At 38.8% G+C, this 960,874-nt stretch overlaps 3 protein-coding genes and 2 pseudogenes across 9 annotated transcripts; 3 read left to right on the top strand and 2 right to left on the bottom strand.

Annotated features, from left to right (window-relative positions):
• Nucleotides 1-24,729: 24,729 nt before the first annotated feature.
• LOC126067947 (uncharacterized) lies at nucleotides 24,730-28,859 on the bottom strand (annotated as a pseudogene).
• Nucleotides 28,860-35,163: 6,304 nt separating this feature from the next.
• On the top strand, nucleotides 35,164-256,591 carry PCCB (propionyl-CoA carboxylase subunit beta). 3 transcript variants are annotated; one of them, XM_049870482.1, is made up of 15 exons: nucleotides 35,164-35,408; nucleotides 59,771-59,890; nucleotides 60,884-60,952; nucleotides 64,527-64,583; nucleotides 66,758-66,871; nucleotides 181,223-181,333; nucleotides 189,910-190,018; nucleotides 194,451-194,571; nucleotides 196,757-196,838; nucleotides 206,762-206,885; nucleotides 253,089-253,196; nucleotides 253,455-253,555; nucleotides 253,979-254,077; nucleotides 255,137-255,236; nucleotides 256,274-256,591. In XM_049870482.1, the coding sequence occupies exons 1-15, from the start codon at nucleotides 35,208-35,210 to the stop codon at nucleotides 256,393-256,395; spliced, it is 1,638 nt and encodes a 545-aa protein (XP_049726439.1). In that variant the 5' UTR covers nucleotides 35,164-35,207; the 3' UTR covers nucleotides 256,396-256,591. The 3 variants fall into 3 exon arrangements, with proteins under 3 accessions (XP_049726439.1, XP_049726440.1, XP_049726441.1); XM_049870483.1 differs by lacking the exon at nucleotides 60,884-60,952; XM_049870484.1 differs by lacking the exons at nucleotides 59,771-59,890; nucleotides 60,884-60,952.
• Nucleotides 256,592-264,295: 7,704 nt separating this feature from the next.
• STAG1 (stromal antigen 1) lies at nucleotides 264,296-785,010 on the bottom strand. Of its 5 annotated transcripts, none has more exons than XM_049870475.1 (35): nucleotides 784,759-785,010; nucleotides 755,425-755,511; nucleotides 618,365-618,474; nucleotides 609,314-609,416; nucleotides 586,356-586,520; nucleotides 554,492-554,588; nucleotides 522,056-522,132; nucleotides 480,182-480,386; nucleotides 458,021-458,172; nucleotides 456,169-456,242; nucleotides 442,414-442,537; nucleotides 412,608-412,706; nucleotides 412,029-412,108; nucleotides 398,087-398,194; nucleotides 388,978-389,092; nucleotides 381,544-381,661; nucleotides 363,172-363,275; nucleotides 350,016-350,108; nucleotides 349,831-349,920; nucleotides 349,468-349,671; nucleotides 348,399-348,469; nucleotides 346,762-346,849; nucleotides 321,048-321,128; nucleotides 306,758-306,850; nucleotides 305,026-305,200; nucleotides 303,207-303,346; nucleotides 298,442-298,543; nucleotides 295,039-295,187; nucleotides 294,212-294,340; nucleotides 284,852-285,057; nucleotides 281,998-282,172; nucleotides 269,435-269,545; nucleotides 268,807-268,921; nucleotides 266,420-266,500; nucleotides 264,298-266,332 (listed from the first exon to the last, which is right to left on the bottom strand). In XM_049870475.1, exons 3-35 carry the CDS (start codon nucleotides 618,391-618,393, stop codon nucleotides 266,309-266,311), a joined length of 3,777 nt encoding a protein of 1,258 aa, XP_049726432.1. In that variant the 5' UTR covers nucleotides 618,394-618,474; nucleotides 755,425-755,511; nucleotides 784,759-785,010; the 3' UTR covers nucleotides 264,298-266,308. The 5 variants fall into 5 exon arrangements, with proteins under 5 accessions (XP_049726434.1, XP_049726432.1, XP_049726431.1 ...); XM_049870474.1 differs by lacking the exon at nucleotides 755,425-755,511 and adding an exon at nucleotides 743,681-743,735; XM_049870476.1 differs by lacking the exon at nucleotides 755,425-755,511 and adding an exon at nucleotides 644,901-645,376.
• LOC126067906 (inositol hexakisphosphate kinase 2-like) lies at nucleotides 414,113-416,834 on the top strand (annotated as a pseudogene).
• Nucleotides 785,011-909,304: 124,294 nt separating the features above from the next.
• On the top strand, nucleotides 909,305-960,269 carry SLC35G2 (solute carrier family 35 member G2). The gene is made up of 2 exons (XM_049870485.1): nucleotides 909,305-909,487; nucleotides 958,950-960,269. The coding sequence occupies exon 2, from the start codon at nucleotides 958,963-958,965 to the stop codon at nucleotides 960,199-960,201; it is 1,239 nt and encodes a 412-aa protein (XP_049726442.1). The 5' UTR covers nucleotides 909,305-909,487; nucleotides 958,950-958,962; the 3' UTR covers nucleotides 960,202-960,269.
• The last annotated feature ends 605 nt before the right edge of the window (nucleotides 960,270-960,874 follow it).

The following is a 960,874-nucleotide window of genomic DNA, read 5'->3' as shown; positions in this document are numbered from 1 at the left end:
CAAGGCCCGGTCCTCGTGGCCTTTCACAGTACAGCGCAGCCACACCACAGAAAGGGCGCCGCCTCCTTTGGCTGGCCCTCGCAGAGCGCCTCGGAGCCGGGACAGCAGCAGCGATTACGTGGCCACGCGCCCGCAGGCATCCGTGCAGCGTTTGGTGGGTGAGGCTTCGGCCTGGGGCTCCCTCCCCGCCCTCTGCAGCGCCTCAAGGGCTCACAAGACCTCGGCAGGCGAGCTGTGAGTGATGGGGCTCGAACCTACTGCCCTTTCCTGCCCGTCAGAGCTGGCCTCTTTTTACAGGACCTCACCGAACTCCTAGGGGAACAGAGTCCAGATTAAAAACAAAACGAATTCTTTTTTTTTTTTTTAGCCCCGTTCTTAGACCTAGCCCTTCTTGTGAACAAATCTCTTGAATTCATGGTCTTGCTTTAAAACCAAACCAAACTCTTTGCCCCCGAGTGGATTCCGACTCACAGCGACCCTATAGGACAGAGGGGAACTGCCCCGTAGAATTTCCAAGCAGCAGCTGGTGGATTCGAACTGTGGTCTTTTTGGTTAGCAGCAGTAGCACTTAAACCACCCACCACCAGGGTTTCCACTACAAAACCCACTACCCACTGCCGTTGAGTGGATTCCGACTCATAGCGACCCTATAGAACACAGTAGAACTGCCCCCATAGAGTTTCCAAGGAGCGCCTGGCAGATTTGAACTGCCAACCAAAAGGACAATGGAATATAAATCAACAAAAACCTAGTTTAACATGTGACTGCCCGCCTGTCTAAAAATACAAAACCTTTTTTTGAGTAGCACAAACAGAAGCAGCCTAGGACCCATTTCTTACCTCTGGAAACACCAAAGCTCTTCAGCATAATTTTTTGTACATAGTAGATGCTCATGTTTGCTAAGTGAAATTTATTAAGTACGTAAATCTTTGTGGCACACATATTTGTACATGGTAGTTTTAGGGGATTGCCACTTAACAAAAACAAATAGTTAAAATATCAAGGGAACCTATATAGCCTTAGATGCTTCCATTTGAGGGCAGGTTCATTTTCTTTACAAGGCCCAGCATTGTATCAGCGCTTAGGTATTAAGTGATAACATTTTAACTTCATAATTTTGTTTAGCAGCAAAACAAAGTAAGCAAAGGTGTGCAAAATGTATTTGGTATTCTTGTATCGGGACGATGACAAATATTTTAAAATTCACATTTTTAAAAGCCTCACCTTCAAATTTTGGAGAATAAGATTTTCTAAGCTCACCTTCCAATAAGGGTGTTATAATATACAGTTCTATCTTTATCGCAGACTCCAAGGCCTTCCACATTACAGAGGTTCTTGTCCCAGAGGAGCAGCAGGGAGAGTAAAATAATCAGTTTTCCACCCAGGCAGCATAAATTAGCAGTCAACCTAGGCAATGACTCATACAGTCGAAACCGTTGAATGGCAATGGGTTGTTTTTTTTTTTTTCCTTAGGCAAGTGATTACCTTGCTGATCTTCTTAATTTTTTATTTTTAACCTCTTAAAACATAAACCAAAAAAACAAGCGCGTTGCCATAGAGTGGATTCTGACTCATAACGACCCTAGAGGACAGAGTAGAACTGCCCGGTAGAGTTTCCAAGGAGTGCCTGGTGGATTTGAACTACCCACCTTTTGGTGAGCAGCTGTAATACTTAACCACTATGCCTCCAGGGCTTTCTCTTAAGTAATGCACACCTCAGATTAAGATAAATTCTATTGGTGGTTCATTTGGGTGTGAGAGAGTATGCATTGAACCAGTCCTTAAGCCCTTTTAGCTACTCACTTGGTTGAACTAATGATAAACTATGGCACTTAGAGGTGAAGCATTTCCAAACTGAAGTATCTTCACTGTCTAATAGTTATTGGCATGTTTGAGCCTTGCCAAAAAGGAAAAAAAATATTCACAGAAAGTAAAATGCCTGGATCAAATACTTAGGACAAATCATATATAACTCTAATCTTAAACTATCAATTTAAGATAATTTTTCCATATTTTATGTTTGTTATTTGGAAGTAAAACTATTAGGGTTGCCAGAACTAGCAAATAAAAACTCCGTATGCCCAGTTAAAATTTGTCAATAAGTTTTTTATTTTAGAACAGTTTTAGATTTACAGGATTATTGCACAGATAGTACAGAGTTCCCGTACACCCCATGCCCAATTTCCCATATTATTAACATCTTACTTTAGTATGATACATTTGCACGATTAATGAACCAATATTGAGTCCTTATTATTATTGACTAAAATTACTACATTATTCAGATTTCATCAGTTTTTCCTTAATATCCTTTTTCTGTTCCAAGATCCTATTCAGTGTACCACATTACATTTAGTCATCATGTCACCTTCTTGGTTTATGGTACCTTTAGTGTCTTGGTGAGTTTTTCATAGTAGTCTTAGCAAGGATCGTAAAGATGGTGCAGGACCAGTCAGTGTTTTGTTGTGCATAGGGTCACTATGAGTCGAAACCAACTCCACAGCACCTAACAGCAGCAACAACTTAGGCCACAAGAAACACCTAACAGTTTTATTAAGTTGTTAATAAGTCCAAACAACTTAGTGTTTATATCCTAACTTGGTAGCCCCTTGAAAAAATAATTCACATAAAAAAATTATTTTCTTTATCTATCTTTATTTCATTACTTACTACTAGGATATGTGCACTTATTAGTGATGGCACAACTTCTCAAACCTTAAAATCAGATTGGATTATCACCACACTCATTTTCTGGACCATGTTGACTTCTCTGCAGTGCTTGTTTTTTATCACAGTACTAGCAAAAACCCAACTTTTCAAAGGTATGACTTCATTCAAAGGAATGTGCCATGATCTAATGTTGAAACATGAACTACCTCAAGCTGGTAGTTCTTGAAGTTTCCAACAGATATCAAATATTGCCATATTTGCCTCAAACACTTGAAATATCCTGAGATTCTCTGTGGCACTATGGGGCACCTTGCCACACTGTTTAGAAAGCATGTATCTAAGACAATAATTTAGGATTATGGAAACTTTTGTTATGTATGAATAGTCAGAGCACTTGTTTATACTATTTTTAAAAAGCAGACTGAATCCAACTTTCCAAATAGAAAACAACCTAAATTATGGTATATCCACATAATGAAATATTATGCAGCTATTAAAAATTATTTAATATTTATTTATTGACATGGAAATATCTTCATGATACAGTAAGTTTTTTAAATCATTTTTATCAAAAATGAAATATCCAAAATCCTTAAAAATACATGTTGTAAATCCCAACCTCTATACCTGTGGTTATAGTCCCATTTGGGAATGTGTTTTCTTTGTTGCAATAAGAGGTCGTATCAGTGTAGGATATGTTTTAAGACAATCACCTCTGAGATATAAAAAGAGCAGATTACTAGTCATAGAGAAGCAAGCAGAGATGGAGGAAGAGAGATACCAAGCCACATGAAGATACCCTAGGAGCAGAAACTCAAAAGAGACAAGGACCTTCCTCCAGAGCCAAGAGAGAGAGAAAGCCTTCCTTTAAAGCCTGCTCCCTGAATTTGGACATCTAGCCTCCTAACTGTGAGAAAATAAATTTCCGTTTGTTAAAGTCACCCGTTTGTGGTGTTTCAGTTATAGCAGCACCAGATAACTAAGACACATGCATAGTAAAAAATCTATAAAGATATACACCAAAATATTAGCTCTTTCCTGGATAGTAGGATTATGAAAAATATTCGTTTTCTTCTTGTTATCTGTATTTCCCACCACGCAGCTGTCAGTTTTTCATACTGTGATGGCTTTCATGTTGCTTGTTTCTTTAAAATCAAGAAAGGTTTGCATCAGGGTTGTATCCTTTCGCATACTTATTCAGTCTGTATGATGAGAAAATACTCTGAGGAACTGGACTGTATGAAGAAGAATGCAGCATCAGAATGGGTGGAAGACTCACAAACTGTGGTACACAGATGACACAACCTTGCTTGCTAAAAGCAAAGAGGACTTGAAATACTTAGTGATGAAGATCAAAGAGTACAGCCTTCAGTATGGATTACACCTCAACATAAAGACCTCAAATTCTCATAAAAAGACCAGACTTAATGGTCTGACTGAGACTGGAGGGACCCCAGAGATCACAGCCCCCAGACCCTCTGTTAGCCCAAGATTGGAACCATTCCCGAGGCCAACTCTTCAGACAGGGATTGGACTGGACTATAAGAAAGAAAATGATCCTGGTGAGGATTGAGTTTCTTGGCTTAAGTAGACACGTGAGACTATGTGGACGGCTCCTGCCTGGAGGCAAGAGAAGGCAGAGGGAGACAGGAGCTGACTGAAAGGACCTGAGGAATACAGGGTGGCGAGGAGGGCTGTGCTGTCACATTAGGGGGAGAGCAGCTAGGGTTACATAGCAAGGTGTGTATAAGATTTTGTATAAGAGACTGACTTGAGTTGTAAACTTTCACTTAAAACACAATTTAAAAAAATTAATGCCTTTGAATTACAGTGTTGGTGAAGAATATTGAATATACCCTGGACTGCCAGAAGAACAAACAAATCTGTCTTGGAAGAAGTACAGCCAGAATGCTTCTTAGAAGCAAGGATGGCAAGACTTTGTCTCACATACTTTGGCATGTTATCAGGAGGGACCATTCCCTGGAGAAGAACATCATGCTTGGTAAAGTAGAGAGTCAGCAAAAAAAAAGATCCTCAATGAGATGGATTGACACAGTGGCTGCAACAATGGGCTCAAGCATAACAACGAGTATAAGGCTGACATAGGACAGGGCAGTGCTTTGTTTGGTTGTACATAGGGTCGCTATGAGTCGGAACCGACTCAACAGCACCTAACAATGACAACAACCTGTATTTTATATCCATTTTGAATTAGAGATCCTCTTTTCTCTTCTCCTAGAGTGCCAAGTACTTACCTCTTTCATTGCACTTAACACACTATGCTGCAGTTGTTGGTTTAGGCCTCTCTGCTCCCCATTCTAACTCCTAGAAGGTCAGAGTTTTCTCTCTCTCTGCCTTTTATTCTCATTGCCTAGTATAGGGTCTGTCACATAATGCCTGCTAAATGTTACTGTTTTTATTCAAGACACTTTCAGCACTATCCAAGTGCTTGTTAAATTTGCCCATTCATTTTTGCAACCAACATTTATTGCCTGTTTTGTGCCAGACATTCAAAATACAAAAAATGAATAATTCAACAGTTTCCAGCCCTAAAAGAGTTCACAGTCTTCTTGGGGTGGCCACATGCACACAGCCAACTTATCATCCAGAGTAGTAAGGGTTTAGGCATGCATTTGATGCAAATTTAGAATGTCTTAGTGTCTGTCTTCTGATACTTATTCTTTTTCTCCCCATTGAATTATCCCCATTTCTTACTAAAATTGGTTTGATTTCTGCTTTTAGTAACAGAGGTAGGAAAATTTTCGTTTTCAGTGAGATACGTATATAAAGTAGCTAGCATAGTAATTGACACTTAGGCATCAATAAATGACAGCTAACATTATTATTAAAGTCTTATTTGAGTATTTCAATTATTTTTAAGCTATGGCACAGGGCTTTTGCAAAACTTTCCAAAATCTTCAAACCACCAACTTCACCTTGTCTGGCAAAACTTACTTGCCAGTAATATCTCATCAACTTTACCCTTCACTCTTGGAGCATGCTCTTTGCTCCTCCTTTCCAAATCATACTTCTCCTTCAATAGTGTTTAAGCTTTGCAATGACAATACTTTTTATTGTACTGTTTCTTACTACATTGTTAGTATTACGTATTCTATTATGTTTTTATTCTAAAAGGAGATATTTCTGTTACGTTGTGGGTTAAACAAGCTGTGTGCACTTTCCCAGGAAAATAACTGCAATTATTCATAGTGTTGCTTCTAAGGAAAAATGTGTTCTGCATTCCAGTCAGTTTAAAATTTAATTTTTGGAACACGGCCTATTTTTCCCTAGGGGCTGTCCATTCCTCCATTATCTAAGAATCCCTATCTGTCTTAGAACAATTTAAATCCCTTTACAGCTCCTACCTGTTCCACATGGCCTATGGTGCCACCTGAAAGTTGCAGTCTCAGGGTCACCAACTTGCTCACCAGAGCTCAGCACTGCTTGACTGAGATAGTCGTTTTATCAAGCAGATTGAGTCAAGCAGGTAGGACTAAAGGACACACGGTCTTAAATTTGACTGGTCAGCGTTTCACTATTAGGGAAGGTAGTGGGGAAGAGTTGATCAAATGAATGATGAGAGCTTGGAATTGCTGTTATGTTGAATGAGAGAGGGAGCTGATTAGAGACATCAACAAGGATTGCTGGAATGGTCTTCAAAAAGTACCTCTCCTGGATAAAATAGGATTCCTAAAGATATATATCTAAGTATGCACTCCTGACAATGGGATTAAAAAAAAAAAAATGGTCTTTGCAACTCAAAGACAGACTGGAGGCTAGAAATGAGAATTTCTAACCTGAAATTGAGCAAGCTAGATTTTAGCATGGGGTAGTAGAATGAGCATAGATAAATCTTTATTCCAAAACATACTGTGTAGATTAGAAAAAATGTTCAAGTTCTCTGAGACTTAGCTTTCTCATCTGTAAAGTGGAATTAACAATACTTTCCTTAGAAAGTGGGGAATCATGTCTTCATTGAGTGTGTTTCCAGTACAGCCACTGTGGATACTGTCTTAGTCTGGGTTCTCCAGAGGAGCAAAACCAGTGAAGCATATATAGATATATACAGAGAGAAATTTACTTCAAGCAAATGGCTCATGCAATTGTGAGAAAATATCTCACATAATTGTGGGGGCTGGCAAATCCCAAATCCATAGCTCAGGCAACAGGCTGAAGATCTCTGCTGGCTCACATGATTGCAGAGGCTGACAAACCCAAAATCTCCAGGCCAGGCAGTAGGCCAGAGGTTTCTGCAGGCTTACTTCACACGAACCAAAGTCAGGCAACAAGAAGAGTGCAGGGTTGAGAAAAAGAGTGAGCTTTGCCAGAACTTCCATTTATATGCTGGAGGCAGACCACACCCCCAAGGAAACTCACCTTTCAACTGATTTGCTGCTCATATCAGATCAAATGGTGATCACACAGTATCTGCCAAACTCCTGAGAATCATAGCCTAGCCAAGTAGGCACATAACATTTACCATCACAGTTATGTAGATGCGAAAGACTATTTCAAGGAATTCCAGTCTACTGGCTAAGATAGAAATGTAACTCATAATGGTACGGTACAAGTGCTACAATATAGTATTGTAAAAACAGCAGAAAAGACGCCTAACTCAGATGTTGAGGCTCGGAAAAATGTGGAGAAAATGATGTATAAGATGTGACTGGAAGAACATATAGGAGAAACAGGAGAAGGGCAGAAAGAATCTCTAGACAGAAGGGAAAGTATATAGAAATGCCTACCAGAAGAAAAGCTTGCATATTTGGGATATTTCAAGTAGTTGAGCAGGACTAAAGTATGTAGAGTACAATGGGAAGAGTGATGAGAAAGCCATAAATAAAATTTTATTGGAACATGCTCAATTGTGTACGTATTATCTAGGGCTGCTTTTGCACTACCATACCAGATTTGAGTAGCAACTCATGAAGCCTAAAATATTTACTGCCTAGCCCTTTATAAAAGAAAAAGTGTCCTGCCTCCTGATCTTGGGCTTCAAACTAAGAAAGTGGCAGTGAGAGGTGAGAGATATTAGTAAGACTTGGTGAATGATGAGATGTGTGAATAAGGAACAGTCAAAGATAATATCCAAGTTCTCTAATTCTGGCAATAAAAACAGCACTTACATGGCTTTACCATGTGCCAGGCACTGATCTAAGTCCTTTAATATATTAACTCATTTAATCTGCTCAACCATCCTATGAGGTGAGTACTATTATTGTCAACCCCCCTTTATAGATGAGGAAACTGAAGCACAGAGGTTCAGTAATTTGTCCAAGGTCACAGAGCTAGTGTGATGTGGTAACTGAATCCACACAATCTGGTCCCTGAATCTCTACTCTTAACACTATTCTGTAAATTCACAGAGTTAGGGAACTTAGCAGGAAGAATAAATCTGGAGGGAAATGATAAATATAAGTTTTGAACATGTGCAGTTTGAAGTGGCTGTGGGACATCCAAATGGAATGTCCAGTAGGTAGTTAGATAAATGGATATGGTGCTCTGAGTATAGCAAAGAGGTATTTGGGTTGGAGGTGTAGACTCCGGAGTCAGCAGCATATAGATGGCAATAGAAACCATGGGAGAAATAGAGATTATCCAAGGAGAGTAGGCAGTAAAAAGAGAAGGCCAAGAGTGGAACCCTGAGGACTGCCAACATGTAAATAAAAAGGAGAAAAAGATGATCCCACAAAAAAGACTGAGAAGGAACACAGAGGTAAGCAGTAAACTAGGAAGATTTTTCATTTTCAGTGAGCTAATGTATGTAAAGTATCTGGCACAATAACCAGCACACAACAAGTATCACAAATGGTATACATTTTATTTCTTATTACAATAAAAGTCGTATTTGAAGGTTGTAGTCCTTTCTTAGCTGCTGTAAGGGGCTACTGCAAACCTTTTCCACGTTCCCAGGTCTTTAAGCCCCAATCTCACCAAGGAGGTGGATGTCAGAGGAAACTCTGAAACTTGCTAACGGACATGGAGCAGCTAAAGGATGAACGTGAGGTGATTGAAAAACCATGGCTTGGGTCAGGCTCACCTTAGGCCTTGAAGTGACATCTTTGCTTTTGAACACTTTAAAGAGGTCTTTTGCAGCAGATTTGCCCAATGCAATCCATTATTTCATTTCTTGACTGCTGTTTCCATGGACCTGAGTAAAATGAAATCCTTGACAATGTCAGTCTTATCTTCATTTATCATGATGTTGCTCATTGGTCCAGTTGTGAGGATTTTTGTTTTCTTTATGTTGAGGTGTAATCCATACTGAAGGCTGTAGTCTTTGCCAGTAAGTACTTCAAGTCCTTTGCTTTCAGCAAGCAAGGTCATGTCAACTGCATATCACGGATTGTTAATGAGTCTTCATTGTACTTCATATAGTCCAGCTTCTAGGATTATTTGTTCAGCATACAGACTGAATAAATACGGTGAAAGGATACAGTCCTGACACACACCTTTCCTGGTTTTAAACCATGTAGTAGCCTCTCGTTCTATTCAAATGACTGTCTTTTGGTCTATGTACCGGTTGCTCATGAGCACAGTTAAGTGTTCTGGAATTCCCATTCTTCACAACGTTATCCATAATTTGTTATGATCCACACAGTCGAATGCCTTTGCATAGTAATTAAATACAGGTAAACGCCTCTCTGGTATTCTCTGCTTTCAGCCAAGATACATCTAACATCAGCCATGATATCCCTCTATCCACATCATCTTCTGAATCTGGCTTGAATTTCTGGCATTTCTCTGCTGACATACTACTACAACCATTTTTGAATTATCTTCAGCAAAATTTTACTTGTGTGTGATATTAATGATATTGTTTGATTATTTCCGCATTTTGTTTGATAACCTTTCTTTGGAACAGGCATAAATATAGATCTCTTCCAGCTGGTTGGCCAGGTACCTGTATGCCAAATTTGTTCGCATATACAAGTGAGCACTTCTGGTGCTGCACTCATTTGTTGAAACATCTCAGCTAGTATTCCATCAATTCCCGGAGCCTTGTTTTTTTTCCACTGCCTGGCGTAGCTTGGAGCTCTTTTTTCAATACCATTGCTTCCTGATCATATACTACTTCCTGAAATGTTTGAAAGTGATCAGTTCTTTTTGGTACAGTGACTGTGTATTCCTTCCATCTTTTGATGCTTCCTTCACCATTTAATATATTCCCGGTAGAATCCTTCAATATTGCAACTCGAGGCTTAAAGTTTTGTTTCAGTTCTTTCAGCATGAGTAATGCCAAGTGTGTTCTTCATTTTGGTTTTCTAACTCCAGGTGTTCACCCATTATAACACTTTACTTTGTCTTCTCAAGCCACCTTCGCCCCCCCTCTGGAAATGTGTTTTTTTTTTTTTTTATTGTGCTTTAAGTGAAAGTTTACAAAGCAAGTCAGACTCTCATACAAAAATTTATAAATACCTTGCTATATACTCCTAATTGCTCTCCCTCTAATGAGACAGCACACTCCTTCCCACCACTCTTTTTTTTTTAATAATTTTTATTGTGCTTTAAGTGAAAGTTACAAGTCAGTCTCTCACACAAAAACCCATATACACCTTGCTACACACTCCCAATTACTCTCCCGCTAATGAGACAGCCTGCTCTCTCCTTCCACTCTCTCTTTTCGTGTCCGTTTTGCCAGCTTCTAACCCCCTCCACCCTCTCCTCTCCCCTCCAGGCAGGAGATGCCAACATAGTCTCAAGTGTCCACCTGATCCAAGAAGCTCACTCCTCACCAGCATCCCTCTCCAACCCACTGTCCACTCCAATCCATGTCTGAAGAGTTGGCTTTGGGAATGGTTCCTGTCCTTGGCCAACAGAAGGTCTGGGGGCCATGACCACTGGGGTCCGTCTAGTCTCAGTCAGACCATTAAGTCTGGTGTTACGAGAATTTGGGGTCTGCATCCCACTGCTCTCCTGCTCCCACAGGGGTTCTCTGTTGTCTTCCCTGTCAGGGCAGTCATTGGGTATAGCCGGGTACCATCTAGTTCTTCTGGTCTCAGGATGATATAGTCTGTGGTTCGTGTGTCCCTTTCTGTTTCTTGGGCTTGTAATCACCTTGTGTCCTTGGTGTTCTTCATTCTCCCTTGATCCAGGTGGGTTGAGACTAATTGATGCGTCTTAGATGGCTGCTTGCTACTGTTTAAGACCCCAGACACCACTCTTCAAAGTGGGATGCAGAATGTTTTCTTAATAGATTTTATTATGCCGATTGACTTAGATGTCCCCTGAAACTATGGTCCCCAGACCCCTGCCCCTGCTACACTGGCCTTTGAAGCATTCAGTTTATTCAGGAAACTTCTTTGCTTTTGGTTTATTCCAATTGTGCTGACCTCCCCTGTATTGTGTGCTGTCTTTTCCTTCACCTAAAGTAGTTCTTATCTACTATCTAATTAGTGAATACCCCTCTCCTGTCCCCCCTCCCTCCCCCCTCGTAACCACAAAAGAATGTTTTCTTCTCAGTTTAAACTATTTCTCAAGTTCTTGTAATAGTGGTCTTATACAATATTTGTCCTTTTGCAACTGACTAATTTCACTCAGCCTAATGGGTTCTGGGCCAATGCCTTCCAGGTTCCTTCATGTTATGAAATGTTTCACAGATTCCTCACTGTTCTTTATCGATGTGTAGTATTCCATTGTGTGAATATACCATAATTTATTTATCCATTCATCCGTTGATGGGTACCTTGGTTGCTTCCATGTTTTTGCTATTGTAACAGTGCTGCAATAAACATGGGTGTGCATATATCTGTTCGTGTAAAGGCTCTTATTTCTCTAGGATGTATTCCAAGGAGTGGGATTGCCAGATCGTATGGTAGTTCTATTTCTAGCTTTTTAAGGAAGTGCCAAATTGATTTCCAAAGTGGTTGTACCATTTGATGTTCCTACCAGCAGTGTAGAAGTGTTCCAATCTCTCCACAGCCTCTCCAACATTTATTATTTTGTGTTTTTTGAATTAATGCCAGCCTTGTTGGAGTGAGATGAAATGTCATTGTAGTTGTGATCTGCATTTCTCTAATGGCTAATGATCGTGAACATTTCCTCATATATCTGTTAGCTACCTGAATGTCTTCTTTAGTGAAGTGTCTATTCATATCTTTTGCCCATTTTTTAATTGGGTTATTTGTCTTTTTGCAGTTGAGTTTTTGCAGTATCATGTAGATTTTAGAGATCAGACGCTGATCAGAAATGTCATAGCTAAAAATTTTTTCCCAGTCTGTAGGTAGTCTTTTTACTCTTTTGGTGAAGTCTTTGGATGAGCATAAGTGTTTGATTTTTAGGAGCTCCCAGTAATCTAGTTTTTCTTCTACGTTCTTTATAATGTTCTGTATACTGTTTATGCCATGTATTAGGGCTCCTAATATTGTCTCTATTTTTTCGTCCATGATCTTTATCGTTTTAGATTTTATATTTAGGTCTTTGATCCATTTCGAGTTAGTTTTTGTGTATAGAGTGAGGTATGGGTCTTCTTTCATTTTTTTTGCAGTTGGATACCCAGTTATGCCAGCACTATTTGTTAAAAAGACTGTCTTTTCCCAATTTAACTGTTTTGGGGCCTTTGTCAAATATCAACTGCTCATATGTAGATGGATTTATGTCTGGATTCTCAATTCTGTTCCATTGGTCCATTATCTGTTGTTGTACCAGTACCAGGCTGTTTTGGCTACTGTGGCGGTATAATAGGTTCTAAAATCTAGTAGGGTAAGGCCTCCCACTTTGTTCTTCTTTTTCAGTAATTTATCTGGGGCCTCTTTCCCTTCCATATGAAGTTGGTGATTTGTTTCTCCATCTCATTAAAGAATGTCCTTGGGATTTGGATCGGAATTGCATTAAATGTATAGATCGCTTTTGGTAGGATAGACATTTTTACAATGTTAAGTGTTCCTATCCACAAGCAAGGTATTTTGTTCCCCTTATGTAAGTCTCTTTAGGTTTCTTGCAGAAGTGTACTGTAGTTTTCTGTGTATAAGTCTTTTACATCTCTGGTAAGATTTATTCCTAAGTATTTTATCTTCTTGGGGGCTACTGTAAATGGCATTAATTTGGTGATTTCCTCTTCGATGTTCTTTTTATTGGTGTAGAGGAATCCAACTGATTTTTGTATGTTTATCTTGTATCCCAATACTCTGCTGAACTCTTCTATTAGTTTCAGTAGTTTTCTGGAGGAATCCTTAGGGTTTTCTGTGTATAAGGTCATGTCATCTGCAAATAGAGATACTTTTACTTCTTACTTGCCAATCTGGATGCCCTTTATTTCTTTATCTATCCTACCGCTTTCTCTTTTTGTGTCCATTCAGCCAGCTTCTGACCCTCTCTACCCTCTCATCCCCTCTTCAGACAGGAGATGCCAACATGTGTCTGTGTCTACTTGATCCAATAAGATCATTCTTCACCAGTATCACTGTCTATCTCATAGTCCAGTACAATCCCTGTCTGAAAAGTTAGCTTTAGGAATGCTTCCTGTCTTGAATTGAGTCACCTTTTGAAATCTTTTCAGCTCTTTTACTTCATCATTTCTTCCTTTTCCTTTAGCTATTCCACTTCCAAGAGCAAGTTTCAGAGCCTCTTCTGACATCCATTTTGGTCGTTTCCTTCTTTTCTGTCTTCTTAATGGCCTTTTGCATCCTATTGTTGAGATGGTCTCTAAATTCAGGTAGGATATACTCAAGGTCGTACTTTGGTTCTCATGGACTTGTTTTAATTTTCTTCAGCTTCAACTTGAACTTGCATATAAACAATTGATGGTCTGTTCTGCAGTCGGCCCCTGGCCTTCTGTCTGATGGTGTTAAGCTTTTCCAACATCTTTTTCCACAGCTATAGTCAATTTGATTCTGTATATTCCATCTGGCAAGGTCATGTGTATTGTTGCTGTTTATGCCGAAAAAAGCTGTTTCCAATGAAAAGGTCATTGCTCTTGCAAAATTCTATCATGGGATCTTTGGAGTCATTTCTATCATCAGGGCCATATTTTCCAAGCACTCTTCCTTTTTGTTTCCAACTTCCATATTCCAATCACCAGTAATTATTAATGCATCTTAATCACATGTTTGATCAATTTCAGACTGCAGAAGTTGGTAAAAATCCTCAATTTCTTAATCTTTGACCTTAGTGGTTGATGCACAAATTTGAATAACAGTTATATTAACTGGTCTTTCTTGTAGGCATATGGATAGTATCCTATCACTGATAGCACTGTACTCAGAATAGATCTTGAAATATTCTTTTTGATGATGAATTTGATGCCATTCCTCTTCAACTTGTCATTCCCTGCATAGTAGACTATACGATTATCTGATTCAAAATGGCCAATATCAGTTTACTTCAGTTCACTAATGCCTAGGATATCAATGTTTTTGTGTTCTATTTCATTTTTGACAATTTTCAATTGTCCTAGATTCATACTTGGCACATCTACTTTCCTATTATTAGCAGATGTTTGCAGCTGTTTCTTCTCATTTTGAGTAGTGCCACATCAGTAAATAAAGGTCCCAAAATATTGACTCCATGCACATTCTTAAGGTCAACTCTACTTTGGGGAGGCAGCTCTTCCTCAGTGGTTTTTTGAGTGCCTTCCAACTTGAGGTGGCTCGCCTTCTAGAACTATATCAGACAATGTTCTTCTGCTATTCGTAAGGTTTTCAATGGCTGATTTTTTTTAGTAGACTGCCAAGTCCTTCTTTCTAGTCTGCTTAATCTGGAAGTTCAGCTGAAACCTGTCCACTATGGGTAACTCTTGCTGGTATTTGAAATACCGGTGGCATAGTTTCCAGCATCACAACAACAAGCAAGCCACCACAGTACAACAAACCAGAGACATAGAATAGAAGGATTTTATTTAAAGAAATCTGAAGGATGAGTGGACATTAACTACTGGAAAGTATTTCCCTTCACCCAGTGAAGGCAAAAAGCCCACAGAAGGAGAGAACATGGTGCATTTGAGGAGCTAACAGAAGACTAGCGTGACTACAATGGAGAGAGATTGGGGGAACATGATACTAGATGAGCCATAGAGATAGGGATGCTCCAGGCCATGCAGAGTCTTGTAGGCTATATTAATATTTTTTGTCTTTACCCTATCAACACTGAGAACCCATTAAAGAGTTTTAGGTTTGATAGTGGTGTAATCATGAAATAGTTGTATGAATGAATTAATTAATTCTACCCTTAGACTTTTGTTCCTCTCCATTTACTTTTTTCTCCAATCAAGTCACCCACTTTCAAGACATGAAGAAATGCCCAAAGGACACTGAGAATGAGTGGCCAAAAATATAGCAGTAAAACTAGGAGTGTATTATATCAAAAAAAGCCAAGAGAATGTTTCAAGAAGGGGGAAGGAAAAAGGAGAGAGTGACCAATAGTATTGAATGCTACTGAATGGCTAAGTAAAATGTAAACATAAATATGTCTTCCCAATGCCTATAGGATAAAGTCTAAATTTCATTCGCTGGCATTCAAGGACCACCAAAATTCTGTTTCTCTACCTTCCTAACATTTTCTCCACGACATCTCTAAATTGAGCCCTCACTTCAGAGAGCGTGCTCTACTTACTTTACCTACAACGCATAGTGCACTTGGCCTACACGTCATTTATTGGACATATTTTCTATTCATCACCTCTTATCTAAATCTTACCTATGATTGTAGGCACTTCTTTCATGCCTCCTCCATGAAGACTGCTGTGATGGCCATGAGAATGCATCTCTCAGATCTCTTACTTCTCTGAGAGCATAACTGACTAAGGGGTCCAGCTACTGCCCTTTGAAATCCAACACTGTGTTTGCACTGATGCCCTACTTTTTGTGGGCTGCTCTCAGGCAGTGACACAGCATGGCAGAGATACTAAGGTAGGCCTGTTCCTGGGAGATGCCCAACTCCTCTAAAAAGAGATTTTGACCTGAGAACTGCAATGGCTTTGTCCAATTTGCCTTAGTAAAGGAATAATTTCTTTTATAAGGATCAGCACAAACCTGGTTCCTATGAGGCAAAGGTTGAAGATTCCCAAATGCCCAACTTTTCTAAACTCCTGTACCACTTCATTATGTCTAACCAGGGGTGGATTAACCAGTAAGCATGGTATGCATGGGCTTACAGTAAACAAGGTACACACGGGCTTACTTACTAACCTGTAGTTATCTTTGATGTGGTGAAAACAGGTGAAATTGTGCACTACAGGTTACTAAGTAAGTACAAGTAAGCCCATGTGTACCTTGCTCATTGGGTAATCTGTCCCTGTCCCTAACATCACCTACTCCGTCTCCCCTTAGTACTCTCCCTCCAGTCTTTGGGTTTGGTAATTCCCTGCAATGTCTCACAGAACTTATGAACCCTACATACAGTTAAGTGGTTTTTTGTTAAGAAAGTAACAGGGTACAAACTTGGGATCAGGATCAACTTGGAAATAACAGGAACAACTCAGGATACAGTTCTCGATCAGGACAACTTCTCACCCTCTGCCACTGGGCCCTGCTCAGGGCCTTCTTTGGCAAGTGTTACAGCTTTTAGCTGTTTGGGTTGGCAAGCCCCACACAGCCGTCTAGCACTGCTACCGCTCTTGCTGCTGCTATTGCCCCGCCATCTCTTGCTGTCTTCAGTATTACAGCTCTTTCTCTCCACGTCTCCCTCTAAAACCTGTCAGGAAAGCTGGTTAGATAACAGACTCCTTACCAATTTCAAGGTGTGGTCTCCCCCACCAAGACCACAAACTAACTTATCCCCTACAAGGGTTCCATGCACCTTATTTGCATTGTCAGTAAGCTGTTCAATGCCCTTTGTGGCCCAAAAGCACCTTATTTGCATAGACCTACCCCATAGTTCTGTGGGAGTTACACGACCATGCATGGCTAGGAGGGCTTGCTGTAAGCAAGGTATGCTTTCCTGGTGTTGACCTGGGAAAACATCCCAGTGGAGGAGAATGCTGTGACAGATGTGATGATGTAGGTATTTGAAAAATATGGAGGGAACAATGTCTACACAGGTAGTAAAATTGAGTGGCATTATGGATTGAATTGTGTCCCCTCAAAATATGTGTTGAAATTCTAATCTCTATACCTGTTGATGGGATCCTGTTTGGAAATAGGGTTTTCTTTGTTATGTTAATTAGATCATACCCAAGTAGGGTGGGTTCTCAATCTAATCACTTCTGAGTTATAAAAAAAGCTGATTAGATTCACACACAAGGGAAGGCAGACAACACATGAGTATTATCTACAAGTCAGACAGACACAGGGGGAAGACAGATGCTATCTGAAAATAGAGGCAGATGAATATATAAGCCCAGTAACGCCAAGGATTGCCAGCCACTAGAATCTGAAATAAACAAAGAGGGAACTCTGAATTTGGACTTCTAGCTTCCGGAACTGTGAGAAAACAAATTTCTGTTCTTTAAAGCCACCCACTCATGGTATCCTGTTACAGCAGCACTACGTAGCTAAGACAGGTGGCCACTATTAAGTTGTACTGATGCCTTGCATAGGGATAACAAGAGACCGAGGGCAGTTAACAAGCAGATTTTGGTTCAGCGTGAGAACCATAGGGCCTTTGGGACAGCTTATAAATAGGCCCTTATATCTGATCTGAGGAAGGGAAGACATGGCTGAGTGGCAGGCTGAAGACCTAATTGTTAGAGTACCAGAGTTCCAGAGGCATTAGAATGCTCAGCAAGGCAAGTCTGGAATGGCCTTCTAATGGCATGGAAATACCAGTTCATAGGCAGCAGCATCCCTCATGACACAGTGTGTATATTAAGTCAGAGGCCTCTGTATTGTGCTGTGTCCTCATTAGGAAGAATACATAGGTCTGGGAACCAAGGGGTAGAAATAGGAGTGATCCCACTTACCGTCACTCCCGACAGCCCACTGGAGAATTTTATGCTGCCTGTTCCCACAGCTCGGGACTCTACAGAGTTAGAGGTCCTGGTCCTCAAGGAGGACACACTCTTACCAGAGGATACACCAAAGATCTCATTCAACTACAAGTTACATGTGATGCCAGAGCACTTTGAACCTGTATCTAGGGGCCAGCTGGTGAGAAGAAGAGTCACAATATTGGTAGGTTTAATTGATCAGCAGAAAGAAGCAGGGCTGTTCTTACCCAATGGAGACCGCAGTGCAGTGAATCGCTAATATGTCCCTTCTAGCCATAGTCTTTGTGATTCCCTCACAATAATTGGGTGGGGCTGTGCAAATAGGGTGCTTGTGGCCCACAAAGTGGATTGGACAGCTTGCTGCTGATACAAATAAGATGGGGAATCTGTGATGGTTAAGGTTACGTGTCACCTTGGCTGGGCCATGATTTTCAGTGGTTTGGCAGTTACGTATGATGTAATTTGGCTGTTCTGTAATGATGTAGTCATCTTCCATTCTGTGATCTGATGTAATTATCCTCCACTTTGTGATGTGTCATAAATCCTAGTCTCTATGCCCATGGTTATGGTCCCATTTGGGAATGAGTTGTCTGTTATGTTAATGAGGCAGGATTAGGATGGATGTATTTTGCATCACCATCACCACCTTACTAGAGGATGTGACTCAAGTCATTTTTACCCCAGTCACCACTCTTACCATCTTTATTCAAGCCGTGCCCTTACTTGAGTCATACCTTTTATCTTACAAGAGATAAAAAGAGAGAGAAATGAGCGGGGGAGGGGGCCTCTAGCACCAAGAACAAAAAGCCGGGGGTGGAACATGTCCCTTGGACCTGGAATCCCTGTGTTGAGACCCTCCAAGACCCAGGAAACAGAGAGAGAGAGAGAGTTGCAACACTGGAGATGATGAGAGATGACAAGAAACAGCAGCAGAGATATGGTGGCAACAGAGGCAGCAAAACTAGGAGATTGGCAGGAGAGAGCAGAGTGGACACACTGGGGTTGCTCAGCAAGAGAGCTGAGCACCTTCAGTCAGGAGGCTTGCTGGTGGAGTGGGGTGCCTCTAGGCACTTGGCAGAGCTAGGCTTGCTGTCCCACAGGGTAAGAGAGCTGAGTGCCTTTAAGCAGGAAGCTTGCTGGCAGACTGGGGTGCCTCTGGGCACTTGTTGGTGGCACAAAAAGAGCTTTGTGACACTTGCCCAACAGGCAGGGCTGAGGGCCTGAAGGACCAAGGGACCAAAGGGCTGAGAGGCCGAGGGCTAGGGTGCACCTATCTGTGGGCATGACCAAGACGCTGTCCTGACTGAAGAACTGTATCCTGAGTCATTCCTGATCTTGAACCGTAACCTGTTACTTCCCTAATAAACCCATAATGGTGAATACCGTCTGTGAGATCTGTGTGGCCATTGCAACAATGTAGCAAAGAAGTAGAGAGTGCTGTGGGGAGGACAGCTGGTGTCAGGTTTGGTAAAAAGGATGGAGGGTGGAGGTATGTTTGACCTCCACCTCATAGGAATCAGCCTTGGGCTGCTGATAATGATTCTCCTCCCTCCTCATGAAGTTAGAGGAGGAGGTGTGACACTGCCTGCACACCATTTTTACAGGGACAGGGAGGAATATGTTTGGAGCTCAGGCGATCCACTTGGACACCTACTGCCATTGGGGAAAGCAAGAATGGAATGTTCTCAGGGAAAGTTAGGCATAGTTAGTGGGCCTGGTGGAAATGGTAGGAGAAAACCTCAAGCAAAGGACTGAACTGAGTGAAGAGACTAGTGAGATAACTGGTAGCCTGAGGGGCTCGTGTACATGGGGCAAAATTGTAATTCACGGGGCTGAATAAGGTGGGAGACTGAGAGAAGGAGGTAGAGAAGGGGCAGTGAGCTGAGCAGAAGACTGGGGCAAGGGAGAAGCTAAGAAGTAGGAAGATGGAGAACTGGTTAGGGAAGAAGAGAGAGATGGGGCCTTTAGGGTAGAGGGTCAAGGGAACCATGTTCAGTGGTGCCAGGAGCAACATAAATGATCTAGGCAGACCAAAGATTTCAAAGTGAAATTTGGTGACCTGACATTTGGGTCTCAGTCTAGGAGAAAGTTATAAAGATCTCTTACACAGATAACACTGATAAAAGGTAGAAACTGGTAAAAGCTATGAACAAGGCATTAATGGTTCAGTGGTAGAATTCTCACCTCACATGTGAGAGACCCGGGTTTGATGCCTGGCCAATGCACTTCATGTGCAGCCACCACCCATGTGTCAGTGGAGGTTTGCATATTGCCATAGTGTTTACTAGAAGGATGTTTATCTGTGTTTCACTGACTATACAAAAGGATTCAACTGTGTGGATCATAACAAATTACGGATAACACTGCGAAGAACGGGAATTCCAGGACACTTAGTTGTGCTTATGAGGAACCTGTACATAAATCAAGAAGCAGTTGTTTGGAAAGAACAAGGGGATACTGATTGGTTTCAAGTCAGGAAAGGCGTGCGTCAGGGTTGTATCCTTTCATCATACCTATTCAAGCTGCTGAGCAAATAATCTGAGAAGCTGGACTGTACGAAGAAAAACGGGCATCAGGATTGGAGGAAAGCTCATTAACAACCTGCGTTATGCAGATGACACAACCTTGCTTACTGAAAATGAAGAGGACTTGAAGCACTTATTGATGAAGATCAAAGACCACAGCCTTCAGTATGGATTACACCTGAACATAAAGAAAACAAAAATCCTCACAACTGGACCAATAAACAACATAATGATAAATGGAGAAAAGATTTCAGTTGTCAAGGATTTCATTTTACTTGGATCCACAGTCAACATCCATAGAAGCAGCACTCAAGAAATCAAAAGACACATTGCATTGGGAAAATCTGCTGCAAAGGACCTCTTTAAAGTGTTGAAGAGCAAAGATGTCACCTTGAAGACTAAGGTGCGCCTGACCCAAGCCATGGTATTTTCAATCGCGTCATATGCATGTGAAAGCTGGACAACGAATAAGGAAGACCAAAGAAGAATTGACGCCTTTGAATTGTGGTGTTGGCAAAGAATATTGAATATACTACGGACTGTCAAAAGGATGAACAAATCTGTCTTGGAGGAAGTACAACCAGAATGCCCCTTAAAAGCAAGGATAGCGAGACTGTGTCTTACATACTTTGGCCATGTTATCAGGAGTGATCAGTCCCTGGAGAAGGACTTCATGCTTGGTAAAGTACAGGGCCAGTGGAAAAGACAAAGACCCTCAACAAGATGGATTGACACAGTGGCTGCAGCAATAAGCTCAAGCATAACAATGATTGTAACGATGGCACAGGACTAAGCAGTGTTTCGTTCTGTGGTACGTAGGGTCACTGTGAGTCGGAACTGACTCAATAGCACCCAATAACAACAACATGAAGTGGAAAAGTGGAGCTGCCAGACTAAGATAAATTAGGAAGAAAGGCCTGGCAATCTACTTCAGAAAATCAGCCAGTGAAAACCCTATGGATCACAATGGTCTGATCCTCAAATGATTATGGGCGTGGCACAGAACTGGGCAGTGTTTCATTTCATTGTGCATGTGGTCACCATGAGTTGGGGACTGACTTGAGAACAACTAATAACAACAACAACACAAAGTAAGTGAGGAACAAAAATCAATATTGGAATTTAGAGGAAGAGGTTACTTATATCAAGGAGACTGGGGAAATACTTTGTGAAAGAAATAGTGTTTGCAATTGGATGCGTGGGGTTTGGACATGCAGAAATGGGTTTGGGAAGGACAGCAAGGAACTACAAGAATGTGTAATGACCTAGTATAATTTTTGTGAAATTCACCAGCAAGTGGGCATTTTGTGAGCAGAATCAGTGTGATTCAAAAGAAGGGGTGACCCAGGCTTGGGCCTTCGTATGGTGATTTAGATGGAAATTCAAGGGGTTGAGATAGGCCAGAGTGCTAGAGCAGGCAGAGTTTAAATAATGCACTGAGGGAATTAAAAGTTTAGATTGAGGGCATGGAGCAGATCCACTATGAAGAAAAGGCATGGGAGAGTTAGGAAAAAAAGAAATGGTAGACCAAGAGAACCTCTGGGCTCCAGCTCCTGGACATCAAGCAGTTCTTGGTGATTATAAGAGCTGGTGTGGGGGTGGCTGAAGTGAAACGGAGTTGAAGGCCCTTTATGTTGAGGAGTCGGAGGAATTCTGAGGCCAGGGATATCAGCATGAATGCTAAATAGAGCCTCTGAGGGTGGTAGGAGACAGGAAAAAAGAGGAAAAGTGAACCCAGTGTGGAAATCACAGGAGAAGGGAGAGGACAGTGTTTTGCTATCTAGCGCTGCTGTAACAGAAATGCCACAAGTGGGTGACTTTAACGAACAGAAATTTATTTTCTCAGACTGTAAGAGTCTGGAAGTCTGAATTCAGGGCCTGGCTCTAGGGGAAGGAAGGATCTCTCTCTGTCAGCTTTGGGGGAAGATCTGTGTCTCTTTTCAGCTTTCCAGTCCTAGGTTCCTTGGCAAACATGTAGCATGTATCTTCCTTGCTTGTCCTTGTTTGTCCTTACTTAATCTGCTCTTTTAGATCTCAAAAGAGATTGATTTAAAACACACTCTACACTAAAACTGCCTCATTAACATAACAAAGAAAATCCATTCCCAAATGGGATTATAACCACAGGCATAGGGGCTAGGATTTACAACACACTTTGGGGGGCACCACTCAATCCATAACAGAGGGTGTGCCACGAAGGTAAACAGAATGCTGGAAGGGTGGCACCAATAGATGGCAAAAATTTCAGAAGAATAGCAGCTCAGCAAGAGTGGAAGAATGGTCCGAAATTGTTCTGGAAAAAGGAACAGGCCAGCTCTGCTCATTTCCCACAGAGCTCAAGGAGTTAGAGAAGATGAGGATTTTCCAAGATTGCCTTGGAAAATATGTATAAAAAAAGTCTGGGGAAAACCAGGTTCCAGGTCTTATTAACAATTTTAACTGGAACGTAAGCCAGGGACTTTGTGGTCCAATCTCAACAGTCAAAGAAACAGTCCAGCAACAAAAATGTGAATTTAAGTACTTCATTTTTCCTTCAGTTTTTTTTTTAAATAAAATACCAAAAGATTACTGCATTCTTAATGCACAACAAACATCTTAAAAATCCCCTCTTGTCTTAGGTTGGAGAAGCAAACCAATAAAGCATATAAATATATAGATAAGACCAATCGACTCGATGGCACTGGGTTTTTTTTTTTCTAAGACCAAACCAAATCCATTGCTATGGAGTCAAATCCAACTGATAGCAACTCTATACGACAGAGTAGAGCTGCCCCATAGGGTTCCCAAGGAGCAGCTGGTGGATTTGAACTGCAAACCTTTTGGTTAGCAGCTGGGGCTCTTAACCACTACGCCATCAGGGCTAGATAAATATACATATAAAAATAGAGAGATGTATATCAAGGAAATAGCTCATGTGGTTTTAGAGGCTGGAACTTACCAAGCCCATGGTCAGGCTGGAGGCTTCTCCTAATTCATGTAGCCACAGGGGCTGGGAAAGCCAAGATCAGCAGGACAGTAGCAGGTAAGCTGCTAGTTCAAGTCCTAAGAACCAGGAGTCAGACAAACAGGAGCCAGCTGCAGGACCCAGAGTGAGCAAAAGCCTGCAGGCCTTGCCGGAAACTCTACCTACACTGGATGCAGGCTACACCCCCAAAGACTCTCTTTCAACTGATTGGTTAAAACCAAAAAACCAAACGCACTGCCCTCGAGTCGATTCTGACTCATAAGCGACCCTATAGGATGGAGTAGAACTGCCCCATAGAGTTTCCAGGGAGTGCCTGGTGGATTCAAACCGCACTCCTCACAGCAAATTCCATCAAGGAGGTGATCACATTATATCAAATCTCATCATGGAAGCAGTCACACCATCATACAACTGCAAAAGAACTGCCAAACCACTGAGAGTCATGGACCAGCCAAGTTGACATACAACCTTAACCATCACAGTTCACTCTTTGTCAACTTGGCACCTGTACACATCTCCTTAAACCATACATAATCTCTGAATAAAGACAATTATAAAGTCATACTTTCTCCTAACATGAAACAATGAATGCACACACAATTGAAAACACAGTAGACCTGTTTACATCTTATATTTTATAGGTGAAGAAAACAAAAATAATTTGACGCACACATACCAAACAGAAATACTCATAACAATTACAGTCTTTGTTTCTGCAACTTGTCACATGGTCATAACTGGTGTTTAAAACTACTTCTTCCACCACCCGTTCTGTGTTCCCTTTGCCCTCAGCAAGCACGTCAGCTGGTCATGGTTCTTTGCCTGGTGGGGTGACGTAAACCTTCATTCCTGAAGGGTCTGGGCCATTTGTAGTCATGTCAGAATTGGGTTGCTGTAGTTTTCTGTTCACTTTAATCACAGGACATCGCAGTACTAAGAGGTGGCCTAAGGGATTTCCGTATTCCAGGCATACTCTTCTTTACCCCCATTATGTAATATCAGTCCGATTTCTTCTTGGTAATCATGATCAGTCACACCATCCAATATGGTAACTCCCTTCTTTGCCTGTTGATCCAGAGGCATAAGGAGCCCAAAGTGGCCAGGTGGCATTCTTAACTTCCAGCTCAATGGAATCAGTGATGTGTCTCCAGGTGGGAGCATTCCTTCCTGTGATGGTTAAGATTGTGTGTCAACTTGGCTGGGTGATGATGCTCAGTGTTTTGGCAGTCGCATAAAGTTGTGATCATTTCCATGTATAGATTTGATGCGTGATCACCCCCATGACGAGATCTGTTGTGAGTAGCCAATCAGTTGAAAGGGAGTTTCTTTGGGTGTGTGGCCTGCATTGAATGTAAACAGACATTCTGGCAAGACTTATGGGCTTTTTGCTGGCACTGGATCCTGCAGCTGGCTCCAGTTCATCTGATCCCCAGTTCTTGGGACTTGAGCTAGCAGCTTACCCGTGGTGTTGCCTGCCAATCTTGGGATTCATTGATCTTCACAGCCTGTGAGCAAGAAATCTGCTCTCTGGCCTCCTGATCTTGGGTTCGTCAGCCCCTGTGGCTATGTGGATGAGAAGCCTTTATCCTGACCCACAGCTTGGGATGTTCCAGCCTCTACAACTGCATGAGCCATTTCCTTGATATAAATCTGTCTGTATATATATTTGTATGCTTTACTGGTTTTGCTTCTCTAGGAAACCCAGCCTAAGACAATCCTTTTGGAACTACTACCTCTACACCAACAGAGCATAAGGTCACAGGGACAGGAAGCAAAATTTTTCCATTGGGCCACTAGGAGTACTAGTGAGTGGTGTCACTCCCATTTCCTCCCCTTGATTCCCGAATCCATGAATCCTGGCTATGGGAGAAGAAGCACCATATACTGGACTCTGGTTTAGAGCACATACAACCTCCTGGAGAACATTGCCCCAACCCTGCAAGGTATTGCCACCTAGTTGGCGCCATACTTGTGTCTTTAGAAGGTCATTGCATTGTTCTACCAAGCCAGCTGCTTTGGGATGATGGGGAACATAGTAAGACCAGTGAATTCCATAAATATGGGCTCATTGCCACACTTCATTTGCTGTGAAGTGAGTCCCTTGATCCGAGTCGATGCTGTGTGGGATACCATGATGATGGATAAGGCATTCTGTAAGTTCAAGGACAGAAGTTTTCACAGAAGCATTGCATGCAGGGAATGCAAATTCATATCCAAAGTGTTCTACTCCAGTAAGAACAAAATGATGCCCTTTCCACGACGGAAGTGGTCCAATGTTATCAACCTGCCACCAAGTTGCTGGCTGATCACCTCAAGGAATAGCACCATATTGGTGACTCAGAGTTGGTCTCTGCTGCTGGCAGATTGGGCATTCAGCAATGTCTGTAGCCAAGTTGGACTTGGTGAGTAGAAGTTCATATTGCTGAGCCCATGCGTAACCTCTATCCTTGCCACTGTGGCCACTGTGTTCATGAGCTCATTGGGCAATGACAGGTAGTGGCTAGGGAAAGAAGATGACTGGTTTCCACAGAATGTGTCATCCTATCCACTTGATTGTTAAAAATCCTCCCCTGTTGAGGTCACCCTTTGTATTCACATGAGATGCAAATATTTTTACTTTTTTGGCCCATTCAGAGATTCCTATTCACATACCTCTTCCCCATATCTCCTTGTCTCCAATTTTCCAATCAGATTCCTTCCAAGTCCTTGACCATCCAGCCAAACCATTGGCCATATCCCATGAATCAGTATAAAATCACACATCCGGCCATTTCTCCTTCTAAACAAAGTGAACAACCAGGTGCACCACTCAAAGTCCTGCCAATTGAGAGGCTTTCCCTTCACCACTGTCCTTCAGCAAGGTCCCAGAAAGGGGCTGTAGTACTGCCACTGCACACCTTCAAGTGCTGCCTGCATATTGCCCAGAATCATCTGTAAACCAGGCAAGAGTTTTCTTTTCCTTAGTCAACCGATCATGAGGAACTGCCCGTGAGGCCACAGGTACAGACTGGGAGATGGAAGGTAAAGTGATAGAAGTGGAGACCATGGGCATTTGGGCCACTTCCTTATGCAACTTACTTGTACTTTCAGGTCCTGCTTGGGTCCGATCTCATATATATCACTTTCATTTAGTGATGGAGTGCTGCTGTACACCTCCAAATTTATGACTCTGTGGGTCAGACAACACCCAGTTTGTGACAGGTGGCTCACACTGCATGGTGACTTGGTGGCCCGTGGTTAAGTGTTCAGTCTCTACTAAGGCCTGGTAACTTGCCAAAAGGTGTTGCTAGAAAGGAAAGCATTTATATGCAGAGGATGGCAGGGCTTTGCTCCAAAATCCTAAGGATCTGTGCTGTGATTCACCAATAGGGGCCTGCCAAAGGCTCCAAACAACATCTCTATCTGCTATTGACTCTTCAAGCACCATTGGATCTGCCAGATCATATGGCCCAAGTGACAGAGCCACGTACACAGCATCCTGAACCTGTTGCAGAGCCTTCTCTTGCTGTGAGCCCCACTCAAAACTAGAGGTTTGGAGTCATGTGATAAATAGGCTGGAGTAGCACACCCAATGAGGAATATGTTGTCTCCAAATCCAAAGAGGCCCACTAGGTGTTGTGCCTCCTTTCTAGCTGTGAAGGGGCCAGATGCAACAAATTATCCTTCACTTTAGAAGGAATATTTTGCTATGCCTCATACCACTGGACCCCCAGAAATTTCATTGAGATGGAAGATGCCTGAATTTTTGTTGGATTAATTTCCCACTCTGTAGCATGCAAATGTTTCACCAATAAGTCCAGAGTCATTGACACCTCTTCCTTACTAGGTTCAATCAGCATAATGTCGTCAGTGTAATGGACCAGTGTGAAGTCTTGTGGAAGGAAAGGCCATCAAGGCCTCTGAGGACTAAATTATGACATAGGGCTGGAGAGTTGATATAACCTTGAGGTAAGACACTGAAGGTGTATTGCTAACCTTACCAACTGAAGGCAAACTGCTTCTGTGGTTGTTTGAGACAGGTACGGAGCAAAAGACATTAGTCAGATCAAGAGCTGCATACCAAGCACCACGAGGTGTATTAATTTGCTCAAGTAATGAAACCTCATCTGGAACAGCAGCTGCAATTGGAGTCGCTACCTGGTTAAGTTTTTGATAATCCACTGTCATTCTCCAAGATCCACCTGTGTTTTTGCACAGGCCAAATAGGTGAGTTGAATGGGCATGTGGTGGGAATCACCATCCTTGCATCTTTCAAGTCCTTGGTAGTGACAGTAATCTCTGCAATTCCTCCAGGAACGTGGTATTGCTTTTGGTTTACTATTTTCTTAGGTAGGGGTAGTTCTAGCAGCTTCCACTTGGCTTTTCCTACCATAATAGCCCTTACTCCACTAGTCAGGGATCCAGTGTGGGGATTCCACCAGTTGCTGTGTATAGCTATTCCAATTATGCATTCTGTAACTGAGGAAATCATTACAGGATGGGTTCGGGGCCCACTGGACCTACTGTGAGACAAAGATGAGCTAAGACTCCATTAATACCCTGACCTCCATACGCCCCCACTATGACTGTTGAGCCACAGTTTGACATTTTGGGTCTCCTGGAATTAGTGTCAGTTCAGAGCCAGCATCCAGTAATTTCCCAAAAGTCTTTTCCCCAATGAATAGTCACTCTCATAAAAGGTCATAGAGCCCTTTGGGAAGGCTGGGAGAAAGATTAACAGCATAAATTTTTGGCAGTGTATTGGAATCCTTCCTCAAGGGGACCTGACCTCTCTTTCATTCAAGGGGTTGTGAGCCTGTAAACTCACTCAAGTCTGGGAATTGATTGAAGGACTGTAACTCTCTGTTCTGGTGATTTGAGTTAGACTGCTATTCACTTGACCTAGAATTCTTCTACTTTTATAGATCAAGTAAATATTTGATAGGTTTTATTTCTATTTCATTCCTAGGGACGCCATGACTGAGCCAAAGCCATAAATCCACACGAGTCAGATTATTCTGATTACTGCTTTGACTTGGCTGTCCATTACGTTAACCACGCCCACCTTGTCTTTCTCAATTGAGTGCTGCTACTTGGCCCCTACTACCATGGGGTAGAATCAGCCCCACTGTAATAAGGTGTCTTAATTCAGTTAGGGCAGTTCTCACTGTGAACTCTGACTTAATAAAATAGCAATCACAGCAGTCTTCAAGGATGCTGGGACTTCCTTCACAAATTTGTTCCTCACCATTGTGGTAAAAGGTGTGTTCTCTGGGCATTCCATGTCAGGTCTGTGGGTCTAAATTCACTCTAATATGCAATTTTCCCTAAGCCTTTGGATACTTTCTTCTACAGTATACCAAGGAAGGTCTGGTACTTCAACTTGATTTGGTGTAGGCCACCACGTAATCCATGCTTCAGCGGCCCAACCAAATAAACTGTTAAATCCTTTCCTAACTTCTTGAGCTGAAACATTGAATGAAGAATCTGTGTTTAGTTAGCCCATATCAGTAAACCCAGACTGATCTATCTTTATGTTCCTTTCACCATTATCCCATAGTCTTAATAGCCATTCCCACCCATATGCCCCAGATTTATGTTTGTACATATTAGAAAACTCAAGCAGTTCTTTTGGAGTTTAGTGTATCTCCTCCTGGGTTACACTTTGTACTTCATCTTTTGGGGCTCACTGGGACATAAGTCTAGTTATAGGTGTAGAAGCCAAAATCAATGGTGGGAATGTGTTTTGAGAACATTCAACATTGCCTTGCAAGGCATCTGCCTCGGGCGATGCCACAGGCAATGACTCAGACAAAGGCTTTTTGGACACAGCTGGGTTTATCTCATCAGATACCATTTCCTCCCAATCAATGCCCTCACTTTAACTTCAGACACCACTTGAGGTTGGGAATTCAGTTGGTGTTGTAATTCAGCCACTCTTAAAATAAGACTCTGGGTTTGATTTTCAGCAATACCAGCTCTGTTACTACAAGAAATAAGGCTTTCTTTCACAGTACAAGTGGAAACTTTGAGGTTGTTTATGTTGTGCTTGAGCTTTGACTCTGAAGGCCTGAGCTCATCTCTTTCTTTCACCAGGTTATCTAGTGAAAGTAGGACCAACCAGCCAGCTTCCTTATACTTTTCTGTATGACAAAATTGTAGAAACGTATCAAACATGCAATCACCCAGAGCTTGGCCTTTCACCAATACCTAATCTGTTAGTGGTGGTATTTTGTGTATTTCTGTGCCACCTCACATCATGGATTAGGAGTGCCCTCTTTACTACTGGAAGCAGAGTCATCAACATCTTTAACAAGAATTGAGAACCAATTTAGAAAATTCACCCTTTCAATTTTGTTTCTCTAGAACCACTCTCAGTACCAAATGTCTTAGGCTGGGTTCTCTAGAGAAGCAAAACCAGTAAAGACTATAAATATAAATATGTATATATTTATATAAAATATATGGCTCATGCAGTTGTAGAGGCTGGAATATCCCAAGTCTGTGAGCCAGGCTGAAGGCTTGTCCTGATTCATGTAGGCACATGGGCTGCAGAACCTATGACTGGTAGGTCAAACAGCAGGTAAAGTGTTCCAAGAACAAGTTCCAAGAACTTGAGGTCAGACAAACAGGAGCCAGCTGCAGGATCCAGAGTGAGCAAAAGCCCACAAGCCTTGCCAGTAAGTCCAGCTATATTCGATGCAGGCCACACCCCTGAGGATACTCCCTTTCAAATGATTGGCTACTCACAGCAGATTCCATCATGGAGGTGATCACATTATATCAGATCTCATCAGGGAGGTGATCACGTCCTCATACGACTGCCAAACTACATTGTAACTGCCAAACCACTGAGACTCAGGGCCCAGCCAAGTTGACATACAACCTTAAAGATCACACCTCTCCCCACACAGATGGTAGCTGCTCTCCAAAATTTCCACTCTCTCATACCATTTGCTCTGAATCACCTAAATCTCTCCATGGTGACAATTCATCTGGACTGCAGTGAGTGTAACTGACGGTGAGCCCCAGCTACTGTTCTGAAATTCATTGCTGAATATTTGTGCTGAGGCCACAACTCCCATGGGACACTCCTAGTTTTCAGAGTCGGGAATAATTTAACTCCAGGACTCCCCAACAGTCTTGCTGAACTTTCCTTAAATCTGCATAGTAGTCTCAGAAGCTCCTATCCAAACTTTCCTTTCCTCTCTCCTTCATTATGATCATACCTGAATTGCGGTCTGACTACTCTTCCAGCCTCTCACAGCTTGATTCCCATTTTCTCTTACTGGCTTTTTCCTAATAAATTTCTTGCATGTTTAATCCTCCTCTTGAGGTCTGCTTCTTAGAGGACCTGGACTAATGCGCTCTCCCAAATGTAAGTGTGACTTCTTCCATTTCCTCTTTCTCCTGTGTCATATCACACCCATCCCTGCTGAACGTGGTTACCAACCAGTCTACGAGGGCCAGAAGATGTTGACAGCTCATTCATTTTACCTTATCTACTCTCACTCCCAGGGAATCAAGTAAACAAACACCCTGAAATGTGCAGCTCTCCTCCCACTGTGAGGGAACTCGTGAGAATTTCTGATGAATAAAAACCTAAACCAAACCTGTTGCTGTCAAGTCAATTTTTACTCATGGCAACCATGTAGGACAGAGTAGAACTGCCCCATAGGGTTTCCAAGGATTGGCTGGTGGATTCGAACTGCTGACCTCTTGGTTAGCGGCAGATGTCTTAACCACTGCACCACCAGGGCTCCACTTCTGAGGAATAAGATTGTCTAATTCAGGAATACTACTATTATTGATATATTAGGTAATATTTAATGAGCACTTCATATTTGCTAGGCATTGTGTTAGATGCTTTACACACATTCCTGTATTTAAATCTTACAACTCTATAAGGTAGAACTATTATTAATGCCATTTTACAGAAGAGGAAACTGAAGCTAAATTGTCCAAGATCAGAGTGCTAACTGGCAGAGCTTGAACTTTAACTCAGATGGGTCCAGCACCAATGACTGGGCTCTTTTCTTGTCACTGTACTATGCATGAGAAGATCTGAACACAGGAGTTTCATAGACCACCTCCTCTCCACTTTTCTAGAGAAGGCTGAGTCCCTGAAGTAAATCACCCTGGGCTACACAGGGAGTCTGGGCAGAAGCAGGACTTGCACTCAGGTGTCCTGACTCCAGATTTCAAGATCTACCATCTCAAAAAGTGAGAAAACTAAACACATGTTGGGTGACTTCTGTCCCACAATGGAGAAATAACTTAAACACAGCAATCTAGAAAGGGGGACTGAGGACAGGAAAATGGTCCAGGGTGTGGTGTAATTCTAGAGGGCAATTACTATCCTGGATAGTTCAACCCATCTCTTAAACCCACTTACCCCGGGGCTGCAATTTGCACTGAGATGGGGGAAGTAATATCACAGATCTGTAGAACTATGTATAGAACACCTATGGGTAGGACACTAGGACAGTAGGAGGAAGAGAAGGAGGAAGGGAATAGGAAAGGGAGGAGGGGAGGGAGACAGGACTAGCTGGAGGTAGCACTTGGGTTCAGCCCAAAAGCGGTTTACGGAGCTCCCCCCCGCCCCCGCTAGGCTGTTAAGCACTGGTTGTTGTCAGGTGCTGTTGAATTGATTTTCGAACTACAGCGACTCCATGTGACAGAGTAGAACTGCCCCGTTGGGTTTCCTAGGCTGTACTTTTTACAAAAGCAGCTCACAAGGTCTTTCTCTCTCAGAGCTGCTGGTGGGTTCTAACTGCCGACCTTTCAGTTTGCAGCTGAGTGTTTAACTTAGCATTGGTTATTCAAAGTTAAACAAGAAAATTTTCTTTGCTGCTTTGGACCAATATTTGTTCTAGTTTAGGTAGAGGGAGTATCAGAGTAGACTTCCTGGTGATGACTCTTGAGCAGAGCCTCGAAGGATGCACAGATCCACATGCAATTGCTTATTTCCTACCTCAATTCAATTCCACAAATATATTCTGAAGGTCTCCTATGTCTTGGGCCTTGTTCCAGGTGCAGTGGCCACAGTGCTGAGCAGGACAGCCACAGTCCCTGTCCTCTGACTGCTTACAGTCTAGCTGGGGAGAGAGGTAAACAATCATAACACAATGTGAGATGTGCCTCTGGAGAGCAACCTCCAAGGCACTTTATAGGAAAAGGGGAGTCTCATTGCCCCATCTCAAATCAAATCCCAATTTTTGAACATGGCAAAATTCTTTGCAACTTAATTCCATTATCACCTTCCAGAAGCCCTGGTGGCACAGTGGTTGGGAGCTTAGGCTGCTAAGCAAAAGAGTGCTAAGGAGTTCAAATCCACTAGTCACCGCTTGGAAACCCTATGATGCAGCAGTTCTACTCTGTCCTACAGGGTTGCTATGAATTGGAAGCAACTTGACAGCAACGGGTTTGGTTTGGTGTTTTTATCACCTTCCACTCTAATTTCCTGCCACTTTCAAAGGTAGAGATACAATAAAATGTGTCTGTGTATGTAAACATGCTCGGTTTTCATCACACTGCTCCTAGACCCTGACATGCAGAGAAACTTCTCAGAGAAACTCTCCTTGCACACCTAGCCTTGCCCAAATTCTCCCCTGTACTCCCAAGGCCTGTCCTTTGTCCACCCACCTCCCTAGGTTGGCAAGGTCCTTAAAGCAGGGACCCAAATGCAGGGTCAAGAGCACCCACTATGGAGTGGGACAGATGCAGGTGGTCTTCATGCAGCCACATGACTTCAGGCCTTAGACCCTCAGCTTCCCTGAATATCTGGGTGAGCAATTCCTACTCCAGGAAATGAAATTAGTACAAATGTTCAGTTCTTGGCACATAGTAGGTTCTCCAAAATGCTTGCTGGATTGAATTGCATTAACAGTAAAGTCCCAGGCCAGAGGTTGTACTTTATGAAAGCCCTGCCTGCAAGCTGGAGCTTGCAGAGGTTAATGATCGACTTTAGCAGTTTTATGTGGCTAAGAATGAGATGTATATACCTCATTCTTTGCTTGAAAATCTGTCTGCTAGCTGAGGAAATAGATGAGCAAGCTCCTAAAAGTTCAGCTCCAGGTCAGTGGACCTTTCCTATATCAGACCATACAGAATCCTTAGTAATGTTTTTGTACTAATGTTACCTGGAAATTGTAATTCCCACGTATCACTGAATGTAACAGCAATAGTGACGTAAATAACTAGCAAAATTAAAACTACACCTTTAAATTACAATATCATACTCACAGCCTAAATGTGCTTACGTTTAGTTTCATGTGGTTAAAGTGAAAATTTGGTAAGAAGACAATAGAATTTGAAGTAAAAACATTTAAGAACTACATCAAAACTAAGTTCATTTTAATGTTAAATTTTATGTTACATGAGATATATTAGTGGATTAGGTTTGCATAATCAATAACAGCCCAAATGATGTAGAAGTTGTAGACAAATGCATATGGGAATGTATTCATAAATGAAATAATATAAAAATAAGCAGGAACAAATACACAGGCATTTTGGCACTTAGAGAACATTGCAACTAAATCAGAACTTTCCTTTCCTGGCCTTCAAAGCTGCGAACTTGTGAGTGACTTCATCAAAATCAATGCCTTTTGCCAACTTACTTTTTAATGTGTCCCTATTTTTTTAAACCATAATTCAAACTTAAACCCTGAAAATTTAATTAAAGTCAGATATATTTGCAAGACAGTGATGTTTTTAAAGAAAATTGAAAAAGAACTGAATTTAAGATTTATTTCTAAACATGTATCAAGAAACATGGCATCTTCCCCACTTCATGCTTTAAACTGTCAATTTTTCTATTTAGTTATCAGTTATACAATCAATATATTGTTATACATGTAATTTTATTATCAATTTTAATCATAAAGTAATATGTGATATAGTTGTAAATTGCTTAAATGTAATATTTCTTAGATTATATGAATACTAACAAAATTTTGTTTTGTAAAATCTTTCTACATTGAATTACATTATTTGTTAAAGTACTATTTTTGAGTGGAAGCCTTTTTTGACTTTTCTCCTTTTCCTTTAATTACTACTTCATTCTCAAAAAAGTTAATGATACAGGTTCTCAAATAGTAATTAACACAATTTGTAGCTAAAAACACCAAAAATTTGACAAAACCAGCGACTATAAAAACACCAGCAGCAATGAAAACAACCACACATGAAACCACATAATTTCCAAGCATCATCAATAATTGAGTATAATGTGAGCTCTGACCGGAGCACATTAGAAGGTTCAAAAAGTAAATTAGCATAGAGTTTTAGCCTTGTAGGTATATTGATACATGTAAGCTGGGCTTACAAAAAAATTTTTTTATAACTACGGTGATATTTTATAAAAACTAATAAATTTCTGCCAAAGTTCTGAACAAAAATTTTTAAACGGTCATTTTGGTATCACCCCCTCTGACAGTGTCACCTGGTGCGATCCCCATCCCCTAGTTACACCACTGCTTCAAATCCCTAAAACAGTGGTTCCTGAACTTTAAACAAGCATCAGAATCACCTATAAAGTTTAGAAAACAGAATGATGGGCCCACCCTTGCGTTTCTGATTATGTAGATCTGGGTGGAGCAAGAGAATTTGTATTTCCAATCTTCTCCCAAGTGATGCTCAGACTGCTGGGTCCACGCTTGGAGAATTACTCACTAGAGTTACTCCTGTGTTCAGTGCCTGGCAGTTAGTATGTGTCTGTGTTTGAATTCTGCATTCACCACATCTTTAGTCTTGACTTTTGATCAAATTATCCTCTTTATACTTCTATTTTCAAGAATTACTGGGATTAAATACACTAAAGCATGGTTAATGTTTAAAACAACGCCTGGCACAGTGTTCAATAAACATCGGTTAACGATAACTATCTACTCATTACATTATTTTCTGGAAGTGAGATGACAAAACTACGGGCCCAGAGGGCCAGAGAAGAGCAAGGACTAGGCCTTTCATCTATGCAGTCAGCAAGCAGGTAACAAGATCTGAGGGCCAATCACACACTCCTTCTGGGTGTGGCAGCTTCAGGTCTCAGGTCTTTCCAACAAGCGCATCATGCAGTCCAGCTCACAGGCAGCACCGCCCCATTCCCCGACCCGATCAAGCGCATGCGTACTCCCCGCAACGCCCAAGCTTGGAGCACATGCGCACTCATGAGCGCGGGTGGGGGCACATCGGCAGAGCAAAAATGGCTGCGGCAATGCGGGTGGCGGCTTCTGGAACAAAGCCTTGGGTTCTAGTGAGCAGTCTCGGGAGCCAGGCAACGCGGAGCGCCGCGGTCCGCAGTCTTTGTATTCAGCCAGTCCCCATTAACGAGCGCATCGAGAACAAGCGCCGCGCCGCACTACTAGGAGGAGGTCAGGGCCGCATAGACGCCCAGCATAAGCGGGTGAGTCAAGAGGAGGAACAGACTGTCCCACCCCCGGCGTTCGCAGCCTATCACAGCTCGTCTGGCTGTTGGCGCCGGAGGGCTCTCAGCCAATCCTTGTAATCCGGGATGGGGCGGGGCGGGAACGTTCACCTTGAGCGATTGCTGTCTTTCTCCCGGAGGTGGGTAAAACGAGGTTAAACACCTTTGTACTTTATCACCTTCTGCTTTCCCTTTGCAGTTTTAGACTGACCTTGCAGGACTCCAGCCGGTTTATCACTTAACAGCTATAAATTTTTGAGCAAGTTACTCAATCTCGGGGAGTTAATTTACCTTAAACAGAAAAAAAAAACCAAAACCCAGTGCCATCGAGTCGATAGTAGTAATACTTCCCTCCTGGTCTTACTATTAGGTTCGAGATAGTGAAGCAACGATAGACAATAAGAAATCTGCTTATTCTCCGGCCCCACGAAAGACTGGTAGTAGTTTTTCTCTCCATTATGCAAGCGGGAAGATTGAGGCATATGAAACGGCAAGTAAGGCGGGCAAACTCACATTAACCTGAGGTGGAGTGTATTTGTGTGCCCGCGCACGCAAGCAGGGAACTCGTGGAACCTTGCAAAATGCCATCTAAGTCGGTTCAGGGTCTAGGCGTGCATGCACGCCTTGTTACAAAGGCACGTGTCTGAAACAGGTGGTGTTTCTGGAAATGTGCAATGAGATGTTTGTGTGAGTGAGCTGCTGAGGCACTGCCTCCCACAGCCGGGTTCTGCATTTCCACCCTAGATATACTGAATCAGAATCTACATTTTTAACAAGATCTCCGGGTGATTCTTATGTATAATAACTTGGTCCCTAGCTAGCCTGGGAACTTGTTAGAAATGCCAATCCTCACCAGGAGTTCAAAGCCCTGGGCAAGAATCCAGCTGTGCTTTGTAAGACAGTGAAGCCTTCAGAGAGATGCTGGCTGGGCCACTTGGCTGTAGAAGAAACAGGCTCCCAGCGGTGACCAGGGACTTGAAACCAGGCTTGCTCAGTGTGCCCTAACAAGTGGATGAGTGTGGACGATGTGCTGGACAGTTTAACCAACGGGAAGGTGCAGAAGTGGAACTCTTACAGGTGAAGGGCACTGAGCTGTAACTCATGGGCTTGAGAGAGGTGACTGGGGCTAAAGAGTAGGGTCTTTTGGGAGGAGATTCAAACCAGCCATTTAAGTCTAAATCGAGTGTGTTGATTCAGATGTTGTAAGTTCCCATTTGACAAGGGCCTTTTAAAAAATATGTATATTGTGCTTTAGGTGAAAGTTTACAGCTTGAGTTAATTTCTCATACAAAAATTTATACAGATTTTGTTATGTGACCCTAGTTGCTATCTGTATAATGTGACAGCACACTTCTCCGTTCCACCTCGGGTTTTCTGTGTCCATTCAACCAGCTCCTGTCCCCTTCTGCCCTCTAATCCCACCTTTGGAGTCTTGTGTATCTACTTGAGTCTTGTGTATCTACTTGAACTAAGAAGTGCACTCTTTGTGAGTATTATTTTGTATGTTATAGTCCAGTCTAATCTTTGTCTGAAGAGTTAGCTTTGGGAATGGTTTTAGTTTTGGGCTAACAGAGTCTGGGGGCCATATCCTCTGGGGTCCCTCCAGCCTCAGTCAGAAAATTAAGTCTGGTCCTTGTATGTGAATTTGATTTCTGCACTATGCATTTCTCCTGTTTTGACAGGGACTCTCTGCTGCGTTCTTTTTCAGGGTGGTCATTGCTGGTAGCCGGGCACAATCTAGTTCTTCTGGTCTCAGGCTGGTGGAGTCTCTGTTTTATGTGGCACTTTTGTCTCGTGGGCTAATGTTTTCCTTATGTTTTTGATGTTCTTCATTCTCTTTTACTCCATATGGGTTGGGAACAATTGATGCATCATAGGTGGCTGCTTACAAGCTTTTAAGACACCAGAGGCCACTTGGCAACGTGGGATGCAGAACATTTTCTTAATAAACTTTGTTATGCCAGTTGACCTAGATGTCCCCCAAAACTATGGTCCCCAGACCCCCACCCCAGCTGCTCTGTCTCTTGAAGTGTTTGGTTGTGTTCAGGAAGCTTCTTATCTTTTGGTTTAGTCCAGTTGTGCTGACTTTCCCTGTATTGTGTGTTGACAAGGGCCTTTTTGACACTTGGGAGTGAGATGTTAATTTAGTTGATGGTTTGTGGTGCTGAGAGTCCTGTCCTTCCCTCCCCCAGGTTGCTCTGTCCAGGGAGGAAAATGTTGGATCATCTTCTGGAAACACCTATCAGTGCTCCTATGCACTCTTTCTCTTGGAGCCTGTTGCTCAATTTTTCCTTGAAACAGTGCCCCGCCTCTTTCAGGTTGATTCTATTAAAGTTAGATGAAGATTCTGCAACCCCCACCCTCCAGAAGCTGTATTTCTTTTGCCAAAGCTGACTTAGGAGACAGCCTTAGACAAAAATATTTAAATGTGGCTGGGAGGAGGGGAAATGATTTTTAAGTTTTTGGATTCTGTAGAATAGTTGTTGCTTTCGTAGGAAAGGGGGACTGCCATTGGGCTGTGTCAGCAGCTGGGCTGCAGAGTTTTCAAGTAATTCTTTAGAATCACCTTTTTTTTTTTTTTTTTTTATGTAGATCTAGGTTTATAGTCTCCCAGAAGGAAGATTGCAGATGTAGGAAACCAGTGAAAGATACATTTTGTTTGCAAACTTTCTGTTGTTTTTCAGAACAAATGCTTTCCTTTTTTTTTTTTTGTAATTCAGTCCCTCAGGGAGTTTGGATGTGTCTATGGAGCTTCCATGACTTTGCCTTGTACAAATTGTGCTGGCTTCCCCAGTATTGTGTACTGTCTTGCCTTTCACCAAAGTTACCACTTATCTATTGTGTATTTGGTGTTTTTCCTTCCCCAGCCCTCCCCTCCGTTGTAATCACCAAAGATCATTTCTTTTTGTGTGTAAACCTTTTCATGAATTTTAATAGTAGTGCTCTCATACAATACTTGTTTCTTTGTGATTGACTTATTGCACTAAGCATAATGCAGTCCAGATTTATCCATGTCGTGAGTTGCTTCACAAGATTCATCATTATTCTTTCTTGTCGCATAATACTCAATTGTAGTTTCTTGTCGCATAATACTCAAATAATTTTTTATTTTTAACCATGTGTCTATTTATATGACAACTCTTATTTCTGTGGGATATATTCCTAGGAGTAGAAGTGCTGGATCATATGGTATTTCTATTTCTAGCTTTCTAAGGAAGCCCCGTATAGTTTTCCAGAATGGTTGTACCATTTTCATTCCCACCTGCAGTGCATAAGAGTTCTGAACTCCCTGCAGTCTCTCCAGAATTTCTTATTTTCTGTTTGATTCGTGCCAGTAATGCTGGCGGTGAAATGGTATCTCCTTTTGGGTTTGATTTGCATTTCTGTAATAGCCAGTGATTACAAGCATTTCCTCATGTGTCTGTTAGCTGCTTGAATGTCTTCTTTGGTAAAGTGTCTGTTCATTTCCTTTGTCCATTTTTTAAATGGATTATTTGTCTTTTTGTTACGGAGGCATTAGATTTTCCTATAGATTTTAGAAATTAGACCTTTGTTGAATTTGCAATAGCCAAATTTTTTTTCCTAGTCTGTAGGCTCTCTTTTTACTCTTTTGGTGAAGTCTTTTGATGAGCTTAAGTGTTTAATTTTTAGAAGATTCCAGTTATCTAGCTTATCTTCTGGAGTTTGTGTGTTGTTAGTTATGGTTAGTATACTGTTAATGGCGTGTATTAGGGCCTCTGGCATTGATCCTCTTTTTTCTTCTATGATCTTTATGGTTTTATATTTAGGTCTTTGATCTATTTTGAATTAGTTTTTGTGTATGGTGTGAGGTATGGGTCCTGTTTCATTTTTTTTCCAGATGGGCATTCATTTTTGACAGCATCATCTGTTGAAAAGACTGTCTTTTCTCCATTGGATGGACTTTGGACCCTTGTCGAAGGTCAGGTGACCGTAGGTGTGTGGATTTACATCTGGGTTCTCAATACTGTTCCATTGGTCAGTGTATCTGTTGTACCAGTACCAGGATGTTTTGACTACGTAGCTGTATAGGAGGTTCTGAGGTCAGGTAGCGTGAGCCCTTTTACTTTATTCTTCTTCTTCAATAATGCTTTACTTACCTGGGGCCTCTTCCCTTACCATATGACGTCAGTGATTAGTTTTTCATCTCTTTAAAAAATGCTGTTGGTATTTGAAATGGGATTGCATTGTATTTGTAGATTGCTTTTTTTTTTGGGTAGAATTGACATTATCAGAATGTTGAGTCTACCTGTCCATGAGCATGGTATGTTTTACCATTTATGTAGATATCTTTTGGTTTCTTGCAGTAGTGGTTTGTAGTTTTCTTTGTATTGGTCTTGTACAATCCTGATTAGATTTATTCCTAAGTATTTTTTTTAGGGGCTATTATAAATGGTTATGAGTCGGAATCGACTCAACGGCACTGGGTTTGGTTTTTTTGGTTTGTTATAAATGGTATTTTTTCCTGATTTCCATTTTGTCATTCTCTTTATTGGTGTATAGGAACCCAAATGATTTTTGTGTGTTTATCTTATATCCTGCTACTGTGCTGAATCTTTTCATTAGTTCCAGTAGTTTTCTCATGGAATCTTTTGGGTAGTCTATTACCTGTGTTTTATTGACTATGCAAAGACTGTGTGGATCATAACAAATTATGGGTAACATTGCAAAGAATGGGAATTCCAGAACACTTAATTGTGTTCATAGGGAACCTGTGCATGGATCAAGAGGCAGTTGTTTGAACAGAACAAGGGAATACTGCATAGTTTAAAATCAGGAAGGGTGTGTGTCAGGGTGGTATCCTTTCACCATACCTATTTAATCTATATGCTGAGCAAATAATCCTAGAAGAACGGGGCATAAGGATTGAAGGAAGACTCATTGACAACCTGCGTTATGCAGATGACACAAACTTGCTTGCTGAAAGTGAAGAGGACTTGAAGAACTTATTGGTGCAGATCAGAGACTACAGTCTTTAGTATGGATTACACCTCAAAATAAAAAAAACAAAAATCCTCACAACTGGACCAATAAGCAACATGATAAAGAGAGAAAAGGTTGACTTTGTCAAGAATTTCATTTTACTTGGATCCACAGTCAACATCCATGGAGGCGGCAGTCTAGAAATCAAATGACGCATAGCATTGGACAGATCTGCTGCAAATGACCTTTTTAAAGTGTTGAAAAGCAAAGATGTCACCTTGAAGACTGCGGTGTGCCTGATTCAAGCTGTGGTGTTTTCAGTCACCTCATATGCATGGGAAAGCTGGACGATGAATGAGGAAGACCAAAGAAGGATTGACGCCTTTGAGTTGTGGTGTTGGTGAAGAATACTGAATACACCATGGACTGCAAAAAGAATGAATAAATCTGTCTTAGAAGAAGTACAGCCAGAATGCTCCTTAGAAGCAAGGATAGCGAGACTGTGTCTCACATCTTTTTTACATGTTATCAGGAGGCATCAGTCCCTGGAGAAGGATCTCATGCTTGGTAAAGTAGAGGGTCATTGAAAAAGAGGAAGACCTTCAATGAGATGGAGTGACACAGTGGCTGCAACAGTGGGCTTAAGCGTAACGATTATGAGGATGGTGCAGGACAGGGCAGTGTTTCATTCTGTTGTACATAGGGTCGCTGTGAGTCGGAACCAACTCGGCATCACCTAACACCAACATGTATAGTATCCTTTCATCCACAGATGGGCCGTTTTACTTTTTGTTACCAATTTAAATGCCCTTTATTTCTTTTTCTTGCCTTATAACTCTAGCTAGGACTTTCAGATCAATGTTAAATAAGAGTGGTGATAAAGGGCATCCTTGTTTTGTTCCTGTTCTCGGGGGAATGCTTTAAGTCTCTCTCCATTAGGAATGATGTTGGCATTGGTTTTATGTAGATGCCCTTTATTATTTGAGGAATTTCCCTTCTGTACCTATTTTCATTGAGAGTTTTTTTTTTAATCAGGAATGGTTGGTAGACTTTGTGAAATGCCTTTTCTGCATCAGTTGAGATAATCTTGTGATTTTTAAATTTTATTTATGTTGCAGATTATGTTGATTGATTTTCTAGTGTTGGACTGTCCTTGCATACCTGGTATGAATCCCACTTGGTTGTGGTGTATTTTTTTTTTAATAGGATCCCGAATTCTGTTGGCTAGAATTCTGTTGAGAATTTTTGCATCTATATTCATGGTCTGTAATTTTCCTTTTTTGTGGTGTCTTTGCCCGGTTTTGGTATCAGGGTTATGTTGGCTTCATAGAATGAATTTGGAAGTATTCCTTCCTTTTCTATGTTCTGAAATAATTTTGCTAGTACTGGTGTAAGCTCTTCTCTGAATGTTTGGAAGAATTCTCTGGTGAAGCCATGTGGGCCAGGGCCTTTTTTTGTTGGGAGTTGTAAAAAAAATTATCTTCTAAATTTCTTCTCTTCTTATGGGTCTGTTCAGATTTGTGTTAGTTTAGGTAGGTAGTGTGTTTCTAGAAATTTTTCCATTTCCTTTAGGTTTTCAAATTTGTTGGAGTATAGTTTTTCATAGTATTGTGTTATGATCCTTTTTATTTCAGTTAGGTCTGTTGTAATGTCCCCCATTTTGTTTCTTATTTGGGTTATTTGCATCCTCTCCTGTTTTTCTTTTATCAGTTTGTCCATTGGTTTGTCGATTTTGTTGATCTTTTCAAATAACCAACTATTGGTTTTGTCGGTTCTTTCTATTGTTGTTCTATTCACTATTTTATTTATTTCTGCGCTCATCATTATTATTTCCTTTCTTCTGGTGGCTGTGGGTTTTTTTGCTGTTGTCTTTCTTTTTTGAGTTGTGCAGCTAATGTTTTGATTTTGTCCCTCTCTTCTTTTTTAATTGCTTTAAATTGACCGCTGAGCACTGCCTTTGCTGTGTCCCAAAGATTTTGGTATGATGTGTTTTTATTCTTGTTTGTTTCTAGGAGTTTCTTGATTTGATCTTTATTCTATTACCAAGTGGTTTTTAAGCAGGGTGTTGCTCAATTTCCATGTAATTGGTATTTTGCCCTTTCTCTTCCTGTTGTTAATTTCTACCTTGCTCATGTTGTGATCAGAGAAGATACTATTATCTCAGTGTTTTGGATTTTGTTGAGGGTTGTTTTGTGGCCTAAGATGTAGTCTGTTCGTAAGAATGTTCCATGTGCACTGGAAAAGAATGTGTACTTTGCAGCTGTTGGGTGAAGTGTTCTGTATATGCCTATGAGGTCAAGTTGGCATTGTACCTGTTAGCTCTTCTGTGTCTTTGTTGAGTTTCTTCCTAGATATTTTGTCTGTTACGAAGAGTAGTGTGTTGAAGTCTCCTGCTGTTTTTGTGAAACTGTCAGTTTCTCTTTTCAGTGCTGTTAAAATTTGTTTTATGTATTTTGGAACCCTGTCATTGGCCGCGTAGATTTAAAAAAAAAATTTTATTGTGCTTTAAGTGAAAGTTTACAAATGAAGTCAGTCTCTCATACAAAAATTTATATACACACCTTTCTATATACTCTTAGTTGCTCTATACCTAATGAGACAGCACACTCCTTTCCACTCTCTATTTTTGTGTCCACGCAGTCAGCTTCTGCCCCCCTCTGCCTTCTCATCTCCCCTTCAGACAGGAGCTGCCCACATAGTCTCATGTGTCTACTTGATCCAAGAAGCTCACTCCTTACGAGCATAATTTTCTATCCCATAGTCCAGTCCAATGCCTGTCTGAAGAGTTGGCTTTGGGAATGGTTCCTGTCTTGGGCTAACAGAAGGTCCAGGGACTATGACCTCTGGGGTCCTTCTAGCCTCAGTCAGACCATTAAGTCTGGTTTTTTTTTTTATGAGAATTTGAGGTCTGCATCCCACTACTCTCCTACTCCCTCAGGGGTTCTCTGTGGTGTTCCATATGAGGGCAGTCATTGGTTGTAGCTGGGTACCATCAGGTTCTTCTGGTCTCAGGGTAATGTACTCTCTGGTGTATGTGGCCCTTTCCTAATTACATTGTATCTTTGGTGTTCTTCATTTTTCTTTGCTCCGGGTGGGTTGAGACCAATTGATGTATCTTAGATGGCTGCGTGCTAGCATTTCAGACCCCAGAGCCAGTCTCCAACGTGGGATGCAGAATATCTTCTTAATAGATGTTATTATGACAATTGACCTAGATGTCCCCTGAAACCGTGGTCCCCAAACTCCTGCCCTTGCTATGCTGGCCTTTGAAGCATTCAGTTTATTCAGAAAACTTCTTTGTTTTTGTTTAGTCCAGTTGTGCTGACCTCTTCTGTATTGTGTGTTGTCTTTCCCTTCACCTAAAGTATTTCTTGTCTACTATCTAATTAGTGAATACTCCTCTCCCGCCCTCCCTCCCTCCCTCCCTCCCTCCCTCCCTCCCTCCCTCCCTCCCTCCCTCCCTCCCTCCCTCCCAGTTCTCATAACCATCAAAGAATATTTTTTTCTTGGTTTAAACTATTCCTTAAGTCCTTATAATAGTGGTCTTATAGAATATTTTTCCTTTTGCAACTGCCTCATTTCACTCAGCATAATGCCTTTCAGAGTCCTCCATGTTATGAAATGTTTCATGGATTCATCATTGTTCTTTATCAACACGTAGTATTCCATCGTGTGAATATACCATAATTTATTTATCCATTCACCTGTTCATGGGTACCTTGGTTGCTTCTATCTTATTGCTATTGTAAATAGTGCTGCAGTGAACACGGATGTGCGTATATTTGTTCGTATAAAGGCTGTTATTTCTCTAGGGTATATTCCAAGGAGTGGGATTGCTGGATCGTATGGTAGTTCTATTTCTAGCTTTTTAAGGAAGCGCCAAATTGATTTCCAAAGTTGTTGTACTATTTTACATTCCCACCAGCAATGTATAAATGTTCCAGTTTCTCCACATATTATTTTTTGCTTTTTGGATTAATGCCATCCTTGTTAGAGTGAGATGGAACCTTATTGCAGTTTTGATTTGCATTTCTCTAATGGCTAATGGTCGTGAGCATTTCCTCATGTATCTGTTAGCTACCTGAATGTCTTCCTTAGTGAGGTGCCTGTTCATATCCTTTGCCCATTTTTTAATTGGGTTATTTGTGTTTTTGTAGTTGTGTCTTTGCAGTATCATGTAGATTTTAGAGATCAGGTGCTGATTGGAAATGTCATAGCTAAAAACTTTTTCCCAGCCTGTAGGTAATCTCTTTACTCTTTTGATGAAGTCTTTGGATGAGCATAGGCGTTTGATTTTTAGGAGCTCCCAGTTATTTAGTTTCTCTTCTGGTGTTTGTGAATTTTTAGTGATGTTTTGTATACTCTTTATGCCATGTATTGGGGCTCCTAGAATTGTCCCTAATTTTTCTTCCATAATCTTTTCGTTTTAGATTCTATATTTAGGTCTTTGATCCATTTTGAGTTAGTTTTTGTGCGTTGAGTTAGGTATGTGTCTTGTTTCAATTTTTTGCAGATGGATATCCAGTTATGCCTGCACCATTTGTTAAAGAGACTGTCTTTTCCCCGTTTACCTGACCTGGGCCTCTGTCAGATATCAGCTGCTCATATGTGGATGGATTTATTTATGTCTGGATTCACAATTCTGTTCCATTGGTCTGTGTTTCTGTTGTTGTGGCAGTACCAGGCTGTTTTGACTACTGTGGTGCTATAATATCGTCTAAAATCAGGTAGAGTGAGGCTTCCCACTTTGTCCTAATTTTTCAGTAATGATTTACTTATCCAGGGCCTCTTTCCCTTCCGTATGAAGTTGGTGATTTGTTACTCCCTCTTATTAAAAACTATCATTGGAATATGAATCAGAATTGCAGTGTAGCTATAGATCACTTTTGGTAGAATAGACTTTTTACAATGTTAAGTCTTCCTATCAATTCCAAGGTATGTTTTTCGACTTACATAGGTCTTTTTTGGTTTCTTCCAGTAGTGTCTTGTAGTTTTCTTTCTTACAGGTCTTTTACGTCTGTGGTAAGATTTATTCCTAAGTATTTTATCTTCTTGATTTGGGAATTTTCTCTTTGATGTTCTTTTTGTTGATGTAGAGGAATCCAACTGATTTTTGTATGTTTATCTTGTATCCTGAAACTCTGCTGACCTCTTCTATTAGTTTCAGTAGTTTTTTTGAAGATTCTTTAGGGTTTTCTGTGTATAAGATCATGTCATCTGCAAACAGAGATACATTTACTTCTTCCTTGTCAACCTGGATGTCCGTTATTTCTTTATCTAGCCTAATTGCTCTGGCTAAGACCTCCAGCACAATGTTGAATAAGAGTGGTGGTAAAGGACATCCTTGTCTAGTTCCTGATCTCAAGGGGAATGCTTTCAAACTCTCACCACTTAGGGTGATGTTGGCTGTTGGCTTTGTATAAATGCCCTTTATTATGTTGAGGAATTTTCCTTCTGTTCCTATTTTGCTGAGAGTTTTTATCATGAATGGGTGTTGAACTTTGTGAAATGCCTTTTCTGCGTCGATTGATAAGATCGTATGATTCTTGTCTTTTGTTTTATTTAATTTGTAATTTATCAAATTAAATCATATTTTATATTTTATTATATTTATTAAATATTTTGTTTTATATTATATTATATTTTAATAATTTATTAGATTAAATTTCGTAGTTAATTTATAATAAAAACATTAATCGCTTTTCTAACATTGAACCCTCCCTGCATACCTGGTATGAATCCCAGTTGGTCATGGTGAATTATTTTTTTGATAATGTTATTGAATTTTATTGGCTAGCATTTTGTTGAGGCTTTTTGCATCTACGTTCTTGAGGGATATAGGTTTGTAATTTTTTTTTTTGTGGTGTCTTTACCTGGTTTTGGTATCAGGGATATGCTGGCTTCATAGAATGAGTTTGAGAGTATTCTGTCCTTTTCTATGCTCTGAATTACCTTTAGTAGTAGTGGTGTTAACTCTTCTCTGAAAGTTTGGTAGAACTCTCCAGTGAAACTATCAGGGCCAGGGCTTTTTTTTTTTTTTTGGTTGGAAATTTTTAAATTACCTTTTCAATCTCTTTTTTTGTTATGGGTTTATTTAGTTGTGTTAGTTTAGGGTGTTTCCAGAAATTCATCCATTTCTTCTAGGTTTTCAAAATTGTTAGAGTACAGTTTTTCATAGTAATCTGATATGAATTTCAGTTGGATCTGTTGTGGTATCACCCATCTCTTTTCTCATTCAGGTTATTTGCTTCCTTTCCTGTTTTATGTTTTGTCAGTATGGCCAATGGTTTATGAATTTTGTTAATTTTTTCAAAGAGCGAGCTTTTGGTCTTGTTAACTTTTTAAGTTGTTTTTCTGTTCTCTGTTTCTTTTAATTCTGCTATAATTTTTATTATTTGCTTTCTTCTGGTGCCTGAGGGTTTCTTTTGTTGCTTTCTTTTTATCTGTTCAAGTTGTAGGGATAATTCTTTGATTTTGGCCCTTTCTTCTTTTTGTATGTGTGCATTTATTGATATAAATTGACCTCTGAGCATTGCTTTCGCTGTGTCCCAAAGGTTCTGATTGGAAGTGTTTTCATTCTCATTGGATTCTATGAATTTTTTTATTCCATCCTTGATGTCTTCTATAACCCAGTTGTTTTTGAGCAAGATATTGTTCATTCTCCAAGTGTTTGATTTCTTTTCCCTGCTTTTTCTGTTATCGATTTCTACTTTTCTGGCCTTATGGTCAGAGAAGATGCTTTGTAATCTTTCGATGTTTTAATTTTCTGCTAAGGCTTGCTTTATGACCTAATATGTGGTCTATTCTAGAGAATGTTCCATGTGCACTAGAAAAGAAAATATACTTGGTTGTTGTTGGATGACTTTTTCTGTATATGCCTATGAGGTCTGGTTGGTTGATTGTGGCATTTAGATCTTCCGTGCCTTCATTGAGCTTCTTTTTGGATGTTCTGTCCTTCACGGAAAGTGGTGTGCTGAAGTCTTCTAGTATAATTGTGAAGCTGTCTATCTCACTTTTCAATGCTGTTAGAGTTTGTTTTATGTATCTTGCAGCCCTGTCATTGGGTGCATAAATATTTAATATGGTTAGATTCTCCTGGTATATTGTCACTTTAATCATTATATAGTGTCCTTCCTTATCCCTTGTGGTGGATTTAACTTGAAAGTCTATTTTGGCAGAGTTTAATATTGCCACTCCTGCTCGTTTTTGATTGTTGTTTGCTTAATATATTTTTTTCCATCCTTTGAGTTTGTGTCTTTAAGTCTAAGATGAGTCTCTTGTAGAGAGCATATAGACAGATTGTGTTTTTTTTAATCTATTCTGCCACTGTCTGTCTCTTTATTGGTGCGTTTAGTCCATTTACCTTTAGCATAATTATGGATAGGCATGAGTTCACTGTTGTCATTTTGTTTTTTTTTTTTGTGTGTTGTTGACAGCTTTTTTTGCCACTTAATTTTTTGTGCTGAGTAGTTTTTTATATATTGTCTTTTCCTCTTCTTCATTGTTGTTGATTTTGTTTCTGCTGAGTCTGTATTTTTTTGTTGTATTTTATTTTGATGAGTAGGATTGTTAGTCTCCTTTGTGGTTACCTTAATATTTACCCCAGATTTTCTAAGTTTAAACCTAAGTTTTCTTTCTTTATCTCACCTTGTCTTCCTCTCCATATGAAGGATCTATGACAACATTTCTTAATCTCTCTTTATTGGTTTAATGTTGTTTTCTTTTATATAACAACATCGCTATTTCCCTCTTTTGAGATTTTTTTAAAATCTTGATTTATTTTTGTGATTTCCCTGTCTGGGTTGACAGCTGGTTGGTCTGTCCTGTGTTGTGGTCTTGGGTTGATATCTGATATTACTGTTTTGAGAGCTTTTCAAAGCGATCATGTTCTCCTCCTTTTTGTGATTTGGTATTGACTGTTGTCTCCATGCCATCTAAGATTTAATGTATTGGTTTATTTTTTATTTACTTACTGTATCCTAGCTTCTTGCTTTGTTTTGTTTTGATATGCCTGAATAGGTTGCTTGAGTGAGCTAGCTTGATTATTTTCGCCTTTCAAGCTGTAACGTCCTGTCACCAGATGGCTAGAGCTTTTATCATGTACATGAGCCTAGGAGTTCATTCATTCTTCTTTTATGGATTCAGCCCAGGTGTCCAGGTAGTTGGTCATCAAGTGTGTAGTACAGGCCCTGTCTTACCATCTTCGAGGGGCTGGTGTGATTGGTGTAGGTACAGGTATCTGGTTGCAGCATGGGGTCACTCTCTGAACAAGGCAGGGGGCTGACAACCGTCCCCCGAGTGTCTGCGAAGAAAGCACGTTCCTGTTCACTAGAGTGCATGGGTGGGTGGGTTCTGCAGACAGACCACAGGCACCCAGTGCTTTTGGTTGTAAGGACCGGGAGGAGCAGTTATCCTTGGACCCTTGTCACTGTTGGCTGGGCGACATGAGTGGAGCCACCAGTCCTTACGCACCCGATGTGGGTAAGTGAGGACCCTGTTTAATAGGCAAAGTGGTGTGAAACATGAAACACCCAAGTCTCCATTGCACAGCTGAAGCAGTTGCAGTCTGCCAACAAGGGCCTTTTCTCCTGAAATAGGCCTGCGCAGGTCCACATAGAGGGGAAGGTATTCAAAGTCCATGGACCGTTTATGCCTAGATAGGAGTCGCTTCTGTCCTGAGCTCCCCAGGCTAGTGGATCTGGCAGATTATCTTTTCCCCCAGTTGTGAACTTGTTCCTTCTCCAAGGCTGGGAGGATGGCTCAGGATGCTCAGCAAGGCCTATCTCAGGCCCAGGGAAATTGACAGCCCCTGAAGCCAGCTTGGGGCTGGTGGCATGGTAAAATATACTCAAGTACTTAGCTTTTGCCGAGAGTGCCGTTCCTCTCTGGTTCTGGAGGTGTGAGTAGGCTGTGCAGCTCGCTGTTTTTCCCTGAGGAAACTGCGGCTGAAGTTTACCACGCACCCGCTGCTGCTGCCCCAGGGAATGGGGCCTGAGGGTTCCCAGTGATGCAGGTCCAGGAACTCCTCTGTGTTTCTGATCTGTCTCTCCCTCCCCCTGCCACTCAGTCCATTTTCTAACTTTGCCTTTGATGTTCAAGGCTCCTACCTTGTCATAAATACGATTGTTTCTCTTGTTTTTTTGGGTGTTTGTTATAAGAGGAATCACTGGAATCGTCTGACTACTCCACCATCTTGGCCATGCCTCCTGCATAGATATTTTTTATAGTTATGTCTTAATGATGGATCATTCTTTTAATCGTTATAACGTTATAAAATGTCTTTCTTTGTCTTTTATGGTGGGTTTTGTTTTAAAGCCTGTTTTATCTGAGATTAGTATTGCCACTCCTGCTTTTTTTGGTAGCTGTTTGTCTGATACGTATTTTTCTGTCCTTTGATTTTTAATAAATTTATGTCTTTGTGTCTAAGGTGTCTCTTGTAGACAGTATATTGATGGATCCTGTTTTTTTAATCCATTCTGTTAGTCTCTCTTCATGGGCACATTAATGCCATTTATGTTCAGTATAATTGTTGATAAATTGAGTTTATTGCTGTCATTTTGTAATACTTTTTTTTGTGGTGCTGTTGTTTTCTTTGTTCCTCTTACTTTCCTGTGCTGAATTCCTTTTTTTTTTTGGATTTTTTCCCCGTTTGTTTTGTTGTTGCAGATTTTATGTTTACTGAGACTTTATGCTTTTCTTCTTTATTTTGATGAGTAGGTTAACTTTCTCCGTGGTTACTTTGAAATTTACTGTTATCTTTTTAAGTTTTAAAAAAAGACCCGTGTCTTACATACTTTGGATATGTTTTCAGGAGGGATCAGTCTCTGGAGAAGGACATCATGCCTGGTAGAGTGTCAGCGGAAAAGAGGAAGACCCTCAGTGAGATGGATTGACACTGTGGCTGCAACAGTGAGCTTAAGCATAGCAATGATTGTGAGGATGGTACAGGGTTGGGCAGTGTTTTGTTCTGTTGTATACCGGGTCGTTATGAGTCGGAACTGACTTGATGGCACCTAATAACAACAACTTCCTATGTTTGAATCAGTCTTTTATTACTTGGTATCTCCTTGGCCTTCCTCTCCATTTGAAAGTTGTATGCCTACACCGTTTATTCTTCCTTTTTTGTTTGACGTAGTTGTCATTTACAGATTAACCTTTCTGGTTCCCTTTTGTAAATCTTTCAGTTCTGTTTAATTCTTGGGAGTTAATTATCTAGGTTGGTATCTGGCTGATGTAGTCTTGCATCCTAGATTCAGGGTGTCATCTGATGTTGTTTGTTCTCAAACCGAAGGGCTCCTTTAATAATTCTTGTTGTTACATATTCCCTTAATTTCTGTTTATCTGGAAATGTCCTAATTTCACCATTGTATTTGGGCAAGAGTTTTGCAGGATATGTTTTTCTTGGTTGGCAGTTTTTGTCTTTCAAGTTTTTATATATGTCATTCCATTGCCTTCTTGCTTGCACGGTTTCTGCTGAGTAATCAGAGCTTAGTCTTAGTGTTTCACCTCTGTATGTAATTTTTTCTTTTTTCGCAAGCATGTTTTCAGAATTCCTTTCTTTGTCTTTGGTTCTACGGAGTGTCAGTATGATATGCCTTGGTGATTTTCTCTTGGGGTCTATCCTGTATGGGGTTTGTTGGACTTACTGAATGGTCAGCTTTTCATCTTTCATGATATTAGGGAAATTTTCTTTCAGGAATTCCTCAGTGATCTTCTCTTGTTTTCCATTTTCTTCCCCTGCTCTGGAACTCTGATCACTCGCAGAGTTTTGCTTTCGGTTATATCCCACATCATTCTCTGGGTTTCTTCATTTTTCTTCGTTGTTTTCTCTGAGTTTTCCTCAAAGTGGTATCTGTGTATTTGTCTTCAATTTCGCTAATGCTGTCTCCTGTTGTTTCAAACCTGCTCCTCAGACTTTGTCTGACAGTGTTTATTTCTGAAATCTTGGTGTTTATCTTTCAGATTTCTAACTGCTGTTTTCGTATAATTTCTAGTTATGTGTTTATGTTGACATTTTGTCCCTGTATTATTTTCCTGAATTCTTCCATTGTTTTGTTTGTCTTTTTCATGATTTTGTCTGTGTTTTCCATGATTTTGTGAATTTTTTCCTCATTTTTGTCTGCTTTTTCCATCAACTCTTGGATAGCTCTGAATATTAAAGGTTTGAGTTCCCTGTCAGGTAGTTCCAGTACCTTTTCTTCTGCTGGAACATCATCTGGTGTTTTATTTTGGTTGCCTGCTGGAGTGGTCCTCTCCTGTTTTATGTCTTGATATTGTCTGCTGTTTCAGGACATTCAGTAGTTACTTTTTCTGTTTATTGATTATAGATTCGTTTGTTTCATTCTGCTTTTTTGTTTTATTTGGTAACATCTGAAAAGGTGGGCTGGGCATTCTTCGTTGTTTGCTCGTTTGTGGGCATGATACCTCTCACCAGCTCGTCCAATGGCCAGGGCCAGCCGCTCAGTCTCTGTCCACTGATCTCGGTGTGTGATGAATTGTTTTGGTTATCTAGTGTTGCTATAACAGAAATACTGCAAGGGGGTGGCTTTAACAAAGAGAAATTTATTTTCTTACAGTCTAATAAGTTACAAGTCCAAATTCAGGGCGTTGGCTCCGGGGGAAAGCTCTCTCTGTTGCCTCTGGAGGAAGGTCCTTGTTCTCAGTCTTCCCCTGGTCAAGGAGCTTCTCAGGCACAGGGACCCCAGGTCCAAAGGACATGCTGTGCTCCTGGTGCTGCTTTCTTGGTGGTATGAGGTCTCCAACTCTCTGCTTGCTTCCCTTTCCTTTTATCTCTTGAGAGATAAAAGGTGGTACAGGCCACACCTCAGGGAAACTGCCTTTAGATTTGATCAGGGAGGTGACCTGAGTAAGGGTGGTGTTACAATTTTACCCTTAGCCTCTCAACATAAAATTAAATCACAAAATGGAGGACAACCACACAATACTGGGAATCATGGCCTAACCAAGTTGATACGTACATTTTTTGGGCAGATATAATTCAATCTATGACAGGAGTCCAAGATGGCGAATCCAAGCCATGCTAGCTGATAGGGGACTTCCACTCCTTATCTCTCCTTGCTCTGCGTTCTCTATCTGTTTCTTACTCCATTCATGGATTGGTTGAGTTCTTTTTTATTTTAATTGTGCTTTAAGTGAAAGTTTACAAATCAAGGCATTCTCTCATACAAAAATTTATACGAACTTTGCTATATACTCCTCCCCTACGTGTCTGTCACTTTGTCGTACTGTGGGGGCTTGTGTGTTGCTGTGATGCTGGAAGCTATGCCACCAGTATTCAGATACCAGCAGGGTCACCCATGGAGGACAGGTTTCAGCTGAGCTTCCAGACTAAGACAGACTAGGAAGAAGGACCTGGCAGTCTACCTCTGAAAAGCACTAGCCAATGAAAACCTTATGAATAGCTGTGAAACATCGTCTGATATAGTGCTGGAAGATTAGTCCCCCAGGTTGGAAGGCACTCAAAAGATGACTGTGGAAGAGCTGCCTCCTCAAAGTAGAGTCAACCTTAATGACGTGGATGGTGCAAAGCTTTCAGGACCTTCATTTGCTGATGTGGCACGACTTAGAATGAGAAGAAACAGCTGCAAACATCCATTAATAATCAGGACCTGGAGTGTACGAAGTATGAATCTAGGAAAATTGGAAATCGTCAAAAATGAAATGGAACACATAAACATCGATATCCTAGGCATTAGTGAACTGAAATGGACTGGTATTGGCCATTTTGAATCGGGCAATCATATAGTGTACTGTGCTGGGAATGACAACTTGAAGAGGAATGGTGTTGCACTCACTGTCAGAAAGAATGTTTCAAGATCTATCCTGAAGTACAGTGCTGTCAGTGATAGGATAATATCCATAAGCCTACAAGGAAGACCAGTTAATATGACTATTATTCAAGCTTACGCACCAACCACTAGGGCCAAAGATGAAGAAATAGAAGATTTTTATCAGCCACTGCAGTCTGAAATTGATCGAACATGGAATCAAGATGTATTGATAATTACTGACGACTGGAACGTGAAGGTTGGAAACAAAAAGGAAGGATCAGTAGTTGGAAAATATGGCCTTGGTGATAGAAACAATGCCAGAGATTGAATGATAGAATTTTGCAAGACCAACAACTTCTTCATTGTGAGTACCTTCTTTCACCAACATAAACGGTGACTATACACATGGACCTCGCCAGATGGAACACAGAGAAATCAAATGGACTACATCTGTGGAAGGAGACGATGGAAAAGCTCAATATCATCAGTCAGAACAAGGCCAGGGGCCGACTGTGGAACAGACCGTCAATCACTCATATGCAAGTTCAAGCTGAAACTGAAGAAAATCAGAGGAAGTCCCTGAGAACCAAAAAATGACCTTGAGTGCATCCCACCTGAATTTAGAGACCATCTCAAGAATAGATTTGACGCACTGAACACTAGTGACCAAAGACCAGACGAATTGTGGAATGACATCAAGGACATCATATGTGAAGAAAGCAAGAGGTCACTGAAAAGACAGGAAAGAAACAAAAGACCAAGATGGATGTTGGAGGAGACTCTGAAACTTGTTCTCGAACGTCGAGCAGCTAAAGCACAAGGAAGAATTGATGAAGTAAAAGAACTGAACAGAAGATTTCAAAGAGCCTCTTGAGAAGACAAAGTAAAGTATTATAATGACGTGTGGAAGGAACTGGAAACGGAAAACCAAAAGGGAAGAACACGCTCGGCGTTTCTCAAGCTGAAAGAACTGAAGAAAAAATTCAAGCCTCGAGTTGCAATAGTGAAGGATTCTATGGGGAAAATATAAACGACACAGGAAGCATCAAAAGGAGATGGAAGAAATACACAGAGTCAATATACCAAAAAGAATTAGTTGACATTCAGCCATTTCAAGAGGTGGCATATGATCAGGAACCGATGGTACTGAAGGAAGAAGTCCAAGCTGCTCTGAAGGCACTGGCGAAAAACAAGGCTCCAGGAATTGATGGAATATCAATTGAGATGTTCCAACAAACAGATGCAGCACTGGAGGTGCTCACTCACTTATGCCAAGAAATATGGAAGACAGCGTTCTGACCAACTGACTGGAAGAGATCATATTTATAGAACAATATCATTAATATCACACGCAAGCAAAATTTTGCTGAAGATCATTCAAAAACGGCTGCAGCAATATATCAACAGGAAACTGCAGAAATTCAGGCCGGTTTCAGAAGAGGACGTGGAGCCAGGGATATCATTTCTCATGTCAGATGGATCCTGGCCGAAAGCAGAGAATACCAGCAGGATGTTTACCTGTGTTTTATTGACTATGCAAAGGCATTCGACTGTGTGGATCATCACAAATTCTGGATAACATTGGGAAGAATGGGAATTCCAGAACACTTAATTGTGCTCCTGAGGAACCTTTACATAGATCAAGAGGCAGTTGTTCGGACAGACCAAGGGGATACTGATTGGTTTAATGTCAGGAAAGGTGTGTGTCAGGATTGTATTCTTTCAGCACACCTATTCAATCTGTACCCTGAGCAAATAATCCGAGAAGCTGGACTATATGATGAAGAACGGGGCATCAGGATAGGAGGAAGACTCATTAACAACCAGTGTTATGCAGATGGCACAACCTTGCTTGCTGAAAGTGAAGACTTGAAGCACTTACTGATGAAGATCAAAGACCACAGCCTTCAGTATAGATTGCACCTCAACATAAAGAAAACAGAAGTCCTCACAACTGGACCAATGAGCAACATCATGATAAACGAAGATTGAAGTTGTCAAGGATTTCATTTTACTTGGATCCACAATCAACAGCCATGGAAGCAGCAGTCAAGAAATCAAAGGACGCATTTCATTGGGTAAATCTGCTTCAAAGGATCTCTTTAAAGTGTCGAAGAGCAAAGATGTCACCTTGAAGGCGAAGGTGGGCCTGACCCAAACCATGGTATTTTCAATTGCATCATATGCATGTGAAAGCTGGACCATGAATAAGGAAGACTGAAGAAGAATTGATGCCTTTGAATTGTGGTGTTGGTGAAGAATATTGAATATACCATGGACTGCCAGAAGAACAAATAAATCTGTCTTAGAAGAAGTATAACCAGAATGCTCCTTAGAAGCAAGAATGGCGAGACTGTCTCTTACATACTTTGGATATTTCAGGAGGGATCAGTCCCTGGAGGAGGACATCATGCTTGGCAAAGTACAGGGTCAGGGGGAAAGAGGAAGACTCTCAGTGAGGTGGATTGGCACAATGGCTGCAACAACGGGCTCAAGCATAACAACAATTGTAAGGATGGCGCAGGATAAGGCAGTGTTTTGTTCTATTGTGCATAGGGTCGCTATGAGTTGGAACCAACTCAAGGTCACATAACAACAACAACAACAATATATATTCCTAGTTGCTCTTCTCCTGAGACAGCACACTCCTTCTTCCCACTCTCTATTTTCCTGTCCATTTGGCCAGCCTCTGATTCTGCCTGCCCTCTCATCTTCCCTCCAGATAGGAGCTGCCCACATATTCTCATGTATCTACTTGACCCAAGAAGCTCACTCCTCACCGGTATCATTTTCTATCCCATAGTCCCGTCCAATCCCTATCTGAAGAGTTGGCTTTGGGAATGGTTCCTGTCTTAGGATAACGGAAGGCTTGGGAACCATGACTTCTGGGGTCCTTCTAGTCTCAGTGAGACCGTTAAGTCTGGTCTTTTTACGAGAATTTGAGGTCTGCATCCCACTGCTCTCCTGCTCCCTTAGGGGTTCTCTGTTGTGTCCCTTGCCAGGGTAATCATTGGCTGTAGCCAGGCACCATCTAGTTCTTCTGGTCTAAGGCTGATGTAGTCCCTGGTTTATATGGCCCTTTCTGTCTCTTGTGTTCATAATTACCTTATATCTTTGGTCTTCATTCTCCTTTGCTCCAGGTGGGTTGAGACCAGTTGATGCATCTTAGATGGCTGCTTGCTAGCGTTTAAGACCCCATACACCACTCTTCAAAGCGGGATGCAGAATATTTTCTTAACAGATTTTATTATGTCAGTTGATCTAGATGTCACCTGAGACCATGGACCCCAGATCCCCGCCCCTGCTATGCTGTTCTTCGAAACGTTCAGTTTATTCAGGAAACTTTGTTTTTGGTTTAGTCCAGTTTTGCTGACCTCTACTGTATTGTGTGGTGTCTTTCCCTTCACCTAAAATAGTTCTTGTCTACTGTATAATTAGTGAATACCGTACTCCCTCCCTCCATCCCTTCCTACTCTCGTAACCATCAAATAATATTTTTTTCTCTGTTTAAACTGTATCTCCTGTTCTGATAATAGTGGTCTCGGAGAACATTTGTCCTTTTGCAACTGACTGATTTCACTCAGTGTAATGCCTTCCAGATTCGTCCATGTCATGAAGTGTATGATGGGTTCATCATTGTTCTTTATTGATGCCAAGTGTTCCATTGTGTGTATATAGCATAATTTATTTATCCATTCATCTGTTGTTGGGCACCTTGATTGATTCCATCTTTTTGCTATTGTAAACGGTGCTGCAGTGAACAATGATGTGCATATATCTGTTTGTGTAAAGGCTCTCATTTCTCTAGGGTGTATTCCAAGGAGTGGGATTGCTAGATGGTATGGTAGTTCTATTTATAGCTTTTTGAGAACACACCAGATCGACTCCCAAAGTGATTGTATGATTTTACGTTCCCACCAGCAGTGTATAAGTGTTCCAGCCTCTCTACAACCTCTCCAAGATTTATTATTTTGTGTTTTTTGGATTAATGCCAGCGTTGCTGAAGTGAGATGGAATCTCATTGTAGTTTTGATTTGCATTTCTCTAATGGGTAGTGATTGTGAGTATTTCTTCATATATCTGTTAGCTACCTGAATGTCTTTAGTGAAGTGCCTGTTCATATCCTTTGCCCATTTTTTAATTGGGTTATTTGTGTCTTTGTAGTTGAGTTTTTGCAGTATCATGTAGATTTTAGAGATCATATGCTGATGGGAAATGTCATAGCTAAAAACTTTTTCCCAGTGTGTAGGTAATCTTTTTACTCTTTTGGTGAAGTCTTTGGAGGAGCATAAGTGTTTGAGTTTTGGGAGCTCCCAGTTATCTAGTTTCTCTTCTGTTGTTTGTGAATGGTTAGCAATGTTTTGTATACTGTTTATGCCATATATTAGGGCTCCTAGTGTTGTCCCTGTTTTTTTTTTCATGATCTTTATCATTTTAGATTCTATATTTAGGTCTTTGATCCATTTTGAGGTAATTTTTGTGCTGGTGTGAGGTATGGGTCTTGTTTCATTTTTTTTGCAGATGGATATCCAGCTATGCCAGTACCATTTGTTAAAGAGACTGCATTTTCCCCATTTACCTGACTTTGGGCCTTTGTCAAATATCAGCTGCTCGTATGTGGATGGATTTATATCTGGATTCTTAATTCTGTTCCATTGGTCTATGTATCTGTTGTTGTACCAGTATCAGGTAGAGTGAGGCCTCCCAATTTGTTCTTCTTTTTCAGTAATGCTTTGATCTGGGGCCTCTTTCCCTTCCATTTGAAGTTGGTGATTTCTTTCTCCATCTCATTGAAAAATGTCCTTGGGATTTGGATCAGAATTCCTTTGTGTCTATAGAGGGCTTTAGGTAAAATAGACATTTTTACCATGTTGTCTTCCTATCCATGAGGAAGGTATATTTTTCCACGTACGTAGGTTTCTTTTCGTTTCTTGCAGTAGTCACGGTTCCTTCTTTATGTCTTCCTTTGATGCTGAGGGTTCCGGGATTAATATCTGTCTCTGTTTTACTTTGTTTTTTGGGTATTTTCTGTGGAGGGATGGCATGGGCTTTTGTCTGAAGCGCTATATTCCACATTTCTTGGAAGAAATAGTTTTTATATTATAGAAATTCTTTATACATGTTTTTATAATGTCTAAATGACATAATGTTCATTTTTCAAAAATTAGAATTTAGAGACAAAAAACAAAAGAAACCCGCAAAAACTAAGGATTTTATAATACCGCTGCCCAGAAATACTGTTAACATTTGAGCTTATATATTCTTCTCCGCATGTGCAGACACATAACGCAGACTAAATTTTTTCTATCATATTTTCTATTCCAAGGCGTATCATGTAGTTATTAAGGTTATGTATCTATAGAGATATTTCCTTAATTGTTGTATAAAAAAATGTGCCAATATTTAATCATTCACCTTATTTGAGAAATTTATATTTCTAATTTGTTTGTGTGTAGTACTGAGTAAACATCTTTGGTTATGAAGCCCTCCCACTCTCTTTAAAAATTTTTTTGGACTATTTCCTTAAGATAGAGTCCCAGAAGTGGAATTACTGGGTCAAAAGATATGAATATTTTAGAAACTCTGACATATGTTGCCAAATTGCTTTCCTGAAAAGTTGTCATACTTTAAGCAACAGTATGTGGAATTATCTGTTTGTCTGTTTTAACACAACATCATTGGCTTGGGCTACTTTCTTGAGGGAAAAAAATTAACCAATTTGAAACGTTTTTGGAGGAGATTAAGGGCTGGGGTGTTTCAGTTGAGTTTATGTTGACATTTTGTCCCTGTATTATTTTCCTCAATTCTTCCATTGTTTTGTAATCCCAAATTTGAAGGCTTTTGGTGGACTGAGGACTCCAACCTCACCACCTCTAAGAAACATTTTTTTTTGACTCCTACCTCTTCTTCTAAGAAACATTTTTTTTACCCCTTTTGAGTGAACTTTTTAGCACTCTCTGTCTCACTCCCCTTCTGCTTAGCCACATCTCGATGCAGGGTGTATTATTATGTCACTGTAAGGTGGTGTGCGTATGCAGGGCTCCAAATGGAGGATAGAAGAAGAAGCCCATGGAGGAGGCAGGAGAAGAACCAAGAAGTAGTGGGTCTTGCATTTAGGATGGCATCTGGTCCCTTGTGAGGTGTGCTTCTGTGGGCTTCCCTAGAAGAAGCTGGGGCTTCCCTAGAAGAAGGTGGGAGTGTGGCCTCAGACCCTTCACCAAGCCTGATTTAGTTTCCCTCCTTCTGCTGCTCCATTCTTCTTTTTATTGCTCCTCAGGTCTCCAGTAAGTGTTTTTGGAACTAGTTTTTTTGTTCCAGGGTTAGGCTCTCCTTATCCCCATTTCTCCCCTGTACTTTTTCTTACCCTGCTTCCTTATTTACCTTCCACAGTTGAATGGCTCCTAGAGTACCCAGTCTGCTGCCCTGATTACCTTACCCTCTGATATCTATTGATAATTGCATGTCTACCTTGGGGAGGTGAAACAAAATGGAGGCTTTATCGTTAGGATAAAGGGGCAAAATCTGTCCTCCTGGCCTTCCCCTGAGCACCCCTTCCTTTGCTTACTTTGTCTGTGATGGCATCACTGAGTCATCTTTGTTGCATTTTAGGGGAAGTTAACGGCCAGAGAGCGGATCAGTCTCTTGCTGGACCCTGGCAGCTTTGTTGAGAGCGACATGTTTGTGGAGCACAGATGTGCAGATTTTGGAATGGCTGCTGATAAGAATAAGGTATCTGTCTACACTTTTCACCTGTGGCTCTGCCAGACTACCCACTAAAGTAATGAGTCTATACCACTTTTCTCTGAAGTCCTTCTGGGACTCAGAACACATTTCAAATTTTTCAAGTTTGTAGTCCTGGAATTATAGAACCTTAGGAGAAGCACTGGGCTTCCAGGTCCCCTACTCACCTTTGTTAATAGATGGAGTGTGGGTGTGCTGCTGGTAACCTGTGCTGTGTGACTTTGGCCCTGTTCCAGGGCTCTGATTGTGGGTTCAGAGTTCTTGCTGGTGCAGAAAGAGAAGCTTGAAAGGAAGAGTCTTTGAGTTGTGTTCTGGTTTATCTAGACACGAGGGGCCACTGAAGGCTGACCAGTTGTCTCTTTTGACATACTTTTAAGTTTATGCCTCAGGGTTTTTGAGGTCAAAGTCACCAACACTTGTTCCTTCAATGGTGTGCTCTCCCTGGGTGTATGGAATTCTTGGATTCACTTTTGGTCCTAATTTTCTTCAGGTCTGCAAATGTGCTGTTAGTGACCAAGGATTTGTAAACTTGGCACCAAAGCAGTTGGCTTAATTTGCTCCAATATGGACCACACTGTGATTGCTGAGATTCCATGCAAAATGGTGTTTTTGTTTTGTTTTGCTTTTATGTTTGGGGTTAGAGGTGTGGCTTTGTAGAAATTGCCATGCTTCTTTATATGTCCTCCTTCCCACAAGCATTTGGTAGTGGCGACCCTGGAGAGCCTTTTGGTTATTCTACTTTTAGGAAGGTGAGTGAGGACTAAGCCTACAACGCCTTTCACTCCTGTTGATGAAACAGTAGTCCTGTGCTTGCTGTTGCGGGGCTTGGGGGAATTCCGTCTTGTTCCTTATTCATATTGAATTTTAAGGAACTTGGTAGAATTTTTTTTCCTTCCATTTTTTTTTCTTGGCATGATTGCTGAGTTCATTATAAGATGGGGTACATTTTTAATCTTTATTCTTCCATTTTTTTCCTGGTAGTTTCCTGGAGACAGTGTGGTCACTGGACGGGGCCGAATCAATGGAAGATTGGTTTATGTCTTCAGTCAGGTATTTAACTCCAGTAGGCTGAGCTTTCCTGTAGGGTAGAGCCAGGAGCAAAGTATGTAAAGAAGAAAACAGTCTTGGGGAATGTAAACTTCCCAATGTTCGGGACAAATGGGGGATTTATTTTCTGTTTCTTAATGCCTATCTCTAGAGTATTCCACTGTGTATATTTTCTTAGGGAGAAAGAGTTTTTAGTTGGTTTGGGGAGGGTCACAGGGTAGTAAGCATGTAAGAAATTGTCCCAGGAACCAGGAGTTTATTCCAAGTCAGTGAGATTCCTCTTGGCAGCGTTAGGCGTGTACCTAGAAGGCAGCCGTGTCTTGGGCATTGTTTATGGATCAGAGAGAGCGCAGTGAATGCAGCCTGGGTGGAGGAGACCTGACTCTCAGAACCACAGGCTCCTGAGCTTTGAGCTTTTGTGGAAGTGTTTAAACAAGTTGTATTGGGCGCATCAAGACAAAATTTCTTCAAACTTAAATCGTGGGAGAATATGATAGGCAGAATATGGTCTCTTCTTTGATGTCTAAGTCTTAATTCCCAGAACCTGTGAATATATTGCCTTATATTGTAAGGGGAATTAAGGTTGCTAATCAGCTGGCCTTACCCTAGATTATCTAGGTGGGCCCAATGTAATTGTTGTTGTTAGTTTCTCTCAAGTGGGCTCTGACTCATGGGACCCCATGCGTGCAGAGTAAAACTAATGTAATCTTACCAAAGCAAACCCATTGCCTGTCGAGTTGATTCTGACTCACAGTGACCCTATAGGACAGAGTAGAACTGCCCCATAGGGTTTCCAAGGAGTGGCTGGTACATTTGAACTGCCGACCTGTTGGCTAGTAGCCTGAGCTCTTAACCACTGCACCACCAGGGCTCCATAATGTAATCATTAAAAAAAAAAGTCCCCTAAAAATGGAAGAGGGAGGCAGAAGAGGAGGTCAGGATAATGTGATTTAAGAAAGACTTGAGCCACCATTGCTAGCTTTGAAAATGAGGAAGGGAGCCATGAGCCAAGGAATACAGTCTAAAAGCTGGAAAAGGCAGGAAAATAGATTCTCTCCTAGAGTCTCTAGGAAAGAATATACCTCTGCCAACCCTGATTTTAGTCCAGTGAGACCTGTGTGGAACTTCTAAACTGCAGAGCTGTATGTTGTTTTAAGCCATTGAATTTGTGGTAAGTTGTTACAGCAGCAGTAGAAAACTAGTAGAGAGAATATGTTGTATACTATTTTGGGTTTAATTTTTTTTTCCCTCCTGAAAGATGGAAATATGTATATAATTCTAAGTATTCCTTTTACAGGCCTAAAGTTATGTAGCTTGTCTAATAACATAAAATGTTTTCTTACGTAGCTTGTCTAATAAAGTGTTTTCTGAGTTTGATATTAAAATAGTTAGGTTTGGTAAATTTTAAATTTATTGTATTCAGACAATACTTATTTACTAATTGAATTATCTTTGAAAAATTTAAAGCTGTTATAAATGGGTCTACACAATGCTGAACTAGAAGGAATCACTTTTCTTAGCTTTTGCAATTTATGAAAACTAGGCAAAAACTAAGGAGTCCTGGTGGCACAGTGGTTAAGCACTTGGCTGCTAACAGAAAGGTTAGTCTATAAGAACACATCAGCTGTTCCACAGGAGAAAGATGTGGCAGTCTGCTTCCATAAAGATTTACAGCTTTAGAAACCCTATGGAGCAGTTCTACTGTGTCCAGTAGGGTTGCCATGGGTTGGAATCGACTTGATGGCAATGGGTTTTTGGGTTTAAGCAAAAACTTGTACAGAAGGAACCATCAAAAAGATAGGACAAAGAGAATTTTTGTGCTTTCTGGACATGGCAGTTCTCCTACAGGTACAAAATTCAGTGAGCTGCTACTTTTGAGTACCTTTTACGCCCATGGGTAAGGTAGGGTGAGGAGGATGTGGAGATGACTGAGTCAGAGTTCTTGCCCTGAAGAAGGTACTCATATAGGTAGAATGGGGCAGAACAGATGTTACTACGGTACGGATAGGGCAAGAGAGGTTGTAGGCAAATGCAGTGGGTTTAGAGAAGAGGAATATCACATTACATCTTGGATGGAGGAAGGCTTTAGGGAAAATGGGGAATTTGAAATAGGACCTGAAGGATGCAGGGGATGGAGAGTGATGAGGCAGCTTTTTTGTAGTGATCCTCAAAATGTTGGTATTTGTAGGTGTTCTTTTGGGGGGAGGTTCTGTTTTTCTAGAGAATCATCCTTAGTCTTTTGCCTGATAACTGTTATGGTCTGTTATGGGGGAAGTTCGGCTGTGGCGGGAGGGACCAGCTCTGGTTCATTTGGTACAGGCTCCTAACCAGGGCTTCAAACTCCTGCTGAGAACTTGCATTTCCACCCCAGATATACTGAATTGGGATCTACATTTTAACAAGATCCCCAGGTGACTCTTAATGTATAATAAATTTTGAGAGTCATTGCTCTAGGAGCCCTGGTGGTGCAGTGGTTAAAGCACTTGACTGTTGACCAATAGGTTGGCAGTTCAAACCCACCAGCTGCTCCATGGGAGAACTATGTGGCAGTCAGCTTCCTTAAAGATTACAGCCTTGCAAACCCCGTGGGGCAATGCCTCGAAATCAACTTGATGGTAATGGATTTGGTTCGGTTTGGTTGTTCTGTTAGTGGTTCTCAGAACTGATTCTTAACCAACAGCATTAGCATCGCCTGGGAACTTGTTAGAAATGCAAATTCTCAGCAGGGGTTTGAACTGTAACAAATCATTTGGTTCCAAGCTCTGCTCCTAACCTCTCTGTTTCAACCTTACCATGGCCTTTCTTTAGGGTTTGTGATTGTGAGCCCAGAGCCCCTCTGTTTAAATTTCTTTAGAGAATAAACCTTTTCTCCTTTCAGGCTGAAGGAAAGACCTTGTGGGGTCTAACGGCTCCTAACACAGACTTTCTATTAATCTGTTTTCAGCCTCCCCCCTTCTCCCATGGCTCCTGGGTTGCCTCTCATGCTTACCCCTCCACAGATATATGGGCTCCCATTTTCTTCCTCTAAGTTAGGTATTACTTCCTCTTGTGCTTTCAGTTCCCCTCAGATCTGTTCAACCTTATTTCTGCTATCTCCTCTTCCTTTCTGGTCCTTATGGGTTGATTCTCTTTTTAATGCCCTACTGTCTTTTTGAAGGGGTTTTAGGAAGGAGGCTGTGTCTACAAAAAGCCATTTACATCAGAAAGTAGTGAAAGAGGGCTCTGATTCATTTTCTCCCTTCCTTGTCAAAACAGTGCATGTTTCCTAATAACAGAAATACCTGTGTGACCTGCATAGAATCTCATAACAGGTTTAATTCTGCTTAAAAATTTTCCTTTACTCAGAGCTTCAAATCTGTTTTGTAGAGCAAAGACTAGGTAATAATACATGACTCCCTTTAAGAGATTTTATTGACTATTCTATGGAATAACGTATAAATCAAATTTTTTTCTGATTTTTTAGCCTTCTGAAAATCCTTTAAAAACTTTTATTTATGAAATTTCCATTTCCTCCTACTGGGTGTTCATTTCTGACCACTCTGTTTTACTTGTTGGTTTAATTGTGTTTTCTTTTTAGAATTTTACAGTATTTGGAGGGAGTCTGTCAGGAGCACATGCCCAAAAGATCTGCAAAGTAAGTGTTTCTATTGAATAAATCAGGGCTTTGAACGGGCACAAACCAGTTCAGTCATGGTTGACAAAGTGAAAGCGAATAGACCTGAATTTTTACACTTTGGGTGATCCAGAATGATAACCAGAATGGGAAAAATTACCAGTCGAAGCCCTGGAATGGAAGACTCGGAAGAGGCGTAGTGAGCTCTTTCAGGAGCCTGATGCATGAGATTGGATTATTGGCAGGACTGTGGAGAGTGACATGAATTCAGAGTGGTGCAGTTGGCTCCCATCTTTGAGCAGGACATTGCTGTTTCTGACTCTGCTCAAAATCCTATGGGCAAGAGATTTGATTGCTGTGCAACACATATGCTGCTCTTGTTTTGTAAGAGGGAGATGAGGTTTCTAGCAGGGCTACGACATGTAATTTTTCCCATTCAAAAAAAACAAAACAAAACTCAAAACCCATTGCTGTTGAGTGGATTCTGACTCATAGCAACCCTATAGGACAGAGTAGAACTGCCCCATAGAGTTTCCTAGGAGCACCTGGTGGATTTGAACTGCTGACCTTTTGGTTAGCAGCCGTAGCACTTAACCACTATGCCAACAGGGTTTCCATTCCAATTCAACCAAATTTTATAAATTCGGGTCTGTTCTGGTGTCATTTCCTTGGCCATGACCAAACTAGGGAAAACCAGTTGGAGGCCTGGGAATAAACCCTGTCCTATTTTTTTTTTATTATTAGTCATAGCATGCATATTAAGTATCCTTGGGGCGCAAGACACTGAGCTGGGTACTTGGCATGGAGCAGAGGTGGGCAAGAGGAGGCATTGACCTGAAGGTGCCTTCAGTCCAGGGCAGGTTTTTTTTTTTTTTAAACATTTCTTGTACCATGAATCCCTTTGGCAGGCTGATGAAGCTTGGACCCTCATCTCAGAGCAGTGATTTTACATGCATAAAATAAAATATGAAGGTTACAAAGGATTAAGAATATTTTTGAAAAACCGTGATTGTAATATAGTAATCTATGTGCTTCTTTATTAATGTATTAAGTAATAAGATTTAGCAGTAGATCTCGTAACTACTGTGTTTTCAAAGCAGGATTGAGTGAAAATGGTATCTCACAATATCTGCAGTAATTTTAATAGTACTTAAAAATATCTGTGACTTGTATCAATGACAAAGTCACAGGTATTTGTAGTATTACTATGGCTTTTTGCCTATACTCGTAATTGAAGGAAAGGCTAAAGAAGTAAAGACAGAGATTTTCATGTTTCCCATCCAAGTTTATGGACCCTCTGAAATTTATTCATAGACCCCTTGGGGTCTGATGACCCCAGGTAAGGAACCCCTGGTCTAGGGGAGAGAGTCCAGATGCTAAAAGGTAAAGAGCAGTGCAAGGATCATGTGATGGTATTTTAAAAATACTGTTAGAAATTAGATGCCCTGGAGATCAGAATAAAAGTGTACCTCATATGTAGAGAATTTTGGAATTAAAGGTAGAGTTGACTGTTAACAGCTGGGCAGAGCATCCTTGTGTAATGGAGCACTCGGATTCTAGACAGGGCCCTGCTATGCATTATTCCTGAGACCTTTGGCTAATCACTTAACTTAAACCTTCCTGATTTTTCTTTTTTGCTGCCTCTATTATGAACGTTAAATGAGATAATGGAAATAAAAGTGCTTTTTGGACTGTCAAGGGCTGTAGGAATGCTGCTCATTATGCTGCCAGAACCACTGCCCCTTAAGAAAAATCTGTCACATTAGACGTAAAAGCAGGCCTGGACTGGCCTCAGGTTAACATATGGGTTAACATCTGCTGCCAGGCAAATGCTACTTTGCCGTTCTGTCTTTTATCAGTTCTTCCAGATGAGTAACTTGCTGCTGAAAAATATTACAAGTGCTGCTTCCTGGGCCAGCCATTCTAGAAATGGTGGCCATGATCAGTCTTACCCCCTGCTAATAGGAAGTGCTGTGGCTGTTTGGTGTTTGGAGGCTTTAGTCAGCTTTTAAAATATGTGGTCCTCTGTCTTTGATGGAGGTGCCCAGTCATCATGAGGAATGAAACCAGTGTTACTGCCTCCTATTTTGAAAAGTGCACTCAGAACATTTTCTAGAAAACACTGTGGTGCTTCGTGAATGCTGCTTTTTATAACAGGAGTAGTTGTCTCACAAAAGATTTTTATGCTGTCTCAGATCATGGACCAGGCCTTGACAGTGGGGGCACCAGTGATTGGACTAAATGATTCTGGAGGAGCACGGATCCAGGAAGGGGTGGAGTCCTTGGCTGGCTACGCAGACATCTTTCTGGTGAGAGACTTGCTAATGGATAGTCCACGATAGTAGAGAATAAAAAAGTACAGGGCTTAGTTCTTTAATCTGTGGCCTGGTCATAGCTTCGCCATATCCTCACTGTTCTCTGCCCCATTATGTCTGTTCCTGTTGCTTCTTAAGAGGTGGGGAGGGTTTTCTTTTTTTTCTGACAGAGGACCACTGATAAGAGAAAACAAAATTAGTTAAAATCATTCGCTAGGGAAGGGCACTTGGAAATAATTTTCTTTTTAATAAAAGGAAGAGAGAGAGAAGACAAAAGATGAATCAATGTGCTAGAATTAGGGACTTTTAAAAGCATAGTGCTTTTTAAATTTTTTGGTTAAAACACTATAGAATGGATCATTATACAAAGTTCAAGTAGTTATACAAAGAAGAAAGAAATCACCCCAAGTCCCACCACTCACAATCTGCTTATTTATGGACTAAAACATGAGAGAGAAAGAAATAGAAACACAAAAATAAATAAATGAGTTATTTTGAAGTCTGATGTATACTGTGAGGGATATAGTAAGGCAGATTAGAGTAAGGGAGAGGGACATTGCCAAAGGAAACTAGGGTAAAGACCGTAGCATTTCCAGGGAATGGAGGAAAGAGAGGGAGAAAGGAGAAAACAGGCAGATATTGTTTGTAATCAGGCCAGCTGCCCTGGGCCTGTGAGTTTATGAGGGTTCTTATTCCTGGCCACTATTGTTTCAGATCAGTCAGAAAAATGTGAACGTACATTAAGATATGCTGCTGGTTCAGGAGTACTTACGTTAACTGAGAAGCCAGTGTTTGTAGGTCTTAAATCTTCTTTTTAATTTTTAAGCTTGAGCTCCCAGGATAACCCCCTGGGGAGATAGTTGTTTGGGCGGCATGGCCAGTCCAGCTTAGGCCTGGAAGGTGGTTTGGTCCTCAGCCTGGAGGTCATGTCTGTGTTAGAAAAGAAGGAAAGAAAGAGTGGTATTAGAGAAGTGGTAATAAACCATCACATTTTAGAGCTTGTTAGGATTTTAGAATATCTAGTCTAATGTATCTTTTTGAATATAGGTCTGGGGGGAAGAAGGGGAGTTGGTTTTTGTTTGGTTTGTTTTCAAGGGATATGTGCTAGTGACTTTAAGATCTTGCATTATTAATTAATTGCATACTTATGCTGCTTGTCGTATCTATACCTGCACCTACATCCTTCCACCTGTATTAGTGTTTTTGTTGTTATTCTTTGTAACTTTTACTTTTCATATACTTGCAAATCTCAGAGAAAAATTGAAAGGATAGTTCAAGAAACTTCATATGTCCTTGACCCAGATTCACAGATGGTTTACATTTTGGCCCATTTGCTTTATCATTTATGCTTTCTCCATATATACATATTTGCATGTTATATTTTTCTGCAGCATTTGAAAGTAGATTGGAGATATTTTGTGCCTTTTACCTCTAACTCCTTCACTGTGCATTTCCTAAGAATAAGGACATTTTCTTACATAACCAGAGAACAATAATGAAAATCAGGAAATTTAACATTGATTCATCAACACTATTATCTAATCCATGGTTCATATTCAAATTTTATCAAGTGGTCCTAATAATACCCTGTATAGCTATTTTTTCCCCCCAGATCAGGATCGAACCCAGAATGCATTGCATTTTGTTGTCATTTCTGTTTAGCATCCTTTAATCTGCAATAGTTCCTCAGTCTTTCTTTGTCCTTCATGACCTTGACTTTTTCTTAAGTTTTATTGAAGTGTCATATACAAACCATAAAATTTACCCGTTGTAAGAGTACAAGTCAATGATTTTTAAAAAATAAATTTAAAAAGCTGTGCCACTATCACCATAATCCAATTTTAGAACTTTTCTGTCACTCAAGATCCTTCCTGGCTACTTGCTGTCTATCCCCTCTCCCACTGCCAGCCCTAGGCAACCACTGATCAGCTTTCTCTACAGATTTGCTGCTTCTGGAAATTTCATGTAAATAGAATTGTACAATATGTAGTCTTTTTGCATCTGACTCCTTTCACTTAGCCTAAAGTTTTTGAGGTTCATTGGTATTGAACTGTGTTACCAGTAGTTTGTTTCTTTTTATTGCAGAATAACATTTCATTGTATGGTTATACCACATTTTGTTCATCTGTTCACCAGTTGATGGATGTTTGTATTATTTCTACTTTGTGGCTAGTATGAGTGATGCTGCTCTGAACATTTGTATACAACTCTGTGTGGACATATATTTTCATGATCCTTGGGTAGATATTTAAGAGTGGAATTCTGATCTTACAATTTTATGTATAACTTCTTAAGTAACTGCCAAACTGTTTTCCTACACAGTTGCACCATTTACGTTACCATCAGCAATGTTTGAGGTTTCCAGGTTCTCCACATCCTCGACATTGTCAATGTCTTTTTGGTCATAATCATTTAGTGGATGTGTAGTGGTATCTCTTTGTGGTTTTATTTCCGTTTCCCTCTTGACTAATAATGTTGAGCATCTTTTTGTGTGCATGTTGCTCATTTGTATATCTTCTTTGCTGAAATGTCTATTACAGAGCTTTTACCCATTTTTTAAATTGGGTATTTTAGTTGGAAGAATGTTTTTATATATTCCAGGTTCAGGTCCTTTATCAGCTATATGATTTGCAAATACTTTGTTCCAGTCTGTGACTTGTCTTTTTATTTCTCCCTGTGCCTTTTGGATGGGTAAAAGTGTTTTTTTTTTTTTTTTCCTTTTTTTGAAATATTTTATTGTGTTTTTGGTGAAGGTTTTACACAATAATTTAGGTTCCCGTTCAATAATTTCTACACAAATTGTTCACTGACAGTGGTTATGTTTTTCACAATTCGTAGACATACTCATTATTTCCATTCTGGTTACTCCATTTCCATTAATCTAGTTTCTCTGCCCTCCTTATATTTTCATCTTTGTTTTAAACTAATTGTTGACTGTTTGGTTTCATATAGGTGATTTTTTTTTTTTTTTTTGGATATTTCTAGGAAGCTTCTGTGACTTTGCCTTGGTCTAGTTGGTGCTGACTGCTCCTATATTGTGTGTTGTCTTTCCCTTCACCAAAGTTAATACTTGTCTATCTAGTGATTTGCCCTCCCCCATTCCTTCCCCCATAACCATCAAAGATTGTTTTATTTATCTGTGTAAATGTTTTAAAAGTGTTTAATTTTGATGAAATACAATTTACCAGATTTTACTTTTATTGATCATGCTTTGGTGTCGAATGTAAGAACTCTTTGCATAAAACAGACTGACAAATGTTTTGTCCTGTGTTTTCTTCATGGAGGCTTATAGGTTTGACTCTTTTACATTTAGGTTTGTGATTCATTTTGAGTTAAATTTTTTATATGATATGAAGTAAGGGTCTAAATTTATTCTTGTCCCAGCACCATTTATTGAAATGACTCTTCTTTCCCCTTTGAATCACATTGGCCCTTTTGTTTAAAATCAGTTGACCGTAAATGTAAGGGTTTATTTCTGGACTCTCAATTATTATTTTTTTTTATAATTTTTATTGTGCTTTAAGTGAAAGATTACAAATCAAGTCAGTCTCTCACATAAAAACCTATATACACCTTGCTACACACTCCCAATTACTCTCCCCCTAATGAGGCAGCTGGCTCTCTCCCTCCACTCTATCTTTTCGTGTCACCAGCTTCTAACCCCCTCTACCCTCTCATCTCCCCTCCAGGCAGGAGATGCCAACACAGTCTCAAGTGTCCACCTGATCCAAGAAACTCACTCCTCACCAGCATCCCTCTCCAACTCACTGTCCACTCTAATTGCTGTTTGAAGAGCTGGCTTCAGGAATGGTTCCTGTCCTGGGCCAACAGAAGGTCTGGGGGCCATGACGACCGGGGTCCTTCCAGTCTCAGTCAGACCATTATATCTGGTCTTTTTATGAGAATTTGTGGTCTGCATCCCACTGCTCTCCTGCTCCCTCAGGGGTTCTCTGTTGAGTTCCCTGTCAGGACAGTCATTGGGTATAGCCGGGTACCATCTAGTTCTTCTGGTCTCAGGATGATGCAGTCTCTGGTTCATGTGTCCCTTTCTGTCTCTTGGGCTTGTAATCACCTTGTGTCCTTGGTATTCTTCATTCTCCTTTGATCCAGGTGGGTTGAGACCAATTGATGCATCTTAGATGGCTGCTTGCTTGTGTTTAAGACCCCAGACACCACTCTTCAAAGTGGGATGCAGAATGTTTTCTTAATAGATTTTATTATGTCAGTTGACTTAGATGTCCCCTGAAACCATGGTCCCCAGACCCCTTCCCCTGCTATGCTGGCTTTCGAAGCATTCAGTTTATTCAGGAAACTTGTTTGCTTTTGGTTTATTCCAATTGTGCTGACCTCCCCTGTATTGTGTGCTGTCTTCCCCTTCACCTAAAGTAGTTCTTATCTACTGTCTAATTAGTGAATACCCCTCTCCCAACCTCCCTCCCTCTCCCCTCTCGTAACCACAAAAGAATGTTTTCTTCTCAGTTTAAACTATTTCTCAAGTTCTTATATAGTGGTCTTATACAAAAATTTGCCCTTTTGCAACTGACTAATTTCAATCAGCGTAATGCCTTCCAGGTTCCTCCACGTTATGAAATGTTTCAGAGATTCCTCACTGTTCTTTATTGATGCGTAGTATTCCATTGTGTGAATATACCATAATTTATCCATTCATCCGTTAATGGGCACCTTGGTTGCTTCCATGTTTTTGCTATTGTAAACAGTGCTGCGATAAACATGGATGTGCATATATCTGTTCATGTACAGGCTCTTATTTCTCTAGGATATATTCCAAGGAGTGGGACTGCTGGATTGTAGGGTAGTTCTATTTCTAACTTCTTAAGAAAGCGCCAAATCGATTTCCAAAGTGGTTGTACCATTTGACATTCCCACCAGCAGTGTAGAAGTGTTCCAATCTCTCCACAGCCTCTCCAACATTTATTATTTTGTGTTTTTTGAATTAATGCCAGCCTTTTTGGAGTGAGATGAAATCTCATTTTAGTTTTGACCTGCATTTCTCTAATGGCTAATGATTGTGAGCATTTTCTTATTTATCTGTTAGCTACCTGAATGTCTTCTTTAGTGAAGTGTCTATTCATATCTTTTGCCCATTTTTTAATTGGGTTATTTGTCTTTTTGCAGTATCATGTAGATTTTAGAGATCAGGCCCTGATCGGAAATGTCATACCTAAAAACTTTTTCCTAGCCTGTAGGCAGTCTTTTTACTCTTTTGGTGAAGTCTTTGGATGAGCATAGGTGTTTGATTTTTGGGAGCTCCCATTTATCTAGTTTTTTTTCTGCAGTCTTAACAATGTTTTGTATACTGTTTATGCCATTCCATTTTGAGTTAGTTTTTGTGCATGGAGTGAGGTGTGGGTCTTGTTTCATTTTTTTTGCAGATGGATATCCAGTTATGCCAGCACCATTTGTTAAAAAGACTGTCTTTTCCCCAGTTAACTGTTCTGGGGCCTTTGTCAAATATCATCTGCTCATATGTGGATGGATTTATGTCTGGATTCTCAATTCTGTTGCATTGGTCCATGTAGCTGTTGTTGTACCAGTACCAGGCTGTTTTGACTACTGTGGTGGTATAATAGGTTCTAAAATCAGGTAAAGTGAGGCCTCCCACTTGTTGTTCTTTTTCAGTAATGCCTTCTTTACCTGGGGCCTCTTTCCTTTCCATATGAAGTTGGTGATTTGTTTCTCCATCTTGTTAAAGAATGTCATTTGGATTTGGATCGGAATTGCATTAAATGTATAGATCGCTTTTGGTAGAATAGACACTTTTATAGTGTTAAGTCTTCCTATCCATGAGCAAGGTACGTTTTTCCACTGCATAAGTCTCTTTTGGTTTCTTGCAGAAGTATGCTGTAGTTTTCTTCGTATAAGTTGTTTACATCTCTGGTAAGATTTCTTCCTAAGTATTTTATGTTCTTGGGGGTACTGTAAATGGCATTGATTTAGTGATTTCCTTTTTGATGTTCTTTTTGTTGGTATAGAGGAATCCAACTGGTTTTGCATGTTTATCTTGTATCCTGATACTCTGCTGAACTCTTCTATTAGTTTTAGTAGTTTCCTGGAGGATTCCTTAGGGTTTTCTGTGTATAAGATCATGTCATCTGCAAATAGAGATACTTTGACTTCTTCCTTGCCAATCTGGATGCCCTTTATTTCTTTATCTAGCCTAATTGCTCTGGGTAGGACCTCGAACACAATATTGAATAAGAGTGGTGATAAAAAGGGTATCCTTGTCTGGTTCCTGATCTCAATGGGAATGTTTTCAGGCTCTCTCCATTTAGGGTGATGTTGGCTGTTGACTTTGTATAAATGCCCTTTATTATGTTGAGGAATTTTCCTTCTATTCGTATTTTGCTGAGAGTTTTTATTAGGAATGTGTGTTGAACTTTGTGAAATGCCTTTTCTGCATCAATTGATAAAATCATGTGATTCTTGTCTTTTGTTTTATTTATGTGGTGGATTGCATTAATTGTTTTTCTAATGTTGAACCATCCCTGCATACCTAGTATGAATTCCACTTGGTCGTGGTGAATTATTTTTTTGATATGTTGTTGAATTCTATTGGCTAGAATTTTTGTGGAGAATTTTTGCATCTACGTTCATGTCAATTCTTTTTTGTTGATATAAGTATCCTTACACTAGCACCACACTGTCTTAATTACCATAGCTTTTTATAGCAGGGCTTCCAATTGGTTCCTTCAGATTGTAACCCTTGTTGAGAATTTGCATTTCTAGCAAGTTTCCAGAAAGATATACATAAGAATCACCTGGGGATCTTGTTAAACTTTAGGTTCTGATTTCAGTAAATCTGGGGTGGAAATGCAAATTCTCAGAAAGGAACTTGTTAGAAATGTAAATTCCTACCTGGAGTTTGAACAAGAATGAAAGTTGGAAGCCCTGTTTATAGTTGGGTAAAGTCTTCCAAGTTTCTTGTTTTTTATCAAAATTATTTTGAGTATTCTTGGTCCTTGCATTTGCCTATACAGTTTTGGATCAGTTTATCAACTTTACTAAAATGCTTGCTGAAATTTGATAAGAATTGTGTTTAATCTGTAGATCAGTTTGTTCAGAATTTTAATCTTACCACAGTCTCCCACTACATGTAGATAGAATGTTTCTCCATCTATTTAGATCTTTAATTTCTCTCAGCAACATTTTATAATTTTCAGCATACTCATCTTGTACTTTTTTCAATTTGTACCTAAGAGTTTTATTTTATTTTTTTAATGCTATTGTTAATGGAATTGTTTTGTTAATTTCCTTTTTGGATTGTTCATTGTAGTCTATGAAAGTACAATTATTTTTTGAATATTTTTAGTTTCAGAAATTTTTTATTATTTTTAATTGTGCTTTAGGGGAAAGCTTACAGCTCAAGTTAGTTTCTCATACAAACATTAATACATACATTATTATGTGACCCTAGTTGGTATCCGTATAATGTGACTGCACATTGCTCCTTTCCGCGCTGGATTTCCCTTGTCCATTCAACCAGCTCCTATCCCTTTCCACGTTCTCATCTTGCCTCTGGACAGGAGCTACAAATTTAGTCTCGTGTATCTACTTGAACTAAGAAGCATGCTGTTCACAAGTATCAGTTTATGTCCACTACATTATTTGTCTGGATAGTTGGCTTTGGGAATGGTTTTAGTTCTTGATTAACCGAGAGTCTGGGGGCCATGCCTTCAGTCTTAGTCAGACCATAAAATCTGGACTTTTTACTAGAATTTGAGTTCTACATCCCACTTTTTCTCCTGCGCCATCAGAGACTCTCTGTTGCGTTTCCTGTCAGGGCAGTCATTGGTGATAGCCTGGTTCCATCTAGTTGTATTGGTCTCAGGCTGATGGAGCCTCTGGTTCATGTGGCTCTTTTTGTCTCTTGGGCTAATATTTTCCTTATGTCTTTGGTGTTCCTCATTCTGCGTTGCTGTAGGTGGGTTGGGACCAATTGATGCATCTCAGATGGTGGCTTGCTGGGTTTTAAGACCCCAGATGCCACTCACCGAAGTGGGATGCCGAACATTTTCTTAATAAACTTTATTATGCCAGTTGACCTAGATGTCCCCTGAAACCACGGTCCCCAGCCCCTCGCCCCTACTACTCTGTCCCTTGAAGTGTTTGGTTGTGTTCTGGAAGCTTCTTAGCTTTTGGTGTAGTCCGGTGGTGCTGACTTCCTCTGTACTGTGTGTTGTCCCTCCATTCACCTAAGATAATTCCTGTTTATTTTTTTACAGTTTTGGAGTATATTTTTATTTTATTTTTTTATTGTGTTGAAAGTGAAAGTTTACAAATGAAGTCAGTCTCTCATACAAAAATTTATATACACCTTGCTGTGTATTTTTTTTTTCTATGTATTCCTAATGCTCTCCCCCAATGAGACAGCGCACTCCTTCTCTCCACTCTCTCTTTTCGTGCTAAGGTAATTCTTGTCTACTATCTAGTTAGTGAATACCCTGCTCTTTCCCTCCCGCCCCACCCTCCTAACAATCAAAGAATGTTTTCTTCTGTGTTTAAACCTTTTCCTGAGTTCTTATAATAGTGGTCTTATACAATGTCCTTTTGTGATTGACTAATTTCATTCAGCATAATGCCTTCCAGATTCTTCCATGTTATGTTTCATGGATTCATCGTTGTTCTTTATCATTGCATAGTGTTCCATTATGTGAATATACCATAATTTGGTTATCCATTTGTCCGCTGATGGCCATCAAGGTTGTTTCCATCTTTTTGCAATTGTAAACAGTGCTGCAGTAAACAGGGATGTACATATATCTATTCGTGTGAGGGCTCTTACTTCTCTAGGATTTATTCTAAGGAGTGGGGTTACTGGACTGTATAGTACTTCTATTTCTAGCTTTTTAAGGAAGCACCAAATTGATTTCCAAAGTGGCTGTACCATTTTACATTTACCAGCAGTGCAGAAATGTTCCAGTCTCTCCACAACCTCTCCAACATTTATTATTTTGTGTTTTTTGGTTTAATGCTAGCTTTGTTGGGGCAAGATGCTATCTCATTGCAGTTTTGATTTGCATTTCTCTAATGGCTAATGATCATGAGCATTTCCTCATGTATCTGTTAGCTGCCTGAATGTCTTCTTTTAAGAAGTACCTGTTCATATCCTTTGCCCATTTTTTAAATGGGTTATTTGTCTTTTTGTTGTTGAGGTTTTGCAATATCTTTTAGATCTTAGAGATTAGACGCTGATCAGATTTGTCATAGCCAAAATTTTTCTCAGTCTGTAGGTTACCTTTGTATTCTTCTGGTGAAGTCTTTTGGTGAGCATAAATGTTTGATTTTTAGCATCTCCCAGTTACCTAAATTCTCTTTTGGTGTTTGTGCATTGTTAGTTATGTTTTGTATACCGTTCATGCTACGTGTTAGGGCTCCTAGCGTTGTCCCTATTTTTTCTTCCATGATCTTTATCGTTTTAGATTTTATATTGAGGTCTTTGATGCATTTTGAGTTAGTTTTTGTGCATGGTGTGAGGTATGGGTCGTGTTTCAATTTTTTGCAGATGGATATCCAGTTATGCCAGCACAATTGTTGAAGAGACTGTCTTTTCCCAGATGAACAGATTTTGGGCCTTTGTCAAATATGAGCTGCTTATATAGAGGAATCGAAGTGATTTTTGTATGTTTATCCTGTATCCTGATACTTCGCTGAACTATTGTGTTAGTTCCAGTAGTTTTCTTATAGATTCCTGGGGTTCTCTGTGTATGAGATCATATAATCTGCGAATAGGGATACTTGTATTTTTTTTTTGAATTTTTTGTGCTTTAAGTGAAAGTTTACAAATCATGTCACTCTCTCATACAAAAATTCATATATACCTTGCTATATACTCTTAGTTGCCCCCCCCATGAGACAGCACACTCCTCTCCACCCTCTATTTTCATATCCATTTAGCCAGCTTCTGACCCCCTATGCCTTCTCATCTCTCCTCCAGACAAGAGCTACCCACATAGTCTTATGTGTCTGCTTGATCCAGGAAGCTCACTCTATACCAGTATCATTTTCTACCCTATACTCCAGTCCAATCCCTGTCTGAAGAGTTGGCTTTGGGAATGGTTTCTCTATTGGGCTAACAGAATGTGTGGGGAACATGACCTCCGGAGTCCTTCTAATCTCAATCAGACCATTAAGGCTGGTCTTCTTGCAAGAATTTGAGGTCTGCATCCCACTGCTCTTCTGCTCCTTCACGGGTTCTCTGTTGTGTTCCCTGTCACGGCAGTCATCAGTTTTGGGTTGGCACCATTTAGGTGGTCTCAGGCTGAAGGAGTGTCTGGTTTTTGTGGCCATTTCTGTCTCTAGGGCTCATAATTACCTTGTGTCTTTGGTGTTCTTCATTCTCCTTTGCTCCAGGTGGGTTGAGACCAATTGATGCATCTTAGATGGCCATATGCTAGCATTTAAGACCTCAGAAGCCACTCTCCAAAGTGGGATACAGAATGTTTTCTTAATAGATTTTATTATGCCAGTTGACCTAGATGTCCCCTGAAACCATGGTCCCCAAACCACCACCCCTGCTATGCTGGCCTTTGAAGCATTCCCTTTATCTGGAAATGTCTTTGTTTTTGATTTAGTCTAGTTGTGCTGAACTCTCCTGTATTGTGTGTTGTTTTTCCCTTCACCTAAAATAGTTGTTGTCTACTATCTAATTAGCGAATATCCCTCTCCCTCCTTCCCTCCCCACTCTTGTAACTGTCAAAGAATATTTTCTTCTCTGTTTAAACTGTTTCTCGAGTTCTTATAATAGTGGTCTTGTACAATATTTGTCCTCTTGCAACTGACTAATTTCACTCAGCATGATGCCTTCCAGATACCTGTATGTTATGAAATGTTTCATGGATTCATCATTCTTCTTTATTGATGAGTAGTATTCCATTGTGTGAATGTACCATAATTTATTCCTTTATCTGTTGGTGGACACCTTGGTTGCTTCCATCTTTTTGCCACTGTGAACAGTACTGCGGTGAACATGGCTGTACATATATTTATTTGTGTAAAGGCTCTTATTTCTCTAGGATATATTCGAAGGAGCGAGATTGCTAGATCATATCGTAGTTCTATTTCTAGCTTTTTAAGGAAGCGCCAAATTGATTTCCAGAGTGGTTTTACTTTACTTTCCCACCAGCACTGTATAAGTGTTCCAGTCTCTTTACAACCTCTCCAATATCTGTTATTTTCTGTTTTTTGGATTAACGCCAGCTTTGTTGGAGTGAGATTTAATCTCATTGTAGGTTTAATTTGCATTTCTCTAATGGCTAATGATCGTGAGCATTTCCTCATGTATCTGTTAGCTACCTTAATGTCTTCTTTAATGAAGTGTCTGTTTATATCCTTTGCACATTTTTTAATTGGGTTGTCTTTTTGTAGTTGAGTTTTTACAGTATCATATAGAGTTTAGAGTTCAGATGTGAATTGGAAATGTCATAGCTAAAAACTTTTTCCCATTCTGTGGGTAATCTTTTTAGTCTTTTGATGAAGTCTTTGGATGAGCATAGGTGTTTGATTTTTAGGACCTCCCAGTTATCTAGTTTCTTTACTGGTGTTTGTGCATTGTTAGTCAAGTTTATGCCATGCGTTAGGGCTCCTAATGTTGTCCCTATTTTTTCTTCCATGATCTTTATCGTTTTAGATTTTATACTTAGGTCTTTGATCCATTTTGAGTTAGCTTTTGGGCATAGGGTGAGGTATGAGTCTTGTTTCATTTTTTTGCAGATGAATATCGAGTTGTGCCAGCACCATTTGTTAAAGAGAGTGTCTTTTCCCCATTTAACTGACTTTGGTCCTTTGTCAAATATTAGCTGCTTGTATGTGGATGGATTTATGTCTGGATTCTTAATTCTGTTCCATTGGTCTATGTATCTGTTGTTGTACCAGTACGAGGCTGTTTTGACTACTGTGACATGTAATAAGTTCTGAAATAGGTAGTGTGAGGTCTCCCAATTTGTTTTTCTTTTTCAGTAATGCTTTACTTATCCGGGAACTCTTTCCCTTCCATATGAAGTTGGTGATTTGTTTCTCTATCACATTAAAAAATATCGTTGGAATGTGAATTGGAATTGTATCTATAGATCAGTTTTGGTAGAATAGGGATTTTTACAATGAGAAGTGTTCCTATCCATGAGCGATGTATGTTTTTCCACTTATGTAGCTCTCTTTTGGTTTTCTTCGGTAGTTTCTTGTAGTTTTCTTCGTATAAGTCTTTTACATCTCTGGTAAGATTTATTCCTAAGTATTTTATGTTCTTGGGGGCTACTGTAAATGAAATTGATTTGGTGATTTCCTCTTCGATGTTCTTTTTGTTGGTGTAGAGGAATCCAACTGATTTTTGTATGTTTATCTTGTATCCTGAGACTCTGCTGAACTCTTCTGTTAGTTTCAGTAGCTTTCCTGAGGATTCCTTAGGGGTTTTTTGTGTATAAGATCATGTCATTTGCAAATATAGATATTTCTTCTGTACCAATCTGGATGCCCTTTATTTCTTCATCTAGCCTAATTGCTTTGGCTAGGACCTCCAGCACAATGTTGAATAAGAGTGGTGATAAAGGGCATCCTTGTCTGGTTCCCGATCTCAAGGGGAATGCTTTCAGACTCTATCCATTTAGGATGATATTGGCTGTTGGCTATGTATAAATGCCCTTTATTATGTTGAGGAAGTTTCCTTCCATTCCTATTTTTCTAAGAGTTTTCATCATGAATGGGTGTTGAACTTTGTCACATACCTTTTCTGCATCGATTGATAAGATCAAGTGGTTCTTTTGTTTATATGATGGATTACGTTAATTGTTTTTCTAATGTTAAACCATCCCTGCATATGTGGTTTGAAGCCCACTTGGTTATTGTGAATTATTTTTTTAAATATGTTGTTGAATTTTAATGGCTAGAATTTTGTTGAGGATTTTTGCAACTAAGTTCAAGAGGGATATAGATCTGTAAGTTTCTTTTTTTTGTCGTGCCTTTACCTGGTTTTGGTATGAGGGATATGCTAGCTTCATAGAATGAGTTTGGGAGTATTCCATCTTTTTTTATGCTCTGTAATACCTTTAGTAGTGATGGTATTAACTCTTCTGTGAAAGTTTGGTAGAACTCTCTGGTGGAGCTGTCAGGGCTAGGGCTTTTTTTTGATGGTAGTTTTTTTAAACTACCTTTTCTATCTCTTCTTTTGTTAAGGGTTTATTTAGTTCTACCTCTGTGTTCCCTAAACTTATGTTACCTGGAAGTGTCCTAATTTCACCTTCATATTTGAGGGACAGTTTTGCTGGATATATGATTTTTTGCTGGCAATTTTTTTCTTCAGTGCATTATATAAGTCATCCGACTGCCTTCTTGCCTGAATGGTTTCTGCTGGGTAGTCCGAGCTTATTCTTATTGTCTGTCTTTTGCAGGTGACTTTTGTTTATACCTAGCTGCTCTTTAAATTCTCTATCTTTGGTTTTGGCAAGCTTGATTATAATATGGTGTGGTAACTTTCTTTTTAAGATCTACCTTATGTGGAGTTCGATGAGCATCTTAGATAGATATCTTCTCATCTTTCTCGACGTCAGGGAAATTTTCTGCCAACAAATCTTCAGTAATTCTCTGTGTATTTTCTGTTATCCCTCTCTGTTCTGGTACTTCAGTCACTTGTAGGTTATTTCTCTTGATGGAGTCCCCCGTGATTCTTTGGGCTTCTTCATTTTTTTTTAATTCTTTTATCTGATTTTTCTTCAAATACATTGTTGCCAAGTGTTTTATCTTCAGTCACACTAATTCTTCCTTCCACTTGCTCAATTCTGTTCCTCTGACTTTCTATTGAGCTGTACAATTCTGTAATTGTTAATGTTCTGAATTTTTGATTGCAGTTTCTCTATTGATTCTTGTAGCTTATTAATTTTTTTCATTATGTTCTTAAATAACCTTCTTAATTTCTTCAACTGCTTTATCTGTGTATTCTGTATCTTGTTCTGCATTTTGACTGATCTCCTTCCTGATGTCCTGAAGGGTTCTGTATATGAATGTTTTGTATGCTGCATCTGGTAATTCCAGGAAGGCACCTTCATTCAGAAGATCCCTTGATTCTGTGTTTTGAGAGCTTGTTGAAGCAATCATGGCCTGCTTCAAACATCAGACATGTACCCCTCCACTGCACTGGTGGAACAGTTGCAGTCTGCCAGTAAGGGTCCATGCAGGAGGGAAAGGTGTTCGTATCCGGAGAGGAGCCGCTTCTGTCCTGTGCTCCCCAGGTTAGTGGATCTGGCAGATTATCTTCTTCCTCAGTTGTGAATTTATTCCTTCTCTAAGGCCAGGAGAATGGTTCAGGATGCTCAGCAGAACCTATCTCAGGTCCAGGGAAATCAACAGCCACTAAAACCAGATTGGGGCTGGGGGCACGATAAAATATACGCAAGTACTTAGGTTTTGTTGAGAGCACCATTCTTCTCTTGTTCTGGAGGTGTGAGTAGGTTGTGCGGGTGGCTCTCTCTCCCTCAGGAAACTGAATCTGGAATGCCACCGCGAGCCCTGCTGCAGTCGCTTCAGGGCATAGTGCCTGAGGGTTCCCGGAGTTGCATGTCCAGGAACTCTTCTTCTTCTGAACTGCCTCTCCCTCTCCCTGCCGCTCAGTCCATTTTCTAAGTTTGCATTTGATGTTCAGGGCTCCTAGATTGTCATAGATATAATTGTTTCACTTTTGTTTTTCATGTCTTTGTTATAAGAGGAATCACCAGAAGTATCTGACTACTCTGCCTCCTTGGCCCCCTGTGTAGAGGTCTTCATTTCCTTCTTCGTTGTGAATTTGGATGCCCTTTATTTCTTTTTCTAGCCTAATTGCTCTGGCTAGGACCTCCAGCATAGTGTTGAATAACAGTGCTGATAAAGGGCATCGTTGTCTGGTACCAGATCTCAAGGGGGATTCTTTCATACTGTCTCCTTTTAGGATGATGCTGGCTGTTGGCTTTGTATAAATGCCCTATCTGAAGTTGAGGAATTTCCATTCTATTTCTTTTTCACATAGAGTTCTTATTATGAATTGGTATTGAACTTTGTCAAATGCCTTTTTTCATCAATTGATAAGATCATATGGTTCTGGTGTTTTGTTTTATTTATATGATGTATGGTTGATTGTTTTCTAACATTGAACCATCCCTGCATACGTGGTGCGAATCCCACTTGGTCATGGTGAATTATTTTTTTTGATATGTTGTTGAATTCTACTGGCTAGAATTTTTTTGAGGATTTTTGTGCCTAAGTTCATCAGTGGTATTGGTCTGTAATTTTCTTTTTTGTTTGTGCCTTTACCTGGTTTTAGTATAAGGGTTATGCTGGCATCATAGAATGAGTTTGGGAATATTCCATCCTTTTTTTTTTTTAAAATAATTTTTATTGTGTTTTAAGTGAAAGTTTACAAATCAACTCAGTCTGTCACATATAAGCTTATATACACCTTACTACATATTCCCATTTACTCTCTCCCTAATGAGTCAGCCTGCTCTCTCCTTCCAGTCTCTCCTTTCATGACCGTTTTGCCAGTTTCTAACCCTCTCTACCCTCCCATCTCCCCTCCAGACAGGAGATGCCAACACAGTCTCAAGTGTCCACCTGCTACAAGTAGCTCACTCTTCATCAGCATCTCTCACCAACCCATTGTCCAGTCCCTTCCATGTCTGATGAGTTGTCTTCAGGAATGGTTCCTGTCTTGGGCCAATAGAAGGTTTGGGGACCATGACCGCCGAGATTCTTCTAGTTTCAGTCAGACCATTAAGTCTGGTCTTTTTATGAGAATTTGGGGTCTGCATCCCACTGTTCTCCTGCTCCCACAGGGGTTCTCCATTGTGCTCCCTGTCAGGGCAGTCATCTGTTGTGGCCGGGCACCATCTAGTTCTTCTGGTCTCAGGATGATGTAAGTCTCTAGTTCATGTGGCTTTTTCTGTCTCTTGGGCTCATAGTTATTGTGTGACCTCGGTGTTCTTCATTCTCCTTAGATCCAGGTGGGTTGAGACCACTTGATGCATCTTAGATGGCCGCTTGTTAGCATTTAAGACTCCAGACACTACACTTCAAAGTGCGATGCAGAATGTTTTCGTAACAGAATTTATTTTGCCAATTGACTTAGAAGTCCCCTTAAGCCAAAGTCCCCAAACCCCTGCCCTTGCTCTGCTGACCTTCTAAGCATTGAGTTTATCCTGGAAACTTCTTTGCTTTTAGTCCAGTCCAGTTGAGCTGACCTTCTATGTATTGAGTATTGTCCTTTCCTTCACCTAAAGTAGTTCTTATCTACTAACTAAGCAGTGAACAACCCTCTCCCACCCTCCCTACCTCCCCCCTCTCGTAACCACAAAAGAATGTATTTTTCTGAGTTTATACTATTTCTGAAGATCTTGCAATAGTGGTCTTATACAATATTTGTCCTTTTGCCTCTGATTAATTTCACTCAGCATAATGCCTTCCAGGTTCCTCCATGTTATGAAATGTTTCACAGATTCGTCACTGTTGTTTATTGATGCGTAGTATTCCATTGTGTGAATATACCATAATTTATTTATCCATTTATCCGTTGATGGACACCTTGGTTGCTTCCATGTTTTTGCTATTGTAAACAGAGCTGCAATAAACATGGGTGTGCATATATCTGTTCGTGTAAAGGCTCTTATTTCTCTAGGGTATATTCCAAAGAGTGGGGTTTCTGGGTTGTATGGTAGTTCTATTTCTAACTTTTTAAGAAAACACCAGATAGATTTCCAAAGCGGTTGTACCATTTGACATTCCCACCAGCAGTGTATAAGAGTTCCAATCTCTCTGCAGCCTCTCCAACATTTATTATTTTGTGTTTTTTGGATTAATGCCAGCCTTGTTGGAGTGAGATGGAGTCTTACCGTAGTTTTAATTTGCATTTCTCTAATGGCTAATGATCGAGAGCATTTTCTCATGTATCTGTTAGCTGCCTAAATATCTTGTTTAGTGAAGTGTGTGTGTTCATCTCCTTTGCCCACTTTTTGATTGGGTTGTTTGTCTTTTTGTGGTTGAGTTTTAACAGAATTATATAGATTTTAGAGATCAGGTGCTGGTCGGAGTTGTCATAGCTGAAAATTTTTTCCCAGTCTGCGGGTGGTCTTTTTACTCTTTTGGCGAAGTCTTTAGATGAGCATAGGTGTTTGATTTTTAGGAGCTCCCAGTTATCTGGTTTCTCTTTGTCATTTTTAGTAATGTTTTGTATTCTGTTTATGCCCTGTATTAGGGCTCCTAATGTTCTCCCTATTTTTTCTTCCATGATCTTTATCGTTTTAGTCTTTATGTTTAGGTCTTTGATCCACTTGGAGTTAGTTTTTGTGCATGGTGTGAGGTATGGGTCCTGTTTCATTTTTCTGCAAATGGATATCCAGTTATGCCAGCACCATTTGTTAAAAAGACTATCTTTTCCCCAATTAACTGACACTGGTCCTTTGTCAAATATCAGCTGCTCATATGTGGATGGATTTATATCTGGGTTCTCAATTCTGTTCCATTGGTTTATGTGCCTGTTGTCGTGCCAGTACCTGGCTGTTTTGACTACTGTGGCTGTATAATAGGTTCTAAAATCAGATAGAGTGAGGCCTCCCACTTTCTTCTTCTTTTTCAGTAATTCTTTACTTATCTGGGGCTTCTTTCCATTCCATATGAAGTTGGAGATTTGTTTCTCCATCACATTAAAAAATGTCACTGGAATTTGGATCGGAAGTGCATTGTATTTATAGATGGCTTTTGGTAGAAGACATTTTTACTATGTTAAGTCTTCCTATCCGTGAGCAAGGCATGTTTTTGCACTTATGTAGGTCCCTTTTAGTTTCTTGAACTAGTACTTTGTAGTTTTCTTTGTACAGGTCTTTTACATCTTCGGTAGAGTTTTTTCCTAAGTATTTTATCTTCTTGGGGGCTACTGTGAATGGTATTGATTTGATGATTTCCTCTCTGATGTTCTTTTTGTTGATGTAGAGGAATCCAAGTGATTTTTGTATGTTTATCTTGTAACCTGAGATTCTGCCAAACTCTTCTATTAGTTTCGGAAGTTTTCTGGAGGATTCCTTAGGGTTTTCTGTGTATAAGGTCATGTCATCTGCAAATAGAGATAATTTTACTTCTTCCTTGCCAATCCGGATGCCCTTTATTTCTTTGTCTAGCCTAACTGCTCTGGCTAGGACCTCTAACACAATGTTGAGTAAGAGTGGTGATAAAGGGCATCCTTGTCTGGTTCCCGTTTTCAAGGGAAATGCTTTCAGGCTCTCTCCATTTAGAATGTTGGCTTTGTATAGATGCCCTTTATTAAGTTGAGGAATTTTCCTTCAATTCCTATTTTGCTGAGAGTTTTTATCATGAATGGGTGTTGCACTTTGTCAAATGTCTTTTCTGCATCAATTGATAAGATCATGTGGTTTTTGTCTTTTGTTTTATTTATATGGTGGATTACATTAATGGTTTTTCTAATATTAAACCAAACTTGCATACCTGGTATAAATCCCACTTGATCGTGGTGGATTATTTTTTTGATATGTTGTTGAATTCTACTGGCTACAATTTTGTTTAGGATTTTTGCATCTATGTTCATGAGGGATATAGGTCTGTAATTTTCTTTTTTTGTGGTGTCTTTGCCTGGTTTTGGTATCAGGGATATGGTGGCTTCATAGAATGAGTTAGGTAGTATTCCATCATTTTCTATGCTTTGAAATACCTTTAGTAGTAGTGGTGTTGACTCTTCTCTGAAAGTTTGGTAGAACTCTGCAGTGAAGTTGTCCGGGCCTGGGCTTTTTTTTTGTTGGGAGTTTTTTGATTACCTTTTCAATCTCTTTTTTTCTTATGGGTCTATTTAGTTGTTCTACTTCTGAATGTGTTAGTTTAGGTAGGAAGTGTTTTTCTAGGAATTCATCCATTTCTTCTAGGTTTGCAAATTTGTTAGAGTACAATTTTTCGTAATAATCTGATATGATTCTTGTAATTTCATTTGGGTCTGTTGTGACATGGCCCATCTCTTTTCTTATTCAGGTTATTTGTTTCCTTTCCTGTATTTCTTTAGTCAGTCTAGCCAATGGTTTATCAATTTTGTTAATTTTTTCAAAGAACTAGCTTTTGGCTTTGTTAATTCTTTCAATTGTTTTCCTGTTCTCTGATTCATTTAGTTCAGCTCTAATTTTTATTATTTGTTTTCTTCTGATGGCTGATGGATTCTTTTGTTGCTCACTTTCTATTTGTTGAAGGTCTAAGGACAGTTCTCTGATTTTGCCTCTTTCTTCTCTATGTTTTCTTTATGTATGTGTGCATTTATCGATATAAATTGACCTCTGAGCACTGCTTTTGCTGTGTCCCAGAGGTTTTGATAGAAAGTGTTTTCATTCTCGTTGCATTCTATGAGTTTCTTTACTCCCTCCTTAATGTCTTCTATAACCCAGTCTTTTTTGAGCAGGGTATTGTTCAGTTTCCAAGTATTTGATTTCTTTTCCCTGATTTTTCTGTTATTGATTTCCACTTTTATGGCCTTGTGGTCTGAGAAGATGCTTTGTAATATTTCGATGTTTTGGATTCTGCAAAGGTTTGTTTTATGACCTAATATGTGATCTGTTCTAGAGAATGTTCCATGTGCGCTAGAAAAAAAAGTATACTTTGCAGCTGTTGGGTGGAGTGTTCAGTATAAGTCTATGAAGTCAAGTTGGTTGATTGTAGCAATTAGGTCTTCCGTGTCTCTGTTGAGCTTCTTACTGGAAGTCCTATCCTTCTTCGAAAGTGGTGTGTTGAAGTCTCCTACTATAATTGTGGAGGTGTCTATCTCACTTTTCAGTTCTGTTAAAGTTTGTTTTACGTATCTTGGAGCCCTGTCTTTGGGTGCATAAATATTTAATATGGTTATATCTTCCTGGTCAGTTGTCCCTTTAATCATTATGTAGTGTCCTTCTTTATCCTTTGTGGTGGATTTAACTTTAAAGTCTGTTTTGTCAGAAATTAATATTGCTACTCCTGCTCTTTTTTGCTTGTTGTTTGCTTGATATATTTTTTTCCATCCTTTGAGTTTTAGTTTGTTTGTGTCTCTAAGTCTAAGGTGTGTCTCTTGTAGGCAGCATATAGATGGATCGTGTTTCTTTATCCAGTCTGAGACTCTCTGTCTCTTTATTGGTGCATTTAGTCCATTTACATTCAGCGTAATTATAGATAAGTATGTGTTTAGTGTTGTCACTTTGATGCGGTTTTGTGTGTGTTGTTGACAGTTTCATTTTTCCACTAATTTTTTCTTGCTGAGATGTTTTTCTTTTTAAATTGTGTGTTCCTCATTTTCATAGTAGTTGACTTTATGTTTGCTGAGTCGTTATGTTTGTCTTGGTTTTTATTTTGGGTTATAGAATTGTTAGACCTCTTTGTGGTTACCTTAATATTTACCTCTGTTTTTCTAAGTAAAAACCTAATTTGTATCGTCTTATATTGCTTTGTTTTCCTCTGCATATGGTAGTTCTATGCCTACTGTATTTTGTCCCTTTTTTTGATTATTGTGATCTTTTACATAATGACTTCAATTATTCCGTTTTGAGCATTTTTTTCTTTTTAAAATTAATTTTAATTTGTTTTTGTGATTTCCCTATTTGAGTTGATGTCAGAATGTTCTGTTCTGTAACCTTGTGTTGTGCTGGTATCTGATATTATTGATTTTCTGGCCAAACCATTTCCTTTAGTATTTCTTGTAGCTTTGGTTTGGTTTTTGCAAATTTTCTAAGCTTGTGTATATCTGTAAATGTTTTAATTCCACCTTCATTTTTGAGAGAGAGTTTTACTGGATATATGATCCTTGGCTGGCAGTTTTTCTCCTTCAGTGCTCTATATTTGTCATCCTATTGTCTTCTTGACTCCATGGTTTCTGCTGAGAAGTCTGAACTCATTGATTTTCCTTTGTAGGAGACCTTTTCTCCCTGGCTGCTTTTAAAATTTTTTCTTTATCTTTGGTTTTGGCAAGTTTGATGATAATATGTCTTGGCAATTTTCTTTTTGGATCAATCTTAAATGGGGTTCGATGAGCATCTTGGATAGATATTCTTTCATCTTTCATGATGTCAGGGAAGTTTTTGTCAACAGATCTTCCGCTATTCTCTCTGTATCTTCTGTTATCCCTCCCTGTTCTGGAACTCCAATCACACACAAGTTATTCTTCTTGATAGAGTCCCACATGATTCTTAGGGTTTCTTCATTTTTTTAAATTCTTTCATCTGTTTGTTTTTCCCAGTTATATTGGTGTCAATTGCTTTATCCTCCATCTCCCCCACTGTGCATTCCAGTTCCTCGATTCTGCTCCTCTGACTTCGTATTGAGTTGTCTAAATCTGTAATTTTCCTGTTAATCTTTTGGATTTCTGAATGCTGTCTCTCTATGGATTCTCGCAGCTTATTAATTTTTCCACTATGTTCTTGAATAATCTTTTTGATTTCTTGGACTGCTTTATGAGTGTGTTCCTTGGCTTTTTCCGTAGATTGCCTTATTTCATTTCTGAGGTCATCCCTGATGTCTTGAAGCATTCTGTAAATTAGTTTTTTATATTCTGCATCTGGCAATTCCAGGATTGTATCTTTGTTTGGGAGAGATTTTGATTCTTTTATTTGGGAAGTTGTAGAAGCAATCATGGTCTGCTTCTTTATGTGGTTTGATATTGACTGTTGTGTCCAAGCCATGTATAAGATATTGTAATGGTTTATTTTATATTTGCTCACTGAGTATTCTTTTGTTTTCTTTCAATATACGTAGATGAGCTACTAGAGTGCGCTGTCTTGATTGTTGTAGCCTTTGAATCACTTATGTCCTATTACTAGCTGGTTTGGGTTGTTACCAGATATATAAGCCTAAGAGTCTATTCACTATTCTTGAGTAGAATCTGATTTTTGGTATGCAGGTGTGTAGTGTAGACTGTCACCTATTCACTTAGAGGAGTAGTGGTGATAGTTGTGTGCACCAGATTCTAGTAACAGCAGGAGGTCATACTCCGGGGGGGGGGGCAGGATGCTGACAGGCTTCCCCCACGTGCCAGTGAGGTATGTGTGTCTCTATTCCTAAAGTACTTTGGTGGGTGGGCTCTGCAGCTGTACCTTAGGCACCCAATGCATGTACCTTTACAGATTGGTGGATGTCACTGTCCTCAGACCCCTATGGCAGGAGGCTAGGTGGTATGGGTGTAGCTTCAGCCCTCAGTTCCCTGTTGTGGGTTAGTCAGGGCTCTGTTTAATAGGTAGAGATATCAGACTTGGGAAACTTGTTTTTCCAGTAATCCGGTAAAACAATTACAGTCAGATCACTATCAGAATTGCCTTTGCATTATAATAGCCACATTGTTCCCTGTAGGGATGAAAGCCCAAGACTGTGGATCTCATATGCTTGGCTGGAGCTGGTTCTGTATTTTTAGTCCAATTTTGGGAAGTCAGGGAAGGATTTTTGGTCCCTGGGGTTTTTGTAGCTCCTTCTCTCAGGCCAGGAGAATGGGTTAGGAAAAGACAAAAACAAAAAGAGCAAACAAAGAAACAAAAAAACCACAGAGCACCGTCACTCTCTGGCCCAGGAAATTCCAATGTTAATGAAACCGCCTGGGAAGGGGAGGGGAGGGATCAGATACATAGGGGAGAGTAGCACCCAGGAATATAGACAAAGTTACTTATCTTGCTTGGTGATGACTGTTTTATCTGAGATTCCCGAGAGGGGCGTGTAGGCTGTGTGGGCTGGCTGGGTAGTGATTGCCCCCGAGGGTCAGGCCTGCGTCTTGTGCTTGTGCTGTCTCAGAAGCTTTGGTCAGTTCCCCCACTCCCAGTCCAAAGCCCAGTGCCAAGGTTCCCCGGCTGGGACGCCGCACTTCAGGGTCCAAAACCAGTTGTTGCCTCCCGGTGACTTCTCCTCCTGTCAGCCGCGTCGCTGTGCTGCCTGCATGCACTGGCTGGGTTTCCCCCGAGGTCACTTGTGGGGGCTAGGGCTGCCTCCCGTGTTTGCGGTGTCTCAGGATGCCGTGCTCAGCTCTCCTGCACCCAGTCCAACGCCCGGCGCCAAGGTTTTCTGACTGGGACGTTGGCTCCAGCCTCCGAAAACAGTTGCTGCTTTCCTGTGGTTGCTCATTCTCTCGTTAGTCGCATTCGTGTGCAGCCTGCTTGTGCTGGCTGAGTCTCTGTCACTCAGGTCAACTCTTTAGATTTGTGTTTGATGGTCAGGGTTCGTAGATTGTCATGTATGTGATTGATTCACTTGTTTTTCCAAGTCTTTGTTGCAAGAGGGATCCGAGGTAGCTTCTGCCTAGTCAGCCATCTTGGCCACGTCTCCATCCTTTTCTGTGCTGTGAAATAACTTTAGTAGTAGTGATGTTAACTCTTGTCTTAAAGTTTGGTGGAATTCTTCAGTGAACCTGTCAGCAACAAATTTTTTTTTTGTTGGGAGTTTCTAAATTAGCTTTTCAATTTGCTCTTTTATTATATGTTTTTTTCGTTTTTCTACTTTAGTTTAGGTAAGTAGTGTGATTCTAGAAATTTGTCCATTTCCTGTAGGTTTTCAAATTTGTTAAAGTACAGTTTTCTTAGTATTCTGTTATTACTCTTTTAATTTCATTTTGGTCTGTTGTGATATCACCCATGCCATTTCTTATTGGGGTTATTCGCTTCCTCTGCTGATTTTGTTTCGTCAGTTTGGCCAGTGGTTTATCTGTTCTGTAAATTTTTTCGAAGAACCAGCTTTTGGTCCTTTTAACGGTTTCAATTGTTTATCTTTCTCTATTTCATTTAATTCTTCTCTAATTCTTATTATTTTCTTTTGTCTGGTGCCGGAGGGCTTCTTTTACTGTTCTGTTTCTATTTGTTTGAGTTGTAGGGTTGTGCATTGATTTTGGCCCTGTCTTCTTTTTGTATTTGTGCATTTATTTGTATAAATTGACCTCTGAGCACTGCTTTAGCTGTGTCCCACAAGTTCTGGTAGGATGTGTTTTCATTCTCATTTGATTCTATGAATTTGTTTATTCCATCCTTAATTTCTTCTATAACCCAGTGGTTTTAGAGCAAGGTGTTGTTCAGTTTCCATGTGTTTGATTTTTTTCTTTGCTTTTTCTGTTACTGGATTCTACTTTTATGGTTTTATCGTCAGAAAGATGCTGTGTAATATTTCGATGCTTTGAATTCTTTTAAGGCTTGCTTTATGGCCTAATACGTGGTCTGTTCTGTAGAATGTTCCATGTGCTTTGAAATAGAAGGTATGCTGTTGGGTGGAGTGTTCTGTATATGTCTATAAGGTCAAGTTAGTTGATTGTGGCATTTAGATCTTCTCTGTCTTCACTGAGCTTTCTGGATGTTCTGTCCTTCACCAAAAGTGATATGTTGAAGTCTCCTTCTGTTATTGTGGAGCTGTCTGTTTCTCTTTTCAATGCTGGTAGAGTTTGTTTAATGTATTTTGGTTCCATGTTGTTGGGTGTGTAAATATTCTTTGTGGTTATGACCTCCTAGTGTATTGACCCTTTAATCATTCTGTCGTGTCCTTCCGTATCCCTTCTGTGGATTTAACTTTAAAGTCTATTATGTTAGAAATTAATATTACCACTCTTGCTGTTTTTTGATTGTTGTTTGCTTGGTATATTTTTTTCCATCTTTTGAGTTTAGTTTGTTTGTGTCTTTAAGGTGTGACTCTTACAGGCAGCATGTAGACAAATAATGGTTTTTATCCATTCTGCTACTCTCTGTGTCTTCATTGGTGCACTTATTCTCTTTACATTTAGCCTATTTATTGATAGAATTATTGGTAGAATTTAGTACTGTCTTTTTTTTTGTTTTGAGTTGTTGACAGTTTCTTTGTTCCCCTTAATTTTCTGTGCTTAGGTGTTTTTTGTTGTGTATTTTCTTTTCCTCTGTTTCATTGTTGTTGATATTGTATTTTCTGAATCTTTGTTTTTCTTGTTTTTTATTTTGATGTGTAGGATTGTTAATTTCCTTTGTGGTTACCATCATATTTACCCCTATTTTTCTGCGTTTAAACCAGTCTTTTATTTCTTTATATCGCCTTGACTTCCTCTTTGTATGAAAGATGTATGAGTACATTTTTTAAGTCCCTCTTTATTGTTTTAATGTTGTTGTCTTTAACATAATGATGTCTCTGTTTCCCTATTTTTAGTTTTTAGCTTTGATTAAATTTTGTGACTTCCCTATCTTTGTTGAGATGTGGTTTCTCTGTCCTGTATTCTAGTTTTGGGTTGTTATCTGATGTTATTGATTTTCTAAACAGAAGATTCCCGTGAGTATTTTTTGTAATTTTGGTTTGGTTTTTGCAAATTTCCTAAACTTCTGTTTATCTGGAAATGTCCTGATTTTGCTTTCATATTTGAGAGACAGTTTTGCTGGATATATAATTCTTAGCTGGCAGTTTTTTTCTTCAAAGCTGTTTGTATGTACTCCCATGGCCTTCTTGGTTGCATGGTTTCTGATGAGTAGTCTGAGCTTGGACTTATTGACTCCCTTTTGTAGATGACTTTTTGTTTATCCATAGCTGCTCTTGAAATTCTCTTTATCTTTGGTTTGGCAACTTTGATTATAATATGTCTTGGTGACTTTCTTTAGGAATCTACCTTGTGTGTGGCTCAATGAGTTTCTTGGATAGATACCTTCTCATCTTTTGTGATTATCACAGAAGTTTTCTGTCAACAAATATTCAGCAGTTCTCTCTGTATCCTCTGATATCCCCCTGTTCTGGTACTCCATAACTTGTAGGTTATTCCTCTTGATAGTGTCTGCCATAATTCTTTGGGTTTCTTCATTTTTTTAAATTCTTCCCTCTGATTTTTCCTGAAATAAGTTGGTGTCTAGTACTTTATCTTCAGTTTCTCTAATTCTCACTTCCATTTCCTCAATTCTGCTCTTGTGACTTTCTATTGAGGTTTCTAATTCTGAGATTTTATAGTTAATCTTTTGTATTTCTCTTCACTGTCTCTCTGCAGATTCTTGCAGCATGTTAAGTTTGTCATCAGCCTCTCAAATAACCTTCTTGACTCCCTCTGTTACTTTGTGTATGTGTTCCTTGGCTCATTCTGTGTTTTGCCTAATCTCCTGCCTGATTCCTTGAAGAGTTCTATATGTTAGTCTTTTGATTTCTATCTCTGATAATTCCAAGAAATTCTCTTCCTGTGGACAGTTTTTTGATGGCTTGCTGAAGCAATTATGGTCTGCCTCTTTTTGTGATTTGATATTGACTGTTGTCTCCGAGTCATCAATAAGTTATTATATTAGATCATTTTATGTTTGCTTACTGTGTCCTAGCTTCTTGTTTTGTTTTGATGTGCCCAAAGAGGCTGGTTGTGTGAGCTAGTTTCATTATTGGCGTCTTTGAATCTCTCACTTCCTGTCTCCAGGTGGCTAGAGCTGTTCGGAGGTATGTGAGCCCAAGAGTCCTTTTACTTTTCTTGTGTGATTCAGCTCAGATATCCAGGTCTTTGATCACGGAGGGTATGGTGCAGGTTCTTACCTACAATCCTAGATGGCCAGGGTTGATTGTTGTAGGCAATGGTATCTGGCTGCAGTAGGGGGTCATGGCTGACAAAGGCAGAGGGCTAGAGGCTGCCCCTGAGTGTCTGGGTAGAAGGCACTTCCCTTTTTCCTAGAGCACATAGGTTGGTATGTTTTGTAGCCCAAGTATGGGCACCGAATGCTCTTGGCTTGTATACTTGATTAAACTAAGAGGCACATTCCTCAAGTATGTTATGGTTTGTGTTGCAGGCCTGTCTAGTCTTTGACTGAAAGATGGACTTCGGGAGTGGCCTCAATTCTGAGGTAGCAGAATGTCCAGAGACATGGGGGGTTCCTCTAGTCTCTTTTAGACTAGGAAGTCATCTTTTTTTTATGAATTTGAATTTTGTTCTAAATTTTTCTCCCAGAGAGGTCAATCTGTAAGTCAGAACAATAAAAGAGGGAATAAATGGTATAGGTGTAGAACTTTCAAATCGAGAGGAAGGCAAGGCGATACCAAGTAATAGATGGGTTCAAACCTAGGAAGATAAGGGTAACCACAAAGGAAGTTAACAAACCTATTCATCAAAATAAAGAAGAAAAAGCCTCAATAAACACAAAATCTACAAAAATGGAAAAAAAGGAATTCAGCACAAAAGAGTAAGAGGAACAAAGAGAACGTTAGCATCGCTGAAAAAAAAAAGCACTACAAAATGATTGCAATAAACTCATACCTATCAATAATCACACTGTCTGTCAATGGCTTAAATGCACCCAAAAAGAGACAGAATGGATTAGAAAACAGGACCCATCAATATGCTGTCAACGAGAGACAAAAACATAAAGAAACAAAGATATAAATATATTAAAAATCAAAGGATGGAAAAAAACATATCAAGCAAACAGCAACTCAAAAGAGCAGGAGTGGCAATACTAATCTCAGATAAAATAGAGTTTAAAACAAAATCCACCATAAAAACAAAGAATGACATTATGTAATGATTAAAGGCACAATCCGTCATGAGGACATAACCATAATAAATATCTATGGAACCGATGATAGAGCTACAAAATACGTAAAATAAACTCTAACAGCGCTGAAAATAGAAATTGACAGTAGGAGACTTCGACACACCACTCTGGGTAAAGGACAGAACATGTAGAGAGAAACTCAACGAAGATACAGAAGATCTAAAGGTCACAATCAACCAACTTGATGTCATAGATGTATACTGAACACTCTACCCAACAGCAGCAAAGTACGTGCACGTGGAGCGCTCTCCAGAATAGACCACATTTTAGGCCACAGAGCAGCCCTCAACAAAACCCAAAACCTTGAGTTAATACAAAGTATCTTCTCTGATCAGAACATCATCAAAGTAATTGATAACAGGAAGAACAAGGAAGAAATTCAGATACATGGAAACTGAATAAAACCTTGCTTAAAAACCACAGGATAATAGAAGTAGTCAAAGAAGTAATTAAATTTTCATATACTCAAACAAGAATGAAAATGTGTTATATCAAAACCTTTGGGACACAGCAATGGCAGTGCTCACAGGTCAATTTATAGCAGTGTAAACACATCAAAATAGTAGAAAGGAACAAAATCGAAACATTGGCTTTACAGCTTGAACAAATAGAAAGAGAACAGCAAAAGAAGCCCACAGCCGCCAGAAGAAAGAAAATAATAAACATCAGAGCAGAAAAAAAATGAAACACAGAATAGAGAAATAATAGAATCAACAAAACCAAAAGTTGGTCCTTTAAAAGGATCAACAAAATCGACAAACCGTTGGCCAAATTGGTAAAAGAAAATCAGGAGAGGATGCAAATAACCCAAATAAATGAAATGGGAGATATTACAACAGACCCAACTGAAATGAAAAGGGTCATAACACAGTACTATGAAAATTATACTCCAACAAATTTGAAAATCTTAGAGGAAAAGGACAAAATTCTAGAAACACACTAAGTACCTAAACACAAACTGAGTTAGAAAATATGAACAGACCCATAATAAGAGAAGAGATTGAGAAGGTTAAAAAAAAAAAAAATTCCAGCACAAAAAAGCCCTGGCCCAGATGGCTTCTACTGGAAAATTCTACCAGACATTCAGAGAAGAGATTGCACCAATACTGCTCAGACTATTTCAGAACATAAAAAAGGAATCAATACTTCCAAATTCATTCTATGAAGCCGACTGACATAACCCTGATACCCAAACCAGGCAAAGACACCAGAAAAAAGAAAATTATAGACTGATATCTCTCATGAATATTGATGCAAAAATTTTCAACAAAATTGTAGCCAATAGAATTCAGCATCATATCAAAAAAATAATACCTATAATCAAGTGAGATTCAAATCAGGTATGCCAGGATTGTTCAACATTAGAGGATCAATTACTGTAACCCACCACATAAATAAAAGAATCATGTGATCATCTCAGTTGACACAGAAAAGGCATTTGATGAAGTCCAACATGCGTTCCTGGTAAAAACTCTCAATAAAATAGGTATAGAAGGGAAATTCCTCAACATAATAAAGGGTATCTGTCTGAGGCTGGGCTCTCTAGAGAAGCAAAACTGGTAAAGCTTATAAATATATAAACAGATTTATATCAAGGAAATGGCTTAAGTGGATGTAGAGACTGAAACATCCCAAGTCCGTGGTTCAAGATAGAGGTGTCTTCTGATTTATGTAGCCGCAGGGCCTAGTGAACCCAAGATGGGGACGCCCAAGAGCAGGTCTCTTGCTGTCAGGCTGTGAAGATCGATGAATCCTAAAATTGACAGGCAAGTCTGCAGGTAAGCTGCTAGCTCAAGTTCCACGAACCGGCAGTCAGATGAGCAGGAGCCAGCTGCAGGATCCACAGCAAGCAAAAGCCCATGAGCTTTGCCAGGCTGTTCACATATGTTCAGTGGAGCCCGCACACCCAAACAAAATCCTTTTCAACTGATGGCTACTCACAGCAGATCCCATCATGGATGTTATCACATTATATCAAATCTCACTGTGGAAGTGATCATGTCATCATATGACTGGCAAACTACATCATAGCTGCTGAACAACTGAGAATCATGGCCCAGCCAAATTGGTACACAGCCTTAACCACAGCATCTATACAAAACCGACACCCAACATCATTCTTAATGGAAAGAGACTGAAAACATCCCCCTTGAGAACAGGAACAAGACAAGGTTGCCCTTTATTAGCACTCCTATTTCACATTGTGCTGGAAGTCCTAGCTAGAGCAGTAAGGCAAGAAAAACAAATAAAGAGCATCCAAATTGGTAAGAAGAAGTAAATCTGTCCCTATTTGCAGATGATGTTATGCTATACATAGAAAATCCAAAACACTCCACAAGAAAGCTATTGAAACTAATAAAAAGATTCAGCAGACTAGCAGGGTACTGATAAACATACAAAAATCAGTTGGATTCCTATACACCAGTAAAGAAAACTGTGAAAAGGAAATCAGGAAAGCAATACCACTTACATTGTTGTTGTTAGGTGCTGTTGAGTCAGTTCAGACTTATAGTGACCCTATGCAGAACAGAACGAAACACCGCCTGGTCCTGTGCCATCCTCGCAATTGTTGCTATGCTTGAGCCCGTTATTGTAGCCACTGTGTTAGTTCATCTCGTTGATGGTCTTCCTGTTTTTCACTGAACCTGTAATTTACAAAGCATGATGTCCTTTTCCAGGGAGTGATCCCTCCTGATAACATGTCTGAAGTATGTGAGACAAAGTCTCACCATCCTTGCTTCTAAGGAGCATTCTGGTTGTACTTCCAGGAGAGATTTGTTCATTCTTCTAGCAGTCCACGGTATGTTCAATATTCTTTGCCAGCACCACAGTTTAAAGGGTCAATTCTTTGGTCTTCCTCATTCATTGTCCAGCTTTCGTATGCATGTGAGGTGATTGAAAATACCGTGGCTTGGTTCAGGTGCACCTTAATGCTCAAGGTGACATCTTGCATTTTAACACTTTTAAAGAGATCTCTTGCAATTCCTTGACTGCTGCTTCCATGGGTGTTGATTGTGGATCCAAGTAAAATGAAATCCTTGACAGCCTCAATCTTCTCTCCGTTTATCATAATGTTGCTTGTTGGTCCAGTTGTGATGATATTTGTTTTCTTTATGTTCAGGTGTAATCCATACCGAAGGCTGTGGTCTTTAATCTTCGTCAGTAAATTCTTCAAGACCTCTTCACATTCAGCAAACAAGGTTATGTCATCTGCATAATGCAGATTGTTAATGAGCCTTCCTCCGATCCTGATGTCCCGTTCTTCATATAGTCCAGTTTCTTGGATTATTTGCTCAGCATACGGATTGAGTAGGTATATGAAAGAATACAGCCTTGACGCACACCTTTACTGACTTTAAACCACCCGGTATGCCCTTGTTTTGTTCAAATGACTGCCTCTTGATCCAAGTACAGATTCCTTATGAGCACAATTAAGTGTTCTGGAATTCCCGTTCTCCACAACATTGCCCATAATTTGTTATGATCCACATGGTCAAAGGCCTTTGCATAGTCAGTAAAACACAGGTAAACATCTCTCAGGTAGTCTCTGCTTTCAGCCGGGATCCATCTGACATCAGCAGTGATATCCCTGGTTTCACGTCCTTTTCTAAATCCAGTTTGAATTTCTGGTATTTCTCTGTTGATACATTGGTTCAGCCGTTTTTGAATGATCTTAAGCAAAATTTTTCTTGTGTGTGATATTAATGATATTGTTTGATAATTTCCGCATTCAGTTGGATCACCTTTCTTGGGAATTGGTACAAATATGGCTCTGTTCCAGTCAGTTGGTCAGGTAGCTGTCTTCCAAATTTCTTGGCATAGACGAGTGAGCATTTTCAGCACAGCATCTGTTTATTGAAGCATCTTGATTGGTATTTTTTTGATTCCTGGAGCCTTGTGTTTCACCAGTGCCTTCAGTGCAGGCTGGACTTCTTCCTTCAGTACCATCAGTTCCTGATCATATGTTACCTCCTAGAATGGTTGAACATCAACCAATTCTTTTCGGTATAGTGTCTCTTTGCATTCCTTCCATCTTCTTTTAAAGCTTCCTGTGCTGTTTGATATTTTCCCTGTATAATCCTTCAGTATTGCAACTTGAGGCTTGAATTTTTTTTTTGGTTCTTTCAACGTGAGAAATGCTGAGTGTGTTCTTCCGTTTTGGTTTTCTGTCTCCAGGTCTCTGTACATGTCATCATAATACTTTACTTTGTCTTCTAGAGCTGCCCTTTGAAATCTTCTGTTGAGCTCTTTTGCTTCATCATTTTTTCGTTTTGCTTTAGCTACTTGACGTTCAAGAGCAAGTTTCAGAGTCTCTTCTGACATGCATTTAGGTCTTTTCTTTCTTTCCTGTCTTTAATGACCTTTTGCTTTCTTAATGTATGATGTCCTTGATGTCATTCTGCAACTGGTCTTTGGCCATTAGTGTTCAGCAAGTCAGATCTGTTCTTGAGATGGTCTCTAAATTCAGGCAGGTATATACTCAAGGTCGTACTTTGGCTCTCATGGACTTGTTCTAATTTTCTTCAGTTTCAAATTGAACTTGCATATGAGTAATCGATGCTCTGATCTGCAGTCGACCCCTGGACTTGTTCCGACTGATGATATTGAGTTTTTCCATTGTCTCTTGCCATGGATGTAGTCAGTTTGATTCCTGTGTATTCCATCTGGTGAGGTCCATGTGTATAGTCGCTGTTTATGTTGGTGGAAAAAGGTATTTGCAATGAAGAAGTCATTGGTTTTGTAAAATTCAATCATGTGATCTCTGGCATCTTTTCTATCACCAAGGCCATGTTTTCTAACTACTGATCCTTCTTCTTTGTTCCCAACTTTCGCATTCCAATCACCTGTAATTATCAGTGCATCCCGATTGCGTGTTTGATCAATTTTAGACTGCAGAATTTGGTAAAAGCTTCAATTTCTTCATCTTTGGCCTTAGTGGTTGGTGTGTAAATTTGAATAACAGTCATATTAACTGGTCTTTCTTGTAGGCGTATGGATATTATCCTATCACTGACAGCATTGTAGTTCAGGATAGAACTTGCAATGTTCCTTTCTACTATGAACAGAATGCCACTCCTCTTCAAGTTGTCATTCAGGCATAGTAGACCATATGACTGTACACTTCAAAATGTCCAATACCAGTCCATTTTAGCTCCCTAAATTTTTTTTTAATGCCTAGCATATTGACCTTTATGCATTCCATTTCATTTTTGATGATTTCAATTTTCCTAGATTCATACTTCGTACGTTCTAGGTTCTGATTATTAATGGATGTTGCAGCTGTTTCTTCTCATTTTGAGTCATGCCACATCAGCAAATGAAGATCCCAAAAGCTCTACTCTGTCCCCATCATCAAGGTCCACCGTACTTTGAGGAGGCAGTTCTTCCACAGTCATATTTTGAGTGCCTTCCAACCTGAGGGACTCATCTTCTGGCACTATATCAGACAGTATTCTGCTGCTATTCATAAGGTTTTCATTGGCTAGTTCTCTTCAGAAGTAGACTGTTGGGTCCTTCGTCCTAGTATGTCTTAGTCTGGAAGCTCAGCTGAAACTTGTCCGCCATGGGTGACCCTGCTGGTATTCATGGCATAGCTTCCAGCATCACAACAACACACAAGCCCCCACAGTATGACAAACTGACAGACATGTGAGGGTACCATTTATAATAGCCTCTAAAAAGATGAAATGCTTAGGAATAAATGTAACCACGGATGTAAAAGACCTATACAAAGAATACTACAAAACAGTACTCTAAGAAACCAAAGGAAACCTACATAAATGGAGAAGCATACCATGCTTACGAATAGTAGGCTTAATATTGCCAAAATGTCAATATAGCATTCTACAAATGCAAAACAGTCCTGTTTCAAGTACCAACAGCATTCTTTAACGAGATGGAGAAACTAATTATTACCTTTACATGGAAAAGGAAGAGGCCTCAGATAACTAAAGCACTATGAAGAAGAAGAATAAAGTAGGAAGACTTGCACTGCTTAGCTCAGAGCCTGCTATAAAGCTAGAGTAGTCAAAACAGCCTGGTACGGGTGCAGTGACAGACACATTGACTGTCTTTAGCTGGGTTCGCTAGAGAAGCAAAACTAGTAAAGTGTTTAAGTATATATCAGAGAGATTTGTACCACGTGGAACATCCCAAGTCCATAGGTCAGGATGAAGGCCTCTTCTGAGTCATGTAACCACAGGGGCTATCAAATCCAAGATCGGTATGACAGAGAGTAGGGCTCTTGTTCATAGGCTGCAAAGATTGATGAATCCCAAGATCAGCAGGCAAGACCACAGGTAAGCTTCTAGCTCAAGTCCCCAAAACTGGAGGTCAGACGAACAGTAGGCAGCTGCAGGATCAGGACAAGCAAAAGTTCACAAGTCTTGCCGCAGTCCGCACACCCAAGGAAACTCCATTTCAACTGATTGGCTACTCATGGCAGATCCAATCATAGATGTGATCACATTATATCAAATGTCGTCATGGAAGTGGTCACAACATTCAACTGCCAAACCACTGAGAATCATGGCCAGGCCAAGTTGATACACAACCTTAAACATCACATTGACCAGTGGAATAGAATTGAGAACCCAGATGTAAATCCGTCCACCTGTGGTTACCTGATCTTTGACAAAGACCCAAAATCCATTTAATAAGGAAATGAGAGTCTTTTTTTTTTATATAATTTTTTTATTGTGCTTTAAGTGGAAATTTACAAATCAAGTCAGTCTCTCACACAAAAACTTATATACACCTTGCTACATACTCCCAATTACTCTCCCCCTAGTGAGACAGCCCGTTCCCTCCCTCCACTCTGTCTTTTCATGTCCATTTTGCCAGCTTCTAACCCCCTCTACCTTCTCATCTCCCCTCCAGGCAGGAGATGCCAACCCAGTCTCAAGTGTCCACCTGATCCAAGAAGCTCACTCCTCACCAGCATCCCTCTCCAACTCATTGTCCAGTCCAATCCATGTCTGAAGAGTTGGTTTTGGGAATAGTTCCAACAGAAGGTCTGTGGGCCATGACCACTGGGGTCCTTCTAATCTCAGACCATTAAGTCTGGTCCTTTTATGAGAATTTGGGGTCTGCATCCCACTGCTTTCCTGCTCCCTCAGGGGTTCTCTGTTGTGTTCCTTGTCAGGGCAGTCATTGGTTGTAGCTGGGCACCATCTAGTTCTTCTGGTCTCAGGATGATGTAGTGGCTGGTTCATGTGGCCCTTTCTGTCTCTTGGGCTAGTAATTACCTAGTGTCCTTGGTTCTTCATTCTCCTTTGATCCAGGTGGGTTGAGACTCATTGATGCATCTTCGATGGCTGCTTGCTAGCGTTTAAGACCCCAGATGCCACTCTCCAAAGTCGGATGCAGAATGCTTTCTCAATAGAGTTCACTATACCAGTTGACCCAGATGTCCCCCAAAACCATGGTCCCCAAACTCCCACCCCTGCTGCGCTGGCCCTTGAAGCACCCAGTTCACTCAGGAAAGCCCTTTGCTTCTGGTTTAGTCCAGCTGTGGTGACCTCCCCTGTATTGTGTGTTGTCTTTCCCTTCACCTAAAGTAGTTCTTATCTACTATCTGATTAGTGAATACCCCTCTCCCAGCTTGCCTCCCTCCCCCCTCTTGTAACCACAAAAGAATGTTTTCTTCTGTTTAAACTTTCTCAAGTTCTTATAAGAGTGGTCTTACACAATATTTGAAATGACAGTCTTTTTAATGGTGCTGGAAAAATTGGATGTTCATCTGTAAAAAAGAAAAATGAAATAGGACCCATACCTCACACCATACACAAAAAGTAATTCAAAATGGATTAAAGACTTAAATATAAAACTGAAAGCTATAAAGATCATAGAAGAAAAAATAGGATCAGTGCTAAAGGCCCTAACATACGGCATAAATAGGATACAAACCATAGCTAACAATTAACAAACACTAGAAGATAAGCTAGATAATTTGGGTCTTCTAAAAATTAAACACTTATGTGCATCAAAAGACTTCACCAAAAGAGTAAAAAGAGAACCTACAGACTAGGAAAAAAATTTTGGCTATGACGAATCTGACAGAGGTCTAATCTCTAAAATCTACAGGAAAATCCAACACCTCAACAACAATAAAAAATCCAATTAAAAAATGAGCAAAGGATATGAACAGATACTTCATCAAGGAGGACCTTTAGGCAGCTAACAGATACATGAGGAAATACTTTAGATTAGTAGCCACTAAAGAAATGCAAATTAAAATTACAGTGAGATACTATCTTATCCTGACATTACTGGCACAAATTAAAAAAAACAGGAAACAACAAATGTTGGAGAGGCTGTGGGGAGATTGGAACTCTTATGCACTGCTGGTAGGAATGCAAACTGGTACAACCATTTTGGAAAACAATACGGTGCTTCCTTAAAAAGCTAGAGACAGAAATACCATACGATCCAGGAGTCCCACTCCTAGGAATGTATCCTAGCAAAATAAGAGCCATCAGATGAATAGACATATGTACATCCGTGTTCATTGCAGCATTATTCACAATAGTAAGAACATGGAAACAACTAACAAATGAATGGCTGAACAAACTATGGTACATATACGCAATGAAATACTACTCAATGATAAAGAACTGATGAATTTGCGAAACATCTTGCAACATGAGTGAATCTGGAGGGTGTTATGCTGAATGAAATAAGTCAATCACAAAAGGAAAAATAATGTATGAGACCACTATTATAAAAATTTATGAAAAGGTTTACATGTAGAAAAAAACCAATATTTGGTGGTTATGAGGGAGGGGAGGGGTAGAGAAGGCAAAACAGTAAATAGACAATAGATAAGTGGTAACTTTGTTATTTATTAATTATTATTATTATTGTACTTCAGAGCGGTAACTTTTGGTGAAGGGTAAGACAGTACACAATACTGGGGAGGCCAGCACAACTTGACCAAGGCAAGGTCCTCTTAAGCTTCATAAACACATCCAAACTCCCTGAGGGACCGAATTACTGTGAGAGCTGGAAGATGGTCTTAGGGGACATCTAGCTCAGTTGGCATAGCATAGTTTATAAAGAAAATGTTCTACATCCTACTTTGATGAGTAGCATCTGGGGTCTTAAAAGCTTGTGAGTGGCCATCTAAGATACTTCCCTGGTCCCACCCCATCTGGAGCAAGGAAGAATGAAGAAAACCAAAGACACAAGGGAAAGATTAGTTCAAAGGACTAATGGACCACAAGTACCACAGCCTCCCTCCACCAGGCTGAGTGCAGCACAACTGGATGGTGCCCGGCTATCACCACCGATTGTTCTGACAGGGATCATAATAGAGCTGGAGAAAAACATAGAACAAAGTTCCAACTTACAAAAAAAGACAAGACTTACTGGTCTGCCAGAGACTGGAGAAACCTTGGGAGTACGGTATCCGGACACCCTTTTAACTCAGTACTGACGTCACACCTGAGGTTCAGCCGAAAATTTGACAGTCCCATAAAACAAAAGACTAAATGGGCACAGCAGCCTGTGGGCAAGGACAGGAAGGTAGGAGGGGACAGAAATGCTGGCATTGGGGAACCCAGGCTTGAGAATGGGAACATGTTGGCATGTTGTGGAGCCGGCAACCAGTGTCAGAAAACAATATGTATATTAACTGTTATTAGAAACAAATTTGCTCTGTAAACCTTCAGTCTAAAGCAGAATAAAAAAATAATAAAATGAAAAAGAAAAATGGTTTGTGCTCATCTACTAATCAGAAGATTGATGGTTTGAACCCACTCAGCAGTGCTTTGAAAGAAGGGCCTAGCAATCTGCTCCCTAAAGATTATAGCCAAGAAAACCCTATGGAGCAGTTCTACTCTGTAACATGTGGGGTCACCATGAATCAGAATTGATTGGACATTGATGGATTTTAATGACTTTAAACACCTTTTCATATGCTTGTTGGCCATTTGTATATTCTCTTTGGTGAAATGTCTATTCACTTCTTTTGCCCATTTTTTCATTGGATTGTTTGTTCTGGATATTAAACCCTTGTCGGATATATAGTTCACCAAAACTTCTTGTTGCTTTTTACAAAAGTCCTTTGATGCACAAAAGTTTTTAATTTTGATGAAGGCCCAATTTACCTATTTTATCTTTTTCTTTTTGTGTCATATCTAAGAACCCATTATTAAAAACTAGGTCCCAAAACATTACCTCTGTGTTTTCTTGTAAGAGTTTTAGTTCTTGCATGTAAGTGGATGATCCATTTAGTGTTAATTTTCCTATATGGTGTGAGGTATGTATCTAAGTATATACTTTTGCTTATGGAAATCCAGTTGTCCCAGTGCCACTTGTTGAAGACACTATTCTTTCCCCATCGATTGGACTTAGCACCCTTGTCAAAAAACAGTTGACCGTGGATGTACAGGTTTATATCTGAACTCTATATTCTATTTGTCTATATGTCTATCATTGGAAACCCTGGTGGCGTAGTGGTTATGTGCTAGGGCTGCTAACCAAAGGGTTTGCAGTTCGAATCCGCCAGGCACTGCTTGGAAACTCTGTGCAGCTGTTCTACTCTGTCCTACAGGGTTGCTATGATTCGGAATCGACTCGACGGCACTGGGTTTGGTTTTTTTTAGTTATATGTCTATCATTATACCAGTACTATGCTGTTTTGAATGCTGTAGCCTTAATAGTATATTTTGAAATCACGGTGTGTGAGTCCTACTTTGTTCTTCTTTTTCAAGATGACTTTGGTTATTTGGGTCTCCTTATAGTTCCATATGTGGAAACCCTGGTGGCATGGTGGCTAAGTGCTATGGCTGCTAACCAAAAGGTCAGCAGTTTGAATCTACCAGGTGCTCCTTGGGAATCTCTAATGGGGCAGTTCTACTCTGTCCTTTAGGGTTGCTCTGAGTCAGAATTGACTTGACGGCAACAGGTTTGTTTTATAGTTTCATATAAATTTGGGGATTGGCTTTTCCATTTCTGCAAAGAAGGCTTTTGGAGTTTTGATTGGGACTGCACTGAATCTGGAAACCCCGGTGGCGTAGTGGTTAACAGCTACAACTGCTACCCAAAAGGTTGGCAGTTCAAATTCACCAGGTGCTCCTTGGAAACTCTATGGAGCAGTTCTACTCTGTCCTGTAGGGTTGCTATGAGTTGGAATCCACTTGACAGCAGTGGGTTTGGTTTTGGGTTTTGCATTGAATCTATAGATTGCTTTAGGTAGTATTGCCATCTTAATATTAAGGCTTCCTTCCAGTCCATAAGTACGGAATGTCATTCCATTTATTTAGGTCTTGTTTAATGTCTTTCAGTATTGTTTCGTAGTTTTCAGTTTACAAGTTTTTACCTTCCTGGTTAAATTTATTCCTACGTATTTTGTTCTTTTAGATGCTATTGTAAATGGAACTGTTTTCTTAATTTCCTTTTCTGAATGTTTATTGGGGATGTGTAGAAACTCGACTGATTTTTGTGTGTTGAACTCTGCCACTTTGCTAAATTCATTTATTAGTTCTAATAGGTTTCTTGTGGATTCCCTGGGATTTTCTATATATTGGTTCATACCATCTACAGAAAGGGATAGTTTTGCTTATTCCTTCCCAATTTGGGTACCTTTTCTTTCTTTTTTTTTTTTTTTGCCTAATTATTCTGGGTAGGTCTTCTAGTACAGTGTTGAATAGCTGTGGTGAACGTGGGCATCCTTGTCTCTGATCTTAAGAATAAAACTCTTAGTTTTTCTGCACTGAGTTTGATATTAACTGTGGGCTTTTCACAGATACCTTTTATCGTATTGAAGAGTTTTCCTTCTGTTCCTAGTTTGTTGAGTCTTTTTATCATTAAAGGGTATTGGATTTTGTCAAGTGCTTTTTCTGTGTTGATTGAAATGATTGTGTATTTTTTTTCCCTTTGTTCTATTAATGTGGTTTATTGGATTGATTTTCTAATGTTGAACCACCTTTGCATTCATTGGATAAATCCCACTTGATTATATAACCCTTTTAATAGGCTTTTGGATTAGTCTTGCTAGTGTTTTGTACAGATTTTATTGTGGTTTTGATTTACAGTTCTTTGATGGTGAATGATGTTGAACATCTTTTCATGTACTTAGTGGCTATTTGTCTTTTTCGGTGAAATGTGTTTTCAGGTCCCTTGCCCATTTTCTGATTGGGTTGTTTGTCTATCTCGTTGAGTGGTAGGAGCTCTTTTTATATTCTGGTTATTAAACCCTTATCAGATATATGGTTACCAAATATTTTTCCAAATCTGTAGGTTGTCTCTTTACTTTTTTGATAAGTTCTCTGATGCACAGAAGTTTTTATTTTTGATGAAGTTCTATTTATCTGTTTTTTTCTTTGTTCCTTGTCTTTTGGCATAATATCTCAGAATCCGTTGCCAAAAACAAGATCCTGAAGCTTTACCCCTGTGTTTTCTTCTAAGAATTTTATTTTGTATGTCCTTGGTCCATTTTTAGTCAATTTTTCTATATGGGGTGAGGTATGGATCTAACCACATTCTTTTACATGTGGTAATCCAGTTGTCCTAATGCCATTTATTGAAGAGACTATTCTTTCTCCATTGAATGAACTTGGTACCCATGTTGATATTAAGTTGGCCAGAAATACGTGGTTTTATTTCTGGACTTTCAGTTCTATTCCACTGATCTGTATATGTCTGTCTTTATGTCAGCATCACAATGTTTTGATTAACGTGGCTTTATAGTATGTTTTGAAATTGGGACATGTGAGTCCTACTTTGTTCTTTGCTTTCCAGATTGTTTTGGCTGTTTGGGGCTCTCTGCAACTCCATGTGAATTTAAGGATTAGCTTTTCCATTTTTGCAAAAAAAAAAAAGCCTGTTAGAATTTTGATAGGGATAGTATTGAACATGTAGATTGCTTTTGGTAGTGTTGACATCTTAACAATCCATGCACATGGGGTGCTATTCCATTTATTTAGGTCTTCATTAATTTTTTTCAGCATTGTTTTATAATTTTTACTGTATGTATATTGATTTTATATTCCATGCCTTACTAAACTCATTTATTCTAGCAGATTTGTAAAGGATTTTGTACATACAGCGTCATGCCATATGTGAAAAAAAAAAAAAACAACAACAGTTCTTTTCCCATCTAGATGTCTTTAATTTTTTTTCTTCTTTTGCACTTGCTAGAATCTCCTACTGGGTTTAATAGAAGTGACAAAAGCAGACATCCTCGCCTTGTACCTGATCTTAGGATGATGTTAACTATACACTTTTTTTTTTTTTTTTTACTTTTTAAATAAACTTTTTATTTTAGAATAGATGTAGATTTTTAAAAAAATTTTATTAACTTTTATTGAGCTTCAAGTGAACGTTTACAAATCAAGTCAGACTGTCACATATAAGTTTATATACACCTTACTCCGTACTCCCACTTGCTCTCCCCCTAATGAGTCAGCCCTTCCAGTCTCTCCTTTCGTGACAATTTTGCCAGCTTCCAACTCTCTCTATCCTCCCATTCCCCCTCCAGACAGGAGATGCCAACACAGTCTCAAGTGTCCACCTGATATTTATAGAAAAGTTATGAAGATAGTACAGCATTCTCATATACCCCACATCCCTTTTCTCTTATTATTAACATCATCTTATGTTAGTATAGTACAGTTGTCACAGTTAACCAATATTGATACATTATTATTAACTAAAGTCCATGATTCATTCATATTTCCTTAGTTTTTACCTAATGTACTTTTTCTGTTCCAAGGTACCCACCTAGGATACCACTTTATATTTGGTCATCATGTTTCTTTAGGGTCCTCTAGACTGACAGTGTCTCAGACATGTTTTTGATGGCCTTGACAGTTGTGAGGAGTACTTGCCAGGTATTTTATAGAATGCCCCTCGGTTGAGATTTTTTTTTTTTTAATTGGGATTTGTCTGATGATTTTTTCATTATTAGGTTGGAGTTGGGCATTTTGGAGAGGAAAATCACAGAGATGAAGTGTCATTTGCATCACTTAATATTAAAGGTTCATGTTCTTTACAGGAATTATTACTGTTAATGTGAGCCTTGGTCACCTGGCTGAGATAATGTTTGGCAGATTTCTCCACTGTAAAGTTACTGCCCTCTCTCACCTTTTCATATTGCAGTCTTTGGAAACAGGTCTCTATGTGCAGCCCATATTTAAAGAGTGAGGAGTTGTGCTTCATCTTCTTTTGGATGGAGTGTCTCATAAATTATTCGTAATTTCTTCTGCATGGAAGATATCTATTCTTCCCCATTTATTTAATCATTTAATAATGTTACAGTCTGACCTCAGTGTTGTTGGCTGCCATTGAGTTGATTGTTGACTCATAGTGACCCATGGTGACCAAGTAGAACTGCCCCCTGGGGTTTTCTAGGCTGTAATCTTTACGGGAGCATATCACCAGGTCTTTGTCCCATGGAGCCACTGAGTGGGTTTGAATTGTCACCCTTTTGGTTAGCAGCTGAGCTCTTAACTGTTTGAGCCACCAGGGCTCCTTATGGACTCATATGGGTATTTATTTTATGCTGTGGGTTGTAATCTAATATTGTTTTAGGTGCTGTTGAATCGGTCCTGACTTACAGAAACCCTATGTAGAACAGAACAATATGCTGCCTGGTCCTGGACCATCCTTATAATTATTGTAGTCCTTGAGCCCATTGTTGCAGATGCTGTCAGTCCATCTTGTTGAGGGTCTTCCTCTTTTTCGCTGACCCTCTACTCTACCAAGCGTGATGTCCTCCAGGCACTGTTCCCTCCTGATAACATGTCCAAAGTATGTGAGACAAAATCTCTCCATCTTCGCTTCTAATAAGATTTCTGGCTGTACTTATTCCAGGACAGATTTGTTTGTTTTCTGGCAGTCCATGGTAAATTCAATATTCTTGGCCAACAACATAATTCAAAGGCATCAATTCTTCTTTGGTCTTCATTACTCATTGTCCAGCTTTCACATGCATATGAGATGAATAAAAACACCATGGCTTGAGTCAGGCACACCGTAGTCTTCAAAATGACAACTTTGCTTTTTAACACTTTAAAGAGATCTTTTACAGCAGATATGCCCAGTGCAATGTGTCATTTGATTTCTTGCCTGCTGCTTCCATGGGCATTGATTGTGCACTCAAGTAAAAATGAAATCTTTGACCACTTCAATATTTTCTCCATTTATCATGATGTTTCTTATTGGTCCAGTTGTGAGGATTTTTGTTTTCTTTATGTTGAGGGGTAATCCATACTGAAGGCTGTGGTATTTGATCTTCATCAGTAAGTGCTTCAAGTTCTCTTCACTTTCAGCAAGCAGTGTTGTGTCATCTTCGTATCGCAGGATGTTAATGAGTTTACCTCTAATCCTGATGCTTCCTTCTTCTTCATGTAGTGCAGCTTCTCTGATTATTTGCACAGCATATAATTGAATAAGTATGGTGAAAGGATACAACCCTGATGCACACCTTTCCTGATTTTAAACCATGCAGTATTCCCTTGTTCTGTTCAAACAACTGCCTCTTGATCTAAGTACAGGTTCCTTATGAGCACAATTAAGTCTTCTCAGTTCTCATTTTTTGTAATGTTACCCGTAATTAGTTATGATCAACACAGTCGAATGCCTTTTCATAGTAAAACACAGGTAAACATATTTCTGGTATTCTCTGCTTTCAACCCTGATACATCTGACATCAGCAATGATATCCCTTTTTCCATGTCCTCTTCTGAATCTGGCTTGAGTTTCTGGTAGTTTCCTGTTGATGTACTGCTGCAGCTGGTTTTGAATGATCTCCAGTAAAAGTTTACTTGTATATGATATTAATGATATTGTTCAATAATTTCTGCATTCTGTTGGATCATCTTTCTTTAGAATGGGTACAAATATGGATCTATTCTAGTTGGTTGGCCGGGTATCTGTCTCCCAAATTTCTTGGTATAGATGAGTGAGCACTTCTAGCGCTGCATCCATTTGTTGAAACATCTCAGTTGGTAGTCTGTCAATTCCTGGAGTGTTGTTTTTCCCCAGTTTTTTCAGGGCAGCTTGGACCTTACTTTAGTACCACCGCTTCTTGATCATATGCTGCCTCCTGAAATAGTTGAATGTCCACCAGTTCTTTTTGGTACAATGACTCTGTAATTCTTCCATCTTCTTTTGACGCTTCCTGTATTGTTTAGTATTTTTCCTGTAGTATCCTTCACTATTGCAACTTGAGGCTGAGTTTTTTTCTTCACTTCTTTCAGCTTGAGAAATGTCTTGCATGTTCTTCCCTTTTGGTTTTGTAACTCCAGGCCTTTGCACATTTCTTTATAATACTTTACTTTGTCTTCTCAAGCCACCCTTTGAAATCTTCTGTTCAACTTTTACTTCATCATTTCTTCTGTTTATCTACTTTACAACCCAGCACAACTTTCAGAGTCTCTTCTGACATCCATTTTGGTCATTTCTTCCCTGTGTTTTTAATGACTGCTTGCTTTCTTCATTGTGATGATTAAGATTGTGTGTCAACTTGGCTGGGCCATGATTCTGAGTGTTTATATGTGATCACTCCCATGATGGAATCTATTATGAATAGCCAATCAGTTTAAAGGGAGTTTCCTTGGAGGTGTGACCTGCGTCTGAATATAAGCAGACATTCTGGCTTTTTGCTCACTCTGGATCCTGCTGCTGCCTCCTGTTTGTCTGACTTCCAGTTCTTGGGACTTAAGCTATCGGTTACCTGCCGATCTTGGGCTCGCCAGCCCTGCAGCTATATGAATCAGGAGAAGCCTTGTGGTCTTACCTGCCAGTCTTGAGATTTGTCGTTCTTCACAGCTTGTGAGCAAGAGCCCTGCTCTCCAACTTGCCAGTCTTGGGTTCGCCAGCCCTTGCAGCTACCTGAATCGAAAGAAGCCTCTATCCTGCTCCATGGACTTGGGGCGTTCCAGCCTCTACAATCATGTGAATGGTTTCCTTGATATAAGTCTCTCTCTCTCTATATTTACATGCTTTACTGGTTTTGCTTCTCTAGAGAACCCAGCCTAAGGCATTCCTGTATGATGTCCCTGATGTCATTCCACAACTTGTCTGGTCTTCAGGCATTTGTGTTCAGTGCATCAAATCTATTCTTGAGTTGGTCTATAAATTCAGGTGGGATATACTCAAGGTCATACTTTGACCCCTACGCATCTGTCAGTTTATTGTACTGTGGGGCTTGTGTGTTGCTGTGATGCTGAAAGCTGTGCCACTAGTATTCAAATACCAGCAGGGTCACCCATGTTGGACAGGTTTCAGCTGAACTTCCAGACTAAGACAGACTAGGAAGAAGGACCCGGCAGTCTACTTCTGAAAAAAATTAGCCAGTGAAAACCTTATGAATAGCAGTGGAACATTGTCTGATATAGTGCTGGAAGATGAGCCCCGTAGGTTGGAAGGCACTCAAAAGATGACTGGGGAAGAGCTGCCTCCTCAAAGTAGAGTCGACCTGAATGACGTGGATGGAGTCAGGGTTTTGGGACCTTCATTTGCTGATGTGGTGTGACTCAAAATGAGAATAAAGAGCTGCAAGCATCCATTAATAATAGGAACGTGGAATGTACAAAGTATGAATCTAGGAAAATTGGAAATTGTCAAAAATGAAATGGAATGCATAAACATTGATATCCTAGACATTAGTGAACTGAGAAGGACTGGTATTGATCATTTTGAGTCAGACAGTCATATGATCTGCTATGCCCAAATGACAAATTGAAGAGGAATGGCATTGTGTTTATCATCAGAAAGAATAGTTTAAGATCTATTGTGAAGTATAATGCTGTCAGTGAGAGGATAATATTCATATACCTACAAGGAAGACCAGCTAATACAACTATTATTCCAATTTCCGCACCAAACACTAAGGCCAAAGATGAAGAAATTGAAGATTTTTACCAACTTCCGCAGTCTGAAATTGATCGAACATGCAATCAGTATGCTCCTGTGATCCTTTGATATGTCCTCATCATTTGTGTGTGTGTGTTTGTTTAGAGTCAATCCTTATTTTCTAGTACTGCAAGGCACTACAGCTCATCTTGTGTATTTCCTGCCCCAGTCCTAGGGTCAACCGTTTCTCAAAGTAGCCCTATGTTCTTTTATTGGAGAATGCTTTTAGAAATCAAGATCTGGGCACTAGGTGTTCTTGTTGCTGATGGGATGTCATTGCTTCTAGGCTCTCTCTGCTGACAGCAAAGAAATATACCATATGTATGTATATATACATACACATAAGTATTTCTATATATGTCCATCTGTGTCTACATTAAGCTATACTGATATCTCTAATTCATCACTATGTGGATCAGTCTAGCTAGCTGTAGATTTTTCCTAGGTGCTTTTTTTCAGGTTGAGGAAGTTTCCCTCTATTCCTTCTCTGTTGAGAATTTTTATTGTGAATGGGTATTGGATTCTGTCAAATGTTTTTCTTCATCTATCATGTGTTTTTCTCCTTTATTAGTATAACATATTGCATTTATTAGTATTTGGATGTTAAACCAAACTTGCATTCTTAAGACAAATTCCACTTGGTCATAATATATAATTCTTTTTATATATTGCTGGTTCATTTTGCTAAGTATTTCATTAAGAATTTTTGTAGTAGTTTTCTTGTGTTATCTTTTTCTGGCTTTGATATCAGGGTAATACTGGCCTTATAGAATGAATTAGAAAGTGTTCCCCCTTTCAGTTTCTGAAAGCATTTGTATGAGATTAGTAGTATTCTGAAATATTTGATAGTGAAGCCATCTGGGCCTAGGCTTTTTGTTGTGCAAAGGTTTTTTATTACTAATTCAATTTGTTTACTTGCAATAGGTGTACTAAGATTTTCTGTTTCTTCTTTAGTCATTCTGGTTTTTGTGTCTTTCTAGGAATTGTCCATTTCATCAAAGTGGTCTAATTTTTAAATAATATTCCCTTATACTCCTTTTAATTTTTTTAGGGCTGGTAGTTATACTCCCTCTTGTGTTCCAATTTTGGTAATTTATGTCTTCTCCCTTTTTTCTTGATAAATGTAGCTAAAGATTTATCAATGTTGTTCAGCTTTTCAGTGAACCAACTTTTGGTTTCAATGACTTTGTCTATTTTTTCTTTTTTCTATTTTATAATTGTACAACTTTTGTAATTTCCCTTCTGCTTGCTTTTGGGCTTAATTTGCTGTTTTCAATAACTTAAGTTATTGATTTGAAACTTTTTAAAACAAAAGTGTTTAAAGCTATAAATTTCCCTCTAAGAACTGTTTATTAGGTATTGTTGGATTTAAAAAAAATAATAGTGTGTTTAAGTTGAAAGTTTACTCTGCAAATTAGGTTCCCATTTAACAGGTTCTACACAAATCATTCAGTGATAGTGATTACATTTTTCACAGTGTGTTATTCTCATTCATTCTGTTCTGGTTATACCATTTCCAGTACTCTAGTTTCCCTGCCTCCGTACCTTCTCATCTTCACTTTAGAGTAATTTTTGACCATTTGGTATCATATAGATGATTTTTTAAAGGAGCTTATTACTCACAGGTGATATTTTTATGAGCCAAACAGTTATTTAGCTAAAAGGTTACCTCCAGGGATAATTTCGATTAAGGTTTAAGGAGTATCTCAGGGCAATAGTCTCGGGAATCCTCTAGTCTCAACCAGTCCAGTAAGTCTGGACTTTTTAAGAATTTGAGTTCTTTTCTACATTTTCCTCCGATTCTATCAGGATACATCTATTATGGGACGATCAGAACAGTTGGTAGAGGTTGCTGGGTACCATCTAGTTCTTCTGGTCTCAGAGTAAAAGAGGTTGTGGTTCGTGTGGACTATTAGTCCTGCAGTATACTTTTCTTCTGTGAGTCTTTGGTTTCCCCCTTTCTGTTTTGTTCCAGCTGAGTAAAGACCAATAGTTGTATCTTAGATGGCCTCTCTCACTCTTTGAAGACCCTAGACACTACTCACCACCTTGGGATGGAGAACATATACTTTATGAACTATATTATATTAATAATTAACTGAGTTGTCCCATGAGACTATGGTCCTAAGCTTTCAAACCCAGCAAACTCAATGCCATGAGGTGTTTGGTTATGTCTAAGAAGTAGCTGTAACTGTGTCCCCTATGTAGTTTATTATATATATGAATATACAAGCATGTATATACATACCTGTATGTACATATGCCTATAGATACATCTGTCTGTAACAACATTTACCTTGGTCAAGCTGTGTGTACTTCACCCACATTCAATGCTACCTTTCCTATCACCAAAAATAACAAGTGTCTACTATTTTGAGAGTGCTTTCCCCTCTTCCTTGCCGCCCATCCATCCCTGGTAACCACCAATGAGCGTTGGTCTCTGTATGTATCCATATCTATTCTTACCTTGTTATAAAAGTGAGAATATAAAATATTTGTCCTTTTGTGATTGATTTATTGCAGTCAGCATAATGTCCTCCAGTTCATCAGTGTTATGTTTCGAGGCCTCATTCTTTATGGCTGCATTGGGTTCCGTTGTATGTATGTACCACATTTTGTTTATCCATTCATCTGTCGATGGGCACTTCGTTTCCATCGTTTGCGACGTGAATAATGCTGTGGTGAACATATGGGTGTATATGTCTGTCTATGTCTCTTTTGTTAGATCTCGAGGGTATATACCTAAGAGTGGGATTGCTGGATCATACGGTATTTCTATGTATAGCTTTTTTGAGGAAACACTGTACTGTTTTCCATAGTGGTCGTACATTTACAATACCATCAGCAGTGGATAAGGGTTCTGATCTCCCCATATCTCTGCCAGCATTTGTTGTCTTCTGATCAGTGCCATTTTTGCAGGGGCGAGAGGGTGTCTCGTTGTAGTTTTGAGTTGGAATCAGTTCAACAGGAACAGGTTTGTTTTTTTATTTTTAATGGCTAACGATCACAAGCATCTTTTCATGTTTGTTGGCCACGTGAATGTCCTCTTTTGTGAAGTGTCTGTTCATGTCCTTTGGATATATTTTTTAGAATATTTTATTGTGTTTCTGGTGAAAGTTTGCACAGGAAATTAAGTTCGCATTTAACAATTTGTATACATTTGTTCAGTGACACTGGTTACATTCTTCACAATATATCAGCATGCTCACTTATTTCCATTTTGGTTGTTCTCTTTGCATTAATCTAGCTTCCCTGTCCCCTTAGCCTTCTTGTCTTTGGTCTGGGGTAAACGTTAACGGTTTGGTTTCATCTAGATAATTATTTTGAGGACCATGGTACTCACAGGTGATATTATTTATTTTATGGGCCAATCTGTCACTTTGCTGAAAGGTGGCTTCTGGGAATGGTTTGAGTTCCAAGTTTGAAGAGTAGTTCAGGGCAGTAGTCTCAGCAGTTCGTCTAGTCTCTACCGGTCCAGTAAGTTTGGTCTCTTTTTTTAGGAATTTGAGTTTTGTTCCACATTTTTCCACCATTCTCTCTGGGACCATTTTTTAGGTCCCTGTTTAGAACAGTTGGTAGTAGTAGCTGGGCACCATCTAGTTCTTCTTGTCTCAAGGTAGGTGATGTCATTGTTTGTGTAGACTGTTGGTTCTGTAGACTAGTTTCTTCTTTGAATCTTTGATTTTCTTCTTTCTCTTTAGCTCCAGATGAGTAGAGACCAATAGTTATATCTTAGATGGCTGCTCACAAGCTTTTAAGACCTCAGTCACTATTCGTCAAAGTAGGGTGTAGAACATTGTCGTTAGGAGTGTACTATGCCAGTTGACTGAGTTGGCTCACAAGACTAGGGTCCTAAGCCCTCAAACCAAGTAGGCCAATCCTGTCAGGTATTTGGTTGTGTCTAGGAGGTATCCATAACTGTGCCCCCGTATGCTTTACTTTATACTTGAAAATATACCTTGGCATATTTTTAAGTTGGGTTCCTTGTGTTTTTGTTGAATTGCTCAAGTTTTCTGTATATTTTAGAGATTAGACCCTTATCCGACATATAGTTCACAAAGATCTTTTTCAGTTTCATAGTTTGTCTTTTTCTCTTTTTTTAATTGTATTTTTGGTGAAAGCTTACCTAGCAAATTAGATTCTCATTTAACAATTTGTATGTGTACTATTCAGTGACATTGGTTACATTTTTCATAACATGTCACCGTTCTAATTATTTCCATTTTGATTGTTCTGTTTCCATTAGTCTAGCTTCACTGCTTCCCCCACCCCCTTACCTTCTTGTCTTTGCTTTAGGGTAAATATTGACCATTTGGTCTCATACAGGTGATTATTTAAAGGAGCAGAGTACTCATGGCTGATATTGTTTACTTCATGAGCCAACCTACTATTTGACTGGAAGCTGACATCTAGGAGTGGCTAACATTCCGTGTTTAAATGGTATCTCAGGGCAGTAGTCTCAGGGGATCGTCTAGTCTATAAGTCCAGTCAGTCTAGCTTTTTTTTACTTTTTATTTTTTTTGGAATTTGATGTTCTACATTTTTCTCCCATTCTGTTGTATCCCTGGGACCATCTATTGTATCCCTGATCGAAACAGTCATTAGTGGTAGCCAGGCACCACCTAGTTCTGGTCACAGGGTAGGTGAGGCCATGGTTCATATCGGCTATTAGTCCTGTAGACAAGTTTCTTCTTTGAGTCTTTGGTTTCCTTCTTTCTCTTTTGCCCCGGATGAGTACAGACCAATAGCTATATGTAGATGGCTGCTCACAAGCTTTTAAAACCTCGACACCTCTTACCAAGCTAGGATGTGCAGCATATCTTTATAAATTAGGCCAATTGACCGAATTGTCCCCTGAGACTGTAGTCTTAAGACTTCAACCCCGGTAAACCAATCTCATGTGGTGTTTGGTTATCTCTAGGAAGTATACATAATTTTTTTCCCTATGTGCTTTATTATGTACACGAGTGTATATGCAGCACACACAGACATGTATATACATATGCCTACAGGTACACCTATACACGCACACTCATGTACTCGTATGTGTCTTCCTGTACACATATATGCATACATATCTATCTATGTAACCACACACATTTTTTTTGTTGTTATTGTTGTTGCAAAATTGCATTTACCAGAATTGAGTATGTTATCGCTTTTATCAAAATTATCCCTTATTCTTGTTTATTTCTTTTTTTTAAGAAAGTTTACAAATCAAGTCAGTCTCTCAAACAAAAACCCATATACACCTTGCTACACGCTCCCGAATAGTCTCCTCCTAATGAGACAGCCCGCTCTCTCCCTCCGCTCTCTCCCTCCGCTCTCTCTTTTCGTGACCATTTCGTCAGCTTCTAACCCCCTCCACCCTCTCACCTCCCTTCCAGGCAGGAGATGCCAACCTCATATATCTGTTAGCTACCTGAATGTCTTCTTTAGTGAAGTATCTATTCATATCTTTTGCCCATTGTTGATAGGATTATATGTCTTTTTGTAGTTGAATTTTTGCAGTATCGTGTAGATTTTAGAGATCAGGTGCTGATCGGAAATGTCATAGCTAAAAACTTTTTCTCAGTCTGTAGGTAGTATTTTTACTCTTTTGGTGAAGTCTTTGGATGAGCATAGGTGTTTGATTTTTAGGAGCTCCCATTTATCTAGTTTTTCTTCTGCAGTCTTGATAATGTTTTGTATACTGTTTATGCCATGTATTAGGGCTCCTAACGTTGTCCCTGTTTTTTCTTCCATAATCTTTATCGTTTTAGATTTTATATTTAGGTCTTTCATTCATTTTGAGTTAGTTTTTGTGCATGGAGTGAGGTATGGGTCTTGTTTCCTTTTTTTGCAGATGGATATCCAGTTATGGAAGCACCATTTGTTAAAAAGACTGTCTTTTCCCCATTTAACAGTTTGGGGGCCTTTGTCAAATATCAACTGCTCATATGTGGATGGATTTATGTCTGGATTCTCAATTCTGTTCCATTGGTCTATGTATATGTTGTTGTACTAGTGCCAGGCTGTTTTGACTACTGTGGCGGTATAATAGGTTCTAAAATCAGGTAAAGTAAGGCCTCTCACTTTGTTCTTCTTTTTCAGTAATGGCTTATTTATCTGGACCCTCTTTCCCTTCCATATGAAATTGGTGATTTGTTTCTCCATCTCATTAAAGAATGTCTTTGGAATTTGGATCGGAATTGCATTAAATGTATGGATTGCTTTTGGTAGAATAGACATTTTTATAAAGTTAAGTCTTCCTATCCATGAGCAAGGTATGTTCTTCCACTTATGTAAGTCTCTTTTAGTTTCTTGCAGAAGTGTACTGTAGTTTTCTTTGTATAAGTTGTTTACATCTCTGGGAAGATTTATTCCTAAGTATTTTATCTTCTTGGTGGCTACTGTAAATGGCATTGATTTGGTGATTTCCCATCGATGTAGAGGAATCCAACTGATTTTTTTATGTTTATCTTCTATCTCGATACTCTGCTGAACTCTTCTATTAGTTTCAGTAGTTTTCTGGAGGATTCCTTAGGGTTTTCTGTGTATAAGATCGTATCATCTGCAAATAGAGATACTTTTACATCTTCCTTGCCAATCTGGATGCCCTTTATTTCTTTACCTAGCCTAATTGCTCTGGCTAGGACTTCCAGCACAATATAGAATAAGAGTGATGATAAAGGGCATTCTCATCTGGTTCCTGATCTCAGTGGGAATGTTTTCAGGCTCTCTCCATTTAGGGTGATGTTGGCTGTTGGCTTTGTATAGATGCCCTTTATTATGTTGAGAAATTTTCCTTCTATTCCTATTTTGCTGAGAGTTTTTACCATGAATGAGTGTTGAACTTTGTCAAATGGCTTTTCTGTATGAATTGATAAAATCATGTGATTCTTTTGTTTTATTTATGTGGTGGTTTACGTTAATTGTATTTCTAATGTTGAACCATCCCTGCATACCTGGTATGAATCCCACTTGATGATGGTGAATTATTTTTTTGATATGTTTTTGAATTCTCTTGGCTAGAATTTTGTTGAGGATTTTTGCATCTACATTCATGAGGGATATAGGTCTATACTTTTCTTTTCTTGTGGTGTCTTTACCTGGTTTTGGGATCAGGGATACGGTGGCTTCATAGAATGAGTTTGGTAGTATTCCGCCCTTTTCTATGCTCTGAAATACCTTTAGTAGTAGTGGTGTTAACTCTTCTCTGAAAGTTAGGTAGAACCCTGCAGTGAAGCCCTCTGGACCAGGGCTTTTTTTTTGTTGGGAGTTTTTTGATTACCTTTTCAGTCTCTTCTTTTGTTATAGGTGTGTTTAGTTGTTCTACCTCTGTTTGTGTTAGTTTAGGTAGGTAGTGTGTTTCTAGGAATTCATCCATTTTTTAATAGGTTTTCAGATTTGTTTGAGTATAGTTTTTCATAGTAATCTGATATGATTCTTTTAATTACAGTTGGGTCTGTTGTAATATTGCCCATCTGATTTCTTATTCGGGTTATTTTCTTCCTCTCCTGTTTTTCTTTTGTCAGTTTGGCCAGTGGTTTATCAATTTTGTTGATTTCTTTCAAAAAACCTGCTTTTGGTCTTGTTAATCTTTCAATTGTTCTTCTGTTTTCTATTTCATTTAGTTCTGCTATAATTTTTATTATTTGTTTTTTTCTGGTGCCTGTGGATTTGTTTTGTTGCTTCATTCTGTTTGTTCAATTTGTAGGGATAATTCTTTGATTTTGGCACCTCTTTTTGGATGTGTACATTTATTGATATAAATTGGACTCTGAGCACCACTTTTGCTGTGTCCCAAAGGTTCTGATAGGAAGTGTTTTTATTCTCATTGGATTCTCTGAATTTCTTTATTCCATCCTTCATGTCTTGTATAATGCAGTCTTTTTAGAGCAGGATATTGTTCAGTTTCCAAGTGTTTGATTTCTTTTCTCTACCTTCTTGTTATTGATTTGCACTTTTATGGCCTTATGGTCAGAGCAGATGCTTTGTAATATTTCAGTGTTTTGGATTCTGCTAAGGCTTGCTTTATGACCTAATATGTCTTCTATTCTAGAGAATGTTCCATGTGCACTAGAAAATAAAGTGTACTTGGTTGCAGTTGGGTGGAGTGTTCTGTATATGTCTATGAGGTTAAGTTGGTTGATTGTAGCATTTAGATCTGCCTTGTCTTTATTGAGCTTCTTTCTGGATGTCCTGTCCTTCACTGAAAGTGGCGTGTTGAAGTCTCCTACCATTATTGTGGAGCTGTCTATCTCACTTTTCAATGCTGATAGAGTTTGTTCTGTGTATCTTGCAGCCCTGTCATTGGGTGCATGAATATTTAATATGGTTCTATCTTCTTGGTGTATTGTCCCTTTAATCATTAGATAGTGTCCTTACTTATCCTTTTTAATGGATTTAACTTTAAAGTCTATTTTGTCAGAAATTAATATTGCCATTCCTGCTCTTTTTTGATTGTTGTTTGCTTGAGATATTTTTTTGTCCATCCTTTGAATTTTAGTTTGTTCTTGTCTGTAAGGCTAAGGTGTGTCTCTTGTAGGCGGCATATAGATGGATCTTGTTTTTTAATCCATCTGTCACTCTCTGTCTCTTTATTGGTGCATTTAGTCCATTTACATTAAGGGTTATTATCGATCGGTATGAATTTAGTGCTATCGTTTTGATGTCTTATTTCGTGTGTTGACAGTTTCTTTTTCCTGCTTGATTATGTGTGGAGTAGATTTTCTTTATATATTCTTTCCTCATACTTGTTGTTGCTGATTTTGTTTCTGCTGAACCTGTATTTTTCCCTTGTATTTTCTTTTGATGAGTAGGATAATTTGTCTCCTTTGTGGTTACCTTATTATTTACCCCTATTTTTCTAAATTTAAAACTAAGGTTTCTTTCCACTCCACATGGAAGGTGTATGATTAGGTTTCTTAGTCCCTCGTTATTATTTTAATGTTGTCTTTTTTTATATAATAACATTGCCGTTACCCTGTTTTGGGCTTTTTTTTAAAAATCTTGCTTTGTTCTTTTGGATTTCCCTGTGTGGGTTGACCTCTGGTTGCTCTGCCCCGTTTTCTAGTCTTGGGTTGATACCTGATATTATTGATTTTCTAACCAAAGAACTCCCTTAGTATTTCTTTTGGTTTTGGTTTGGTTTTTACGAATTCCCTCCACTTGTGCTTATCTGGAAATGTTATAATTTAAGCTTCCTGTTTAAGAGGCAGTTTTTCTGGATATATGATTCTGGGCAGGCAACTTTTTTCCTTCAGTTTTTAAATATGTCATCCCATTGCCTTCTTGCCTGCATGGTTTCTGCCGAGTAGTCCGAGCTTATTCTTATTGGCTCTCCCTTGTAGATGAGTTTTCTTTTATCCCTCGCTGCTCTTACAATTGTCTCTTTTTCTTTGGTTTTAGTATGCTTGATTATAATAATATGTCTTGGTGACTTTCTTTTAAAATGTAACTTCTGTGGAGTTTGATGAGCATCTTGGATAGATATCTTGTCATCTTTCACAATATCAGGGTAGTTTTCTGCCAAGAAATCCTCAACAGTTTTCTCTGTATTTTCTGTTATCCCTCCCTGTTCTGGTACGGCAGTCACTCGTAGGTTATTTCTCTTGATAGAGTCCTACGTGATTCTTAAGGTTTCTTCATTTTTTTAGAATTCTTTTATCTGATTTTTCTTCAAATATATTAGTGCCAAGTGACTTATCTTCGAGTTCAGAAATTCTAGCTTCTACTTGCTCAATTCTGCTCCTCTTTCTATTGAGTTATCTAATTCTGTAATTTTATTGTTAATGTTCTGAATTTCTGATTGCTGTCTTTCTATGGATTTTTTGAGCTTATTAAACTTTTCATTATGTTCCTGAATAATCTTTTTGAGTTCTTCAGTTCCTTTGTCTGTGTTTTCCTTGGCTTGTTCTGCATATTGCCTCATTTCCTTCCTGATGTCTTCAAGGGTTCTGTATATTAAACTTTTGTATTCTGTATCTGGTAATTCCAGGAATGACCTTTCATCTAGAAGATCCCTGGATTCTTTGTATTGAGAGCCTGTTGAGGTGATCATGGTCTGTTTCTTTATGTGACTCGATATCGACTGTTGTCTCCGAGCCATCTATAAGTTATTGCGTTAGTTTATGCTTGCTTATTGTGTCGTAGCTGCTTGGTTTGTTTTGCTTTGGTGTATCCCTATGTGTTGCTTGAGTGAGCTAGCTTGAGTATTTTCACCTTTAGAGCTCTGATGTCCTGTCCCCAGCTTGCTAGAGCTGTTATGAGGTATATCAGTCTAGGTGTCCATTCAGTTTTCTTGTATGAATTCAGCTCAGGATTCTAGGTAGCTGATATCAAGTGTGTCGTACAGGTTCTGCCCTACAGTCTTAGGGGGGCAGGGGTGATTGGCCTATATACCAGTATCTGATTGCAGCAGGGGGTCACACTCTGAACAAGGCAGGGTGTTGAGAACTGACCCTGAAGTGTCTCTGAGGAAAGCGTGTCTTTGTTCCCTAGAGAATGCTGGTGGGTGGGCTCTGCAGAGGGACCATGGGCACCCAAAGTTTTTGGTTGTAAGGAGATGGAGGTACCAGTTTTCTTTGGATCCCTTTCGTGGGTGCCTGGTTGACCTGAGTGGAGCCAGCACTTCATAGGTTCCTGATGTGGTTAGGTGAAGACCTTGTTTAATTGGCAAAGCAATGTCAAGTGTCAAACACCCACCTCTCCACCGCACTCCTGAATTTGTTGGAGTTTGCCCGCTAGAGCCTATTCTGCCGAAATAGGCCCACACAGGTACATGCAGAAGGGAAAGGTGCTCAAAGCCCAAGGGTGGTTTATGCCTGGATAGGAGCAGCTTCTGCCCTGAGCTCCCCCAGTTAATGGAGCTAGGAAACTATCTTTTCCCCCCAGTTTCAAATTTTTTCCTTCCCCAAGGCCAGGAGGATGGCTGTAGGTGCTCACCAGGGTCTATCTTAGGCCCAGGGACTCAGCCACTGAAGCCGGCTTGGGGTTGGGGGGGTGCAGTAAAATATATCCAAGTACATAACTTTTGCCGAGATTGTGCAGTACTCCTCAGGTTCCAGAGTTGTGAGTGGGCTGTGGCCGGGTGCTTCTTTCTGAGAAAACTGTGGCCGAACGCTAGTACCAGGGCCACCGCCACCGCCGCTTCTGCGGGAATGGTGCCTGAGGGTTCCCAGCGATTCAGGTCTTGTAACTCCTCTCTACTTCTGAACGACCTCTTCCTCCCCCTGCCCCTCAATTCATTGTCTAAGCTTGCCTTTGATGCATAGACGTCCCAGCTTGTCACAAATATACTTGTTTCACTTGTTTTTTTGGGCCTTTGTTGTAAAGAGGTCTCAACGGAAGCATCTGTGTATTCTGCCATCTCTTGTGGACTTCTTTTTGTTTTTTTAAGCAAGTTACTGTGCTTCAAGCGAAAGTCCACAAATCAAGTCAGTCTCTCACACAACAACCCATATACACCTTGCTACACACTCCCAATTACTCTTTCCCCAATGAGACAGCCCGCTCTCTCCCTCCACTCTCTCTTTTCCTGTCCTTTTCGCCAGCTTCTAACCTCCTCCACCTTCCCATCTCCACTCCAGGCAGGAGACGCCAACAGAGTCTCATGTGTCCTCCTGATCCAGGAAGCTCACTCCTCACCAGCATCCCTCTCCAACCCATTGTCCAGTCCAATCCATGTCCAAAGAGCCTGCTTCGGGAATGGCCCCTGTCCTTGGGCAACAGAAGGTCTCGGGGGTATGATCACTGGGGTCTTTCCAGTCTCAGTCAGACCATTAAGTCTGGTCTCATGAGAATTTGGGGTCTGCATCCTACTGCTCTCCTGCTCCCTCAAGGGTTCTCTGTTGTGTTCCCTGTCAGGGCAGCCGTCGGTTGTAGCTGGGCACCATCTAGTTCTTCTGGTCTCAGGATGATGTAGTCACTGGTTCATGTGGCTCTTTCTGTCTCTTGGGCTTGTAATCACCTTGTGTCCTTGGTGTTCTTCATTCCCCTTTGATCCAGGTGGGTTGAGACCAACTGATGCATCTTAGATGGCGGCTTGCTAGCGTTTAAGACCTCAGACGCCACTCTTCAAAGTGGGATGCAGAATGTTCTCTTAATAGATTTTATTATGCCAATTGACTTAGATGTCCCCTGAAACCATGGTCCCCAGACCCCTGCCCCTGCTACGCTGGGCTTCGAAGCATTCAGTTTATTCAGGAAACTTCTTTGCTTTTGGTTTAGTCCAATTGTGCTGACTTCCCATGTATGGTGTGCTGTCTTTCCCTTCACCTAAAGTAGTTCTTACCTAAGTAGTGAATATCCCTCTCCCGCCTTCTCTCTCTCCCCGCTCTCATAACCACAAAAGAATGTTTTCTTCTCAGTTTAAACTGTTTCTCAAGTTATTATGATAGTGGTGTTATACAATATTGGTCCTTTCTGAAGTGCCTAACTTCACTCAGCATAATGCCTTCCAGGTTTCTCCATGTTATGAAATGTTTCACAGATTCCTCACTGTTCTTTATCGATGCGTAGTATTTCATTTTGTGAATATACCATAATTTACTTATCCATTCATCCGTTGATGGGCACCTTGGTTGCTTCCATCTTTTTCTATTGTAAACAGTCCTGCAATAAACATGGGTGTGCATATATTTGTTCGTGTAAAGGCCCTCATTTCTCTAGGATATATTCCAAGGAGTGGGATTGCTGGATCGTATGGTAGTTGTATTTCTAGCTTTTTAAGGAAGTGCCAAATCAATGTCTAAAGTGATTGTACCATTTGAGATTCCCGCCAGCAGTGAACTGTTCGAATCTCTCCACAGTCTCTCTAACATTTATTGTTTTGTGTTTTTTGAATTAATGGCAGCCCTGTTGGAATGAGGTGAAATCTCATTGTAGTTTTGATCTGCATTTCTCTAATGGCTAATGATCGTGAACATTTCCTCATATATCTGTTAGCTACCTGAACGTATTCTTTAGTGAAGTGTCCCTTCATATCTTTTGCCCATTTTTTAGTTCATTTTTTTGTCTTTTTGCAGTTGAGTTTTTGCAGTATCATGCAGATTTTGGAGATCAGGCGCTGATCAGAAATGTCATAGCTAAAAACTTTTTCCCAATCTGCAGGTAGTCTTTTTTTTTTTTTTATTAACTTTTATTGAGCTTCAAGTGAACATTTACAAATCAAGTCAGTCTGTCACATATAAGTTTACATACATCTTACTCCGTACTCCAGCTTGCTCTCCCCTTAATGAGTCAGCCCTTACTAGTTTCTCCTTTCGTGACAATTTTGCCAGCTTCCCACTCTCTCTATGCTCCCATCCCCCCTCCAGACAGGAGATGCCAACACAATCTCAAGTGTCCAGCTGATATAATTAGCTCACTCTTCATCAGCATGTCTCTCCCACCCACTGTCCAGTCCCTTTCATGTCTGATGAGTTGTCTTCCGGGATGGTTCCTGTCCTGTGCCAGCAGAAGGTCTGGGGAGCATGGCCGCCGGGATTCCTCTAGTCTCAGTCAGACCATTAAGTATGATCTTTTTATGAGAATTTGGGGTCTGCATCCCACTGATCTACTGCTCCCTCAGGGGTTCTCTGTTGTGCTCCCTGTTAGGGCTGTCATCGATTGTGGCCGGGCACCAACTAGTTCTTCTGGTCTCAGGATGATGTAGGTCTCTGGTTCATGTGGCCCTTTCTGTCTCTTGGGCTCTTAGTTATCCTGTGACCTTGGTGTTCTTCATTCTCCTTTGCTCCAGGTGGGTTGAGACCAATTGATGCATCTTAGATGGCCACTTGTTAGCATTTGAGACCCCAGACTCCACATTTCAAAGTGGGATGCACAATGTTTTCATAATAGAATTATTTTGCCAATTGACTTAGAAGTCCCCTTAAACCATGGTCCCCAAACCCCCGCCCTTGCTCCGCTGACCTTTGAAGCATTCATTTTACCCCGGAAACTTCTTTGCTTTTGGTCTAGTCCAAATGAGCTGACCTTCCATGTATTGAGTGTTGTCCTTCCCTTCACCTACAGCAGTTCTTATCTACTAATTAATCAATAAAAAACCCCTTCCTCCCTCCCTCCCCTCCTCGTAACCACAAAAGTATGTGTTCTTCTCAGTTTATACTATTTCTCAAGATCTTATAATAGTGGTCTTATACAATATTTGTCCTTTTACCTCTGACTAATTTCGCTCAGCATAATGCCTTCCAGGTTCCTCTATGTTATGAAATGTTTCACAGATTCGTCCCTGTTCTTTATCGATGCATGGTATTCCATTGTGTGAATATACCACAATTTATTTACCCATTCATCCGTTGATGGACACCTTGGTTGCTTCCAGGTTTTTGCTATTGTAAACAGAGCTGCAATAAACATGGGTGTGCATATATCTGTTTGTGTGAAGGCTCTTGTTTCTCTAGGGTATATTCCGAGGAGTGGGATTTCTGGGTTGTATGGTAGTTCTATTTCTAACTGTTTAAGATAACGCCAGATAGATTTCCAAAGTGATTGTACCATTTTACATTCCCACCAGCAGTGTATAAGAGTTCCAGTCTCTCCACAGCCTCTCCAACATTTATTATTTTGTGTTTTTTGGATTAATGCCAGCCTTGTTGGAGTGAGATGGAATCTCATCGTAGTTTTAATTTGCATTTCTCTAATGGCTAATGATCGAGAGCATTTTCTCATGTGTCTGTTGGCTGCCTGAGTATCTTCTTTAGTGAAGTGTGTGTTCATATCCTTTGCCCACTTCTTGATTGGGTTGTTTGTCTTTTTGTGGTTGAGTTTTGACAGAATCATGTAGATTTTAGAGATCAGGTGCTGGTCGGAGATGTCATAGCCGAAAATTCTTTCCCAATCTGTAGGTGGTCTTTTTACTGTTTTGGTGACGTCCTTAGATGAGCATAGGTGTTTGATTTTTAGGAGCTCCCAGTTATCTGGTTTCTCTTTGTCATTTTTGGTAATGTTTTGTATTGTTTATGCCTTGTATTAGGGCTCCTAGGGTTGTCCCTATTTTTTCTTCCATGATCTTTATCGTTTTAGTCTTTATGTTTAGGTCTTTGATCCTTTGGAGTTAGTTTTTGTGCATGGTGTGAGGTATGGGTCCTGTTTCATTTTTTTGCAAATGGATATACAGTTATGCCAGCACCATTTGTTAAAAAGACTATCTTTTCCCCAGTTAATTGACACTGGTCCTTTGTCAAATATCAGCTGCTCATACGTGGATGGATTTATATCTGGGTTCTCAATTCTGTTCCATTGGTCTATGTGCCTGTTGTTGTACCAGTACCAGGCTGTTTTGACTACAGTGGCTGTATAATAGGTTCTAAAATCAGGTAGAGTGAGGCCTCCCACTTTCTTCTTCTTTTTCAGTAATGTTTTACTTATCCGAGGCTTCTTTCCCTTCCATATGAAATTGGTGATTTGTTTCTCTGTCCCCTTAAAATATGACATTGGAATTTGGATCGGAAGTGCGTTATATGTATAGATGGCTTTTGGTAGAATAGACATTTTTACTATGTTAAGTCTTCCTATCCATAAGCAAGGTATGTTTTTCCACTTAAGTATGTCCTTTTGAATTTCTTGTAGTAGAGCTTTGTAGTTTTCTTTGTATAGGTCTTTTACATCCTTGGTAAGATTTATTCCTAAGTATTTTATCTTCATGGGGGCTACTGTGAATGGCATTGATTTGGTTATTTCCTCTTCGATGTTCTTTTTGTTGATGTAGAGGAATCCAAGTGATTTTTGTATGTTTATTTTATAACCTGAGACTCTGCGAAACTCTTCTATTAGTTTCAGTAGTTTTCTAGAGGATTCCTTAGGGTTTTCTGTGTATAAGATCATGTCATCTGCAAATAGAGATAATTTTACTTCCTCCTTGCCAATCCGGATGCCTTTTATTTCTTTGTGTAGCCTAATTGCCCTGGCTAGGACTTCTAGCACGATGTTGAATAAGAGCGGTGATAAAGGGCATCCTTGTCTGGTTCCCGTTCTCAAGGGAAATGCTTTCAGGTTCTCTCCATTTAGAGTGATATTGGCTGTTGGCTTTGCATAGATGCCCTTTATTATGTTGAGGAATTTTTCTTCAATTCCTATTTTGGTGAGAGTTTTTATCATAAATGGGTGTTGGACTTTGTCAAATGCCTTTTCTGCATCAATTGATAAGATCATGTGGTTTTTGTCTTTTGTTTTATTTGTGTGGTGGATTACATTAATGGTTTTTCTGATATTAAACCAGCCTTGCATACCTGGTATAAATCCCACTTGATCGTGGTGAATTATTTTTTTGATATGTTGTTGAATTCTATTGGCTAGAATTTTGTTGAGGATTTTTGCATCAATGTTCATGAGGGATATAAGTCTATAATTTTCTTTTTTTGTAATGTCTTTACCTGGTTTTGGTATCAGGGAGATGGTGGCTTCATAGAATGAGCTGGGTAGTGTTCCGTCATTTTCTATGCTTTGAAATACCTTCAGTAGTAGTGGTGTTAAGTCTTCTCGGAAAGTTTGGTAGAACTCTGCAGTGAAGCCGTCCGGGCCAGGGCTTTTTTTGTTGGGAGTTTTTTGATGACCGTTTCAATCTCTTTTTTTGTTATGGGTCTATTTAGTTGTTCTACTTCTGAATGTGTTAGTTTAGGTAGGTAGTGTTTTTCCAGGAATTCATCCATTTCTTCTAGGTTTGCAAATTTGTTAGAGTCCAATTTTCATAATAATCTGATATGATTCTTTTAATTTCATTTGGTTCTGTTGTGATGTGGTCCTTCTCGTTTCTTATTTGGGTTATTTGTTTCCTTTCCTGTATTTCTTTAGTCAGTCTAGCCAATGGTTTATCAATTTTGTTAATTTTTTCAAAGAACCAGCTTTTGGCTTTGTTAATTCTTTCAGTTGTTTTTCTGTTCTCTAATTCCTTTAGTTCAGCTCTAATTTTCATTATTTGTTTTCTTCTGGTGCCTGATGAATTCTTTTGTTGCTCACTTTCTGTGTGTTCAAGTTGTCGGGACAGTTCTCGGATTTTGGCTCTTTCTTCTTTTTGTATGTGTGTATTTATCAATATAAATTGGCCTCTGAGCACTGCTTTTGCTGTGTCCCGGAGGTTGTGATAGGAAGTATTTTCATTCTCGTTGCATTCTATGAATTTCCTTATTCCCTCCTTGGTGTCTTCTATAACCCAGTCTTTTTTCAGGAGGGTATTGTTCATTTTCCAAGTATTTGATTTCTTTTCCCTAGTTTTTCTGTTATTGATCTCTAGTTTTATTGCCTTGTGGTCTGAGAAGATGCTTTGTAATATTTCGATGTTTTGGACTCTGCAAAGGTTTGTTTTATGACCTAGTATGTGGTCTATTCTAGAGAATGTTCCATGTGCGCTAGAAAAAAAAGTATATTTTGCAGCAGTTGGGTGGAGAGTTCTGTATAAGTCAATGAGGTCAAGTTGGTTGATTGTTGTAATTAGATCTTCCGTGTCTCTGTTGAGCTTCTTACTGGATGTCCTGTCCTTCTCCCGAAAGTGGTGTGTTGAAGTCTCCTACTATAATTGTGGAGGTATCTATCTCACTTTTCAATTCTGTTAAAATTTGATTTATGTATCTTGCAGCCCTGTCATTGGGTGCATAAATATTTAATATGGTTATGTCTTCCTGATCAATTGTCCCTTTTATCATTATATAGTGTCCTTCTTTATCCTTTGTGGTGGATTTAAGTCTAAAGTCTATTTTGTCAGAAATTAATATTGCTAGTCCTCTTCTTTTTTGCTTGTTTGCTTGATATATTTTTTTCCATCCTTTGAGTTTTAGTTTGTTTGTGTCTCTAAGTCTAAGGTGTGTCTCTTGTAGGCAGCATATAGACGGATCGTGTTTCTTTATCCAGTCCGAGACTCTGTGTCTCTTAATTGGTGTATTTAGTTCATTTACATTCAGCGTAATTATAGATAAATGTTTAGTGTTGTCATTTTGATGTCTTTTTATGTGTGTTGTTGACAATTTCATTTTTCCATATACTTTTTTGTGCTGAGACGTTTTTCTTAGTAAATTGTGAGATCCTCATTTTCGTAGTGTTCGACTTTATGTTTGTTGAGTCGTTATGTTTTTCTTGGCTTTTATCTTGAGTTATGGAGTTGTTATACCTTTTTGTGGTTACCTTATTATTTACCCCTATTTTTCTAAGTAAAAACCTAACTTGTATTGTTGTATATCGCCTTTTGTCACTCTCCATATGGCAGTTCTATGCCTCCTGTATTTAGTCGTTTTTTTTGATTATTGTGATCTTTTACATATTGACTTCCGTGATTCTGTTATGAGTATTTTTTTTTTTTTTTAATTAATCTTAATTTGTTTTTGTGATTTCCCTATTTGAGTTGATATCAGGATGTTCTGTTTTGTGACCTTGTGTTGTGCTGGTATCTGATATTATTGGTTTTCTGACCAAACAATATCCTTTAGTATTTCTTGTAGCTTTGGTTTGGTTTTTGCAAATTCTCTAAACTTGTGTTTGTCTGTAAATATCTTAATTTCGCCTTCATATTTCAGAGAGAGTTTTGCTGGATATATGATCCTTGGCTGGCAGTTTTTCTCCTTCAGTGCTCTGTATACGTCGTCCCATTCCCTTCTTGCCTGCATGGTTTCTGCTGAGTAGTCTGAACTTATTCTTATTGATTCTCCCTTGAAGGAAACCTTTCTTTTCTCCCTGGTTGCTTTTAAAATTTTCTGTTTAACTTTGGTTTTGGCAAGTTTTATGATAATATGTCTTGGTGTTTTTCTTTTTGGATCAATCTTAAATGGGGTTCGATGAGCATCTTGGATAGATATCCTTTCGTCTTTCACGATGTCAGGGAAGTTTTGTGTCAGGAGTTCTTCAACTATTTTCTCTGTGTTTTCTGTCCTCCCTCCCTGTTCTGGGACTCCAATCACACACAAGTTATCCTTCTTGATAGAGTCCCACATGATTTTTAGGGTTTCTTCATTTTTTTAAATTCTTTTATTTGATTTTTTTTCAGCTACGTTGGTGTTAATTTCCTGTTCCTGCAGATGTCCCAGTGTGCATTCAAATTGCTCGAGTCTGCTCCTCTGACTTTCTATTGCGTTGTCTAGTTCTGTAATTTTATTGTTTATCTTTTGGATTTCTACATGTTGTCTCTCTATGGATTCTTGCAACTTATTAATTTTTCCAGTATGTTCTTGAATAATCTTTTTGAGTTCTTCAACAGTTTTATCAGTGTGTTCCTTGGCTTTTTCTGCAGTTTGCCTTATTTCGTTTGTGATGTCTTGAAGCATTGTGTAAATTAGTTTTTTATATTCTGTATCTGATAATTCCAGGATTGTATCTTCATTTGGGAAAGATTTTGATTCTTTTGTTTAGGGGGTTGTAGAAGCTGTCATGGTCTGCTTCTTTATGTGGTTTGATATGGACTGCTGTCTCCGAGCCATCACTGGGAAACTAGTTTTTCCAGAGAATCTGCTAAAAAAAAATGCAGTCCGATCCCTATCAGAATTGCCTTTGGATTATAACTGCCACCTTGTTCCCTGTAAGGATGAAAGTCTGAGATTTGGATCGTATATGCTTGGCTGTAGCTGGTTCTGTGGTTTTAGTCCAATTAGGGGTGGATTTTCGGTCCCTGGGTTTTTTTTTTTGCTCCTTCTCTCAGGCCGAAAGAGTGGGTTAGGAAAAGACCAAAAGAAAAAAGAAAAAAAAAAAAGGGGGGGGGGAAGCAAACCGCCGCGGAGCCGGAGCCGTTATCCCTCTGGCTCAGGAAATTCCAATGTTAATGAAGCCGCCTGGGAAGGGTGGGGGAGGGATCAGAGAGATAGGAGAGTAGAACCTCAGAATATAGCCAGAGTTGTTTGTCTTGCTTGAAATGACTGTTATATCTGAGATTCCCGCTGGGCGTGTCGCCTATGTGTACTGGTTGTGTGGAGATGGCCCCCGGGGGTCTGGCCCGCTGAAGTCATGGTTAGATCCTCTGCTGCCAGTCCAAATCCTAGCGTCAAGGTTCCCCTGCTGGGACGCTTTATTCCTGGCTCCAAAATCAGTCGCTGCCTCCCGTGGACTTCTCGTCCCGCCAGCCGCGTCGCCGTGGCGCCCTCGCGAACCAGCTGGGCCCCCTCCCGGGTTTATTTCAGGGAAGTGGAGCAGTTCCCTGTGCTTGTGTCGTGACAGCGCCCAGTCAAATGCCCGGCGGCACGATTCCCTGGCTGGGACGCTGCTCTCCCAGCTCCAAGACCAGTCACTGCCTCCCGGGGACTTCTCCCACCGGCTGCGTGGCCACGCCGCCTGCGCGAACCGGCTGGGCCCCCTCCCTGGGAAGTTCAGGGGGGTAGGGCTGGGCCCCTTGTTTGCGCCGTCAGCTCCCCTGGGCTCTGCCCTAAATCGGGCACCAAAGGTTACCTCACTGGGACGCTGGCTCCAGGCTCTGAAAACAATCACTGCTTCCCCGTATTTGTTCGTTTTCCATCTCTAAATCTGTGTTTGTTGTTCAGGGTTCGTAGATTGTTATGTACATGATCGATTCACTTGTTTTTCGAGTCTTTGTTGAAAGAGGTATCCGAGGTAGCGTCTACCTAGTCCGCCATCTTGGCCCCCCCCCCCCCCCCGCAGGTAGTCTTTTTACTCTTTTGGTGAAGTCTTTGGATGAGCATAGGTGTTTGACTTTTAGGAGCTCCCAGTTACCTAGTTTTTCTTCTGTGTTCTTTATAGTGTTTTGTATACTGTGTATGCGATGTATTAGCCCTCCTAATGTTGTCCCTATTTTTACTTCCATGATCTTTTTTGTTTTAGATTTTATATTTAGGTCTTTGATTCATTTTGAGTTAGTTTTTGTGCATGGAGTGAGGTATGGGTCTTTTTTAATTTTTTTTGCAGATGATTATCCAGTTATGGAAGTACCATTTGTTAAAAAGACTGTCTTTTCCCCATTTAACAGTTTTGGGGCCTTTGTCAAATATGAACTGCACATACGTGGATGGATTTATGTCTGGATTCTCAATTCTGTTCCATTGGTCCATGTATCTGTTTTTGTGTCTTGTGTACTTCTTAATGTCATCATCTACCTTGGTCATTTTGCGTAGATTTTTTCCATATTGGGTATTGCCTTTCCCCATCACCAAAAATGATATGTGTACAGTATCCAGAAAGTGATTTCTCCCCTCCTCCTTCCCATACCTGGTAACCGTCAAAGAACATTGCTTTTTGTGTGTATACTTTCTGTGTGTATACCTATTCACATCTGTATAAATGTGGGACCATGAAGTATTTGTCCTTTTGTGATTGACTTATTGCACTCAGTGTCATGTCCTCGAAATTCATCTATGTTTCAATGATTCATCATTATTCTGTATAAATGTGTAGTATTCCACTGTGCATATGTACCACAGTTTATCCATTCACCCATGGATAGATGCTTAGGGTGTTTCCATCTTTTCGCTATGTGGATAATGCTGCAATGAACATAGGTGTGCATATGTGTATTTGTGTCACTGCTGTTATATCTCTAGGGTGTTTAAGGCAGTCCCTGGGTTATGAACACCTGATTTACAGACAACTTGTACTTACGAACAGACTGTCATACAGCCCATTAAAAATTTGATTTAAATACATATAACGATTTGTAATAACTCATGAAAACGTGCGATTTGAAAGTGTTTAAGTGTCTCATATGTATAGAAAAATAAAATATATACTATTATATTATATTAAGATTGGGCCCAGGTTGCACAGTGGTTTAGATCTAGGGCTGCTACCCCGAAAGTCAGCAGTTTGAATCCACCAGCAGCAACTTGGAAGCCCTACTGGGGCAGTTCTACTCTGTCCTATATGGCTGCTATGAGTTGTAATCAACTCAACGGCAGTGCATTATATATTAAGTCAAATATTTGACTAGCTGACATTGAAGAAGAACTGTACGTACCTGTTCTGACTTAACGTATAAATTGGACTGAAAGACAGATTTAGGAACCGATCTTGTTTGTAACCCAGGGACTTCCTGTACCTAGGAGTGGGATTGCTGGGTGGTAAAGTATTTCTAGGTTTTTGAGTGCTGCATGATTTTCCAGAAGTTATATCATTTTACAATCCCACCAGCATTCCAATCTCCCCTGCACAGCCTTGCCAGCATTTTTTGTTTTTGATCATTGACATTTTTGTAGGGTTGGGAGAGTATCTCATTACAGTTTTCAATTGCATTTCTCTAGTGACTAATGATCATCAGCATCTTTTCATGTGTTTGTTGGCCACCTGAATGCCCTCTTTTGTGAAGTGTCTGTTCCTGTTCTTTGTTCATTTTTTGATTGGATTATTTGCCTTTTTGTTATTGAGTTAAAGTTTTTTCTATATTATGGAGATTAGACCATTATTAGATGTCTTTTCCAAAGATATTTTTCCCAGTCTGTAGGTTCTGTTTTTACTCTTTTGGTAAATTTTTTTGATAAAACATAATTTTCAGGAGGATCGAAATTACCTAATTTGTCTTCTATTGTACATGCATTTGTAGTGTTTAATAGTGTATTTCTGCAAAAAATTAATTGGAAAAAATAGTTTTTTCCCTGTGTTATCTTCCAGGAACTTCATAGGTTTAGCTTTAATATTTTGGCCTCTGGTCCATTTTGAGTTATTTTTTGTGTGTGGTATGAGTTACAGATCCTGTTTCATTTTTCCACATATGGTTATCTAGTTTCACCAGACCATTTTTTTAGAGACCGTTCTTACTGAATGTACTTTGACCCTTTCTTGAAAATCAGGTGGATGGATTTACTTCTGGGTTCCAATTCTATTCTGTTGGTCTCTCTGTCCATCATTGTAGCGGTATCAGACTGTTTTGATTACTGTGGCTGTATAGTATGTTCTGAGATGGGGAAGTGTGAGGTCTCTTACTTTGTTTTTCTTCACTTTTCCTTGGCTATTCGGGGCATCTTTCCTTTCCATATAAAGTTTGTGGTTAGTTTTTCCATTTTGATAAAGAACTAGTTGGAATTTGGATTGGGATTACTTTATGTCTATAGATTGCTTTGAGTAATATGGACATTTCCACAATGGTAAGTCTTCCAATCCATAGCTCGAAATGTTCTTCCATTTATGTAGGTTTCTTTCAGCTTCTTGCAGTAGTATTTTACAGTTTTCATTTTATATGTCTTTTACGTTGCTGGTTAGATTTATTCCTAGATAGTTTATTGATTTGGGGGCGGTTTTAAATGGCATTGCTTTTTTAATCTACTTTTTGGAGTTTTCCTTGTTATTTTATAGAAGCCCAGCTGATTTTGGTATATTGATTTTGTACCCTGCTAATTTGCTAAATTCTCCTATTACATCCAGCAGCTTTCTTCTGGGATTTTCTTTGTATAGGATCACTTCTTTTGCTATGTTGGATTTTTTAAAAATAATTTATTTTTTTTTTAATTGTGCTTTAGGTGAAAGTTTACAAAGCAAATTAGTTTCTCATTCAACAATTTATATACAAATTGTTCTGTGATGTTGGTTGCAATCCCTGCGATGTGTCAGCAGTTTCGTCTTCTCTACCCTGGGTTCCCTGTTTCCGTTGTCCCATTTTCCTGTCCCTTCCTGCCTTCTGGTCTTTGCTTTTGGACAGGTGTCGCCCATTTGTTCTCATTTACATGATTGAGCTAAGAAACATGTTCCTCACCTGGGTTATTGTTTGTTTTATAGACCTGTGTAATCTCTGGCTTCAGTTCTGAGTTAATAGTGTGTCTGGGCAAAAGGGCTACATAAAACAGGGACTTCATCAGCCTAAGACCAGAAGAAGTAGATGGTGCCTGGCTACCACCAGTGACCACCCTGACAGGGAACACAACAGAGAGTCCCTGATGGAGCGGGAGGAAAGTGTGGAGCAGAACTCAAATTCATGTAAAAAGACCAGACTTAGTGGGCTGACTGAGACTGGAGGAACCCCTGAAGCCCTGGACCCTGGACCGTTCCCAAAGCCCACTCTTACAAAGATTAGACTGGACTATAAAATGTAGAATAATACTCGTGAAGAGTGTACTTCTCAGTTCAAGCAGATACACAAGACCAAATGGGCGGCTCCTGTCCGGAGGCAGCATGAGAAGGCAGGAAGGGACAGGAGCTGGTGGGATGGACACGGGAAACCTGGGATGGAAAGAGGGAGTGTGCTGTCATATTATAGGGATTGTAACTAGTGTCACATAGCAATATGTATATAAATTTTTGTAGGAGAAGTTATCTTGAGCTGTAAACTTTCATGTAAAGCACAATAAAAAAACGTTAAAAATGGGGTTCCTCCTGTCTCTGTCAGAACGATAAAGTCTCTCTTTTTCTTTTTTTTGTGAATTTGAATTTGGTTCTGCATTTTTCTCCTGTTCTGTCTGGGAACTTCTATTGTGATCTCTGTCAGAGCAGTTGTTGGTGGTAGCTGGGCAGCATCTAGTTGTTACGGGCTCAACCTGGTGAAGGCAGTGGTAGTCGCAGTCCATCAGTCCTTTGCACTAACATTTCCCATGTGTCTTTGGTTTTCTTCATTCTCTTTTGTTCCAGCGAGGATGGGACCAATAGATGTATTTTATATGGCCACTGGCAAGCTTTTAAGACCCCAGTGCTACTCAGCAAATTCAGATGTAGAATAGTTTCTGTATGAACTTTGTTATTGCCAGTTGACCTAGATGTCTAAGACCATGGTCTCCAACCCTCAGCCCGGTAACTGTGTTCCTCTGGGTGTTTGGATGTGTTAGTGAAGTTTCTATGATTTTGTCTTGGTCTGTTGCGCTGACTTCCCCTACAATGTGTACTGTCTTTCCCTTCACCAGGTTACCACTTACCTACTATCTAGTTAGTGATTTCACCTCCTCAACCCTCCCCTCTCTCATAACTGCCAAAGAGTGTTTCTTTCTGGGTATAAATCTTGAGTTTTTATCATAGTGGTCTCATAGAGTATTTGTCCTTTTGAGATTGACTTATTTCACTCAATGTAATGCCCTGTAGGTTCATCCGTATCATGAGATGTTTTGTGAATTCATTATTGTTCTGTATCGTTGCGTCATATTCCATTGTGTGTATGTACCATAATTTGTTCATCCATTCATCTGTTGATGGGCGCTTTGGTTGTTTTCATCTTCTTGATATCTTGAATAATGCTGCAATGAACATGGGTATGCACATGTGTATTCATGTGGTGGCTCTTATTGCTCTAGGATAGATTCCCAGGAGTGGAATTGCTGGATTGTATGGTAGTTCTACTTGTAACTTTTTAAGGAGATGCCATACCATTTTCCATAGTGGTTGTACCATTTTAGATCCCCACCAGTGGTGTATAAGAGTTCCAGTCTCCCTGTAACTGCTCCAACATTTGTTATTTTTTTATTTTTTTGTGCCAGTAATATCGGAATGAAATGGTATCTCATGGTACTTTTGATTTGCATTTCTCTAATGGCTAATGATCGCAAGCATTTCCTCGCGTGCCTGTTAGCTGCTTGAATGTCTTCTTTGGTGAAGTGTCTGTTCATATCATTTGCCCATTTTTTAATTAGATTATTTGTCTTTTTACTGTAGAGGTATCAAACTATTCTGTAAATTTTAGAAATTAGACCTTTTTTGGATATTTCATAGCCAAAATTTTTTTCCTGGTCTTTAGGTTCTTTTTTTACTCTCTTGGTGGTCTTTTGATGAACATAAGTGTTTAATTTTTAGGAGTTCCCAGTTATCTAGTTTATCCTCTGGTGTTTGTGCATTTTAGTTATGGCTTGTTTTCTATGTATGTCATGTATTAGGGCCCTAGCATTGTCCCTATTTTTTCTTCCATGATCTTTATAGTTTTAGGTTTTATATTGAGATCTTTGATCTATCATTTATTAGTTTTTGTATATGGTGTGAGTTGTGGGTCCTGTTTCATTTTTTTTTTACAGATGGACATCTGGTTTTGCCAGCACCATTTGTTGAAGACACTGTATTTCCCCTACTTAATGGACTTTGGGCCTTTGTCAAAGATCAGCTGACCGTAGGTGAATCAATTTACCTCTAGGTTCTCGATTCTTTTCCATTGGTTTATGTGTCTGTCATTTTACCATTACCAGGCTGTTTTGACTACCATGTCTGTTATGGTAGGTTCTGAGATCAGGTAATATGAGACCTCCTACTTTCTTCTTCTTCTTCTTCTTCTTCTTCAGTAATGCTGTCTTAGTTATCTAGTGCTGCTATGATGAATACCACAAGTGGATGGCTTTAACAAAGAGAAATTTATCCTCTCACAGTCTAGGAGGCTAGAGGTCAGAATTCAGGGTACCAGCTCCAGGGAAAGGCTTTTTTTCTCTGTTGCCTCTGGGGGAAGGTCCTTGTCATCAATCTTCCCCAGCTGAGGAGCTTCTCAGCACAGGGACCACAGGTCCAAACGACATGCTATTTTCCTGGCTCTTGTTTCTTGCTGGTATGAGGTCCCCATGTCTCTTTGCTCACTTCTGTCTTTTGTGTCTCAAAAGAGATTGACTTAAGTCAAAACCTAATCTTGTACATTGATTAGACAGTACATAAACAAAAAACCAAACCAAACCCAGTGCTGTCAAGTCAATTCCGACTCATAGCAACCCTATAGAACAGAGTAGAAGTGCCCCATAGAGTTTCTAAGGAGCACCTGGCGGATTCAAACTGCCAACCCTTTGGTTAGCAGCCGTAGCACTTAACCACTGCGCCACCAGAGTTTCCAGACAGTACACAACTGCCTCTAATCCTGTTTCATCAACATCATAGAAGTAGGATTTACAGCACATAGGAAAATCACATTAGGTGACAAAATGGTGGACAATCACACAGTATTGGGAATCATGGCCTAGCATAGTTGATACACATTTTACAGAGACACAATTCAATCCATAACGAATGCTTTGCTTCTCTGGGACTTCCTTCCGTTCCTTATAAAGTTGGTGATTAGTTTTTCCACATTGTTAAAGAATGCTGTTGGTATTTTGATTGGGATTGCCTTATATTTGTAGATTGCTTTGGGTAGGATTGACATTTTTGTAATGCTGAGTCTTCCTATCCATGAGTATGGTATGATTTTCCATTTATGTAGGTCTCTTGTTTCCTTGCAGTACTTTTTTGTAGTTTTCTTTGTATATGTCTTTTACATTCTTGGTTATATTTATTCCTAAGTATTTTATTTTATTAGGTGCTGTTATAAGTTTGGCAGGGGTTTTTTTTTTTGTTGTTATAAATGGTATTGCTTTTCTGATTTTGTTTTGATAGTTCTCTTGGTTGGTATATAGGAATCCAACTGATATTTTGTATGTTTATCTTGTATTCTGCTACTCTGCTGAATCTATTATTTCCAATAGTTTTCTTGTGGAATCTTTGGGGTTCTCTATGTACAGGATCATATCATCTGTGAATAGTGATGATTTTACTTCTTCTTTCAATTTGGATGCCCTGTATTTTTCCTGCCATATTGCTCTAGCTCAGACTTCCAGCATAATGTTAAATAGGAGTAGTGATAAAGAGTGTCCTTGACTTGTTCCTCTTCTCAGGGTAAATGTTTTCATCTTCTCTCTGTTAGGAATGACGTTGGCTCTTGGTTTTGATGTTGAGGAATTTCCCTTCTATTCCTATTTTATTGAGAGTTTTTTATCAGGAAGGGTGTCAGACTTCATCAGATGCCTTTTGTGCATTGACTGATACGATCGTGTAATTATTTTTTTTTGTTCTATTTGTGTGGTGGATTACCTTGATTGATTTTCTAATGTTGAACCATCCTTGCATACCTGGTTGATTGTGGTGTATTTTTTTTTTGATGTGATGCTAAATTGTATTGGCTAGAATTTTGTGTCTAATTTTCTTTTTGTGGTGTCTTTGCCTGGCTTTGGTATCAGAGTTATACTAGCTTCATAGAATGAATTCGGGGGGTATTCTTTCATTTTCTATGCTCTGAAATAGTTTGAGTAGTACTGGTGTTAGCTGTTCTCTGAATATTTGGTAGAATTCTCCAGTGAATCTGTCCGAGCCAGGGCTGTTTTTTGTTGGGAGTGTTTTTTTTTTTTTATTACCTCTTCAATTTTTTGTCTTGTTCTGAGTTTGTTCAGATTTTTCAGTCTCACTTTGTGTTAATTTAGGTATGCATTGCGTTTCTACAAATTTGTCCCTTTCCTCTAAGTTCTCAAATTTGTTGGCGTACAGTTTTTCATAGCATTCTGTTATGATCCTTTTTATTGCAGTTGGGTCTGTTGTAATGTCTCCCATCTCATTTTTTATTTGGGTTATTTGTTTCATCTCCTGTTTTTCTTTTGTCAGTTTGGCCAGTGGTTTGTTGATTTTGTTGATCTTTTCAAAGAACCAACTTTCGGTCTCGTTGATTCTTTCTATTGTTTTTCTGTTTTCCATTATGATTTATTTCTGCTCTGATGTTTATTATTTTCTTTGGTGACTTGAGCTTCTTTTGCTGCTCTCTGTTTGTGTTATGTTGTTGTTGTTAGGTGCCATCGAGTTGGTTCTGACTCATAGTGACCCTATGCACAACAGAACGAAACACTGCCCGGTCCTGCGCCAACCTTACAATCATTGCTATGCTTGAGCTCATTGCTGTAGCCACTGTGTCAGTCCACCTGATTGAGGGTCTTGCTCTTTCCACTAACCCTATACTTTGTCAAGCATGATGTCCTTCTCCAGGGACTGATCCCTCCTAACAATGTGTCCAAAGTATGTAAGATGCAGTCTTGCCATCCTTGCCTCTAAGGAGCATTCTGATTGTACTTCTTCTAAGACAGATTTGTTCATTCTTTCGGCAGTCTGTGGTATATTCAGTATTCTTCGCCAATGGCACAATTCAAAGGCGTCAGTTCTTCAGTCCTCCTTATTCATTGTCCAGCTTTCACATGCATATGAGGTGATTGAAAATACCATGGCTTGGGTCAGGCGCACCTTAGTCTTCAAGGTGACGTCTTTGCTCTTTTAACACTTTAAAGAGGTCCTTTGCAGCAGATTTACCCAATGCAATGTGTCTTTTGATTTCTTGACTGCTGCTTCCCTGGCTGTTGATTGTGGATCCAAGTAAAATGAAATCCTTGACAACTTCAATCTTTTCTCCATTTATCATGTTGCTCATTGGTCCAGTTGTAAGGATTTTTGTTTTTTTTTTATGTTGAGTTGCAATCTGTACTGAAGGCTGTGGTCTTTTATCTTCATTAGTAAGTGCTTCAAGTTCTTTTCTCTTTCAGCAAGCAAGGTTGTGTCATCTGCATAACACAGGTTGTTAATGAGTCTTCCTCCAATCCTGATGCCATGTTCTTCTTCATATAGTACAGCTTCTTGGATTATTTGCTCAGCAGTTTGTGTTATAGGGCTAACAATTTGATTTTGGCCCTTCTTTTTTTAATGTATGCTTTTATTTCTGGAAATTGACCTCAGAGCACTGCCTTTGCTGTATTCCAAAGGTTTTGGTATGATGTGTTTTCATCCACATTTGATTCTAGGAAGTTTTTATTCCACTTTTGATTTCTTCTATAGCCCAGTGGCTTTTAAGCAAGGTGTTACTCAGTTTCTAAGTTTTTATTTTTTTCCCCTTTTTCTTCTGTTACTGATTTCTACTTTTGTGTCATTGCATTTTACTTAGAGTTCCTTTGTTGGCTAAAATGGTGGTCTGTTCTGGAGAATGTTTCGTATGCATTGGAAAAGAACATATACTTTGCTGCTGTTGGGTGAAGTGTTCTATACATGTTTATGAGGTCAATTTGATTGTGGACTTCAGAACTTCTGTATCGTTGTTGAGTTTTTTACTAGATGTTCTGTCATTTACCAAGAGTGGTGTGTTGAAGTCTCCTACTATTACTGTGGAACTGTCAATTTCTCTTTTCAGTGCTGTTAGAATTAGTTTTTATGTATTTTGGAGCCCTGTCGTTGGGTGCGTAGGTATTTATTGAGGTTATGTCTTCTTGGTGGATTATCCCTTTAATCATTACATAATACCATTCCTTGTCTTTTATGGTGGATTTTGCCTTAAAGTCTACTTTCCTGAGATTAATTTTACTGCTCCTGCTTTTTTTTGATTGCTGTTTGCTTGATATATTTTTTCCGTCTTTTGATTTTTAATGAAATTATGTATTTGTGGCTAAGGCGTGTCTTTTGTAGACAGCATATAGATTGTTGTTGCTTTTAGGTGCTGTCAAGTTGGTTCTGATCCATAGTGACCCTTTGTACAACAGAACAAAACACTGTCCAGTCCTGCACCATCCAAACAGTTGCATGTTGATGGGTCCTGTTTTTTTTTAATCCGTTTTGTCATTCTCTCTTTATGGGTGCATTTAAGCCATTTACATTCAGTGTGATTATTGATAGCTGTGAGTTTATTGCTGTCATTTTGTTGTTTTTTTTGTTGTGCTGGTGTTTTCTTAGTTCCTCTTACTTTCTGGTTCTGATTTCCTGTAGTTTGTGGAATTTCTTTTCATTCTTTTGTTATTCTAGATTATCTATTTATTGAGTTTTTATGTTTTTCTTTTTTATTTTGATGAGTAGATTTGTTAACTATCTTTGTGGTTATGTTCAAATTTACGCTTATCTTCCTAAGTTTGACCTAGTCTTTTATTACTTGATATCACCTTGATTGCCTCTCTATTTGAACGTTCTGTACCTGCAATGTTTGATCCCCTTTTCATTGTTTTGATGTTGTCATTTACAGATTTACATCTCTGGTTCCCTGTTTTAAATCTTTTTTTTTTTAATTATTGAGAGTTCTTTACCTAGGTATGGCTGATGCTGTCCTTTGTCCTAGCCTCAGTTTGTTGTCTGGTGTTATTGGTTCTCTAACTGAGGGACTTCCTTTAATATTTCTTGTAAATTTGGTTTGGTTTTTACAAATCCTCTTACTTTTTGTTTATCTGGAAATGTCCTAATTTTGCCAGCATATTTGAGAGAGAGTTTGGCAGGATATATTATTCTTAGGTTGGCAGTATTTTTTTCAAGGTTTTGTATTTGTCATCCCATTGCCTTCTTGCCTGCATAGTTTCTGCCAAGTAATCAGAGTTTAGTCTTATTGTTTCTCCTTTGTAAGTGACTTTCTTTTTTCTAGAGCTGCTCTCAGAATTCTTTGTGTTTGGTTTTGGTGAGTGTGATGTCTTGGAGACTTTCTTTTGGGGTCTATACTCGATGGCACTGGGTTGATACTATATGGGGTTGGTTGAGCTTCTTGGATGGTCAGCTTTTTGTCTTTCATGATATGTGGGAAGTTTTCTGCCAGCAAATCTTCAACAGCCCTCTCTGTTTTCCTTTTTCTTTCCGTGTTCTGAAACTCTGTTATGTGTACATTTTTGCTGTTGATAGTGTCCCACATAATGCTTAGGTTTTTTTCTGATTTTTCCTTAAACAAGTTGGTGTCCATGGGTATGTCTTCAATCTCTGTGATTCTGCCTTCCATTGTTTCAGATTTGCCCCTAAAACCTTCTATTGAGTTTTCCATGTCTGAAATTTCATTTATCTTTTCAATTTCTAGTTTCTGGTTTTGTAAGATTGCTAATTGTTTATTTTGTTCTGGTGTTATTTCCCTGAAATCTTCTCTTGGTTTGTCTGTATTTTCCTTGACTTTGGCTATGTTTATGTTGATTTTGTCTGTTTTCCATTATTTTGCCTATTTTTCCTTGGTTTTGTTTTTATTTTCTTTGATTTCTTTCCTGAGCTCTTGGACAGCCCTAAATATTAGTCTTTTGAATTCCATATTAGGTAGTTCCACTGTCTTTCCTTCTACTGGGTGGTTATCTCATTATTTTGGTCACTTGTTGGAACTATCTTTTCCTACTTTTTGGTATTTTTTGGTATTGCCTGCCCTCTCCAAGACATTCAGGTATTAATTTCTTTGTTGATTTAATGTTTGTTTTTTCATCCTGCTTATTTGTTTTGTTTCGATATGTCTCAGCAGGTGGGCTTGGCGTACTTTGTTTCTTACTCACTTGTAGGCATGATAGCTCTCACCATCTTCTCTGGATGAGCAGTCCACGTTGCTCAGCTGTAATGCAGCACAATAGAACTTGCTGGTTGGGAGAACACAGGGCTGGAATGCCCAGCTATGGGGCAGTGGGACAGAGCCAGCAGGGAGGGAAGAGGCATGGGCACAGGGCTGAGTCTCTGGCTGCAGTATAGTGGCTCAGAATCATTAGGGAGAGAGGAAGGCGCATCTGGGTTGCTTTGCTGTGACACAGCCAAACTGGCCAGCCCAAGGAGGGAGGTGTGTAGAGCTGGGTTGTTTGACTGTAGCACAGTGGGATGTAACTTGTGGGAAGAAGAGAGGCATAGGGGAGGCAAAGAGGGTGAGGATGGGAGTAGATATAGGGAGGGTTTGTACTGTGGTCCCTGGTAGTCTGGTGCTAGGGTAGAGTAGTTCTTGCCACTGTTTGCCAGAAGGATGGTATTGTAGGAGCGTGTTCCTCTGGTTACTGTGTGAGAGTGTCTGAGCACCTCCTTGAGTTGCAACCAGCAAACAGGACCTTACTTCGCTCTGAGTGTGTCTGCGCCATTCCTCTATCTTCTAGCGGACGTTCTATGAAGGAGACTTTCTTTGTTCTTTGTGCAGGGTTTTTGGCTTTGTCTCAAGATGGCTTGGCTGTGCCGTGCTGGTTGGCAGGGAACCTCCACTCCATATTTTGTTCGCAGTTTTCGATGAATGTCTTCTTTTCAGTGGCTTCTGATCTAATGCTTTATCCTTTCATTTAAAGTACAGTGTTCCAGAATTGATGTCTGTATCTGTTCTACTTGGCTTCTCAGGTCTCTGTTGCAGAGGGATGGCTTGGTGCCTCTGACTAGTCCGCCATCTTGGCTTGTGATGTTAGATTTTTAAAAATGCTTTTTACCCAGTGACAGGATCATATAGTTTTTCTTATTTTAGTCTTTTAGTAAGATCAGTTGCATTAATATATTTTCACATATTAAACCAATCATGTATTGCTGGGATAAATCCCACTAAGTCATAATGTGTTCTTGTTTTTATAGATTTTTGGATTTGAGTTGCTAAGATTTTGTATAGAATTTTTGCATCTATGTTCATTAAGAATATTGGTCTGCATTTTACTTTTCTTGTAATATTTTTTTTTGGTTTTGGTATCAGGGTGATGCTGGCCTCATAGAATGAGTTAGTAAACCATTCCCTAGTCGTCAATTTTCTGGAACATTGTGTATGACTTCCTTAAATGTTTGGTAGAATTCTCTAATGAAACTTCTCGAGACTTAGGTTTTCTTTATGGGAAAAGTATTAACTACTGATTCAATTTTTTAAATACCTTATTTCTTCTTAAGCGAGCTTTGTATCTTTCAAGGAATTAGTCTGTTTCATGGTTGTAAAATTTATTGGCATCACGTTGTTCATTTTATTCCAATATTAGTTTTTTGCCATTTGTATAATCTTTTTTTTTTTTTTTCTAGTAATGTCATGTCTGCCTTTCTCGATATTGGTAATTCGTGGTTTCTTTCTGTGGTTCTTGATTGGCCTGTCTAGACATTTATCAGGTTTTTTAGTCTTCTCAAAGGAACAACTTTTGGCTTCATTTTTTTCTATTTCACTGATTTCTGTTCTGATTTTCATTATAAATTCTGCTTACCTTGGGTTTAATTTGCTATTTTTCTAGTTTCTTAAGGTAGAAACTGAGGTCAGATTATTTGCTCAGTGCTCTAAGTTTCCTCTTAAGTAGAGCTTTAGTGAGGTTCCACAGATTTGATAATTTCATGTTTTCATTTTCTTTCAGTTAAAACACTTAATAATTTCCCTTTTGATTTCTTTATTGGCTCATGGATTTTTACAGTTAGATAAGTTGTTAGTTGTCATATATTTGGAGATCTTCCAGAAATTTTTTTGTTACCGATTTCCAGTTTAATAAGCATTGTGGTTAAAGAACGTACTTCATATGATCTCAATCCTTTAAAATTTATTCAGACTTGTTTTATGATTCAGAACATGGTTTATCTTGGTAAGTATTACCCCGCGCACTTGAAAATAATGTATAGTCTGTTGTTGTTGGTTGGAGTGTTTTATCAGTGTCAATTAGGCTAAGTTCATTGATAGTGTTGTTCAAGTCCTCTGTATCCTTTTTAGTTTTCTGCCTACTTGTTTTATCAATTATTGCAAAAGAAATATTGAAGTCTTCTATTGTAATTACGGGTTTGTGTGTTTTTGCAGGTCTATGAGGTTTTGCTTCAAGTATTTTGAAGCTCTGTTGTTAGGTACATAAACATTTAGGATTGTTATGTCTTCCTATGAATTACTCCTTTTAACATTATGAAATTACCTTCTTTATACCTAGTAATAGTCTTTGCTGTAAAATGTACTTTCTATTGTATTAATATTGCTACACTAGATTTTCTTTGATTAGTGTTAGCCCAGCATGTTTTTTTGCATCCTTTTATTTTTAACGTAATTTTGTTTTTATACTTAAAGTGTACTTTTTGCCAGCAGCATGTATTTGGCTCTATCTTCTCTGATACTCTGTCCTGAGAAGTACAGCTAGCTATCCTGTTATCCCGGACCCTCGGAACCTCATCTGAGGGAATCTCCTGTGCTGTAGCTAAGCTCCTACTCCCTGTGCTATAAACTGGAAATTCTCTAAAGGTCATAAGTTAGGACAATTTGTTTCCCATCTCTCACGACTCACTGTCCTTCATTGCCTGGTGCCAGTCTCTTACAATCATTGGTTCATAAAATTTGTGTTTTTTTTTCTTGTTTGTTTCAAGTGGGAGGGTTAATTTAGTGTCTGTTACTCCATCTGGTAGAAGCGGAAGCCTGATGATATCCTGTAGATTTTGATATATTTTCATTTTTACTCATTTAAAAATATAATTTTCTTGTGATATCCTGTTTGATCCATAGGTTATTTAGTAGTGAATTATTTATTTAATTTAAAAAATATTTGGAGGTTTGCCAATTTTTTTCTGTTTTTGATGCCTAATTTAATTCCATTATGGTTGGACATGGAGCCCTTGTTGTGCAACAGTTAAGCACTTGACTGTTAACGTAAAAAGTTGGCGGTTTGAACCTACCCAGCAGCTCCACAGGACAAAGACCTGGTGATCTGTTTCTGTAAAGATTACAGCCTAGAAAACCCTATGGGACGGTTCTATTCTGTCACAAAGAGTCTCTGTGAGTTGAAAATCTATTTGGTGGCACCCAACAGCAACAAGAACAACATGGTCAGAGAACATACTTTGAATTATTTAAATTCTTTTAAATATATTTATTATTTTTTTTTTTGGTCCCAGAATATGGCCTAGCCTGAAAAAATGTCCTGTGTATGCTTAAAAAGAATGTATGTTCTACTGTTGTTGGCTTGAGTGTAGAGTAAATATCAGTTAGATCAAGTTTGCAGATCATATCCTGTAAATATACTAGGGTCAAATTATTTGATAGCGTTGTTCAAGTCTTCTACATACTTCCTGATCAAGTTATTTTTTCTTCTTTGTCAAGTATTAAGAGTGTAGTATTGAAATCTCCAACTATAATTGTTGCATTGTGTATTTTAACTTTTAAAAAATAATTCAATAACAGCTTTATTGAGATAAAATTCACATAGCAGAAATCAATATTTAATGTGTAATATCCCAGTGGTTTTTAATATATTCATGAAGTTGTGTAGCCATCATCACAATCAATTTTAGAATATTTTCATCACCCGGAAAAGAAATCCTGTACCCATTAAGCAGTAACTCCCATCACATCCCACCCATACCCCCACTACCAGACGTAGGCAACCATCAGTCTATTTTCTGTCTCTAAAGATTTTCCTATTCTGGACATTTAATATAAATGAAATCAAACCATGTGATCATTTGTTACTAACTTCTTCCACTTAGCATGTTTTCAAGGCCCAGCTGAGTTGTCATATCAGTTTTTATCAATACTTCATTCTTTTTTATTTTGGAATGATATTCCATTTTAGGATATGCCACATTTTGTCCTATCAGTTCATCGGTTAATGGGCATTTGGGTTGTTTTTGCTTTTTAGCTATTATGAATTATGCTGTTATGAGCTTTTGTGTAGAAGTTTTTATGTGGACATATGTTTTCATTTCTCTTGGGTATATATATATATACCTGGGAGGGGAATTTCTGGGTCAAATAGTAACTCTGTATTTAACTTTTTGAGGAACTGTCAGACTGTTTTCCACCACAGCTGTACCATTTTACATTCAAATGGGGGAGGGTTCTAATTTTTCCAAATCTACACCAACAGTTATAATTTTCCTTTTTTTGTATAATAGCTATTCTAGTGGTTGTGAAGTGGTATCTCATTGTAGCTTTGATTTGCATTTCCCTGATGGCTAATGATGTTGACCATCTTTTCATGTACCTACTGGCCATTCATTTATTTTGTTGGAGAAATTTCTATTCATATCCTTTGTCAATTTTTAAATTGGGTTGTTCGATTTTTCATTAATGAGTGGTAAGGATTCTTGCGTATTCTAGATACAAGTCCCTTATCAGATACATGATATGCAAATATTTTCTCTCATTCTGTGAGTTTTTAATTTTGTGTTTCTTGACAATATTGAAACTTCCAACCCATAAACACGGTTTGCCTTTAAATTAGGTCATTAATTTCTTTGAACAATGTTTTGGAGTTTTGAGAGTATAAGTATCGCATTTAATTTGTTAGATTTATTACTAGGCATTTTATTCTTTTTGTTGCTATTGTAAATAGAATTATTTTCTTAATTTCATTTTGTTTTCTTTTTATAAGTGTATAGAAATAAAATTGATTTTTGTATGTTTGATCTTATCCTGCAGGACTGGCTTGTTTTTTTGGGTCTTGCAGGTTTCCTGTCTTTGACAGGGTATAGTCTTACCACTTCTCTATCACTCATTTTAGTAGAAAATATTGTAGTTTTCCCCCTCTGACGGGTTTCTGCCTGTCTTGGTTATTTAGTGCTGCTATAACAGAAATACCACAAGAGGATAGCTTTAACAAACAGAAATTAATTTTCTCACAGCTTAGAAGACTCAATGTCCAAATTCAGGGTGCTGGCTATAGGGGAAGGCTTCCTCTCTTTGTTGGCTCTGGAGGAAAGTCCTTGTTTCTTCAGCTTCTGCTCTCTGGTTCCTTGGAGATCTCCATGTGTCTTACCTTCTCTCTCCTTTCTTTGCTTGTTAAATCTCTTTTATATCTCAAAAGAGATTGACTGAACATACAGCCTACAGTAATCCTGACTCATTAACATAGCAGAGACAACTCATTCCCAAACAGGTTTATACCACAGGCATAAAAAAGAAGAAGAAAAAAAAAAAAAATCAAAAACCCATTGCTGTCGAGTCGATTCTGACTCATAGTGACCCTATAGGACAGCGTAGAACTGCCTCATAGGGTTTCCAAGGAACACCTGGTAGATTCAAACTGATGACCTTTTGGTTAGCAGATGTAGTAGCTCTTAACCACTACACCACTAGGGTTTCCACCATAGAGGTAAGGATTTACAACACAAATTTTTGGGGGACACAGTTCAGCCTACTGCCTTACATAAAAAAATATAGGTTCTGGCTTTTGCAAGTTTTACTGTACATGATGATGTCTTCTGATAAGAGTTTTGCTTATTCCTTTCTAATCTGGGTGCCTTTTACCGTATTTTTACGGAAATAACACACATCTTTTTTTTTTTTTACCAACTGCTCCCTCCCCTTATGAGGTATTTTCATCAGTATTGTATGCACTTTTTTTTTTTTTTTTAAATAACAGCAACGTGTAAAAAAGCTTGGCATAGTGGCACTTGTGAAAATACCTCATGACGCGAGGGAGCGGTTGGCAAACAAATGTAGGAGGTGTGCATTGTTTGAGTTAAAACATTTTTTTCTTGCCTAATTATTATGACTAGAGCTTGCAATACAATGTTAAGTGGAAGTGGTGAGAACAGACATCCTTACCTTGTCCTGTACTTGGAGGGAAAACATTCAGTCTTTTTTTGTTTTTTAAATTTAATCATGGTAAAATATATGTAACATAAAATTTGCCATTTTAACTGTTTTTAAGTGTACAATTCAGTGGCATTAATTACATTCACAATATTGTGGAGCCATCTCCACTATGTATTTCCCCAAAATTTTTGTAACCCCAAAACTCTGTAACCATTGAGCAATAAATCTCCCTCTTCCCCTTCACCCTGGTAATCTCTAATTAGTTTTCTGTCTCTATAAATTTTCTTATCCTAGATACTCAGATTTTCTGTTTCTTCTTGAGTCAGTTTTAATAGTTTTTGTCTTTTTAGGAATTCATCCATTTCATCTATCTAATTTGTCCCTTACAGCCACTTTTATTTCCGTAGTGATGTCTCCTTTTGCATTGCTGATCTTGTTAACTTGAATCCCCCCCCCCACCCCCGCCCATTGGTGAGTATACCTAAAGGTTTGTCTTTTTTTTGTTGATCTTTTAAAGAACCAGCTTTTGGTGATTTTTCTCTATTGTTTTTATATTCTCTATTTCATTTATTTTTGATCTAATTTTATTATTTACTGGTTCCTACTTGCTTTGGGTTTAGATTGTTCTTATTTTAGTTTCTTAAGGTGGAAGATTAGGCTATTGATTAGAGATTTTTCTTTTTTAATAGAGGTATTTGCAGCTATTAATTTTCCTCCAATAATTGCTTTAGCTGCATTACATACATTTCAGTATGTTGTATTTTTGTTTTCATTCACCTTAAGGTATTCTCTGATTTCCATTGTGATTTTTTTCTTTGGCCTATTGGTTACTTAGGAGTATATTGTTTTATTTTCACATATTTGTGAATTTCATAATTTTCTTTCTGTTACTGATTTCTAATTTCATTCTATTGTGGTCAGAGAACATATTTTGTATGACTTTGGTTCTTTTAAATTAATTGAGGCTTGTGTTATGGCCTGATATGTCGTCTGTCCTGGGGAATGTTCCATGTGTGCTTGAGGAGAGTGTATGTTCTGCTATTGTTGGATGAGTGTTCTATTCATGCCTGTCAGGATTAGTTGGTTTATAGTGTTGTTCTCTTCTATCTTCTTGTTGATCATCTGCCTAGTTCTGTTGATTTTTTTTTTTTAATAACTTTTATTAAGCTTCAAGTGAACGTTTACAAATCCAATCAGTCTGTCACATATAAGTTTACATACACCTCACTCCCTACTCCCACTTGCTCTCCCCCTCTTGAGTCAGCCCTTTCAGTCTCTCCTTTCTTGACAATTTTGCCGGCTTCCCTCTCTCTCTATCCTCCCATCCCCTCTCCAGACAAGAGTTGCCAACACAATCTCAAGTGTCCACCTGATATAATTAGCTCACTCTTCATCAGCATCACTCTCCCACGCGCTGACCAGTCCCTTTCATGTCTGATGAGTTGTCTTCGGGGATGGTTCCCGTCCTGTGCCAACAGAAGGTCTGGGGAGCATGGCCGCCAAGATTCCTCTAGTCTCAGTCAGACCATTAAGTTTGGTCTTTTTATGAGAATTTGGGGTCTGTATCCCACTGATCTCCTGCTCCCTCAGGGGTCCTCTGCTGTGCTCCCTGTCAGGGCAGTCATCGATTGTGGCCGGGCACCAACTAGTTCTTCTGGTCTCAGGATGATGTAGTCTCTGGTTCATGTGGCCCTTTCTGTCTCTTGGGCTCTTAATTGTCGTGTGGCCTTGGTGTTCTTCATTTTCCTTTGCTCCAGGTGGGTTGAGACCAATTGATGCATCTTAGATGGCCGCTTGTTAGCATTTAAGACCCCAGATGCCACATTTCAAAGTGGGATGCAGAATGATTTTATAATAGAATTATTTCGCCAATTGACTTAGAACTCCCCGCAAACCATGGTCCCCAGACCCCTGCCCTTGCTCCGCTGACCTTTGAAGCATTCATTTTATCCCGGAAACTTCTTTGCTTTTGGTCCAGTCCAATTGAGCTGACCTTCCATGTATTGAGTGTTGTCTTTCCCTTCACCTAAAGCAGTTCTTATCTACTGATTAATCAGTAAAAAAACCCTCTCCCACCCTCCCTCCCTCCCCTCCTCGTAACCACAAAAGTATGTGTTCTTCTCAGGTTTACTATTTCTCAAGATCTTATAATAGTGGTCTTATACAATATTTGTCCTTTTGCCTCTGACTCATTTCGCTCAGCATAATGCCTTCCAGGTTCCTCCATGTTATGAAATGTTTCACAGATTCGTCACTGTTCTTTATCGATGCGTAGTATTCCATTGTGTGAATATACCACAATGTATTTACCCATTCGTCCGTTGATGGACACCTTGGTTGCTTCCAAATTTCTCCTATTGTAAAGAGAGCTGCAGTAAACATGGGTGTGCATATATCTGTTTGTGTGAAGGCTCCTGTATCTCTAGGGTATATTCCGAGGAGTGGGATTTCTGGGTTGTATGGTAGTTCTATTTCTAACTGTTTAAGATAACGCCAGATAGATTTCCAAAGTGGTTGTACCATTTTACATTCCCACCAGCAGTGTATGAGAGTTCCAATCTCTCCACAGCCTCTCCAACGTTTATTATTTTGTGTTTTTTGGATTAATGCCAGCCTTGCTGGTGTGAGATGGAATCTCATCGTAGTTTTAATTTGCATTTCTCTAATGGCTAATGATCGAGAGCATTTTCTCATGTATCTGTTGGCTGCCTGAATATCTTCTTTAGTGAAATGTGTGTTCATATCCTTTGCCCACTTCTTGATTGGGTTGCTTGTCTTTTTGTGGTTGAGTTTTGACAGAATCATGTAGATTTTAGAGATCAGGTGCTGGTCGGAGATGTCATAGCTGAAAATTCTTTCCCAATCTGTAGGTGGTCTTTTTACTCTTTTGGAGAAGTCTTTAGATGAGCATAGGTGTTTGATTTTTAGGAGCTCCCAGTTATCGGGTTTCTCTTCATCATTTTTGGTAATGTTTTGTATTCTGTTTATACCTTGTATTAGGGCTCCTAGGGTTGTCCCAATTTTTTCTTCCATGATCTTTATCGTTTTAGTCTTTATGTTTAGGTCTTTGATCCATTTGGAGTTAGTTTTTGTGCATGGTGTGAGGTATGGGTCCTGTTTCATTTTTTTGCAAATGGATATCCAGTTATGCCAGCACCATCTGTTAAAAAGACTATCTTTTCCCCAATTAACTGACACTGGTCCTTTGTCAAATATCAGCTGCTCATACGTGGATGGATTTATATCTGGGTTCTCAATTCTGTTCCATTGGTCTATGTGCCTGTTGTTATACCAGTACCAGGCTGTTTTGACTACTGTGGCTGTATAATAGGTTCTGAAGTCAGGTAAGGTGAGGCCTCCCACTTTCTTCTTCTTTTTCAGTAGTGCTTTGCTTATCTGGGGCTTCTTTCCCTTCCATATGAAATTGGTGGTTTGTTTCTCTATCCCCTTAAAATATGACATTGGAATTTGGATCGGAAGTGCGTTAAATGTATAGATGGCTTTTGGTAGAATAGACATTTTTACTATGTTAAGTCTTCCTATCCATGAGCAAGGTATGTTTTTCCACTTAAGTATGTCCTTTTGAATTTCTTGTAGTAGAGCTTTGTAGTTTTCTTTGTATAGGTCTTTTACATCCTTGGTAAGATTTATTCCTAAGTATCTTATATTCTTGGGGGCTACTGTGAATGGTATTGATTTGGTTATTTCCTCTTCGGTGTTCTTTTTGTTGATGTAGAGGAATCCAAGTGATTTTTGTATGTTTATTTTATAACCTGAGACTCTGCCAAACTCTTCTATTAGTTTCAGTAGTTTTCTGGAGGATTCCTTAGGGTTTTCTGTGTATATAATCATGTCATCTGCAAATAGTGATAACTTTACTTCTTCCTTGCCAATCCGGATACCTTTTATTTCTTTGTGTAGCCTAATTGCCCTGGCTAAGACTTCTAGCACGATGTTGAATAAGAGCGGTGATAAAGGGCATCCTTGTCTGGTTCCCGTTCTCAAGGGAAATGCTTTCAGGTTCTCTCCATTTAGAGTGATATTGGCTGTTGGCTTTGCATAGATGCCCTTTATTATGTTGAAGAATTTTCCTTCAATTCCTATTTTGGTGAGAGTTTTTATCATAAATGGGTGTTGGACTTTGTCAAATGCCTTTTCTGCATCAATTGATAAGATCATGTGGTTTTTGTCTTTTGTTTTATTTATGTGATGGATTACATTAATGGTTTTTCTGGTATTAAACCAGCCTTGCATACCTGGTATAAATCCCACTTGATCAGGGTGAATTATTTTTTTGATATGTTGTTGGATTCTATTGGCTAGAATTTTGTTGAGGATTTTTGCATCAATGTTCATGAGGGATATAGGTCTATAATTTTCTCTTTTTGTAATGTCTTTACCTGGTTTTGGTATCAGGGAGATGGTGGCTTCATAGAATGAGTTGGGTAGTATTCCGTCATTTCCTATGCTTTGGAATACCTTCAGAAGTAGTGGTGTTAACTCTTCTCTGAAAGTTTGGTAGAACTCTGTAGTGAAGCCGTCCGGGCCAGGGCTTTTTTTTGTTGGGAGTTTTTTGATTACCGTTTCAATCTGTTTTTTTGTTATGGGTCTATTTAGTTGTTCTACTTCTGAATGTGTTAGTTTAGGTAGGTAGTGTTTTTCCAGGAATTCATCCATTTCTTCTAGGTTTTCAAATTTGTTAGAGTACAATTTTTCATAATAATCTGATATGATTCTTTTAATTTCATTTGGTTCTGTTGTGATGTGGTCCTTCTCGTTTCTTATTATTTGTTTCCTTTCCTGTATTTCTTTAGTCAGTCTAGCCAATGGTTTATCAATTTTGTTAATTTTTTCAAAGAACCAGCTTTTGGCTTTGTTAATTCTTTCAATTGTTTTTCTATTCTCTAATTCATTTAGTTCAGCTCTAATTTCTATTATTTGTTTTCTTCTGGTGCCTGATGGATTCTTTTGTTGCTCAGTTTCTATTTGTTCAAGTTGTAGGGACAGTTCTCTGCTTTTGGCTCTTTCTTCTTTTTGTATGTGTGCATTTATCGATATAAATTGGCCTCTGAGCGCTGCTTTTGCTGTGTCCCTGAGGTTTTGATAGGAAGTATTTTCATTCTCGTTGCTTTCTATGAATTTCCTTATTCCCTCCTTGATGTCTTCTATAACCCAGTCTTTTTTCAGGAGGGTAGTGTTCATTTTCCAAGTATTTGATTTCTTTTCCCTAGTTTTTCTGTTATTGATCTCTAGTTTTATTGCCTTGTGGTCTGAGAAGATGCTTTGTAATATTTCGATGTTTTGGACTCTGCAAAGGTTTGTTTTATGACCTAGTATGTGGTCTATTCTAGAGAATGTTCCATGTGCGCTAGAAAAAAAAGTATATTTTGCAGCAGTTGGGTGGAGAGTTCTGTATAAGTCAATGAGGTCAAGTTGGTTGATTGTTGTAATTAGATCTTCCGTGTCTCTGTTGAGCTTCTTACTGGATGTCCTGTCCTTCTCCCGAAAGTGGTGTGTTGAAGTCTCCTACTATAATTGTGGAGGTATCTATCTCACTTTTCAATTCTGTTAAAATTTGATTTATGTATCTTGCAGCCCTGTCATTGGGTGCATAAATATTTAATATGGTTATGTCTTCCTGATCAATTGTCCCTTTTATCATTATATAGTGTCCTTCTTTATCCTTTGTGGTGGATTTAAGTCTAAAGTCTATTTTGTCAGAAATTAATATTGCTAGTCCTCTTCTTTTTTGCTTATTGTTTGCTTGATATACTTTTTTCCATCCTTTGAGTTTTAGTTTGTTTGTGTCTCTAAGTCTAAGGTGTGTCTCTTGTAGGCAGCATATAGATGGATCGTGTTTCTTTATCCAGTCTGTGACTCTCTGTCTCTTTATTGATGCATGTAGTCCATTTACATTCAGGGTAATTATAGATAAATAAGTTTTTAGTGCTGTCATTTTGATGCCTTTTCATGTGTGTTGTTGACAATTTCATTTTTCCACATACTTTTTTGTGCTGAGGCGTTTTTCTTAGTAAATTGTGAGATCCTCATTTTCATAGTGCTTGACTTTATGTTAGTTGAGTCATTACGTTTTTCTTGGCTTTTATCTTGAGTTATAGAGTTGTTATACCTTTTTGTGGTTACCTTATTATTTACCCCTATTTTTCTAAGTAAAAACCTAACTTGTATTGTTCTATATCGCCTTGTATCACTCTCCATATGGCAGTTCAATGCCTCCTGTATTTAGTCCCTCTTTTTGATTATTGTGATCTTTTACCTATTGACTTCCATGATTCCCTGTTATGTGTATTTTTTTTTTTAATTAATCTTTATTTGTTTGTTTTTGTGATTTCCCTATTTGCGTTGATATCAGGACGTTCTGTTTTGTGACCTTGTGTTGTGCTGATATCTGATATTATTGGTTCTCTGACCAAACAATATCCTTTAGTATTTCTTGTAGCTTTGGTTTGATTTTTGCAAATTCTCTAAACTTGTGTTTGTCTGTAAATATCTTAATTTCGCCTTCATATTTCAGAGAGAGTTTTGCTGGATATATGATCCTTGGCTGGCAGTTTTTCTCCTTCAGTGCTCTGTATACGTCGTCCCATTCCCTTCTTGCCTGCATGGTTTCTGCTGAGTAGTCTGAACTTATTCTTATTGATTCTCCCTTGAAGGAAACCTTTCTTTTCTCCCTGGCTGCTTTTAAAATTTTCTGTTTATCTTTGGTTTTGGCAAGTTTGATGATAATATGTCTTGGTGTTTTTCTTTTTGGATCAATCTTAAATGGGGTTCAATGAGCGTCTTGGATAGATATCCTTTCGTCTTTCGTGATGTCAGGGAAGTTTTGTGTCAGGAGTTCTTCAACTATTTTCTCTTTGTTTTGTGTCCCCCCTCCCTGTTCTGGGACTCCAGTCATCCGCAGGTTATCCTTCTTGATAGAGTCCCACATAATTCTTAGGGTTTCTTCATTTTTTTAAATTCTTTTATGTGATTTTTTTTCAGCTATGTTGGTGTTGATTCCCTAGTCCTCCAGATGTCCCAGTCTGCATTCCAATTGCTCGAGTCTGCTGCTCTGACTTCCTATTGCGTTGTCTAATTCTGTAATTTTATTGTTAATCTTTTGAATTTCTACATGTTGTCTCTCTATGGATTCTTGCAACTTATTAATTTTTCCAGTATGTTCTTGAATAATGTTTTTGAGTTCTTCAAAGGTTTTATCAGTGTGTTCCTTGGCTTTTTCTGCAGTTATCCTTATTTCATTTGTGATATCTTTAAGCATTCTGTAAATTAGTTTTTTATATTCTGTATCTGATAATTCCAGGATTGTATCTTCATTTGGGAAAGATTTTGATTCTTTTGTTTAGGGGGTTGTAGAAGCTGTCATGGTCTGCTTCTTTAAGTGGTTTGATATGGATTGTTGTCTCCGAGCCATCACTGGGAAACTAGTTTTTCCAGAAAGTCCGCTGAAAAAAAAATGCAGTCAGACCCCTATCAGAGTTCTTCCTCTGGCTCAGGCTATTCGGATGTTAATGAAGCCGCCTGGGGAGGGTGGGGGAGGGAACAGAGAGATAGGAGAGTAGCACCTCAGAATATAGCCAGAGTTGCTTGTCTTGCTTGGAATGACTATTATATCTGAGATTCCCGCGGGCGCATCGCCTATGTGTGCTGGCTGTGTGGAGATTGCCCCCGGGGGCTCTGGCCCGCTGGAGTCACGGTCAGATCCTCCGCTTCCAGCCCCACGCCCAGCGTCAAGGCTCCCCTACTGGGACAGTGCACTCTCGACTCCAAATCAGTCGCTGCCTCCCGGCGACTTCTCCTATCGTCTGCGTCCCACGCCGCCCGCGCGACCCGGCTGGGCCCCTTCCCGGGGTTAGTTCAGGGGGGTGGAGCAGCTGTCCGTGTGTATGCCGTACCTGCGTCCAGTCCATATCCCGGCTAGACGGTTCCCCGGCTGGGACGCTGCTCTTCCTGCTCCAAGACCTGTCACTGCCTCCTGGGAACTTCTCCCACCGGCTGCGTCCCACGCCGCCCGCGGAACCGGCTGGTCTCCCTCCCTGGGTTAGTTCAGGGGGGTGGAGCAGCTCTCTGTGCTTGTGCCGTACCTGACTGGTACACTGGCTCCAGTCTCTGGAAACAATTGCTGCTTCCCCGTATTAGTTCGTTCTCCATCTCTAAATCTGTGTTTGTTGTTCAGGGTTCGTAGATTGTTATGTATGTGATCGATTCACTTGTTTTTCCGTGTCTTTGTTGTAAGAGGGATCCGAGGTGGCGTCTGCCTAGTCCGCCATCTTGGCTCCGCCCCCCTCTGTTGATTTTTGAAAGTGAAACGTTGAGAAGTCTTCAGCTATTAATGTTGAATTGCCTGTTTCTTCAGTTCCATCAGTTTTTGCCTCATGTTTTTGGAGCTCGGTGTGTAGGTAGATCTGTGTGTATAGTTGTTAGTTTTTGTGATGGATTGACCCCGTTATCATTACAGAATGTCCTCTGTCTATGGTAACAATTTTTGTCTTGAAGTCTGTTTTGTCTGACATTAGTATAAACACTCCAGCTGTATTTCGGTTACTGTTTGCACGGTATACCGTTTTCCATCCTTTTATTTTCAACCTGTTGGTGTCTTTGAATCTAAAATGCGTTTCTTGTAGGGAGCATATAGTAGTATCTTTGTCTTTTGATGGGAGTGGTAATGTATTACACTACTGACAAGGCAGGGTTTATGTCTATCATTATTTTATTTCATTTTTTTATGTTTCTCTTTTCCTCCACTACTGCTGCCTTAGTCATCTAGTCCTGCTATAACAGAAATACCATAGTGGGTGGCTTTAACAAAGAGACATTTATTTCTTCACAGTAAAGTAGGCTAAAAGTCCAAATTCAGGCTGTCAGCTTTCTCTCTTTGTCGCCCTTCTCAACTTACCTGGGACTTCTTTGTGCAGGAACCCCAGCTTCAAAGTACACGCTCTGCTCCTGGCACAGCATTCTTGGTGGTTTGAGGTCCCCTGTCCCTCTGCTTGCTTCTTTTATATCTCAAGAGATTGCCTCAAGACACAATCCAATCTTGTAGATTAAGTTCTGCCTCAATAGCATAACTACTGTCCAGCCTCCCTTATTAACATCATAGAGGCATGATTTACAACATATAGGAAAATTACACAATACTGGGAATCAGAGCCCAGCCAAACTGATACACACATTTGGTGGGGGAGGGGACATAATTCAATCCATGACAACTGCCTTCTTCTTTGTTAAGTGGGTATTTTATTGTGTACCATTTTCTTTCTTCTACTGTATTTTAATTGAGTGTTCTTTTTTTTAGTGGTTGATTTAGCAGTTACAGTTAACATTTTTTAACTTAGTCTAATTCTGATTGATGCTGACTTTAATATCCATTAGTATTTAAAAACTATGCGTCTGTAGAGCTCCATTATCATTTTCCTCCTTTGTGCTATTGTTGTCTTATAAATTACATCTACATACATTATAATCCTAGCAACAAAAATTTATATTATTGCTTTCTGCAGTTGTTTTTTAAAATTACATAAGCAAAGAAAATAATTCCAAAGGAAAACCTCATTTATAGTATCTTTAATGTTTACCTTTTTAATTACCTTTACCAGTTTTTTTTTTTACCTCCCATGGAAAGTTACCGCCTAGTGTTTTCATTTCAATTTGAAGGATTCTCTTTAGTATTTCTTGCAGAGCAGTTCTGCTTGTGATGAATTCTTTCAGTTTTTGTTTAGCTTGGAATGTCTTAATTTCTCTTTTTTTAAATTGTGGTAAAATATGCAGTAAACTTGCAAAAGCTGGAAACCGTGTAAGGTGGAAACCGTGTAAGGTGGAAACCTTCAGAGAAGGAAAACTCAAATATTTTCCACTAACATAGAGCAATATACTGCAACCTTTCAAAGGTGGAAAACTTGCTAGATCTGGAAAAACAAGACGGTCCTGTTGAGTTCTAATTCAATACTATGTGTACAGTTCAGTGACATTGTTCACATTCATCATGCTGTGCAACCATTAGCACTATATTTTCCCAAATTATTCCACCACTTTTAAAAAAAATTCAGTGCCCCCTTAGCAATGACTACCTCTTTTCCCCTCACTCCCATCTCTAGTAAACGCTAGTAGGTTTTGGTCTCTACGCATTTGCCTATTTTACATAAGTGGGATCATACAGTATTTGCCCTTCGGTGACTTATTTCACTCAGCATGTTGTTTTCAAGGTTCATCCATGTGGTCGCATGTATCAGGACTTTATTTCCCTTTCTGGCTGAATAATACGCCATTGACTGTATGCACCACATTTTGTTTATCCATTCATCTGTTGATTGCCATTAGGTTGTTTCCAGTCTCTTTGTGTGTGTTTTTTTAATTGTCATTGAGAATATACACAGCACAACATATGCCGATTTAACCATTTCTACGTTGATTTCATTGTTCATTCAATTCAGTGACATTGATTACATTTTTTGAGCTGTGTAGCATTCTCCCCTCCTCCCTTTCTGAGTTGTTCCTCTCCCATTAATATAAACTCACTGCCCCCTAAGGTTCCTATCTAATCTTTTGAGTAGCTGTTGTCGCTTTGATCCCATATAGGTCTTAAAAGAGCATAATGCTCAAGGCAGACATTTTTCACTTATTAAACTAGACTATTGTCTAGAAGAATTCAAGGGTTATTTTTGGTTTAAGGTTTAAAGATCATCTTAGGGCAGTAGTTTCAGGGCTTCATCTCCTGAAACTATGGCTCCAGAAGGCCTGGAGTCCATAATAATTTGAAGCTCTGTTCTGCATTTCCCCCCTTTTGATCAGGATTCTTCTATAGAATCTTTGATCAGAATGTTAGGTAATAGTAGCTGAGCACCGTCCAGTTATTCTCGTCTCATGGAAAAGGAGGCAGTTGTTCATTAACCACACACTATTCCTCCTCCTCCTCCTCTTCTGTTGCTCCAGGCAAATAGAGACCAGTTGTTGTGCCTTGGATGGCCGCTTGCAAGCTGTTAAGACCCCAGGCACTACGCAGTGAACCAGGAGGTAGAACAGAAACACTAAGTATGTTATTAGGCCAGTTAACTGGGATATCCCGTGAAATCATGTCCGTAAACCTCCAAACTAAGGAACCAAATCCCATGAGGTGCTTGTACATAAGCAGCCTCAGCAGCTACCCTTTTTTTTTTTGTCGTTGTAAATTAATCTACCTCACAACTTTTGCCAATTCAACTTTTACAGGTGTACACCTTATTGACTGCAATTACAAAAATCAACTGTGCAACCCTACCCTTAATCAATGTGATTTTTCCATCTCTGTTAACCTCCATTTTCCCTCATTCCCACCCCTAGTTACCACTAATAATCTTTGGTTTCTATAGCTATGCCTTTTCTTGTCTTTTTATGTAATTGAGGTCAGACAATATTTGTCCTTTTGTGATTGGTTTATTTCATTTGGCATAATGTCTTCAAGCTTTGTCCATACATACAGTATTCTGGTGTATGTTATGTACCACATTTTGTTTATGGATTCATCTGTTGGTGGGCATTTAGGATGTTTCTACCTTTTGGCTATTGTGAATAGTGCTGCAGTGAACATTGGTGTACAGGTTTCTGTTTGAGTCTCTGCTCTCAGGTCTTCTGGGTATGTATATAGGAGTGGAATTGCCGGGTCATATGGTCGTTCTATTTTTATTTTTTTGAGGAACCACCACGCTGTTTCCCATAACGGCTGTACCATTTTGCATTCCCACCAGCAATGGATAGGGGTTATAATTTCTCTACACCCTTGCTAACTTTTTTTTTTTTGGCCATTTTTAGCCATTGTAGTGAGTGAAATGGTATCTCATTGTGGTTTTGATTTGCATCTCTGCTGACTAATGACATTGAACATTCTTTTCTTGTGTTTGGTGGCCGTTTGAATGTCCTCTTTGGTGAAATGTCTATTCAAGGCCTTTGCACGTTTTATGATTTGTCTTTTCGTTGTTAAGTTGTTGATATTTTATGTATATTTTGGGTATTCTTATTGGATGGATATGTGGTTTCCAAACATATATTCCCAGTTTGTAGCTTGTCTTTTCACTTTTTTTGTAAAGTATTTTGATGAACAAGTTTTTAATTTTTATGAGGTCCCATTTATTTATTTTGTCTTTAGCTGTTTGAGGTTTTGTTATTATATTAGATAACCCAGTGTTGAAGGTTAGGCCTGATAGCGTTGCCCCTGCTTGTTCTTCTAAGGATTTTATGGTTTTAGTTTGCACACTTAGATCCTTAATCCATTTTGAATTTGTTTTTGTGCATGGTGTGAGGCATGGATCCTGTTTCATTTTTCTGCATGTAGAAATCCTGTTTTCCCAACACCATTTATTGAAGAGATTCTTCTTTTCCCATCAAATGGACTTAGGGCCCTTGTAAAATTCAATTGACCGTAGGTGTGTGGGTTTTTTTCATTAGTGTAGCTGCGTTAAAGTCAGGGAGTATGAGCCCTCCTACTTTGTTCTTCTCTTTCAACATTGTTGTAACTATCCCAGGCCTTTTGCTGTTCCATATGAAGTTGAGGATTGGTTTTTCTATTTCTGTAAAGAAGGGTGTTAGAATTATGATCGGGATTGCGTAGAAGCTAAAGATTGTTTTGGGTAGTACTGATATTTTAAGAATAGTAAGTCTTCTAACCTGTGAATATGGAACATCTTCCCATTTAAGTCTTCTTTAATCTCTTTCAGCATTTTTTTTTTTTTTTAGTTTTCATTGTATAAGTCCTTTAGGTCCCTGGTTAGATTTATTCTTAGGTATTTTATTCTTATAGATGCTACTGTAAATGAAATTGTTTCCCGAATTTTTCTTTCAGATTTTTCATTACTGGCATCCTAGTTATCTAGTGCTGCTATAACAAATACTACAAGTAGATGGCTTTAATAAACAGAAATTTATTCTCTAGGAGGCTGGAAGTCTGAATTCAGGTCACCAGCTCCTGGGGAAGGCTTTCTTTCTCTTTCGGCTCTGGGGTAAGATTTTTGTCATCAGTCTTCTCTTGGGTCTCTCAGTGCAGGAATCCTGGGCCCACAGGATGTGCTCTGCTCCTGGCCCTTTTTTCTTGGTGGTAAGAAGTCCTTTTCTTTTCTCTCTCTGTCTCTGTCTCTCTCTATTCTCTGTTTTGTATCTCAAAAGAAATTGACCCAAGATACAGCCTAGTCGTATAGAGCATGTGCTATTTCATTAACATAATTGCCTCTAATCCTGCCTCATTAACATCATAGAGGTTAGGATTTACAACATATAGGATGATTACATCAGATCACAAAATAGAGGACAGCCACACAATACTGGGAATTATGGCATAGTCAAGTGGACACATATTTTTGGGGGAATACAATTTGATCCATAACAGCTAGTGTATAGAAACTGAACTGATTTTTGTTTGTTGACCTGGCATCCTGTAGCTTTGCTAGATTCCTCTATTTGCTCTAGAAGTTTTCTTGTGGACTCTTTGGAATTTTCTGTATAAAGGATCATATCATCCTTGAATAGAGATAATTTTACTTCATCTTTTCTAATCAGGATGCCTTTTATTTCTTTTTCTCGTTTTATTGCTCTGGGTAGGACTTCCAGTAAATATTGAATAGAAGTTGTGAGAGTGAGCACCCTTGTCTTGTTCCTGATTTCAAGGGGAAAGTGCTCAGCCTTTCTCTATTAAGTATAATGTTGGCTGTTGTCTTTTCATATGTGTCCAGAATTATATTGAGGAATTTCTCTTCTATTCCAATCTTCTTTAAGGTTTTCATCATGATAGGGTGTTGGATTTTATCAAAATTTTTTCTGCATCCACAAAGATGATCACGTAGTTCTTTTCCTTTGTTCTATTGATGTGATATATTACATTGATTGATTTTCTATTATTGAACCATCCCTGCATTCTGGAGTAAATCCCACTTGCTCATGGCATATGACTCTTTTAATATGTAGTTGGAATTCTGTTCAGTAGTATTTTGTCCAGGATTTTTGCTTCTGTATTCATAAGAGACATTGGCCTATAGTTTTCTTTTCTTGTGGTATTTTATCTGGTTTGGGTGTCAGGGTTATGTTTGCTTCATAGAATGAATGAGGGAGTTTTCCTTCAATCTCTGTCTTTTGGAAGAGTTTGAACAGTATTGGTGTCAGTTCTTCTCTAAATGTTTGGTACAGTTTCCCAGTGAAGGCATCTGGTCCAGGACTTTTTTTTTTGTTGGGAGGTTTTTGATAACTGACTCCATCACTTCATTTGTCATAGGTCTGTTGAGACTTCGTTTACTTGTGAATCAGTGTGGGTAGGTTGTGTACTTCTAAGAATTTGTCCATTTCATCTTGGCTATCCAGTTTGTTGCCGTACAGGTGTTCCTAATATTCTGTTATAATTCTCTTTATTTCTGTTGGGTGAGTTGTAATGTCCCCTCTTTCATTTTTTATTTTGGTTATTTGCATCTTTTCTTTGTCAGTCTAGCTAAAGGTTTGCTCATTTTATTGATCTTTTCGAATAACCAATTTCTGGTTTTAATGAGTCTCTCTTTTTTTTATTTATTTATGTTCTGATCTTTGTTATTGTCATGGATTGAATTATGTCCCCCAAAAATGTGTGTATTAACTTGATTAGGCCATGATTTCCAGTATTCTGTGTGTATTAACTTGGTTAGGCCATGATTCCCAGTATTCTGTGTGTATTAACTTGGTTAGGCCGTGATTCCCTGTATTCTGTGTATATTAACTTGGTTAGGCCGTGATTCCCTGTATTCTGTGTGTATTAACTTTGTTAGGCCATGCTTCCCTGTATTCTGTGTGTATTAACTTGGTTAGGCCATGCTTCCCTGTATTCTGTGTGTATTAACTTGGTTAGGCCATGATTCCCAGTATTCTGTGTGTGTTAACTTGGTTAGGCCATGATTCCCTGTATTCTGTGTGTATTAACTTGGTTAGGCCATGATTCCCAGTATTCTATGTGTATTAACTTGGTTAGGCCATGCTTCCCTGTATTCTGTGTGTATTAACTTGGTTAGGCCATGATTCCCAGTATTCTGTGTGTGTTAACTTGGTTAGGCCATGATTCCCTGTATTCTGTGTGTATTAACTTGGTTAGGCCATGATTCCCAGTATTCTATGTGTATTAACTTGGTTAGGCCATGCTTCCCTGTATTCTGTGTGTATTAACTTGGTTAGGCCATGATTCCCAGTATTCTGTGTGTATTAACTTGGTTAGGCCATGATTCCCTGTATTCTGTGTGTATTAACTTGGTTAGGCCATGATTCCCAGTATTCTGTATGTATTAACTTGGTTAGGCCATGATTCCCAGTATTGTGTGGTTGTCCTCCATTTTGTGATTGTCATTTTATGTTAAAGAGGATTAGCATGGGATTGTAACACCCTTACCAGGTCACACCCGTGACCCAATATAAAGGGAGTTTCCCTGGAGTGGGGTCTGCTCCACCTTTTATCTCTCAAGAGATAAAAGGAAAAGGAAGCTAGCAGAGAGTGGGGACCTCATACCACCAAGAAAGCATTGCTAGGAGCAGAGCATGTCCTTTGGACCTGTGGTTCCTGTGCTGAGATGCTCCCAGACCAAGGGAAGACTGACGACAAGGACCTTCCTCCAGAGCCTGAATTCGGGCCTCTAGCCTACTGGACTGTGAGAGAATAAACTCCTCTTTGTTAAAGCCATCCACTTGTGATATTTCTGTTATAGCAGCACTAGATGACTAAGACAGTTATTTCCATTCTTCTGATAGGTTTAGTCTTAGTTTGCTTTTCTCTTTTTAGTTTCTGGAGTTGTTGAGTTAGGCTGTTAATTTGAGATCTTTTTTTATGTAGGCATTTATTGTTTTAAGTTTCTCTCTGAGTACTGCCTTTGCTATATCCCATGAGTTTTGGTATGTTGTACTTTCTTTTTCATTTAACCCTAAGAAATTTGTGATTTCTTCCTTGACACATGGGTGGTTTGTTTATACTCTGCTGTTTAATTTCCATATGTTTGTGTATTTTCCAGATTTTTTTTCCTGTTATTTCTAGCTTCACTCTGTTGTGTTCAGAGAAAATACTAAGTATGATTTCAGTCGTTTTAAATTTATCAAGACTTGCTTCATGACATAAAATGTGGTCTGTCCTGGAGAATGACCCACGTGCATTGGGGTAGAATGTATACTGCTCTGTTTTTGGGTGGAGTGTTCTATGTATGTTTGTTAAGTCTAGTTGGTTTATAGGGTCATTCAGGTCCTCTGTTTCCTTGTTGATTTTTCTAGATGTTCTGTCTATTATTGGAAGTGGTGTATTGAAATCTCCAGCTATTATTGTGATACTGCTAATTCTCTCTTCAATTCTATCAGTGTTTGCTTTATATATTTAGGTTATCTGATGTTGGGTGGGAAACCCAGATGGTGTAGTGGTTAAAAGTTTGGCTGCTAACCAAAAGGATGGCAGTTCGAATCCACCAGGCACTCCTTAGAAACCCTACGGGGCAGTTCTATTCTCTCCTGTAGGGTTGCTATGAGTCGGAAATGACTTGACGGCAACAGGTTTGGTTTTTGGTTGGATGTTGGGTGCATATATGTTTGTGATGGTTAAATCTTCTTGATTAATTGACTCTTTTTAGCACTATTCAATGTCCATCTCTATTCTGACATATATTGTCTTAAAACCTGCTTTATCTGTTATTAAAATTGCCACCCTAATTCACTTAGGGTTATTATCTGCATGGAATATTTTTCCCCATCCTTTCACTTTGAACCTATTTCTGTCCTTGGGTTTAAGGTGTGTCTCTTGTAAACAGCATGTAGTTAGATCTTTTTGTTTTTTTCTTCATTCAGCCACTCCGCTTTTCGATTGGAGCATTTTGTCCTTTTACATTTACTGTACTTACTGATAAGAAGTGAATAACTTCTACCATTTTGTTTTTTGTGTGTCTTAAGCCTTCTTTGTCCTTTAATGCTTGCTTTTGTGTTTTCTTGGTTTATTGTAGTGATCCTTTTTGAGTCCCTTTTCCTTTCTTTTTATGTATGTTTCTTATATATTTTCTTAGTGGTTACCACGAATATTACATTTAAAAGGTTGTATTTATAATATCCTAGGGTGAGTTGGTACGAACTTTAGTAACATACAAGAAATTGTATATATGATTCTTCTTCCCTCTTGTGTTGTTGTTATCGTTAATTATGTTTTTATGTTTCATGTGCCCTGTAACATCATTTTATCCTATCTTTTATATATTATTAAAAACATGACGGATGGAGCAGTGGGATGCAGACCTCAAATTCTCGTAAAAAGACCAGGCTTAATGGTCTGACTGAGACTAGAAGGACCCCGGAGGTCATGGTCCCCAGACCTTCTGTTAGCCCAAGGCAGGAACCATTCCCAAAGCCAACTCTTCAGACAGGGATTGGACTGGACTGTGGGATAGAAAATGATACTGGTGAAGAGTGAGCTTCTTGGATCAAGTAGACACATGAGACTATGTGGGCAGCTCCTGTCTGGATGGGAGATGAGAAGGCAGAGGGGATCAGAAGCTGGCCAAATGGACAAGAAAATAGAGAGTGGAAAGAAGGAGTGTGCTGTTTCATTAGAGGGAGAGCCACTAGGAGGAGTATATAGCAAGGTGTATATAAGTTTTTGTATGAGAGACTGACTTGATTTGTAAACTTATACTTAAAGCACAATAAAAATTAAAAAAAATAATGATGCACGAAACATTTACAATTATTGAGCATGAATACCTTATTACTAGCCTTTGTACTTATCCATGCATTTCCCTTTATTAGGAATCTTTCTTCTTATGTATAGCTTTGAGTTACTTTTTAGTGTCTTTCCCTTCCATATATGGAAATCCCATTAGTATTTTTTGTAGGGCTGGTCTAGTGGATATGAAGTCTTTCAGCTTCTGTTTGTCTGGGAATATTTTAATTTCACCCTCATTTTTTTCGAAGGATAGTTTTGCTGGGTATAGTATTAGTGGTTTACAGTTTTCTTTTAACACTTTAAATTTCCTTCTGGCCTCCAATTTTTTTTTTTTTTATGACAGATGAATCTTTTTTTTTTTTTTAATTTATACTTGCTTTAAGTGAATGTTTACAAATCAAGTCAGTCAGTCTCTCACACAAAAACCCATATACACCTTGCTACACACTCCCAATTAGTCTCCCGCTAATGAGACAGCCTGCTCTCTCCTTCCACTCTCTCTTTTCGTGTCCATTTTGCCAGCTTCTAACCCCCTCCACCCTCTCCTCTCCCCTCCAGGCAGGAGATGCCAACATAGTCTCAAGTGTCCACCTGATCCAAGAAACTCACTCCTCACCAGCATCCCTCTCCAACCTATTGTCCAGTCCAATTCCTGTCTGAAGAGTTGGCTTTGGGAATGGTTCCTGTCCTTGGCCAACAGAAGGTCTGTGGGCTATGACCACTGGGGTCCTTTTAGTCTGTGCCACACCATTTAGACTGGTCTTTTTATGAGAATTTGGGGTCTGCATCCCACTGCTCTCCTGTTCCCTCAGGGGTTCTCTGTTGTGTTCCTTGTCAGGGCAGTGATCGGTTGTAGCTGGGCACCATCTAATTCTTCTGGTCTCAGGCTGAGGTAGTCTCTTGTTTATGTGGCCCTTTCTGTCTCTTGGGCTCGTAAGTACCTTGTGTCCTTGGTGTTCTTCATTCTCCTTTGATCCAGGTGGGTTGAGACCAATTGATGCATCTTAGATGGCTGCTTGCTAGCGTTTAAGACCCCAGACGCCACTCTTCAAAGTGGGATGCAGAATGTTTTGTTAATAGATTTTATTATGCCAACTGACCTAGATATCCCCTGAAACCATGATCCCCAGACCCCTGCCCCTGCTACACTGGCCTTCGAAGCATTCAGTTTATTCAGGAAACTTCTTTGCTTTTGCTTTAGTCCAGTTGTGCTGATCTCTCCTGTATTACGTGTTGTCCTTCCCTTCACCTAAAGTAGTTCTTATCTACTATCTAATTAGTGAACACCCTCCCCCACTTCCCTCCCTCCCTGCTCTCATAACCATCGAAGAATGTTTTCTTCTCTGTTTAAAGTATTTCTGTAGTTATTATAATAGTGGTCTTATACAATATTTATCCTTTTGCAACTGACTAATTTCACTCTGCATAATGCCTTCCAGGTTCCTCCATGTTGTGAAATGTTTCACAGATTCATCGCTGTTCTTATCGATGCGTACTATTCCATTGTGTGAATAGACCATAATTTATCCATTCATCCGTTGATGGGTACCTTGGTTGCTTCCATCTTTGTGCTATTGTAAAAAGTGCTACAATAAACATGGGTGTGCATATATAATCTGTTTGTGTAAAAGCTCTTATTTCTCTAGGATGTATTCCAAGGAGCGGGGTGGCTGGACTGTATAGTAGTTCTATTTCTAGCTTTTTAAGGAAGCGCCAAATCGATTTCCAAAGTGGTTTTACCATTTTACATTCCCACCAGCAGTGTATAAGTGTTGCAGTCTCTCCACAGACTCTCCAACATTTATGGTTTTGTGTTTTTTGGATTAATGCCAGCCTTGTTGGAGTGAGATGAAATCTCATTGTAGTTTTGATCTGCATTTCTCTAATGGCTAATGATCATGAGCATTTCCTCATGTATCTGATAGCTACCTGAATGTCTTCTTTAGTGAAGTGTCTGTTAATATCTTTTGCCCATTTTTTGATTGGGTTATTTGTCTTCTTCTAGTTGAGTTTTTGCAGTACTGTGTAGATTTTAGAGACCAGGTGCTGATCAGAAATGCCATAGCTAAAAACTTCTTCCCAGTCTGCAGGTAATCTTTTTACTATCTTGGTGAAGTCTTTAGATGAGCATAGGTATTTGATTTTTAGGAGCTTCCAGTTATGAAGTTTTTATTCTACATTGTTAGTAATGTTTTGTATACTATTTATGCCATGTGTTAGGGTTCCGACATTGTCCCTGTTTTTTCTTCCATGATCTTTATCGTTTTAGATTTTATATTTAGGTCTTTGATCCATTTTGAGTTAGTTTTTGTGCATGGTGTGAGGTATGGGTGTTGATTGATTTTTTTGCAAATGGATATCCAGTTATGGCAGCACTATTTGTTAAAAAGACTGTCTTTTCCCCCATTTAACTATTTAGGGGCTTTTGTCAAATATCAACTGCTCATACGTGGATGGATTTATGTGTGGATTCTGAATTTTGTTCTCTTGGTCTGTGACTCTGTTGTTGTACCAGTACCGGGCTGTTTCGACTACTGTGGCGGTGTAATAGGCTCTAAAATCAGGTAGAGTAGGCTCCTACTTTGTTCTTCTTTTTCCTTAATGCTTTACTTACCTGGGGCCCCTTTCCCTTCCATATGAAGTTGGTGGTTTGTTTCTCCATCTCATTAAAGAATGTCGTTGGAATTTGGATTGGTATTGCATTAAATCTGTAGATCGCTTTTGGTAGAATAGACATTTTATTAAGTTAAGCCTTCCTATCCATGAGCAAGGTATATTTTCCCACTTATGTAGGTCTCTTTTGGTTTCTTGCAGAAGTGTTTTGGAGTTTTCTTTGTATAAGTCTTTTACATCTCTGGTAAGATTTATTCCTAAGTATTTTATCTTCCTGGTGGCTATTGTAAATGAAATTGATTTCATGATTTTCTCTTCGATGTTCTTTTTCTTGGTGTAGAGGAATCCACCTGATTTTTGTATGTTTATCTTGTATCCCAATACTGTGCTGAACTCTTCTATTAGTTTCAGTAGCTTTCTTGAGGATTCTTCAGGGTTTTCTGTGTATAAGATCATGTCATCTGCAGATAGAGGTACTTTTAATTCTTCCTTGCCAATCTGGATGCCCTTTATTTCTTTATCTAGCCTAATTGCTCTGGCTAGGACCTCCAGTACAATTGAATAAGATTGGCAATAAAGGTCCTTCTTGTCTGGTTCCCGATCTCAAGGGGAGTGCTTTCAGACTCTCTCCGTTTAGGATGATGTTGTCTATTGGCTTTGTATAAATGCTCTTTACTGTGCTGAGGAATTTTCCTTCTATTCCTATTTTGCTGAGAGTTTTTATCATGAATGAGTGTTGAACTTTGTGAAATGGCTTTTCTGTATGAATTGATAAAATCATGTGATTCTTGTCTTTTGTTTTATTTATATGATGGATTTGCATTGTTTTTCTAATGTTGAACCATCCTTGCATACCTGGTATGAATCCCACTTGGTTATGGTGAGTTATTTGTTTGATATGTTTTTGAATTCTATTGGCTATAATTTTGTTGAGGATTTTTCCATTTATGTTCATGGGGGATATACGTCTGTAATTTTCTTTTTTAGTGGTGTTTTTTACCAGGTTTTGGTATCAGGGATATTGTGGCTTCATAGAATGAGTTTGGGAGTATTCCATCCTTTTCTATGCTCTGAAATACCTTTAGTAGTAGTGGTGGTACCTCTTGTCTGAAAGTTTGGTAGAAATTTGCAGTTAAACTGTCCGGGCCAGGGGTTTTTATTGTTGGGAGTTTTTAATTACCTTTTCAATCTTTCTTTTTGCTATGGGTCAGTTATTTGTTTTACCTCTGTTTGTGTTAGTTTAGGTAGGTAGCGTGTTACTAGGAATTCATGCATTTCTTCCAGGATTTCGAATTTGTTAGGGTGTAATTTTTCGTAGTAATCTGATATGATTCTTTTAATTTCAGTTGGTCTGTTGTAATATCGCCCATCTTATTTTGATTTGGGTTATTTTCTTCCTCTCTTGTTTTTCTTTTGTCAGTTTGGCCAATGGTTTATCAGTTTTGTTGATTTTTTTCAAAGAACCAGCTTTTGGTCTTGTTAATTCTTTAAATCGTTTTTTCTGTTTCCTATTTCATTTTTCAAAAAAAAAAAAAAAAATTTTTTTTTTTTATTTCGTTTAGTTCTGCTATAATTTTTATTGTTTTTTTTCTTCTGTTGCCTGAGGGTTTCTTTTGTTGCTTCTGTGTGTTTGTTCAAGTTATAGGGGCAATTGTTTGATTTGGGCCCTTTCTTCTTTTTGGATGTGTGCATTTAATTACATAAATTGACCTCTGAGTACTACTTTCACTGTGTCCGAAAGGTTCTGCCAGGAAGTGTTTTCATTCTCATTGGATTCTATGAATTTCTTTATTCCATCGTTAATGTCTTCTATAATCCAGTCTATTTTGAGCAGGGTATTGTTAATTTTCCAAGCATTTGATTTCTTTTCCCTGGGTTTTCTGTTATTGATTTCTACTTTTCTGGCCTTGTCAGAGAAGATGCTTTGTTATATTTCAGTGTTTTGAATTCTGCTAAGGCTTGCTTTATGACCTAATGTGTGGTCTATTCTAGAGAATGTTCTATGTGCACTAGAAAAGACAGTATACTTGATTGCTGTTGGGTGGAGTGTTCTGTATATGTCTGTGAGGTCAGGTTGGTTTATTGTGGCGTTTAGATCTTCCTTGCCTTTATTGAGCTTCTTTCTGGTTGTCCTGTCCTTCACGCAAAGTGGTTTTTTGAACTCTCCTACTGTTATTGTGGAGGCATCTCACTTTTCAATGCTGATATGTATCTTGTAGCCCTGTCTTTTGGTGCATAAATATTTAATATGGGTATATCATCTTGGTGTATTATCTCTTTAATCATTATATAGTATCCTTACTTATCCTTTCTGATGGATTTAACTTTAAAGTCTATTTTGTCATCGTATTGCTATTCCTGCTCTTTTTAAATTGTTGTTTGCTTAATATATTTTTTTCCATCCTTTGAGTTTTAGTTTATGTATCTAAGTCTAAGGTGTGTCTCTTGTAGGCGGCGTATAGACGGATCTTGGTTTTTAATCCGTTCTGCCACTCTCTGTCTTTTTATTGGTGCATTTAGTCCATTTACATTCAGTGTTATTATGGATAAGTTTGAATTTAGTGCTATCATTTTAATGTCTTTTTTTAATGTGTCGTTGACAGTTTCTGTTTCCCACTTTATTTGCACAGTAGATTATCCTTATATATTGTCCTTTCTTCATATTCATTGTTTTTGGTTTTGTTTCTGCTGAGCCTCTATTTTTTTCTTGTCATTTATTTTGATGTGTAGGATAGTTTGTTTTCTTTGTGGTTACCTTATTATTTACCCGTATTTTTCTACATTTAAACCTAACTTTTATTTCTTTGTATCACTTTATATCTTCTCCTTATGGAAGATCTGTGACTAAATTTTTTAGTCTCTGTTTATTTGTTTTAATGTTGTCTTTCTTTACATAATATCGTTGTTACCGTGTTTTGAGTCTTTTTTTTTTGTAATCTTGCTTTGTTTTCTTGATATCACTGCCTGGGTTGACTTCTGATTGCTCTGCCCAGCGTCCTAGTCTTGGGTTGATACGTGATATTATTGATTTTCTAACCAAAAAACTCCCTTTAGTGTTTTTTGTAGTTTTGGTTTTGTTTTTATGAATTCCCTAAACTTCGGTTTATCGGGAAATATCCTTATTTCACCTTCACATTTGAGAGACACTTTTGTTGGACATACGGTTCCTGGCTGGCAGGTTTTTTCCTTTAGTTTTTTAAATAAGTCATCCATTGCATTGTTGCCTGCATGGTTTCTGCCGAGTAGTCTGAGCTTATTCTTATTAGGTCTCCTTTGCAGGTTACTTTTCATTTATCCCTAGCTGCTCTTAAAATTCTCTCTTTATCATTGGTTTTGGCCAGTTTGATTAAAGTATGTGTTGGTGACTTTCTTTTAACACCTACCTTATGTGGAGTTCGATGAGCATCTTGGATAGGTATCTTCTCACCTTTCACCATGTCAGGGAAGTTTTCTGCCAAAAAATCTTCGACAATTCTCTCTGTATTTTCTGTTATTCCTCCTTGTTGTGGTACTCCAGTCACTCGTAGGTAATTTCTCTTGATAGAGTCCCACATGATTCTCAAGTTTCCTTCATTTCTTTTATATGTTTTTTTCTGATTTTTCTTCCAATATGTTAGTGCCAGTTGATTTATCTTCATGGTCAGAAATTCTCCCTTCGACTGGCTCAGTTCTGCTCCTCTGGCTTTTTACTGAGTTGTCCAATTCTGATTGCCATCTTTCTATGGATTTTTCTAGCTTATAAATTTTTCATTATGTTCCTGAAGAATCTTTCTAATTTCTTCAGTTGCTTTATATGTGTGTTCCTTGGCTTGTTCTGCGTATTACCTCATTTTATTCCTGATGTCTTGAAGGGTTCTATATATGAATCTTTTGTATTCTGCCTCTGGTAATTCTAGGAATGCACTTTCATCTACAAGGTCTCTTGATTCTTTGTTTTGAGAGCTTGTTGAGGTGATTATGGTCTGTTCCTTTAGGTGACTTAATGCTGATTGTTGTCTCTGAGCCCTCTCTCTGTTATTGTATTAGTTTATTTTATGTTTGCTTACTGTGTTGTAGCTTCTTGCTTTGTTTTGTTTCAATATGCCCAAATGGGTTGCTTGAGTGAGCTAGCTTGATAACTTTCGCTTTTGGTGCTCTGACGTCTTGTCCCCAGATGGCTAGAGCAGTTATCAGGTATATCAGTCTAGGAGTCCATTCACTTTTCTTGTATGAATTCAGCTGAGATGTCCAGGTAGCTGATCATCAAGTGTGTGATACAGGCTCTGTCCGACAGTCTTAGAGGGGCAGGCGTGATTGGTGTAGGTAGCGGTATCTGGTTGCATCGGGGGTTCCACAGTGAAGAAGGCAAGGGGCTGAGAATCGTCCCCCAAATGTCTCTGAGGAAAGTGTGTCGCTGATGCCTAGAGCGTACAGGTGCGTGGGTTCTGCTGATGGACTATGGGCACCAAATGTTTTTGTTTGTAAGGACTGGGAGGTATTAGTTATCCTCAGACCCCTGTCACGGGTGACTGGGTGACCTGAATGGAGGCACGAGTCCTTAGTCCCCTGACGTGGGTAGTTGGGGACCCTGTTTAATAGGCAATGCAGTGTCAAACATCAAACACGTAGGTCTCCACTGCACAGCCGAAACGGTTGGAATCTGCCAACACGGGCCTCTTCCCCTGAAATAGGCCCACACAGGTCCATGCAGAGGGTAAAGGCACTCAAAGTGCACCGACCGTTTATGCCTGGAGAAGAGCCGCCTCTGTCCTGAGCTCCCCCATTTAGTGGATCTGGTAAATTATCTTTTCCCTAAGTTGCAGATTTTTTCCTTCTCCAAGGCTGGAAGAATGGCTCTAAGCGCTCAACAGGGCCTATCTCAGGCTCTGGGAATTCAGCTGTTGAAGCCGGCTTGGGGGCGAGGAGGAGTGCGGTATAGCTTACACAAGTACTTAGCTTTTGCCAAGAGTGGTGTTCTTCTCTGGTTCCGTAGGCTTGAGTAGGCTGTGTGGCTGGCTGCTTCTCCCTGGGGAAACTGGCCAAACCCTACTACCAGCCTGCCACTGCTGCTCGGGAATGGTGCCTGAGGGCTCCCTGTGATTCAGGTCCAGTTACTCCTCTCTGCTTCTGAACTGTCTCTTACTTCCCTTGCCTGTCACTTGGTTTTCCAAGCTTGCCTTTCATGCGCAGGGCTCAGCTTGCCATAAATATAGTCGTTTCACTTGTTTTTTCTGGTCTTTGCTGTAAACAGGGCTTGCCGGAAGCCTCTGTCTGTTCTTCCATCTTGGCTCATATCCAGACGAATCTGGCCTCCAATGTTTTGAGGAGAAATTGGTGCTTAATCTTATTGGGGATCCTTTGTTTGTGACTGCTTCTCTCTCACTGCTTTCAAGATTCTTTATCATTAATTTTTGAGAGTCTAACTATGATATATATATTGATATTTTTCTTTGTGTTTATCTTGCTTGGAGTTGTTTGAGCTTCTTGGATTTGTAGATTCACGTCCTTTGTTAAATTGGCCAACGTTTCTGTCATTTTTTCTTCAAATATCCTTTCTGTGTTTTTCTCCCTTTCACCTCCTTCCAGAATTCCCATGATGTGTATACTAGGTCTCTTGTTGTTCCATAATTGTACTAAACTGTGCTCAGCCTTCTTAAACCTCCAGTCTTTTTCTTTTAACTTTATTTTGCTTTAGGTGAAAGTTTTCAGTGCAAATTAGTTCCTCATTCAAAAATTTATACACAAATTTTTTGTGACATTGTCTGCAATCTCTGCAATGTATTAGCACATTTCTACCCTGGGATCCCCTTTTTAATTTGTCCAGCTTTCCTGTTCCTTCCTGCCTTCTCATCTTTGATTTTGGGCAGGTGTCTCTCATTTGGTCTTGTATATTTGTATTATTTGTTTTATAGGCCTGTCTAAAAGGTGGACTTTGGGAGTGGCTTCAATTCTGAATTTGCATGGTGTCCAGTAGCCATACGCTTGGGGGTTCCTCTAGTCTCTGTCAGAGCAGTAAGTCTGAACTTTTGTTGTGAATTCGAATTTTGTTTTACATTTTTCTCCCACTTTCCTATCAGTTTTAGTCTTTTTCTTTTCTTTTTCTTGTAATTTAGATGAAGGTTTACAGAAGAAGCTAGCTTGTCATTAAACAGTGCACATATTGTCTTATGACGTTGGTTAACAACCCCACGACATGTCAGCACTCTCTGTTCTCAGCCTTGGGTTCCCTATTACCAGCTTTCCTTTTCCCTTCTGTCTTCCAGTCCTTGCCTCAGGGCTGGTGTGCCGCTTTAGTCTCATTTTGTTTTATGGGCATGTCTAATTTTGGATGAAGGGTGAACCTCAGGAGTGACTTTATTACTAAGCTAAAATGATGTCTGAGGGCCATACTCTTGGGGTTATTCCAGTCTCTGTCAGGCCAGTAGGTCTGGTCTTTTTTTGTGAGTTAGAATTTTGCTCTACATTTTTCTCCAGCTCTGTCCGGGACCCTCTGTTGTGTTCCCTGTCAAAGCAGTCAGTGTTGGTAGCTGGCACCATCTGGTTGTGTTAGAATCACTCTGGTGGAGGCCATGGTAGTTGTGGTGCATTAGTCCTTTGGACCAACCTTTCCCTTGTGTCTTTAGTTTTCTTCACTCTCGCTTGCTCCCAAAGGGATGAGACCAGTGGAGTATCTTAGATGGCCACTCACAGGCTTTCAAGACCATGCTACTCACCAAAGTAGAATGCAGAATATTTTCTTTATAAACTATGTTATGCCTATTGAGCCCATGGACCCCACAGCCCTCAGCCCAGGACTTCAGTCCCTCAGGAAGTTGGATGTGTCTATGGAACTTTCATGACCTTGCCTTGTACTAATTAGCATTTTTCTGGATTCAGCATTTGCTTTGTTGCTGTAAATCTTTGAGTATTTTCTCAATTTTTTCCATTTATTTATTTGTTTATTTATTTATTGTGCTTTAGGTGAACACTTACAGCTCGAGTTAATTTCTCATACAAAAATTTATACACGTTTTGTGCCAGTAGTTAAAATCCCCACAATGTGACAGCATTTTTCACCCCAGGTTCCCTGTGTCCATTTGACCAGTTCCTGTCCCTTCCTGTCTCCTCATCCTGCTTTTAGACAGGAGCTGCCCTTTTGGTCTCATATATCTGATTGAACTAAGAAGCACATTGCTCATGTGTACTATTTTTTGTTTTATAGTGCTGCCTAATCTTTGTCTGAAGAGTGGGTGTCAGGAATGGTTTCAGTTCTGGATTAATAGTATGTCTGGGGCTGTAGTTTCGGGAGTTCCTCCAGTCTCTGTCAGACCATTAAGTCTTTTTTTTTTTTAAGTGAATTTGAGTTCTGTTCTGCATTTTTCTCCTGCTCTGCCTGGGACTCTCTGTTGTGTCCCTCCTCAGGGTGGTCAGGGTGGTAGCTGGGCACCATCTAGTTCTTCTTATCTCAGGCTGGTGGAGCATCTGTTCACGTGGTCCCTTAGTCCTTTGGGCTAATATTTTCCTTGTGTCTTTGGTTTTCTTCATTCTCCTTTGCTCCACGTGAGATGGGACCAATTGATTCATCCTAGATGGCCACTTACAATCTTTTAAGGTCCCAGATGCCACATTTCTTAATAAACTTTATTATGCCAATTGACCTAGATGTCCCCTGAAACTATGGTCCCCGGGCCCCGCCCTGGCTACTCTATCTACGAAGGTGTTTGGATGTGTTCAGGAAACTTCTTAGGGTTTGCTTTGTCCACTTGTGCTGACTTCCCTTTTATTTTGTACTATCCTTCTCTTCACCAAAGTTAATCCTTGTCTACTATCTAGTTAGTGATTTCCTCTCCCCATCCCTCCCCACCCTCATAACCATCAAAGAATGTATTTAAACCTTTTCATGAGTCTTAGAATAGTAGTCTCAAGTAACATTTGTCCTTTTGTGACTACTTATTTCACTCAGGATAATGCCCTCCAGATTCATCCATGTTGTGAGATGTTTTGCAGATACATCATTGTTCTTTGTTGTTGGGTAGCATTCCATTCTGTGGTATGTACCATAATTTGTTTATCCATTTGTCTGTTGATAGGCATTTAGGTTATTTCTGTCTTTTTGCTACTGTGAATAGTGCTGCAGCGAACATGGATGTGCATATGTCTGTTTGTGCAATGACTCATTTCTCTTGGGTATATTTCTAGGAGTGGGATTGCTGGATCGCGTGGTATTTCTATTTCCAACTTTTTAAGGAAGTGCCATATTGTTTTCCAAAGTGGCTGTACCATTTTTCATTCCCATCAGCAGTGCATGGGAGCTCCAGTCTCCCCACAGTGCCTGCTAACATTTGTTATTTTGTGTGTTTTTTAAATTAGTGCCAGCCTTGTTGGTATGAGATGGTATCTCATTGTAGTTTTGATTTGCATTTCTCTAATGACTAATTATTGAGAGCATTTCCTAGTGTGTCCATTAGCCGCCTGAATGTCTTCCTTGGTGAAGTGCTTGTTCATATCCTTTGCACATTTTGTAATTGGATTATTTCTGTTTTTTTTTGTTGAAGTATTGCTGTATTGTGTAGGTTTTTATAGATTAGACCGTCATCAGATATGTCGTAGCCAAAAATTTCTTCTTAGTCCGTAGGTTCTCTTTTGAGCCTCCATTTTTGTTGCTCTTCAGTGTCTGTAATTTAACTATCTTACCTCTTATTCACTTGTTTCTTCTGCCTTTTTAAGTCTGTTGGTAAGTTCTTCTATTGTATCTTACTTCAGTTATTGTCCCCTTTAATTGCAATATCTCTTTAAAAATTTTTTGTTTTATTTTATTTTAGATGAAGGTTTACCGAGCAAGTTAGTTTTTCATTAAACAATACACATATCGTTTTGTGACATTGGTTGCCAATCCCACCACATGTCAACACTCTCCCCTTCTCGACCTTGCATTCCCCATTCCCAGCTTTCTTGTCCACTCCTGCCTCTGGGTAGTCCTTGCCCTTGGGACTGGTATGCCCATTAAGTTTTATTTTGTTTTATGGGCGTGTCTAATCTTTGGATGAAGGGTGAACCTCAGGAGTGACTTTAGCACTGAGTTAAAAGGGTGTCCGGGGGCCATATTCTCAGGGTTTCTCCAGTCTCTGTCAGTCCAGTTAAGTCTGGTCTTTTTTTGTGAGTTAGAATTTTGTTTTACATTTTTCTCCAGCACTGTCTGGGACCGTCTGTTGTGATCCCTGTCAGAGCAGTCATTGGTGGCAGCTGGACACCATCTAGTTGTGCTGGACTCAGTCTGGTGGAGACTTTGGCAGTTGTGGTCCATTAGTAATATATTTCTTTTTTTAGATTCTCATTTTTGTTTTCGTTATTTCTTTTAGCTCTGTGTCCATGTTTTCCTTAGTTCTTTAATTGTGTTTAATGTTGTATAAGGTATTTTCGATATGCTTGGGTTTATGTGTGGTAATTTTCTGTTTGTTTTATATGTGTCTTGTTTTTCATTCCTGTATTTCTCCTATACTACCTTCTTTTGTGTTAAACATCTTTCACATAAACGTGGACAATTTTAATTTTATTTTTAAACTTTTTTTCTAGTTATTTTCTTAGCAATTGCTCCAGCAATCACGATACGTACTTTTATTTATCACAGTCTACTTAAATTAATACTGCCTTAATTCTGGGAAAAGGTAGCAACTTTGATCCAATTTAACTCCATTAATCCTGGCTTCTTTGTGTTATTATTGTTATGTATCTTATGTGTTATAAATGTAAGAATACTGCTATAAAAAAATTTTTTTTTCTTTATAAAATCTTGTCTTTTAAAATGTTTAAGAGTCAAATACATTTATGTAGTATATTATATTTAATCACATATTTACCATTTTCAGTGCTCCTGATTGCTTCCTATGGATTTAAGTTACTGTCTGGTATCATTTTCTTTTGCCTTGAAGACATCCTGAGGTGGCGTTGGTGATGTAGCAGCCTTAGTCAGGAACACCACGGAGTCCCACTGTTGTTATCTCAAGTTTAGCAGTTTTTCATGAATAAACATTTCTCAATTTGTTTGCCTTTAGTCCATTTCCAGAGCCCTGAAATGTTTGTTCTTGACAGTTTTGTCCAGTTTTATCATTGTTTTTTGGGGATAGAATTTTTCAAGGCCTTTACTCTGCCATAGCAGGAATTCTATCCACTCACCCACCCACCTTGCTATTTTTGCAGAGTAGATGACTTTCTGTGCTGTCCTGAGGGATGTTCCTTGATTTGTAGAGACTGGGCTTAGAATCAAGGCAGACCTAAAAGTAGACCTACTTTTTCTAAGCTGATGGGATTCAGGGAAAGAGAAAGGGTCAGCAGAAGGGCAAGGAGTGATTGGGCCTTTTTCAGCTTGCCTGGGTCTTAGAGCCCCCAAACCCTGCCTTTCCCGGGAGGGGTCCTGAGGCTTGTTCCTATGGGGACTTTCTGGCTCCTCCTTCCTCCTGCTCCTGCGTAAGCCCTGTCTGAGGGTGAATGGACTTTGAGGACTCAGAGTAAAACAGCTCCTGTCTCTCTTAGCCTTGCTGTGTAAATGCTGGGTCCCCTTTATGGATGGTGTGAAGGGGCTCAAAAGAAAGATCAGGGCTCCAGGATAAAGTTCGTTCTGAGTGAAATTTTCATTCTTCTTCTAGGTAGGGTTATACAATCAGGTTGGCTGGACTTGAGGTGTGTTTGTTGCTAAGGTGAAGGTAGAGGAGACTCTGCCTGAAGCTTTTGTCCTGGTGGAGATTTTAGGGCGCTGCTGCCAGAAAGGGAGAGACAGTATTTGTCCCAGAAGGTAATGTCCTGACCGTCACACCAGTTGTGGGAAGAAACTGCAAATATAATTCTGGTAGAAACTTTACTGATAGGTCTCTTGCCTGCTGGCTGGAATTTCTGTGGAAAAAAGCCAAATGTTCTTTTATTATTACCTTTATTTTTCTGCAGGTAATGCCATAACACCTGGGTAACTAGATGCCTTTGCCTTTCTCTCTCGGCAGAGGAACGTCACGGCATCCGGAGTCATCCCACAGATTTCTCTGATCATGGGCCCGTGTGCTGGTGGGGCCGTCTACTCCCCGGCCCTAACAGACTTCACGTTCATGGTAAAGGTAAGAATGAAAGGCCTGTTTCTAGTGCCCTTTGAGAATTGTGCAGTTCCTCACCTGTAATAAAAATAACTCCTGACCCAGATCTACTTTGTTATTTGCATTCTCATTGTCTTTGTGGGCACTGATGATAAGGTCTTAGTGGAGAGATGGTCTTGGCTTGAGATCTGTAGCTAGTGGGGGTTCATTGGTAGCAGGGGCTTATGTACTTGATTGGTGGGTGATTTTACTTGTTGATCTGAATTGCAAATGATTTTCAAGTAATCAAAGGATCTTGTCCTCTGCCCAGACAGGATTATCGAATCCTATTAAAAAAGTTTCACATGAAAGATGTTGCTATAATTCGTTTTATTGGGAAGTTGTTTTTTAGGCTCCACCTTTATCTTGTCTGTTGTTTCTTGCCATATTACTACATTTTGACTGTAATAAAAAAACTGTTGTAATATATATAACACAGCATTTGCCAATTCAACATTTTTCAGGTGTACAATTTAGTTATATCAATTACACTAATCACTTGTGCAACCATCACCCGTAATTATTGCCAAATTTTTCATTACCGTGAACAGAAACTCAATGCTTCCTAAATACTGACTCCGCCTTTCTCCAGAAGGGCATTTTAAAATGATTTTTATTAAATGAAGCCTACTTGAATGTATAAATGGGTAATTCGTCTTAATCTGACACCTTTTTTTTTTTTTTAATTAGACTTTTCCTCTTAAGTTTTTTTTTTCCCCAATAAAAATGAGCAATAAACACCAATACAGAAAGGTTGGGGAGGGGGGGTAATTATCCAACCTGAGAACAGTGCTCTTAGAGACTGCTGGAGGGAGTGTAAGTGGGAATAACTGTTTTTTCAAGGGCAGTTTGAAAATAGGAATTAAAAAGTTTCCAAAAGGGCATACTCTTCGATCCAACTACTCTGTTCTTAGGAAGTGATCTTAAAGAAATGATGAAGAAAGTGCCCAAGGGTTCATGTAAAGAGATGTTCACCACAGCATTGTTGACAAGAGTGACAGATTGAAAGCAACCTAAGTGTTCAACAGCAAGTTGAGTTTTAAAAATTAAGATGACCACATCTCTTATTTCTTTAGGAAGCTGAATTCCCTGAACTTTGCCCATTAAATCTACATATGTATGTATGTAACGCTGTATGTATTAGTTTCCTAAGGCTGCTGTAACAAAGTATTACAAAGTAGGTGCCCTACAACAACAAAGTTATTATCTCATAAGAGGCTAGAAATCCAAAATCAAGGTTTCAGCAGGTCCGTGCTGTCTCTGAACGCTCTAGGAAAAGATCTTTTTCTTGCCTTTTCCTAGATTCTGTATTATGTGTCCTTGGTTTATGGCAGCATAACTCCAATCTCTGCTTCCATTGTCACAAGATACTCTTGCCTCTGTGTGTCTTTCTGTGACTCTTCTGTAAGGACATCATTCATATTGGATTAGGACTCACCCTGTGTCAGTATAATCTCATGTTCATTGATAGTAGACAACTGTTGACTTTGGTAAAGGGAAAGACAAAACACAGTGTAGGGAAAGTCAGCACACCTTAACCAAGGAAAAGCCATGTAAACTCCCTAAACATATCCAGACACCTGAGGGACTGAATTTCTGGGGCTGAGGGCTGTGGACCATAGTCTCAGGGGGACATCTAGGTCAGTTAGCATAACATAGATCATAAAGAAAATGTTCTGCACCCTGCTTTGGTGAGTAGTGTCTGAGGTCCTAAAGGTTTGCAAGTGGCATCTAAGATAGAGCTGTTGGTCCCAGCACATTCAGAACAAAGGAGCATGAGGAAAACCAAAGACACAAGGTAAATATTAGTCCAAAGGACTAATGGACCACGTAAACCATAGCCTCTACCAGTCTGAGCCCAGAAGAACTAGATGGTACCTGACTCCTATCACCGATCTAGACAGAGCAGAGGAAAACTATAGAACAGAATTCAAATTCACAAAAAAAGACCAGATGTACTAGTCTGACAGAGATTGGAGGAACCCCTGAAACTACAGCCCCTGGACACCCTGCTAACTCAGAACTGAAGCTACTCCTAAAGTCCACCTTTCTGCCAGATTAGACTGGCATATAAAACAATAACGCCCGTGAAGAACATGCTTTTTAGTTCAATCAAGTATACGAGACCAAATGGGCCACATCTGCCCAAAAGCAAATACGAGATGGCAGGAAGGGTCAGGAAAACTAGACGAATGGACACTAAGAACTCAGGGTGGAAAGGAAATGGGGGAGAGTGCTGACACATTGCAGGTACTACAACCAATGTCAAAAAACAGTTTGAGTATAAATTTTTGAATAAAAAACTAATTTGCCTTGTAAATTTTCACCTAGAACACAATGAAATTAAAAAAAAAAGTTAAACACTGATACAATACCTTTATCTACTCTGATTCTAATCCAGTTTTGTCCCTCATCCCAGTACTATCTTTTATATTATTTTCCTCCAGTACAGGATCCATTTTGGGATTATGTATTACAACCTTAAAAAGTGAGATTTGTCAGAAGTATAGGGAAACATCCATACCTGTATTGCTGGGGATGTAAATTTGTACCACTTCTTTTGAAGGCAACCTGACAATATACATTAAATTGAAAACATTAACACCCTCAGATACAGTAATTCCACTTACAAATATTGTTCTGTAGATACACCACCACGTGTACCTAGGGATGGCTGTAGTAGGATATTTATTGCAGAATTGCTTGTTATAGCAAAATATTAGAAACAACCAAAATGGCCATCAGTGGGACTGATACATACGTTATGATACTTGTCCTACTCTACTGGTAGAGGATGATCTATTAGGTGAAAAATTTTTATTTAAAAGCAAGTTTCAGAACAGTGGGTACAGGGTACTGTTAGGAAAAAAATGTGTTAGAAAATAAGAGGACAAATATGTCCATAAATGCTTATATGCATGGCTGTCTCTGAAGGAAGGAATTCACTAGGGATTGCTTTTGGGGAGAGGAATTGGAGACCTGTGGATAAGGGCTTAGAAGTAGACTTACTTTCCACTATAGCCCCTTATTCTGGTGGTGCAGTGGCTAAAGCACTCAGCTGCTAACTGAAAGGTCAGTGGTTTGAACCCACCAGCTGCTCCGCAGGAGAAAGATGTGACAGTCTCTTTCCCTAAAGATTTATAGCTTTGGAAGCTTTATGGGGCAGTTCTGCCCTCTCATATCGAGTCACTATGAGTTGGAATCGGCTTGGTGGCAGTGGATTTTTATTATCTTTAATTTAGAAACTAAGAATTAAAAACCCGTCACCTTCTTATATCAAACCACTAATTATTAGTGTCTTTCAGTGGCTTTACCTTTTTTTTTTCATTTTTACTGTGCTTTAAGTGTAAGTTTACAAATCGACTCGATCTCTCGTACAAAAATTTATATACACTTTGCTATATACTCCTAATTGCTCTCACCCTAATGAGACAGCACACTCCTTCCATCCACTCTCTATTTTCGTGTCCATTCGACCAGCTTCTGACCCCCCCTGCCCTCTTATCTCCCCTCTAGACAGGAGCTGCCCACATAGTCTCATGCGTCTACTTGATCCAAGGAGCTCACTGTTCACCAGTATCATTTTCTGTCTCATAGTCCAGTCCAATCCCTGTCTGAAGAGTTGGCTTTGGGAATGTTTCCTGCCTTGGGCTAACAGAACATCTGGGGACCATGACCCCAGGGTCCTTCTAGTCTCAGTGAGACCATTAAGTTTGGTCGTTTTATGAGAGTTTCGGGTCTGCATCCCACAGCTGTCCTGCTCCCTCAGGGGTTCTCTGTTGTTTTCCCTGTCACGGCAGTCATCGGTTGTAGCTGGGCACCATCTAGTTCTTCTGGTCTCAGGCTGACGTAGTCTCTGATTTATGTGGCCCTTTCTGTCACTTGGGTTCATAATTACCTTGTGTCTTTGGTATTCTTCATTCTTCTTTGCTCCAGGTGAGTCGAGACCTCTTGATGCATCTTAGATGGCCGCTTGCTAGCATTTAAGACCCCAGATACCACTCTCCAAAGTGGGATGCAGAATGTTTTCTTAATAGATTTCATTATGCCAATTGACTTAGATGTCCCCTGAAACCATGATCCCCAGCCCCCTGTCCCTGCTATGATGGGCTTCGTAGCGTTCAGTTTATTCAGGAAACTTACTTACTTTTGGTTTAGTCCAGTTTTGCTGACCTCTTCTGTATTGTGTGTTCTTTCCCTTCATCTACAGTAGTCCTTATCTACTGTCTAATTAGTGAAAAGCCCTCTCCATCCCTCCCTCTCTCCCCACTGTCCTAACCATCAAAGAATATTTTCTTCTCTGTTTAAACTATTTTTTGAGTTCTTATAATAGTGGTCTCATACAATATTTGTCCTTTTGCAGCTGACTGATTTCACTCTGCGTAATGCCTTCCAGATTCCTCCATGTTATGAAAGGTTTTACAGATTGATAGTTGTTCTTTATTGATGTGTGATATTCCATTGTATGAATATAACATAATTTATTTACCCATTCATTCGTTGATGGGTACCTTGGTTGGTTACATCTTTTCGCTATTGTAAACTGTTGCAGTGAACATGGGTGTGCAAATATCTGTGCGTGTACAGGCTCTTATTTCTCTAGGATGTATTCTAAGGAGTGGGATTCCTGGATCGCGCGGTAGCTCTATTTCTAGCTTTTTAAGGAAGCGTGAAATCAATTTCCAAAGTGGTTGTACCATTTTACATTCCCACCAGTAGTGTATAAGTGTTCCAATCTCTCCACAACCTCTCCAAGATTTATTATTTTGTGTTTTTTGGCTTAATGCAAGCCTTGTTGGAGTGGGATGGAATCTCATTGTAGTTGTGATTTGCATTTTCCTAATGGCTACTGATCGTGAGCATTTCCTCGTGTATCTGTTAGCTACCTGAATGTCTTCTTTAGTGAAGTGCCTGTTCATATCCTTTGCCCATTTTTTAATTGGGATGTCTTTTTGTAGCTGAGTTTTTGCATTAACATGTAGATTTTAGCTATCAGACACTGATCGGAAATGTCATAGCTAAAAACATTTTCTCAGTCTGTAGGTAATCTTTTTACTCTTTTGGTGAAGTCTTTGAATGAGCATAGGTGTTTGACTTTTAGGAGCTTCCAGTTATCTAATTTCTCTTCTGCATTGTCAGTAATGTTTTTATACTGTTTATGCCATGTGTTAGGGCTCCAAGCATTGTCCTTATTTTTTCTGCCATGATCTTTATTGTTTTCAATTTTGTATTTAGGTCTTTGATCCATTTTTTTTTTTTGTGCATGGTGTGTGGTATGGGCCTTTTTTCATTTTTTTACAGGTGGATGTCCAGTTATGCCAGCACCATTTGTTAAGGAGACTGTCTTTTCCCCATTTAACTGACTTTGGGCCTTTGCTCTTATGAGGATGGATTTATGTCTGAATTCTCAGTTCTGTTCCATTGCTCTGTGTATCTGTTCTTATACCAGGTACCAGGCTGTTTTGAGTACTGTGGTGGTATAATAGTTTCTTAAATCAGGTAGAGTGAGACCTCACACTTTGTTCTTCTTTTTCACTAATGCTTTACTTATCCGAGGCTTCTTTCCCTTCCATATGAAGTTGGTGACTTGGTTCCCCATCTCACTAAAAGCTGTCATTGGAATTTGGAACTGAATTGCATTGTATCTGTCGATCGCTTTTGGTAGAATAGACATTTACCGTGTTAAGTGTTCCTATCCATGAGCAAGGAATGTTTTTCCACTTATGTAGGTCTCTTTTGATTTCTTGCAGTAGTGTCTTGTAGCTTTTCTTATAGATCTTTTATGTCTCTGGTAAGATTTATTTCTAAGTATTTTATTTTCTTGGGGGCTACTGTAAATGGTATTGATTTGGTGATTTTCTCTTCGATGTTCTTTTTGTTGGTGTAGACGAATCCAACTGATTTTTGTATGTTTATCATGTATCCTGATACTCTGCTGAACCGTTCTAGTAGTTTCATTCGTTTTCTAGAGGATTCTCTAGGGTTTTCTGTGTATAAGATTATGTCATCTGCAAATAGAGATGCTTCTTCCTTTCCAATCTGGATGCCCTTTATTTCTTTATCTAGCCTAATTGCTCTGGCTAGCACCTTCAGCACAGTGTTGAATAAGAGTGGTGATAAAGGGCATCCTTGTCTGGTTCCTGATCTAAAGGGGAATGCTTCCAGACTCTCCATTTATGATGATGTTGGATGTTGCTTTTGCATCAATGCCCTTTATTATACTGAGGAATTTTCCTTCTGTTCCTATTTTGCTGAGAGTTTTTATCATGCATGAGTGTTGAACTTTGTCAAATGCCTTTTCTGCATCAATTGATAAGATCATATAGTTCTTTTGTTTTATTTTTTTGATGGATTACATTAATTGTGTTTCTAACGTTGAACCATCCGTGCATACCTGGTATGAATCTTACTTGGTCATGGTGAATTATTTTTTTGATATGTTGTTGAATTCTATTGGCTAGAATTTTGTTCAGGATTTTTGGATGTAAGTTCATGAGGGTTATAGGTCTGTAATTTTTTTTGTGGCATCTTTACCTTGTTTTGCTATCAGGGATATGCTGGCTTCATAGAATGACTTTGGGAGTAATCCTTCCTTCCTAATCTATGTTCTGAAATACCTTTAGTAGTAGTGGTGTTAACTCTTCTGTGAAAGTTTGGTAGGACTCTGTAGTGAAGTTGTCTTGGCCAGGGCTTTTTTTTTGTTGGGGATTTTTTTATGATCTTTTCAATCTCTTCTTTTATTATGAGTATATTTAGTTGTTCTACTTCTGTTTGTGTTAGTTTAGGTAGGTAGTATGTTTCTGGAAATTCATCCATTTCTTCTACGTTTTCAAATTTGATTACAGTTTTTCATAGTTATCTGTTATGATTCTATTAATTTCAGTTGGGTCTGTTATAATATCACCCATGTCATTTCTTATTTGGTTTATTTGCTTCCTCTTCTGTTTTTCTTTTATCAGTTTGCCCAGTGGCTTATCAATTTTGTTAATTTTTTCAAAGAACCAGTTTTTTGTCTTGTTAACTCTTTCAGTTGTTTCTCTGTTTTCTATTTCATTTAATTCTGCTCTAGTTTTTATTATTTGCTTTCTTCTGGTGCCTGGGGGTTTCTTTTGTTGCTCTCTTTGTTTTTGTTCAAGTTGTAGGGGTAATTCTTTGATTTTGGCCATGAGGAATGCTTCAGCTGTGTCCCAAAGGTTCTGATGGGAAGTGTTTTCATTCTCAGTGGATCCTATGAATTTCTTTATTCCATCCTTCATGTCTGCTATGACCCAGTCGTTTTTGAGCAGGGTATTGTTCAGTTTCCAAGTGTTTGATTTCTTTCCCTGCTTTTCCAGTTATTGATTTCTACTTCAAGTGTGTGGTACAGGCTCTGTTCTACAGTCTTATAGGGGCAGGGCTGGTTAGTGTAGGTACAGGTACCTGGTTGTAACAGGGGATCATGCTTTCATTAAGGCAGGGTGCTGACAACTGTCCCCCGAGTGTCTGTGAGGAAAGTACATCCCTGTTCTCTAGCGCGTACAGGTGGGTGCATTGTGCAGACAGACCATGGGCACCCAAGCTTTTGGTTTTAAGGCATGGGAGGTATCGGTTATCCTTGGACCTCTGTTGCAGGTGGCTGGATGCCCTAAGTGGCGCCACTAGTCCTTTGGCCTTTTGCGTGTCTAGTTGAGGACCCCGTTTAATAGGCAAAGCGGTTTCAAAAATCAAACACGCACCTCTCTACTCCACAGCTGAACCAGTTGCAGTCTTCCAACAAGGGTCTAGTCTCCTGAAATAGGCCCACACAGGTCTACGCAGGGAGGAAATATATACAGCGTCCACGAATCCTGTATTCCTGTCTTGAGCTCCCCCAGTTAGTGGAGCTGCCAAATTATCTTTTCCCCTAGTTGCGAATTTATGCCTTCTCCATGGCCGTGAGAATGGCTCAGGATGCTCAGCATGGCCTATCTCAGGCCCAGGGAAATCAACAGCCACCAAAGTTGGCTTGGGGACATGGGATGCAGTAAAATATACGCAAGTACATAGCTTTTGCCGAGAGCACCGTTCTTGTTTGGTTCCAGAGGTGTGAGTAGGCTTTGTGGCTGGTTGTTTCTCCCTGAGGAACTGCAACCAAACGCTACCACCAGTGTGCTGCAGCAGCTCCCAAGAATGGTACCTGAGGGATCATGGTGATTCAGGTCCGGCACCCCGCTTCTGAACCGTCTCTCCCTCCCCGTGCCACTCAGTCTGTTTTCTGTCTTTGCCTTTGATTTTCAGAGCTCCTAGTTTGTCATAAATATAAATGTTTCACTTGTTTTTTTCGGGTCTTTGTTGTAAGAGGGATCACCAGAAGCGTTTGGCCACTGTGCCATCTTGGCCCTGCCTCAAGATTTTTTTAAGTAGAAAGACAGTGTATAAAACCTGACCTTTAGTTTGGATGGGCTTCTTTGAGCTGGATCCTAGCCTGGTTCTGCCACCATGTCAGTACTTTCTGTGCATTTATCTCATTGGCTGTTTGAACTCTAAGCCTCCATCTAACTCTGGTGTTCTAAGAGTGACCATTGTGAAATCTCTGATTTCAGGACACTTCTTACCTGTTCATCACTGGCCCTGATGTTGTGAAGTCTGTCACCAATGAGAACGTTACTCAGGAGGAGCTTGGTGGTGCCAAGACCCATACCACCATGTCAGGTTAGAGGCCTTGAGGCTGATCTTACTGTTGTTCAAACCCTAGGAAGAGGCTGTTGTCAAAGAGAATGGTGACAGTTTTTAAAATAACCCCTAATTTGCAGAATTTATTTAGGAAGACTGTGGATTGAAGTACTGACTTAAAGATATAGTGATAAAGGTAGATTTAGTACCCCAAATTTATTAAAAGCAATAACAGGTATTACTAATGCTTTATGTGGGGATTGAGTGGTAGAATTCTTGCCTTCTTCCATTAGGGAGACCCGGCTTTGATTTCCGGCTAGTGCACCTTATACGCAGCCACCGCACCTGTCTGTCAGTGGAGGTTTGGATGTTGCTATGACATTGAACAGGTGTCAGTAAAGCTTTTAGAGTTAGACTGATTACAAAGAAGGGACTGGCAACCCACTTCCAAAAATTGGATAATGAAAACCCTCTGTATCGTAACAGTCTGATCCACAAAGCAGTATGGGGATGGTGCAGGACTGGGCAGCATTTCCTCCTGTTCTGCACGGGGTTGCGGTGGGCCAGAGGACAGCTTGACAGGAGCTAGCATCACCACTACCACTGCCAATGAATGCTTTAATATTCTTTAAAATAATTTTAAAGCTAATTGGAATGGTGGTTATAAGTAGGTGTGATTTATATGTGTACAGTTGAATACTGAAAATGTATGTTTTATTTTATCATTAGTTTTTTTACTGCGATGTTGGGGTAAGTTTTAGAGTAGTTGGTGTTTTACCAGTGGAGACTGGCCAGGTACAGCCATAATGTAGTGGTCAAAGCCCACGTATGCGCGAATTTGTTCATAGGTCTTCACTTCGGTGAGGTTATGTAGTATCTCACATGCTGAGTTTAAAATGTATAAAGATTATTTTATGCTTTAGCATTGAAAGAAAAATTTGTGTTTCTACAGAAAGGCAAGGAAATGGGAGCAGGGCATGAATCAGATATTAGTGAAGACATGTTTGCTGTTGGAATAATGATTGCAATTCCATATTTTTTGGAAAAAAATCCCCACAAGTTGCTCACTACACATCAAGCAGTGTAACTAAAAAAACTAAAGATGGGAGAAATTGCCTCAGTGAAAGATTTAAAGCAGTGAGAGGCTGGTGTGACTGCTTTATGTACCATGCTGGAGTGTGGTCAAAGCATTGGATCATGGTTGAATTGTCAGTATTTCCTTGTTGTTAGTTGCCTTTGAGTAGATTCTGACTAATGGTGACCCAGTGTATGCAGAGCATCCCTTGGGATTTCATGACTGACTTTCGGAAGCAGATTGCCAGGCCTCTCTTCCAAGGAGCCTCTGGGTTGGTTTGAACCACCAACTTTTTGGCTAATAGTTAAGCGTTTAACCATTTGTGCTTCCCAGGGGCTGCTGTTTCCCTCTTGGTGTACATAAAATAGAGGTGCGTCCTACTATCACTGAAGACTTAGATTTGATGAACTGTGATTTAAAAAATTTAGTTCAGATTCCTTTCCATCTCAGGTTGACATCAACCGTGACTCATTCCTTTCCCTCACCCATTTATTTGTTCCATCTCTAATACACACCCAGAACCCGAACATTGGTCATTGTTGACTCTCACCACAGCCGATTTTTACCCTCTGGTCTCAGGGCTTATTGGAAGCGGTTTTCCTTTCCTACTTGTATAGAAAATAATATTGAGTCTTGGTGTCTTAAATTTGATGAAATATGCTCCTTGTTTCTCCTGATTTTAGTACTGTTACATGTTTGTGGTAGAAAATTTAGGAAATACAGGAATAAAAATTGCCAGGAATTCCATCATCCATAGGTAATCTCCGCTATGTTTTTGGTATGTAGCCCTGTAGTCTCTTCATGTTGTGATGTGTATGTGATACACATAAACAGACTTAAACACGGGTGCTTTCATACTGTCCTGTAACCTGTTTTACTCAACAGCTTTCAGAAATGAACACCTGCCTATGCCATTAAGTTTTCTTCTGCAGTACCGTTTTAGGCTTTTTATTATATTCGTTATAATTTTAGACTTTTTAAAGGTAGCATGTCGTGTTATTTCTGGACCTGAGGCTCTTTGATGGGCTGTGTCTGACATGCCTGGCTCTGTATCCCCTGAGCAAGATCCAAAAGGTGGTCTATAAATATTTGTTTTTCTTTCTTTTTTGGTAACAGCTTTATTGAGATATGATTCACATACCATACAGTTAACCCATTTAAAATGTACATTTCAGTGGTTTTAATATATTCAGAGTTGTGCAATCATCACTACATAAGTTTTAGAACATTTGCCTCACCCCAGAAGGAAACTCCCTACCCTTTATCTTTCTCCGAATTCCCTCATCTCCCCCAGTCCTAGGCAAACTATTAATCTACTTTCTGTCTCTATAGATTTGCTCACTCTGGACATTTTATATAAATGGAATCATATAGTATGTGGTATTTTGTGTCTAGCTTCTTTCTTTTGGCATAATTTTTTCAAAGTTCATTCATGTTGTAGCATGAATCGGCACTTCACTTCTTTTTATTGCTAAATAACATTCCATTGTGCGGATGCACCACATTTCGTTTATCCATTGGTGGACATTTGGGTTGTTTCCACTTTTTGGCTATCATGAATAACTCTGCTTTAAACATTTGTGCATAAGTTTTAGTGTGGACTTATGTTTTTGTTTCTCTTGGGTGTGTATCTAGGAGTGGAATTTCTGGGTCAAATGGTAATTCTTTGTTTAACATTTTTAAGAATTGCCAGACTTTTTCCAAAGTGGCTGAACCAATTTATAAATATTTCTTGAATTAAAGAATTCTGTCATATTAAAAATGCTTTTTTTTTCATTCAACAAATAACCATTGAGTCCCTGTGTGTCAAGAATATATCTGTGACTGAAACAAAAAAGACCCTTACCCATGTGGGGCTTATAAATGTTATAAATAAGAACATATATAACATGTTAAAGGTAATAATACATGATTTTAAAAAAGTAGAACAAGGTAAATGGAGCTGGAATAGTTGCAATTTCAAATAGGGGGCTAAGGTAGACTTCAGTGTGAGGGTAACATTTGAGCAGATTTGAAGGAGTTAGCTGTGTGAATCTAGGGAAGGAGTACTTCAGAGGGAACAGCCTATGCAAGGGCCCTGAGGTAGAAGAATAGCTGGCATACTCAGGGAACAGCAGGAAGGATGGTTGGAGCAGAGGCATCACGTGATCTGACTTAAAGGCTTCCTCTGATTGTCTTGTAGAGAACAGACTTGAGGGATAATGGTGGAAGCAAGGAGTCCAGTGGAAGTGGACCTGAGAGAGATTTCTTGGCCTCATTTTCTATCATGCCTGTGGCCTTATATGGCTGTTCTGTGATTTAGGAACATTCTTCAGGGATGATGGCTCTGATGCATAGGGCCAAGTGGTTCCCCTCCTTTTTCTTTTCCTTCCACCATTGCTGAGCACTTGTTGTGTGCTAGGCATTATTCTCTATGTGAGGCCACAGTGGTGAGTAAGACAGACCTGGTCTGTACTTTGTTGGTGTCGATATTCTAGAGGAGATGTCAGGCAATGTCTTAGTTATCTAGTGCTACTGTAAGAGAAATGCCACGCATGGATGGCTTTCACAAACAGAAGTTTATTGTCTCACAGTCTAGTAAGCTAGAAGTCCAAATTCATGGTGCCAGCTCCAGGGGAAGCTCTTTGTCAGCTCCGGAGGAAGGTCCTTGTCATCATTCTTCCCTTTCCGTCAATCTAGGAGCTTCTTTGCACAGGAATCCTGGGGTCAGAGGATGTGCTCTGCTCCTGGCACTACATTCTTGGTGATACGGTGTCCCCCGTCTCTCTGCTTGCTTCTCTCTTTTATATCTCAAAAGAGATTGACTCGATACAGTTTAATCTTGTAGATTAAGTTCTGCCTCATTAACATAACTGCATCTAATCCTACCTCCTCAACATCACAGAGGTAGGATTTATAATGCATAGGAAAATCACATCAGATGACAAAATGGTGGACTGTCACATAATACTGAGAATCATGGCCTAGCTAAGTTGACACATATTTTTGGGGCGCACAGTTCAATCCATAACGGGCAGTAAATAGGAACACAAACAGGCGGATGCTACAGGGACACGTATGTCAACTCCCATATTGTGCAGAGATGGAGAGTGAGGAGCGTGGGACAGGTGTGCTCTAGACAGGGAGCCAGAGAAGGCCCTTTTCTGAGGAGGTGACAGTAAAGACCCGAGTGAAGAATGACCCCACAGAGATGTGGGTACAGGGCAGTGGGAGCAGCCTGCATGAATTGAGGATCAGCCCAAAGGTGAGTGGTATGCAGCATCTCACCCTTAGCAGAGGAGGGAAGGACAGCACAGTCTGCTGTAGACATGCCTTAGAAAGGGGGCAGTCTAGTACGAAGCAGCATCTTTGGGCTTGTTAGCGCTCTGGCCTATTGTAACCTCCCTGCTTTCTCAGGCGTTGCCCACAAAGCTTTTGAAAATGATGTTGATGCCTTGTGTAATCTACGGGAGTTCTTCAACTACCTGCCCCTTAGCAATCAGGACCCGGCGCCCATCCGCGAGTGCCACGATCCCAGGTGAGTGTCAGGCCAGAGCGCGTGCTCTCATTTTGCAGCACAGCTTGCCCTTCTCTGGCCCCTCAGCCCTGGTAGGACCTCCAGGGTTTGCTCTGTTGGAGCAGGTTGTGGAATGGATTCAGTGTGGCTCCTAGGTGTTGGGATGGTGTTGGTATGTCTGGGCACAGGAGCAAAGAAAGATGATTTTAGTAACTTTTTTCCTCTCTCTGATATCTCATTATCTTTGGGACATGGAGAGGCAAAAAAATATATATATATATATATATATATATATATATATATATTTTAAGACACTTAGTTGTCCAGAATTGGGGATAGAAGTTTTTGTCTTGACATGAAATAAATAAATGTGAAATGATACAATGTACCCTTTAAGAAAGGTGTTCATGTACACGTGCTTGGGACCAAAGGCTGAGGTGGTCCTGGAGAAGGGTGTGTGGCTGACCACCTAATCCACATCTTCTTTCCCTCTTGCTGTTGGGGCCACCGCCTGATGTTGGGTGATGGGGGGAGGGAAGTACCCCACAGTAAGCCAGCAGCCTAGCCCAGGAACTACTGTTCCAGACCTCTATCTGCTTTCTTCATTTTGTTTCATCGCAAATTAGAAGCACTCACTTGGCCTGGGTTTTCTTCTGCAGAAGGGATATGAAATTGTATCTCCTGGGAAGAAGCCATTTTCAAGACAGTCCCTCCAGCTATGAGTCTCTGTCTTGGCCAGGAATGCTCTCAATAGAGTAATGTCCCCAGGGTCCCACTAAACTTCAGCTCCACTCTAGGGGACACAGCCAGTGGTCCACTGTGTGTAGTTGTGAAGGAGAGGGTGGTCACAGGGCTCAAAAGGAATGGCCAGAGCCTCCTTTTCTGAGCATCTGTATTACAGTAAAAGCTGGAACCTGTCAGTGAAGGAAAACTCAAATATTTTCCACTAAAACAATCAACAGAAAAGTGGTAAGACTGCAGGCCGTCAAAGGTAGAAAACTTGTGGGACCCAGAAAAACAAGACCCTCTCAATGAGTTTCAGCTCTCACAGGTCTCACTGTTTTTGTGGTTCTTGAGAGGTTTAGGACATCATTTGAAGGTGTTACGGCCCTGGGCCCAAAAGTGTCTGAATAGCCTGCTTTGGCTCAGGCATACCTCTTCTCCATGTGGTCCCAGGGGAGCTCTATGCATAAATGGCAAAGGAAAAGTAACGAATGGCTTTATTATTAGGTGGGGCTGTGCCCAGTACAAGGAGGCCTGGTGGCACAGTGGTTAAGCACTTGGCTGCTAACTGAAAGGTCAGCAATTCAAACATACCAGTTGGTCTGCTGGAGAAAGATGTGGCAGCCTGCTTCCATAAAGATCACAGCCTTGAAACCCTGTTGGGGCAGTTTTACTCTGTCCTACAGGCTTGGTATGAGTTAGAATCAACTCGATGGCAAGGGGTTTGGTGGGTGCCCAATTCCCCAGGGCAGAGCTTTCTGGAAGCTGGGCTTGATGGGGCACATGGCCTGGCCCCATGTGGGACACGGGACAAAGAGGACTTGAGAGCCTATTGGAGAGACGAGGTTATAGAGGGACATGTTGCAGTCCTTCTGCACTGTAGGAGTGGGTCTCTGCTCAGCTTCCCTGCCCAGCCACAGAAACACAGGAGGAAGGAGTTACAAGCGGGTGTGTGAGTGTTTAGCCCACAGTGATCTCGCCTACCAGAGGGCTTGTGCTTTTGCTTTTTAAAGGAGTTTTAGCAGGTTAACCTTCTTATGGGGAACGTGAATCCAGTGATCTCTACAGAACTCTTATTTTGTGTTTCCAAGCCCTTGTTCTTTGGCTTTTAATGTCCCAAGAAGTTAGAGTGGGAACTCTGGGGTCAGTGTCATTTTCACCACAGTGTCCTTCAGTGGCTCACCCAGTACCTGGAATGTAGCAGGTGTTCAGAGAAGGTAAATGAAGGAATCACACTCAGGCGAGAAAGCCCATTTTCTCCTCTAAAAGAACACTGAATGGTCTCTTGGGTTGGTATGAGTCTCAGGTTTGGTTTAGTATGGTGGTTACAAAGGAACACAGCTTTGGTGTCTGCTTTGCAAGCCCAGCAGGGACAGAACCAGCCCAGTTCCCATGATGTATCTTTCTCTACTCTGCCCTCACCTCTTGTGAAGGCAGCTGGCTAGTCTCATGTTGACCGTATCTACCTCTTTTTTGTCCGTAGTGACCGTCTGGTTCCTGAGCTTGACACAGTTGTCCCTTTGGAGTCTACCAAAGCCTACGACATGGAGGACATCATACACTCTGTAAGTAATGGACCTGTCTTGCCAGTACTACCTTGGCCATATACATGGCCATTGTGTTTCAGCCTAGTGAGGAAGTGTTGTGATCTCTGGCCCTCATGTTGGGCCACACAGGCAAGTCATGGCATGGAAATGGGAGCAGGGGCTGCTGAGTAGATTATTCTGGGAAGAGCCAATGGCTATAGCCACCTTACTGGGCTCAGATGGCTGGAGGGAGGACATGCCAGTTGAGCCAGGTGAGCTCTGGGGTCTTTAGAAAGGTACTGTGAGGTACGTAGAGAATGGGACATGTCCCTAGAGTCTGGATTGAGGCCAAGGTTGTCCTTTTTTAGGCAGGTTTGTGTGGGGCCTTATGCTCAGAGGACATTTGTCTTTCTAGAGAAAGGAGAAGAGTCCCTGGGTGGTGCAAATGGTTAAACACTCAACTATTAGCTGAAAGATTGTCTGTTCAAACCCACCCAGAGGCACCTCGGGAGACAGGCCTGGTGATCTGGTTTTGAAAGGTCACAGCTCTAAAAATCCATTGGAGGAGTTCTACTCTGCACATATGGGGTCACCGTGAATGGAAGTCAACTCAATGGCAACTGAAAACTAAAACAGCAACAAGGAGATAGGAAAGTAAATGGGAGATTCTGTGACATGGTTGGGGCATGTGTGGTGGTGATGGGGTGTCTCGGGAGAATAGGAGCCCATTTGTAGTTTTTTCTTGGTGCAGCAGATTCCATCACATAGAAAAACCTGGAAGCCTTCTTCCTGTTCTCTTCCAGCCATTACTTTTCCTCCAACCTTCTGGGGGTAATCACTATTCTGACTCCTAACAGAATAGATTAGTTTTTCATGTTTTTATATGTTATATAAATGGAATCATATAGAATATAGTTCTTTTGTGTCTGGCTTCTCTTGCTCAACATTATGTTTGTAACATTAGTCCATATTATTGCACCCAGTTTTAGATTATTTGTTCTCACTGGTTGTTGGTGTCTTTGTTGTTGGTCTCATTAGTCTATTTATTGTATGAGTAGGTGTCTTAGTCATCTAGTGCTGCCATAACAGAAATACCACAGGTGGATGGCTTTAACAAAGAGAAATTTATTTCCTCCCTGTAAAGTAGGCTAATAGTCCAAATTCAGGGCATCACCTCCAGGGGAAGGCTTTCTCTCTTTGTCAGCTCTAGAGGAAGGTCCTTGTCCTCAATCTTCCCATGATCGAGGAGCTTCTCAGGCGCAGGGACCTGAGGTCCAAAGGATGCGCTCTGCTCATGGCGCTGCTTTCTTGGTGGTATGAAGTCCGTGTGTCTCTCTGCTTGCTTCTGTCTTTTATATCTCAAGAGATTCCCTCAAGACACAATCCAATCCTGTAGGTTGAGTCCTGCCTCACTAACACAACTGCTGCCTGTCCTCCCTCGTTAATGTCATAGTGGCAGGATTTACAGCGTATAGGAAAATCACACAATACCGAGAATCATGGCCTACCGCAACTGATGTACACATTTTTTGGGGGACCATAACTCAGTCCATGACAGTAGGCAACAGTTTATTTATGCAGTCTACTGTTGATAGGCATTTGGGTAGCTTGCGGTTCTGGGCTATAATACTTCTGATAGGAACATTTTATTACATGATTTTTTGTAATTTTACATGTCTGTTGGGTATATACCTAGGAGTGAAAGAACTAGATCATAGGGTATGCATACATTCAGTTTTTGTAGATAACTGCCAAAAAGTTTTTCAAAGTGTTTATTTCAGTTTACACTTCCACCAGCAACATATGAGATTTCCACTTCCTTCGCATTCTCACCAGCACTTGGCTGATGCCGTACTGTTTTTTTGTTTGCTTTTCCTGTGGTCCATTTCACTTCTTATGGGATTAGTATAAAGGAAAAACCAATCATGCACAGTCTAAGATATAAACATCAGAACAATGCAGCAATTGTGAGTCTTTCAATTAATATATTGAGGTGACTTCCGGTTGCTCAAAAATAATAGTTTTTTTTCCAGTTAAATAAACACATTATTTTGGTTTATCAAGTACCATACTGGAATGATTTATAATACCATACTGTTTTAATTATTGAGACTTTCTAGTATGCTTTCACATCTGGTAGGGATAGTTCCTCTTGATTTTTTTTCCTGATTTTTCTTGGCTAATCGTGCATATTTATTTTTTCATATGAACTTTAGAATCAGTTTGTCTTGTTCTAGGGTGGAAGTGGGGAGAAGTAGGTAATCCTGTTATTTTATTGGGATCTCAATAAATTTATGAATTAATTTGGAGAGAAATGACATCATTATGAATCTGGGACAACCTAAAAAAAAGTGGCATGTATTTTTATTTGTTAAAAGTATACTTTTTTCCCTCGAGAGATGTTTTGAAGCTTTCCTCACATAGGTTGTTCACATTTCTTGTTAAGTGTATTCCTAAGTATTCTATCTTTTTTATTGCTATTGTAAATGCAGTCTTTTTTATATCTTCTAATTGGTTTTTTAGGTACATATGAAAGTTGTCAATTTTGTTTATCAGTTTTATATCCTGTTACCTTATTAGGTTCTCATATTTGTAGTAGTTTTTTTCTGTTAATTCTTTTGGATTTTATAGGCGTGCCAGTATACCATCTAAATATAGAGTTTTATCTTTTCCTTTCCAATTCTTTTACGTGTCATTTTTTTTTCTTTTGCCTAATTGCATTGTTGTATTTCCATGTATATCAAATGTAGTGAAAAATAATAGTTGTGATACTGGGCATCCTTTTGTCCCTAACTTTAACAAGGCTGCCATTAGTGTTTGCTATTTACGTGAGAGAATGGTTTTTGTACTATGATACTCACATCTTTTTTCATGTTGTGGAAGTTACCACTGGTTCCTATTTTGATGTTTTTGTTTGTTTTGTTTTAAAAATCCAGGATGGGTATTTATTGAATGTTGTCAAATATCCTTTCAGCCCTTATGGAGATGATCATGTGATTTTTCTTCTTAGATCTATCCGTAAACCAAAACCAAACCCATTGCCATGAGTCAGTTCTAACTCATAGTGATCCTATAGACCTATTTATAAATCTATCTTAATAGTTTCCTAATATTGAACTATTCGTACATTCCTGAAGTAAATCCTACTTATTATTTTCTGTTTCATAGTGCTTTTTTTGGGATTTTTGCATCAATATCATGTGATATTGGTCTGTATTTTTCTTTTTTTGATATATTTAAAAATCAGGTTTTGGTGTCAGTTTTGTACTTGCTTCATAAAAAGAATTTGGAAGTTTTTCTTCTTCTATACTGTGGAACAATTTAAATAGCATTGGGGATTATCTGCTCTTCAAAAATATGGTACAATTCTGTGAAATTGTCAGGGCTTAGTGATTTTTTTTTGAGGGGGAGGAGTAGGTTTTTGATACTTTCTCTATTCTTTAAATGTTCCTGTTTAAGCTTTATCTCTTCTGGGTTCAGCTTTGGTAAGTTAGATTTTCTATAAATTATCCATTTCTTCCAGGTTTTAAAATCTATTTGCATAGGGCTGTGCATAGTAGTCTCACAAGATTAATGAAATCTTAATCTTTTTTTTTTAAATTAATGTTTAATTATATTTTTGGTGAAAGTCTACATAGCAAAACAGGTTCCTGTTCAACAATTTCTACACATAATGTTCAGTAACATTGATTAATGTTTGTCAGTTTGTGTCAACATTCTCGTTATTTCTGTTCTAGTTGTTCCACTTCCATTAATTTAGTCTCACCACGTTAGAGTAACTCTTGTCCCTTTGCTCGTGTGGATGATTTTTAAAAAACCTAAGTTCTCAAGCGTGAAATTTTTTAGTTTTTGAGCTAGCCTGCTATTTAGTTAGAAGATGATTTCAGGGGATAGTTTCTGTTCAGGGTTTAAAGAGTCTCTCATGGCGATAGTCTTGGTGATTCCTCTAGTCTAATCTTAATGACAAAAAGTTCCTCTCTGTCATTTCTTTATGCTTTATTTATTTATTTGATTGTGGTACCTAGTGGTTCATCTGTTTTACTGATGTATTCCAAGGAATAAGCCTTTTAATTATTCTAGTGTTTTGCTTTTGCTTTTTAAAGACTATTTTCTGTTTTTATATTGATTCCCCTTTTTACTTCAATTTACTTTTTTTTTTTAACATTTGAATTGGAAGTTTAGTTTATATATTTCCATTATTTTCTATTAATATAATATTTAAGTCCATTGCAGGGAACAAAGCTAAGAAATGTAGTGTAGCTGCTTAGCCATTTGCCCATCATTTCTGTTAGAATGGTAGAAATGGAAGCTGGATTTTTGGTGGATACCTGGCAGTCTCTGCAATACCCTTTTAATGTTTTTTTTTTTTTTTTTTTTTAAATAAAAGCAAGTAATATATACACAGTAAAATTTTTAAGAAGTGATAGGCATGTATAAAGTAAAACACAAATCTCTCTTTGTCCCTTTCTCTTCACATCAGCCTTCTTTCCTAGAGGTAACCACTACTAATTTTCTTGTGTATCTTTCCAGAAAAAAAATTTATGCATATGCCAACTATATACATATATATATTTGCTTTTAACTAAAAAAATTGAATTATAATACTTTCATACTTTTTTTTTTTTTCACTTTCTCTTATCACAACATATAGGTTTATCTCAGTAATTGTAATGACCATATAATGCTCCTGTGTGGATGTACTATAACTTATTTAAACATTACCCTAGTGAGGGACATTTAGATTCCTTACAGTTTTTGCTATTACCAGTATACTGCTATGATAAACCTCTCTGTCTTTCTTTCCCTGTATGTGTGATCTTAGTATATTTTTGTGAGTATATCCATTTGGCCAGTACTCAGCAGCAAAATTTGGTCAGTAAGTATAAACACTGTCAAAGAGAAATTTCCAGATAAGTCAAAGTAATGGTGGGCCTTCTAAATCCCAAACTCTGTTCACATCATCCAAAACCTATACAGGTAAACAGGAAGAACAAATAAAACTACCATCCCCATACCTTCATCATAACTGGAAGACAGGACATTACAAGCTTCAAATAACACTTAAGTAGAACAATAAATACTAATTTCTAGTAGAACCGTTTCTTATGCTCACACTACGTGTCTCTGTGGAAAGCTGGGGTGGAGGATAGTCTTGAGAAATTATACAGAAGAGAGAAAAGAAGATCGAGATAAATAATTCCCAGGAAAGAGAAAGTTCATTCTAAGATTGAAAATACTGAGAAAGAACATAGTTAGATCAGTGACTTCATGAAAGTACTTAAAAGTACACACGAAACTCAAAAAGGCAATCATGGAAAAGCATTGCTTCTGGAGATAAAGGGGTTAAGGAAGGGAGGGGCACCTTTGGCAGTTGTGAAGTGAAGGGAAAATGATGCAAGAGGGGTAAATTTATGTATCTGCAAGACAAAAGCCAAAACGAAAAGGACACAGTACCCTTCCCCCCACTGCCCTCCTTAAAATCAAGCCACTCATTAATTAAATTGCAGAAAAGGGTGCTCTTTATCTAGAAATCTTGTTCACCATCTCAAACTGCCAACCCTCTCCACAAAATTCAGAGATACAAGTAGTCTTCATCTATATAAAGCTACTATAATAAGAAAATTCAACAAAAGAATTAAAACATTTCGATTAATGAAACTCCCTCCACTGTAAAAATCAACCGTGATGCACATGATCACATTTCAGTGAGTTTAGTAGCCTCAAATAAGCACTTGAGGTTATGAAAATCAGAAATTCAGAAACTAACGACAGAATGGACAAGAAATAGGAAAAAGTAAAATTAGAACTGATTGAATTCAGAAAATGGGTGGGGTGGAGTCTCCCCCAAGGTGTTCAAGGGAGAATGGGGACAGTGGTGGTTCAGTGTCTTCTTGCCTTCCATGCAGGAGACCAGGGTTCGATTCCTGATGAGTGCATCTTGTGCAGCCACCATCCGTCAGTGGAGGCTTGCGTGTTGCTGTGTTACAGAAGAGGTTTCAGCAGAGATTCCAGACTAAGATGGCTAGGAGGAAAAGCCTGGCAGCCTACATCCAAAAATCAGCCCATGAAAACCCTATAAATCACAATGGTTTGATTCGCAGTTGATCGTGAGGATGGTTCAGGACTGGGCAGCATTTCATTCCATTGTTTATGGGATCACTTTGAGTTGGGGGCCAACTTGATGGCAGCTAACAGTAACAAGGGAAAATAGATTTGAATGAAAATTTCATAAGGAACATTGAAGAAAAGTGGGAAAATTAGAGAATGAAAATGAGATAAAGAAGTAAAAAGGATCACAAAGAATATTGTTAAAAAGTAAGGCAAAGAAGATCAAATATACATATAATTGGAGCCTCTGAAGAAGACAATTGGAGCAGAATGTGTACTTAAAACACAAGAAAACATTCTAGAAATAAAAGAACACCTGAATCTACAAAATGAGTGCTCACTGGGTGCCTGAGTAAATTGACCCAGAATGATCAAACCTTAGAAAATACCCAAGTACACCCATTAGATTTTAAAAATAAAGAAAAATCCAGAGGATCTTTAGGCAAAAAGATCAAATAACTTATAAGGGCAAGGGAATTAGAATGGCTTCAGACTTTCAAAAGTAACATACGAAGCAAGGCACAATGGAAAAGGATTTTCAGGAGACTCAAGCAAAGAGTATATGCCTAAGGATTTTATATCTAGCCAAGCTGAACTTCATGCATTAAGGCTATAGAAAACTGGTTTTAAACATGCAGACACTGAGGAAATTGTATTCCCAAGACCTTTTTAAGGAATCTAATAGAGGATGAGCGTCATCCAACTAAGGGATGATAGGAAATTTCAGCAAAAGGACTGATGGTGATTATATAACGTATTTAATTATAAATCTAAGACAAAAGGTAGGGATGAGAGTGAAGATAGCATGTAAATGTTATATACTTAGTTGCAGAAAAAATACAACTGAAAAAATGGGAGGAGAAAGAAGAGGGAAAGAATATAGCAAAATAAGTTTATTGGTGCTTGAGAATCAACAGGTATCATTAAAAATAAACAAACCAGTTAATAAAAGGTTAAATAAGGAAACAGGGAACTAAGCATACTTTACTTTGTCTGAGATAAGAGGAAGTTCCAGCTATAAAAGTATCATGGATTGACTTGTGTTCCCCAAGAAATATGTGACAACTTGGCTAGGCTGTGATTCCCAGTATTGTGTGATTGTCCACCATTTTGTCTTCTGATGTGATTTTCCTATATGTTGTAAATCCTGCTTCTATGATGTTAATGAGGCAGGATTAGAGGCAGTTGTGTTAATGAGGCAGGACTCAATCTCTACAAGATTAAGTAGTATCTTGAGTCAATCTCTTTTGCGATATAGAGGAGAGAAGCTAGCAGAGAGATGGGGGAGGGATTCGTACCACCAAGAAAAAAGTGCCAGGAGCAGAGAACATCCTTTGGACCTGGAGTCCCTGTGCTGAGAAGCTGCTAGATCAGGGAAAGATCAATAACAAGGACCTTCCTCCAGAGTTGACAGAGAGAGAAAGACTTCCCCTGGAGCTGACACCGTGAATGTGGACTTCTAGCCTCCTAGATGGTGAGATAATAAATTTCTGTTTGTTAAAGCCATCCACTTGTGGTATTTCTGTTACAGCAGTATTAAATAACTAAGGCAAAAGGGAACTGCCAGAACAAAAATACAGACCTTCCTAAATAAATGAAATAAAACATCACATAAAGAAAGAACAAACCTAACATGGTACACACAGTAATTATAACAAAATAATATGGCACAGTAAAATGTTTCTCATACCAATTATGTGGTTATTGACTTAACTCACATGAATGGGCTTACCTCATTTATTCAGAGAAAAAGGTGTTCAGTTTGTCTCACAAAGCAAGAACAACTATATGCTGTATACAGGAGACACTTAAAGTGACTCAGAAAGATGAAAAATAAGGGATGGGCAAAGGTATGCCAGGAAAATAGAAACAATAAGAAAGCAGTGTTTGTGATCTTATTACCTCAGACAAAGTAATATTCAAGTATTAACAGTGACAAAAAAGGACGTTTCCAAATGCTAAATGCCACAGTTCACATTAATGACATAAAAGATATAAAACCTCTATGTACCAAATAATATAAAGCAGAAGTATTGGAGATCCGAAGAGATAGAGATAAAAACTCATTGATAATAGGAGACTTAAATACACCATTCTTAGAACAAGGCAGGGCAAATGGATTAAAAATAAGTAAGATGTAGGAGACCTAAAGAACATAATCAATAAGGTAGATCTTATGGATATATTTCAGACTTGACACCCTGGTAATAGACAGTAAATCTTATATTCAAGTACACATGGAGCAGTCACAAAAGTTGATCATAGATCAGAAAGAAAGCATCATTAAATCCCATAAAGCAAAAATATTGCAAACAACACTGATCAAAACTAGAAAGTAACAACAAAAAAACAAAAAGCACCCTCCCACCTAGAAACTGAATAAATTTTTTATTAAATAATTCTTAGATGAAAGGGGGGAAATACAAATGAAAATGACAGGATTTCTGAAAGAGAAAAGATAATGAAAACAATACATATCAAACTCTGTGAAATCCATTCAAAGTAATGAGCAGAAAAAAATTTATAGCCTTAAACGTAGTAAAAATGAAAGAAGGAAAATAAATTAGATTTCCAGTTCAAAAATCCAAAGGTGAGAAGGAACCAAAATAATCAAAAAGAAGTCACAAAAAAACGATTTAAGAAGGGTAAAAACACAAATTTACGAGGCAGGAAATAGAAAAACAATAAGTGTAATTAATAAAATAGACCAACCTCTAGCTCAATTAAAAAAAAAAATTAGCTCAATTAAAAAAAAATATATATATATTTTTTTTCTAGGCTAAAAAAAAATATATATATTTTTTAGCCTAGAAAAAAGGGAGAAAGCACAAATACAGAAATGAAGTGGGAAGGAAGAATAACCATTGAAATAGGAGAAATGTAAAACTCAGAAGGGATAAGATAGAAGGGTCTAGGTAAAATAATTTCCTAGGAAAATACAGTTTTGCCAGAAATTGACCCCATTAGAGGTAGAAAGCTTAAACAGACCAAATTCCAAAGAAGCAACTACTTCACACACAAAAAAGCACAAAGCCCAAATAATTTCATGTGGAAATTGTATGAAATGCTCAAAGACCAAATAGTCCCAATGCTAAGGAGTAGCTGGTGGATTGGAACTGCTGACCTTTTGGTTAGCAAACGAGCTCTTAAGCATTGTGCCACCAGGGCTCCTCCAGAGCATAGAAAATGGAAACACACACGCACAACTTCCACATTCTTTTTATGAGGCAAGTGTAATATTGATAACTGAACCTTAAAAAGATTATCAGGTTAATATTACTAATATTGATGCAATGATACCAAATGAAATACTAACCTAGCAGATTCCAACACCACATTAAGATAATACACCACGACCAAGTGAGAGTTATTCTAGGAATGTAAGGTTGTCTCAATATTAGAAAATCCAGGATAAGCTATTAATCATTGATTATCTCCATAGATGCTGAAAAAAGTCTTTAAGAAAATTTAGTACCCATTTCTGATAGCAACACTCTAGAAAATAGGAATTGATGGATACGTGATAAAATTTAGCATACACCTTTTCAAAAGCCTGTGTCTTATTTAGTAGGGAAACATTAAAGGTAGTTCCACTAAGCTCAGGAACAAGACAAGGATGCCTACTATCTCTACTACTATTTAACATTGTATTGGAAGTATTAGCTAATCAAATTAGACAAGAAGACTCAGTTAGAGGCAAAAGCCTTGGAGTGTGTGGAGCTGCTGCCATTGCCTACTATTCTGTTTCCTTGGAGAGGGAGCCTGTGGTATGGGGGGAACTCCAGCCAGTGGTGTGTGTAATTCCTGGATCTTTTACTTTACCATTTTGAACTCAGGTAAATTTATCCCTGCAGGTTGTTGATGAGCGAGAATTTTTTGAGATAATGCCCAATTATGCCAAGAACATCATTGTTGGTTTTGCAAGAATGAACGGAAGGACTGTTGGCATTGTTGGGAACCAACCCAAGGTGGCCTCAGGTAGGTGGGGTCGCGGTGGGGGTGCTACCTGGGCCCAAGGTATTTGCCTTCTGCCTTTCCATGGCCAGACAAAAAACTCAAATAGATGTAAAAGTTCTTTTCTTTTTTAATGTTGATATCTCAAAATGGTTCTTTCATACTTAACTGTTTTTTAAGGGTTTATCAATAACTTTCCTCCTTAGCTTGCAAAGTCCTTACCTTTTTAAAGGTCTGTTTTCCAAACCCCTTAGTTAGATACATGACTCACTCACTAAACTACGCGCTCCACGAGGGCAGGGGTGTTGGTGTCTTATTCACTGTTGTATCTCCGGTGCCTTAAAGGGTGCCAAATACATACTTGGTGTTCAATAAAAATTTGTTGAATTAATGAATAGTACTGAAAATCTTGCCATTCTTTCTTTTCCTATATTGACATTAAACTTTGAGCTCTGAAAATGGCCTGTGTTTGGGTTTTTTAGCTGCTTTCTTTTTTTCCTCCCGTTAACCTGTTGCTGTTTAGTTGATTCCAACCCATTGCGACACTATACGACAGAGTAGAACTGCCGCATAGGGTTTCCAAGGAGTGCCTTTCTCCAGTGGGAGACAAATTAATGGCATCTTGCTGTGTCTGTGCCCACACATCTGTGGTGGTAAACCAGATTTGAGTTACAGCAAAATGATGGGGATTCCTGACTATGCTCTGGGTGGGGCATGGGAGTGGAGCTGTCAACACTGCTTCCCTCCTTACTATTTTTCCTCTTATTTTTTTAAAAATAATATTGTGTTCTTATGAAAGTTTACACAGCAGATTAGATTTCCATTCAAAAATTTCTACACAATATGTTCAGTGAAATTAGTTACATTCTTCACAGTGTGTGAACATTCTCATTATTTCTGTTCTGGTTTTTTCATTTTCATTAATCTGGTTTCCCTGTCCCCTTACATTCTCATCTTTGTTTTAAAGTAATTGTTGACTGTTTGGTCTCAAATAGATGATTTTTTAAAGGAGTCGCAGTACTCACAGGTGATATTCTTTATTTTGTGAGCCAATGTTATTTAGCTAAAAGCTGACCTCAAGTGGAATAGTTTCAGTGTAAGGTTTAAAGAGTATCTCAGGACACTAGTCAGGAGGAGTCCCCTGGTCTTAACCAACCTAGCAATTGTGGATGTTTTTAAGAATTTGAGGTTTTGTTCAACATTTTTCTCCCAACATATCAAAATCCATCTATTGGAGAACGATCGGTAGTGGTAGCTTCTCAGGGTAGATGAAGCTGTGGTTTGTATAGACAGTCCTGTAGTCTAGTTTTTTCTCTGAGTCTTGGATTTACTTCTTTCTCTTTTGTTCTGGATGAGGAGAGACCAATAGTTGTATCTTAGATGGCCACTCGCAAGGTTTTAAGACCCCAGACACTACTCACCAGACTTGGATGTAGAACACAAACTTCATAAACTATATTATGCCAGTCGACTGAGTTGTCTTGCAAGACTGTGGTCCTAGACCTTCAAGCCCAGAAAACCAATCCCGTGAGGTATTTGATTATGTCTAAAAAGTATCTGTAACAGTGCCCCCAGGTACATTATTGCATATATGAATATATATGCATGCACACACATACATGCATATATATATACATATATGCATACATACATATATACCGACACATATATTTTTTGGTTGTTGGTGGTGTTGCAAAATTATATATGCCCTAGCAATTAGTAAAAGGTCATATTTTCTTTTGTGTGTCTTAGTGACATCATTTACCTTGGTCAGGCTGTGTACACTTCACCTATATTTGATGTTATGTTTCTCATCATCAAAAATAATAAGTGTCTACTATCTAGAGAATGACTCCCTGCACCCCTCCTTTGTACCACCAGTGAGCCTTGGTCTCTGTGGATTCACCTATTCTTGTCTTTCTATGAAAGTGCAATCACAAGTAAATAAAGCATTACTGAAAAAGAAGCACAAAGTGGGAGGCCTCACTCTACCTGATTTTAGAACTTATTATACTGCCACAGTAGTCAAAACAGCCTGGCACTGGTACAACAACGGATACATAGACCAATGGAACAGAATTGAGAATCCAGACCTAAATCCATCCACATACGAGCAGCTGATATTTAACAAAGGCCCAATGTCAGTTAAATGGGGGAAAAGACAGTCTCTTTAACAAATGGTGCTGGCATAACTGGATATCCATCTGCAAAAAAATGAAACAAGACCTATACTTCACACCATGCACAAAAACTGACTCAAAATGGACCAAAGACCTAAATATAAAATCTTAAAATGATAAAGATTATGGAAGAAAAAATAGGGACAATGCTAGGAGCCCTAATACATGGCATAAACAGCATACAAAACATGACTAACAGTGCACAAACACCAGAAGAGAAACTAGATAACTGGGAGCTCCTAAAAATCAAACACCCAGGCTCATCCAAAGACTTCACCAAAAGAGTAAAAAGATTACCTACAGACAAGGAAAAAGTTTTTAGCTATGACTTTTCCAATCAGCGTCTGTTCTCTAAAATCTATGTGATACTGCAAAAACTCAACTACAAGAACACAAATGTTCCAATTAAAAAAATGGACAAAGGATATGAACAGGCACTTCACTAAAGAAGGCATTCAGGTAGCTAACAGATACATGAGGAAATGCTTATGATCATTAGCCATTAGAGAAATACAAATCAAAACTACAAGGAGATTCCATCTCCAACAAGGCTGACGTTAATCCAAAAAACACAAAATAATAAACGTTGGAGAGGTTGTGGAAAGACTGGAACACTTCTGCCCTGCTGATGGGAATGTCAAATGGTACAACCACTTTGGAAATCGATTTGGTGCTTCCTTAAAAAGCTAGAAATAGAACTACCATATGTTCCAGCACTCCCACTCCTTGGAACATATCCTAGAGAAATAAGAGCCTTTACATGAACAGATATATGCACACCCATGTTCATTGCAGCACTGTTTACAATAGCAAAAAGGTGGAAGCAACCAAGGTACCCATCAACGGATGAATGGATAAATAAATTATGGCATATTCATCCAATGAAATACTATGCATTGACAAAGAACAATGATGAATCTGTGAAACATTTCATAACATGGAGGAACCTGGAAGGCATTATGCTGAGTGAAATTAGCTGCAGAAGGACAAATACTGTATGAAATCACTATCATAAGAACTCGAGAAATAGTTTAAACAGAGAAGAAAATATTCCTTGATGGTTACGAGAGTGGGGAGGGAGGGAGAGGGGTATTCACTAATTAGATAGTAGACAACTATTTTAGGTGAAGGGAAAGACAACAGTACAGAAGAGGTCAGCGGAACTGGACTAAACCAAAAGCAAAGGAGTTTCCTGAATAAACTGAACACTGCGAAGGCCAGCATAGCAGGGGTGGGGGTTTGGGGACCATGGTTTCAGGGAACATCTAGGTCAATTGGCATAATAAAATCTATTAAGAAAACATTCTGCATCCTGCTTTGGAGGGTGGTGTCTGGGGTCTTAAGCTCTAGCAAGTGGCCATCTAAGATGCATCAATTGGTCTCAAGTCACCTGGAGCAAAGGAGAATGAAGAACACCAAAGACACAAGGTAATTTTGAGCCCAAGAGGCAGAAAGGGCCACATAAAGCAGAGTCGACATCAACCTGAGACCAGAAGAACTAGATGGTGCCCGGCTACAACTGAAGACTGCCCTGACAGGGAACACAACAGAAAACCCCTGAGGTAGCAGGAGATCAGTGGGATGCAGACCTCAAGTTCTTGCAAAAAGACCTGACTTAATGGTCTGTCTGAGACTAGGAGGACCCCAGAGGTCATGGTCCCCAGGCCTTCTGTTAGCCCCAGACAGGAACCATTCCCAAAGCCAAATCTTCAGTGGGATTAGACTGGACTATGGGATAGCAGGAAACCCTGGTGACATAGTGGTTAAGTGCTACGGCTGCTATCCAAGAGGTCTGCAGTTCAAATCCGCCAGGCTCCCCTTGGAAACTCTGTGGGGCAGTTCTACTCTGTCCTATAGGGCCGCTATGAGTTGGAATCGACTAGATGGCAGGGGGCAGTGGGATGGGGTAGCAAATGGTACTGGTGAGGACTGAGCTTCTCGGATCAAGTAGACACATGAGACTATGTGGGCAGCTGCTGTCTGGAGGGGAGATGAGGGGGCAGAGGGGGTCAGAAGCTGGCTGAATGGACACGAAAATAGAGAGTGGAAAGGAGGAGTGTGCTGTCTCATTAGGGGGAGAGCAACTAGGTGTATAAAAAAGGTGTATATAAATTTTTGTATGAGAGACTGACTTTGCAAACTTTCACTTAAAGCACAATAAAAATTAAAAAAAAAAAATGCAGTTATACAGTATTTGTCCTTTTGTGATTGACTTATTCCACTCAGCATAATGTCCTTCAGATCCATCTATGTTATAAGATGTTCCAAGGACTCATCATTCTTTATGGCTGCATAGTATTCTATTGTATTATGTACCACATTTTGTTTATGCATTTATCTGTTGATGGACACTTAGGTTCTTAGGTTTGTTTTGAATCTATATGCCTCCTCCATCCCTAAGTGTATAGGAGGAGACTCCACCTTACGCCATTGACCCAGCTTCATATTTTATTTTGGCTATAGCCATTTTCCTTTTAAAAGTTTTTAAAGTTAGAAACTTAGATATGCTTGAAAATATATTTTATTCATACAGTAAGTTATCGGCTGTTCATACATCCCTTCAGTTCCTCCCCTAAGCTGTGTCTGTCTCACGGTCGACTTCCTGTGATTCTCTGTATCTACCCCAAGATCTGCCCGTGACTGCACCTGTTGCTTCTGGCACGCTGAAACACTGGTTGGCTTTTACAAAGTCCACTTTTTAAGAAACCGGCTCGTCTTGGGAGCTTTATCTATAAATATCCAGGGTGTCTTTCCTGGGTGCCCCCTCCCCTAGCCATGCCTGAGTCTGAATGTTAGGTTTCTGTTGTGGTTTCTTGACTTTTTTCCTTGAGTCAGTAATTCTTTGTTGTTTATGGACTCGGGGTGGGCAGAGTATAGAAGTTCATCAGGTCACTGCTTTTTTTAAAATTGTACTTTAGATGAAGGTTACAGAACAAATGAGCTTCTCATTAAACAATTAGTACACACATATTGTTTTTGACATTGGCTACCAAGCCCATGACATGTCAGCACTCTCTGTTCTTGACCTTGGGTTCCCTGTTACCAGCTTTCCTGTCCCCTCCTGCCTTCTAGTCCTTGCCGCTGGGCTGGTATGCACTTTTAAGCTTGCTTTGTTTTATGGGCCTGTCTAATATTTGGCTGAAGGGTGAACCTCAGGAGTGACTTCAGTACTGAGCTAAAAGGGTGTCCGTGGGCCACACTCTCAGGGTTTCTCCAGTCTCTGTCAGACCAGTAAGTCTGATCTTTTGTGTGTGTGTTAGAATTTTGTTCTACATTTTCTCCTGCTCTGTCCAGGACCCTCTATTGTGATCCCTGTCAGAGCAGTCGGTGGTGGTAGCCGGACACCATCTAGTTGTGTGTGTTTTTTTTTTAAAGCAGCTTTATTCGTTGTTATGGATTGAATTATGTTCTTCAAAAAGATATGCTCAATCCCTACCCCAACCCCCACGTCTGCCAACTGGGAATGTGAAATTATTTGGCAATAGGTTCTTTGAAGATGTTATGTGTTAACATGAGGTCTTACTGGAGTAGGGTGGGTCCTAATCCAATTTGAGTGGTATCCTTATAAAAAAGGAGAGGCACAGAGGGACCACAGCTACGTGAAGATGCATCTGCAAGGCAAGGAATATCTGGGGCTCCCAGACTGAGAAAGACAAGAAAGAACCTTCCCCTAGAGCCTTCAGAGAGAACATGTCCCTGCCAACACCCTGACTTTGGACTAGAAGCCTCCAGAATTGTGAGACAATAAATATCTGTTGTTTAAAGCCACACACTTTGTGGTACTTTGTTACGGCATCCCTAGGAAACTCATACATTTATTCCTGCACTTCTTCATCCCTATTTGGTGTTTCGGAGCCCTGGTGGCACCGCGGTTAAGAGCTCAGCTGCTAACCAGAAGGTTGGTGGCTTGAACCCACCAGCCACTCTGCGGGAGAAAGATATGGCAGTCTGCTTCCATAAAGATTACAGCCTTGGAAATCCTATGGGGCAGTTCTACCCTGTCCTGTAGGGTCACTTTGAGTCTGAATCGACTTGACGGTAGCGGGTTTGGTTTTTCGATTTATGTATTCTTGATGTGAGTCCTCTGTCAGATATATGTACTTCATTCACATAATTTTTCCTGGTCTGTGACTTGCCTATTCATTTTTTTAATGGTATCTTTCGATGCGCATACTTTTTTTGCAGCTGAAAAATTTTTTTGTTGTGGTAAAATTCATATAACATAAAATATGACATTTTAACAATTTTAAAGTATACAGTTCAGTGGCATTAATTACATTCACAGTGTTATACAACCCTCACCACTATCTATTTCCAAAATTTTTCATCACCTCAACAGAAAGTCTGAACCCATTAGGCAGTAACCCCCCATTTTCTCCTCCCACAGTCCCTGGTGACCTCTAATCTATATTCTGTCTCTATATATTTGCCTATTCTAGACATTTCATATAAGAGGAATTATACAATATTTGTCCTTTCATGTCTGGCTTATGTCACTTAACATAATGCTTTCGAGGTTCATTCATGTTGTAGCATGTATTGGAACTTCATTTATTCTATGGATAGATAATATTCTTTTCTATGCATATATCACATTTTGTTTATTCATCTGATGGACACTTAGGTGGTTTACATCTTTTGGCTATTGTGAATAATGGTGCAATGAACATTAGTGTATAAGAATCTGAATTCCAGTTTTCAATTTTTTTGGTTATGTACTTAGAGGTGGAATTGCTGGATCATATGGTAATTTTGTGTTTAACTTTTTGAGGAATTGCCCAACTGATTTCCGCAGGGTCTATACCATTTTACATTCCCTGTAGCAATAGATGAGGATTCTAATTTCTCCACATCCTTACGAGTGCTTGTATTTTATTTTTTATTTTATTATTACCATTCTAAAAAAAATTTTTTTTTAGTAGGTATGTAGTGCGTAGTGCAGTTCTGTTCTGACACACTGTGGGGTCACCATGAGTAGGAAGTGGCTGGACAGCAATGGGTATGGTTTTTGGTTTTAGTAAGTGTGGGGGCATATCTCATTGTGGTTTTGATTTGCACTTTTAGTGGGAATCAACTTGACGGTAGTGGATTTTTTTGTTGTTTTTTAAATTGTGCTTTAGGTGAAAGTTTATAGTTCAAGTTAATTTCCCATTCAAAAATCTATACAGATATTGTTATGCAACCCTTTCCACCCTGGGTTTCCCATGTCCATTCACCCAGCTTCTGTCCTTTTCTGCCTTCTCACCCCGCCATTGGATAGGTGCTATCCATCTAATCTCTTGTAACTACTTGAACTAAGAAGCACACTCTTAACATGTATTATTTTATGTTCTATAGTCCAGCCTAATCTTTGTCTGAAGAGTTGGCTCCGGGAATGGTTTTAGTTCTGGGTTAACCGAGAGTCCAGGGGCCATGTCCTCTGGGATTCGTCTAGTCTCGGTCAGACCATTAAGTCTGGTCTTTTTACATGAATTTGGGTTTTGCACCATACTTTTTTCCTGCTCCATCAGGGACTCTCTGTTGTGTTCCTTGTCAGGGCGGTCATTGGTGGTAGCCGGGTGCCATCTAGTATTTTTGGTCTCAGGCTGACGGAGTCCCTGGTTTATGTGGCCCTTTTGTCTCTTGAACTAATATTTTCCTTGTTTTTTTGGTGGTGGTGGGTTTTTTAATGATGTTGAGCATCCTTTCACGGGCTTATTGGCCATTTGTATGCTTTCTTTGGAAAAATGTGTTACAGTCTTTGGCCCATTTTTTAATTGAGTGGTTTAGCTTTTATTTTGTTGAGTTGTAGGAGTTCGTTATTCTGGATATTGAACCCTTAATAAATAATATGCTTTGCAGATATTCCATTCTGTAGGTTGTCTTTCCATTTTCATGGTAGTGTTTTTAATATTGATGAAGTCCAATTTACGTATTCTTTTTTTGACCTGTGCTTTTTGATATCGTATCTAAGAAACAGTTGGCAACTCCAAGGCCATGCAGATTTGCCTCTATGCTTATTTTTAAGTGTTTTGTAGTTTTAGTTCTTCTATTTAGGTCTTGCATCAATTTTGGGTTACTTTTTCTATATGGTATAATGCTAAGGGTCCAGTTTCATTCTTTTGCATGTGGCTATCTAGTTTTGAAGTTGTCAAGAATTTCATTTTACTTAGATCCACAATCGACACCCATGGAAGCAGCTGTCAAGAAATCAAAGAATTCATTGCTCTCGGCAAATCTGCAAAAGACCTCTTTAAGGTGTTAAAAATCAAAGATGTCACCTTGAAGACTAGACTTGCACACGAACCAAGCCATGATGTTTTCAGTCAATTTATATGCATGAGAAAGCTGGACAGTGAATAAGGATGACTGAAAAAGAATTGATGCCTTTGAATAATGGTGTTGGTGAAGAATATTGAATATACCATGAACTGCCAAAAGAACGAACAAACCTGTCTTGGAAGAAGTACAGCCAGAATGCTCCTTAGAAGCAAGGATGGTGAAACTACGTCTCACATACTTTGGACGTGTTATCAGAAGGGATCTGTCCCTGGAGAAGGACATCATGCTTGGTAAAGTAGAGGGTCAGCGAAAAAGAGGAAGACCCTCAACAACGTGGATTGACACAGTGGCTGCATCAGTGGTGCCCAAGCATAATAACGATTGTGAGGATGGCACAGGACTGGGCAGTGTTTCGTTCTGTTGTATATAGCATCGCTATGAGTCTGAAGCAACTCAGTGACACCTCAACAGCAACAACATCCAGTTTTTACACCACCATTTGTTAAGAGCTGTTGTTTACCCATTCAGTGGTCTTGGGATCCTTCTCAAAATCAACTGACCACAGATATAAGGGTTTGTTTATGGGCTATCATTTATATTCCATTGGTTTATAGGTATGTCCTTATACCAATGTTTTGTCACTGTAGCTTTGTAATAAGTTTTGAAATCAGGAAGTAAGACTCCTCCAACTTTGTTCCTCTTTTTAAAAATTGGTTATTCTATGTCCCTTGAAATTTCTTATTAATTTTAGGCTGTGGTTTTCCTGTTTTTGTAAAAAATCTGTTGGGGTTTTGGTAGGGATTGTATTGAAACTATATCACTTTGGGTAGTATTGTCATCTTAAAAATAATAAGTCTTTCAGTTATGGACAAGGGATGTCTTACCATTTATTTAGGCCTTCTTCATTTTCTTTCCACAGTGTAGTTTTTAGTGTATATAAGTTTTGCTCTGGCTTGGTTAAATTTATTACTAAGTATTTTATTCTTTACCGATATTGTAAATTGAATTGTTTTAATTTTTTAATTTCTCATTAAACAATTAATACACATATCGTTTCATGACATTGGTTACCACCTCCACGACATGTCAATACCCTTCCCTTCTTGACCTTGGTTTCACCGATACCGGCTTTTGTATTCCCTTCTGCCTTCTTGTCCTTGCCCCTGGGCTGGTGTGCCATTTAGTCTTATTTTGTTTTATGGGCCTGTCTAGTCTGATCTTTGGCTGGAGCCCTAGTGGTGTAGTGGTTAAGAGCTTGGCTGCTTACCAAAAGGTCGGCAGTTCAAATCCACCAGCCTCTCCTTGGAATCCCGACGGGGCAGTTGTACTCTGTCCTATAGGGTCACTGTGAGTCAGAACCTAGTTGATAGCACCTAACAGTAACAACAACAACAGCAGCAGCAGCAACGGTCTTTGGCTGAAGGGTGAAATTCAGGAGTGACTTCAGTACTGAGTTAAAAGGGAGTCCAGGGGCCATACTATTGGGGTTTCTTCAGTCTCTGTCAGACCAGTAAGCCTGTTTTTCTGTGTGAGTTAGAATTTTGTTCTACGTTTTCCTCCACCTCTGTCTGGGACCCTCTGTTGTGATCCCTGTCAGCAGTTGATATTGGTGGCCGGGCACCATGTAGTTGTGTTGGACTCTGGTGGAGGCTGTGGTGCTTGTGGTCCACTAGTTCTTTGGACTGATCTTTCCCTTGTGTCTTTGGTTTTCTTCATTCTCTCGTGCTCCAGACGTGGTGAGACCCGTAGAGTATCTTAGATGGCCACTCACAAGCTTTTAAGACTCCGGAAGCTACACACCAAAGTAGAATGTAGAACATTTTCTTTATAAACTATATTATGCCAATTGAACTAGATGTTCCCAGGGACTTTGGTCCCCAGCCCTCAGCCCAGTAATTTGGACCCTCAAGGAGTTTGGATGTGTCTACAGAGCTTCCATGATCTTGCCGTGGTCAAGTTGTGCTAGCTTTCCTATTGTGTACTGTGTATCCCTTCACTAGAGTTACCACTTATCTATTGTCTATTTAGTATCCCTTTCTGCCCCCCCTTGTAACCAGCAAAGATTGTTTCTTTTTGCATGTAAACCTTTTCATGAGTTTTTATAATAAATAGTAGTCTCATACAATATTCGTCCTTCTGTGATTGACTTATTTCACTCAGCATAATGTTCTCCAGATCCGTCCATGTCGTGAGTTATTTTGTCCCCCATTTCATTTCTTATTTGGGTTATTTGTGTCCTCTCCTATTTTTATTTTGTCAATTTGGCTAATGGTTTGTCAATTTCATTGATCCTTCCAAAGAAGCAACCTTTGGTTTTGTTGACTCTTTCTATTGTTTTTCTGTTATCTATTTCATTTTTTTCTGATCTGATCTTTATTATTCCTTTCTTCTGGTGGCTGTGGGCTTCTTTTGCTGTTGTCTATTTCTCTGAGTTGTATAGCTAATGTTTTGATCTTGTCCCCCTTCTTTTAGGATGTGTGCTTCTGTTGCTATAAATTGACCTCTAAGCAATGCCTTTGGTGTGTCCCAAAGGCTTTGGTATGATGTATGTTCATTCTAGGAGTTTTTTGACTCTGTCTTTGATTTCTTGTGTTACCCAGTGGTTTTTAAGCGAGGTGTTATTCAGTTTCCATGTATTTGATTTTTTTTTTTCTTGTTCTTCCTGTTATTAATTTCTACTTTGATGGTGGTGTGATCAGAGAAGATACTTTGTATTATCTCAGTGTTTTGGATTTTGTAGAGGGTTGCTTTTTGGCCTAAAATGTGGTCTAATCTGGAAAGCGTTCCATGTGTGTTGGAACTTTGTTGCTGTTGGGTGGAGTTTTCTAGGTATGTCTGTGAGGTCAAGTTGGTTGATTTGGCCTTTAGATCTTCTGTATCTTTGTTGAATTTCTTTCTAGATGTTCTGTCCTTACTGAGTGTTGGAGTCTCCTGCTATTATTGTGGAACTGTCAGTTTCTCTTTTCAGTGCTCTTAGAGTTTATTTAGGAGCCCTGTCATTGTGTGCGTAGGTATTTATTGTGGCTGTGTCCTCACGGTGGATTATGTAATGTTCTTCCTTGTCTTTTATGGTGAATTTTGTTTTAAAGTCTATTTTATCTGAGATTAATACTGCTGCCATTGCTCTTTTTGGTTGCTGTTTGTTTGATATATTTTTTTCCATCCTTTGATTTTTAATATATTTGTGTCTTTGTTTCTAATGTGTGTCTCTTGTTGACAGCATATTGTTGGGTCCTGTTTTGTTTTCCATTCTGTTACTCTCTGTCTCTTTATGGGTGCATTTAAGCCATTTACATTCAGTGCGATTACTGATAGGTGTGAGTTTATTGCTGTCATTTTGTGTTGCCTTTTTTTTTTCTTTTGTGATGCTTGTGTTTTCTTTGTTCCTCTTATTCTCCTGTGCTGAATTCCTTTTTTTTGTATTTTTTGTTTGTTTCTTTCGTGTTTGTAGATTTTGTGTTTTTTGAGACTTGGTTTTTCTTCTTTATTTTGATGAGCAAGTTTGTTAACTTTCTTTGTGGATACCTTGAAATTTACCCCTATCTTCCTAAGTTTAAACCAGTTGTTTTTTACTTGATATTGCCTTGAGTTCCTTTCCATTTGTAAGTTCTATACCTACACCGTTTCTTCCCCCTTTTATTGTTCTGACATTGTTGTCATTTACAGATTGACCACTCTGGTTCTGTGTTGTAAATTTTTTAGTTTTGTTTTACCATCGGTTGGTATCTGGCTGTTGTGGTCTTGCTTCGTAGATTCAGGGCGTTGTCTGATGTTGGTTCTCTAACTGAAGTACTCTCTTTAATAATTCTTGTAAGTTTGGTTTGGTTTTTACATATTCCTTAATTTCTCTTTATCTGGAAATGTCCTAATTTTGCCATCATATTTAAGCAAGAGTTTTACAGGATATATTATTCTTGGCTGGCAATTTTTTTCCTTTCAGGGTTTTATATATCATCCCATTGCTTTCTTGCCTGCGTGGTTTCTGCCAAGTAATCAGAGTTTTGTCTTATTGCTTCCCCTTCTTATGTGACTTTTGTTTTTCTTGAGCTGCTTTCAGGATTGCTTCTTTGTCTGTGGTTTTAGAAAATGAGATTATAATATGCTTTGATGATTTTCTTTTGGGGTCTATCCTATATGGGGTTTGTTGGGCTTCTTGGATGGTCAGCTTTTCATCTTTCATGATATTAGGGAAGTTGTCTGTCAGCAAATCTTCAATGATCTTCTCTGTTTTCTTCTCTTTTTCCTAAACTCCAGTATATGCAGATTTTTCTTTTGATTATATCTCACATTGTTATCAGGGTTTCTTCAATTTTCTTCATTCTTTTTTCTGATTTTTCCACTAAGTCGTAGCCAAGTATTTGTCTTCAATATCACTGATCTTGTCTTCCACTGTTTCAGGTTTTCTCTTAAAACCTTTTCTGGTGCTGTCCATTTCTGAAATCTTGTTTATCTTTTGAATTTCTAACTGCTGTTTTTGTATTTTCTAGTTGTTCATTTATTTTGACATTTTGTTCCTGTATTACTTTTCTCGAACTCTTCCATTGTTTTCTCTTCGTATTTTCCATCATTTTGTCTATTTTTTCCTTATTTTTGTCTGTGTTTTCCTTTATCTTGTGGAGAGCCCTGACTTGTTAGAGTTTTGAATGCCCTTTTAGGTACATCCGGTGCCTTTTCTTCTACTGGATGGTCATGTGCTATTTAATTCGGATGCTTTTTAGAGCCATCCTGTCCTTTCATTATGTTTTATATTGTCTGTTGTCTTTGGGACTTTTGGGAATTATATTCTATGTTTATTGGTTGTAGATTTATTTCGTCCTATGTTTCTGTTTTATTTGGCTATGTCTTGCCACGCAGTCTGGATGTTCTTTGTTGTTGTTCATCTGTGGGCACGGTACTTCTCAGTACCTTGTCCAGATGGGCAGACTTAGTTGTTCAGCTATGGTGTAGCATGACAGGCCCAGTAGAGGGGGAGGGGTGGGGAATGAGTTCTTTGCAGTGTGTGCTGGGACCTATGGGACGAGATCCAGTGGTCTGCGTCTGTGTCACTTGGGTATGCAGTGCTCAGTGACTGGTGCAGTTAGGCAGGAGGGAAGGGGGATGATGTCATGTGTGGACCTAAGTGGATGTGGAAAAGAAGACAGCAGTGGAAGACAAAAATAAGGGAAAACAGACACGAAGTAAAAAAATGGTGTTGTGGGAGCTTGTCAGTGGAGTGGTGCAGACCTGGGGAAGCCGTGTGCTGGTGGCTTTCTAGACGGGTGGTTTGACACAGCCCATTAAGAAGGGGGAAAACCCTGGTGGTGTAGTGGTTAAGTGCTACATCTACTAACCTGAAGGTTGGCAGTTCACATCCACCAGGCGCTCCTTGGAACCTCTATGGGGCAGTTCTACTCTGTCCTATAGGGTCGCTATGAGTCGGAGTCAACTCGATAGCAACAGGTTTGGTTTTTTTGGTTGCATCAAGAAGGGGTGGATTTGATATACGTGACTCGGTAGATGGGAGAAAGAAAAGGACGGATGGGAGAGAGAGATAATAAACCAAAAGAAAAAATGGCACACGCAGCCAGGTGTTGGGGGTAAGAAGTGGAAATAATGTAGAAAGAGAGACAAGAAACAGGAAAAAAAAACAGAATTCCCCTAGGGAGGGGGCGGGACCAAGTTGGCAGAGTAGTCAGATGCTTCCGGTGGTCCCTCTTACAACAAAGACCCGGAAAAACAAGTAAAACAATTATATTTTTGTCAAGCTAGGAGCCCTAAACGTCAAAGGGAAAGTTAGAAAACGGACTGAGCGGCAGGGGGAGGGAGAGATGGCTCAGAACTAACAAGGAGTTGCTGGACCTGAATTGCCGGGAACCCTCAGGCACCATTCCCTGGAGCGACCGCAGCAGGGCTGCTGGCAGTGTTCCAGAGGTGGTTTCCTTAGGGAGAGACAGTGAGCCGCACAGCCTACTCACATCTCCGGAACCAGAGAAAAATGGCACTCTAGGCAAAAGCTAAGTACTTGCGTATATTTTACCACAGCCCGAGCCCCTAACCTGGTTTCAGTGGCTGCCTGTTTCCCTGGAGGTAGATAGGTCCTGCTGTGCATCCTGAGCCATTCTCCTGGCCTTGGAAAAGGAATAAATTCACAATTGGGGGAAAAGATAACCTGTCAGCTCCACTAAGCTGGGGAGCTCAGGACAGAAGTGGCTCTTGTCCAGGCACAAATGGTCCATGGATGTGGAATACCTTTTGCCCCTGCATGGAGAATAGGCCTTTGTTGGCAGACTGCAACTGTATCAGCTGTGTGGTGGAGAGGTGGGTGTTTGATGTTTGACCCCTCTTTGCCTGTTAAGCAGGGTCCTCACCTACCCACATCAGAGGCATAAGGACTAGTGGCTCCACCCATGTCACCTAGCCACTTGTGACGGGGTTCCAAGGATAAGGGGTACCTTCCAGTCCTTAAAACCGAAAGCATTGGGTGCCCATGGTCCAGCTGCAGAACCCACCCACCTGTGCACTCTAGGGAACAGGGACATGCTTTTATCACAGACACTCAAGGGATGGTTGTCAACCCTCTGCCTTGTTCAGAGTGTGACCACCTGCTGCAACCAGATACCTGTACCTACACCAATTGCCCCGCCCCTTTAAGACTGTAGGACAGAGCCTGTACCACACACTTGATGACCACCTGTATGGACACCTGAGCTGAATCCATACAAGAAAAGTTAATGGACTCCTAGGCTGATATACCTGATAACAGCTCTAGCCATCCAGTGACAGGATGTTAGAGATTCAAAGGTGAAAATAATCAAGCTAGCGCACTCAAGCAGCCTATTTGGGCACATCAAAACAAAGCAAAGCAAGAAGTGAGGATACAGTAAGCAAACATAAACCAATACAATAACTTACAGATAGCTCGGAGACAACAGTCGATATCAAATCACATAAAGAAGCAGACCATGATCACTTTAACAAGCTCTCAAAACAAAGAATGAAGGAATCTTCCAGATGAAGGTGTATTCCTGTAATTACCAGATAGAGAATATAAAAAATTAATATATAGAACTCTTCAAGACATCAGGAACGAGACCAGGAAGGAGATCAGGTGAAACGCAGAACAAGCCAAGGAACACACAGATAAGATGATTGTTGAAGAATTTAAAAACGTTATTCAAGAACACAGTAAAAAATTTAATAGGCTGCAAGAATTCATAGAGAGGCAGCAATCGGAAATTCAGAAGATTAACAATAAAATTACAGAATTAGACAACTCAGTAGAAAGTCAAAGGAGCAGAATTGAGCAAGTGGAAGGCAGAATTAGTGAGACTGAAGATAAAACACTTGGCAGCAATATATTCGAAGAAATATAATTAAAAAAATGAAGAAACCCTAAGTATCATATGGGATTCTATCAAGAGAAATAACCTATGAATGATTGGAGTACCAGAACAGGGAGGGATAACAGGAAGTACAGGGAGAATTGTTGAAGATTTGTTGGCAGAAAATTTTGTATAAATAAAACAAACAAAGGACAAGAAACACATGATCTTATGAATTGATGCAGAAAAGGCATTTGACAAAGTTCAATACCCATTCCTGATGAGAACTATCAATAAAATAGGAGCAGAAGGAAAATTCCTCAGCATAAAAAAGGGCACTTACACAAAGCCAACAGCCAACATCATCCTAAATGGAGAGAGCCTAAAAGCATTCCCCTTGAGATCAGGAACCAGACAAGGATACCCTTTATCACCACTTTTATTCAACATTGTGCTGGAGGTCCTAGTCAGAGCATTTAGGCTAGATAAAGAAATAAAGGACATCTAGATTGGCAAGGAAAAAATAAAAATACCTCTATTTGCAGATGACATGATGTTATACACAGAAAACCCTAAAGAATCTTCAAGAAAACTACTGAAACTAAGAAGAGTTCAGCAAAAATCAGTTGGATTCCTATACATCAACAGAGAGAACATCGAAGAGGAAATCACCAAATCAATATCATTTACAGCAGCCCCTGAGAAGTTAAAATACTTAGGAATAAATCTTACCAGAGACACAAAAGACATATACAATGAAAACTGCAAGACAGTACTGCAAGAAGTCAAAAGAGGCTAACATAAGTGGAAAAACATACCTTGATCATGGATGGGAAGACTTAGCCTTGTAAAAATGCCTTTTCTACCAAAAGTGATCATAGATACTGTACAATTCTGATCCAAATTCCAATGCAGAAACAAATCACCAATTTCATATGGAAGGGAAAGAGGCCCTGGATAAGTAAAGCATTACTGAAAAAGAACAAAGTGGGAGACCTCACACTACCTGATTTTAGAACCTGTTATATAGCCACAGTAGTCAAACAGCCTGGTAGTGGTATAACAACAGATACATAGACCACCGGAATACAACTGAGAATCCAGACATAAACCCATCCGCATGTGAGCAGCTGATATTTGACAAAGGCCCAAAGTCTATTAAATGGGGGAAAAGACAGCCTCTTTAACAAATGGTGCTGGTGCAACTGGATATCCATCTGCAAAAAAATGAAACAAGACCCATACCTCACACCATGCACAAAAACTAACTCAAAATGGATCAAAGACCTAAATATAGAATCTAAAACAATAATGATCATGGAAGAGAAAATAGGGACAATGCTAGGAGCCCTAATACATGGCATAAACCGTATATAAAACATGAGTAACAATTCACAAACACCAGAAGAGAAATGGGATAACTAGGGGCTTCTAAAAGTCAAACACCTATGCTCATCCAAAGACTTCACCAAAAGAGTAAAGAAATGACCTTCAGACTGGAAAAAAGTTTTTAGGTATGACATTTCCGAACAATGCCTGAACTCTAACATCTACATGATAGTAAAAAATCTCAATGTTAAAAAGACGATGCAGTTAATAAATGGGCAATTGATATGAACAGGCACTTCATTAAAGATGAGATTCAGGTAGCTAACAGATACATGAGGAAATACTCATGATCATTAGCCTTTAAAGGCAAATCAAAACTACAATGAGATTCCCTCTCACTCCAACAATGCTGGCATTAATCCAAAAAACAAAATAATATATGTTGGAGAGGTTGTGAAGAGACTGGAACACTTATACACTGCTGGTGGGAATGTAAAATAGTACAACCACTTTGGAAATCGATTTGGCAATTCCTTAAAAAGCTAGACATAGAAGTACCATAAGATCTAGCAATCCAACTCCTTGGGATATATTGTAGAGAAATAAGAGCCTTTACATGAACAGATATGTGCACATCAATGTTCGATGCAGCGCTGTTTACCGTGGCAAAAAGATGGAAGCAACCAAGGTACCCATCAACGGATGAATGGATAAATTATGGTATAGTCACATAATGGAATACTATGCATCGACAAAGAACAACGATGAATCCGTGAAACATTTCTTAACATGGAGGACTCTAGAAGGCATTATGGTGAGTGAAATTAGTTGCAAAAGGACAAATATCGTACGAGACCACCATTATAAGAACTCGAGAAACGGTTTAAACAGAGAAGAAAATATTCTTTGATGGTTACAAGAGTGGGGAGGGTGGGAAGGAGAGAGGTATTCACTAATGAAATAGTAGACGAGCTATTTTAGGTTAAGAGAAAGACAACACACAATACAGATGAGGTCAGCACAACTGGACTAAACCAAAAGGAAAGAAATTTCTTCAATGAACTGAACTGTTTGAGGGCTGGAGTAGTAGGGGCGGGGGCTTGGGGACCATGGTTTCAGGGGACATCTAGGTCAATTGGCATAATAAAATGTCTTATGAAAACATTCTGCATCTTACTTTGGAGAGTGGTGTCTGGAGTCTTAAACACTAGGAATAGGCCATATAATATGCATCAGTTGGTCTCAACCCACCTGGAGTAAAGGAGAATGAAAAGCACCGAAGACACAAGTAATTGTGAGCCCAGGTGACAGAGAGGGCCACATAAATCAGAGACTATATCCACCTGAGACAAGAAAAACTAGATGGTGTCCGGCTACAACCGATGACTGCCCTGACAGGGAACACAACAGAGAACCCCTGAGGGAGCAGGAGAGTAGTGGGATGCAAACCTCAAATTCTCGTCAAAAGACCTAACTCAATGGTCTGACTGAGACTGGAAGGACCCCTGAGGTCATGGTCTCCCGACCTTCTGTTTGTCAAAGTCAGGAACCATTCCCAAAGCCAACTGTTCAGACAGGAATTGGACTGGACTGTGGGATTGAAAATAATGCTGGTAAGGAGTGAGCTTCCTGGATCAAGTAGACACATTAGACTATGTGGGCGGCTCCTGTCTGGAGGGGAGATGAGAAGGCAGGGAGGAACAGCAGCTAGCTGAATGGACACGGAAACACAGAGTGGAGAGAGGGAGTGTGCTGTCTCATTTGGGGGATAGCAGCTAGGAGTGTATATGGGGTGTGTTTAAATTTTTGTATGAGAGACTGACATGATTGGTAAACTTTCACTTAAAGCACAATAAAAAGTAAAAGGAAAAAAAAAATTTCCCAAGGAAGCCCAGTGGTCTGGCAGTACAGACCAGGGAAGCTGTGTGCTGGTGGCTCCCCATCCAAGTGGTATGTCACAGCTCATCAAAAAGTGGTGGAGATGGTACATGTGGCTAGGTGGTTAGGAGAACGGTAAGGAAGGTAGAGAGTGTGAAGAAACTGAGGGAAAAAAAGGAAGGAAAAATATCCTTTGTGTGCCCACTGACGTGGTGGCGCAGACTGGGGAAGCTATGTGCTGGTGGCTCCCCAGCCAAATTGTGTTGCACAGATGACGTGTGTGTAGATGACACATGCGGGCAGGTGGTCAGAAGAAAGGAATGGAAGGATGGTAGAGACAAGAAACCGAGAAGAGAAAAAGGAAAGGGAAAAAAATGCCCTGAGGGAGCCCACTGGCCTTGCGGCATAAACTGGGAAACTGTGTCCCTGAAGCTCCCAAGCTGAGTGGTGTTTCAGTGACCGTCAAAAAGCTGCAGAGATGACACACGCGTCCAGATGGGTAGGAAAAAGTAAAGGAAGAAAGGTAGAGAAGAAACCGAGAAAAAGAAAATGCCCCAAGGGTGTTCACTGGTGTTGGCGGCGTTGACTGGGAAAACTATGTGCTGGTGGTACCCCAGTCAAGCGGTGTGGCTCAGCTGCCAGAAAGTCGCGGAGACGGCACTTGAAGAAAGGAAAGGAGGTAGAGAGTCAAGAAGCTGAAAAAAAAAAAAAAAGCCCTGAGGGAGTCCACTGGCATGATGGCATGGAACAGGGAAGTGGCTTCCCAGCTGAGCGGGATGGCAAAGCCATCCAGAAGGAATGGAGATGGCATAGGGTACCAGCGAGGTGGGAGAAAAGAAAGGAAAGAGGTTATAGAGAGAAAAGAAAGAAAAGAAGTAAAAAAAAACAACAGCAGCAAAAAAAATGGCACTGAAGATACTGGCCAGTGGTGGCAGGGTAATCTAAGCAGCAAGGAGCCGGAACCTCTTTGTCCAAGTATTCGCTGCCCACCGGAAAGAATTGGTGGCCATGCAGAGGAAAGAAGTGGGGGTAGGCACGTGTGTATCCCTGGCTACCGGGTGCCCCGTCTCCTGTTAGGAACTCCGTGAAGTTGCCTTCCCGTACTCCCTGTCCACCGTTCTTGGTGGCTTAGGGGTCCAAGATGGCGTGTCCGTGCTGGATTTGCTAGTAGGGGAGCTCCATTCCACAGCTCTCCTAGTCTCTGTTCTCTGTCAGTTTCTTACTCCATTCAGTGCTTGGCTGAGTTTTTTCTCCCTTCATTTGTCGCTTAGCATTCCAGGATTGACGATTGTATCTGTTTTCCTTAGTTTTTCAGGTTTTTGCTCTAGGAGGTCTATAGTGACCTGTTGGCTTCCAACTCTGTCTAATTAATTTTTGTTTTCAGATTGTTTGTTATTATGTATGGAAATACTCAACTGACTTTTTAACTGGTGAATTTATTTTTTAGGTTTAAGAGGTTTTTTTTTTTGTGTGTGTGTGTGTGTGGAGTTCTTTAGGGTTTTCTAGATATAACATCGTGTCATGTGTGAATAGAGACAGTTTTACTTTGCTTCCAGTTTGGATTTCTTTTATTTCTTATTCTTGCCTAATTTTTCTGGATAGAACTTTTAGTGCTATCTTGAATAGAAGTGGTGAAAGTGGACATCTTTGTCTTATTCCTGATTTTAAAGGAAAAGCTTTCAGTCTTTCACCATTAACTATCATGTTAGTTGTGGGTGTTTCATATATGGCCTTTATTACGTTGAGAAAGGCCCCTTCTAGTCCTGGTTTATTGAATGCTTTTATTATGAAAGGGTGTTTGATTTTGTCAGATGTTTTTTTCTTCATCATCAAAATGATCATGTGGTTTCACTCCCTTTAGTGTATTAAATTGATTTTCATATGCTAAACCACCCTTGCATTCCTGGGATAAATCCCACTTGGTCATGGTGTATACTCTTTTTAATATGCTCCTGAATTTGGTTTTCTCATATTTTGTGGGGTATTTTTGCATTTATATCTGTAAGGGGTATTGGTCTCTAGTTTTCTTTTCTTAAACAATGTCTTTGTATTGCTTTGGTATCAGGGTAATGCTGCATCATAGAATGAATTAGGAAGTGTTCCCCCCTCTTGAGTTTTTCTGAAGAGTTTGAGAAGGATTGAAATCAATTCCTTAAATGTTTGGTAGAATTCACCTGTGAGTGAAGCTGCGGTTTTCTTTAATGAATAGTTTTTGGTTACTGATTCAATCAACTTATTGTTATAGGTCAATTCATATGTCCTGCTATCTTTTTACAAATTATTCCACCATCATTAATATGAACTGAGTGCCTCCTAAGCAAAAACTTCCCTTTCCCTCTTCCCTCCCATCCCTGGTAACCACTAATAATTTTTGGTTTGTATATTTTTGCTTATTTCATATAAGTGAGATCATATAGTGTTTGTCCTTTTGCAAGCGACTAATTTTGCTTAGCATAATGTGTTCAAGGTTCATCCATGTTGTGGCAAGTATGAGGACTTCATTTCTCTTTCTGGCTGAGTAATATTCCATTGTAGGTATATACCACAATTTGTTTATTCATTCATCTGTTGATGAACATTTTCGTTGTTTCCACTTTTTTATTGTGAAAAGGGCTACAGTGAACATTGGTGTACATGAGTCTGTTCACGTTGCTACTTTCACGTCTCCTGGTATATACTTAAGAACAGAATACCTGTGTCATATGGTACTCTTATGTCAACTTTTTGAGGAACTGCTTATCTGTTTTCTAAAACAGCTGTACCGTTTTATATTCCCCCCAGCAATGGCTGAGGGTTCCTGTTTCTCCACAGCCTTGCCAACATCTATCATTTTCCTTTTTTTTTTTAAATTCTTGCCATTATATGGGGGTGAGGTGGCATCTTATTGTATTTGATTTGCATTTCCCTAATGGCTAATGACATTGAGCATCTTTTCATGTGCTCATAGGCCATTTAAATATTCTCTTTGGTGAAATGTCTGTTCACGTCCTTTGCCTATTTTTGGATTGAATTGTTTATCTTTTTGTATTAAGTTGTAGAAGTATTTTATAAATTTCAGATATTCGACCTTTATCAGATATTTAATTCCCCCGAATTTTCTCCCAATCTGTAGGTTATCTTTTCACTTTTTTGATAAAGTCCCTTAATGGACAAAAGCTTGTAATTTTTTGTAAGGTCCCATTTATCTATATCTATTTTCTTCTGGGGCTTGTGCTTTTGTTGACATGTCTCATAATCCATCATTAAAAACTAGGCCCCACAGCCATGCCTGTATGTTTTCTTCTAAGAATTTTATTTGTTTTTTTTTAGCATTGGAGCCCTGGTGGCTCAATGGTTAAAGTGCTCAGCTGCTAACCAAAAGGTTAGCGGTTTGAACCCAGCAGCCACTTTTGGGAAAAAAACGTGGCAGTCTGCTTCTGTAAAGAATTACAGTCTTGTAAACCCTTTGGGACAGTTCTACTCTGCCCTATAGGGTCACTATGAGTGAAATCGACTTGACAGCAGTGAGTATTTTCACACTTAGGTCCTTGATCCGTTTCAAATTGATTTTTGTGTATTGTGTGAGGCATAGATGCTGATTCATTCTTCTTCAGAAGATCTGGTTTTTCCAGCACCATTTATTGAAGACTCTTACTTCCTCATTGAATACACTTAGCACCCTCGTCGAAAATATGTTGACCATAGATGTATGGATTTACTTCTGTACTCTCAGTTTTATTCCATTGATATATATGTCTGTTACAATATTCATATCAGGCTGTTTTAATTACTGTGGCTTTATAGTACGACTTGAAATCAGAAGTGTGAGTCCACTTATTTTATTCTTCTTCAAGATTGCTTTAGCTGTTCGGCGTCCCTTGCCCTTCCATTAAAAATTTGATGATTGGCTTTTCTGTTTCTTCAAAGAATGCTGCTGAAATTTTGATGGGTATTTCTTTGAATTTATAGATTGCTCTGGGTGGTATTGACATCTTAACTACATTAAGCCTTCCAATCCATGAACACAAAATGCCTTCTCTGAATTCTTCTGGTAATGTTTTATACTTTTCTGTATATAAGTCTTTCACCTTCATGGTTAAATTTATTCCTAGGTACTTTATTCTTTTAGAAGCTACTGTAAATGTTAATGCTTTCTTAATTTCCTTTTCCACTTGGCCATTCCCTCACGTGTCTGTCAGTTTGTCATACTGTGGGGGCTTGCATGTTGCTGTGATGCTGGAAGCTGTGCCACTGATACTCAGATACCAGCAGAGTCACTCATGGAGACAGTTTTCAGCACAGTGTTCAGACTAAGACTAGGGAGAAGGAGCTGGTGGTCTACTCATAAAAAAAAGTTAGCTGGTGAAAACCTTATGAATAGCAGTGGAACGCTGATACAGTATCAGAAGATGAGCCCGTCAGGTTGGAAGGCGCTCAAAATACAACTGGGGAAGAGTTGCCTCCTCAAAATGACCTTAGTGACATGGATGGAGTCAAGCTTTTGGGACCTTCATCTGCTGATGTTACATGACTCAAAGTGAGAAGAAAACAGCTGCAAACATCCATTAATAATAGGAATGTGAAATATACGAAATATGAATCTAGGGAAATTGGAAATCATCAAAAATGAAATGGAATGCATAAACGTCAACATCCTAGGCATCAGTGAGTTGAAATGGACTGGTATTGGCCATTTTGAATCAGGCAATCATATGGTCTATATGTTGGGAATGACAGATTGAAGAGAAATAGTGTTGCATTCATCGTCAAAAGGAACATTTCAAGATCTGTCCTGAAATACAGTGCTGTCAGTGCTAGGATAATATCCATACACCTACAAGGAAGACGAGTTAATATGACCAGTACTCAAACTTATACAACAACCACTAGGCCAAAGATGAAGAATTTGAAGATTTTTCCTAACTTCTGCCATCTGAAATTGATCAAACATGCAACCAGGATGCATTGGTAATTACAGTTGATTGGAATGCAAAAGCTAGAAGCAAAGAAGGATCAGTAGTTGGAAAATATGGCCCTGGTGATAGAAACAGTTGCATGATAGAATTTTACAAGACCAACGAATTGTTCATTGCGAATACCTTTTTTTTTTTTAACAACATAAACTGTGATGCAGTATACATGTGGACCTCAGCAAATGTAATACACAGGAATCAAATCAACTACATCTGTAGAAAGGGAAATTAGAAAAGCTCAACATCATCAGTCAGAACAAGGCCAGCTGTGGAACAATCGGTCAATCGCTCCTATGCAAGTTCAAGTTGAAACTGATGAAAGTTAGAAGAAGTCCACGGGAGCCAACATACGACCTTGAATATATCCTACCTGAGTTTAGAGGCCATCTCAAGAATAGATTTGATGATGCATTGGATACTAGTGACTGAAAACCGAAATGAATTGTGGATGACATCAAAGACATCATGTGTCAAATAAAGTAAGAGGTCATTAAAAAGACGGGAAAGAAAGATCAAAATGAATGCCAGAAGAGACTCTGAAGTTTGCTGTTGAACGTCGAGCAGCCAAAGTGAACAGAAAATATGATGATGTAAAGAGCTGAACAAAAACTTTCAAAGGGAGGCTTGAGAAGACTAAGTATTGTAATGAAATATGGAAAGACCTGGAGTTAGAAAACCAAAAGGGAAGAACATGATCAGCATTTCTCAAGCTTAAAGAAGTGATGAAAAAAATTCAAGCCTCGAGTTGGAATATTGAAGAATTCTCTGGGCAAAATAGTGAACAATGCAGGAAGCGTCAAAAGAAGATGAAAGGAATACACAGAGTCACTGTAGCAAAAAGAATTGGTAGATGTTCAGTCATTTCAGGAGGTAGCATATGATCAAGAACCAATGGTACTGAAGGAAGAAGTTCAAACTGCACTGAAGACATTGGCGAAAAACAAGGCTCCAGGAATTGATGAAATACCAATCGAGATGTTTCAACAAATGGATGCAGCACTGGAAGCACTCAAACTTGTCTATGCCAAGAAATTTGGAAGATAGCTACCTGGCCAACCAACTGGAAGAGATCCGTATTTATGCTTATTTCAAAGAAAGGTGATCCAACTGAATATGGAAATTATCGAACAATATCATTAATATCACACGCAAGTAAAATTTTGCTGAAGAGTGTTCAAAAGTGATTGCAGCAGTACAGTGACAAGAAACTGTCAGGAATTCAAGCTGGATTCAGAAGAGGACATGTGACGAGGGATATCATTGCTGATGTCAGATGGATCCTGGCTGAAAGCAGAGAATACCAGAAAGATGTTTACATGTGTTTTACTGAGTATGCAGAGGCATTCGACTCTGTGGCTCATAACAAATTGTGGATAACATTGCAAAGAATGGGAATTCCAGAACACTTAATCAAGCTCAGAAGGAACCTGTACATAGATCAAGAGGCAGTTTGTTCGAACAGAATAAGGAAATACTGCATGGTTTAAAGTCAGCAAAGGTGTGCTTCAGGGTTGTCTCTTTTCACCATATGTATTCAATCTGTATGATAAGCAAATTATCTGAGAATCTGGACTATATGAAGAACATGGCATTGACAACCTTCGTTATGCAGATGACACAACCTTGCTGCAAGTGAAGAGGACCTGAAGTACTAACTGATGAAGATCAAGGACTACAGTCTTCAATATGGATTACACCTGAACATAAAGAAAACAAAAACCCTCACAACTGGACTAATAAGCAATACCATGATAAACAGAGAAAAGTTCAAAGTTATCAAGGATTTCATCTTGCTTGGGTCCACAATCAACATGGAAGCAGCAGTCAAGAAATAAAACGATGCATTGCATTGGGCAAATCTGCTGCAAAAGAGCTCTTTAAAGTGTTCAAAAGCAAAGATACCATTTAAGGACTAAGGTATGTCTGAGCCAAGCCATGGTGTTTTAAATTGCCTCATGTGCATGCGAAAGCTGGGCAACGTGTAAGGAAGACTGAAGAAGAATTGATGCCTTTGAGTTACGGTGTTAGTAAAGAATGTTGAATATACCATGGACTGCCAAAAGAATGAACAAATTTGTCTTGGAGGCAGTACAGGCACAGTGCTTCTTAGAAGCAAGGATGACAAGGCTTCATCTCACATACTTTGGACATGTTATCAGGAGGGACCAGTATCTGGAGAAGGACATTGTGCTTGGTAAAGTAGAGGGTCAGAAAAAAGAGAAAGACCCTCAGTGAGATGAATTGACACAGTGGCTGCAAAAACTGACTCAAGCATAGCAACAATTGTGAGAATGGCACAGGACCAGGCAGTGCTTCGTTCTGTTGTGCAGAGGGTCGCTATGAGTCGGGACCAATTCAACGGCATATAACAATGACCGCAGCTTGCTCACTGCTCACGTACAAAAACTTGTCTGATTTTTGTACGTTGATCTTGATCTGCCTCAATGCTGAATTAATTTATTAGTTCTTAGCTTTTTTTGAATTCTTTGGAAGCTGTCTATATGTAATATCATGTTTTCTGTGAAAAGAGATAGTTTTGCTTTCTCCTTCCCAGTTTGGATATTGTTTTGGATTAATTGCTTCCCCCCCAAATATGTGTTGTAAACCCTACTCTACCTGTGGTTGTAATCCCATTTAGGAATAGGGTTTTTTTTGTTCATGAGGCAATATAGGGTATATCTTAAGTCAGTCTGTTTTGAGATATAAAAGAGCACATTAAACAAGCAGCAAGAAAGCTCAGCTGGGGCATGATAGATGCCACAGCATATGGAGATCAGTAAGGAATCAAGAAACAAGCTCAGAGAAGAGTCGAGGACTTTCCCCCAGAGCCCACAGAAAAAGAAAGCCTTTTCTTTGGAGCTGGCACCCAGAATTAGACTTTTAGCTTCCTAAACTGTGAGAAAAGAAATTTCTGTTTGTTAAAGCCACCCACTTATGGTATTTCTGTTATAGCAGCACTAGATAACTAAGAGAGATACTTTTTATTTATTTTTAGCCTAATTGCTCTGGCTAGGACTTCCGGAATAATGGTGAATAGCAGTCATGAGAAGTGAGCATCCCTGTCTTGTTCCTGATCTTAACAGGAAAACTCCCAGTCTTTCTCCATTGAGTATGATGTTAGTTGTAATTTCTTTTTTCTTCACTGTAATGATCAATTTTTTAATAAAAATATTTTATTATGTTTTTGGTGAACATTTACACAGCAGTTTAGATTCCCTTTGAACAATTTCTACACGAGTTGTTCAGTGATAGTTACATGCATCACAATGCCTGACCATTCTTGTTATTTCTGTTCTGGTTGTTCCCTTCCCATTAATCTAGTTTCCCTGACCCCCTTACATTCTCATCTTTGTGTTAAAGTAATTGTTAACCATTTGGTCTCACATAGATGATTTTTTGAAGGAGCTTAGTATTCATGAGTGACATTCTTTTTTCTGTGAGCCAGTCTGTAATTTAGCTAAAAGGTGACCTCAGGATAGTTTCAGTTCAAACTTTAAAGAGTATCTCAGGACAATAGTCTTGAGGATCCCTCTAGTGTTATCTGGTCCAGTAATTCTGGATTTTTTACAAGTGATAGTCATTATTTTTTGAGCCAATTTGTTATTTATCTACAAGGTGACCTAGAGTTAGTTTCTATTTAAGGTTTGAAGACTATCTCAGGGTAGTAGTCTTGGGAGTCCTCCAGTAGGTCTTTTTTTTTTTTAGGAATTTGAGGTTTAGGGTTCCACACTTTTCTTCCTTTCTAATAGGGTTCATCTTTTGTGGCTCTGATTAGAACAGCTGGTAGTGGTAGCCTGGCACCATCTAGTTCTTCTGGTCTCAGGGTAGATGAGGCCATGGTTTGTGAAGACTATTTGTCCTGTAGACTACTTCCTTTACGAACTCTTGGGTTTCCTTCTTTTTCTTTTGCTGTGAAAGAGTAGAGACCCGTAGTTGTATCTTAGATGACCGCTAGCAAGCGTTTAAGATCCCAGATACTACTCACCAAACTAGGATGTAGAACATAAACATTATGAACTATATTATGCCAGTTGACCAAATTGTCCCACAAGACTGTAGTCTTCATACTTCAAACTCGGAAATCCAATCCTGCGAAGTGTTTGGTTATTTCTAAGAAGTATCTGTAACTATGCCTCCTGTGTATTTTATTATATATATGAATATATGCACACAGTCATATATATATATGTATAGGTTCCTCATGAGCACAATTAAGTGCTCTGGAATTCCCATTCTTCGCAATGTTTTCCGTAATTTGTCACAATCCCACAGTCAAATGCCTTTGCATAGTCAGTACAACACAGGTAAACATCTTTCTGGTATTCTCTGCTTTCAGCCAAGATCTGTCTAACTTCAGTGGTGATGTCCCTCTCTCCGCTTCCTCTTCTGAATCTGGCTTGAGCTTCTGGCAGTTCCCTGATGATGTACTGCTACAGCCACTTTGAATGATCTTCAACAAAATTTTACTTGCGCATGATATTAATGCTGTTGTTCGATAATTTCCACATTCTGTTGGATCACCTTTCTTTGAACTCTATGGATCTCTTCCAGTCAGTCGGCCAGGTTGTCTTCCAAATTTCTTGGCATAGATGAGTGAGCACCTCCAGTGTTGCATCTGTTGAAAGATCTCAATTGGTAGTCTGTCAATTTTTTTGTTTTTCGCCATTCCCTTCATTGAAGCTTGGACTTCCTCCTTCAGTACCATCAGTTTTGACCATATATTTCCTTATGAAGCGGTTGCATGTCAACCAATTCTATTTTATACTCCTTCCATCTTCTTTGGATGCTTCCTATGTTGTTCAATATTTTGCCCACAGAATCCTTCAATATTGCAACTCGAGGCTTTAATTTTTTCTTTAGTTTTTTCGGCTTTACAAATGCTGAGTGTGTTCTCCCTTTTGGTGTTCTAGTTTCAGGTGTTTGCACATTTCATTATAATACTTCACTTTGTCTTCTTGAGCTGCTCTTTGAGATCTTCTGTTCCACTGTTTTACTTCATCATTTCTTCTGTTCACTTTTGCTTCTCTACATTCAAGAGCAATTTTCAGAGTCTCTTCTGACATCCATTTTGATCTTTTCTTTTTTTCCCTATCTTGCTACATTGTTGTGTTTCTCTTTTTGTTTGTGCCATACAGTATTGGTTATTGTTGGTTTTGATTTTATTTATTTTTTATTGTGCTTTAGGTGAAAGGTTACAGTTCAGGTTAGTCTTTCATACAAAAATGTATACACATAATTTTATGTGACACTAGTTGCAATCCCTATAATGTGACAGCACACTCTCCCTTTCCACTCTGAATTTCCTTTGTCCATTCAATAGGCTCCTGTCCCTTTCTGCCTTCGCATCCTGCCTCTGGACAGGAGCTGCCCATTTAGTCTCGTGTATCTACTTGAACTAAGAAGCACACTCTTCACGAGTGTTATTTTATGTTTTATGGTCCAGTCTAATATTTGTCCTAAGAGTTGGCTTCGGAAATGGTTTTAGTTCTGGGTTAACAGAGAGTCCAGGGGCTGTGTGAACTTCGAGAGTTCCTCTAGTCTCTGTCAGACTGTTAAGTCTCCTCTTTTTGCATGAATTTGAGTTCTGCACCAGACTTTTCTCCTGCTCTGTTAGTGAGTGACTCTTTGTTGTGTCCCCTGTTAGGGCAGTCATTCGTGGTAGCTGGGTACCATCTAGTTCTTCTGGTCTTAGGCAGATAGAGTCTCTGGTTTATGTGGCCATTTTGTCTCTTGGGCTTATATTTCTCTTTGTGTTTTTGGTATTCTTAATACTCCTTTGCTCCAGGTGGGTTGAGACCAATTGATGCATCTTAGATGGCCACTTGCAAACTTTTAAGACCCCAGACTCCACTCACCAAAGTGCGATGCAGAACATTTTTTAATAAAATTTGTTATGTCAGTTCACCTAGATGTCACCCAAAACCGTGGTCCCTGGACCCCAGCCCCTGCTACTTTGTCCCTTGAACTGTTTGGTCGTGTCCAGAAAACTTAGTTTTTGCTTTAGTGAAGTTGTACTGAGTTCCCCTGTATTGTTGTTGTCCTTCCCTTCACCTGAGATAATTCTTGTCTGCTATCTACTTAGTGAATGTCCCTCTCCCTACCTCCCCACCCTCATAACCATCAAAGAATGTTTTCTTCTGTATTTAAACCTTTTCTTGAGTTTGTATAGTAGTGATCTCATAGAATATTTGTCCTTTTGTGACTGACTAATTTCACTCAGCATAATACCTTCTGGATTCATTCATGTTGTGGGGTGTTTTGAGGATTCATCAGTGTTCTTTATCATTGCTTAGTATTCCATTGTGTGTTTGTACTGTAATTTGTTTATTCATTCGTCTGTTGATGGGCATCTAGGTTGTTTCCATTTCTTTGTAATTGTGAACAGTGCTGCAGTGAACACAGGTGTGCATATATCTATTTCTGTGATGGCTTTTACTTCTCTAGGATATATTTGAAGAAGGGGGATTGCTGGATCATATGGTATTTCTATTTCTAGCTTTTTAAGGAAGTGCCAATTGATTATTTCCAAAGTGGTTGTACCATTTTACATTCCCACCAGTAGTGTATACATGTTTCAGTCTCTCCACAACCTCTCCCACATTTATTATTATTATTTTTGATTAATGCCATCTGTGTTGGGGTGAGATGGTTTATCATTGTAGTTTTGATTTGCATTTCTCAAATGGCTAATGATGGTAAACATTTCCTCATGTATCTGTTAGCTGCATCAGTATATTCTTTGGTGAAGTACCTGTTCATATCCTTTGTCCATTTTTTTTTTTTAATTTTTATTGTGATCTAAGTGAAAGTTTACAAATCAAGTCAGTCTCTCACACAAAAGCCCATATACACTTTGCTACACACTCCCAATTACCCTCCCCCTAAATACACAGCCCGCTCTCTCCCTCCACTCTTTTCCTCCACTCTCTCTTTTCGTGTCCATTTCGTCAGCTTCTAACCCCCTCCACCCTCTCATCTGCCCTCCAGGCAGGAGATGCCAACATAGTCTCAAGTGTTAACCTGATCCAAGAAGCTCATTCCTCACCAGCATCCCTCTCCAACCCATTGTCCAGTCCAATCCATGTCTGAAGAGTTGGCTTCGGGAATGGTTCCTGTCCTGGGCCAACAGAAGGTCTGGGGGTCTTGACCACCGGGGTCCTTCTAGTCTCAGTCAGGCCATTAAGTCTAGTCTTATGAGAATTTGGGGTCTGCATCCCACTGCTCTCCTACTCCCTCAGGGGTTCTCTGTTGTATTCCCTGTCAGGGCAGTCATCGGTTGTAGCTGGGCACCATCTAGTTCTTCTGGCCTCAGGATGATGTAGTCTCTGGTTCACATGGCCCTTTCTGTCTCTTGGACTCGTAATCACCTTGTGTCCTTGGTGTTCCTCATTCCCCTGTGCTCCAGGTGGGTCGAGACCAATTGATGCATCTCAGATGGCTGCTTGCTAGCGTTCAAGACCCCAGACGCCACTCTTCAAAGTGGGATGCAGAATGTTTTCCTAATAGATTTTATTATGCCAATTGACTTAGATGTCCCCTGAAACCTGCCCCTGCTATGCTGGGCTTCGAAGCATTCAGTCTGTTCAGGAAACTTCTTTGCTTTTGGTTTAGTCCAATCGTGCTGACCTCACCTGTATTGTGTGCTGTCTTTCCCTTCACATAAAGTAGTTCCTATCTACTGTCTAATTAGTGAATCCCCCCTCCCACCCTCCCTCCCTCCCTCCCTCCCTCCCTCCCTCCCTCCTCTCGTAACCACGAGAGAATGTTTTCTTCTCAGTTTAAACTATCAAGTTCTTATGATAATGGTCTTATACAATATTTGTCCTTTTGCAACTGACTAATTTCACTCAGCATAATGCCTTCCAGGTTCCTCCATGTTACGAAATGTTTCACAGATTCCTCATTGTTCTTTATCGATGCGAAGTACCCCATTGTGTGAATATACAATAATTTATTCATCCATTCATCCATTGATGGGCACCTTGGTTGCTTCCATCTTTTTGCTATCATAAACAGTGCTGCAGTAAACATGGGTGTGCATATATCTGTTCATGTAAAGGCTCTTATTTCTCTAGGATATGTTCCAAGGAGTGGGATTGCTGGATCGTATGGTAGTTCTATTTCTAGCTTTTTAAGGAAGCGCTGAATCGATTTCCAAAGTGGTTGTACCATTTGACATTCCCACCAGCAGTGTAGAAATGTTCCAATCTCTCCACATCCTCTCCAACATTTATTATTTTGTGTTTTTTGGATTAATGCCAGCCTTGTTGGAGTGAGATGAAATATTGTGGTTTTGATATGCATTTCTCTATAATGATCGTGAACATTTCCTCGTATATCTGTTAGCTACCTGAATGTCTTCTTTAGTGAAGTGTCTATTCATATCTTTTGCCCATTTTTTAATTGGGTTATTTGTCTTTTTGCAGTATCATGTAGATTTTAGAGATCAGGCGCTGATCAGAAATGTCCCAGCTAAAAACTTTTTCCCAGTGTGTAGGTAGTCTTTTTATTCTTTTGGTGAAGTCTTTGGATGAGCATAAGTGTTTGATTTTTAGAAGCTCTGAATTATCTAGTTTTTCTTCTACATTCTCTATAATGTTTTGTATACTGTGTATGCCATGTATTAGGGCTCCTAACGTTGTCCGTATTTTTTCTTCCATGATCATATCGTTTTAGATTTTATATTTAGGTCTTTGATCCATTTTGAGTTAGTTTTTGTGCATGGTGTGAGGTATGGGTCTTGTTTCATTTTTTTGCAGATGGATATCCACTTATGCTAGCACCATTTGTTAAAAAGATTGTCTTTTCCCCGTTTAACTATTTTGGGGCCTTTGTTAAATATCCACTGCTCATATGTGGATGGATTTATGTCTGGATTCTCAGTTCTGTTCCATTGGTTCATGTATCTGTTGTTGTACCAGTACCAGGCTGTTTTGACTACCGTGGCAGTATAATAGGTTCTAAAATCAGATAAAGTAAGGCCTCCCACTTTGTTCTTCTTTTTCAGTAATGCCTTACTTATCCGGGGCCTCTTTCCCTTCCATATGAAATTGGTGATTTCTTTCTCCATCTCTTTAAAGAATGTCGTTGGGATATGGATCGGAATTGCATTAAATGTATAGATCGCTTTTGGTTGAACAGACATTTTTATAATGTTAAATCTTCCTATCCACGAGCAAGGTGTGTTCTTCCACTTATGTAAGTCTATTTTGGTTTCTTGCGGAAGTGTACTGTAGTTTTCTTTGTATAAGCCTTTTACATCTTTTGGTAAGATTTATTCCTAAGTATTTTATCTTCTTGGTGGCTACTGTAAATGGTATTGATTTGGTGATTTCCTCTTCGATATTCTTTTTGTTGGTGTAGAGGAATCCAATTGATTTTTGTATGTTTGTCTTATATCCCGATACTCTGCTGAACTCTTCTGTTAGTTTCAGTAGTTTTCTGGAGGATTCCTTAGGGTTTTCTGTGTATGAGATCATGTCATCTGCAAATAGAGATACTTTTACTTCTTCCTTGCCAATCTGGATGCCATTTATTTCTTTCTAGTCTAATTGCTCTGGCTAGGACTTCCAAAACAATGTTGAGTAAGAGTGGTGATAAAGGGTATCCTTGTCTGGTTCCCGATCTCAATGGGAATGTTTTCATACTCTCTCCATTCAGGGTGATGTTGGCTGTTGGGTTTGTATCCTAAACCACCACTGCCATCAAGTCTATTCTGACTCATAGCGACCCTATATAAATACCCTTTATTATGTTGAGAACTTTTCCTTCTATTCCTATTTTGCTGAGAGTTTTAATCATGAATGAGTGTTGAACTTTGTCAAATGCCTTTTCTGCATCAATTAATAAAATCATGTGATTCTTGTCTTTTATTTATGTGGTGGATTATATTAATTGTTTTTCTAATGTTCAACCATCCCCCTGCATACCTGGTATGAATCCCACTTGGTCATGGTGAATTAGTTTTTTGATATGTTGTTGAATTCTATTGGCTAGAATTTTGTTGAGGATTTTTGCATCAACATTTTTTTTTTTATTCCTGAGGAATATAGGTCTATAATTTTCTTTTCTTGTGGTGTTTTTACCTGGTTTTGGTATCAGGGATATGGTGGCTTTATAGAATGAGTTTGGTAGTATTCCATCCTTTTCTATGCTCTGAAATACCTTTAGTAGTAGTGGTGTTAACTCTTCTCGGAAAGTGTGGTAGAACCCTGCAGTGAAGCCGTCTGGACCAGGGCTTTTTTTTGTTGGGAGTTTTTTTATTACCTTTTCAATCTCTTCTTATGGGTCTATTCAGTTGTTCTACCTCTGTTTGTGTTAGTTTAGGTAGGTAGTGTGTTTCTAAGGAATTCATCCATTTCTTGTAGGTTTTCAAATTTGAGTGTACTTTTTCATTGTAATCTGATATGATTCTTTTCATTTCATTTGGGTCTGTTGTAATATCGCCCGTCTCATTTCTAATTTGGGTTATTTGCTTCCTTTCCTGTTTTTCTTTTGTCAGGTTGGCCAATGGTTTATCAATTTTGTTGAGTTTTTCAAAAAATGAGGTTTTGTCTTATTAATTCTTTAAATTGTTTTTCTGTTTTCTATTTCATTTAGTTCAGCTCTAGTTTTTATTATTTGTTTTCTTCTGGTGCCTGTGGGTTTCTTTTGTTGCTCTCTTTCTATTTGTTCAAGTTGTAGGGATAATTCTTTGATTTTGGCCCTTTCTTCTTTTTGGATGTGTGCATTTACTGATATAAATTCGCCTCTGAGCACCGCTTTTGATGTGTCCCAAAGGTTCTGATAGGAAGTGTTTTCATTCTTATTGGATTCTCTGGATTTCTTTATTCCATCCTTAATGTCTTGTATAATGCAGTCTTTTTTTGAGCAGGGTATTGTTCAGTTTCCAAGTGTTTGATTTCTTTCCCCTGCTTTTCCTGTTATTTCCTCTTTTATGACCTTATGGTCAGAGAAGATGCTTTGTAATATTTTAGTGTTTTGGATTCTGCTAAGGCTTGCTTTATGACCTAATATGTGTTCTATTCTAGAGAAGGTTCCATGTGCACTAGAACAGAAAAGAAAGTATAGTTCGTTGCTGTTGGGTGGAGTATTCTGTATATGTCTACGAGGTCAGGTTGGTTGATTGTGGCGTTTAGATCTTCCGCGTCTTTATTGAGCATCTTTCTGGATGTCCTGTCCTTTACCAAAAGTGGTTTGTTGAAGTCTCCTACTATTATTGTGGAGCTGTCTATCTCACTTTTCAATGCTGATAGAGTTTGTTTTATGTATCTTGCAGTCCTGGCACTGGGTGCATAAATGTTTAATATAGTTCTTTCTTCTTGGTGTATTGTCCCTTTAATCATTGTATAGTGTCCTTCCTTATCCTTTCTGATGGATTTAACTTTCAAGTCGATTTTGTCAGAAATTAATATTGCCACTCCTGCTCTTTTTTGATTGTTGTTTGGTTTAGATATTTTTTTCCATCCTTTGAGTTTTAGTTTGTTTTTGTCTCTAAGTTGTGTCTTTTGTAGGCAGCATATAGATGGATCTTGTTTTGCAATCCATTCTGCTACTTTCTGTCTCTTTATTGGTGCATTTAGTGCATTTACATTCAGGGTAATTATGGAGAGGGAGGCATTTAGTGCTATGATTTCGATGTCTTTTTTTGTGTGTTGAGAGTTTCTTTTTCCCACTTGATTTCATGTGCTGAATAGATTTTCCTTATATATTATCCTTTCCTCATATTTGTTGTTGATTTTGTTTCTGCTGAGTCTGTGTTTTTCCCTTGTATTTTATTTTGATGAGTAGGATAGTTTGTCTCCTTTGTGGTTACCTTATTATTTACCCCTATTTTTCGAAGTTTAAAACTACCCTTTTATTTCTTTGTATCGCCCTATCTTCCTCTCCATATGGAAGGTGTATGATTACATTTCTTAGTCCCTCTTTATTATTTTAATGTCTTCTTTTATATAATAACATCGCTTTTACCCTGTTTGAGTGCTTTTTTTTTTTTAAATCTTGCTTTGTTTTTTTTGATTTCCCTGTCTGGGTTGACTTCTGGTTGCTCTGCCCAGTGTTCTAGTCTTGGGTAGAGACCTGATATTATTGATTTTCTAACCAAGGAACTCCCTTTAGTATTTCTTGTAGTTTTTGTTTGGTTTTTACAAATTCCCTCAACTTGTGTTTATGTGGAAATGTCTTAATTTTACCTTCATTTTTGACAGCTTTGATCGATGTATGATTCTTGGCAGGCAATTTTTTTCCTTCAATTTTTTGAATATGTCATCCTGTTGCCTTCTTGCCTGCATGGTTTCTGCCGAGTAGTCTGAGCGTATTCTTTTTGGGTCTCCCTCGTAGGTGAGTTTTCTTTTATTCCTCGCTGCTCTTATAATTGTCTCTTTATCTTTGGTTTTGGCAAGCTTGATTATAATATGTCTTGGTGACTTTTCTTTTAAGATCTACCTTATATGGAGTTCTGTGAGCATCTCGGGTAGATATATCCTCATCTTTCACAGTATCAGGGAAGTTTTCTGCCAACAAGTCCTCAACAATTTTTTCTGTATTTTCTGTTATCCCTCCCTGTTCTGGTATTCCAATCACTTGTAGGTTATTTCTCTTGATAGAATCCCACATGATTCTTAAGTTTTCATTTTTTAAAATTCTTTTATCTGATTTTTCTTCAAATATATTTGTGCCAAGTGATTTATCTTCGAGTTCAGAAATTCTAGCTTCTACTTGCTCAGTTCTGCGCCTCTGACTTTCTACTGAGTATCTAATTCTGTAATTTTATTGTTAATCTTCTGAATTTTTGATTGCCGTCTGTCTATGGATTTTTGCCACTTATTAAACTTTTCATTATGTTCCTGAATAATCTTTCTGATTTCTTCAGTTGCTTTATCTGTGTGGTCCTTGGCTTGTTCTGCGTATTGCCTCATTTCCTTCCTGATGTCTTGAAGGGTTCTGTATATTAAACTTTTGTATTCTGCATCTGGTAATTCCAGGAATGCACTTTCATCTAAAAGATCCCTGGATTCTTTGTTTTGAGAGCCTGTTGAGGTGATCATGGCCTGTTTCTTTATGTGACTTGATATTGACTGTTTTCTCCAAGCCATCTATAAGTTATTGTATTAGTTTATGTTTGCTTACTGTGTCGTAGCTGCTTGCTTTGTTTTGTTTTGGTATAGCCCTATTGGTTGCTTGAGTGAGCTAGCTTGATTATTTTTGTCTTTGGAGCTCTGGTGTCCTGTCCTTAGCTTGCTAGAGCTTTTATCAGGTATATCAGTCTAGGAGTCCATTCAGTTTTCTTACATGAATTCAGCTCAGGTTTCCAGGTAGCTGATATCAAGTGTGTGCTACAGGCTGTGTCCTACAGTCTTAGAGGGGCAGGGGTGATTGGTGTATATATTGGTATCTGATTGTAGCAGGAATGATGCTCTGAACAAGGCAGGGGGCTTAGAACTGACCCCCAGGTGTCTCTGAGGAAATCGTGTCTCTGTTCCCTAGAGTGTGCTCGTGGGTGGTTTCTGCAGAGGGACCATGGGCACCCAAAGTTTTTGTTGTAAGGACTGGAGGTACCAGTTACAGGTGGCTGGGTGACCTGCGTGGAGTTACCAGTCCTTAGGTCCCTGTTGTGGGTAGGTGAGGACCTTGTTTAATAGGCAAAGCAATATTAAATATCAAACACCCACCTCTTCACAGCACAGCTGAAATTGCTGGCATTTGCCAACAAGGGCCTATTCTCCCGAAATAGGCCCACACAGGTCCATGCAGAAGGGAAAGGTGCTCAAGGTCCATGGACAGTTTATGCCTGGACAGGAGGCACTTGTGTCCTGAGCTCCCCAGGTTAATGCAGCTAGCAAATTATCTTTTCCACCCAGTTGCAAATTTTTTCCTTCCCCTAGGCCGGGAGGATGACTCTAGGTGCTCACCAGGGTCTCTCTCAGGCCCAGGGATTCAGCCGTTGAAGCTGGCTTGGGGGTGGGGGGAATGCAGTAAAATATATGCAAGTACTTAGCTTTTGCCGAGAGCACCCCATTCTCAGGTTCCGGAGGTGTGAGTGGGCTGTGTGGCTGGCTGCTTCTCCCTGTGAAAACTGTGGCCGAATGCTAGGACCAGCCCACTGCCACCGCCACTGCCTTTGCTCCGGAAATAGTGCCTGAGGGCTCTCCATGATTCAGGTCCGGTAATTCCTCTCCACTTCTGAAGGGCTTCTTCCTCCCCCTGTCCCTCAGTTTGTTGTCTAAGGTTGCCTTTGATGCTCAGGGCTCCCAGCTTGTCACAAATATACTTGTCTGTCTCGTTTTTTCGGGTCTTTGTTGTAAAGAGGGCTTGATGGAAGCGTCTGTCTATTCCGCCATGTTGGCTCTGCCCCCCTCCTTTGCCCATTTTTTAATTGGGTTATTCGTCTTTTTGTCATTGAGATTTTTCAGTATTTTGTAGGTTTTAGAGATTAGACCCTCATCGGATGTGTTGTGTACCAAAATTTTTTCCCAGTCTGTCTTAGGCTCGGTTCTATAGAGAAGCAAAACCAGTAAAGCATATAAATACGTATAGAGAGATTTATATCAAGGAATCAGCTCACATGATTGCAGAGCTTGGAATGCCCCACATCTTTGGATCAGGATAGAAGCCTTTCTGAATTCACGGAGCCACAGAAGCTCTGAAGCTCACAGGCTGTGAAGGTTGAGAAATCCCCAACGTCGGCAGACAAGATTACAAGGTTTCTTCTGATTCATGTAGCGGCAGGGGCCGGGGAATCGGAGGTCTGTAGGTTGCGGTGCAGGACTCTTGCCTGCAGGTTGTGAAGATTGACGGATCCCAAGATGTACAGGTATGCTGCTAGCTCAAATCTGAAGAACCAGAGGCCAGACAAGAGACAGCTGCTGGATCCAGAAGAAGCCAACAACCTTGGCAAGGCGAGCAGGAAGGAAGAAGGTGGTGGAAGGCAGAGAGATGAAGGCTAAGCTGCCACAGGCCCCATGCCCACTGGTACCACTTAACAGATTCCATCATGGGGGTGATTACATATCAGATTTCAACAAGGAAGTGGTCCAGCCGAGTTGACAAACAATCATAACCATCACACAGTCTGTAGGTTGTCTTTACTCTTTTGATGAAGTCGTTTGATGAACATAAGTGTTTGATTTGTTTGATTTTTAGATACTCCCAGTTATCTAGTTTCTCTTCTGGTGTTTGTTCATTGCTAATTATGTTTTGTGTTCTGTTTATATCATGTATTATGGCACTGTTTTCTCTCTCTCTTTTTTTTTTTTTTTTAATTAGGGCTCTTAGCATTGTCTCTATTTTTTATTCCATGATCTTTATCATTTTAGAATTTATATTCATGTCTTTGATCCATTTTGAATTTGTTTTTGTACATGGTTTAAAGTATGGGTCTTGTTTAATTTTTTTGCAGATGGATATCCAGTTATGCCAGCATCATTTGTTAAAGAGACTGTCTTTATCCCATTTAATGGACTTTGGGGCTTTGTCAAATATTGGCTGCTGATAGGTCGATGAGTTTACGTGTGGATTCTCAGTTTTGTTCCGTCGGTGAATGTATCTCTTGTACTAGTACCAGGCTGTTTTAACTACTGTGGCAGTATAGTAGGTTCTAAAATCAGGTAGTATGAGGCCTCCCACTTTCCTTCTTTAGTAATGCTTTACTTGTTCAGGGCCTCTTCCCTTTCTGTATGAATTTGATGATTTGGTTCTCCATCTCATTCAAAAATGCTGTTGGAATTTGGATTGGGGTTGCATTGTATACGTAGATTGCTTTGGGTAGAACTGACGTTTTCACAATGTTGAGTCTTCCTATCCGTAAACAAGGTATCTTTTTTCACATATGTATGTCTCTTGATTTCTTGCATTAGTGTCTTGTAGTTTTCTTTGTATAGGTCTTTTATGTCTCTGGTTAGATTTATTCCTAAGTATTTTATCTTCTTTGGGGTTACTGTAAATGGTGTTGATTTGGTGATTTACTCTTCCAAGTTCTCTTTGTTGGTGTAGAGGAATCCAACAGATTTTTGTGTGTTCATCTTGTATCCTGATACTTTGCTGAAATCTTCTATTAGTTGCAGTAGTTTTCTTTGGATTCTTTGGGGTTTTCTGTGTATAAGATCATATCATCTGCAAATATGGATACTTCTACTTCTTCCTTACCAATTTGGATGCCCTTTATTTCTTTTTCTTGCCTTATTACTCTGGCTGGGACTTCCAGCACAATGTTGAATAAGGGTGGTAATAAAGGTCATCCTTGTCTGGTTGCGTTTAGACTCTGTCCAATTAGGATGATGTTGGCTGTTGGCTTTGTATAAATGCCCTTTATTATGTTGAGTAATTTTACTTCTATTCCTATTTTGCTGAGAGTTGTTTTCATGAATGGGTGTTGGACTTTGTCAAATGCCTTTTCTGCATCAATTGATAAGATTATGCAGTTCTTGTGTTTTGTTTTATTTATATGATGGATTACATTGATTGTTTTTCTTATTGTTGAACCATCTGCATACCTGGTATGACTCTGACTTGGTCATGGTGAATTATTTTTTTAATATGCTGTTGAATTCTGTTGAGGATTTTTCATCTATGTTCATGAAGGATATAGGTCTGTAATTTTCTTTTTTTGTGGTGTCTTTACCTGGTTTTGGTATCAGGGTCATGCTGGCTTCATAGAATGATTTCAGGAGTATTCCATCCTTTTCTATGGTCTGAAATACCTTTAATAGTAGTGGTGTTAATGCTTCTCTGAAAGCTTGTTAGAATTCTACAGTGAAGCCTTCTGGGCCTAGGCTTTTTTTGTTGGAAGGTTTCTGATTACTTTCAATCTCTTGTTATAGGTTTATTCAGATTTTCTCCCTCAGTTTGTGTTAGTTTAGGTAGGTAGTGAGTTTCTAGAAATTTGTCCATTTCCTGTAGGTTTTCAAATTTGTTGGAGTATAGTTTTTCATAGTATTCTCATTCTTTTAATTTCATTTGTGTCTGTTGTGATATTGCCCCTCTCATTGCTTCCTTTCCAGTTTTTCTTTTGTCAGTTCGGCCAGTGGCTTATCAAGTTTGTTGATGTTTCCAAAGAACCAGCTTTTGGTCTTGTTAACTCTTTCAATTGTTTTTCTATTCTTTATTTCATTTATATTTGCTCTAATTTTTTAAATTTTCTTTCTTCTGGTGCCCGAGTACTTCTTTTATGGCTCTCTTTGTATTGTTTGGGTTGTATAGTTAATGTTTTGATTTTGACCCTTTCTTCCTTTTGGATGTGAGCATTTATTTCTATGAATTGACCTCTGAGCACTGCTTTTGCTGGTTGCAAAGGTTCTGGTAGGATGTGTTTTCATTCTTATTTGATTCTGTGAATTTGTTTATTCCATCCTTGATTTCCTCTACAACCCAGTAGTTTCTGAGCAAAGTGTTGTTCAGTTTTCATGTATTTTTTTTCCTTGTTTTTTTTCCCCATTATTGTTTTCTCCTTTTATGTCTTTATGGTTAGAAAAGATGCTTTGTAATATTTTGATGTTTTGGGTCTGTGGTCTAATATGTGGTCTGTTCTGGAGAATGTTTGATGAGGCATTTAGATTTTCTGTGTCTTTACTGAGCTTCTTTTTGGATGTTCTGTCTGTAAGCGAATGTGGTGTGTTGAAGTCTCCTACCATTATTGTCAAGCTATTTCTCTTTTCAATGTTGTGAGAGTTTGTTTTATGTATTTTGGAGCCCTGTCATTGGGTGCATAAATATTTATTATGGCTATGTTCTCCTGGTGTATTGACTCTTTAATCATTATATATTGTCCTTTCTTATCCTTTGTGGTAGATTTTGCTTTAAAGTCTATTTTGTCAGAGGTAATGTTGCCTCTTCTTTTTATTGATGTTTGCTTGATATATATATTTTTTTTCATCTTTTGAGTTTTATTTTGTGTCTTTGAGTCAAAGATGGGTCTCTTGTAGGGAGCATGTAGATGCATCATTTTTTTTTTTATCCATTCTGCTGCTGTCTACTGGTGCATTTATGCCACTAACAGTCAGTGTAATTATTGATAGGAGTTTAGTGCTGTTATTTTGATGTTTTTTGTGCATGTGTGTGGTGTTGACAGTTTCTTTGTTCCAGTTTATTTTCTGTGCTGAGTTGTTTTTCTTTGCGAATTTTCTTTCCATCTTTTCCATAGTTGTTGATTTTGTATTTGCTGAGCCTTCATGTTTTTCTTTTTTTTTTTTAATTTTGATACGTAGGATTGTTAGTTTCCTTTGTGGTTACCTTAAAATTTACCTCTGTTTTTCCAAGTTTAAATCAACCTTTTATTTCTTGATACCATCTTGACTTCCTCTCCCTTTGAAAGTTCTGTAACTACATTATTTAGTCCCTCTTTTTTGTTTTAATGTTGCTATCTTTTACGTATTAAAATGTCTGTTTCTCTGTTTTCAGTGTTCTAGTCTTGGGTTGTTATCTGATACTATTGCTTCTCTAACCTAAGTACTCCCTTTAGTATTTCTTGTAATTTTGGTTTGTTTTTTTCACAAATTCTCTTAACTTCTTTTTATCTGGGAATGCCCTGATTTTGCCATCTTATTTGAGAGACAATTTTCCAGGATATTTCATTCTTGGCTGAAATTTGTTTTCCTTCAAGGCTTTATATATGTCATCCCATTGCCTTCTTGTCTGCATGGTTTCTACTGAGTAGTCTTATTGACACTTCTCCATAGATAATTTTTGTTTATCCCTAGCTGCTCTTAAAATTCTTACGTTTGGTTTGGCAAGTTTGATATTAATATGTCTTGGTTGCTTTGTTTTGGGATCTACCCTGTGTGGGGTTTGATAAGCTTTTCTGCCAACAAATTTTCAAGAATTCTTTCTGTATTTTCTGTTATCCCCCCCATTCTTGTTACTTCAGTCACTTGTAGGCTATTCCGCTTGATAGAGTTCCATGTATTTCTCAGGTTTTTCTTTCATTTTTTAAATTCTTTTATCTAATTTCTCCTCAAATAAGTTGGTGTCATGTGTCTTATCTTCAGTCTCACTAATTATGACTTCCATTGCCTCAGTTCTGCTCCTTTGACTTTCTGTTGAGTTGTCTTAATTCTGAAATTTTGTTTTTAATCTTTTGGATTTCTGTTTACTATCTCTTTATGAATTCTTGCAGCCTGTTAAATTTGTCATTTTACTCTTGTATATAATCTTCCTAAGTTCCTCTGTTGCTTCGTTTTTGTGTGCCTTTGCTTTGTGGTTTGCCTGTTCTCTTGAAGACCTCTGTATATTAATCTTTTGAATTCTACCTCCAGTAATTCCAAGACCTTCTCTTCCTCCAGGAGGTTTCCTAGTTCTTTTGGTCACCTGCTGAAACCATCATGGGAAGCCTCTTTATGTTATTTGATATTGGCTGTTTTCTCTGAACCATCAATAAATTATTGTATTTATTTATTTTATGTTTGCTTACTGTATCCTAGCATCTTGTTTTGTTTTGTTATGACATGCCCAAATAGACTGGTCATGTGAGCTACTTTTATTATCGGTGTCTTTGAAGCTCTCATGTTCTGTCAGGTGGTTAGAGCTATTACTATGTATGTGAGCCCAGGAGTCCATTTATTTTTCTCATGTGGATTCAGTTGAGGTGTCCATGTTGTAAGTCACCAATTGTGTGGTGCAGGTTCTCATCTACAGTCCTACATGAGCAGGGCTGTGTAGGTGTGTTTGGAGCACGCACAGGTATCTGGCTGCAGTAGGAGGTTATGTGCTGAGCAAGGTAGGGGGCTGATGGCTGTAACTGAGTGCCTGGGTAGAAGGCGTGTCTCTGTTTCCTGGAGCTTGGATTTTCCAGCCGGAGTTTGGGTACACAGTGCTGTTTGGTGTAAGGACTGGGAGGCACCACTTATTCTTGGACCCCTGTTGTGTGTGTCTAGGTAAGTAGGTGGAGCCACCAGTTCTCAGGCCTCTGATGTGGTTAGGTGAGGACCCTGCTTAATGGGAAGAGGGTGTCAGACATGATGAAACTGCCACTGCCCCCTAGCTGTTGCATGTGAAAATAGGCTTTAGGTATGTACCCTGTTGTAGTGTGCTAATGAGGGCCTATGGTTTTGAAATGGGCCCACATAGGCCTAGGCAGGGGTTAAAGGCATTCAAAGTCCATGGACAGTTTGTGCCTATGCCTTGGCAAAGGTGCTATGTGTGCCCTGAGGTCCCGGCTTAGGGGAACTGGCAGAGTATTTTTCCCTCTTTGTTATTTGTTAATTTGTTCCCTCTCCAGAGCCGGGAGAATGGCTTGGGGCATGTAGTGGGTCCCATTTCTGGCCCTGGGTGTGTGGCAGTTGCTGAAGCGGGACAGACTGGGACCGCAGCAGAGGGAAGGAGGCGTGGATAAATGAGAGGGTTTTTTTGATCCCGTGCTGTAGGCTGGATGCTTGCACTTAATTTTTGCAGATCCAGTGCTGCTTTCCCCTGGATCCAGAGGCTCATGCAGACTCTTGGCTAGCCAGTTTCTCCCAGTGTGGAAAACGCGATCGAAGTGCTACTGCTTGCCTCATCCATGCATGCTGGCTGCTCCAGCCTGCAAGGTGCTGGCCAGGTCAGGTCTGGCACGTCCTCACTGCTTCTGAACTGTTTCTCCCTCTTCCTGCCTCTCAGTCTGACTTCTGAACCTTGTCTTTGATGTTCAGGGCTCCTAGATTGTCACACATAATCGAGTCACCTGTTTTTTTTCGGGTCTTTGTTGTAAGAGGGACCACAGAAAGCGTTGAACTACTCTGCCATCTTGGCTGCACCTCTATTGTTGCTCTTTAGCAGTGGTTGTTAACTTGGGGCACTGTTGACTTACTGGGGACATTTGGCAATGTTGAATACATTTTTGGTTGTCACAGATCAGGGGGTGCTACTGGCATCAAATGAGTAGAAGCCAGTGATGCTGCTAAACATCTTAAAATGCATAGGATAGCCATCAACAACAGTGAAATTATCCAGCTCAGAATGTCAGTAGTGTGGAAGTTGAGAAGCTCCACTTCATAGTAAACCTGAAGTCAGTTAATGGAAATCTTCCAGTTTTGTTGTTTATTTTATTATTTTTTTTGAATATAGTTTTGGCTAGTCTTTTTTCCTATTACCATATGCATTTTAGAATCTGCTTGTGGGTTTCTACAAAAGAACCTGTTGTGGTTTTTGTATTAATTTTTTTTAAGATATAGATCTACACTTTCTAATATGCTAGTTATTAAACTTTAAATCTAAAAGAAAAAAAATGTAAGTATATTATAAATAAATAATTAAAAATTCACTACCTTAGTTGCACCTGCCACATTTCAAGTGCTCATTAGTCAAATGGGACTAGTGGCTACCATGTCAGATAGCACAACTATAGAACATTTTCATCATCACAGAAAGTTCTTGTGGACAGCGCTGGTATGGATCAGTTTGGGAACAGTAGGTATCTTAACTATCATTCCCATCCATAAGCATTTAAGTTTTTTTTTTTTTAATAGAAGCTCTGTATCAGATTGTGAAAGTTCCATTCTGTTCCTAGTTTGCTGAGAATTTAATCATGAATGGACTTTGAATTTTACCATGTTTTCTTTATATCTGTTGAAATGGTTTTTCTCTTTTATTTAATAGTGACATTGGTGTTCACATGTTAAACTGACCTTGTAATTTTGGCATAAACCCTGCTTGTGTCGTGGTGCAGTATTTTTTGTATATGTTGCTGGATTTGAGTTGGTAACTTTTTTAAAGGATTTTTTGTACCTATGTTCATGAAGAATTTTGGATTGTTTTCTTCTATTCTTATAATGTCTTTATCTGGTTTTGTTATCAGTAATGCTGGCCTCAGAGAATAATTCGGGAACTGTTGTAGATGGAGAGATTTACCAGTAATTGACTTCCTACTTTGTGCCACTTTATAAATATCATCTCCATTAATTCTTAACAACTATGCTAGGAGGTAGTAACAGCTGCATTTTGCAGGTAAGAAACCTCAAGCTCAGAAAGGTGATTTTTCCCAAAGACATATGACTATACCTGGTAGAACCAGAATCTGATTCCAAGCTTTGAAGACTCTCAGACCAGCCCCTGAATGATACTTTCCACTGGTGATTCCACTGTGGCAAGCCAGGCTATGTGTCAGCCAACAGCAGTCCTTCAGTCTATGAACAGAGCCTGGGTGCCTGCGCTGGGTTGTGCTTCTAGGACGAGAGGTCCTGGGGAGGAGGCCATTCCTGGGCCGTCATTCCCCTGAGGGTTCCCCGCCATTGTTCTGATGAAGAAACATTGGTACCTCCATAGAAACCAGCTCCAGGTGTTTGCTGTGGACATGCTTCCATTGTGGTTAAAACTGGAAATTTCCTAGAAGGTCAGCAGGGATAATCTTTATATTTCTAGGATGCTTGGATATTAATTCATCTGTGAAGGGGGCTCGTTTTGTCCGCTTCTGTGATGCATTCAACATTCCACTCATCACTTTTGTTGATGTCCCTGGATTTCTGCCTGGTAAGTCAGTGACAGAGGTGGGGGCCAGCAGAGGTGGGTTTGCCTGCTAGGGCACCCAGCTTATTTGGATCTTTTTCTGCAGAGCTCTTTAAGGATTTGTGACTTCTCCATATCCTGGGTGTCCAGGAAACAGTTGTTTGAGGAATGACTCTCCCCTGGCCCTTTTGGGAAGGCAGTGGAAGACCTCACAACTGGGAGTGGTGGGGAAGACTTGCGAGGACTTTTGTGGATATTTAGTAACTGTTATTCATGACCTAGGCACAGCACAGGAGTATGGGGGCATCATCCGGCATGGTGCCAAGCTGCTCTACGCATTTGCTGAGGCAACTGTTCCCAAGGTCACAGTTATTACCAGGAAGGTAAGGAGCCTATTTCTGAGACAGTGACCTCGCTCTGTTTCTCTGCAGCACGCCATGGTTGGAAGTCTGGCCAAGAGTTTCACTAGGGTTGGAAGGAGGAGTGTGCCTTGCCCTCACTTTTGAAAAGGTCTCTTGAGATGGCATTTCCAACCTTGCAGACACATCTATGGTCTTTTAACACAAGGGAACAGAAAGCAGCAGTGGAAGAAAGCCAGGAAAAACAATAACATTCGCTGTGGAATGCTTCAGGGTTGTGCCCACATATTCTCTGCTCTGGCTCCCTGGCCTTGCAGACATTGGGCCTTCCAGAGCTCAGGAGGATTAGTCTTGCTCTTTGTTCCCATATCTTGGCTTCTTTGGGTCTGTCAGTGACATGAGCTGGTTGTCTCAGGATCTAACATTTAGAATTTGGTTGTCTTCTAGGCCTACGGAGGTGCCTATGATGTCATGAGCTCCAAGCACCTTCGTGGTGACACCAACTATGCCTGGCCCACAGCAGAGATTGCAGTCATGGGAGCAAAGGTGAGGACTTCCAGCTTTCCCCTTCCTGAGGTCCAGGGAAGTACAGCTGGGAAAAGTTGGAGAGAGTCTAGAGCCCCGAGTATGGTCTAGGACTCAAGGGAGTTGGGGTCTAGGCCTTGTCAAGGCTCCTTCCTGGGGACCTGGGGCCAGCTCTGTCTCCTGTCCTGGGCTCTCACTTCAGCACATGCTGTGTCTTCATGCTAAGGGTAGGTGGACAGGTGAAAGGAATGGAAAGAGGGTGGGGGCTGTTGGTAAGAAGGGCATAATAGTGGGTTTTGAGATTGTCAGTAAAGGAGGAGGATTGAATCAGCTGAAGCACCCATTGGGAGGATTGAACATTTCCCACAACCCCACCTCAGCTCCCAGTGAGGGCCCCAGAGCCACTCCTTTCAGCCCATAGGAAGCTGAACCGTAGCTCTGACCTTGTTGGCCTTGGGTAAGGTATTTCCTGTTGCTTAACCTCTATCTCTCTCCTTTCCTTCTTCAAATTGGCTGAAGTGGCTGCTGGGATTGAGCCAGATAACTCCAGGGCCCCACCCCCAGAATGGATTTTCAGGGGTTCTCACTGGAAGACCCATCCTCCAGCCCCCATCCTTCTACATTTGCAGTTTAGTCTGTCCTCTGGCCACTGAAATTTGTGATGAAAGCTCAAGATGATAAAAAAGGAGAACAGTACTTTTACTTCCCTTTTGCAGTGGCCATGGATCCAATAGTGGATAATCTTGGCCTCAATGAAGGATGATGAGAGCAAACAGGGCAGGAAGGAATCTAGAGAGGGTAGCTGATGGCCACATCATTGCCTGTACTGCCTGCTCATTGAGGCCACAGCTGAGCATCACATCACAGCCCTAGGGTCATGACAGTTGGCCCTAGGTAGTGCGTGCTTCTGTGCTCTGTCCCCTGGAGCTGGCACTCCTCTCCAATACCTTGATTAACCAAGAAGTTCACAACCACAGTACACTTTGTCTAAGAAGTTTGTAACCATACACAAGTGACAGTGAGTTGGAGTTTGCCCAGGTTGGAACCTCCGGTGAAGTTTGGTGACTCCTCTCGTGACAGGGTGCTGTGGAGATCATCTTCAAAGGGCATGAGAATGTGGAGTCTGCTCAGGCAGAGTATATTGAGAAGTTTGCCAACCCTTTTCCTGCAGCAGTGAGAGGTAGGGGACATGGTGGGGAGGGCAGTTTTGCTAATTTGTTTGATGACTTGTTCATTCTTTTACCCCAAAAAGTTTCCCATAACTTCCTCTTGCCCTTGCAGTCAAATAGAGACTGGGGAGTGTTGGGGGTGACCCTAGGAAATCACTTAAGGACGAGACCTGAATATACTGATTGGCAACCAAGATCAAAACATTGCTTAAATGACATAATTTCTAGGTGTTCTAGTTACCCAGTGCTATGTAAAATCGCATCAAAACTTAGTGGTTTAAAACAACTGCTTTTTTTTTTTTTTGCTTATGGTTCTGAGGGTCAGCTGTTTGGTCTGGGCTCAGCTGGTTGGTTGTTCTGCTGGTCTCGTGTGGGATCACTCATGCAGTGGTAGTCATCTGGTGGCTTGACTGGGGTTGGATGGTCAATACCTCATTGGTGCTGGCTGTCAGCTGGACTTCTCTCTCCACATAGTCTCTCATCTGTAAGGAGGTTAGCCCGGGACTCTATATAGTGTCCTCCGGCCTGGAAGAGGGCATAGGAGTAGCTGCAAGGCCCCTCGAGGCCTAGGTTTGGAAGTTGCACAGTATTACTTTTGCCATATTCTCCTGGCCAAAATATGTCAGAAAGTCAGGTGAAGAAAGAGGTTCTGCCTCTTGGTAGGAAGAGGAGCAGCTTCACATTGCAGGGACTTGTGTCCAGGGATGGGAAAAATTGTAGTCATTTTTGAAAATACAGATATATTTTCTTAATTTTATTTTCTATTGAATCCATCTTGGAGGGGTGGAGGCATTGAAGCAAGCAGGGCAGGGAGGAGTCTGATTTTCCTTTTGCCAAATAATCCTAGGCCAGAAGATGGGGATTTGCCAAAAGAGTAAGGTTGTTCCTGGGAGGGAAGCGAAGGGTTCACAGGATCCAGCCCCTATTACATCAGGTTGGGCCCTGCTCACACTGTTAGCCCGGGGATGGTCCCTAGGCTCAACACAAAGGTGGAGGGAATATCATCTGGGGATACAGATGACCAACTTCCTTTTCTGTGTTTCACCAGGGTTTGTTGATGACATCATCCAGCCTTCCTCCACTCGTGCCCGAATCTGCTGTGATCTGGATGTCTTGGCCAGCAAGAAGGTGCAGCGTCCTTGGAGGAAACATGCAAATATTCCACTGTAAACAAATCAAAGGAAAATGAACCAAAAATAAAATTATTGCCTGTCCATTCACACCCCATCCCTGCCTTTTATAATCATGAACCTGGGAATCTAGATACCAGTAATAACTTAAAATGGCTAAGTTTATTAAATTCTAGAAAGGTCTGTTTTGTACCTTGCTGTAAAATTATTTGCCTTATTAAAAAGCTTAATCGATATTTTTAGTTATAAATTTCATTTTTTATGGTAGAAATATGAAAAATCAAAAAACTAGAAAGAGACCAGTTTAAAGTCTTATCACCCAGAGCTAACCTGTATTGACATGTCCATGTATTGTCTTCCTTTTTCCCTCCCCAAGATTTTTTTTTCTCCGTAGGTGAGATATTAAGCTTGTAGCGCAAAGCGTAATAACGATTGTGAGCATGGCACAGGTCTGGGCAGTGTTTCGTTCTGTGGTACATAAGGTCGCTATGAGTTGGAACTGACTCAACAGCACCTAACAAAAACAACAACAGGGCAAAGTATTTCTTAGATCTTTTTTTCCTTTCTTAAAGTGGAAATAATATAATATGCCCTGTCCCTTAATTTCTTCCAAGAATTATTGAGTATTAAATGTTTACAGTTGTATGTATGGTGTCTAGCAGCATAGATGCTCAGAAAGGTGTAGTACAATGATTGTAGTATCCATTGATAATTCTTGCTTCAATCAGTTATTCTAACCCCATCGTTTTGTCTGCATTTATTAGTTGCAACTCTACTGTTAGGAGTCCCTGCGTAGTGCAAACGTTTAGGAGCTTGACTACTAACTGAAAGGTTGGCAATTTGAATTCACCCAGAAGTGCTTTGGAAGAAAAGCCTGGTGATCTATGTCCAAAACATCACAGCCATTGCAAACTCTATGGGACATAGTTCTACTCTGAAAATTTTGGTGTTGCCATGATTTGGAATTGACTTGACAGCAACTGGTTTGAATTTTGGCTTTATCCCTTAATTCCTACAAGAATTTTTGAGAGTTGAAGATGTTTACAATTGTGTACATGTGTTTAGCAGCACAAGTCCCTAGATGGCACAAATGATTTGCAATTGGTTGCTAACTAAAAGGTTGAGTGGCACCATGGGAGAATGGCCTGGTGACCTGCTTCTGTAAAGATTACAGCCAAGAAAACCATATGGAGCTCAGTTCTGTAACACACATGGGGTTGCCATGAATCTGAATCAACTTGATGACAATATTTTTGTTTTTTCTTCCTGGGCGTCAAAGCAGAATAGATGCTCAGGAAGGTATAGTAAAATAGTTTTAATATCCATTGATGATTCTTGCCTTAGTCAGTTATTCTGTGTTGGTTATAACATGTTGAGTTTTTAACCCTATTGTTATGTCTATGTTTATTACTTGGAGCTTTACTGTAAGGAAGAATGTTTTCTTTTTGCCTGTTTTTATTTTTTTGAATATCAGTTTGGGCTCACAGATTTTTTTTTAATTCATTGCATATAAACCACTACTAACTTCATTTTTTTTTTTTTTTTGCATTTTAGTGAAAAGTAACAGCTCAAGTTAATTTCTTATTCAAAAATTTATGAACATATTGTGACACTGGTTGCAATCCCTACAATGAGACAGCACGCTCCGCCTTTCCACCCCAGGTTCCCTGTGTCCACTTGTCCAGTTCCTGTCCCTTCCTGCCTTCTTGCCCTGCTTTTAGACAGGAGCTGCACATTTGATTGAACTAAGATGTTCCTCATGTGTGTCATTTTTTGTTTTATAGGCCTTATCTTTGTCTGAAAAATGGGCTACAAGAATGGTTTCAGATCTAGGTTAGCAGAGGGTCTGGGGCTGTAGTTTTGGGGGTTCCTACAATCTCTTTCAGACCAATAAGCCTGGTCTTTTTACGTGAATTTGAGTTCTGTTCTGTGTTTTTCTTCCACTCTGCCCAGGACTGTCTGTTGTGATCTCTGTCAGGCCAGTCATTGGTAGTAGTCGGGCACCATCTAGTTCTTCTGGTCTAAGGCTGGTGGAATCTGGTTCATGTGGTCCTTTAGTCCTTTGGGCTAATATTTTCCTTGTGTCTTTGGTTTTCTTCATGCTCATTTGCTCTGGGTGGGATGGAACCAATAGATGTATATTAGATGACCACTCACAAGCTTTTAAGACTGCAGATGCTACTCACTAAAGTGGGATGTAGAACATTTTCTTTATGAACTATGTTATGCCAGTTGACCTAGATGTTCCCTGAGACTATGGTCCCCAGGCCCCAGCCCCAGCTGTTCGGTCCCTCAGAGTATTTGGATGTGTCTGGGAAACTTCTATGCTTTTGTTTTGATCCAGTTGTGCCGGCTTCCCTTATATTGTGTGTTGTCCTTCCTTTAACTGAAGTTGACACATGTCTGCTATCTAGCTAGTGATTTCCCGTTTCCCTCCCCACCCTCGTAACCATCAAAGAATGCTTTTTTCTGTGTTTAAACCTTTTCTTGAGTTCTTATAATAGTGGTGTCATACAGTATTTGTCCTTTTGTGATTGATTTATTTCACTCAGCATAATTCCCTCCAGATTCACCCATGTGGTGAGATGTTTCACGGGTTCGTCATTGTTCTTTATCGTTGCGTCGTATTGCATTGTGTGTATGTACCGTATTGGTTTATCTGTTCATCTGTTGATGAACATTTAGGTTATTTCCATCTTGCTATTGAAAAAAAAAAAAACTAGTTTTTTTTTTTATTGTGAATAGTGCTGCAGTGAACATGGGTAAGCATGGCTGTCTTATTTCTGTTGGGTAAATTCCTAGTAGTGGGATTGCTGGATCATATGGTATTTCTATGGATAGCTTTTTAAGGAGGCACCATATCATTTTCCAAAATGGTTGTACCATTTTACATTCCCACTAGCAATGCATGAGTTCCAATCTCCCTACAACCTTTCCAGCGTTTGTTATTTTGTGTTTTTTGGATTAGAGCCAGTGTTGTTCGTGTGAGATGGTATCTCAGTGTACTTTTGATTTGCATTTTTCTGATGGCTAATGATTGTGAGGGTTTCCTCATGTTTCCGTTAGCCACCTGGATGTCTTCTTTGGTGAAGTGTCTGTTCATGTCCTTTGCCCATTTCTTAATTGGATTCATTTTGATGTTCACATTTTCCTGATTTGGCCAGTGGGTGCTCCTTCAAGTTGGTTCGTAGGTCCTTTTGATAGGTTTTCAATAATTTTTTGAGCACTTTATTTTCTGACACAGTATAATCCAGGTTCATCTTATATATTTCTTGTCCTGGCCCTGCAATCAGCTGTTTCTCCAAGGAGTCCACTAGATGTTCACATTGATACTGAGGTGTCATTCCTTCTAGGCATTTTCAGCAGACAGAGCTAGGAAATATTTATATGTGTGTGTAAATCTATGTGGGGTATATATAAATATAGTCACGTGTCGCTTGATGTCTACAGTATGTTGTGAAATAGGAAGTTTGCGTGATTTGGACATTGTGTGAACTCCACATTACAGGCAGTCCCCAGGTTATGAACATATCTGACTTACAGACAACTCATACTTAGAACGGACTGCCATGAAGCATATTATATTAAAAAATTGAGTTAAATACACATGGTATCACAATCACTTTAAAATATCATGTCTCTTGTATACAAAGTGATTGTGATACCATGTGTATTTAATTCAGTTTTTTAATATGCTTCATGGCAGTCCATTCTAAATAACGTGTTGTATGTGGGAAGCTGTTGTGTTCCTTACATCTAATTACGTCTGCTATGTCCTATCCAGTTTTCCAGTTGGGATTTCTGAACTGTTATAACCTTATGGGACCGTGGATGTGTATGTGGCTGTATGTTGCCCGAACGGATTTTATTCAGTGCATGACTGTATATATATATATATGTGTGTGTGTGTGTGTGTGTGTGTATGTATATATATATTTTAAATCCTGACTTCACACTGACACTTTTAATTCCAGTCCAACACCCACAGATTCTTTGCTGTCCACATTCCACATTTAAATCTTTCTTCTCCCACAGTGAGAAACTTGGGTCCTATTATCCTCAGTATATTTTACTCATTTGCTCAGACCTAACGATAAATACAAATGTTTCAGAATTGCTACAACCATACCACTATGGTTTATAAATCTTCTCAACTAGACTTTTTTGGTAATTCTTTCTGCTTTTAAACTGAAGATACATGGTTAAGTTACTTGGATTAGCAACTGAGTGATTATGTTATCAATCTGAGAGTTCAAGTCTGTGTTTCTATTTGTAGACCATTTCAGAGGTTTCCCCATCTTTGTTAACTTGATTTTATTGAGTATGTAAAGCATTAACAGTTATATCAGGACTGGAGATTTTAAGTGGTTTCAGTATATAGGCCAGCCCATGTGTTCAGTTCCAGGGTGCCCCCATGGGGTGTGCTTTCCTCTGTGGTGAGAGCCTTGGGTCCTCCCACCACTGATGACCTTCTCTTGTTCCAGACTCTTTGCTCCAAATTGACCTAAACCAACATGTGACTGTCTAACATCCACTTTCCACCAGCAACTCCACCATTCCAGGTAGCCAGGCTCCCACCCTTGGAATTTTTTTTTTTTTTTTTTGAGTGCTTTTGGCCCTCTCTCCAGTCACCATCCTAGTTGAACTCTGGGTACTTTTTCAGCAGTCTGCCTACCGGTCTCTCTATTCTGTGGACTCTCCCTAAATAAGAAATCCTGTCCTCAGCTAGAAGACTAACTCCAGATCCAGATTTTGTTGCATTCCCGTGCTTCAGCACTTCCAGCACCCTCCTCTGCGAAGCCCTAAGCTCACATGGAAGGTTCTGGTCTGTCCTTCTCTTGCTTGCTTTGTTTTTTGAGCACACAGTCCTGTTACATCTACATTGAAACACCCTTTTGCTTTGAATGGTCTTAATCTGCTCATCCACAGAGGCCTGACTTCTTGCTTAGTTCATCCCAACTCCTTAGCTCAAACTGGTTATTCTTATAGCAGGTATTTTAAGTACCTGATTGTGCATTTCCTTGTTGGGTAGGGCTTTTTTTTTTTTTTTAATTTAAACACATTTTTGTCTTCCCAACTAGGTGAGGAGCTTCTGGTGGGCCAGAGGTTCTTTTGTACTCCTTTTGGCACCTGAACAGAACCATTACGAAGGCTGTAAGCCACTGGAAACTGGGGAAGGGTAGTGTGGTGGACTCCTGGGCTTTTAGAGGCCTCTTGTAAAAGAATCATTCAGGTTGATCAGCTTGTGGCTGAACAGCTTAACACTGCCTGACCAATCTAATATCTGAGGTCTGCCAAGCTAGGATTTGGACCCTGTCTTGAGATGACTCTGCCCTATGGTCCATATAAAAATGGTAGACACAAGCTCTTGATTTTTTGAGCAAGGGGCTCAAGAAGGATTTAACCAGGTTGTGAAATCTGGTTGCTAAGGAGGGCTTGTAGGAGGGAGAGGAAACCCAGCCTGGGAACGCTCCTAGCAACTCTTGAAGCAGGGATGGTGGGGAAAGTCTCATCCAGAAACCCACCTGACCAAGGAAACATGAAGCTGCAAGACCTTGGAAGCTTTGTCAAGCAGACCAGCCTCCACGGACGACAGAATGCCTTGAGAATGTGGCAGTGAGTATTCACATCAACTGCTGTGCAGAAATGCCTTTCGTAAGTGTTCTCCCCTTAAAGGGGAAAAAGAAAAGTGTTGAATTTTGTAACCAGAGAGACTCGGGTTAGTGGAGCAGAGAGCTGGCAAATGTCTGGCTTTAGACTGAGCAAGTATGTGGTGAGCATTGTAGTAGAGGTAGAGGGCACTACCAGGGCCCTGCTGGACCTGCCTGAGTTAAGTAACTTAACCAATTTGTCCTGAACTGTAGAGCCATTGAGTGGTGAAACGAATTTAAACCTAGACAGGCTTGTCTGACTCCCAGGCCTGTGCTCTCTCCAGTCTAGAATACTGCCACTCAACTGGTGAGGCAGTGGGATGAACTCCTAAGGGCTGGGGTAAGAGTAGAAGAGAGGTAGTGATCTGCTCCACCGGAGTTGTTTCTAAACCCAGAGAGCTACTAAATTTGAAGAGCTCTCCTACCTCAAACATGAAATACCCTACACGACAGTGCCAGGGGATGGCCAGGCAGTCATCTTTTTTTGTTGTTAAGAGTAACAGAGAGAATATCCACACTGTAGTCTTCCAGTGCTTGTTAGAAACTGTGCTGCAAAAAAAATTTTCCAGCTTACTTCTGATCCTGTTTTGGTCTCCCTAGCCCAGTTCTCTGCCTCGGAATGCACTGACTGTAACGTGCTTCCTCCTGGGGCTGCAGAGGTGGTCTACCCAGCTGGCAAAGCCTGTGAAGGTCACGTATCCACACAGAGGCAAGACCACTACTGATGGAGTTTGTTGAACCAGCTGAGCCTTCCCCAGTTTGACAGATGTGAATATTTTATGTTCTCCTGTGGCTTTTGTTTTCTAAGTAATAACTGCTGGTCCTCATACTCTTGTGCCCCTGATGTCATCATGGGATCCCCACTATTCCAAGTTGGAGCAGCAGCCAGTTGGATGGGCAAGGCCTCGATATGGGAGCCTCTGCAGAGTCCAGCCAACACTTCCAGGCAGACTGGCAGCTGCAGTACTTAGGTTCTGACCACGCTCCTACCGTCCCAGGTGGTGAAACTTTTTATGTGCCCTCGGGAACAGAAAGCTTACCTTCAAAAACCGATTCCTGATACACTCCCACATAGCACTGCACTCGGAGAGGGATGGAAGCTTACTAAGTTTGGTCCGAGAGGCTTTTGCTTCCCATGAAGAGCCTGCTTGATGGACTATGTGTGAGCAGGAGGGAGTCAGGTCACACCTGGGAGGTATGCAACCTGTCCCAGGGGAGAGTCACACCTGCGTAAAGCCATGGTCTAATCTCATAAACTAATAATAACCTTCAAGATGAGCTGTCACAGAGACAGATCCCATCATCTTCCCTGCTTGGCTGTGAATTCCCTCCCTAATTTATCAGCCACACCCCAGTCTTTTCTGCCATTTTAGGCCATTTAAGGAGCTTATCCTAAAAAAGGAAACCCTGGTGGCATAGTGGTTAAAATGCTACAGCTGCTAGCCAAAAGGTCGGCAGTTTGAATCCACCAGGTGCTCCTTGGAAATTCTACAGGGCAGTTCTGTTCTGCCCTTAGGGTTGTTATGAGTTAGAATTGACTGGACAGCGGCAATGCGTTTGGTTTTCATCCTTAAGAACATTGCCAGGCCCTATGGTGCATAGGGTGTGACTTTTTTTAAAGAGTGAGGGTTGGCACCAATGTAAGAGAAACTCTTGTTTCTGCAGCTATGTAGAATCCAGGTGGTCTTCAAAGGGCCATTCTTAGGGGGCAACAGCTGGGCAGAAGAACCCAGTCTACAGGCCAGTGGCTATTCCCTGAATGCCTCATCCTAAACTCAGCCTGCAAGAGACACTTCATCCACAGATGACTAGGGCTTTGAACTGGTTCGAACCCCTTCTGAGACCCTGCATTTCTAACAAGCTCCCAGGCAATGCTAATACAGCTGGTTAGGGATCAGTTCTGAGACCCACAAGTAGAGCAGTGTTTCTCAAATTTTATTATACATAAGAATCACCTGGCGATCTTGTTAAATGTAGACTCTGATTCAGTACATCTGGGGTGGAAATGCAAATTCTCAGCAGTAGTTTCAACTGGAACGAATCAGTTCGAAGCCCTTCATACAACTCAGCCTACCTACTCTCACTGTCTCTAGGGAAATCCAAGGAAATGAAAGAAAATTGGCAACCTAGTTCTACATTTCTGCTTTCTTAAACAAAATCCTTGCTGATATAGTAATCTTACCATCATTTAACATTATCTGAAGAAGCAAACGCTCCCAAGAGCAGCAGGACAGAAAATCGCCTCTAAAGCTTTACCTGTAGGAACAACAGGATGACTGCACAAGCCTGATTTGGAATAGTTTATTAAAGGAAAGGTGAAGCATCAGTTTCAAATTGTACAAAAGGAAAAAAAAACCTCGTATTGCAAATGTACAATTTACAGAATTACTAGCAAAACCAATCAAGGAGACACTGAAAATACAAAAATTCGATTGACTCAAACTGAACTGGAAACCCATTGGAGTAGATATTGAGCCTTTCTTTGTTGCACTGTAGTCTACAATTCTAAAGTCAGCATTTGTTTTCCATACGGGACTGTCAAGACTAGTCTGTGGATGTGCCAGGAGACTGGATGACTTGTTCCCTGGCTAGAACCACACGCAGGGCTACATGATGGGAAGTCCAGTCATTCCTGACCCTTCTCTTCCAGTGAAGTCCGTATTTCTGGAAGCTAGTGACACCACAGCCCCTCTAAAAATTGCTGATTTAGGAAATTTTTTTGTTGACCAAGTTTTTTTCAGAACTGTACAAATGTTGACAAAAAATCTGTTTTGTCATCTGTTTTACTAAAGGATGACTGAAACCATCAATTTTGTTTTCCCTCACAAAAGGTTAATCATTGCGTGTATAGATTTTTTTTTTTTTAAATGCTTTTCATTTTTGGTAAAAAGAGAAAGCCTCATGATTCTGTTGCAGCTACTTTAAAAACCAGCCCAGAAACAGCTGTGGATGGATTGGTTTGGAAACTCTGAGGCTTACTTTAAAAATCAGAAAGGAAGAAACTAAGTGGGCTTTTAAAAACAATTAGCAGCAAGTCATAAAACTCTAAAAAGAGAATGTAACTCTAAACCATTGAAGACTGTCCTGAAGATTTGTAATTTCTCTCCCCAAAAGAATTATTCTTAATATGCACATTTAACACTGAGATGTTGCTGTATTCAAGGTAAGCTTAAAAACTTCACCCTCTAAGCACAGACTTCTATGCAGCACATACTTCTATAATTGGTAAAATTAATTCACAAAATTAGCGCGTAAGGGTATTAAGTGCATGGGAAGTAGACACATTTATGTTACACTTAAAATCACTTTTGAATGGCAAAGTGACTAGGGTTTCTTCATGATTATCTTCTCAAGAAGACGGAAGTCTGTGTCATTTGAATTTGGCAGGGCATGAAATAAGTGATAAAAACAGCAAACCGATCACTTGAGAGCCATTTGTTTCACTGAGAATACTTTATTTGCTGGTAGAAGTTGCTAAAAACGCACAGAACAAATACCAATAGAAAATGTACTGTATTTGAATCTCCCTATTCTATATAAAACGAATGGTGTACAGCATCTGTTGGAAAAATGGCTGCATGGACATTTCTTATTTTATGCCCCATTATAAATAAAAATAAACCTTTTTATTCAAGAGTATATAAAATCTGGCAATTATATCCATATCCACAGAGGGTTTGTGGTTTTTGGCAGAGATGCATTGTGTCAGAATTTCATCTTTGCTTTTCCAATGTTCTGCTTCTCCATACTTCTGTGCTCCACAAGGTCAACCAGATCCACTGAGCTCCAAAACACTCTTCAGCAATTAAGATGAGCTGTTTACTCGTACGTTTAATAAAAATGATTAGCTCTTAAAACATAAAAAGGCAAAAATGTTAAAACGGTTTTTAAATTGTACAACCAGGAAAATAAAGTTAAAAATATTTTTTTTTTTTTTTACTCAATGCTGAGTTTTCATAAAACAGGTGTATAACAGTGTTTTTATCTTGACAGCTGTTTTTAAAAATTTAAAATTTCTTCCTCCCTCCAGAAAAACACTCATCTGTATTTGGGATAAGTCCAATGTTAGGACACAAATGATTTTTCAGGTCAGTCTTTCTGGGGTGACATTTGCCAGCATTCCCTTGGGTAATATACATGCTCCTCTTCTCTGTCACTGCAAAAAGGGATTGACCTCAATCATTTGATTAAAAAACAAATCAGATCACATCAAAAGTGTTTTTTCCCCATACAAGCTATCACAGTATATAGGCCTCTAGCTCTAAATAATAGAGTTCCAGATTTGTAAAATTTCTTCAGACTTCAGAACATAGGCATTCCAAATCCCTAGGAAAATAATGAGAAACGATCATTAATTTCAGGCACAAACACAACTCAGAAACCACAAATGAAAAACAGTAAGTTAACACTTACTGAATCGTCTTCTATGATAGCTGCAGAGTCAAAGAAGTCTGGCCTCAGTTCAGCTCGCTCTCGCCGATTTCTTGAAGGGGGCTGAAGAGAGAAGTTAATTAATGAAGACAATGACAGTATCATAAATACAAAGAAGTGTTAAGGACCAATTTTGAAAGGAAAGAAAAGAATTTGTCTTTTATATAAGGAACATAATTAAAATTTTAACAGCGCTTTTGGTTTTTATCATTTAGATAAAAGAAACATTGAAAATATACTGAATAAATTAAACATGTAAATGCATATAAATAGTATCTGGACCTAGAGACATATTTTTCACTTTAAGTCATGGAACAGCTATAAAAATGATCAAACACAAGGTGGCAATCCTCAGGGAATTCAGATGGGTGAAAAGCTGCCGGTAGGGGAAAAGGGGGAAGGTGAAGAAGGGAGGTTATGGACTGGAATCACAAGATATGATCTCATTTACATTTCTTACAAAATCTTTTCCTGATGGAAAATTTAAAGCATACAAAGCAGAAAAAGTATGATGAGCTCCCATTACCCAGCTTACTGTCAATAATTATTGTCAAACAACTAGGCAGTCTTGCTTCATTGAGCCACCTCAGTGTTTCATCTTTTCCATGTCATTTCACTTATACCTACTTAAATATGTATTTTAACTTTACAAACATAACCACCATGCCATTACTATTCCTGACAAAATAATTTCTTAATATCATCTATTGTTAGTTGCTGTTGAGCTGGCTCCAGGGCATGACGACCTCCTGTGTAACAGAACAAAACGCTGCCTGGTCCTGGGCACTCTTCCTGATTGTTTCTATGTTTGAGTCCACTGTTGTCTCAATCCATCTCATTGGAGGTTTCCCTCATTTTCATTGGCCCTCTACTTTGGCAACCATATTTTTTTCTAGTGGGTGGTCTTTACTGATGACATGTCCAAAGTAATTGAGTTGAAGCAAGTCAAAGTCTCGCCATTCTTGCTTCTAAGGAATATTCTATTTGTATTCTAAGATTGACTCGTTTGTTCTTTTGGCAGTCCACAGTATATTCAATACGCTGCCAACACTGCAATTCAAACACATCAGTTCTTCTGTCTTCCTTTTTCATTATCCAACTTTCACATGCATATGAGGCAACTGAAAAGACCATGGCTTGGGTCAGGCTTTGGTCATCAAACTGACATCTTCACTTTTAAAACTTGAAAGAGGTCTTTGGCAGATCTGCCCAATGCAATGTGTCATTTCATTTCTTGACTGCCTGCCACCTGGTCCATATTTAAAATTCCGTATTTCACGCATGATTTTTTACACTGAACAGAGTAAGGTCCATATAGTGCATTTGGTTATTATGTTACAGCACAGTAGATATTGTCAGACTCCAACTGCCAGTACAAGAGGCCAAATGCACATGCTAAAAGACAGATTTGGTGTGAGAGCCTTCTTAAGAAGGTAATAAGAAGGAACCAGTTTCCATTATTGCCAGAATTCAAAATATGACTGTTTTAAAAGCAGGCTTGAAAAACCCAAACACAACCAGATGCCCACAAGATCCACATTGGCCCTACCCACTGTTGGTCAGTGTTGCCTCCTCCCCTCACCTTTACTCCACAGAGTTTTGAGAACATAAGAATGATCTTGCACACAGTGCCCTCCCATATTATTTATTGTATTATTGAGAGTATACACAGCAAAACATTCACCAATTCAACGGTTTCTACATGTATAATTTAGTGACATTGATTACATTCTTCAGGTTGTGCAACCATTCTCACCCTCCTTTTCTGAGTTGTTCCTCTTCCATTAATATAAACTCACTGCCCCTAAGGTTCCTGTCGAATCTTTCGAGTTGCTGTAGTCACTTTGATCCCAAGTAGATCTTAAAAGCATAACACTCAAGGCAGACGTTTTTCACTAGTTAAGCTAAACTACTGTTTGGTCTTAAGACTTCAGGGGATATTTTTGTTTTAAGGTTTAATGATTGTATCAGGGCAATTGTTTCAGGGGCTCATCCAGCCTCCATGGCTCCAGAAAGTCTGGAGCCAATGAGAATCTAAATTTCTGTTCTGCATTTTCTACTTTTTAATCAGGATTCTTCTACAGAATCTTTGATCAAAATGTTCAGTAATGGTAGCCAGACACCATCCAGTTTTTCTGGTCTCATGGCAAAAGAGGCAGTTCATGGAGGCAGTTAGCCACACATTTCATATCTTCCTATTCCTGACTCTCCATCTTCCTCTGTTGCTCGTGGTGAGTAAAGACCAATTGTTGCATCTTGAATGGCTGCTTGCAAGCTTTTAAGACTCCAGGCACTAAGCAATGAACTAGGAAGTAGAACAGAAGCCCTCTCATATTTTAACAAAAGAAAAATATTGAAAATTTCCTTACCAGATCAATAACCATGGTGTCTTCAAATTCTTCATTCATATCTTCTAACTGACTCCGGGATGACATCATCACATCTTCAAAGATGGGCTCAGCATCATCCTCCATTAGACCTCGACTGATAAGGGAAAGTCAAAGTTAGAAAGCTGCTCAAATCTGTCCAATTTGGAGTCCTGGCTTCTGGCTCTTTCTCAGATCAGATCTTCTAACCAACAAAAGTATACTTCAAACTGTGATAGACTACATAAATTATGATACTGAACTCCAAGATAATTACTGATGACTCCTTTGATTCAAAATTTCATTTCATAATAGGGAAATGTAATAAATGCAATAGTAACAATAGTATTTACTTAGCTATGTGTCACTACTATTATCCCAGTTTCACAAATGAGGAACCTGAGAGACACAGGTTTTATAGTTTGCCCAGCTTTTGCCCACAGCTGGCAAGTGGCAGTACCAGGATTTAAATGCTGAAAACCTCACGAGCCTATGTCCTCCATTCCCATCCTGTGCTGCACAGTATATCATGAGATACAGTTTTAACTCTAAGATCAAACATCAGACACCCAGGTCATTCTACAAAATAAGCAGCATCACATGTAGCTTACACTACACGCGCAACACTTACACGGCATGCCTCACTCCTGTCCTCACTTTCATGTAGTTCATTCCTGTTCTGTCCTTCCGACTTAAGTCTTCTAACTTCGGCTGGCCTAACCAGGAGATCTGCATCTGAGGACTAAGAGAGGGTTCTATTATATTTATTCTGTGGAGGCATATGATGAAGCTCACTAATCAGCCCATGTTGATGAGCTGGCTCTCCTTATCTGCATGTAGGGGAAGCGGCTGGATCTATTCCAGGGCCAAAGATGAGTTCTTTTCCAAAGTGTGGGTCAAAAGTTGTAAAATGGACAAGGTGAGAATGTGACCCATCTTTATGAAACTGCTGCTACTGCCAGGTAAAAGGGTACCTGCCTGGCTGCGGGTGGGCTGGTGGAAGAATTTCCATATAAGAACATGTATTCACTACAGCATTCTAAACACTGCTGTAAAAAAAGATGATCCAAAACTGTTAACGATGGCAATTATCTGCTCCTTCCTCATTATTATTAAGGTTTATTTTTCTAAAGATATACCTAGGTAGACATCTGCAGCTGTTTGGAAGATGAGATTCTGTACCTCCCAGTCCTGGTGGGGAGACATTTTAAACAAGCAAGAAATTTAAGATCAGATCTGGTCTGGTAGACTATCCATGGTCAGGGAAATTGTACTTTGTCTCAGGCTGGCTTCGGTTGACAGTAAGTGACTAGTAATTAGGTGCTGTTTCAGGGAGTTGGAGATGCAGCAGTGAAATAAGAATCCCTGGTCTCAGTGATTTTATACCCTGGTGGTGAGGCAATGGTAGGGAGGAAGGACAAAAAACACAAAATAATTGTAGTTTTTGATACATGCTATTAAAAATATCAATCCTGGAACCCTAAGTACCAAATGAAGGAATAAAGAACTCAAGCATCAAACAGAATAAGAAACTGACAGAGAACAGAACGAGGAGAGCTAAGGAGCGGTGGTCCCATACCAGCTAATGTGGCCAGATTTGCCATCTTGGGCTACAACCACCAAAGAACTTAAGACAGGGAGTAAGAGAAGGCAACTTCATGGAGCTCCCAGCAGGAGACAGAGCACCCAGTAACCACGGATGTGTACTTTCCCACCCCTCACACTTCTTCCCTGAATGAGGCCTCCATTGCTTTCTGACGGGCCACAGTCACTTGGCCTCCAATGGCTGGTGTACCTATATTTTTATTTATTTTCTTTTTTATTATTTATTTTTGTTTGATTCTTGGTTCCTCTTCTATCCCTTTTTTCTCTTCTCCTGCCCACCTAGCCCTGTGTGCCACCCACACAGCTTCTCAACAGGCTAAGCAACCAGCACATGGCCTTGCATGGTCTGCCCTGCCGCCTCCCTCCCCCAGCCAAATCTTACTGTACTGCCATTGTATTTACTTTTTAAAAAATTGTACTTCATTTTTTGCCTTTTTTTTTTTACTTTCTTTTATGCTTTTCTCTCCTTTCACCCACCCATTTAGCTCTGTACATCATGTCCTCTCTTTTCTCTCCTGCCTATCTATGCAGAGTGCCATGCCCCTGAGCAGTACCAACTACCCCCCAATGCTGCCCTGCTGTACCATAGTTGAGTGACTGGCCCTGCTCACCTGGACAAGATGATAAGAATCATGCCCAAAAGGGAGCAAGCAACAAAACACACCCCGTCCGCCTGGCCAGACATAATCAAATAAAACAAAAAATTGGGATGAAACAATCAAATCTACAATAAATAAATCAAGAAAATAATTCCTGAATGTCCTGGAGACAGGAGACAATATCAAAACATATTTAAAAAAAAAAAAGAGGAGAGGATGGCTCCAGAGAGCGAGCAAACTAAAACACTAGGTGACCTTCTGCTAGAAGAAAAGGCACATAACTACCTAATTGGGAATTCATAACGGTAATATTCAGGGTTCTCCAACAGATGAAAGAAAATGCAGACAAAAATAAGGAAAACAAAGACAAAATCATAGAAAAGACAGGAAAACAATGGAAGAAACCAAGAGGATAATACAGGAACAAAATGTGAAAATAAAGAACTAGAAATCCAAAAATTAACAAGATTCCAGAAAGGAGCAGGGCCAGAGAAGGTTTAGGAGCAAATCTGAAACAATGGAAGATAGGACCAGTGAAACTGAAGGCAAATTCTTGGACATCACTATGAGGAAAAATCAGAGAAAAGAACAAAGAAAAATGAAGAAACCCTGAGAAGGATGTGAGATACAATCAAAAGCAAAAATCTATATGTGATGGGAGTTCCAGAACACGGGAGAAAACAAAAAACACAGAGAGGATCACTGAGGATTTGCTGACAGAAATCTCCCCTAATATCATGAAAGTTGAAAAGCAGACTATACAAGAAGCTCAACAAACCCTATACAGGACAGACCCCCCCAAAAAAATACCAAAACATATCAAAATCACACTCGCTAAAACCTAGACAAAGAAAGAATCCTGAGAGCAGCTCAAGAAAAACGAAAAGTCACATAAAAAGGGGAAACAATAAGACTAAGCTCTGATTACTCGGCAGAAACCATGCAGCAAGAAGGCAATGGGATGACATATATAAAACCTCGAAAGAAAAAAACTGCCAACCAAGGATAATATATCCTGCCAAACTCTTGTTAAAATATGATGGCAAAATTAGGACATTTCCAGATAAAGAGAAATTAAGGGAATATATAAAAACTTCACCCAACTTACAAGAATTGTTAAAGGGATTCCTTCGATTTGACAACCAACATCAGACAACAACCTGAATCTAGCAGATAAGACAGCATCAGCCAGACACCAGCCTAGATAATGAACTCTCAAGGATAAAACGAAACAAATAATTTACAACAGGGAAATAGAGACGCCTACCTGTAAACGAAAACAATGTCAGAATAAAAGAGGGAATAAATGGTGTAGGTACAGAACTTGCAAATGGGAGAGGAAATCACAGCATAATCAAGTAATAAAAGACTGGTTTAAACTAAGGGTAAATTTTAAGGTACCACAAAGAAAGTTAACAAACCTACTCATCAAAATGAAGTAGAAAAAAAGCCTCAGTAAACACTAAATCTACAAAAATGAAGTAAATGGGGGAAAAAACCCCAAAAGGATTTCATGACAGGAGAATAAGAGGAACAAAGAAAATGTCAGCACCATAAAAAGAAAAAAAAAAAAAAGCACTGCAAAATGACAGCAATAAACTCATACCTATTAATAATCACACTGCATGTAAATGGCCTAAATGTACCCATAAAAAGAGTGACGAAATGGACTAAAAAAAAAAATCCATCAATATGCTGTCTACAAGAGACATACCTCAGAAACAAAGATATAAATTTATTAAAAATCAAATGATAGAAAGAATCTATTGAGCAAACAGCTACCAAAAAAGAGTAGGTGTGGCAATACTAATCTCAGATAAAATACACTTTAAAACAAAATCCATTGCAAAAGACAAGGGAGGATGTTATATAATGATTAAAGGGACAATCCACCATGAAGACATAACCATAATATCTATTTATTTTGAAGCCCTGTGTTGAGTGTGTAAACTCTAAAAGCCCTGAAAAGAGAAAATGATAGTTCCACAATAATAGTACGAAACTTCAACACACCACTATCAGTAAAGGACAGAACATCTAGAACGAAACTCAACAAAGACACAGAAGATCTTGACATAGACATATTGGAACACTCCACCCAACAGCAGCAAAGTACACATTCTATGTGTACTTTCTGGAATGTTTTTCAGATTAGATCACATCTTAGGCCACAAAGCAACCCTCAACAAAATCCAAAATGCTGAGATAATACGAAGTATCTTCTCTAATCATAATGCTGTAAAAGTAGAAATTAATAACAGGAAGACCAAGGAAAAAAAATCCAATACATGGAAACTGAGCCTGCTTAAAAGCCACTGGGTAATAGAAGAAATCAGAAAAAAGCACTGGGTAATAGAAGAATCAAAAGTCCTAGAATCAAACAAGAATGAAAACACATCATACCAAAACCTTTGGGGCACAGCAAAGGCAGTGCCCAGAGGTCAGTTTATAGCAATAGATGCACACAGTTAAAACAAAACATTAGCTACACAACTTGAACAAATAGAGAACAGCAAAAACAAAACAAAACAAAAACCCACAGCCACCAGAAGAAAGGAATAGAAAACCAAACTGCTGACCTTTTGGTAAGCAGCCAAACTCTTAACCACTGCGCCACCACGGTTTCTAAATGTAATAGAGAATAGCAGAACAATAGAAAGAACAAAACTAAACGTTGGTTCCTTGAAAGGAGCAACAAAATCGACAAACTGTTGGCCAAATTGACAAAAACAAACAAAAAAACAGGAGAGGATGCAAATGACCCAAATAAAAGAAATGGGGGACATTACAACAGACCCAACTGAAATAAAAAGGATCGTAACAGAGTACTATGAAAAAGTATACTCCAACAAATTTGGAAACCTAGAGGAAATGGACAAATTTCTAGAAACACACTACCTACCCAAACCAACACAAACTGAAGTTGAAAATCTGAACAGTCCCATAACAAGAGAAGACACTGAAAAGTAACAATGAAAAAACTGCCAACAACAACAACAAAAGACCTGGTCCAGATAGCTTCACTGGAGAATTCTACCAAACATTCAGAGAAGAGCTTACAGCCTATTACTGAAACTGCTTCAGGACATAGAAATGGAAGGGATACTTCTGAATTCATTCTATAAAGCCAGCATAACCCTGATGCCAAAACCAGGCAAAGACAGCACAAAAAAAGAAAATTACAGACCAACATCTCTCATGAATATAGATGCAAAAATTCTCAACAAAATTCTAGCCAATATAATTCAGCCTCATATCAAAAAAATAATATGCCATAACCACCTGGGATTCATACCAGGTATGTAAGGATCATTCAACATTAGAAAATCAATCAACATAATCCACCACATAGATAAAAGACTCACATAATCATTTCAAGCGATGCAGAAGTCACTCGACAAAGTCCAACACCCATTCCCGATAAAAACTCTCAATAAAATGGGTATAGAAGGGAAATTCTTTAACATAATAAAGGGCATCTATACAAAACCAACAGCCCACATCATTCTTAGCAGAGAGAGGCTGAAATATTCTTCTTGAGGACAAGACAAGCATGCCATTTATCACCACTCCTGTTTAACACTGTGCTGGAAGTGTCAGCTAGAACAATAAGGCAAGAAAAAGAAAGGGAATCCAAATTGGTAAGGAAGAAGTAAAACTGTCCCTATTTGTGAATGATACAATACTACACATAGAAAACCCAAAAGACTCCACAAGAAAACTACTGGAACTGATATAAAGATTCAGCAGAGTAGCGGGGTACATGATAAACATAAAAAAATCTGTTGGATTCCTATACACCAATAAAGACAACTATGAAAAGGTAATCAGGAAAACAATACCATTTATAATAGTCCCTAAAAAAAATAAAATACTTAGGAATAAATCTAAGCAGAGATGTAAAAGACTTACACAAAAAACCTAAAAACACAACTGCAAGAAACGAAAAAAGACGTACATAAATGGAAAAACATACCATTCTCATGGATGTTGTTATGTGCCATCAAGTCAGTTCCAACTCAGAGAGACCCTATGTACCACAGAACGAAACACTGCCCAGTCCTGCGCCATCCTCACGATTGTTGTGTTTGAGCCCCTTGTTGCAGCCATTGTGTCAATCCATCTTGTTGAGGGTCTCCCTCTTTTCTGCTGACCCTGTACTTTACCAAGCATGATGTCCCTCTCCAGGGACTGATCCTTCCTGACAACATGTCCAAAGTATGCAAGATGAAGTCACACCATCTTTGCTTCTAAGGACCATTCTGGTTGTACTTCTTCCAAGACAGATTTGTTCATTCTTTTGGCAGACCATGGTATATTCAACGTTCTTTGCCAACACCACAATTCAAAGGCGCCAATTCTTCTTCATCTTCCTTATTCATTGTCCAGCTTTCGCATGCGTATGATGTGATTGAAAATACCATGCCTTCGGTAAGGCGCACCTTAAGTCTTCAAGGTGACATCTTTGCTCTTCAACACTTTAAAGACGTCCTTTGCAGCAGATTTGCCCAATGCAATGCATCTTTTAATTTCCTGACTGCCGCTTCCATGGGTGTTGATTGTGGATCCAAATAAAGTGAAATCCTTGACAGCTTCAATCTTTTCTCTGCTTATCATGATACTGCTTATTGGCCCAGTTGTGAGGACTTCTGTTTTGTTTATGTTGAGGTGCAATCCATACTGAGGGCTGTGGTCTTTATCTTCAACAGTAAGTGCTTTAAGTCCTCTTTGCTTTTAGCAGGCAAGGTTGTGTCTTCTGCATAATACAGGTTGTTAACGAGTCTTCCTCCAATCCTGATGCCCTGTTCTTCTTCATATAGTCCAGCTTCTTGGATTATTTGCTCAGCAAACAGACTGAATAGGTATGGTGAAATGATACAACCCTAATGCACACCTCTCCTGACTTTAAACCACTATCCCCTAATTCTGTCTGAACAACTGCCTCTTGATCTATGTACAGGTTCCTCATGAGCACAATTAAGTTTTCTGGAATTCCCATTCTTTGCAATGTTACTTATAATTTGTTATGATCCACACAGTTGAATGTCTTTGCATAGTTAATAAAACACAGGTAAACATTCTTCTGGTATTCTCTGCTTTCAGCCAGGATCCATCTGAGGTCAGCAATGATATCCCTGGTTCCACGTCCTCTTCTGGATCCAGCCTGAACTTCTGGCAGTTCCCTGTCGATATACTGCTGCAGCCGTTTTTGAATGATCTTCAGAAAAATTTTGCTTGCGTGTGATATTAATGATATTGTTCAATAATCTCTGCATTCGGTTGGATCATCTTTCTTGGGAATAGGCATAAATATGGATCCCTTGGTTAGCCAGGTAGCCGTCTTCCAAATTTCTTGGCATAGTCGAGTGAGCACTTCCAGCGCTGTATCCATTTGCTGAAACATCGCAATTGATATTCTGTCAGTTGCTGGAGCTTTATTTTTGTCAATGTCTTCAGTGCAGCTTGGACTTCTTCCTTCAGTACCATCGGTTCCTGATCATATGCTACCTCTTGAAATGGTTGAATATTGACTAATTCTTTTTGGTATAATGGCTCTGTGTATTCCTTCCATCTTCTTTTGATGCTTCCTGTGTTGTTTAATATTCTCATGGCTAGGAAGACTTAATATTGTGAAAATGTCAATGCTACCCAAAGCAATCTACAAATACAATGCAATCCTGATCCAAATACCAACAGCATTCTTTAAAGAGATGGAAAAACTAATCATTAACTTTATATGCAAACAGAAGAGGTCCTGGATGAGAAAAGTACTGTTGAAGAAGAAGCATAAAGTAGAAGGATTTGTACTACCTGACCTCAGAACCTATCATATAGGCATGGTTGTGAAAACAGCCTGTTACTGGTACAATGACAGATACATTGACCCATGGAACAGAACTGAGAACCTATATGTAAATCCATCCACCTATGGTCACATGATCTTCAACAAAGGCCCAAAGTCCACTAAATGGGGAAAAGACAGTCTTTTTAATAAATGGTGCTGTCAAAAGTAGAGGTCCATCTGCAAAAACGGGGGAACAATCCATATCTCACACCATACACAAAAACTAAATCAAAATGGATCAAAGACCTAAATATAAAACACAAAACAATAAAGATCACATAAGAAAAATAGGGTCAGCACTAGAGGCCCTAACACACAGCATAAACACGATACAAACCATAACTTAACAATATACAACACCAGAAGATAAGCTAGATAACTGAAATCTTCTAAAAATTAAACACTTATGCTCATCAAAAGACTTCACCAAAAGAGTAAAAAGACAATCTACAGACTGTTAAAAAAAATTTTGGCTATGACAAATCCCACAAAGTTCTAATCTCTAAAATCTAAGGAAAATCTAACACCTCTACAACAAAAAGACCATTCAATTAAAAAATGGGCAAAGGATATAAACACACACTTCACCAAAGAAGACATTCAAGGAGCTAACAGATACCTGTGGAAATGCTTGTGATCACTAGCCATTAGAGAAATGAAAATCAAAACCACAATGAGGTACCGCCTCACCCCAACATTACTGGCAGGAATCAGAAAACAACAAATGTTGGAGAGGCCACAGGAAGACTGGAGCTCTTATGCACTGCTGGTGGGAATGTAAAATGGTACCACTGGCAAACGATACAGCGCTTCCTTAAAAAGCTAGAAGTGGAAATACCATATGATCCAGTAATCCCACTCCTAAGAATATATTCTAGAGAAATAAGAGCTGTCACAGAAATAGACGTATGTACACCCATGTTCACTGCAGCATTTTTCATAGTAACAAAAAGATGGAAACAACCTAGGTGCCCATCAACAGAGGAATGGATACACTATGGTACATACAATGGAATACTAAGCAATGATAAAGAAAAATGATCAATCTGTGAAACATCTCAGAACGTGTATGAATCTGGAAGGCATTATGCTGAGTGAAATAAGTCAGTCACAAAAGGACACATGTTATGAGATCATTACTATGAAAACTCCTGGAAAGGCTTACACACAAAAAGAAACAACCTTTGATGATTTTGAGGGAGGGAAGGGGTGGAGACAGAAAAACACTAAATAGACAAGTGGTAACTTTGGTGAAGGGTCAGATAGTACACAACACTGAGGAAGCCAGCACAACTTGTCCAAGATAAGGTCACTGAAGTTCCACAGACACGTCCAAACTCCCTGAGGGACCAAATTACTGGGCTGGGGGCTGTGGGGACCATGGTCTCGGGGAACTTCTAGCTCAACTGGCGTAATAGTTTATAAAAACGTTCTACATTCTATTTTGGTAAGTAGCATCTGGGCTCTTAAAAGATTGTGAGTGGCCACCTAAGGTACCCCACTGGTCTCACCCTATCTGAAAAGAGGGAGAATGAAGAAAACCAAAGATAGAAGGGAAATATTAGTTCAAAGGACTAATGGACCGTAAGTACCACAGCCTCCACCACACCGAGTCTGGCACAACTAGATGGTGCCCGGCTACCACCACAGACTGCTCTGACAGGGATCATAACAGCGATCGAAAAAAATGTAGAACAAAATTCTAAGTCACGAAAAAAACAGAGACCAGACTTACAGGTCTGAGAGAGACTGGAGAAACTCCTGAGATTCACCCTTCAGCCAAAGATTAGACAGGCCCATAAAGCAAAATGAGACAAAATGGGCACACCAGCCCAGGGGCAAGGGCGATAAGGCAGGAGGGGACAAGAAAGCTGGTAATGGGGAACCCAAGGTTGAGAAGGAGAGAGTGTTGACATGTGGCAGGGTTGGCAACCAGTGTCACAAAACAATACCTGTATTAATTTTTTAATGAGAAATTAGTTTGCTTTGTAAACCTTCATCTAAAGTACAAAAAAAAAATATGCAAAATAAAATTAAACATATATATATATACACACATATATATATACACACACACAGATATATATGTAAAGTTTCTAGGGAGATAATACCTGAATTGAAACATAAACGATGAGACAGTCATGCAGTGATTTGAGAAAAAGCTTGATATGTTTAAGAGTCAAGAGTGTAGAAAGCCAGTGTGGCTGAAGGATTGTATATTAGAGAGTAGAAGTCAAAGAAAGATGGGGTCAGGTCATGTAGTCCCTTGCAGGCTAAGGTAGAAGAGTTTTATTTTACGCGTTATCAGATGCCATTGAAGAATTTTAAGGAGAGGTACGACAAACTGATTCTGGCATGTGAAGAATGGAGAGTAGAGGAAGCAAGAATGAAAGCAGAAAGAGCAGTGAAGGCGCTACTGCACACAGGTGAGGAATGATGGTGGCTCAGACTGATGATATGGTAGTATACATAGTGAAAAGTGGGTGGACTTAGGATACATTTTGGGGATACAGTATAGCGAACTAATGGATCAGGACTAGAGAAACAGTATGAGGCAGAGAAGACTCTAAGATGACTCCTAAAGTTTTTGAGCAATTTGACAGATGGTGGTGCCAATTGTGTAGAGATGATAATGATAGATCAGAGGGGGGAAAATCAATAATTCTGTGTTAATTAGGTTGTTTGGGATTTAGACTGTATAAGGCAACTGTGCTTAGAAGTCAGTCTTCCCGGTGGCAGGTTTGTCAATAGCCAGGTGAGTCCCTTACATAAGTTGGAGACCACCCTCTACCTCCTGTAGTAAACCCTAACCTCAAGAGCCCAGCTACAGGAAGGGAAGTCAAGAAGCGGGGAACAGGAGGATCACATGTGTTCTTAGTATGTTACCTCTGACCTCTAGGCTAGTTGTGCTCTGACTCCTTAATATGGGTCTCTGCTCTTTCCTACCTGCCTTTGGAAAAAAGCCAGTAAGTTACCTAGAGAGATCCCTGTCTCCAAGAGAAGCTGGCTGTGGCTAGCTGTTAAGTGCTTAAGCCACGTCCCAAATCCTTGCCATACACGGAGTCCCTCTCATACCTGTTTTAGGTTGCTGCCCCACTCATAGGTGTTCCCAGCTGGATAGCCAAGCCCCCTCGGGGACTGAAATGATGCTGTGCTGGAGGCTCAGAACAAGGAAGGATAGGACATCTTTCTTCAGTTCTTATGAGATGATTTGGAGTCAGCTGTATAATGGGCCAAATCTTAGACTGAAGTCTACATTTGTTCGCACACGAGCATTTGCAGAAACATGCCTCTTGGGAATTTTATCCAATGTGAAGCTTGATGATTTTTAGGAGATGAAATCTGTCATGTGAGGTCCTCTCTAAGCAGCTGTCTTTTATACACAGGAAGGGGGTAACAAGCAGTGGATTGATATATCACGTGGGGCTGCCACCTTGATTAAAACTATAGCAGAGGAAAGCAGCCAGACCGCAGCCAGAAGGGACTGACATGTGGTAAGATAGGGAAGGCAAGGGAGGCTGCTCAAAATAGGAAGAACCCAACCTGTAGGAAGAGGGGTAGTGGTACTGGTGAGGTCACCCATCTGAGGGTGCTGGTCATAAAATAAACCACCTTCTAAGACCCTCAACAGCACAAGGCTGCCCAGTTATGCAACGGGCGACAGTGATGATCCTTTAAAACAAAGGCACCTTATTAAACGTGGGATTTGAATAGTCATAAACACTTTCCATTTTCGCCTACTAAATTTGTTCAGCATGGATTATACCTCAACATAAAGAAAACAAAAATCCTCACAACTGGACTAATAAGCAACATCATGATAAACGAAGAAAAGACTTAAGCTTTCAAGGATTTCCTTTTACTTGAACCCACAAATCAACACCCATGGAAGCAGCAGTCAAATCAAAGGAGGTACTGCATTGGGCAAGTCTGTAAAAGACCTCTTTAAGGTGTTAAAAAAGCAAGGATGTCACTTTGGGGACTAAGTTGCGCCTGATCCAAGCCACGGTATTTTTAATTGCCTCATATGCATGTGAAATCTGGGCAATGAAGAATTAATGGCTTTGAATTATGGTGCTGGTGAAGAATACTGAATATATCATGAACTGCCAGAAGAAGGAATAAATCTGTCTTGGAAGTACAGCCAGACTGCTCCTTAAAAGCAAGGATGGTGACACTACCTCACTCACATGCCCTGGACAGTCCCTGGAGAAGGACAGACATCATGCTTGGTAAAGTAGAGGCTTAGTGAAAAAAAGGAAGATCCTTAATGAGACGGACCGACATAATGGGCTCAAGCATAGCAATGATTATGAAGATGGTGGAGGACCAGGCAAGGTCGCTATGAGTCAGAACCGATTCGACAGCACCAAGCAACAACAACAAAATTTGTTGCGTTCAAGGGAGAATTCACTTAACTATCAGAGTGAGGAGCTTAGAGAATTTCAAAGTTGGACAGAAAATGACAAAGAAAAAGCCAAAGTTTTTATAGCAAAAATCATGTCATCACCCTCCACTGTCCACAATTTTCAGAGCTACGCTGGAGCCCCTGTGTACAAGAAAACATTTTAATTGCTAGTGTGAGGAAAGGGTAATGCATAGAAACGGGGCAACTATTCTCAGCATTTATAAAAAAGAAATCTTAACAATGCTTAACGACCCATGGACAGTTAAAGTTTAAATAGAAACGTAAGAGAAAATACTATTAATTGAACTGATGAAGAAAGTGATACACAGTCCATTCATATTACTAACAACTTAGCAGAGAGGCTCTCTGACTCCCTATCTGCTTGGCAAGTCCCAAAGAAGAAAAAAACCCGCCCAATGAAATCGCAAACTCCAACTAAAACTAGCACTTAGTGAGACATCCATTTAAAGTCCTGTGAATCTGTGGAACTGATATCCAAAACAGTGTTTGCAAACTTTTTAAAAGATCTAATTTATCCTGTTTTTGTGGCTCTCTTTTCTCATTAACTGACAAATTGATAGCCTAACATTGTCATTGTGAAAATTAACAAACATAAATATTTTGAGAAAATTCTTCACATTTTGGAGGTTATAGAAAATATGCTCTGGATAAATAATTTTACTTTATTTAACAGTGAAAGGTTTTATAGTAAAAAAAACGAACTCTTATTTACTTACTTGTGTAAAAAGTCTGGTTCAGAGCCATGTTCAGACTCGGGTTCCTGAATCTGCTCCCCCATGGGCCGGCTGTTCTCTCGTAGTACGGTGGAAGTAAGCTGTGGCGCTGGCAGGGGTCCAGGAGTCTGAATTGTGCTGTCAGTCCTGTTCAGCCATGTGTTATCCAGACTTTCATCTGTAAAATTCCAGTTGGAATCACAGGATGTCATGGGATGGAGTGAACTCTGGTGACAATTATAGCAGAGACTTCAGCCTGTGGAGTCAGGCTCTGCAGTCAGACTGCCTAATTTGAATCCCAGTTCTACCCCTCACTTATTGTATGACTTTGTGTAAGTTATGAAACCCCCATATTTCAGTCCCAACCTCATCCAGTGGTAAGGGTTAAATGAGGTATTGCATGCAACCGCTCAAATGTTAGTCATTACACTGTGAACTCAAGTGCCTCCATCTTTGACAATGTATTCATCTTAGCACTTGATCTCTCCAAACAATATGGAATTTGAATCCCAGAGACCTTCCCAACCTTCTTTTGTCCAAGCAATAAAAGGTCTATTTCCTGGGCCTCACAGGGGACCCAAGCAGCAGCATTTAAAGCCTGTCTAGCCTTTACTAAGAAATCACAAATTCTCTTGTACAACTGGACACTGGTCACCAAAGAAGTAACTTTTTTTTTTTTGCCAGGTTATACATGTGGGGATGGGTTGAGAGGCTGTTTTCACACCTCTGAGTTTTACCTCCTCAGAGAAGCCTCCTCTGATCACCCCACCCAGCCCACACTTACCATTTTCTTTTAACTTCTAGAGGAAATATAATCATTTTTGCTCACTTAGGCCTTAATTACATACTATCTTGCATTGACAGCGGCTTTGTCACATGCATATGTTATCTCTGTAATTAGAATTCAAGTTCCTTCCAGGGGTCAGGAACTGGTGTTTTAATTCTCCTGAGGGTGGCTTATAAAGATTTGGGCAGATTAATGGCATTATTTACATATCTAAACTATATCCTGACAAAATATTACATGAAGTTTCCACCTATAAAAATTCTAAATTATTTTTTGATATCTAATCTTCGCTTCTGAAGAATTTTAATCATGAAGTATATAGTATGAATTGCATCTCACTGTATGTCTGAGATTTCCAGTATTCTGTCAGATGCTGGTGCACATCCTGGGTTGGCTTTTCTGTCTCTGGAAAGACATACCGACTATCTGGTTAAGGTTAGTCCACTGATCTGAAGCTCACTGCTGAATCTCTTCTTAATCAGCAAATAGACGTGTTCCACAGATGCCTCCTTTACTCTCGAATGGCAATACATATTGCTCCATTAGTGAATTATGGTTAGACTTTATGCCTATTTCTTCTGTGCAAATTTGATAGCAGTGTTGAACTCAGAGTTGAGGATTTGTAAAACATTTATACATCATTTATTATGTGCCAGAGACTGAGCTAAGTGCTTTACAATTAGTCAAATAAATAATGAAATGATACAATACAGCAAAGCACATTCCTGGTACATGGCAAAGATTTGTTGAATACTGACTATCATGAGAAAATGTATTAGAAATATAGAGAAGGGAGATTATTTGAGTAAATAAGCATTTTTACTTTGAAGCTTCTTTTAGTAAGTTTAGGAGTAATTTTTTTTGTTTTAATACAGGAATTTTTACTCTTTTTGAATATGTGAATTCCTATTATTGATCAGATTTTCATGACAAGTCAACTCCTTGTTCCCCATACTCCTAGAGGGTTATAAAACTAGATTTGGCCATTACTGTTTTAATGTACAAAAAAATAAATTATCCACCTGAGTGATAAAACTGGAAAGCTGTTTTAGCATATTCAGTTTGCTGCAGAGGTCTGTCCTCAGTGTGCCAGTATCTCTCCTATATTAAGTACTAAGTTTAATAGAATAGCTTTTATGTCTTATTTTAAATTTTAATATATTAGAGGCATATGGCATGCGGATCAATTTTTTTTTATCATTGTTTCCTGTTTCTCTATGCCTGTCTTCCTCTATGTTCCATCAACTCCTTTTTTCTTGACCCTTTTCTGTTTTTTGGTTTTGGTTTTCTGTCCCACACTCTCTATGCCAAACTTTTTGTCTGAGCCTCTCAGCACACATCAAATATACAAGGAAATCCTGTGCCTATCGCCATTATCTTCCTTCAATAAACTATATGCCACTTTGTTTATCTCTATAAAGTCTGGTTTCCTAGAGTAAAGGTAGTACAGAGGTCCCTAGGCTGCAGAAAATTCACTACAGCTTGCTTGGCCCACCTCACCATTTCCTGTTCCATTGGTCGGCTGGCCTCACAATTTGCATCAGAATTCCAGTTCCATTACCTGGCCAGCCTCACAATTTGCATGAGAATTTCAGGCCCACTGCTTGGCAGCCTCACCATTTTTGCATTAAAATTGCTGTTCCTTTGCCTGCCCTGTAAAAATCCTGGCACCTGTGTGGTATGATTAATGTTGCTGATGTAACCTGTAAGAACTCCCTACTTGTCACCAAAAAACGAAACCCAGTGCCATCGAGTCAATTCCAACTCATAGCGACCCTACAGGACAGAGTAGAACTGCCCCACAGAGTTTCCAAGGAGCGCCTGGTGGGTTTGAACTGCCAACCCTTTGGTTAGCAGCCGTAGCATGTAAAAAAAAAATAACCTTTTTCCCTCCCCCTTGCGAAGCAATCTTGGCGGCAAAAGCCCTGACTGCTTCCTTTCCTTGTACGAAATAAAGGCACCTTTATACTCTGGGTTTTACACTCTCACACCTTGGTGTCTTGTTTAGAGTCACGCTAAGCAAAACCTGGGGTTTCCACCTCGTTTTTTTTTTAACAAAGGTAGACTTACCTTCCACTCGTTTTTTGTGAAGTGGGGGTCGTCCTTTCTTATTCCTTACTGATGAGGTTTTGCTGCTGCTACTTCCACTGTTCACAGACATTCTATCATCTTCACCTCCAGTGACCAATGAATTTCTATAGGAGATGAGTGGAAGCCATACATCTTCCCTCCTTTCCATCATCTGCTCAGTGAGGAATTTCTCTAGGTATGAATGCCTAGAAATATAGGAGAAGCAGCAGTGATTTTTCATGGAAGCAGTTCATGCATGTCATTTATTTTTTTCATGACCTAAATCTCTCTCTGTATAGGTTTTGAAGAATCCCTAAAGACACACATTAAACTGTTAACAGTCATCACCTCTGGGAACAGGGACAGAGAATTTATGATTTCGCTTCATATATTCTTGGAATAATTTTAAACAAGAAAATGCAATACTAAGGGAGTGTTTCTATGTTTCTTCCTTTTCTTTTAAACACTCATGCTCAAAGGAATCAGAGATTTGACTCAAAAACGCCACTAAATTTCCTTCTGAAGCCTCCGCTGAGACTTCCCCTAGCTTCGCCATGCTCCCGCCCCCCTCATAGCCCGCCAAGCCACAACTTCTAACTGCGGTTTGGTCCGACCATGCTGTGGCCCTAACCACAGTCTGAATTTGATGCCAGAATCCTGTGCATGCACGAACCAAGATTTTGGCGCATGTGCAGGACCTGAGGAGCTATGTCCTTAATCTGTCCTTGAACCTGAACATCACCAACGTGATTCAACATCCGGGCCTCCAAATGTGGATACAGGAGGACTAAGGGTGGAGAGTTCTGGGCACCAAACCCAACCCCCAGACACCAATGGAGATAAAAAGCTCCTCAAACCCCTTAGACAGCGAACACATGGCCTTATGGTCGCTAGACCGGCGTTGCTCCTTGTCTGCGCAGACAATAAATTTCCACTTTCTGTTTCCCTTGCAACTGGTAGTGTGGCGTTTGTCTTATTTTGATCAGCTAATGGGACAGGACAAGAACCCTTGTTCGGTTACACTTTCAAAGCTTTCAAACCAGGGAAAGATTTCTGAAAGGGTAGTGTGAGGAGCTTGGTATATCTTCTCCCCAGCAAAACAACCTTTTTTTTTTTTTTTTAAATAATTTTTATTATGCTTTAAGTGAAAGTTTACAAATCAAGTCAGTCTCTAACATAAAAACTTACATATACCTTGCTACACACTCCCAATTACTCTCCTCCTAATGAGACAGCCCGCTCTCTCCCTCCGCTCTCTCTTTTTGTGTCCGTTTCGCCAGCTTCTAACCCACCTACCCTCTCATCTCCCCTCCAAGTAGGAGATGCCAACATAGTCTCAAGTGTCCACCTGATCCAAGAAGCTCACTCCTCACCAGCATCCCTCTACAACCAGTCCCATCCATGTCTGAAGAGGCAAAACAGCCTTTTAACTTGTGAAAATGATAAAAGGCAATTATTTAAAGTCTCTGGAAAACGCCCTAAGGGCAGACAGGAAATGGATAAATATTCAAGAAAATCTACTAAGCCTCAGTAAGAACGGCATGTCTGTTGCATTTGAGCTACAACCTGCTCCCTTCTCTCGTCCCCTCCCTGAACCACAGCTCTGGTTCACTACTCCAGATGCTGTACTCTGACGGAATGTGGCTAAGAAGAGTGGCTCCATTCCCCTATGGGCCATTCTGGCCCTACACTGACATTTCTGAACCCCCTCAGCCCTATATTACAGAACCTCATTCAGGAAGGAGTGAAGATCCATTCTCCCACTTCCCATATGGAAATACTACTCTAGGCACTGCAGGCTGAGATTATGGGGGCTCTGACTGCTGCCACCTCAGCTTCTCATAGGGCAGAAGTTCCACACTGGAACAGGCAAGCTGAAAACCAGGGGCTACCATTCCCCAGTACCTTCTATAGAGCAGAGATGTTACTCTGGGAAAGCAGGATGCTGTCGCTGCCCCCAGCCTGTTCAGTGGCATAGAAGGTCTACCCAGAAGTTGAGGCGGGTGAGAAGGATGAGGTACTCTGCAGCTCTGCCTGCGGGAACTGACTTTATTTGGAACAGTATGTGAAAAATTCCTTGCCTAAAGGCATTGTTGAAAACAACAATGGAGATCTTGATGGAAGGAATTAAGAGGGTGATGTTACTAGTAACCATGAGTGGAACAGCAGAACAGAGTAGAACTATCCCATATGGTTTCCAAAGAGTGCCTGGTGGATTCGAACTGCTGACCTTTGGGTTAGCAGCTGTAACTCTTAACCACTATGCCACCAGGGTTTCCAGAAGTTTTCTAGAACCAGGAAAAGAGACAGCTAAGACAAACCCAAATGGAATCACAGTAGACCTGGGGAGTTGGGAAGACTATGCACATATGTTAAGCAATACTCAATGAGGGGCACACAGAGAAGGGGATGGGGCTGAAAGTATTCCTAAGGCCACACACAGAGGTATCAACAAAGTGAGGAAGTCTTATTGGCACTAGGGGCTTTAGCACAACCTCTGACCAAACACTGGCTGAACAATAAGCTACTCTAACCCAGAGACGACTCCTAGGAAAACAAACTTAAAAAATTCACCTTTCCCTGGCAGTCTAAAAGACTGTGTGCCTGCCCAAAGCTGCACCCTCTCAGGCACAATCAGAGAAGGAACTTCTCAAGCTATGTAAACTCCCTGAACAGTGATTAGAGGCCTTCAAGCCACACACAAATCAAACAATAAAGTTGGTAAAACTAACTGGCTCAGATGGCTTAAGCACAACCCTTGACCAGCAAGTGCTTATACTGACTCATGGGCAACCCCTATGTAGTCAGACCAAAAGATAAAAAAAGGAAAAACCTGATCTGAGCAGGGACATCAGATGCTGCGCACTGTAGGAGACATAGACTTCATAGAGTTCATTCATCCAAAAACCAAACCCATTGCTGTCGAGTAGATTCTGACTTATAGTGATCCTGTAGGACAGAATAGAACTGCTCTACAGAGCTTCCAAGGAGTGGCTAGTGGATTCGAACTGCTGATGTTTTGGTTAGCAACCAAGTTCTGAACCACTGTGTCACCAAGGCTCCCATTCATCCAAAGCACTTAACAAATCAACAAATGATCAAAAAAAATCATCATCAGCTTCGGAAGGGGGAAGGGGGGTCAGGGATCAGTATCCAGAGTAGCTAAATTATTATTATGCAATATATAATATATAATATTTGCAATGTATTATCTAAAATGTCAATTTTTCAGCAAAATAAGACACATAATCAAACAGGGAAATGTAACAAAGGTGAAAAAAGCAGGTAATAAAGATTGCATTTGAAGGGACCTAGATGGTGAATTAGCAGACAAAGCAATTATTATATGTATAAAGAACTAAAAACCATATCTACAGAATTAAAAGAAGGTATTATGATAATGTCTATCATCAAATACAGAGTATCAGTAAAGGCACAGAAATTATAAATATTAAAAAAAGTAGAAATTATGCCCCTGAAAAGTACAATAACAAAAATTAAAAATTCACTAGAGGGGCTCAATAGATTTGAGCTTACAGAAAAAAAAAAAATTAGCGAACTTGAAGACAGGTCAATAGAGATTATGCATTCTGAATAACACAGAAAAAAGAATGAAGAAAAATGAACAGCGCCTGAGAGAAACGTGGGACACTATTAAAGAGCACCAATATATGTGTAATGGGAGTACCAAGAGAGGAGAGAAAGGGCAGAAAAATGTTCAAGGAAATAATGGCTAAAAACTTCCAAGTTTGATGAAAATAATCTATATTCACAAAGCTCAACAAACTCCCACTAGGATAAACAGAAATAGATTCATAAAATGTTAAAAGGCAATAATAAAGAGAAAATCTTCAAAGTCGTAAGAGAAAAGTAACTCACTGTGTACAAGGGAACTCCAATATAAGATTCGGAGTTGACTTCCCATCAGATACAATGGAGACCAGAAGGCAGTGGGACAACATGGTTAAAGAGCTGAGAGCTATTAAACAAGGATCTTATATCCAGCAAAATTATCTTTAAAAACTGAAGGTGAAACAAAGTCGATATCAGATGACAAAAGCTGAAAAGATTTGTTGCTAGCAGATATGCTTTACAAGAGATACTAAAAGAAAATTTTCCAGCTGAAAGTGACACCAGAGAGTAATTACAATCTACATGAAAACAAAACAGAGTGCTGGTAAATGTAATTATGTAGGTCGCACAATATTATCCTTTCTTGTTGTTGTCATCAGATGCCACTGAGTTGGTTCTGACTCATAACGGCCCTATGTACAACAGAATGAAACACTGCCTGGTATCCTCACATTCATTGTTATGCTTGAGCCCATCGTTGTGGTCACGGGGTTAATCCAACACGTTGAGGGTCTTCCTCTTTTTTGCTGACCCTCCACTTTACTAAGCATGATGTCCTTCTCCAGGGACTGGTCCCTCCTGATAACACGTCCAAAGTATGTGAGACAAAGTCTCACCATCCTTGCTTCTAAGGAGAATTTTGGCTGTACTTCTTTCTAAGACAGATTAGTTTGCTCTTCTGGAAGTCCATGGTATATTCAATATTCTTCACCAACACCATAATTCAAAGACATCAATTCTTCGGTCTTATTTATTGCCCAGCTTTCACATGCCTATGAAAAAAAAAAAGAGGCAACTGAAAACACCATGGCTTGGGTCAGGCGCACCTTAGTCCTTAAAATGACGTCTTTGGTTTTTAACACTTTACAGAGGGTCTTTTGCAGCAGATTTCCTCAATGCAATGTGTCATTTGATTTCTTGATTGCTGCTTCCCTGGGCATTGATTGTGGATCCAAATAAAACAAAATCCTTGACAACTTCAATCTTTTCTCCGTTTATCATGATATTGCTTACTATTCCAGTTATGAGGATTTTTGTTTATGTCACAGTGTAATCCATACTGAAGGCTATAGTCTCTGATTTTTATCAGTAAGTGCTTCAAGTACTCAATTTCAGCAAGCAAGGTTGTCATCTACATATCGCAAGTTGTTACTCAGTCTTCCTCCAATCCTGACGCTGTATTCTTCTTCATAAAGTCTAGCTTCTTAGATTATCTGCTCAGCACACAAAATGAGTGTGATGAAAGAATACAACCCTGACGCACATCCTTCTTGACTTTGAACCACTAAGTATCCCCTTGTTATGTTCGAATGTCTGCCTCTTGGTCTATGTACAGGTTCCTTATGAGCATAATTAATTGTTCTGAAATTCCTATTCTTTGCAAAGTTATCTATAATTTGTTATGATCCACGCAGTCGAATGCCTTTGCATAGTCAATAAAACACACGTAAACATCTTTCTGGTATTCTCTGCTTTCAGCCAATATACATCTGACATCATTTGTTTTGCATCCTCTCTTGAATCCCGCTTAGATTTCTAGCAGTTCCTTGTTGATATACTGCTGCAACCACTTTTGAGCAATCTTCTGCGAAATTTTACTTGTGTGATATTAATGATATTTTTAGATAATTTCCACATTCTGTTGGATCATCTTTCTTTGAAATAAGCATAAATATGAATCTCTTCCAGTAGGTTGGTCAGGTGGCTGTCTTCCAAATTTCTTGGCATAGACAAGCAAGCACTTCCAGTGCTACATTCATTTGCTGAAACATCTCAATTTGTATTGTCAATTCCTGGAGCCTTGTTTTTTGTCAAAGTCTTCAGTGCAGCTTGGACTTCTTCCTTCAGTACCATCAGTTCTTGGATCATATGCTACCTCCTGAAATGGTTGAACATCAACCAATTCTTTTTGGTATAGTGACTCTGTGCTTTCCTTCCATCTTCTTTTGATGCTTCCTGCATCGTTTAATATTTTTCCTGTAGAATCCTTCAGTATTGCAACTTGAGGCTTGAATTTTTCCTTCAGTTCTTTCATTTTGAGAAATGCTCAGCGTGTGCTTCCCTTCTGGTTTTCTATCTCTAGGCCTTTGCTTATTTCATTATAATACTTTGTCTTCTGTTCAGCTCTTTTACTTCATCATTTCTTCCTTTCACTTTAGGTACTCCATATCCTAGAGGAAGTTTCAGAGTCTCTTCTGACATCCATTTTGGTCTTTTTTTTCTTTCCTGTCTTTTAAATGACCTTCTGCTTTCTTCATGTATGATGTCCTTGATGTCATTCCACAACCCGTCTGGACTTCGGTCATTACTGTTCAATGCATCAAACCTATCATTGAGATGGTCTCTAAATTCAGGTGGGATATACTCAGGGTTCTACTTTGGCTTTCTTGAACTTGCTTTAATTTTCTTCGACCTCAACTTGCATATGGGCAATGCATGATCTGTTCCACATTTGGCCCCTGGCCTTGTTCTGACTGATGATACTGATATTATCCGTCGTCTTTTTCCACAGATGTAGTTGATTTGATTCCTGTGTATTCTCATCTGGTGAGGTCCATGTGTATAGTCGCTGTTTATATTGTTGAAAAAAGGTATTTGCAATGAAGAAGTCATTGGTCTTGCAAAATTCTATCATGTGATCTCTGGTGTCATTTTTATCACCAAGGCCATATTTTCTAACTACTAGTCCTTTTTCTTAAATGATTAAAAAAAACAACTGTATAAAACAGTATATAAATGATGTTATCGGACTAATAACAGAAATGTAATGTACTTGACAATAAACACAAAGGAAGTGGGTGGGAGGAGAGCTGTATTCGAGTAAGGAAATGAAACCAGATGGTAATTTGAATCTAAGGGAAAAATGAAGAGAATCAGAAATGGTAAATAAGAAGGTTAATATAACAAATGCTATAAATATATTCTAGTTCAACTTTTCTCAACTTCCCTAAAAGACAAAAAATTATATCAAGTAATAACTGTAACAATGTACAGTTGGGTTTGTAACATGAATGATGCAATAACAACATGTATAACAATAATACAAAAGAGGGGTAGGAAGTAGAGTTATAGAGACAAAAAGTTCTCATATTTCAGTAGAATTAAATTAGAATGAATATGAAGTAGATTTTTATACCTTAGGGTATATATTGTAAGCTCCAGAGGAAATACTAATAACAAAAACAACAACAACAAAAAAATCATTAAGAGAATTAAAGTGTTACACTAGAAAATATCCACTTAATACAACAGAAGGCAGTATTAAGGAGTAACAGAGAGGAACAAAAAAACATGAAACATAGAAAACAAAAAGCAAAATGGTTGATGTAAATCTAACCATATCAAATACTCTTTGATGTCGAGTCAATTCTGACTCATAGTGACCCTATAGGACAGAGTAGAACTGCCCCCTAGGGTTTCCAAGGAGCACCTGGTGGACTCGAGCTGCCGACCTTTTGGTTTGCAGCCGTAGCACTTAACTACTATGTCACCAGTGTTTCCATGGTCACATTAGGGACAGTAAATATTTTCTGATCAACATGAAGTCAACATGTTTCCTTACAACTATTACTCATATTTGTATAAAGTTCAACTGCTCCTACAGATTTCTGATTAGTGTGTTATTATAACTGACTCTCCTATCAGTTTGTAAAATTTAGGATCCACTACACTATCATTCTTCTAAAAAGTTTTCTAATTTATTTTAAACAAAACTTATTTCATCAATTTTTTTTGAAAATTACCTATTCCTTTAAACTGTTACAAAACCAAACCAAATCTGTTGCTGTCAAGTCAATTCTGACTTGTAGCGATCCTACAGGACAGAGGAAAACTGCTCCATAGGGTTTCCAAGGAGTGGCTGGTGGATCTGAACTGCTGACCTTTGGTTAACAGTTGTAGCTCTTAACCACTGCACCACCAGGGCTCTAAACTGTTACCAATGATCAAAAAAAAAAATAAAACAAAACAAAATTCTTTAATGGTTAGCAGGAATGGGAGAGGGAGGGAGAGAAAATTACCATATAGATGGAAGACATGTGTTATGAAGGGAAAGGCAATAATACAATATGGGAGAAGTCAATACAACATGACCAAGGCAAGAGAGGACACCGAGAGGAAAGCAAGAATAAAAAGCAACTATGGTAAACTACTACAGCATAGATAATCTTGCAACAATAGAATTAACAAACAAAAATTCACAAATGAATACACAGGTAGGTAGATATGCCAAGAGGTGTGAGAGGTTTAAGGGAGCATACCCACTGGCAGATACAGGTTTGGTGGTGGATATTTCTATATACATGATTATACATATACATATGCTCCTCATATGTTAATATAGACCATACAGCACAAAAGGGGGACAGTCAGGGAAACCTCTTAGGCATACCAAACACCTCACGGGATGAAGTTCCTAGGCTCAGAGGCAAAGGACCACAGACTTGGGGAACATCTGTGTCAACTGGCATCCTACTTTGGTGAGTAGCTTGTGAGTCCCCATCTAAGACACAACTACTGGTCTCTTCCTGTCTGGGGCAAAGGAAGAGTGAAGAAAAGCAAAGGGACCAACGGACCACATGAACCACAGCCTAAATGACCTGAGACCAGAAGAACTAGATGGTGTCTGGCTCCCACTTGGAATCACAACAGAGGGTCTTGGACAGAGCAGGAGAAAAAATGTAGAACAAAAAATCAAATTCACAAAAAATGACCAGACTCACTAGTCTGACAGATACTGGAAGAGCCCCCCCGAGGCTATGGCTCTAAGACATTCTTCTGACAAGGAACTGAAGCCATTCCCAGAGGCCACCTTCCAGCCAAACAATAGACAAGCCTATAAAATAAACAGTAACACCCAAGAGGAACATGCTCCTTAGAGCAATCAATTCTATGAGATTAGAAGGGTAGTATTTGCCCAAAAGCAAAGACGAGAAGCTAGGAAGGAGTAGAAAATCAAGGAGAAAGGAAATGGGGGAACCCAGGGCCGAAATGGGGAGAGTGCTGACACATCATGGGGAATGACACCAAGGTCATGAACACTTCATGTACAAACTATCCAACTGGAATCTAATTTGCTCTGTAAACTTTCACCTAATGCACAATTAAAAAAAAAAAAAAAGACCAATCTTCTTTTGAAACAAGTCAAATAAAATAGAAAATAAAAACTAAAATAAAATTAATACGAAAGGAAAGAAGAAAAAGTTACACAATGGCTAAGCCAATGCTCATATGTCTTTGAATTGCAGGATAAGAAACCATTTCTGTTTGCTTAATTTCATCTCGGGTACCGAAAATTTTTTTTTTTTTTTACTGAAAGGTGAGCAGTGAAAGAACTATAAAAAAAGTTGAAATGAATCTACAGTTCTTTAAAAACAAACTAGGGAAGCCTAAATTATCAATATTTACAAATATTTCTAAATGATTCAAAAACATTTTTCAAAAAATGAAGGTTTAAAGTGTACAACATTGTCATGATAAAAACTATTTCTTCTACAGTGTATAACTTACACAGTCTTTTTGTCTTGTCGAAGCAGTTTAGAAGAAAATTCACTTAGTACTTCAAGGAAAGCCAGATTTGGAGGTGGATATTCTTGTCCTTTCTGATTTTGGTATTTAAAGGCAAATTCTATCCCATCCCTGAAGTAAAATAAAATATCATCTTATTTTTCCAGATAGTTACTATATAGTTCTCTCAAGGGGTTAGAATTACACAACAGTTGGGAAGGCACTCAAATCATCATTGAAGGCAGTGAAATCTGATAAATTCAAATGGAAAAATTATGTTTATTTATAAAGATGTAATTGTACATAATTATTATTTAATTTTATTATTTAAAATAGATCACTATAAACTGTGAAAAACAAACAAAAAAAAGCAAAACAATAACAAAGCTAAATCCCTATGTGTATCTTTTAGGGGCAATATAATGCCATGGTAAGATAATTAGATTGTTAGAAAATTTGCCTCTTAGAGCTGGTCCTGGTGACAAGCAGCTGTGTGATCTTTCTGTAAGTTACTTAAACTGTTACTCAGTTTCCACAGTTATGAGGTTGACCAAATCAATATTACCATCTTTTTTAACTCACGCCTCCCACATTTTTTCACTGACAGCCTGGCCAAGAATATTTTGTTACGCTTTAGTTTCTATATGATAAAAAAATGTTTTTCAAATTACAAATGCTCTCAAGAATCATTATAGAAAATCTCTAAGGTTCTTATAACTGTAAAGTTCTATAACTTGTCACTTTAAAAATGAGGCAAATAACAGTTATTTCAGTTAAATTCAAGTAAACCAGATTCTGTATAACAGAAACCGTTTGTTTAGCTCACTTACTTGTGAAGTGTGGCAACTGCTTCCCGTGTCTTGATCTGGTCCAGCCCAAATGTAAGGGCAAAGCGACGTGCCAATTCTTTAATGCCACTGACATGGGCAGAAGTCCTATCTAGATTGGGACCTTGCTCTTGAACAAGTTCATTAAACAACTGGCAGAAAGAAATAAAGATTAAAAACAAAACAACAAAAAACTATAAGAAATATTTATTTTAGGAATCAGTAATTATGTAGAAGTCATATGGTGAAATGTATGTTTCCCTCCTTGCATTGAAGTATAGCCACCCTGTTTCCCCTAGTTAAGTCATCTACCAATTTCCTGAGTTCATTTTCATGCTAGTTGTCTGAACAAATGTAGACAGTAATTTATTTTTTAATAATAATAAAAGAAAAAGTACTATTTATGAGTTGGAAATAGGAAATATACTACGTATTTACAGAAATATTCCATGTATTTATAAACACATTCTTTGTTATTACTGTTGCCATAGGAATGTCATTATAAGAAATTTTAGAACAATATATGAAATTTAGAACATTTCAGAACTTTGTTTCTACATTTATTTTTAGACAAGAACACTATGAAAAAGAAGACCATTTGGAGATATGGGGCTATGATTTTTCCCACGCAATTACAAAATACACTAAAAAGTTCTTAACCTCGGTGGAGGGGTTTTATACACTACATATATGTTACATATATTCTGTCAAAAAGGAAGAAAAGCCAAATTTAAACAGTTATAAATGTACTAGAAAAATTAATGAAAAACATTAAAAATAATAATGGAGACGGGGAAACCCTGCTAAGCTTCCCTGAAGCTATAAAGGAAGAGGCTGAAGGATTTCATTAGATAAAAACGTAAGATTTATACCTAACAAAAGCTACATTAAACAGAGTTAAAAGGTAAGTGGCAGATATGGAAAAAACGTCTGCACCATATAACAAAGGATAATTAGCCAAACTATATGAAGAACCCCTGTAAATCAATAAGAAAAGAAAGCCCAACAGAAAAGCGGGCACAGGATATAAATAGAAAATTCACACAAGAGAAAGTGTGAGTGTAAAAAGTTACACAATTTTATTAGTAACCAGGAAAAGGTAAATAAAGATAAAGAGGAGACATTTCATTCTCATCAGGTTGGGAAATAAATTTTGATACAGCAAGAATATCAGTAATATATTCTTTGATACAAAGAATAAGAAAAATAGATATTACACATTGTTGGCAAGAGTGTGAAGAAATACACAAACTCAGATATATTGTTAGGTGTAAAATAAAAATGTGGGAACTCCTTGACCCAAGAATTCTACTTCTAGGACTGACGCCTACAAAAATATGATGTAGGTTTATGTCCGTAACAGTGAAAAACCTGCAAACAATGCAAATGTCCATCTACAGGTGAACAGTTAATTACGAAACCTCTGCTACAGGGTACTAAAAATATAAAAGCAATCGTAATACCCTTAGCAAGAAGGCAAGAACAATTTCTTTCAAAAGAGACCTTTTTCTTCCGTATCCTTATCACTGCTATTATCAAACATTTTAATTCATGACAATATGCTCAGCGGTGATAAATATCTCTCTGCTTTAGTTTGTATTTCATTGATTATTAATGAAATTATACCTCTTTTCATATGCTTATTGGTCTTTAAAGTTTTCTCTTCTGAGAAATGCCTTTTCATATCCTGTGCTCACTTTTCTATGCGATTTATTTATCTTTCTTACTGATTTGTATGTAGCATTTGTTATGTATGACTGAAAATAATACTTCCCAATATGTCATTTGTCTTTTAACTTTCTTCAAAGTACTGGTTGATATGCAAAATCTTTTTTTAAGTTTATATATATCATTTTTTTTTACTCTGTGGCTTCCTTCCTTGGGATGAACTTCTCTACTCTGAGATATAAAAATATTCTCTTATAAACTTTTAATTTGTAGTGTTTATACATAATGCACCTAGTATTTTGAGTACATGTTAGGGTACTACAACTAGCTGTATTTCTGTTGATTGAATTGCCCCATCACCATGTATTGAATAAGCCTAATCCTTTCCCCACTGATCTGAAATGAGACCTTTATTATAAATTCAACACCGATATACATAGACATACATATACACATTCTCCCAAATGCCTGGAAATCTCTACTTTAATTTACTAAGAATCTTATGCAATAAAAGCCAACATATTTTATTATTTGGATACTACTGGTGCCTCTACAGGAGTCCTTGGGTAGGAGCAAATGGTTAAACGCTTAGCTGCTAACTGAAAGGTTGGCAATTCAAGTCCTCCCGGAAGTACCTCCAAAGAAAAAACACCTCGTGATTTATTTCCAAAAAATCAGCCACAGAAAACCTTATAGAGCTCAATTATATTGAAATCAACATGGGGTTGTTATGAGTTGAAATGAACTTGACTGCAACTGGTTTGGTTTTGGCTTGGTGCCCCCTTTTTGTTTGAAAATATTTTAAAAATATATTTTTATATTTTTCTTTTAAAATTTCCAGTTTGACATTTTGCATCCTACTTTGGAGAGGGGTGTCTGGAGTATTAAACACTAGCAAGCAGCCATCTAAGATGCATCAATTGGTCTCAACCCACCTGGAGCAAAGGAGAATGAAGAACACCAAAAACACAAGGTAATTATGAGCCCGAGAGACAGAAAGGGCCACAAAAACCAGAGACTACATCAGCCTGAGATGAGAAGAACTAGATGGTACTTGCCTACAACCGATGACTGGCCTGACAGGGAACACAACAGAGAACCCCTGAGGGAGCATGAGAGCAGTGGGATGCAGACCTCAAATTGTCATAAAAAGACCAGACTTAATGGTCTGACTGAGACTAGAAGGACCCCAGAGGTCATAGTCCCCAGGCCTTCTGTTAGCCCAAGGGATTGGACTGGACTATAGGATAGAAAATGATACTGGCGAGGAGTGAGCTTCTTGGATCAAGTAGACAGATGAGACTATGTGGGCAGCTCCTGTCTGGAGGGTAGATAAGAAGGCAAAGGGGGTCAGAAGCTGGCTGAATGGACATGAAAATAGAGGGTGGAGAGAAGGAGTGTGCTGTCTCATTAGGGGGAAAACAACTAGTAGTATATAGCAAGATGTATATAAATTTTTGTATGAGAGAATGACTTGATTTGTAAACTTTCACTTAAAGCACAATAAAAAAAAAAAAAAAAAAAATTCCAGTTTGGCATTTCACCTGGCCCAAAAGTAGATTACCTTAGGATTTCATCTATTTGAAATGTGAACAGGAAAGATACATAAGACATGTCAGAAAGTATCCACAGGAATATACTGATATAATGACATAATTTAAATGAGATAAGATACCTAGCACGTACTAAGCACTCAATAATGTTATTTCCACTCTATATCCTTCCAAATTTCTCTTACCTGTTGCAAGCTGAGAATGAGGGTCTTGGCACACTGGATTTTATCAATCTGCCTGGTTTTACTCAATGTTTCCTTAATAATATCACCATAGTCATTATAATACTGTAAGGAAAAGAAAATGTAGCTTTAAAATGATCAAAATTTCATGATATAAAGAATGGTTTGGTGGAGGGAATGGAGAGATGAGTACAGAGGTGTTTAATTTCTCAATCTTAAACATAATGGGAGTTAAAGATACTGTCTAAAGATAAAGGACTACACACTGGATATTCAAGGTTATTTAAAAACTACTAATAATACAATGGGATTCGAGCAAAAATCCTCCTCCTTCATGACGCGGATTCAATAGACACTATTTAAAATGGACAAATCAAGAACAGAACTGTCGTCAAAATCTCCTGAAGAACTAAAACTAAAAAACAGTTAAAACTGCTTACCTCTTGGGAGTGGGCCTGAATACGGAGGAAGGATAGACTAGGGTAACAAACTTAACTCTTCATTTAATACTACTGTATATTATCTGATTTTTTTCCCCAACATGTCTATGTTTTACTAATTTGAAAAATAAAAACACTGGTATCTTCAGTTGTGACTGGGAAAATTTTAAGTAACTTTTAAACTCAGGTTTTCAACACAGGATTAAAAATTTTTTTCATATGAGTAAACAATTAGGAAAGGCTTTATTTGAAACCATTAAATTTAGATGTTATTTCCAAGTTAAAGTCTAAAACCCATATGGAGAAGTGAGTATACTGTCTGGCATTTGTGAGGTAGAGGCAAGGGAAAGCCTAGACATTACCTGATACTTTCCTGACTAGACTAGCAATTAGATTTTTAAAATCTTCAAAAAGATGTGTGTATTTCTGTGATGTGACACTCTAAAAGGCGAAATAGCTCAAAAGGATTGTCCTCCCAGTGCAGTTAAGAATTATCACAATGAGGAAGAAAAGAGAAAGATACATCAATATGCTAAAGCGGTTGAGCAGGGAGACAGTTGAAAGTTCAGATTTGAAATGATCATGTAGGAAAAAATGTGGGAAAAACCCATATAGCCAAGATATTGTTAAGGTATGACAAGGACAAAACAGAACTCAACACATTTTATGCTTGTCTATTTCCTGCTAATGTGAACAACCACATAAAAGAGGACAGGATAAACATTGCCAGAATGAAACTGAAATACAAACTTGAAGAGATAAGAGCATCACATCATTCCAAATGAATGAGTTTTCTAGTCCAGATAAATCACGTTCCGAGAAGAGTTTCAGAGACTGTGAAAACACTGTTTCAGTGTTCTTTAGGGAACTGTGAACAATAGGAATGGTGCTGGAGGATGAGAGAAGGATAATCATGGTTCTTATCTTCCAATAGGAAAGAAGATCATATGGAAAATTAAACAAAGAACTCAAAAAACAATGCTCGGCCTCTAAACTTATTGCTAGGTATCATCAACTTGGTTCTGACTCGTAGTGACTTTATATATAACGGGACCAAACATTGCCCAGCTCCATCCTAGACACTCTCATTTAGGTTGAACGGGCCCAGGAATATGCACTTTTGAATAATTGCTTCAAATGACTGATGAACAACCGGCACTGGGAATAATTACTCTTAACAATACATCAGTGAACTTGATGTTGAAACAAAGCAAGATTACAGAATGCATTATTAAAAAAGTGCTTATATATACTTAGAAATGAAATGATGTATTAAGAGCAAGCAGACAGTCACTAACAGGTCATAAAATTTTTTCAGAGATTCAACAGAAAAATATATCAATATCTGGATATCAGTATCAGTTTGGCAAGTTCTTTCGTGATTTCTTTTAGACTATACAGAGGACAAAATGAGGTTAAACAGGCAGGTATATTTATGCTGCTATTTTGGCATGGGCTTTTCTTTCCTTCCATGCTTATTGATCCCTCCCCTACTGATCCACCCAAACTCTGTTTAGTCACTGCCTTTAGAAAGCCTTCTCCAGTTCCTCTCACTTGTCTCCCTCCTTTCTGTGCTAGCTTTATACTTTGTGCATCTATCACTATAACAGGCATGCTGAGGCTTTGTAGTCCAAATGAAAGAGCCAGTCTTTAAAGTCAGACAGACCTAAAATCAAACTCTGGCTTTTGCTACCTTAACAGTTGATCTTGAGAAAGTTAATTAACCTCTCTGAGCACTAGTTACCTTATCTGCAATTAGGATACTATTTCCTACTTCACAGGGTCGTTGTCAGTGAACGTAAAAGCCTTAGAACAGTGTCTCAAACACAAATGGCACAGAATAAATGGCAGCCATTCATTGTTGTTGTTAGGTGCTGTCGAGTTGCTTCTGACTTATAGCGACCCTATGTACAACAGAATGAAACACGCCTGCTCCTGTACCCCCCTCACAATTGTTGCCTTGTTGAAGCCTATTGTTGCAGCCACTGTGTCAACCCATCTCATTGAGGGTCTTCCTCTTTTTTGCTGACCCTCTCTATTTTACCAAGCACAATATCCTTCTCCAGGGACTGGTCCCTCCTGATAACATGTCCAAAGTATGTGAGACAAAGTCTTGCCATCCTTACTTCTAAGGAGCATATTGGCTGTACTTTTTCCAAGACAGATTTGTTCATTCTTCTGGGAGTCCATGGTATATTCAATATTCTTTGCTAACACCATAATTTAAAGGCATCAATTCTTCTTCAGTGTTCTTTGTTCACTGCTCAGCTTTCATATGTACATACGGTGGTTAAAAACACCATGGCTTGAGTTAGAAGCACCTTCGTCCTCAAAGTGACATCTTTGCTTTTTAACACTAAGGAGATCTTTTGCAGCAGATTCACCCAATGCAATAGGTCATTTGATTTCTTGACTGACAACTTCAATCTTTTCTCCATTTATCATGATGATGCTTATCGGTCCAGTTGGTCCAGAGGAATTTTGTTTTCTTTCTGTTGAGGTGTAATCCATTCTGAAGGCTATAGTCTTTGATCTTCATCAGTAGGCACTTCAAGTTCTCTTCGCTTTCAGCAGGCAAGGTTGTGTCATCTTCATCTCCCAGGTTGTTAATGAATCTTTCTTCAGTCCTGATGCTGCATTCTTCTTTATACAGCCCGTGTTCTTGGATTATTTGCTCAGTGTATAGATTGAATAAGGATGATAATGCATACATTATTATGGTATGCATTCATTATTAGCATGCTACATAATATTATATTTCAGTTTCTCTACTGATCTGCAGAAATCATGTCTTATTTCTAAACCTCTGGCTATCAGCTCAGTGCCCATCACATTATAGTTGTTCAGCAAAATACAATGAATTATTTTCTATGCCATAACTGAGATGGGACTACAGCCAAACACGGGTGAAAACACAAGTGGATCAATGGCACACAAAACATTCTAAACATGCAAAACAAAACGCTTTCTTTGACATCCAGACAAGGCAAATACATGTAAACTGAGAAGTGCTCTGCTCCAATCTGTGCCTGTCAGACGACACCATGAAAGTTCTGAGAACTGTCGTTAGATGGTCAGGAATAAAATGAAGCTTATGGAAAGAACAGCCAGGAAAGTGAGTGTCTATTAAAATACTGTCGTTATCAGGAATGGCTGAAGAAAATTAAAATCCTTCAACATCTTACCTCCCTCAGGATAAAATCCAAACTTTTCAGCACACTACAAGGTCTGACCTGTCACCTTCTTTAAGTCTTATCTCTGGCTCTGTTCTCAGCGGTAACCTACGTTGCTGTATCAAATTACTTGCATTTCCCTCAAACAATTCATATTCCACTGTGTCTCTGTACACTGAGTTCAATCTGCCTCCAATATCTTCCCACTACTTCTTTGTTCATTTGACTAATTGGTGGTACTCATTCTCAGACTTAGTTCAGAAGTCACTTCTGAAAAAATTTCACTAACCTTCACATTTTCTAAGAGTTGGGTATCTGTTTTATGTATTTCCAGAAACTCCTAAATGTACCTCTATTATACTGTATAATGTAATTGTCTATTTGCTTGACTGTCTCTAGCTTTAGACCACTTTAGGGCGGGAATTAAAAAAAAATCTTTGTCACTGTAGTGCTTGACAGAGGGCGTGGTACAGAGTAAGCATACTTATAAAAAATGTCTGAAGAGATGCCATAAAGAAGAGGGATTAGCTTTCTTCTATGTTGACCTAGAAAATGCTGGTGGCATAGCGGTTAGGTGCTACGGCTGCTAACCAAAGGGTCGGCAGTTCAAATCTGCCAGGCGCTCATTGGAAACTCTATGGGGCAGCTCTACTCTGTTCTATAGGGTGCTATGAGTCGGAATTGACTCGACGGCACTGGGTTTTTTTGGATGTTGATCTAGAAAGCCACGGCCTCATAAAAGGTGCTCTTTCATATAAATGCTAGGAAACTACTACTGTATGGAACTGATACAATGATGCAGACTGATAAAAAGCCTATACTTATATAAAAGAGGGAAACCATGGTGGCGTAGTGGTTAAAATTCTGCTGTTAACCAAAGGCTGGCAGTTTGAATACACCATGCGCTCTTTGGAAACCCTGTGGGGCAGTTCTACTCTGTCCGACAGGGTCCCTGTGAATCGGAATTGACTCGACAGCAATGGGTTTGGCTTTTTTTTGGTTACGTAAAGAGACAAACTTTAGCTATATCAAAAAATCATCAGTAATACGTAAACGAAAGTTGTCAATTTTAACTTCTGTCATCATCCTTTCATTTTAATTACAAATTTCCTTGCCATTTAGAAGGAAGGAGAAGTAAAAATATGAAAACTATACCTTCATGTAATGTTTGAAGATGTCTGCAGCTGCATGCATGTCAACAATATCATAAATGATAAGTTTGCTGAAGGCAGCAAGTAGATTTCTTCTTTTATGTAAGGCCTCAATTTTATTAGCTTCATCTTCTTCATCACCCTCTAATCAAAGAAAATAAATCGGTTAATAATTTTGGCTTTTTAACCAAGGTAAAACAAAATAATTTGTATAACTGAAAACTTCACAAATAGGTGTAATTCAGTTGTAGATGGGACAAAATCAGTTGGTTGTAATGAGTAATTACTTTAGGTTTCTGAATTTTGGTTAAACATGAAACACTTAGCACGCACTAAAGTTCTGATCTTATAGGAGATTATCAAAGATTACACAAGATATGCAAACCAAATATAAAAAGGTTTTTTTTTCTGATACCTTTTATCCTAGTAATATTTTGAAGTTGTTTTCTTTTAAAAATGCTGTGTATTCTTATTTCAACATCCCTTATAAGCTAATATGTACTCACAAAGAAGAAATTGTAGAAATGTTTAAGGCAGAGGGAAAAAGCTTTCTTTTGGATATTTGGGGTAATATATATGGTTATGATGGTAGTTTTCAGCACATGGTTATATTATCAGCTGAGAAAATAAAATATATTTTGCAAATCATGTTATGTGTATTGAAAAAAAGTATCAAATACTTAAAAAAAAAAAAAGTAGTGTTTTTCTTCCTTAAATGGTTTGTCAATTTCTTCCCCAGTGATTTGTCAATTTCTAGTTGTAGGAAAAAATTTCCCAGTAAGGCTCCATATGACAAAAGCAAACACATTTGTTTCAAGCTCTGCCTCTTTGTACTGACCCTTTCATGCCCTGGAATGTATTTACTTGGGGACAGCTTGCCTCTTCCTTTCTTCACATGTATATAGTCATAAAAAAATTTACTTTTAACCACTCTCATTTAACTAGTCAGTCATGCTATGAAGCATCTATGCTTTAAGAAGTTGGAAATCCTTTAAGATAAGCAGTAGGTAAATTTTATCTCCTGAGATTAATATGGACCCTAAATAAAGACATTTTGGTTCACAGTCTAGTGTTTTCTAAAGTGTTTCATTAAGTAGAGAACAGTCTAATAGCATCAAAGAGATGTGTGGGTCAGTTTTACCTCCAACATTATTTTAGAGTGCTTAAATAATCTATTTCACAAATAACCAACTCTAAAATTTTGCCAAGTTATCATTTTGCAGGCTCGACACAATTTTGACTGATGAAGTTATCAAACGGTCTTTCATCATTTAATTCATCAAACAGTCTTTCATCATTTAATATCTTATATTTACATTTATTTAAGTAATATATGACGATCACTCAGGAATAGAAAGGAACCTGGATACTTTCCTTTCGAAAAATTGTGAACCTGGATGTAGTTCAATTAGAAACAACATCTATGCTACACATACATTTGAAAATGTGGGAAATGACAAACTGACAGGGTTATTCATTATAGCATAGCGCATAAAAGCAGAAGACTGAAAACTAGCCAAGTGTCAGTCAATATGAAGTGCACTATGTAAATTATGCTATATGCAACAATGAATACTATGTAGCTATTAGAATAATGAAGCTGTCCATGTTGATATGGAAAGATCTCTAAGGTACAGTGTTAAAGGAAGGAGACTTAACTGTACTTTATGTTGTTGGTTTTTGAACCACATAAATGTATTACCCTTAATCTTTATTTAAAGAGAGAAATTCCAGTATTTTTAGGGTAAAATTTGAATTTTTTCACGTTTCTTTTGGGATGGGTAAAACAAGATCAATACTGACAAGACAACAGATATAAATACCCATGCTTTGGTTTTCCTCATCTTGGTCAATGAAAACATGATCCATCACAAAACTGAGGAGTTCCGACTGGAGTCCAGTATCTGGATTAAATACCAAAGGCTGGAGGCCCTCCCTGCCACCTGTCATTAATTGGTGGCTAAAAATCATCAAAAGGTCACAGAGCAACATGAAAGCCTGGAACACAAAGGGAATTTATCAGTAAAATATTGTGTGAATATAACTACAAGTTAATGTTAATGAAAACATAATAAATTAAACACAGTTCAATAGCAGTACCACAAAGAAATTTTAAGTATTTAAATTCCAATCACTTAGTTTGAATTCTCAAACTTAATAAAATGACTTGTTTCCCCCTTATTAAATACTAGTAATATTTAAGACCTTTTTTAAAAAACAAAAAACAATCTCTCTCTTCTTTGGCTCTGTTAACTCAAAACCAGTTAAGATGTGAATTAAAAAAAAATGAGTTCAACTGAACTCTGGAAATACAAAATTGATTTATTAGATTCTGACTGAGGTTAGAAATATATACTGCTTAACTAATTAGCAGAAGACCTAAGATAAACTGTATAATTCAACTAATTGTAATGTAGTATTCAATTTTGAGTTCTTTAAAAAAAAATCCAATATAAAAAATCTCTAACAGTAGGTTTAAAATTTGAGGCCATTCACTTAAAAACTATTATCTAAAAGCCTCCCAACAAATTGAATCACAAAAAGGGAACTTTCAACACATTTCCCCAAATATAAAGTATATAGATAGTTATGTTGCCAAGTTTGGCCTATGTAATGGATGAGATAAAATAAACTTGTTTTCAATTTATTATAACTGAAATATTTTGTTATGGGATAATTGAGGACTCTGATGCCTCAAATAAATCCACTCACCCCTTCCAAAAATTGATTTCTGTGGGAAAACACAACTTTGTCATGTACTTAGGGATAGCAATACACCTGGCTGTCCATCCACCTCCAGCAAGAGTCATACCTTGACTGTGCAACCATAAAATACATGGAACTGTTTGGAAAGAGCCACTTGAAAAGGGGGAAACAAAAAGAGCTTCTAGGGAAATATTTTTTACCAAGGCCATAGCTTTGGATATCATCAAGTAGTGCTGACACAAAAAGGGTGGATTTTTGGTTTAAATGGCCACAGAGCTGGGTATTTCCAGACAACATTGATGGGGCTTAGAATGTTTAGAGGATAAGGTTTAAGGAAGACCATCTTTGTTACCATTTTAAGTTAGATGCTGACAACTCAATAAAGAAGTGACCTGTGACAACTTATTTCTAAGAAGGGATACAAAAAAAATCAATCAATAAATAAACCCACTGCCGTCGAGTCGATTCCGACTCATAGCGACCCTGTAGGACAGAGCAGAACTGCCCCATAGAGTTTCCAAGGAGCGCCTGGCGGACCTGAACTGCTGACCCTTTGGTTAGCAGCCATAGCACTTAACCACTACACCACCATAGGGTCACACTATGAGTCGGAATAGACTTAACTGCACTGGGTTCTGGGTATTGTATATAATATATATATATATATATAACAGTTTGTTAGCTTGCTTTATAACTTAAATATTCAGACATCTACATACACTTGTTCCAAGTGCCATAAATGTTAGGGACGAACCTGTACGGTAGGAACTATCATAAAAAAATGATATCTTCTTACTGTTCTTTGATGCATTTTAGTTTTTATTGATCTCTTAACTGATAATGTCTTACCTGTTCCTTCACTGGAGTATTAACATTAGAGAGGCACTGTTGGCAAACAGCCAAAAAGGATTTCACTGTTTTCCTCAATACCAACAAATCCTCCTGTAAGACATATTCAAAATTTGAAAGCATGAATTACAGTATCCTAGAACACTGTCCAGAAGACAGAATACATGGAGAATAGCCAAATTGGTTTATTGTAAAGAAAATCAGTAAAACCAAATTTACTGTCAGGAACCAAATCATATAGTTATTTCCCAGTTATCTGTCCTAATGGAAGGGACAGCAAAACTGATAACACCAAATAACTACATCAGTTCTGTTTGGCTATGGAATGCTCAGTATGACTGCCCCTCAGCAGATTTTCTTTATAAATATGGTTTACTTAGGCTGATAATATTGAAATGTTTTTCATTCCTATAACACATACTAGCTGGTAGTAAGATGAGGGAGCACAGCAGCATACTGAAAAAGTAGGGAAAAAAAAAATCAATGAAAGGTACTGAACTTTTCCCACATTCTTAGCACTCTGCAAAACGTCAGGGGAAACAAAGACAAGTTTAAGACAGTGTCCATGCTCTTAAAGAGTTAGCATTCTAGCAGAGAGCTAGACCAATTACAGAGTAATTAAGTGTTCAAATATTTTGTATTAATTCTAACTGCAGCCGAGAGAACTGGGCTGGAGGAGCCTTCACAGAAGGATAGGCTTTTACTCAAGACTGGACTGGTGAATAGGATTTAATTAGATGGCCAGATGCTATTCTATGTGGAACATTTGAAAAATATAAAAAGAAATATAAATTTATCAGGCACCTACAATGGGTCAGGTACTGGTCTAAGGGCTTACAGTATTTTATAATTTAATCTTTAGCTTGATTCTGAGAAGTAGTCGTTATTGGCAAGAATTTGAACCCAGGATATGTGATATCAGAGCTCATTCTTCTCACTGACTAATGAGGAAGACACATGCAGATAACTCAGTATTGACATTCACAACAGCCATGAAGAATAAATAATTACATAAGCAAAGGCTAATGTAGAAATCACTTTTAGAAAGTACTCTATTAAACTAAAGGTTCTTTAAGCCAATCTATTTTGTACAGATACCATTTATTTCTTTTTGGGATCTTCCCTTAAAAAGCGATCCCTAAGAAATTATGCACATTTTTCCTTTCCTAAAGTGCAGCCTTTAATAGACGGAATGTGCTCGTTTGTAGAGTAGTAAAAAAGACACTGTCTTAAGAGCCTTTATTATTCCTGCATATGAACATTCAATAACCAAACTTTAACATTCCTTGTTCTTTAATTTCAAACATTCACAATACACTGGGGAAAACAGACAAGGAAAGAGACAACTGTAAAATACAGTGTAAGGAATGCTATGATAAGAATGCACTGGAAAACCTAATTCAGAGTCCAAAGTAATCAAGGGAAGATTCCCCAAGAAGATAACACGGAAATTGAGTCCTGAAGGACAAACAATAATTACCTAGCTACAGGCAAAGGTGTTCTAGAAATGGTATAAAATGTCTAAAACCCTGGAGTTGCTTTAGAGGGACTATTGCTAATTTATTGGTGCTGGACTTTTTTTGGTGGACCATAAATAGGGGACAGACGAGAGAAATCTGAAGGGAAAAATAGGATCCATTTTATGGAAGACCATTTAAAATATCATATTAATCATCCGGATATCAACCTGGTGGCAACAAGAAACCACTGAAGAAGGACTTCACCACGGAAGTGCTAAGATTTTGTGTAAAAGAATGGAGGATAGTGTGGAATAGGGAGGACAGTTATAAGTACATACAATCTGTACTCTAAGGGCCATAAATTTAAATCTCCCAATCACCCTATAAAATAAGTGGTAATATTCACATTTTACAGGTAAGAAAACTGAGGTTAACAGAACCTACAGATCCACAGCTAGGGTTGTCTGACTTGAAAGCCCATGTTCTTAATCATTACCTTGTATTTTCTCATATATTAACAAAGGCCTTTAATAGGAATAATCTAGAATGAGGGCCTAAAAATGAAATGGTGGCAGTAAAGATCTGAACAGATGTAAGAGAAATGTAAGCAGCAGAATCGATAGAATTTATGGACTAATCAGAACAGGAACTATTGACAATTACTCCTAATTGCTAGGTAGCTTGCCTACTTAGATGGACTATCACTGAGATAGGAAACAAAGGAACAAATGGAGTTAGCAACAGTTCAATTCTAGTTCAATGATGATTTTGAGGTCTCTAAAAAAAATACCCTAGTGGCGGTATCTTGTAGGCAGCTGGATAAACAAATGCAAAGTCCAAGGGAAAGAATTTGAGCAAGAATAGAAGTTAGGGTGCCCTCAGCGTTAGATGGTGATGGAAGTGGACGAGAATGCCCAAAGAGAATATGCAGTGATGGCTGTTAACAGCATCCTGGGGAACACCAACATTTAAAAGATAGATGGAAAAAGAGCTTATGAAGAAGACTAAGAACTGGTTTGAGAACTAGGACTAAAACCAGGAGAATATGGCATCCCAGAGGTAAGGAAAGAAAACATTTAAAAATGGATGGAGTGTTATTTTAAAATGACAAATACCACAGAGAGATAAGGTAAGGATTAAAAAGTGTCCCACAGATAAAGGATTGATGAGGCTGTTGGTGACTTTGGAGAGCACTTTCAACGGAGTTATGGGAGCTGAAGTGCTGAAGTCACATAGCAATGGTTGAAAAGAATATAAAGCGGGAGTAACTATTTCCAAAAAGTTTGATTGTAAAGAGTCAGCAAAAAAGTAGGCTGGCTGTAAGAGAGCTCTTTTGGGACTGATGCAGGATGGATTTTTTTTGTTTTGTTTTGGCTTTTTAATAGAAAAACAAGATACTCTATCAAACAATAAATAATTATTGAGTTAAAAAACAATGCTAAAAGGTATTAAAGCTCCTTTATTCCTCTGATTTCCTGGCTGTCACAAAGGAGGAGTTGGAGGGAATTAGCTCTCTTTGGAGTTGGATGCAGAATGTTCCTTTAAAGGTCAATTATCAGGCAAATGTGTCTTTTGTAAAATGATCACTTGTCAATTCACCTGAAGAGTTGTAAATTTAATACCACAACTAAGTAAGCAATCTACTGGTCGACTAATCAATAGTATTTTAAGAAGCAAGACATGTGATGAAGCCAAAGGCCTTCTATAACAATAAAGTTTGGCCTAGATTTGAATGTAACATAATTATCAAAGAAAGCTAACTTAATTGTAACTAGTTAGTTACACTGAGGAGAATTATAAATACAAACAGATCTAGGTTAATCGGCAAAGATACTGTATACTGTACAATTAGCTAATCTCAAATATAACAAATCCCTTCAAATAGCTGGGAATAGAATTTAGTTTCTTGTGGCTTTCAAAACTTGCCACTTTCATTCATTGACAATTTTCTACTTTATTCTGTTGGCATCTTACTATATTTCATGTGATTTAAAATGCTGAAACCATAATTTCAAAGTCTCTGATTTTGCTGAAATTGAGGCAAGCTTCCATTGCTGGGTCATTAGGTAGGTAGTATCCTTAGAAATTTGCAGAGTGTTAAATAATTTTTTTTTTTAAGTTCAAGATTTGTCAGGCTAAGACGCCAATATTAAGACGACACACAAGTTTCAGTGAATGGGCTTTATTCGTAATGTATGTTGGAGAAAAAATAATACTCAAATGGAAAAGAAAAAATAAGAAAAGAAAAAGAAATATGAAAAGACTCTGAATAGGGCAAATAGTAAGGGCTTGGTCTAAACAGTAAAAGTATATTCACTTCAAATTCCTTTAAAATACAAATTACTGGCTGTTTCTAAATTTGAGAAAACTCGATACATTCCTTATATTCTGGATACCTTCACTTCTCTCCTGCTATAATAGCTGTACAGGAGCCCTGGAGGTATAGTGGCTAAGAGCTTGTCTGCTAACCAAGGTTGACAGTTCGAATCCACCAGCCGCTCTATGGAAATCCTATGGGCAGTTCTACTCTGTCCTACAGGGTCACTGATGAGTCGGAATCTACTCAACAGCAATGGGTTTTTGGTTTTTTGGATAACAGCTGTAAGTCATTATGAAAAAAAACTGAATATGTTTAATATACTGAAAATAGAAGCATTTTATATGTGGTATTAATTTTTCTTCTGGGGTAGAATGCAATAAGTTAACATTTACTGGCACTTACTATGTGCCAGGCACAAATTTAAAATTTTCACATATTAACTCAATGAATCCTCAGAACTGTGATAGGCATTGATATTATTATTGCCATCACCCCTAATTTACACATAAAAAGGCACAGATATGGTAAACAACAGGCCCAAAGATACACAACTGGTAAGCTGTAGAGGGAATTTTTAAACCAAAGCAGTCAGGTTCCAGAGTCTGTGCTCTTAAACCATTACAACATAAACCAAAAAAATCCAAACCCATTGCCACTGAGTCAATGTTGACTCATAGTAACCATATGGGACAGAGGATGTCCAAGGCTATAATCTTTATGGAAGCAGACTGCCACATCTTTCTCCTGTGGAATGGCTGGTGGGTACATACCTCTGACCTTTCGGTTAGTAGCCAAGTGCTTTGACCACTGTGCCACAAGGGCTCTGACTCTAGAATATGAAGAAATCAATATATGTGAACTTGAAGAGACAGCATTGTGGAAGTAAGAAATGTGAAGCTCACATTACTGAAATATATCTATATATAAACCTAAAATCTAATAGAAATTGAAAAAAGTAGTTCAAGAACCAAGTTTCCTGATTATACAGAATGCAATTTTAAGAAATGAGAATGTTTAGGGAGTATCTCTGCCACTTTGAACACAAGAGAATTTTATTTAAATAAATTTCTTTTCTGGCTACAGTACCTGGATTATGGGGGTAGAACTGAAGGCAAAAACAGTGAACCAGAGATAAAAGTAAACTACTCCTCTCTCAGTCCATATAACCCGTATGCTTATGATATGGTTGCTTCCCTTCAATTTTTTTTCCTAAATCACACCAGTATTTTCTTACTTTCTGAAAGCAGCTTGGAGTCAAGAGTAGCTTTTCCTGGATTCACTGTGGAAAGGAATTCAGATGGGTCAGATAGTAAGATCATATCAAGATTTAAGTTATAACTTGGTTATATTCTTTTGTATCCATTTTGCAAGTTGCTTCATTGGCCTGGCTAAGGTTTTCTGCTTCCTGGTACATAAGGTGAAACCAAGAATTAGATAACTGAAACCTACAAATACCCAAATGTGAAAAGGGCTAAAGCTGGTTTCAGTTTATCAGCGATCCGCTGACAAACATTAGAGAAGAAATCTCTTTCAAGGAATTAAGATGATCCTTTCAAAATACACCCTGGTCAGCAAGACCCCAATCTTCCCAATGAGGCTAGCACAAGTAAGATGGCAAATTTATAATACAGGCTATATCAGATAGAAGCTTTCTCAAAGGCACAAAGGATTAAGCCTGAGTCACCCTAACATTCTGGGAAGAAAAAATGAATCTTAAATATAAACTGTCTCATAACGATAGTTGGTGAGAAAAAAAGAGTTTAATTCCTATACACACAACACACACACAAATTTTAAATGTTGATTCCTTTTTATTTTGCATCACAATACTATGTACCTAGAGGATGACCAGATTTGACTGTTTTTCCACAGTTATTAAATACCATTAATATAATCGCTGCCAGAAACTGAAGCCATGGAAAAACTAGTAGTTAATACAGAGAACTAGCTCAACATTTTCTGACAAATATACACTTCTGAAATGGGCAGAAATAAAACAGAATAAAGTAGTAAAATACAGACCTAAGTCAGATAAAAGATCTCAGAATATGAAAATAAACCCGGTTAAGAATTTAGTGATCAACTTTCATGATACTAAATGAGCACAAAATTAAACTAAACTTCTATTACCCTGAACAGACAATCAGGGTTTTCTAATTGACAAAGTTCTGGTAAACAAGACTAAGAGGTTACCATACTAGGCCAGGGGTTGGCAATCTTTTTCCGTAAAGGGTCAAAGAGTAAATATTTTAGTCTGTAGGCCATATGGTCTCCATCCCAACTATTTAACTCAATGTAGCACAAAAGCAGCCCTAGACAGTACATAAACAAATGAACACGGTGGTGTTTCAATAAAACTTTATTTACAAAAACAGGTGTTGGGCCAGTTTGGTCCATAGGTTATAGTTGCCAAGACCATATTGGGCTATAATGCTTTCTGGAGGTATAAACTGTATTATGCTCATCTGTCTCTAGCACAGTAAAACAACGAGGGTCAATAACTTAATTTTCAGCCAAACTAACTCATCACCCTTACTACATTTGATAAAACAGATGAATATAAATTCATTCACTTGGGACACATTAGTGAACAAGAGAAAAAGATCTCCACCACTGCAGAGGAGTAAACCCTTTATTTCTGAGACTTTTTTTGTATGGAATATTGTTACTAGCCTCTTTTGGGGGCATTTTGCCAATATACAAGAAATTGACTATTGGATATTTAAATCCCAAATGCAATACCTAGTTTTCAGTGTTGTTCTTTTCTTCATGATTTGAATGCCCACCTGCTGACTCCTGCCATTGCCTCAAAGGTTAATCCATTTACTGATCCAGGAACCCTTAAGCTGCCTAATGTAGTTCCAAAACATCTTCTGATTTCTCTTTTCGGTAGTATACAAAGATGAAGGAAGTTGAAGAAGCAGTCATAGGGACAGAGGAAAAGTAGTGACTGTTAGGACCAAAATCAGAAACTTGAATTCCCAAATTAACCCAAAATACAGATGGAGGACAAAATCTATCACACTGTTCCCCAAACCTACACTAGCCACTGAACATGTTTCCACACTCCCAGAGCTTTAGACAACAGTTCATTTAGTATCAATTCTTAGTTTTGGCAGGGAAGGAGATTAGAGAAGAAGCATAGAGTAGGGTTGATATTTAATGACAAGAAAATAAGAGTTATTGTTTACTGAAACTCTAACTTGAATTTAATCCTCTCAACAATTCTATCCAACGGTGAATATAATTTCCATCTCACATATTAGAAAACTGAAGCACAAAAGTGAAGTAATTTGCTTATCTAGCCACGCGTACTACGAAGCAGAGCCAAAATTTTAATTCAGGTTTAATTCTAAAGTCCATGCTCCAACACAAAAAATGCTGGAAATGTAGCCTATTTATAAACTGGGAGCTTCTTATATAAATAAACTGGTTATAAGGACAATAAAAACAAATACAGCAACAAGAAGTCATTTAACAAATACCTAACAACTGTAAAATGCCACTGAGAAAAACACATTTTAAATTAAAAACCAACAGAAAAGAAAATGTGTTACTATATCATTCAGTGGGTATTAAGTAGGATATGACATCTATTTCTTTTCTATTCAAATACACGGCCTGACAGGAAAAGTAAAGTGCTTTTATCATGAATTTAGTAGAGCAAATCTCTAATCTCTATAGTAGCAATGTGGACACCCCAAACCCCCAAAAAACCCAGCAATGAGGACAGTTCTATGCTTTGTCTAAATATTTTTAATATTGCTTTATGCTCAATTAAAACACATTTTTAAATTTTAGTAACTGTTACTTGGGCTAGATCTTCTTAATCCTGGCTCATTACTTAATTAATGTGGTATTAAACATCTTAAGGAATTTGGGTATTTTAAAATTAAGACAACTTTAAAGCCCCCTGTTTCCACATAGGTAAAAACAGCATCTAGGTGAACAGGCTAGTGAAGCCTTATCTTTGAAGGAGTGAGAGGGAATTCCCTACCAGAAAGTAAGCCCCTAAACATGGAGGCCCAAGAACAGAGTTGCCAACATAGCATTGCATGCTTAATTGGAATGTAGGAATCCAGGGGTTTTTAGAATGTTGGAGTTGGATACAAGTTTGGAGAAGTTCAGAATTTGGTATGAACAGCCATTTACTTATGTATTTCAGATTTTTAAAAAGAATATTCTGTGAGCTGAACAAGAAAAGGGTATTAAACAAGACCTGGATTTTTCTCCCTTAACTTTTCTAGACCAGCCAATTGAAGAACGTGTGACTGGACATAAGAAGAACATACCTAACAAAGAAGGACTCTGGAATTGTAGAAAAGTCTAATGGAAAGGCTTAAAACTAACTAGATAATTAGCGAGGACAGAATTCTCAAGAAATAAAAGGTGTGTGTGTGGGGGAGATACTGAAAAAAAAAAAAAAGGAAATTTGTTCCTAGAAGGGTAGCTACTATTTCTTATCCTTGGCCCCCATTCCCTTCCCTTCAAAGTAGCTAGCTCTGCAGAGGGGAAGGTGTCACCCCTATTTTGTTATTACAGGAGTTCTGAGAGAGGACCTGTGTGAACTATTTCTCTCTTGTTCACAGCTACTCTGAAGGAGTGGGTAAGAGAAAGGAAAGGAAGGAGTGTAGAAAGCAGTCTATGGATTTATACACATTTGAGCCTATTTCTAGTACATTGCTAGGACTGTAGGTTTGTGGGGAGAATAGCAAGGTTAAACATGTCTCCTCACAGGGCTTGGTCACCATCAGTCCTACTGTTATTCTCACTCCTCCCTTCCCCATTCTGTTTGTGGGTGAGCAAGTTAGAATTTGCAGAGGAGAATCTTCAGTGAAGAGAGTAATGGAAGAACACACTTAGCAACTAAACACCTCATTAGTAACTTGACTTGTATCTACCTGGAAAATGTTGACTTTCTTTGGATTAAAGGATTAGGAATAGGGCCAGGGTCCAGAGGCAGGAATGCTCGCCATAGACCCTCCTTACTGTAGTCTAGAATAGGAACATGCAGGGTAAGACAGAATACTATAAACCTAAGACTACTGAGAGCAGGACTGCTCCCCCAAGGAAGCAAAAATAATTGAGAATAAATTATAGATCCCCAGGCCAAAAAGGGAAATAGGGGTATTATTTTATCCCTAACTCTTATTTACCTGGCTCTTTAAACGTCTTTGTATATGTCCAGCAGGAGCTGAAGGAAGAAGGATGTTTTCTGATACAGAGAAGAGAAACTGAAGGCTGCTTCTACAGGACCAGCACTAGGGGGCACCGGAACAAAGTACACTGAGCATGACCTGCGAGGCTGCCCAAGAACTTCCACTCTGGAAGTCGGGGGAACAGAGGGAACCCCCGGTGGTGAAACCCAGCACACCTCCACTTCAGATACAGAGCTAGTGTTGTCCCGACGCAGGCTTCCCACGCGTTTTTGTGCTCACTTCACTGTAGAAAGTAGTGCGCACTGTTGATCAAATTATAACTTGAATTTAAACTTTAAATATAACTACCATCTATTACCTCTTGAACAACAGTGTTCATGACAACAGAGAAGAAAAATAAATTTTGGAAACTATTTTTGACAAAGCAATTTGGTAATATGTGTCAAAAATCTTAAAAGTATGTACAAACTCTGACTCGGCGATTCCATTTCTAGGAATATAATGACATGAAACAATGAAAAACATGGAACAAGCTTTTTCTCCAGAATGCCCATCGCATTAATTTTATTAGTAAAAATGTTTAAATAATCTAAATATCCAGGAGAGGAGAGTGGTAAAATAAATTATGGTATCACTGTAAGATGGACTACTACGCATACATTAAAAATATCTCTAAACATTTCTTAATTGTTGAAAAAAATGTTACTCTGTAAATTGAAAAGAGAAAATACAAACTTGTCAACACAGTATGAACTCAATAATATCCAGAAAATATGTACAGGAAAAGTACTAAAAGAAAATAATACCAAATATTAACAGTGGTTATTCACAAGTGGTAAGATTTGTGCTTTTAATTTTATTTACGTTTTTCTATATTTTTCCAATAAGCATGTCTCCAAGGGCCCCGAATTTATGAAAATCCCTCTATATTTATACCAAGAACTAGTAAGAATAATGTGTTAATTAAAAATATAAATGATCCCTTCAGAGCTTTGAATGGTAGTTTCTATAAATGTATTTAATGAATAGAGAAAACAAAGCAGATGGTGGTTAGTTGGCTAGGTCCTTCGCTAGCTAAACGGCTCATTCCTTCTTAAAATTAGTTAACTAACATTCAACAATAAAAAAATGAAATTACTCTCAGGTTGCTTCTAAATGGTCAACATTACAAATATTAAATATACAGACCCCAATGTTCTACTGGACTACGTTCAAATTTCTGGGAAAAAAAAATTAGAGAAAAAGGATGGAGAGATTTTTAGTTGTACCATTAACAAAGCTCTCCATGTACTTCATCTGTAACTCAGTGGTACTACAAATTGAGACATTTAAAATCAGAGCAATTTTCCAGCTAAATGCCCTTGGGGATACAGAATGATGAAAGAAGCCAGGCTACGTGACGTAACTGTGCTATACCCAACTAATTAACAGACACTACTAGTTTGTGTACAGTGTACCCTTAGAAAATTTGTTTCAAAATAAAAAGCAATGACAACAAAACTGGTTGTATTAAAAGCTCAAAGATAAAAGAGTTTAAAGAGCACTAACATGAAGTTCACCAGATTGAAATTCAAAAGACTTGTACTCTAGTTACAAGTCAGTGATTTTAGGCAAATCTCAATCTCTATAAGGCTCAGGTTCCTTATCTATTAAATGGGATTTTTGCAAGTACCCACCAAGTAAGGGTCTCCAATTATCAAAAACCACTCTACTTTATATTTTACACCAAAAACTAATTAAGTATAATTTATTATTTTCTAGATCTAAACATCAAATTTATAGGATTACTACAAAGATTTAATTATTCAGAGCATTTATGTTTAAGTGATTTAAAAAATATCAAACAGCAGCAAGGTAATAACGATACTAATGTAGTACCAGGCCTCATCTAAAATGAACAGGTTTTATCAAATAGTTTTGAAATCCTCTTCTAGCACTAACATTACATTTATAAACAACGGAATAACGTTGCTACAGTAAATAAGACACAGAACACTCCAAGTATTTTTCTAGTATTCATTCCAGTTCAACAAATGCCCTGTGAGCTCTCTGTGATAAACCAAAACCTGAGATTAGGATGGAGAATTGAGGTGTTTCTATTTTCAGTTTTTAAAAAATGTTTGTGATAATACACATTCACTGTTAATCATCAACAACAATAAATTTAAGTATCGAATGGTACAAAAAGTGTAAAGTTTCTTTTTCTCATGTCTGCACCCAGTTCTATTTCCCAGAGGTAACCACCGTTAAGATCCCTGTGTATCTATCCAAACATCTTCAGTAAAATAGTTAATAGCTTTAGGATAACAGTAAACCAGTTGCCTTGAGTCAATCCTAACTCATGGTGCCCCCTATTTGCATGAGAGTAGAACTGTGCTCTCTAGGGTTTTCAATGGCTGGTTTTTGGGAGGTAGTTTGCCAGGCCTTTCTTCCTGGGCAAATCTAGGTGGGATTAAATCTCCAAACTTCTGGTTAGCAGCCGAGTGCATTACCTGTTTGCACCACTCAGGGACTCCAAAAATTTTTTTTGTCCATTTATGCCGTATGTAAAATTCTACCTGCTTAGTTGTTTTCTCTTACATTATTTCTCTTCACTTTGAAATTGTTGATAGTTTCCTTATCCAAAGTATATTCAGTAATCATTGTGTAGTGATTGCATCCAGAATTTAAAAGTGGTTCTCTAAGTGATAATCTTGAAAGACGTAAATTCTCAAGACACATACAAACTATAAAGATTAACTTTTTATTGACGATTCTTCTTTATTACAACTATTATTTTAATAATTTATATATATATGTGAACTCAAGAACTGCCAAACTTTTTGATCCCTAAGATGATGTAGTATATCTTTGAAAATTTCAGAAGCATATATATAAGCTTTGTAGACATATCATCTATATTAACACCCTACTTTTTTAACCCCAGTGCTGTCGAGTCAATTCCGACTCATAGCGACCCTATAGGACAGAGTAGAACTGCCCCACGGAGTTTCCAAGGAGCACCTGGCGGATTCAAACTGCCGCCCCTTTGGTTAGCAGCCTTAACACCCCACTAGATATATATAAACTTCCTCTGTTTTCAGCCATATCATTAACTTGTTATATAACCTTGCGGCAAGTCACTTAACTAATTTTAAATTAGGTAATTTATGTAAAGCACTTTATGAATTGTAAAGTGCTTTTCCTTCCAGAAATTAGTAACAACTTACAAATCTGTGTCTCAGGTTACTTATTTGTAAAACTGGAAGTTGTAGTAGGTCAATTTTTTCTAGGTCTAAAATTCCGCAATATGGAAGACTGCTGGGAGTCCCTGGGTGGTGTAAACAGTTAACGCATCTGACGGCTAACCAGAAAGGTCTCTGGGTGGATTTGAAATTCCAACTTTTTGGTTAACAACTGAACGAGGTAAATGTTTGTACCACTCAGGGACTCATAAAAACATTAGGATATTTAATATCTTTGTCTTGACAAAACAGAAGCTGTTTAACCAATAAAGATGGTCAGGACGTTTTCCATATAGAACCAACAGGTTGATATACAGCATTCTTTTCTTGGAAACCCTGGTGGCATAGTGGATAAGAACACAGCTGCTAACCAAAAAGGTGGCAGTTCAAATCCACAAGGCACTCCTTGGAAACTCTATGGGGCAGTTCTACTCTCTCCTATAGGGTAGCTATGAGTTGCAATCGACTTGACAGCAACAGGTTTGTTTTTTTTGTTTTATTCTTTTCTCAGAATTTTTTTTCCCTTTCTGATTAATAAGTTGAGTATTTCTCTACCTATGAAAAGTAGCTGACTTCTTTTTTTTAAATAGAAGGATGGTAGTATATTAATTAAGCTCCGGATTTTTTCTATTTTATTGACAATTTCAGCCTTGAAAACAAAAATAAAGTTAACCTTTTACCTATTTTTTAAAATCCTGTTAAAGTGGAAGTATTTTGAAATTCTTAGCCTTCCTGTTTAATTTTAGTCTGACACATTCTTATAAGACAGCTTTCTTTTTGTCATCAATCATATCACAAATTTCATGGTTGTCACCGCCATAGTGGCATGCAGATTTTGTGGGTAACATTATTTTCTTTATTCCAGTCACCATGAGTTGGAATCGACTTGATGGCAACTGGTTATTTAATATCTTTGTATGGTTCTTCATCAGATTTTTTTTTCTGTACTCATATGTTCACGCCTCTCTCATTTCATGAAACAAATAAAACACTTATATTTGTGTCAGATAATTCCGAAGTGTGGTTTTTTTTTGGTCTGATTTTGTTGTCTTCTGTTTTTTCTGGCTATATTCATGGTTTCTTATTTTCTTTTCAGTTGATTAATTTTTTTACTATGAGCTCTTCGTTTTTCTTAAAATTTTATTTGTGAAATTCTTTGAGGCAAGCTCCTTCAGAGAGAATTTGCATTTGATTCTATAGGTGCTTAGAGATACCTCCAGCACAAAACACTAAAATCTTTTTTTTTTTTTCTTTGCCCTTAGCCACTGAAGCAATAGTGAAAACCTATGTGAAAGCCAGCTGATAGCTACCAATCCTCATGGCAGATCTACTTTTCCTCCTTTAATCAATGACAAATTTTAAGATAGGGTGTTTTTCCTGTAATTATTCAGTTCATGAATGGACCTGGCGGGGGTTTATTTCTAAGATGTTTGCCCTCGTGCTGAGAGTAGCTCTTTAGGATCTCAACTTTATTGAGGGGACACAGCCACCTACTAGACTTTCCACCTCGGAAGGGCCTTGGGTTTTGTCTAGATTAGAAAGATACTGAAGGTAAAGAAGGCCTCACTGTTCGGATTCGCTCTCTTGGACCTTACTTTCACTTATTCTCTGATCTATACATATCTTTTTCTTTTGCATATTTGTGAATAGACAAAAAAATTAAAAAAAAAAAATTTGATTCAGCACTTAAAGTTGTTTTTAACAGCAGAGTTGTTAAGTTTGGGTCCCAAGGTGTTATATGGCCAGAATAAAAAAACTACATACTATTATCTTTCAATATTATTCTTTTTTCCAGCATGTCACATCAGGGCGCTTGTGGTTTCTACTGTAGTTATTTCTTACAAAATCTTAACTTTGTGTGTGTGAGTGTATGTGTGTAAATGTTTACACACATATGCATACACCACCATGCATCTATTGCCTGAAGGAGACTTTGGCCACCTTTCAAAAGTGGTGAGTAAATACATACTCATTACAAGATAAAGCAAAAAATGATAATAATAAATTATATATTTTGTTAAAATTTATAATAATAATTTCTATAATGATTACAATAAATTATTAAATAATGAATCAAACAAGGTTATTTTAGTAATAACCTTTCTGCCTACAGAAATTCTTACTTACTTTGGAAGGGGAACCATCAGTAATTTTCACCAGCTGCCAAAGAATTGAGTAATGGGAACACTGCAGGGCTTGTACAACTATCTGTATCAAATGAAGGGGAAAAAATTAATGAAAAAAAATTCAAACAAATGAGACATAACTTAAGTTTGCACAGTATTAAAAGAACAATATTTGTAGTAATTTTTATCGTATAATAAAATTTTAAGTCCAAATTCTTGTAGAATTAATGAGAATGTATAAAATAACAATGAATTAAAAAAAAACACAAACCAATAATATCAATTTAGAGACTAAAGAAAAAACTTGATAAACACAGACCCAAATAACCCTGTTTTACACAAAAATATACTGTCATATTTTGCTTAGTCAGACTTGTAAAAGTTGATAAAAAATTTATTTTTATCAAAGTTTATAACCAAATGATCTATTTAATTTGTTTTAAAGCATTTTTACTGTGAAATATAACATTCACATAAAAGTGACAAAACAACATAAAACTCAATGAATTATTGTAAGGCAAAACCACCTTGGTAAGCATATTGCCAGCATCCCCTCCCAATATAACCTTCCTCCCCTCAAGGGGAAACAGTTATTTTGACTTATATGGTAAACAATACATTTGAACTACCTAAGTCTGTATCCCTAAATATTTTGTTCAGTTGCATATTATATAAATAGAACCGTGTAATATGTATTACTTTGAATATGACTTCTTTTACTTAACATCATTCTATCTATCCATTTATTTCAACTCTGTTGAGATATGATTTATACACTATACACTTCACCCATATAAAACGGACAATTCAATGGTATTAGCATATTCACAGAAATGTGCAACCAACACCAAAGTCAATTTTAGAACAATTTGATCACCTAAAAAAGAAGCTCCATCTCCTTTAGCTATTACCCCGTATCCCCTCCACCATCCCATCCCCATCCCTCAGCAACCTCTAATCTACTTTGACTCTTTAGATTTCCCTGTTCTGGACAATTTCTTTTTTAAATTTTCCTTTAGGTGAAAAGTTACAGGTTAATTTCTCATTCAAAAATTTATACACACATTGTTTTGTGACATTGGTTGCAATCCCTACAATGTTACAGCATGCTCCCTCTTTCCACCCTGGGTTCCCTGTGTCCATCCGTCCAGTCCTGTCCCTTTCTGCCTTCTTGTCCTGCTTTTGGGCAGCAGCTCCCCATTTGGTCTCATATATCTGATTGAACTCATGTGTGTTATTTCGCATTTTACAGGCCTGTCTAAATGTTTTCAGTTCTGGGTTAGCAGAGCACTCGGCGGCGGGGGGGGGGGGGGGGGGGGGGCATAGTTTTGGGGGCTCCTCCAGTCTCTGTCAGGCCAATACTGGTCTTTTTACATGAATTTGAATTCTGTTCTATATTTTTCTCCTGCTCTGTCTGGGACTCTGTTGTGATTCCTGTCAGGGCGATCATTGGTGGTAGCTGGGGCACGATCTAGTTCTTCTGGGTCTCTGGCTGGTGCAGTCTCTGGTTCATGTGGTCCTTTAGTCACTTTGGGCTAGATTTTCCTTGAGTCTTTGGTTTTCTTCATTCTCCTTTGCTCCAGATGAGATGGGACCAACAGATCTTAGATGGTCGCTCACAAGCTTTAAGACCCCAGATGCTACTCACCCAAGCAGGATGTAGAACATTTTCTTTATGAACTATGTTATGCCAATTGACCTAGATGCCCCCCGAGACTATGGTCCCCAGGTCCCAACCCCAGCTATTTGGTCCCTCAAAGTATTTGGATGTGTCTAGGAAACTTCTATGCTTTTGTCCAGTTGTGCTGACTTCCCCTATATTGTGGACTGTCCTTTCCTTCACTGAAGTTAATACTTGTCTATTATCTAGTTAGTGATTTCCAATTCCTCTCCCTACCCACCCTCATAACCATCAAAGAATGCATTTTTTTTTTATGTGTAAACCCTGTCTAAGTTCTTATAATAGTGGTCCCATGCAATAGTTGTCCTTTTGTGACTGACTCATTTCACTTAGCATAATGCCCTCCAGATTCAGCCATGTTGTGAGATGTTTCATGGATTCATCATTATTCTTTATTGTTGCATAGTATTCCATTGTGTGTATGTACCATAATTTATTTATCCATTCACCTGTTGATAGGCACTTAGGTTGTTTCCATCTTTTTGCTATTGTGAATAGTGCTGCAATGAACACAGTTATGCATACATTGGACACTTCATATGAATGGAACCACATAACATCATCTTTCGTGAATGGCTTCTTTCACTAAGCATAATGGTTTTAAGGTTCATCCATATTGTAGCAAATATTAGTACTTCATTCTTTGGTATGGCCAAATAATATTTCATTGCACCTTTATTGGGAATAAAGCATATCTGATATTCTCTCTATATCTTCTTCAGTCAATAAACTAAAAACCATAAGGATGAATACACATAGAAAATAAGGCAAAAGAGAAATCAGTTCAGTGCAATGCTACAAGAACTAGTTGAGACTTTTAGCTGGTTATAGTTTTAAAATTTGAGGTTTTAGATCACTTAAGGAAAAGATACCTCCAACGTGCTTACTCAGCACTGAAAATAACACGTCAGAATTACAGGGATGAGTGGTGCTGCTTTAGATGCAACACTAATGAGGTGATGTCAGGGTTTTATTAAACATAATAAATAAATGATTGATTCATGTCAGAATGCCAGAAACAAGGCTACTGAAACACTGTTACGGTATGAACAATAGCCTTAAAGGAATCACTCTACTTAGATCTTTCTCAATGATGGTGCAACTAATGGTTCTGAGACATCTTTTGATAACCACAAATGTAATTTCCTTTCCCTCTGCTTTTCTTTCTGTTAGGCTATACTACATCTTTTTCAAATTGTGTTCCACAGTTTTGCAGAAGTTTCTTGGTTGATCGCACGCACTATTTCAAATACAGCATCCACATGTTAATCTGTTTCACATATCAGCATTCCTCATAAGCTTACTTTTAATAAAAGGCTCCACTTCATTATTGTAAAACAAAAAGCTCTTTCTTATTAACTGGAAGCATTTTGCTTTCTCACATTTACTATTCTATAACATTATAGCTGATCAAACTTCACAAGAAAATTCAGAACTCTTCCTTCAGAGCTTAAGTCATTTTGATATTTTACCCTCCAGCCCAGCATTGTTATCCTACTTGTGCAAAAGTCATTTATTCGGCAACCTCATCTTTCTGGAGCAGAGAAGAAACAAGAAGTACAAGCAATAAAGCAACTGAAAAATCCAAATAGATTGTTCTAACCTATGAGCACCACATTTCTTTGGTCTTAACTAACATTGCTCTGACCCTAGAGGGGGGTCTTTAATAGAAAATAATCAGTCTGATAACTAAGAATTTCTCCCAGCCCTAAACCGTTGCTTTCCATGTGGGAACGGTGTTCCTGGGATAAAACAGTAATGTGTATAACACATTTCCAGATGGAAGTAGTTGAGAAGCAGGAGTACTTTCTCTGTCTTCTCCTCTGTCAGCAATGTATCAATGCTCCAGGAGATTCTGGGCCCCTGAATGACTGGGCAGAGCAATGGAATAGCATTCTCCTTACCCTAATTGTACTTTATAGTTATGGGAGTGAGAAATAAATATCTACTGTGGTAAGCCACTCACACTTTGAGATAAACCTATTATAGCAGCTAGCACTACCATAACCAATATAAGGGTTTTTTTTTTTTTTTTGGCATTTTTCCTTAATAATTACTTTTCTATCTTTAAAAGGGTATACTGTAGTCTTTGCAAGACTCTCTATTATCAGCTGGGCATGAAACAAGACATAATTTTTGCCCTGAAAGAGGTCATAGCTAGTGAGATGGAAGTACCATGATAAGGAACCTCAGGGTGCTATAAAATCGTTGAAGGCAGCCTCCTCATTCAATCTTGGGGCACAGAAAAACCTCTGAGATGGGCCAACCCTGGAAGGAAGAGCAGCCATTCCATCTCTTTAATTCTTTCTCCCTAGGCAGCCTCATATACCTTAGTGGCCCTACCCTGTGATACAGAACAGTTCTCTTTATCATATCAGAAATAATCTTCTTTGGAGAAATTTTGGACCTCCTTGTCAATCTATATTTAGTGTTCCTGTGCCCTATTCTTCATACAAACTCCCATTCTTCCTCTTGGTTGGGGATCTGGTGGACTAGTTCTCTGGGTGGTGTTGACAAAAATAACAGTTCCAAAGTTCACCCTCGCACTGATATTTTAAATTTGCCCTTTTTCAAGTTTCATGGAGAGGTAACACAAGGGGGGAATTTCAGACCCAGAGGCCGGTGGATGGGGGAGGCACCGTTGGTGTGGATGCCCCCCTTTGTTCTTTCAAGTTGTGTTTTAGGGAAACACGCATTCTGACTACTGCAAGGTCAACTTTTCTGAGTGGTTTGGTCGGTAGCTGGGGGGCGTGGATGGGCAGTACAGTCTGGACCCTAAAGGACAGTGTGAAAGGCTTCTTCTGCTGAGGGACTGTTGACACAGCCAAGAACACTAGATTCAAGGTCCATTTCTCTACAGACCATTTCCGGCAAGGTCTTGTCCTGTCAGTGCTACCTCTATAAATCGGGAGGAGTGTCAAGATAGTCAATAAGTGAGTAGTACGTGTATAACTTTTTATATATGATTGGCAGATTAAATCATTAATCTGTAGCTAATGATATAACATCTTGAAGATGAACTATCACATGAAAATTAAAAGATCAAGGGATCATTCTAGAACGTTTTAGTTTGGAAAAACTGAATTTATATGGAAAATAGAACTGACTAGAGCCTAGAGAATAATTATAACAATGAAAATAATTATGCACATGTATATGCAGAACGTCTATGGAGGGTCAGTGAAAAAATGGAAGACCCTCAACGAGATGATTGACCCAGTGGCTGCAACAATGGGCTCAAGCATAACAACAACTGTGAGGAAGATGCAGGACCGGGCAGCGTCTCATTCTGTTGCACACAGGGTCACTATGAATTGGAACCAACTTGATGGTATGTAACAACAACAACAAAGCCTTCTGCTAGGCATAAGGACTTAAAAAAAAAAAAATATATATATATATATATATATTCTCTGATCTCAGAGAATTAAGAATCTAAAGAAAAGACAAATCTACAACAATTTAATAATCGGTCTGATGAAGTGTATACATCCGTTGTTGAGAGGCAAGAGTGGCTCACGTATCAGCCAGGAAGGGTGATAATGGTTAGGAAAAATGTCCTAGAGAAGAAAATATGTATAGCAATCTTGAAGGAAAAATATAAGATTTTCTCAGGCAAGAAAGGGACAATGTCAACAAAATGGAAATTTAAAATGCTTCATAAACTGTGAACAGGTTGGTATAGCATAAGTGTGAGCATAAACTGAGGCTAGATCAGCAGACACCAGAATACAGCGGGACTTATAGTAAAGTGACTACACTTCCTAGTTTATGACTATGCCCTGGATTAACTGTTGTTGTTAGGTGCTGTCGAGTCGGTTCCACCTCATGGCGACCCTATGTACAACAGAACAAAATACTGCTCGGTCCTACGCCATCCTCATGATAATTGTTATGCTTGAGCCCATTGTTGCAGCCACTGTGTCAATCCCTCTTGTCAACGGTCTTCCTTTATTTCGCTGACCTTCTACTTTACCAAGCATGATGTCTTTCTCCAGGGACTGGTCCCTGCTGATAACATGTCCAAAGTATGTGAGCCAAGTCTCGTCATCCTCACTTCTAATGAGTGTTCTAGCTGTACTTCTTCCAAGACATATTTGTTTGTTCGTTGGCAGTCCATATTGTTCCCTAATACCACACCTCAAAGGTGTCAATTTTTCTTCTGTCTTCTTTATTCACTGCCCAGCTTTTGTATGCATATGAGGCAACTGAAAACATCATGGCTTAGGTCAGGCCCACCTTAGTCCTTAAGGTGGTATCTTTGCTTTCCAATACTTTGAAGAGGTCTTTGCAGCAGATCTGCCCAATGCAATACATCATTTTATTTGTTGGCTGCTGCTTCCATGGGTGTAGATTGTGGATCCAAGCAAAATGAAATCCTTGATAACGTCAATCTTTTTGTCATTTATAATGATGTTGCTTACTGACCCAGTTTTGGGGATTTTTGTTTTATGTTGAGGTATATTCCATACTGAAGGCTGTAGTCTTTGATCTTCGCCAGTAAGTGCTTCAAGCTCACTTCACTTTCAGCAAGCAAAGTTATGACATCGGTGTAATGCAGGTTTTAAATGAGCTGTCATTTAAACCTGATGTCTTGTTCTTCTTTATATAGTCCAGCTTTTTGGATTATTTGCTAAGCATACAAGATTGAATAAATATTGTGAAAGCATACAACCCTAACCCACACCTTTCCTGACTTTAAAACAGGCAGTATTCCCTTATTCTATTTAAATGGCTGCCTCCTGATCTACGTACAGGTTCCTCATGAGCACAAATAAGTATTCTGGAATTCCCAATCTTTGTGATGTTATCCATAATTTGTTATTTGTTATAATACATGAAGTCAAATGCCTTTGTGCAGTCAATGAAACACAGGTGAATACCTTTCTGCTATTCTCGGCTTCTAGCCAGGATCTATCCAATATCAGCAATGACATCCCTCATTCCATATCCTCTTCTGAGTTTGGCTTGAATTTTTGGCAGTTCCCTGCTGATACACTGCCACAGGTGCTTTTTAACTTTCACTGTGCTTTAAGTGAAAGTTTACAAATCAAGTCAGTCTCTCACACAAAAACTTACATACACCTTGCTACATAATCCCAATTTGATCTCCCCCTAATGAGACAGCCCGCCCTCTCGACCCACTCACTTTTCGTGTCCATTATGTCAGCTTCTAATTCCCTCTACCCTCTCATCTCCCAACCAGAAAGGAGATGCCAACGTAGTCTCAAGTGTCCACCTGATCCAAGAAGCTCACTCCTTGTCAGCATCCCTCTCCATCCCATTGTCCAGTCAAATTCCTGTCTGAAGAGTTGGCTTTGGGAATAGTTCCTGTCCTGGGCCAACAGAAGGTCTGGGGGGCCATGACCACTGAGGTCCTTCTAGTCTCAGTCAGACCATTTAGTCTGGTCTTTTTACGAAATTTGGGGTCTGCATCCCACTGCTTACCTGCTCTCTCAGGGGTTCTCTGTTGTGTTCCCAGTCAGGGCAGTCATCAGTTGTAGCTGGGCACCATCTAGATCTTCTGGTCACAGGCTGATGTAGTCTCTGGCTCATGTGGCCCTTTCTGTCTCTTGGGCTCGTAATTACCTTGTGTCCTTGGTACTCTTCATTCTCCTTTGGTCCAGGTGGGGTGAGACAAATTGATGCATCTCAGATGGTTGCTTGCTACCGTTTAAGACCCCAGACGCCACTCTTCAAAGTGGGATGCAGAATGTTTTCTTAATAGATTTTATTATGCCCATTGACTTAGATGTTCCCTGAAACCGGGGTCCCCAAACCCCTGCCCCTGCTATGCTGGCCTTCGAAGCATTCAGTTTATTCAGGAAACTGCTTTTGGTTTAATCCAGCTATGCTGACCTCGCCTGTATTGTGTGCTGCCTTTCCCATCACCTAAAGTAGTTCTTATTTACTATCTAATTAGTGAATAATGCCTCCCACCTTCCCTCCCTCCCCTTCTCCTAAACATCAAAGATTATTTTCTTCTCTGTTTAAACTATTTTTCGAGTTCTTATAATAGTGGTCTTATACAGTATTTGTCCTTTTGCAACTAATTTCACTCAGCATAACGTCTTCCAGATTCCTCCATGTCATGAAATGTTTCACAGATTCATCACTGGTCTTTATCGATGCGCAGTATTCCATTGTGAATATACCATAATTTATTTATCCATTCATCTGTTGATGGGAACCTTGGTTGCTTACATCATTTTGCTATTACAAGGAGTGCTGCAATGAACATGGGTGTGCATATATCTGTTCCTATAAAGGCTCATATTTCTCTAGGATATATTCCAAGGAGTGGGATTGCTGGGTTGTATGGTACTTCTATTTCTAGCTTTTTAAGGAAGCGCCAAAACGATTTTCAAAGTGCTTGTACCATTTTACATTCCCACCAGCAGTGTATAATCTCTCCACTCTCTCTTCCAATCTCTCTACAACCTCTCCAACATTTATTATTTTGTGTTTTTTAGATTAATGCCAGCCTTGTTGGAGTGAGATGGAATCTCATTGTAGTTTTGATTTGCATTTCTCTAATGGCTAATAATGGCTAATGATCATGAGCATTTCTTCATGTATCTGTTAGCTACCTGAATGCCTTCTTTAGTGAAATGCCTGTTCATATCCTTTGCCCATTTTTTAATTGGGTTATTTGTCTTTTTGTAGTTGAGTTTTTGCAGTATCATGTAGATTTTAGAGATCAGGCGCTGATCAGAAATGTCATAGCTAAAAACGTTTTCCCAGTCTGTAGGTAATCTTTTTACTCTTTTGGTGAAGTCTTTGGATGAGCATAGATGTTTGATTTTTAGGAGCTCCCAGTTATCTAGTTTTTCTTCTGCATTGTTAGTAATGTTTTGTATACTCTTTATGCCATGTACTTAGGCTCCTAATGTTGCCCCTAATTTTCCTTCTACGATCTCTATCGTTCTAGATTTTACATGTAGGTCTTTGATCCATTTTTTTTTTTTTTTAATAATTTTTACTTTGATCCATTTTGAGCTTGTTTTTCTACATGGAGTGAGGTATGGGTCTTGTTTCATTTTTTTGCAGATGGATATCCAGTTATGCCAGCACCATTTGTTAAAAGACTGCCTTTTCCCTATTTAACTGTTTTGGGGCCTTTGTCAAATATCAGCTGCTCACAGGTGGATGGATTTGTGTCTGGATCCAAATTCTGTTCCATTGGTCTATGTATCTGTTGTACTAGTACCAGGCTGTTTTGACTACTGAGGTGGTGTAATAGGTTCTAAAATCAGGTAGAATAAGGCCTCCCACTTTGTTCTTCTCTTTCAGTAATGCTTTACTTATCCAGGGCCTCTTTCCCTTCCATATGAAGTTGGTGATTTGTTTCTCCATCTCATTAAAAAATGTTGTTGGAATTTGGATCGGAATTGCATTGTATCTATAAATCGCTTTTGGTAGAAAAGACATTTTTATAATGTTAAGTCTTCCTATCCATGAGCAAGGTGTGCTTTTCCACTTATGTATGTCTCTTTTGGTTGCTTGCAAAAGTGTTTTGGAGTTTTCTTTGTATAAGTCTTTTACATCTCTGGTAAGATTTATTCCTAAATATTTTATGTTCTGGGGGGCTACTGTAAATGGCATTGATTTGGTGATTTCCTCTTTGATGTTCCTTTTGTTGGTGTAGAGGAATCCAACTGATTTTTGAATGTTTATCTTGCATCCTAATACTCTGCTGAACTCTTCTGTTAGTTTCAGTAGTTTTCTTGAGGATTCTTTAGGGTTTTCTGTGTATAACATCATGTTATCTGCAAATAGAGATACTTTTGTTTCTTCCTTGCCAATCTGGATGTCCTTTATTTCTTTATCTAGCCTAATTTCTCTGGCTAGGACCTCCAGCACAATGTCGAATAAGAATGATGATAAAGGGCATCCTTGTCTGGTTCCCAGTCTCAAGAGGAATGCTTTCAGGCTCTCTCCATTTAGGATGATGTTGGCTGTTGGCTTTGTATAAATGCCCTTTTTTATGTGGAGGAATTTTCCTTCTATTCTTATTTTGTTAAGAATTTTTATCTTGAATCGGTGTTGAACTTTGTCAAATGCCTTTTCTGCACCAATAGATAAAATCATGTGATTCTTGTCTTTTGTTTTATTTATATGATGGATTACATTAATTGTTTTCCTAATGTTGAACCATCCCTGCATACCTGGTATGAATCCCACTTGGTCATGGTGAATTATTTTTTTGATATGTTGTTGAATTCTATTGGCTAGAATTTTGTCGAGGATTTCTGCATCTAAGTTCATGAGGGTTATAGGTCTGTAATTTCCTTTTTTTTGTGGTGTCTTTACCCGGTTTTGGTATCAGGGATATACTGGCTTCATAGAATGAGTTTGGGAGTATTCCATCCTTTTCTATGTTCTGAAATTCCTTTAGCAGTAGTGGTGTTAACTCTCCCCTGAAAGTTTGGTAGAACTCTGCAGTGAAGCTGTCCAGGCCAGGGCTTTTTTTGGGGGGAAGTTTTTTGATTACCTTTTCAATCTCTTCTTTTGTTATGGATCTATTTAGGTGTTCTATCTCTGTGTTAGCTTAGGTAGGTAGTGTGTTTCTAGAAAATCATCCATTTCTTCTAGGTTTTCAAATTTGTTAGAGTATAATTTTTCATAGTAATATGATATGATTCTTTTAATTTCAGTTAGGTCTATTGTAATATCACCCATCTCATTTCTTATTTGGGTTATTTCCTTCCTGTCCTGTTTTTCTTTTGCCAGTTTGGCCAATGTTTTATCAATTTTGTTGATTTTTTTCAAAGAACCAACTTTTAGTCTTGTTAATTCTTTCAATTATTTTTCTGTTTCATTTAGTTCAGCTCTAATGTTTATTCTTTGTTTTCTTCTGGTGCCTGAGGGTTCCTTTTGTTGCTCTCTTTCTATTTGTTGAAGTTGTAGGGATAATTCTCTGCTTTTGGCCCTTTCGGCTTTTTGGGTGTGTACATTTATTGATATAAACTGACCTCTGAGCACTGCTTTTGCTGTGTCCCAAAGGTTCTGATAGGAAGTGTTTTCATTCTCATTGGAATCTATGAATTTCTTTATTCCATCCTTAATGTCTTGTATAATCCAGTCTTTTTTGAGCAGGGTATTGTTCAGTTTCCAAGTGTCTGATTTCTTTTCTCTGCTTTTTATGTTATTGAGTTCCCTCTTCTGGCCTTATTGTCAGAGAAGATGCTTTGTAATATTTCAAATTTTTGGACTGTGCTAAAGCTTGCTTTATGACCTAATATTTTGTCTATCCTAGAGAATGTTCCATGTGCACCAGAAAGTATACTTGGCTGCTGTTGGGTGGAATGTTCTGTATATGTCTATGCGGTCAAGTTGTTTTATTGTGGCATTTAGATCTTTGGTGTCTTTATTGAGCTCCTTTTCTGCATGTCCTGTCCTTAACCAAAAATGGTGTATTGATGTCTCCTGCTATACTTGTGGAGCTATCTCACAATTCAATGCTTCAAATATATGTGCCAGGTGCCTTATCTTCAAGTTCAGAAATTCTGCCTTCCACTTGCTCAATTCTGCTCCTCTGACCTTCTATTGAGTTGTCTACTTCTGTAATTTTATTGGTAATCTTCTGAATTTCTGATTGTTGTACGTCTATGGATTTTTCCAGCTTATTTTTCATTATGTTCCTCAATAATCTTTTTAATTTCTTCAATTGGTTTATCTGTGTATTACTTGGCTTGTTCTGCGTATTGCCTCATTTCCTTCCTGATGTCTTGAAGGGTTCTGTACATCAATCTTTTGTATTCTGCCTCTGGTAATTCCCAGAAGGCACTCAGATCTATAACATCCCTTGATTCTTTGTTTTGAGAGCTTTTTGAGGTGATCATGGTCTGCTTCTTTATGTGACTTGATATTGACTGTCTCCGAGCAATCTATAAGTTATTGTATTAGTTTATGTTTGCTTACTGTGTCCTAACTTCTTGTTTTGTTTTGATATGCCCAGATGGGTTGCTTGAGTGAGCTAGCTTGATTATTTTTGCCTTTGGGGCTCTGACATCTTGTCCCCAGATGGCTAGAGCTGTTATCAGATGTATTAGTGTAGAAGTTCATTCACTTTTCTTGTATGAATTCAGGTCAGGTGTCCAGGTAGCTGATCATCAAGTGTGTGGTACAGGCTCTGTACTACAGTCTTAGTGGAGCAGAGGTGATTGTTTTAAGTACCAGTATCTGGTTGCAGCAGGGGGTCACACTCTGAACAAGACAGGGTGCTGAGAATGATTCCCCACGTGTCTCTGAGGAAAGCGTGTCCATGTTCCCTAGAGCGTACAGATGGGTGGGTTCTACAGATGGACCATGGGCACCCAATGTTTTCGGTTGTAAGGACTGGGAGGTACCAGTTATCCTTGGACCCCTGTCACGGGTTGCTGGATGAGCTGAGTGGAACCACCACTCCTTAGGCCCTTGATGCGGGTAGGTGAGAACCCTGTTTAACAGGCAAAGCAATATGAAACATCAAACACCCACCTCTCTGCTGCACAACTGAAATGGTTGGAGTCTGCCAACAAAGGCTTATTCTCCTGAAACAGGGCCACACAGGTCCATGCAGAGGGGAATGGTACTTAAAGTCCACGGACCGTTTATGTCTGGACAGAGGCCGCTGCTGTCCCGGGCTCCCCAATTGCAAATTTATTCCTTCTCCAAGGCCAGGAGGATGACTCTAGGCACTCAACAGGGCCTCAGGCCCAGGGAAATCAGCCACTGAAGCCTGCTCGGGAGTGGGGGGCGAAGGGGTGAGATAAATATACGCAAGTACTTAGCTTTTGCCGACAGGGCCATTCTTCTCTGGTTCCGGAGGTGTGAGTAGGCTGTGTGGCTGGCTGCTTCTCTCTGAGGAAACTGCGGCCGAATGCTAGTACCAGCCCGCTGCCGCCACTCCCTGGAATGGTGCCTGAGGGCTCCCTGCGATTTAGGTCCAGTAACTCTTCTCCGCTACTGAACCGTCTCTTCCTCCTCCTGCCCCTCTGTTTGTTTTCTAAGCTTGCGTGTGATGTTCAGAGCTCCTAGCCTGTCATAAATATACTCGTTTCACTTGTTTTTTGGGGCCTTTGTTGTAAGGTCACCAGAAGCATCTGTCTAGTCCACCATCTTGGCTCTGCCTCTCTGCAGATGCTTTTGAATGATCTTCAGGAAAATTTCACTTGCGTGTGATATTAATGATATTGTTCTCTAATTTCCACATTTGTTTGGACCACCTTTCTTTAGAATAGGCATAAATATGGATCTCTTCCAATTGGTTGGCCAGAGAGCAGTCTTCCATATTTCTTGGGATAGACAAGTTCAAGTGACGCATGAGTGTTGGAGTAATTATATTAATAGCACTCATTTTCACTCTCATAAGAGTGCTTACAAGGACAATAATATGATTTTACTTACAGGCTATAATGAAGAAAACCTGAATGTTGTCCTAAAATTACTACAGAAAAATATTTGAGCAGAAAACTGACACTATCAGATATTCAAAAATATCATACTTCAATATTTCACCAAACAGGGTATACAAATGGCAGACAAGCACATGAAAAGATGCTTGACATTGTTAGTCATTAAACTAAAAACCAAACCCACTGCCGTCGAGTCGGTACCAACTCATAGCGACCTTTTAGGACACAGTCGAACTGCCTCATAAAGTTTCCAAGGAGTGCCTGGTAAATTCAAACTGCTGACCTTTGGGTTAGCAGCTGTAGTACTTAACCACTACACCACTGGGGTTTCCATCATTAGTCATTAAAAAAAAAAACAACAATGATACCACTTCACCCCTACTAGAATGGCTACAATATTTAAAGGAAAACAGCAGGTGTTGGCACGGATGTGGAGAAATTGGAATCTTCATCCATTACTGCTGGCAGTGCAAAGCGGTACAGCCTCTGCAGAAAAGTTTGGTGGTTCCTCAAAAGCATAGAACTACCATATGGCCCATTATTCCCAAAACTAGGTATATACCTGAACAAACTGAAAGCAGGAATGCAAAGAGAGACGTGCACACCAATATTCACCATGGCACTGTTTGCAATCTGAATGTCCATCAACAGAAGAATGGATAAACAAAATGTAGTACATACATACAATGGAATATTACTCAGCCATAAAGAGAAATGAAGTCCTGATACATGTTACCACATGTTTGAACCTTGAAAATATCATGCTGAATGAAATAAGTCAGTCACAAAAGATCACTTATTGTATGATTTCACTTACACGACATAGGTGAATGTACAAAGATCAAAATTTATTAGTGGTTACTGGTGGTGCAATGCTTAAGTGCTACGGCTGCTAACCAAAAGGCTGGCAGTTCCAATCTACCAGGTGCTCCTTGGAAACTCTATGGGGCAGTTCCACTGCATCCTAGAGGGTCGCTGTGAGTGGGAATCTACTCAAAGGAATGGGTTAGGGATCGGGGGTGCGGGGGAGGGGGGAGGAAAGGAGAGTCTTTGCTTTGGGGGTACTGAGGTCCTGTTAACAGTGGTGGAATAATTTGGGAACACATAGTGACAGCTGCACAATGTGATGAGCAGTCAATGTCACTGAACTGTACATGTAAAAATGTTGAACTGGCAAATATTATTAATATTTTTACCATCCCCCCACCCAAATCTCAATGGCAAGGGCAAAGAGAAGTGATCTTATTTATTCTTTGTTAGCTTATTAAATGTAATAGTTGATAACTTCAATAGCTATATTTTAAACCATAATAAAAAAATTAAACCCATGACCTGACATCCCAATTTCAGAAGTAGCTCAATACCAGGTACTCTGCATATACTTATAAATTTTCCACTATTTCCATACCCCTGGTGAACCATTCTCCTAAATTTTGAGTATATTATGCCCCTGTTTTTAAGAAATAAAATTTTATCACATATATCACATGTATACATATCACTAGATGACCATTACATGATACATTGTTTATTGTTAAGCTTTTGAGTCACACTACATGTAATTTTCTGTAGTCTCTGCCATACCTCTAAAGGACAGGTGAAGATTTTAAAAAATATAAATTTTTCATGCTCCATCTCTGAAGATTCAGAGACAACAGAAAAAATTTTAATTGTAAAATTTTTTTACAGTTTATTTTAATAAATAATTTTTGTAATCATTATTTAACTTTGAGCTTCGGACAAGAGGACTAAAATAAAGAATAAAGATTATGTTGAACTTCCCTATAGCTCTTGGTTCTCAAATTTCTACCACGCAATAAATGTTTTCATTTTTGGGATTGTTTTTGGTCTGGGGCTTCTAAGCTTCATAATATGCTATGGTTTGGCTTTGAAATGGCCTTCATTAAGTATGAGAGACATTTTATTCATTTCTCTCTTTTTATTTTTATGCTTTTATTATTAAAAAAAATTAATGTATAATTTACATGTATAGGAAAAATTTTTTTTAGCTGTTTTTAATGTGCAGTTATTTGTATGTTTCCTGTCCCTATCGTTTTTCCTTCTGTAGATTATATAATGAAATTATTCAGTATGTAGGCTCTTGCATCTAGCTACTTTTACTCTTGGCTGCTAACCAAAAGGGTGACAGGTCAAATCCACCCACTGCTCCTTGGAAGCCCTATAGGGCAGTTTTACTCTGTTCTATAGGGTTGCAATGAGTTGGAATTGACTTGATGACAACTGGTTTTCTTTTTTTTTTTTGTTTCTTTTACTCTACATAATGCATTTGAGATTCGGACATCTCATTGCACGTATCAGTAACTGCTTCCATTTTATTGTTGAGAGGCAGTCTACCGTATGACGGTACTACAGTTTGTGTATACATTCATGAGTTGATGAACATTTGAGCTGCTTGTTTGCAGTTTTTGATAATTCAAATATAGCTGCTATAAGTAGTCAGGTTTATGTTTTCATGTGAACTTAAGTTTTCACTTCACTTGAAAAATACCCAGGAGAGAACATTTATTGCTGGGTTATATAAGTGTATATTTAACTTCATAAGAAACTGTGAAACTGTCTTCCAAAATGGCTGTACCATTTCGCATTCCCACCAGCAACCTGTAAGAGTTCCAGCTGCTTTGTATCCTTGTCACTGCTTGGTACTCTCAATTTTTTTAAGCCGCTGTAATAGATTTACAGTGGTATCTCAATTTGGTTTTAATTTGCATTTCTCTAATGACTGAGGATGTTGAGCTTTTTTTAACGTGCTTAGTTGCCATCCATATGTGTTCTTTAGCGAAATATCTCATCTATTTAAAAAATTTTGATGAAGGTTAATTTATCAATTTTTTTTTCTTTTACGGGCTGTACTTTTTGGTGTTCTAGCTAAGAAATCTTCTATTAACTCAAAGTCACAAAGATTTTCTCATATTTTCTTCTAGAACTTTATAATTACAGGTTTTACATTTTAATTTATAATCTATTTTAAGTTAATTTTTGCTTATGGTGTGAGGTATGAGTTGAGATTCATTTTTTTGGTATATGAATATCCAATTCTTTCAGCACTATTTGTTAAAAAGATATCCTTTCTGCAAAAATCTGCCTTTGTGAAAAATCGACTGACCATATATTTGTGGATCTCTTTCTGGATTCTCTGCTCTGTTCCTTTGATCTGTATGTCTATCCTTACTTCAATACCACACTGTCTTGATTACTACAGGCTTATAGTCTTGAAGTTGGATAGTGAGAGTCTTCCGACTTTTCTATTTTTTAAAAATTCTTTTGGTTATTACAGTTCTTTTGCGTTACCATATAAATTTTAGAATCAATTTGCTAGTTTCTATAAAAATTATCATGGGATTTTAATGGAAATCATATAACATGATATATATACTTATTAAGATTTTCTTTGATAAAGAACACTTTGAATAGTGTTTTGTAGTTTTCGGCATACAGATCTTGCAGACATTTTGTTAGATTTATACCTAAGTATTCATATTTTTTTAGTCCTATTGTCAATGGTATGTATTTTAAAATTCAATTTCCAATTCTACATTGCTAAAGACCTGGTTTTTCAATTAAAAAGCAATATGGTAAAATACGTAATGTATAAATGGTATGCAATTTAGTTTCTGGACTATGACAGATCTTTAGTTTTTTACTGACAAAGCCACAATTTCTTATGAATCATCCTAGAAATAATCTGACAACTAAATATGTGGATATATAGATCTTCTCACCACCATTTCAAATTATAATACAGCTCTGCCCCTTGTCTGTCTCATTCAGTGTATCCTTAAATTACTTCTCACATAGAATATTACAGCACAAATAATACCTACTTTGTTTATTCATAGTTCATTGGATGACACAGAATCAAAGCTATACCACTTTCTACTGATGGACATTTAGATTATTTCAAGTTTTTAACTTTTATAAATACTGCTACAATGCACATCTTACCTACACATAGGTACACACGTTCAAGTACATATTTATAGTTTAAATGCCTAAAACTGCAAATGCTCAGATGAAGGTACGTCCATTTTAATTTGGATAAGATTGGCAAATGACCTTCCAAGCCGTTATACCAATTCATTCTCACAATGGTATCTGAGAGTATGTCGGGTATTTTTTAAAAAGTTCCATAAGAGTTTCTGTTGCATATATACAATTAAGAATTACTTGAACAGATCCTAGATTGGAGAGGGGGTAAAGCTGAGGATGCTAAGACAAAACATGTGGTTACTGCTGTGATACACAGGAGAAAACATAAGAGACTAACCTAAAAAAAAAAAAAAAAAAAATCAGTAGTGGGGCTACAAGAGTGATGGGAAGAGATATTACTGAGGTAGAAATTTTATAAAAGATCAAAAGCCTCTTAAGATTAAGGACTACTTCTACTACGCCATTATATATATTCCCAGGGACTGGCACTCAAACACATTTTTGGTAAATAATGTCTAGGTAGGTGGCAATTGCATGTGTGTGTCGATGGTGATGAAGAAAAGGTGGCATCAACTCTTTTTTGGCATTTCTGACTTCCAGTCAAGGTAGATAAACCATGGATAGAGGAGCCCCAAAAGGTTTTGATATGGCATTCTCAAGAAATACTCAGAAGTGAGTAAATGAAATAATTTCTGAGCCCCATCAAGAAAACAGTGTGTAGTTTTCTAAGGAAAACATGACTCTATCAATGTATATAATAAGCCATAATTTATTCAAGAACAATAACCTGATTAAAGTCAAACTCAAGCCCTATATTATGCTATCTGAAGAAATGTGCTGTTTCACAAGATGGATTAAGTACAGAATCTAATCTCTCCCAGTGCAATGACATAAAAGATATTTGATATAAGACAAATTCAAAATGAGTTTTGATATACATCAGAAGGCATGGGGAGAGAGGTGAAGAATAACCTGGGACATCACAAAAAGTGGTAGCACATGTGTAGTCAACGAATCTTCAAAAAGATGCAGGGAAAGTGCAGGAGTCTTAGCATCAGAATCTAACTTCAGGGGGATAATGCAAATCAAGATTAGCCCAAGGCTGATCCCTGTGAGGTGGAGGTCAGACTTACCTCCACACTCTAACATTTTCACCAATTCTGAAACCAGCTATCCCTCCCACAGAACTCTACTCTAGGGTTCGATAATCTGTTGCAATGGCCATACAAAACTCACAGACCACACTGACAGTTAAGTGGTTTATTAAGGAAGTAACAGGATACAACTTGGGATCAGGATCAACATGCTTTAACTCAGAATCAGAAAACATACACACAAAATCTGAAATGCTGCCCTGAGAAGGAGAGCACATTCCTTCCTTCTTCAGTGCAAGAGAGCTTTCTCAGCTCCTCTTGGCCATGCACGCAAACAAGCCTTTCTTTCTCTGCTGCGCATACCCTCCTCAGCCCCCACAGGACAGGCCTCTCTGTCATCTGTCTCCCTGCTGTCACCTATGCTGCAGGGCCCCTTCTGGGCCTGTTATTATTGACTTTGCCACGGGGCCCCTTCTGGGCTTAGCACTGCCTTCAGTGTTACAGCCCTTAACCCACGTTACAGCTCGTTCAGAAGGTTCCTTCCCTCCTTTTTCTCCTTCCTGTTTCTTTCTGTCTCAAAAACCTCTGTGGCGTTGGCTGTTTATATACACAACTCCTTGTCAATTTCAAGGTGCCCTGGTGGCATGGTGGTGAAAGGTCAGCAGTTCGAAACCATCAACCGCTAGGTGGGAGAAAGATGCGGTGATCTGCTTCGGAAACCCTATGGGGCAGTTCTACTCTATCGTACAGGATTACTATGAGTTGGAATCAACTTGACAGCAATGGGATGTCAATTTCAAGGCATGATCCCTCCCAGCAGGGCCACAAATTGACCAATCCCTCCTTGGTAGGCCACAGATACTTCATTTGCATAGTAGGCTACAGACACTCCATTTACATAGTCTACAGTCACTTCATTTGCACAGTCTATTGATCAATCCCTGCAAAGTGCATACCATTCACAAGGCAGGCTGCACCCCAGGGCCAGACAAAAAATACCTAACCTCAAGTTGTTGATAGCTTATCCAGAAAATGTCAATCAACCTGGACAAAAATAACAAACCCTGTGGAGTAGGAAACTATGGTAAAGGTAACCCCGTAGGGCTTGGGTAAAAAACCTCTCAAGCTGTTTTTCTGAAGAACCAAGGCACATAAAGGAACCCATTTCACCACAGGTACTAAATCCATCAAGTTGGGAAACAAAACCAAACCAGTTTGTTTAATAAATGGTGCTGGGACAACTAGATTTCCATATGCAATGGAATGAAGATGGACCCATACCTCACACCATACACAAAAACTAACTCAAAATAAAGACCTAAAAGCTTAAAACTTTTAGAAGAAAATACAGGGGTAGTCCTAAACAGAGGACTCTTAGACATGACAATGCCGGCACAGGCAATGAAAGACAAGATAGATGAATGGGATCTCATCAAAAATCAAACGCTCCTGTGCATCAAAGGATTTTGTCAACAAAGTGAAGAGAACCTATAGACAAGGAGAAAATATTGGGGAACTAAATATTGGACAAGGGTCTAATATCCAGAATATATAAAGAACTCCTACAGCTTAACAAGAAAAAGAAAATAACCCAATCGAAAAATGGGCAAATGACCTGAATTTAGGCATTTCACCAAAGAGGATGTACAAATGGCCAACCAGCACATGAAAATATGCTCAATATCATTAGCCGTTAAGCCCATTGCTGTCAAATCGATTCCCATTCATAGCTGCCCTATAGGACAGAGGGTTTCCAAGGCATCTTTATGGAAGCAGACTGCCACATCTTTCTCCTGAGAAGAGGCTGGTGGGTTGGAACTGCTGATCTTTCAGATAGCAGCTGAGCATTTAGCCACTGTGCTACCAGGGCTCCTTCATTAGCCATTAAGGGGATGTAAATCAAAGCCACAATGAGATACTGCTTCACTTCTACCAGGATAGCTAAGATATAAAAAATGGAAATAAAAAAAAAGAAAGAAAACCAAACATTAGCAAGGATACAGAGAAACTGGAATGCTCATTCACTGTTGGTGGGAATGCAAAATGGTACAGCTGTTGTGGAAAAGGTTTGGTGGTTCCTCATAATGTTAAAAATAGAGTTACCATATGACCCAGCAATCTCACTCTTAGTTATAGACCATAAAGACTTGAAAACAGCGATGCTAACAGACACATCTTCATTGCAGCACAATTCGCAATAGCCCAAAGGTGAAAACAACCCAAGTGACCAACAACAAATAAATGGATAAACAAAATGTGGCAAACACACATAACGGAATATTATTTAGCCATAAAAAGAAATGAAGTTCTAATACACACAACATGTATGAACCTTCAAAACATTATGCAGAATAAGTCAACCACAAAAAGACAAGTATTGTATGACCTCACTAACACAAAACACTTAGAACAGGCAAATGTACAGACATCAGAGTTTACCAGTGGTTACCAGGAGCGCACGGGAAGGGGAAAGAGGAATCTTGGTTCCTGTTTATGGGGCTGGAAAATATACCAATGGATGTTGGGGATGGTGGTACAACATGATTGGTATAATTGGTTCCACTGAATTGTACTGGAAACCCTGGTGGCGTAGTGGTTAAGTGCTACAGCAGCTAACCAAGAGGTGGGCAGTTCAAATCTGCCAGGCGCTCCTTGGAAACTCTATGGGGCAGTTCTACTCTGTCCTATAGGGTTGCTATGAGTTGGAAATCGACTCGACAGCAGTGGGTTGGACTGGGTGGGAATTGTACAAGTGAAAAATGATGAATTGATACATGTTATGTTACCTATATTTTTACAACTAAAAAAAAAGTGTGGCAGTAGATTAGTAGCAGAAAATATGAAAAGATAATGAAAAGAACTTAAAAGCTTGATTTGACTGGGTTTGCCACAGCTATGCGACCGTAGGCAAGTTATTTAATATCTTTGTTCTTCAATTTCATCATCAATAAAAGAATAACTGTGGATATCCTATAGGGTAGCCATGATGCATGAACAAATGAATACATGTAAAGATTTAGAATAGTACCTGGGACATAATAAGGGCAAAATAAAAGTTATCTATTATTAATGCTTTGAGTGGCCCAAAGTTAGCGGCATTTGATTACATTTTCTTCTTCAATCACACTATTTGTTTCATAAAATAATTAAAAAAAAAAAATTTTTTTTTTTGCTATTTAATTTTAATACCAACTCAAACAGTTCTAGAAACTATACACTAAAGCAAAAATTTAATATTTTGTTTTCCTTAGATGTTATCTAAGACTTAAACTTAAATATACCAATAGGAAATATGTATGAAGTCACAAAACAGGACAAGAAAATTTATGTATCTCTTGCCTTTATTGTACCAGGAAAAAAAAATTTTTTTTTTCATGGCTTTTCTGGATAACTTTATGATTTTCTCCTAACTAAACGTGGGATAAATGAGAGCCCCTATTTATTTTTTTTTATTATTGTGCTTTAGATGAAGGTTTACACAGCAATTTACTTTTTCTTTCAACAGTTAGTACACATATTATTTTGTGACACTGGTTGCCAACCCGTGATGTGTCAACACTATCCCTGTCAGACCTTGGGTTCCTCATTTCCATTTGCCCACCTTTCCTAACCCCTCTTACCTTCTCATCCCTGCCCCTGGGCTGGCGTGCCCATTTAGTCTCCTATACATGGTTGTGCTATGTCTTGTTCATCTAGTGCTGCCATAATAGAAATACCACAGGTGGATGGCGCTAACGAAGAGAAATTTCTTTTCTCACAGTCTAGTTGGTTAGAAGTCTAAGTTCAGGGTGTCAGCTCCAGGGGAAGGCTTTTCCTCTCTGTCAGCTCTGGAGGAAGAAGGTCTTTGTCTTCAATCTTTCCTGGGTTGAGGAGCTTCTCAGCCTCAGGAACCCAGTGTCCAAAGGACACGCTCTGCTCCTGGCGCTGCTTTCTTGGTGGTATGAGGTCCCAACTCTCTGCTTGCTTCTCTTTCCTTTTATCTCTTGAGAGGTAAAAGGTGGTGCAGTCCCCACCCTAGGGAAATTCCCTTTACCTTAGATCAGGGAGGAGACCTGGGTAAGTGTGGTGATACAATCCCACCCTAATCCTCTCAACATAAAATTACAATCACAAAATGGAGGGCAAACACACAATACTGGGAATCATGGCCTAACCAAGTTGATACACACATTTTTTGGGGCCATACTTCAATCCATGACATCCCACCCTTTGGCCTCCCAAAATTACATTCTTGCAACATGCAAAACATATTCACCCCATCATATCATAGCAAAAGTCTTAAGTCCAAGTCCAAAATCCAAAAATTCCTCTTCATCTGTAAAATCTAGAATACAAGTTATCTGCTTCCAATGGTACAATGGCGGAACAGGCACAAGCTAGACATTTCCATTACAAATGGGAGAAACTGAAGGGAAAAAAGGCATAACAGGCACCAATGAAGTCAGCAGAACACATTACATAAGCCCTCAAAGCTCTGAAAATAATCCTCTGTTCTCTGAGACAATTTACACAATGACCTTGCCCTCCAGACTCTAGGTATTGGCCACACTCTCCGGATTCTAAGTGGAGGCCCCTCGGCCCTGGGCTTCAGCTCCACTTTCCAGGCTCACCGGGACTACAACTCTGCTCCTTCGGCTTTAGGCGCACCATTTTCCTAGCCCATCTGAGTGGCACCTCCACCCTTAGAAACACCAGAGGCCATGGCTCCACTGTCACAAACCCCAGAGGTCCTGGCCAAACCTTCTAAGATTGAGGCAGCTCGGATTCTTGTGTTTCTTGTCTCATCAGCTTCTGCTTCCTGATTTCTTGGCCTCTTGGCTCCTCAGGCCTCATGCTCACATCTGCCCTGCTGGGGCAAGTGTTCCAAAGCTCTGTAGCTCCACTGATAAGTGCTCAGAGGCACCCCACTCTGCCAGGAAGCCTCCCGCGCACAGGCACTCAGCTCTTTCGCTCCGTGGGTTGGCTCCAGCACAGTCTGGTGCTGGTCTCCTGGTTCTGCTGCTGATGGTTCTCTGCTGTTGCTGCTTCTCTTGTCGCTGTACACTCTCTGCTCTGATTGTCCTCTGCCACTGTTGCAACTCTATCCATTCACAGTTTCAAAACCACTTCCATATTATAGGTATCTGTTAGAGCAGCACCCCACTCTCTTGGTACCAAATTCTGTCTTAGTCATCTAGTGTTGCCATAACAGAAATATCACAAGTGGACAGCTTTAACAAAGAGAAATTTATTTTCTCACAGTCTAGTACGTTAGAAGTCCAAATTCAGGGTATCAGCTCCACAGGAATGCTTTCTCTCTCTGTCAGCTCTGGAGGAAGAAGGTCTTGTCTTTGGTCTTCCCCTGGTCAAGGAACTTCTCAGACGCAGGGACCCTGTGTCCAAAGGACGTGCTCTGCTTCTGGTGCTGCTTTCTTAGTGGTACGAGGTCCCCAACTCTCTGCTTGCTTCCCTCTCCTTTTATCTCATGAGAGATAAAAGGTGGTGCAGGCCCCACCCCAGGGGAACTCCCCTTACCTTGGATCAGGGAGCAGACCTGCTTAAGGGCGATGATATAATCCCACCTTAATCCTCTCAACATAAAATTACAATCACAAAATGTAGGACAACCACACAATACTGGGAAGCATGGCCTAGTCAAGTTGATACATACATTTTTGGGGAGACATACTTCAATCCATGATAAGCTATGTGTATTATTATTTGTTTTATGGGCCCATCTAGTCATTGGCTGAAGGGTGAACCTCAGGAGTGACTTCAGTACTGAGTTAAAAGGGTGCTCTGGGGGCATACTCTGTCAGACTACTAAGTCTAGTCTTTTTTTGTGAGTTAGAACTTTGTTCTACATTTTTCAGCAGCTCTGTCCAGGACCCTCTATTGTGATCCCTGTCAGAGCAGTCAGTGGTAGTAACTGGGCACCATCTAGTTGTGCTGGACTTAGTCTGGTAGAGGCTGTAGTAGTTGTGGGTCCATTAGTCCTTTGGACTAATCTTTCCCTTTGTCTTTGGTTTTCTTCACTCTCTCTTGCTCCAGATGGGCTGGGACCAGTGGTGTATCTTACATGGCTACTCACAAGCTTTTGAGACCCCAGACACTACTCACCGAAGTAGGGTGTAGAACATTTTCTTTATAAACTATGTTATGCCAAATGAGCTAGACATCCCCCGAGGCTATACAAAAATTTGTATGAAGTAGTATTATGACAAATTTTGAAATGTGAGTCTTTCACAAGATAATGCTTATTATATTATGGAATTGCAATAACTTTCAATACTTTTTCACAGGTTAAAAATGCATTATGTCATTGGGACAGATAAAAGAAGAGATTGATACATATCGTTAAGCCAGAAAGGATGAAGTACTTGAAAAATTATAAGGACATAGCTACAGAACACAGCAGCTGGTCTGAAAGGAACTTCTACTGGTCAAATCTGTTATAATTTGAGGACCTAAATAAATAACAACTGCAATGAATTATAGCCAGTTGAATAAAACAGAAATCCATGAGTCAATACAGACACTAAATTAAACAAATGAATGAATGAATGATTAAATAAATAAATGAAGAGAAAAGTCTTTCTTACAAGAGTGTCAGCAAACAAATATAAAATAAATGACAGAAAACCACTATTTTGTGGCCATGATAGGAATAACAGATGCAGCCAAGAACCATCAACAGATGCTAAAACTAGTATGTCAAAATACGATAAGAAACAATTATTTACATACAGAGAAGAAACTGGTAGACCCTCACCTTAATCAAGTGATCAAAGTTAACATCAGCAATAGTGGACAATGGCACCACGTGTCCCCTAATGTGATGCACTCTGAAATGTGTCTTGGGAATATCAGTAAATTCTACTTAGGCTATTGTAAAGTTTGATATGAGAGGACAGGAAGTTGAAGAGTCAGCAATAAATGAAAAAAAACAGGGTCAAATATTTAACCTCTTTCTATCAACTACAATAAAAACATGTAACTGGAGACATTTGTTATTAAAACGGCTGTGACATAAGTAGGGATCAAGAACATAAATAGTGTTAGGTGATTTAAAAGAATTAATCACAGCAATAATAAAGTAGTATTTCTGTGCTTAACTTTTAATATGAAATTATAATTTTGTTTTATCTGTTGAAATTCTAATTTCTTTAAAGTTACCTGCAAACCTGCTGCTGTCTAACATGTTATTTAAGCATTCCACATTACTAAATAGGAATGGACATGATCACCCCTAAACAGCATCTACACCTAACTGTGGGGTCGGTTTTTTGGTCTACATTGAGTGTCTGCAGTGTACAATAGAACTCTTGCCTTTCTCATGTAGAATTAAGTTGACTAATTACTCTATCCAGTCTCTTTGAGGCTAGGGAAAGTTTGTTAAATTCCTGTTCCTTCCACTCCAACTTGTGTATGAATGCAAAGTTCCATAATCTACTAAAGGTCCCCAGGTTTACTTAACTATGGCTCTACTACATAAAATTAAACCATGCCTAAAGCTTAATATCCTCAATACCGAGAAAAGGAATACAGTCATAATCAGAAATTTTCATTACACTGAATTAATCGAAATAGAAAGAATACAAATAAACATCCTACCTGTTCTGGCATAGCTCCATGATCAATTCCAGTCTTCAATAATCTGTAGCAATTACCAAAGAGATCCCATTTTGTGAGATCATGAGCACTAAAATAAACAAAAATGCATTAACTTTATTCTAGAGTGCAAGAAAATTAAAAATTGAGTTCAGTTTCACTGGCTGAATGAATAAATTCATTTTCTGGTAATATTAAGATCCAAAAAGGAAATGTTCAAGTGCTCAAATTTAGAAAGGAAGAAAGAAAAAAAAAAAAAAAAGAGGCTGATGTTAGGAATTTATTAAAAGGAAGCAACAATAAAACCTCATACATTTAGCTGAAGATTATTACCCCCATATATTCAACCTAAGCTTCTATTCCATAGGTGGGTAACCTTTCTTTCTAACATATTTTAAAACACATTTTAACCGACATGCATGTTCGTGAAAGAGATATTTGTATTCATGAGATGGAGATAAAGAAAGACAAAACCGGAGGAAAGGAAATATAGAAAAGATCAAAAACTTTACCACAGCTATTTACATGGACAGAGGGCATTAGAATGAGCTAATGCTGACCTCTGAAATTCTTACAAGCTCTACTACTGAACACTGTCCCTTTGACACTGGCTGGCAACTTTGATTTTCAAAAGTCAAAATATTTTTTTAAATAAGTTTGTTTCACCTTAGAATTCCGAACAATTTATTAGTGTATAAACAAAACCCTGGTGGCGTAGTGGTTAAGCGCTACGGCTGCTAACCAAAGGGTTAGCAGTTCGAATCCGCCAGCCATTCCTTGGAAACTCTATGGGGCAGTTCTACTCTGTCCTATAGGGTCACTACGAGTTGGAATCGACTCGATGGCACTGGGTTTGGTTTTGGTTAAACAAAAGGCTTAGATTTTAGAAACCGCTTTTGAACTTTTAGGTGTTCGTTGATATAAAGGCTACACACAGACATTCTTTTGACAACAAAGTTCTCTGCTTTCCTTTCTTCGTGGAGAAGAAAAATCTATCTCACTACAAGAGATACGTAAGTTACAATTTGAAAATAATCCTTATTACATTGACTTGAGCCTTTTTTCCTTACTAAAATCCAACTGCTCTGTCTACTCAGTAAGTATATAATAACAAAACTATAAAAAGAACAATGCAGGAAAAAAGATGACAAAAACAGCTTTTATGGTTTTCCCCCAAATCTTCTTAGCAAGATTTCTAAGAGCTATCAACTGGAAAGTAAACCTATAAAACTCTAGTCATAGAATTCTGCTGCCGTTGAGTAGCTATCAACTCATAGCGACCCTGATAGGACAGGGGAGAATTGCCCCATAGTTTCCAAGGAGCTCCTGGTGGATTCGAACTGCCGACCTTTTTGGTTAGCGGCCATAGCACTTAACCACTATGCCACCAGGGTTTCCAGCCATAGAATAAGTCCATCTAATTTCTTAATACTATGACAAACTTCTACAGTACAGTGAGTGATAAATCTCTTATAATAACAATTCATCTGGAAGAAATCTGAAAATTTAAGAAAATATACCAATTATTTCTCTAAAATTTTCTATAATAATATGGATGTGAAACATTAAAAAGATACTCAGTCTCTTCTGTCTGTTACTATATGCTATTCACTAAATCTATTTTAAATAAAGCCACATACTTGTGAAAAGAAGTTAACCGTTTTAAGGTAGAAAGAACATTGTAAATGTCATCATCATCAGCTTCTTCTCCCTAAAAATAAAAAGTAATCATCTCATTACCATAATTTGACTCATCCTCATATTCATAAGAAAACTTTTTAATACTTGCTGTCAAAATAAAAATTCTTTTTATTATATAATAATATATATTCACTATAGGTAAATAAGAAAATACAAACAAGCAACAAGGAAAAAAACCCAACACCCATAATCCTAACACACAGAAATAACCAATTTTTAACCTTTATAAACAATACTGTGATACACTTGATTTTATACACTTCTCGAATTAATACCATAGGATAAACTCTTTGAAACTAAAATTACTTGGTGAAAGAGTATGTACTCTAAAGATTTCAATGACTGTTTGAAAGATTTTACTGATTACCAGTTAATTCTGTAGCTTGAAAATCACAACGCAAAATCATAAATACTGGTTAAAAAAAAGAAAAGCTCTAATAGCAGAGATGTTTAAAAAACCAGTTACATGGATTAAAAAGAAAATCCTATCAGCACAGCTGACAGAGCATAGAGAGCTGCGGGGGTTCCAGATTGTCTTATACAGATTGGGGGAGAGGGGAAAAGGGAAATTACAAAGGTAATCAGAAAAACCACCAGTGGAGATGCTTGCTGCTATCTTGGACACACCACTGGTGTGTAGGTGCCCCTTACAAGCATACTTAATTTGTATGTTCTGTTCATCACCACATCATAGTAATTCAGGAATATTAAAATGCAAATTAGGGCCCAGGAATAAGGAATGACAAAATTAGTTAAGAAAGTTAGACCTGAAGAATATTTTTCTTAAAAGAGAAAATCGTTTTTATGAAACAGACTATTTAAATGAAAATAAAGTATGACCAAGCTTGAACTTTACAGGATGCACAACTGCAATAATGCCAAGTTTTAAAAAAGGCATAGAATACATCTAGTAGATTTTATTTAAAAAATACAAACAATATGCACACTCATCTACCTTGAAAAATTATTAGCCAAAATTATTATATGGAAACATTAACTTAAACAGACCTCCTGCAGTAAGTCTTCCACAGAATGATTAAACCGATCTACAAATTCATCAATTAGCTGGCTTCGAGCTATGTCAACTCTGTTCTGAATGGTATATTCTTCGCTGCATAAGATGCTGTAGGTTTTACTACAGGCTTCTAGAACATCTGATTCTACATGTTTCTCCACAACAAACTTAATCTGCTTTAATAAAGCATCCAGGTGCTGAAAAGGAAAAACAAAAAACACAACAAAGATATTTAGATTAACAACAAAAAAGAAAAATTACCATCTGTGAAATAATAAGCCTATATATGATTACATTAAAATAAAACAATTAATAAAGTTGAGTATAATAGTAGTTTCAATTTCATAACATCTTACCTTTTCCATTCTACCAGTGCTATAGATTTCTAGATCAAAATACTGTGGGATCTGCAGCAAGTTTGCTACCTTCTCAGCATCTGCGGAATACTAGAAGAGAAGCGCAGAAAAAAAAAATTATTTTCACAAAACAGTGTTATCAAACTCAGTGGCATATTATCACAAAAACGTAAATTAAAATGTACCTTTGATAACAACATAGGAAGTGTGATAATAAAATGCTCTGTCAATTTGTTTCTATCATCGATTTGAGTTTTCCTTTCTTTGGCAGTTAGCACCTAGAAAACAAACTTGAATGAGCAAAAAATCTTATAAATCTTAAATGTTACACAGAATGATAAAGCATCGTAACTGAGAACTTTAAAAAAAGCTTAAAAAACTAATTATTGAAACAAGTACATCTAGTTTTACGCATATTTCTATTTAACACGCACTGGTTTTTTGGTGGCATAGTGGTTAAGAGCTTGGCTGCTAACCAAAAGGTCAGCAGGCCCATCCATCAAATACTCCTTGGAAGCCCTTATGGGGTGCTTCTACTCTGTCCTGTATGGTTGCTCTGAGTTGGAATCAACTCGGCTGCAAGAGGTTTGGTTTTTTTGGTTTTATTTTTACTTTGGAGCCCTAGTGGTGCAGCGGTTAGACACCTGCCTGATAACCAAAAGGTCTGTGGTTGAAACCACTAGCCACTCTGAGGTGCTCCGTGGGAGAAAATATAGCAGTCTGCTTCCATAAAGATTTAGTCTTAGAAATCCTATGGGGTAGTTCTACTCTGTCCTATAGGGTAGCTGTGAGTTGGAATTTGACTCAATAGCAATGGTGGTTGGCTGATTTCTGGTTTAGTATTTTATAGAACAGCTACTTAATTAAGAATTTCTAGATTTTAGACAAGTTACTAATTGTTTAGATTAAATAAACTTTCTATAAAACCACAATAGTGAATATAAAAATACTGGGACCAATGTGGAAATAATTTTTCTAGAGTTTTCATCTCAATGTGTAGCAGCGCCCTATGTGAAATGCACATGAAAAACCAAACCTGCTGCCGTCGAGTCAATTCCAACTCACAGGGACCCTACACGACAGAGGAGAACCACCCCATATGGTTTTCAAGAAATGCCTGGTGGATTCAAACCGCTGGCCTTTTGGTTAGTAGCTGTAGTTCTTAACCACTACGCCACCAGGGTTTCCTAAACACACATTATTTTTTCTCTTAATATTGAGCAGAAAGGTAACTTTTATTCATTAATTTATTTTTACTGAGCTTTAGGCTAAAGTTTACAGCTCAATTTTCTCACACAAAAATTAATACAAATATTATGTGACACTAGTAGCAATCCATATAATGTGACAGCATACTTCCTCTTTCCACCCTGGGTTTCCCCTGTTCATCCAACTAGCTCCTGTCCCTTCCTGACTTCTCATCCTGCCTCCAGACAGGAGCTGCCCATTTGGTCTCGTGTTATCTGCTTGAACTAAGAAGTACACTCTTCATGAGTATTATTTTATGTTTTATATAGTACAGTCTAATCTTTGCCTGAAGAGTTGGCTTCAGAAATGGTTTTAGTCCTGGGTTAACACAGCATCTGGGGGCCATGGCTTCAGGAGTTCCTCAAGTCTCCGTCAGACCATTAAGTCTGGTCTGTTTATGTAAACACACTTTTTTTTTTTTTTCAATTGTGCTTTAGGTGAAAGTTTACAGGTCAATTCCTCATACAAAAATTTATACATACGTTGTAATGTGACACTAGTTGCAACCCCATACACTGTGTCAGCACACTTCCCCTTTCTACCCTGGATTTTCTCTTGTCAATCCAACCAGCTCCTGTCCCTTTCTAACTTATCCTGCCTCCAGATGGAAGCCACCCATTTGGTCTCATGTATTTGCAGGAACTAAGAACCACCGTCCTCAACAGTATTATTTTATGTCTTATAGTCCAGTCTAATCTTTGTCTGAAGAGTGGGCTCCTGAATGGTCTCAGTTCTGGGTCAAAAGAGACTCCTGGGACTATGGCTTTGAAGGTTCCTCCAATCTCGGTTAGACATTTTTATGTGAATTTGAGTTCTGCACCATGCTTTTCTCCTGCTCAGCCAGGTACTCTCAGTTGTGTTCCCTGTCAGGGTGGTCATTGGTGGTGGCTGAACACCGTCTAGTTCTTCTGGTCTCGGGCTGATAAGAGCCTCTGGTTTATGTGGCCCTTTTGTCTCTTGGGCTCATATCTTCCCTGCGTCTTTGGTGTTCTTCATTCTCCTTTACTCCAGGTGGGTTGGGACCAACTGATACATCTTAGATGGCTGCTTGCAAGCTTTTAAGATCCCAGACGGAATCACCAAAGTGGGATGCCGGAAACTGTTAGGCCAGTAAACCTAGATGTCCCCCGAAACCATGGTCCCTATACCCCAGCCCCTGCTACTCTGGTCCCTGAACTGTTTGGTTGTGTTCAGAAAACTTAGTTTTTGGTTTAGTCCAGTTGTGCTGACTTCCCCTGTATTGTGTGTTGTCTTTCACTTCACTGAAGATGATTCTTATCTACTATCTAGTTAGTGAATTCCCCTCTCCTCCCTTCCCACCCTCATAACCATCAAAGAATGTTTTCTTCTGTGTTTAAACCTTTTCTTGAATTCTTATAATAATGGTCTCAAACAATATTTGTCCTTTTGCAACTGACTAATTCCACTCAGCATAATGCCTTCCAGATTCATCCATGTTGTGAGATGTTTCAAGGATTCATCATTGTTCTTTATTGTTGCGTAGTATTCCATTTTGTGTATGTACCATAATTTGTTTATCCAATCATTTGTTGATTGGCATTTAGGTTGTTTCCATCTTATTGCTATTGTGAACAGTGCTGCAAAGAACATGGGTGTGTATATATCTGTTCGTGTGACAGCTCTTATTTCTCTAGGATATACTCCAAGGAGAGGGATTGTTGGATCGTATGGTTCTTCTATTTCTAGCTTTTTAAGGTAGTTCCAAATCAATTTCCAAAGTTGTTGTACCATTTCACATTCCCACCAGCAGTGTGTAAGTGTTCCAGTCTCTCTACAACCTCTCAGCATTATTTTGTGTTTTTTTTGGATTAATGCCAGTCTTGTTGGGGTGAGAGAGTATCTCACTGTAGTTTTGATTTGCATTTCTCTAATGGCGAATGATCCCGAGCATTTTCTCATGTATCTGTCAGCCGTCCAAATGTCTTCTTTGTTGATGTGCATGTTCATATCATTTCCCCCTTTTTTAATTGGGTGTTTGTCTTTTTCTTGTTGAGGTTTTGCAGTATCTTGAAGATTTTAGAGATTAGACCCTGATTGGATATGTCATAGCCAAATTTCTTTTCCCAGGCTGTAGGCTGTCTTTTTATTCTTTTGGTGAAGTCTTTTGATGAGCATAAATGTTTGATTTTCAGAAGCTCCCAGTTATCTAGTTTCTCTTCTGGTGTTTGTGCATTTTTAATAATGTTTTCTATATTGTTTATGCCATGTATTAGGGCTCCTAGGGTTGTTCCTATTTTTTCTTCCACGATCTTTATTACTTTAGATTTTATATTTAGGTCTTTGATCTGTTTTGAGTTCGTTTTTGTACACGGTGTGAGGTATGGATATTGCTTCATTTTTTTAACAGATGGACATCCACTTATGCCAGCACCATTTGTTAAAGAGAGTGCCTTTTCTGTATTTAATGGACTTTGGGACTCTGTCAAACTTCAGCTGCTCACAGGCGGATGAATTTACATCTGGATTCCCAATTCTGTTCCACTGGGTCTATGTATCCGTTGTTGTACCAGTACCAGGCTGTTCTAATTACCATGGCAGTACAATAGGTTCTAAAATAAGGTAGTATGAGGCCTCCCACTTTTATCTTCTTCATCAGTAACACTTTACTTATCCAGAGCCTCTTCTCTTTCAGATGAAGTTGGTGATTTGTTTCCCCATCTCACTAAAAAATGTCATTGGAATTCGGATTGGGATTGCACTGTATCTGTATATTGCTTTAGATAGAATAGACATTTTCACAATATTGAGTCTTCCTATCCATGAACAAGGTATGACTTTCCACTTATGAAGTTTGCTTTTGGTTTCTTGAAGTAGTGTTTTGCAGTTTAATTTGTACAGGTCTTTGAAGTCTCTGGTTATATTTATTCCTAAGTATTTTATCTTTATGGGGGCTACTTTAAGTGGTATTGACTTGGTGATTTCCTTTTAGAAGTTCTATTTGTTGGTGTAGAAGAATCCAACTGATTTTTCTATGTTTATCTTGTAACCTGATATGTTGTTGAAATCTTCTAACAGTTCCAGCAGTTTCCTGTGGATTCCTTGGGGTTTTCTCTATAAACAGGGATACTTTTACTTCTTCCTTACCAATCTGGATGCCCTTTATTTCTTTTCTTTGCCTTACTGCTCTGGTTCAGACCTCCAGCACAGCACTGAGTAAGAGTGGTGATGAAGGGCATTCTTGTCTGGTTCCTATTCTCAAGGGGAAGGCTTTCAGACTCTCTCCATTTGGGATCATGTTGGCCGTTGGCTTTGTATAAATGCCCTTTATTATGCTGAAGAATTTCCCTTCCATTCCTACTTTGCTGAGAGTTTTTATCATGAATGGGTGTTGGGTTTTGTCAAATGCCTTTTCTGTATCAATGGGTAAGATCATGTGGTTCTTTTGTTTTATTTATGTGATGGATTACACTGATTGATTTTCTAATGTTGATCCATCCCTGCATTCCTGATATCAATCTCACTTGTATATAGTGAATTATTTTTTTGATATGTTCTTAAATTCTATTGGCTAGAATTTTGTTGACAATTTTTGCATCTATCTTCATGAGGGATACTGTCTGTAATTTTCTTTTTTTGTGGTGTCTTTAACTGGTTTTGATATCAAGGTTATGGTGACTTCGTAGAATGAGTTCGGGAGTAGTCTATCCTTTCTAAACTCTGAAATACTTTTAGTAATAGTGGTGTTAACTGTTCTCTGAAAGTTTGATAGAATTCTCCAGTGAAGCCATCAGGGCCAGGGCTTTTGTTTGTTGGGAGTTTTTTAATTACCTCTTCAATCTCCTCTTTTGTTATAGGTTTATTTAGTTGTTCTACCTCTGTCTGTATTAGTTTAGGTTAGTAGTGTGTTTCTAGAAATCTGTCCATTTCCTCTAGGTTTTCAAATTTGTTGGAGTAGTATTTTTCAAAATATTCGGTTATGATTCTTTTAATTTCAGTTGGGTCTCATTTCTTATTTGGGTTATTTGCTTCCTCTCCTGTTTTTCTTTTGTCAGTTTTGTCAACGGTTTATCAATTTTGTTGATCTTTTCGAAGAAGTGGCTTTTGGTCTTGTTAACTCTTTCAATTGTTTTTCTATTCTCTATTTCACTTATTTCTGCCCTAATATTTATTATTTCCTTTCTTCTGGTGCCTAAGGGCTTCTTTTGCTGCTCTCTCTGTTTGTTTGAATTGTAGGATTAATGTTTTGATTTAGGTCTTTCTTCTTTTTGGATGTGTACATTTATTGCCATAAATTGACCTCTGAGCACTGCTTTTGCTCTGTCCCAAAGGTTCTGGTAGGATGTGTTTTCATTCTCATTTGAGTCTATGTATTTCTTTATTCCATCCTTGATTTCTTCTATAACACAGTAATTTTTCAGTAAGGTGTCGTTCAGTTTCCATAGTTTGTCTTAACGTATTTTGGAGCCCCGTCACTGGGTGCATAGATATTTATTATGGTTATGTACTCCTGGTGTACTGAACTTTTAATCATTATATAGTGTCCTTCCCTATTCTTTGTGGCGGATTTTGGGCTTTAAAAACTATTTTGTCAGAGATTAATATTGCCACTCCTGAACTGTTTTGATTGTTGTTTGCTTGCTACATTATTTTCCACCGTTAGAGTTTTAGTTTGTGTCTTTTGAGTCTAAGGCATGTCTCTTGTAGGCAGCATACAGACAGATCTTTTTTCTTTTTAATATATTCTGCCACTCTTTGTCTATCGGTGCATTTAGTCCATTTACATAGGTATGAGTTTAGTGCTGCCAATTTGATGTATATTTTTGTGGTGTTGACAGTTTCTTTGTTCCACTTAATTTTCTGTGCTGAGTCGTTATTTACATGTTTTCATTGTTGTTGATTTTGTATTTGCTGAATCTTTATATTTTTCTTCTTTTTTATTTTGATGTGTCAGATTGTTAGTTTCCTTTGTGGTTACTTTAAATTTATCTCCATTTTTCTCAGTTTAAACCTGTCTTTTATTTCTTGATATCACCTTAACTTTCTCTTCATATGGAAGTTCTATAACTACACTATTTAGTCCCTCTTTTTTGGTTTAATGCTGTCATCTTCTACATACTGACATCTCTTTCTCCCTATTTTCAGTGTTTTAGCTTTGACTTATTTTTGTGACTTCCCTATCTGGGTTGATATCTGGTTGTTCTGTTGTGTGTTCTAGACTTGGGTTGTTACCTGGTATTACTGATTCTTTAACTGGGTGACTCCCATTAGTGTTTCCTGTAATTTTGGTTTGGTTTTTACAAATTCCCTTAGCTTCTGTTTATCGGGAAATGTCCTAATTTTGCCACCATATTTGAGAGACAGTTTTGCTGGATACATAATTCTTGGGTGGCAATATTTTTCCTCAAAGGCTTTGTATGTGTCATTTCATTGCCTTTTTGACTGCATGGTTTCTGCTAAGTGGTCTGAGCTCTTTCTTATTGACTCTCCTTTGTAGGTGACTTTTCATTTATCCGTAGCTGTTCTTAAAATTCTCTATCTTTGGTTTTGGCAAGTCTGATTATAATATGTCTTGGTAGCTTTCTTCTGGGAATCAACCCTGTGTGGGATTCAGTGAGCTTCTTCGATAGATATCTTTTTGTTTTTTATGATATTAGGGAAGTTTTCTGCCAACAAATCTTCAACAATTCTCTCTGTATTTCCTGTTACCCTCCCTGTTCTGGACTCCAATCACTTGAAGGTTATTGATAGAGTCTCACATAATTCTTAGGATTTCTTCATTTTCTAAAATTCCTTTATCAAATTTTTCTTAAACTGGTGTCAAGTGCTTTATCTTCAATCTCACTAATTTTGAATTCCATTCCCTCAATTCTACTCTTATGACATTCTACTGAGTTGTCTAATTCTGAAATTTTATTGTTAATCTTTTGGATTTCTATTTTCTGTCTCTCTATGGATTCTTGTAGCCTATTAAATTTGTCGTTTTGCTCTTGTATAACCTTCAAAGATTCCTCTATTGCTTTATCTGAGTGTTCCTTGACTTGGTATGCATTTTGCCTGATCTCCTCTCCTGATCTCTTGAAGAACTCTGAATATTAACCTTTTGAATTCTACCTCCAGAAATTCAAATGCCTTCTCCTCCTTCAAACCCTGGTGGTATAGCGGGTAACAGCTACGGCTGCTAACCAAAAGGTGAGCAGTTTGAATTCACAAGGTGCTGCTTGGAAACCCCATGCGGTAGTTCTACTCTGTCCTGTAGGATTACTATGAGTCAGAACTGACTCGACAGCAATGGGTTTGGTGGTTTTTCTATCTTCCTCCAAGAGGTTTCCTGGTTTTTTGTTTTAGATGCTTGCTGGAGCCCTCATGGTCTGCCTCTTTATGTGATGTGATATTGACTGTTGTCTCCAAGCCATCAATAAGTTATTACATTTATTTATGTTTGCTTACTATGTCCTAGTTTCTTGTTTTTTTTGATATGCCAAAATAGGCTGGCGGAATGCACATACTTTTTAAATCAACTTTTAAATTCTTTAAATTATATTTTTAATTCTACTTAAATTCTTTTTTTTTGGTGGTAAAAAATATATATAACACAAAGTTTGCCATTTTAACCATTTTTAAGCATACAATTCAGCAACATTATGCTCACCAAGTTGTGCTATCATCATCACTATCCATTTCCAAAAGATTTAAAGAACCAAAACCAAACCCAATGCCGTGGAGTCGATTCCGACTCATGGCAACACTATAGGGCCTGGGAGAACTGCCCCATAAGGCTTCCAAGGCTGTAAATCTTTATGGAAGCAGACTGCCACATTTTTCTCTTATGGAGCAGCTGGTGGGTTTGAACTGCTGATCTTTCAGTTGGCAGCTAGTGCTTTAACCACTGCACCACCAGGGCTCCTTCTCAAAATTTTTACATTACCCCAAATAGAAATTTAACACATCGTCAGCAATCCCTCTAATTCCTCTCTCCTAACAATCCCTCCCACTAATAAATCTTTTGTCTCTCTATATATTTGCCTGTTCTATACAGGAGCTCTCTTATCCTCAGTTTCGCTCTCTACGGTTTCAGTTACCCACGGTCAACTGCAGTTCAAAACTGTTAAATGAGTACATAGCAAGATGAAATCTCACCCCATCATTCACTTAACTTTTATTATAGTATGCTGTTATAATTGTTCTATTTTATTCTTATTGTTGATAATCTCTTACTGTGTCTGATATATAAATTAAATTTACTACAGGTATGTATGTATAGGACAAATCATAGTACGTACAGAGTTTGGTAGTATCTGCAGTTTCAGGCATCCACAGGAGGTCTTTAAATATATCCCCTGCAGGGGGGACTACTGTATATTTTATATAAGTGGGATCATTTAATACTTGTCCTTTTGAGTCTGATTTCACACAGCATAATGTTTTCAAGGTTCATCCTTGTCAAAGTATCAAAATTCCATTTTTTTTATGGCTGAATAATATTCCATTGTCTGTGTATACCAATTTTTTTGTATGATTCATCTGTTGTTGTCCACTTGGGCTGTTTCCACCTTTTTGCTACTGTGACTACTGCTGCAATGGACATTGGTATACATGTACCTGTTTAAGACCTTGCTTTCAAGTCTCATGGCTATATACTTAGTAGTGGAGTTGCTGGAAAATTGGACATTACATAACTCCTGATATGATGTATCAGGTGTATAAAAATCATTCTTGCCAAAAATCTATAACCTGATTCTGATGAAGCCTTTAGCACAAACTTTCAGATTACAAAAAATTCAGGATGGAGAGAAACAAGTAGTACCATGAAGTGACAATAAGAAAAATTTGGAGGGAAAAATATCAGCTCCCCCCCACCCCCATTAAAAAAAAAAATTATTATTATTTTTTTTTAGTTGTTCTTAATTATTGGGAGAAGAATATTACAATTTTCAACTATAATTGTTGAAGCATATATTTCTCTTTTCAATTCTTTTTGTTTCATGTAATTTGGACTCTGCTGTTAGATATTTATAAATATATAATTATAGCGTTTCAATATGTTGAACCCTTTATCATTATGAAATGTCCCTCTTTGTCTTTAATAACATTTGTCTTAAAGTCTGTTTGTCTAATATTAATAACATCTCCAGCATTTTTATGATTCCTCTTTGCATGGCATATCTTTTCCTATTCTTCTACTTTTAACATATTTATGTTCTTGAATCTGAAGTGTCACTGGTAGAAAGACTATGGATAGACCTTGCTTTTTTATCCAGTTTGAAAATTTCTTTCGATTGGAGTATCTACGATATTCATATTTAATTTTTTATATGGCCCCATTTACATCAGCTATTTGTTTCCTTTATGTCTCATATCTTTTTTGTTCTTCCGTTCTACCCTGCCTTCTTTTAAGTTGTTGTTGTTAAGTGTCGTTGAGCTGATTCCAACTCATACAGACACTATAGGACAGAGCAGAACTGCCCCACAAGGTTTTCTGGGCTGTGATCTGTATCGGAGCTGACTGCTAGGTCTTTCTCCCATGGAGCTGGTGGGTGCGTTTGAACCACCAACCTCTCAGTTAGCAGCCAACTGTGTAAACATTGCACCACCAGGGCTCCTTTCTTTTACGTTAGACAAACATTATTTTAGTATACCATTTTAATTTTACTGCTGATTTTCTCTTTTTGGAGGTCTGAGTGGTTACTCTAGAGAGTATAATATCCATCTTTAACTTATGACTATTTCCTGTTAATATTAAATTAATTCCAGCAAAATAACAATTCTGTTCCTATATATTTCCACTTCCCTTTGTTACTACCATCAGACATACTACATTTATGTGTTTTAATTTCACCACTACAGTGCTATAATTATTGCCTTAAATAATCTCATGCATTTTTAAGGAAATTAAGAAAAAAAAAAATACATATCCTTTTATGTTGTTGATAGGTGCTGTCAAGTTGGTTCTGACTCATAGCAACCAAGAGAATGAAACACTGCCCACTCCTGTCCTATCCTCACAATCCTTGTTATGCTTGAGCTCATTGTTGCAGCCGCTGTGCCAATCCATCTTGTTGAGGGTCCTCCTTTTTTTTTGCTTACCTTCTACTTTACCAAGCATGATGCCCTTCTCTAGGGACTGTCCTTCCTGATAACACGTCCAAAGTATGTGAAACAGTCTTGCCATCCTTGCTTCTAAGGAACATTTCAGCTATACATCTTCCAAGATAGATTTGTTCGTCCTTCTGACAGTCCATAGTATGTTTAATGTTCTTCTTCAACAGCACAATTCAAAGGTATCATTTCTTCTTCAGTCTTCTTTATTCATTGTCCAGTTTTCACAAGCATATGAGAGGACAGAAAATACCATGGCTTGGGTCCGGCACACCTTATTCCTTAAAGTGACATCTCTGCTTTTCAACACTTAAAAGAGACCTTCTGCAGCAGATTCACTCAATGCAACGCATCGTCTGATTTCTTGACTGCTGTTTCCTCGGGCACTGATTGTAGATGCACGCAAAATGAAATCCTTGACAACTTCAATGTTTTGTTTATCGGGATGTTGCTTATTGGTCCAGTTGTGAAGATTTCTTTTTTTTATGTTGATGTGTAGTCCATACTGAAGGGTGTAGTCTTTGATCTTCATCAATAAGTGCTTCAAGTCCTCTTCACTTTCACTAAGCAAGGTTGTGTCATCTGCATACTGCAAGTTGTTAATGAGTCTTTCTCCAGTTCTGATGGCATGTTCTTCTTCATACAGTCCAGCTTCTCAGAAAATTTGCTCAGCATACAGATTGAATAAGTATGGTGAAAGGACAGAACCCTGATGCACATCTTTTCTGATTTTAAAACATGCAGTATCCCCTTGTTTTGTTCGAATGACTGTCTCTTGGTCTATGTACAGGTAGCCTTTTATATCTACCCACATATTTATCATTTCTGGTGTTCTTCATTCCTTCTTGTGTATTAGAAGTATCATCTGATATTACTCGTTAAGAGTCTGAAGGACTTCTTTTAGTATTTTTTGAAAGGCAGGTCTGCTGGCAACAAATTCTTTCATTGTTTATCTGGGAACACCTTTATTTTGCATTCATTTTTAAAATATAGTTTTACTGGATGCAGAATTCTTGGCAGGCAATTTTGTTGTCTTTCAGCACACTGTATGTCATTCTACTCACTCTGGCTTTCACTGGTTTCCAATAAGAGGTCAACTGATGAGCAGTCAGTCACCAGATAAATTGTTTAAGATTTTTTTCTTTTTGTCTTTGGCTTTTGATAGTTTGACTATGATGTGCCTAGGTGTGTTTTTTATGTTTATCCTACTTGGGGATTTGTTAAGCTTCTTGGATCTGTGAATTGTTTTTCATCGAATCTGGAAAGTTTTCAGCCATTCAAATTTTTTCCCTGCCCCTTTAACTCTCTCCTCTCTGGGACTCTCATTACACATACTTTGGTGCACGTGATGTTGTTCCACACGTTTCTGAGGCTTTTTTCATTTTTCTTCAATTTTTTTCCCTCTCTGTTCTTCAGAATAGGTAATTCTTACTGATCCACCGTCAGGGTAATAGTTTTTCTACAACTCAAACCTGCTACTGAGCTCATCAAGTAGAATGCTAAATTTTTGTAACTATACTTTCCAACTCTAGTATATTAAGTTCTTCATTATTGACATTCTATTTCTTGTTATTATATTTTCCTGTAATTCCTTGAACATATTTACAAGAACTGCACTGAGTCTTTGTCTGCTAGACCTAGTATCTGGGCCTACGCAGAAGTCGTTTCTACTTTTCCCCTGAGTATGGTCACACTTATATGTTTCTTTGAAAACTGGATGTTTTTTGAATAATGTAATAACTACAGAATTGACTTATTTTTCTTTCATTTAACTTAAACTGTGTAATCTGTCATCCCTGTGGTTTGTGGCCACTGCTGCCTCTGTTCAGATTTTTTTATTCTTGTTGCCTTTTTAGTCTGTCTTCTCAGGGGTCACCCTTGTGTTTGAATAGATTAGTGGTTAGCCAATGATTCAGACAGAGGTACTCCAACAACTCAATCCTATCAGGTTTCTCCTCTCTGCTGAGTGTTCTGTTCGTAGGTAGAGAGCACATTCAAAGTTCAGCTAGTTTTTAAGTTTGCCTTGACTTTCACTTTGTGTTGGGTTGTCCTGGGTCTCCTTTGCCCATGCATGTAGTTGCCCAGTCAGCCAGAGATGAATGAAGCTGCAATCTAACCCTTTCATTTCCTAAACCAGGATTTCCTAATTTAATTTCTGGCTGGTCTACTGCTCTTGTCAACTTGGACCATAACCTGAGAATATCCAAGCTGTGGGTTTTTTCTGTTTGTATTTACTGAGTTTGCCACTTCTAGTTGACAAAGTTGAACATTACTATCATTCATCCCACACTGAGCTCATCCCTTCTGGCAGGAAAACTGCTGATTTTTGTGGCTAGCACTATACTGGTAAACTACAGTTCTTGCCAACCAAGCTTGCGGGGTGTGTGCGCATTGTAACCCAAGGCAAAAAAGCTGCAGGACTCCGAAGCTCCAGCATTTTTTCAAAAATAAATGCATCTCAATTTGTTGTCTACCTTTGGTGAGTTTCCAGAACCCTAATATGGTTGTTTATGACAATTTTTTCCTCATTTGTACTTTTCTTTCTCCAGAGACAAATTTGCCGATGTCTTCATGCCGCCTTACCCTGTAGTCCTTCTGTCTGTGATTTTCTCAATTCATCTTTAATATCAATAAAAACCATATTATTAACTCTATTTTACAGGTAAGAAAGTTAAGGTACAAAAATTAAACAACTACCTGAAAGTCACATAAATGCTAAATGGCAGAGGTTGCAAACTAGGCAGTTTGCCTTCAGAGACTGCCCGCAGTTTTAACAGATATGAATATAAAATTTCTTAAAGTACTAAATAAATAGTATAATATAAGCAGGTACAGGTGCTACAGCAGCATGGAGGGAACAACCCATTTTTGGAAGCTGAGTATAGCAGACAAGATATAAAGATGAAGCACCACAGAATGCATCGTTTTAAAAAATTCCATGTTTATATGAATAAAAATAGCAAGAAAACTTTCAAATAATTAAGACAGGTTATTATATTAAAAGCCTTATTGTGACTTCTCACTAATATTACTTACTCTCTTGCCAGTACCCCTTCCGACTGGAGGATGTGCCTCAGCAGCTTGACGAATTGTACAAACCATTAGTTCTATGAGGGCACTCTCTTGGCGGTCAGACATTGCTAAGGTAAAACAAAACACGTTAGTATTAATAGTTTTGCAATAACCATGGAGTAAAAAATGAACATTATTATGAAAAGCAACTGTAACAATACTGTATTACTAATAATTTTAAAGACAGAAGTTAAGGTATAGTATATTTTGCCTTTTTTCTCTTTGTAAGAATACATGCTTATTATCATAAGTCAAATAAGAAAGAGGTAAAGAAAAAAGGTAACTCCGATCTCTCCCAATACCTAGCTTCTTCTAATGCCATGTTTCTAAGTTAGGTAATTCCAATATTTTACTGTATTTCCTTCTACATCATTTCAAGGCTCAGAATACGGTCTCCTTTGTTCCTCGATATTTATATATATTTAAAATATTAACAACAGATTTTGAATATCTTTCAAGTCAATACATAACAATATGAATAATTATCTTGAATAACTACAAAATGTTAAAAGGAATCTATGTACCACAACTTAGTCAAACTTCTCCTAATAATGGTCAATCAAAATATTTCCAGAAGAGGCAGGACCAAAACAGCAGAATAGTTGAATGCTTCCTGTTGGCCCTTTTAAAACAAAGACTCGAAAACATGAATGAATTGATTATATATGAAAATCTAGGAGCCCTGATCATCAAAGACAAAGCTGAAGAGTCAGACTGAGTGGCAAGAAGGAGAGACAATTCAAAAGCAGCGGAGAAGTGCCAGTCGTGAGGTCGCTGGAGCCCTGCTGCTGTGTCAGCTGGCGCATGTAAGCTGAGGTAAGCAGTAGCACATGGGACACGGCTCACCACGTCTAGTGAGGCCGGTGGTGGCAAGTCTGCGAACACCTCTAGAGACGGTTGGAAGCAGCACTGGACCTGCCGAAGTTAAGTGCAAGTGTCTAACCTACTGCACGGGGCAAAATAACCCCTATCCTCCAGAGTTTCACAGCAGAGAAGTGCTTCCCTCCCTCACCCACTCCCCACCCCGCTCTGCTCCGACACCAGTTTGGCAATATCCAACAATGGCTACGAACCCTAAGCCAGGAACCCAGGGCTATCTGTGCCCACTACAGTTACACAGCTTTAAAAAACACCACACCCCCTAAGCCAGGAACTCAGGGCAGGTTGGGAGGCCCTGCCCCTTCACCCAGCCACTGGCATAAGGGGTCTACAGACTTGCAGCACTCTTCACCCTTGTCTAGGCCTGTGTAGGCCAGTCCACATCCCATGCCCTCATTAGCACAGAAGAGCAGGGCACACACCTGAAGCCCATTTTTAACTGCAGCAGCCAAGGCGGAGCCACAGATTTGTGACATTTGACATCAACCTGCTCCTTAAGCAGGGGCCTCACCCACCCACACCAGGGGACTGAAGGTTGGCAGTATCACCCACTCCATCAGGCCACCCACAACAGGGGTCTGAGAACAGTCCCTCTAGCCAACAGCACCAGGTGCCCAAGGACTGGATGCAACACCTCCCACTGTGTGCTCTAGAGGACAAGGACATGCCCTGTACCCAGGCACTGGGGACAGCCATCAGTCCCCTGTCTTGCCTCAAACATAGTCCCCTATGGCAGCCAGATACCTGTGCCTGAACTGAACACCCCTATGCAGCCATGCCTGGCCATCTAGGACCGTAGGTCAGAGTCTGCACCACACACTCACTGACTGACAACCTGGACGCCTGTGCTCACAAACCTAGTAGGAGCTCTAACCACCTGGAGAATAGGACATGAGAGCTTCAAAGATACCAATAACCAAAGCAGCTCACATGCCCAGCTGACTTGGTCCTATCAAAAAAAACAAAAAGTTAGGACACAGTAAAGGAACATACAATGAATAAATATGACTTGTAATGCCTCAGAGACAACAGTCAATATCAAATCACATGAAGAAGCAGGTCAAGACAGCTCCAGCAAGCGATCAAAATAAAGAATTAGGGCACCCTCCGGAGAAAGATAAGGTAACGGAACTATATGAGACAGAATTCAAAAGACTAATATACTAATATTCAAAAGATCTCACCAAGAGATCAGGAAGGAAATCAGGCAAAACTCATACAAAACCAAGGAAAACAGATAATGCAATAGAGGAATTCAGGAAAACAACACAACAACAGAACGACAAATTTAACAAGCTGCTAGAAACCACAGAGAGACAACAATTAGAAATCCAAAAGATTAATGATAAAATTTCAAAATTAGATAACTCAATGGCAGGTCATAGAAGCAGAATTGAAGCAATGGCAGACAGAATTAGCGAGATTGGAGATAAATTCTTTGATGCCAGGTTATGTGAGGAAAAATCAGAAAAAAAGAATTTTAAAAAGTTAACAAAGTCTAATAATTACGTGGGATTCTGTCAAGAAGAAACACGTACGAGTTACTGGAGTACCAGAACACGGGGGAATAACAGAAAACAAAGAGAACTTTTGAACATTTGCTGGCAGTAAGCTTCTGTGACATCATGAAAGACGAGAAGATATCTATCCAAGAAGCTCAGTGAACTACACACCAGGTAGATCCCCCTAAAAAGTCACCACAACATATCATAATCAAACTTGCAAAACCAAAGACATAGAGAGGCAAGGAATAAACAAAAAGTTACCTACAAAGGGGAACCAATAAGACCAAGATCTGACTAAGCAGAAACCATGCAGACAAAAAGGCAATGGGATGACATAATAAAGCCTTGAAGGAAAAAAATGCCAACAAAGAATTATATATCCATCAAAACTGTCTCTCAAATAAGTTGGTGAAATTAGACAAACAAAAGTTAAGGGAATTTGTAAAAACCAAACAAAAATTACAAAATATATTAAAAGGAGTCCTCTGGTTAGAGAACCAACGATATCAGACAATAATCTAACACTAGAACACAGGACAGATCAATCAGTTCTCAACTCAGATAGGTAAGTTGCAAGAAAAAAAGTAAAAGCTAAAAGACTGAAAATAGGGAACCAGAGACGTCGATATGTAAACGATGACAACGGCAATATAAAAAAGATGGATTAAACAGTGTAGTCACAGAACTTCCATATGAAGAGGAAGTTACAGCAGTATCAAGAAATATAAAATCAATTTAAACTTAGAAAAACGGGCAAATTTGAAGGTAACCACAAAGGAAGCTAACAAAGCTACCCATCAAAATAAAAAAGAAGAAAAATATAAAGACTCACCAAACAAAAATTAACAATAATGAAAAAGATGAAGAGGAAATACATAAAGAAAAGTGACTCATATGGAGAGTAGCATCTGGGGTCTTAAAAGCTTGTGAGTGGCTGTCTAAGTTACTCCACTGGTCTCACCCTGTCGGGAGCAGGGGAGAATGAAGAAAACCAAAGATACAAGGGAAAGATTAATCCAAAGGACTAATGGGCCACCTACTACAACTTCCACCAGACTCAATCCAGCACAACTAGATGGTACCTGGCTAACACCACAGACTGCTCTGACAGGGATCACAATAGAGGGTCCTGGACAGAGTTGGAGAAATATGTAGAATAAAATTCTAACCTACAAAAAAAGACCAGACTTACTGGTATGACAGAGACTGGGGAAACCCAGAGAATATGGCTCCTGGACATTCTTTTAACTAGTTACTGAAATCACTACTGAGTTTCACCCTTCAACCAACGATTGGACAGGCCCATAAAATAAATAAATAATACATGTAGCTCAACCACATATAGGAGACTAAATGGTCACACGAGCCCAAGGACGAGGAAAAGAAGGCAGGATGGGACAGGAAAACTGGACAAATGAAAACGGGGAACCCAAAATAGAAAAGGAGAGTGTTGACATACCATGGGGTTGTTAACTGGTGTCATAAAATAACATGCGTACTAACTGTTCAATGAGAAACTAGTTTGTTCTGTAAACCTTCATCTAAAATACAAAAATAAATAAATAAATGAATAAAGACCAGATTTACTGGCCTGATGGAGACTGGAGAAACCCTGACACTATGGCCCCAGGCACCTTTTTAACTCAAGTATATAGTCACTCCTGAGGTTTACACTTCAGCCAAAGACTAGACAAGCCCATAAAATAAACCAAGACTAAAGGGACACACCAGCCCTGAGGCAAGGACTAGAAGGCAGGAGGGGACAGGAAAGCTGGTAATAGGGAACTAAGGTCAAGAAGGGAGCGTACTGACATGTGGTGGGGTTGGTAATCAATGTCATAAAACAGTATGTGTACTATTTCATTTGAAGGTAGTTTGTTCCCTGAACCTTCACAGAAAGCACCAAAAAAAAAAAAAGGTAGCGGAAGGGGAAAAAAACAGCTTTCAATTGCATCAGACCTGATATAGAAAAGTGTCTTGCAAAGAGTAAGTGCTAAAAAACCAAAAAACCAAACCCACTGCCATCAAGTCGATTCTGACTCACAGCGACCCTCAGGACAGGGTAGAACTGCCCCATAGAGTTTCCGGGGAGTGCCTGGTGGATTCGAGCTGCCGACCTTTTCGTTAGCAGACACAGCGCTTAACCACTACACCACCACGGTCCGAATAAGTACTAGCCAACTATAAATTTGATAATGCATAATTATCTTCATCCTCACAAAAGTGCTGATATCATTCTATTTTTTAATAAGAGCATAATGGTGTTAAATTTGAAAAGAAGGGGGAAAAAAAAACAAATGAACAACTCAGCATAGAAAATTAAGTGAAACAAAGAAGCTGTCAACACCACAAAAAAATTAAAAAAATAAAATAAAATAAAAATGATAGCAGTAAATTCATCCTGTCAATAACGACACTGAATGTAAATGGACCAAATGCACCAATAGGGACAGAGAGTGGCAGAATGGATTAAAAAACACAATTCATCTATATGCTGCCTACAAGAGACATACCTTAGACTCAAAAACACAAACAAACTAAAACTCAAAATTTGGAAAAAAATATGTATCAAGCAAACAACAATCAAAAAGGAGCAGAAGTGACAATATTCATCTCTGACAAAATAGACTTAAGAACAAAATTCACCACAAAGGATAAGGAAGGACACCATATAATGATTAAAGGGTCAATACACCAGTGGGCATAAACATAATAAATATATAGGCACCCAATGACAGAGCTCCAAGATAGATAAAATAAACTATAAGAGCAATGAAAAGAGAAATAGACACTTCCATAACATTAGTAGGAGACTTCAATACACTGCTTTTGGTGAAAGACAGAACATCTAGAAAGAAATTCAATGAAGATACGGAAAATCCAAATGCCACGATCAATCAACTTGACCTCACAGACATACACAAAACAGTCCACCAAACAGCAGCCAAATATACATTCTTTTCTAACGTAAAAGGAACATTCTCTAGAAGAGACCATATTTTAGGCCATAAAGCAAGATTTAATAGAATCCAAAACATTAAAATATTACAAAGCATTTTTTCTGTTCATAATGCCATAAAATTAGAAATCAGTAACAGTAATACCATGGAAAAAAGAAAAATCAAATACATGGAAACTGAACACCTTGCTTAAAAATTACTGATTTATAGAAGAAATCAAGGACAGAATAAAGAAACTCATAAAAGCAAATAAGAACGAAAATACATCTTCCCAGAACCTTTGGGACTTAGCAAAAGCAGTGCTAAAAGGTCAATTTATAGCAATAAATGCATACATCCAAAAAGAAGGGCCTAAATCAAAACATTAACCCTACAACTTGAACAAGAGAGAGCAGCGAAAGAAGCCCTCAGGCACCAGAAGAAGGGAAATAATAAAGATTAGAGCTGAAATAAATGAAATAGAGAACAGAAAAACTACTGAACTTAACAAGACCAAAAGTTGTTTTTCTCAAATGATCAACAAAATCAACAACCAATGGCAAAAATGACAAAAGAAAAACTGAAAAGGAAGCAAATAACTGAAATAAGAAATGAAAGGGGTGATAACTGAAATAAAAAGGATCATAACAGAATACTATGAAAAATTGTACTCCAACAAATTTGAAAATCTAGAGGAAATGGACAAATTTCTAGAAACATACTACCTACCTAAACCAACACAAACCAAGGTAGACAAACTAAATAAACCTATAACAAGAGAAGCTATTGAAGAGGTATTAAAAAAAACCCCAACGTCAGCAAAATAGCCCTGGCCTGGACAGCTTCACTGGAGAATTCTACCAAATTTTCAGAGAAGAGCTAACATCAGTACTAATAAGGTATTTCAGAGCACTGAAAAGGACAGAATACTCCTGAACTCATTCTATGAAGCCACCATAACCTTGATACCAAAGCCAGGTAAAGATACCATACACACACAAAAAAATCATAGACCAATATCCCTCATCAACATAGACACAAAAATCCTCAATAAAATTCTAGTGAATAAAATTCAATAGCATATAAAAAAAAAAATAAATTCATCATGACCAAGTGAGATTCATACCAGGTATACAGGGATGGTTCAACACTAGAAAATCAATCAATGTAATCCATCAAATAAATAAAGCAAAAGAACCACATGATCTTATCAATTGATGTAGAAAAGGCATTTGACAAAGTCCAACACCCATGCATGATAAAAACTCTCAGCAAAACAGGAACAGAAGGGAAACTCTTGAACATAATAAAGGGCATTTATACAAAGCCAACAGCCAACATCATTCTAAACTAAGAGAGTCTGAAAGTATTCCCCTTGAGAATGGGAACCAGACGAGGAGGCCCTTTATCACTACTCTTATTCAACATTGTGCTGGAGGTCCTAGCCAGAGCAATAAGGCAAGAAAAAGAAAGGGCTTCCAAATTGATAAGGAAGAAATAAAAGTGTTCCTATTTGCAGATGGTATGATCTTATACACAGAAAACCCCAAAGAATCCATAAGAAAACTACTGTAACTAATAGAAGATTTCAGCAAAGTATCAGGATACAAAATAAACACACAAAAATCAGTTGGATTCCTCTACACCCACAAAGAGAACTTCAAAAAGGAAATCACCAAATCAATACCATTTACAATAGCCCCCAAGAAGATAAAGTACCTAGGAATAAATCTAACCAGAGATGTAAAAGACCTAGACGAAGAAAACTACAAAACTCTACTGCAACAAACGAAAAGAGACCCACGTAAATGGAAAAACATATCTTGCTCATGGATAGAAGACTTAACATTGTGAAAATGTCAATTCTACCCAAAGCGATCTACAAATACAATGCAATTCTGATTCAAATTTCAACAGCATTTTTGAACAAGGTAGAGAAACAAATCACCAGCTTCATATGGAAAGGGAAGAGGTCCCAGATAAGGAAAGAATTACTGAAGAAGGACAAAGTGGGAGGCCTCACGCTACCTGATTTTAGAGCCTATTACACTGCCACAGTAGTCAAAACAGCCTGGTACTAGTACAACAACATACACGCAGGCCAATGGAACAGACTTGAGAACCCAGACGTAAATCCATCCACATATGGGCAACTGATATTTGACAAAAGCCCAAAGTCCATTAAATGAGGAAAAGACAGTCTCTTTAACAAATGATGCTAGTGCAAATGGATATCAATCTGCAAAAAAACAAAACAGGACCCATACCTCACAGCCTACACAATTTAACTAACTCAAAATGGATTAAAGACTAAAATGCATAATCTAAACGATAAAGATAATGGGAAAAAATAGGGACAATGTTAGGAGAGCTAATGCATGGCATAAATAGTATACAAACCATAACTAACAAGGCACAAGCACCAGAAGAGAAACTAGAAAACCGGGAGCTCCTAAAAATCAAACACATGTGACTCACCAAAAGACTTCACCGAAAGAGTAAACAGACAACCTACAGGGTGGGAAAAAATTTTGGGCTACGACAGATCTGATAAGGGTCTAATCACAAAAATCTGCAAGATATTGCAACATCTCAACAACAAAAGACAAATAACCCAATTAAAAAATGGGCAAAGAATATGAACAACAGACACTTCACCAAAGAAAACATTCAGTCGGCTAACAGGCACATGAGGAAATGTTCACAATCACTAGCACTACAGAAATGCAAATAAAAACTACCATGAGACACCATCTCACCCCGGCAAATCTGACACTAATCCACAAAACACAAAATAACAAATGTTGGAAAGGTTTTGGAGAGACTGGAACTCTTACACACCATTGGGAATGTAAAATGATACAACCCCTTTGGAAAATGATACGGCAGTTCCTTAAAAAGCTAGAAATAGAAACACAGTACGATGCAGCAGTCCCACTCCTAGGAATATACCCAAGAGAAATAAAAGCTGCCACATGAATAGACATGCACACCCATGTTCACTGCAGCACTATTCACAATAGCAACAACACAGAAACAACCTAGGTGCTCATGAACAGACAAATGGATAAACAAATTATGGTACATACACACAATGGAATACTATAAAATGATAAAGAACAATGATGAATCCGTGAAACATCTCATGACATGAATGAACCTGGAGCACATTGTGCTGAATTAAACAAGTCAGTCACAAAAGGACAAATATGTATGTGACCACTATTACAAGAACTCAAGACAAGGTTTAAGCACACAAAAAAAGTTTTCTTTGATGGTTACGAGGGTGGGGTGGGAGAAGGAAGGGAAATCACTAACTAGACAGTAGACAAGGATCAACCTCGGTGAAGGAAATGAGAACACACAATAAAGGGGAAGTCATCACAACTGGACCAAACCAAAAGCACAGTAATTTCCTGTATACATCCAAACACTTTGAAGGACAGAGTAGCTGGGGCCTGGGGACCATAGTTTCGGGGGACATCTAGGTCAAGTATCATAACAAAGTTTATTATGTAAATATTCTACATCCCACTCTAGTGAGTGGCGTCTGTGGTCTTAAAAGCTTGCAAGTGGTCATCTAAGATATATCTATTGGTCCCATGCCACTTGGAGCAAAGGAGAATGAAGAAAACCAAAGACACAAGAAAAATATTAGCCCAAAGGACTAAAGGACCATATGAACCAGGGACTCCACCAGCCTGAGACCAGAAGAACTAGATCGTGCCTGGCTACTACCAATTACCGCTCTGACAGGGAACACAACAGAGAGCCCCAGACAGAGCAGGAAAAAATATAAAACTCAAATTCACATAAAAAGACGAGATTTAATGGTTAGACAGAGACTGGAGGAACCTCTGAAACTATGACCCCCTGGATGTGCTGTTAACCCTGAACTCAAACCATCCCTGAAGGCACTCTTTAGACAAAGATTAGATACGACTATGAAACAGAAAATAATACACATTAGGAATGTGCTTCTTAGTTCAATCAGATATGCGTGACTAAATGGGCAGCTCCTGTGCAAAAGCAGGATGAGAAGGCAGGAAGGGACAGGACCTGGTCAAACTGACATAGGAAACTCAGAGTAGAAAGGGGGGGTGTGCCGTCACATTGTGGGGATCTCAACAAATGTCACAAAACAATATGTGTATCAATTTTTGTATGAGAAATTAACCTGAGCTGTAAACTTTCACCTAAAGCACAATAAAAAAATAAAATTAAACAAAATATTTCCAGAGTTTTGACAGTATAAACTGCAGGAAAACATCATTAATACCTATAAAATTTAAAAGAAATATTTTTTTCTGTAGAATAAATTCCCAAGAAGGAGTAATGGTCAAAGGGAAAGAAAATCTTCACACCAACAAATTACAAAGGTTATTTACTACAATTCACACCCCTAACTGCAAGGACGACAATGTTTCATTCCTCATATACCTGCTAGCACTGGATATTATAAATCCCTTTATTTTTGGCCAATCCAGTAGTTGTTATTTTGCCTTTTCCTATCTATTAAACATCCACTAACAGCATTTGGCTGCTAACCAAAAGGTTGGCAGTTCCAGTCCATCAGCTGCTTCTTGCAAACCCTGCTGGGCAGTTCTACTCTGTCCTTTGGGTCGCTATGAGTCAGAAATGACTCAATCAGTGGCAACGGGTTTGGTTTTTTTGGTTTGTTTTATATACTAACTAATGAAGTGGAGTGTATTAGGAGCGTATTATCTTGTTCACTGGCTTAGTATCCTTTTTCTAAGATTATTCTATGTCTATTCTTTGAACATTTTTATGTTTTATTAATCACCCTATCTGTTTATGAGAGCTCTTGTATATTAGAGATAGTAATCTTTGTCATTTGAATGATGCAAGTATTTTCTCCTGGTTTGTCCTTTGTTGTCAGACTCTTTATGGTGTCTTTTGACAGAAAGTGTTAATTTTTGTAAAGTCACATCTGTCACCTTCTGTTTTGTGGCTTCTGGGTTTCTTACAGTGCTTTCAAAATATCTCCTTATTCTGGAGATTATAGCAATATATTTTTCATTTTATTTTATTTTTATTTTTTACTTTATTTACACTTTTGTATCTTTAACTGGCTGGCTTTTATTTTTGCCCACAGTATGAAGTATCAGCCAGTTTACTTCCACTGATGAATAGCCAATTATGCTTCCCCCATTGTTAAGTAAACCAGCTTTCCCCTTTGAATTAAAATGCCATTTTTAACTGTTTTAGGGCCCTCATATATACTTGGACCTATTTCTGGATTTATTTAGTTTTACTAATCTACCTATTTCTACAAGTTTTTTTTGTAACATAATTTACAGTTTTAATATAACTTAAGTCAACTACTTCAAATATTTAGTTGAACAAATTTCCCTTATCTAGTCCTTCTTCTAATTTTTTTTTTTTGGTAAATTCGATAACTGTATTTCTATAATGCTAACAGCACACAATTTGTTACATGCATTTCCTAAACCTAAAAAAACAAAAAAGGCACTGTTAATGTAAGTATATGTGTAAGTGGTTTACATGATTAACTTGTTTTATCCTCGAAATAATCTCAAGAGATAAAAACATATCCTCACTTTACAGGTGAGGAAACTGATTCACAAAGAAATAACTTTTCAAAGCTCTCAGCTAGTACTAGAACCAAGATATGAATCCAGGTAGTCTGACTACAGAATTTATACTGTTAAGCACTAAGGTATACTGCCTTTTTACACAAGCTTGAAATTCTATATAAACTTTAAAATCATTTTGCTTAGTTCCCCTTGCCACCTCACTTCCCAGAGCTCTCACAAATATGCTGGAATTCTGACTGGTATGGTTAGAAAATTATATATTACACTGGGATAAGTGACATTTTTATAATCTTTTCAGTCAGGTGCATCTCTCTCCTCATTTTTGCTTTATGTCATTTAAAAAACATGATTTTTTCCCCAATTACGTTCTGTACTTCCTTCACTGAATTCAATCCTATGTAATTTTAAAGACAGGTTTTGAGACTAATCTGAATAGCTTAGTTTTGTCTCTCCCACTCTCCCTTTTTCTTTCTGTATATTAATTCATGTACTTCCCACATCTGTGAAAGACCAATAGATGTCAGTATTACAGAGAAAGAACTATAAATTCAAAGAAAAACAAAAACAAGCTATTAGAGTTTAAAAGCTTGCATTGATTATTTTATAATAAATTTAGTCAACAGCAACGAAAAGGCGAAGACATAACGTCCTTTATTGTGTACTAAAATTATCCTAGTATGGATGTGTATGTACCTTTTAATTCAGCCATTTTTTTTTGTTTTAACATTTTAAGTTGTCTTAACACATGAAAGAACTTCAGCTTTTCCATCTATACTCCCATGATCTAATCCCTAGTAATACAGAAAATACTGTTTCTGTTTATGATTCTAGAACTTCATCATTTTTCAAATTTGGCTGGAGATAAAGGAACTTCAAGGTTGTCTATGAACAAATCTAGTCCCACAGAAAGTGAGGAGAGTGAGATCAACTTATCTCAAGAATGGAAACAGTCTCCACTATTTACAAAAATCTGTATTATTGTTGAATAATAACCTTACAGTGTCCGATGCCATCTATTTTGTTGCCCTATAATCAAACACATCCACTTAGAAAATTTCCTTGAAAAATCAGATGCTAGGAAGACTCAAAAATAGTTGAAATTTAACCAAAGTTCCTTCTGGGATATGAGAGCAAAACCACTTAAAATTGAAGGCAAAGCAAGCCGTAAGCCAGAGACAAGCAAATAGCCACACTGATTGAAACAAATTCGCATCTGTTGATACTATGAATTATCAGATAACTACAAAATTTTCTAACTTTTTGGGAACCATCTTTGCATCATCTCCATTTCTTCACTATTGATTTTATTGTTATCACCTTGAACTCTGGTTTATCACTTTCTAACCACTGAAAACAAATTCTTTAAAGTGACCGTAGTCTTTGCATAGTCCTTTTTCTCCTCTGCAGTGTATGGTATTAGCTCCTTTGCACACCATTTTATTGAGCTTCTGTCGGATAGAATGGGGCCCTGGTGGTGCAGTGGTCAAGAGTTTGGCTGCTAACCAAAAGGCTGGTAGTTCTAATTCACCAACCGCTCCTTGGGAATCCTATGCGGGTAGTTCTACTCTGTCGTATAGGGTCGCTATGAGTCAGAATCAACTCGATGGCAACGGTTTTGGTTTGGGTTTATAGGATAGTATTATCTCTCTCTTTTTTTTTTATAGGTAGTTAATTAGCTGTCTCACTTGTTTCTCTTTTATTGCTTTTGTCCCTATTCACGGACAATCTTTAAAACTCAGCTGTGGGCTTTTCCTTCTTTATAATCTGTCTTCCTCTTTGATATTTTTACTATCATTTCCCACAGAAGCCACTGTATCAATTACCTAACTAGCCAGTCTGGTTTTTTGTCCTTTCCAAACCATGTTTAAAAAGGCATTTTCTTTTTTATTTTAATGTTATTTTACTTTAAATATATTTATAAGCAATATATTATAAAGATGTGGTGGTGGTGGTTGTGTGCCATCGAGTCAATTCCACCTCACAGAGACCCCATGTGACACCACAGAACTGTCATTCCTAAGCTATACTTATTACAGAAGCAGGCTGCACGCCCTTCTCCCGAGGAGCCACTGAGTGGCTTCAAATTGCCAACCTTTCAGTTAACAGCTGAGCGCTTAGCTGTTGTGCCACCAGGGCTCCTTATTATACAGTGAAACTTGTGAGAGCTGGAACTTGATGGGACTGCATAGTTTTTTCAGGTCTTGAAAGTTTTCCTTCCTTTTTTTTCATCCCCTATTGTCAGCTTTCCTGTCTCTTCCTGACTTCTAGTCCTTGCCCCTGGGCTGGTGTGCCCCTTTAATCTTGTTTTGTTTTATGGGCCTGTCCAATCTTTGGCTGAAGGGTGAACCTCAGGAGTGACTTCATTACTGAGATAAAAGGGTGTCCAGGGCCATACTCTTGGGGTTTCTCCAGTCTCTGTCAGACCACTGAGTCTGGTCTCTTTTTTTTTTTTTGAGTTAGAATTTTGTCCTCTCATTTTTCTCCAGCTCTGTCCGGGACCCTCTATTATGATCCCTGTCAGAGGTGCCAGTGGTGGCAGCCAGGCACCATCCTGCTGTGCTGGACTCAGTCCAGCAGAGACTGTAGTATTCATAGTCCCTCAGTCCCTTGGACCAATCTTTCCCATATCTTTGGTTTTCTTCCTTCTCCCTTGCTCCCAATGGCATGATATCAGTGGAGTATCTTAGATGGCTGCCTATAAGCTTTTAACACCCCAGACGCAGGCAGGTGCCCTGGATCTAGTCTGTCTGCCCCTGGGTAGATCTGAGCTGTTTGAAGAGAAAGAGGTAAACACCAGGCTCCTGACAAGAGCAGGTGGAAGGCAGGGCAAAAAAAAAAAAAAAAAAAAAAGACTCCAGATGCTACTCACCAAAGAAGAATGTATAACATTTTCTTTATAAACTATATTATGCCAATTGAGACAAATGTTCCCCGAGACCACGTTCCCAAGGGAGTTTGGACGTGTCCATGGAGCCTCCAGGGCCTTGTAATGGACAAGTTGTGCTGGCTTTCCCAGTATTGTGTACTGTCTTACCCTTCACCAAAGTTACTACTTATCTATTGCCTATTAAGTGTTTTTTCCTCCCATCCCTCCCCTGTAACTATCAAAGATTGTTTTCTTATTGTGTGTAAACCAAAAGGCATTTTCTTAAAATACGAACGGCATCACACCATTCCCTCTTTTAAAATTATTCCATGGCTCCCCAACGCACTTGTTGTTGGGTGCTGTTGAGTTGATTCTAACTCATGGTGACCCCATGTAACAGAGCAGACCTGCCCCATAGAGTTTTCTTGGCTGTAATCTTTATGGAAGCAGATCACCAGGTTTTTCTCTTTTGGAGCCGATGGGTGGTTTTGAACTGCCAACCCAAAATGTTCTGCACGATCTGGCTTCTGCTTGTATCTCTCCAATCTCATCTTATGCCACTGGTTCACTGTGCTCTAGCTATAGTAGCTCCTGGAACACAGCAAAATCATTCTTGCTTCAGACACTTTGCAACTAATATTTTCTCTATCTAGAGAGCCCCTATTCCCCTACTCCTTTTTAAATTCCAATTGCTAGTTTCTGTGTCTATTAGATTCTTGGATCATATGGCCTCTTCAAAAGGGTTTTCGAAGATGATTCAGTCAAAAGATGGTCCCCTCCTCACTGTTATCCATCACAGACACTTACTATCCTTGAAATTATTTTGAATGTTTACTTGGTTTTGGTCTGCCTCCCCAGGTAGAATGTAAACTCCATATAGGCAGTGCACTGACCTTGTTTAATATTGTACCCTCAATACTTAGCATAATACTTGACATAGAGAAGGTGATCAATAAATATTTTTAAATTATAAATTAACTAATGATTCTCTGCCTTGAAGAATTCCATTTATCCACATCAACTGGATCACAGAATTTTAGCATTAGAAATGACCACAGATTATCTAGTCAAATGCCCTTATTTTATAAAGAAGCTGAGATCAGATAAGTTAAATGATTTGGTTTCGATCATGTTGTTATCTGGCGGCAGAGCTGTAACAAGTGCTCAGAACTTTACATTATACTACAAATTTGTTTATCCAGCAATTTGATTTCACTCCGGAATATAAAACAGTTGCTTAAAGATGCTGCAATGCAGTCTTAAGGCTACTGTGATATCAACCGCTATTGGTAGTCTTTGGTAATGTGTCTATTTTCCCAAAATCTAGTCCTACATCTCAATTTCCTAGAATTTTCTCCACTGGAGTACCTATCACACTACACCTATCTATGATAGCTACAATAGCTTAATTTTTAATTAGTTTTAATAAATAACTAGTAGCATTTTTATCATAAAATGTAGTAAAATACTAGCACGGAACATTGATGTGACTGCCATCTTATGCCAAAGCTTATATGCAACAGAGCATGCATATGAACAAATGTATGAGAATATGTATGTCATGATGTATACAGACATTGTTCTGCACTTGTATGTCTAATTTCCCCGGCCTTGCTTAGTATTTTTACGCAAATAATGTGTACCTTCTATGTTTGTTTAACAACCCCACTCCCCACTCCATGAGGTATTTTCGTAAGTGCTCCTATGCCGTTTTTTACATGTTATCAGGAAAAAAAACTGGCAAAGCACACTTATAATAATACATCGTTGGAGGGAGGGCATGGGTGGCAAACAAATGTTGGAAGTGCGTGCTATCTGCATAAAAATATCGTGTATCTTAAAACTACGGTTTACTTTAAAGTTCTTCTCATCTTATAACTCACTTTCCTAGCCAAGACCAACCCAACCCAAATCCACCTCTTGACTGGAAACTGAAGAAGCCCAATGTCAACTAAATTCAAATGACAATGAAATATAACACCTAATAGTACAGAGTTATTTAATATGGTAAGTCCATCAAGAGCACCTTGATGATAGAAAACTCAGTAATTTAATTACTATTTACTGGTTTACACATCTTATTTAAGTCAGTAAAAAGTTAACAACAGCAAAGCATATCAACTTGGCTCTTTTTCCCTTAACTTATAACTCCTATCTCCTTGGAAATAACCTCACAGAGCATGGGGTGATATAGAGAAAGATGGCTTGTAACCAGAAAGAAGACGGTCTAACCAGCTCTGGTAATTTGTTAACCTCATGACCACAAGCAATGAAAGAAAAATGGATAGGAATTACCACTGAATACTATGCTAGGCCCTTTATTCCAGTGCTGATTGGGCAGTAAAGGTTAAAAGTGGAACTGATTTTATTGGGGAAGATAATAAAATTAGTTAGAAATAGTATGTATGAAGTCAGTGAACTTGGTAGGGACATGCATAAGTAAAATAACGGGGAGAAAACGCAGAATATACGTTCATTCTCTTGTGATCAAAAAAGTAAAGGGAACCCGGTGAACAACTGGAGTTTGACCTAAAGAGCAGAGGGCCCTTGTCAATTTGGTAACAGGGCCATCTTCATGCTAAGGATATTATGAAGAGGGGGGGAAAAAAAAAAAACCAGTAAACAAAAACCAGAAGTAGAGCAAAAGATAGTTCCACCTTGAAAGAAGGTCTAGGCAAAGTTTGGGGATGATTTCTGTCATAGATAAAATATGAAATCATGCTAAGTTTAAAAGAGATATTTTCAAAGAGTTTGCTGGAACACATCTGGGTATGATGCATATGTACATAGTACCAGTTAGCATCACTGCTTAGAACACTGAGGGATGCTCATTCTTCAGGTGAACTTGGGATGCAATCAATTTAGGCAGTCAACTGCAGAGGATGGCTCTTCTTTTCTAATTATACCCGAGAGTTGAACCACACAGGGGGGTATAGTAAGCAGAAAAGGGAATCAACACTATACCATCTCATTTAATTCTCACAATAACTACATAAGGTATGTAAGGAAAATAATCCCTATGTTATACAGAAAAGTAAACTATGGGTTAGAAAAAATGAGGACATTAGTCACAAGGGACAGATTTTAAAATCTGAATCTATATTTCTTTTGATTCTGAAGTCCATGTTCAGTCCACTATGAATCTCTTATCAATACTTATATCCAGTACTATTATACGAATTAAATGAAGCATCAATTCTTTAAAGCACTATTGGGGGACAGTTTGGAAACCCAGCTATAAAAAAAAAAAAAGCTATAGATAGAGGAAAAAGCATTTCTAGTCCTAAGAAACTAATAGTACGTATAAAGTTCCAGAATATGTGTTTATTAAGTACAGATATATAGATACATAGCTGCCACCAAGTCGACTCTGACTCATGGTGATCTTACGTACAACAGAACAAAACCTGCCCATTCCTGTGTCATCTTTGCAATCCCCAGCATGTTCGAGTCCATCGTTGTGGTCACTGTGCCAATCCATCTTACCAAGGGTTTCCCTTGCCCTCACTGGCCCACCACTTCACCAAACACCTTCTCCAGTGATTGATCCCTCCTGATGACATGTCCAAAGCGAGTGAGTCGGACAGTGTTCTGCTTTATCCATATGGTTTTCATTGGCTAATTTTCAGAAATAAATCACCAGCCCTTTCTTCCAAGTCTGTCTTAACCCAGAAGCTCTGCTGAAACCTGTAGACCATGGCTGACCCTGCTGATATTTGAAATACCGGTGGCATAATTTCTAGCATCATAGCAACACGTAAGCCACCACAGTACAACGAACTGACAGATGGGTGGTGGATATTAAGTATACATATCCACTTTCCTGTACATTTTACTATGCAAAGTATAATAACATGTGCACGTCAGAAATTATTACATAGCTATTATTTCCACCTGTTTCTAATGTAAATTATTCTAATGTAAATTATCTAATTTACATTGATTTTCTGATTTTAAGATTATATGACAAAAGGGGACAGTAGGGTCTAATGAAATCCTTGTGTGTCACAGGCTTTTCCAAGTTCACGTATAATTATAGTAAAAACATTCCAGATACACAATTTCTATTACATTAAGTACATTATTATTTCACGTCTCACATCAGCACAAAAAAAGTCTGAATATTACATTGCAATAATAAAGATTAAAAAAAAAAAAAAAACTCCATGGCACAGCAGCAGTCTTAATCTGGAAAGATGTTATCAGCTATTAAGATATCCTTACATGTTACGAGAAACAAATTGCTCTCTTTGCAAAAATACACATAGCATATTTGCATATACTCATTTTTAAGAAATAATCTACACCAAACCAAAAAAATGAAACCCACTGCCGTTGAGTCAATTTTGACTCATAGTGACCCTACAGGACAGAGTAGAACCGCCCCGCAGAGTTTCCAAGGAGCACCTGGCAGATTTGAACTGCTGACCTCTTGGTTAGCAGCGGTAGTACTTAACAACTATGCCACCAGGGTTTCCATAATCTACATTAAAAAAAAACCACATAGCATAGTATAATTACCAACAAAACCCAAAACAATATGTAAATCAACTTGTCAAACACTGTACCTTCTTCTCCTTGAACAGGTTCTTCTAATAACAACTCTGTCATACATTCCCAGTCTTTCAACAATTCTTGAGAGCTCTCCCACAAACTGTCCACCAGGTAGGCTGCATGTTCATGTAACTAAAAATAACAAATCAAATATGACTAAAGAATGTTTAAGGAATAAGCTACTAATATTTTGAGTTAATAAAGTGCTTTCTTCAGAATTAAAATGACTTGATCTCAATGATTTCAAGAGCCACTAAGAGAATAATATATTTATTTGTATTCCACTGTCGATTATGCAGATGTAATATTCAGAATCAATTAGCTTTTTAAACATTTACAATAGTGAGGTTAAGGATATCCTAGTCCAACCACATCATTTATAGATGAGGATGTGAAAGTAAAGCTAGTTAGTAGAATTCCTGAAACCAGAAACTGGATCTAGATTACTTCTTACTACTCTTGTTTGTTCCTTTGTAATTATCACTTTTTTAGAGGAAATTACTTACTTTCTAGAATTCTATTTGAAACTCTGGTACCAGCCAATCCCTCCTTCCTTCACATCTATCTCATCTTAGTCAAGGTCTAAAATTGTCAAGGTAAGTTTGTCAAGGTGAGTTTCTGCATCTGTTTGCTTTTCTAATCTCATTTCCATTTGACTCAAATTCTCCACTACCGTGCCCCTCTTTGTTGCTCATTATTCTCTAGATAATTCCCCTCGAAACCCATTTACCCACAGTAAACAAACACCCTTAAGCTCCTCATCACACACTTTATGCAATACTCTCTACCTCTGTCATTAAGCTCTGAAGAATATTACTCCCATGAAGCTTTTTAAGGAAGGTAAGTGGAGAAGGTGTTGGCATCGTTCCAGTTCTTAAATGTTGCTAACAATGAACTTCTCCATCCAAGGCATGGATGGTCACCTTTTAGATCTACTGGTTATTCACTGATACCTTGGCACATTTGACACTTGAGTTGGTTTTCCTCCTCACTCCTAATTCTACCATTATGGTTAACTTTGATATGCATTTGCATGACCTATTCAACGCTTTGCCATCTACCTCCTTAATTTTTCATTTCCACATCTCACACCCTGGTTCCTGAATTGTTCAGGAAAACCATACACACACCCGTACCACACGCTATCCCAGTGACTTCTGGTAAAGCCAAAGCAGATAATACCGATAAGCACCTCTACTTGGAAAGAACAGGGGCAAAGGTGTGCAGCAAGACACCTTCAAATGCTCCAAAGTTCTGAAAAACTATTCCTACACAACCAGTAACATTCCAACAGTGACACAACTGGTGCAGTAAGAGTCCAATACTGACACAAGTGGCACACAACAATAATACCTAGTGTCAAAGAAGAAAAGGAGCAGAAAACAGAAAAACAAAATGTTTCAAAACTGCTGTAAAAACTAAAACCTATACTGAACATCAAGATTCTGTGACTAAACAGCCCTGGTGGCACAGTGGTTAAGTGTTTGGCTGCTAATCTAAAGGCTGGCAGTTAGAATCTACCAGCTGCTTCTTGGGAACTCTATGGGGCAGTTCTACCCTTTCCTATAGGGTTGCTATGAGTCTGAATCACCTTGACAGCAAATGGGTTTTGGTTAAGGTGCAACGGTTAAGCGCCAAAAAGTCAGCGGCTCGAACCTATCAGCCACTGGTGGAAAGGAAGATATGGCAATCTGTTTCTATAAAGATCATAGCCTTGGAACACTATGGGGCAGTTGTACTCTGTCCTACAGGGTCACTATGAGTCGGAACTGACCTGATGGCAATGGGTTTTTTTTTTTTTTGGTGGTTATTTAAAGGTGTATATAGCTATTTTTTATTTATTTTAACCTCAAATGACCATCTGTCTTTTAATAAAGCATTTTTTATTTATATTTTATTTATATTTACTGGGATTATTCCTGACATCTTATATTTTCCTTAAGCTTCACAGCCATATTATTTACACTCAGCTCCCAAGTTTTTCTGATTTATTTGCTCACCAATGTTTCTTATACTTTTTGTTTTCTTTATTTTTCATTTTGCTAGAAAACACACTCAAGTAACACTCTGTGCATAGGATGTATGGGTAGTAAACTTTCTGACTGCATGTCCTTTGATTAGTGCCTTCCCTCCATTCTTTGTTCTGTTTATAGAGCTCCTACCAGATAATAATACAATAAATAATTTCTGAATCTGTCTCCTTGTCTCTTAATTTCTCTCTCATACTTTTCATTTCTTTCTTCTTTTGCACTGCTCTCTGGAACAAAATCCCTTAGTTTGCTCTCTAGCCAACTAAACAGATATTTGGGTGGATCCATTCAGGCTACTTACTAATTTTCCACCTTGAATTTTGGGAATTTTGTTTTTGCTTTCTAAGAATTCTCTTCCTCCTCCGTAATAGCCTCTTCTTAAAATTGGGAGTATTAGCTAAAAATTTTCATCAATTAGTTGGATTTTGTGCCTCTTTTTCATGGTAGTTATTTTTTACAAAAATTTTACTGATATTGGTTGCCAGTTCCTATCTGTTCTAAGAATCTAGAATGAAGAATATTGGTAGCTAGAATCCTTCCTTGATTCTGACTTCCTGGATTTTGCAGGGAAGTGGAAAGAGGGCATTTATAATTGAGCAGACTTTTCCTCTAAGATGTAAGTACACAATTTGTCTTTTGAATGCAAAAGTTTCCTCTTTCTCTAAAAAAGTGGCCATAAATTATCTGTGACATTCAGTACCTTGCTTCTCAGACTCATTTGTCCACCTCTCAAATGGCTGGACCAGCAGCTCTAAAGTGAGGAATAGGCTCAGTTAAAGGGTAGCTACTTAATTACTACCTATACGTTACTCCTTTCACCACCTCTGCTGCTCTGATCTTTGGTATACGTCATGGTTCTACCAGAAAATTCCAGTTAAAAAAAGAAACTTTTTATATTTTTGCTTTACTGGGTTATGGGTTACTCAGGTCTAAGGGATTTCTTGGGTCTTTTTCCATTTACTTTATACCTTTCAAAAGTCCTCACTATTCTGGTGGGCTGATAAGATCTCTTTCATCTTCCTTAGCCTGAGGTTTTCAGCTGGATGAGTTGATGATGCAATTTAGTAGTGTAATTCCATTAACAGTGGCATTCTTAATGAATGACTTTTCCAGGCCACATTAAAATTTAGCTCTGCCATGTTGTCATTATTCCTACCAGAAATTTTGCATGTGTGCTAGCCAATTTTCTTAAATGTAGAGGATGACTTCTTTGACAATTTCCTCATCTTTCTGGCTGTAAGGGGCTCAGTACACTGTCTTCTGTTAATAATAACAAGCTGTTGTTTTAAATTCAATATGTATACCAGAAGGGCAGGGTAGTGTGTTGGCCATTTTCCGTGATCAGGGTTTCAAATTCAATAATATTAGCAACAATAATCAGTACAATATGGTCAAGTCAGGGGTTGGCTTGACATAATGTTTATTATACAGTCTTTGTGTCTTGAGGCTTCAGTGATGGCCATAGAACTTGCAAGTCTCAAGTTTTTACCAAAATACCAGGTAAATCAATGTTTAAGAGAAAATAAAAAATTCTAAAATAGCCAGTAAGGGGTAAAAGGTTATAATCACCTTTCAGACACTTTATACCAAGGATCTTTTATGGAGAATCAAAGCAGAAGCTGTAAGAAAAAAGGCCTTGGAGCATTTTAAATGGCTGTAGAAAAAGCCTCTAAGATTAAAAAGGAACCAGAATACAAAAAAATGAGAGAAAAATGAATTTTCTAAAAATGATTTTTGGTGTCACGATTTATAAGAACAGTTTTAAAATCAGGTACCCACATGACATTCTTTGTACTTTTCAGATCTAAATGAACAAAAATGGGTAACTCTTTAATGGATAGTCACTATATGGTAAATGACTAATTATAATTAAATTAAAATTTATTTATAAATTATATATAACATACAAACTAAAATCATATTTATATCTAGGTGGATTTTACCCTGCTAGATTTAAGTATAATTTAGAGGCATTACACTACACTTGTATATTAGACAAACCAATGTCACGTTCTTGGTGATGTTAATTACAATTTTCTGTGTGGATTCTGATTCATCTTCAACTGACTTTAAGGTTGCTGCTAATATTTCAGCTCAAGTTTTCTCTGCCTGCTAACCCTTCATCAAAGAGTTAAATACACTAAAGAATTTCACTGTGTAATGGAACCTTTTATGAAAAATCATTTATAATGCAAATAATCATCCCAAGTTATTAAGTCTAAAATTTCTAAATACTCTTATATTGAGTTTTCACCTCTCCTAAAGTATCAGTCATTGATGAATCCTGAAGAACTTATAAAAACAAAAAAATTATCATTCATTTCCCAGGAATGAATACTAGAGGAAGATTTCTTGGATATATCAATAATGTGACTGTCAATTCTCTGTCTTAAATGACTGTTACAATTAGACTCATAATTCCACAAACCAAAAGGGGAGGTGGTCATAATTCATAGTTTGTCCAGGGCTGTCCTGGGTTATGTTTGTTGCCTTGGAATAATCAATAGTGTCCTTTGCAGTCCAAAAAGCATTACAGTTTGTTAAATAAATTATTTGGTCATACTACTTATGGAGGGAGACCTGGTAGAGCAATGGTTAAGAACTTAGCTGCTAACCAAAAGGTCAGCAGTTTGAATTTACAGGGGAATCTAGGCTCTTCGCATTCAAGTATCATTTCTCATATCATTTGGTATGCATCTAAAATATACAAGGTATTCTGTTAGCTGAGACCAATGAATGCTGTAAAGGTTGTGATGACTTAAAAATGTCACTTTTTTAAAAAAAAAAAAAAGAAAATTAATAGCCAGTTTAGGAAGATGTTTTAATCTCTATTATTTCATCTGTAATTTATATGCAAAAGGAGGCTACTCCGTGAACTATAAGACCTCTTTCAATTCAATGTTTTATAATTCTATCATTAAAATTTTACTATTTCATATCCAGAAAAATGAAGACGACTAATAATCAGTTCAGTTAATCTGTAATTAATCTATAACATGGACTCACTCTATGATTTCTAAGGTCTTTTTTAAGTCAGTAGATTGTAAGTCTACTACTAAAACATTACTAATAAACACGTGCTGAAGGAAAACAAAGAGGAACTTGGGGTAGGACACCATTTGAATTCCATCAAACTATATTAAGCGCTCTGTTTCAGGTGAAAAAATCAAACCAAACCCACTGCCATGGAGTCAATTCTGGCTCATAGTGACCCTACAGGGAAACCCTGGTGGCGTAGTGGCTAAGTGCTACGGCTGCTAACCAAGAGGTCAGCAGTTCGAATCTGCCAGGCGCTCCTTGGAAACTCTATGGGGCAGTTCTACTCTGTCCTATAGGGTCGCTATGAGTCGGGATCGACTTGACGGCAGTTGGTTTTTTTTTTTTTTGGTTTCAGGTGAGGTGTGGCTGGACTAGTACAACTGAATAAGGCAGATGTTGGCAAAAAATGTTTCTTATGAAACAAGAGACCATAAATGCCAATATAATGACCAGGAATCAACTAAAAAAAAAAAAAAAAACTAGAAACCTTAAATATGATCTGCAGTTGTTTCTGAAGCTGGCAAGAATGCCATGCAGAAGTATTGGGAAAATACATTTTAATGCTCTTCTAACACTTCAGCAAGTAGCAGCAAACACAGGAATATGGTAATACCATTGAAAATAGGACAGTAATAAACATTACAAATTACTGTTTTTAAAAGAAGATGAAATGGCTTGAAACTAAGTACTTGTGTCTTTCTTGAAAGAAATAAACTTAACCAATCATAAAGAAAAGTATCCAGGCTTTCAGAGACCCAAAACATTTTCCTTCAATTAATAACCAAATTCCATTTATTCCCTAAACTTTTTGGACAATAGTTTGTAATAGCTTTTGCATGTCTTGCTCACCCTCTTAATTTTTGAAAAGTTGTGGTTGCTATGAAAGTCATTTTTTCTCATAGGGCTTGAATATACATCTGTGGTATTTAATGTTTTAGCTTAGAAATCCACACAGGCATTTTGCATTTAACTTTACAATACACCCACACTTATTCTGATAAGAAAATAATATTTTAAATACTACTCAAAGTGTAGTTCTTTAGATTAGAATCATAAGCATCGCCTTGGAGCTTGTTAGAAATGCAGAATTTCAAGCCCCACCCTAGAGCGACTGAATCAGAATTGTCATTTTGTTCAAGATCTGCAGGTGATTTGTATGCTCATCTAAAACACTGCTTTCATATACATTCTTTCCTCAAATATAACTCTCAAGCTGATTTTCTCTGACTTGACTCTTTCCCTATTTATTCTCAACTCTATTAAAAAATAATAGCGGCAACTCTTTCACCATTTTTCTTCCCTGCTTTGCCCTCCACTGGCTCAGTTTTCACTTCTCTGTGATTTTAATTTTCATATAGGTTGCTTGCCTCTCTTCCTCATTCCTACAGTTCTTTTAGCACTCTGAAACTTGAGTCTTCATAGCATCTTTTAAGTTTCTTGTCTTCTCTAACATTCAAACACAAACTCAAAATACTTTTTTCCCCAAATTAAATTGACAGTTCCATATTTCTAGATTTTCTGCATTTCCTTTGCAATTCTGTCTCCATTCTTTTCTAAACCAGTTTATTTATTGAGACTCTTTAGGTTTAGATTATCATTCCCCTTAGTGTCAGGAAATACAGTATTAACATCAAGGAATATTTAGGTGGGCAAAGCAAAGTTCAGCTGCAAAACAGATTCTGATAGTTAATATATCATGAATGCTAATTAAAAAACTGTTTAAGTGAAAACTGAGTATGCCACATGGAAGTACAGCTATGGAGCTTGTAAGGACGCCGTTGAGTAATAGCAACCCTACAGGACAGAGTAGAACTGCCCCACAGAGTTTCCAAGAAGCGTCTGGTGAATTCGAACTGCCAGCCTTTTGGTTAACAGATGTAGCTCTTAACCACTACACCACCGGGAATTTCATGGAGCTTGCACAACTATTAACTAAAACATTTAAATTCATATTTTTCTATTTCCTTCCTAAAGAATATAATTTTCAAACAAGATAGAACTGAATAATGGTTTTAATACCTTGAGAACTTTCACAAATTGTTTAAATAATCTAATTTAAAAACTACAAATGCAAATTTAGGAAAAACAAAAAGCAACAATAAAAAATGTATTCAGTACTGCAGTATCTTAAAATTTGAAAAACTGTTGCCTTATCTTCAGTGTTGATCCATACCTGCATATTCATTCACAACTTCCTCCCACAAAAGGTAGGGTACTGATTCCATCATCAGGCAATTAATGAAAACACTTTTATAAGGAACAGACTTATTTTAATTTGATTGAAAAATACCAATCAATTATAATGAGTTAACTGACAATTTTATTTAATATGTATATAATACAAAAAACAAAATAAGGAGTTATGGTAAATATGTTTACCTCACTTTCAAGAAAGAAAAGAACCAGCATCCTAATGAGGTTCCCATTTGGACTGTTCCTTCCCCTCCTCTTTGCCAATGCTTCTTCTGCTTGTGGGTCATGTCTGCTGAATAGTCTGGAAATAATAAGAGCATTACAAATGTACATGGATATGAATTTCAGTCTTTTTCTTCACTATGCAAATTTTTCAATATTAAAAGAAAAGAAACGATATTAGCGATCATCTTACTGATCTATTGCAACACAACAAACATGAAACTAACATTCTGTAGGTCGAAAGTGGGTATCAACTATTTCATACAGTTCAACAACATCTAAAATATAAAAGGAAGCTTTTGTTTTTACTGATAATCAATGTTCAAATATTTCTGAAAAATATAAGCACTGTTATTATTCTGTATTACCTTCTAGTGAAAATATACTTTTTAAATAAACTGGATTAAAAAATGAGTTCTATATTCTTTAATGATTTCACAATCAAGTGATTACCGTTAACCACATGTTCCATCAATAACTAAAAATTCACTTTTAATCATGATTACCTCTTGCATTCTTTTCCACTTACAGCCTACTACCTAAAAACACTCCTTAATAAGCCAAGCATATTCAGTAAAATGAAAATAACACTAAATTTATCAAAATGTTATCATGTGACAAAAGTTCTAGAGTATGGCAAAGAAATTGTCTGGAATTTTAATTTTCTAAATGGATTTATTTCAACAGAACTTAAGGAATTTACTTCTATAAATTCATTATAAACATATACAGGTAAATATGTATGTATGTTTTCAATCCAGGTTAGGTGCTGGGAAATCAACTATGAAAAAGACACCCAAGATTTCTACCTTCACTGAGCTCTAATTAACTCAAAAAATTTTTATTTTAAGTCCATTAATTCTATTTCCAGGCATCAGTCTAAGTTACCGGGATATAGCAATGAACAAAGACGAAATTCCTGTTGTCATGGGGCTTTGACTCTAGTTGATGGAGATAAACAGTACATAAATATACACTACCACAGGCATTACAAAGAAACATAAGGAAATAGGGACAGAGCTCTAAGAGTGTGTTAGTTTAGATATGAGAGGCCTCTCATATGACAGGCTAAATAACTACATAAAATAATTTCATGTGACATAAAAATAAAACAATCTCATACAGAAAATGAATATAGAGAAGTTAAGTTTTTTGAGAGGTGACGGGGAGGCATATGGGGAAGCTAAAAGATTTATCTTGAAGCTATATCTGTATGGCTTAAGGGAAGGCTGTATTTATTTGGGCGGCTATGTGGGGGGCAACAGAAAATATGGGGGTTCTAAATGGAAATGTACTGATATGGATAATCTCATTCACTGTGTAAGATATTGAGAAATTACTTTAAATTTTCAGTATTAAAAAGTAGCATTTTAGATGATACAGTAAAATATTTATTTTAGATATAGCTTATTATCTTTTGGATGTTTAAGATTGTGTGTAGTTTACTAAAGAGACTACAAAAGAGATTACATGTGTGTATTTTTAAGCTTAATCATGACATTCCTGGGACTACTTTATAGCCTCCTAATAAGACAAAGTTCCCACAGTGTTTTGCTAAAAATCATGTTTCCTTTGTTGGGCTTTCTCTCCCCCCAGCTTTGCTACTGAATCTTGCTTTTGCTTAGAGGTTACATGTAAACCCTACCGCATCTTCGTAGTATGATTAAAAATGCTGTTGACATAACTTGAATGAACTCCCTACTTGTAAACCCCTTTAAAAGTAACTTGCCTGTCTGTCCTTGGCAAGCAGTCTTGGCAGCAGCAACTCTGACTGACTCCTTGTACAGTGAAATAAAGGTGCCTTTTCTGTTCTCTCACCTCAGTCTCTCGTTTATTGGCCAATACGAGTCATGCTGAGCAAGAACCTGGGATTTCCACCAGGTACCATTTCTGGTGAGCCTGCCAGGAGCCATCTGCTCGGTTCTTGAGGTAGCACAAAAAACAGACTGGCCCCAATGTCTGGCACCACCAAGAGATTTCTCCTGGAGACCTTAGAACAGCTCTAAAAGTTGATTCCCCTGAGACCCACATGATGGCTCTGTGGGAGACATGAAACGTGTTTAGGTTGTTTGGTAAGTACCTAGATAAGGCCTTAAAAGAGTTCCAAGAAGCAGGAGAAACTGACCACCGAGGACATTAAGAATCTGTAGTTATCTGGTAAATAACAGGGTAATTCCTAGGTAAGGCCTTAAAAGAGTCCCAAAACACGAGAAGAACTGAATGCTGAAGACATAAAAGGCTCAGGTATCTGTTACTTGGTGCACTGGATTAGATTGTGTGAGTGTATAAATGTTTGTATCCAGAAAATGGAGAATGTTCAAGGGATCCCAGGACGCGGCTCACTAAGATGCATCTTTCAGAACTGGGAACAGAGACTTGGCTTGTCCCTTTCCTACTTTAGCCTCATTAAATATATGCCGAGTAAAACCTTTATTTTTGCTTTACTCAACTCTGCGGTGTTTTCACCCTACAAGAGTTGCTGGTATAGTTGTTAAAAGGACTCTAAAACCATAAATCCAGTGGACCTTGAGGAGACCTGGACTGTGGAACAAAAGCCGACAAAAAAAATGGAGGTCCTATCTCCTGGACCCATGCCTTGGTACTCTGTGTCCCTTCAACACCGAGGTAAGTGCTCTCAGAAAGTGAGCCTTGCTTATTCATTTTCTGTTCTCTTTCTCACCTTTTCTTAAGTTTTGCTTGGCATATTTATTTTAAAAAAACAATTGTTTGATTAAAGAAAATCTTTCTTAGATTTTTCCTTGAACATTTGGTTAAGAGTGATGTCTAAAAACTCTTGGTTAACTGCAGTTCAGGTCCAGATTTGGGCATTTAAAACATTAAAGAAGTAGTCCTATTTTCAAAGAGCTCTGAGTCACTATAAGCCACAAAATTCAGGCACAACTTGACCAGTAAAAGCCACTAGGGTGGTTGCCAGCACTCCACACGAGTCTTAAAGACTCCCATGAGAGGATAAGGTGGTTGAGACAGGCTAGTCCACTAGGCTGCCTGCCACACAAAAACAAACTCAGGTACACATTGGTCTAAACAAAATACTCTGCAAACCCTGTGGTGTTCCTCATTAGGGTTCTTTAAGTGACTCAGAAAAAAGCCTAAAAAATACTACTCTGTTTTGCCAAATTTGTAGGGGGAAATGGCAGCTCCTGACTTATTCTGCCAAATTTGCAGGGAGCAGTGGTAGCTCCTGACTTGTGTCATAAAATTTAAAGAAAAAAGTAGTAGCTCTGTACCTTTTTTATGATATAGTTTCTCAATAAAAAATACAATGTTAAAATTAAAATCATCAATAGCTACTTTAAAGGACTTTCCCAATCAGAAGACTTAAGGTCTAAAATAAGAGACTAGGTCTCTAGCCAGCAAAATAAATTAAGTTTAAAAAAAACCCCTAAAGCTTGAACCTTAGGCTTAACATCTTTGATAAATGAGCCTGGATTTTCCTCCTGATATTGAGACACTGGTTTGGGGTTCATATTTATAAACTCTACAAACTAAATATACCAAAAGTAATTTGGAATTTCATTTGCATTCTTTTCCTTTTTTGAAGAACTTTTGCTTGACGCTCGGTTTTGTGAAAAGGTCTAATACTCCTCCATCAGAGGCTCTGGCAAGTAAGTTTTATCTAAAACCTGTTTTTTTTTTTTTCTTCTGTAAATTAAGACAGTGAGGGCATATTAAGATCAGGCCTCTCCAGCCCCCAGTCTCGCTAGCCAAAAATTGATAGATTCCTTTACTTAAATGTATGTAAATAAACTGAGATGGTCTAATCTTGTCTTCCCTGAGTGAAGACGGTAAGGGATCAAGCCTCTCTAGCCCTGAGGCCCTAAAGTCATATAGCTCCAGGGAAGCTTTCAATTGAGTAGAAACTTTTTTTAAAGACAAAATGAAATAAGTAAATAAAAATTGAAAAAAAAAAAAAATGCTGCTTTGTTGTAAAAAAAAATGTGTTGCCATCGAGTTGATTTTGACTCACAGTGACTCTAAGACGGAGTAGAACTGCCCCATAGGGTTTCCATGGAGCGCTTGGTGGATTCGAACAGTCAACCTTTTGGTTAGCAGCCACAGCTGTTGGATCCCAATCATAAAAGAACTATAAACAAGTTCTCTCTATTGTAAGGAAACTTTCAGAAGCCAAAAAATAAAAATCACGATGTGACACGCCTAAAATGGTGTGAAAAAATGTTTCCAGCCCTAGCCATAGGCTTACGGTTATATTAATATCAATAAATTGGTCACTTGAGCAGAGACCCTTAAAATCTTTAAGGGTTAAAATTAGATTGGGAAATAGTAAAAGTTGAATGAAAACTTGAATGTTTAAACAAACTTTATTTCAGTTACAGTTATGTTTTATAGTATACAGGCTTAAAATAATTTCCAAGACCTTTTAGGTAACCTACTGATATTAAATTGAGTAAACAGATATTTGTCATAGTTTAACTTTATATACTTTTGCTTTTTTTTAATGCTACAAAAGAAAAATTATATATTTTTAAGTCTACAATGAGTGTGTCCTATGTACTATAAGAAACAGAACAAAGACAGCGTTTAAGAGGTTTATTTAAAACATTTACTTAATATGGTCAAAAGTCTTATTTGTCTGACTAAAGTTTAATTTATGAGATTTTTAGGAGCTTTAACATTAAATAATATATATATATAACAAAGAATTGGGTTTCTAACTGTTAAAATAACAAAAATTTTCTTTGACTTTTGAGTTGAAGGGTTATTCTTTGTGTAATCTGCATCGAAGACAAGGGTCCAGCCTTTCATTAAAATAAAATTCCCGAGTCAAAAACCAAGCCAACATGGCTTGGGGGGAAAAAAAAGTTTTATATAAAGGAAAGATTTATTTAATATGTTATAAATTATATGGAATGTGTAGTGAAAATGAAGAGAAATGCCTGATTCTCTTTGGGTCAAAATTTATATATTAGTATTTCCTCTTATGTTTTTGTCTAATATTAGACAGCAAATGCATAATATTATGCCATAATTTTATTATTTTTTTTTTATTGCTAACTTGGCTGCAACTTTTTTTTTTGAATCTAGTATCAAAGCCAATGGTTTGACTGGGGCATTCACATCATTTATCTATGAAGTCTCCTCATTATTATTCAGGTATTTAGAGACTTGATAACCTTAGCATAACCTGACTGTACAGTATTATGTCTCAAGATTATTACATAGTGTATTACATCTGAAGATCTTTAAAAATAAAGTTAATAATTACATTTGAAAGTATTTTTGTCTAAAGTTTTTTTTAACTGACTTTATTTGGTTCTGATTTTTTTATAATTAGGAGCATTATGCTTATAAATTAATCACGGCCATATTAAGATTTATCATCTGCAGATAAGTTTTCTTTGCTGATTTGGTGAAAACGTTTGACCAAAATATCTCAACAAAAAGATGGACCATATTAGATTTATGAAAAGAACTGTGACTAGACTAAATCAAGATTTTCAAAAACTCTTATGTAGAAGCTGATGAACTCACAGACCGTGGCTAATCTGGAATCATGTGGAACAAAAATTAACTACATAAGACTGAGTAAAGGAATACTATGGGCTCTATGTGGGAATATTGCTGATGTTTTAAGGTCCTACCTTCTGGATATAAAAAACCATTTTCCTTTCTCCTAAATTACTTAACTAATGGGTTTAGCTATTGTAACTCTTGAATTAGAAGTTCTTCTCTCATAAAAACAATTTTGTGACACTCTGCTTCTGAGAAAGTGACCCATGACTGTTAATAGGTAAACCAAGGAGGGGCAGCTTGCCCTCAAGAAGAACCCTCAGTATGTTTTAAACAGATTAACTGAAGACCTCCAACAAGAGAGGTCCATTCTATATTATCTTGTTAATCATGTATTCTCTAATGAAAATCTGGTTGTCACATGTGAATTTTTCTATACCTTGTGTTTCCTCTAAACAAACTCTGTGCGCTCTTATGGATTTATGTTTCTGTGTGGTGGATCCAACTATGCTAGTTTATATGAGCAATCTCTTGTTTAGATTCCTGGTGAATACATAGATAACACACTTTGAAAATTTTAAGTTTACCTTTAGATATTCAAATTAACGATGCTAGTAGATATTGAAATGGTAATGTTAAATTGTTATACATTATAAAATGAGAGTCAAAATGAAACTCATTGGTCCAACACTCAGGGTATGATTGGTGGCTCTAATTTCTAGTTATAGTATAGCTGAATTAGAGAAATCTTTAAAAAGTTTGGGAAAAACAGCAGACAGTTGCTAAAAAAAAAAAAAAAGAGGGATAAAAATACAACAGTAGTCTTTGACCTCATTAGGCAAGGTGACAAGAGATAATAAAACAGCCTTGGATTTTTTTATTAGCCCAAAAGAGTGTAGTCTGTACTGTAACAAATACCTCTTTTGCATTTGGATAAATAACACAGAAAAACTAAACAAGATCTATGTAAAATTAGACAGCAAGATACTTGGTTACACACTGTTATACCCTTACAAACACCAATTTGGCTGGTTACCATCAGGAATAAGTACATGGGCTAGATCACTACTACAGGAATGGTAATATTCTTAGTCTACATCCAGATAGTATCAGATATAATAAAATCTATCTTGTATTGTCTTAAAACTAACAAAAAAAGCCTCAGGCTAAAATGTTGATGTATATTGAGTCTGTTCACTTAGTCAATGCAATTGATGGGAACACTGATCTTACTTAAGATCCTAGTGCAGAACCAGATGATATCTGGTGGAAAACAGTACTGTGAGTTTAAAGATCCTGCCATGGCTGCCATCTAAGGGCTCAACTAAGTCCAGGTATTAATCATCAATGTGGTATCTCCAATCTCCAATCAAAATAAAGAATGATGTAAGAGATAATATTTGAGCCATTATTCCCCGTCCTCGAACATAAAGAATGACTCAGCTGGAGCTGGACTCCCAAAGACTCATAAAGACACATCAACTGGGTCCTGAGGTATAAAGACAATAGCTGAGACGATAAAAATATTTTAGAGAAACAGTCACATAAACAGGGCATAAAAGCCACTCTTTTTCTTTTAATATTTAGTAAAAACTCACTTATAAACCAACAAGAGGTCAGGAGCCACAACGAAAGGCTTAGGTCCAATATTTTCCCCTCCCCAAAAATATGCCAAACAATTCTGAGCTGGGCTATATATTTCAAAACTGACAGTGGTCTTGAATGACCAATGTCCAAAAAAAAGGAAAAAAAAAAAAAACCAAGGAGTGAGACAGAGCACCCAAAGGAAATTATGTTTCCTTTGCTGGGCTTCATCCCTGCCCCAGCTTTGCATTTGAATCCTCATTTTGCTTGGGAGGTTATATATAAACCCCATTGTGCCTGCGTAGTATGATCAAAAATGTTGCTGACGTAACTTGTACCAACTCCCTACTTGTAAACTCCTTTAAAAGTAACTTGCCTGCCTGCCCTTGGCGAGCAGTCTTGGCAGCAGCAACTCCGACTGACTCCTCCTCCTTCTCCTTGTACAACGAAATAAAGGTGCCTTTCCTGTTCTCCCACCTTGGTCTCCCGTTCATTGGCCAATATGAGTCATGCTGAACAAGAACCTGGGATTTCCACTCGGTAATGCTTGTTAAGATTTTAAAAGATCACTGTATTAAATGGTAGGAAAATGCTAAAAGAAAGCTAGGCATGGACTTCATTTTCACAATTAAATAAATAATGGAGGCTGCAATATCTTGATTTATAAACATTCCAATTTTTTAAATTTTACTGAATTTTTTAGCAAATATTTCAAACTTAGAAAAATACGGTATAGATAAAATCAAATATATCCAAAGTCTCTCCCGGGCTCAAGTGCTCTATTCTACAGAGACCCAAACTCTTTAGTCTATTTTCTCCTTGAAACTACAGAAGCAATAGATTATCTCTACAGGCACAAAGTGTTAAAATATTCAAGAATAGAGAACTAGAATATAATAGTCCTGGAAAAGGAAGGGAAGTTAAGAGCACAATACAACCGTGATATTTGTTACAGACAATACCCCAAGATAAATATGAAAAATCTAACATCCTATCAGCCATAGATGTCAGAGTCACTGTCAAATTCAGTATATTATTTTTAAAGTCACGCCTAAAATCCAGAACTCTCATCATCTTCACACTTTCATTACCAGCACACACTAGCTGCCATCTTCGTTTCTCAGAAAGATTTTTCAAAAAGAAACAACTTTTAACGCTGAGTAGAGAACAATTTGCTGTTGTAGCACTGAAATGCAGGTGCTGGATGGAGAGCCAGGCCTGCTCATTAGCACATCAGTTGCCCAGTGCATGACTTACATCTGTGCTTTAGCATAACCATAAATCACTATACTTAATGGACCTATGGGTTCACGTGTCAACAGTCAAAGCCACTGAATTAAATGATCAACAACAGGAACAACAACAAAACACTCAAATCCCCAAAATACAATGATGTGTTCATATTTTAATAAATTAATCTAATAAATAACAGAACATATACATTAGATCATGATAAAAAATGATTTCCTAAGAATGTTTAGTTAATTCCATAAACTCTCAGTAGCTCCATGCTTTGCCAAAAAATAGATGAGTTTGAGTTAAACCGAAATTTTATGTATAATTTACTGGAATAACTATGGATTACTGCTTTAAATAATCCTCATGCCAATGAAAAGAATGGAAAAAAAAAAAAACTATGAAAAGTTGGGAAGCATTCTGAAGGTGCTACTGCTTTACACTTACATTATAAATGTTGAGAAGGTATGGTCAGAACTCTGGATTTTAAAAGTTAAGAAAACTGGTAAAATTCATACACTTTTCCAATTTTCACTCACATCCGCAGCTAAAAACTATCCTTTCAGATTTCAGGGAAAAGGAATGTGTCACAAGGTACACCCCTGTCAGGGGTGTAATACCCTGAGGTATTAAAACTCCCAGAGTTTGAAATGGCTATTTCCATCCTTGTGTTCAGTCACTGCTATTCTCTTTTACTAACTCTAAAACAACAACAAAACAAAATTTAAGAATAGGAACCTGGTTTCAAAGATAATTTACTCACTTTTTGTGAAGAAACTCTCCAGCTGCAACAGCAACAGGGCGATGTGCTGAGTACACCAAGTGGTAAACATTTTCACAGTCTTCATTGGAAAGAGCTTCTTCGCTTCCACTGAAAAATTCAGAAATTAACATCTGAACCAAAACAAATGTTTACTTTCAGTGCCACATTCATTTAAATTTTTTAAAGTTCATTATGAAAACTCAATGCACACTGATTTTATTTCCATCTTTTTAATTTTAATTTGAAAGTAAAAGCTCCCCTTAATTATAAAAGACACTTGATCATTATATAAAATTAAGAAAATACAGAAAAAATGCCCACAATTCTTTCTATACACCCATAGACAATAACTATACCTTGAAGATATGTATTAGCCTGAATTAACTCAAGCCATTTAAATTTGCACAGGACTCTTGCTGATATGCTTTAGAGATGTATTAATCCCTGTCTTACCGAGTTAAATTATTATTATGCTACGTAACTCTTCTTTCCCAAATTTCTTTTAAATTATCACCATATTTACAATACCATTTAGTCTTCTTCCTATATAAAATGAACTCAGTGGTCACAACCATTCCTTTACTAACACAACTTTCCTACCATTCCGTTCATATATTCTTAACATTTGGGCCATTTTTTAGTTGACTAGAATGTTGTCTTTAATGATTTTTTTCTCCAAAAAAGGAACCTCTATTTCCTGATTATTTATATGCTTAAATCTGTTTGACATGATCATAGATTAACAATGACTAGATAGGGTATGAGTAGGAATCAATTTGAGGCCAAAAGATTTTTTGGTATACATAGGGTGTAGAATTCTTGGGCTGTACATGTTCTTGACAAGATGTAGGGCCTGCTACTAGTTCATTCCCCAGAATTCACACCTGGAGATACCCCAGAAGCTAGAAAGAGGTTGAGGGCTCTGTCAAATCATCATAAATTAGAGTGATCTTTGCAGCAAAAGAAGGTGGCTACTTCCCAATGTAAGGGAGAAGCTATAGTCCTGAATGAAAAAGAGCTGGATATCAAAGATGGGAGATAAGTTAGAGAGTTTTTAAAACTATGACCTTTTTTCCCCTCATGCCTGCTCCTATTCTCCTGTGGGAGACCCCAGATGGTGCAAATCCTTAACATGATCAACTGCTAACCAAAACACTGGAGGTTTGAGCCCACTGAGAGATGATTTGGAAGAAAGGACTAGAGATTTATTTTTGAAAAATCAGCCACTAAATAACCTAGGGAACACAGTTCTATTGACACAAATGGGCTCACTGTGAATAGAAGCTGACTAGACGGCAACTGGTATTGGTAACTTTCTACCTTGAGGCAGAAAAACAGTAGCCAGCGTAGAGTAAGTGGATAGCAAAAGGGTTGTACTGGACCCAATAGGCAATGGGAAATTAACAATAGGTGTAGGCAGGTTCGCTAGCCCAAGAACTAACTCTTGCTATATATCCCTTCAATATTCTGAGGGTTATGAAACTGCAACTGAAATAGACAGGTTTTAAGACCGCCAGGGAGGAGTTAGAGACTATGACCAAAGGTCCTCTGCCCTGGGGCAAAGTGTCTCTGCCCATGCCTAACCAATACTCCCCAAATTATAAAGAGGGGCTAAAGGACGGGGGTTAAGGCCCAGTTGGCTAATACTCTCAGGGGAAGTAAACTCACAGAAAAGTAACAAAACACCTCAGGAACCCAAACTCACAATCAAAAGCAAAATGAACTATCTATGCCAAAAGGAGAATAAAACGAGAGAGAGATTTTTTAAAGTTTTTATTGCGCTTTAAGTGAAAGTTTACAAACGAAGCCAATCTTACACCTTGCTATATACTCCTAGATGATCTCCCTCTAATAACACAGTACACTCCTTCCCTCCACTCCCTATTTTCATGTCCATTCAGCCACCTTCTGACCCCCTCTGCCCTCTCATCTCTTCTCCAGATAGAAGCTGCCCACATAGTCTCGCGTGTATCTACCTGATCCAAGAAGTTCACTCTTCACCAGTATCATTTTCTATCCCATAGTCCAGTCCAATCCTTGCCTGAAGAGTTGGCTTTGGGAACGGCTCCTGTCTCAGGCTAAAAGAAGGTCTGGGGACCATGCCCTCTGGTGTCCTTATAGTCTCAGTCAGACCATTAAGTCTGGTCTTTTTACGAGATTTTGGAGTCTGAATCCCACTGTTCTCCTGCTCCCTTAGCGGTTCTGTTGTGTTCCCTGTCAGGGCAGTCGTGGGTTATAGCTGGGCACCATCTAGTTCTTCTGGTCTCAGGCAGATGTAGTCTCGGGTTTATGTGGTCTTTCTGTCTCCTGAGCTCATAATTACCTTGTGTCTTTGGTGTTCTTCATTCTCCTTCGCTCTAGGTGGGTTGAGAATAATTGATGCATCTCAGATGGCCACTTCCTAGTGTTTAAAACCCCAGACACCACTCTCCAAAGTGGGATGCAGAATGTTTCCTTAGCAGGTTTTATTATGCCAACTGACTTAGATGTCTCTGGAAACCATGGTACCCAAACCCCCACTCCCGCTACATTGGCCTTTGAAGCGTTCGGTTTATTCAGGAAATTTCTTTGCTTTTGGTTTAGTCCAGTTGTGTTGACCTCTCTTGTACTGTGTACTGTCTTTCCCTTCACCTAAAAGAACTCTTATATACTATCTAATTAGTGAAAACTCTCTCCCTCCCTCCTTCCCCACGCTGGTGACCATCAAAGAACATTTTCTTCTGTGTTTAAACTATTTTTCAAGTCCTTATAATAATGGTCTCATACAATATTTATCCATTTGCAAAGGACTAATTTTACTCAGCATAATGCCTTCCAGATTTCTCCATGTTATGAAATATTTCACAGATTCATCATTGTTCTTTATCAATGTGTACTAGTCTACTGTGTGAATATACCACAATTTATCCATTCATCCATTGGTGGGCACCTTGGTTGCTTCCACCTTTTTGCTATTGTAAACAATGCTGCAATGAACATGGGTGTGCATATATCTGTTCGTGTAAAGGCTCTTATTTCTCTAGGATATATTCCAAGGAGTGGAACTGCTGGATCCTATGGTAGCTGTATTTCTAGCTTTTTAAGGAAGTGCCAAACCTATTTCCAAAGTGGTTGTACCATTTACATTGCCACCAGCAGTGTGTAAGTATTACAGTCTCTCTACAACCTCTCCAACATTTATTATTTTGTGCTTTTTGGATTAATGCCAGCCTTGTTGTAGTAATGATTTGCGTTTCTCTAATGGCTATGAATCAGAATCGACTCGACAGCACTGGGTTTTTTTGGATTTAATGGGTAATGATCGTGAGCATTTCCTCATGTATCTGTTAGCTATCTGAATATCTTCTTTGGTGAAGTGCCTGTGCATATCCTTTGCCATCTTTTAATTGGGTTGTCTTTTTCTAGTTGAGTTGCTGCAGTATCACATAGATTTTAGAGATCAGACGCTGATTGAAAATGTCATAGCTAAAAGCTCTTTCCCAGTCTGTAGGTAATCTTTTTACTCTTTTGGTAAAGTCTGTGGATGAGCATAGGTATTTAGTTTTTAAGAGCTCCCAACTATGCAGTTTCTCTCTCCACTGTTAGTAATGTTTTGTAGACTGTTTATGCCATGTATTAGGGCTCCTAGTATTATCCCTATTTTTTCTTCCATGATCTTTATCATTTTAGATTTTATATTTAGGTGTCTGATCCATTTTGAATTAGTTTTTGTGCATGGTGTGAGGTACGGGTCTTGTTTCATTATTCTGCAGATGAATATCCAGTTATGCCAGTACCATTTGTTAAAAAGACCGTCTTTTCCCCATTTAACTGACTGTGGGCCTTCGTCAAATATCAGCTGCCCATACGTGGATGGATTTATGTCTAGAATCTCAATTCTGTTCCATTGGTCTATGTTTATCGGTTGTTGTACCTGTACCAGCCTGTTTTGACTACTCTGGTGGTATAATAGGTTCTAAAATCAGGTCCTGTGAGGCCTCCCAGTTTGTTCTTCTTTTTCAATAATGCTTTACTTATCTGGGGCCTCTTTCTCTTCCATATGAAGTTGGTGATTTGTTTCTCAATCACATGAAAAAATGTTGTTGGAACTTGGATTGGAATTACTTTGTCTCTAAAGATGGCTTTTGGTAGAACAGACATTTTTACAATGTGAAGTCTTCCTATCCATTAGCAAGGTATGTTTTTCTACTTATGTAGGTCTCTATTGGTTTCCTGCTGTACTGTCTTGTAGTTTTCTTTTACAGGTCTTTTATGTCTCTGGTAAGATTTATTCCTAAGTATTTTATCTTCTTGGGGGCTACCATAAATGGTATTGATTTGGTGATTTCCTCTTCTATGTTCTTTTTGTTGGTGTAAAGGAATCCAACTGATTTTTTTATGTTTATCTTGTATCCTGATACTCTGCTAACTCTATTAGTTTCAATAGTTTTCTTGAGGATTCTTTAGGGTTTTCTCTGTACAACACCACGTCGTCTGCAAATAGAGATACTCTTACATTTTCCTTGTTAATCTGGATGCCCTTTATTTCTTTATCTAGCCTAAATGCTCTGGCTAGGACCTCCAGCACCATGCTGAATGAAGAGTGGTGATAAAGGGTATCCTTGTCTGGTTCCTGCTCAAGGGGAATGCTTTCAGACTCTATCCATTTAGGATGATGTTGGCTGTTGGCTTTGTATAAATGCCCTTTATTATGCTGAGGAATTTTCCTTCCATCCCTATTTTGCTGAGAGTTTTTATCCTGAATGGGTAAACTTTGTCAAATGACTTTTCTGTGTCAATTGATAAGATCATGTGTTTCTTGTCTTTAGTTTTATTTATATGATGGATCGCATCATTTTTCTAATGTTGAACGATCCCTGCATACCTAATATAAATCCCACTTGGTCATGGTGAATTATTTTTTTTGATATGCTGTTGAATTCTATTCGCTAGAATTTGTTGAGGATTTTTGCATCTGAGTTCATGAGGGACGTAAGTCTGTAATTTTCTTTTTTTTTAGAGTCTTTACCTGGTTTTGTTATCAGGGATATGCTGCCTTCATACAATGAGTCTGGGATTATTCCATCCTTTTCTATGCTCTGAAATACCTTTAGTAGTAGTGGTGGTAACTATTCTCTTAAAGTTTGGCAGAACTCTGCAGTGAAGCCGTCCCGGCCAGGGCTTCTTTTTGTTGGGAGTTTTTAAAATTACCTTTTCAATCTCTTCTATTGTTATCAGTTCATTTAGTTGCTCTACCTGTTTGTGTTAGTTTAGGTAGGTAGTGTGTTTCTAGAAATTCATCCATTTCTTCTAGGTTTTCAAATTCGTTAGAGCACAACTTTTCATAGCAATCTGATATGATTCTTTTAATTTCAGTTGGGTCTGTTTTAATATCACCCATCTCATTTCTAATTCAGGTTATTTCCTTCCTATCCTGTTTTTCTTTTGTCAGTTTGACCAATGGTTTATCAATACTGTTAATTTTTTCAAAGAACTAGCTTTTGGTCGTGTTAACTCTTTTGTTTTTCTGTTCTCTATTTCATTTAATTGTGCTCTAATTTTTATTATTTGTTTTCTTCTGGTGCCTGAGGGTTTCTTTTGTTGCTCTCTATTTGTTCAAGTTGTAGGGATATTTCTTTCATTTTGGCCCTTTTTGCTTTTTGTATGTGTGCGTTTATTGATATAAATTGATCTCTGAGCACTGCTTTCGCTGTGTCCCATAGGTTCTGATAGGAAGTGTTTTCATTCTCATCGGATTCTATGAATTTCTTTATTCCATCCTTTACGTCTTCTATAACCCACTCATTTCTGAGTAGGGTATTTTTCAGTTTCCAAGTGTTTGATTTCTTTTCCCTGATTTTTCTGTTATTGATGGCCTTATGGTCAGAAGATGCTTTGTAATATTTCGATGTTTTGGATTCTGCTCAAGCTTGCTTTATAACCTAATATGTGGTCTATTCAAGAGAATGTTCCATGTGCGTTGGAAAAGAAAAGTATACTTGGCTGCTGTTCGGTGGGCTGTCCTGTACATGTCTATGAGGTCAAGTTGGTTGATGTTGCATTTAGATCTTCCGTGTCTTTATTGAGCTTCTTTCTGCATGTTCTGTCCTTCACTGAAAGTGGTGTACTGAAAAGCTTCCTACTTAATTGTGGTGCTGCCTACCTCACTTAACAATCTGTTAAGAGTTTTTTTTTTTAATGTACCTTGCAGCCCTGTCACTGGGTGCATAAATATTTAACATGGTTAGATCCTCCTGGTATATTACTGTCCGTTCAATCATTATATAGTGTCCTTCCTTATCCTTTGTGGTGGATTTAACTTCAAAGTCTATTTTTCAAGAAATTAATATTGTCATTCCTGCTCTTTTTTGATTGTTTGCTTGATATACATTTTTTCCATCCTTTGAGTTTTAGTCTGTGTCTCTAAATCTAAGGTGTGCCTCTTGAAGGCGGCATATAGATGGATCATGTTTTTTTTTTAATCCTTTCTGCCACTGTCTGTCTCTTTATTGGTGCATTTAGTCCATTTACCTTTATCATAATTATGGATATGTATGAATTCACTACTGTCATTTTAATGTCTTTTTTGTGTGTTGTTGACAATTTCTTTTTCCCACTTAATTTTCTGTGCTGAGTAGTTTATCTTTATATATTGCCTTTTCCTCTTATTCATGGCAGTTGATTTTGTTTCTGCTGAGTCTCTACCTTTTTCTTGTATTTTATTTTGATGAGTAGGAATTTTAGTCTCCTTTTTGGTTACCTTAATATTTACCCCCGTTTTTCTAAGTTTAAACCTTTTATTTCCTTTTATTGCTTTGTCTTTCTCTCCATATGAAAGATCTACGACTACATTTCTTAGTCCCTCTTCATTGTTTTAATGTTATCTTCTTTTACATAATAACATCGGTGTTTCCCTGTTGTGAGCATTTTTTTAATCTTGATTTATTTTTGTGATTTCCCTATCTGGGTTGACATCTGGTTGCTCTGTCCTGTGTTCCAGTATTGGGTTGATATCTGATATTATTGATTTTCTAACCAAAGAACTCTCTTTAGTGTTTGTTGTACTTTTGGTTTGGTTTTTACGAATCCCCTAAACTTCAGTTTATCTGGAAATGTCCTAATTTTGCCTTCATATTAGAGAGAAGTTTTCCTGGATATATGATTCTTTGCTGGCAATTTTTTTCCTTCAGTGCTTTATATAAGTCATCCCGCTGCCTTCTTGCCTGCGTGGTTTCTGCTGAGTAGTCCGAGCTTATTCCTATTGACTCTCTTTTGTAGGTGACTTTTCCTTTATCCCTAGGCACTTAAAATTCTCAATCTTTGGTTTTGGCAAGTTTGATTATAATATGTCTCGGTGACTTTAACATCTACCTCACGTGGAGTTCGATGAGCATCTTGGATAGATATCTTCTCATCTTTTATATCAGGGAAGTTTTCTGCCAACAAGTCTTCAACAATTCTCTCTGTATTGTCTGTTATCTCTCCCTGTTCTGGTACGCCAATCACACGTAGGTTATTTCTCTTGATAGAGTCCCACATGATTCTTAGGGTTTCTTCATTTTTTTAAATTCTTTTCTCTGATTTTTCTTCAAATTTATTGGTGCCAAGTGCTTTATCTTTAATCTCACGAATTCTGTCTTCCACTTGCTGAATTCTGCTCCTCTGACTTTCTACTGAGTTGTCTACTTCTGTAATTTTATTGTTAACCTTCTGAATTTCTGATTGCTGTCTCTTATGGATTCTTGCAGCTCCTTAAATTTTTCATTACGTTCTTGAATAACTGTTTTAATTTCTTCAACTGCTTTATCTGTGTTCCTTGGTTTGTTCTGTGTATTGCCTGATCTCCTTCCTAATCTCATTCCTGATGTCTTGAAGAGTTCTGTATATTAACCTTTTGTATTCCGTAAAAGGTAATTCTAGGAAGGCACCTTCACCCAGAAGATCTCAATTCTTTGTTTTGAGAGCTTGTTGACACGATCGTGGTCTGCTTCTTTATGTGATTTGATAGTGACTGTTGTCTCCGTGTCATCTATAAGTTATTGTCTTAGTTTGTTTTATGTTTGCTTACTATATTCTAGCTTCTTGCTTTGTTTTGTTTTGATATGTCCAAATAGGTTGCCTGAGTGAGCTAATGTGATTATTTTTGCCTTTGAAGCTCTAACATCCTGTCACCAGATGGCTAGAGCTGTTGCCAGGTATATGAGCCTAGGAGTCCATTCACTGATCTTGTATGGATTCAGCTCAGGTGTTCAGGTAGTTGGTCATCAAGTGTGTGGTACAGGCTCTGTCCTATAGTCTTGGAGTGGCAGGGGTGATTGGTTGTAGGGGCCCGTAACTGGTTGCAGCAGGGGGTCATGCTCTGACCAAGGCAGAGGGCTGACAACTGTCCCGAGTGTCTGTGAGGGAAGCACGTCCCTGTTCCCTAGAGCGCACAGGTGGGTAGGTTCTGCAGATGGATCTTGGGCACCCAGTGCTTTTGGTTGTAAGGACTGGGAGGTACCAGTTGAGAAAAAGAATTTAAAGGAGGTCTTAACAAGATGTTAAATGGACCTTTAATTGTTGTTTTGGTAGACATTCCACAAGCCAAGAAAAATAAGGCCAGATCATTTCATGTATTTCATGCTGTAAGAGACTGGGAAGCTGGTTTTGTAATCTTTAGTTCATTAACCATCAAAATAACATGTAAATAGAAATTAGGGGATGAGCAATACAACTGGTAGAGCGGATTTATGTGAAGAAAGAGAATTCACAGTATTGTTATACTCTGAAGTCTTTTCTCCAAGTCAAACCAGAATACCAACTTTTGAAGACCCACTATGAAGATGTTATCAATACCCCTTACAATTACCAGGAGATTTAGGAATGATACCTGGTGCAGGGCTTTAAAAAGTCTAAATGTGAGAGGGTGACTGGAATAGACCATGATATCAGAATAAAGAGAGAGGGATAGAAGGGGAGTGACCATTTATTGAGTAAATGGTCTCTGTTTCCCGTAGGCCAGATATGGAACAATCAGAGGTAGTCAGCTTGAATAGTTTTGAAAGATTTTGCCCAATAGGACTATGTACAGGCCAAGTGACTCCAACAGAAAAAACTTGAAAGCCAGGGACTAAGTCACAAAGCAAATAGCCGGAGGATGAGGTCACAAATCCCTAGAGGGCACAGCTCTCAGGAATTTACAAAACAACCAATGTACTCAATGTACTAGGATATCTGACACACCTAGAGGGCCATAACTGCACCTTTCAAAAAAGACATGTTCTGCCCCTTACCTCTCCCAATATAAATGCATAAAAAAAACCTTAAACCTAGACTCTTAAAACCAGGAACCTATTATCTAAATTCATGGTAAAAGTAAGATTTTTCAGCCATAAACATTCTTTAAGGAAGTACTCGAGTAGGAAAAAATAATCCTGGAGGACGTGATAAATCTCTTTCCTGGAAATAAGTAAAGAGAAAATATCAAAGCAAAGTTTGTTGTTGTTGTTAGGGGCCATCAAGTCACTTCCGACTCAGAGTGACCCTATGAATGTTTACTCATGTCTAAACGAACAAGTACTGAAACTAAACAAACAAGGGAAAAAAATTATATGCTTAACAATACAGATCTCAAATTCAACACAATACCAACAGGTAGGTGGGTGGAATGTCAAGGTACTTTTTTGTTCAAGGGAAAACTATTGAGAAGCTTGTGAAATTTATTTAAAAAATATATTACATAACTAGGGTTCCTAATATTTTTAAATAGATTTAAAGAAAAAAAAATCTTCATGAATAACAAGGAAGAATGGTATGTAAGGATAACATAAACATTGGTATCAAGATGCTGTGTAAAGATCATGAACACACAGGTACCAGTCTATACACTCTGAAATATACAAAGCAACTAATGATATACCTATAAGGAAAGAAAGATCAACAATTGTAGCTGAAGAGTTTATCACACCCCCCTTAAACACTGATCAAGCAGACAAAAAATAAGCAAGGACATAGGTAATTTGAAGGATAAGTAAACAAGTTATCTGTATAGACGACAGAAATACATGTTGTTTTTAACCATACTTAAAAACTTCTAGAAATTAATCAAACTATTTAAAGCGTATTGTTAGGCAATACAATAAAATAGAAAAGGCAACTTTAAAATACGTCTGGGGAGAACAAAAAACACATTACTGAACAACTCACAATTAAACGGAAAGGTCATCATAAAATATTTATAATTGGATGCCAATAAAAACACTACCTGTCCAAATTTTTAGGATATGGGTGAAGTAGTACTTCAAATACTATTATCAGAAAATAAGAAACAAATGACCCAAGTATTTAACATAAAAAGCTGGTCCTTTGAAAACAGTAGTAAAATGAATAGACCTCTGGCATGACTGACTAAAACAAAGTGATTATCAACACAAGAGAGAATGAAAAAGAGAAACAAAAAATATATACCAGAATTTAGAAAGTAAAAACATCATGAACTATAAGATAATAAACTTGAAAACTGAGATAACATTGATATATATTTTTAAAATTTACAAAAAGCCAAAATATAATTAACACAAGAAAAAAAAACCCTTAATTTAGATAGGTAACTACTACAGACATAGAAATGGTAACTGAAGATATCTTCCACAAAAGAAACTCAAAACTGACATGACTTTAACAAATGAATTATCTCAAAGTTTCAAGGAAGAATTAATCCCTGTCACGGATAATTTATTTCAGAATACAAAAAGGGTGAGACATTATTGAAGGCATTACAAAGAGAATATAACCTTGATTTCAAAGATGGAAAAGGATAAAAAAAACATGTAGAATTTCCTCATGAACACACATGTTAAAATTCTAAAAAAGATAACTAAAAACATTGTACTTAAAATATATCATGGTCGAATAGAATTTATTTTAGGAATGTGAAGTTGGCTTATCATTAGAAAAACAGTTATCAACTTAATTCAGGTTCATAAGAGATCAAAGGAACAATAAATCCTTTCATTTATGACTTTAAAAAGATTCCAAAAGGCTCAAGATACAAAGGAACGTTTATCACATATCAAAAACCTATCACACACTTGTACACCAACGTTCACTGCATCATCATTCGCAACATGCCAAAGATGAAAACTAAGTGTCTATACAGAGATGGATAAAAATGTGGTATATACATACAATGGAATACCATTCAGTCATAAAGAGAAATAACGTTCTGATACATGCTACGATTTGGATGAACCTTGGAAACATTATGCTGAGTGAAATAAGCCAGATACAAAAGGACAAATATTGTACGATCTCATCTATGTAAAATACTCAGAATACGCAAATTCACAGAGACAGAAGGTAGATTAGCAGTTACCAAGAGCTGGGGAATTATTGCTTAATAAATTCTTAATAATACTCTTAATAATTTCTGTTTAGTGTGATGAAAATGTTTTAGAAATAAATAACGGTGATGGCTGCACAACACTGAATACAATGCCACTGAATTGCATATTTAAAAATGGTAGATTTTGTTATATATATTTCAGCATAAAGCTAAACAAAATCTACCCCAAGAATCACACTTGTACTGAAAGAACTTTAGATGTTTACTGGGAAAAAGAACAAGATTTTCTGCTATCAATGATACTGTTAATAAAGCTGAAGGTCTTGGCTAATGCACTTAGACAAGAGAATGAAAGAAAAGTTATATGCTTAGGAAAAAAACAGATAAAACTGAAATTGTTTGCAGATGATGATAATATATACAGTAAAACCAACAGAATCAACAAACCATGAGAAAGCATAAGAGAATTTTTAAAGGTTGCATACCAGACTGACATAAAAATGAAGTTTCTCTGCCTCAGACTTTGCCCCAGTCTATTGTCAACTGTATCAGCAATAACTAAGTAGAAATTGTAACATTAAACATTAATCATATAACAATAAAACTATCAGGTATATAAGATCTTTATGAAGAAAATCTAAACCTTATTTAAAAAGTTCTAATGAGATTTTTAATAAAGAAGTCTGCAATTTTTATGTAAAGAATTTTATTTCCTCTCAAATTTATCATAAAATTCAATGCAGTTCTAATACTGAAAATCCAAGTCTAAGTTTTTAAGGAACTTGACTGGTATATTTAAAAATTTCATACAGAAAAAAAAAAAAAAAAACCCACAAATAGCTATGTGAATTTTAAGAGGAAAGGCAACAAGGAGAGAATCACCTTATAAGAGGCCATATTAAAACATATATTATAAAGCCACAATAATAAGGAGCATGGTACTAGAGCAGAAAGAGGTAAAAAGAGATCAATACAACAACAGAGAAGTAAAAAAAACAGACCTCTACACAGAAGATATTTGGCTCATGATAGAGGAGTACCACAAAGTAGGAAGAAGAGGACTTGTAATGACTTTGCTAAGACTTGTGTTCTTTCACATAGCTGATTCTTCGTAGTTTTTAGTCAAAGTCCTATAGACAAAGCTGTAACATTACTATGTTTAAATCTCTACCATATTATTCAAATACCTTATTTCCTTTCTCCTACTTCCACAGCATTCCAAGAGGCTTATCTGAAAAGCCTATCCCTTTTGAAGTTTCTTTCTTTTCAATCTTTTTTTTTTTAAATCAAAAGATGCATTACTTTGCTGATACTTCCTTTAAAACCATTCCTTTAGACTTCATAAAAGAACTTTTATATGGTGGAAATAGATGAGTCAAAATAAAAAAAGGGAACAACAGAAAACTCTTCGTTTCAAACCTCACCTTAGAATGCAAAAGTAGAACTAAATTGAATTTAGTGTTACATTTTGATGAGGGTAAGTTAAAAAGTATTGCTACTAGGGTTCCAGTTCATACACGCACAGGTTTATTCAAGACAAAACATGTTTAAACATGTCTCCGCGATGAGTGGATGACTGCAGACAAGTTCTCTCAGTAACATGCTTGTCTTAGTCTTGTTAAGGTGCCTTAAAAAAAAAAGGACACTTTTTATGCCATGGAAAAAAATGACTTTGATGTCAGGGCTAATATCAAATTTTTAACAAAATTCAAGTGGATATCTCAAATAAATAAAGCTTTGGAACAAGTTTATGGCAATACTGCCCCACATAAAACAACAGTTTTTAGATGGATCAAGCGTTTTAAGAAAGGTTAGGAAGGCCTCAAAGATGATCCAAGAGAGGGAAGACTGAGCAGAAGGTTACGGTGGTGCTTTTTTGGGATTTCAAAGGGATAATGTTGATAGATTTTCTCAAAGGACACAGGATGATCATGGGGGCTTACTATGAAGAAGTTTAGGAAAACTGAAAACTGCATTGGTAAGAAAGAGGCCAGGGAAGTTGCACCAAGGAATTTTTTTCAATCACAACTACGCACCTACTCATTCTTTGAAGGTAGGAAGGGCTCTCCTACGAGACTTTCAGTGGGAAACCTTACCCTATCCAGCCTACAGCCCTGATCTTACCCCTTCAGACTTCCTTTTGTTCCCCAAACTCAAAGAACATTTAAAAGAACACAACTTGAGTCCCTTGAGTATGTCAAAACTGCTATTTTGACAGGGTATAAATTAAATAGTGCAGAATCCTTTGGGGAAGGGTTAGAGAGGTGGAAACACCACCTTCAGAAGTGTATAGACTTAGACGGAGGATATGTCAAGACATACATTCACATTTTGATATTTTTGTTTAATAAAGGTTTCTATGATTTTGTAGCAATACTTTATGACTTACCCTCATATATAAAGTGTTAAATATAGTAAGAATATATAAAAAATGTGGTATATATACAGTGTCACATATAGTAAGACTATATAAAGTGCTACATATAGTAAGAACATAGAAACATAATTACATTTATCCATCCATCCACTCGTCCATCCATCTATCTATGGGTTATACTATAAAGTACATCAATAATGCTGGAAAACAGGCACTAAAATATCAACAGATTGAGTTAAAATATTAACAGATATTATACTTACTGAAGTATCAGAGTAACCAATCGAATAGCTTCCACAGCAACATCATATTCCTTATCAAGGGTCATTGATACAATGCGGTCCTGGTGAGGGGAAAAAGTTATAAAACAAACCATGTGCAGAAAATAAGTTGGGACAGACCTAAGGTAATGTATTTTGGGGAGTATATGCAAAACTAATGAAGAGTTCAATAGAAAGCCTTACTCTTAAAACAGTATTACCAGGTGTTAGTATAAATGTTCATAATCTAAAATGTTTAAAATGTTTGTCATGAATTCCTGTCCCTAACATTGAGACAAGTAAACCTTAACTTGCAAAATTAGTGTATTTATAAAAATCTACATATAAAGAAAATTTTATTTAAAGCAGGACAGACTTCTCTCAAAGCCAATAAATAAAAACTTGTATTGGTAATTTCTTTTGTAAAGCAGAGGCTTATTTATCTATTTCATATGGGTTTACTTAAAGAATATATAATAAAGATCTGAACTAAATACTTGTTATAGTAATGTTTGCTAAACTAGCTATAACTAGCCTTTCTAAAGTGAAAAATAAAATAAACCTAGCATTCTTGGTGCTTACCTTGAATCGGTTAGTGAACAGCTCCAATTTGGGGAATAATTCTCTATTAGTATATAGACTCTGTAGGGCTTTCAAACACTTCAGCCTGACTTCCCCTTGCTTCAGAAATATAAACAAAAACAGGAGAAGCAGTCAATTCCATGCTACAAAGGTTGAAAGGATTTACAAGTCTGTATAAAGGCTAAATTTCAGCTTACCAATTCAACTTACTGGAACCAAGCAGGCGTATAGTCTGCACCGCATTTAAATTTAATTAAAAACGCACCAAAAAACCCTTAGTTACTTGAGTGTAATTTATAACTTTTCAAGCATTTATCAACTCTAACAGGTGATTCAACATGGAGTATTTCCCAACCGATCTGTGAAATCCAGGGGAAATTATTAGCCTGTGATTAGTTAAAAAACGGGTATGCTCATTTATCCTTTATGTAACTACTGAAAAATCCTGTGGAGAAACATTATTTCATATTAAAGAGTCATCATTCATTAATTCAACAAGAATTTACTGAATGCCTTTTACATTACAGGGAGAGAGCAGTTAGGAAAACAGAAAAATGGCAGAACATTTAAAAGAGAGGCAGGCTGACATAATGAAGAGTCCTGGGGCTACTACTTACTAGCAGAATATCTTTAATAAAGTCATTTACTTGGAACAACTTTGTTAGGGAGTCTGAGCTAAAACCACTCAACTAAGCCGTTCTTGAATTCCTGACCCACAAAACTGTGAGATAATGTTTGTTATTTTCAGCTGCTAAGCTTGGGGAGTAACTGGTTATGAAAACAGATAAGTAATGCAAGCTCCCTTCAGACTATATTGTGACACAGAGCAGCAGAACAAGGATAACCCTGGGCAAAATTGTGAATACTGCCCTCCATCTAGACAGTCCACAGAATATTACACTGACCAATGAGTTGACAATATCACTTCTGATGAACAGGAAAGGGTGGGTGATAAAGCCTACAGAATTTTAGGGATCATTCACTGAAACTTTTAGGGGTCCAAAGCTCTGAAGCAAACTGAAACATCCCCTCCAAGGTAAAGAAAATAAAAAATGTCTTATAACTCTTATACTAGGAAAGAAGTACAGCACGTGGAAGGCTTCTTTGGGTTTTGCAGGCCGAATATACGGAAGGTGCGAATACTGTTTTGAAACATTTATCAGGTGATAAATTCAGCCAGTTTTGAGTAGGGTTCTGAGCAAGAAATATTGCTGCAGCGGATGTAGTACAAGCAGCTATTCTGCTTCATCCATATAATCCAGCAGGTCCCGTGGTATCTGTGGGAGGTAAAGCTTCAGTGTGGAGTCTCTGGTAAGCCCCATTTGCAGTTCAGGCCCCTAGGGTTCTGGAGACAGCAATGCCATTTGCAGAAGAGAACTATGTACCATTTGGAAAGCAGCTGATGGTCTGTTACTGGGCCCTGATGGAGAATGAGCATTAAGGCATGGATATCAAGTAAACATGAAACCATCAGTAATCACCGTTAGCAGGTGAACCCAGAAGCAATGGAAGTGGCATATCCTGGATTGAGACCAAGCAGATTCATACGGCACAAGTAAGCTATGCAAACAAGCAGATTAGATCTCCGTGTCACTCATCATGGTTGCACAAACACCTCTCAGCTCTTACATATAGTCTTATTTGGAGACGGGTATGGTGATGGTTCCCTACGATCAACAGTTGGAGGAGGGGAAAAACCCAAGCCTGGTTCAGAGATGAGTTGGATTAGTATATCTGTGTAGGCCAAAAATGGGGCTACTAGGACACTAGCAGTGGGATACAAGACATTTGACTGTGTGGATCATAACAAATTATAGATAACATTACGAATAATGGCAATTCCAGAACACTTAATTGTGTTTATGAGGAACCTGTACTTAGATCAGAAACCCTGGTGGCGTAGTGGTTAAGCGCTATAGCTGTCAACCAAAAGGTGGGCAGTTCAAAACCAGCATATGCCCCTTGAAAACTCTATGGGGCAGTTCTACTCTGTCTTATAGGGTCACTATGAGTCGGAATTGACTCGATGGCACTGGCTTTGTTTTTTTTTTTGGGTACTTAGATCAAGAGGTAGTAGTTTGAACAAACAAGGGGATACTGCGTGGTTTAAAGTCAGGAAACGTGTATGTAAGGGGTGTATCCTTCCACCATACTTAATTCAATCTGTATGCTTAGCAAATAATCCAAGAAGCTGGACCATATGAAGAACACGGTACGAGCACTGGAGGAAGACTCATTAACAACCCGCATTATAAAGGTGACACAATCCTGCTTGTTGAAAGTGAAGAGGATTTGAAGCACTTATTGATGAAGATGAAAGACCACAGCCTTCAGTATGGATTACACCTCAACATAAAAAAAAAAAAAAAATCCTCAAAACTGGCCCACTAAGCAATACCATGATAAATGCGGAAATACTGAAGCTGTCAAGGACTTCATTTTTACTTGGGTGCACAATCAATGCCCATGGAAGCAGCAGTCAAGAAATCAGATGACGCCTTGCACTGGGCAAATGTGCTGGAAGAGATTTCTTTAAAGTATTAAAAAGCAAAGATCTCACTTAAAGGACTAAGGTGTGCCTGACCCAAGCAATGGTGTTTTCAATGGCCTCATATGCATGTGAAAGCTGGACAATGAATAAGACCAAAGAATTGGTGCCTTTGAATTACAGTGTTGGTGGAGAATACTGAATACAGCATGGACTACCAGAAGAATGAACACATCTGTCTTTGAAGAAGTACAGTCAGAATGCTCATTAGATGCAAGGATGGTGAGACTTTGTCTCACATACTTTGGACATGGTATCAGGAAGGACCAGTCCCTGGTGAAGGACATCGTGCTTGGTAAAGTACAAGGTTGGCAAAAAAGAGGAAGATCCTTGACGAGATGGACTGACACAGTGGCTGCAGCAATGGGTTCCAACATAGTAATGATCATAAGGATGGTACAGAACTGGGCAGTGTTTCTGTTCTGCACAGGGTGGCTATGAGTCGAAATCGACTTGACGGCACCTAACAACAGCGGGACACTGCAGCCTTACTTTGGGGTGGCCCACAAGGACAAAAGTAGCAGAAATCCTTCCACAGAGCAGTTTCAGGCAATGCATCTGGTCATCAACTCTGCGTGGAAAGAAAAGTGGCCTAAGATTAGGATATATAATCATGGGTGGGGGCATAAGGCCTAGGCTGATTGGTTAGGAGGCTGGAAAGAAGAAGGCTGAAGACTGGAGACAAGGAATTCTTATGAAGAAGCATGTGACTGCATCTAAGGGAATGGACATGAAGTGTCAGGATCATTGTATTACATGTTAATAATGCCCTCCAGAGGGCAACTCTGCTGTTGTTGTTGTTGTTAGGTGACGTCGAGCCAGTTCTGACTCATAGTGAACCTATGTACAAGAGTAGAGGCACTAAATGATCAAGTCTTCCATTACAGTGTAGAAAAAAGGGGAAACGTGAGTTCCCAGCTTCAACACTATAACCCTTGGAGCATCCAGTGTCACCAGCAAGTTACAGCGAATGAATGAGAACGTGAAGCACCGTAACCAGTACAAATTTATTTTACTGGAGAACCTGACCCCTCACTATGAGACGCCCTGTGTCCTGAGCCTCAGGATGGGTACACACCAGAATGGCGACAATGCTTCAGAGGAGAAGGCAGCCAACCAGATCTGCAAGTGGCAGCAGAGCATATCTGTGGTCATGGTGGTACACACGTGTGGCATGCAGGTGTACTAGACAGGCAGCAGACAGCTCGTGTTTATGAGCAAGTACCATGGGCGAAGGCTGTCAGTGCAGGGCTTCAAGGAGGCAATTTTCCAGTTCTTCTACAACGGGCAATACCTGCACCAACATCTCCTGGGCCCTTTGCTCAAGAAGCTGGCTGAGCTTAAGGCAGTGCTAGAGTGACAGGAATCCTATAGCTTCTATTCAAGCTCCCTGCTGGTCATCTACAATGGTAAAGAGCGGTCAGAGGTGGCCCTGGACTCAGATACTGAAGGACTTGGAGGACCTGTCAGAGGAGTCAGCCCAAAAGTCTGCTGGTGCTTACGCCTACAAGCCCATTGGCACCAACTCAGTGGACGTGCATATGTTTGACTTTGCACACACCATCTGCAGGCTATATGGCAAGGACAGCTGGTGCATAAGGGCCAGTAGATATCAGCCAGCCCCTGTCCTTGGCCACTCCTGCTTGCACAATGGGCTCATGAACACAGCAGCTATGTGAAGGTGGAGGCTATCCAAGGTGCTCTAACTACTGCTGCTGCTCAATGTCCGGCCTGCCAACAGTTAAGACCAATGATGCATCCTCAATATGATACCAGTCTTCAAGGAGACCATTAATCTCTTGTGGCAAATCAATTACAATAGACCACATCCATCCTGGAAGGTGACACTGGTATGGGTCTCTCCCTTCTCTATGATGCCTCAACTACAGCATCACCATTTGATGGTTCATAGAGTGTCTGATCTACCAACATGGGATCATATAACATCACCTCAAATCAAGAGACCCACTGTGTATTAAAGAAGGTATGGCACTCATTACGGGATGTATCAGTTCTAACACACAGTCACCATCTAGAAGTTGCTGACTTGACTGAGTTTTGGAATGGCATCTTCAATGAGCAATTGAGACGCCATCTTGGAAATGACAACCTACAAGAAGGGGTGCCATCTTTCAGAATACTACATATATCCTAAATCAGTGCGTGTGAAATATGCTGGGTCTCCAATAAGTAGAATACATGGGTCCAGGATCCAAGAGGTGGTATCAAGAATGGCACCATTCACCATTACTCTCAGATACTTAGAAGTCCTGTTTCCCGAAGCAGGATGTTTCCACCAGGGTATAAGGCCTACTACATTAATTGCTTAAGGGCCTAGAAGAGGAAGACTGAAGATCAGAGATGTGAGAGGTCTTCTAAAGTAAGTGTCACACCAAATTTAAAATTAAGGCTATTGCCTGGTACCTTTGGCTCCTTGTGCTAGTAGAGGAGGCAGTGAAAGCAGTTACTGTATTGACAGGGGTAATTGACGACCATTATAAAAAAGTAGGGGTGCTGCTACATAATGGTTGGAGAGAAATATGTTTGTTAATCATGTTATCCATTACAGTGCCACTTGATACTTCCGTATCTAGTTTTAAGTGGGCAAGTGAAGCAACCAAACCTTGATAAGGGCATAGAAACCAGAATTCAGAACCCTCAGGGATGAAGGTTTCCAAGGAGCACGTGGTGGATTCGAACTGCTGACCTTCTGGTTAGCAGCTGTAGCACTTAACCACTACACCACCAGAATATAAGGGTGGAGGGAAATTAGATTAATGGATATGGAACATCCAGAATGGAAATAATGAGGATGTTCACACATTGTGAAGAATGTAACCAATATCACTGAACAACTTGTGTAGAAACTGCTGAAACGGAACCTGAACTGCTGTGTAAACCTTCACGGAAAACACAATAAAATATGGGGGGAAAAAAAAGATGGCATGTAGGTTGTTCCCTTATTTCTCTCCAAACATGGCTTTGAAACTAAGGCCAAGTGAGTTGAGGTTACTTCATCCAAGTTCATACAGCAAATTATTAGCAGAGTAAGGACATGAAACGAGCTTTATCTTCACCCAGTCCAATGCTTCCTCTTCTCCCAAATCTTAATTCTTATCTATAAAGGACCCTGCCTGCATCACAAAACTTCCCAACAAGAAGGTGGTATACATGAAAGTGCTTTAGAAAACTGCAGAATAACTTGTACTTGGATAACTCCAGCTGCCTTCAGTAATTGCTCTACTTTGTCTGAACCTATTCCTACTAAAATAACTAAATGTTTCATTGTTTCCCCAATATAAATGATCTTATTAAAATCTGAGTACTGTTTAAAACAGTGCATAACACACAGTAGGTGCTCTATATGTATTTTTTGAAGGAATGAATATATATGTAAAAATAGAAAAAAACATATAAAAACAGCTTGATTTGTTGGGACACGGTATATGTTCAACAGAGACTACCAACGTTACAGTAAAAGTACTTTTGAAAAAACTGTTATATACTAAGCAAAAAGTATTATGCATTAGTAATAACAAGTATGATTTCCTAATGAGTTGTATCTTTAAAAGACAAAAATGCATGCTTCCAGGGGAAAATGCTGATCATTATTAAAATGCGTATTTGTGCTATGCATACTTAAATGGGAGTACTGTGAATGAGTTAAAATGACCAAATTCAGGTAGCCTAAATGTCAAGGAATGGATCTGTTTGTATGTGACAGGGGTGAAGGGAATAGAGAGTAGTAGTCCTGAGTTGGACAGAGTTATACAGAAAGCTAAAAAGGTTTCCTGTGAACTTCAGAGAAACAGAAGAGCGGATGAGTCAACACAAACAAGGGAAATGGGGTCGACTAACTGACGGTGGAGCCTGAGCCCAAGCACTACAGAGATTTTGATATGAGGACCCAAACATGTGCAACATAATAGAAGGATTGTGCATTACCGACAATCTGGAATGTACAGAAAAAGGCACAATCTCTTTATGTTTATGTTCTGGGCTAAAAATCTTAATCTCTTAATCCACAAAGAGATTAAGATTTTTAGCCCAGAACATAAACAACTACTGCTGTACGTAAATCACACCTATTCTGTGTCACCCGCAAGGACAGAACTAAAACGAGAGAATTTAGAAATTCTGCTTAATAGAAAGTCAAACAGCCTACACAAACAAGGAAATACTTCCTAGAGATTCAGTTTGTTTTTCTAATTATAAAAACTTATACTATAAAACACATGGAGCCCTGGTGGCACAGTGGTTAAGAGTTATAGCAAGCTGTGGCTGCTAACCAGAAGGTCAGAAGTTTGAATCCAACAGCTGTTCCCTGGAAACACTATGGGAGAGTTTTACTCTGTCCTATAGGATTGCTATGACTTGGAATGGACTCGACGGCAACAGATTTTTTTTTTTTTGAAATAAAATACATATAAATTGACAGCATTAAAAAAAATCATTTGGGAGGGAAAACTAGGTTAAAACCTCTAAAATTCTAAAATCAAGACAGGAGTTTTATCAGCACATTTGAAAAAAGCACAGGATGAGTTTAAGAGCAGAAACCACAGCCTTACAGAGGTACCAGTTTCAAACACATGACTAAAAGAGAATGGTAAATGCCACACTCTTCAGGAAAAAAATAAGATCCCAGGAGAGTGGACCTGACAAAAAGAATTATTTAATATATATATATATCTCCATCCTTTTCTAAAAAAAGTAATAAAATTAAATTAGATAAACCCAAGATGGGCCTTAGATGCCGAGGTCCCAATTCCACATGAGGATTTGGTAAGGAAAACATATTTACTTCAGAATTTATTAAAGACTCCAAAATATTCAGGAAAAATGCACCATATACCAACTGGATTTTCCATAGAATGAGGCGGGTGGGGCGGGGGGAGAACTCATTTTATCATCAATTAAAAATTGATAACTATGCTTCATACTCACTAGGAATGGCTCTTATATATAAAAAAAAGAAAACTAACAAATGTTGGCAAGTATTTGGAGAAATTGGAACCCTTCTCCATTGCTGGTGGAAATGAAACAGGCTGCTCAGCCATATCTTGAACAGTACCTGAGCCATTTTTTTTTTCTTCTTTCCCTCCCCCCAGCCCATCCCTGCCTCCAAGTAAGATCCTGATGCTAGCTCCCCAAATGGTTAAGTGTTAACCAATGTTTCCTCTAGGACTGTGGAAAACAAGTGATATTGATCTATGCCTCTCAAGTAAGACGAAGGATGGCGCCAGCTACCCACTGAGCTGATGGGATAATGACAGGAAAAGATCAACATGTTTGAGATACAACCACCGAAACCAAACAGAAGAAAGAGAGTGCACATTCCACAAGTCCCAAAAACTTATGGCCCCTTTTTCCCTTAAAAACCTGAGCCAAATGGTAGTGTGGTGAGACAGATGACTTTAAGAGGAGATCATTTCCCTCTGTCTCCATATACCGGTATATCTAATAAAGCTCTTGCTACCCACCTCACCCGTCTCAAGAATTGGCTATTTGCAGTAGGCAGCTCTAACTCGCAAAATTGCAGTAACAATTTGGTGGCCCGTACAGGGACTCCAGCCATCTGAGATGTGGTGGCCCTGCGGTGGGGTCGGGCCTGACGGGCAGTTTTCCTACCAAGCGGCCACTGGGGACTCTGTCCCCGGAGGCTGTCCCTGGACCCAGGCTTCCCTGCGGCGTCACCGGTCCCCAACCGTGCCAAAGAGGTGGGTGAAGGCAAGACCTAACCAGGATCCTGAGGTGAGTCTGCAACCCTTTACCTGTTGCACTCAGGGCCGGGGCAGACAGGGCGGGCCAGCGTGGCTTCCGGACCTGGACCCGGGCCCTTGGTTTCTAAGGCGAGTGGCGCCTTGGATGATTGTCCCCGTGAGTAGGATCGCAAGGAGGGACTCTTGGTGACTCTAGAGCTGGGCAGGCGTATGAGTGTGTATAGGCCCTGGGTTTTTGTTTGGATTGTTGTCTGTCTCTGGTTGGTGCACCCTGGTTTTGGGAAGTGGGTATAGACATCTCTATTGGTTTAGATTGGGAGATTGAACACCCCCGCCGCCCCCGTCTGGCATTGAGGATAGGAGGTATCTGGAGGATTGAAGTGGAGATTCAGACATTCCTAGTAATGTGTTAGACCTCACTAAGATTATCCTCGTTCCCCCTTTCCTTTCTGGCTTTTCTGGTCTGAGTGTTTTTCTCTGTTTGTTAGGTTTGTCTTATGTACAACCTGTCTTGCTGTCTGGGAGGTTGAGACTGCAAGGTTATCTCTGTTGCTTTTGTCAGTCTGTGTCTTATGTATGATTACTTGTCCTCATGAGATTTTTTTTTTTTTGGGGTGTTGTCATCCCATAAACCCTATTCATACAAAACCCCTCACCAGGTTCAAGGACAGTTTTAACCTCAGTTTCTTGAGATTGACAGTTCCATCGGTCTGAGAAAGCCCACCGTGTACAGACTATTTTAGGAGACTGTCCCCAAAGAAGTTAGGGTCCTAAGATAGGAAACCAGAAATCCTGAAAGAATTAAACCTAATTAGAGAAGAGATAGATTAAGCATTGTGCTCCAGAGGCTCAAACTCTCCCTTTTGTCAAGCAAGGTTGATACTGCCTGAGGCAGGAAAAGGAGAGTTCAAACAAAAGAGATATTAGCACGGGAGGAGGCCCATCTATTCCAGCTGAATCCCTGCTGGGCTGTGTTTTGGCCAATTGGAAAAAGTACAGTAATGAGCCCATGACAAAAAAGTGGATGATTCCCCTGTGTTAACAGCATATGGCCCCAATACCAGTTGGGGGACCAAGAACAGTGGCCCCCAGAGGGGTCTGTACGTTATAATACAATACTTCAATTGGGTTTTTCTGCAGAAGAACTAAAAAGTGAAATCAAGTCCCTTATGTACAAGCCTTCATGTCTCTCTACCAGACCTTGCACCCCACTAATCAGATTTTTTCCAGGGAAAATCAAAGGCCAAACTACTCCCTGAATCCTCATCAGAGGACCCCCTCCTAGAGGGATGGGCTCTGGCCACCGTTTCGGCTCCCCCGTATAGGGGAGGGTGTGGTAGAAGCGGAGAGGTTGGACCGTGAAACTACAACAAGGTCTCCAAACAGAATGGCTGAGCCTGATTCTAGCTTGGCCAGCACACCAAAGGCGGATGGCGGAGGGGGATCAGACAGTGAAGGTCCAACTACTTTAGGTACGGTCTCCCCTTCTCATACCCGTCAGGGTACCATTTTCGGTGAGCAATACCCACTGAGAGAAGTTCCTGCCGGAGTGGATGATAAAGGGCAGCCACGGGGCACAATGCTGGTACATACTCCATTTTCCACCTCTGATCTATGTAACTGGAAGAGCCAAACCTCCCCCCCCCCCGGCCCACACCGGAGTGACCCAAACAGAATGGCTGAACTGTTTCTATTTTCTCTACTCACCGCCCTACCTGGGCAGATATACAGGCGCTCCTCACCACTCTGTTAACTTCAGAAGAATGCCATATGGTGGTAGAGCAGGCTCAGAAAGAGGCCGATAGACTCCATAACTTAGACCCTAGCAATGGAGCCTGACCCCCTGGGACAGAAGCCATCCCTACTAGATATCCAGGTTGGAATCACAATCGTGAAGAAGGGGTGAATAGACTTCAGTTCTATCGGGACTGCCTAATCATTGGGTTGAGAAATGGGGGCCCCAAACCCAAGAGCTTACGAAAGGTTAGAGAAATTATCCAGGGAGAAAAGGAAGACCCATCCACTTTCTTAGAAAGGGTGACAGACACGTTTCATCAGTACACTGGTATCAACCCCGAAGATCTCAACAACGCCCGGCTTATAAACATGACTTTTATTTTGCAGAGTACCCCGATATTTGAGAAAAATTACAGAAATTAGAAGGAGGACTTGGGAGGCCAATAGGGCAGCTGCTTGAAGTAGCTTTTAAGATGTTCAATATTCGGGACCAGGTAGCAGAACAAAAAGAAAAAAGATGAAACAAAAGGCGGCCTTGCTAACAGCAGCCTTAACCCCCTCCCCGCCCCCCAGTGAAGAAGGTGGAAGGGAGATAAAAGCCATTAGAAGGACCACCTCGGGGTGAGGAGGAAGACCTTTAGAACCTGACCAGTGCGCCTTCTGTAAAAGACGGGGCCACGGGAAGCGGGAGTGCCCACAGAAAAGGGAAAGGTGAGACAGACCAAAACCCGCCACTCTCCAGGCTCATTAGGAAGGGCCCGCACGGTTAGATGATTCCAAATGACAGGACCCAGGGGCTCAAACCTCACTGGCTATCTCCCACCTTGAGCCCCGGGTAACTCTAAAGGTGACAGGACGCCCTATTGACTTTATTCTGGACACGAGTGCCACCTTTTCGGTTTTGAACGCTGCGGAATCTCCCCTTAGTCCACATACTGCCCCAGTGGTAGGGGTTTCAGGAAAACTTTCAACCCGGCCTTTCCTCCAACCGATGAATTGTGAAATTGGAAAAGACGTGTTATACCACGAGTTCCTTTTTATGCTGGAATGCCCTGCCCCCCTCCTTGGGAGGGATCTATTGTCAAAACTTGGGGCACAAGTCACCTTTGGACCGTCTCGAATTTTGGTGAAAATTCCGCCTGAACAGGCATGCGCTTTGCAAGCAGCCTTGTTGCTAGAGGAACCAGCGGCCCCTAGCAACATCCCTGTCCACATACAAGAAGTGAACCCGGAAGTCTGGGCATCAGGGAGGCTGGGAAGGGCCAGGTTTGCTGAGCCAGTCAAAATTGCCCTAAAGCCTGGAGCGCCTGTTGTAAATCAGGAACAGTACCCACTCCACAGAGAAGCTCTGGAAGGGACTGCTCCACTGGTCCAACGATATATAGAGCTTGGACTTTTAAGACCATGCCGGTCCCCATATAACACCCCCATTCTGCCAGTGTTAAAGCCTGGGACAGAGAATATCGGTTTGTGCAAAACTTAAAGATTAATCAAATAGTAGAAGATATTCACCCGACTGTGCTCAACTCATATACTACCCTAATAACCATGCCCAGCAAATACGCTTGGTTTTCAGTATTAGATCTGAAAGATGCTTTTTTTTGCATTCCCTTGCATCCTGAGTCTCAACTTTTGTTTGCATTTGAATGGACTGATTTAGAAACAGGGGCAAAAAGATACCTCACGTGGCACGTGCTGGTACAAGGGTTCAAAAACTCCCCCACAATTTTCGGAGAGACATTGGCTAAAGATATGAGGGTTTTGCAACTAGAAGAGGGGATGGTCTTACAGTATGTGGACAATATTTTGGTGGTAAGTGAAACTCAAGAAGACAGATCGAAATACCATCCTAGTCTTAAACCATCTGGCTAGGTGTGGGTACCGAGTTTCCAAAAAGAAGGCCCAAATATCACAACAAGTAAGATATCTGGGGTTCCAAATATCACAGGGGCAGCGGAGCCTTCTCCAGGACTGGCGAGAAGCTATTATGCGGGTAGCGCCCCCTACCTCTAAGCGACAACTTAGAGGTTTTCTTGGGATGGCAGGTTTTTGTCGAATCTGGATACTAGGGTTTGGACTTACGGCAAAACCCTTGTATGAAGCCCTGAAGGGAGAGGATAAAGAACCCCTGTTTTGGACTGCTGAATGTTAACAAGCCTTTGAAAAAATTAAATATAAATTAATGACGGCCCCAGCATTAGGGTTACCGGATCTCCAGAAACCATCCGAGCTGTTTGTACATGAGAGACAGGGAGTTGCTCTGGGAGTGCTGACCCAGACTTTGGGACCAGCCAAGAGGCCAGTAGCCTATTTTTACAAACAGCTAGACAATGTAGCTCGAGGATGGCCCCCTTGCCTCCAGGCTGTGGCTGCAACATGTGACTTACTTCAAGAAGCTGAAAAACTTACCCTAGGACAAAAAGGGGGGTTTTGGCTTACAGCAGGATGCATGGGGAAATATCAAGCAATCCTGTTAGACAACCCAAATGTAATCTTAAAGGCTGTCTCTGCTCTCAACCCAGCCACCCTACTACCCATCTCAGAAGAAGGGCCAATACATGACTGTTTAGAGATTATAGAAGAGGTTTATTCCAGCAGGCCCCATCTGTCAGACACCCCTTTAACTGACTCCGAGCTAGAAATGTACACCGATGGTAGCGGCTTCATGTATAAAGGACATCGAAGGGCAGGCTTTGCGGTGGTGACTCGGGCTGAAATTTTAGAGGCTGCTCCGCTTCCTGCTGGCACCTCAGCACAAAAAGCCGAGTCAATAGCCCTTGGACAGGCCCTACAGTTGGGAGCAGGAAGGCGTATAACAGTGTACACTGACAGCAGATACGCCCATCTTGTGCTTCACTCTCATGGGGCATTGTGGAAGGAGAGGAGTCTCCTTACGTCTGCTAGAAAAGAGAAAAGGCATGTACCAGAAATTCTTGAGCTCCTAGAAGCAGTCAACGATCCTCTCCAGGTGGCAGTGGTGTATTGCCCCAGGCACCAGAAGTGAAAATCCTCTGAAGCTGTAGGGAACCGGAAAGCAGACACAGAGGCCAAGAGGGCTGCAATGCGAGGAGATGAGATAGAGAAAGAAATGGCCCTGATCACTCACCTCAACCCTGCTGACCTTCCTGCACCACCTATACCACTCAAGACTTAAAAAGGGCTGAAGAATGGGGTTTTCACCTGGCTCCCCATTCCAGCTGGTTAGTGAGCCCCAAAAGGGAAAGTACTGTTACCAGAAGCCCAAGTACACAGCATAGTATTGACTTTACATGAAGGAACTCATTATGGGAGAGATGCCAGTCTTGAGTGGATCCAACAGGTGGTCGAAGGACCAAGTCTCCTCAAGGCCATTCAAGAAGTCACAGGAAGGTGCCACCTTTGTGCAAAGAACAACCCAAAGACTGTGCCCCATCCAACAGAACTGGGAGTCCAACATCGAGGAACCAACACGGGAGAAGACTGGTGGGTAGATTTTACAGTGATGCCCCAGGTACCTGGAAACTTCAGGTATCTGTTGGTCTTTGTGGATACCTACTCAGGGTGGGTAGAGGCTTTCCCTTGTCGAATTGAACAAGCTCGAGAAGTAACTAAGGTACTACTCAAAGAGATTATCCCTCGGTTCGGATTGCCAATTTCAATTCAAAGTGACAATGAAGGCGCTTTTGTGGCACAAATAACCCAAGAAGTCAGCAAAGCCCTGGATATAAACTGAAGGCTACATCCTGCCTGGAGACCACAGTTGACAGGAAAAGACTGAGAAGATGAATCACACCCTAAAAAAGACTCTGGCAAAAATGTCAGGAGACTAACTTAACATGGTTACAAGTCCTGCCTATTGCACTGCTTAGAATCCGAGTGGCCCCTCGAAGTGGGCTTAAGTTAAGCCCTTACGAATTAGTATATGGGAGACCATTCCTGAGAAAGTCCACCTTCCCCACCTTGGTAACGACAGAGGTAGAAAAGAGAGACTGGATCCGTTCCCTGGGAGCTGTTGTAAACATTATTAACCAATATGCCTCTCTCCATCTGTCTTTTCCCTCTGATACCCCTCTTCACAGATTCCGGCCAGGAGATCAGGTATTACTAAAGACTTGGAGACACCAGCACCCTGAAGACCAGCTGGCTCCCAAATGGGAGGGGCCTTTTGAAGTCCTCCTGACTACTCACTCATCTTTAAAGTTGGCGGGAGTGACTGCATGGGTGGATCATTCCAGAGTAAAAACAGCTCCGCTTGAAAAAGAAGGAACTGAACACTCACCTTATTCCTGCACACCGGTTAAAGGTTTAAAAAAATTACAAAATGATAGTTTTAACCTTTGTTTTCCTTTTCTTCCAAGGCACATGCCACACCGTGGCAACAAATCAGGCCCCTGTGATTCTGCAAACCAGAGGGACCCTGACCTTACAAGTAGGAGGTGCCCTGACTCTTCCATGTGTTGTATCGTCTCTGACTCCAGTTTGCCCTGTTAAATGGATATTGGTAATCCCGGAGAAAGAACAGACGGTTGTCTGGGGCTTTAAAACTGCTGGCTCCTCCTGAGTGACCCCCATGGCTAACATCACTCGGCCATACAATCGAGACTTTTTGATCATTATTTCAGATATAACCTTGTCTGATGCAGGGTTTTATTACTGTGTGAAGTTTAAAAAAGGGTCGCCAAAAAATATTGAAATCAGTAGGGGGGAAGGAATCCAGGTAGTTGTTGTAGGATATCAAGAGCCTGCCCACCTCTCAGATGGGTGGGACTGGTCATCCAATGGCCTATTCACCATGTCCCAAGCAGTGGTCGAGGGGGGGAAATCTCAGCAACTGCTGGATATGCCATCATCTTCCTCGGTCAGGAGCACCTTTAAGCCCTGTGGGAGCACCAATTTTTGACTATCACAAAGATCTCGCTAACTGTACCTTGACTCACCATGCCCCCGAGGCCCCAATCCGAGCTCGGCTCATATGGTACCCATTTTCCATACCTTGTTTTCTCCTTGCTAATCTTTATAATCATACCTTGGGAACCAGATGGGAAACAAAATCACAAAGCCCCCGAGGTAAAGTCACATGGCAGGTTTTTCAAGACTTCCAGCTTCTCTCGTCCTGCAACAAATCTTTGACCATATCCCAGTTGATTTACATCAATTCTAGTATTCCCAATGGCCCCAGTAAGAAACTATCCTTGTGTGCTCCACCAGGATACGCCTCCCTATGTGGAGGGAGACCCTATCCCACCAGCGAAGTCCCCGTCCCTAGGCCATCACCTTACACCTGGGCCATTCAATGCTTAACAAGGAGCCCACTTTGTGGGACAGTGTACTCTGGGGTTCCTGACTTTCCCAACCCAAGTTCATCCACCGTCTGCTTAACACACCATGAAGATCCCCTGAAAGAAAAGGGATGTGTTTTCAGTAGATCCTACATCCCTAGAAGTGACAGGGATGGAAACTAACCCTGTTCTGGAGGAAAACGGGTTTGGGTGGTGGTTCTTGAGAAAAATTATTCCAGGTTTAGGAATGTACCACATGGAGGCAGCCATTAGAAACCTGTCGGACACTATCCACCTGCTAGCCCTAGGAACTGAAAAGGCGCTTAGAGCACAACAAACCTCTTAGCAGATGTGATCCTAGATAATATAATAGCCTTAGACTTCTTATTAGCCAAATTGGCAGGAGTGTGTGCTGTGACTAACAAAACCTGTTGTGTCTAGATAATCACCACCAGAGAGGAAGAGGTAGGACCAGGTGCTATCCACAAGGTAACCAGATGGACTGCCCCAACACCTAGGCAAGAGAGCATGTGGGATCGGTTCACTAACCTTTTCCCCACCTTGGGGTCATGGTTGACCCCTTTAATAACTTTGGGAGCAATAGTTGCTTTGGTCTGCATCTGCACTCCCTGTCTAATAAAAGTGGTTACCAGGGGCGCCACCAACACCCTCAAGGCTGGAAAGGTCTTTGCCCTGGTAGATCGAACTACTCGTTTCCCAGACTCCGGGGATGTGTGTCACTTAATCGAACAAGACACTGCCGAATTTCATCTTTCCAAACTGTAACCTGTATATGACCCCTAGTAGATGTCAGGTTTCTCTCCATCCGACATCCCCATCCAGTAGGAAGTAGCTGGAGAGAGACACAGTGCCCTGTTTCCCAAGACTGAGAAACCTACAAAAAAAAGGGGCGATTGAAACAGGCTGCTCAACCATAACCTTGAACAGTACCTGAGCCATTTTTTTTTCTTCTTTCTCTCCCCTAGCCCATCCCTGCCTCCAAGTAAGATCCTGATGCTAGCTCCCCAAATGGTTAAGTGTTAACCAATGTTTCCTCTAGGACTGTGGAAAACAAGTGATATTGATCTATGCCTCTCAAGTAAGACGAAGGATGGCGCCAGCTACCCACTGAGCTGATGGGATAATGACAGGAAAAGATCAACATGTTTGAGATACAACCACCGAAACCAAACAGAAGAAAGAGAGTGCACATTCCACAAGTCCCAAAAACTTATGGCCCCTTCTTCCCTTAAAAACCTGAGCTAATTGGTAGTCTGGTGAGACAGACGACTTTAAGAGGAGATCATTTCCCTCTGTCTCCATATACTGGTATATCTAATAAAGCTCTTGCCACCAACCTCACCCTGTCTCAAGAACTGGCTATTTGCGGCAGGCGGCTCTAACTCACGAAATTGCGGTAACAGAAATGTAAAATGGTACAGTTACCGTGGAAAACAATTTGACAGTTCCAAAAAATATAAGTATAGAATTAACATATGACTCAGTAATTACACTTCTAGGTATATACCCACAATACCTGAAAAAGCAAGGACTGAGATATTTGTACATTAATGTTCATTACAGCATTATTCGGAATAGGCAAAAGGTGAAAACAACCCAACTGTCCAACCACAGATGAATGGATAAACAAAATATGGTACATATATACAATGGAACATTTTTTACTCATAAAGAAAATGAAATTCTGGTATATGCTACCACATGTATGAACTTTAAAAACACGCTGAGTGAAATAAGTTGAGACTCATAAGGACATGTACTATATGATTCCATTTCTACAAAATATCTAGAATAGCAAAGTGTATCAGGATCAAACTTTATTAATGGTTACATGGGGCAGAGGGATGGTGCTTGAGAAGTTAATGCTTAAGGGGGACTGAGTTTCTGTTTAGGGTGATGAAAAACATTTGGAAAGGGATAATGATAGCACAACATGGTGAATGTAACTGATGTCACTGAATTATACACTTAAAAATGATTGAAGTGGTAAATTTTTTGTTAGGTATATTTTATCATAATAAAATAAAAAAAAATTGGTTAACTGTGAAGTTGAGCAACCAAACTGTGATGATCTCCCTATGCTCTGAATTCCTGTAGCACAAATGGTATATAAAATGCCTTTGGGCCTTTTTATTATAATTTATGTAATTTTGAGTTTTCAAAACACCTTTGGTAAAACTTAACAATGCTATTTAAAAAGTAAATGCTCTACAGGCTAGGAGGAATATGATATAGAAAATAAGTTTCAGAATATTAACAAATTTGCATTAAAAGTCTAAGAATATAACTACATCTTTAAAAAAAAAAAGTCTTGTAATTGCTATATACTTTTAACAATCCAAATAATAGAATGTAATAATTTAAAATACAGGTGGGGTCATCATGAGTTGGAATTGACTCAACGGCACTGTTTTTTCACCCGTGATTATTTTGAGGATTACTTGTTGAGGACTCAACAATACGGGATTCCTTTTAAGGCCAGAGCCTGTTCTCAAGGGTAGAGGTGGAAACAGCTTTTCAGATTAAGCATTCTAGCATTCCAACAAATCTAGTCAACTCTGGTAAAACACTCTGCTGTGATATGGCGCTATGGTTAAGAGCTTGGCTGTTGACCAAAAGGTTGGCAGTCTGAATCCACCAGCTGCTCCTTGGAAACTCTATGGGGCAGTTTTACTCTGACCTACAAGGTCACTATGAGTGGGAATCGGCTTGACGGCAACAGGTTTGGTTTGGTTTTTGGTGATGTGATCCTAGAGAATTCAAAACAAGAAAGCTTATTTTTTAATTATTATTATACTTCAGATGAAGGTTTACAGAACAAACTACCTTCTCATTAAACAATTTGTATACATATTGTTTTGTGACATTGGTTACTAACCGCAGGACATGTCAACACTCTCCTTTCTCTATCTTCGGTTCCCAATCACCAGCTTTCCTGTCCCCTCCTGCCTTTTAGTCCTTGACCCTGGGCTGGTGTGCCCCTTTAGTCTTGTTTTGTTTTATGGGCCCGTCTAATCTTTGGCTGAAGGGTGAACCTCAGGAGTGACTTCATTACTGAGCTAAAAGGGTGTCTGGGGTCCATACTCTGGGAGATTCTCCAGTCTCTGTCAGGTCAGTAAGTCTGGTCTTTTTTTGTATTAGAATTTTGTTGTATATTTTTCTGCAGCTCTGTCCGGGACCCTCTATAGTGATTCCTGTCAGAGCAGTCAGTGTTGGTAGCCAGGCACCATGTAGTTTTGCTGGGCTCAGTCTGTGGAGGCTGTGGTAGTCGCAGTCCATCAGTCCCTTGACTAATTTTTCCCTTGTCTGGTTTTCTTCTCTCTCCCTTGCTCCCGAAGGGGTGAGAACAGTGGAGTATCTTCAGTGGCTACTCACAAGCTTTTAAGACCTAAGATGCTACTCACCAAAGTAGGATGTAAAACATTTTCTTTATAAACTGTATTATGCCAATTGAGCTAGAGGCTCCCCAAGACCTAGGTCCCCACAGCCCTCAGGCCAGTAACTCAGTTCCACAGGATATGTCTACAGAGCTTTCATGAGCTTGCCTGGATCAGGATATGCTGGCTTCCCCAGTACAGCACACTGTCTTACTCTTCATCAAAGTTACCACTTACGTATGGTCTATTTAGTGTTTTCCCTCCCCACCTCTCCGTCACTCACGACCATCAAATATTTTTTCTTTCTGCATGTAAACCTTTTCATGAGTTTTTATAGTAGTGGTCGCATACAATATTTGTCCTTTTATGATTCATTTATTTCACTCAGCATAATGCCTTCCAGATTCATCCATGTTATGAGATGTTTCACAGACTCATCATTGTTCTTTATTGTTGTATAACACTCCATTGTGTGTATATACCATAGTTTATCCATTCATCTGCTGATGGGTACCTAGGCTGTTTCCATCTCTCTGCCACTGTGAACAACATTGCAATGAACATGGTTGTGCATATGTCTATTCGTGTGACGGCTCTTATTTCTCTAGGATATATTCCCAAGAGTGGATTCTATGGTACTTCTATTTGTATCTTTCTAAGGAAGTGCCGTATTGTTTTTCAGAACAGTTGTACCGTTTTGCATTCTTACCAGCAATGCATAGGAGTTCCAATCTCCCCGCAGCCTCTCTAACATGTTATTTTGTATTTTTTAAATTTGTGCCAGTAATGCCAGGGTCATATGGTATCTCACTGTGGTTTTGATTTGCATTTCTCCAATGGCTAGTGATCTCAAGCTTTTCCTCATGTGCCTGTCACCCACTTAAATGTCTTCTTTGGTGAATTCTCTGTTGATTTCCTTTGCCCAGTTTTTAATTGGAAAATTTGTCTTTTTGTTGTAGAAGTGTTGCATTTTCCTGTAGATTTTAGAGGTTAGACCTTTGTTGGATTTGTAATACCCAAAATTTTCCCCAGTCTGTAGGTTTTCTTTTTACTATTCTGGTGAAGTCTTTTGATAAGCAGGAGTGCTTACTTTTTAGAAGATCCCAGTTATCCAGCTTGTCTTCTACAGTTTGTGTGTTGTTAGGTATGGTTTGTATAGGTATTGTCTGTATCCTGTTAATGGCGTGTATTAGGAACTCTAGCATTGATCCTAATTTTTCTTCTATGATCTTTATTTTTTTTTTTTGTTTCATATTTAGGTCTTTGATGCATTTTGAATTAGTTTTTGTGTATGGTGTGAGGTAGAGGCTCTCTTTAATTTTTTTGCAGATGGTTATTTTTCCCACAACCATTTGCTAAAAAGACTGTCTTTTCGTCATTAGATAGACTTTGGGCCCTTGTCACAGATCAGGTGACCATAGGTGGATGGATTTCTATCTGGGTTCTCAATTCCATCCCACTGTTCAACATTCATGTTGTTGTACAAGTACCAGGCTGCTTTGACTTCCATAGCTGTATAGTAGGTTGTGAGGAAAGGTAGTGCAAGTCCTCGTACTTTATTCTTCTTTCTCAACAATGCTTTACTCATCTGGGGCCTCTTCCCTTTCCATACAAAGTTAATGATTACTTTTTCCATTTCTTTAAGAAATGCTGTTTGTATTTGGATTGCAATTGCCTTGCATTTGTTGACTGCTTTGGGTGGAAGTGACATTTACACAATGTTTAGGCTATGTATCCATAAGCATGGTATGCTTTTTCATTTATGTAGATCTCTTTTGGTTTCTTACACTACAGTTTTGTAGTGTTCTATATATAGGTCTTTTACATCTCTGGTTAGAATTATTCCTAAGCATTTTATTTTTTTAGGGGCTGCTATAAATGGCATCATTTTCCTGATTTCCTCTTTGTAGTTAGTTCTCTTTACCGGCGTGTAAGAATCCAACTGATTTTTTTATGTTTATCATGGGCTAGTCTGCTGAATCATTCTATTGGTTCCAGTAGTTTTGTTGTGGAGTCTTTTGAGTTTTCTATGTATAGTATCATATCCTCAAACAGGGACAGTTTATTTCTTCCTTACCAATTTGGATGCCCTCTATTTCTTTTTCTTGCCTTATTGCTCTAGCCTAGACTTCCAGCACAATGTTAAACAGGAGTGATGATAAAGGGCATCCTTGTCTTATTCTTGTTCTCAAGGGGAATGTTTTCAGCCACTCTCTATTAAAAATGTTAGCAGTTTGTTTTGTATAGACACCCTTTATTGTGTAGAGGAATTTTCCTTCTATATCTATCTTATTGAGCGTTTATATCAGGAATGGGTGTTGCAGTTTGTTGAATGCCTTTTCTGCACTAAGATGATCATGTTATTCTTTTATTTATGTGGTGGATTATGCCAATTGATTTTCTAATGTTGAACCATCCTTGCATACCTGGTATGAATCCCACTTGGTCATGGTACATTACTTTTTTGACATGACGCTGAATTCTATTAGCTAGAATTTTGGAATCTATATTCATGAGAGAGATTGCTCTATAATTTCTTTTTTTTTTTTCGGTGCCTTTGCCTGGTTTTGGTGTAAGGTTATGCTGGCTTCATAGAATGAATGTGGAACTATCCCTTCCTTTTTTTTAGGTTCTGGAATAGTCTGAGGAGTACTGGTGTAAGCTCTTCTCTGAATGTTCTGTAGAATTCTCCACTGAAGCCATTTGGGCCATGGCTGTTTTTTGGGGGAGTTTTTTTTTTTTGTTTTTTTTTATCTTTTAAATCTCTTGTTTTCTTACGGGTCTGTAGAGATTTTCACCATCATTTTATGTTAGTTTGGGTAGACACTGGGTTTTTAGAAATTTATCCATTTCTTCTAGGTTTCAAATCTGTTGGAGTATAGTTTTTCATATGATCCCTTTTATTTCAGTTGGATCTGTTGTAATGACCCCAATCTCATTTCTTATTTGGGTTATTTGGTTCCTTTCTATTTTTCTTTTGTCAATTTAGTCAATGGTTTGTTGATTTTGTTGATCCTTTCAGAGAACCCACTTTTAATTATATTCTATCTATTGTTTTTATATTCTCTATTTCATTTATTTCTGCTCTGATCTTTTTTATTTCCTTTCTTCTAGTGGCTGTGGGCTTCTTTTGCTGTTGTCTTCCTATCTGAGTTGTGTAGCTAATATTTTAATTTTGTCCCTTTTTTCTTTTTTGATGTGTGCATCTATTGCTACAACTGACCTCTGACCACTGCCTTTGCAGTATATTTTCATTCTCCTTTGATTTTAGGAATTTTTTTATTGTACTTTAGATCAAAGTTTACAGCACACATACTGTTTTATGACATTGGTTAACAACCCCATGACATGTCAACAGTCTTCCTTCTCAACCTTAGGTTCCCTATTATCAGCTTTTCTGTTCCCTCCTACCTTCTAGTCCTTGCCCCTGGGCTGGTGTGCCCCTTTAGTCTTGTTTTGTTTTATGGGCTTGTCCAATCTTTGGCTGAAGGGTAACCCTCAGGAGTGACTTCATTACTGAGCGGAAAGGGTGCTCGGGGCCATACTCTCAGGGTTTCTCCAGTCTCTGTCAGGCCAGCAAGTCTGGTCTTTCTTTTTCAGTTAGATTTTTGTTCTACATTTTTCTCCAGCTCTGTCTGGGACCCTCTATTGTGATTCACAACACAGCAGTCAGTGATGGTACCTGGGCACGACCTAGTTGTACTGGACTTACTCTGGTGGAGGCCATGGTAGATATTGTTCTTTAGTCCTCTGGACTAATCTTTCCCTTGTGTCTTCAGTTTTCTTCTGAAGGGATGAGGCCAGTGGAGAATCCTAGAAGGCTGCTCATAGGCTTTTAAGACCTGAGATGCTACTCACCAAAGCAGAAAGTAGAACATTTTCTTTAGAAACTATGTTATGCCAATTGAACTAGATGTTCCCTAAGACCATGGTCCCCACAGCCATCGGCCCACCAATTTGGTCCCTCATGAAATCTGGATGTGTCTATGGGGCTACCACGGCCTTGCCTTGTACAAGTTGTGCTGGCTTCTCCAGTATTGTGTACTGTCTTACCATTCACCAAAGTTACCACTTATTTATTGTCTATTCAGTGTTCTTCTATCCTCAGCCCTCCCCTCCCTCATAACCATCAAAGATTGTTTCTTTTTGTATGAAAACCTTTTCATGAGTTTTTACAGTAGTAGTCTCATACTGTATTTCTCCTTTTCTGATTGACTCATTTCACTCAGCATAATGCCCTCCAGTTTCATCCATTTTATGAGATGCTTCACAGATTCATCATTGTTCTTCACTGCATAATACTCCATTGTATGTACGTACCACAGTTCATCTATTCATCTGGTTGCTTCCATGTTTTTGCTATTGTGAACAATGGTGCAATGAACACGAGTGTGCATGTGTCTATTTGTGTGACAGCTCTTCTTTCTCTAGGATGTATTCCTAGGAGTGGGGCCGCTGGATCATATGGTATTTCTATTTCTAGCTTTCTATGGAAGCACCATATCGTTTTCCAAAATGCTTGTATCATTTTGCATTCCCACCAGCAGTGCATAAGAATTCCGATCTCCCTGAAGCCTCTCCAACATTTGTTATTTCCTTTTTTTTTTTTTATTCGTGCCAGTAAAGCTGGGGTGAGATGGGATCTCACTGTGGTTTTGATTTGCATTTCTCTAATGTAGTGACTCGACGGCACTGGGTTGCGTTGGGTAATGTAGTGATTGGGAGCATTTACTCATGTGTCTGTTAGTAGCTTGAACATCTTCTCTGGTGAAGCATCTCTTCATTTCCTTTGCCCATATTTTAACTGAATTATTTGTCTTTTTGTCATAGAAGTTTTGGGTTTTCCTGTAGATTTTAAAGATTAGACCTTTGTCTAATTTGTAATACCCAAATTTTTTTTCCCCAGTCTGTAGGTTCTCCTTTTACTCTTTTGGTGAAGTCTTTTGATGAGCATAATGTTTAATTTTTAGAAGATCCCAATTATCTAGCTGATTTTCTCGAGTTTGTGTGTTGTATCTTGTTAATGCTGTGTATTAGGGCCTCTGCCATTGATCCTATTTTTTCTTCTATGAACTGCATAGTTTTTGGCTTTGCATTTAGGTCTTTGGTCCATTGTGAGTTACTTTTTGTACATGGTGTGAGGTATGGGTCCTGTTTCATTTTTTTGCAGACAGACATCCAGTTTTGCCAGCACCATTTTTTAAAAAGACTGTCTTTTCCCTATTTGGTGGACTTTGGGCCCCTGTTGAAGATCATGTAATCATAGGTGGATGAATTTACATCTGGGTTCTCAATTCTGTTCTATTGGTAAATGTATCTGTTATTGTACCAGTACCAGGCTGTTTTGACTACTGTAGCCGTATGTTAGGTTCTGAGGTCAGGTAGTGTGAGTCCTCTTACTTTATTCTTCAACAGTGCTTTACTTATTTGGGGACTCTTCTCTTTCCATATAATGTTAAGTTTTTCCATCTGTTTAAAGAATGTTGTTGGTATTTGGATTGGGGTTGCACTGTATCTGTAAATCGCTTTGGGTAGAATCGTCATTTTCACAATACTGAGTCTACCTATCCATAAGCGTGGTATGTTTTTCCATTTATATAGATCTTTTGGTCTCTTTCAGTAGTGTTTTGCAGTTTTCTTTGTACACGTCCTTTACATACCTAGTTAGACCTATTCCTAAGCATTTTATTTTCTTAGAGGCTATTATAAATGGTACTGTTTTTGTGATTTCCTTTTCATTGTTCTCTTTATTGGTGTATAGGAATCTAACTGATTTTTGCATGTTTACCTTGGATCCTGCTACCCTGCTGTGATTCTAGGAATTTTTTTATTCCATCTTTGACTTCTTCTGTTACCCAGTGGTTTTTAACCAAGGTGTTATTAAGTTTCTATGTATTTGATTTTTTTCCTTGTTCTTACTGCTGTTAATTTCTACTTTAATGGTGTTGGGATTAGAGAAGATACTTTGTATTATCTCAGTGTATTGGATTTCGTTGAGGGTTGCTTTGTGGCCTAAGATGTGCTTTATTCTGTAGAAAATTTCATATCTATTGGAAAAGAATGTGTATAGTGCAGCTGTCGGGTGGTTTATATATGTTTGTGAAGTCAAGTTGGCTGATCGTGGCCTTTAGATCTTCTGTATCTGTGCTCAGTTTCTTTCTAGATGTTCTGTCCTATACTAAGAGTGTTGTGTTGAAGTCTCCTACTATTACTATTGTGGAACTGTCAGTTTCTCTTTTCAGTGCTGATAAAGAGTTTGTTTTATGTATTTTGCAGCCCTACGATTGGGTGTATAGGTATTTGTTATGGATATGTCTTCATGATGGATCGTTCCTTTAGACATTCCATAATGCCCTTCTTTGTCTTTTATGGTGGGTTTAGTTTTAAAGTCTATTTTATCTGAGATTAGTGTTGCCACTCCTACTCTTTTTTGGTAGCTGTTTGCTTGATATATTTTTTTCCGACTTTTCATTTTTAATAAATTTGTTTCTTTCTAAGGTGTGTCTCTTGTAGGCAGCATATTGATGGATCCTGTTTTTTTAATCCATTTTGTCACTCTGTCTCTTTATAGGTATATTTAGGCCACTTGCATTCAGTGTAATTATTGATAGGTTAGGGTTTATTGCTGTAATTTTGTAGTGCTTTTTCTGTGGTGCTGATGTTTTCTTTGTTCCTCTTATTGTCTTGTGCTAAATTCCTTTTTCTGTACGTTCTTTTCCATTTCTTTTGTTTTTGCAGATTTTATGTTTACTGAGAGTTTATATTTTCCTTCTTTATTTTGATGAGTAGGTTTGCTAAATTTCTTTGAGGTTACTTTGAAATTTACCCTTATCTTCCTAAGTTTGAACCAATCTTTTATTACTTGGTATTGCCTTGCCTTCCTCTTCACTTGAAAATTCTATATGTACACCGTTTATTCCCTCTTCTATTGTTCTAATGTTGTTGTCATTTACAGATTAACTTCTCCGGTTCCCTGTTGTAAATCTTTAGTTTTGATTAATCCTTGAGATTTCATCACCTAGGTTGGTGTCTGGCTGATGTGGTCTTGTGTCCTAGATTCAGGCCGTTGTCTGATGTTGTTTGTTCTCAAATCATAGTGCTTTTAAAAATAATTTTGTATAAGTATGGTTTGTTTTTCACATATTTCCTTAATTTGTTTATTGGGAAATGTTCAAATTTCACTATCATATTTGAGCAAGAGTTTTGCAGGATGTGTTATTCTTGGTTGGCAATTTTTTTCTTTCAAGGTTTTATATATGTCACCCCATTGCCTTCTTACCTGCTGATTTCTGCTGAGTAATCAGAGGTGTCTTATTATTTCTCCTCTGTATGTGAGTCTTCGTTTTTCTTGAGCTGCTGTCAGGATTCTTTCTTCATCCTTCGTTTTAGTGAGTGTGATCATGATATGTCTTGGTGATTTTCTTTTGGTGTCTACCCTATATGGGGTTCGTTGTGTTTCTTGGCTGGTCACGTTTTCATCTTTCATGATAAGTAGGGAAGTTTTCTTTCAGCAATTTTTCAGTGATCCATTCTGTGTTTTCCGTTTTCTCCCCATTCTTGAACTCTGATCACTCAAATTTTTGCTTTTGATTGTATCCCACATCATTCTTAGGGTTTCTTCATTCTTTTCTCTGATTTTTCCTCAAACAAAGTGGTATACATGTATTTGTTTTCAATTTTGCTGAACCTGTCTTTCATTGTTTTAAATGTGCTAATCAGACCTTCTACGACACTGTCCATTTCTGAAATCTTGTTGTTTATCTTTTGGATTTCTAATTGTTGTTTTTGCATGATTTCTAGTTATGAATTTACTTTGACATTTTGTTTGTGTATTACTTTATTGAATTCTTGCACTGTCTTGTCTTTTTCATGATTTTGTCTATTTTTCCCTCATTTTCCTTCAACTCTTGGATAGCTCTGAATATTAAAGATTTGAATTCCCTATCAGGTAGTTTCAGTGCCTTTTCTTCTGCTGGAAGGTCATCTGCCATTTTCTTTTTCACGCATACTAGAACTGTCCTATCCTGTTTTTTTATGTTTTGATATCGTCTGCTGTCTTCGGGACATTCAGTAGTTGTTATTTTCTTTATTTACTGATTGTAGATTTGTCTGTTTCATCCAGTTTTTTGGTTTATTTGGTTATGTCTCAGCTGGCTGGTTGTGTGTTCTTTGTTGTTTGCTTCTCTGTGGGCACGGTACTTCTCACCACTTTGTCCAGTGGGCAGAGCCAGTTGTTCAGCTATGATGCATCAGGGGAGATCCAGCAGAAGGGGCTGGGGTGGGCTGCTCATGGCACGTACCAGGGCTGACAGGGCAGGGCCAGGTGTCAATGCAGGGTAGGTTCCAGTAGGATGTGCCTGTGCTGCTTGGGGATGTGGTGTTCAGTACACAGTACAGATAAGCAGGATGGAGGGAGGAAGTTGTGATGTGTGGAGCTAAGTGGGTGTAGGAAAGAAGAGAAAGAGGAGCCAAAAAAAGAACTGCTGAGGGACTCTGCCACTGCAGTGGCACAGACCTCGGGAAGTCATGTGCTGGTGGCTTTCTAGCCACACAGTGAGACACAGCCCATCAAGAATGGACAGATGTGGCACATGCAGCTAGAAGACCAAGAGAAATCAAAGGAAAAAAGAGAAAGATAAGAAACTAGATTAAAAAAAAGAAAGGGGAGAGAAAGGCACATGCAACTATGTGGTTGCAAGAAAGGGATGGAAGGGATGCAGAGAGTGACAAGAAACTGAGAAAAAAAAAGGTGAAAGGTATTCAGGAGAAAGAAAAGGAGGGTGGTAGAGAGAGACAAAAAAAAAAAAAAAAAGAAAGAAAGAAAAAAAAGAAGAAAGGCAGAAAAGGAAAATGCCCTAAGGGAGCCCACCGGTAGCAGGTCCCCAGCTGAGCTGCACTGCAAAGCCAGTCCAGAAGGAGCAGAGATGGCAGACAGTCCAGGTTTTCAGGAGAAAGGTAAGTCATGAAGATAGGGAGAGACAAGAAATTGAGAAAAGAGCAAAGAAAGTAAAGAAAAGAAAGCGACAAAACAATGCCCCAAGGGAGCCCTCTGGAAGCAGGTCACCAGTCGAGTAGCACTGCACAGCCTGTCAAGATGGAAAGAAGATCGCACATATTGTCAGGTGTTCAGGAGAAGGATAAGGAATGAAAGAAGGTAGAGGTAGACAAGAAATTGAGAAGAGAGAAAGGTAAAAAAAAAAGAAAAAAAAAGATGTCCTGAGGAAGCCTACTGTTGTGGTGGTGCTAACCAGGGAAGTGGCTCCCTACCTGCGTGGTGCACAGCCCTTCTAGAAGTATCAGAGATGGCACATGGCGCCAGGTGTTCAGGAGAAAAGAAGGGAAAGATGGTAGAGAAAGAAAAAAAAAAAGCAAGAAAAGAAAAAATCTCCAAGGAGGCCCACTGGCTTTGCAGTGCAGACTGGGAAGTGGCTTCCAAGGCGCGAGGCACTGCACAGCCTGTCTAGAAGGGGTAGAGATGGCACACAGTGCCAGGTATTCAGGAGACAGGGAAAAAAGGTAAGCAGAGAGTGAAGAGAAACTGAGAAATGAACAAAATGAGAAAAAAATAACCCCAGGATTCCACCAGCATAGTGCCACAGACCAGGGAAATAGCAGCCTGTCTAGAAGGAGCAGAGATGGCAAATGTCACCATGTGTTCAGGTAAAAGAAGAAACAGATGGTAGACAGATAAGAAATTGAGAAAAGAAAAAAAATTCCCAAGGGAGCCCAATGGTGTGGCAGCTCAGACTGGTGAAGTGGCTACCAAGCTGCTAGGAACTGCACAGCCCATCTAGATGGGTTGGAGATGGCAGGAAAGGTACAAAAGTAGAGAGAGATGAGAAATGGAGAAATGAAGAAAAACAGAAAGGAATACATATACACATATACATATCTATGTGTATATATATATATAAATAAATGTCCCCAGGGATCCCACCAACATGGCTGAGTGGACCAGGGAAGTGGCTCCGAAGCTGAGTGGCACAGCCCATCTAGAAGGTTTGGAGATGGCACAACGTACCAGGTGTTCAGTAGACAGGAAAAGAAGGAGAGTAGAGAGATGAGAAACTGAGAAATGAAGAAAAACAAAAGAAAAAATGCTCCCTGGGATCCCACTAGCATGGTGCCAGGACTGGGGAAATGGTTCCCCTGCTAAGCGGTGTTTCACAACTTGTCAAGAAGTGGAGATGGTACACAAGGCAAGTTTTCAAGAGAAAGAAAGTGAAAAAAGGTGATAGAGAAAAAACCAAAAGAAGCCAAATAAAGCAACAATGGCATCAAAAAAATGGCACGGAAGGAGCCGGCCACTGTGAGCCAGATGAATCCAAGCAGCATGCTGCTGGAGCCTCCTCAGCTGGGTGACTATGGCCCACAGGGACGCAGTGGAGGCTGTGAAGAGGGATGAAGTGTAGGGGGTGGGAAAGCGTGTATCCCTGGTTACTGGGTGCTCTGTTTCCTGATTGGAGCTCTGTGAAGCTGCCTCTCCGTGCCCCCTGTCCACTGATCTCAGTGGCTGAGGAGTCCAAGATGTCGAATCCGAGCCCTGTTAACTGATAGGAGACCTCCACTTCATATCTCTCTTTACTCCCTGCTTTCTGTTAGTTTCTGACTCCATTCAGTCCTTGGCTGAGTTCTTTATCTCTTCATTTGACGCTTGGGGTTCCAAGACTGATGTTTGTCTCTGTTTTACTTAGTTTTTCGAGTCTTTGCTCTGAAGGGATGGGGTGGTACTTCCCTCTATGGTACCATGTTGGCTCCGTCCCCAAGCTTATTTGGTTTTTATGTATTAAGAGAAATAAGGAATCTCTTTGCTTCCAAACTAGAAAGAGATTAAAATTAGCTTCATGGGATACTACATTCTCTTAAAACTCTAACCAGTTAACTTTAAGTTGATTCCAACTCATGGTGACCACAATGCATGTCAGAGCAGAGCTGTGTCCCATATAATTCTCAATGACTGATTTTTCAGACGTTGGTTGCCAGGCCTTTCTTCTGAGAGCCTTTGTGGGTGTTCAAACCTCCAACCTTTTGGTTAGCAGCTGAGCATGTTAACCATTTGCACAACCCAGAAACTCCCTTAAGACTGCAGATTTCCAGTATTGAGAGAGCATATCTGCCACGCAAGCTGGGAGCAGAGTAACTTACCCTGTCATGAAGAGTCCAGCCAACATACTTAAGGTAACTGTCATTTAGGAAAGCATCACTATACATTTTCATCCATACACCAATTTCTTCAATACAAATGGCTCTAATCTCAGCAATAGCATCACTAGAGGGGGGGAAAAAAAAAGACGCACATGACTAATATCCACAGTTGGAACGTATATCAAATTCATTTTCAGTAAGCAATAAATATTACATTTTTTTCAAATACTGTATTTACATTTGCACTCAAGGGCCTTCGACCTGAATATCTTTTGCTTTTCATATGGCTTCTGAAAAATATAACCTACCAACACCAAAATGAAAAAATGCTTACAGAAATCATCTTATTTTGGCCTAACTGCTCTATATTAGCTGGACTAAGAAATAACATTTGGAGTTTTCAGAAAGCCCTACAACTACTAGGGAGTCAACAAATGTTAAATCTTCTGCAACATCAGGGTACCAACATCCAAGTACAAAATAATGTAGAGCTCGAAAATTGTTTCTCCACAATATGCATCCTTCTAAGGTCGCACACATCTAGTGAATTAAAATAATTTTTTATGACCAAGAAACAAATTAGTTATAGATGAGACAAAATCATGTAAGAGCTAATATTTTTTGGAAAGGTGCAATAGTGTACAAAAACCAACACCTTGAAGAAATTATTAACTTTTTGATCAGGTAGTGGTTCTACAGCATAGCAGCTACTAGTACACATTCTGGAGGATGACATCCTGAGTTCAAAGCCTGCTCTACCATTTACTAGCTGTGTGACCCTGGATAAGTTCCTATCCTCTTTCATAGGTTACCTTATCTGTAAAAGAGGGAAAATGATAGTACCTATCTCACATTTACTATGGGAATTAAATCACTTAATACAAATAAAAAGTTGGAATTGCCTGGAACATAGTAATCCTTTAATACAAGTTCGTTATTACAATCTTTCGTTTAATTTTCAACAAACATTTACAGACAAGAATATAAAACTACACTAAAACTGTGAGAGGATGTTTCTAGACCTTTGTAATTCTGAATATGAACGGCACAAGAACATTTCTTTTTTCCTTAATATGAAATTTTTCAGAAATGAAAATGTTATTGGGGACAATTTAATGAATACCTGTGCATCCACTGCTCACTTAAGAAATAAAACAATATAGTTGCAACTTCCTATATATCTCCTACTGATGCATCTCTTCAAAAGTAAATGATTATCCTGGATTCAGGGAGTATCATTTCCACTGTGTATCTTTATGCTTTTACTACATGTACTGTTATACGTATCTTGAAACTTTACATAAATATTATCTTGTAAGTATCCTTCTACATGTTGCAATTTAAGCATACTGATTCATGTAGTTCTAACGCCTTATCTGCTGCTCAGTGTTCTTCTTTATGCATATATTACAAATTATTTATACACTTTCTCTCTGACAGACATTTAGGTTGTTTCTAAGTTTTTGCTTTTATTAACTGTGATGCCATGAATAATCATGTACATGCCTCCTTCTACACACGTGTGATAGTGTCTGTAGGGTCATGTTTAGCGGTAGAATTCTCGCCTTCCCTGAGGGAGACCTAGGTTAGATTCCCAGCCAATCCACCTCACGCATAGCTACCACTTGTCTGTCAGTGGAGGCTTGCATGTTGCTATAATGCTCTTCAGGTTTCAGTGGAGTTTTTGGACTAAGATTACTAGGAAGAAAGGCCTGGCAATCTACTTCCAAAAATTAGCCAATGAAAACCCAACTAATCACAATGAACCCATCTGCAAGCAAGGCCAGACAGCATTTCTTTCTGTTGGGCATGGGTTGCATGAGCGCAAGAGTCAGGGCCAACTTGACAACAACAGCGTTTTTCAACAGTGTATCCATACTCATTAGTGCCTTACGAATTAAATTTGGTGAGTGGCAACAAATACTTAAAAATATATAGGACAGGAAATATCAAAGCACTTCACACGCTCTAACGTTAAGTAAGCATTCTTTCTTGGAATGTACTGGGTACTGATGTAGGACGTGGTCAATAAAGTCTAAGACACTGTTTTATACCTACCAGTGAAATGACTGGGTGAGAGGAATGTACGTCTTCAACTTTATTAGAATTTGAAAAATTTAGAGAAATCACGGCTTCACCTCGTTGCCTGAAACTTGGTATTATCCTACCACTTAATATAAATTACCACCTCTGTGTAAACAACAGGAGGTTGATATACTTTGTTTTCTACTGGGCTGTCCAAATAAAAGAACAAATAACAGCAGCAGAACCAAAACAATTTCCCTCCAAAAACAAAACACAAAAAAATCCAGAAAGCACCCAAATTCTAGCATTTTACCTATTTCAGTCCTAATAATTAATTAGTCATCTTCATCAAAGAGCCATTACACTTATCTTCTGCTTTATTACCCTTGTGAAAATCGATTCTAAGTAAAGGCCAGGCTAAGATTTCTGTTGCAAAATCTCAGGGAAGCAAGTTGAAGACAAAATCAATAGGTATGGTGTTCTGATTAAAACTATAGTGATTACTGAGTATGGTAACACAATCATTCTCCCATCACTCTTAATAGATTAATTCTTAGAGCTACCATTGATATTGAGATTATGGGTGATTAATTCTCAGAAGCAACAGAATATAAAAGCTCAGCTTTATTTCACCAAGGAATTCTTGCTCAAAATCTTTTTTCTAATCATCTTTACTTCTGGGCCTAGTTTCATTTAATGCCTTTTTGTCTAATCTACTAGACTCCTGAACAGCTTATGTTCTTGGAACTCAGTTCCTCTCTACACACATTGCCAATATTATGACACAGCTTGCTTTGTTGGAATCCCAGTCCTTGTCCACTTCAGATGCTGGGCTACCCTTCCCACCTCAACAGAAAAAAGTTAAATATTCTTTTCTAGATTTACAGTCTGACCAATTGTAACCAAAGAGCCTATTCTGTCACAATAAAAAAGGTCTTAGTTGATCTGTCTTCTATCTGGGTTCTAAAAGTCCAATCCACTTTGCTTCCTGATACCACCCTGCTATACGTTAATCATTCTCTATTGTGATTATATTGTGTAATAACAGACTAGACAGGAAAATGAAAACTCCTTTGTGGTTGTTTTACAATATGTCCACAAATTATTTGCCAATATTCCTTTTGGTGGAGATTAATCCCCCTTCTCTAGAGTATGAATGTACTTAATAACTTGCATCTAATGAATACAATGTGGTGCTGTTGTTGTTAGGTGCCGTTGAGTTGGTTCCGACTCATGGCGATGCTATGCACAACAGAACAAAACACTGCCCAGTCCTGTGCCATCCTTACAATCATTATGCTTGAGCTCATTGTTGCAGCCACCGTGTCAATCCACCTCGCTGAGGGTCTTCCTTTTTCCCGCTGACCCTGTACTTTGCCAAGCATGATGTCCTTCTCCAGGGACTGATCCCTCCTGATAACATGTCCAAAGTACGTAAGATGCAGTCTCGCCATCCTTGCTTCTAAAGAGCATTCTGGTTGCACTTCCTCCGAGACAGATTTGTTTGTTCTTTTGGCAGTCCGAGGTATATTCAGTATTCTTCGCCAACACCACAATTCAAAGGCGTCAATTCTTCGGTCTTCCTTATTCACTGTCTAGCTTTCACTTGCATATGATGCGATTGAAAATACCATGGCTTGGGTCAGGTGCACCTTAGATTTCAACGTGACATCTTTGTTTTTCCTTCCATCTTCTTTTGATGCTTCCTGTGTCATTTAATATATTCCGCATACAATCCTTCACTATTGCAACTCGAGGTCTGAATTTTTTCTTCAGTTCTTTTCAGCTTGAGAAACGCCGAGCATGTTCTTCCCTTTTGGTTATCTATCTCCAACTTGCTGCACGTGACAGTATAATATTTTACTTTGTCTTCTCAAGACACCCTTCGAAATCTTCAGTTCTTTTACTTCATCATTTCTTCCTTTTGATTTATCTGCTCGACGTTCATAAATTTCAGAGTTTCCTCTGACATCCATCTTGGTCTTTTCTTTCCTGTGTTTTCAGTGACCTCTTCCTTTCTTGAGGTATGATGTCCTTGTACAACTCGTCTGGTCTTTGGTCACTAGTGTTCAACGCATCAAATCTATTCTTGAGATGGTCTCTAAATACAGGTGGGATATAGTCAAGGTCCTATTTTGGCTCTCATGGACTTGCTCTGATTTTCTTCAGTTTCAGCTTGAACTTGAATATGAGCAATTGATGGTCTGTTCCACAGTCGCTCCCTGGCCTTGTTTTGACTGATGATATTGAGCTTTTCCAGCGTCTCTTTCCACAGATGTAGTCAATTTGAATCCTGAGAGCTGAAATAGACTGGTATTGGCCATTTTGAATCAGACAATCATATAGTCTATGCTGGGAATGACAACTTGAAGAGAAATGGTGTTGCATTCATCGTCAAAAAGAACACTTCAAGATCCACCCTGAAGTACAATGCTGTTAGTGATAGGATAATATCCATATGCTTACAAATTTACATACCAACCACTGACCAAAGATGAAGAAACTGAAGATTTTTATCAGCTGCTGCAGTCTGAAATTGATCGAACATGCAGTCAAGATGCATTGATAATTACTGGTGATTGTAACGCAAAAGTTGGAAACCAAGAAGGATCGGTAGTTGGAAAATTTGGCCTTGGTGACAGAAACAATGCCGGAGATCGAATGATAGAATTTTGCAAGATCAATGACTTCTTCGTTGCAAATACCTTTTCACCAACATAAATGGCGACAATACACATAGACCTCACCAGAATCAAACTGGATACACTGGAATCAAACTGACTACATCTTTGGAAAAAGATGATGGAAAGCTACAACTGTGTAGTAGAAATGACTAATTGTGACTCCCAAGTCTAGGTCATAAAAGACATGTGATTTCTGTTTTATTTTTTCTCTCTCAGATCACTCTCTCAGGGCAAACCACCTGCCATGTCTTGAACATATTTCAGCTGCATTATGGAGAGCTCTTACAAATCAAGTAATGGAGGCCTTCCCTCACCAGCCATTAGCGCAAGCCATCTTGGAAACCAGATCCTCCAGCCCTAGTCAAAAACCTCATATGGCTACAATCCCTACTGATGTCTTGACTGCAGTCTTAGAGAGACCCTGAATCAGAACCACTTAGCTAAACTGCTCAAAGAAACTAGATAATAAATCTTTGTCTTATGCTGCCAAGTTTTGCAGTAATTTGTTACATGGCAAAACATAACTGATACATCATTTGCCTAATTTTAAAGACCCTTACTCTCCTGCTGGCTAATTCTTTTATACGATTATTTCAGGCTGACCAGAGGTTTTTTAAAATGCATCAGAAATTAGTAAGTTTATAAAACTGGAAATATTTTTCATCTCATTATTGTTGCATTATTCATGTGGGAAAATAATTAGAAAGGTACTGTATCACAAACAGTCTCATACAGAGCAAGTTACATGACTACCTGCATTATTCCTTAATATTTTACTTCACAGAATTTTAGACATAACATTTAAAAAATCATTAAACATTAAAAACAATTAAAAATCAAACGTTATGGATATATTAACTTTTAAAGAAAAATACTAATTAATATTCACATTTTGATATCAATTTGATAGGTCTAAGAACAACTCTCAGGATATAAGAAGATTAAAACAGAATGAGTTTGTTCAGAATAAATAATACTTCAGTATTATGTAGGAACAGCTCTGAAAATATGATTCTTAAATGTTTCCTTATAGTATGAAAAGTTAAAGACTCAACTGAAAAACAATAAACTTTCACTTCATCTCAAAATTGTTGCTCTCTCCCCTCTGTTGTTGTCACTACCCATTAAGTTTGTTGTTGGTAACGCCTGGGGTTACCAACAGAAGGAACTGACACAGCCAAGACTCTGACTTTAGCTTCCATAAGTGTGAGAAAATTAATTTGTGCTATTTAAAGCCACCCACTTATGGTATTTGTGTTACAGCAAAACTAGGAAACTAAGACAGACAGCAATCCCTAAGATGTAACAAATGAGAAGTACTTTAAGATTGCCCCAGATTACTGCTCAGAATGAGTTTTTAGGCAGGAACACAGGAGAGTAATCTGGGCAGAGCCTGGGTACGTCCCTGAGTTGAAGATAAAAAGTTGGGGTTTTCATGAGGCTAAGGTAGCTAGAGTTTCCAAGGCAGAGGACTAAAGAGGGGAGACTTACACAGAGAGAGAGAGAGTTCTGGAGATCTGCAGAAGGGTAGCTTCATCTCTTCAGCTGAGTACCAATCAGCACAACATGTATGAATAAACCACCCAAGACTGGGGAAAGAATGGAAAGAGGAGAGAAGACAATCTCTGGAGTAAACACAGGGCTCGGAACAGTGTGTGTACTAAGGAGTCAGAGCGGAAAAACCTTGTAATTCACAGGGCATTGAGCACAAAGAACTGTATTGTCTCACAGTAGTGGGGGAAATTAGCCTTAGACTAAATACTGCTCTAGTCTGGCTTAACAAACTTCAAAAACAAATCTCAAAAAGCCAAATATGACCGCATCCCAGGAAAAAGGGGAAGGATATTTTTAACAACATAAAATTATCCATGAAAAAACTGACCAGCACGCAACTAAAAAAAAAAAAAAAACCCACAATGTCTGGTATCTACTAAAAATTATCAGGCATGCAAAGAAGCAAGGAAGTAATCCAAAATGAGAAAAATCAATCAATTCAAACAGAACCAGAAATGACAAAGATTATTAAATTAGTTAAAAAAAAAAAAAACATTGAAAATGTTGTTATAATAAAGTACATATGCTGAAGAGGCCAGAGAAAAGCATAAACATATTAGAGGCAAGGAAGAGATAACAGAAACATGAAGAAACTACACAAAAGAATATTATAACAGAACTGCCTAAAACTTATGATAAACAGAAAAATCTTAAATGCACCCAGAGCAAAAAGACACATTAACTGCAAAGGATGAAAGATTAAAAAAAAAAAAACAGACTTCTTTTTAGTTGGAAACAAGCAAGTCAGAGATAGTGTAGCAATACCCTTATAGTATTGAAAAAGGAAAAATGTCAACCTAGAATTCCATACTAACCAAGAAAAACACCTTTCAGAAATGAAGGTGAGGCAATGGTAGAGTGAAGTGGTTGGAAAATCTACTCCCGGAAAACCAATTACAAAATGAAAAAGGAAAAAAATAAGAAAATAAAAAGGTCGAGAACTATGATTTCTAGAAATAATTTCTGGAAATCAGTCAAAGGCCAAAAAAAAAAAAAAATCAACGAGCATCTAGTCATGAAAAGCTCCTCAACTCTTGGTAACAACAGTGGCAGTATATGGCATTCACATAAAACTGATTCCTTCGAACACCTTAAAACCGAGAACGGCAGGTACAGTTACTAGAGTTGGGGATGCCTGTGAGAAACATGAGCTTTGATGCTGGAGGAGGCTGACTTGATTGGGAGCCAAGTATGAAATACCCAAGCACAATGAAGATATGGATAAAAACAGTGAACTCTACAGAATCAGCCTAACATGGCAGTCGTGTTTGGGACTACTGTGGTAGTCTGATTTGGGTTGAGCCAAGCACCCGGGTGGATTAGCCACAAAAAAAAAAAAAAATTTCTTTTAAATAGTTTTTATTTTGAAATTTTTTAATTTACCAAAAAATGGAAAGAATAGTACAATGATATACCTCACTAAGATTTACCAACTATCAACAGCTTGCCGTATCTACTTCATTTCTCTCTATATATGTAAGTATGTATAACACATTTCCCTTTTCCCAAGCCATCAAAGAAGTTTATACGAAACATGATAAAATCTAGGAAATGAGAGAGTCATAAAGTGACCATATAAGCTTTCCACATATAAATGGCTGGCAAAGAGTGCAAATTCATAAGTAACCTGAGAAGACCCAGGTTCTCTACACATCTCTGGCTGAAAAGGAGTCTGTCCACAAACATAAGAAAAGTTCCCAGGAGGGCCCTGGTGAAAGTAAAATCCAGAATAGACCTGAAATCGGCCTGAACTTTAAATGCATTCCTCATCCACTCTGATCCACCAGCAAAGAAAGCAGACTTACTGACTTGAGTTGTTTTAGTAAAAGGTCTAAGCAATCACTGGTTGACTACGAAGGTATTCAACCACAGCGGCAATCTCTTAGAATCCATGGGGGGAAATGACAGTTAAAAACAAAAAACTTTCGCAGAGATATGAGTGGCCACAAAGAGCGAGAGAGACAGAATTCTAAGACTCAGTCCAAGTAAATTATTAAATGACAAAATACCCAACAGCAACAACAAATCTCAGGGGAAAAAATCAGATTCCAAATTCCCTACAATATATTACCTAAAATGTACAATTTTTAACAAAAAATTATGAGCTATGAAAAGAGAAAGCAAGTGTGACCCCTAGTCATTAGTGGAAACCCAAACCCAGTGCCATTGAGTCGATTCCGACTCGTGAAACAGTCAGTAGAAACTGCCTCTGAAAAGGCCCAGATGTTAGAATTAGGAGACTTTAGAGCAGCTATACTAAATATAAGGAACCCTGGTGGCTTTTGGGTGGTACAGTGGTTACAAGTTGGGCTGCTAACCAAAAGGTCGGCATTTTGAATCCACCAGCCACTCCTTGGAAACTCTATGGGACAGTTCTACTCAATAGGGTTGCTATGAGTTGGAATTGACTTGATGGCAACAGGTATTAAGAAATACAATCAAAGAATTAAATGAAGCCATAAATAATTAAATGAAAATACAGAAATGACAAACTATAGTAAAATATGACAAAGAAATAGAAACTAAAAAAATATAGCCAACTGAAAAGTACAGTAACAGAAATAAAAAATTCACCATATGGCCTCAATAGCCTATTTGGGTTGGCAGAAGAAACAGAACTACTGAATACAGGTAAACAGAAATTATCTAAAGAAAAGAAGATAAAAAACAAACAGATCCCCAAAGGCCTGGGGGACAACTTAAAGCATATTAGCGTATGTGTAACAGGAGTTCAAAAAAAAAGAGGCAAGAGGGATGGGCAAAAAAAAAAAAAAAAAAAAAAGGAAAAATAACGGTTAAAAACTTCTCGTTAGGGCTGAAAAGGGATCCCTGGTGGTGCAGTGGTTAAAGCTCTCGACTATGAACTGAAAGGTGGGCAGTTTGAAACCACCAGCAGTTCCTTGGCAGAAAGATGTGGTAGTTTGCTTCTGTAAAGATTTACAGCCTTGGAAGCCCTTTGGGGTTGCTATCAGTTGGAATCGACTCGATGGCAGTGGGTTAATGCTGAAAAACGTTAACCTTCGGATCCAAGAAGCTTAACAATACCTTAGTAGGATAAACACAAAGAGGTCCACACTTAAGACACATAATAGGCAAACTGCTGAAGGCCAAAGAGAAAACCATGACAGGCACAAAGAAAAATGACTTATAACCTACTGTGTAACAATAGAATCAATGAGTGACTTTTCAGAAGAAAGAATGAAGGCCAGCAGGCAGTAGAATGACATATTGAAAGTGTTGCAAGGAAAAAAACAGTCTGTCAAGAGTTCTATATCCGGCAAAACTATCCTTAAAAAATGAAGTCAAAATAGTGATGTTTCCAGATAAACAAAGACAGAAAATTTGTTGCTAGCAGATCTGTCTTATAAGAAACATTAAAGGCAGTCATTCAAGTTGGAAAGAAATAACACCATGTAATTTCAAATCTATGGGAAAAAAAAGAAGAATGCCAGAAATGGTTTTAAAAAAAAAAAGATGAATATAAAAAGGTACATGAATATTTTTTTGTTCTCCTATATTCTATGTGCATGGACTAGAAATTCAATATTGTTAAATGGCAATTCCCTCCAAATAGATATACGCATTCATTACAATCGCCATGAAATCCCAACAAGTTTTTCAGTAAAAATTGACGAGCTGATCTTAAAATTTACATAGAAATGAAAAGGACATAGAAAAGACAAAATAACCTTGAAAAACAACACAGTAGGAGGATTTATATTGCCCAGTTAAAAAAAAACTTACTCTAGAGCTACTGTAATCAGTACAGATGGTATGGGTGTAAGGATAGATTAGAAAATCCAGGTATAAACCCTCGCATTTACGGTAATTTTTGAGAAAAGTGACAATGCAATTGAATGGGGGAAGGGTAATCTTACATCAGATGGTACTAGGACAATTGTATAGCCATATGCAAAAATGGACTTATAGCCATACATAAAATCATATTACATAAATATAATTTAAAAATGGCTACTAGGCTTAAATTTAAGAGTAAAACTATTAAACACTGGAATAAAATACAGGAAGAAACTTTGGGTTAGGTAATGTTTTCACTGATAAGACACCAAAAACATGACCATGGGGGAAAAAATTAATAAATTAGACTTCATTTAAATTGGAAATACTTTTCTTCAAAGCCATCATTAAGAAAATGAAAAGAAAGCTAGACTGGGGGAAAAAAATTGCCAATCATAAATCTGATAAAGGACTTGTATAAAAAAATACAAGAAGTACTCCTGTAACACCCTTCTGTCAATAACTGCTAGAATAGACAGAAAATCAATTAAGAATAAAGACTTGACCAACACATCAATCAGTATGACCTAACTAACAAAATACTAGCCAACAAAAGCAGAATAAACATTCTTTTCCAGAGTATATAGAACATTTACCAAGATAGACCATACTGTGGGTCATAAAGCAAATCTCAATAAATTTAAAAGCATTCAAATCATACAAAGTACATTTCTCACCACAATGGAGTTTAGAAATCACTAATTAGAAAATTTCCAAATATTTCCAAACTAAATATCACACTTCTAAATAACCCATGAGTCAAAGAAAAAAATCAAAAGGCAAATCATAAATTACTTAGAACTGAATGAAAATGGAAACATAACATATTCAAATTTGGGGGGATCAGCTAAAGCAGTGCTTAGACAGAAATTAATAGGAGTAAATGACATTAAAAAAAAAGGTCTTGATGGAAGATCCAGCCAAGCTGTGCCAATTCTTAAGCCAAGAAACTGAGATAATAGATGTTGTCTTAAATAAACTTAGATGACCAAAGGTCACTTAAGAGCAACAGGTAACCTGAACAACCTTACATCTATTAAAGAAATTTAAATTATATGCAAAAACATTCTACAAAGACAACTCTAGGCCCGACAGCAGCATTCGTACCTAAAGAAGATATAATACCAACTGTACCAAATTCTTCCAGGACATCAGAAGAGGAGAGAATACACTGCAACTTATTCTACAAGGCCAGCGTTACCTGATACCCTTTAAGCTGTCAAGGACATTCAATAAAATAAAAAGTTGGAGATACATCTCTCTCATGAATTAAAAAGTCTTAAGGAAAATCAGCAAATCACATCCAACAATATATAAAAAGGATAATATGTCACGATTTTGTGGGTTTTATCCCATAAACTCAAGATTGGGTTAATATTTGACAATCAACTAATTTAATTCACCTTATTAACAGTTTACTCCATGAATACAAGGTTGGGTTAACATTTGCAAACAACCAATTTAATCCACTTTATTAAATCTTAATAAAGAAAAAAACATAATGTCTTAAATAGATTCAAAAAAGCATGGGACAAAATCCAACACCCATTCCTAATAAACACTCCAAGGAGACTAGGAATGGAAAGAAACTTCCTCAACCTGAAGAAGGGTTCCTATGACAAACTTACAGCTAACATCATACTTAATGGCGAAAGACTGCGCCTAAGATCAGAAACAACCAAGGATATCTAGTCTCATCAGCCAATGCAATAAGGTAAGAAATAAAAAGCATCCAGATTGGAAAAGGAGCAGAAAAACTACCTTTATTTGCAAATGACTTTACTGTAGTGGTTAAGTGCTACGGCTGCAAACCAAAGGGTCAGCAGTTCGAATCCACCAGACACTCCTTGGAAACTCTATGGGGCAGTGCTACTCTGTCCTTTAGGGTCGCTATGAGTCGGAATCGACTTGACGGCACCGGGTTTTTTTTTTTTATTTTTATTGTCTTAGTAGAAGATCCTCTAGAATCTATGAAAAAAGCTATTGGAACTAGTAAGTTTAGCAATATTGCACATCATTTCTATAATCACCAAAAACTGAAATAAAGAAAAAAACCAGTACCACTTACAACAGCACCACAGAATATAAAATGTTGTCCATATTTAACAAAAAGTGCGCAAGACCAGTACCACAAAAACTAGAAACTGTTTCTGAGAGAACTTAAACAGCAAGTTCTATGCTTTTTTTTTTTTTTTTTAACTTTCTTGTTGTAACTAACTCTCTAGGTTAATTGGCCAACTACAGTCTCAAACGTGACTGAAAACAGTGCTCCTATTATCTATGTCTATCTACCTACAGGGAGCCCTGGTGGCACAGTGGTTAATTGCTTGGCTGCAAATCAAAAGGTCGGCAGTTGAAATCCACCAGCTGTTCCCTGGAAGCCCTACTGGGCAGTTCTTTCTGTTGTATAGGGTCGCTGTGAGTGGGAATCAACTCGAAGGCAACAGGTTTGGTTTAGCTTTTTATTTTTTTAATCTACCTACATACACCATTTCACTTTTAATTAAGAGAAGTTAACAAACGTATATATGATTCATTAATTCTTTGTGAAATACGCTCTTTAATAGTAAAACATATTTTTAAAGTTTTCAGATATCACAGGAAGACAAATTAAACTCATCTACAAAAAAAAAAAATTTTTTTTTTTTTTTACAAAGGATCATGTCAAAAATACTGTGAGACAGCTTCCACTTTCACATGTATAGCTGAAGGTAAACAGGAGTGAAAATTAGAGTAATTGCATTATTTTGCAGGTGTGTTAGTCATCTAGCGCTGCTATAACAGAAATTCCATAAATGGATGGCTTTAACAAAGATAAATTTATTTCTTCACAGTAAAGTAGGCTAAAAGTCCAAATTCAGGGTGTCAACTCTAGCGGAAGGCTTTCTCTGTCAACCTTCTCATCAACCTTCCCCTCGGACCAGGAGCTTCTTTGCGCAGGAACCCCGGGGTCCAAAGGACATACTCTGCTCCTGGCACTGCTTTCTTGGTGGTATGAGGTCCCCCTGCATCTCTGCTCACTTCTTTTATATCTCAAGAGATTGCCTCAAGACGCAATCCAGTCTTGTAGGTTGAGTCCTGCCTCACAAACACAACTGCTGCCCATCCTCCCTTATTAACATCATAGAGGTAAGATTTACAACATATAGGAAAATCACAATACTGGGAGTCATGGCCCAGTTAAATTGATACACACATTTTTGGGGGGACATAATTCAATCCGTGACAGCAAGGGTGACCCTTTCTGACCTTTTTTATCCTATCTTCACAGAGGTATTAAAAAAAGACTATTGATTAATCTGTCCATGGAACAAGATGACTACTGCAGGGAAAAACAGTAGGGCATTTAATTTTTTCAAATGTCAAGATAACTGATGATATCCTATTAAGGCCACATTAAGTTAATGTTATTTACTAATTAATATTCCATCAGTGCGTATTCAAGCAGACAGGCTACTTCCAACAGTGCATGTTCTGAATTTGGAAGAGTGCGGCAGCGGTGGTGGCCCAATTTCCACCATACATATGATATGACATTTACTTACTTAGCTTTTATAACCAAAGTTGTTTTCCAGAAAACATACAAAACAAGGTAATTAGTAAGATTTTTTTATAGTTTTATAAATAGGTAGAACCACAAACAAGCAATAAATATTTAAGTCGACCTTCTCAATGATTTTTAAAAATTCCTTACCGGTATCTATGAACAAATATACCCTTAAAAATAGAGTTCATCATATTTTCAATTTCATCCTGATTTTCTTGCAGCTGAAATGAAAAAGCAAAAAATACATGAATTAAAATATTGTGTTTAATTCCTGCTTATTTTCATTCTGGTTATTTATCAATGGTTTTTCTCATTTACTGTGCAGCAAATGTCTAAAATCACCAGTATAGTTGCATTCTTGCTAAATTTTACTACACGAGCTTTATAATCTCCCAAACTCAACATCCCTCCACTCCTCTTATTCCCACATGCCACACAGTGACTAACAAGGAGGAGTGGTGCAACCAAGTGTGCCAGTCTCCTATCTTCAAAATACCATCAGCTTTGGGACAAGGCCACAATTTCTATGACTATTCTGTGCAAATCAGGTCCCTGGTTTAGTTTTGCCTTCCTTGGTAATGGATCGACCCTGATTACCATATCTACCACTGTACGGGAAACTTTCAACTCCATCTAAAGTATCCAAATATTACTCTGCATCCGATTAACCTGTATTACGGAAAGTAGGCCAAGTTTCCAGGACAGAACGTAGCAAGGATCCTAACCAATAGCGGTGTAATGCAGCAACAACATAAAATACCACAGCAGATATATACACGGCAGGCAACACTACTGCTCAGAGTTTCGGTTTGAGTTTTTCACTGCTCTGCAGCAACAGAAGCCCTGATGTGAAATTACATTCTAGGTGGTTTTTATTATCTTAATATGTCCTGTAATTTGCTATGTAGCAATATTCAGTGAAATATTTCCTTTCATTGCATGCATAAATGTGACAATAAAATTCCTACAGACTTAATCTTTTGCTGTATTGTTTGTTTCAAGTGTTACTGAAATAACCTTGGAAACACTTTTACAGTAAATCATTCAAATTACTACAACTTACTGAAAGTTTTAAAAATAAAACTTTTCCTGCATTTATTACATAAAAAATAATTTTAAATGGAGGCATATATTTTGGTTAATAGTACCCACTGAGGCACAGTTCTAATACTTCTATAATATATCACATAGAACACGACTAGTAATTTAATCATAAGTTTGCTGTGTTATTCACTGGCAACAGTTTCTTTGCAGCAATATATTATTCTTTTTTTCCAAATTAAAAGACAGGCTAATGCTATAGATCTAAAATTTGATTTCTCATTGGATAAATAAAAATGTTTCTCATTAAAAACCCACTTTAAAATCACTTTCAACATGTATATGAAAATTTCATTGTAAAACAGGGATCAATCTCATTCACAGGAATAACCCATCAGTTAATATGCAGTCTTCGGCTTTCTCCTGGAAATGCAGCATTGCAGATCCCCATTTCTGAGCCATGGCCTGACAACCTCTCTGAGTTACCTAACTCTCCGATATCTTCCTCCAAAAGTAAGACTGTTCTGTGATTTCCTTCTGTCATCAGACAGCACTCAACAACTGGCTGAACTTTCTCATTTCATATGAACATTTTCAGATCAAATAATCTAACTTTTAAGAAAACCTGTAAAAATTTTTAAATACACACAAACATTTTCAGAGGAAATAAAAAACAATCAGTATGATATATTCACCGGTCCGTGAGTGGCACAAACAATTAAGCACCTGACTGTTAGTCGTGAGACTGGTGGTTCAAACGCACCCAGGATTACCTTGAGGACAGGTCTGGCAATCTGCTTCCAAAAGGACACAGCCTTGAAAACCCTGTGGAGCAGTTCTACTCTGCACTCATGGGTTGCATAAATCAGCATTGATTAGGCGGCAACTAATAACAACATGATATATTTACTACACGTTTACAGAACATAACAACCACAGTTATATGAAACTAACTTACCTCTTTGCGTTTCTGAAGTAGTAATTCTAACCTTTCATTGGCTCTCTTTCCAATCATTTTATTTCTCTCAGCTTCATACTGTCTCTGTGTATTGTCCTGATGAATACTGAGGTTTAAGGCAACATTCACCAGAGCAGTCATGAGCTTCATGGCTATAAAATAAAAGAAGACTATAATCACTCACCTATGAATCAGGCCTTTACCCATCAAATTACTCAGGTATAAAGCAAATGAATGAAGCAAAAACATTAATCAATTTTTATGCTTTATAATTCAGGCAATTATTAATTTAAATTAAAAAAGACAAAAACTAATTTATAGAAACAAACTTATTTTGTTTGTCTGTAACATAATTTTCTCTGACTCACTGCCCTCAAAGCTTGCCCTGCTGAAGTTCCCCACTTAAAAACAGCCCCATCCTAGTTATGTCCAGGAAGGATTTAAGGAGATTCTTCAACAACTCTTTTCCCCACCCCTAAATATACACATCTTAGAGGGGATACTATTCAAACACAGACTTCCTTGGGGCCACCAGACCAGTGTATACGATTGCTTCCTTAATACCTTTACTCAGATGCATCAAAGGTGCCTGAGATGTTACACCAGTTTATAATCTTTACCTCCAAAGGTGGTCCTCTTCCTGTATTCCTCACCTCAGTCAATGGACCAACCTACAACCACTGCAAAACTGACGGATCCCTACCAAACTCATTAAGTTCATTAAAAATGTACTTTGTGAACTTCCAATCGACCTATCTTCACCAGTCACAGTACAAATGTACTTCTGAGTTTTTTTTCTTATATTTGTAAATCCTGCTAAATATTTTTAAACTTTTGTTTCAAGTTCTACTAGAAACAGGAATGACACAAACCTCAAACATTTATTTATCCACTCATTTATTTTCATTATTGGGATGAAAGGGTAGGAAACATTGATAGAAAAATAAGTTTGCACTGGTAAAATAAAAATATATCCCCCTTTTTTCATACTGGGTTACCCACCAAATTATGCATCTGCAAATACAAATGTTTAGTTTTAGAAAATAAAATCGTTCAGTGTTTTGGAAAACCGAATCCACTTATCTGCAAATATATTCCTGTAATTAAAAATAAGCATATATTTTTCACTATTTCACTTTAGTTACATATAAGACCCACTGCCGTCGAGTCAATTCCGACTCATAGTGACCCTACAGGACAGAGTAGAACTGCCCCATAGAGTTTCCAAAGAGCGCCTGGTGGACTCGAACTGCCAACCTTTTGGTTAGCAGCCATAGCACTTAACCACTAGGCAACCAGGTTTTCCCAATTAGTTACATATATACACACGTGTATACACGTTGTATCTATCTATCTTGTATATACACACATACATCCAGTTTGTTATTCTGAAACTATCTACACTTTGGCCAACTCCATCTCAATAATGATTGCTTCTGCCCTTTGACCAAAACATAAGATGAACAGTCCTAAAAACAAATTTAAATTGGTGACCACTTAGAAATGCATTTAATGAAAATGTTTCTCTTTTCCTGAGATAGTGTCTGAATACAATAAACTGCAAGATATTCTTGTGTTTCAAAATCCAAGCGAGTTTTTTACGTGTTGTCAGTAATAGAGTATTTGACTATGTTATGAAGGTTAAAAAATATGTTTCAAATTACTCTATATAAGAAAGGAGCCTAGCTTAAAGATATGAGGAATATGGAGTATTCAAACAGTCCAAATTTGTAAGAATTTGTCCTGAGCATACAAAGTGATATTCAGTGCAGTTTAATTCAGAATATACACTTAGATCTCTAAGCAAAATGATCTGAATATCAAGGAAATGGAAAGCATTAAAATTAACACCAACGCTGGCTGACATTCTCTAGTAGAAGCTAAGGCACAGCTTTTTTTTTTTTTTTTTTTTAATTTAAGGGCTTTTGCATAAATTCCAAACTAATTGCCAATATCTACTAATGACCCTTCTTCAATCCCGGTCATATAATGACCAAAAGACAAAACAAAAATCCCATTCTAAAACAAACAAAAAACTGCAAAATGATAAAAAAAAAAAAAAAAATCAGAAAGGTATTAGCTATTATATACCAGTATTTATTGACATAAAATGTTCCCAAATCTGTAACATTTAGATTAGTTCACTGAAACTTTTATTTCACTGACCAACATATAAGCAAATTAACAGCTTGAAAAGAGACTTTTAATTTAATGACACATGTACAACATGGAGATTTTGATGTCTTATTCAGTGCACTGAAAAAGAACGATTCCTATATAGAGTGATTACTTATTATGTTCTATTAGCACTACTCGAAGATAGAATTGTTTCTGAATTAACTTATTTTTATGACTACAGTAATTCAGCCTTGATACTGTGACATGGACTTTTCAGTGGCTTCTCCTTGTCTATCAAGGAGAAAAATGCTTCCCTTAGCCTTCACATGTCAACTGATGAGTATAAAATTGTCGATGTGTTTTAGTGTGTTGCTGCTCAGAGTGTGGTCTGCAAATAGGTGCTGATCACAAATGGTTTCTTACCAATCTATGGTAAGTGCAAAACTGAAACTATTTAGAAACTTTTACACCAATCTGAATAATTTTATGTCTGTTGAATCTGATAATAAAATAAACATATTTCATTTTTTCTTGAGATCCATTTTACTGCATTTTACAAAAGTATCAGGTATTAAAAAAAAACTTGTCTTTCAACACAGATTGTTTACAAAGTACTAATTTAGTGCTCCTCCATTCATCTATCAATCCCACACGTACTGAGTCCTGGTCTAATTGCTAGGGATACGAAACTGAACGAGTAAGTGACCTGTCCTCATAAGTTTTACATTCTACCCACTAAACAAAATCCACTGCCGTCAAGTCGATTCTAACTCATAGACACACTATAGAACAGAGTAGAACTGCCCCATAGGGTTTCCAAGGCTGTAAATCTTTATGGAAGCAGACTGCTCCGTCACTCTCCTAGAGAGTGGCTAAACCCAAAAACCAAACCCATTGCCGTCGAGTCGATTCCGACTCACAGCGACCCTATAGGACAGAGTAGAACTGCTCCATAGTTTCCAAGGAGCGCCTGGCGGATTTGAACTGCTGACCTTTGGGTTAGCAGCCGTAGCACTTAACCACTACACCACCACCAGGGTTTCCTAAGGGAGTGGCTGGTAGGTTTGAATTGCTGACCTTTTGGTTAGCAGCCAAGAGCTTTAACCGCTGCATCACCAGCGCTCCTCTTTACATTCTGGGGAAGAAAATAAGACAATAAATGGATAGACAGATAATATAGAAACGAAAAAAAGATATGCCAGTTAACGTTTTAAGTGCTATAAGGAAAAAAAAATAAGGTTAAAGAGTTGAAATGAGGTACTATATTAGCATTAGTCAGGAAGCCCTCTCTGAAGAACTGACAATTTGAACATGAAGTGAGGGAATGAGCATGGGATTATATGGCAAAAATAGTGTTTGAGGGAGAGGAAACAAGTAGCGCAAAAGTTGTAAGGTAAATTATTACCAGCAAGGCGCTCATGAAAGAGCAATGTGTTTAGTGTGTCTAAAGCACAGAGGTAGGCAGAGATAGGACATAAGGTTGAAAAGGAAACCAGAGGCCAGATTACAAGGGTAATCTCCTAGGCCTTGGGTAAGATTCCAGAATTAAATCTAAGTGACATGAGACCCATTTGAGGATTTGTCATGGGCAAGAGAGAATACACTATAGAAGTAGTAGCAGAAGGGAGACCAGTTAGAAAGACATTGAAATTATGGTGAAAATATTGCCAAAATTTTAGAATGACAATTCTCAAAGCTTTGGCCTTGATCAATTTAGTGAAGTGATGCTGGCTTCAATTACTATGGTAGCAGTAGGTAGAGAGAAATACTCAGATATCAAGTATATTTTGAAGGTACACCTGAAAGAATTTAATAGATTAAATGAAAGAAAAAAGGCAAGGATGATTCCAAAGTTTTAATCTTATTAGGTATTGAAATGGGGATGTCTAGTAGATAAACATTTGGAAGTCATCAAGAGATTGGTATTTTGAGACATACAAGTGGATGACACATCAACTCAATAGAGAATTGTTCACCCATTAGAAAAAACTGAGACAGAATTTTGTGTGCAGTGGGGAAAAAAACTCTCAAAGACATTAGTTTAAAAAAAAAAGCAAGATGCCTAATCATATGCGTATTATATTATCATCTGTGCAAAAAGGAATGTTGTTTCATGTGCCAGCCACTATTCTGAGCCATTTACACATACTTATTCATGTATGCCTCACAACCCTATGAAATAAGTACTATCATTATCCCCTTAAAAAAAAAAAAAAAAAACAAACTTCTGTTTCTGGAGATATATTATTATTATAGGTTTTATATTATAAATATAATTATATTTTAGATATAATAATAATATAAACATATTATTCAGTGACATTGGTTACACTTTTCACAACGTGTCAGTATTCTCGTTATTTCCATTCTGCTTGTTATGTTTCCATTAATCTACACGCCTTGTCACTCCTCCCCTCTTACTTTCTCATCTTTGGTCTAGGGTAAATGCTAACCTTAGGACTCATTTAGATGATTGTTTAGAGGAGCACAGTATTAATGGGTGATGATATTATTTTATGAGCCACTCTGTCTTGTGGCTGATAGGTGACCACCGGGAGCGGTTTGAGCTGGAAACATAAAGGGTATCTCAGGGCGACAGTCTAAGGGGTTCAACTAGTCTCTACTTGTCCAGTAAGCCTAGCCTTTTTTAGGAATTTGGATTAGGTTTTACATTTTTCTCCCATTTTATCCGAGACCATCTCTTGTGTCCCTGGTCAGAACGGTTGGTAGTGGTAGCTGGACACCAACAATTCTTCTGGTCTCAAGGTAGGTAAGGCCGTGGTTCGTGTAGACTATTAGTATTCTAGATTAGTTTCTTGAGTCTTTGGTTTTCTTCTTTCTCTTTTGCTCCTGACGCGTAAAGACCAATAGTTTTATCTTAGATGGTCATTCGCAAGGTTTTTTTTTCTTAATTTTACTGTGTTTTGGGTAAAAGTTTGTAGCGCAAATTAGCTTTCATTAAAAAATTTATACACAAACTGCACTGTGACATTGGCTGAAATCCCTGCAATGCATCAGCACTCTTCCCCTTTCCCTTTCTACCCTGGGTTCTCCATGTCCATTTATCCAGGTTTCCTGTCCCTTCCTGTCTTTGCTCTTGGGCAGATATTGCTCATTTGGTCTCAAACACTTGGTTGAAATAAGAAGCACATTCCTCATGTGTGGTATTGTTTATGTTGTTAGGCGTCGTCCAGGCAGTTCTGACTCATAGCGACCCTATGTACAACAGAAAGAAAAACTGCCTCATCCCACACCATCCTCACAATCATTGTTATGCTAGAGCCCACTGCTGCCGCCACTGTCAATCCATCTCATTGACAGCCTTCCTTTTTTTCACTCACCTTCTACTTTACCAAGCATGATATCCTACTCCAGGGACTGGTTGTTCCTGATAACATGTGGAAAGTACTTAAGTCGAAGTCTCCCCATCCTCGCTTCTAAGGAGCATTGTAGCTGTACTTCTTTCAATACAGATTCATACACTCTTCTGGCAGTCCACAGTATATTCAATATTTTTCACCAACACCATAATTGGAAGGCATCAATTCTTCTTTGCTCTTCCTTATTCACCATCTAGCTTAAGCATGCATACATACGAAGCAACTGAAAATACCATAGCTTGGGTCAACCCACCTCAGTCCTCAAAGTGACATTTTTGCTTTTGAACACCTGAAAGAGGTCTTTTGCAGCAGATTTGCCCAATGCACTGTGTCATTTGATTTCTTGACTGCTGCTTCCATGTGCGTTGATTGTAAGGAAATCCTTGACAACTTCAATCTGTTTATCGTGATGTTGCTTATTGGTCCAGCTGTGAGGATTTTTGTTCTATGTTGAGGTAATCTATACTGAAGGCTATTGTCTTTCACCTTCACCAGTAAGTGCTTCAAGTCCTCTGCACTTTGAGCAGCCAAGGTTGTGTCATCTACACATTGCACGTTGGTAAGTCTTCCTCCAATTCTAATGCCCCAATTCTTCTTCATGTAGTCTAGCTTCAAGGATTATTTGATCAGCATACTGACTAAGTATGGTGAAAGGATACAACCCTGACGCACACCTTTCCTGCCTTTAAACCACACAGTATTCCCTTGTACTGTTCCAACAACTACCTCTTGGTCTATTAATAGGTTCCGCATTAGCGTAATTAAGTATTCTGGAATTCCTATTCTTTGCAATGTTATTCATAATTTGTTATGATCCACAGAGTTAAATGCCTTTGCATAGGCAATAAAACACAGGTAAACATCTTTCTGGTATTCTCTGCTTTCAGTCAAGATCCACCTTATATCAGCAATGATATCCCACATTCCGTCCTCCCCTGAATCCGGGTTGAGCTTCTGGCAGGTCCGTGTCAATAAACAGCTGCAACCACTTTTGAAAGATTTTTAGCAAAATTTTACTTGTGTGTGATGATACTGTTTGATATTTATGCATTCTGTTGATCACCTTTCTTTGAAATTGGCACAAATACGGGATCACTTCAAGTTGGTTGGCCAGGAAGCTGTCTTCCAAATTTCTTGACATAGATGAGTGAGTGCCTCTAGTGCTGCATCTGTTTGTTGAAACATCTCAATTGGTATTCTGCCAATTCCTGGAGCCTTTTTTTGTTTTATAAGCCTGTCTAACCTTTGGTTTCTTCTATTACCCAGTGGTGTTGAAGCACTTGCTCTTTCTGTCATTAATTTCTACTTTTACAGCATTGTGTTCAGAGAAGGTGCTTTGTATTATTTTGATGTTTTGAATTATATTATGGGTTGCTCTGTAGCCTAAACTGTGGTCTGTTCTGGAGAATGTTCCTTGTGCATTGGAAAAGGATGTGTACTTGGCTGCTGTTGGGTGGAGTGTTCTATAGATGTCTATGAGGCCAAGTTGGTTGATTGTGGCCTTTAAATTTTCTGTATCTTTCTTGAGTTTCTTTCTAAATGTTCTGTCCTTTAATGAGAGTGGTGTGCTGAAGTCTCCCACTATTATTGTGAAACTATTTCTCTTTTCAGTGCTGTTAGAGCGAGCCCTGTTAGTTTTTGAGCCCTGTTGTTAGGTGTGTAGATATTTATCCAGGTTATGTCTTCTTGTGGATTGTCCCTTTAATCCTTATGTAAGTCCTTTCTTGGCTTTTATGGTGGATTTTGCCTTAAAGTCTATTTTATCTGAGATTAGCATTGCCACTCCTGCCTTTTATCAGTTACTGTTTGCTTGATAATTTTTTTCCCATCCTTTGATTTTTAATGTCTTTGTCTCTACAGTGTCTCTTGTAGACAGCATATTGATGGGTTGTGCTTTTTTATCCATTCTGCCACTCTGTGTCCTTACAGATACATTAAACCATTTATATTCAGTGTGATTATCAACTGGTATGATTTTTATAGTTGCCACAGTGTTTTGTGTGTGTGTATGTGTGTGTGTGTAGTGCTGATGTTTTCTTTGCATCTCTTTCTTGGTCTGAGTTCCTTTTGTTTGTGGATTTTTTTTTTTTATTATTAAAGATTTTGTGTTTACTGACACTGTTTTTCTTCTTTCTTATTCTGATGAATATGTTTGTTAACTTTCCTGTGGCTACCTTTAAATGTACCCTTATCTACCTAAGTTTGAACCAGTCTTTTATTACTTGGTATGCCTTGCCTTAATCTCCATTTGAAAGTTTTATACGTACACCATTTATTCCGCTTTTTGTGTTGACACTGTTGTCATTTACAGATTGACATCTGTTTCCCTGTTTTAAGTCTTGAAAAAAAAAAAAGTCTTTTAGCTTTGTTTTATTATTGAGAGTTCTTTATTCTGCCATTTGGTTTTTTATCTAGTTCTTTATTCCTTCATTTGATGCTTCGGGTTCCAGGATTGATGTCTGTATCTGTTTTACTTAGTTTTTCGGGTCTTTGCTGCAGAGGGATGGCAGGATCTATCTGTTTAAGGTGCCATGTCGGCCCCGCCTCCACTCAAAAGCTTTTAAGAGCCCAGACATTACTCACCTAACTAGGAGGTAGAACATTATTTTTGTGAGCTACATTATGCCAAATGACCAAGTTGTTCCCTGAGACTCTAGTCCTAAGCCTTCAAATCCAGTAACCCAATCTTGTGAGTTATTTGGTTGTCTAGGAAGTATCTATAACTGTGTCCCCTATGTTTTATTTTATATATGAATATATATATGCTGCACAAACATGTATATACATTTGCCTACAGAAACACTGAAACATGCACACCCATGTATTCGTATGTGTTTATACATATATATGCATAGATATCTACCTATGTAACCACTCACGTATTTTTAAGTTATTACTGCCGTTGCGAAATTGTGTATGCTGTGGCTTTTACCAAAATCGTCCCTTATTCTTGTATACTTCTTAGTGTCATCATTTACCTTGGTCAAGTTGTGGCAACTTCACTCTTATTTGGTATTGCCTTAAAAAAAAACCAAACCCACTGCCTTCCAGTTGATTCTGACTCATAGCAACCCTAAAGGACAAAGCAGAACTACCCCGTAGCGATCCCAAAGAGCAGATGGTGAATTCGAACTGCTGACCTTTTGGTTAGCAGCCATATCTCTTAAACACTGTGACACCAGGGCTCTGATATGGCTTTACCCATCACCAAACTAACAAGTGTTCACTATTTAGGAAGTGATTCTCCCCTCCCTCCCCCTTCCATCCCTGGTAATCACCAAAGAATGCTTTTTTTGGTATGTATACCTATTCTTGTCATTTCATAATAGTGAGATCACACAGCATTTGTTCTTTTGTAATTGACTTATCTCACTTAGCATAATGTCCTCCAGGTTCATTCACATTTTATTTTGAGAACTCACCATTATTCTTTATGGCTGCATAGTATTCCATTGTGTGTATGTGCCCAAGTTTGTCTATCCACTCATCTGTTGATGGGCACTTAGGTTGTTTCCATCTTTTTGCTATATTATTCCCTTTTTACTTAAGAAGACCTGGTTGTGCGATGGATAAAGTGCTCAGCTGCTAACCAAAAGGTTGGTGGTTCAAACCCATGAGCCACTCTGGGAGAGAAAGATGTGGCATTCTGTTTCTGTAAATATTTACAGACTTGCAAACCCTATGGAACAGTTATACTCTGCCCTATAGAGTCGCTAAGAATTGGAATCAATTTGATGGCAGAGGGGTTGGTTTGATTTTTCCATTTTTACATAAAAGAAAACTGTGGCACAGATCAGGTAGGAGACTTGCCCAAGGTTACATAACCAGTAACTGGAAGAGACTGGATTCATTACAGGCAGTCTTGCTCCATAATTCAAGCTCTTAACTACTAACCACTAAACCATTCTATCTCTCACTGAATATGTACTTGCTATTATATGCATATCATCCCTGGTTGGTGTGGTTTGTGCCTATCCCCAGGAGCTCTGTGGAAGAAAGGCCCGGCAATCTGCTTCCATAAAGATTATACCCAAAAGAATTCTATGAAGCTGTTCTACTCTGTAACACATGGAGTCACCAAGAGTTGAAATCAACTCAATGACAATGGGTGTTTTTTTGTTTTATTATATGCATAAAGTATCTTTGAAAAGGTATATAAGAAGCTAGTCACTTTGGTTGCCTTCAGAGAAGAAAATATGATGGCCAAGAGATTGGGTGGAAGAATAACATAAGTTTTTTTTCACTTTGAATTTTAAATTATGTGGCTGTGAGACAGATAGGGTTAACTGTGCCAGTGGCTGAACAAAAAGAGCTTTTAAAAGATTATCATCTAGAAGTTGGGCAAACAGGAACCACACACTGTCCTGAGACAGATAGGGTTAACTGTGCTGGTGGAACAAAAGAGTCGTTAAAAGATTACCATCTAGAAGGTGGGTAAACAGGAACACACCCTGCCAACATGAGATGGGATTGGGGTATCTCCTTCTTAGTGTTTTTCTAGTCCCCTTCCCCTTTGCATGTGCAGAGGAGCAGAGTGTGACTGCTGTTTGACCTTCCTTAGCCCTCTGAAGGTGGTGATGTAGTGCCGAATATCAAGTACACTTGCCCTATATCCCCTAATAAGTGATTCCAAGGGCTGCCAAGAGCACTCCATTTTGAATATCAGCAGATTCCATCTTAGATTCCAGATACATGGGCAACCTAATTAACATACACCTCCATTCTGAGAAGTGCCCGCCCCTGGAAAGAAGCCCACTAAATATTCATTACTCTATTATCTCCATCAAACCCATATAATCCCTAGCTTTGCTTCCCTTGTGGTGTCAAGCCTTTTGGAGAGGTTTAGATCCTCGCTAAGTGTTTTTGCTTGACTCAAGCAAAATAAAGCTAGCTGAAGATAAAGTTTGTCTTTTGCTTGTATTCTTACTCAGGAAAAGACAAGGACCCTTTGTGTCAGGTTGGTAATTGGTAACAGCTGTATTACCTCTCCTGCCATCATTATTTTTTTTGATAAAAATAATAACACCATGGGATTGGTTTTCTCTTTTTTCACGAAATGTTAATAAAGACAGAAAAGAGGTCTGAACTCCCAGGATGAGGCAATAACTACAGCAGAACTTCCTAAGATTCATCAGGACAATGTGGTATTCCAGAAAAGACGTAAATACGAGTGTATCAAGAAGGAAGAAATAATTTTGTCTTTCAAGGGAAAGAGATAACAACTGGAAGCGGCCTGTCATGGATTGATTTATGCCCCCCCCCCAAATGTATCAATTTGGCTGGGCCATGATTCCCAGTACTGTGTGATTTTTCTGTATGTTGTAAATCCTGCCTCTATGATGTTAATGAGGGAGGATGGGAGGCAGTTGTGTTGCCGAGGCAGGACTCAATCTACAAGGTTGGATCATGTCTTGAGGCAATCTCTTTGAGATATAAAAGAAAGAAGTGGGGCAGAAGGTGGCACCTATACTACCAAGAAAGCAGTGCCGTGAGCAGAACACATCCTTTGACCAGGGGTTCCCACCAAGGAATCTCCTAGTCCAGGGAAAGATGGATGAGAAGGCTGACAGAGAGAGAAAGCCTTCCCCTGGAGCTGACATCCTGCATTTGGACTTTTTGCCTCTTTTACTGTGAATAAATTTCTCTTTGTTAAAGTCACCCATTTGTGGTATTTCTGTTACAGCAGCACTAGATGACTAAGACCCTGCCCACTGATTTGGGCACCCTGCTCACTGATTTTACCTCTACAAGAGTGGAGGCAGTGAAGTGGTAGAGACAGAAACCTGACTGGAGTGGGTTCAAGGAGAATTGTAGGAGAGTTAGTGATAATAGTCAATGTAAACAATTTTTGAGGAGTTTTTCTGGAAAGGAAAAGAGAAAAAAGGGATTGTGAGAGAACAAGGGAGGGATCCTGAATGATGAGAGCTGTTATACCATATCAGTGTAATGATAATTTTTATTATCTAATAAAAGGGGGGAAATTAAAAGTCAGGAAAGAGAGAGAACAACTTGATGAACAAAGTTCTTGGGTAGGTGAGAAAGAATGTGATTCACTGTGTAAGTGCAAGGATTGGCCTTAGACAGGGGGCACTGTAATTTAAAAAAAAGGCAGTGTATACAGATAACGTTGCATCTAGGTAGGTAGATTTAATGCTTGAAGGATTCTCTTCTGACCTCCTCTACTAAGAAAGCAAGATAACCAGCTGACCATGAAAAAGAAGGGATGAAATAATCTCCTGAGAAAGTGGGAGTATCTACTGAGTAGGATACTATACAGGAAGTCCCGGACTTAAGACAAGGTCTGGTTCTGATTTGCTGTAAATTGGTTCTGACATAAATTGAACCTTTTTTTTTCTTTTTTTTAGTTTTTGTTCTTACTGCGTTTTATTATCAGTATATATTTATAAATACCATCTCTGAACATGTGCATATGAACATCTCAGAATAGTAACATCAGCAAATTATGCACTGCAACATTGTAGGCATTACACATTACAATAAGATGAATAAAAAAAACAAAAACAGATGATCTTAAGTGTGGTTCACTGTAACGCACATACAACGTAAGTTGGGGACTACCTGTAAAAGGACTGCTACGCAGCTTGAGAGACAGGTCCACTTGAGAGAAAAACATAAAGCCCCCAACCAATATGTTTTTTCTTCCACTCACTTTCAGCTGCTCTGATGCAGGTGTACAGGTCCATGGGTGGCTCAAATGGTTTGCTCTAGGCTGTTAACCGAAAGGTTGACGGTTCAAACCCAAACACTTGCACCATGAGAAAAAGGGTCTGGCTGTCTGCTTCTGTAAGAATTATACCCAAGAAAACTGTATGGAGCTTAGTTCTCCCTAACACACAAGACTGTCATGAGTTGGGATCAACTTGATGGCAATGGGCTTTTTGTTTTTTTTCCTGGTGCAGGCATGAAGTAGGTGGAGATTTGATGTTTTCCTAGGGAGTAGGATGGGGGGAAAGAGAGACAAGGAAGTTGAGGGAATGAAGAACGATGTAATGGAATCTAAGCTGTGAAAATGAAATATGTGAGGACATGAAGGGTATGAAGAACAACAAAAAAAATAGCATCAAAGGATATAAAGTCCCTATAGAAGAACAGCAGTAGAACAAAAGAAGCTGGTTACCAGCAAACAGAATGCTTGATATTAAGATTGTGGCCACCGACCCGTTTATTCAATATCTAACATTCTGTATTGATGTTCCCTAAACGTTAAACTGAAAATTAAAAAATTATATTCGAGCTTAGTGGTATCTACTATACTTTTGAAAACCAACTATTATTGCACATTATAGAATTGTTTTGATAATGGAGCAAATTAAACTTTTAAGAAAGGTATGACTATATTCCTTTTTCAGTTTTTAAAAGGTTATTAAAAACTGGGGGGGGGGGTAGTTGTGACAAACTTATACTTTCCAAACAATAATATTTAACCAACCTTTTTGTCTCTCAAAAACATGACTAAATTAACTAGGAGAAAACAATTTTCATCTTCAATGAATCCAGGAAATACCTGTAATCTCAAACCACAATACACGAATATCGAACGCAGATAGATGTACAGAGTGCATACAAATGAAATCAATGAGTGGAGAAAACATGACACACACACACACACTTTATGTTATAGGTCTCAGAAGGACTGAGGAATTAGTAACACTAGGTTCCATAGAAGATGGGGTGAGATAAGGTCTCAAAATAAGAGTATCATTTCAGAGTTTGTATGACGAACATTAAATCTCCAAATCTCCACTCCAACCTAGGCAGTCAGGCAATCCTCTACCACACATCCACCTTGGAAGTCCAGAAGTTTATACCCTGGAGAAAGAAAAAAAAAAACCTAGCTATTTGGAATCATCAGACATACGAATAGAAGTGCTCCCTCACTCTAGCCAACTCCCAAATTCAGTCAGCTGCCATACTAAGTACACTGGAAGATCCTTCTGCAAGGAAACTGAACTTCCCCAGTAAAAACCTGTAAACCACAACACATACACACACTCTTCTCCCGCAATCAGTTTTTTAGTGTCTCCTTCTCAACAATGAATGGCCCAAGCCCCAAGCCCATTGCCAGCGAGTCAATTACGACTCATAGCAACCCTACAGGACAGAGTAGAATTGCCCCACAGGGTTTCCAAGGCTGTAAATCTTTACAGGAGCAGACCGTCTCATCTTTCTCCAACAGAGTGGGTGGTGGGTTCAAATCACCAACCTTTTTGGTTAGCAGCCGAATGCTTTAACCACCGTGCAATCAGGGCTCCTTACATGAGAGAGAGAGATAAAAGCAGAGAATCATAAGAGGTCAGAGCCGGAAGCAGAAAAAGATTTCAAAGAAATAATTAACATCAAAGAGATTAGAGAAAAAACAGATGATACTGCATCCACAAAACATAAAAAACAAAGACCTGGAGAATAAGAAAAAACTCTCAGAAACTTAAAATGATAGCCAAAATGATGTTTAGTAAAGTTGAGGAAAGACAAGAAAGGTCAGCCAACAGCCTAAGAAATGGAAAATAAAAGAGAAATAATAAGGAACTCAGTACTGAAGTAAGAAATTAACATTCAAGCAACAGGAATTCAAGAAAGAAAACAAGGCATAATGAATGGGGGGAAAAACATACTTACCAGGGTATAAAAATGGGAAATCCAAACCCGTTGCCATCGAGTCGATTCCGACTCATAGCGACCCTATAGGACAGAGTAGGACTGCCCCATAGAGTGTCCAAGGAGCTCTGGTGGATTTGAACTGCCGTAGCACTTAACTACTATGCCACCAGGGTTTCTATACCAGGGTATGTCTCCGTGAAATTTCAGAACACCAGGAATAAAGATAAAAGTTTCGAAACTTCCAAAGACAAGAAACAGAAATCAAAATCAGAAGTCAAAATAGCATTAGACTTCTCAATAACAACACTGGAAGCTGGAGTCCAATTCTGAAGAAAATTATTTTCGATGATGAATTTTATACTGGGTCAGACTATTAAATATTAGGGTACAATGCAGCTTTCAGGCATGCAAAGTCTCAAATATATACTTCCCTAATACCCTCTTCTTTTTTTTTTTTTTAATACCCTCTTCTTAGGAAACTAATGGAAAACATGCTCCCAAAAGGAGTGGAAGGGAAGAAGGGAGATAGGGTTTCAAGGAAAGACAAAGGGTCCAAACCAGGGTAGAAAAGTTAAAAAAATTAAGACATTAATCTACATTTTAGAAAAAGAGGAAGCCATATTAAGTCGTATAAAAAGTTAAAAGCACAGAAAATGCATATAACAAGATTGACTGTAACATCAAATTTTTTGTTTAAAAATAAAATAAAAAACCTCATAAATATGCATTTAAAAAAGGCTTAAAAGGAAAAAACAAAATTTTAAGGCACTGCTATAAGGTGGTGTGATTATTGCTTATTTTTATTTTTCTGAATTCTCTATAAGTAGTAATTTCATAAGCACAAAAAATCTAAAATGTACAATATGAAAACAATCTTAATACAAAAAAAACTAAACTTCAAAGAATTTTCTCAAATTCTCTGTCATGTTTAGAATATGCCATATTAGCTTTGTTGTTCTCTGTAGTATAGTTATAACATCAGACAATTTGAGTGATTTGTATATATTAAACATTTAACATTAATTATTTTATTTAAACCTAACAAACTCTTAGAAGTAAGGCTATTCATGTCAACATTCTATCAGTAAGAAATGAGAGGCACGGAAGTTAAGAAACTTGTCAAGGTTCTCCAAGTTAATGAAAAGGAGTTATGTAATTCTTGTAAACTGGTTTAAAATATCATGGTTGCTTTATAAAAACTGGCCCCCCACAGAAAGCTAATTTCTATACCTGATGATAGAAAGTAAAAGATCTAAAAAAAATTGTATTTCTTACTTAAAAAACTTTAAAAATTACTCTAAACGTGTATCTACAGATTCAAAAAATATAATTACATTTTTGAAGTTAAACTTTACTGTATTTTATGGGTACACATTATATACTATAGTGTGATATCTGGGGATTTGGCCAAGTATTACAAATCGATCCCATGCAAACACCAAAAGTCTACTATATATAAAACCTAAAACATTGAACATTGAATAAAGGTGATAAATCTGGAGAAGGAGTAAGAAAGACCAGGGTGATAAAGAAAAATAATGCAATGGTAAAAGTACAAAGCAATGATAAGACTCTAGAACTTAATCATTGCATAGTAATTAAGAGCTATGTCTGCTAACCAAAAGGTCGGCAGTTCAAGTCCACCAGGCACTCCTTGGAATCTGTTATGGGGCAGTTCTACTCTGTCCTGTAGGGTCGCTATAAGTCAGAATTGACTTGATGGCAATGGGTTGGGATTTTTTCTAGAAAAATAAAGAAAAAATGAATATAAGAAAAATATAAGGTCAAAAAGAAGAGAGATTATTTATACCATGTGGCCTTTTCCTTGATCATGCCAGACTGTTCTAAAAATTTCAGGACCTTAAAGAAGCCAGAAATAAGCTGTCTGGCTAAGAATTATAAAATACTTACTGAATTCAATAATTAGAACTTGGGTCCTGAGAGCCAAAAGACAAGTAAAATGAAAAAGCATGATATTAGTTCCTTAATAGCAGTTTTTGAAAAAATTAACTTGTTTACTTATTTATTTCTAATTTGTCCATTTATCATGTCTATTATTATTACCTAAAAGAGTAGGCACTGAATAAATCCAGAGTAAAACTAGGAATATAAAAAAAAAAAAAGGAATATAGTTATCATCATATTCCCCACTTTGCATATAAAAGAAAAGTGAGGCCAATTAAGTTAAGGAGCTTGTCCAAGGTTGCCCAAATAGTAAAAGTCAGAGAGGAATCTGAGCCCAGATAGTCTGGCTCCAGAACCAATTCTATAAACACTATATTATATGGTATCAGCAACTATAAGCCAAAGAAAAGAGGTATCAATTTTCTGAGGCAAAATGATCTTCAATCTATGATTAATAAATTCATATGCCATATCCTTCCTCAGAGGAAAAGTCCAGGGACACTGGCTTGATAATAAATGTTAATCAACACTGAATATAAATCAACGATGACAATATAAAATAACCATTTGTCAACATAAAAATATTAACAACAGGGCATAAAGAAATGTTTACTCCCTCAAGAGTCTGAGAGTGACCTATTATTAAACATTGCCGAAGACTGGTGACAAAATCATTTTGATTCTCTTAGAATTCCCATTTTAGAGTTCGTGGAATTCGGGTGATTCACCCAGGCCATCCACCCTTAGGTCTCCTTCTGAATCTTGAAGGAACCGGTTCCCTGAAGTCACCTTCAGGTTGAATAACAGCTTAGTAAGCAGTTTAGCAGAGACCATTTGGCCTTATGCATTGGGCTCTTTAGGAAAATTATCTGTGTGCAGCCAGCTTTGAGAAGAAGGAACTCAAGGGTCTGACTAGAGGCTGTGTCTTTAACATGTATGGTATGCCGTTGGCAATTCTGTTTCTGTAACCAGTGGACCCTGAAACCCTGCCCTGTGCTTTGATGTTATCTCCTGAGAAATTAAAAATGAGCTAAATAACCTATTTTCACTGTCCCCTCTTCAGTGTGCCATTCCAATACAGGTTGAATCTGCCTAATTAAAATCGTATCTACTTCTAATAAATATATTCTGCTACACTAATTTTTGGTGTTTCTCTGTGCATTTAGGTTTTTGAAACTGGCCTCCCAGTCTTTTGAGACCACTGGACTGTCATATGATGATCTTAACCAAAGTTTCTAATTTTTCCAAAAACTGAATCAATCACAACGCCATTAATACAAATTTTGTATTCTTGATTCTGCTTTGTTCAAATTAGCACCTTCACCATAAAAATGAGAGGTTGGCAGCATTAAATAAACTATTTGTAACATTACAGAAAATTATATAAGTGAGAAAATAGCAAAAAGAAAAAAAGAAACCAAGATTACTCATTCTGCAAATTGCCATCTAACCAAAGTGTGAAGCCAACAACATATAAAGTATTGGAATACACCTTAAAAGTAAATGCCTAAAAATACGTAAGAAAACTACAATTGTGGGGGGAAAAATTCTTTAAGAATAAAATTATATCAATAATACAAAAGAACGAAGTGGTAAAATAAAGGAAATACTATCTCTTTTGACCTTGAAAAGAAAAAGAATACTTTCACATAAAATATGAAAATATCATCAACTCTGAAAAAAATACAACGTGCCCAGTCTCAGATCTCACATTATAAACCACTGAAAGAAACAAAGAATAAACAAATTACCATACGTTTCCTATGAAAGTAAAGTCTACCAATTGTGTCTTAGTATGCCCAACCCAGTTACGTATTTAGAAGAAAGGGCACTAAAATCTGAAGATTATTAGTTAACGAAATGAAAAATGTACTGCAATGTGAAGCCTTCTTACTAAAATAGGTCAAATAAACAGGACAGTATGTTTTAAAATTCCCATTAAGTGACAGAAAAAAATAAGAAAACTATAATGGAAACGTAATCACTAACAGTTGGTTTCGACTTAACGGTGAAAAGCATTCCAAAAAAAAAGGAAAGTATAGTTGATATCTACAGTGAAAAACATGGGAATACTTATTGTCCAAACTGTGGAATAAACAGACCTGAAAAACTATAGAATGATGAATATTTTTTAAAATAAATATGTGGTAAAAGTATACAATTAAATGCAATGCACAACACTGACAACAGGGACACATTATTTAATTCATAACAAGAATGTGGGCTATTTGGAAAACATTAAAAGTACTACTGATAAGACAACTGATGACTTACAAAGTTCTGGAACTCATCACATCTATACCCTACAAAACAACTAACCTCACTGTCTCTCTTCTCAGCTAACACAGAAGCAACGTCAAGGAGCATTTTATTCCAAGCCAATAACCGTATCTGGCCATAACTGCCTTGTAACTGTCCATGCACTTAGTCTTTGACGCTGGGGATTAAATGTTCCTGCCCATTTCATCTAGTCCCCAAAACTCGTTCTGCAAAGTAAATAAAAATGACTATCTTTTTTTTTTTTAATCTTTTTAATCTATCCTTGGCACACATACCATAAAGTAACAAAAAAGAGGACAAAGGTGAGAACAAAAAATCCCTAAAAAGATGGATAATTATTATTCACCCTGGAATTAAGTTCTCAGCAAGCCCTCTGTGCTTTGTTGAAGGCTAAGTGACTGATATGTCTCACATATACAGATGGGAGCTACAATGATTTTTTGAAGTAACTTTAGAAAATGACTGAAAGATAGGTTTTATCTTTTGAAAAATCAGTATAAATAAATTCTATGTGGATTACCTATTTTTTATTAATATCTGATTTTGAAAAACAACTTCAAATTCAAATAGGGTAGATGATGATATAAAAAGAAATTAGATAAAAACAAAATGGTATTTATCAAGTAGTTTTAAAAACTATCATGAACATAGGTAAATCACAGGAAGAGAGACACAAAAAGGCACTGGTGAAAAAGAGGAACTACTCAGAAAGAACAAGAGAAAAGCCTTAATGAAAACATATTCAAGCATATGCAAAATTAGCAGATACAATAACAAAGAAAATATAGTTAGAGAAAGTGATACAATCATAAAAAGTAGTTAAAAATGGACCATCAGAAAGGCAATAAAATACAGTAATACCTCATTTAGACGGCAGTGGAGAACAAACACAAATGAATTAAAGCTCATTTTTCAGAAAACTGAAAAAAGAGCTTAAGAGTCAAAATATTCTGTTATTTCTATAAAATATTACTCTTCCTATGTTCTTAGAGTATAAGACGTATATTTAATCTTTTATATAGAATGCACCGGTTTCTAGATTAAAGAGAGGTGGTTTGCTTCTAGCAAAAAAAGTCCCAGATTGCTCCCTACCTTCAGATCTGAAAACAAATATTCTGTCTTCTATTTTGTTATGGGTTATTATTTCACAATTCTATCAGCTGGATGGCATCTTAGGTTTGCCCCCCATAATGTGTCACTTCTCCTTCTCTTTTGGCCTTGGAAAACCATATAATAACTTTTTGTATTAAGGCAAGTGTCTTAGTCATCTAGTGCTGTTATAACAGAAGTACCACAAGGGGATGGCTTCAACAAAGAGAAATTTATTTCTTTACAGCAAAGCAGGCTGAAAGTCCAAATTCAGGGTGTCAGCTCCAGGGGAAGGCTTCCTCTCTGTCGGCGTTCTTATCAGTCTTCCCCAGGACTAGGAGCTGCTTCTTGCAGGGACCCTGGGTCCAAAGGACACGGTCTGCTCCTGGCAGTGGTATGAGGTCCCCCTGTCTCTCTGCTTGCTTCTCTCTCTCTCTTTTATAGCTCAAGAGATTGCTTCAAGACACAATCCAAGCTTGCAGACTGAGTCCTGCCTTACTAACACAACTGCCACCCATCCTCCCTTAATAACTTCATATAGGTAGGATTTACAACATATAGGAAAATCACCCAATACCAGGAATCATGGCCTAGCCAAATTAATACACACACTTTCTGGGGGACAAAATTCAAACCATGACAGCAAGTTCATTAGTTTTTATGATAGAAACTTTGGCTATTCAAAAGCAATTTCTATCTTATGTCTAATATCTTTTGTTTATTTCAAACAACCAAATTACTATGCATCTGACAACCAGCTAAATGGGCATTACTGTTCATAGAAAGAAGAAAGTGCCACAAAAAGGGAATAGAAAATACAAAAGGAACAAATACCAAATTATAGGATACTAAAAGTCATGAAATTAAAAAGAAAGGAATGTATAAAACAAAGACTTTTTTTTGGATAATAAATAGCATTTTTACAGTTCCTTGAAAGAAAAGGTACAATTGCGTACAAAATCAACTTTCATTTCTACTAATTAAAAAAAAAAAAAAAAAACCCAATCCATCGAGTCGATTCCAACTCATAGTTATCCTATAGGACAGGTTAAAACTGCCCCATTGAGTTTCCAAGGAGCACATGGTGGATCTGAACTGCCGACCTTTTGGTTAGCAGTCGTAGCATACTTAACCACTACGCCACCAGCGTTTCCCTCTACTAATAAATGGAATAGGATACTCTCAAAACAGAAAAACTAGTTTGATTTTTGTTCTGTACAAAATTTTTTTCCATAATAAACCACATTTTTAACATTTAAAAAATAAAATAAAATTAGGTAAAAGACATCCCCCCCTTCCCTTTCTTCCTAATAACAAGCAAAAGAATACTCTCAAAAGACAATAAGCTCTGCTTCATTTTTGTTTTGTACATAAATACAAATAAGAGAGTAACGCACACCAATATGGATTAACTATGCTGCCTAAAAGGAAAAAAAAAAAAAAAAAGAGGATGTGGAAAAAAAATATGGATGTCTCCAGATAATATTATCATATTGGCTTTAGGCAGTAAGTCTAAGCCAGAAAATGACAAAATGTTAACAATTTGCAATTTGTAGTCAAACCAGCAGCATCCCACTAAAAACCCACTAGTATTCTCTAAAAACTTGTTAAACTCCGGGCCTGGACCCAGCATTCTGTTTCAACAAGTTCTATAGGTAATTCTGATGCATACTGAAGTTTGAGAACCAACACTTTAAATAAATTAGATAAATAAGATTGAAATTTAAATGAAAATTGAAATTTAGTTAATGAAACTGAATCTGTTTTTTGACATGGTAATGACTAAGATGAATAAAGACAGAGTTATTGCTATCAAGGAAACCCTGGTGGCTTAGTGGTTTAGAGTTTGGCTGCTAACCAAAAAAGTCTGGCAGTTCTAATCCACCAGCTGCTCCTTGGAAGCCCTATAGGACAGTCCTACTCTGTTCTATAGGGTCACTATGAGTTGGAATGGACTTGATGGCAAGGGGTTTGGTTTTTTATTGCTATTAAGAAGGATATAATTTGGGAACATTTAAATATATGTATATATTTTTATGCATGCCCGCACAAATACATCATGAATAAAAAGACTAGTCATTTTAGTTAAGCACAGTTAAAGCAGTGGAGGAAAAATGGAACAAACGTTAAATTAATAAAATTACCTTGTTATGGAAAAATGAAGAAAAATTATACTTGACTGAGAAGTAGCCTAGGCAATTCTAAAATGATGAAAGTAAAAGTGAAAACTGCAATTTGTCAGATCTTCAGATATCTATAGCTTATCTGAATGAACTGATTTGGAAACATGCTTAGAAACATGTTTGTGTCAGAACAAGGAATAAAAAGAATGTCACTGCTACCAAATAATTTGATGGAGTTGTTTTTCTCAAATATATAAATATTTACACATATATGCATAACACTGAGCTGTGAAGCAATGTATTTAAGTGGAGATAAAACACTGTGAATTTGGGTTTACAAAAGGATATGGCCTAACAGTCTCCTAAAATTCCTTTGGTTATAAAATGAGGATGTAAGAAAATAATAAACTAAACATTTACTGAAATTGGCCCAGAAGGCTTCAATTTTCATTCTCAAGGCTATCAAATACCAATTATCAAAATAGGCATACAGTTCACCCAAACAGATAGCACAAACCATTCAGATGAATTTTGGGGAAAATGTTACTTTTCAAAAGCAAATGATTAAATTAATATTTAAGAAAATTTTAATTACAATAAAGCATATTTAAAATAAATGAAAAAGAAATAAAATGTTGATGACTTACCAGCAAGGGTACTTGTATGCCTAAAAGCTCTGACCTGGGAGTCTGACAAACCAGTCAAAAGAGAAATTACTGTGTCCATCATATACTCATCATAAATTATGCTATATTGACACTGTCGAATCAGGACTCCAATGAATTCACAAAAGTTTGAACGAAACTTTTTCCACTGGGGTCCAGGCATGGTGAGGGGATAATCACCACTGTCCTAAAAGGAAAAAAATGAACACACTAAGTATGACATATGGTATCAGTTTGAGCAAAGTTATTTCTTCTCTCCCACATTTAAAGGAGGTACCTGGGAAGTGCAAATGGTTTGCACTCAATGATAAACCTAAAAAGTTGGTGGTCTCAATCCACCTAGTGGTGCTGTGAAAGAAAGGCCTGGCAATCTGTTTCCATAATTATTACAGCCAACAAAACCCTATGTAGCACTCTGTAACACACGGGGTTGCCGTGAGTAGAAACGGACTTGATAGCAACAGGTTGACATTTATAGTTACCCCTTTTTTTTGGTTCAAAGTAGATATGAGCAGAAATATAAAGGAATTTTCATAGACCCTTTGGTTGCTTTATCTTTTTGTTTGTTTTGATCTACCACAACTACTTAATTCTTAAAGTGCTCAAATTATTATTTAGAACCAGTATTTACTTCATGGTTCTACTAAGCCTTTAACTCAAAACAAAAGTTCTAGTTTTCTTGTATTTGGCTCTCAGTAGAGATAATTATAGCAGAAACTAAAAAAAAAAAAAACTAATGAAGTTTTGACTAAAAAGGATACTTGCCATTGAATTTACATCAAACCAGTCATATGTGCCACATATTGTTGTTAGGTGTCATAGAGTTGGTTCTGAATAATAGTAACCTTATGTTCAACAGAACAGAACACTGCCCAGTCCTGTGCCATTTTCAAAATCATTGCTATGTTTGAGCCCATTGTTGCAGCCACTGTGTCAATCCACCTCACTGAGGGTCTTCCCGTTTTTCACTGACCCTCTACTTTATCAAACATGATATTTTTCTCCAGGGACTGTTCCCTACTGATAAACACGTCCAAAGTACATGAGACAAAGTCTCGCCATCCTTGCTGTGCTTCTTCCAAGACAGATTTGTTCACTATTCTGGAATTCCATGGTATATTCAATATTCTTCGCCAACAGCATAATTTAAAGGATTGATTCTTTTTTGGTCTTTCGCATGCATATGAGGTGAATGAAAATACCATCACTTGGGTCAGGCACAATGTAACCCTCAAAGTGACATCTTTGCTTTTTAACACTTCAAAGAGGTCTTCTGCAGCAGATTTGCCTAATGCGATAATACGTCAGTTGATTTCATGACTATTGCTTCCATAGGGGTTGATTGCAGATCCAAGTAAAAGGAAATCCTTGACAACTTCAACATTTTCTCTGTTTATGATGATGTTGCTTATTGGTCCAGCTGCGAAGATATTTATTTTCTTCATGTTGAGGTGTAATGCATACTGAAGGCTGTAGTCTTGGATCTTCATCAGTAAGTGCTTCAAGTCCTCTTTACTTTCGCAAGTACGGCTGTGTCATCTGTGTAACGCAGGTTGTTAATGAGTCTTCCGTCAATCCTGATGCCAGTGTTTTTCATGTACTCCAGCTTCTCAGATTACTTGCTCATCATACAGGATGAATAAGTATGCTGAAAGATACAACCCTGATGCATGCCTTTCCTGATTTTAAACCATGCAGCATCCCCTTGTTCTAGTCGAAAAACTGCCTGCCTCTATGTACAGGTTCAGCATGAGCACAATTAAGTGTTCTTTGCAATGTTATTCATAATTCTTTATGATTCACACCGTCAAATGCCTTTGCACAGTCAATACAACACAAGCTAAACATCTTTCTGGTATTCTCTTTCAGCCAAGAGTCATCTGACATTAGCAAAGATACCTCTCATTCCACATCCTCTTCAGAATCCAGGTTGAATTTCTGGCAGTTCCCTGTCAGTGTACTGCTGCAACTGTTTTTGAATTATCTTCAGCAAAATTTTACTTGCATGTGATATTAATAAATACCGCCCCTTTCAAATATTTTAAATTGAATTTTTAAGAATTGAGAATTTCAAAAGTATTAGCATTTCACTGAGATCTATAACCTTTCACATCTGAAATTTCAATCCCATTTTCTTCCAATTTTACTATGAAGTTTCTCTTAACTTTATTTCATAAAAACCCAAACCCATTGCCATTGAGTTGATTCTGGCTCATAGCAACGCTATAGGACAGAGTAGAACTGCCCCGTAGAGTTTCCAAGGAGCACCTGGTAGATTTAAACTACTGATCCTTTGGTTAGCAGCTGTAGCACTTAACCACTACGCCACCAGGGCTTCCACTTTATTTCATAGAGTGAATTTATTAACTTCATATGAAAAATTCTAATACAGGCTCTTGGTATCACCAGAATACTTCATCCTTTTTAAAACAGGAACTGACAGTTGAACCCAATTGCTTAGAGTTTTCCCACTCCCGCCTAGAACATTTTGGTAAAGAAATGGAAATTCACAAGGCAGATACTGAGGAATTTTGTGAACATGGTTACCTAAATATTCTCAATTTGTGGCTTTTGCCTGTTCTAGGTAAATTGCTGCCAGAAAAAATGGGTTTAAGTGAGGCCTTGAGCTCTGCTGGTATCCCAAGAAGGAGAACTAGTTCACCACCCCTTCCCCCCCTTAGGCTAGACAAGCACCTAAAGAACAGCAGGAGATAACAAGAGCGAGGAACAGAAGTCAGAGATTGGGAAGAGCTTAGCATTCATAGTCAAATTCTCAAAAAAAAGTTAATGATGGTGCTATGCAAGTGTTACAGGGTTTGTGGTGCCCTCAAACGATCAAGAAAAATGAAAGGGGCTGGATGAATCTTCCCAGTCCTCAGAATGGGAATGTGGGGACAGACTGGAGAGTAGACAGACTGAAGAACAAAGGCATCTCAGCAGCCCTTCTACTCATCCTACATCACAGAAGTCCACTAGGGTAGAGCTCCTCTTGCTTTATGCCAACTGATATATCCAACCATTTAGTGCTCTACAGTAACCACACCTGAGCCACAGGGCAACAACAAAGAATATAATCCATCTAAAGAGGCCCAACAGCAAGTGACAGGAAGGATGGTAGAACAATTCTGGATATATAATCCTGAACATAAAAATCAGTGCACTGCAGAAGATTCAAATACAGCACAAAAACAACCTCAAAAACTCCAGGAGCTAAAATATTTTATTTATTAATTAAACAATTTAGTTGATGAATTAAAGGAAAGAATAAACATATAGGAGATACATTAGTAGCCTGGAAAGTAATGTGCAAAAAGTATATGAGAAAAAAAAAAATGTAATTTGCTAGATGGGGCTTCTGGAAAAGCCTTTTAAAGTGGACAGAGTAGGCTAGGATGGCCTCTTCAGTCTTTTGTCCTCCTTTCAAGTCCCCGGAACTAAAATGTGGTCCTCAATGTTCAGAATTCATCTTATGACCACGGTAAGTACGAGGATGAAGAATGGTTAAAGAAAAAAAAAGACCAGACCTACTGGTTTGACAGAGACTGAAGAAACAATGAGAGTATGGCCCCTGGACACCCTTTTAACTCAGTACTAAAGTCATTCCTGAGGTTCACCCTTCAGCCCAAGATTAGACAGACCGATAAAACAAAAAGAAACTAGACAGTACTGAAGTCACTCCTGCGGTCCACCCCTCAGCCAAAGATTAGTCAGACCCATAAATCAAAACAAGACACCAGCCCAGGGGCAAGGACAAAAAGGTAGGAGTGGACAGGAAAGCTGGTAATAGGGAATCCAGTGCTGAGAAGGGGAGTGATGACATGCTGTGGGGTTGGCAACCAATGTCACAAAACAATATGTGTATTAATCGTTTAATAAGAAACTAATTTTCTCTGAAACTCTTCATGTAAAGCACACACACACACACACAAAAAATGGTAGAAGGATAGAAAAACTTGTAGTCTTTGATTGCCCAGTTCAGCTGCAGTACCAACCATGTACTTACTATTCTCAGATTTATTTATTTTTAATTTTACCTTTGGTAAAAATATACACAGTAAAACCCACTCCCATTCCACATTTTCTAGACATAATCATCAGTGTCATTGGTTAAATTTTTACACTATGTCAATATTCTCATTTCTGTTCTAGCTGTTTCACTCTCAGACTTATTTTGCATGAGACAAATAAACTCCTGTGATTTTAAGGTACTGTTGCACAGGTTTCCTGTTACTCACAGACAAGTGTATCCCTACTGTTACGAAAGAATTATGAGTCAGTGGGGAAAGATGAATTATTCAGTAAATGATTCTGGGACAACTGGGTGCCCATTAGAAAAAAAAAATTAGGTATACAGTGCACCTTACACAAACATAAATTCCTAATGATCAAAACACAGAAACAAAAAATTTCAACCATAAAACTAATAGCAGAAAACATGGGAGAATACTCTCAGAATGGGGAAGTTGTTTTCTAAATTTGAAAAATAAAGTCAGAAGCCATAACAGACCAAAAAGTTCAACCACGCAAAATCAATCTTTGTATGAAGGGGAAAAAAAACGAAAAAACAAAAAGCTAAAAAAGAAACAAGGTTCAGCTTCCAATAAGGATGCTGAAGGGTACATACAGTGACGATAGGCCACATCAACAAAAACTCTTAACTTTTCTTAGGCCCAACTTGAATTGAAGTAACCCAAATTGCAAATAGGCATGTTGTTGTGTGTCTTAAAGTGGATTTGGACCCATAGTGAGCCTACAAGACAGAGCAGAACTGCTCCATAGCATTTCCAAGCAGTTGCTTGTGATTCAAACTGCTGCCCTTTTGAGGCAAAAAACACAACACAAACAAATCTTATCACCTGTGGCCACCATAAAAGTGGGTAAGAAGAAATCAACTAAGATTTTAATCAACTGTCAAAGGCCAAGCATGCCAAGTTGTCAGTCTGGAAAACAAGGGGAGTTTACAGTCACTCAAAACCTCTTCTCCGCAGGTCTCAACCTGGTGCTCACAACAAAGCCTCAGGGCAGGGCAGGAGCACAGGGAGCATTCCTCTTCCTGCAGGCCTTTAGGGAGGGATCCTCAGCTCATGGGAAAAAAGAAAGAAGCCTAGCTAGCTTCTCTGGACCTTTCTCTCCCACAAATCAGAAGCCTTAATCTGATGGGGGAGGGAAAGCAAACCAACTCACCACCAGGACACAGGCAAAGACTGACTGCACTGGGGAAGGGTAGAAGAAAAAAATCCTCTACACGGGGAAGAGGAGACGGCACACTGTTCTGGGGCCCTGAATCCCATACCAATAAAGGGGTCTGCTAGCAATGGGAAAGGGACAGGAAACTTCTGCCCAAGGCCAACCGCACATATAAGGCAAGAGTTTGGCTGCAATAAGGAGGAGGGACCACAAGTGTTTGTCAGTTTGTCGTACTATGGGGGCTTGCGTGTTGCTGTGATGCTGAAAGCTATACCACTGGTATTCAGAACCAGCAGGGTCACCCATGGAGGACAGGTTTCAGCTGAACTTCCAGACTAAGAAAGACTAGGAAGAAGGAACCCGCAGTCTACTTCTGAAAAGCATTAGCCTGTGAAAACCTTATGAATAGCAGCGGAACATTGTCTGATATAGTGCTGGAAGATGAGCCCCCAGGTTGGAAGGCACTCAAAAGATGACTGGGGAAGAGCTGCCTCCTCAAAGTAGAGTCGACCTTAATGACGTGGATGGAGTAAAGCTTTCGGGACCTTCATTCGCTGATGTGGCACGACTCAAAATGAGAAGAAACAACTGCTAATACCCATTACTCAAAACCTCGAATGTACAAAGTATTAATCTAGAAAATTGGAAATCATCAGAAATGATATCCTAGGCATTAGTGAGTAGAAATGGACTGGTATTGGCCATTCTGAATCAAACAGTCATACAGTCTACTATGCTGGGAATGACAGCTTGAAGACGAATGGTGTTGCATTCGTCATCGAAAAGAACATTTCAAGATCTATCCTGAAGTACGACGCTGTCAGTGCTAGGATAATATCCATATGCCTACAAGGAAGACCAGTTAATACGACTATTATTCAAATTTACACACAAACCACTAGGGCCAAAGATGAAGAAATAGAAGATTTTTATCAGCTTCTGCAGTCTGAAATTGATCGAACACGCAATCAAGATGCATTGATAATTGCTGGTGATTGGAATGCGAAAGTTGGAAACAAAGAAGGATCAGTAGTTGGAAAACATGGCCTTGGTGACAGAAACAATGCTGGAGATTGAACGACAGAATTTTGTAAGACCAACAACTTCTTCATTGCAAATACCTTCTTTCACCAACATAAACAGCAACTATACACATGGACCTTGCCAGATGGAACACACAGAAATCAAACTGACTACATTTGTGGAAAGAGACGGTGGAAGTTCAATATCATCAGTCAGAAAAAGGCCAGCAGCCTACTGTGGAACAGACCATCAACTGCTCACATGCAAGTTCAATCTGAAACTGAAGAAAATCAGAGGAAGTCCACGAGAGCCAAAATATGACCTTGAGTATATCCCACTTGAATTTAGAGACCATCTGAAGAATAGATTTGACACATTGAACACTAGTGACCAAAGACCAGACAAATTGTGGAAGGACATCATACATGAAGAAAGCAAGAGGTCACTGAAAAGACAGAAAAGAAGGAAAAGACCAGGATGGATGTCAGAGGAAACTCTGAAACTTGCTCTCAAACGTCAAGCAGCTAAAGCAAAAGGAAAAATTGATGAAGTAAAAGAAATGAACAGAAGATTTCAAAGAGCAGCTGGAGAAAACAAAGTAAAATATTATAATGACATGTGCAAAGAGATGGAGATGGAAAACCAGAAGGGAAGAACACGCTCAACATTGCTCATGCTGAAAGAACTGAGGAAAAATTTCAGGCCTTGAGCTGCAATAGTGAAGGATTCTATGGGGGAAAAATTAAACAACACAGGAAGCATCAAAAGAAGATGGAGGGATTACGCAGAGTCATTATACCAAAAAGAATTAGTCGATGTTCAGCCATTTCAAGAAGTAGCATATGATCAGGAACCGATGGTACTGAAGCAAGAAGTCCAAGGTGCTCTGAAAGCATTGGCGAAAAACAAGGTTCCAGGAATTGGTGGAATATCAATTGAGATGTTTCAACAAATGGATGCAGCGCTGGATGTGCTCACTCACCTATGCCAAGAAATATGGAAGACAGCTGCCTGGCCAACTGACTATAACAGATCCATATTTATGCCTATTCCCAAGAAAGGTGATCCAACTGAATGTGGAAATTATAGAACAATATCATTAATATCACACGCAGGCAAAATTTTGCTGAAGATCGTTCAAACACGGCTGCAGCAGTATATCAACAGGGAACTGCCAGAAATTCAGGCCGGTTTCAGAAGAGGACGTAGAACCAGGGATATCACTGCTGCTGTCAGATGGATCCTGGCTGAAAGCAGAGAATACCAGAAGGATGTTTACCTGTGTTTTACTGACTATGCAAAGGCATTCGACTGTGTGGATCATTACAAATTATGGATAACACTGGGAAGTACGGGAATTCCAGAACACTTAATTGTGCTTATGAGGAACCTATCCATAGATCAAGAGGCAGATGTTCGGCCAGAACAAGGGGTTACTAATCGGTTTAAAGTCAGGAAAGGTGTGCATCAGGATTGTATCCTTTCACCATACCTATTCAACCTGTATGCTGAGCAAATAATACGAGAAGCTGGACTATGTGAAGAACGAGGCATCAGTATTTGAGGAAGACTCATTAACAACCTGCATTATGCAGATGACACAACCTTGCTTGCTGAAAGTGAAAAGGACTTGAAGCACTTACTAATGAAGATCAAAGACCACAGCCTTCAGTATGGATTGCACCTCAATATAAAGGAAACAAAATTCCTCACAACTGGACCAGTGGGCAACATCATGATAAACAGAGAAAAGATTGAAGTTGTCAAGGATTTCATTTTACTTAGATCCACAGTCAACAGCCATGGAAGCAGCAGGCAAGAAATCAAAAGATACATTGCATTGGGTAAACCAGCTGCAAAGGACCTCCTTAAAATGTTGAAGAGCAAAGATGTCACCTTGAAGAAAAAGCTGCACCTAACCCAAGCCATGGTATTTTCGATTGCATCATATACACGTGAAAGCTGGACAATAAGGAAGACCAAAGAAGAGTTGATGCCTTTGAATTGTGGTGTTGGCGAAGAATATTGAATATTCCATGGACTACCAGAAGAATGAACAAATCTGTCTTGGAAGAAGTATAACCAGAATGCTCCTTAGAAGCAAGGATGGTGAGGCTGCGTCTTACATACTTTGGACATGTTGCCAGGAGGGATCAGTCCCTGGAGAAGGATACCATGCTTGGCAAAGCACGGGGTTAGCGGAAAAGAAAAAGACTGTCAACGAGGTGGACTGACGCGGTGGCTGCGACGATGAGCTCAAGCAAAAGAACAACTGTAAGGATGGCACAGGACCGGGCAGTGTTTCGTTCTGTTGTGCACAGGGTCTCTATGAGTCCGAACCAACTCGACCGCACCTGACAACCACAACAACAACGAGGAGGAGGGACAGGAATGGTGAGAAAGTCCCACCATGAACAAGTTTAAGATTGAGGCAAGATTAGGATATGCAAATAGTTATAGCTGGTGAGTTGTGGTTCCAACCCACCCAGAGGCACCTTGGAAGACAGGCCTGGTGATGTGCTTTATGAAGGATCACAGCCTTGAAAACATTATGGAACAGTTCTACTCTGCACACATGGGGTCACAATGAGTGGGAACTGACCTGATGGCAACTAACGACAACAACATTCCCCACCACAGCCAAGCAACAAGCTCCACCAGTCTATCATTAGAGCTAGGGGCAAGAACATGGAGAAGAGACCACCCTCTGTGCCACAGAGGTATAGCGATAGCGGGAAGGTCAGGATGGGGCATGAACACTGAGAAAAACTGGCTGGTACCCAAAATACAATGCGACAACAGCGCACCACTAGAGAAATCTGAAGCTTTGGTGCAATAAAAATAATGATAGCAATAAAAGTAACGATAGCAATAAAAATAATGATAGCAACAACAAAACACAAATCCAGTTCAATTCCTGACCAGAATGACAAGGTATATCATTTTGTACCTTTTACTTTTTATACCATAAATATTGTGAACAAAAGAAAAACATGTTGGAAAAAGAAAATAAAATCTCCCGTATCTACTTTAAAAGGTATTTTCTTGCTTCACCCTCATTAAAAAAACCCCAGAAGCAAACTCACTGCTGTCAAGTTGATTCCAACTCACAGCAACCCCATAGGCTTTCCAAGGCTGTAAATCTCTACAGAAGTGGACTGCCACTGATGGTTTTGAACCATTGACCTTTTGGGTAGCAGTCCATCGCTTTAACCACTATGATTCCCTGAGTGGCACAAATGATTAACATTGCTTGACTACTAACCAAAATGTTAGAATTTCAAATCAACTCAGACACACCTCATAAGAAAATTCTGGTGATGTATTTCCAAAAAAGCAGCCCATGAAAACCCTATGGAGAACTATTCTTCTCTGACACACATGGGGTCATCATTAGTTGGAAATGACTTGACAGTAATGAGACAGACAGGGTGAACTGGGCTGGCAGAACAAAAGAGCTGTTAAAAGATTACCATCTAGAAGCTGTGTAAACAGGAACTACACCCTGTCAATAGGAGATAAGGCTGAAATAACCCTTGAATTACTATGTCCTTCTTAGTGTTTTTCTAGTCCCTTCCCCCTTTACAGGCTCCAGAAGAACAAAGTATGACCGCGGTTTAACCTTCCTTAGCCATTTGATTTTTTAGCCATTTGAAGATGGGGACACAGTGCCAAAGATCAGTGCGCATGCTCTATATCCCATAAAAAGTGATGCCAATCGCTGCTGGAAGGGTTCCATCTTGAATATCAGAGGCTTCCATCTTGGGTTCCAGATGTGCATGCAACCTAATTAACATGCACCACCATTCTGAGAAGTACCTGCCCCTTAAAAGAAGCCCACTAAATATTCATTGCTTTATTGTCTCCACGGAACCCACATAAGCCCTAGACTTGCTTCCCTTTTCGAGTCAGCCTTTTGGAGAGTCTTAGTCCCCCGCTGACTCCTTTTGCTTGACATAAGCAAAATAAAGCTTGCTGAAGACAAAGTTTATCTTTCGTGTGTATTCTTATTTGGGAAAAGAAAAGGACCCTTTGTGTCAGATTGGTGATTGGTAATAGTAACTTTTTTTCTTTAAAGTACACAGTTATCCACATCAGATATTCTTTCTACCCTAAGCTTCCTTTTGCGTGTTTCTTATCTGATATAATTTACTTTTTCATTTAGTTTATTCAATAAATTCCTGTGCAAAACACCATAATAAGACTACACTTAAGAACTAAAATGAAATATTATTAGTAAGACATTTTATTATTAATAAGACATCCACATCCTATCCTTCAGAAAGCAGTCTTGTCTTTGATGAGCTAAGATAAATAACAAAATAAAGATAATAGCCTAAAATGTCTTACTAATAATATTTCATTTTAGTTCTTAAGTGTAGCCTTATTATGGTGTTTTGCACAGGAATTTATTGAATAAACTAAATGAAAAAGTAAATTATATCAGATAAGAAACAGGCTAAAGGAAGCTTAGGGTAGAAAGAATATCAGGCAGAAATCTTTAAGGAGCAAACCAAAAAGGTCCATTAAGAAGGCAATTCTTCCAAATCTGTTCAGGAGAATATGAGGTTGGGAGAAATCTCCGTGTAGCAAACTGTAACATAATGTAACTAACATTTCTATATTATATACTTTTCACAAACCTTGTATAATTGATCTAGTGATTATTCCTATGCATAAAGATGAGAGAAACAAGGCCTTAAGAAGAAGAAAGAACATGTCTTAGATCCCAGGGCTAAAAATTTCTTAACAAAGGTTCTGGAACAGCAATGTTCATGTATTCTCTACTCTACAATGGACCTTCGCCTGGTTTACTAAAGAAACTTTGGAAAACAGAAGGACTGTCCAGTGATCGCTCTTCCAACAGAGGGATACTTGGATTCTGCTCCCAAGCAGGAGACACAAGTAACGAATACACAACCTATTTTAGAGGTATTGGGAAACTTGATGTGAAAAAAGAAAAAGGGGCCAAGACTCAGCGACAAGAGCCAGCAAAAAAAACTAGAAGACTGAGAGCTTCTGACTGGAGTGAGAACAACAATCTTATTAGAGGACCACTTCAAGGGAGAGCTCATGTAGTTAGCAAAGGTAGAAAGCTGTCTAATCCCTAAACATATGATTTTTAATAGTACCTCTGATCATTTTATGTGTCACCTTGGCTAGACTGTTGTTATTGTTAGCTGCCACCAAGGTGGCCTCAGACTCATGGCAACCCCATACACAATGGAACAAAACTGTCCAGTCCTGTGCCATCCCCATGATTGGTTACAGACCAGATGTTGTGATTTACAGGATTTTTATTGGCTGATTTGTGTAAATTGCCAGACCTTTCTTCCTAGTCTGTCTTATTCTGGAAGCCTCCACTGAAACCAGTTCAGCATCACAGCAACACAAAAGCTTTCAGTGACAGATGGATGGTGGCTATGCACAAACTACACTGGCTGGGAATCAAATTCAAGCCTCCCCCATGGAAGGCAGGAATTCTACCACTGAACCACCAACGCCCTGGTAATTAGGCTATGTTGTTGTTGTTAGTTGCCACTGAGCCAATTCTGACTCATGGTGATCCTATGCGCACACAGCATAGGAGAATTTTCAAGGCTGTGACCTTTCAGAAACAGATTGCCAGGTCTGTCTTCCGAGGCACCTCTAGTAGTCAGGCGCTTAACCAATTTTACCACCCAGCAGCCCACGGTTAGGTGATAGTATCTGGTTATTTAACCAAACACTAAGCTAGGTGTTGCCATGGAAGTATTTTGTAGGTGTGATTAACATCTACTGATGGAACCCTGGTAGCACAGTGGTTAAGCATTCTGCTGCTAATCAAAAGGTCAACAGCTCAAATATACCAGCCATTCCCTGGAAACCCTATAGGGCAGTTCTACTCTGTCCTACAGGGTCCCTATGAATTGGAATCTACTCAATGGCAATGGGTTTACCCGCCGACTTTAAGTAGATTACCATCCATATTGAGGGTGGACCTCATCCAAGTAGTTGAAGATCTTAGAGCAAACATCAGGTTTCCTGGGGAAGAAAAAATTTTGCCTCAAGACTGCAGTATTTCCAGTCTGCTGCCCTGCCCTAAAAAATCCAGACTTGCCAGGCTCTACGATCACATGAACTGATTCCTTAAAATAAAACTGTATATATATATGTGTGTATGTGTATACACACACACAGATATACCCAGCCACCCACCCACCCATCCATCCATCCATCCAATATCCTATTGGTTCTGTTTCTCTGGAGAACCCTGACTGATACAATACCTCAAAATGATCTGGAAACCCTATTTGGTTACAAACTATAGACATACAAAGAGATAAAACATTATCTGTAAGAATGAAAAGTCCCCAGGCAGTGCAAATGGTTCATATGCTTGTTGCTAACTGAAGGTTAAGTTTGAGTCCACCCAGAGGCACCACAGAAGAAAGGCCTGGTGATCTTCAAAAAATCAGCCACTGAAAACTATGGCGTACAGTCTAACTATGACACACATATGGTCATCATAAGTCAGAACTGACTAGACAGCAACTGGTATGGTATGAGTAAATACAAGACAATTTCTTCTTAGACTAGCTGATGGGCAATGCTGTCTTATTTTTGGTGAAACATCAGTTACTGGTAATCTAATTTCAACAACCTATCTAAAGATATAAATTCCTAATACTTAAAATAGTGATTGATAATCACTTATTAAAAGAGCAGAAACCATTCATTCATCCAACCCTACCCACCCATCCATTAATTCATACGTTTATTGAACAACAAATATGCTCTAGGCACTATACCAGGTCCTTGGCATAGAGAGATGAGTAAAACAAAGTTCTTCTCTTTAATTGAGAAGATAAGGCACATAAAGAAACGAATTAAATACAATGATAGAAGTTTTAAAAGGGTACGCTGTACTTAGAAAGTAATCACAGAGGCATTTGGGCAGGGGAAACAGGGGCAACACTATTCTAAGCAATAATATTAGCAAAGGCCTATAAAACAAGGGCGCAGCAATGGTGCTACAGAGCTGCTTTAAGTTGGGCAAGCTAAAGCAGAATTTGTAGTGGTAACCAGCAGGGAAGATACAGCCAAATCATAGGGAGATGCCTTTGTATGTCAGAATAAGGAAGCCAAACTTCATTTTGGAGGCAGTGAGTAGCCATTAAAGGATTTTGAGTATGTTGCAGAAAACACAGGTGTGCTCTCTCCGTCTCCATAACCACGAATGGACATAATAGCTACTAATAGACAAAGTATGTGCCTTAGGGGGACATGATCACCCTCTGAAGAAACCCAGAAATCTTTTAAGCTATCTTAGTGGGGTAAAGGGAGAAGGAATGCTTCTGATGCTAGTAAATCTACAATAGCCATCAGGAGATAATCACACTCCTTAGGCCTGAGACAATGAGTAATGTCAAATGCTCACAGAAGCCTTCTCCTTTTCCATTTTATTACCCTCTTTTGCCATTTATTATCTCTTTTTCTTTTAACTGCCCCTTTTACTCTACCTTCTCTTTGTACATGCTGTTTGGTATGTGGACCTGGCTGTTTGTTATTATAACAACCCTGGGAAAGAGGGGCTTCAATATTCTTCTCTCGTGGCACGAAGTAAGGCATGCATGGATGTGATGTAACAATCACAACTTGGGATGGGAGCCTAACTGTGGGGCATACTGGCTGATAAGGATGTTCTACTCATCTCTGTCCTGTTTATTCTATGACTAATAAACTCCTCTTGACCATGACATTAGAACAGTGTCTGGTCTGTGCTCTGCTCCAAACAGTCTTCACTAAGAACTTGTGAATACAGTACATTGCATGTGTATTATAAATAGATAAGAATTTTAAACAATATTTAAGGTTGCAATGTGGGGAATAGTCAAAAGATAAAGGTGAGAGACTTGGAACAAGGAGACCCATCACTGGAATAGATCCAAAAACAAAGGAAGAGGAGAGCAGAGAGAGTTTAAGTAAATTGGTGATGGAGAAAAAGAGGGATGTGCTAATTGTCCAAATATTAAAGAAATAAAATCTACTGATTTAATGTATGAAAAGGGCTCTTCTGTTTCTTCTGATTTGGTTGACTGAACAGGTTATTCACAAAAGGAAGAAAAAGAATTCTTTGCCCCAACTCCTTATAGGAAGACCAACTCTTTTGTTTAGAGATGCCTAATCAGGCTATCCCACACGGAGAGACCAAAACATCCTAATTCTTAAACACTGATTGATATAAACTATCCTATTTCCAGACTTCAGGTCACACTGGCTCTACATTTAAAATAAATCAGAAATTTCAAGAAACTAGGAGCACTGGTGGATCAGTGGTAAGTGCTTGGCTGCTAACTGAAAGGTCAGTGGTTCGAACCCACTGGCCACTCCGCAGGAGAAAGATGTGGCAATCTGTTTCCACGAAGATTATAGGCTTAGAAACCCTATGGAGCAGTTCTACTCTGTCCTGTAAGGTTGCTATGTGTCAGAATCGATTCTATGGCAAGGGGTTTGGGTTTTTAGCTTACCATCAACAGATGATAAAACCGTTCAGTGGCAAGTCGACATCACCAGGATGTTAAAGCGTCAAATTATTTTATAATTGTAAAGGGAGCAGTGCTTTTTCAAAAAGATTCAGTGGTCAGTACCTTTAAAAAGTGATCAATTTTAGCATCGCAAATAAGTAGATTATCCAACATTATGCACTTTGTAATGTGGTATAATATGAAGTACACAACATCGCCCATAAAAGTTTCTTGCCAAAAAAAAAAAAAAAAAGAGTATAACTAATCTAATCAAGTCTTGGACCTAATATTCAGTTATAAAATACATGGGATATAGGAACAAGTTAAATGATTCCATGAGGAAACAATCAGAAAAAGAAAAAACATGGGATACTTTGTAAGTATTGTCAAAAAGTCAGTGTCATGAAAAAAAAAAAAGAGACACTGGTTTACATTTTTTAAAAGTCCTGAGAAGATAAAAATCAAATGCAGTATGTAATTTACCATGCTTCAGTTACACTGGCTTTTTGTCATCTCTTAAACACACTAGGTATGCTTCCAACCTTCAGGCCTTTGCCCTTGTTTTCTCTGCCTGGAATTCTCTGCCCCAGATATATGCATGGTTTGCTCCATCCGAACTCTAAGTCTTTGCTCAAGGTCACATTGTTAAGAGAGGCCTTCCTGGTCTGTATGCCTACATTTTCATCCCCCTTTTCCTGCTTTATTTTTCTCTATAGCATTTATTACTATCTTCATTATACTACTTTGTCTATGTATTTTGCTCATTAGCTTTCTCTCCCAAATAGTTAACAAGCTCCATGAAGACAGAGATTTTTGCCTGGTTTGTTGAGTGCTGCATCTTCAACACCTGGAACTTAACAGATACTCAAACATTTCTTGATCAAATTAATGAATCACCACAAGAATGATTTTGAAATGGATATAAAATAACGGTAATCAACAAATTACCTATATATATTTTTTCTTAATTATAAATTTTGACAGCTTTTATTTCCTTTGCCACAGACAGAAATGAGGAAAATGAATAAAATCAAAACAGCAAAGAGATAGCAATATCAGTTTTAAAATATACCTAGTCCAAAATAGGCTTCAATTAATTGTGTAATCCAATGTTTGCTATTATCATCCACGGGTTTTTAAAACTATTGCATAAAGAGTCTTAAAGTCACTATCAATGGGTTTATAAGCCAAAAAATATTTTTAAATTTTGATAAAGATAAAGAGTTAATACAAATTATAGAGACCAATGATTAGTGGTTACCAGGAATGGGGAAGAAGGAGAGGGGGAATTATTCTCTAGGTAGTAGTGAATTTTTTTTCAGAGTGATAAGAAAAGTAGCACTGAATGTGAGTCAAAAATCATACAACTCAACTAATGTAAGTGACATTTCTAAGCTGTACATAAGAAAAAGAACAAATTGGCTATTTTATGTTATATATAACCCCTCCCCCTCCAAAAAAGGGGCTACAACTGTCAATACTATTTAGATATAACCAAGCAACTCACGGGCCTCGTTAGCAGCTGAGCGCTAACCACTGCACTACCTGAGCTCCTTTTTTAGGGGGACAGTGAGTCTAAATTAATGGGGGCGAAACAACTAGAGTAGAAATAACAAGAATGTTGACACAATGTGAAGAACGTAAGCAATGTCACTGAACCGTATGTGTAGAACTTGTTGAACGGGAGCAAGTTTTGAAGTAGAGATAATACAGCATTTTTTTTTTTCAGTGTATTAGTATAGCTATATAACTACATAAGCTGTAATTAAATCTCTAATCTCTGAAACATTGATTACTTGCTCTGGAGTCTGTCTCACGATTTTTCCTTTGAAGAAAAACAATGTAATCAAGATTTTTTGATTGATTAAACTATGTTCCTCTCCCAGGGGGTGAAACCAACTTGCAGTAACCATCAGGACAGAGGTAGTTGAACAAAACACAGATCCATTTTGTGACCGAAACCAGGGTGGTGTGAAGGACCTGCAAGACTTCAATAATGGGTCACAAAAAAAAAAAAAAAAAATTTTTTTTTTTTTTTTTTTTTATCATTATGTCCACCTCAAAGAAGAATCAGCATTCCTGGAAATCTCTAAACCCTGACCTTCTCCCTATAAAACCCTCCAGTTAGCCCTTTAGGGGCAGACAGAATTTGGGAAGAACCTATCCCCTCTGTCTCTTGGGTACCCGGTATTCAATAAAGCCCTCTTGCTGTTCACCTCCTCCTGTCTCAGTATTGGTTTTGCGGCAGGCAGCTCAAATCCGTGATTTGCGGTAATGGTTTTGATGTATATACTTTCACCAAAAGCAAAATAAAATTTAAAATATTTTGAAGACACTGATTACCTCTGAGGGGAGGCAATGGAATGGGTGAGTAGAGGAGCTCATAGGTAATTTCAGTGGTATCAGTAATATTTCAGTTTTTCGGGGCGGGGGGGGGATGATAGATTCACGTATCTTGCACATGTTACATAGATTTTTTAAATATATTAAATGACACATAAATCTTTAAAAATGGGTGAATTAAAAATGTTTCCAACTATTCAAATTAACGTCCTTGAAGAAATCAAGTTACTGGAATCACTAGAAGAAATTCCAAATTCAAGAGTGCCCTTCTCTATCTCTATATGCTATACCCAAACCAAACACATTGCCGTTTAGTCGATTCCGACTCACAGCGATAATGTTACAGTCAGTGTTTAAGATCTAAAACTACATCTATGAATCTCCAATCACCATGTGATCAGAAGAGCTTTTCATTTTTTTTCTTATGCAAAAAGTCAGAATGCATAAAAACTGCGTGTCAGGGGAACAAAGAAAAGGATATGCTACTTGACCTTGGGAAGAGTGGAAAACACTTCTGCAAAACAAAACTGACTGAGTGGCCTCAATGAAATTCATCATTAAATACATTCTTTGAGCTTTTGTTTTTAAGTTCTATTGCTCATTTAAAAACAAACGATACTCACAAAGATTAATTACTTAGATAGACTATTCTGAGTAAAGAGAAACTGCTTTACTATCAGACCTTTGCTTATTAAGCCTAACATAACTTCCAATTCTGTCAAGGCCTCATACTTCTAAAATGTCAGGCAATTAAAATGAAATTCTCAAGTAAGGAGAAATGTCTAATTTTATTTGAGTTAAAATTTTATGTGTCTGTCTCCTTTTATATTTTGCCTAATACTAGACAGCAAGAACACAGTATTAGCCATAATTTTAATTATCTTTAAAATTGCTAATTGATTACAACTTTATTCTTAACTTTAACAGCACTGATGAAGTCAAGGGGTTTCAATTGTGGGTTTACTCTGCTTACCTCTATGAATTTTATTATTATTTATTTTATTATATATTTACCAATACTCAGACCTTTAGAAACTTGATAATTGTGGTATATCCTAACTGTGTACTTTATATTCATACTTTGTTCTATGTCAGGATTATTACGTGTTACATCTAAAGTTTCTTCTCACTAAGGATTATCGTCATCCATTTTCAAAAATTAGAAAACAAGATTAAACGCTATGTTTGCAGATATTTTGTCTAAAGTCTTATTTCGGGTTGATCTTTGTTTTGGCTTTGAATTACTTTTGTAATAAATTTTCATCAGGTCTTTCACTTGTATAAATTATTATTAGTAATAAATTAACCATGGATATTTTTATGCCTTTTCATCTGCAGATAGTTCTTACTTTGATGATGTCCTAAAGTGCCTGCAATAAACCATAGGCCGGAGTTTTTGTTTTTTCTCTTTCACCAAAAGGGACCAATAAAAAGGGCTATGTTAGATATTTGGACACGGACTTCAAAATGGCACTGCTTATACCACTGGACTCGATCAAGATTTTCAGAATTCTTATGTAGACATTGATTGGTTCATGACTGCTGATCCAGGATAAATTGAAAAGAAATTAATTACAGGACTGAGTAGACTGAAAGATTATTATGGGTTTTATGTAGAGGGATATTACTGATATTTTAATGTTATGCTTTCTGGATATAAGAAATCATTTTATCTTTTCTCCTAAACTATAACTTATAATGGACTATGTTTATGTAAAGTGTGTGAGAGCCCTAAAATTAAGGCACAACCAATGCTATACCTATGAAATGGATCATGCATATAGACAAGACTTATTCTCCAGAAAGTCTTGAATTCTCACCTTATATCAACCCTTTGAACCAGTCAAGTTGTTCCTCCTAATGTGGTCTGGCTCCACCTTAACCCACCATAAAGCTCACAGAAGCAGAAGGCTAATGCTACATAGCATGGTGAAGACATTTAGTGGTGCCCAGTTACCCAAAGCTTACCAAGGTTACTTAAAAGTTTATCAAGTTAGGCAGCCACCTATAAAGGACTCAACCTCAAAGTCCATGCAGAAGACAACAGTTTTTTGGAAAGTGATCAAAGAATTCATGGAAATCCTTGATCAAAAAGAAGGAATGTGTGACAGCCCCCAAATTAAGAGACTTGGTTGTAGTAAAATTACTGGCCAAAGTCTGAGCTCTGACTCCATCTTAATCTTTCAGTTACTTCTCTAGCAACCATTAACCTTTGTACAGACCTGAGGAAATGTTTTTCTGGGCAGTCAAGCTAAGAATGTGAAAAGACTGTTCTTAAGAGGGAGTCTGGATGCAAGACCCTTATCAGAAATCAGCAGCAATTAGCCCTTAGGAAATGCTTTGTTTTAAGAAAGCTGTTTTAAAGAATGGTCTCAGAAGGAATGTCTTGTGATTTCTTTGTGACCGCCTGTAAACCCCCTTTTAGTGAAGTACTGCAATTCAGAAGACTAATCTAAGAAAATCCACATATACATTTTAGACCTATCATGTTATGATCCACCCCCCCAACTTGTCCTGCCTCTTACTTCCCAAGTTTTGTACATTCCATTCAGAGAACTGTACTTTCAGTTCCTAATTTTCCAACATAAATATACCACTGTAACTCATCACCTTGAAATGCTTAGTGTAACTCTGTAGTCTATGCAACTCCCCAGTTCAAACTGTCTTCAACCTCCAATAAATTCCTTTATTTTAAAGAGTATGCATTCTTACTCTTTAACAAAACAAAGATGAAAAATGATTTCTCTCTCCCCAATCCCTCCAGAATTGGAAAACTATTAATGAGTGTTCCTATTTTTCTCGCAATATAGTTATTTATACAAGTTCAAGAAAAATCTGTATCCCTTGTTAACAGGGCATAACTGGAAATCTAGGTTATACAACCAAGCTCTGACCAGAAAGTACCAGAATATCCATCAAAACAATTTATATTATAAATTATCGCTCTTGCTACACCTATGTAAATAATGATGAACAACCACATTTTTAAAAACTTTGCTCTGCAATTGTCTTTTGATTGACAGGAAAGTGTGGAGAGAAGCTTTAAGTTTCAAAAGGAAATCGTGGCGAGCTCGAATTCTAGTTTTTGTTCATTGTCTTTGAAAAACCACAGATAACTAACTTGCAGGTTAAAATTGCTCTTTTTACCTGGTTTATGTTGTTCTCTACATAAGCAATTAACCAAAAGGAAAATATGAAAATACTAGAGACTAAAAGCTGAAAGCCATCAAATGACTAAACTCATATCAATTAAGTCAGGGTCATCGACAAACAGAGCGTTAATTGGCTGTTCTATAACAGCCACGGGGCCCCAAAAAGTCAGCAGTTCGAATCCACCAGCGGCTCCTTGGAAACCCTATGGGGCAGTTCTACTCTGTCAAATAGGGTCGCTATAAGCCGGAATAGGCTCAGTGATGACGGGTTACAATAGCCATAATACCCTTTAGTTACTGAAGTTGGTTTAAACTATGTGAAAACAAATATATATATATATATATATGTTACAAATGATATTAAACAAGGTGGCTCTGTTAATAATATAGACTATGCTATACACACTCGTTCCAAAATATTAGATAAAAATAAATACATTGTAAAATAGATTCTCTTGATCATTTACAAGCTTCCCAAGAACAACTGTGTACTTTCGTAAAAGCAAATTGTTATGCATATATACACAGTATTTTTACACAAATAATGTGTAGCGCACATTATTTGAGTAAAAATATGGTATTAATAACACCTAAGTAAAAGTATATGAAGATACAGTTTTAACGGAAGTTCATGTTAGAGGTACAATGCATGCCACAGATGCTCCTCATACATCTTCCTGGGGTTTGTTCCATGGTTAGAAAATTTGGGTTCCTGGACCAGCCGAGCCTTTCAGACCACTGGCTTAGACATTCTCCTCATCTTGATCTTTTATAAAAACTGCTTGGTGTCTGTGGTCTTAAAAGCTTGCGAGCAGCTATCTAAGGTAGAACAAATAGTGTTGTTCTGACTAGAGAACGATGAAAAGAAGCTAAAGAACCAACAAAAAAGTACCTCATAAAGCAATACCTATGAGGCCAAAAAAACCTAGGTTGGTGCCCCGCCAATGTTAGTGATCAAAAATTCTAATCAAATCATGATCAGAAGTGGTAAATACTAAATAGGAAAATTAACAATAGACATCTTACGTTGATGTTAAGGTTTTTCTTATCCACAACCATAAAAAACCTGACCAAAACTGCAAAAACCTGCTGGAAACTGCTCTACAGTAAAGTAAATTTGTCTTATTCCTGCTAGAAAAGGATAGTCGTCAAGCCATTACCTCGTAATTTAAATCCAGGAAAGCCTTGTGGAGGGATGGATTGCTTCTGTGTGGCCTTTCTCACCATGATCTTGTAACTCCCACCATATGATTGGGTGGGACCACGCTAATCAGGTATAATGGAGCCCTAACAAGTGGATGGAAACCCTGGTCGCATAATGGTTAAGTGCTACGTCTGCTAGCCAAAAGGATGGCAGTTCAAATCCACCAGGTGCTCCCTGGAAATCTATGGGGCAGTTCTACTCTGTCCTATATGGTTGCTATGAGTCGGACCTGACTCGACGGCAATGGGTTTGGGTTTTTTTTTTTTTTTAACAAGGGGATTAGTCAGTTTTGCCATCCTGCTAGGCTTAAATGACAGCCAATGCAAGAGCAGGTGGAGGATCTTACCACCACCACCAAGGAAGAAGGGCCAAGAGCAAAGTGCATCCTTTGGGCAGGATCCCTGTGCTGAGAAGCTCCCGAAACGATGGGGGGGTGGACGTGGAGGGTGGGAGGCACTGTGAAACGGGGGCAGGATGGACAAGTTGGAGAGACTGGCAGGAGATGGCACAGCGGGCTTCCCAGCCCATGGAATGAGAAAGCTGAATGTCTTTGGGCAGGAGGATTGCTGGAGGAGTAGGGTGCCTCCGGGCAGTTGGTGGAGCTAAAGGATTGGGCCAAGGCTTACAGGTAGAGTGGGATGCCTTGGGACATTTACTGGCAGAGCCAAAAGAGCTTTGTAACAATTGCCTGAGCAGGGGCAGAGGCCAAGGAGCCAGCTGAAGAGGCTGTCTTAATGCAAGAACTGTAGCCTAAGCATTCCTGAACCTGAACTGTAACCTGTTACTTCCCTAATAAATCTCATAATCGTGAGTATGGTCTGTGAGTTCTGTGTGGCCATTGCAATAAATTACCAAATTCAGAGGAGAAGTAGAGAGCACTGTGGGAGGGGCGGTTGATGTCAGAATTGGTAAAGAAGGCAGAGAGAGGAGGCATGTCTCACCTCCGCCTAATAGGAATCAGCCTTGGCTGTTGATTTTGATTCTCCTTCCCCCTGGGGAAGTTAAAGGTCAGGAGTAACCTGATAGCACCTGATCTCAGGAAAGGGGGGAAGGCAGGGTTCAACCAATCACAGTAAGATTAGCCAAGGGTTGAGTTTCTTTATTTCTCCATCCTCTGCTTTTTATAAGCCTCTGTAACAATGGTTTGGGGGCAGTGTCAGACCTCCTCTAACTTGACAAGGGGGAAGGAGAATCAAGACTAACAGCCCAAGGCTGATTCCTATGAGGCAAGGGTCAGACATGCCTCCTCTCTCCATCATCTGTACCAATTCTGACACAAACCATCCCTCTCACCACATCCTCTACCGGGCTCGATAATTCATTGCAATGGCCACACAGAACTCACAGATCATACTCACAATTACGGGGTTTATTAGGGAAGCAACAGTTACAATTCAAGCTCAGGAACACTCAAGGATACGGTTCTTCCATTAGGACAGCCTCTTCCCAACCACACTCGCAGGCACACCTATCCCTAGCCCTCAGTCTCTGACCAAAGGCACTCAGCTTTCTCCCTCCATGGGCCGGGAAGCCCATCATGCCAGGTTTCTGCTGCCGGGGCTCTCCTTCCTTGGTGGTGGTGGGCTCTTTCTCTCTGCTATGGAACTGGTTCTCTTTTAAGGCAAAACTGACCAATTCCCTTCGATTGTCCTATCACACAGCCCCGCACAATCACCTGGGTGGGAGTTAAAAGATTATGGCTAGAAAGTCCACACAAAAATAATCAATCAGTAATCAGTCACACCGCAGCCTCACTGTACCTAGCTTTTCTTCAAGCCACTTGTTTTTAACGGAAGCAAAATGATCCCTATGTGCATACTGAGTAACTGCTCAAAATAAACCTTATGTTAAAATTCCGGTGAGTTTTATTTTTAACATCAATTAAGAAATGATGTAAAAATGTATTTGGAAAGAACAATTCTATAAGTCACTGACATAAAACTTATTAAAAAATTCAGAGCCCATATATTATTCATATTTGTATCTCCAGTGTTTTTCTAGGACACTAATATATTTAGAAGAACAACATTTTTAAGACAGTATGGCACACAAGGCTCTTGACAACCTGGCATTCCATTTTCTGATTTATTCTCTCCAGCTTCATGTCTTACTGTCTCCCCCGTAACATCCAAAACACCACATGCCCCATAGCTCCTTCCTGTTTTTTTTTTTTTTTTCTGGTGAACATCTTTAAAAACATAGCTTAAAGACTAAATATTTGTGAAGCTCTCATGCCTCAGATAATTAACTCATTCCTTCTGGTTCTTCCTGGGTCTTGTATATTCCTCAACTACAGACCTTGTCCAGGCATTACAACTATTATTGTACTAAGGTCTCTCTCCATTTAAAACCTGAGCTCATCAGTATCTAAAGCTATAATGTTACTGATCTTTGCACACACAGTTCCCAACTAAAATGTGGGCATATACAGTCTCGATCCAAATACCAAGAGCATTCTTTAAAGAGATGGAAAAACTAATCATTATCTTTGTATGGAAAGGGAAGGGGTTCTGGATAAGTAAAGCACTACTGAGGAAGAATAAAGTAGGAGGCCTCACACTACCTAACCTCAGAACCTACTACACAGCTACGGTAGTCAAAATAACCTGCTACTGATACTACAACAGATACATGGACCAATGGAACAGAACTGAGAACGCAGATGTAAATCCATCCACCTACGGTCATCTGATCTTTGACAAGGGCCCAAAGTCCATCAAACGGGGAAAAGATAGTCTTTTTAATACATGGTGTGGGCAAAACTGAATGCTTGTCTACAAAAAAGTGAAACAGGAGCCATACCTCACACCATACACAAAAACTAATTCAAAATGGATCAAAGACCGAAATATAAAAACAAAAACTATAAAGATCATAAAGGAAAAATAGGATCAACATTAGAGGCCCTAATACACAGCATTAACAAGATACAAACCGTAAATAGTAACACACAAACTTCAGAAGATAACCTAGCAACAGTTTAGTTTGATACAAATGTCACTGCTGACTCATGCTTTGGTTTCATGAGTATCTCATTTAAGTATCTCTCAAGATAGTTTTTTTTTTTTTCTTTCAAGATAGTATATGTCTCAGACAATGTAACAGAGAGGTTTAACTCAATCCAAAAGAATTTAATTTAGGTCAAAAGAATACAACTAGTCTTTAACACACACACACACACACACGCACGCACGCATGCACGCAATGGTTAAGTGCTCAGCTGCTAACCAAAAAGATCGGCAGTTAGAACCCACCAGTGGCTCCACAGAAGTAAAGATCTGGCAATCTGTTCCCATCAAGATTATAGCCTAGGACACCCTACAGGACAGTTCTACTCTGTCATATAGGGTCACGATGTATCAGAATCAACTCGATGGCACATTAAAACAAGTTTAATTCCTAGGAGTCCCTAGGAGTCCCTAGGTGGCACAAATGGTTAAGCACTTAAGTACCAGCCAAAAGGTTGGCAGTTTGAACTACCCAGACACGCTTCAGAGAATAGGCTTGGCGACCTGCTTCTAAGGGTCCCGGCTTCGAACCTCACGGAGCAGATCTACTTTGCACGTATGTGGTTGCCATGAATTGGAATCGACTCGGCAGCAACTAACAACAATAGTTTAATTCCATAACCTGTCCAATCAGTCATAAGATGCTAGTAATAAAAATAGCCAAAAAATTTATTAGATGACTAAAAATCTGTAAGTTGAAAGACTAAAACGGTCATTTGAATATCCTTTTTCGAGGTATTTCACGGTTATAAACTTGCAGTTATATATAGGCAAAATAAGGTAGGGATTAAAAGCATGTACTTAAAAGACAGATGTTCTGGGTTCAATTCCTGGCTTTGCAATTTATCAGTTGTGAGACCTCGGGAAGTTTCTTAATTAACCCCTTTGTGTCTCAGTTTTCTCATCTGTAAAATGAAAAAACAATACTGTAAAAGACCTTTCTCATTAAAACTTGAGAATTAAGTTGTATTTAATTCTCAAATTATATTTAATTAACAGTGCCTGGCACATATATAAATACTTCCCGTTATCATTATTATTATAGATTATTATTCAACACATTTATTCTTTTCCTCAATATTTTGCATGTAGTGTTCACAGTTATATATTTCCTATGTTACACTTGCCCATTTTGCAACTGATTACTTGTTGAGACTTCAGGACATTTTCTACCTGATTATTCCTTTGTCTTTTGGCACTTGTCATTTCCAACTTTGCTTCCTTTCTTTAACATTCATTCTGTTTACCTTCTTATTCTTGCAGCAGTCCTCAAAGTAAAGTGTACAACACAAACCAAGCGATGTATTGGAAGAAAATATTACAACGTGTATTGATTTTTATCTTAAAATGTAAGAAAAAATTAATAATTACTAATACCTAATAGTATAGAATAAGCCTGGTATGTCCTCACTAAGTCCATGTTTTGTGTCATAAATGATATCTGAGGTATCCTGAGGGAAGAGTAAGAAAGTTCAATACTCAAAGGGGATAACGGTAGAAATGGTAACCCCGGACTGTTTTGTTCATTTACTATAATTTTCATATGACCAACTGAATGAATTTATACTATACCTCTTTACAAAATGGAGGGGTACCATCATGCAAAGATTTCTGGGAAAAAGAGAAACAAAAAAACTCAACTATGTAATGGCAAGCAAATAGTAAGAACAGGGGCAGCACTGACTTCTTGTGAGAGCTCTTCCTAGACCACTATGAAAGTTAAAGCCATGACAATCTAACGAGATCTGATTAATAACTGCCCTTCAAAAAAGTCAAATCATTAACATGACTATGAAAAATATGAATATAGACCCTTATCAATATGAATACCTTGTCCAAGCGGATACTGAAATATTAGCCTGAGGTATTTTGAAATTACTGTGTAATCACAGCACTTAAATCTGGGCATTTAAAAATATCGTCTTCCTTATCTTGTTCTTTAAAGATTACTTTTATGTGAACAATCTAATAGTACAGTTTTATGTATATTTAAGTACAAATACTATAATACAATAAATAAGGTCTACGAACTAAGTTTTCTGATTACCAAGGCAGGGAGAAAAACAATACTTTCATCTATTTATTTTCCTTATCAGATTTGTAGAAAATACATCTAGATCAGAACTAAGAAAGCCTGAAACAATCACTAGACAGTCACTTGTTAGGCACTCTCCCCCCAAGACAAGAACCCTAGCTAGTTCTCTGAGAAAGAGTGTTGGAATGAAGAAGAGGAGGAAGAGAAAAACTATGTATAAAATCAGGCTTAACACAAGTTTTCACTATTAGGAGTATAGGCTGAAAAATATTTTATTGATGGGATGTAAAATCAAACAATTCAGAGATTTTAATTTGGGAATGGAAATAATCTGATCTTCTTCTAACATTTCTTTAGCATTTCCTTTATGTTTTGTCAGTTTGTACATATGTAATCATTTTTACACTTTACTTTTTTATCTTTTGATTAAAGAATGTTCAAATGTATAAATAGATAAAAAGTTCTGTAATTAAGTTTAAATAAATAAATGCACAAAAGCACATATGATTAGAAAAAAGAGAAAAAGAGGTGCAGAATAAGTTGTAATCATTGTAGAAAAGTACAGTATGCAAAATCTATATTATAATAATTGTGAGCTATATAAAGCAAAATAACAGAGACAAGAATTAAAGATGGTAAATACATACATTAAAATGTGTTGTGTTACAAACGTTTTGCTATATACAAGTCACACTTAAACTTGAAAACTATGCCAACTGACCCTCGGGAAAACATATCTGAGAGTTTATGTATATAGATGTAACTCTGACCTGCCACAGACTGCTCTGGGAATTAATACATTTCAAAATTATTTGGTTGATGTTATAATTACAAAGCACTTTTGGTTGTGTACAGGTTTGCAGACCTTGAAAAAAGGTTATTTAATAACAAATGTTATAACCAATTTGTACTAAGAAAAAAGAGACAATACTTCTCAGGCATACACCTGGATCACTTTATCAATATCTAAAGGCTTTCAATTTAACCTACATCTAGCTCATCTAATTTTATTTACTGTAATACAAATATTAATTCATGACTATTCCAGGTAAACCAGACATTGTTCCAGGCTCTTCTTGTCAGATCTTTCAGAATTTTGCCACAAAATAAAATTTACCAAAACTAACCTCCGACCATTCACAAATCACTAAAGGACCTATACGCTATTTTGAAAATAAAACCTTAATAAAATATTTAATAATAATTTAAAGCCAGTGTCTAGTGTGTATACACAGTATCTAAAGAACAGAATACAGCTAAAGTTATTGAATATAAAATGGACAGCCTTAGAAAATGTCTAACATATAATTCTGCTTTAGATAAACACATTCTAATAGTAATCAAAACTGTGTTAGTCATACTATCAACCAGGAAAAAAAAATTAGTGATTTTTAAAAAGGTCTTCTTTGATTAAGTCACTAATCTCAAACTGTGAAAAAACATTTAGAAATATGAAATAAATGAGTTTTGAATATTTCATTTGCAAGTTCTACTTTTAACTCATTATCAGTTTTATTAACAGTTTACCATTCCTTCCCTGAATGAGTCAGAATCAACTCAGAGGCAACCATCTTTTTTTCTTTTTTTTGCTTTTACTGAATAATCACAGGAGTATTTTCTTTGGTATACCATGAACTTCATTTCCCTAAATTCTTCATCTTTCCCCGAGTTATCTTCTGGGTGGGCTGTGCTGTACTGCTCGGCTACAGAGCCTCTGGAACACAGCCTCCCCAGGTTGGCGCTGCACCCACAGGCCAATTGCTCAGTGCCATGCTGAATTTTTTTATTTTTCTTTACCTTTCTCCTTCTCCCTCCTACATAGGCCCTGCACAGCCCCCACCCCTTCATGACGGGCCATGGTGTGCCAATTGGTGAGAGAGACATAAGCTCACCACCACACCAATTCCACCTCGCCCCCAACGGCTGGCTGCCCCACCACATTTTTTGTTTTTGTTGTTTTTATTTTTATTATCTTTTACTTATTTATTTTTTGTTTGTTTTGACTGTTGGATTCTTATCTCTCTTTACCCTCTAACTTTTCCTTTCTCCAACCCACCTAGCCCTGTGTGACACCCAAGCACCTTCACAACAGGACGAGTCAAACCACTCTACTAGAGAGCCACCAACACATGGCCTCACCAGGTCAGCTGCGCCCCCACTGCCGAATCCAACTGCCCCGCTATCTTAATTATACTTTTTTTCATTTACCTCATTTTCTGCCTTTTTGTTTTTTGGTTTTGTTTTTCTCTCTTATTTCTCGTCTCTCACCAACCTGCTTAGCTCCGCACATCACATCCTCTCCTTTCCCACCTCCGTATCTACACCCTGTGCCAAGTGCCATGACCCAAAGCAGTACCAAAGAGGTCCCACAGACTTTGCCCTGAACTGAACTGCAGCCCCGCTCCACCATCCCCAGTTCATGCTGAAAACTACCCATTCCTGCCCCTCCACCCCCACTGGACACATCCTGCTGCACTAGAGCTCAGTGACTGGCCATACCGATATAGACAAAGTGGAAAGAAGTAGTGTGCCCATAGGTGAGCAACCAACAAAATACACCCAGACCGCCTGCCCAGATATAACCAAATAAAGCAAAAAGCAGGAGGAAACAAAAAAATCTGCAACCATTAAGTGAATAAAATAATTCCTGAACGTTCCAGAGACTGCAATAATATCAAAACATATTTAAAAAAAAAAAAAAAAAAATAGAAGAAGATGGCTCCAGAAAGCTACCAAAATAAAATGCCAGATGACTTTTTGGTGGAAGAAACTGGAACTACCTGACAGGGAATTCAAGACTCTAAGATTCAGTGTTCTCCAAGAGACGAAGGAAAATACAGACAAGAATAAGGAAAAAAATGGACAAAATCATGGAAAATACAGAAAAAAACATGCAAGAGACAGACAAAACAATAGAAGAATTCAAGAAAATGATACAGGAATAAAAATAAAAATTAGAAATCCAAAAGATTTCAGAAAGGAACAATGCAACAGAAGGTTTTAGGAGCAAATATGAATAATGGAAGACAGGATTAGCAAAATTGAAGACAAAAACTTAGATACTATTTTGTTTGAGGAAAAATCATAGAACGAGGAAAAATGAAGAAACCCTGAAAATGATGTGGGGTACAATCAAAACTAAAAAGGTGGATGTGATCGGAGTTCCAGAACAGGAGGAGAAAATGGAAAACACAGACAAGATCATTGAATATTTGCTGACAAAAAACATCCTTAATATCCTGAAAGACGAAAAACTGACCATCCAAGCTCAACGAACACCATATAGGACTCACCCCAAAAGAAAAACAAGACACATCAGAATCACACTTGCTAAAACCAAAGACAAAGAAAGAAACCTGAGAGCAGCTCAAGAAAAACAAAAAGGCACATACAAATGGGGAACAATAAGACTAAGCTGTGATTACTTCGCAGAAAACCATGCAGGCAAGAAAGGAACGGAATGACATATATAAGACCTTGAAAGAAAAAACTGTCCACCAAGAATGATATATCCTGCAAGACTCCCACTCAAATATCATGGTGAAATTAGGACATTTCCAGATAAACATAAATGAAGGGAATATGTAAAAACCCAATCTAAATTACAAGAATTACTAAAGAGTCCTTCAGTTAGAGAACCAACATCAGACAACTACCTGAATCTAGCACATAAGACAGACTCAGCCAGATACCAACCTAGATAATCAACTCTCAAGGATAAAACAAAACTAAAGGAATTACAACAGAGAAAAAGAGATATCAATCTGTAAATAACAACGTCAGAACAATAAAAGAGGGAAAAAGCAGTACGGGTGTAGAACTTTCAAATGGAGAGGAAGTTAAGGCGTTATCAAATAATAAAAGATCAGCTTAAACTTAGGAAAACAGAAGTAAATTTTAGGGTAACCACAAAGGAAGTTAACAAACCTACAACATCAAAATAAAGAAGAAAAACATAAAGTCTCAGTAAACCAAAAAACTACAAAAATAAAAGAAACTGAAAAAAAAAAAATTCACAAACAAAAGGAATTCAGCACAAAAGAGTAACAGGAACAAAGAAAACACCAGCACTACACACACACAAAAAGCACTGCTAAATGACAGCAATAAACTCCCATGTATCAATAATCACACTGAACATAATTGGCTTAAATGAACCCATAAAGAGACAGAGAGTGACAGAACAGATGAAAAAACAGGACCCATTAACATCCTGTATACAAGAGGCACACCTCAGAAAGAAAGACATAAATATATTCAAAATCAAAGGATAGAAAAAAATATATCAAGCAAACAGCAACCAAAAAAAAAAAAGCAGAAATGGCAATGCTAATCATAGGTAAAACAGACTTTAAAACAAAATCCCCAATAAAAGACAAAGAAAGATATTATATCATGATTAAAGTAACAATCTATCATGAGATTATCATAATAAATACGCACCAAACGACAGGGTACAAAAATACACCAACTCTAATAATGCTAATAGCACTAAAAGCTCTAATAGCATTGAACAGAGAAACTGACAGTTTCACAATGATAGTAGGAGACTGGACACACCACTCTCTGTAAAGGACAGAACACCTAGAAAGAAACTCAACAAGGTCACAGAAGATCTAAAGGCCACAATCAGCCAATCCAACCTCATAGACATATACAGAACACTCTACCGAACAGTAGCAAAGTATATATTCTTTTCCAACACACATGGAACGTTCTCCAGAACAGACCACATCTAAAGACACAAAGCAACCCTCAATAAAATGCAAAATACTGAGATAATACAAAGTATCTTCTCTTATTGTAACGCTAAAACGTAGAAGTTAATAACAGGAAGAGCAAGGAAAAAAACAGTCAAATACATGGAAACTGAACATCACATTGCTTAAAAACCACTGGGTAATATAAGAAAGATGGAATAAAAATTTTTCTAGAAACAAATAAGAATTAAAACACATCATACCAAAACCTCTGGGACATAGCAAAGGCAGTACTCAGAGGCCAATTTATACCAATACAACCACACATCAAAAAGGAATAAAGGGACAAAATCAAAACATTAGCAACCCAACTCAAACAAACAGAGAACAGCAAAAGAAGCCCACAGCACCAGAAGAAATAATAAAGATCAGAGCAGAAATAAATGAAATAGAGAATAGGAAAACAAGAGACCAAACTGAAATAAGAAGGATTATAATAGAGTACTATGAAAAACTATAAAAAAAAAAAACAAAAAAACTATACTCCGACAAATTTGAAAACCTAGAGAAAATGGACAGATTTTTAGAAACAAGCTAACACAAACTTATGTTGAAAATCTGAACAGACCCATAATAAGAGAAGTGACGGAAAAGGTAATAAAAAACAAAACTCCCAACAAAAAAAGCTCTAGTTTTAGAAGATAAGCTAGATAGCTGTGATCTTCTCAAAATTAAACACTTATACACATCAAAACTCTTACACACTGCTGGTGGGAATGTAAAATGGTGCAACTCTTTTGGAAAACGACATGGCACTTCCTTAAGAAGCTAGAAATAGAAATACCACATAATCCAGCAATTCTATTCCTAGGAATATATCCTAGAGAAATAAGAGCCATCACACGAACGGACATACGCACACCACCCATGTTCATTACAGCATTATTCACAATAGCAAAAAAAAAAAATGAAAACCTAAGTTCCCATCAACAGATGGATGGATAAACTATGGTGCATAAGCACAACGGAATGGTAAGCAGCAATGAAAGTGACAAATCTAGACTTCCAGCCAAATGGGGCCACAGACAGAAGCACCACGCCGTCCCTCCACAGCAAAGGCCTGAAAAACTAAGTAAAACAGAGACAGATGTCATTCCTGGAACCTGAAGTGTCAAATGAAGAGATAAAGAATTCAGCCAAGCACCAAATGGAATAAGAAACTGACAGAGGACAGAGAGGGAGGAGAGATACATGAGGTGGGCCCCATCAGCTAACGGAGCACAGATCCACCATCTAAGTTGCCAGTCAGGGACTAGCAGACAGGGAGCAAGGAAAAGCAGCTTCATGGAATGCCCACGAGAAGACAGGGCATCCGGTAAACAGCGATACGCGATTTCGCACCCCCCATTCTCTCCCCACTGCTCTACTTCTGAGCTTCCTGGTGGGCTGTGGTGGCTCAGCCAGCTGGGGAGTGCAGTGCCACTGCTGGGTGGATTCGCTCCACCCACATCACAGATCTGCGGACAGTCAGTACAGAAAAACAGCTTCACGACGTTCCCAACAGAAGACAGAACAGCCAGTAATGAGCGACATACACTTTCCTAACCCTCTCCCCCCGGCTTCGGCCTCCACGGCTTCCTGCCAGCCCCAGACTCTAGGCCAGGAGGTAACTGCTTTGGCATCAGGCTGCTTGAATTCGCCCTGCCCACATCGGCTGGGCCCCTGAGCTGGTGTTGATTCTTTCATTCTCTTTAGGTTTCTAATCTATCTCCCAGCACATCCCCCTCCTTTTTTGGAACACCTTGCTCTGTGTGCCATCTATGCTTCTTCTTACAAGTCTGTGAAGCCACACTTCACTGGGGAACCACTTCCCTGGCCTACGACACCATGATGTTGGGATCCCTGGGCTTTTCCCCCCTTGTTTTGCTTTGTTCTCTTTTGTATCATATTTTCTTTTCATACCTTGGAAGCCCCTTCTAGCCAGGCTGCACTGCACAGCTTAGGAGCCACACCCCCCAAATGTATGCAGCCACAAAAGTGGGATCCCTGGGAGCTTTTCTTTTTTTTTCTTTCTCCCTTTTCTGTCTTTATTTCTCAGTTCTCCTCTCTTTACACTTCTTTTCCTGTCTCCTGAATACCTACTGCTGTGTGACATCTATACCCACGCCAGCCAGGCTATACTGCGCAGCCCTAGAGACACTTCCCCAGTCTTAGCAGCCCCAAGAGTGGGATTCCGGGATTCCTGGGGAATTTTATTTTCCAAATTTTTATCTTTATTTTTTTCTCTCCTTTTCCCTTTTTGTTTTTTCCTTTCTGCTTTTCTCCATTTCTCAGGTTCTCATCTCTCCACTCTAATGCCAAGCTCCCTTAGCACTTTTTTGTTTGTTTTTGGCTCCTGTTTCTCTCTCCTATTTTCCATACCCCTATTAGCTCCACACATCACAACCCCATCCCTGTTTCCTGCCTACCTGCACCATGCACTGACCATCACACTCCCGAGCAGCACAGGCACGGCCTACTAAAACATGCCCAGCACTGAATTCTGGCCTGCCCTGTCAACCCTAGTATGTGCCTCAAACAACCCATCCCAGACCCTTCTCTTCAGATGGACCTGCCCTGCTGCACCATAGCTGAATGGCTGGCCCTGCCCATTGGAAAAGAGGTAAAAAGTATCGTGACTACAGAGAAGCAAAGAATGCAGAGCCCGTCTGCTCAGACATACCCAAATAAAACAAAAAAGGACAAAATAAACTAATCTACAATCAAGAAATGAAGAAAATAACTACTAAATGTCCCAAAGACAGCAGACAATACCAAAACATATTAAAAAAAAAAGTTCAGGGTAGTTCCAATAGGTGCCCAACATAAAACACCAGATGACTTCCCAGTAGAAGAAAAGGCAAAAGAACTACTTGATAGGGAATGGAAATCTCTAATATTCAGGCCAATCCAGGAGTTGAAGCAAAAAGCAGACAAAAATGAGAAAAAAATGGAAACGAAAGGCAAATTCATGGAAAATACAAAAAATGGAACAATTCAGGAAAGTAATACAAGAACAAAATGCCAAAATAAATTAACAACTAGAAATTATACATAAACAATTAGAAATCCAAAAGGTAAACAACAAGATTTCAGAAATGGAGAGTGTCATAGAAGGGCTGAGGAACAGGTTTGAAACGATGGAAGACAGAATCAGCAAAACTGAAGACAAACACTTGGCTACAACTCTGAGAAAAAATCAGAAGAATGAAGAAAAATGAAGAAATCCTGAGAATTATGCGGGATACAATCAAAAGCAAAAATCTGCAAATGATCGAAGTTCCAGAACACAGGCAGAAAATAGAAAACACAGAGAATCACTGAAGAACTGCGGACAGAAAACATCCCTAATATCATGATGAAAAGCTGACTATATAAAAACCTCAACAAACCCTATATAGGACAGAACCCAGAAGAAAAACACCAAGGCATATCATAATCACACTCGCTAAAACCAAAGGCAAAGAAAAGATGCTGAGAGACATGCAAGAAAAACAAAAAGTCACATACAGAGGAGAAACAATAAGACCAAACCCTGATTATTTGGCAGAAACTATGGAGGCAAGTGGACAATGGAAGGACCTATATAAAACCTTGAAAGAAAAAAATTGTCAAACAAAAATAATTTATCCTATAAAACTTTTTTTCAAAGATGGTGGTGAAATTAGGACATTTCCAGATACATAGAAATTAAGGGAATGAGTAAAAACCAAACCAAACTTAAAAGAACTATTAAAGGGAGTCCTTTGGTCTGAGAACAAACAACATCAGACTACAGCCTAAATCGAGGGTGCAAGATTATACCAGCCGGATACCAACACAGGAAATGAACTCTCAAGGACTCTCCAAAACCAAAACAATTCCAACAGAGAACCAGAGAGGTTAATCTGTAAATGACAACAACATCAGAACAATAAAAGAGGGAATGAACGGTATAAGTATAGAACTTCATAATGAAGAGGAAGGCAAGGCGACACCAAGTAATAATCGACTGGTTCAAACCTAGAAACATAAGGGTAAACTTCAAGGTAACCTCAAAGAAAGTTCACATACCTACTTATCAAGATAAAGAAGAAAAACATAAAGTCTCAATAAAAACAAAATCTACAAAAACAAAAATAAATGAAAAAGAAATACACAAACAAAAGGAACTCAGCACATGAGAGTAAGAGGAACAAAGAAAACGTTAGCTCCACAAAAAAGCACAAAATGATAGCAATAAACTCATACTTATCAATAATTACACTAATGTAAATGGCCTAGATGTACCCATAGACACAGAGTGACAGCATGGATATAAAAACAGGACCCATCAATATGCTATCTGAAAGACACACATTTCAGAAATAAAGTCATGAATTTATTAAAAATCAAAGGATGGAAAAAAAGATATATCAAGTAAATAACTACCAAAAAAGAGCAGGAGTGGCAATACTAATCTCAGGTAAGATAGACTTTAAAACAAAATATAACATAAAAGACAAAGAATATAAATATATATCATATCATATATTGATTATATATAATGATACAATGATTACTGAGATGATCGATCATCAAGACTCAACCATAATAAATATCTATGCACCCAATGACAAGGCTCGAAAACACATAAGACTCTAACAACACTTAAAAGAGAAATCGACAGTTCCACAGGAAGAGTAGGAGACTTCAATACACCACTTTCACTAATGGACAGAACATCTAGAAAGAAACTCAACAAAGATACAGAAGAGCTAAAGACCACAATCAGCCAACTTGATCTGACAGACATATAGAACACTCCACCCAACAGGTGCAAAGTACACATTCTTTTCCAACACACATGGAACTTTCTCCAGAATAGACCACACCTTAGGTCACAGAGTAACCCTCAACAAAACATAACAAATTGAGATAATACCTAGTATCTTCTCTGACCCTACTGCTATCAAAGTAGAAATTAACAACAGGAAGAGTAAGGAAAAAAAATCAATTCCATGGAAACTGAATAACACTTTGCTTAAAAAACACCGGGTAACGGAAGAATTCAAAGATGGAATCAAAAGGTTCCTGGAATAAAACAAGAATGAAAACGCATCATACCAAAACCTTTCGGACACAGAAAAGGCAGTACTCAGAGATCAATTTATAGCACTAGATGCACACATTAAAAAAGAAGGGTCAAAATCAATACATTAGTTATACAACTTGAACAAACAGAAAGAGAACAGCAAAAGAAGCCCAAAGCCACCAATAATAAAGATCAGAGCAGAAATAAAAGAAATAGAGAATAGAAAAACAACAGAAAGAATAAACAAAACCAAAAGTGGTTCTTTGAAAGGATCAAAAAAAAATCAACAAACTACTGGCCAAAATACAAAAGAAAAATAGGAGAGAATGCAAATAACCAAATAAGAATGAAATGGGGGACATTACACTGGGCCCAACTGAAATAAAAAGGATTGTAACAGAGTACCATGAAAAACTATAACAAATTTGAAAATCTAGAGGAAACGGACAAATTTCTAAAGACACACTACCTACCCAAACTAACACAAAATGATGTTGAAAATCTGAACAGATCCACAACAAGTGAAGAGGTTAAAAAGGTAATAAAAAAAAAAACTCCCAACAAAAAAAACCCCTCTGGTCCAGAAGGCTTCACTGGAGAATTCTACTGAACACGCAGAGAAGTTACACCAGTACTACTCAAACTATTTTAGCACACAGAAAAGGAAGTGATACTTTGGAACTCATTCTATGAAGCCAGCATAACCCTGATAACAAAATCAGGTGAAGACACCACACACACAAAAAAAATTACAGACCAATATCTCTCATGAATATAGATGCAAAAATTCTCAACAGAATTCAACATCATATCAAAAAATAATACACCACGACCAAGTAGGATTCAGATCAGGTATGCAATAGTTCAACATTAGAAAATCAATCAATGTAATCTACCACATAAATAAAAGGAAAAAAAAAGAATCACGTGATCCTCTCAATTGACACAGAAATGGCATTTGACACAGTCCAGCACCCATTCCTGATAAAAACTCTCAATAAAACAGGTACAGAAGGGAAATTTGACAACATAATAAAGGCATCTCTGCAAAACCAATGGCCAACATCATTCTCAACGAAGAGAGGCTAAAAGCATTCCCCTTGAGAACAGCAAACAAGACATGGACGTCCTGTATCACAACTCCTATTTAACATTGTGTTGGAAGTCTTAGCTAGAGCAATAAGGCAAGACACAGAAATAAGGGGCCTACAAATTGGTAGTTTAGAAATTAAAATACCCCTATTTGCGGATGATATGATCCTATACTTAAAATATCCAAGACTCCATCAGAAACTACTGGAACTAAGAGAAAGATTAAGTAGGGTGGCAGGATACAAGATAAACATACAAAAATCAGGTGGATTCCTATATACCAATAAAGGGAAAAATGAAAAGCAAATCAGGAAAACAACACCATTTATAATAAAAAAATAGATCCTAAAAAAATAAAATACTTGGGAATAAATCTAATCAGGGATGTAAAAGAACTATGCAAAGAAAACTACAGAACACTACTGCAAGAAACCAAAAGAGATCTACATAAATGGAAAAACATACCATGCTCGTGTATAGGTAGGCTTAACATTGTGAAAATGAAAATTCTACCCAAAGCAATTTACAAATACAATCCAATACCAACCCAAATACCGACAACATTCTTTAGAAAAAAGATGGAAAATTTACCATTAACTTCATATGGAAAGGGAAGAGGACCCGGATAAGTAAAGAACTATTGAAGAAGAAGAATAACATAGGAGGATTCACATTAACTGACCTCAGGACATACTATACAGCTATAGTAGTCAAAACAGCCTGGTACTGGTATAACCACAGATACACTGACCAATAGAACAGAATGGAGAAACCAGATGTAAATCCATCCACCTATGGTCACCTGATCTTCAACAAGGGCCCAAAGTCCATCAAATGGGAAAAAGACAGTCTTTTCAACAAATGGTGCTGGCAAAACTGGATGTCCATCTGCAAAAAAAATGAAACAGGACCCATACCTCATACCATATGCAAAAACTAACCCAAAATGGATCAAAGACCTAATATAAAGCCAAAAATCATGATGTTCATAGAAGAAAAAACAGGATCAATGCTAGAGAGGCCCTAATAGATGGCATTAATAGGATACAAATCACAACCAACAACACACAAGCTCCAGAGGATAAGCTAGAGAACTGGAATCTTCTAAAAATTAAACACTTATGCTCATCAAAAGATTTCGCTGAAAGAGTAAAAAGAACCTACAGACTGGGAAAAAATGTTCGGCTATTACAAATCAGACAAAGGTCTAATCTCTAAAATCTAGAAGAAAATCCAACGCCTCTACAACAAAAAGACAAATAACCCAATTAAAATATAGGCAAAGGAAACGAACAGACACTTCACCAAAGAAGACATTAAAGCTGCCAACAGACACATGAGGAAATGGTCACGATCTCTAGCCATAAAAAAAAAAAAAAAATTTTTTTTTTTTTTTTGTTTAGAAAAATAAGGGAAATGCAAATCAAAACCACAATGAGATGCCATCTCGCCCTGGCATTACTGGCACAAATCAATAAAACAGGAAATAACGAATGTTGGAGAGGTTGCGAGGAGATCAGAACTCTTATGCACTGCTGGTAGGAATGCAAAAATGATACAACCATTTTGGGAAATGACATGGCACTTCCTTAGGAAGCTAGAAATGGAAACCATATGGTCCAACAATCCCACTCCTAGGAATATATCCTTGAGAAGTAAGAGTTGCCACACGAATACATATATACGTACACCCATGTTCACCGTACCATTGTCCGCAGTAGCAAAAAGATGGAAACAACCTAGATGCCCATCAGCAAATGAATGGATACACAAACTGTGGTACATACACACAATGGAGTATTATGGAACAATAACGACCGATAATGAATCCGTAAAACATCTCATAATATGGATGCATCCGGAGGGCATTATGCTGAGTGAAATAAGTCAATCACAAAAGGACAAATATTGTATGAGACCACTAATGTAAAAACTCATGAAAAGGTTTACATACAAAAAAGAAACAATCTTTGATGGTTAGGAGGGAGGGGAGGGGTGGAGATGGAAAAACATTTAATAGACAAAAGATAAGCGGTAACTTTGGTGAAGGGTAAGACAATACGCAATACTGGGGAAGCCAGCACAACCTGTACGAGGCAAGTCCACGGTAGCTCCATAGACACATCAAAACTTCCTGAGGGACTGAACTGTTGAGCTGGGGGTGGTGGGGATCATGATCTCAGGGAACATATAGCTCAAATGGCATAGAAGAGTTTATAAAGAAAATGTTCTACATTCTACTTTGGTGAGTAGCATCTGGGGTCTTAAAAGCCTGTGAATGGCCATCTAGGATACTCCAATGCTCTCACCCCTTCGGGAGCAAGGAAGAATGAAGAAAACTAAAGACAAAAGGGAAAGATTAGTCCAAAGGACTAATGGACCACATCTACCACGGCCTCCCCCAGAGTGAATGCAGTATAACTATATGGTGCCTGGCTACCACCACTGACTGCTCTGACAGGGATCATAATAGAGGGTCCTGCACAGAGCTGGAGAAAAACGTAGAACAAAATTCTAACTGAAAAAGAAAGACCAGGCTTAATGGCGTGACAAGAGACTGGAGAAACCCTGAGAGTATGGCTTCTGGACACCCTTTCAGCTTAGTAATGAGGCAACTCCTGAGGTTTACCCTTCAGCGAAAGACTGAACAGGCCCATGGAACAAAACAAGACTAAAGGGGCATACCAGCCCTGAGACCAGGACTGGAAGGTAGGCGGGAACAGGAAAGGTGGTAATAGGGAACCCAGTGTTGAGAAGGTAGAATGTTGACATGTCGTGCGGTTGTTAACCAATGTCATGTAACAATGTATGTGCTAACTGCTTGATGATAAACCAGTTTGTTCTGTAAACCCTCATCTAAAGTTTAATAAAAGAAAAAAAAAAAGAATGATGAATCTGTGAAACATCTCACAACATGGATCAATTTGGAAGGCATTATGCTGAGTGTAATAAGTCAATCAAAAAAGGACAAATACTGTATGAGACCACTGATATAAACACTCATGAAATGTTTACACACAGAAAGAAACAATCTTTGATGGTTACTAGGGAAGAGAGAGATGGGAGAGACAAGTAGTAACTAAACAATAAATAAGCGGTAACTTTTGTGAAGGGTAAGAGAGAGTATACCATTTTGGGGAATTCAGCACAGCCTGACCAATGCAACGTCACGGAAGCTTCACCGATACATCCAAATTCTGAGGAACTGAATTACTAGGCTGAGCGCTGGGGACCACAGTCTCAGGGGACATCTAGCTCACGTGGCATAACATAGTTGATAAAGTGTTCCATATTCTAGTTTGGTGAGTACTGTCTAGAGGTCTTAAAAGCTTGTGAGCAGCCATCTAAGTTACTCCACTATTCTAACCCTGTGCGGAGCAAGGGAGAATGAAGAAAACTGAAGACACAAGGGAAAGATTAATCCAAAGAACAAATGGACCACAACTACAACAGCGTCCACCATACTAGGTCAACACAATTAGAGTGTGCCCGGCTACCACCACCAACCGTTCTGACGGGGATCACTATAGAGGGTCCCGGACTGAGCTGGAGTAAAATGTGTAACAAAATTCTAACTCCCAAAAAAAGACCAGACTTACTGGTCAGACGCCAACTGAAGAAATCCTGAGAGTATGGTTTCTGGACACTGTTTTAACTCAGTACTGAAGTCACACCTGAGGCTCACCCTTCAGACAAAAATTAGACAGGCCCATAAAACAAAACGAGACTAAATGGGCACACCAGCTCAGGGGCAGGGACAAGGCAGGAGGGGACAGGAAAGCTGGTAATGGGGAACGGCAACTCAAGGTTGAGAGGGAGAGAGTGTTGACATGTTGTGGGGTTGGCAACCAATTTCACAAAATAGCATATATTAATTTTTGAATGAGAAACTAATTTGCTCTGTAAACCCTCATCTTAAGTACTGTAAAATAAATACTTTCAAGCAAGAATTATCCCAAATAGAACCTTAAGGTTTACGGCAAAAAAAAAAAAAAAAAAAAAAAAGCCGGGGGGCGGGGGGGAGGAGGAATGAGGGGCTCCATGTAACATAACTTTGTGAAATCTTGGGTTAAATACAGTTAAGTCCATTAGGATTTCTCCGAGCCTTAAATATGATGATGTGCTTTAACAATCTCTATATGAGCCGTGCTCAGATTTCTTTCTTCACACATTTCGTGGCACTAGCATACCACAGATAATGAAACTGTTTAAGGTGTATTTATAAAGGGGGATTGGAAAAAGTCTTCAAGAATGAATATCAAGAATCAATTTCTACCTCGAATATCAGTCTTATCCTTATCATCGTCAGTCATTATTCAACACTACCTCTATGCAATGTAATCAAAGCCTCCAAATATCATGAATTTTGGAATAAGCAACATGGATTTTCATGTAAATAAATAGTATATATTCCCTTATACTAATCTCTAAATCAAAACAAAACTGAAAATAATCACATATTTACAATGTCAGAGTATAAATGGGCAATTTTATAAATTATAATGCTATATACCTCATCAAATTCTTCCGTCATTTTTCTGATGATTTCTGCATTCTGCATATTTCGAAACATCTCTATTCTCACAGTACCTGTGGAACAACAGATTTTACAGTTAATCTTTTTCTATCCCACGTTAAATATAAAATTTAATCTGGCCATTCTTTGAAAAGTTACATACAACTGCTCAAATCGTGAGTTTCTCTCTTTCCTTCCCAAACTCCCATATCATCTATAATAAAGGAATCTTTTCTTTGCGAACGTCAAAGCTCTTTAGACATTTAAAAAGAACGGAATATTCCATGAGGTAGAGAAGTATGAGGAAGAATATTGCGAGGAGGGTTGGGGAAGAAGAAGACAGAGACATAAGACAATAAATGTGTATTACAGGGAGGGTCCTGAAGACTGACTTAAATATACACTGGCTGCCTTACTCTTGAAAATCTCCAAACAGAGAGAGCGTATACGTTTATACTTCTTTTCATTTCTTTATCATTGGAATCTTCTATAACTGAAGACTAAATGTTCCCTGATTTGGTGGAACATTTCAGTTAAATCTGTTTTCTGAAAACATTAAAAGTTGCTCAGTAACTTCTACATAATTATCAAACAATAAAAGAAAAAATCTTTCTCATCACATTCTTTCATACTATCATTTAGCTACTTCCTTTTTATTTCAAGTATGGAGAGTTTTGTAAATGTCATCACTCTCACATTAAAGAGAATGAAGAATGTGAACAGTGAAAAGCTGCTTCAAAAATCAACATAATTTAAAGAAACTGAAATAAAGTTCCAAATCAACCTTGGGTACAGAGAATCCTGGCCTAGTTAAATGATTTTAAGTTTCAACTGCATAATTATTAAACAATAAACTTAAGAATTCCAAGATTAAGACTTACTAAATCAATCAGAACCACTCTATAACCTCTGACATATTCCTTGCCAGTGATTACATGCTCCAATTCAAATCAAATTTTAGAATGTAAGACAGAAGAGTCTTTGAAATGTACTGTACTCTTAGAGGAAAGAGCATGGAGCAATAATAAAACCCTAAAAGTTAGGTATAATCTTTAATTCAGAATCTCAACAAAAACTACATTGGCACATTTGGCACACTGAACTTAATTTGACTAAAAAAAAAAAAAAAAAATTTTTTTTTTTTTAATTTGACTAGTTTTTATTAATCAGGAAAAGTAATACCTGTCCTATGTTTTAACCAGATCCATTTTAACTACATTATACAGAGCTTTCTCTTTCATGTTCAGGGCTCTAAATTCAGTAAGTACCAACATCGGATATTCCCAATATCCAACTGTAGGTACGACAACGTCCAGGTTAAGGGAGCTAGGTGTAGAAAGGGAAAGTATTTTTAAAAGATTTCCACCTAAACATACAAACTCCTGAACAAAATGGTAAAAATTTATAATGTGATTTTATTTAATGCCAAAATCAGTACCGAAGATAGGTTGTTTATACACTAAAATACAGCCTTTATTTTTTGTGAGAATTTTAAAAAGTTAAATACACAAGAAATCTGCATTAAATTGTGTATTATAAATTTTGCTTCCCCCCCCAAAATAAAAACTTTGTCAAACATTCCTAAAATTGCCCAATAAAATAAAACTGTTTTGACCGTACAAGCCAATGATATTTAACTTTCTTTGGATCACTGAAACATTTTGTGAATCTTAAGTACATTCACATACAGAAAAAGCATATAATTTCAGAGGGTGGTTCACGGCACTGATAGGTAAAATTCCATTAGCAAGTACTAAAGTAGACAAAAGAGTAAAATTAGATTTTTAAATTATTAAAAACGAGGATAATCTGTTGTTCGCATTAGTATGTTATTGTGTGCTGATGAGTCAATTCTGACACACAGTGATCCTGTATGCATATAGAAAATTCTATTGACTACAATGCTGCAACAGCTGATAAGATTTTAAAAAACCCTTCTTAATGATCTGATGTTGAAATTATACTACAAAGTCTTAGAGATCCAGAATACTTTTGTTTTTTGGTCTAGTCTAAAATTTGGTATTCTGTTAATTAAATCTCTATCATAACATAATGATGACAAGGCCATGCTGTATCTAAACTAGACTAGATCTTTCAAGTAAAAGAAATTAGTCCATATGTGGAAATACTGACATTAAACAAAAGTAGTGATTCTCAACCTAATGAACTCCAATACTCATATAAATATTTAACAACATTCATTAGCCATCCTGAAACAATCCATACGAAACGTAAAAAATCTATACATGCAAATAAAACATACATACACAATGCCATATTTCACAGCAGAAAAGTATGCAAAACTTATTTACAGTAAAGTAAGTACTTTATTTCAGTGTTTTATCATGATCAGGCACAGTGACAGTTGTTCCACATAATAAAAAGTTTGGAGCATCCAAAATGCTCTAAAAGAGCCCCTGAAGGATAAAGACACTCATCTCAACCTTAATTTTCCACAAATCTGCTTAGATTTAAAAAAAAAAAAAAAAAAAAAAAGAAGAAGGAAAAAAGCACAAAAGTAGAGGAAAAGAGAAAGAAGAGAGGGAGGGATCTCCAAGTTTGAAAGCACCATTACCGCTAAATGTCAAAAAAAGGAATAAGGATATTATAATTTAACTATAGTCCAGAATAAGATATGCACATCACCACACAGAAGATGGATTTAATGGGGGAATTAATTAACTCATCTTTTTTACTTTTACTCTAAGATTTCAAAGGACTATGCTTTCTGTGAGATTACTAGTTAAGACAGTAATTTTTAATATTTTTTCCCCCTAAATTGAGACATTATCTAGATGCCCAACCAGAGGCAGGGACTGCATAAGACCTTATGACCTCTCCTCATGATTTTTTTAAAAAAGTTTCAATTATTAAACACATATTAGTCACTTACTACGTACTACACAGTGTTAGATTCTTGAAATACAAGGATACATAAAGCATAATCGGTGTCTTCAAAAATCTCTTATACAAATTCCCACAGATCTTAGTGACTCGGCCAAAGTCATAGTCAAGACAAACCTGGAACTGTATGGAGATAAAAATTAAGCATCCTGAACTCAAACTAGTGAGATGTCAATTCACAGTTAAAAGAAAATCTGTCCTCTTCAAAAGTAATTATTTACTTTAAAGAGATGTATTTTATGACTCTTTCTATTCTTCTAAACATAGATTTGTGCTATTGGGGAAATTATAGAAAATAATAAACAACTTTTTCTTTTCAGCCATTTTCAAATCTACCTTTCCAGGGGGGCTTTTCACAACAGGGCAAAAGAGTTTATAAAATTCATTTCTGAGTAGACAGAAGTCTTATTCTATAAGGTATCCTCAAGGTACCATCAAACTGAATTCTATAACTCAACATAAAAAGCAATAATATTTCTTCATTATACATGTAAACAATCGCAACAGACTGTTATACTAAAAGATCCAGTATAATTTAAGAAACACAAGGATTACAGTAGTATACTTCCAAATCACAGAAACCACCGCTTCTGAAGTGTCCTTGTTATAAATTTTTATTGAGATATTTATAGTGAACATTTTGTTGCTTTTCATTTCTTCCTGGAATTTAGAAGAATGAGGAATTAATCTGTCTCAGAGTTCAACAAATTCCATATTGTATTTCATTTGCTCAAGACTTTTCACTTTCTAGAAGTCGTGTAAAGAAGCATGAATATATATCATTTTGAAAAAAAATTTTGACCATTTTAAAGTCTTCAATAGTCAGCCTCCAAGGTATTTCCATTGCCAATCACCACCACCTCTGGTTATTCAAGCTCTTACATAACCCTTTACCGGGCATGAGTTGAATGTAGTGACTCATATTTAACAAAGAGAATAAGAAGGCAGTGACTATGTGTGAGTTGGAGATGAGGTCGTAAGAGCAACATAGCATCACCCTCTTTCTTTCTTGGATAACTAGCTCCGTGGAAGCCAGCTGCCATGTTATAAAGATACTCTACAAACGTATCCACGCGGCGAGGAACTAAAGTTCCATTTGTAAGCCACGTGAGTGAGCCTTCTTAGAAGAGAATCCTTCCCTAGCCAACTCTGAAGATGACTGCTGTTTGGTGCTGTGGAGTCAATTCTGACTCATAGTGGCCCCAGTAGAACTGTGACAGTAGAACTGCCTCATAAGGTTTTTTTTGGCTGTAATCTTTATAGAATGGAAGCAGATCGTCAGGGCTTTCTTCCATGGAGCCACTGGGTGAGTTCGAACTGCCAACCTTTCCATTAGCAGCCAAGCACTTAACCATTGTACAACCAGGTCTCCTTCAGATGACTGCAGACATGGCAAACAGTTTGACTGCAATTTTACGAGGAACTCTAAACCAGAACTACCCAGCTAAGCCACAAAAACTGTAAGAAATAAGTGGTTAATGCTCTGTTAAGCCAGTAGGTTATGGGGTTATCTGTTACACAGCAATAGATAACTAATGGTGATTTATTAGAAATTTCACTAGCAATTTCCAGAAAAAACATGTATTTTAAAAGAATGCTACATATCCTTTTAAATACTTAAAGGAAAGGACAATGGTAACACAATTCCAAAAATGCTTTTCACAAATGATCCAGCAATTTCACTTATAAGTATTTACTCAAGAGAAATGCAAACATGTCCATAAAAAGAAAGCCTTGCACAGTAATGTCAATAGATTTATTCATTAACAGCACTCCCCACACTAAAACATAGAAATAGGATTGGTGAATTAACAAACTGGCTACTATTCAGCAATAAAAGGAAACAAACTATTGATCTGCACAACAGGATGCATGATTTTCCCAAATATTATGTTATATAAAAAACTACATTAAAAAGAATGTATTATATGATTCCACTTACAGGAAATTCTAGAACAAAATAAACTATAGTGATAAAGAGCAAATCACTGGCTACTGGGAATGTGGAAATGGGCTATAGGGTCGGAGAGAGGAGATTTACTACAAATTGATAAAATTTTCTGAGATGAAAATGTTTTATATTTTCATTGGAGTGTTGTCACATGGATGTATACACTTGTCAAAAACCATCTGTCTGTACACATAAAATGTGCCAATTTAAATTATTTAAATTATCTCTTGGTAAGCTCAAGAGAAAAGTGTACAAGCACACGTCTGGGATAATATGAGTTCGATTCCAGAGCACTGCAATAAAGTGAATCACATGAATTTTTTGGTTTCCTGGTACATATAAAAGTTATGTTCATACTATAGTGTAGTCTGTAAGTATGCAATACCATTATGTCTCAAAAACCAATGTACATATCTTAATAATACTTTATTGCTAAAAAATGCTAACCATTATCTGAGCCTTCAACAAGTTGCAATCATTTTGCCGGTACCTTGCCTCAATGATAAATGCTGCTAACTGATCAGGGTGATGGATGCTGAAGGCTGGGGTGGCCGCGGCAATTTCTTAAAATAAGACAACACTGAAGTTTGTTGCATTCCGCTCCTTTCATGAAAGATTTCTCTGTAGCACGTGATGTTGTTTGACAGCATTTTACCCACAGAAAACTTCTTTCAAAGCTGGAAGCAATCCTCTCAAACCCTGCCACTGCTTTGTTAACTAAGTTTAGGTAATAATTTAAATTCTTCGTTGTCATTTCAACAATGTTCACTGCATCTTCACTTAGAGCAGATTCCATCTCAAGAAGTCACTTTCTTTGCTCATCCATAAGATGCAAATCCTCATTCGTTAAACTTTTATCATGAGATTGCAGCAATTTAGTCCGAAGCTCCCCTTCTAATTCTAGTCCTCTTGCTATTTTCACACCTGTAGTTACTTCCTCCACTGAAGTCTTGAACGGCTCAGTCATTCAAGAGGGTTGGAATAGACTTCTTCCAAACTCCTATTAATGTTGATATTTTGACCTCCTCCCATGAATCACAAATGTTCTTAATGGCATCTGGAATGGTAAATCCTTTCCAGATGGTTTTCAATTTCCTTTGTCCAGATTCATCAGAAGAATCACAATCTACGGCAGCTAAAGCCTTAGGAAATATTTTGAAAGGAAATCTTTTATTCTGAGCACTGGCCTCAACATAGGGCTTAAAATATTCAGTAAACCATGTTGTAAACAGACGTGCTGTCATCCAGGCTGTATTTTTCCATTTAAAGAGCACTGGCAGAGTAGATTTAACTTAATTCTTAAGGGCCCTAAGATTTTGAATGGTAAATGAGCGCTGGTTTCAACTTAAAGTCACCAGCTGCATTAGCCCCTAACTAGAGAGTCAGCCTGTCCTTTGAAGCTGTGAAGCTAGGCATTGACTTATCCCCTCTAGCTATGAAAGCCTAGATGGCATCTTCTTCCAATATATGGTTGTTTCATCTACACTGAATATCTGTTATTCACGTAGCCACCTTCATCAATTATCTCAGCTAGATCTTCTGGATAACTTGCTGCAGCTTCTACATCTGCACTTGCTTTTTCACCTTGCACTTTTATGTTATGGAGACAGCTTCTTTTCTTAAGCTTCATGAACCAACCTCTGCTAACTTCAAACTTTTCTTCTGCAGTTTCCTCATCTCTCTCAGCCTTCACAGAACTGAAGAGAGTTAGGGACTTGCTCTGAATTAGGCTTTAGCTTAAGGCAATATTATGGTTTGATCTTCTATCCAGACCACTCTGTATCAGGAATAAAGAGCTCTGGCAGTGCAGTGGTTAAGAGCTTGGCTGCTAACCAAAAGGTAGGCAGTTCGAATCCACTAGCAGCTCCGTGGAATCCCTGGGGCAGTTCTACTCTGTCCTATAGCATCGCTATGAATCGGAATTGGCTCGATGGCGACATCTTAGTTTTTTTTTTTTTTAAATCAGAAATAAGGCTGTTTTCAGAAGAAAACAGTATTTGATGATTACAAGGGTGGGGAGGGAGGGAGAAGGGTAGTCACAAATTACAAAAATTATTTTTGGTGAAGGGAAGGACAACACACAATACAGGGAAGTCAGCACAACTGGACTAATCTAAAAGCTAAGAAGTTTCCTGAACACAACCAAACACTTCAAGGGACAGACCAGCAGGGGCAGGGGTCCGGGGACCATGGTTTCAGAAGACATCTAGGTCAGTTGGCACAACAAAGTATATTACGAAAACATTCTGCGTCCCAGTTTGCTGAGTAGCATCTGTGGTCTTAAAAGCTAGCAAGCAGCCATCTAAGAGGCATCAATTGATCTCAACCCACCTGAAGCAAAGGAGTATGAAGAACACCAAAGACACAAGGAAAATATGAGCCCAAGAGAAAGAAAGGGCCACATAAACCAGAGATTCCATCAGCCTGAGACCAGAAGAACTAAACGGTACCCAGCTACCACCTATGACTGCCCTGACAGGGAAGAGAACAGAGAATCCCTGATGGAGGAGGAGAAAAGTAGGATGCAGACCTCAAATTCTAGTAAAAAGACCAGACTTAATGGTCTGACTAAGACTGGAGGGACCCCAGAGGGGTCCATTCTCAAAGCCAGCTTTTCAGACAAAAATTAGACTGGACGATGAGACATAAAATGATACTGGTGAGAAGTGTGCTTCTTAGCTCAAGTAGACACATTAGACTATGTGGTAGCTCCTATCTGATGTGAGATGAGAAGGCAGAGTGTGACAGGGGCAGGTTGAATGGATGTGGGAAATATAGGGTGGAGAGAAGGAGTGTGCTGTCACATTGTAGGGAGAGCAATTAGGGTCATATAACAATGTGTGTAAGTTTTTGGACGAGAAACTGACTGGAACTGCAAACCTTCACTTGTAGCACAATAAAAAAATGGTATTTATGCTAACATGTAATGATTTATTATTTTTAAATTAAGAAAATTTACAACACCAAAAAAAAAAAAAAAGAAGAAGAGAGAAGGCTTATCATTAATGTCTACCAAAGTAGCACTTTTAATTTCCTTCAAGAACTTTTACTTTGCATACACAACTTGGCTAACTCATCGGCACAAGAGGCCTAGCTTTCAGCCGCTCTCGGCTATCGACGTGCCGTCCTCGTTAACCTTAATTACTTCTTGCTTTTGATTTAAAGTAAGAGATGTGTCAATCTTCCTTTCACTTGAATACTTAGAGGCCACTGTAGGGTTATTAACTTGCCTAATTTCAATACTGTCATGTCTCAGGGAATAGGGAGGCCCGAGGAGAAGAAGAGAGATGGGGCAATGGCTCGTTGGTGGAGCAGTCAGAATACACACACCATTGATTAAATTGTGGCGCCTCAAAACAATTACAATAATAACATCAAAGATCACTGAACACAAATCACCATTAGATACAGTAATAACGAAAAGTTTTAAGTATTTCGAGAATTACAAAAATGTGACACAGAAACATGAAATGAGTATATGCTGTTGGAAAAATGGCACCAACAGACTTGATAGATGCAGGGTTGCCAAAAACCTTCAATTTGTAAAAATGCAGTATCTAGCAAAGTGCAATAAAGCAAAGCTCAATAAAACAAGGTATACCAGTAGTAATCCTATTACTTCAGTAATAATTTACAAGTCATTGTTAAGATACTTCTAGTATAAATTATGCTCACTTCTATTTCTATGATTAATATGGCAGTTTCCAGAGACAGTGGAGTCATAATTATATTTTCAGTGGATTAGTTACGTTAGTTGACAAAGAAAGGAGTACCTCCCTGCATTAATTTAATGTCAAAATAAGAGACAGCAGAATAGTAACTACCACTAAAAGCAATATGAAAAAAAAAAACGCCTCACGCTTAGCATCTTTAAAGGTGACTACCACGTACAAAGGAAACCCCGGTGGCGTAGTGGTTAAATGCTACGGTTGCTAACCAAAAGGTTGACAGTTCAAATCCACTAGGTGCTCTTTGGAAACTCTATGGAGCAGTTCTAATTTGCCCTGCCAGGTCACTGTGAGTCAGATTTGACTCGATGGCAATGGGTTTTTGGGTTTACCATGTACAAAGGAGTTCCTAGGGTGGCATGAAAGAGTAAATGTTCAAATACCCTATAGGCTGCCGGTCTGAAAACACCCAGAGGCTTTGGAAGACAGCCTGGCGATCTGCCTCTGAAAGGTCATAGCTCTGAAAACCCTGTAGAGCAGTTTTACCCTGCTGTCATGGATTGACTTGTCTCCCCAAAAATGTGTGTAACAACTTGGTTAGGCCATGTGTGGTTATCGTCCATTTTGTAATTTTAATTTTATGTTAAGAGGATTAGGTGGGATTGTAATATCACCCCTACTCAGGTCACCTCCCTGATCCAAGGTAAAGGGAGTTTCCCTGGGGTATGGCCTGCACCACATTTTATCTTTGAAGTGATAAAAGGAAAGGGGAGCAAGCAGAGAGTTGGGGACTTCATACCACCAAGAAAGCAGCAGCAGGAGCAGAGCATGGACACGGGGTCCCTGTGCCTGAGAAGCTCCTTGACCCAGGGAACACTGAGGACAAGGACATTCCTCCAGAGCAGACAGAAAGAGAAAGCCTTCCCCTGGAGCCAACGCCCTGAATTTGGACTTATAACCTACTACACTGTGAGAAAATAAATTTCTCTTTGTTAAAGCCATCCACTTGTGGTATTTCTGTTACGGCAGCACTAGATAACTAAGACACCTGCACACATGGGGTTTCCATGAGTGGTTCAACTCGATGGCAACTAACAGTAACAATCACGTACAAATAACTATTACTTCAGCTCCACCTTCCGGTCCCACTGAGACCACAACTTTGCTCCCTTGGCTTTAGGCATACCATTCTCCTAGTCCAACTGAGTGGTGACTCCACCCTTAGAAACACAAGAGACCAGAGCTCCACGCTTTGAATCCCTAGAGGTTGAGGTCATACTTTTAAGACTGTATCTGCCCTGCTGGGGCAAGTGTTCCAAAGGTCTATAGCTCCACCGATAAGTGTCCGGAGGCACCTCACTCTGTCAGGAAGCTTCCTGTGCAAAGGCACTCAGATCTCTCGTTTCACGGGTCTGCTCCAGTCCTGTCTGGTGTTGGTCTCCTTGTTCTGCCACTGCCAGTTCTCTGCTGCTGCTGGTTTTCTGCTGCTGCCAGTCCTCCATTCAGTTTCAAAACTGCTTCCACGTTTTAGGTATCTGTTAGAGCAGCACTCCACTCCCAGTACTAAATTCTGTCTTAGTCATCTGGTGTTGCTATAACAGAAATATCACAAGCGGATGGCTTTAACAAAGAAAAATTTACTTCCTCACACCCTAGTAGGCTAGAAGTCCAAATTCAGGGCATCTGCTCCAAGGGAAGGCCTTCTCCCTCTGTCAGCTCTAGAGAAAGGTCCTTCTCAGCAATATTCCCCTGGACTAGGAGCTTCTCCATGTAGGAACCCCAAGTTCCAAGGACTCACTCTGCTCCTGGTGCTTCTTTTTTGTATAAGGTCACCACTCAACTAACTGCTTCTCTTTCCTTTTATCTCTTGTAAGATAAAAGGTGGTAGATGCTGGGGAAACTCCCTTTTCACTGGATCAGGGATGTTAGTAAAAGTGTTACAACCCCATACTAATCCTCTTTAACATAAAGTTACAATCACAAAATGGAGGACAATCACACAATACTGGGAATCATGGCCTAACCAAGTTGACACATATTTTTGAGGGACACAATTAAATCCATTACCTTCCCCTACACTCCATTCTATGATGTCAGGCAGAGCAGGAATTCTAACCTACTTTGCAACTTTCCAACTTTTTTTTTTTTACAGAAGTAGGTAGACTAGAAGATTAAAGGCAGGCAGACCTTTACTTAGCATCAAAACAATTTATCCAAATATAATACTAACGAAAGGTTATTTTAGGGGTTTATAGATTTTATGACATAACATTCTGACCCACTCAGAATTACTGAAGCCTGGGTATGGATGAAATACACTTGTATTCCTAACAATAATTAGCAAAGAGACTTCCAAACAGTAGATGTAAGTAACTGTTCCATGCATGAATCAGCTTCTTTTCTTTTCTTTCCTCCTTTTAAAGAGTGGATTATACAGTTTTAATTAATAAAATCTAACTGGAGAGGAACCAGAAACAGTCCAAACATGTGACAACACGTTTTTTGTTTGGTATTCTCATTTCTTTCTTATTTCATTTTCACTTTACCTAGCCTGGTAAGACAGCAAGTTCTAAATCAAAAAAAAAAAAAAAAAGGGGGAGAATGACTAGAAATATACACGGATGAAATGGTGGAGAAAAACTGAGTTAGAAAAGGAGAGAATACTAAAACTGAGAAGAGTCTGCTAAAGAAACATCTGCATCCAGACATGTGTGACTTAATACTTACCTAGGAACGCAGTGCATCCAGACATGTATGACTTAACAGTTACCTAGGAATGCAGTGACTACACATGAGAGTCTTTGGTATATAGGTCTTCACTGTTTCAAGATTTGAGGAGGAACAAGGGGAAAAAGGTAGAGAAAGGGACAAGAACTTTAGCTGCCTTTCAATGAGTATTTGAAGTTTTCATTATATACATCTCGGGATGTACATGGTCTGCCTCGATAGTACATGCAAAATTGAAAAAAAAAATTACCTTGCAGGCTATTATAAACAAATACACATTTCTGAAAACTTATACATTTTTTAAAATGCCTTGAAAATAGAAACTTATTATGACATCTTCTCCAGTGATGACTCTGTCTCTAGATGGCAGCCTACATTTGGTAACACTCTTGTAAAAAACTAATATACTTCTTCCTCTGTAAATACAAAAGCAAGTGACAACACCAAACTAAATGTTCAAAAACAAAACAAATCTGGTATCAGGACATGATATTTGAGTACCAACTAAGTAGATATAGGGTGCATTCCATCATATTAAAAAGACAAATTTACTAAGTATTAGTAATTCAAATTTTGCAGCTTAGCTGAGGCATACTAGTACAGCCCACAGGCAAAAGCAAGCATTATCCTAGATCCATAACCTTTCATATGATACAGGATAGGCAAGGTTCTTAATCTATGTCACATGAATTCCTAGGTATCTATGAATCTCTGAAAATGTATGAAAAATCTGTGTCTATGTACATTTGTGGAGAAAAGCCCAAAGCTTTCAAAAGATTATTAAAGGAATTTTGAGAGCCCCAAAATGTAAAAACTATGCATTAGAGGAAAAACAGCAACCAAATATCAGTATTTGTCTTAGGCAACTAAAGGGAGAAAGAAGAAAGTAAAGAAGCGCTTAATGGAGGAAAATATGAGAATAAAATTCTAGAAAAATGTTACTCTTCATATCATGACAGGGAAAAGTAAAGACTCCGGATTTGGGGCTACAGAGAAGAAAGGTTAAACTCTTCTTCCTATTAAAGAGGGCCACGAGTGAAACGGAAGCCCCGGTGCTATAGTGGTTAAGAGCTATGGCTGCTAACTAAAGAAAGGGTCGGCAGTTCGAATCTGCCAGGCGCTGCTTGGAAACTCCATGGGGCAGTTCTACTCTGTCCTGTAGGGTCACTATGAGTCGGAAACGACTCGGCGGCACCGGGTATGAGTGAAACAGTATCATCTAGGGAAAGCCAGGTTTCATCTCTAAGTGAAGAAGAAAAGAGCACAAGGAAACTTAAACTTGCCCATAATTTTACAGAAATAAATTACTGAGGTAGAATTTTTATTTATCAACTATCTTGTTTACAGCTAACACTGTAGATTTGACTGCAGTTAATAATTTAATTTAGGATTTAAATATTTCAGATTTTTTAAAAGTTTCTTATCAAACAGCATCTAAGCGATGAAGTCCTGCTTCTTTACCCTCTGTGTCTAAGCTATGTCATTACCCATCCATTGCTGCAGAGTTGATTCTGACACATAGCGACCCTACAGGGGAGGGTAGAACTGCCCCACAGGGTTTCCAAGGGTGTAAGTCTTCACGGAAGCAGAATGCCACATCTTTCTCCCAAGGAGCCACTGGTAGGTTTGAACAGCCGGTTTCTCATTTAGTAGCCAAGCACTTTACCCACTGTGCTACCAGGGCACCAGAGCTCCTTCGGTCACAAAAACAAAAAGCAAACAGAAAAAAAGCCTGTTGCGAATTCAGACTCAGAGAGATTCTAAAGGCAAGAGCAGAACTGTCCCAAGGGTTACCAAGGAGCGTATGGTGAATTCAAACTGCTGACCTTTTGGTTAGCAGCCTGAGTTCTTAACCATCATGTCACCAGGATGCCCTTAGATCACTAGGAGGTCCCAAATAATCTCAAATATATTTATGTGAAGTTCCACTCAGTTTTTTTCTTCACTGCCAGTAAGATTTTGTCAATTCATCTATTATCCAGACTACAAGTATTATTGAGTTTTATTATCCAGCTTTTATATGTGAATTAAAAAAAAAAAAAAAACTGATTGGTTGGGTTTATTAAGAGTCACAAAGAATTTTTCTAAAACTAATGAATTCCCATAGTATTTTTTTAAATACGCTTTTATTTTAGAGTAGTTGTAGATTTATAGAAAATTTCAAAAGACAGTACAGAGTTCCTATATACACCACACCCAGTTTCCCCTATTCTAAATAGCTAAGAGTATGGGTACATTTGTCACAACTGAACCAAACTGATAAGTTCTTTTTAATTAAAGTCCTTACATTATTCAGAGTTCTTCATTTTTACCTAATGTCCTTCATCTGTTCCTAGATTCCATCCAGAATATGACATTACATTTAGTCGACATGCGTCATTAGGCTCTTCTAGACTTCAGAGTTTCGCAGGCTTACCTTGTTTTTTATAACCTTGACAGTTTTGAGAAATACTGGTCAGGTATTTTCTAAAATTTGAGTTTGTCTGAGTTTTTGAGAGGAAGACCTGAGAAATAATGTGCCGGCCTCATCACATCAAATCAAGGACACATGCTATCAACATGACCAATCACTAGATGTTAACCTTGATCAGCTGGCTAAGGTAGTGTTTGTCAAGTTTTTCCACTGTAAATTTACTATTTTTTCTCCCTTTCCAGACTGTACTCTTTGAAAGGCAGTCATTACATGCAGCCCATAAGAAGGGGTGAGTTAAGATTTACCTTCTGGAGGATGGACTACCTACATAAACTATTTTGATTTCTTCTACATGGCAGATTTGTCTATTCTTCCTCATTTCTTTAATTATTCAATCATTCATTTATATCAGCATGGACTCATGAACATTTTATACTTTGGATTATAATCCAATTGAGTGTAATTTTATTTCTCAAATTGTTCCAGTTTTGGCCGTTGAGGGTTCTTTCTGTTGGTTCCTCTGTCCGTTTGGCATATCCTCATAACTGATTATTATTGTGTTTGTGTGTTTTTTCCTTGTGAGCACTTCGTTACTTTCTGACACTCTGAGATGTTCTGGACTCATACATTCTCTGCTCCAGTCCTAGAATCTGCCATTTCTCCAAAGAGCCCTGGTTCCTTTTATTGAAGAATGGTACTAAAACCCAAGATCTGGGTGCTAGGTATGCTTGTTGCTACTGGCGTTATCATTTCTTTTAACATCTCTCAGCTAACAGAACAAGGAAATATAACCTGTTTATATACACATAACTAGTTATTTCTATACTTATCTTTGGTACACTCAGAGGTTGCTTAAACAATACAAATTTATTTCATGTGTCTTAGGCTGGGTTCTCTAGAGAAGCAAAACCAGAAAGCATATAAACATATATGTCAAGGAAATGGCTCAAGAGGTTGTAGAGGTGGGAACATCTCAAGTCCCTGGGTCAGAATAGAGGCATCTCCTGATTCACAAAGCCACAGGGGCTGGCGATCCCAAGATCGACAGCCTGCGAAGATCAATGAATCCCTAGATCAGCAGGCAAGATCACAGGTAAACTGCTAGCTCCAGTCCCAAAAACCAGAGGACAGACAAACAGGACCCAGATGCAGGATTGATCAGAACCAAAAAGCTCCCAAGCTTTGCCAGAATGTCTGCTTACATTCGATGCAGGGCACACACCCAAGGAAACTCCTTTTTAACGGACTGGCTACTCAAAAGAGATCTCATCATGGGAGTGATCACATATCAAATCTCAACAGGGAAGTGATCACATTATATGACCGCCAAAACACTAAGAATCATGACCCAGCCAAGCTGACACACAATCTTAACCATCACATCATGGTATATATACAGGTTGTTCACTAATACTGATCCCTCCATAAATATCACATCCAACCAATCAGGGCCAGAACTCAAGACGCTTCCAAAGCATTAGCATATATGAAGTAGGCCGCAAACAATAAAAATCGGTATTAACTTGAAAGTATTGCAATAGAAAGTCAATATTTACTCTTATGTCACTGGGCGGGTACATCTTAGGTGTCAGCAAGTGTGCCTCAGTTTAGGTGCATGGCCTCACATCATCAGCTCATGTGTGGGCATGGCTTCACTTGCTTGCTCATTCACTCTATTTCTGCAGGCAGACCACTGCACAGGTCTCCCAAGCCTCTGCAGGGAGATACCTTTACACTTTTGGATGGGGGCTGTACCTCAGGTGGGGTTTGTGCTGACATTGCCCGGCTGCTGTCTGCTGGGGTTCTGCCGTGCCCAGATCACTGTTTCAGATGGTACTGGTGCCCTAAGCATATTACAATTCTTGGTCCAGTGCTCTTAGACCGCTCCGCCACCCCTTTGCTCCTCAGCAGACACCAGCTTCTGCTTCCCCAGTCTCTGTTTCTGTTTCTCCCAGTCCTGCATCTACCGAGTGCAGGGTTTCTGCTGTCACTGGTGCTGGTCTCTTCTGATGAGCTTCCAATCTTATTCCCTGGGCTGACATCTACACCCTAGGACGAGGATTGGGAGAGAGGGTGGTGTTCTTCAGCTTACCCCTCCTCTGACAGCTGAATGTTCATACTCTCCAACCCTGGAAGCTCCAGTGAGCCTCCGTCTTCCAAGGCTTTTTTTATTGGTCTCACCTGCCTCCTGAGGTCTAGGCAGCATTGGCCTCCAAGGTGTAGGCCTGTACTCCAAGGTATAATCAGGTAGGCCCTTGCTCACTGAACTCAGATGTGGTCCTCCTCTCAGAACCAGGCCCAAAAGGCCAAATCGTCCATGACAAATGGGTTCCATACCCCCTGTTAACCATCTGTCCCTATATTAACTTAAATATGAGTTATACTAAAGTCAACTTCATTACCACATGGATAATTATAGTTTACCCTCACTTATCTGTAAACTTCCACTGCAACAGTGAGAAACCTGGATTCCATAATCCATCATCTATTTACTTAATTTTTCAATTCCAGTATACATATATATATAGTGATTTCAGAATTGGCAATCGATATTCCCATGAGAAATAACTTTACTAGGGTACGGTGTTTACACAGAGTCCCTTGTTTAGTCTTTAGTCCTTTAGTCTTACAGCCTCTACTCATTTGTATTTAAGTCAGTACCCTCCCTTCCGCCCACCTTCAGTAAGGTTATTTCATATACTTCTAATACAGTTAAGTTCTTCTGTCACGGTCTGCATTCCATCCCAGGATCCTTTGACTTCATCCTAAGCAATTTTTTTTTTTTTCAAACTTACACACATTGTAGTCTGCTCTTTGTGCCATGAAATTCTATGAATTTTGACAAATGAACAGTGTCCTATATCCACTACTAAAATAGCATGCAGATTAGTTTCAGGGGCCTAAAAACTCCCCTGTGCTTCACCTACTCACTTTGCCCCCCTCCCAATATAATTCCATTTAAAACTCTGACAAGTTTTTGGTGGAACTTGACAAGCTAATTCTAAAATAAATAAGAAAACATGAAAGGCCTCGAATTTTCTAGCCAAGAACTAACAAACCAATGTACTAAAATAGAGAGACAAGAAAAAAAAAAACTCTTATAAATGGATGCTTACTATATACCAGTGATGTCATCATACAACAGTGAAGATGTGAAGAACCTCTTAATAAATGCTACTGGGACAAAATGGCTAATATAAAAGGAGAAAAAAATTAGACCCCAACATTTACAACACTTAAAAAATCCCATTCTAAATAAAGGAAAGGCCTAAATTGCAATGGTTAAACTATAAAACTTTAATAAGATAACACAGAATATCTTCACATCCATGATGTATAACAGAATTTCTTAAACATGACATTAAAAGGCCATAAAATTAAAAAAAATAAATAACAGCTAACAATTTATTTCATTTACTCATTCAACAAAAATTTAAAGGTGGTGGGGACAAAACAGATAACAAAATAACTAAAAATCACTGCCCTCCAGGGATAGTTTAGCAAAAGATAACCAAAATGGGGGGGGGGGGGAGAAAAACTAGCAACAATATGTGAGAAGATATTTGCAACACATATAATAAAGGAGACTTGTATTCATATCATTTTAAAGAACCACTCTTACAAATTAGTAAAGAAAAAGACAGACATTCCAATAGACAAATCAGTAGAATTTAAGCAGCTCATACAAGAAAAATGCAAATGGATAACTGATATGTGAAATAGTACTCAATCTCATTAGTAATCAGGAAAATAAAATTGACAACACACTGTTATCACCTACCAAACCAAGTACAACTTAAAAGGCTGACCATACTATGCATATCCAAAGATGTGAAGCCATCAGAATTTTGCCAATTTTGTTGTTTGGAGTGCAAAAAGTTAGATAACTACTTCAGAAAAGGGTTTGGTATTATCCAGAAAAGCTGATATACATCTCTTCTCTTCTGACTCAGCAATTTCACTTCTTGATACACACACCAGAGCATATTGTGCAGAAGGACACCAAATTAACACAAATAAGACAATTAATAATACCACTGTTCACTGTTTTTATTAACCAAAAGCTAAAGACAATCCAATTTCCTTCAACAGGAAGTATAAATAAACTGGTATATAAAGGAATACTTTACATGAGTTCTCAAACCAGTTGCTAGTGAGTCCATTCTGACTCATGGTGATTTCATGTGTGTCACAGTAGAACTGTGTTCCATACAATTTTCAATGGCTGGTTTTGAAAGATTCTATAGGCAAAATATTCATGCAAGACGCATCACAGAAAGGTGGAAGGAATACACAGAACCACTATACCAAAAAGAACTGGTCAATGTTCAATCATTCCGCTTGTCTATGCTAAGAAATTTGGAAGAGACCCATTTTTGTGTCCATTACAAAGAAAGGTGATCCAACAGAATCCAGAAATTACCGAACAATTATCATTAATATCACACACAAATAAAATTTTGCTGAAGATAATTCAGAGAGAGATGGAAAATAATGACTATGTGTTACTCAGTCAATTCCTACTGTGGATAAATGGAACTTAACTAAGCTCCTTGGGAAACTCTGCTAACCAGAGCAGGACATGTGCTTCAAAATTATCCCACCTCAGGGACAAAGTAATTGAGGTATTTATGTACTAACTCCCAGTCAATAATTGATTAAGGCCATTGTGCCCAAAATATGCACCGATGTGCCCTGGGAACATGAAGCAAACTCAAACAAGAACTGTGGGATATACTAAAACAATTTTTTTTATTGTGCTTTAAGTGAATGTTTACAATTCAGGTCAGTTTCTCATACAAAAACTTATATATAGACCCTACTTGCTCTCCCTACAATGTGACAGCACACTCCTCTCCACCCTGTATTTCCCATATCCATTCAACCAGCTCCTGTCCTTCTTTACCTTCTCATCTGCCCTCCAAACAGGAACCGTCCACAAAGTCTCATGTGTCTACTTGAGGTAAGAAGCACCCTCCTCAACACAATCATTTTGTGTCTTGGGGTCCAGTCTAATCTTTGTCTGAAGAGTTGGCTTCAAGAATGGTTTTAGTTTTGGACTAACAAAGATTCTGGGGGCCATGACCTCTAGGGCCTCGCAGTCTCAGTCAGACCATTAAGTCTACTCTTTTAACTAGAATTTAAAGTCTGCATCCCAATTTTCTCCTGCACCATCATGGATTCTCTGTTCTATTCCCTGTCAGGGCAGTCATTGGTAGTGGCTGGGCATCATCTAGTTCTTCTGGTCTCAGGCTGATAGAGTCTCTGGTTTATGTGGCCCTTTCTTTCTCTTGGGCTCGTATTTTCCTTGTGTCCTTGTTGATCTTCATTCTCCTTTGCTTCAGGTAGGTGGAGACCAATTGATGCATTTTAGATGGTTGCTTACTAGCTTTTAAGACCCCAGATGCCACTCACCAAAGTGGGAATCAGAACATTTTCTTAATACACTTTGTTGTGCCCATTGACTTAGATGTCCCCCGACACCATGATCCCCAGACCCCCGTCCCTGCTACTCTGTCCCTTGAAGTGTTTGGCTGTTTTCAGGAAACTTCTTAGCTTTTAGATTAGTCCAGTTGTGCTTACTTCCCCTGTATTGTGTGTTCTCCTTCCCTTCACCTAAAATAATTTTTGTCTACTATCTAATTAGTGAATACCGTTTTCCCTCGCCCCCCACCCTCGTAACCATCAAAGAATGTTTTCTTCTGCCCTTAAATCTTTCTTGAGTTCTTGTAACAGTGGTCTCATGCAATATTTGTACTTCTATGGCTGGCAAATTTCAATCAGCATAATGCCTTCCAGATTCCTCTATGTTATGAGACGTTTCACAGATTCATTGCTGCTCTTTATCTTTGAATACTAGTCCACTGTGTGAATATGCCATAATTTGTTTATCCATTCATTCATCGATGGGCACCTTGGTTGTTTCCACGTTTTTTTCTATTGTGAACAGTGCTGCAAAGAACATGGGTGTGCATATATCTACTTGTGTGAGAGTTTTTATTTCTCTAGGATATATTCCAAGGAGTGGGACTGCTGTATTCCATAGTATTTCTACTTCTAGCTTTTAAGGAAGCGCCAAATTGATTTCCAAAGTCGTTGTGCCATTTTACATTACCACCAGCAGTGTAACCGAGTTCCAGTCTCTCCACAACCTCTCCAACATTCATTATTTTGTGTGTTTGGATTAATGCTAGCCTTCTTGGGGTGAGATAGTATCTCACTGTAGTTCTGATTTGCATTTCTCTAACGGCTAATGATCGTGACCATTTCCTCATGTATCTGTTAGCAAACTGAATGTCTTCTTTGGTGAAGTGTCAGTTCATATCCTTTGCCCATTCTTTAACTAGGTTACTCGCCTTTTTGTTGTTGAGGTTTTGCAGTACCTTGTATACTTTAGAGATTAGACACTGATTGTATTTGTTGTAGCCAAAATTTTTTTCCCAGTCTCTAGGTTGTTTCTATTGGTGAAGTCTCTGAATGAGCATAAGTGTTTGATTTTTAGGAGCTCCCAGCTACCTAGCTTCTATTCTGGTGTTTGTGCATTGTTAGTAATGTTTTGTGTACTGTTTATGCCATGTATTAGGGCTCCTAGCGTTGTCACTATTTTTTCTTCCATGATCTTTCTCGTTTTAGACTTTATATTTAGGTCCTTAATCCATTTTGAGTTAGTTTTTGTGCATGGTGTGAGGTATAGGTCTTGTTTCATTTCTTTGCAGATGGATATTCAGTCATGCCAGAACCGTTTGTTAAAGAGACCATCTTTTCCCCATTTCGCTGACTTTGGACCTCTGTCAAATATCAGCTGCTCATATGTGGATGGATTTATGTCTGCATTCTCAATTCTCTTCCACTGGTCTATGTATCTGTTGTTGTACCAGTACCAGACTGTTTTGACTACTGTGGCGGTATAATAGGTTCGAAAATCTGGCAGTGTGAGGCCTCCAATTTTGTTCTTCTTAAGTACTGTTTTACTTATCCAGGGCCTCTTCCCTTTCCAAATGAAGTTGGTGATTTATTAGTTTCTCTATGTCATTAAAAAATGCCATTGGCATATGCATCAGGATAGCATTATATCTGTAGATTGCTTTGGGTAGAAAAGACGTTTTCACAATGTTGAGTCTTCCTATCCATGAGCAAGGTATGTTCTTCCACTTATGCAGGTCTCTTTTGGTTTCTTGCAGTAGTGTCTTGTAGACTTTTTTATACAGGTCTTTTATGTCTCTGGTTAGATTTATTCCTAAATATTTTATCTTCTTGGGGGTTAATGTAAATGGTGTTCATTTGGTGATTTCTTCTTTGAGGTTCTCTTTGTTGGTATCAAGGAATCCAATGGATTTTTGTATGTTTATCTTATACACTGAGAGTTTGCTGAAATCTTCTATTAGTTTCAGTAGTTTTCTTGCGGATTCCTTAGGGTTTTCTGTGTATAAGATCATATCATCTGCAAATACAGATATTTTTACTTCTTCCTTACCAATTTGGATGCCCTTTATTTCTTTTTCTAGCCTAATTGCTCTGGCTAGGAACTCCAACACAATGTTGAATAAGAGTGGTGATAAAGGGCATCCTTGTCTGGTTCACATTCTCAAGGTGAATGCTTTCAGACTCCATTTAGGATGATGTTGAGTGTTGGCTTTATACATAAATGCCCTTTATTACACTGAAGAATTTCCGTTCTATTCCTATTTTGCTGAGTTTTTATGATGAATGTGTTGGACTTTGTCAAATGGCTTTTCTGCATCAATTGATAGAATCATATGGTTCTTTTGTTTTATTTATGTGGTAGATTACATTGTTTTTCTAATGCTGAATTATCCCTGCATATCTGGTATGAATCCCACTTGGTCATGGTGAACTAATTTTTTGATATGTTGTTGAATTCTATTGGCTAGAATTTTGTTCAGGATTTCTAAGTCTAAGTTCATGAGGATACAGGTCTGTAAATTTTCTTTTTTTCTGGTGTCTTTACCTGGTTTTGGTATCAGGGTTATGCTGGCTTCATAGAATGAATCTGGGAGCATTCCATCCTTTCCTGTGCTCTGAAATACCTTTAGTAGTAGTGGTGGTAACTCTTCTCTGAAAGTTTGTTAGAATTCTCCAGTTAAGGTGTCTGGGCCAGGGCTTTTTTTTGATGGAAGTTTTTAAATCACCTTTTCAATCTTCTCTTTTGTTATAGATTGATTTAGTTGTTCTACGTCTGTTTGTGATAGTTTCGGCAGCTACTGTGTTTCTAAAAATTCTTCCATCTCCTGTAGGTTTTCAACTTTATTAGAGTACAATTTTTCATAATTCTCGGTTATGATTCTTTTAATTTCAGTTTGGCCTGTTGTGATATCACCCATCACATTTCTTATTCGGGTTATTTGCTTCCCCTACTGTTTCTTTTGTTAGTTTGATCAGTGGTTTATCGAGTTTGTTGATCTTTTCAAAGAACCAGCTTTTGACTATTTTTCTGTTCTGTATTCCATTTAATTCTGCTCTAATTTTTATTACCTGCTTTCTTCTATTGCCCGAGAATTTCTTTTGCTGTTTTCTTTACAGTTGTTCGAATTCTTGGGTTAATTCTTTGATTTTGGCCCTTTGTTCTTTTTGGAGGTGTACATTTATTGCCATAAACTGACCTCAGAACACTACTTTTACTGTGTCCTAAAGGTTCTGGTAGGATGTGTTTTAATTCTCATTTGATTCTATAAATCTGTTTATTCTGTCCTTAATTTCTTCTATAACCCAATAGTTTCTGAGCAAGATGTTCAGTTTCCATGTGTTTCATTTTTTTTCCTCGTATTGATTTCTACTTTTATGGCTTTATGATCAGAAAAGATGTTTTGTAGTATTTCGATGTTTTGGATTCTGTTAAGGCTTGCTTTGTGGCCTAACATGTGGTCTGCCCTGAACAGTGTTTCGTGTGATTTGGAAATGAAAATATATTTGGGTGCTGTTAGGTGGAGTGTTCTGTATATGTCTATGAGGTCAAGTTGGATGCCTGTGGCATTTAGATTTTCCGTGTCTTTACTGAGCTTCTTTTTGGATGTTCTTTTACCTAAAGTGGTGTGTTGAAGTCACATACTATCATCGTGGAGCTGTCTATCTTGATTTTCAATGCTGTTAAGAGTTTGTTTTATGTATTTTCAAGCCCTGTCATTGCGTGCGTAAACATTTATAATAGTTATGCCCTCCTAGTGTATTGTTCCTTTAATCATAATATAGCATCCTTTCTTTACCTTTGTGGTGGATGTTACTTTAAAGTCTATTTTCTCAGAAATTAATGTTGCCACACCTATTTTTTTCTGATTGTTGTTTGCTTGATTTTTTTTTCCCATTCTTTGAGTTTTTGTTTGTGTCTTTAATTCTAAAGAATGCCTCTTGTAGACAGCATACAGAATGATCCTTTTTTTTTTTTTATCCATTCTGCCACTCTGTCTCTTTATTGGTGCATTTAGTCCATTTACATTCAACGTAATTATTGATAGGTATGAGTTTAGCGCTTTCACTTTGATGTCTTTTTTCTTTTTTGTATTGTTGACAGTTTCTTTGTTCCATTTAATTTTCTGCGCTGTTTTTCTTTATATATTTTCTTTTCCTCTTTTTCATTATTGTTGATTTTGCATTTGCTGGTTTTTATGTTTTTCTTGTTTTTTATTTTGATGTGTAGGATTGTTAGTTTTCTTTGCAGTTGCTTTAATGTTTACCCCTATTTTTCTAAGTTTAAACCAATCTTTAATTTCTTTATATCGCCTTGACATCCTCTCCGTATGGCAGGTCTATGACTACATTTTTTAGTTCCTCTTTTTGTTTTAATGCTATCATCTTTTACATAATGATGTCTCTGTTTAGAGCATTTTAGCTTTGATTTATTTTTGTGATTTCCCTATCTGGGTTGATACCTGGTTTCTCTGTCCTGTGTTCTACTTTTGGGTTGTTATCTGATATTATTTTCTAACCGGAGGACTCCCTTTAGTATTTCTTGTAATTTTGGTTTGGTTTTTGCAAATTCCCTAAGCTTCTGTTTGTCTGGAAATGGCCTAATTTTACCATCGTATTTGAGAGACAGTTTTGCTGGATGTATAATCACTGGCTGGCAATTCTTTCTCCTTTAAAGCTTTGTATGTGTCATCCCATTGCCTTCTTACCTGCAAAGTTTCTTGCTGAGTAGTAGGAGCGTAGTCTTACTGACTCTCCTACGCAGGTGAATTTTCATTTATCCCTAGCTGCTCTTAAAATTCTCTTTATATCTTTGATTTTGGGAAGTTTGATTATAACATGTCTTCGTGACTTTCTTTTGGGATCCACCTTGTGTGAAGTTTGATGAGCATCTTGGATAGATATCTTCTCATCTTTCATGGTATCAGGGAAGTTTTCTGCCAACAAATCTTCAACAATTCTCTCTGTATTTTCTGTTATCCCTCCCTGCTCTGGTACTCCAATTGCTTGTAGGTTATTTCTCTTGATAGAGTCCCACATAATTCTTAGGGTTTCTTCATTTTTCTAACTTCTTTTCTCCAGTGTTTCCTCAAATATGTTGGTGCCAAGTGCTTTACCTTCAATCTCACTCTTCTGACTTCCATTGAGCCTCAATTCTGTTCTTATGACTTTGTATCGAATTGTGTTAATTCTGAAATTTTATTGTTAATTTTCTGAATGTTTGCTGTTTCTCTATGGATTCTTGCAGCCTATTAAATCTGTCGTTATGCTCTTGCCTAATCAGCTTAAGTTCCTCTAATGCTTTATGCGTTGCTTGGCTTGTTCTGTGTTTTGCATGATCTCCTTCCTGATCTCTTGAAGAGTTCTGTACGTTACCCTTTTGTAGTCTATCTTTGGTAGTTCCAGGAAGTTCTCTTCATCCGAAGATTTCGTTTTTTGTTTCGGGAGCTTACTGAAGCCATCGTGGTCTGCCTCTTTATGGGATTTGATATTAAATGTTGTCTCTGAACCATGAATAAATTATTGTATCTATTTATTTTATGTTTGCTTACTATATCCCAGCTTTTTGTTTTTTGTTTTTTTTTTGCATGCTCAAATAGGCTGCTCAAGTGGGCTTGCTTGATTATTGGCATCTTTGAAGTTCTAACGTCCTGTCGTCAGGTGGTTAGAGCTGTTATCAGGTATGTGAGCTCAGGAGTTCTTTCACTTTTGTTGTAGGGATTCAGATCAGGTGTCCAGGTAGTCACCAAGTGTCTGGTGCAAGCTCTCACCTACAGTCCTAGACGAGCAGAGGTGATCGGTTTAGGCACAAATATCTGGGTGCACGTAGGGGGTCAAGCACTCAGGAAGGCAGGGGGCTGACAATTACTCTTGAGTGTCTGTGAGGAACACGTGTCCCTGTTCCCTAGAGCACGTAGGTGTGTGGGTTTTGCATCCGGACTATGATCACCCAGTGCTGTTGGCTGGAAGGACTGGGAGGCACCACTTATTCCTAGACTCCCATCACGGGTGGCCAGGTGTCATGGTTGGAGCCACCAATCCTCAGGCCCCTGACGTGGGTAGGTGAGGGTCCTGCTTAATAGGCAGAGTGGTGTCAAATGACACAAACTTGCCTCTCCAACAAGTAGCTCAAACAGTTGAAGTTAGACTTCAGGTATATGCCCTGCTGTACTGCCCTAATAAGGGCCTATGCTCTTCAAATGGTTGCACACAGGTCTATGCAGGGGTGAAAGCCATTTAAAGTCCATGGATCTCTTATACCTGTGCCTAGGCAAAGTAGCTATTTCTACCCTGAGTTCCCACCTTAGAAGAGCCAGCAGATTAATTTTCCTACTTGTTTATTTGTTCTCCAAGGCCAAGAGAATGGCTCAGCTTGAGTGTGAGGTTCTTCTTCCGGCCCAGGGATGCAGCCGGATGGGACTCAGTGCAGAGTAGGAAGTGAGCAGGTGAGCGAGTGAGAGGTTTTTCCTGAAGTGGTTTTTCTGGATGGCAGTAGCTTAAACATAGGTACTTATCATTTGCTGATTGTGGGCCGCTTTTTGCTTGTTCTGCAGGGTTGAGCAGACTCTCCGCCATTCGGCCTCCCTCAATGTGGAGAACGCGTCCTGAATGCCTGTGTTTGCCTTACCATGCTCATGGCAACGGCGGAAATGGCCTGTGGGGTGCCGCTTTCTGCCGGAGCAGGTCTGGCAAATCTTTGCTGCTTATGAACTGTTTCTCCCTCCCCCTGCCATGCAGTCCAATTCTTCAACTTCACCTTTGGTGTTCAGGGCTCCTGGCTCGTATATCACTCATTTTTTCAGGTCTTTATTGTAAGAGGGAGCACACGAAGCATCTGACTACTCCACCATCTTGGCCCTGCCTCAGGACATAGTAAATTTTTAAAGAAAAACAGCAATTTTGATATATGTCAGGCCCCACAGGAACTATATGTAGCATGAGGTTAATCACAGTTCCACATTAGATCATATTATATTCCTTTTGATGACGTCATATCTTTGAGAAGCTGAGTTTTCACAAGAACTAACAAAAAACCAATATGGAAAAGTAAAGGAGATGAGGGTGATCAAAAATTTCATAAGCTGAACATTGCCCAACAGGCATACACGTCCATTAGTAAATACTGTGGTCATTTAAGAATGAAATAAAATTTTCATTTTTATTTATGTGTATAATTTTTTCAAATACTTACTAAGTTATATGGACACAAATAAATCATTTGGGCTTAGCTCCTTCCTAAACAGAACTCTCAGGTATTTCTCTTAGCTTAGGAGTGCCATGTAAAAATTAGTAAGACACTGTGGGTTGACTGCTACTGCATGAGGTTATTTCTCTGGGAATCCTGCCTTCTCGAGAGCCCTTAGGCATTTGGAAGTTGGCTGATTGGCAGTAGTGTTGCAAAATAAAGCCACTATGTTATAACTAAGAAAGAAGGCTATTTCTAACCATCAGTTCTCAAGTTTGATAAAAATCAAAACCAAGCCTGTTGTTGTCATAGAGTCGATTCTGACTCATGGCAAGCACACACTAAACTACCACCTGTCTGTCAGTTTGTCATAATGTGGGGGCTTGTGTTTTGCTGTGACAATAGAAGGTATGTCACTGGTATTTCAAATACCAGCAGTGTCACCCATGGTGGAGAGGTTTCAGCAGACCTTCCAGACTTAGACTACAAGAAAGGCCTGGTGATCTACTTCCAAATATTATCCAATGAGAACCTTATGGATCACAACAGAATGCTGTCCAACTTGCTTCTTTGGACATGACATCAGGAGGGATCAATCACTGGAGTAGAATATCATGTTTGGTGATATAGAGGGCCACTGCAGGCAAGGTATACTCTCGGTAAGATAGACTGGCACAATAGCAACAACAATGGACTCAAACATACCAGTGATGGTGAGCATGATGCAGGACTGGGCAAATTTTGTTCTCTTGTACATAAGGCTGCCATGAATGAGGGTTTACTCGATGGCATCTGTCTATTATCTATCTACCTGTCTGTCTGTCTAAACTAAAAACAAGCACACTTGACAATAAAAACTACTGACATCCCTTTATATTTATTTCTGAAATCTGTTATGCATTAGTTTAAGCACATACCTATAAATACATACACACACACATAAACACACACGCCTGTATCAATATGGTGAGGAGCCGTGGTGGTGCATCCTTTAAGCTGTCAGCTACTAACTGAAAGGCTGGTGGTTCAAGCCTACCCAGCAGATCCATGGGAGCAAGACCTGGTGACCTCCTTTCATAAAAGATTACAGCCAAGAAATCCCTACGGTGCCGTTCTACTGTCACATGGGGTCGATGTAAGTCGAAAATCAACTCAAGAGCACCTAACAACAACATCAATATAGTATACTTAACAATGGTAACATTTTGAATATATGGAAAACATATCTTTTTCATGCATATTAGCATTATCATTAGCATATCATTATAATATTAATATAATAATATTAGCATATTATCATTCTGTGTTGTCTTATAAACACTTAGGAAGTTACAAAGCTTTAGAATGCAATTTTAAGTCAACAGTGTTTGTATTAACTTTTCCTTTGCCATCTTTCCTACTTCACTGATACTAAGTTAGAGCCCAGGCGGTAAACAATTCACTCCAGATGGTGCAAATGATGATATGTGGACAGAGTTAAGAAAACAACTACAGATACTAATGTCATGCATTGAATTGTGTCTCCCCAAAATATGTGTCAACTTGGTTAGGCCATGATTCCCAGTATTGTGTGGGTGTCCTTCATTTTGTGATTGTAATTTTCCTATGTATTGTAAATCCTAATCTCTGCCTAAGGATACTGAAGGATCAGGTTTTGTTAAAGAGTATTAGGGTGGGATTGCACCACCATCAGTAAGATCACAGCCCCAATCCAATGTAACGGGAGTTTCCCTGGGATGTGGCTCGTACCACCTTTTATCTTACAAGAGATAAAAGGAAAGGAAAGCCAGCATAGAGTGGGGGGACCTCAAACCACCAAGAAAGCAGTGCCAGAAACACAGTGCGTCCTTTGGACCTGCGGTTCCTGTGCACAGAAGTTCCTAGTCCAGAGAGAGCTGACAGAGAGAGAAAGCCTTCCCCTGGAGATGACACCCTGAATTTAGACTTCTAGCCTACCAGACTATGAGAATATAAATTTCTCTTTGTTAAAGCCATCTACTTGTGGTATTTCTGTTATAGCACCACTAGATAACCAAGACACTACAGTACCTTGAGACAGCTAAAAGAGGAAGCCATTACCACCCCCATAAGACTAGAGATGAAGATCACAGACTACAGCCTTCAGTATGGATTGCACTTTAACATAAAGAAAACAAAAATTCTCACAACTGGACCAATAAGGAACATCATTATAAACGGAGAAAAGATTGAAGTTGTCATGGACTTCCTTTCACTTTGATCCCCAATCAACACCCATGGGAGCAGTGGTCAAAAAAATCAAACGATGCATTGCATTGGACAAACCTGCTGCAAAAGACCTCTTTAAAACGTTGGAATGCAAAGATGTCACTTTGAAGAATAAGCTGTGGCTGACCCAAGACGTGATATTTTCAATCGCCTCATGCATGTGAAAGCTGGACTATGAATAAGGAAGACTGAAGAACAATTAATGTATTTGAATTTATGGTGTTGCCGAAGAATGCTGCATATACTATGGATTGTCAGAAGAACTAATAAATACATCTTGGCAGCCAGAATGGCAAAACTTCGTCTCACATACTTTGGACATGTTACCAGGTGTAACCAGTTCATGGAGAACGACATCATGTTTGGCAAAGTAGAGGGTGACAGAAAAGGAGGAAGACCTTCGACAAGGCACACACAGTGGCTGCAAAAATTGGCTCAAGTGTAACAATGATTGTGAGGATGCTGCAGTATCAGGGAGCATTTCATTCTGTTGTACGTGGGGTCTCTATGAGTTGGAACTGACTAGACAGCACCTTACAATAAGCCTAAAGGGCTACAAGGAGAAAATAGTGTAATTAGAGCCCAAGAAGTTGGTGGTTCAAACCCACTCAGCTGCTCCATGGGAGAAAGAGTTAGCAATCTGCTTCCTTGAAGACCACAGCCTAGAAAACCCTATGAGGCAGCTCTACTCTGTCATATGCAGTTGCTATGAGTCAGAATCAGTAACAGAGTCCAGACTATTCACTCATGACAAGATGCTCCAATTTGTCATGCACTTCATTGGTAGCGGTGTCCCTTCTAGCCAACAACTAGGAAAAAAAAAAAAATTGTGGCTCAATTCTGACTTTAAGCCAACTGTTTAACAACCTTTTGTCTTTGGCTCCTATGTGGCATTAAGGAAAAGAAGTCTGATACAAAAGAGCACCAATCTGGATTCTGGAAATTAATTTGCAGCACAAGAAGTCCTTACAACACTCATCTAATTTCAATACATAATAGAGAGACTGGCCTTTGTAATGTGAAAAAAAATTCCCAATTTGTCTTTTGTCTTTCCCTATAATGTGCATGCCATATAAAAGATGTTTTCCTTTCAGATGTAGCTGAATTTATCAATCTTTTATAACACATAGATTTTCAGTAAGAGTTAATAAAAAAGTCTTCCTCACTCCAAGGTTATGAAGAAATTCCTCCCTGTTTACTTTCAGTGCTTTTATTCTTTCTTTTTGTTATGTGCTATTCATTATTTTTACTTTTAAACTGTTGATTTTCCTGATTTTGTTTATTTATTTGAATATATTAAACATTAACATAGGTCCAATAAGTATCTCCTCCCACCCCTAATACCCCAATTCAACTTTATTCCCCATTCCCACACATTCTACAGATAACAAATCTCATTATTCTCTGGTTTCTCCTTCCTTCTGATCAAATGAGAAAATACATGTGTATATTCCATTGTTTTCTCTTCTTTCTAACCAGGGAAGGTTATATACTATACATCCTCTTTTGTACTTGCATTTTGCCCTTAAAAATGTATCCCAAAACTTGGTTTCTTGCTTTGAAGGTTCAGGTTTGTGGTTTCATGGGACATCCCAGGTAATTTGGCCTACCATCATTTTTAGTCCTTCTGTTCTATCTCCTAGTACATTTTGTAGTGTCTGTGGTCTTAAAAGCTTGCAAGCAGCCTCCACGGTACAACAACTGGTCTCTATTCGTCTTGAGTAGCACAGGAAGAGGGACTCAGGAACAGGAGGAAGAAAAGGAAGTACGTGCCTAATTGCTTCCTTGAACAACTGCCCCCTTTGCCGTGAGACCAGAAGAACTGGATGGTGCCTGGCTACCACTACTGAACATTTTGATCCTGATTAAAAACGAGTAAAGTACACAACTGAATTCCAAATCCTCAAGTAACGCAGCCTTTCTGAAGTCACAGAGGCTGGATGAGCCCCCGAAACTGCTGCCCTGAGATAATCTTTAATTTAAACCAAGAATATCTCTGAAGTCTTCTTTAAACCAAACAATAGTTTAGCTTAACTATTAAAGAATGTTTGCCTTGAACATCTTACTTTTTTGAAGAACTATTTATATGGTATTAAACTGACCACAGCAACTTGAAAGATGAGATAGGAAATTTCGGGGGCAGTGAATTCATGTTCATAGAGGAAGAACAATTCAGAACAGGAGGGCAAGAATGGCTGCACAACTGAAGGATATAATCAATGTCACTGAATTCTACATGTAAAAACTGTTGAATTGGTGTATGTTTTGCTGTGCATACTTTCAACAACAGCAAAAAAGACTCCCTGCATCAGTTCAGAGATATCAATCATAGTTTTTTACAGTGTCAAAAATCCTTATTGTGCATACCATAGTTTATTGTCCTACATATGAGCATTTGGATTGCTTCCAATATTTTGCAATTATAAATAATGCGGCAAATGAATAACCCTGTGTATTTATTTTTAAACTGCTGGAGTTAAATCTTCAAGACAAAATCTGAAAAGTAGGATGGCTTGGTCAAAATATAAACATAAAGAGTTTTACCAATTTGTAGTCCAACCAACAATGTAATAGCATCTTTTTCCTAACAGCCTCTACACAAAAGTATTGATATAATTTTTCATTTTTACCAATCTGATAGGTAAAAAAATGGTATCTTGGTATAATTTCAATTTGAAAGTGTGTTCTTACAAGTGAAGACGAACATCCTTTCATATGTTTCAAAATCTGTTTACTAAAGTTTCATGGGCACTTAGGTCTATTTCAAGACTTTTATTTATTAAATTCCACCAATCTGAAAAACATGTTTTTTTGTTTGTTTCTGTTAATCACATTAAGAAAGTATGAACCTATGTCTCTTTTATTAAAATGTTTTCAAGTCAGTTTTGTTAAATTCCCTTATCTGAAACATGGCATTCTCTATAAAAACGGTCAATAGAAAAATGAGCAAGGGATATGAACAGAGAATTCACAGAAAGAGAAAGAGAACTCTCTCTCTCAAACCTTACTCCTAAGAAAAATAAAAATTAAAATCCCACTGATATGTTATTTTTAAATCATTCATAAGATAGATCTAAAATTTTGATTAAAATGCTTTGTTTAAGAGGTTAAAGAAGAAATGGGCGTGCTCATAAATTACTGATGGGATTGTAGTTAGTTTTATTATTCTTATCATGGCACCGAGAACTTCACTGAACTCTTTATATACAATACTTTGTCCCTCACAATAAAGCCTCATTTAAAAAATTACACATACTCTATCACTGTCTTCATAATCTCTGTATACCCTAGCACAGTGTGGACATAAATAAGTAAGCCTTCACAAATCATTTTGATGAGAGATCTTAATTTAACCTGTTAAAATTCATCTATTCTTCAATATATATACATATATATAGGGACAGTATCTAACGATATTATAAAAATAAAATTTCATTTTAAATTAAGGATTTCCAATGGACTGTAAACTTCGGACATGTAATTCTGATACTCAAGTTACAGTAAACAAATTATCTGAGCTTCAAGTACTTCACCTATAAAATGAGAGAAAAATACAGGAAAAGATACAAAATAATGAATATCAGCAACTAGTGCGACTCCTAACATGGGTGTAGGTAAATACGAGTAAACATAAAAGCTTATGCTCTCAAAAATCCATTTAGAAATTCACTGAGGTGGATTTCAGGTTTCATTCATAATTTCAAAAAATACAGAAATGTTAATTTTATAAAGAACAAAACTGAAGCAGAACAAAAATGGAATATCCTTAAATGACTTAACAATCATTTTTCTCTATCAGAAAAAGATTAGCCTATAATTCCAGGATGAATTATTTATAACTAATGGTAGGTGAAGTAAAAGTTACATTGCTGGATTGACAGGCTCAGTGTACATCATTTATCCCAACATTCCGTACCTCGACATCCTGAACACTGGATAAAAAAGTTGATTAAATCCAGAAGCGCGATGTCCCTGTCTTGTTTATATGACTCAATCCAGTCATCCACCACAGACTGTAGAAAAAAAATACAAAAATGAAAACTTAAAAAAAAATTGATATTATAGCAAATAAATTGTCAAAAAAGTTCATGTGGCCTTTTTTGTGTGTCTACTTGAATAGGAAAACTACTTAACTGAAATCATTTCCCTATAGCCAAATAAAAGTAGAGATTTTCTCACTTTCAAAGGCCAATAAATGTTGGGTTATTAAGTCTCAAAGATTTGTTCACACTAGAGCACCATACAAACCTGACCTTACCAATCCTAAGAAGTGTAGTAAGCAATGATATTATTAAGCAACTATAGATATTAACATTCAAACTAAATTATATAAATAACACAAAAAATTACACTAATCTTACTTTTACATAGATATAAATTTTCTAAAAAGAGTATCAGGAAATCTATTCTACTAGTAGTATATAAAAAGAATGCAAACCATGTATATCAAATGTAATTTTTTCTTGAATGCAAGGATGGCTTAATATTAGGATCAAATGATTCAATGTATCAACAAAGTAAAGAAGAAAATTAAAATGATATTACAACATCTCAAAAAGGCATCTGATAAAATTCTGCAGCCAATCCCAGTAAGAAGCTTCTAGGAAAACAGAAGCTGGATAAAATCTACTCAAACATGATACAAACAAAGGCTAATAATATATTTGTTGTTAAAATACTTAAGACATTTCAACTAAATAAGAAACAAGGCAGGATGCTCCTCTATAATTATTCAACATAATCTGGAAATCTTTAGTTAATGTAATTAAAACAAAAAAATGAAAAACCAGAAAACTCTCCTCTGCAAGGAGGCCTGTTGGCACAATGGTTAAGTGCTTGACTGATAACTAAAAGTTCGACGATTCTAATCCACCCAGCAGAACCACAGAAGAAAGGACCTGGTGATCTGCTTCCATAAAGATCACAGCCTAGGAAACCCTATGGGGCAGTTCTACTGCTTCCTACAGGGTCGCTATGAGTCACAATCGACTCGATGACACACAGTAACAACTTCTCCCACAGAGAGTAAGAAAATCTAAGAGTGCCTACTATAGTGATTCAAATTATTAATAATAGGAAAATTTGGTAGTAGGACAGCTCACAAAAGATACATGTATAAAATACCTTAATTATGGCAATAATGAAAATAAATAAATAAATGGATGAGTAACCTGTTCACAACTATAATTACCTAAGGATACATTTAAGAAGAGTTTTTTTTATAAACATTAATGACCAAAACTATAAAAACTTATTACAGAATACACAAAAATGACCTAAATATCATTTTCTGAATTAAAAAAGGCTTAGTATCATATGCAATAACGTCTCCTCAATTTGTTACACAAATTTAACGTAATTCTAGTTAGCAATCCAACAGGCAGGACTGTTTGAAGTTTTCTTGAGCAATAGCAGCAGGGGGCAGCCAGGGGAAACATAAAAATAATTTTAAAGTTGTACAAAAACACATTTTTGTGTACTGACATATAATTTATATACAGTAAAATGCAAAAATTTTAAGTTTACACCTTGATGGAATTTTTACAAATACATATGCCTGTGTAACCATAACCAAGATGAGGACATAAAACATTTCCGTCACTGAAACAGGTTTCCTCACAGTCAGTACTCACCCCCAGACCACAGTGTAATTAACATTCTGACACTTAACACCATGAGATTAGTTTGACACGTTTTTGACTACAATAAATGGTATCCTACAGTGTATTATTCTTTTTGTGTCTGACTTCCTTCATTCTAAGTTGTATCAGTGAGATTGCAGATATCGATAGTTCTTTTTTGTACTGCTGAGTAGCATTTCATTGTATGAATACGCCACAATTCATTAAATATTCTACTATTGATGGATACGAAGTGTGTTTCCAGTTTAGTGCTATTACAAATATAATCATTATGAACATTAACTACACGCCTTTTGATTAACATAAACATTCTTTTCTTTTGTCTATATATCTAGTAGCAGACTAGTTAAGACAAAGGATACATGTATTTCAGGTTTAGTAGACACTGCCAAACATTTTCCCAAAACAACAGGTATAGTAAATTATACTTCCACCAGCAATGTATGAAATTTCCAGGTACTCCACATCTCGCCAACACTAAGTATCATCAATCCTTTTAATTTAACTCTTCTGAATGGGCTTACCTTTTTAATGACCTCTTCTGTGAAGAGAAACTACTTTTCCTTCTTACAAATTAAAGAGAGGGCTTTTTCTTAACTGCTGATATGCATTAACACTTTGTCTTATCACATTAGTGTCTACGGGGTTTTGTTTTACTGAATAGAAAATTAGAAAGATGATTACAGATGGTAGGAGTGGGTTAAAAAAAAAAAGAGACTAGCAAGGTGTCTATTCAAGGTTCAGCTCTGTGTGAGGCCCAGTGGACCGGGAATGGTGGTGATGACTAGAGAGAGCTGGTCAAGGTTAACCTTGACACTCAGGGCCCACACAGAAATGCTGCTCCCCGGATAACAAACTGGCACAAAGCTGGCTAAGAAGTCTTTTCTCTGCTTCTACATGGGGCCCAGCACTGTGAAGGCAGTTTGGAGATGATGACAAACATCTATTTAAATTCCAAAGTGATAGTATTAATTTATACTCCCATCAGTAATACTGAAGAGCTCAAAACATTTTGAGTGAAGACTAGTAGGCAGGAACTTACGTCAGAGTGTTAAAATTGACTACAAAAGTATCAAAAACAAAAGAGCGTGAAAACAATGTAGGAACAGACAAGCAGAAGAAAACAGAGTCCAGAAATAGATCCCGGTATACATAAAGCTTAAGTTATGACAGCCCTCGTGGCAGAGTGGTTAAGAGCTCAGCTGCCAATCAAAAGATCAGCAGTTTGAATCCACCAGCTGCTCCTTGGAAACCTATGGGGCAGCTCTACTCTGTCCTACAGGGTAGTGATGAGTCGGAATCAACTAAATGGCAATGGGTTTAAGTTATGACAAAGGAGACATTTCAATTTTAGAAAGAGAAGGATGGTTTATTTAATAAATGATATAATTGGTTACTCATTCAGAAGTAAATAAAGTTAAACTTTAAAAAGGTATCAGAAAGCTGTGGAGGCAAAGGAATCTAAAGAACTAAACCCCAGGGAGGGATGAGTGTTTCTAAAGCTGGCAGAAATTGATGGCTGCTAGACACATTGCCAAGGTTGAGTACAAGCGGGTGGATGATGCAGCCTGTCATCCTACAGATGACCTTGACTAGGGTAAGAATACACACGGAAAAAAAATCACATAAAGCACACTATAATCAATTGTTAAATATCCTTAATAAACAGAAAAATTTTAAAGCAGCTGGAGAGTGAATAAAGGATAGCAAAGGATAAAAACAATGGTACATTTTCATCAAGAAGAATGCATACCTGTAGGTAATGGAATGACCCGTCAATGGAAAAAAACCTGTCAATTCAGAATTTTTTTTCCATCAAAAACATCTTTCAAATGAAGACAAAATAAAAACTAAAAACAAAATGAAACCCTGAGAATGTGTCAGCCCCCCCCCCACAAAAAGAAGTTTGTTGACTGAAAGAAAACCGTACTAGATAGAAATATGGAATTACAGAAAAGAGTATCAAGAATACTAAGTAAGGGGAGTACGTAAAAAAAAGGGCTTAGTCTAGTCAGAAAAACAATATTTGAAAATAAGAATTCACTGAGTAGGCTTAGAGCAGGATAAATTTAACAGGAAAAGGTCAGTGAATCTGAAACAGGTCAATATATCTAAGCTGAGAGAAAAATAAAAATTTTAAAAACTAGTGTGTAGAAGACCTATGTAAAAAATGAATCTGTATAAAATATGTGCAACTGTTTCCAGAAGGGGAAGCATGAATACGGCAGAAATTACTGGATGGCATAATAGTCAATTTTCAGAAACTAAGGAAGATATTAGCCCACTGATCAAAGAAGCTTGATGAATGACAAGTAGGGTAAATACAAAGAAGAGCATACAGAAGTATCACAGAAATACTGCTGAAAACCAAAAATAAAGAGGAAATCTTAAAATCATTAAGTGGGAAAAAAAGACGTTACATCGAGGATAACGATAATCACAATGACTGCACATCAGAAACAAAGAGAGCCAACACACAAGAGAACAATTTAAATTTTTTAAAAAACCAAACTGCTCAACGAAGGATAATTTAAATGGCAAAAATAATCTGCAGATATAAAGGCAAAATAAAGACAATTTCAGACAAATAAAAGGTGAGAAAATTCATCACCAGAAGATCTGGACCAAAGAAATTCAGACTGAAGGAAATAATCCCTGATAGAAACACAGATGTAAAGAGTGAAGAACACCCAAAAGAGTACATCTGTGGGTAAACTCTTCAGAAAATTCTGACTTATAGAAGCATGCTAATGTTCTACGTACTCAAAAAATTAAAATCAATACAGACAGGAAGGGGAAAAAAACTAACTGAAAGTAAATGGAAACACGAGCCCAATTATACTTCAAATGAATACTATAATCACACTGAAAGACAAAATAAACGTAAGAAGTAATACAATGGACATTAAAACTAGGAGAAATTTTTGTTGAGGACTACGATATTGGCATGGTCTTAAAATATCCTCCCAGAGACTACTTACATGGTGCAAAGAGAAAAAAGTAGTTAATTATACCGTAGAAAAATCACATCTTACATTGACTTATTGATCAAAATGAACATCACTAATGAGTGGCAGATGGACACTGTGTGCCTCCAGATGTGATACCCTAAGAAGGAAACAGTATCACCTATGTAGTACTCAGCTGAGAATGCATTAATCATTAGGAAACAACAAACTCAAAGTGAGCTATGTTCCATTTAAAAAGAGGGGGACGATGTCATTAACATAGAAGACAAAGTCTATAGTCTAAAACGTTCAGAGAAAAAGTTTGCCAATCCCTGATCTAGAGTAACGCATTTAAAAATAACACAAGAAAACCTAACTAAAAAGTAAACAGAAGGGGCAAATAAAAAGCAAATAGTAAGATGACAGAGTTAAAGCCAACCACACAAGTAATTACATTAAATGCAAATGAAATAAACACTCCTCTTAAAAGACAGAGACTGTCAGACTAAATAAAAAGAGCCAACTACATGATGTTTACAAAAGACACACTTTAAATGTAACAGTACAAATAGGTTGCCCTAAGAGGATGAAAAATAAATTCCATGTAAACATTAACCATAAGAAATCTGTCATGGCTATACTCATATCACACAAAGTAGATATCAAAACAAGGAGTATTACCAAAGATATTATAAAATATACCTACTATGCTTCATAATAATAAAAGGCTAAATTCATCAATAAGATACAATTCTAAATTTACATATAGCAGATAACAAAAGTCTCAAAATACATGAAGCAAAAATTGCCAGAACTAAAGGAAGAAATAGACAAATTCACAATCATGGTTGAGATTCTTAACAAAACTCTCTCTATAACTAATAGAACAAAAAAAGTCATTAAGTACACAAAAAAATTGAATAACATTACTTATATATGTCATCTAATCGACATTTGGCGCCCTGGTGGCATTGTGGTTAAGCATTTAGCTGCTAACCAGAGGTCAGCGGTTCTAATCTACCAGCTGCTCCCTGGAAACCCTACAGGGCAGTTCTACTCTGTCCTATAGGGTCACTATGAGTCAGAACTGACTGGACGTCAATGGGCAGTCAACATTTATAAAACATAACACCAACAGTGACAGACTAAATATTCTTTTCACGTATACATACAACATTCACTAAAACAGGCCACAAAACAAGTCTCAATGAGTTAAGAACTAAAACAGTACAAAGTAGATTTTCTGGTTACAATGGTTTTAAATCAGTAATCACTACAAAAAATAAAACAAAAAAACACTTGAATAAAATACTCCAAAATTTTATATTTGATAATGAGAAAATATTTTGAATGCAATGATAATGAAAATATAACACATCAAAATTTGTAGAATGTAGCTAAAACAGTGTATCTTAGTGATCTAGCGCTGCTCTAAGAGAAATACCACAAGTGGATGGCTTTAACAGAGAGATGTATTCTCTCACAATCTAGTAGGTTACCAGTCCAAATTCAGGGCATCAGCTCCAAGCGAAAGCTTTCTCTGTTGGCTTTGGAGGAAGGTCCTTGTCATCAATCTTCCCCTGGCAGAGGAGCTTCTCAGGCTTCCGAGTCCAAAGGAAGCCCTCTGCTTCCGGTACTGCTTTCTTGGTGGTATGAGATCTCCATGTCTCTCTGCTCACTTCTCTCTTTTATATCTCAAAAGAGATTGACTTAAAGACGCTGTCTGAAGCATGTAGTGCTGCCACAACAGAAATACCACAAGTGGATAGCTTTAACAAACAGAAGTTTATTCTCTCACAGTCCAGTAGCCAGAAATCTGAATTCAGGGCGCTGGTTCCAGGGGGAAGCTTTCTCTTTCCGTCCGCGCTGCAGGAAGGTCCTTGTCATAAGTCTTCCCTTGGTCTGGGAGCATCTCAGGGCAGGAACCTCAGGTCCAAAGGACACACTCTGCTCCCGGCACAGCTTTCTTCGTAGTGTGAGGTCCCCATGTCTCTCTGCTCGTTTCTCTCTTTTACATCTCAAGAGATTGGCTTAAGACACTACCTAATCTTGCAGGCCTCATCAATGTAACTGTCAATAATCCATCTTATTACATCATAGTGATAGGATTTACATATAGGGAAATCACATCAGAAGGTAAAATGACAGACAGTCATACAATCATCACACAAGGGAACCATGACCTAGCCAAGTTGATAAGACATTTTTGGGGGATACAATTCAAACTATGACACAGTGCTTTGGGAAAATTGTAAAGTTTTAAATATTAATTTTTATTATAAAAGGTCAAAATCAATGATCTAAATAAGCTTCCATCTTAAGAAATTAACATTACATTCCAATATGGGTTGATCTTCATTTGAGGCAAAGAGGGAAATCCACTTGATCAACAAAGGATTTATATCTGAACATTAAAATTTAAAACTTAAATCGGAATGTTAATTCTGGTTCATCTAGTTCTATCCAGAATTAACGGAAAAATAACAATCATCTAAGTAAAATTTGGAGCCCTGGTTGCCCAGTGGTTAAGAGCTTGCCTGCAGAGCAAAAGGTTGGCAGTTCAAATTTACCAGCCACTCCTTGGAAACCCTATGGGGCAGTTCTACTCGGTCCTACAGGGGCACTGAGTCAGAATCAACTCGATGGCAAGGGCTTTTTTTGGTTTTAAGTAAATTTTACTTAGATTTATAAGTAAATTTAACTCACAGGCATGTAAGTAATTTTATTCAGGTAAAATTCGTGAATACCAAGTATTATGGATTGAATTGTGTACCCCAAAACATGAGTTGTAAATCCTAACCCCTATACCTGTAGTTATACTCCCATTTAGGAATGGGTTTTCTTTGTTATATTAATATGGTAGTATTAGTGTAGGGTGTGTCTTAAGTCAATCTTTTTTGAGGTAGACATTCCCCCAAATACAGCAGAGAAAGCCTTCCCCTAGAGCCAGCACCCTGAATTTAACCAGCAACCTAAACTGTCAAAAAAAAAAAAAATTTGTTTGTTAAAGCCACCCACTTGTATTTCTGTCACAGCAGCACTAGAAAACTAAGACACCAAGAAAAAAGAAAATCTTAATAAATACCAGGACCAATAAATAACAAAACAATCCAGACAACATACATAAACTCTGCCCCTACATACAGAGCATCTACTCAGCATTCAGTGCCTCACTCTTAAGGTAAGCAAACAGCCAACAAACATAAGACATTTAAGGAAAGCCTCTGCAAGAATTATCAATTTATTCACTTTCAGCTTCAAATTTACTCTTTGGTATATGCTCTGCAATAATGAACTAGACTCTATAAACACTTATCAGTAGAGGGCTCTGGAAGAACACTGCAGGAGAAAGGGGGCTCTCTTCCTGTTCCTGCTTTTTCTTACTCTCCCTTCACGGTTTGTTAGCATGGAGTGTATATAGGAAAATCCAGTGGCAATCTGTCCCTACCACAGAGTACAGTTCTTTGGCAACTTCATAGCTCCACCCTGGGATTGGTAACTGCCCTCTTGATAAATCCTTCCTAGTATGGACACTAGCACACTCCAGACCTCATGCTGGCAATAGGGCCCTGTTTTCCCTTCTACACATATTCTACCAAATACAACAGGATTGTACTCCACAGAGTGTGGTTTCATGGTACCCAACAACTATGAACCAGCTCTGGCCCAGACAGCCCAGTGAACTTCTCTGCCATTGCACTGGCTGCAACCACACCTTCTCCAACAAGGTCTTGAAGCCCAGCCTAGAGAAGGGTGGGCCCCTCTTCTAAGTTTGTCTTTTCTTGGGAACTTTCCTTCAGCTGTAGTGTATCCTTTAGCATTATCTTTATATCCTTATACGTATTCCTATTTCATAGTTTAGTAATTCCTTACAATATATTTTACCTGTCTAAATTACTGCGTGGTTTCTGAATCCTGACTGAACCCAGATACAGAATTGGTCCCAGGAGAAAAACTCAAAAAAAACGAGATCTGGGGATAATATTGGTCATGCTCATGGGACTAACCACAGGGCTAAGTTCCTTGCCAAGGAAATGGGATGCTAGTAATCTATGATATGCAGTAGCTTCAGAAAATTAAACTATCATTGCAGTTGATTACGAAGTGCCAAATGAAGCACGTACTTTGGGACCACAGTGGCTGCTATACTTGACCATTACATCAGCACTAATGACTATAACACAGTAGTGTAGGATGAGAAATTGACAAGCTTAGATCTATTAATTGTCAGCTTAAGTCACATTCTGAGAAACAGAGAGCCTCCATGATAATATACTAATATATATATAATTATATAAAAAACAAAACCCACTGCCGTCAAGTCGATTCCGTAATATATAAAATAAGAGTAACAAGATAATACAAGAATCTTTTGTTTCTTATAGGCACACAGCTAATGCTGCTGAAAATCACACTGAAATTTTAATTCTGTAGGTTGCTGAATTATAACATTTGAATTCAGACTCACCATATTTCTCATGTGAAAGTCAGAATCTTAATAGGGAAAGAGTAAGATTCTGAAACTTGGAACAGAGACTTCTGCTTGGACCAGATGAAACTGACAATTCTGAACTCCCCCAAGTAATTCTGAGCCTCCCATACTGGTGGAAAAAGATGGATATTCTATACTGGTAACGGCTAACTACATAAATTATTTAAACAAATGAATCATTTCCTTTGCATTTGCTTTTTTAAGTCTAAAATCCAATACCTTTTCTCCTAATTATTTACTTGTTTATGTTCAATGCTTTAACACATCTAGACTTTACTATGATATATGGTATAAAAGCTCAGTATAGTTTTTCCGAGTTAGCTAATTGTCAATTTTGTAGAGGAAAAATGTAGCAGACAGACATTATTTATAGCATTAATTATTATACATACTTGGGTCTGTTTCTGTTCAACTGATCATCTGCCAATTGTTGAGCCACTAACATTTTTATTTTCTGTAGTTTTAAGATGCAGTCTACCAAGCGGTAGGGCAAGTCCTTCATTACTCTTAATTTTCTAAGTTTTGTTGGCTACTTAGGTGGAGTTTGTTTTTTTTAATCATTTTGGCAAGTTCCAGAATAACCTAAGACTTTGACTGGTGTTGCATTACATATATCAATTAATTTTCAAAGATTTTTAAAGGAAATATAAAGTGATAATAAATATTTGGCGGAAATGTAACATGACTTAATTCTAATCAAAAAACACAAATTGTGCTATTTTTGTCTCTAATAATGTCAAAAAATACTTTAAAATCATGAGCCTCAGTGTTGCCAGGGGTTTGCAAAATAAGTTATCTTCAATGTTGGCAGGAATAGGTAATATTTATCCAAAGATTTAAATTCTAATATTTTTAGACCAACAGCCCTAGTTACATGGATCAACTAAAGAGAATGAGATTGGCATCAAGATTTTTAAACAGTCCATTTTGTTTATGAAAATGAAAAATTATGAAACAATGAAAATAATAATGGTACCTCCAAATTAGGAAACACCATGTATTAAAAAGTCCTATATTCAAGGAATATTGATAAAGCAAAAGCTAATCATTCCACATTTATAAATTAGACAGACTTTTAGTATAAAGCCAGAATATCAGACATACACTAAAATATTAAAAATGGTAATTGTGAATAATGCTTTTCTTTTCCTTTAAAAACATGTTACAATTTTCTAATAAGAGTGTATGTGAGTTACACTTAACAATAAGCATTTTTTAAACTTATACATCCAAAAAGATATTACGTGTCAACTATTTACTAAGTGCTTACTATATGGATTTTACTGCAGGAGGTGGCACAGCGGATACAAAAATTGTTTCCTCAATTGAAAGGTTCATCAACAGATAAATCAATAAATAAAATGTGGTATATGCACACAATGAAATATTACTCAGCCATAAATACTACTCTTCATGAGAGAAAGTCCTGATGTATGCCACAACATGGATGAACCTTGAAATCATGCTCAGTGAAATAAGTCACAAAAGGACAAATAATGTATGCTCTCACTTACATGAAATAAGCAAATATATAGAAACCCAAGATTATGAGTAGTTACTGGGAGTAGGAAGAAGGGAGAAAGGGTGAGTTTCTGCTTAGGGGGCCCTGAGTTTATGTTAACAGTGGTGGAATAATTTGGAAAAGGATAGCAAGAACGATTGCACAACTTTAAGGATATAATGAATGTTACTGAACAGTACGTGTAGAAATTTTTGAGTTGGCTTATGTTTTGTTATGTATATTTTCACCACAATGGAAAAAAAGTTTTCTTTTTAAGGTTAAAAAAACCTGCTTGCCTTTGTTCCTGATACCCAAAAACATTTAATCCTGTCCCCCCATTCTGCTCTGGTAGTGAGAAAGTGGGAAGGGTCAAAAATCTATAAATGCGTAGCTAGTGCCTGGAGTGACAGAAGCTCATTTATAAACTTGATTGGAAGAGACTCATCACACTTTGAGATATGAGGGTGTCTGCCTCACATTCAACAGATGCTTTTCAAGTAATGGAAAACCTGGTGGTATGGTGGTTAAGTGTTACAGCTGCAAACCAAAAGGTCAGCAGTTCGAATCCACCAGGTGCTCCTTGGAAATTCTATGGGGCAGGTCTACTCTGCCCTATAGGGTCACTGTGAGTCCCAGTCCGACTTTGCCAGCAACGGGTTTGGTTTTTTTCAAGTAACAGTTGACTTTAACCACTTGTTTCCCAGAAAGCCATCATCAGCAGGATCTGATAACTCAAAATGGAAAACAAAATATTCTCTCTTAGTTGCTAATGGTATGTCAGACTTTGTGTTTGGATTATACAAATTAGTGACTTCAAACTGTCTGCATTTCACAAACAAGCAAATCACAAAAATTAATTTGAAAAGTGAGCAGAGGGTTGCCAACAATTTAATAGTAAAACAAAAGAAAAAGGAAACAAACAAAAAAGGTACAAAGGGATACTTGTCACCTCTTGAGAGATAAAAGGTGGAGCAGGCCACACCCAGGGAAACTTCCTTTACATTGGATCAGGGATGTGACCTGGTAAAGGTGTTACAATCCCACCCTAATCCTCTTTAACATAAAATTACAATCACAGAATGGAAGGCAGCCACAGAATACTGGGAATCATGGCCTAACCAAGTCAATACATACATCTTTGGGGAGATGTAATTCAATCCATGACAAGCATTCTCAACTTCTTTGGTTCTTTGTATAACCACACCATTGCCTTTATTATAAGATATAATGGTATAAAAAGGAACCAACTAAGAATGTCCAAATGAGTTATTTTGATTAACCTGATAATCTTATTCTAAGCAGTAGTATATTACATAAACTCTCTAATATGCATTTAATTTGGTGAAAGGGACATTACATATGCTTGGCAAGGTCTTTCCTTGCTCAAGATACGACCACTCAGAATCACCTACCTTAAAACCTTTTTTCTAGCCACACCTAAATTTTGACATGATGTATTCTAGAATATGATATCAATGTTTAACTCAATAGCTGCTAATGGAAAGACTGATGCATCGAGTCCACCCAGAGGCTTCTCTACTTTCGGGGACAGGGGAGGGACGGTACGGCTACTTAAAACACTATGGAGCAGAGTTCTACTCCGACGCATATGAGGTCACCATAAGTCACAATCAACTTGACAGCAACTGGTATCGGTGCTAATAACTGAAGGATATCAGTTGCTAATAAGGAAACCAAGGGTGGAAGATACTTAGTGACTTGCCGAAGACCACAGCTAAACAATGACAAATTTCTCTGTCTTCTAATAGTTCAGTATTCGTCCAACTATAGAATGAATAGTGGGGGGCAGGCGGAGGTCTGTTATAGTTCGCAATCAGCTTTAAAAACATCTGGAAGTCTGTATTGAGTGTCCAAACAATTTTTAAGTCTAATTTTATTCTGAACCCTGAAGCCAATAGATCTCTTAAAATGACTATGTCATCCCTATCATCTACAACCATTCCAAAACATGAAGTTCTTCTGTAAAATGCCATACAACTCTTGGTTTCCCTTAATTCGTTCTTCTACTGATCTTCCTTCCCAATTATTTCCACTGAAAACATCTGGAACTAGCAGTTCATCATAAAATTCCTCTACATATTCAACCAGTTCACAAAAACTCCCTGCACCTCCTTGGCACTATCTGAAATTTGGCTGTTTTCCTCCATGGCCTCAGAACAATATACTGCTTCCTTTTAGTGCTCTATGGTAACCACTGTCTCCTAGCTGCATCCAGGCCAAACTGATACCACTGACATTCTAAACTGATCAGCTTTTAAGACCCTTGCCAAGTGGTTTCCCTTCCTAGCACCATGTCTCATTCTTGTAATACATCAGCCTTTTGAATCACCACCCTTCCTTTTACCCCACTTCCTATTTGTTTCTTGGTTCACAGTCTTCTCTACCCTAATTTAAGCCATCATCCTGAATCATTTCAACATCTTTACTGAAAATACATTTGAGTCATAATTTTTTATATTTCTATAGATTTTATGTTCATCAATACTTTTACTTTAAACTCTCCATTCACAGCCTAGGCATCTGGGAACTACTCTATATTTAACGTCATAAATTTCCAAACTACCTGGTATGACCTTAAGTCCCTGTCCATTTAGCATATAATCCTTTACCCACACAATATCTCTCCAGCTTCATCTGCAACTTTAGTCCTGTAACCTCTCCCTTTATTTTCATTTCATTTCCTATTCAAGGGGTGTCATTATAGTTTATCAGATAAACTAGGACAATTTCATAGGGTGAAAGAGAGTGCTATTAATAATTATGTCAGGTAAAGGTTGTCCTAAATTCTAAATTCTATAATACACCATTTAAATCTCTTAGTCACTTGGTGGTGAGTCTGGCTTCAACTACTATTGAAGACAATTCCAGAATTTCTGCTCAAGTACCAGAAAGCTAGAGTTAAAGTTATTTTAGTTAACTTTTTCTCCTCTGTTTCACTCCAGAATTTATCAATTCCTTCTATAACTTATAAAGAAACGACATACTAGAAACACTTTAGAAACCTAATAGTTCTAAAATGATTAAGAAAAATAACATTCTTTTTTTAAAAAAAAATCCTGCCAGTGTTTAATAACTGACGAATAATTTGCTGCTGAATGTAATGTGGGAAAATGATGTGAAATGGCTGGTTATGCAGGCTGAATAAGCGACATCATGACAGACAACTGTAATGAAAATACACCTGCCTTGCTGTTAATGCATGAGCTGTGATCATACAGTGGGTAACATCTTTTTCAAAGCAGAGTATTTGTCCATGATTGGTCTTCTGAGATCAAAACCCAAACCCATTGCCATCAAGTCAATTCTGACTCATAGCGACCTTATAGAATAGAGTCGAACTGCCCCATACAGTTTCCAAGGAGCGCCTGGTGGATCTGAACTGCCGACCTTTTGGTTAGCAGCCATAGATCTTAACCACTACACCACCAGGGTTTCCAAAAACCAAACCCACTGCCATCGAGTCGATTCCGACTCACAGCGACTCTATAGGACAGAGTAGAACTGCCTCACAGGGTTTCCAAGAAGACCCCGGTGGATTCAAACTGCCGACCTTTTGGTTAGCAGCTATAGCTCTTAACCACTATGCCACCAGGGTTTCCAAGATGGAATTTCTGAGATCAAGTAACCTAAATTATGAAATACTGTTATATTCATAAACAAAGTCAGGCTATAAATAATCCAGCTACTGCCGTCGAGCTGATTCTGACTCGTAGTGACCCTACAGGACAGAGAACTGCCCCATAGAGTTTCCAAGGAACACCTGGTAGATTCGAACTGCCAACCTTTTAGGTAGGGGCCGTAGCACTTAACCACTACACCACCAGGGTTTCCAGGCTATGAATACTCTAAGTAAATGCTCTTCTATCACATCACCCAGAGTAACCCTGTGATTACCTCCATTCCTGTTAAACATGCTGTTCTTAGTTAAAATAAAGGGTATACGTGATTTTAGTCTTTGTTATTTGTTTAAAATGAAGATGAAGGACCTCGGCACAATCAAGTTCAATGTCACAAGATGATACCATTCACAAGGAGAAGCTAGCAAGGAACGTTATCTCTGAGTAATGGGTGAAGATCACGAGGGGAATTATGATACCTAAAACACCCAAGTTAATTTAAAGCCATAAAGCCTAAGTGTGTGTACGACAGCAAGTACATGAGGGTTTTAACTCTCCAGTATGTTTGTTCAGGTGGTCCTTTCTAGCCAACTTAATTTAAAGCCATAAGTTTGTGTACATAAGCAGTACACAAAAAAAACAACAACAATGTGTTTACTAAAAGCTGAAAAAAAGCTGAACAGATGAAAAATAGTAGGTACCTTTGGACGTAGCTGAATAGTGGCTAAGAAAATTCCTAACTAGAATTCGTAATCTTCAGGACACTAGTTCTAAGTAACATATAGGCGATGAATGTTCTTGCCTAGCACTAATCAGCAGCTTTTATAACGTACCATGTGTTGGAGAAATTAAACAAGATCGAAAAGATATTACTGAATGTCTAGCAACTGATGAATGAACAAAATGTGGTATATATACACCAATGGAATATTACTCAGCCATAAAGAGAAAGGAAGTCTGATGTATGTCACAACATCAGTGAACCAGAGGATATTATGCAGAGGACATTATGTCTTAACTAAGACAGACACAAAAGGAAAGACTGTATGATATCACTTATATGAAATAAACAAAAATAAAAGGGGTGTGGTGTCAGACCTCAGGGGGAAGAGAGAGAATAACCACCAGTATCAGCCCAAAGCTGATTCTTATGAGGCAGAGTTCAAACATACCTCTCCACTTTCCAACCTTTTTACCAATTCTGACACCAGCTGTCCCTCCCACAGCAGTCTCTACTTCTCTCCTGGGTTTTATAATTTACTGCAATGTCCACACAGAACTCACAGGCCATACTCACGATTATCGGATTTCTTAGTGAAGTAACAGGTTACAATTCAGCATCAGAATCAACTTGGAAGTAACAGAAACAACTCAGGATACATTCCTTCAATCAAGATAACTTCTTGGCTGCTACCACTGGGCCCTTGCTCTAGGCCTGGGCCCTCACTCCTGCAGGTGTAACAAAGCTCTTTAGCTCCACCTACAAGTACACAGAGGCACCTACTCTGCCAGCAAGCCTCCTATACGAAGGCTCTTTCACTCTTGCCTTGTGGGCTGGGAAGCCCACCGTAGCCACCTTGCTCTGTGGGCCAGGTTCCTGCCATCTAGAGCCGCTGCCACCTACAGTATTACATCTCTCCCTGTCTCCTGGGTCTAGGAGGTTCTTATGGCAGGGACCACAGGTCTGCAGGGCACGCTCTGCGCCTGGCTCTTCTTCTTCATGGCAGTGAACCCCCCCCAACCTCTGGGATTGGCTCACTTTAAGCCTAGCAGGATGGCAAAACTGACCAATCCCCTACAAGTGTTCTATGCACCTTATCTGCATGGTCCCACCCCTGAAAAGGTTCTACACACTTTATTTGCATTAGCAAAGCTGTTAAATCCCCTTGATGGCCCACTAGTACCTTACTTGCATAATTCCAACCAAAATATTTTGTGACAATCACAAGACCATCACTAGAGGGGCCCTATGACAGCAGTTCACTGCACCATAACAAATATGTTGAAATCACTAAGTAATTAGAGGTTACCAAAGGTGGGAAGGAGAGGGAAGTGGTGGTTTCTGCTTATAATGCACTGAATGTATGTTAACGGTGGTGGAATAATTTGAAAAAAAGATACCGAGAGTGGTTGCACAACGTAATCAGTACCACTGAAGCATACAAACAGAAATTAATACTGCATGTTTTTTGTTGTATGTATATCACTATAATCAAAAATAAAAATAAAGGTGGTATGTTTTTATATATATATACATATGTATGTACACGTGTGTGTATATTTATACATATTTTTGTACAATATACAAATATATATATATACACACACACCAAAAATCCAAACCCAGCGCCATCGAGTTGATTCTGACTCATAGCGGCCCTATAGGATGGGTAGAACTGCCCCACAGAGTTTCCAAGGAGCGTCAGGCGGATTCGAACTGCTGACCCTTTGGTTAGCAGCCATAGCACTTAACCACTACGCCACCAGGGTTTCCTATAGATATACATATTTTTTATAGATATATATAGTGGTACCGTCCCTCTATCTAAAAGTAACTTTAGTGTGGCCACGATGGCCAACTGTCCAAATTTGTGTTCTCCCTTCTATAGCATGCACTGAAACTGGGAAGCAGCTCTTCAGTCACAGGCTACATTACCCAGGACACCTTCCTGTATGATACGTTCTCATCAGTGAAATGTAAACAGAAGTGCCAAGGCTTCTAAAAAGTAAGTACCCCTTCACCACTCTCTCCCCTTCCACCAACTGATTACGAACAACCATGAGGGCTCTAGGGATGAGAGGTCAGAAAAGAGATGGAGCCTGGATCCCTAAATTATCATATGAAGGAAATATGCTTGCCAATAACACTAGTATTGGATGGATATATAAATGAGAAAGTAATGTCTATCATGATAAGTCACCGATATGCTGAGGTTTATTTTTTTACAACATGTACTATTACCTTAATATTTGTAGTTTCCAGAACTGTTTGGGACAGGTTAAAGATTAATCAAACCAAGGGGAAGAAGCAGAAATTTATCAAATTCTTTTTATATTAACATTCTCTCTCATAAAAAATATCCTTAACATACTGCCCAACAAATACCAAAACTCAATGCTCTCTTCATTTGCTCATTTTTCAAATGGGGTTGGTAATCAGCAGTGAAACAAGTAAATATACATACATCTTTGAGAAACTAAAGACAATGTAACAATTCAGTTATTATATAACTAAACCAAAAAGCTGGGCAAAGTGCAATTTATGCTTAGAGCTTTCTTACTCTTGTAGTCAACACAAGAGTTAAGCTTTAAGTGACAGTGAGATGACACTAAACTGGTTGTAAAACATCTTGGACATGTTCCAAATGTCAGCTTAAGATACGCGCAAGATGCTGAGATGTGGCCACAGAGCCTAGAGAAGGAAGGATTTTCAAGGTAATCCAGATGAATCTAATAAGGGGATCAGCAATGACAGCTGTATAAAAATTTAATCAGTTCTTTTAGGAGAAACCATGAGCTATAAAATCTGAACATGTCTGAAGATCATATAAGATATGGTTACTCTTAAAATATGTATGCTGGTTTGATAATACATTGATTGATCTAACTATTCAATTACCAGTTACAAAGTTCCATTTATTCCATCTGCCTCTTAGGTATAATACCCCCCAGGGCCAAAAAATGTGTTTTGCTGTTGTTGTTGCATAATCTGACCCAAGTTCAAATTCCATCTTTTATTTTATGCTTTCTTTGTATTTTATTAAATTTCATTAAATTCTTTCATATTAAGAAAATCACAGCAAAATTATCTAAGACAATATATGTACAGGCAATTTTACAAAACATTCATAGTATCAGTTGTAATGGGGTGAGCTTAAGAATGAACACTGACCTTTTCTGTAGTCTCTTCTCTCAAAAAATGTGTTTAGGTAGCTAAAATAAGATCTCCTTTTAAGTGAGAGGCATATGCATTGGTGGTATAACTGACATTAAATACGGGTCCAAATAAAGTCAACTTTTCTTCTCATCCAGAAGAACTCAATAAACTAGTGGGATAGTTCAGGATGATAATGCCAATCTTTTACTTGTAATGAGTTAGAACTAATCAAAATAATTTAAATCCAAGAAACAAAACACTGTTCCTCATGAAAACTCATCTAGGCCTTCAAAAGTATTCTATTTTTCTCTAATTATCTTGGGATGTCATCTGAGCTTTTATTTTACACATCAAACACATCATTCAATGAAGACCCCTTATCTGCCTTTCCTTAATTTAAGAGTCAGATTTCTTGTCCCTGGACCAAGAAGAAGAAAAAGAAATGTGAGAAAAATTCTTCAAGAGAGGGTGGGACATGAAGCCAGAAGAGTAGGCCCGGGACTTGAATGTACTGAACTGGAGGATGCGTGGGTGGAGAAGTGTAACCTGAAGAAAAGATTGGGGACGCTGTTAGAGAAAGTACCTTACCTTGGACCAACAGAACAAAACACTGTCCAGTCCTGTGCCATTCTCATAATCGTTATTGTTATAGCCACTATGTCAATCCACCTCGCTGAGGGTCTTCCTCTTTTTCGCTGACCCTCTACTTTAACATGTCCAAAGTATGTGAGATGAAGTCTTGCCATCCTTGTTTTGTTTCTAATGAACATTCTGGCGGTACTTCTTCCAGGACAGATTTGTTCATTCTTCTGGCAGTCCGTGGTATATTCAATATTCTGTGCGAATATTCAAACTGATCGGTTCTTTTTCGGTATTTCCTATTCATTGTCCAGATAACATATGCATATGAGGCAATTTAAAATATCATGACTTGGGTCAGGCACACCTTAGTCCTCAAAATGACATCTTTGCTTTTTAAATGCTTTAAAGAGGTCTTTTAAAGGATTAATGGCTTTGAACTTTACTAAGCAATTCTTTATAGTGCTCTGTGTATTCCTTCCATCTTCTTTTGATGCTTCCTGTGTCATTCAGTATATTGCCATACACTCCTACAAAATGGCAACTGAAGGCTTGAATTTTTTCTTGTTCTTTCAACTTGAAAAATGCCAAGCGAGTTCTTCTCTTTTGGTTTTCTAACTCCAGGACTTTGCACATTTCATTATAATATTTTACCTTGTCTTCTTGAACTGCCCTTTGAAATCTTCTGTTCTGCTCTTTTACGTCATCATTTCGCTTTAGCTACTTTACATTCAAAAGCAAGTTTCAGAGTCTCTTCTGAACAACCACTTTGGTCTTTTCTTTTTTCCTGTCTTTTCAGTGTCCTTTTGTTTTCTTCATGTATGATGTCCTTGATGTCATCCCACAATTCCTCTGGTCTTCCGTTACTAGTGTTCAACAGGTCAAATCCATTCCTGAAATGGTCTCCAAATTCAGATGGGATATGCTCAAGGTCGTATTTTGACTCTTGTGGAATTATCTGATTTTCTTCAGCTTCAACTTGAACTTTCATATGAGCAATTGATGGTCTATTCTGCAGTCAGCCTTTGGCCTTGTTCTGACTGATGACATTGAGCTTTTCCATCGTCTCTTTCCACAAATTAGTCAATTTCATTCCTGTGTTTTCTATCTTGTGAGGTCCATGTGTACAGTCCCCACATGTATAGTAACCATTTATGTTGACGAAAAAGGTTATCTGCAATGAAGAAGTCATTGGTCTTGCAAAATCCTATCATGTGATCTCTGGTGTTGTTGGCATCACCAAGGCCATATTTTTCAACTATCAATCCTTCTTTATTTCCAACTTTTGCATTCTAATCACCAGTAATTATCACTGCATCTTGATTGAATGTTCGATCAATTTCAGATTGCAGAAGCTGGTAAAAATCTTCCCCATTACAACCTATAAGCTTGGCTATACAGTCAAGTCTCCCAATCCTTTATCTCTACTTTCTTGTAGTTCTCCAACTCCTCCTAATGGTGGTCACCAGGATTGTAATGCTAACAATAATGGCCACCAGAATCACCACAATGACAACACTGAGGCTAGCAGACAAATGTTTCAGGAGAGGTGGTAGAGTAGATTTCTTATCTACATAGAGATAGCAGGGGGCCTCCACACAACTGCATACTAAGAATGCCACAGCCCAGGAACAGAGATTCATCCTTAGCTCTTCTCTCAAAATAGGCAGTCAGGAAATGTATACCTTATCAAAGGCCTTCTGTGAGGTTTCTGCTGCAGCACGATATAGATGGTGGACTGCATGTAGTGCAAAACAGCCATACACTTGAAATGTAGCATGTAGCGGTCAAAAAAGAGCCACTGCAGCTCCCCTCTCCAGTATGACAGTTTAAAGGCACAGGTGTCCTGACAGGGATACTTAGTGACAAGGGTGTTATGTTTAGACTCAGTCTTCCTCGTCCAAATCATGGATGCCACCTGCTAGCACAAGGACATCCGATGCACTGGTGGTTCTTTAAACGCTCTTTCTGTTATACTTAGGGTTGTATAGGCACTCAATGTTCACGAAAATATGCTTCCTAGACTTCACCAGTTTCTGGCCACTCCTGTCATCATTTATGCGTATCTTTATTAGCAGGAACTTAGAGGTTCAATCCTGTAGATTGAGTCCTGCCTCACAGGACTAACACAACTGCCACCCATCTCCCCTCATTGACATCACAGAGGCAGGATGTGCAACATACAGGAAAATCACACAATACTCGGAATCGTGGCCCAGCCAAATTGGTACACATTTTTCGGGGGACATAATTTCAATCCATGACACTTGCCTTTATGAGGTTTCCAATCTTAGGAGGGTGTCATGGGTTGAATTGTGTCCCCCCCAAAAGTATATCAATTTGGCTAGGCCATGATTCCCAGTACTGTGTGTTTGTCCACGATTTTGTTATCTGATGTGATTTTCCTATGTGTTGTAAATCCTACCTTCATGCTGTTAATGAGGTGGGATAGGTAGCAAATATGTTAATGAGGCAGGTCTCAATCTACACGATTGCCTTGGGTCTTGAGTCAGTCTCTCCTGAGATATAAAACAAAGAAGAGAGCAGAGAGACATGGGGAACTCATGCCACCAAGAAAGCAGCATTGGGAGCAAAGCGTGTCCTTTGGACCCGGGGTTCCTGTGCATAGAACCTCCTAGTCCAGGGGAAGATTCATGACAAGAGCCAAAAGAGAAAGCCTTCCCCTGGACCTGACACCCTGAATTTGGACTATTTCTTACCTAGTTGACTGTGAGAGAATAAACTACTGTTTATGAAAGCCATCTACTTGGGGTATTTGTTACAGCAGTACTAGATGACTAAGACAGAGGGAAAGGAAGTGCTCCATTTTAATCAAATGATCTATTAATATACAGTTACAGTTGATTAATGCTAAGAAAACTCCTTTTGATCTTAGTATCCCGATAACAATTACGTGTGTGAATAAGGAATCGAAGTCAGCCTATACGAAGTATACTTAGTGAGAAAATTTGGTCTTCTATTTGTTTTTGGCAGCTGTCTTTGAAAGAAAAACTGGTTTCATCCATTTAAGTATGATTTGGAAAGAGAAAGATAACACAGGGAATATTTTCTGATCATTTTCTTTCCTTGGGGGGGAAGCTTTGTTTCTAAAACCCAACTATTTTTTTTATAATTTTTATTGTGTTTTAAGTTTACAAATCAAGTCAGTCTCTCACACAAAAAACCATATACACCTTGCTACACACTCCCAATCACCCTCCCCCTAAGGAGACAGCCCGCTCTCTCCCTCCACTCTCTCTTTTCGTGTCCTTTTCACCAGCCTCCAAACCCCTCCACCCTCCCATCTCCCCTCCAGGCAGGACATGCCAATACAGTCTCAAGTGTCCACCCGATCCAAGAAGCTCACTCCTCGCCAGCATCCCTCTTCAACCCACTGTCCAGTCCAATCCATGTCTGAAGAGTTGGCTTTGGGAATGGTTCCTGTCCTGGGCCAACAGAAGGTCCGGGGGCCATGACCACTACAGTCCTTCTAGTCTCAGTCAGATCATTAAGTCTGGTCTTTTGAGAATTTGGGGTCTGCATCCCACTGCTTTCCTGCTCCCTCAGGGGTTCTCTGTTGTGTTCCCTGTCAGGGCAGTCATCGGTTGTAGCCGGGCACCATCTAGTTCTTCTGGTCTCAGGATGATGTAGTCTGTGGTTCATGTGGCCCTTTCTGTCTCTTGGGCTCATAATCACCTTGTGTCCTTGGTGTTCTCCATTCTCCTTTGATCCAGGTGGGTTGAGACCAATTGATGCATCTTAGATGGCTGCTTGCTAGCATTCAAGACCCCAGGTGCCACTCTTCAAAGTGTAAAATCCAACTTTTATTGCTTTATATTGCCATGACCTTCACTCCATATGAAAGATCTATGACTACATTTTTTAGTCCCTCTTTATTGTTTTAATGTTGTCATCTTTTACATAATGACATTGCTATTTCCCTGTTTTGAGCATTTTTTTACTGGATTTATTTTTGTGATTTCCCTAGCTGGGGTTGATATCTGGTTGCTGTGTCCGGTGTTCTAGTCTTGGGTTGATATCTGATACTATTGATTTTCTAACCAGACAACTCCCTTTAGTACTTCTTGTAGTTTTGGTTTGGTTTTTATGAATTCCCTAAACTTCTGTTTATCTAGAAATGTCCTAATTTCACCTTCATATTTGAGAGACAGTTTTGCTGGATATATGATTCTTGGCTGGCAATTTTTTTCCTTCAGTGCTTTATATGTCATCCCATTGCCTTCTTGCCTGCCTCGTTTCTGCCAAGTCATCCGAGCTTATTCTTATTGACTATTCTTTGTAGGTGACTTTTCGTTTATCCCTAGCTGCTCTTAAAGACTCTCCTTGTCTTTGGTTTTGGGAAGTTTGATTATGTCTTGGTGACGTTCTTTTAACATCTACCTCATGTGGAGTTTGATGAACATCTTGGATAGATATCTTCCCATCTTTCACAATATCAGGGATGTTTTCTGTCAACAAATCTTCAACAATTCTCTCTGAATTTTCTGTTATCTCTCCATGATCTGGTACTCCAATCACTCGTAGGTTATTTCTCTTGATACAGAGTCCCACATGATTCTCAGGGTTTCTTCATTTTTTTTTAATTCTGTTACTTGATTTTCCTTCGAATATGTTGGCGGCAAGTGTTTTATCTTTAATCTCACTAATTCTGCAGTTTTATTGTTCATCTTCTGAATTTCTGATTCCTGTTTCTCTATGGATTTTTGCAGCTTATTAAATTTTTCATTATGTTCTTGAATAATCTTTTTCATTTCTCCAACTGCTTTATCTGTGTGTTCCTTGGCTTGCTCTGCGTAGTGCCTGATCTCCTTCCTGATCTTGTTCCTGATGTCTTCAAGAGTTCTGTACATTAATCTTTTGCATTCTGCATCTGGTAATTCCTGGAAGACAGCTTCATCTGTAAGATTCCTTAATTCTCTGTTTTGAGAGCTTGCTGAAGCAATCACGGTCTGCTTCTTTATGTGATTTGATATTGACTATTGTCTTTAAGCCATCTATAAGTTACTATATTAGTTTACTTTACGTCCACTTACTGTATCCTAGCTTCTTGCTTTGTTTTGTTTTGATATGCTCAAATAGGCTGCTTGAGTGAGTTAGCTTGATTATTTTGACCTTTGAAGCTCTGAAGTCCTGTCATCAGATGGCTGGAGCTGTTACCAGGTATATTATTAGCCTAAGAGTCCTTTCACTTTTCTTTTATGGATTCAGCTCCGGTGTACAGGCAGTTGGTCATCAAGTGTGTAGCGCAGGCTCTGTCCTACAGTCTTAGAGGGGCAGGAGTGATCGGTGTAGGTACAGGTATCTGGTTGCATCAGGGGGTCATGCTCTGAACAAGGCAGGGGGCTGTCAACTGTCCCCTGAGCATCTGTGAGAAAGCGCATCCCTGTTCCCTAGAGTGCAGGGGTAGGTGGGTTCTGCAGCCGGGCCATGGGCACCCAATGCTTTTGGTTCTAAGGACTAGAAGGTACCACTTATCCTTGGACACCTGTCATGGGTGGTATTAACTATTTTTCCTAGACCATCATATGCTCTCTGCTACTGCCTAATTCCTACTCATCTTTCAAACCTCAGTTCAAGTTTTATCTACTGCTCTGGCAAGCCTTCCATGATCCTGTTCTTTAGGCAGGCCTATATGAATTTTCAGTGTTCTCAATCCTCTCTGTTTCTCTTATTCAGATATTATATCACATCTATTTCTCATCAGACTATGTTCCTTGAGGGCAGAACTGCATTTTTATTTCAGTACGTACAGGAACTACTTAGCACAGCCTTTAATTCTAGAAGGGGTATGTAAGTTATCTATTAAGCTAATGAAATTTGATTCTTTACAATCACGACAGGGAGAAAAGACAAAGTGGCCATAAATAGTTGTAGTGATCAAGAGTTTGTAGGGTGCACCCAGGTTCTTCAACACAAAAGTTACCAAAAGCTTCTACCTTCTTCACCTGTCCAAGAGGGATTGTGATATAGTCATTTGCCAAAGAAATTTGACTAACAATATTTCCTTCCCTTTTGGGAAGCATTTTTTTAATCAAATAATAAAATCAACAAGACACATAAGAAGGTATAGAACACCTTCCTTCGGCAACACTTAATATTTTCCTGTCACATTTGTTCCTCCTTCTTTTGGTTTTGCTTCTCTTTCAGTGATAGCTGAAGCATCTGACATACACCTTTCTGGTCCTATTCTCTTTCTTTTCTATCCTTCTTAGTGATTAATATCATAAACTTAGCACTGTTCATGTTTTATATACATAGTATCACACTTTAACATTCTGCAACTTGCTTTTCCCTTCAAAACACATTTCTGAAACTTATTCATAATGGTAACTACAGCTCTAGTTCATACATTTTATTATTTTAGAGAATTTTAAGCTTCTAAATGTACTAAATGTTACTTCTCAATTGTCCTGTTCATAACCATTTAGATTTTTTTTAACATTTTTTTTTGCTATTGCAAACAAAGCAGCAATAAACATACTTGTATATGCCTCTGTTATAGACATGTCCAAGAATTTCTCAAGAGGTCACATCAAGGAATTGAATCATTTTCTTTCAACTCTGTATTCTCAGTAAAACAAAAAAAGTGTAGGTACTCACTGAATATTTACTGAATGAATGAAACTGGATAGTAAATCATTCAATTTTCCTCAAATTGCCAAAATTTTCTCCAAAGTGGTTATGCAGATTTATAGTCCCACTAGTCACTGTTCTATATTCTTGCTTAGTCTTTGTTATTTTCCAGCTTTTTAATGTTCCTCAGTATTAAAAGAAAAAAAAAGCTAAAGTTTTGCTGTGGAGTCAATTCCAGCCCATGGCGACCCCATGTGTTAGAGCAGAATAACTCCACAGGGTTTTCTGAACTGTAATTTTTCTTTTTTTATTATTGTACTTTAGACAAAAGTTTACAGAAAAAACTAGCTTCTCATTTAACAGTTAGTACACATATTGTTTTATAACATTGGTTACCAACTCCACAGCATGTCAACATTCCCCCTTCTTGACCTTGGGTTCCCTATTATTAGCTTTCCTGTCCTTTTCTGCCTTCTCATCCTTGTTCCTGGGCTGGTATGCCCCTTTAGTCTCCTTTTGTTTTAACGGTCTGTCTCATCTTTGGCTGAAGGGTGAACCTCAGGAGTGACTTCATTACTCAGCTAAAAGGGTGTCAAAGGGCCATACTCTTAGGGTTTCTCCAGTCTCTGTCAGGCCAGTAAATCTTAGCTGTAATTTTTAGGAGCAGATCACCAGGTCTTTCTTCCATGGTACCACTACGTGGGTTCAAACCACGAACCTTCAGGTTATAATCAAGTACAAACTGCTTGCTCCACCCAGTGACCTGCTCCTCAATATGGTAAGTATGAAATAGTATTTTATTCTGTTCCACCCCAAATTTTATTTTATTTTTCCTTAGTTCCTCATTCCTTTTGCTTCTCTTTTGAACAGGCATTTATTTCCTATTACATGTTCAGATTATTACTGCTATGCAGAAGGTTACTGTTTTTATTTTTTGTTACAGTGTTAATTTTCTGTTCAGGAACCTTGGTGAATACTCTTATGAGTTCTAGTAGTCTCTGGTTTCTCATGACATTTCTATTATTGTATTCTCTGCATATATGGATAATTCTGTATCTTCATTTTCCATTGTTTTGGCTTTTTTTTTTTTGCTTCAGTGTATTTGCTAGGTGTTCCAGTATAGCAAAGGCTGAACAGAATTCTTAATGCTTATTCCTGGGAATTTATAGAAATTTCACTGTTTAAAATGATGTCATAGGAGATAACCTTTATCAAGTTAAGGAAGTTCCCTCTGGCTCCTGATTTATCAAGAGTTTTTGCTTATCATAGATATCAACTATATTTTATCAAATGTTTTTTTCTAAACATTCTATTATCAATTCAGGTAATTTTTTTTTTTCCTCCTGTAATCTGATTATTAGTCCCTTCATGGTGCAAATGGTTAAGTGCTAGGCTAACTCAAATGTTGGTTGTTCAAACTTACCCAGAGGTGCCTTGGAAGAAAGGTGTGGTGACCTGCTTCCAAAAGGTCACAGCCTTGAAAACCCTATGGAGTGCAATTCTACTCTGCACACATGGGGTCGCCATGAGTTGGAATCAACTAGAGAGCAACTGGTTTTAATTTTTTAATCTGATTATTTGGCATATTTTACTAAAAGATCTTCTAATGTTCAACCATCCTTGCATTCCTAAAATAAAACCTTGTTGTGCTGTTAGTTGCCATTGCAACTCGTAGCAACCCCATGTGTGCAGAGTAGAACTGCTCCATAGGGCTATCAAGACTGTAAGCTTTTTGAAGCAGGTCACCAGGTCTGTCTCCTGAGGCATCTATATGTCTATTTTGTAGTTGTTGTTAGGTGCCTTCAAGTCAGTGCCAACTCACAGCAACCCTGTACAGGTTAGAATTGCCTCATAGGGTTTCCAAGGAGTAGCTGGTGGATTCAAACTGTGGACCTTTTTGGTTAGCAGCAGTAGCTCTTAACCACTGTACCAGCAGGGCTATGTACTGAACTGAAATTGCTTCTCTATCATTTCTTTTCTTATTTAATTTCTACTTTAATTATTCCTTTCTTCCTAATTTCTCTAGGTTTATTATTTTTCTTTTTCTAGCTCCTACTGTTAAAAGCTTAACATTAATACATTTAAGACTTTATATTTATTTAAGTAGTGCTTTGGCTGGCCCCACCAAGTTGTGATATATATATTATTTTCACTAATGTTTGTATTCTCAATATTTTGTGATTCCATTCTTTTTATTTCCTCTTTAACACATGAGTTACTACAAGTACATTGCAATTTACAAGGGGAATTTATTTTATTATGCATTTTAACATACAATGTGGTCAGAGAGCAGGGTCAGACGTTCCATGGTCAGAGTTTTCAATATTTTCTTCTGATTTTGAATATTCTGTAATTACAGCATACTATTTACGGATGCATAATTATTTTTACTTTTATTGCTCACTCTTGAGAACACACTTGGATCAGAGGACACGTGTCCAGGAATTTCTCCAAAATGATCTCTTTAAAAACTGCATCTGTTCTGTTCCCTCCGATCTAGTCCCCTGGCATATTGGAACCCTTCAATCCACCCCAAAGTCTCTTGATCACTCTTTTGTATTTCTTTACCTCTTTATTTCCCTGGGCTACGTTGTTAAGTGAATGCCTAATGAATACAAATTCATTAATTCTCCCTTTGATGGCATCCAAGCTAGCTTTTTTCCACAGTAAAACTAATTTCCTGGGTTTTTTACTTCAACTATTTACTTTGAATTTTTAAGACTATTCCTTTTTCCTATCCTTGTTTTATTTATACCCTCTTTTTGTATTATGTGCAATTTCTTCTTTCATTCCTTTTAACATCTTAAACATATTTATTATTTTACTACTCATCCCTTCCCATTGAGTGTTTTTATGATTAATTGTTTGTCTTGGGAACTTCACTGCACACCAGATTATAGAACTTCTGCCCTAAGATAATATTGGGGATTTTTACAGACCCAGTCACCAATCAAATCAACTGATATTTCAATTCAGGTCCTGGTTATAAGGGCAATTTTCTGTCTTCTCTCTTTCTTCACCCCTTGAATGCCTTTAAGTGAGGTTTTAGTATGTTATTATCTAAACTAGCACCCTTTTGAGTATTAAAAGATTCTCTATTAATAACTACACTGGGACAATAGGCCTAAAGTGGGAGAACCCAGGACAACCTGAGATATGATCATCCTAAACATAAGCCTTAACCTGTGCAGTAGCTATCACCAGCTTTCTTCAGCCACCTTTACAAATAGACTCATGTTAGGCCCTAACTTCATGTAATAAGCCTGACTCTATTCCCTTATATTCTTTATGGGGCAATTTTAGTCCTTTAAGACACAAGAGCCAAACTCCTGGCAACAGGGACCTGTTTCTGTACCCTAAGACAATCCTGTTCATCACTTTGCAGTTTTTCTTCTATCCAGGCCACATAAATATTTAGTTTGTTTTTAAACTCAGTGATATCTGTTTGTATCTTCTTTTTGATATTTTACCTATTGTTACTTTACATTTAAAATGAGGACGTGATAAATAGTAAAAATATGTGTCATCTTCAATGGGATTCTCATTAATATTTTAAACATGCATTCCCTTTGCCCAGCAACCACTTTCAGGAATTTATTTTAAAAAATACTTTCACATATACATTTTAGAAATATATATGTGTGTGTGTGTGTACACATATACGTATAAGGTTATTCACAGGAGTGCTGCTTTTACTAGAACAAAACTGCAAACAGCTCGGGTGAAAGAAATTGTTTAAATAAATCATAGCCCAGCCATGTTAAGGAACACTACACAAATAATAAAAAACATAAGGTAAATTCATAGAAAAGAGATGATCACAATAGAATGGTGAGTGAAAAAAAAATTACAGAACTTTGTAGATTAATCTGAATGTAACTGGGAAGGAAAAAATATGAACAATAAAAAAGTCCAGTAAAATTTTTTTTTAAAGCCCGAGGAAGATTTCTGTAGAACAGTGAGAAAAAACTGAAAACACGGGTTAAAACCAAATTATGGAAAGCACCAGAGTCCTGACTACTAAGTCTAATCTTTACCACTTAGAAAATGTGCACCCACAAGATTTTAAGCAGGAGGGTCAAAGTAAGAAGTGGTGCATTAGGGAAGAGTAATGTTGATGAAGAATATAAAATACATTGAATAAAAGAGAAAAACTTAGAGCAGTCAATATTTTGTTTCAAATATAGATGATTATAAGATTTTGTTCATGTCAAAGCTGATGTTGAGTTTTAATAGCTATGTTGTTATTAGTTGCTACTGAGTCAATTCCAACTTCTGGCAACTAGCTAAATTATAAGCGGTTTGAAGACAAGACTAACAATCTGCCTCCGAAAGCCACAGCCTTGACAACTCTATGGAGCAGCTCTACTCTGCACAAATGCAGATACCATGAGTTAATACCCACGTACATTAAGATTATTTTATATATACAAAATATAAAGTTTTATCTGAAAAAGTGAAAGCAAAATACTGAAGCGCAATTTTTAAATTTTTTCATAAAAATGCACTTTCTCCATTTTCCTGTTTTTTCATGTTTTCACCCACAGATGGGAAGCCGTTATTTCAGCAGTTATCAGCAGCTTTCTTCACCCACCTTTACAAACAGAGAGATTCATGTTAGGCCCTAACTTCATGTAGTAAGCCTGACTCTATTCCCTTATGTTCTTTATGGAGCAATTTTAGTCCTTTAAGACACAAGAGCCAAACTCCTGGCAACAGGGACCTGTTTCTGTACCCTAAGCCAATCCTGTTCATCACTTTGCAGTTTTTCTGCAAAATAATATTTCTCTAGCTTGTTCACCATTCTTCTATTAAAGTACAACGAAGAAATCATCAAGCTTAATGGTTAGAGGTCATTTATTTATTTTTAAATTATATATACAAAAGGCCTGGTGATCTCCTTCTGTAAATATTATACCCAAGAAAACCCTACAATGCAGTTGTACTCTGTAACACATGGGATCACCATGAGTCGGAATCGACTCAATGTCAACAGATTTGGTGGGGTTTTTTAAAAATGTACTTTATAGATTGTCTATTGATTTGGATAACTAGGAATTCAATATTTCTTTTAGTATCATCCTACTCCCCTACCTCTCCCCATGCCCACACAAATTCCAAAGCTCTCGAACACATCAATCTAAACAACTCGATGAAATACATAAAAAGCAATAAATGTTGAACACACTTAAGAGCTTCAAAAAGGGCACTCAGCTGCTAACTGAAAAGTCAGTGGTTGGAACCCACCAAACGCTCCACCACTCCACAGAAGAAAACTGAGGCAGTCTGCTATAAAGATTACAGCCTTGAGAATCCTATGGGACAGTTCTACTCTGTCCTACAGGGTCATTATGAGTCAGAATCGACTCAATGGAAATGGGTTAAAAAATAGAAAGTATTCTAATGACAAGTTACCTGCTTTTAATTGTTTAAAAGTAATTTTTTTCATAAATTACCTAAAAACATTTCAAAATGAAGTTAAAAATGAAATACCAAAATGAGCAAATAAAAAGATTTAACATTTTCAATCATTACTGATGAAAGAAATGCAAAGTAAAATAATAACGAATTACCATTTTCCACCTATGTTATCAAATAATTCTTAACTATAAAATACCCAGTTGGTTCCACCACTACCACCCGTTGCCATCAAGTTGATTCTGACTCATGGAGAGCCCATGTGTTGCACAGCAGAACTGCGCTCCACAGATTGAATTTCAAGGCTGTGACCTTTTGGAAGCAGCTCGTCAGGAATTTCTTCCAACCACCTCTGGGTGAGTTCAAACCACCAACTTCTGGTTAGTAGTCAAAGGCTTAACAGTTTGCACCACCCCAGGACTCCTACGTAATCGATACTACTGCTCAAAGGAAAAGCGTTCTGGTAGACTTCTGGCGAAAGATAAAACGGTACAATTTTTTGGACAGTAATGTAGTATTTATGCACCACAATAGTTAAAAATATCCTATAACTAAATAATTCTACCTCTACTATTTTATAATGCACAAGTATGTATAATATAAACATGAATGATGAATAAATTTTATAATAGCAAAAAAAAATGTAAAGAACCACTAAAGGAATGGTAAAACTAATTATGGTTTATCCTTATAATGAATTAGTAAGAAGCCAATAAAACTGTGCTTTTGTGGAATATTTAATAGTATCTGTTGAGTGAATGAGATAGAAGAGAATAAAAAGGTTATAAAAGATCATATATACATACACAAAAAATTACCCTGAAATATTAATTGTGGTTATTCCTAATTCACTTATAACTTTTCTTTCAAACATTCTATAACACGCATGTTACTTATATAAAAGCAGATTCCAAAAAATATATTATTAAAGCAATTAAACGAAACCACTTTCCTGACACTCTTTATAAAACCAAAACTTTTTGATTACTATCAATAAGAGTACATAAAATTTCAATATATGCATTAATAGGTTCCACATAGGTTACTGACTGTATTGCTTCGTACACAAAATAAAAACACTTAAAACTTACCTGCATTGCACTTTTCCCCAGTTTTACCACCTCAAATAACGTAACAGGCTCCCCTTCGCCATTCTGTTGAGGGTGCCCATTAGCTCTTCCACGGCCTGTTCCTCTAATTCCGGCTTCAATTCTGCTCTTTTCTCCTGGAGATTTTCGAGGCTTCTTATTTGTAGACTGAATAATAAGATGAGAGGGAAAAAAAACTAAATGCAAGCTTACTTTGCTTTATGCAAAATTATTTCAAATTATGATTGATCTCATGAAAGGTATAGAGAGAGATAAGAAAAACAATCCCTGACCAAAAACAGAGGATTTACGATGTGTTTTCACTGATAAAAACAAACTGCAAACAGCAAATTATAAATTCATAATAAAAGGTTTGAAAATAAAGTTAAAAAAAAAAAACTTTCAGTATTCTGTATAATAACACCAATGCCAATTTTAACCACACCTTCTCCTGAACCTTCCTTATTCATACCCTCCCTGAACTTCTACTTTCTCAGAAAACCAGTTCAATAAAACATTTCTTAGAAAGGCTGTATGTTCAACTTCTCACTCTATTGAAGTACTCAAGTTTTTCTCATCCAGTCACTCAACAAGTATTGAAAAGATTTAAAACCGTTCTAAGTACTATAATAAGCAATAAACAAAACAGACAAACAACCCTACCCTGGTGGAACTTCCCCATTCCCATCGAGTCAATTCTGACTCATAGCGACCCTACAGAACAGAGTAGAACTGCCCCACAGAGTTTTCAAGGCTGTAATCTTTATGGAAGCAGACTGCCACATCCTTCTACCACAAAGCAGCTGTGGGTTTGAATCGCCAACCTTTCAGGTAGTGGCCCAGTGCTTAACCACTTCACAACCAGGGCTCCTTTGATGAAGCTTACATTCTTTTATTAGCATCCCACCTTGCCTCTTCCACCCAACTTATTTATTTATTTTTAAAAGCTACTATCTTATTTGTGTCTCATCTTCAGAGGGTAATTTGAAAGAATAGTTTGTAGGCACTGTATTAATTCTCACAAATTTCATTTTTATATAAACTCACTGCTTCGCCCAACTCACCGATGACATCATGGTGATAAATGCAATGGACATTCCTTGAAACTCTCAACAGGTCACATGATTTTCAATTTATTGCCCCTCAGCTCCAAATTCACCCTTATTTGTCCTGCTTTGTGCTACTGAAGCAGAGCCCTGTAAGCATTTCTCCTTTGCCATCTACTACAATGCTACGCTTTGTCAACAGATGGCACTTGAGAAACACTGCAACCACAGCAGGGAGGGGCTTCTCTTCTTGTTCCACTACCTGCTCAATGCATCTTCTATTCCTGTGCTCCTTTATAGTATTTTTTTCACTCCTCTTAGGAGTTAACAAACTTATAACCAATTTTTTTTTTTTTGGTGTGGATTAATGCATAATGAGCTTATTGCTTCTTTTATTTTTAAACAAACTTTTTTTTTTTTTAGCAGAAAAACTACAAAGGTAAGAGAGTTCCCACATTGCATATCAGAGCTACTACCATTATTGTATGGTGCATTTGTTACAATTATTGAACCGATATTGATACATTAACTAAAATCCATACTTTATTCAGATTTCCTCAGTTTTCACCTAATGACCTTGTTCTATTCCAGAACCCTACTCAGGATGCTACATCACATTTAGTCACCATGTCTCCCTAGGCTCCTCTTGGCTGTGACGGTTTCTACTTCCCTGGTTTTTCATGATCTTGCCAGTTTTAAGAAATACTGGTCAGGTATTTTGTACTATGACCTGTAATTGGAATTTGGTGTTTTTCTAATGATCATATTGGATTATGGATTTTGGGAAGGATAACCAGAGAGTAAAAGTGCCCATATTTATCACTTCACATCAAGGGTACATACCATCAACATGACTTATTACTGCTGATGTTGACCTCCATCACTTAACTGAGACAGTATCTATCACGTTTCTGTATTGTAACATTACTTTTCTCCCTTCCTATACCGTATTCCTGAAAGGAAATCACTGTGTGGAGCCCTTACCTAAGGACTAGGGTGTTATGTTCCACCTCCTTGAGAAGGGCAGTATTTACACTAATTATTTGGAATTCTTTTGCAGAAATTTGTCTATTCTCACCTATCTAATCATTTACTTATGTCAATATGGACTCATGGATATTTATCTCATACCTTACGTTAGAATTCAATACCACTTTATTCTGTTGTTCAAATCTTTCCAGCTTTGGTCACTAGGAACCCTTACAGTTGGCTCATTTCCCCATTCATCTGACATACCTCATCATTTTGTGTGTGTGTGTCTTTTGTTTTTAGCACTTCCTTACTTTTGGACTACATGATGCTCCAGGCTCACCTTGTATATTCACTGCCCCAGCTCTAGAATCTGCCATTTATCTAAGGAGCCCTGGGTCCTTTCTAGGAGAATTTATCGGAATATTAGAAACCAAGATCTAGGCATTATATTTTTCCCATTGCTCCTGGAGTATCCTTGCTTCTAGGCCCTTTTGGTGGACAGTGCAAGGAAATGACTGTGTGGTACAGTGGTTAAGCACTCAGCTGCTAACTGAAAGGTCAGCCGTTCGAACCCACCGGATGCTCCGTGGGAGAAAGATGTGACAGTCTGTTTTTGTAAAGATTAACAGCCTTGGAAATCCTAGGCGAGCAGTTCTACTCTGTCCCTTAGAGTCACTGTGAGTCAGAATTGACTAGACAGCAAGGGGTTTAGTTCCGGTTTTATACTAACCTGTAAGGAGCCCTAATGGTGCAAAGGTTAAAACATTCAGCTGCTAACTGAAAGGTTGATGGCTCAAACCCATCCAGTGTCTCCACATGAGAAAGACCTAGGGGTCGGCTTCCTTAAAGACTGCAGCCTAGAAAACCCTATCTGACAGTTCTATTCTGTCACATGGGGTCATTACGAGTTGAAAATCAACTCGATGGCAACTAACAATACAATACACTAACCTGTATATACACACGTAACTACAACTATTTCCATATGTAACCATCTCTATGTTAAGCTAAATATAAATTCATAATGATGTTTCCAACTCTTAATCCATTACATGGACCATTAAACTCTAACTCCTCCCCTTGCTTATCTATAGATTTCCACTTCAACAGTGAGAAATTTGCTTCCTACCATCTACTATTTATTTAATTGCTCAATTCAAGTATATATGTATAGCAATATCAAAACTGCTAAACCATACTCCTATGGAAAACAATTTTACCAAGTCGATTACAATGTACAGTTTTTTGTGGTTTTGTTGGGGTTTTTTGTTTTTTTGTTTTTTTTTTTTTGCTTTTAGTCTCATAGGATCCTTTCCAAAGTTAATTGAGGTCAAAACCTTTTTCTCCCACTCCCTCGTGAGGCTGTTTCATACATTTGTAATACATTCTACTGCTATCCTGGGATACCCCCACCTCCTAAATGTTTAGTTTTGTTTTTTTTGTGCATAAGGTTCAATCTTTATGCTGTAAAGTTCTATGAGTTTTGACAAATGCATAGCATCATGCATAATTACATGACTGTTAAAACAAATACAGTATCACAGAAGAGTTTCACTGCCTTAAAAAAATATGCCTGTGCTTTACCTACTCAACCCTCCCCTTCTTCCCAAATCTTTGGAAGCCACCAATTTCTTATCATTACTATAAAATCTTTTCCAGATAGTCATATAATCGGAATCATCTTTCACTTGACAATATATATTTAAGATTCAGTTATATCTTTTTGTGCTTATCTGCTCATTTCTTTTTACTAATGAATATTCTCAGTGCTTCAAACTGAGAATTTGCATTTCCAACATGTTCTCTGCTGAGAATTTGCAGTTCTAACAAGTTCCCAGGAAGTTATACATAAGAATCACCTAGGGGTCTCGTTAACATGTAGATTCTGATTCAGTGTACCTGGGGGTGAAAAGGCAAACTCTCAGCAGGGCTTTGAACTGGGAACGAACCAGTAAGAAGCCCTGATTATGCCACTGTATGGATGTAGCACAGTTTATTTATTATTATTTATTTGCATGAAGATTTTTGTGTGAACCTAAGTTTTCAAATCAGCTGTGTAAATTTCCAGGGGCACAACTGCTGGATCATATGGCAAGACTATGTTTAGTTTTGTAAGAAACTGCCAAAGTGTCTTCCAAAGTAGCAGTGCCGTTTTGCATTCCCACCAGCAATGAACTCCTGCTGCTTTGCATCTTCATTAGTAATTGGTATTGTCAGGTTTGTGTGTGTGTGTGTGTGTGCGCGCGTGGATTTCAGCCATTCCAGTAAGTGTACAGTGGTTACTTCATTGTTGTTTAATTTGCAATTTTCAAATGATTAACAACCATTCTTTACATTAAGTTTACTCCATTCAAATTACTGGCAAGGATTCTATCTCTTGACTGGACCCCAATTGATTCTTCATACTTGCAACGTCTGACATAGTAGCCACTTGCCATTATGCAGCTAATTGAGCCCTTGAAATGTGTCTAGTCAAAAATTAGACGTGCTGTCACAGTGTAAAAATCCACAAGACTGTGAAGCCTAAGTATAAAATAGTCATGTAAAACATATCACTAATAATTTTATACTGATTACATGCTGAAATGCTAATATTCTGCATATCCTGGGTTAAATAATTAAAATTAATCTCCACCATGTCTTACTTCTTACTGAAAAATTTTAAATTGCATAATGTGGCTGACATTACGTATCTGTTGGACAGTGTTATTCTATTCTAAAGCTATAACCACAGTAATCCTTCTAACATAATACAAATCGGATCCTATCACTTCCTTGTTTAACATCTGATCTTCAATTACCCTTGTCATCAATTAAAAATCCAAACTCTTTGCATGGAAAGTAAGGCTATCAATTACCACTATTCAGTAATCTAGCGCACCAGATCCTGGCATATTGATCAATTTAAAGATACCTAAAAGCATCATCCTCCTCCCATGCATTCATGCTGTTTTGGTGGCCTCCAGATCCTGGCCCCTCTTAACAAGTTCTGTGTCTTCACTCGTTTTTTTAGAGTAACAGGTATCGTCCCAGGTGCCCAGCCTGTGTTTGTGTGTCACGTAGTTCAATACACAAAAAGTAATGAAAGTTATACAATGAAAACTCATCTTCCTATCTGTCCCTAAGCTACAAACTTCCATTTCTAAGAGGCAACCAATATTATTCACTTCCTCTATATCCTTTCAGAGACATTTAAACATATAAAAACAAATGCTTATATATTTCCCTGTATGTGTTCTTTTTATGCACAATTCTGAGCCATTCTATTTTAATTATCAATACATTTTGCAGTCAACCTACAGCAGTACCTACAGAATGTCTTGAGCCTTCCTGGAAAGTTAGAATGTTCCATTGCATAGATGTGCATTCATTTACTTAACTACTCACCTACTGAAGGTCATTTATTATTACAAATAATACTGCTGCAAACAAACTTGTATATATACGGGAATGTATCTGCTCACATAAACACACATCATTATTCATACATAGCATGTATGTAGTATAAACTAAAGTCCATGAATAACGGGGAAATAAACCCTAATTCTCACACCTAAGGGGCTTCTGGCATTGGTTATAAAGGGGAAAAAAGGAAGAACATAAAATTCCATTTGATCTTACCTTGGGCCTGCCTGTATTTTCTTACTACAGATCCAGACAATAATGTACAATAAAGAAGCAGAAAGACATCAACACCAACAAAAAAACCCCTGATATGTTCAGAAAGACTGTCCCTAATAAAAAAAAAAAGTGTAGAGGTAGGAAGACCATAATACCACAGGATACACACAATCTTTGGCTTATACTTGAGGGGAACGATTTTGCAACCCTAAGAATATTTCTCTCTCAGACATACAGCTGTGTTTATCCTACTCAGTTTTGTTTTCTGGACAATTATAAAATTAAGAACTATGACAGTTATTTCAGAGGCGTAATTATACATACCAGAACCAGTTACTGTTAACAGTTGGTTCTGGCTCATGGTAACCCCACATGCGTCATGGCAGAACTGTACTCCACAGGGTTTTTGTTGAGAATATACACAGCAAAACCAATCCAACAGTTTCTACATGTACAATTCAGTGAAAATGATTATATTCCCCAAGTTGTGGAAACATTCTCATTTTCCTTTTCTGAGTTGTTCCTCTCCCATTAATACATATTCACTGCCCCCTAAGGTTCCAATCTAATCTTTCAAGTTGCTGTTGTCAATTCGATACCATGTAGTTCTCAAAAGAGCATAATACTCAAAGACAGACTTTTTTTTTTCACTAGTTAAACTAAAATATTGTTTGGTTTTAAGAAGACTTCAGGGGATAGACTGGTTTCAAGGTTTAAAGGTTATCTCAGGGCAATAGTTTCAGGGGTTTCATACAACCTTCATGGCTCCAGGAAACCTGGAGTTCCTGAGAATTTGTAATTCTGTTCCGCATTTTCCCCTTCTGATTAGCATTCTCCTAAGGAATCTTTGATTGTTCAGTAATGGTAGCCAGGCAACATCCAGTTCTTCTGGTCTCAAGGCAAAAGAGGCAATTGTTCATGGAGGCAATCAGCCACACGTTCCACAATTTCCTCCTATTCCTGACTCTCTTCCTCTGCTGCTCCACGCAAACAGAGATCAACTGTGCCTTGGATGACTGTTTGCAAGCTTTTAAGACCCTGGGCACTACACAAGGAGCTAGGAGGTAGAACAGAAGCACTAAACACATTATTAGGCCAATTAACTGCGATATCCCATGAAGCCATGGCCCAAAACCTCCAAACCAAGGAACCAAATCCCATAAGGAGACAGAGAGACAGCTGTAACACCAAAGACAGCATGAGATGGTGAGAAGTGGCGGCAAACTTGACAGAAAAATGGCAGCAGCAGAACCAGGAGAACAGGAGGAGACGTGCAATGGGCTTCTCAGCCCACACAGTGAGGCAGCTATAGCTGAGTGTGCCGACCAACTTACCGGGAGAGCTGAGAGCCTTCAGGCAGGAGGCTTGTTGGTGGAATGGGGTGCCTCCGGGCACTTATTGGTAGAGTTAAAGAGCTTGGTAACACTTGACCAAGCAGGGCAGAGGCCAGGCCTAGGCAAGGGGCCAGTAGCCAAGAGAAGCCCTGCAATGCTGAGAGAGTTGTCCTGTACTCAAGAAGGGATGCTTGGCCTACATGCCTCCTGATCCTGATCCCAAGTTGTGATTGATCTGTTACTTCCTATATTTAACCCCATAATGGTGAGTATGGTCTGTGAGTTCTGTGTGGCCATTCCAATGAATTACTGAACCCAGCAGAGGAGAAGAATGCCGTAGGAAGGACGGCTAGTGTCAGAATTGGTAAAAAGGTTGGACTATGGAGGTATGTGCAGCCTCCACCTCAGAGGAATCAGCCTTGGGCTGATGGTGATTCCTCACCCACCTGGCCCCTTGAAGTTAGAAAAGGTCTGAGGTCCCACCACCTTCTAACACCATTACAAAGAACAAACTCACATGGATATCTTCAGCAAAAAAAGCAGCAGCCCTTGAGGACTGACTCAACTACCAATCAGCGTAAATCTTCCACCCAATATACTGAGGTCACTTTGTAGTTCATAGCTCATTTGTTCATTTATTCATTTATTTACTCAGCAAGTACTTAGAGGAAGTAGAGAGAAATGGTTAAGAACACAGACTTCAATCAAAATTCCAGGTTTCTATGAAGCTCAGCAACTTCCTAGTGAGCCTAGACAAGTATCTTAACCCCTCTATGCACTGGCTTCCTCATCTGTTATGCAGCAGTATGCATCTCTTCATAGGAGTATTATGAAGATTATATAAATAGTGCTTAACATGCAATGCATGCTCAAAACATGTTGTATATTAAATATTTTTACAATATAGTGGCACAGTGTTCTAAACACTGGAGGAATAGTATAAAACTACCAGTGATATTCTTAGCCCTCATGGAGTTTACATTCCAAGAAGGAAGAAGGGTAGGCTAAAGGCCAGATAGGCTGATGCTTCAGTTTTCATATAAAATAAAACATCTCGTGACCAAAAACCTTATCTTAAAGTTTCCAAAGGTGTCACATATTCAATTGTTGCTTTCAGACCAGAAGGCAATGCAGTATAGAGACTTTCTTCATGATTCATTCTACAATCTTGTTTTTAACTTCATTAACTGTTATTGAGCTTCAAGTGAACGTTTACAAATCAAGTCAGACTGTCACATATAAGTTTATATACACCTTACTCCGTACTCCCACTTGCTCTCCCCCTAATGAGTCAGCCCTTCCAGTCTCTCCTGTCGTGACAATTTTGCCAGCTTCCAACTCTCTCTATCCTCCCACCCCCCCTCCAGACAGGAGATGCCAACACAGTCTCAAGTGTCCACCTGATATCATTAGCTCACTCTTCATCAGCATCTCTCTCCCACCCACTGTCCAGTCCCTTTCATGTCTGATGAATTGTGCTCGGGAATGGTTCCTGTCCTGTGCCAACAGAAGGTTTGGGGACCGTGACCGCCAGGATTCCTCTAGTCTCAATCAGACCATTAAGTATGGTCTTTTTATGAGAATTTGGGGTCTGCATCCCACTTTTCTCCTGCTCCTTCAGGGGTTCTCTGTTGGGCTCCCTGTCAGGGCAGTCATCGATTGTGGCCAGGCACCAACCAGTTCTTCTGGTCTCAGGATGATGTAGATCTCTGGTTCATGTGGCCCTTTCTGTCTCTTGGGCTCTTAGTTATCGTGTGACCTTGGTGTTCTTCATTCTCCTTTGCTCCAAGTGGGTTAAGACCAATTGATGCATCTTAGTTGGCTGCTTGTTAGCATTTAAGACCCCAGATGCCACATTTCAAAGTGGGATGCAGAATGTTTTCATAATAGAATTATTTTGCCAATTGACTTAGAAGTCCCCTTAAACCATGGTCCCCAAACCCCCTCCCTTGCTCCGCTGACCTTTGAAGCATTCAGTTTATTCCGGAAACTTCTTTGCTTTTGGTCCAGTGCAGTTGAGCTGACCTTCCATGTATTGAGTATTGTCCTTCCCTTCACCTAAAGCAGTTCTTAGCTACTAATTAATCAGCAAAAAACCCTCTCCCACCCTCCCTCCCTCCCCACCTCGTAACCACAAAAGTATGTGTTCTTCTCAGTTTATACTATTTCTCAAGATCTTATAATAGTGGTCTTATACAATATTTGTCCTTTTGCCTCTGACTAATTTCACTCAGCATAATGCCTTCCAGGTTCCTGCATGTTATGAAATGTTTCACAGATTCGTCGCTGTTCTTTATCAATGCGTAGTATTCCATTGTGTGAATATACCACAATTTATTTAACCATTCATCCGTTGATGGACACCTTGGTTGCTTCCAGCTTTTTGCTATTGTAAACAGAGCTGCAATAAACATGGGTGTGCATATATCTGTTTGTGTGAAGGCTCTTATTTCTCTAGGGTATATTCCGAGGAGTGGGATTTCTGGGTTGTATGGTAGTTCTATTTCTAACTGTTTAACTTCATTTTGAAGCAAATTCTGCAATACTGTAAGAACTGCTAAATACTTTTCACCAAGATTTCCCAAATTTCAACATTTTACCACGTTTGCTTTATTACATGCTCTCTCTCTCTACACACACACACACACGCTCTGTGAGTGTGCATGTGTATATATATACCTATATATATAGATTTCCCCCAAGCCATTTGAGAGTAAGATGTAGACATGATGCCCAAAATAAGAATATTCTCCTACACAGCCAGAGCATAACCATCAAAATAAGAAAATGAGCACTGATTCAATTCTACCATCTAATTTAAAGACACCAAAGAAATTTCACCAATTGTGAAAATGTCTTTTATAACAAAATATCCAATCTAGGATCACACACTGTATTTAGCTGTCATAACTTTTTATTCTCCTTAAATCTGGAACACCTTAATTTATTCATTTTTTTCATGACCTCAATACTTTTGAAGATAAATAAACCAACCAGTTAGTTGCCCTCACATTGACTCCAACTCTTGGAAACCTAGGACTATAGCTTTGTGGATAACAATCAGCATAAAGCTGATTCCCAGAAACTAGAGATGAATCACAGTGCTGCTTTACCACTTCTCCATTTCTGACACCAGTTGCCCACAAGGTGCACTCTCTCTGACCGTAGCTGCCCAGAGCGAGCGCAGAACTCACAAGTTCAGAGGACACTGTCCTTAAGGTCATTAATTCACTGTAATAACTCACAGAATTCATGGAAGGTACTAACAACTGCCCATATGATTACAGTAAAAGGAGACATGGCCGATCAACCTCCCTTCATCAACCAGGAAGCTCTCTGACCCTTAGTGCTCTGGGTTTTTGGCGGCCATTCCTACAAGGTAAGTTAAATCATGCCTCCCGAAGCTAGTTGATACCAGCCTCCCAGATGAGTCTTTTCTGGCCTAGCCAGTCCTCACTTGCTAGCACAAACTCTCAAACATGACCTGTAAGGCCCAAACCAAGGCATCCTATGTTCTCCAAGAGTTACTTCTCTGGAGGGCAAAGGTCACCTTACTTAGGGTAAAACTGAGTCCTTTACCCCACATGATCCCATGTGTGTCAGAGTGGAATGGCACTCCAGAGAATTTCCAATGGCTAATTTTTCTACAGTAGATCATCAGGTCTTTCTTCTAAAGCACCTCCAGGTGGGCCTAAACCTACAACTCAGCAGCTGAGTGCATCAACCATTTGTACCACTCAGGGACTCCATTTTTTTAATACTGTCCAATTAGTATTTTATAGAATGTTTGGTTTTGTCTGATGTTTCCCCATGATTAGATTTAGGGTATGCATTTTTAGCAGGAATGCCACAGAAGCAATGGTATGTTCTTTTCAGTGCATCTTATCAGAGGGTACCAAATGTCAGGTTGTCTCCTCACTGATAATCTTAACTTTGATAACTTGGTTAAATGATGCCAGCAATGTTTCTCCAATATAAATTTATTCTTTCTCTCTTTGTAACTGAAAAGCATTTTGTGAGATAACTCTAAGACTATGTAAATAGCTCTTCATCAAACTTTCACCTCTTTGTTATGCAATTTACTGATCATTCTTCCCTGAATAGATTATTATTATGATGGTTGCTAAACTGTAATTTCCTAATAATGTCAAAATTTCTATATTCGTTAGCTGGCATTCCCCATGTCTGTATAACAATATAGACTCACAGATTCTTATTCAGTGGGATATCATCCATTACCATCATTATTTATTTTGATTTTCCCAGATTTATCCAGTAAGAGTTCCTTACAAACCAGCTCTGTGTCCCTTTGATGCATCCCATCTTTCTTTGAGTACATCCTTACTTTCTATTACAAAAAGGTGTGTTCCAGGCTCATCTTGAACTTTTCCTGGCCAACTCCTGGGATTAGCCATTTCTCTAAGGAATACTGATTGAGTGGCAAATGTTATACGGAAACCAAGATATGCTCACTGCTACAGAGGTGTCACTTTCTAGGCTCTCAGAGTTGTCTCTCAGACACTCAGACACTCACACACACACACACACATAAAACCTATCTACATTGATAACCTTGAGTTCATTCTGATACCTCCAATTCCAATCTAATACCACTGGGCTCATTCTAGCCTTTCATCTTTTCAGATTTGTAAAACTCGACGACACTGGGTTCTCTGACAGCGAGGACCCTAGGTTCCATTATCCTTAATATATTCACCTGTTTGTTCAACCTCCCTATATGTGACCCGTCTTGTGATCTCAATGGCAAGCTTCTCACTCAGGTGCAACTATGCCAGCCACTTTCCATAAGTTATTTGGAAGGAGAAGGTAAAAGGAAACTACAACCATTTCTTAATGTGAACTTGTTCTTGACTCAGCACACAACTATGCTAGCTACGTCAATAAACAATTCAAAAACAGAAGGTAAAAAAATTAAAAAAACAGTCTTTTCTTAATAAAACTTGTTCTTGATATATAAAATATAAACAGAGAAGATGACAAATTACAAATGTCCAGTGTGACATTATACTTTCATCTTACGAAGCTTTCATTGAGAGAATTTAAAAATACATACAAAATTCCATAAAGATAAGACAGCATGTTTATTGTTAGGCAATTATAAAATCAATTCTAGGAAATTCAGTAAATGAATAAAAACATTTCTATAACTGCTCCAATCCCTAATATTCCCTGACTGATTCAATCTACAGAACACAGGTTATTAGAATATAGATTTTCTCATTCAATACATGTGAAATATCGATCCTTCCACCTACCACCACACAGGTCTTTCAAACACCTTGTAGTATTTCAGATGTATTCTTGAACATCATAACATAATTTTGTTTTGGGGGGTGCTGGGGGGGTGGGTACTCCTCTTTCATAAACCAAAAATAATAGTGTAAGTGGTATGTCTATGTTCCACAGGGCTAGTGATACAGAAATTAGGGTCATGTGTTCGTTGCTGCAGTTAATTTATGGGATGCAAGAACAATCAAGGCGTTAACGAATATCTGTAGGAAGGCAAAAATACCTTAAGCAAAGCCTTCTTGAATTTATTAAGTAATGAATTTCATGGAAAATACATATCCACAGGAAGTCATAAAAGTATGCACATTTCACTTCACTTTTGTGAAAATGATGCAACCTAGCTCAATGTTTAGAACAAGCCATCAGGACAAGTACTTTACGACAACTATGTACTAATTAGTCTACATGTATACCTACACTTCTGGTAAGCCATTCACTAAGAAAATGTTAGACTATGTTTTGCCTATCTTGTTTAAAGAACTGAAGTATACATTACACTTTCTATACATTTTGATAAACAAAATGTTAAAGTTCTTTTAAGTATAGGTTAGCTCTGTTATATAGGAAAATGAACTATTCAAAATTATTCTATCCCAAAAGCTCTGGATAGGTTAGGTTGCACATATGAATGTGCAAATAACTTTCTTAGAAGTTGTAAGAGAGACAGATATATAGAGATTCTTTACCTTAATTTATTCATGGGCTAGAATGTAAAATAACCCTTACCTTGCCAGAAATAACGTATATTAATGTAAGTATGTGTGTATGTATATATATACACACACACACAATCAGATAACCACAATTAACTGCAATGTAAGATAGTAAACTATAGTATATAAAAATACTTCTCATGAAACTACAGTTTAAAGTGCTAGAAGCGTTCTCAAAAGGCAAGATTTTTCCCAGCACTGACATCAGGGAAGTTTCACAGAAGAGATGAGCTGCAAATCGGGATTGATGGATTAGTAAGATTAATATAGGCAAAATTTAGGGAACAGATTCCAGAAAGAAGAAATACCATTAGCAAAGGTGTAGAAATGGAAAGTAAAAGCCATGTACAGAAGGACAAAAAAGATCTGACTAAATAAAGGGTTACACATAGGAAAAAAAATTATGCTGTAAGGTAGGTTAGAAAAGCCTAACCCATAACAAAACGGCACTGCTTCCTTTTTGAACAAGTTTAAAAAAAGAAGATTAATCTGGCAGTACTATAAAGGATAGAATAAAAAAAGAAGAAAGACTAAACATAGAAAGATAACATCACAGGGAGATGTAAAAGATGGGAGAGATATAAAGATACTGCGAAACAAAAACTTATCAGATCTGAAATCTCATTAGCTATAGGAAGAGTGGAAAAGGCTGAGGGATGAAGAAAAATTAATGGTCAGGTTTTAATTCTGAGTACCTGAGAAAACTGTAGTATACTTCAGCAAAATTAAGGAAGTCAGACTAAAAACTTGTCCATGAGAGAAATGCTAAATGAAAAATCAAGAAAATACAACAAAGCTTGTTTGAGAGAAAGAAAAGGAAATATAGGTTCAAATGATAAACACATTTCCAAAAAAATAAATAAATAAAAGAGATCACAAAACTATACGGCCTTAATCTACAAAAATTATTTCATAAAAAGGTTTTTGTGTTTTAGGAAAAAAAAAGGTAAGAAAAAATGGTATAGAAAATGACAGGCAATTCACAAAAGAAACACAAATGACCAACATTTTAGAGAATACTGATGACGTTTTCACCACCTAAAAATTAGCAAAGATATAATAATCAGTACAAGCAAGAGTAAGATGGGAAATGCCATATATTTTGCTCTGTGAAAGGCAAACGAACAATCACGTCAAAAGGTTTCAAATTATACAGCATACCTTTTGAGACTAATCAATTCCACTTCTAGGAATTTAGGATAAAAAATAACAATGGCTCTATAACAAAATCTGTTTGTGAGATTGTGTCAGCAGGGTTTAGGAAAGTGAAAATTTTTTAATTTAAGTATTCAAAAATAACTGATTATTATATCACAAAATACTGTGCAGTCATTAGAACAATGTAAAACATTTAAATATCATAAAATTCACAATATTCTTTAAAAAAGTACCAAGAAATTAAAAGACATAATTTTTATAAATAAAACCATCTGCTATTCTATCCTTTCAATACTCATTGTTAATACTTTTTTTGTGTATTCTCCATGTTCTATGTATATAAACGTATACACATTTTAAAAATAAATTTTGTATCTGTTTTTATTGACCTCCCATAGTTGGCCTGGCAAATAAAAAACTTAAATAATGTTGAGAATATGGAAGTGCTGGTTTTCATTTAAAAAGAACAAAAAATAAAATCCTTAACGAAACATAAAACCAGCTGAAGACTGGTTAAGTTGCAGATGTGTTGATTTATATGACAAGTAAAAGTAACATGAAATCCTGGGTTGAACCCTGAAGACATTTTTTTCCTTTTCCTTAAAGTATTATTAACCCTGGTGGCATAATGGTTAAGCGCTACACAGCTGCTAACCAAAAGGTCAGCAGTTCGAATTCACAGGGCGCTCCTTGGAAACTCTATGAGGCAGTTCTACTCTGTCCTATATGGTGGCTAGGAGTCGGAATCAACTCCATGTCAGTGGGGTAAGGTATTAAGACAATTGGGAAAATATGAATAAGGCATATAGTTAAGATAAGGTTGACACTGTATCCATGTTATTTTCTTGATTTTGATAATGGCATATGATTATGTATATACACTGCATATATATATTTATATGTATGCATACACATTTAGAGAGAGGGAGGAGGGAGGATGAATAAAGTAAATGTAATAAAATGTTAACATTTGTACAATCTGCCTGAAGGACACAAAGGAATGCTTTGTACAATTCTTGGAACTCTTCTGTGTCTGAAATAATTTCAAAGTAAAAAGATTTTTTAAACACTAAGGAAAAAAATGGAGGAGGTAAATCTGTTGATTTAACAAAAGTACACACCATACATTCATTCAACAAACATTTACTATTCACCTACTGTAGGTCAGGTGCTAATATACAGCAATACACAAGTCAGAAATTAAAACTCCTGCCTACATACAGTTTACATTCTAGTAGGGAGAAACAAATAAGTAAAATGTACACTATTATCTTAGTTATCTAGCATTGCTATAACAGAAACACCCCCAAGTGGGTAGCTTTAACAAGCAGAAATCTGTTCAGGAGGTTAGAAGTCTGAATTCAGAGCACTTGCTCTAGGGGAAGGCTTTTTCTCTCTATTGGCTCTGGAAGAGTATCCTATCTTTTGCTTTTGCTCTCTGGTTCCTTGGAGATCTCCATGTGGCTTGGCATCTCTCTTCTGCTGGCTTGCTTGTTTATTTTAATCCTGTCTCATTAACATAACAAAGACAACCCATTCCTAAATTAGATTATAACCACAGGAATCAGGGTAAGGATTTATAACACCTATTTTTGAGTAGTGCAGTGGTTAACAGTTTAGCTGCTAACCAAAAGATCAGCAGTTGGAATCCCTAAGAGGCAGCTCTATTCCGTCCTACAGGGTCACTGTGAGTCAGAATCAACTCAATAGCAATGGGTTTGGTTGATAATTCAATCCACAACAACTGTGTTAGGTGGTTTTAGGAGCTACACACACACACACGCACACACGCACACACACACACACGAGTAGATGGTGAGTTGTCCTGGATAAGCTGTTGCCACTTAGTTAAGTCTGCCTCACACCAATCCTAAATGTGATAGAGTAGAACTGCTCCACAGCATTGTCTTGGCTGTAATCTTTACAAACAGATCACCAGGCCTTTCTTCTACAGCGCCACTGAGTGGCTTTGAACCGCCAACTTTTGGGTTAGCAGCCAGGAGGAAACCATTTATGCCACCCAGGGACCTCTTTGTCCTGGTTGGGTAGGGGTAAACCAAAACCCAAAACCAAACCCATGGCTGTCGGGTCAATTACAACTCATAGCGACCCTATAGGACAGAGAAGAACTGCCCCGTAGTTTTCAAGGAGCACCTGGTGGATTCTAACTGCCGACCTTTTGGTTAGCAGCTGTAGCTCTTAACCACTAAGCCACCTGGGTTCCCAAGGTAAGGGTGGAGACTTGCAACTTTAATTAGGGTCTTTAAGGGAGGACACAATGAGAAGATGACATCTGAGCAAGACCTAAAAGACATCAGAGAGGATATTCTGTTAATATCTGGGATGGAAATAACAGCAACACGCTAAGCAGCCCTGACACAGGGAGTAAGCCTGACAGGTTTGAGCAAAATCATATGATGGAGGCTTAAACCACTCAGTAGCGAAAAGTGACTGATGATGAAATTTGCAAGTAGATTAGGCAGGATTTGCTGATAGGATACAGAAAAAGAGTCAAAGATGACTCCAAGGTTTTTTTTTTTTCCCCCTTTGAGTCTTTTTCCCTTTTTTTTCCAATTTTGCTTTAGGTTAAAGTTTACAGCTCAGGTTAATTTCTCGTACAAAAGTTTATACACTTATTGTTATGTGGCACTAGCTGCAATCCCTATAATGTGATAGCACACTCCCCCTTTCCACCCTGGGTTTTTCCGTGTCCATCCAAACAGCTGTTGTTCCCTTCTCCCTTCTCATCCTGCCTCTGCACAGAAGCCACCCATTTAGTCTCGTGTATCTGTTTATGTTTTATAGTCCAGACTAATCTTTGTCTGAATAGTGGGGTCCGGGAATGGGGGTCCACACCTGACTCCAAGGTTTTTATCCCAAGCAACTAGAGGGATGAATTTACCATTATGGAAGAGAGGTAGGATGAGATGACAAAGCTCAGAAGTTGGGTTTTTTAAACATCTTGGCCCACGGGATATCTAAATGAAGATGCTGCATGGGCATCTGATATGGGTCTGGAATCCAGAGTGCTGCCTGCACAAGTGTGCTGTACTATAATCATCTCCCACCATCTCCATAGATACAAGTGGACATAACAACTACAAATGGATGCAAAGTACATGCCTTAGGAGGAGATGACTGTCCTCTGAGAGACTTGAAACACTGTCTATCTAATCTAGGTGGAATAAAAGGAGCCCTGGTGGCACAGTGGTTAAACACTTGGCTAATAATCGAAAGGTTGGCAGTTCGAACCCACCAGCTGCTCCACAGGAGAAAGATATGGCAGTCTGCTTCCATAAGGACACACAGCCTTGGAAATGCTATGCGGCAGTTCTACTCTGTCCTATAGGGTCGCCATGGGTTGGAATCAACTCAACAGCAACGGGTTTAGTAATCTATTAAGTATACAATAGCATTATTTCTAAAAAAACAAAAAAACTTTATTGCTAAAAATGCTAACCATCATGTCAACTGGAAAAAAAATTAACTACAACCGAGCATATTTCATTTGAATAATCACTAGATTACTTTTCAAATTCTTTAATACAAAAACACTTGCACCTAAAGTCACTGAACTAAGGGACTGTAGGAATTTAAAACAAACTAAATCTGACATGGTGACCTAAGTTAAGTCACTTGATCTTTCTGAATCTCACATTTCATATGAAGAATGATAAATAGTAAATAAGGGCTGTAACATATATCTCAAAGAATTGCAAGGTTATATCAGTTATAAAGAACTGCATTAAGTATAAAATAATGTAAGGTATTATTAAAGATGATTAAGACTTTAAAAAAAAATGCTAACCATCATCTGAGTCTTCAGCAAGTCGTAATCTTTTTGCTAGTGGAGGATCCTGCCTGGATGCTAATGACTGCTGACTGATCAGGACGGTGGTTGCTGAAGGTTGGGGTGGCTGTGGCAATTTCTTAAAATAAGACAACAGTGAAGTCTGCCACATCCATCGATTCTTCCTTTCACTAAAGATTTCTCTGTAGCATGAGATGTTGTTTGATAGCATTTTACCCACAGTAGAACATCTTCCAAAATTGGAGGCAATCCTCTCAAACCCTGGCACTGCTTTATCAACTAAGCTTAGGTAATATTCTAAATCCTTTGTTGCCATTTCAACAATGTTCACAGCATCTTCACCAGGAGTGGATTCCATCTCAAGAAACCATTTTCTTTGCTCATCCATAAGAAGCAACTCATGAGTTAAAGTTTTATCATGAGATTGCAGCAATTCAATCACATCTTCAGGCTCCACTTCTAATTCTAGTTCTCTTGCTATTTCCATCACATCTGCAGTTACTTCCTCCACTGAAGTCTTGAACCCCTCAAAGTCATCCATGAGGGTTGGAATCAACTTCTTCTAAATCCCTGTTAATGTTGATATTTTGACCTCCCCCATGAATCACAAATGTTCTTAATGGCATCTAGAATGGTGGCTCCTTTCCAGAAGGTTTTCAATTTCCTTTGCCCAGATCCAGAGGAATCACATATATGGCAGCTATAGCCTTATGAGGAAACCCTGGTGGTGTAGTGGTTAAGTGCTACAGCTGCTAACCAAAGTGTCAGCAGTTCGAATCCACCAGATGCTGCTTGGAAACTATGGGGCAGTTCTATTCTGTCCTATAGGATCACTTTGAGTTAGAATCAACTTGATGGCAACAGGTTTTTTTGTTTTGTTTATAGCCTTACGAAATGTATTTCTTAAATAATAACACTTGAACGTCAAAATTACTCCCTGATCCAGAATGAATGTTGTGTTAGCAGGCATGAAAACAACACTAATCTCCTTGCACATCTCCATCAGAGCTGTTGGGTGACCAGGTACACTGTCAATGAGCAGTAATATCTTAGTAAGCCATGCTGTAAACACATGTGCTGGCATCCAGGCTTTGTTGTTCAATTCTTATACAGAGTATAAACAGAGTAGATTTAGCATAGTTCTTAAGGACCCTAGGATTTTTGGAAGGGTAAAGGAGCACTGGATTCAACTTAAAGTCACCAGTTACATTAACCCCTAACAAGAAGGTCACCTTTCCTCTGAAGCTCTGAAGCCCAGCACTGACTTCTCCTCTCTAGCTATGAAAGTCCTAAGTGGCATCTTCTTCCAATATAAAGCTTTTTCGTCTACACTGAGAATCTTTTGTTCAGTGTAGCCCCCTTCGTCAATAATCTTAGCTAGATCTTCTGGGTAACTTGCAGCAGCTTCTTCATCAGCACTTCCTACTCCACCTTGCACTTTATGCCATAGAGTCAGCCTCTTCCCTTAAACCTCGCAAACCAGTCGTGTTAGCTTCAGACTTTTTGTCTGCAGCTTCTTCACCTCTCTCAGCCTTCATACAAGTGAAGAGAGTTAGGGTCTTCCTCAGGATTAGGCTTTGACTAAAGGGAATGTTGTGGTTGTTTTGATCTTCTATCCAGACCACTAAAACTTTCTCCATATCAGCAATAAGACTGCTTCGCTTTCTTATCATCACATGTTCACTGAAGTAGCATTTTTAATTTCTCTCAAGAACTTTTCCTTTGCATTCCCAACTTGGCTTTCTGGTCCAAGAAGCCTAGTTTCAGCTTATCTCAACTTTCGACATGCCTTCCTCACTAAACTTAAAATCATTTCTAGCTTTCGATTTAAAGTGAGAGATGTGTGACTCTTCCTTTCACTTAAACACTTACAGGTCATTGCAGGGTTATTAATTGACCTTATTTCACTATTGTTGTGTCTCATGGAACAGGGATGCTCAAGGAGAGGGAGGTAGATGGGAGAACGGCTGGTTGGTGAAGCAGCCAGAACACATACATTTATAGATTAAGTTTTCCGTCTTACATAGGTGTGGTTCATGGCGCCCCAAAACAATTACAATATCAAAGATCACTGATCATCGATCACCATAACAAATAAAAATGAAAAAGTGTAAAATATTGTGAGAATTACCAGAGCATGACATCAAGTGAGTAAATGCTGTTGGAAAAAAAGCACCAATAGATTTGCTCACCACAGGGTTGCCACAAACCTTCAATTTATAAAAAACACATATTTGCAAAGCGCAATATAGCGTAGCTCAATAAAATGAGGTACACTTGTGGTGAGAATGAGATGCCTCCTAAGAATTTAGAAATAAGAAAAACAATATTGCCTGTAATAGACAGTGCCTTATCCTATTTGTTTTCATTTGACTGTCTGAATGAATAAAAACAGAAGTTCATGAAGTCTGCTTAAAAGACATAAGAGAGCTAAACAGAATTTGTCAACCTAAGCTTGAAATTGTTCAGAATGGAGCCAGTAGACAGCAAATGCCCAAGCATTTTTCAGAACAGTTACCTGCGGCATGACTCAAATCTGATCACTCTAACAATTATACCTCTCAATATCAATTACTAGCTTGGCATTCTGGTATCCTTAAGAGAAAGTCTGGGAGTTAGGATAGGCCTTTAAATCCCAGCTTTGTCACTAATTTGTTGTGTTTCATAAAATTATCACTTTCAAATTTTGTTTTCTACAATGTAAACTGCATATAAAAACCAAACCAGGTGCTTTCCAGTTGATTTCAACTCATGGTGATCCCATGTGTGTCAGAGTAGAACTGTGCTCCATAGGGTTTGCAATGGCTGATTTTTCAGAAATAGATGACCAGGCCCTTCTTCCAAAGCACATCCTTTCAATTAGCAACTGAGCGCATTAACTATTTGCACCACCCAGTGACCCCAAACTGCATATAAGACCTATGTTATAGTATTGGTGTGAGGATTAAATGACAAAAAAGTGGCAGTCCAGTATAAAGTCCATAACAGATACTGAGGAAGTTATGTTGCCTCATTTCCAAGATCAAAAAATGAGCCTGAACGAGATAGTTTGAAGTAGATATCCATGTAAACTCAGATATATGAGTATGAATGCATGAAATGACATCTAACTAACACAAGTCTCTAGAATGTCACTATCATATCATAGTCAACATTTTTTCAATTCCATAAACACAGGCTGAGCATCTACTATTTATCTATTAGAGTGCACAGTAGTAATTTCACTAAAAATTAGATCATGTTTCCTACCACAAAAGAGCTAAGCATTTGGGTACGCTGACTCCTTTCCATCAAGGAAAGTACAATATCACAGGGATGCAGCTACAGATACACTAAAATTAAACAGGTCCTAAAAGAGTGATAAATTCTATTTAGGGGTTTAAAAATTAAAACAAGCTTTTCTTGAAAGAGACAGCACTTAATTTGACAGTTATAAGTGAAGAATTTAATTTGGGGGAGAACAAATTCAAGCCAAGCAATCATGTAGGTAGTTCACCCTCCTACCTTCAAGCAATATAGTCCTTTTTCCAGTTTTGCAGATACACCCCCATGTTACCCAGAGAAAGCAATGTAACCCCACTATGGTCCCAAAAAATCAGAGGGTTAGTAAGGGGATACAACAGTCTCCAGTTTCCAGATGCAGGACTCTTGCTCTTATCACAATTTGTTTTTGTAAGGAATAATGTACTACCAAATACTCTACAAAAGAAGAAGTATTATAAAACTGACTATAACACGTCTTTTTCCCTCATCATTTTTTTTTTCTTTAAATAAAGGTGGAGGATAGAGCAAAATGGTAGAAGACTTCTTCCATATTTTTTTTTTTTAAAGGTTGGTCTGGAAAAGTAAAGGGTATGGAGTTTCACTGAAGCTCATTAAAAATTCTTCCACACAGATAAATACAGATAGAACAACAACAACATTTTTTTATAAAAAAGTCTTGTTGAGTAACTGTCGCTACAAAGGACATATATTCAATAATTGCTTAAACAACACTACAACCAATTACAACGAGTGGACCTTATATGAATCATGATTCAAACCAATAAACTATATTTAAAAAATTATACTTATGAAATGACTGTAAACTTCAAAACTGGTTACTTGGTGATGTTCACAAATTATTGTCTTAAGGTTAGATAATGACACTGTGGTAATATTAAAAGAGAAAGAATGTCCTTAACTTTCAGAGATACATTCTGAAATAAATACAAACGGGAAGTTGTCTAGGCAGTTCTTCAAAATAACACTGGGAGGAAAAAAGGGAAGAGAGGGGTGGACATATGAAACAAACTGGCCATGACTTGGTAACTACTGAAGCTGGGTAACAGGTATATGGAGGGTTCATAGCAGTACTGTGGCTCCTAGTATCATGAAATTTTCCTTAAGAACTTTTGGAAAATAGGGGGGAAAAAAAAAAACTTGCTAAAAACAAATAACATCATAAAAGTGAGTGCAGAATATAGACTTGTCCTTGACATACCAATACTACTATCCCTGAGACCATATGTAGCCTTACATTATGATTGACGGTTTCAGAATACATAAAGATATGCCTCAAAGTATGGGCTACCTAGAGTTCTTCTAAACTTCACATTCATGTATCATTGAGATTATATTCTCAGACTGGTTCCAAGCACCAAACTAACAGTACCGAAACGCACAACTAGAAGCTCATGAGATATCAGTTGCCTCTGAATAGCAGGGAAGTCATAACTAACTATACCTCGGTTCCATGTTAATCACCTTCTCTACGCATTCTCATGGACCACTATTTATCTGCAAGAGAAGTATGAAGAGCAAAAATGATACTAAAATCCATTTCCTTTTTCTGATCACTGCTAAGTCACTTTATGAAATACAAAGTTTTCAAGAGTCTCTAATGTGTTACTGAAATGAAAACTACTAACAGTACCAGAATTAATAAACAGCTCATATCAAGCCCATTTACTTGGTAAACCATTATAGGAACAAAGAAGACAAGCATAATACATACTGGAGGCCGGCCAGGACGACCCCTTTTTCTTTTTCCTTTGACCTCTGTTTCTTCAAGTTCGCTGCCAGCATCTGAATGGGCAGTAGTTTCATTAGTTGAGTCCCTAGAAAATGTTATTATATTATTTTAGTGAACAACTTAATTAATAAATACAATGCAGCTCTGTTCCACTACTTTGCTTACCTCCTGGTATACAGCTGATCAGAGTGGTTTATAGAGATCCTACTTTTAGACACAACTCTCAACAAATAAAAATGTTATCATCCTCCCTGCCTAATATCACATAATATTGAGCAAAATGTATCCTCCCCCAAAAAAGGAAAATAAAGAAGGGGAAATGACTATGAAAACTGCAGCTGCTGTACAAAATATGAAAGCAAAATACAACTACCAAAGACTAATTCTTTGGTAAAGAAGTACAAAAGGAAAACGTATAAAATTCTTCAGTTAAGAAGTATGGAAGTAAAAAGATAAAGGCTTAGAAGGAAATCTTACCCATTTTATAAAATCATGAAAGGCAGTGGTATACTGGTATATGTTTAACAATTGGCTCTTCAAAAAATATGCATGTAAGTTTATTATAAATGTTACTTTATGCATAGCATATAATCTACAAATAATAAAAAAATATACAATACTCTTTACTGTAAATTCAATATAGCCAATTAATTCTCACAAAATGATTTTGGTAACTTTGCCAAACTCTTACACCTGGAGTTAATCTATGGGTGCAACTAACAAATAGAGTTTCAACATGAAAAACAGTTGATATTTTTGTCCACTGTAATGAGAAGGATGAAACTGAAATGACAAAGATGTTTGTTGGAACTTCACTGACTAGTTAATGGTGTGAGCAACTTCTCTGCTTTATCGAATAATAGTTCTCAAATACTGGAAGAGTATTTCCTCAATTTTTTTGTGCTAAAAAAAATTTTTTTTGTGCTAGTCATACTATAATGGCTATAGGCCTGACACACGTTTTAAGTTTAATCTGCTTTATTAACATTTCCTTAAATCTACTGGCAATCAACAAAACAATACATCAAGCCCTGATCTCTGGCATTGGCTAATTTCCATGGTATAAATACTCCCAGCAAGTCAACATGAAGCTACCAAAGTGACATCAAGGAATGCAGAGCTGGGAGGCAATGGGCAAGTATTTCTACGATACAGGCACAATCCAAACCAAAACCAAACCCAGTGCCGTCGAGTCGATTCCGACTCATAGTGACCCTATAGGACAGAGTAGAACTGCCCCATAGAGTTTCCAAGGAGCGCCTGGCAGATTTGAAATGCCGACCCTTTGGTTAGCAGCCATAACACTTAACCACTACGCCATCAGACACAATAGGTGTAGATAACCTTAAGCTCATAGATGGCGAGACTTTGTCTCCTGTGTTTTGGACATGTTAGCAGGAAGACCAGTCCCTGGAGAAGGACATCACGCTTGGTAAAGCAGAGAATCAGTGGAAAAGAGGAAGACTCTCAATAAGATGGACTGACACAGTGGCTGCAACAATGGGCTCAAGCATAACACCGATTGTGAGGATGGTGTAGGACCCAACTTAACAGCACATAACAACAACAAAATGGCTGTTTAACCAGCTCACAAAATTCCTGAAAATTTAACAATTGGTTCTTGCAGGCCAGGAAAGGCTGGCTCCTGCACAGCACTGAAAAGGTACACATAGTATGAACAAAAACTTTTTCACTAAATTCTATACTACTAACTCTAATAAGATCTGCATAAAACTGCCAATAGCAGGAAGAAAAACCACAAACCTAATAGCAGGAAGAGCACACAGCAAACGGTAAACCCAGATTCCTATTATTTTATTTATTTATGTTGTTGTCACACTATTATTTTTAATCCCTCTTTGTGTTAATTCTTTAAAGCTCAATCCTTTAGTGTCTCTGCTACTCTTTCATTCTACATGGCAGTGGCAATCTTATCCACTTGATAGGTAACTTCTATGTAAATGACTTCAGTATCTCCTCAGATCTGACCCCATTCCAGACCTCTAATTCAAGATTTTAACTACATCCATGACATGCCTCCCTGAATACTACCACAAATTTGCCATATACCACATCTAAAATTATGTTCAGTCCTGACTTACTTCAAGCTCTCTGATCATGTCCATGCCATTAATTAACTGATTAGGTTAGTGCATAGGGTACTTTCAACTGTTATACCAATTTATTATTGTCATCATTAATCCTGTCTGCTACTCAAACTCATAGAATTCTATCAATCTTTCTCTTGTCCCTCTTGCTAACAAGTCCTCCTAAATCATCCTCAGTATAATTTTGTCCTTCATTCTTCCCATTATTATTACCATGATCACCACTAACTGAAATCCCCTCAACTTATCTCTGCTTTTACCATCTCTCCTGTCCAAGCCATTCTAAAGAGTACTGTCAGTAAAGTTCTTACATCATGTTATTCTCCTGCTTGCAAACCATCAAAGATAATCTGGGATTCAAAACTGTAAACAATACTGATCTAGCTAAGGCTCAGCATACATTTCCATAAAGGGCCATACAGTAAATAATTTAGGCTTATGCGCCGTAAGGTCTCTGTAGCTATGACTCTGCTATTGTAGCATAAATGCAGCTGTAGGCATTATATAAATTAATGGGGGTAGATTTGTTCTAATAATACTTTATTTAAAAACCAGGTGTCTAAATCAAGAGCAACAGTGTATCCATCCCTGATCTAGATGATATTATTTGTCTCTAATAAAGAACAACAATAAATCATACTGCTTTATCCCCTCGATACATTCCCAATAAACTATGATTAGTTTATCACGTGTGACATTTGTATACATTATCTAGAAAAAATATACACAAAAACTTTGTAAGAAACATACTATTGTCCCAATTTCAAAGATGAGCATATAAAAGCACTTAAAACTTGATAAGCACGCCGATAGTTACACAGCTATTAAGTGGCAGGAGTCCAGTTAGATCTTAAGGTTAATGTGAATTCCCTATACCAATATCAGGACACTGAAATGCAAATATGTTTTGTATTTCTCTTGTGTGAACAGTATATAGCATATATAGTGCACTTCTGATGCTTTTATAAGTCTCAATTTCAGAATATAATAAGTGACCCATTAATGAAACTAATTTGTGCCCGAGAAATATACTTTGCTGACAAAACAGAAAAGTACAATTAATTTCTAACTCTGCCAACTGCAGACAGCTTAAGAGGTGACAGCTAGTGCCCATGAACAAGTGATACATGACCATTAGAGTATGTACGTGTGTTTATTAGAATAAATAATGCAAAACTTTGGGGTTTTTTTTAGAAATAGAAATCTCAATATAAAAATATAAGAGAAAGCTGTACTTCAGCTGCTCCAACTCTCAATCCCGTCTTTCTGCAGAATAAACACAGTTAACAGTTTGATCAATACCCTGCCATAAATACCTATCTTTTTGCACAGATATCTAAATATAAATCAATAGCTATACTTAAATTTTTAAATAAATGGCTGTTTTCTATAAATGTTATTCCTGAATGGTACCCTAAAATATGTATGGAATTTATTTATCTAGCTACCCAACAATGAGCACGTAGTTTGCTTCTATTTTATACTATTGCAAACAGCTGAAATGACTATCCCTATACATGACTCTTAATTACACTTGAACAAGTATTTCTCTTGGACAACTGTGGAAATGTTGGGTCAAAAAGAAGGGGTATGCAAATTCAAACTCCAACCAAATGTTCTCTAAAAACTCTGAAAATGGCTAAATTCATATTTATAAGCCTAAACCAAAACCAAACCCACAGCTGTCAAGTCCATTCCAACTCTTGGCAACCCTATAGGATGGAATGGAACTACCCAGAGGGTTTCCAATGGTATAAATCTTTATGGAAGCAGACTGCCACATCTTTCTCTCACAGAGCCACTGAGGGGTTCGAACAGCTGACCCGTTTTGGTTAGCAGCTGAGTATTTTTAACCACTGTGCCACCAGGGCTCCTTTTATAAGACTACAGGACAAAAATTAAGACCATGGAAGAATCAGATCAAATCTTACAAAAATTATTTTGCCCCCTAAAATTCTCTAATTTCTGTCTCCCTTTCTCCATTTCCACTGCGTAACCACTTTAGGTCAAGTTCCAAACATCCCTGGAATGGATACTGCAACATTCTTCACAGGTTTCTTTGCTTCTAGTGTTGACCTAAGCACAATACTGCACTCAGAGTTCTACTCTGCCTTCCCCCTCCCACCCCACGTTTCACCAACTCACGGACGGTGGTGACTAACAGTGTGACCTTATAGTCAGGCAGAGAAACAATGGAAATGGCCTATTAAATGGATTTCTGAATGGGGCATGGACCTACAGAAGTCACTATGGGAATGTGAAGGATGCATTAAAGCAGGACATGCCAAGAGCCATCAGAAGACACCCCCCCACCCCAAATACCTCTGAAGTGGATATTAAATTGAGCTGGAAAGTTGATGCCCTATATGCTCACTTGAGGTGGCCACCTGGGTCCATGAGACGAATGGAAAGGGGGGAGGTAAGGCAATGTACTCAACACGAGTGGGGGACAGGGAGGATTCTCACTGGATAAATTCCTCTGATTTTCTGGTGCATCTGGGGAAAAGGGGATGGGAGAGGATGCTGCTATGACTATACAATTCTTCCTCACATCACCTCATATATATATTTTTTCTCTTTCCCCTATATCGCTTCAACTTTTTTTTTCCTACCTACACGGTGGCCCTAGGACCAAGGATGCAACTCTGTGTTACTGAAGCAGCAATGATTCCTAAGCAAGAAACTATAACTATAAATGTGAGTGGACTAAGTGGGAGGCACTTGCTAAACTAGTATTGCTGCTGGCAATCTAGACTAGTACAGGTGCCAAAAGTCCCATTCAAAAGTAGAAATGCTTGTGTATAAATGGAGAGAAAGAAAAACAGTAGCTGAGGTAAAGGAATGACTACATGGGTTCTGCAATGAGGGAAATATTCATTCCTCAAAAAAGGCTTAGAGCTAGAGATGGTATCTTCTCTTAGCTCAATTATACCCAAAAAAACCCACTGCTGTCGAGTCAATTCCGACTCATAGCGACCCTATACCAGATGCCTGAAAAGGTGAAGCTAAGATCACTCTTGCTCTTGGAACCTGACAAGATTGAATGGAAGCCTGCAAGAGAGTGGCTTCATGCTGGGAAAACATTTTGGTCATATGATATGATGATGGGCTAGAGTAACTGGACTGTGACTAAAATAATAATACTGACATTAATGGAAAAATGTATTTGAATATTGAGTTAAAACTGTCTCAGGATGTAATCAAATAACTGTAGATAAAGGGGGAAAAGAAGTAAGCCTCCAAATGTTGAGCATATAAAAGGGATTATGATCAAAGACCAGGGGGTGGCCTGTGAGGTTTACATTAAATTTCCCTAAATAATTTGGTCTTTCTCCTTGAGTCCTGAGAGATAACTAAACCCTAGAAATTTCCTGAGTAACTGAGGTACCTTTCTTATCTGTGAGGGTTCCAGGCTACACCTTAGAGTTTATTAAGGAAGTAACTAAGGCGGGGGCTAGCAAAGCCAGAAAGACCAGCTGACTTTGGGCAAGGTCAATCACAATTACATAATAAGACCCCAGACATGTTCCTGGTTGGTGAAAGATATCTGCACTCAGGAGGGTAACACAATCTCTTTGTAAAGTCTCCAAAGCCTCAACCTATGCATCTCTTCTTTATGCTGATTCTGACTTGTATCCTTCATAAAAAAAAAAAAAAAAATCCTCACAGTAAAGCTATAATCATAAGTATAGCACTTTCCATGAGTTCTGTGAGTTATTCTAGAGAATCATTGAACCTGAGGGAGTAGTGGGAGCCAGGTCAGAAGTAAATGGGCTGGGGACCACTGAGCTCGTGGCTAGTATCCTAAAGTAGAAGGAACTACCAAATTTGTAGCCCAAAGGTCAGTAGTTAGGGGAGCCCTGGGGACTCCGGTGCTTGTCGCTGGTGCCCGAAGGGCTGCGTCATTTAACTTGAGTTTTGACCTAGCTCTTGGAGGTGGGGATTACAGAAGTGCTACACATGCAGCTGGTGTCAGAAGAAGCAGATCTGATTGATCTACACACAAGTCTTATACCACTCTCCGACCCCAACCTTGATTCTAAAAAAAGAGAAAATTTGCTTTATTTCATTCCCATAAACATAGCACGCTTCCTCCTTCCTCAGGGTCTGTCTACATACCACTGTTCCATTTTGGAACTAATATTCTGTTCCCTTCCTTTTCCTTCAACCCTTCCCCCCAATTTAGACCTTAGCTCGACTGTCCTTCTCAGAAAAGTAGATTAAATCAAAGCACATGTTAAAATTCTCTTAATGCCCTCTACTTTTCCTTCATAACCCCAAAGACAGTTTAGAATTATATACTTGTGCAAATATTTGACTAATGTCTAAAGGTTCACGGCAAAAAAAGACTGAGTCTAATCTATACGTTATTTTCCCACAGAACCTAGCACACTTCCTGGTACATGAATTCGTATTAAGTGATAACATTCTGACAACGCTTAACGGGAAACAGTACTCATATGACAAATTCATCAGTGATTGTATGGAAGTCAAGAAATAAAGTCATTTATTAGATTGATCTTTCTAATGTCTACATTAGAAAAATGATTATTAAGTTGAACATCAACAATCTCTGAATCACAACTTTTGTTTCTGAGAAGACCTTGGAGGTCAATTTCTAACATATTATCCTCATTTTAGAGATGATGGAATCTGAGGTTTACAAATAACTAAGAGACATATCATGTTTCCTTTCCTCTACAATGAAGACAGATTGCTGGATGGATAATTAAGCAAGATAATAGATGTAAATGCATCTGGAACCCAGAAAATTTTATGTTTTCAATAAATGCATGTTAGATCTCAACTTGATGACAGTGCCATCTCTAGCTGAGAGATGTAAGTGAAAGCTCGTTTACCCAACTCCCAGATCACCACTATGCAGTACCTGTAGTCATATTATAGGTTTATGTTTCTCTGAAAAATATTCAGTTACTTGCAAAGCATAATACAGTCATGCATTGCTTAATGCCCACAATGAGTTCTGTGAAACAGGATGTTATGTGTTTCGTATGCTGTGCAAACACCATATTATATAAAGGCAGTCCCAGGGTTACAAATATCCGACTTATAGACAACTCATACTTAACAACAGACTGCCATAAGGCTATTATATCAAAAATTTGAGCTAAGTAACTTATGGTGGTTCGTAATAATGAATGCACACATTACTCTGTGACAATCATGAAAACACGGCACGGTTTGGAAGTGTTTCTTAAGTGTTAACGTCCACTATGTCCTGTTCTCCGATTGGGATTTCTGAATTCTATTATAACCTTATGGGATCTGAGACATACATGCAGTAGGATGTTGCCCAATTGGACGTTATGTGGTACAGGACTATATAATGATTAATATCATGTCAAATCAACGTTTTTTATTTAAATACAATCTCTATTTAGCTACAACCTGTTTCATATTTCCTCAAGTAGTTATTTATTGAGGGCCTACGATGCAGCAGTGTGATAGGAGCTAGACATATAAAAATAAGGCACAAAGATGCAGTTTAGGTGGTGGGTCAGAAACAATAATCGAGGGTTATAAAACAATATATTAAGTATGGTGCTAGAGAAAAGCACAACACGAAGGTATTATAGGAGCACAGGAGGCACCTATCCCAACTTTAAGGGGTTAACAGAGGCATCATACCTCAGCTAAAACAGAAGGATTACTGAGTTAGCCAGGTAAGGGTAGAAGTGTACAGGCACTAAAGGCAGGATAAAGATAAACAACAACAACAAAAAAGGTACAAATAAAAGAAAGAAAATAGTATGTGGTGATCTCCAAGCATGGTGTTATAGTCAAATTAGAAATGAGTAAAGGGGCTTGAGGTAAGTAGGTAGGAAGGGCTTCAATTTTATCTTCTACATTTGGTAAAGGAAGGTTAAGTGCTGATGGCTTCTCAAGCAGGGAAGGGATCTGGACACCTCTGGGTCTTAGAGCTCTGATGGAAAAGCAGGACAGGAGACCAATTAGAAGGGGTACTACAGTAGAAACTGTTGAACTGGCCTGTGTTTTTCCGAGTATATTCTCAACAACGAAAAAAAAAAAATTAAAATCCACAGTAATGAAGTGGAATGCAGATTCCTCTTATGTATTCAACTAAAATATTAACAGTTCTTACAACGGGCTTAGAGGCTCATTCTGCGTCAGTACTGTGACACACCTTACTACCTGAAGGTCTGGTCACTTTCCTTACATCTAAATCACTGTTACCAGAGTGAGTCAACGGATGCAGACTTCTGATCTGCGTGACGAAAGCTATGAGAAGAAGCATCTACTACGTGATTACAGTAATCACATTTCCTCAAAACAAGACTCAGCTCTGAAGTTGTTCTACAAACCCAACAAATCCAACGAGATGCCACCAGAAATGCCAACAGTTATGAACCTTGAATTACCTCTGGCAACCAGAACGCCTCAACGATCTCAATCTCTGGGACCAGAAAGAATCTTAATGAAGGTTCTGGGGGAGAGGGGTAGAGGAAGAGCATGATATAGGACAGGCATCAACAAACTTGTTCTGTAAAGAGCCAGACAGTAAATATTTTAGGCTTTACAGGTAATACAGTCTCGGTCACAACTACTCAACTCCACTGTTACAGCCCAAAGCCAGCCAGAAACAATACGAACGAAATAAAACTTCATTTACGAAACAGGCAGCATGCTGACCTCTAATATAGGCATTAACACTTTATTTGCTGGATATAAGAGAACATATTGATATTCCAATAGCTAGGGCTAAGAATTTTTTTTTTAGGGCTAAGAATGGCTACAGTAACAATATACACTAATACTTCTTAGATTTTAAACATATTATACTAATATCCAAGGACGTTTTTGACATGTCTCATCTAAGAGAGCAATTTTCATAAAGAAGTAAGTTACATGTATTTTTTTTAAATAAGAAGACTACAATACTTACTGTAACACTGGTAACTCTGAAGTAATCATTTCTGGAGAGGTCTATCCACAAGGGAGCCAAAGAATGAAGTGTGTACAACTCAAAACTTTTAAAACAACCTCAAAGGCAATCTGTTGATAGGAAAAAAGGAAATTATTTAAAAATAAAACGAATATACCAGAATATATAGAGTATAATTTGTACTTTTCACTACCATAAAATTAGTCACCTAGCAATTTGCAATTCTCCATTCGATTTGAAACCACAACCTTTTCTAAGATCTGCTCCAAGATTTAAAAAACATGTTAAAACAAACATGTGATTATTAAATTAAAAAAATTATCTACATATACCTAAGTCATAGTGCACATGAAGAATACTTAAGCACACTTCAGGAAACACTGTCTATATTAAACAATACTTATATTACTATAAAATGTTAGAATACACTTTCCACCACAGCCTTATTTCCCTTCATTATCTCACTGTTGTGAAGTTAATTATATGCCTTGTCTATATTTATACCTGAACGTTACTTAATAAGAACACATCTTTATGCTCAAGGAGTTCAACCTATTAGAGAAGACAAACATATTAAAAATCTACCGGAAGTAACGTATCAAATAAGTCTGGAAGGGTATACATTAAACTATCAATAATGGTTAACCTCTCTACAACGGTTGAGATTGGGAAAGCAATATAAGGAAACACCACAAAATATGGAAAAGAAAACATATATAAAGATACATAAGTAATACGAGCACTATGTAAAAGGATTAAAAAAATTAAAAGCCCCTAAGCATCCACATGCATGTGTGTCTATGTATGTACAGTCATAAATATGAGTGTACACATGGGTTAATGTATATACTATCTTACTTATCTAGTGCTGCTATAACAGAAATACCACAAGTCGATGGCTCTAACAAACAGAAATTTATTCTCTCACAGTCTAGGAGGCTAAAAGTCTGAACTCAAGAGTGTCAGCTCCAGGGGAAGACTTTCTCTGTCGGTTCTGGGGCAAGGTTCTTGTCATCAATCTTTCCTTGGGCCTAGGAGTTTCTCAGCACAGAGGCCCCATGTTCTAAGGATGTACTCCGCTCCCTGTTCTTCCTTCTTGGTGGTAGGAGATCCCTCACCTCCCTGCTCGCTTTCTCTCTTCTATATCTCCAAAGAGATTAACTGAAGATACAACCTAATCCTGTAGATTTTGTCCTGACTCATTAACATTACTGCTTCTAATCCTGCCTCATTAACATTCTAGAGATTAGGATTTACAACATGGGGAATAATCACATCAGATCACAAAATGAAGAGCAACCACACAACACTGGGAATCATGGCCTAGTCAAGTTGACATATTTCAATCCATAACACATATGTATATAAAAAAATTTTTTTTTTTTTTATGTGCAGAGAAGCAGTGACACACCATTAAAAACAAGCACACCTAGTGCCCAGATCTTGGTTTCTAAATACAATTCTACAACAAAAGGAATCAGGATTCAAGGGAGAAAAGACTCATTGTAGAGCTGGGGCAAGGAAAATACAAGGTGAGCCTGGAGCATCTTATACCACAGGCAAGCAAGAACATGCTCACAAAAAAAAAAAAAAAAGGATGGAAGCATGATAAAGGGAGGCATGAGTCAACTGAAAGAACCCCCAAGGGACAAAGCTGGAACAACTGGAACACCAAAATAAATAATACAATACAGGATTATAACCTGAAGTATAAAATAAATATACATGAATCCATATGGATAAAAGTAAATAAATGAGAAGAGTCGAACCTTCCTTTAAAAAAAAAACGATTAAATATACACAAATGCCCTCACTCCAGGAGGTGGAGCTTAATCACATACACACACCCCCAGTTTTGAGAATGTCCTCCACTTAATGGTTGGCTTCCAAAACAAGAGAGTAAAGAAAAGGAATAGTAACTTTACATTGGAGAGACCTACTTGAACCAAGAAGGTTAATATGACCACTGATGCCATGTGGCTACCTTGTGACCCCCTTGTCACAGTTACCTAGTGCTCCTATAACAGAAATACCAAAAGCCGGTGTCATTAAAAAACAAAAATTTATTTTCTCACAGCTTAGGAGGATAGAAGTTCAAATTCAGGGTGGTGACTCCAGAAGAAGGCTTTCTCTGTTGGCTCCAGCAGGTCTTTTGTCTCTTTTTGGCCTCCGTTTCTTTGTTCCTTGGAGATCTCAAGTGACATGGTCTCTATCATTCCCCATCTATTCTTGCTCAATCTGCTCTTTTTATATCTCAGAAGAAACTGATTTAAAACACAGCCTATACTAATATTGCCTCATTAATATAACAGAGATTAATACACCAAAATCCCACATTACCAAGTGGGATTATAACCACAGGTATAGCGTTAAGATTTATAACATATATTTAAGGGGACACAATTAAATCCATAACACCCCTAATATGCTGTGATGAGAAGGGTACTTCAACTCTATGATATTCTTCCCCAAAACCCATAACCCCAGTCTAATCATAACAAAACCATCAGAAAAACACAGATGGAGGGACAATCTACAAGATACCTGGGTATTACGCCTCAAAGCTGTCAAGGTCATGAAAAACAAGAAAAGCAGGTAAAATTACCACAGACCAGAGGAGAATGAGGAGACAGGACAAGTGAATGTAATGTGGTAACCTGAAGAGAAGTCACTGGCAGAAAAACTGATAAAATCCAAATAAAGTCTGGACTTTAGTTAGCAGTAATGTCAGTTTTTAAGTTCTAATAAATGAGAACGGTAATATAAGATGTTAACAATGTGGGAAACAGGATGAAGTGCGTACGGACACACACTCTGCTATCTTTACAACTTCTCTGTATATTTAAAATTAATTCAAAATAAAAAGTTTACTATAAGAAGATGACCTTCTAAGCTATTAGACAAAGTGATTACTTTAAAAAATACTAGGATAAGTGGATGCCCATTTGTTGATAGAGCATGTGCCAAAGGCCCGTTACTCTTAATCCAAATACCTAGAATTATCACAGATTTAAAATGAAACAAGGAATCATTTGTGTATTTTTTTAAAAAATGACTTTTTATAATATTGTCACTGATATTGTTAGGTACCGTCAAGTCAGTACCGACTCATCAAAACCCTGTATATACAACAGAACAAAACACTGCTCGGTCCTGTGCCATCCTCATGATCGTTGCTATGCTGAGCGCATTGTTGCAGCCACTGTTCCATCTCCTTGAGGGTCTTCCTCTTTTTCACTGACCCTCTACTGTACCAAGCATGATGTCCTTCTCCAGGGACTGGTGCCTCCTAATAACATGTTCAAAGTATGTGAGACTAAGTCTCGTCATCCTTGCTTCTAACGAGCCTTCTGGCAGTACTTCTTTCAAGAAAAGATTTGTTCATTCTTTTGGCAGTCCATGGTATATTCAACATTCTTCGCCAACACCAAAATTCAAAGGCATCATTTCTTCTTCAGTCTTCCTTATTCATTGTCCAGCTTTCTCATGCATATGAGGCAACTGAAAAACCATGGCTTCGGTCAGGCGCACCTTAATCCTTAAAGTGACAGCGTTACTTTTTAACTCTTTAAAGAGATCTTTTGCAGCAGATTTGCCAGATGCAATGTGTCTTTTGATTTTGTGACTGCTGCTTCCATGGACAATGACTGTGAATCCAAGTAAAATGAAATCCTTGACAACTTCAATATTTTTCTCCATTTATCATGATGTTGCTTATTGATCCAGCTGTGAGGATTTTTGCTTTCTCTATGTTTGATCTTCATCAGTAAATGCTTCAAGTCCTCTTCACTTTTGCAAGCAAGGCTGTGTTATCTGCATATTGTAGGTTGTTAATGAGTCTTCCTCCAATCCTAATGCCACATTCTTTTTCATACAGCAGAGCTTCTCATGTTATTTGCTCAGCATACAGACTGAGTAAGTATGGTGAAAGGATACAAACCTGAGGCACACTTTTCCTGAGTTTAAACCATGCAGTACCTCCTTGCTGTGTTCGGATGACTGCCTCTTGGTGTAAGTACAGGTTCCTCATAAGCACAAGTAAGTGTTCTGGAATTCTCATTCTTTGCGCTGTTCCACACAGTTGAATGCCTTTGCATAGTCAATAAAACACAGGTAAACATCTTTCTGGTATTATCTGCTTCCAGCCACGATCCATCTGACATCAGCAATGATATCCCATGTTCCATGTCCTCTTCCGAATGTGGCTTGAAATTCTGGCAGTTCCTTGTAGATGTATTGCTGCCACCAACTTTGAAAGATCTTCAAGAAAATTTTACTTGTGTGTGAAAATTTCCGCATTTGGTTGGATCACCTTCCTTTGGAATGGGTAAAATATGGGTCTCTTCCAGTCGGTAGGTGAGGTAGCTGTCTTCCAAATTTCTTGGCACAGACGAGTGAGCACTCCAGTGCTGCATCCATTTGTTGAAACATCTCAACTGGTATTCCGTCAGTTCCTGGAGACTTGTTTTTCACCAATGCCTTCAGCACAGCTTGGACCTCTTCCTACAGTACCATTAGTTCTTGAACATATGCTACCTCTTGAAATGTTTGAATGTTGACCGGTTCTTTCTGGTACAGTGACTGTGTATTCCTTTCATCTGCTTTTGATGCTTCCTATGTTGTTTAGTAATTTTCTCTGTAGAATCCTGCAATATTGCAACACGTGGCTTCAATTTTTTCTTCAGTTCTTTCAGCTTGAGAAATGCCAAGCATGTCCTTCCTTTTTGGTTTTCCATCTCCAGGTCTTTGCACATTTCATTCTAATACTTTACTTTGTCTTCCTCAGCCGCCCTTTGAAATCTTCTGCCTAGCTCTTCTACTTCATCATTTCTTCCTTTCGTTTTAGCTACTCCACGTTAAGACGCAAGTTTCAGAGTCTCTTCTGAAATCCATTTTGGTCTTTTCCTTCTTTCCTATCTTTTTTAATAACCTCTTGCCTTCTTCATGTATGATGTCCTTGATGCCATTCCACAACTCATCTCATCTTCGTTCATTAGTGTTCAATGTATCAAATCTATTCTTGAGATGGTCTCTAAATTCAGGTGGGATATACTCAAGGTCCTACTTTGGTTCTAGTGGATTTGTTCTCATTTTCTTCAACTTGAACTTGCAATATTACCAACTGATGATCTGCTCCACAGTTGGTCCCTGGCCTTGTGCTGATTGAAGATATTGAGCTTTGCCAACATCTTTTTCCACAGATTAGTCAATTTGATTCCTATGTATTCCATCTGGCAACATCCACATGTATAGCTGCCATTTCTGTTGTTGAAAAAAGGTATATGCAATGAGGAAGTTTCTGGTCTTGCAAAACTCTATCATGCGACCTCTGGCATTGTTTCTATCACCAAGGCCATATTTTCCAACTACCAAATCTTATTTGTTTCCAACCTTCGCATTCCAATCACCAGTAATGATCCACGCATTTTGATTGCATGTTTGATCAATTTCAGACCGCAGAAGTTGGTAAAAACCTTCAATTTCTTCATCTTTGGCTTTAGTGGTGGATGCGCAAATTTGAATAATAGTCGTATTAGCTGGTCTTCCTCGTGGGCATATGGATATTCTGTCACTGACAATGTTGTACTTCAGGATAGTTCTTGAAATGTGTTTTTTGACGATGAACACGACACCACTTCTCTTCAATCTGTCATTCCCAGCACAGTAGACCATATGATTGTCTGATTCAAAATGGCCAATGCCAGTCCATTTCAGTTCACTAATGCTTAGGATATCAATGTTTACATGTCCCATTTCCTTTCTGACAACTTCTGATTTTCCTAGATTCATACTCTGTACATTCCACATTCCCATTATTAATGGGGAAATTCTGGTGACATAGTGGTTAAGAGCTACAGCTGCTAACCAAAAGGTCGGTGGTTCAAATCCACCAGGTGCTCCTTGGAAACCCTATGGGGCAGTTCTACTCTACTCTGAGTCAGAATCTACTAGATGGCAACAGGTTTGGGTTTTTTGGTTTGATTACTAATGGATGTTTGCAGCTGTTTCTTCTCATTTTGAGTTGTGCCATATCAGCAAATTAAGGTCCTGAAAGCTTGACTCCATCTACATCATTAAGGGTGACTCAACTTTGAGGAGGCAGCTCCTACCCGGTTGTCTTCTGACAGCCTTCCAACCTGAAGGGTTCACCTTCGGCACTATATCAGACAATGTTCCCTGCTATTCATAAGGTTTTCACTGGCTAATTTCTTTCAGAAGTAGACCAGGTCCTGCTTACTCATCTGTCTTAGTCTGGAAGCTCAGCTGAAACCTTGTCCACCAAGGGTGGCCCTGCTGGTATTACTTGCTGTTATTGCATGTTGTTTATAATCTTAGCATGGTAAAATCTTTCTAAAAATAACATAAAATTAAGGAATCTTAATGGAAAAAACTGATAATTTTTAGTACATAAAAATTCTCGTTCTAAAAATGTGATTGGCAATACAGCCTAGGGTAAGGTAAAATCAGAGACCAAAAGGTCACATGATACAGTTAAAGTAAGAAATGATCAATGTCTAAAGTAGGTCATAACTACAGAAATAACTGCTTAAAAAAGCATTAACAATTTGATGACCATTTGAGATAAGTGCTCACGGAGGAGTCAAAAACAACTGCCAAGTACTAGGTGACTTGATGGAAAATGCCACCATACATCAAATTTGAAACTATGGGAAAAAGCAACTCGGGGATAAGAAAGAGAGAATAGAAATGACTTGGTATAGGGCTCTCTGTGTAGGAAATACCTGTGGAAAATCAATGTGAAGATACATGGCAAGAAATTGGATGCTGGGTTTGAGAATCAGAAAAGAAATATAAGCTAGGGATAAGGATTGGTATTTTATTAATTTCTGAGTGGCATAACTGATAAACGTTCATTGTAAATAAACTCAAATAATATGAGTTCCACATACCATATAAAAAGCAGGAAGAGTGCTACTCCTACACACCAATACAAAGCCAAAAAATAAAAGCATAACTTTTCTTGAAAAATTAAGAGGGCTGAAGGCCACAGGGCAACAGCAAACCTGAAATAAAGAAAACAAAGGCACTTCGAAATGGGTCAGAAGGGCGAAGGAAGATGGAGCTGTCCTAGAAGTGAATTAAGAAGAACTGGGTTAAGCTTTTACCATGAAAAGACAGAAAATCCACAAACACAAAGGGATTTTCCACCCACTCCCAGGCCTTTCTTCATGAACTTTAACTGGTCACTGATAAGAAAGATTGGGGAGGGGTAGGAGACAGAAAAAGGCTTTGTTACATGGTGCAGGACCGGAGAAGATGAGCAACTGCCTTTGTGGCAAAAGCATAAGCTCTGCTCAAGATACTTCTGCTTTACAGACAAAAAGTCTTAAAACAGGCAGCTAACTGTCACCCCCAGAGCATAGATGAAAACCTACTGTAAAAAATGAAATGGGGAAAAAACCTTCTACCCTGAGAGAGAGACATGAAATCACTGGAGGCTCAGATAATCAGATATCTTCCACCTGGGAAAGGAAAAGATCTCTAAGAAAATCCTTTCAACAAGATCCAGGGGACAGAAGGCCAGTGAAGACTGAGGCTGAATCATGACAGCAGAGAATCTTCCTGTCATCACCGTCAAAAGGGCAAACACAAAGAAACCAGAATCAGCAGACTATCACCGGGGAAGGGATAACAACATTGAGAGACCCTCTCCGAGGTGTAGGTGAAAAGAGAAGGCCTAAGGTTACACTAGAGAAGACATTGAAAAAAAAAATACATATTTTTCCAGCAAACTGACCCCAGTGTATGTAAAAGTAACACTAAACGACTTTGAAGACAATGGTACATGGAAGCATTTAACCCTACCAAAGTAAAACAGACACCCAGGTTAAATCCTATTTATAGGCTAAATTCTAAAAACCATAAGCAAAGCAGAAAAAGAGGTATATCTATTTCCAATCATAAATCATTTACCATAATTTCTGCTGTCCAACTTACAATGTCCAGCTTTTATACAAAAATGAAGAAGCAGGCAACTATGTGTAGTATATGCCCTTAAAAGATTACCAGACACTGGCTGGGAAGCGCTTTAAAAAGAACATTTGAAGAAATAATAGCCAATCCTCCTGCCAAATGTTTTGAAAGGCATGAACCTACACACAAGCAAGAAGCTCAACAAACTCCAAGTGGGGTAAACTCAAAGAGATTTACTGAAACACTTGATTATTAAACTGTCAAAACACGAATAGAAAATACTGAAAAGAGCAAGAACTGATTCATCATATATAAAGATTTGTCAAAAAAGATTAGCAGTTAATTTCTCTGCAGAAACCACAGAAGGCAAAGACAGTGGATTGACATATCTAAGTGCTGAAAGGAAAAAAACAAAACTGTAAACCAAGAGCATTATCTAGCAAAACTATCCTTGATATAAGACACTACCAAACAAACAAGAGCTGATGGAGTTAGTCACTAGTAGACCTGCCCTATAAAAACTACTCAAGGGTGTCCTTCAGGCTGAAATGAAAGGGCACTAGACATTAACTCAAAGCTATACAAAGGTAAATATTATTGTATTTTTTATTTGTAACTCCTCTTTTTGTTTCCTATATGATTTAAAAGACAAATACACAAAGCAATAAATATAAATCTATGTTAATGGGCACACAAGGTATAAAGATGTAATCTCTAATGATAACATAACGGGGGAGAGGACAGAGCTGTATAGGAATAGGGTTTTATATGCCATTGAAGCTAAGCTGGTATCAATTCAAACTAGATCATTAATTAATTGTTATCCCTAATGTACACTAAGAAAATAACTACACAATACAAAGAAAAACAAACAAGGAAAAAATCAAAACAGCACACTAGAAAAAAATCAAACACAAAAGAAGGTAGTACTGGAAGAAGTGAGAAACAAAAGACATAGATATACTAAATACATGTACACATATAAACACACCCACACACATATATCAAAATGGTAGAAGTCCTTCCTTATCAGTAGCCACTTTAAATGTAAATAGTTTAAACTAACTGCCATCAAGTCAGTTCCAAATCATGGCGACCGCATGTGTTGCAGAGTAGAACTGCACTTCACAACATTTCGGAAGCAAACTGCCAGGTCTTTCTTGTGATGCACCTCTGAATGGGACTGAACTGTCAACTTTTCAGGTAGTAGTCCAGGGAATAACCACTTGTGCCACCAAAGGGCATCAAATGGTTTAAATGTACAAAGCAAAACACAGAGTGTGGTGGAAGGATAAAAAAACATGATCCAACAATATGCTATCTACAAAAGGTTCACTGTAAGATCCAAAGACACAAATACATTCAAAGTGAAAGGATGGAAAAAGATATCCCAAGCAAATAAATACTACCAAGAGAGAGCTAGGGTGGCTCTATTAATCAGGAAAATTATTACAAGAAACAGAAAAGGACATTATATATTGATAAAAGAGTCAATTCATAAAGGAGATATAACAATTATAAACACATGTGCATCAAACAACAGAGGAGCAAAACTTATGAAGCAACAATTCATAGAATTTAAAGGAGAACAGACAGTTCTACAGTCACAGTTGGAGACTTCAATACCCCCAATTTTCAGTAATGATTAGAATATCTATGCACAAGATCAACAAGGGAATAGAGGACTTGGATAAAATATAAACCAACCAGACAAAACAGGCATACACAGAACACTCTACCCAACAAGAGCAGAATATACAATGTTCTCAAGTAGAAAGCGAACATTATCCAGGATAGACCATACATGAGCCATGAAACAAGTTTCAATAAATCTGAAAAACTGAAATCATACAAAGTACCTTCTCCAACCATAATAGAATGAAACTAGAAATCAAAAAAAGGAAAAATTTCAAAATTCTCAAAAATGTGAAAATTAAACAATCAATTAGAAAGAGTATCACAAAGAAAATATGTAAACTTGCTGCTGTAGAGTTGATTCGCACTTATGGCAACCCTACAGGACAGAGGAGAACCGCCCCATAGGGTTTCCAAAGAGCGGCTGGAGGATCTGAACTGCTGACCTTTCGTTCAGCAGCTAAGCTCTTAGCCACTGCACCACCAGGGCTCCAGAAAATACTTGAGACAGATAGAAATGAAAATACAACATAAAAAAACTTATGAAATGGAGCAAAAGCCATGGTGTGAGGGAAGTTTATTCTGTAAATGCCTACATTAAAAAATAAGAAAGTATTCAATACAATAACCTAATTTTACCTTTGGGAACAATAAGTGAAGAGCAAACAAAAACCATGGCTGGCAAAAAGAAGACAATAATAAAGACTAAAGGAGTAATAAACAAAATAGAGTAGAAAAACAAAAGAGAGAATAACACCAGAAGTTGGTTCTTTGAAAAGATCAATAAAACTAACATTTAAATAAACTATGAAAAAAAGGGCAAAGACAACAATAGCTAAAATCATAAATGAAAGATAACTACTGATCTTACAAAAATGAAAAGAATTGCAAAAGAATACGTGAAAAACTGTAAGACAACAAATAAAACAAACTAGATAAAATGGAAAAATTCCTTGAAGCACACCAATTACCAAAACTAAGAAAAAAGAGAGAATCTGAACAGATCTATAACAAATAGAGATTGAATCGGTAATTGAAACACCCCAGCAAAATAAACTCCAAAACCAGATGGCTTCACTGGTAAAATCTACCAAACATTTAAAGAAGAATTAACAATAATACTTTCAAACTCTTCCAAGTAATAGAAAAGGAGAAAACACTTCCTAGCTCATTCTACGAGTCCAGTATTACCCTAATACCAAAGAGAAGGACATCACAAATAAAGAAAACTACAGACCAATATCCTCTATGACTACAGATGCAAAAATCTCAACAAAAATACTAGTGCAACAACATATTAAAGGAATTACATAACATGACCAAATGCAATTTATCTCAGGAACGCAAGCGTGGTTCAACACGAGAAAATCAAACAATGTAATACACCACATTAACAGAACGAAGGAAAATAACTACATGATCATTTCAATTGATACCAAAAAAGCATTTTCAAAATTCAACATTCTTTAATGAAAAAACACTCAAAAATCAGAATAAAAGGAAACTTCCTCAACATAATAAAAGGCATTTATGAAAAACCCACAACAAACACTATCATTCAGGTCGTGTGCCAACTTGTCATTCAGGTCATGTGCCAGCTTGGCTGGGCCCTGAATCTCTGAGGCTTGGCAGTTATGATTTAGTTTGGCAGCCATATAATGATGTGATCACCTCCATAATGAGATATGATATAATGTGGTCATCCCCATGAGGGGATCTGCTGTGTGCAGCCAATCAGTGGAAAGGACGCTTCTTTGAAGGTGTGGCCTGCATCCAGTATAGGTGACTTCCTGGCAAAGCTCATGCACTTTTGCTTGCTCTGGATCAAGCAGCTGACTCCTGTTCATCTGGCCTCTGGTTCTTGGGACTGGAGCTAGCAGCTTACCTGCTGACTTGTGTGCTGATCTTGTGATTCATCAGTCTTCACAGCCTATGAGCAAGAGCCCTGCTGTCTAAACTGTTGATCTTGGGTTCAACAGTGCCCATGGCTACACCAATCAGAAGCCTCCAGACTGAACTACAGACTTGAGACATTCCAGCCTCTACAACTGCCAGAGCCATTTCCTTGATATTAACCTCTCTGTATGTATGTTGATACACTTTACAGGTTTTGCTTCTCTAGAGAACCCAGCCTAAGACAAGCATAACACTCAATGATAAAAGACTATAAGTTTTCCCCTTAAAATAAGCAACAAGGATGCCATCTTTCGCCACTTCTATTCAACACTGCACTAAAAACTCTAGTCAAAGCAACTAAGCAAAACAAAGAAAGGAATAAAAGAAATCCAAGTCGGAAAGAAAGAAATCTTAAAGAATCCAGGAGAAATAGGCACGTGCGCGCATGCGCACGCACGTGCATGCTGATAAACAAATTCAGCAAAGTTGCATGATACAAGATGTGCTTCTATACACCAACAACGAATAATCCAAAAGGGAAATTAAGAGAACAACTCTATTTACAATATTATCTAAAACAATAAAATAGGAATAAAACTAAATGAGGAGGTGAAAGGCTTGTAAACTCAAAATTTTAAAATGTTACTGGAAGAAATTAAAAAAGACTTAATAAATAGAATATTTCATGTTCATGAATTGGAAAACTTAATATTGTAAAAAGGCCCATACTACACAAAACAATTTACAGATTCAACATAAACTCTGTAAAAATTCCAACAGCCTTCCTGCAGAAATGGAAAAGCCAACGTCCAAATTTATGTGGAACTTCTAAGGGCCAAACAGCCCAAACAATCTTAAAATAGAAGAACAAAGTAGGAGAGCTCACAGTTCCAGATTTCAAAAAGTATTATTAAGCTCTAGTAATTAAACAGAAAAAAATAAATAAATAAAAATAAATTTTTTTTTTAATATTTTAATTAAACAGTGTGGTACTCATTTAAGAATACACATAGAAACCATAGAATAGAATTAAGAATCCAGAAATAAACCCACACAATGAAGGTCAACTGATTTTCAACATGGTATAAAGACCATTCAATAAAGAAATAGTCGGCAACAAGTAGTGATGGAATGAATGAAGCTGGACCTCGTCCTCACACCAAATACAAAAATTAACTCAAAATGGATCAACGAACTAAATATAATAGTTAAAACCATAAAACTCCTCCCAGCTAGCATAGAGATAAATCTTCAGGAAGACCTGGGGCTTGGAAATAGATCCTTAGATGGCACACTATAAGCATGAAGGACAAAGGAAAAACAACTAACTTGGACTTCAACAAAATTAAACACATTTGTGCATCAAAGGACACCATCAAGAAACTGAAAAGACAAAATGAGAAAAAATTTGCAAATCATATATCTAATTAGGTTCTAGTAGCCATAACATAAAAATAACATTTACAATTCAACAAGAAGAACCCAATTTAAAAATGGGCAAAGAAACTGAATAGACGTTTCTCCAAAGAGATACATATGGCCAGAAAGCACACGAAAAGATGCTCAACATCATTAGTCATTCTAAAATTAAACCAGTTGCCATCAAACCGATTCCAATTCATAGTGACCCTACAAGACAGAGCAGAATTGCCCCATAGGGTTTCCAAGCAGTAGCTGGTGTATTCAAACTGACGAGTGCTTAACCACTGAACCACCAGGGCTCCCATTAGTCATTAGGGAAACACAAATCAAATCCACAATGTGATACCGCTTCACACCTACCAAGATGGCTACAGTTAAAGCAAGCAATCAAAACAAGTGTTGGTGAGGATGTGAAGAAACTGGAACTCTCACACATTGCTAGTAGTAATGTAAAACAGTGCCGCTACTGTGTAAAATAGTTTGACAGTTATTTAAAAAAGATAAACTTAGAATTACCATAAAACCCAGCAATTCCAATCATAAGAATATACCCCCAAAGGATTAAAAACAGGAATCAAATATTTGTACATGAATGTCCATAAAACAGTTGCCATCAAGTTGATTCCAACTCACAGTGGCCCAATAAGACAGAGTAGAACAGCCCTCATAGGGTTTCCAACGAGCAGTTGGTGGGTTTGAACTGCCAATGGTTAAGAGGCGAGCACTTAACCGCTCCACTACCAGGGCTCCATGAACATCCATAGCAAGACTATTTATAATACTCAAAAAGATGAATATAACTCAAACGTCCATCAACTGATGAATAAACAAAACATGGTATATATAAAATGGAATACTGTTCTGCCAAAAAAGGGAAAAAAAGTACTGACACACGCTACGTAGTGCATGAACTTTGAAAACATGTTAAATGAAAGAACAGACACAAAAAGTCAAATATTATGCAGTTCCATTTATATAAAATATCCAAAGCAGGTAAATCCAGAGAGACAGTGTATTAGTAACTGTCAGGTACTAGCAAAAGAGAAGAATATTGAATATACCATGGACTGCCAGAAGAAGGAACAAATCTCTCCTGGAAGAAATACAGCAAGAATGCACCTTAGAAGTGCGGACGGCAAGACTTCGTATCATGTACTTTGAAGATGTTATCAATCAGGAGGGAACAGTCACTGGAGAAGGACATAGAGCTTGGTAAAGTAGAGGGTCAGCAAAAAAGAGGAAGACCCTCGAGGAAATGGATTGACACAGTGGCTGCAACAATGGGCTCAAGCATAGCACGACTGTGAGGATGGTGCAGGACCAGGCAGTATTTTGTTCTGTTGTACATAGGGTCACTATGATGACAGAACTGACTCAATGGCACCCAACAACAATAACAACAGAGGAAGAGAAAGGATCCCTGGTGGTGCAGTGATAAATTACTTGGCTGCTAACTTGCAAGGCTGGAGGTTCAAATCCATTGCCGCTTCGTGGGACAAAGATGTGGCAATCCGCTTCCGTAAGATTTACAGCCTTGGAAACATATGGGACACTTCTACCCTGCCCTATAAGATCGCTATGAGTTAGAATCAATTTGACAGCAATGAGAAGAGTAACGGGGAGTGACTGCTTGCTTGATGGGTACAGGCATTCTTATGGAGTGATGAAATGTGTTGGAACTAGACAGAGGTGGTGGTTTCACAACATTTTGAATGTACTGTCACTTAACTGTACATTGCAAAACTATTAATTTTATATTATGTGAATTTCACCTTAATTAAAAAAAAAAAAGATGTAATACAGGCAAAATTAAGATGTTGCAAACTAGAAACAACTAAGGCAAAAGAACTAAAGGAATTACTGCCACCCAGGTCCACCCCGCGACCAATGGCAGACACCTTCATCAGAACCATTTTCTCTTTGTTTTTTGACCTTTTTTGTTTGTTTTTTTCTCTCTCTTCTTTCCTTTCTCCTACCTAGCTATCCCCGCATGCCATCCCCTCCCCTTCTTGACAGGCCTTGAGTTTTTGTTTTATTATGTTCCTTTCTTTTCTTTTTTTCTGTTTCTTCTCTCCTTTTTTCCCTCCTTTCCTTTCTCCCACACACTTATCCCTATGCACCACCCCTGCCCCTTCTCAAGGGGCTGTGCCGCAAAACGTACTACTTGGCTGGAGACTCACTGCCTGCGGCCCCCCTGAATCTGCACAGCCATCACCAACCACCTCCCTCAGCACCATTTTATCTCTCTAATTTATTTATCAATCTTTTTTTCTGATTTTTTTTTTTTTTGCTGTTGTTTCTTCTCTCTCTCCCTTCCTTCTTTTCCTTTCTCCTATCCACTTAGCCCCATTCTCTATCTTTCCCCACTTCTTGGCAGACTGTGATGTACCACTTGGCTAGAGAGCCACTGGCACATGGGCTCGTGGGTCTGCCTCGCCCCCACGTGCCAAATCCTACCATACTTCTATTTACTTTCTTCCTTCATTTCCTTTTCTTAATTTTTGCTGTTTTTCTGCTTTTGTTTCTCTCTCTTATTTAACACACCTAGTCAGCTTGGCATGTCACAACCTCTCCTTTCCCTCCTGCCTATCTGCACTGTGTGCCAAGTGCCACACGACTGAGCAGCACCAACGAGGTCCCCCAGACTTCGCCCTGCACTACCCCCTAGCCTTGCCCTGCACTGCCACAGCCCCGCTCCATCACCCCCAGTTCATGCTGCAAACTACCCGTCTCTGCCCCTTCCATCCCTGCTAGACTTGCCCTTCTTGACCATAGCTCAGTGGCTAGACCAGCCCACCTGGATATGATGGTGAGAAGTATTGTGCCCAAAGGCAAGCAAGCAACAAAACAGGCCCAGCCCACCTGCCAAGACATAACCAAGTAAAGCAAAAAAGAGAGGATCATCAAAGATTTGCTGACAGAAAACTTCCCAATATCATGAAGGATGAAAAGCCGACCATCTCAGAAACTCAACAAACCCCATACAGGTCAGACCCCAAAAGAAAATCACCAGGACATATCATAATCACACTTGATAAAGCCGAAGACAAAGAATTCTGAGAGCAGCTCAAAAAAGACAAAAAGTCACGTACAGAGGGGAAACAGTAAGACTAAGCTCTCATTACTCAGCAGAAACCATGCAGACAAGAAGGCAATGGGAAGACATAAAAACTGCCAAGAAAGAATAACATATCCTGCAAAACTCTCACTCAAATATGACGGTGAAATTAGGACATTTCCAGGTAAACAGAAATTAAGGGAATATGTTAAAACCCAACCAAACTTAGGAGGATTATTAAAGGGACTCCTATGATTAGAGAATCGACAACATGAGACAACAACCTGAATCTAGCACACAAGACAGCATCAGCCAGAAATCAACCTAGATAATAAACTCTCACGGATAAAACAAAACTAAAAAATTTAAAACAGGGAACCAGAGAGCTCAATCTGTAGATGACAATTTCAGAACAATAAAAGAGGGAATAAATGGTGTATGCGTAGAACTTTCAAATGGGGAGGAAGTCAAGGTGATAGTAAGTAATAAAAGACTGGTTTAAACTCAGGAAAATACGGGTAAAATTTCAAGGTAACTGCAAAGTTAAAAAACTTACTCATAAAAGAAGAAAACATGGAAATCTACAAAAACTAAAGAAACGAAACATAAAAAATCCACAAACAAAAGGAATTCAGCACAGAAGAGTGACAGAAACAAAGAAAACATCAGCACTACAAAATAACAGCAATAAATTCACACCTAGAAAGAAACTCAACAAAGATACAGAATATCTAAAGACAACAACCAACCAACCTGACATCACAGATATACACAGAACACTCCATCCAGCAAAGTACATGTTCTTCTCCAATGCACATGCAATGTTCTCCAGAGTAGACCACATCTTAGGCCAGAAAGCAATGCTCAACAAAATTCAAAGCATTCAGATAATAAAAAATATCTTCTCTCATCACAACTGAATCAAAGTAGAAATGAATAAGAAGAGCAAGGAAAAAAAAAATCAAATACATGGAAACTGAATAACATTATGCTTAAAAACAAGTGGGTAATAGAAGAAATCAAAGATGGAATCGAAAAATTTTTAGAATCAAACAAGAATGAAAATACATCATATCAAAATCTTTGGGACCCAACAAAAGCAAAGCTTAGCAGTCAATTTACAGCAATAGATGGCACACATCAAAAAAGAAAGGGACAAAACCAAAACACTAGCCACACAACTCAAACAAATAGAAAGAGGACAGCAAAATAAGCCGACAGCCACCAAAAGAAAGGAAATAATAAAGATCAGGGCAGAAATAAACAAAATAGAGAAGAGAAAAAAATAGAAGGAATCAACAAAACCAAAAGTTGGTTCTCTGAAACGATCAACAAAATCAACAAACCAATGGCCAAACTGAAAAAAGAAAAACAAAGAAGGATATTACAACAGGCCCAACAGAAATAAAAAGGATCATAACAGAGTACTATGAAAAACTATACTGCAACAAATTTGAAAACCATGGGGAAACGGACAAATTTCTACAAATACACTACCTACCCAAACTAACACAAGCTGAAGCTGAAAATCTGAACAGTCCCATAACAAGATAAGAGATTGAAAAGGTAAAAAAGAAGCTCCCAAGAGAAAAAAAAACAAAAATCCTGGCCCAAATGGCTTCAGTGGAAATTTCTACCAAACATTCAGAGAAGACCTTATACCCATACTACTCAAACTACTTCAGAACACAGAAAAGGAAGTGATACTTCCGAATTCTTTCTATGAAGCCAGCATAACCATGATAGCAAAACTAGGCAGAAAAAAAAAAAAAAAAAAGACACACACACACACAAAAAAAAAATTACACACCAATATCTCTCATGAGGGAAACCCTGGTGGCGTAGTGGTTAAGTGCTACGGCTGCTAACCACAGGGTCAGCAGATCAAATCCGCCAGGCGCTCCTTGGAAACTCTATGGGGCAGTTCTACTCTGTCCGATAGGGTCGCTATGAGTCTCTCATGAATATAGATACAACAATTCTCAACAAAATTGTAGCCAAGAAGATTCAGCATCGTATCAAAGAAATAATGCACCATGACCAAGTGGGATTCATTATATATATATAATGAAATTCTGGTCCAAATACCAAAAGCTTCTTTAAAGAGGTGGAAAAATTAATCATTAACTTTATATAGAAAAGGAAGAGCCCTCAGGTAAGTAAACCACTACTAAAGAAGAATAAATGAAGGACTTGCACTACCTGACCTCAGATAGTCACCACCTGACTATGCAGCTGCGATAGTCAGAACGACCTGGCCAATGGAACAGAATAGAGAACCAAGAGCAGAAATCGATGAAACTGAAAACACAAAAATAATAGAGAAAAAACAAAGAAATAAAATCTGGTTGTCTGAGGGGTAGGGGGTGGGAGGGTGTCAATGATATTGATAAAACATAAGCCAAAATGACAAAGGTAAGGAAAAGAGGACACTAGTAATAAATACCAGGAATAAAAGAGGGGATATGACCACAGGCCCAAAAAAACATTAAAAGGAAATTCATGAAATAATACGAACGACTTTATGCCCACATATTCAACAACTAAGATGAAATGGACAGTTTCTTGTAAAAATATAAATACCTAAACTCACTCAATAAACACAGATAATCTGATTAGACCAATACCCAACAAAGAAAATACACTTTTGTTTAAAACCTTCCAACAAAGAAAATCAAAGACGCAAATTGCTTCACTGGGGAATTCTACCAAACACTTAAGGAAGTGGTAATGTCAATTCTACACAATCTCTTCCACAAAAGAGAAGAGAGAAAACCCCCCAATTGATTTTAAAAGGCCAGCATTACTCTAGTCTCAAAACAAGACAAAGGCATTACAAGACTGCTACAGAAAAATATATCCTCCATGAAAAAAACTTCAGCAAAGTCTTAACAAATCAAATCCACTTTGCTGTCGTTGTTATCAGGTGCGTCAAGTCGGTTCCAACTCATACCGAGCCCATGCACAACAGAACAAAACACTGCCTGGTCCTGATCCATCCTTACAATCGTTGTCATGCTTGAGCTCATTGTTTCAGCCACTGTGTCAATCCATGTCATTGAGGGTCTTCCTCTTTTCCGACGACCCTGTACTCTGCCAAGCATGATGTCCTTCTCCAGGGACTGTTCCCTCCTGACAACATATCCAAAGTATGTAAGATGCAGTCTTGCCATCCTTGCCTCTAAGGAGCATTCTGGCTGCACTTCTTCTAAGACTGATTTGTTTGTTCTTTTGGCAGTCCATGGTATAGTCAATATTCTTCGCCAACACCACAATTCAAAGGCGTCAATTCTTCTTCAGTCTTCCATATTCATTGTTCAGCTCTCACATTCATATGATGCAATTGAAAGTATCATGGCTTGGGTCAGGTGCACCTTAGTCTTCAGGATGACATCTTTGCTCTTTAACACTTTAAAGAGGTCCTTTGCAGCAGATTTACCCAATGCTATGCATCTTTTGATTTCTTGACTGATGCTTCCATGGCTGTTGATTGTGGATCCAATCAAAATGAAATCCTTGACAACTTAAATCTCCATTTATCACGATGTTGCTCATTGGTCCAGTTGTGAGGATTTTTGTTTTCTTTATGTTCAGGTGCGATCCATACTGAGGGCTGTGGTCTCTGATCTTCATTAGTAAGTGCTTCAAGTCCTCTTCACTTTGAGCAAGCAAGCTTGTGTCGTCTGCATAACGCAGGTCGTTAATGAGTCTTCCTCCAATACTGATGCCCCATTCTTCTTCATATAGTCCAGCTTCTCGGATTATTTGCTCAGCATACATATTGGCTAGGAATGGTGAAAGAATACAACCCTGACGCACACCTTTCCTGACTTTAAACCAATCAGTATCTCCTTGTTCTGTCCGGACAACTGCCTCTTGATCTCTGTATAGGTTCCTCGTGAGCACAATTAAGTGTTCGGAATTCCCATTCTTTGTAATGTTATCCATAGTTTGTTATGATCCACAGAGTCAAATGCCTTTGCATAGTCAATAAAACACAGGTAAACATCCACCTGGTATTCTCTGCTTTCAGCCAGGATCCATCTGACAGCAGCAATGATATCCCCGGTTCCACATCCTCTTCTGAAACCAGCCTGAATTTCTGGCAGTTCCCTATCGATATACTGCTGCTGCTGTTTTTGAATGATCTTCAGCAAAATTTTGCTTGCGTGTGATATTCATGATACTGTTCTATAATTTCCACATTCGGTTGGATCACCTTTCTTGGGAATAGGCAGAAATATGGATCTCTTCCAGTCAGTTGGCCAGGTAGCTGTCTTCCATATTTCTTGGCATAGATGAGTGAGCACTTCCAGTGCTGCATCTGTTTGTTGAAACATCTCAGTTTATATTCCATCAATTCCTGAAGCCTTGTTTTTCGACAATGCCTTTGGAGCAGCTTAGACTTCTTCCTTCAGTACCATCGGTTCCTGATCATATGCCATCTCTTAAAATGGCTGAACATCGACTAATTCTTTTTTTATAATGACTCTGTGTATTCCTTCCATCTTCTTTTGATGCTTCCCGCATCGTTTAATATCTTCCCCACAGAATCCTTCGTTATTGCAACTCGAGGCTTCAGTTTTTAATTCAGTTCTTTCAGCTTAGAAACGCCGAGCGTGTTCTCCCCTTTTGGATTTCCAACTCCAGCTCTTTGCACATGTCATTATAATACTTTGTCTTCTCGAGCCGCCCTTTGAAATCTTCTGTTCAGTTCTTTTACTTCATCAATTCTTTCTTTTTCTTTAGCTGCTTGACGTTCGAGAGCATGTTTCAGGGTCTCCTCTGACATCCATCTTGGTCCTTCCTTTCTTTTCAGTGACCTCTTGCTTTCCTCATGGATGATGTCCTTGATGTCATTCCATAACGCATTTGGTCTTCAGTCACTAGTGTTCAATGCGTCAAATCTTTCTTCAGATGGTCTCTAAATTCAGGTGGGATATACTCAAGGCCATATTTTGGCTCTTGTGGATCTGCTCTGATTTTCTTCCGTTTCAGCTTGAACTTGCATATGAGTAATTGCTGATTTGTTGCACAGTCGGACCCTCTCCTTGTTCTGACTGATGATATTGAGCTTTTCCATCGTCTCTCCACAGATGTAGTCAATTTGATTTCTGGCGAGGTCCATGTGTATAGTCACCGTTTATGTTGGTGAAAGAAGGTATTTGCAATGAAGACGTCATTGGTCTTGCAAAATTGTATCATTCAATCTCTGGCACTGTTTCTATCATCAAGGCCATATTTTCCAACTACTGATCCTTCTTTGTTTCCAACTTTCGCATTCCAAACACCAGTAATTATCAATGCATCTTGATTGCATGTTCAATCAATTTCAGACTGTGGCAGCTGATAAAAATCCTCCATTTCTTCATCTTTGGCCCCAGTGGTTGGTGCATAAATTTGAATAATAGTTATATTAACTGATCTTCCTTGTAGGCATATGGATATTATCCTATCACTGACAGCGTTGTACTTCAGGATAGGTCTTGAAATGTTCTTTTCGATGATGGACGCAACATTATTCCTTTTCGAGTTGTCATTTCTAGCACAGTAGACTATATGATTGTCCAATTCAAAATGGCCAACACCAGTCCATTCCAACTCACTAATGCCTAGGATATTGATGTTTATGTGTTCCATTTCATTTTTGATGATTTCCAATTTTCCTAGATTCATACTTCATATATTCCAGGCTCCAAGTATTAATGGATGTTTGCAGCTGTTTCTTCTCATTGTGAGTCATGCCACATCAGCAAACGAGAGTCCCGAAAGCTTTACTCCAGCCATGTCATTAAGGTTGACTCTACTTTGAGGAGGCAGCTCCTCCCCAGTCATCTTTTGAATGTCTTCCAACCTGGGGGCTCATCTTCCAGCACTATATCGGACAATGTTCCACTGTTATTCATAAGGTTTTCACTGGCTAATGCTTTTCAGAAATAGGCTGCCAGGTCCTTCTTCCTAGTCTGTCTTAGTCGGAAAGCTCAGCTGAAACCTCCCCCCCACAGTTGACCCTGCTGGCATCTGAATACCAGTAGCATAGCTTCCACCATCACAGCAACACACAAGCCCCCACGGTACAACAAACTGACAGACACTAATACATATAAAAAGATAATACATCATGACCTAGCAAGGCTTATCCTGGGAATGCAAGCTAAGTTCAACATTCAAAAGCTAATGTAGTTCACCTTATTAACAGTATACAGGAAATGTAAGCATTTAATGCACATGATTACTCCGATAGATGCAGAAGTAGTATAAGACAAAATTCAGGAACAAAAGGAAACTTCATCAACCTGATAAGACAAAAACTAAACCCATTGCTACCGAGTTGATTCTGACTCACAGCAACTCTATAAGACAGAGTAGAACTGCCCCATCAGGTTTCCAAGGAGCGAATCATGGACTCGAAATGCCAACCATTTTGGTTAGCAGCCTGAGCTCTTACGCACTGTCCAACCCAGGCTCCAACCTGATAAAGGTCATCTACAAAAAAGGCCTACTACTAATAATGTATTAAATGGTGAAAGACTAAACGCTTTCCCCGTAAAAGAAAAAACAAGGCAAAAAACATCTGCTCATAATATTGCTCTTCAATATCTGCTGCTGTTGTGTTCCATCAAATCAATTCTGACTCAACTGTCCCACAGGGTTTCCTAGGGTGTAATCTTTTATGAGAACAGGCTGTCAGGTCTTTTCTCCCACGGAGTGGCTGATGGGTTCGAACCACTAACCTATCGTTCAGCCAAGCATTTAAACAGTGTACCACCTGTGCTCCCTCTTTAACATCTACTGTGTAAATCTAACCAAATATGTGCAGGGTCTATACAGATGAAAGCAACTGAAGAGATTCTATTAAATAAATGGAGATACAAATGGTGGTAAAAGACTGAATGGTAACGGTAACGTGGAAATTCTCCCCCAGAATGGTCTATAGATGCAACCAATAAATCACCAGAGATTTCTGAATGAAACTGACAAGCTGATTGTAAAATATATATGAAAAGGCTAAGGGTAATTCCAACAGTTAAACATTTTGAAACAGAGAACAATAATAGGAAGCACAATGCCTGATTTCAAGACTTTCTATAAAGCAACAGTAATTACAATACTATCTGACTGGCAAAAAGACAGATACATAAATCAATGAAACAATACCGGTTTCAGTGAGAGCCTCAAATAAATACAACCGAGTTTTCATAACAGTGCAAAGACAATTCAATGAAAAGACTCAACAAATGGTGCTGGAACACTTCAACATATATAACCAAAAAAACCCACTGCCGTCGAGTCGATTCATATGCTACATATACAGTATAAATACATGTAGAATATATATATTCTCAACTCTTCCAAGTACCTTAAAAAAATTGAACTGAATATGGATCACAGACCTAAAACTACAGATGTAAACCTATAAAACGATTAGAAAAAACTATGTAAGAAAATCTTTGTGATCTTGAATTAGACAAACTGTTCTTACGTGACACCAAAAGCAACATCTAATTTAAAAAAACAAAAAGATTACCTGGACTTAATCTTTCGCTCTGTAAAAGACACTGTTACAATATGAAAAAACAAGTCATAGACCCTAAAAAAAACCCTGCAAATTACATGTCTGACAAACAACTTGTAAGTACAATACAGAACACTCAAAATTCAATAAGAAAACAAACAACTTAATTTTTTTTAATGGGCAAAAGATATGAACGGACATTTCACCAAAGAAGATAAATGGTGGCAAACATGCAAATACATGCTTAAATCTTCATCATTATGGAAATTATAATACATAGATAATCGAATGACTAAAAGAAGCGATCATTTCAAGAGCTGGTGAGGAGGTAGGGCAACCAGAAATTTCATGCAGTGCTAGTGGAATGCAAAACAGCACAGTACCTTTGGAAACCAGCTTAAGAGTTCCTTAGAAAGTTAAACACGCACTCACCATATGACCCAGCAATACCAAGGCCTTGGTTTTTATCCAAGTGAAAAAGAAGTTTATGTTCATACAAAAACATGTACACAAATGTTTATAGCAGTTCTATTCATAATAGCCAAAAACCAAAAACATTCCAAAAATATCCTTCAGTGGAAGATTGGATAAACATACTATGTTACATTCATACAGTGGAATACTACTCAACAATAGAAAGGAATAACTATTGATAGACACCACAATACAGATGAATCTTAAATGCATAGATTACACATACACTGTATAATCCCATTTACATGATATTCTGGAAAATGCAAAACTGCAGGCAGGGATGAAGAAAAGATGAGTGGTTCCCAGAGGTAAGAGGTAGAAGAGGAGAACTGACTACAAATGGATTACACATAATGGAATTTTAGAGGTTATGGGGTGGTTCTGTATGTTGATTGTGGTCACAGTCACATTTTATCTACTTGGCAAAAAACAAAGAATGTACTACAAAATGAATAATTTCCTATATGCAAATCAAAAATAAAATATACTATATTTCTTACACAAATAATGCACGCCTTCTATGTTTGTTTGCAAACCACACCCTCCCATCACGAGGCGTTTTCATAAGTATGATGAAAGGATGCAACCCTGACGAACAATTTTCTTGATTTTAAACCATGCAGTGTATCCCCTTGCTCCATTCAAATGACTGCCTCTTAGTCTATGCACAGGTTCCTCATCAGCACAATTTAAAAAAAAAAAAAAAAAACAGTGCTCAGCACAATTAAGTGTACTGGAATTCCCATTCTTCCTGACATTATCCATAATTTGTTACGATCCACACAGTCCAATGCCTCTACATAGTCAATAAAACACAGGTAAACACGTCTCTGGTATTCTCATGACAAACAGAAAAGATTGAAGTTGTCAAGGATTTCATTTTACTTGGATCTACCGTCAATGCCCATGGAAGCAGCACTCAGAAAATCAAACAACATACTGCACTGGGAAAACTGGCTGCAACATACCTCTCTGAAGTGTAAAAAACCAAAGATGTCACTGTGAGGATTAAGCTGTGCCTGACCCAAGCCATGTTCTTTTCAATCGTCACATACACATGTGAAGACTGGACAATGAATAAGGAAGGCAGGAAAAACTGACACCTTTGAATCATGGTGTTGGCAATGAATACTGAATATGCCATGGACTGCCAGAAAAACAAACAAGTCTGTCTTGGAAGAAACACAGCCAGAATCTTCCTTGGAAGTGAAGATGGTAAGACTTTGTGTCACGTACTTTGGACATGTTATTAGGACGAGCGACCAGTCCCTAGAGACGGATATCATGCTTGGTTAAAGTAGGGTCAGCGAAAAAGAGGAAGACCCTCAACGAAAAGACCTGACACAATGGCTGCAACGATGATTCTGAGAATGCAGCAGGACCAGGCGGTGTTTCATTCTGTTGTACGTAGGAAAGCTTAAGTCAGAATGAACTCGGTGGCACTTAACAAGAAGAAGAATGTGAGGAACAGAAAAATGAAATGTTTTTCATATTTATATGTTATTTGTTCTTTTTTCACTCAGAAATGTATTGTGGACATTTGACCTCTGTCTTAGTCATCTAGTGCTGCTATAACAGAAATACCCCAAGTGGGTGGCTTTAACAACGGCAAATTTATTCTCTCACAGTCTAATAAGCTACAAGTCCAAATTCACGGCATCAGTTCCAGGGGAAGGCTTTCTCTCTGTTGGCTCTGGAGGAATCTTCATCAATCTTCTCCTGGTAGAGAAGCTTCTTAGGCACAAGGGCCCCGAGTCCAAAGGAAGCCCTCAGCTCCCAGGGCTTCTTTCTTGGTGGAACGAGGCTTCCGTGGCTCTCTGCTCACTTCTCTCTTTTATATTTCAAAAGAGACTGACTTAAGACACTGTCCTAGCCATTTAGTGCAGCTACAACAGAAATACTGCAAGTGGATGGCTTTAACAAAAAGAAGTTAATTCTCTCACAGTCCAGTAGGCTAGAAGTCTGAATTCCGGGCGCCGGTTCCAGGGGAAGACTTTCTCTCTCTGTCGGCTCTGGAGGAAGGTCCTTATCATCGGTCTTCCCTTGGTCTGGGAGCAACTCGGCGCAGGAACCTCAGGCCCAAAGAATGAACTCTGTTGCCGGTGCTGCTTTCTTGGTAGTATGAGGTCCCCATGTCTCTCTGATCCCTTCTCTCTTTTAAATCTCAAAAGAGGCTGGCGCCAAGTTGAAAGACATTTTTAGAGGATAAAATTCAATCCATGAAGGCACTATCTAATCCTATAGATCTCACCAATATAACTGCCGCTAATCTATCTCATTAACATCATAGTGATAGGATTTACAAAACATAGGGAAATCGTATCAGATGACAAAATGGTAGACAATCACACAATACTGGGAATCATGACCCAGTCAAGCTAACAGATATTTTGGGGAGACATAATTCAATCCATGAGAACCTCATTTTTTATAATTATTATTTCATAACATTTGTGTTATTTAAATAATGGTTTAAGTAAATATACTTAAACCATTCCTCTGTGGAAATTTAGCCTGTCCCCAATTTTCTACTGCAATATGCAATGCATCGGGACTCGACATCACCTAACAAGAACAATGTAAGCAATGCTGTCACATACCCTTGCTTAACTGTATGAACATTCTCATAGACAGATTCCTAGTTGTTGTTGACCATGGTTGGGGTCAGGTGCACCTTAGTCCTCAATTTTTTTTAGCACTTTAACTTTGTTTTTTTTTCTTAATTCTTTAAAGAGGTCTTTTGTAGCAGCTTTGCCCAGTGAAATACGTTGTTTGATTCCTTGACTGATACTTCCGTGGGCATTGATTGGATCCAAGTAAAATCAAATCCTTGACAACTTCAATTTTTTCTGTTTATTATAAGGTTGCTTATTCATCCAGTTGTAAGGATTTTTGTTTTATGTTGAGGTGCAACCATACTGCAGGTGTAGTCTTTGACTGTCATCAATAAGAGCTTCAAGTCCTCTTCCCTTTCAGCAAGCAAGGTGGTGTCATCTACATAGTGCAGCCTATTAATGACTCTTCCTCCAATCCTGGTGCTGCGTCCTTCTTGATATAGTACAGCTTCTTAGATTATCTGCCGAGCATACAGACTAAATAAGTATGGTGAAAGGATACAACCGCAATGTCACCTTTCTAGTACTAAACACTTATGCAATTTTTTACCGCCCAATTGCCCTCTGAAAATACTATACCAATTTATACTCACTCCATGAGGGTATGATGCAGTACTTTAATATAAATATAAGCTTAATACATATTTAAATTAATTTCAATTAGTACAGTTTTAGTTTTAAGCCAGTATAACTTTAAGAGGGAGAGGTCAACAGCTCACCCTCCCCACTCTAGCTTCTAATGTTGCTTTGAAAATAAAATCCACTGCAAGACTTTTGAATCATCAGCCAAGGTATTTAAAAATGGTTTCAAGATACTTGCAAGATTTTCAGCAGCTCAATCTGGGGGGGGATTATCCAATAGATAAAGTAAACACCACTCTGATCTTCTTTACCAGATCATCTGTGGAGATCAATTTCATATGCACTTCTGGTGAAACCCATGCGAAAACATTCACTACAGATTAGTAAACAAACACAAGTAAGCTAGTGCTTATTAGGTCATCCACTCAGGTCAGGGACTGTAATTTTGAAAAGAGGCTTTGATTCTGTAGCGAGGTGCTATGAGGTTGGGAAGAGGGACAGATGCCAGCCATACCTGGAAGCAGAATCTTTGATGTGGTGAAAAAATACAAAATTTCTCACAAAACATGATCTAGTAAGCAAGGTAACCACCATGTTTACATTGCCCATTGGATAATCTGCCCCTGACATCAATGCTTGTCTATTTTACTCCTTTAAAGATATCTTTATAGCAGTATGGAAACACTATGGAAAACCTGGTGGTGCAGTGGTTAAGCACTATAGCTGCTAAACAAAAGGCTGGCAGTTAGAATCCACCAGCTGCTTCTTGGAAACTCTATGGGGGCAGTTCTATTCTACCTATAGGGTCATTGTGAGTTGGAATCAACCCGACAGCAACAGGTTTTGAGTTTTTTGGTTTCGATAAAAGTATATATTGTGAGGTGGAATCAAGACAGACGGTTCCGGTGAATCCTCTTACAACAGAGACCCGAAAAAAAACAAGAGAAACAAGTATATTGATAACAAGCTAGGAGCCTTGATCATCAAAGGCAAGCCTAGAAAACGAAATGAGGGGCAGGGGAACGAAGACACGGTTCAGAAGCGGACAGGAGTTATGGGACCTAAATCACGAGGAACCCTCAAGCCCCGTTCCCAGGAGCGGCATCGGTGAACTGCTGCTACCGTTTCGCCACAGTTTCCTCAGAGAGAAGCAGCCAACCACACAGCCTATTCACACCTCCAGAATCAGAGAAGGACAGCACTCTCAGCAAAACTAAGTGGTCTGCATATATTTTACCACACCCCCCCCCCCCCCGCCAAGGCGCCCCAGCTCCCAAGCTGGCATCAGCAGTTGATTTCCCTGGGTCTCAGATAGGCCTGTTGAGCACCTAGAGCCGTCATCCTGACCGTGGAGAAGAAATAAATTTGCAATTCAGGGAAGAGATAATTTGCCAGCCCCACTAAGCAGGGGAGCTCAGGACAGAAGTGGCTACTGTGCAGGAATAACTGGTCCATGGACTTTGAGTACCTTTCCCCTCTGCAAGGATGTGTGGGCCTATTTCAGTAAAATAGGCCCTTGTTGGCAGACTCTAACCATTTCAGCACTGCGGCGGAGAGGTGGGTGTTTGATGTTTGACATTGCTTTCCCTGTTAAACACAGTCCACACCTACCCACATAAGGGGCCTAAGGACTAGAGGCTATACTCAGCTCACCCAGCCACCCAGAAGAGCGGTCCACGGATAACTGCTACCTCCCAGTCCTTACGACCAAAAACATTGGGTGCCCATGGTCCTTCTGCAGAATCCACCCACCTGTATGCTCTAGGGAACAGGGACACACTTTCCTCAGAGACAAGTGGTGGACGATTCTCAGCACCCTGCCTAGTTCAGAGCGTTGATGCCCTGCTGCAACCAGATATTGGTGCCTACAACAATCACCCCTGCCCCTCTAAGACTGTAGGACAGAGCCTGTACCACACACTTGATGACCAGCTACCTGGACAAATGAACTGAATTCATGCAAGAAAAGTGAATGGACTACTGGACTAATATATCTGGTAACACCTCTAGCCATCTGGAGACAGGATGTCAGAGCTCCAAAGGTGAAAATAATCAACCTAGCTCACTCAAGCAACTCATTTGGGCGTATCAAAACAAAACACAGCAAGAAGCTAGGACAAAGTAAGGAAACATAAAACGAACTAATATGACAACTTATAGATGGTTTGGAGACAACAGTCAATATTTAGTTACTTAAAGAAACAGACCATGACCTCCTCAAAAAGCTCTCAAAACAAAGAATCACAGGATCTTTTAGATCAAAGTGCACTCCTGGAATTACCAGAGGCAGAACAGAAAAGATTAATATACAGAAAACTTCAAGACATCAGAAAGGAAACGAGACAATACGCAGAACAAGCCAAGGAACACACAGATAAAGCAATTGAAGACATTAAAAACATGATTCAGGAGCATAATGAAAAATTTAATAAGTGGGAAAAATACAAAGACACAGAGCAATGAGAAATTCGTAAAATTAACAAAAAAATTACGGAACTGGACAGCTCAGTAGAAAGTCAGAGGAGCAGAATTGAGCAAGTGGAAGGCAGGATTTCTGAACTTGAAGATAAAGCACTTGGCACCAATATATATATTCAAAGGAAAATCAGATAAAAAGAATTTAAAAAAATGAAGAAAACTTAAGAATCATGTGGAACTCTATCAAAAGAAATAACCTACACGTGACTGGAATACCAAAACACGAAGGGATAACAGAAAATACAGAGAGAACTATTGAAGATTTGTTGACAGAAAACGTCCCTGATACCGTGAAAGATGATAAGGCAATTATCCAAGATGCTCATAGAACCACACATAAGGTTTAAAAGAAAGTCATCAAGATATATTATAATCAAACTTGTGCCAAAACAAAGATAAAAAATTTTAAGAGCAGCTAGTAATAAAAAGTCACCTACAAAGGAGAGTCCATAAAAATAAGCTCAGACTACTCGACAGAAACCATGCAGGCAAGAAGGCAATGGGATGACTTACACAAAAAACTGAAGGAAAAAAACTGTCAGCAAAGAATCATACATCCAGAACAACTGCTTCTCAAATATGAAGGTGAAATTATGACATTTCCAGATAAACAGGAATTTAGGGAATTCATAAAAACCAAACCAAAACTACAAGATATACTAAAGGGAGTTCTTTGATTAGAAAATCAATAATATCAGGTATCAACCCAAGACTAAAACACTGGGCAGAGCAATCAGAACTCAACCCAGACACAGAAACCAAAAAAATAAATTGACATAAAAAAAATACTCAAAACAGGGAAATGGCAATGTTATTATATAAAAGAAGAGAACATTAAAACAATAAAGACGGACTAAGAAATTTAGTCATACGTTTTCCATATGGAGAGGATGACAAGGTGATACAAAGAAATAAATTTAGGTTTCAATTTAGAAAAACAGTGGAGAATAATAAGGTAACCACAAAGTAGACAAACTATCCTACACATCAAAATAAAATACAAGAAAAAAAGAGACTCTGAAGAAACAAAATGAACAACGAATATGAGGAAAGGAAAATAAATAAAGATAATCTACTCGGCATATAAAATAAAGTGGAAAAAGAAACTGTCAACAACACACAAAAAAAGAGATCAAAATAACAGCTCTAAATTCATACCCATCCATAATTATGCTGAATGTAAATGCCAAATGGACCAATAAGGAGACAGACAGTGGAAGAATGGATTAAAAAACATGATCCACCTACATGCTGCCTACAAGAGACACACCTTAGACTTAGAGACAAAAACAAACTAAAACTAATAGAATGGAAAAAATTATATCGAGCAAACAGCAATCAAAAAAGAGCAGGAGTAGCAATATTAATTTCTAACAAAACAGACTTTAAATATATCATAAAGGATAAGGAAAGACCTTATACAATGATTAAAGAGACAACATACCAAGAAAATGTAACAATATTAAATATTTATACACAAATGACAGGGCTGCAAGATACGTAACACAAACTCTACAGCATTGAAAAGTGAGATAGACAGCTCCACAATAATAGTAGGAGACTTTAACGAACGACTTTCAGTTAAGGACAGGACACGCAGAAAGAAGCTCAATAAAGACACAGAAGATCTAAATGTCACAATAAACCAACGTGACCTCATAGACATATACAGAACACTCCACCCAAAAGCAGCCAAGTATACTCTCTTTTCTAGTACACATAGAATGCTCTCTAGAATAGATCACATATTAGGTTATAAAGCAAGCCTGAGCAGAATCCAAAACACTGAAATATTACAAAGCATCTTCTCTGACCATAAGGCCATAACAGTGGAAATCAGTAACAGAAAAAGCCGGAGGAAAAAAATCAAACACTTGGAAACTGAACAATACCCTGCTCAAGAAGACTGGAATATAAGAAGACATTAATGAGGGAATAAAGAAATTCATAGAATCCAACTAGAATAAAAATACTTCCAATTAGAACCGTTGGGACACAGCAAAAGCAGTGCTCAGAGGTCAATTTATACTAATAAAAGCACACATACAAAAAGAAAAAAGGGCTAAAATCAAAGAATTATCCCTACAACTTGAACAAATAGAGAGCAACAAAGGAAACCCTCAGGCACCAGAAGAAAACAAATATTAAATATTAGAGAACAGAAAAAAAAATTGAAAGAATTAACAAGAGCAAAAGCTGGTTCTTTAAAAAAATCAACAAAATTGATAAAGCATTGGCCACGCTGAAAGAAAAAAAAGAACAGGAAGCAAATAACCCAAATAAGAAAGGAGATGGGCAATATTACAATGGACCCAAATGAAATTAGAAGAATCATATTAGATTACTATGAAAAATTGTACTCTAACAAATTTGAAAACCTAGAAGAAATGGATGAATTCCTAGTAACACGCTACCTACCTAAACTAACACAAACAGAGGTAGAACAACTGTATAGACTCATAATAAAAGAAGAGAGAGAAAAGGTAATCAAAAAACTCCCAGCAAAAAAAAAAAAAAAATGCCCTGGCCCGGACGGCTTCACTGCAGAGTTCTATCAAAATTTCAGAGAAAAGTTAACACCACTACTGAAGTTACCACTACCAAACTCATTCTATGAAGCCAGCATATCCTTGATACCAAAAGACACCACAAAAAAAGAATATTACAAACTTACAATCCCTCATGAACTTAGACACAAAAATCCTCAATAAAATTCTAGCCAATAGAATTCAGCAACATATCAAAAAAATAATACGCCATGACTAAGTGGGATTCATACCAGGTATGCAGGGGCGGCTCAACATTACAAGAACAATGAACGTTATCCACCACATAAATAAAACAAAATACAGGAATCACCTGATTTCATCAATTCTCGCAGAAAAGGCATGTGACAAAGTTCAACAGCACTCATGATAAAAACTCTCAGCAAAACAGAAATAGAAGGAAAATTCCTCAACATAATAAAGGGCATTGATACAAAGCCAACAGCCAACATCATCCTAAATGGAGAGAGTCTGAAAGCACTTCCCTGGAGATCCGAAACCAGACAAGGATACTCTTTACCACGACTCTTATTCAACATTGTGCTAGAGGTCCGAGCCACAACAATTAAGCTAGATAAAGAAATAAAGAGCATCCAGACCGGCAAGGTAGAAGTAAAAGTATCTCTATTTGCAGATGATATTATCTTACAGTCAGAAAACCCCAAGGAATCCTCAAGAAAACTACTGAAACTAACAGAAAGTTCAGCAGAGTGTCAGATACAAGAGAAACGAACAAAAATCAGTTGGATTCCTCTACACCAACAAAAACAACATTGAAGAGGAAACCACCAAATCAATACCCCATTTACAGTAGCCCCCAAGAAGATAAAATACTTAGGAATAAATCTCACCAGAGATGTAAAAGACATACAAAGAAAACTACAAAACACTTCTGCAAGAAACCAGAAGAGACCTACATAAGTGGAAAAATATACCTTGCTCATGGATAGGAAGACTTAACATGAAAACAGCCTGGTACTGCTACAACAACAGATACACAGACCAATGGAACAGAATTAAGAATCCCTCCACATATGAGCAGTTGATATTTGACAAAGGCCCCAAAGGAGTTAATAGGGACAAGACAGTCTTTTTAACAAATGGTGCTAGCACAACTGGGTATCCATCTGCAAAAAAATGAAACAAGATGAATACCTCACACCATGCACAAAAACGAGCTCAAAACAGATCAAAGACCTAAACACAAAATCTAAACAGATAAAGATCATGGAAGAAAAAATAGGGACAACGCTCGGAGCCCTAATACCTGACAAAAACAGTATATAAAACATTACTAACAATGCAGAAGAAAAACTAGAGAGCTGGGAGCTCCCAAAAATGAAACACCTGTGCTCATCCAAAGGCTTCACCAAAAGAGTGAAAACATTACTTACAGACTGGGAAAAAGTTTTTAGCTAGGACATTTCTGATCAGCGTTTGATCTCTAAAATCTACATGATACTGCAAAAACTCAACTGCAAAAAGACAAATAACCCAATTAAAAAATGGGCAAAAGATATGAACAGACACTTCACTAAAGAAGACATTCAGGTAGCTAACAGATATATGAGGAAATGTTCACGATCATTAGCCATTAGAGAAATGCAGATCAAAACTACAATGAGATTTCATCTCACTCCAACAAGGCTGGCATAATCCAAAAAACACAAAATAATAAGTTTTGGAGAGGTCATGGAGAGACTGGAACACTTATACACTACTGACGGGAATGTCAAATGGTACAACCACTTTGGAAATCGTTTTGGCGCTTCCTTAAAAAACTAGAAATAGATCTACCATAGGATCCAGCAATCCCACTCCTTGGAATATATCCTAGAGAAATAAGAGCCTTTACATGAACAAATATATGCACACCCATGTTCACTGCAGCACTGTTTACAATAGGAAAAATATGGAAGCAGCCAAGGTGCCCATCAATGGATGAATGGATAAATTATGGTACATTCACACAATGGAATACTATGCATCGATAAAGAACAGTGATCACTCTGTGAAACATTTCATGCCATGGAGGAATCTGGAAGGCATTATGCTGAGTGAAATTAGTCAGTTGCAAAAGGACAAATATTGTATAATACCACTATTATAAGAACTCGAGATATAGAAAGAACTACTTTTGGTGATGAGAAAGACAACACACAATACAGGCTAAGTCAGCACAATTGGACTAAATCAAAAGCAGTTTCCTGAATAAACTGAATGCTTCGAAGGTCAGCGGCGGGGGTTTGGGGATCATGGTTTCAAGGGACATCTAAGCCAATTGGCATAATAAAATCTATTAAGAAAACATTCTGCATCCCACTTTGGAGAGTGGCATCTGTGGTCTCAAACACTAGCAAGCGGCCATCTAAAATGCATCAATTGGTCTCAACCCACCTGGATCAAAGGAGACTTAAGGACACAAGGTAATTACAATCCCAATAGACAGAAAGGGTCACATAAACCAGAGACTACATCAGCCTGAGACCAGAGGAACTAGACGGTGCCCGGGTACAGCCGATGACTGCCCTGACAAGGAGCAAAACAGAGAACCCCTGAGGGAACAGGAGAGCAGTAGAATGCAGACCCCAAATTCTCGTAAAAAGACCAGACTTAATGGTCTGACTGAGACTAGAAGGACCCCGGTGGTCATGGCCCCCAGACCTTCTGTTGGCCCAGGACAGGAACCATTCCCAAAGCCGACTCTTCAGACAGGGGTTGGACTGGACAATGGGATGGAGAGGGATGCCAGTGAGGAGTGAGCTTCTTTGATCAAGTGGGACACCTGAGACTATGTTGGCATCTTCTGTCTGGAGGGGATATGAGAGGGTAGAGGGGGTTAGAAGCTGGCGAAATGGACAGGAAAAGAGAGTGGAGGGAGGGAAAGGGCTGTCTCATTGAGGGAAGAGCAACTGGGAGAATGCAGCAAGGTGTACGTAAGTTTTTGTGCGAGAGACTGACTTGATTTGTAAACTTTCACTTAAAGCACAATAAAAAAATTTTTTTAAATATATATATTGTACTTTATACATTAGTATTCTCTACTCACCCCTCTAGGTCTCTTATGCACATCCAACTTTGTCTTAAGTATCTGTACATTTTGTTCTATATACCATCTATACTAGGTAAAGATTTATATGATACCGTCTCAGTAATTCAGGCCTCTCTTTTACAATTCCTAACACTTTACCTGAACTGTCTTAAACCGCCTATTAGCAGTACACACACACACAGAGTGGATGCCACATGATTTAGTAAGCAAAGCATTCAATTAAGAAAACATGTTCCCATCTTTCTTTGCAGTAAAATTTAACCTATGAGACAGATTTTCTTGCTCTTTTAGTTAATGCAATGAATATCAAAATAGAATTAGGCCTCTAAGTTACATAGCAATGCACACTAAAATATGGCCTGAACAGGAAATGGGCACCATTAAGATACAAGAAAGAGGGAAGTAGTTACATAATCTTTTGGACATATTAATTTAGAAAATCTCAAACATTAGAGAGACAGAAGGATACTTTAAGTCCAAATAGAATTATGTGCTCGATGAGTTGGAGGTAAAATCCATTGATAACAGCAGACTGGATCATTATTCTGCCCTTTTTCTCCATATATTATTAAGGAAGGCTATCCTTAGCATATCTTGATACTATAAACCTTAAAACCTGGGCCCTTATCCCAGGTATACTATGTTCTATCTAGCTCTGTAACTAATAACAATACCTTGGTGTTCTCATTTGTCAAACCGGAATAATAAAAGAAACGCCATATTTCACATGGTTGTTTCGAAAATTATACAATACCCACAGTGTAATTGAAGAGTGCTTGAAACTATTTAATGAATGTTAACTCCTAGCTACAAGAGGACAGAATAGGTAAAAAGCATAACGGAACATAAACTCCATCAGGGCAGGTATTTTTTTATCCTTTTTGTTCATTGCTATGTTCCCACTGCCTGATACCTAGATACCTAGTAGTTACTCAGTAAATATTTCTGGAAATAAAATTTATTTATTTATATTTATAGAAGAGAACACAAAATTAAAAATTAGGAGAAATCCCAGAGTTAACAAAGTTTTCTTTATAACAACCATGTTGAGGGATGCATTCCCAGTAAATGTGGCTCATGAGGTCCCTGAGGGGTCCAAACAATTAGCTCACTTGCTAAACAAAAGGTTGGAGGTTCAAGTAAACCCAGTAGCACCACAGAAGACAGGCCTAATAATCTACTTTTTTGAAAAATCAGCCGCTGAAAACTCTATGGAGCACAGTTCTACTTTGACCACTACTAGTTAATTGGTGGAAACCCCGGTGGAGTACTGGTTAAGCACTATACCTGCTAATCAAAAGGTCAGCAGTTCGAATACACCAGCATCCCTTGGAAACTCTATAGGACAGTTCTACTCTGTCCTATTGGGTCACTATGAGTCTGAATCGATTCGACGGCAACAGGTTTTAACGGTTAACTGGTGGCTCAATAGGGCAGCGATTCTCAAAGATTGGGGCTAGGGTGTGACACAGAGGTTAGAAGGCAGGATGGGGAGTAGTGTACATAAGAATGGCGGAGACTTAAGTTTGAGAAAGCTCCCTCAAGTGAGGGGGCTTATACACATATACAATCCAACAACCAGATAAATGTCTCCAGACTAAAGGAAGATGACAAGCCAAAAGACTCTCTTACATTCATAGAACTTTCAGTTTTTTCTTTATTGACCAATCACCTCTCCCAAATCTTTACACAGTAATGGTGGAAAATTCAATTCCATGAATAAACACACCCAATCTCTTTCCCAAAAGGCTGCCTCCTCATCTTGTTACCTACAAGCAAGTATAAACACTCTAGCCAAATTTTTCCTGTACTGTTAGGGCTCTCATGACTTTACATTCTTATACTCCAGCACCCAATACATGGCATCATCAACCTTAATGCTCTCCTACAACCTTAACTCTCACTACTACTCTCCATTATACTACTCTTTAACAATTCCAAAGTACTTACTGTTTTCTCTAAGAAAATCAGCTCTATCCTATTTCTGTATATTTGAACATACTGCCTCATCCCTCATCCCCCACTCTCACTGGGACAAACTGAAGAGCTCTAACCTTGAAATCCAGGCAGGGTTCAGTCTCACACCTACAAGCTTTCATACATTAATTTTTTTTTCTTGTATATATCACTCTTACAGCACTTCTTGTCACATATTTTTAGCGATTTACTTGTATTTCTAGCTCTCTAGCAGACCGTATGATTCTTTAGGGGAAAATGCCTTATCTTTTGGATCCCACGGAACAGTCTAGTATCTGTTGCTGTTAGTTGCCATCGAGTCAATTCCAGTTCATAGTGATCCCATGTGACAGAGCAGAACTTCTCCACAGGGTTGTCCTGGCTGTAATCTTTATGGGAGCAGATTGCCAGGTCTTTCTCCTACAGAGCCACTGGGTGGGTTCAAACTGCCAACGTTTTGAAGTCTAGTAACTATTACCCAGAAAAGAGCAATAATTAGCAAGTGTAAAACTGAAGATATACCATTCAACTATTAGGTAATATTTGGGGGCAATGGTGGTTCAGTGGTACGATTTCACATTCCATGAGGGAGACACAGCTTCAATTCCCAATCAATACACATCATGTATACACTGCTACCACCTGTCAGTCAGTGGAGGCTTTCGTACTGCTATGATGCTGAACAGATTTCAATGGAGCTTCCAGACTAACACAGACTAGGAAGAAAGGCCTGGCAATCTACTTCCAAAAATCAGTCAATGAAAACCCTATGGATCACCACTGTCCTATCCATAACCAGTCATGGGCAGCGTGTCAATCTGTTGTACATAGGGTACTCAGGAGTCAGAGGCTGATGCACTGGCAGCTAACAACAAGTAGGTAGTATTAATAAGGGGGGAGGGGGATAAAAGGCTAATTCCTTAGGAAATTTGTTTTTAATGCTATTGTGCGTAGGATCTTTTTCTCATTATAATTTGTAACTAGTTACATTGCTGTTGTTGTTGTTAGGTGCCATCAAGTCAATTTCGACTCACAGCAACCCACTGTGACAGTGTAGATAGAACTGCCCTCTAGTTTTCTTAGCCGCAATCTTTATGGAAGCAGAACACCAGACCTTTCTCCCACAGAGCCACTGGGTGGGTTAGCATTTTCAGAGCCATTTAAATTAATAGAAATTTATCATCTCTGGGAAATCATAAAATGTTGTAGCCACAAAAGGAAGTCCATTAATGTGGCAAGCTCAACCCCTGGTTCCTTTCTTGAAGAAGAATACCATCATCTGGCCAAGGTTATGAGCTGAGTTTCAGAACTCCAACTAGGGTAGATGCAGTCTGAAAAAGGTAGAAAAATCTAAAAGCATCAGTGGGACAGACAAGATCCTTGATGAGAAATCAGAATCAACAGTTGGAAGCAAAACACCAAATCTAACACACAGGAGGAAAATTATAAATGAGAATTGGAGACAAGTGAAAAAAAAGAATCTGACATCGAAGGCTAGATAAACATCAGAGGAGGGTGGAAACAAACAATGAAAGTTCAAGAACCATAAGGACTTAATGTACAGATTTGTGGCAGGACATCAAGACATTCATTCGAATCTCTATTATTAATCCTTATTAATCCAACTCAATTAAAACTGAAGAAAGCATTTAGATGGATATTCATTACCATCATATTTTTAAGTGAAACAATTAAGAAGCTTTCAAGCCCTCCAAAATTACCTGATAACCATATTAAAACACATAATTAATTGGTCAAAAAATAAAGTTATTGATAAGGCTGCTTTAAATTTAAAGAGCATTAGAAATGTCATCAGCCTTTAAATTAGCTAACAAGTGAAAAAGAAACTCAAGGAAATTACGTTCCTTTATAGGCAATTGGAGCCCTGGTGGTCCACTGGTTAAGAGCTCAGTTGCTAATCAAAAGGCTCGCAGTTCAAATCTACCAGCTGCTCCTTGAAAACACTACGGAGCAGTTTTACTCAGTACTAAAGGGTAGCTATGTGTGGGAATCAATTCAATGGTAACGGGTTTCAAGTTTTATACTAAATTATCCTGCACTAAATAGAAGAAAGAATACTTGTAAATAGAAAACCGACAGATGTCTATCAAAACTACAAGAACTTATACGTTCCCATATGCTTTGTAAGAACCCGCAGAGGTGGGGCCAAGATAGTGGAACAGTCAGACGTTCCCGATGGTCCCTCTTATAATAAACACCCCCCAAAAAAACAAGTAAATCGATTATATATGACAATCTAGGAGCCCTGAACATCAAAGGCAAAGCTGAAGAGTCAGATTGAGGGGCAAGGGAAGAGACAGACAGTTCAGAAGCATTGAAGAAGTGCCAGATTTGAGCTAGGTGGCGTTCAGCGGGATGGTACACGCAGGCTGAGGAAAGCAGTAGCGCTCTGGGTGTTACCACAACAGGAGATAAAGGGTGGCAGAGTGTCTGCACAAACCTCTGAAGCCAGGAGAAAGTGGTGCTGGATCTGTGAAAGTTATGTGTAAGCATCTAACTTACCACATGGGACCAAAATAACACGCCCCTGCCCCCGAGGCTTTCCTAGTGGAGAAGTGCCTCTTTTCCCCTTGCCCTTGCCCTTCCCCTCCCAGTCTCCTCTGATATCAGTCCAGTAGTATTCAATAACTGCCAAGCCCCCTAGGCTGGAAAAAAGGAACTATTGCACCCAGACCAGTCTTGTAGCTTTAGGGAAAATGCAAACAATGTAGAGAAACCACCAACTCCTTTAAGCCAGGTGCTCAGGACTAACCAAGCTCAAACCAGTCTCTTGGCAATGTCCCCTAAGGCAAGAAAGACCAGGCAATGCCCCTTTGCCTAGGCACAGGCATAAGGAGTCCACAGACTTCAAACACCTCTCACCCATGCCTAGACATGTGGGGGCTGATTCAACAGCGTAGGCCCTTATTAGCAAGGAACAACATGGTATGTACCCGAAGTCTATTTGCAACAGCAACAGCCAAGTAGAAGTGCCAGATTCATGACATTTGACACACCCCTGGCCATTAAGGAGGGTCCTAACAAAAAACCACATCAGAGGCCTCAGGACTGGGGCTTCACTCATTCCACCTAGCCACCTGTGACAGGAGCCCAAGAATGAACGGTGCACCCAAGTCCTTATAGCCAACAGAACTGGGTGCCTAAAGCCCAGCTGTAAAACCCACCCACCTATGTGCTCCAGGGGACAGGGACACACCTTCCACCTGGACACTGAGGGGCAGCCATCAGCCCCCTACCTTACCAGCACATAACCCCTACTGCACCCAGATACCTGTGCCTGCTCCAATCACCCCCACGTAGCCCTGCCCGTCTACATCTATAGGTAAGAGCTTGTATCACACACTCAGTGACCTAGAGCCTGGACACTTGAGCTGAATCCACGAAAGAAAAGTAAATGGACTCTTGGGCTCACACATCCAGTAGCAGCTCTAAACACCTGATGACAGGCCATGAGAGCTCCAAAGACGCCAAAAACCAACATCACCCACACACCCAGCCTATTTGGGCATATCAAAACAAAAACCTAGGATACAGTAAGCAAGCATACACTAAATAATAATAATAAATTATTGACGGCTCAGACACAACAGTCATTATCAGGTCACATAAAGAGGCAGATCAAGATGGCTCTAGGAATTGACCAAAACAAAGAGGCAGGAAACTTCCCAGAAGAAGACAAGATCTTGGAATTATCGGAGGTTGGAATTCAAAAGATCAATATACAGAGCTCTTAAAGAGATCATGAAGGAGATCAGTCAAAACTCAGACCAGGCCAAGGAACTCAGAGACAAAGCAATAGAGGAATTCAGGAAAGCTATATAAGACCAAAATGACAAATCTAACAGGCTGCTAGAAACCACAAAGAGACAATATATAGAAATCCAAAAGATTAACAATAAAATCTCAAAATTAGACAACTCAACATAAAGTCATAGGAGCAGAACTGAGGCAACAGAAGTCAGAACTAGTGAGATTGAAGAAAAAGCACTTAACGCCAATTTAAGGAAAAATCAGATAAAAGAATTAAAAGATGAAGAAACCCTAAAAATTATGTGGGACACTATCAAGAAGAATAACCTACAAGTGACTGGACTACCAGGTCAGGGGGTAGGATAACAGAAACTGCAGAGAAAATTGTTGAAGATATGCTGGCAGAAAACCTCCTTGATACCATGAAAGATGAGAAGGTATCTATCCAAGAAGCTAATCAAACCTCACACAGGGTAGATCTGTAAAGAAAGTCACCAAGATATATTATAATCAAACTTGCCTAAACCAGAAATAAAGAGACAATTTTAAGAGCAGGTAGGGATAAACAAATAGTCATCTGCAAAGGACAGTCAATAAGACTAAACTCTGACTACCCACCAGAAACCATGCAGGCAAGAATGCAATGGGATGGCATACATAAAGCCTTGGAGCAAAAAAGTTTCCAGCGAAGAATTATATATCTGGCAAAACTGTCTCTAAAATATGAAGTTGAAATTAGGGCATTTCCAGATAAACAGAAGTTAAGGGAATTTGTAAAAACCAAACCAAAATTACCAAAAAAAATTAAAGAGAGAACCAACATTACGAGATAATTTAACAGGCTGCAAGAATACAAAAGATTGAAATTTCAGTATTAGACAACCCAAAACAGTCATACAAGCAGAACTGAGGCAATGTAAGTCAGAATTACTGTGACTGAAGATAAAACACCTGACACCAACTTATATGACGAAAAATCAGATAATACAGTTTAAGAAAATGAAAAAACCCTAAGAATTATGTGGGACTCTATCAAAAGGAACAACCTATGAGTGACTGGAGTACCAAAACAGGGGGAAATAACAGAAAATACAGAAAACAACTGTTGAAGATTTGTTGGCAGAAGTCTTCCCTGATATAGTGAAAGATGAGTGATATCTGTCCAAGAAGTTCATCAAACCCCACACAAGGTAGATCCCAAATGAAAGTCACCAAGACATATTCTAATCAAACTTGCCAAAACAAAAGATAAAGAGCGGTTAGGGATAAATGAAAAGTCATCTAGAAAGGAGAGTTAATAAGACAAAGCTCGGACAACTCGGTCAAAATCGTACTAGCAAAAAACAATTGGATGACATATATAAAGCCTTGAAGGAAAAAAATTGCCAGCCAAGAATTGTATGCCCACCAAAACTGTCTCTCAAATATAATGGCGAAATCAGGGTATTTCCAGACAAAAAGAAGTTTAGGGAGTTTGCAAAAACCAAACCAAAATTACATGAAATACTAAAAGGAGTTCTCCCAGAAAATAAATAACATCAGATAACAACCCAAGACAAGAACACAGGACAGAACTACCAAGTTATCAACCCAGACAGGGAAGTCACAAATAAATCAAAGCTGAAACTCTGAAAATACAGAAACACAGATGTCAATATGCAAAAAATGACAACGTCAAAACAAAAAAATAGGGACAAATAATGTAGACAGACATCTTTTGTATGGAGAGGAAGTCAAGGCAATACAAAGAAATTAACAATTGATTTAAGCTTAAAAAAATAGGAGCAAATATTTAGGTAACCACAAAGGAAACCAACAATCCTACACATAAAAATAAAAAACAAGAAATACAAAGACTCAGCAAATGCAAAATCCACACGAATGAAAATAAAATACAGAAAACTCAGCACAGAAAATTAAGCAGAACAAAGAAAGTGGCAGCAACAACAAAAAAATACATCAAAATGACAGCACTAAATTCATACCAATCAAAAATTATACTAAATATAAATGGACTGAATGCACTAATAAAGAGACAATAAGTGGCAGAGTAGATAAAAAAAAAAACACGATCTGTCTAAATGGGGCATACAAGAGACACACTTTAGACTTAAGGACACAAACAAAAACTCAAAAGATGAAAAAAATACATATCAAGCAAACAACAATGAAAAAAGAGGAGTGGCAATACTAATCTCTGACAAAATAGCCTTTAAAGTAAAATCCGCCACAGAGGATAAGGAAAGACACTATATAATGATTAAAAAAGGGTCCGTACACCAGGAGTGCATAACCATAATAAATATTTACGCACCCAATGACAGGGCTCCAAAATACATACAACAAACTAAAAGCACTGAAAAGAGAAATAGTTCCATAATTATACTAGAAGACTTCAACACATCACTTTCACTGAAGGACAGAACATCCAGAGAAGCTCAATAAACAAATGGAAGATCTAAATGCCATAATCAACCAACTTGATCTCAAACATACATAGAACACTTCACCCAACAGCAGCCAAGTATACTTTCTTTTTCAACACACATGGAACACTCTACAAAATACATCAGATATTAGGCCGAAAAGGAAGCCTTAATAGAATCCAAAGCATTGAAACTTCACAAAGCATGTTTTCTGACAATAAAACCATAAAAGTAGAAACCAATAATAGAAAAGGAAAAAAATATTATAAAACATGAAAACAGAACAATACCTTGCTCAAAAGCTGCTGGGTTATAGGAGAACTTAAAGACAGAATAAAGAAATTCACAGAATCAAATGAGAATGAAAACACATCCTACCAGGCCATTTGGGACACAGCAAAAGCAGTGTTCAGAGGTTAATTTACAGCAACAAATGCACACATCCAAAAAGAAGAAAGGGCCAAAATCAAAACATTAAACTTACAAACTCAAACAAATAGAAAGACAGCAGGAAAAGAAGCCCCTGGGCACCAGAAGACACAAAATAATAAAAATTGGAGCAGAATTAAATGAAATAGAGAAGAGAAAAATAGAGCTAACAAGACCAAAAGCTGGTTTGTTGAAAAGATCAACAAAATCAATAAATCACTGGCCAAGGAGACAAAAGAAAACACAAGAGGAAGCAAATAAACTGAATAAGAAATGAGATGGGCGATATCACAACAGACCCACCTGAAATTAAAAGAATTGCAACAAAATACTATGAAAAAGTGTACTCGAACAAATTTGAAAACCTAGAAGAAATGGAAAAATTTCAAGAAACACAATCCCTTCCTAAACTAACACAAACAGAGGTAGAACAACTAAATAAATCCATAACAAAAGAACAGGCTGAAAAGGTGATTAAAAAACTCCCAACAACAACAACAACAAAAAAAGCCCTGGCCCTGACAGCTTCACTGGAGAATTCTACCAAACTTTCAGAGAAGAGTTAACTTCATTACTACTGAAGGTATTTCAGAGTAAAGAAAAGAACAGAGTATTCCCAAACTCATTCTATGAAGCCAGCATAGCCCTGATACCAAAACCAGGTAAAGACACAAGGGAAAAAAAAAAAATCCAGACCAATATCCCTCATGAACTTAGATGTAAAAATCCTCAACAAAATTCTAGCCAATAGAATTCAACAACATACCAAAAAAAGAATTCACCATAAAGTGGGATATACACCATGTAGGCAGAGGAGTTCCAACATTAGAAAAACAATCAATGTAATCCATCACATAAAGAAAAAAAAAAACAAGAACCACATGACCTGATGCAGAGAAGGCATTTGACAAGGTCCAACATCAGTTCCTGATAAAAACGCTCAGCAAAATAAGAACAGAAGGAAAATTCCTCAACATAATAAAGGGCATTTATGCAAAGCCAACGACCAACATCATCCTAAACTGAGAGAGTCTAAAATCATCTCCCTTGAGAATCGGAAGCAGACAAGGATGCCTTTTATCACCACTCTCATTCAACACTGTGCTGGAGGTCTTAGCCAGAGCAATTAGCCTATAAAAAAGAAATAAAGGGCTCCAAATTGGTAAGGAAGAAATAAAAATATCCCTATTTGCAGATGATATGATCTTATACACGGAAAATCCCAAAGAATGCACAAAAAAACTACTAGAGCCAATAGATTTCAGCAAAGTATAAGGATACAAGAAAAACATAAAAAAACAGTTGGATTCCTCTACGCCAACAAAGAGAACGTCCAAGAGGAAATCACCAAATCAATACCATTTACAACAGTTCCCAAGAAGATAAAATACTTACAATCAAATCTAACCAGAGACATAAAAGACCTATACAAAGAAAACTACAAGACAGTACTGTAAGAAACCAAGAGACCTAAGTAAGTGGGGAAATGTACCTTGCTCATCGATAGGGAGACTCAACACTGTGAAAACGTCAATTCTATCCAGTGATCTATAGATACAATGCAATTCTCATCCAAATTCCAATGGCATTTTTTAATGAGATGGAGAAACACATCACCAACTTCATATGGAAAAGGCAGAGGCCCCAGATAAGTAAAGCATTAATGAAAAAGAACAAAGTGGGAGGTCTCACGCTACCTGATTATAGACTCTATTATACTGTCATGATAGTCAGAACAACCTGGTACTGGTACAGCAACAGAAACACAGATCAATGGAAAAGATGTAAGAATCCAGATGTAAATTTATCCATCTATGGGTGGCTGATATTTGACAAAGGTGCAAATTCCATTAAATAGGAAAAAGATGGTCTCTTCAACAAATGGTGCTGGCATAACTGGATGTCCATCTGCAAAAAAATGAAACAAGACCCATACCTCACACCGTGTACAAAAACTACCTAAAAATGGATCAAAGACCTAAATATAAAGCCTAAAACAATAAAGATAATGGAAGAAAAAACAGGAACTATGCTAGGAGCCCTAATACATGGCATAAACAGCATATGAAACATAACAATGTGCAAACACCAGAAGAGAAACTAGATAACCAGGAGCTCCTAAAAATCAAACACTTTGATCAAATGACTTCACCAAAAGAGTAAAAAGACAATCCACAGACTAGGAAAAAAAATCTAAGCTATGACATATCCAATCAGGGTCTAATCTCTAAAATCTACAAGATACTGCAAAACCTCAACAACAAAAAAAAACACAATTAAAAAATGGGCAAGAGATATGAACAGGCACTTCACCAAAGAAGACATTCAGGTAGCTTACAGCTACATGAGCAAATGCTCACAATCATTAGCCATTAGAGAAATGCAAATCAAAACTACGATGAGATTCCATCTCACTCCAACATGGCTGACATTAATCCAAAAATCACAAAATAATAAATGTTGGAGAGGTTGTGGAGAAACTGGAACACATACACTCCTGGAGGGACGGAAAATGGTACAACCACTTTGGAAATCGGTTTGGTGCTTCCTTAAAATGTAGAAATAGAAATACCATATGATCCAGCAATTCCACTCCTTGGAATATATCCTAGAGAAATAGAAGCCATGACTCATATAGATACATGCACACCAATGTTCATTCATAATACCGAAACGATGGAAACAACGTAGGTGCCCATCAATGGACCAATGGATAAACAAATTATGGTATATTCACAAAGTGGAATGCTACACAATGATAAGGAACAACAATGAATCCCTGAAATATGTTATAACATGGATGAATCTGGAAGGAATGCTGGGTGAAATTAGTCAGTTGCAAAATGAGAAATACTGTATGAGACCACAATTACAAGAACTCAAGAGAAGTTTTAAACACAGAAGAAACCAGTGTTTGATCGTTATGCAGGTAGGGAGAGAGGGAAAGGGGTACTCACTAATTGGACAGTAGAGAAGAATTAGCTTAGTTGAAGGAAAGGACAACACACAATACAGGGGAAGTCAGCAAAACTGAACTAAACCAAAAGCTAAGAAGTTTCCTGAATATAACCACACACTTCGAAGGACACAGCAGCAGGGTCAAGGGTCTGGAGACCATGGTTTTCGGGGACATCTAGGTCAATTGGCATAATGAAGTTTATTAAGAAAACGTTTCTGTATTCCACTTTAGTGAGTGGTGTCTGGGGTCTTAAAAGCTAGCAAGCAGCCATCTAAGATGCATCAATTGGTCTCAACCCACTTGGAACAAAGGAGAATGAATAACACCAAGGACACAAGAAAAATAGGAGCCCAAGAGACAGAAAGGGCCACTTAAACCATAGACTCCATCAGCCCGAGACTGGAGGAACTAGATGGTGCCCAGCTACCACTAATGACCACCCCGACAGGGAACAAAACACAGAGTACTTGAGGGAGAAGAAAAGTGGGGTGCAGAACTCAAATTCTAGGAGAAAGACCAGACTTAATGGTCTGACAGCAGAGGATCCCCGGAATACATGGCACCTGGACTCTCTGTTAACCCAGAACTAAAACCATTCCCAAGGCCAACTCTTCAGGCAAAGATTAGACTGGCCTATAAGACATAAAATGGTACTCATGAAGCATGTGCTTCTTAGTTCAGGTAGATACAGATGAGACTAAATGGGCAGCTCCTGTCCAGAGGCGAGATGAGATGGTAGAATGGGGCAGGAGCTGGTTAACTGGACACAGGAAATCCAGGGTGTGCGCATTATAGAAAAAGCAACCAGGGTCACATAACAGTGTGTATAAATTTTTGTATAAGAAACTAACTTGAGCTGTAAACTTCCACTTAAAACACAATTTAAAAAAAAAAAAAAGACTTAAAACACAGACTAATCTCGTAGATTGAATCCTGCCCCATTAAGGTAACTGCCACGAATCTCACCTCATTAACATCACAGAGGCAGAATTTACAACACATAGGAAAATCACATCAGATGACAAAATGTGGAAAATCACACAATACCGGGAATCATGGTCTAGCCAAAGTGGTACACATTTCTGGGGGACACAAGACAATCCATAACCTATGTGATCCTAGATTGAATCTGGACTAGAAAAAGGACATTTGTGGAGCAACTGATGAAACTGGAATAAGGTCTATACACAGGATCAGTATGAGTCTGAATCCATTCAACGGCAATGGGATGGTTAATAGTACTGTATCAGCTAACTTTCTGGTTTTTATCATTGTACTGTGGATAAATAAGATATTGGCATTTAGGGAAGCTACATGCAGGGTGAGGTGCCCTGGTGGCACAGTGGTTACATAATCACCTGCTAAACGATGCTAACCAAAAGGTCTATAGGTAGAGTCCACCACATGTTCCTTAAGAGAAAGGCATGGTAATCTGCTTCCATAAACATTCCCCAAAAAAGAAACTAATTGTCATTTAGTGGATTCCAACTCATAGTAACCCTGTAGGACAGCAGAACTGTCCCTAAGGATTTCCAAGGCTATAAATCTTTATGGAAGCAGGCTGCCGCATCTTTCTACCACCGAGTAGCCAGAGGATTCAAACCACCAACCTCTCACTTAGTAGCCTAGTGCTTAGCCACTGGGCCATCAGGATTCCTCCATAAAGATTACAGCCTTGGAAACCCTATAGGGCAGTTCTAATCTGTCCTACAGGGTCACTATGAGTTGGAATTGACACAAAAATACAACTCATTAAAGGTTCCAATGACATGAAGGGAGAAAGAAGTGAGATATCTTACTAGATGCCCTACCCATTTTCCCCCATGGGTTCAAAACTTCTCTTAGTAATTCACGTACAAAAGCTGGGCATTAGTGTTATGCGGGTACCCTCAACTTCAACCAGTGTGATCAATATCTCCTAAAAACTGAGACTGTGATAACTACTCTAAAGTATTATGATCAAATCGCACTTAAAACTATTTGTATGTCCCATAAAGTTCTACGAGGCTTTACTGTGCAATGAACAGATTTTCAATGAATCCTTGCTAGGAAAAAAGAAACCATCATAAAAACAACGATGTTTTATATGCCGGAAAATGCCCAAACACATTCAATCCTTTTAAGAAAATTACTAAACAAAGAATCTTAAAAGTCAGCACCTACTTTACACGGAAAGAAAAGAGGCCCCGGACAATAAAGAATCATTGAAGAAGAAAGTAGGAGGCCCCACACTACCTGACCTGAGAACCTACCATACAGCATCGGTAGTCAAAGCAGCCTGCTACTAGTACAATGACGGACACACTGACCAATGGAACAGAAAACAGAATCTGAATGCAAATCAATTCATCTAATCTTTGACAAAGGCCAAAGGCCATTAAAAGAGCAAAGGCAGTCTAACAAATCGTGGTGGTAAAACTGGAGGTTAATCTGTAAAAAAATGAAACAGGACCCATACCTCACGCCATTCACAAAAGCTAATTCAAAATGGATCAAAGGCCTAAATATAAAACCAAAACTATAAAGATCATGGAATACTAAAATAAAAACAAAAAACAATCTCGTTGTCATCAAGTCAATTCCAACTCATAACGACCGTATAGGACAGAGCAGAACTGCCCCATAGGGTTTCCAAGGAGTGACTGGTGGATTCAAACTGCCCACCTTTTGGTTAGCAGCCCAGCTCTTAACCACTCTGCCACCAGGGCTTCACACTGTTTTTGTTGTTACTGTTGTTAGGTGCTGCTGAATCGGCTCCAACTCATAGCGACCCTATGTACAACAGAATGAAACACTGTCCGGTCCTGCACCATCCTCACAATAGTTGCTATGTCTGAGCCCACTGGTGAAGTCACTGTGCCAATGCATCTCATTGAGGGTCTTCCTTTTTTTCACTGACCCTTTACTCCACCAAGCCCAATATCCTTCTGCATGGGTCAAAACCAAAAAAACTAAACCCAGTGTCATCGAGTTGATTCCGACTTACAGTGACCCTCCATGGGTCAGGCACACCTTAATCCTTAAAGTGACATCTTTCCTTTTTAACACTTCGAAGAGATCCTTTGTAGCAGATCTGCCCAATGCAATGTGTCCTTTGATTTCTTGACTTCTGTTTCTATGGGTGTTGATAGTGGATCCAAGTAAAATGAAATCCTTGACAACTTCAGTCTTTTCTCCATGTATCATGAGGTTACTTACTGGTCAGTTCTGAAAATTTTTGTTTTCTTTATGTTGAGGTATAATCCATACTGAAGGCTGAAGTCTTTGATCTTCATCATTAACCGCTTCAAATCTTTTTCGCTTTCAGCAAGCAAGGTTACATTATCTTCATATCGTATGTTGCTCACAAGTCATACACTAATGCTGATGCTGTATTTTTCTTCATATAGTCCAGCTTCTCTGATTATTTACTCAGCAGACTGAACAAGTATGGTGTAAAGATGTAATCCTGAGGTACACCTTTCTTGATTTTAAACCATACAGTATCCCATTGCCCTGCTGGAACGACTGCCTCTTGGTCTATGTATAGGTTCCACATGAGCACAATTAAGTGTTCTGCATTTCCCATTCTTCACAATGTTATCCGTAATTTCTTATGACCCACATAGTCACCTGCCTTAGCACAGCCAATAAAACACTCTTCTGGTATTCTCCGCTTTCAACCAAGATCCACCTGCATCCGAAATGATACCCCTTCTTCCACATCCTCTTCTGATTCTGGCTTGAACTTCTGGCAGTTCCCTGTCGATGTACTGCTGCAACCGCTTTTGAATGATCTCCAGCAGACTTTATTTGTGTGTGATATTAATTACATTCTTCAATAATTTCCCCATTCTGTTGGATCACTTTTCCTTGCAATGGGCACAAATCAGGATCTCTTCTAGTTGGTCGGCCAGCTAACTGTCTTACAAACTTCTTGGCATAGATAAGTGAGTACTCCAACACTGCATACGTTTGTTGAAGCATCTCAATCGGTACTTCATCAATTCCAGGAGCCTTTTTTTTTTTCCACCAATGCCTTCTGTACAGCTTGGAATACTTCCTTCAATACCACACTGGTTCTTCTTTTTTTTTTTTTTTTTTGAATTCTGATTTAAGTGAAAGTTTACAAATCAAGTCAGTCTCTCAAACAAAAACTTATAGACACCTAGATATGTACTCCTAGCTGCTCTACCCCTACTACGACAGCACACTCCTCTCCACCGTATATTCCCATGTCCATTCAACCAGCTCCTGTCCCCCTCTTTCTTCCCATCTCACCTCCAGATGTGAACTGCCCACATAATCTTACGTGTCTACTTGAGTCAAGAAGCTCACTCTCCACCAGTATCACTTTCTGTCTTATAGTCCAGTCCAATCCCTGTCTCAAGAGTTGGCTTCAGGAATGGTTGCAGTCTTGGGCTAAGAGAAGGTCCAGGGACCATGGCCTCCAGGGTCCTTCTAGTCTCAGTGAGACCATTAAGTCTGGTCTTTTTACGAGAATTTGAGGTCTGCATCGCACTGCTCTCCTGCTTCCTTAGGGGTTCTCTGTTGTGTCCCTTGTCAGGGTAGTCATCAGTTGTAGCTGGACACCATCTAGTTCTTCTGGTCTCAGGCTGATGTGTAGTCTCTGGTTTATGTGGCCCTTTCTGTCTCTTGTGCTCATAATTACCTTATGTCTTTGGTGTTCTTCATTCTCCTTTGGTCCAAGTGGGTTGAGACCATTGATGCATCTTAGATGGCCACTTGCTAACATTTAAGACCCCAAAGGCACTCACCAAAGCAGGATACAGAATGTTTCTTAATGTATTTTGTTATGCCAATTGACCGAGACGGCCCCTAAAACCATGATCTCCAGACCCCCGTCCCTGCGACTCTGGCCTTCAAAGAGTTCAGCTGTATTCAGGAAACTGCTTTGCTTTTGGTTTAGTCCGGTTGTGCTGACCTCTCCTGCACTGCCACACTGATTCTAAATCATATGCTACCTCCAGAGATGTTTGAACTTTGACCAGCTCTTTTTGGAAAAGTAACTCTGTGTATTCCCTCCATCTGCTTTTGATGCTTCCTGCGTCATTCGATATCTTGTCCATAGAATCCTTCAAAATTGCAACTTGAGGCTTGAATTTTTTTCTTCAGTTCTTTCAGCTTATACAGAAAAGCTGAGCCTGTTCCTCCCTTTGGTTTTCTAATTCCAGATCTTTGCACATTTCATTATAATATTTTACTTTGTCTTCCTGAACTGCCCTTTGAAATTTTCTATTAAGCTCTTTTACTTCATCATTTCTTCCATTCGCGCTAGCTAGTCTACATTCAAGAGGAAGTTTCAGAGTCTATTCTGACATCCATTTTGGCCTTTTCGTTCTTTACTATCCTTTTATTGACCTTTTGCTTTATGTATGATGTCCTTGATGCCTTCCCATAACCTGCCTGGCCTTCAGTAATTAACATTCAATGTATCAAATCTATTCTTGAGATAGTCTCCAAACTCAGGCAGGGCATACCACACTAGGAGCCCTAATATAAGTGGGACACGGACCATAATTAACTACACACAAACACAAGCAAATAAGCGAGTTAAATAGGATCTTCTAAAATTAAACACTTGCGTTCATCAAAAGACTTCACCCAAAAGAATAAAATGCAAACGTACAAACTGGGAAAAAATGTTTGGCTATGACATATCCGAAAAAGATCTAATCTCTAAAATCTATAGGAAAATCCAACACCTCTACACTAGAAAGTCAAATAATCCATTTAAAAAACGGGCAAAGGCTATGAACAGACACTTCACCAAAGAAGACATTCAGGTGGCTAACAGACACTGAGGAAATGCTTGCAATCACTCGCCAACAATCTCACTCTTAGGAATACATTTTAAAGAAATAAGAGCCATCACACGAATAGACATATGCTCAATCATGTTCACTGCAGCATTATTCACAATAGCAAAAAGATGGAAACAACCCAAGTGTCCATCAACAGATTAATGGAAAAACAAACTATACTACATACACACAATGGAATAGTACACATTGATAAAGAATAATGATGAATCTGTAAAACACTGCACGGCATGGATGAAACTAGAGGGCATTATACTGAGGGAAGTAAGTCAATCACAAAAGGACAAATATTGTATGAGGCTACTATTATAAAAACACATGAAAATGTTTCCACACAGAAAGAAGCAATCTTTGATGATTACGAGTTACAGGAGGGATAAGGAGGGAAAGACGCTAACCAGATAGTAGATAAGTGGTAACTTTGGCGAAGCATAAAACAGTATACAACACTGGGGAAGTCAGCACAACTTGACCAGGGCACAGTCACAGAAGCTTGAGAGACACATCCAAACTCCCTGAGAGACCAAGCTGCTGGGTTGAGGGCTGGGAAACACGGTCTCTGGGGACATCTAGCTCAAGTGGCATAAACACTGTCTATAAAGACAATGTTCTATATTTTACTGTGGTGCGTAGCATTTGGGGTCTTAAAAGCATGTTAGTGGCCATCTAAGAAAAATCTACTGGTCTCATCCCATCAGGAGTGAGAGAGAATGAAAAAAATCCAAAGACACATGGGAAATATTAGTATGGACCACCACTACTACAACCTCTACCAGACTGAGTACAGAACAAATAGACAGTGCCTCATTACCACCAACAACTGCTCTGGCTGAGGTCACAATAGAGAGTCCTGGCGAAGAGCTAGAGAAAAATGCAGAGTGAAATTCAAATTCACAAAAAAAAAGGACCAGACCTACTGCTCTGAGACTGGAGAAGCCCTGAGAATATGGCCCTTGACACCCTTTTAACACAGTACTGAAGTCACTCCCAAAGTTTACCCTTCAGTCAAAGATTAGACAGATCTATAAAAAAAATAACACACGTGAGGAATATGTTTCATAGTTCAATCACGAACATGAGACTAATGGTCACACCAGCCAAAAGCAAAGAAAGAAGGAATGAATGGTAAAACTAGACCAATGAAAACAGGGAACCCAGGTGGAGAAGGACAGTGTTGACACATTCCAGGGTTCTCAACCAAAATCACAAAACAATCTGTATATTAGTTTTTTAATGAGAAACTAGTCTGCTCTGTAAACTTTCACCTAAAGCTCAATCAAGAAAAAAAAACGGGGGGGGGGGGGGTTATAGTACCTGTTACTGGTACAACAACAGATACAAAGACCAATGGAATAGAGCTGAGAATCCAGACATAAATCCATCCACATAAGAGCAGCTCACATTTGACAAAGGCCCAAAGTCAGTTAAATGGGGAAAAGACAGTCTCTTTAACAAATGGTGCTGGCAAAACTGGATATCCATCTGCAAAAAAATGAAACAAGACCCATAGCTCATACCATGCACAAACTCAAAATGGATCAAATATATAAACATAAAATCTAAAACGATAAAGATCGTGGAATAAAAAATAGGGACATTTGGAGCCCTAATACATGGCATAAATAGTATACAAAACATTATTAACAATGCAGAAGAAAAACTAGATAACTGGGAGCTCCTAAAAATCAAACACCTATGCTCATCCAAAGACATCACCAAAAGAGTAAAAAGATTACCCACAGACTGGGAAAAGGTTTTTAGCTATGACATTTCTGATCAGCGCCTGATCTTTAAAATCTACATGATACTGCAAAAACTCAACTACAAAAACACAAATGACTCAATTAAAAAATGGGCAAAAGATATGAACAGGCACTTCACCAGAGAAGACATTCAGGTAGCTAACAGATATATGAGGAAATGCTCACGATCATCAGCCATTAAAAAAAAAAAAAAAACCAACCCCGTTGCAGTCGAATTGATTCCGACTCATAGCAACCCTACAGGTCAGAGTAGAACTGCCCCACAGAGTTTCCAAGGAGCACCTGTGGAATGTGAACTGCCGACCTTTTGGTTAGCAGCTGTAGCGCTTCACCACTACGCCACCAGTGTTTCCCATTGGCCACTGGAGAAACACAAATCAAAACTACAATGAGGTTCCGTCTCACTCCAACATGGCTGGCATTAATCCAAAAAACACAAAATAATAAATGTTGGAGAGGCTGTGGAGAGAATGGAACACTTATACACTGCTGGTGGGAATGTAAAATAGTACAACAACTTTAGAAATCAATTTGGTGCTTCCTTAAAAAGCTAGAAATAGAACTACCATACGATCCAGCAATCCCACTCCTTGGAATATATCCTAGAGAAATAAGAGCCTTTACATGAACAGATATATGCACACCCATGTTCATTGCAGCACTGTTTACAATAGCAAGAAGATGGAAGCAACCAAGGTGCCCATCAACGAATGAACGGATTAAATAAATTATGGTATATTCACACAATGGAATACAACGTAAAGATAAAGAAGTGATGAATCTGTGAAACATTTTATAACCTGGAGGAATCTGGAACGCATTATGCTGAGTGAAATTAGTCAGTTGCAAAAGAACAAATATTGTATAAGACCACTATTATAAGAACTCGAGAAACAGTTTAAACAGAGAAGAAAATTTTCTTTGATGGTTACGAGAGAGGGGAGGGAAGGATGGGGAAGAGGGGTTTTCACTAATTAGACAGTAGATAAGAACTACTTTAGGTGAAGGAAAGACAATACACAATACAGGAGATGTCAACACAACTGGAATAAACCAAAAGCATAAGAAGTTTCCTGTATAAACTGAACGCTTCGAAGGCCAGCATAGCAGGGCTGGAGGTTTGGGGACCGTGGTTTCTGGGGACATCTAAGTCAATTGGCATAATAAAATCCATTAAGAAAACATTCTGCATCCCACTTTGGAGAGTGGCGTCTGGGGTCTTAAATGCTAGCAAGCGGCCATCTAAGATGCATCAATTGGTCTCAACCCACCTGGGGCAAAGGAGAATGAAGAATACCAAAGACATAAAGTAATTATGAGCTTAAGAGACAGAAAAGGCCACATAAACCAGAGACTTGATCAGCCTGAAACCAGGAGAACTAGATGGTGCCCAGCTACAACCAATGACTCCCCTGTCAGGGAACACAACAGAGAACCCCTGAGGGAGCAGGAGAGCAGTGGGATGCAGACTCCCAATTCTTGTAAAAAGAACAGACTTACTGGTCTGACTGAGACTAGAAGGACTCCAGTGGTCATGGTCCCCAGACCTTCTTTTAGCTCAAGACAGGAACCACTCTCAAAGCCAACTCTTCAGACAGGGATTGGACTGGACAATGGGATAGAAAATGATACTGGTGGAGAGCGAGCTTCTTGGATCAAGTAGACACGAGACCTGGCATCTCCTGTCTGGAGGGGAGATGGGAGGGCAGAGGGTGTCAGAAGCTGGCCGAATGGTCACGAAAAGAGAGAGTGGAGGGAAGGTGTGTGCTGTCTCGTTGGGAAAAAGCAACTAGGAATATATAGCAAGTTAGGTGTATATAAATTTTTGTATGAGAGACTGACTTGATTTGTAAAGTTTCACTTAAAGCAAAATAAAAATGTAAAAAAAAAAGCTATAATAAATAAGTAAATTCTTTTATGCTTATGTTTTGCTGTTTCAACCAAGTATTTTCTGTCTATCCCATAAACATATTGTTTAGAAGTTACTTATTTGTAAGGGAGAAAATCTCTACTGAGTCTCTGACCAAGGTAAAATCGCTGAACTAAAAACTATGTCTCTGCCGTATACAGCAAAATTGGCCTTTAGGGCCTTTATCTAGCTGGCAGCCATGGGTAGCTAAGAAAATGTTTTTTTCTCTGTGGTCAAGTCAAAATGTGGAAAAGAATGTACGATGCAAAGGCTTATTGCAGGCCCTGGTACTAGATACCCCCAGGAAATATTTCACCTCAAGCGAGACATTTTTACAATCTATTCCAGAAAATGTATAATGTAAGCATGTTGTGACCATGAAAGTAACTCTTAAGTCAGAATATCCCACCTTAACTTCTCTTATCAAGCAAACACCAATCAGAATTATGCTCTGTTAATTATTGAAACTGCCCTATATCCACACCCTCCTGAAACTCCCTTTTTGGACTCACTAAATTTCAGTTTGGTGGACTGGCAGCTCCCCATTCAAATGTTCCTTAGAATGCTCAGTAAATCCTCTGATTCTTACCTGATTCAAGGTCTAGAGACTCTTCTTTTTTGAGATATTCAACATCATTTTAAGACATGTGTAGTGAGCAGTTCTTCTGTGTTAGGTACTGTTATGGATTGAACTCTGTCCCCCCAAAAATGTGTTGTAAATCCTAATGCCTGTAGCTACGGTTTGGGGATGGGTTTTCTTTGTTATGTTAATGAGGCAGTATTAGTGTAGGGTGTATCTTAACAATCAATCACTTTTCTTGGAAGAACAGAAGCTCGAAAGAGACAAGAACCTTTCTCCAAAGCCGAGAGAGAGAAAGCCTTTCCCTAGAGCTGGCACCCTGAATCTGGACTTCTAGCCTAATAACTGCAAGAAAATAAATTGCTGTTTTTTAAAGACATCCACTTGTGGTATTTCTGTTATAGTAGCACTAGATAACTAAGACAAGCACCATTCTAAACAACTGCTAAATAATAAATTAGATTAAATCCCTGTCTTTAAGATTGTAACTCTAGTTCGTAAAAATAGACAATAAACAAAGAGACAAAGAAGACAATTTCAGATTGTGAGAAATGGTGTTATAAAGACTCTCCAAGATGATGACATCTGAGGTAAGACTTGAAGCATGTGCAAAAGCAGTGGCCAATGTAGGCGGTTGGAGCAGAGTGACTACTCTCGACAACAGAGGGAGGTATTTATTTACTTACTTAAGTGATATGATCATGTGGCAATCATGCAGACAGCTTAGAATTTATTATGACTACCAACATTGATATTATGTGATTCTTAAAGAACTTGTTTAAGAGAGTCTCATCATGTTAAATTTCGGACATAAAGTAAGATGCTTAATTTTTTTTATATCGTACTATTTCAATTTTGGACAATTTAAACTTTCACAGTCTGCAATCACACCATGAAGGAGTTTGCTGATCACAAACCATGGTTTCTGAAGGACTCATGTAAAGCAGGACATAAACTTAGTTAAGAGTAGGTTAAGTCAAGATAACGTATTGTTACATTATAAAACTAAAAGTGATTATTATACAGTTGTATATTTACTACTAAGTAAAGACTATGGTCCACAGTCAGGAGAAAATAAACTCGGGAGAAAATAATTTAGAGGAGATTAAAGAACAAGCCAGACTAATCCCCAATAGTAGGCTTTTCAGAATTCCATCGACTGTGAAACTGGGGGTGAAACAGAGTGTTAGGTGACGTATATTTATAAAAGTCTTGGAACAATCATAACCATACCCTTTCGTCGCCACTCACTGGAGCACCAGGGCTACCAGTTGCCCAAGGCAATCATATTGATTAAATATACTCCAAGAATGCCTCTGATCAGGTTCTACCCTATTTCTTTCGCAGTTTCCCACTGCCAAGCACACCACCTTCAACGTGATATAAAAATTCAAGGAATTTGTGAAGGTACAAAAATGACTATACTAAGTAAAAAAAATTAGGATATAATCATTGATGTAGCTTAATATAGCTTAACACAGGAATGAGGTTTGTTCAGGCTATTACATTTAATTACCAGTGTACTAGATTTATTCCTTGTGTCTCAATTCTTACAAGGTATTTCTGTCATGCGCTTTCATTCAACATTAGGCACTCTAAAGACTACAGCAAAACCTCTATTGATTAGAATCTGTAGAATGTGAGTGATTCTGTATATAAGTGTCTGGGACAACCGATGTTTTAAGTCTCAAAATGTTCAAGCATATTAGATGGCAAACCTAAACTATACTAAAATTTCCCTTGATTTCACTGCTCAGATTTATACCTTCTATCTCCCCACACCCAAACAAGCTATAATGAATACCCTCATGGACAGTTCGGTTTCAGTTAGGAGAATTCAGTAAAAAAGCTGAAGATACGAGATGTTTTGGTACTAATTATCTTTCATTTCCCCACCCATGCTCTATGCTAGGTAAAATGCTAAGTTGTTCTCTTCAGCCCCAAGTGTCCCTGCTCACATCACCTGCCATCTACATTTCCCTATACCACTACATTCCTCTTTCTTATTTCTAGATATTTTAACATTTCTTATGTTACATTCACCAATATATTTTTTTCAAAGGTTTCCTAGAGCATTAATGTCTACGCCATTCATATAATGCATTTACGAAGCTGCCTTGTCTCCCATATGTATATATCATATATATACACATATGTGATAAAAAACATACATAGGCGTGCGTGCGTGTGTGTGTGGAGCGTTGGTGGCGCAGTGGTTAAGAGCTTGGCAACTAACCAAGGGTCAACAGTTCATATCCATCAGCCACTCCTTGGAAATCCTATGGGGGCAGTTCTACTGTGTCCTATAAGGTCACTATGAGTCAGAATAGAGTCAAGGACAACAGGCATACACGCATACACACACACACGAATGAATGACTATTTTGAGATTTGTGCATGAAGACAAGGTCTTGGACATCTTTGTACAGAAACATCTCTGGATGTTTCTATCTGGAACACAGCTAAAAACTAGGAGAAATATTCTTCCATGCTTTGCACATACCTGAATTATCTTTACCCACTACCAGTTACTCACCGCCTCTCCCAAACCATTATCCCTCCCCCTACGCATGTATGACAACCACCTGTCAGGGAACTGATTCTGGCTCATGGCAACCACAAATGTGTCAGAATAGGACGGTGCTCCATAGGGTTTTCAATGACTGATATTTGGGAACTAGATCCCCAGTCCTTCTTCCAAGGCACCTCTTGGTAGACTCTAACTGCCAGTCTGTAGGTTAGATGCCAGTGTGTTAGCTGTTTGCACCACCCAGGGACTCTTCCACACATATATACCACATTCTAATCTTTCTCATCTACCCACTTTCTGACCATTTACCATTGCTCCCCACATTCATTGAATATGTTTACATCTTGGTCAGATTTCTACTCTACTATATGTCCTACCACCACAGGTGAATTCTTATACCTAAAACTTAAGTCTTACATTTCCAGGACCTTTTCAATTCCAAAGATATTCACACACTGCCTTCGAACTTTAGCTACCAACTTCCACAGCCAAACACTTAGCCAATCTGACCAATCTTCCAAAATTCCCAGATCCTTTGTGCCCACAGTAACCTTTTATCTGCTGCTTAATTTCAAAAACACAGTCTGGCACTCCCTTCATTGTTTATCTGTCCCTTTCTCACCTCATTTCTGTAGTAAACCTACACATAAATGATCACCTAAACCATTTCCTCCCAGATACTTTTTGACTCTGGTCCTTCTGTAGGACCTGCCAAACAAAAATCCAAGCCAAAATATTCCTACAAATGATCTTCTCCTCTTAACACATCCAAGGAAACGAGCAATCTTGGAAAAAGAACCACAGAGCCATGAAAACTGACACCACTACAAATTTCGGTATCCAATTTCACGTCTGTCAGTTTGTCATACTGTGGGGGCTTGTGTGTTGCTGTGATGCTAGAAGCTATGCCACTGGTATTCAAATAACAGCAGGGTCACCCATGGCGTACAGGTTTCAGCTGAGCTTCCAGACTAGGACAGACTAGGAAAAAGACCCAGCAGTCTACTTCTGAAAAGAATTTGCCAGCGAAAACCTTATGAATAGCAGTGGGAAACTGTCTAATATAGTGCCAGAAGATGAGCCCCTCAGGCTGGAAGGTACTCAAAATACAACTGAGGAAGAGCTGCCTCCTCAAAGTAGAGTCAACCTTAATGACATGGATGGAGTCAAGCCTTCAGAACCTCTAATGTGGCACAAACCAAAATCAGAAGAGCTGCAAACATCCCTTTATAATCAGAACCTGGAATGTACGAAGGATGAATCTAGGAAAACTGGAAACTGTCACAAATGAAATGGAGTACATAAAGATCAATATCCTAGGCATCAGTGAGCTGAAATGGACTGGAATTGGTCATTTAAAATCGGACAATCACATATATTGGAAACCCTGGTGCCATAGTGGTTAAGTACTACGGCTGCTAACCAAGAGGTCAGTAGTTCAAATCCGCCAGGCAGTCCTTGGAAACTCTATGGGGCAGTTCTAGTCTGTCCTGTAGGGTCACTTTGAGTCGGAATCAACTCGACGGCAGTGGGTGGTTTTTTTATGCCAGGAATGACAATTTGGAAAGGAATGGTGTTCCATTCATCGTCCAAAAGAACATTTCAAGATCTATCTTGAAGTACAATACTGTCAGGACAATATCCATACACCTACAATAAGACCAGTTAATATTACTTAAATTTACGCACCAACCACTAAGGCCAAAGGTGAAAAAATTGAGGATTTTTACCAACTTCTGCAGTCTGAAATTGATCAAACATGCAACCAGGGTACAATTGATAGTTACTGCTGATTGGAACGCGGAAGTTTGAAACAAAGAAGAAGGACCAGCAATCAGAAAATACGGCCTTGGTGATAAAAATGATGTCAGAGATCACATGACTGAATTTTGCAAGACCAAAGACTTCTTCATTGCAAATAACTTTTTTCACCAGCATAATAAACGAATGGACTTAGCCAGACAGAATACACAGGAATCAAACTGACTACATCTGTGGAAAGAGATGATGGAAAGGCGCAAAATCATCAGTCAGAACAAAGCAAGGGGCTGACTACAGAACAGATACTCAACTGCTCATATGCAAGTTCAAGCTAAAACTGAAAAAAATTTAGAGCAAGTCTACGAGAGCCAAAGTACAACCTTGATTATATCACACCTGAATTTAGAGGCCATCTCAAGAATAGATTTGACGCGTTGAACACTAATGACCAAAGACCAGAAGAGCTGTGCAATGACATCAAGGGTATCATACATGAAGAAAGCGAAAGATCATTAAAAAGACAGGAGAGAAAGAAAAGACCTAAATGGATGTCAGAAGAGACTCTGAAACTTCCTCTTGAATGTTGAGTAGCTAAAGCAAAAGGAAAAAAAAGATGAAGTAAAAGAGCTGCACAGAAGATTTCAAAGGGCAGCTCAAGAAGACAAAGTATTATGAGAGCATGTGCAAAGATATGGAGATAGAAAATCAAAATGGAAGAGCACGCTCAGCCATTTCTCAGGCTGAAAGAACTAAAGAAAAAATTCAAGCCTCGAATTGCAATACTGAAGGATTCTACGGAGAAAATATTAAACAATGCAGGAAGCATCAAAAGAAGATAGAAGAAATACACAGAATCCCTAAGAGAACTGGTCAATGTTCAACCATTTCAGGAGGTAACATATGATCAAGAACTGATGATACTGAAGGAAGAAGTACAAGTTGCACTGAAGACACTGCTGAAAAACAAGGCTCCAGGAATTGACAGAATACCAACTGTTTCAACAAACATATACAGTGCTACAAGTGCTCACTGGTCTATCCGAAGAAATTGGGAAGACAGAGCTACCTGAACAACCGACAAGAACAGATTCATATTTATACCTATTCCCAAGAAAGGTGACGCAACTAAATGTGGAAATTATCAAATAATATCATTAATATCACATGCAAGCAAAATTTTGCTGTAAGATCATTCAAAAGCAGCTGTAGCAGTATACTCACAGGGAACTGCCAAAAAGTCAAGCTGCATTTAGAAGAGGACATGGAATGAGGGATATCATTGCTGATGTCCGATGGATCCTGCCTAAAAGAACAAAATACCAGGAAGATGTTTAACTGTGTTTTATTCACTATGCTAAGGCATTCGACGGTGTGGGTCATAATAAATTATGGATAACATTGTGAAACATGGGAACTCCTGAACACTTCACTGTGATCACAAGAAGTACATGGATCAAGAGGCAGTCGTTGAGATAGAACAAAGGGATACTGCATAGTTTACAATCAGGAAAGGTGTGCATCAGGGTTGTATCTTTTCACCACACCTATTCAATCTGTATGCTCAGCACATAATCTGAGAAGCTAGCGTATGTATGAAGAACGAGGCATCAGGATTGGAGAAAGACTCATTGACAACCTGCGTTATGCAGATGACAAAACCTTGCTTGCTGAAAGTGAAAAGGATTTGAAGCACTTACTGATGAAGATCAAAGACCACAGCCTTTAGTATGCATTACACCTCAACATAAACAAAAGTCCGCACAAATACACCAATAAGCAACATCATGATACATGGAGAAAAGACTGAGGTTGTCAAGGGTTTCATTTTACCTGGATCCACAACCAACACCCATGGAAGCAGCAGTCAAGAAAGAAATCAAAAGACGTACTGTATTGAGCAAACCGGCTGCAAGACATCTCTTTAAAGTGTTAAAAAAGCAAAACAGTCACCCTGAGGACTAAGGTGCACCTGATCAAAGTCATGGTGCTTTCAATCGCATCACATGCACACGAAAGCTGGACAACAAATAAGAAAGACTGAAAAATCGACACCTTTTAACTGTGGTGTTGGCGAAGAATACTGAATACACCACGGGCTGCCAAAAGAATAAACAAACCTATCTTCAAAGAAGTACAACCAGAATGATCCTGGGAAGCAAGGATGGCAAGACTGTATCTCACATACTTTGGACATGCTGTCAGGAGAGATGAGTCCCTGGAGAATGACATCATGTTTGGTACAGGGACAGAAGAAAAGAGAAAGAGATGGACTGACCCAATGGTTGCAACAATGGGCTCAAGCTTAACAATGGTTGTAAGGATGGTGCAGGACCGAGCAGTGTTTCCTTCTGTTGTGTACAGGGTAGCTATGAGTCGGAACTGACCCTATGGGCACTTTACAACAACAATTTCAGCGGTATCTTAATTCCACTAAGCAAACGTTTTCTTTGTCCATGGTGGGCTCCTTGTCTCATTCTCTTCAACAACTAATACCGAATTTTCAGTAATTTTAAGACCCTTTCCTATTGGCAGCCCCCACGTTTTCAGAAGATAATTTAATCTCCTTGATCCTCAATAAAAAAATTGAGATAATTAGTCATGAACTATCTGTCCAACTTTTTGCCTTGCCCTCATTCGTTCTTTCTTGGTCATTCAATACTATCTTAGAAAATAAGGCATCCTTCCTCTTGTTCTTACTCCACCATCCCCGTATCAATGTATGATTCTCTACTAGCTCTCTCCCTAAGTCTACAAACCACTCTAGTGTGCCCTCATAACTTAAAACATATAAACCACGTAACTACCTATCCTATGTAGGTACCACATTCCTCTTTTCCTTCCTACCAAAGCAGCTTATATTCACTGTGTCCATCTTCTCGCTTCTCATGCCCTACTCTACTTAAAAAAAAAAAAAAAAATTTTTTTTAGTCCTAATTTTCCCCCAAAACTACACTTTTGAAAAAATCACTAGGGAATAATTTTATGATATTAATGAATTATTAATAATGGTTTTAGTGTTTTTTAAAGCATTCTTAACTTTTATAGATACATACTAAAACTTACTTTTTAAAAAATTTTTTTTCTGCTTTAAGTGAAAGTTTACACATCAAGTCAGTCACTAACACAAAAACTTTCATACACCTTGCTGCATACTCCCAACTGCTCTCCCCCTAATTAGACAGCCCACTCCCTCTCTCCACTCTCGCTTTTTCTGTCCTTTTCACCAGCTTCTAACCCCCTCTACCTCTCATATCCCCTCCAGGGACAAGATGCCAACATACTCTCAAGTGTCCACCTGATCCAAGAAGCTTACTCCTCACCAGCGTCTCTCTACAACCCACTGAGCAGTCCAATCCCTGTCTGAAGAGCTGGCTTTGGGAATGGTTCCTATCCTGGGCTAACAAAAAGTCTGGGGGCCATGACAACCAGGATCCTTCTAGTCTCAGTCACACCAGTAAGTCTAGTCTTTTTACGAATATTTGGGAACTGCATGCCTCTGCTCTCCTGCTCCCTCAGGGGCTCTCTGTTGTATTCTCTGAGAGGGGAGTCATTGGTTGTAGTCAGGCACCACCTAGATATTCTGGTCTCAAGTTGATGTAGTCTCTGGTTTATGTGGCCCTTTCTGTCTCTCGGGCTTGTAATTATCCTGTGTCCTTGGTATTCTTCATTCTCCCTTCATCCAGGTGGGTTGAGACCAACTGATGCATCTTAGATGGCTGCTTGCTAGCGTTTAAGACCCCAGACGCCTCTCTCCAAGGTGGGATGCAGGACGTTTTCTTAACAGATTATGCCAAATGACTTAGATACCCCCTGAAACCACGGTCCACAAACACCGACCCCTGCTACGCTAGCCTTCGAAGCATTCAGATTATTCCAGAAACTTCTTTGCTTTTCATTTAGTCCAGTTGTGCTGACCTCGCCTGTACTGTGTGTTCTCTTTCCCATCACCTAAAGTAGTTCTTTCTACTATCTGATTAGTAAACACCCCTCTCCCACCCTCCCTCCCCCCTTTCATAACCATCACTCAGTATTTTCTTCTCTGTTTAAACTATTTTTCAAGTTTTTAAACTAGTGCTCTCATACAATATTTCTCTTTCTGCAACTGACTAATTTCACTCAGCATAATGCCTTCCAGATTCCTCCATGGCATGAAATGTTTCAAAGATTCATCACTATTCTTCATCGATGCATAGAATTCCATTGTGTGTATATACCATGATTTATTCATCCATTCATCCGTTGATGGGCACCTCGGTTGCTTCCATCTTTTTGCTGTTCTACACAGTGCTGCAATGAACATGGGTGTGCATATATCTGTTCACGTAAAGGCTCTTATTTCTCTAGGATATATTCCAAGGAGTGGGATTCCTGGATCGTATAGCAGTTCAATTTCTAACTTTTTAAGGAAGCGCCAAATCGATTTTCGAAGTGGTTGTACCATTTGGCTTTCCCACCAGCAGTGTAGAAGTGTCCCAATCACTCCACAGCGTCTACAACATTTATTATTTTGTGTTTTTTGGATTAATGCCAGCCTTGTTGGAGTGAGATGAAATCTCATTGTAGTTTTGATCTGCATTTCTCTACTAGCTAATGATCGTGAACATTTCCTCATATATCTGTTAGCTACGTGAATGTCTTCTTTAGTGAAGTGTCTGTTCATATCTTTTGCCCATTTTTTAATTGGGTTATCTGTCTTTTTGTGGTTGAGTTTTTGCAGTATCATGTAGATTTTAGAGATCAGGCTCTGATCGCAAATGTCATAGCTAAAAACTTTTTCCCAGTCGGTACATAATATCTTTATTCTTTTGATGAAGTCTTTGGATAAGCATAGGTGTTTGATTTTCAGGAGCTCCCAGTTATACACTTTTTCCGCTATATTGCTAGTAATGTTTTGTATACTGTTTATGCCACCAATTAGGGCTCCTAACGCCATCTCTATTTTTTCTTCCACGATCTTTATCGTTTTAGATTTTATATTTAGGTCTTTGGTGCATTTTGAGCTCGTTTTTCTTCATGGACTGAGTTATGGGTCTTCTCTGAGTTTTTTGCACATGGATATCCAGTTGTGCCAGCACCATTTGTTAAAAAGGCTGTCTTTTCCCCCATTTAACTGTTTTAGGGCCTTTGTCAAATATCAACTGCTCGTATGTGGATGGATTCATGTCTAGATTCTCAAAGCTGTGCCATCGGTCTATGTATCTGTTGTTGTACCAATTGATTGCTGTGGCAGTATAATAGGTTCTAAAATCAGAAAAGTACGGTCTCCCATTTTGTTCTTCATTTTCAATAATGCTTTATTAATGTGGGGCCTCTTCCCTTTCATATAAATTGGTAATTTGTTTTCTCCAACCCATTAACAAATGTCATTGGAATTTGGATCGGAACTGCATTAAATGTATAAATCACTTTTGGTAGAACAGACATCTTTATAATGTTAAGTCTTCCTATCCATGAATAAGGCATGTTTTCTTACTTACGTAGGTCTCTATTGGTTTCTTGCACAAGTGTATTGTAGTTTTCTTTGTATAAGTCCCCCACGTGTCTGTCAGATTGTCGTACTGTGGGGGCTAGTGCATTGCTGTAATGCTGGAAGCTATGCCACTGGTATTCAGATACCAGCAGGGTCAACAATGCATGACAGGTTTCAGCTGAGCTTCCAGACTAAGACAGACTAGGAAGAAGGACCCGGCAGTCTACCCCTGAAAAACATCAGCGAGTGAAAACCTTATGAATAGCAGCAGAACATTGTCTGATACGGTGCTGGCAGATGAGCCCCCCAGGTTGGAAGGCACTCAAAAGATGACTGGGGAAGAGCTGCCTCCTCAATGTAGAGTCGACCTTAATGACGTGGATGGAGTAAAGCTTTTGGGACCTTCATTTGGTGATGTGGCACAACTTAAAATGAGAAGAAACAACTGTGAACATCCATTAATAATCGGAACCTGGAATGTATGAAGTATGAATCTAGGAAAATTGGAAATCGTCAAAAATGAAATGGAATGCATAAACATCGATATCCTAGGCATTAGTGAGCTGAAAATGGACTGGTATTGGCCATTCTGAATCGGACAGTCATATCGTCTACAATGCTGGGAATGACAACTAGAAGAGAAATGGTGTTGCATTCATAGAAAAAAAGAATGTTTCAAGATCTATCCTCAAGTACAATGCTTTCCGTGGGGGGTAGATAATATGCATACATCTACAAGGAAGACCAGTTGATATGACTGTTATTCTGTTATTCAAATATACGCACCAATCACTACGGCCAACGGTGAAGTAATAGAAGATTTTTATCAGCTACTGCAGTCTGAAATTGATCAAATATACAATCAAGATGCATTGATAATTACTGGCGATTGGAACGCAAAAGTTGGAAACAACGAAAAAGGATCAGTAGCTGGAAAATATGGCCTTGGTGACAGAAACAATGCCGGAGATCAAATGATACAATTTTGCAACACCAACTTCTTCAATGCAAACACCTTCTTTCACCAACATAAATGGTGACTATACACATACGGACCTCGCCAAATGGAAAACACAAAAATCAAACTGACTACATCTGTGGAAAGAGACGATGGAAAAGCTCAATATCCTCAGTCAAAACAAGGCCAGGGGCCGACTGTGGAACAGACCATCAACTGCTCATATGCAAGGTCAAGACGAAACTGAAGAAAATCAGAGCTAGTCCACGTGACCCAAAATATGACCTTGAGTACATCCCACCCGAATTTAGAAACCATCCCAAGAATAGATTTGACGCGTTGAATGCTAGCGACTGAAGACCAGGTACGTTGTCCACTGACATCAAGGCCATCAACCATGAAGAAAGCAAGAGGTCATTGAAAAGACACGAAAGAAAGAAAAGACCAAGATGGATGTCAGAGGAGACTCTGAAACTTGCTCTTGAGTGTCGAGCAGCTAAAGCAAAAGAAACAATCGATGAAGTAAAAGAACTGAACAGAAGATTTCAAAGGGCCTCTTGAGAAGACAAAGTAAAGTATTATAATGACATGTGCAAAGAGCTAGAGATGGAAAACCAAAAGGGAAGAACACACTTAGCGTTTCTCAAGCTGAAAGAACTGAAGAAAAAATTCAAGCCTCGAGTTGCAATAGTGAAGGATTCCATGGGGAAAATATTAAACGACACAGGAAGCATCAAAAGAAGATGGAAGGAATACACAGAGTCATTATGCCAAAAAGAATTAGTCGATATTCAACCATTTCAAGAGATGGCATATGATCAGGAACCGATGGTACTGAAGGAAGAAGTCCAAGCTGCTCTGAAGGCATTGGCGAAAAAAGAGGCTCCAGGAATTGGTGGAATATCAATTGAGGTGTTTCAACAAACGGATGCAGCGCTGGAGGTGCTCACTCGTCTATACCAAGAAGTATGGAAGACAGCTTCCTGGCCCAATGACTGGAAGAGATCCATATATACGCCTATTCCCAAGAAAGATGATCCAACCGAATGTGGAAATTATAGAACAATATCGTTAATATCACAGGCAAGCAAAATTTTGCTGAAGATCATTCAAAAACAGCTGCAGCAGTATATCCACAGGAAACTGCCAGAAATTCAGGCTGGTTTCAGAAGAGGACATGGAACCAGGGGTATCATTGCTGATGTCGGATGGATCCTGGCTGAAAGCAGAGAATACCAGAAGGATGTTTACCTGTTTTTAATTGACTATGCAAACGCATTCGACTGCGTGTATCATCACAAACTATGGATAACACTGCAAAGAATGGGAATTCCAGAACACTTAATTGTGCTCATGAGGAACTTTTACATAGACCAAGAGGCAGTTATTCGGACAGAACGAGGGGATACTGATTGGTTAGAAGTCAGGAAAGGTGTGCATCATGGTCGTACTCTTTCGCCATACCTATTTAATCTGTATGCTGAACAAATAATACGAGAAACTGGACTATATGAAGAAAAACAAGGCATCAGGATTGGAGGAAGACTCATTAACAACCTGCGTTATGCAGATGACACAACCTTGCTTGCTGAAAGTGAAGGGGACTTGAAGCACTTACTAATGAAGATCAAAGACCACAGCCTTCAGTATGGATTACACTTCAACATAAGGAAAACAAAAATCCTCACAACTGGACCAATGAGCAACATCATGATAAACGGAGAAAAGATTGAAGTTGTCAAGGATTTCATTTTGATTGGATCCACAATCAACAGCCATGGAAGCAGCAGTCAAGAAATCAAAAGACGCATTGCATTTGGCAAATCTGCTGCAAAGGACCTCTTCAAAGTGTTGAAGAGCAAAGATGTCACCCTGAAGACTAAGGTGAGCCTGACCCAAGCCACGGTATTTTCAATCACATCACGTGCATGTGGAAGCTAGACAATGAGTAAGGAAGAACTAACAAGGGTTGACACCTTTGAATTGTGGTGTTGGCGAAGAATATTGACTATACCATGGGCTGCCAAAAGAATGAACAAATCTGTCTTGAAAGAGATGTGGCCAAAATGCTCCTTAGAGGCAAGGATGGTGAGACTGCATCTTAAATACTTTGGACATATTGTCAGGAGAGAACAGTCCCTGGAGAAGGACATCATGCTTGGCAGAGTATTGACACAGTGGCTGCAACAATGAGCTCGAGCATAACAACCATTGTAAGGATGGCGCAGGACCGGGCAGTGTTCCATTCTGTTGTGCATAGGGTCGCTATGATTCGGAACCAACTCGACGGCACCTAACAACAACAACAAGTCTTTTATATCTCTGGTAAGATTTATTCTTAAGTATTTTATCTTGTTGGGGGCTACTGTAAATGGTATTGATTTGGTGATTTCCTCTTCAATGTTCTTTTTGTTGGTGTAGAGGAATCCAAATGATTTTTATATGTTTATCTTGTATCCCAATACTCTGCTCAACTCTTGTATTAGTTTCAGTAGTTTTCTGGAGGATTCCTTAGGGTTTTCTGTGTATAAGATCATGTCATCTGCAAATAGAGATACTTTTACTTCTTCCTTACCAATCTGGATGACCTTTATTTCTTTATCTAGCCTAACTGCTCTGGCTAGAAATTCCAGCACAATGTTGAATAAGAGTGGTGATAAAGACATCCTAGTCTGGTTCCCAATCTCAAGGCGAATGCTTCCCAGCGCTCTCCATTTAGAAGGCTGCTGGCTGTTGGCTTTGCATAAATGCCCTTTATAATGTTGAGGAATTCTCCTTCTATTCCTATTTTGCTGAGAGTTTTTATCATCATTGGTGTTGAACTTTCTCAAATGCCTTTTCTTTATCAATTGATGAAATCATGTGATTCTTGTCTTTTGTTTTATATAGGTGATGGATTACATTAATTGTTTTTCTAATGTTGAACCATCCCTGCATACCTGGTATGAATCCCACTTGGTCATGATGAATTATTTTTTTGATATGTTGTTGAATTCTTTTGGCTAGAATTTTGCTAAGGATTTCTGCATGTAAGTTCATCAGGGATAAAAAAAATGATACAGGTCTGTAATTTTCTTTTTTTATGGTGTCTTTACCTGGTTTTGGTATCAGGGATATACTGGCTTCATAGAATGAGTTTGGGACTATTCCGGCCTTTTCTACGCTCTGAAACGTCTTTAGTAATGGTGTTAACTCTTCTCTAAAAGTTTGGTAGAACTCTGCAGTGAAGTGGTCCCAGCCAGGGCTTTTCAATCTCTTCTTTTGTTACGCGTCTATTTAGTTGTTCTAAAAAAAAAAACAGATAAAAAAATTTTTTTACCTCTGTTTGTGTTAGTTTAGGTAGGTAATGTGTTTCTAGGAATTCGTCCATTTCTTCTAGGTTTCCAAATTTCTTAGAGTACAACTTTTCATAGTACTCTCATACGGTTCTTTTAACATCAGTTAGGTCTGTTCTGATATCACCCATCTCATTTCTCATTCGGATTATTTCCTTCCCCTCCTGTTTTTCTCTTGTCAGTTTGGCCAGTGGTTTATCAATTTTCTTGTTGTTTCGAAGAACCAGCTTTTGCTCTTAATTCCATTGTTTTTCTGTTTTGTATTTCAGTTAGCCTGCTCTTATTTTTACTATTTGTTTTCTTCTTGTGCCTGAGGGTTTCTTTGGTTGCTCCCTATCTATTTGTTCAAGTTGTAGGGATAATTCTTTGATTTTGGCCCTTTCTTCTTTTTGTGTGTATGTATTTATTGATATAAATTGACCTGTGAGCACTGCTTTCACTGTGTCCCAACGGTTCTGATAGAAAGTGTTTTCATTCTCATTGGAGTCTATGAATTTCTTTATTCCATCCTTAATGCATTCTACAATCCAGTCTTTTTTGAGCAGGGTACTGTTCAGTTTCCAAGCGTTTGATTTCTTTTCCGTGATTTTTGTTATTGATTTCCACTTTTGGGGCCTTATGGTCAGAAAAGATGCTTTGTTATATTTCAGTGTTTTGGACTCTGCTAAGGCTTGCTTTATGTCCTAATATGTGGTCTATTCTAGAGAATGTTCCATGTGCACTTGAAAAGAACATATACTAAGTTGCTGTTCAGTGCAATGTTCTGTGTATATCTATGAGGTCAAGTTGGTTTACTGTGGCATTTAGATTTTCCATGTCTTTACTGAGCTTCTTTCTGGATGTCCTGTCCTTCACCAAAAGTGCTCTGTTGAAATCTCCTACTATTATTGTGGAACTGTCTGTCTTGCTTTTCAATGCTGATAGTTTGTTTTATGTGTCTTGCAGCCCTGTCATTGGGTGCATAAATATTTAATGTGGTTATATCTTCTTGGTATATTGCCCCTTTAATCATTGTATAGTGTCCTTCCTTATCCCTTCTGATGGATTTAACTTTCAAGTCGATTTTGTCAGAAATTAATATTGCCACTCTTGCTCTTTTTTGATTGTTGTTTGCTTGATTTTTTTTTTTCCTTCCATCCTTTGAGTTTTAGTTTGTGTCTCTAAGTCTAAGGTGTGTCTCTTGTAGGCAGCATATAGATGGATCATGTTTTTTAATCCATTCTGCCACTCTCCTTTATTGGTGCATTTAGTCCATTTACATTTAGTGTAATTATGGATAGGTATGAATTTAGTGCTATCTTTTTGATGTCTTTTTGTGTGTGTGTTGTTGACGGTTTCTTTTTCCCACTTAATTTTACGTGCTGAGTAGATTATCTTTATATGTTGTCCTTTCCTCATATTCGTTGTTGATTTTGTTTCTCCTGAGTCTCAATTTTTTCTTGTATTTTATTTTGATGAGTAGGATAGTTTGTCTCCTTTGTGGTTACCTTATTATTTACACTTTTTTTTTTAATTTAAACCTAACTTTTATTTCTTTGTATCACCGTAGCTTCCTATCCATATGGAAGATCTATGATTACATTTCTTAGTCCCTCTTTATTGTTTTAATGTTATCTTCTTTTACATGATAACATCGCTGTGACCCTGTTTTTAGCTTTTTTTTTCCCCCCTGTCTCGATTGACTTCTGATTGCTCAGTCCAGTGTTCTAGTCTTGGGTTATTACCTGATATCATTGATTTTCTAAGCAAAGAACTCTCTTTAGTATTTCTTGTATTTTTGCTTTGGTTTTTACAAACTCCCTAAACTTCAGTTTATCAGGAAATGTCCTAATTTCACCTTCATATTTAAGAGACAGTTTTGCTGGATATATGATTCTTGGTTGGCAACTTTTTTCCTTCAATTTTCAATACATCATCCCATTGCCTTCTTGCCTGCATGGTTTCTGCTGAGTGGTCTGAGCTTACTCTTATTGGCTCTCCTTTGTAGGTGATTTTTTGTTTATCCCTAGCTGCTCTTCAAATTCTCTCTTTGAGTTTTGGCAAGTTTGGTTATAATATGTCTTGGTGACTTTAACATCTACCTTATGTGGAGTTCGATGAGCACCTTGGATAGATATCTTCTCATCTTTCACAGTATCAGGGAAGTTTTCTGCCAACAAATCTTCAACAATTCTCTCTGTATTTTCTGTTATCCCTCCCTGTTCTGGTACTCCAATCACTCATAGGTTACTTCTCTTGATAGATTCCAACATGATTCTTAAGGTTTCTTCATTTTTTTTTTTTTAATTATTTTAACTGATTTTTCTTCATATATATTAGTGCCAAGTGATTTATCTTTAAGTTCAGAAATTCTTGCTTCTACTTGCTCAATTCTGCTCCTCTGACTTTCTATTCGATTGTCTACTTCTGTAATTTTATTAATCTTCTGAATTTCTGATTGCTGTCTGTCTATGGATTTTTCCAGCTTATTAAATTTTTCATTATGTTCCTAAACAATGTTTCTAATTTCTTTAATTGTGCATTCCTTGGCTTGTTCTGCGTATTGCCCCATTTCCTTCCTGATGTCTCAAAGGGTCCTGTTTATTAATCTTTTGTATCCTACCTCTGGTAATTCCAGGAATGTGCTTTCATCTAGAAGATCCCTAGATTCTTTGTTTTGAGAGCTTGTTGACATGATCAGGGTCTGTTTCTTTACGTGACTAGATATTGACTGTTTTCTCTGAACCATCTATACATTATTGTATTACTTTTTTTTTTATGCTTGCTTACTGTGTTGTAGCTTCTTGCTTTGTTTTGTTTTGATATGCCCAAATGGGTTGCTTGTGTGAACAACAAGCTTGATTATTTTCACCTTTGGAGCTATGACATCCTGTCCCCAGATGGCCAGAGTTGTTATCAGGTATATCAGTCTACAGTCCATTCACTTTTCTTGTACGAATTCAGCTCAGGTGTCCACGTAGCTGATCATCAAGTGTGTGGTACAGGCTTTGTCCTACAGTCTTAAAGGGGCAGGAGTGATTGGCGTTTGTACCGGTATTGGATTGTAGCAGTGGGTCACACTCTGAACAAGGCAGGAGGTTGAGAACCGACCTCCAAGTGTCTCTGAGGAAAGCACGTCCCTGTTCCCTACAGCGTGCAGGTAGTTGGGTTCTGCAGTCGGACCATGGGCACCCAATGTTTTTGGCTGTAAGAACTGGGCTACCTCAGTGGAACTACAAGTCCTTAGTCCCCTGATGTGCGTAGGTGAGAGCCCTGTTTAATGGGCAAAGCAATGTCAAATATCAAATACCCACCTCTCCACCACACAGCTGAAACCACTGGAGTCTGCCAACAAGGGCCTATTCTCCCGAAATCACCCTACACAGGTCCATGCAGAAGGGAAAGGTGCTCAAAATCCACAGAGCATTTATGCCTGGACAGGAGCCGCTTCTGTTCTAAGCTCCCCCGGTTAGTGGAGCTAGCAAAATATCTTTTCCCCCAGTTGCAAATTTTCTCCTCCTCCAAGGCCAGAAGGATGGCTCTAGACGCTCAACAGTGCCTTCTTAGGCCCAGGGAATTCAGCTGCTGAAGCCGGCTTGGGGGTGGGGGGTGGTACGGTAAAATATACGCAAGTACTTAGCTTTTGCTGAGAGCGTCGTTCTTCTCTGGTTCTGGAGATGTGAGTAGGCTGTGTGGCTGGCTGCTTCTCCCTGAGGAAACTGTGGCCGAATGCTAGTACCAGCCCACAGCAGCAGCTCCAGGAGTGGTGCCTGATGGCTCCCCGTGATTCAGGTCCAGTAACTCCTCTCTGCTTCTGAACCGTCTCTTCCTCCCCCTGCCCCCGTTTATTTTCTAAGGTTTCCTTTGATGCTGTGGGCTCCTGGCTTGTCGTATATATATTCGTTTCACCTGTTTTTTCAGGTCTTTGTTGTAAAGAGGGCCTGCAGGAAGCGTCTGTCTATTCTGCCTTCTTGGCTCCACCTCTTATACTAAAATATTTATAGACGAAATGATAGAATGTCAGAGATTTGCTTCAAATAAATACAAGGCGAGAGAAAGTGGGTAGGGGTACAGATGAAACAATATTAGCCATAAGTTAAAAAGTGCCAAAGCTGGGTAATAGGTACAGAGGAGTTTTCACTATGTAATTATACTTTGTATAAGCTTGAAATTTTCCTTAATAAAAAGTTAATAACAGTACTACAGATCTCTATAGTATCTTTTTCAACTAGACCATGGTTTTGAACCACCACAGATATCATATCACTGTGTCACCTGGGTTCCAGGAGTAGCACCCTCCATTCGACAAAACATTCTCCAACTCTTGTCCTCATGAAACAACAAACTACTTTTACCGATGGAACGTGATGCATCCTTTAGGTATGTTAGATAGTAAAAGAGATTGATAACACTTAAGTATTTGACGCGTCCAAAATCTTTCGGATTCTAATTTTACTACTGCTTCCTGTTTACATTTTCTTAGATGCAACATTGTGACCTAGGTCAGGACATTCTCCAACTGAGTTTCTTTTCTCAACAATACCCCACCTCCCATCCTTCCAAAGGGAAAGAAATTTAATTGAATTTTAAAATTACGTTTTTCCTCCAAACTAAATATCTCAGCTAATGGAATGATTTAGTCACTTGTTATGGACTGAATTGTGTCCCCCCAAGGTATGTGTTGTAAATCCTAACCCCTATAACTTGTGGCCGTAATCCCATTTGGAAATAGGGTTTTCTTTATATTAATAAGGCCAGATCAGTGTAGAGTGTGCATTATGTCCATCACCACTGAGATATAAAACTAGCAGATAAGCACAGAGAAGCAGGCAGAGATGGGGGAAGATACCACATGAAGATCACCAAGAAATCAAGAAACAGAAGCTGAAGAGAGACAAGGAGTGTTCCTCCAAAGCCGCCAGAGAGACAAGGCTTTCCCCTACACCTAGCAACCTGCATTTGGACTTCTAGCCTCCTAAACTGTGAGAAAATAAATTTCTGTTTGTTAAAGCCACCCAACTTGAGGTATTTCTGTTATAGCAGCACTAGATAACGAAGGACTGCTATGCATCAGAATCGACTTGATGGCACACCACACAGAGAGAGAGAGATAACGAACACATAACCCAAGCTAAAAAATCAGAAAACCTGAGATCAGCCTTGACACCCCCTTCTCTAATCCCACATATACTGCCCTAACAAAGGCCATAGTGTCCTCCCCCACATATTTCAGTAGTCTCCTAGTCTTTTTGCTTGCCTCAATTCAATCCTCCATCTTAGAGCCAGGCTGATTTATTTGCGATACTAATTTGATCCCACCAGATCTCTGCTTAAAATCTTTCAAATAGTTCCCTATCACTTCTAGAATAAAATTCACGTTCCTAAGCATAGCAAGCAAAATTCTTAACCTAGCTTCCCTCTAGCCTCACCTCCAATGTCTTCCTCATGTTTTAATTTATTTACTCTGTAATTCCAAATTACTTATTTCACTGCAAACACCACTCTGTTTCATATTGTCAATCCTTTGCTTATTCTATTTTCTCCTTGAAACATTCTATTTACCACTTTGTTAAACTGAAAGAATCCAGTTCCAGCTACTAAGATTTCAGTAAGGTAAAAAATTTCAGTAAGGTAGCCAATAATAAACTAAACATAGAAAAATGAATAACTTATTTTTATACAAAAAAAAAAACTAAAAATAACAGAAAACAAAAGATTACATTCACAACAATAAAAAATAAAAAAAAACTACGTATAAACTGACTAAAACATGAAGGATAAATATAAAAAAATAGCCAACTCTTCTGAAGTTCATTTTAAAACTTGACTAATGATTATCTCCAAACAGTGAAATTAGGGGCAACTTTATTTCTTGCTTTTGATTCTCTGTACTACTTCTTATAATAAGCATGTGTCTTAGTAATCTAGTGCTCCTATAAAAGATATACCACAAGTGGATGGCTTTAACAAAGAGAAATTTATTTCTTCACATTAATGTAGGCTAAAACTCCAAATTCAAGGTGTCATCTCCAAGGGAAGGCTTTCTCTCTCTGTGGCCTTCCTATCAATCTTCCTCTGGACTAGGAGCTTCTCTATGCAGAAACCCCAGGTCCAAAGGATGTGCCCTGCTCCTGGCACTGCTTTCTTGGTGGTATGAGGGCCCCAACTCTCTGCTTGCTTCCCTTTCCTTTTATCTCTTGAGAGATAAAAGGTGGTACAGGCCAGACCCCAGGGAAACTCCCTTTACATTGGATCAGAGATGTGACCTGGTTAAGGGTGTTACAATCTCACCCTAATCCTGTTTAACATAAAATTACAATCACAAAATGGAGGACAACCACGGAATACTGGGAATCATAGCATAACCAAATTGATACATGCATTTTTGGGGGGATATAATTCAATGCAGGGCAGCATGTATTACATACACAATAAGAAAGAATTCCAAGATTTTGTATTTTTTTTTGTATCTGTATAGACTTGAACACAACTTGCTAGACAGGAACAGTTTACTGGAAAGTTACATATACATATATATCTACATATACACACACTTCCTCCCAGAGCCTATCCAAATTGTAAAGGGCCTTCAATGACACTCCAAGGAACTTAAAACATTATTTTGCCCACTGAAGCTTCATTAGTTGGAAGAATGACATGATACAGGCTATTTTACAAGTATGTATTTGAGGAGGGGCATAAGTTAAACCAGAGGGATTAAAGCCTAGATATAAGAAAAACCACTATAAACCTATTATGAAAATACTGGCAGGAGATGATGTTAAGGGACTCAAACATGGCACTAGCAGCAAAAAACAGAAGAGATGAGTTCAAGAAAAAAATATAAAGGATAAACTGGTTGCTCTTAGCAGTGAATTGGATATGTTGTTGTCATTGGTGCTGTTGTTAGATGCTGTCGAGTCAGTTCCGACTCATACGACCCTATGTACTACAGAACAAAACACTGCCAGGTCCTGCACCATGTTCACGATCGTTATGCTTGAGCCAATTGTTGCGGCCACTGTGTTAATCCATATCATTGAAGGTCTTCCTCTTTTCCACTGACCTTGTACTTTACCAAGCATGATGTCCTTTTCCAGGGACTGAGCCCTCCTGACAACATGTCCAAAGTACAGAAGACACGGTCTCGCCACCCTTGCTTCTAAGTAGCATTCTGGTTGTACTTCTTCTAAGACAGGTTTGTTCGTTCTTTTGGGAGTCCATAGTATATTCAATATTCTTCACCAACACCAAAACTCAAAGAAGCCAATTCTCTGGCCTTCCTTGTTCAGTGTCCAGCTTTCACATGCACAGGATGCGATTGAAAATACCATGGCTTGGGCTAGAAGCTTCCAAGGGTATTGACTGTGGATCCAAATAAACTGAAATCCGTGACAACTTGAACCTTTTTTCCAGTTATCATGATGTTGTTTACTGGTCCAGTTGTGAGGATCTTCATTTTCCTTATGTTGAGATGCAATCCATACTGAAGGCTGCGTCCTCTTTGATTTCAGCAAGCAATGTTGTGTCATTTGCATAATGCAGGTTTTTAATGAGTCTTCCTACAATCCTGATGCCTCGTTCTTCTTCATATAGTCTAGCTTCTCGGGTTATTTGCTCAGCATACCGATCCAAGAGGTGTGGTCAAAGGATACAACCCTGGCGCACATCCTTCCTGACTTTAAACTACTCAGTATCCCCTTGTTCTGTCCGAACAACTGCCTCTTGATCTATGTACAGATTCCTCATGAGCACAGTTAAGTGTTCTGGAATTCCCGTTCTTCACAATGTTATCCATAATCTGTTATGATCCACACAGTCAAATGCCTTTGCATAGTCAGTAAAACACAGTTAAACATCTTTCTGATATTCTTTTAGCCAGCATCCATCTGACATCAGCAATGATATCCCTAGTTCCACGTCCTCTTCTGAACCCGGCAAGAGTTTCTGGCAGGTCCCTGTAGATACACTGCTTCAGCCACTTTCAAATGATCTTCAGCAAAATTTTGCTTCCATGTGATATTAATGATATTGTTTGATAATTTCCACATTCAGCTGCATCACCTTTCTTGAGAATAGGAAAAAAAATGTATTTCTCATTCGGTTGGCATCGACGAGTGAGCACTTCCAGCACTGCATCGGTCTGCTGAAACATCTCAATTGACATTACGTCAATTCCCGGAGGCCTGTTTTTCACCAATGATGTCCAATTTTCCTAGATGCGCACTTCGTACATTCCAGGCTCCAATTATTAACGGATGTTTGCAACTGTTTCTTTCTCACCTTGAGTCGTGCCACATCAGCAAATGAAAGTCCCAAAAGCTTGACTCCATCCATGTCATTAAGGTCGACTTTACTTTGAGGAGACAGCTCTTGCTCAGTCATCTTTGAGTGTCTTCCAACCTGGGGGACTCATATTCCAGCACCGTATCAATGTTCTGCTGCTATTCATAAGGTTCTCACTAGCTAATTCTTTTCAGAAGTAGACTGTTGGGTCCGTCTTCCTAGACTGTCTTAGTCTGGAAGCTCAGCTGAAACCTGTCCACCATGGGTGACCCTGCTGGTATCTGAATACTGGTAGCATAGCTTCTGCCACTGCAACACCCAAGTCCCACAGTACAATAAACTGACCAAGCTGGATGTAGTGGTTTAAAAAGAACAACCCCTTGAAAGTAACAAATTTTAAATTCTGCACCTGAGAGAATGGTGGCAGAACTTTTAAAGAAGCAAAGAAGTAGAGAAGAGTCAATGAGGCACACCCGGATGGGAAAAAGGGTAGAGATAATGTGATCAATTTTAGAAGTGAGGCGACAGTGGGGCATTCAGTAAGAAATGTACGACACAAAGAATTATCATATAATGTACAGGAAACTGAGAAACTGAACGTGGGTTCGGGAAACCCAGACAGTCTTGTCATTGATATTTACTAACTTGTGACCTGGCAATTGAGCCATCATTTCCCTACTGATGCTACGTCAGTGTAGTTTTCACACTTTTTTATCTCTTTATGGTAGAAGGATTTTTTTATAAACAATAACCTTATGCAGAAAACATATAGAGATAATCATATGCAGACCACCAACATAATATAACTAACTTAAGAGGGGTGGAAACCCTGGAGCTCGACACACTCATCATACGCACCCATCAGTGCCATTTATCTCCAATGGCCCCTGAGGTACCTCCATGGTACTTCAAGTTCTGTGGAAACCAAAGGAAAAGGGAAAAACACACAGAAAAAAGAGTGGTGGGTAATCTTCTCATGATTCTTCCATTTTACCACTTCAGGAAGAAGTAACACCTGAAGTCAAGTGAGTGGTTCAGAACAAAGAAAAAAATATAGGTAAGAATACCCTTGTTTAGAGAGGAAAATGTCATAGACAGAAATGAAAAGATCATAAGGAACTCAGAGAAGAAAGTTTCAGGAAAGTAAGGGCCTTCGCATGGATAAAAGCAATATAAAATCTCACAAAGGCAGATTTTATAGCATAAAAATTGTTTCTGGACATCAAAACAAGTCAGGAAAGCCACCATAAATAACAGTCAAAGCGCTACTATTAAGATGTTTATAGTTCATAACTTCTCCAAAAAGGGAAAAAAACCTGGTAAAGGAAAAAGTCTCACAGAGGAAAACTGGGTAATACACATACAGAAAAATTCTCGAAATCACTAATGAAATAAAAAAATCAATTTATTATTGTTTTAACTTCCATTCCTTTAATCAGTAGTGAAGTTAGGCATTTTTCCCTCAATAACATTTTAAGCAATAATATTCAACAATGGCATGGTGAAATGAGATTGGCATACTCCTGTGCTATTGTTGATGTTGACATTAGGCAGCGTCAAGTTGATTCTGACTCATTGCAGCCCTATGTAACAGAGAAGAACTGTCCCCACAGGGTTTTCTGGGCTGTCATCTTTATAGGAGCAGATTGCCAGGTCTTTCTCCCACAGAGCCGATGGGTGGGTTCAAAATGCCAACTTTTCAGTTAGCAGCCGAGCCCTTAAGGTATATATATAAAAACAAAACAAAACCCACTACCATCAAGTCAATTCTGACTTGTAGCAATTCTGTAAGAAAGAGTACAACTGCCCGGTAGGCTTTCCAAGGCTGTAAATCTTTACTAGGAAACCCTGGTGGCATAGTGGTTAAGTGCTATGACTGCTAACCCAAGGGTCGGCAGTTCGAATCCACTAGGAGCTCCTTGGAAACTCTATGGGGCAGTTCTATTCTGTCCTATAGGGTCGCTATGAGTCAGAATCAACTCGACGGCACTGGGTTTGGGTTTTTTTTTTGGAATCTTTACTAAACAGGAGCCCTGGTAGCACAGTGGTCAAAGCACTCACCTGCTACCCAAAAGGTTGGCAGTTTAAACCCACCAGCTGCTCTGTGGAAGAAAGATGTGACAGTCTGCTTTTGTAATGATTACAGCCTTGAAAACCCTACAGTGCAGTTCTACTCTGTAGTATGGGGTCACTAGGTGTCTGAATGAAATCAGTGGCAGTGAATTTGGTACTTTAAGGTTTAATCTTTATGGAAGCAGACTGCCACATCTTTCACAGAGTAGCTGGTGGGTTTAGACTGACGATCTTCCGCTTAGCAGCCAAGCACTTAACCACTGGACCATCAAGTCTCCTTTATATAAACCTTCAGAAAATAATTATACTTAATATTATGAAACTTTGTGTTCAATAAAATTGACAACATAATAAAGATAACCACTATCACTGCTACTGCTTAATATAATATTAAAGCTCCTGAACAATATAATTAGAAAAGAGAAAGAGAGACAAAAACATAAAAATTAGAACAGAAAACATATGAAAGAGTAATGAAAATGAAAGCACAATATACCAAAATTTATGGGAGGCAGGGAATGCAGAGCTTTTTTAAAAAAAAAAAAGCTCACTGTCGTTGAGTTGATTCCAACTCACAGCAATTCTACAGGACAAAGTAGAACTGCCCCATAGGGTTTCTAAGGAGCACCTGGTGGATTCAAACTGCCAGCCTTTTGGTTAGCAGCTGCAGCTCTTAACCACTATCCCACCAGGGTGCTTAAGGGAAATTTATAGCTGTAACTGCCTACATTAAAAAAGAAAGATCTCCAATCAATAGCCTAACTAATGGCCTCAAACATAATAGCAATGATTGTGAAGATGGCCAGGTAGTGTTTTGTGCTGTTGTACATAGGGTAGCTATGAGTCAGGACCGACTCGATGGCACCTAACAACAACAATGACCACTGGATTAGTAAATATAACCTAATTGACAATATAAAACATTATTGTTTTCTGAATTATCATTATTTTCTTAAGTATATATGGAATACTAAACAAAGCTGACCACAGGCTGAGTAAAAAAGCCAGTCCTGACAAACTTCAAAGATCTGAAATCATTCAGAGAATACCCTCTGCCATATTAAAAAGCCAAAAAACCAAACTTGTTGCCGTTGAGTAGATTCCAACTCATAGCAACCCTAAAGGACAGAGCTGAACTGCCCCACAGGGTTTCCAAGAAGCGCCTGGTAGATTCGAACTGTCAACCTCTGATTAGCAGCCGTAGCTCTTAACCACTACACCACCACGGTGCTAAGAGGGAAATTTATAGCTGTAACTGCCTATAACAAAAAAGAAAGATCTTTAATCAATAACCTAACTTTATAACTTGAGGAACTACAGAAAGGAGAAAAAAATTAAACCAAAGTTACCAGAAGAAAAAAAATAACAAACTCTAGAGCAAAGACAGATAAAATAGGGAACAGACAAAATAAATCAACAAATCAGAAGTTGGTTCTTTGAAAAGAACGGTAAAATCGAAAAACCTTTAGCTAAAGTGACCAAAAAAGAGAGAAGATGCAAATAACTAAAATCAGAAACAAAGTAAGGACATTACAACCAACCCTACAAAATAAAAAGAATTCTAAGACAGTACTATGAACAACTGTATGACAACAAATTAGATAACCAAACCAAACCCAGTGCCATCAAGTCAATTCTGACTCACAGTGACCCTACAGGACAGAGTAGAACTGCCCCATAGAGTTTCCAAGGAATGCCTGGTGGATTCAAACTGCCGACCCTTGGTTAGCAGCCGTAGCACTTAACCACTACGTCACCAGGGTTTCCACAAATTAGATAGCCTAGATAAAATGGACAAATTCCTAGGAACACACAAACCACCTAAACTAACTCAGAAAGAAAATTTCAACAGACTCGTAAGAAGTGAACAGATTGAATCAGTAATCAAACACCTCCTAATAAAGAAAAGTTTAGGACCAAATTGCTTCAATGGGAAATTCTATCAAACATTTAGAGAACTGACACCAGTCCTTCTCAACCTCTTCCAAAAAATCTAAAAGAAAAAGGAACACTTCCTAAAGCATTTTATGAGGCTAATATTACTTTGATACCAAAACCAGACAAGATGACCACAAGAACAGATAACCATATAACAATATCTCCTATGACTACAGTTTAAAAATTGTCAATATTAGCAAACGATATCCAACAGCATATTAAAGGGATTATACACTATAACCAAATGCGATTTATTCCAAGAATTCAAGAGCAGTTACACATAACAAAAACCGAACCTGTTGCCGTCAAATCAATTTTGACTCATAGTGACTCTGCAGACAGGACAGAATTGCCCTACAGGGCTTCCAAGATTGTAATCTTTATGTAAGCAGACTGCCTCATGTTTCTCCCACAAAGTGCCTGGTGAGTTTGAACCACTGACCTTTCAGTTAGCAGCCAATCACTTAACCACTGTGCCTACAGGCCTCCCAATAAATGCAACACACCACATTAAACCCTTTGATGAGACCATTACTTCTACTTTGAATTTTTTTTTTATACCATCTGACCATTGCGACCATCTGACCCAATGAATCTTGGATGCTGAAAATACGGTCGGTCACCTTCCATTAGGTTACATGGGAAAACTCTTGTTTTCCAACTATGACGCAAAAAAAAAAAAAAAAAAAAAAAACCCAAGCCCACCAAGGCTCCCTAACTATCACACAGGAAACCATAAATGTGCTTACAAGGCTCATTTAGGATACAAAAGTATAAGGAGACAAAATTCTTACCCAATCATACTTTCCAGTTGCACTACCTTACTTGCAAGCCTCATACTCCAGGTATTTTGCTTCAACTAACAGGAAAGGAAGAAAACACCAAAATGGATGTCAGAGGAGACTGTAAAACTTGCTGTTGAACGTAGAGTAGCTAAAGTGAAAGAAATAATGAAGTAAAAGAGCTGAACAGAAGATTTCAAAGGGCAGCTGGAAAGACAAAGCAAAGTATTATAATGAAAAGTGCAAAGACCTGGAGATAGAAAACCACATTTGGCATTTCTCAAGCTGAAAGAACTGAAGAAAAAATTCAAGCCTCAAGTTGCAATATTGAAGGATTCTATGGGCAAAATACTGAATGACGCAGGAAGCATCAAAAGAAAACAGAAGAATACAGAGTCACTGGACCAAAAATAACTATTCAATGATCAACCATTTCAGGAGGTAGCCTATGATCAAGAACCCATGGTATTTAAGGAAGAAGATTAAGATGCGCTGAAGGCACTGGTGAAAAACAAGCCTCCAGGAATTGACAGAATACAAACCGAGATGTTTCAACAAACGGAAGCAGCACTGAAGTGCTCACTTGTCTATGTCAATAAATTTGGAGGACAGTTACCTGTCCAACTGACTGTAAGCGATTCATATTTGTGCCCATTCCAAAGAAAGGTGATCCAAAAGAATGCAGAAATTATTGAACAGTATTCATTAATATCACACGTAAGCAAAATTTTGCTGAAGATAATTCAAAAATGATTACAGCAGTACGTCGACACTAACTGTCAGAAATTCAAACCAGATTCCGAGGAGGACATGGAACCAGGGATATCACCGCTGATGTCAGATGGATATTGGCTGAAAGCAAAGAATACCAGAAAGATGTTTACCTGTGTTTTATTTACTATGCAAAGGTATTCGACTGTGTGAATCGTAACAAATTATGGATAACATTGAGAATGGGAATTTCGGAACTTAATTGTCATCATGAGGAACCTGTACACAGACCAAAAGGCAGTCTTTAGAACAGAACAAAGCCATACGTGTGGTTTAAAATCAGGAAAAGTGTGTGTTAGGGTTGTACCCTTTCACCATACCTATTCGATCTGTATGCTGGGCAAATAATAGGAGAAGCTGGACTATATGAAGAAAAATGGGGCATCAGGAGTGAAGGAAGACTCATTAACAACCTGTGATATACAGATGTCACAACCTTGCTCACGTAAATCAAAGAGGACTTGAAGCACTTACTGATAAAGATCAAAGACTACAGTCTTTAGCATGGATTACACCTCAACATAAGGAAAACAAAAATCCTCACAACTGGACCAATAAGCAACATCATGATAAACGGACAAAATACTGAAGTTGCCGAAGATTTCATTTTATTTGGATCCATAATCAACACTCATGGAAGCAGCAGTCAGGAAATCAACACACTGCATCAGGCAAATCGGATGCAAAAGATCTCTTTGAAGTGTTAAAAAGCAAAGATGTCACTCTGAGAACTAAGCTGCACCTGGCCCAAGCCATGGTCTTTTCACTCACTTCATACGCATGCAAAAGTTGGACAATGAATAAGGAAGACCAAAGAAGAATTGATGTCTTTGAATTGTGGTGTTGGCAAAGAAAGAACTATATCATGAACTGCCAGAAGAATGAGCAAATCTATCTGGAAGAGAGAATGAAAGACTTCATCTTACATACTTTAGACATGTTATCAGGAGGGACCAGTCCCTCGAGAAGGACATCACACTTGGTAAAGTAGAGGCTTAATGAAAAAAAGGATGACCCTCAGTGACATGATGGATATTGGGTCTGCAGCAATGGGCTCAAACACAGCAGTGGCTGTGAGGATGGTGCAGGACCAGGCAGTGTTTCTTTCTGTTGTACACAGGGGTCACTATGAGTTGGAACCAACTTAACGACAACTAATAACGACGACGACAACGACGATGTTTCTTTCACATTTTGCCATCACTTAAGTCCCCACTGAAGGGCTGCAGATACTTTCAGTGGTAAAAGTATACTCCCAAAAACTCCAGAGGCATAAAAAAGTGGTTGGGATACCTTATGTCCACAGATAACCGAAGGGTGAGAGAATGAAGGAAAAGAAACTCTTGATCATCTCAATTGATAGAGAAAATGCATTTGGCAAAATCCAACACCCTTTCACAATGATGGCAGAATGGGAGAAAAATGCAGAAAACAACTCAAATTCTTGAAAAGTGTCAAATTACTGGGCCAGTTGAGACTAGGGGACTCCCTGAGACTACTGCCCCGAGATACTCTTTAAACCCTGAACTGCAACAGACCCGAAGTCATCTTTTAGCAAAATAGCAGATTGGCACACAAGCAACACAGGCTATTATCCATGAACACTCCATGAGTTCTCCGTTAGAAAACCATCTGTATGAGACCTAAAGGTCAATAACTATTCTAAGCAAAGATGAGAAGGTAAGGGGGCAGGAAAACTCAGGTACTAGAAATGGAATAACCACAACGCAATTAAAGAGAATGTTGACACACTGTGGAAAATGTAACTAATGTCAGTGAATAATCTGTGTAGACATTGTCAAATGGGAACCTAATCTGCCATGTAAACTTTCACCAAAGACACACAGTTTTTTTTAAAGTATACTATAAAGCTACAGGAATCAAAACCATGTGGTACCGATAAAGGAACAGACATATAGACCAACGGAATAGAATTGAGAATCCAGAAATAAACCCATTTATCTATGGTCAATAGATTTTCAACAAGGATCACAAGTCCATCCAATGGGGGAAAGAACACTCTTCAATAAATCATGCTGAGACAACAGTATCTCCACACATGAAAAAAATGAAGTTGGACCCATAACTTATACATGAAAATTAGCTAAAAATGGATCAAGGATCAAAATATGAGAATTATAACTTTAACACTCTTAGAAGAAAGCATAAGAGTAATGCTTCAAGACCAAGTTTTGACAATGGTTTCTTACCTACGATACCAAAAGCACAAGCAACAAAAGACAAAACAGGTTAAACAGGTTTCATCAAGGAACTTTACCAAGAAAGTGAGGGACGGTTTAAAACATGGGAGAAAATATTTGGAAAACGTGTATCTGATTATGGTTTACATCCAAAATATATTAAAAAAAAAAACTGTTGCTGTCGAGTCAATTCCAACTCACATGACCCTACAGAACAGCGTACAACTGCCCCATAGGGTTTCCAAGGAACGGCTGGTGGATTCAAACTGCTAGCCTTTTGGTTAGCAGCCATAGCATGCCATAGATCTTAACCACTGCACCACCAGGGCTCCAAAATATAAAAAGAACACATAAAACTCAATAACAAAAAGACAAAGAACCCAATTAAAACCGGGCAAAGGAAATGAAGAAACCTTTCTCCAAAGAAGATATACAAATGGCCAAGAAGCACATGAAAAGATGCTCAATGTCATTAGTCGTTGTTATTAATGTGTGCCATCAAGTCAATCCAGACTCAAAGCAACCCTACATGACAGGGGGAACTTCCCCATAAGGTTTTCTAGGGGGTAATCTTTTCAGGAGCAGATCTCCAGGTCTTCTCTCCCTTGGAGCGGCTGGTGGTTTCAAAACTCGGAACTATCTGTTGGCAGGCGAGCACTTAACCATTTCATCACCAGCAGCAGTCATTAAAACAAAAAAAAACCCACTGCCAACAAATTCACTCCAAACCATAATGAGATACCATTTCACTCCTATCGTTGTTAGCTGCTGAGTCTACACCAACTCATGGCAACTTTACATACAATAGAATAAAACTGTCTGGTCCTGTGTCATCCTCATGAGCGCCAACATGTTTGAGTTCATCATTGCAGCTACTGTGCCAATCCATCTTACCGAGGGCGTCCCACACCCTTGTTGGTCCCCTACTTCATCGAACATGATGACCTCCTCCAGCGATTGATCCCTTCTGATGATGTGTCCAAAGCAAGCTAGTTGTGATACATAGTTTTTGTTGGCTAATTTTCAGAAGTAGACTGCTAGGCCTTTCTTCTATCCTGTCTCAGTGTGGAAGTTCCACTGAAGCCACTCTGCCATGGGTGATCCTGCTTGTATTTGAAATACTGTTGACAAAGCTTCCAGTATCACAGCAACACAGAAGCCATTACAGTAAGAAAAACTGACAGATGGGTACAGTCACTCCTACTAGGATAGATATTAAGTAAAAGAAAGAAAATAACAAGTGTTGAAGAGAATGTAGAGAAACCTTCACCCATTGCTGGTAAGAATGGTGTAGCTACTGTGGAAAAGTTTGGCAGTTTCTCTAAAACTTAAAACACAGAATCACCATTGTTGTTGTTGTGTGCTGTCAAGTCAATTCTGACTCACAGTGACCCTATATGACAGTGTAAAACTACGACAGGGTTTTGTAGCCTATAATCTTTACAGGAGCAAATCGTCGGGTCTTTTCTCCTGTGGATCTGCTGGTGGATTCCAACTATCAACCTTTCAGTTAGCAGCCCAGGGCCTAACCATTACACGACCAGGGCTCCTTAGAACTACCATATGACCCAGCAAATTCCACTTCTAGGTATATACCCAAAAGACTTGAAAGCAGAAATTCAAACAGATACTTGTACACCAATATTCACTGCAGCATTATTTACAATAGCCAAAAGGTGGAAACAACCCACATGTCCATCAACAGATGAATGGATAAACAAAGTGCAGTACACGCATACAGTGGAATATTATTATTCAGTCATAAAGAGAAATGAAGTTCTAATAATGCTATGACCTTGAAAACATTATACTAAGTGAAATAAGTCAAAGGCAAAAGAACAATACTGCATGATTTCATTTACATATCTTGAACAGGAAATGGCCAAGAGGCACATGGGAAAGGGAAAGGGAGGAATAGGAAGTTACTGCTTAACGGGTATTGAATTTCTGTTTATGGTGATAAAATTTTTGGAAATGGATAATGGTGACAGTTGCACAGCATTGAGAATGTGAGTAATGTCACTGAATTGTACATTTAAGAGTGGCTGAAAGAGCAAATTTTTTGTGATGTACATAGTCCTGCACCACAAAATGTCCATTCGGGCAAAGTCTGACCGCATATACATCCGTGGTCCCATAAGGTTCTAACAGAGTTCAGAAATCCCAATCAGACAATGGGACACCAGATTTAGGCATGTCACACTTGACAATCACAACTATCCTCAAAAACAAAGAAAAAATTCTCCACACTGTTAAAGGACAGGCTCCACTGAAAGCTTAAAGGCTAACAAAAATGCAAGAGGAACCTGTTATCAGATAAGGAGAAGTTGCTAATGATGTGGACTGAGGACCAAGCACGAAAGTGAATCCCTCTCGGCATGCTTATGATCACTGCTAAGGGACAAAGATTGTTAGAGACGCTTAAAGAAAAAGCAAGACCAGACTATGATATCAAGTTTAGTGCTAGCTCTGGGTGATTCCAGCACTTTAAACATTTTTCACTGCATGCGGAAGTCAGTGGTGAGTCTGTCAGTGCTGATGCTAACGCAGCAGCAGAAGTTTTTGAAACCTCAGATAAATAGAGGGAGGTTATTTGCCCCCCATCAAATTTTTGACATGAATGAAACCTCCTTACTGCGGAAGCAAATGCCTGAAAGGACTTTCACCCATAATGTGGTATTCGCACAATGTCCAAATCACATAACGTTCTATTTTACAGAATGTAGCATGGACATTAAGTGAGGTATGACTGTATTAGAAGGGAAGACACCAGATCATCTGCACAGAAATGTTATCAGAATTTACAGGGAAAAATACTATTAAAATTAAAGAGTCCAGCAAAATTGCCAGATACAAGGTAAGAAAAAAATCTGCAACATTTTCCTCCAATAGCAATAACCAATTAGAAATAAAATAAATAAGACACCATTCACAATGGCACCAAAAACCATGTGCACCTTTCACAATCCCAGTATTATTAATTATTAATTCATTGTTATAGGGGCTTATCCTACGAATTGTAGGAAGTTCAACAGTGTCCCTGGATTCTACCTACTAGATGCAGCATTCCCCAAGTTGTGACAACCAAAAAAGTCTCCAGACATTGCCAAATGTCCCATGGGGGATAAACTCGTCCTGCCTTAAGAACTAGAATAATGACCACCATGAAGAAAAAAATTTAACTCTATTAAATTACATAAACAGTTTTGATTAATGAGTGCCCGTTCCATGCTCTTGGATGAGGCATTTAAGATGTGATTCCTCTGCCAAAAGCATCAAGTCAGTCAATCCCATTCAAAATTCCAGCTGGATTTTTTTCTTTTAATTTGGTAACAATAATCCACTTAAACACAACATTTACTGTGTCCCAGCTACTGTTCTAAGCACTATACACACACTCTTAACCCCATTTTACCAATTTGAAAACTGAGGTATTGAGTGGTTCAACTCATGGTCCCACAATTACTAAATGACAGATTCAACTCCAAGCCACCGAGATCTTAACCACTTCACTATCCTGCCTGGTAAAACACTGCAAAGATACAGTATGGAAAGATTGGAAGAGAAGCACCTGAAAAACAATTACAATAATAGAACGTGGATGTAGCCAGCCAAATAAAAAAATTTCTGGCTGCCTTCCCTACCAGTTTTAATTGGACTGAACACACCACTATTGGGATTTATCTATAGTGGAAATGCAGGAACCTTCATGTACTGCAGGTGGGAATGCAGACTGGTGGAACTATTTTGAAACACTCCAGCAATATTTAGTGAAATTGGATAAATATGTGTACACCCAATGCACTAACTCTTGAATATACATCCATAAGAGGACATGTATAAGGATGTTATTTTTCAACATTAGTTGTGATAGTGGATAGTAGGGGTAATGGTTCAGTGAAATGTAGGCAGATGCATACTATGAAATACTAAGAAGCCATCAGATTCAATGGGCAGGACCAGACATACAGCAATACAAATAAAAAGATCTTTAAAACACAGCAGAAAAAAAAAAAAAAATTATGCAAATTCCACTTTATGTTTGACCAAAATACACCCATACAAAGCAACATCATATGTCTTACCAGAACACAAATAAATGGATATATATCAAGCATATTAAAATGGTTGCCTACGGGAGGAAAGAAAAAAGAGTGAATACAAATACAGATAAAACAAAATAAATGAATAAAATGAAAGGAAGGCTTTGAAAGGAAAAAGAGTGAATACAAATACAGATAAAAGAAAATAAATGAATAAAATGAAAGGAAGGCTTTGAATGAGTCAGTAATTACAGTGTCCTTCTGCATTTGTGGTCCAACAATTAAAAAAAAAAATTATAAGCTCTTGTAGAAAGTAATAATATGTACCAAGAACTTTAAAAAATCAATAGTCTTTTATTCAGAAATTCCTCTTCTAAAAATCTATCCCAAAATAAAAATAACGTAGACAAATTTACATTCAAAGGTGTTCACTTGCCCTAAACTATCGCAGTAAGAAAACTGGAAACAACTTAATATCCTACAAATGGAGAGCAATTACTTGTGAAATATTTTAAAATACCATTAAAAACAATGTTTGTGAAGAATTAAAACATAAAATACTTGTAATATAGAAGGAAGATGGCAATGTACAGACTTACACATAAAGGGTAAGCTCTACTACACTTTTATATACACTCATATGCAAAAAAAGGTAAAAAAAGAAATACCCTAAATTGTTAATAGTGGCTACCTATGAGTTGTGTATTTATATGTGAATTTCTGTACTTTTCTTTATATTTCCTAGTATTAAACATAAAAAGAAAGCACTACTAATAATTACATTAGGTAATGGCATAAACTGGTACTACCAGAATGCCCCAGGCAGACCAGGATATATGGTCACCAAGACCTATGGTCACCAGATCACATGGTCACTATTATTTAAAAAGAAAATAATTTTTTTAAATATTTCTAAAATGTCATACTACTCACAGACTTAGAGAGTTTAGAGTTAGAAGGTGTTTATTGACTCTGTCAAAAAAGTACAGGGAGTATTCCACATTTCCATATATGGTCAATTTTGAAAATTTTTTCTTTAATATTCCAAAATGTTTCTTTAATAAAAGAAATAATAAATCAAAAGTAATTTAAGGTGTTAGTAAGTGCTAATTGATTTTTATCACTAGCTAGCAAAAATCAGAAAATCAAATACACATACCAACATAGCTGAAACTATTTCCACACTACCACCACATTCAATAATTTCAAAAAAAAAAAAAAAAAAAAAAAGCCTAAGTAGAAACAGCAGATACTTAAAATCAGCTATATGCTCTAGTTCTGTTTCCTACACTGGCTGAATTAACTGCTGAAGTTGGTTTTACAAAGTGAAATCATTTCCGAGGTAATGTAAATCTATTATTTTGATAAACTTCATCTGAGTTATAAATTCCATGATTATATTTGTTATTATTTAACTGTCAAAATTGGTAAAATATCCTTCTCATTTAAGTACCACAGTTATGAAAGATATAGCAGGTGGACAATGATGAATACTCCAAGTCATTTAACAAGACAGATATTACTATGCCATTTTGCATGGCTCTATTAATCTCTATTATAAAAAAATATGGCAGTTTTTAATTATGCTTGATTTTACTTACTTTATAGGCCTCAAAATCCAAAGCACACACCACTCACATATCCCTAAAAGAGGCAGCTTCACAGGACTACTTTAAGAATGCAAGTGAAAGAAAGAGAAGGTTCTAGTCTAATACATGTAACTAAAGTATTTAGACTCTATTCTTGGTCTTACCATTCTTTCTGACCCTGCACAGTTAACAACGTTCCCATGCCTCGATCTAGTTAACTCCTGTGAAGTAGGTGCTACAGAGGTAGAACACAAAATTTGACTATAGCTGTGAAAGCGTTTCTTTAAAATAACAGTAAAATGTGGGAAAGTGAGAACACAGGCTTCCAACATTCTTAAAAGGGTTCTGAAAATTATTTTTTCAAAAATTTTATCCAGTCTTACTTTCATCATTCATAAAACTACTTTCAGTAAAACGTGTAACAGTAATATAAGTGTTAAATTTTTGTGTGCTGTTCTGCTAAACTTCAAGAGGTTTAAAACCCTGCTCCATTTGCTCAATTCTCTTCTCAAGCATATTAGGCTCCATTAACAGCCAATCATGTAAGCTGAGCTGCAAGTGACCCGAGGGTTGCCATAGCAACAGCTGCTTTCTGAAACGCGTGTTATGCATTTTAAAAGCTCTCACAGAGAGGATACCACATCTATCAATTAACAACCAAAACTCAACATAGCACATTACCCAAATGAAATGAAAAAACTCAACTGCCTACTCAGGGCAACTACTTCATAACAAAAGTGATATTTGATACTCATGACCCAAAATGTTATTGTGGTTTATAAATTTCAAAATTAAGCCTATAATTAATAACACAGAATAGTTGAATACTATGTTTGGTAAAGCACAAAACTGATACACCAGGACCATATTTAACAATGGACCATCAAGCATAAGGAATGAACATATGCCCTAACATGCTGCAAATTTTCATGCACAATTTTACTAATGAAAAAGTTGGCCTTAAATCATGTGGTACAATACTAAAATGTTTTTATCATACATATGGCATACACACACGCACACACTTGATAATATATGAAAATACACATGCAAAAAGTAGTTACGAAAAATGTTCTACTGTTTTCAAGAAAAATCTTTATTTTGGCAATACATCGGAGATAGCCATCTCTTCTTCAAAGACTGTCTCGGGAAAACTTCTCAAAAAGAGATATAGGGATAGCCAGAATTTACCAACAAAGTCATCTGAAGACTATGCAATTCTACAATAAGACACTTTCCAAAACAAACTTATCTCTGCAAAGTAATTTCAAAACTGATGTTTAATGAATATCTATGATTAAAGGAAAAAACAGTTAACAAACAGTAAATAGAAAGGAAAAAAACTTGGCAGTGCTGAAGGAGCCTAGTGGTGCAGTGGTTAAGTGTTAGGCTGCTAACCAAAAGGTTGGCAGTTTGAACCCACCAGCCGCTCAGCGGGAGAAAGATATGACAGTCTGTTTCCGTAAGATTACAACCCTGAAAACTCTACGGGGCATTTCTACTCTGTCCTATAGGGTCACTATGAGTCAGAATCGACTTGACTGCAACAGGTATCTAAGCAATTTAACATGCATTAAATCATGTGGCCTTCCCAATATCCCCATGAGCTAGGTATTACTTTCTCCATTTTACTTATCCCCAGAAAAGTTTAAGTAACTTATCCAAAGTCACATACCTAGTAATTTAACCCAGTCTGACAATCAATTTTATCAACTGATTGATCGAATAGATAGGTAGGTCACTGGGTGCTGCTGAGTGGGCTCCAACTCATGGCAACCTTATGTACAACAGAACAAAACAGCCTACGTCTTCCTCACAATCAACAGCATGTTCAAGTCCATCATTGCAGCCACTGTGCCAATCCATCTCACTGAAGGTCTCTCACCTCCTCACTGGTGCTCTACTTCACCGCACATGATATCCTCCTCCAGTGATTGACCCCTCCTGATGATATGTCCAAAGCAAGCTAGTTAGACAATGTTCTGTTGTGATTCATAAAGTTCTTGTTGGGTAATATTCAGAAGTAGATCACTAGATCTTTATTCTTAGTCTGGAAGCTCCAATGAAACCTGTCCACCATGGATGATCCTGCTGGTATTTAAAATACCCAGTGGCACAGCTTCCAGCATTATAGCAACATGCAAGCTGCCATAATCCAATAAGCTGACAGATGGGTGGTGGTTCACTCTATATACCTCACCCTTAGCTATTATCCACAAAGTCCATGTAAGTGAATAGTCTACAGTCTCCAGTCCTTCATCCTAACAAATTGAGAGTCCAAATCTCTGAGAATAATCCTTGTCAAACCCTATGGATCACAAGGGTCCAACCTGCAATCAATCATGAGGATAACACAAAACCAGGCAGCATTTTGTTCCCTTGCGCGTGAGATCGCCATGAGTTTGGGGTCAACTCGACAGCAGCTACACAACAACATCCCTATTTCAGAATAAACAAAGAGGCACACAGAAATAAGGTAATCTGCCGAAGATCACAAGCTAATAAGTGGTAGATCAGGAATTCAGAAACCTCTGATAGCATGACCAGAGATATTCTCACTTTTAATCTTGACCCAACCAATCAGCACCAGTGATAAGGAGAATTAAAGATTTTACAGGTGGCGCAAATGGTTAAGCTCTCGACCACTAGCTGAAAGGTTGGTGGCTGGAACATACCCAGAGGCAACTCGGAAGACAGGCCTGGTCGTCTACTTCCAAAAGATCATAGCCTTGAAAACTCTATAGAGCATTTTTACTTTGTACACCATCGCTCAATGGCAACTAACAACAACAGATATTTCACACAGGCAATCATTTTATAATCACTTCTGAAAATAACTGTGGCTATGTGTTCAGTTTGGGCAATGATAAAATTTTGGAAAACACCAAAATATGAAACAGCTGAGGACTGTTAAATAAGCTATAAAGTTTCCTATTCGAGATGCCATGCTGTACACAGGAAAGTACCCGTTCTCCTACCCTTGGTCTTCATGTAATGACAGATGTTTTGTTTTGTTTTTAAACAAACTCTGAAAGAAAATAAATCAAATCATAAATGTATGGACAATAAAAGGTTCCATTATAGAAGCAGAAAATTTGGGTGATGCCTGGAAGATACAAAACAAATGAGATCAGATTAAGGGTAAGTGAGCAAAAGAAACTACAGGCCAGACAGTAGTTTAAGTCTTCCCAATTGAACCAAAGAGAGGTTCTAAGCTAAGGATACAAAGAAGAGGGGCTACAAGGTAAATTAGCAACGAACTGTATTCCAAATGGGTTGTCACCTGGGCCTCTCCCTCTCCTCCTATCCCTGCTCATTAAAGAGAAAGAGCTGACTGTAATGGCTTTCTGTCACAGAATTAAGCTCATGTACTAAAGTGTTCCTCAAACTATGGGTTTAAAATCACTTTGGTGGGTCACAATAAAAAAATTTTAATGATCTATAATAGAATAGAAAATAGAAAGTGGCGGTATATACTGTTTTGGGGAAATTTTGCTTTAGTTTTTATATTCAGAATTTACATACTTATAAATTCAGATATATGTGTGTACTGAGTAGTAATGTGTATTTTATACTATGGATCACAGTTTTTAAAAAGTTGGAAAGCCACCACTCTAAATAAAGTGTACAGGTTTGTGGAGGGCTCCTAGGGTGGGTATCAGGGCCTGAAAGAGAAGTAGTGCAACACCTGAGATGCTAAAACATTCTACCCCAAGATAAGTGATTATTAGGCAATGGTGGGTACCTAATGCCTGCCTCCTCCACAACCATAAACCTTAAAGCGGTATTTCTCAATCTTTTTCCCTCATCTTCAGCTCCCTAAGGAGCCTTATTAGACTTTTTCTGATTGCCCCTTCCATGAAATTTTAGTACCACAGATATACTATATATATGTTTGTGTATGGTATATGTATTTGTGCTCCACACATCTTGAAGAGATTAAAAAAAAAAAAGCAAGATTTTTTTGCCCTCACAAACCAGTTTTCACCCCTTTGAGAACACGTGCCTTAGGGTAAAGCCTACCACCTGCCACAATCAAGGGAAAGACCTATGGATGAAACAAAGCTGCAGCATACACACAAGCCAGCTTCCTCAGTTACCTAAACTGACCATTTTTTTCTTTCATGAAAATGGATGGACAATCAAGGATCATGAAACTCAAAGCAAAACAAAAGATGAAAAAACAAAGGTAACTAGAGGGTAGAGCCACAAGCCCGAAGGGAGGAGTTACAAACCAGTCCTTAGAATCTAATGGGAGTTTGCCCACCTGGTTTTGAAACTGCCTGGGGCTTTGTTGTTTTGTTAGTAACCATCAGTAGGCCCCCAACTCATGATGATGCCATGGACAATGGGATCGAACTGTTGTGATCCATAGCATTTCGTTGGCTGATTTTTCTAAAGTAGATCGCCAGGCCCTTCTTCTAAGTCCATATTAGTCTGGAAGCTCCACTGAAACCCATTCAGCATTATGGTGACACACAAGTCTACACTATCAGACAGGTGGTAGCTGTGCTTGAGGTGCACTGGCCGGGAACTGAACCCTTCCTTTTTTCCTTCTAATTTCTCTGTTTTTGGACTGGAATGTCTATAACTGTTATTATATGTCTGCTCCAACATTGTATTTCAGGAAGAAATGATTTGTTTCTTCACAGCTCCACAGATGGAGAGGAACTCTGCCTCAGCAGGGAGAACTTCACCCATTCTTGATTTGGGACTTTGAACTATGCTCTAATAGGATGAAGCCTTTGGGGACCCTGGGAGAAGGTGAATGCATTTTGTATGTGAGATGGAAATGGACCGTTGGGGCCAGAGGGAAACTGTAGTTTTGGCCCCCTATGATCTCTGCCCCTGCTGTTACATGCCAAAAGAGGCTTTGCAGATGGAATTAAGGTGGTAGTTGTTGCCGTTAGTTGCTGTCAAGTTCATTCCAACTCATGCTGACTCCATGTATGCAGAGTAGAACTGCTCCATAAGATTTTTCAGGCTGTGACCTTTCAGAAGCAGATCACCATGCCTGTTATCTTCTGAGGCACCTCTGGGTGGTTTGCACCACCCAGGGAATCAATATGCAGGTAGTCCAACAACTCCATTCCGACAACTCCATCCTAACTCGGTTCTGATGTAAGTCAAATACTTTATTTTTTTAATTGCCTTTTTATTACCAGTATCTTTATAAATCCGATCTTTAAACATTAATGAGTGAACTTCTGAGAATAATAACTTCAGCAAATCACATGCTGCAACACTGTATGTAGTACATACTACTAACAATAAGATGTTAAAAAAATCAGTCGTAAGTGCAGCTCATCATTAACTCAAATACGTCATAAATGGTGGACTACTTGTATGTTACATTACATGGCAAAAGGGACTTTGCAGGTGGCATTAAGGTTATGGACCTTAAAATAAGGAGATTTTCCTAGGCTATCACCTGGGCCCTTATAGTGAAACAGGGAAACAGGAGAATCAAAGAAATGCAGCAGGAGAGATTCAAAGCTTGAGAGGAACCCACTCCTTCATTGCTGGTTTGGAGATGAAGGGGACCACAAGCCAGGGAATGCAGGTGGCCTCTAAAAGCTAAGAATGGCCCCCAGCCTACAGCCAGCAAAGAAATAGACTCTCAGTCTTACAAATGCATAGACAACAATTCTACCCAGCAATCTGAATGACCAAGGGAACAGATTCTCCCCTAAAGCCTCCAGAAAGGAACCAGCCCTGCCAACACCTCGATTTCAGCCTTGTGAGACTCTAGGCAGAGGCCCAGCTGACTGCACTAGGTTCTGATCTATAAAAACAGTGAAGACAATAAACAGGCGTGTCTTCAGCCACTAAATGTGTAGTAATTTGTTACAGTGGTTATTTGTTAAGGGAGCAACAGAAAATTAATAGAAGAACTATTAACTCCGTTTCATAGATCTGGATCTTAAGCACAGAGAAGGTAAGTAACTTGCCAAAGATCACAAAACCAGTAACTGCTGATGCTGGAATTCAAACCCAAGTAGTGTGGTTTGTGCTGCTAACCATTAAAGCAGACAACAGGAGAAACAAGGAATACAGACAGTTGAGCATCTGTAGAAAAACTTGGGAGTTTCCATGGCACAGCTAAGAAACACAGAATTATACTCTTCCTATATGGTTCCAGGAAACCTTGGTGGCATTGTGATTAAGAGCTACGGCTGCTGACCAACTGGTCAGCAGTTCAAATCCACCAGGAGCTCCTTCGAAACCATATGGGGCAGTTCTACTCTGTCCTATAGGGCCGCTATAAGTCGGAATCAACTCGACAGCAACAGCTTTGGTTTTTGGTTTTATATGGTTCCAACCAAATCACTTGGCTCTGGACTAAATAATATTTATGTAATTATAATATAGGAGCCCTGGTGGCAGGATGGTTAAGTGCTCAGCTGCTAACCAAAAGGCTGGCGGTTCGAACGCACCCAGCAGCTCCACGGGGAAAAAAGACCTGGTGATCTGCTCCCATAAAGATTACAGCCTGGAAACCCTATGGAGCAGTTCTACTCTGTCCTATAGGGTTGCTATGAGTTGGAATCAACTCGACAACACACAACAACAAACTATAATACAGCAAATGCTACTGCTGATTTTCAATTTTCAAAAATCAATTTGTAGCCAAAGCATAATCTGAACTACAGATATGTAACTAAGTATGAACATACCCCACGAGAAGGTAAAAATAACATCACTAGTTAATAAAAATTAGAAGACTGGGAAGGAAAGATAAAAGAAATGTTAAAAAAAAAAAAACTAATACTATCTGAAGTTGATAAATCAGAAATAATGAAATGAGAATGGGATATAGGTATATAATTAAGATGGTTTTTTGAGGGTTTGGGGAAGGGGTGGATATTTTATTTTTCATTTTGTACATTTCTGTGCTTTCTTTAAATCACGAACATATGCTATATCTGTAATTTTTTTTTAATATTTATTTTATAAAAAGACCCAGTTCAGGTTCTCTGGGAAGCTAACCCAAAATGAAGTTAGAAGTGTAAGAAATTTATTGCTGGAAATGTCTCTGGAAGATAAAGAGGAGAAGGAGCAGAAAGAGTAAACCTTCAGACTGTGGTGCAGACCTGACAACTGTGAAGGCAGAGAGGAATACAAGGAGGATCGGGTAGGAAGAGCCTCATACCAGGTTAGCTTTAGTCTGCCAGTCTAATAAGAAGCTTAACTATAAAGATCAACCACAAGGAGTCCCATGTTGAGTAGGATTAGCCAGGCCCCAGTATCCTGCTGTTCAAAGCTGTAGCAGATCCCAAATGCTCTGTAGTTGGAGGCTGTCAGCTAACAATGTTCTTCAAGGCAGGTCTCTTTCAAGGGTGATCTAAGCAGAGCACCACCCGGGCTGCCACAGACACCATGTAATCGAATACAGTGCAGCCATTAAAAATAATGTTAGAAACCCAGTAATTTTCCAACTACGCTTCCTATACGAAGCCCTAGAGTTCTTCAGAGGTACCCCCCAAGACAGTTTGTTTATGATAGTGAAAAAAGCCAAATGCTGAGCTATGTATTTCCAATACAGAGCAGCTTCACTTTCACGTGGTTTACATTTTTGCATTTCTCCAGAATCTTCTTGAATAATGGATTGCATTGCTAGAAAAGCATTAAAAACTTGTCTCTCCCGTAAAAATTAAAAAAGTAACAAAATGTGGTTAGAATCAACTTTTATACTTCTGTGCAGGTCTGAGCCTATAACACATAAAAAAGGACTGGACGGATAAACATCGAAATGTTAACAGCAGCTACCAATGGGTGATGAGGTGGTAATTTTTCTATTTATCTGTATTTTTTATACTTTCTACAATTAACATTACACCAATCATGTACACCAGTGTTCACTGCAGCACAACTCACAATAGCCGAAAGGTGGAAACAACCCAAGTGTTCATCAACAGATGAATGGGTGAACAAAATGTGGTATACATACAATGAAATATTACTCTGCCATAAAGAGAAACGAACTCCTGATATGTGCCACACATGGAAGAACCTTGAAAACATTATAGAGAGTAAAATAAGTCAATCACAAAAAGACATATACAGGCAGTCCCCAGGTTAAGAATGATATCCATTCCTAAGTCTGTCTTTAAGTCAAGTTTGTAGGTAAGCTGGAACAGGTACACACGATTCTTACTTAGTTTACCTTAGTATACAGTATATATTCTACATTTCTATGCATATAAACCACTTAAGAAACAGTTCCAAACTGTGCAAGGTTTTCATGAGCGTCACAAAGTAGCGCATGCATTCACTATTACGAACCACCGTATGTTTTTAACTCAAATTTTTAATATAATAGACTTTATGACACTCCGTTCTTCAGTACAAGCTGTCCAAAAGTCAGATGTTCATAACCCAGAGACTGTATTGTATGATCTCACTAATATGAAACACTTAGTACAGGGAAGTGTACCACATTTTCATGCAAATAACGCGTACCTTCTGCATTTGTTTGCCCCCCCTCCCCGAGGTATTTCCGTAAGTGCACTATGCTAAATTTTTTTGTAAAGCAATATGTGGAAGAGGATTGTCATGGCACTTGTGAAGGTGTCTGGGGGGGTGAAGGATGGTGCAGCCGGAAAACAAAATGCAGGTGGCGGACATTATTTGCATAAAAATACAGTATACAGACCAGAGTTTGACAGTGGTTACCAGGTGGGAGGGAAGGGGAATGAGGAGAATCTTTGTTGTTGTTGTTGTTAGGTGCCCTTGAGTAGATTCTGACTCACAGCAACACCATGTACAACAGAACAAAACAATGCTCAGCCCTATACCATTTTCAACAATCGTTGCTATGTCTGAGCCCATTGTGGCAGCTACTGTGCCAATCTATCTCGATGAGGGTCTTCCCTTTTTCCCTGACCCTCTACCAAGCATGATGTTCTTCCCCAGGGACTGGTCCCTCAGGATAACACGTCAAAAGTATGTGAGACAAAGTCTCACCATCCTTGCTTCTAAGGAGCATTATGGCTGTACTTCTTCCAAGACAGATTTGTTTGCTCTTCTGGCAGTCCATGCTGCTATACCCATCATTCTTCACCAACATCATAATTCAAAGGCATCAATTCTTCTTCCCTCTTCCTTGTTCACTGCCCAGCTTTCACATGCATGTGAGGCAACTGAAAAAAACATGGCTTGGGTCAGGCATACTTTAGTCCTTAAAGTAACATCTTTGCTTTGTAACACTTTATGTTGAGGCGCAATCCACGCTGAAGGCTATGGTCTTTCAACTTCATCAGCAAGTGCTTCAAGGCCTCTTCCTTCTAAGCAAGCAAAGTTAGGTTATCTGCATAATAATGCAGGCTGTTAATGAGTTTTCCTCCAATTCTGATGCCCCATTCTTCTTCATATAGTCCAGCTTCTCAGATTATTTGCTCAGCATACAGATCGAATAAGTGTGGTGAAAGGATACAACCCTCATGCACACCTTTCCTGACTTTAAACCACGAAGTATCCCCTTGTTCTATTCAAACGACTGCCTCTTGGTCTAAGTATAGGTTCTTCATGAGCACAATCAAGTGTTCTGAAATTCCCATTCTTCGTAATGTTATCCATAATTTGTTACGATCCACATACTCGAATGCCTTTGCATAGCCAATAAAACACAGGTAAATATCTTTTCGGTATTTTTTTTTTAGCTATGATTCATCTGACATCAGCAATGATAGCGCTAGTTCCACATCCTCTTCTGAATCCAGCTTGACTTTCTGGCAGTTCCCTGTAGATGTACTGCTGTAACTTTGTTTACTTTGTTTAGCCAGCATTAAATTTCTGTTTATGAGAATGGAAAATACGGCAATGGTTGCTCAACATGATTGGTGTAACTGGTTTCCTGAACTGCACAAGTGAAAAAGGTCGAAGTGGCAAATGCCGTGTTATCTATATTTTTACAGTTAAAAAAAAGTTACAAAAAAAAAATTCCTGAAGTGACCCTCTTTACAACTTCAAAGTTGTATTACTAGAGAAAATAATGTGACTGCTTATTAACGAGTAACAAAACCGACATTTAGAAATCATAACATTCACTTCAAAGAGCCTAAGGCACAGTATATGCATTTAATTGTTCCGTACAACACTTTTAATACCAAAAGGACATTCAACTCATAAAATCTTAGCACACAAATAATTAAAATGTATTACAATTTTCAAGAGACTTTCAATTTATAAATACTAGCAATAATCTACAAATTATTCACGAATCATTTCAATTTTATGGAATCACCTAATATTAGCAGCAAGGTCTGTGGTAAAACACACATAACTGCATATAACGCTCTTGGTTTTCCCAACCCTGTAGTCAAGAAAACTTCTAATATTCCCACTAAGCAAATGCAGAATTTGATGTATGAGGCTAAGGCTACCAAGTGACGAAATGGCAATGCCAGGGAAAATAACTGATTAATAACCAAGTAATATTTAGATCACACTGGTAGAGCCCCTACAGAATTCACACATTCCACTGGGACCCCAACTGACCAGAATATAACTATAGTCATTTTAAAGAAAGAGCTGAAATACTCTCATTTTTCTTTTTTTTTTCCCCTTTCATCAACTTGTATTTTCAAGTTGTATACATGTTGGGGTAAATGTTAATTGATGCCACCAGGAATTTCCAATAAAGGTTGAATTTCCCAGCTCTTGATGGAGTTTTCTGTTTATTTTTTGCTCCAAGATTACATCACAAACAATTCAAAAATGAAGAGGCTCAATTTTTTAAAGTTTTTTTTTTTCTTTAAAATTATATTAAGGGACCAAATTACTGACCTGAGGGCTGTGGGGACCATGGTCTCAGGGAAAATCTAGCTCAACTGACATAACGTAGTTTATAAAAAAAAAATGTTCTACATTCGACTTTGGTGAGTAGCGTCTGGGGTCTTAAAAGCTTGTGAGCAGCCATCTAATATACCCCACTTGTCTTGCTCTGTCTGAAAGTAGGGAGAACGAAGAAAACCAAAGACCCAAGGGAAAGATTAGTCCTAAGGACTAATGGACCACAACTAATACAGCCTCGACGAGACTGAGTCCAACATAACTAGATGGTGTCCAGCTATCATCACCAACTGTTCTAACAGGGATCACGATAGAGGGTTCCGGACACACTGGGAGAAAAACGTAGAACTAAGTTCTAATTCATAAAAAAAAAAAAAAAAAAAAACAAAGATCAGACTTACTGGTCTGAAAGAGACTAGAGAAGCCCTGAGAGTATGGCCCCTGGACACCTTTATAGCTCAGTAATCAAGTCACTCATGAAGTTCACCTTTCAGCAAAGATTAGACAGGCCCATAAAACAAAACAAGGCTAAATGAGCACACCAGCCCAGGGGCAAGGATAAGAACACAGGAGGGGACAGGAAAGCTGGTAATGGGGAATCCAAGGTCAAGAAGGGGAGAGTACTGACATGTCATGGGGTTGGCAACCAATGTCACAAAACGATATGTGTATTGATTGTTTAATGAGAAACTAGTTTACTCTGTAAACCTTCATCAAAAGTACAATAAAAAAAATTTTTTAAGTATATTAAATTTTGAAAAGAATATCAATAATGGTAGCACAACATGAAAAATATAATCAATGTCACTAAATTGTAAAAGTAAAGGTTGTGTTGGTGAATGTTTTGGTGTGCATATTTTCACAATAAAAAATTTTTAATAAATTACACAGAAAGAATATTTGTATATATCTACAACTTTTTTTTTTCTAGATCTTTGTATACCTATGATAGGCATTATTTCATACCTTCATTTGGTCCTCAACACAATCTACTGTCTTCATAGATACAGGCGGATAGAAAGAAAAGCCTAAAAGCTACTGTCTAAAGCCAATATATTTCTAGATAACTCCTTTGACAGCATTAAGAAAAATGCAAAGATAAACTGAGAGGGAAAATCTCGAAAAATAGAAGGGCTCTTAAAGAAATATTTTAATGAGAAAATAATGTACTAAAGTGATAAACAGACTACCACTAATTGATATAAGTGCAGAACCGAAGAGATAAAGTTATAAATTAACACTTCCATCTTCAATGATTTATGAGTTGGTAATAAGTCTTTTTGTATTTTTAATAAGTCTTTTTAATAAGTCTAGCTGCTACAACATAAGCTGACTCACAAAACCCATTGACAAATAAAGCATATTTCTCAACTTGCACTCAAATATCCACGAACACTTTTCCTTCCTTTTTTTTTTTTTTTGTTACTGTTTACCAAAATAAAGATTATCTTGACCTGTAGCTGGTATTCTAGCTAACACACATATGTCCAACTACAATTAATAAAAACTGTCATCAGATTCCAGACTTGTCTACCAAACGGAACTTACCATTTGAAAAGTATTATTCCTGGTAAACGAATACCTTTAGAAGGGAAATGCCTTTTTAATGGATGTGTGTGTTTGTGTTTCAACACAAGAAAAGATTTTAAACGGGGAGGCGGGGGTTAAAAAGGTAAAAAAGGATATACAGTGAACAGTACAACTTCTACAACCAGACTCCAGAGGTAATTAGATCCACTCTGAAAAATTTTGTATGTTTCTAGACCAGATTATAAGCAAGCATATATGTATATACATTAGATGTACATATTTTTATCAATGCACTTTAGACAAAGAAGAAGACTACCACAAAATTTTGCTATTTTGTATTTTTCTTTATTGTGTTTTAGGTGAAATACACTGCGAAGTAGTTTCTCATTCAAAAATTTATGCATAAATTATTGACATTGGTTTCAATGTGTTCGTGCTCTCCTGCTTTCCCTTTACCCTTAGATTCCCTGAGTCCACTCATCCCATTTTCCTGTCCCATCCTGCCTTCTCGTCTTTCCTTTTGGGCAGGTGTTGCCCAGTTGGCCTCATTTACGTGACTGAGCTAAGGAGCACGTTCCTCGTGTGGGTTATTGTTTTACAGACCTGTGTAATCTTTGACTGAAAGGTGAACTTCTGGGGTGACTTCGGTACTGACTTAAAAGGATGTCTGGGGGCCATAGTCTTGGGGTTGTTCCAGTCTCTGTCAGACCAGTAAGACTGGTCTCTTTTTGTGAATTTGAATTTTGTTCTATATTTTTCTCCAGCTCTGTCCAGGACACTCTACTGTGATCCCTGTCAGAGCTGTGAGTGGTGGTAACCAGGCACCATCCAGTTATTCTGGGCTCAGGCTGGTGGAGGTTATGGTACTTGTGGTCCATTAATTCTTTGGACTAACATCTCCCATGTATCTTTGGTTTTTTTGATTCTCCTTTGCTCTGGACAGGATGAGACCAATAGATGTATCTTAGATGGCAGCTGGCAATCTTTTAAGACCCCAGATGCTATTCACCAAAGTCGGATGTAGAACATTTTTGTTATCAAGTATGTTATGCCGATTGTCCCCCAAAACCATGGTCCCCAGCCCTCAGCCCAGTAACTTGGTCCCTGGATGTATCTGGTTGTATCTAGGTTTCTATGACTTTGCCCTGGTCAAGTAGTACTGACTTCCCCTATAATGTGTACTGTCTTTCCCTTCACCATAGTTACCACTTATCTACTATATACTTAGTGATGTTTCCTTCCAACCCTTCCCCTTCTTTATAACCATCGAGATTGTTTCTTTCTGTGAGTTTTGCGGATTTATCATTGTTCCTTACCACTGCACAGTATTCCATTGTGTGTATGTACCATAATTTGTTTATTCATTCGTTGATGGATACTTGCGTTGTTTCCATCTTTTTACTGACATGACAGCTCTTATTTCTCTAGGATATACTCTTACGAGTAGGGTTGCTGGATCATATGGTATATTTCCAGCTTTTTAAGGAGGTGCCATATGATTTTCCATAGTGGTTATACCATTTTACATTTCCACCAGCAGTGCAACAGAGTTCCAATCTTCCCACAACCTCTCCAACATGTTATTTTCCTTTTTTTTCTTTTGATTCGTGCCACTAACGTCAGGGTGAAATGGCATCTCATTGTAGTTTTGATTTGCATTTCTCTAATGGCTAGTGATCTCGAGCATTTCCTCATGTGTCTGTCAGCTGCCTGAATGTCTTCTTGAGTGAAATGTCTGTTCATATCCTTTGCCCATTTTTTAACTGAATTGTTTGTCTTTTTGTTATTGAGGTTTTGAAGTAGTCTATAGATTGTAGAGATTAGACCCTTGTCTGATATGTTGCAGCCAAAAACTTTTCTAGTCCGTAGGTTCTCTTTTTTGCTCTTTAGGTGAAGTCTTCTGATGAGCATAAGTGTTTAATTTTCAGGAGCTCCCAGTTATCTAGTTTACCTTCTGTGTTTGTGCATTGTTAGCTGTGGTTTGTAGTGAACTTAAGCCATGCATTAGGGCCCCTAGCACTGTCCCTAAATTTTCTTCCATGATCTTTATCATTTTAGGTTTTATTATTTAGGTCTTTGGCCCACTTTGAGCTAGTTTTTGGGTATGGTGTGAGGTATGGGTCCTGTTTCGTTTTTCTACAGATGCGCTATTTTGTATTTTAACAGCCACACTTCCATTAAAATTCTACCAAAAAACACAGAAATTACTCAGAGTTGTAATCTAGATGTAAAAAAGCAAGTACTGGAGTACTTGGAAAAAGGTAAGCATTTAGTAAACATTCTATCCACAGTCACTCCATCCCAACCCCAACAAACACACACACACACATAGTCAAAAGGTCAAAAGAAGATACAAAAAAATTAGTATAACAGGTAAACTTCAGATTTTAAATACAAGAGTACTGTTAGAAAAAGGCTATAGTGAAAAGGCAAGCTAAACTGATAATTCTGAAGATTAGAAGTAAAAATAATAGACTAGTCAGGGCACGCTAACAAGGAGTAGTCAAGCTCGCCAACTCAGAAGAAAGGAGATGGAGGGTTATAAGAGACTTCTAAAATCAAGACTAGATGTTATCTAACCTTGTAGTGAAAGTGGCTTTACCAATGTCATTGTATTTTGGACATTATCCTAACAGATAGTATATCACAATGAAGAGGTAATTCTTTTCCACTAGATTGAAAAACGGGTTAATGAAAATAACTTATTTTAATACCAAAACAAGATAGAGGGTGACCTTAAAGACAGAGAGTGAACATGTTTACTTCTAGAAACTGCAACATTTAATTTCGGCAACTGCCAGAATGAGGGGGAAAGATCTGAAGAGTTAGAAAGGTAGCAAAGGGTTATGCAATGAAGAGACGGCTAGTACTGGCCTAAAAACACTGAATAACTGAGTTTGCTGGCAATTCTTAGTTAGTTATGTACCTTAGAATCATTTTACCTTGCAATGAAGTTGAATATGTACTGAGCCCTGGATGAATAGACATTTATACTCTTATTTTCTTTGGGGAAGGAAAAAAATGTACTAATTATAACACAAGTAGAAAACACGAGTGGAATGCTGGACCACATGAAGAACACAGCATCAGAAGTGGAGGAAGAGTCATTAACGACCTGCGTTATGCAGATGACACAACTTGGCTTGCTGAAAGTAAAGAGGGCTTGAAGCACTACTGATGAAGATCAAAGGCTACAGCCTTCAGTATGGATTGCACCTTAACATAAAGAAAACAAAAATCCTCACAACTGGACCAATAAGCAACATCATGATAAAAAGAAAAAAAGACTGAAATTGTTAAGGATTTCGTTTTGCTTGGATCCACAATCCACGCCCACAGAAGCAGCAGTCAAGAAATCAAACGAAGTGTTGCACTGGGTAGATCTGCTGCAAAAAACCCCTTTAAAGTGTTGAAAAGCAAAGATGTCACCTTGAAGACTAAGACCCAAGCCACGGTATTTTCAATTGCTTTATATGAACGAGAAAGCTAGACAATGACTAACAAAGACCGAAGAGCTGACACATTTCAATTACGGTGTTGGTGAAGAATGCTATGCCACGGATTGCCAGAACAACAAATAAATCTGTCTTGGAAGAAGTATAGCCAAAATGCTCCTTCGAAGTGACGATGGCGAGACTTCATCTCACATACTTCGGACATGTTATCGGGAGGGATCATTCCCTGGAGAAGGACATAATGCTCGGTAAAGTAGATGGTCAGTGAAAAACAGGAAGACCCTCAAAGAGATGGACTGACACAGTGGCTGCAACAACGAACTTAAACACAGCAACAATTGTGAGGATGGTGCAGGACTGGGCAGTTTTTGTTCTGTTGTACACAGGGTTACTATGAGTTGGAATCAACCCAAAAGCAACAACAAAGATCTATAAGGAGTAGGGAGGGAGAAAAAAAATAGGGAGACAGGGAAAGATAACTGGTTGTCAGAAAGGACTGCTCGACATAGAGTTTGGAAAACTGCAATATAAAAGCCTTATAATACAGTATATTGTATATACAGTAAAACCCACAAAAGCCAAAACCTGTGTAAGGGAGAAGTCTGTCAGAGAAGGAAAACGCTAATATTTTCCACTAAAATGAGCAACAGAAAAGTGGTAACACTGCAACCTGTCAAAGGTGGAAAACTTCCACGACCTGGAAAAAACAAGGCATTGCCATTAAGTTCCTGCTCTAAAAGATTTCACTGTATATCCTACAATCCCCTGTCTTAACATTATGACAAGTTGTGATTTTCTATTATATTACCTTTGCCAGACTCAAGAGAAATAAAGATATAGAAAAAATTTCAATGTAAACACAATTCACAAAACCTGTATTCTAAATTAATATATTAGAAGAGTAACTTCAAACAGGAAACCCTGGTAGCATACTGGTTAAGAGCTACAACTGCTAACCAAAAGGTCGGCAGTTCAAATCCACCGAGTGCTCCTTGGAAACCGTATGGGGTAGTTCTATTCTGTCCTATAGGGTCGCTATGAGTCGGAATTGACTCGACAGCAATGAGTTTGGTTTTTTTGTTTTTTTAACTTCGAACAGAGCACACTGAATCTGGGCCATCTTTCACAGGCCTATCAATGTAACCAATCAGCAGACATCAGTCTTATAAAAGTTTAGGAGTCTTAGTTATAGGAAAAGTCATAGGGTAAAGCAAAACCTCAGTATTAGAAGGAATAGTTTATATAGTGGTTTCTTGATTCAATATTTGGTTACTTCATTTCAGAGTGGGGTTCAAGTGGTAATTCATTATTCACTAACCATATTTTCTAATAAATGTATTACTGTAAGAGTCATAAGTCTTTTGGTTATTTATCTTCTTCATTTAAAATAGTCTAAGATGTGCTGTATTTAATATCAATAGTTAAATTCACTATTAATGATTTCTTTGAATTGCACGAGATACAAGTTTTTTTGGTTATGGAGGTCCGTGTCATGGTTTACATCCCTACTTTCACTGAGAAACGAGCCATAGTTTTCATGAAAAAAAAAAATAAAGGACAATTTTCCAAGGTTGTGAGAAAAAGATAAAAGCTATCTTTTAGGTATTAAGTCTACACACACAAAGTTGAGTTTAAATATAACAAAAGGGAATGATTTATTTAGATACAGGGTTCAAGGAAGAGTGGTGTGTGAAGTTATATCTAGAACTCACCATTTTATGTGGTAAGAGCTGCAGTCTATAAGAAAAATGAGTTTCTTGACGGTCACAGAATACCAGGTTTTCTGTGACTTAAGCAATTTCACATTATGCATGACTATTTGATATTTTAAGTTCAATATGTCAAACTACATTCATCAGCTTCAACTTTCATCTTCAAAAGTTACAAAAAGCCCTCCCCCACCTTTTTTAACACTTTATGTAAGATAGTTTTACATTAGCGTCAGGTTTACATTTATTAAAGAAAAAGGTTGGTTTATTCTTAAAGTTTGATGAAATTAATAAAGGAAGCTGGCAACTGCAAAAAATTCAAATTATACATTTGTCTACCTACAGTTTAATTAAACTTTGACACTGGTGGTGCAAATGGTTAAGCACTCAGCTACTAGCCAAAAAGATGGCAGTTCAAACCCACCCAGAGAAGCCACAAAAGACAGACCTGGCAATCTGCTTCCAAAAAGCCACAGCCTTGGAAACCTTATGGGGCAGTTCTACTCTGCACACATGAGGTCCGCATGAGTCAGAATCAACTCAATCACAGCTAACAGCAACAAGAACACTTTCTTGTAAACAATGGGTTTCATTTTTATAAACCTGACAAATGGCTGAACATGACAAAATAATTTCACCAGCAATCAGGAAAAAGTAAAACAAAACCATAAGACTATTTTTCACCCATGAGACAAGAGAAATTAAGGTTTATGATATTCAGTGTTGCAACATTCAAATGAGAGGTGAGAGTATAAACTAAAACAGCCATTTAGTAGGGCAAATTTGGCAATCTATCAGCAATTTTTCTAGGAACAGAAACATACTTAAGCAACAAACACTAAAAACAAGAATATCTGTTGCATGGTTAGAAATTATAAATAAGCTAAATGTCCAATACCGTAGCATACACAGCATATCTATGGTTACACATCCTATGGAAATACTATATAGCTGTTAAAAAGAATGCAGTTGATTCATGTGAGTAACATGAAAGATGCTCCCAATATAAATTAAAAAGCTGCAGAACAACATATGTAGCATGAGCCCACGTTAGTTTCCTAGGACTGTTGTAACAAATTACCACAGACTTGCTGGCTTAAAACCACAGCAATTTACTCTCTTACAGTTCTGAAGACTAGAATTCCAAAATGAAAATGCTGGCAGGGGGCTCCTTCCAAAGACTCTAGAATCCTTCCTTGCCTCTACCAGCTTCTGGTGGCTCCAGGCGTTCTTTGGATTTACATAACTCCAATTTCAACCTCTGTCTTCATACTGCCTTCTGCCCTGTGTCTGTCTTCACATGGCCTACTTCCGTGTCTTCTCCTCTTTAAGGAGACTTTTCATTGGCTTTGAAAATCCTGATGGCATAGTGGTTAAGAGTTCAGTTGTTAACCAAAAGACTGGCAGTTCAAATTCACCAGGCATTCCTTAGAAACCCTACAGGGCAGCTCTACTCTGACCTACAGAGTCACTATGAGTCGGAATCAACTCAACAGCAATGGATTTGTTTTTTGGGTTTTTTTTTTTTTTTCTAATCCAGGATGATCTTGATATCCTTAATTTTACCTGCAAGGGCTCTTTCCAAACAAGGTCACAGTCACAGGGGTTAGAATTTGGGCATATCTTTTGAGGAGGCCACTATTCAATCCACTACAGAACCCAAATACATTATTTTTAATCATATATATAGAGAGAGAGAGAGAAACCCTGGTGGCACAGTGGTTAAGAGCTATGGCTGCTAACCAAAAGGTCAGCAGTTTGAATGCACCAGGTGCTCCTTGGTAACTCTATGGGGCAGCTCTACTCTGTCCTATAGGGTTGCTATGAGTTGGAATCAACTCGATGGCAATGGGTTTTTATATATATACATATACATGACTACAAGTTTGTATTAGCTAGAAAAAAAGGAATGTGGAAGGATACCATTATGTGGAAAAAAGGTATATGGAGAAAACCATTAATTAACAGTGGCGATCTCTTAGGAGCCAAACCAAAACCATTGCCATCAAGTCAATTCAGACTTATAGCGAAGTGGTCTCCAAAACTATAAATCTCTACAGAAGCAGAGTGTCACATCTTTTTCCCACAGAGCTGTTGGTGATTTCAAACCACTGACCTTTCAAATTAGCAGTACAGCACTTTAACCACTGTACCCTACCAGGGCTCCTATCTTTTAGGAAGGGAGAGGGATAAAAGTGAAGAGGAATTCTCACAATTGATTTTATATACCTCTGAAAAAATTTTAAATAATGAGTGTTTACTTTCCCACTGTCCTAGACAATCATTTCATCCACATTTCATCTCTCTCCACTCCTCCAACAAGTCTCCTCCCGCTCACTCAACTTTCCACTTCACTTTGAAAAGTGAAAGTATCAGAAACTTGCTACAAAAGAAAAACCCCACATTTACCTACCCTCCAGCATCTAAAACCACACACTTCTGCCTCTCCCTTCCAGCTACCTTTTCAAAGATGGTGCTTCTTCAATTCCTCAATCTTTTTCCTACGTTAATTTTTTGCTCTCTACTGGATCATTTCCATCAGCATAAAAACATTTTCGATTTCTTTTGAAAACCTTCTGAGTCTATTTTCTACTCGATACCAATCTATTTCTTTGCTCCTCTTTGCAGCAAAACTTCTCAAAAAAACTGTCTATACTTGCTATTTCCAATTCTCGTTCTCTCCTAAACCCACTCTAGCGGGTAGGCTTTTCGCACCACCACGTCGCCAAAACAGCTAATCAAGATCATCATTAACCTTTGCTAAACCCGATGGTCAATCTCAGTCCTCATCTTAACTTGACCTATCGGCAGCAGAGCCAGAGGTGAAAACATCTGTTGGCTTCCAGGACATCTCACTCTCCTAGTTTTCTTGTTTTCTAGTAGATCCTTTGCTGGGTTCCTTCTCTTCTCCCCAATCACTTAAGGTGGAGTATATACTTCAGAGCTAAATACCCCATAATGCTCTTCTACAGCTAAACTCAGTCCTTCTAGTGGTCTCATCTAGTCTTACAGCTTTAAAGATAGTTTAAACTGATGAATCTCAATTTTATATCTCTAGCCCAGAAATCTCTCCCAAACTCCAAATTTGTATTACACAATTATCTACTCTAACATCTCCACCAGATATGTACAAAGCTAACTCTCCCCAGCACTAGATATCTCTACCAGATACTCCTTCAGGTCTTTGGTTCTCAGTAAAGTCTATTCTTCATATTCTATTTAAAATTGTACCCTCTGCCTCCCAGTACTCTCAATACCCCTACTTTTTTTTTTTTTTTACAAGAGTACTTATCACCTAACATTTACTTACCTATATATACCTACTGTATCCCTCCTCCCCAAACTGAAATGTAACCTCCATTAGGACAGGGATTAAAATCTATTTTGTTCACTATTCTTATGTAGAATAGAGATAGTCGTATGCTAGACACATAATAATGCAAATAAATTAAAATAAAAGATCCGTTCCAACTTCTGTTAATGTTTCTAGTTCATTTGCTACCCAAACTTCACACCTATCTACATGATCCACCTCTGACTCCTTCCACTTTTTTCCTAAGAGTTCCTGGACAAGTCCTCCGAAACATATGATTTTGTGTCATATCTCCCATCCAAAGCACCAATCCAATTTCAGTTTTAAGTAGCCTTTTCATCCTTATTTTAAAGGCTCTCTTGGTCAACCAGATGCCTACCAAATTACTTTCCTGTCTTTGACAGGTTTTAGGTAGAGTTTTTCCTTTTTTTAAAAAAAAAAAAAAAAAACTTTTTGGGAAGTAGATAGAGAGCTGACACAGAAGAATCACCTGGGGAGTTTTTTCCAAAATACTCCACACATCCACACCCCCAACACACAGGGTCTGATTTACGCTGGAAGACAAATGGATATATGCTTTCCGGAAAACCTCCCCAGAAGATTCTGGTGCAATACTACTTCAATCACTAGATTGACAACCAGTGAATTAAAACATATGAAATGACCACTACAATTTGTGATTCAAGATATTAAGTCTCCATAGCATGGGTTTTTCTAAAAGAAAAATATTCTCAGAGGAACCAATAAGAAATAAATAAATAAGAAATAAAAAAACACCAAGTGTCAATAGAAGCCCTGGTGGTGCTCAGTGAAGTAAAAAGCCAGAAAGGCCTCGACTTGCTTCCTACCTCTGCCACTTAACATACAGTATGTTCCCTGGATGTAAATATACTTAACCTCAACTGAAAAACTGAACATCACTTCCCTCAAATGAAAAGATGAAGATAACACCTATCTTGCAGGAATATTCCAAGAATTAAAACAGATCATCTAATGTATCTTTCGGTGTTCGTGGAATATATCAATTACTCAACAAAAGGTTTTTATTATTATTAAGAGAATTATTTAACAAATCCCTTCTTTTTTAGCCATCGAAACTTCAAATGATAACTGTTAACATCATAAATTCATAAAAAGCTATTTCTTTGCCCCACAGTTTTACTGTACAAATTAGATTTTAACTATCAACTCAAACCTAAATTCAATTACTTGCTTTACATTTATTTTTTTAAAAAATAGAAAAACGAATAAAGGACAAGAACACTCACTTCACAAAACAGGATACAAAAATGGTCAAGACTGAAGTGTTTAACCTCATTAGTAGTAAGGGGTAAGTGCATACTAAAACCTCAATTAGGTACCACTGCACCCTTAAAAACACAGTAGTTCAAGTTAAAAAAAAAACTGACAATAGTAAGTGCTGGGGAGAATATGAAGGAAAGGGAACTCTCATATACCACCCGTGTGAGTAGAAATTGGTACCAATACTTTGGAAAAGTTTGGTTTTTCTATCGATGACAAATATATATGCATCCTATCACCAGATTTCACTCATAGAAATAGGTATACATGTGCATTGAAAAATATACACCAGAATATTCTTACATTATTCATAGTGCCCCAAAATGAAAATAATCTAATGCCCATGACTAGTAGAATAGATAGGCTGTGGCATATTCATACAATTGAATACTAAAATAATAAAAAATAAACTGTAGGTCCACATAAGATAGAAGAATCTCACAAACACAATATTGGAAGAAAGATGCAAAAAATTACTATACAGAGTGTGATTCAATGTATACAAAGCTCAAAGATAGGGAAAACCAAACTATACTGTTTAGAGACAGAGACTCAGGAGATAGAAACAGAAAGATAAGCAAGAAAATTACAATTGTAAAAGTCAGGATAATGGTTCTTTAGGGGAAAGAGAGAGGGTTGTGATACAAAGTGGCAGAGTATAGTTGTTTCTGCAGTACTGAAATGTTCTGATTCTTGAGCCAAATAGAGTTTCAGTTTTTATTATGCGATAATTATTTAGGCAATATATCCTTTTATGTTCAATGTTTTTTTCTATATATGTTTTATTCACACACAAGAAAAGTTATTTTCAAAAGGTGAATAAATGGAAAAAAATCTATTAGATACTTTGAACAATTATTGTATTAAAAAAGATATTAATTGATATGAATCACTTTTAACGGTTCATATAAAGAAGTCATTCTTGGCCTAGTCACTAGTCACAAATGGTTTCTGCTCTGGTCTCGCTCTTGCCGAGTATGAATGCCTGAACTTTCCTCTGGTTAGTCTTTAGTTTTATATCGGCTTGTTTTATCTTGGAAAAAGATAAAACTTCTAGGGGCTAAATCTTTCAAGTCTGAGTTTTCCAATGCGTGATATGCAAACCACCGGTGGCTTAGGAAACGGTTTCAGGTGCTTTACTTACCAAAAGTTTTTACTCTAAAAGTTGTTTATTAGTTTTAAGTTACTTTCTATTTATGGCAAGTGACATCAGTTTCACACTCACTGTAATATTCTAGTTTCCTTTCAAAATGATTCAGGGGGGAAAATTAACAACTTTTAAAAATGTCAAGGGAATAAGAATAAAGGTGGTAGCTTTAATAAGGCAAAATTAGTAACATCTATACCCGAACAGAAACCCTGGTGGCATGATGGTTAAGTGCTATGGCTGCTAACCAGAGAGTCGGCAGTTCAAATCCGCCAGGCGCTCTTTGGAAACTCTGTGGGGCAGTTCTACTCTGTCCTATAGGGTCGCTATGAGTCAGTATTGACTCGACGGCACTGGGTGGGGTATTGGGTGGGTTATACCCGAACGGGACCCCCCAACCACCACCACGTGGTATAGTAGTTAAGAGCTATGGCTGCTAACCAAAAGGTCAGCTGTTTGAATCCACCAAGCGCTCCTTGGAAACTGTATGGGGCAGTTCTACTGTGTCCCATAGGGTCACTATGAGTCAGAATTGACTCGATAGCAACAGGTTTTTGGTACCTGAAGACCGAAGTTCTGAAAACACCACTTGGACCCAAGGCTTTGACCACATCCTTCTGGGACACTTACCCTACAAAATCAACTTAACCATGTAAATAACAGAATATAACTCAAAGAAGTTCTACTCTTCTGTGATGCCTAAATTAACTACTAACTAAACCCACGAACTTGGCTGTATTCGAACAATATTCAAAGTAGTTGAATTGGCCACAGTAGCCTCTAACATTTCAGTGTTTTAAAAAAGTAAACACATCTGTGCATTCTCTCTCCCTGCTGTACTACTATCCACAGTAAACCAAAAAAAAACCTGTTGCTCTTGAGACAATTCTGATTCATAGCAACCCCATGTGTTACAGAGCAGAACTGTCTGTAGGGTTTTCTTGGTTGTAATCTTTATGGAAGCAAATTGCCAGGACTTTCTTCCATGGTGCACTCCTGGGTGGGTTCCAGCTGCCAAGCTCTTGGTGAGTAGTCAAGCATAAACCATTTATGCCACCCAGGGACCTATTGCCCATGGTAGGAAGAAGTATAAACTTTACGAAATTAAGGCTGCCCTGGGTTCAAATTGTGACATTAATTTCAAGACTTTCTGAAAATTTCTTTACTTTTTCAATCCCCGTTTCCTCATTTATGAAATGAAGATAACATCATATATCTTCTTGTACTGTCATAAGGGTTAAGTAGGAATTTATATAAACAGCTTATCGCAATGAATTGTATGTGATATTCACTTAATAAATAGCTGCCCTGTCTCCTCATTTCTTTTTCCTCTTCTTTGTAAATTCATGAAGCATAAAGCCTCACAATACCATTAACCCTGGCCCAATATCTACACTGCAGAAAAATCCACATACCTTAACTTAACCTCATTTTACCCTTTGGACGATCATAATAGAGCAGATATTATAGTATCTCCATTTCAAACGTGAAATAAGGCTCGCAAAAGCACAGGACCCTATAAAGATGGAAAAAAATAAAAATAACTTCTCTAAAACAGCAATAAAAACCAAAAAAACCAAACTCATTGCCATCTAGTTGAATCCAACTCATAATAACCCTATACCACAGAGCAGGACTGCCCCACAGGGTTTCTAACGAGTGGATGGTGGATTCGAACTACCAACCTTTTGGTTAGCAGCTGAACTCTTAACCAGTACAGCGCCAGAGCTAAAACAGCAATAAAAGTAAATTCAAATTAGAGGTGGCATAATCCTTCTAGCTTCGCCCCATATTCCAACAATATTTATTCTCATGATCATGTAACCTCCGTCTCCACACCCTGAAAACTCTGTTACGATTCTTTTTCTGGAGGAAGAAAGGAAGTCATAGGACTGAAAATTCCAAAATGGAACATCTCATTTTAAAAAAAAGGGAGGCAGGGCCAAGATGGTGTGGTAGTCACATGATTCCAATGGTCCCTCTTACAACAAAGACCCGAAAAAACAAGTGAATCGATTATATATGACAATCTAGGAGCCCTGAACATCAAAGACAAAGCTGAGGAATCGGAATGGGCAGCAGGGGGAGGGAGAGACAGTTCAGAAGGGGCAAGCAGTTGTCGGACCTGACCCAGAGGTAACCGGCACCCCCCAGCCAGATCCACTGATGCAGCACTAGCACAGTGAGACAAGCAGTGGCATTCAGGATGCATTTTCCACACTGGGAGAGACCAAGCAGCAGAGAGTTCATTCACACTTCCAGGGTCAGCGAAGAGCAGCGCTCTAGGCATAATTACTTGCATCTAATCTACTACGTGGACCAAAAAATACCCCTTAGGAGAAAAACTCTCTCCCATTTACCTGACCCCTCCCCACTCTGCAAGGAGTCCCAAGCTGGCTTCAGTGATAGCCACTTTCCCCGGGCTGGAAGTAAGACCTGTCATGCGCCCTTGGCTATCCTACCAGCTTTGGAGTACGAACAGATTAACAAATGGGGAAAAAATAATCTGCAGGCTCCTCTAAGCTGGGAACTCAGGGCAGATACAGCTCCTTTGCCTAGGCACAGGCATAAGTGGTCCATGGACTCTGAATGCCTTTCACCCCTGCATAGACCTTTGTGGGTCCATTTCAACAGCACGGGCCCTCATTAGCAGGGTACGACAGGGTATATACCTGAAGTATAACTTCAACTATTTCAGCTATATGGCAGAGAGACAGGTTCGTGACATCTGACACTGCTCTGCCTAGAAAGCAGGGTCCTCACCTACCCATATTAGGGGCCCACGACACCAAGCTACCCTCAAAAGGGTCCAAGGATAAGTGGTGTCTCTCAGTCCTTACAGTCAACAGCATTGGGTGCCCCTAGTCTGGCTGCAAAACCCACCCACCTAGGCATTCTAGGGAACACTGACACACATTCCTCACACACACTCAGGTGCACATGTCAGTCCCCTGCCTTGCTGAGAGCGTGACCACTACTGCAGCCAGATACCTGTGCCTACACCAATCGCCCTTGCTTGTCTAGAACTGTAGGTGAGAACCTGCACCACACACTTGGTGACTCACTACCTGAACACCTGAGCTGAATCTACACAAAAAAGGTAAACTGACTCCTGGGCTCATACACCTAGTAACAGCTCTGACCACCTGACGACAGGATTTTAGAGCTTCAAAGGCACCAATAATCAAACTAGTTCACTCAAGCAGCCTATTTGGGTATATCAAATCAAAACAAGAAGCCAGGACACAGTAAGCAAACATAAAATAAATACAATAACTTATTGATCACTCAGTAGACAACAATCAATATCAAATCACATGAAGAGGCAGATCATGATGCTTCAGCAAGCTCCCAAAACAAAGAATCAAGAAATGTTCCACATGAAGAGAACTTCCTGAAACCACCGGAGGTAGAATACAAAAGATTAATATAAGAACTCTTCAACAGATCAGGAAGGAGATCAGGCAAAGCACAGAACAAGCCAAAAAGCACAGACACAGCACTGGAAGAACTCAAGAAGATCAGAATAAAAGCATAATGACAAATTGAATAGGCTGCAAGAATCCAGAGAGACAGCAAACAGAAATTCAGAAAATTAACAATAAAATTTCAGAATTAGAAAACTCAATAAAAAGTCACAGGAGCAGAATTCAGGCAACAGAAGTCAGAAACAGTGCAACTAAAGATAAAGCACTTGACAACAACATATTTAAGGAAAAATCAGTAGAAAATTCTAAAATGAAGAAACACTGAGAATTATGTGGGACTCTATCACGAGAAATAACCTAAAAGTGAATGGAGTACCAGAACGGTGGGGAGTGGGGGTGGGAGGGGATAACAGAAAATACAGCAAGAATAGTTGGAAGACTTGTTGGCAGAAAATTTCCCTGATATCTTGAAGGAGGAAGATATCTATCCAAGATGTGCACTGAACCCCACAAGGTAGATCCCAAAAGTCACCAAGACATAATCAAACTTGCCAAAACCAAAGATTAAGAGAAATTTAAGAGCAGCTATGGATAAACAAAAAGTCACCTACAAAGGACAGTCAGTAAGACTAAGCTCGGACTACTCAGCAGACACCATGCACGCAAGAAGGCAATGGGATGACATATACAAAGCCTTGAAGGAGAAAAATTGCCAGCCATGAATTATATCTCCAGCAAAACTGTCTCTCAGATATGAAGGCAAAATTAGGACTTTTCCAGATAAATGGAAGTTTAGGGAATTTGCAAAAACCAAGCCAGAATTACAAGAAATACTGAAAGGAGTCCTTCAGTTAGAAAATCAATAACGATCAAATAACAATCCAAGACTAGAACACAGGACAGAGCAACAAGGTATCAACCCAGAAAATGAAAGCACAAGAAAAAAAAAAAAATCATAGCTAAAACATTCAAAACAGGGAAACAGTGATGTCATTATACAAAAAATGACTCCATTAAACCAAAAAAGAGACTGTAAATATGCTGTCATGGATCTTTCATATGGAGAGGAAGTCAAGGCGATATAAAGAAATTAAAGTTTGGTTTAAGCTTAGAAAAATAGCGGTAAATATTAAGGTAACCACAAAGGAGACTAACAATCCTACACATCAAAATAAAAAGAAGAAAAACATAAAGACGCAGCAAGTACAAAAGCAAAAACAATGAAAAATAGAAAAAGACAATATATAAAGAAAAACTACTCTGCACAGAAAATTAAGTGGAACAACGGAACTGTCAACAATACACAAAAAAAGACATCAAAATGACAGCACTAAATTCATACCTATCAATGATTACCCTAAGTGTAAGTGGACTAAATGCACCAATAAAGACAGAGTGGCAGAATGGATAAAAAACACAATCCATTTATATACTGCCTACAAGAGACAAACCTTAGACTTAAAAACACAAACCAAAACTTGAAGAATGGAAAAAAAAAGTCAAGTAAACAATCAAAAAGCAGTAGGAGTGGCAATACTAATTTCAGACAAAACAGACTTTAAAGGTGGTGACAAAGGATAAAGAACACTATATAATGATTAAAAAGTCAATACACCGGGAACATATAACCATGATAAATATTTACTCACCCAATGACAGGGCTCCAAAATATATAAAACAAACTCTAACAGCATTGAAAAGAGAGATGGACAGCTCCACAATAATAGTAGGAGACTTCGAGACACCAACTTAAGTGAAGGATGGAACATCCTGAAAGAAGCTCAGTAAAGAAACAGAAGATCTAAATGCCACAATCAGCCAACTTGACCTCACAGACACACACACAACACTCCACCCAACAGCAGTCAAGTATACTTTCTTTTCCAATGTACATGGAACATTCTCCAGAATAGACCACGTATTACGTCATAAAGCAAGCCTTAACAGAATCCAAAGCATCACAATATTACAAAGCATCTTCTCGGGCCATAAAGCCATAAATGTAGACATCGGTAGCAGAAACAGTAAGAAAAAGAATAATCAAACACCTGGAAACTGAACACCTTGCTCAAAAACTACTAGTATATAGAAGAAATTAAGGACGGGATAAAGAAGTTCATAGAACCAAATGAGAATGAAAACACTTCCTACCAGAACCTTTGGGACACAGCAAAGCAGTGCTTAGAGGTCAATTTATAGAAATGAATGCACACATCCAAAAAGAAGAAAGGGCCAAAAATCAAAGAATTATCCCTACAACTCGAACAAATAGAAAGCAGAAAAAGAAGCCCTCAGACACCAGAAGAAAGCAAATTAACAAAAACTAGAGCAGAATTAAATGAGATAGAGAAGAGAAAAACAATTGGAGGAGTTAACAAAACCAAAAGCTGGTTCTTTGAAAAGTTCAACACAATAGATAAACCACTGGCCAAACAAAAGAAAAGCAGGAGAGGAAGCTAATAACCCAAATAAGAACTGAGATGGGCAATATCACAACAGACCCAACAGAAATTAAAAGGAATCATAACAGGATACTATGAAAAACTGTACTATAACAAATTTGAAAAACCTACAGGAAACGGACAAATTTCTAGAAACACATTATCTACCTAAAATAACACAGAGAGAGAACAACTAAATAAACCTATAACAAAAGAAGAGATTGAAAAGGTAATTTAAAAACTCCCAACAAAAAAAAAAAAGCTCTGGCCCTGATGGCTTCATTGGAGAATTCTACCAAATTTTCAGAGAAGGGTTAATACCACTACTACTAAAGGTATTTCAGAGCACAGAAAAGGACGGAATACTCCCAAATTCATTCTATGAAACCAGTATAACTCTGATACCAAAATCTGGTAAAAAAAAAAAAAAAAAACTCACTGCCACTGAGTCGATTCTGACTCACAGCGACCCTACAGGACAGAGTAGAACCACCCCATAAAATTCCCAAGGAGCACCTGGTGGATCGGAACTGCTGACCTTTTGGTTAGCAGCTGTAGCTCTTAATGACTACGCCACCAGGGTTTCCAAACCAGGTAAAGACACCACAAAAAAAGAAAATTACAGACCAATATCCCTCATGAACTTAGATGCAAAAATCCTCACCAACAGAATTCAACAACATATCAAAAAAATAATCACCATGACCAAGTAGGGTTCACACCATGTATGCAGGGATGGTTTAACACTAGAAAACAATCAAGGTAATACATCACATAAGTAAAAGACAAGAACCACATGACTTTATCAACTGATGCAGAAAAGGCATTTGAAAAAGTCCAAAACCACTATGATTAAAACTCTCAGCAAAATAAAAACAAAAGAGAAATTCCTCAACATAATAAAGGGCATTTATAGAAACCCAACAGCCAACATCACCCTAAATGGAAAGAGTCTGAAAGCATTCCCCTTAAGAACAGGAACCAGAAGACACGGATGCCCTTTATTACCACTCTTACTCAACATTGTGCTGGAGGTCTTACCCAGAGCAATTAGGCTAGAAAAAGAAACACAGGGCATCCAAATTGGTATGGAGGAAATAAAACTATCTCTATTTGCAGATGGTATGACCTTATACACAGAAAACCCTAAAGAATCCACAAGAAAACTAATGGAACTAATAGAAGATTTCAGCAAATTATCAGGATACAAGATAAACATACAAAAATCAGTTGGATCCCTCTACACCAACAAAGAGCGTGGAAGAGGAAATCACTAAATCAATACCATTTACAACAGCCCCTAAGAAGATAAAATAAACCAAAACCAAACTCACTGCCGTCGAGTCGATTACTGACTCATCGCGGCCCTACAGGACAGAGTAGAACTGCCCCATAGGGTTTCCAAGGAGCGCCTAGTGGATCGGAACTGCCAACCGTTTGGTTAGCAGCTGTAGCTCTAAACCACTATACCACCAGGGTTTCCAGAAGATAAAATACTTAGGAATAAATCTAACCAGAGATGTAAAAGACCTATACAAAGAAAGGTACAAGGACCCAGCATTCCCACTCCTTGGAATATATCCTAAAGAAATAAAAGCCCACACAAATAGATATATGCCACCATGTTCACTGCAGCACTGTTCACAATAGCAAAAAGACAGAAACAACCTACGTGCTCATCAGTGGATGAGTGGATAAACAAATTATGGTACACTCATACAAAGGAATACTATGCAACGATAAAGAACAACAATGAATTCGTGAAACACCTCATAACATGGATGAATCTGGAAGCCATTATGCTGAGTGAAATTAGTCAGTCACGAAAGGACAAATCTTGTATGAGACCACTATTATAAGAACTGAAGAAAAGGTTTAAACACAGAAGAAAACATTCTTTAATGTTTAAGAGGGCGGGGAGGGAGGGAAGGAGGTATTCACTAATTTGTAGACAATAATTATTTTAGGTGAAGGGAAGGACAACACACAATACAGGGAAAGTCAGCACAACCAGACTAAGCCAAAAGCTAAGTAAGAAGTTTCCCGAATACAACCAAACACTTCAAGGGACAGAGTAGCAGGGGCTAGGATCTGGGGTTTCAGGGGACATCTAGGTCCACTGGCATAACAGAGTGTATTAAGAAAACATTCTGCATCCCCCTTTGTTGAGTGGAATCTGCAGCATTAAAAGCTAGTAAGCTGCCATCTAAGATGCATCGATTGGTCTCAATCCCCCTGGAGCAAAGGACAATAAAGAACACCAAAGACTCAAGGAAAATACAAGCCCAAGAGAAAGAAAGGGCCGTGTAAACCAGAGACTCCATCAGCCTGAGACCAGGAGAACTAGATGGTGTCCGGCTACCACCAATGACTACCCTGACAGAGAACACAACAGAGAATCTCTGATGGAGCAGAGGAAAAGTGGGATGCAGACCTCAAATTCTAGTAAAAAGACCAGACAATGGTCTGACTGAGACTGGAGGGACTCCAGAGGTAATGGTCCCCTGACTCTCCGTTAGCCCAAAACTAAAACTATTCCCAAAGCCAACTCTTCATACAAAGATTAGAATGGACTCTAAGAGATAAAATGGTATTGGTGAGGAGTGTGCTCAAGTAGACTGGTGAGACTATGTGGGCGGCTCCCGACTGGAGGCAAGATGAGAAGGCAGAGGGGGACAGGAGCTGGCTGAATGGACACGGGGAATACAGGGTGGAGAGAAGTGTGCTATCACACTGTAGGAAGAGCAACTAGGGTCACGTTAACAATGTGTATAAGATTTTGTATGAGAAACTGACTTGAATTGTAAACTTTCACTTAAAGCACAATAAATAAATAGCAGATAAAGCCACACACAGAAAACTATAGAACACTCTCCTATCTCAGACTGAGAGCCTATTTTTAATTATTTCCATTTTTAACTAAAGGTAGGAGATATTTATTTGAAATTTTGTTTCTGCATCTCACTCTTCAAAAGTAATGAATTCCCCACAAGGCACCAATATTAACAGCTTTAAGTATGATAAGGGTGATACATTTATCCCTAGTATGTTTAGTATTTGCTTCAAAATAATATGGAAGACAGGGGAGTGGGTATGGTTACAAATAAATCAAGACAGGACACAACAACTATTTGAAGCTGGATGATGACTATGTGAGCAGACACTAAACTGTTCTAATCTATGTGTTTCAAATTTTCCACAATTAATTTTTTTATAAAGTAATAAATTTTGATCACTGTTCTACGGAATGCTTTGTCTTGCTTTTTACTTAGCTTCTTAATCATTATAAGTAGAATTTCACATTTACTGACATAGATACCATTTTAATATCTTTTCCTAGCTAGAGTAGAAAAATTCTGTTTCATAGTAGCAGCTAAAGGTCATATATAATACTGAAATCTAATCAGACAGACATCCTAAATATTCAGACAAAAAGAAGAAGCAAGCTGGAACCCTCAATAATTAATGGTAAGAATGTAAAATGGTACAGCCATTTTGGAAACCAGTTAAGTAGTTTCTTAAAATATTAACATACATTTACTATTATAAAAAACTCATTGCCATCGAGTCAACTCTGACTCATAGCGACCCTCTAAGACAGAGTAGAACTGCCCCACTGGGTTTCCAAGGAGTGCCTGGGGGATATGAATCACCAACCTTTTGGTTAGCAGCCGAGCTCTTCATCACTATGCCACCAGGGTTTCCATGTTTCCTGTTAAAAAAAAAAAAGCCAAACCCGTTGCCATCGAGTCGGTTCCGACTCATAGCGACCCTATAGGATAGAGTAGAACTGCCCCATAGAGTTTCCAGGGAACACCTGGTGGCTTCGAACTGCCAACCTTTTGGTTAGCAGCCGTAGCACTTAACCACTATGCCACCAGGGTTTCCACGTTTACTATATGACCCAGCAATTCCACTCCTAGGTGTATATGATGGTTAATTCTGTGTGAAAACTTGGCTAGACTATGGTGCCCAGTTGTTTGGTCAAACACTAGTCCAGATGTTGCTGGAAAAGTATTTTGTAGATGTGATTAATATCTACAATCAGTTGACCTTAAGAAAAGGAGATCACTTTCAATATTGTAGGTGGATTTCATCCAATCAGTTGATACCTTTACAGTAAAAACTGAAGTTTCCTAGGCAAGAAAGACTTCCTCAATACTGTAAGATAGAAATCAAAACACTGCCTGAGTTTCCAGGCTGCTGGCGTGCCCTGCTGATTTAGGATTCAAGACTGAAACATCAACTCTTGCCTGAGTTTCCAGCTGCCGGCCTGCCCTACAGATTTCAGACTTGCCAGCCCCCAAAGTCTTATGAGCCAATTCTTTAAAATCCTCCCCCTCCCTCCTCTCTTCTCATCATCTATCTGTCTCTCTTTCTCCACACACACACACATATCCTATTTGTCCTGTTTCTCTGGAGAACCTTCGCTGATACAGTATCTACCCAAGAGAAATGAAAATTTATGAACAAACTAACACTTGCACAGGCATGTTCATAGCAGCATTATTCATAATAGCCAAAAAGTGAAAACAACACAAATGTTCATCAACTGGTAAGTGGATAAACAAAGTGGAGTACTCCTCGGTAATAAAAAGAAGTACTGATATACTGCTACAACATGGATGAACCTCAAAATCATTATGAAAGAAGCCAAACACAAAAGACCATATCATGTAACTACATTTATATGAAATGTCCAGAAAAGGCAAATCTATTGAGACAGAAAATAGATTAGTAGTTGTTTAAGGTTGGAGATGGAAATGGGGAGTGACTGCAAATGGGCAAGGAGTTCCTTTTTGGAATGATGGAAATACTATTTTAAAATTAGATTGTGGAAATGCCTGCACAATTTTGTAAGTGAACTAGAAATCACTGCATTGTACATTTGAAACAAGAGCATTTTATGGTATGTAAATTATACTACGATAATATTGAGGAGGTGGGGAAAGAAGCTGGAAGGAACAGGAGGACTACAGTGCCTCTGGGATAAAGGATGGATGGACAGATGATCTTAAAGTAGGTTGCCCAAAGTCTCACAACTAGATAGATGGCAGAACCAATGTTAAAATCCAGGCATGACTGCAAAATAGAAGCACTAGAAGCAATATATATTTTACTCAACTTGCAAGGATAAATCCATTCCACAAGTGAGGCAGTATATGGGACAGAAAAGGTTCTTTTAAAACTGGAGTTACATTTCACTGAGATTTAAATGAGGAAGAATCATACATTAAAAAAAAAAAAAATCTATAGAATGAAAAAACAAACACAAAATCCAAACGAGGCGGCAGGACAGAGCTCATATCTTGTTCACGACTATAGGAAAGCTAAAGCCCAATTAATTCAATGGTGAGGAGTGTTCAAACAAATAAAATTTGGCAGCTTGTCTCCATCACTGTCTCTGGAGAGAGGGTCTGACCCAGACTTGCTATAGTGCAGAGAAGATTTATCAGACTATCATCGCTTAGTAATACTGGCAACTAACTGGCCAACTCACTTTGAGCTCATTCCAGGTTTACCAGTCAATCTTCAGATTATTATCTGTGTCTTATATAAAATTTGCTACAAGAACAGAATGCACTGATTGGTGAGTACTGGCAGCTCACTTCATTTGAAAATTTCATTTCTTAATGTATATGAATAATCTGACACCCTGGTTTATATTTCAGACTTGAAATCACCTGAAACCTTTATCACTTCTGGGTGTAAATAATAAACTGAACTTCTAAACGTATCAATTCTGAGAAGCAGAGTCTGGTACAGAATTCATCAAATCCTGCCACACTTACAGACTCATCAGCCGTCAGCCTTCCCTTGAGTCATTCTTTTGCCCTGCTGCATGCCTCTGAAAACTACAACTTATATTCTGTTTTACAAGCTGGATGGAACCCTGCTTAGAAATCTGCAAATGTACAAAATCTTCCCCCAAAAAATAATCACTTATATTCACATTTCACAGTTTACAGAGCTCATTTACCATGCAACATCCTCTGAGATGACCAGGGTATACATGCTTATTCCCATTTTCAGATAAAGAATACATGTGAGGCACTGAGGTTATAAACAATTTACAAAAGGACATGCTGCTAATAAACACATTAACCTGGATTAGACACCAAATCTTTGATCTCCAAATCCAGTAGTTCCTTCTACTTTAGATGTTGCAAGTGTCTAAAAGGCCAACGGAACAAAACCAAGGAAGTCTAAGTTAGTGCTAAGAAAACCAATGATTATTTCCTGCAGTCTCATGAGCAGTTAGAGAAACTCCTCTTAGAAATAAAAAAGATAACTTTATAGATAAGAGATCAGGACAGACTGTAATAGAAGAAATGCTTACAATTCAGAGGAAAGGGGAAAATAAAGGATTTATAAAAGAAAACTGAAGGACGTACAAACAGAACCAAATAGTTTAATTTGGAACTAAATAAATAATTTTAATTTTATATGTAAATGAAAACAAAGAAGATTCTTTTAGAATTTTTCAGAAAATCCAATGTTCTTTTTATATTCTTCATCAAAAGGAACAAAATTGCTTTAAATATGTATCGGCGAAGTTAATGATTTGGTTCCATTATAAATATGGTATTAAGAACTACACTATGATCCAACAATTCCACTCTTAGATATATATACCCAAAAGAAATGAACATATACGCCCACCAAAACCAAACCCAAACCCACTGCCATCGAGTCGATTCCAACTCGTAGTGACCGTATCAGACAGAGTAGAACTGTCCCATAGGGTTTACAAGGCTGTAAATCTTTATGGAAGCAGACCGCCACATCTTTCTCCTGTAGATTCAAACTGGTGGATTCAAACACCCAACCTTTTGGTTAGGAGCCAAGCAATTTAACTACTGCACCACCAGGGCTGCTGTCCACCAAAAGACTTATACAAGAATGTTCACAGCAGCTTTGTCATATTAGTCAAAAACTGAAAGTAACACAAATGTTCATGCACAGAAGAATGGATAAATACATTTTGGTATATTCATACAGTGAATACTGCATAACAATAAGGAAAAAACTAATACATGCCACAATATGGATGAATCTCACATATAAGATATTGCACAAATAAAGTAGGACAGAAAAGTACAAAACTAACTGATGGCTGTCGGAATCAGAATTGGTAGCGGGGTAATGACTTGGAAGGGCATGGGGATCCTTCTGGGGTGTTGGAAATGTTTTATATCTTGATCTGGGAGGTGGTTATATAGTATAGGTAAAAACTCACCAAACTTACGATTAGTACATTTACTGCATATATAAATGTCACTTCAAAAAAAGGTGTAAGGTATTTATTTGGTACTTGTTACACAACATAGAAAATTTTCTTTTAATATAACCCATTAATCCATTGCTGTCGAGCCAATTCCAACTCATAACAACTCTATAGGACAGAAGAGAACTGCCCAGAGGGCTTCCAAGGAGCAGCTGGTGAATTTGAACTGCCAACCTTTTGGTTAGCAGCCTAACTCTTAAACACTGTGCCACCAGGGAAAATTTAAAACACAAAGCTACTCCAATAACTTACCTATAATTTTAAAAAGTGGTTTTATACTAAAATTAGCCCACAGTAGATTCAATCCAAATTATCACAAAAATACTTCTTTCAAATTATTATTTGAAAACTTATATCTTAATTTGCTGTATGCTTGTAAAGGCTGGGAACAGCAAACTTCAGGACAATATCTAGACAGATTTCAATCTTCTGACATCTTCCAGAAATACAATAATAATTAAATCCAAATTGCTCAGTGAACAGATGAGGTAATCTGCTGTGAAAGAGAAAAGTGGTGAGATCAGGGGGCTACAAGAAAGTAAACACTTTCAAGTAACTGCTATGAGGAATGAAAAAGAGCTGACTAGAACAAAGAAGGATAGGTTGAAGAGCATGAATTTTTAGTGGTTACAGTCTGTGAAGGTTGTGATTTTCTCTCGCTCTGCTCAGAAGGTATTGAGATGGCTCATACTCACAGCCACGTACATACAAGTCAGAAAGATGGACTGATCTGTGGTTTGGTTTCAGTTAGATGTAACAAGGAGATAAAAGTGCAAAGCAGTTAAACGTGTATCAAGAGTTAAATAATGTTCTAGGCTAGATAAGAAAATACAAGGCAGGAGCGGGTGATATTGATATATTGGGACAAAAAGAAGCGCCAAGGTACTAGCGGGCTCCGTAAGATTTAAAAGAGACTGTAAGAGTCTATGTTCAGAAAAACACTAAAAAACTCAGTAAGATAGGCAGAAATTCACGAATAGGTCTCCTATAGCAAAGTACCATTATTATTATTTTAGGAAATGAAATGCTCCTGACAATTCAAATTTCCTTTAAGGTTATTAGAAAGGTTCCAAATGGAAAAAAATCAAGTACTTGAAGTACTTTAATTGCAAATCTACGTGTGCCTCAGCATCTCTATGTAAATCCAGTCATTTTTTTCCCAATATTTGGGATCAACTAAGGAAGTGTCTAAATTTCTTAATGCGAACAGTTATCAAAAATCTTCATGTAAACAAATCAGTCACCCACATACTAATATATATACTTAACTTGAAGTCTCATGACAAAAAAATTGCTTCCTATTTCTAGGCTCTGTCTAGCTTGTCCTTAGAGTGACACTGGTCAGTAACTATAAATAATAAATGACTAAAATAAATAGAAAAGGGGCGGCTGAAAAGATCTAGGAAAAAATAACACACTAATGGCATTAATCTCAGGAAAGAATGTTATCAGCATATCTGAAGCTATAATGAAATAATCTAATAAAAAGGCTTAAAATATAATAATCAAGCTTAACCCTATGGAGTTATTGCTATGGTTCAAACTGTACAATAGTTTTATCTAACCAATTCCAAAGGAATGTTTCAGGTGAAAGATGGGGACTACAGGAAGTCTAGAAAAGATCTCAAAGATCAAAAATCTCCAGCACCGCAGCTATGCCTTTACCTCCTGGGAACAGATCCATGAGGGTATCCACAAGTCATTAAGATAATGCAACTAATTCCTCTTGGTCTGATTCCATGTCCACCAAGCAACTGTCTTCTACTTTTAATTGACTTGTCATACATAAATGCCTACTGGGAAAGAACACAATATCCAGACAACGTAAGTATCCAATTTACTTAGTATATCTGTATTTCTAAGCCCACAAAACTGAAGACCACTGCTGAATGTGGCCACCATCACCTGATTTTGACACCTAGTGAGAAGTGCCAATTAATAAGAACTATTATTTACTAAAAGGTCCAAGAATAGCACAAGCGGTTTGCATTTGACTACTAACCTAAAAGTTGGCACTTCAAATCCACTCATCAGTGCCACTAAAGAAAGTCCTGGCAATCTACTTCCATAAGAGACTTCAGCCAAGAAAACTTCATGGAGCAGTTCTACTCTGTAATACACGGGGTTGCCATGAGTCAGAACTGACTTGACAACAACAGGTTTTTTTTCTTGTTGTTTACCATTTAGTAAATGCCTACAATACGCCAGGTATTCTACTAAATGCTCCACTAAGTTTCATTTGGAAACCCTGGTGGCGTAGTGGTTAAGTGCCACGGCTGCTAACCAAAGGGTTGGCAGTTCAAATCTGCCAGGCGCTCCTTGGAAACTCTATGGGGCAGTTCTACTCTGCCCTATAGGGTCGCTATGAGTCAGAATCGGCTAAATGGCACTGGGTTTGGTTTTGGTTTTTGGTTAAGTTTCATTTAATTCTCACAATAACTCTATCATATAAGTAATTATCCCATTTCAGAGATATCCACCAACTTCATCAAGACACTATCCCCAGCACATAATACTATGTTACGGAAATATAATAGGTGTTCAATAAGTATAATATTTGTTGAATTACAAACATGGTCATAAAAAAAAAAAAAGCAGTATCTGTACACAGTTTAAAAAACAAATGAGGGACAGTGGAGCCAAGATGGCAGACTACTCAGATATGCTAAGCTATCCTGCTGCAACAAAGACCTGAAAAAACAAGTAAAACAGATACAGATGTCAGTCCTGTAACCCTGAACCTTAAATGAAGGGGTTAAGTATTAGATCAGAAGACACTAAGAAGAAACTGACAGAAAAAGGTAAAGGAGTAAAGATACAGAGTAGAGGTTCCCAGCCAAAAGAACGACACAGCACGGCCATCTTGAAATAAAGCCAACAACCCTGCACAAAGAACACAGAAACACACTTTCATGGAATTTCCCATAGGAGACAGAGGTGCTGCGCAGACACACCTAGAGCTAAGTAACACCACGTTTGCTGGCTATAGCTTGCAAGGAGGGGCCCAGACTCTCTCACACGATAACCACAAGAGCATGCTCCCACAACCCCCACTCCTCTGGTGAATAGTGACAAGAACTGGCCATCCCAAAAACCCCGACTGCCAGGGATCACAGTACTAAACCACCCTACTGCCCTTCTCCAACTAATGCCCTATGCCACTGCTTTCGCCCACCTCTTCTGACTCTCTCCACTGCCCCACCAGACAGACCCCAGACCCCTCCACGACGGCTCTGGCCCCGGTCAGCCGTGCTCCACGGCCCCAAGCATATCTGGCCCAGACCCCAGACCCGCTGCCGCTGGATCTCGTCTTGCACTGACGGACTCCGCAGCCCTGAGCAGAACAGGCCTGGACCACAGATCCCTCCCCACTGGTCCTTGCCTGGCACCACCGTGCACCACAGCCCTGAGTAGAACCGGCCCCACCACAGCCTCCAGAGCCCACCTCACCAAATAATAGCCCCACCCCATCATGCACTGCAGCCCCAAGCAGAACCGGCCCAGACGCCAGAACCCTCCTCGCCAACTCCAGCCCCACGCCGCCATAGTCCGCAGCCCAAGCAGAACTGATCCGCATCCCAGACCCTTCCCCACAGGCTCCAGCCCCACCCTGCTGTGCTCTGCAGCCCCCGAACAGAACCAGCAGACTCTAGACCCTTCCCCACTAATTCTGGCCCCACCACGCTGTGCTCCCCAGCCCTGAGCAGCTCTGGCCCGGACCTTAGAACTCTCCCTGCCAATTCTGGCCCCGCGCCAACATGCTCGATGGCCCAGGGCAGAATGGGCCCAGACCCCAGACCCCTCCCTGCTGACCTGGCCCCGCCAAGCTGCACTGCATGGCCATGAACAAAACCGGCCCCGTCCCAAGTCTTGGCCTGGACGCAGTTCACGCTGCAGACAAATGTCCCATCTTTGCACCTTTCCCCTCTCCCCCTCCTGTTGAACCATAGCTGAGTGACTGGTCCTGCCCACCCAGACAAGGTAGTGAAAACTATTGTGCCCACAGACGAGCTAGCAATAAGGCACAATAGCCCGCAAGCTGAGACACAACTAAACAAAACAAAAAAGCAGGATGAAACAAACCTACAATCAATAAAGAAAGAAAATAATGCCTGAATGTCTCAGAGACAACAGATAACATCAAAACAGAAAAAGAAAAAAAAAAAGGACAAGATGGCTCCAGTAAGTGACCAAAATAAAGCACCAGATGACCTTCTAGCAGAAGAAAAGGCACTGAAATTACCTGACAGGAAATTCAAAAGTCTAATATTCAGGGCTCTCTAAGATTTAGGAAAGAGATAAAGGAAAACACAGATAACCTATGGAAAACACAGACAAAACTGACCAAAAAGGCCAAAATCAAGGAAAACACACAAAGCAATACAAGAATTCAGGAAAACAATACAAGAAAAAAATGTCAAAATAAATAAACAATCAGAAATCATACAAAAACATCAATTAGAACCCCAAAAGATCAACAACAAAATATCAGAAATGGACAAAGCAACAGAAAATTTTGGGAAGAAATGTGAAACAGTGGAAGACAGAATCAGCAAAATTGAAGACAAATCCATGGGTACATCTTTGAAAAAAATCAGGAAAAAAAAGAAAAACAAAGCAAACCTAAGAACTATGTGCAATGCAATCAAGAGCAAAACTCTGCGCATGACTGGAGTTCCAAAACAGGGGGAGAATATGAAAATCACAGAGAGAATCCCAGAAGATTTCCTGACCAAAAAAAAGGGCCCTAATATCATGAAAAAATGAAAAGCTGCCCATCCAAGAAGCTCAACAAACCCCATGTACAATAGCCTCCCAAAAGAAAGTCACTGAGGCATATCGTAATCACACTCGAAATACCAAAACACTCTGAGAGCAGCTTGAGAAAAATGAAAAGTCACAAAGGGGAAACAGTAAAACTAATTAGTCATCAGAAACCATGCACACAAGAAAGCAACGAGATGACATACAAAAAAACTTTAAAGAAAAAAACTGCCAATCAAGAATAAAATATCCTGCAAGACTTCTCTGAAGTATGATGGCAAAATTAGGACATTCCCAGATCAACAGAAATTAAAGGATTATGAAAAACCGAACCAAACTTAAAAGAATTACTAAAGGGAGTCTCTCAGAGAACCAACAACATCAGACAACAACCTGAACTTAGGACACAGGTTAGTATCAGCCAGATGCCGACCTAGGTAATGAACTCTTGAGGATAAAACAAAACGGAAAGATTTAAAGCAGGAAACCAGAGACATCAATCTGTAAGTGACAAAAACATCAGAGCGATAAAAGGGGGAATACACAGTGTAGGTATAGAACTTTCAAAGGAGGAGAAAGTTAAGGCGGTATCAAGTAATAAAAGACTGGTTCAAACTCAGGAAGTTAATGGTAAATCTCAATGTAACCACAAAAAAGCTAACAAACCTACTCATCAAAACAAAAAAGAAAAACAGTCTCAGTAAACACAAAATCTACAAACATGAAAGAAACGAAAAAAAAAATCCACAAACAAAAGGAATTCAGCACAACATAGTGAGACAAAGAAAATGTCAGCAGCACAAAGCACTACAAAATGACACCAATAAACTCACACCTATAGATAATCACACTGAATGTAAACAGCTTAAATGCACCCATAAAGAAACAGAGAGCTACAGAATGGGTTAAAAAAACAGGATCCATCAATATGCTGTCTACCTTAAACACAAAGACATTAATATACTAAAAATCAAAGGATGGGAAAAAAATACATCTAGCAACCACAACCAGAACAGATCAGGAGTGACAATATTTATCTCAGATAGAATAGACTTTAAGTCAAAATCCACCATAGAAGACAAAGAAGGACATTATATGATAATTAAAAGAACAATCCACCATGATGACCTAACCATAATAAATACCTACACACCCAACAACAGGGCTCCAAATACATAACACAAATTCTAACAGCAGTTAAAAGAGAAATTGACAGTTCCACAATAATAGTGGGAGACTTGAAACGCCACTCTCAGTAAGGGACAGAACTTCTAGAAAGAAACAACAAAAATACAGAAGATCTAAAGGCCACAATGAACCAACTAGACTTCACAGACATATACAGAATACTCCATCCAACAGCAGCCAAGTATACATTCTTTTCCAACGCACATGGTACGCTCCCCAGAATAGACCACATCTTAGGCCACAAAGCAACTCTCAACAAAATCCAAAACACTGAGATAACACAAAGCATCTTCTCTGATCACAATGCCATTGGGAAGAAATTAATAACATGAAAAGCAAGGGAAAAAAGTCAAATCATGGAAACTGAATAACACCTTGCTTAAAAACTACTGGATAATACAGAAAATCAAAGATGGAATAAAACAATTTTTATAATAAAATGAGAATAAAAACATATCATACAAAAACCTTTGGGACACAACAAAAGTCATGCTCAGAGGTCAATACACAGCAACAGATGCACACATCAAAAATGAAGGGACAAAATCAAAATATTAGCTCTACAAATTGAACAAATAGAGAACAGCACTAGAAGCCCACAGCCACCAGAGAAAAGGAAATAGTAACGATCAGAGCAGAAATAAATGAAATAAAGAATAGAAAAACAAACAATAGAAAGAATCAACAAAACTAAAAGTTGGTTCTTTGAAAGGATCAACAAAACCAACAAACCACTGACCAAACTGACAAGACAAAAACAAGACAGGACACAAATAACAAAATAATAAATTAAATGGGGAACATTGTAACAGATCTAACCGAAAATAAAAAAGGATCATAACAGTACTACGAAAACTGACAAATTTGAAAATCTGAAGGAAATGGACACATTTCTAGAAAAACACTACCTACATAAACTAACACAAACCGAGGTAGAAAATATGAAAAGACTCATAACAAAAGAAGAGATTGGAAAGGTAATAAATAAAACTCCAAAAAAAAAAAAAAAAAATTCCTGGCACAGATGTCTTCACTGAAGAATTCTACCAAACATTCAGAGAAGAGCTTACACCAGTACTACTCAAACTATTTCAGAACACAGAAAAGGAAGGAATACCTCCGAACTCATTCTACAAAGCCAGCATAACCCTGATACCAAATCCTGGCAAATGCACCACAAAGATTACAAACCAGTATCTCTTGTGAATATAAATGTAAAGATTCTGAACAAAATTCTAGCCAATTTCAATATTCAGCATCATATCACAAAAAATAGTACACCACAACCAAGAGGGATTCATAGTAGTTAATGCAAGGATGGTTCTACAAATACAATGCAATTCCTATCTAAATACCAACACTATTCTTTAGTAAGATGGAAAAACTAATCATCAACTTTGTATGGAAAGGAAAGAGGCTCCGGATAAGTAAAGTATTACTAAAGAACAACAAAGTAGCAGGCCTCTCATTACCTGACCTCAGAACCTGTTATACAGCTACAATGGTCAAAACAGCCTGGTACTGGTACAACAGACATACTGACTGATCAAACAGAATTGAGAACCCAGATATAAATCCATCCACTTATGGCCAGCTCAGTATCAAAGTCACTTCCAAAATTCACCCTTCAGCAAAAGATTAGACAGGTCTTTAAAACAATAACACACATGAGGAATATGTGCTTTGCAGTTCAGTCATGTATACAAGGCTAAATGGGCACACCAGCACAAAACCAAAGATATGAAGACAAGAAGGAACAGGAAAACTGGACGAAACGGAAACAGGGAACCCAGGGTAGGAAGGGGAGACTGTTGACACATTGTGGGGTTGGCAACCAATGTCCCAAAACAATGTGTATTAATTGTTTAATGAGAAACAAATTTGCTCTGTAAACTTTCACCTAAAGCACAATTTAAAAAAAAAAAGGAAATTCATTAAGTACTTCACTGCACATTGCACAGCTGACAGGCATGCACCTGAAATCCATACGTGATCCCAAAGTCTGCATTCTTTTCACTATGCCATACAAAAATGCAAAGATTTTGCCTTCAGCATGTCTCTGTCTCCTCACTAGCTTTAATGGTGTATTTTAAGCAATTCAAAAACAAACATTTCAAATTTAGTATTAAACTTTAATAACAAAAGAAAAAAAATTTCTCACCAAGGATGAAATCTTTTACCACTTTCATCTTTTCTTTAGTAATTCTGCTGAAAATTAGGCTGTACTTTGTGAACCACCTTCAGTTTTCTGTAGGAGGTAAAAAAAATTTCTAATTGTTCTTGTGCATCTCCCCTCCCCATTCCAATTACTCTAATTACCTGTATTTCAGTTGTACGGATGGTTTTCTTTAAATGGTTAAAATATTTGTAATACAGTAACAGTAAAGCATTTTCTAATTATGCTATTATTAATACACACAGTATGATAGTTTTTTTTAGTAATTATGTGAGCTAAACCATTTTGTCCCCCTTGAGTCCAAAAGTATGTAATATTGATAATCAGTTAAAGTCAGAGATATACCTGGGGCAACCCTAATATTTTCTAAGTGTAGTTATAGTTCAAAATTGTACAAGGAAATTCCATTCTCAAAAAAAATTTTTTTAATATAAAAAAATTCCATTCTCTTTATTCACAAACAGGAATCTTTTTTTACCTTTTTAAACCTCAAATTAAAAAAAAAAAGTATATGATAAAAAAATTCTAACCATTAAAAAAAAAATCATTTAGTGAAAAGTAAGTCTTGCTTCCACCTCTGACCATCGTTTTCCCAGCCACCCTTCCTAGTGGCAAGCACTACCAACTTCCAGTGTCTCCTCACAGAGATGATATTCACACAAGAAACAAAAGCATATATAGATATTCCTCTTTTTATACATATACAAGCCTTTAAACACCTTGACCCGCATCTTGCTAACATTCAGCATTTACAAGTTAATAATAGCTAGCACTTACTTAAACTATTGTACCAGGGAAGCTCTTTACATTTTCATTCAATCCTTGTAACAATCCTTTAAGGTACTTACTATTATCCCCTTCTTAGAGCTGAAAAAACTGAAGTTCAATGATAGGAAATGACTTGTCCATAATCACAAACCCAATAAATAAAGAAACTAGGCTGCAAACTAATTTTCTTCAGTTTCAGCTTGAACTTGCATATGAGCAACTGATGGCTTGTTCCACCGTCAGCCCCTGGCCTTGTTCTGACTGATGATACTGAGCTTTCCCATCGTCTCCCTCCACAGACGTAGCTGACGTGGATCCTGTGCATTACATCTGGCGAGGTCCACGTGTATAGTCGACGTTTATGTTGGTGAAAAAGGTATCTGCAATGAAGAAGTCATGGGTCTTGCAAAATTCAATCCTGCGATCTCCGGAATTGTTTCTATCACCAAGGCTATATTTTCCAACTACCAATCCTCCTCCTTTGTTTCCAACTTTCACATTCCAATCACCAGTAATTACCAACGAATCCTAACTGCATGTTTGATGAATTTCAGACAGCAGAAGTTGGTAAAAATCTTCAATTTCTTCATCTTTGGCCTTAGAGGTTGGTGCGTATATTTGAATAACAATTGTATTAACTGGTCTTCCTTGTAGGCGTTATGGATATTATCCTATCACTGACAGTGTTGTACTTCAAGATACATCTTGAAATGTTCTCTTTGATGATGAATGCAATGCCATTCCTCAAGATGTCGTTCCCAGCATAGTGGACTATATGATCGCCCAATTCAAAATGGCCAATACCAGTCCATATCAGCTCACTAATGCCTAGAATATCGATATTTATGCATTCCATTTCATTTTATGACTTCCAATTTTTCTAGATTCATACTTCGTACATCCCACATTCCAATTATTAATGGATGTTTGCAGCTGTTTCTTCTCAGTTTGTGTCATGCCAAATCAGCAAATGAAGGTCCTGAAAGCTTGACTCCATCCACTTCATGAACATCGACTCTACTTTGAGGAGGCAGCTCTTCCCCAGTCGTATCTTGAGTGCTTTCCAATCTGAGGGGCGCATCTCCTGGCACTATATCAGACAATGTTTCACTGCTATTCATAAGGTTTTCAGTGGCTAATTCTTTTCAGAAGCAGACTGCTGGATCCTTCTTTCTAGTCTTAGTCTGGAAGCTCAGCTAAAACCTGTCTACCATGGGGTGACTCCGCTGGTATTTGAATACCAGAGGCACAGCTTCCAGCATCACAGCAACACACAAGCCCCCACAGTACAACAAATTTACACTATACCTATTCAATGTGTACGCTGAGCAAATAATCCAAGAAATGGGACTAGGCTTGAAGGAAGACTCATTAACAACCTGTGATATGCAGGTGACAAAGCTTTGCTTGCTGAAAGTGAAGAGGACTCAAAGCACTTACTGATGAAGATCAAAGGTTACAGTCTTCAGTATGGATTACACCTCAACACAAAGAAAACAAAAATCCACACAACTGGACCATTAAGCAACATCATGACAAACAGAAAAAAGACTGACATTGTCAAGGATTTCATTTCATTTGGATCCACAATCAATGCCCATGGAAGCAGCAGTCAAGAAACCAAAAGATGCATTGCATTGGGCAAATCTACTGCAAAAGGCCTCCAAAGTGTTGAAAAGCAAAGATGCCATCGTGAAGACTAAGGTGCACCTGACCCAAGCCATGGTGTTTTCAATCACCTCATATGCATGAGAGAGCTGGACAATGAATAAGAAAGATCAAAGAAGAATGAAACCTCTGAATTGTGGTGTTGGAGAAGAATATTGAATATACCATGGACTGCGAAAAGAATGAACAAATCTCTCTCGGAAGAAATGTGACCAGAATGCTCCTTACAGGCAAGGATGGCGAGACTATATCTCACGTACTTTGGACGAGTTGGCAGAAGGGATCAGTCCCTGGAGAAGGATGTCATGCTCAGTAAAGAAGACGTAGACCCTTAACGAGACGGACTGATACAGTGGCTGCAACAATGGGCTTAAGCGTAACAATTGTGAGGACAGTGCAGGACCAGGCAGTGTTTCATTCTGTCGTAGACAGGGTCAATATGAGTCAGAACCAACTCAATGGCACCTAACAACAACAACAACAGGCCTGCAAACTTACATCTGCCTAATTCCCAAATTGTGTTCCCAACTCACAACTACCTCCCTGCTATTTTCAAAAATAGTTTACCACTTCCATTTTGAAAATTAACAGATTTCAAGGTGTTACTACCTGAAATTGTGACAGTGTTTTTGGCAAAATTTAGGTCTACTGGATAAATCGGTGGTTGTTATTAGCTGCATGCTATCAAGTGGATTCCAATTCATGGTGACCCCATGTGTACAGAATAGAATCGCTCCATAGGGTTTTCAAGGCTTACAGAAGCAGATCACCAGGCCTATCTTCCAAGGTGCCTCTGAGTGGGTCTGAACTGCCAACCTTTCTGCTATTACTCGAGCACTTAACCGTCTGCACCAACCAAGAACTCCTCATTGGGTAAATCTAGATTATTCAAATTTGGTTGAGTTTAACTACTATTTATTGAGTGTCAATACTTTGCCCACCACTGTGCTATGGTGCTATGGACCACCCAAAAGGAGCATGTCCCTAACCTGAAGATTCTTTTAATACAGACCAGATAGTGACATTTGCATTACCGTAGCTGTATCACAAGATTAGTATTTACTTAAGTGCCAAACAAGTAAAACAAAGACATACTATGATATTTTCTAAAACAACCAATGCGATTATTTTACTTTGTAAAGGTAATGTCAGAAAGAGATGATCGTTTGAGGCAATCAATTAGCTAAAAAAAAAAAAAAAAGGCGGCAAGAATAATATGGGGAAAATAAGAGAAAAAAATCACTACCAGATCTGACAGGAATGTCTGGTTATGGATTTGGACTAGAGAGTTGTAGCCGGTTTCTTGAACAGTAGTGGTTAGAGGTTTGGGTTTGCCTGTCAAAGAAATTACTGGAAACCCTGGTGGCGCAGTGGTTAAGTGCTATGGCTGCTAACCAAAGGGTCAGCAGTTCGAATCCGCCAGGCGCTCCTTGGAAACTCTACAGGGCAGTTCTGCTCTGTCCTATAGGGTCGCTATAGGTCGGAATTGACTCAACGGCACTGGGTTTGGTTTTTTTTTTTAAATTATACACGTGGAGCCCTAGTGGCGCAGCAGTTAAGAGCTATGGCTGCTAACCAAAATGTTGGCAGTTCAAATCCATCAGCCACCTCTTGGAAACCCTATGGGGCAGTTCTACTCTGTCCTGTGGGATCACCTTAAGTCAGAATTGACTTGATGGCAACAGGTTTGGTTTGGTTATCATATACACACGTACACACACGTGCGCATGCACGAGCTACAGCCATAGGGAAGTTTTTGTTTTGGTTGATAAAATTTCAGTTATCTGTTTTAGGTAATGATGACTGCTCTCCTAATATAATGCAGCAAAACTATTAACAAACTGTGTTCCAAAGCTATGTAAATTAACTAGAAATTATACTGCATTTTTTCCTTAGGAAATTAAAATACACTTGCCCATAGCTTTACTCAGTAGTAATACTGCTGCTTGTATTCGGAGGCACTCCCTCCATAACCCTCAAAACACACAGTGTTACCACTTTAATTTCATCACTTAGTTTACACAATATTGCCTAAGAACTATTTACTTGTTGTCCTCTTTGTCCATTCTTTCAAAAATTTCTACCATTGTCTGAACCTATAATTGCAAAGGCAAATTTTCATCCATTAGTGATCTTTAAAAGCTGAGCTTCCAGACCCCAGTGGTCATGGCCCCCAGACCTTCTGTTGCCCCAGGACAGGAACCATTCCCGAAGCCAACTCTTCAGACATGGATTGGACTGGACAATGGGTTGGAGAGGGATGCTGGTGAGGAGTGAACTTCTTGATGAGGTGGACACTTGAGGCTATGTTGGCATCTCCTGCCTGGAGGGTAGATGAGAGGGTAGAGGGAGTCAGAAGCTGACAAAATGAACACGAAAAGAGAGAGCGGAGGGAGAGAGCGGGCTGTCTCATTAAAAAAAAAAAATTTTGTCTCATTAGGGGGAGAGTGATTGGGAGTATGTAGCAAGGTATATATAATGTTTTTATATGAGAGACTGACTTGATTTGTAAACTTTCACTTAAAACACAATAAAAATTATAAATTAAAAAAAAAAAAAAAGCTGAGCTTCCATAACACAGACTGTTCATGCTAATAGCAGTAGTGACATTAAAAAAAAAAAAAAAAAAACCTTGCCGTAAAGCCAATTCTGACCCACAGCAACGCTATAGGACAGAACAGAACTGCCCCACAGGATTTCCAAGGAGTGCCTGGTAGATTCGAACTGCCTTCCTTTTGGCGAGCAGCTGTAACTCTTAATCACTACGCCACCAGGGCTTCCCCATATAGTAGCTTTGCATTTCAATGCCAGACTGTAGAATAGTATTTTAAAAGACATTTTGATGGTAGCCAAACTCAGCATATGTGTAACTAACAATGCAAATAACTCAACTGATGACAATGTGAACGGCTATGACTGAGTTTATGATTGAACACAGAATGACAGCCATGTCTCATTGCTACCTGGCCAACATAAATATAAAATGCTGTCGATTGTATGATGTATCCTGATCTCAGAAATGTTAAATTCAGAAAAAAAAAATGCACATGTTAGGATGGATGGTGAATAGCTCCCCATACCAGGCCATCTAACACATAGGTAGTACTATTCATGGTACTAGTAGCACTATTCATCCATTTCTACCCATACTATATGTTAGATGGCCTGGTATGGTAGTTATTCACTATCAACTGTATTTCACCTCTCCTAACATGTATTTTTTTTTTTTTAACATGTATATTTTTTTCCTTATTTTAACATTTCTGAGATCAGGATATATCTCACAATCAACAGCATTTTAAAATTATGTTGGCCAGGAAGTAATTAGACATAGCTGTCTTTGCCCTTTCTGTCATTGTCATAGATTGAATTATGTCCCCCCAAAAATGTGTGTATCAACTTTGCTAGGCCATGATTCCCAGTATTATGTGGCTGTCCTCCATTCTGTGACTGTAATTTTATGTTGAGAGAATCAGGGTGGGATTGTAACACCACTGTTTCTGAGGTCACCTCCCTGATCCAAGGTAAAGGGAGTTTCCCTGGGGTATGGCCTGCACCACCTTTTATCTCTCAAGAGATAAGAGGAAGGAAAAGCAAGCAGAGTTGAGGACCTCATACTACCAAGAAAGCAGCACCAAGAGCAAAGCACATCCTTTGGACATGGGGTGCCTGCACCTGAGAAGCTCCTCGACCAGGGGAAGGGTGAGGACTAGGACTTTCCTCCAGAGCAGACAGAAAGAGAAAGCCTTCCCCTGGAGCCAACACCCTGAATTTGGACTTGTAACCTACTAGACTGTGAGAAAATAAATTTCTCTTTGTTAAAGCCATCCACTTGTGGTATTTCTGTTATGGCAGCACTAGATGAATAAGACAGTCATGAACTCAGTCATAGCTGTTCACACTGTCATCAGCTGAGTTATTTGCATTGTTAGTTCCACACATGTTGAGTTTAACTACCTTTAAAATGTCTTTTAAAATACTACTCTACACAAAGAAATAGAAAGGGCCACATTAACTTCAGACTACATCATCCTGAGACCAGAAGAACCAGATGGTGCCCAGCTACAACCGATGACTGCCCAGACAGGGAACACAATAGAAAATCCCTGATGGAGCAGAAGAGCAGTGGGATACAGACCTTAAATTCTCGTAAAAAGGCCAGACTTAATGGTCTGATTCTAGAAGGACCCCAGAGGTCATCGTCCCCAGGCTATCTGTTCGTCCAAGACAGGAACCATTCCCAAAGCCAACTCTTCAGACAGGGATTGGGTTGGACTATGGGACAGAAAATGATACTGGTGAGGAGTGAGCTTCTTGGATCAAGTAGACACATGTGACTATGTGGGCAGCTCCTGTATGGAAGGGAGATGAGAGGGCAGAGGGGGTCAGAAGATGGCCAAATGGAGACAAAATAGAGAGTGGAGGGAAGGAGTGTGCTGTCTCATTAGAGGCAGAGCAACTAGGAGTATATAGCAAGGTATATATAAATTTCTGCATGAGAGGCTGACTTGGTTTGTAAACTTTCACTTAAAGCACAATTTAAAAAATGCTGTTTGTTATTATATATTATTACACTGCTGTTAGCTATTATCATATTTCATTGTTTTGCATCATTGCAGGGCATACACAAAACATTTCCATCACTGCACAGAGCTTTATTAGACAGCACTATACTAAACTATGAAGCAGAATCGACTTGACAGCAATAGGTACAGTTGTCTTTTTTATATATTAGACTATAGTTAGAATAAGGAGCCCTGGTTGCAAAGTGGTTAAAGCGCTCAGCTGCGAATCAAAAGGTCAGCAGTTCAAAGCCACCAGCCACTCTGTGGGAGAAAGAAGTGGCAGTCTGCTTTCGTAAAGATTTCAGCCTTGAAAACCGTATGTGGCAGTTCTACTCTGTACTACAGGGATGCTATGAGTCAGAATGGACTCAACAGCAATGCGTTTGGTTTTTCTATTCTTTTAATAGTTAGAATGTCTGATGAAATAATACTTATCGTCTTCCACAATTTTTTGGAAGTGTTTAGGAAAAAAATACTTTAAACCAAAATTATTTTTAATCTAATAATTTTGACATGTAATAAAGGACTAATATTTAGGTTTCAGTCCTATTTAACGAGCCAAAAAAGGGGGGCGGGGAGTAGATGAGAGAGCCTATCTCTTCTATAAGGATATCTATCCTGAGGGATAACCATACAAATGGACTTTTTATTCCCTGTCAACCTTACATCAAGCTATCACTAAACTGTCTCAGAGAATGGTACAATGATTGCAAAAGAAATTAATTATATTCAAACACAATTACCAGTATGTTTAAAAAGCAAACTTAACGATATAACAACATATATGCTTCTTTAACACAGTAAACAATAAAATCTAGAGGTGTGTCTAGTACCTAACCTAATTTTAAAGTACTAATTAGGATAAACTATGCGTCGGAATCAACTCGACGGCACTGGGTAATTAGGATAAATGATATTTTCAGATATCTCCAACATCTCTAATATGAAAATATTTCTGACTTCTATTGATGACAAAATTACAGATATTGCTAATGCAACTATGATTTGTTGCCTACATTCACAACTGAAGAAAAATGCTAATTTTCAGTTAGAGGTTAGTAACCAGGCACCTTTATGCAGGCCACTAATTTCACAAGCATTTGCGGCAGCCCAGGCACCATGTACCATTAAAACACAAAGTAAAAGTACTTAGCCCAACCCTGGAAAGGAGGGAGAAAGGAAGGAAAGGGCAGAGAGGAAAAAAGGTTACTTGGGGATAATCCACTGCTGTCGAGTTGATTCCGATTCATAGTGGCCCTATAGGAGAGAGTCGAACCACCAACCTTTTGGTTAAGAGCCAAGCAATTTAACCCCTGCGCCACCAGGGCTCCCTTATTTGGGGATAGCACCACCTAAGAAGGGTCTTGATGCACCTCCACTGTACTTAAGCTTCAAGAAGGCAAGAACTGTATTTTAATGTCTTTATACCCACAGTGCATGGATCATTGCAGATGCTCAATACATGTCTGATGGGTGGCTCATTAAATTATATGGGAACACTTCCTAAATCTTTTTCATGAACTAAACAAGCAAACACATACACACACACGAAATCAAAAACTACAAACGCTATCGAAATATCAACACTGTGTTTGGTCTGTAAATGTACCGGACCTGTGTGTGTGCCATAATGTTGATTCCAACTCATAGCAACCCTGTATGACAGAACTGCCCCTGAGGGTTTCTAAGGCCTTAATCTTTACGGGGCCAGACTGCCAGGTCTTTTCTCCTAGGGAGTGGCTGGAAAGTTTGAACCCCTGATCTTTCGATTAACAGCTGAACATTTAACCATTGATCACCAGGGCTCCTAGCCAGCTGGAAGTACGAATTATTTTAATAGATGGCTGAGAGTCGCGGAGGCAAATGGAACCTACTGATATCACACTCAGGTCTTTCAAAACTGAAGATCTTCAAGCAAAAAAATCTCCATTACCTGATTCAGAGTTGATCTCATGATTTAACAAGAACCTAAAAACTGACAGAAATTTTGAAAGCTAGCTATCTGGTCCAACATAGAAATTTTACAGATCAGGAAACTCAGGCCCAGAGAATTAATGATTCAAAGATATACAATTAGGTAGTGGGAGAGCTGTAATTAAAACTCAGGTCTCTGACCCTACACTAGTTTTCTTTCATCTACATCATGTTGCCTTTGTTTATAAAATCTTAAATATCCATAACTTAAAAAAAAAAACTCTTAGTTAACCACGATTTTGTTTTCTGTACCCCACTTTTATGGAAGGAAAAACCTATCAACTATCATCTTATCTTGTCTGAGAACTTATTCAAAGAAAAAACTTCCAGGATATGTTTCGCTGTTGGTAAAAATTCATTCCTACCGACTCCCTTTATTTACAGAATTCTACATGCAAAACTAATATTCATAAATAATAATCCCGATAAAGCCATCAAAAATTTTCAATTACCAGGAAAGCATTACAATGTCTTTCTAGGATGCAGTACTTTCTGAAAGAAAAAGAGCCTAATCTGAAATATGCTTAACAATAAGCAGAAAATTCTGGCTTTACCTCTTAATTTTCAATTAGCCAGAGTACTTCATCTTCTAACCATTCTCATTAATAAAATGTTAACTATTGTTAGCTGCCATTAAGTTAGCTCCCAACTTATGTACGGCAACCCCCTGCACAAAGGTATTGGACCACTACGATTCATAGGGTTTTCACTGATTTTTGGAAGTAGATCACCAAGCCTTTCTTCCCAGTCTGCCTTAGGCTGGAAGCTCTGCTGAAACTTGCTCAGCTTCACAACAACAAGCAAGTCTCCAATGACAGATAAGCTGTGGCTGTGCATGAGGTACACTGGCCAGGAATCGAACCCAGGTCTCCTGCATGCAAGTTGAGAATTCTACCACCACTGCCCCCTAAAATCTTAACTACTGCTAGCTATATATGTACTGATGAAAATCAATTAATTAAAATTCTTTGGTTCTGGGATGTAACCTCACCATTTCTTTAGGTTATAATTTTACTTATCTTTTAAGCTTAAGATTAATGCTCTTTGGATCTCTGTACAATACAGTACGTTCTAATGGTTAAAACCAAACCCACTGCCATCAAGTCAATGCCTACTCATGGTGACCCTACAGGACGGAGTAGAACTGCCCCATGGGGTTTTCGAGGAGCAGCTGGTGGATTCGAAATGCTGCCCTTCTGGTTAGCAGACAACTGCTTAACCACTGTGCCACCAGGGCTCCATTCTAATGCTCAGGAGCTAAATTTTAACCCCTACAGAAAACCATGCTTTCATTGTTTTATTGTTCCCGTTTCACACACGAGAAAACAGGTTTAGAGAAGTTAAAGAACCTGCCCAAGTTTACAAAGTTAAGAATGGGCTGAGTTAGAATTTGACAAAAGCAGTTTGACACCCGTGCCAGGAATTCTTCTGGACAATGGACAATGGCTTCCTTAGCCATTTATCATGTGACAGTGCTTGCTTTATCTGTGAATCTGTGAACTTTTTAGTTATCACTAATAGTGCACGGTACACAATAAGGCATTTTCTTCCCAAAAGTTAATTTAGGAAGTAACAATGAAATAGAACACAGCTTAAGATGTTCTTTAGCTTTTATATCTTGCATTAAGTCATAAGAATTTCCACACACTTGCTACTTTGTAATATTCCTGCTACAGAACAGAGAAAACCTACCTTTCAGTGTGTCCCAAATGAGATAAGAAAGATTGTCAATGTGACATAATCAGGGTCAGCTGAGCTTTAGGATAAAAGAGCAAGATAGGTAACTCAAAGGAAAGAATCAAGTCACATTCACGCCTGACCATGTATAAAAGTTTTTTTTTTTTTTTCCCTGCCTGAAATAGAAGAGACAGACATGTCCCAAACCCTCTACCTGGACCTTTAAACCAATTCAACAATCATGAAGAGACATGTTGCCAGACAGCCAAAAAACTGTACAGATAATATTCAATTATTAATGTTATGTTGATTAGAAAATAGACTGCTGAGCAATTTTTCTGACTCATGTTTCTGACATAAAAATATTATTTGGGGAGATCTGACAGGGAAAGAGTGTTTCCTCTTACCTTTGCACTTTATTCTTTAACAAATTTCATGAATTATCCCTGTTAGTCTTGTTGTTTTGGGTTTTTTCTTTATTTATTTGTTTTGTTTTTAAACTTTCTCAATAGACGCTGTTTAAGAGTAGAACCTATGTGTTTATCACCTTTGTATACCTATTCCACACTCCACCTGCTGCCACGGAATTGATTTCGACGCACACCAACCCCACAGGGTTTCCAAGGCTGTAAATTCCTACGAAAGCAGACTGCCACATCCTTCTCCAGCGGAACTGCTAGTGGTTTCAGTCAAGTGCTTTAATCACTGCGCCACCAGGGCCCCTTTGTATACCCACTACCAGACATGAATTAGGCACTCAAATATTTTTTGAAAGAATCTTAGCTGTATTCCCAACATAGAGATAAGACAACTGAGGTCTCCAGAAATTAAAGTCCTACCCAAGATCACACAACTATTACACGGTAGAATAGGGAAGAAAACCAAATCTCAGTGAAATAAACTTCAAAATGCAAAGGATTTCAAAATCCAGAAATGCGGCCGAGAAGAAAACAACCTTTTAAGAGATTTAGAGTCTGGGTTCTGAAACTAAGCCTAGGTTCAAATCCTGGCTCTATCACTCACTGGCTATACGTCCATGAGACAATTAGTCTACATTATATAACATACAGGTGCTCTGATACCACAGTGATTAAGAGTTTGGCTGCTAACCAAAGGGTTGGCAATTCGAAGCCACTAGCTACTCCTCAGAAACCCTAATAGGGCAGTTCTACTCTGTCCTATAGGGTCACCATGAGTCAGAAGTCACTTGACAGCAACAGGTTTTTTAAATATAGCATATAAGCCTGTGCCTTACAAACACCATCACTTCCCAAACATTATGATGACAATAACAAATGCAATAAGTGATACACGGGGGGTGACAAATGTTTGTCATTTCTTTGTGAGCTATATCAATTATACAGAATACACAGAACCAAAATAAAGCTTAAAGAATTATAAAGAAACGCCCCATGTAACTACTACCAAGGTCAAGAAATAGAATATTCTAAAAGCTTCAGTGCGATGTGCTGCTCCCTAACTACAAACTTGGAAAATTTACTTAACCTAATTAATTAATATATTTTTTAATACCAATATAATATTTACTTCATAGAGTTATTGTAAAATGTTCACTGGTTCACAGTAAATGCTCAATGACTGTTTTGTTGTTGTTTTATATACACACATACACAAAAACAAAGACATGGAGAAAAAGAAAAGGACACAAGACTATAACCAAATTTGTTAAGAGCACAGAACTCACAGAGAAGCACAGTACAACATACAGCTGGAAACCTAGGTTGGGGCCATGTAGGAAATTATAGGTCACAGAAGAAAGTAACAAGGAGGGGATTGAGAAAATTCATTTGGCAGTTTTGGGAGACAGTTCTCTGGGTCTCCTGCATTTCTGCATGTCTTGAGAGCAGTGGCACTCACTGCCTTTGCTCCAAACTATCTTCTCACGGATGCTGTACAGGGAAGTCTTGGAAAATACAGTGTCTTCCTCAGAACAAAGGGCAGGCATGCTTAGTACCCATTATAAAAGATTCAAGTTCCCTAAACTTGGGATTCCTCTCCTGTAATGCAAGCCACCACATGCGCAGGTGTTGCCCAGTCCTCTTTACATTGCCCTGTGTGAACCACAGCTTAGAAATCTGACACAAATGCTTATACTCTCGATACTATTATTTCCGTTAATACATTATTCTTTACCTCTGACCGAGGAGTCACATGACTTCTACCAGCATCCATTAAATTGTGCCAGGTTAACTTGCTAGCCTGCAAAAAAAGCCTGCAAGGGGGGTAAAAATCTCGGGCCCTCACAGCTCTTGACAGGCAAGGGCACATAATAAATGTTCATTATAACTGAGATCATATTGTATTCTGTATTGTCAAATGGGTTAAAAAAAAAAAGCAAGATTCAACTATATGTTGCCTTCAAGATGCACACTTTAAAAAACAAAGAAAAATAAGACGTTAAATAAATAGAAAAAGATACACTACAGAAATAGGTAGCTTAAGAAGGCTGAAGTGCTTATAAAAATGCCAGATAAAGTATATTTCAAGATAAAAAATATTACCAGAGATAAAGACAGACATTTCACAATGATAAACAAGGTCAATTCATCAAGAAGACATAAAAATGAAATTATATGCATCTAATAACAGAACTTCAAAATACGTAAGGTAAAAACTGACTGAATTAAAGGAGAAATAGATAATTCCAGTCACAGTTGTATATTTCAACATCCCTCTCAACAACTGATAGAACTAGACTAGATTGAACTGTGTCCCCCAAAAATATATGTTGTAAATCCTAATCCCTACACCTGTGGATGTAATCTCATTTGGGAATAGGATCTGCTTTGTTATCTTAAGGAGGTCATATTAATGCAAGATGAGTCTTAAACCTATCGCTTTTGAGATATAAAAGGAGATTAGGCACAGAAAAAAAAGCACAAATGGGGAAAGACTGATGTTACATGGGAATACCTCAAAGAACACTAGGGAATCTAAGACAAGGATTTTCCCCCAGAGCGGACAAAGAGTGCTTTCCCTTAAAGCCAGCACCCTGAATTCAGACTTCTAATCTCTGAATTGTGAGAAAACAAACTTCTATTCATTAAAGCCACCCACCTGTATTTCTGTCACAGTAGCTCAAGAACTAACAATTTCTCTACATTCTCACCAACATGTGATATTATCAGACTTTTTAATATTTGCCAATTTGATAAGAATAAAACAGTTTCTTCTTGTGGTTCTTTGAACTTTCTTGGTTATCAGTGAAATTATTATAATTCAGGGGTTTTCCAACTGTGGGTTGCTTTGAGTCATGATATCACTTAGATGAGCTGCAAGAATCATTCTTAAGAAAACTAAAAAGATCAGAAAATATCTAAGTGCACTGCATATGGGGGAGTAAATATTGTTTCATGGAACTTATTTCCATGTGTGTTTGTATTAGGTCACAATGAAAAATGTTTTTGTAACTATGAGTCTCTAGCAAAAGTTTAAAAGCCATTGCTATAGCTGTTTGGAGTCCCACGTAAGCTCTCATGACTAACGAAAAGGTTAGCAGCTCGAACCCACAGAGAGACACCTCAGAAGAAAGGCCTGGTAACCTGCTTCCAAAAGGTCACAGTCCTGAAAACCCTATTCTGCTCTGACATACATGGGGTCACCATGAGTCTGAACTGACTTTTGGGTAACTAAGTGGTGCATCATTTATGCCCACAGCCCAGAAGAATGCATTTTTGTAAAGGAAGGACTTGAGATGTTTAAGTACTGACTGCCAAGAGCAGAGAACCTGAAGAGAAGAAAAAACTAAGGGAAGCAATAAGGGGTACATTTTATGGAAAAAGGATTGTATACAACTAACCATCCCCTACTTAAAGCTTACTTAAAACGAATGACACATTTCTCAATAAGACAAGGTTTCTCAGGCAACAATAAAAAGCAGAAACTGGGATCCCGTCCTCTCAACTACCCAAGTGCCAGAAAACTGACCTCTCTTTCTCTGTAGACACACCCTAATTCCTACATCAAGAATCATCTCATTCTGAGGCAGAGGCTGATGGAAGAACATCCTTCTAGGCCTCTGCTTCCTACCTCTTTCCCCTACAGAGTATCACAGTAGTATCATCTAAATTTCAAAGATTCGTATTTTAGTCAGCTGACAAAGATTTACTGAGCCTCTACTATGTCACTTTTCTAACCCTTTGGTTAGCAGCCGTAGCACTTAACCACTATGCCACCAGGGTTTCCTTTTTTTTTTTTTCTACTATGTCACTTTTCTATTATGGAATTAAGGAGGCGGGGCCAAGATGGTGGAGTACTCACATGCTTCTTGCAGTCCCTTTTACCACAAAGGCCCCCCAAAAAATTAGTGACTCAATTATATATTACAATCTAGAAGCCCTGAATATCAAAGACAATGTTGGGTCAAACTGAGCAACAAGGGAAGGAAGAGACAGTTCTGAAGCAGCGAGAATTTGCCAGACTTGACCTGGCCAGCACTCTGCAGGCTGGATCGGCTGGCACGCACATGCTGAGGCTAGCAGTAGCACTCAGGACACATTTTCCACACAGGGACACATTTTCCACACCAGGAGAAACCAAGAAGCGGAGAGTCTACTCAAGTCTGCAGAACCAGGGAGAAGTGGTGCTGAATCTGTGAAAGTTAAGTGAAGTGTTTAACCCACTGCGCAGGGTCAAAAAACCCTTTCCCCCTCTGGGAAGTATCGATCTCCCATTCATCTGCCCCTCCTCACTGCGCTCCTTTCCCAATCCGATTTCAGCGACTGCAGCACCCTCTGGTACAGAAGTGGGAACCGTCGCACAGCCCAAGCCGTTCTCCCAGCTTTGGAGAGGGAACGAATTAACAAACAGGAAAAAAATACTCTGCCAGCTCCTCTAAGCCAAGAACTCAGGGCAGGCACAGCCCCTTTGCCTAGGCACAAGCATAAGGGGTCCACACACTCTGAATGCCTTTCACCCCTGCCTAGACCTGTGTGGGCCCATGTCAACAGTGTAGGCCCTTGTTAGCACAGTAAGTACAACAGTGTATATACCCAAAGCTTATATTCTCAACTGCAACAGCTAAGAGGGAGTGGCAGATTCGTGACATTTGACACTGCCCTGCCAATTAAGCAGGGTCCTCACCTACCCACATCAGGGGCCTAAGGAATGACTGCTCCACCCACTCCACCTAGACACCCATGACAGGAGTCTGAGAATAAGTGGTACCTCCCAATCCTTACACCCAACAGCAATGGGTGCCCAAAGTCCTACTGCAAAACCCACCCACTTATGTGCTCTAGGTAACAGGGACATGCCTTCTACCCAGGAATTCCAGGGCAGTCATCGGCCCCCTATCTTGCCCAGTACATAACTCCCTACTTCAACCAGATACCTGTGGCTACTCCAATCACCTCTACGTAGCCGTGCCTGTCTAGGTCTACAGGTAAGAACCTGCACCAAACACTTGGTGACGACAACCTGGACCCCAGAGCTGAATCCACACAAGAAAAGTAAATGTACTCCTGGGTTCACATACCTAGTAACAGCTCTAACCACCTGGTGACAGGACATGAGAGCTTCAAAGACTCCAATAATCAAAGAAGCTCACATGACCAGCCCATTTAGGCACATCAAAACAAGCAGCTAGGACACAGTAAGCAAATATAAAATAAATATAATAACTTATCGATGGTTCTGAGAAAACAGTCAATATCAAATCACATAAAGAGGCAGACCATGATGGCTTCACCAAGAGACCAAAACAAAGAACCAAGAAACCTCTCGGAGGAAGATAATGTCTTGGAATTACCAGAGATAGAATTCCAAAGATTAATATACAGACCTGTTCAAGAGATGAGGAAGAAGATCAGGCAAAACGCAAACTAAGCTGAGGAAGAGAGAAAGCAACAGAAGAACTTTAGAAGGTTATACAAGAGCATAATGACAAATTTAACAGGCTGCAACAATCCATAGAAACAAAGCAAAAAGAAATCCAAAAGCTTATCAATAAAATTTCCAAAAGAACTCAAAAGAAAGTTGTAAGAGCCAAATTGAGGCAACTGAAGTCAGAATTAGTGAGACTGAAGATAAACCACTTGACATTGATATGAGAAAAGATCAGATAAAAGAATTTTAAAAACTGAAGAAACCCTAAGAATTATGTGGGACTCTATCAAGAGGAATAACCTACAAGTGACTGGAGTATCTGAACATGGGAGGGTAACAGAAAATACAGACAGAACTGTTGAAGATTTGTTGGCAGAAGACTTCCGGTATCATGAAAGATTAGAAGATATCTAGCCAAGAAGCTCACTGAACCCCGCACAGGGTAGATCCCAACAGAAAGTCACCAAGACATATATTCAAACTTGCCAAAAACCAAAGATAGAGACTTAAAATTTTAAGAGTGGCTAGGGATAATTTTTTTAGGGATAAATGAAAAGTCTTCTACAAAAAAGAGCCAATCAGACTAAGCTCAGACTACTCAGCAGAAACCATGCAGGCAAGAAGGCAATGGGATGACTTACATAAAGTCTTGAAGAAAAAAAAACTGCCATCCAAGGATTATATATCTAGCAAAACTGCTTATCAAATATGATGATGAAATTAGGGCATTTCCAGATAAATAAAAGTTAAGGGAACTTGTAAAAACCAAACTGAAACTGCAAAAAATACTAAAGGGAGTCCTCTGGTTAGTAAATCATTAACCAGATAATAACCCAAGGCTGGAACACAGGACAGAACAACCAAATATCAACACAGATAGTTAAGTCACAAAAAAGAGTCAAAGCTAAAACTGAAAATAGGGCAACAGAGATATCAATGTGTAAAAGATGACATTAAACCAAAAAACAGAGACTACATTACATAGTCACAGAACTTCATACAGAGATGAAGTCAAGGAGATATCAAGAAATATAAGATTGGTTTAAATGAAGAAAAACATAGGGTAAACATTAAGGTAACCACAAAGGAAACGAACAATCCTACACATCAAAATAAAAAAGAAAAACATAAAGACTCAACAAATACAAAATCAACAATAAAAAAAAAAATACGAAAACACATAAAGAAAAACTCAGCACAGAAAATTAAGTGGAACAAAGAAACTATCAACAACACAAAAAAGACATTAAAATGACCACACTAAACTCATGCCTATCCATAATCATGCTGAATGTAAATGGACTAAATGCACCAATAAAGAAACAGAGAGTGGCAGAATAGATTAAAAAAAAAAAAAAAAGCATGATCTGTGTATATGCTGCCTACAAAAGACATACTTTAGACTCAAAGTCACAAACAAACTAAAACTCAAAGGATGGGAAAAAAGGTTTCAAGGAAACAACAATCAAAAAAGAGTGGCTAGCCCCCAAGAAGATAAAATACTTAGGAATGAATCTTACCAGAGATATAAAAGACTTATACAAAGAAAACTACAGTACACTTCTGCAAGAAACCAAAAGAGACTTACTTAAGTGGAAAAACGTACCTTGTTCATGGATAGGAAGACTTAACTTTATAAAAATGTGTATTCCACCAAAAGCAATCTATACATTTAATGCAATTCCTATCCAAATCCCAATGACATTCTTTAATGAGTTGGAGAAACAAATCACCAACTTCATATGGAAGGGAAAGAGCCCCCGGATAAATAAAGCATTACTGAAAAAGAAGAACAAAGCAGGAGGCCTTACTTTACTTGATTTAAGAACCTGTTATACCACCACAGTAGTCAAAACAGCCTGGTACTGGTACAACAACAGATACATGGACCAGTGGAACAGAATTAAGAATCCAGACATAAATCCATCCACATATGAGCAGTTGATATTTGACAAAGGCCCAAAAACAGTTAAATGGGGGAAAGACAGTCTTTTTAACAAATTGTGCTTCCATAACTGGATATCCATCTGCAAAAAAATGAAACAACACCCATACCTCACACCATGCACAAAAACTAACTCAAAATGGATCAAAGACCTAAATATAAAATCTAAAATGATAAAGATCATGGAAGAAAAAATAGGGACATTAGGAGCCCTGATACATGGCATAAACAGTATACAAAACATTATTAAGAATGCAGAAGAAAAACTAGGTAACTGGGAGCTCCTAAAAATCAAACACCTATGGTCATCCAAAGACTTCACCAAAAGAGTAAAAAGACTACCTACAGACTGGGAAAAAGTTTTTAGCTATTACATTTCTGATCAGCGCCTGATCTCTAAAATCTACATGATACTGCAAAAACTCAACTACAAAAAGACAAATAACCCTATTAAAAAACGGGCAAAAGATACGAATAAACACTTCACTAAAGGAGACATTCAGGTAGCTAACAGATATATGAGAAAATGTTCATGATCATTAGCCATTAGAGAAATGCAGATCAAAACTCCAGTGAGATGTCATCTCACTCCAACAAGGCTGGCATTAATCCAAAAAACACAAAATAAATGATGGAGAGGCTGTGGAGAGATTGGAACATTCATATACTGCTGGTGGGAATGTCAAATGGTACAACCACTTTGGAAATCGATTTGGCGCTTCCTTAAAAAAGCTAGAAATAGAACTACCATACGATCCAGCAATCCCACTCCTTGAAATACATCTGGAGAAATAAGAGCCTTTACACGAACAGATATATGCGCACCCATGTTTACTGCAGCACTATTTACAACAGCAAAAAGATGGAAGCAACCAAGGTGCACATCAATGGATGAATGGATAAATAAATTATGGTATATTCACACAATGGAATACTACGCATCGATTAAGAACAGTGAGGAATCTGTGAAACATTTCATAACATGGAGGAACCTGGAAGGCATCATGCTGAGTGAAATTAGTCAGCTGCAAAAGGACAAATATTGTATAAGACCACTATTATAAGAACTTGAGAAATAGTTTAAACTGAGAAAAAAACATTCTTTTGTGGTTATGAGAGGAAGGAGGGTGGGAGGGTGGGAGAGGGGTAGTCACTAATTAGTTGGTAGATAAGAACTACTTTAGGTGAAGGGAAATACACAATACAGGGGAGGTAAGCACAACTGGACTAAACCAAAAGCAAAGGAGTTTCCTGAATAAACTGAATGCTTCGAAGGCCAGTGTAGCAAGGGCAGGGGTTTGGGGACCATGATTTCAGGGGATATCTAAGTCAGCTGGCATAATAAAATCTATTAAGAAAACATTCTGCATCCCACTTTAAAGAGTGGCATCTGGGGTCTTAAACGCTAGCAAGCAGCCATCTAAGATGCATCAATTGGTCTCAAACCACTTTGACCAAAGAAGAATGAAGAACACCAAGGACACAAGGTAATTACGAGCCCAAGAGACAGAAACAGCCACATGAACCACAGACTACATCATCCTGAGACCAGAAGAACAAGATGGTGCCCAGCTACAACCAATGACTGCCCTGAGAGGGAACACAACAGAGAACCCCTGAGGGAGCAGGAGAACAGTGGGATCCAGACCCCAAATTGTCATAAAAAGACCAGACTTACTGGTCTAAGACTGGAAGGAACCCGGTGGTCATGGCCCCCAGCCCTTCTGTTGGCCCAGGACAGGAAAAAAAAAAAGAGTGGTAATATTAATCTCTGACAAAATAGACTTTAAAGCAAAATCCACCATAAAGAATAAGGAAGGACACCATATAGTGATTAAAGGGTGAATGCATCAAGAGGTCATAACCACAATAAATATTTATGCACCCAATAACAGGGCTCCAAACTACATAAAACTCTAACAGCAATGAAAAGAGAAAGAGCTCCACAATAACAGTAGGAGACTTCAACACACCACTTTCAGTGAAAGACATAACATCCACAAACAAGCTCAATAAAGACACAGAAGATCTAAACGCCACAATCAACCAACTTGACCTCATGGACATATACAGAATATTCCACCCAACCACAGTCAAGTGTACTTTCTTTTCCAAAGCACACAGAACATTCTTCAGAAAGACTACAAATTAGGCCACAAAACAAGCCTTAACAGAATCCAAATCATCGAAATATTACAAAACACCTTTTCTGACTATAAAATCATAAAAGCAGAATAACAGAAAAAGCAAAGGAAAAAAGTCAGCTATGTGGAAACTGAACAACACCCCACTCAAAAACTCCTGGGTTATAGAAGAAATCAAGGACTGAATGAAGAAATTCACATAATCAAATGGAGAATGAAAACACATCCTACCAGAACCTTTGCAACCAGCAAAAGCAGCACTCAGGAGTCAATTTATAGCAATAAATGCACACATCCAAAAAGAAGAAAGCGCCAAAATCAAAACATTAACCCTCAGCCTGGACAAATAGACAGCACCAAAAGAAGCTCGAAGGCACCAGAAGAAAGGAAATAATGAAGATTAAAGCAGAAGTAAACAAAATAGAGAATAGAAAGACAATTGAAAGCGTCAACAAGACCAAAGTTGGTTCTTTGAATAGATCAACAAAATCGATAAACCACTGGCCAAACTGACAAAAGAAAAACAGAAGAGGAAGCTAATAACCCGAGTAGGAAATGAAATGGGTGGTATCACAACAGACCCAAATGAAATTAAAAGCATTATAGCAGAATACTCTGAAAACCTGTACTCCAACAAATCTGGAAACCTACAGGAAATGGACAAATTTCAAGAAGCACACTACCTACCTAAACTAACATAAACAGATGTAGAACAACTAAATAAACCTAAAACAAAAGAAGAGATTGAAAAGGTTAATTAAAAAACTTCCAACAAAAAAAAAGCCCTGGCTCTGCTGGCTTCACTGGAGAATTCTACCAAACTTTCAGAGAAGAATTAACACCACTACTACTAAAGGTATTTCACAGCATGGGAAAAGATGGAATATTCCCAAACTCATTTTTGAAGCCAGCATAACCCCGATACCAAAACCAGGTAAAGATGTCACAAAAAAAAAGAAAATTATAGCCCAGTATCTCTCATGAACACAGACACAAAAATTCTCAACAAAATTCTAGACAACAGAATTCAACATCAAAAAAAAATTTTTTTACCATGACCAAGTGGGATTCATACCAACTATGCAGGGATGGTTCAATACTAAAAAAACAATCACTGTAATCCATCACATAAATAATACAAAAGAACCAAAATCAATTGATACAGAAAAGGCATCTGACCAAGTCCAACACCCATTCATGACAAAAACTCTCAGCAAAATATGAATGAAGTGAAATTTCTCAACATAATAAAGGGCATTTATACAAAGCTAACAGTCAACATCATCCTAAATGGAGAGAGCCTGAAAGCATTTCCCTTGAGAACAGGAACCAGACAAGAATGCCCTTTATCACCATTCTTCTCCAACATTGTGCTGGAGGTCCTAGCCAGACCAGTAAGGCAAGAAAAAGAAATAAAGCGCCTCCAAATTGGTAAAGAAGGAGTAAAAGTATCTCTATCTGCATATAATATGATCTTATACACAAAAAAAACCCAAAGACTCCACAAGAAAACTACTGGAATTAATAGAAAAGTTCAGCAAAGTATCAGGTTATAAGATAAACATACAAAAATTAGTTGGATTCCTCTATGCCAACAAAAAGAACTTCGAAAAGAAAATCAGCAAATCAATACCATCTACAATAGCCCCCAAGAAGATAAAATACTTAGGAATAAATCTAATCAGAGATATAAAAGACCTATACAAAGAAAACTACAAGACACTACCACAGGAAACCAAAAAAGACCTACATAAGTGGAAAAACATACCTTGCTCATGGATACGAAGACTCAACATTGTGAAAAAGTCAATTCTATCCAATACAATGTACAGATACAATGCAATTCTGGTCCAAATTCCAACAACATTTTTTAACTAGGTGGAGAAACAACTCACCAACTTCATATGAAAAGGGCAGAGGCCCCAGATAAGTAAACCATTACTGAAGAACAAAGTGGAAGGCCACACTACCTGATTTTGGAACATACTGTACCACCATGATAGTCAAAACAGCTTGGTACAGTACAACAACAAATACAGAGACCAATGGGGAACAGAATTGAGAATCCAGACATAAATTCATCCACCTACAAGCAGTTGATATTTGACAAAGGCCCAAAGTCCATTAAATGGGGAAAAGACAGTCTTTAACAAACGGTGCTGGCATAACTGCATATCCATCTGCAAAAAAATGAAACAAGACCCCATACCTCAAGCCACGTACAAAAACTAACTCAAAATGGATCAAAGACCTGAATATAAAATCTAAAACAATAAAGACCATGGAAGAAAAAATATGGACAATGCTAGAAGCCCTAATACATCACATAAACAGTATGCAAAACGTAACTAACAATGTACAAACACCAGAAGAGAAACTAAATAACGGGGCGGGGGGGGGTCCTAAAAATCAAACACATGCTCACCCAAAGACTTCACCAGAGTAAAAATACAACCTACGGACTGGAAAAAAATTTTTGGCTACAACATATCTGATAAGAGTCTAATCTCTAAAATCTACAATATATGCAAAACTGCAACAAAAAGACAACCCAGTTAAAAAATAGGCAAAAGAAATGAACAGATACTTCACCAAAAAAGATATTCAGGCAGTTAATGGATACATGAGGAAATGCGCACAATCATTAGCCATTGGAAAAATACAAATCAAAACTACAGTGAGATACCATCTCACCCCAACAAGGCTGGCACTGATCCAAAAACACAAAATAATAAACGCTGGAGAGGTTGTGAAGAGACTGGAACACTTAACCACTACTGGTGAGGATGTAAAATGGTACAACCACTTTGGAAATCAATTTGGCACTTCCTTAAAAAGCTAGAAATAGGTCTACCATACGATGCAGCAATCCCACTCCTTGGACTATATCCTAAAGAAGTAACAGCCATCACAGGAGTAGATATATGCACGCCCATGTTCACTGCAGCCCTGTTCACAATAGCAAAAAGACCCAACCTATGTGCCCAACAACAGATGAATGGATAAACAAATTATGGCATATTCACATAATGGAATACTACACAATGATAAAGAAAAACGATGAATCTGCAAAACATCTCACAACATGGATGAATCTGGAAGACATTATGCTGAACGAAATTAGCTGCAAAAGGACAAAATATTGTATGAGACCACTATCATAAGAACTCAAGAAAACGTTTAAACACAGAAGAAAACATTCTTTGATGGTTACTACAATGAGGAGGGAAGGAGAAGGAAATTCACTAACTAGATGGTAGACAAGAATCATCTTAGGTGAAGGGAAGGACAACACAGAATACAGGGGAAGTCAGCACAACTGGACTAAACCGATAGCTAAAAAGTGTCCTCAACACAACCAAACACTTCAAGGAACAGAGTAACAGGGGCTGGGATCCGGGACCTTGCTTTTGAGGGACATCTAGGTCAACAGGCATAACAAAATTTATTAAGAAAATGTTCTGCATTCCACTTTGGTGAGTGTCATCTGGGGTCTTAAAAGATTGCGAGCAAACATCGATTGGTTCCAACCCACCTGGAGCAAAGGAGAATGAAGAACACCAAAGACAAAAGGAAAATACTACCTTAAGAGAAAGAATGGGCCACATAAAACAGAGACTCCATCGGCCTGAGCCCAGAAGACTAGATGGTGCCCAGCTACCGCCAATAATCGCCCTGACAGGAAACACAACAGCGAGTCCCTGACGGAGCAGGAGAAAAGTATGGTACAGAACTCAAATTCACGTAAAAAGACCAAACTTAATGGTCTGAGACTAGAGGAACCCCAGAATACATGGTCCCCGGACTCTCTTTTAACTTAGAACTAAAACCATTCCCAAAGAAAACTCTTCAGAAAAAGATTAGTTTGTACTATAAAACATAAAATACTTGTGGAAGAGTGTGCTTCTTGGTTCAAGTAGATAGAAGAGACTAAATGGGCAGCTCCTGCTTTGAGGCAGGATGAGAAGGCAGAAAGGGATAGAAGCTCGTTGAATGCACGTGGGAAACCCGGGGCAGAAAGGTAGAGTGTGCTGTGATATAATAGGGATTGCAACTAAGGTCACATAACAATATGCGTATAAATTTCTGTATGAGAAATTAACTTGAGCCGTAAACTTTCACCTAAAGCACACACACAAAAAAAATGAGGCTGTATCTCCCTAACAATTTTAACTCCTGCTTATATCCTGTAAAACCTAGTATCTTTAGCTAAAATGGTCCTACATGCCTCTACTTGCAAATATTTTGCTTCTTGGACTGTTAAACCATCCCCTGACCAAGCTTCTATATTTAACCTGTTTGTCCCAAGTAACTACCCTTTTTCATAAGAATTTCCTCCTCACACACTGCTGGACTCATCACACCCCAGCAATGTAAATCTCTTGCAGTACGTGTAAAACTACTCACTACTTTATAGGAGTGAGATCTTAAGCACTTAAATTCCTTAACTTCTTTGAGAGTCTCTTCATCTCTAAAACAACGGGCATCAAAGAATGGTGAGAATTACATAAGCTCTCCCTCTCATTGCCTTCTTTTTAAAAAATTTTTTTTTCATTTTCATTTCCTCTCAATGCAATAAAACACTTTTACAGAGGGAGGCACTTTAAAAATTCTCACTGATTTAAGATACTGGCCAGGAAATATAGGAATGGAAAAAGTATGAGGAAAAGACAAAATAAGTGAGGAAACTTATCAAGTGAGGCTATTGCTCTGCCTATGTCCTCTTCAGGAAACCCTGGTGGTGTAGTGGTTAAGTGCTACGGCTGCTAACCAACGGATCGGCAGTTTGAATCTACCAGGCGTTCCTTGGAACTCTATGGGGCAGTTCTACTCTGTCCTGTAGGGTCGCTATGAGTCAGAATCGACTCAACAGCACTGGGTTTTTGGGTTTATGTCCTCTTCATGAACATCGAGACTCTAAAAAGACAAATGTTAAGATACTTCTTTCCCCACGGGAGGCAGAATTATAAGAACCCCCAATGACCTGAGCCCTTGAGTATGGGAGAGACCTTTGGATATAATGGGATATCACTACTGTGACTGTTACATGACAAAGGGATTTTTGCATACGTAATTAAGGTCCCCAATCAGTTGAACAGAGCCCTGGTGGCACAGTGGTTGAGAGTTCAGGCTGCCAACCAAAGAGTTGGCAGTTCAGATCCACCAGAAGATCTACTCTGTCCTATAGGGTCAGTATGAGTCGGAATTGACTCAATGGCAATGGTTTAATCAGCTGAGAGAACTGCCACATTTTCTATCCTGGAGCCACTGGTGGGTTCAAACCGCCAACCTTTCAGTTAGCAGCCAAGTACTCTGACAACTGCACCACCAGTTGAGAAGGAGCCCTGCTGGTGCAGTGGTTAATGTGCTGGGCTGCTGACCAAAAGGTCAGCAGTTTGAACCCACCAGCAGCTCCGCAGGAGAAAGATGCAGCATCATGTAAAGATTTACAGCCTTGGAAACCCTATGTCGCAGTTCTACTCTGTCCTACAAGGTCGCTATGAGTTGGAATCCACTGGAGACAATGGGTTTGGTTTTTGGTTTTAATCAGTTGAGTAAATCAAAATGGAGATTATCCTGGGTGGGTCTCACCTAATCAGGTAAGCTCTTAAAAGGGAGCCTAGAATTCAATCAAAGCCCTTTGAAGCAGCAGTCAAGAAATCAAAGGACACATTGCATTGGGTAAACCTGCAAAAGACCTCTTTGAAGTGTTTGAAAAGCAAAGACATCACTTTGAGGACTAAGATGCATCTGACTCAAACCATGGTGTTTTCAATTACCCCACATGCATGTGAAAGCTGGACAACGATTAAGGAAGACCAAAGAAGAACGGATGCCTTTCAATTATGGCACTGGCAAAGAATACTGAATATACCATGGACTATCAGAAAAATAAACAAATCTATTTTGGAAGAAGTACAGCCAGAATGCTCCTTAGAAACAAGGATGGCAAGCCTATGTTTCACATGCTTTGGACATGTTATCAGGACGGACCAGTCCCTGAAGAGGGTCATCATACTTAGTAGAGGGTCAGCAAAAAAAAAAGACTCTCAACGAGATGGACTGACACAGTGGCTACAACAATGGGCTCAAACATGGCAACAATTGTGAGGACGGCACAGGAAGAGGCAGTGTTTCATTTTGTCGTACTATGAGTCGGAACTGACTTGACAGAGCCTAACAACTAACAACAGAGGTCAGAGACAGAGAAGTCGGATAGACCTGCTCCTGCTGCCTGGATGAAAGCAAGCTGCCATGCTGTGAACTGCCTATGAGGCCATGTGGTAAGAAACTGTGGGTGGCCTCTAGGACCTGAAAGTGGTCGCTGGCCAACAGTGAGCAAAATGGTAACAACAGTAACAGCTGCAAGGAAATGAATATTGCCAGCAAGCAATGAGCTTGGAAGAGGACCCCAAGCCTCAGTTGAGAAATGCAGTCACAGCCAAATCTTAATTTCAGCTGGGTGAGACCCTGAACAGAGAACCCAACTATACCATACCAGACTTCGGACATACAAAAACTGAGAAATAATGAAGAGGTGTTGTCTATATCATTTAATTTGTACTAATCTGTTATGCGTCAATAGAAAACTAATACACCCCCTCAATAAGCTAGAGGACCAAGCAGCAAAAAAAAAATAAGGAAAGGAGGGTGTATCTTCTTCCCCAGAGTGCATTACATCGTTTCACAGCACTGAGATTATGAAGGCATTTTTTTTTTATAAATCTACTGTCATGGAAAAAGATTAAAACTTAAAACTACATGAAGTTTTAGCAATTACAAAGTGCTTTCTCACTCACACACATCTTGTTAAATAACTATATATCACCACCATATTAGAAATGAGAAAAGTAAGGCTCAAAGAGTGACATCCAAAAGATCACAAGCCCAGGTGACGTTCAAAGTAAATCCAGACCAGGACTCTCCTCTACGCCACAACTTCTTTAATGATTTCAAAGAACCATTCAAATGAACAGTAATGGTATTACTCAATTCAAAAGAGGCACTCCTAACAGCAAGCATAACCACATAATACAATTTTCTATATTTCACATCTCTTTAAATATCCCTTAGTTTTGCCAGAACATCAAAACTAAAGCGGAGACTGGGAAAATTTTGCTTGAAAATAGTTTGGTTGTAATAATGACCATTGGTTGACCACTTGAATAAATATAATTTAATCAAAATGCACTAAGAAAATGTAAAGGAAAAAAATATGCAAAACACCTGTAGGTTTTCTAGAACTTTATTTGGGTAGCAATCTTTTGGGTAACAATCTGTTGTTGAGTATTTTCAAAAAACAAAATCAAGTAAGTAACTGGTTTTTTCAATGTTTCCCCCTTGGGCAGTTTTTTTAATCTGAATTTTTCATACATTGTGAATATGAGAACAGGGTACAATATATCATAAACAAGTCATTTTTATTTTCACTGTTCTGTATATTTCCATAAATACTACACCATCAGAATACGCTATTTTGTAAAGAAAAAACAAAACATGAAAACGAAAACGTGGAGTCACATTCAAATTCCAAATAAGTTAAAAATCACACAACTTTCTGCCAATTCAGATACTTTCAAACACTAACTATATTTGCTAACAATATGCAAAATATATTCCTTTCTAGTCCCAATCAAGAAAAGGAGTAAACTATTTTCATCACTTTAACACCAACTTTAGCAGCAAATAATTCCCTATCATCACATACAGCATTGTTTTGATTCTGTAAGGTTCCAAAACCATCTCGTGATTTATATGCCGGGGGCACGATTCCCTGCAATACGAGGAGAATCAATAACACTTCAAGTGTGGGCGGAAAGGGTGACGTGACCATATTAATACCTGAAAATCTCTTAGTCCCTACAGGACACAAGAAGCACCCGGTTCGGATCCTCCAATCGAGGCCCAGGTCCAACTCCAGGCTCTTCTGTTTCCCAGCTCTTCACCCCGCCCCCACCCCGAGAAAGGAGGGAAAACAACTTTTATTGGCCTCATCTCCCCGGGGATTGGCAAAACTAGCGGGGCAGTGCTCGGGCCTGGACACGTTTCACAAGGGGGCCTCGCTGGAGCCAGGAGTGCATATAGCGGGAAAGCCGGGCACCGACGCACCCACTCCTCCAGTCGCTCCCCTTCCGCCCCACCCCACGAAGAGGCCTGGGCCGGCAGCCACTCCGAGCGACCCTCCAGGCCCCTCCACTAAGGCGAGCTCGTTGTCATGTGACGCGGCCGCCACTAAAAAGCCGCAGAAACGCAGGTCTGCGAGTGGCGGAGGGCGTCCGCGCCAGCCCGCCTCGGCCCGGCCCCGCGGGCGCGGACGAGTCGCCAGAGCCCGGGAGAGAGGACGGAGGGCGGGCTTGGCGGCGGGCCCGAGCGCGCCACAAAGGCTTCCATGCCCGTCGTCGTAGTGCCAGGGCGGGCGGGGGCACAATCTTCGGGGCCTGCGGGAGGGGTGGGGAGCGACGAGGGAGCCAGGGTTCCCGCCGCGACACAGTCCCCATACCCAGCGCCTGCACGGCCCGCGCCCGCCGCCCCGCACAGGCCCGCGCGGCCTCTCTCCCGCGCGCAAAGCCCGCGCCCGGCCCGCCCGCCGCTCCCCGCTCGCACTCCCTCGCTCTCGCCCAGCCTCCATCTTGGATCGGCGCTTCCAGCCCCCGCGCCGCGGCCGCCGCATTCCCCCTCTTTCCCGCCCCCTGCCGCCGCTACCGCCGCCGCCGCTGCCGCCTGCACTCACCTTAGCTACCCATCCGGGCGCCGCTGTCCGTCGACCCAGTTTCCCCCCAAAAGTCTCCGGTGTGTTATTCCCGATGTGGGGGGGTTGTTACGGGGTGGTCACCGGGGGTTCGGGAGCGGGGGCCGCGCCTTCAAAGGAGCTGCAATCCTAACCCGCCATCTGGTGGCATTTTCCACACGCCAATGGCGCCGCTGCAGACTTGGGTCCGGACCGCCCTCTGCTGGCGGTGGTGCTCACTGCCTCGCTAACGGGACGGGCCTGCCCGGAAAAGGGAGGGGGCTGAGGCGCGAGCTCGGGGGCGCGCGCAGACGCTTTCCTGTAGGGACTGCGCGCACGCGCACCAGTGGGGCGGGAAACGTAGCCGCCGCGTGGCGACCCCGCCCCTGCACGGATCGCTCCCTCGGCTCAGCCAATCCTGGGCGGCGGATCCTCTCGGGGGGGCGGGGGGGTGCTGTGGACGGCTCCCGGGCCGCCAGAGGTGGGCGGAAGAACGGCCACGGTGGCGCCTGCGCACGGCGCCCGCCATTTTCGGAGCTTCTCCGAGAGCTGAGATGGGGGCTCGCCTCCAGCCCCTGAACGAGGTACCACCCCAGGTCGCGAGGCCACGCTTCCCTGCCGCCCCGCCCGGCTTCTGCCGCCCCAGCAGACAGCCCCGGAGGCCCGTGGCGGATACGAGAAGGAGCGGCAGCGCAAACCGTGCTTTTCCCGCCTCGCTGCGGTTTGAGAGGCGGCCTGCGAGCTCAGGGTTGTATTAGTGATTTCTTGTCAACAAGGGGCTTTCCCGGGCGTGGGTGAAAAGATTTCGAGAACTGTTTCGGACCCGCCTCGTCGCCGATTTGGACGGAACCCTGCAGCCCCGGGCCGACTGGTGTGGTCCCTGCCTCTGAAAAAGCAGATTCCTACCGTTGTGCCGGCTTCGCATAAGGCGGCAGCATTGGCTAGTTACTGAGAAAGGAGTGTAGCTAGACTGGGAATATATAGGTTCAGCCTCGGATTTAGATTCCTTCTCCCACGGACTACGGCGTCAATGGCCCTGAAACAGACGTGAGAATCCTTGTCTTCTAACTGCCAAAGGGAAATAATTGATCAGTGTGAGATCATGAGCAAAATATTCTATTGAATCTTGCCACTTCCCTACTCTCCACCCGCATTCTCTGTGGCGGTAGCTCCTACCTTTCACCTGCCCACTTTTCACTACGAAATAAAATCTTTACTATCCCGGGTAACCAGCCACTTTATGACTAAATTCTTTGTCGCTAGAGCCAGCTCTGTTTCAGTATTGCTCTTGAAATCACTCAATTCTATAGTTTTAAAGGCCAAACTCCAAATAAGTTGCCCCTATTTCTGGTTCGAGCCCGGTGTCATTGGCTTCTAACCTAAAGGTTGGTTGTTGGAACCCACCTTGAGGTGCCATGTAAGATTCCTTAAAGAAACCTTCCGGAGCACAGTTACACTCTTACAGAAGGGGCCACCATGAGTCAGTGGCCAACTCTACGACAGCTAACAACATTTCTGGTTTCTCCCCCAATGATCACTAAATGTGGCTTTTCACTGGAGTAAGTCATAACTGGGTAGGGTATCAGTTCGTGAACTCCAACTTCGACTAGACTCCCAATTATAATCAATTCTTTACCAATCTCTGGTTGACTTCCCACGTAGTCTCTGCACAGACTATTTCTAGATTTCCAAGATGCCAGCCCAATGCATGCTAATAGGTAAACATCATCTAGTTTCCCGGGCTCAAAGCCCCAAATCCGTCTTAATTTTCGTCATAAAATATCGGTAGCCACCTCCTGTTCACAATCTCAAAAGTTCTCACCAAATTAGCCCATTCTCCGCTCTTCTGTAAAGCTAACCTGTTAGCCATCTCTTCCCACTTCCTCCTTCCACCACTACTTTTGTAGGCTCTTACTGTCTTTAGTGTCTTCTCATCTACTGGCTTATTCCTTTCTCTTTTTCAACAGTTTCCATTGTCTTTAAAAAATTTTTTTTGGTGTTGGTACTTGGTACATATCTACCTTCCTTTCACTGTCACATTTCTCATAAGAAGCGGTCACAGCCTTCATTTCCATCTTTTTTCTTAGCTTTTATCAGTCTGACTCCACAACAGCAAACAAACTACACTTTAAGATCACCAAAGTTCTAATTCACAGACCATTTTCTCATTCCTCATTTTCTTCACTCACTCAATTCCCATCCCCTCTTGAAACTTTTCTCTCCTTTCAGACATCTTGATTTTACGCTGACCCTGTTCACTGGTCCTCTGATTCCTTTGCTGGTTCCTTCTCTTTTCTTCCATCCCATGGTTCAAACCCGTAGTTCTCAGTTCTTCTCTATTATATTTTTTCTCTTAGAACCAAACCCATTGCACTGAGTTGAGCTGTCCCATAGGGTTTCCAAGACCGTAATCTTTACAGAAGCAGATAGCCACATCTTTCACCCGGCGGAGGGGCTGGTGGGTTCAAACCGACAAACTTTCAGTTAGCAGCGAAGCACTTAACCACTGTGCAACAAGGGCTCTCTTAGAAATATCCCCAAAATACTGTTTAGTCCTGTTTTTTCCTTAACGAAGATTCTTCATGTTCAGCTGCTCCAGATTTAAAATAGTTTATCTTATTAAAATTTCCTAATTTAATATCATAATTTCAGCTTAGTGTAGTGAGTAAGAGCATCAACTCTGAAACTAGACTTCCCTGTCACTAGCCATGTGACCTTGGGCAAATCTCTCTGTGCCTCAATTTCTTCAACTCTAAAATGAAAATAATAATAGTACCTACCTTATAGGGTTGTTGTGAGTATTAAGCCAGTTAACACTTTTGTAGAAATGCCATTGGTGTTATTGTTATTGTTTTTATCTTGCTAAGAATATTTTTTTTTTTAAGAATATTTTAGCAATTTTTTAAATGTATGTACAAGGGCATGGGTAGTCAACTTTCTGGAGAGTGCATACCCCATACCCAGTGCCGTTGAGTCAATTCCAACTCATAGCAACCCTATAGGACAGAGTAGAACTGCCCCATAGAGTTTCCAAGGAGCACCTGGCGGATCTGAACTGCCACCCCTTTGCTTAGCAGCTGTAGCACTTAGCCACTATGCCACCAGGGTTTCCAGAAAGTGCATAGAAACCCGAAAATATTGTTAATCTACCCTCACAGTTAATCAATAGTTGAGCTAGGCTCAAAATTGTAGGGCCAGACTTCACTCTTCAAAAAAGCCCAAGTTCCACCATATCCTCATACAAACCACTTGCTTTTTTTCTCCACTGCTCGAATCCGCCAGGTGCTCCTTGGAAACTCTGAGAGGCAGTTCTACCCTGTCCTATAGGGTCGCTATGAGTCGGAATCGACTCGATGGCACTGGGTACTGGGTCTGGCTATGCTAGCTGAATCTCTTCCCTTCTCACCTCTGCCCACACAGTGTTGCCTTACTCCAGAACGATTGTAATAGTATTCTAAACAGTCCTTGTCCTTCATTCACCTTTTAAAAATGCAGTATTGTTTACCTATACACAAGCTTTCAGTGGCTCCTATGACTTACAACGTATAATCTACAATACTTACATACAGGGTATGCCTTGATCTTTTTCCAATTTTTCTCAACTTTGTCACTAATTCTTCATAATAGTTGTCTAGTCTGATTAAACATAAATGTAGGCAAAAGGCAGCTTCATCCTTTAGCTATCTTATAAAGTAGTAGAGGTCCCATAATGTGTTTACTTTGATAGGGAATTACACATTTCCCAGGAGCCTTTTGCTTCATGAAATTCTTAATCAAGATTCTAAATCTCTTGGCAATGAGTTTCAAACCACGCATGAGCAACTTTAAATCAGAAATATGATCAAAATACCGAAAAGAAGGATACGCTTCTTCAGACATATGCCCATTAGACCTTTATTTCAACTCAATCTCTTTGCCAATCTGGTCCAAAAGTAGACATTTAATATTATAAATAGAAAAATTGAACCAAAAGTTCAATAAAAGGGGCAGAATACAAACATATCATGAAGTGTTCTAACAATTTACTTTAAAAGGCTTTTTGTATAGCATTGTTTTACCTGGAGTTTTGAATTGCTTCTCTTCTTTGAATATACACCAAATCATGTATCTGAAAATATATTAATTATAATTAACATTTACTAACCATAACATGAAAAGCTGCACTTTATAACACAAAAAGCTACCTTATGACTATCTGGATGGCACAACTCCTTTAAAAATGTGGGTGAACTTACTTATTTTTCCTCTCTGGATAATATTAGCATGAAAATTTCAAAGTTACTGCGTTGACCCTAGAGCTCTGCTTCAAGTGAGAGACACTCAAGTCAACATTTGTTTTGATGATGGTAATAATGGTATTCCTTTCACAGAAAGAATTTTTTATGTAACATTTAATTTATGATTCTTCCCTTCTCCCTCCCCCTTTTCAGAGTTTTAGGTGCAGCTAATGGATATTTAGACCGAAAAGAGGCCTTCTGATCATGCTTTGTCACCCTTCATTTTCACCACTTCCACAAATCCTATGAACGTTGTAACAGTGCTTTGGGAGATCATAAACACTGTCTCGTTTTACTCCCCCCAAATCTCCTATTCTTCTGCATTTTTCATTTGGTTACAGGACATTCACTGTTGTTTGCATTGCTCAACATGCTAGACCTTTGCAAAAACAGAAATGATTTTTCCCTTTTTCTACTCTTGCAATTAAGGTGTACTGCCAACTGGTGGCAGTAATGTGCCATGCTGTCCTACCTACCAGGTTAAACCACAATTTTTTTCACTTCCTTTTTAGTACTAAAAACATAATTCTTTCTGAACATGAGCAATCAGTTCTGTCCCAAAGTTGGTAGTAAGAGGGATCCAAAATACCTCATCTTTTAGAGTTAGTCACACTCTAGTCTCCAAAAGTAGAGGACCAGAACTGCTTAGACATTCACAAAAAGAAATCTCCCAGAGGGCTGGGACTGCTGTGAGTAGGAGCTAAGTAAGTAAGTAAGGGTGGTTAAATATTATTCGGAGTAGAAAACGAAGGCTGTAGAAGAGTCATTTTTCTTTTTTTTTTTTCCTTTTAGCCCAAGTTCCTGGTGTCTTTGGAATTTTTACTTCATCCTTGTTTCAGAAGATCTGAAATGAGGCCTGGCCTACTTTGGGAGTCATCCTTGATAAAAACACATTGCCATTGAGTCAATTCCAACTCATAGCAGCCCTATAGGACAGAGTAGAACTGCCCCATAGAGTTTCCAAGGAGCATCTGGTGGATTCAAACAAAAGAATTTATGATGAAAAGGAACAATCTCTCATTCTAACCCTTTCTACCTCCAGGACCACTCTCTAGGGACTATACAATCTCTTTTACATGTTTTTGTTTGTTTATAGTAATTACCTCAATATTTCTAAATATGCTTGTATCAGCTTTAGACAACCTCTAATAGCTCCCTGCCATGTTGGAAACTCTATGGGGCAGTTCTACCCTGGCCTATAGGGTCGCTATGAGTCAGAATCAACTCGATGGCACTGGGTCTGGGTATGAAAGATGAGAATTTAATTTATTTATGCTAATATCACCCACTCCTTCAATATTTACTGTAGTAATTTCAGCTCTTTTGTGGGTTATCTTTGTAACTTCAAATAATATGCTGTAAAACTTCAGATAATATTTCAGCTCTTCATTTTGCAAAAGGAGATTATTAACACTACCATTCTTCCCTCTTGCCTTCTACCCACCTACCTTAAACACAGAACAAAATTCTAACTCAAAAAAAAAATAAAGAACAAAATTCTAACTCACAAAAAAAAAAAAACAAAGTTACTTGTCTGACAGGGACTGGAGAAACCCCAAGAGTGTGGGGTTTAACTCCCTTTGTAACTTGGTATTGAAGTCACTCCAGAGGTTCACCTTTCAGCCAAAGATTAGACAGGCCTCTAAAACAAAATGAGACTAAATGGGCATACCAGCCCAGGGACAAGGATGAGAAGGCAGGAGGGGAAAGAAAAGCTGGTAACAGGGAACCCAAGGTAAAAAAGGGGAAAGTGTTGGATGTTGTGAGAGTGGCAACCAATGTCACAAAACAATATGCGTATTGTTAATGAGAAACTAATTTGCTCTGTAAACCTTCTTCTAAAATACAATAAAAAGAAGAAGAAGTTTACTGTCTTTTATCCAGAGGCTGACTCAAATTTGACAGACACCTGCCAGGTTAAGGAGTGGTCTTCTCTACAGGACTACTGTCATGACCACTCAAAAGCCATAGAAAGGAAAATGTACAGAGCATCGGAATCAAATGGATTCACTTCCCTGATAATTTGCCAAATACTTGTGTTTCATATTTGGGCCACAAACTTCTTGTATGAATGACTTTATTCTTTCTAGAGTTTTGAATTACTTTTTTTCCCTGCGTATTTTACCTAATTCATCATATCAAGTTTTTGCATCCTCCCTATCCTTTTAAGGAGCTTTTATGGAGGCTTTCTGGTGCCTACCCCTAATGAACCTTCGGCCTCTGCCCCAATTCACTCTAGCTCTTTAATTCTGCTGCACCCTGAGGATTTTCCTTAACTGTGCTTCAAGATTGGAGTCACTTTTTCCTAGAATCTATGTCTTCTTTCATAATTTATCTTCTTGTTTATTTGGAGATCATCCTCAATAACTACTTATAAAAGAATGGAAGGTGAACTTTCAGTCTTTGGATATTTGAAAATCTTCGTTCTCTTGGGTCAGTGTAGCTGAGTTTGAATTAATTTTCCCTCAGGACTCTCAAGGCATTCTCAAGTGTATTCTAGTATTCAGTCGTGCTGATAAATTAGGTGGCAGTGTGGCCGTATTCTTAATAGATGACTAGTTTCTTAATCTCATCACCACCAGAAGCTTGCCCCTCACACATGTTTAATTTCCTTCATTAGTTGTAAATCATCTCTTTGTTAACATATTTTATGGAAATATGTCCAAATCACTTCCTATGATGTTTTATTATGTTTTTATAATCAAATCATTTCTTTAAAAAATAACTTTTTAAAAAATATAATACATCCACTGAATCTCTGAATGGTGCAAATTATTAAAGTGTTCAGCTGCTAACTGAAAGGCTGGAGGTTTGAGTCCACCCAGAGGTGCCTCAGAAGAAAGGCCTGGTAATCCGCTTCTGAAAAATCAATTATAAAAACCTTATGGAGCACAGTTCTACTCTGGTACACATGGGGTCACTATGAGTAGGAGTCAGCTTGACAGCAACTGGTTTTTGTTTTTCTAACACATGCACATGAGCAATACAAACAGTAAAAAGGGACAACAGTGCCAAGTTACTTGCCCATCCTTTTTCCCCTAGCATCTTTATTCTCTTCGTCAGAGACAGCCACTCTTACCCATTTCCAGAAGTTTTCAGGACTTTCTCTTCAATCTAATGTTAAGGCATTTCTAGGGATGAAAATTTAACAACAAGGTAAGTTATCAAGAGCAAAATTGCAGATTTTCCTTTCCAAATCAATGTAAGCAAGCACGGAATAAAAAATGAGTATAAATAGATTCTTTCAATGACACCTAGGTAGACATACATTGAGCACCTACTACTATATATGCCAGCCATTGAAAACCCTATGGAGCACAGTTCTACTCTGACATACAATAAACTGCATGTATTTAAAGTAAACAATTTGATGAGCCATGACATATGTATACATCCTGAAACTATCACCACAATCAAGATAATTAACATATCCATCAACTCCAAAAGTTGCCTCATAGCCCAATTCATCCCCCACCCCCACCGCCCTTTCTTCATCCCATCTCCAGGCAACCACTGATCCGCTGTCTACTAGTCTGCTTTCTGTCACTGTAGGCTAGTTGCCTTTTATGGAACTGTACATAAATGAAATTATACAGTATGGACTCTTTTTCTGTCTGTTTTGTTTTATTCTACATAATTATTTTGAGATTAATCCACGTTGTTCATTCCTTTTTAATGCTGCTCTAGTATTCCATTCTATGATTTTGCTATAATTTGTTTATCTATCTTCTGGGTGGTTTCCAGCTTTCGTCTATTATAGTAAAGCTGCTATGAACATTCAGACACTGTGTCTGTGTCTCACTGGATTTGGTCTTTAGATGGACTTAAAATGCTAAATTGCCTATAGAGCAAGGGCCCAAAATTCAAATATCTACAGAAGCCAGGCAGGTAAAATAAATAAGTGGGGGGGGGGAGAGGTGGGGGTGGTCTTAAAACGCTAAGTTGTCTTAGATGTTAAGAAAGCCACAGTTTTAAGTCTGGTGGTGAATGGCAAACTAATGCTTGTCCTCTGTGTTGGGGAGGGTGGAGATTATGACAAATTGGAGAACTTTTACCCACCTAAAGCAGGCAACAGCTTCTCAAACACAGCTGAGTGCTGCCATGCTGGATTTTCTTCTTTCTTTTTTTAAGAGAAAGGTCACAAATTCATAGTTTTAAGTGAACTTTCTTGGTTCGATTAATTTTTACAATGACACAGTTTTCTTCCCTTCTCAATTATGGAGGGAAATTAAAAGTAAAATCAGGAATCAGACCAGTGGAAATCAAAACTTTGGCTTGAGGAGGTGGAGCCAAGATGGCGGAATAGATAGACGCTTCCGTCGAGCCCTCATTACAACAAAGACCCGAAAAAACAAGTGAAACGAGTATATTTGTGACAAGCTAGGAGCCCTGAGCATCAAAGGCAAGCTTAGACAACAAACCAAGGGACAGGGGAAGGAAGACACTGTTCAGAAGCAGAGAGGAGTTACCGGACCTGAATCGTGGGGAGCCCTCAGGCACCATTCCTGCAGTGGCTGCGGTGGCGGTGGTGGCAGCGGCGGCAGCGGGCTGGTCCTAGCATTCCACCGCAGTTTCCTCAGGGAGAAGCAGCCAGTCACACAGCCCACTCACACCTCCGGAACCTGAGCAGAGGGGCGCTCTCAGCAAGACCTAAGTACTTGCATATATTTTACCGTGCCTCCCCAACCCAGCTTCAGCGGCTGAATCCCTAGGCCTGAGATAGACCCTGATGAGCACCTAGAGCCATCCTCCCGGCCTTGGGGAAGGAAAAAATTTGCAACTGGGGGAAAAAGATAATTTTCTAGCTCCATTAACTGGGGAGCTCAGGACACAAGTGGCTCCTGCCCAGGCATAAACCATCCATGGACCTTGAGCAACTTTCCCTTCTGCATAGACCTGTGTGGGCCTATTTTGGGAGAATAGGCCCTTGTTGCCAAACTCCAACCATTTCAGCGGTGCGGTGGAGAGGTGGGTGTTTGACATTTGACATTGCTTTGCCTATTAAACAAGGTCTTCACCTACCCACAACAGGGACCTAAGGACTGGTGGCTACACTTCGGTCACCCAGCCACCCAAGACAGGGGCCTAGGGATAACTGGTACCTCCCAGTCCTTACAGCAAAATGTTTGGGTGCCCATGGTCCCTCTGCAGAGCCTACCCACCAGCATGCTCTAGGGAACAGAGACATGTTTTCCTCAGACACATTTGGGGGTCAGTTCTCAGCCCCCTGCCTTGTTCAGAGCGTGACCCCCTGCTGCAATCAGACATGGGTATATACGCCAATCACCCCGGCCCCTCTAAGAATGTAGGACAGAGCCTGTTCCACACACTTGATGATCAGCTACCTGGAAACCTGAGCTGAATTCACACAAGAAAACTGAATGGACTCCTAGACTGATACACCTGATACCAGCTCTAGCAAGCTGAGGACAGGACACCGGAGCTCGAAAGGCGAAAATAAGCCAGCTCACTCAAGCAACCCATAGGGCTGTACCAAAACAAAACAAAGCAAGCAGCTACGACACAGTAAGCAAGCATAAACTAGTACAATAACTTACAGATGGCTTGGAGACAACAGTCAATATCAAGTCACATAAAGAAATAGGCCATGATCACCTCTACAGGCTCTCAAAACAAAGAATCCAGGGATCTTCTAGATGAAACTGCATTCCTGGAACTACCAGATGCAGAATACAAAAGTTTAATATATAGAACCCTTCAAGACATCAGGAAGGAAATGAGGCAATAGGCAGAACAAGCTACGGAAAACACAGATAAAGCAACTGAAGAAATCAGAAAGATTATTCAGGAACATAATGAAAAGTTTAATAAGCTGGAAAAATCCATAGACAGACAGCAATCAGAAATTCAGAAGATTAACAATAAAATTACAGAAGTAGACAACTCAGTAGAAAGTCAGAGGAGCAGAATTGAGCAAGTAGAAGCTAGAATTTCTGAACTCGAAGATAAATCACTTGGCACTAATGTATTTGTAGAAAAATCAGATAAAAGAATTAAAAAAAAAAAATGAAGAAACCTTAAGAATCATGTGGGACTCTAAGAGAAATAACCTAAAAGTGATTAGAGTACCAGAACAGGGAGGGATAACAGAAAATACAGAGAAAATTGTTGAGGATTTGTTGGCAGAAAATTTCCCTGAAAGATGAGAAGATATCTATCCAAGATGCTCATCGAACTCCACATAAGGTAGATCTTGAAAGAAAGTCACCAAGACATATTATAATCAAGCTTGCCAAAACCAAAGATAAGGAGACGATTATAAGAAAAACGAGGGATAAAAGAAAAGTCACCTACAAGGGAGAGCCAATAAGAATAATCTCGGACTACTCGGCAGAAACCATGCAGACAAGAAGGCAATGGGATGACATATTTTAAAAATTGAAGGAAAAAGATTGCCTGCCAAGAATCGTATATCCATCAAAACTATCTCTTAAATATGAAGGTGAAATTAAGACATTTCCAGATAAACACAAGTTGAGGGAATTCGTAAAAACCAAACAAAAACTACAAGAAATACTAAAGGGAGTTATTTGGATAGAAAACCAATGACACCAGGTATCAACCTGAGACTAGAACACTGGGCAGAGCAACCAGAAGTCAACCCAGACAGGGAAATTAAAAAAAAAAAAAAAAAGCCCAACACAGGGCAATGGCGATGTTATTACATAAAAGAAGACAACATTAATAAAGAGGGACTAAGAAATGTAGTCATACACCTTCCATATGGAGAAGAAGATATGACGATACAAAGAAATAAGTTAGTTATAAATTTAGAAAAATAAGGGTAAATAATAAGGTAAACACAAAGGAGACAAACTATCCTACTCATCAAAATAAAATACAAGGGAAAAACACAGACTCAGCAGAAACAAAATCAAAAACAACAAACATAAGGAAAGGACAATATATAAAGAAAATCTACTCAGCACATAAAACCAAGTGGGAAAAAGAAGCTGTCAACACACAAAAAAAAACATCAAAATGATAGCAATAAAGTCATAAAAAAAAAAAAGTCATACCTATCCATAATTACCCTGAATGTAAATGGACTAAATGCACCAATAAAGAGACAGAGAGTGGCAGAATGGATTTAAAAACAAGATCCATCTATATGCTGTCTTCAAGAGACACACCTTAGAGACACAAACAAACTAAAACTCAAAGGATGGAAAAAAATATACCAAGCAAACAACAATGAAAAAAGAGCAGGAGTGGCAATATTAATTTCTCACAAAATAGACTTTAAAGTTAAATCCATCAGAAAGGATAAGGAAGGACACTATATAATGATTAAAGGGACAATACACCAAGAAGGCATAACTATGTTAAATATTTATGCACCCAATGACAGGGCTGCAAGATACATAAAACAAACTCTATCAGCATTGAAAAATGAGATAGACAGGTCCACAATAATAGTATGAGACTTCAACACACCATTTGCAGTGAAGGACAGGACATCCAGAAAGAAGCTCAATAAAGACACGGAAGATCTAAATGCCACAATCAACCAACTTGACGTCGTAGACATATACAGAACACTCTACCCAACAGCAGCCAAGTATACTTTCCTTTCTAGTGCACATGGAACATTCTCTAGAATAGACCACATATTAGGTCATAAAGCAAGCCTTAGCAGAATCCAAAACATTGAAATATTACAAAGCATCTTCTCTGACCATAAGGCCATAAAAGTGGAAATCAATAACAGGAAAAGCGGGGAAAAGAAATCAAACGCTTGGAAACTGAACAATACCCTGCTCAAAAAAGACTGGATTATAGAAGACATTAAGGATGGAATAAAGAAATTCATAGAATCCAATGAGAATGAAAACACTTCCTATCAGAACCCTTGGGACACAGCAAAAGCGGTGCTCAGAGGCCAATTTATATCAATAAATGCACACATCCAAAAAGAAGAAAGGGCCAAAATCAAAGAACTATCCCTACAACTTGAACAAATAGAAAGAGAGCAACAGAAGAAACCCACAGGCACCAGAAGAAAACAAATAATAAAAACTAGAGCTGAACTAAATGAAATAGAAAACAGAAAAACAGGTGAAAGAATTAACAAGACCAAAAGCTGGTTTTTTGAAAAAATCAACAAAATTGATAAACCATTGGCCAAACTGACAAAAGAAAAACAGGAGAGAAAGCAAATAACCCAAATAAGAAATGAGATGGGCGATATTACAACAGACCCAACTGAAATTAAAAGAATCATATCATACCTTTAGTAGTAGCAGCGTTAACTCTTCTCTGAAAGTTTGGTATGAAAAACTATACTCAAACAAATTTGAAAACCTAGAAGAAATGGATGAATTTCTAGAAACACAATACCTACCTAAACTAACACAAACAGAGGTAGAACAACTAAATAGACCCATAACCAAAGAAGAGATTAAAAAGGTAATCAAAAAACTCCCAACAAAAAAAAGCCCTGATCCGGACGGCTTCCCTGCGGAGTTCTACCAAACTTTCAGAGAAGAGTTAACACTGCTACTACTACAGGTATTTCAGAACATAGAAAAGGATGGAATACTAGCAAATTCATTCTATGAAGCCACCATATCCCTGATACCAAAACCAGGTAAAGACACCACAACAAAAGAAAATTATAGACCTATATCCCTCATGAATGTAGATGCAAAAATCCTCAACAAAATTCTAGCCAATAGAATTCAACAACATATCAAAAAAATAATTCACCATCATCAAGTGGGATTCATACCAGGTATGCAGGGATGGTTCAACATTAGAAAAACAATTAATGTAATCCACCACATAAATAAAACAAAAGACAAGAATCACATGATTTTATCAATTGATGCAGAAGAGGCATTTGACAAAGTTCAACACTCATTCATGATAAAAACTCTCAGCAAAATAGGAATAGAAGGAAAATTTCTCAACATAATAAAGGGCATTTATACAAAGCCAACAGCCAACATCACCCTAAATGGAGAGAGCCTGAAACACTCCCACTGAGATCGGGAACCAGACATGGATGCCCTTTATCACCACTCTTATTCAACATTGTGCTGAAAGTCCTAGCCAGAGCAATTAGGCTAGATAACGAAATAAAGGGCATCCAGATTGGCAAGGAAGAATTATAAGTATCTCTATTTGCACATGACACGATCTTATACACAGAAAACCCTAAGGAACCCTCCAGAAAACTACTGAAACTAATAGAAGAGTTCAGCGGAGTATCAGGATACAAGATAAACATAAAAAAATCAGTTGGATTCCTCTACACCAAGAAAAAGAACATCGGAGAGGAAATCACCAAATCAATGTCATTTACAGTAGCTACCAAGAAGATAAAATACTTAGGAAGAAATCTTACCAGAGATGTAAAAGACAAAGAAAACTACAGTGCACTTCTGCAAGAAACCAAAAGAGACTTACATAAGTGGAAAAAGGTACCTTGCTCATGGATAGGAAGACTTAATATCATAAAAATGTCTATTCTACCAAAAGCAATCTATACATTTAATGCAATTCCGATCCAAATCACAACGACATTCTTTAATGAGATGGAGAAACAAATCACCAGTTTCATATGGAAGGGAAAGAGGCCCCGGATAAATAGGGCATTACTGAAAAAGAAGAACAAAGTAGGAGGCCTTACTTTACCTGACTTGAGAACCTATTATACCGCCACAGTAGTCAAAACAGCCTGGTACTGGTACAACAACAGATACATGGACCAGTGGAACAGAATTAAGAATCCAGACATAAATCCATCCACATATGAGCAGCTCATATGTGACAAAGGCCCCAAAACAGTTAAATGGGGAAAAGACAGTCTTTTTAACAAATGATGCTTCCATAACTGGATATCCATCTGCAAAAAAATGAAACAAGACCCATACCTCACTCCATGCACAAAAACTAACTCAAAATGGATCAAAGACCTAAATATAAAATCTAAAATGATAAAGATCATGGAAGAAAAAACAGGGACAATGTTAGGAGCCCTGATACATGGCATAAACAGTATAGAAAACATTATAAAGAACATAGAAGAAAAACTAGACAACTCAGAGCTCCTAAAAATCAAACACCTGTGCTCATCCAAAGACTTCACCAAAAGAGTAGAAAGACTACCTACACACCGAGAAAAAGTTTTTAGCTATTACATTTCTGATCAGCGCCTGATCTCTAAAATCTACATAATACCGCAAAAACTCAACTGCAAAAAGACAAATAACCCAATTAAAAAATGGGCAAAAGATATGAATAGACACTTCACTAAAGAAGACATTCACGTAGCTAACAGATATATGTGGAAATGTTTACGATCATTAGCCATTAGAGAAATGCAGATCAAAACTACAACGAGATTTCATCTCACTCCAACGAGGCTGGCATTAATCCAAAAAACACAAAATAATAAATGTTGGAGAGGCTGTGGAGAGATTGGAACACTTCTACACCGCTGGTGGGAATGTCAAATGGTACAACCACTTTGGAAATCGATTTGGCGCTTCCTTAAAAAGCTAGAAATAGAACTACCATACGATCCAGCAATCCCACTCCTTGGAATATATCTTAGAGAAATAAGAGCCTTTATACGAACAAATATATGCACACCCATGTTTATTGCAGCACTGTTTACAATAGCAAGAAGATGGAAGCAACCAAGGTGCCCACGAACGGGTGAATGGATAAGTAAATTTTGGTATATTCACACAATGGAATACTACGCATCGATAAAGAACAGTGAGGAATCTGTGAAACATTTCATAACATGGAGGAACCTGGAAGGCATCATGCTGAGTGAAATTAGTCAGTTGCAAAAGGACAAATATTGTATAAGACCATTATTAGAACTGAGAAGAAAACATTCTTTTGTGGTTATGAGGGGGGGAGGGAGGGAGGGTGGGAGGGGGTATTCACTAATTAGATAGTAGATAAGAACTTCTTTAGGTGAGGGGAAAGACAACGCACAATACAAGGGAGGTCAGCACAATTGGATTAAACCAAAAGCAAAGAAGTTTCCTGAATAAACTGAATGCTTCGAAGGCTAGTGTAGCAGGGTCAGTGGTTTGGGGACCATGGTTTCAGGGGACATGTAAGTCAATTGGCATAATAAAATCTATTAAGAAAACATTCTGCATCCCACTTTGAAGAGTGGCATCTGGGGTCTTAAACTCTAGCAAGCAGCCATCTAAGATGCATTAATTGTTCTCAATCCACCTGGATCAAAGGAGAATGAAGAACATCAAGGACACAAGGTGATTACTAGCCCAAGAGACAGAAAGGGCCACATGAACCAGTGACTACATCATCCTGAGACCAGAAGAACTAGATGGTGCCCGGCTACAACCAATGACTGTCCTGACAGGGAACACAACAGAGAACCCCTGAGGGAGCAGGAGAGCAGTGGGATGCAGACCCCAAATTCTCATAACGCCAAACTTAATGGTCTGACTGAGACTGGAAGCACCCCGGTGGTCATGGCCCCCAGACCTTCTCTTGGCCCAGGACAGGAACCATTTCCGAAGCCAACTCTTCAGACATGGATTGGACTGGACAATGAGTTGGAGAGGAATGCTGGTGAGGAGTGACCTTCTTGGATCAGGTGGACACTTGAGACTATGTTGGCATCTCCTGCCTGGAGGGGAGATGAGAGGGTGGAGGGGGTCAAAAGCTTGTGAAATGAACACGAAATGAGAGAATGGATGGAGAGAGCTGGCTGTCTCATTAGCAGGAGAGTAATTGGGAGTGTGTAGCAAGGTGCACATGGATTTTTGTGTGAGAGACTGACTTGATTTGTAAACTTTCACTTAAAGCACAATAAAAATTATTTTTAAAAAATTGGCTTGAATAAAAATCCCCACATTTATTTAGTTGGGTACTTGGGTATATGGTCATGTTTGGAATTTTTATAATAAATATGATTTATAAAAATTAGCTTGGATAAAGCCAATTAGAGAATGAGGTTTGGTTTAGCAAACGGACTTGCTAATGGTCTCTTTACCCCTACCCACTATTGAATGCATCAACAAAGCATAGGCAGAGCCTCAGGCCTTCCCCCAGAATTCAGGACTACCTGTATGGATTTATAACATGGAAAAGCAGAGAATTCACTGAATCCTACAGACAGGCCAGGTACTTGACTCAGATAGAGAGATGAGATATAGACAGATATAGATATGATGATATTGTTCAATAATTTCTGCATTCTGTTGGGTCACCTTTCTTTGGAATGGATGCAAATATGGAGCTCTTCCAGTCAGTTGGCCAGGTAGCTGTCTTCCAAATTTCTTAGCATAGACAAGTAAGCACTTCCAGTGCTGTATCCATTTGTTGAAACATCTCAGTTAGTATTCCATCAATTCCTGGAGTCTTGTTTTTCACCAATGTCTTCAGTGCAGCTTGGACTTCTTCCTTCAATACCATTAGTTCTTTATCATATAATACCTTTTGAAATGATTGAAGGTTGACCATTTATTTTTGGTACAGTGACTCTGTGTCTTCCTTCCATCTTCTTTTGATGCATCCTGCATTGTTCAACATTTTGCCCATAGAATCCTTCAGTATTGCAACTCGAGGCTTGAATTTTCTCTTCAGCTTTTTCAGCTCGAGAAATACTGAGCATGTACTTCCCTTTTGGTTTTCTGTCTCCAGGTTTTTTCCCATTTCATTATAATGCTTTACTTTGTCTTCTCAAGCCACCATTTGAAATCTTAGCTCTTTTACTTCATTTCTTCTATTCACTTTAGCTACTCTGTGTTCAAGAACAACATTCAGAATCTCTTCTGACATTCATTTTGGTCTTTTCTTTCCTGTCTTTTTAATGACTTTTTGCTTTCTTCATGTATGATGTCCTTGCTGTCATTCCACAACTCATTAGTGTTCAATGTGTCAAATCTTTTCTTGAGATGGTCTCTAAATTCAGGTGGGATGTACTTAAGATCAAACTTTGGCTCTTGTGAACTTCTAATTTTCTTCAACTTCAACTTGTATATGTGCAATTGATTGTTCCACAGTTTTAAGCAAAATTTTGTTGAAGATCATTCAAAAGCTGTTGCAGCAGTACCTGGACAGGAAACTGCCAGAAATTCAGGCTAGATTCAGAAGAGGACGTGGAACAAAGGGTATCATTGCTGATGTCAGATGAATCTTGGCTGAAAGCAGAGAATACCAGAAAGATGTTTACCTGTGTTTTATTGACTATGCAAAGGCATTTGACTATGTGGATCATAACAAATTATGAATAACATTGCTAAGAATGGGAATTCTGGAACACTGAATCGTACTCTTAAGGAACCTGTACTTAGACCAAGATGCAGTTGTTCAAACAGAACAAGGAAATACTTCATGGTTTAAAGTCAAGTAAGGTGTGTGTCGGGGTTGTATCCTTTCACCATACTTATTCAATCTGTATGCTAAGCAAATAATCTAAGAAGCTGGACTATATGAAGAAGAACATGGCATTAGAATTGGAGGAAGACTCATTAATATCTGTGATATACAGATGATACAACCTTGCCTGCTGAAAGTAAAGAGGACTTGAAGTACTTACTGATGAAGATCGAAGACTGCAGCCTTCAGTATGGATTACATATCAACATAAAGAAAACAAAAATCCTCAGAACTGGACCAATAAACAACATCATGGTAAGTGGAGAAAATATTGAAGTTGTCAAGGATTTCATTATACTTGGATCCACAATCAATGCCCATGGAAGCAGCAGTAAAGAAATCAAATGAAGCATTGCACTGGGGCAAACTGGCTGCAAAAGACCTCTTTAAGTGTTTAAAAGAAAAGATGTCATTATGAAGACTGAGGTGCACCTGACCCAAGCCATGGTGTTTTCAATTGCCTCATATTCATGTGAAAGCTGGACAATGAATAAGGAAGGCTTATGAAAAAGAATTGACACCTTTGAATTATGGTGTTGGTGACAAGTGCTGAATATACAATGGACTGCCAAAAAAACAAATGAATCTGTCTTGGAAGAAGTACGTCTGGAATGCTCCTTAGAAGCAAGGAAAGTCTCACATACTCTGGAAATGTTATCAGGAGGGATCAGTCCCTGGAGAAGGACATCATGCTTGGTAAAGTAGAGGGTTATCAAAAAAGAGGGAGACCCTCAACGAGATGGATGACACAGTGGCTGCAACAATGGGCTCAAGCATAAGAACAATTGTGAGGATGGGGCAGAACCAGGCAGTGTTTTGTTCTGTTGTATAAAGGGTCACTGAATAGGAACCAACTCAACGGGCACCTAACAAAAACGACAGATAAGATATAGAGTGATAAGAGAGATATAGAGAGAAAGAGAGTGAGACAGAGACAAAAACAGAGGGCTTAGCCTTTCAAACTCTCATCTACCAGAGAAATTATTCCTATTTCCTTTGAGGAAAGAGGCCGAAGAAACTCTCCTCATTCTTTTTCTTCATGTAGAGTGGAAAGTCTTTTCCCTCTTTGAAACATAAGGAGTAAGAGCGTTAAAGGCTTCACCTTATGATGGACACTGTGATGCACTGTCCAGATCCGTTTTCAAGGAAGGACTGGTCCCAGCTGTTGGCTGTGCTGTTGGCAGAAAGTCTCCAGTCCTTTCGGGATTTTTACATTTACAGACAGCCACTTTGCCAAGGTCAAGTCCCTTCCCATGGTGGCCCACATACAATGATTGATCAAAGTGGGAATATGAGAGTCTGACTATCTTAGCCCACTTTGGGACAGCTTTGCCGGGCAATTCTAACCTCCAGAGCTCCCTATGGGACCTGTGTCACAGCTCAATTTCTCCTTCTGCTCAATTCTGCTTCCCCTCCCTTCCAGATGTGTTAAACTCAAGGGCGCTTCTTAATAAATGTCCTGCCTGTTAAACTTCTTTCATACATAGTTTGTTTCCTGGGGACCCAACCTGTGACAGGAATGAGATCTGAGAAAGCAGGGTTTTGGAGTTTGGTCACTAGCTGCCCAATTGACAGTGAAGACCCCTATCACAAAATTGCAGTCCTGTTACTACTACTAATAATAATTTAAAAAACCTATTGCCATTGAGTCGATTCCAACTCATAGTGACCCTATAGGACAGAGTAGAACTGCCCCATAGTTTCCAAGGAGCACCTGGCAGATTCAAACTGCCGGCCTTTTGGTTAGCAGCCATAGTGCTTAACCACTATGCCACCAGGATTTCCCTGTTATTAATACTTTTCATGAATAGTGAATCAGGTTGGTACACCCGTGGAAAGGTGTATATTAACTGGTATGATGTATCAGGCATTTGTGAAATATGGGGAAAATAGTAGCTATAAGGATAATGGAATCAACTTGGCTATTGCTTAGCCAGATTGATGCTTTGGAAAAGATCATGAAAAGTTGAGAGTGGTTAATCACCAATTGAAAGGTAAAAGTGAAAACCAGAGGGTCTCCTTGGTAACAAAACAGTGAGTCTCATCCCCTGTAGTGGGAGGAAGTGAAGCAATAAGCTTAGTCAGAGTAGCTGAGCTACGAAGAAGATTAAACTTCTAATCAAGGCGGGTCTACTATGCCAAGGCAAGTGCCCTGATGGGAAAGAATGGGACCTGACACATGGGATGAAGCATCTCTCCAGAAGTGGTCAGCCCCTCCCTATTAAGACCTCACCCTCCTCCATTGCTCAGAGATGGTGCAGAGGTCTTTCCCAGTGAAGACAACAAGTGTCCCCCTCTCAGGATTTGCTTTCAGCTTGTCTCCTGTCCATTAGGCCTACAACTAGTGTTAAGTCTCAGTATAACCCAGATCCTATATTGAGCTCTTGGCCTGTGGCGTAACAGCTGTCATAATGGAGAAAGCCAATTGGAAGCCCCTGAAACTGCCTTGTTCCCTAGCCAAGATACGAATAAAAAACTTTGCATCCCGATTGGGGGAATGGTGGAAATTAGTTCTACTCCTAAAGATCTAAAGATGCAGGGTGGCAATCCCTAATATAACCATTTTACTTACCAGTCTAGTCCCTGCAAAAGCCAGACTGGCCTGGAGAAAAATACAAGACGTGGTATCTTTGCTAAAGCAGAATATCACAGATTCAGGTACATGGTATGCAACCATTAATCTCTCAAATATGTTTTTTTCCATCCCTCTCAGAAAAGAGAATCAAAAACAGTTCTCTCATTCTCATGGAATGAGTGATGGTATATACATTTAGAGGTGTTCTGATGGCGCAGTGGTTAAACACTCAACAGCTAGCCAAAAAGCCGGCAATTAGAACCCACCAGCCACTCTACGAGAGAAAGACATGGCAGTCTGCTTTCATAAAGATTTACAGCTTTGGAAGCCCTCTGGAGCAGTTCTACACTGTCCTATAGGGTTTCTATGAGTCGGAATTGACTTGAACGGCAACGGGTTTGGTTTGGTTTGTATACCTTTACAGCTATTCTCTAGGGCTACGTTAATTTTCCCATCCTCTGTCATAACATTGAGCCAAGAACTGATGAGAACTGTGAAGCCTAAGGTTTCATTCCATTTGCAAGAGAACAAGTTAGCCTGCCAGTTTCATGGATGTTGGCAGAGGACATGAAACTCCTGAGTCACAGGCAGAAGACTTTATTGCTCACAGCACAGCAAGCAGCTTTATGTTTGCACTTCTTTCCCTTGCCCTCCAAGTCCCATGGAGAAGGTGTGGAGTGGCTTGGATGAATGCTACACATGCAGTGATTGAGTTTGCATCACTGCTGAGGAACCCTGAGCTTAGGGAACCCAATCTTTTATCAAATCTGTCCAACCTTTCACCAGAAGGAGACGTTATCTTTATTATATTGGACAGCAAGCAAACCTGCCTTATGCCCTGGAGAGAGACACTATATCTATCTTCTAAGGATGTTCACTATACAAACATCCTTGAAAAGATAGTCCAGAACAAAGCTGTTGATGTCTCTGCTTGCAAGATGTGCAGAAAAGTGAAAGAACCATGGAGAATTGTCTCCAAACTCAGAAATTATTCCAAACAGAACACAGTTTTACCAGGGGACATAGCAAGACTACCACTGAATGACAAGCTAAAGCTCCCAATCTAGGCTCTTTGAGTTTCTTGTGTCCAGGATCAACTGGCATCAGAAGAAGTTTATATAATGGAGGCATGGAGGAATATGTTTGGCATTCAGGTGATCATCCCGGTACACCCTTGCCCACTTTTGACCGTAATGGACAAGTATAGCAACCCCAGACTGAGAAGGGCATAGTGACCACGGGTTCACATTCTTCAAAGATAACGGTCTGGGTCATTCCACCAGATAACCTACCGAGATGAGCTGAGGTGCTAGCTGAGGGTTAAGGGAATCTAGAATGGACAGAAGAAGACGGAGACAATGACTAATGGTGGGAGTCTATAGTTTGTTCCATTAACCTTTCTTTTCTAAATTTCCCACAGAAGAAAAGGCCCACTATAGTCTGGGAGTTGCTGCTCCCAGAACATATATGAAGAAGTGAATCTGAACAGCACAAAGGGTAGACTATGGTGGATACTGTGATATGCTGCCCAAATCCCTCTTTAATGAAAAATTTGTTTCCCCAGTTTCTGGGAATCCTGTTAGCTCCTTCACAGATTGCTTCAGCTACAGAGAAGCATGCCCTTTCCCAGGGTGACCCACTGTTTAATTTGGGACAAATCTGAGGAGTCATTCCAGCTCCAGAATTCTTTGTGAGGTCAGCTGAGGCTGTCATTAGGCTTCCATCCTGGCTTAACTTCTCCTTCTGCTTCCTTTCCCTCCCTTCCACAAATGTTGATCCCAAGGGCACTCCTTAAGAAACATTCTTCGTGTTAAATTTCATCTCAGGGAACCCAAGCTGAGACAGCCATTTATAGTATATGGCTCACAATAGATTACTATGTACCTATTTTTAAATTGCTGTACCTCCGTATTATTTATTGGCTTTGAAAGAAACCCAAGATACATTAAGTTAAATAAAATCAGGTTTATATATACTAGAAAAAAATCTAGATATATAACTTAATGTTAACAGTGATTATCGCTAGTTAATGGTTTTATTTTCCTTTTTACAATTTTCTTGTTTTATCTGAATTTGTATTATTTATATTGTACTTTTTATCATCAAAAAGTACAATATTTTAATTTTGGAAAATCAACTTTACAGTAAATACACAATCTGTTACAACTTGACAGTAATTTAAATAGATAGGTAGCGAGAGAGAGCTGCTTTCAAGTCATCTCCAACTTATGGTAACCCCACGCACAACAGAAGGAAACGTTGCCCAGTCCTGTGTCATCCTCAGGATTGTTGGCATATTCAAGTCCATCATTGCTACTATTGTGCCAATTTATGTCACTGAGGGTTTCCCTTGCTCTCATTGGGTCTCTACTTCACCATACATAATGTCCTGCTCTGGTAATTGATCCCTCCTGATACATGTTTAAGACAATATTTTGTTGTGATTCGTGCAGTTTTCACTGGCTGATTTTCAGAAGTTGAACACCAGTCCTTTCTTCTTAGTCAGCCTTAATCTGGAAGCTCTGCTGGAACCTGTCCACCATGTGTGACTGCTGATATTTGAAATACCAGCATCAGAGCAACACGCAAGCCACCCCAGTATGACAAAATGAGAGATGGGTGGTAGATATATATCTATTTATATAAAATACTACTTTGAGAATTTACTCTAAGAAAAAAAATTTTAATGGAATTAAATAATTGGAATCGGATATAGGCAAAGATATTTATTACAGCTTTACTTAAGAAAAAACTAAAGAAACAATATAAATGATACACATACATACACGTGTGTGAATTTTTATAGCTATTAAAAATATTTGTTTTCAAAGACTGCTCATTGACATAAAAAAAGTCACAATATAATAATGGCAAATAGTAAAAATCATTATATAAGATTGTATATACAGTTTTACATCAATTTTGACATTACTTTGGGGATTGTTTCATATCAGTTTATACACATGGCTGGGTGTGTACCCATATCCACATACATATAGTCACACAAAGGGAAAGGCTGGAAGAAAATATATCAAAATGTTACCAGTGGATATTTCTGAATATTAGATTTACTTGTTGTCTTAGTTATCCAGTGCTGCTATAACAGAAATACCACAAGTGGATGGCTTTAACAAAGAGAAGCTTATTTTCTCACAGTAAAGTAGGCTAAAAGTCCAAATTCAGGGTGTCAGCTCCAGGGCAGCCTTTCTCTCTCTGTCAGCCTTCTCATTAATCTTTCCCCAGACTAGGACTTTCTCAGCACAGAGACCCCAGGTCGAAAAGGACGCTCTCTGCTCCCGGCACTGCTTTCTTGGTGGTATGAGGTCCCCGTCTCTCTGCTCGTATCTCTCTTTTATATCTCAAGAAATTGCTTCAAGACACAACGCAATCTTATAGGTTGAGTCCTGCCTCACTAACACAACTGCCGCCCATCCTCCCTCATTGACATCATAGAGGCAGGATTTACAACATACAAGAAAATCACACTACCGGGAAGCATGGCCCCGCCCAATTGATACACACATTTTTGGGGGGACATAATTCAATCCATGACACAGGTACTTAATTTTTTTTTTTTTTTACTTTTTCTAATGAAACAAAATTAATATACTGTACAGCCCCTGCTCCAGAGGAACCATTTTTACAGATTTCTTATGTCTCATCCCATAAATGTTTTGTGCTCATATTAATATAAAGGTATATCATCTCACTTTAGAAAAATTTTTTACACAAATGAAAACATCATTAACATTGTCCTGCACCTTCCTTTTTTAGTAACAACCGAACTTGGGGATTGCTTATAAATGGCTGCATAGTATTCCATTATATGGATATACCAGTGGACATTTAGGTTGTTTTCAATCTTTCACTGTTAAAACATTCTTATACATCCATCTTTTTGTGCACATGAGGGTACACTTGGAGGATAAATGGGATTGCTGGGTCAAAGGATATATGGATTTCAAATTTGTATAGGTCTTTTTAATTGCCCTTTAAAGAGCTATTATCAATTTATACTTTCACTATACAAAAAAGCAAGCAGGATACAAAATTATAAATGCATATGATTTAATTTTTTTAAATGATTAAAGCATATGATACAGGTAACAAAAAGACTAGAAAAACTGCACAGAAATGTTAGTGTATTTCTCATGGTATTAGAATTACAGGTGTTTTTTAAACTACACCTTTGTGCATGTTTCAGATTTTCTATAGTATTCATATACTATTATAAACAGACAAAAAAAATTTTTAACTGAACAATATTGTGTGTATATATGTGACATTTTGATGTATTTATCTCTAGAAACTGAGTAGTATTGCAAACATCATTTTGTATTTTACCTCTGAGGCTATAAGATAATTACATTTAATTTATTACAATATACCTTTCTAGAAGATGACCTATTAAAATACCAATATTGATATTTAAATAATAAAAGCTATTAAAATAGTTGCACCTATTTTCACTAATGACAAGATTCTTTTATCTTAGGGATAAAGCACTGAATGATCTTTTTAATTGAATGGTCTCTGAGCACATGTGCCATAGCAGACATCTAGAACTGGAAAGGGACCATGAGACCAAAGTCCATGAGGCCTTCCACTAGAAAGAGTGAGGCTCAGGGAATTTGCACATGCCTCTCGAAGGCTGTGACCAAGATGAATTTGAGTCCTGAAGAAGGGATTTCATTTTGACAGAAGGCAAGGAGAACTCTGAGAATGGAGCAGTTCCCACAAGTCATGCTTTCATTCATTTAGCGAATATATTTGAGGGCCTCTTATGTGTTTTTTTTTTTTTTTATGTGTATGGGAAGCCCTGGTGGTGTAGTGGTTAAGTGCTATGGCTGCTAACCAAAAGGTCAGCAGTTAGAACCCACCAGGGGCTCTTTGGGAACTCTGTGGAGCAGTTCTACTCTGTTGTACGGGGTGGTATGAGTCGGAATCAACTCCACCGCAACGGGTTTGGTTTTTCTTAATATGTAAGGAAGCCCTGGAGGCATAGTGGTTAAGAGCTATGACTGCTAACCAAGAGGTTGGCAGTTGGAATCCACCAGGCACTCCTTGGAAGCCCTGTGGGGCAGTTCTTCCCTGTCCTATAGGGTCTCTATGAGACAGAATTGACTCCATGGCAACGGGTTTGGTTTTTGGTTTTTTATATGTAAAACGCCATGTTGGGTGTTGGGGAGACAATAGCGAATAAAGCAGACGCAGTCCCTGCCCTGTTAGAGATTTATATTCTGTTGTTGCAATGGAGTCAGTTCAACTCATAGCGACCTTATATGAGAATTAAATATTGCCTCATCCTGCACCATCTTCATGACGGTTAATATGTTCAAGTCAATTGTTTTAGCTATTCTGTCAGTCCATCTCACTGAGAGTTTCCCTTGTTTTTGCTGACCCTCTACTTTACCAAACATGATGTCGTTTTCTAGTGATTGGTCTTTCCCAAATCGCCATCCTCAATTCTAAGAAGCATTCTGGTTGTATTTCGTCTAAGACTGATTTATATTCTAGCAGAGGATAAAGGTATTAAACAGCTAATTACATAATAACTACTTATATAATAACTAGGTCTATAATAGCTATTCTATTTTCATTTGTTATAAGTGCTATGAAAAACTACAGGATTCTACGAAGCCACATACTGGAGCACCTGATCGTATGCAGATTATGAGAAAGGCAACTTCAAAGAAATGGTGCTTTAGCTGAGACCTGAAGAAGATGGATTTCAGGAGGGCGGTGGAGCACATGCACAAAAGTGTTCACAGAGCATTTAAGGAACTAAAACAAGGCCAGTGTGGATAGAAGGTAGAAAGCCACAGAAGAATACACAAAACAGCCCTGGGTCCACTCTGGTCCTTCTCCAACTGCACCCCTTCCCGTGGGGTGAGTAATCCACAGGGTAAAGACAGCATGCCCACTCCTCACTTTCTAGAACACACTTTGGGTACCCTGAAATTTTTTGCACACATATCCCTGAGCCTGCTTCCAGGGCTTGTGCAAACCTCTTCCCTGGTCCTTCCTATTGAATGTGCACCGAGTTACTGGTATGCATATGCCCAGACCCAAAGGTATGCCAGGGGCAGCTATTTATCAGGGACGTGAAACATGCAGACTTGTCCATGAGGACCCTGTGGTGCTGGATGAAAACTAGCATGGGAAGAAAAGTGAGGAGGGCCATGGCTTGGGGCTTGTCTTTGTCATCTAGTGCTGCTAAGATAGAAATACCACAAGTGGATGACTTTAACAAAGAGAAATTTATTCTCTCACAGTCTAGGAGGCTAGAAGTCCTAATTCAGGGTGCCAGCTCTAGAGGAAGTTTTTCTCTCTCTGTCAGCTCCGGGGGAAGGTCATTGTCATAAATCTTCCCTTGTCGAGGAGCTTCTCAGCACAAGGACCCCAGGACCAAAGGATGTGCTGTTCTCCTGGTTCTTTTTTCTTGGTGTATGAGGTCCCCTGTCTCTCTGCTTGTTTCTCTCTTTTATATCTCAAAAGAGATTGGCTTGAAACACAACCTAATCTGTAGATTGAGCCCTGCCTCGTTAGTATAACTACCTCTAATCCTGCCTCATTAACATCACAAATGTAGGATTTACAACATATAGGAAAATCACATCAGATGACAAAATGGTGGACAATCACACGATACTGGGAATCATGGCCTAACCAAGTCAACAGATATTTTGGAGTGACACAATTCAGTCCACGACAGGGCTCAACTGCCTCTGGCCAGCGTATCTCAGAATCTTCACGTCTAAGAATTCCAAATGCTGGACTTCCAGAGAATCATGAAGATATATTTGTCAATATAGGAGGATGCTCTTTCATCTGTTCATAAGCTTGCTTTATAACTTTTAAATATTTAGAAATTTGGTATGTGAGTCTCCATTTGTATTCTTGTCCCAGCCCAGTAGATGTTAGGCACAAGTTTGACCATATTTGTAAGTCTCCTTTTGATTTTTATTGTAAGAACATTGAGAAACAATTAAAGGGTTTTAGACAGAAGGGTGTCTAATCAGATGTGCAGTTTACAAAAATCACTGGCTACTGTGTGAAGAATGGATTAGAAGTTATGGGAAGAAGTCTCTTGAAGTAGTTCAGGCTAGAATGGAAGGCAGTTTGGACTAGGATGGTAGTGGAGGAGATGGCTTCCAGACATGATTTAGTGGTGAAGTTACCTCCAAGATACAAGGTGGTTGGTTGAATATGAATTACCTTAGAATTTCTAGGTAGTGCAACTTGATAGAGAGTGAATATCATTTACTGAGATGAGAAACATGAGAAAACCAAACTCCCCTTTCCACTCCTTTCCTTTTCTCTTTCTCTTTCTTCTTCTCCACTCCTCTTTTTCTACAGGTCATGAGCAATGGTAGTGCAGCTCAGCAGGCCAAGAACTCCGCTCCAAAGTATGAGTGATGTCTGTGTTGGGGTGGGAGTAGGGTAGACGGACTCCTTTGAAGCAACTGACAGGTAAGAGAGCTGTTAACCCCACTGGTGGGTATTGATAGGCTTGTTGCCTGTAGGAAACCCAAGATCACCCCTCCCGTGGTGTGGAGAATGACATACGTTCATAGCCAGAAAGGGTCAGGACAGAGGGAGAAGAACAGCCCTCAGCCCAGGAGTAGGCTAATGATTGCTCCTCTGTCCCAGGCTTTAGGGACAATCAGAGAGGAGAAAGGCCAGTATGCATTTGGTTTCTAGGCTGGATCAGATCCCAAACCAACAGGAAGTAGAAATAGTAGAGCTTTGTCACAATTCTCTGCCATCACTATTCTTCTTTTCACTATTCTGTTTTATATACTTTAATACATATTACATTAAATATTTGAATATGTGCAGTGAAAAAAGTTGCCATATCAAAATTTACATAATAAATAAAAAGATAGAACTAGAAGAGATATTCATTCACATTTCTGAAAGCCATTAATTAGAGAGAAAAAAAGGAAGGTGGGGGACAGAATGTTTTCCGTGTGATTCAAAGTAGAAAAAAACTGCTGTGTAGGAGGCGGAGCCAAGATGGCGGAATAGACAGACGCTTCCGTGGAGCCCCCTTTACAACAAAGACCCGAAAAAGCAAGTGAAACGAGTGTATTTGTGACAAGCTAGGAGCCCTGAGCATCAAAGGCAAGCTGAGACAAAGAACTGAGGGGCAGGAGGAAGAAGAAACTGTACAGAAATGGAGAGGAGTTACCAGACCTGAATCGCGGGGAGCCCTCAGGCACTATTCCTGGAGTGGTGGCAGCATCGGGCTGGTACTAGGGATGGGCCACAGTTTCCTTGGAGAAGCGGGCAGCCACACAGCCCACTCATACCTCTGGAACCTGAGGAGAACGGCGCTCTCAGCAAAAGCTAAGTACTGGCATATAGTTTACCGCGACCCACCACCCCCAAACTGCCTTCAGCGGCTGAATCCCTGGACCTGAGATAGACCCTGTTTAGCACCTAGAGCCATCTTCCCAGCCTTGGGGAAGGCAAAAAAATTGCAATTGGGGGAAAAAGATAATTTGCTACCTCCATTAACCAGGGGAGCTCAGGACAGAAGCGGCTCCTGTCCAGGCATAAACCGTCCGTGGACTTTGAGTGTCTTTCCCTTCTGCATGGACCTGTGTGGGCCTATTTCAGGAGAATAGGCCCTTGTTGGCAAACTCCAACCATTTCAGTGGTGCGGTGGAGAGGTGGGTATTTGATGTTTGACATTGCTTTGCCTATTAAACAAGGTCTTCACCTACCCACAACAGGAACCAAAGGACTGGTGGCTCCACCTGGGTCGCCCAGCCACCCGCGACAGAGGCCTAGGGATAACTGGTACCTCCCAGTCCTTACAGCAAAATGTTTGGGTGCCCATGGTCCCTCTGCAGAGCCTACCCACCAGCATGCTCTAGGGAAAAGAGACGCGTTTTCCTCAGAGACATTTGGGGGTCGGTTCTCAGTCCCCTGCCTTTTTCAGAGCGTGACCCCCTGCTACAATCAGATACCAGTATATACGCCAATTACCCTGGCCCCTCTAAGAATGTAGGACAGAGCCTGTTCCACACACTTGATGATCAGCTACCTGGAAACCTGAGCTGAATTCACACAAGAAAACTGAATGGACTCCTAGACTGATATACCTGATACCAGCTCTAGCAAGCTGGGGAAAGGATGCCAGAGCTCCAAAGGTCAAAATAATCAAGCCAGCTCACTCAAGCAACCCATAGGGGTATGCCAAAACAAAACAAAGCAAGCAGCTACGACACAGTAAGCAAGCATAAACTAATACAATAATTTATAGATGGCTCGGAGAAAACAGTCAATATCAAGTCACATAAAGAAACAGACCATGATCACCTCAACAGGTTCTCAAAACAAAGAATCCAGGGATCTTCTAGATGAAAGTGCATTCCTGGAATTACCAGATGCAGAATACAAAAGTTTAATATATAGAACCCTTCAAGACATCAGGAAGGAAATGAGGCAAAAGGCAGAACAAGCCAAGGACCATACAGATAAAGCAACTGAAGAAATCAGAAAGATTATTCAGGAACATATTGAAAAGTTTAATTAGTTGGAAAAATCCATAGACAGACAGCAATCAGAAATCCAGAAGATTAACAATAAAATTACAGAAAGTAGACAACTCAGTAGAAAGTCTGAGGAGCAGAATTGAGCAAGTAGAAGCTAGAATTTCTGAACTCGAAGATAAATCTCTTGGCACTAATATATTTGAAGAAAAATCAGATAAAAGAATTAAAAAAAGTGAAGAAACCTTAAGAATCATGTGGGACTCTATCAAGAGAAATAACCTACGAGTGATTGGAGTACCAGAACAGGGAAGGATAACAGAAAATACAGAGAGAATTGTTGAAGATTTGTTGGCAGAAAACGTCCCTGATATTGTAAAAGGTGAGAAATTATCTATCCAAGATGCTCATCGAACTCCACATAAGGTAGATTTTAAAAGAAAGTCACCAAGACATATTATAATCAAACTTGCCAAAACCAAGATAAAGAGAGAATTATAAGAGCAGCGAGGAAGAGACGAAAAGTCACCTACAAGGGAGAGCCAATAAGAATAAGCTCGGACTACTCAGCAGAAACCACGCAGGCAAGAAGGCAATGGGATGACATATTTAAAAAATTGAAGAAAAAAAATTGCCTGCCAAGAATCATATATCCATCAAAACTGTCTCTTAAATATGAAGGTGAAATTAAGACATTTCCAGATAAACACAAGTTGAGGGAATTTGTAAAAACCAAACAAGAACTACAAGAAATACTAAAGGGAGTTCTTTGGATAGAAAATCAATAATATCAGGTATCTACCCGAGACTAGAACACTGGGCAGAGCAACCAGAAGTCAACCCAGATAGGGAAATCCAAAATACAAAGCAAGGTTCTCTCTCTCTCTATATATAGAGAGAAAAAAAGCCCAAACAGGGTAACAAAGATGTTATTATACAAAAGAAGACAACATTAAAGTAATAAAGAGGGACTAAGAAATGTAATCATACACCTTCCCTATGGAGAAGAAGATATGGTGATACAAAGAAATAAAAGTTAGTTTTAAATTTAGAAAAATAAGGGTAAATAATAAGGTAACCACAAGGGAGACAAACTATCCTACTCATCAAAATAAAATACAAGGGAAAAATACAGACTCAGCAGAAACAAAATCAAAAACAACAAAAATGAAGAAAGGACAATATATAAAGAAAGTCTACTCAGCAAGTAAAATTAAGTGGGAAAAAGAAACTGTTAACAATACACAAAAAAAGACATCAAAATGATAGCACTAAATTCATACCTCTCCATAATTACACTGAATGTCAATGGACTAAATGCACCAATAAAGAGACAGAGAGTGGCAGAATGGATTAAAAAACAAGGTCTGTCTATATGCTGCCTATAAGACACACACCTTAGACTTAGAGACACAAACAAACTAAAACCCAAAGGATGGAAAAAAATATATCAAGCACACAACAATCAAAAAAGAGTAGGAGTGGCAATATTAATTTCTCACAAAATATACTTTAAAGTTAAATCCATCAGAAAGGATAAGGAAGGATACTATACAATGATTAAAGAGACAATACACCAAGAAGATATAACCATATTAAATATTTACGCACCCAATGACAGGGCTGCAAGATACATAAAACAAACTCTATCAGCATTGAAAAATGAGATAGAGAGCTCCACAATAATAGTAGGAGACTTCAACACACCACTTTCAGTGAAGGACAGGACATCCAGAAAGAAGCTCAATAAAGACACGGAAGATCTAAATGCCACAATCAACCAACTTGACGTCGTAGACATATACAGAACACTCCGCCCAATGGCAACCAACTATACTTTCTTTACTAGTGCACATGGAACATTCTCTAGAATAGACCACATATTAGGTCATAAAGCAAGCCTTAGCAGAATCCAAAACATTGAAATATTACAAAGCATCTTCTCTGACCATAAGGCCATAAAAGTGGAAATCAATAACAGGAAAAGCGGGGAAAAGAAATCAAACGCTTGGAAACTGAACAATACCCTGCTCAAAAAAGACTGGATTATAGAAGACATTAAGGATGGAATAAAGAAATTCGTAGAATCCAATGAGAATGAAAACACTTCCTATCAGAACCCTTGGGACACAGCAAAAGCAGTGCTCAGAGGTCAATTTATATCAATAAATGCACACATCCAAAAAGAAGAAAGGGCCAAAATCAAAGAACCATCCCTACAACTTGAACAAATAGAAAGAGAGCAACAGAAGAAACCCACAGGCACCAGAAGAAAACAAATAATAAAAACTAGAGCTGAACTAAATGAAATAGAAAACAGAAAAACAGGTGAAAGAATTAACAAGACCAAAAGCTGGTTTTTTGAAAAAATCAACAAAATTGATAAACCATTGGCCAAACTGGCAAAAGAAAAACAGGAGAGAAAGCAAATAACCCAAATAAGAAATGAGATGGGCGATATTACAACAGACCCAACTGAAATTCAAAGAATCATATCAGATTACTATGAAAAACTATACTCAAACAAATTTGAAAACCTAGGAGAAATGGGTCAATTCCTAGAAACACACTACCTACCTAAATTAACACAAACAGAGGTAGAACAACTAAATAGACCCATAACAAAAGAAGAGATTGACAAGGTAACCAAAAAACTCCCAACAAAAAAAACCCTGGTCCGGACGGCTTCACTGCAGAGTTCTACCACACTTTCAGAAAGAAGAGTTAAAACCACTACTACTAAAGGTATTTCAGAGCATAGAAAAGGATGGAATACTTCCAAACTCATTCTATGAGGCCACCATATCCCTGATACCAAAACCAGGTAAAGACACCACAACAAAAGAAAATTATAGACCTATATCCCTCATGAATGTAGATGCAAAAATCCTCAACAAAATTCTAGCCAAGAGAATTCAACAACATATCAAAAAAATAATTCACCATCATCAAGAGGGATTCATACCAGGTATGCAGGGATGGTTCAACATTAGAAAAACAATTAATGTAATCCACCACATACATAAAAACAAAAGACAAGAATCACATGATTTTATCAATTGATGCAGAAAAGGCATTTGACAAAGTTCAGCACTCATTCATGATAAAAACTCTCAGCAAAATAGGAATAGAAGGAAAATTCCTCAACATAATAAAGGGCATTTAAACAAAGCCAACAGCCAACATCACCCTAAATGGAGAGAGCCTGAAACCATTCCCACTGAGTTCGGGAACCAGACAAGGATGACCTTTATCACCTCTTATTCAACATTGTGCTGAAAGTCCTAGCCAGAGCAATTAGGCTAGATAAAGAAATAAAGGGCATCCAGATTGGCAAGGAAGAAGTAAAATTATCTCTATTTGCAGATGACATGATCTTATACTCAGAAAACCCTAAGAAATCTTCCAGAAAACTACTGAAACTAATAGTTCAGTAGAGTATCGGGATACAAGATAAACATACAAAAATCAGTTGCATTCCTCTACACCAACAAAAAGAACATAGAAGAGGAAATCACCAAATCAATGTCATTTACAGTAGCCACCAAGAAGATAAAATATTCAGGAATAAATCTTACCAGAGATGTAAAAGACTTAAACAAAGAAAACTACAGTACACTTCTACATGAAACCAAAAGAGACTTACATAAGTGGAAGAACATACCTTGCTCGTGGATAGGAAGACTTAACATTGTAAAAATGTCTATTCTACCAAAAGCAATCTATACATTTAATGCAATTCTGATCCAAATCCCAGTGACATTCCTTAATGAGATCGAGAAACAAATCACCAACTTCATATGGAAGGGAAAGAGGCCCCAGATAAATAAGGCATTACTGAAAAAGAAGAACAAAGTGGGAGGCCTTACTTTACCTGATTTTAAAACCTATTATACCGCGACAGTAGTCAAAATAGCCTGGTACTGGTACAAGAACAGATACATGGACCAATGGAACAGAATTGAGAATTCAGACATAAATCCATGCCATATGAGCAGTTGATATCTGACAAAGGTCCCAAAACAGGCAAATGGGGAAAAGACAGTCTTTTTAACAAAGGGTGCTTGCATAACTGGATATCCAACTGCAAAAAAATAAAACAAGACCCATACCTCACTCCATGCATAAAAACTAACTCAAAATGGATCAAAGGCTTAAAGAAAAAATCTAAAACGATAAAGATCATGGAAGAAAAAAAGGGACAACGTTAGGAACCCTAATACATGGCATAAACAGTATACAAAACATTATAAAGAATGTAGTAGAAAAACTAGATAACTGGGCGCTCCGAAAAATCAAACACCTATGCTCATCCAAAGACTTCACCAAAAGAGTAAAAAGACTACCTACAGACTGGGAAAAAGTTTTTAGCTATGATATTTCTGATCAGTGCCTGATCTCTAAAATCTACATGATACTGCAAAAACTCAACTGCAAAAAGACAAATAACCCAATTAAAAAATGGGCAAAAGATATGAATAGACACTTCACTAAAGAAGACATTCAGGTAGCTAACAGATATATGAGGAAACGTTCAAGATCATTAGCCATTAGAGAAATGCAGATCACAACTACAATGAGATTTCATCTCACTCCAACAAGGCTGGCATTAATCCAAAAAACACAACATAAATGTTGGAGAGGCTGTGGAGAGATTGGAACATTTCTACACCGCTGGTGGGAATGTCAAATGGTACCACCACTTTGGAAATCGATTTGGCACTTCCTTAAAAAGCTGGAAATAGAACTATCATACGATCCAGCAATCCCACTCCTTGGAATATATCCTAGAGAAATAAGAACCTTTACAAGAACAGATATATGCACACCCATGTTTACTGCAGCACTGTTTACAATAGCAAGAAGATGGAAGCAACCAAGGTGCCCATGAACGGGCGAATGGATAAGTAAATTATGGTATATTCACACAATGGAATACTATGCATCGATAAAGAACAGTGAGGAATCTGTGAAACATTTCATAACATGGAGGAACCTGGAAGGCATTATGCTGAGTGAAATTAGTCAGTTGCAAAAGGACAAATATTGTATAAGACCACTATTATAAGAACTTGAAAAATAGTTTAAACTGAGAAGAAAACATTCTTTTGTGGTTATGAGAAGGGGGGGGAGAGGGACATTCACTAATTAGATATAGATAAGAACTACTTTAGGTGAAGGGAAAGACAGCACACAATACAGGGGAGGTCAGCACAATTGGACTAAACCAAAAGCAAAGAAGTTTCCTGAATAAACTGAATGCTTCGAAGGCTAGTGTAGCAGGGGCAGGGGTGTGGGGACCATGGTTTCAGGGGACATGTAAGTCAATTGGCATAATAAAATCTATTCAGAAAACATTCTGCACCCCACTTTGAAGAGTGGCATCTGGGGTCTTAAACTCTAGCAAGCAGCCATCTAAGATGCATTAATTGTTCTCAATCCACCTGGATCAAAGGAGAATGAAGAACACCAAGGACACAAGGCAATTATGAGCCCAAGAGACAGAAAGGGCCACATGAACCACAGACTACATCATCCTGAGACCAGAAGAACTAGATGGTGCCCAGCTACAACCAATGACTGTCCTGACAGGGAACACAACAGAGAACCCCTGAGGGAGCAGGAAAGCAGTGGGTTGCAGACCCCAAATTCTCCTAAGACCAGACTTAATGGTCTGAGACTAGAAGGACCCCGGTGGCCATGGTCCCCAGACCTTCTCTTGGCCCAGGACAGGAACCATTTCCGAAGCCAACTCTTCAGACATGGATTGGACTGGACAATGGGTTGGAGCGGGATGCTGGTGAGGAGTGAGCTTCTTGGATCAGGTGGACGCTTGAGACTATGTTGGCATCTCCTGCCTGGAGGGGAGATGAGAGGGTGGAGGGGGTTAGAAGCTGGCGAAATGGACACAAAAAGAGAGAGAGGAGGGATAGAGTGAGCTGTCTCATTAGCGGGAGAGTAACTGGGAGCGTGTAGCAAGTTGTATATGGGTTTTTGGGTGAGAGACTGACTTGATTTGTAAACTTTCACTTAACACACAATAAAAATTATTTAAAAAAAAAAGCTGTTGTGTAAAACACATAACCCAGTCATAAGATGGAGTACGTGACTGAAATGGCCAACATAATCAGTCAAACAGTTGGAAGTTCAATCTCACATGGTATTTTTAACAGAATACATATTATCTTTTTAATAAAAATCCAGTCATTCTGTAAGAAATGTATTGCCTATGACATTGCTTGTGAAATCCAAAGATTGATCTCAATCAGTGCTTAAAATAGATTAATTTGGGCCAGCTAATTGTAACCCTCCTCCAACATCTAAAGGGAATCCTGTTTTTCTTACTTAACAGGTAGGGAGAAGGGAAGAAAGGGGACTGGACCAATCAGTGGTTTACCAGTTTGAATGCCTTTTGTGGGAGTGTGTGTTACTTAGCACCGTGTTTCCCCAAGTATAGAATGTGGTATGATTTCAGGATGTACAAAGACAAGGCATGAAATCACATGGAATCAGAGAGAGAAAACCATTCCCTTTTAAAATCACTTCCAAACCACCTAATTATAGAGAGAAAGTTGTGGTTTGATGATAGCTTTTTGTTGACATTTTCTAATCTCCTTTATAATCACAGCTGACCTCTCAGGGTCAAGAGATCATGTCTAGCTAGAATTTAGTAATATCATTTCATTTTATTTATTTTTAGAATCAAGGTTTACTTATAGATAATATACTTAGCATCTCACAAAATGGAAGGAACTTAGGAATAGCCAACTTTCACAAAGGGTAGGAGTTAGGCTCATCTGGGTGTCACAGAGAAGACTACCTCTTAAGCTAGCAACATCCTCCTACTCCAACATTCAAATTCCTGGAGAGAGAATCTAATTGGCTTAGCCTGGGTCTTGAAAGTATCCCCATGTAATTGTCAGTCCCACTAATGAAAACCATAACGAGGGTGGGAGGAATAGTTCCTGGAAATAAGTGGGAAGGGGCTCTCTTAAGCAAAGCTGTTGGATTTTCCTGGGCAAACAGCAAAGAATGTCCATTATAGCCATCAGCAAATGTATGAGGGATGAGGGGAACTGAATTTTGAGAGATGGGCAGGTTCAGCAAGATATTTTATAATGTCATACTTTATAATAGAGCAGTGTGCTGGAACTGGCTATCACCAGCTTGTGAGAGCCAATTGTGCACATGTCTTTACAACACTGTGTTCTTTGATAATCAAGTTGGTAGCTCGAAATTGGAATACTTACAACATAGATACTAGCAAATGCTACAAATCAGCACTTCTCCCTGCCTCTGTCCCCCGAGATCCAGTTGTTAAATATTTATCAGCACAGTACTGCTAATAATATACCTTGCCAAGGTGAGGACTCAGTCACGGGGCAGCAGATGCCATTTGTATCTGAGAGGAGAGGTAGGGTAGATGTGTAGAACCAATCCTACACATTCGTTTGTGAAAAACTATGTCATTCTTTTTAATGGCTGCAGACTATTCCATTGTAGAATGCAGCATAATAGATTTAACCAGTCCCCTATTGGTAGACATTTAAGTTGTTTCCAATGTTTTGTTATTACAAACAATGCTGCAGTGAATTTAATCACAAATAATTTCACACATATGGAAGCATATTTGTAGAATAAATTCCTGGGAATGAAACTTCTGGGTCAAATAAAGAGACATGGATAATTTTAGAAATTTTAGAGATTAGAACCTTGGCTGATATGTCATAGCCAAAATTTTTTCCCAGGCTGTAGGTTCTCTTTTTACTCTTCTGGTGAAGACTTTTGATGAGCATAAGTGATTTTTAGGAGTTCCCAGTCATCTAGCTTCTTTTCTGGTGTTTGTGCATTGTTAGTTACGGTTTGTATTCTATTTATGCCATGTGTTAGGGCCCCTAGCATTGTCCCAATTTTTTCTTCCATGATCTTTACTGTTTTAGGTTTTATTAGGTCTTTGATGCATTTTGAGTTAGTTTTTGTGCATGGCATGAGGTACGGGTCCTGTTTCATTCTTTTAAAGATGGACATCCAGTTTTGCCAGCACCATTTGTTAAAAAGACTGTCTTTTCCCCATTTAATGTACTTTGGTCCTTCGTCAAAGATCAGCTGACCATAGGTGGATAGATTTATGTCTGGGTTCTCAATTCTGTTCCCTTTGTCTATGTGTCTGCAATTGTACCAATACAGGTTGTTTTGACTACTGTTGCTGTAGAGTAGGTTCTGAGATCAGGTAGTGTGAGGCTTCCTACTTTGTTCTTTTTCTTCGGTAATGCTTGGCTTATCCAGGGCCTCCTTCCTTTCTGTATAAAGTTGGTGATTAGTTTTTCCATCTATTAAAGAATACTGTTGGTATTTGGATCAGGATTGTGCTATATGAGGCATGGATAATTTTGATAGGTGTTAGCAAATATCCTTCTATACAGGTTGTACCAATTTACAATTTCTCAACAATGTACCTTTTCCCCTACTTCTTCCTCAACCAGTATGTTACCAAAACTTTTGATCTTTGTTAATCTGTTAGATGAAAAACATATTTCATTATTAAAATTTTGCTCTGTGTTTCCTTTCATAGGCTTCTTTTTTCTGGGCACTACCTGTTCATGTCCTTTTATCACTCTTTTATTAGATTATTGGTTATTTTCTAATGATTTTAAGACTTTTTATACATTAAGGAAACTAGACATTTGTCTGGTCTATAAAGGTTCTATGTTGGTTTCTCTCCAAGCAAACACAGCCTATTAACAATTATTAATCGCTCTTTGCCCAATTTAGGCTTCTAGAATCATCTCTCCAACCCAAGTCGAGCAACAGTAGTCTCTGTTGGTCTGAAAGCGGCAGCCTGGAACCAGACTAGGTCTGACAATTAAGCTTTGTGGTCATTGTTTCTACTTTTGTGTTTCTCTCCGCCACCTCTTTCCATGTTCTCCTGTACCCTGGCTTATTTATGAGAACTCTGACCCCTTTCCACTTGGTTCTCCTTCACATCCAGCATCCCAGTGCATGAATGAAGTCTTCCTAGGTATTAGCATTGATAATGAAACAATGCAGAAGCTAAAATCTTCCCTTGTTGTTTACTGGATATGCCTGAGGTTTGGGAGTTGGGGATCCCTGGGATATACCACGAGACCTCGTCCTTTGTATAATGTTACTGTCCCATTCATTTTTACTGGTTTTATAGGAACCTGTATGATGGAGCAAGTTAATCTCTACCTCTACTACATAGCACTGGATTGGGTTCAGATATATGCTGATGGGGAGAATTAAATGTAATTTTAAACAGGTTAAGGAACCTGAAACTAAACTTTTTTCTAGTTTGAGGACAGGTTCACAATGTGCAAACTCATCTCCCCAATCCTGTCTTGCCCCTTATGTACCATTCTTCCATGAACTGCCCCACTCTCTACGTGGAAGCCCAGGTCGTCTCCTCTCCTTAATCCCCTACTATCCAGTTGATCATTAAGTCCAGCTGGTCCTTCTTCCTATATACCACTCCTCTCTGTTCCCTCTGCTACTGTCCTGGTTCATACCTCAGCATCACTCTTCAAGACTAGTTTCTCTGCACTCCTGGAGGTTGACACTGGAGACCTGGGACATATCTGGGACAACCAGGAATAGGAGTTTAGAAGGTATATTAGTTATCTACTGCTGTGTAACAAATACCCCAAAATTTACTGGCTTAAAACAACGCATATTTACCATCACACAGTTTCTGTAGGTCAAGAATCTGGGCATGGTTGAACTGGGTCCTCTGCTTTACAGTCTCTCACAGGCTATGGTGAAGGTATTTGTCCAGGGTTTGTGGTCTCATCTGAAGGCTCAACTGGGGAAGATCAGTTTTCAAGCTTACTCATTGGTTGTTGTCAGCCATTCAGTTCCCCATGGACTATCAGACTGAAGGCTCCAGTTCCTTAGGCTGTTGACCTAGAAGCTACTATCAGTTCCTTGCCTCATGGGCCTCTCCTAGGAGTCCTTGGGTGGTGCAAATGATTAATGTGCTCAGCTGCCAACTGAAAGCTTGGAGGCTTGAATCCACTCAGAGGTGACTCAGAAGAAAGGTCTGGTGACCTACTTCTGAAAAATCAGCCATTGAAAACCCTACGGATCACAATCCTGCTCTGACACACGTGGGGTCACCAAGAGTCAGAACTGAATTGACAGCACCTGGTTATAAGGCTGCTATCAAGTTGAAAGTTACAATCTTCTACAACTTAATCAGGGGCAGTTTAACCAGGAAGCAAGGTATGCGTGGGCTTACAGTAAGCAAGGTATGCATGGACTTACTTGTGCTTACTTACTAATGTGTAGTGTGCAATTTCACATGGATTTCACCACAGATGTGAAATTGTGCACTACAGATTAGTAAGTAAGCACAAGCAAGCCTGTGCATACCTTGCTTATTGGGTAATCCATCCCTGAGCTTAACCATAGGAGTGACATCCCTTCACCTTTGCCATATCCTACTGGTTAGAATCAAAACATTTGGTCTACCCTACACTCAAGGGAAAAAAATTGCACAAGGGTATAAACGCCAGGAGTTGATGATCATTGGGAGCCATCTCAGAAGTCTGCCTACCACAGTGGGACAGGAGGGAGGTTTTCACGATGGCCAGAGAGCAGAACTGAAAAGAAAGCTGAGGCATGGAGAGAGCTTACAGTCACCACAGGTCCGGGTAGACAAAAGGCCCAAAGTCTAGCATACAGAAACTCAAAGTAGGAGACTGGTGAACAAGGGCAAGCAGCAGAAAATCTTGCAGTAAGACAAAGCACAATTCATAGAACCATTTGCTGTAAGTTTTCTTGTCTGTAGAAACATTGGCTATCAGCTCTACGTAAATCACGTTTTTCACAGGAAAGCAGAATTTACATGCCACTAAAGCACAGATGCATTTTCTAATTTACTCTTACCTCACTGACCACTGCTTTTGTCTCCTTTAAGGGCTGCACTTTCCTTGGCCACCGCCTAAGCGTGCCTGTTGCCGGGGGTTGAAAACTCTTCTCTGTTTTTTTTCTTCGTCTCTTTTTGATCCCTCACAGATCCTCCACTCTCACTTCATTAACAATGTAGAAAAAAAGTCCCAGAGCTCCCTCCTTACTTCTCACTTCTCCAACTGCCTATTTAAAATACCCAGCTGTTTCTTGGAACATTGCCACCAAGATATAGCCTCTTTGTCTTCCACTTAGAGTGCCTTAAGCCAGAGTCATCATTTCTCCCTTAAAACCAATGTTTCAAATATACACACAGAGAAAATTATTAGCCACAGTTACTGATTAACTTTGGGGTAAGGAAGGGATTGGGGCTTTGGTGAGGGGGAAGTTCTTTTTTTTTTCTTTTTTTAAATGTATTGTGCTTTAAGTGAAAGTTTACAAATCAAGTCAGTCTTCCATGCAAAAACTTGCACACATCTTGCTATGTACTCCTAGCTGCTCTCCCCCAATGAGACAGCACATTCCTCTTCTCTACCCTGTATTTCCTGTGTCCATTCATCCAGCTCCTGTCCCCCTCTGCCTTCTCATCTGGCCTCCAGACAGGAGTTGCCCACATAGTCTCATATGTCTACCTGAGCCAAGAAACTCACTCCTCACCAGTATCATTTTCTGTCTTATAGTTCAGTCCAATCCCTCTCTGAAGACTTGTCTTCGGGAACGGTTCCAGTCTTGGACTAACAAAGAGTCCAGGGACCATGACCTCCGGGGTCCCTCTAGCCTCAGTCAGACCATTAAATCTGGTCTTTTTACAAGAATTTGAGGTTTGCATACCACTGTTCTCCTGCTCCGTCAGAGATTCTCTGTTGTGTTCAACGGGGAGATTCTTTTCATGTTGAACTCATATGCGTTATTTTTATATTTTACAAGAAGCACATTTAATATAAATATAAAATAAATAAAAATGCACCATATTTTAAAACTCAGCCAGTTCTTCCTCCTGACTTAAACTTTTATGTTTCTTGTCATAGTTCCCATCCTTAATCACAGACTCTGCTTCTTTCATGGTTCTTCCTTTCTCAGGGTTCTTTCAAGTATCTGAGAAGATGGGCAAGGGTGTCACTTCTGGTTGTGGATAGTGAGGGATGATCAGAATGCGAACTGGAGATACTCAGGAGAAAGACCATGATAAAGCCAATCAGAAGAGGCCTATAGGCAGAAACAGAGGGCTGCAATTCTTAAAATATTTTATTTTTACTGTTACAGTGGAATTTTGCACTGATCTCAGAGGGAAAAGACCAGCAAATGAGGAAGCAGCAGGAGCAAGCCCGTTGAAGGACCATATGGTGATTTCCTGATTGGCATCAGGGATAAGTCCCTTAAAATGGCAAAGGTAGACTTATAGGGAAGCCATCAAAGTTTAAGCTTCAGGGATCCTGACATACATGTTCTTACAGTCATTTATTTTTATAATTCTAGCAGAAGTGAGAAACTGCTGTCTCTTTCCACTTTAAATTCTCCTGTGTCATACTTTTTGAGCTGTGTAGTATTGGAGTCATTACAGACAATTTGGGGACCTGGTTAAGGAGAAGTTGGATGAGAATATATTTCATTTGGATTTAATGAAATGTATTTATATGCTACTCACTTCCATATGTAGCAAGTTATTATTTGCTGTGCAGGGTTAGAAATGGCCTCCAGGAAAATTATTGTCCACTATGCTCACTCAGCTGGCATCATGACATTAAGGTAAGGGGTTAGAAGATGAATCACAGTATGAAGCTGTCTACAAAACCTGACAATAGAAGTGTGTGTGTGAATAGTGGAAAGATGGTTTGAAATGTGTACATCCAGAAGTTAGTCTGTGGAATATTTTGCCAATCATTACATGTGAAAAATTTTAAGTAGGTAAGTAGGTAATTCTATTCTTATCTATGCCTGTTGGGAATATATATATTTAATAATGCAACGTTTAAAATGATAAATAATACATTTTTTAAAAGAACTTCTATGAATTAGAATTTCTTTTGTATTTAAATTTCTTGCTGATTTGATGCCAGATATTGACACGGGAAAACACAGCATAAAATTCAAAATACACCACTACAACTGGGACATCACAACATACAAATGAATGAATGTCATCAGTTCAAAAGTATTTAAGTTTAGTCTACCCAACCAAAACCAAACCCACTGCCGTTGAGTCAATTCTGACTCATAGCGACCCTATACGACAGAGTAGAACTGCCCCATAGAGTTTCCAAGGAGTGCCTGGTGGATTTGAACTGCCGACCTCTTGGTTAGCAGCTGTAGCACTTAACCACTATGCTACCAGGGTTTCCAAGTTTAGTCTAAAAAAAGGCACTCTAAAATTTCATGTATGGAAGAAACTTAATAGAGTTTTCCTCCAAATTTAACAACAATAAAAAAATTTACAAAAGACTACCAATAATGAGTTTCAAATCTGAAAGATGCTTTTTGGAACAATTACTAATTTTAAAAAGCATATTTTTATTACCTTGACAGAGAAGAAGATTAATTTTCTATCTTCTCTGTATAGAACATTATATTGAAATTGATAAATGCATGAGTAACACCGTAAGAAACTATCAAACTGTTTTCCAAAATGGTTAGATCATTATACATTCCCACCAGTAGTGTATGAAAGTTCTACTTGCTCCACACATCCTTACCAACACTTAATATGGTCAGTCTTTAATTTCAGCCATTCTAAAAGGTATTTTTTTTAAAAAAGTGTGTGATGGTATCTTACTGTGCTTTTAATTTGTATTTCCCTAGTGATTAGCATATGGAACAGCTTTTCATGTGCTTATTTGCTATCTCTATGTCTTCTTCAGTGAAGTGCTCATCCAAATCTTTTGTCCAGTTTCTTATTGGGTTTTTGTGTTATTGTTGAGTTTTGAGAATTCTTTGGATTAGGCAAAGAGTTCTTAGATATGACACCAAAAAAAAAACCCATCAAAAAAAAAAAAAAAAGAATAGATTGTACCACCAAAATTTTAAGTGTTTGCTCTGATTATTTCAAAATAAAAAGTTAAAAAACAAAAATGTTTGCTTTGAGAAAGACATTGTTAAGAGAATAAAAAAGGTAAGCTACAGCTTGGGAGAAAATATTTATAATCCCATGTCGAACAACAGCAAAATACATGTAATTTATCAAAATTCAACTGTAAGAAAACAAGCAACCAAATTAAGAAAACTAGCAAAACATTTTAGTAGTTTGTGGTATTAAAATAATAAAAGTAGCCTGTGGTATTAAAATTTCATGGGAGGGGGGCGAAAAATTAGGAAAAAAGTGTTTGAAAAGACTTCTTAAGGGGTCAGTAATGAAAGAAAGATTGATGAACACTGTTCTAGAAAAACAAAAATTGCCCAAAATTGGAGGAAAAAAACCCAAAAATGTCCTTCAATGGGTGAATAAACTGTCTTACATGCATACAATGGAATACCGTTCAGCAATAAAAAAGAATGAACTACTGATCCATGCAGAAACTTGGATGAATCTCAAAGGCCTTGTGTTGAGGAAAAGGAGCAAAGCTCAAAGTTTACATACTGTATTGTTCTATTTATACAACTTTCTCAAAAAAGCAAAACTATAGTGGTGGAAAACAGAACACTGGTTGACTGGGGTGAGGGGTAAGAGAAGGGCATGACTATAAAGGACAGGATGAGGGAGTTGTTTGGAGTGATGGAATTCTTCTGTATCCTAAATGTGATGGCAGTTACTCAAATCTATATATATGATAAAATTCATAGAATTGTATACAGTCCATTTTACTGTATGATAATTTCTAAAAGAAAATAAAAAAATGGACTCAATGCCTTTTCCACTATTTGTTTCTCATCTGGTTCTTTTGTCCAGTGTCTGGTAAAGCTGAAGATCAACTCATTAAGAAACTATAAAAAAAATGAGGGACCATCGTCTCAGGGAACATCTAGCTTAATTGGTACAACATAGTTTACAAAAAAAAAAAAAAAATTCTATATCCGACTATGGTGAGTAGCATCTGGAGTCTTAAAAGCCTGTGAATGGCCATTTAAGATACTCCACTGGTCCCATCCTGTCTGGAGCCAGGGAGAATGAAGAAAACCAAAGACACAAGGGGAAGATTAGTCCTAAGGACTAATGGAGCAAAACTGATACAGCCTCCACCAGATTGAATCCAACAAAACTAGATGGTGCCCTGCTACCACCACCAACTGCTCTAACAGGGGTCAAAATAGAGGGTCCCAGACAGAACTCGAGAAAAATGTAGAACAAAATTTTAACTCACAAAAAGCTCTCGGGATCTTCTTTTACCAATGTGGCACAACTCAAAATGGGAAGATAAAACTGCAAACATCCACTAATAATCAGAACAAGGAATGTACAATTACAAAGTATGAATCTAGGAAAACTGGAAGTTGTCAAAAATGAAATGGAATGCATAAAGATCAATATCCTAGGTATTAATGAGCTGAAATGGATTGGTATTAGCCATTTTGAACCTGAAAATCGTCTGGTCTACTATGCTGGGAATGACAAATTGAAGAGGAATAGTATCACATTCAATGTCAAAAAGAATATTTCAAGATCTATCCTGAAGCACAACACTGTCAGTGATAGGACAATATCCATATGCCTACAAGGAAGACCAGTTAATAAGACTATTATTCAAATTTACTCATCAACCACTAAAGCAAAAGACAAAGGAATTGAAGATTTTACCAGCGTCTACAATCTGAAAGTGATCAAACATGCAATCAAGATATACTGATAATTACTGGTGAATGGAATGTGGAAGTTGGCAACAAAGAAGGATCAGTAGTTGAAAATATGGCCTTGGTGATAGAAACAATGCCGGAGATCACATGATAGAATTTTGAAAGACCACCTACTTATTCACTGGAAATACCTTTTTCAACAACATAAATGGTGACTATAAAAAAAATTTTTTTTTTTATACATGTGGATCTCACTGGATGGAAAACACAGGAATCAAATTGACTACATATGTGGGACGAGATGATGGAGAAGCTCAATGTCATCAGTGAGAACAAGGCCGGAGCAGACTGCAGAACAGACCATCAATTGCTCCTATGAAAGTTTAAATTGAAGGTAAAGAAAATTAAGACAAATTCATGAGAGCCAAAGTATGGCCTTGAGTATATCACACTTGAATTTAGAGACTATCTTAAGAACAGATGTGACACACCGAACACAAATGAACAGAGACCAGATGAGTTGTGGGATGACATCAAGAAACTCATACGTGAAGAAAGCAAAAAGTCATTTAAAACACAGGAAAGAAAGTAAAGACCAAAATGAATGTCAGAAGAGACTCTGAATGTTGCTCTTGAATATAGAGTAGCTAAAGTGAATGGAAGGAATGACGAAGTAAAAGAACTGAACAGAGGATTTCAAAGGGTGGTTTGAGAAGACAGAGTAAAATATTAAAATGAAATGTGCAAAGACCTGGAGTTAGAAAACCAAGCTGAAAGAATTGAAGAAAAAACTCAAGCCTCAAATTTCAAAATTGAAGGATTCTATGAACTACTCAGGAAGCATCAAAAGAAGATAGAAGGAATACAGAGTCACGATACTAAAAAAAATTTGTCAACATTCAGCCATTTCAAGAGGTAGCACATGATCAAGAACTCATGGGATTGAAGAAAGAAGTTCAAACTACAGTGGAGGCACTGTCAAAAAACAAGTCTCAAGGAACTGACGGAATACCAACTGAGATCTTTCAACAAATGGATACAACACTGGAAGTGCTTACTCATCTATGTCAAGAAATTTTGGAAGTTGTCAAAAATGAAATGGGCAGCAGGGCCAAGATGGCAGAGTAGTCAGACACTTCTGGTGATCCCCCTTACAACAAAGACCTGAAAAAACAAGTGAAATGATTATATTTATGACAAGCTAGGAGCTCTGATTATCAAAGGTAAAGTTAGAAAACAGACTGAGCAGCAGGGCAAGTGTGAGATGGTTCAGAAGCAGAGAGGAGTTGCCGGACCTGAATCACCAGGAACCCTCAGGCACCATTCCCTGGAGGGACTGCAGCTGGGCTGGTGGTAGCATTTCAGTTGCAGTTTCCTCAGGGAGAGACAGCCAGCCACACAGCCTACTCACACCTCGGGAACCAGAGAAGAACGGCACTCTTGGCAAAAGCTAAGTATTTGCATAATTTTATGGTGCCCCCAGCCCCCGAGCCAGCTACAGTGGCTGTTTATTTCCCTGAGCCTAAGATAGGTCCTGCTGAGTGTTCTGAGCCATTCTCCTGGCTTTGGAAAAGGAATAAATTCACAACTGGGGGAAAAGATAATCTGCCAGCTCCACTAAGCTGGGGAGCTCATGATAGAAGCGGTTCCTATCCAGGCATAAACGGTCTGTGGACTTTGAATACCCTTCCCTGTGAGGATGTATTTAGGAGAATGGACCAGTGTGGGCCTATTTTAGGAGAATAGGCCCTTGTTGGCAGACTGCAAAAGTTTCAAAAGTTCAGTGGAGAGGGGCGTGTTTGATGTTTGACACTGCTTTGCCTATTAAACAGGGTCCTCACCTACCCACATCAGGGGCCTAAGGACTGCTAGCTCCACTCCGGTCACCCAGCCACCTGCAACAGGGGTCCAAGGATAACTGGTACCTCCCAGTCCTTACAACCAAAGCACTGGGTGCCCATGGTCCATCTGCAGAACCCACCCACCTGTGCACTGTAGGGAACAAGGATGCAATTTCCTCACAGACACTCTGAGGACAGCTGTCAGGCCCCTGCCTTGTTCAGAGCATGACCCCTGGTGCAATCAGATACCTGTGCCTACACCAAGCACTCCTGCCCCTCTAAGACTGTAGGACAGAGCCTGTACCACACACTTGATGACCAACTATCTGGACACGTTAGCTGAATCCACACAAGAAAAGTGAATGGAATCCTAGGCTTGTATACCTGATAACAGCTCTAGCCATCTGGTGACAGGGCGTTAGAGCTTCAAAGGTGAAAATAATGAAGCTAGCTCTCTCAAGCAGCCTATTTGGGCATATCAAAAAAAAGAAACAAAACAAAGCAAGAAGCTAGGATATAGTAAGCCAACATAAAATAAACTAATACAATAACTTATAGATGGCTTGGAGACAATAATCGATATCAAATCACATACAGAAGCAGACCACGATGGCTTCAACAAGCTCTCAGAATAAAGAATCAAGAGATCTTCTGGATAAAAGTGCCATCCTGGAATTACCAGATGCAGAATTCAAAAGATTAATATACAGAACTCTTCAAGACATCAGGAACAAGATTAGAAAGGAGATCAGGCAATACACAGAACAAGCCAAGGAACACAGAGATAGGGCAGTTGGAGAAATTAAAATGGTCATTCAAAAACATAATGAAAAATTCAATAAGCTGCAAGAATCCATAAAGAGACATCAATCAGAAATTCAGGTTAACACTAAAATTACAGAATTTGACAACTCATTAGAAAGTCAGAGGAGCAGAACTGAGGAAGTAAAAGGCAGAATTAATGAGACTGAATGTAAAACACTTGGCACCAATGTATTTGAAGAAAAGTCTGATAAAAGAATTTTAAAAAATGAAGAAAGGTTAAGAATCATGTGGGACTCTATCAAGAGAAATAACCTACGTGTGATCGGAGTACCAGAACAGGGAGGGACAACAGAAAATACAGAGAGAATTGTTGAGGATTTGTTGACAGAAAACTTCCCTGATACCGTGAAAGATTTGATAATATCTATCCACGATGCTCACCGAACTCCACATAAGGTAGATGTTAAAAGAAAGTTGCCAAGACATATTATAATCAAACTTGCCATAACCAAAGATAAAGAGAGAATTTTAAGAGCAGCTAGGGATAAATGAAAAGTCACCTACAAAGGAGAGCCAATAAGAATAAGCTTGGACTACAAGGCAGAAAGCATTCAGGCAAGAAGGCAATGGGATGATATATTTAAAAAGTTGAAGGAAAAAAATTGCTGCCAAGAATCATATATCCAGCAAAACTGTCTCTTAAATATGAGGGTGAAATTAAGACATTTCCAGATAAACACAAGTTTAGGGAATTTGTAAAAACTACAGGAAATACTAAAGGAAGTTCTTTGGTTAGAAAACCAATAATATCAGATATCAACCCAACACTAGAACACAGGACCGAGCAACCAGATGTCAACCCAGGTAGGGAAATCACAAAAATAAATCAAGATAAAAAAAAGCTCAAAACAGGAGAACAGTGATGTTATTATCTAAATGAAGACAACATTAAAACAATAAAGAGGGAGTAAGACATGTAGTCGTAGATCTTTCATAAGAGAGGAAGACAAGGCAATAAAAAGAAATAAAAGGTTTAAACTTAGAGAAATAGGGGTAAATATTAAGGTAACCCAAAGAAGACTAACAATCCTAGTCATCAAAATAAAATACAAGAAAAAAATAGAGACTCTACAGAAACAAAATCAATGAATAAGAGGAAAAGACAACATAAAACTCATAATACCTACCCATAATTACAATTAATGTAAATGGACCAAATGCACTAATAAAGAGACAAAAAAAAAAATTAAAAATAAATAAAGAGACAGAGAGTGGCAAAATGGATTAAAAAAACATAATCAGTCTATATGCTGCCTACAAGAGACACACTTTAAACTTAGAGACACAAACAAACTAAAACTGAAAGGATGGAAAAAAACATATCAAGCAAAGAACAATCAAAAAAGAGCAGGAGTGGCAATATTAATTTCTGCCAAAATAGACCTTAAAGTTAAATGCACCACAAAGGATAAAGAAGGACACTACATAATGATTAAAGAGACAATATACCAGGAGGATCTAACCACATTAAATATTTAGGCACCCAATGACAGGGCTGCAAGATACATAAAACAAACTCTATCAGCATCGAAAAGTGAGATAGATAGCTCCACAATAATAGTAGGAGACTTAAACACACCACTTTCAGTGAAGGACAGGACATCCAGAAAGAAGCTCAATAAAGACACGGAAGATCTAAATGTCACAATCAACCAACTTGACATCATAGACATATACAGAACACTCCACCCAACAGCAACCAACTATACTTTCTTTACTAGTGCACATGGAACATTCTCTAGAATAGACCACATAATAGGTCATAAAGTAAGCCTTAGCAGAATCCAAAACTTTGAAATATCACAAAGCATCTTCTCTGGCCACAAGGCCAGAAAAGTGGAAATCAATAACAGGAAAAGCGGGGAAAAGAAATCAAACACTTGGAAAATGAACAATACCCTGTTCAAAAACAACTGGATTATAGAAGAAATTAAGGATGGAATGAAGAAATTCATGGAATCCAATGACAAAGAAAACACTTTCTATCAGAACCTTTGGAACACAGGTAACGCAGTGCTCAGAGGTCAATTTATACCCATAAATGCATACAAACAAAAAGAAGAAAAGGCTAAAATCAAACAATTATCCTTGCAACTTGAACAAATAGAGAGCAACAAAAGAAACCCTTAGGCACCAGAAGAAAGCAAATATTAAAAATTAGAGCAGAATTAAATGAAATAGAGGACAGAAATATAATTTAAAGAATTAACAAGACCAAAAGCTGGTCCTTTGAAAAAATTAACAAAATTGATAAACCACTGGCCATACTGACAAAACAAAAACAGGAGAGGAAGCAAATAACCAAAATAAGAAATGAGATGGGCAATATTACAGCATACCCAACTGGAATTAAAAGAATCATATCAGATTACTTTGAAAATTTGTACTCTAAAAAATTTGAAAACTTAGAAGAAATGGATGAATTTCTAGAAATACATTACCTACCTAAACTAACACAAACAGAGGTAGAACAACTAAATAAACCCATAACAAAAGAAGAGATTGAAAAGGTAATTAAAAAACACCCAACCAAAAAAAAAAGCCCTGGCCTGGAAGTCCTCACTAGAGAGTTCTACCAAACTTTCAGAGAAGAGTTAAAACCACTACTACTAAAGGTATTTCAGACCTTAGCAAAGGATGGAATACCCCCAAACTCATTCTATGAAGCCAGCATATCCCTGATACCAAAACCAGGTAAAGACTCCACAAAAAAAGAAAATTACAGACCTATATCCCTCATGAAGTTAGATGCAAAAATCCTCAACAAAATTCTAGCCAATGGAATTCAACAACATATCAAAAAAATAATTCACCACGACAAAGTGGGATTCATACCAGGTATGCAGGGATGGTTCAACATTAGAAAAACAATTAATGTAACCCATCATATAAATAAAAGACAAGAACCACATGATCTTATCAATTGATGCAGAAAAGGCATTTGATAAAGTTCAACACCAATTCATGATAAAAACTCTCAGCAAAATAGGAATAGAAGGAAAATTCCTCAACATAATAAAGGGCATTTATAGAAGCCAACAGCCAACATCATCAGAAATGTAGAGAGTCTGAAAGCATTCCCCTTGAGATCGGGAACCAGACAAGGATGCCCTTTATCACCACTCTTATTCAACACTGTGCTGGAGGTCCTAGCCAGAAATAAAGGACATCCAGATTGGTAAGGAAGAAGTAAAAGTATCTCTAGTTGCAGATGACATGATCTTATACACAGAAAATCCTAAAGAATCCTCAAGAAAGCTACTGAAACTAATAGAAGAGTTCAGCGGAGTATCAGGACACAAGGTAAACATACAAAAACCGGTTGGATTCCTCTACACCAAGAAAAAGAACATCGAAGAGGAAATCACTGGACCAATTCCATTCACAGTAGTCCCCATGGAGATAAAATACTTAGGAATAAATGTTACCATAGACGTAAAAGATATATACAAAGAAACCTACAAGACAGTACTGCAAGAAACTAAAAGAGACCTATGTGAGTGGAAAAACATACCTTGCTCCTGGATAGGAAGACAACATTGTAAAAATGTCTATTCTATCAAAAGGGATCTACACATACAATGCAATTCCAATCTAAATTGCAACAACTTTTTTTAATGAGATGGAGAAACAAATCACCAACTTCATATGGAAGGGAAAGAGGCCCCAGAGAAGTAAAGCATTACTGAAAAAGAAGAATAACATGGGAGGTCTCGCACTACCTGATTTTAGAACCTATTATACTGCCAAGGTAGTCAGAACAGCCTGGTACTGGTACAACAGCAGATAATGGAACAGAATTGAGAATCCAGACATAAATTCATCCACATATGAACAGCTGATATTTGACAAGGGCCCAAAGTCAGTTCAGTGGGGAAAAGACAGTCTCTTTAACAAACGGTGCTGACATAACTGGATATCGATCTGCAAAAAAATGAAACAAGACCCGTACCTCACACCATGCACAAAAACTAACTCAAAATGGATCAAAGACCTAAACACAAAATCTAAAACAATAAAGACCATGGAAGAAAAAATAAGGACAATGCTAGGAGCCCTAAAACATAACATAAAAAGTACACAAAACATTATTAACAATGCACAAACACCAGAAGAGAAACTAGATAACTGGAAGCTCCTAAAAATCAAATACCTATGCTCTTCTAAAGACTTCACCAAAACAGTAAAAAGATTACCTACAGATTGGGAAGAAGTTTTTAGCTATGACTTTCTGGATCAGCGTCTCTAAACTCTACATGATAGTGCAAAACCTCAACAACAAAAGACAAGTAACCCAATTAAAAAATGGGCAAAGGATATGAACAGGCATTTCACTAAAGATGATATTCAGACAGCTAACAGATTTATGAGGACATGCTCATGACCATTAGCCATGAGAAATGCAAATCAAAACTAGAATGAGATTCCATCTCACTCCAACAAGGCTGGCATTAATCCAAAAAGCACAAAATAATAAATGTTGGTTGTGGAGAGACTGGAACACTTACACACTGCTGGTGGGAATGTGAAATGGTACAACCACTTTGGAAATCGGTTTGGTGCTTCCTTAAGAAACTAGAAACAGAACTACCTTACGATCCAGCAATCCCACTCCTTGGAATATATCCTCGAGGAATAAGAGCCTTTACACGAACACATATATGCAACTCATGTTCATTGCAACACTGTTTACAATAGCAAAAACATGAAAGCAACCAAGGTGCGCATCAACAGATGAATGGATAAATAAATTATGGTATATTCACATGATGGAATACTATGCATAGATAAGAACAATAACAAATCTGTGAAACATTTCATAACATGGAGGAATCTGGAAGACATTATGCTGACTGAAGTTAGTCAGCTGTAAAAGGACAAATATTGTATGAGACCACTAGTATAAGAACTGAAGAAATAGTTTAAACAGAAAAGAAAATATTCTTTGATGGTTATGAGAGTGGGGAGGGAGAGAGGGAGAGGGGGGTGGTCACTAATTAGATAGTAGACAAGAACTATTTTAGGTGAAGGAAAAGACAACACATGATACAGGTGAGGTCAGCACAACTGGACTAAACCAGAAGCAAAGTTTTCTGAGTAAATTGAATGCTTTGAAGGTCAGCACAGCAGGGGCAGTGGTTTGGGGACCATGGTTTCAGGGGACAGCTAGGTCATTTGGCATAATAAAATCTATTAAGAAAACATTCTGCATCCCACTTTGGAGAGTGGCGTCTGGGGTCTTAAACACTAGCAAGTGGCCATCTAAGATGTATCAATTGGTCTCAAGTCACCTGGAGCAAAGGAAAATGAAGAACGGCAAAGACACAAAGTAATTATGAGCCCAAGAGGCAGAAAGGGCTACATAAACCAGAGGCTACATCAGCCTGAGACTAGAAGAACTAGATGGTGCCTGGCTACAGCTGATGACTGCCCTGACAGGGAACAAAACAGAGAACCCCTGAGGGAGCAGGAGAGCAGTGGGATGCAGACCTCAAACTGTCGTAAAAGGGCCAGACTTAATGGCCTGACTGAGACTAGAAGAACCCTAGAGGTCATGGTCCCCGGACCTTCTGCTATCCCAAGACAAGAACCATTCCCAAAGCCAAATCTTCAGACAGGGATTGGACTGGAATGTAGGATAGAAAATGATACTCGTGCGGAGTGAGTTTCTGGGATTAAGTAGACACATGAGACTATGTGGGCAGCTCCTTTCTAGATGGGTAATGAGAAGGCAGAGGGGGTCAGAAGTTGGCTGAATGGACAGGAAAATAGAGGGTGGAGAGAAGGAGTGTGCTGCCTCATTAAGGGGAGAGCAACTACGGGTGTATAAAACCCAGCCCCAGTGTCGTCGAGTGAATTCCGACTCAAGCAACCGTATAGGACAGAGTAGAACTGCCCCATAGAGTTTCCAAGGAGCACCTGGCAGATTCAAACTGCCGACCCTTGGGTTAGCTGCTGTACCACTTAACCACTACACCACCAGGGTTTTCCTAGGAGTATATAGCAAGGTGTATATAAATTTTTGTATGAGAGACTGACTTGATTTGTGAACTTTCACTTAAAGCACAATAAAAATTAAAAAAATGAAATGGAATGCCTAAAGATCAATATCCTAGGCATTAATGAGTTGAAATGGATTGGTATTAGCCATTTCAAATCTGAAAATTGTATTGTCTGCTATGCTGGAAATGACAAACTGAAGAGGAATGGTGCCACATTCATTGCCAAAAGGAACACTTCAACATCTATCCTGAAGTACAGCACTGTCAATAATAGGATAATATCCATACGTGTAGAAGGAAGACCAGTTAATAAGATGATTATTCAAATTTACTCACCAACCGTTAATGCAAAAGACAAAGAAATTGAAGTTTTTACCACCTTCTGCAATCTGAAAGTGATCAAACATACAGTCAAGATGTACTGATAATTACCGGTGATTGGAATGTGGAAGTTGAAAAGAAAGATGGATCAGTAGTTGGAAAATACCACCTTGGTGATAGAAACAATGCGGAGATCGACATCTGGCCAACCTAACGAAAGCGATCCATATACATGTCCATTCCAAAGATAAGTGATCCAACAGAATGCAGAAATTATGGAACAATATCATTAATATCCAATACAAATAAAATTTTGCTGAGATAATTGAAAAATTGTTGCAGCAATACATCGATAGAGAAGGCCAGAAATTCAAGCCAGATTCAGAAAATGATGTGGAATGAGGGATATCGTTGTTGATGTCAGATGAATCATGGCTGGAAGCAGAGTATACCAGAAAGATTCTTACCTGTGTTTTATTGACTATGAAAAAACATTGAACTGTGTGGATCATAACAGATTTTGGATAACACTGCGAAGAATGAGATTTCCAGAACACTTAATTGTATTTAGGAGCAACCTGTACACAGACCAAGAGGCAATCATTGGAACAGAACAAGGGGATACTGTGTGGTTTAAAGTCAGGAAAAGTGTGCAACAGGGTTGTATCCTTTCACCACACTTACTCAATCTGTATGCTGAGCAAATAATCCATGAAGCTAAAATATATGAAGAAGAACGCAGCATCAGGATTGGAGGAAGACTAGTTAATAACCTGAGATATGCAGATGACCCAACCTTGCTTGCTGAAAGTGAAGAGGACTTGAAGCACTTACTGATGAAGATTGAAGACCACAGCCTTCAGTATGGACTACATCGGAACATAAAGAAAACAAAAATCCTCACAACTGGACCAATAAGCAACAACATGATAAACACAGACAATATTGAAGTTGTCAAGAATTTCTTTTTACTTGGATCTACAATCAATGCTGTGATGGTCGAGGTTGTGTGTTAACTTGGCTGTTGCATGATTCTCAGTGGTTTGGCAATTATGTAGTTTGGCAGCTATGCAATGATGTGATCTCCTCCATAATGAGATCTGATATAATGTAATCACCTCTCTGACGAGCTCTGCTAGGAGCAGTCAATCACTTGAAGGGAGTTTCCTTGGGGTGTGGCCTGCATCCAATATATGTGGGCTTTCTGACAAACCTCACTGGCTTTGCTTGCTCTGTAAACTCATCTGACCTCCTGTTCTTGGGACTTGAACTAGCAGCTTACCTGCTGATCTTCAGTTTGCCATCCCCTACAGCTACGTAGTCAGAAGCCTCCATCCTGACTCACAGACTTGGGACTTTCCCACCTCTACAACCTTGTGAACCATTTCCTTGATATAAATCTCTCCTTCTCTCTCTCTATATACGTATACATACATACACACACGTGCGCACACACACAAACACACACATGTTCCACTGGTTTTGATTCTCTAGAGAACTCAGACTAAGACAAATACCCATGAAAGCAGCAGACAAGAAATCAAACGATGTATTGCATTGGGCAGATCTGCTGAGATCAAGAAGGGGAGAGTGTTGATACTTCTCGAGGTTGGCAACCAACGTCTCACAAAACAATCTGTGTTTTAATTGTATTATGAGAAACTAATTTGCTCTGTAAACTTGCACCTAAATCACAGTAAAAAAAATAGAGAAAATAAAAACTTGGTTTTCGCTATGAGTCGGAATCGACTTGATGACATTGGGTTTTAGTTTTTGGAATATCTGAGGCAGCCCGGTGCCCTGTAACATGCCCTTGACTTAAATCACCAAGTTTGAGTTATAATCCTCAATCTTTTGCCATTTTAATCTTTCTTAATCTCTTGTCTGATGTAAGAGACTTGTACTCCATGACTACAGAGTTTCCCTCCCACTGGGCTAACCCGACATGTGCTGAAGGGAACCAAACACTTTGGGGTGGAGGAGACACTGGTATGCAGTTCTTCCAGCTGGGTGGCCTTGGGCATGTCACTTAATCTCTCTATTCTCAATTGAAAAATGGAGTTAATATAACATTTTAAAATACACATTTCAAGACTTATTACGTGGATTAAATTATATAATTTATGTAAATTGCCCATCAGTGCCTGATGGTCTTCTTAATTAACTAGCCCTTGGAAGAAGTAAGAATTAAGTGAGATTATTTGCATGAAAAGCGCTTTGTAAAATGTAGAACACTTTATCAATCTTAGTTGTGAGAAACAGAATGAAGTGAAAAGAGCCCAGGCAGTGGAGACACAAAGTCTAGAGGCAGGTTTTGGAAAGACAGATGCTTACCATCTCCTCTTTCTCACCTCACCTTTTTCCTCGATATATTGACTTCTGTCCTCATCAGTCCACTGAAACCATTCTCACTAGTCAACAATGGCCTCCTCATTTCCAAATCCAATAGATCATAGGCCTTGGAGGACTGCTGGGAACGAAAGACCCCAAAGGGAGGCTGCCCATCAATACCCAGAGCAGAGAATCACAGAAGGTATTGGGGAGTTGGGCTGACTAAGGCAGAAAGAAAGTAGTTGGCACTAATTTTCTACTAGGTTACAAAATTCTGCACTGGTATGGGTAAGCTCTACCAGCCTTGGTGGGGAGTAAGTCATGAGCTTGAAAAATGGAGTTTTCATTTTATTTTCTCTATTTTTTATTTTGATTTAGGTGCAAGTTTACAGAGCAAATTAGTTTCTCATTAAACTATTAAAACACAAATTGTTCTGTGACATTGGTTGCCAACCCCATAATGCGTCAACACTTTCCCCTTCTTGACCTCAGATTCCCTGTTTGCATTTGTCCAGTTTTCCTCTCCCTTCCTGCCTTCTCATCTTTGATTTTGGGCTGTGTGTACATTTAGTCTCGTATATGTGGTTGAACTACATTTGTTATTGTTTGTTTTACAGACCTGTCTAATCGTTGGCTGAAGGGTGAACTTCAGGAGTGACTTCGGTACTGAGTTAAAAAAGGTGCCCAGTGGCCATACTCTCAAGGTTTCTCCAGTCTCTGCCAGACCAGTAAGTCTGGTCTTTTTTGTGAATTAGAATTTTATTCTACATTTTTCTCCAGCTCTGTCCAGAACCATTTATTGTGATCCCATCAGAACAGTCAGTGGTAGTAGCAGGTCACCATCTAGTTGTGCTGGACTCAGTCTGGTGGAGGCCGTGGCAGTTGTGGTTCATTAGTCCTTCGCCTGTTGTCTTTGGTTTTCTTCATTCTCCTTTACTCCAGATGGGATTTGACCAGTAGATGTATCTTAGATGGCCACTCACAAGCTTTTAAGACCCCAGATGCTACTCAACAATGTATGATGTAGAATGTTTTCTTTATAAACAATGCTATGCCAGTTGAGCTAGATGTTCCCAGAGACCATGGTCCCCAGCCCTTAGCCCGGTAACTCGGGCCCTCAAGGAGTTTGGACATATCTATGAAGTGTCTATGAATTTGCCTTGGTCAAGTTGTGCTGACTTATTGCGTACTGTCTTGTCCTTCCCCAAAGTTAACACTTATCTACTGTCTGTTGTTGTTGTTAGGTGCCATCGAGTCAGTTCCGACTCATAGCGACTCTATGTACCACAGAATGAAACACTGCCTGGTCCTGTACCATCCTTACAATCATTGTTATGCTTGAGCCCATTGTTGCAGCCACTGTGTCAATTCATCTAGTTGAGGGTCGTCCTCTGTTCCACTGATCGTGTACTTTACCAAGCATGATGTCCTTCTCCAGGGACTGATCTTCTCTGACAACACGTCCAAAGTATGTAAGACGTAGTCTCGTCATCCTTGCTTCTAAGGAGCGCTCTGGTTGTACTTCTTCCAAGACAGATGTTAGTTCTTTTGGCAGTCCATGGTATATTCAATATTCTTCCCCAACACCAAAATTCAAAAGGCGTCCGTCAATCCTTCTTCAGTCTTCCTTATTCATTGTCCAGCTTTCACATGCATATGGTGCGATTGAAAATACCATGGCTTGGGTTAGGCACACCTTAGATTTCAAGGTGACATCTTTGCTTTTGAACACTTTAAAGTGGTCCCTTGCAGAAGATTTGCCCAGTGCGGTGCGTCTTTTGATTTCTTGACTGCTGCTTCCATGGGTGTTGATTGTGGATCCAATTAAAATGAAATCCTTGGCAACTTCAGTCTTTTCTTCATTTATCATGATGTTACTTACTGGCCCAGTTGTGAGGCTTTTTGTTTTCTTTATGTTGAGGTGCAATCCATACTGAAAGCTGTGGTCTTGGATCTTCAACAGTAAGTGCTTCCAGTCCTCTTCCACTTTCAGCAGGCAAGGTTGTGTCATCTGCATAATGCAGGTTGTAAATGAGTCTTCCTCCAATCCTGATGCCCAGTTCTTCTTCATAGAGTCCAGCTTCTCAGATTATTTGCTCAGCATACAGATTGAATAGGAATGGTGAAAAAATACAACCCAGATGCACAACTTTCCTGACTTTAAACCACTCAGTATCCCCTTGTTCTATCCAAACAACTGCCTCTTGATCTATGGACAGGTTCCTCATGAGCACGATTAAGTGTTCTTAGTAAGACAGGGAACAGAGGGCCCCCAAATCTGCAAAGTACAGGAAATGGGCCAGGACGCAGAAACAAAGCCATTCCCGAGAACAATGGGGTGAGGTATCAGAAAATAGCCTGCAAACTTCTTTAAAGTTGTCTTTCAGAAGCAGCTAGATAAAACCAGCCCCAGGGACATGTGCAGAACATCCACCTGTGACCACTGTGTGGCCTTCCACCAGGGGCAGTGAGGGGCTGCAGTCACAGACAGAGAATCGAACTCGGGGAGCAAGAGACTGCCCAGGCATGATACCCTGTAATAAGTCCTGCTACAAATTCCAGAGTCCTCCAGAATGGGAGCCATCTTAGAAAGCTACTGTGAGCTCACCGTAGTTAACCTATCCCCACCCAAAACGGGCTACTTGCCAGAAAACCCCGCCGATGCCTGTGAATAAACATGAATCTTTTCCCGTCAAGAACTTTTAAAAACCCAGGCAAGTCCTTTGTTCTGTGAGATGGGGGGTAAGCATTGCTTAGGCCCTCCTCATGTCCGCTTGCAAGCCTTTTCAATGAAGCTTTGCTCATGTGGAAAACTTACCTGCTCATTCTTGACCAGTGAGAAGCAAGAACCTTATTCGATTCTGGCAACATTAGCAATGTCATCCGTAATTTGTTATGATCCACACAGTCAAATGATTTGCATAGTCAAAAAAACACAGGTAAACATCTTTCTGGTATTCTCCGCTTTCAGCCAGCATCCTTCTGACATCAGCAATGATATCCCTGGTTCCACATCCTCTTCTGAATCTGGCCTGAATTTCTGGCAGTTCCATGTTGATATACCACTGCAGCCGCTTTTGAATGATGTTCAGCAAAATTTTGCTTGGATGTGATATTAATGATATTGTTCTATAATTTCCGCATTTGGTTGGATTACCTTTCTTGGGAATAGGCATAAACATGGATCTCTTCCAGTCGGTTGGCCAGGTAGCTGTCTTTCAAACCTCTTGGCATAGACAAGTGAGCAATTCCAGTGCTGCATCCATTTGTCGAAACATCTCAGTTGATATTCAGTCAATTCCTGGAGCCTTCTTTTTCACCAACGCCTTCAGTGCAGTTTGGACTTCTTCATTAAGCACCATCAGTTTCTGATCATATGCTACCTCTTGCAATGGCTGAACGTTGACTAATTCTTTTTGGTGTAATGACTCTGTGTATTCCTTCCATTTTCTTTTGATGTTTCCTGTGTCGTTTAATATTTTCCCCATAGAATCCTTCACTATTGCAACTCAAGTCTTGCATTTTTTCTTCAGTTCTTTCAGCTTGCGAAACGCCGAGTGTGTTCTTCCTTTTTGGTTTTCTATCTCCAGCTCCTTGCACATGTCATTATAATATTTTACTTTGTCTTCTCGAGATGCCCTTTGAAATCTTCTGTTCAGTTCTTCTACTTCATCAATTCTTGCTTTTGCTTTAGCTGCTCCACTTTTGAGAGCAAGTTTCAGAGCCTCCTCTGACATCCATCTTGGTCTTTTCTTTCTTTCCTGTCTTTTCAATGCCCTCTTGCTTTCTTCATGCATTATGTCCTTGATGCCCTTCCACAACTCGTCCAGTCTTTGGTCATTAGCGTTCGACGTGTCAAATCAAGTCTTGAGATGGTCTCTGAATTCAGGTGGGATATACTCAAGGTCGTATTTTGGCTCTTGTGGACTTGCTCTGATTTTCTTCAGTTTCAGCTTGAACTTGCATATGAGCAATTGATGGTCTGTTCAACAGTTTGCCTCTGGCCTTTTTATGCCCTATGATGTTAAGCTTTTCCATCTTTCAGTGGAAAGAGACTATGAAAAAGCTCAATATCATTATCTACTGTCTAGTTAGTATTTTTCCCATCCCATTCCTCTCCTCCCTCCTAACCATCAAAGATTGTTTCTTTTGGTGTATAAATCTTTTCATGGGTTTTTATAATAGTGGCCTCATACAGTATTTGTCCTTTTGTGATTGACTTACTTCTCTTAGCATAATGTGCTCCAGATTCATCCAGGTTGAGAGATGTTTCCCAGATTCATCATTGTTCTTTATCATTGTGTGGTATTTCTTTGTGTTTATGTACCATAGTTTGTGTATTCGTTCATATGTTGATGGGTACTTAGGTTGTTTCCATCTTTTTGATGTTGTGAATAATGCTGCGATGAACATCGATGTGCATACGTCTCTTAGTGTGATGGCTCTTATTTCTCTAGGATGTATTCCTATGAGTGGGATTGTTAGATCATATGGTATATCTATTTCTAGTTTTTTAAGAAAGTTTCATATCATTTTCCAAAATGATTGTACCATTTTGCATTCCCACCAGCAGTATATAAGAGTTCCAGTCTCCCTGCAGCCTCTCCAAATTTGTTATTTTCTGTTTTTGATTCATGCCAGTAGTATTGGGGTGGGATGGTACATTTACAGTTTTTTTTTTTTTCTTGCCTGTTGTCAGTTTTTTTCCCACTCTTTTTTTTATTGTACTTTAGATGAAGGTTTACAGAGCAAAATAGTTTCTCATTAAACAATTAATACACATACTGTTTTGTGACATTGCTTACCAACCCCACAATATGTCAACGCTCTCCCTTTCTTGAACTTGGGTTCCCCGTTACCAGCTTTCCTGTCCCTGCCCGCCTTCTCATCCCTGCTCCTGAGCCGGTATGCCCATTTAATCTCATTTTGTTTTATAGGCCTAATTTTTGGCTGAAGGGTGAACCTCAGGTGTGATCTCAGTACTGAGTTAAAAGGGTATCCTGGGGTGATACTTTCAGGATTTCTCCAGCCTCTGTCAGACCAGTAAGTCTGGTCACTTTTTGTGTAGAATTTTGTTCTACATTTTTCTCCAGCTCTGTCTGGGATCCTCTACAGTGATCCCTGTCAGAAGAGTCAGTGGTGGTAGCCGGGCACCATCTAGTTGTGCTGGACTCAGTGTGGTGGAGGCTCTATTAGTTGTGGCTCATTAGCCCTTAGTACTAATCTTTCCCTTGTGTTTTTGATTTTCTTCATTCTCCCTTGCTCCAGGTAGAGTGGGGCCAGTGGACTATCTTAGATGACCTCTCGCAAGCTTTTAAGACACCAGATGCTACTCACCAAAGCAGGATGTAGAACATTTTCTTTATAAACTATGTTATGCCAGTTGAGCTAGATGTACCCTGAGACCATAGTCCCCAGACCTCAGTCCAGTAATTTGGCCCCTCAGGGAATTTGGATGTGTCTATGAAGCTTGCATGACCTTGCCTTGGTCAAGTTGTTCCGACTTCTCTAGAATTGTGTACTGTTTTACACTTCCCCAAAATTACCACTTAATCTATTCTCTAGTTGTGTTTTTCCTTCCTCAACTCTCCCCTCCCTAGTAACCATCAAAGATTATTTCTTTCAATGTGTAAACGTTTTTGTGAGTTTTTATAACAGTGGTCTCATCAGTATTTGTCCTTCTGTGATTGACTTACTTCACTCAGTATAATGCCCTCCAGATTTACCTATGTTGTGACATGTTTCACAGATTAATCATTTCTCTTTATTACTGTGTAATATTCCATCATGTGTATGTATTATAGTTTGTTTATTCATTCATCTGTTGATGGGCACTTAGGCTGTTTCAATCTTTTTGCTACTGTGAATAATGCTGCAATGAACATGGGTGTGCATATGTCTATTAGTGTGATGGCTTTTATTTCTCTAGGATATATTCCTAGGAGTGGGATTGCTGGATTGTATGGTATTTCTATTTTCTAGCTTTTTAAGGAAGTCCCATATTGTTTTGTTAAAATTGTACCATTTTGCATTCCCACCAGCAGTGCATAAGAGTTCCAAGCTCCCCGCAGTCACTCCAACATTTGTTATTTTCCTTTTTTTATTTTTATTTTTCGATTAGTACTAGTAATGACAGGATGAGATGGTATCTCATTGTAGTTTTGATTTGCATTTCTTTAATGGCTAATGATCTCAAGCTTTTCCTTGTATGTCTGTTAGCTGCCTGAATGTCTTCTTTAATGAAGTGTCTGTTCATATCCTTAAACCTTTTTTTTTTAATATAATTTTTATTGTGCTTTAATTGACTTGACGGCAATGGGTTAAGTGAAAGTTTACAAATCAAGTCAGTCACTCGCACAAAAACTTATATACATAGTGGTACATACTCCCAATTACTCTCCCCCTAATAAGACAACCTGCTTTCTCCCTCCGCTCTCTCTTTTTGTGTCCATTTCACCAGCTTCTAACCCTCTCTACCCTCTCATCTCCCCTCCAGGGAGGGGATGCCAACCCAGTCTCAAGTGTCCACCTGATCCAAGAAGCTCACTCCTCACCAGCATCCCTCTCCAACCCATTGTCCAGTGCAATCCATGTCTGAAGAGTTGGCTTTGGGAATGATTCCTGTCCTGGGCCAACAGAAGGTCTGGGGGCCGTGACCACTGGGGTCCTTCCAGTCTCAGTCAGACCATTAAGTCTGGTCTTTTTATGAGAATTTGAGGTCTGCATCCTACTGCTCTCCTGCTCCCACAGGGGTTCTCTGTTGTGTTCCCTGTCAGGGCAGTCATTGGGTGTAGCCGGGCACCATCTAGTTCTGGTCTCGGGATGACGTAGTCTCTGGTTCATGCGGCCCTTTCTGTCTCTTGGGCTTGTAATTGCCATGTGTCCTTGGTGTTCTTCATTCTCCTTTGATCCAGGTGGGTTGAGACCAATTGATGCATCTTAGACGGCTGCTTGCTAGAGTTTAAGACCCCAGACGCCACTCTTCAAAGTGGGATGCAGAATGTTTTCTGAATAGATTTTATTATGCCAATTGACTTAGATGTCCCCTGAAACCATGCTTAGACCATTTTTTAATTGAATTGTTTGTCTTTTTGTTGTAAAGGTGTTGGATTTTCTTTTAGATTTTAGAGATTAGAACTTCATCGGATTTGTCATAGCCAAAAATTTCTTTCCAGTCTGTAGGTTCTTTTTACTCTTTTGGTGAAATCTTTTGAAGAGCGTAAGTGTTTAATTTTTAGGAGATCCCAGTTATTTAGCTTATCTTCTGGTGTTTGTGTATTGTTATTTATGTTTTGTATCCTAATTATGCCATATATTAGGGCCCCTGGCATTGGTCCTGTTTTTTCTTCCATGATCTTTATAGTTTTTGGTTGTATATTTAGGTCTTTGATCCATTTTGAATTAATTTTTGTATATGGTGTGAGGTATCGATCCTGTTTCATTTTTTTTTTTTTACAGATGGACATCCAGTTTTGCCAGCACCATTTGTTATAAAGGCTGTCTTTTCCTCCATTTAATGGACTTTGGGCCTCTGTCAAAAATCGGGTGTCCTAACATTAATGAACTTACATCTGGATTCTTGATTCTGTTCCATTGGCCAATGTATCTGTCATTGTACCAGTACCAGGCTGTTTTGGCTACAGTAGCTGTATAGTAGGTTCTGAGATCAGGTACTACAAGGCCTCCTACTTCCTCTTCAATAGTTTTACTTATCTGGGGCATCCTTCCTTTCCATATAAAGTTAATGATTAGTTTTCCATCTCTTTAAAGAATGCTCTTGGTATTTGGGCCTGGATTGCATTGTATTTATAGATTTCTTTGGGTAGACATGACATTTTCACAATGTTGAGTCTACTAATCCACGAGCATGGTATGTTTTTCCATTTATGTAGGTCTCTTTTGGTTTCTTACCCTAGTAATTTATAGTTTTCTTTGTATAGATATTTTACATTTCTGGTTAGATTTATTCCTAAGTATTTTATTTTATTTTTTAGGGGCTATATTACAAACGGTATTGCTTCCCTGGTTTCCTTTCCGTTGTTCTCTTTGTTAATGTATAGGAATCCAAATGATTTTTGTATGTTTATTTTGTATCCTGCTGCTCTGCCGAATCTATTAGTTCAATAGTTTTCTTGTGGAGTCTTAAGGGTTTTCTACGTACAGTGTCATATCATCTGTGAGTAAGGATAGTTTTACATCCTTCTTTCCAATTTGGATGCCCTTTATATCTTTTATTTGCCTTACTGCTCTAGGTAGGACTTCCAGAACAACATTAAATAGGAGTGGTGAGAGAGAACATCCTTGTCCTGTTCCTGTTCTCGAGGGAAATGTTTTCAGCCTCTCATCATTAAGAATGATGTTGGCTCTTGGTTTATAGAAGCCCTTTATTATGTTGAGGAATTTCCCTTCTACTCCTATTTTATTGAGAGTTTTTTTTAATGAGGAGTGGGTTTTGGACTTCATCGGATGCCTTTTCTGTGTCAGTTGAGACGATCATGTGATTCTTTTCTTTTGTTTTTTTTGTGTGGTGGATTATGTTGATTGATTTTCTGATGTTGAGCCATGCTTCCATGTATGAATACCACTTTGACGTGGTGTATTTTTTTTTAATATGATGCTGAATTCTATTTGCTAGAATTTTGTTGAGTGTTTTTGCACCTATATTCATGAGAAATACTGGTCTGTAAATTTCTTTTCTTTTTTTTTTTGGTGTCTTTGCCTGGATTTGGTACCAGGGTTATACTGGCTTCATACAATGAATTCTATTCCATTGGCCAATGTATCAGTCATTATACCAGTACCAGGCTGAAATAGTTTGAGTAGTACCAATGTAAGCTCTTCTCTGAATGTTTGGTAAAATCCTCCAGTGAAGCCGTCTGGGTCGGGGCTTTTTTTTATTAGGAGCTTTTTTTTTTTTTTTTACCTTTTCAATCTCTTCTCTTGTTATGGGTCTGTTCAGATTTTCAACTTTATTTTGTGTTAGGTCACATAAGTAGTATGTTTCTAGGAATTTGCCCATCTCCTCAAGGTTTTCAAATTTGTGTCCTCTGCTGTTTTTCTTTTGTCAATTTGTCCAATGGTTTGTTTATTTTGTTGATAGAACCAACTTTTGTTTTGTTTTTTATTCTTTCTATTGTTTTTCTCTTCTCTGTTTCATTTACTTCTGCTCTGATCTTTATGATTTCCTTTCTGCTGGTGGTCTTGGGCTTCTTCTGCTGTTCTCTTTCCATGTGTTCAAGTTGTGTAGCTAATGTTTTGATTTTGTCCTTTGCTTCTTTTTTGATGTGTCCTTCTGTTGCTATAAATTGACCTCTGAGCATTGCCTTTGCTGTGTCTCAAATGTTTTGATATGATGTGTTTTCATTTTTTTTTTATTCCATCTTTGATTTCTTCTATTATCCAGACGGAAACCCTGGATTTTGTTTTAAACTCTATTTTATTTGAGATTAGTATTGCCACTCCCGCTCTTTTTTGGTTGCTGTTTGCTTGACATATTTTTTTTCATCCTTTGATTTTTAATATACTTATGTCTTTGTTTCTAAGATGTGTCTGTTGTAAACAACATATTGATGGGTTCTGTTTTTTTATCCATTCTGTCACTCTCTGTCTCCTTTCACTTGTATTTAAGCCATTTACATTTGGTGTGATTATTTTTATTGTATTTATTTATTTTTTATTGAACTTTTGATGAAGGTTTATAGAACAACTAGTTTCTCATCAGTTAGTACACACATTGTTGTATGACATTGGTTAACAACCCCATAAGATGTCAACACTCTCCCTTCTCAACCCTGGGTTCCTGATTACCAGCTTTCCTGTTCCCTCCTGCCTTCTAGTCCCTGCCCCAGGAATGGTGTGCCCCTTTTGTCTTTTTTTGTTTCATGGACCTGTTCAATCTTTGGCTGAAATGTGATCCTCAGGAGCAACCTCATTACTAAGCTGAAAGAGTGTCTGGGGGCCATACTCCCAGGATTTCTCCAGCCTCTGTCAGGCCAGCAAGTCTGGCCCTTCTTTTTCAGTTAGAATTTTTTTCTATATTTTTCTCCAGCTTTCTCGGACCCTCTATTATGACCCCTGTCAGAGGTGGTAGCCAGACACCATCTAGTTATACTGGACTCAGTCTGATAGAGGCTGTAGTAGATGTGGTCCATTAGTCCTTTGGACTAATCTTTCCCTGTGTCTTTAGTTTTCTTCATTCTTCCTTGGTCTTGATGGGGTGAGACCAGTGGAGTATCCTAGATGGCTGCTAATAGGCTTTTAAGACCCCAGACACTATTCATCAAAGTAGAATGCAGAACTTTTTTTGTAAACTATGTTATGCCATTTGAGGTAGATGTTGCCCGAGACCATGGCCCCTACAACCCTCAGCCCAGCAGTTCGGTCCCTCAGGGAGTTTGGATGTGTCTATGGAGCTACCACAACCTTGCTTTGTACAGGTTGTGCTGACTTCCCAAGTGTTGTGTACTATCTTACCCTTCACCAAAGTTACCACTCATCTATTATCTATTAAGTGTTTTTCCATCCCCACCCCTCCCCTCCCTCGTAACCATCAAAGATTGTTTCTTTTCGTATGTAAACATTTTCATGAGTTTTTAAAGTAGTGGTCTCATACACTATTTGTCCTTTTGTGACTGACTTTTTTCACTCAGCATAATGCTGTCCAGATTCATCCATGTTATGAGGTGCTTCACAGATTCATTACTGTTCTTTATCATTGCAAAATACTCCACTGTGTGTATGTACCACAGTTTGTTTATCCATTCATCTGTTGATGGACATCTAGGTTGTTTTCATCTTTTTGCTATTGTGAACAATGCTGCAATGAATGTGGATGTACATATATCTATTCGCGTGATGACTCTTATTTATCTACGATATATTCTTAGGAGTGGAATTGCTGGATCCTATGGTATTTCTATTTCTAGCTTTCTAAGGAATCACCATATCATTTTCCAAAATTGTTCTATCATTTTGCATTCCCACCAGCAGTGCATAAGAGTTCTGATCGCCCCACAGCCTCTCCAACATTTGTTATTTCTGTTTTATTCATTTGTGCCAGCAATGCCAGGGTGAGATGGTATCTCATTGTGGTTTTGATTTGCATCTGTCTGATGGCTAGAGACCGTGAGCATTTCCTCATGTGCCTGTTGGCTGCTTGAATGTCTTCTTTGGTGAAATGTCTGTTCATTTCCTTTGCCCACTTTCTAACTGGATTATTTGACTTCTTGTTGGACAGGTGTTGGATTTTCTTGTAGATTTTAGAGATTAGAACTTTGTCTGATTTGTAATAGCCAAATTTTTTTTCCCAGTCTGTAGGTTCTCTTTTTACTCTTTTGGTGAAATCTTTTGATGAGTGTTAAAAAAAAAAAAAAAGATGAGCATAAGTGTTTAATTTTTAGAAGATCCCAGTTATCTAGCTTATCCTCTGGAACTTGTGTGTTGTTGGTTGTGGTTTGTATCCTGTTAATGCTGTATATTAGGGCTTCTAGTGTTGATCCTATATTTTCTTCTATGATCTTCATAGTTTTTGGCTTTATATTTAGGTCTTTGATCCATTTTGAGTTATTTTTTTGTATATGGTGTGAAGTATGGGTCCTATTTCATTTTTTTGCAGATGGACATCCAGTTTTGCCAGCACCATTTGTTAAAAAGACTGTCTTTTCCCCATCTGATGGACTTTGGGCTCTTGTCAAAGATCAGGTGACCATAGGTGGATGGGTTTACATCTGGGTTCTCCATTCTGTTCCATTGGTCAATGTATCTGTTGTTGTAGCAGTACCAGACTGTTTTGACTGCCATAGTTGTATAGTAGGTTCCGAGGTCAGGTAGTGTGAGCCCTCCTACTTTATTCTTCTGCAATAGTTCTTTACTTATCTAGGGCTTCTTCTCTCTATATATAAAGTTAATGATAAGTTTTTCCATCTCTTTAAAGAATGCTGGTGGTATTTGGATAGGTATTGCATTGTATTTGTAAATAGCTTTGGGTAGAATTGTCATTTTCACAATGTTGAGTCTACCTATCCATGAGTGTGGTATGTTTTTCCACTTATGTGGATCACTTTTGGTTTCTTGCAGACGTGTTTTGTAGTTTTATTTGTATAGGTCTTTTACATCTCTGGTTAGACTTATTCCCAAGTATTTCATTTTTTTAGGGTTATTGTATGTGGTATTGTTTTCCTGATTTCATTTTCATCGTTCTCTTTATTGGTGTATAGGAATCCAACTGATTTTTTTATGTTTATCTTGTATCCTGCTATTCTCCTGAATCTTTGTATTAGTTCCAGTAGTTTTCTCATGGAGTCTTTTTGGGTTTTATATGTGTAATATCACATCATCCACAAATAGGGAGTTTAACTTCTTCATTACCAATTTGGATGCCCTTTATTTTTATTTCTTGCCTTGTTGCTGTGGCTAGGACTTTCAACACAATGTTAAATAGGCGTGGCGATAAAGGGCATCATTGCCTTGTTCCTGTTCTCAAGGGGGATCAGTGTGATTACTGATAGCTTTGCGTTTACTGGTGTCATTTTGTAGTGCTTTTTGTGTGTGTGTGTGTTCTGCTGATGTTTTCTTTGACTCTCTTACTCTCCTTTTCTGAGTTCCTTTTGTTCGTGGAATTTCTTTTCATTTTTGTATACTTTGTGTTTACTGAGACTTAATCTTTTTTTTCTTTATTTTGATGAGTAGGTTTGTTAACTTTCTTTGTGGTTATCTTTGAAACTTATCCTAAGTTTGAACTAGTCTTGTGTTACTTGATATTTCCTTGACTTCCTCTCCATTTGAAAGTTGTATGCCTACACTATTTATTCCCCCTTTTATTCTTCTAATGTTGTTGTCATTTATAGATTAACATCTCTGGTTCCTTGTTTTAAATCTTTTAGCTTTGTTTATTCTTGAGAGTTCATTACCTAGGACAATATTTGATGATGCCGTCCTACGTCTTAGATCGAGGTTGTTGACTGACATTGTTGGTTCTCCAAACAAAGGACTCTCTTTAATAAATTTTGTAAGTTTGGTTTGGTTTTTACATATTCCCTTAATTTCTGTTTATCTGGAAATGTCCTAATTTTCCCTTTATGTTTGAGTAACAGTTTTGCAGGGTATATTATTCTTGGTTGGCACTTTTTTCTTTCAAGATTTTATATATGTTATCCCATTGCCTTCTTGCCTGCATGGTTTCTGCTGAGTAATCTGAGAAGCTGGACTACATGAAGAACATGACATCAGGATTGGAGGAAGACTCGTTAACAGCCTGCCTTACGCAGATGACACAACCTTCCTTGTTGACAGCAAGGAGGACTTGAAGTATTTACTGATGAAGATCAAACACTACACCCTTCAGTATGTATTACATCTCAACATAAAGGAAACAAAAATCCTTACAAAATAAACAACATCATGATAAATGGAGAAAAGATTGAAGTTGTCAAGGATTTCGTTTTACTTGGTTCTACAATCAACACCCATGGAAGCAGCAGTCAAGAAATCAAATGACACATTGCATTGGGTAAATCTGCTGCAAAAGATCTCCTTAAAGCGTTAATGTGTTAAAAAGCAAAGACATCACTTTAAGGACTAAAGTGAGCCTGACCCAAGCATGGTGTTTTCAATCGCCTCATATGCCTGCAAAAGCTGGACAATGAATAAGGAAGACTGAAGAAGAATGGATGCCTTTGAATTATAGTGTTGGTGAAAAATGTTGAATATACCATGGACTGCCAAAAAAACAAACGAATCTGTCTTGGAAGAAGTACAGCCGGAATGCTCCTTAGAAATGAGGGTGGCAAGGCTTCATCTCACATACTTTGGACATATTATCAGGAGAGACCAGTCCCTGGAGAATGACATCATGCTTGGTAAAGTAGAGGGCCAGGAGCCCTAAGCATGATGGATTGACACAGTAGCTGCAAAAATGGGCTCAAGAATCACAACAATCGTGAGGGTTGTGCAGGATCAGGCAGTGTTTCATTCTGTTGTACATGGGTCACTATGAGTCAGAATCGACTTGACAGCACATAACAACAACAGAGTTTATTCTTTCTGTTTCTCCTTTGTATGTGACTTTTCATTTTTCTCGAGCTGTTCTCAGGATTCTCTCTTTTTCTTTGGTTTTGGTGAGTGTGATTACGATATGTCTCCATTACTTTCTTTTGGGGTTTACCCTATATGGGGTTCATAGAGCTCATTAGATGGTCAGCTTTTCATCTTTCATGATATTAGGGAAGCTTTCTGTCAGCAAGTAAATCTTCAATGATCGTCTCTGTGATTTCCATTATCTCCCGTTTTGGAGCTCTGCTCACACGCAAATTTTTGTTCTTGATTGTATCCTACATAGTTCTGAGTTTCTCTTCATTCTTTTCTCTGATTTTTCCTCACTTAATATGGCATCCATGGATTTTTGTTCAATTTCACTGATCCTGTCTTCCATTGTTTCAAATTTGCTCCTAAAACCTTCTATTGTGTTGTCCATGTCTGACATTTTGTTGTTTACATTTTGGAGTTCCAATTGCTGTTTTTCTATAATTCCTAATTGTTTATTCAATTTGACAATTTGTTCTTGTAGCATTTTCCTGAATGATTCCATTGTTTTGTCTTTGTTTTCTCTGATTTTGTCTATATTTTCCATGATTTTGTCTATTTTTTCCTTAGTGTTCTTTATGTTTTCCTTGATTTCTTTCCTAATCTCTTGGAGAGCCCTGAATATTAGACTTCTGAATTCCCAATCAGGTAGTTCCAGTGTCTTTTTTTCTACTGGAAGGTCATCTTTTTTTTTTTTTTCTTACTGAAGCTATACTGTCCTTTATTTTTCTTTTTTAATATATGTTTTGATATTTTCTGCTGTGTCCAAGACATTTTGGAATTTTTGATGTTTTTTTTATTGGTAGTAGATTTGTTTGTTTCATCCTGATTTTTTTTTTTTTTTAATTTTGTTATGTCTGGCTGGGCAGGCTGAGCATATTTTGTTGCTTGCTTATCTGTGGACAAGATAGTCCTGACTAATTTGTCCAGGTACACAGGGCTGGTCGCTTAGCTATAGTGCCGCAGAGCAGGTCCAGCTGCATGGAGAGGGGCATGGGTTATTTTTCTGCAGCATGAAATGGGGCTGGTGGGGTGGGTCTGGGGGTGGTGTGGCAGAGCAAGACTGGCAGCAGTGTTGGGCAGTGTCCGTGGATCCAGACGTTCATGCAGGTGCCACTCAGGGGTGTAGCGCTCAGTGGAATATGTTAGAGGGTCTGTGCAGGGTGGGGCCGGGGTCTGGAGGTTTGTGCCAGTGCTGCTCAAGGACATGGGTCTTGGTTGGGTGGGACTGAGTGGAGGTTCGGGGTGGGGTCCAGGGGCCCGGAACTCCATGTCAGTTCCTCTTGAACGCCTGGTGCTCAGTGAGGCAGGTCTGGGGGTCTGCATTGCTGAGGTTCTGAGGATCTAGAAGTTCATGCAGGTGCCACTCAATGGTGTGGCACTTAGCACACAGTGCAGAAAAACAGAAGGGAAGGGAGAGGATATGATGTGTGGAGCTAGGTGGGAAGGAGAAAGAAATGAGAAGAGAGAGAAACAAAAGCAGAAAAAAATGGTGGCATGGCAGGAACTGGTAGGTGGGGGTAGGGCAGACTTGGAAATCTCCTGAGCTGGTGGCTGTCTAGCCGAATGGTGTAGCATGGCCTGTGGAGGAGGGCTAGGTGGACAGGAGAAGGGAAAGGAAGGAAGGAAAAGAGAAAGAAGAAATAAATAAAAATATGGCTGTTGGGGGTGAGGTGAAACTAGGGCAGTGGCAAGCTGGCGTCTCTCTTGATAGGTGGCGTGCCATAGCCCATCAGGAAGTTACAGAGGCTGCACAGAGGGTTAGGTAGGAGGGAGAAGGAAAAGAGAAACATGAAATAAAATAATTATGACAAGGGACAGGAGCTGGTTGAACGGACATGGGAAATCAGGGTGGAAAGGAGGAGTGTGCTGCCACATCTTAGGGAGAGCAACTAGGGTCACATAACAATGTGTGCATAAATTTATGTATGAGAAAGTGACTCGAACTGTAGACTTTCACTTAAAGCACAATAAAAGATTATATATATGTGTGTGTGTGTATATATATATATGTCTCCCTGAGGAAGTTGACCAGGGGGATAGCAGGGTGGATCTGGGTGGCAGTGAGCTGGTGTCTCTCTGGCCAAGTGACCATGGCCCATTGGAAAGTGGTGGACGCAGCATACAGGGCAGAAGGGTGAGGGGTGGGAAAACATGTGTCTCTGGTTTCCAGGTGCTCTGTCTCCTGTTGGGAGCTCTGTGAAGTTGCTTTCCCATACTCCCTGTCCAGGGTCATTACTCACTGTGCCCTGAGATGGTAAAGCTGTGCCGCATGAGCTGGCAGGGGACTTCCACTGTCTTAGGCTGGGTTCTCTAGAGAAGCAAAACCAGTAATGTGTATAAATATATACAGAGAGATTTATATTAAGGAAAGAGCTCACACGATTGTAGGGGTTGGAACATCCCAAGTCTTTGGGTCAGGATAGAGTCCTTTTCCAATTCACAGAGCCGCAGAAGCTGGTGAACTCAAGATGAGAAGGTTGGAGAGCCGTGATCCCACTCACAGGTTGTGACAGTTGAGAAATCCCCAAGGTCGGCAGGCAAGACTGCAAGGTTTCTCCTGAGTCAGCTGCAGGGGCTGGTGAACCCAAGATAGACATATGGGGGAGTAGGACTCATGCTCACAGGTGGTGAAGATCGGTGAATCCCAAGATGGACAGCTAAGCTTCTAGCTTGAGTCCCAAGAACCAGAGGTCAGACAAAAAACAGCTGATAGATCCAGAATAAGCCAACAATCTTTGCAAGGTGAGCAGGAAAAAGGAAGTAGACAGTGGAAGGTGGAGAAATGAAGGTTGAGGGGGTGGTGAGCCACCACAGGCCCCACCCCCGCCTATACCACTCAGCAGATTCCATTATGGGGGTGATCACATATCAAATTTCAACAGGAAAGTGATCACATTACACAACTGCCAAAACACTGAGAATCATGACCCAGCCAAGCTGACACACAATCTTAACCATCACATCCACTCAATAGCTCTCCTTGTTCTGTTTGTCCATTTCTTCTTCTATTCAGTGCTTGATCTAGTTCTTTATCCCTTCATTTGTTGCTTAGACTTCCAGGATTATTGTTTTTATCTGTTTTACTTAGTTTTTTAAGTCTTTGCTGCAGAGGGACAGCAGGATGCTTCTGCCTGTAGCAGTATATTAGCTTTACCAAAAAAGAAGAATCCTGTTTTCAGAGTGGGCCCTGAAGACGACAAAAACTCATGTGTCCAACAGAGATCTGTAACAGCTGGGGTGCTATGAGGCTTGACACAAAGTTGTGCTTACCACATACAGGTCCCATATGAACTGAGGGGAAGGTCAATGGAATTTCGGCAGGAGCAGTGCAATAGCATTGCTAGGCTGGATGGTCCCAGGGATTCTCAGTGTATATAGTGAGCTAGAGTCATAACAATTCTGTGTAACAAGTCACCCCAAACTCAGTGGCTTAAAACAATCATCATTTAGTCTTGCTCGTGTGTCTGGAGGTTGGCTGATATAGGCTGGATTTGGCTAGATGGCTCTGCTTTAAGCTGTGTGTTCGCCTGGGCTCAGCCCCTCATTAAGAGTTGGGCTCAGGTCTGTTCCACATATATTCATTTCAGGACCCAGGCTGACAGGGTAGTAGTTACCTGGGGGCAGTTCTCCTCACAGCAATGACAAAAGGGTAAGAGGGCAAACCCAGACACACAAGTATACCTCAAGCCTTTGCTTGCATCATATTTGCTAATGTCCAATTGTTTAAAGCAAGTCACCAGGCTGAGCCCACAGTAAGGGATGAAGAAATACATACTGCCTCTAATGACAGGAGCTACAAAGTCACATGACAAAGGGTGTATATGCAAGGGTGAAGAATTTGGGCCAATAATTCCATCTACCAAAAAACCCAAACCAAACCCGTTGCCATCGAGTTTGATTTCAAGTCATAGTGACCCTATAGGACAGAGTAGAACTGCCCCATTGAGTTTCCAAGGAGCACCTGGTGGATTTGAACTGCTGACCTTTTTGGTTAGCAGCAGTAGAACTTAATCACTATGACACCAGGGTTTCCTTCAATCTACCATACTGTCTAAATGTAACACACATCCATTTAATGGGCCACATAGGTATGATAGGCATTTGTCCTGTGCTTCAGATAGGACAAGTAATAGAACAGAAGACACTCGAGTTAGATTTTGTGAAGGGTATAAAAGGGCAATGTCTTAAATATCTGAGGGCAGTAAATGAGGCCATACTGGTCACATAGGACTGAAACTAGAAAGTCAGGACATGAGGCTACCCTTCCAGTTCTCATAAAGTTGAATGACTTTTGGTCTCTTCTCTTTTTGCATTTGCCCCATTATCCTGTTTCTCTATTAGAGCCCATTTCTTTTGCCTGCCAAGTTGTCTATTCTCCTATTATTTTAGCTTCCTAGTGGCTGTAGAGAAGCCCTGGTAGCATAGTGGTTTTGGTTTAGTGGCTGTAGTAGTGGCTTTTCCATGTGCTGATTTGTTGTTAGGTGCCATCAAGTTGGTTCTGACTCATAGTGACCTGTGTAGGACAGAATGGAACACCGCCTAGTCCCGTGCTGTCCTCACAGTCATTGTTATGCTTGAGCCCATTGTTGTAGCCATTGTGTGCTGATTTAGATCCGTGCAATATGGCTTTTTAAATCAAATGCCCAACAGAGGCTGTTACTGGACCTTTCAGCTCAGATTGTCTAGAGAGAATCTGGTTACCTTTGGACTAGTTTCCATTGGCTCTAATCAACTGTGGCCTGGGGATGTGGGATCACATGATACAACAAGACAGCAGAAGCTTTGCAAGAAGACAAAATCTCCAAGAGGAAATGTTGGTTTGGAGCTAAAAATGGGCATGTGACCAGGGGCACATTAACCAGTAAGCATGGTATGTACCGGCTTAGAGTAAGGAAGGTAGCACAGCCTTAATCGTGCTTCCTAACTAATCTGTAGTGCACAATTCCACCTGGTTTTCACCACATGTGGTGAAACTGTGCACTATAGATTAGTAAGTAAGCACATTTTAGCCCGTGCATAGCTTGCTTACCAGGTAATCCACCCCTAGATGTCTATTTCACAGTCCCAGGAGATCTGGAAAAAGGGGTATGTGCCATCTGGAAATATTCCACAAAGCTAATTTCCCAAAGGAATTTATGAAAAATCTTACTGACACAGGTTCAAGACCTCTTCTTCAGTTTTGGCTCCTACTTCTCTGATCTCCCAGGATCTTCTGTGAGCACTTTTTCCTATGGTCTCTCTTTAAATGTTTGTGCCCTCAGGGCCATCAGCTTTCTCCCTCTGCCTGATTTGTCATCACCTGCAGCCAAGGTGCCAGTGTGCACAGTAGATTAAGGGCTCAAACAATGCCATTGGTGCTTCGTCTCTGTATCTTTCTTTGCTCTTTTTTCTTCTCAATTGGCTCTTCCCAAAATGGGCTCCTGCTGCTGCAGGCATACATCTACTAATTTCACAGTGAGCAAAAGCTGAGTAGGCATTTAATAGATACTTTTTTTTACTTGAAAAGATTAAGGACAACAGTGGACTGAGTCTGTGTGTGTGTGTGTGTGTGTGTGTGTGTGTGTATTTACGATTTCTCAAGGAAAACTGAGGGCAGAGGCTAGGAGTACTGTAACCAGAAGGGGAATTGAACGCAGGAATGTGAAATGATAACTATGTACAACAGCAACGAAAAAACAAGCAGAACTGAACTTAAAAGCCAATTTTTCTTCCTTCTGCCAAAGGCCAAGTTTCTCTCAATGACCAGATGTGCCAAGTATTTGTGACCATAGGCAGTACTTTCACTTTAGGATTTTAAAACTATTCTAGGAAATGTGTTTGCTGCTTCTTTGCCATCTGGTGAGTAATGGAATTACTTCCAGTAGATAATGAGAATCTTCTTTTTTATTTAATACAGAAATTGCAGAGAGCAGTAAATAGGATCCTGGAAATATGCTTCTTGCTGAGTCATTCACCCTTGGTCAAGACAAGTTTTCTCTCTGCATTGAATTTTAATGTGATGGTTCTTCCACATACTTCCTCCCCTACTCCCTCCCTCCTAGAGCCCACTGAGAGTCAACTAGTCAGTAATCTGTCTGTGGCTGGAGTGACATTGCCCTCTCAGAAGGGACAAACAAACTCTGCTGAGATGCTACCAGGGATTCCTGTGCCTCTTCACTTCCAAGGGCCCTATTCATGATCTCTCTCCCAAGGGATTGTGTGTAAAATACTGTTACAACACCAACTGTGTATATGAAAGAATAATCAATTTGTCTTCTAAAACTTATTAATTGTAACAAGCATGCTAATACAATCCCAGATCCAAATAAAGCAACTTTTAGTTTATAAAGCATTGCCATGAATAAAAATGAGATTTCTATCAAGACAAGTTTTCTGAAATAATGAAAATATTGGGAGTTACTGAATAATCTTATTCCAGGGACATGTATGCTTAAAAAGATCATTCCGATTGGATGGGAGCAAAAAGAAAAGGCAGGAGAGCCACTAGAATGCTGTTTTAGTAGTCCAAGAGAGAGATTTGTTAACAAAGGAAAACATTAAAAATGCCCTTCCGAGTAAGACTGATCACTTCAGAGTACTTGGTTTTACTGTGCTAAGTAAAGCGGGACCTGCACTTCCAAGACCAGAACTAACAAGGCTTTCAGAACCACTTACTCAGTGCTCACCTGAACAACCTCTGTAGCCGTCAGGCGGCAGGAACCTGACAAATCTTTTTCATTTTCCTGGGATCCAGACGTCTAGGCCATGAAATTGGGGTGACCCACCCAGGCCATCTGCCCTTAGAAGTCCTTTCGAACCTTGAAGGAACTGGTTCCCTGGAGTCACCTTCAGGTCAACCAATAGCTTAGTAAGCAGTTTAGTGGAGATCATTTGGCCTTAGACATTGGGTTCTTTGGAAAATTATCTGTGTGCAGCCAGCTTTGAGAAGCAGGTATTTCAGGGTCTGATTAAAGGCTGAGTTTTAGGATATATGCTATGTCTCTGGTGATTCTGTTTCCGTAACCAAGAAACCCTGAAACCCTGCCCTGTGCTTTGATGTTATCTCCTGAGAAATTAACATAACAGTGACCTATATCACCAGCTTTTACTGTCTCTTTGGAGGTGCCCAATGCGAATCATATCTACTCACAATAAACATATGAGTCGATTCAGAGTCGCAGCAACCCCGTGTGCTGCAGAGTAGAACTGTGTTCCATGGGGCTCTCAAGGCTGTTACCTTTCGGAAGACGATCACCAGGGCTTTCTTCGGAGATGCCTCTGGGTGGGTTCGAACCACTACCATTTTGGTTAGTAGTCAAGCATTTAACCATTTGTACCACCCAGGGACTCCACTCCTTACTAGCAGTACTGAATTAATCACTTTTGTGGGCCCTAGCTTTTGTGGGTTCCTTGCTCTATTAAAAAATATTAAAAACTATATTTTATGACTATGTTGCTATAAAAATGAACCTTATCTCTCCAGTGCCTAGGCTCTGTCTGTGGTGAGGCTGCTCAAAACTGACCTTTAAAATCTCCAGATTCATTCCGTTGTGGCTCAGTCTGAACAAAGCCTGTGAACACTGAGTCATCTAAAACATGGCTCCCAAGGGTGACCTTGATTCAGTAATCAATTTTCCTTGTCAACCATCTGTCCCCTTCTCCCTTCTGATAATTGTCCTGCATCTGGAGATACAGAGTCTCCTGGACACAGACACTGTTCTGCCTTTTGATGGCATTCACCAGACAATCCAGAGGTACCTGCTTTGGAGAACCCAGTTAATGGGAGGCTGGAGGACAGAAGCAGGAAAGGGTGTGCTGGAAGCTCTTGTTCTGTGAGGGAGACTAAGAGAGCACATAGGAACCACAGGCTGCATGCCCACCAACCACTGCTATGGGCAACTACCCACGAATCCCCCTGTCTCCAGCTGCCTGTGTCCATGTTTTCTCTACTAGGCATCTTAAACACAGCTGGACTAGAACAGAATGAGCTTAAAAAAAAAAAAAAAGCAGTTCTACAGGCATTTGCTCACAGTATGCTGAAACAATTCAAGGGTAATTGTAAGTCAAAATGCTACAAAACTGGAACAAAGAAATCCAAAAGCAGTATCACTTTCTGAAAGGGATAAAGGGATCCCTGGGTGGCACAGACAATTAAGTGCTCAACTACTAGCCAAAAGGTTGGCAGTTCAAACCCACCCAGAGGTGCCTGGGAAGACAGACCTGGAGGTGTGCTTCCAAAAGGTCCCAGCCTTGAAAACCCTATGAAGTGTGGAGTTCTACTCAATGGAGTTCTACTCTGCAACACATGGAGTCGTCATGAATTGGAATTGTCTTGATGGCAACTAACAACAATCACTTTCTGAGCTGGTTTCGGAAGTGGTTCTAACATTATCTATTCTGCAATCTTCTCTCCTATTCCTCCCACCATCATAAACACTGTCATTTCTACCAACTAAATATTCCTGGGACCTCCACATTCCATCCCCAGCCCCAGCCCTGCTTTGGTTCAAGCACTCTGGCCCACTTGCAACTCCTCACGGGCTCTGACCATCTCCACACAGGTGTCAGGGTGATGATTCTAAACACAAATCACAGGATCTTAGATTTTCCAGCTTAAAATCTCCAGGAGTTCTTCACTGGCTCCAGGGTGAAAGCCCAGCTTCTCCACTTGATGCTTAAGCCCCACTGACACCTGGCCCTAACTCCCTCTCCTGTCTCATTTGTACCCATAACTATTGTCTTAGTTATCTAGTGCTGCTATAAGAGAAATACCACAAGTGAACGGCTTTAACAAACAAAAATGTATTCTCTCACAGTTTTGGAGGCTAGAAGTCCAAATTCAGGGCACCAGCTTTAGGGGAAGGCTTTCTGTCTTTCTGTCAGCTCTGAGGGAAGGCCCTTGTCTCCTTTCAACATCTGTGGTCTTGGCATTCCTTGGAGATCTCCGTGTGTCTCAGTATCAATCTCATCCTGGGTCTAGGAAGTTCTCAGTACAGGGACCCTGGGTCCAAAGTATGCACTCCATTCCCTGCTCTTCTTCTTTGGTAGTGATGAGGTCCCCCTTTCTTTGCTCACGTTTTTCTCTTGTAAGATAGAAGATGTGACTCAAGTAAGGGTATGACTCGAGTAAGGGCGTGACTTGAGTGACACCCTCATTAACATACAGAGGTTAGGATTTACAACATATCACAAGATGGAGGATAATTATATCAGATCACAAAATGGAGGACAACTACACCATACTGGGAATCACAGCCTAGCCAAGTTGAAACATATTTTGGGGGAACACAATTCAATGCATGACACCCTCCAGTTACATAAAATTATCCATAGTTTCTCAAAAGCTTTCTGGGCTCCTGCTATTTCCCTCTACCTGAAGTCCACTTCTTCCCCTTGTCAAAGTCTCTAGAGCAGAATAACTGGCTGCCAGTTCCCTAGAGGCTGAGCACCAAAAAGATGTAAGGTCCTGGCTGTGGGTGGGAAACAAAGAAATGGACATGGTTGCAACCTGGCAACTCCCTCAGGTCCCATTCTGGGTTTTCTTTGTTAAACATAGGATTTTATTTTTTTTTAATTTGAACATCTTTATGTTACTTTCTTGGACCCTGAAAGCCTCTGGGTAAATGGATGGAGGGGCTGTGGAAGGGGAACTGGAAAGAGTGCACAGGGAAGAGGTTTCCCTTCAGTCTACAAGGGGTTGGCCACATGGGGTGACCTGAGGATCAGGAACCCTGGTTCCACCTGCCCCACACCTGTGGGAGCAGCTGAGCAATCAAGATGAACAGAAGCTGTTCGTACTATTTACCTTAAAGTAAAGAGCTCTTGGTATATGTTCCTGGAGTCTCCATGTGTACCTGTTTAACTAACAGTAAGACAGAGAGGCTGCACAGTGTAGGGAATATGGACTGTGAAGCCAGATCAGGTTCAAATCTCAGCTCCTTACCATGTGTGGGGCTTTGAGCAGGTTATTTTACCTCTCTGTGTTTTAATTTTCTCATTGGCAAAATGGGGAGGATGATAGTACCTGTCTATAAAGTTGTACAGATTAGATTAACTAACTAGGTAAGTCTCTTAGAATGGTACAAGTATTGTTTGTAGGAAGGGCTCTATAAGTGTTGGCTGTTCTGGTTTTTGGACAGTGCAATCCCTCTAGTCTATAAGGAGTATAGTGCTGATACTGCATGGTATGTAGTAAGTAAGTTTCTAGGGCCCCTACTGTGTTGTTGTTGTTAGTGCTACTGACTCACAGCGACCCTATATGATAGGGTAGAACTACCCCATTGGGTTTCCTAGGCTATAATCTTTACAGAAGCAGATTGCCAGGAGTGGCTGGGTTCAAACCAAACCACCAACCTTTCGGTTAGCAGCCAAGTGCTTAACAGTTGGCACCACTAGGGCTTCTGGCCTCAACCGTGGAGTTGCTTATTACTTTCACTGGCAGCACTTCTAAGAGTAGCCTACTTTACCTGGCCGGCATACAGAGCCTCCTCAACCAGGGTCTGTCCCTTGCTGGCTGGGAGTGCAGCAGGAAGTGCTTACAGACTGGTAATTAGTGGGCACCAGCCTTGCCACCACCAAGCCCTAGTCTACTGGTCTCTGCTTTGTGTCACAGTGAGATTGGTGAGCCATGTTTACTTAATTAAACAGAGAGAGAAAAGGCAAATCGATTTGCATCCTGCTGGTAGAGTCTTGGAAACCCTGGTGGTGTAGTGGTTAAGTGCTACGGCTGCTAACCAAAGGGTCGGTGGGGCAGTTCTACCCTGTTTTATAGGGTCACTATGAGTTGGAATCGACTCGATGGCACTGGGTTTGGTTTTTTGGAGTTGGTAGAGCGTTGTATCTTTTTCTGTATCCAAATAATTCAGAACCAAGGCAGAAGCTTGCGAAAATCTTCCCACCAGGTTGGACTAGGCTCACGCTGCTCTCCCCATCCCCCATAGCCTGCCCTCTGAAGTTCTTTGTACCTCCTTCTGTTGTAGCACATGGTTCAGTAGTATACCAAATTTCTTGAGTCCTAAAAAGTCATAGACCATAAGACATCTTTTAATCTATTAATTTAATAATAGATATCTGGGTCGGGGGGTGGGAACCCGTAATGTTAAGTGAACTCATCATTGACACATCTGATTTCAGAAACTTTAAAATGTAAAAAAACAAACAAAAAAACTGCATCTTCAAATAAGGCAATGATTTTTTTTACATATGTGTCTTTCAGACTGTTTTGGTGGAGTCAGGGACAGTACACTTTTATGCCCCCACCTTCCCCTCCCCCTGTCCCAGGCTATGCCTGTTGATGTCTTGAATTAATATTTCATTTGGCACATTTTCTAGAGCCCCCTTGGCTACCATGGCAACCCAAAATTGATTTCACAGTCCTGTGTACCAAGGGGACCTCTGCTGAGGAAGGCTGCCTGCTGACCTGGACTCGGAACCATGCTGCATATGAAGACCTCCTTTCTTGGGCAAGCAGAAAAATGACGGAAATAAAACATTTGCAACTGAAATCACAAGGATGACACCCTTGCTAACATAAAACAATTTATTTAAAATAATTCTGTTGTCAAATGTCAGATTTTCTAATCAATGCAAAGAAAAAAAAATGCCCTCTCAAAGTCTTTTCTTCAGTGAGCCCTAAATAATTTGAACAAAGGACTCTTGGTAGAGAGTCAGGAAATCTATTCTCAAGGTACACTAATTCATTGAACTTCCGTTGAATCCAGTTATTCTCTGAAAGTTTAGAGATTCCAGCTAAGAAAGAATGCCTGTAAATACAATAATAGTTTCCATTTCCTAGGTACCTTCTATGGTCCAGGCAGTTTTACATGTACTTATTTGACAAATACTTATATATCACTTATTATGTGCCAGGCCCTGTTTGAAGCACTTTACACATACAAGCTTACTTAGTCCTCATAACAAAACTATGAGACAGCTTCTATTATTATCCCAATTTTAAAGTGGAGGAAATGAAACTGAGGCACAGAGAGATTACTTGCCCCCTGAAACCATGATTCCCAAACCGCTACCCCTGCTATGCTGGCCTCTGAAGCATTCAGTAACCTATGGAGTAAATAAAAACCCAGACTGTCTGGCCCCAGAAATCTGTTCTCCTAACCACATTGCTATCCTGCCCTTTTAATCCTTTCAGTAACTCAGTAAAATAGGTGTTACTATGCTCATTGTAGAGACTGGATCCTGAGACTCAGCTCAGGCAGGTGCAGTAACATGTCTCCGTGGCTTCTCTGTTCCTGACCACATTCTGACCTAGGGGAATTCTAGAAACTCTCCTAAGGCTTAGATTTCACCTTCCACCCCTACTTCCCCAAACATATACACATTCAGTGGGAATTTATAATGTTCATTCAAAAATATTTTGGGGATATTAGAAGCCCTGATCTTCATAGACAAATTATTTTTTTGAAGTTTATTCTTTCTTTTTTAAAAAATTTTTTTATTGTGCTTTAAGTGAAAGTTTACAAATCAAGTCAATCTCTCATACAAAAATTTATATACAGCTTGCTATATAATCCTAGTTGCTCTCCTCCTAATGAGACAGCACATTCCTTCCCTCCACTCTCTATTTTTGTGTCCATTCGGCCATCTTCTGAGCCCCTCCGCCCTCTCATCTCCCCTCCAGACAGGAGATGCCAACATAGTCTCATGTGTCTACTTGATCCAAGAACCTTACTCCTCACCAGTATCATTTTCTATCCCATAGTCCAATCCGATCCCTGTCTGAAGAGTTGGCTTTGGGAATGGTTCCAGTCTTGGGCTAACAGAAGGTCTGGGAACCATGACCACTGGGGTCCTTCTATTCTCAGTCAGACCATTAAGTCTGGTCTTTTTACGAGAATTTGGGGTCTGCATCCCACCGCTCTCCTGCTCTCTCAGGGGTTGTCTGTTGTTCTAGTTCTTCTGCTCTCAGGCTGATGTAGTCTCAGGTTAATGTGGCCCTTTTTGTCTCTTGGGCCCATAATTACCTTGTGTCTTTGGTGTTCTTCATTCTCCTTTGCTCCAGGTGAGTTGAGATCAATTGATGCATCTTAGATGGCCACTTGCTAGCTTTTAAAACCCCAGACACCACTCTCCAAAGTGGGATGCAGAATGTTTTCTTAATAGATTTTATTATGCCAATACACCTAGATGTCCCCTGAAACCATGATTCCCAAACCCCTACCCCTGCTATGCTGGCCTCTGAAGCATTCAGTTTATTCAGGAAACTTCTTTGCTTTTGGTTTAGTACAGTTGTGCTGAGCTCTCCTATATTGTGTGTTGTCTTTCCCTTCACCTAAAATAGTTCTTGTCTGCTATTCTAATTAGTGAATACCCCCTCCTTCCCTCCCTCCCCACTCTCACGACCATCAAAGAGTATTTTCTCTGTTTAAACTATTTCTGGAGTTCTTATATAGTGGTCTTATACAATATTTGCCCTTTTGCAACTAATTTCACTCAGCATACTGCCTTCCAGTTTCCTTCACGTTATGAAATGTTTCACGGATTCATCATTGTTCTTTACTGAAGTGTAGAATTCCATCGTGTGAATATATCATAATTTATTTATCCATTCATCCATTGATGGGTACCTTGGTTGTTGATTCCATCTTTTTGCTATTGTAAACAGTGCTGCAATGAACATGGGTGTGCATATATCTGTTTGTGTAAAGGCTCTTATTTCTCAACGATATATTCCAAGGAGTGCGATTGCTGGATTGTATGGTAGTTCTATTTCCAGCTTTTTAAGGGAGCGCCAAATCGATTGCCAAAGTGGTGGTACCATTTTACATTCCCACCAGCAGTGTATAAGTGTTCCAGTGTCTTCACAACCTCTCCATCATTTATTATTTTGTGTTTTTTGGATTAATGCCAGGCTCATTGGAGTGAGATGGAATCTCATTGTAGTTTTGATTTGCATTTCTCTAATGGCTAATGATCACGAGCATTTCCTCATGTGTATGTTAGCTGTCTGAATGTCTTCTTTAGTGAAGTGCCTGTTCATATCCTTTGCCCATTTTTTAATTGGGTTATTTGTCTTTTCGTTGTTGAGGTTTTGCACTATCGTGTAGAATTTAGAGATCAGAAGCTGATTGGAAATGTCATAGCTAAAAAATTTTTCCCAGTCTGTAGGTAATCTTTTTACTCTTTTGGTGAAGTCTTTGGATGAGCATAGGCGTTTGATTTTTAGGAGCTAACAGTTATCTAGTTTTTCTTCTGCATTCTTAGTAATGTTTTATATACTGTTTATGCCATGTTTTAGGGCTCCTAGCATTGTCCCTATTTTTTTCTTCCATGATCTTTATCGTTTTAGATTTTATGTTTAGGTCTTTGATCCATTTTGAGTTAGTTTTTGTGCATGGTATGAGGTATGGGTCTTGTTTCACTTTTTTGCAGATGGATATCCAGTTATGCCAGCACCATTTCTTAAAGAGACTGTCTTTCCCCCATTTAACTGACTTTGGGCCTTTGTCAAATATGAGATGCTCATATGTAGATGGATTTATGTCTGGATTCTCAATTCTGTTCCATTAGTCTATAAATCTGTTGTTGTACCAGTACCAGGCTATTTTGACTACCTTGGCAGTATAATAGGTTGTAAAATCATGTAGTGTTCGGCCTCCCAGTTTGTTCTTCTTTTTCAGTAATGCCTTATTTATCCGGGGTCTCTTTCCCTTCCATATGAAGTTGGTGATTTGTTTCTCCATCTCTTTAAAAAATATTGTTGGAATTTGGATTCGAATTCCATTGTATCTATAGATTGCTTTTGGTAGAACATTTTTAAAAGTTAAGCCTTCCTACCCATGAGCAAGGTATGTTTTTACAGTTACGTGGGTTTGGTTTTTTTTTTTTTTTAGGTCTCTTTTGGTTTCTTGCAGTAGTGTCTTGTAGTTTTCTTTGTACATGTCTTTTACATCTCTGGTAAGATTTATTCCTAAGTATTTTATCTTCTTGGGGGCTACTGTAAATGGTATTGATTTGGTGATTTCCTCTTCAATGTTCTTTTTTTTGGTGTAGAAGAAACCAACTGATTTTTGTATGTTTGTCTTGCATCCTGATAATCTGCTGAATTCTTCTATTAGTTTCAGTAGTTTTCTTGAGGATTCTTTAGGATTTTCTGTGTATAAGATCATGTCATCTGCAAATAGAGATACCAATCTGGACGCCCTTTATTTCTTTATCTAGCCTAATTGCTCTGGCTAGGACCTCCAGCACAATGTTGAATATGAGTGCTGATAAGGGGCATCCTTGTCTGGTTCCCATTCTAAAGGGGAATGCTTTCAGACTCTCAGAATTTAGGATGATGTTGGCTGTTGGCTTTGTATAAATGCCCTTTATTATGTTAGGAATTTTCCTTCTATTCCTATTTTGCTGAGAGTTTTTATCATGAATAGGTATTGGACTTTGTCAAATGCCTCTTCTGCATCAATTGATGAGATCGATCATGTGAGTCTTGTCTTTGTTTTATTTATGTGGTGGATTACATTAATTGTTTTTCTAATGTTGAACCATCCCTGCATTCCTGGTATGAATCCCACTTGGTCATGGTGAATTATTTTTTTGATATGTTGTTGAATTCTATTGGCTAGAATTTTTTAAAAATTATTTTTATTGTGCTTTAAGTCTACAAATCAACTCAGTCTCTCACATAAAAACTTATACACAGCTAGGTACATATTCCCAATTACTTCCTCCCCCCACCCCATGAGACAGCCTGCTCCCTCCTTCCACTCCTTTGTAACCATTTTGCCAGCTTCAAAACCCCCCTACCCTCCCATCTCCCCTCCAGGCAGGAGATGCCAACACTGTCTCAAGTGTCCACCTGAACCAAGTAGCTCATGCCTCACCAGCATCCCTCTCCAACCCATTGTCCAGTCCAATCCATGTCTGATATGCTGGCTTCAAGAATGGTGCCTGTAGTGGGCCAACAGAGGGTCTGGGGGCCATGATCACCGGGGTCCTTCCAGTCTTAGTCAGACCATTAAGTCTGGTCTTTTTATGAGAATTCGGGTCTGCATCCCACTGTTCTTTTGCTCCCTCAGTGGTTCTCTGTTGTATTCCCTATCAGGGCAGTCATTGGATGTGGCTGTATTGGCTAGAATTTTGTTGAGGATTTTTGCATCTAAGTTCATAAGGGATATAGGTCTATAATTTTCCTTTTTTTTGTGGTATCTTTGCCTGGTTTGGGTATCAGGGATATGCTGGCTTCATACAATGAGTTTGGGAGTATTCCATCCTTTTCTATGCTCTTAAATACCTTTAATAGTAGTGGTGTTAACTCTTCTCTGAAAGTTTGATTGAACTCCCCAGTGAAGCCGTCCAGGCCATGGCTTTTTTTAATTGGGAGTTTTTAAACTACCTTTTCGATCTCTTCTTTTGTTATGGGTTTATTTAATTGTTCTACCTCTGTTTGTGTTAGTTTAGCTGGTAGTGTGTTTCTAGAAATTTATCCAGTTCTTCTAGGTTGGACTTGGGAGATATTGGAAAAAAAGAGAGAACTTATTCAGCTTAATGACTGATGGGATGAAGGTGATGAGAGAGATGAGGATGAGTTCCATTTTTTTGATTTGGATAACAAGGTGAATGGTAGTGCCATTCACCAATCAGATACGAAGAAAGAAAAAAATGAATTTGAGGAAAAGATAGCAAGTTCAGTTTCTTTACAATAAATTGGAGGGGCAGCTGGATAGGCAGGAGCATTTGTAAAGTAGGCAGTTGAGTACATGGGTCTGTGGCCCAGGAAAGGGGCTTGAGTTCAAGATACAATTTTAGAAAACAGTAGTTTGTAGGTAGAAGTTCAAGCCATGGTATAGGGTTAGATTACTCAGAGAGAAGGTATAGAAAGAGCTGAGAAGATGACAAAGTACAGAGCCCTCAGAAAAACAAACACTTAAGTCTAGGCAAAGAAGAGACACCTAACAAAGAGATGGTAAAAACAGAAGAACTGTAAGAGGTGAAGCTGGAGAGGGAGGGAAGACTTCCAGGAGGACAGGAATGGTTCTAGAGTCAAATGTCTAAAAGCATGCGTGAATATCTCCTAGATAAAACCAAAACAAACAAATAAGCAAAAACCATTGCAGTTGACTCAGTTCCAACAGATTAAAAAAAAAAAAAAAAAACAACTTTGCCCCATTCTATTTCCTCATTAATAATTCCCCCATTTTTTTCAATCCTTTAAATGCTAAACTTTTTGAAAGAGTTATTTGACATTTGTCTCCATTTCCTCATCTCCAACTCCCCCCTATAGAATCTGGTACTGTGGCTTCTGCCTCTTCCTTTCTATTGACATTGATCTCTCAGGAATCATCAATGGCACCTTATCATTTCTAGCCTTTTCTCACTCCAGTCTTTTGGAGATGCCAGGAAACACGACTAGGGGTGTAGGGTAGTGAGAAAGAAAAAGGAAGGAATTCAATAAATGGTGCATCATCCAGCCAGTTATCACTGTGGGTAACTTGAATTTAATCTTGCTGGGGACCTCTGGGAGTCGATGTAGAGCATAGGCTTAGAGTTATCCTACCTAAAGAGGTTAGGTATCTGGGATATTTATAAAGCAATTCTCTTCAGTCATTTGTTGAGAGCTGCTGCACTGGTGTAAGGATGGGGACATGTTAATTCTCCAGCAATTCTGACCTGACGCTGCTGGAGCAGAGTGGGCTCCAGTAGCCACAGGCCCTCAGACAGTTGGAGTCAGGAGTTCCGCCCTATAACTATAGGACCCGAGAGCATATGGATGGGGCACTGACTGAGTCTGCTGCATCCCTCCTTCTTGGTGTCCCCAACATATTTTACTTTGCTGATCACACTTTCTTGAAGTATTCTCTTTCTTTGGCTCCTGACCTGGTGCTTTAACCTTGCTCTTATTCCCTTCTTTGTTTGCTTTACCTCCCTGAATAGTTATTTTTCTTTCTTCTACCTTTTAAACAGGAGCAAACTGGAGGATGGAGCTCCATTCCTCAGTCCTCAGTCCTCTGGCCATTGTTTCTTTATTCGCTTGATTTTTTTTTTTCATCTTCATTATCTCAGGTCTTGCTTCCATGCAGATCATTCTCAGTATGTTGTATATAATTATGCTCAATGACTTAGCCGTTGAGATCAAAATTTATTTAAAGGTCTTCAAGAAAAAAAAAGACTTTGGGTATCTTTTATAACTCAACAGACTGAAAAATCTATAAATGTCTGCTGGGAGTCATTCAGAAATTACAATTCCTGCTGACAGTGTGAGAAGTAGGCTCAATATATGACTCAGTTGTAATCAATGAAGCATTATGCTAAAGGAAATGGAAAAGTCTCATACCAATTTAGAATTTGTCACCAAATCTAGCCTGACTCTTTGTCTACGAAAAAGTACAGTTCCCTACTGTCAAGGCCTGAACTCTTGGGATCTTTGTCTATTTCCTGGGCAAATCCATAATTAACAATGTTTGCTTTCAGCAAAAGTAGCATGATATGTGTCCTCAGATCAAATTGTGTGTGTGTGTATGTGTGACAGAGAGAGAGAGAGAGACAGACAGACTGATGGTGTTGGCAGTAAATAGGAAAGGGTGGGAGGTGGAGGTAGGGGTCTGTTGCTGCTGTTGGGTGCCGGAGACCCCACGTGACAGAGTAGAACTGCCCCATCAGGTTTTCTTTCTTTCTTTCTTCTTTTTTTTAATTGTACTTTAGATGAAGGTTTACAGAACAAACCAGTTTCTCATTAAACAGTTAGTACACATATTGTTTTATGACATTGGTTAACAACCCCACAACATGTCAACACTCTCCCTTCTCAAGCTTGGGTTCCATATTACCAGCTTTCTTGTGCCCTTCTGCCTTCTAGTACTTGCCGAAGGGCTGATGTGCCCTTTTAGTCTCATTTTGTTTTATGGGTCTGTTCAGCCCTTGGCTGGAGGGTGAACGTCAGGAGTGAATTTATTACTGAGCTGAAAATGTCTCTGGGGGGCATGCTCCCCAGGGTTTCTCCAGTCTCTGTCAGGCCAGCAAGTTTGGTCTTTCTTTTTGAGTTGGAATTTTGGTCTCCATTTTTCTCCAGCTCTGTCCAGGACCCTCTACTGTGATCCTTGTCAGGGCAGTCAGTGGTGGTGGCCAGGCACCATCTAGTTGTACTGGACTCAGTCAGATGTGGTCCATTAGTACTTTGGACTAATCTTTCCCTTGTATCTTTTAGTTTTCTTCATTCTTCCTTGCTCCCAAAGGGGTGAGGCCAGTGGAGTATCCTAGAAGGTCACTCATAGGCTTTTAAGAGCCATCAGGTTTTCTTGCTGTAATCTTTACGGAAGCAGATAGCCAGGTCTTTTTTCTGCAGAGCAGCTGGGTGGGTTTGAACTGCTAACCTTTCAGTTAGCAGCCAATTGCTTCACCATTGCATCACCAGGGCTCCTTGATAGGGGTCTAGGGGAGAGTAAAGGGATGGGTGCTGAGAGGGCAGGTCCTCTGGTCTCTGGCTCCACGCCTCCACTGGCAGTCAGGAAGTAGTAGAGAGGGGAGGGAGTTTTAAACTGCACTTGGTCTTTTACAATCATCACTTATAAATTTCATCTAGCCTCTGACTTTGGCTCATATTTAAGAGTGGAGCATTAAAAATTTGATTTGAATGCTCAAAGCACATGTGAAGGACTTGTCAAGAAGCCCCAAGAATTTTGATTGCTGATATTTTGTATATGGTATTTTTTAAATTTTGATTTCATTTTTGTTTTCTTTATAGAAGCTTGAAGATGTTCTCTTTGTCCCCAGGGTTTTGAAATTTCACTAAGATGTGACTTGATATGCGTCTGTTTCATTCACCATGCTGAGCACTCCATAGGCCTGTCAATCTGCAAACTGGAATATTGCCCTAAATTATTTTGAGGATGATTTCTCTATTTTCTCTGTTCTCTCTTTCTGGACTCTTTTATTTGGATGTTAGACTTTCTAAGTAGGTCTTGTAATTTTATTTTTTTCTGTCATATATTCCATCTGTTCGTCCTTTGGCTCCACATCATGGGAGATTGTCTCAATTTTATCTTTCAACGTTTTTACTACTTTTTTCCCCCTCTACTATCATCTTTTAAGTTTTAAAGGCTCCCTTTGTGTTCTCTGAATATTCCTTTTAAAAACACATAATTTTCCTCTTTCATTGATGTAATATCTATCTCTCTGAGAGTTTTGGTGATTTTTAAATATGTTTTCTTGTCTCTGGATAGCCTCTTTCCTCAAATTTATCCTTAGATATATATATATATATATATATATATATATATATATATATATATATATATATATATATATAGGTCTCTCTGTGGCTTTCCTCAGATGTGTGGTGATATTTGGTTTCTACTCACATTTAAGAGCGGGGCATTAAGTGCTGAGTTTGTATTTATGGTGACGGGAAATTCGGCAACAATTGTGGATGACGATTGTACATGATTAATGTAGTTGTTATCACTAAATTGTACACCTGAAAAATGTTAAATTGGAAAGGTATGTGTATTTCTACAACAATTAAAAAAAAATGGGGGGGCGGAGCCAAGATGGCGGACTAGGCAGACGCTACCTCGGATCCCTCTTACAACAAAGACACGGAAAAACAAGTGAATCAATCACATACATAACAATCTACGAACCCTGAACAACAAACACAGATTTAGAGACGGAGAACGAACTAATACGGGGAAGCAGCGATTGTTTCCAGAGCCTGGAGCCAGCGTACCAGTCAGGTACAGCACAAGCACAGAGACCTGCTCCAGCCCCCTGAACTAACCCCGGGAGGGGGACCAGCCGGTTCCGCGGGCGGCGTGGGACGCAGCCGGTAGGAGAAGTCCCTGGGAGGCAGTGACTGGTCTTGGAGCAGAAAGAGCAACATCCGAGCCGGGGAACCATCCCGCAGGGATTTGGACTGGACGCAGTGGATTTTCTGGAAAAACTAGTTTCCCAGTGATGGCTCGGAGACAACGATCCATATCAAACCACTTAAAGAAGCAGACCGTGACAGCTTCTCCAACCCCCCAAACAAAAGAATCAAAACCTCTCCCAAATGAAGATACAATCTTGGAATTATCAGATACAGAATATAAAAAACTAATTTACAGAATGCTTAATGATATCACAAATGAAATTAGGATAACTGCAGAAAAAGCCAAGGAACACACTGATAAAACTGTTGAACAACTCAAAAAGATTATTCAAGAACATACTGGAAAAATTAATAAGTTGCAAGAATCCATAGAGAGACAACATGTAGAAATCCAAAAGATTAACAATAAAATAACAGAATTAGACAACGCACTAGGAAGTCAGAGGAGCAGACTCGAGCAATTAGAATGTAGACTGGGACATCTGGAGGACCAGGGAATCGACACCAACATAGCTGAAAAAAAATCAGATAAAAGAATTAAAAAAAATGAAGAAACCCTAAGAATTATGTGGGACTCTATCAAGAAGGATAACCTGCGGGTGATTGGAGTCCCAGAACAGGGAGGGGGGACAGAAAACACAGAGAAAATAGTTGAAGAACTCCTGACAGAAAACTTCCCTGACATCATGAAAGACGAAAGGATAGCTATCCAAGATGCTCATCGAACCCCATTTAAGACTGATACAAAAAGAAAAACACCAAGACATATTATCATCAAACTCACCAAAACCAAAGATAAACAGAAAAATTTAAAAGCAGCCAGGGAGAAAAGAAAGTTTTCCTTCAAGGGAGAATCAATAAGAATATGTTCTGACTACTCAGCAGAAACCATGCAGGCAAGAAGGGAATGGGACGACATATACAGAACACTGAAGGAGAAAAACTGCCAACCAAGGATCATATATCCAGCAAAACTCTCTCTGAAATATGAAGGCGAAATTAAGATATTTACAGACAAACACAAGTTTAGAGAATTTGCAAAAACCAAACCAAAGCTACAAGAAATACTAAAGGATGTTGTTTGGCCAGAGAACCAATAATATCAGATATCAGCACAACACAAGGTCACAAAACAGAACGTCCTGATGTCAACTCAAATAGGGAAATCACAAAAACAAACAAATTAAGATTAATTAAAAAAAAATACACATAACAGGGAATCATGGAAGTCAATAGGTAAAAGATCACAATAATCAAAAAGAGGGACTAAATACAGGAGGCATTGAACTGTCATATGGAGAGTGATACAAGGCGATATAGAACAATACAAGTTAGGTTTTTACTTAGAAAAATAGGGGTAAATAATAAGGTAACCACAAAAAGGTATAATAACTCCATAACTCAAGATAAAAGCCAAGAAAAATGTAAAGACTCAACTAACATAAAGTCAAGCACTATGAAAATGAGGATCTCACAATTTACTAAGAAAAACGCCTCAGCACAAAAAAGTATGTGGAAAAATGAAATTGTCAACAACACACATAAAAAGGCATCAAAATGACAGCACTAAAAACTTATTTATCTATAATTACCCTGAATGTAAATGGACTAAATGCACCAATAAAGAGAGAGAGAGTCACAGACTGGATAAAGAAACACGATCCATCTATATGCTGCCTACAAGAGACACACCTTAGACGTAGAGACACAAACAAACTAAAACTCAAAGGATGGAAAAAAGTATATCAAGCAAACAATAAGCAAAAAAGAAGAGGAGTAGCAATATTAATTTCTGACAAAATAGACTTTAGACTTAAATCCACCACAAAGGATAAAGAAGGACACTATATAATGATAAAAGGGACAATTGATCAGGAAGACATAACCATATTAAATATTTATGCACCCAATGACAGGGCTGCAAGATACATAAATCAAATTTTAACAGACTTGAAAAGTGAGATAGATACCTCCACAATTATAGTAGGAGACTTCAACACACCACTTTCGGAGAAGGACAGGACATCCAGTAAGAAGCTCAACAGAGACACGGAAGATCTAATTACAACAATCAACCAGCTTGACCTCATTGACTTATACAGAACTCTCCACCCAACTGCTGCAAAATATACTTTTTTTTCTAGCGCACATGGAACATTCTCTAGAATAGACCACATATTAGGTCATAAAACAAACCTTTGCAGAGTCCAAAACATCGAAATATTACAAAGCATCTTCTCAGACCACAAGGCAATAAAACTAGAAATCAATAACAGAAAAACTAGGGAAAAGAAATCAATACTTGGAAACTGAACAATACCCTCCTGAAAAAAGACTGGGTTATAGAAGACATCAAGGAGGGAATAAGGAAATTCATAGAATGCAACGAGAATGAAAATACTTCCTATCAAAACCTCTGGGACACAGCAAAAGCAGTGCTCAGAGGCCAATTTATATCAATAAATGCACACATCCAAAAAGAAGAAAGAGCCAAAATCAGAGAACTGTCCCTACAACTTGAACAAATAGAAAGTGAGCAACAAAAGAATCCATCAGGCACCAGAAGAAAACAAATAATAAAAATTAGAGCTGAACTAAATGAATTAGAGAACAGAAAAACAATCGAAAGAATTAACAAAGCCAAAAGCTGGTTCTTTGAAAAAATTAACAAAATTGATAAACCATTGGCTAGACTGACTAAAGAAATACAGGAAAGGAAACAAATAACCGGAATAAGAAATGAGAAGGACCACATCACAACAGAACCAAATGAAATTAAAAGAATCATTTCAGATTATTATGAAAAATTGTACTCTAACAAATTTGAAAACCTAGAAGAAATGGATGAATTCCTGGAAAAACACTACTTACCTAAACTAACACATTCAGAAGTAGAACAACTAAATAGACCCATAACAAAAAAAGAGATTGAAACGGTAATCAAAAACTCCCGACAAAAAAAAGCCCTGGCCCGGACGGCTTCACTGCAGAGTTCTACCAAACTTTCAGAGAAGAGTTAACACCACTACTACTAAAGGTATTCCAAAGCATAGAAAATGACGGAATACTACCCAACTCATTCTATGAAGCCACCATCTCCCTGATACCAAAACCAGGTAAAGACATTACAAAAAAAGAAAATTATAGACCTATATCCCTCATGAACATTGGTGCAAAAATCCTCAACAAAATTCTAGCCAATAGAATCCAACAACACATCAAAAAAATAATTCACCCTGATCAAGTGGGATTTATACCAGGTATGCAAGGCTGGTTTAATATCAGAAAAACCATTAATGTAATCCATCACATAAATAAAACAAAAGACAAAAACCACATGATCTTATCAATTGATGCAGAAAAGGCATTTGACAAAGTCCAACACCCATTCATGATAAAAACTCTTACCAAAATAGGAATTGAAGGAAAATTCCTCAACATAATAAAGGGCATCTATGCAAAGCCAACAGCCAATATCACTCTAAATGAAGAGAACCTGAAAGCATTTCCCTTGAGAACGGGAACCAGACAAGGATGCCCTTTATCACCGCTCTTATTCAACATCGTGTTGGAAGTCTTAGCTAGGGCAATTAGGCTAGACAAAGAAATAAAAGGTATCCGGATTGGCAAGGAAGAAGTAAAGTTATCACTATTTGCAGATGACATGATTATATACACAGAAAACCCTAAGGAATCCTCCAGAAAACTACTGAAACTAATAGAAGAGTTTGGCAGAGTCTCAGGTTATAAAATAAACATACAAAAATCACTTGGATTCCTCTACATCAACAAAAAGAACACCGAAGAGGAAATAACCAAATCAATACCATTCACAGTAGCCCCCAAGAAGATAAGATACTTAGGAATAAATCTTACCAAGGATGTAAAAGACCTATACAAAGAAAACTACAAAGCTCTACTACAAGAAATTCAAAAGGACATACTTAAGTGGAAAAACATACCCTGCTCATGGATAGGAAGACTTAACATAGTAAAAATGTCTATTCTACCAAAAGCCATCTATACATTTAACGCACTTCCGATCCAAATTCCAATGTCATATTTTAAGGGGATAGAGAAACAAATCACCAATTTCATATGGAAGGGAAAGAAGCCCCGGATAAGCAAAGCACTACTGAAAAAGAAGAAGAAAGTGGGAGGCCTCACCTTACCCGACTTCAGAACCTATTATACAGCCACAGTAGTCAAAACAGCCTGGTATTGGTACAACAACAGACACATAGACCAATGGAACAGAATTGAGAACCCAGACATAGATCCATCCACGTATGAGCAGCTGATATTTGACAAAGGACCAGTGTCAATTAACTGGGGAAAAGATAGCCTTTTTAACAAATGGTGCTGGCATAACTGGATATCCATTTGCAAAAAAATGAAACAGGACCCATACCTCACACCATGCACAAAAACTAACTCCAAGTGGATCAAAGACCTAAACATAAAGACTAAAACGATAAAGATCATGGAAGAAAAAATTGGGACAACCCTAGGAGCCCTAATACAAGGTATAAGCAGAATACAAAACATTACCAAAAATGATGAAGAGAAACCCGATAACTGGGAGCTCCTAAAAATCAAACACCTATGCTCATCTAAAGACTTCACCAAAAGAGTAAAAAGACCACCTACAGACTGGGAAAGAATATTCAGCTATGACATCTCCGACCAGCGCCTGATCTCTAAAATCTACATGATTCTGTCAAAACTCAACCACAAAAAGACAAACAACCCAATCAAGAAATGGGCAAAGGATATGAACACACATTTCACTAAAGAAGATATTCAGGCAGCCAACAGATACATGAGAAAATGCTCTCGATCATTAGCCATTAGAGAAATGCAAATTAAAACTACGATGAGATTCCATCTCACACCAGCAAGGCTGGCATTAATCCAAAAAACAGAAAATAATAAATGTTGGAGAGGCTGCGGAGAGATTGGAACTCTCATACACTGCTGGTGGGAATGTAAAATGGTACAACCACTTTGGAAATCTATCTGGCGTTATCTTAAACAGTTAGAAATAGAACTACCATACAACCCAGAAATCCCACTCCTAGGAATATACCCTAGAGATACAAGAGCCTTCATACAAACAGATATATGCACACCCATGTTTATTGCAGCTCTGTTTACAATAGCAAAAAGTTGGAAGCAACCAAGGTGTCCATCAACGGATGAATGGGTAAATAAATTGTGGTATATTCACACAGTGGAATACTACGCATCGATAAAGAACAGTGACGAATCTCTGAAACATTTCATAACATGGAGGAACCTGGAAGGCATTATGCTGAGTGAAATGAGTCAGAGGCAAAAGGACAAATATTGTATAAGACCACTATTATAAGATCTTGAGTAATAGTAAACCTGAGAAGAACACATACTTTTGTGGTTACGAGGGGGGGAGGGAGGGAGGGTGGGAGAGGGTTTTTTATTGATTAATCAGTAGACAAGAACTGCTTTAGGTGAAGGGAAAGACAACACTCAATACATGGAAGGTCAGCTCAATTGGACTGGACCAAAAGCAAAGAAGTTTCCAGGATAAAATGAATGCTTCAAAGGTCAGCGGAGCAAGCGTGGGGGTCTGGGGAACATGGTTTGCAGGGACTTCTAAGTCAATTGGCAAAATAATTCTATTATGAAATCATTCTGCATCCCACTTTGAAATGTGGCGTCTGGGGTCTTAAACGCTAACAAGCGGCCATCTAAGATGCAGCAATTGGTCTCAACCCACCTGGAGCAAAGGAAAATGAAGAACACCAAGGCCACACGACAACTAAGAGCCCAAGAGACAGAAAGGGCCACATGAACCAGAGACCTACGTCATCCTGAGACCAGAAGAACTAGTTGGTGCCCGGCCACAATCGATGACTGCCCTGACAGGGAGCACAGCAGAGGACCCCTGAGGGAGCAGGAGATCAGTGGGATGCAGACCCCAAATTCTCATAAAAAGACCAAACTTAATGGTCTGACTGAGACTGGAGGAATCCTGGCGGCCATGCTCCCCAGACCTTCAGTTGACACAGGACAGGAACCATCCCCGAAGACAACTCATCAGAAATGAAAGGGACTGGTCAGCGGGTGGGAGAGAGACGCTGATGAAGAGTGAGCTAATTATATCAGGTGGACACTTGAGATTGTGTTGGCAACTCTTGTCTGGAGGGGGGATGGGAGGATAGAGAGAGAGGGAAGCAGGCAAAATTGTCAAGAAAGGAGAGACTGAAAGGGCTGACTCAAGGGGGGGGGAGTAAGTGGGAGTAGGGAGTGAGATGTATGTAAACTTATATGTGACAGACTGATTGGATTTGTAAATGTTCACTTGAAGCTTAATAAAAGTTATTAAAAAAAATGGGGCATTAAAAAGCTGATGGAAAACTCTAAGAGCATGGGTGAGGCTTGCTGGTTGTGGACTTCACTGTACAATGGTCTAGCAGGAACGATCAGTTGGCAGATTTTCCTTCTCCAGAGAACATTCCTCTCCACTCTAAGAGAAGAGGCCTCCAGTCTCCTGTTGTTGTTAGGTGCTGTGGAGTTGATTCCAACTATAGCGACCTGATGTGACAGAGTAGAACTGTCCCATTGGGCTTTCTTGGCTGTAATCTTTTTTTTTTTTTAATTAAAACTTCATATTTTTATTTCCAGCATTTTAGTATAGTTTTATTTAGAACTTTATTTAGTAGTCAGTGGCTTTCTCCTACCCACTCTTCATTACCTACTCACTTTGAGATTAGAATTTGTCATTGAGAAGGAATTGGGTTTTAACTTGGTGTAGGTATATAATAGCCAGGTATTAAATATCTCATCTAGGAGACCATCAAGACATCAAGTAGTCATCATGTTTGAGGGTCTGGTTCTTACCTTCTTTTTTAAAAAACAGCTTTATTGTTTATTCCATTCTTTGCCTCTCTCTCTAAGTGTACAATTCAATGGTTTTTAGTATGCTCACAAAATTATGCAACCATCACTACAATTTTAGGAAAATTTCATCACCTTTAAAGAAATCTGCACTTCAGCTATCACTTCCCAATCCTCCCATTTTCCCCCAGCCCTAAGCAACCACTGATCTACTTTCTAACTCTACAGAAATACCTATTCTGAACATTTCATATAATGGAATCATATAACATGTGGTCTTTTGGGACTGGTTTCTTTCACTTAGCATAATGCTTTCAAGATTTATCCGTTTTGTAGGATATATCAGTATTCCTTTTATTGCTGAATATTTCATTGTATGGCTATACCACATTTCAAAAAATCATACTCAACCCTGTATAAACTTTATTTAAAATTGAGTGCCCATTATCTGTTTACTTTGAGATGTTTAAGAGAATATTTTTGTTTCTTTTTTAGTTTACATTTAAAATTGGCTGTAATCTTTACAGGAGCAGATAGCCACGTCTTTCTCCTGTGGAGTCAGTGAGTGAATTTGAACTATTAACCTTTTGGTTAGCAGCCAAGCATTGTGCTACAGGGCTCCTTGCAGTCTCCTGCTGGATACAAATTTAGGTGTTGTTTCCCTGCTTTGTGGGAGTGGGGCAGGGGAGCTGGAAATCTGATTGCTTTTTAAAATAACTTTCAGTTAATCCCTTTTATCTCAAGTCCTCACTCCAGCCCCACTTCCAGAGGTACCTGGTACTGCTAATTCCTGAGCCCTTTGAGATTTATAGTGTAAATCAGGCTGCCTTCCATCTTTCAACATCACAGACTTAGGATTCAGCTTTCTAGAGTCTGCTAAGCCAGTTACCACTCGTCTAGGCATTTTCCAGCTTCCAAAATTTGTTGCTGTTGTCTCCTCTCCTATTCTCTTTGTCCTTGTAGATTTATGTTTTAAGAAATTCCTTCCCGGTCGTTTCCTTCTGGGAGACCGCAGAGGTTAATTCGCGCTTTTTATTTGGGACAGTCTTGGATGCTCCATCTTAGATAGGGTCCTCCTATTGGAAACGGAGGCAATAGGGATGATGCCTGAGTTCCTGAAGGATCATCTGAAGAAGCGAATCCTGTGAACCTAGGAAAATCAGCCTCTCCCCAGCTAAAAGGATGGGGATTCCTGAAGTTCAGTCCTCACTGCCTCCTGAGGCTGTGCACCTGCCATCTGAAGCTCATAGGAGACTTTAGAGGAAGGTCAAGACCCACCTACAAATCTTGACCTCCATGATCCTGATTACTGTTTAGTCCCCTCACCCTTTCTGAGCCCTATTCAGCCAGGATGACTGTCTCCTTGTCTAGAAAAGAAAAAACTCTTTGCTGTTAATCCGTCACTCATGAACTGTTAAAAATAAAATAGGTTTCTTAGAAAAGCTTAGAATGCTGGAGGTAAAAATTACATAGAGAACACTGAATCTAACCCTGCCATTTTAGAGTTGAGGAACTGGTAAGTCCAGAGGGGTTATAATTGGTTTGCTCTAGGTCACACAGCTGCACAGCAGCAGAGCTAAAAATAGAACAAAGGCCTTCCATTCTCGGTCAGGAGCCTGTGCCCAGCACCACCTGCTGTGTGGGCAGGCTGCCAGCCTGCATGTCTGCATCTCCTTAAAGACCATTAAGGTGGTTGATAAACCACTGGGCAGCTAAAGTGGGGTTCCCTCTAACTTTTATCACAGTAATTATTATTATGTACAATATTAATACCCAGTATGAACGATCATATCTAGAACTTCAAAATGAAAAAGTCCTTAATGAGTAATGGAGAGAGAAGAGATAAGTTACATTGAGTTTAGGAAGTTTGGTGGCAAGCTGGCTGTTGTTCTTTGTGTTTAGAGATGGTGTAGTTGGGTGACAAAGGGGAGAGGCTAAAGGCATGCTCCCAGTGCCTCTGCTGGGCCTAGCCCTCTTCACAGCCCACTTTTTTGTTTGCATTTTCATAGTCAAACACCAGCAAAGGGCCCCAGACCAGGGATCAGATCAAGTCCTAGGGCAGGAACAGAGATTGACGGGAGAAGTGGCCCAAGACTCAGAACATAAGTAGGTGGATTTTGGTATATGAACTGCAGCCCCTAGGATATTACTTAAGAAGAAATTTCCCAGAGCAAGGATTAGGCGTCAGGAAGGATCTTTATTGTGGGAAAAACCTGCCAAGATTAAGTTGTTTCTGTTTTGTGGGTTTTATTTATTTATTTATTTTCAGTACTTTATTCAATAAATTCTTGTTGAGCAGCAAGTCTAATGAGATCTGACAGACATTAGATGTGGTAGGGTATTTGCTGTTTTTGGCAACCCAACATACATCCCCCTTTTCTTGGTAATAGTATCTAATGTTTATTCTCATAGTCCATGTGCATCAGGGAAAGCTTTAGAAATGGGATATGTGGTTCCATCTTAAGCCAATAAATACCATCTGTCTTAGGCTGGGTTCTCTAGAGAAATAAAACTGGTAAAGCATATAAATATCTATGTAAAGAGATTTATGTCAAGAAAATGGCTCAAGTGGTTGTAGAGGCTGGGAAGTCCTAACTTCATAGGTCAGGCTGGAGGTTTCTCCTGATTCACGTAGCTGCAGGGGCTGGAGAACCCAAGATCAGCAAGAGCTCTTGCTCACACACTGCGAACACTGATGAATCCCAAGATCAGCAGGCATGAACGCAGGTAAGCTGCTAGCTCCAGTCCCAAGAACCAGAGGTCATATGAACAGGAACTAGCTGCAGGATCCAGAGTGAGCAAAAGCCCACAAGCCTTGCCAGCGTCCACTTATATTTGATGCAGGCCATATCCCCAAGAAAATTCTCTTTCAGGTAATTGACTACTTACAGCAAATCCCATCATGGAGGTGATGATGTTATAACAAATTTCATCATGGAAGTGACCACATCGTCATATCACTGTCAAACTATATCATAACTGTCAAACCACTGAGAATCATGGCCAAGCCAAGCTAGCACACAACCTTAACTGTCACACCATCCCGTCACGACAGTGCTTGAGTCTGGGAGTGGCAAGTCCAACCAGACTGAGCTCAGAACTTTGATTCAACAATTGGGAGAGGAGTATTACTCTTCTTCCTTTCATGTGAACAAGAAAGCATGCAGTTCCAGGAGCTTCTGACTGTCATCTTGGAACCACAAGGGGAGAAACCTGTCAAGAATCAAAATTGAGAAATAGAAGCTGGGTCCAGATCTCATCATTGCAGCAGCTGGATAAAACCTGGCCTGAAACTCTGGACTGTTCAGTTACATGAGCAAATATACCCCTTATTACCCAAATCCATCCATTTCACTTACAAAATGAAGATATTTGAAAGGATATATCAAGATGCTCTTCTCTTACCATTTCTATGTATATGACCTTCTCACACTTCAGCCAGGGAATTACCAAAAAACCTGTTGCCATCAAGTTGATTCCAACTCATAGTGACCCTATAGGACAGAGTAGAGCTGCCCCATAGGGTTTCCAAGGCTATAATCTTTATGGAAAAAGACCGCGACATCTTTCTCCCATGCAGTGGCTAGTGAGTTTGAGCCACTGACCTTTCAATTAGCAGCCAAGTGCTTAATCACTGTGATACCAGGGCTCTGCCAGGGAATTAGGGCTTCTAAATCAGTAATTTAATGAGAAAGAAAAATAGTCAAAGTTCACCTTTTAACTTGAGTGTGGAAAGGAGAAGAAACAGAAATAGTGGAAGTATATAGGCAGGCTCTTGTATAGTGACTTTCACCTTCCAGGTAGAATTTCCAGTAAGGCTGGAGATAGGCTAAGGAGAAAATTAAAAGCAGAGGGGGTTTGGGTTTCACCTCCTGTTTGGAAATGTGGGGGGACACAATCTTGAAGATTGGCTCTACATCAACATGGGATGACTAATGCAGGGTGAAAGGGCAGGAGGGTAGCACAGATAGGCGGTGAGGGCTGAGTTCACATTCCTGACCCAACTCAGGCTCCTGTATGGCATAGGAGGGCTCCAGAGGTTCCTGTATGCCATATGGAGGATACAGAAAGTAACTGATGGTGCTAGCTTGTTTGGCCAGAGGGTTGCCATGGTGACGGCAAAATAATCTTGTGCCTAAGAGCTGTACGTGGATTGCCTGAGATAGGAATCTTCTGGGAGTCAGCGCCAGGCATCAGGGGGATCCATAGTGCCAGTGAGAACTAAGTGGAGCCATAGATAATCTTCCTTGTTGCATCTGCTGACTTATACACACCTTGCTATATACTCCTAGCTGCTCTCCCCCTAATGACGCAGCACATTCCTCTTTACCAGGTATTCCCCGTATCCATTCATCCAGCTCCCGTTCCCCCTCTGCCGTCTTATCTCACCTCCAGACAGGAGCTGCCCATATGCTCTAATGTGTCTACTTGAGCCAAGAGGCTCACTCCTCACCAGTATCATTTTATATCTTATAGTCCAGTCCAATACCTGTCTGAACGGTTGGCTTTGGGAATGGTTCCAGTCTGGAGCTAACAGAGCATCTAGAGACCATGATCAGGGTCCCTCTAGCTTCAGTCAGATCATTAAGTCTGGTCTTTTTATGAGAATTTGTGGTCTGCATCCCACTGTTCTCCCACTCCATCACGGATTCTCTGTTGTATTCCCTGCCAGGGCAGTCATCACTAGTAGCCGGGCACCATCTAGTTCTTCTGGTCTCAGGCTGATGTAGTCTCTGGTTTATGTGGCCCTTTCTGTCTCTTGGGCTCATATTTGCCTTATGTTTTTGGTGTTCTTCATTCTCCTTTGCTCTAGGTGGATTGAGACCAATTGATGCATCTTAGATGGCTGCTTGCTAGCGTTTAAGACCCCAGGTGTCATTCACCAAAGCAGAATGCAAGATGTTTTCTTAATACATTTTGTTATGCCAATTGACCTAGATGTCCCCTGAAACCGTGGTCCCCAGGCACCTGTTCCTGGTACTCTGGCCTTGAAGTGTTCAGTTGTATTCAGGAAACTTCTTTACATTTGGTTTAGTCCAGTTCTGCTGACCTCTCCTGTACTGTGTGTTGTCTTTCCCTTCACCTAAAATAGTTCTTGTCTACTATCTAATTAGTAAATAACCCTCTTTCTCCCTCCCCAACCTTGTAACCATCAAAGAATATTTTCTTCTGTGTTTAAACGTTTTCTTGAGTTCTTATACTAGTGGTCTCATACAGTATTTGTCCTTTTGCAACTAATTTCACTCAGCATAATGCCTTCCAGATTTCTCCATGTTATGAAATGTTTCACAGATACTTCGTGGATCTTAATCATTGCATAGTATTCTGTTACTTGAATATACCATAATTTATTTATCCATTCATCTGTTGATGGTCATCTTGGTTGCTTCCATCTTTTTGCTATTGTAAACAGTGTTGCAATGAACATGAGTGTGCATATATCAGTTTGTGTAAAAGTTCTTATTTCTCTAGGATATATTCCAAGGAGTGTGATTGCTGGATCGTATGGTAAGCTCTATTTCTAGCCTTCAAAGAAAGCATCAAATCGATTTCCAAAGTGTTTGTACCATTTTACATTCCCACCAGCAGTATATAAGTGTTCCAGTCTTTCCACAACCTCTCCAACATTTATTATTTTGCGTTTTTTGGATTAATGCCAGCTTTATTGGGTTGAGAAGATATCTCATTGTAGTTTTGATTTGCATTTCTCTAATGGCTAATGGCCCCCACGTGTCTGTCAGTTTGTCGTACTATGGGGGCTTGTGTGTTGCTGTGATGCTGGAAGTTATGCCACTGATATTCAGATACCAGCAGGGCCACCCATGGGGACAGGTTTCAGCTGAGCTTCCAGACTAAGACAGACTAGGAAGGAGGACTCAGCAGTATACTTCTGAAAAGCATTAGCCAGTGAAAACCTTATGAATAGCAGTGGAACATTGTCTGATATAGTGCTGGAAGATGAGCCCCCAGGTTGGAAGGCACTCAAAAGATGACTGGGGAAGAGCTGCCTCCTCAAAGTAGAGTCGACCTTAATGACGTGGATGGAGTAAAGCTTTCGGGACCTTCATTTGCTGATGTGGCACGACTCAAAATGAGAAGAAACAGCTGCAAACATCCACTAATAATTGGAACCTGGAATGTACGAAGTATGAATCTAGGAAAATTGGAAATCGTCAAAAATGAAATGGAACGCATTAACATTGATATCCTAGGCATTAGTGAGCTGAAATGGACTGGCATTGGCCATTTTGAATCGGACAATCGTATAGTCTACTAAGCTGGGAATGACAACTCGAAGAGGAGTGGTGTTGCGTTCATTGTCAAAAAGAACTTTTCAAGATCTATCCTGAAGTACAACTCTGTCAGTGATAGGATAATATCCATACGCCTACAAGGAAGACCAGTTAATATGACTATGATTCAAATTTGCCCACCAACCACGAGGGCCAAAGATGAGGAAATAGAAGATTTTTATCAGCTGCTACAGTCTAAAATTGATCGAACATGCAATCAAGATTCATTGATAATTACTGGCGATTGGAATGCAAAAGTTGGAAACAAGAAGGATCAGTAGTTGGAAAATATGGCCTTGATGATAGAAACGATGCCAGAGATTGAATGATAGAAGACCAATGACTTCTTCATTGCAAATACCTTCTGTCACCTACAAAAACGGCGACTATACACAAGGACCATGCCATATGGAACACACAGAAATCAAATTGACTACATCTGTGGAGACGATGGAAAAGCTCAATATCATCAGTCAGAACAAGGCTAGGGGCCGACTGTTGAACAGGCCATCAATTGCTCATATGCAAGTTCAAGGTGAAACTGAAGAAAATCAGAGCAAGTCTATGAGAGCCAAAATATGACCTTGAGTATATCCCACCTGAATTTAGAGACCATCTGAAGAATAAATTTGACGCATTGAACACTAGTAACCGAAGACCAGATGAGTTGTGGAATGACATCAAGGACGTCATCCACGAAGAAAGCAAGAGGTCACTGAAAAGACAGGAAAGAAAGAAAAGACCAAGATGGATGTCAGAGGAGACTCTGAAACTTGCTCTTGAGCATCAAGCAGCTAAACCAAAAGAAAGAATTGATGAAGTAAAAGAACTGAAGATTTCAAAGAGCGTCTCGAGAAGACAAAGTAAAGTATTATAATGACATGTGCAAAGAGCTAGAGAGGGAAAACCAAAAGGGAAGAACATGCTCGGCATTTCTCAAGCTGAAAGAACTGAAGAAAAAATTCAAGCCTCGAGTTGCAATAGTGAAGGATTCCATGGGGAAAATATTAAATGACGCAGGAAGCATCAAAAGAAGATGGAAGGAATACACAGAGTCATTATAAAAAAAAGAATTAGTCAATATTCAACCATTTCAAGAGGGGGCATGTGATCAGGAACCCATGGTACTGAAGGACGAAGTCCAAGCTGCTCTGAAGGCATTGGCGAAAAACAAGGCTCCAGGAATTGATGGAATATCAATTGAGATGTTTCAACAAACAGATGCAACGCTGGAGGTGCTCACTCATCTATGCCAAGAAATATGGAAGACAGCTTCCTGGCCAACTGACTGGAAGAGATCCATATATATGCCTATTCCCAAGACGGGTGATCCAACCAAATGTGGAAATTAGTGAACAATATTATTAATATCACACGCAAGCAAAATTTTGCTGAAGATCATTCAAAAACGGCTGTAGCAGTATATCGACAGAGAACTGCCAGAAATTCAGGCTGCTTTCAGAAGAGGACGTGGAACCAGGGATATCACCACTGATGTCAGATGGATCCTGGCTGAAAGCAGAGAATATCAGAAGGATGTTTACCTGTGTTTTATTGACTAGGCGAAGGCATTCGACCGTGTGGATCATAAACTATGGATAACACTGTGCAGAATGGGAATTCCAGAACACTTAATTGTGCTCATGAGGAAACTTTAGATAGATCAAGAGGCATTTGTTCGGACAGAACAATGGGATACTGATTGGTTTAAAGTCAGGAAAGGTGTGCTTTAGGGTTGTATTCTTTCACCGTACCTATTCAATCTGTATGCTGAACAAATAGTACGAGAAGCTGGACTATATGAAGAAGAACGGGGCATCAGGATTGGAGGAAGACTCATTAACAACCTGCGTTATGCAGATGACACAATCTTGCTTGTTGAAAGTGAAGAGGACTTGAAGCACTTACTAATGAAGATCAAAGACCACAGCCTTCAGTGTGGATTACACTTCAACATGAAGAAAACAAAAATCCTCAAAACTGGACCAACGAGCAACATCATGATAAGGGGAGAAAAGATTGAAGTTGTCAAGGATTTCATTTTACTGGGATCCACAGTCAACAGCCATGGAAGCAGCAGTCGAGAAATCAAAAGACGCACTGCACTGGGTAAATCTGCTGCAAAGGACCTCTTCAAAGTGTTGAAGAGCAAAGATGTCACCCTGAAGACTCAGATGCACCTGACCCAAGCCATGGTATTTTCAATCGCATCATATGCATGTGAAAGCTGGACGATGAATAAGGAAGACCAAAGAAGAGTTGATGCCTTTGAATTGTGGTGTTGGCAAAGAATACTGAATATACCATGGACTGCCAAAAGAACGAACAAATCTGTCTTGGAAGAAGTGCAGCCAGAATGCTCCTTAGAGGCAAGGATGGTGAGACTGCATGCTACATACTTTGGACATGTTGTCAGGAGGGATCAGTCCCTGCAGAAGGACATCATGCTTGGCAGAGTACAGGGTCAGTGGAAAAGAGGAAGACCCTCAACAAGGTGGATTGACACAGTGGCTGCAACAATGATCTCAAGCATAACAACTATTGTAAGGATTACACAGGACTGGGCAGTGTTTTGTTCTGTTGTGCATAGGGTCGCTATGAGTTGGAACCGACTCGACGGCACCTAAGAACAACGACAACAACGGCTAATGAAAACCCTGGTGGTGTAGTGGTTAAGTCCTATGGCTGCTAACCAAAGCGTTGGCAGGTTGAATCCACCAGACGCTCTTTGGAAACTATGGGGCATCTCTACTCTGTCCTATAGGGTCGCTATGAGTCAGAGTCGACTAGACAGCACTGGGTTTGGTTTTGGTTTTTAGTGGCTAGTGATTGTGAGCATTTCCTCATGTATCTGTTAACCATCTGAATGTCTTCTTTAGTGAAGTGTCTGTTCATGTCTTTTGCCCATTTTTCAGTTGTGTTACTTGTCTTTTTCTTTTTGAGGTTTTGCAGTATCATGTAGATTTTAGAGATTAGATGCTGATCAGATTTGTCGTAGCCAAATTTTTTTCCCCAGTCTGTAGGTTCTCTTTTTAATATTTTGGTGAAGTCTTTGGATGAGCATAAGTGTTTGATTTTTCGGAGCTCCCAGTTACCTAGTTTCCCTTCTGGTGTTTGTGCAATGTTAATAATGTTTTGTATACTGTTTATGCCATAGATTAGGGCTCCTAGCTTTGTCCCTATTATTTCTTCCATGATCTTTATCATTTTAGATTTCATATTTAGGTGTTTGATCCATTTCAAGCTAGTTTTTGTGCATGGTATGAGGTACAGGTCTTTCATTTTTTTTGCAGATGGATTATCCAGTTATGTCAGCACCATTTATTAAAAAGACTGTCTTTTCCCCATTTAGCTGACATTGGGACTTTGTTAAATATCAGCTGCTCATATGTGGATGGATTTATGTCTGGATTCTCAATTCTGTTCCATTGGTCTATGCGTCTGTTGTTATACCAGTACCAGGATGTTTTGACTACTGTGGTGGTATAATACGTTCTAAAATCAGGTAGTCGGAGGCCTTCCACTTTGTTCCTCTTTTCCAATAATGCTTTACTTATTCAGGGCCTCTTTCCTTCCCATATGAACATGGTGATTTGTTTCTCCATCTCATTAAAAAATATCATTGGTATTTGGATTGGGATTACATTTTATCTGTAGATCTCTTTGGGTAGAATTGACATTTTCACAATGTTGAGTCTTCCTATCCATGAGCATAGTATGTTTTTCTACTTTTGTAGGTCTCTTTTGGTTTTTTCCAGTAGTGTTTTCTCAGTTTAATTTGTATAGGCCTTTTACGTCTCTGGTTAGATTTATTCCTAAGCACTTCATCTTCTTGGGAGCTATTGTAAATGGTATTGATTTGGTGATTTCTTCTTCAGCGTTCTCCTTGCTGGTGTAGAGGAATCCAACTGATTTTTGTATGTTTATCCTGTATCCTGATAATCTGCTGAACTCTTAGTTTTAGTAGTATTCTTCAGGATTCTTTAGAGTTTTCTGTGTATAAGATCATATCATCTGCAAATAGAGATAGTTTTACTTCTTCCTTACCAATTTGGATGCCCTTGATTTCTTTTTCTAGCCTAATTACTCTGGCTAGGACCTCCAGCACAGTGTTGAATAAGAATGTTTCTAAGGGGCACACTTGTCTGGTTCCCGTTCTCTCAGGGAATGCTTCCAGACTCTCTCCATTTAGGATGATTTTGGCTGTTGGCCTTGTATAATGCCCTTTATTATGTTGAGGAATTTTCCTTCTATTCCTATTTTGCTGAGAGTTTTTTAACATGAGTGGGTGTTGGACTAGGTCAAATGCCTTTTGTGCATGAATTGAGATCATGTGGTTCCTGTCTTTTGTTTTATTCATATGATGGATTACATTGATTGTTTTTCTTATGTTGAATCACCCCTACATACGTGGTATGAATCCCACTTTGTCATGGTGAATCTTTTTTTTGATGTGTTGTTGAATTCTATTGGCTAGAATTTTGTCGAGGATTTTTGAGTCTAAGTTCATGAGGTATATAGGTCTGTGAGTTTCTTTTGTTGTGGCATCTTAACCTGGTTTTGGTATCAGGGAATGGTGCTTTCATATAATGAGTTTGGGAGTATTCCATCCTTTTCTATGCTCTGAAATGCCTTTAGTAGTAGTGGTGTTAACTCTTCTCTGAAAGTTTGGTAGAACTCTGCAGTGATGCCATCCGGGCCAGGGTTTTTTTTTTGTTGGGAGTTTTTCAATTACCTTTTCAATCTTTTCTTTTATTATGGGTCTATTTAGTTGTTCTACCTCTGTTTGTGTTAGTTACGTAGGTAGTGTGTTTCTAGGAAATCACCCATTTCTTCTAGGTTTTCAAATTTGTTAGAGTACAATTTTTCATAGTAATCTGATATGATTCTTTTAATTTCAGTTGGGTCTGTTGTAATATTGCCCATCTCATTTCTTATTTTGGTTATTTGCTTCCTCTCCTGTTTTTCTTTTGTCTCTTTGGCCAGTGGTTTATCAATTTTGGTAATTTTATCAAAGAACCAGCTTTTGGTCTTGTTAATTCTTTCAATTGTTTTTCTGTTTCGTTTAGTTCTGCTGTTATTTTTATTATTTGTTTTTCTTCTGGTGCCTGAGGGTTTCTTTGGCTGCTCTCTTTCTATTTGTTCAAGTTGTAGGGATAATTGTTTGGTTTTGGCACTTTCTCCTTTTTGGATGTGTGCATTTATTGATATAAATTGACCTCTGAGCACTGCTTTTGATGTGGCCCAAAGGTTCTGATTGGAAGTGTTTTCATTCTCAGTGGATTCTATGAATTTCTTTATTCCATCCTTAACTCCAATCTTTTTTGAGCAGGGTATTGTTCAGTTTCCAAGTGTTTGATTTCTTTTCCCTGCTTTTTCCGTTATTGATTTCCACTTTTATGGCCTTATGGTCAGAGAAGATGCTTTGTAATATTTCAATATTTTGGATTCTGCCAAGGCTTGCTTCATGACCGAATAGTGGTCTATTCTAGAGAATGTTCCATGTGCACTAGAAAAGAAACTATACTTCATTGCTGTTGGGTGGAGTGTTCTGTATATGTCTATGACGTGAAGTTGGTTGATTGTGGCATCTAGATCTTCCATGTCTTTATTGAGCTTCTTTCTGGATGTCCTGTCCTTCACCGAAAGTGGTGTTTTGAAGTCTCGTACTGTAATTGTGGAGCTGTCTATCTCACTTTTCAATGCTGTTAGAGTGTTTTATGTATCTTGCAGCCATATCATTTGGTGCCTAAATATTTAATATGGTTATCTCCTTCTGGTATATTGTCTCTTTAATCATTATATAGTGTCCTTCCTTATTCTTCATGTTGGATTTAACTTTAAAGTCTATTTTGTCAGAAATTAATATTGTCACTCCTGCTCTTTTTTGATTGTTTTTTGCTTCATATATTTTTTTACCTTTTTAGTTCGTGTCTCTAAGTCTAAGGTTTGTCTCTTGTAGGGACCATATAGACGGATCATGCTTTTCAATCCATTCTGCCACTTTCTGTCTCTTTATTGTTGCATTTAGTCCGTTTACATTCAGTGTAATTATGGATAGGTATGAATTTAGTGCTATCATTTTGATTTTTTTTTTATGTGTTGTTGACAGTTTCTTTTTCCCACTTAATTTTATGTGCAGAGTGGAGTATCTTTATAAATTCTCCTTCCCTCATAATTGTTGTTGTTGATTTTGTTTCTGCTGTGTCTCTATTTTTTTCTTGTATTTTATTTTGATGAGTAGGATAGTTTGTCTCCTTTGTGGTTACCATATTATTTACCCCTATTTTTCTAAATTTAAAAATAACTTTTATTTCTTTGTATTGCCGTATCTTCCTCTCCATATGGAAGGTCTATAATATCATTTTTTTTTTTTTTAGTCCCTCTTTATTGTTTTAATGTTGTTTTCTTTTATACAATAACATCATTGTTACCCTGTTTTGGGCTTTTTTTAAATCTTGCCTTGTTTTTTGTATTTCCCTGTCTGGATTGACTTCTGGTCGCTCTGCCCAGTGTTCTAGTCTTGGATTGATACCTGATATTATTGATTTTCTAACCAAAGAACTCTCTTTAGTATTTCTTGTAGTTTTTGTTTGTTTTTTACAAATCCCCTAAATTTCTGTTTATCTGGAAATGTCCTAATTTCACTTTCATATTTAAGAGACAGTTTTGCTGGATATGTGATTCTTGGCAGGCAATTTTTTTCCTTCAATTTTTTAAATATGTCATCCCATTGCCTTCTTGCCTGCATGGGTTCTGCCGAGTAGTCTGAGCTTATTCTTATTGGCTCTTCTTTGTAGGTGAATTTTCCTTTATCCTTTGCTGCTCTTAAATTTCTCTCTTTATCTTTGGTTTTGGCAAGTTTGATTATAATATGTCTTGGTGACTTTCTTTTAAGATCTACCTTATGTGGAGTTCGATAAGCATCTTGGATAGATATCTTCTTATCTTTCACGGTATCAGGGAAGTTTTCTGCCAACAAATCTTCAACAATTCTCTCTGTATTTTCTGTTATCCATCCCTGTTCTGGTACTCCAATCACTCATAGGTTATTTCTCTTGCTAGATTCCCACATGATTCTTAAGGTTTCTTCGTTTTTTTTTAATTCTTTTATCTGATTTTTCTTCAGATATATTAGTGCCAAGTGATTTATCCTCAAGTTCAGAAATTCTTGCTTCTACTTGCTCAATTCTGCTCCTCTGACTTTCTACTGAGTTGTCTACTTCTGTAATTTTATTGTTAATCTTCTGAATTTCTGATTGCTGTCTGTCTATGGATTTTTCCAGCTTATTAAATTTTTCATTATGTTCCTGAATAATCTTTCTAATTTCTTCAACTGCTTTATCTGTGTGTTCCTTGGCTTGTTCTGAGTATTGCCTCATTTCCTTCCTGATGTTTTGAAGGGTTCTGTATATTAAACTTTTGTATTCTGCCTGTGGTAATTCAAGGAATGCACTTTCATCTAGAAGATCCCTGAATTCTTTGTTTTGAGAGTTTGTTGAGGTGATCATGGTCTGTTTTTTTATGGGACTAAGTATTGACTGTTGTCTCGAGCCATCTATAAGTTACTATATTAGTTTATGTTTGCTTACTGTGTTGTAGTTACTTGCTTTGTTTTGTTCTGATATGCCCAAATGGGGTGTTTGAGTGAGCTAGCTTGATTATTTTCACCGTTGGAGCTCTGATGCCCTGTCCCCAGATGGTTAGAGCTTTTATCAGGTATATCAGTCTAGGAGTCCATTTAGTTTTCTTGTATGAATTCAGCTCAGGTTTTCCAGCTGGCTGATCATCAAATGTGCGGTACAGGCTCTGTCCCACAGTCTTAGAGAGGCAGGGGTGATTGGCGTATATACCGGTATCTGATTGTAGCAGGGGGTTACGCTCTGAACAAGGTAGGGGTCTGAGAACCGACCCCCAAGTGTCTCTGAGGAAAAAGCGTCTCTGTTCCCTAGAGCATGCTGGTGGGTGGGCTCTGCAGATGGACCATGGGCACCCAGTGTTTTTGGTTGTAAGGACTGGGAGTTACCAGTTATCCTTGAACCCCTATCACAGGTGACTGGGTGACCTGAGTAGAGCTACTAGTCCTTAGGCCCCTGATGTGGGTAGGTGAGGACCCTGTTTAATAGGCAAAGCAATGTCAAACATCAAACTCCCACCTCTCCTCCGCACAGCTGAAATGGTTGGAGTCTGCCAACAAGGGCCTATTCTCCTGAAATAGGCCCACACAGGTCCCTGAAGAAGGGAAAGGTGCTCAAAGTCCACAGACCATTTATGCCTGGACAGGAGCCACTTCTGTCCTGAGCTCCTGTGGTTAGTGGGACTGGAAAATTATCTTTTGCCCCTAATGCAAATTTTTTCCTTCTCCAAGGCTGGGAGGATGGCTCTAGACGCTCAACAGTGCCTATCTCAGGCCCAGGGAATTCAGTCACTGAAGCTGGCTTGGGGGCGGGGGTATAGTAAAATATATGCAAGTACTTAGCTTTTGCCAGGAGCGCCGTTCTTCTCTGGTTCTGGAGGTGTGAGAAGGCTGTGTGGCTGGCTGCTTCTCCCTGAGGAAACTGGGGCCAAACGCTAGTACCAGCCCGCAGCTGCTGCTTGGAGAGTGGTGCCTGAGGGTCCCCGCGATTCAGGTCCAGTAACTCCTCTCTGCTTCTGAACCGTCACTTCCCCCCGCCCCCCATTCCTCTGTCCATTTTCTAAGCTTGCCTTTGATGCTCAGGGCTCCCAGCTTGTCACATATATACTCATTTCACTTGTTTTTTTTGGTCTTTGTTGTAAGAGGGGTCGCCGGAAGAGTCTGTCTGTTCTGCCATCTTGACTCCACCTTCTGATTGTAGTTTTTTAATTAGCTTTTCAATCTCTTCTTTTGTTATGCGTCCATTTTGTTGTTCTACGTGTATTTGTGTTAGTTTAGGTAGGCAATGTGTTTCTAGAAATTTGTCCATTTCCTGTAGGTTTTCAAATTTGCTAAAGTACAGTTTTTCATACTAATCTGATATGATTCTTTTAATTTCATTTGGGTCTGTTGTGATATCACAAATCTCATTTCTTATTCAGGTGCTTCCTCTCCTGTTTTTCTTTTGTCAGTATGGCCAATGGTTTACCAATTTTGTTAATCTTTCCATAGAATAAGCTTTATTCCTTGTTAACCCTTTCAATTGTTTTTCTGTTCTCTATTTCATTTAATTCAGCTCTAATTGTTAGTATTTGCTTTCTTCTGGTGCCTGAGGATTTCTTTTGTTGTTCTCTTTCTATTTGTCAAGGTGTAGGGATAAATCTTTGATTTTGGCACTTTCTTTTGTTAGAATTTGTACATTTATTGCTATAAGTTGACCTCTGAGGACTGCTTTAGCTGTGTCCTAAAGGTTCTGATAGGAAGTGTTTTAATTCTTATTTGATTCTATGAATTCCTTTATTCTGTCCTTAAGTTCTTGTATAACCCAGTAGTTTTTGAGCAGGGTGTTGTTCAGCTTCCATGTGTTTGATTTCCTTTCCCTGTTTTTTCTGTTATTGATTTCTACTTTTATGGCTTTATGGTCAGAGAAGATGCTTTGTAATATTTCAAAGTTTTGGATTCTGCTAAGTCTTGCTCTATGACCTGGTATGTGGTCTATTGTAAAGAATTTTCCATGTGAGTTGGAAAAGAAAGTATACTTGGCTGCTGTTGGATGGAGTGTTCTGTATATGTCTGTGGGGTCAAGTTGGTTGATTGTGACATTTAGATCTTCTGTGTCTTTATTGAGCTTCTCTCTGGATGTTCTGTCCTTCATGAAAAGTGGTGTGTTGAAATCCTGTACTTTTATATGTGGAGCTGTCTATCTCACTTTTCAGTGCTGATAGAGTTTGTTTTATGTATCTTGAAGCCCTGTTGTTTGGTGTGTAAATACTTAATATGGGAATATCTTCTTTGTATATTGTCCCTTTAATCATTATATAATGTCCTTCCTTATCCTTCATGGTTGATTTAAGTTTAAATTCTGTTTTGTCTGAAATTAATATTGCCACTCCTGGTCTTTTTTGATTGTTGTTTGCTTGATATGTTTTTTTTCCATCCTTTGAGTTTTAGTTTGTTTGTGTCTTTAAGTCTAAGGTGTGTCTCTTGTAGGGAGCATATAGACAGATTGTGTTTTTCTTTCCATTCTGCCATTCTCCGTTTCTTTGTTTGTGCATTCAGTCCATTTATATCCAGCATAATTATTGATATGTATGAGCTTAGTGCTGTCATTTTAATGTCTTTTTTGTGTGTTGTTGAGTTTTTTTCCATTGAATTTTTTGTGCTGAGTAGTTTTTCTTTACATATTGTTTTTTCCTCTTTTTCATTGTTGTTGATTTTTTTTTTGCTGAGTCTTAATGTTTTTCTTGTATTTTATTTTGATGTGCAGGATTTTTAGTCTTCTTTGTGGTTATCTTATTATTTACCCCATCACCTTGACTTCCTCTCCGTATGAAAGATCTATGTCTACATTTTTTAGTTCCTCTTTATTCATTTAATATTGTCATCTTCTACATAGCAATATCACTGTTTCCCTGTTTGGAGTGTTTATTTATCTTTGATCTATTTTTGTGATTTCCCTGTTTGGGTTGATATCTGGTGCTCTGTCCTGTGTTCTAGTCTTGGGTTGTTATCTGATGTTATTGATTTTCTAACCAGAGGACTTCCTTTAGTTTTTCTTGTACTTTTGGTTTAATTTGTGCAAATTCCCTAAACTTCTGTTTATCTGGAAGTGTCCTAATTTCACCTTCATATTTGAGAGACAGTTTTGCTGAATATATGATTCTTGGCTGGCAATTTTTTTCCATCGAGGTTTTATGTATGTCATTCCATTGCCTTCTTGCCTGCATGGTTTATGCTGAGTAGTCTGAGCTTATTCTTATTGGGTCTCCTTTGTAGGTGACTTTTCGTTTATCCATAACCACTCTTAAAATTATCTTTGGTTTTGGCAAATTTGATTAGAATATGTCTTGGTGACTTTCTTTTGGGATCTAACTTGTGTGGGGTTTGATGATCTTGGATAGATATCTTCTTGTCTTTCATGACATCAGGGACGTTTTCTGCCAGCAAATCTTCAAGAATTTTCTCTGTATTCTTTTGTTATCCCTCTGTTTCTGGTATTCCAATCACTCAGAGGTTATTTCTCTTGATAGAGTCCCACATGATTCTTAGGGTTTCTTCATTTTTTTTTTTTAAATTCTTTTACCTGGTTTCTCTTCGAATATATTGGTGCCAAGTGTTTTTATTCAATCTCACTTATTCTGACTTCCATTTCCTCAATTCTGCTCTTCTGACATTGTATTGCATTGTCTAATTCTGAAATTATATTGTTAATATTCTGAATTTCTGATTGCTGTCTCTCTATGGATCCTTGCAGCCTATTAAATTTTTTATTATGCTCTTGAATAACCTTCTTAATTTCCTCCTTTGCTTTATCTGTGTGTTCCTTGGATTGTTCTGCATTTTACCTGATCTCCTTCCTGATGTCTTGAAGAGTTCTGTATATCAATCTTTTGTATTCTACCTCTAGTTATTCCAGGAAAATATCTTCACCTGGAAGATTCCTTGATTCCTTGTTTTGGGAGCTTGTTGGATCGATCACGGTCTGCTTCTTTATGTGATTTCATATTAACTGTTATCTCTGTGCCATCTGTAAGTTGTTGTGTTAATTTATTTCATGTTTGTTAGTGTGTCCTAACTTTTTGCTGTGTTTTGTTTTGATATACCCAACCAGGCTACTCAAGTGAGCTAGCTTGACTATTGGCACCTTTGAAGATCTAATGTCTTGTCACCAGAAGGGTAGAGCTGTTACAAAGTATATGAGTCTAGAGTCCATTCACTTTTCTTGAGTGGATTCAGCTCAGGTGTCCAGGTAGTTCGTCACCAAGTGTGTGGTGCAGGCTCTCACCTATGGTCTTAGAGGAGCAGGGGTGATTGGTCTAGGCACAGGTATCTGGTTGAAGCAGGGGGATCACACTGTGAGCAATGCAGGGCCTGACAACCATCACCCAAGTGTCTGTGAGGAAAGTGCATCCCTTTTCACTAGAGCGCCTGCATAGGTGGGCTCTGCACTGGACCATGGGCACTCAATGCTTTTGACTGTAAGGACCGGGAGGCACCACTTATCATTGGGCCCCTGTTGCAGATGGCTAGGTGGCATGAGTGAAGCCACCAGTTCTGAGGACACTGATGTGGGCAGGTTAGGACCCTGCTTAATAGGCAGAGCAGTGTCAAATGTCAAAAACCTGCCTCTGCACTGCACAGCTGAAACAGTTGAAGTCAGACCTCAGGCACATACACCGTTGCACTGTGCCAACAAGGGCCTATGCTGATGAAATGGGCCCACACAGGTCCATACAGGAGTGAAAGGCTTTCAAAGTCCATGGACTGCTTGTGCTTGGACAGGAGCTGCTTCTGTCCTGAGTTCCCAGCTTAGGGGAACTGGCAGATTATTTTTCCAGCTTTGTTAATTTATTCCCTCTCCAAGGCCCAGAAAACAGCTCAGGAAGTGTAGCAGGACCTATCTCGGGCCCAGTGAAATCGACTGCCACTGAAGTCAGCTTGGGAGTCTGGGGCAGAGGGAGGAGGGATCATATAAATAGGAGAGAGTTCTTTTGAAAGGGGTAATTTTGATCCACATGGTAAATTAGACACAGGCACTTATCTTTTGCTGAGAGCACTGTTCATCACTGATTTTGGAGGTGTGAGTAGACTCTGCACTGCTCGCTCTCTCTGGCTGAGGAAACTGCATCCCGCACACTACTTCCAGCCCTGCCGTGGTTGTGCCAAGGGATCGAGGCTGAGCAGCGCCAGTTCCCACCAAGTCAGGTCTGGCAACTCGTTGCTGCTTCTGAACCATCTCTCCCTCCCTCTGGCACTCAGTCCAATTTCTTAACTTTGCATTTGATATTCAGGGCTCCTAACTTGTCATGTATATAACTGATTCACTTGTTTTTTCAGGTCTTTGTTGTAAGAGGGTCCACCAGAAGTATCTGACTACTCTGCCATCTTGGCCCTGCCTCCTCTGCTTGTGATTTTTAATTTTTTGATTGTAAGCTCACCTTTTTCTCTGGAAGTATTGTATACTCAGGGTTGTGGATGTACACAATTTAGCATTTTATGTATTTGTATTTTCAATGGCCAGACATTTTCACATGTAGACCAGGATTTCTATAGACTCTAAAAAGTTGAAGATCTATTATCACTGAATTTACATTTCCATGTGGTCTCTAAAGCTGAATTAACACTACTTTGTTTAGACAGTGTGCTTTTCAGCCATGATATCCAATATCCACCTAGACCTTTCCACTCATTTATTTTACATACCTAGCCCTGGAGGGATTTACATTTTTCCCCTGTAATCACAATAAATGAAATCAAATCCACTGCCTTTGTGTCAATTCTAACTAATAGCAACTCCATAGGACAGAGTAGAATTGCCCCATAAGGTTTCCAAGGGGTGGCTGGTGGATTCAAACTGCTGACCTTCTGGTTAGCAGCCAAGCTCTTAACCACTGCACCACCAGAGCTCCAACCAACCAAACCAACCACTGCTGATGAGTTAATTCTGACTCACACAGACCCAGAGCTCCAGTGAAGTGCAATTTCTTTATGTATGATGATGAGGATTTTTTCTTTCTTTGTTTGTTTTGTTTTGTTTTGAGGGAGGGGGGTATGGTGGAAAAGAATCACAGTAGTCAAACCAGTTTGGTTGTTTTTACAAGACTGAGAAATGATCAGGCCCTAGATTCAGACCAAGTTGATATGGAGTGGTTCGGTCCATTTAATGACCATTTCTCACCCCACTGCCCCTCCTGCCTTGGGAACATGCTTTGAGTATTCTACAGAAACAGCCAGATACTCTCAACTGGCAATTGCCTAACTCAGCAGCTCCTTCATAAGCACGTTTATTAGACACTGTGTGTGGGACATTTTTAAGTGTCCTAAGACTGTTGACTCATTCAAAAGCAGTCAAGCTGCAGTTAGGAAAGCACCAGCACTTGCTGCAAAAACATCTAGATTGTCTTTCTACATCAAGAGACATGCAAAAATTCTATTATGTGGGATGCTCAGATGATCCCCAGCCCCTTTGTAAAAGATTGGTTATGAAATCTGCTTCCCAAAATGCCTGGCACCCTCTGTGCAGTCTGAACCCCGTTCTTGAGTCTACTCAAACTGTCTTTGGCTCTCTCAGCTAAGGGGCCAAGTGGGGAGACCACCTAGCGTGATGGCTGCCTAGAGCCCAGGGAACTATCAGATATACCTGGGAGATATTCTACCTTTTGAAAGCCCCAACTTTATTTCACACACCCGCAGGCTATTTGAGGAGTTGATGTGTTGTTGTTAGGTGCCCTGGAGTCAGTTCTGACTTATAATGACCCTATGTACAAAAGAACGAAACACTGTCTGATCCTGTGCCATCCTCACAATTGTTACAGTTGAGTTCTTTGTTGCGGCCCAATCCATCTCATTGAGGGTCTTCCTCTTTTTTGCTGACCCTCTACTTTACCAAGCATGGTGTCCTTCTTCAGGGACTGGTTTCTCCTGATAACGTGTCCGAGGTATGTGAGACACAGTCTTGCCATCTTTGCCTCTCTGGAGCATTCTGGTTTTCCTTCTTCCAAGACAGATTTGTTCCTTCTTTTGGCAGTCCATGGTATATTCAATATTCTTCGCCAGCACCACAATTCAAAGGCATCAATTCTTTTTCGATCTTCCTTATTCATCATCCACCTTTCGCATGCATATGAAGCAATTGAAAATACCGTGGCTTGGGTCAGGAGCACCTTACTCCTTAAAGTGGCATCTTTACTTTTCAACATTTTAAAGAGGTCTTTTGCAGCAGTTTTGCCCAATGCAATGTATCTTTTGGTTTCTCGACTGTTGCTTCCACGGGTGTTGATTGTAGATCCAAGTAAAATGAAATCCTTGGCAACTTCAATCTTTTCTGTGTTTATCATGATGTTCCTTATTGGTCCAGTTGTGAGGATTTTTGTTTTCTTTATATTCAGGTGTAATCCATACTGAAGGCTGTGGTCTTTGATCTTCATCAATAAGTGCTTCAAGTCCTCTTCACTTTCAGCAAGAAAGATTGTTTCATCTGCATAACACAGGTTGTTAATGAGAGTTCCACCAATTCTGATGCCCCCATCTTCTATAAATAGTCCAGCTTCTTGGATTATTTGCTCAGCATACAGACTGAATAAGTATGGCTGAAAGGATATAACAGTGACAGGCACCTTTCCTGACTTAAAACTATGGAGTATCCCTTTGTTCTATTCGAACAACTGCCTCTTGATCTATGCCCAGGTTCCTCACGAGCACAATTAAGTGTTCTGGAATTCCCATTCTTTGCAATGTTATCCATAATTTGTTATGACCCACACAGTCAAATGCTTTTGCATAGTCAATAAAACACAGGTAAATATTTTTCTGGTATTCTCTGTTTTCAGCCAGGATCCATCTGACATCACCAATGATATCCTTGGTTCCATGTCTTCTTCTGAATCCAGCTTGAATTTCTGGCAGTTCCCTGTCCATATACTGCTGCAGCCTTTTTGAATAACTTTCAATAAAATTTTACTCGTGTGTGATATTAATGATATTGTTCAATAATTTCCGCATTGGGTTGGATCACCTTTCTTAGAAATTGGTATAAATGTGGATCTCCTCCAGTTAGTTGACTAGGTAGCTGACTTCCAAATTTCTTGGCATAGACAAGCAAGCACTTCCAGCACTGCAAACATTTGTTGAAACATCCCAATTGGTATTCTGTCAGTTCCTGGAGCCTTGTTTTTCATCAATGCCTTCAGTACAGCTTGGACTTCTTCCCTAAGTACCATTGGTTCCTGATCATATGCTACCTCCTAAAATGTTTGATCGTTGATTAATTCTTTTTGGTATAGTGACCCTGTGTATTCCTTCTATCTTCTTTTGATCCTTCAATATTGCAACTCGAGGCTTGAATCCTTTCTTCAGTTCTTTCATCTTGAGAAATGCCATGCGTGATCTTCCCTTTTTGTTTTCTACCTCAGGGTCTTTGCACATGTCATTATAATACTTTGTCTTCTCGAGCCACCCTTTGAAATCTTCTGTTTAGCTCTTTTACTTCATCATTTCCTCCTTTTGCTTTAGCTACTCGAGGTTCAAAAGAAAGTTTCAGAGTCTCTTTTAACATCCATTTTGGTCTTTTCTTTCTTTCCTGTCTTTTTAATGACCTCTTGCTTTCTTCATGTATGATGTCTTTGATGTCATTCCACAACTTGTCTGGTCTTCAGTCAGCTATTTTTGAGATGGTCTCTGAATTCAGGTGGGATATACTCAAGGTGGTACTTTGGCTCTCGTGGACTTGTTCTAATTTTCTTCAGTTTCAACTTAAACTTGCATATGAGCAACTGACGACCTGTTCTGCAGTTGGCCTCTGGCCTTGTTCTGACTGATCATATTGGGCTTTTCCATTGCCTCTTTCCACAGATGTAGTCAATTTGATTCCTGTGTATTCTGTCTGGCAAGGTTCATGTGTGTAGTTGACTTTTATGTTGGTGAAAAAAAGTATTTGCAATGAAGAAGTCATTGATCTTTCAAAATTCTATTATGCAGTCTCTGGCATCGTTTCTATCACCAAGCCATATTTTCCAACTACTGACCCTTTTTTGTTTCCAACTTTCATATCCAATCATCAGTAATTATCAATGCATTCAGATTGCATGTTTGATCAATTTCAGACTGCAAAAGTTGTTAAAAATCTTCAATTTCTTCATCTTTGGCCTTAGTGGTTGGTGCATAAATCTGGGTAATAGTTGTATTAACTGGTCTTCCTTGTAGGCATATGGATATTATCCTGTCACTGACAGCACTGTACTTCAGGATAGATCTTGAAATGTTCTTTTTGATGGTGAATTTAATGCCATTCTTCTTCAAGTTGTCATTCCCAGCATAGTAAACCATATGATTGCCTGATTCAAAATGGCCAACACCAGTCCACTTCAGCTCTCTAATGCTTAGGATATCCATGTTTATGTTCCATTTCATTTCTGATGATTTCCAATTTTCCTAGATCCATACTATGTACATTCCACCTTCCTATTATTAAGGGATGTTTGCAGCTGTTTATTCTCATTTTGAGTTGTGCCACATTAGCAAATGAAGGCCCTGAAAACTTGACTCCATCCTCATCATTAAGGTCAACTGTACTTTGAGGAGGCAGTTTTTCCTCAGTCATATTTTGAGTGCCTTCCAGCCTGAGGGGCTCATCTTACAGCAGTATATTAGACAATGTCCTGCTGCTATTCATAAGTTTTTTCATTGGCTAATTCTTTTCAGAAGTATACTGCTGGATCCTTCTTCCTAGTCTGTCTTAGCCTGGAAGCTCAACTGAAACCCGTCTGGCATGGGTAACCCTGCTGGTATTTGAATACCAGTGGCATAGATTCCAGCATCACAGCAACAGGCAAGCCCCCATAATATGACAAACTGACAGACACAGGGGGAATTGAGGTGTGGGTAGGATTAAAGGAAACCTTTGGGGAACATTACCAGCTCCTGATCGGAAGGGGCAGGGGCTAGGAGTGGTAACCAGAACCAGAGAGAACTGTAGAAGAGGGCCACAGGATTAGAATTAGGGCTTTCTGATAAAGAACTTAGCCACTGCTAACAGGGTTGCTGGCTCTAGGGTGATGCCCTCTGACCTCATGCAGGTACCTCCTACTGATTGAAACCAACTGGAAGCCAGAGGACAGTAGGTTCTGTCCAGTAAGGTCAGCTCAGGGTCACAGAGCATGGTAGAAAGTGACTCTGACAGGGTGAACAGAGGAAAATAGCAGTTACCTTCTGTCTTTTTCCACAGCTAGCATCTTGGCTCAGCCTCACTCCTTACTGGGTTAGGGTCATGGCCTTCCTGCCAGGTCTCTGAACCCATGCTCTACTGACCAGGTCTGTTTCCAAGAGACAATACTCATTAGGCCTGGGACTGGGGTACACAGACCCGGGTCCAGGAACCAGCTCTGTGTGTCAAGACCCTTCCCCCAAAGACCTCATCAGTAAAATGCCACGTGAACTTGAGGATACCTCAGGACCTTTCTGACCCACTATTTACTGATCTTGGTCACTGTAATAGATTGAACTGTGTCCCCCCAAAAAGCCTGTCAACTTAGCCAGGCCATGACTCCCCATATCGTGTGATTGTCCACCATTTTGTTATCTGATATGATTTTCCTATGTATTTTAAATCCTACTACTATGATAATAATAAGGCAGGACTCAATCTGCAAGTTTAGGTTGTATCTTGAATTAATCTCTTCTGAGATATAAAAGACAGAAGTGAGCAGAGAGAGGGGGATCTCATTACAACCAAGCAAGAATAGCCAGGAGTATACATCCCTGCACTGAGAAGTCCTAGACCAGGGGAAGGCTGATGACAAAGACTTTCCTCCAGAGCTGACAGAGAGAGAAAGCCTTACCCTAGCTGGCATCCTGAGTTTGGACTTCCAGCTTCCTAAATTGTGAGAGAATATATTTCTGTTTGTTATAAAGCCATCCACTTTTGGTATTTCTGTTAAAGCAGCACTAGATAACTAACCCCCATGCTTCTGTCAGTTTGTTGTCCTTGTTAGAACAGAACAAGGAGATACTGCGTGGTTTAAAATCAGGAAAGGTGTGTGTCAGGGTTTTATCTTTTCACTATACTTATTCAATCTGTATGCTGAGCAAATAAACTGAGATGCTGGACTATATGAAGAAGAACGGGACATCAGGATTGGAGGAAGACTCATTAACAAACTGCGTTACTCAGATGACACAACCTTGCTTGCTGAAAGTGAAGAAGACTTGAAGCACTTACTAATGAAGATCAAAGACCACAGCCTTCAGTGTGGATTACACCTCAGTTTAAAGAAAACAAAATTTTTCACAGCTGGACCAATAAGCAACATCATGATAAATGGAAAAAAGATTGAAGTTCTCAAGGACTTCGTTTTAGTTGCATCCACAGTCAACACCCAGCAGCAGTCAAGAAATCAAAAGACACATTACCTTGGGTGAATCTGCTGCAAAAGACCTCTTTACAGTGTTAAAAAGATGTCACTTTAAGAAGTTAGGTGCTCCTGACCCAAGCCATGGTGTTTTCAATTGCCTCTTATGGATGCAAAAGCCAGACAATGAATAATGAAGACCAAAGAAGAATTGACACCTTTGAATAGGGTGTTGTTGAAGAATATTGAATATGCTGTGGACTGCCAAAAGAAGGAACAAATCTGTCTTGGAAGAAGTACAGCCAGAATGCTTCTTAGAAGCGAGGATTTTGAGACTTGTCTCACATACTTGGGACATGGTATCAGGAGGGACCAGTCCCTGAATAAGGACATCATGCTCGGAAAAGTAGAGGGTCAGCAAAAAGGAGGAAGGCACAGTGGATGCAACAATGAGCTCAAACATAGCAACTATAGTGAGGATGGCGCAGGACCGGACAGTGTTCAGTTCTGCTGTACAAGGTCGCTATGAGTCGGAACCGACTCCACGGCATCTAACAACAACAAGGATAACTAAGACAGTCTCATTTTAAAATGTTAGGGAATTGCTTGAGACATTAAACGCAAACAATTGAGTGGAAATGAATGGAGGCTGCCTCCCCACCCCCTTCCAGAGAACCACGTTGCCAAGGCTCACAGACTGCTTGAAAGCGGCTTTCTCCGAGGGCGTAGGCTAAAGGGGCTCCTAGACTGCAGTTTCCCCGCGCGTGAGACATTCTCGCCGCACGGCAGAGAAAGCCCCTGAGCCCAGGCACACATTCTGAGCTTTCCCCCACCGTCCTTGACGTGGGCAACGGCCTGGGTGCAGCGGAGAGCGCAGGCGCAGTGTCCACGCCGGTGCGCCCCTCTCCCTACCGCCCCTCCTGGCGGCGGTGGCTACCCGGACAGCAGATCCCTGGCGGAGCACCCGGCGCGCCTTCCTCGCCGTGACACACAGGTAACCGAATCCTGGGAACTGGTCGGTAGCGGTGTACTGGGGCCGTGACCCTGCCTACTCGGTCTACCCCATTGGGAAAGAGTGGGAGCCGACCCGAACCCCATTCACCCGCTTTTAGCCTCGGCACCTAAATGGACCCAGCACCACCCGTTGCCGTGGAGTCATTACGACTCAAAGCGACCCTATAGGACAGGGTGAAATAGGGAAGCAAACAGATCGCCACATCTTTCTCACGTGGAGTGGCTGGTGGGTTCGAACTGCCGATCTTTCGTTTAGCAGCGAGCACTTAATCACTGCGGCAGTAGGGCTCATGGGCAGAGCCCCTCTTTTTGGGCAGGGGCTGAACCCGGGACAAAGCGCCCTGCCCCCTTTACAGACCTCCACCGCGCGCTTTGCAAGACCTTGTAAGGCCGCAGGGTCCACAGCTTTCTCTGCACTGCCCTCTCGGACAGCCGGGACTTGGGGTCGGCAGGGCCATCATCAGCTACCGTCCTCGCGCCCCTATTTCCTGCTCTGTCACCTGCATGGGTCCCTCCTGACCCCCGTGATAAAAGTCAGGAGCTATTGCTTTGCTCTTGCCCAGCTCACCCAAACATGGGTGAGTTTCTGTGGCGTCATGGGATCAATTCCAAAAGCCAACTTAAAAAAAACGCCGGATGGTTTTTCAAATATGGCCAAGAATTTGTATTTTCCGTTACTTTCCTCTTATGTCCGTGACTCGAACGCCAACCTATATGGATGGAGATTTTCGTGATAAACAGTTTGTAGAAATCTTTCCCCCAAGAGAGGCGAGGGCAAGGAGTAGTGGAAGGAGGGCCCAGCTACAGCCAAGAGTAGGGGGTGGAGTAGCAAGGCGAGGGCGCTCAGCCTTCTCCAGCCAGGGAGGAAAATGGAATCCCCTCTGACTGCTGTAGAATGTCTGTGCCACGCTCGCCTGTTTGTCCTGTTTTAAGAAGACAAAGGAAGAAAGGGTCGCAGGGGCCAGCAGGAAGGACACTCGTATTAGGGTGGGTGGGAACGTTGCCTACGTGGACCAGCATCTCGGTCCAGGTTTTCAACTGGCTCGGAGGAGGGCAGGAATTAAAGCCCGCGTCTGAAAGACGATTGAGGGTCCCAAGACTGACGCACAAGGAGGAGAGGGCTGGGGCGGTCTCAGCCGGCAATTCTGCCAGAGAAGGCTTTGATAAGGCTTGACAAGTGTCCGTGATGCTGAAGTGCCTCACCAGCCTGCGACGGCTGATTTCCCGGGGCGACTCCTGCCTTCGCCTTCTACTCAGCACCTTTGCCAAAAACAGCCCATCTCCAAGGCAGTTGGCCAGAGTGGAGCCGGCCAGGCACTGAAACCCTTTGCAGACAGATTGATGCTGGTTTCCTCAAGATAACATTAAGGCAGTGATAGGACAAACGTGGCTCGTCTTAGCGGTGCAGATAAAGCATTTGAGCATTTATTTGCATTACAGGTTTGATTACCTACATGCAAACACACACTGAATGCATAAAAACAAGCTCTCACATAGACACATGTAGAATACATGTACGTGGATATCCACATAAGGTAACACACATATAAACATACTCATCGCTTTTCAAGGCCGTCACAGGCTACAAGTCACACATTTTCCAGAGTGCTTTGTGATCCATCTTTATGTCTTGACACCTCCAGCATTTCTGAACTCTACACAACTATTAATTTTTATAATAATCTGTTTCAAAAGCACAGAGCCTGTGTATAGGAGTGTTTGGTATTTTGTATGTAAGTATTTATACACACTTATTTATACATACAACTAGGTCATCATTTTTAAAGGTTGAATAAATATTGCACTATGTAGATAGAACATAATTTATTTAAACAATCCCATAGCGATGGACATTTATTTATAACTTTTTTTATTCTGCAAGCAACATCTTTGAACAAACATTTGCACGCTTGTTTATTTTCTTAGAAAAGAATTTCTAGAAGTGAAATAGATTGTTTGAAGGGTAGGTATGTTTTATTTTTTGATAAATTTATTTATTCAATTGTTATTTCCTATTTCCTTGCTTGTCTATCTTATTCTTTGTGTTCTCAGCATCTATAACACTGCCAGGTATATAGGTATTCAAGAAATATTTTTTGGAAGAATTCGTATTTTCATATTGCACTACAGAAAATATGTACTAATACATACCACTTGAACACTAAGTTAGAGTGTCCGTATCCTTCAAAATTAGGTTTTACCATTCTTTTAAAAGCATTTTCCAAATGGATAGTAAAAAAAGAATATAATTTCCTATATTTATTGGCCATATTTATTTCTTGCCATGTATTGCTAGCTCATATCCTTATTTTTCTATTGGTGTGCTTATGTTTTATATTTATTTATAAGAGCTCTTTGTATACTAAAGACTTGGATATTTTGCAATTTTCTTAGTTTTTACTTTTCAACTTCATGTATGGTGTCTTATGCTGTATAGAAAATTTCGATTTTTATGTAGTCAAATCTATCTTCTTTTCTTTATAATTTCTGACATTTCTATCAGTCTTGTACTCCTCTATAATATCTTACGGTTGTATAAAAAGAGATTACATTTTAAACTCTAGATTTATATCCCATCTTCCTTAATTCAGTTCATTACTAAATGTAAAAGTCTATTGAAGATTGCTTTGTAAAACTAATGATTTCTGTTCAGCTCACATATACATAAGCCTATCCTCTATGAGAAATAACATGTTACTCAGTTTAATTTCTAAATATGTAATGAAAGTTTTACTTAAAATTCTGTCTTTTTCTCCATAGTATTTTTTAACTGTTAGGATGCCATCTTTTTAAAAAGGAGTTATTTAGAGTATTTATTCTAGATGAAAGAAAATATGGCAGAGTTCACTTTTTAGCATAATTAGGAATTATGTCACTGAGATTCTGAAAAGGGAGCCACCCACCCATAAGGAAGCATACACATGAAATTGATCAAATGCCTTTAAAAAAAAAAAAAAACTGTTTTTTGACATCCATTATGCGTCAAAAAAAAATTTTTTTTCCAGAGACAAGAGGATGGTTTGGGGGGGTACTGATTAACTAATCTTATAATTTCCTCCTCCTGGGGTTTAAACACATTTTAGTGTAGCCCAATGGGAATAATTTTTTATCAGATATACTTTAAAATGTAGGGGGATGGGAGGATAGAGAGAGAGGGAAGCTGACAAAATTGTCACGAAAGGAGAGACTGAAAGGGCTGACTCAATAGGGGAAGAGCAGGTAGGAGTACGGAGTAAGATGTATGTAAACTTATATGTGACAGACTGATTGTATTTGTAAACGTTCACTTGAAGCTTAATAAAAGTTAATAAAAAAAATGTAGCTGATTATAACAAATGGAAACAGCATCAGAGTTGTAAAAAACCCCTAGTAATTCATAAACCACGTAATCCAGATAACCACAGATATTAGTTTGGAATAAATACTTCCAGATTATTTAATGTAAAAATAAATATTCCTTTCACTGAATCTAAGATATTATCAACCGTAAGATTTGTTTTGACTATAGAAATGTGAAAAATGTGCACCTTAAATTTGGTTTGTCATAAACAGGACCATGTTATATATAACCCTTCATTATTTTTTCAAATAAGATATCATGGATATGTTTGCATTTGATACATAAGTATTGAATTAATCAATACCCCACTCAAGAATATTTGCACTATTTACAATTTTTGGATATATAAAAACAATGCTGTATTGAACATTCTAATATCTCTGTGTACTGGTGTTATTATTTCCTTAGGATAAATTTCTAAAATGGAACTGATGAGTCAGGGAGAATGTACATGTTACATTTTGGTGTATATAGCTTGACTGCCCTCCAAAAATCTTGTACTAATTTGCTCCATAACCAAGAGTGCATGATATTCTAGATTCTTCACACACTTATGCTAGAGATAATCAAACTTTTTCATTTTGCTCATTTAAGTAAAATAGATATTTACTGCTCTTTTAATTTTTGTTTCTGTGACTTTCATGGAGGTTGCATGTCTTTTCATGTTTATTGCTCGCTTGTATTTCTTCTTTTGTAAAGAAACAGCCTTTGCCCAATTTTCTTGAGTTTTTAACAGCCCATTTTAGATTAAAGATGTTGATTCTTTGTTGTGTTTTTTCTAGTTTGTTATTTTTAAAAAAAAACTTTTTTTATGGTTTCTTTTTTTACGCAGAGATTTAAATTTTCTTGAAATCAAATTTGTCTATCTATTCCTTTGTGATGTTTGACCTTGGTGTTACACTTAAAAAGATCTCCCACCCCAAAATTATAAAAATATTCTCTAGGGAGAGAAAGAGCACAATTAAATTTATCATATTACATATACATAGTCTCCAATTCTGGTTCTAAACAGAACTGAATAGGCTTTGTCTCCTATTTGTGTTGGTAGACCTGAAATCACCGCCAATCAGGGAGCGGGTAGCTGCAAACAGAGGGGTCCAGACTGAAGAAGGGCAACTATCACACTGGTTTCGTTTAATTAATAAGGCTGACACTTCTGTTTCAGCTGTTAGACATACATGAAAAAATATTTGGGGAGATTGGCAAGGAGTCTGACAGGTTAATAAGCCAGAAATATTTTTTTTTTCTTCCGTGTAACTTGAAGTCTAATCAAAGACACAGACTTAACGAAATCAAGAGAAGATGTAGAGATGTAAATACATCCAATAATAAAGTATAAATTTGGTTGAAGCTTATAAAGTTCTTTTTCAAAATATCTTAATTCAAATGGATGGCTGCATTCCCCAGTATCTTTTATTTTAGATAGCATTGCTTTCCACACTTCAGACCTTCCAGCTGACTCTGAGTTGTTGGTCTATCTAGTAACCTGACAGTTCGTGGCTATCACAGTGAGGATTAGACATTCACCAACTATTAGGTGCTTGAGGTGTATTTGCCTCTTGGTGACTTGAATTTGAATATAATATTCCAGTTTGGGATTGGAATTTGCTGGTGAGGTTTTTGGTGACAGCTATAGTCATATTCTTACCAGGTCTTTTTTTTTTTTTTTTTTTTTTAACACTTTTAAACATTTCTTGGTGATTGGAGCCTTGTTTCATGTTCCTTCCTGAGGCCACCTTGCACCATGGATGGGATTCTTAAACACTCTGATGAACTGCTGTTCAGGATGTTGCAAGCCACTGTCGTGTCCTCCTTATTTCATGTTCCTCTTGCATATCTTGATTGTAAAACCAAGTAAAGTCCCCTCCCCAACACCACATTTTTTTTTTCTGCCATTCTTCCCTTAGCAATAGATTCTCCAAGAAGCCAAAGTGTTACATTAACAGCCAGCATCTCTTGGCTACTGACTTAGGCTCAAGAAGGAAAGTGATAATCGATTTTTACTATAATACCTCTTCTCTGTCACTTCTCATCCATCTACCTTCTGGTCTGGACCCAGGAAATACCCTTCTGCTTGGTGAGGGAATGTCAGAGATGAGCTGAGATCCCAGAATTTTTTCCTCTTTTGGACCAAAACTTTATTTTACCTATAAATGTTAATATGCTTATTTAATTTTAAAACTTTGGTACTTATATAACTTAATACACTTTAAATTGTTTATCCACTCTAGGTTCTCTTATAGTCATTGCAGAATTAGAATTACCTCTGATCAGTGGGCACATATAATACTTTATGTGCACTTGACATTATTTCATTGCTGTAACAATGTATGAACTTAGTCCACATCACTGTCATCTTTACTAAAATTTGTTCAGTCATCCCTGACTCTACCAAAATCACTTGCTCTAAATCTCCCTTTTTATTTAAAATTCCAAAGAAGCATTAAGTTTACTTAGCTCTGTGAAAGGAAAGGAGAAATGTTAGGTAATCTAATTTCTCATTTATTTTGCCACTGCCTGCATGTAACTCTGGCTGAGCCACTGTTCTAAATGGGAGTGAGAATTCCGAAGGTGAATGAGGCTGCTGAGGATGGTGGTATATCACAGCCAGATACTCACACTACTTCCTGGATTCCCTCAATTTAAAGTTAGAAGATAGGAGATAGAGTTAGGTTGTGAATTGTGGCCACCAATGCTCTGCACCACAACTAGCTAGATCCAAAATTGGAGGTCTGTGGTTGAGAGGGTGACTTTCTCCCAACATTCGCTGAGTCTGATACTTGCTGGAACATGGGGATACCAAGTACAAGATAAAGACATAATACCTGATCTTGGAGAGGTAACACTTTTTCTGAGGCTAGTGTTATATACAAGGTTACTGGGTGTCACAAGCAGTTTACTATCAACTGCTAATCTAAAGGTTCATGGTATATAAAGACAATATTCCACATCCTAGTTTGGTGAGTAGCATCTGGGGTCTTAAAACTTGCAAGTGGCCATCTAAGATACAACTATTGGCCTCTAGTCATCTAGAACAAAAAAGAAAGAAACCAAAGACTCAAAGAGGAAACTAGTCTACAGAACTACAATCACCTCACCTACCTTGAGACCAGAACTAGATGGTACCCAGTTACCACTACCAACTGTTCTGACCAGGGACTCAACAGATGGTCCTGGAGAGAAGAGAAGAAAAATATAGAACAAAATTCAAATTCTTAAAAAAAAAAAAAAAGGCCAGACTTACTGGACCAGATGGACCCTTGAAGATTATCGCCCTGGGATACCCTTTAAACTTGGAACTCAAATCACTCCCAGAAGTCAATGTTCAGCCAAATGACAGAGTCACTCATGAGTTAAATAATATCACTCATAAGTACTGTGCTTCTCTGAATAATCATCCAAATGAAACCAAATGGTTAACATTTACCCTAAACCAAAGATGAGAAGGTAAGGGGCGGACAGGAAAGCTAGATTAGTGGAAACAGAACAACCAGAATGGAAATAATGTGAATGCTGATATATTGTGAAAAATGTAACCAATATCACGAACAATATGTATAGAAATTGTGAAAGGAGAACCTAATTTGCTGTGTAAGCTTTCAATAAAAATACAATAAAACTTTTTTTTTTTTTTAAGTTGGTGATTTGAACCCACCCAGCATTGCCACAGAAGAAAGGCCTGGAGATCTGCTTCCATTAAGACTACAGCCAAAAAACCCCTATGGAGCAGTTCTATTCTAACACTTGGAATCACCACTAGTCAGAATCAATGGCAGTGTTTTTTTTTTCCCCAGTGTTACATACACAACTTACAGTCATACAATGTGTTGAGAAACTATAACAAAGCCTTGCAGAAAGTGTTCCCATAGCCCATAGGAGAAAGAGATTGCTCAGTGAGAGACTTCTCTAGGTAGGTCAACAGGAAGATTGCCAGAAATTGCTTCACTGAGTAATAAGTAGTCCATAGCCTCACGTTGTAATCTAAGGTGCTGGAAGATGACAGCCAGGGTTCAAAACCTGGCTGCAGTACTTTGCGCCTTTATATGCTTGGGCAGGTCTCTGGGTGGCACAAATGGTTTGTGCTTGATTTCTTGTCTAAAGGTTGGTGGTTTGAACCATCCAGTGGCACCATGGAATAAAGTACTGATGATCTGCTTCCATAAAGAGCATAGCTAAGAAAACCCTATGCAACGGTCCTACTCTGATGCACGTGGAATTGCCAGGAGTCAGAATCAACTCGATGACAGTAATTTTTTTTTTTTTTTAGGCTTGGGCAAGTTACTTAACTTTGATGAGCTTTATTTACTTATTTATTTTTTTTGGAATAAAAAGGGGGACTAACAGAAGTGCCTACCTTGTCGGGACTGTTGTGGGATTAAGTGAGATAACACATGTAAACCACTTGTTTAAGTCTGGTGCACTGTTGCTTAGTCTACCTTCTTGTCCTTCTGTAGAGTTGCATGTACACCACTCTGGACAAGTGATTATTAATCTTGTTGTCAGAGCTCTCAAGGGTAAAAGACTATGTTATAAACTCTGTCTCTTCTGATTCTGTGTGATAACTTTCCTAATCTGAGAGGTCCTCTTTTAATTTAGCTTATACCCCAATTTGGCTTCCTTTTTTTTTTTTTTTTTTACCAACTCTCACACTATTCCAAAACAAAATGGGTCTAGTCTGGAATTGTCATTAGCTTTGCTGATGTTAAAGCAAATCTGTATTTACTTGTGTAATTTCCCTCCTTTAACATGCATAGCACTTATTGTATCTGTTTAATGGCAGTTGTTACCACATATCATTTCTCTTCCATTAACATGTAAATTCCTCAAGAGAAGGCTTATGCCTTCTTAATCTTATCTCTTATAATGTCTCAGCACAGTGCCTTCCACATCACAGGCACTCAGTAAATATTGGCTGAATGAAGGAATAAAGATATGAATGTATGAAGCTGACAGAGTAACTGGGGCAATCTCAGGCTACCCTCACAGAAATAGAATCCCATGAATGAAGGAAGGCATAGAAACTGGCGTGTGTTCAGACAAGAGTGGGTAAGATGATGATAAGAGTGAAAACCATGATTATACATGGAATAGCTGAGAAAAGAGGGGATGTTCAATTTGGAAAAGAGAAAACTTACAGTGGGAGACCTGGGATGGGAGAGTAGGAAATAGAGTTCCTGATAATGAAATGTCAATTGGAAGAGGAAATCAATTTGTGACCACAGAGGATGTACGTTAGAACAGCCTCAGGAAATCACAAGGAGAAAGATTTTGACTCAATGCTAAAAATCACTTCCTAATAATTAGAATAATTCCTAACTGGCTGCTGTGAGAAGTGGTGAGTTCCCTAATATCGTAGATGTTCAAATCAGAGACTGTTGGGGGATGCTGTAGAGAATATACTTACTTGCAAAGATATTGGAGTATATGAGCCCCAAAGTCTTTTTCAATTCTCATTGTCTAAAAGTCTAAGTATATTATTATAGTATTGTATATTGTACCCGATATTAGATACAACCATTTCGTATGTTGTGTGCATTATAAAACAATATATAATCTATGAAATGTACATTGTACATACATGTCAGAAACCCGTTCATGTTTTAAATGTATATTCTATTCATCACCACATTTGCCTAAATTAATGAAGGGTGAAAATGGCTTTTCAAAAATGCCATCTTAATTATTTTAAAAATATTTCTAACATGTCTTTTGCTTGGGGATACCAGTTTATAAAATATTTTTCTACATGAACACTATGTACTTAAAATAAACAAGTTTAAATTGTTGTTTGGATCTGAAAATACAAATAGACAGTACTTCCATGTCTAACTTAAAACTCAAAGAGAAAATAAATAAGCAAGTCAGAGTCAACTTGGCCTGATTCAGATGAATTCTGTTTTAAGGTTCAGGACTTCATCATCACTACCACCATTATTAGGAGCCCTGGTGGTGCAATGGTTAAGTGCTCCGCTGCTAACCTAAAGTTCAGTGGTTGGAACCCACCAGCTGCTCCGTGGGAGAAAAGACCTGGTGATCTGCTCCTGTAAAGATTACAGCCTAGGAAACCCTATGGGGCAGTTCTACTCTGTGGTATAGGGTCACTATGAGTTGGAATCGACTCGATGGCACATAAAAAAATCATCATCGTCACCATTACTATCATAAAAAAAAAAAAATCATAGCTAACATTTATTGAGCATTTACTATGTGCCTAGTTTGTTCTTGAGATCCTTGACAACTTCAATCTTTTCTCCATTTATCATGATGTTGCTCATTGGTCCAGTTGTGCGGATTTTTGTTTTCCTTATGTTGAGGTGCAATCCATACTGAAGGCTGTGGTCTTTGATCTTCATTAGTAAGTGCTTCAAGTCCTCTTCACTTTCAGCAAGCAAGATTGTGTCATCTGCATAACACAGGTTGTTAATGAGTCTTCCTCCAATACTGATGCCCAGTTCTTCTTCATATAGTCCAGCTTCTCATATTATTTGCTCAGCATTCTCTTATTATTTGCTCAGCATACAGATCGAATCGGTGTGGTGAAAGAATACAACCCTGACGCACGCCTTTCCTGACTTTAAACCAATCAGTATCCCCTTGTTCTGTCCAAATAACTGCCTCTTGATCTATGTACAGGTTCCTCATGACCGCAATTAAGTATCCTGGAATTCCTGTTCTTTGCAATGTTATCCATAATTTGTTATAATCCACACAGTCGAATGCCTGCATAGTCAATAATTCTCTGCTTTCAGCCAGGATCCATCTGACATCAGCAATGATATCCCTGGTTCTAAGTCCTCTTCTGAAACCGGCCTGAATTTCTGGCAGCTTCCTGTCAATATACTGCTGCAGCTGTTTTTGAATGATCTTCAGCAAAATTTTGCTTGTGTGTGATATTAATGATATTGTTCTATAATTTCCACATTCAGTTGGATCACCTTTCGTGGGAATAGGCATAAATATGGATCTCTTCCAGTCAGTTGGCCAGGAAGCTGTCTTCCATATTTCTTGGCATAGATGAGTGAGCATCTCCAGCGCTGCATCTATTTGTTGAAACATCTCAACTGATATTCCATCAATTCCTGCAGCCTTGTCTTTCGCCAATGCCGCAGAGCAGCTTGGACTTCTTCCTTCAGTACCATGGGTTCCTGATCATATGCCACCTCTTGAAATTGCTGAACATCGACTAATTCTTTTTGGTATAATGACTCTGTGTATTCCTTCCATCTTCTTTTGATGCTTCCTGTGTCATTTAATATATTCCCCATAGAATCCTTCACTATTGCAACTCAAGGCTTGAATTTTTTCTTCAGTTCTTTCAGCTTGAGAAACGCCGAGTGTGTTCTTCCCTTTTGGTTTCCATCTCTAGCTCTTTGCACATGTCATTATAATACTTTACTTTGTCTTCTCGAGATGCCCTTTGAAATCTTCAGTTCTTTTACTTCATCAGTTCTTCCTTTTGCTTTAGCTGCTCAATGTTTGAGAGCAAGTTTCAGACTCGACTGCACGTAACAACAACAAGTTTGTTCTATCTCACGTGATTAACTCACGTACTTCTAGCATCAACCCAATGAGGTAGACACAGTTATCCCCATTTTTTTTTTATTTTTATTGTGCTTTAAGTGAAAGTTTACAAATCAAGTCGGACTCTCATACAAAAATTTATAAACACCTTGCTATATACTCCTAATCGCTCTTCCCCTAATGAGACAGCACTGTCTTTCCCTCCACTCTCTCTTTTCGTGTCCATTTGGCCAGCTTCTGACCCCCTCTACCTGCTCATCTCCCCATCAGATAGGAGATGCCAACATAGCCTCATGTGTCTACTTGATACAAGAAGCTCATGCTTCCCCAGTATCATTTTCTACCCCATAATCCAGTCCAATCCCTGTCTGAAGAGATGGCTTAGGGAATGGTTCCTGTCTTGGGCTAATAGAAGGCCTGGGGACCATGACCTCTGGGGTCCTTCTAGTCTCATTCAAACCATTAAGTGTGGTCTTTTTACGAGAATTTGGGGTCTGCATCGCACTGCTCTCCTGCTCCTTCAGGGGTTCTCTGTTGTGTTCCTTGTCAGGGCAGTCTTCGGTTGTAGCTGGGCACCATCTAGTTCTTCTGGTCTCAGGCTAATGTAGTCTCTGCTTTTTGTGGTCCTTTCTGCTTCTTGGACTCATAATTACCTTGTGACTTGGGTGTTTTTCATTCCCCTTTGCTCCAGGTGGGTTGAGATAATTGATGCATCTTAGATGGCCAGTTGCTAGTGTTTAGGACCTCAGACACCACTCTCCAAAGTGGGATGCAGAATGTTTTCCTAATAGATTTTATTATGCCAATTGACTTAGAAGTTCCCTGAAACCATGGTCCCCAAACCCCTGTCCCTGCTACGCTGGCCTTCGAAGTATTCAGATTATTCAGAAAACTTCTTTGCTTTTGGTTTAGTCCAGTTGTGCTGACCTCTCCTGTATTGCGTGTTGTCTTTCCCTTCACCTAAAATGGTTCTTATCTACTACATAATTAGTGAAAACTCTCCCTCCCTTCCTCCCTCTCTCCTCTTGTAACCATCAAAGAACATCCTCTTCTCTGTTTAAACTATTTCTCAATTTCTTATAATAGTGGTCTTACACAATATTTGTCCTTTCGCAGCTGACTAATTTCACTCAGCATAATGCCTTACAGATTCCTCCATGTTATGAAGTGTTTCACAGATTCATCACTGTTCTTTATTGATGGGTAGTATTCCATTGTGTGAATATACCATAATTTATCCATTCATCCATTGATGGGAACCTTGGTTGTTTCCATCTTTTTGCTATTGTAAACAGTGCTGCAGTGAATATGGGTGTGCATATATCTGTTTGTGTAAAGGCTCTTTTTTCTCAACGATATATTCCAAGGAGTGGGATTGCTGTATTGTATGGTAGTTCTATTTCTAGCTTTTTAAGGAAGCGCCAAATCGATTGCCAAAGCGGTTATACCATTTTACATTCCCACCAGCAGTGTATAAGTGTTCCAGTGTCTTCACAACCTCTCCAACATTTATTATTTTGTGTTTTTTGGATTAATGCCAGCCTTGTTGGAGTGAGATGGAATCTCATTGTAGTTTTGATTTGCATTTCTCTAATGGCTACTAATTCTGAGCATTTCCTCAAGTATCTGTTAGCTACCTGAATGTCTTCTTTAGTGAAGCGCCTGTTCATATCCTTTGCCCATTTTTTAATTGGGTTATTTGTGATTTTGTGGTATCATGTAGAGTTTAGAGATCAGATGCTGATCAGAAATGTAATAGCTAAAAATGTTTTCCTAGTCCTTTTTTTTTTTTTTTAGTCCATAGGTAATCTTTTTACTCTTTTGGTGAAGTCTTTGGATGAGCGTAGGTGTTTGATTTTTAGGAGCTCCCAGTTATCTGATTTCTGCTCTGCACTGTTAGTAATGTTTCGTATACTGTTTATGCCATGTATTAGGGCTCCTGGCGTTGTCCCTATTTTTTTTCTTCCATGGCCTTTATCATTTTATATTTTATATTTAGGTCTTTGATCCACTTTGAGTAAGTTTTTGTGGATGGTGTGAGGTATGGGTCTTATTCCATTTTTCTGCAGATGGATATCCAGTTATGCCAGCTCCATTTGTTAAAAAGACTGTTTTTTCCCCTTTTAACTGATTTTGGGCCTTTGTCAAATATGAGCTGCTCATATGTGGATGGATTTATGTCTGGATTCTCAGTTCTGTTCCATTCGTCTATGTATCTGTTGTTGTACCACTACCAGGCTGTTTTAACTACTATGGCAGTATAATAGGTTTTAAGATCAGGTACAGTGAGGCCTCTCACTTTGTTCTTCTTTTTCAGTAATACTTATCTGGGGCCTCTTTCCCTTCCATATGAAGTTGGTGATTTGTTCCTCCAACTTTTTAAAAAATGTAAAGTGGACTTTGGATCGGAATTGCATTGTATCTATAGACTGATTTTGGTAGAATACATTTTTACAATGTTAAGTCTTCCTATCCATGAGCAAGGTATGTTTTTCCAGTTACATAGGTCTCTTTTGGTTTCTTGCAGTAGTGTCTTGTAGTTTTCTTTGTATAACTCTTTTACATCTCTGGTAAGATTTATTCCAAAGTATTTTATCTTCTTGGGGGCTATTGTAAATGATATTGATTCGGTGATTTCCTCTTTAATGTTCTTTTTGTTGGTGTAGAGGAATCCAACTGATTTTGCATGTTTATCTTGAATCCTGATACTCTGCTGAACTCTTCTATTAGTTTCAGTAGTTTTCTGGAGGATTCCTTAGGATTTTCTGTGTATAAGATCATGTCATCTGCAAATAGAGATATTTTTACTTCTTGCTTGCCAATTTGGATGGCCTTAATTTCTTTATCTAGCCTAATTGCTAGAAACGTTGGTGGCATAGTGGTTAAGTGCTACCGCTGCTAACCAAAGGGCCAGCAGTTCGAATCTGCCAGGTGCTCCTTGGAAACTCTATGGGGCAGTTCTACCCCGTCCTATAGGGTCGCTATGAGTTGGAATCGACTAGAGGGCCCTGGGTTTTTTTTGAGGGTAGCCTAATAACTCTGGCTAGGACCTCCAGCACAATGTTGAATAAGAGTGGTGATAAAGGGCATCCTTATCTGTTTCTCGATCTCAAGGGGAATGCTTTCAGGCTCTCTCCATTTAGGATTATGTTGGCTGTTGGCTTTGTATAAATGCCCTTTATTATGTTGAGGAATTTTCCTTCTATTCCTATTTTGCTGAGAGCTTTTATCATGAATGGGTGTTGAATTTTGTCATACGCCTTTTCTGCACGAATAGATAAAATCTTGTGATTCTTGTCTTTTGTTTTATCTATATGATGGATTACATTCTTTGTTTTTCTAATGCTGAACCATCCCTGCATACCCGGTATGAATCCCACTTGATCATGGTGAATTAATTTTTTGATATGTTGTTGAATTCTGTTGGCTAGAATTTTGTTGAGGATTTTTGCATCTACGTTCATGAGGGATATAGGTCTGTAATTTTCTTTTTTTGTGGTGTCTTTTCTTGGTTTTGGTATCAGGGATATGCTGGCTTCGTAGAATGAGTTTGCTAGCATTCTGTCCTTTTCTATGGTCTGAAATGCCTTTAGTAGTAGTGGTGTTATCTTTTCTCTGAAAGTTTGGTAGACCTCTGCAGTGAAGCCATCCGGGCCAGGAGTTTTTTTTTGGCTGGGAGTTTTTTGATTACATTTTCAATCTCTTCTTTTGTTACGGGTCTATTTAGTTGTTCTACCTCTGTTTGTGTTAGTTTAGATACGTAGTGTGTTTCTAGAAATTCATCCATTTCTTCTGGGTTTTCAGATTTATTAGAGTACAATTTTTCATAGTAATCTAACATGATTCTTTTAATTTCAGTTGGGTCTGTTGTAATATTGCCCATCTCATTTCTTATTCAGGCTATTTGCTTCCTCTCCTGTTATTTTTTTTTGTCCGTTTGGCCAATGGTTTACCATTTTTGTTGATTTTTTTCAAAGAATCAGCTTTTGGTGTTGTTATTTCCTTCAATTGTTTTTCTGTTTTATGTTTCATTTAGCTCTGCTCTTATTTTTATTATTTGTTTTCTTCCGGTGCCTGAGGGTTTCTTTGGTTGCTCTCTTTCTATTTGTTCAAGTTGTAGGGATAATTCTTTGATTTTGGCCCTTTCTTCTTTTTGTATGTGTGCATTTATTGACATAAATTGACCTCTGAGCACTGCTTTCGCTGTGTCCCAAAGGCTCTGATAGGAAGTGTTTTCATTCTCAGTGGATTCTATGAATTTCTTTATTCCATCCTTAATGTCTTCTATAACCCAGTCTTTTTTGAGCAGGGTATTGTTTGGTTTCCAAGCGTTTGATTTCTGTTCCCCGCATTTTCTGTTATTAATTTCTACTTTTCTGGCCTTATGGTCAGAGAAGATGCTTTGTAATATTTCAATGTTTTGGATTCTGCTAAGGCTTGCTTTATGACCTAATATGTGGTCTATTCTAGAGAATGTTCCATGTGCACTAGAAAAGAAAGTATACTTGGCTGCTATTGGGTGGAGTGTTCTGTCTATGTCTATGAGGTCAAATTGGTTGATTTTGGCATCTAGATCTTCCATGTCTTTATTGAGCTTCTTTCTGTATGTCCTTCACCGAAAGTGGTGTTTTGAAGTCTCCTACTATAATTGTGGAGCTGTCTATCTCACTTTTCAATGCAGTTAAAGTTTGTTTTATGTATCTTGCAGCCGTGTTATTGGGTGCATAAATATTTAATATGGTTATATCCTTCTGGTATATTGTCCCTTTAATCATTATACAGTGTCCTTCCTTATCCTTTGTGTTGGATTTAACTTTAAAGTCTATTTTGTGAGAAATTAATATTGCCACTCCTGCCCTTTTTAATTGTTGTTTGCTTGATATATTTTTTTACCCTTTGAGTTTTAGTTTGTTCGTGTTTCTAAGTTGTGTCTCTTGTAGGTAGCATATAGACGGATTGTGTTTTTTTTAATCCATTCTGCCACCCTGTCTCTTTATTGGTGCGTTTAGTCCATTTACATTCCACATAATTATGGATAGGTATGAATTTAGTGCTATCATTTTGATGTCTTTTTTTGTGTGTTGTTGACAGTTTCTTTTTCCCACTTTATTTTATGTGTTGAGTAGATTGTTTATATATTGTCTTCCTCACATTCATTGTTGTTGATTTTTTTTCTGCTGACTCTATTTTTTTCTTGTCTTTTATTTTGATGTGTAGGATAGTTTTTCCACTGTGTGGTTACCTTATTATTTACCCCTATTTTTCTAAATTTAAACCTAACTTTTATTTCTTTGTATTGCCTTGTCTTCCTCTCCATATGAAAGGTCTATGACTACATTTCTTAGCCTCTCTTTATTGTTTTAATGTTGTCATCTTTTACATAATAACATCATTATTTCCCTGTTTTCCGCGGTTTTTTAATCTTGATTTATTTTTGTGATTTCCCTGTCTGGGTTGACATCTGATTGTTCTGTTCAGTGTTCTAGTCTTGGGCTTATAGCTCATATTATTGATTTTCTAACCAAAGAACTTCCTTTAGTATTTCTTGTAATTTTGGTTCGGTTTTTACGAATTTCCTAATCTTCTGTTTATCTGGAAATGTCCTAATTTCACCTTCATATTTGAGAGACAGTTTTGCTGGATGTATGATTCTTGGCTGGCAATTTTTTTCCTTCAATTTTTGTATGTCATCCCATTGCCTTCTTGCCTGCATGGTTTCTGCCAAGTAGTCTGAGCTTATTTTTATTGACTCTCCTTTGTAGGTGAGTTTTCATTTATCCCTACGTGCTCTTAAAATTCTCTCTTTTACTTTGGTTGTCGCAAGTTTGAGTATAATATGTCTTGGTGACTTTCTTTTAAAATCTACCTCATGTGGAGTTTGATGAATATCTTGGTTAGATATCTTCTCAACTTTCACAATATCAAGGAAGTTTTCTGCCAATGAATCTTCAACACTTTTCTCTGTATTTTCTGTTATTCTTCCTTGCTCTGGTACTCCAATCACTCATAGGTTATTTCTTCTGATAGAGTCCCACATGATTCTTTAGGTTTCTTCATTTTTTAAATTCTTTTATCTGATTTTTCTTCAGATATATTGGTGCCAAGTGCTTTATCTTCAGGTTCACAAATTCTGTCTTCCACTTGCTCAATTCTGCTCCTTTGACTTTCTATTGTCTACTTCTGTAATTTTATTGTTAATCTTCTGAATTTCTGAATGCCATCTGTCTATGGGTTTTTCCAGTTTATTAAATTTTTCATTATGTTCCTGAATAACCTTTTTAATTTCTTCAACTGCTTTATCTGTGTGTTCCTTGGCTTGTTCTGCGTATTGCCTCATTTCCTTCCTGATGTCTTGGAGGGTTCTGTATATTAAAATTTGTGTTCTGTCTCCAGTAATTCCAGGAAGGCACTTTCATCTAGAAGATCCCTGGATTCTTTGTTTTGAAAACTTGTTGAGGTGATCATGGACTGTTTCTTTATGTGACTTCATATTGACTGTTTTCTCCAAGCCATGTTTATTTTATTTTTGCTTATTGTATCATAGCTTCTTGCTTTGTTTTGTTTTGATATGCCCAAATGGGTTGCTTGAGTGTTGCTTTTCGAGCTCTGACATCCTGTCCCCAGCTGGCTAGAGCTTTTATCATGTATATCAGGCTAGGAGTCCATTCACTTTTCTTGTATGAATTCAGCTCAGGTGTCCAGGTAGCTGATCATCAAGTGGGTGGTAGAGGCTCTGTCCTACAGTTTTAGAGGGGCAGGGGTGATTGGTGTAGGTACTGGTATCTGGTTGCAGTAGGGGGTCATGCTCTGAAAATGGCAGGGGGCCGAGAATCGTCCCTCAAGTGTCTCTGAGGAAAGCATGTCCCTGTTTCCTACAGCATACAGGTGGGTGGGTTCTGCAGATGGATCATGGGCACCCAATACTTTTGGTTGTAAGGGCTGGGAGGTACCAGTTATCTTTGGACCCCTGTTGCGGGTGGCTGGGTGACCTGAATGGAGCCGCCAGTCCTTAGGCCCCTGATGTGGGTAGTTGGGGACCCTGTTTAATAGACAAAGCAGTGTCAAACATCAAACACCCACCTCTTCACTGCACAGCTTGAACAGTTGCAGTCTGCCAGCAAGAGCCTATTCTCCTTAAATAGGCCCACTCAAGTCCATGTGGGGGGAAAGGTATTCAAAGTCCATGGGCTGTTTATCCCTGGACAGGAGCCACTTCTGTCCTGAGCTCCCCCAGTCAGTGAAGCTGGGAAATTATCTTTTCCCCCTAATGTGAATTTATTCCTTCTCCAAACCCAGGATCATGGTTCAGGGCACTCAAATGGGCCTATCTCAGGCCCAGGGAAATCAACAGCCAGTGAAGCCAGTTTGGGGATGAGGGGTGTGGTAAAATATACCCAGGTACTTAGCTTTTGCCGGGAGCGCCATTCTTCTCTGGTTCCAGACATGTGAGTAGGCTGTGCAGCTGGCTGCTTCTCCCTGAGGAGACTGTGGCTGAATGCTACTACCCGCCCGCCGCGGCCACTTCTGGGAACGGTGCCTGAGGGATCCCAGCGATTCAGGTCTGGTAACTCCTCTCCGCTTCTGAACCGCCTCTCTCTCCCCCTGCCGCTCAGTCTGTTTTCTAACTTTGCCTTTGATGTTCAGGGCTCCTAGCTTGTCATAAATATAATCGTTTCACTTGATTTTTCGGGTCTTTGTTGTAAGAGGGGTGGCTGGAAGCATCTGGCTATTCTGCCATCTTGGCCCCACTTCCTTTTTTTTTTTTTTTGTTTAACTTTTTGAAAAAATTTCAAACATATAGGAAAGTTGTCAGTATAGTACAATGAACTCCTAGGTGAAGGATGACTCCTGTATATCCTTCACCCAAGTTCTCCAGCTGTTAACATTTTACATTTGTTTTGTCACTCATTCAATTTCACTCTGTCTCCCTCTCTCTTTTCTGAACCAATTGAACTAAGTTGCAGACAGATGTTAGTTCAATTGTGTTACTTAAGTGTTTTCCTAAAAGGCAAGGACATTTTCCTACATAACCGTCTTAATTAGGGATATAACATTGATATAATTCTATTTGTTTATAATTCTACCATCTAATCCACAGATTTCATTCAGATTTTGCCATTCATTTTTCCTTTTTGGAAAATATTTTTTACTTCTGGTCCAGGATACTGTATAGGACCATGAGTTGATTTTAGCTGTCATGTGTCTTTAATCTTTAATTTATTACAATTCCTTGTCTTTAGAGACCTTGACATTTTTGAAGAATTCAGGCCATTTATAGAATGTCCCTCAATTTGGGTTTGTTTGATGTATCCTCATGATTATATTTAGGTTATGCATTTATGGCTGGAATATGATAGAAGTGTTATGTCTTGGTCATCTGGTGCTGCTATAACAGAAATACCACAAGTAGATGGCTTTAACAAAGACAAAATTTATTCTCTCACAGTCTAGTAGGCTACAAGTCCAAATTCAGAGCATCGACCCCAGAGGAAGACTTTCTATCTCTGTCGGCTCTGGAGGAGGGTCCTTATGATGCATCAGCCTTCCCTTGGCCTAGGAGCTTCTCTGCGCAGGAACCTCAGGTCCAAAGGACACGCCGTACTCCCAGCACTGCTTTCTTGGTGGTATGATGTCCCCCCATCTCCTCGCTTCTCTCTTTTATATCTCAAAAGAGATTGGCTTAAGATGCTACCTAGTCTTTATTTATTTTTTATTTGTTCTTGAAGTGAAAGTTTACAAATCAGGTCAGTCTCTCATACACAAAGTTGTATACACCTTGCTATGCACTCCTACTTCCTCTCCCCCTAATGACACAGCACGCTCTTTGTCTCCATCCTATATTCCCCATGTCCATTTTAGCCAGCTTCTGTCCCTCTCTGCCTTCTCATCTCTCTTCCAGACAGGAGCTGCCCACCTAGTCTCATGTGTCTACTTGAGCCAAGAAGCTTACTCCTCACCAGTATCATCTTCTGTCCCATAGTCCAGTCCAGTTCCTGTCTGAAGAGCTGGTTTTGGGAATGGTTCCAGTCTTGGGCCAACAGAAGGTCTGGGGACCACAACCTCTGGGGTCCCTCCAGTCTCAGACCATTAAGTCTGGTCTTTTAAAACGAATTTGAGGTCTGCATCCCACTGCTCTCCTGCTCCTTCAGGGATTCTCTGTTGTGTTCCCTCTCAGGGCAGTCCTTGGTTATAGTCAGGCACCATCTAGTTCTGGTCTCAGGCTGATGGACACTACCTAATGTTGTAGATCTCATCAGTGTAACTGCCGCTAATCCATCTTATTTTATCATAGTGATAGGACTTACAATATATAGGAAAATCACATAAAATGGTGGAAAATCACATAAAAGGGTAGAAAATCACACAATATTGAGAATCATGGCCCAGCTAATTTAACAAATATTTTTTGGGGGGACACAACTCAATCCATGACATGATATCGCATTTTTCTCACAGTATCATATGAAGAAGCACCCGATATTGATTTTTGCTGATAATAGTAACTTTGATCACTTGGTTAAGGTGATGTTTGTCAAGTTTTTCCATTGTAAAGTTATTATTTTTCCATTTATAATTATTTTGTGGGATATACTTTGACACTATATAAGCATCTTGTTCAACAAACTTTCACTCACTTATTTTATGATTCTTGACTCAATAAATTATTACTGTAATGATTGCCAAGTGATGATTTTCCTAATTCCAACATTTACTTTATGTTTATTAATTGGTATTTTTTGCAAGGCAGGTTTTTCTCTTGTCCTTTATTATTTGCTTGTTTATTTATTTATGTCAGTATGAACTTGTGGATTTCTATTTTATTCAATGGATTGTATAACCCATTATTGTCATTGTTGATTTTGATGCTGAAATTGTCCCAGATTTAGCCATGAGGATCCACTTCAAGCTGGTTCCTATGTCCTTTTGACATATTTATATCATTCTTGAAGCACTTCTTTACTTTCTGGTGCAAGAAGATATTTTAGACTCATCTTGTACTTTTATTCCCCCAGTCATTTCATCAGCTATTTCTCCAAGAAACCCTGGTTCTTTTTAACGGGGAATGCATATTTAGAACCAAAACCTGGGTATTAGGTGTGGTCATTGCTACTGAAGTGTCATTGCTATTAGGCCATTTCAGCAGACAGGGCTAGGAAATACACATACACCTATATCTATTTTTTATATTTATCTATCTATATTAAAACTCATAAGTTTACTTTAGTATCTCCAACTCCACTCTTAATACTGCAAGGTTTATTTTAGTCTTTCACCCTCTTCCTATCTGTAACTTCCTTCTCTGATGGTTAAGAACTTTAGCTATCATTATCCTCAATATATTTAGCTATTTGCTCATTCTCCCTGTATGTAGCCCGTCTCCTGGCCTCATAGACCACCTCCTCAGTGCCAACTCCTCCTCAGGCCCAGTCCTTCTGGCCCCAGTAGCCTGTTAGCTCCATCAGCCCTTACCACCTCCTCATGGCCTTAAATTACACAGCTAGGAAGTGGTTCGACAGGAATTCAAACCTCAAAGCTGCTAATTACTTGATAGAGAACTCATTATTGGGGTTTGAAGCCCAAGGGGTTCTACTTTTGAAACTGCTCCTATGAAAATGCTTATGGAAAAGGGGCTCTTGGACTAACGAGATGTAGATTTAACCAGGCAGAGTAGCAGCCCCCAGGAGAAACTTGAAGGATCAAGGGTAGAGGCAGCCAGATGCTGCCACCTGCCAAGAGTCACAGTGACAGGATTCTCCAAAATCGGTGATGTTCAGGGACCAGTCAACCAGCTTCTTAGTGCCAGAAATATTTATTATGCCAAGAGCACATTCCATTAAGACACAAACACATCACTGTGCTATATTTCTAAAGAGGGAACTATTGCTTTTATTAGCAGCTTCTTAAATTAAAATTCTAGGAGATGGATGATACTGTCTGCTGTTTTAGTGCTGACTTCATTTCCTGGTCCAGAAGATCAGAAATCTGTTCATGTTTTAGAGAACAGCATGAGGTCCATCTGTTCAGGTCAGCTTTTTTCACATTAACATGAAGATTTATGAGGTGATAACTTACATAAGAAAAAAAACCAATGATAATTATGTTATATTCTTTGTTGCCATTTGAAATTTACACTATATTTTTGGTAAATCATCAAAATATAGTTATATACATACATACATATTAAATTAATTCTTTCAAACATTATGATAAACGCATCATCAGTTTGTGTTTTTCACCTCTGTTTTGGTTTGGGTACTAGACATCATCCGTTCAAATTCTCTCTGGATTATGGTCTGTTTATACACAATTTTCCTTCCAGCAGGAGGCACAGAAATACAAGAGCTACATTTGGCTTCCTGAGTGATTATTCTAGTTTGACTAAAGTACAGAGAAATGACTTTTTTTCCTTTGATGAAAATTACTTGATTTTTTTCTGATTTTAAAGTAGATACATACTCATATAGAAAAAAAAAACCAAAAAGAAGAAAGTATTGAATAATTGAATTACGCTACCTACAAGTATAGTGTACATAGGGTCTGTTGTACATAGGGTCACTATGAGTCAGAACCTACTCGATGGCATCTAACAACAACAACAGCACAGGTATGGATATAAATTTTTTGTATAAATAGAATCACACCATGAATTGTCTTTTATACCTTTCTTCTTAGTCAGCAATGTGAGACGAAGATTTTTTTTATGTCTACGTATATGCCTATATGTGTGTGCCTCTCTATGCATTTTATATATTCATATATACACACACATATATTATCCTTTTAGAGAGCTGCATAATATTACGTTAATGTTGTTATTTAACTTGCCCCCCATGAGTATATAAGTAGGCTATTTCCAGTTTTTCATTGTGTAAAGAAAGCCATGATGAATATCTTTGCATGCACATCTTCGTATGCTTTACTGGTGATCTCCTTAGGATATATTCCTCAGAATGGCATTGCTGGCTTAAAGGGTACACACATTTTAAAATTTGGTGTATGTTGCTGGTAAAATCTACTCCTGATGGGATGGATTCAACTATACATGTCCTTCATATACAGTGCCCCTGCTAATGTCAAAACTTGCTACAGTCTTTTTTCAATTGTGCTGTAGCATTTTATATGTATATGTGTGTTCTCCTACAGATGTGTGTCTGTCAGTTAGTTGTACACTGGGGGCTTGTGTGTTGCTCTGATGCTGGAAGCTATGACACCGGTATTCAGACACCAGAAGGGTCACCCACGGAGGACAGGTTTCAGCTGAGCTTCCAGACTAGGAAGAAGGACCCAGCAGTCTACTTCTGAAAAAAATCAGCCAGTGAAAACCTTATGAATAGCCGTGGAACACTGTCTGATATAGTGCCAGAAGATGAGCCACCCAGGTTGGAAGGCACTCAAAAAATGACTGTGGAAGAAATGCCTCCTCAAAGTAGAGCCGACCTTAATGACAAGGATGGAGTAAAGTTCGGGACCTTCATTTGCTGATGTGGCACGACTCAAAATGAGAATAGCTGCAAACATCCATTAATAACAGGAACCTAGAATGTTCAAAGTATGAATATAGGAAAATTGGAAATCGTCAAAAATGAAATGGAATGCACAAACATTGATATCCTAGGCATTAGTGAGCTGAAGTGGACTGGTATTGGCTATTCTGAATCACAAAATCACATAGTCTACTATTCTGGGAATGACAACTTGAAGAGGAACGGTGTTGCATTCATCATCAAAAAGAACATTTCAAGATCTATCCTGAAGTACAATGCTGTCAGTGATAGGATAATATTCATACGCTTACAAGGAAGACCAATTAATACAACTATTATTCAAATTTACACACCAACCACTAAGGCCAAAGATGAAGAAATAGAAGATTTTTATCAGCTTCTGCAGTCTGAAATTGATCAAACATGCAATCAGGATGCCTTGATAATTACTGGTGATTGGAATTTGAAAGTTGGAAACAAAAAAGAATGATCAGTAGTTGGAAAATATGGCCTTGGTGATAGGAACAATGCTGGAGATCAAACGATAAAATTTTGCAAGACCAATGACTTCTTCATTGCAAATACCTTTTTCCGCCAACATAAATGGCGACTATACATGTGGGCCTTGCCAGATGGAACAAACAGGAATTAAATTGACTACATCTGTGGACAGGGACGAGGGAAAAACTCAATATCATCAGTCAGGACAAGGCTGGGGTCTGGCTGTGGAATAGATCATCAATTGTTGATATGAAAGTTGAAGCTGAAACTGAAGAAAATCAGAGCAAGTCCACGAGAGCCAAAATATGACCTTGAGTATATCCCACCTGAATTTAGAGACCATCTCTAGAATAGGTTTGATGCATTCAACACTAATGACCAGACGAGTTGTGGAATGACATCAAGGACATCGTATATGAAGAAAGAAAGAGGTCATTGAAAAGACAGGAAAGAAAGAAAAGACCAAGATGGAGGTCAGAAGGGATTCTGAAACTTGCTCTTAAAACTGGAGCAGCTACAGCAAAAGGAAGAAATGATGAAGTAAAAGAACTAAACTGAAGATTTCAAAGGGCATCTCGAGGAGACAAAGTGAAGTATTATAATGACACATGCAAAGAGCTGGAGATGGAAAACCAAAAGGGAAGAACATGCACGGCATTTCTCAAGCTGAAAGAACTGAAGAAAAAATTCAAGCCTCGAGTTGCAATAGTGAAGGATTCTATGGGGAAAATATTAAACAACACAGGAAGCATCAAAAGAAGATGGAAGGAATACACAGTAATTATACCAAAAAGAATTAGTTGACGTTCAACATTTCAAGAGATAACCTATGATCAAGAACTGATGGTACTTAAGGAAGAAGTTCAAGCTGCACTAAAGGCATTGGTGAAAAACAAGGCTCCAGGAATTGACAGAATAGCAATTGAGATGTTTCAATAAATGGATGCAGCACTGGAGGAGCTCACTCGTCTATGCCAAGAAATATGGAAGACGGTTACCTGGCCAACCGACTGGAAGAGATCCATATTTATGACTATTCCCAAGAAAGGTAATCCAACCAAATGTGGAAATTATACAACAATATCATTAATATCATACACAAGCAAAATTTTGCTGAAGATCATTCAAAGCAGCTGCAGCAGTATATCGAAAGGGAACTGCCCAAAATGTAGGACAGTTTCAGAAGAGGACATGGAACCAGGGATATCGTTGCTAATGTCAAATGGATCCTGGATGAAAGCAGAGAATACCAGAAAAATACTAAAAAAAAAAAAAAAAAAAAATTACCTGTGTTTTATTGACTATGCAAACACATTTGACCGTGTGGATCATAACAAATTATGGATAACTTTGTGAAGAATGGGAATTCCAGAACACTTAATTGTGTTCATGAGGAACTTGTCCATAGATCAAGAGGCAGTTGTTTAGACAGAATGAGGGGATACTGAGTGGTTTAAAGTCAGGAAAGGTGTGCACCAGAGTTGTATCTGTTTACCACACCTATTCAATCTGTATGCTGAGCAAATAATCTGAGAAGCTGGACTCTATGAAGAAGAAGGGGGCATTAGGATTGGAGGAAAACTTATTAACGACCTGCGTTATGCAGATGACACAACCTGGCTTGCTGAAAGTGAAGAGAACTTGAAACACTTACTGATGAATATCAAAGACCACAGCCTTCAGTATGGATTGCACCTCAACATAAAGAAAACAAAAATCCTCAAAACTGGACTAATATGCAACATCATGATAAATGGAGAAAAGATTGATGTCATCAAGGATTTCATTTTACTTGGATCCACAATCAAGACCCATGGAAGCAACAGTCAAGAAATCAAAAGATGCATTGCATTGGGCAAATCTGCTGCAAAGGACCTCTTCAAAGTGTTGAAAAGCAAAGATGTCACCTTGAAGACTAAGGTGCGCCTGACCCAAGCCATGGTATTTTCAATCGCATCATATGCATGTGAAAGCTGGACAATGAATAAGGAAGACCGAGGAAGAATTGATGCCTTTGAATTGTGGTGTTGGCGAAGAATATTGGATATACTACGGACTGCCAGAAGAACGAATAAATTTGTCTTGGAAGAAGTACAACCACAACGCTCCTTAGAAGCAAGGGTGGCGAGACTGCGTCCTACATATTTTGGACATGTTGACAGAAGGGATCAGTCCCTGGAGAAGGACATCATGCTTGGCAAAGTACAGGGTCAGCAGAAAAGAGGAAGACCTTCTAGGAGGTAGATTGACGCAGTGGCTGGAACAATGGGCTCAAGAATAACTATGATTTTAAGGATGGCACAGGACCGGCCGGCGTTTCGATCTGTTGTGCATAGGGTCGCTATGAGTCGGAACCGACTCGATGGCACCTAAAAATAATCAGAGACATTGAAGAAGTGGAGTGATTTTAATAGATCTAAGTATTCCACTTAACAAACCAGAGGGTTGTTCAGCTTCTTTTAAAATTTGACTTATGGTTTGATCTGAAGCAAGATTGTACTTGGTCACCATTTGTTAATTGGCTTATCTTCTGTGATTTTAATGAAATGTGATAAATGGAGAGAGGTAACTGAGTTGTAATTTCATTGAGTGATATCTATAATGTGAAAAATCAGTTATGATTAAACCAAACCAAACTTGTAAAATTTTGAGCTAATTTATTTGGCATTTCCATAAACCTTGGCCTAAGAAGGATTTCAGATTTGGCTTTCCTGTGGATAAATAGCAGCTTGAGCAGGGCAAATGGAGCAAGTGGCATATGCAGTTTTTGAGGGATCTGAAGGTAGAGTCTGTTCATCCTGGGGTATTTCTTTTTCCATTCAGGGACTGACGCATGTCCTTGAGGGTCGGCAGGCTTCTTTGAACTCAACTGGGCTGTCTGATGTTCTCTCATGAGAGCTAGGTACATGATGAGCAACCAAGAAGTACAACTTCAACAAGCATATTGGAACAGACCTATAATCTGTTTTACATTTAATTAGAATCTAATTAAATTAGTTATTTAACCACTTAGATACATGCAAAAAACCCAACCCAGTGCCATCGAGTCGCAAAAAAGAGAATGGAAATAAAAAAGGGTCATTTTATTCCTGCCCATCCTCCTTCTAGCAATGGCTCCCTGCCACCCTTAATAAATTCATCCAGCACAGCTGAATATAAAGGTGCTGATTCATTGCAAACTGATTCTGATGTTTTTTTTTTCAAGTGGTAGATGATAAATATGTGTTCTTCAAGAATGGCATATTTTATGCAAATTGATAAGTCCACTGCTTCAGAGATTAGAAAGGGGAAGAGTCTTGCTATAAATGGTGGAAGACTTGCTTCTAGCAAGTTCTTAGCTGCCAGCAGATAACATTCATCACAGTGTGCCAGGATGGATTTTAAAATGGTGCAACATAAATTGCCATGCTTCAAATCAAGCATCATCATATTCACACAAGCCAAGTCAACTTGCTTGTTTGACAACTGCCACATAAGGTTTTTTTTCAGTCTTAGTTAACTTTTTTTCTTTCCTGGCATGCATGGTTTATTACAGTCTACTTATTTACAGGAGTCAGGGTTCTCACTTAGATTTTGTCTATGTAGCAACCGACAGGCCTAATTGCTTCCAAACTGATGGCAAGACTGAATGTTTAACCCAGTTATAGCCAGACTGAGGACTCCCATCCCTATCACCCCATTTCCATACCCTCTGCTTTCAATTCTTTCCTTTTTTTTTTCTGTGTCTCCCATAGCCAGCTGTTGACTAGGTGCAGGACAGCCCTTGGCTATCCGTTCCCTAACTTTCTGCTCTAGAACTGTCAGCTGAGTTTCCAGCTCAAACTTGGGCTAGCCTTTCTGTTGGGTGTGTCCCTTCCCTCCTTCTCCACCCTTCCCCATCCCATCGGACCTCTCTTCGTACCTCCCACTCAGCTCCAAATTTCTTAAAGGAGCTGTAACTTTCTTCCCTCCTATAATCCAGACTGACACAGCCTAGCAAAATCCTTAGGCCTCTCTTCAATTCTCTCACAGCCCAGCTCAGGCCAACTCTTCTTAGCCCTTTTAGACCACATTGTACTTTGTCACTCCAAGCCTGGCCCACTCTGGAATCCAGTATCTGTTGTCTTTCCAAGTTCAACTAAGCAGGCCTTGTCCCCAACCCAGCAAGCCATAGCCCCAGCTTCAGCCTGGCTCAGTGCCATCAAAGCAGCCTTGATTCTCTTACGAAGCTTCTGCTTTTCAGTGCAGCATAATGGTTCTCTCTGACCTAGGTATCCCCCTTTTAAGCTGATCTTAGCTAACAAGCTGAAGAGTTTATCACTCAACTCAGTGTGCCCCAAATATCTTCTAGCCTGGAATGTGAACTGTCATCCAGTTCTGTTGTGCATTTGTTAGCACCACAAGGAGTCATCCTCACAGGGAAAGTCACCACTGACCTGCCACCAGCAAGGCAGAGTGATGATGATGGATTTGGACTAATTCATCCACATTCCTCTTGTGATTCTTTTAAGCAAGTAGATGCATTTGCAAAGTGGTTGGCAGGGTCAGGAGGTGTAGTCAATGGCTATGGGAACAGAAAGGCTAGCTATTGGGACAGTAATACAGAACTGTGTCCTATCTAAAGGCTGGACCATCAAAATCAGAGCACTAAAACCAGATTCTAGAATGCAACAAGCTGCCATTCCTCAGACTATGAGATTAATGGAAATTATTTTTTCTCAGGAACAGGATGCTTGCTCATGGTTAGAGTGAAAGACTTCATATCCTACTAATTTTTGAGCCAAGTATCAGTTTCCTACTGGTCAATAATGTAGATATAAAGATTAGAATTCACCCTTAAGAACTCTCCAAATAATATTTTTAGGATAAATACACATTACCACCATACAGGCATGCCCACAAATTGTATAGAAAGAAAACCCCAGTTTATGGCCAACTTAAAGTCCAGTTTAAACTTACATATTTTTTACTCTAAAAATTCTAAAATATGGAGGATAATGCTTCTGGCTAGTGTAAATAAAAAAGACTAAATAATTAAGGAAACATTTTGAATATGGGATTTAATAAAATGCCAATACTTCTGGTAAATATTCAGAGCATTACACTGAAGTATTTTGAAATAAATAAGATACTTTCCATATTTTATCAAATTACATCTAATAATAGTAACACTTGTTCTTAAATTAACTTAAAGTATACCTTTTCAAACCCCCCAAATATTTTGAAAATGGAGAAAATATTAAAAATAAAAAAAATTTGTTTTTTAAATTCCAAATATTCAATGCGAGCCTTTCAGTGAATACTCTTACCCCATTCAGTTCAACTCAATTTCATTGCTACTTATTTTTCCCTCACTGAGTGATTTAGGATCTGCTTCAGATGACAAGGTGTGAAGAAAGGGTTCAAGGGCTTTCCTGTCTTAGACTGAAAGTTATTCAGTGATGTAGCTCAAATGAAAGCTCTCTCAGTCCACAAACCCTACAGAAATGCTGATCCTTCTCCCAGGTGAATCCTGGCTGGACCATTCTGGCAAGCATGGGACAGCACGGGAACTATCAGAGAGTCCATGGGCAAACCGGACTGGGAGAGGGGCTCCTCAGGGATCTGGAACCAGTGTCCCTGGCACAGAGAGTCAAAATTGCAGCCAAGTGATGAAGGTAACAACGTGAAGACAATCTCAAAGGTGAGGCCAGGACAGAAATGTAAGAATGAACAGCAGAGCTTGTGATCGTGACATTTGATATCAGATTGGGACAAAGTTCAAGAAATAGTTGTAAAACTCAGTTCAGGACAGAGCCTTTATTTGTTCAGGACTGAGTATCTGCCTGTTCTATCAACATTTATTAAATGTGCCCTGCGTGCCAGGAACACAAATATGAATGAGAACTTTCTTGCCTTCATGGAACTCAGAGGTCACAAAGGAGATTGACGTTTGGCATAGTCCCTTTAGACGGTGCCTGGCTCTGCTGAAAGAGTGGACATGGCAAATAAAAGGAGTCACACCGAGCGGTACACAACCCAGAAAACTTGAGGTGTGCTGACTAGGCCTGCCCAATACAGCTGTGGGAGGAGGTGGAGTCATATTATGATGACTCCTGTCCTTTCTGTGGCTCTGAGTCTTCTCAGGAGTAGCACTTTAAAAATCAGAGATCTGAGAGAACTTTAGTACTTGCCTGTTGGCTTGGAATTCCCTAGCTGGGCTAGACGAAGATTTGAATAGAAGTGCTTTTTTTGGAGGGTGCACAGGGTATGCAAGTTTTGTGGGTTCAATTGTGTCCCCCCAAAATATGTATCATAAATCTTACTATACCTTTGGATGTAATCCCATTTGGAGATAGGGTTTTATTTTTTTATGTTAATGAGGCCATGCCAGTGTAGGGTGTATCTTAAGCCAATCATTTTTGAGATTTAAAAAGAGCAGAGTAGGCTCAGAGCCAAGCAAGCAGCATGGGGAAAAGATAGAGGCCATGTGGAGATCTCCAAGGAATGCTGAGAAGCTGGGATAAGGATTTTCCTCCAGAGTGGACAGAGAGCCTTCCCCTAGAGCTGGCACCCTGAATTTGGACTTCAAGCCTCCTGAAAATAAATTCCCATTCATTAAAGCCACCCACTTGTGGTTACAGCAGCACTAACAAGCTAAAAGCAAGGGAGTTATAAGAGAATAAATTTGCCTTGATAACAGCATTTCCAGAGAACTATCTAGAGTAATCACATAAAATTTAAAGTGTCCCTAGGAGAAGACTGCTTGAAGGAATTATTCAGACTTTGTCCTATTTGTTGGTCCAAAGTCCTTATTCACCACAATTGACATGTGATTCCTTCAGCATGAGCTCAAGTGCTGTCCACCCATCTTTAAAGAAATTCTATGTAATTACCCCAAACTACCAACCAGTTTTGGTTGACATTCTCTCAAAAATCTCTTTGGGCTTTCTTGATACATTGCAGGCTATTTTCCCAAAAATAATAACTACATAAGGAGCAAAATGTAGGTAATTCGTTTACTATGAATCACTGTGAAACACTATCCTATCACATCAAGAGAAGTTAATAATTTAAGGCTGCTAGAAGGGGATCATCAGTATTCAGTCTCTGATTCATTAGGCATTATGTGTGAATGAATACTATTTCCATAAATTTCAAAATATTAATTCTTTATTGGTGTCTGTGTTAAAATAATAGGCAGAATAATAGCAAAATAGGCAGGAGAGGCTTCTTGACTGATGAGATTTTGTTTTAAATATTACATGGTATGCCAGTGTATCTGACAGGGTTTAGTTGCAGATTAAAAAAATTGCTCTAGCTCTTTCAATCAGAAATAAAGTTGATTCAGGGAATCAGAAGTTCCCCAAATCACTAGAAGGGCTGAAGAGCAAGCTGCAGGCTGGGCCTTCAGGCATACTTCCTAGAATGTGTGGGTTTAGCCTTTTAAAAGAATTCCTAATCTAAAATGTTGGTGTAGCAACTACTTAAACTGTATGCAAACCTTCTTGTTATAAAAGCAAACCAGAGAGGAAAATAAGCATTCTCCTCTATGCTGACAGAATTTCAACAGTATTTGACTAACGGGAAGGGAGAAAGTGCATATTTATTGAGTACCTGCTATGTGCCAGGCAATGTGATAGTGCTCTTGATCTATAATTTCATTAAATCCTTATTTATAAACTTTCCATGCTGGTAATACCAGCTCATCTTAAGATGAAGAAACTAAGGTTTAGAAAGGTTAAGTGATGAATGCATAGGTAGAAAATGATAGAGCCAGAATTCAAATTCAGCTAAATTCAGAAAAAGCATCTATTATTAATCCAAAGTCCTGTTTGTTAGCATTCAACCACACTTTTGATTCAATCCTCAATAACTGCTTCTAGCATGCCAGTTCACTCAACTACTGAGAGACGTTTTACATTCGCTTGTTCTAGATCTGTTCCACAAGGATGTGGCTCTTAAAAGCAGACATTTCAAACAGCATCACAAGGGGCAAGCAAGTCATTCTTATTTCAGGCTAAAATCTTTTGTCCATATCAATTTTCCCAGAACTTTGCAGTCCCATCCAACACTTTTCTAGATACTTAAGAAGATAAAAAATCTTTTCTAAGAAAAAGTCTGGTTTTACACATAGGCGGTCTTTCATCATTCTTCACACATTCACAGAATGATAGTGTATTAGTTTTATTTTCTATTTGCTGCTGTAACAAATTACCACAAACTTGGTGTCTCAAAACAATATGAATTTATTGTCTTACAGTTCTGTGGGTCAGAGGTCCAACATGGGTATCACTGGAGGCTGTAGGGGAGAATTCATTTCCTCGCCTTTTCTATCTTCTAAAGGCTGCTGGCATTCTTTGGCTCATGATTCCCTTCCATCTCTTATGCCAGCAACTGCAGGTCAGTCCTCACAATTCATCACTCTGACCTTTCTTCTATTGTCACAGCTTCATCTCTGACTTTTCTGCCCCTGTCTTCCACTTTTAAGGATCCTTGTGATTACATCAGGCTCTCCCAGATAATCCAAGATAATCTCCCTATTTTAAGGTCAGCCAATCAGCAATCTTTAATTCTATCTGCAACTTTAATTCCCCTTTGCTATATAACATAACAAATTCATAGGTTCTGGGAATTAGAATGTGGATATCTACGGTAGGGGTGGGGAGGCATTATTCTGCCTACCACAGATGACTACTTTGCAGTGTGGTATAGAAGGAAGTGCTTGGGTTTTGGAATAAGACAGACCTGGATATGAATACCATTAACTGACCATGCGACCCCCTAACTGGGAAGTCACTGAACCACTCAGAGCCTATTTCCTCATCTATAAAATGGAAATTATAATATCTACTTCATAGAATTCTTTTAAACTTTAAATGAGAAAGTATTTAGTACCATGTCTGGCACAGACAAGGTGCTAAATCAACCTAACTACCATTAAAATTAGAGAATCTAGAGCCATATTCAGAACCAACCAACCTAAAAGAGCATATCACAGGTGCCTAGAAACATCTGTGCTCTATCTTTCCTGTGGTTTCACTTTTCCTTTAATTCTAATTGAATGGTTGCGTCCAAACCTTTCAAAACCAATGTATTGATTCTAAATAAACACACAAAACATAATGACGACACACTTTAGTTCACTTTTAGTCTCAGCCAGTTTCTCTCTGTAGATGAGATCTGAAAGGAGGGCAAAGGGGTAAACATAAATACTCTGATTTATCTCCTATTTGTTCTTTCACAACCTTCCCTTGGCCGTTGAAATCCAGTTCTTCATTTATATTCAGTGGGGAAACTTTTCAGTTGCCCATCCCACTTGCCTTTCAGAAAGCTGAAGTTGATGACTGACCTATTGTGTTCAAAGCCCATTGTTGGATCCATATTAAGTAGCCATTAAGAAGGGTGCTGTACCATATTTAATGACATGGAAAAATGCCCACAATATATTGATAAGTAAAATGTGAAAGTTATAAAATACGACGTACAGTTTGAAACCATTTTTGAAAGGAAGATAATGTGTCCATAAATAGAAAAAGGCCTGGGAGGGTTAGTACTTATCCCTGGGTGGTAGAATTATAAGCGATTTTTTTTTGCTTACACAGTTTTCTGAATTTCCCATGATAAATATCTATTGCTTTTGTAATAGGAACAAAGAGTTGTTTTTTATCTAAAGATCTGATGGTGGTAAATAGCTCCTGAGTCAGAAGCTTGTCCTGAGCAAGCCCAGGGGAGTCTTACATGAAACCATGGCAGACTTGCTGGTGCTGAGACTCACTTTACTGGGAAACCGTTAGATGTGCACTGGGATGCAGGGAAATAACTGAGATTCAGCCTGGAGATGTTGAAAGACATGTATCTCCAGCTCCCTTCCTAACTGATTGAGAATGATTTAATTAGGAAAAGCAGATACAAATTACTTAAGGAACAGCTCCAGTTATGCCTGAGGAATTTAATATCAAAGGAAATCTGGGAGACCTAACAGCAGAAATAGAGTCAGACGTAGAGACACTAAACATACAAATTCTCTTAATAGCCAAAATGCAAACCATGATGTTTTATTATCCTTGAAGTACTATTAAGGATTTTAGATTTAAGAGAGTATTTTAATGGATAAGGCTTCCTACTTGAGTTGCTAGTTATTTAAATCCACTTATTTCTTTTGTTTGGTGTTATTTATATTACTTATATGTTGTTAAAAATTTGGTTCATTTTATAAAAAATGGCCCGTTTATTCATTCAAACACTTATTGAACTCCCATTTCATGCCAAGCACTGTGCTAGGTGCTACAGATCTAAAAATTAGTAATACATGGTCTCTGCTTTTAAGACTTTCACAGGTCTAGTGGAAGAGAAAGACAAATAAAATGAAACCGAAGAAACAGAAGAAACAAAAGCACAGTTGTAATTTAATGTGATAAATTCTATGATAAAGGTACCAGGAAAGCACTCAGGTGGAGAACCTAACTCAGATTGGAATGGGGGGTGGTCCTAGGAAAGTATTCTAGAGAAAGCGATATTTAATCTGGGCATTGAAGAATTAACAGGAATTCAGAAGATGAAAAAGGCAGGAAAAGACTATTACATAAAGAAGGAACAGCATTTACTTATTGCCAGTATATGCCAGGCACTGTGTTAGAGACTGAGGATTTAATGATAAGGAAGTCTGCTATTGAGAAGTGTACAGTCTGTTGGAAAGACAAGGATGTAAGTAAGTGAATGCAGGGACAAGAGGGGGCACACAGATGGAAGAGGCCAGGGGAGACTTTATAGAACAGAAGGTAACAGGTGAGCAAAACCCCTAAAGCATGAATGTGAGCTCTCTAGGTAGACAAGGGGAGGAAGGGGAGGGCTAGGTCTTTTAAGGCAGGCAGAATAATGTGAAAAAAGAGCTTAAATTTATTGAGCACTTGCTAGGTGCCAGACATTAAGTGTTTTGTTTGTATTAACTTATTTAGTGTTTTATTTTACTCTACGAGTTAATACCATTATTACAATTTTACAGAAGAGGCAATAGGCAAAGAGTGGTTAACAAAGTTGTCCAAAGTCACATACTTACTAAGTGTTGTAGCTAGGATTCAAATCCAGGCAGTATGGTTTCACTATCCACCTCTCACCTCCCCCTCCTTTTTTTTTTAATTCTCAGCTCTATGTCACCCTCTATCTTCTTCAACCATGTAGCATTTCATAGATTCATGTGAGCTTCCAAAATTCATAAAATCTTAGAGTCAGAAGAGCCCTTAGGTCATCTTGTCAAGTGGTTCTCACACAAGAAAATCATGCATTAGAACTAATGGGGAGGTTTTAAGAAATACCAATGCTTAAACCTCTTCCCCAGCCCCCAACACATACATGCACACCAGAGAAATAACTATTTAAACCTAATAATGTCATACACATAAGGAGAATAAAATGACAAAAAGAAGTTGAGGCTTATTACCAAGTGACACAGGAAAAAGGCCCAAACAGACAAAAAAACCAAACCCGTTGCTGCCAAGTCGATTCCGACTCATAGTGACCCTATAGAACAGAGAAGTGCCCCGTAGAGTTTCCAAGGAGCACCTGGTGGATTCAACCTGTCAACCTTATGGTTAGCAGCCGTAGCACTTAACCACTATGCCACCAGGGTTGCCTGGGAAGAGGCCCAGAAGAGTGAAAACGTGTACCATGTGATTTGGAGTGGCAGGAGCCCAGGTTTTGGGGAGGGATTTTCAGTGGAAGGGGCAGTAAGGTGGCTGAGGCTTTTCTCCTGCGTTCTGCTCAGATATTTTGCTATTGGGACCCCTGCTTCCTGTCAGTCAACTTAAGATTTCAGGAAAATGAAAAGTTCTATTCTGAAAGCAGAATGTGATTTTGACAGTGATAATGCTTTGTCATTTATGGTAATTAAATAAATACATTTTTTCCTGAGATCATGTGCATGAACAAGTAGCTACTTCTGGGCTAGAATTTTGAACAGGGTTGTGTTTGTGGGGGACAGGAGTAAAGTTGAGATGGTAAGGTGGGGAAGGAGAGAGGATTGGGAGGATGAATGAGAGAACGGTAGGGAGGAGAGAATTCTGGATACTATGTGTCTTAGTCCGCTATAGGGTTGCTATGAGTTGGAATCAACTCAAAGGCAATGTGTTTGGATTGGGTTGGTGTTTTAGTCTGGGTACTCTAGAGGAGCAAAACCAGTGAAGCATATATAGATATATAGAGAGCATATACAGTATACAGAGAGAGAAATTTACTTTAAGAAAATGGCTTACACAATTGTGGGGTTGGCAAGTCCCAAATCTGTGGGTCAGACGACAGGTTGAAGACCTCTACTGGCTCACATATTTGTAGGGATTGAGGAACGCAAAAACTGCAGGTCAGGCAACAGGCTGGAGGCCTTCGCTGGCTTACTTCCCCAAAACCCGAGGTCAGGCGAAGAGAGGAGTGCAGGGTTGAAAAAAAGAGTGAGCTTTGCCAGAGCATCCATATACACCGGAGGCAGGCCACACTCCCAAGGAAACTCACCTTTCAACTGATTGGCTGCTCATATCAGATCACAAAATGGTAATTACATAGTGTCTGCCAAACCCCTGAGAACCATAGCCTTGCCAAGTTGACACATAATACTAACCATCACACTGTGTGACAGAGTTCTTGATAAAACCTTGGGACACATTCTCTTCAACAATAGAGCCTTGCTGTGCTGCTGCACAGGGCCTACCTGGTTCACTTCACATAAAAAAAAGTGTTTAATAAATACTGGATTACTATCCTAAAGTGAGTACCTTCCTTTACCCCCTTTAAGCGTTCATTTCAAAGTGAGGTAGGCCCTTAGCCTTCTCCGAATTTTTGTCCATCCTTTGCCACCCTTCCCCTGCCCCAACACCTCCTAAGGTTTCACTTCCTATCAAGGCTGAATTAACATTTTTTTCTTTAAATGCTTAACATAATGTCTGGAAAAATTAAATATCAATATATTCTGGCTATTGATGGCGGTGATAATTTATCACTGACTTCTTTCTGTTTTCACTGGATTTTTGAGCCGTTAGTTCTGCTTTCTTGACTTATTCTATTTGTTTTCTGCTTCTTGTTTTTATCCTAATTCTGATTGCTTCCATTAGAGTGCCAAAAATGTTGTCATGATCTCTGGCTAAATCAAGGTCTTCCTTGTTTCTTAGTTCCTTTCTAATAGTCCATTGCAAGGATGCTTTAATCTAAGTGTTACAAAGAGGGAAAAGAATATGTGTCTTATTTTATTTTCCTAAGAGAGATGTAGATGAATTGCTGCTTGCCTAGCAATAATCTGATCCAGTATGAGTGATATTTTGGTTGGCAACTGCAAATTCCACCATTATGTGTGATATTACCTGTCCTACATAATACATCTGATTTAGAATGATTCTGTCCTGTTTTAAGTATGGTGCTCTGAAATTATTTTTTATGTTTTTATAGAGACAATATTCAGTTGGTTTAACACAGCAAACTACTAGATTGTATGTCTCTTCTTTTATTTTTTTTTCTTCTGTTGAATTTGCCCATGATGGGTTCCTAATATACCTGAGTATGTAATTGAAGTCTTGCATAATTAACTTTTCCTGCAGCCCCACTTTTACATCTTCATAAAACTGTTCAGTTCCATGATTTGATTATAAACAGTTCACTGTGATAATATGCCATTTACCTACATGCAACATGAGAATTATCACAGCTTTTAAGAAGGGCAGACATTTAATTCTTCATGATAAATTCCTCACCTCCTAGCTGTGCCAGCTGCAAGAAAGGGCATGCCTCTGACATTCTATTTCTCATTTATTATCATTATTCTTGTCTTTCAAATTTATTAGTTTATTTAAGAACTAATTTTCTAGTTATCAGAGATGGGAACTTAGAAGCAGGTTCTTCTCGCCCTAGAGTAGCAGGCATTCCACAAAGCTACAGACTCAAAAAGTAATAAATTACAACCAAACTTTAATGCTGCCTCTAGTACTCCTAGGCCTCCTGAGTTGCAATGTGAAAGAAAGGGAGAATCTGAATTTAAAGAGCAGTGTTAAGGGTTAGTTTAAGCCTTATTATCCCAGATAGGGTTTGGCTTAATGATCTGTAGAAGAACCATGCTGACAGCCTTCTGGACCTCAGAACATGGGGACCTTTTCAACAGTTTGAAGACAGAAATGGCTTCTCTCAGTGGGTCTCAGGAGATGCAAATTAATGACATAGATCCTATGCATGTCCTGATGTCTCATGATACACTGGAAGGATGATTGTGGTTGTTGGGTCCTCCCTTTTTGGTGGCCAATTTGGTGTGGTCCTGACTCTCTGAATGGTCAATTTCATTCAGGAGAAAGGCTGTTGAAGCACATTGGGGGTAACAAGGTATCCCAGGTTTATTAAGCTCTTCAGGTACAAACAAGTAGCATCCTCTTATTTACACCTATTTAGTTAAAAGCCAATCTGACTCATGAGCGTCAACTATCACATTAGTGCCTACATTCAAAACACTATGTTATAATCATGTTGCACTAGGCAGCTTTATATCTAAGGCTTTTTACTACTTTAAGGGTCAGTCTGGAGACCAAACAAAGAAACTCTTATTATTTCATGACATTTGGTACCATAGGGGGTGTTCCAAAGGATGCCTACCAAGATCTTAGTGATGTCAGTGTTAATTTTCTAACTCTTAGGAGAAAGATGGTTTTTGGCTTACCCTCATGTTTTGGGATGTACCTTAGGGAACATTAATTTTTGTCTTTTGGACAGAAATATTGGTTTCAGGTTTTTTCACACTAAACTGTACCCATTGTTCAAGTAGACACCCAACTATGAATGTTTTTAATCCATTTGTGCCCAAAGTTTCAGGTTGATACATTTGTAGCTGAAGAGACTGGACCTCTGGTCCTATTCTTTCCTATTTCCTCTACTTAGCTGAATTGCTCTAGGGCAGCTGAAACAGATACCCCTGCCTTGGAAGACATCTCTCCATATGAATCCGTGACAGGGAACTGGAGCCATGAGATTAGTTAATACCTCACATCTCCAAGAGGAAGGAGAAGTCAAATTCGCACCTTGATCAGAACAACTTTGAGCAGGTTGTAGAAAGTTGTGTTCACTTAACTGAACTTTCATGGGTAAGTGTAAGATCACTAAAAAGACAAACTGATTGTGAAGAGAGTTGAATCAAATTATCATATAAAACTCTTACTCTTAAAATAGTCATTATCATTACTCTAGTTGTCTTAAAATTTCTTATTCCTAGAATTTTTTTTTTCTCTTTCTCTTCTTTATTTGACTAATTGTTACATAGGCTTAAGGTCCCAATTCAGGTGTCCCTTCTACCTGGGAACCTGCTATATGATCCCCTACATTTGGGTTAGATGGCCCTTGTATGAGCTCCAACAACTCCATGTATTTCATGTAATTGCTTTCATTGTTCCATTAAAATATCAAATTTGAGCTTACTTGTTGTCTCTTCTACTAGTCTATAAGCTCTATGAGGGCAAGAAGCATGTTTTTTTTTTTTTATGTGTTTTTATTTATTTTTAATTTCTAGAGCCTAGCATGGTGTTGGGCATATGGTACCACCATTTAATTATTTGAATTGAAAGATTTACATGTGCAAATGTAAGAAATGGGCAAGATTCCATGTTCTCTTCGAGAATTGTGTACACGAAGGCCTGGAATTAAATGAGAACTAGAGAGACTGAAGATTTTTATGTATCCCTTTATTATTTTTTATTATAAGAAGGCCTTTGTGTCAGTAGGACACAATGGAATGTTGACAGTGCTGAGAAATTATAGAATATTTCTATTATAGACTAATCTCTTGGCAGAAATGGACAAAAATTGCATAATGTGAATAATAGTTTAAACTATGCAGTTGGGCTATGATTAAATATATTAGATGTCAAATAAGACTTTCCTCTTGCTTCAGAATCAGTATTTAGGATCCCATTATGGAAGACAAAATAGCCCACTTTCAAAAGCCAGACAATTAAGAGGCCCTGCTATTCCAACTATCATACTTTCTTCCCTTTTTTTTTTTTAATGCTGAGAGGGGAAGTGGAGTGTTCTAGTTATGTATTATAAGTAAGAAATGACCCCAAAACTTAGCGGCTTAAAACAACCATTTTATTATTTGTCATATTTACTATAGATGGGGAATTTGGAAAGGGGCTGGCTGGGTGATTCTGGCTCAGGGTCTCTTAACCACTTTCAGTCAGATGGATGACTGAAGTTGGAATAGTGGAGGATGGAGCAGTGGGGGGCTGGCCAGGCATTTCTCTCTTTATGTATTCTCAGTACCTCTCCATGTGGTCTCTCTATGCAGGCTAGTTTGAGTTTCTGGAAGCCTCAGAGCAGTCAGACTGCTTACTGGTGGCTCAAGGCTCCAAGCCCAAGTATTCCAGCTAGGGCCACTTTTATGACCTAGCCTCAGAAGTCACATTGTGTCATTTCTGCCATACTCTATTGGATGAAACGGTCACAAAAGTTTGTCTGATTTCAATGGAAAGGGACACAGATCCTGCCTCTCTATTTGATGTCAAACTCACATTATTAAAATAACATGTAGTATAGGAGATACTGGAGCCCTGGCGGCACAGTGGTTAAGAGCTTGGCTCCTAACCAAAAAAAAAAAAATGTGGCAGTTAGAATCCACCAGCTGCTCCTTGGAAACCCTATGGGGCAGTTCTACTCTCTCCTATACGGTTACTATGAGTCAGAATCAACTGGATGGCAATGGGATTGATTTTTTTGGTTTACACGAGCTACTAGATTTGTGGCCACCTTTAGAAAATAGAATCTGTTACAGAGGTCATACTGCCAGACATGGGTCTTTGATCTAAGGAGAATGTTGTGCCTTTTCCTTATGGGGAAGAGGAGAGTGAAGGTCCCTTTTAAGGCCAACATGGCAATGTTTACCAGATCATTACATGCGAAGATTACTTGCCTTCTTATTCCCCAATTAGAAATCTGCTTAGATGAAAAAAACTGTTGCCACTGAGTTGGTTCCGACTCATAGCGACCCTGTAGGACAGAGGAGAACTGCACCAAAGGGTTTCCAAGGAAATTACTGTAGGTTCTTGAGGGGGGAAAGCTTGAGGGAGTTGTTTTTTTTTTTGTAATTTTTAAAAGACAGACTAATCTGACAGTGGCATAATACAGATAGATTTTAGAGGAGAAGGATTGGAAAAGGTCTAGTTAGGATGCTGTTGCAATATTCTAAATAGGAATTCACAATAACTTGATCCAGAATCATAAAGGTAAAAATAGAATTGGGAGGTAAAAAAGAAATCTGAGAAAAATTTTAAAGGGGGGAAAAAAAAAGATTGATGACCAAATGGAAGTGTGATGGCAGAAATGATAATTCAGAAGATTCCTTGGAACCATTCCCGAAGCCAACTTTTCAGACAGGGATTGGACTGGACTATAAGACAGAAAATGATACTGGTGAGGAGTGGGCTTCTTGGATCAAGTAGACACATGAGACTATGTGTACAGCTCCTGTCTGGAGAGGAGATGTGAAGGCCAAGTGGGACAGAAACTGGCTGAGTGGACAAGGAAACAGGATGGACAGAGCTAAAGAGACTGAAGAGTTTTATGAAGCTTTTGTGCTGCCTCATTAAGGGGAGAGTTAACTAGGAGTGTATAACAAGGTGTATATAAGGTTTTGTATGAGAGACTGACTTGATTTGTAAACTTTCACTCAAAGCACAATAAAAAAAATAATAAGAAGAAGATTCCTTGGTTTCTAGCTTAGGGAACTAGAAAAATGTTGGTTGGCATCACCAATAGAAATGTGGAAGTTAGGGAAGGAAAATCTATTTGGGATACCAAGACCATTAATTATTTTGGATTATTGAAGCTGTGGAGTCATGATTTGAAGTGGAAATGTCCTCATAAAAATTGGAAATAGAACATCAGATTAGCCTAATAATGGATGCAGAAAGGATTGCAAGTGGGAGGTTCAGGAGGAACAAGTGGTGCTTTTTTGTTTTTTTAAATGACTTCTTCCACCTGAAGATGCTATCTTTAGAAGGCATGTTGCCATCAAGTCGATTCCGACTCATAGTGACCCCATAGGGCAGAGTAGAATTGCCCCATAGGGTATCCAAGACCGTAATCTTTACCAGAAAGATGTCTACCTGGGTTTTATTGACCATGCAAAGACATTCGACTGTGTGGATCATAACATATTACGTATAACATTGCAAAGAATAGGAATTCCAGAAAACATAACTGTCCTGCATCGAAGGTGGAGAAAATGTTGACGTTGTCAAGGATTTCATTTTACTTAGATCCACAATCAATGCCCATGGAATCAGCAGTCAAGAAATCAAACGACACATTGCATCGGGCAAATCTGTTGCAAAAGACCTCTTTAAAGTGTTAAAAAGCAAAGTTGAAAAACTAGAAATAGAACTACCATACGATCCAGCAATCCCACTCCTTGGAATATATCCTAGAGAAATAAGAGCCTTTACACAAACAGATATATGCACACCCATGTTCATTGCAGCACTGTTTACAATAGCAAAAAGATGGAAGCAACCAGGGTGCCCGTCAACATATGAATGGATAAATAAATTATGGTATATTTATACAATGGAATACTATGCATCGATAAAGAACAACGATGAATCCGTGAAACACTTCATAACATGGAGGAATCTGGAAGGCATTATGCTGAGTGAAATTAGTCAGCTGCAAAAGGACAAATATTGTATGAGACCACTATTACAAGAACTTGAAAAATAGTTTAAACAGGGAAGAAAATAGTCTTTGATAGTTTCGAGAATGGCGAGGGAGGGAAGGAGGGAGAAGGGTTTTCACTAGTTAGATAGTAGATAATAACTATTTTAGGTGAAGGAAAGACAACACACAATACAGGAGAGGTCAACACAACTGGACTGAACCAAAAGCAAAAAAGTTTCCTGAATAAACTGAATGCTTCAAAGGCCAGCATAGCAGGGATGGGGGTTTGGGGATCATGGTTTCAGGGAACATCTAAGTCAATTGGCATAATAAAATCTATTAGGAAAACATTCTGCATCCCACTTTGGAGAGTCTGGGGTCTTAAACGCTAGCAAGTGGCCATCTAAGATGCATCAATTGGTCTCAATTCACGTGGAGCAAAGGAAAATGAAGAACACCAAAGACACAAGGTAATTATGAGCCCAAAAGACAGAAAGGGCCACATAAACCAGAGACTACATCAGCCTGAGACCAGGGGAACTAGATGGTGCCCAGCTACAACTGCTTTGACAGGGAACACAACAGAGAACCCCTGAGGGAGCAGCAGAGCAGTGGGATGCAGACCTCAAATTCTCCTAAAAAGACCAGACTTAATGGTCTGACTGAGACTGGAAGGACCCTGGAGGTCATGGTCCCCAGACCTTCTGTTAGCCCAAGACAGGAACCATTCCCAAAGCCAACTCTTCAGACAGGGATTGGACTGGACTATGGGATAGAAAATGACACTGGTGAAGAGTGAGCTTCTTGGATCAAGTAGACACATGAGACTATGCGGGCAGCTCCTGTCTGGAGGGGAGATGAGGGGCCAGAGGGGGTCAGAATCTAGCTGAATGGACATGAAAATAGACAGTGGAGGGAAGGAGCGTGCTCTCTCATTAGGGGGAGAGGAACTAGGAGTATATAGCAAGGAGTATATAAATTTTTGTATGAGAGACTGACTTGATTTGTAAATTTTCACTTAAAGCACAATAAAAGTTAAAAAAAAAAGAATAGAGGAAAAAAAAGCAAAGATGTCACTTTGAAGACTAAGCTGTGTCTGGACCAAGCCATGGTGTTCTCAATTGCCTTATTTGCATGTGAACACTGGACAATGAATAAGGAAGACCGAAGAACAACTGATGCCTTTGCCTTTGAAACATGGTGTTGGTGAAAACCAAAACCAAACCCTTTGGTGGAGTCCATTCAGACTACAGCCACTGTATAGGACAGAGCAGAACTGCCCCATGGAGTTTCCAAGGAGCACCTGGTAGATTCGAACTGCTGACCTTTGGTTAAGCAGTGTTGGTGAAGAACACTGAATATTCCATGAACTGCCAGAGGAACAAACAAAATCTGGTTTAAAAGAAGTACAGCCAGAATGCTCCTTAGAAGCAAGGATGGTGAGACTTTGTCTTACGTATTTTGGACATGTTATCAGGAGGGACCAGTCCCTGGAGAAGGATATCATGCTTGGGAAGGCAGAAGGTCAGAGAAGAAGAGGAAGGCCCTCAACAAGATGAATTGACATGGTGGCTGCAACAATGGGCTCAAACATGGCAACAGTTGTGAGGATAGCACAGGACAAGGCAGTGTTTTGTTCTGTTGTACATGGGTCTCTATGAGTCAGAATTGACTTCATGGCATCTAATAACAACAATCTTTGTGGAAGCAGGCTGCCACATCTTTCTCCCGAGAGAACCATCAACCTTTCAGTTAGCAGCCAAGGGCTTAACCACTGCACCATCAGGGCTCCTTTGTCTTTAGAAGAGAAAGGAGTAAACAGGAATAGAGCAGTTGGCTATCCAGACGGTGTCAAAGAAAAAAGTGTGATTTGATTTCTGTACCATGGTTTAAGATCCTGGAACTGATGATGTGTTTTTGGCAAGGAACAAGTAGTATGTTTGAGGACAACAAATGGGTTTGGCTGGAGAACCAAGGCCATGTACAAGACAGACTTTTTTTTTTTTCCTTCAATGGAGAGGGGAAGAATCATTATCAAGGAGAAAGGAAAAGTTCTAAGAGATAAAGAAAGAGAAAGAACAGCATGGACAAACAGGTCTAAAAGAAAGAGTAACATTGTAGGAGATACCCAGTATTTCATAATTACAGGTAAAAAAGTCAAATTCATGACTAGTGTTTATTGAGAGTTTATGCCAGCATTGTGCCAAGTTCTTTGTATGCATTATCTCATTTAATCTTTACAACAACTTTACTTTCTTTCCCACTCAACAAAATGTAGTGGAGATCTTTCCATGTCAATAAAGATCTAAGTTGTTGTTTTTAATGGATGCATAGCATATTATTCCATTGTATGCATTGCAGTAAACTGCAAGGAACTCTCCCGGGCCTACATTTTCCCAGTTTTTATATACTCTCTTTTTCTTAAAGTAACAGATGAAGATTTTATTATACTTTTTAATTTCTGAACAATGTCACAGGATTCAGAAATAAAAATGTAAAAAAGTATACAGTAAACAGGTTTTCTCCCATTCCTTTTCCCTGTGCCACCCCAACCACTATTAGTTTCTGCTGTATTTTTCCATAATTTCTTTATGTTATATAAGCAAATATAAATATATATTCTATGTTTTTCCTTTTTTTTTTTTTAACACAGAAGGTAAAAATCATCTTGTGATCATCTCTTTAGAGTAAAATCTTAGAAGTGGTACTGCTGAATTAAAGGGGAATTTCAGTTAAAATCTTAGGAGCCCTAGTGGTGCAGTGGTTAAGCAGGCAGTTTCTAATTGAAAGGTTAGTGGTTCAAAACCACCAGGCACTCCATGGGACGTAGGTGAGGCAGTCAGCTTCCGTAAAGATTACAGCCTTGGAAACCCCATTCTACTCTGTCATATAAGATCGCCATGAGTGGGAATTCACTCTACAGTCGGTTTTGTTTGGTTTGGTGTTCAGTTAAAATCTTAAGGTTGCTGTTTGCTGTCAAGTGGATTCCCACTCATAGCGATGCTTACATATTGCCAACTGCCCATCCGAAAGGTTGTAAAATTTATATTCCCACAACAATGCATTAATGTTACTAAATTTATTTTATTTTACTTATTTTCTAATTTCAGTACATAGCTTTGTCAGTTTGTCGTACTGTAGTGGTTTGTATTTTGCTGTGACACTAGAGGCTGTGCTACTGGTATTCAAATACCAGCTGGGTCACCCATGGTAGACAGGTTTCAGCTGAACTTCTGGACTAAGACAGACTAGGAAGAAGGACCTGGTGGTCTACTTCTGACAAAAAAAAAAAAAAAAAACCCAGTGAAAAGCTTATGAATAGCAGCAGAACGTTGTCTGATATACTGCCAGAAGTGGGCCTCTCAGGTTAGAAGGCACTCACAATACACTGGAGAAGAACTGCCTCCTCAAAGTAGAGTTGATGAGTACAGTGAAGTCATCAGGACCTTCATTTGCTGATGTGGCATGACTCAAAATGAGCAGAAACAGTTGCAAACATCCATTAATAACAGGAATGTGGAATGTATGAAATATGAACCTAGGAAAATTGGAAATCATCAAAAATGAAATGGAATGCATGAACATTGATATCCTAGGCACTAGTGAACTGAAATGGATTGGTATTGGCCATTTTGAATTGGACAATCATATGGTCTACTATGCTGGGAATGGCAAACTAAAGAGGAATGACGTTGCATTCATTGTTACAAAGAACATTTCGAGATCTATCCTGAAGCACAACTCTGTCAGTGATGGAATAATATTCACGCATCTACAAGGACGACCACTTAATATAACTGTTATTCATATTTATGCACGAACCACTAAGGCCAAAGATGAAGAAACTGAAGATTTTTACCAAGTTCTGCAGTCTGAAATTGATCAAACGTGCAATCAAGATGCATTAATAATTACTGGTGATTGGAATGTGAAAGATGGAAACAAAGTAGGATCAGTACTTGAAAAATATAAAAAAGCTATGTTGGAGATTGCATGATAGAATTTTGCAAATACCATTTTTCAACAACGTAACCATTGATTATACATGTGGACCTCACCAGATGAAATACATAGGAATCAAATCAACTACATCCTTGGAAAGAGATGATGGAAAAACTCAGTATCTTCAGTCAGAACAAGGCCAAGGGGCAGACTGTAAAACAGACCATCAATTGCTCATATGCAAATTCAAGTTGAAACTGAACAAAATTAGAACAAGTCCATGACAGCCAAAGTACGACCTTGAGTATATCCCACCTGAATTTAGAGAACATCTCAGAAATAGATTTGATGCATTGAACACTAATGGCCGAAGACCAGACAAGTTGTGGAATGACATCATACATGAAGAAAGCAAGAGGGTATTAAAAAGATAGAAAAGAAAGAAAAGACCAAGACGAATGTCAGAAGAGACTCTGAAAATTGCTTTGTAGTAAAGTGAAAGGAATAAATGATGAAGTAAAAGAGCTGAACAGAAGATTTCAAAGAGTGACTTGAGAGAACAAAGTAAAGTATTATAATGACATGAACTAGAGTTAGAAAACCAAAAGGGAAGCACATGCTTGGCATTTCTCAAATTGTAAGAACTGAAGAGAAAACTCAAGCCTCAAGTTGCAATATTGAAGGATTCTACGGGGAAAATATTAAACAACACAGGAAGCATCAAAAGAAGATAGAAGGAATACACGGAGTCGACTTTCAACCATTTCAGGAGGTAGCATATGATCAAGAACTGATGGTACTGAAGGAAGAAGCCCAAGCTGCACTGAAGAGATTGGTAAGAAACAAGGCTCCAGGAAGTGATGTATTCCACCAATTGAGATGTTTCAGCAAATGGATACAGCACTGGAAGTGCTCGTTTGTCTATGCCAAATTCATATTTATGTCTATTTCAAAGAAAGATGACCATACAGAACGTGGAATTATCAAACAATATCATTAATATCACACACAAGTAAAATTTTGCTGAAGATCATTCAAAAGCAGTTGCAGCAGTGCATCGACAAGGAACTGCTAGAAATTCAAGCCGGATTCAGAAGAGGATGCAGAACAAAGGCTATCACTACTGATGTCAGATGGATCTTGGCCAAAAGCAGAGAATACCAGAAAGATGTTTACCTGTGTTTTACTGACTACGCAAAGGCATTTGACTGTGTGAATCATAACAAATTATAGATGACATTGCGAAGAATGGGAATTCCAGAACAATTAATTACACTCATGAGGAACCTGTACATAGACCAAGAGGCAGTCATTCCAACAGAACAAGGGGATACTGTGTGGTTTAAAGTCAGGAAAGGTGTTTGTCAGGGTTGTATTCTTTCACCATACTTACTCAATCTGTGTGCTGAGCAAATAATTTGAGAAGTTGGACTATACGAAGAAGAACTCGGCACCAGGATTGGAGGATGAATCATTAACAACCTGCGTCATGCAGATGATACAACCTTGTTTACTGAAACTGAAGAGGACTTGAGTCGGAATCGACTCAACTGCAACCGGTTTGGTTCTTGGTTTGAAGCACTTATTGATGAAGATCAAAGACCACAGCCTTCAGTATGGATTACACCTCAACATAAAGAAAACAAAAATCCTCACAACTGGACCAACAGGCAACATCATGATAAGTGGAGAAAAGACTGACGCTGCCAAGGATTTCATTTTACTTGGATCCACAATCAATACTCATGGAAGCAGGAGGCAAGAAATCAAACCACGCATTGCATTGGGTGAATCTCTGCAAAGGACCTCTTTAAAAAAACACTTTAAAGATGTCACTTTGAGGACTAAGGTGTGCCTGACCTGAGCTACGGTGTTTTCAATCGTCTCATATCCACGAGAAAGCTGGACAATGACTAAATAAGACAGAGGAATAACTGATGCCATTGAATTTTGGTGTTGGTGAAGAATATTGAAAATATCATGGGCTGCCAGAAGAATGAACAAATCTGTCTTGGAAGAAGTACAGCCAGAATGCTCCTCAGAAGCAAGGATAGCAAGATTTTGTCTCACATACTTTGGACATGTTATCAGAAAGGACCAACCTCTGGAGAAGGACATCAAGCTTGGTAAAGTGGAGGGTCAACAAAAAAGAGGAAGTTCCTGAATAAGAAGGATTAACACAGTGGCTACAATAATAGGCTCATGCATAACAACGATTATGAGGATGGTGCAGAAAACGGCCAGTGTTTCATTCTGTTGTACATTGGGTCGCTATGGGTCGGAACGGACTCAACAGTACCTAATAACAACAACCTGGAAATTTTGGGAGGCTAGGTTAAATGAAAAAACAAACAAACTGTAATTTTTAATATAAGGTTAATTCTGGTATTGTATAGAACTGATTATACAAAAAACTTTGCACTTATCCATTTAATTTATAACTTAGACGAATGTACACAATGAGAAGGAAAGGTATGGTCCAAGTTATTTACTTTTTTGTGTTTTTCTTGTTGATGGGTGGGGAGATAGGTAGAAGTGAAAATATGGAAAAATATCGGTTCATGAACTAAAGATGGTAAATAGAACTAAATGGGGCAAAGAATGAGAAATAGGGGCAGACTTAACCTGGGAGTGAAAAAAGTTGGATAACACCATTGGGCTGCATACATCTCATAAAGCATATTGCCCGATCATCTTTTCCTATTACTTTTTCAAAGACTCCTGTGAATCTGCTGATTGCAGAATCCCTGGTGGTATACTGGTTAAAGTAATCGACTGCTAACCAAAAGGTTGGTGGTTTGAAATCACTAGCAGCTATTTGGGAGAAAGATGTGGCAGTCTGCTTCCATAGAGATTTACAGCCTTGGAAACTCTATGGGTCACTATGAGTCAGAATCAACTTGATGTCAGTGGGTTTTTTGTTTTTTGGTTACAATCTCTATTTTTTATCATTGAATTGGGACATATAATAGAGATTACATTTTTCCCATTGAATTAATATGTGTACTTGTCTTTTTTAAAAATAGATTATCGGAAGAAATGGATACTTCTCCCTCCAAAAGCTATCCTGTTAAAAAACGGGTGAAAATACATCCCAACACAGTGATGGTGAAATATAGTTCCCATTATCCTCAACCTGGGGATGATGGATATGAAGAAATCAATGAAGATTATGGAAATTTTATGGAAGAAAATCCAAAGAAAGGCCTGCTGAGTGAAGTGAAAAGAAAAGGAAGAACTTTCTTTGGAACCATGGACACCCGACCCCCACCAACAGAAGACACAGAGACCAATGAGATTGGACAATTCCAGAGCTTTGCAGAAAAAAATATTTTTCAGTTTAGAAAAATGTGGATAGTGCTATTTGGATCTGCTCTGGCTCATGGATGTGTAGCTCTTATCACTAGGCTTGTTTCTGATCGTTCTAAAGTTCCATCTCTAGAACTGATTTTTATCCGTTCTGTCTTGCAGGTGTTATCTGTGTTAGTTGTGTGTTATTACCAGGAGGCTCCTTTTGGACCCAGTGGATACAGATTACGACTCTTCTTTTATGGTGTATGTAACGTCATCTCTATCACCTGTGCTTATACATCTTTTTCAATAGTTCCTCCCAGCAATGGGACCACTATGTGGAGAGCCACAACCACAGTCTTCAGCGCCATTTTGGCTTTTTTACTTGTAGATGAGAAAATGGCTTATGTTGATATGGCTACAGTTGTTTGCAGCATCTTAGGTGTTTGTCTTGTCATGATTCCCAACATTGTTGATGAAGATAATTCTTTGTTAAATGCCTGGAAAGAAGCTTTTGGGTACACTATGACTGTGATGGCTGGACTGACCACTGCTCTTTCCATGATAGTATACAGATCCATCAGGGAGAAGATCAGCATGTGGACTGCCCTGTTTACCTTTGGCTGGACTGGGACAGTCTGGGGTGTATCTACCATGTTCATTCTTCAAGAACCCATTATCCCATTAGACGGAGAAACCTGGAGTTATCTCATTGCTTTATGCATCTGTTCTACTGCAGCATTCTTAGGAGTTTATTATGCCTTAGACAAATTCCATCCAGCTTTGGTCAGCACAGTACAGCATCTAGAGATTGTGGTGGCTATGGTCTTGCAACTTCTAGTGTTACATATATTCCCTAGTGTCTATGATGTCTTTGGAGGAATAATCATTATGATTAGTGTTTTTGTCCTTGCTGGCTATAAGCTTTACTGGAGAAATTTAAGAAGGCAGGATTATCAGGAAATACTAGACTCTCCTATTAAATGAATACTTGATTATCATTATCTTATTAATGTTTATTATATGTATACTGCCCTTTAATGTTCACCTATGTCTTTTGTATAATTGACAGTGCTATATAATATATAGTATCTGCAGATGAAGAAAAATTTATTCTAGTTGAGTATATTCAAATACAGATAATAAATACGTGAAATGTCATGGACCTGGTATCTTTACTCTTAATAACAAAAAGGTAATTACGGTAAAAGGGGAGTGTTAACCTCCATCACTAAAGAACACAAGATTTGAAGATTGGTGGTTCTAAAGTTCAAAAAGTAGAAATATTTTCATGCCTAGTGTTCTACAAATGTTCAGCAAAAATTCTTCAATATTAGAAAATCTTCATTTGTGAAATGTACACTATAAGGTGGAATCCTGAATACCAAACCTTGGGTTGGGGTAAGGGAGCTTGAATCAAGGCATGAAAAGAGGGAACAAAGGCAAGAAGCTGGTTTTTCAGTGACAGTGGTATCCTAGATTAGAACAGGGAATTGGTCTTTCCCTTGCTATAGCCACATTAGGTAATTCATAGGAAATAGAGGTAGGGTGATAATGACTGGATTCTTCCCAGCCCTACTTAGTCCAGGCCATTTTATACCTGATGGTTGGACCAGGGTCTGCTTATTCTCAGATGTACAGATCTCTTCTAAAACTGTCC

Source organism: Elephas maximus, chromosome 26 (genome assembly GCF_024166365.1).
Source record: "Elephas maximus indicus isolate mEleMax1 chromosome 26, mEleMax1 primary haplotype, whole genome shotgun sequence".
In the NCBI taxonomy this organism is placed as follows: domain Eukaryota; kingdom Metazoa; phylum Chordata; class Mammalia; order Proboscidea; family Elephantidae; genus Elephas; species Elephas maximus.
This window is presented reverse-complemented; position numbering and strand designations above follow the sequence as displayed.

Excerpts from the sequence above, each read along its gene's own strand:
- STAG1 (XM_049870475.1), bottom strand. The coding sequence starts at position 618,393 with ATGATTACTTCAGAGTTACCAGTGTTACA. Across the intron at positions 554,589-586,355 it reads TGGGGAAAAGTGCAATGCAG|TCTGTGGTGGATGACTGGAT; the intron begins GTAAGTTTTAAG and ends TTTTTTCTACAG. Across the intron at positions 381,662-388,977 it reads TTTTCTTTCTTGAAAGTGAG|TTACATGAACATGCAGCCTA; the intron begins GTAAACATATTT and ends TGTTATTTTTAG.
- SLC35G2 (XM_049870485.1), top strand. The coding sequence starts at position 958,963 with ATGGATACTTCTCCCTCCAAAAGCTATCCTGTTAAAAAACGGGTGAAA.
- PCCB (XM_049870482.1), top strand. The coding sequence starts at position 35,208 with ATGGCTGCGGCAATGCGGGTGGCGGCTTCTGGAACAAAGCCTTGGGTT. Across the intron at positions 35,409-59,770 it reads TAGACGCCCAGCATAAGCGG|GGGAAGTTAACGGCCAGAGA; the intron begins GTGAGTCAAGAG and ends GTTGCATTTTAG. Across the intron at positions 253,556-253,978 it reads TCACAGTTATTACCAGGAAG|GCCTACGGAGGTGCCTATGA; the intron begins GTAAGGAGCCTA and ends GTTGTCTTCTAG.